Below are 1,050,420 nucleotides of genomic sequence, written 5' to 3'. Positions count from 1 at the left end.
TCGGGGGTTATACCCGATTACGATTTCAAGATTTCTTCTTGATCTTGTTTGGCATTTTAGTAGAAAGTAACCAAGCTCTACAACAACAAAAAAACCCATTCATACGGAAACCTCTGTCGTGTGGTTTTGAAAAGTGAAAGAAGGAAATCCCGAGTCCACCGAAGCACATCGTCCACCTCCCTTTCACTAGCGTTTGACGAACGGCTTTCACACTGGGAGAATGGTCCCTTGGTAACAGCGCCCAAGTTGCAACGCCCGATCGCAAAGCTGCAGCTGATTGATCGATTTGCAGCAGCCACATTGAGGTTATGTGAGCTAGATGATCGGATCGGTGCAACGGGCAGGCAGACGGAGAAGGGGGGAGTGGTGATCGAGCGGCTTTGTCGTGCCACGCCGAAATTGGCCACGTTCATCAAAGTTTTCGTGTTTTACAGCGGATTAACCATCCAACCAGAAATGCCACATGCGCATACACTCTCGCAACGGATGGCAAAACTGCTGGAGGCGCATGGAAAAAGGTCATTGGAACAAGATTCATGCATCTCACCACCACGACGAAGCCGCGAAATTGGCACCAACGGGCAAAGAAGGGCTGCAGAAATGATCGCAATGCGGGGTGTGTGTTATTGCATATGCGTTGATGTGTGCGTGTGATACATCGCGGACCCGGTACCGGAACAACGGCCGGCTGCTGCTCCTTCCAGAAGCTATTTTTATACCGGCCGGCATTTTCGCTTGGTTGGTGCGTCGACGTCGCCTTGAGCCAACGTTCTGCTTTTCCGGTTAATCGCCGTCGCCTTCTTTGATGGTGTGTGGTTTGGGTGGTGTACGCTGTGCGTTGCCAATATGCTGACGGAGTTTTGCACGTGTAGGTTTGTCGGCTACACGTTGACGGGGCGTAAGAGTGTGTTGGTGCGGACGACGGACGATGATGCTGGATAACGATGCAGCTGGATGGAAAAGTGTCTAGTAGAGCCGTGCAGGTTAATCAGAGATTATTTTAACTGGTGCAAATTCTGAAAATGATAGGTAAAGCCCACGAATAGTTTAATATGCCGTGTTAGAAATTGGATTATCTACTATCATTTCCCAAATGATTTTTTGTGTATGGATTACTATAGTTTTCAGTAAGCCAGAACTCCTGTTTTCATTAGCTGTACTAGACCTAAAACCAAAAATAGAATACCGGTCCCGGACGTCATCCACAACGCATCCAACGGTACAACATGCACCAAATGACCTCTAGCCGTGAGGAAGATGCCCTTTTCTTTCAAAAATAAAACCCCGAAAAAGAATCGATGATTCGAACCCGGTGTCGGGAGGGACCAAAAATAGAAGAAAGCCCCGTTGGAGTCATTCTCCAACTAAAGATCAAAAAATACAATTAATCGAGCCCCTTGCGTACTGTAAAGACTAACCACGCACCGACATGGTGCAAATTAAGTCTGGTAGAGAACATGGACAGCTAAACACCTAACCTAAAGCCAGTAAAAAGAAGGCCCATCCTCCATTGGCAGTGTTTAAGGATGGAACTGATAATACCAGTTCGCAATATGAACAAGCATACTGATAATTCCCCTACGACGACTGCGATGGGATCAACCGAACATCGTCTTCAGAAATGAGAGTCCTCCCTGCGATTCCAGTCGTTTCGCTTTTAACAATCCTATTACTGGCTCAACTGCCGCAATCCGCAAACACCACAGATGCGGTTTCGCACCGAGTTTTACAACGAAAATCTTTCTACTTTGGCAATATCTTTAATGTAAGTAGCAAGTAGGGGGAGCACGCTTGTAAAGATGTTAATTTCATCGCTTTCTCTTACTTCTGCAGCTTAACTGGCATAAGGCGGCCGCCTTCTGCAGATCCATAGGACAGTTCCTGGTGTCCATCAACAGCCCCAGGCACAGCTGGACGAAGTGATTGGCTACGTGAAGAGAAGTGGGTTTTTCCGCACGGAGAGGAACCTTCAGATATGGACTTCGGGCAACGATTTGGGAGAGCGGAACCACTACATCTGGACGTCTACGGGTGAACGGTTCTTGTTCCGATGGTTGGTCGGCGGGCGAGCCTAACCACAAGAAGGTGGATGACTGCAGGGTGGAGCGGTGTGTTGCCTTCCAACACTACGATATTCCCTATATGATCAGCTATTCGCTAGACGACAGGGACTGTGAGACAGAGTACTACTTCCTGTGTGAATCGTTGGATGGGTAGTGGTGCCAGCAGTACCTGAGATGATGAATCTTATAAATCTCGAAAAAAAACCGATTTTAGTGGAAGAAGTAATTTTAAATAGCTCCAAAAAAAAGGATAGCAGTCACCCGTGCACCACCGGCATATCAGCATAGTGAAGCATCTTCGATCGTAAACATCATCCGAAGTAAGCTAAGGTCAACTCAGATGCGTGTGTGCGTGATACAGGTTCCGTCTAGTGTTCATCAAGCGGATGAATGCTCTTCCGTGTCTGTCTGCGGAAAGATGATGGTCTTGCACGGTTAACAGTGTGCCCGGAACCATAACTAAGCGATGACGAAACTACAGAAGGTGTTCCTGCTTCTTGTGCTAACGGTATTCCAGCTGTCGGCCCAGAGCAGCAGCAGCAGTGACACCACGTTCGGGATCTTCCGCCAGAAGGAGTACTACTTCAGCAACTCGTTCAAGGTAAGCGGGGACGAGCGCACATCGCGCGGGCGATCGCAATTGCTCCTCATCAATATCCTTTTCCGTTCGACCCACAGCTAAATTGGTTCAAGGCGGTCGAATACTGTCGATCGCGTGGTATGTTCCTGCTTTCGGTCAGGAATGCCGAGGAACGGGAAGCGGTGATCGAGTATCTGGACAGTACGGGATACACCAAAACGCACAAATCCCTCTACGCTTGGATGTCCGCCAACGATCTTGGCGAGGAGGGTGAATTCCACTGGGCCTCGACCGGCGAGCGTGTGAACTATATGAACTGGAGCGACACGGAACCGAATGACTACCGGATCGATGATTGCACCGGGGAGGACTGCGCGATCTTGGAGTACTGGGCGGAGGGTGGTGCAAACTACAACTACACATTCAACGACCGATCGTGCGCGCGCGAATTTCTGTTTATCTGCGAAACACTGCCTGCCTGAGGACGGTTTTTGTTGTTGTGGTGTGGTGTGGTGGACCTCATTTAAGACCAAATATACATGGTTGTAACGTTGAAGATGTGCGCCCGATTTTGCTATCTCACTCCCGGGCGATGGTATGGTACCCGGAGGTCAAGGAACAAAAATCCGATAACCCTTCTCTATGTCTGAAGCCGTCAGAGCAACGGAAAGGCCAAGCAAGCAAACTGGTTTTGGGGATTGAAATCGAACAAACATCAACAAAACCTGAATACACTAAGACACGCAGAAGCGCGCACTGTCCGCGGTGCGGAAATTCCACTCGCACGGTGTAATGCATAGATGAGTAGAGAGCCTGACACTATGAGCGTGAGGACAGTGTTAATTGCACATCAGACGTTGACCGAGTAGCAGCGACAGCGAGATGGAGTCGAAACGTGTGGCAAACCTGGTCGCGATCCTGATCAGCTTCTTGGCCGTTGGATTTATTAGCACGCAGACGGACATCAATACGTTCGGGATCTTCCGGGAGAAGAGTTACTACTTTGGCAACACATTCAAGGTGAGCTCTTCGTGAGCAGTTAGCCCAGCACCTTAGTTCTAACGTTGTTTGGTCTTCTTCTCTCACACACGCTCACTCGCACAGCTCAACTGGTACAAGGCGGCCGAGTACTGCAGGACGCGCGGAATGTTCCTGGTGACGATCAACAACGACGAGCAGCTGAACGGGGTGGTGGACCACATCGAGCAGAGTGGCTTCACCAAAACGCACGGCATCCTGCACATGTGGACGTCCGGCAACGATCTCGGCGAGGAGGGCCAATTCTTCTTCGCATCGACGGGCGAACGGCTGACGTACGAGCGGTGGACCAAAAACGAACCGAACAACGCGATGCACGATAACTGCACGTTCGAGCATTGTGTGGTGCTGGAATACTTTAAGCCGTGGTCGATCAACTACACCTTCGACGATCGGCAGTGTGGGGCGGAAAACTTTTTCATGTGTGAAACATTGTACGATTAGAAGCAACTGACGGGGATTGAACTGGTTTTAGGTTTAGCAATCATTAGTGGGAAACAGTAACATAGGATAGGATTATTTTAATTCGAATAAGATATCTTCAGCCTGCCGTCAGCTTCCCGAGCTTCTGCTGCTGGATTTTTTTCCGCTGGTGGGGGTGGGGGGTGGGTTCTTCTACAAACTCGTTTTAATGGCTCGAACGGACGGACGAACATCAACCAAATCTACATACACACAAACGGTTTTATCGTGCTAAAACACATGGCTACGACCCGAACGTGTTAATTGTGTTCTGGCCATCGGACGAGCAGCATCATTCAAGATGGGAACGACCAAACGTTTGGCCCATTTGGTCGTGCTCTTGATTAGCTTCCTGGCGGTAGATTGCATACGCACCGAGGACAGTAAGGACGTTTCGTACGCGCTCTACCGGGAGAAGTCCTTGTATTTCGGAAACTCGTTTAAGGTGAGTGAACAACATTCTCGTTCTGAGTGTGATGATGGCATTGGACACAGTTCTTCGACTGAAATACCGCCTATACCGGATGTCGTCTATATCCGACTCTACTCAAGATAAGAACTTCATGCAAGATAACCAACCCTCTAACCCTGTGCTCGTTGTTCTACTCTCACCCTTCCACACCCAGCTTAACTGGTACAAGGCGTACGAGTACTGCCGGACGCGTGGCATGTTTCTGGTGAGGATCAACAACGACGAGCAGCTGAACGATGTGGTGGAGCTGGTCGAAAAGACTGGCTTCACCAAAGCGAACGACGAACTGCAGCTGTGGACGTCCGGCAACGATCTCGGCGAGGAGGGCCACTTCTACTACGCCTCGACCGGCGAACGGCTGACGTACACCCGCTGGCGGCACAACGAGCCGAACAACTACAAGCACGACTACTGCACGTACGAGAACTGCGTGATCGTGGAGTACCTGAAGTCGATGTCCCTCAACTACACGCTGGACGATAGGTCGTGCAAGACGGAATACTTTTTCGTGTGCGAAAGGCTGTTCGATTAAAACCGGGCATCCGCCCCGTGGTCAGGTGACTTTATTTTGCATTCTTTACGCCCCAGAGAGAAAGAGAGAGAGAGAGTGAGCCGGGTAGGGGCTTCGTCAACTAGCTCTAGTACACATGTATCAGTCTTGTTTAAGTTGTAACCTCGCGCAGTACGTACGCCGTGTTACTACTGCACGCGATACTTGCGGGACAGCTTCTTTACCTTGTTGACGGTAATGCTGTCCAGAATCCACACCGGTGCCACCACAATCTGACCCTCGATCGGTGCCGCATCATTGTCGTCCGGGTCCACCACCAGAAACTTGGCCCGTGCCGCATTGCCCGTCACCTTCCCACGGCAGAGGAGAACAAGCTCGCGCAGCTGCTGCACCGGTACCGGGCAGCGTGGCGATATCCAGAACGGTGCAAAGTCGGTGTACAGCTCATTTCGGTACTGGCTACCGAATGCTTGCCGCTCGCTGCGATTCAGCTGCACGGCACGGGAGAACTCGCTCAGCTCGAACCGTTCCTCCGGCAGCCAACGGCCGGCCTGGTACGACTCGACGATCCATTCGTAGCGTACGATCCACAGGCCGCGGATAAGCGCCCGGAGCAGATTGATCGTGCGGCGGGACTCGAGCGTTACCAGATGGGTGGTGTGGTCGGTGACGTTCGGCTCCACAACGAATCCATCGAGCCGTGCGATGGCCTGTTTAAGGACGGAGCAGTAGAAGAGCAGAAAGCGTGTTTAGTGTGAGGTTTCCGGTAGGAAATGCGTACACGGGTCTAGATTGAAGAACAGCTTTATTGCCGGGAACAGAACAAAAACAAGGGGTGGGGGGGCAAGAGTCTACTAAAACTCACGTGACTATGAACATCCTAAAATCTACCCTACCCTTCCGCGCTACAACTTTTCCTACTTAAAAACCGCCCAAAAAGCTCATCGGGGTTAGCATTAATTGTGCTACTATTGCAGCCGTACCTCCTTCACGAACGCGCTCTGCTCGGAGTGCAGGTTAGTGGTGGCCAGGTACTGCTTCGGCATTGGACCGGCCTGCTGTGCGGCAGAAGCGACGGCCGTATACTGCGAGGCCATCGTTGGAAGTCCGCGTCCCATGGGGAACAGTTGCTTCCGTTGCTGCTCTTCCTTCTCCTGGCGCTGGCAAGCGGCTGGCTCGATCGGCGAGGTGAACAGGGCCGTAGTTCGACGTTGCTTGTTCGATTCAGCTTTAGCTGCTGGTGCTGGTGCAAGGGAACGTCGTTTGGCAGCTGGTTTGATGGCAGCTACCGCCACCGGCACATCCTCTTCGGACGTTTGAACGTTAAACAGTTTCCTTTTCCGCGGCGGCGCTTCGGACGGTGTGGCGGCTACACTTTGCGCCTGCTTTTCACCCGATTTGGCCGCCTTCCGGTAGTACGCATCGAGGGATGTTTGAAGGGCCCTTTGCGAGGGAGGAGATTTCAGTGCAGCTTCCACACTGGCCGCCGCCGCCGCCGCCGCCACCACAACCGGGTTATCGTCCGGTTTGTTCGATGTGGCCGCCGCTTGTCGATTAATCTCGGACAGCCGGTGATCCATAATGTCCATCGTGATGTCGAACACGGTGCGGCGGCGTCGTTCCGGGGCACGCGTTGAGCTGAAGATGAGCGAATCCGTGTACTGCTCTAGCAGCGTCTTGCGCCCGTTTGCGGTCGTCGCCGAAACTGGCGTCGAGCTGGAGGTAGGATTGGGACGGTTTACGATACTGCTGCCATCGGCCGTTGTTACGTGCGATTGGGATGCGTCGGGTGGCGGCGTTTCCGTCACTTCCAGCGGTTCCATTGGGGTGGAGTTCCCGGGTGTGAAGAGCATCGTTTTACGCCTGTTCGTTGCTGTGGTGGAACCGACCGAGGATCGGACCGTTTCGTTCTGTGCCCGAGCCATCCCATCCATTGCTCCCTCGATGGAAGGGATAAAGAGTGTCCGACGGCGGTTTGGAACCAGCTGACGATTGGATCCTTCTTCCGACGAAATGCTGATGACCGTTCCATCGCTGTTCAGCTTTGGTTCTGTTTGGTTCTTTGGAACTATGCTGGACACGTCCATGTCTTTCGGGGAACAGATAGTGACGCGGGCCGGAATGTTGGGAGTGTTCGAAAGCGTCTTCGTGATGTCCATCGAAATCGCCGATAATGGTGGTGTGTTTTCCTCGTTTCCAAACGCAATCGTTTTCCGACGGGAGCGTTTTTTCGCCGCGGCAATGGCCACCGTAGGAGTGCGCACGGGATCCTTTCCGGCAGCTACGATCGTTGTGCGACGGTTCGAAGAAACGTTTGGTGCGTTTGTATCTTCCACCACCTGCTTCTTGAGATCATTATTCTCGCATAGACTAGATTGAATTTTCGTTGGAGGAGAAGCATTTTCTGTTATGGTGGCGTTCAGGATCATTGTGCTGCGTCGAGTACGACCGATTCGTGACGTTGCTGCGCTTTCTTCGTCCACAGCCACGACGGTTTTGCGTCGGTTCGAGTGCGATGATGGCCTTGCAGACACGGCTCCAGCTGTCTCCTCGTCATTCGCCTGTACGATCGTTTTGCGTCGACTTCGAGCCGAAGTTTGCTTGGGCGTATCATCGACAGCTTGTTCCTCTTCCTGGACGTTCATCATTTGTGGGGTAAACATGACCGTCTTGCGTCGGGACCGCGGTGTAATCGACTTTGATGCAGCAAACAATTCACGCCGTGATGGAATTTCGCTCGCCTTAGCGCTTGATTCTGCTGTTGTGGCGGTGGTTGGTGTCACACTGTCCGTTTGATCTTCCTCTTCCCGATCCATCGGTGTCGGGGTGGATCGGAAGCGTTCCAGCATACGCATCGGTGCCGCCTGCAACAGCTCGTCGTACTCGTCGACCGGTCCCTCGGCAGAGCTGTTGATTTGATTTTCGGCTTCAAAATCGCTCAGAATGCGCTCCAGCCGATCGTCTTTCCGGATCCGATGAAGGACAGGCAATTTCGAGGGTGGTGATATCACGGCCACAGTGGTCGTCGCCTTTGCCTTTGCAGTAACATTGGGACGTTTCTTTGCACCAACTGCTTCCTCCGCTCCGGGTTGCATCGACTTTTGACGCTGAAAGAATAAGAGATAAAATATGTTCAATTTGATGCCACAGCGTTTGTAGGTGGTGATCTTGTGTCTGAAACTCACTCGAATGCGCTTGAAGAGATCCGGATTTTCGTACCGTTCTAGGTTGGATATTTTGAAATCGTTTGGATTCATCAGGCAGGTGTGTCTTTTGCATGCTTCGATCCACAGAATGGAGACGATCGGGATGTCCATCTTTTTCGCTTTTTGATACGTTGAAAGCAACCCGTCCTTAAATATGACGTGTGTTGTGTCCCTAAAAATAGAGTGCGAAACGAGTTTTAAAAGATAGCCGAAAATCCTTGTGCAAGCCAACCACTTACCTTAATAATCGCTCGTTCACCTTCGCCCCGAGAGATGCAATGTGCTCCTTGATCCCTTCCGAGCGATTGTCCGTACCGGAGCGTACCTCCACGTACACACACACGTCTCTCATGACGTCCTGAATCGTGCGCTGTTCCTGGGCAAGCCGTTCCTCCGCTGTGATGATGTCCTGCTCGGCGTACGATATATCAAAGTTACCGTACGCGTTACGCTTCGAGACCGAGTTTAATGCACGCACCGCACGCAATCGTGCCGTCGCGGAAGGACTGTTGAAATCGCGCATCAGCAGCTGCATACGGCGATTGGGTTGAGCGGCGGGTGCCGAATCTACCGCCGCCGGTGGCGTAGTGTTGCATCGCATGGCATCCGGCGTTTGGTGCAGCAGATCGAGCTCGATCGGTGTGCTTCTGCCGGATAGGCAGCTGTCGAACGAATCGTCCGCCGTACGCTGTGATTCGGGTGCGTCGGTTGAGTGCTGCCGGAACAGTGGCTCATCGCTTGGCGTCGACAGCAGGCGCATCAGAAGCGTCTCGTGTAAAGTTTTTCTCTTGCCGGGAGTTGCATCGTCAGGCGCCACAGAAGTATCGCTGTGGGTCGATAATGATCGCTGTTGCGGGATGATGGCGGCTGGCGGTGTTGCCGTTTTGTGAATCTGTACCGATGCATTCACTCCGAAACCCACCGAAAGCCTTTTTCGCTTGGGCGATAAAGGATCGCTCGACTGGCCCGACATCACGCGTTGCATTTTGCACTGATAGCGTCGAAATGTGTGCTCATCGATCACAAATCTATTTATGCGTTTCTGGCATTATCACACACTTTACAAAAATCAAAAGTTAGAGATTCTTTGTCCCTCAACAATTCACGCAGCACTCAAGTGGTACAAGCGACGTAATTTAATGCAGCCACAGTACGTGACGCGCTGGGCCACTTTTGAGCCAAACGGTTGATTCTGTCAAACGCGAGCTGTCAAAGCTAAAGCTAAAGCCCGGTTGACACAAGAGGCTTTGTGTTGTGATTAGCAGCATGCGTGTTCGAAGATCGTTGATTTGAATCGAGTGTGCTTTGGCAAGGAGTAAAAGTAAAATGGCGTTTCCATCTCGCATAAGCTTGTTGTTGCCATAGTATTTCGTGTTATAATCTTTAGTTATGTTAGTTGCAGATGGATTGGATCAGAAGAAATATAATAGAAGTAAAGAACTACGTCCAACACACAAGGAAAATAACACAAAAGCAGTCGCTATCATCGTGATCCGTGATATGTAGTGCCTCTTCTCTCTTGAAATCTGTGCTGTCTATAATACAGTAGTGTCTAAGTGTGAATGTAAGTCATCGACCATCATCTTTTCGGTTCCTAATGCTGACGGTAAAAATTAAGCCATCCGGCGGATGTTGTGCCTAGACTAAACATTCATCTTCCTCTTCCTTTGCAGGTCTACCGGACCGTGTTCAAGATGTGTCTGCATGCTGGCAACCGATTTCGTACGAGATTATCTTACCTTCTTCTGTCCTGCATGCGTGCTGTGCCTGGAATCGACCTTGGCACCGAACATGCACCGGCCAAACCTCCTGGGAAGACCGACCGTTTAGAATCAATCAACCGGGTGAATATTTATGAAACAGCTTGCAGCAGCCCCGAAAAATCCATATCATTATCATCGTTCAACCAACCATCATGATCCGGACCGGATGGTAGGTACTCCCTGCTTCTGCCCGAGGGATCTACCGGGGTGTTCTCCCGGGTTGCTGCGAATGCCGCTTTCGCTTTGCGTGGCATTTTGGTGGCATAAAACGACAGCATAAGAAGCTGGCCTGCCTTTCTTCTGACACCTTCTCGGGGGGTATAATTATGTAAACGGTTTGCAGCTCGGCAGATTCGGATAATCGATTAAAAGAAGAACGGGGGAAAACGATCATCATCTATCGAGGTGAGGTGTTTGCTGGAAGGCAAGGAATTTGGTTCGTGCTATATTTTCAGCAGTCTTTGGTGTGTTTGGTCGCCAAGAGATTGATGTTGAAGATCCTGCGATCAAAGAACGCTGTGGAAGATGGGGCAAAGTAGCGTAGTACTGTCTGCCCATTGTAACGTCCCCAAGATTTTTAAGTAACGAGCTGGTGCAAATGAACTAACTTCGAGCTGATAGGGTGTTCCCAAAAGACACATTTTCGTTAGGTGCTTTGGAAGCTGGCTGATGATGTTGGACCCTTAAGCACGTCCCACTTGACTGACGAAAGGTTAAGTTAAACAGCTTCAGCTTTTTTTTGTTTCGTACCGAAAACAACACCAAATTGCTCTCAACTACCTGCTGCTACTGTCTTTTGACCTTTTTCCGTTAAAAATGAGTTTCTAAGCCCCGGTTTCTGGTGCGCCACAATGGGTATAATGACATCTTCAAGACTGAAACGAAAAGTCGAGTGGAGAAAGGGAAGATTTATTGTGATCGTCTCTTTGCGTCGCGAGGCGTTTTGAATATCTTTTGCTACCAGATTAGAATATGATGCAATCCGCGCACAATCTAGATTATCTGTATTTTCAAATCTCAAACGCACCCCCGAATATTCTGTCTCTCTACTCGAACTTAGATCCGGTTACGGTGGTTGCCAGCTCGGTGGTTCTTGCTCTGTTCAATTTTGCGACAGTTTCACATCTTCCTTTCACAATTCGCCACCGAGTGATTGAAGCCGCCCCATTCATCTTGTGGCGTGTTTCCATTCCAAATGATTCATTCAACCTGCGCCCAGCCAGCCAGGAGACCTTGCGTTATTATCCATTTGTCTCGCGTCGACGGTAACATGCACAAGGGAGCCCAAACCGGTGGCCAACCTTCGAACCTGAAAGATGCAACGATTTACGACTTTTTCGCTAAAACAAACCCGGGACAGGCCAATACAGGCAAGTGACGTCGCCGTCGGGGTGTCGCGACTAATTTTCTACTGCCTCACCCGCTGCCACAGCTGACCCAGTTCCGTGGGGTAACAAGCACCGGCACCGGTACGATGACTTCTCCCTGACGATTATAACTATTATTATTATTGCTGTGCCCCGGCCGGAGAGTGTTGTGTCATTTTTTATTGGGTGTGTATTAGGGAGGGATTTCGGCGGTTTTGTTCGGCGGTTATTGTTCGGTTTATGTTTTTATTTGCATAATTCGTAGATTCACAAGAAAGTAGTCAGCCCAGCGCCTGGTCTGGAAGGGGTTTAAGCTGGAAGTTAGGGTACGCATGCCAACGCAGATTTTGCAAACCGTTGCCATTGCCATGGTGACATAATGCGATCTGGCGGGGTCACACAGAAAGGTGCACGTGTTGGAATTGGATGCTGGATGGATGGATTGTGTTATCTTTGCTTTGAATGATGATTGATAAGACAGAGCTGTCTTAGAACGTGTCTACTTGCGTGCTGTAGAATTGTAGTATTACTTAAGAGTCGTCCGAATGACATCATTTCACAACATTGAATGCATAACGATGGATCTGAGTCTTAGGTGGCTCTTCTCGACTGATGAATTTGGAAGATCGAGAGGCACTTCTTGATGAGTGGCTACAGCCGATTAGGTTTTCAGGGGATCTCTAAATCTACAGAAAATCTAGAATTATCAGCTGCCAGCAACCCAATACTCTTTTAAGGCCATAAAATTCACCTTAAGTGAATGAGGAAAATCCAGTGGTCAGGCAACCTTATCAATCCCCAAAGGTGATACAGATACAGCACAGATGTTACGACATTAGTCCAAACTATGGAGAAGATCCTGGACACTATACTTTGTTGGAGGATATCGTCAGTCATTGTCGTGAGGTCTGTTTCAGATATATCTGACTGGCACTCCAGGAAGGGAAGGCACATTTTTTTAAGAACGATTCTTCGAGGAATAGTTAGTTGTCACAATTTTGACTAGGAATAAAAGCTCTTTCTCAATTTCCAATCGTACATTTGTTATTAGCTTCCTTCAAAGAGTCAGCAGTGAGTGTTTCAACGATGGTACAAGAAGCGTTTCCGTGCGTAGCTTCAAAGAACGGGACTGTTGTTGTTTTTTGCTTTTCTTCTGTATCTCTGCCCAGCTGGAGTTGGTGTAACCACCAACAGTTAGCAGACATGATCGAAATGCATGTTCGCGGTTTTAGAGAAAAGAAATTATTTACCAGACGATGACGGCGAGCTCTGTGAAGGTGTCGGCTCGAGTAGACGCAATGGCGCAGAGAAGGAGAAGGCGAATAACGCACCTCGTGATGGCCGAAGCATTCATTCCCCTCACTGACGCGTGCAGACCGAATCTCCCACTCTCTGTCTCGCGCCGTATACTACCGTGCCTGTAGTGAAGTAGTTCGGTAGTAGCGGGGGAAACAAACAGGCACCGTCAAGTCGACGAAAGCTACCCGAAATCGACGATCGGAGTGTGAAGTGATGGTGTGTGCGCGCGCGCACCCGCGTTCGATCGATCATCGGGAACCCCGTCCGTTCAAACAAGCCCATTCCGTTGCTGTGAACGCGTGAGGCGCGTTCGGCTGTGTTGTTGTGCGTACTTCCTTCGGTTGTCCTCTGCGAGAGTTCGAGTGTTCGAGTGTGATCCAAAGCGTACCCCCACAACAACGGGTCACATCAGCGGCAGGCAGGCGGAAAAATCTCCTGCACTCGTGCTTTCGGGTTAGTGTGGCTTCGATGTGTTTCCTATCTATCTGGGGCTGGGAAAATGGTGGTGACTTTCCGCTTTTCTTCACGTGTTCTTACTTGAGTTGCAAATTCTGAAGTCAGTGAAGGGTAACGAACAAAAAATTGGAAGTTGCCGTTAGGTGTTATCAACCTGTTGTGAAATACTTTTGTGCAGTCCGATGCAAAGTTGGTGGTGCTTATTCTGCAAAGTGGCGTGAAACAAGTGCAAATCTTTGTGAGATGAGCAAATGTCTATTAGCGGAGATCTCGTCAGCAGTAAGTGAGGAAGTACACGTCGAAGAATAACCGAAACCCTTGGCAAAGTTTGAGGATGTTCACTTTCGGTTTTGTCGCTTACCCGCACTTACCCGATCGGTGCTGATATCATCGTCCATTCTCTGCGTGATGAAGTGTTCCGTGGTGAAGTTAATGTTATACGAGCGAACCTAATCGAATTTCCGTTCCCTGGTGATTTTCGAAACGGGCGGGGAGCTTTGTTTTAATAAGCCACAAGCAGCACTTCCGTTGGGCGAAAAACGATCGCAGAAATAATAACAGTTCGAACGGAACCGACCAACGTCATGCTTCGAAGTGTTTGCGACCGGTTAGAAGGTAAGCATGGCCGTACTAATATGATTTAATTTGGCAAGTAATCGATCGTAAAAATGTACCAACTGGTCTACACGACCATCGCAAGCGATCGTAAGCGATGCATGCGATACAATATATGAAGACATTCATATTTTTGTTTCAGACTTGCGAAAAAAGGTTTTTCATTCGGTTGTGCTGGACAAACCGATCCGTTAGGCAAACACAATCAAAATAGAAGAGGAGCGCAATCGATCGATTCGGTTCGATGCAAAGAACGTAGCCGTTTGCCATTTTTTTTTCGAGCCCATTCGTCATGTTGCAACGGCCGCCAATTGGACTGATTTGCTTGAATGAGTTTTGCATGGACGATCGTCTTGGTGTCTGAATCGACAGCACCACCCGAACCACACCCGAGGAGAGTAGCAGCAACAAAAAAGGAGGCTTTCTTCACTATTTTCACACCCCGTGAGGGGGTGGCCGTTACTGATGCCAGGTATGCAGTTGCATTTGCGATTACATATTATGTGGGGCTTCGTTTTTTGTTTGTTGTTGCTGGATGATGATGATGGTTTGGTTGGTTCATATATGTGTGCGCTCGTTCTTCGATCAATCGATTGAGGAACATGGCCACCACCACAAGCCCACGCATGGTACAATTTAATTGATCGGTAGACACAAAATGGACACGGTTACCTACCCCAAACAAAGTAAAATCTACCGAGAAGCGAAGGAAACGGTGCTCTTCATTACACATCCCTCCCAGTGGGTGGCTTACTGCAATGCAACACCACCCTGTTAGCATGTCCACCACATGTGTCAATTTGTGTACTTTTTGGCAACCATCGAGCGCCTGTCTCGAAACTGGCCGAAACTTTGCGGCCTATGTGTGGTGTGCCTTCACTTTCCCCCGAAGCTTTCCGTCGGTCGGGTTTCGTCGATTGATTTTCACACCGCCTTGAAACGGAAAATTGAAAATTGACGCACGCACTAATGGGACGGCGGGCAGAACGAAGATGTGCGTGTTTTGCAAACCGAGACCCAATCGATCATCCTTCGACAGCCGTTCGTGTGCGACCCGCGCGCGCACACTCGTTCTGTGGGTGGCTACTTTGCCGTGGGTTCCGCTTGGATAACTCTCCGACTTCAACCTGCTTCATTGCATTAGAAAATGTGCGCCTTACCCTTCCTCCCGGCGGGAGGGAGTGTGTAAGAATGCTGGTCTGCTTGCGGGTTCTTCCGATCATTATTGTGTCGAAGTGTCTTTGAGCTACCAAACCCATCGTGCACCGTGCTGGGTGCAGCTGCCGCGTGTATGTGGTGCATTTAAGCTTGAAGCATTTAAAAAGCGTTTTTGCCCAACCTCTGCCCAAGCGTTGGCTGCGACCGTGTGAAACTGGAGGTGTTGCTGGGGTTTTGTTTGGAGAAGCACTGAGATTAGAACTTTAGGTGAAGCAAGGGGAGGGAAAGAGCAGCAGACTGGAGATTGGAATGCGATTGAAAGCGAACTGCATTTTTGCAATTTGTTGTCTTGAAATGATATCGCACGAGAAAGAAGAGAATAAATAGGATCGTTCGGTTGGGTTGGGGATGTCTCCAAGTCCAACTGCTTCGTATGATAATAACACGTTACAGCTAACACTAGGTGTGTTGAAGTCGTCAGGTCACTCTGATGCAGGGAAGTCTCTTCTTAGATATTTTTTTTGCACTAGTATAGTTATAATTCCAATCACCTGTATGAAGAACACGTTGAGCCAAAGGCAAAGGAGAACGACACTGGTGGCCAGAGTTCCGGTGTTAAAAAGCAAATAAATACTGTTGACGCTTTTTCCGTTAGTAGCTCCTCGCCGTCTCCACTGAGTTGCACTTGAGCGATACAAAGTTTGGCCCGCGAAATTACCACCCAAAGAGGAAAACTATTACTCTAGAAATGCGATTTTTGTTTTGTCCGTTCCGATACCTCATGGTTCACAAAGTATGGAGGGCACCAATTACACGCTACCAAATTACGACCGTACGTACCAGGTAGGGCGTATGTACCCGTACGGGGGATTTCTTTTTACCGTCAGCACCAGCAGCAGGAAGGAAATCCGCGCCTGACATAAGCCATAAATCAACAACGGTCATAAATGTAGCTACCGAAGTTGTCGCTTTGCTTGAATCACCAATAAAACACACACACACACGGGTGCGAAGAGGGCGGAGGGGAGAGGTGAATTGTGACGGTGTACTCCACCCTCCTAGCCACCCCAAACGCCGTTCCAATTCATCGACCATCGTGCGCGCTGATGGCATTTTCCGTGGCTTCCCCAGAAATTGAGGTTAGTTTTGCTGACCTCTGCGCGAGGTCATGCCGGGAGGTGTTTAAAGGTGTGTGCGAAAATAAATAAACATAAATTTATCTAGCCAAAAAAAACGGAAAAGCCTTCGCGGACAACACCCATTTGGCATTCCACGGAAGAAGTGTGTGGAATTGTTGGGGTGAGGCATTTCGGTGCCGATCTTTTCCTGTTGGCAGTTTTAAATAATTTTCTAATGGCGCGGTGGGGATTTGATTTGCTGCTGCTTAATTAATCATTAATTTGAGGACTCTACCGTGGGATCTTCACAATATAAGATTTGGACTTCTCTTATCATGCGAGACACATTCAGGCGGGCTGTAGAACGTCCAGCTCTTCCAGTGCCTCAGAATGCATCTACATAAATTCTAGATAACACAGGCGGAGGACCAACTTCGGAATTGATTTGGCGAACGCAGGATGTTGTGGCTGGCGGCACGCAAGACTAACGCCTCGCGCTGAAGGCCATGAAGGTATTCGATGTGCTTCGAAATGGACGAATTAAAACTAATTAACGGAACACCGAAACCAAGACAAAAGCCTTGTGTGCTTACCGACCCATTTGGAGTTAAAGTTTTTACGGCTATTTGATTCTTGTCGCTCTTGTTTTTACTTCTGCCAGCACGGTTCATTGGCGGCTCACGGCATTTGCGATGCCCGCGCGTTGCTAATGTCGTTTGGTGATGACGGTGTCGATTTAGCTGCCAACGTCCAGTTTTGGTTTGGAGAGTTTGTGCAACAGAATCGGATATCGCTAGTTGCCGGCAGGGCAGCTCGCGGTGTGAAGCCGTTTTTCCGAGCGGATGTACACCGCCACCAACCGCACCGCACGCGGCCAGCCGGTTGGAGATTATTGAGTCTGCACGCGGTGCTAACGCCTTCCGGCAGTGGTGGATGTGTTGGCAGCGATCGAGATGAAGCCTTTTCTCGGCTGCTCGGTTCATCTTCACCTTCGTGATCGTGTGATCTAAAATTTTGATTTTCGATTATCGTTGAGCTTACGTCTCCATACGAGGCCGTTGTGTGTGTGTGTGTGTGTGTGTTGGTCAGGGAAAATCAATGAAGCCGTGGAAATTGAATCGCCTCAGCACACATTAAAGACGACCGTCGATCGATCAGTACGAACCTGCGTTGAAGGGTTTATTAAGGGTTTATTAGGCACCAAATTAAAAGTCACTGAAATAAATCAAACAATCCGATTATCGCAGCTTCGTTCGTTCGATTGATAGTGTTATTTTGGCCACCGGTGATGTTTCTCCAAGCTTACGCAATGCTCGATGGGGATGCACGGGAAGTCACAGCAGCATATGTGGAATTCGTTCGCCCCGATCTCTCTACCTGCCCTGCTGAAGTTCAGTTGGTTGGGCCGCCGTATTCGGAACAATAATCTCATTAATTGGAAACCTTACAACACGGCACTCATCTGCTGCAAAATGTCATCAAAAAACCATCAACAAAAGACCCGACCATAATTCGGTTGGTGCGGTCGCTGATTGACCCGAAAATTGACACAAATAATCGAACGTATCGGGCGCAGTCATTGGGGATCGTCTCCACTGTTTTTTTGACGATCGACTCAACATCGAAAGTAAGGACGCACGGTAGTGTGTCGGAGCAAAAAACTAAAGACTCCGATAGTGCGTCCTTGGCAAAGTTGGTCCGGCGTTGGACAACATGCATACTCGTCTCCCGGAGGGTGATTATGTACGCGGATAAGCCTCGGACATCGGGCCACCAAAATCCCTTCGAGCTACCATTTGTTCCACATTCCCTTCCCTGGAGGCCTCTGAGCCACACATGGCTGAGGGAGAGGTTCCGTCGACGGGATAGTGGAGAGGGGCGTGCTGGCTCATGGACTCACGCAATCCGTACCGATTGGACCAGTTTGACCAGCGGGTTTTTCGATGGGACGCGCGGCAAGCGCGTGTGTTGTGTATGGGAATTTTACAGCCTCTAAGAGTGCTGTGTGTGTGTGTCCGTTGGGCAACATGACAGGTTGCAACATAGCAGTGCGACCAAGTGGATGTGCTGTTTTGCTGGAGCTCTTCTCGTTTGGAAGCATTTTGCTCCCGGCGCTTATCTTCGGTAGCCGAAGTTATCGTGCTGGGTGTGACAAAATCTTCACCGCGACAGGTGAGATCACAGCAGCGGCCGAGCTGCAGGAGGGCTACAGTACTGCATTCTAGCAGTGACTCAGAACGAAGGTTGAGCATTTGTTTCTATTTTTGGAGTGTGTTAGCTTCGCTTCTCAGGGCGTTCGGGTCGGTAGTTGAAGTTCAGGTCGTTTAATTGGTCCTTCTAATTTGACAGGTGTCAACTGTCATCAAGGAATGATAGATGATGTACTACTGAACGGATACTTAGCACTGCAAAACGCGTTCAATGGTTATATACGAGACGTTTGATCTATAAAATGTTCTTCCTAATGTTGTCTTTAGCTCCACAATTTGTTTTCTGTTAAGCTGTTGGCAATCTAATCGCTTCGCTCAATTGATGATACGAGTTCGGGCAGATACATGCAACAGATTTTAACTTGCACAGCGTAAGGATATTCTAACGCGCATTTAATCTTTACCCTAATGGTGACAGCATCGGTGTCTGCAGGGTACAAATCGTTCTCGGTACTACACCATCGGCATCGGTGTCACCTTCTATCTGGCTCATATGTGTCCGGTGCAGATGTGCCGTTTGAAGCTGTCCTCTGATGCGATTGTTACCGATCGGTGTACTTGATACGCCACCCATCGGACACATTCGCAAGGCTTTAGCTTCAAACGTACGGGGTGATAGTCTCTTGTCGCACGCAGTGTTTCTCTTTAACACGTTTACGTTCTCCGTATGCCATCACACGTTGGAGAAGTGTGGTTTTTTGTTACTTCTTAACTGCCGACCGCCATCGCCGCCCGCAGCACCTTCGTTTGGGACGATTTTCTCATTCGCTCGATTCGCACATCGATATCGATTTCGAGCGACGATATAAAACGATAGCCCATGGGGACGAAGGCGATGACAGCGTGTGTCCCATATGCGCGCGGGGAAGGGCGCAAAGGGCGAAGGCCGGTCGTGGAGGACAGCAGTGGTTGCTTGGGATGTTGGAGAAGGTCATGTCTTACAAGGCGCTTAATTGTTACTCTCGTTTCATCGTTGGATGGTCGGCCCGAACTGTGGCGGGCGATGACGATGGTGGCGATGATGTTGTAAGGTCATGAGAATCACTCGCAGTGGAATGGAAGGAACTTCCTCCTGCGGTTGGGTTGGGTCTCACAGACAGAGGGTCGCTTGGGATGGAGAAGCAAGCAAAAAACACATGACGACAGTACGATCGTTATAAATATGCATGATTCTGTTGCAGTTGCCTCCGATAGTTGTCTCTTGGGAGTATACCGTTGAGCTGAGATAGAACCAAAGTCGAGTAGAGATTTCTCAAACTTTAAACTTGGAATTTTGTAACTACTGATTAAAGAAATCATTATAATGACATCAGTGGTAGATCACTTAAACATTGAGGACTAATCCTTATTGGGAGTATGAATCATCCTTTGTAATGGGAGGGATTTCTTAAAGCCCTACTTCACAAAATCCCAAATTTTAAACACGTTTTTCCCCAACCAACCATTCTTCTCGACACCGAGTTTCACGCCCACTCGTGTATGTTTATTCTTAATGGCATTTCCTGTATCTCTGCCTGTACCTTTACCTCAGCATAGCAGTTCGCTTAATCTATGGTAAAAACCCGCATAAAAAATGTCCACTTGTGTTCGCTCGTTACAGGCTCAATCTGCAGGCTGAGGGGCTCGGACATTTGATCTTGCTCTGAAATCACAATCCCGTCCGGCAAGATGGTTACGAAAGTGGGCTTAGATTCGTACCTGACTACTGACGACGACTGCTACTACGCGCTTTGTTACGATAGCAAGTCTCATATTTTTTTGCTGCCATTTCGAAAGTAGTTTGGCTCGCGGGGTTCAACAAACTGTAGCCGACCGGACACCGTACCACCTGGTGGCCAACACTGGAACGCTGGTTGATGAATTGGTTCGCCACCTGTGAAATGGTTTCTTGCAGTAGCACCGTGCTTTGCACCAATCCTGTTTTGATTTGCCTGGCAAATTGAGAGTAAGCTAATTTCGCTGTAAAGTTCTTCAACAGTGTCGCAATGACTAACCATTCCTAGAATGTAATTACTGATTGCTGATGAAACGTTATGACAAATGAGACATAACAGCGTCCACAGCAGAACCTTTGCAAGACAATTCCGAAGTCAAAGTCCAACGACTGCCGCTGACAGGAAGGCTGCGATCGTTAATCACGCCGAGGGAGAAATGATGTTACAATACTAATCGATAGGTTTCATATTGTTTGATTTTTAATTTGCAAACTAACGGTGTCTGCCTCCCGTAAAGGACGCAGCACTGTGACGTAGGACAGTAGTTGCACATGGCACAATCATATCGTCGGCTAATTAATATTCCAGCAGTTCCGATCATGAAGACGAAGCACTGTTGTAAAGGGCCGAATGTATAATTTGCCGCGATCGCCGTTGTCTACTTCAATCACAAACACGCTTACCTACCTTCCCAAAGCGTTCCGAAGTGACAAAGCAAAAATGTTTGCATTCTTCCGTTACTCACCGTTTAACATTTTGAGCGGCTCGTCCTGGTAGCATCTCATCATCAGCTCATGTGGTTCTTCGCTTCTTGTCTACTTTCAGCCGTCGAGGATTGCGGATGCGGATCGGATATTTAGGCCTTTTTGCATTGTCAACCTCCAGCAAACCGGATCGAGATCCGATGGACAGAGCAAGAGCAGAAAAACGGACAAGTAAATCGAATCGAAAACAGGATCAGCGTCCGATCGCCCGCCGAAAGTGGTAAGAATAGTGCGGTGCGTGGAATGGGGAGTGCTTTGCGTAAAGGCCAAATACAGGTGCAGGCTGAGATTGGCCTGGGTTGGCAACAGGGAAAAGGAAGCAGCTGACCGTGGCAGAAATTATGATCTTGACTGACGACAGTTGTTGCTGAACCGCTTCGACCGACCGATCGGCATCGATATTCAGTGCGAAAGCGAGGTTCGTCGCTTGCGTACAGGCGTTGAAGTCTTTTGTCGTGGTATGCGATGTACTTTTGTGTGTTTCGTTTAAATTATTCTCGGTGTTTAATTTAATTATTTTAAAAGGTTTTTGAGTTGCTTTTGCAAGAGTTTTAAGTGAAAATAGTGTTTTTAATTCCCTTTTTCCAGTTTTAAATGTGTAAAATCTATTCTATTCTATCGAAAGTGAGTCAATATAAGATAGTGCATTCTCAAGTGCTTTTGGCGTGCTGTGTCCGACCAGGATAACGCGCAAAGGCCATGAGTGATAATTGAAAAGAAAGGAGAAGAGAGAAAAAAGCATAAAGTGCGTAGAGTAGTAGTACATCTTGAGATCTTTTTGTGCGTCAAAAAATCTCCAAAGTTTTCCTTATTTTTGGTTTGGAAGTGTCGATAGTGATAGTGTTGCAAAGTTTGTTCAGTAAGTGATAGTCGTTACAGTGGGGGCACTTGCCAAACCTAGCTAGCTATTGAAGCACCGTTTACCGAGAGCGTCCGTGCGTTCTGCTGTGTTAGGCGGGAAAAGTAACACTCCACGCGATCAAGATGGTGATGTCGCTGTACCGGACTATTAAGGGCCACACGGGCACGTACAAGCGGAGGAAGAACCGCGAACTGGAAAGAAGGTAAGTGACGCTGTTTGCGTTCTGTTTGCAATCTAAAGGCGCAATTGGATCGCTTAACCGGCCTTTTGGGTTGTTTGTCCCGACCTGCGATCAATTGATCATAGAGTCATGAAAGTGAAAGTTTTTCTTCCAAGTTGTGTTGCGGGCCGATGGAGGGTCAGGCATGATGTTTCCGGTCGCCATTCATCCGATTATTGCCGCATCAGTGTGGCGTAGGTTATGGATGTCTGGATGAGTGGCATTTTGATTTGAATGCAAATTGGAAGTACTTTACACGAGAGTGGTGGGTTAAATTAACCGGCAAAGATGAGTTTAAAAAATTATCAATTGACCATTAAGCGCTACTTGAAGGAACGGTTTATTGAAAACACGGGGAAACATAATCACGACTCCGTCCGTGCCCGAGAAGGTGTTAGAGGGCGTGACTTGTGCTGGGCCGTGTAGCCTGGTGTTGGGTAATCATGCGAAGGGAAAGCCGCGCAAGACGGAGGTATGTGAATTTTTTGGGCCTTCGACCTGACCGCAATGCTGCGTGCGTGTGTGTGTGGACGCGCGTGCGTGTTTTTTTAGCGGACGAATTATGATCGTTAGTGATGAGCAGGCCCACACGACGACGGCACACTGGTGCGGTTCCCAAGTGAACGTGTTTCCGGTGGTCGGTTCCGAAATCCAGCCAGCTAGCTTTTGGCGGTCTGTGGAATGGGACGCATCCGTGCGCGAAGTATGAACCACCGGCACAAAGTGCACAGGGAATGGCGGCTAATAATAATGAAGCTTGGTAGCAACGTTAAATAGTTACAAGGTACATTTATGAATGTTTCAAACGTTGTTTGAATCGTTGCTTTTCACTTTACGGCTTTAGTTCGTGGATCGAATGCGTTTGTGTGTGTGAGTGGAAGGGTGTTTGGTGTAGTAAAAGACGAACATCGCAGTTTGTTGGTTATGAGGGTTTGATTAAATCAAATTAGTTGTTTTAGTTAGCCACCAGCATCCGGCAAGTTGGTAAAATTAAACAACATCATGTTTTTGCGATAAAATCGCGATCGGTACCGTGTTGACATTAATGTACAGGTGATAAAAACAGGTGTTGAAATGTGCGTATAATCAATTCAGAAAGTGATGGATTTAAACAGTTTTCTTTGAAATGTCGTGGAAGATGGATAACAAGTCCGTTTTGCTTTTGAATTTTCATTCAGGATATTTATCTTTCATCTGCTAGAAAATGGGGAAAATATTGTTTTTCCTTGATTTATTTTCTTTCGTCCAACAAATTGAAACCTAAGCTACATACATCAAGCAAGAAACACGATTATGCAGACCACCCAGGCTCACATCGCGCTAAACAACATCACTGATTGGATGGCTGGAGTCGGGAAGAATATTTTCCCACTTGAAAATGTTGATGCTCCTAATACGCGAAATACTTCCGAGGAAAAACAAATTCACCTCCACACGATCGCCGCCCATCGGTATCGGTATCGGTTTGCCTAATGATCTACGGTCAACCGTAAATAGATCGTGTGTGGTTTTTCATGCCAACTTCAGCCTAATGTGCGTGTGGTCCCTGCGACCATCAGCTGCGGTACTTGAATCTGTTGCGATCTGTCAGATTGAGGATCTACGAGCGTAACGAATGATGTCTGATTTCTAGCGCCTGAGGTGTACATTTCATGGTAGAAGTTTCCTCTGTTATGCTTGCGGGTGAGCTTGCATTGCAGCCCACTCCACTCCGGTTCGGAAACTTCTCCAGATCCTGCGATCCGCTTGTTTATTTATTTATTCTACTGGTAGGTTGGTTAAAATTTCATTCGAATTTTTCAGCACACACAACAGCAGGCAACATTCCTTCACACCACTAAGAACATGCGGCAGCTATTGCGTCGATGATGTTCTTACCCAGGACAGTGTGAATGGTACAAATTCCATCGAATGCTTACAACGCTTTGTTTCTGCTGCATCGAGTGCGCTAGCGTAGTAACGTACCTGGACAAATTCTTACAAAACTCCCCCATTGCCACCTGAGCGCGACAACGATCTGGCGACAATGTTTTGATCGCACAGAATCACCGCAACAGCCTGCACAGCTGGAACATGCTTCCTCGTGGTCTATTCTTATTGAAATGTGTAGATCTAGATCTTTACTGGGATAGCGATGATAGGGGTAACGGAACGCGGGTCGAACGGTGAATGTGCTGCTCACGACTTCACATTGGTGGTCAACAAACCCATTTCCCTGGCAAACAACCCACAAGCAACGGCACTAGTAAGATGTGGGCCATTTCCACGATTAGAGCTTGTCATTGGGGGGGAGAATATTCCAAATTTTATCGCTTCCTAAATCGAACGACATCCACATCGCTTGGGACGTTAAGGAAGAATGTTGTTGCTTGCGAACAGGAAGGAATTTTCTTCCGAAGGACAAATTTACGACCCACGGGCTCAGCATAAATGAGCGTGTCAGTGCTGCTTCGGTCGTTCAAGTCGTCACAGGAGTATGGCAAGTATCTAAATCGCACATGTCGTGATTTGGGAGGATTATATGATGCAGTCATGCGCCCATGATCAACCAAATGATCGTGTTTATTCAAAAATATTACAGAGGATGATTTTTTTTCTCTTCCCAGCTTCAAGTGACTTCATGGATGGAGGTTCCCTTCCCGCGTAGTGGAAGGTTGATACTACTGACATGTTTATTTGTTCAATACGCTGCCGTAAATATCGCTTCATTGAGATCTAGCCCAACACCCACTCAAAAAACGCCGCACCGTATATTACTCATCCAAGGCCAACGAAAGATTTCAACGGTGTCGGAAGCGACGAACGTCATCTCGTGCGCGTGGTAAAGAGTGTTTTGGGCTGTGCAAAGCACCTACCAAGTAACACCGTTCAGGATGGGATGCTTTGTAATGAGACTGTCAGGTGACTGTGTGTGTGTGTGCACAATGCGTGCGGAGGCGGCACTTGACTCAGCAGCTGGTACTGCAAATGTCATAATCATCGGCGCGGTGCCGAATGATCGGTGATTGCACAAACAGAAAGAGCATCCACATTGCCGCAGTAGATATGTCTCTGTCGGCTGGTCTGATCGAGTGCATTGGACTCGCCTTGCTCTCCACCCACACGATGATTACATTTCCACCCCGGGTTGTAATGAGCCCGGTGGTCAATTTAACGCTCGATTGGGGCGAACTGTTCCGTTTTCGCTTAAAAATTGGCGACTCCCCTTTTATGAGCGCTTTTAAACGCTTAAAAACGATCGAGCGGTCTCGTCTGCAAACGTTTATTTGGTCGCTAATGGAGCGCTAATAGTTTCAAATAATTTTCTATGAGTCGGCAGCCACAGATAACACAAGATCACACAACCAAACAACGCCCCATTGCGGAAGCATTGCTTCAACCAACCATAAACAACTTCGGGTGCGATTGTTGGGTAGGGGGGTTTCTCCTCGGATGTCGGGGGCTCGATTTTCTCTGCCCGGCCTCAAGAAGGCCGATAAGACATAGTTGGAACTGGAGCTGAAAGCATTACATTTAGAAAACGATTTAAATATCTCAATACCAGCTTCCGTTGCAGTGTGAGCGGTTTGAGTGAGAGTTTCGCGCCTTTGGTCGTATGCTCGCGGCTTGGCCAAATAGGGTGGGATGGGTGGAAAAGCTCAGCCAACGGAAACGATGCCAAACTGGTGATTGGCGAGTGTGTTTTCCTTTATCTCGGTTTGTTTTATACATACACACACACACGCACACCGTCGAATGTTTTATGCTGGACGAATTCTTTCTCGCAGCGAAATGTCTAACCCACTGGGAGAGTGGGGAAATTTGTATCGAGAGTGTGTTGTGTGTGTGTGTGTGTGTGTGTTTGTGCTTAGTTTGCGGAACGTTTTCGGAAGCCGCGCAAAAACACTATCGGCCAACGAGTGGAGAGTATCTATTAACGACGGTCCAATTTCGTGCCGGAACAGCTATTATCGACAGCAGCGGCGTTTTCCGATCGCAAATTGCTATTGACGGGGCCTGAGCCTGATCCAAACGTGGGTTTATGCACACAGCGGGAAAGAATCTCACGTTTAAAGGGGTGCTTTTGTATGCATTTCTGCCCGGGCCCGGGTTTCGTTTAACTATTCCATCAATTTAACTTGGCTGCCTTGGATGGAAGGTTGTTCTCTGCGATAAGAGAGCCTTTCGAATGCGGCATCATAATTGAAAACAAAGTAAATTGTTTAAAGAGAATGCAGATCTAATATTGGTTTGCGTGTAAATAAAAATTGAAATGTGTTTGTGTGTTTCAGTGAAAATGAAGCAAAATGAATGAATGAAGCGTGAAGCAAAACAAAAGCAGAAACAGAGGGGGATCGTCGCTTATTCGTATTTGATTCAAAAGATGTTTTCTTTAAGTACGCAATAAGCAGTAATAATCACGTCAAAATAGCAGTAAAATAAATTAATATTAATGCCAATATGATAAGAACAATCGCAACAGGAACATTAAACAAGATACGCTATACATCTTGTTAGGAGCTATTTGATAAACGGCGACTCAACACGCGTCACAAGATATATCGTCCGAGCGTTCTTATTATGCAAGAATAGCACATAAACTTACTAATCCCGCTCGCCCGTGAGAAGGCTAGGATAGGTTTTCAATTGACAATTTGCAGCAAAGCATTCTGTCTGTCGTCGTAAACAATCCGCTCGTGGAAGTAAAACAAGCTCACGGGGGGCTCATGTTCAATTGCATATTGTTTATTGGCGAGAAGCGTTAATGCGGCTTGAGCTGATGGTGAAGAGTGATGGTGGAGTGGGCCAGCGCCAGATGACTTCCTTTCCCTTTAATGCGGCGGCTCACCTAGATTAGCGGCCGGTTGGTTAGCAGACATTTTAATACCAAATAGCCCAGCAGCCGCCAAGACCTGTTGTATAAGACTTTCAAATGGGTATTATCTCACATTTGCGGAGTGTATTATTGCAAATCCTGCGTAAAACTTGAATTGAACCGGTGTGCGTTCAGTAGGCAGTGTTGTATTTGCTTAGGTCAATCGGATTAGGGTAAGTTGTAGGCAGCGGAGCAAGCAGTCGATGTGTGTGCGCAAACGTACTTTACAAATTGCACTGTCTCATAAAGTGTTAAATGAAAGGAGAGAATGATACATTTATCTGACTAGTGAACTTGTTGGCTGTAAAGTTTCAAATATAGGATGATGAATTTCAATCAAATTTATAAGAAATGTTAAGATGTAATTGATGATAGTTATTTTTCTATTACATTTTCCTCATGCCACCCTTAACATTCGACTGCGATCTGCTCAATTAGCAGAATATTACTGTGTTTTGCCATAAAGAAAATAATCAGAGATGCATTTGGCACTCCTTGATTCATCCTGCTGGGCTCGGTATGACCTTCTGCCACTGTGACATTACTGTTCAACCTAAGCATCAAGAGCCTACAATAGAAATAGAAGGTTCGTCGCTTGCCTACCAGCGATGGTGTGTTATATTTTTGCAGCGGAACGTACCTCACATTACTCGATCTGGTCAGAAGGATAATAAATAAAGCTGACATGCGGCAGAGGAATCGATGGGACACTTGATCCGAACGTGTGTGTGAGTGTATGTCGTGATGAGGTGCATTGGGGTGGTTCGCCGAGGGATCATCCACACAGCGGATGAAAAACCATTAGACAAGTACCTACTCAATATGGCCATCGATCGATTGCCTCGCGCTACAATGTTGCCAGCCAGAGCGAGGTGCAACGGATCGTTTTTATTATTAGCATAACGTGTCGTCGTGCGCGAGATGTCTGGTCCGTACGAGTGTTCTAAACGACACCGTAACGGCCGCGGCGATCACCCGCGTAATTGCTTGTGATTCAAACCGTTCCGAAAGATAATTAAGTGCAGCGCAAGAAGGAGAGTGCGATCAAGGCCGATCGGCTGCGATCGAACGGTGAAGATGATGTGAGGAGTTTGTGCGAAAAGCGCCTTTTGCTGTAGGTATGTCTTTTGAAGAAGCAGTCTCGGGATGAATGGTAGCACTGATGAGGATTGACGCGGAGCTATGAAGATCGACGTAAGCTTTCATTAATAGTCTCGATGATGATCTGTATTGATAACACGAACAAAGTGCGGTTGACTGTAAATAGTTTATTCAATAATTCTGAAGGCTCCTTGAAGGGATTTTTCCAACGATAAATGATGCTTTCAAGAATAGGAAAGAGATGGTTTTACCAGCGATGAACAACATTGCTTACGTCGTTACCTTTTCTATCAAACACTACAGCCGAGGAGCTTTATTGGACATGAATATTTACCGTGAATAAATTTGAGCCGCTTAAATTGCGTAACGAAAGCACTTGTAAAGCGTGCTTGGGTTTCATTGTTGTGTCTAGTTTGCTACCGTAAGCAACCACAGTTTCAAATTGAATATTAATTCGAGCGTCCATTCGATCGTCCGCGACCGCTCATTATATTGGGCGCAAACTAGAAAATTGACCAAACCAACCCAGCTGCAAGGGACGGAGAGGACGCCGGGTACCGTGTGTGGTAGTTGCGTGTTTTACATACCCGAAGATTTGTAATGCTAATTACTCGCAATATTTCATGCCTCGTCATGTCCTGCTGCAGGTTGGAGTGGTACCCGGTGTAAGCCAGAGTGCCGGGTGCCAAACAAAAGTGAACGTGAGGAAGTGGATGTTGCGACGATAAAGAAGGGCTTTTTGGACGATTTGAGCCGACGATACGGTAAACGATGGAGGTTCGGTTCGGCCTTATTTATAGACCGTGCGATGTCGGTGTCGTCAGCGAACGAAGCAAAAGTGTTGGTCAGAATCGATTAAGGGCTTTCGAATTTCAAGGCCACCGTTTAAGTGGACACGCACATTGAAAAAGACGATTTCACCGACGACCACCAATACCGTGGTCAGTTGCGTTGCTCCAGTTCTGGGCGGTTCTTCTGTAATGAAGAGCAGCGAAGAGCTTCTTCAGAAGGCTTTAAAGCCGTGCAGAATAGCAGAAGCAAATTAGTGCCGCAGTTTACTGATTGTAATCTGTGAAAGGGTTGAAGCTACTGCAAGACTCTGGACGGAATCATCTCCCAGCGTGATAGCGAGATAGAAAGGCTAGTGCTTCTGTGTCAGCTTCGATTCGCATCCCCGTCTCTGTGGTGAATTATGATTGACAGTAGAATCGCGCACCCGGCAGATGGAACCACTGTGCGCAGCTGTCAAACTTCTGCGGAGGTATCAGTGTTGCCAATTAGTGGTAGGCCTTATGATTACTACGGCGCGATCGTGTTTTGTCATGTTTTGGAAGCTGCAGGCGTGGCTGTACCGCGCGCGAGTGGATTTAATCATTGAATGAGAAGAAGCTGACACCGACAGACAGCTGTGGATTGAAGAGCGCGCCGCTGATGGACAAGCGCAAGTCACGAGTCAGTAACGAACGTATATTTAAAAATATCCACCCAGGTCCGACGTTGGGTGACAAAATCAGGCGCCCGTTCGTTGAGAGCAGCGAGTAGGAGTTCTAGTATCTCGTGTCGGTTTCATCGGTCCCTTCCTTCGAGAGTTCTAATTGAACAGAGGGCGAATCGTCGTTGCCGCATGAAACCTACATCGGTGGATCCAGAATCGACAAACGGCTGACAGAACATGGAAGTTTTGCGAGACAAACGAAAACGAAAACATGGCACCGTCGCTCGCCGGCGGACGACGGACGGTGCGTGTGTGAGGTCACAGTGGGTGGTGTGGTACGACATTCGTACTTTACAACGTCGCGCGCACTGTCTTATCAGTGGCGTCGTATCTGGTAGAAATTTCACCCTTTGCAGACCCCTGCCTGCAGCGCAACATCGATTGTGCTGTTCGACGTCGGCTCGAACGACGAGACTTCAGTGTGGTTCGGGCGTGTGAGGCGTGCGTTTGGCGAGCAACTGTTGCAGATCTAGTCAGCACACTCTCACCGTGTCGGTGGGACCGCCTGCACCGGACGATCTAGAGACATCGTGGGTTGACTTATCAAAAAGTGGGGGTTCGTGCTGGGTTCTGTGTTTTGTTTGCCACGCTACACCCACTGCCGCAACGGGACAGTCCAGTGGTCCAGAAACTGATTTACAACCTTCCCCGTCCGGGCGCTGCATTTTGTCTGTTTTGATGAAAATTTAATTGGCTTTCGATTCGCTTTGAACTTCGGCTGCCAGAGCGGGGAGGCTAGAGAGCGCAGCCCGTTGGCTAGTTGCGAGCTTGGCAGGCAAATGGACCGAATGTCGTTGACCCTTCCAACCCGGGTAGGGTCCCAGGTTGGATAGATTAACAGCTTCCAGACCAGATCAGGGAGGGGGCGTACAAAGTATGGGAGGAAGCTCGCTGGTCAACAACTATGAATTGAAGAGTTAAGCGAGCAAGGCACTTGGCTGGTTAACGATAAGCATAGGAAAAACATGAAACACAAAGCACTCTCGGGATCGGATGTCGTCTGACCGCACCGGGGGGGTTGGGGGACAAGCGCAAAAACATGCAACCCCTGCCCGCGGTTGTTGGGGTCGATTCATCGGATAGAGATTTCGCACGGTTTGGGTCGGTTCGGTTCGCGCAACAATCGCCAAAAAGGCTGCTGATGCTACCGAGAATTGAAAGGGAACGGTGTTGTTTTAATTAACATTTACTTTTGCTTTTGCACACTGCAACTGTTTTGCGCCGAGGCTGAACGGAACGGGCCACACTTCGTTTACATCTGCTCAATTATTCGGGCTCGTGATTTAAATCACGCTGATAGGTAAGAGGGTATTGTAACGTGTTGGGTTGTGCGGATTGGGGGTGCATTATCTAAGCAAATTATTTTCTCATTATAATTGTTGTTATTTTAGTTGGTTTTGGAGGATAGTTTTTGGTATCGAAGATCTTTGGAAGTTCGTTTCAGTAGACTTCATTAATTAACAACGGAGCAACTTCACTGTGCTCCTTAAAAATGGAATAAAACTTAGCTGAAATGCTTCTCAAATCAGGGAATGGTTGCCGTGTGTATGTGTCACCGATTCATCGCAGGCCTTTTCCTATGTAATTTTCATGGAAATTTTGGTAGTAATCCGTTGATTGATTTTTCCTTAACGAACTAAAACTATCGAGCTGGTTAAAAAGCTAAGTGGATGCCACTGACGCAGTAAATGATGCAAGCGGTTTACGTCATATATCAGAGACATGAGAGACAATTCGCTAGAATGAGCTGGCTATTACAAAGACTATTTCATGCTTAGATCATAAATTTCCACCTGTTTGCCCCTGTTGATATATCACCCAACGATACACGTTTACCAAATCTACCCACCGGAGATCATAAAACACACAGCACACAGCATCGGTTTTATGATCACTTTCTGTCACCGTTCGTTAATTGCTCTGATCTCTGATTCTGAGGCTTTAACCCGAAACCTATAAACTATAATTTCCACCATATCTACTAATTTTAATCATTCACTTCGCCGCGCTATAAGATGTGTCTTGATACGCTCGCCTTTTATTACTTCATACAATCCATTTTCCATGGGAAGCGCGCCTGCCGGACCATGATTTACTACACTTCAACCAAAAAATTGTTGCACTGCTGCACATTTTTGCATCACCACACATGTCTCGTTATGCTGCTACAGTTTTGTTTGACTGAAAGCTTTTATCGTGCTTGTTAAAAGACGGCATTTCATCAGCTTCCAAAATCAACCACCCCAAAAGTGGCGGTGCGTTTTTCGGATACCCTAATAGGCTTCCGCAGGTTCGTTAAAAAGGGTGGTGGTGGTAGCATTCGGTTTTCCATAATCAATGTAGCGTTTTATAGCAATTTTGTTAAAGTGAACGAGCGTGTCGGTCGTCGATGGAGGAAGCTCAGAGTGATATCAGATCGCGATCGGGGTGAAAATATTGGTGCTCATTAACGCCAGCCCCCCAGTTGCTTTATCATTATCAAATCATAATCAACATCTGGTGGAACGGGATTGCGTCGTGTCATCTTTACACCAAGCTGCGTCCACACATGATGATATGGCGGTGGGCACACACGCACGCAGCTTTCCTTTCAATCATACATTTTTCCATTCGGAAGGGTGTTTACACAGCATCAGCTAGTCGCGAGTCGCGGAGTCGTTAGCGACAGGGCAGACCGAGAGTTTTCCTTGCGCAAGGTGTAACGATTGAAAGTGGTTTCCTTGTTTTGGTTGGTGTGGGGTGGAACCCACCACCAGGGTAAAGGAAGGCATTTTCCTCGACCAAACGATTAAAACCACATCAATCGTGGTGGCTGTTGTGCTCGGAGTCACGTCACGGAAACGATACGGTTTTTGTTGTTGCTTCTTTCGGTCGTTGTTTGCACCCTTCGGGAAAATGCCGCGGATCGATTGTTTTGGACCATCAATTTCAATTTTCAACCGCCGGGGCGCGATCGCCTTAATGTGTGTGTGCCTGGAGGATCGCGACGGTAGCGGTGGTGCATGCATAACCAAGTTACGCCCGATCGAATGCATCGTGTGGATTGGATGTGATTGGGGATGTGATCCGTAAGTGCAGCGAAACCAGATGACAGCAACACATTTCCCTGAACGTATGTCGCAGTTGGTTGGCTATTTTGGGGGGAGAGCTAAGCTTTTTACCCTTAAAATTACTTTCTCCGTTAATTATGGTTTTCGATCGCTTTTGTTCCCGTTTCGGTGCATCACAGTTCGTTGATTTCCATTTGGAACAGTTGTGAGTTAATTTTTCGGCAGAGAAAGAGAAAGAGAGAGTGAGAGAGAGAGAGAGAGAGAGAGAGAGAGAGAGAGAGAGAGAGAGAGAGGGAAAAGAAAACACTAAAAATAATCTCCTTGGACAGTTCACCTTAATTCTACATTTAAACGCATCGAGCGTTTTTTTTTCGCTCCTCCGGTTCGTCACGTGATGATTCAATTAGCTTACTACCTGACGGTTTTTTTTGCCTCAAATTACATAGCCTGCAAGCGTTACGCAAAAGCAACCCTATCTCTAACGCAGTGCCTTGGCGAACGGTCAGTGATTTAAATGAATGCCCAAGAAACGAACCTCCCCCCTCCCCACCCCCTTTCTTTTTCGCTTCATCGGTGTAATCAATCGACACGTGCTTTCGAGTTTAATAATTTCATTTAACGCACCTTTTTCGTACACATACCTGGATCGAGAGCCGACCTGAACTGTCCCTTATCGAACGGCGGCCAAAAAAAAAAAACGTGAAAAATTGGCGAACTGTTGTTGGTCAACGTTTAAGATAATTGAGGCCAATTTTCGATCTTCCCATCCTTCTCGTGCTCGATGGTAAATGGTTTGCTATGACGAGGGCCGGGTACGCGTTCCAGGAGCAACAACGCGCACTATCCGTTTGGCTACTGTTACATGACTGTTGTTCGCTTCTTCGTTGTAAATAGTACCCGTTGAGGTGAAGCTTTTACCCCACCGTGTAGCGAGAACGATCGAAGATGTAATGATGATGGTGTGGTAACAATGCTGCTTTCGTTCAAAGTGACACGGTTTTTTCGGGTGATTTTCTAAAGGATAGCAAATGGCGGGGAAACAGGCTTCCTAAATTAATTTCTAACATGTTTATGCAACACCTGACATGTGTACAAGTGTGGCTAATTAGAATTAAAAAAACTGCATACAGATGAAGCCGTGGGTTGCTCATGCCCCGGGCTCGTTAATGTCAATATTGGTAGCGTGCAAAGTGCAAACAAGTAAGGCATCATTGCGGACATAATTGAAGAAGGTCGCACAAGAGGGTGATTCATATGTCAAGAGATCACATCGACACGACCGATCGTATTGGATCCTCAGCTCCGTAATAAAAAAAGAATAAACTACCCAATGTGCATAATTTGTCCATTGTCCAGTTGTCTACCTACTCGGACTCTCACTACTCGGTTGTGTGGTGTGATAATGATTTAAACAATCAATTTTTTTGCTGCTGTTGGTGTTGATATTGCGACGATCGCTTGCTTCACCTGTACCGACTCAATCACTTCGAAGGGGTTCGTCGCTTGGTGCAAGTTTTTTGTTCTCTCGCGATTACGTCTCGCCGGCGTGAAAGTCTTCTCGCGAGAGACACGGTGAAGGTATTGATCATCATTTCGAGCCGAACGTGGAGTGGCAGGGACGGGGGGGGGAGGTATTGTTTGGTGGGCAAACCTTGCCAAACTGGCCAATGCAAATGCAACCGAAACAAGGCCGACAGGTCAGGTCGACCTGCGATCGGAAAATTGCGCCGTCAACGAACGAGCGTGGACCATTGCATGAAAGTTTAGTACGGCATTCGGGTAAGGTCAGCCACCCGGGTGCAGCAATGGCCACTGGGCATATGTGAGACCTGTCCGTGTTCGGGGGTCGGGAAACGAAACAACAAAGGCTGACGGTAGCCGGACACAACCGGCTGTGGGTCTTGTTGTAGAAAATTCGTGTAGATGAAATCATCACCTGAGAGGGTGTGTGTGTGTGCGTGTGGTTGTAATGGCGTTTGGGGATAGTTTCGGAGGTGAGCAGGATATTATCAACTGCTCGTGTGTGTGCCGTCCAGTTTGGTGAGCTTAGCGGACGAGAAAACGAGATTTGCATGTTTAAAAATCGTATCACCGTGGGTCAAGGTAAGCGATACGATGGGTGAGAGTAGAGTGGAGGAGTCACCCAAAGACAACAATCGTTTGCTGGACTATTAGATAATATGGAGTGACATTCATGGAAAACAATGTTAGAGCGATAAAAAATACAATTTTTATTAAGCCCGAAACCATTAAAAAATCAGAAAGAAATTACATAATTTACATATGCAGCCGAAATTTTCCCAAAATGAGGACAAACCGAGACGCCACCTGTGTGATGCAAGAGGCAATAAAAAACATCATCATCATCATCATAATGCTAAGCGCACAGCACCACATCCGCCGTCCGTGCTGACCCACTGTACGACACCACTCTGGGCTGAGGTTCTTTCGCTGAAGATGGGTGTTGAATTGATGGTAATGGGAACCAAATTATGGGACGAGCCAGCTATGTATGGCTGCGAGCAGAAAGCAGCAAAAAAGTCCAAGTAAGGGTTCGGTGTGCGTTTTTTTTTGTTTTCGCCTTCTTCAAACCATACTCGTAAAATTCAATCAATATTCCAGGGCTGGCGGTTTGCGAACGGGATCATCGATTTTTGTGATTTATTTGATTGGCGAAACGGTGAGGTGAAAGTTGGGCGAACATTTTTGCGGTTAGCAAGCAAAAAAAAGCCCCCCCCCCCCAACTCAAGGACACATTTATTCCCGCTGATGTGGTAACCATCTCGATCATATTTGTTCGTACTTATTTTTAGAGCCGATGAGCAGAGCGAAGATGATCGAACTGCCGTCGAGTACACACAAACGAACAGGCGAATAAATCAAAGAATTTTATTGCCGATCGAACAAAAAAAAAAAGGTCTCAAAGGAGAGAATCTCTTGCGCAAGAAAACTGAGAAGGTGGACGCGAAGAAGCGATTTTGCCAAGGTGACAAGTAGCGTGTAATTTATTGTCGCTACATTCTTTGCGCGCGCGTAGTGACTAAGCACACCACCGCGCGGTCGTCTGCGCACGCCTCGTGCAGCAATTAAGCTTACAAATGTAAGCAACTTAGCGAGTACAGATTGGAGCCGATCCGGCGATTGAGATCTTCGCATCTTCGGGAGATAAATAATTAGACGGAACGGACGGGAAAAAACAGATAGGCGGCGATTAAGAGTGCGGGAAAAATATTCTAGCCCTTTTTGAGCTTCCCTCTGGGAGTTGTGGTGAGTTGGGACGGGGCGATTGAAGGAAGGGTCGGGAGAAAAAGCGATGTTTCTGTGAATTTTGCCGTACAACAACATCGATCTTTACGCTGCAAAAAGCAACCTTGATGATGGTACGCGAAATTCAATCCGCAATGCAAAAAGCCACACTCCTTCCCGCCGAAGATGCATCGTGTGTGTGTGTGTGATGCATTGGTATCGTCAGTCGGCAAAACCCGAGATGAATCGGCATCGACACCAACACCCAGCCAGCTGCAGCAGTAATGTAAATTGTTTAATTGTACTTAATTAAATTGTTCGCTCCCCGGTGTGACTGGGACTCCGTCCAGTTCGATTCCTGCGACGGTGAATAGTACTCCTTCCGAGAATGATTGTGGCTATCTACGATCTAAGCTACCAAAAGGCCGATGGCCCCAAACGGTCCTAGATGTGCGATAAATTAGTGACCGTTTCGCGTTGTGCGAAAGCGATCCACTCACTGTTCGCGACACAATAAAAACATACCACATACATTCTGTGCTGCGAGCGGAGGAACCGAGGCGAGCGAGCGGGATATTGTATTTTTATCGCTGGTTTAAAAATATCCCTAGGATAGGATAGGAGCGCACAGCTTCACAAGAACCCAACACAGGAGTGGATGATTTTTCACCATTTATCAGCAATTTTTCCAACCCCCGGCTTGCTTTCCCTGGGCTAATCCTGGTGCGCGCGCGCGCTCACGAAAGGCATCAACAAAACCCTCATCATCTATAGCACGGTTGTTGATCGGGGCATTGTCGATTGATTCTTTTTAAAAGCGTGCTCTCCCGGCTCACTGCTGTGTTCCTGCCGATCGGTTGGCGGAACCGAACGATTCGATCGGTGGTGCTGGTGGTGATGGCTCCAGCAGTCTTTGAAGTGGGATTTACAATAGACATTAAAAATTTCTACACGAGAACAAAACACTCACCATGAATGCCTTCCCGGGAGGGATGGGTGGATTGGGTGTGCATTGGAGCCCGGAATCCGTCGTCGGGGTCCCTCGGGAAGACTTTCGTTATTGACGTTTTCAATCGCGGAGGTAGCCAACTTGTACGACCTTGCTGTTTTTTTTCTTTCGTTGTTGTATCGCAACCGCTCTTTGAGATGCACTCGAACGGATGCATTCTGGACTGAGTCTGATTGATCTGAATCCCTTGGGCAAGTCTGTGTCAATCCACCTTCAATGCCGGTATTTTTGTACCACAGAATGTCTGGAGTGTCGGTGAAGAACGCAAATAATGGAAGTTCATTAAGAGCAGTTTATTCTTGCGATCGTGATGGATGTCGTGAACGAGATCGGGTCTTTGTAAAGAATGCTACTAAATTGTGACAATAAGACCGCACCAACGTGGCGGGTTAGAATTCTTGGCACATGAGAATGAGCTGGGGAAACTTTACAAATTACTATCGACACCTGACATTTGTTGGGCGGCTTGAGCGAGGGCTTCGATTAATAGTGTCCAAATTGACACATAAACCTGTGGCTCGATCGGACGCCATCTTCCATGAAGTTCTGAAATTGATGATGGATCTACTGGACATTGCAGACCGATGACACTACTGCCGCTATACACAGACCAGTTTGTCAATTGGTGGTGCAGTAATTTCTTGCCATTAAAGCACGTCCTTTTGCTGCAACACTCCAATGAGGTGTAAAGTGGATGCAATTTTATTCCCTTACCCATTGCATTGAGGATTTACATTTTTATGGTCCCGCGAGATTTACAATCTTAACCTTTCCAGGAAGGAAAACTCCATCTTCAACCAGCTTCCGACCAGTGTACGCAAACACTGCAATTGGTATTAATGTCGAGAAATCGATCAATACAGACACAACGCATCAAGGTACGCGATCGAAGGTGCAATCAATCTCGATCGTGTGAGGCGAAGCGTTTCATTTGCACACGCTGATGGAGAGTCCTCTTAATGGTAAGGGGATTAAAGTTGGCACGACTTTTATTTTCAATCAGCACTGATCGATTCCTCGGTGCACTTTTTTTGTTCCTTTCCGAAGATGGTTCCTTTTTTGCGTCTTCTTTCGTACATGCACTTGTAGTTGTGGTTTTATTTTAGTGCAGTTTTACATGACGATTTAAATTCTTGATGTCTTTGCGAGTGCGTTGGGTTTGAAGAGTAATGATCGGACTACTTGATTGGATGCAATCTCACTTATGGGGGCACGACAGTGAGAATTTAATTATCGGCTATCACACTACCATTGGAATTATCCTACGGGAAGGTGTTTATGATACAGCGTTTAAGGGCTTAATAGTTAGCAAATTCAGCTCATCTTGCGTTTAATGCTCGTGAGTGCTATTTTAAATGCAGGATAGGATGCGGATCCTTGTGCGTGTGAGCTTATTTATTTCAAAATGACCACTTGGACCTCCTGCAAAGCTGCTAACCGCCTTAAGAAAGCCTCTGAGCTAATCTGAAGTAAAGTAACTATAAAGAACAGTTGAAAACGAACTGAAAGCATGGTTCCCTTGCAGTTGATATCGCAATCCCCATCACCGATTTCCCTTTTTGGTGTGGAATTTATTCTGGGCGCTTTCACTCGGCCCGGTCCGCGATATGATGCAATAATGGGTTCGTCGCTTGCTGCTCGTTGCATGGAGAAGCTGAGTGCGCTACTTGTTTTGGAAGGTAAAATTGTTTCCCGCTGTGAAATAAAGCGTGTGTTCTGTTTGTTTTGGCCAAGCTCGCCACAGGAACCCGGTTCACCGTTTGCATGCAATGCAATAGATTATAGCCCCTGACGTGAGCAAATAGTGCGAACAAAGGTTTTTCGTGTGCCGTTCTCTAGCCGAAGGAAGAAAATGCCTACAGGCGACGGTCCACGGGACGGGAAGTGGAAGGGCGCACTCTGTTATGGAAAAGGAACAGGATTAGCATAAAGCTTCAACTACACAAAATCGTTTCATTTTTTTGCGAAACATAAACCGACACTTTACTAGAATCGGGCATTTTCCCTACCGGGGGATTATGTCAATCCGACCGTGGTGGCAGTGGCAAACACTTTCGATCGTGGGGGGGGGGAATACAAAGGCTTCGAACTTCGGGGGTGTGGCGCACCAAATAAGCTTACGATAAATGACAGCCGCCCTTAAAAGCCTTGCCGCTCGTTTTTTCCGCGGTTCGGATTATATTTCGAGTGCACGCGGCGACGACGACAGTGGCGTCGGCTTCTTATGATCCGACACGCTCGATCTCTGGCACTCAATATAAAGTCTTGGGCACATGTAAATACACAAACACACACGGGGAGAGTTTTACGTCCACTTCTCGCAAATAAACTTCACCGGTGAGGCACGGCTTGAAATTCCTTCTGGATTGCTCGTTTTAATCGTCGTTTTGCCGTTGAGCGTCGTCGGTCGGCGAAAGTGATTAATCATGCAATCTGTAGCACACTTGCAGGCGCTGGCGCTGGGGCAGCTGGGTGCTTGTGGCGGAGCGATCGTGCACCAGAACACACATTCGCAGGCCCAAAAGGAGGAAGTTAATAAAAGCAAGCATGCAATAAAATAATAGTCGTCAGTCGTATATTACCGTGCAAATAGGGGGTTTCCCGCTCGTGTGGTGCGTTGAAGTCACTCGGCGAAACAATGGTGGTCCGTATGGGGATTTAATTAATTTCATTTTGATTGAAGTCAAAGGTGAGAGGCGCCAGTGTGCGCGAGTCTCACGGGACAAAGACGTTTGCCCGAAGGATATGTGTGGACACGAACCGTTTTTCTTGAAGGATTCGTGCTGTGGTTGAAAGCGGGAATGGTATTTCTAGCCGTACGTTCTTTGTCATCCGGATGCACGCGTCCATGCGTGCTGGCCGATTTATTGGAAGTATGCTGAAGTACTTAGCGGCGCACCGTGCAGTGGCCATTCGAGTAGCCCGCAATGGTGATCTTCTTGAGCACGATCATGAGAGCTCTTTTTGGGAGGGTAAAATGCAAGGCACACACGATACTACTCTGTGGGAATGTCGAAAGGCCACCCTTTTGGGCGCTACGGACGATAAAGTTCTTGGCCAATGTGCGTACACATATTGCGTACAGTGTACATAAATGTCTCGTTCTAGAATGTGCAAAAAAAGGAATCCCTTTTGTGACCATAAATTACCCAAGAAGAGCCATTCGATATCAACCCGCGGTGGTGGTGGTGGTGACCCTCCGTCATGTGCATAACCTGTGTGGGATTATTGGAGTAAAAATAGCCCTAGCCGGGGTTAGGTTAGGGACAGATGTTTTACGTTTCAGTTTTGCTGTAAGTAACTCTAAGGTTATCGGGCGCCCAGAATCGTTCGGAATGTTTCGTTCGAGGGACCTGTTGCATGAAGTTTCGTTCGCTAGCGACTCCTCCCCGTTGTCGGTTAAAAAGGGGCCCTAGAAATAATGACCATCATTCGAGTTCGGGTTCGCCTTTGACAAAACCTCCACGAGAGAAGCGAGGAAGCAAACGAATTCCAATGTGAGTCACAGTGTCTCCCTAGCAATGAAACATAAATTATCGACCCTAGCATAACTCACTACACTTCGATAGTTGAGTGGATAATTCAATATGTGTATGTACGGTCCGGCGTGGCTTCCTTCCTTCCCCCTTCTGCGTGTGTGCACATACCTCAGCCAGACAGCAAGCCATGCTCACGACCTTTGGAGAGGTCCGCAAACGTTGGGTCCGAACGGACGGTCAGTAGCGCGCGGGTCCCACTATCGATCGCCCTTATTCAACCTCGTCCCGGGTCCTTCCAATGGCAAAAAGCTGCCTACGACGGGGTGGCAATGGAAGAAAGCGCTATCTGTCCCCAACCCTGTGTCCCGTGGGTGTGTCCGGCGCCTTTTGCATGTTTATTGATCTTGTGTGGGGTAGTCGATTTTGTACTCCCTCTCTCCCGCCCTGTCAACCTCCCGCTCTTTGTTGAAGTTGGCACAAGTTTTATGTTTTTATTATTTTAAATAAATCGTTACAAGACGGCTGGGTCGCAAGGGTCGCGCACCGTGTTCGACCAGTGTTCTTTTGCTGGTGGGTTCTGGGTGTGCGCCAGCCCGACCTGACCACAATTGTTGAACATGTTCCGAACGTGCGAGGGGATTAGTATGTCTTTTTCTCTGCCAAGCGTTTCTCGATCGGTAAGATTTTTTTTCATCGTAAAATCGTAACAGCGAATTGCATCCAGAGCACGTGCTATTATCGATGTTTTGTTGGCTGGTTTAGAATTACGCTTTTTGAGGAGGAAATTTGGACGGGCACTTCAACAATTTAAAGTGATCTTTTGTGCTGTAAATATTTGAATTCACGATCTTGTAAGGTTTGGAAAAGAAAGACTGTAATACGTTATAGCATATCAATAACAGCAGATAGGAGTTTCAGCTCTCCAGCTCAAGCTAAGCCACCGCGGCATTGCATTGTTTCTCGCTTCGAAAGCCTGAGGGAAACATTGGCTTTTATGGATTTTATGATCTTTGCGTGGCGCAAAGCCTCCTTCTCTACCTTCTCAGTATCTTACCCGGTAGGATTAGAACAAACAGACATTATGCTGTGGCTCCCGCAAGACTTGAGCTTCCTTGAAATCCTTTACCAACCGACCGTACCCGGCGGGCATAGACACCGTAGCTCTTTGGCGGTCATGGTCCACCAGTCAATCACCAGCGGATCACGAGCTGATGGAGGCACTGGCCTGTCAGCCATGCGGTCCACGATCGACCAAAGTGACGAATGGCGCGTCGCTGGTTGGTAGGCTGTTTGATTTTGAGCCAACGCCTTTAACGAAACCGGCAGCCATCAAGATATCCTGACGGTCCCATCCTTGGCCCCGAGTTGTATCCTGCTGACGTACTTTTTTTTGCCTGCTGAGTCATGCCGGGCCGAGTAAGGTGTGTGTACGCAGCTATCACGGAAAATCAATCTACCCATCGTGCACACGACGAACGAACCCGAACGGTGGTCGCCTGTTCGTAGGTCGTACCGTGCAAATCGTGACGCACAAAGCTGTACGGGCTCGCGTCCTACGTCAGCGCGGACTTTATTCCCCAAGGGTGGACACATGGACGCGTAGAAGCCCTTGCAAGCAATTAGCTACGGTTTTTGATAAACGAGTACGATTTGGATCGAGGTTTTACTCTCTTGTTTGTGGCGTGTCAAGCGGCGTGGAGTTTCCGCACGCCCCCGAGCGCGATTTAGGCGATATAGGGAAAAATAGTCAGTTTAGGCGTTTGCTCTCCGTGCTACCACGTTCTGCGTGTGTGTGTGTCTGTGTGTTTATTGTCGACATCGGTAGAATCTTGGTGCTTCTCTCTGCCCGACATCTAGTGATCGTGCCAGCCGAAGAACATGTAGATCACCTCCAGAATGCGGTCCACGTCCACACCGTACGCACGCAACTGATTCGAAACGCGCAGTACGTCCGGATGTTCGGCTACCTCGTGGAACACGTCGTGCAGTTCCTCGACCATCTGGTGCAGCTCGGCAAACTCGCTGCCGGGCGTAGCGATGAACTGTTGGGCCAGCTGGTACGCTCCATCAATATCGCTCACCGAACGGATCTCGTCCATCATGGCGGACCAGGAACGGGCGTTCTTGCCTACCGTACGGCTGGCAGCGATCGGCGTAAGTCCCAGCATCGCCGCGATGCTGTTCAGATAGTCGCGGATGCTAACGCCGCGTACCTCCGTCCAGTCGGTGATGGTGCGGAGTTCCGGCTGGCTGATCAGTACTATCCAGGCCTGGTCAACTTCGTTCGTTTGCAGGAAGGCATAGATTTCGGCTACTTCTGGGTCCGTTTCGATGTAGCGGTTGTAGATGGCACGCACCTGTTCCATGTTGAGGTAGGACAGGAGCTGGTCGAACTCTTCACGCAGCGTGGCCGCACTGGCGAAACCCGCGCAGAGGAAGGCCAAGACGATTGGTAGGAGTTTCTGTTAGCAGGATCAAAGGAATTTTGGTTAACTTTGCGTATGTGCAAAACAAACAACTGAAAACTTACCATTTTGACAAGAAAATGTTTGTCCACACTGTCCGTTAGGCTCGCCGAATGTGTCCGACTTGTCTGAAATTGTCCCGTTGATGCTGAATTTATATGAAAAAAGGTTCCGTTAAAAACTGTGTTCTTTCTTTGCGTCGTTAACGACTTTGATAACGTTTCTGCGACGATAACGAACCCGGCTAGACATTGTTTCTCCAGTTGAGATTCATATCCGTTAACACCTCCAATTATGTCCAGAGCAAATGATAACGGATTGGTCGTTATTACGTGTAGCAATCGACAACAACAGTGATAACGGGCCGTTTTTGCAGTCCGATAACGTTAGTGTTGCCTGCTGTTGCTAGCCGTTAAACGTGTTGCTTGGGATTGTTCAAGTATTGGCAATAAACGGAAAACAGAAGCCATTTGTAAAGGTTGAGCATTGCACAATAAATCTTGTTTGATTGAAAAATTGATTTTTAATATCAATTCCGGTCGGTTTTCCCGTGAGTATTGCGCACTGCTTCTCGCTAGTTATGCTACGCAAAAGACAGCCCACGTGTTTTGTGGACTACGTTCGTCTGCAACGGAGCAATCTAATCGAATCGTATGTGAATTAAATTTATTACCTATTGCCCGCATACGTCCGGGGCACAGGAGCAGTGGACTACTAAATTTGTCCCGGTGCGATCTACGTGCGGGTCTTAAGTCTGTCAGCGCATACCGTCGGTATTATAGGCGACCGTTTGACATCTCGCGAGAGATTGAGTCCAGGAATCAATTATTGTACCTTATGCCAAACACAAAACAAAACAAAACAAAACAAAAAAAAATGGATCGACATGAAAGGCTGACCATGTGTTTGACCCTTGCTGTATGTGTTTCCGTAATTGAGAAACAGGCCTCGCTAGGGATTTCTGCTGTGCTTGGCGTTCTGTTGGCGGCGACCGAACCGAATTCTTGCTGACAATTTAAGACTGTCAGCAATGCTGGCACTGGTGACTTGTGACGCATGATTCATAAATTGTGGCTGGTCAATGCCGGGGAGAAGATATGGGGTCGCAGTGACCGACGCAACCGTACCGAACGCTGAAAGACGTTAGCGTAATGGACATTGGCAAGGGTGGTCCGTGGTGACGTGTGAGTCACGACTTGGCCACCTCTACGTCAAGATCGTTGGTACAAGCTCTGCAGAACTTTACTTCCGCCCCGTGACGTGACGTTCTTGCGACGCTCAGGGCAAATTATGCAAACCCAGCACATAGGCGAGGACAATGGTATGTAATGTGATATTTAAACTTAATAAATAAGCGGGATGAAGTAAATCAGCTAAAGGTTTTGTTGAGTTACTACCGTTAGAACGGGACCTATCCCTACAATCCACCATCATCCCGGTAGAATCCTTTATCCAGTAGAATAATCCGGCGCCCTTTGTTATCTACGATGCTAACGGACCCGAATGCAGTCTTGCCAGGTCCCGCATCCAGCATCGAGATTGACAGCATATGTGCGCACCATCTTCCCAAGCAGCTCCTACTGTTGCTAATGGTAAAATGATGGTCATAAAAATGGTTCTAATGATCGCCTAATTGCAATCGGTTGAATACACTCTGCACCGGGCCGGGTCCGCCGTATCGCCGGGGCTGATAACCGTTTAATGGTGGATCGATAGCAAACCGAACGAGCCGGTACGATTTGCAACATTGTGATACAGTAGCTGCTGGTGTACGGAACAAGCGATGAGCTAGTTTATTGATTTACGAGCGCAATTCACAGTTGCACTTTGGTTGTGAATGGGTGTGAAAGATGGCTGCTGTAGGAGAGCTGTCCGTAGGAAAGGTTTCATATTTTGTAGTACTTGTGGATATCGTTTTATCGACGTTGGGAGACTCGTTGCCGGACATTGCAATTTAACACTCCAAAGTGTAAATTGAACCTGTAAACAGCATTTCGCGTGGAAAGTTTACAACCCCTTGCGTGCGTGCTGCGTAGTGAAACATGCATTGCCTACATTTAGGCGCACAGCCAAATAAAGCACGCGTAGTCCAAAATTTGTTTCAAAACCTCGTAACCGTAACGTACTTTATGACCCAGATTGTGATTATTCGCTGTGCTGTGCTGGGTGGGTACCCTGTGTGCGCTTAATGATTTAAAATGCATGGAAGAAATTAATCACAACCGCTATAAAAATTAGCCACATTTGTCAAAAGGCGAAACGCTGCACCAAATTCATGCAAACTGTAGCCATCGATCTACGGCGATCCGAAACTGCAGCAGGATATGGGATCAAATGCTGGCCGAGTGTCATTTGTTTTGTCAACTCCTACGTAGGTAATCTCGTGCGATCGGTTTGCTGTCCGTTTTGGTAGCCAGCGTCCAAAGTCGACACACGTTGCCCCAAGGGTACCGCACCGTTTGGATGCAGGAAATAAATAATGGCAACGATTTTTTTGGACATTTTATCGCTTCCTGAACTCAAGCAGCCTAATTGATTCTCGTGTGCCCATGTGAGGGTTCTGGTGTTTGATTCAGGAGTCCTGAAATGGGTTTTAATCTGACCGTGCCTCCTAAAATTCCCTTTCACAATAGTATATTGTGTATGGCACACTCGAAATAAAAAGGAAACCCCGGTCGTTCGCGCGTATAAGCAAATTAAAATTCGATTTTTCAATCCCAGCACGCCCAACGGGGTCGCCCAGTATACGACGACGACGACGATGATCGTGTTCGGGCCAGGGTTTAGGCGTCGTTGGCGAGCAAATAAATCAGCAGCACACCAGTACCATTGAACTCGTACCGGTATCTGGAGGGTCTTTTTTTTGTGTGGTTTGTTTTGCACAAAACTAACGCGGGCGAATAAACTCCACCAGCACGTGTGCCGATCGAGCCTTCGTTCGGGGTGGTATCGTGTGGTGCAGCGAGCCCTTTTATGCTGCTCATCGATCGTCCAATAAATTGTGTGTGTGCAGTTTTCGACAGTTTTACGTGATTAAAATTGGTTCTGGAGCGGTGGAGGGGGGAGCCAAGGGGGAGTAGTTTTGCGTTCTGATGCCTTGGTCCTTGTGGTAGGATTAACCGGCACGAGAGGATTTGTCGCTCGTTTGTTTGTCGTTTGGCTCGTTAGCGAGTCGGAAAGCAAGGGGATATTTCAGGTTCGGTTCAGGTTCCTATGGGGTCAAAGAGATGCGTCTTTGCAAGTGGACGCTAACGTGCATTCCCGAAAGGGAAAGTACACAATACGCGCTCAGTTTTGGGTGGTGTCGTATATTACGTCAAATTAAGATGCTCTGGAAGGCACTGGACGGACGAACGAGCGAAGGAAGTAATCGATAAATAAAATTCTCCTTGCGCATTTGAGCGGGGATGGCATGTGATAAAGTAAGGTATTTACGTTTTATTAACTGCAGGCACGAAAGTAAGTCACAAATTATACTTTTCCGTGTGCTAAACAGTATGATTGGTGCTAAATTTGGCTTATTCAAAATATTTGCCATATTTTCGATCATTCTTAAGTAGAGCACAATGGAGTCGTCGGAATATTTTTTCGGGCCAAGGCTAATACACCTTGAACGAATATCACGTCTAGAGCGACACACACTAGAGGACGGTCCTGGTCATCCAAGACGCTCTGTTCGAACACCGAATCAAGCAATACAGCAAGCTTTGTGATAATGCTGATGTGGGTGATTTGGAGATGATAATGCTGATTTGGAGAGCTTCAGAAATTCTTCCGCCAGCAACGAGAATCAAGAACGTTGATGCTGCGAGTTGATACATTTCTTTTGCGTGTCCTTTTCCTGGTACTTTCAAATATTTGTGACTTTCCCACAAAAAAGCCGCAAGAGTTCTTATATACCGGTTTAGTTCCCATAGCCGCATTTGAGGAACAATCTTATCAGTTTAAATTCGATGATTTTCTTTTGATAATGCGCAGAATGACTTTACAACATGCTTTGGAAGGATTTTTCCTCTCAATTGCAACCTTTTCTTCTCTTGGGTTAACCCAGTATAAAATGGATTCTGTACAACATTTGGCAAAGCCCTTATCTTATCCTCACAATTGATAAAACAAAAACCTGTTGACCCCTAGGTGTGGTGTACAGGCAGGTACAAGTCATGACCGAAATTCGATTACAAAATCCCTGTTATCAAACCTTAGGTAACCATAACCGGACTGTACTGGAAATGGATTGCCTTATCGGAAGTGTGGTGTGGTAAAAAAAACGAAATTTTTACAACTGATCGATTGTCGCTTAGCTTCGCGTTTGTCGTCAAATAAATGTGTCAAAGAACTTTATTGCTTTACGATTCAGAAGCTAATCGGAGATGACTTGGGGATCGCGCAGTGGAAAAAAACCTTCCGCTTTCTTTTTGTTGTACTATTTTTAACATTGGCACCGTAGTTGAGATAAGAAGTCACCATTCGGAAGCTCGATCGATGCATGAATGGAATAACGTTTCAATTTATCGCAAAAGTTGTATTGAGTAGGGGTTTTTGGTGCCACGGCTCGAGTTCAAAGCCGATTGATCGATTGATGGACTTTCCAATAAAAGCTTTAATTTAATTGCCAGCTTGAGTTGGTACAGGTGTTTTTTTTTTTATTCATAAAGAACGGCCTGGCCGTATTGCTTTGGTATAGGTGTTATGTAATTAAAATTAATCTAGAAAAATCTTAAAATAATTAAAGTAAATTAAATTAGTAGAAATTCAATTGAAATTAAATTCTTAACCATTAAATTAATTTTAAACTAAAAAAAAAATCTTCTTCCTTGGTACTACAAACTCGAAAGATTTCGGCGCTAAAATTTTATTTCTCTGGCTTTCCATGATTTGATTTTACCCGTTGCAAAGTAGTCAGCACTGCATACGGGGAAACGATCTGGATGAGATTTGAATCTCGGCCCTGCCGTGTGAAGACCGGCGCCGTTATCGGTTACTGGACCCTCCATTACCAGTCAATATTTCTTCGGTTTATCGACCACATTGTTTTATTGTCATCTGTATTATAATTTTAATTATTTTGTCTGTTAAAATCTTTGTGATAACATGAAGTAATGTTAAACCAAAGTCTTCTTATCCAGATTTGTGATATATACATTTGTTTTCAATTATATATACCCAATAATGGAAGAAATTATCTTTTGGCATTGCAACACAAAATGGTCCACTTTATTTCGATTTATAGTACGATTTGAACATCAAAAATAAAGCATATGTGGGTGCGTTCCTGCTCGTCCACAGCACTGAATTCAACGGACATAGTTACCAAAGGATAAATGGGCATGACTATAATGGTGTGAGTGGTGATAACGACCTCATGGGGACGTATTGGGCAGGATGTTCCGAGCATTCTGTCGCAGGCATTAGCACGTTCGGGTGACAGTTCTATTGGACTAGTTATCCCGAGAGCATTCACGATTTGTTTGAATGTGAGGCTCTCAGCAGCATAAGCTGGAATGAAGAAAGTACATTACTTTATGGCAAGGAATAAATCCGTTACGAGGAATTATGTTGTGGAACACTTACGAGCCTCGTACACCATCGTTACAGTAACGTTCGTGTTTCGGGGCAGCAGGCAAGGCATTTGTGAACATCCACTAATTACCACGTAAGAAGGGTGAGGTCGTCCATTCGAACAAGAACGAGTCTGAAGCCGCTCTGCACACCCGCCACAGACAACGAGCGTTACGAAAAATAGCACAAGGTAGCGCATTTTTTTGGATGTAAAGTATTCTCTCTTGGATGATGTTTGGCCGACACTGGTCGATGCTGTACCGAGGTACTTTAATTAACTGGTACAAGACTATTTTGAGGATTGGAAAATCTTTCGGCTTTATACTCGCTGGTTGATCCCTCATCATATCTTATCGTAATAAACTGACCGGCTTTGATAGCTCGGAGGTCAAATTCCATTCTTATCCTACTTTCTTTTTTCTTTTTTAAGGGAGAGATTAATCCCTAATTGCTTTCGGAACCACTTTTCGGGTAGCTCCTTTTTATGACCGTTCATTGTAATCCAACAGTGATGAAGCAATTATTCCCCCCGCTGTGATGGTATTGCTTTATCAATGAGGAAAATAAGAAACAATAAATCAATATCAATAAGTCATATACGGTGCAGTTATCTTCAACAATAAAATTATAACAGATAAGTAACAGTATAAAATTTGAAGCTTGTACTTCAAAACAGGCTGAGTATTCATCGAAGCGTTCACCGAAGCGAGTTGTGTTGAAACAGTCATCTTCTAAGATGAATCGATTTAGTGAGAATAAACGATGCATTGCAAGCGGCGCTTTATTATTGCTGTTCTTTGCCTGCGCAATCGACATCGCATCAGGTATTGCATTTCGTCCCTGTGCTAACGGCCGTCCCCAACCGGCAATCGTTCATATCGAAGGATGTCCCCAGATGCCATGTGATATTGTGCGAGCAAGCAATTCGACGCTCACGATGGTTTATTTAGCACGTAAGTTGATGTTGGTGTTAAGCGTTGAAGAGAACGATTTGACACTAATTATAATGTTTAATTTTATAGCCTTTGAAGCTCAGAGGCTTAAGTACGTACGATACATTACAGCCCTTGGGATCACTGCTCCGAAACCGTTGGAACCTGAGCGTGAAAATGGATGCAATTGGCTGATTGGAAGCTCTTGTCCGATCCGCGGGGGAGACCTGGTTATAAGTACTCATACATCGCGCCCGCTTTCCATTTATCCGTTAGTATCGGCCACTGTTGAATTTAATATTTTGGACGAAAACGATCGCATTTTGGTTTGCTTTGAATACGATATTAGAATAGTAGAAGCGTCTGTGAAAAGTGGGTGAAGGAAGACAATGGTTGTGCATGCTTTGTTAAAGTCGGATAAATTTTAAATAGTACATTCATAATGATATAATAAAAATTGCATTGGAGAATCATGGTATTAAAATTGATACATTGATTGATACATGGGATTGGCTGATTTGTTTGATTGTTGATACTTTGAGTCATTAAACAAAGGGAGGCAAATGTCTTTCGCTTATTCTACTGCAATAGTATTCAAATAATACGATTACCGGGCTTCTAATGAAGCTGAATAAATGGGTCAACGGGTAGAGAGTTTGAAATTTTGGAAAGATTTGATACATCGTGGGCTCGCCCTGCACGACGGTACTCAACGGCACGAAATAGCATACATTTAGGCGTGGCTGCCATGGTGACTGAGCGTTCGCGTGCGTGCAGCAGCACCGGTACGAAAAGTGAACGTCGTGTTTTCACCCGTGAGTAGTGTGGTGAGTTAAACGGTGAATGGCTTCTCCGTGTACGCCTTTGAGCACGCTCGTTTCTTCACTGTACACGGTGGTGTGGTGAGTTGCTGCCCGCTTTGTCTGTCGCACTGTGACACTGTCAGGTAACGCTTCTACTACACGCTCCCGTCGGCAAGGTGCAGTGTTAGTGAATATAATCAGCATGCGTTACGCCACGGGATACCATCGCGCATGTCCTTGACGGTTGGTTGGCTCGCGATCAAAGCACGGCAGGAATGTGCGATCTCATCGTGTCAACGTACGCATCGCATATGGGTGACTGCTGCAGATGCGTGCAGCAAGCAGGCAGAACACCGCGCGGTCCTTCTTCGCCGCTGGACATCGATAGCGGGGTAGTCGTAATTTATTAATTTCTAATTAAAATGTTGTTTTGATTACTGTTGTGTGCGGCGGAAAAGGAAAACAAGAAACGAAGGGTTGAAGTGTGCCCGCTTACGCTGATTCCGGTGCAGACGATGATAAAAGGGTGCTGCTTCGCTTTATTTCGTGTCTGGATCACGCCTTTCCGATCGAGCCAGCTACCAATCATCAGGCGATCGGCCAAACCGCGATTCCGACAAATCGATCGAGAGGATCTGTCTGTCGCTCTAACGAAGTTGTAGGAAGGAAGAAGCAAACGAGAAAAGGTAAACCTTCTAGTTGCTTGAAATATGATACACGATGATGATAAAGAAAAGAAAAAAACGCCCAAGAGTTGTTTACCGATTACCCTTTCGATCGTTTTCCGATTGATACAAAATTTACGAACGTCTGAGAAGGACTTGCCAAGCGATCGGGGAGTGCTGGAGTGCGTATGGTACTAAGAAGTCGCGCTGCATTGGTTTATTGAAATGCAAAGCAAGTGTCTGTGCGAGGAATTTATTGATCGACGCTCGGTGTGTAGAAGAGGGGCTTGGGTGAGCTGGCAAACGATGCCAGACACATCCGTCGTGGCAATTATCCATCGCGTACAAAGTAGCAATTGTGCATTCGGCTGGATTTGATGTATTCACCCCAAGGGGTGGGTTAAGGGTGAAAGATTTGAAAACACTTTCAATTGAACGATTTATCATCTCGAGCGGTTCTGTACTGACAGCTGAATTTAAGGAATTTTCAAACAGTGACAGGACTGGCACTGCTTTTTCTTTCCTACATAAAGCTACAACTTCGTGGCCAATCTTCATCCGCAGGAGAATTAGCTTACTTTGACTTTCAACCGTGATGGGTCGGCTTCCATGGGGATGTTCACGCGGTCCTTCTACAGATATCGGCACGCTTCGACAGCGGCCAATTAGTACTATCAGGAGGGCTACGCCGGATTTGACTGCCAGATGGGTGGAGTAAACGGTCGTGCCCTGTGGTTGAACTTTTATCATGAAGAAATAAGCCCGCACTCGGGACGCAGGGAAATCTGTTGCAGCTATGAATAAAGATTAGCTTCTCCTTCCAGTTCGTTCTTAACCGCTTGGGATTGCTCCGGGACGAAAGTGTCCACCTGGAAAGCTGTGGCAAATAATTCTACCAGAAAGCAGAAGAAGACACGACACGAACAGAGCGAGCGACCAGCGAGCGAGTGCCAAAGCACCGGGTTCAGGATTTACAGCTTCATTGTACATAAAGCGTGCGCCAGAGGTAAAGGAGAAGATCGGACTCGCGCCAACTGCATTCGTAGGGACTGCCGACCCGTGTGTTTCAATCGTGTGTGTCGCGTCCGTGTCTTAATCGATGTATTCGAATTGTTGCGCTTTATGTGCGGCGCAAAAGAGTTATTAACATTCTTGCCTTATTCGTCCCTAAAAAAAAGACGCTACAGACACAGCAACTGCAATCGAAGCAACATGTCTACTAGATCGGTTGCTACTAAAAAAGGGGATGCGTTTTTCGATCGCAGTATGTTTGCATTTCGTGCGTACGATCGTTTCGCGTCGTCATGTAGCGATTTTTTTTGTGTATTTTTTTGTCTCGCCACGGTACGATCAGTCTATGATGTTTAGCTATTGTATTACAACATAAATAACATCCGATACGACTCCGGAGCCGGGGACTCAGCCTTTGCCCGATGGTTGTCCCATCCAGTGAACGATCAATATTTATGATACTAGCAAAGGGTATTGGAGTAATAGTGGAGCCAACAGTGCGCTCCACTGTGTATGTGTGTGTGTGTGTCGTGCAATCGTTTGTGGGCTTCTCATTCTTCCGATACAATGAGCATCGGGTAGGAAAATGAAATCGAAAGAAGCTGGCACTGGTAAGGGGGGGAGAGAAAAACAAGAAGAAAATTTTAACTTTGGCGACCGAACTGCTGCGGAACTGCGGAATGGGAAATTAAGTTTATGCAAAAGCAAGAATCAATTAAAGTACTTTATTTATTGGGGAGCGTTTATTTATTTGGTGCACGGTAAATTCGCATTTCGCATGCGCGCTCGAGGATTGTTAAATGCGTTGCGAATGGGGTGGAGTTAGCTACAAATCTACTAACCAGCGACTATTTAAAGCGAAACGAAAGTCTTCTATAAATTAGATTGTCGTGGCGCGTAATTGTTTCGCTGCTGTGAACCGTTCAGCTTAGCCAGGCTTTATGCAAGGTTAATATTTCTCAACGGAATGAAGAACTCCTAAATCCCCCGACCTTGAAGTATACTGGCCAAATCCCAAGCAGACAAAAACAAAAAGAAGCCCAATGGGTGCGTTTGCTGGAAAGTGTGGCTTTAAAGTTTTGCTTGCATGATGATGTGTACAAGAAACCGTCCGCAACTCAACGGGCGCAAGTCATTGTACCGTGGAGAGAGCGAGAGAGAGAGAGAGAGACTTGAACAAAAACACACGCAAAACTCAACCGACCGCATAGACGGCGAACCCCTTTCGGGTGGTGCATAGACGAGATGCTTCTGTTTGTGGCCAATTTTCAATGGTATCGCAGAATCGCGGCCTGCCTGATATCTGCCAGCCACCAACCAACCGTGTATCGAACGAACGGGCCCTGACATGCGAAGGTACGAAGAAGAAAGGAGCTTTGTTTGTGTTGCAGCGAGGCACGACCCCACATGAAAGCACTGTAATTTTACAAATAAGCCGAACAAGGGAAGAGGAGCTGCGAACTGACCTACAATAAAACCTTTTCGCTTGTCATAGCCTTGGTCTTCCAGTTGGGAATCGTAGGGTTTCCGGTAGATAAATCATTTTCTCCTTCTTCCTTGACGTCACTACGAGGAACTACTTTTAATTTATAAAATAATCGTTAATTGAGTATTTTAGACGCTCTATTGAAAGAGCAACTCAATTATCGCCTTTTGAATTATTGAACGAATAAGTTTAAAAAAATATATAGCACTCCGGAAGGAAATCAATTTACTTCGCTTCCTAATACGCTTTTAACCTCCACCCACTCCACCCATCGGTTATTGTACAATCACGTTAGCAGCTCAGTTCGCCAATAACGAAAAGAAGAAAATAAAAAATCCCTCCACCAAAAAACAAACAGACGGTTATGATTGAGTGAGTATCGAGCTTCGAAACGAAGCGAACCAGAAAACAAAACAGTCGGAACGACCTTTAGGACCGAATTCCAGCTGCACAATCATGCCGAAAACAATTCCATCACCGGGTTTCGTATCTGTTGGTGTGTGGCACGAATTAGTGGGCCGGCCACGTGAGGGTGTTACATCAACCGTCATTAGAGTGTTGGGTGGCTTATGTCTTTTGATTGAATTAGCCACGATCGAAGCTGGAACACGGGGGTTTATGTGGACGGTAATGTTATATCTTCTCGTACTTTTATCCCTTTTATTGTGGCTCAAACAAGCTCCAATATCCCTTTCGGCGTTTGAGTGTTTTACGTTTGATTTTACCCACATCGGGTCATCGGGCAGCAGCGCAAGCCCGGGTTAGGTTAAGTTGCACCAGTGCAATCGGTGCTTGAACAACATCACCTGCGGTTCGGCTGGCGTTACGAACAATTGCCTACATTGTACGATTGTTTGTTTGCTCCCTTTCCCTAGTGGATGATTTTATTTTGATTCGATCGACCTCTTTTCCATTGGCAAAACACTCACAACAACGCCACTACTACCTTTACAAAAAACAGTCGCTGCAGTCTTCGAGTTGCATTGCTGGCTGCCAACCATGTTGGAATTAGCCATGTTAATTTTTGGGTGGGGTGCTAATTGATCTACAGCCACCCTCCTCCTCCTTCTGTTGTAGCGAATCCTGCAGCACACTTTGCCAACGGCTAAACACGTAACGGTTGTTAAGCAAACGAAGAAAAAGAGAGACGAAACCGAGCAAATAAAGTTTTGCTCAGCGTTGTTGGTGTGGCGCATGCGCACGCTTATGTTGCGCCGAGGGTGTCGATATGTCTGTGTGTGTGCTTATGTTGCACACATTCGGACAAATATTATTGTTTTAAGTACGGTTTAAGCATGATGGTAGCAGTAGCGCAGCAACACGCCAGCCAGCCTGCCTGTACAAATCGAGGGTAAGGCCCGGGTAAGCCAACCTTAAATCCGCTCCGGGTGTTCTCCGGGACTTATTGATCTTGAGACGCTCCCAAAGCTTGCGATTTGTAAATGAAAGCTGGTTGGCACAATTCCACAATTTCCTGCTGCTTTTGGGGTGTCGTTTGGAAAGGGGTTTTCGGGCTTCGGATCGATCAAGCTGGCCAAAGCACGTGCCATTCGCCTTTGTGTGTGAGTGTTAGATCAGGAGAGCAAGGCGAGAGAGAGAGAGAGAGAGGTTGTATGGGAGGGAAAACGGGTGCGTGAAGGTCTCAAAATCAGGGCACAGGCGGTGGCGGCAATTTGACTTAGGACTGGAAGTATTACTGGGGCTGGGGTGTTTGAAAGTCTCCAAGGTTATGGGTTTTGGTTCGATAATCGGACGGGTTGATGTCATAGTAGTACGTGGCGTTGGTTTAGTCGCGATCGAGGGTGATCGCTTTTGTAAGCTGCCTGAAGTGGAGACTTGCGATATGGGGGTGGATTATTTAGTGGTTAAGGGATGTAATTATTGGCTAGCTAAAGCGTGGCCTAAACTATGTAAGGAATTTAAAGTATTTCGAAGGGATTTCCGGGTGTGTTCACTGATTCTCATATAGGAGACCCGAAACAGGAAGAATTGAACTAAAGTTGTAGGTCATAGAATCGCTTTAAAATCAGATCAGAGACAGATAGCTCACCCTTACGAGCAAACAAAAAGGGCTTTGTCCTGCGATGACATTAATGCAAAAGAACTCCACCACCGGACATTCATCGCGCGCGACAGACAATATCGCCTGCAGGTTAAGCATTCATATTAAAATACATCTCCAGGATTCTGATCGTGTATCTCCGCGCTCGTAAAACACTTTATTGTGGAGTGTCCTTTAAGGCGGAATAATATTTATCGATCCGTTTCGTTCGAGCATTCCTATGGCTCATAGCGCCCCACAAGATTGCGGTGATGACGATGGACTCATAAAGCGCGCTTTGCACCTGAAACTGTTATTGGCCTTATTCGTCGCGACCGTACCGTTTCCTCGATTGCAGACTTCCAGGTGGCTTCCTTCCTTTTATCTAAAAGCTTCACAACAATTCAACAGCCCATTCAGTGCGGATTATTAAAGGCTCCCCTCGAAATATGGCGGCGGTCAATAATTTATCCGTCCCCAAATCGTAAACCTTGCGGCGGCACCATCACATCACACCAACGGGTTGCGGTCGTCCAATTTCCCGCACCCGCAACGCGTTCCTTTGGCATTTTTTCGACCAGAGTGTCGCCTCTTTGGAGGTTAGTACCGAGCTGTGGTGCAGCTGTTGGTCTGTAAATACCCCTTCCGATGACCCTCAAGCGAGGGGTACACGTTTAGCACGTTTTTATACCCTCCAATCACTCCAATCTGGGGGCTTGCAAGGTGCATTTCGGTGTCGTCCGCAACGTCATCGTGCGTGCCACTGAAATGAAGCGACGTCGATTTACATTCCAGCGCGGTGCGGTGGTAGCATTTCGTAATTCGCTGAAAGATTTACTATCAAATCCATTTTCTGAGCCCTTCTTCTTTTTCGCTGGGTACCAAGTTCAGGTGCGTGCACTAGTTGCAATCGAAGGACATCACGTCGTCGTACGGTTGGTGTGCGCCTGAGCAAAGTGTGCGACGGCTGTCCTTGACATATGTGGGTGACGCACCAGGCCATCCTCATTTAGTGGTGAAATTGGTGGTACAGATTATAATTGCATCACCCACTAAAGCGCTCGTCTAATAGGGCCACGACTAGCAGCTGGACTGCTTATTTTTGGAATTCGCTAATGATGAGTTTGGGATGTAAAATTTAACATTTTCTTTTGTTTTTTCCGTCTCCTTTTACAGGTATGATTTTGGAGCGATTTTCTCGCACAGTCTGTCATTTGCTGCTGCTGCTCTGATGAACTAGGAGGGAAAAAGGGGGAGAAACGAAGCGGATACATTGCTGTGCCCTTGAATTTCGTCCAACGCTATTAATAACTGCTGGTCGCGAATGATTCAGATCGTGAGTAGTGATGATAATTCCAGCACCGAATGTTCTCCGACTTGCGATCGCGTGAGCCCCCCTCCCGTTGGGGGGAAGTTAATCGTGCTACATAGTTTTGGGAAATCCCTCCACTACTGGCCGCTGTGTCAATGTCAGCGGTGTCCACTAGCGCGGGGGTCAATGCATCTTGACTGTGGCCTACTTTGTCGCTGCGTCGACCAACAGCTGCTGCATTCGATTTGATGAGTAAGTTGCTTCTTATGCGTCGTTGTCGTCAATCGATGAAATAACCAAGAGAATGAGGGGGGGTACTGGAGGTTACTGGGCAAAAGAGGTGAGTAGTTCGTGATAGTGGGATGATTCGTCCGGGGAATATTTGCATCGCCAAGGACACCCGGCCACGGTCAGCCGTTTTTCTTCGGGCAATTAAAAGTGTCCTTCGGTCGCGGTTATTCATGGAGCAGAGCACGTTGGTCCAGGATGTGAGTTTGGGAAATTCATTCATCGGTAGCGTGAGAAGGATGAGAAAATTGTGTGTGAAATGCCTCGATCGAAATTGAAACGGTTTGTTCTTTTGGAACGCTGTAGGATGTTCTCAAATATTAGTTACCATTTCATTTAACAAGCAAACATTAGCATTCAATAGCGTCTTGGAAGATGAAAATAATTTTTAATTAAGCATAAGTAAAAGAAATACTATATTTACTTAAAAATCAGTCACCGAGCGAAGGTGAGAGCAATTTCTTAAACAAGTGAGCTACAGTAATGAGATAGCTTCTCACCATTTGAGCTTTTATTTTCTCACTACCCCAGCGATGGTTGTCGGAGAGCTTAAGCTCGCTCTCTTGTTCGCTCTCTCGCAGTTTTGCAGGGTTGCTCAGTGGATTGCATCAGAGAATGGAATTTGGGATTTTGTTATAAATTTCCATCTACACATTTTCTATAGAATGATCTGTTTATTGAAAGAAGGTACAAAACACATTTTGAATAATTTATCCTAAATCGAGAATAGCTCTCAGTTTTTGACTTATTAGAGCTGTTTTAAAACTTGATTCAAGAACCATCTCAAAATCTCCGTTCACTTAGCTTCTTAAGGAAGTTTTCGGCGGAAAGTGGTCCGGATATTCTCAACACTAAGAGTTCCATCGCTCATCTACCACCCCAGAGCCCAGAGAACCCTGCTGGGAGCGATCTGCAAAGCTTGTTGGCGTCTCGTTTTGACCCACCGCAGCACAGCGCGAAAGCTCACCTTCTTGGGCGTCTCACCGGGACGTGATCTCAGCAGCGGCGGACACGACGGAGGCAGCGGGAACACGAGCTGGTTTCTTAGGCGAGCCGAACCTCGCTTAAGGTTGCGCAGCGCGGGCCAACCGATTGCGCGACTAGTTCACTCGCGAAAGCTATCGAAGGCGCACGCTCAGCCGGTGCACACACGGTTTTCGAACGCATAGTTTCACTACCACCACCAGTTTTGGGTGTGTTTTTGAAGTTGGCTTCCTCGCTTGGGTTTCTCCTACGACGACGACGACGATAGCTGTGCTGTGGAGTGCTGCTGCGATTTTTTTCCGTTCTATCTCAAACAGAGGTCCTGTGCCAGGACATCGCGTCTCTCGAGGTGCGTGTGGCTCGCGTGGATATGAGTGCGTGTGAAGTTGTGTGATTCCTGCACGTTGATTCTCGCTGTCGCTCTCAGCCCGTCCAAGTCCCAGGAAGCGGTAGAACCGTGTGCGGTATTCCACAGCAGAAACGAATGTGAAAGTGTTGTTTGAAGCGGCAAAAGGCAAAAGGAGTGCAGCAGGTGCATGATAGGAAGTAGTGTGTGGCCGTGTCGCGGTGAATGCATCCGTAGCAGCCGGGTACGAGGAGCGCAAAAAAAAAGGTTTGCAAGAAAACGAGTGTGAAGCAGTGGAAAACCCGAATTGTAATCCGGAAAGGAAAATTGCTAAAGAGGCGAAAAAATTGTCACCGTGCGTGCGTGCGCTAAACTCGATGAAGCGAAGTGAAAAGGAAGGAATTTGAAGTTAGAAGCAACAACAAAAATTCAAAATCCGAAACACAACGTGAGAACAACTGACAGAGGAAAAGCAAAGTGTGTGCTTTTTTTTTTGGGGGGAGAAAAGGAAAACTCGAGGCAAATCGATTACGCTGATCGCTGCTCTACGCCACTAAGAGTGTAGATTGCGCTTTTTTAAGTCTTCAAATAATCAGGTGAGAGCATGGGATCGTATTTTGTGTTTTTTTTTATTTTTTATTTTGCGATACTTATCATCATACAAATGAAAAATTATGAAAGTGATGTACTAGAGCAACAATTTTTAACCCATCAAATGCAAACACAACATTGTACAATCAAACACATTCATCGAGGCAAAAAGGGGCAAACAAATCAAGCAGCTAGTGGTTAGACGGAACGATGTAGTTAGAAAGATAAAGAGTGAAAATGTAAGTGAAGTGAAACACGTTTCGCTAGCGGCCAGTCCAGCCCGTCTCTTGCAGCAAAGGTGGTTCGTCTGCAGACAAGTGGATGAGCAGCACCTAGTACACGCGGTGCAATTCCTACACTGACCATTACACACAAGCTCAATGGGGGAGCTCCATGGAAAGGACGGAAAAAAGCCTGAAGTTTCCATGTGTTTCCACCGAGGGAAATAATAGACCAACCGAACCCCGAAGCACCCGAAGACGCATGCGTGAGGCAAGCGAAATGCAATGCGGAATGATTACTTCGCAATGACGATCATGACGATCGTGTACTCTCGAAGAAAGCGAAAGAGTACGTGGTGTGTAAAAACTGGCATCCACTACCACCACGGAACGATGCCGTCATCTAATCCGGGTCGTCGGGCCAGGCTCAGTGAAAAGCAAGTGAGCAAGATGGAGAAAGCAAACACACACGCGCGTGTGTCTGTGTGTGTGTGTGATGAAGACGATAAGCAGCAGCGGGGGCCTAGAGAAATGGGTTTGCTCGATATGGTGTGGACGTGTTGTGGTGTGGTCGTTGCTTTTCCTGTCTCGCGTTTTTCCTGAAGATGCACAAAGCTCAAGGGGCTTCCGTTTGTCACGCGACGGAAAAACTATGAAGCTAAACCATTTTTAAACCGGCCACGCTTAAGTGGCCTTTGCGTGGTTGCTGCAATTGTGCGCTGTGCTGTGCTGGGCTTGGGCAGGAGGGAAAGAGAGAAAGATTTCAACGCTTCGTTGGAGAGCAACCTTATCACTTAGTTTTGAAAAATGTGTAGTGTTTGGTTTGGAACGATTGGAAGAGTGTGTCCGTGTTTTCCGTTTGACATTGGATTTTACTAAAACTCTTCGCTAATTGGTCAATGCCATTTCTCTCGGATGCGTATTTCGGGGTGAAGAAAAAAAGCTGCAAATAAGTTTGAAGCAACGAGAAAGCTGTGTTGAGGTTTTCTTCGCACTTCGGGAGGGTTTATTTTAGGCAGCTTAATTTTCCCCCAAATATGCCCGTGGTAGTGGTGTGCTTTCGTGTTATCATGTCTGATTTTTTGTTTAGATATGTCTAGGAGCGTGAGGGCGCAAAACTTTCTAAAAGCAGCACACGAACTCCTTTATGGAAGGAAAACTCAAATAATGAGCCCCAAACACACAACAGGTCCGATCGTTTGTCTTTCTCTCCCTTGGTTCGGGTGTATTCGAAATCAATTGATTTTTGGCCGACAGTTTCACCCACCCTGTCTGGGCTTGTTGGAGGTAGGGTGTTTCCTATTAATTTTGCGCAAAGTCCGTGTTTTTTTTTCGCCTCTTCATCTCTCTCGCGAGGGTGTTGCCTCATTTGTCTTCCTTTTTTTTGGATGAGCTTTAAGTCGGTGTCGGAAGCCGCACGTAACACACGATCTTCATTTCTTTCTCACGCCTGCTCCATCGATCGTTTCGGTGTGCGGGAGAAATTGGGCACTTCCCTTCCTCTTGGTGAGCCTCTCTTTTGCTGCTTTCCACACCGGAACCTCGACAAATGACCTTCGAAGTGTAGTGCATTTTTTTTTGCTTCGCACTTAGCACAGGTGCAAACGAATCGGCCCGTACCGGTTGGGGGCAGTCAGTGTTCAACCTCGATCACCTTCGCGTACAATGGAAGGTGGCTTCCGAGTGGTGGTGCCGCGCGAGTGTTCGAACAAGAAATCCATTTTCGGTCCGTAATTTCTCCAAATCGGTGATCGGGTGAAAAGCGTTCCGTGGCGTTTTTCTCATCTTCGCATCTGACGTAAGCCAGTGGGCCCCCATCGCTTTTGGGGAAAGATTACAAAATTTCAGCTTACTTAAAATTCATTAGCCAAAAGACAGCAGAAGCCAAGGAGGGGAAAAAGCTGAACTTAAGCTTAAGGTTAAAGGAAGCATCTCATCCCAGGATAGCATTTATGTTTCGGCCACACTCAAAATGCAAATCAATGCGCAGGGGAAGGTGCCAAAATAGTTCGCAAACGGTGACATAAAGCGGGATTGGCGGGTGTTGCAACAGCAGCCTCCACGGGTGAGAATGTGCGACCGGTTGACATAGATCTGTGACCGATAAATATGCTGTGAAAAGTGCATTTTTCGACCCTGTTTCCGATTTTGGTCGGCGTTGTATTTTTTTTTGCAACCTGCTCAAATGTGCGAATCCGAGCGAATTGTTGTTGCAGCATCTCGTCGCTCGCTCGATCACGCAACAACACCCGGCGTGAGAAGAACTGTCACGAGCTGCGACGACGATGAGTGATGGTGTGGCGAAGGAGGACGGTGTAGTGTTATCATTTTTTGAATTTTGAGCTGTGTTTTTTTAGTCTCGTTTTCTGGTCGGGCTTTTGTTGTCGTGCCGTGGCGGTACGACACCGAAAGAGACACGGTTATGTATGACAATATTTAACAGCTCGCCGTGTGTTTATGTGCTTTTCCCTTTGATGGGGGACGATTGTATGTACCTGTATTTGTGTTTTATTTTTCACTCTCAGTTTCACTTTTTTCCCCTCTTGATGGGGAGTTGGTCTGGTCGAGATGATTTAATCAAGCGTTGAAATTATGGATGGAAAAACAGCACCCCCCAAAAAACACATCTCGCAAGTGGCATAAACACAATGAGCTAAGGTGGGAATGCAAACATGAGAATGGGGAGGAAGGAAAAAAATCCACCCTTGTACCGCGTAGCCGTCGGCCCAGATTGTTCGGCCACCACAGGGCACTGAAATTGAAAATGAGACACACACACAAAAAAAAAAAAATCAGCAAAAACCTGCAGCAGCCGAAGAATGTTGGAAGTTTTAAGGCACGACTTGCGTGGCTTGTTTTTGCGGGCCCATCGCCACCAGCTCGGTTGTCAACTGTTAATGGTTTTATTTAAGTTTTCTCATCCATGCCAGCGTCTGCACGAATGAAAGTGTTATGAAATGAGCCGCCAAGACTTGCTACTGGGCCCTACGGAATGGCTTCTTGTGATGTGAGTGAGATGACAAACGACCGGTTCGCGATCATGCTGGGGCATGGATGCTGGATAAGAGTTTGATCTTTGATAACTTTTACCCAGGAAGTAAAGAGTGTCTTCCATTTCGTATGTGAAAATAGCATTTAGTCTGCTTGAAACGTTTAAAAATAGATGAGATTTTTTTTTCTCGAACCGCTTAAACGACAGATCTTTATGCTGCTTCTAATCGACTTACACGGCTGGTAGAGCTGTTTCATAACGAGAGATAGAGAAGATCCTCCAAACTAAGCCCCGGAATATTAACTATGCAAACAGCTAACCCATTCCAATACCGTTCGGCGGCTGTGTCCGGATGGTTCGGCGCTCGTAGCGATATAATCGCCAGCCTGCCCCGAGCCGAGCGAGCAGGTTTGACAAGTTTCGATTTTCGTATGTAATCTGCATAATAAAAGCACCCGCAGTATCACACAAGTTAACACGGTCCGAAGGGATGCGAAGTACGGAAAGGTGTCCCCCTTTTTATCAGGATGGGTCAAGTCCAAACAAAAGGCAAATCTATTCTGCATCTTATCGATCGTCAAAAACACATCCCTTCTAGATTTTGTTCTTCGTTGGTAAGACACACTGGAATGTGGATCCATTGGCTGGAGTTAAAGTGCTGGATTAATTTTCCCGCTGTGGTGTGTGAGTACTTATGAAAAGGGAGCATTGATCAACCGTGACCGAGAGTTTGGGCGAATTTCATGCGATCGGCCCCTGTGTTGGGTTGACGGGGGGATGATTTTTTTGTGCACACTCCTCCTCCAGCCAGGTACCAGTTTTCGGTGCCGGCGTTGATACACACACACACACACACACACATATCATCATCGACCAGTTTGGTTGCGTCAAGGATATCCAGATTTTGTTTTGAGGTCTCTCGCGCACAAGAAGGGTGTCCGGTGCGCGCGGTTGGCACGTAAAAGAGGAGGCATATATTAATCGAAACCGCCTCGGACGCGGACACACAGGTGACGATTAAACCGAACCGAGCTGTGGAAAGAGCTGGACGGGGCGACACGGTAGAAGCGAGATCAGCCTTGCTATCTTTTTACTTTTCGTCGGATCGAAAATCCTACCGCGAGCGAAGAAGGTGCACGAAGCTGACAGACTTGAGGCCCGGTCTTAAGAAACCGAGCTCGAAAACCACCGTCCAGATATATTGTTTCGGGTGATTGTTTATCATCGGACACACGGTTTGTGGTGTTTATCGACGCTAATGTGGCATTGAAGCTGCCCGATACGGTCTCAGGATCAGGATCGGGATGGGATACGTGCAACATTTTCCGAACAGTGCCAAATTTAACCTGCCTTTGCCTGCTTCCTTCGGTGTCCAGCTTGCCCCGATCGTCCACTTTCTTAATGGACGGGATGGGTTGGGTGTGCTTGCTCTGCACCGAAATGTCAGAAGATGACGGTAGACACATATCGGCAGAGAGCGAGCTGTTGTTCAACGATTCTTCTTGGCTGGCCGTGTGGTGTTGTTTGCTTCGTGAATCGGGATCAGTTGCCGAGTGCACTTTAGCAACGTTAGAATAAATAATGAGCTGCTCGCTGGAGCAAGAATTAAGTGAGATAAAAGCTCTGAAGCTTCGGGATGGTTGGTTGGCGAGCGAAACCACAAAAATTTCCGAATGTGTGGTCGACACCACGGACTGTTAGAATCGGCTTTTTTTCTGTGTACTGACGATACAAAATTTAAGAACAACGAACACTAGGGCGTGGAAGATGATTAGAAAACATTTGCGGATTACCGTAAAAGCACAAGGGAAACCTTTAAAGTGAGCGAAAACAGACGAAAGACTTCAATGCGCGATGAGTGTGTTGGGCTGGGCAACAAGCGACGAACCCGATTCCGTACGAACGATTTGCGTTTTATAAAACTTTTAAACAAAGGATGTCTTGTAGTACCTCTTAAGTTTTAAAAATATTATGACATTTTGGAAAACAAAACGTTAAACTAACAAGGCCATTGACGACGCGCTGGGAACTTTTATTAAGCAGTTGAGTTGAATGGCTCAAAGTGTTTGTTTGGAGTTTTGGCATTTAAAAGATTCTTTTTGAAAATTTCGATTTTGGCCCCGCGCTGTTAAATGTTTTTCGTTCGCGTTCTTCCTCGAAATGGCACACGGTGCATAACAAAAGCACACATTTAAATGGTACACGCATTTAGCAAAACATTTCTCATCCTTAATTGACGTACGATGTGCTTTGGTGCCACCGTTCCAGGGACACGGTCTCTTGCATCCTTGCTGTAGCGGGAAACTGGTCGTGCAGAAATCTTTGATATTCTGCATGGTTTAATCGGCTTTTGGTCCATGGGTGAATTGTTTCAAAAATTGGGTTGAAAAATACTTCAAATGTCTGTTTGAAATAATTTTAAAGATGCATTTCTTACACATTAACACTTGACGGACGTGACGAAAGGAAATGGATCAAATGCTTGTGTCACTTTGTGTGCTGCGAGCAGCTTAATCGAGCAGGAAATGTAGCAACAATTGATGGCTCAATAATGTAGCCCGCGTTTGTGTATGTATGGGTGTCTGTGCCCGGTTCTATTTAAATCCCCCCCTCCCTTACGGTTTGATGATCATCATTAGTAGATCGGTAATTGCAGTGACACCCTTTGTTTGTCACACTCTAGAGGGCGAGAAGCGGCAGAACGTGTGTGCGGTGACAATTGTCACGGCAATCAAATCGTTAATCCTCCCTCCGCAGCAAAACACGCACGGCCGTACACTTTCTCGAGCATTTTCTCCCATACAAAGGCAAGCTAGGGTTCCGCCATTACAATTTACCCGAGCGGGCAATGCAGAATCGAGGTCATCCGCAGCGCGAGACCGCAATCAGTCTCGCCGATGACGATGGATCTGTCAACTTTCGATTTCAATTGTCGGAACAATTTCAGGCGTTTCCATTTCATCCGAGCCTCGCGTCGTTTCGTTTTCGATTACGAGCGAGCGCAAAGCGAACGACACGAAAGACTCCACGGTCGGCCGGCCCGACGACGACGTCTTCTAGCGTGGCTCTGTGGGGACTGAGAAAGAGGAAAATGGCAATACGGTTCCCGTTTTTCTGCTCGGCGCCCGCAAGAGACGATCCCCGGGGAACAGAAGGTTAGAGCGATAGTACCTGCTGTTCTTGGCTGGCGTCACTATTGGGAAGACTTCATCGCTTATTCGTCTGGAGCGGATGCGATGTTGCCTGTAGCATTTTTTCCCCATTCACTAGGGCTCTTCTTGGGTGATCGTTTATAGACGGAGGAGGCAAGAAAAAAAAATGCTTCCTTATGGCGTCTATCACGGACGGGAGTGACGATCTAGCGAATGATCGGTGTCGGTCTCTAAACTCACTTTCGTTTCGAATTATCATCTCCGTGTTGTGAAATGCCATGCACCGTGAATGGGTAAAGGTAGATAAACCAAAAATTAGCACCTTTTTGTATGCTCGGCCCGATGCTGAAGAAGTTGATGATTATGATGATTACCCTAATGATGATGATGATGATGACGATAGCACAGCACTTGAAACCAATTCCCACCGAAGTAAAGTGGTTGGCATTGATAACTGCAGCCCACCACAACACACTGTCTCTCCCTCTCTCTCTCTCTCTATCTTTCGTCGTCTTTTCGCAGTTTGTAATGTAACAGAGTAATGCGTTTTGAAGTTTGTAAAAAAAAAAATTGCCGCGTAAATCCGCACCCCAAAAGCTGCACGGTTGTATCCTGTGGCCTCCAAAAACGCAACCGTGTGCCGATTGTCAAACTGCGGAGAAGGTGATAATCAACATGGAAATGGCAACGACCTTGACGCGCAACTGGCCAAGATTCGCACCGTGTAATGTGCCGGTGGTGCAAGAGATTTTGGCGAGTGCTCTCGAAGGCGAGTGCATGAAGCCATCAAAGTGGTGCGACGTTAAATTTATCAAAAAAGTGTGCATAAAAAACTAATTAAAAGTTAAAGATATATACGAGCGATGTGAATGGCGCACTGGTTGGTGCCTGTCATTGAACGGCAAGTGACAGAAGAATGCATTTGTGCGCGCCGGCTTTGGGGTGATTCGTCTTCGTGACGTGACGCTGTTTTGTGGGGGAAATAAAAAGAACCACCACCTTGGCCACCAGGGATGAGAAAAGATAATGCAAAATGGCTCTGTTCGCCTTGGACAAGGACGTAGGAAGGAAGCTGCGGCTGTTGCGGCTGCAGTACCCTTTGAATGGTTTGACCAGCACGAACCTAGGGAGCGCACGAACAGTTCAATACAATCGCTCAGTCACTTTCACTTGCATTGAACCGGCTGTTTCGCTATTGGAGTGGGGCAAAGCTTATCGATCCGATGTGGCAGCTATACCGGATCGAGCAGACCGCAGCCGAACGGAGCATGCTTTCGTTTTGGACAGTGAAGCCCTTTCTACGACACCAACTTTCTTCGCAAAATAATTCGACCTTTGTCTTTGGACACGCAATCTATATTCAAATGGTAAGGAAAAAAGAGCCATTTATTGTCCGAATGGAATTTAAAATCGTTTTAGATAGAGGCAAATTGCATTCCTCCGATAAAACGGTCCATTTTCTCTCGTCTGGCAATTTGTTGTGGCAAGGGTCAGCACTCCAACACAGTCACAAGGTGTGTGTGTGCGTGTGGATCTTAAAGATGCAAAGTGTGAAATGAAACACAGCAATAAAGATGTTTATCTCTGACGGTCAATTAAACAGTTCGGGAAAGAGGCAGCGGCCTTAATTTTATCAAACAAACGTGACGGAGCTACGGCGGAAGGAAGAGCCGTAGATGAAAAACGAATGCCGATACGATGCGGGCTGGAGATGCTGCTTGCGGTGAAGAAGATCAAATTATATTTACGATCTTCATTTGCAAGCCCTCGATTTCCTTCTTTTTTCTGTTGGTTGGTGTTTTTTTTTTCGCACGAGGAGCTTTGGCACGATCACACGATCCGTTAGGCTGATAAGACTGGATGGAGCGAAGGATTGATTCATTCGTGATAATTTCCTGTTTTCAGGCTGTGATTACATTACTTACAGCTAAATCCGCTTCTCTTTTTTTGCTCGTGTTTGTTTCCCGACTGTGTTTGGGTGGATGCCTCACTTAAGGGAGAGCTTTGGCTAATTTACCTACACATCCACAGGTGCAACGATGCGATCGCGCGAGCACAAATTACGAACCTCGTCAGCAGTCAGTCGTCGACGGCCTACAAACACAGAAACGCGAGGCCTGAGATCCTCGAGCCGCCCTTTTTTCGGTTGGTCCGTGTTGTGTGTGATGATTGCACCGAAAACCTCAAATTTGTATTCCCGGTTTGATTTATGAGGGCTCATTTTAGCACGACCAAGGGAGTGTGTGAATGAGTTGGGTGGCTGCTTTGCGCCCGGATCTTGCCGTGGTTTGCGATGGTTTGAGCTTAGCAGGTTGTGCTGCTTTTGGTGGGCTCCAATTTTTTGGGGGTCGTTTCGAAACTGCCATGCCCTCGGGTACGGGGGTTCATTCCGGCAGAATGATTTATTTCTGCAGTCGCATGGAGCCTTCTGCAGCAAACGCAAACCTAACCACAGCCGAGGAATGGGGATGCAAAATCCTGTGGCAACTGTTTTCACTGCCAATTGTGTTTGCTTGACGTTTATTGCTGGTGAAGGAAACTGCGGCAATGATGATGCCTGCTACTCCGGGAAGGAGGTCCTTCGCTCGGGTTCAAAGCACGGGAGGAGAGCTGACGAAAATATGACAAGCGGACGCCGTTCAACGCACGTTTGCTAAGGATAAACGGTGCCAAATGGTGTGTTTGCGTGTGTGTGTTGGAAGGAAAAATATGGCAAGAAACAACGGACGTGTTTTCACTTTTGGCCAATTTATTTAACGATCGTTAAAAATGTTCTCTTCTTTCGAATTGCTTTCAATGTTCTTGGGAGCAATTTAAGGATGCTTACAATTACTCTTAAGCAATGTGGAACCCCCAAAAGCAGATAGTTTGAGCGTAATTGAAAATACAAATTGCTCGTCGAACGAAAAACTTCATCCGGCAAGCGACGAACCCTATTTGGTTGGGTTCGTTTCTGGGTAGACGTTCTTCTTATCTTAATTCGTTTATCGACCGTAAAGAATGTCCTCTAGATTTATTGCTGTAGGCTAGAGCTTCCTTGGACATTTGCTTTAATTGGGCAAGGTTTAGTACGGGTTCACACCCAACTCTAGATCAACCGAACCTAAACGCTCGATAGACTTTTCTAAGGTCCATCGTTAAAATAATGTCAACCAAACGTATCGGTTGAATCAAGTGTCAATCTCAAGCGAAAAGGTGTTCGATGACAATCAAACAAAGCGTTTCAAGAAGCTAATGAGTGTGAAAAGCGTAGACCAGCGAGAAGCGTCCCATCGTTCATGGACCATAAATTAAATTAAGAACCAACCTATAAACACGCTTACGAGCATATTTCACCCCAGACGGGGACTGATCCGATTGCGAGACACGGGGGTGACCTTTTCGCAGAGTCTCCCAGTTTGATCTTTCGCCTGGTTCGGATCTGCATTATTGTGACAAAATGTATCCTCCCCTCTATACGAACGTGCAGAACGATCCCGAACCGGATGTCCAGAACATCCGAAACTGTTGATCTCGGACCTGAGCTTCATACTTCATCGCTGCTCGCGGCGGCACGGCACGGCACGTCTCCAGCCGTGTGTCGGGCGGAGTATCGTCGCATGCCGATCTCTTCCTGTGGGGCGCTGTGGGCTTTGTCTTACGGGTGATTTGGCATTGCTGTCGACAGGTTGTGGCGCGGTGTGCGTGTACACTTCACGGCACGGCATGCAGATATTACGAGCGAGTGGGTGTTTCGGTAGAATTTTAAGCTGTCCGTTGCTCCGGTGGGAAGGAAGATCGCGCAAAAGGATGCTGAAATGGATGGAAGATTGCATCGAAGAGCTTGCTGCGCGAAGATGTAGAATTTGTCATATTCCTGGTATGGAAGGCAAACATTGATTCAACGCTAGATTGCTTTGTATCATCCGAAACACAATTCGGAACATGATTTATAGCTTTGTTGATAGTTATTGTTGGCCCAATCCGGTGGGGTTCTCTCGTTCCCAGTGTTGAACGATTAAAAGAGCGGTTTGTAGCGTAACTATCATTAATCTCATCCCATTCAGAAGCCAATTGTGATTCGGAAAACCTTCACCCGATTAGTAGCCGAGATTCGGCATGAACCCCGAGATGTCCGACCTCGAAGGCAACCGATTTCTTTTGTGTCTCCACGTGGGAGGATCAGATGTAAATGACCTTGTCGAATGTACGCAGGCGAAGTACGCATTTTGCAAAGCTTCTCAAGTTCTTCCAGATGGACCACCGCAACGGAACGGATCTAGCCGACGGTGATCTCCAAAAATGGATCCACACAGTTCGTTCCTCCGGTGGCGGCTGGCTTGGTGACGTTGCGAAATGAGGTACAGCTGGGACGGACCCGTGGGAGTGTTTGTGTAGAAGGAGGTGGTTAGATTTGGTGGCTGTATGCGAACGTGTCGTTGGACATGAACCTAACGGTACCACGGGGGATGTGACACCAACGTCATCTGGACAAAGTTCTCCGAGGTTCCGAGGGTGAGAACTCAATGGGTGCCAGAAATGTCCAAACTGGGCAGGATCATCTCTAATTAGCTTTGTAGTGGGGAGCACTAGAACGAAAACATGAATCATACTTGAATCCCATCCGCATCAGCTTAGAATGATCCTCAACAGTTGGATAGCATCAGTAGGAGGATAGTTTTATAGCCTTTAGGGTTCTGGATCAGCATTGGGGCTGGATTGGAGAACAACGAAGATGTCTTCGGTACCAAATAAAGTCGAGCAGTAAATTGGAATGTCAGAAAGACAAATTGGCTCTTGGGCTAATGATCCTTGCCCGATCGATCCAGTGCTAGAACGACGCGCGTAATATTATCACCACAACACGCCATCTCTTGCACATTATGACTCGAATTTGAAGCATTATATCATCACCCCCGGGACTATTTCGTGCGTGGCGAGATGCAGCACACATAAAAAAAGCGGAGCGCAATTTTATTGCCATTTGCAAATTGCGCCTGCTTTCGTGTCCGGTTTCGTACGCTTCATAGGCATAGAGCTTAACGATCGAGGCAATTGGCGAAAATCGACTAGAAACTACTAGCACGGCCGCACGAACGAACGAACGCAGCTTAAGCAGCAGTGGTGGCTAGTAGTGGCGAGTGAAAACAAGTCCTGTTGTTGTTTCACTTGCATCTTTCCTCTCTTGCGTCGTGTTTTTGCACGTTCAATTTCGGCTTGGCATTGCCATTTTTTCTTTCCCCGTTTTGCTTCTGCTCGATATGATACAATTTCTTATGATTTCACTGCTTCGCTCGAGTGTGCTGTGCTGCCTGCCTCTCCGTCGGCTCCGTCGGCTCCGTCTAGCTCGGTCCGGTCCGGTTGGCTGGTCGGTTGGCGGTGAGCAGGTATGCAAATGTAAGGAGAGTCCACGAGTCGGCCGCCGCGTATGTTGTAGGCGGTCAACCCCATGCCCGATCTCCCGCTGATCGTTTCCTTTTGTTTTAGTTTTATCTGCTGTGTTTCGGGTTGGGTCTTTTCGTTGCTGTTGTTGTGCTTCGTTTCTGGTCTCGATTATTACCGAATTTCATTTGCATACGAGGTAGGAGGCAGAGGTGGTCTGGGTGGGGCGGAGGTGACATGGTTGCTTTGGTCAACAAAGTCACTCCTTGGAGCCGGCTGGGGTGGAAGTTGTTGGGAGCCGGGCACGATCACGATCATGTTGACCGAAGGAGAAAAGTGCTTCCCCGTGTGTGCCCAATGGTCAGCAGCATACGAATATACGATGGTGGCAGTGCGCCAGTGCCAGCAAGAGTAGCCAATTTGTATTCACATAACGCGACGTCGGTGTGCGCAATTCGTGGACTTTTTTTGCCCGTTTTCGGTTTCGGAGTTCGGTCTCCGGTGTTACATATACGAAGGAGGAGAAGGAGGAGGAGGTGGGTGTGAGGGTTTGGCGGATTTTTTTCGCGTGTGTATTTCGGATGCCGAGAAGAACCGTGAAAGCAGTAGTAGTAGTAGTAGTGGTAGTGGTAGTGGAGATGGAAGGCAGCGTGAGTGCAGCAACAGCCGGTGGCTTTTCACTTCTCGATCGGTGTCTGGGTCTCGTTGTCTTGGGGTGCCGGTGCCGCTGGAGGAATCTTACGTCGATGCTTTTGCCCTCGTTACTACTGCCCGTCTGGCTGCAAAGAAAGAAGAAACGTTGAGTAAACTGTGAATAAGAAACATACATCAATTGGCAATGGAGCACGCACGATCGCACTTGCTGCAGGGTTTTATGGGCTACTATCATAATTTAAATGGTCTAGCTATATACTAAACTTGTAAACGATAGATACACCAATGACCTCAACAGCTATCACGTCTCCAACAAGTTTAAACGCCCCTCTCCAGTTTCGACAATTTGCTCCAATTAATAGCGCTGTGTCGGAGTGGTGAAGAATTTCAACGGTCGAAATTCAAATTCCACGCCAAACTTAACATTGCGACCTCTTTCTCTTTCTGCAACGACGAACGACACAATTATGCAAGGGGGGTTGGTTTTGCAAATTTTGTACGATTTCCATCTTTGGAAATTCCGCGTGTCAAATTGTGTGATTGGCGGTTTGGTTGAATGGGTTCGAAAAGTTCGTTTCGGCGTTCGATGACAAAATGGATCATCTGATGGTTTGGAGTTTTGTGTGTGTGGATTATGTTGAAGATCAAGCAAGATTGGAGAGATATTTTATTCTATTCTATTCTTCAGGCACCGTGAAGAGAGAAATAAAGTTCAAAACAAGAATTCATTATGCAAATGTCAAATGTCATCAAAAGTCACTAATGAGTCCAGCTCTTTTGGTAGAGGTTCAAGGCGTCTGATGTTTCGAAGTCGAAGTCGGTATGCTAATATGAGAAGATTCTCGTTATTTTATGCTAAACGTTTTCTATCGTGTTATCGAAAAAGATCTTCTGAGAACGTTCAATCAAAGGTCAAACGGTAAGACCAAATGCCATGATAGTTTGAGAGCAATTTGAAGACATCCTCGAGCAAATGTCATCATTATTGGCCGTTATTTTTTAACTTTTGAACAACTTTATTAAACTGTTTTTTAAGATACGAAAAAGGTTATCTTAATAAAAAACAGATTTTCTTGATGAAATTCCTCGTGTTAAGCTCCAAGAAAACTGACCTCGGAATATACGAACTACCCTACCACCAACGAAAGTGAAATGCATTGCTGCGGCTGCTGCAACAACATAAACAATCTCGCTTTTCTGCAAACACTACTACACACACACTCTCTCGCTTACTCACACATTGATCCCATCCCGGGCGAAGCTGTTGCGTGTGCAAAAAGCGAACCGAAGAAAGCCTATCGCTCTTCTCCATCTGTGATCCATTCGCCCCAAAGAGCTGGTGTACGTCAGGTCCGGACGGACCAGTTTCCTTGGCTAGTTTTCCTACACCACGCAGGCCCGTCTCGGTGTGTCTCTGTGTGTATCATTTATTCAACGATTTATTGCAACAACAGGAAGACAACAACAACTGGCGGCGAACTAAAACGGGTTTCGGTGTCTGTCTACCCAAGAAGTGGTCCCAAGCCGACCGGCGATCCCACTTCCAACGACCCGGCCTCGTCGTCAAGATCATAAAGCTGCCAACATTGGGCAGTAGCAGAAATTTTCATCGACCATTTTCATCTCCCTCGCCTCGGTTTGGTCCAGTTGCACAGAGAAGGTCTCAAATGTAGAGGGGGGTGATGCTTTTAGCCGTCGACTACATCGAAACTGAACCGGTGGCAATCCGGAGAGTGGAGGGCAAAAATATGGCATTTTTTAAATGCCAAATACACTGGACATAAGATTCTTGCTTCCGCTCTTCACGTAACCGAGCAAAGTGTTCGCCTCACAAGCCATCGGCTTGTGTGGATTTTGGTTCCGTGACTGAGTTGACTGCATTCATGCTAGTTGGAACACTTCCTCGTTAGCGATAGTAGTCGTACCCTCGGTCGGGTCAGGTTGGACAGGTGTGAATGGCAACTAAATGACAACTATCATAAATGCTTCGTGCGACCAGTGTGGTTTTGTGCCGTAACAGTACCCGCGTACTGCGTATGGAATTGGAAACCCGAATGGCGGATTAGGCCAACTGCTGGAACTAGTTGAACATGTTGCTCCACTCGGAATCGGATCCAGGAAGAAGATTCCGACCGTTTTCCGGACAAAGCAATAACACATTTCGCTCGTGTAATTGACTTCCAGCTAGTGGTCCAAAGTCTAGGAGGTCATATAGATAATGTCAGACGCACATCTGGCCCAGTGCGGAGATAAGAACACGCAAGCCAGCAATTGCAGCGGAACGAGTTTGACATTCAAATTTCGAAACCGTGCTTCATCTCGAGGGTCTCTGTCCCCAGCGTGTGTCGATTGCCACACGCTCCAGCTACTACGGCGCTGGTGCTAATCAACGAAAATTACCAACAGTTGACACCGGTATGTGGCCACAATGCCCAAACCAGTTCCGTCGGGGCACGAGGGCCACTAATGAATAAAATTTTAATTTGTCCACTATTGTGTGGCACTGTGCGCGGATAATGAAGCCGCTTACCTTACGCGCAAAGTGCACCGAGTGCCGTCTGTGTCCGATCTGTCCGCGGACGAACAAGGACAACGACGCCGGCGGACGTCTTGGTAGGATTGATTAATTGGGCGGTTAGCAGAATTATTGCTAATGCGCGGCAATCGATCGAAGTCCTAGACGCGGGCGGCCGGTTCACGCAACGAGTTCAATGGATTCTAATGGCAACTGCAAGTGGCACCTATCAGTTGCATCAGTCCTGTCAGCGGCAGCTTATCGGTGGTAGACATTCCTCGAATATTGCACCCCGATCATCTACTACCGTTGAGTGTGCGCGCGTCAAATCGATCGGTGACAATGTATGTGCATAAATTGAACGTCCCAAGAATGTAGTCCATGTGGGGCAGGAATGCATTTCAGAACAATCTGGATTTGTGGATCTTGGTTCTTCTACATTGGGTCCACACCGATAGTGCACGCGCTACTACTAGTTCTCGTCCAGCCGGTACAAAGGCGTTCTGTCGTTCTGGTGGCCATGTACCATTGGACATGGTTCACGGTACAGCAAGGCAGGCGTGTGACGGCGGTGGTACACCTTCGATGACTTCGACAACTACTGAGGGCCCACGAGCCCTGAAGTCTACCGGAGTGGAGGTAGAACACCCAATTAAGTAGTTATTCTTGAGACTTGGAAAGGCCAAACCCGCTCCGGTATGAAAGGGTGCCGCTGGTCTCTCTGTGTGTGTGTGTATTTGAGGCAGGTTTTTCAGTCCCGATTGGTGCTCCCAATGAGTCGTTATTGTTTGTGGCTGATTTTTTCGCAGCGTTTTTGTGGCACGATTCATCACGAGCGCGAGGTCTTGAGCACGGCTTGTTCGATTGTTTGTTTGTATTGACAACACTTTGGGGTTTGACATTAACATGACGCGCGCGCGCGCACACGCTCTTGTGGACACGCTCTCACTCGCTCCCTCTGGCGGCCATTTCAGGGTTCCTTGAAGTTGCTCCCACCCGCCCCGGTAGATGTGGTGCATGTGGTTTCTGAGAGGGTTTAATTGTGTGTGCTCGGTACAAGGTACTCGGTGGTCGATCGGTCCACCGTCCGGCGCTGCGCCCCGCTTGGTTGCAAAAGGGCAGCAGGGCGAATGCGAAAACCCGTTCACTTACTTTCGAGAGCACGAAGTGCACGCGCTCGTCGGTCGGTCGGTGCTGGTGTTAGTAACAACAAGGAGCCTGATTCGAACGCGATCAAGTAGTCGTCGACTACGCACTGCCACTCACACACACACTCAACGTAGCAACGCATCGTTGCGGGGACGACGGCTGGCGAGATACGCGAGAAAACGAAACTGAACCGGAGCCCGTACCGTAACAGAAAAGTGAAAGGGAATGCGCACTCCACGGCCTGTCATTCGTGGCGGTTCGCCCTGCTGTCAAGGGAGCAGCGGCGGCGCTGTCAGGGTTCAGCATTCTGCACTCGGTGGTGTACATGTGTGTGTCAACTTCGCCATCTAGATCTGGCTCGGCTTGGATCATCTGATGAATGTGGAGTTATTTTTAATCGGTTGGGGTTTGCTCAAGAGCAAAAACGCACTCCCAATTTAGGCTGGGGATGAATAGATGGACGGCGGTAGCCAAACTGAAGCTGCATTGTTCCGCCGTCCAGAGGTTATGTCCAGTGTGATGTTATCGCAGACCGAGGCTTTGACAGAACTCGCCCAGGTCAAGCAGCTGTAGCGATTAGTGGGACCCATGCTCAACTCACGCATGTCTACGCCGATAGAGAACCTCGCAGCCAGTCCCCCGAGACTGGTGGGCTCTCGGAGGCACTTTGCACGGAGCGTAAAAATTGAGGTCAGCATCGTCAGCTGGCAATGTAGATGGCAGGTTAATTTTGGCTCCAGAGGTCACTCACAGTTTTGAGATGCCCGGTGGCAGTAATTAAAACTGCGCTCAAAGGTTCACCCAGTTTATGCTTCAAGGAGGAGCCATTTAAAGTGGCCATCTTGAAGTTCGGGGCATTGAGGGATTGTTGTTGTTGGTGTGGGCTGCTGCCGCCCATTGAAAGAGGCCATAGAAATTGAATGACAGAGCAAAGAAAGGAAGGAAATAACCGAGCCATGAAGAACATTAAACACAAAAAACGCCGTTTTTAATGTATGTGAACACAGAACACCTTACAGTAAAGGTCCTCGTTGGTTGGTAGTAGAGTGATAAGTGACCACTACTGTTGACCTTTTTCCGGCTCAAATGATGTCATTGGGCAAGGTTCCCCCTTTGACTGGTACAACGAAAAGAAAGGGAAAGTAAAGGCACCCAAGCAAGTCCAACCAGGAGCAAGAGAACTTCAAGAATAATAATAATCTGATAGTCAGTCGTCCAAGCGTCGTCAGCGTGTCTTGCGAACGCTCAGTTCGTTCAACATAGCTGCGCCAAAAGCGTGTAATTGTTTCTATTTTTGGTCATTGCGGCTGGCAAAGGGAAGCATTCTTCTGGCGTAATCCGTTGCGCGCGAATGCAACATCAATTCATTCCGAAACCACCGTCCGCAAGTTTCCCGTCTGTGGCAACCATCATCCAAGCGACGGTTAAGCGATGGCATAATGGTGGTGCAGGTGGGAAAAATTTATAATTTCCTTCCATTGAGCGATGTGGCCAACGTCGACGTCGGGGTGAGAAGATGGGGCCGCCGTGTCGGGCCGGGTATTATGAGAGCATTGTTTTGTGTTCTTCGCAAGATGTTGAGTTACCGTCGCATCATTGAGGCTGAACTTTGTGTCTTTCAGTATATTTTAAATAAATATCCTAAAACTAGACCACTAAAAATGTATTAAAACATGGAAAGTAAGCGATGTGAGCTCATTATTGCCTTGTAATGTCATCTTAGCTTGGTGTCGATTTTAGCATGCTGTTAACCAATCAGCCTTGCGCATTGGTAGGTCAGGGATCGAAACTCGTAAGCTGGAAGGATTTTGATTTTATAGTGTGCGTGTTGTTTTCTCAAATCCTCGATCAAGTAAACAAGCGATCAAAGTCAGGTTTGCCGCCGCCTACCGTTTAGTAGGTAGCGCACACGCGGACTCTACTGTCGTCCATTGCACCTCACCAAAATCTTGTGACCTTGCGGCCCCTCCCCGCACTGGTACATCCTACCCTTTTTGTGCCCCTGTTGCTTGTGGCTAAGCGATTGCACCAGCGGGTGGACGTGTGTGGTGTGTGTTTCTTGTAGTTGTGTGAAATGTTTGTGTTGTGTTTGATTGAAGACGTACAAAATGTAAAATCGCGGCAGCAAAATTGCCTCACTTCCGTGAAATCCAGCTTGTGGAAACCGCGCCCTTGCTCGGTCATTCAGCCGCCAGCCACCCGGCAAGTCCAAATGGTGTTTTTTTAAAGCTCCAACCCCACTTGTTTGTATTGTTTTGCGCAGACTGAAACAAAAAAACTATCGATTGTTTGGCTTTCGGTGGCCATTGGCTCGTGTTTTGTGATCATTATCCTTCGCGAGTGGTGAGTTGCTGTGGGTGTCAGTAGTAATGGTGGTTTGGAAAATTCGAGCCTCCTCCCTCACAAGCACCAACACAGCAGCAGTCGGACCGTATTCGTGTCCGCTTTAATGCAACTTTTACTGCACTAGTCGTAGAGGGTACGCACTTCGCCTCAACGCACCTGCCGTGTTCCGTCTGTCAAAATGCATCGAAATCTAGGAATGCGCGAGTGTGTGTGTGTGTGTGTGAGTTTTTAATTGCTACTCAACTCCTCGTGCTGTGCTGTTGCACGCATGGATGTCTTGAGACTGGTCGTATTTTGTACCTGCTCGACTTTTACAATCGACTACCGAGTTAATTATGCGTGCTCTGTGGTGCTGTGTGAAAAGCAATGCACGGTTGGGCGGGACAGCCCAGCCGGGAAAAAAGGGTGTTTTGGTTTTCCTTCTGCTTCCCTTTTATTTCTGTGAAATGGACGCAAAGATTGCGGGCGCGCGCGTCGGAAAGACAATGGTTCCGCGGGCCGATGACGATAGCGGAATTCGGAGCAATTCCACGGATGGCGGAAACGATTCGTGCTTCACGTCCACATCCGGTCGTGATTGTTCACGATGGTGGTGCCTTTCGTGCGGCTTTTGTTTTGTGGTTTGGTGGAACGGTTTAAGCGGAAGAGTAGCACGCAGCTCACGGTTGTTGGATTTTTTAGGGCCTGCTCCACAAGAAGGCTCCATTATGTTGAAGTGTTCAACCTTGATGTTTCCTACACAAACGGTGACGGTCGAGGAACAACAACATGAGCGCGGGACTGTGCTGCAGGTTTCATTAGGTGCTAAATGCAGCCGTTGCGGCACGAAGAGAAAGCCCTACCGGTGCGTCAGTTTCCAAAGGTTTACTAATGACTTTATCTCGACATTTGGGGGGTTTGGTTCCTCGCATAAACAAAATGGTTTATTAAGTCGCCGATCTGTTCCGGAGAAATGCAGTTTGTTTCACACATACGAAATGAAGAATGTGTAATAGTAACAGCGTATTACATTCATTTAGCTTATGTAAACTGGTGCAGCGAGTGCAGCTGGATGATGTCAGAGCATGTTCATGGAGCAGCAGAACGGAAGTGATTAATGACTGGCAAAAAACTGAGATTTATTTTTACGTGTAGGAAACGTCAACTACTGTCAAATAAATATGCTTTACGGTGAAATTATACTAAACTTTTTTTTTGGTTATTTTTTCTTTTCGTTCCAGGTAAGCAACCCCAGCCAAATTTGAATACCGGTAGACTCTGTCACATTCATCAACAAGGGTTTGTATGAGGCGCGCGGGTATGAGAACTGATTCTCACCCATCGGCAAAGGTCAGACAACAGGTTCCCGCTAATGCATTCTACTGTTGGAATATACACTCCCTAAAACCCCGTGCTCACTCCACGCTGCACTAGCTCCATTCTAATGAAGTCGTCGAGGTGCGAAAGAATGATATCGATCGTGTATCGATCGACGGTCGGAAAGCGATCGGATTGATTGGTCAAGAGTCGTCCCGAGTCACGATTCGCTGCAATCCCGCGACTCCCGCGGTGAGGCCAAAGCATCCTTCGGGCGATTGTTGTAGTTTCCTTGCGGTGACCTTTTCCACCGCGGGTATAAATCATCCACCAGACCACGTCTATAATGACGCAGGGTGCAGATAGGAAAAGCTACAAGCTGCATCTCAATTACCTACCCAGGCGCTGACAAGCTGACCGGTGTGATGTACGGCAGCATCGTCAGTTGAAAAGCTTGCCCAAGCTGCCGGAGGCTTACTGTGTGTGTGTGTGTGGCGCGGGGGGACGTCAGATCAAAACATCATTTGCGGTCACCCGATTATTAACTGGATCGTTCTGTGAGGCTCAACGGTGGCGTACTGTGGACTATCACAGTGTCGTACAGTTCACCTGAGGTTATCGCTAGACCGCAAAGTGGAAAATCCTCGCCGGGCGTCCGAGGTGTTGGATGCTGGAAGTTGGCCGTTGGCAAAGTGAAATCTAATTTCACCTGTCGGGGATCATGACCCGGACGGTGGACGGCGATGAAATTCCCCTCCCTTGTGGTCGATTGTGCAGTGACCTCAACGATGGTGTATCGATTTGGGATATAAGCATCGACTATCTTCAACACAGAAGAAACATCCCTTATAATGAACCGTTTTTGGTGCTTTAAAGATAAGGCTCATAGTGATAATCATGAGGAAAAGTATTCCAAAATTGCACTGCAAAACACGGGGCTACTTTCACGACACAGTAGCTCTACAAAATTTCGACATTTAATAATCTACAGATTCATCAGCTCGTCTGTCGATTTCAACACACTCCACATTCAATACATTCAGTCAGTCAGTCATCAGTAACTTCACCGCCACATTACACCGTAATTGTACAACGCTTAGCGCGTGATGCAAACTATTCAGCCACAAATCCTTGACTTGAAACTTCAGGAAACATTAAATTCACTTAAAATTTAACAATCCACCCCGATCCGATCGCCCACAACAGACAGACAGCAGAGTAGTGCCGGTGGTGAGGTTCATCTCCATCTCCCCCCAGCAGTGAGCAATACATTGTCGACCTCCACGATCGACGTGTTATTATAAAAAAGTACCATCGCCAAACTGTAGCCATCGTCCATCGTGAAGATCGCTGTGTGTACGCATTAATCTGTCTGCTAAAAACGAAGGGTTGTATGGAAAATTGAACAAAAGTGGACGAAAAAGCATGACTTCATGAGTTCGGAAGTCTCAGCCAGACCAACGGCTGTTCCGACCGGAAATGTTTAGTCTTAGGTAGCTTTTGTTTGGATGTTTGTGCACTGTGTTGTGACTGTGCCAGTGTCCTTGGAGGGGGCGCGTGTGAGAGCCCTCTCTTTTAAAAGCCGCCATTTCCGATGGTCAGTAGAATTTTAAATTTAGATCTAGCACGGATATTTACCAATAGCACTGTAGAAGGACTGGCGGAGTTCGAGCGTCGACGGGACTGGGTCTCTTTGCATAGGAAGGAACACAGCTTCACGAGATGCGTTACCGTCGTGATTTCGATCATGGCTCGGCTACTCAATCATCATCGGCGGCGGCGCATCTGTGGCCATCTTCCCCGACGGCGTATGCACGTGTGGTCACGTACCAGCAGCGTAAAGCAGACCGTTAATAGCCGCTCTAATCCAACCCATTCAACCCAGCGTCACTCAGCGTGACGAGTGACGGTGTGTTTCAATTTTGGTTTCAATTACCGCTAATCAATCACCAAATGGCGTTCGTATGCGGTTTTCTGCAGTGGCATAAAGGGAGAGAGCGTGTGTGTGTGTGTGTGTGTGTGAGTGAGCGAGAGAGTTAGAGTAAGAGCGATCGCGGATCTAGGCAGCGATTAGCGACCAGGGCCATTGCCATTTTTGTTGTGCCTTCTGTGCGTCTGGAGGCAACGAGCGAGCAGGAGTGTACACCGAGAGGAACTTATCATGGTAAGGGCAATTTGAATACAATGCAATGTTGGGCACCATTAAAAACATACACAAACACACACACACACACACCCACAGGTGAGGAGTCTGGACGTGAGGTCTCAGATTCGTTGTTATTTCTGTTGATCTGTTCGACCAACAATAACAAGCCCTAGCGATCGGGAGTTCGTACACTCACTCGGCTGGCTATAAGCGACGAACTGGCCGCCCTCGCAAAGGCGTCAATTTGGAGGTCTTCGGTTCCGGTAACGGATCGCATCGGATTGCGAAGTCTCCGAGAGGCAGAGAGAGATCGCGTAAAGATCGCGTCACCAACCCAATCACCACAGTCAAACAGGAAGGCCTCACCGTACACACACATACACGCACCGACCGACATCGACCGGGTTGGCACCACCTCGCCTGCAGCATCTCGGTCTTTGGGTGGCGTATAGATGCTCTCCCCAGATCGTCGATGACGAAACTCCTCCGTGCGCACATTGTTAAGCGTTGGCCATCATCTTCGGTCGATCGTCGTTACGCAATTGTGCAAACGCGAGGGGGGGTGGGGGTGGAGGGATTTTTGTAATCTTCGGTGGGTGCTTGGCGGATGCGTCGAGGCGGAGGTTGGATGTGAAATATCCGATAGAGGTTGCTAGAGTTCATCGTCTTCTAGTGGTGGGACGTGTTCGGGAAAAAACAACAATTTTTTTTTATCAAGTCCTAATGCACTTTTGGAAACATTGAAATGAGCACAAAACTGTAGCTTCAATTTTTCGTCATCGAAACACAAATGGATGGATCGTATCGCCGACGATCATCTGATGACTACTTGCTGATGAAGCTCCAATGTCGTCCTGCACATCTCAATAACCTTTTGTGACACTCTCGGTGTGCTTTCGTAACTCGCCAAAATGTCGTTGCTCGATGGGCAAACATCTTGCTGCTGAAGAGTGCTGAAGTTGAAGAATCCACCAGTGCCCTCAGGGCGGAGACACCGGTTGAGTCTACCCTTGCGAGAGGTGTTAATTAATCACACTTGTCGGAATTATAGATGGCGTTAGCTTCGCCCTTTCCTTGCTGGAATATCCAATTATAGTGCGATGATGTTTGTCATCATTACAACCTGTCTGCTAAGAAGAAGCGAAATTTCTATTTTGTTAACACACTCAGGGGTTTGTCTTGCGGGATAGTATAACAGAGTTATCTCCAAACATGGGAGCAACAGTTAAGTAAGGAAAGGTTTCTTCTGGACCAGTGAACTTTGGATGAACTCGTCCACCTACCCGAGCAATTTATTCTAGGCCTCGGACAATCCCTCGCAAAAAAAGATAACGCTCAGAACCAACGAGCGATGGTGGGTGGTGCAGATCGTCAATAAAATTATCCGCCCATACTGCTGAGCCCGCTAATTGTCGCCAGATGTGCGCGGGAAGGTCGAAGAAAGTCACGACCACGGGACGCAACGCTGACCGGAACTCCTGTCCTGTCCCCTAGCGCGTGTGAGGTCTTTGCTCCCAAAACTGCTTGCGATTTTTGAGCAGAAAGAACACAATAATAAACCTCCGGGCTGTACAAGAACCACTTTAACGAGATGTCGTTCGTAAGAGGGATGTGTTTACAGTTTGAGGTTAGGGTATAAAACGAACTCACCCTTAAGTCGATACGCAATGCAAGTGGGTGCTAATAGGCCTCGCTCTCCATGGCACATGGCACTATCGAGCGGTAATGGAATCATTAACATAAAGCGTGACGACGCCATTTAGGGGGTGATTTATTTTTCGACTTTTGGATGTTTTGTGGTGAGAATTTAGGGTATCGAATGTGACCCAGCAGGACAGGATCTTGTGGGCATTACATCATTTTTTACTGCTGTTGGTCGAAGCAATCTGAAGGAAGAACAAAGCAACGATCACGCTGTGATTAAGGCGAATTCGTCATGTCCGTTGTGGGAAGCTTCGCTTATTAGGTCAGAAGAATCATTACTCACGCGGAAAATTGCTTTCTTCGCGTGGACCATGGTACGAAAGCTACCTCAGTAGAACCGACGTCGCTCTGGATGGGCGAGAGAATGTTCCCGTGATTCATCCTGCACTGTCATGATGAAAGCAATGAAGCTCGCTTTGTGAGTGAGTCGTCGTTGTTTGCTAATGTGTCAACTACCGTTAGGACAGTATGCACTCGTACTGCACTTGACCGATGCCAGGTTGATTGATTTCCTAAGCCGCAAGTGTCCCGGACAGTAGGCACTGGCACTAATTGCAATGCACCAGCAGAAGCACCCGGATGTGAGGCTGGAAGCATTCGTTCGACAAGACCCAGATATCCAGCACCGGAGAAGGCGAACGTCAGGCACAAAGTGTTTCTTTCAAATAAGCCCCCAAAGGCGGAGGTTTTATTTTTAGTCGAGTTCTTGACCTGCATAAGGGACTGATGCCTGAAATAGATGCTACTAAGCTATCCCGACGGGGACTTTTGCCCTCTCCAGCACACTGTGGCATCGCTTCGTCGCGGTCTTGTTGTCAAACAAAATTTACACTTGTCGTTGAACTTGTGCAGTGTTGTAACAGCCCACAGCTATGTGCACAGAAAGAGGCGGCATAAAGAAAACCAACAGTTCCGATGCATGTTGTGGGGATTTCGCTTGCAGACTCCCCTTAAAAGATACAGAATCCGATCTGAGGGTCTCGCGTCTTAATGGCTTTGCCTGATCCAATCATACACCACCACCACCGCGTACAGAGGTTTAACCGCGAAAGGCGTAAATGGTGCGAGACCAGATTTAGCAGATCTCCAGCAGAAGAATCCCCGCGGGATGGGACAGTGAAGAAGAATAAACATACCGATTTGAAATAAATGGATCGGTATTTCCTGTGTGCGTCAGTGAAGTTGGCACACACTTTGTTTGCTATTCAATTTCTCGGCAAATAACGCATGTGCAAATACCATCCACCATATTGCCGCAGATGGATGGTGAGGTTGGGTTGGAATTGTTCTTAGTGGTGTGCGCTAGGGCGTAAGGCAAGAACTGAGTTGAGATACATTCTGGAACTTCATTGGGGCAGAGTATCGAGAAACTTCTTAGGACATACTTTCTATTAAATTAAACAGCTTCAAAAGACCGACTTATACAAATGAATTGATGGTTTAAGGAAGCTACCATGAATCTATGCAGTTTTTTGTACGATTGTTTGAGTTGACAATTTGCGACATCGCTGTCCTTCAAACCACGAAGATCCGGCTTTTGCGATATGGCTGTTTGCTTAGACCGAGCGAAGAAGCAGGAAGCATTTTATCAGTCGTTCGATTTGAGTAGACGTCACTACAAACTGTCAGAAGGTTGATTAACATCATTAGTTTCCCATCGAGAAGCGGCTGGAATGTGTTCACACCTTCAGGCTCGGGTGACGATTACTCTTCATCGATCCGGCAAGTGGCAACCTGCCCCGGAGGATTCTCCAGCTGCTAGGAAAAAAAAAACGTACTGGGAACGAACACCTTCGGGAATCGTGGAGGAGCGCGTTCCAGAATTATCTATCCGTGACTTGTGGCCCGAGGGTGGCAAGAATAGCACGATTTGTAATTAATTTAACCGCAGCCGTAGGCTGGCTGGTGGGCGTCCGGATGACACCATTAGGGCCCGCAAGCGGCAACAATTAGCAACCTTTTAGATGAGCACTTGAGGCAAATCCACCGCCAAACCATCGGTGGGGCAGTTTCGAATTAAGAGATCTTCCCCGGCAAACGTTTATCTAGCTGCGATCACTTTCTTGCACATCCCTGACAGCACAATAACGCGATGGCACGCGAACGGGCAAATTGCTCGCATTATTAATGAGTCCACTTGCAAGAAGCGTCCATTAGCTTCTCTAGGATCGCGACAGGCGCTTGCCTGGGTGTCATAATGGGGAGTTGTTCGGTATCGTAACGTCCTGCGACAGTGCCGACGATCGAAGATCGTAGACGTCTCGACGGCCAGATACGAATGGAGTGGGAGATTCGTTGTGAACGTTGACGCCTCCTCGGTATGCGATGATGCTATTTGGATGCTCACTGCTCAGGCAGCGCTGTCGACCGCAGATGGGAGACCGACGACAAAAAAAACTCTCGTAGGAGCTGAGCAGGAGTTGGAGATGCACTTAAAAGCATATCTTGGAGTGGTTCGTGGTTGGTGTATACGTTTTGGAGGAATAGTGTGCAGTACGCACGACCATAAATGAGAATCAGCCTTGGTTGGCTGCCGTTTGCTTAATCGTTGAGTAAGAACAAAATCTTCCTCCAACGAATGTGGGTGATCTTGATATTGCGGTCTAATGCATTAAGATAACCGTACGAAAATGCTGCAATGCTAACGGTTGGTATTTAACGAAAGGTCAGGGTTAAAAATTGGACTGGTAAAAAGGCCGCAAAGATTTAAAATCAGGCTGGCTGATGATGCCTCCAAATTTCACATAGAAGTGTCATTTGTTGAGCCAAGCTCGAGCCAAAACGATTCGAAAGAGATGTTACTTTTTGCACAGCCGTGACCTTTCCGCGTTGTGATTTATCGATAAACCAAATAAAAGCCCATTGACACAATAAACATTTGAAACATCGGGAGAGAAGCCAAGCAAAACAAAACAAAAAAAAGCGATCCTCAGCGAACTTAACAGCTGTCGAAACAAATCGACATCTATCGCCGTGAATGTCAATCGACCGAATTCACACACCCTTAAAACCTCGACGATCCTCAAAATCGGCTAGTGAGGGCTAGTGCGCCCGCGACTCGATCAAGATCAGAGTTTCAACCTCGAGCTGCTAGAGAGACTTCTAGCATCAGAGCGCCGTACCCAACCGACGACCTTTCTCGTTACGCTCGTGGTGGATCCGTTTCCCGGTTGTTTTTTTTTTCTTCTGAAGCGACAAAAGCGGCTGCCACGTTCTTGACATTCAGCATCGCCAGTGTGGCCGGGCCAACCTTTGGATGTTTACGAGTGAGAACTTTGAGTATTTTGAGGGTGCTGTGTAAAATAAGCTCTCGTGTGTCAAAATATGCGGGGCTAAGTTTTGTGATGCACCCAGAACCCTTCTGGCGCTGCTTGACACGATCGATCGGGGAGATCTAGTGGGAGTGTGCTAACGGATGGCCCCAAGAATGCATCTTGCGGCGGTACTTAAGCTGACCAAAGGCGACCCGAATGCATTGTTTGAACGGGAAGTTCTGAGTGGTTTCGAGAAGAGCCAAGGCTCGGGCTGCCGGACGACGAAACCTTCAATTGCCTCCGAGTCACATTCTCACAATTCTTCTCCGAGATCCGACTACCGAATGCGGTCGCATTGCTGTTGCGGCTCAAGTGGTGATGGCACGATGGCCTCATCACCAGGGGCGTCATCGTTTCGCTCGACGGTTGGGTCTGAGGTCCCAATTTCGTAATGCTTAACCCGACTGAAGATGCATCTCTACCGACGTGCCATGGCGTACACACACACACACACCCGCCGATCTTGTTGCTAATTATGCATTCAAACGGTGATCTAACGTACACGATACATATGCGCTCCGCCGAAGAACCTGTGTGAAGAACCGAGAAATCAGCTCCAACCGATGGCCAACTTCTGGCGGAATGTTTCGGTTGCTAGAACACGCACCATAACTTCTGCTGGCGATGGCAATCGGGGCATTAGGTGGTCTTTTCGTGCGTTTCTCTGTATGCTCGTGCAGATAGTGATCTTTCACCGAGTCGCACCCGACGTGATGTGGTTCCATTAGTAGGGTGCCCCGTCGGACAGAAGTACTGCACCAACCGCAGTCTCTCCTACAGAGACTATTTTCGTTCGCTGGAAGACTATGCAAATGAAGTTCGATTTCGATTGAGTACGGGTGGGTTTGATGTGGGGTGTTGTGTTATGCTACGCCCGGATAAGGTAGCGTAAAGAAGATTACGGTTGTTTAACGGAAGGCATGAATCACGACATTGATAGGCACACGTTGCCGGAACCAAAGCTTCCGGTCACTTGTGTGTGTGTGTGTGTGTGTTGGTGTTGGTGGAGAAAATACCGGAACAAGTCCCAACTCCTTAGGGCGGGAGTTATGATTTATGAAAAGCGTTTCCCGAATTGAGTTCCTCGAATGGTATGGATATGATTTATGACGCACTTTAAGGTCCAAATCGATCGATCGTCCAAACCCTCGTAATATACGCATACGCAATGCAAGGTACAAAAGCCTCACAATGCCTGCCTGTATTGCGCAACGATCCAACAACCCGACCGCTCGGCAGATGAACGCATATGCATTTCCATTATGCATATGAGACGGATTCTTCTACCACAGCATAGACCACGTAGACCCCGTAGAAACGGCGGATATGTACCGCGGCCATCCATCCAATCAGTCTCATCCTCGCGATCGCAACCACCCCGGCGAAAGGCTGTACCGAGCATAATTGAAACGAGTGCATAGAAACACCAGCCGTGCCTGGCCAGTTAGACAGACTGGCCGGCGAAGGGCAAAACAATAGAGAGAATCGATTCAATCCAGCCCGAACCTTGACTCGCAAATCTAGCACCAAATCGTGCCGGATGTGGTGGATGTTTCACGATGGAAGATCGATCGATCCCCGCCCGATGACACCGGAACCGAGAACCGATCACGCTTCACTGCTGCCGCCTCGATGCTTGCTAGCTGGTCTTGTCTTTCAATGGACAATCGATACCGGCGAGTGTTTGTTGTTTGGTGGCGCTAGTGAACCCTCGACAGATCTGCAAGACACCGATCGAGCTGGCCCTGAACGAGACAGGCCCGTCGCCTTGAGACGCCTTTGGCCATTGTGACATTCCGGCGGTGGATGGCCTCGGTGCGATTGTTCGGCTTCGGCTTGGGGTCGTGTCTTCGCGTTGTGTGTGTGTGTCCCGTGGTTCCCAAGCCCAGATTAGAATGACAAGGTTTTCACTCTCGATTTGCCAGCTGAAGGTAGTACCGATTTAGTCAGGTGCAATTAGATTGCCATTTTGTCGAACCTTGATGGGGAAGTTTATCTGAAAGAGACTTAGATTTCTTAGAATTGGCATTAGTATTGGAACTGGTTTTGTTTAAAGAATTATGATTTATGTTCCACCAGATTAATGCTGCTAATTAGCGTGTTAATGCAGGACACAGGTTTCCGTTCCGAAGAGTATTGAATTACGCCGTCTAAACGGCAAAACGTGTGGCTCATTGTTCCCCAGGCCACAGGAAACCCGCGCATAAATCATAACTGAATATTAATAATGCGAAAACCTAATTGGGCGCCCTAACTCTCCCGAAAAGCTCTCCCTATGGGCCTGGTAACCTCATATGCCCACAATGTAAGGCCACGAAGTTCGCTCGGAGATGTATGTACTACCAGCGGTAAACATGATACACCGAAACCGTTGTTGTTATCTGCATGTTTTACTGCATTTGCCGTAGCAATAAAATGTCTCCTGTCAGCACGCAAACGTGCCCAAACGAACGGGCGACTAAATTCTGGCCCGGCTGCTGCCGGCAACCGCTACACGCTCGGTGCACACTCTCGCACAGGGCACTGAGTAACTTATCTCGCCTGTTGACATTCCCGGTCGAACGGTGACGGTGGTTTATTTGGAGGAAGTTATCACCAACTGTTCGGGAGGATGTTCCCGTGGGGAGTGGAAATTAATTAGTCTCAAATATCCGGCACGTTCTTGGGAGCGCGGTCGGTACGTTTCTAACGGTGTTTGCACGGGAACGCACGTTATCCTTCTGGTGGGATTGAACATTCTTGAGCCATCCCATGACAAGTTCCAGGGAATAGTGTCACGTAAAGGCGAGGGTGAGAAAAAAGGGTTGTTTAAGCCTGTTGTACCGTTCCGTTGGTGCGTTCCTGCACATCGTCCACTGCGTTCCCAGAATGTAATCCTAGAAGTTGCATGTGTGTTGCGTTCTTCCGCGAGGCCAGCCCATCGCAAGGCGCAAGGGAAGGCAATAATGTACGCTAACAACTCTTTTAACTTTGCATACGCCAGGTATGCGCAAAAAGCAGCCCGGCAGTCGTCCCATCCATTCTGGGCAGGCGTGCTCCTTTTTTGTGGGCACCCTTAAATGGTGGACAAAACCGCCACGTTGGCTAATTGTTTCGTTGTCGTTTGTTTACGCTTCTACGCTTGTGTGTCTACGCCGGGCACGATAGCCAAATTGAAGTGGATCGGATCGGTAGATTGAGAGCGCACAGCAGTGGACACGGGTCGATGGGAACCGGCCAGCCAACGTGTATTGTGTTGTTCGTGGTTCTGGAATGATAGTTAGGTGGCTGCGTCTGGAACTGTTGCCCAATTAGGGCGCGATGTTACGGGAACCATCTTGGCTAGGCAACCAGCTCAATGCAAGGTCGCGCTGGTTAAGCTAAGCTTATGAAGTTATGTAACACACCTTCGTCTGGAGAGCGAGCGATTGGACAGCTTAGTTCTATCAGTCGCTATCTTCTGGTCCAGCTTTCAGGTTAGATAACACAATTCTCTAACCTCCCCGAGAGAAGGTGACAACTTTGGAGGTCCTGCCATGCAGACTGCTTTACTATAACAATGCTGCCAGATTGCTTGCCCAGCTAGAACACAAATTGAACCAAAGTAAGGGTTTGCGTACCCGATGGAGGCACATGCATCGATAATGTCCCTATATGGTCGGCAAGCGAAAACAAATGGGCAAAGTCTTGAGGTGCAGGTATGCAGATATCACTGCAGAGTGTTGGAAAGGGTAATAACAATCATTTCTAGACTCACCCACGGACGCGCTTGCAATGGTGGAGGTGCGTTGCTTTCCTACTCACATCGAGTATGGTAATCTGCAGAAGCAAGCAAGCCTTCCTGGACAATGTATCGCCGATGCAACCACTCATTTTTGCAATCTTAAATGAAAAGAATATGGAGAAGATATTAACGAATCGAGTTTACCTACAAGCTGCTGTCGTCTCTTCTCATTGCCATTATATTTGCGAACTATGTTCCGATGTCTCCTCCTCATTAAGTATGGTAAATCCCGTACCACGTGCCACCGTATCTGATGTAAACATGTCAAACGAACTTTTAAATACGGGCAACTGACAGCTCAAGACCTGCTTTGATAAACGATGAAATGAAGAGTCGGTGACGATGATGGGTGACTGTGCAAATATTGGTGCGGGTCCAGTGAGCTATGTTTTGATCGACATCTTTTCCATTTTCTTCGCAACAACAACCACCCCTCTGCAACCCCACCTCCCTCCTTCTCGCCTCCTTCTCGCCGTGTTTGGTTGGAAGGTGTTGGTCGGTGCAGTGGCGTTTCGGTTTTGCGAAATGGAGATTTCTCAACTAATTTTGCTTTCGCTCGCGCACCCGCAACACGGCTCTGCCACACGAATGGGCGTTGACGCGGTGGATGAAGCAACGCCGTTTGAAAACTTCATTTCCCACGTATTGCGCAGACCGATGGATCGACTGCCGCCGCTATTGCCCGACTGGCGCAAGAGATGGAACGCGCGAACAGGTGGTTTCTCAGCTGCTGCCATCGGTTGACCAAGCGAAACCGTTCGACACCACCATCATCGATGGAGGTGGTGGAATTTAGCGTGTTTTTTTTCTCCTGCTTCAGCTCGATGCACCTTCTGAGCTTCTTTCCCACATTGGAGCTCATTTATTAATCTCGCTGGGCCGGACGGTTGATCTAGTACCGGTTGATCGCGTTCCGATGGAAGGCGCATGGAAATCAGTTTTTTTTTTTTTTTTGGCGTATCTACCTGAAAACTCCATTAAGCACAGCACGTATGGTGGTAGAGGCGATTAGAGGAAGGATTCCTTTTATCAATCTAGCGGAAAATGTAGGCCGTAATCAATCCCACGACTCGAAAGTGAATGTAGGGTTTCTTTGTGAAATGTAGAAAATTTGAGGGGATATTTGAAGGGTCCCCAGAGATAGATTAAATATGTCGAAGATATGCTTATCAGCGGTTGGTTCATAGCATTGTTTGTTTGAAAATGCCCTCGTTGATGACCTGTAGACCTGACGGCGTTCGGGCTGACGCCAGCGAATAGTTTACGCAACTCCCTTAGCTGCCACAATCATGCACGAAACATCGAAAAGATCGACAAACACACACATACGCAGCGTTAGACGCATAGTGGGTGAGCTAGACACCGTCTTCAACGTCAGCAGTTTTCAGCTGCACCTGCACCTAACCGGCTTTGGGGTGGGTTTTTTTTCGTTGATCGTTCGCTTCGATTACGCCACCCAAAGACCCGATCCGTCCGTCCAACGGTTAGATATTCGTCGATTCAAAGTGCGTACCGAGAGTGGTCGAGTATAAAAATAAGCAAAGAATCCATCATCAGCCACCAGACGGCCGCACTCACACTCACTCATTCACAGCGTAGTTCGTAAAAACCTTCCGAAAATCTTGCGCAACGAAATGTGCAAACCGTGTCACATATTAATCGTGTTTAAAATTAAAATTATATCTATCCAATTATATCGGCAAGCAATGCTAAGTTGGCCCTCCTCCCTCTTCTTCGTCCGTCTTTCTGCAGCTTGGGATCCCTAGAGGCCACACTGCCGCGTGAAATGGTGTCACGACGCAAAATACTGTCCCGCTCGCGGGACGACCTCAACCTGGACCAGTCCTACATCACACAGGAGGAAGAGGAGGACGTCTGGTATCAGAAGGAGAAACTCTACAAGGTAAGTGGCAGCCGCACAACACCCGTCGTGCGACAGTGGGATAGTATTTACTTTTCGAAAATACAGTTACTTAGCTTTAGAAAATCAATTAACCGGGGGGTTATGTTTTATGCAATTTTTATGCACATTTTATGCGATGCAATGTGCGCAACAAGCGGTGATTTATGGGACTCATAAATAAGTAAACTATGAAGGCATGAAAAGTAGAATAAAGCCTGCTAAAGCTAATAATTAGAAAAATTTATTTCTTTTCACTCATATATAATTTGCATATAAATTCCTATCCACACCGCTGCAGTTGGTAATTAGTAATAAATTATGAAGGCAAAGGTACACTACCGGCAGCACGGCAAAGGAATTTGAATTATGATTGAATTATCAGGTGTTTATTACCTCGGACTCATTACTCCCCAGCTCGGCGTTGACAGCTCGGTAGTCACTGTGGTCCAAAGATCCGGCAGATGGCGCCAATCTGTTATCGATTGATTAGTTAACACGCCGGTGTGATGCGTAGTAACATCAATGGTGTCAGTGATGTTAGATAACGCCTTGGGCGTCTAAATCGGGATGTCGGTCCGCGGCTTTTCGGAGCGTTTCAAACAGTCGAGCGTCGTCAATGAAGTGAACACCACAACATTCCGAAACTGTCATTCCGGCGGCATGTTTGTTTACGTATTCAAAACATGCTTCCGAAACGCGCGCCATGCGCTTTCTCCGGCCTTTATTTCCTTGTACGGCGTCGAACGGGCGCACGCCATTTTAGCCACAGTTTGTTCGCTTCACTGGATGAACGCTTTATTTTCCCCGAGTCGAATCAATTCCTTCCCGAACACACTGACCGTATCTCGTAAAGTGTAGATTCCTTCGATCGGGAGGAGAAAAAAAAAAGCTAAAGCCACAGCCACACGATCGTGTTCGAAAATGGTGGTGAAGAAATAGCGGTGGCATGTAGCAAAAGTAAGCTTTTCACATGTCAGCCGCGCGCAAGTCCGAGTCCGGCTGGTCTACCGAAGTCAGTCTGGACGGGACATGACAGGTTGATCAGAAGGTTACCCAATCTGATCGGTTCCTCTCCGCAACGGTACGAGCGGACTATCTATCTCGGTGTGACGATTCGTCACACAAGGTGCCATGTTCACGTGAACGTTTTACTACTCCCAATCTTGGCTTCTCGCCACAATTACCTCATAGAAATTGGACGCTAAAAGGCATGCGCCCGAAGTAATCGATACAGCTCGATACCGTTGCGGTAAAGTGTGGTGCGTCCGTGTGCTACAGGTGTTTGGCGTCAATTTTCCGTCATCAATAAATGCTCCCAATAAATCTTGTAACTTCCACCCCTGCTCCCTCCTACACACACTAGTCCTTCTCTGATCGAGTGATCCTTCCCCTCCGAGAGAGCGAGAGACTTCAAAGAACTCGTGAGGAAATAGTTGCACGCGTGTACGGATTTATTGTTCATAAATATGTACGATGAACACCCTAATTACAAGAAGGGAATCGATCCGATTGGCCAGAGGTGCTATTCCGCGGCGACTCGTGCGCATATCCACGAACGTCCGCAAAAGGGGCAGATGTAAATGAGACTAGGTAGATCGTCATGGACTACTGCTTTGATTCACATTCTAACGCAATAAATCAATCGTTCGGATCGAAACGCGAAGTGCGAGCGTAAGAACAAGAATTAAATCTCCCCTCAGGGTGCTGCTGCTGTTGCTGCTGTACGGTAGGCGAGAGTCACGATCGGTACGCGTGGTACGCGAACACTGGTAGCGCCACCATTGCCGACCATATCAGAGAGCTGTCATTACGCAATTAATTCGTCGAAGGAGAAGAGTACGAAAATTAATAGTTCTGTACGGCCTGAGGTCCAGCACAATTGGATGTCTAATATAATCTAGAACGTCCGATCGGGTCAGAAATGGAGAGTCACTGGGTTAGTGGGGGAACCGGCCGGCTGAACATTCTGCCGCATACCAGTTCTCGAGATGGAGGACGAGTTTTCGCTTTCGTTTCAAGCTTGCTTGGCTAATATTAATAGCCCCGTGTGTGTTGGTGTGTGCATACGATTGCGTACCGTTGATTAGTTCCTCAGCGTTCTTCTTCCCATTGCTGACCACCACTCACAGCTACGGTAATCGATACGGCGATGGTGCTCAGTAGGGGGCCAGCCTTCCACCATTAAGCCTCGCGCACCATCGCGCATCACATCATCAGATTGAGTGTCAGCGTGAGGGGTTTCTGGCCGTTTTTTTTCTTCTGCATGCGCCTCCAAGATAATGATGTTCCTCGTCGCTCGGTTTGATCATTTACCTACTTCAAAACTCAACACCTTTACGACCTCCCTGGCCCATATTCGATAGGTCACCACCACCGCCGCATGGTTTCGGTAAAGGCTCGGCAAGGTGTTGCTGTGTGTCCGAGCGTGGCGAAGTTTGCGCAAAGCCCACCGCGTGTCCGTTTGGAGCTGCGGAAATAAATGATCGTGCAAGTAACGGCACCTCCTCGGTGGAACGCATCAATGGATTCGAAGAGTAGGAACGAGCAACAACCCAACAAAAAAGCACCTTTACGCACTTCATTCAACCGAGGATGACCCGTAAAGAATGAAGTAGTGACCACACGGGTTGATCGAGCCTCGCACCCTAATCTCTCAGACTCTACTTGGGGGACAGCATCGTTAGTTAATTTGGGTTGCAGTTTGGGGTATTTTTGGGAAAGGGTTTTGTGTAATGAATGACGCGACCTACACACGGGGTGTTTTTTTATTGGTTTGGTTCGCTTTTAATAACCGCCTAGCTGGGGCTTCTTGATATGTTGAGAAATTGCAAGAAAAAAAAGGTTTATAACTCAAACATCTCACCTTGGCGAACGCGAGAAGCGATGCTTTGACATTTCGCTTGAACGATCGTTCGAGGATGACTTCTGCATTACGCCACTTGCACAGATTCGAATCGGTGCCTCTGCCTCTGCAAGCAAACACATTCCCATCCTTAAAACAAAGCGTGGTGTCGCGAGTAGTCAGCGTATCGCGACTCGCACGACGGTAGACGGCTGTGACTTCGGATCGGTCTTTGGAGCGGGACAAGTACCGTTCGTCTCGGTGGCTATACATATTAGTATGCTAATGCATGGTACGCATACATGCGCACTCTTTGCACGATTGATTTTGTTTATTTATTTATTTATCCACGCGATTCAGGCGAAGGCAAGCAATGGGGGAAAAGGTAGGGTGATCGTGCGATCGGCCAGTTAATGGATGAAGTGTGAAAAATTGTTCGTTTTATGACAGTATTTTATGGCCAGAATCGTTAAACTTGGTGGAGATGTTTGTAGACGAAAGTAATGTTATGTTTTTATTGATGAAAACAAAACTGTCTTCTATTCTTGTCTGGAAAGTGTCAGTTACCGTAATGACACCAGCAAATTCAACTCGAACGATCAGCGCCATCTGTTGTCAAACAATCAAATTGAATGACCAATCGCTGCATGTGTATGTGATGGCACGCTAATTCCTGCTTGTCAAGTGGCTACTCTCACCTGTGAATGGTTTTGTATTTAAATAACTTTCCAATACCGTCACAATACCCATCATCGGTAATTTCCTCACGCGGTCCTTACAAATGCCTCACAATTCATCAAAATTCGAAGTTCCGATCGGAACAGTTCGTTCGCGCTTGTTATTTCAAAAGCAGCGAAAGTGAGTGAAATTATCCACCACTTTCATTCATTTTTATGCAACGAAGCGCGTCAACACTCAACTTCTTCGCGAAGATGGTGACAATTTTGCAGGCCCGGGCCAAGGTTCCATTGTGTTGCGCTCGGATTCCCTTTTGCACTTTCTCGATCACAAAAATTGCGCCATTTATGCCGTGGTGCTCCCGACCGAAAGGACCACTTTCCCTTTCGGTGTGATTCTCAAGTTCACGACGCAGCATCTGTTTCTGTGCGAGAGAGGAGTTTTTTTTCTTTCTCCGATTCCATTTATCGGCTCCATTACTTGTCTTTCTTTGGTGTTCTGCTTACGCAATTACGGGGAGCTTCAATTTTGCGTCCCAGCCATTGCGCAATCGTAGTGACAATTTTATCCCATCTGCCGTGTGCTGCTGCTCACTACTGGTGTGTGCGTGTGTGTGTGTGTGGTAGATCGATGCTTATAACTCAGGGCCTGTAATGGGCGAATAACAGACATGGCACGGCAGGAAGATACCGATCAATCATTCGGTTGGTATGAAAGCGATTGCGGTTGGAAGCAGACGCACATTCCAAGCTGCTCCGATCTTCGGCGACGCAACGCGCTCGTTCGATCGATCGCCAAATCGAATGATTGGGACGCTGAAACCTGAAACCTCGGTGAGGAGCAGCAGACAGACACACACACACTCAGCGAGCCACCGGAATCGAGCGAAAGTGTTTATGGAGGAGTCCACGTGCTCGATTTGGTGTGTGGTGTGTTGTGGTTATCGCCGGTGTTTACGGGGCATTTTTGGAGGATTCGTAGGCTCGTCGGCGTCTTGGCGACCGGATCTGCGTTCGGTTGGAAAACCAAAAAAAGGGAAAGTTATGATCGTACGCTCGGCATCAGAGTCCGGAAATACGAACTTACCGTGGTGGTGGTGGTGGTGTTGGATTAGCGTTGGGAGACAGTTTGGAATCCCGGAAGAAAGCCTCGGCTGAAACGGGCCAAGGTGGTGAACCGTCGTCGCGTACGCTCATAAATCATAGCAGCCACGCACAGGTAGGCAGGCCCCACACAACCACACCGGGACAACCTAATGAAGCAACTCCGTGGCGGCCGTGTGTGATAGAAAGTGCAGCGAAATCGGAAACTAGGGTGAAACATTTCAATCGTGAATTATCGCCATTTTGATCGAAACGGGGAAAACTGGGATGGAAGCGATTAGTGTGCGTGCGTTAGTCTTGCCGCGGCGCCTTTGGATGTGGACCCCGTAACAAATTCCCCTCGGCAAAGCGTTCAGAAGCGTTCCCAATTGTCCGGGTTAGTTCGGTTGACCCAATTTGGTGCACGCCTTGTTGTGATTGTATGGAATGTTTACGTTTGAGGGAGTTTGATAAATGAAACTTCCAAATGGCCCTGGCACGAGTTGAAAGACATTTTTCTACGGGGTTCTCTCCGATATGTGTTGCAACAAGTTCAATTAACTTTCCCTGTGCCTTCGAAGCCGCGCTACATTTCAATTGAAGCGGGTTTGAATCTGTCGTAACTGAAATGTTACACCAGTGAGGAGGAGTGACTGATCGAGAGTGTGATCGGATCTGAAGGTAAATGGCGGGATAGACGAAACACAACCCGCCATCGTTGAGACACGATCGCATTCGTAGCAATATATATATATATACATCTTTTGGATAGAAGTCAATTTTCAAACCCAGGTGTGATGTTGCGGATACATGTGCTCTGTTTCTATCGTTCGATCGTCGGTGACAGCATACGCTGGCTGGGAGGTGCATTACATCCTCCCATGGGTGTTCCAGCGCTTACTCCGATTGACAGTTTAAGGATCGTGAGCCGCAGCCCACGTGATTTGGAAGTTGGGCTCTTTTGAAGCGACTGCCAAAGCATGACGCCATCGCTGGAAGTGTTCCAGTGCTAGGTCGTTAGGAGTCTTAGACATAAGCCGTCGAAAGTATGCCTTCTTGGAGTGTTATGCAGGTGATTCAATTTTGCCTTTACTGTTCAGGTCTATCTGATGTATTTCATAATATTATTCATTCGAACGGATGATGATCTTTCAAATTCCTCGCAGTATCATATTAAAACTCTACGCAGAACGTATATCCAAACATCTAAATTTCTATTCCGTCCGCTATCGTGACGCTTTCGATTACACCAACAACCGTTAACTGAGGATCTCTAAACGCCTAACGGTTTCTACCGTGATCCACCACAGTCTCGCGTTTCTACATCCAATCGCCGTAGCCTGCGGATCCGAAATGAAAACGAAACCAGTAGAGATCGCTTAACGGTGGCGGCAAATCAGCTGGCCAGCTAGCGTGACGTGTGGTTTTCGTGCCTCAAGATAATAGGCTCTACCGCGTACATACAATTCATTTCGATCGTTATATGACACTGGCAGCATCTAGCGACGGTACTGATGCTAGTTGGCGGTAAAAAAGCTAATTTTGTAACGCAAGCCGCTTAGAAGACCTGCCAGACAAAAAGATGGGATGTTCTGCATGACATTTTACGAGCGCAATTCTGACAGATTCTTCATTTCACAAGACACTGCGTCCTTGAGCGTTGCTTGTTATCTTAATAGGATTTATTTGAAAGTAGTTCACATAGGGTTGTAGCTGAGGTGAGGGACAGAAGTTCTAGTTGGTAGGATGTTCCGAAAAGCTAGGTCACGCGAACCACTCACGATTGACAACGATTCTAGAAAAAACAGTTTGTTTGCACATCTTCCCCTTCCAGTGAGCGTCCGCAGAGTTAGAACATACATAAAGGTCTCCTGCCGATAGTCGTGCCATTTGGATTGCCCTGCCCTTTCCGTGTTCTCTGTAGCGCAAAGTGGCAAAGAACTGTTGCCAAATTCTCGAACTCGAGAACCCGCGGGGCCGAGAACCGCCGTCCGCCTTCCGTTCGTTAAATGTCAATATCGCGCCAGACGGCGATGCATCATACAAGCCAGCCGAAGGGAAATGATGACAATGATGATGCTTTAACGATCAATACTCCAAACATCACGAACCGATGGAGGCGTCGCTGGCTGCCAGTCTGGCGTCTGCTGTGTGTGTGGTGTCGTCGGGACGATATGTACCTGCAATTTTTCACAAATGTCAGTGGGGCAAATTGGAAACAGGTTTCACCTTCGTTTCATGTGCTCGGTGACTAGAGCGCTGCACACACGCCAGAACCCTGGGCCAAAGCTTAGTTGGCCGAAGATAGTGGCAGCAGAGGTGGCAAATTAGTAGCAGAAGTCCCGTTGGTGATGGGTAGGGAAAGGAAAACAAATCACTCAGTCTCCGCGCTAGTGGAGAATCCGTTCGATCGTGAACCATCGTGAGAATGTGGGTGCGAAGAGACTTTAGAATTCTTGTTCGTCTCTCAGGCTCAGAATGTCATTGGAGATTCCTCGGCTCATCATCATCACCGACCCCGATCAGAACACTACTGTCCTGTGGAATAAACTTACCGCGGTTACCGAATGTGGTTACCCTTGTCCGTTTAGACGGCAGATTCCAACGATCCAATTGACATTAGCATTCTCATTCCCGATCTCCACTCCCCAACCAACCAGCCAGCCTTGAAGCCTTGTGCCCGACAAGCAACTGCAACATTGTAGCTGCAAAGTACTTGTTGTTTTTTTTCTTCTTCTGATTGCTACAACCGCATCGGTCGCTCCCAGTGGGTTAGGGGTGGCACCTTTAATAGACATCTTACGCTTTTGGCGGCACAATATTTGTGTAACCGAAATGTCAAACCCCGAGCGCATTCAAACGGTTGAAGGGAATTGTTTTTTCGTGCACACCCCGTGATTTTTGTTGTTGTGGCGGTGGGCTGCATCCATCCGACAGAGTATTAGCTGGTGGTGGCCCATGGTGGTACGATTTTAGAGGCCACCGAACCAGCATAAAGGCCTTTAATGGGCTTTAAGAGGCTCATCACCAAACGTTACCATTTCTCAGCCTTCCCGGCGTTGTAAAGCTAATGAAACGCAGCACCGAAGCGCGATCACACTCGATCGCTTACCAGTGGAATGTTACAAGCGATCAAGAGCAATAGATGGCTCCCCAGCCAAGGGAGGGTTCGTGGGTTGGCTTCTTGGAAATGGTTCTTTCGTGTTTCAAGGACATGTAATTTTTATTGTTTGCGTAGAGCCCCATGCGGTCAAGTTCCTGCTGAGTGTGTGAGCAACGTGTTTGTAACGGTTGAGCTAATTTTAACATTATCATAATTTACCTTGATCGGTGGCACCTAACAGGTGGACGGAATTCTGTAGCGATTTGGTGGTGGCAGTACGTCTGGATCAGATGAAAAAAAAAATTATGAGCAGGCTGATGAAGATGTATAATCAGTTTAATCCTCAAATTAAGTATTCAAATGCTTATGGCACAAATTGCAGATGATGAAGCATATTGCATATTTTAGAATTAATTCGTACAAACATCGCTTCAAATAAAATGTAAATTCCATGTTTTGCTGAACCCAGCTTGAAATCCTTGAGCATAGAGTATAAACAGGATCCAATCTTAGTAGCTTTTCTAGCCGTTGCATTCCACAGGCACACACTTGTAGGATTCTCGTTAAAAGTGATGTTCGAAAATAGGTTAGTGACAGGTTCCCGTTGGACATAAACCTTGTTTTCGACATGGCTGTACACTTAACCTACAAAGTACGCAACTATTATGGTCAGCTTTCATTCCGAATGCAAATTGCTGCCACCCCAATAGTGTTCACCTGTACGAAGAGCGACAGGTTACAACACACTTGCGGCCCATTAGCACGTTGTCGTCGACATCGTCGATCGATACTAAAATTCTTCTTCACCGTTTGATTGCAAACTTACGCGTGTTGTGAAGTCGCACGTAACACACTCTCGCAGCAGCAGCACAAGAAGAAGGCCGTTAGCCTTTTGGTGTACGCGACCCAAACCCAAACCGAACCACCGTTAGGTTTGTGTCGATTGTCATTCAATTGTGTTTCGATGCATTGCACAGAAGCGATGTCCGCGCCCCGATTTGGGTCACCGAACGGAAGGTTACCTCCCACCGAAACCCGCGAAAATGCAAATCCACCAGGAGGGGAATCGGTGATGAAATACGTGTTTTGTCGGGGCACTGATTGCCTGGATGTCATTGTCTGTCAGTACCGCTGCAGAAGGGAACGATTGGATTATCGAAATAAATTCACATTAGCATAAATTCTATCGACGTAATGCTGTTCAGGCCACCTCAGACTCACGGAGACAGGCCAAAATCAAAATGACGCTATCGAACGGTTCCAGGTCCGTCGTGGCCGAGTTCCAAGCCCCGGCGCAAACAATAAAGCAATAACGAAACAGTGGAAAAAGTAAGGAGAAAAGTATTACCACCTCCTTGTTTGGTGTAATCTTTCGGCGTTTCGGTGCCCGTTGCATCACGCCATCATAAATCTGCATTTTATTCTTTATGCACCCAGAAAGCTGATGAGCACCACCGAGGTAGGCCTTTGGTGGGTCCTCCTGACAGCTTTCTAGGTCACTGGGAAGCTTTCGGGTGATCGTTGTTGCTTCATACTTGGGTGGGAACTTCAATGGATGTAATATTGTCAACAGATTATTTCACGCCAAATTTATTGCTGTGAGAAACGCAACGTGGAAATAACGCTGATTTGCATGAAGTTGTTGGAGTTATTTGCAATGATCTTACCAAAAGCATCAGATACTTCCCGTACTGTTCTGTTAGCGTCACAAAAATTTGGAGAGTCTACCCCACTCTCGAGTACTCGACCGTTAGGACCGTTGCCATTCGAATTCCGTCACCACCGCAGTAACGCGATTACATAAATAATCACCTCCAACAAATAATGGACTTTTATGTATCCGACTCCGAAGACAGTATCGGTCCCATATATTCCTGCTGCTGCTGCTGCTCCTTGCAACACCACCACCGCGGTTGTCACTGATCCCCAATCGCGATGCCAAGAATGAGGCAACCATTATTGCCGGCTCAACAAAAAAGGGAAGGAATGGCAAAAATTGGAAGTCTGCAATAGGAGGCCGTAAACCAACGAAATCCGGCCAACGAAACAGCGTGGACAGTCGCGCGACTTGAAACTGTCGTTTAGGACGGCCGCTAGCTGCACAGCGGGGGATGTCAGCGCAATATGCAAAGGCTTAGAAAAATGGAGCATAAACTGGGTAGGGTGGGTGAGTTGGGGTGAAGAACTGCATCCCAAGCGGCGGTACCGTTAATCGTGAGTATCACCCTCGTCGTGGTCTACAAAAAGCGTTTACCGTGAATTGCAGCGAGACACTTCATTTTGTGTGTCCCGCTTTTCATCCGGACCGACCTGTGAGTGGCCACGTCGGGTTTTTTGTTTGTCTCTGCCTCTGCCCCTCAGATCCTTCCACTGACCGATACGATTTCGTAAGAACTTATCCGTGCAATCGCTATTCTCGCGCTTCTCGCGTTCCTTTATTTGTTTATTTCACGGCTCTTAAGGTTGAGGGAGGATGTAAGATGGAAGGGAGGCAGGGTTTGACTTAGAAGAGGAAGGAGGAAGAAATCCTTTCAGCTTGCTATGTTTGTTTAAACACCCGCTCATCACCACCACCGAAGCGTCCGTACCGTGCCAAGCGAACGCATCTGGGTTTGAATTTAGAATTCGACGAGTGTCACCTCCCCGACGTCGATCGCCGGCCATCGACCTGAACCGTTGTCTTTGCGGGTTCAGCTACTTCAATAAAATGATATAGTACCACCCACCACCCCCTTCGCTCACGGTATGGAGGAGGATGGCAGTGCTTGCATAAAATTCTTCCCTACTTACCATTCTACTGCGCTCCACTGTCCCTGTGCGGCCGTGCGATGTAAAGGTGGGAATGATGCGATCGCACAGTCGATGATCGTTAGATGGCGCTGAGTGGCTGCCGAGCACGACGGAACAGTAACCATGTGTGTGGTATATGTGCTCTGAATTGATAATTTATTGGGATATTTGACACATTCCCCCTGCTGATGGTGGACCGCTTTACCGTTAATGTGTGTATTTGGAATGCTAACCGTGCCGCTGTTTTTCGTGAGAAGACGAACAAGCAAGAACAACTGCATTCCTGAGGTGAAGTACACTGTATACGTTAGGATAATTCTAATTCGCTTTTTCTTTCTTTTTGAGCGATTTCTAACAATTCCCAACCGAAACAAAGACAAAAAGACTTCAACGCTCGCGCAAGCGACGAACCCATTCGACCCGTTCTGCGAGCAATTCAAATGACCGATTCCGGGTCCGGGACGGTAGATCACCGCTCGTCGACCGACACCACGCTGATTGCAGGGCCGCGTTGAAGGGCTTTGCTACCACCACCGCAATTGCAGCACTTAATCTAATTTATATGTTTTACCACCAGCCACCGAGCGGTGAGACCCGCGGTGAGGGCATGCAGTGTGTGTATGGGAAAAACCAGAAATAGTGCTTGCGATGGCGCCAAACGGACCGGGGCAGGGCTGTTGCAATTGCAGACCGCTGCAGTGATAGAACGGTCGAGAGGGAGAAGGTTTTTCTTCATTCCGTGCTCCCTCTGCGCATGTCGCCCTTCGGATTTGTTTTGAAGCGGGCGATCGCATGACTCGCTCACCAGATCTAGGCCAAACTTTGCACTTACAAAGACAATATGGTTCCTGGCTCGGTGTTGCTAGTTGCTACTCCCAGTTACCTCTGGTTGCTGGTGTCTTGTGGAAGTTTGTGGTGAATCAATGAAGAACTATTCGTAACAATTCAGTACCCTACTTCCGTAAATGCAAAGCTTCCCCTACTGATACTAAAATCCTCTCGCAGTTGAAACCAAAAGCTGCTCGAAAACCTGCGAAACAACCCACGTCCGGCCGCCCGTTCAGCGCGGCTCCAACCCCGGGCACACAAGCCAAGAGGCACTTTTGTTGAGACCTTGCAAAACTCGTTCGACTCCGTGTCCGACCCGGCGATCAAGTGAATGGCGTTTGGGAGGTTGAATTTCTGTCCTTTTCCTCACCCTATTTCGCGTCCACTATCGAACGGCGACGCAACAACCGGACGGTGGCAGCTGCCGTTGTTGTTGTGGAGGCCCAGCGCAAATAGTAAAAGTGCAAGAAATGTCTGTAATTTAATATGCTCGCAAGGACGTTTCGGATGGGCGCTTCAGCACGGGGCGAGCGAGGATAAGGGAAACGAAGGGACTCGAACAGTTTGGTAATACGAGAACACAAAACCTGATCGACGCCGGTCGTGCCAGAGTGGTCCAATGGCAGAAGAAGGAATGGCAAGACTTGCCACTCACAGCGGAAGTTTTGGTAAGCGATTTGGGCAGAGAGTATGTGGCCAGTTTTCGTTTGTTTGTTTTCTGTTCACCATAGTTAGTATCCATCAAGTTTTAGTTCAAGTCTGCTGTCGGGCAACCGGTTCCGGCGACACAACGAACATGCTGGATCGGTCACTTTTAATGCTTCTTTCTAAGCTTCCTTTTTTTGGCAGACGTCTGTTTTGCTGATGTAAACCATTTTTTGTGAAAGGATTAGACCATAGGCAGGTGATTTTAATACCATTTAAGCAATTAAGCGCCTTGTTAAAACGGAATAAATTAAATATCGCTTAAAGATTGCTTCAGAGTTGAGAATTCTCTGTGTTACGTTCCGTTGTACAACAATAATTAGTACTTCTTACAGAAAGCTTCTTCGAGAATCGACATTACAGCACATGTTTCTCAATATGTACTACGTCCAACATGCCACCTGTCTGTCTATTTCAACAGCACAGGATCGTATCGCTTTATCGCCCGTACAGTGGGCGACCTTTTCACGGTCATAACTGGTCCGGACACCGGTCACCATTGGCTTATCGAAAATCATAAAAAGGCATCAATTTTTTTGTCTGTCGATTGTTATCGTACCGCCGGCCAGACTTTGAAAAAGCCGACATGATGATGAAAATAGCAGTGATGCTGATGAAAAGGCACGACATGAGCCCATCTTCTTCCACTGACCACCCGAATACACTTACTGTGCCACTGAGTGAAGATGGTGTTGTTGGGTTTTTTTTTTTCGGCTATTGTCAGTTCGCGGTTGACAAATCCACCAACCACCATGTTGACATTTACACCGCGCTTTCGAAAGGGTAAAGGTTGTGAGGGTAGAGTGAGATGATACTGTGCCGCGCGTGTGTTTTATTATGTCCCCACGCAAACATGGGCAACCCGGCCGCTGAGGTGGAAAATTCATTGCGGCTACTCCGGCACATACTCTCCTCGGGTTGATGAATTGGTCGATGCGTAACCACCGTCATTCGCGAACACAAGCGATCACAAGTGGTGAAGATAGAGATTGAAGAAGATTTAGCATTCTGCGCCTGATGATGCCACCTTGTCGGGGGGGATTGCTTTAGAAAGGTGCTTCTGGTGGCTGGGTACGGGCGACGAAACAAGCAATTCATCTTCAAATGAGCGTAAGTTCCAAATCACAAAACAACAAACTTAAGCATCAACCTTATAGCTGCTGTGCTGGGGTAGTATGCTTCCGACCCGGGGGAGAATGTGTCTGTCCCTGGCGGGTGGGCAAAAGGTTGCGTTGAACCTTTGCCAGCTAGCTTGATGAGCCTGACCTATCGAGAGGGAATCTTGTTGAGCGGTGGAATAATGTGACGGGTTGCAGTAATAGTTGAAGGATGCATTAGAGTTTAATTATGATCTCTCTCTCTCTCTCCGTCTTGATCGGTAATGGTCCCAGGGCAAGTGATGGCATTTGAAGTAAGCTCATTTATGTAAACGCATTAAATGTATGCATTGAGCGGGAAAAAAGCGCGTTGTGTCTTGTTAAAGACCGATTTACGTAGTATTAATATTCAATTCTAAGCTTTTTGGTCATTAGAGTGTCTTAAAATGCTGCAAAAAGGAACAGTTTTATATTTGCTGCAATTTATATAAAATTCTTATCTTCTCGCAACTACAAAATAAAGCAAAAGACTTCAACCGTCTTCCAAGCGACGAACTCGATTTCATCATCCTCTCTGCAACAAACTAAACATGCCTTTCTTCGCTGATAGGGTGCAATAAGCCATTAGGCGGAACATCATTTTTGTGGCCGCAATCTGCAGGAAGTGCAGATTTTAATGAACGGCACGACATACTTTCTCGGATGTAGATCGAAATTACCATCATTAGACCAGTGGGGAGGAGGAACAAGCAACGCTGTGGCAACGATGGTATGAATGCCACAAGAACCCAATCTCGTCTGATGCTACCGCAAACTGGCTCCTGGTTTTGTGATGTTAAACATTGGGATCAATTTGTCCGGCGAGCATCCTTTTTGTGTTTTGTTCCCTCTCTGTAACAGCTGTCGCTACTAAATGGTTTGGGTAATTTAGTTTGTTGGCGCTTTAGTGATTCAAATACATAATGCATTTTATTTTTTTCTTTCCTTACAGGTAAGATTCTTACTACAACTTCATTTGCGGCACACAACCCCCGTCTCAAAAGCAGTAAGTCTCTCCATTTTCCCTGTATAATAAAATTTCAAAAATCCTTCCCTTGGCTGACCGACGACTAAAACAAGAAGTCGCGAGCGGCATTATGAATCGATAATAGCACTAGAAAAAGACACATCCACCCGGCAATGTAACCAGGCGAAGAATGAACGAATCGGCCACGACAACCACCACTAACAACTTGCGCTGAAGTCGTCGGTTGTTGCCTCATCAATGTTGCATCGACCCGAACACAGTGCAGTGGTGCATTGGCTTTTCCACTCGCCCCTTATCCGCCCGCTCCACTTGGCGTCTGATGTTTTCCGGCTGCTTCAGTGCGGGAGGAGGAAACAAAAGCAGCAAAAAAGGAGGAAGCTCAACTTCTTCATGGTGGTGGCTATCAACTGTCCGTGGCGCAGGAAAACAATAACGCCCGACAGGCTCGACTAGCCGAAGCTTCCTTCCCGATGGATGCCCCGCAATTAGTGGTGAATTAATTGTCCGGGTCCGGTTTTCACCAGGCAACAATTTTTTGTTTCGGTTTTTGTTTTTCGAGTGTTAGTTTTTCCTGCTCCCACTCTCTTCAACGACCATTTTTCAATCGCTTTCGCTGTGCCGGGCGTGCCAAATCGATGATGGGCCGCGATTGAACCGAACAGCAGAGGGGGGTGGTGTAAAATAGACGATAACCGGCCAAAGGCTCCCGTGATTCACACAAGGAAGAATAGAATTAAAGCTTTCCGGCATCCGTTTGGCGCAAGAAATCACTTTTCCTGCGACCACTCCGAGTGGAGAAATGAAAAGGAAAAGAGTGTTGAATGGACACCACCGGTTGCTTGTGTAATGCAAACAAAAACAACACACCACTGCGCCTCCCAATCGGAGATCGAGCCGACACTTCCTACTGACTGTGACTGTGGTCCTCTTGTGCCAGAGATGCGCCAAATTGAAACGCTAATAAGAACGGGCAAATGGTGTCGAAGGGTGACGATTGACGGGCTAGCTTTCCGTTTCGAGTTGCATAATGCAGAGTTCTTCTGCGAAGAAGACCGTGCGCAAAGAAGAAGCATTCCGAGGCCAATTACTGGTAATTTGAAAATCGATTTCTATTTACTTTTATTCCGGCCGTTGCGCGCGCACATCTCTCTCCCTCGCTCGATCGTGAAGGTTCGTCACTTGGTTGGTGACGGTCGCCCGCCCAAGTCTTGCGTGGTTCGTCGTCGACGATTACGCTTTTTACGCTTCATTGGGGGGGGGGAGGGATTGCTGCTTGTGCCCTGCTTTATACGGCCAGGGAAATGCACAGTCCTCCCAGCAAAAGAACGGGCGCAAAACCGTGACCGAATCGGATTCGTTCCGTGGTGGACCGGGTGAAAGACTGCGCTGCCGATGGAAACGATCGATCGATCACGACGAAACAGGAAACGGGACTTTCTGTGAGTGTGTTCGGAGGGGCGAAGGAAGCTAAATTGTTTTCTCTCGCTGGTAAGTGATGAAGAGCGACCCACTGGCGGTGGCAGCAGCACAGTAGGCGGTGGCTTGGGCTTCCCTTTTTTTTCGCTCGATGCTGCCGCTCGGCTTCATAATTTGCTGTCAATTGGGAGTCATCATTTTGGGACTAATTTTTCATTGATTGCATGATTATTTATCGAAATTGTGTAATTATTTTCGATGATGAAGGCGAGCGATGGGAATTCGTACACTGAGTGTTTGTATTTCTTTCACAATTTTACCCTCAAGTAATCCGTTTTTGATACAACTGCCCTTAACAAGAAATTCTTAACGCATGAGCAGCTGATTACTCATGATCATGCTGCTGCCCGTTCTTGGCATACTTTTGCGCCCAAAAGCGATCAACAACGATAAATGCCCCAACAACTGTATCACTTCAACGAACTCATTAGGTCAATTTATTATTTGGAATTATCTACCGCACCGCACAACCACAACCAAACCACCATTACCCGGGCGTGAATGGCGTGCGGTGAACAGATTTTCGTTTCGTGATGCTGTAAATAAGGGTTTCGTGTTTTGCGAAATATGTATGTTCGCCGAGTCGCCATTCAAACTCATTTTCGCTAACTAATTGCACCGCTTCGGGGTCTGCTCGTTTGAAGCGTGCTGCTTCAAGCGTGCTGGGGCGGTGATGAGTCACGGCGCAAGCATCTGGCAGTAAAATAGTCCTTCCTTTTGCATCCTTGCTGAATAATTTTGGAACTTTTTAATCACCGATCGTCCGATCGTCTCCGTATGAAGGAAGCGTTTCACACGTACCAAGGAAACGTGCCCGCTCGAAAACGCGCGATCGAAGGCTAGACACATCTTTAGCCCAACTGTCCGCTGTGGCTCATGATTTTACCAGTAGATTTGCAAAACTAAGCAAACTAGCCACTCGCTGGTACGGTACGGAGCTTCCTTTGTTCTTGCGTCGGTCAACAAAAGATCAGCGCACGGTCCACGGCAAAACCCGCGACACAAAACGGTGACCTCGCGTCCGCCGTCCGGTGATGAGAGAGAGAGATAATTAACAAGCTAATTTACTACAAATAACCTCATTTGGTTGGGGCTTGTTTAGTTTCGTGCAGTACAATGTAGACGAAACAAAAGGAAGCTCACAACAGAGGGAAAGAGAGAAAAAAAAGTGTGAATAGATCAATTAACAAACAAGTACGACGCGCGCAACAATGATATTGTAATTAATTTGATCATGTTCAATTATTCTGAAAGAGAACCGGAAATATCACTTAATAAATGATTTTTTCAGGTTTTTATAGGCTTACGATGGTATACGAGGCCTTTCAGATAACATTTATGTTGGAATTGCATACTTTTAGGCGCTGATAAATAATAATTCTCCAGCTCCGATAGACTCGCCAAGTCAATGCGATCATGTGGCGTCAAGCGACCACAAAAATTATTATCTGATGATCCTCCAACACGTATTTTCGATTGCTGACCCACTGAATGTAGTTTGCATACTTTTTTTTCCAATTCCAACCATCATGTCACGTCCTCTTAACCTCTCGCCCTCTCAGTGGGTGCGTTTAAATTGAACAAAATTGAATTCACCTCCGTCGCCAATGTCACGCGTATCATAATCCCCAAAAACTTCGACATGATTCCATCGCGCATCCACGTTTCTCAACACGCAAACCTCACGCAACGAAGCGCCTCATAAAAACTGCGTGATACTGCGCTCCCTCGCTCGTCCGGATTTATTTCACTCGGGTTTGGGTCACATTCTTCCGTCTGCGATTCTGGCCGCCCCGGATGCTGCTGCTGCAGCAAGGCGAATCTACCGGTAGGGAAGATGATTTATTGCCGTTTTAATATTTACGGTTACGTTTGATTGGTTGTGCGTGTAGGTAGGTAGGTAGGCAAGGAAGGGAGGGAGGCCGAAAGACGGAGCGTACAAGAAGTCCTTGTGCGATTAATGTCTGACCCCAGGTGGGTTAGTGGGGTGTTGCGTGTTCGGTTCGATTTGCCCAGGTCCGGTCCGAACTCGCCACACAAACGCTTTATGAACCGTTAATTTGGGGCTCAAGGTGTTTAATAATATTTTCCTCCCAACCCTCGGCTGCCGTCTGTGCCCTTCGCACCGAGAATTCGTGTGTAATCATTTAAGGATTTATTTTTTTACGATGCCAACCGTGATACCGTTAGCAGCAAACCGGGACACAGGATCCTGAAAATGAAACTGAGCTCTCTGCGCCGAGTAAGAGAGAGAGATCATGTCGGAGGTAATTTTTCACACTCAGAACGCCTGCTTCCTGTTCGTGGCCAGAACCGGGTCACGGCGCATCATTAAAGTATGGCGTACAGTCAGTGCAATATAAATTTTGCACCATCAATAATTCACACCAGCACTGTGGGCAACCTGTTTTGGGCAATGGCTTCGGAAGAAGAAATAGAGAATTTGGGATATTGGGAACTAATGAACTGGTCGATTTATTTGTGCACATATCTTAGTTGTCATTTGGAGAAAATTCCCCATATTTTACACATTTTCTGTGCAAATTAGCTGAAGCATTGACGGCTGAAGCGAGAAAAATGTGTTTCCCTCTTTCAAGTTTATTCCCAACGAGCATTAATCCTTATCTTGCACTCGCGCTCCTTGGTGACATTTGCATTAGGTTCTTAAATTGAATTCTTGGAGCATGAGCAGATCAGTATCTCGGCTCGGTTCTGCTTTAGTAGTCTTAGCTAGCTCCAAGCGCCACATTTGGGTCGACGTATAGGCTTCTGCATCTTCATTCATTCATTCACTGCGGTCCTATTCCAGCTCATGTCTTGTTGCAGTAGCCTTATTTAGCAACTGCAGCAAGTGCAGGCCGGTACACAGAAGAAGAGAAAAACCCAAACTCCCCCTTGATGAACGCTGTTTGCCTAAACCCATTCATTAGACGTTCATGTTCGCTTGAGCTAGGCTTTGCGGCTAAAATCTGCCCAGACACATTCTCCCCGTGTGGTTGCACTTGTCGTTCGCTGGCAGGGAGAGTTACGCAAGTTTGGCTGTTTTCATTTTGCAAAGCGTTTTCTACACTCCTCGGCAACTAGATTGTGCCGTCGCGATCAGGAAAGGAAATTCGTATCTAGCCATCGGAAAGTCAGCGAATGATGGACGGGTAATAGAACGGGGGAGAGCGATCAGGGAAATGTGGGGCAACCAGACGCGTCTCATCCGCCCTCCCCCGAAGTAGTGTAACCGAATGCACCGGATCGATGAAAGCAAATGCAAAATTTACATAAAACTAATGAGCAATCAATTAAACAAGCGACGAACCCTTCCCCCGAAGATCAGAGCGATCGGTTTCGTTCCGTTTTTGGTAAGGCTGTGGGCTGGAAATGTACCTGTGCTGTGGAGTTCCCCTTTCGGCTAATCGCAGCCGCACCGGAGCCTAGAGTGATTGATGGGTTGCCGACTTCCAAACGAAATTTGCTCTCTCGAACCCCTCAGCGCAGCTCGAGATCATGTCCATTCCCGGCTCAGAATGTGTGGGGAAAAGTGAATTAATTGAAACATTTTACCAAACATCTAGACCGAAACGAGCGGGTTTATGCAAGACTGGATGTTGTCAGTACATTCCTGCAACGGAGGAACTCAACGTCAACCCGGAGTTCGCAATTAGGCTGACGGCGAGTTTTCCGCCAAACATCCGCCAAACCAGCAAAAGAAACATGCTCTCGAACGTTTATGTTGCAGCGACGGTGTTTGGGTCGGTTTGAACTAATTTTACCTTGAAAGCCTGGCTCGTATCCATCCAGCATCATTAATAATAATATCAGACCAAATTTATGCTAATATTTATCAACCGGGAACAACCGATGCAACATGCTGCCAAAAGGAATCGGGGAGATGGTTTTTTGTTTTCTCCTGTAACACCGCTGGGGCCTCTTTTATGGGCTGTGAAGTCTGTTAAAAAAGGCGTGATCGTTCTGGGGCGAGTACATGAATTCTTTACATACCGCTTGCCCTTCGCTCGCACCTTCCCCCTTTCCATCTTGGGGAATAAAACAAATTCTCAAACCCCCCCGCTTGTTGGGACTCTTCCCTGGATGTCCAGTATGGGAAGAATGTAAAACAAGAGCTCTGTTGGGTCCGTTTTTGTGAAGCAATGGCAATGGGCACCAGCACCATGTATTACGATTATTGACGGTTGACCAAGCGTTCTTTTTAAGGGCAGTGCGCGAGGTGTAAGAATAATTTATATCGATGGTAAATTGACCTGGACCCCCCGAAAAATACCCAAAACTTCTTGGCGCAAGCTCTCAACCAGACCGATCCAGGCAGTGTTTAAACGCACTGTGTTGTGTGCATTGTAATTGCACTTACAGTTTGGAGTGCAATCCGCGCTGCTGCCATACGAAGGAAATTGAGTACCGATTCTGATTGCAATCGAATGTGCCGAAGCTAATCAAAATCGAATAAAGAATCGATTTTTTTTCTTCTTCAGCCGTGAATCGATGCTGTTTGCTTTGGGGATGGTTTTAACAGCCAAAAGAATGAACGAATAAACAGTGTTTTGTGTTATTTCCGGAAATGCGCATTCTTGGCGGACGTTTGTTCACACTCGCAAGCAAAGAAAGCCTTCTCGAATGTGTATCGAATGAGAAATCATCGCTGTCAGGTAATCAAATTTTATTTTCGATTCCGCCCTCGGTTTTCTTTTTGGCGATTCCCAACCAAGCCGACGAATCGCGTCAAGGGAAGATATCGATGATAAATGATGCAATAGCGGGTTCGTTTGTGCGCACGGATTGCAATATCGTTTCTATGGGAACCGTGCAAAGCCCAAGCGATTTCATTCATGATGCTTAGCGAGGCGTGCAGATCGAGCTGGAGTTATTTTTATACTTCGAACCGCTTTAAGGATAAAAGCAACTTGCATTATATTGAACGTTTGCAGTGGTAGAGCAGGTCAATAAACTCTTCTGCTCGCTGGCATGATGAAAGTGCTTTCTTTTAGTTCGGAAAGTTAAATTAATTTCAACCAGTAATGAGGTTGCTTTATGCATGGTGCCACAGATGCGCACGGCACGTGATTTGATTCCGAAAACAGGTGATTTTTTTATTGGAAGAGGCACCCTCACGTCACCAGCGTCGAATTTGATCGAATGTAATTGATACGACAGTCAAAGTTATCGAATGAATGGATGAATGAAAGAACTTGATCATTCCCCTTTCACAAAGCATATCAATCAAATTCTTCTAAATTGAAAAGAACGATAGTAGCTCTTACTGTCCTGCGTGAAAGGAAGCTCAGATCATAAAACGATCGTAAAATTGATACTTCCTTTTATGATCGCTTTTAAAATCGATTCAATCACACACAAAGCCTGGTGAACCTCCTGTTCATTGATACGATATGGTGTTAAAAATATACCCTTCCAAACGAAAGACTTCAATGCTGGTTAAGCTAGGAACGTTGCATGCATACACAACATCGTGCTTCTATTCTATTGGAATTCGTGAGGATTGAAAAGCCCCCCAGAGTGAAAGCGACGAATTTGAATGGTTAATTTGAAAACAATTGAGAATAAATTAATATTTCCTTCAGGGTTTATATAGAGGCTGATATATATCGAACTTGTATAACGTTTTTGGTAACTTCTCAGGTAGCTTCCTCGCAATGAGGTCCAATTTCCAACCCTTTTCGAACCTATCTTTACACTAAAAATCAGTTGACGGCATCTTAAATATGAGCCTGTTTTTACACTCCTCGACCCTTCTCTACTAATATCCCCTCGAGAAATATTTTCCATCGACCATGCAGCTGATAAATAAACCCTCTAAAGATCCCACCACCGAAACAGGCTGCTAAACTAAATGCTAACCACCACCATCATTAGCCGTCCCAAAGCATTGCTATCTCGGCCATGCATCACCTGTGCTCATCTTCCACCGTTTGCACAGCGATCGATGGTATGTGTGGCACAGAGAAAAAAGGGAAGAACCACTGCTGTGTTAGCAAGTCTCACATGCAACATTCAAAAATAGCTACCAAGCGGATAATACTAAATATATACAACCCAGCAACCTAGGGCGGTCCGGTGGCCGAGGCGATAACGGTGCCGGTCTTCACACGGCAGGACCGGGGTTCAAATCCCATCCAGACCGCCTCCCCGTACGTAGGGCTGACTACTTTACTACGGGTAAAATTAAGTCACAGAAAGCCAGCAATGGCAGGCCGAGTCCTCTCGAGGTTGTAGTGCCAAGGAAGAAGAAGAAGAAGAAGAAGCAACAACAAAACTATCAATCAACCGATTCCAAGCTTACGCACACACGTTCGGATCTTTCAGCGAATCAATCCATCGCGCTTTGAAGTCGAAAAGATAATCCGAAAAAGGTGCTGTGCTATCGTTGCATAACGACGCCCGTGTCGTGTCGTACAAGGTGTCCACATACAACCGTGATTCGCCTGCCGTTGGGGAAGGTTACACCTTACTTTCCTTTTCCACGAGCCGTCCTTCATTTCTTCGCCCGCCGTTGAAATCTCTCATAAATCACGTGCCTGACGATACGGGAGGACGTCTGTCGATGATTGCTTGGGCCTTAGCAGTTTGATTTTTCCTCCATTTAGCTGAACCCTTTTAACGCCAGTCAACAGTGCGAGCATTGTCTCGAAAATCGAAATGAGCGTTTGAAAAAATAATAAGAAAAAGCCAGCTCGTGCATATATGTATGTGCTGAAGCAAGAACATACACGCCGCTCTCGATTAGTCGATCAATCCCTGGCTGAAATTGAGCCGGGAACAATAATCATTAGCACTTCATTTCGAAACACTTGTCAGCAGCTTCTCAGCACAACACTGGCAGCGTACCGTTCGCGCTATTGTGTGTTTGGGGCTCAGTAGGACTAGCCACCCTCACGCGTGAACAGAGCACAATCCCCTCTGAGACAGTTTCTGGTCCCCCTTTTGTTCGCGTTACCTAATCGCCCACAATTATGGGCGAGAATCGGTATCAAAACGGCCTGTGCCCTGTTTCTCACGTGTGCATGTGCTACGCCTTTTCGCACAGGTGTGTTTAGGTAAATATCGCCCCACACACACTCTCGTTTCTCGTTTTTGGGACCTGCTTAAAGAAAAGCTTTCCTATAAGTAGGCCAGCACGCCCGGCAACCTTTTATCATTGAAATTCGCCAAGTGGGTTCTGGGCGAAATCGAAAGTAGTCCGAACCAAAAGTCATTTTTCGTGCACTTCGTGTCTCCCGAGAGTCTCCCGAGCAACAAAGGCATCGGGTCTCCAAGTTCGAGCCCGTAGGACAGTGAAACAATCGCCAACCATATGGAAAGTGAGAAAAGTCGCACAATTGTGCTTTTGCTCTGTTTTTGTTTCTCTCCCTTTTTCTCGTTGCTCGGAACATGATTGCAGCCTTCCATTTTGTGGAGTGGCTCGTAATAAGTTTTCGGTAGCCTCCGGGTGGGCGTTGGGTGTACAGAATTCCGTCCGAATGCCAATGGTGCAACAGTCAGCTCAAGAGACTGATACCCCCCGTCCCAATCGCATACGCCTAAAGGGCGCACGTAATTGAACCTTTTTCATGTGACCCGCTTAAGAGATCTGACTTGCCCCGAGGATTTGCCACGCAGTGGAAGGCGACCTCCCCCCGGTTGAACAATTCGTAGAACAAAAACACTCGAAAATCATGCCGCTAAGCGGCGGTGTATGGCTGCTACCCCCATTTCAGCATAGCAAAACATACAAAAGGCATACATACACACACGCGGCCATGTTGTTCGGTCGTCGACACGCTCCACGATATAATGAGAGCCAGCCTCCCCGGTATGGAGATGAGGGACCTCACGTCTGTGTGTATGTGTGTTATGTCATCGGGTTTTGTTTTGACATAAGTGACAGATAATTGTTGACACTACTCTGTGGTGGCGAAAGAAATCCACCATCCATAAAGAGGACGTACAATAATGGCGCCTTGTGCAAATTGATCGTGTGCCCGGCGATGATTTCGTCGTGGATGGTTGTGTCCCGTTGCTGCTGCATGGAGGAATCGTGCCCCGTTTGGCGTAAAATTAATAGCCGGTCAGGCACGATCACATCACCAATAATCGGGAGGGAGCTGTGCCGAGAACTATCGAAATGTCAATCGCTTTGGAGGAAATAATAATTACATTCCAAATTTTCCTATCACCTTCGTGGATGAGATTTTTGGTTTCCTCCTCCTTCACAATATTCATTGTGTCACACTATAAAACTGACAGCTCGTAATAGACTTCCAGCTGAACTCGCGAGGCACGCATTTTGCCGCCTGATTTCCTTCCCCTATCGCGCTGGTGCCCGCGGTTTTGCAACATCGCCGAGATTGTGAAACGTATTATGCCGTACTGGGGGCGATAATTCGTTTAACGGTTTAACGATGAGAAAACGGTGCCCGAAGCGGTTAGGCAAGAACACTACCACGCCAAACAACCGCTTATTGCTACCGTTTTATGCTATTGTGTTCGCTCTTTTCGCTGGGCAATTCCGTACGGTTGTAAAGTAAGGCATGTTTAATCGTTTGTTCATGATTCGAAAAACGAGAAGAAGAAAAGAAGCAAACTGTAAAACCACGGTTTGGGCGAACGAAGGAGAACTTGGCTTGTGATGGTGTGTGCAACAACCACCTGTTACGATGAGAAGAAAAATGGTTCAAAATTTGATGCTTTAGGATTCTGGTGATATTTTTACAATATTATTTAACAAATATTGCATATGAATGCTAGCGGATTAAAAGAGAGATTAGAAGAGAAAAAATCGAAAGACTTCAATGCGCGGCATTAAGCGACGAACTCATGAAAGTTAAATCAACCCGAGCAACATGCACTGTAACATCTACTTATATGGAAGGAATCGGATTATTTATGCTCTTGAAGCTCTGTAACTCGCTCCCAATTAATCCCCTTCAAAAGCCGAGTGATACGAAACCCACACCCCGACCCGTCCCGTTCCGTCTTCTCTTAAAGCTATATTTTTAAAACGGGCTGCTGCCCATCAGAAGTACCATTCCAAGTCGATAACTTTGACAGTGTCGGAAAGCTACACAGAGATGCCCCCAACTTACCGCTCTGACCAGCGTTGCATAATGACAATCACGAGCAACCAATGCAACGGTTTCTGATTGGACTGCTGCTGCTGGCTGGCTGGGTCGGTCGGTACTGCTTTTCGGTTAAGGCGACTTAATTTGTCAGCCGTAGTTCGTCGCATGTGGGTTTTTGTTTGTTTGTTTATGCTTGATGATTGTGTGTACCATTGTTTACCCGGTACACTTGACACGGCGCTCGGTACTAATCGGGGATTGAGTAATAATGGCAAAACAAACCGAAATAGGAATATGCTGCACGAGACAATGTTTCGGTGCGGCGTTGGGAACAGTGTTGAAGCCGTGGGCACTCGACACTTGTGCGGGAGTCACGACTTTTTTTGATTGGAAGCCGTTGCAAGAATGAGAAATTTTGGACGATCAGTATCATAATTGAACTTTTATTTCAATTAAGGGTTTGCTGTGATATCCTATCAGTTAATCTTGTTTGCAGTTCAATTCTGATTAAGGCATCGTGTCAAGGAAAGAAAAAATAATAAGAATCAGCCATGACGTCTTCTACAGATCATCCACCGTCTCTCGGGAACCTCAAGGTGTTTCGAGTCCGATTAAATATATTAACAAGATCCATACCAAATTCGTCTCTCTCGCCCGTGCGCGCTCTGGATGATGATGACTATGATGAAACGATTTTTCGTGATCGATTACTGGCTAAATAATGATGCGCTTGCATGGGGTGTTTGCTTTCGGGCCTGCCTCGCTATAAGAACCAAGTCCGAACGAAAATCATAATGGTATGGTAACGGAATAAGCAGTATGATTCATTCGCACTCAATTGAAAAACGAAAAAGATCCGTTAGAATGAACGGACACAAAAAGATCTCGTGCATAATGCAGGTTTCGGGTTACGGTTTGATGCATTCTTCGGTGCTCAAACTTCAATCACGCCCAATGTTTGATGGGCATGATCGATGATCGATCCATATTTAACTGTGATCGTTTTCAATTAGGGTGAATGAAGGTGTAAAATTCCTTCTTTTTTTAAAGGTTGAATACGAATTCTCGTGAGGATGAATAACACATAATGATAAGTTTCGGCAGAGAAGAAGCGGTGGGTCGTGTGGGTCGGGATCTGGAACATATACAATTAACTCATACACATTTTTTTCTTCTTTCTCTCTGTTTCAGGTATTTAACGCCATCCAAGTCAAACCTGCGACTGAAGAAATAGTTGATTGCTTGATCTAGCCAACGGCCACGGTTTGAGCAGGAATATCTTAGAGCAGCCTTTTATCACGCATATCAAAATTGATTCCTAATAGATTTTGAGTCCATCAACGCTAGGGCATTTTCCACGAGCCCATAAGTACCTCCAGTTCCCCAGCCGTACATTGTATCGTCTGTACATTCTACTGCAAGCTTCAAGTAGAGCTTCAAATTGATTGCTACCATCGAGTTCGACATTGGTTTTAAATTCAAGTTTCCTGCTTAACCCGCCAGTAAGCATTTAACATCTACAAGCCATAATCTTACCATGATCGTCAGGCGATCTCTCCTCTGTCCCGAAGCTCAGACGAGCCCGACAAGTGGAACAGAATGATGCTCTCCCATCCCCTTCGAAGAAGGTTATTACTCGCACACTCATCGGCTTAAACGGCTGCCAATGTGAGCATAAATATCGCTCAACAACGGAGCATCGGCTGGTCGGTGGTTGGTAACGTTAAGTAGATGAAGAGTATGAATTATTGCAACGGCGATCATTCACTGCACTCGTGGCTCAGGTCAGAGGATGTTCTCCGCGGTACGGGGTATTGGTCTACTCCGTGTCATGTCATTCTTTTCGTTGATCGATGCAAACCCGGCTCGAGCGGTACAAAATGTTCTCTCGATCGTGTTGTCGTGTAGCTCTATTTTATGTGTGTTTTCCTTTCCATTCCACAACACAGCCACCGATCAGTGCAAGGTGCTCCTGAAGAAGAACACCTTCTGCCGCTGCATCACAAACCAATCCCATATTGTACCGACAATTTTGAAGAGCTTCTTCTGGAGCAAGTGATAGAGGATCGTCAGTGACCTCGCACCACTCACCACAAACGGAAACCCCTTTGGAAACACGACGGTACAAGCTGCGCGGAATGACTTGGAATGAGGTGTGCATGTCATGGCTTTGTCGGCCGTAATAAGATTTAATGAAGCTCATAACTCACGCACGCAGGCGCAGTTCACTTGCACTAGATCCTGTTCGGCAAACGATGCTTGAAAGTGGGTTGGATCATGTCGGAATGGTTTGGCGAAGATGATTCGTTCGCTAGGAATGCTACCAGAAGGTTATGGTTAGAATGTGCATTGGTCATTGCAGTTCTGAAGCTAATTTTGCAGTATTATTTTGAAGATATTTTTGAGACTGTATCGAGAACAGCAGCTTGCGGTTACGAATTTGGATCCTCTAAATCGGCTTATCCTGTCGATCAATTCTGGTGAACAATAAATACCCAAGTCATGCTGCAAGAAAGAGGCAGCAAAGCAATATAAAAGGACTTCTCGGTAAGCGAAGATTAAATCGACTTCCTTGGGAAGAGTATTCTTCGACAGGAATACAGCTCAAAGAAAACAAAAAGTCTCCAGTCGCACTTTACTAAGAACACTCCCAACGTATCACAGAACCATTATGGCCATTAAAATGGACATGATTTCTGTTCGCATTGTAGCATTATTTGTTCACTCAATTCGCAATTCTCGGCAGACGTTTTGCTTCCTTCGACGTGGTCGCGGGCCGGGCATGTCTTCCGTAATCATAACTCATCGTGCGCGAGAGAAAGATAAGAGTCGGGAGCGTCTTCCACCCGTTCCGCTGCTGACACATGTTGACAGTAACAAGGCCGATCGTTCGTAAGGATGCGAAAGGACACAGAAAAAAGTGGGAATAAAAGGAACGATCATGTATTTATGATTGTACGGACTGCAGCAAATTTGTTGCCACGTTGCCCTGCCTGTTACTCTGCTGCACGAAAGCGTGCTGGGAAACGAAAGCGAATTTTGCAGTGTCCTTGTATGCGATTTGTCCGATTAGAGCAGAAGTCAAAGCCGAGCGTATGTAGCGTCTGCGTTTGAGGTTTGCGCAGAAATTTATGAGGAATCTGTCAGGGAGACGATAAAGATAATGCGATCAGCCTTAGTTCCTGGGAATTTGTATCCAATCCAACGACTTACGGTAGGTGAGCTTCAATATCCCCGGCAAACAGCTTGACATTAAAGTTAATAAGACTAAACTTTCACCTCAACTAACCGTTCAGGTAGCTAAACTCCTCCAAACGATCCGAAGAACTGGCTATTCGGAAGCACTGTGTTCGGTCGGTGCATGTTTAGCGCGCGATTGGAAGATTGCAAATCAACCTCCCCAATACAATACAGGTGCACAGCAACAATTCGCTACAAACTGATCGCGTTCAACGTAACTCTGTGCTGTGTGCAGTCTGTGAGAACTCCGCAACAAACCGCAACAAATCTTGTTAGGGCCGAACTCTGCGAGCTCTGCGCCAACCGAACCCACAAATCGCTACCTAACACGAACAGGTGCCTCTCAGAGACTCCCTTGGTTTTGGTCTTGCAGGCAATAGGGCCGCCCGAAAGTACACTCTTAAATTACCGAACCCACCACCAGCAGCAGCCTCACCCGGCTGGCCCGCCAAACATCCGATACTTGCAATCGAGCTGATCTAGTCTCGTGAAGTTCATGCTCAACCACGGCGGAACCAATGGCTCGAAGGGTTTTTGATACCGCTTGGTGGATAAATGGCAAACGATTCCGCGGTTGCCACCACCGTGCATACACACCCGCTGCTGTACACGGCCAACCGCGATCAGATGGCCGATTTCGATCGTGGGGATCGGAGCTAAGATTGTGGTGCGCTCAGGTGTTGCAGGCTACCGAAGGCAGTGGCGATGCATACCACAGATGCATCTATGATCGTTTATTACCATGCTCCAGCAATGCTGCCGAGTAAAGGCGCAGACACAGCGTGCAGTGTAGTGTGGTGAGTGATAGTAAATTGACGATCGTAACGAACCAGCGGCCGCGATACTATCTCGAACACAGAATCAAACATGCATGCCGACAGGAAGCGCCGCCGAACACAAGCACTAAAACGAAACAATAGGAAATGTTTGTTCCGCCATTATGGAAATTAATGTAAACAGGCGAACGTTTACAAACTTCTACAAGGATCTTGTTTGAATTTTGGACCCAACCGAGGAGAAATCGAGATGGCGAACTTTGTAAAGAGCGGCGTTAATTTAAAATCAAAATATTTTTATGACGCATTTACACGTACCGAATGGCGTGTAGTGGGGACATTAAAATGTTGAAGCATTAAAACAAAAATGGCGGTCCGGTTTTTGAAGAACGCTGCCTAAAATCGGAATTTCGCAGCTTTTGTGGTTATGATTTACGTTAAATTTCTCTCGTGGCGCTGGTGATGGTTCACGTGTGCTTGCCCACGAGTACTTGTGTTGTAAATTCTGCCCACAGAACTACAGAAGAAGAGGAAGATTCTTGGGGGCAAGATTATTATTGTGCATGCGTGTACGCAAATAATCTCACCCCGATTGCAATTAAAATCATAATTTTTCATCCCCCGGCCGGCTCTCTCCGCACGGCCGCGAGATGGACATGTTGTCAGATTGTACTACACAACTGCTGTTACATGTCCTGCATATTTTGCGTTGCCTGCTTGCTAGTGCCTCTACCGAGAGTCTCTCCTTCCTTCTTCACTACTGTCACCATATTGTTCACGCCGAAGGGCAATTCAAACGTACATGCACGCACAACAAGTTGCGTTCCAAACTCCAACAGCTCCATGGGTTCGGAGTTGTGTTTTTTGTTGTTGTGTCCTACTCCGACCCGATCTCGCCGACAATTAAGAACGTTTATGCGCTCACCGCACGCAACATGTCCGACAGATTGGTGTCTTGCGTTGGGTTCAAGATGCAAACAGGAACGAGGAAAAAATAGCGAGAATGATGTACCACTGAACTGAGGCATACGATCGTTCCGTATTTCCGTATGGACGGCAGGAATAATTGCCATAGATGAACCGGACACCGGGCGATAAGATCAAGCTCGTGCGCGCACATACACACGATGCTCGTCAAGTCATCTGGAAGCTAGTGTAAACATAAAGTGAATCAGAGACTTAATCACGGCAAGCCTTTTATGTTCCCCAGAAGAACTACGATTGAATGTAATTCTCACCCTGTGATTGATTCACGCGCAATGCGGAGGAATAGTCGGAGCTCCTTGCAGCTTGTCTGGCTTCTTCGGTGCTGTTGTTTGCCCCACAGGTTCACGATCTTGTCCAAGCCAATTAATTTGCCAATCAATTATGGTGTGCATATCCTTGAGGAAGATGGTGTCATGCTTAAGGATGCCTGCACGGGTTGCAGATTTGTAATCGCTCGTCTATTTCTCTTCGCCCATTTTCGCTGAAGAGCATTGAAAGGGACCTCATAAGGAGGTGTTAAAAATCGAACCTCATCAAAGGAGATTCGTTTCGAGGCGGATCGAACCTGTGCCGGGGAGGAGTCTTGCCAAGTGGATAAGGCAAGGTGTTCCAGGTGGTGTTTGAGATTAAACCTGACATGACACCGTGCTTTAATAAACGCTACCTGATTGGCTTTGGTCCAGCCGGGCAAGCAATCATGTGTATCATTTTATCCCTTGAGGGGTGTGAAGCGCGATCCCGGACAACGCTTAGTGTGTGTTGCGGTCGGGGACATAATAGTGAAGTTTATTGTGTGAATTCTATCACACTTGTGCTACAGCGTTCGATTTCAATTTTTCCAGCGAAATGAGATTTTCCAGCATTGTTTGCCCAAGAGGGCCGTTGCATTAGAGACACGGCGTCACGTTGGGTTGTCTCTTCAACGTCATTTCCGTTGAAGCAAGAGTAACGCTCTACAAACCTGAACGACTTCGAACGACTACTCTTATCGCATGGACTTGCTTTCGCCCGGAGTGTAATTATTTTATGTAGATCTCCGGACGGGACTGTCTTTGCTGTGTGGATGGTGGGCACAATTCAAGGCAGCACAGCTTATTGTTCAGCTACTCGCTGAACCGTGTTGTTGCGTATGATTTCCAAGACCAGCACGCGCGCTATCACAGCGGGCTTTACACACAGACCAACAACGACGAGCATAATGCTTCATTCACTTCATTAGCATAATTTTTGGTGCGAGTTAATGTGAAATTGCAAACCAACAGCGTCGTGGTCGGGGTGCGCGAATTACCGCAACGCGGAGAAACGTGTTATCAATCACGTTGGGACTGTCCTACTTTTTGTTGTAATAATTGTGGATAGCTCAAGCACGAGCAATCTCTGTTAGCAGGTCTTTTGTAGGCTAACCTGTTTTGAAAGCAACTTGGAGGTTGCCAAATATTTCGTTCGGTGTCATGGTGGATAGAGAGAGAGAGAGAGAGAGAGTGAGCTTTTTAATTGATTTTTTCAAGTTAGCTCATTTTGACTAATTAAAAAATTATTCCAGTTCGAAGTTGGATGAAGAAACATCTAAATTAGAAGGCAAATAACAGTTTCTCCTTGGTGTCGTGTTAGTATGAAAGCAATCTCGTGCGGCAACAAGTGATCGTACGTGTGTTCAATATAGCTCACGTCAAGCCTTGCCCAAAATAGACCGACCGTACAGGCTTTCGTTGCGCATTCCACAGCTGACAGCTCGATTGGCCGGGCCGGCCACACTAAACCGGCGTCCAGTCAAGGACAGCAGTCCCTTCGCAGCATGCTCGAGTCGCTGACTCACTCGGATGGCTGCCAGTGGCGCTAGTGAAACATAATATTTATGAAGTTAAACCCAACTCCAACCTAAACTTCTACCCCAGAACGAACGATCGGTGTGGTTCGCTTGCAAAGCGCTGGCGTTCAGCCATGTCCCTGCAGACCTGTGGAAATAATGGCATCAAAATGCATTTGCAAAACGACTGGCGCTAGGTTTGAATTGCGCACGCGCTCCTAACAACACCCGCCTTAAAGCACACAAGGCCCGTGCTGTGGTGCACGTGTGCCGCCCCATAAAGGAGGCACTTACATCCCCCAATCCCAATCAAGCAGCTGACCCCCTGGAACGGAAGGAATTTATGACGGATCCGACCTCACATCACAAATTTGAAGTTATTTAATCTGATTTATAGACCACACCGACAAACCCAACGCGACCCGGTGCTGTGCCAAGGTCCTCGAAATGGAACCCACCATCGGTTTTAGGTACTTCAATCGATCACTGGGTGCCGTGGAGCGCAGTTTGCGTGTCAAACCAACCCCGTGTGCAATGCGCCGTTCGAGGCCTAATAATTACGCGTGCCAACGCATTTCCAGCTGTGTGTCTGGCATGCTCTAGAAGTGGCCAGCATAATGGCCAGCGCACAGTTTTCCAGCGGGTGCAGCTGATCGATGTGTTGCTCCTGCTGGGTCTGAAAAACTGATCGCTCGCCCAAAACCTTGAACGATCCTCGAACGAGGTGATGCTGTTGTTGTATGCGCCCCCGGGGAGGGTGGTTCTTTGCGCTTTGATAGCCATAACGCTCAAGCCACCCAATAATTGAGCTGATCTTGTCCACTGTGTGATGTATTATTCTTCCACCGGCTAACCGCTGGTACAGCAGCGCGATTGACGCCATTAGAGCGCAGTGATTCGTTTCCGTTTCGCGGATTTATTACAAGATCGATTTATTTCATGCAGAAGCCGGCGCAGTACACCTTGAGAAGATATGTCACCCTGAGCGCTTCGGAACGATATGGTCCGCTACTTGGTACAGGGAAAAAGGATTTAGACGGTTGTCTTCTGCTCCAGTTCAAAGTCACTCCAATTGAAACGCAACTAATCGCCAATGAAGGATCGCGCCAAGGACAGATCAATCGGTACTGCGAGACTAATCTACCAAAAAACACCTCGCCCTGTTTTGACGTTCCTCCGTTTGACTCTCGCAGTTGAAGGCTTCGTGTTTCTTTCAATCTGGAAACCGGTGGCTTACAGGCAAATCAGAACTACCTCGCCATAGGTGTGACCGGAATTGGAACATTCTCATTAAGGGAACGCCAACTAACGGTTGCGCCCCCCCGAGACGCTGTCTTCCCTTCGCATTGCCCCCACCGAGACCACCACCCTCGTACGGCAGAGGGTGTTCCGCTCAAGGTCATTTAGTGCTTGTGCCAGCCTTTCGAGGGGCTTTATTTATTTTGATTTAGATTTCAATTTGTGGCCGGTGCCACGCACAGGAGTCAAAAATTCGTCCTCTTTCTAACGAAGCGAGTGAATGGAAAATTGGAATTTGTTGTTTGTTCCAGGTGCCTTTCGAGAACAACTTCGGTGTAACGTATCGATACAGCTTAACGGCATACCTTTCAGACATAAAATGAAGGGCGTTCTGGGGGGTGTGAGCTGTTATAGAGACTGCCCCAAAAAAGGGGTTATTAAGATTGTACCGAAAATCAATAGCTTGGTGCTCCCCCCCCAGTGGTTGGTGTAATCCATTAATCAACATCACACATACACCACGTCAGTAGAAGGAATGGCTGGAGTACTTGCCTCATGAGTTGAACTTTGAAAGGTGGCCTTTTTTCAGAAGGTCTCCCATCGACAGGGCGTCTCCGTGTTAGCTCTTTATGTCCTGCGAAGAAGGTGATTGACATTTATGATACGTTGCGCAAGTTGCATTTAACTTTGAAGATGCACCAGCACTGCGCAACACCATAACATCGCAAACGAGCCATATCATCTTCCCGGGAAGTTTCGGAGTTTGGTGTGTAACAAATTTATTTGGCTTATTAACTCGCGCCCTTATCGCACGAACCTCGCGAGAGCGGCAGACAGGAACTCCTCATCGTTGGAAGAGTAAAAATAAAAATAAAAATTACAGCACCGACTCTCGTTTTGGGCTCTTCAGGCCCTTTTATTATAATGATTTTCGCCCCGTTTTTGTGTGTGTGTGGCTGTTGTTATTATTTTGATAACACTCGTCGTAATGGAAGACCCAGTGTGTGTTTGTCCCCCCCTTTTTTTTTGGGCGAGCTCATGTGAGTCCCATCATCCCCGGGTACGAAATAATGGTGATCGTAAAAGATACGCTCCTGCTGGATGGATGGGCGCATTTTGTCGTCCGGTGCGGAATGCAGTGTGCACGATGACAATCTGCCTGGCCGGTGGAACCGAATCACCCTAGAGATCTGTTATAAAATTGTTTAGATGAAGAAAAATGTCAAACAATACAAGGATCGATCATAAGGATTTTCCGTAATGATAATTTATAGTGCATCGTCCCTCTTTTTTGTGAATAATTTGTAAATAATGACTCACCAAGATCATCATCCATTATTTGCACATCCTTTTTCTTTGTCAGAGAAGTCCGTGAAGTTCTTGCGTTCATTGACTCACCAAACACACACACACTCCGCAACACGATCTCCGAAATGAAAGGACTTTGAAGAGAATTTTCACTTTCCACCTTTTTTGCCTACCTACCAACACTTAGCAGGAACAAAATTCAGAACAAATACTCGTTTTATTCATCCCTTTTAAAAAGTCAGACAAGGCAGCAGGTAAATAAAATTATATTGATACGCTTTTATGACAGCTCTTTGAGCGAACGCAACCTGCTTCTGGCATGTTGGTGTTTCGTCCTCAGAAGACCACATACCTCGAGCTCGAGTCGGCGAGCATGGGCCGGACCCGAACCGAACCCGATAATCACGATAATAAGTTCAAAATTGAATATAATATCAAATAAAGGAGAGGAGGTGCCTTATTTCGCCTCTTCTCGGTGGGACGCGCTTCTCTTTGCGAGCGGACGTACTCATCGCGAAGGGTTGTAAAGCGAAAGTAAAACTAACGATGCAGTAATAGCCCACTTTATTGGTACCGCTGGTGTGTAGCATACAGTTCCTTAACCCGAAAGAACCTTTGCTTGTGGTGGTGAACTGTGGTGAAGAGATACAACAAATTAAATACACGCGAAATATTTTTGCTCATATTATAGAAAAAGAGAGAAATCCTTTAGAAAGTGCCAATCATCCGCAAAACCATCTCAACTGTCATTTCAAATGCGTTGACAGCTGTCATTATACTATTTATTTATGAATCCTCATTAAAAACATGGATTAAACCATCCAAGTAGGCAGCCGTCTTAAAGTTCCTGATGATTCAATTCGTTCTGATCATTACAATAAATGATCATTAAAGACGATAAAACGCCATCATCAATAAAGCGGTAAGATACGGTTACATTAAGTCATCGTTACCGGTTAAGAAAAAAAAACAATATCATGCAGTATCGCTTCTAGCGTTTTTATCCAGCGAACCATTTAGCAAATGAGACCAATAAGAACCGGAATAACGTCTATTAAAATCCAAACCCGAACACCCATTATTTCAACACCTAGCGCAGAGTAATTCTAACGACCGTTTCGATCACTTCACCCTCCACGGCAGAATCGGTAAAGCATAAGGCGGATCATCAGATTACAAAATGCACTCGCATTATCACTTCACACTGGGGCCGCCGCCAGGGATCTTAAGTTACGTTCCGGTACTTTTCATCTTTTCCGTAATGGGCATTGGATTCCTTTGCGAGAGTCATCTACGATCACTGGTAGATGACTTAAATGGCTTATCTTTCAACCTACACACCCAACCCGGAGGCTTAGGTTATCTTGCTCGCCTGCTCTAGCACCGAATCCGATGTGTGAAGACATTTCGTTGCGAGGTGGTACGGTCGGTCGCGAGAGTTAGGGTTCGGTCTTGCAACAAAAGGCGCCAACGAACGGAGAGCGTGTTTCGCAAAAACCATCCCCACAACTGCGGGCCGTAACAATAAATTGTAACTGTGATCGTTGCCGCTTTCGGAGCTATATTTCTCAAGCGCATTCAAAACGATTGCAAATATGATTCTCTGCCCCGTGCGCGTTCTTCTTCCGCACGTTATCTTCGGCCTGCAGCCCTCACGCATATCAAGACTTCAGCTCCACCTGACGGGGACTCGGCGGAGGCCCCGGAGCTGGCGGCGTTCTAGCACACCAGACCAGACGCGCCGGTGTTAGATCGCGGCCAGAACTCCCGGAGGCTGTTGTACGCGAGCTGCGATAGTGTTGCGCACACACAGAGGCGAGGGTCACCGCAGAAGTGAACGTACGCCAGCTGATTCCAAGTGCTCCGCGACATACGTTCGGTGCGCGCGACATTAGCCAACAGCAGCACCAAGCGACCAGTGCTAGTTGAACTAGTTCCGAGCTAGCTGTAGCGATAGTGAAGGGAAGATAAAAATTAGATCGGCCTGCTACAATGCCGCACCAGAGTTCGCGCTACACGGGTGTAGCATGTCGGCGTGTCTTTTTTTTGCATGGCGCAACAACGCAAAAACCACGCCGTCGTACAATTGGCAGGCGATTAGATAGGCGCACACCGTTTGCGTTTTGCAGAATGTACGAAAAGTCGTGTAGCACCACGCTGCAATATGGGGTGCTGCGGTGTGGTGTAAATGTGCGAACCAGTCGTGGCTGGCAGTCGGCAGTGATGTTTCGAGATCGATTTGAAAGGTAGACAAAATGGTGTACACCATTAGCATAGATACTGTCTGCCATCGATAACGAGCTCTGAAGCTGAGAAATCGCGTTTTGAGCATAGTTCTTCTAAGCCGTCGTTAACAGTTCGAAGCGCGATCGTACAAGCACAGGCAAGGATTCAAAAATGAGTTAAAATGTCTAAGAAAACAAAGCGCCACCCTGGCAACGTTCGGTTTTATGTCATTAATTTATTTCACCGCTAACCTTCGCGCGTAATTGGACTCGTAAATTCCGTTCATCGTCCGGCCTCGGAAGATGCATCCCCTTTGCGACGCTCATGAGATGCGCCGATGATGAATGTTTCGATCCATACGACGTGAAACTTGGCACGTAAGTGCATGATGAATTTTCAAAACCTTTCCCGGTTCCAGATGACACGAGTCCTTCATTTTGACAGCCACTGTCAAATGGAACGCATCCGCCGATTCCCAATCAATCTAGAGCTCCACCGGGAAAGGGTCTTTGTACCTTTTACCTGCATTGAACCCGCCGCAAGACCTTCACGCACGATCGATGAAGAAATTAATCAATATCAATCGAAGTTTTGAGAGTTGTGTGTTTTAACCTGGATTCTCTGTTTTCCCTTTTTCTCACTCGCACAGGAACATATTCAGGAAGTGCTGGACAAATGGACACAGATCGACGACGAGATCTGGGCCAAAGTGATCGTCTTCGAGCGAAACCGGCGTGTGGCAAAAGCGTACGCCCGCGCACCGGTCCTGACGATTAACGGCTCAGATGATGGATTCGATGGAATGAGGTAAGTCTGTCGTGGGGATTGGGTAACAAGAATTAAACCGCATATATAGAAAGGCCAACATTAGACGAGAGAGAGGAGAGTCCTGTTAATAAATCGAGCCCGATTTTTGGGGTGATTTTTAACAAGATCAGTTAAAAGCGTTTTTTTTATACCCCAAAAATCCATCTCGATGCAATTGACCAATGGAGAGGCTTTTGATTATTGTAAAATTACGCAATGCGAGAGGTTCATCATACCCGCCGACGGTGTCACAGAACTGATTGTGAAGCGTTATATCATCTCGATCGAAATACTGTATCTGAAATGTCATCTCACTGAATCGCTTGTTAATCGCGGGAAATCATGATCTAGTTAAATTTTTGCCTTGTAATGATTCTTTTATTAACTCAAAGATCACCTTACTGGGGGATGATTTTTTTTTTGGAACCTTCTAATTGAGATAGGAAAAGAAAAGCATTACACATCTCGCGCTTATCGTAACGTTCCTCGCCTGTTCGGCTGTTGAACTCTTTTGCGTCCTTCGCGCGGTGAAAATTCATTCAATTTACGGCTACGAACGATCGATTTTTTTTTTTGCTGCTTCTTCTCTCCTTGTTATGTGCTGGTTTGTGGTCTAATCGAGCAAAAGTGCACCATTACCTCCAGCGCGCCAACCTCCCAACCATCCCCCCAACCAGCCAACCCCTGCCGGCGGAAAGTGAAAGTCGAAATTTTCGAACGAATCGAATGATGGGTTCGTCGTTGGACGGCTGTTGGGGGGTTCGGTTTAGAAAATGAAAACAGTTGCGCCTTCTCGCATCATCCACCCACCGAAACATGCTACGATCGCCGCGCATACATGCACCCCCCGCGATTCGAAACATACGCGACTAATGGACGATAAATGAACGCGGAGCGCACTAATAAAATGACGGCCGGAGGTTGTGCGGCGGATTATAAAAAAAAAAGAAGTAATAATACTGTACCCAACCAGCCCCCGAGCTCACTCAACTCAACAACCGCGTGTACCTCGTGCGCATTGCGCATATTACGCGATGTTGCGCTTTCACGGGACCCCGACCGCTGGTGGGTTTTTGGGAGGCTCGTTTTATGATTGTAGGTTTATTTTTCACTGGCGGGATTTTCGGCCGGTAATTGGATAAAGTTAAACGACTCAAAACGCATACCCAGCCTGCCGTCCCCCCCAACTTTTCATTTCACTCATGACGTGTGTTTGCTTTATTGTTTTTTTTTTGTGGTGCACATCACTGAGCGCTGGCTTGCACTACGCGTACCGGTATCGATCGCTTTCTGAACTGTTTTTGCGCTGAACGGTAAGCTTCTGCGCCTTCGCATTAGAGGAGCTTATGTAAGACAAAGGCGCTGTGTGTGTGTGCGCGCGATGGGCAGACGATGCTGAACGGGTTCGTTTACTTATATGGGCTCCCACGTGCATCCGATCGCATCCATCATCCGCGAGGAAAGCGTCGGAGTACACAAAAAACCGAGTCAAATTTTCGTTATGATCGCATTAGAAACCGGACGTTGGAGGCAATCTTTTGGAAGTTGGACGCAGTCGAATAATTAGTGGTCCAACTCATCAACTTCAACTCCTTAAATGATCGGCATTGCGGATCGTTCTAACGTCAGAAACACTCATGTCTCAAATCCTCGATTTTCCGAAGATTCAACCGTTATTTCGCAGCCTCTGCTGTCCGTTTCTCTACCAACGGCTTATAATTACAACAGCCCCATCCCCAGCGTAGCTATTATGAGTGACTTTGTTGACCTCACCTCATGTGCCAAAAGTGGCCATTGTGTTTTCGTCTAATTGACAACAAACCAACCCAAGACCCAAGACCCAATAGATGTCTAATGATGTCGCGTGAAACATATCGCTCCCTAACCATCGGCCATCGGCGGGCCGACGTCGGGCGACGGTCAGCATGCAACGCAAACTCATCAACCCGCGCAACCCCGAAAGCGGCGTGAGGACGCCCTCGCTGCTCACTGAGCCATAATCTCACCGTTCGCCGAGAGCGGCACGCTAGAATGCCGTTGCATAAACCTAGTCCTGAGCCAGTGCTTCTTCGGTCAAGAACTCGCACAGAATCCGGCCCGTGCGCTTCCGAATGCAATCAATCTTGTCTCGCGCGCGTGTGTGTGAGTGCATTTGTTCTTCCAAGGTTGGTATGTGCGCGCGCTGCTGGGACCATCTCTGCAGCGTTCCACCAAACTGGCCAAGCAGGTCGACCGGACGACAGCTGTTAATTTGCTATTGTTTTTTGCAGATCGCCATCGCCACCGTCTCGGCCCAAGTTGCCGTTGGCTTTTTTGTTTTCGTGGACGATCAGGGTTTGCTGGTTTTGTTGGCCCGATGCTGTGCGAAGCTAGCGGACCGATCTAGCGGACACGTCACCTGAACGTCAAGATTTCTATCGTGTTGCTTCGCACACACATCCGTGTGCCCTATTGGAACACGAACCTGGGTCGTGGCGTTTGATGCCCCTGGTGGAAGCCCAGACTGCCAAAGCACACCAAGCACTAACGAGAAAGGAAGCTTAGAATATGGGTCCCTGCCCCATGCTAAGTGCCACAACGTCACGCCATCTATTGTCAAATGTTTGAAGCTGTTTGACGTTTCGTTCGTTAGCCCGTTAGGAGTTCGTTAGGTCCTCCGTGGGTGATACGTGTTTCAAATGCCCCCCTTCGTGAACCTTTCATTGCATCTGCTTCCTGGTCTGTAATTTTGTGCCCGCACCATCAAATCGATCTGCACTCCGAGCTGTGCAGGCGCACCGACAAAAAATCAATTACCCAGCCCTTCGTACGAACAATTCGTCATCCTCAGGTTCGCCATTATCTTCACCAGCGTCATATTATCAGTTTTTGGCAATGTGAGGCGGGAAGATTTATTACCTTCGCCCTTGAGGCGGCCAAGATTGTTGGGTACGCATCTTCAAAAATCAATTTGCCTCTCTAAAGGATGCACAAATTGATAGGAACCAGCTCGCCCGTTGGATGCAAGCACGGTGCAGCTTTGCACTCATTGACGTCTTGCTGTTTTCCGATGGATGAGTAGCGTTCGTTTAGGGCTCGTTACGCGAGATCAGTTTCCTGCATGTTGACTTCTGGTCTTTCAGAAAAACCAAAACGGTCCAAAAACACTCTCACACACAAACACAAGCACACACACACGTATGGTATGTCATTGTAAGCTCACCAAGAATGCTAACTAACCTCAATCATGCTTCACGCAAATGCAAACTACGCAAAACCTCGACCAAACCGTTCGAAGCTCGCCAAACCACACCTTGGCCCCGTGAACAGATTTATGTGCAAAAGCATTTTTTAACAACATTCCACTCACACACACGCGCCGCTCGTACATACCCGGTAGCGTACGAGAAACCGGAGCGCTAGGAGTTGCTTTGAAGGGACCAAGAACGGCGTCTTGTGTTGAACGCGGCGGCGGCCCGAGAACCAGGAAGAACATTGCGCCAGTAGGTCTTTTGTTTGCGCTCATTTCTTTTTTCTTCATATTTCGGATCCTGCTACGGTCGGGCTCGATCCCAGTGTCGATTAAAGTGCCGTTAGTAGTAGGTCGCGTTGGTAGTGCACGATTTTGGGGTGCGATTGGGGGGGCCCGTTTGAAGCGCGTGCCTGCAGCAGTTCATCATCACTCGACACGCGGCCCCATTATGATAAACGGCTGATATGAGAAGGTTCGCTCTACCGAAACCTCAAGGTGCTGCGATGAATTTGCATGACCCGAGGGTGTGTGTGTGTGTGTGTAGACAGCAGCCAGAGTAAGGTTCCTTCCTTTTGCTGGAAATGATTGAAGCACGCTCAGTGTTGTTGAATAGAACTCATAAATCTAATGCATAAGAAGTGTCTCGTTTATGACGCGAGGTCAGAAAATGGTCTATTTTTGGTCTACAGGCTTTTGTTTGAGCCGTTTTGGTCTACAGGCTTCTATGCGGTTTGTAGAATTATTTTTTTAAATATTTTAAATCGGACAAAGCTCATCTCAGAATCAGTGATCTTCAAATCGGGAGCAACGAGGATGTTCATTAGAAGAATCTACATCATCTCAGATAATGTAAGCCTTTGTAGGATCCATCAATCACGCATTACAAGACATATCGTCAATTCCCACGATAGTCGAAAACAAACCACCGATCGTATGTCAGCCCCCGAATCGTCCGACAGTGACATACGAACAACGTCCCGGAACTGCTTAACCACCGCGACATGTCACCCATGTAGAAATATCACCGTTGACAGCGCGCGATCCTCGTGTCTTTTTGGACGATGATCTCACAAAACATTTGGCTGCGCACCACAAATCAAACTCGATCAAACCGCGCGTTAGCCAACGATGACGACGGGTCCCAGCTTCCCAGCCACAGACCTTGCCAAAAGCCGAAGGTCAACAGACACTGTTTGACTGTTTGACATTTTTGGGAGCACCCCCAGGCCGGAATGGTGAACCATTGGGGCGTTGGACAATGGACGGACCTGCGTGACTTCTGTGTCGCGCAGATCCTGTCCAGTTTTGGCACCTTCCAGATGATCATTGTACGCACACGCTGCCGGAAGCCGGCGTTTCTATTTGCCTAATTGCAATTGTATCGTCTCCGCGTGCGTCGTGGGAACGCTGATGGGTGGTGGACGACTTCAACAAAGGTGTCGAATGGACAACGAATCAAGGGCGTTACTCTTTTGTTGTAAAACGCGACGTTTAGGGCTGTTAAAAGTGCAAACAGATGGCTTCAGGGGCGGAAGAGTTCATTCCAATGTCCTAACGGGTAATTACGGCCAAAGCCTTTGCGTGTTTGAATCGCTTCCCGAAAAGCTCCGGAAGTCGCGTAAATCTTCAGCACTGTGCTTAGATAATTACAATGCTCAGAGAGATGGAATTTCAATATCTGCATAGCATAGCCGGGGTGCCGCGTCCCGTGCAGCTGCAATTCTAACAGCACTGACGCAAGCGGAAGTCAGTCCGCACGCTCATAGTTATGATCGCCGGTCATAATGTTTTGAGATTCGTTTCTGATTAAGCGGTCGACTGGGATGGGCGATGTTTTCGCGGCTTGGCTGTGATTCGTTTCGGGTTCAAAGTTTCCTTATTACGAGCTTTTGGACACTGGTGTCCACTATGATCGACGACGACGCGCGCGCCCAACTCCAGCTCCGGATGTGTGGCTTGCATGGCTTGCAGAGAGGGCGGATTGTTTCCTTTCGTCTGTCGCGCTCAACGCTGGCAGGGAGTGACTGTTTGCTGCCGTTTCTCGCTGCAAGGTCGTCCAGTTTTTATAGGACTTTAATATAGTTTTTTTCTTCTTCTCTCACTCTTCGTTCCACCAGCTCCTCCACCTTACCGCTTTGGCTCGGTTGTCGAGGAGAGGTAGTCATTATTATTCGCTTATGGCATGGCGTGGCGTGGCGTTGGTCTTCCAGTTTTAAAACATTCGCCCATTATAGACCGAATGTAAGACGGGAGGGGAGGGGTAGGAGCCTCTGTGTGTGTGTGTGTCGGTTGGGGTCTCAAACCTGAAACTGAGGACTACGGCAGCAGGGCCCTGGAAACAATCGAATCGAGACAAAACGGATGGCGATTGGGTTTGTCGACCACGGACACACGAGATCGAGGGATGCTGTGTGAAGGGGGGGGGGGGGCTCCCTGCTATAGGTGACCACGGTTCCCTCCCGTGGTTCTGCTCGAACAAAACTGCAAGTAATGGTGGTGCGTTTTTTAATCGACCGCATTAAACGAGAGCAAAATGGCAGTAAAAGTGCGAAAGAGATCGATCACGGATATCGCAGAGGACAACTGACTACTAGTGGCCGCGCTATCGTGCTCTTAAGCCGTGGTTTCTGATGGAGTCGAGCCGACAACGCCCCTGGTTCATTATTTATTCAGCGATTCTAAAACATTGTTATGGCTTGTATTTGCATGGAACTTGAAAATAGGGTTAGTTTCCACAAAATATGTCGCATTATTCATCAAGAAAGCCATAAAAGCTCCAATCAATACTGAACCGAACCCAATCATGAGACACAAGTCATTTTGTTCCAGTCGCTAATGTCAACGTGGTCAACCGATAATTTTAATGAGCTGTTTCACTCGCTATAGAATGTATCCTAAAGGCAGTAAAAAAGGCAAGGTCCATCCCACACGCGTCGTCGGTTAGGGGTTGACAGTGCTGATGCTAATGTTTTAATTAGACTATCGCTAGAACACACCCACCGTGTGACGCCTGTAATAAAACCGTAGCTAGTTGTTAAGACCGAGTCAGACAAAGGTCAGACGGTGATCACGATCGATTATCATTCCAGAGAAACAATCGATGAGAAAGTTGGGTCCGCCATACATTCTCGGCAGAACTTTACCAGTAGGAACAGTTGAAGACTTAGGACTGTTTGACTTCTACGCGGATGTCTATCAGTAATGCCGTTCGGTTGAGTTCAAATGTCACTAACCTCCGCGACGATAAAACCAACCGACTCCGTTAGCCAGCTGGAAACTAATCAAACTCGGAATTCTGGTAGTTAACTTTCACGATGCCACCATTAATTACTCTGGTCAGATGTTGCACCCCAAGAGTCCTGCCTGCAAAGCACGCGCGGTACACTCAGAACAAGGAACCACCAGGTTAGAAGATTTGAATATCTATCAATTCGCATCGGTTGTCTCTCTGCGCCTGCTTGTTTGTCTGTCCGGGAGAGAAGAGAAAAATTAGAAATGTAAATATTTGTTACAACATTCAGCTCCGGAAGCTACAGACGATCTGTTGATTACTTCAGAATGCTTCACCACACTGCCATTGCGCAGATCTATCTCCCGAGGGAGACCACCGTTACCTTTTTGTGTTCTAAGCTCGATTCTGCATAATTTCAAATGAGCGCGAGCGCCAGATTCAAACCACTGTGCGCTACACCGCTACGAACGCGACATCGCGACACGGTTTGTCCATTTCGTTCTGGTTCTCTGCACTTCCCGATCGCGACTTCCGATGAGCGGCTGACCGATGGTCACTCGGCCGGCAGACATTCAAATATTGAATACTCTCGGCACACAGCACCGAGGGGTTTTTCCGTTAGGTTCCGCTTGTTAACACATACCGCTTAGAAGCTTTGCAAACGCAACTGCAACCGTGGCCCCGTGGACACGGTCTTTGACTCATTAGCACACTTGTTACGATGATAAGCGGTGCGCGCCCGTAATGGGATGGCAGGGATGGCAATCGCCGCCATGCCAGCGGTGCATAAATTGGATAAATTGCAGAAGCCACTGGTGCCGTGTCTTATGCAACCCCTCCGCTAATGCATATCCTGTAACGGTTCATTCTGCGCGTTCAGCGCGCACCGCAAGAACTAACAAATTCTTTGTTTTATTGACTATTCTTCTCATCAATTACCTTCCTAGCGCTTCGCAAGCCGATCGTTGCTGCCCTAGGCTCACGGCATCATCGGCCCATCCCTTCCCTTCTAGCTTTGCGCAACGCACGCCGACACGGTCTGACATGCCAATTTGTTCCAAATGTCAGCGTCGCGAAATCCATGTTCCGAAAATCTGTCGGCCATAGATCTGTTATGCCCCGCGCGCGCATCCGCATCACCGCGCATCGCGCAGATGACTAAATGCATTCAATTTGCTAGTGTTTCGAAAAAATGGGACGAACGTTTTTGCTTTTCCTCCCTTCGCAATTACCGCGAGTCGTATGCAGCTGCGGGTACAGATCACCCTGTTTCGGAGCAGTCGGCAAGTCCTGCGCAGCTAGCTAGCTGCGGGCCACACTCCCAACATGCTATTTTGAGTGCTCAACGCCTACCAAAAGTGGCGTTCTTCTCGGTGCCATTAGGAAGTCGTCGGGCCTAGCCCAAAACACTCTCGAGGTTGTTGTGGTGGCTCGAACTCATTCCATCCGTCCAATGCTGTCGAAATGTAGTCTACCCATTATTTGCAGTGGCAATAGCTGCACTCGCTCACAAACGGGCCAAAAATAAGTAAGTCCCTTCGGTGGGGGGAGGGTGTTTTTTTTATTCGATCGACACGCCGCCATGCATGTGCGAAACACGACGGTAAAGAGGTCCTGCGTATCCACTCTTAAGCCCCCCCAGTCTGTGTGGTTTAAAGTCCAAGCGCCCAACCCATTCACAATTGCAATGCACGGCGCTGGAAGGAAAGCCTTCAATGCGCGTGAAACCGCGAACTGCAGCACATTCAGCTTGCCAAGCGGAGGCCTGGCGATGGGCGGAGGGGGATGAAAGTGAAATTGCAAACCTCCCCCGAAACAAGAACGCGCATAGTTGTTGTTTCCCTTTCGGTGCTGTGGCCGGCGTGGCCCCACATTCGCCGATGTCGTAACGGGTTTCGGGGTAGTGCGCCGCCGCCGTGTCCATTTCGGAATGATTCATGTTTGCCATTCTAGGAGCGAACGGCCATCGAGAGCCAACTCTAAATAAATACTAACGGTGCAGAAAGAAAAACTGGACCACAGGTAGACTTTTAGCTAATGGATCGAATGGCGAGGCGGAACGATACTCTAGCAATTGCAATTGCACAATCGGACCAACGTACCAGCAGCGGCCAGCCAGTGTTGAGGCACGAGCCATATAGGATTCAGAGTATGCTCCCCTTCGATGGTTTCACTTTTCTATGGACAAAGCAATGGTGTGGCTATTGTGTGTGTGTGTGTGAGGCATACGATCGCGAATTCCTGCTTGCAATCATTTCGTAGACATGAACAAACACTTTATGGCAAATCGTCACATCATGAACCGATTCGCTGTGGGACTAAAGCCTGCTAGAATAGCCAACTCTAAAAAATGTACTAACAACGGCCAATTCCACTTCTAATCGACACATTTGTTTTTTTTCTCTATTTTTTCCACCAGGATTGGCCTGTGCGGATTCGACAATCCGATGCGCGATCACAAAACCGAAGAAGTCAAGCGACATGTCGGACAGGTAAGGCTTCCAGCGCCAACAACAACGGCTGGCATAGTTTGAAAGTTATGTCCCCCCAAAAATACCAAGGCATCGATGGAGTAACTGCACGACTTTGCAGTCCTTCCCCCGGGCGAAAGGAACATCACCATTGCGCGTGTATCCTTCGAGGAGTAGCTCATCATCCGGCCGCCGATTTTTGATGCCTCCGAGTAATAACTACCTCTAAGCACCCCCCAAGCTACATCAAATAAGCCCTCGAGCTCCGACACCGAGCAACTTCCGATCATCTGCACCAGTAGACAGATGCGCAGATGCTAACCCATCCCATAAAGATCACCAAAGTACGATCACGTTCGCACGACTAAGGATGTCTCTAAGAGCAGATCATCTTCAACGCCTCGAGGTTGAACCAACCCACTCGGGCTGAAAAGTGAAAAGATCATTGGATGATCTTTTACGAAATATCAAGGCTGCCCTAACCTCTGCCGGATGCTCCGGATGCGCACCGGGGTATTTTGATAATGGCTGCTCGTACTAAGCGTGATCTCGAAGACTTTCTTCACCGCCCCGTCGACCCGACGCCGATGGACAGCAATCGAGAAGGTCAACTGTTGAGCCGGTCAGTTCCGGTATTCATCTTCCACGGGCCCGCTATCGGAGCCATAACTTCTGGTAGGGCACGGATGCGAAAGGGCAGCCTAGCAGCGATCGCTGATCGATTTATTGCCACCGGTGCTGCCGTTGTTGGGCCGTTTGTTGGTACAACCTTTTGCACCCTGGTGGTGGTGATTTTGAGCCGAAGAAAACCGATATTAAATCACGTCCAGTGAGAAACCGGAGCGAAAGAAGTAATTTCCTTGCGTGTATTTTGTTTCTTTGCTGCTTCCGGTAGTTTCTGACATGATAATGTTTATTTTCATTCAGGAACCGCTCAACATCGTTTTCAATTTACTATGTTGATTACGGGGTTCGGCCACGAGGGGATTCTAAATGTTGAACCTATTTTGACATGGAATGTAGTTTGGAGGGTTTGCGTAATCCATCAGGATCTTTTCGCTTTGTTGCCATTTCCAAGCATGCTGTCTTCTTTGTGTGGAGCAGCTCATAACGCTTAGGATAGCTTAAGAGAAGTCATATTTATGGTCAGTACCTTTTGCGTGAAAGATGCTCAAACGGCCAGTGATTCATCCGCCCGCCATTCAATTCTACACCACTCACTCAGATATGGCTGTTTTATGGGCAGTTGGCTCGTTTTGCATTAACGTTACACAAAATATGGTAAACACGCTGTTCGCGCTTGTTAAAGACCGCACGAGACAAGCGTACAACATTAAAAAGCTTACATGTACAATCTCTTCGCCAGCGACACATCATTGTTCCAAACAAATGAGCTTCACCAGATGTCTAGGAGGGGGGCCCACCGCGCTATGCGCGCCTAGGGACAATCTTGTAATCATCTGTGCTCAGTGAAGAGTTGGCGCTTCTTCACAGTAGAAGAAGCTCGGCGAAGAAGCCATAAAACAACGCCACACACCGGTCGGAAAAAGAGAATGGAGCTGTAGCAATTTATGCGGACCTCGGCTGAACGGTCATCGATCATTCCGGAAGCTCTCCGGTTCGTACGACCCGGTACGTCGAGTCGCAGCAAACCCTTTTTAACGAACCCATCAAACCATATGTTTGGGACGGTTGATTTCTTTACCCCCTTGAGCTTGAGCGAACCGTCCCAAGAACGCGTTCACTTTCCTTCGTAGGTCGGCAGTTCTTCAGCAGAACTGGTTCGAGCGAATCGTGATGAACTTGTTCGGCGACACTTCTTGCCACCTTAGCTGCGAGCGAGCGCAGGCTTCGCAGACAATATTTCTCTTGCATTACGCGGATGATCGCGTCCGAATGCCGCCGACTGTGGCCGCATGTGAAGAAGAACCGCGCCAAGGTCGTCAATTGATATTTAGCGTCCCCGCACCATCGTCCAGCTCTCCCCCCCAGCACGGTGGTGGTCAATCGATGATGATCGGTAGCGTATGCGTATGTGGACACACTCATGGAGCATTTTAGTGCGCTTGTCCAAGCGCATTATGCTGTACCGGAGCACCGGAGAGAAGGTTAGGAAGGCAAAATCAAAGTCTTGATGCATGCAGGAAGAGCAAGGTTGCAGATGTAATGCTTGTAGTTCATGTGGTTAAACAAATAGGACGCTGTAGACATGTGGACCCCGGCTGCTCGTATGCATAGAATGGAGGCGAATGTGATTGATGATTGATGGAAAATAGGCAAGATGTTGTGGCTGCTCCAGCTACTGGCGATACTCCCTGAATGGTTAGCTCATCGGTTTAAAGTGATCTTGCACCATTAATCAAGCGTGTATCTGCGGGAGTGATCACAAGCGTTCTAGCGGGCTACCATATGTGTTCTGATCAGAGACTGAGGTGTAGAATTTGTATAAATCGTCGCATACTTCAGGATGCAAGAGTTGTTGGAAGATCACTCCACATAATATTCGCAGCAAGTTCACGGGACGGAAACGCATAAAGATGATTGCAAACTTCCTGGTTCAAGTAATTTGACGCCTTATCCCGCTTTGCACGCACGCCGACCTGTATCCGTACAAGGAAACCTACCACAGTATGGCGGATAATTGGAGTAATGCATTCTTCCACCCCAAAGGCGCGACCGTACGCCATATGCTGATCAATGGCTGTGGGGATCACCGAGTGACACTGAGTCAGGTTTAATCATTACCGTCATCTCGAGCTGCATACACAGACTCGTGTCCGTTCCTCATTCGCACGAGGAATTATTTCAAGTGCAATTGCTTTCAACGATCAATTATGTCCCTTCGCAAGCGCGTGTGCGGCGAGGTGTTCGAGATCCGGGTTCTGACTGGTTTACGTTTCGTGTCCGTTTCTTACAGGGCGTCAAGATCAAGATGGACGATGCGGGCAACATTCTCATCAGACGCTACTCAAAGAGCAACGTGTACGTGAAGAGCACGGCCAGCCAGCCGAACGAGGAGACGGCCATCGGTGCGGACATCCTCAAGTTGCCCGGCCAGGCTATCGAGAGTGAAAAGATTGTAAAGGTAAGCCTAAGGGGAGCCGACTAGATCACAGAACACCTACTGACCTCTTTCGCTGCTTTCTTCCACACGCACACACACACACATACACAGCTGTTCGACATGAAGAAGTTCCAGTCGAACGTGAACCGCGAGCTGCGCCGTGCCTATCCGGATCGCAGACGTCTCGAGACGCAGTGTCTGTCGGCGATTGCGTTCGTCAAGTCGGAGAACGACATCCTCGATTGCCCGGTGTGGGTACTGATCATCAATGTGGTTGCAATGGATATGCTGAAGAGTAAACTACCTCCCGGTAAGTCACACACACACACACACCACCAGACACCACACAACTACACTCATCTACACACCTTCTCCTTCCTTTCAATCTGACGTTCTATACGACGATTGACGAAATTATGACTGTTTGATTTGACATTTGAAGATTCGCGCTTTGGTGCGCCAAGGTGTGCTAGGCGAAGCATGGGCCCGCGAGGATAAGAACCACCATTTCGACGGTGAATGGGAATAGCGTGAAGCCCTTCGGCGATAGGAAAGCTAAACACTTTCAACATCAATATAGCAGGCACCATTGTTCGAACGATCGAGCCCGGGTGTTCCTTCTTCGAGTGCCCTCGCCGAAGAACTTCCCGATGACCGATAAGCGCTCGCTCCCTAACCCAACAACAAATGTCAGCCAATTGCGTAAAGGCGCAGAATTTTCGCAAAGCAGAGAACGTTTCCGTCTTTTGCTCTGCATCCAAGCCACAATCGTGTGTTTTCCGCTGCTACAAGAATAGACGGCGTTTGTCAGGTGAATGGCAGCAACAAATGAATGTTGAACCGAGCAAAGTTACCGTATTTTCCTCCCAGCGCGATGCAGCAACCGCAGCAAACCACTTCTGGGAACTTCAAATCGTTGGCCTTTAGAGCTCTGTCCTTCCCCAAAGGCTGCTGGCTTCCCTTAGGGGCGCTGCAGGTTTTGCTTAATTTTTATGGAAATTAGCTCACTGTATTCCAACCGAACGCATTGGTAATATTCTGGCGTTAGTTATTTGTCCCATTGTGTGGTCCCAATTGATCGCTGGACACTGATATAGGCCCAACCCAACGGGTAAGCAATTGAAAGTGGTTGTTGCTTTTTTTTCCTACTTTTGGAGCTCGCTTGTCCATAAATAATATCCCCGGACGCGGAGTCCACCCTTCAGTGGTCAGATTTGTGCGTATAGCTCTGTGTCGCTCGTGCCGCCATTTTGATCGACGCAACAAAAGCTGGTGGAAGGTTTAAAAATAAGTCGAACCGCGTGTATTACGTTTATGTTTAATGCTAATGCGTTCGAGGAAAGTGTACGTTAACGGGGCGTAGTGAAATTTGTTCGGTTCCATTTATGACCAGTCCGGTGCAATTGTCTTGGAAGCCATTGGACATCCAGAGGACAGGCTATGAATGCATTTTATTTGCGGGAAAAAGATTGTCCCCAAGACTGAAAGTTGGATGGTGTAGCATTGAACTGAACATGATAGAGATTCTCACTGTCGTTGTAGAATTCTGCAGGCTATTCTGCAGGTATGAATTCTCGCTGCATATGAATTCTCTAATCAGATCTGGGTAAAGCGATATCTTATCGATATGAAATCAAAGTGTGTTTCAATAGACCAGTTCCTGCCTGATTAGCAAGTATTACCTCTACAAAGGATTTGTTCCCTAGAGTTCCTTCTAGACATAACTGTAAACGAAGTCAACTTTTTTTCCCAAAACACGTTCTCTCCTCGTTAACGATCGCGCTGTCATTTGTTGGAGAACGGAAACACCGGTTTTTTCGCACTCTCCGCACACTGTCTGACGTGCGGACAGACCTAAGGAACAGGCTAGCTGCGACTCAGAACAGTAGCCAGCACCAGCACTCGGTGGAGCCCGGAGACACAATTAATTTTCGACATGTTCTACGCGATCGATCGGACAATTGTTGTCATCGGGGAGGAGTTGGCTGCTTTAATGCCGTGATTCTTCCACTAGGTCACGTGCATGTGAGATCGATACACGGACCGAGCGTCGCAGGCATCGGGACATTAAAGAACCGAAAAGAATAGTACAGCGAGCGTTCGTTTCAATCGGTTCGCTCGATCTCGTACCTTTGATGCTGGAAGCCCTGCCAGCTTCGAAAGCTGATAACGGAAAAGAATGTTGGGTCATTGAAAACTAGGTTCACCATTAACCCCCGGTGTTTAGCTGGTTCGTTTGGAAAGCTAGCTCACAAGACCCGTTAGAACACACGTTCCGGACAAGCCACCAAAGCTTAATGGAGCAAGTCATATTTTGTCACTAGAACAATAGACACACGTTTCACCGGCCCACTTCCCGAACTCACCGTTTTGTGAATCGTGCCTGCCGCGGGCGAAGGATCGGAGCAGAGTCAGCTCCAGAACATAGCAAGAACATTAAACCACCAGCTTCACACACGGCGTCGCAGCGAGAATCGCATTATGAATTATCGTCACGTTTACCGCGGAGGAGTTGAACAAACACAAAACCCACCCAGGGCAGCAGGCCAACCACCCCGGTCCGGGTCTGCTCCCGTACCGGAAGGCTCGGCCGGCAGAGGCCAATCGATGTTTCACAAATGGAATGTCAAACGGTGAAGAATCCGTTTTCGGGGGCTCTTTCACTCCGTCTTGCCGCCGCGCGCTTGCTTCCCAGCGGCCCAAGCGAGTGTCTCGCTGTAGGACAAATAAATCACGCTTCCAATTGTTTGTCCGAAAGAAACAAAAACAAAGCTCCCATCCCGATGAACCGTTTGTGCTGAAACATTGAAAGAATTTGAAGGAAGTTTCGAGTGCACGTCCAACGGGGTTGGTACAGACGGGTCTTGGAGCATTCGTGCTGTTGTTATGCCCATTTTATGAACTCCAGACACTGCATTGAATAATGTTCTCGACCGACCGACTCGACTGCACTCGGAAGCAGCACTTTGAGCGATTGACAAACTCCACCGAGAGGTTTTGAGGCGTGCGTCAAAGCAGAGGAGAAATTAAAATTCTATCAACCATTATGGCAGAACGACCCCATCCATATGGGATGGAACCTCGCCGCCTTTTTGTTTCATCGGACACTTTTCGGTTCCCATCGTTGATGATCGATGGACGCTTTCTTTCCATTAGAGCTGTCTCGTATGTTTGCATTCCGACATGCCGAAGATACGGTACGGAAATTAAAATGCCTTCTCATGTGCGGTTGGTGGTGCGCATCGGTATTTGCCTTTGACAGTGGACGTTTGCTTGCGGAATGGGTTATACCGGGAGTTGAATAACTTGCGCCGTAGAATTTTTATTTGCCCAACTGATAATGCGAGTTGAAGCTTCGTGTTCGACCGTTTGTTCGCTTGCCAATGTCCGATTTCAGCAATGCCTTCAACAACTTTCTCCACAAGACACTTTACACTCCGACACCATCATATGGACACTCGATGGATGTGTCCGCTAGCGTACCGTATCGTTAATTTGTACCACCAATTAATCTTGTAGCCTTTTTCCTTCCTCCCGCCCGACTTCCCACCTCCATCTACGGTGCAGTCCAACGTCCGGTTGACATTAAGAACCGTCCAAGAATTCCGATACCGGACGAAGATCCGTACAGTGTGGCCGGCAACGGGGGCGGCAGCTCCGGTAGTTCCGGTTTCGGGGCCAGCGGGTCCGGCATGGTTGCGGCAAGCCGGGAACATTTGATGCAGCCGGCGCAACCGATGGGCGGCCAGCGGCGCAGCGAGAAACCGCCGAAACTACCTCCACGTGACAATCTGTACGCAACGCATGAAATTGGCAAGGTATGGTTGGCGGCACGATGGCATATCGATTGTGTGATTTTTACTAATCGAGCATTGCTTTACCTCCCCTCCCCCCAAACAGCCGGATTATGATGATATCGAGGATGAGAATCGCCTGAAGCTTCCGCGGGGTAAATCCGACAAGGGCAAAGATAACAAGAAGTACGGTAAGTAACGCTGTCGGGAGCAATCCCCGGTTCCCTTGCTGTTGTAGAACCATTAGCGAATCGCATATCGTGTGTTCGTTGTAGATGATCCGTACTACTGTGGACTGCGCGCTCGTGTGCCAAACTTTGTCAAGTCGTCCAAATCGTCGAAGGAGAACAACAACAACGGGCCCAATGCGGCCGTTGGCGGTAGCAAGGAAACGGTCGCTTCGAAGCGGCTCTCGATCGCGCACCTGCAGCATCCGGCATCGCTGCAGTCCCTGCACCAGCTGCACCAGATGCATCCGCATCACAATCTGATGGCCGCCCACCAGCATCACCAGCAGCTGATGTGGCACGCCCGAAGCTACGAGAGTGGAATCGGTGAGTAGAACAGAGGCCAATGCCTCTCTACGGCTAATACTGCTGCTTTCGCTTTAACATGCAACTACTATCATCACTAATGCAATGCACACATGTGTGTATAATCATGGCACCGCGTTTGATGCACTACCAAAACCTCCTTCTGTCATCTGTCACCTGTCACATTTGGGTTCCCATCAAAATTCATTTGGTCAAATCTTCACTCACAAGAAGATCGATTTCGGAACTCTCCACTGTCACCATTTGGCACCAAATTCATCTTCACTTCATGCACCTTGGCACAGTTACGGGTAGTGGAATTGGGCAATTAACCCGCAAAACTCCATCCTCGTTTGCTACGCCGCCATCACTGCTTATCGCTTCCCTAACCGTGCGGAAAAGCACAACCGGAAACTCACAACTGACTATACAAACAAAAAAACCCCCCCAATCTTCCAGATACGGACGTGGTCGAGTCACCCTATAGTCACATGTACGGCCGTGTACCGCTGCCAACACGCGGCTACATACCGGCACCGAGGGCCATGTACATCGGCGAATGGGACTAGAGCCGGGGCCAAGCAAAAGCAAGCCAAGGCATCCCAGACACCCAACTTCGCGCACTCTTTTTATCCATATACAGAAATAAGGCAATGGCCGGCCGGAACGCGGGTGTGTTGCATCGGCTCCAGGGCGGCGAATAGCGAACCGGAAGGACGTCGATCGAGCGGTGGCGTTAAAAGACAATCGAACAGAGCACTGAACAGCGTGCTGACTACCTGTCCTGGCTGATTGGTTGGCTGGCTGGCTGGCAGCCCGTGCCTGGTTTCACTTCTTTTAACTAATATTATAGATTATTGCTAATATTAATATTATTATCAATACTTAGTAATCCGTGGCGGAAATGGGAACGGAATGGTAGAGCGCGCGTTTTCCCACTTCCCGCATGTGTACGGTGTCTAGCAATTAGGCAATTTGTAAATAATATTCATCCAACCTCTTCCGATCTGATCAAAACCCCACTCTCCCAGCCCAGCGCCGAGCGAACGCTACGAAAGCAATACTGATGGAATACGCAAAGTCGGCGATGAGAAAGTAATCAAAACTATCGAAACGGGGGAGGGGGAAATCCACCCAAAACTACCTTCTACCCTCTTCCCGCGTCGCCTTAATCTTCTTGTACGGAACGCCATCATCCTGCCGGTCGGAGAAAACAAGGAGAAGAAGGAGCACTGAGGGCGAAACCTTCTGTGTGTGTGTGTGTAACGCGTACTCCTCTCTTGACGCTCAAACCCAACCCAACTACTGCCACAAGCTGCATCTGACAGCTGTCAACCTATCGCTTAAAATAGTATACCCTCAGACGACTGAACACGTGATCGATCGATCGTTACTCAAATTGACTGATCACCAGATAAAAAAAAACCCCTTCCCGGTTCTCACCAAACACTGCCAACTGTTAATCTCCCGATGCGAGACACTACTCTCAACACTCATTTATCTTAGTGACCACACCTAAGTAACGGGCCACCCTCCCTGGAAAGAAGAGGCACGGAATTCGAGGGCAAGCGAGCAAAGAAGGATCAGGCATGGCAGTAGGAGGTATAGTTTTCAGTCATAGCAGGTACTCAGCTTAGTAGTTATCGTATGTACTATCGTCCTCTATATCTTCTTGTAAATATGACCACTACACATTAAAACAAAGGGGAAAACTAAACGATTATTCATTTGCAAAAAGGGTAGAGCATTATTGTTGTTTCGGTACATTTAGGTCCTGTTTCTTTCTCTCTCTCTATCTCGTTGCTCCCGCTAGTGTGTAAAATGCTATTCGGTATAAGTTTTAACGTCCAATCGCGGAAGAAGAGCTAATAAGAGGTGGGCCACGCGTGTGGCGACGCTTCTTGGCATACTTTTGTATCTTTTTATGAATTTCCCTGGACTTTTTGTTGTGAAATTCCGAACTATATCTGTACTCATTCTTTGGGAGTGTAGGATTGTGCCACCCTAAGCACAAGTCAAAATTAAGAGCCAATAGTGTAGGATGATTCCAGGACGACTTCCGAAAGTTTGTAAGGAACGCATGAAAAGCGGTCATAAGAAAAAGTGGCCAATAATTGTTGTAAACTAACTCATGCACGCCAACAAATGATGATATAATACTCATTACTCGAACACGCTCGAATGTACGATTCTGACCAGACCGTTTGCCTGCCTGAGGCGGAACGGAGAAGATGGAGCAAGTTGTTTAACTGATCCCTAGTGATGCGTCATATTATAGCAGCAGCATGGCAGGATACTACTAGAGGGCCTTCGGACATAGATTGATGGCGTGGTAAACTTCTTTTAACGGCTAGCTGTAGTGAAGGCACATATACGAGCACTGCAATCTATAAACAACTGAACTCCAGCTCTACTTGTACATTGTCCACTAACAGAACGTACAGGGGCGAGCGACTAGGCTAGGAAACAATTCCTACCGACAATGAAATAAAGCTCGTATCGTTGAGCCAAGGGCCCCAGCAGCTTTCGGAAGAGTTGCCCTTCCGCTCCGAGCTCCTTAACCTTACTTATATGAAATGACTAGAATAACGTTAGTACTATCGACGGAATGGCACGATGTGAGGAAACGAAATGGGGCTTCATTATCAATCGGGGCCGCTACTTTCGGGAACACCGTCGCAACAACCACGCTGGAGCACCTTGGTCGGAGCATATGTACGGACTCCGATAGGATGCAATTCCTCGGACGGGAATGATCATAACTTAGCTGATAGGCGATTGATGCGCGCGTACCGCATAGCTCGTACGGAATTGGAACGAAAGTCTAATCTTTTAACTGATAAGCCAACACGCGTTAGAAATTTACAACACGTACACCTGGTGAGAGGGCTCGTTTAGCGCAAACTACTTCCAACCGAGGGTAGAAGAGATCCGGACAGCAGCAACTGTGCGTTGCTTGTGGGAGATGGAGGTTCTTCACTACCTAGCAGTAGTTACAATTGTATTCCAAAATATTTTAAAATCAACCATATTTGACACTGGACAGCAGCGGAAGAATGGGAGCAGACGAGATCAGGATGATCGGATGGTTAGTAACACGCACGCGCATGCGCAAGGCGTTTAGAGAAGGTCCATAGCATGAAGTAAGCGAATATAAGATTCTTCTTCCACGTCTTGTCTCTAAATATTCTGGATTTTTTGAAATAAAATACTATTCTTGTAATCGCTACTGGTTGTGTTCTTCGCCATGTGTATGACCGAAAGAAAATGTATGTCAATGCAATGGGTAGGTCTAGTAGACGCTTTATGGAGTATTGCTATCGTCGGTGTTAATCTTTTTTGAAGTCTTTCTGTGCTTTGGAATACATTGAGGATTTAGAATGAAATGATCCGACACCAAGCCAGGAGTTGCATACGTCGATATGTTCAATTATTTGAATAGCTTCCATGATTTCGCTGACATTAGCGAAATTTGGACTGTCCATTTCTTTAGCGAAGCCATTTACAAAGGCTAATGCTGGAAAATTCCTTCAAATTACAAGAAAACCGCTCTATTTCCTAACCGTTTCAATACAAAAAGTGCTATAAAATTCAAACAAATTCGACCTGCTGCAACGAACTCTTCGATGCGATGCTATAAACAGACATCCAGCATGGCACCACCTCTCCATGAACCAACCTTGCGCTTTGAAGTTTGCACAAATGCTTGTAAACAACCAAGCTTACCGGCCAGTGCTGGTGATTGCATATCCAGTTTTGTGCAAATCTCGTGCAAGAGCAAAACAATCGGATATGTAAGTTTTCCCGAAAAAAGCGCACCTATCACCATGGAGTACTGTTTGTTGGATATTGGCGTACGCAGAATCACGCCGTTGGACGAAAACATTCCATTCTTCGTATCTCCTTCAAGCAGCAGCAGCGGTGAACCTTCGACATCGACGAATCCACCATCGGTGCAGCGATTCAACCATGAGCACCAGATTTACACCCAGCTCGATCCGGAACTGAACCTAAAACAGATGCTCCGTGATGTTCGTCGCGTGCCAGAATTTGAACTGCGCGAAAGAACCGATGCTTACGATGCCACTGCAGTTGTTCTCGGCATTTTCCTACGGATACTTGATCCAAACGAACCCATCGACTATAGCTGCAGGAACCAAAGGCAACGATTGATTGCCCTGCTGTTCGAGGAAATTGAACGGCGCTCCTTTGTAGAGGAGGAACTGGAGCAAATGTCCTCACCAGCCTTGCCGGACAACGACGGTAAAGCTATCTCGGTACAACAGTTTTACGATCAATTACGATCGTGTCGTCAGGCACGATCGGTTGCCCATGACCCATCCACGGTGGCCGACTCTTCCGTGCAGCATCCTTACCTACGGCCACTGCTGAGAACGTACCAGCAGCAAGCCATCCGTTGGATGGTTCATCGCGAAACCGTTCAGGAAACACTGCCAGCCCAATACGTCCGGCTTCGGAATCGTTCCATACCGGAGGTGGACTTTTTTATGGATCTTTACAGCTGCACGCTCAGTGACCAGGAACCGAAGCCGACCCCACTGCCTGCCGGTGGCATTCTTGCCGATGAGATGGGCATGGGAAAAACGGTAGAAATACTTGGTTTGCTGCTCCTGAACAAGCGAAACGACTCTGCGATGGAAACGGAACGAGCGGAATCGCCGGAATATGACGATGAGGACGATGAGGACGATGACGATTGCGCCGAACTCAAATGTCTGTGCATAAAAACGCATCGGAAGAATACGATCGCCTGTACCAAGTGCGGCCGATTACAGCACCGTACGTGTGTTCTCAAACATTACGAGCCCGATCACAACAGAACCACACGCCGCCGGTACATCTGCCCGGAGTGTTGGCGCTCGGAACCGCTGCTCGAGTCCGGTGCCACTATAATCGTTTCGCCCGCCTCGATAAAGCACCAGTGGGAGAGTGAAATTCGCAAGCACGTGTCTGACCCCAGCTTCCGGGTGTTTGTGTACAACGGCGTAATGGACACGTTTGGCAAGTGGATCAGTCCGGCCGATCTCGCCTCGTACGATGTGGTGCTGACGGACTACAACGTGCTCAGGCCGGAGATTTTTCTCATCGCGGAAAACGCACGCACGTCCCGGCACGAGAAGCGGTTCCTAGTGCCGGCCACACCGCTCACGATGATCCGCTGGTGGCGCGTGTGTCTCGACGAAGCCCAAATGGTCGAGCGAGTGAACAATAATGCGACAAAGATGGTAAAAGCGCTCCCAGCGGTACATCGCTGGACGGTGACCGGTACACCGATCGAGAAGACGATCAACAACCTGCACGGCCTGGTGCACTATCTCGATTACGACCCGTACAGCTACTTCCCGGTGTGGTCACAGTACGCGTCACGGTTTCAGGCCGGTAATGCGGGCCCACTGCTGCGGATGATGGTACGCGTGATGTGGAGGACGTGCAAGCATGCCGTGCTCGACCAGCTGGGCATTCCACCGCAAACGGAGCGCATCCACTACATCCGGATGTCGGATCTGCAAAGCTACTTCTACCGAGGCGAACATTTCCAGTGCGCTCAGGCCTTTCGGGAAAAGGCACGCAAAATTGGGCTTTCCCTGCGGATGGCGCAAATGAACATACAGACGCTGAACCTGCTGCTCGAACCGCTCCGCAAGCTGCGATTGGACTGCACCATCCCGTCCGTTTTGCACGTCGGAGCAACGACACTGCACGCGAAGAAGCTGCTAACACCTGCCGAACTGCACGAGCATCTCGTCACGACGAACGTGAACGACTGTAAAGGACAGCTCCGTTCCGTTGTGTCCTCGCTGAACGGAATGGCAGCGGTGCACATCCTGCAGCAGAGTTACAGCCAAGCCGTCCGGCTCTATCAAGCAAGTTTGCGCTGGGCGGACGACTACCAAGGCACGATAAGCGTCGATACGCTGCTACAGATACACGCCATACACAACCTGCTCGATCTGTTGCGTTCGTACGAGGCGCAACTCGAACCAACCGTTAAACCGACGCCGGAACAGGTGCACGCCTACCAGGAACGCTGTGCCCGTCTCGAATGGCGCTACATCGAGCAGTACGCCAGCAAGGTCCGCTCGATCGAGAACGCTCTGCTGCCAGCGATTGCCAAGGTGAGCGAGCTGATTGCACCCGAAACGGGTCAACCTTTGATACGCCTCGATCGAGCCTGGTGGCACGGCCTGTTCACTTTCCTCGAAAGCAACAGCCAGCGTCACGTTACGTTCCAGTACCGTTTGTTCCGGGAGCAAAACTTGCTGGAGAATACGGGCGTAAGCTCGTGGCGCTCGATGGATCTTTGGTTGGTGAACTGGATGGACAAGATGGTGGAACGCCGACGGGCGCTTAAGCAAGGCTTCCAATCGTTGGCATTTTTTGTGAAAAATCTGCAACCAAATCACCTCTGGTCGGAGAGCACGCGCGCGAGCATCGAGCAGCTAGTGCGGACCGCCTTTGCCTGCCATCTCGATCCGGAACTGTTCCAAGAGGATGAGAACGGAATGCGAACGGAGGAGCGGTTGGTCGCGGAGGGACAAGCAGCTGCCCCGCTTTGCTTGCTCTGCGAGGTTAAGGCCACACTGAACCAGCTGGAAGCGGTACTGTTTCTGATCAAACAGACGCAAGTGGCAACGGGAGGATTGTGGCAGGTTTCGCCCCAGGAACAAGTGCTAAAGCGTGAGCTCAATTACGATATTGGCAGCTGTAACACAACAGACCACAGATTAACATTCTTTTGCTTTTTTTTGTGTTTGTAGAGCTGCATCAGTACGCCAAACGGCAGGAAACACTTGAACAGGCGATCGTCACGGAAGGTGATCATTTCCTATCGTTCTTGGAGCGGATTAAGGTGGAGTTTAAGGAGTACTCGCAGTATTGGGTAGAGATTAACTACACCGTGGCTGCGTACGATGAGTTGACCATGTGCAAGTCACGCCTACAGCTACTGACCAAAGCGGAGCACGATGAGATGCAGCGTGCGAAGAGGAAACCGACCCCGATGCAGCTGCTCGACTGTGAGCTTCCCGATCAGCTGGCGGAAATGCAGCTCACGAAGGCCACTGCCGAGCGTGAATTTATAAGACTAAAAGGAACACTCAAGTATCTGGAACATCTCGGCGCGAGGAAGGAGATCGATCCCTGTCCGATTTGCCAGATCGTCCCGGAAGGAAAGTATGCCGTGCTGCAGTGTGGCCATCATCTGTGTAGCGTTTGTTCGTTGAAGATGATCAAGTTTGCCCGAGCGAGCGGCAATACAACGTCCTGCGCGATCTGTCGACAGGAGCAGCACGTGAAAGAGTAAGTTCTATGTTCCCCGATGGGCAGTTGACAGTCGATTTCTGATGCGGTTTTTCTCATTCTCCCTTTAGCGTGCAGTACGTAACGCTGAATCAAAACACAAACGTGCAAACCGTACGGGGAAGCTACTCGAACAAGATCCTAAAAATCGTCGAAACAGTGCTCGAGCTGATGGCAGAGGAGCGGGACGTGAAGATCGTCATCTTTTCCCACTGGGAACCGATCCTTAACGAGCTTGGTGTGGCGCTGGATGAAAACGACATCAAGTATCGCCAAAAGTCGGCCAAATTCTACAAAAGTGTGGAGGAGTTTAAGGATTATGCGCAGGGGATTACGTGCCTCTTGCTTCCGCTGCGGTTCGGTTCGAAGGGGTTGAACCTAACGGAAGCTACGCACGTGTTTTTGGTCGAGCCGATTTTAAACCCGGGCGAGGAAATGCAAGCGATTGGGCGTGTGCATCGCATTGGCCAGACACGGCCAACGTTTGTGCATCGGTTCATCATGCTCGAGACGATCGAGGCAACGATTCACGAAACCATCCAGGGCGATCGTAGTGGAAGGTGGCTTTCGAAGGACGTGACGGTGGAGCAGCTGGAACAGTTGTTCTGGCTGGATGGCACCAACAGTGATATGATTGTATTGTAAAAAGCCGGCAGCATTTTTTTCTCCTTATATTTCGCTACACACCCTAACGTATGACCCGGTTAGCGATAATTAAAACCATAAATTGTAAACTTCTATTTGCCTCTGGGTATATTTAGACCATCAAACGAAGAGTATATTTAGTAGCATTGATCAGACATACATGAATAGAAAACCGCTTTGTCTTACATGAACATATCATCGTACCCTGGCGGAGGAAGATGATCCGGATTTGGGAACTGATTGATCCGATTGACTGGTCCCATCGGATCGATACGCGGTCGTGGCACAAAGAAACCAGAGTTGGGCCTGTAAAGAAGTTAGCAAGCATCGCAATAAGTATGTGAAACTAGCAAAAGCCTGAAGTAAAGCCATACATTCTGGGACGTAGCGGATCCATCAGCATACCACCACCAAGAACTCCCAACGGATCACGATCCGCGTGACCATACGGTGGAATGGGTATTCGGCCCTGATCAACCCGCCGCGTACTGCCACCATCAGCAATACCGCTTTGCGCTAGTGGTGCCGCAGTCTGTGTGCCGGAGCTTTTCGATGGTCCACTGTGAATTGGCTTCACCAGTTCGCTATCCAGTCGAGCAATTTGTTCATCGACTTTGACAATTAGATCCATAATTTTGCTGCCCCGGATCGATTGAACGGTCGCGTCCAAATTGAAGACAACGTTCGAAACCTGTAGACTCTTTGCATGCAGCAGATTGATAATCATCGTGCCGTTCGAAAGAGTTCCGTGCAGGTTGTACAGCTCATTGTTGATCGTGTAGCGCAGTGCGTACGACGCATTATTTGCGTTCCAGCCTTCCGGCAACAGTTCGCTCTGTTCAGCAATGTTATCGAGCGTTTTCTGTAGGATAGCGAGGAAAAGAAAAAGAGCAATGAATGAGTCATATATGCAAAATGAACGATCCAGAAACCTTCGGTACACACATCGTCACCAACACCAACGTTGCGAAATCCGTTCCTCATCAGGTACCAGTGCACGAACAGCACCATCAGATCGGATTTGGTGTTTACATTATTCTGCTCCAACTTCCACAGCATCTCCATGCCAAAGTAATCTGATGACTGCATCTTTTCAGTTGCTTTTTCTACCGTAAATTTTAAGTGATTGCGTGGTTGATTCGTTTCACCCAAAAGCCGGAGAATGGTATTTTCTTTCCAGCAAAATATGTGCTATCATCCAAACAAAAGCTACTTTGTTTTGATTGGCTGGAACTGTCAAACGAAGGGTTCGCAAGCTAATGCCTGTCTACACGTGACTTCAAGGTAAAAGATCCACACGTGTGTTCTTTTCTGAGGTACTGAACGGCTAGAACTAGGATTTTCAATTTTTAAAACATCTTTTACAAAGTTCCATTCCATTTTTCAGAGAAAAACTTTCATTTCACTCCCCCTTCGGAATGGATTAAATTCCCAACCTTTCAAAGAACGACTCTAAACACAAACCAAGCAGTGCATTGACGTTTCACGCCTGTTTACACTTCGGCTGTTTACTTTTTGCAGCTGTTATTAAAACGAATGTCGTTTCTTGGTTTGCGTCGATGTGATTAGGTTTTTGTTGCCCTTTACGTTTCTCCGATGCGTACTTTATGTTGATCGCGCAAAGTTGGAATCAGTGCATTTTACGTTCGCATTTAGTTTAGTTTTCGTGATATACAGAGAGCAGCACGATGGAGCTACCTCCGTTGTCGATCGAAGCCAAACGGTTGTTGGTGCTGAAAACGATCATACACGACCCGGCGGCAGCCGACGTACGGCTTTCGCTGTTCGTTTCGGCTGCCCGGTCCTTCCGGTACGACTCCTGTCTACAGCCATTTCCGCCCGATTTCCTCCGAAACAATGAGAAATGCATTGATCAGCTGGTAAGTGGTTGCGCGTGTGTACGTGTATGAGTATCCACAATACACGTAATCGAACGGGCTTATCTGATACAAAGTTCTTGTCTTTTCGGACCACCCCATTAACACCACGTCAGTGTCAAGTGCTTGACACTGTTCCATCGGTAGCGGATCTTCCAGCAGGGCTCAACACGCTCGACGAACCAACGGTTGGACTGTTGCACTGGATCCTCTGTCGGCAGGCCCGGCCTGCACTGCGAACCATACCGAAAGCTCAGCACGAAGAAGTGCTCAGCAAATGTCCTTGCTACGCGAAATATGCCATGCCCAACCATATCTTCGAGGTGCTGTACCGGGAAAACAATTCCAGCGAGCGAGCATTTCAGGACCATGCGAAAGAATTCCGAACGCGACACGCATTTCATGGCAGTAGACTGTTCAACTTCCACTCCATACTGCACTACGGCTTGCAGCAGCACCTCAACAAGGTGTCCCTGTTCGGCGAGGGCATCTATCTGTCCGCGGAATTGCAGGTGAGCCAAATGTTCTCTCCAAACGGGTCCGGTTGGAACAAATCCTCCCTGGGGACACATCTGGCCTGCATTGCACTGTGTGAATACGTCGACAATCCGAATTATGTTAAAAGCCAAGGTAATACCACATCCTAGCTCCTATGGAGTTCCATATTGATATGAATTTGTTCTCGCTTTTAGAAGAAACATCAACATCGCCTGACGATGGACGGATACCAGCGACAGGCGCTTCCGACGGTCCATCAATCATGACTGCCTCGCTGACCGGCAACGGAAGCATCCCGGAACGTTACATTCTAGTTAAAAACAACGAACTGGTGCAAGTACGCTATTTGCTACTGTACGGAACCACCAAAGATAACAACACCACTGCCGTACCGGGTGGACCACAGTCGACTGCCGACGCCTTGTATGCCCTACCGGCCAGACAGCCCTCGTACCAGATGCGCCATCCACCGAGTCGATTCATTCAGTGGATCGCCAACAACAAAGGTTTCGTGCTGATCGGAGGATACGTCGGGCTGCTGCTGACCGTCGGGTTTATCAACAGCCGGAATGCACATTTCGTGAAGGAGATGTTTCTGCAGAAGCTAAACCATGTCTACAATGCGGTGCTAGGCTATCGTGGCAAAGAGTAGCAGAAGCTCCCACGGCGGATGATGGCTGCTTTAGAGAACTGCCCAGTGTTTGCCTTCAACAAGGAGAGTCTCCACGATCGGATCCCAACTACGTTGTATTTACGCGAGTGAATGTGTGTTCTCTTCTTGTTGCCTATCTGTGTTAGTTTCTTTAGTTTTCGCATGTATGAATTGTATGTAATCGGGGGTGAAAAGGATTTGGAGTACAGGTGATACAAATTATTAGATTTCCATCTCTCCACAAAGAGCGGTCGAAAGGTTCCCGTGGTAGAAGGGAAGCTCATTTTTTAAATTGGTAATAAACGGTGCATGCCATTCAACTACGGGTAATTCTGTGCTGGATGGTTGGAAAATGAGGTACATATGTGTTGCGTAGTTCCCCAAAAATCCTTATCCAACGAGCGCTTAAAATGTTCGAAATCCCATGCAGCGTCCCAATCCCAATCCATCTGCGATGTTTTATTATCCATACGTGCGATGTTTTTTTTCTTCTTTAGGCCCATATTCATCCTTTCAATTTTAAAACGGGACGGTCATCATTTTTTTATTTACTGTTTTGTATTACTTAAAACATAAAAAAGTACAGCATATTGTTGTTAACAGCGTACGATCTATTGCACCACCGTTTACCACATCAAAGCTCTGCCGAAGCTTTTCCCGGAGCAACAATGTGTTCCATGGAAACGGTGCTTAAGTTTGTGACAGCTCCACAAGACCGAAAGCTGCCACCTGTTTCGCGAAAGAGCAGAAATACCGAGAGCTTCTTTTGTATGTTGCCTTTCTCCGTACGGAACGGTCGTGTTTGCGGGACTGGCGTTTTCTGTGCGTTGTGTGCTGTTCCCTACCTTGCACACCAAAGTAGGCTTTGATTGTTGACGGTAAGACAAGTGGTTTATATAGAAAGTGTCGATGATAAAGATTATTTGAGAAGAAGGACGCGAACATACGCGTGGCGTGATGAATCAATCAAGTTTCCAAGTGCTGTGAAGTGGCAGCGAACCCGTCCAAGGTGATTTCCTGCGAAGACGTAGTGCCAGCGTATGTTTTGCTTAAGATGGTTCTGTTAATCAAAGTGAATGCGCCTACGACAATCTGGCAAGATTAGTGAAAAAGTATCAACAGATCGTGGATATATTGTGTATTTGTTCAACAGTGCGTCCTAAAGCATAGCGAACAGTACATGCGAAGGCTGATTGTTTACTTCCTGCAAACTAGCATCGAATTAGTACGAACACTTAGCAGACAGTATGGGAAGCTGTAGTAGGAGATCTCGCACAGCAATACGCACACAAGCAAACGGAGCTTTTAACCGTACCATACGGTGGAAAAGCGCGCCCTCCCAACCAGATATTTTCCACGGTTTGGAGCAATTTTTCGATGGTGGCTTCTAAATTTCCATTCTTTTCCCCATGCGCCACGCAACAATGATGCTCCATGAAAACAAAAAACCCAACTAGAAAAGGACGGGCTCATTTTCTTTCCTGCTTTTTCCACCGGCCTGAAGCGAAAGTTCCATCGTACAACAAACGTACTCGTTTGGGTTATTTTAGGGTTTAACATTTACATCACAAATAGCTCTTTCAGAATAGCGTGTTAAAATTGCCCATTACGCGTCTGAACTGATAATGGATGCTTTTTTTAACGCCTCGCCTCTTCAAGGTTACTTCACAGTGACCTAGCTTTAGAGGTACAACAGTGTGTGGATTTCACCCCTTAGCAAAACAAAGTGACCAAACACGTGGAGTGTGTTGCATGTGCGTGTAATCACCCTTTTCTCACCCCAATCTGCATTCCCATTCCCCATCTTCCAGCAGATAGGTCAAACAGCAGCATCATCGTGTGGTCGTTTTTTAATGTGCAACAGCAGTGCTGCTAGTGGTGTGGTGTGTGTGTAGAAGTGTAAAAAAGCAGGTGAAACAATGCATTGTCCACAAGCGTTACGGTTCGGTCGGTTCCATATGGCAGCATCGGCAGCAGCATCCGACGGTAGCGAAACCATCCTCAACGCCAGCAGTAAAAGCAACAGCAGAAACAGCACCAAAAGCTGCACACGTCTACAGTATTCGTCAATGTGTTGGTGGTTGGTAGCGGTTTCGGCGCTTTTGGTGGCCCTTGCATTGCCGCCCTCGGTCTGTGGGCTGCCCGAGGGTGGTGGGAGCTATCCGGTCGGCAAGTTCCCGTTCCTGATGCCGAAGGTCGTCCCGTACAAGGTAAGAAACACAGAACGAAAGGAGCGAGACCCATCCTAGTAGGCTGCACTAATTTCTTTAGAAGACTGTTTTTAGACGGAAGAGTCCCAGGATCAAAGGACGCGTTGGAAAAGGAACAAATGGGAAAACAAAGTCCACAGTCGGAAGAGATTGTTTGGGGAATTGTTTCCCCCAAAGTGGGGAAGACTTTAACCGTTTAGCAGCTACAGGCAGCTAGAGAAAATTGTTCTGGAAGGTGACGCACTCTCGCCATATGGTAGCGAAAGGAAGCGACGATGATAAGATGCGGCGACCTACGCGCAATTTCACTTGAGGTTGCTGCTTGTTTCTCAGGGTCATGCACAACTGGGGAGAGAGTTTGATAATGCCGCTATTTTAAACAGTACCGTATGAAAGGTTACTTTCATAGCATTAATAGCCTTCTTTATGCAAATATTTGTCTAGATCGATTTCATTTTGATTTTATCTAATAACGATTAGGCAATATTAATATAAAGCTTCCTGTTTGTAATTCTACTTTGATAACGAAACCTAACTCATCATCGAGCTCCAGCACTCGAAACCTTCTTATCAGAATCGATTCGAAAGCGAATTATGTTTGCCTAAGGAACAGCTGTATAAACAAGCCACAAGCGCCGAAACAAATGCGCTGTAGTGTGCGGTCGTGGCTCGAAAGTAAGCGAAAAATCCCCTGTTTAGACTCACGTACACACGTGGCATGTACGGGCGATGTTGCGCTAATCTAGAACTTTGATCGATCGCCCTTCACTTCGGGCAACGAGACCACGGAGCAGGGTGTGGAGTTATTACAACATCGCTAGATCACCTTGGGTGAAGTAACGCACTTTTTTGGAGTTAAAACTGTAAACAGAAAAAGATCACTGATAATGACGCCTGCGACAATGCTGTTATCTCTCAAATCCCGAAACAGTGATTTATTATGAAGCTATCAATTTATAAAGATAATACTAGAGTCTTCTTTTCGTCGTATGGATGTAAAAAATAATTTTAAATTAGTCCCCAAGATCCGACATAAATTCTTAATCGCTCCCGACCGTTGAACACCCCTTTCTGGGCAAATTTCTGCAAACTTTCCAATGCACTTCGGACAAGACAGAACAGTGGTCAACTTTCCCGTACCGACCACAAACCCGTTTTCGTGCAAGTCTTGTCGGAGTTGCACCGATTACCTCAACAGAACCCGTTCCGTTCCGGTGGAATGGAAGCCACCGAGAATGCCGTTTGTTGTTTCTGTGTGTGTGAGTGTTTGTACCGAAGAAACATACAAAATCAGAACCTTCTTCATCCCGTGTCTCGAGCTCGAGTGACAACAACCGGTCAAGCCGACCCAGTGTTGTTTGCACAGATGATTATCATTTCCTCGTAGTGCTCAGGGGCTTTCAACGATGCTTTTCTTCCGCTGAAAAGGGCCGAAGCACGCATTAGGGAAGTACGTGACACTACATAACAAAAACCACCGTAAGATGGACTAGTTACATGTCTCGTTTGGTAGAGTTTAAGGGCCGGGCGATCGATCGACTCCTTCAGCAAGAGGAGCACGTTCGGAATTGATGTATCAGCTCTCTGCTCAAACATCCGGCTAGCCTTAAGACTGTGCAATTAGGAACGAGGTGTTAAATGTCCACCACCAGCGTATCTGGAGTAGTTCAATGTCAACTCCCTCGAATGTTTTACTTCTGGAGAACAAAGTTGGAAAATGGCACTCAATCGACATCTGAGAAAGAGCGTCCAACAAGCATTTCTTAAGGTGTTTCTGAGCGTGATTTAATTAAGCCGTATGAGCGAGTCGTCTGTACAGTCTCCATTTCGCTATCTGTTGGCTGCTGTCTATTCAGAACCAATCAATTAGGGGCCGCTTGCTAACCTCAATCAGTTAAAGTTTGCTTTTGCTTGTTTAATTGAATGTAATGGTTTTTCGATTTCCCTTGCCACACGCAGACAGGGCAACACGCGGAGGTACGCTGGTGGCCCCATTATCTTCGCCCATTCTTTCGAGCTCGATCAATAGAATAAACATTAACATTATTAGCCCGCCAGGTTACATCTTGATAAGGTCACAGAAATGTGTGACTAAAAAATGAATGGATGAGAGAGGAGCGAGATCGGGTGATGGAGAGTCTACCTCTTTTAAAATTTCCTTTATGGAAGAAAAACTTTGTTGGTATAATTTTATTAAGTCCGCTCTTTGCCCTCCCATACTCCCGTCTACTCCTGCTGCCCGTCGTATTTAAGCTTCCCGTTGCTCAAGAAAATGAGCTGAAGAATGTTTGTGTTCGCTAAAAAGTAAGGCAACAAGTTGGGCACGACTTTTACATCACAAACAGAGAGAGAGAGAGAGAGAGAGAGAGAGAGAGAGACAGAGTGCAGGATGCAGAGCAGAAGACCTCGTTGGTGGAAGTTCTGTTCTGTACGCTTTCCCGTGTTCTTGCTTGTCCATACTAAAAGCGAGAGCTTTTACGAACTCACTTACGATATAAAAAAAACCTGTCTGTCAAATGCATGCTTCCATTTGGGCGTTCCGTTCGTTCGTAAGCATAATTAGGCGGATACACGAGGAACGATCGATGGGCGGATTTGCCGTTGCTTCAATCAATCGCTAGCAGTCCTTTCTCCTTTGTCCTTTATCGCTAACTATTTTAGTTGAAACGGTGAACAAGCTTTTATAATTACAATCATGAGCAATTTGCGTTTTAATGCTTTTTTGCACCGCTGCAATTCCTTTTATCTAGTCTGCCAAAGGAAGGATGGTGCACTTAACACTGACCAAACAATGCAAAAATTCGGGGAACTATCGCTCGACTGTGGCTGGTTGTTGTCGGGAAAATCGGGGTGGATGAAATTTAAATTGTTGGACTCTATTTTTAGACGCTTCATCCACCCACCCACCCAGTTTGATGCAAACTTTTTCGCTCGGAATGGCAACAACCGTGGGTGCGCTTGCTTTTGACGCATGTTCGCGCTGTGCAGAGTGGGTGCAAATGTGGGAGTGCTGTGGGAAAGCTTTTCCATTACGTGTTTTTTTGTTTTGTTTTGCCCCTCAATTATGATGCTTCCCTTGTAGTTTGGACAAATGCGAAGTTGGATGGAAAATTTTTAGCTGGGTTTATGAAATGTCGAACCGGTGTGTGTGTGATTTTGATGGTCTAAAAAGCTTTAGAAAAAAAAGGTAAAAGCTCACGTACTTATTAGTAAAATAAGCACATTTCTTTTGCTAAGTATTTGTGTATCAATTCGATACCAAACACGCAAACGTTTAAGTGGTATGAATGAACCCATAAGCGGGCAAAAGTACACTCAAAACCACCCACCGGAAACACCGGAACTCATACACATTTTCGTCCTTTTATGCTTCGGTCGGCAAACAATGGAATCCACCACCCTCCCCCCCCCTCCCTCCCCGTCACCATCTTCTTCTCCTCAATTAGTAAAACGCACGTGAACGCGCACACCCGGGCGCTCAGGTTTTGGCTCCCAGCCAGAGCTTGGGTCGTTTTGATTGCTGCTTGGATTTTACGGCACCAGCTGCTGCTGCTACTGCTGCTGCTCCTTATGCTTCAGTGCCGAGTCCTTGGACTTTGGAGTTTTAGGACACAACGCCATCGTACATCATCCGGCGCGCTATGACGTCAGCAACAGAGTGAGAGCGAACGATGGTGCGTACGTACGAGAGTGGACTGTTTTTTTATTCGTTTTTAGAAACAAGCCGGCATACTCCTCGCTGAGGTCCTCCTGCCGGTTACGCACGTAAGCAAACCACAGCGCAATGGGTTCGGGGTGATTCATACCATTCATAGTGACGGGTGAGGTGGTGAACTGGAAGCAATTGGTGGTGAAAATGGTTCGAAAGAAGCAGCCCAGAGTAATGTGTCCATATTGCCCCGAATATTGGCTTGATTTTGGTCGGGAAAAAGCAGCTCCTTAAAGCAGCAACGGTGTTATTGATTATTGATCCCCACGGCGGAGGACTGCTAGAGTTCGAGAAGCGACGGGATCGAATCCTTGCAGTGGGATAATCAACAGGACAAACAAATACTTCATTGCTCATAAAGTGTGTGTGTGTGTGTTGGTTTGGTCTCGCTATGAACGGTCACGTATTTGTTTAGGTCTTATCAAAATCAATATTTTAATACCTTTTTCTTCGTCAGAACCCGTCCCAAGATGCGGCCCTTTTTCACAGCATCATAATTGCGTGGCACTAATTTAACCCTGTTGTTGCAGACACCCCAGGGCCAAGGGGATCGTCAAGCGATGGTTGGGGTTGGGAAGATTAAGTTTGTAGATGGAAAATTGGTTGCTTCTGGATTTTGTCGATCCGAATGACGTGTTTTTGCTGTTCCTGCCAGCACACAGCGCACCGACCGAAAAACACTTTGCTAATTATGATTTATATTTATTGGAAAAGTTTAGCAAATCTGCGGGTCTGGTGTTCCTGCCCTACCACGAAGAATGGGCTACAGATAAGCGCGACGGTTGGTGATGAATACTTTTACACAATCAAAAGTTATCCTCGCGTTGAGGGAAGCGTTCCCGAAAATCGTAAAGGAGGCTGTTAAATTATTCACAGCAATGGGAATTGTGTCTGTGTGTGGCTGTGATGATAATGAGAGAATTTCGGTATCGCGCTGTGCACTTTTTTTTGCCCCATTGGCGCAAAAGAAAGTAATGCCAGCAGGATGTGTAAAAGCATATTACGCTAACAAATTCTGGGAAATCCGTATCCGTGTCTATTTTTCAACAATTGCGTCTGATGTGAAGGTGGGCATCACGCTGGGAAAGCAGCCGGTGCGAATAAGATCAGACCACGGGGAGGGGTGCGATGGTGTTTGTGTGTTAACAAGATCGTGGAAAGGCAATTTTGACACGTGTGGTACATATAACATTAGCCGTTTTGTTAGACAGGTTCCACGTTTTGTACCCGCAATTTGTTAGCTCTTAAGGGGGGTAGAGCGCCCAAATGTATGCAACACAAAATTCTCCTTTTATCAAGCTGCAGGTCGGAAGATGAGTTGAGTACTAAGTACTAAGGACAATAAGGAAAAATACCGTCACTCGACCCTCCTAATGCTCCTTAATTTATGAACGTGCCACATTTGCCACAATCACACGCCTAATTGTATGCTTATGTGTGCTATCCGTCGAACGAAAAGAAATGATTCCCAAATCCCCCCCCCCCCCCCCCCAGACGCAACATAACATCGTCGTACCACACGCCAACATGAAGGAACAGGAGGGGGGGCCCCATCAATCCATCAATTTGACAACCGCCGTGCACAGCGGCGCCGGCCGGATGAGATGATGATGCTTCCGATCGGATCGGTACGAGACGGCAAGCCAAGCAAGACAGAAAGCGTTGACATTAAGACCAGCACTGCCCTGTCAAAATCTATCACTGGTTCCCCCAACCACGACCACGGGGTGAAAAAGTGTGCTTTTAATGCTGCTGTAAAAAGCCCTTCGAGTGTCTTGTACTTGAGCGATGTTTTTCACTTCTGCGTCGCATTACGGCTGTGTGAAATCCAGGCCCCGGGAGCAGGAAGTTTTGAAAGGAACACACTTTGGCCCACGCACTGTTTTCCATCTTTCGATGAATCAATGCGTGTAGGTGGTGGTGCTATTTTTGGATCGCTTCCCCTGGCGTGGAAGATCATCAGGGTGAAAGGATAAAGCATCCTGGGCGAGAGAGAGAGAGAGAGAGAGAGAGAGAGAGAGAGAGAGAGAGAGAGAGAGAGACCAGCGTCGCTTTCTGGTTTGTTTCAGCATAAGTTATCGGGTCGGTTCAGTGGGACCGGCGAGCAATCCTTACACCACCGTACCCGATCCGGAGGACTAATGGAGGTTTGGCTAATTTTAGACCGGTAAGGGAGAGTTGTGGATTGGTTGGTGTGGATGTTTGGCGTTTTTGTGGCTACACAAGACGACCGCTCAAGGACCGATATGATGGAGCGATTGAAAAACAAAGCCAGCCGCACTCTCTGGTGTACGTGATATGATGAAGCTTGTTGCACACGTGCCGGGGGCTACCTTTTCGGAGAAGAGCAACACAAGCAAACACCAAGCCAAGCGATACGGGAAAACACCTGACGATGGGCCGAGGTCTTCCAGGTCCAGGTCCGTCCAGGAATTCTATTTTTCCTGCCAACTTTGGTTGGGTTCGGTAGGGCTCAAATCCTGCAGCGGTGGCTCCCATCCCATGCTCGGGAAGGTTATTTAATCCGCTCGTCGCGTTTGGGCTGCCCGGGATGTGTCGGAGAAACTTCTTCTTCGAACAGGAAGAAGGTTCGCGCCCAAAAGTCATTGATTCGCCTGATCTTGAGGTTGAGATATTTCCAGTGGCGGAATTCAAGCTGCTCTTGGGAAAACGGTTTTTTCGCAAACGTTAATAGAATGTTGTGCCTGGTGAAATACAACACAATTTCGTGGTATTTCGATTGACGAGGGTTTATTCACTACCGGAGCACGCGGACCCCCCCCCCCCCCCCCCACTCCCCACAATGAACTGTACTGGGCGATGCTCATGTAGCATTTCGTATTCTGGCGCATTCCAAGATCTCCTTAAGGAATTCCACAATGAGATTAAATATTTCGAGAAATCATTCGCGAAGAAGATTCCTCATTTTAGGAATCTCCAAAATTGATGTGTCAGGAAAAGAAAACCTTATCGTAGTTGTAAAACATTGAGCTTGAGGGCAACTTTTTCTCCCATTACCGTTATCGCTCTTTTAAACTAGCTTTACCGGCGCTTGTCTGGGTTGTTTTTTCGCTTGCGCTTAATTTTCCGTGGGCAGATAACGCTAATTATGGAAATTAGTGAAACGACTCTTGCTTGCCTTGCTCGTTGCCGGCTTGGTATTTTCCCAATCACGGTCATAAAATGGAGCCACGCAGCGAGCGAGCGAGCGAGTGCGGTAGCTTGCCAAAGTTACACCGGGGAAAAAAGTAGACTGGAAAACCGTCCAACTGTGTTGTAGCTTGTTTGGACTGCCAGGCGCTTGTTTCGATTGCCCGCACGTCCTCGTGGGCGGAAGTCTGTATGAAGCTTCTTCTCGGTGCCGGGGGTTGAGTGCAATTCATTTATCCATCGTCCGTAATCACGTCGGGAAGGTGTTGAAATGAATAATTTAACTAGCGTACGGAAGCTTGTTTCTGCCCCCATATCTGATGGGGAAAATCTTTGTTTTTGCCATAGCCAATAGCTTGTACCGCTCGTTGTGGTCAGGCCGGGAGGAGGATGACCTTTTCTATCCAATTTTCCAACCCCCATCCCATCCTTAGCATGTACCGGGCGTAATGACATTTCGAATTTAAACCGCCTTAACACACTAATCAAACCAAATCCTTCGACCGTGCCACTGTTACGGCACAGCAGCAAAACGGACCTCGTCGATGCGTAGGACGTTATGTCGACGCACCGAACCAAAGCATTCTCCTTTCGGGGTTTGGAATGGGCTGGGAAATATGGTTTCCATTCACTTCGATCGGTGGTCCAATCACATATGGTACACAAATTGATGCCGTTCCAGGTCGTTATTTCCTCAGATGGACATGCTCTCTTTCTCTCTCTCTCACACACACAGACGCATTTTTGGTTCGCAAATTGGATGTCCTTTCGTGCTTTTTTCCGAAGAAAGGACTAGGGATCAACAAGTATCTCTCTCTCTCTGGACGAAAATAGGACGAGGACGAGACCCTGCATGAGTGGATGCAGTGGACAGGGCAGCACTATGCAAAATTATGGTATCCGGTTATCCCCATTAACCTACCCCCTCCCGAATGGTGGTGGTAATCACAGCTTGACCTCCAGTATGACCTCGAATAAACGCACGAAAGCCGGCAGAGATACAGATTACCACAGCGAAGCAGTGCGGCACTGGAATAATGTGAGATCGTTAGCTTCGAATGCATCCTCCGTTCTCTGGTGTGTCCTCCGCAGCCAGCACCAGGAAACCAAGTGGAGAGAGATTTATTTTCCTCGGTTCTGTCCATTCTGTCCCGAGGATAATGGAAACAGAAGCAAGCGCGCAACCAGAGTGCGGTAAGGGATCGGAGTCAACAAAACGGATCCTCGGATCGTGTAAAATTTCCACCGGGAACGTTCTCGAAGCTCTGGCGGGTCCGTCGTCGCTCCGCCTCCTGTGTTGTTACTTTCAATTTACGTCGACGAACGAACGTCAATCGTCTGCCATTTTCTCGTGCTCGCTTTCCCCAGTGAGTGGCAGTGAATGTGAATTCAATTTAGGTTTTCCCCCAGCGCACATTGCCACGGTGCCGGGTGCCGGGATGCGCTGGAAGATTATCTTTGTAGGAGCAACAGGAGCCAGGACGGCAGAGATCTGAGCGAACGAGCGAGAGAGTTCATTTGATTAAAAGCATCCATCGCCACGGAATGGATCCAGAAGCGAAGTAATAAGCTTTGGCAGCTGGAGATGACGAGATGGATGCTTTTTTATGATGTTTTAATCGTTTCGAGGTCGTTAGCTCGTGGAGGTTAGCCAAAAATGGAGAGTAAACAACATTTTTGAGGAACTACGGTTAAGGAATGCTTTCTCACAATGTTCTAATGGAGCTGCTTTAATAGGCGCTAAGCGCGCTCGGCAAAAGCTAATTGCTTGTGTGGTCGTGCATGTGTTGTGCATCAATTGAACCAATTGAGCGACTGTTAATTATCAGCGAAACCAGCCATTTTGCATTGATGCTATTGAAGAGGTATTGACATCGATTTTCAATTGACGCTTCAAACAACTGACAATTAGCCATATCGAGATGCTTGCGGGGTGCTGCTGGGCGTGTGTGTGTGACGTGTGCCTACGGTAAACCGCCAGATACTAAATTATTCACACCGTCAACATCCGGAGTACCCGGAACACTGTTGGTGGAAAAAAAGATTCGTGGCTGGTAATGAGGCACACGTTAACGAAAGTCCTCTGACCGTGGCAGAACGATTGCTGCTGCCTACGTAATTTGGAAACAACGACCAAGCCATCGCTTATTTTACTAATGATACACTCAACGAATCAATCCCAACTTTTCCGGCGAGCCCGTAAACAACTTCACCACAAGTTGCTGTGTATTTGACCGATGTACTAATGCCTCTCTCTCTTTCCTTTTGCCCTTTGGTTCTGTTTGCTTTTCCAGCCCGAACTCTACCTCTGCACACCGGTCAAGGTGGACTACACGAAGAGCTACTATATCGGTAAGTTTGCCTCCCGGTTTGTGGATGAATGCCGCTCGAAACTCGCTCCGATTATCTATATTAATGTTTCGTTCGTGGGTTTTTGTCGCCGGTTTTGTTCTTCGCTTGTGGACAGTGGGCTTCGAACCGAACGCCACGATGGCCACCGCCCACCATATGCTGCTGTATGGCTGCGGCCAGCCCGGTTCCGAATCGGCCGTATGGTAAGTTTTTTTTTTCCTGTGCCATCCGAAAATGATAGAGTGCCAGTTTTTAACACCGTTGTTCGTTGCTTTTCTCCCCCGCCACCAGGAACTGTGGAGAGATGGCGGGAGGCAGCGAGGAAAGTGGCAGTCCCTGTGGCAGTGGTGCCTCGTCGCAGATTATCTACGCGTGGGCCCGTGACGCACCGAAGCTGGAGCTGCCGGAAGGCGTTGGATTTAAGGTCGGCAAGGACTCGCCGATCCAGTACATCGTGCTGCAGGTCCACTACGCCCATATCGATAAGTTCAAAGGTAATAGCAGCGTTGCGTTGATGTGCGGTCGCGTATGTAAATCAGGCTCCGTAAAGAGAAGGGCGTTGAAGACATAATTTCGGCAAACACGTACGTTCGCAAGGGTTACACAGGTACAAGGGTTACACTAAACTTTTACGGTAACAAACCCGCAGACAACCTGCAGAACCCCATGCTAAGAAAACTTTGGCGGAAAGGTCGCGCGGATATTGTTCGGGGGTGATGTTGGAAAATTCATTTGCAAACCACCCACATATATTTGCCACCGGTCGGGATGCTATCCGCCGCCACGTCGCCTGTCTCGCGGTCTTGCGGTTAGGAATGAATCAAAATTTTATGACTCTCCGCTGGGATCCACTTTTCCACTTGTGTGTCCGTAGGAAAGGGAGATAGGGGAGGTGGGGGGGGGGGGAGTGGGTGGTGGACAAAGTTAATTGAGTTGGTGGGTTTAGCTCCACAGAGCAGCTAACTATATGTCCTTCTCTGCTTTTTTACGGCTGTTGTTTTGGGACTTGCTTGGAACGATCTTCTTCCTGCTGTGTTGCGGAGGACTGGTGAAGCGAGTCCTCGTTATCGTTGCGAGGAGTGCAGCATAATGCGCGTGTGTGTGTGTGTAGGTGGCAGGTAATTCCGAGATAAATGCCATCGCGCACAACCCACGCTGCTCGCTTCCCGAACTGTACCCTAAAACGTAGCAGACAGCTAACCAACCAACCAACAGAGTCCCGAAAGGTACCGGCACCGTAACACGTACCAGTGAGGACAAGCACGGACATAGCGCAATCCTCGAAAAATGAAAACAACCAATCTTCTCGAATGTTTTTGGAGCTTTTCCTGGAGGGTTGGGCAAAAAGCTTCCGGAGCCCCACAACAGACTGCATGCTGATGATGGTTACCGGTTACGAGCTCTGCGGTGAAGGAGGTTTATCATCCTGCCTTTTTATATGCTGTTTGGCGTTCGCTGGAAAGTTGTACGCATTTATGCCGCGGGTTACAAATTGGTAGGTTGGAAAGTTTTGTCATTCTGCAGGGTGGTCACCATAACTCTTTGCCTTTGCTGGCCCCCCCGGGGGACAAGTAGTACGCTGTCGGGGAAGAAATTAATCGTTTAGCCGTTTGCGACCATTCCGGGAATCGTGTTCAAAAATTCCAACCGGAAAAGAAGAAACAATTTCCCATCCGGTCGGAAGGAACTGGGTCGGGCTTTCGGTACTTTCAACGATTCATATTTTATTTCACGCGCACACACACACACACACAACACTCATCGTCCGTGAGATGGTTCGCTACTGAATTCTGCTCACGAACCTCCGGAAAGCAACGTGCTGGCTGTTCTGTTGCGTCGATTGTGTGTTAATCGCTGCGCCACCAAACCCCCGGCACGAATGCGACACCTGTTGACGCGTCCTGTGGAAAGCGAGAAAATTACTTTCCCGGTACTCCCCAGCACTAAAAATACGGCCGCGACACGTCACGCAACGAACGAAAAATGTGAATGCAAGCCTTCCCGACAAACCCGAGAAGCCTCTATTGTGTCGTCAAGAAGTATTGAGGATATTCGTGACGATTACTACTTCCCACATCTCCTTCGGCAGCAGAGATTCTAGAAGCGTTCTTTCAGGAGTAAACGAGCGACGTGATTTGGATATTATTGGAACGGAACGTTGTTAAACATTTCTTAAAATCTTCACCTCCGTCAAAGTGGTGCATCGTTACGGGAAGCTATCAACGAGTAACGAGTAATGGGTGAAACGCTAAGCTTTTAGTGACGGTGGCACTCTAGCAGCGGATGAAATGATGAAAAGGCCAACAGCAGCAGCATGATGCTGTCCCATGTTGTTGTCTTAAATAGTGCCACGAGCCATGCCCGGTTGCCGTTTGCTTAGTGTAACCAGAAACCAGCGGGCTGTGGGTTTTGTTGTGTCGTTTCCTCGAACCATTTGATAATCTGCCGCCGGTGGGTCTGCTCGTGTCGTTTGAAAAACAGGCTACCGGAGACGGATTAAGGACGGAAGAGTTGGTCCGCTATTGACACCTTTTTGTCGCAAAACGATTGCAAACGCCAAGCAGCCTCGAGCTTTCGTAATAGCTATGCGCAGCCTGCAGGAGAGGAATGTGCGTGTGTCTTCTTCTTCTTCTTCTTTCTTGGCCCAACGACCTCCCCTTTGGGCCATGCCTGCCATTACTGGCTTACTAGACGTATTGATATCGCATAGCTTGACAGTCAGTGCTCAACTATGGGGGAACGACCCAGAAAGGATTTGAGCCCCGGTCCTGCCGTGTGAAGACTGGTCGTCTCGGCCACTGGACCACCGCTACCACTCGCGTTTGTGTGTGTAGTCCATTTAATGTGGTCACTGGAAAACTGAAACACTAAACCCCCCGGTTAGGCTACAAAGTAAGCGAAATCCGAATGTAAATTTAAACCCCCGTCAAATCACAGCATCGAACTGGCAGCAGAAAGCCATTGCAAGGTGCCGGAGATGTTGACATAGACCTTGACTACACGCTGCTGCTCCTACGTTGCGAGACTACGTGCAAGGAATCCTTCCCAGGGATTCGCCGCCTTGCGACATCCGCGCCAGCTGCTCGGAATGTACCGCCTTTGGAAGTGGGAGAAACGATTCGATAAATCATTCATGAGGTGCGCTCCAACGAACACTTGGATGGACCGTTTCTTGGTACGACCTCGAAAGGAGGATGCGTAGATGGGAAGGAGATACCTTCCTTTGTGTTTCGCACAGTTATTGGAAGGCTAACAGAGACCGTAAAAGGCGGCGCTTTGGGGCGACATTCTCTACGTCTACGGCATGCTAAGCTACGGATCTTCCTGTGCCTATGTTCTTTAATTATGATGTATTGTACACTAAAGCTGCCACATTTCGTCTTCTTAAGACGAGCCAAACCCGTTGCAAGAGTCCTTGTTGTAGTGCAGGGTCGCTCTATCGGACCGGACGATGGTATGGTATTGACACCTTTTCCTATGTAGCTTCCTGACAGGCAGAATCATTCGATCGTGAATAATGCAATTGAATTTGTGGTGGCTGCTGTGCCGTTCGATAAAGCCGAACGAAAGCTGTCGTGCTGAATCTGTTGCTCAGTCAACCCCGGGAATGGTGGTCTAGTGGGGAACGAAAGCTGACCTTGTAATCTGTTGCACTCCGGCAAAGCGTCCAACTCTTTGGACTGCAAATTGGTGTGGCACTGAGTTATAAATCCCTCGTCCAATTAGTTTGTGAGCTCCATTAATTTACATCCATTTTAATCTACTCCCAGTCGGTGGTGGTTGATGTTGTTGTCCGGAGGCTGCCTCCCTCAGAATAAGCTTGAATAACGGTTATCTTCCCGCTCTCTCTCTCTCTCTCTCTCTAATCTCGTTACACGCTTACGCCAGACGGAACCACGTACGATGACTCCGGAATATTCATCCACTACACGACGAAACCGCTGTCGAAGCAGGCCGGCGTTATACTGCTTGGTACGGCCGGCATCATTCCACCAATGGCAACCGAACACATGGAAACGCTCTGCGACATCCCGGAGGACAAGGTTATCCATCCGTTCGCGTACCGCACGCACACGCACAGTTTGGGCCGGGTGGTTTCGGGCTATCGGATTCGGAAGAACGAAACCGGTGCTGACGAGTGGACGTTGCTCGGCAAGCGTGACCCGCTGACGCCACAGATGTTCTACCCGGTGGAGAACCGTGAACCGATTCGAAAGAATGACCGGCTGGCCGCGCGCTGTACCATGGAAAGCAATCGGACGCGCGTCACGAGAATAGGGTAATTACGCTAGCGCGGAACGGCTTGAAGCCACCGGCTTACTGACACACCCGTATATTTGCAGTGCTACCAACGAGGATGAAATGTGCAACTTCTATCTGATGTACTACGTGGAGAACGACGAGCCACTAAATATGAAGTACTGTTTCAGCAACGGTCCGCCACTGTTCCGCTGGAGTGAAACGGAATTAAATCACATTCCCGATTACGATGCCAGCCATCTGTAGAGCGCACATCGTCGTACCGGCTGGGTACAGGAGACCCGCATCGTAAAGGATAACAGTAATGACCGCACAAACACAAACTCAACATCGGTGTGTCGGTTGGGGACAACGCGTTGCGGAAAGCTGGGACAGTGCTTTTCCCCTTTCCTCGAATGGCCCATTGCAGGTGGTGAACCGCTGCTGTTGTTGCTGAAACTCAACATTCCTACTAAACTCCTTTTCCTACCCGCTTCCCCCCCACCGGTTGTCTCTTATCCCCCGCACCACGCACATATTTTACACAGTCGATAGGTGTGCGAACGAGCTATTTCCCGCTCTGAAGGACCGGCCACTTGAAAAGTACGAATTTTCATATCAGAACAATTTTAATCGACGAGCAAACGGTTTAAGCATTTGTGAAATGGCATGCATAATTAACCCATTATCCTATCAAAATTATCGAAACTCTCCACTCCAAAACCACCCCCCCCCCTCCCCCCTTGTTCCCTCACTTACTCTCTAATCAACCCCGCCGCTGCTATGAGACGGTAAAGACAGTCTTCAATTCCAATTATTTCATATGGATAGAGTAGGATTCCGGCTGGGAAGCTTTCGTTCTAGTCATATGGGAGTTTTTGTTTCGTTCGTCCACTTTTACTTTGTGTAGAATTATCGTTTCCGAGCAAGCAAACAAGATTGAGAGACTTTAATACGGAATCGATGGTACAAGAATGCAAAATCGGAAGGTTACTTAAGGACAGATGGTATATTTTTCAATCGTTCTATACAATAGAAGGATGCTAAATGTTACACGCATGGATGGACGGTTTGTGTGAATGGTGTGTCTGATGGAATGAATGATGGAGAGAGAGAGAGTTGAGCTGAGGCAGGTCGATGAATCGATCTGGACAATGCATAGCATATGTCCCGATTGTGTTCTGATGCGCGTTAGTACATTAAGACGATAGACAGATGGACTTGTGAACCGATTTCAGTTGCTAATTGTGTTGAGCTTTTGCAGAAGCAGTTTACAGATTCCTCTGGGGACGACACATTTACAGAAGATTTATATTTGCATTTAATCAGCTGTTTCAATTTGTCCTACTGCTTGTTGTTACAGTTGTTAACCCTTCAACCGGCTTTCATTCGTCGGGAATATATTTTAAACGAGCATTTAACGTTACGCATTTTACCGTACCGAAGAGAGAGAGAGAGAGAGAGAGAGAGAGAGAGAGACCGATTACGCGAAGCACCTTATTTTACGCTTTTTGTTTACCACCATGCGCATCACATGCAGAAAGAGAGGTATGATTATCGAATGTTGTTTGTTTTGTAGATAATTGTAACATTAGTGAACCATGTGTAAGGACTATAAAGTGTAGTTGTAGAGCTCACCGTGCGAAGAGCGGCATTACATAAAAAGCCGGCCTCAAACACACAAAAGAGAAGCAAACTGTCCTCAAAGTACGATCAACCATCTCGTGGTTGAGAGAAGCGTGGAGAGAAAACATGAAATCAAGTAACCATTGCAGAAGTCGTATGGCTGCCATATGTGTACCTCAGACACCATACGGGCAGGCAGGCAGGCAGGCAAATCGTGAAACGGAAAGACTTTCTTCAATGCACATTGTTGCGATCGGACACACAACATTACACACATGCACTCTCTATGATCGCGATCCGCGGCGACAAAATATGGGCACGGTCTAAGGTGTTTGATTTGAGCACTCTGCCTAGAGAAAGAGGCCGTACAGCGTGTGGATGAGTGTGGAATAGAACTTGATAGTGAGAAATGGACAACACACACAAACCCCTCCTCACACACACAAACCCCTCCTCACACACACACACATAATTGCGTAGACAGAAAGGACATATTATATATACACCCAAAACACTAAACAAGGTACCATATATATATATACATATACATACATAACTAATATATAATTATACATTCGTGTCAGAAGGAACTCCCCTATTTTATTACCTGTACGAAGCCGCTGTTGTGTAGAACAGACGTGCTCACAGAAGAATGGGAATTGGACCGCCGATGTCCGCCGGTCACATCTGCGCTAAAACCAAACACTTGTAAACTGTCCCGACCATTTTCCGCGAATCAAATGAACCCATATCCAGTGAAACACTATGGTAGCTGTGACTGATGTTCTTTTCCTCCATTACATTTTCAACCATTAGCCACATTGTATGTCCTCTTCCCGGCTGTTGCTAGGTTCCACTTCAATTTCAACTTCACGCTCAGTTGACTGAAATGACTTCTAGGCAGCAAAATGTAGAGCTGCAAACAAGTATAATCGTCTTGGCTCGACATGCGTGTGGAGTAATGGCAGGAAGATGGTTGCAGTAACTCCACCGTGGCAATTGTCGCTTGTGTACAGTGCAGTAATCTCTCTAACGTATGTGAATCTTTAACGCATTGCACAATAAACAGGAAGAGATACATAATATTCATATTCATAGAAATCATACCACGCGTCGTTCTGCTGGACGGTTGAGATTTTGGTGTATGGAAAATATTGAGAAAACAGCAGTACAACACTGTCACCAAACCTCTTCAGTTCGGCACTGACTTCGAAGACAAGGTAGGAAAATCAAAGGACTTGGACCAGCGTGAAATATCACTTCAGATTGATCTCTCACGCTCGCTCTTGCCTCAAGTCGGTCTGATCATTAAAGCCAGGCTACATGATGCGAGACGCCAAAAAGATTTCGCTAAAAAGGGAGGAATTTGCGAAATTTTTCCGTCAAAATCATCTCGGTTAGCCGCGTTGTTTAGAGCACTTCATGCTATCTCTCTCTTCAACCGAAAACTACCATGGCAACGCATCGAAAATGACAGAGAGGGCTAGAGAGAAGCGAAATCTTTCCGAGATTTCAGCTCGAGGAGGCGAAATCTTTTTGACGGATAGATTTCGCATAACTCTCCCCCCTTTTTAGCGAATTATTTTTGGCATCTCGCATCATGCAGCCTGGATTTTATGAAAAGCCGTAGGAGAACCTTCACCTCATTACAGTGCAAAGCGGCACAAGGACATCCCTCACGTTTATTATTTTAAACTGTCCGTTGTTGTACCACAACTTTGTGACCTCAGCTGGATTTATGTCACCGGACAACCCTGTAAGCAAAGACTTATTTACCTTCTATACGAAAGGAGGAGGCGTGGTAGACTTTCCGTTCACTTACTTCCTTTTCCGTCGCTATAACCGCTTCGCGGTCTGGGCCTGCGTCTGGCAGACGCATCAACGCCATCGCTCCATCTTAGTTTGGGCCTCCCGGTGTCAGTCCCATGACATGACCGGGCACATCGGAGCCTAGTGAGCCTTATGGGATATCTTACGTCATTGAAACCCTTCTGAGTATCTTGGAAAAAATCCTTCTGAGCATCTTCACCTCGAACGTGGGCCAAGAAGGTTTCGTCAGCTTTGAACAGAGTGACGGATGTGGCTTGTCTTGTGACCGGTGCGTAATTATGCTCCTGGCGGGATTACTTTGCGTAACCCTGTAACGGGGGTAAGCGAAAAAACAGCTAAACAATGATGAGCTCTGTGGCCTAAGCTTTGCCATACGCAACGATATCTCATCCCGACGCCATTGATAAGAACAATCACGCGTCCGGCGGCCCCAGAGTAAACAAATGAACTACCAACAATCCCGAGCTCGCTGACCCTTTCCGACATAAATAGAACCGCAGCGCTCAGATAACGCTTGCAAGTTCCCCTGTACCGATTTCCAACGCGACTTGCATCGTTGTGCCAGTTCCGTGCGTTTCTCTGTGTATTTGCTTGTGTGTGTGCCGTATCGTCGTGAGCAGTAAAGCGATGGGAAAAGATCGTTGCCTTAACATTACCACCGTGCAGGCGAAGGATATTCGGTGGCCGACGTCCCTGGGAGCCCACGGTTCCGATGCAATGGTAGGTGTTTTTGTCGGCAGCGGAACTAACCGAATGACAACAATAACAATTCGCTCCCTTTCTAGCATACGGATCCGGATTATTCCTGCGTGTACGTGACGATCGCTACCGCCGAAGGTCCTGCCGGGTACGGTATGACGTTTACGCTTGGCCGGGGAACGGACATCGTGCTGCTCGCTGTCCGGGCGATGAAACGGCTCGTCGAGGGTCGTACTACGGCCAGCATTTTCGAGCGTTTCGGAGCGTTCTGGCGTGAACTGACGAGCGATTCGCAGCTCCGTTGGGTAAGCGGTCGCGATCGTGTCTGCCGAACCGTTTCACAGTACATTCCCATAACCACAGATCGGACCGGAGAAAGGTGTAACGCATCTGGCGGTGGCCGCAATCGTCAACGCACTGTGGGATCTGTGGGGTCGCATACGGAACGTACCAGTGTGGCGACTACTGGCAGAGATGGAACCCGAGGTAAGTGATCGAATGACACACACGCATCGTACAAACTAGTACTGATTTATTTTCGTTTTCCTTGAAGAAGAGTGTGATGGGCGGGGTTCGTTCCGTGTGGGGAGGGGGTCCGCCGAACAAGTTTGTTGATACGTTCTGAACCTCCGGACCGGTTACCCCGTCCTACTAACAACCCTGCGACTAATGATGAGCATGAGTTTGTTGTGCGCTTTTCCTTCCGATTGACGGCGCCGGCGGGGTTTTCCTAAAGAATCTAAAAGAAAATTGCACAAAATCTTCTGAAATCCGATTCAGACTTCTGCTGGCTGCTGGCAGCCGCGCTCGTCTGTCTACCTTCCGTCAGAGGGGTCGCTTTCAATATCCTATCCTCGGCTTGCGGGTTTCGTTAGTCGTTAGTGTTCGTGGCCGCCCATTCTCTCGCTCTCTTAGACCTAATAGTATTACGTTTAAAACAACACCTAGCCCAGGGATTATTCAATTCAGCTTTGTTGCAAAACAAACAGAACATATTAATTTGTGTGTTTTTCTTCCTCTTTTTTGTATACTTGCTTCTGTGTGTGTGTGTATATAAATCTGTAATCATTAATCAACAAAACGCTCCCTTAAAACAGTCTCTCCCTTGCCTGCTGGTGCTGCTGCTTCGTTTAAAGTTAAGGACACGGCGTGTGTGTCCTTGGTACGACGCGCCGTGTTTAGGGTTAAGCGATTACTCTTATCGATATTACAGTATCCTTTGCCTCCCCTACACAATCCTCTCAACCTGTCCTGCCCTGCCAGCCTGTTTCCTAAGCTCAGTTAAGAAGAGAAAACGCAAAGTCTCTTCTTTAGCACTTCATGAAGCGATGACTCTATTGCTTCTAGGCTCCTTGTAAGGCTTGAGATTTTAGCAGGTGGATCCTCCTCCCCCCCCCCCGCCCCCCTTGAATGCAGCTAACAAAAACGAATCCATTCTCTCTCTCTCCTTAAGCTCCTAAGTTCCACTCGCTCAAAGGCTGCTCAAAGCTACAGAAGCATGCTCTTGTTATCTCTGTATGGTTGGACACTTTATTTTGTTATGTGTAAAAATAACAATCCAAACAATGTTAACGGTTCGTTTTGATAAAGGAAAGATGTAAGGAAAGCTCATGTAATGGGGTAAAAAAATGGCAATTTAACCGGGGCCGAAGGTAGTAAATGATATATTATAAATGGCAAAAAAGTTCCTTTTGGACGCTTGGCGTAGGAGCGACAAAACGCCGCCTTCTTTTCAGCGTTCGCAAATCCGCACGCGCATTCTGTGTATGTGTGTGTTAGTGATGGTTAATATCTTCCAAAGGAGGCCATGACGCACGTCTCTTCCCCTGCAACTACTACTCGTCCTCTTCCTCATCTTCTTCGCGGCGTCTAATGGCAGACCGACGTCCTGTGGCGGCTCGTGATGCCGATGCCGCCGTAGCCGTCGTCGCCGCTGCAACCAGCTCCTCGTCGTCCTCTTCCTCCTCGCCGTCCTCGTCTCCTTCGCCTTCGTCATACTCTTCCGGGTCTGTGTCGAGTTCGTCACGTTTGCCTGCGGCTCTGCTACCATTGCTCGAGTATTGCCCAGCCGGACCACCGTTGTTGCTGTTGAGCGCCAGCTGATGGCTCATGGAGGAGTTGTTCTTGTTCGACGGCTTCAGACAGGCCGGTCCGGCGAGTGACCGCGGGAACCGCTGCAGGTACCGCTCGAGCCGCAGGAACTTGATCGACACTAGCCGATTGTCGAACCACCAGCCATTAATCTCGTCGTGCACGATACCGGCATCCTTGGCCGAGGCGCACCGCACGTACACGCAGCAGCTGCTCCGGTCGAGCTGGATGTCGTAGATCTTGCACCGGCCACCCACCTTCTCCAGGATCGCGTCCTGGACGATCGTCTTCAGGTTCGGATCGTTCACCTCGTACTTGTCGAACATCTGGCGGATCTTGAGGCAGGGCGTCGGCGGATCGTGTATCTTGTTGCTCTTGTCGAACGCTGGCCCTTGCCACTTCTTAGCGGTCGAGCCGCCGGGACCGGAACCGCCGCCCAACCGGGAAGCCCCCGGCGAACTGCCGCCTCCACCACCGCTCGCCAACGGAACGCTATCGATCCATCGCATTATCTTAAAATCTTCGCCCCCGATCGTAGCCACCTCGAACGCGATTCGGCTTTCGTGCTGCTCGAGAAAGCCGAGCGCTTCGTTCCAGGCCCAGGTGAGCTTGCGGCGATTTGCCATCCCCAGCAGCCGGTCCCTCAGATGGTTGATCACCACGCCCGGCTGCTGTTCGCCCTTGTTGGCCGCCGACTCGGACGCATTCGCTGCCGCCTGACTGACCGCGTGTATGATCTCGCTAATCAAGCGATTTACCTGGTCGCGCCGCTTCTGCTTCACGTACAGCACAAACTTGACGAAGTAGTTGCCGGCGAACAAGACGATCGAAACCAGCGCCAATCCACCGACGATAACGAAGAACTTCTGGAACTTGTTGTACATCATGCACGTGAACGGAAGCTTCGGCTTGAGAATGGTGAAATGGTTCGAGCGTGTGGAGCGCCGTTCCAGCACACCGTCGTACCCGATCGGTTCTCCATCGGCGTCGCAGTGGTTAATGCGCCACTGCGGGTTCCGATCGATGAGGTACTCCATGGCGTGCAGGTGTCGCGTAAGCTGCGGTATCAACACGGACGGCGAATGTTCCTTCGCGTACTTCAGCACTTCCCCGGCGGACATCAGGCCCGATACGACCGGTCCGGCATCGTCCCGCCGGCAGTGGTGTGCTTCAACGCGTGCCTTCAGCTCGCTGCCGATCAGCTTCAGCAGCTCCAGGGCAGGTTCGACGTCCGCCGCGAACACGCAACCAGTGGCAGCCAGTCCGTGCACATCGCCCTCACACACTTCGTACCGTGTGTCGATCGAGCTAAGCGTGCTGGCCAGATCGGTGCTGATGGTCATGTACATGAATGCGACCGAGCAGAAGAACACCACCAGCAGGCAGAGCAAGGCGCACGGGATGAACGTTTGCTTGAAACCGTAGTGTTCGTCCAGCCGGGTGATGAAGTTGCCTACCGCTACGCGGAACGGGATTCGGGGCGGTTCCGGGGCGGGCTGTGCGTGTGTTACGATATCGTTTTCGTTGAATTCGTTTCCCCCGGAGAGTCGGCTGTATCGCTGCCGGATGTGATTGCCGGCGATGATCGAACCGGAACTGCCCAGTGGAGATGTGGACGAACCGCCGGACGCTGTTGTGCCTTTGCTGTTCAGCAGATGAGGGTGACCGGAGGAGCGCAGTGGATGATGAAGCAGTCCACCTCCGGCTGGTCCTGGCTGCTGATGGCTCGTTCGTATCGCATGCAAATGACTTGCGACGGCACTGTGTCGTGGCGAGGGCTGTAGACTGCTATTCCCCATCCGACGCCCCATTATGCCACCGATGGCGTTGTTGTAGTTCTCGTGGGAAACCGTTTCCCCGCGTAACTGCATCAATCGCTTGGTGTACTCGCTAACGTACGGAGAATCTCCCGTACCGGCTCCGTTCGATCCGTTCGAGTCGTTTAGCAGGCTGCTTCCGCCACCGCTGCTATTATTGTCCATGGCCCCACCGAGATTGCTGTACATGCTGCTGTTGGCTGACGGTGGTGTGATGTTGCCGGTGGCTAGAGCCGTCTTCCGGAACAGCGAACTATGCGAAGAGGGCGTCGATGATAAACTGCCTAAAATGGGGAAGGAACGTTTTAGTCGGCTGCTATCATTGCACTGGGAGTTGTTGGTTCGGACGGCTGTCACTTCCTTACCAAGGCTGCGCAACGAAGGAGTTAGTCCTGCTGCCCCACCTCCGCCACCACCTCCACCCCCACCACCACCACCACTTCCTATACCCGCACGGAGCGGAGGCGAGTAGTCCTCCTCTTCGCTGTCGTGCACGATGAGCGGCGAGATGTATACTGTGCTGCCAACGGTTGGAGATGAGTTCTTACTGCTACTACGATGATGGCTGGGGCTGGCACCGTTCGCTCCGGCAAAGCTATTGCTGTTGCTGTTAACACTATGCGACGTAGGCGCTGATGATGTTGATGATGATATGCTTATTGGGACGCGCGTCATACTGGACCGGACCACGTTCGTCGGAGCGGGCGGCGGCATCGACACGGAACTTCCCACACCCGCCGACGAACCACCCCCTACAGTGGCACGCTGACTTCGCGTCGTGCTACTGCTGCTGCTGCTGCTGCTGCTGGTGGTGTACATTTTACGCTGAGCGGCCGTCGCCGTCTTCCGACCATCGCTTCCATCCGATTCCTCGCCCGAGCTGTACCGTGCCGCTTTCGACGATTCCCGGCGCAGCTTCTGATTCTCGGTGTCGATATGGTGCCGTAGCTTTTTGATCAGTATTTTGCGCGTGGTCGACGTTACCGGAAGGTTCGGAAAGCCGTACTGCACCAACCGGAGCCGCAGCTCGTCATCCGCGAGCTGGTCCAGATTGTCCATGATGCGTCGCGCGCGCGGTGTGAGGCAGTAGAAGAAGCAGGATGCACTGGCCTCTCGTGCGTTGTGCGTTTCTTCGCTGCCGGGAGCGTATGGCCGGGTGGGTGGGTGTTGATTTTTCACTACGAAAACTCGCGGGACGCTGGCTGCTTCCGCGCGCGCACCGTGTGATGCGCTCTTCTGTCCGCTTTTCCGTCCCGGGCTTGCTGCGTCACGCGGTGCAAAGGTACGAAGAATACACCAATTAATGTGGGGCACAACAACACGGGAAAGGGACGAAAATTTTGGAAAAAACTTGTTGCTTACAGAAAAATCCTACTCGCGTATGTAAATGGACAAAAAATGTATTTGACAGATGGGCAAAAATTGACAACTGTCAGCGGGGCTTGCATATTATGACGGAAATGCACTCCCATAGTGCGTGTTGAAGCAGCGCGCTTCGGAATTGCTTTTCCCATAGTTGGGCATTTTGACCGATCGTATCGTATTGAAGCTCTGCAGCGAAAAAAGCGGTTAATTATTGTTGCACTGGCTCTAATCTTCCAAAAAGTGATACATTTCGAGAGCAATTATTTTACTCTTCCTCAGGAGCTGGTTTCGACGATAGATTTTCGTTACATCGAAGATGTCATCACACCGGAGGAGGCAATTGCGATGCTGCAGGAAACGAAATCATCTCGAGACGATCGCATCCGGCATCTGCTCGAAACGGGATATCCAGCGTACACCACACAGATAGGTGATAAGCTTGCAAGCTAAGTTTAGGTAATAATAAGACAATTAATTGCCACTCGCTACATTCCTCAGGATGGCTTGGGTACAGCGACGAAACGATCCGAGGCCTCTGCAGAAAGTATCTTGCAGCAGGCTTCAAGGCATTCAAGATGAAGGTAGGCCAAGATTTGCAGAACGACATAAAACGCTGTAAATTGGTGCGGGATGAAATCGGATGGGACAATCAGTTCGTGAGTAAATGCTACTATAGGAACACTTAACAGTTAGCTCTGTGCGGTGCTACATATTCCCCTGCTGCATTTGCAGATGATTGATGCAAATCAAAACTGGAGCGTCAATGCTGCGATCGAATGGGTCAAAAACTTGAAAGAATTTAAACCGCTATGGATTGAGGAACCAACTTCTCCGGATGATGTGCTGGGTCACGCAAGGATAGCAGCTGCGTTGAGGTATTTTGTTTGCAATCATTAAAAAAGGACTGACTGTTTACTGAAACTGTGCAATCTCCCCCAGGGAGTACAACATTGGAGTAGCGACCGGAGAAATGTGTTGCAATCGTGTCATGTTTAAACAGTTTATGCAGGCCAATGCTCTCGAGTTTTGTCAGATAGATTCAGCACGCATCGGAGGGGTGAATGAGATACTGGCCGTGTATTTGATGGCTAAGAAGCTTGGAGGTATGTTTTTTGTGAGCAGGACTAGCTCATCGAGCTTGTTGCTTTTCATAAAGGATATGTTCTATTTCAGTGAAAGTTTGCCCCCACGCCGGCGGTGTTGGACTGTGCGAGATGGTGCAGCACCTGCAAATGTGGGACTACTGTTCCGTTTCGTGCACGATGGAGGGACGCATGGTAGAGTTTGTCGATCAACAGCACGACCAATTTGTGTACCCGGCAAGGATCAATGAGACAGCATGCTACATCGCTCCGAGTGCACCGGGGTATTCTACCGAGCTGAAGGAAGAAGCCATTTTACAGTTTGAGTATCCTCACGGAACGGAATGGGGGCGTATGTTCCGTGAGAAAATATTCACACAGGAAAATTACTAAGCAGTCAACATGATGGATAACAACAAATGCGAAATACCTATTCGACATTTATTCATAGTTATAACAGTTACAACTCGAGTTTGCTTTGAATTTGAATGCTACAGTAAACATTTGTGGTGTTTCGCGGTCCAACGCAAACATTTGTTGAGCTCCGTGTTCGAGAAAGAAATGTCAAAACAAAAAACCGCCAAAAATCGTACCTGGTATTGGGCGCATAGAAAGCTTTGCTAACAGAATTCGGTCCGGTGTTTCGGATTGTTAATTGCAAAACTATCGTATTTCGTGCTGGGTGGGCATGCCTTTCAAACGATCCCCTATGCGCTATGCGCACATTATAGGCTACACTACCGTTATTTATCAGGAGGATGGAAAGTAAGTATGGTTCGTTGCAAGAGTGGTGCGAGCGAAGAGCTAAAAGGACACATCTTCTGTGTTTTGCATTGTAGCTGCATCATCAGTGTTGGTTATGACGGAGATTTCCGCATTTGGCACGGCATTGGAGATGATGATCCGCCGACGGTCTGCGTTGGGGAGCATGTCTGGACAGCGCTTCAGTACAGCGATCGAGTGCTTATTGCCACGGATTTGAACACAGTGCAGGCTTACAAATATCCCTCCCTGGACAAGGATGGAATCGAGTTTCGGTTTACCGCATACGTGACCTGTCTTACCAAGAACAAACGGGTAAGACAAAAAGGCGTATCACAGCTTCAGAGGTGATGTTATCTGAACATCTTCGCTTTACAGTACATGGCCGCTGGTTCGGAGGATGCAACAATTAAGGTGCTATCGCTGGACAATGGCGAACAGTTTGAGCTGGAAAATCTTGGTGGCCCGGTACTGAGTATCGACATGAGCAAACGCGACCTGCTGGCAGCCAGTGTCGGAGACGGCAAAATTCATGTCTGGGATATAAAAACCAGAGAGCTTCAGCACACAGTTCGGGGCTTGCCGGTGGTGAAGAGTTTCGAGGCCGTTTTGCATTTTGGTGTGTATTCATCGCTCGCTTTTTGTACCTCTAAAAGTATCTGTAAAGTATCGTTTGTTCGTTTGTTCGTTAGCTACGCCCTCCTTCGAACCCTCAAAGGGAAACCTGCTTGCCTATCCCAATGGGAAGGAAGTGATCGTGCTGAACACTCTCGGCTGGGAGGTGGTCAAGCGATACGTCCATCCAAACCCATCGACGAAGCTGACCGTGTGTGGGTTTTCGCCCTTGGGAGACTTTGTAGCGGCTGGCAGCGTTGCCGGCGACGTTTGCATTTGGGACTGCGAAACGGGCAAACCCGTCGAGGGTGTTAAGCAATACGAAGCCAATCCAATCACGAAGCTGGTGTGGAACCCGAAGAACAATGGCGAGCTTGCGATATCGGACGCAAATGGGCAGGTTGGCACGGTAACGGACATTTTCATCGAGAGCAGCGAGGAGGACCTGGACGGTGCAGATATTGTAGAGATGGCTGAGAAGGAGGAGGAGGAGAGTGAAGATGCGTACGATCACATTTTTGATAAACGTAAGGATGGGGACAACAAGGGTGATGGGGAATTTTGCATATTGATGTGTTTTTGGTCTCTTTTTAGATACTAAAAAGGATGAAAAGAAGGAGTCCGCTAAGGAAAAGGACCCCGCCAAAGAAAAGGATCCCGCCAAAGAAAAGGATCCCGCTAAAGAAAAGGATCCCGCTAAAGAAAAGGACTCCGCTAAAGTAAAGGACTCTGCTAAAGAAAAGAACAAGGACAACAAAGCGTTAGATGACGCAGCACAGGTGGATGAGGAAGAGCTCGATAATGATGAGATGAATGAAAACTGTATCGAGTTGGAAAAGCTCAAGTCTCAGATTATGGGTCCGGTACAGAAAACCGGCGGTCCATATTCGGATGGCGAGTCTGGCGAGGACGATGATGATGATCGTGGCACGGTGCGCAGTTACCGCGAACCGAGATCCTACCCCCAACAGGCTCCATTTCAGCCCGGTTCCACTCCGTACATGCTGGAGCATTGCTATCTCGTGTACAATCACGTTGGAATCGTGCGCCGACATGCGACCGCCCAGGAGAACTCGATTGAGGTGGAGTTTCACGATTCGCAGGCGCACCATGGCATTCATTTGAACAACTTCTTAAACCACACGATGGCCGGACTGAGTGAATCGGTGCTAGCGATGGCCTGCCCGAATGCGGACGGTAATCCGAGCAAGATCGTGTGCATTAATCAGGCCGCCTTTGGCAAGCGTGAGTGGACCTACACGATGCCGGGCTGTGAGGAAATCATCGCCGTGACTGCATCGGATAAAATCGTTGTCGTTGCGACGGACAGCCGTTTGCTGCGCGTATTTACGGCTCGTGGTACCCAGCGGGAAGTGATTTCGGTAGCGGGACCGATTGTTGCACTTGCTGCGTATGGCGACCACTTCCTAGTGGCGTACCACAGTGCGCCGGCCAACGAGGATCAGCACATTAGCTTGATGATTGTGACGTGCGTCAACTTTAAGCTGCGCTGCCGCGAAGTGCGCGTCCCACTGTCGGCCGGATCAGAGCTGCGGTGGTTAGGATATTCGGATCGCGGTTCGCCGGTGGTGTACGATACGGACGGCCGGCTAAACATTTACCATGCCACCTTGAACCTTTGGTTCCCGATTTATGACAGCGTAAATTTGGTACGTTGAAGCTGCAACGCAGTCGTCTGTTGCTGTTTAACTTTTTTATGATGTCTCTTATTTTCCCCACAGTCCGCGAAGGAAGCGTCGGACAGTCTGTTCATAATTAAGGTATCCGAGTCGACGCAGCACGTACAGCTGGTGGTGTGCCGTGGTTCCAGGTACCCGCTAACCACGCCCAAACCTGTCCCGGTGGAAGTGAAATTCAGCCTGCCGATGTGTGACCGGGACAGCGGAAAGGAAATGCTGGAGGATGAGCTGGTGCGTTCGCTTTATCTCAAAGCGAATGATGCCGATAAGCTGATGAAGGAAACGGCCGTTAAACTATTTGCGGTAAATATTCTTGACGCTGTTCTTGCGGTGCACGGTAGTACTGCCATGATGAACTCTCTTTTGGTTGCCCTTTTCAGCTGGCTTGCACGAACGAGTGCGAACAGCGTGCCAAAGAGCTGGTGGAAACGATTGCCTCGAGTCAGCTGATTCCGCTGGTGATAAAGTATGCGAGCAAGATTCGGCGTTACCATTTGGCGGACAGTTTGGCCCCACTGCTGCCCAGCTTCCAGGAACAGGTAGGCTTTGCAGAACGGTTCGTTCGAAACACATCTGCATGAAATCACGATTTCGTTGGCTTTTACGCAATTGCTTGTGAGCAAAAAAGTGATACAAGATTAGCTTGTACGCAATGAAGAGAGCGAGCGATGCGTAAGCGAGCGTGTGATTGTTGATGCGTTGAAAAAGGGCGTGTGTGCGAGAGAGTAGCAAGCCTTCGATAGCTCAGTTGGTAGAGCGGTGGACTGTAGAAGCGAGTCGAGAGCGATAGTAATCCATAGGTCACTGGTTCAAATCCGGTTCGAAGGAGCGCAGAGAAAACTTTTTTTTTGTCGTAGTTGTTTACGATATGGTTGTACTTTTTTTTGTCACGAAAGCAAATTTCGTACTTCGTGAGGACAAATAACTGAAAATGGTAGTTTCGTGTTTCGCTGACCTTGATCGTTAGTATCGTATTTAATGGTTTCTTTGTGTACGTGTGTGTGTGTGTGTGTGTCGTCGTTGTGCAGGAAATGCAGGAGGAAAAAATGGAGCAGGAAAGCGTCCGAGAGAATGCGGCCATCGCAAACGAACTGCAGCACATCAATCTTGAGGCGATCACGAAGAAAGATACTACGCCGAAAATAGTAAGTAGAGCTCAGCAGCTGCTGCTCCTTTCGTTAGGCGGCCCTTCCCGGGTGTCCGGATGGCAATGTGCCAGCTGGTGCTGGTGTGTTCGCCTGACTTTGGGAGTTATATTTCATGCTTATGCTTTGGCCACCCCACAAACACGCTCTTTCATTCGCCATTCTTTCACACCAGAAACCGCTTCCAGTTGGCACGAAAAAGCCGAACAATCCATTCCGCAAATCGACGGCGGCAGGCAGCAGCGACGGTGGCATATCGTCACCCGCATCGAGCACGGGCCAGAACGGTGCCAACGGCAGCAGTAACCCGTTGGAGCATTTGACCGGCAAGGCGATAGGATTTTCGGCCGCCCGTACCAGCAGCCCGAGCGTTGCTGCCGGCAGGCTGACGAGCAATGGTGGACAGGATGAAAATCGTCCACAGAACAGTGCTGCTGCTGGTACTACTACGCCCGCCAGTGGCATGAAGTTTCTGCCCTGGTTCGAGCTGAATCGGGAAGAGCTGCAGAGACAGCATCCGGAAGCGGCGGAGGCGGACCTCATCAAAATTGGTATGCGTGAGTTCAAGTCCCACCAGTCGAAAGGTCAGCCGAGCACATCGTCAACCGCGGAAAGTGGCACACCGAAGCGGAAGCTGGAGGAGAACGATCAACCAGAAACGGGTGTGTCGAAATTGGCAAAGTTTGGCTTCGTAAAGCATGGTTAGCAACATCATCGCCGCCACCAGGAGGGAGGGGGCCGGGGACAAACGACGGCGGTGATGATGGATGGACAAAAGGTTGCTAGTTGTTAGTAAGCGAAATGAACTCGTATGCACGTAACAATCGTAAGAAGTACTGATACATGATAAAATCATTTTTTTTAAACCATTACTTTGTAGTCTAATCGCACCGGTAGCACCAGTGAAAGAACGTCCGGGGACCGATTGTCGCATCGTTATCCTCAAGGACACTACTATCGACAGGAATCGATCGGCAAAGGGCGAATAGACAGAATGAAGCGCTCGGGCGCGATATAATCGCCGCCATTAGTTGGAAGGTGCATTGTGCTTTGTCCCGGAGCACTCAATCATCGACGGTGCGTGTCCCGGGCGCGTAAAGTGAACATATGGAAAAAGGGCGAAAGGATGGATTCCAGCACGTGACGGACGCTGTGTGCATTTGTGCATTTCGTAGGGTGCAAACACTTTACTGCGCATCGCCGGAAATGATTTTGGCGGCGGTTTTCCAATTCGTCACGCACAGGACGACATTTGTGGCAAGCGTGTCAAAATCGATCATGTCAATTATGAAGTGCCGGCTCATCCCTTCGGCGTTCCTCTCGCTTCTAATTGCCAATCGACAGCAGATCAATCGATTGTGGTGCTGATTGGTTGATGGGAAAACTCATTCATCACCGGTGGAAAGAGCAACCGAACGAACGTAACCCGTTTCCGGGATATGCACAATCGTCGTCGACCCCTGAAAGGGATTCGCTCTGACCCTTTCGGCAGATTCGTTCCAGCGGTACAAGGACATGCATGCGGCACGGTTGAGTGTCATGTTGATTGAAATGGAAAAGCGATTGAAAAACGGATTTCGTGCCGTGTAGTAGTAGCACAATTGTAACCGATACGCTTCATAACTGATGTTGCCCCTTACATTTGCATTCATTACCATTAACCTGCGGAAGCGATGATAGGGGGGGGCTTTCTGGCTATCGTTCCGTTGGCTGCAAAGTTTTTTTTGTCGGGGTTTACGTTTGTTTTTATCACAGCGAATAATTTCTGGAACGGAAGGAAGGCGAAGTGGTATGGTGCACGCACTTCAATTAATCTACCGGAGGACATCTGTGACCGGCGAAAGGAATAATTTACATGTGTTTCTCTTGTGAGAAACAGCCTTTCCGATTAATGATACACACAGATGGGCTGTTCTCAAAACGGTACGCTGGAAGTAATTAATGATTAATTATTAACCGAATGTGATGCGATGGCGGCTTGATTAATTGTTTCCTGGAAGGCGACGATTTAATTTCTGTAGAATGTTTGTTAACATTATTTATTGAAGTTATAGGTCACAATTGCACACCACGAAAGTACTATTTTAATGGTTCCTAATGGTGCCAAAGCAAATATTCTTTATCGCCGATGATTTGTCCACGAGCTCATGATAGACGATCCTCCTTGATGGCATTTGCGCTTGCAGATACAATAGCCTCTCGGCGGCTACTGTGATGCTCGACGCGAAGATGATGTTAGTTAATCTACCGTCATACACAATTACAAATATCAATCAAAGTAGGCCCTCCATATGGTGTGCTCGGTGACAGGCAGTTCAATATTCGCACACGCACACCGAACGCCGAACGCTTCCCATAGACTGGACCGCGTGTGACCAAGCTGCATGTCATATTCCCGTGCGAACAGCACGGAAAGTGGATCATCGGTCGAAATCGGAACTGCTGCAGCAGCAGCAGCCTTTGATTGCACAAGAAAGCAAGAACCCAACGCAAAAGTACGTATCGTCGCTTCCCATGAGTGAGTGTGTGCTTCCTTCTCCCTTGTGTGTAACGAAAAAAAAGAAGATAAGTCACGGCCAGTTTTCCCACCCGAATGCTGGGAATCGGGAAACATTCCTATGGGAACGGAGAAGAATTCTGTGTACTTGTACGCGTGTGGCTGGCAGCAGCAGCAAACCACAATCACGCACGCGGATGTGTACGGCCCTTTTAATGTGCGAAAGCGAAAATGGTGGCATTCTATTAGAACGGTCCGTTGATTGACACCGTTTCGGGTTGGTGAGTGTGCGTGCGTGTGAGCTGTGATGTGAGAGTGAGTAATAGTTCACTTCAGCGTTTATACCGGCGGGGCCCATCAGCGCTGTAGAAGCAAGTGAGAACGCGTGTGTAGACGCATCCATCTCACCCTTCTAAGTGCCGTGCGAGTGTGTAAGTGTTTGAAGCTTCGGGAAATGTAAACAAGTAACGATAATTCGAGTGTTTTTCCGTGTACGTAGTGGGGTAAACAGAAGAGCAACAAAAAACCGACCGAAAAGTTAAGCGCGCGCGTGTGTGTGATGGGGGGAAAATGATTACGACCCGTTGTGACGAAGCAAGGAACACCAACAACAAGTGAGAACGCGGCAATAGTTGGCGTGTAATCATCCCGATATGAGTGTTAATATCACTTTCATTCCTTCCTTCTCACGCTTCGCAGCACTGGCTGGTACACACGCAATCAACGCCTGCTGTGATTGTGGGTAAAGTGTAGGTAAGGCTCCCGCGATCGCAATGAGGATCGCCCAACGGCCTACCAACGCTAAAGTGCCGAAGAAGGGGTAAAACACAGCGAAGACTGCGGCCGTTGCCGGTTCACGTGGGATTCCGCTTTTCCGTTCGGGTAGGTAGCCGTGGGAGAGTTCGATTTGCTGGGAATGTTCTTGAAACCCCCTCTCCAATCCATCCATTCCCGGCACGTTTTGGTTGTTTTCTTTTTTTGGTTGCATCTAGATTTTAGTTTCCTTCTTCGTGTGAGAAATTTACACGAGCAGCCAATTCATCCTTATCAGATATATCGGGGCAAAGCACGTGGAAGAGCGTGTGCTTGCCTGTTCTGCCAAACAAGGGAAATACTTGTGGATTTTAAATGACTAAAGACGGGAAGTACCTGACTTTGGGCAGGGAACTGATTCGATAGTGGAAAATGTAAACGGACCGGACCGAGCGGACAAGAATGTGTTTCTTGTGAATGTCGGTTTTTGGGGTAACTAGATTCAGCCTAGGTCGCCTGCTCATCGATTCTCTAAGGGATGAAGGTCTGATTACGTTAATGTCATAATAGAATTACCATCCTCTTCCGTTCCTTTCCCAGGGTGATCGATCAGCTCGGTTTTCCCATGCAATGGAAATACGCAATAAAAATCCCTATTTGCCTGTCCGCCGCTCGGGCCGCAGGTTGATGAGACGATTAATTGCTTCCCACAAAGTATGATCTCCCTTGACGGGGGTTTTTTTTTTTGTTTGCTTCCCTCTACTCACACCAAAAACTGGTGCCACTGTGTTGTAATCGTTTGCAAATCATCATAAACGAAGAGGAGATGCATGAGAGAGAGAAAAAAGCGAAACGACAGTGAGTCCATTTAAATATTGTACAAAATACGGGAAAGGTAGGGAGAATTAAAGATAACAACACAACCCCCGGGCCCGAGCGCATGCATTTACCCCGAAGGGTGGTGATTGTGAAGCGAGATGCAATTGTTAAATGCACCCTAAAAAGGACCAAGGCTAAAAATTGGGGTGATATTTGTCGCCGTCCTAGATGCGTCCAGCGCTTCCCCATCCCCTTCCCTCTCCTGGGAACGTGTTGCATTGCTCGTCACCCCTTCCTGGGATAGTTACGGTTTCGGTTCTCCCAATCCCACGATTCCGATGAGCGTCCGTGATTTTCCCGTGTGCCCGACGACGACGACGACGACGACGTCCAATTTCCCGACCGTGAGGTGAATCGGTAGAAGGAATTTTCTCATCGGCAGAAAGTCATAAACCGAACCGACCAAAGTATGTGCAAAGCAGGGGGAAACACATTTATTGGCGATAGAGAGAGAGAGAGAGTGAGGGTCACACTCATCGAGGAAAGAATTAGAATGGGAAATGGGGGATGTGTGTCCGATCGGTTCTTACGTAGGCTCGCAGCTTATGCGAAAGTGTTTTTTCTCTGGCCACTGTGTGGTGCGCTAATTATGCCTTTACCTTCTCTCCCATACACGTCGGCGTTCCGTTTCCCCTGGTCACTTTCGTTCGTTCGTCCACCGGAAGGTAACGTGGCGTGTAACTGTGTGAGAATGGAAACTGACGAAACGGTCGCATTTTATGCATCGTTGGGTTTTTGGGAAAAACCTCCGCCACACAAAGGCGACTTGCTGACGGTTTGAGACATCTTGCATTTTCTTCCCCCTTTGGCCAGCGCTCCCTTGCTTCCCTTGCGTTCTGCTTCGCGATACGAATCGAATTCCAGCCTGTGACAGAGCGCAGTGGCTCTTCTGCCTTTCGTTCTTCGCTAGGGTAGATACAGTCGCCCCGGTTCCTCCGTGACCTCTGGCGCGTCACCTCCGTTCAGTCGTATCCGTATCCTAGCTTTCGCTTTCCACTCTCGATCGTGAAGTTCTTCCCGCGAGACAGTTTGTTTTTGTGTTTCCCATGGAGTCGTGGCGTGTGACTGGGAAACAATCTTTCGGAACGTTGGATCTGTCCGCAGCGTTCGTCTGTTCATAGCTTCACGTCTATGAGAGCGTGTGCAAAGAGACCACTGTTTGGAATCAATCGTTGCTGGGCGGTTCTCTTCTGTGATGTTAACACTCGAACTGGACCTTCAGTGGGAAATTGTTGTTTTGTGTGAGGGTTTCTGCCAAAGTCCTGAAGAGATTTCCAAGCATATTTTGTTAGTAGAATTTTACTGCGATCGGATCTGAGCATCTGATCCGCTTCCATAATTCTGTTATTTTGTCAGGTTGTCCGGTAACTTTCTCATGACATAATGAGTTCTCTGGAACCTTTTGCGTCAAAATCGCAGCACAGTAATAGGCTCTGGTACAAGGATGAAATGATTGGTAAGCTTGGGAAGATTTGCAAAATATCTCATCGTTTCGTATTGTGTTGCTTTGAGTATGTTGTTTTATGACCGCGTCCAATGAATAACAGGACTATGAGTTGACATATACAAAATTTAAAAGCTTTATTAAAAAAAAAAGTCACAACGCTCTAATCACTTTCATCCGTTACAATGCCTGACAGATTGAGTCTGACCCCAGGGGAATGTCGAATTACTTGCCGCATCTTAAAGTTAATTCCTCTCCCAGCAAACCAGCCAGGCTAACAGGCTTTGTCTCACAGAACAATTTCAGTCACCCAATCAACGGTTCGCTTCATCGAAATGTGGATTGTTATCCTTTTCTGTGACATCAGCGCTCTAACGAGGATCAGCACGGCACCCGGAACCCGGAACATTGTCCTGCGTCATTGAACGATCATTAGCCAAGCTCGCAATCCCTTTCCCGTGCCCGGCGCGTAACGAGCGATACCTTTTAAAGCCCACCTTCTTTTCCGCCTGTTTAAAAGGCTTTTTTTTGTTTAAAAGGTTATTGGTGGGTTTGCAACCAACCTGACACGTTCCCAATTAATGTCCCGCTGAGGGAAGAAGAGTCGGTCGGACGTTTCGTTTACCTTAAAATCACATTAGCTGTGTGTCGCGGCGACCCGTTGTTCCGGGGTTGATTTTGGTCGATTGTTTTCCTGACTGTCGGCGCCGCTTGACCATCTGCTGTGTGGCGTGTTGCGTGATGATGGCAGCAGCTTGCTTTGCTGCAAAGGATGAAGATGTTTCCCGGTCGAATTGATGGGCGGCTCGGTTAAGGTAGGTCCTGCAGCCCTAGGCCAAGCGCTGGGGGTGGATGAGCTGTCGCTATTGTTGCAAATGATTGGAGTGGTTTAACAGCAGCTGACCAAAAACTGTCCAAAGCTAGCCATCTAGCTTCCTGCTCTTGAAACAAAATAGCGAGCCCTTTTTCGCACGAGCGTAGCAAAACGAGCAGCGCTTATGATTGTTCGCACGTCCTCGGTATTTAAAATTCATTAATTGCAACCCTCTAAAGAAGCATGGGAAATCTCTCGAATTGCAGTTCCCAATTGAGGGAGAAAAAACATTTTTAAAGCCCCGTTTTCACTGCCATCCGGATTAGTCACGGTCTTTTTATGCTGTTATGTATGCGTTGATGACGTTGTCGAGAGATCGTACATGTTGACGTATTCGCTTCTCTGCTCGAGCACATGTTGTTGCCGATTCGTCACGGAAAACAACGTCCTTGTGTTGAAGTGTAGGCGCCAGCGTGAAAAAACATAAAAGTCAAGTAGTGCTGGCCAGTTCAGTTCACTGTCCATTATGAAATGTCATTTGTGTGGTGTTGTGTTTTGTTTCCTTCTTTTGGGATAGGAATAATTTTAAAATATTGCACGCTTATCACACGCACTCAGTGACGCAAAGTGAGCGATGTTTTGCAGTAAGAAGCCACTTTATCAATTTCACGGTCGCAACATGGTAGCTTAGAGCTGACCCCTCGGTGGGTGTGTTCGTTCACGGGTTTTAAATTGCGTGTCGAGCATTTTATGAAGACCATCAATTGGATCGGATGTAAAGTCATTTGATGCTTTTAATTGGCGTGTTTTTGACGCGTTTCGAATGGAAGGGTGCCATAAAGTCGCAAAATTACTTTCGGTAGTAATCAATTTCATTTTTTTTTTCACAGATATCGAAGGACCAATCGCAACCAATTTTGCAGCCAATTTAAACGTATAATTGATTTTTAATATTTTTAAATCAATTCTGCAATATTGAAATCGAGCTTTATCGAAGGAGAGTCACGAAATCATCGAAAGACTCAAAAGGACATTTTAAATTTATGGGACCCCTAATCGGCAACGCGCATTGGTAGCCATGAAAATCAACACATAATTATTTGACCATTGGTCAATCGAGTGGGTCAATGTCTGTGGTTCTTTTAATTGCTCGCAGGCGAAGCACATGCGCCCGAGTTCGGAAACGATCCGACCAAACTAATCAACATCCCATTCAAATGAGTTACGATGGCAAATATTTTGGATCGTAAATAATTTTAAGCTGCACTTATGCATCCCTCCTCCTGTTCTCTTTCTCTATCCGGCCTTCACCGATCGATCGCCAATCATGAGTCCTGGCAGAGAGCGTCCACAAACAGCCGTTTGCCTTCGTGCACGAGCAGAAAAAGGTCACTGAAAAACTGCCAACAATTTGCATTATCCTTCGGGGTCGGTCCAAACGACCCAATAATTTGGTATCTTTGGAATTCGAACACACCCCACACGATTGACCTTCGGCAGCGTTGACAGGCGATTAATCGAAACATTTTCCCTTTTCGACTTGATTAAATTAAATTCATTTCTGGGCGAGAGGAATTACTTTCGCTTTCGATCGCACACTGGTTCAGCGCACTTGCTGATGCAGACGATGGCGACGAAGGTAGTGGAGTTCCCGGTGGGAGGAAGGTTTCAGAAATAGACGGATTCTTCCGACTTTTCGAAGGCAACGGAGAAGAAGGGCGGAAGCCGTGAATTTAATTAACATTTGCTTGTCGATGTATTCCAATGCTGCACTTTTGGGAGGATTTTAATGCGCCCCGGAAAATGGGAACTGTTCTGTTGGGCAGGAGGGTTTTGTGCTGTAAGTTTAGAAACATTTGACAATCGACACTACACTTGCTCGGGGGTGTGCCTTTATGCGTCTGTGTGTTGTTTTCCCGCTCCATGCCTGGTTTCTGTTGCCATGCTTACATTCGGGCAGAAATTATTTTCCACGCACGTGACCGAACGTGTGTGGCTCGTTGTTGGGTGATTTTGAATGTTGCTTTTCAATTTTATTGCTTTTGCATGGGCTATAACACACACACACTTGCACGGCGATTATCGTTGTCCATCATGTTTTTTTGCATATGGAGCACGGATGTATTATTGTTGCTTTAATTGCGTCTGTTTGAGGAAGGAAAATTGAGGGGATGAGCATGATGAAATGATAATACCAACACCATGCTGATAAGCACGTTTAAAACCAAATCAACAACAAAAAAAGAATTGCATTTCTCCTTCGAACCGGATTTGAACCAGTGACCTATGGATTTCTACTCGATCGGAAAGCTTGATCAAGTGTGATCGAACCTCAGGAGGTACGGTACACACATTTAACTTTCCCAAATTTCTACAGTCCACCGCTCTACCAACTGAGCTATCGAAGGCTTCGAGGTTTGCTTTCCAAAGGCGGCCACAAAAGACCCCTGGAAACAGTCACTTTTCCACCTCCAGCCACGACTTACACGCTTACGAGAGATAGTAGCGCAGCAGTAAGCGGCTAGACCACCTCCCTTGGGGTGTGTTTAATCAAGGCGCACGTAGTAGGGAGGCTTTATCGCGACTGTTTGCAGCTTGGAGTTGCAGTGTGGCGCAAAATAAAACATCTCATTGCAGTTTCGGCAAAATATTGTGAACGATTGCGCTCCTTCGAACCGGATTTGAACCAGTGACCTATGGATTTCTACTGACTTGCAGGTGATCATCAGATGCATTTCTGCTCCAGTTGATCCTCGCCTGATTTCTACAGTCCACCGCTCTACCAACTGAGCTATCGAAGGTGTTGAAGGAACCGCTTCAAGGGGCCATTTTGGAATGCAAGATTGGTGATAATAAATCATCAACTATCTCAAGCATTCAGACCGGTCTGAACTTAGCAAGCCTTCGTAATAGTTGTGGAAAGTTCAAACGAACTGTGAGGAGTCGATTGTTTGGTATCATGCGCATTACTTGATCGGCCGAGCCTTTTCGTTCTTGGGGATCACAAATCTTTCACTCATCGTCTTCAATTTTCTCCAGAGGCTGGACTTTACTAGACTTTACAGTCCTCATGGAGCAACCAACAGGATTTTTTGGACTGGGTCTTCCGGTATCATTCTCATGACGTAACGAGCTCCGTATCCTCCAACGTTTATTACATAAAGTCGCTTAACACCATCCTGAAATGTTTGCTTAACCCTTCTAGCGTATGTTACATGGCTACAAAATATATAAGGACATGCGAAAAATGTCAACAAAAATAGTTGATAACACTTTCTCTTCCTTCGAACCGGATTTGAACCAGTGACCTATGGATTTCTATTGCTTGAATGCGAGACCACAACAATTGCAGTTTTGTAGGAGCTGAGGCCCCCCTCTTTTTTCTACAGTCCACCGCTCTACCAACTGAGCTATCGAAGGCGTTGAAATTGTGGTGGCTCTGCATGTTTCATAAAGCTTTTCGGTGGGAATTTTCACTGCAAAATACCTGCGTTTGTCTTTATACAAACACACGTAGTCGGGCCAGGCACGTGGCAGGGAGCGAAAGTAAGTCATTGCACCGTTATTGGGGCGCAGACTATACTTAGCTGAGTTGAGGCCCGCCAACGTTTGTTGTTTTGTTTGCTGCAAAAACGAACCAATCTGCTGTTTGTTCACTGGCCTCCCATTTGTTGCCAGTGTGACGTAACCCTGCTTTTCAAGCACATTCAAATTAGGAGAACGAGCAAACGCGCACTAGAAGCGTAAGGTAGGAGAGTGTAGACTGGCTTATCAGACAATGTAACATTAAATAGGTGTCATTTGAATGTTGCAGCAATCATTGCAGTTTTTCATAGTTTGGTATGCTTAATGTCTGGTCGTACCTGTAAAAGAGATATCCGCTGAAGGTAGAGGAGGTCCGGTAACCGGGGGTGATCCGGTGCCCGTGGCGATAACGGCGCCGATCTTCACACGGCCGGACCGGGTTTCAAATCCCATCCATACCGCGCCTCCCTGTACGGCGGCAGGGCTGACTACTTTTTGTTTTTTAAAGCCAAAAATGGCAGGCCGAGACCTCTCGAGGTTGGTAGTGCCAAGGAAACAGATAAAGAAGAAGAAGAATTGTCTTAATTCTTTTTTTTGATCAGTAGTTTTTCTTGCTACCTAAACAGCTGTTTTGGTCGATCTCAGCACACTTGAAAGTCGAGCAAGCCGCTCTACCGTTGCTAAGAATGCCTCTTTGGGCAGTAGTAGAACGTGAAACAACTGTTCTCTCCCTATAGAAAAAAAACCAACATCCTTCGAACCGGATTTGAACCAGTGACCTATGGATTACTTTAAGGGACAGGTCTCTCTCCAACCACAGCAGGCATAGGATTACTATGCATATGTAGAGTCAAAGTAAGTGTGAGTGGGTATTAAGAAGCGGCGATTCTTAATTAAGAAGAGAAAATGGGTTTTGATCACTACGGCTGTGGTGGTGGGGAAGGGGTGGTGTATCCAGGCCCCCGCCGCTTTTCATCCAACCAGAAGACCTGTCTCGCCTCTTACTACAGTCCACCGCTCTACCAACTGAGCTATCGAAGGATCGTCGCCAGAAGCGTTTGAGTTGATGATTTTGTTGCGATGCGCAAGTCGGTGCAGCAGCTCTCGTAGCGTACACTTCTTTTCTCATACCATTATGAATTTATTCCCAATCACGATGTAATGAATAATGGTGCGTTTTCTATGTTTTTCCCCCTTTTATCATTTCCGAAGCCGAAAAACTTCTCACTCCACTGGGTTGTAAAATTAACACAGTGCTGCTGGTCCCTACCAGACAAATGCTCACTGGTGCCGCTTTTCAACTGCTCGATCGCGTGCCGGTCACGTGCCACATTTTGCCGGGAGTTAAGTCGTTAGGTTGGCGATTCTTTTAGCGTGGCTGCATTTGAGCTATGGGTTTTTATTTTCCATCAAGCAAACCAAAAAAGGTGCTCCCGGAAAAAAGGAACCATCCTTAATTGCGTTTTTGGTGCTTCGACGGTCGGTTGTAAGGAACCCAAAGAGACATTTTTAGCAACAGTAGAACATTCGCTGGACTGTGTCGTTCTGATTTCTGTACCGTTCTCTTTTGCAATCATTCGATTGGTCGACGAGCATTCTCAGGAGAGCATACGCTCGCGCTTACGGCACCGCAGTAAGAATGCGAAACCGGCTAGGAGGTCGGCGATATTTATGGAAGATTTGACTTGGTTTTTCATCTGCCATTTGGAGCAAAGACTTTGCTGAGTTGGGGCGGTCCGGAGGTCGAGTTTAAATCCCATCCAGACCGCGCCTCCTCGTACGTAGGGCTAACCAATTTGGTACCTCGAACCTCGGAAGGTCTCGACCTGGCTTTTCTGGCTTTCTGTGACTTAATTTTACTGGATGGGATTTGAACCCCGGTCCTGCAGTGTGTGCTTCCTATTACCATGTCTGGTAATTTGGGAAATCTGGACATATCATCCTGTTATCAGTTGCAACAACTGTAAGAAGGAGAGAAAAGATTAAAAAAAATCTAAACCTTTAAAGACTTGTGTGTGGTTTTGGCTCCAAACATCGCCTCTGGTGGAAGGTTTTTCATCACCAAAACAAACGATTGATCGAAGACGAATTTCGTACCATTCACCTGATCTGACTTCCTGTATGTCCCCACCGTGTGATTATCATTAATTTCTTCATCCCTTCTCTCGTGCATCATGTGCAGAGCGGCGCGCCTGACTTTCGTTCGCTCATAGTCTGCGGAAAGCATATATTAATCATAAACCATGCCTCTTGCTACAACTGCAACTGTAGAACGCAGGAAATGGCGTTTTTAAATGGCGTAATGCGCGCACCGTTTTTACGATTGACTCCCGGTGTTGTTGTATGGCCTGCGCGCGCCCATTACGATGTTGCAAATTCGACCTCCGGTGGAACAGGTTTTGTTCTGCTGTTCTTTCCTTTTACTCTGTTGTTGCTCCTCGGAGAAAACCGATTTTGAGTTTTGTGAATGAAACTTGGGTCGGCCACAGGAGACGAGGACGCTGCTGTGGATGGATGGACTTTCATTCACTTATTTCTCATTTTTCAGGCAACCAACAACAACGAGACATGATCAGCATGTACCGACGAACGCGGGCAACAATTGATCGACGGGACGACCACTTGGCCCCCCGGTCAGTGTCAGGTGTTGTCGTAATCGAGAATACACTGAAAATGCGTGAGAAAACGCTCCTTTGATGCACCTGTGCGAGCCGGTTCGGACGGTGGAAGCTCAAGTCCCTTCGGTGACCTTGATAAACCACGGACACAACGTAATGTGTACCTTTGGTTCGGATCGGTGACGCATTTAAATTTAATCACCTTCATCGTGAAGCTCTCCAAAGTTTGGATGCTGACACTGAGCTGTGCGAGAGTGAGTTTTCCCACAACAGGACTTTGTGGTCTTGGGTTTTTTTTTTATGGGAAGAAAAACGAAAAACCGGTATCAGTGGAGATACTCGCGCTGGCTTTGGTCGGTGGAAAAAATAAATGGTTTAAAATTCGTGGTGCTTCCGTTGTGTGACCGTTGATTACACCGTCGCACAGAAGTTCTCGTTCGATTGGGCGTTGGTAAGGTTACGATAACGCTGAAGTTTGCGTTGAGCGATTTTTTGTTGGTTCTGCTGGCGAGAACAGGAAATGAACATAAAACACAGACACGAAGCAACGGTTTGATAATCGGGGGGGAAAAGGGTGGAACCGGCTTTATTAACTGGTTGTGTGTTGCAATTGACTGCATCTTGGAGCAGAGCTGGTGGTGGATGATAAGAACGATGGAGATGCGCGGGTTTGGATGCGAGTGTGACTCAGAGAAATTAAAGCAGGATTCTGTGAGGCACTCGAAATGATTGTAATTAATTTTATGTTCTTGAAGTGCATCATCACATGCACTCGGAGTCACTCGCAACGATTCGAACTGGCCGAAGAAAAACGAATTAACAAAACGACTGGAGTGGCCGATTGGAGCGAGTGCATTGTTCGTCTTTGGGAAATTAAATTACTCGTTGTGTGCGCTGAGGTTGCGGTTGCGCTCCTGCCCGGGGGACAGGCCCGGGGACACACAATACTGATTTTTACCATTCGATTCGACAATCCGTTGCTGTAGCTGCACTCGTACATCGCTGTACTGGTAAAAGAAGCGCGACGCACAGTATACTGCTTTCCAATTTTTCCACACATCGCTATTCGGTGCAAACGAAAGGCGCAAACAAAAAACGGGATGATGAAAATTGATTTTATTCGAACCAAATTGGGCGGAAACTTTACAACCGTCTGCAATTGGATAAGAGTGGAAATAACAGCAAAAAAAAAACACTCAAACGAGCTTGCATTTATTGTGCCGGTTCCCAGGGTTCGGGTAACGATTCTTGGGAGCCATTTTTGTTGCTTGGCTTTTGATGATAATTTTTGTTGATGGGTGCATAAAAATCGTACACCCTTCTTTGTTTGGTAGCAGCCAGCCGGACGGGGATGCAATCGGTCGGATAAAGAGGCAGAGCAGGAATTAATTTCGAAAATTATGCACTTTACTGATTGAGTAACAAATTGGCTAACGCAAGCATATTAATGCGTGCGTTGTTAATGTTGGTCGGTTCTGCTACTGTTCGGCTTCCGTGCTGGTTCCAGCCACATTAAAATCCCTGATCAGTGTTGTTGTTGTTCGTTCTAATTGTGTCGGTTTGTTTCCTTTGGTCGGTTCTCACACGAGCGCGTGAGATTATGCTACGTTTCAATGCCTGTCTGGAAGGAACCGACAATCGCTTGGTGGGTCAGTGCAGTGGATCGGCATCCTTCACCAGCACCTTCGATAGCTCAGTTGGTAGAGCGGTGGACTGTAGAAATTGGGGAAAGTAAAATGTCGATCACCCCTCCCCCCCCCCCCCCCCCCTCTGATCAAGCTTTCCGGTCGGGTAGAAATCCATAGGTCACTGGTTCAAATCCGGTTCGAAGGAGATGTGAAGAATATATTTTACAAATGGGGGAAGGGAACTGTTGCTTCTCGAATGGGTTAAAACTTGTGAGCATTTTGGTATTGGTTTTTTTAACTATTATTCATTGAAGTTAAAGGCCTTACAGTTGATAAACTCCTATTGATTTGCCTTGTGTTGATGTTGAGGAGTTTCTGTACGGTACTCCCTTATCTCTGTAATGTTTTTAGTAAATACACGCTGTTCAAAAACATGTTCATCTTTCAGGTCCACCATCACCTTCGATAGCTCAGTTGGTAGAGCGGTGGACTGTAGAAAAAGTGAAAGTGGCTTAGCTGTGAAAATGCATACTCAGCAAATAGTGCATTTGTGGCCACCGTTGAAGCCAATAGAAATCCATAGGTCACTGGTTCAAATCCGGTTCGAAGGAGAGAAGTTGTCAGAAATTTTTATAAAATCTTGCCCCTAATCTTTTACACGTTTTTCGAACTCAAATGTCACTAATCGGCTGTGATAGACGTTTCAAAATATTTGACATTTTTTGAAGCTGGTCAAGTCATGAGATGCCAGGTTGGTCAAAGTAATAGATTATTTTGATTCATTGAATCCAGCGTGAGACGAAAACTGGAAACGACTGTTGAGTCCCTTCGCATAAGAAAGGGCTGCCCAAGCCATGGAAGAAAGGATAGCAGCCCATCTAGTCTTCAAAGTTCCTACGACTTGTTGAGTTCAGACCGGGATGAATGCTTGAGATAGATGATGATTTATTATCACCAATCTTGCATTCCAAAATGGCCCCTTGAAGTGGTTCCTTCAACACCTTCGATAGCTCAGTTGGTAGAGCGGTGGACTGTAGAAATCTGGCGAGGATCAGGTCGAGCAGAAATGCATCTGATGATCACCTGCAGGTCAATAGAAATCCATAGGTCACTGGTTCAAATCCGGTTCGAAGGAGCACAATCGTTCACAATATTTTGCCGAAACTGCAATGAGATGTTTTATTTTGCGCCACACTGCAACTCCAAGCTAAAAACAATCGCGATAAAGCCTCCCTACTACGTGCGCCTTGATTAAACACACCCCAAGGGAGGTGGTCTAGCCGCTTACTGCTGCGCTACTATCTCTCGTAAGCATGTAAGTCGTGGCTGGAGGTGGAAAAGTGACTGTTTCCAGGGGTCTTTTGTGGCCGCCTTTGGAAAGCAAACCTCGAAGCCTTCGATAGCTCAGTTGGTAGAGCGGTGGACTGTAGAAATTTGGGAAAGTTAAATGTGTACCGTACCTCTTGAGGTTCGATCACTTGATCAAGCTTTCCGATCGAGTAGAAATCCATAGGTCACTGGTTCAAATCCGGTTCGAAGGAGACAATTATTTTTTTCTCTCATTCAAAATCAATTTCCTGTTAATTGCATTGTGGATGCAGAACATATGCCATTCTCGTTTGCATGCATGCTCAACCTTGACACCTGCAAACCACCACATGACGCTCTTCTTAGAGACGAAGGTTAAAGGTAATTTAATTTAATCGAACAAACTCACTCAATCGATGTGCATGTGTGTGTGTGTGTGTTAAACAGGATATCAATGGGACATTTCTATGAAGCAGAGATGCTGATTTCGCCTCCCACCCTATAGAGATAAACATAAAAGAGCCTTCCTCCTGCACCTACAATCGCAAATGGTGGCGGTTGAAGGACAGGCACGAACCATTCAAGCAAACAAGAACTTAGATTGATTAGTGAACATTGTTCCAATCGACAGTAGTCATGTGTCGATGTGATTCTCGGGCCTCAGAGTAATGGCAAGTGGAGGAAAAATGTGTGTCACCGACAAAACCGACATCGTCAGGACGATTGGGCGTTGGGGAGTTTATCGGTAGGGTTGGTGCGCGGGTTTGCCTGACAGGAGAGGAACAGTTGAAGAAAATCAATTTCAAAGCTTTTATCGCCTCATACACTTCCTGTTGAAGGATGTGTGTGTATGTTTGTGTGTGCGCAAATAACCATTTACTATCGATGCGAACTTTAAATTAAACTCTTTCCTAAGCTGCCTTGCGCTTTTCAGTTGAGGAGAAATAAAATAAAAGCATTTCCGACGGCAAGTTTGATGGTAGAAATTTGCCGCTGTTCATCGGCTACCCTCCCGGAACGGAATTTGTCCCGAATAATCCACAAAACATGGCCTATGACAAGCTGCTAACCCTTAAAGCATGTTCGCTCGTTTGTCAGAACGCACTGCTGCCGAGTCTCCTCCCACTGCGTAAAATCCTGCGTAAACACCAAACCTTGACGACCACCATCTTTTTCCCTGGTGCGTCCCTTTGATCCGTCGAGTCCTTTTTCGAAACCGACCCCTGCGGAGATAATTGGAAATTGTATTCCACAAGAACTTGGTACTGTACTTGGTGATGGTACAAGGAGGCCACAGCAGGAACGGTGAAGAGTCACGCTCCTTTCGTAGCACACCCCAAAAACTGCGAGCGATCCTTTATAAATGCCGTCTAAAAACGACAAAAGCGACCACCGTTCGGTCGTCCGCCGCCCGTCACTCATCAGTCATCTTTGCTGTGCGCGACCCTCTTCGGCGCCTGTAAGATCCGGCAAGACTCTTCGCCTGTCTATCCTGGCAAATCCAACGCAATTAGAGTCGCGCTCATATTCGTCCACTTCGGAATCGGTTTGGGCACGTGGCGCTACTCTCCCCCCCCCCCCCCCCGCGTCCACTTCTCCGTCGTCTCCTTCCGCTGGATGTTCTTCAAGCAGGAGAAGAGGGCACACAGGGCGCGTGTTGTTTTTTTGTTTGCTTCCGCCAATCGAGTCACCGGATTATGCACTTTGTTGTTTCGGTCCGATTCCGAGTTCGAGCCGATCCGGGGCCGTTCGTTCTATAGGTTAGGGATGTATTTTATTGCGTTCTTTCTTTTGCCCGCTGGGCTGCTACTCGAAGAAGCGGAAGGTCATACATAAATCACCCCAGGGATGGGCGCATTTGTGCCGCGTCCATTTTATTTTCCGTTCGTCCGCAAGATGAAAGGAGGAGGTCGGGAGAGGCAGGTGTGAGAAGGGCAGGATTCGATAATGCAATTATGGTTTGTTTATGGCGATTATGTTTCACGTTTGCCAGTACTGCGAACAAATGCGAACTTAGGATGCTACAGCGCTTCCTCGCAGGGAACAAATATCATTTATCTTATATTATGTCGCTGTAACGCCAGTTCAATTACAGCTACAGTGACACACTTGGCATCGAAAAAGGATACAAAAAGGACGAAAAACAGTTTCGTGGGAAACATTTCACCGAGGCAAAAGCAGCTTCGTTCATAACTCGCCCAGGATCAGTTCCTTCTCGCCTACTTTGTCGATAATGGGGGTTTCGGATTTAATTCTTCGAACCACCACCAGGTAATCTTGCTCTCTCGCTGTACGCAGTGGTAACGTCAAAAGCTCCCCAAAAGAAAGGCCGAAGCGGAAGAGAAAGCGAACCGGGTACTCCACCAGCAGCACTCATTTGTTGCAGTCTCCCGAACTCCATTTCCGTTCGTCCTTGCGTGCGTGTGAAATACAAAGAGAAGACAGACAATTAGCACCGTGAAGCTATGAAATTATCCTCGTCGTTTTGATTGTCGTTGCTGCTGCTGCTGCTGCTGCTGCTGCTGACGGTGTTGAATCAGGAATCCGTTTTCTTGAACTCTCCTTCTTTGTCTTCCTGTTCTTCTTTGCACGCCATCAACTTTAACTTTGGGCCATTCACAATTCGGTGGATTGTCAGTTTTCAGCTTTTGTGTGCATTTTTTTTTTTGTTTCCTTTTTAAGAAATTCGGCCGTCTCGAATCCTCGAAACATGAAGGATATGGTGTGTTGTCGGGGATTGGTGACAACCTCGCAAAAAGTTCGGCGCCATCGCTTGGGAACGAGTTATGGTGGGAATTGAGCGCCTATTTAGGCCACTGTGAACAACATTGATTGATCAATCGAACACTGATATTAATCCTATTCCAAGACCAACAAATAAGCTTAAATTCATGTTGCTTGTTCGATGGAAACTTTCACTCTATTTATAGCGCTCCCAACTCCACCACCGTCGTGCTTTCTGTGCTTGAATCCCCACTTCTATTGGTCTGCACGTTGCTATTGCTTCGTGGGCACGGTAACGCCTCGCTAGGCACAATTAGCCGTCTTGTACGTGCAGCAACAGACCTGCGTTCGTAGCCTTCGATAGCTCAGTTGGTAGAGCGGTGGACTGTAGAAGTTTTCTCGGCGCGTTGAGCTGCGTGTGTAGCTAAGTTGTGTGGTATGCTGTGTGTGAATCTCTGCGGAAAAAGTCCCCCCCCTTTGCGCTGTCGTTGCAAAAACAATGCGCACACACTTTCACCCCATTATCTCCAACAACAACAACTTGTCTCCCCCACCTCAGCCCTCTGTGTTCAGTAATCCATAGGTCACTGGTTCAAATCCGGTTCGAAGGAGCGTTGCACAACTTTTTTGGTTCTATGATACCGCTTTTTGTAATGTTGTTTGAGTTTGTTTGTGTTGCAATAGCTCAAAGTTATAGTTCCAGAGTGGCCTTAAAAGGTGACATCAATTTGTACATTTTGCAAAAACTTTTGTTTCAATTAATGTTCAGTTTACTCATCGGTCTTCAACACCTTCGATAGCTCAGTTGGTAGAGCGGTGGACTGTAGAAAAAAGAGGGGGGGCTCAGCTCCTACTACAAAACTGCATTTGTTGTGGTCTCGCTTTCAAGCAATAGAAATCCATAGGTCACTGGTTAAAATCCGGTTCGAAGGAAGAGAAAGTGTTATCAACTATTTTTGTTGACATTTTTCGCTTGTCCTTATATATTTTGTAGTCATGCAACATACGCTAGAAAGGTTAAGCAAACATTCCAGGATGATGTTAAGCGACTTTATGTAATAAACGTTGGAGGATAAGGAGCTCGTAACGGCATGAGAATGATACCGGAAGACCCAGTCCAAAAAATCCTGTTGGTTGCTCTATGAGGACTGCAAAGCCTAGTAAAGTCCAGCCTCTGGAGAAAATTGAATACGATGAGTGAAAGATTTGCGATCCCCAAGAACGAAAAGGCTCGGCCGATCAAGTAATGCGCATGATACCAAACGATCGACTCCTCACAGTTCGTTTGAACTGTCCACAACTATTACGAAAGCTTGCTAAGTACAGACTGGGATGAATGCTTGAGATAGTTGATAATTTATTATCACCAATCTTGCATTCCAAAATGGCCCCTTGAAGTGGTTCCTTCAACACCTTCGATAGCTCAGTTGGTAGAGCGGTGGACTGTAGAAATCTGGCGAGGATCAGTTCGAGCAGAAATGCATCTGATGATCACCTGCAAGTCAGTAGAAATCCATAGGTCACTGGTTCAAATCCGGTTCGAAGGAGCGCAATCGTTCACAATATTTTGCCGAAACTGCAATGAGATGTTTTATTTTGCGCCACACTGCAACTCCAAGCTAAAAACAGTCGCGATAAAGCCTCCCTACTACGTGCGTCTTGATTAAACAAACCCCAAGGGAGGTGGTCTAGGCAAGGTCTAGCCGCTTACTGCTGCGCTACTATCTCTCGTAAGCGTGTAAGTCGTGGCTGGAGGTGGAAAAGTGACTGTTTCCAGGGGTCTTTTGTGGCCGCTTTTGGAAAGCAAACCTCGAAGCCTTCGATAGCTCAGTTGGTAGAGCGGTGGACTGTAGAAATTTGGGAAAGTTAAATGTGTGTACCGTACCTCCTGAGGTTCGATCACTTGATCAAGCTTTTCCGATCGAGTAGAAATCCATAGGTCACTGGTTCAAATCCGGTTCGAAGGAGATTGTGAATTTTTTTTGTTTATGAAACATTTTAGCTACGAATGCGGAGTTGTGCAAAATTGCTTGCCTGCGGTGCGATGGAAGCAATTGTTCCAACGATCGCATTACCTCACCCGAAGAGTGTGTGAAAATGTTCGACTTCTTCTAAGTGAGGTGATAATTTTCTTTGATAGTGCTATTTGATCGGACTCATTTTCGACCCGGACCGGCCACGGTCATTTACTAGCTCCGGTTGCATTTTCCCTTTCCTTCAATTGAGCTGCGCTCCACCGTGTGTTGTGTGAGAAAAGAATTACCCCACATCGAAACATCGAAAAAGAAAAAGCTTCCTTGAAGATAGAAGAGCTGCAAGCAGTAGCAGTAGCAATCGAAGAATCGAAACAAAAAACGGGAAAACACACTCAGACGGAGGAACCAACAGCAACAAAAATAAAGAACAACAACGATACAAACACAGACACACTCACGCACAAGGTGTGTGCAACATACAGACACGCAGGTCGATAAGCATCGTGGGAAAGCGTGCGATGAAACACAAAACTCCCCATGGCAAGCGAGCTGAACCTGCAATACACTTGGAACCCTGTCCGGGTGTTGCTTTTCGTTTCTCTTACGCTGGGACACCTTCGATCGATTCGATATTGCTTCGCGCTTCCTTTTTTCCCGTCCATCCGCCCGGGACCCTGGTTGTCAGCTTTGCATTCGTAATGATAATAATAATAAGAACGATGCAACAGAGGGGTGGGAGGGGGAGGGGAGGGGATGATGGTAGGGGAGTTGGTGGGGGGGGGGGGGGGATCACCGTATCACGAATGACGTTGAAGTACAGCCGATGAAGGCAAGTAAAAGGTGGAAAGAATGACTGGCCCAATGCAGCAATTCGAGCCCCCGAAGTTGCTGAGGCTCCTCAATGTCCCGCGGGAGTCAGTCAGAGGGGTTGAAAAGCCACAGGGGAGGAGAGGACACGAGGGAGCGGAAGAGCGGAGCGATGGGTTCAACGTGTTACACACTGAGCTCATCGGAAGTGAGAAAAATTAAAAGAAAACTCGTACTCGAATGAATAAGTGGTGCCAGTGAAGCCACCCTTCTGTGCCGAGTGCGTTTGATAGGGAGGGTGATGAGGGCGGGAAGGGGATGAAGAGTGGTGAGAAGGGAGGAGAAGGAGGAGAGGGAACGAACGGAAGTCAGTCAGTAAGTGCACTTTCGTATGCGCCGTTTATACGCATTCGCTTGATAAGGCAATGCGAGATACGACGAGCCCATCAAATCAAAGTACAACTGAGAGAGAGAGAGAGAGAGAAAGAGAGAGAACGAAGGAACGAATGCGAGAAAGGGAGACGGGGCGTTTGTTTTGGTGTAACGCTTACGTCACTGTTGGGCGAAGCGTGGGAACACACACCGCAACCATGGTTACGAAGGGGCAGTAAACAAGCCAGCCCATCAGTTTTTCCCCGTCGTGTCCGTTTGCTGTTGCTTCACAGCCCATGACCGGCATCGAGTCCACGTTCACGGTTCTTGTTGGTGTTCATTCCACAGCTTCGGGTTGTATGAGGGGAAAAAATGTTTCCCTATTGCGTTCGGAGTTCATCCGACGCCGCCGACCCTTGCATGAAGGATGAAACGGATAGCGAACTGAAGAAAAAATCAGATCAAGTGCATGGAAATGGTAGGACTCCAGGGATCGGCAGGTTTGTCTTCAGGTGTTTTACTCCAACTTTAGTAGACCGTCCATTTGGTGAAGAATGGTTTAAAAACAATTCTCTGCTTGTGTCTTTCTTTGCAGATGTTTATCATTTTCCTTGTTTTAATTGAGACGATGGAAAAGTAATGGTAGAATCTGTATTTGTCAAAAGAAGAAATTCAGAAACTGGACTTTGGAATTTTCTTCTTAAGATCTGCAAGCCCCCTAAAGCCCGTAAACATTGTGGCATGCCAACGAAATCAGAAAGAATATTGTTCTGGATAAATATTCCCCTCAAAATGAACACCCGGTGTGAAGGTTTGAAGATGAACCGTTGATGAACTCATCTCCGTACGGGCAAAAGAGTCGAAAACATCTGTCCAAAAGCAGGGCGAAAAGGAGACAGAGCAGCGTGCGTTCGGCACCGGTCGGGCGCCCAAGTTCATTTGGGTTTCGCGATGCCGACGCACTCGACAGCGGGCCTGCGACGTACAGCATCGAATAAACTTGAAACCATCATCGAGCATGTAAGGTGTGCGTAGTGCCGTACCCAGCGCCCAGCAGCATTGTATCGAATCCGTCCGGTGAAGGATTGCGTGTTGCGGTGACGGTTGCATTCTTCCACTGGCGAGCGTTTCGAGCGCGTCGTGTGGAACTCTCTGTGTCGCCGTACGGGAAATCGGTTTTTGATCGATCATTAGTGAAACGTTCGATTTCGTTCGACAAAGCCGGGGCAACATCATCGAAACATTCTAGGCCCAGTGTTGTGAGAAGGGGCCGTGTGCGTATTATTGTGCTAGAAGTGCGTGAATTGGCGCTGGTAGCTAGACTCCGGCCAGCGGGAAATGGAAGTGAAATTAAATTTGCCTCATTAAGGGTTGATTGGATTTTTAAGCGAGGGTTGATGGGTGCGCCTCCGTTTGTAGAGTGTGCAAAAATTCCAACCGACAAAGTGTGTCCATCCACAACGACTCCGCTGGATGACGGTGTGCCATATGCTGTGTGTGGGTAAAGTGTCGTGTCGCGTTGCCATTTAATTTTGCGTCCTGTCCCCGAGAACCAGAACGTCCGCACTTTTTTCTTTACCCGAGTGATAAGTTGCAAGTAAAAGAGACTGCTCAGTGGTAGTAGTCTCTATTTCAGTCCAGAGTACAGAGTGAGCAGCAAGTGGATTTTGAAGTCAGTCGTTCTGTGACGAATCGAAATCGAATCAAGCACAAAAGCGAATCGAAAGTGAAGTTGAAAACACAACGGAGAAAGTGCAAGGAAGTGTGACTGTTCAGAATTACGTCCGGAGGATTACCAAGACGATGACCATGTCGCATCTACTGAAGCAAACTAAGAAATGCTGTGCGAAGGTAGGTACTGCTGCTGCCGGAGACGGAATCCCATATCCAGCGAGTTGTGCGTATTGTTCTCTCGTGTGCCCTTAATACAATTACTTCATCGTCTTCAAGGTTCGCCGAGCTCCTAGTGTCTTATGACCTTCCGGCGGTGGAGGGTTCCGAGATTAAATTAGGCCCCGTAGTCGATTCTGTCCAGCGTAACAGAAAGCGAAACGCACTGGCCTCAATTTGACGCCATTCTACAGCTGGTCTACTGTCGGTACTTCCTTCCCACCGGCAACTTGACAGCCGAAGACCGAAGACGAGAGGACGAAAATGTTCCAGCATCTCCAAGAGCAGCCAGCATCAAATTTTAAAAGACAGCTGCTGCTGCTCCGGCGGAAGAGAATCCCCGAAAATCCTTCGCCCAAGTTGAGGTGTCTCTTTCCCGCTCGTTCGCATCCCGTCCGCTTCTATTTCCACTTCCTCGGTCTCTCGCTCCTTCAGCGACAGCGAGGGTAGTGTAGGGACGAAGGTTCCTGGGCACGACTTTTTTCCAACTTTCCCACGCCAACGATCAACGGCGCGCGAGACATGGGATATGATGTGTGGAGTAGGCCAAAAGGAAGGAAAGCAACAGCAGCAACACACAAACTGAAAAAAAACAACACTCATACAAGGGACAAGGGGCACCTGCTTCCTTACCAAACAAAACGATGAAGAGGAAAAAAGAAAACGGAGCGTTTTGGTGTTCTCGTGCTTGGCTTGCTGCTGCTGCTGCGCTAGCTTAGAGCTTATTATTTAGGGATTCAATGTCCCGGGGTGAGCCAATCTGTTCGGCAACAACCCCTCTCCGGTTCGGATGCGAGATCCCTCCTCAACCCCAGAACCCCGAGGACTGGTAATGATCGACATCAACCACACGATGTCAACGATGAAGGGACACATTTTCACACACCATATCTGTCTCGAGTTTTTTTTTTTTCGCCCCGGCTTACTTCATTTCCCACACCGAGGCTTCTGGCGTGGCGCTGGGTGACTGGGTTCTGAGCAAACGGTAGCCCACGCCTTCCCCTGCGGCTTGTGGAATTGAATTTAAGCTTGATGTTTGTTTTCTTTTTCCCGTTTTTTTTTAGCTGGAGCCGCTCACCTTTTCCTTCGCTTTGCACCGTGCTCCACACAGCATGTCGGAATGTGACTCATTCCTCTGAATCTGGGGCGCTGCTGGCGAATCTTATCCAGCAGATCTCTTATTGAGGTTGGATGTCACTTTGGATGGCATTCGGGCGAAATGAGAAGGGATCGTTTAAGTTTGTGCAAAATTTGATAGAAATTCCACAGAACGCCATCACATACCACGAACCACCAAGGCATGATGATGGAGAAGCGCATCAAGAGTGATTAAGGACACACAGTTGGCATGGGGAAGGATTTTAAGTGTCTTGACATATTTCTATCGAAAAGCAAGATGGGAAGTCATCTAACGAAAATCGTATGATTATTACTGCATATTTAAAGTGTAAGCAGCAAAAGTCTTGAATAATACATACGCGCTTTACACTGTGACTTGGCATTTGAATGTCATCAATCAGATGTCTGTTATCAAAGCCCGCCCCCCCACTGAGAGTCGTGAGGATTCGAACCTTGGACTCGTGTTCTAACCCGTTGCATTTACCTTCCATTCTAAGAGCGCCCGTTGCGATGAGTACTATTGAAACGTATTCTAATTGCAGCATGGAAGCATCAGCTTTAGTTCTAGAACCAACTTACAGTTCCCCAAGTGAGACATGAACGTTAATAGGTGCGTTGTAGCGTAAATTGTACCCGGGCGCAATGGAGTTGCATTTTTCCTCCACATATTCAACGCTCTACCTTCTGCCCGCTAGAACTGCTTTCCATTCCTGCAACGGCAAAACTCACTGCCGGAAGTTTGAAACTTGATTGCATTAACTCATCCCGGCCATATGCAGCAACAGTGTTCGTCGTCAACTGACTGCATCCAACGCCACTGCCCCGGGGACGGATGGTTGAAATTTTCATCCCACTATGACACACATTCAATGCATTTTCACATTCACCCGATGGAAAAGCTGCTCGGTAGCGTACGATGCACACGAGTTCTCGGGCTCGGGCATCAAATATTTAAAACAAAAACTCATCCCTCGCTCTCTTTGCGCCCCACAACCGTCCGACCCTGGACCGGGAGCTTTCTGGATCTGGACGCGTCGCGCTCTGGTAATGTCCGCGGGACCGTCACAGTGGTTTACGCTAGCTAGCCGATCGATTGTGGTACAATGGTGGTCGACTATCAAATTGCAAATAGCCCGCTCGCTTTCCGGACACGTGTCTTCTGCTCTTTCTGCGCGTTGCGAACGAGTACGAGTTGGGCGGGGATGTTGTTTTTGACCAGGAAGATACCAGGTGGGAAAAGAAAAGAAAAATAATTGGCAACATGAAGCACCCGAACTGGTAATTAAGTTTGTGTAAATCAATCCGACGGCTTGCGGTGTCATTTGTTTCCGTTGAGGCTCGAATCGCGCCTGTATCGGAACCGCTTTTATTGCATGTTCCGGGAACGGATTTAGGGTTTAAGTTGGAAGCGGACCTTCACAAGAAATGGCTTTTATCGAGGATTCCTAGAAGGGAGGAAGCTTACAAAAGGACGAAACTTTCTTTAAAAGTGCCGTCAAATTTAGAGCAATGCTGAAGCACGCAAATGTGACTTGCTGCGCAAAAAAAAAAAAATGCTTGGTCTATTGGCAACAGCAAACACAAAAGTTATAGTTGCGTGTTTTCTATCGACGTGAGAAGATCTGTGGAAGAATCGTTTAGCCTCGCTGGCTCCGTCCATCCATCCATCCGTCCGTCGTTCCTGCTCGCTTCACGGCACTGCACTCTATTAGGCCCTTTTTGCTGTCCGTAAACTGAGACGAGACCACATTTGATGAAGGCCCTCGATCTAACCCTTTCCTCTCGAGACGTGGAGTGTGGGATATTCATTCACAGAATCGAACCCTTTTTTTTTCGTTAGAGGTTTCCTCGAGAGGGAGGATGTAAACCCAGCAAAAAACGAAAGGAAACATATTCAAAAACCGTTTTACGATTCCCAGCCCCCTATATTCCTGGTTCGGAAACCTTCATCAACGCGGGATAATTGCTGGGCTTTACCGTTGTTGATAGAGAGAGGCTGAAACAACGATCACCAACAAGCAGCTTTCAGATAAAAGTTGGCTTCTGACGAGGTTATGATTTGAGTTGGCAAAGCTAATATTTGGATCCGCTTAAAAAGTGTTTAGTATTTCCGCAACGGCTCCTACCAGGGCAGGGGGGGTGTGAAAAATCATCAAGATCACGGACAAGCACCACAGGTCCGCGTGTCTATCCGTCTGTGGCTGAAGACTCCAAAAAGGAGACGCCTCACCAGACGGACGACGACGGTGAGACTCACTCACCAAACTTCCCAAAAATCACTTTCGTGACTCACGAAGATGCTTATCCTGCTTTTTGCGCCCTAGTTTTCTCTCTCTCTCTCTCTCTCTCCCTCTGTCCCGTTTTGTGCTACCGGTGGGAAAGTTCCGCGTCCCGGGTGTTGTAGGGTGATGGAAAATGGATAAATATTATCTTTCCCACGCCATCCTGCTGTGGCGTTGGTTGGGAACGGGAGAGGGCCACTAAGCTTCTGGCGTGCATCACAGCACAGTCCCAGACAGGAGGGCACGCTGAAGCACGATGAAGCAAAAGTTAATTGGAGTTGAGTCGTTGAGTCGTTGAGTCGGGTTCGGCTGTCGGAACTCCTCTCGGGGCTCTGCTCCTCCCGGAGAGAACGCTGCGCTAGAACAATAACAATTATTGTTCGCGTTTCGAAAAGTTTTTAAGTCTGTGCAGCAGCAGCAGCAACAGCACCACACTTGCATAATGGTAAATAAATGTTGGCTTTTCCTTTATCTAGCCTTCCGTTCTCGTTTTCTTCTGGTCTGTCGGTTTGCGAGGTCCTTCAGAACCACAGTCAGTCAGTCAGTAAGTCAGCTGGCGTTCGGGACGCACACGACGGGAAGGAGATTGGAAGAGGAATATTGGACCCAACTTTTCTCATGGTGATGAGAGGTGCAACATCATCATCATCATACGTTGTTGTTGTGCATCATAAACATGATGACTGCACAATCCCTTCTGTTGCATTAGCATCAACATAAAACACGATCACACACACACACAATCGGACATTAAGAAAGGAAGAGCGAGAGAAGAACGGATGAGAGCACGAAGGCCCCTTTCTAGCGAGTTTCCCATGTGAAAGAACTTTTCTTCATTCTCCGGATCCGTAAAACCGGATTTCTTTGAGCTTTTCCTTTGCGCTACACGCCAATCCAACCGTGGGGCCGAGATTGACCAAGGCACGGATGCTAATGGATGGCTTTCTGGCGATGGGCCAGCCACCTGAAGCAGTGCAGGGAGCGCACCCAGAAAGAGACTGAAGAAGCGGGTTTGTTACTTGCATTCATTTCGCGTACCTTTTTTTTTTGCTTTGTTTTGTTTTGTTTCTGGACGAACTTTGGGCGAGGACCGAATTGCCGCTTCCAACAGAACACAAGTGCCCTCTTCAAGTTGCTTATCGCCGGTCGGTCAGTGTATCGGTGGATTGCTTCAACTTACTTTTCCTAGTCTTATAATTGCTCTTTTAACACTTTAGACTTTAAGTTAATACTGTTGCATTTGGAGAGTAACAATTTATAACCATTAATCTTCTAATTACCCCTGAAATTATGCAATTTTAAGGCAATTAATAGTTTTCACACAAGAAATACTTCAAAACTGACTGCAGTCGTTTCTAAACATGACGAAGAGCACTGGGAAGCAAAATTCGCTGGCAATTGCTCCTGAAAGTATGCAATTTTAGTACACCAGATAAGCATTAACGCCGTTTCCACAACAAATAGCTTTAAAAATTAATAAAACCCAATTCTTTATGGGTCACCACTCAGAGAAAGCTTTTAAAACAACCTATTGCTTTAATTGTACTTCACATTGAGCACATACATTTCTACCCTTGAATTGAATTCCCCCGTTCCAGCGAATCGCTTAATGATGGGCAGCCAGTCTGCATCAGAGGGAGAGAGAGAGATAGTGAGTGAATGAGCCTTTGATTGCAAACTGTTGCATAAATTCGCGACACGTCCGCTGGTCTGGCGACAATGGACCGCGAGCCGCCCGCCCGCCTCTGTCCATCGAGAGTAGCACACAGTGCAGTGCGCCTTTTAAAAACGACAACAATTACCCAAAACGACGATCCGACGACTTCCTTTCGGCCAGCAGCAGCAGCAGCAGATCCGTTGCTTTTTTTCTTGTGCAGATTGTTGTCGCCGGTCGTGGTTTTGCTCGTTGGTACGGGGGCCTGAGAGATGTTGAAGAATGATTATGCTTGCTTCCTTTTTTCTCCGCTGTTTCCCTTTTTTCGCGTGCAATAATAATATTACCCCAAAACTCATCGCCGCCCCAGCCCGCCCGGTGTCTCTCGTTGTCCCGAAGACGTTATGGCGTACGGTCGTGGTCGTGATTCAAGTTTTGTGTGTTTCGTCGTGCTTTGTTTGTTCCTGTTGCAAGGATTCTCGGGGTCGTGTTTGGCAAGCTTTGCCCGAGTGGCATACGAAACCAGTAAAAACACCTCAATCGCTCTCTGGCTGCTCTTTCTGTCCCTTGGGATCTTGTTTCAACTTCCCTTTTTTTTTTTGGGTGTTGCTTTGGAAGGCTCTGCTGGGGTTGGTATGGGGAAGTCATCGCACATCATAAATGAAGGAAACAAAGTAAGAATTTTGGGTCGCGCCTGCAAGAAGGATATAAGAAGGAACACAAATCTGACATTCCCGTTGGGACTCTCGAGGTAGTGGGGAGGATGTCTGGTAGGGGAAGAAGGAAACGGGCATCGAAACGACAACCGGATCCGGTGGGAATCGAGATCCTTGGGAACCGAAGTGTTGTTCCGCGATATGGTTGCGGCGCTGTTCCTTTTTTTTTTGTTGGTCTTGTCTGCTCTTCTTTGATCGCTGTTTTATATATGATTTCGCAAATTCGACAGCTGGACTGGAGCCGGCAGCCAAGGGAAAACAACAACAGGTTCCAACTCATCAAGCGTTTTTAAATACACACTGCCCGCAGTTGTTGTCCCCGAGGTGGGGGAAGCTGAGATTAAGCAACGGGGCGAAATAAGTGACTTCTCACGAAACGGGAGATGCCTTGCCTTTCAACCTTACCTTCCAAGTTGCTCATCAAGCATTAAATTTAAGTTGCGATTTAATCCTCATGTCCAGCAATTAATGTCCGCAGCACAACTTCTCTTCTAATAGACTCTCTTGCATTTTTTGCTCTCCTCTGCTTCCAGATCATTCGCAAGCTCTCCTTCAACCCAGTCTCCACCACGAACGGCAGCAGTGCGGCAGATCAGTCACCCACCAACAACGGCCACGGATTGAACAATCGCATTACGGCGAAGTACGTCCTCCACAAAAACTGCACACCGACCCGGTGTAAGGTTCAGCCGAGAGATGCGACCCTCGTGGACGATGTAGCCGTGGAAGGTTGGATGGAAACGCGTATTGCACAGGACAATGGGTTCTATCCGCTTGGCGACGGAGGATCTCCAAATCCATCTCCACCGCCCATTCCCGAGACGCAGAACAACTACAAGCTCAGCCGAAGCATGAAGAACCTTCCGAAGAAGCGCACCAACATCACGAGCAACAAGAACGTTAACCTGCGCAAGTGCTTCCGGCTCCGCTCGAAGACCTTCGATGGACCGCTAACGGATGGCGTCTCGATGGAACGAACTGCGGTGGAAACGCTCGGAAGTTCACCCTCCATCGTTGATGCAGCGGGTGTGGCGAATGAACGGCGGGAAGTGGTGACCGCTGACTCGATGACACTGGCGAGCAACAACAGCAGCAGCCGGTTGATCGGTGCAAAGCTGGACAAGATCAGCAAAAGTTTGATGCGTGCTGGCGATGGGGAAGGATCGCTGGACATCGCGAAACCACTGTTCCTGTCGGCGAGCAAACATCGGCGCAGCAACTACAATCACATCGAGGGTGATGATGAGGATACGGCGAGAGGTGGCGGAGCGGGTGATCTGCAACCGCGTTGGAGGCAGGACGAGGAGCTAATCCTAACATCGGCGGCCAGTACAACCACACTGGGCAGGAGGGAACACCGGCTAGAGCAAGAAACGACCCTGTCCACTATGGTGGAAGAGGACGCTGTCGGGCAGACTCCGTCGGTGATGGAAAGGCTTACGGTAGCCGAGACGGCCGCTGCGCTTCTCTTCGAGAAGGTGAAGTACGATCGCACCAAGCGTTACCTGATCGATCAGCTTACGGACGGTACGGGTGGAGGAGCAGGCGGAGGTACCCCGAGCTCCTCGTCCTGCTGCTCATCGCCCTTCCATCTGGCGAAAAGTGAAGACTTTGTCGACCCCTGGAAGAACTACAACATTCGCGGCGGTGCCAGCTGGGATAAGGTGTCGAAGAGTCCTTGGGATTCCTCAGCCAAACCGAGCCCTGTCCGTGGTGGTCCGGATGTGTGTAAGGCGCTCTCCGCCTCCATTCAACCAGCTTTAGATCTCCCGCAACAGCAGCACCAGCAAACCATCCCAGCCCAGTACCATCAACCGATGCGAACACACTGGAATCCGTTCGAGTATTCGCCGGCACATCTGGCACGGCTTGCATCGGCAGGGTCTCAGCAGACTCCACCGCCACATCAGCCACAGCAGTACCGGCCAGCGTTCCAGGTGCAAACGGACGTGTGGGAGAATCTCAACAGCAAACACTACGAGATCGATACGGATGTGGTGTGGCGATCGACCCGTTGCTCTTCCCGACGCACCAGCGCCAGCACAGTGGAGACGTGGATCGACGACGAAACGTTCGACAACTCGTTCAACGAGGAGCTGGAGCGTCGCTGTGCTACACTCAAGATCTGCGAGTAAGTTGCAGAGCAGTAGTAGTAGCAGCAACAGCAGCATTTGACATCATGATTCCGTCCACTAGAGCAGAGGACCACTAGAGCGGAAGCGACACTCCTTCTCTTCCATTGACAAACACTACTTGTTGGAAGACTGTTTGAAGTGAGTGCGTGCGTGTCCGCCTCGAGAGAGAGAGAGGGAGAGAGAGAGAGAGAGAGAGAGAGAGAGAGAGAGAGAGAGATATCATGCGGCCATCGAAGAAAGGGGAAGGATTTCGTACATGATAATTATTTTCTTGTGATACCTAGAGTACCGTGTAGTATGCGTTTTTATGTTTTATTTTTATTTTGCTGTTTACAGTAGTGCTTTAATTAACTTTTATTACCAGAATTACAATTAAATTTTTGTTTTTTTTTGTAAGCCACCTTTAGAGCTCTAAGACCGGGAGTGATTAGTAGTAGGCGATGAGGAACGCAAAAGAGGATGAATACTACCAGCTGTCACAATGTGTGTTTACATGGTCGAGTTGAAGAGTTCAAACGCAGTATTGCCCTAATGTAAATAATCGATCATATATTAATGGAGGTTATGTCACACCTTTTTACCAAGAACCTTGTCATGATGCAATCAGGAAGAGAGAAAGAGAGAAGTCAATCAGCAGGGAGCCATAGACATTTGGGAGGAAAAACGTCCAGCAAGCAAAGCAGACTCCCGAAGTCCGGCTCTTTAATTGAGAACGTGAAGCTTTAATTAGTGTTTGTATTCACGGTGTGTGTGTGTCGCCATGGTTAGTTAAACACGTTCAGTTTTCTTTTCTCACCTACCAATCCAAACAAACACGCACACAGAAAACACCTAAAAGAGATTAGGCAAAGGAACATCGAAACAGCGTCCATTAGGCAAACTCGGCTCGTGATTGAAAGGAAATCGTGGTACGGTGAATTAGGGAAGCAAACACACACACACAAACATGAAGAAGAAACGAAGCTAATAGAGGGGGATCAGATCAGAAGTCAGGCTCAGCAACCTCAGCAGCAACGATCAGGGATAATTATCTGTGGGAACGAACGAACGTACAAAAGCAAACCCTGTGGCGACTGTGAAAGGTGAGGTTAGAACCGATCTAAGTAGCCGCCGCGTTGCGATGGTGTGTGTGTGTGTGTGTGTGCGTGTATTGCTACAGAAGCAAGAAGAAGCAATGGATGCTTGATCTCATCATCAGGTTGATCTGTCTCGGCGTGGAGATGGACAAACCTGTTTACTTTACCGACCGGCCGACTCCGCGCGTCGGGAATTGGGGGGAGAACAGGAAGAGGAAGCAGAAAATGATTGTATTTTGGGAGTGAGAAGAAGAAGAAGGAGTGTGATTATATTCTTGATAACTGTATAAGAGAGAGAATTCCAGTACACTTACACCCACAGTCGTTAGGATTAGTTTGTACAGAAGCCGCGAAACCGCGGGAGCCGAAAAGCTTATAAATGATTATTAAATACAAAAACTACGAGAGAAAAAAATGAGATGAATTAATGCAACAAAAAAAAACAACAAAGCTGTGTTTGTTTCCTCTTCTTTCGTTCCGTTCTTGATTGCTTCCTCGGATATCACGATTCGCGCTTAACCTCACAAAGTGGCTGCGTCCCAACCCTTAAATGCATGAATCACGAATCCGATTTCGCGTCGTGCCAGTGCTGCTGCTGCAATCGATCCCAACAGAACCCACCCACGGAATGCATATCACCCACCACCACCTCCCTCTTCTTTCCCCCGCCCCGCGCCCACCGGTATGATCTTCACCGTATCTCCCGAAGCCGGCCGCCGGAGACTCTGACGTTGGTGGAATGTGACCAAACGAGATTCCTTCTACCAAAAGGTAAGCATCGGTTCTTGGTTGGGAAACGGCGATTTGATCGTTTCTCAGGCGCGCTCTTTTGTCCGTCCCGTCGGCGAAAGGTCATTCCCGTGTGGCTGCGCTCATGTGGCTGTGCTCCAACCGAAACATTGGAAAGAAAGAATGGAGACCAAGACACGGCCGCGAACACGTTGGCGCATCGGACTTTGTGTGGCCGAAAAGGTGGTTCGATTAGAAAGAAAACAAAAAGCTGACCGTCTGAAAGAAACAAAAATTTTTGGACCAAAAAGTAACAGGAGCGAAGGACACGTCAGGAGGTAGCAACTGGTAACTTTTTACGGTTGGCGTTGAGTATTATTCATTTTAAAATCGTTTAAAAAATTTCCACCAAAAACCCCGATCCTCGAATGTACCAGGAGCGAAGAACGTGCATGCAGGTAACATGTTGGTAATTTTTCGGTCCAATTTTGCGATAGTTGAAAATCTCACCAAAAGTAACAGGAGCGAAGAACACACCAGGAGGTAGCAACTGGTAGCTGGTTGGCAAATTTTTCGGGTTCAAAAAAGCAAAAATTTTCGCTCGTCGAAAATTTGACCAAAAGTAACAGGAGCGAAGAACGTGCGAAGAGGTAGCAATTGGAGATTTTTAAACTTTGTCATTTTGTCACATTTTTTCGATTTCAACGAAACCAACCAAAAGTAACAGAAATTTTTACATTTCTTTCAATCGATCAATCTCATCGCTCAATCAATTTTAGATAAATTTTATCGCTCGAGCAACACAAAATGACGCCGTTTCGGATGGAAATGAAATTTTTCGAAACAAATACACTTTTTAACCATACTTTTCATTACAGTCTCGGTTTTAAAATCAGTATTTTCTTTATTACAACTAATTAGATATTAAACGTGATGTTTTTTTTGTGGGGGGAATTGTGGAGGGAGGGGGGGGGGGCTATGTTTTTTTTTATAACAATTGTAAGCGAAGTTGTTTAAGCATACGATATAGGCTATATATTTATAAATATTATTAAAAATGGAGGTTGTGTTGAGTGTATCGAGTTGTTGTTATTGTTGTTACGGTTGTTGTTATTACTCATACGCGTAGGTTGTTTGTGTTTTGCATTATACTTGCTTTTTTTTACACCATCTTATTGCTCTTGTTTGCTTTGTATGTTTTGTTTTGTTTGTTTGCTTTTGTTGCTTTGTATGTTTTGTTTGTTGTACAATGTTTGCATCCCATAGTATGTAATTGCTTTTGCGATTTTGTATTCCCTCTCTCTCTCTCTTTCTTTCCCTTTCAATGATTCCACTTTTCTTTTCCGTTAAGCTTGTTATCGGTTGTCGGTTTGTTTGAGCGAACAATTATCGATCGGCATAGATCGGTAGCAAATGATGAACGGCGGACGCGCGCGACACCGAAACGCGTGTACAGCTGGCGGAATTCCGGGAAGTTCATCCAAAGGCAGCTAGCTGGCCGGCCTGATGATGATGATGATGATGATGGGCGGTATCGGTCTCTCCGGCCAATCCGAAGGAAAAACTTGAAACGCACGGTCGAAGAAAGTTTTTCCCGCCCTGTTTCCCTCCAAACTTTTGCCTTTGAAGAGCTCCATCGTTCGTTTTTTTTCTTCTTTTGGACTTTGTCTCTTTGCCGCCATGCCCTGTAAATGAGAAAAAAAGTGAGAAAAATGAGAAGAAAAGTATAAGTCGTAAATAATGTAATAAATTTTCCAAGAAAATCACAAATAAAAGAGAGAGATACAGATAGAGAGAGAGAGGAAAAGTGTTCGATTGCTGCTGCTAGCTGTTCACAACTAACATTTTCAAAGCCTACTAATTATCGCGCCATGCGGATTGCTTCAGGCCAGGCGTTTATAATTGCGCATTGCATACCATCAGGCGGTGTTAGCATATTTAACCCGTCTTTTCTTTTCTCTCTGCTTCGGCATATTAAATCTTTCGTGCATGATCTACCCCAACAAAACACACCTTCACAGTGGCTTTTCCGAGCGGAAAAACGGTGCACAGGAAAAATCACCAGCAATCCGCGTAAACAACGACGCGACGACCCGGTTGTTGTTGTCGCTCGTTCTGCTGCAGTGGGCTTTAAATTTATCGCTTTTCAGCAGCACCCAGTTAAATCCACCCCCCCCCACCCCCCCCCCCCCCCCCCCACTCCCCGCCGATCTTTTGGACAGGTTGTGTCCCAAAAACAGTGTGTAGGGGAACTTGTTTTTGACCTCCGCCACCTTCCCCTTTCGCACCCCGGGGTTTTCCTGTCCCATAGTCCTTCCTTCCATTTGCACAACACCAGCGTAATCGTGCTGCGTTGCGACAAATTCACATTATATGTTGTGTTGGCCAGTAGTCAGTCCCGTGGGGTTGCTTGTTGCCCCTTCCTTTGCTGCACTAAAAATACTTGCACGAAAATGCGACCAACCGACCCTCCTGCTTTTCTTGGGGTTTATTCGCCTCCTGGTGGCTGGTGGTGGTGGTGATTTATATTTTTAACGGTTGCCACTTTCGATCGGCTTGGCACGCTCTCTCTTTCTCTCTCTCTTTTCACGTGTGAAGGGAAAAAGCACTGCACTGGTTGCAATGAGTACGGCCAGCTCTCCATCTGTTTCCGTGGTGTAGTGGTTATCACATCCGCCTAACACGCGGAAGGCCCCCGGTTCGATCCCGGGCGGAAACAGGTCAATATTTTTACTCTTCTTTTCTCTATGTTGTTCGTTGTAGGAAGCCTTTTGTTTTGTTTTTAAGGGAACAACAGCTCAAACTTTGATAATCTCTCAAACGATTTAGAAGAACTGGCGCCCAACGGTAGGCAAAATGCTTCACAACAATATCCTATCGGTGTTTTTGTGACATTAGTTCGGCTTAGTGATACTGTTCTCAGTAAGGCAGGCAGATGTCTAGGGACACATCTAGTAGTTGAAGGCCTCAAAAGTGCATCTGCTCAGGTCCAAGGTTCAAAGTTCAGGACTAAAGACTCCTTCACAGTCTGTGTGAGAAGTCCCTACACCTATCGAACCTTTCAATTCCCAAGACAATTTTGAAGATGTTAAATTCATAACGACTATAACATAACGATATAGTTTAGCTTGATGTGGCAGAAGTTTAACTGTCCACATAGAAGAAGAGACCCTAACACGAGTGAAAGACCTTTGGTAAGTCCCAAACGTCCCAGCTCATCTGTCCTTACTACCAATATCTCTAGCTGGCAATATCTCTTGCGAATTGCATACCTTTAGGCACTTTGTTTACTTCTATGGTCCCTGAAAGTATGCAACATTCGCCATAAAATGGTTTGCTTGGACATAGGAAAACATCTTCCATCAATTTGCTTTGGATCGTTGAGGATCGTGTTATGAAGCTACGATCGATTATTTCGTGACATTTGCTGCGTGACAATCAAAACAGATTGCCTAACGATCGTGCCATTTCCCGAGCAGAGTAATTCAATTATAATGACCGATGTATGAGTTTTTAAGCTGCGGTGTTGTGTAGCGCCTTAACGACGCCTACCTTCAATCCGTGCCGGGACAGTGATGGAAGCGAATCGTGAAAGGACTATCTCTCTGCTAGTGACACTAGGTAAAGCGCCACCTAACCCTCTAGAAATCCTACGGCAAAGAGCCGTCGATCTCTATCCTCTGCTCTATCTCCCCCCTCAGTGAACCTGTGGCTTTGGACAAACAGATCAACGCTTGGCCAGCCGTGTACAATGGTGGGACCAAGCTGTGTCTTCGACAGCCTAAACCTCTCCTCCGATGGGCTCCAGCGCTTGCGTGCGTTCGGTCGGGGCGCTGCACCGTTGAATCAGATTAACGTGAAAAAGCTCATCACTCCCTACCCCGATGGGATAATGCTGCAGCTGGTGTCGGAGTTTGTTAATGAAGTCGTGTTCGAACGGTACTACGAGCGTGTGCTACGCATCCCTGCCAACGCCATGCTGGCCGATCTGACGTTGCGCCATGCTCCCGAAACGCAGCTAATCCTGGTGGGCGCTCCCAACGCTCAGTTAGTCTCGCTGGAGATTACCGGCTCCGGGATACGAAGCATAACGGACGAGTTCCGCAAACTGCACCAGCTACAGTTTCTCATCCTGGACGAAGGATCGCTGGAGACGCTGAGCCTGGATCCGTTCGCAAACAGCACCAGAATAACGAACCTGTTGTTTACCTACAACAGGATCCGGCAGCTGATACCGAGCCGGAACGCGAGCCTCGTTTTGCCGATCGTTGACCTGCTGCTGGGCTACAACCGGCTGGAAACGATCAACGGGGACTTCTTTCGGCCACTGCGCAACCTCTCGTTCGTCACCTTCGAGGGCAATCGCATTCAGCGCGTCGAGGGCCGCCCTTTGGTGCTGCCGCAGCTCACCATGATCAGCTTCGTCCAGAACCAACTGACGCAGCTGGACGTATCGCAGTGGCAGGTGCCAAAGCTGCGCGAGATCTTTCTCGATACGAACAATCTGACGCGCATCCCCGTCGGGATCGAGCGACTGCCCAGTCTGATCACGCTGGTTGTGGAGAACAATCTGCTGACCGCGGTCGATCTGCGTCGGTTCGACGGTTGGTCCAATCTTGGCAAGATCGATCTGACCGGCAATCGGATACGCAACGTGCTCGTTTCGGGCACGGGGCGCGTCCGACTGCCCAACCTGCAACAGCTGCACTTGGTCAACAATCAGCTCTCCACGATCGAGTTCGGTCGCTGGGACTTTCCGGAGCTGTCCACCCTCACGCTTGCCTACAACCGGCTGCGCCAACTGCCGGACCTGTTCCGGCTGTTCCCCAAGTTGTGGCGCGTGGTGGCGGTGCAGAATCCGTTGCTGTGTAGAAACGTGCGCCGCCTGCAGCAACACATTATGAACTTTAAGGTCAACGTCGATTCAAACTTTTTCGGTGTACCGTGCACCACCAACGCTACGTTTACCCTTCCGACCGGCCGCGAAATTTGCTGCGTCGAGTAGGCCGTGCAGCACGATCCTGAAGCAATAATAAAGCTCGCACAGTGTCCCACCCCGTACATGGTGTGGAGAAATGGACTCTTTATTCAACAGTGACGGTAGGGATCTCTCAAGCTTTACAGCACACCGCGTAGTCCTGGGCAATGTCGAAGGAACCGCTCGGACAGCTCGCTGCATCCTGCGGTGGGCCCATAATCAGTCGCCCGGAAAGGATCAGCTCCGATCGTGCCTTCAACGTCCCGCAAGGTATCGGATTGTTGTACAGGCTGAACGAGGTGATCGACGGGAATGCGAGCCCGAGCGGTGGAACCGTGCTGAAGTTGTTGTGTGCCAAACTGATGAAGCTAACGACTGGCAGCTCTATCCCGCTGGTGTTGAACCGACTCACCGAACAGAACTCCACGTACAGCGAGTCCAGCTCGGGCAACCGAATCGGGCGTGAGCTGCGTATGTACCGCGTCTTGGGATTGTTGGAAAAGTCGAGCGAATTCAGCGTGGGCAGTCCGTTGAGCGGTGCAAGATCGATGCCAGCGAACTTATTGTCCGCGAAGCCGACCAGCTGGAGCCGGGGGAACCGGCGCAACCGTGCCGGGATCTTGTCCAGCAGGTTGTTGCTCAGCAGCAGCCGCTTCAGGTTCGGTGCCGACAACCATTGCAGATCGAGCGTGCGCAGCTGGTTGTTGCTGACGTCGAATATCTCCATCATGGACCAGGTGATCGTACGTTCCGCGGCTACCTTCGCCAGATTGTTGTAGCGCAGATCGAGCATCACCAGCCTGGACAGGCCGTCGAACGCGGTCATGTCGAGGCTTTCCAGCCGATTCGAGGTCAGGTATAGGTTTTCGATCGCCAGCGCGATATCACTGTCCGCCACGGTTAGCGGCATGATCGTATCGATTTCGTTGAACGACAGATCGAGCGAGGTCAAACGCGTGTTCTTGGCGAACGCTTTGAGCGACACGTTGCGCAGCGCACACTGATACAAGGTCAGAGAGTCCAGCAGTGGCAGGTTGCCGATCGTAACCGGGATACGATCCAGCCCACAGTTGTACAAAGTCAGCTCCTGGATGCCGATATCCCCACCGTCGGCGATTTGAAGCTGCTTCAGCGCTTTGGCATCGTACACTTGAACCTTGCTCAGATTGGTTCGGGCCTGTATTGCAAACACCGGCTCGCGGAATGTCTCAAACTCCACGTTGTCGAAAAACTCGGACACAAAGGACAGGAATGGGCCGGACGGATTGTTGGCCACACGGAGCGTCTGCACCCGGACGCTGTAGTACCTGTTCGGTTCTAGCTGCCGCAGTGTTGCCGTACCGTCCTTGAGCATGTTGAGACTCTCGAACACGCAGGACATTCCCATGGTCGGTACACACACGCCGTACGCTAGCGGGAGACATCCGGCCGTGATCAGCAGCAGAGCTACGGTACACACCGCACACACACACACACACACCCGCACAACAGGAGAATCAGAGAGTGAGAGTCTCGCAGACACACAAGCAGCTCTACTCTACGCTACTTACCTACCACGCGACGTGCCATCTTTCTTGTCCAACTTTTTGGACGGAATGTACCCTCGGACTGCTAAACCTTTCCTTTTTCATTTGTTGCACATGTTTGTGGCAGCCGGCCTTATCAAATGTAAATTAACAACACCAGACGGCAATTGCTCGCCGGTCGTAAGCGTAACTGTCTGCCAGTCTGCAGGTCACAAATCGATTCGGGCGCGCGTTCGGGAACGGCCGATTGTGAGGGTTTAATTTTCAACTTCGAGCAGTCGAAATCGAGCTGTCATAATGAGGTGTTTAAAGCTCATTATCGCGAATAGTAGAATTGTTAGCTCGTTATCAAACTGTCATTTGGAGCTCACGTGTGCGGGCCATTTGCTCGAAAGAATGTACGATTGGCTAGAGTGTCTAGAAGAGTCTCACATTCGAAATGGAATAGAGTTTGATGGGTAACGGCTTCATGTATGATATGCCTTGATACTCTAAATAACGATCCTATGGGACCGGAACTCCCCAAGGCTCTTCCAAACAATGCTCAAAAGACAACAATCCAGCTCAGGAGATCTAACTCACTTCCTGTAAGATAAAACTCTCCACCCGAACGCGCAGCCTAAACCCTTTCACGCGTAGATCACGCGAAGGACTTCCGGATCGAGCGCAACTTCAAAACTATTTCCGGCAGCATCAGTTTTTGCTCGGTTCGAAGAACTGTACCCTGTATCTTCCCAATGACGGGCCATAATTACACAGGAGACCTACAAGGATGCGCAGACAGTGCGGTTGACTGTCGTGGAATTGCCAGGGGCATGGAAGGAAAAGGAGCGGACATTGTTCGAGACAGAAGAAGGACACCGTCCCGGGGAAAGGATTCCATCCCCCTTGAGCGGCGGAACAAAACAACCGGGTTATTATGTCAGTGACAAATTCCACGCTCTCGGGGCTCACAGGGACAGGAGGCAAAAAAACTGCAAACACGCCTCTTCTCTCGGTGGCTCCTGTAGCTGCGATCAGGGCGATACCGACCAGCAGACGGACGGACGGGTGGATTGACTAACCCGATCCCGTCTGCTTCGCTGATGAGATTGTGTTCTCGTCCTTGTGTGTGTGTGTGTGTGTGTGTGTGAATTCCTCTTATGCTAAACGACTTCCGCCCCGGCGCAACAATACAGCGTCGGAATGTAACTGAAAACCGTGAGAAAGCGAATGATGGACGGGACCGAGGGGGGGGATCCGGGATTGTTCCCCGTTTAAGTTCGTGTGCGTTGGAATGCAATTGAAAATAGTTCCTTCGGCCATAAATTTATTCCGATTTGCCGGTGGAAATCGGGGGGTGTGGGAACAATCAGGGAGCCGAAAACTGCCGCAAATTGTTTCGAGGGGGGAAACAATTATCCGCTGGAAATGGCGCAACCCATCAAATGCCGTTTCGGGAAGGATTAGCATGAGAGCTAAACGAAGGTTTTGATGCTCTTTGATGACTCTTACGGCGTAAAGGTATGCGAGACAATATTCGAATCGCTAAAGGAGATCACGAAGATCAGGGATCACAGCAAATTTGCATACATTTAGGCGCGGCAGAATACGAATAAATGGCATGCCCTATAAATGATCAATAACATAGGAGTCCCCAACTTACCCTCAACCACCCAAAAACACGTGGTGCTCTTCAACCGTTCAAATGTGTTACTTTTCCTTAAATCTCTTCTGCAAATCTCGACCGATCGATACACACTGCAGGCGGGGGGAAAAAAGGACGAACGGAAACGGAACTCCTCCACGGACGGTCTTTGCGGCAAGGAAGCTAATTATCACCCAGCAAAAGGGTTCAACAATCAGCGTAAGTGCTCACCGAGGACCAAGACTTTGGCTTTGGCCCACTCTGGCTCGTGACATAGCAACACAGGCAACCACCAGCAGCGGCCACCACTGTCCCACCCAGAATGGTGAATGTGATCGGGGCACGCGAGCTAGTGATTAAAATTTGCATAAAACCGCGCTCGCTGGCGAGGAAGAAATAGAGTGGCCTCTTGCTGAGACCGGAGGCCAGCTACCTTCACAACGCCGGTCTTTCAAAGCAGGCAGCAAACAAATAAAAATCGAACGAAACGACCGAGGTCAACGTGACGCACTCCCGCTGGAACCAGCCGGGAAAGCAGCTGGTTGAACGTCAGTCAACGGAACAGAGACTGACCGCTCACCACGGGCGGAAAGTGCAAACGGCGGGAACGGTGCAAAAATTAAATACCAAACCCGGTCCCCCGACAAGACTGCACAGCTGCAGTTATATGCAGTTGCAGCAGGGGGTGCAGCACAACACCAAAAGGAAGGACTCGCCACAATCGGCCGCCGGGCGGATACTGGGAGAACGTTAAGAATTTCCCACCATCGCGTTTTGCGCGTTTTCTTCTGCACCCGGTCGGTGGTGGTGAAAAACATTTTTGCATACACACCGAGCATTTCTGCCATTGCATTTTCCTTCGCGGAAAATTGTCCTCCCCAACCCCCCTCCCCTCAAGTTCCCCCAAGTCTCCATTGTGCAATGCTTCCCAGACCCTGGTTGCTGGCGTTGGAGCGCATTCTCCGAAGGTGCATAACGGGTGCCTCAATCGCCTTCAAAGTTCATAGTTCGCGTGTTGGGAAAATTACAATTTTCCTTCACCATTTACCGTGGGGCGCGAAGAAAAAGAAAGCAAATCACGGCACACGGGTGGCAACACTACTATTCCCGTCCTTGGCTGCTTTGTGTCTGGCCAGCAGTGCACGGGTATCTTATCTCTCGAGCACAGAACGAAGCAGCGGCTAATAAAGTGAGTCGGATCGCTCAAGAAAATTGGACACTGGGTGTGGGAGCTAGTTCTGGACGTACCAAATGGAGCTATTCTTCGCCGTCTAATTAAGCGCACTTGAAAGAAGTTGCATCGGGTTTAAATATAACAATGGCAGCTCTTTTGCTTCTCCCACCTCACCAACCGATGTGTCCTTTTTCTAATCTATTTGTAGCTCAATGGCTCAACAGAAATGGAAAGGAAAACACCGAGGTCCTAGGCGATTACCCTAGGTCCAGGAAATTGCCACGAATGCATAACTTCAGGTGCCGTTAATTGGCAAAACGCGTCCACCTAACGCGGGCGCATCATAAAAGGACGCAAACCACTACACGTATGCATGCAGCAACAACCTCCACAAAAGGATGCTCGTTAGCAGCAGAGCAAGAAAGGACATCTAACGGAAAGGAGTAAAACTGGTTTAGATTTTTTTTTAATGTTTATATGCCATGGTCCATTTCTTTTCCCGATTCCCATCAACATCACACACACGCACGTAAGCACACGCACTAATCCTTGTGTCCGGCCAGGCTAAGCCTTCCCGTTCCGTCATACGCATAATGATGCGTAAACACAATCCCCAACCCCAGCTCCGAGTGGAGTCCTGCAAAAAGGGAACGTGCGCGCGCGCCCGGAAATTATGTAAATCCCTTCACTGTCCACAGTGAGCAGCGGGCACATGGTGCACACTTCAAATAATGCTCAACGTGTAGCAATTAGCAGGAGTGTGAAAGGGGTCAAGAAAAACCTTTTTCCCTAGGAACGGTCGGTCACCGCCCAGTGGTCATCGGAATCGATAATTTGCTGACCACCGTAGATCGAACACGCTGACCAATAATACCGAGAGAGTCTGTGTTCCCGTGTCGGTCCACAACTCCTAATTAGAGTGTGTCGTCCTGCCGGGTGGTGTAGCGAGAACTCGACCTTACCGTGTTCTCTCTTATTAGTTACGGTTTGCTGCACCCGCCCGGTGTGGATCTATGCAAATCCAGATGCATTTCGTTCCACTTAAAATGCTTTCTGCAACAAATCCTCGCTTACGAAGAAGCGCCATGGCAACTGGTGTAGGTAGATGGGCGTACGAGAGAGAGAAGCTTGTGGGCAAGAACTTGGTGGCGATATCCGTGAAGCTACATATCGGCCGATAGCATGGCAACGGTTCCCCACCACAAATGTCCCTCTGGCGCAGCGGATAGCGCGTTGGACTTCTAATCCAAAGGTCGTGGGTTCGATCCCCACGAGGGATGGTGTTGGCGGCTGATGTGGGCTGATTTTTCGGTTCTTGTTTATATATTACGTTTGAAATTTATACATTTCTGTTTGCTACTTCTACTTTACTAATCTCTCCACATAAAGGAGATTTTGCTAGGAGAATTAGAGAGACATTTATTTGATTAAAGTCGTTTTGCTGTCGTCGCAACAATATTTTCACATTACACAACATTAGCAGAAATGTTATTTTGCCAATTAAATCAATTACACATAATAAGCTGATACAAGTTTTCCATCCCATTGAGGAAAAGTTATCCAAACAAGAAACAAAAAAGTTCTGCGCACACAGTTCCTCTGCATCATTATGTGGCATCGACGGAGCGAAGAAAAAAAACAAGAGTTAAGTAACTTTCTTCCAAACCCACAAAAAAAACCCGCTTAGTTCTATTAATACACACCGGCAACGATTACAGTCGCAAGAATGTGAAATTAACTAACGTGAAAGCAGCAAAAAGAACCCCACAGCAATGGATGAATGAATGAAGAACCAAACCTAAAGGACCGAGGGCCAACTCCTTCGAACACCGCGGAACACCAGCAGCGAGACATAAAAATAAAGTCGCATAAAGTTTCCCTCTTCATTAGCAACAACAACCTGTGCCCACCCCAATGCGGCATCACATTCTGGATGCGGCCGAAATTATAACCACGTGCTTCGCATGCGACTCCGTCGGCAAGCAGGACGGAAATACCACCAGCACGCCAGGTCGCGCGCGCCTTGGAGAAGTTTGAACGTTCCGCGTACCGGGCCAATCCCTTTTCCGTCCGTGCCACCGTGCACCACCAAACCGAAGACGCATCATGATTATCGAAAATAAAAACGAAAGCACTCCCGGGCAAAGCTGGTGCGGACTGTGGCGTAGATCCTTCACCGTTTGCTGGGCGCTGCCAGCACATTGATTTTGCTCGCCAAACACCGGTAATCGATATAATCCCGGTGCCAGCCTAGCCTAGAGAGTCGATGCGCCAAACGATATCCTTTCGCCGGATTGGACGGCGTGGCCTGTTGTCCTTGGAACACACCCGCCCCCCCAGGAAGTTCGGTTACGACTGTTTCCTGCGGTATTTATTACTGTGCTGCCTGACGACGACTACTGCTACTGCGGTGCGGCCCTGTCCTTCCCACGAAGGCAACACACCGGAAAGTTCAACCACACCGCACCCCATGGCTGGGAAATAAAGTTTCGCCACCACAGCACCAGCAGCAGCACTCTGGCCGAACTGACGACACGAACGACCGAACGGATCACTTCGAGTTACGTGACCGGAAGCAGTTCGGAAAGCGAATCTATCCGGGCGAAGGAAGCCCCAGGACGAAAGCTCCATTGGTATGGGAACTCAATATAATCCACTTCCGGGCGCTTCCTCGTCCAAATCCCCAGGTGTACGGGACAGCACAGGCCGTGTACCATGCAATCCGCAGAGTAGTCTCGCCAGACCAGCGGGCCACGACGTCGCGGCAGGTCGGGGTCGGGTACGGATTTGATGGTACGCGCTTAACGAGCCGTTTGCTGCGGCTTTTGTGATGTTTCGTAGTTTATCGCTAGCTTATGGGATCACAGGAAGTAGACACATCGGCCACCAGGCCATCAGGCCCACCATCAGGGTTTGGGAAGAGTGGCGCAGTTTCAGTGTGAGTAGGGGGCTTCGATGCGTTTGTAATTGACGCAATCATCCGTCCGTCCGCTCGAAGTTTGCCACCAACAAAGACCTCAGACAAAAAGATCAAAAAGTGCTTTAAAGCAATGCGCCGTACGTTCCACGTCGGCAAACGTTGGTGGCGATGGTGATGAAGACTTTCGGTGTATCGGAATGCGGGTGTGTTTGCTTACTAGGTACTCCACGTGTGTCCATGCTTTGCTGGACTTGGCTCCCTTGAATCACTAATCCGGTTGTCGCCCTCTTCTACAGCAGTCATCCTACTCCTTCAAAGCATCCGTGGCGACAGTTCAGCATGTCAGATAGAATATGTTGGTGCCTGTACGCTCGATACCGTTCGTGTCGCCAATGACAGCTGGATCGATCGGCTCACCACGATAGTGAGCGACATGCCAATGGTGATCATCAAACGATGCCGACTGTACAATCGCATCCCGATGCACAAGCTGCTCGTCGCCATAAGCCAGCTGTTTAGCGTGACCACTCTCCAGCAGTACCACGAAAAGGACTTCACCATAACGAACCGAGTGAAGAGCGAGTCGATCGAGCTACTCTCCGCACCGTTTCTAGTGCATCTAGCGATCCATCCGAACCCACACCTGCAGCAGCTATACATCGTCAACAGTGCTGTGCGCAGCATCCCCAAAACGATCGCCAATCTCGCAAACCTGCAATTCCTCGGCATAGACCAGGCGCACATACGCATGGTCGATCTCGGGCTGGTGTGCGCTCTTCCCGAGCTGCGAATGTTGCAGCTGGTCAAGAATCAGATCAGCACGCTGCTTCCCGCACCGGACCCATCCTGTTACAACACACTCCGGGAGCTGTTTCTCAACAACAATCAGCTCACAACGCTAGACTTGGCGCTGTTGGCACCGTTCGTCGCATTGGAACGCTTGTTCTTCGAGCGAAATCGTATGCACTCGATCGTCTGCACCAACGCCACGAGCTTTCCGTTTCTTCATCTGTTAGCGCTAGGGCCGGGAAACAACCTGACGTGGATTTCGTTGGACCAGCTACATCTGCCGACCTCGTTTACCATCGACCTGCAGGACAATCAGTTTGATCGATTGCCGTACCTGAACCACAACGGCATACGCGAGCTAAAAAGCATCTATCTCAACGACAATAAGCTAAGCACGGTGGATCTCGCCCACTTCGCGCCGCATCAACATTTGGACAGCATCCATCTGGCCCGAAACAAGCTACATTCCGTCAGCTGCGGGCAACGCGTCCATCTGCCTACACTGACGACGCTTTACGTGGCCCATAATTTGCTCGAATCGATTTCGCTGGCCAACTGCAGCTTTCCCAACCTGAAGTCCATTTCGCTCATGGACAATCGGTTACAGCGGGTGCCGGGGGAAATCTGCTTCAGTGCCGTGTCTCCTGCTGCATGTATGCTCAGATTGGAGATGAATCCGTTGCGTTGTAGCTCACTGCGCGAGTATGTACCACTGCTCGTGGCGAAGCACGTCGTTCAAAGGCTGACGGTTACATTGGCCACCAGGTGCGGCGAAATGAACTACACCGGACAGATATTGCTGAGATCAAAAAATGCTGCATGCTGTATGCGGTAAGGAAAGGGCGTTCCCCTTTTGCCAGCCTAGATCGGCAGCTCATTAAAATAATCAGCGGAGCGGCGCTTCACCGATCGTCTCGTTCTGGATAATCTATTCCGAATTGCGCTTTGTTATCAACCGACATATAGTACGGCATTTGAAGATCAGTAAAAAGGTGGTCAGTTGTTGGCTGAAAACCCAGTGGGCTAGTTCGCTTTGCTCGTAGTCCCCAACACAAGTCATCCAGTATGGAATGGATGCCATGCGCTGTCTCTGTGGTTGTTTTGTTGACCACCGCAGCACCCACAGTTGGTACGCTGTGTGATGCTGGTGCAGTCTGTCGAATATCCGAACTGGACATGACTGCCACACCGGAAGGATTGGCTGTTCTAGCGAAGGAACCGTCCAGCACCTACATTAGCATCACGATCGAACGACTCACTATTGGGGCGAGCACGATTGCTGCACTGCTAGTCAACGCATCGACCATCACAAACTCGGTGCAGTTCAAGAAGTTCCACGAGAAGAACATCTTTCTACCCAGCACACTAACCCTGGAGGAGCTAAGCCTGCAAGAGGCGCGCAATCTACGCACGATCGTTGTCCCAACTAACAGACATCTGAAGCAGCTCGAAATCGCCAAGTGTCCGATCACGATTGTTCCACCAGCGCTGCGCAACTTAGTAGCGTTGAGGGGGTTACGCTTGAAGATGAGTGCAGTCAAGACGTTTAATCTGGCGCTGCTCGCTAACCTGCAGCACTTGGAAACGGTACAGTTCACGGATAACAACATAACGAGCATTTATCCACCACAAACTGCGATCGTCGCGAACATCCGCATAGTCGATCTGTCGTACAATCAGCTTCGCCGGCTAGACATGTCGGTGTTGCGATCGCTGCAGCTGATGAAAACTCTAACGCTAGACCACAACCAGCTGTCCACCATCGGGTATCGGCCAGGTGAGACGGTGACACTACCCAGTCTCACCACGCTGCGATTGCTCAACAACAAACTAGAGCGCATCTCCTTTGCGCAGCTTAACGCAACCAGACTGGAGTTTTTGGTGCTTTCCTCTAACATGCTCAACACCGTGCCGCAGCATTTGGACTCCTTTCCCAATCTGAAGCTGCTGACGCTCAGCAATAATCAGTTGGCATCGTTCGATTTCACCAGCCTGCAAAGTCTAGCTCATCTTCAATCGCTTGACTTGTTCAACAATCGCTTGCGAAGTGTCGATCTTCCGGGCGAGATAGTTCTACCCAACCTGAACCACCTGGCACTGGCCAACAATGAGCTGGAAAGTATCGCTCTGCAGCAGCTGACCGCTCCACGCCTAAGCTCCATAGACCTCGGCAACAACCTTCTCGTGACGATCCCGAACGTGTTCGAGAAGGAAGGCATGCTACAGCTCCAGTCGTTGAACGTGGTGGATAACCCTCTAACCTGCGCCACCTATGACACGCACAGGAAGCACATTCAGCGGGGGGTGATCGTTGCTAGCTGGTTAGGGGACAATTTGGAACTTTGCTCCACCGGAAAATACTTCACACTTTCCGCCACGCAGCGCGCTTGTTGTAGGGCCTAAAAATCGAAACCAAATAAAGCAACTGTAATCATCATTACTCGCAACTTGCCATGACACGGGCGGTGGTAATTTGCCACAAAATCCCCAGCTTATTGTGATGCGAACTTCTGCGACAAGCGGGAGGACATTCCGGTATGGCTAACGCAAGATGGGTTTGGATTGTTGGCTACGCAATTGGTAAGAGTTGGCTGCCATAATTTCACCGAACACGACGGCTAAACCGGATGTCCATTTTCAGTGTGCTTGGCGGCGGGGGCCGTGTCGACGGTGTCCAAGTTGATTATCGCTAAACCAACGTTGCAACGATTCACAACACTACGCGGAACCGCAGAAAAGACGTCCAAGTATCTGCAAGACCAGCTGGTGGGGAACAGTTCGCTGCTGTTCGTAGAACGAGTGATACTTGTAGAAAGTTCGGTTGATAGCTTCATCGAGAGGCTGTCAGCGTTCACCTCTTGTCTGCTGTTTGAAAAGTTTTACGAGACGAGCTTAACGATACCGAACAATACTAAACTGCAACAGCTGTGGTTACGCCGAGCTAGGAAGTTGAAGCGCATTTCCACACAGCCCAACACAACGCTGGAAACGTTGACAATTGAGGACTGCAATCATCGCTCGATCTTGGCCACGATCGGAAACTTAACGCAGCTACAGCGCTTGACTGTGGAAAATTGCGGGATAACTCAGCTTAATCTGGAGCTTTTCGCCAACCACAGTTTACTGCAGATGGTTAATCTCAAGGCAAATCAAATTGTCACAATTTCGCATGTTGGCAGTTCGCACCTCTCCCTAAGGAAATTATATCTGGACGGAAATCTCCTACCGTATCTGGATCTACGCAGTCTGCGCCAGATGGGTCAGCTGCAGGAGCTATCTCTACACCGTTGTAACCTGCTACGGTTATACTCCTCAGCATCAGTGACGCTGCCAGCGCTGGAAACTCTTATGGCAGGACACAACCACCTCACTTTAGTGAATCTTCTGTTGCTGGACGCTCCAAATCTGCGTATGCTGCTACTGGCCAATAATCGCCTCCACAAGGTTCCCTCTGGCCTGAACAAGTTCACCCGTCTCGATTTACTCGACCTTAGTCGTAACCAGCTAGCCACGCTGGACTTGACTGTTCTAGCAGGACTTGAACACTTACAATCGCTGTATGTGTCGACCAACGTGCTAACCTCGTTTACAGCCAGTCGCAACGTACACCTGCCATCACTGACGAGGTTGGTGCTGAAGGATAATTTGCTACACGAACTCGACACCTTCCATCGCTGGGACCTGCCCAAACTAGCCCATCTCACGTTAGAAGGCAACCGGTTTACGATTGTGCCACCGGTGCACCAGCGATGGCCGAATGTAAGTTTGAAGATGGCCAACAACCCCTTACGAAACGATACCGACGCACGCTTCTCGTAGATTGCGTCGAGCGCGTGAACGAAAATCTATAGCAGGTCTAACGCTAAGCTTGACTAATTTGTGGCCAGCATTTCGAGGGCAGCAATAAAACGATTCGCCTCATCAAAATCAGCGTCTACTAGAGCACCTTGGCCAGTCATTTAGAGCTGCTATGGCAAACTTTCGGACAACGGACCACCATCGCACTAGAAATCCTCGGCCAAACTTCTTCTGCTTCAATGCAAGTAGAGACCCTTCCCTAACACTCAAGGGAATAGTGTAAGGATCAATAATGCCTGGACACACGAAAAACACGGTTCCAAAAAAAATGGATGGCCCCATCCACCATGGTCAACAGCACACTGCACAGGTCGGTCGCGTGTCGTGTTGCTAATGGAACTGCGCCAACCCAAAACCCATGGAAATTCGGCGCCAGAAGCAAAGGTCGCTGGTTTTAATTCTCGCCCCACGGAAACGAATGGTAAAGCCATCATTTAGTTTAATCAGGATATCAGGACACCCCGCACAAAATGGCGGGCTGTCGGCTCGCAGTCGTAATGGATATTTCTGGTCCGACAAGAACTTAATAATACGTTCTCACCTTCACCTTCGTTACTGGCCCCGCGCCAGGACAGGACCCGGTGTGCTGAGCTGTGTGGGCTATAAAAAAAGGATACCAAAAATCCCTCCCAACCAGGTGCGGTGGTGCAGGTGTCTGCAAAAGTCGGTGGTCAAATTCTGAGGTGTGTCGTGTCGGAAGCAAGCCTATCGGAATCAAATGGGAGTTGGTACATTCGAGGGCACGGACCGGTCTCTCGGCTACACAATACTACACGCCGGATATCGATTTTTGGGCGACGTTTCTTTGAGTTTCTTTTTTTGTGCCATGTCACACGTTTGACGGCAAGCTTTGTACTCGTTGCTCACTCACTATTTGGAGAACAGCGTGTCAGTAAGGGGACCATAAAGTGTTCTGGTTTATGGAAAAAGAAACACCCCGAAACGAAACTCGTTGCACGTTCACGGGCACGGACTGTTGTTTCGTAAGTATCAAAGCTACCGCTTGGAGTCGAAATTGGTAGTAAGGATAATCGATTGCTGAGGATTGCAGGGCAGGGCAACTCAGGGCATGACGCTCAAAACACTAACGCGTCCAATCATGATGACTTATAGGGACCGGTTAATTATTCAGTGCGGGTTTAGTGACACCAAGAATCATACCGGTTATTAAGAAGCGTTTAGCGCGGTTGTGATTTGATGGCTGTTAATGTTAAGCATTTTAACTCAGAACTTCTACGAATTAATGAGGATGAGATGTACCTAAGCTCAGAGAACTCCTCCACAGGGTCTCTGGCATAAAGGCTAACCCAAGAGTCTATTCTACGTGTGATTTCGTCTGACATGAGTTCTGCGTTCGATTATCCAATTTTTTATGCCGAGTATAACTCACTAATTGCTGCTACTACTTCTATCGCTACTACTACCTCAAACAGCAGGACAGCAATATTCCGATTCGCAGAAACAATGGCGCACTGGTTTGTTTGGTCGATGATAATGGGGATACACACCAACAAAATTGCCTGCCCTGGGGTAGTAATTCGTTTCCGCTTTAGGACCTACGGGAGTGTTCTTTTGGGACACGCGGTTCTACCGGGTGTGCTCGAAAGACGAAGGCATGGAGCGTTTTCGCGTAAGGGTTCGCTATTCCGTGTATGCACACCGAAGGACCGAACCGTTCATTAATGAAAAGGCAAAACAAGCACAAGGATTTCGCTTATGGGCAAACTGTTGTAGCAACGGCCTGGCAATGGCAATTTTTTGTCACAGAAAACCATTCGATTAGAGGGTAAAATAAATATGCACCGAGTTCTGGCAATAAAATGGCAATCATAGTTACTCGCACAAATACGGTAGAACAACCGACAGCCCATTCGGTTTTGTTTTGTCCAACGGGAAGGATAATGTTACAACCCGCGGTGCATTGCTGACAAATGGGAAAATAACCGCGCTATCTGTCGACCCTGTTTTCCTATTTGTAGCAAAAAAAAAGGCAAGGGAGAAACCCAACCGACCGTTGCGCGTCCGTACAACGTAAACCCGTCAAAAAAATTATCGAAAATCGACACATTTCGAACCCCGAAAAAGCTATTCCAGGGGTTACCAAACCAATATTTTAGTTGTTAAGATTTAGAAATTTAACGATCGAGTTTTGCGACCATTTTTGCATATGGTGGTGGTGTGGTAGGTTGATAATTTATGTTGCTTCCCATAAGGATGAACATGCCTGCACCCTCTTGCGATGTCGGCATTGCAAAAAGCGCAGCAGCGCTTATGGCCATTTGGTCGTGCAGATACACTCACGAACCAATTTTCCATCGATCGATTCAGTAGCTTATTTACTTATCTTGCTATTCCCCCAAACAGAACATTTAATGACGTTGACTAGCTTGACAATGGGAAGATGATGACAGGTTCGGTCATTAAATTAACCTTTCTCTCAACCAATATTTCGCACCGAACGCAGCACCGAGGGGCTCTATGAAAATAAAAACTGAGCAATAAAACCCCTCACTAGGCAATCTGTGACCTAGTCAACAACCTAAACCTAAATAGAACTACACCAAGGAATTAGACTACGAAACTATCCCAGCACGGCAAATAAGCCTCCTATTCGGGTTCAATACCAGCACGTGGTTAATTGTAATTATGGCCTCGAACCGCCACGAAAAAACACCACGTGACGCCATTATTCCGTCTTCGCACCACTGTGTATGTTTGTGTTTCGGCGTACTGTGCAAAGTCCCGGTGGTCCAATATTACACTGCAACGATTTACCCGTTAATTTCCCCCACACGTCAGGAATCGAGCCACAATATTTGTACCACATCCGCGAGCAAAAGGCAGACAAAACTTCGAGAGAAAAAAAGGTAGAGCCCACCCACTATAGGCCCAACTTGGGGCGACAAGCAAGTACACGGCACCGGAGCACAAAAGGACTGCTTGACGCCACCGCCACAGCGTAAGGACATTCGCGATAGGGCCGCGTCCGTCCGTGGGATGTGGGGATGATGATTATTTGCATTCGAGCGCATTCATGCCCGCAGCAGCCCACCACCGGACGTGGGGTGGCAATGCCGGTCGGTCCGGGCCAGCTGGAATTCAAATGTCGTTTACACCATTCGGTTAGTTAGGCTCCAATGGTCCAAGTCCAGCGAGCCCGGCTGGTTATGATGCCCAAGGACAGAGGGACGCTGCACACATTTGTACAAGGTTCACCAACAGACAATACGCGAGTTCGAGTGCGTATGGGACGTGTGTGTGTGTGTGTGTGTGAAGGAGATGGAAGGGGGTAAGATATATGTCACAAGTACTTCGTGGGATGCATAATGAACTTCCAGCAAACGCCCGGCAACACAAAGGACACACCGTCGACACACTGGCGAGCGATGTCTGCTTTCTGAGACATTGCAAAATAAATAGAGCCAAGAGCAGGACTCGCCAGCAGATACTTGACTTCTGTTGGAATGGCTGTTTTTGCACGGCTTAACCCGGTCACCGTTTGGTTCGAGAGTGCAAGAAGAAAAAGAAGAAGTACGCTAAACCTCAAACTGCTCTGCACTTCTTCATACTTTAGCTCGTCCCTCGTGCAGCTCGCGGGACTTGGAGGAACTTGGAACTCCAGTTGATGGGAGGAGTTGGAGGAGCCCTGTTTCGGCAGGCAAACGGTTTGCGGTGTAATCGATGATGATAAGAAGGCTTTTCTTTACGCCAACCTCCTTCCCTCCAACCCTTTGTGCACACAACAATAAAAGATGGTGGTCCAATGCTTCCATCCAGCAAACCATACCCGTGCTGTGTTCAAGCGGTTCGAGTGGTCTGCTGTGTGCAAGTCTTTGAAAAACCGTCAAGTGGATTTCACCCAAAACCCCAGCCAGCGCACTCGGGCAGGCCTTCGATTCTCGAGGCTCTTGGAATGTGTGGGGGCCCTCAAATGTGTGGGGGCCTGTGTGCGAACTTTCCAGCAAAACGGGGAAAACATAACCTGATAACAGATGCTGTTTGTGTGTGACCGCCGTGGGGAGCCCCCTCATTTCGCTATTTTGTCGAGTTTTTTTTTCCTCCATAATACCGTCCCTGCTGGTCGCAACAGGTGGCTTGCGGTTCAGCGGTCGTGGTAACATATTTTGCGCTAAAATTAGGCTACACAATGTTTGTGCAGGTGGAACGTGTCGCAGGAAATAAATGTCACCACCGACCGTGTGCTCATTGCGAACAAAACTAACATCATAATTGTGTGATTTCTACGAAACAAGCGAATCGAGCAAAGCAGGTCTCTTCAAGAATGAAATAAATCTTAGGCAAAATGCTTCCTACGCATAAGAAGCACGCACAGATGAATGAAATCGGTACAGATTCAAAACGAAAAGCATCACCTACCTACCTGTGGGCTGCAGTTTATGTTTGCTGTGTAGCACCTTCTTCCTCGCAACCTTCGATAGCTCAGTTGGTAGAGCGGTGGACTGTAGCGGTGAGCGCGCGCACATGGGCGCACACATAGTTATCCATAGGTCACTGGTTCAAATCCGGTTCGAAGGAGACGGGAGTTTTTTTGGCCGGCACGACGATCCCAACCTGTATTATTTTGTTTCACACACTTTTTCTTCTTAAAGTCACAATTTCAAGCTATAAGTTTAAACGAAAGAAAGAAACAAGAACGATTTTAAGGGTTATGAATGAAGCAAATACAGATAGCACTCTATGTTAGAATTTCACCATTAGTCATGCTACCATATAATGCTTTAAATTTGTTCACTTGCAAGCAACGCGGAATGAAGGAACAGATATTCTGGAACCGATAAGTACAAAGTAACAAAGAACAAAAGGTAAACGAAATGAGTGAGCCCGGGAGATTCTTGGGTGCGTTCGAGCACGCTCCTCTCATCGCCTTCGATAGCTCAGTTGGTAGAGCGGTGGACTGTAGCGGCTAGAGCGCGTTTCACTGCGCACCATATAGTAATCCATAGGTCACTGGTTCAAATCCGGTTCGAAGGATGCGTCAACACTTTTTTGCACCACTACTCACTTGCTCCTAGCTACTACGTCTACTTTTGTCACTTAATTCCCCCATGCACGCTACTCCTTTTACCCGTACAACACTATTTCTCATCTTCTTACTACATTCACACAAACACACACACACATATAACCCCATCCTACACCACTTGTTATTGCTTAGAGTTGTATATTTTACTGCATTTTTCATCAATTGAGTTCGTTCTATTAAGATTAAGAGCTAGCCGTCCGTAAATTTCTAAACCTTTTCTCAATCCGTGCAGCACGACGCTTGCCAACCGGATTTGCTGCTGCTGAACGTCGTCAACGTTACACGCACACACACACGCACACAATCACGCACGTTTGCGTATGGTTTAACAATCGCATAATTAATATTACTTTATTACCTTTTTTCAATCCAATATTACAACTTCACTAAAACCACTTAAATTGATCATCGTCTCGTTCTCGCGCACACTTGCTATTGAATGTGGATTTGCATGCGTGTGTCCTATAGGATGCAATATTAGCAGCAGCGCACACGTGTTTGCTTGTTAAACAAAGAATTCGACCGGTTGATTGAACTGACACATAAAAATCGTAGTATGAAACGTTCCTGATGCCTTGCCCAAACTTGTCCAGGCAAATGTCCAATAGCAAAATCTAACCGGTTATTATGTGAAACGAAAAAAAAAAAACCGATACCTGCCTCTCTCGTCTCGGGCTAGTATAACACTGGCCAGTGAGTAGTGTTTTGCCCCCGCTGTGTACTTGCTTCTCACGCAACTACTTTACTACTAACTGTCACACTGTGTGTATGTGTGTGCGTGTACGCATGGGACGCCGCTGGCAATATTCTTATCCGCGCACTATTAACAATTTGTTTTGCGTCTACTATTTCTCCGTGTTATTTCATTGCGCTTCTTGCTGGTTGCTTCACTCGCGGCCGCACACGCAGGAAGCATTTTAGCGATTACTATATTGAGGTTTTACACAGTTTCATTGTTGGATACATTTTACATAGAGTTTCTACACAAACAAAACGCGCTCGTTTACATGCGTCCATAGAAAAACAAACATAGCATTACAGAAATGATAAAGGACCGCCGTTGCCGTTGTTGTTGTTGTTTTTCTCAGTTAAAATAGGGATTAAAGGGGACCGACATTGAATGGTAGCAAAAAAAAAAGAAAACATGTAAAAGAAGAACATAAACCCAACTACAAGTAGAATATTAAAGGAGAAAAAATAAAAAGTTAAAGTTAAAACCCCTAAACTGCGACCGTTTCCCGTTCCGTACGTTAGAAACGAATTCGTCATTAATTGGAAGGAAACGTAAAAAGGAGTATAGATCCTATACACACACATACACACTTTTTAACCTCTCCTTTCCCACTGCTCGCCTCTCCGCCACCAACAACAGAGTTCCTTCCTTTGTTCGCTCAACACTCAACTCACACAAAAGGACATCCTTTGCAAAGAAAACGATTGCTTACTTTTTGCTCGCATCCGTCGTCATCGTCGTCGTCCTCGGCGTCAATGCGCCGGATCCTTCTGCGGTTTTGGTCAAAGTCGATGGATCAACACCGCTGCTGGCTGGTCCAATATCGATGATCGATACGACAGCGCGCAGCTTGTGCTCGAGCTCCAGCTCCGGGTGTCGCTGTAGGTGCGAACGGAGCTGTTTCACCTTGCCACAGGACGCATCCAGCTTGAGCAACACTTTCTGCGGTTTGCTACCGATTGCTCCGACGGCCGCACCAGCAGCACCCTGCAGCACACGTGCCAGCTCCCGCAGCAGGCTCATCCAGCGAGTCCAGACGAGCCGTGGAGCGGTGGATTCGTCGTTAGTGCCATCATCCGCCTGTCCGTTCAGGGCAGCCGCCTGCTCCAGGGACGAATCGCTCGTAGTCAACTGCTCCATCTGGGCGATCAAGGTGAGCATGGTGAGGAGCAGGAACTTGCACCGGGGCACCAGCGACAGCAGCTGATCCGTGTTGAGAAGCGTCTCGAACAGCGGCATCAGATCGGCCGGCTGCGCGTACTTCACGTGAAGCTCGAGCTCGGCAAACAGCGGACTCAGCTGATCGTCGGCATCCTCCCGATCGCGCTTCGGCAGCGCAACCAGCGTTGCCAGCACCGTGCACCAGATCGTCCACCGAGCCGAATGCTCGCCCAGCGCCTTCTGGATGCGTGTCAACAGCAGCTTGCCCTTGCGAACCGACAGCAATCGCAGGACACCTTCCGCGTTCACGGCCGGCAGAATACGGTCGAGCAGATTTTCCACCGTGTCTTGCTCCACCTCCGACACAGGCGTTGCCGGCACGGTTGCCACCTGCTGGGAACCACTGGTCTGCACGTTGTTCTGTTCGTCCGTACCGCTGGCAAGCTTTTCCTGTGCCAACAGCCGTTCCTTGGCGCGTTTTTCCTTCATCTGTTGTTTCGCCTCGATCGCCAGCTGATTCGACATGTCCTCGAGGCGGAGCACCAACCGGTACAGGTTCTCCACGTGCAGCAAGATCTGTCTCGAGCGGCGCTGATTGTGCACCGAGTCCGTGCTGCCGGGCGCACTGTTACCACCGCTTCCCGCACTGCCCGACCCACCGGGGCCTCCACCTTCCGCGACCGATCGATCCACCACCACATCTTGATCGATGATCTTGCGCGGCGCAATGACGCTTCCGCACTGCAGCTTGCCGAGGGAATTCTCAAACTGCACCAGCTTGTAGCGGCGCGGCTGTATCTCCTTGATGCCGTCCTTGGTCGATGTGGAATTTTCCGAATTACGACGCTCCCGCCCGAACCCGTTCCAGTGCTGCTGGTTCTGCTGCTGGCTGAACGGATGGTAGAACGTGTTGTCCTTGTGGGCCTTGCTTTCCCGCTCGCCGCCCCGTTCGCGCTCCTTCCGATCGCGGATCACGCAGAAATAATAGTCATTGTAGTAGGCTGTGTCCTTGTTCAGCTGGGACAGTTGGATGCCGAGCAGCCAGTGCTTCGCCCGCTCGGTCATCATGTTAGCGTACTCGTCGTACTCGTAGTTGCGGTTCTGTTTGCCGTTGTGCAATCGATGGCCACCTTGATGTTGATGGTGGTGCTGCTGCTGCTGCTGCTGCTGTTGCTGGTGATGATGATGATGGCCGCCCTGGCCATGACCTCCTTGCTGTTGTTGCTGCTGCTGCTGCGGAAAGTGATGATGACCGCCCGGAAAGCCCGGATGGTGATGCCCACCGTGCGGATGGTGCGGATGATGCGGCGGCGGCGGACCATTCCAGTTTGGTGGAAACCCGGGATGGTGATGACCCATGAACGGGTGCTTAAAGTTGCCACCGTGCGGTGGCATCGGCGGCATCTGGCCCGGACCACCTGGACCACCTGGCGGCGGTACTCCCATCGGAAGCGGAGGCTGCGCTAACGTACCGGGCGGTGGCGGCTGTCGGTAATGCGGCAACATGGGATGATTTTGCTGGATCTCCTCCACCAACCGCTGGCTGAAGCTTGCATTGTTGTTGTTGTTGATGTTACCGTTGCTGTTGTTATTGTTAATGTTGTTGTTGGGAGGCAGCGATCCGGGCGGGCCTTGAAAGATCACCGGAAATGGAAACGGAGGTGCACCGGTACCGGGCTGGCCACCAGCGTTCGGTGGTGGCATGTTGGTAGGCGGGAACAGTGCGCCCATCGGACCCGGTTGTCCTCCCGGGCCGCCGCCACCACCCATCAGTGCGGGTGAAGGAAACCCGATTGGAATCGGAAGCGGACGATGGATCATTGGCGGCGGAAGTTGCTGCATCGTTGGGGTCGCGTTGGAAGGTGGTGGAAAGCCGGGCGGAGGACGGGGCAGTGGAGTTAACCCGCGACGCATCTGTTCCTGCTGCTGCTTGATCATGTTTTGCTCGATTTCTTCCAGCGAGCAGATGCGCATTCCGGGATTCGGTAAGGCCGGGAACCGTCCTATTGGTGCACCGAAACGATCTGGAGAAGAAGTGAAGTTTTGCAAGAGGTTAGTTGCCGTTTGGCATCAGCCGCAGCTGGAAGTCTACTAGAAGCACTTACCCGGTGCTGGAATTGGGGTCGGTGCACTGCCAATCGCTGATGGCATCTGGGTCGAAACAGCCGGCACGCTGTGTCGCGGCGTTTCCGGTTTGCTGGGCATCGTCCACACGCTCGGGTCCAGCTGCAAACGGGCCTCCGGTTCCGTGTCATTGTCCAGCTCAAAGTTGTCGATCCCGACCGAGGAGAAGTTGATATCCAGATCGGAATCGGCCCCGGAGTCACCGTCTCCTCCTTCCCGCTGGTCCAATCGCACCAGATTCTCGTGCAAATCTTCCCAATCGTCCTCACGGGCCTGGCCGAACGTTTCATCGTTGAGCGCATCGTACTCCTCCTCCGAATCCGATCCACGACCTCCGCTCCCGCCGCCCAACACGCGCCCGCCGCCTGTTCGTCCTCCACCTCCGCCACCTCTACCCCTTCCTCCACCATCGTCGTCCTCACCAGGCAGTGACGCATCAAACCCAAAGAACGAATCGGACATTGCCGCCCCCTGCTATCCAACTTGCCGGCCGGTCCGAGCTGCCTTGGCTCAAGATTCGCACAACCTTCAGCTGTCACCTGTCGCCCCCAAGCGGTCGACGCGTGCAATCTGCCGCCGCTGACCCGAACACCACTTCCACCAGCGGATGCGGAACTGCCGAACAGACTACGCTACGACTTCGGTAACGCCGATGGCGGCCGGCAGTGCTAGCACCGAGTCCACCCGGGGGCACTTCAGCGACCGGCACACCGACGGAATGATCCACTTTGGCTGCCCACGGTACACCGGACGGTGACGGCGACAAACAGCGGACAGACGGACCAAAGAAAAAGCCCTCTGCTCTCCACTACACGAGCCTTCTCGCTGATGATGTGCACACAAAAGGAGCAGGAGCAGACACACCACCACCGGGAACGGTCGGGCAGCCTCCGACGCTACACGCACGGATTTGTCACGCGGATGGTGGCCGGAATGCGTTGTTGATTTGCTCCCGGGGATGCTGGAACTCGGTGTACGGATGGTGAAATTGCTAAATACGATAATAGGAGCACCGAAAAAAAGTAGCAAATCACACGACAGCAACCAATCCGACGTACACACACACACACATTCACGCGCGCACACACACACACACTCTTCAGCACACGCATTTCTTTCGGGCGGGCTTTGACGTTTTGTCAAACGGTGGGCCATCGTTTATGGCGCATAGTTGGATTCTTCCGCGTGCGGAACAGCTGCCCAAGCAGTGCTGGGGAAAATTAGCGGTTGCGCTTTATTGTACCGGAAATACGGTGGTAGTTTTATCGAATTTAATGCATTTAGCACGTGCACGATGTTTATGTCGTACTTTGCGATAAAAGTGGAAAATTATATTGGAATGATAAATATAGTGCACAATTCATCATGAATAATCCAACAGCATGCATCTTTTGTTTAAAACTTCAAACGGTTGTTTAATAATCTGTTTTTGGTTCGGTTGTATAGTTCCTCCAGCTTAAAATACGCGTATAAAAATATGTAAAATGCTCTTTGTGTTTTGCCGTGCATTGCGTGCAGCGTTTTGGTACTGCTGTTTGTTTTCGGTTGCGAAATGTGGCGTCCACAAATCACATCTTACGTTTCTTTGGGTGTCAATATGCATATCTCATTGGTACGCGAACGGAACGTTCATCTATCTCTCTATCTATGCCTAATGATAAGTGAAAAGATTGCTTATAAACTAATTGACTCGATTGGGTTCACTTACAGGCTAAACAAACGTTTCGTAACGAGTGTCGGGAGCTGTTTTTGGGACAAACGTCGTGCACCCTGCCCCGGGGGGTTCAACCCTGTGGGATGGGACGTCCCTCTGTTTAGTTTAATAAATAGTTCCTTTTTTATCTATTCTCGCTGTTTCCTTAATCGATAGGTACTAAACTCACTCGCTCACAGTCACACTTGTGTATATACAAAATAGAACGGTTCTTAAGGACACCTTTGTTTAAGTGCTACCTTGCAGTTAAAGCTTAGAAAAATATGATATTCCCCTATCCAGAGGAGAGTGTGGACACTGAACTGTGTTGTTCGATATGCTTTCGTTTTTGCATACACTTTCTACACCTGAGAATATAAGTCGTTGGATGTTGCTTGCTTTGGAAAAAAGAGATCCTGGCGTATGAAATCTCGCGCGTCTTCTAAAATGGCAGTTATCTTTGGCAGAATCACGTTGTTCACTACATTGCGAAGGCAACGTTCAGGGAGCGTGGAACAAATACGAATGAGAGTAGCCCTCTCACAAGTCTCCCATATGGTCTAGTGGCTAGGATATCTGGCTTTCACCCAGAAGGCCCGGGTTCGATTCCCGGTATGGGAAAGATTCTTTTTTCCTCTCGTCGACTGTGCTCCACGCATTTTGGTTGCTATGCCATAATAGCGCGAGAGGGAGAGGTACTCTTATCACCTTTTTGCCTCCACCTTCACCTCGCTCTTCAGCATGCCATCTCCGCACCCCATGGACGGTACGGCTTAGCTGCCGTGTTGTACGACGAGCTCGTGGACGCACTGTATCCGTGCGTCGAGGTGCTCACCGGGTACTGCGGATTGCCGTACGCGGACAAACCACGGTTCGGATTGATGTTGGACAGATCCGTGTATGTCGGAGCTCCATTGGAGGAGCCGGCAGCAGACTGCTGGTCCGATTGTTGCTGCTGCTGCTGCTGACCGGAGGTTGCTGAGTCGTGCTGACTGCTGTACAGCTCATGCAATTGCGCACTGGTGGAGTAAATGGCGGCCGTAGCTGCCGAGGAAGCACCGGTGGAGGTATGTCCGGTCAGCTGTTGCTGCTGATGATGCTGTTGCTGCTGCTGCTGCTGTTGTTGTTGCTGTTGTTGCTGCTGCTGGTGCAGATGCTCGTGCGGAGGGGGGATAGTGGCCACCTGTGGAATGTACGGTGCGGTTGCACTCTGTGGTGGTCCGTAGTTTTGATGCGGGTGAGGATAATAGCCACCAGTACCATGGTGTGTGCTCGGGTACGCGACGGCTGCTGCTGCTGCTGCGGCAGCCACAGGATAGGCCGTACTACTTCCGTGAGACCAAGCGGGACTGGTAGCTGCAGCAGCATTGGCTTTGGATGAGAGTTCCCGTTGGGTGGCGAAGCACTGGAGATGGGACATTAGTCGTAGCCGGAGCGGATCCTGCACGTCCATTCCCTCGATCGTGACGAGGTAACGAGCTACTTCGGCCACACACTCCCGAAACCCAATGATATGGTAGTCCATGGCAAACCGCTGCGGATCGTAGCTGGCATCGTCGAGTCCTGTCAAGGAGAAAGAAACAAAAACAGAATTAATTACCGATTCATATTTCCACCACCAATATGTTTTGCGATGCATAAGTTAGGGAGTCCTGCAGGTCCCCTGTCTGTTGGCATTAAAAAGTCAACACATCACACACTCATTGACCCTCCAACGACTTCCGAACGTGGCGTGTAAACTTGCGGCGCAGTGCGCTCTCACGCTCATTCGCTCTTATCCCCTCGTGCGATTAAAAAAGGCTCGCGCACTATAAGGATCCTTTCCCGAAAGCGAACGGGAAACAACGACCACCAACCATCGCACGGACGGTGTTCCGGACCGATGCGTTCGTACGCGGTGATGTGTGTGGGAACGCGCTGTTTCCTTCGCGATCGCCCACCTCACTCGCCCGTACACAGATGGAATCATCATCACCGGAGTCGTAATCATCCTGCGGCACTTAACACTCAACTTATTCCCCCTTCGCGTTCTACACTCGTTCTCCCTCACTCGCCGTTGTTGACTTCCTCTTTCGGGTGCTCTACTACCCGAGGGGGATTAAATCATCTCTCTGTGCGCGAGCCCGTAATAGCGGACCAGCACAAGAGACCCGGCTAGAGACCCTCTGCAGCAGCGAAAAAAAAAACCCTTTCGTTTTCGTTCCGTCCGGATCATATTTAGGAGCATAACAAGCGAACGCCAAAAAACAACAAACCAAAACAGCGGTGTGTGTTGCCGCCTTCTTCTACTTTTCCTTCTTTCCCACACACATACACACGCTCAATAGGTTGTATCGCTGTATGGGTGAATTGCGTGAGCGATGCGCCCCCTTCGATATGGCTCGGATACAGAACCTTCCTGCGGAGGGGTGCGTGGTCTTTTTTAATGCGCCGGGTAATGGCGTGGGAAAGTTCTGGCCGGGTGTTTTTTCGGTGGCTAACACTGTGTTTGTATGTGTATGTGTATGATAGGACTAAATTGTGAAGCCTGCATTGTCTCAGCAGCCACAGCTCGTCGCCACTATGGAGATGCAGTAATCTGGTTACTTGGTTCTAATACATGGGCGACACCAAACGTATGGCCGTCTCTCCATTTGAGAGATTGAGCATTACTGCATCGTGTGGTGTTGACCGATAAATTGATATTTATCGTGTGATTCTGATCTGTTAACATACGGAGAGACCCCTTTTTTGGGGGGAGAATAGTGGGGACATTTTTCTGTTTCCACTTCGTAACGTCAAGTGACACCCTGATCGGGGTGGGCTGATTAGAAAAGCGAGAAACAGAGATAGAAAGTGACGTTTCGGGGTTGGATGCTTTTATCTCGACCTAGAGATGTAGGTCACAGTGGCAACCAGCAGAAGATAGTCGAAGAACACACCAGGTAAGGTATAGTTCCAAAAGACATAGGAAAAAGTTACCATTTACTCTTCACCACCTTTACCTTTGCAGAAATTGCCCCAACTGATGAGAACCTGCTCCTCGCGACGGTTCGCTGCGTCTGGCGAACATGATCGGTGAGTTCCATTGTCCAGTTATGTTGTTTTCCCTGTCATTTTCCACCTCAGAGCACAGAGGTCGGTACGCTTCAGGTCCCAAAGTAGAAAACACACACACATATGCGCCAATCATCGAGTAACCGTGGGAAACGTAGGGAAGTACGGCTTTCGTTCCTAAGGACCTGGGCGACAATAGCACGGCCCCTTAGCGTGGTACCCTTTTCAAAGCTCCGTCGAAGAAACTGGGACAGAAGGAAGACCGAGCAAAAAGGTACACACACACATTACGGGAACAGGACACCGCCACCGTCGACGATGACGACAACCGGATGTCGTGCTCGGTCGGAAGGAAGGAACAGCAACGCACCCAAAGATCCTTCCCTGCTATTGAGCTCGGCAACCCAAGTGACTACGGTTAATTAGACGCCCAAATAGGCACGTCCCTTCAGCGAGGTTCTCACAAGGGTACGTGAGATGTTTCGACCCTAGCGATACCGGTTCGGAAACGGGACCCGAATAGAAAGGATCATCTCCGCACCAGATGACACACGAACACGGAGCAACGTAAAGATGCCCGAAAGACATGTTCTTCTGCTGCTTGCCCTTTCGGGACAGGAAGTCATCTTTAACACTATCGCATGATTGGAAGATCTCCAATTTTTGTCACACACACACACGGAAAAACAAACAGACCGGCGAGAGGACATAGGAGCTTACCTCGTGCATGTAGCGCTTTTAGGTGGTCCACTGTTAGTTGTAGAATTTCGGCCTTTTCCAACTTGGCCGATCCTTGCTTCTCGTACGCACTCGGAACGAGCCGTTTCAGCTCGGTGAGCGAGGAATTGATCCGGTCACGGCGCTTCTTCTCGATCACACCGCGCCTCCTTTTGCGGCTCAACAGTTGACAGCTATCGGATTCTCCCGGTGACGTACTGTGGGCGAGTTGGTGTGTGGGAAAGAAACGAGAGGAAAGTAATGAGTAACTGTACACTTTACTTGTTTTATGCATATTAGGGTGTCCGATAGTTTGTGTGTGTTTGTTTGTGTGCGCTGGGAATTGAAGGGGGTAATACATGTCCTTGCCAATGTTGTGTGGGAACGTTCCGAGCGCGCAAAGTTGTTCTCACGCGAGTTGCTGTCGGTGCTCGTTACTTTCGAGGGGACGTTAAACGGTGCGGTTATGGTGACTTTTTAAGCGAGATAAGTGACAGTGTTGCGAAGTGAATAAACGTTTAGGAATTTAGTTAGTAGCACTTGTACGGGACACATATTTTGACGACCGGAGTTGATAGGCAGACTAGCAAAAGCAGACAGATCTAACAGACTAAACCCACTCAGGAGTCAAGATATCACGATCACTTATGCCAAAACAGCACTCTTGATCTTCAACACAAACTCACACATCACACAGGCTGATCCAAATACTCACTGCTCTTTTGAAGATTCTTCCGAGTACAGATCCTCACAGTCACTCTCAGACAGCGCTCGCTTGATGCCTTTCGACGACGGCGGTGTCCACGTGTTGTGGCCGGCGTGCGTCGGCGTCGAAGTGGCACTCGGCGTCGTCGCAGTGGAGTAGCCCCAGTGCAGGGGTGTACTGTGATGATGGTGCGGGTGATGATGCGGGAGATGATGATCCATGATTGTTTTGTCGTTCAGTTTTTGGTTTTTCGCGTTCACTTTCACTTTGTTGCTCAAATTGTGTTGTTCTTGTTGGCAACGAAACAATCAGCCGTATGCTTGTCCGATATTCTAAACACTTGTTTGTGTAACGCTTTTACACCTTCACTTGTCCGCAAAGTCCACTAATGTTGGGTGGGCGGTGGCACTTGGCAAAAATTTGTAACAATAGCCGATAATCGCAAGTGTGTGCCAAAAACACACACACACTTGGCACACTATGTGCGTGTGTCTCTATGGGTCCGGTGTTTGAGGCCCAGTCGCGCGCGACACTGTCTCTTCCGGGGCGACGACGACTTACACGTGACTTGTCATGTGCGTAAGCGGCGTCCGACTGATTTAATGAGCGTACGCCGAGCGCATGCAATGCATGATGCCGCACCAGATCCCGCTCTCGTGACCCCGTCCACTTCGTGCCCTACCATGCCGTACAGATCGCCGACCGGGACGAACGACGTACGCACGAACGCCACGCGACCCTCCGTTCCGTGTTTCCATTTCCCGAAGGCGAAGGGATGGCCTGCGGTGCACTGGCAGGCTGGCGGGCAGGGGGCGAGCGGATCGGGGCTTTTATGTTGCATTTATGCTACGCTCCGAATCCATTCGAGCGTTCATCCCAAAGCTGATGGTGGGGGAACTCGGTTCCGTAGGGAAAGGTTCATTCCGGGTTCTCCCACCACAAACGCGCGGCAAATGGAACGGATGAACACGTTTGTCTATTTATGCTTCTATGCAGCATAAAACCAAACGAGACTGTGCGAGCATAATAGAAAGAGAGAGAGAGAGGGAGACCGAGAGAGAAAGAGAGACTTTGAGTGAAGCACGCTGAAGAGATGACACGCGAATGAAACGTGTGCGACAGCGGAGGATGGGCGATGGGCGAAACGACGACCCTGACGACGACTGGCCACGTGGACCGGCGTGTGGCCCCAAACGGTGTGTGCCACGCGTTTCCGCTTCAGGATGGCGACCGTGGCTCCCGGTTTTTGTTTATCGTCTTCTGCTGTGTTCCAGTTTCTGCAGGCTGCTGCACATCATGGTCACTTGTTGCCCGACAACGCTGGTGCCACTTGACCTTGGCGTCTGGAAGGAGCAAGTGTAGGTACACGCTTTGGAGATGGAAAGGGGAGGGATGCTCGGCGGAAGTGGGTTCCGGTATTGAAAGCAATCCATCAGCTGATTGACGGTGGTCAGGGTTGATTTATGGGAAGATGCAAGAAAATTCTGCCATTTAAGTCGCAAAGTTCTCTCAGATCACTGCTCTGGTTCTCTCGGCTGGGAACATTGGCATGGGTTGCTTTAAGAAAAGTAAAACTATTGGTGACTATTGGTAGCCTACTGAGACCGCTGCTCATTCTGATTCATTGTCATTTGGAAAACTTCATCTCAGTTGACCGTATGTCTTCAGGATAATCTATAGGAAGCCTCAGATGAAGGGTCTGTAATTTGGGCTTTTAGACATGAGACTTGATAAAAAATGGGATTTCAATTTCTTCCCCCAGCTATAAAATTCATAGTAACGAACAGGTGTTCAAAAGTTGAATATTTGAAAGTTGCCCCTGATTAGAAAACTGCTGCATAGTCAATTCTGTCATAACGAAGGCGTTAATCTGCTTCAGACTTTATAAGTAAACTCGTTATGCGGAAGGATCTTTTCGAGACCAGATCAAAAATTCTAATCAAACAATTTAGGTCCCACATATATCACTAACTATGGTGACACGCAAGCGTAGTTCTACAATTGGCAAGTTTCTAGGCTTTGGACTGCTTCAGATCACTTTGTCCTAGCTTAACATTTCATTTGTTAGTTGTGTTTCTTCTCCTACTCCTATTCCATTTCCTAATGCAGAAATTGTGCGGGAAGCGAACAATAAAATTAAGAAATGCTTATTTTTTATCGTCCTTTTCACGACAATGCATCTCCTCCTTTCCCTTGTCGTATTGTCCTTCGCCCGTGCGGCAGGTGCGATAAAAATCCGACGACCCAAGAATCGTGGGAACGCATCGCCAATCCGTCCCGGCCACTGCCGAACGTGGATTCGTCACTTGTAGCAGCAGAGCAACACAACGACGGCGAAGCAGCATTAAGTTTCGTTCTCTTTTTCCCATTTCCCATGTTCCCTTTTTTTTTGGGAAAATCCTTCCTCCAGCCATAGGTTCCACAGGCACACCCCTGTGTTGACGAACCTGGCACAGGACTCGGTGCAGTGCGGCAGAGGACGCATGCAATATGGTGCCGTTTCACTCTGGTCTTCTCGGTGGCCCAACCCCTCGGCAGCTCACACTTGCGCTGGGGTGCAGCAGTTTGGTACGCGTGCCGGTCTCGTGTGTGAACCGGGCCTCTATTTGATTTCCCACGATTTCCCGATGAGTCGTGTGCTTGTGCGTGTGTTTTTTTTTTTTTTGCTGTCAAGGGGTCGTCCTACTCGAGACAACTCCGCCTTTCTGTGGGGTGTTCGGTGTCGCGTGTACTGTGCTGTACCGTGTCTCATCGTGTCTTCGGGATGTCCTGTGGATGGTCTAAAAGGCAAAGACGCAAAAACAATTACTGTTTGTTGTGTCGCTCGCGAGTGGATTTTGCCGTCGGGTTCCGGGTGATCCGTCATACATTCATTTTCTACACAAAAGCGAAATGAAAAATTATTTCATTCGAAAGCGGGCGTCCAGTTGTGCAATCATCAAAATGACAATACAAACGAGCTTTTAAATGGTCGTTTCTGGCTGGCCATTTTCCGAAGGCTTCGCTGAACTCGGGAGGATCGTAAATAGCAAACGGGTGCCTGGCTAATATGCATCGGTAATTGATAGCGATTACCGAATAAAAGGAACCCGCGAGTCGCTGGCAGTGTTCTGAGTGTAGCCTATTTCCCAACGAGCAGCACGAGATGGACATTACCGTCCTCCAGTTCGTGTCCGCGTGTGCCATATTGCTCATAGTGCCCGGAAACGGTCTCTCGTTCGTGATGCGTGTTACGGACGATATGGATCAAAAGTTCTTTGCGGAGCAGGCGGCCAACAAGCGGGATCTACAAATCTGGCGCAGTGAAAGCAGAAAGCTGGTGGTGACCTCGGACAATCCACTACAGTCACTGACCTTCATGGAAGCGCCCAACCTGGAAGAGCTTGAGCTATTCCCAAACTCTCACCTGCAGCTGCTGATTCTACGCTTCTGCCCTCTGGACGGATTAGTAAAGTCGCTTAGCAACCTGCACGCGTTGAGCTTGTTAAAGGTTAAAAACTGCCGAATGAATGGCACGCTCAATCTGGTGGAGTTGCTACCGCTCAAGAATTTAACCTCGCTCAGTTTCGAAAGTAATCGGTTAACGGAGGTTATCTTTCAACCAGTGGAAGCTTCCAACGAAACGGAGACACGCTCCCCGCTGGAAGTGCTCAACTTGTGCAGTAACGCAATCGAATACTTCAGTCTGGACGTGCTGCGTACCTTTCCCAACTTGAAAGATCTACTTCTGCAACGAAACAGGATAGCTCGGATCACCGGTAGCGCCTCCCTGCCGGCACTGGGAACACTGCACGCAAAGCAGAACCATCTGACCGAGCTCAATCTTGCGGGCTGTAACTGTAGCGCGCTTATGTTTGTGTACGCCTCGCAAAACATGCTCAGCAACTTTCCCCAGCTGGGTGACAGTCTGACCGATTTGGAAGTGCTCGATTTAAACGGAAACCAGCTGACCACGTTTAATGCGACCGAGCTGAGGAAGCAGCACAATCTCAGAACGCTTCTAATGTCCAAGAATGCGCTCAAAAGCTTCAACGTTGAGGACGATGCCGAGCCCACGCTGGAGTTACCGCTGTTGCGGGTGTTGGAGCTGCATCACAACCAGATCGAGGTGCTCGATCTACGGGGCTGGCAGCTGCCGGCGCTGCAAACGCTGTTGGTGAGCGTGAACCCGCTGGTTGCGCTACCGGACGATTTGCTCGAGCGGTTTCCGAAGCTTCACAAGTTTAGCTGCTTTTGCGCCGATATCGACTGTGAATGGGTACAGCGCCACGTACAGCACGTTCGGAGCGGTAGGTTTGAGCTGAGCGTAGCGTGGCAAGGGCCGAAAGCATTGAGCGAGGGCTATCGCTGTGTTACCGTGCCTTACGTCGGCTGTGTGAGGTGTCCCTTCAAACGAAAGCTAAGCACAACGACTGAGCGGCTGGCGGATGGCTAACGTGGGGGTTTTCGTTTAACCTGAGCATTGCCAGCAACATATCGCATCTCGCCACAGTGTTCTCCGGTGCTACTTCCGAAGGAAGCGGGACTGCTGTATGCTATTGCCACGGCAAATGCGAACCATTTGCCTAGTGGGGAACCTTTCACTGGCACTACTGAAAGGTTCACACTCTCTTCTGTGGCGTCCGCAAACGCGCTAAACATAAGCTTCCTCTGCGGTGAGCGGGATTAAATTCAATAACATTTTATTTCACATTAAATTCAATAACGATTAGATAGAACGAAATGTGGCATGGAACAAATAAATCTACAAATGTACAGGGTGTACACACTAATGATATTCTCTCTACGCGGACCGACGGATCTTCTTACCCTAAACTAAGAGCTACTATTGCTTCCGGCACGACTGGCCGGTTTAAAAAGCTGTGCGCAATAGTAACGCTACCTATACAGCCTAGATTTCATGTACAAATCAATCAAAACTCAAATGCGCTCTACTCTAAGCACGGCTGGGATCACTTTTTGCCGTGCGGATGATAATGGTGTGGCAGTTGATGCTGCTGCTGGTGCTGATGCTGGTGATGATGCTGCTGCTGGTGATGAGCTTTAGTGGCAGTGTCAATGTACTTGGAGGTGTACGTTAGCAGCAGGTGGCGCTGCTTTATGTGTTTCGCCCGTATGTGTGCCGACGGGATCTCCTTCGTGTAGTTGCTCGGGAACCAACCGACGGCACCGTCCCGGATGCGTTCTCCCTCGTACCAACCTGAAACGGCAAAGGGCAGAGGTGAATGGCGATCAATGGACGTGTTTGCGAACGTGGCAAACGTCGGTGCAATCGTACCGTCCGCCATCTTCCGATGCACGTTCACCACATCCTTAATGTCGAGATCGAGCTCGTCCGGCTGCAGCGCTTGGTAGGGATGGACCGCTATCACCTGCGGGCAGTCCCACTGTTCGTAGATCTTCTCGTCCGGGTTCTCGGATGCCGGTGGTTCCGTCACCATCAGCCAACGCTCGCGTTCCGTCTCGGACGGGCAGCTTAGAATCTAGAACGATTGTCCAAACGAATGGGGGTAAAAGTGATGGGGCATCCGCTTTCGATGAGGGCGTTTGGGCGGGGGCTTACCATTTCTATCGTCTTGCCCTCGTGGTTCTCCAACAGCGTCATAATGATGAGGTTTTTACCAAGCGTTTGCATCTCCTTCGCCGGCAGCCCGGGCACGATGTCACCCGAGCTGACCGTTAACAATGCCCGTTGGCAGTAGTCTATCACCAAATAGCTTTCATCACTGTAAGGAGCAAAATGAAGGGATTAAGTAAGCGGCACACAAACGACTTCAGTCCGGAGGAAAGCTGCTCGGCTACCTTTTCCTTTTGGTCAGCACCAGCAAATCGGTAAACAGGAACGCGTACACGTTGCTCTTGGAGAACTTTTTGCCAAACGTGAGCTTCGCATCATCGCCACGCCACAGCATGTGCACCAGCTCGCCCCGTTTCTCCAGCTTCCGGTGCATGGTGCTCGGAGCGGCACCAGTCCCACACGGCACGATCGCCAACGGGCGCACGTTCGTCGGGAACTCGATCTGGCGCGACAGCAGCTCCATCTCGTACAGCTGCTCGCTCCGGTGGGCCGCATCGTTGCACTGGGTCAGAATGCGATTGATCAGCACGAACGTGCTCTCCCAGCTGCTGAACTCATCGTCATCCTCCGGATGGCAGCGCTGCAGCACCGCATCCAGCAGCAGCCGCATGCGCGTAATGCGCTGCATCGGCAGCATCAGGAAGGAGGACAGGCTGAGGCTGCAGCACACCGGGTCCGCCTCGAGCGCGGCGAGCGTGCGGGCAAACTCGGGCTTGTTCGCTCGCAGCGCCTTTAGCGTCCGATCGATCTTTGCCTGATGCTCGCAGTACGTCACGTACACGTGGAAATGCTTCTCGGCATGCTTGTAGATGCTGTGGCTGAGGCCGAGCAGCATAATGTTATCCTGCCAGCAGTTTTCCAGATCGCACAGCAACCGATCGGAACACTCCTGCACCGGAATGATGGAGGAGAAGAGCGTCTTCCGCTCCGAGGAGCTCAGTATGCGCGTGTCCCGGAATGCGGGATGGTTGACAAAGTGCGTCCGGAGCAGGTTGAGCGATTTCAGATACGACGCCTCGGACGTCAGTATCTCGAACTTGGCCTCCTGCAGTCGCTTCTCCGTCGGTGTTAAGGTTGCTGAGGATGAAAAGAACCGAAGGGGAAAAGAACATTGTAAATTGAACGATTTCCCGTTGGATTGCTGCCCCCCACCTACCTAGAATTTCCGAGTTCCGAACCTCCGGCACCTCACACCAAAGCGTGCGCAGCTTACCGATGTGCGGTTCGATCAGTTCCAGCGCGGTTGGACGGGAAGGTTTGCGCAGATGCAGGGAGGACTCGTCGTTACGATCGTCTCCCTCCGTGGACGAGCTGCCGGAGCTCGTCGATCCACCCTCGTCGCCATCCGCTTCGCCAGCCGTTCGCCGACGGTTGCGTTCCGCTATCTTCTCATACCCATCATCGTACAGCTCCGACTCCGTGCGGCCACTAATCTCCGCATCAATGTCGCGCGTGATCGATTCCAGCTTGGCAGCATTGTAAATCTGGTACAGTGGCTCATTGACGAACATGCTGTGCGAGTGATCGTCGCCGGGTCCGCCTTCTCCACCGGTCGAAACGCCGGAGCTTTCACTCGAGCTCGCCACCGACGCTCCGCTGGTTTGGTAGATGTCTGCGTACCACGAGGCCGATGTGTGCCCATTGTTCGTCAGCGTCCGATCGCCTGCAACATCACCACCGCCAACACCGTCCTTCGGTGGCAATGAGCTTCGAGGACTAATGCTGCTGCCCTTGCCGCCACTCAGCGACTGATCGCTACCCGTACCGAACGAGTGCGGCTGCTTAAAGACGCCACACTCGGCGTACCACGAGGTGGCCCCAAGCTTCTTGTTCGATGACTTGGTGCCCACCAGCAGTGGCGATAGCGAGGACGACACGGCCGCCCTCTTGCTTGCTTCGGCCGGCGGTGGCGGAGGAGGAATCTTTGGCCGATGATGACTCGTGGTGCCGGTGGCCGAAGCAATCGATTTCCTCCTGTTATCCTCCACCGGTTTCGACGATCCCAACAGCATCTCCGACTGGGACGTGCTGTTGCTGCCGGAAGCTGGTGGATTGAGGCAACCCTCGGACCCGTTAAATATGCCCGAATCGACATCCGCCGACGTCACGTAAAACGTGCTGCGCGACCCGTTGAACGAGCTGCCGATGTTGAGACTGGTCGAATCGGACACGAGGCTTTTGCGCAGCTTCGAGCGCAACGATTTGGTACTCTTGGACTTTTTGCGGGTCGCCGTATCGGCGGGCGCACCACCACCACCACCACCACCACCACCACCGCCCTCCTGGTTACGAGGTTTCGGCACGTTGCTGCTTACGTTGCTGGATTCGCTAGTGCTGCGCACGCCGGCGGACGACGAGCCGCCGAGCGATTGCTCCGGCACTAGAGGACTAGAGATGGGTGCGTACGGCGGGTTAGAAGCGGCCACTGAGGATAACGATTGCGAAGTAGCTAGCAGCAAGGACGAGCCAGACGGCACCGGATGCGCAGCACCACCACCCGCCAACGGGTACGGAGCATTCTCGTAGTCCTCGGGCGGTGGTTTCGGCACACCACCACCACCGCCGCCGCCGCCGCCACCGCTGACTAAAGGGATCGGTAGCTTGAACGATTTGGACGGGGAAGATTTGGCACCTTTGCCGGGGTGTTTCGGAGCCAGCGTCACGGTGCCAGCAGCGTTCTCGTACGTTGCGCCTTTGGTTGGTTTTTTCTTCGACAGTTTGTGGAAGCTTTTCGCGATCTCGGACAGTGTGCCGAGATTCTTGATCTTCTGCACCAGCACGTACACCTGGCTGCTGGAGGGCGGTGGGTCGGGCAGCTTCGCATTCCGTATGTCCACCCCGCTGTCCGTCCGGGCACGGTTGCGCTCCTCGTCCTCGTCCTCAAAGTCCTCCTCCGTGTCGTCACTGTCGAACGAGTCGAACTCATCGTCGTTGGGTAGGAGGATGGCCGCGGTTGGATCGCCGTTGGCTCGGTGTTGATGGAAATTGGAACCCGCACCGCCCGCCAGCACCGTCGATCCGTCGGCCTGGTGCGATGACGTGCGGTAGCTTGCATCCTGCTGCCGGGAACGATCTTCGTTCGAGCCGATCGAGTACAGCGATTCGTAGTGATGATCGGAATCGTCTGGAAGTGGAGAAGCGAAACAGAGCGAAACAGAACTGATTAGCATAAGGTGATAAGGTGATAAGGTGGATTGTTATCGGCCCCCACTGCATCCTCCAATGCTCATTCACATGTGGTGCTCGGTGAGCAACAAAGTAACTTGACAGCAGTTTGCATAACCCCGCAAACAAAGCGAAACAACGCAACGTAAACGTAAGCTAAATAGTAGGCCACCACTTTGAAAAACATTGGCCAGGGGTTGATAATCGCACGATCGCTGATAAAGACGTCGTCCATGCGTTGCCCATTTGGACGGTGCAACTGCGATCGATTCAGTGCCATTTCATCAACGCCAAATAATAGTGTTCTCCGGAGAAAGAACTTCAAAGATGACTTCCAACATGAAGCACAGCGGTCCGATGCTGCTGTAAGTATTGAGCCTCACCCCGGCAAGGCACTCCAACCATGCTGTAACTGTTACGATTGCCTATTCCAGCGTTGCACTATTCCTCGGCAGTGTTTGGGTAGCGGCGTCCGCCAGCAGCACCAGCGCGGTAGAATGTACTAAGCCGAGAGGAACTGTCTGCATCATCCAAGCGCTACCAGCTTTAAAAGGCAACGACAAAACTGCAGTGCAGTTTCCCGATTTATCCAGAAGAAAAGTATTAAAGGTGTTGGAGGGCACACTAAGCAATCTGTCGGAACCGATCGCACTGACGCTGACGGTGCGCATCCTTTGGATGGAAGAGCTCGGTATGGAGAATGCGTTTGTTGCTCCTGGCTTCGAGGAGCTACATCTTCGTGCTAATCGACTGACCACGCTGGAAACGAAAAGTGGCAGCAGTTTCGCCTTGAAGTTGCTTGACGTGCGCCAAAACCGGCTCAAGTCCGCTGCCCAGCTGGAACCGTTCGTTCAGCTGGAGGAACTCCACCTGGATGATAACCATTTGGAGCAGCTAGACATGAGCGTGTTCGCGAGAATGCCAAACCTGCGCGTGCTGTCAGCGGCAGGCAATGGTTTGACGCGCATTGTACCCCCGATCAGTATGCTTGTGCTGAACGAACTGGTAACACTGTCCCTGGGACACAACCGACTGTCCTCGATGGAGATGAAGCACTTGCAACTTCCTTCGCTGCGGACGTTGCGACTGAGCAACAACAGCCTGGAGGAGCTGGCCGGATTGGATGGGTTTGAGCAGTTTTTCGACCTCCAGCAGATGGAGCTGGCCGGAAATAGGTGGAGCTGTGGTTGGCTTCTGCATGCACTCGGCAACATTACCGTCCGGAGGCCGTCGAGCGATGCCACTGCCTCAGCCGGTGTTACGCTCGATGCGGACGCCAACTGCTCGATCGAGAAGGTGCACGGCATTTGCTGTAGTATTACGCCAATGGCCGGCCAACCGGAGGGCCACCTGTTCGTGCAAGAGATTGGTCAGGTACGGGTCGCGATTGAACAGATTGACCGACGCCACGAAGCGTTCTTGCGCGCTCGAACCGATACGCTGAACGAGCTGAAGAAAACGCTTCAAACCCAGCTGGACGACCTGCAGTCCTTTTTCGCCGACCAAGAGAACGAATCGGAACGTGCAGCGGTTCGGGCGACGCAGATAGTGCAGAAAGAACGTCAACTACGCGACAGATATGTGACGGTGAGCTCCGCCACGGGTGATGCCGAACGCATCGAGCAGGAACGCAAACGCCTGCTGCATTTCATGGTGGACATGAAGAACCGACTCCTCCGCCAGGCCATCGAGACGGACAGCCTCTGGGTGCAGGCCAATGCGGAAAAGGTTAACATTGAACGGCTGTTTGAGGAGCGGCCCCACCCCACTCCCAGGCCTAATGTGGAAAGCTTTCAGTGACGATTGCAATAAAACAGCTCGAGAGCTTCTTCTCGCTCTCGCTCTTGCTCTCTCTCCCCGAGTGAAGCAAGAACAGATTAAGAGTAAGAGTGCTTTATTAGTCTAGTTTCTCCACGCTACCATCCCGGACTTCGCGCAAAAAGTTGTAAATTAGATCCACGGTCTTTACCAGTTTGTCCATCTGCTGCTGCATCTGCTTCCCGTTCGAGCGTTCCTTGTCCAGCTCCTGCTGGACGGTGTCTATTCGTTCCCTCTGCGACTTGACCAAGGCCTCTTGCTCGAACGTTCTGCTCGCGTAGTCGTTGAACTGTTTGGTGGTCGTTACAAGCAGCTCGCGCAGTCGGCTGAGGTTTTTCTCGTTTTCGGAAGCGACCGCCGGCCAATTCGTTGGGCCCGTTGTCATTTGCGTGGCGTTCGATAGCTCACCAGCGTCCGCGATCGTATCGTTCCAGCGACCGTTCACCTCCAGGCTAAGCCGATCCACCTTCTCCTTCAGGTCGGACTGGAGATCGGTCAGCCTGTCCTTCAAACGATCGATGCCCCTTTCCAGCTCCCTAAGCTGCGCCGTCTGCTCCCGTTGCGTTTCGGAGATGTTTGCGATTTGCGTGGAGAGTGATGCGTTCTGGGTGTTGAGTACCCGGTTCACGGATGCCGACCCGTTCGCCACGGTGCTGTTGAGCGTGTCGAGCAGACGGGACAGACGCTTTAGCTCGTCCCACTTTTCGCCGAAGATGTCGACGAGCCCGCTTCCTTCGGCACCGGCCGGGTTGCAACAGTGGTGATGCGAAGTTATCATGTTCTCGTCCCGGCATCTGTCTGGTTCGTCCGAATCGAGCCTGAACCCTCCTGGTGCCGCCTCCGTTTCGGTGTACAGCATCATGAGCCACTCGCAGTACCACCGGTTACGTGCGAGTTCCAGCCGCCTCAGCACCGGCAGCTTGGTGAAGCTGCCTTCGATTCGCGTTAGGCTGTTGCCGGTTACGTTGAACACCTCCAGCGAGTCCAGCTCCCACGTGCGGATGTCCAGCATTGCGAGCTGATTGCCAGCGAACGAGAGCCGCCGGAGCTTGATCAGCTGCATCGGTGTGTCGGGCGGAGAGGTGACCGTCAGCAGAAGGTTGTGTGCCAGCGAGAGCGCTCGCAAATTCGACAACGGGCCGAAGCTGCCCATATCGATGGATGTAAGCAGATTGTGGTCCACGACCAGCGTCATCAAACGGACGAAGCGATCGAGCGGCGGTAACGATGTTAGCTTGTTGTGCGATAGGTGCAGCGTGAGCATGCTGAACACAGTCGCTTCGGAGTCCAGCACCACCGTGTCGATCGCATTTCCCACCGCCGAAAGATGCAGCAAACTCGATCGAACGAACAGCTGCTTAATGCCCACCCTGTCGATCGTTAGATCCGAAACGGCTGAAAGTTTTGAGAAGAGCTCGTCGGAAAACTGGGGAATAGTTCCCGACTCGATCACCAGCGGATCGCGGATGTTGCTGAAGGTTGCCGTATTGATCTCCTTCTCACTTTCCAGCACCACCTCTTTAAGACGGCACACTTCCGACCAGGAATAACATTTAAAATCTTGAAACAATCCCGCTCGGGTCGGTGAGCACAGGCACAACACGATAACACTGAAATATCTACACACAGAAGGGGGCAGGTTTCAGAGTGGAGTGGAATGGATCCATCTGCAACGATCTCTCGGAAGCTGCTACTTACACACCAGGATAGGCAGCCATTGCGTCGAGCGATACCACCGTCTCTAGAGTTCGAGAAGAAAACGAGCACTGAGCCTTGTTCCCTTGTTCGATCGCACACCGTACCTAGTTGCCAGCGATCGCTGATGAATGACCGATAAATCATCTCGCTGGCAAATGGGAGCTGATAAGACTCCCGACACTGCATGTTTTGTGAATGATAGATCCTTTCCTGATACTGCAGTTCGCGAGCCGGAACTCGCGAGCAGTTCCCTTTCATCGATCCACGAGGACGGACATACGCTATATACGCACCGGCCGGCCGCATCATGGTGATGTTTCGCTATTGCACCATTCTCGGGTAACAAACAGTCTAACTGCTGTTGTAACGTTGGCACTCAAAGATCGAACGATCGCTGTTCTACGTTCGTTTCAGTCTGTTCGCCTCCATTGCCGGGCTTGCGTACGGTTCTAGCGCAGGTAACAGTGAGGTCGTGTACAGGTGTGCCCCATCGCCATCTCTCACGTGCTTTATAAGCTCCGTCACGTTTGAAGACGCAACGGCGAGCTTAACGCTGAAGGATGTGGCCGACAAAAAAACGCTCAACATTAAGGGAGGCAAAGTTCGGGCCTTACGTGCGAAACACTGTGAGGGGTTGTCCATGTTCGAGAAGGTAATGATCGGCCGGGTAGGACTGGAGGAGCTGTGCTTTGCGACCAGCTTCGTGCAGGTGAGCGCGGAACACAACCGGCTCAAAACACTGCACGTGGCGCCGCCTTCCGCCGTGCACGCCGCATACCGTGTGGAAGAGTTGCGCCTGAACGACAATCTGCTCGAAAGTGTCGATGCAGTGTGCAGCTTTGTCGCGCTCAAGGAGCTACATCTGGAACGCAACTTGCTGAGCACGCTGAACATGGGTTGCTTTGCAGAAATGCGACAGCTTAAGAAGCTGCATCTGGCCTACAACCGGCTAAACATTATCACCGCCACTATCAGCGAGTTGCAGCTGCCGCAGCTCAGCTTCATAGGGCTCCAGAACAACACGCTCACGGAGCTCGATTTGCACAGCTGGTCGCTCCCCGCACTGGAGGTGCTCGAGCTTTCCTCCAACAACCTGACGAGCGTGCGGGGCCTGGCCGGGCTCGAAATGCTGTCGGACATTTCGCTCGCCGGCAACCGTTGGCACTGTGTCGAACTGGACCAAATGCTAGCGGCGCTCGATAGGAACGGTGTGTCCGTGAAGGATGGCGACCAGAATTGCGTCGGCATCCGCAATGGAACGATTTGCTGCGCCCACGAGCAGCTGTCCTCGGAGGGTGCGCTGTTAGACGAGCTGAAGAAGCTTGGCGACCTGAAGCAGCGGTACGATGAGGCGGAAGTCCGACTGCAGGAGGCAGTGAAGAGCGAGATCGAGGCGTTCGAAAGCAAAATAAACGAGCTGAAGGAAACACACGCCAAGCGAGATGGTGGTGCGTCTGGTACTGGAAGGACGGAGAGCGACGAGGAAAAGCCAGAAGATTCGAAGGAAGAAACACCGGATTCGAAGGAAGCTGAAGCACACCCTGAACCGGCCCCAAGTGCAGCAAGGGAATGTATCTGTTCAAAGGACAGTATGGATGCGTTAGAGCTTAGGTTAGTCGAGCTGGAGCAGAACATTAGCGCCAACAATGCAACACTGCAAGCGCTGCGAGACAATCAGGCTCAACTGTCGTACATGGCCCTGCTGGCCAAGCACGAGTTCCGCACGGCTGTGAAGCGTGGTGAGTACAAGCTGAAGGAGCTCAGCACAATGCTGTCCATGCTGCGTGAGCACGTGAAACAAAAGCGGCAGCAACATTGACATACACGTTAAGCACAGCTCAATAAAGCGCATAGTAGGCAGCATCGCGTCACTGCACACGGGCTGCTGCTGCTGATAAGCCTTGGGGGGGTTGTTGGTTTTCTTTCTTCTCGAACTGACTGATAAAGAAGTGCTGATCAGCGCCACTCGATCTGTACCCGATCTGATCGGTTGCACGGCGTTGATCTCGTCAGGCCGATAGACGTTAGTATAGCGACGATTGCTGGCGGGAACAGAGCAACATGGCAAAGAGCGCTCGGTAAGTAGTGCGCGAGATTTGTGCCGGATGGTGGCTCTATCACTAACTCCATCTCGAACAGTGTTTTAGCCCTGATCGCGGTGTGCGCACTGTACACCCAATCAGCGACAGCAACGTACAGGTGTGATCCGAACGCTCCGCTCATAGCTGCAACCTGTACGGTGGCCAACGTAACGCTACTCACACCAGCGGAGATAGCGAATGCCAGCTTCCCGGATGACGTGCGGTACGTCGCCCTGGCGATAGTGGACGGATTTATACCGACGTTCACGAGGGATCTGGCGCGCAAGTTCCCAAAAGTCCAGGATCTTACCGTGGATGCGCTAGGCATACAGAGGCTGTACGTCGGGAGCAATTGGGAGCAGCTGTCCGCCCGAAACAACTCCATTCGTGAGGTGGAGTTTGCGGCCGTCCAGCATCGGCTGCGATCGCTACGGCTGGACGACAACCGGCTCAGCAAGGTGCCGTCCTTCGGCCGATGGTTCAACGAGCTCAAGCTGCTCTCGCTGGACGGTAATCGGTTGGAGCAGATCGCGCTCGACGCGTTTGCCGAGCTGGAATATCTGCAAAGTCTCTCGCTCGCCCGCAACGGGCTGATTATCGTCGAACCGACTGTGCGTGTGCCGAACCGAGCGGTTCGCGGTGTTCAGCTGTTGAAGCTGAAGCATCTATCGTTGGCCTCCAATCGACTGATCACCGTGAACATCAGTGACTGGGAGATGCCGTCGCTGGTATCGCTGGATCTGTCCAGCAACGATCTGTACATGCTGCTCGACGAGCCGTCGCAACTCCGGCAGCTTGGTGCACTGCTGAACGTGTCCTACGCCGGCAACGATTGGAACTGTGGGTGGCTCAGCGAGGCACAGCTAGTGCTGCGCGAGCGGGGCATAGTGACGCTTACCCAGGACACGGCCGGTCGGTGCGAGGCGCGACAGATGAAATCACTGAACGGAGTCTGCTGCTACGATCGGGCTTTCGAGCAGGACCTCAAACAGGATCCGTTCGAAAGCAAGTGGGAACAGCTGAACGAGCTGCGGCGCCGGTACGAGCTGGTGCAGTTCGCTTACGATCAGGTGGAGGACAACGATCTGAACCTCATCACCAGGCAAGCTCACGCACTGCGCGGCCAGCTGGTGGGGCCCGTTGCCCACGAGCAGGACGCGATCACGAGTGAGTTGTTGCGGTTGCGGCACGCACTGGCCGACGAAAGCGCTCGTCTCGAACGGCTGCAGCACGGCATCGAGCGCACAGTGCACGATCTAGGACAGTCGATCGACGAGCTGCACGAACGCGCTGTGCGTCCCAAGCCGACGCTGGACGCCGTTCATCAGCAGACGGTCAGTGACAGCATTCGGCGCATTCAGACGCACATCGAGTTGTTGCGCCGTCGGGTACAAAGGTACGTATACGAGACCAGCGACCGCGAACGACGCCTGCGCCGGCAAAGCGAACAGATCAAGCAGCTGGAGGATAAACTGCGCGAGCTCAAGCAGCTCGAGCAGTCCCTAAGCGAACAGGTCAACTACCTGGAACCGCGCGTACACAATGCTCATCGGATGGTAGAGGACATGCTGCAATCGAACTCGGACGAAGAGTTTGACCGAATTCGAACGTACGATAGAAGGCATTATCGGGCCTCGTATCGGACGATCGGGTGAATCGGATGCTCGGTGTTTAGTAGTTGAGCGAGATGCATCCAACGTCACATTTCGCACTTGAAATAAAACAGCGTGAACGCAACAACAGTACCGATCGTACAGAGCCGTGTGTATGTTGGGTTTGGGTTTCCTTTTTAATGCATTAACTATCGCTCCAGTGATCCAGTGACGCATCAGCGAGCGTCTGTGGATCGTTGTGCACAGAGCCGTTCTATCGCGGCCAATCTGCCGGCCAGCTCACCGAACTGGTGTGTCTGCTTCCTTTGCGCCTCCTCGAGTGTTTCGATGCGTCGCCTGGCCCCACGCAGCTGCTGCTGCAGCTCATCAACGATGCCGGTACGGCTGACGAGCAGCAGCACCGGATCGGGCGTGGTAGCGTTCTCCTGACAGCAGAGCCGATCGTCCAGCCGGAGCCCCGGACAGGACGCTTCCTCGTCGAACCCAATCGAACCATCGTCGGCGTCCAGTTCGCGCGTCCCGACCCGCTCCAGCATCCCGAACAGCCACCCACAGTGCCAGGGATTGTGATGAAGTCCCAGCGTGCGCAGGGCTGGCAATTCCTCCAGGAAGGTCAGCAGATAGCCGAGCTGGTTGTGGCTCAGATCGAGCACGCGGAGACGCTCCATGCGCCACAGGCCGGTGTCGAGATGGGGCAACCGGTTGAACTGCAGGAAGAGCTGCTCGAGCCGAGGCAACACTAGCGGCCGGTTTGCGTTTCCTGCCACGATCGTACGCAACCGATTGCGCTGCAGTGTGAGTATTTTGAGCTCTCGCATCGGCACGAACGTGTCGAGGCGTAGCGATTCGAGCAGATTATCGTGCAGATACAGCTGCTCGATGCCGGTCAGCGCTCGCAGCGCACTGACGTCGGTCAGCTGGTTGTGGTACAGATGTAACTGGCGCAGTGGCAAACCCTCGACGGCACTCACCCGTTCGATAGCGTTGTACGAGGCAAACAGAACCTCCAGCGCGTCACAACCGTCCAGCTCGAGCTGCTCGATCGCCAGCCGGTGTATCATGAGGTGTGCGACGTGACCGAGCGGTGCAAAGAGCGTCCGATTGAACGCGGGAACCGTGCTGTTGCGAATCCAGATCGAGGTTTCGTTCTGGGGATAGGTGGCCTGCTCGAAGGGTTCGGACACGTTGCCCACTACACAGTACCCATCGGATGCTCGCTCGGAACACTGGTAACAGTGGGAGATGCTGCTAAATGCCAGGCCACACAGCACCACCAACAGCTTTTGCACGCTTAGCGCCATCGTACACCGACACGGCCTCTGTCCGGAGCACGGCACAAAACACTGAAACCAAGCTTGTCCAAGTTTAGCGGATGCTTCCCGCCGAGCAGCTGACATTTGCTCAGGACGAACTTCAATGTCAAATGCAGCGCGACGAGACGGTCCTACGCTTATCAGTTATTTGCACATAATAACCCGAGCTAGAACCCGGAACACACTCACCCAGAAAAGTGGACACGGATTGCAGCTCGAAGCGGCTACCACTGCCCTCGGCATCATTCTCGCACGGCTTGGAGCTGGTAGACTGTTCCGCCGCCGCTACACTGCTGACCGCCGCTCTAGCGGCATGCTTCCTTCTCGGTGGCACTTCCGGCGGTTTGGCAGGTGCGTCGGGCGTTGCGCAGGACGAAGACGCTACGGTCGCCCGTTCCGGGTGACGGACACGCACGACCGTAAGGGGCAGAACCGGTACCGCACACCGTGGTGCGGATCGATTCCGCTGTCTCGATTCGTCGGCAAAGTTCTCGTACACAGGAAACAGTCGTCCGTCGGGCTGCTGTGTGCCACCGGCCGATGTGACCTCCACAGCGGAAGGATGGCTTTCCTCTCCCGTTGGCTTTGCAAAAGGATCATTGGGATCGTACATGTACACGGACGAGGTGGAAGAAACGGACACTTCGCCAACCGCTCGTGGCCGACGTTTGCGAGGCACTGTACCGGCGGCGCTGGATGACGACGGTGCCGGATTTGTTGCGCACCCTAGCGCCATCCTTGCGCAGGGCTTCTGTTCGCATTGGCCCACTGGCATTGGTGGCATCGGTTATCGAGCATCGTTGAACTAAACACACACACACACCAGTTTGGCGATCGCACGGGATCGGCGATCACTCGTGGCGATCACTAGAACGTTTGAAATGAGCTTCAAGATGACAAGAAATTCCGAACGGAGATGGGTTTTTGCTTCATCACTTTCAACTTCCATCAAACCAGCGATCGTTTTCCTTGAGGAAATCGATTCGATGCTTTTCGATTTCCCGAACGCATCTCACTCTGTTCGTCCACCTTTCCACCACCGCCACGTTTCTTCCGCATCCGGCGAAAGTAACCAACCAACGTTCACATTTACACGGCGCTTGCTTTGTGCTAACTTTGGTCCAATTTTAAAGGAAACACACACACGCACACACACACTGAAACAGAAAAATCTGCAAGGTTAGAGGTGCTCTCAGTGCCAGCCAACAGGCATGTACGTCCCTGCAGACGAAAAACACTCGCGTCATTCAAAGACCTCAATAATAGTACCACGATAGTCAAGCGCTGAGGTGGTGGTGATAAGTACTTTGTTGTTCGTCGATTTTCTATCAGCCACAGTCGCAGCACGTGATCACACACATTAGGGGGTGAAAGCGATCGAAATGGAGACACGTCTCATTAGGGCCCTTACAATTTATTTATACGCACACCCCCACGGCGCAGTAGTGCCCTGTCTTTTTCGGGGGAAACAACAATGACCAGTGCCATAAAGACTTTCACCAAAGGGTGTCTGTGCGACGAGGGTTTGAAGCGGGTGTAATAATTTAACGATCACGTCTGATCATCCGTCATCAAAAACCGAGAGAGCTAGCAATTTTATTGGGACTAACAACCACCACCGAACGATCTCATTCGGAAATCGAAAGGATTGCTGGTTGTTGGAGTGATGACACAAACATAAGAGAACATTTAGCCCTCCTTCCTGCTCACACACGAAAATGACTCCTATCAATGATCCTCCTCTCCTCGGTCATTGAAAAAATTTTGTTGCTATAATATCCCGTTTTCCACAGATCTTATTTGGGGATTCGAACTCACGACACCCCAAACTCCTCCTGGGAACGACATGATCTCACCAATCACGTACGGCCATCGCAGTAGCCTATGACAACAGCCAGATATTAGCAACGATGGCCCAACGGAAACAACATTACAGTTCGACGTTGTGTGTCGTTTTGCTGCTGTTAGCTTTCTTCCTCTGGACGGCTGTTCGATTGTTGTTGTTTGCGTAACCGCAAATCGGAGCACTCTCGCTCGATTTTGTTATTTCCCAGCTTGCGGAAAAGGCCATTTTCGCTTGTTGCTAACCAACCGGAAACAAACCACTACAAAACAGACCCCGTGACTTCAATTTAAAGGCAATCATTCGATTATTACGCGCGCACGGTTGGTTCTCGGCCATCGTCGAAAGATTCGCATAATGGCCAGGGCTCGATCGGCGGCACCTGTGCGCGAGCGAGATCGACGGGTTGAATCAGTTTTTAACGGCGACCAAAAACAAATCTCCCGCCGTTCGGATGAATTGTGGCCTGCCGAACACCTTTTTATACTTCCGCCGCCGGTTAGTTAAAGCTACTGTTTGCTGTATGTTTTTTTGCTTTTGATTCCACCGCAAATACTAAAACTTTAAAATCGCGCTGAAAACGATTGCGTGACCGCCGCTCATGGTGGGGGCAGCTGTGTATTCCTGCTATTTGTTAAACTCGTTCACACCATTGAATAAATCAACCATCTCCTTTTTCTCTTCCTCAGCTCCCGGCAGGCAGCAGCTGGTGGAGTCGTGGTTTGCATTGAATTCATCAATTACGAAAACATTTTCTATTTTAACACCGCGCGAAGGTCAGTGCGAGCGGGTGAGTAAGCCCACCCCCCGAATGTGAAGAAGCCTCATCGCCTTCTCCCACACCGAACGACGGTGAACGCCGGTTAGGTCCATTTTCAAATGAACATGGCAGCCAGCAAGGAAAAACAAACGCGACTCTGCGCAAGCAGCTAAGCCACACACACACAAAAGAAAACCGGAGGATTTGAATTTTCGATTAACTGGCAACCGTCGTGCAATCAGCATTAAATGAGGTGTTGGTTTTTTGCTCGCGTTTGTTTGGAAAAGATTACGGATTACGGTGTTTTTTTTTCCTGCCAGGCGGGGTGAACCGATTTCCTACCGTGCACATTGCGCCGAGCGCCGTTGGCGCAGTTTAATTTCTTAATTAACTTTTTCTTATTGCTCTGTGGCGCAAAGAGCGAGCCTCTCGCCTTGCTGCAATGAAGCTCCAAAATTTGGTCAGCCTTTTTATGACCTGCTTCGGTGGAATTCACTCATGGAGCTTAGAAAAGATCAAGATGGTCTGGTCTGGATACATTCTGGAGCAACCTACAAACTGTGCCGCACACTTCCATTCCGGCAGCTTAACGACTATTTACCATTGAATGGTGTGTCGCACGACTTTAAAGTAGAATGGAGAAAACAGCGCGTCGCGTCATCCGGCGTTTGCTTTTTCGTAGAAAGTGAAATCAGAGATCTATTCGAAAAAGAATTCGCATTTAACGTGAAGCCCCAAAGCCCAAAAGGAGGACAAAGAGGCTCATAAAATTTGCTCAGCATTGTTTGGAGGACTCATTTTAAAATTCTAGCCCAATCCAAACGCAGCTCATGCGAACTAGAACGACGATCTGATAAGGTGTGGATCACCGTTCGCCCGTCACTCGGCGGATATTATCACGCTTCATCTACTAAATGCTTAACCTACCCAACAAAACAACTAAATGGCAGCCTTTTTTTGGCCGCACAAAGGCGTACACTAACTTTCGCAATCGGCCATGTTGGTGGACAGCAGCCGTGCGTTGACAGACAGTACGCGATGACAGTTCGTACGGGTGCTAAATACGCGCCCACCACAGCACAGTGTTAGTGTATCAGTCGGTCGAGCTTTATGAAAACAACGGAAGGTCAACCGTGAGCCGCCTGGCCGGTGGAAATTTGCATTTTCATACAAGGGGTTGGATTCGTCCAGGGAGGTGGTGATCTCACTGCACTCGACCCAGTGCATATGTGTTCGTTTGTTTAGTTTTATCTTTTGTTCTCAGCGAAATTTGAAGTACCGCCCGATAGTAACATAACACAACAACCTCTCTCTCTGTCTCTCTCTGCCTGTCTGTGAGTATTGTTACGTTGGCGTTTGATCGGTGTAATAGCCGCGCACGACCTACACACACGCGCATACCGAGTGCAGCAGCTGCTGGGTGCACCAGACCACGGAATGCACTTGCTGCACCACAAACAGAGCCCTCGTTATTTGCTAGCGCATTCGGACAGAAAAAGGTGGCACAGGCCTGTTTTGTTATGGAGGCTTTCAACTAAATCACCACACACACAAACAGACAAACGGCATAGGGCTTGCCTCTCTTCACCGGCCAAAGCTACCACACCACGCAAAACGCACATTCGCCAATCGGCCACCCCAATCTCCACCACACACCACAAAGTGCATCGTCTTCACCTGACTCTGTTGCATAACACGAGGGCCGCGTACGTAGGGCTTCGATAGATTAGCGAAGAAAGAGAGTACATCGCGGCTAATTTATGGCGTTTGTTTTGGGGGTACGTCACAAAAGGGGTAACTTTGTCCATTACATCTTCACAGCGCGTCGGGTATAACGGCGTGCGTCAACGGCGACCTAAACAAAAGGCAAAACATTCCAGCGGCCGCTTGTGAACCCCGGGGGGTAGTGTGCCGCAACTGGCAGTGGCGCAATTTTGCCAAACGGCTGCGATCGTTCCTGCTGTCTTCTTCCACCGGACCGAACCTACGCAAAGTGGTCAATTTTTAAACGCAGGTTACATGATGCATCTGTGTGTGAGAAAATATTTTCAAACGCTAGCAAAACCGTCCGGCGTCAAGACAAATGGGAGAAATGCATTCCACCGACCGAATGCATCTGGCAGAGTATAGCAATGGCCAAAGCCACAGAAGCGTAACCATCAACGGTAATTAGAACCCCAAAACGGGAACCTAATGAATCGTTTGGAAATGGGGGAATTTTGTGTGTCTTGCCTCAAGCCCAAATGGATGAACTCACGATCATGGTACGAGGGCGATTATTAGCCGCGCGAAAGCAGTTACCAGCAATTACATAAACCTCACTGTTTCAACTCCCTCCCACCGTTCCAATTTCTCTTCGCGCCAAATTGATGAGTTATTGGAAAATCGATTAAACACTTATTGAATTTATGGCGTGGAAATGGAAAATTAGAAAAATCGTTATCAGCGGCAAAAGGCCGAAGGATGAGCGGCGCACAAACGGAGCGAAACAAAACTGCGCAACACAATCATTTCTAATTTAAATGTTAATCGCCACTGGGGATGCGGCTGGCATCCCGTAGCGTGCTGATCGGATGATCGATTATGTTAATGTTTAAGACTAATTTGAACAGCCAGTGGGAGCGTGAGAAAACGCGCCAATTCCTTCGGAAAGAAGATCATTCATGATTGAGCATGACAGTACTACAGCACATAACCCAGAGCTTTCCTAGATCCTCCAACAACACGAGAGCAACCTTCAGCTCCACTTCCAATTATTCCACTTCCTTTCCCAGCTGTTGTGGCATTCGTTCGTTTGACATCTTATTTTCGTGGGTGAGAAGCTATGTCACCCTGTCGTCCAACGATCTTCAGTTTATCGTTTTATAATTCCAGTACGTCCGCCAGTAGACAATGACGAACCTTAGCTCCTCCGATAATTATCCCACCAGTGCTGCTAATCCGATGCTAGGCCGCCACTAGCTAGGTAGTATGGATTCAGGCGCCCGATGATGGGCCTCCATTGTGACAAATCGCAACCGGTAAGACGCACGCCGAGGTGGAAGTAGTGGTGGTCTATTAAAATAAAATCAACCACCAGCCGGGCGTTGGAATAGCGTGGCGTATTAACCTTGAACGGTGCTCTCGATGCTACTGACGAGATGCGGTGTGGTGGTATATCATTACCTCCAGCACCACGGCGCTTGGGGCTTCCTCACCAGATGGCGCTTCCGTTCCATATCATTTGCGTACCGTGCTCGATCGCGTGGATCTTGGTGGCGAACGGGCGAATTGCATAACGGTGGTGAGTTGCTATCCTAAAGGTCGACACTATTCGCCTTCTCGCTGGTGGTGGTATGCGCCGATGTCGGCGATGATGGCCGTGGAAGAGACACACGCGGGTCACCGTCTCCACAAAAACCTCAAGGCTTGCGTATGATATGGCCGTGTTGGTTGGATGTTCTTTTTCTCACCCTGAAGCTAAGTGTCCCTCTCTCAACGGTGCCTCAAGTTTTGTGACGCGCGTTGTATCAAGAAACCGGTTCCGAGGGCAAGAGAACTAGTTCGGGCGCAAAAACTTAAAACGCGCGCTGGCTAGACGCAAAGACGTGTTTGTCTTGGGGCAGCTCGCCAAAGCCGCATAAAAATTGGAGCTCCAGAGCGCGAGAGGGAACACTCACACACAAACACAGCCACACAGCCAGCATGGATGATCCGTTGATGGAAACCTGATCTATCTATTTCGATGACTCACGCGGGAAGGTTTTCGCTTTCATTCAGATGCTATTTCGTCCGGATCTTCGCACCATTTTGCAAAAAAACGGTGGACAAATAGTTTGTAACAAATTTACGATCTCCATCTCGAGCGTGAAGACGCTGGTGGCAGTTTTGTGGACTCTTTAAAACCTTCCACCTTCCAATAGCGTACCAAGCCCTGGGGCCAAGGGTCAACCCATCGAGGAGTGGTACATCATCACCAGTCAAGCGTGGCTCCTGTCTGTGACGCTCAAACGATCGGACCAACGATCCCTGACATTAGAGTATCGTGGTGCAGCGGCGAGTGCTTTACCCGACTCGACGTACTGCTTGGATGCACATTTGAATTCCCTCCTTTCGTACACTTTCTTCGCTATTAGAGCCCTCAAAAGTTGTGACGCTTGATTGAGTCGCCAGGCTGAAGACGCTGCTTACATCACGATGCATCACTGTCAGTTGAGCGTCATAAAGTACTGTGAGCGATGCAGAGTCGCAATGCCTAATGGAGTCTTCCAAAGACAACCCCGATTATGGCGATGGTTTGTTTGAGTACAAGAACAATTGCTGCTTCAGTTATAAATGAAGTTCTGTTCATTCAACGACGGACAATCGGTTCAAGATTAAGAATAATCCCAACCAAGACCAAGACTGCCTATCGCCTCTTGGACATTTGACCTTTCCATTAAGATGCCTTCCGCTGTTCTTCCACAGTTCCACGTGCGAAGATCGCTTGCCTTGCTTTGCCTTGCCAGTCCAAATCGATTCCGCTGTCGTTGTATAAGCCCACCCAATGATCGTCTAGCTGATCTCATGGGTAATGAGAAGAGGTACTGTGGATTTTTTTCCTCTTGCCACTCAACAAACTTGTACTGTACAGCGTTCGGTGCTGCAGAACAAGTTTTTCGTGTTTGCCTTGAATTTGCCTCTACAGAGAGCCGGCTGTATGCGACGCCGTGGATATAATGTTCATGTGAGACACAAGCACGTCAGCTTTGTCTGAGCCGGGAGCATACATGTGTATCGCTTCCTCTTTAAAACCTCTTTCAAAAACGGGGACCTTTGAAGATTAGGTGTATCTTGGTCGACTTTGTCATGGGGACTCGCATGGGGTCAATTTAATTAACGAAATGAGTAGGTGGATTTCTCCAAAACTCCAGCTCAACAACGAAGCTTTCGCGAGATCACATTCACCAGACAGCAAACAACACATCAAACCGTCCGGAGGCTCCCGACATACGTTCACACGTACACGTCGGTGAAGTAAAGCAGGAAGCAGTACGGAGAGCTCGGGGCGCATGGGCGAAGTAAGCGCAATTTGGAACAACATGACCCAACACATCCGGTTTCGGGAAAGAATGTGTGTTTGGGTTTTAAAATAGATTCCCAATGCCCAGCTAAGATTAGCCAGCTAATTAAAACTACCTACGACCCGGCTCCCGGGATAGCAGCATCCTACATCGCCTCACCTCACTGCACCGTAAGCCCGTTTGCTTAGCTCCTGACGTTAATTGCCGACAGCGGCAAATGGCTAATCTATGCGACCTTCAGAGAAGAAGAGGAAGCTAATTAGCACTTTGTTGGACAAAACCTCCCAATTGTCTCCAACCGTGCCCTGCAGTGAGTTTTCCAAATAGTTTTAGACCATTGACTTGAAGCTCAAGAATTTGGACACGGTTCTTCCAATAGCTGAGATGCCACATACATGATCGGAGCTACACATCCGGAGGTTCGGCAATGTTGAGCGAATTCCGAAATGCTCTCAAGCTCTGAGAAACGGAAAGCCTGAAAACACTATCATCAACGAAGTAGTGCCCGATACGGTGCAGTTAAAATAGATCGTTTAATAATAAGGCCACAACCGTAGGACCTCACTGGACCTTACATTCCATTCCGAAACCGTTTCCTTTTCCGACCAGCCGGAGCCTAACGGCCGGCCTTCCTTCGTGTCTCGTGTGCCACTTTTAAGTAAGCCACATCTCGAAACAGGAAACCTAATGGTCCATGTAAATTGTGGTACAAAATGCTGTTGCACGTTATATCACTGTCGTGGGTCCTACTCCAAAAGGCTAGCCTTTTTTTTTTGGTGTACCACCCTCCAGTAAGAACTGATGGACGACAATTATGCACAAGCAAACATCTCTTTCGGTTTTGAATGCTTCATACTTTTTTGTAGCAGCTGTTGGACGTCACACGCCACAAATTACTACATTTTACTTTCGTTTCGTACGTAAGACGAAAATTGGAGACCAGCGTGGAGACCGTGCCAAAAACTACTACTGGCAACTGTTGCACCGTTGGCACACACACGCCAATAAACGAAGGAATTCGATTGTCCGGAACCTTCCGATTTCACTCACGTGTTATGCAGTTTATTAAATTAATATTTCGTGGCGACTCATTTTTTACTGGCTCTTTCCCTCTCTCTCTCTTTCGCTTTTAAATTTAAATTGAAGGATCACTTTTTTGGTGTGTAAATGAAGGCCACCGTTTTGTATGTTTTTATCATGCTTATCGAACAGCGTTTAAATCGCTCGTTACACCTTTCATTTTTTGCTGTAAAGCCCATTGCTCACTTTGCTATTCCCGAAGATGCCTCATTATTATGTCAGGCCGCCGTTTTTTTCCAAACCCTGACGATCGACCGTTGCGATCGAACGACGACATTTGATGCAATCCGGTATTTCTGGTCGGATTTTATATTTTGTACCACTGCACACCATTAGCTCGTTTTTTTTTTCGGTTTGTTGCTTTGCACATCCCACTTGCACTTATTGCACTCGCTCGCTCGCTAGCTCGCTCTATCTCTGTGCTCCACCACACGCTATATGCACCGTCGTGCGTTGCATCGTTCCGCTTCGTTCCCAATTGGGGGAAGTTTCGAAACTCCAAAACCGATCATAATCGTCAACCATCCAACGGCATGCTTTCGTGCCTACGGGGCTACGCTGGACTGGGGGGTACACTATGCTGCACATTTAGCACGCATGTTAACCACACACACACCAACACTCAGAATCACCTACACCATCTCATGCACGATATGCTTTTTGCGCATGTTAAATCGCACAACGAAATTCATTTGCTCAGTCGCCGTTGAGCAGGAAGAGAACTGGATTTGTCACGCACATTTGTTAACGGGGATAAATTCAAACTCTCTTCCCTAAGAACACTCCATGACTCGATGACGTTATTGCCCGCATAAAAATGCACCCAACAAATTCGAACCAAATAAACAACCTACGCACGATGACCGAACCACCAACCACTTCGTTCAGCAGAACGCTACTCGGGTTCGGGCTGTTGGCTGTTGGCGGTCACGCTTTGTTTTTTTCGATCCATCTCGCTGGATTTGGCGGGGACAGACGGCGCAAAACGTACCACCTCACACCCACCTACAAAGCAACACACACACACACACACACACAAAAGCCTACCGCGAGTCACGGAAGGTCAAGCCGCGGCCCGGTGACGAGATCGAACCGTCGCGACACGGAGAACTACAGAGTCGAGCGAGCGTGCGCACGCCGTCATGCGCGAAAGTGTACTAAATCCCCACGAACGTTGGCGCGGTCTCCATTGCGCCAGTCGTGGGTCGTGTGATGGTGGCGCTACGCCATTGCTCCCACGGCTTGGCGATGGCTTTAAGCCAAGGGTGTCCAATGCGCTTTGTGGCTGACGACCGAGTGTTGGAATTGGTTTTTGAGGTGCTTCAAATAATTTAGCTTTGAATTAGCTTTACACTATTGCGAGCCGAATAAGGGATAAATTTTAAATTTTAGTTTGAGTTTTACTTTACGTATCAATTTTTTGAAGAAGAGAGAGTTTAGAGTTTGACATGCCTGGAATTAAGCCAAGCTGGTAGATTCGCGCTTAGTACAAACAGTCGCTCACTGGTTTTAGTACAGCGAAGGTTATTTCTCCCTCCTTCGTTTGGAGCGTGCGCAAATGAGCAATTCTCTCACCGGCCGTCGAATAAATCGAAGAGCAAAGAGAGCGAGAGCAGAGCTTACAGCATACAGGAATGCAGCTGAAAGTGTTGGTAAATTGGAATTTTGCATGCGAAAGCGTGTTTGTGATGCTGATGGGGAGAAGTTTGGTGATAGTAAGAGTAACAGAGTTCCAGTTTTGCCTAGCAGAAATTTGATGAGGCCGGGCTGGTCACGTTACTAGTATGACACCGGACAACCGAAGCTTCGCTGTGCTGTTTCCTGACAGCAATTTGTTGAAGTGGAAGGTAGAAGCTTCCGCCACCTTCTCAAAGTTGTTTTTGGCACCCAATCTCTTCACGATGTCTAGATAAGCATGACCTTGCAACAGTTGAAGCTAAATGCGAAGTAGATTAACGTAAAATTATCATACCCGATAAGCAATTGCTAATTAGATGATCCACATCAATTATTAAAACAGACTACAAACAAAGTGAATCAGGTTTTGCGAAATCGTCCTCATCCTTTGCTAAACGCGAAGATATCAACAGGTCCAAAATGATTGATTCCGAAATTCTATCATCGTTGACAGGCTTTTGACAAGCGTCAATCATTGACAAACCGACCAACCGACCAAGCACCACTCGCGTACGCTGCTGCCGTGCTGCCCGAAGCCGATAATTGCATAAATCGCGTTTTGAATCGTTTTGAAACGTAGCGCGCAAAACTTCACACCCACCACACCTCACGGTGCTGGTGGCCATCGATCGGCATCGGCTCCCGGGAGAAGACGACACACAGTGAGGTGAGGAGATTTTTTAATAAGCATCATCGAACCATCACTGCACGGTTGTCGGTCAGCCAATTTCCATCGCGTAGGAAGCGGTCCACCGAAAAGCATTGCCAATGCCATTAGCATGATGTAAAACCGAAGCATGAAGTAGAAAACGGCAGTGGACTTAAATTAGACTTCGAGCCCGAGTGTCTTGAAGGTACGCTGGCGCTGATCTCACCTTGCCCACTTTGATTGGCTTGACATTTCGACAGAACGAACGGTGAAGCAGATCGCCGAGCGCAAGTGCGTGATCATCTTCGAGCGATTGGCGCGGTTGGGAAGCAGCGCCTGCACAGCAGAGAACCATTTTACAGTGCCGCCAGCAAAGCTGCAATTGCTGCAGACAATAAAACTTGATTGAAGCGGCTGCAGATGGTACGAAGAGGTCTTCATTCCTTAGCATAGGAAGCCGCGGCGATCGAGATCGAGATGGTGGGAAGGCTCATGAGAGAGCGCACCCGGTGCATACTACCCGGTGGTAGAAAAAGATCAATCAGACGGGTCAATTAGTTGGCTCCAGTCACAATGAACGCATAACCACCACCGGGCTCGCACACTCGTCTTCTAAATCTATCTCGACAAATCCCTCCCCCAATGCTGTTTCTGTGTTCCTGTGGGGACGAACGATCTTCACTTGTGGTGCGTAATCGATTGCCAACCATTTTTCAATCGGGGAGTTCTCTGGCAGTATGGGAAATGTGGGGCGCGTACGTGTATCTCTTTCCCTGACAATAGCCAATAGAAACACACACACACACACATGTACATGGTGGTGAAAGAACAATAGGTCGCTTAAGATGGTGGCACTTTGCTGAAACAAACATCGTAATGACGATCGAAGAAGCGAACTTCTCGCTATCGGCACAATGAAGATGCGAAGGTGATGATGCCACATAACGCCTGTGCGGCTGCAACGCAAAGAGATTGTCAGAGATTGTCTGTAACTGTCGCCGGTGGCCACAAACATTAAATAAATCAGTTCACCCCTAGCTGCTGCACACCCCGAGCCAGATGGTTTCCCACCACCGAGGCGATATCTACGCCATCTGCCGCTTATGTAAAATGGTTCTCGCCATTCATTGATCGACTTTCATTGCTTCTGTCTCAGGCGCGTATGAGCATTTAAGCTGCGAAAGTAAGTTTGTATTACGAACCATTAGTGTGCAGATGTGGACCCCGTAACGGGGGCGGATGGGAAAACTTATATTCGAACATTCCACTTGCATGGGGACATGGGGAGACTTTTTCGAAGATCAAACGCACCACCGTAACAATGACACATTCGCGTTCGTCTGAGGGGAATTTGTAGTTTAGCAAAATCGACCCACACACGCAACCGTTCGTGTGCGGTTGCGTAAAAACAAACAAGACAGGCAAGTAGTAAAACAATCCATAACTACAACAAAGTACGAGGCACGAGTTTATAAAGGTTGGCTTAAATACACGCAATCAGCGTTGATCGTAATTTGAAGATAAAAGCTCAGAAATTATAAATTAAAGCATTAAGCAATTATTCAACAAAAAAAACTCAATAAAAAATAGAGAAACAGTAACAGAAATTAGAAACCATGAACAAAACGAACTCATGCCTTGCAGCATACGGTTGCTGCGAAGAAAAAAGCTCCCTCTCGAAGCTTTTCGTTGTGCTTTTATAAAAAGCTTCTAAAAGCTCAACGAAACATGAGCTTTTTCTGTTGGATGGTTCCATTGGCAAAACGTTTTTAATAAACATAATTTTTAAGACTACATTTTTTGATAGAAACTCCCTCAAAATCCCGGTGCTCTCTTAACGCCTAAAAGTATGCAATCAATATTTTTGTAATTCCTTCAAATTCCTTGGCAGGATTTTTGTGGTGAAATGTTATGCTTGTTCAGTAACTTAACCATATGCAATGGGCGACTACTAATTCCGCAATTAACACTGCAAACAATGTAGAAACCACCCGGGACAGTTAGAAACAGACTAAAGGCCACATTAATTATACTACGTGTACAATCACACAAGCAACACACAAGACTCCGTTGCGGATCTTGGGGCAAGGGAAAATCGATTTGCATAACCAGATGCGCGTACGCGTGCCACTTACCGTCTATCTTCGGGTGCGAGATGCGAGCCAGTTTCCGCGACCTTAACGGTGTATGATGAGTCCGCTTGCGCTCCCGCACACTGCACCCGTGGGGGTGACGCAGCCGTAAAGAGCAGGAGAAGAGAAACATACAATTACCATCGATGGTCTTGGGCAGCGGAACGGTGAAGTGTACGGTACTTACACGATAAAGTTCGGTCGCTTCGATCCCGAGGTCCCGGGCACCACCAGGTCAGCACGCTCCGTCTCATCCTCGTCGGAGATGTCGGTCCAGTCGGCACTGTTGTTGCTTGTGTCACTACCACGTTCACTTGGTGGTGTTAAGCTTGCCAGTCCGGCCGTGGTACCGTACAGGCTGTTGGTGATCTGATCGGACGCCAGCGTCGTCGTCGAACCACCGGCCATGTTGCGCCGCGTGAGCGTCAGATTGCGTTCGTACTCCAGCCGCGAACCGATCGACTCGTAGCAGTTGGACGATACGAGCGATACGGTGTCCGCCGGTGGAGAGGGCTGCTGTCTGGTCGCCCGTGACGGTGGTCTGCCGCCACGGTTCGGTGGGTTGCTGCTGGCGGCTTGGACGGGTTCCATCTCGGCGGAACTTCCACCACACGCAGGATCGTCGTAGTCGACACCGTCCGCACTGCGGATCGTGTCGTAGATGTTCTCCTCGTAGATGCTTTCCCGTCCGTGGGGTGATTTGGCCAGCAAATCTGCACCCGGGCTCGGTGCCGTCTCCGTCGAGGAAGAAGCACTTTCCAGCGATGCATTCGGCGTCGGGGTGGCAATGCTCGTGGTGGAGCTGTTACGCGGTGGCAGAGGGATCTCTTCCGGTTTCGGGGGTCTCGGCGGGATTTTGCTGTACTTGATCCGCTCGTAGTTCGACTGATAGGTCACCTGCAGGTGTTTGGGCAGTGTTTTCGGTGAGGTGGACAGATTGCGCTTTGGTTGGGGTAGGGTTAGATCGTTTCGATTGTCTTCCCGAGCGGGTGGCAATTCCGGCGGTGGACTACAGATCTCGTACGTGTCTTCCTCTCGCGATGCTTCCTCAGCGTTCTGTTTCCGCGTGCTCGACAAGATCTCGTGCTCGATCGATTCGTAGTTTTCGAACGATTCGTAACTGTTCACGCTGATGGCGTCTTCGGGAAGCAGACGATCCTTTCCCTCGGTAGAAGCTTTTGTTGGAATGCTCTGGTAAATGTTATCCGATTCTCGTTTCGATTTGTGAACGAACGACTCAATTTTACTGGTTAGCTCGGTCAGATCGATCGTAATCGAGGGAGTGGAGCAAAACGCAGGTACTGCCGCTTGCGGGAACTTGTCTTCCGGGCGCGTGACCAGCTCGTAACCATCGTCCACGCAGCGCTGCACGCGCGATCGTTCATTCAGACTCAGCCTGCCAGTCTCACCGCGCGCACACGGAAAATGATGATCGTCCATCGAAATAGACTTGTTGATAACAACCGTATTGACGGCTTCGACAATGTTCCGCTGGCTGGCGTGTCTGCTCTCCTTATCGCCGAATCCTGGCCCGCTTGCTCCCATGCCACGGAAAAGAAAGGACGCGTTCGGACGCATTTGCTGCACATCTTCTCCGGTGGCACTCGGTGGAGTATTGTCCTGGCCGAGCTCAGCGGTCACGTCGGTGCTGAGCGTTAAATCGTTGAAACTTTTCGACAGATCAACAATCCGCTGACTAACGGCACTGATCGCGTCCAGGATCTTCTGTTCCGAATTGTCCTTTTCGGTCGACGCTTCCGGTGGGGTTGGTTGACTTGGTGACGGAAGCGCTGGAGTTGGATCTGGCTGCATCGTTGGGATTTCGATCGATGACACAAAGGACCGGCGCAACCCGGCGCTAGCCTTTCGACTGCTGTCCTCTTCTCTGATGATTACAAGCTCGTCGGATTTCTCGACCGGCGGCACTATCTTTTTGGACGATCGAAACGTCAAGCGTTCGTATATTTTTGACACGGTGCTTTTGCTTTTCTTCTTCTCTTTGATTTCCTTTGGTGGAGTGTGCGACTCATCGACAGCTGTCTCGGCAGGGTTTCTGTTTCCCTTTTCTATCGAACTGTATGTTGCGTACTGCTGACCGACGCCACTACTGTCATCTTCCGATAAGAATGCACTCTCTTCCGGTTTCTCACCTACTGGAGAAGAGTTTTCCGCGGAAGATTGTTTAGACGATCGAACTGGAAGACGCTCGTGGCTCTTACTCTTGCCTATCTCGGGAGCTTCATTTCCGAGGACAACAGCAGTTACCTCCGTGACATTCGGAATGGCAGCAGCAGTTTCTTCAAACGCGATCCGATCGTAGGCAGGAACTGTAGAATAAAGTTCCCCAAAACTATTGTCCTCAGTCGAAGGAGCCTCCCGTTCTTCAGATTCGTCTACTGGAATGGATTGATCTGGAGAGCCGTTGCTGGAAGGTTGAAGCACGAACGAATCGTCCTGCGTTCTGGTTAGCTTTGGTGTGACAATCGTTTTCTGACTATTGTTTAATGTATTGCATTCTCCGGAGACAGATGGAGGCGCTTCTTCAGCGATTACTTCTTGGCTTCCGCCATCTACAACACTTTCCTCTCGCGTTCCAACATCCGCACCAGTCGTCGGGGCGGGATCGTTTCGCGTCTTTCTACCATTTCCTTCCCCAAGCTCACCGGCAACCTTCTTCGACCTAATGTCCCTCGTTTTCTGCAACACCTGTTCGCTTTTGTCCGGTACTTTCGGTTTACTGCTTCGTCCCGGCGGTGGTTTTCCCGTGTCACCACCGTTGTCCGTTCGCTTTCCACGGGCATGGTGGTGCAGGTTGGGCTCGAACATCTCCAACATTATGCGCACACCGAGCGAACCTCGTCCCGCCTCCCAATCCGGCCTTCGATAGATGTTCTTCCTCAGACTGGGCCGCTTCCGCAGTCCCGTTTTGCGGATCGATGAATTCTTGCTCGACACGGACGAAATTTCGTCCGAGCTTTCATCTGTCCGGTTGCCACCAGCGACAGCAGCAGTACCGGTCGAGGTCGCGGAAGCGTTCGAATTTTTCTTCCGTAAGCTGCTTCTCGCTCCGCTATTGCGGCCCGACGACGTGAACCCATAGCCTCCATCGGTCCCGGGGTCTTCGATTACTTTGTATGCGACGTTGCCGCATTTGTGAAGGTATCCGCCACGCTTCTGAACCTGCTCCAGCAGTCCGGCGTCTTGCTGGATCATTTGGTTGAATTTACTCGTCAGCGCGGCCACCTTAGTCCCATTGCAGGCCAGCAGCTTCCGGTTGTAGGGGGAAATGTTGTTCAAGAAGCTTATCTTACGCGTTGGAGTGTTACCCTTGCGTCCCAGGGAAGATGTATTGGGTGGTCGTGCTACGGGAGTGGCAGAGGGGGCTGCCGGATGGGAAATCGGTGGCAGCTTCTCAACCACATCCTTCCGAGGCTCTTGGGGCGTCGATTGTTGCACTTCCTTTGCCGACCTGTCCTGCTCGCCAACGCTCTGTATGTCCACATCGATGTAATTGTTCACATAGTTCTCAACGCGCAGTGGCATTTTGTTAGCGGTTTTCTTTTCCTGCTTGGACAGTGCACGAATCCCGAGTAGTTCCGTTCGCCGTGCCCAATGGATTTGGCTACCGGTTGGGGTAGATACAGCGAGTGGGAACGAGTCACGCACGGTTGCTCCAGCTGCCACAGGAGGAGATCCTACACACGGACGCTTTTCTACCAGCGCACGCTGGCCGCCTTCTCGGTCAGGGCTTAGCAGTGCCGCATGAGAGGTCCGCTTCGGTGCTTGTGCGCATCGAAGACTGGTGGAGTTCGGTGCGATACGAGCACTATCGGAGGAGCTGTCTAATGTTAACCGCCGCCTTCCCGAACGTGTGATCGAGCCGTTGCGCTGGAATCGAGTGCCAGCTTTCGGTGACGGTGACTTTCGCAAGCCAGTACGAGCGGCTGCTCCGGTTGGTGCTCCAATCGTGGCACTTTTCGCTTTTCTCACCAACGTATCGATGGAAGATCCCGTTACGGTTGGCTGATTGGATCCCGCCAATAGCCGATTGTTCCAAAACTGTCGCAGCCGCTGTACACTGTACGAAGGATACTGCACCGGGCTCGAATCTGCAGACGCATCGGACGATGCGGACTGCGTTCCTCCCGTACTCTCAGCGCTGGAAGATCTTGCTTCCGACTTTGGATCTCGCTTAGCGTCGACCGTGTGCTGCTGCTGCTGCTGCTCGGCACCCTTCGCCTTCTTAACCTTCGGCGCGTCGGGTTCTGGCTCCGGACCACCGAGCGGAGTGCTCGTGTTGTTGCCAAACAGATAAAACCGCTGAATGAAACTGGACACCTTGCGCGATTCTTGCTGGGCTGGTTCTTTCTTGTCCTGGGGCTTGGGCCGCTTCTCACCAGCCACCGGTGTGGTGGGACTGCTTTTGATATGCATCATTGCATTCCTTGCGCAGCTTGCTCGGCGGCAACAAATCGATCACCTTCAGCTGGTGCGACCTAAAAGTAGAAACACAAAACACAATTAGTACACCGCTCAAGCAGCACAAACAGGGCAAAAAACACAATTCCATCCTTCCTCCTTTGCAATAACCTTGCACGCGCAGGTGAAAGCTTTTCTTCATCCTTGGCGAGCGCCACAATGAAGCTCTGGCTTGTCACTACGGTACAGAGTCACGGCCACGGTTACGAGTAATTGATCCACGGATGGTACTCAAAACTCATCTCTCCTCGGTTCATCGTTTGCCATTTCCGATTCGTCAGTTTGTGCGACTCTCTGTGACGCCAAACAAAACGACAACAAACCAACCGGTTTTTCGGGTGCGCATTACCAAATTACTGGTGCCTTAATAATCGGATCGTCTTTCTACGGCTGCACCGTGATCACCAACCAATGTCCGTGGAATGCTTTTAGCGAAATGAAAAGCTCGCAGTTGTTGCAAATCTACCACAATTTCATCCAATATTCATATCCCTTCCAGCGGAGGGTGGCAAATATTCGCGGCGGCATTCTCTCTCTCCCTCTCTCTCCCAAACGCTTTACGTCGGTGGGCACCGTTACGCAATTACGCTGCTAATTTTGACTAATAAAGGAAGCAAAAGGAATTCCTGCCGTACCACGTATCAGAAGGCAACAAATATGCGACACGTTGCAAGCGATGTGTCGCACGGTCGAAGAAGAGTCGACAATAAATTGGAACCCGACCCGACCCGTCCGATCGACAAAGGAAGCCCCAGGAAAACGTGCCCGGCAGGTGCTTTTCCATTGCGTAATTGCAGCAGCAGCAACATATCGCCGAACGCAGTCACAACCAGGAAGATAAATCAACCGAGTTTGGACCGATCGTACCCGGGGCACACCAGCTGGCCTCGTTTATGAAGAGCACACTAAATAAGGAGCTCCAAGCCTAGCCCGGGAAACTAGCTGTAGGGCCTGGCTATCTGCTCCACCGTGATATGCGTGCACGTGCGTATGCTGCACAAGTGTCGCAAAATGCATCGGTGACGTGACGTGCAAGCCGATAAGCCGATCCAAAACGACGGCAACTCGAACAGAAAGGGCACACATGAAATCGAAAACAATGGCATTAATAATCTACGCGATGGCTCTTGCTGATGGACGGCACAGTGGAAGAAAGAGAAACTGCGCTGGTCGACACCGCCAGTACAGGTTCGACGACATTTCTCTCAAGACTTGCGTGAGGCCGGCAATAAATAAGCGCAAAATAGGCATGTTTTTGCATATGATGATACGGTGAAGGAAAGGCGGTCACTCCGACCCGGCGAGACACATCTTTCACCGCCACGTAATGGGTTTTGCATGTTAAGAGATGGTTCCGATTCCGAGCATGTTGCCTATTTTTCTGGGTAACCTTTTTAGTCGGTTACGCGTGCCAACCGCGTCGTCCTGACGCCATGTGACATCATTTCCTGTGATATAATTGGAAAACCGCGTTTGACAGCCAAAAGGATGGACTGCTTCGATCACTTAATTTGGGACTAAAATTTGACTGTTCAACCTACTTCAGAAGCCATCTTCTATCAAACGAACTCATTGGGTCCCCGATGGCTCATCATCACTTCCTGACTTCAACGACAAGAGTGTGGCGCCTGCATATGACCGGTTCCGCAAGAAAGTGTATGTGTCGCTTTCATTGACATTGATATCTGGAACTATCTGGGACACAACTACAGTGTGAGACATCATGTGGTTGCCGTTGCGATCAATGAGTTCAACAGGATGTTTTGGAATTCCTTCTAAAGACTCCATCCAACAACTAGCTGTATAATTCGCAATCGAAATCAGAATCGAGTATTGAGTATGAGATATTCTCACTCACCAATTCCAAACCCATTTCCACGCTCTTATAGGCTCATCCCAGCTGCCTCTCCGACCTCTCCGGCCACCCAGCAACTCCCCCCCGGATGGCCTCAATTAAGAGATGATCAGGCTGGAAAAGCTGGATCCACCGCGACTTGTTTGGACACGCTCGGCTCCGAAATGCCCATCATCCCGTTAGGTTGTATCGAACGACCGATTTCGGTGGCCGCCAGAAAGCAACCGTAAACCCATAAGCATACGATCGCCGCCGAACCGGAGTTAACGTAAAACATAAGCTTTCGCTGTTAAATGCCGCAGCGCGACTCGACCCCGCGCAGCCCGAAACCCGTCCTCCTACCAATCGCACACACATATGCCATTGAATTCCACCGGGATCGGGAATGGTCATTCGGGCAGAATGTGTGTACCGACCACCGCCGACTGCATGCTGACACGAAGATCCCGTACCGTGGGGTGGAGAATGTAGCCATCAGTGTTCCGGAAGGCAGTCGGTTGTTTGTTTGGTGGTGCTTTTGTTTCTGCACTCGCCGGTTTCTGCCGCTACGTTCGAGTGGAACTCTCTGAAGTTGGACACTCCATGCCGCGCAGCTTCAAAACCTGTTCAATCAAGCCGGTTGGTAGGCAGCGAAACTAGCGGCGATCTGATGCTGCTGATGATGATCGCACGTCTAGTGCTCCCACCACCCAATCCAGGGTGCTCCAAACACACAAGGAATACAACGCGGCCCGCTTCCTACGGGTCCGGTTGGCTGGCCTTAGCAAAACAGGAAAGCAGAACCCGATTCCAACAAAGGGGGGGATCCGTCGCAAAAAAAGGAGCGAACCCACCACTCTAAAAAGGACCACGAAGAATGTTGCCAGCAGTGATGAAGGAAAAAAGCGAAATCACAAACTCCACGGCCTCTCAAAACCGGGATGACCGGGTGCGTCGAAAGTTCCATTCCAGTCAGTGAGCGAGTGCCTACGGTGGTGTGTCGGGGCTTGTTTTTGTGTGTCACGCACAACACGTCGTTGGAGAAATTCCTTCAAGCTGAAGGCGAACCCCCCCACGGAACGCGGACAGGGAGGAAACCTTTGATCGAATCGCTGCTTGGGCGTGCTGTGTGCTTTTGCCTGCTTTAATGGACGCCTCCTCTGGATGAAGCGTTCTTCTGGGCGCTGGCGACGGTCTCTGAGCCGGCGATCATTGTTGCCAATCGGAGAAACTTACTCACTCACGTTCATTGATGCTGTGCCCGGCCGCACACTTTTTGTTTCATTTTATTAAGATCTCCGGATTGAGGTATCGGGAGCACTCGGCAGGTCCGGTTGCTTCCGGTCAAACCAGTTGCACGGATGCGCTTGGCCTGCCGAGGAGGGCAAGCGAGATCAGGTGTCGAGCATATGATCTAAAACCCTCCCAGGAAATGCGTGACCTGTTCGTCCAAGGGAACAGCTTAACAAGTAGCCGGCACACTCTCTCTCTCTCACTACCTACAGGCTCTTTTCGATTTCAGCCAATAAAACTAGCCCACAAGGTATAACGGAGAAATTGTGTCACACCCATTAGAAACTGGGTGAGAAGGATTGGCTTTCCGTATGGAAGCAGCTCGGGCTTTACTTGATACGCAAGCGGCTTACGAGCGGTTGAGTCAGTCAACCGAGGCCGTACTTATGAAGTGACTGATTTATTTGCATTGCGCTTTTTGATGCCGAGCTCGCGGTCTCATGTGTCCCCGAGGCGTTGGTCACTTTACGATCCATGTTTCGGCTACCGGGTGGACGCGAGACACTGGCAAGCAAGACGAGTTGCGACACGACACCCGTGAAAGATGATACCCTTACCGAAGGCAGCCAATGAACCGTGCTTTGAGCCGTCGTGTCTTGGCTCTTCCACGGTCCGGCTGGAAATACCCGGCCCGTTTGCGCGCAAGAATACGTCGGGCGTGCTCGAGGACGATCGGCAAACTCAATCAGTATGCACAATTCGAACTCCCACTATAAGGCCACTGCTGTGTGCTGGTGCTGTTGTAGCTCCATTCTGTTTTGGTGACAAACCAAGACCTTCTTCAAGTCGTGATGATGCTAATGATCACCAGCCGGACGAAATCAATTCCAATCAGGTACAGCTCTTAAAATTAAGAGAATTTCTAACATGGAGTTAATGTCCCGCGTGTGCGAAAATGCCGCTGCTGAAGATGATAATTGCAGCACTCCCAATGGTGGTGACCGCTGGCACTTTAGAGAGGCCGAAGTTTTGAACTTTGCAGTGATCGCACGTGGTTCGGGTTCATTTTGGTGCACCGAACGATTATTGCCGTTTACCGGCGGGACCCGGTTCTTGTTTGCCTCCAACGCACTCTTATAATAGGAGCTGTATATGAAAATTGGTCCATTATTTGATTTTGCTGTCTACACTTCCAAAAGCGCGGGAGTCGATCACTGTGGTCAATGGCCTGGGCGGAACATTTTCCGTGCTCGGGTGAAATGGAAAGTGGATGCATTTTCCACGCAGCCTTCATCCTCCATCCCGACTTTCGGTAGCTGTCACTGGACCTCTGCTCCTCGGCACTCCCGCCTCGTGGCGCGTTCATTAGAATTGATTGCTTTAATAATGGTATAGCCGAAAATGGTGCAGAATAAGCCGTTGCTCTCAACCGTTGCTTCGGCACTCCGATCCGATGGAGCGATGGAGGTATTAATGGGTGAGCTGGTGCCGTGAAAGTTTCATCCATCCACACTTTGACCACACGAGCAGTGGTCACTCGCACAAAATGCACGCGCCCGCGGAAAATCTGACGCTCGAAGACACGGTGGATTTCGAGGAGGTGGAGGTGAACTTTCTCCAGTTCCTGTGTGAGTTTTCCTTCATGACCTTCCACAAATAGCCCAAAATGCAGCAGATGTACCAGACGTGAGGCGAAGTCTTGCGACAAAACGAGTGAGTTGGACCAGCACCACCATCGTTTGACTTTTTTTCGCTAGCGGTATTTAACGAGCTTCACCTGGCTCAAGTGCTTATTGTCCCTGAGGCTCACTATCAGCATCAGCAAACCGGAGGAGATACGGCAAATTTCTCTCCCGGAACACTTACGACACCGGCCATCAGTTGGAACCGTTGGTGGAGAAAATGAGTGTAGAAGTTTTCTGTTCCGCTAGAGAAATTCGCCCATCGTTTGGAGTCTCCTCAAAGGGCACCGAAAACGACGAGAAAATTCACAGCCGGCGCGCGCCGTGGAATGTCATAAATAGTGATTATAATTGTCAAACGGTACACGGTATGGCTGGAAGACGCCTCCGCCACCTAGACTGGGAATGTGACACCTACAGACAGATCTCCAAATGCCACGCTCCGAGTTCGGCTGTTTGTTTAGCCTCATAATTGACCTGTAACAAAACATGCTGCCTTTCAATTAGCTGCTTTAGCTCATGGCTTTTTAATGGTACAGAATATAAAGCATGAACCTCATGAAACTCGCCCGTCAACGGAGGGAGTTCCAGTGGACACTCCAACGCTTCTTATGGGAGACTTATGAGGTGCTTTTAGCAGCCTGAGAAGCCCTCAATTAATTATAACCATTCCAACGATGATGGCAACAAGACGAAGTTATTCTGTGACGTAAACCGAATTCCTTGGTAGACAAGCTAAAAATGTATTAGACATTCTAGAGCGAGCTATTGGAGTGACCTCTACAACCGATGTGGAACATATCTGCCGGCTGTTTAGGCCTCAACTCGACCGTGCTCCAACAGCGTATCGGACGCAAAACAACAGTTCCCCTTTTCAATTTAGCAACGTTTTACACGCTTTCTTTCCTACGTAAAGTGACATCATTTTGTCCACTTGATCCACTTGAGACAGCTTGAGTCGCTCGTTATCATCATCGGAGTATTGCTTTCATCCACTCTCGCTACTACCTCGCGAAAAGCCCTGTGCCTTGCCGCTATCGTGGATGACTTTCTGTCCAATAGTCTAACGAAGGGCTCGGGGCCCTTGAATTTTGCTTTTTGGTCCACCGACGAAAAGGAAACTGGATGTCTCTCTGCGAAAATGGCTCCAGGAAGCCCATAACTACAATCGAAACTCATTCATGGGCCGTGGGCAGAGTCGTCGCAACACAAGTGCAGTTGCGCTCTTCGAACTAAAGCAAATCAACGAATCCTCTCATGCGTATGCACCATTCATCCACCATCAGCACAGCACAACAAATTAATTTTAATGCGATGGGCTCCCGACATGAAGACCCGAAAGGAGATGCAAAACGCGAACCCGGGAAAACCGGCGCGCAAGGCTGCAACACTCTGCGGGTGCCTGAAACAACAAAATGAACAAGATTGTTATTAGTTTCGACTCGGCCCAAGGAAGGCCTCGGGGCGTTGTTGTTTGGGATCGTAAGTCACGCACAAGCTGATGTGCGCGTTTCGTGCGCTTTTGGGTTGGCAAGAGCAGATATGTGTGCGGTAGATTGCACTTTGTAGATCGCACTGGAGAGTCGTTACGGGTCAAAACAAAACTCACTCTGGAACGGAAGGGCATGGAAAGTAGTCTGAGCGAGGTTCTTCACATCTTCCGGGCTTTAAAAGGCATCATTCTTAAACAAAATTCAAATAAGCATTCTACGACATGCTCGTATCATGATTCCTCTTCGCAAAGGGGAATCCCTCATCCCAGTCATCGTTGTGAAGAATTGTGAAGAGTTAAACTTATTGCCCAACATGTTTCCAAACAAACGATACAGCCATTGGGACATTCGTTAATCAATGTGCGATCGCCCCCCGGCTGCACGGGGGGCTATACGCTAAGCCACTTCCCCCCACTTGACGAACGGCTGTAAAGCTCATGCAAATGTTTGCACAGCACTGCGAGCTGGCACGATCAAGTGTGAACCATGCTGCATGACATTTTCCAACAAACGCACACACAACGGGTGTTGCAAAAGCGCATTCACTTTATTTATTGGCTGTGCGTAAATATTTATAATGCCCGCATGTGAAGCCAATCGGAAGGTGTTGGAGAAGGTCTCTTTCTCGCTCTCTTGTTCGAAAGCCCAAGCCCTGGACTTCAATGTCCTTTAACTTTAAGCAACAAGTCTTGGATTATCTAATCGAGACGTCGCAGTAGAAAGAAAACTAGCTCAGTCTAGACGAGGTTCTACCTGATTACATCTGCTCAATCAATGTACAGGTCTCCAGCACTGAAATTACCTCGTGATTGTGTGGCTTTTAATAGCGAACAATAGGGGCTGCGTGATCGGATGCCACAATCGCACCTTACAAGCCATAACTCATCCACGTGTCAACCCGCATCGCATCGCTACCGAAGACACCTGCTAAATCTCTCCGCTGTCGATGTAACCGGCATTGGCGTTCCACACACGCACGCATCGGTGCAGCATCTCTGCATTGTAACCTTGCTGGGACTCTTCCCGCGTGCGTGGAATGTGCATCGTGCGGTGGGGAGCACACGATGCTGTTGTTTATGACGTGAGAATGGGTAACACATAACTCTTTAAAAATCGGTCCCAACTCTGCGACCAAATTGGAAGAAACTAACGTTACACCGGGAAGACTCCCACGTCACCCGGGGCTGATTTTCCTCGACCTGTGAAAAGTTCACGTAACCTTCCAATAGCAATAATTATCGTTACTGTGCTGCAGCAACCCCCGATCATTAAGCAGCTGCGTTCGAGCAAGAGGGCGTTGACAGGAATGTTGTGCGTTGTTGGGTGATGTTGAGAAAATGCGATAGTCGAGGGCTACAAGAAGCGCTCAGAAAGTGTAATCTTACTTCATGGATAACACCTCGGCCAGATCGGTCGGCCAAGAAACCGGGGGAGGTGGGGGCCCAAGCAATAGATTAGACACAACCTGTGCTGGGGGACAGGGACAACCCGTAAGCGAAAGATCTGGTTTGATCACGCACGTTGTCGTCGTCGTCGTCGTCGGACATTTGGAGTGACTTCTACATCGCCTTGAAATAGTGGTGTGTGGTTTAAGCTGAGTGCGCCGTCCCCGGGTGAAAGGTAACGGTCCCTCAAGGACACGGGATTTCGGGGAGGGACGGGTTTATTTTGTTTATATGTTTAACATGCAGCCAAACACGTTTTTGGAGCACGTCCCAAGACAACTTTGCACCACGCGGTGCTGGTGGCAACGCGGCGGACGAGACCTGGTTCCAAACTAACCTATTTAGCCCCGATGGATGCGCTCTTCCCGCGGGACCAGATAGTTTCGTTTGCATAGCACGTGCCTTTAATTCTTAACATTTACCGTTGCATTCTTGCGCTCCGTGAGGGATGCTTTCCCCCGCCCGGTGTGGCGCGGCCGTGCGGTTTGCGCCAAATCGGAAGAGTCAGTTCACCCTTCTAAGCCGATTTCACACGTCGGTGTTAATTTACCGAACGGATGACTTTCTTTTTGACGCATCAACTCCTCTTCTCTTGCTTGCTCTTCTTTAGTGGGCAATGCAAGCCATGAATAGAGTACGGAGAATAAGCTACCAACCACCCCCCGTCAACCCAATGAATCATTGCCGTCAAATTAGAGCTCCAGCGTATGACCTTTGTGTCCTCGATCGGTCAGCGTATAACCCTTTGCCATGCACCGTTATCTGGGTCAACAAACAGTGTCGCGTAAAGGCCCCACAAAATCTCGCAGGGAATCGATTTAGCAGTCGGAGAAAGGCGAGTAGGCGCCATCCATCCCCGTCGATATGTCTAGGGTTAAAGTGTGCGCAAAAAAAAACACACACACACACGACGATAGGTAGTTATGTTGAACAACCTTGTAGTGATAAGCATCGGACCAGCTGGACGAAAACTTTGTCGTAGGGCATTAAGTGAGGTTCGGCGATTATTTGAAGGGATTTGTTGATAGTTTGGTTTGGCCACCGACCAAAAACGCTTGTCAAAGAGGTTATAGTCGAATCTATTGATTCATGGTTGGCCCTCGAAAAGAGCTGATAACAACACGTCGTTTTGAAATGATAACGAAACTCGAATCATAAACTCCATAATCACTATGCTAATTAACTTAGGTAAATATTCCAACCATCAACGAATTCCCGCCACAACGAGTTGAGACTTTCCAGGAAACCGTACAAATACAGTTCAACAAGATTATGTAGTCACATTTTTCCCTCGAAAAAAAAAACAACAAAATCGGTTAAACAAACCACTTTTCTATGCAAATTCATACGATCCTTTCCCAGTGGAAGGATTGTAAACGAAACCCCAAACTGCCCAATAAATCGTCCACACACGTGTAGGGTGGTGTTTGGACACAACCTCGACTTTCACGGTTCGGTTGGTCACGTGTGAAAAATCACGCCACCTGTGCCGCCTTATCGACCAGCTGTTACCAGTGGATATCCAGTGCCGTTTCGAGTGGAGAAAAGGGCAAAGGAATGTGTGAGCTTTGTTGGCAGGATCGTTTAGTGATGTCCAACAAAATGGCACTCGTCTCACAGTGGCCCGCGGTGTTGTGCGTGATGTATCGGAAAAGTGTGGAGATTTGAGTGCATTTGGGAGGCTCATTATGAGTTGTGTGGTGAGACTGCTTGCAGATGAAGTATCTACCAGGAGACGTGGATTGCGTAAGATGGCAATGGGGCATAGGGTGGGTGCTTTGCCTAATAATCCCAAAATACTCGCTGCAGCAATCACGATTATCGAAGTGTTGCAGGTAGAATTGAACGTCCATCCATACCGCTGCTGACTGATAACAGATGTGAGTTTGCTGCCGAACATTTAACAATATCAATATTGTACCACGTGCTATTTACATACTCGATTAGATAAAGTTTTGGTCTCCAAAAATATAAAAGCCAAGCCAGCTCAGCCAAGCGCACACACTCATGAAAGTCTCATTTCGTCGAAATATGAGCTGTTAGCTTCTGGATCCCGTACGACCCTGTTTTGATAAGATTATCAAATTGAAAAAGGTTTTTCGTTTTGTCCAAGCAGCCGCCCCTATTCTAAGATCTATTTTTGCTTATGCTAGTGAAGGATGCGTGGCGTTAGAGGCGTTCGAGTTAAGTTTCGCTTTCTGTCGCCTGTCCATCGATGTCACCTGTCCGTACCTGGCGTTCGCTTTTGATACGATGTGTCGGGGCTCAGGGCACCCTATTTGGACGACGTCGAGTCTACCGGAACTCGTGTTGAGGTGGGACGTCCCTTTCCCATCCACATCGTTTTGGCCCGAAGTACTTCCAAATCCGGTGTTCAATTTCGATCGATTACAGTATATGCTTGACGATGCAGCAATCCGCACGCGTGCTAATGGTGATCACGTCCGCCACACAGTGGACGTCCGTCGTGTATCGACAGACGCCAACGTCAGGAAAATGATGCAATTTTCCAAACAATTCACCGAAACTTAAATACGCATACACGCACGCAACACACTAACACGGGAGATAATTAGTTAATCACACCGTTGTGAATTGCGCCTTGTCAGGGTACGCACAGGATCACGCACCTTTTTTTTTTCTTCGTGCGTACACAATCGCATACAAAACGCACACACGCTTACACACTTTACACACTCAATGAAGTATGGGGTTTGCTGCCCGGGTTTTTTGCAGACCTGTAAGGGAGCCTTTTCTCCTTCTTCATATCGGCTTCCTGCGATGGAAATCAATGTCGATCTTCATCATCACAGCAACCGGATCGGCGCTCATCATAATGACACGGTGTTGAATCCATCACTCCACACTCACACACACTCGCACATTCGCGCGCAAAACAGGCTCCATCCGTGCGCCATCTTTGTGGAAGACGAATCCTCGTCACTACACACCGAACACAGCACCACCCCAAAGCAAAGATCAACGGCGACCAGCTACTGCACCGGTCCAATCACTCTTCAGAGGCGGGTGATTCTTTCTGCGATTTTCACCAGCATGGGGTAAAATATGATTCTTCCTCCGCCGACACAACACACCACTTTCCGCAACACCACACAAAAGCAGCAACAACAATAACGATGTGGCCGAATAGACGCGCCACACACACGCACACAAAACAGACGTCTCACAACCTCCTGACAACGCACCGATCGCTGCGGCACAATACGACGAACTAATGTTGCGTGCGACCGGCTCCAAACGAGCGCGCGTGCCGAGTTGCTGCTGAGATGGAGAGCGCGACAGGGAGAGTCGACAGGCTGCGTGAGATTTTCTCCACTTTTACAGTGCGTGACGCAAATACGCGACAATGCCTAAAAAATCCGATTGGCGGCGAAGCGTATCATTCACTGTTGTGATTCAGATCAGAAGCAGGATTAACTATTCAGCTACGAGTTAACTGAGCCAAGGAAGTCAGAAAGAGCAGACTTCTTGAGGCTTTGGACCCAAGGTAGAAGGTGTTAGTAGTGTTGTCGAGCGTTGCCTGAATTATATGCCTTATCATTCGAAAGCTACAAACAACCTTTTTGTTTTGTACCGCACTGTAAAATTTCTCGCTTTTCGTTGGGGAGCGTCTACGCCAAACCAGAGAGCAGAGAGAGAGAGAGCGCGTTGGAGCGCGTGCGGTTCGTGACGACGCCTGCTAAAAATATCCATCGGTTGCTAACGATCGCGGGCTAACGGGGATTTCGCTATCGAAAGAAAGAGAGAAAGATGCACGCACACATACCAAACGTAAGACCTACTTTGATCTTGCTCCCGACCAGATACTGTAAACAGACACGCAATTGTCAACGGAAGGATTATCCTTGTTGACTTGGATCGGCAAACACGTGTGTGTGTGTGTGTGTGTGTGTGTGTGTGTGTGTGTGTGTGTGTGTGTGTGTGTGTGGCAGCAACAAATGTTACGCCGTGAGTATGGATTTGTTGATTTGCGATTAGCTCGTCATAGAATTTGCTCCCATGTACGTGATCGTACTTAGAATTCCTGGGCAATTCGATCATTGAGCAATATGTTCCCGAAAGTCCTCCCCGTGCTAATGAGAAGAGGTGATCGATGACGACAGTGGCAGTGATGTCATGAGAACAACTCACCGTCTCTACCAAACATTGTGTTGTGTGTCATCATTTGCAGAAAAGTCATGCAAAATTTTGTTCTGTTTTACTTCTTCTAAGTAACAGTCGGGCCTGTCCCCAGCTGGGTTTCTGTGTTGGTTCGATACGTACGGTGAAACTTCCCCAAACAAACACATAGACATGGGCCTAGATGCCCTGCGCAACGGGGGGGCATGGTGTTGAGCGAATTCATTAGCCAGCCGGTGCCGAAAATCCAGTTTGATGGTTGTTGCGAGACGCTTAAAAGCTTCCTAAAGATGTTTTGGCACACACAGCGCGAGATAATTCCTTAACAGCTCCATCGGACACCGTGCGTCGGAGGATGGATACAAGAAACAGCAAGGAACCACCGCCCGTCTGTCAATAAAGTCAATGGATTTATGTTTTCTGAGCGCGTATCGATATTTACATCGCGATATGAACAAAGAGCGTTCGATTCAGCTGAGATGATCTGCCAACGGGTTGGGCGCAAAGATCAGGAAGCTGTTTGGTTGGGTGTTTTAGAGGTAAAGTATGTTATGTCAACTTTGGTCAATTTTTCGTCCCGTTCTCGTTTTTGGAAATATCAAACCATTTAACCTCGAAATTCTTTTCCACCGGCCCCAAAGCTCCCGAAGCCATAAGCGCCAATCTACGCAACCCATCCCACCGCACGGGGCAGTGAAAGGTCAGCATAAAGTTTAAGCTGCCGACTAGAAGAACTTGCCAAAACCAGTATCTCACCGAGGAATCAGATGGTAACGGAAAACAAACAAACCACCAACACATTCGCGGGCTAGCTGCTTCCGCGGAAGCAACATGAAGCAAAGATTTACTAAATAGGGCGCGAAGGTTGTTGTTTAGAGAAACGGGCTTTTAACCGAAAATAAATAGACCCAATAAAGAGAGTTGAGGTCCATCCAAAAGCCAACGCGATTTCGGGCAACGTTTTCGTGTGCACTCGTTAGCAGAGCGCGAACGGGCGATGAAAATGTGGAGCTGCGCTTTTCCCGCGCCTTTTACTGTAAATCGTTAGCGAGCACTGTACATTTCCGGCACAAGCAGAGTAACCGGTAGAGTTGGGTACCGGTGCGAATGCGCAGCCAGCTAATGAATTGAATTGTTCCAAAACACACGCGCGAGAGTAGGTTAAAAGATTTATGAGGACCGAACGTGAGCCGGCTCGTTGACAGTGACCATGGTCGATCGCGGATAGCACCACCGAGTGATTGTCAGCGTGCAGGCAACTATAAGCATCTAAGCGATGTACGGCTCGCTAAATTAATCATCGATTTTCCACATCACGATTCGTGCGTTTCACCTTTTCCGTGTATGTCATCGACGATAAATCACGCTCCCTGGGCTGGGTGATGCTGCCGATGCAATTTTCCTCAATTTGATTAAGCTTATGGCAAAAGAGCAGCGAAATAAATTATTCGCATTGGTTTTGGGAAAGCCGATGGATCAGGATTTCCCCCCGTGGTGGGAAATAAAAGCTCACAAACCATTGCCATTTTGGGGAGGCTTGCCCGATGAGAAGCGACAGACGACAGCTGTAAAGACACCGGAAGGAAAGGCATCGTGACGCTTCTACTGGCCGTTCGCATGCGATCGAGACGACATCGAAGAAATGTCCACACTTTGTTAATCAATCGATTCAATCTTCGATTGGACGGAAGAGAGAGGGAAAGAGAGCGAGAGAGACGGACAAGGAAAATAGAAAATTAATTGAATGACCCATTGGCCACTAATAAACGGTACTCGGAGAGATCGGTGGCGTTGTTTGCTGAATAAATTAACGGTTATAATAATCACTTGCTTTATCTTAGGCGTATGATTAGGAAGCTCACCATTTCTAATTATGAGCTTATGGAGAAGTCTAGCCAAATGACTCTCTTTTGGCGTTTTGATAATTTTCCAACCTTCCAAAACGAGGATTGCTGGAGACCCTTCACAACTACCCTTGGGCGTGTTGTAACGCTGCCTGAACCGCCACTCGTTACGATGAGTTATTTGAATTGAATTAAACATTACACGAGATGCAGGCCCATCCTCATAACAACACGAGACACTCGGACGATGCATTACCGTCTCGATAATAAGCCAACACTGTCTCCATTATCGATACTGGCTGATTGTTTTACTCACACATACAAGAAGCTTCACTTTTCATGACCATCCTTTACGGTCACAATCCATCTTGGCCGCCCGTTCCTTCCAGCAGCATTTATTTACCGATTGCATCATGTGCACCGCGATGTTCCCGAAAGGGGCTCATCATCAGCATCATCAACATCAGCTGCATCAACTCTAATCAACAAGCGCTTGGCACGGCGAAGATCGGACAGCCTCGCGCCGGCTCGAGCTCGATTACGATCAGCCGATGAATGGAATGGGATGGTGGATTTTTAAAGCCTTCCTTTTTCTTGTTTTGCTCTCACTCGCGATGCATAATCGCCGGCGCAGATCACACGACTGCGCTATGTGAGTGTGTGAGAGAGGGAGCGTGAGTATATGTATATTTGCATAATTTATGCTCGCCTGGCAGGGTAAATTTGAACCACCCCAAAAAAAAAGAGACGACGACGGTCAAACGAACATTCCACCACAGCGAAACCGTGGACAGGAAGGAAAAATGTCAACAAAATCGAAAGACTTCAATACACTGCAGGCGACGACGAACCCCCGTTTTTTTTTTTGAACCCACACATATTCCACTCCAAAATGCGCAAAACAACAAAACAGCGATCAGTGTAATATGATTCTAATACACCTCTAATACTATTTTCAAAACCACCACCATTCAACCTTTCACAGAGGAAGCACTAAAGAAAAGTCAGGCGACTTGTGTTACGAGTCGATGCCGTCCGTTAACACATCGGATTCGGTGGGAACTAAGCGAATGTATAATAATTTCTAATTCGATTAGAAAACTGATGTAAAACTGATTTTGATGACTTCCTTTCCCGCCCCTTTTCGGCGTTCGGGGAAGATGTTGCAGCAGCAGATGCAGCAACAGCGTGGGTATTCAATGGCTATGCAGATGCAGCACACGGTGCAACAGGCAAAAACTACCTACCGACGGTGTTTAATAGCTCAATTAGCTATAAATAATGCGGAAAGACGCGTATTTCGAAGACCTCCCTAGTCGAGCGACGCCATTGGGACAATGTTGGGAAGTATGGGAGACTTTACGAGCTGCTTGCATGACTTTTTAAGTAACCTTTAAAGGTGTTAGAAAAGCGATCCTCAAAAGGAAGCGCTCTGAGAGTATAAGATGTTCATTTTGTTACTTTTTTTCGGGGATGCCTAACGACCTATTAGGTCATGTCTAGCATATGAGGGTTAGGTCGACATATTTTAACAGAGAAGTGGTATTTCACCAAGGCTCGAAAGAAAATCTTGGAATACCGACTGGCATAGTGAAACCAATCGCTAGCACAATCAACGCAATCCCGGAGTCAAATAAGCTAGAAATGGCTGCAAACATCTCTCTAGATTGTAGAGCGAAAAGAAGGACATCATGATGATAAAAATCGCATATAGCTCCTTTAACAGATAAATTTTACTGCTAAATATCAGAGGAACTGTTTGTAATAATGGCACACATCGCTCAAAGCTTCTTGTACTAAAGCACAAACCCTGCATCGGTTTTTCCCTAACCGTCATTCGCTTTCAAAAAATGTCGACTTCCGACAGTTCGGTTCGTGGCTCGGCTAAATGTCGGCTATGTCGACATTCATGTTTCCAACGCACGACGGTCGAAAGCGATTGGTGAAAATGATTTCATTATGAATTTTTAGGAACAATCGGTGTAGGTCACAGATATATCAAATATTTATCTCATTTTCCTGTGGTTATTATCCTAAAAAGTGATTATTCAATATGTCGACTGAGAGGCCATAAACACCCAGCTCATAGAATGTCGATGAAGTCGGTGTAGTCGAACAAACAACAAACAACGGCAATCCCTCTTAACACGGTTGCTTCCTGTTTCAGCTAAACAGTGATTTCCCACCAATATGCTAACGGAACCACAACCCAACGGCCTTCGCCGTTTAAATCTTATGTACGCTCAATTTGTTTGCCTCGTTGTTTGGTCACCCAATAAAGCAAAAAAAAAACGGCGATCCATCCCAAATGGTCGGCGATCATGGTGACGGTGCGAAAAAAACACCCGGTGTCCATTTCCTTCCAATGACCAATCGGAAGCATTTTAAGCACCCTTTTCGCACTCGTTTGCCTGGTAGTTAAATGTGCGTCTTGGAGTTGTTTTAGATCGTCCGAATGGACCTAATTCACTGCTGCCTGTGCAAGCAAGTAAAAAAAAAAACGAGCCACAAAAGAAAGTGTAAACTCGATCCACAAACTCGATCAAACGTCCAATGATCCTCGAGTGTTGAGTCATTTATAGTTTTTGCATCTGACAAATCGTTTGTTGTCGGCAGAGAATGGAAGCGACGAACCGCCAAATTCGAAGCCGGTGAAAGGACGGTTTGGTGAAGAAACCAAAGCCAACGATCAGCTAATCAACGGAACATGTTGCGAAGCTACCGTGACGCACCCTTTAACTGCGGAAGCTTTCCCGGACAAACAGCGTTTCGAGCAGTCCATTTTTGATGGCCGATCTAAATGGTGTCCGGAAGTGGAAGACAGATCTCGAGCGTACGAGCTAAGTGATGACACGTTGCACAACAGCGCAGCGCGAAAACAAATAGACGTGATAAGTGTGTGGATAAATGGTCCGTTTTCCGCCCTTTCCTTATCACTGGGGATGCAAAGAAAGTTTGGAGCTCTTTTTTGGTGAGAAAACACTGTTCGTACAACCCTCAGCCAAAAAAAAAGGAAAAAGGAAATCTCACCTGTTTCGGTACAATCGTGCATGGCGCTCGTTCGTTTAAATAACTTGCTGGGTAACGACGATATTTGCATGCGGAGAGAAAAAAAGGGTAGAAAGGGAATAATGAAAGTAAAAAGGCGGGAAAACGAGACTTCACGGCAAGCACGGCGTGTGTGTGTGTGAGAAAATTTCACTTTTTTTGCAAAAATTTGTCTGGCGCATAAATAGATTGCGCGGTTGCTGCAGTCGGATCGGCGACTGCTCGTGATGCAGATAAATAATTAACCATTTACCAAACGCAAACGGTTAAAATTAATTCCAAACATATTTTATTCGCCAAACAACGCGCGTGCACAGAGACAGAGGAGACAAATTCGAGTTTGGCGAGCAGCCGCGTACACGCAAACGATCCGGTGCGGTATTGCGCGTACAGTTTGCGTGCATGGCCTACTTATGTGTATCGAAAAACGATTGCAATAAAAACCCCCAAAACCAAGCACAAAACGATCATTTTCAGCTGAGGCAAAGGAAGAAAAGACACAAATAAAGCTGGCCAGTTCGTGACCTTCGCGGCATTCGGTGTGGCGGCTCGTTGCCTTTAAAGATGTTGTTGAAAATTGTTTTCCTAAAGCTCACCTACCCGGGGTGGTATATAATTTGAGAAATTTGAGCAAGCATTTGCAGGAGCTGTGAGTACGGTGGGAGACTGAATGCAATCTCGGATGTCTTCATTAGTCGAGTCGAATGTACCCATAAGAGCGATCATTCGGAGTGTACTTAACATTCAAAAGGGAACACACATTACGCAGCATTTCGGCTTGAGTGGAAATAGATCTCAAGGCTCGTCGTTTGGAGAGCATTTGTAGGGCCAAGCCTCGGTAACTGAAGGTGACTCTTAAGGCTCCAAGGCTACAACACGACTTACTGAGAGATGAATTTGGAAGCAATAAATGCATAAATTGTTTGAGAAGCGTCGATGAGCGTCGTTGTGAAATCGATCCTGAAAGCTTAATATCCATAAGCAGACATATTATCACTCGATCGATTATTCGAGGCCTTACCACAGCGCTGTCCCAGCGAGGTTTGACTGTTAATTCGCTTTAACACCTCAAACGGTTCCCTAGTACGGCCGTTTCGTACTTTCACTTGTCGTGAAGGCATCCACCATAGCCGGGGGTTGATGCGTCACCGGGCTGGCGATGGCAGTTTATGGCAGAAATGCATGCATCAGCGTTCGTAGCCTTAACGCCTACGAATGCATTCCTGCAGCTGCACTGGCGGAGTAGCCGCGTGGAATGGACAATAGATACCTAAAGCCCTAGAGGACTTTATGTCAGTACGCCTCAGCAATCCGGTTTTTGCAGTTTGACCTCCGCAAACGGTACGGTAACGTGGAGACTGTTAACGTGGGGGTCGGTAAGGTAGAAGGTCATAGTCGACCCGCGACGCTAGCTGACATCGAAACCGGACATTTGCTCAAGCTAGTAGCAGCTCAAGATCGCAGCTCACCAAACCATTGGTCCGCATTGGGGATTGTCCCAGATTTGAAAGTCTATCGGTAGAACCGGTTCGATCGCTAAAATGCATGTTTGGGGAGAAGAAAAATTGGCTAGAAAACACGGAATCAGAAAATTGATCACCAGAATAGCAATCGAACTCATAGCTAACGGGATGTGTTTCAAGTTTTTGGTGATCACCACTGGAGAATGCTCCAGAACGTGCCTGGAATGGGTGAGAGAACGGGTCTTATTAGCATCAGCGTGGTGTACTGTTGTGGGTGTTCCCGGGGTCCAGGTCTGTGTGGGGGGATTTACCAAAAATTTCTCCCGCCAGTAGTTCTCAGACCGGGACGGGTTCATTAGCCGCAGTGGAAGGAACTGTTCCAAACAGACAACAACAACATCCCAATTGGCACACTTCCTCCCTTGGTGGGTGTGTGTGTTTGTGAGCAACGATTCGTCGCTGCTTTTTCGGGATGGTTATTAGCATAGAAAGCGATCCCGTGGGGCGTTGCTGTGTGTCTCTTATCTTAAAGTAGGTTACATTTCATATTCAAAGCAACGGTCTGCCTCCGGTTGTCACTAAGAAGCTGTGTAAGAAGATCATTTGCGGATCGTTGTTAGAGGTGAGTCGGAAAATACCCGCTCATTTAAATCGAAACTCCATCGTAATGGATTATTCTCACTAGATTATCCTTGAGCCCGGTGTCTCCGGTAGCAGAGCCATGATGAAGGACAGCAGAGCTTACCGAAAAGCCAACAAGACTGACTGACTGACAAATTTCTTTTCCATTACTACCACGGCGGACTCAGGGCCACTTCTGTGCGAGTGAACTCCTCCTCCTTCCAATAGCGCGAAGGTGTGCTCGATGATGATGGCCGATTGACGCTTGACTTGCCGAAGGTTAGCTGCTACCGACAGTTCGATTCTTGGCAGGTCGTGTGAACGCGTGTCGTGTACACCAACTTTCGATCATGGTGACGAGCGTGACCGCATTCTAGCCGAGAGCTCTACTATTCGAGATCTTAATGGACCTCCGTCCGCCTGTAAAGGTGATCTCGATTCACTCGTTATGGAGACGAAACTGACACTGATGGCGGATGGCTTGTTGTTTTTTGGGGCCACAGACAAATTGAACGATCGTATCTCCTATCAAACACGGCCTTCAGTATGACGACGCGTGATCATATCCTTTTATGAGCTTTGTAGGACGCACGGAGTGCCATGCTTAGGATGTTTCTAGATGTAAGAAAGCACACTTACCCCATTTTGAACTCAGCACGTTACGACGAGAAGTCTCAGCCAGAAAATGATGCAATTGTTGATGATTAGATTCACACGTTCGAACTCTCGATCTCACAACTCCTTCTCGAATCTACACCCACGGAAGCCTTCAATCTCACCACCACTCACTGTACCACTGTATGTACGGTTAATTCGATTCACGGCACAGACACCTCCACCCTGGAACTGTATCCACCAACACCACAGAGCTAGCAAGCTTATTCCTTCACTTTGTAAAAAAAAGACTTTGGTGCCAACGTCGGCACAGAAACACTTTTTTGGTACGACAAAGATGCTGCTCCAACGGCACAAAGAACACGGTTTACGGTATCATCCGAGCACACACACACACACACACACACACACACACAAACACACTGTTACAAAAAAACGGATCGGGATATCACCAACTTTTACACGCGTGACTTCAGAACACTTTGGCGAGCACTTCTTCCCATTCGCTCGGCAGTCGTCACCTCCAGTTCGGCTGCAAACTGACGACTGGCTCAGATTAACACGTCCACAAACAGGTTTTTTAAGTATTATGATTTCGGCGCTGCGAGGTTAGGGAAGTGCTCGCTGCTCACCACTCGACATTAAGATTTTGCCACTGATTATGACGGCGGAGGTTTATGATCTGCAAAAAAATAAGGTGGTTGACACACAGAGAACGGGAGAGAGCTATGAAGATCGTGCCGAGAATGAGAATAGGTCTTAAGATGTCTATCGGAAAATAAAAACGTTCCGTCGTGCTACATTAGACACAACAACTCGTGTTTTCAGTTCTTCCGAACGCTATTTGCTTCGCTAGTCGTCTAGAAGACTTGTGTGTGTGTCTAATTATGTTTCGGGCGTTCGAAGGATTCGTTTTGGGGTCTTCCAACGGCTGTCGGACATTTGGACACGTTAATGATCGGTTTGCAGACATTTGGTACAGTGCAGTACAGTTCATCAATCCAATTTGACACCTTCGAAATTACTTCCTTATTTTGTGATTCGAGTGTTCGCCTCACATCTCAGCTCGGAATTTCCATTGCAAGGGTGTAACAGAACACACGCACACGAAAAGATCACTCGCCGCTGGTTTGTCGCCGCCGCCAATTATCTACGAACCGAACCAAAAACTTCACAAAAGCATAATGTTCCAGCAACGGCCTTACTTTTCCCCTTTACATTGTTTCTGCACGATCGTCCACGGTCGTATGGTGTTCCCGCAATTGTTGTTGTTGACTTCGGTTTTACCGACAATGCAGCTGGGTACACCTTTTGTTGATTTTCCCACCGGAAAGAAAAACCTGTGCAGTAGTAGCTCAGCAGCCAGCAGGGTAAAAATTTTCCACTTTATTTTCACCATTAAGCAGCCCGATACGATCGTGCGCGATACAGATCTGACGCGGAGAAAAGCGCTCCACCCGGCTCCCCAGAGTCAATGGTTAAAACGGTCGATTTTCCACACTTGGATAATGCGATCAAAACGGGCCAAGACGGTTAGGTTTTTCCGTGCACTGGCACGCTTGTATCACATCTCCCCCTACCGGGGCGATCGCTTTCCGTCGACTTTGTCACGCGGTCAGTTGCTGTGCATCTCTCCCACTCTCCCTTTACAAACATGCTGATTATGCAATGGGCTTTTGCTAAACTGCTGCAGAGACAACCGGTAACCGGTAAGCTCCGGGTTGTGCGCATCGTTTTAGTGACGGATCGCAATGACTCACGGTGCATTCCGCCAAAGGGAGTTTACCGGTCCAGTCCGGCTTTGGGCAGGTGAAATTGTGTAACTATATGCTGCAGATCGGAATGGAGATTTGATGGAAGCCTTTTAGTCGGTGCTTGCGGAAAGTTTTGCACAGATGGATGTAGATAAACGGGGTTTCTTTAAGGTTTTGTTTTTCCTTGGTAAAATGGCTTTGTTAAGGATTTTTCGTGCTTTGCTGATGATGGGTTTCGCATTATTCGAAGTTGCAGTTGCCAAAGATGCTGATCTCAATAATAGGATACCTTCAGACCCGCTAGCGAAAAAGCAAAGAATTGCTCTCGCGATCTCCATCCACTTGTTGATTCTACCAGGAGTTATCCAAATTCAAAGAGTTTTGTGAACCATCCCGCTACTCGTATTGTCACCCGAATCAAGTATTTCGTAACTCGATTAAAAGAGCAAAATGTTTTTTCCCCCCCAAACCATCATCATTACCGCAATGGAAATGGGTACCAGTGTTGCAGCTTAGGACAGAGGCTGGAGGATGGAGGGCTCGCTAGCTCATTAAACGTGTACCATTCTGTCCGCTGGTCGAGACATGAAAAGAAAAACGATCATACCGGGTGACATAAGCTGTACTTGCTGTATTGCTTGCTTGCAAAAGCCTCATCACGGTGCGTTGATGCTGCACTTAAAACCGAAATTCCTTGCTTCTTGTACTTAGCTAAGACATGTTTGTTGCCGAGTAAGGACAGGCGACATTTCCGGTGCTTCAATGGTCCTAATTAATGCAACGATCCATGAACGTATGGCGAGTGCCTTTAAATCAAACGACCGAAATGGCAATGGAGATGGAGAGAAAAACAAAAAAAGAAGGCTTGAGCGAAACAATGTTTTGATTCTGAGGTAACAAACCAGTTTCATTATCTAATAAAACAAAAAGATAAATGTTGTTAATCCCAATAAGAACAGAACACATTTTCAAACGACCAACGCCATCTACACATAGAACACAGCCTCATCATGAATTTGCCTTCAACTGACAGCGAGCGGCTTCGACACAGCCTGTCACGACAAGGTTAGGTCACTGCACTGCACACATAGAAACGGTGCTTAAAAATAAAACTTCTCATTGAATAATATTTTCAAAACTTATTGATAAAACGGAATAAAAAATGTTTTCATAATGATTTTGTACTAAAACTATGAAAAAAGGGCGAATCAACGCTCATAACTGCGATCAATGCTTTGCTGATGGTACCCCACACAGAAACAAAATGGCTTCCGCAACGCAACAATGGTACAACCTAGCAACCGTCAAAAGTTTCGGTTTGTTTACGTCTTTAAATCGAGTATGTCAAATCGGCATTCTGAGGAAAGCAGATCGTTTATAACGTTTTTCCGTGCAATTTCCCAGGGACCGGTCTGCGTTCTAGTGTTCGCCATTAAGTTATTTCCACACTCACCAAACGCACAAAATGGCGCAAGTGAAATACGAACCGCTCGAGGACGACATAGACGACATCGACACAAGCATGCGGCACCTCATCGAGCAGGCCGATTGGTTTCTGGACAGCTTACGAAGCCGGCCATCGTACAACAACAGTAGCAGCAGTGCCAACGAAAGCAACGCTAGCAGCAGCCGGGAAAGTGCACAGACCAGCAGCAGCAGTACCGCACAGCCAGAGCAAGGCAGCACCACTACCACCATGGGTTCAGCAGTATCGTCGGTGAACCAAGATGAGCCAAGTAACGACAGTTCCGGTAGCGATACTACCATACTGTGCAGCCACGACGAGCTGATGCCCGACGCCTCGACACCCATCCCGCTGGTCGACGATTCTTTTGCGCAGGAAGTAATCGTAATAGGCACGCCAGCGATCGAACCCAGAACCAGCCAGCTGCGTGCCCGTCGCCGTGCACGACGCGCCCTTAACCGTGACACATCCGTGATCGATCTGTCGAACTATCAGGAACCGGAACCTGTTGTGATAATCTCATCGGACGAGGAAGACAATATCGCGCCGAGCACGGTGCAAACGTCCTTTCCAGTGCCAATCCCTCAACCACTTCCCTCTGGCAGCTGGAGTTCGTTTACGGTCGGCGGTTTGGCCGTCTCCGTCCATACGTCGCCTACCCAAAACATTTCGGTTGCGCTTTCCAGACATCTTGCCGACGACTCTAGTCGATCGACAGAACGCTCCCGAGAGCGCCAAGAAATTGTTGAGGTCAGCATGCTAGAATCAAGGCCGGCGCCCGTAACAGCAACGCAACCCGCCCGCCGCCCAGCGCCACCTTCTGCATCACCAGCACCGAATACGAATCTCAACGAAACGCGCACTTCCCGAGGTGTGGACATTATCTGCCCGATCTGTTACGAAACGCTCGCCAACCGGCAGGCCCTTTCAACGGCCTGCGGGCACGTGTTCTGTGCCGTGTGTCTCCGTCGATCGCTGAAGCTTGCCAAAAAGTGTCCAGTCTGCAAGAAAGGCTTGACGAAAGCGAACGGGATGCATCCGGTTTATTTTGCTACGGAATGAGGCTACACGGTTTCCAGATTTTTTTGTTACGTTTTATGCCCCATTTAAATTATCTTACGATGGCAGTTACGCTTTTCTGTGCACTCAAGTATTGACAAGAAGAACGCGAATAGAATAATGTAAATATGTAACGAGGCTGAGCCGCGAGCGATATGAATATTATGAGAGCAGGAATTGTTGAGGTGCCAAATAAAATGTTACTACAGACGATCAACCGTACGACGTACACTGGGAGTTTGTCTTTAAGTGCCCTTTAAAGGCTGCTTGTAGATACCGTCCTTTGGCTAATGTTACGTAGTGTAGTTGTTTGAGCAGTTTACTGGAAGCCTAGCGCACCCTGTTGAAGGTCAGCTATAGCTGTGCGGCTGCACAAAGAAGGAACGTGTGTGGCGGTGCGTGTTTCGTTCATAGAACACAACGATGCTGATCGCCATTTGTCTCTTTCCTAGTATCGCCGCGCATTAGTTAGCCCTCTGTGCGTAAACGGAGCAACTCCGATCCGGTCGGTATTGATCGCCACAGGCAAATGGCACGGCACGCACTCGGCGGTTCTTCGGTTCGTGGTGCTGGCAATATTGTTTACCTCCACGTACCACGGGCAAGAAGCATGGAATTCGATGCTATTTCGCAGCACTAAACGGCTGACTCATGCGACCAGTGAGCCAGTGAAGAAAAAGGAATCTTACCACCGATCATTCGCTTGGTGAGGAGAGAAACTGGTTTAATCTTCTTATCGCTTTGTGCTTTGCTGCAACGGTGATGCGTTCTTGACCACAAAGAGAGCACACGATCGTCCAACAGCACGCGGGCGCTCGCGGCTGTCTAAGGTGAGTCATCGTGCAGACTAGGGCCAGGTCAGGTGCTGCGCGTGACAACCCCCGAGATGAGGAAAACCCAAAGTCTTCCGGTAAGCGTTCTACTCGAGTTATGGAAATCATAGCAGGCGCAGCAAACCTTCCTTTGATCAGAAGATCGAAACAGTAGTCTTCGCCCATCTCTGACAACCTTGGATACCCATGATTGGAATGCTAGTCCTGTGCATGGGGCAAGGTCGGGATAGGATTTGACCCTTACCCAATGTTAGCCACCGCCTCTAATATCGTTAACCATACTGTGGAAAAAACAGTTCTTGGTTACGAGGAAACGGTCCAGATGGGATTTGATACCGGTCCGTTAACTTTAGCAACCGGCGTCAATAAAACTGGTTCTTCAATCACACTGAAGTAGAATGCTTCATCCATCATTCTTACCAAAAAAAACTTCTCAGGAATCCCCCGAAGCATCGAGCAAACACATAGCACATAGCCAACGCCGATAAGATATCGTATTTAACCCAATTGCAAATTGTTGTCGATACGAAGTATTTCTTTGGAGTTTCTGTCCACAAACTACTTTGAATGCCGGCCAACTCATAACTCCATCGCGGCCAACAAATCCATGGCTGATGGCTACAACTCCAATAACTCTTAGCAAGGGACCGTCGCTACACTTTTACCACACGCACAGACCTTTCTCCGTGGCCCGGGCCAGGGAGGACAGGGAAAAAAACGATAAGAAAACCGTCTTTATCAAACAATGCACTTGGGGCGGGAGATTTGAACAGTAGTTTCACACACTTCACGAACCTGATGCCCGACGCTTTGGCGGTCGTTTCTCTTTGCTTTTGCTAATGGCTGCTCTGTCGTGATGATATGCAAACACACAGACTCACACACCCGTTAAGGGTTGGGATTAATACGGAATGAAGCTCACTTTATGCACTACACGATCAGGAACTGTTAGGCGGAACCAACTTCTCAGAGACTCAAAAGTTTGGATGAGTTTTGAGTGATTCCATTTACGATAAAGCGCCACAAGCCGATCGAACATCACCGCAGGTGGTGGCTTGATCAGTTACATTTCCCGTCCTCTAATTTCCCAGCCACGACACATTCGAACCTCCCGGGATGGATCGAAGTTACACGCTGCTAATCTCGGTATGCTCCACGCACAAACGGATTCCGTTACTCCGAAAGCATTGTGATCGTACGATGAACTTTCCTGGTGGCACATGCTGAGATCAGGAGAAACTTCACTTTTGGGGTGGAATCTTTTAACATTCTGCTTGATGACCGCACACACACACACACCAGCTTCGTTGTGGTCGAATCGCGCCCACTTAGCACAATCCCGAAGAGCGTTTGACTCATTGGACAACTCCACGTCCGAGGGCGCCATTCCGTTTCACAGACATCCCGAAAACCACAGATGGAGGGAAAGACTTTCTCACGTCAATTTGGGTCACTTTGGCGCTGTACGGTGGGCAATTGATCGGAAGGGATTTAATTTTTTTGTCCAACTGACTAACTTTGGAGTAATTGGTAAAGGCGCACAAAATGCAACCACAATCCTCGATTTGAATTTCACGACACGTGGCCCATCACTCGCTCTCTCTCTCTCTTGCTCTCTGTGGTGAAGCAATAGAAAATTATCAAACAACGCACACGAGTTCACTTCCCAACAGAATGCGTTTTTAATAGCAGCACAAGATGATTTTTATTCACAGCTCACCTCTAATACAAAACCACACAGCACGTACAATCACGGTGATGATAACAACGAGTCCCCACAAACGACTCGAGTGTTTTTTATTTTAACCCCCCTTCTGTTCAAAGTAATGTCACGCTCACGGATATAACTGCGTGCCAAACGGTACGCGGACGCTCGTTGTCTTGTTGCTGCCCGCACGGTTTCGCGCACTCCAACAAAATGGCCAAGGTAAACTTGGGCTGCATTGCCCAGACCTAGCCCCGGCAGCACTCTCGCAGTGGCGCTCTTGATTGAGTCGATCGTTGTATACACTTCATTGGAGAGAGAGAGAGTGTGTGTGTGACTCGATGACTGGCCGGGGAGAGTTTACCATTTGCAGCACGAGCTTGGAGGCTGACTTGGTGGCTGCCCACCAAGAAACACTCCCTGAAGGGAGAAGGGCCCTCTTAGAATGGGCTGGCGGTGTCGAGGGAGAGACTGGGAAAATGGAAAGTGAGTATCGGTTGGTTAAGGGAACGCAACCAGAGTTAAGGGACCTTGTCGTAAGGTCTGCGATTGTCTGGGACACCTTGAGCGGCAAAGGAAGCCGGTTACTTCTAGCGCTGTTGGGAGCTACGGTAGAGGAGGAAATCGTTTGTCAGACACACGGGTTTTGTTTATGTGACGGCACCACGGCGCAATGCATTTGCATTCCATCGAGAAGGGCCGTTTCCTAGGCGATCTATCACCGATGGATTCTGGCCATGATCGAGGGTTTTAAGATCTTAAATCTAGGTCGCCAGCACCAGTTCTCAGCGGGGGGATTGCTCCAGCAATCCCAAAGCCCATCAAATGCAACTGTCAACGGTCATTTTGCAATGGATTATTTAATAAAAGCGTCCCCCTCGTGTTTCGATCGTCCAAACGCAACAAAATGGCTATTAATGCTGAAATAAAAGCGTTGAGACATAGCTGGACGATTTTTTGGTGGCGTACCCTCAATAAAGTCTCCAGAGGCAAGACGCTTGGCAAACCATCTCGAAACGGAACGGTTACTAACCTCTCGCATAACAGCTAATCTGTCTTCATCTCGCAACCGCAATCGCGCACAGCCTTCCGGTTCCGGCGATCTTCACTCGTATTCTTCAACGCGATCTTCCAGCCATAAATCTCATGCAGAGACAGAACGTGCTAAAACGAAAGAAATGGTTAAATAAACTTCGGTGTACAGCGATCGATACGATCCCTACCTCGCTCGTGATCACTTTCGGAGCTGGTGATGGTGGTTTACCACTGTTGAAGCGCTGTATGCATACAGCTCACAAGCAAGTAGCAATAGAAAACACACCTTCTTCTCAACGCTCGCCGAAACGTACGTGCGAATGCTAAAGTGGGACGCAATTTACCCTGTCGAATGCTGAGACCAAGCTGGGTAGAGAGCTGTCCACTTTGGGCTGGTTTGTGTGCGTGTGTGTGTGGGAGTGCGCGGTATTAATTTGAATAGAAATCTTGCCTTGCTGTGTGTTTGTTCTCGTTCGCTTATTTTCCATTCTCGAAGGACGTTGACATTCGCCAAGACGTCACTAATCCGGGCAAGACAATGACAAGAATATGATCTCAACGCCTACCCCACTGCTGGTGAGATGAGACGCTGAACCATTGGAAGCTCTACCAGCTGATGGGTTGAAAGCTTCTCGGAACCTCTGGTCTGAACAGGACAGACATCGATAACTCGCTATGAATGGACGGACTGACTAATCCTTCAACTGCTCTTTAGATACCGGCAGCAATAATGGATAGATAGATTACCTTCTTTCTAAAACCCATAGCGGATGATCACCTTTCCGGACTCCGGCTGAAAATCCGGTTCCACAACATTGAACCTGAGTTGGCGAACCTTTCCCGCTTACTTTCACTCTCTTCCGGAGCTGCAGAAAGCAAGGCCACCGATAATACGCTTCCCAGTGATGGACGGCCCACGACCGAAGGGATAGGCAATTAATGAGAGGGCGTGTGTCCCCAGTAGCTTTAATCACAAGGTCGCTACTTGAGCAGTCCAGTTACACCCCTTTTTGAGGTTAATTCCGGTACTTGACGGAGGTCTGCAATCTACCGCAAATACTCGATATCCTCCCGTCCGTGGTAAGCTTTCTGAGAACTACTCTGGTGATATCAGTATCAGGAGAGTGTTGGAGATAAATTGATCTATTCTTGCGATTGTTTGCCTTGCTCTGCAATACGCAATCCCTCGCTGAGCCACTAGAGAAATAAGAAAATTTATTCATCTTGTTATGACCTTCCTCACAGCCAACGTATTTGAACCTCATCGCCCCTAACGAACCTATCAACAGAGTAATCGATACTCGGGCGTGTGCTGTACGGTTCTCAGTCCTAGTACAATGGAAACTGCAAGGAAAAGTTTTCCTTCACCGATGGCACACGCTAACCGTAGACGTCGCTCGATCGAAAGTCGGTAAGTATACACAGCCGGAGAGCCATCCCATTAGAGGCAAATATATGTCATCACACGTACAACAACCTTGCCGCAATCTGTTCGCGATATGATAAACTAGCCATTTCCAGCCCGGTTCCGGCCGAGTAGGTACACGTTTTTTAATCATCCATACCAAACAGCTATACGGGCGTGTTGAATCGATGGCGCGGTAGGTCAGAAGCATCAGACAACATCAAGCAGGACATGGAGCCAGACCGAGCCGACGGGAAAAGTGTGACAAAATGTGCGCGACTTGCAAATCAACTGGGCAAACTTCACGGTGGTACCGGTCGGCCATTAAAATAAACCTTACCCTTCGACGACACGGACACGCTCGGTCCGCTCGGAGTGATTCGTGGAGTGGAGCTGTCGTTTACCTTTGGCTATGGGTAATATTTCATTCCACTGGTGGAGTTTTCCACACTGACACACTGAGGAGGGGGCTTTCACACTTTCCACGATTCTTGCAGGCAACACTGACTATGACCGACATTTTCCACCAGCGCGCGATCCACGACGGAAAACCTGTCCCAACCGAATCGAACCGTGGGTCGGTACACCCTGACATCGCGCGCGATTGCTTCGATGGAACGGCTGGAACTCCGTTCATTCATTGATTAATCGATCGAAAGGAGTACCGAGGGTACGTGCGGATACCTTCACTTTGGCCATAAATAATCTAGCACCTGCGCGGATCGGAGTAGCGGGCTGACCCGTGTAGCTAGTGGCTGCGAAGATCATCAATTTAATAATAGCACACCGGTGGAAAATGGCAGGCTGAAGTCTTCGCACCATGAGCCACTGAAGAAAGTTTTCTCCTTTTCTCAACCGAACGAGCGAGGACGCCTACAACGACGTTCTGCCTTAATGCCGATGCCGTGAACTATTGGGAATAGCGCAAAAGACGCAAGAGAACTCCTTCCCGCCGCGTCACGTGCGCTGATGAGCTGCCATATTGCCGTTGCTAGTGGCAACGGCGGTACGATCATGCGCCTGCGTGTTCGAAAAAATAACCCCCCCCCCCCTGTGCAACAGGTGGCTAATGTGGTATGGTGGGAACACCTATCGGCCTTGCCACGGTTGCTAGGGGCAACGGGATTGTTGAGGGCTAAGGGCAAAGCACAAACAAACGGGATCTGATCTGATTTGGACGTGTCAAAAACTTGCGTTTCGAATAGACCCTTTTCCCTTTTTTTTCATCGGGCGTCCGTTACTGTGCATTCCAGATCATTACACGGTGTGTGCTGGTGCCTTCGGTTGTTGTGGCATTATTTAGATCGGATCCGATTGGATCATCTTCGGTTTGTGCCGGCAATGTTTCTGTGGTAAGTCTGCACCGGGACCATGGCACCCCCCTAGGCACGTCAATAATTGCACCGTTCTGGCAGCATTACGGCGTTGCTGATGAAACGGAACGAACCGCAACATCTCGCCTGAACGGTCGTGGCCACCCTTTAATAAACACTTTCTATCCCATCCCCCCCGATCGTTGGGGTTCGATTCTAGCAAAACGAAACCCACTGACAAGTGGCTGGACGCGCAGTGTGACGGTACGGCGGCATTGCACACGCTGCCCTCATGCATGACGCTGTGCGATCTGAAGAACGACAACTACTACCAGCTGGTGACGGTCGATGTGCCACTCTTTGACTTTGACGTCAAGCCCAAGCTGAAGGTGTACAAGGGAACGAACCTGATCAGCGAGCAGCATCTGCCGGGGATTCCGAGCGCGGTCGAGAGTCTGTACATCAACGATCAGGAACCAAGGATACCCAGTAAGTAGTGTCGGGTGCTCTCAGGTGCTTCGTCCCGGTTTGGTTGAGCTGAAGTACCGTGCCACCTCTCAGTCATTGCAGTTGCCGTAGAATCGTCGGTGCTGTTCTATCGTAACATGAAGCCATACTACAAGTACACCGTGCCGAGCATGACGATAGAACCGCTCGAGATAGACGTGTGGAAGAAGCTGCCGGTAGAGCGAGGTGATGCGCTGGATGCACTGGTCGATAGTTTGCGCTCGATCGAACCTTCGCAGATGACACTCCAAACACAGGAGTTGCTTAGCTTGTCCGAAAGTGAGCGTGGCGGCTACATTCGGACGAATGCGGAGCGCAAGCTGGAACGTTTGTCTATCATCACGTCCATGGACACGATCAAGAAAGCTTCAAATGATGTCAAATCGGCGTCCTGCTTGATCCTTGCGACCGAGTGCGGTGAGCTTCTTGTGCTCGATACGCAAGCGTTCGTTGTCCTTGCACAGGCTAAGGTTGGTCCGTTCCGTGGGACTCCGAGCATGATTTCGGCAAGTGGTCAGTACGATATCGACTACCGCGTGGTAATTGCGACACGGGAAGGTGCCCTATATTTGCTCCGTAAGGGATGGCTTGCAGGGCAGCATATCGTGAAGCTGGAGAATCCTGCCGCTGGCCTCTCTTTGCTACCGATCGATCAGACCATCGTGGTCGTTTGTATGAACCAATCACTCGTCTGCTATTCCAAAAAGGGCAAGAAACTGTGGACGGTGAAGTTACCCCAGCCAGCCGTATGCATGACACCCGTATGTCTGCCCCATCTCGGTATCAACCTAGTTTGCGTGTGTCTGAAGGGTGGCTTAGTCCAGTTCTACAGCCAGAAAAAGTTGGTAGACCAATTCTACGCTCCCGAGTCGGTATCGGCCCTAACCTTTGGCAGACTCGGGCAGGAGGAGCACGTCCTCATTCTGGTCACCATCGATGGTTCACTGATCGTGAAGATCCTCAAGCGAACGGCCGAGTTTGTGACAACGGACAACATGTACGACATCAAAACTACCGAGGAACCTCCGGGTAATTTGCAGATTCCGAAAAAGACGAAAATCTTCGTCGAACAAACGCTCCGCGAGAAGGAACACGCGGCCACCATACACAACTCGTTCCAGTCGGAGCTTTGGCGCATGCGACTCACGACAGCGCGAGCCACAGTGGACGTCATTAACTCGGCCGACAGTAACATGTCCACCGTGGATGTGGGTCTTGCTCCGATTAAGCTGGCAGCGGAAGTACTCGGGCTGGGACCAACCTTTAAGCTGTTTCTGATGCTGGAAAACATCTCCACCCGCAAGGAAGCGACCGGTCTAAACGTGCTGATACAGGCTGACCATCGTCATTATCTTGTGGAGCGTCCGTTCTTGAAGCTGCCAATGCTGGTGCCAGGATTTCCGATCCGTCTAGACTTTCGCGTGACGGTTACCGTCGACCCAGCGGATGGATTACCGCCGGTGGACTTGACACCGGAAAATTCACACATTAAGGTGCTGGTGTTTAAAAGCGGACAGGTAAAAAAAAAAAACGAACGCCAAGGATCGTTGATCTACGCTAACCTTCTGTATCCTTTCGTTCTAGACTAAACCGTTGATCGCGTCGACCGTGGTAATGCCTCAGCCAGAGCCTCAAATTTTGAATTCTTTCTAACGACGTGGAACCCCTAACAGTCCACCTAAACCGGGCTTACAGATCGTTATTTTCAAATTGAGTGCAACTCTACCACGCAAGTAATGGTGTGCATGGTCAACGGTTTGCATGCAATCCCATGAAGCGTTTTGCATGAAGCGTTTCTTACAGACGCTTGGATTTCAAATATATTTACATGATGTTTATGTACCATTTTACAGATAATGACTTCTCCGAGTATCAATAGAGAAAATAAGAATTTCAACACAATGCCGTGGAGAATATTCGATTGAGAGGAGTCTTACATCACTCAAGCATGGTGGCCAAGGTTAATTCCGCAATAAAGCTAATGCAAAAAATCGGTTTAGGGAACGGTTGAGTATTATCACACTCGTCACAAGAACGGCTCTCACCGAGGTTAATCCTCGCCAGTCGGTCATAAATATCATTATCGGTCACTTGCAGCTTAAGCAGCGTAGGTTGGTGGACGACAGCTTGAAGCGCATGCCTGTTGTCTTTAATCGGCACCGCTGACCGTCCGTCCGTCCAGCAATACACGCCCCGCCGTCTAGACCATCGCCGATTGAACATCGTCCCCCCGTTCGCCGGCAAGCAACGCAGCACAATAATCAGCCGACGTCGTAACAGCATAACGAACCCGCGAACAGTCTTCGTCGGACCAGCGTTTGAGTAAAAGGTGCGTAAGATTGCTGCTCCATCAGGTCGGTTGGTTGGTTGGTGGGTTTTTTGCTGATTTGGGTGCGGAACGGATCCGCTTATCAGTAGACCTCCTCCACCGGCGTGTGAGTGAGGTTTTGTGAGAACGCGTGTGTGTGTGTGTGCGCTGGGTTTGGAAATTTAAAAGCCGGTTCCTCTGCTCGATTTTTGCTCGGAGCTGAAGGTCAATTGAAGGAAGACGTCCGGTTGTAGGTCATCCGATCGCAGCATAGCCATGAGAGTTCAGTGCTTCCAGGTCCTCCTCAGCAAGGCGGTTGCGTTCTTGATGGATATGCGTAACATCGTAGCACTGACACCGAAACGAGTGCATAATGTGCTTCACACGTACTGGCCGAGAGGTCCATACGTGGAGGTCTTGCCATCACCATAATGGCCGCCACGCGGGCCTGGGCAGCTACACCGCCGTTGCGTGACTATTAATTGCAATCAGCGATTCTGTGCGGTCGTCGATTTCTTGGCGCGCCCTCTACAGTGCCGTCACTTCAAAGACCATCCACGCTGCGGTACAAAGTTGGCCAGAATTGAAAGCGATCGTGGGTGATATTGAGTGTTGAGTGAGCATTCTTGCACACCGCGCTCGTGATAGTTACCGTGCGCAATCCGGATGCCAACATTGCAACACATCCTTCTAGCCCGGCGTTGTGTGATGCAATCACAGCTCAAGGCTTGTAGAACAAGCCAGTGTTCAAAGCTTTATGGCCGTTTCGTTCAAGTTAAATCTTTTACCGATCTATCATCGGAAGTCCTCTCCACGGCGGGAGGATGTGATCGATCGGTCAGACATAAGTAATATCCCATCGGTCAGGTTACTTTCGCGAACGAATCCTATCAATCTTGGTTGGGTCTGCATATAAAACAGGCCAGCGGTCCACCTTTACTCGGGTGCGATGCGTGAGAGCTAAAATTAGAGAAGACATTTGCATACAATCTTGGGCTGTTTTAGGAGCCACAAGGAATGTCTCCAGCTGAAGCAGCCATTTGTTGACCATGGGGGAACTGGTTTTCCGATGGTCTGATTATTCTTCCTTCGGTCATCTATATTTTAAGGCCTTAAGCTAATCACCCATTCGACGTAGAACATATGATTTGGTAAGTCGCGAATAATTTGCGCCCCAAAAACAAAACTTCCCCAACTTCGCCAGCAAGCAATTATGCCGACTTGAGCAACCTACTTAAGCGAGGTGCGTCCTGCACTTAACTGTATCTGCTGCGGCGGTGAATGGGACAGCAGTTCAGTTAATGTTCAGCTCCAAAACAAGGTGCGAAATATGAAACCGAAAAACAAAAGCACTTGAGTGACCTTTTTTCCGCTTTTTGTTTTCGGTTTGACTTAAAAAGGTATCGAACGGTGCAATTCGATGCATGGTTCGACTGCCAAAAAAAGTGGAAAGAAAAGTAAACCAGCTTTCCAACCATCGTCTCACCACCAAGCACAGCAATGGAATGGAATGGCAACTGCAAAGTGCACCGATGCATCTGGATAGCGGGGCGACGGTCCACAATGACGGCTTTCATAACGCATAAATTGAAAACGGCTACCTGTGCACTCTTTTATATGTTGCAATATTTAACGGTCAGATTTATTTCACCATTCAAATTGGATTACATTCTCGTGTGAGCCGTAGCGCGTCCTGCATCAGCAGCACCGCACGCAATGACGCTTAATTGAGGGTCAAAGTAGAAACTGCGGGGCCGCCATGTGCTTCGTCTAATTGCGATGCAGCAAACAGCAAACAAAACACTTCCACCGAACATCAAAATGTAAATTCAAAATGAAGATCGGCAGAAAAACCCCACCTTACACAGCGGGAGGGGGTCCAGCTAATATGGCGTCATTGGATGTAAATTTTAGCGACAAAAAATATGTCTTTTTTAATATAGCTGACTCTGTGGTGCTGACGTAAAGCGAGATGCTAAGCAGTGTTTGATAAACGGCACTAGTTCCTTCGTGCTGTTTTGTCCTTCCTCAAGATCGTCCAAATATCTAGGGAAGGCCCTGCAATAGGTCCCCCACCATTGAACAGTTGGATGTGGAACAGTTTTTTGCCTCTTTTCGAAACTCAGTCCTTTCGAGTTTAAGGCTAATGGAGAGAAGTGTGGCCGTGCTGGTGTAGTTGCGTTTTATGGAGGATGACTCGGCCACGCTCGGCCATCAATGTCAAGTACGCACGCGGCACATGTCGATCATACGAATTGGTGCAAAGCGTGTCGCGTCCTGTGTGTGGCTCGAAACGGTGGTTTAACACATCATTAACGTCTAACCCAGGTTTATGATGGGGATTGGACGAAGCCCGGGGGGGTTGGGGTTGGCCGCGTACAAAGGTCATTTTGCAGCGGTGGACTTTGAGGTGTGCGCAAACTCTTTTTTCCCCCAATTGACGATAACAATTCAAGCAAATGGCTTGCAGTTTTGCTTTGCGTGTGTGATAATAGAGTGTGTTGATTTAGCGCGCTTATTTTTCATTATGTTTCTTCGTTCTTTCCTCCCCTCCATGTTTACACCCCCGGCAGGCATCCAGGCAGCTCTACAGCCGGCAGTTACATCATCCGAGATCAACATGGAGCAGGTAAGAGGATTTGGTGTTTTGATGGGTGCGAACTGATAAGCGGTCCACCGATCGATCGCTTATCGCCCGGCACACTCGACCGAAAGGGTTTATGCCGGCGATGGATGACTTGGAGTGGCGAGCAGTTGGCCCCCACATTAACCTTATGTTTCTGAATGTGTTCGCGCAGAAATTCAACGAATCCGCCGAAAGGGTGAAATCGTTCACCAAGCGACCGAGCGACTCGGAGCTGCTGGAGCTGTACGCCCTCTTCAAGCAGGCCACCGTCGGTGACAATGACACGGAAAAGCCCGGCATGTTCGACCTGAAGGGTAAGGCCAAATGGCAGGCGTGGGCTGACCGGAAGGGCACCTCCAAGGATGCCGCCATGGAAGCGTACATCAAGCTGGTCGAGGAGCTTACGGCGAAGTACGCGTAAATGGGCCATCACATCACAACTAACGCAACGGGCTTGGGGAAAAATGGGGAAAATTTGTTCAGTACTTTTGTTCACTAATCAACTCCCTGCTACTACTACGCTTACGACTACTGGGCCATAGCAATGCTGCCCCGTTCCCGGCGTGGTCCTTGTTCCTTCGATTCAAATTTGCCTTTCTCGTTATCTATGTTCCTACTTTGGGAGCACCTTGGGGCACTGAGCCGTACTGCAGTTTTGGACCGTTGCTTATCGGTGAATCGTGTTTAGCGTGATCGAAAGAATTGTTGGTGTTTTTTTTTGTGTGGGAAGAAGGAAGAGGAACCGTGGGAAGGGGAGGAGTTTGCACAATACGTCAGCTAGGGAAGATAACAGCCAAAAAATTTGATACAGGGGTGGAATAAGTTTACCAAGTAAAATAAAGTTATACAAATTGTTATACCGATGGTGTCAAAATAGGAGAGCGTTCGGGGGATTTTTTTTTGTTTCTAGCGCACCTCAATATCACACGAAGAAAGTCCGACAAGAATGACTTGTGAAAATATGAACAAAGCTTTCTATTAAAGAAATTGTAATCCTCCTAACTCGGTGCCGAGTTTTTCACGAGAGACAGAAAGGGAGTTTTAAAGACCCAGAAAAGCCTTTGCATAATGGACTCAAAATTCTCGAACTCTGAATGATCTACGGCTTTAATGGCGTGCTATGTACGATGATCACCCAACAGACTCTGATGCGCGGCAAGTCATGTAATGAGAATGGCACCATACTATTCAATCGGTAAATCTTCTTGGGGCGTGCAGATGGACTCAAAATGAGATGAACTGATGACGTAGTCCTAATGGCGTGCCTGCCCCGTCAGTGATGTTCGACTGCAAGTGGTATCAAGAGACTTGTGCAGCAAATTTTGTTCTTTGCTTAACACACTGGCTGGCCTACAAAACATTTTCACACCACATATCAGATTCGTCATGAGGAACAAGAAGGTTGGGACAGGGTGTTGTCAAGAATATGTTAATGATATGCAGTGATCGTATATGTCACAGCATTTATATCAACCCGAATCTATTTATTTTCATGCGAGAAAATTTAATTAAAAATTATTAACAACACAAATGAGTGAACTCTATTCAAACTGTACGAACAAATTAAAGTTACACATTACAACGGAATTACAGAACACCGGTTTTGGCTAGAACACAGCCTAACCCACCCAGTAACGGTTTGACAGGTGCGCGTATGAACGCGAACGAAAATGTTACTTGGGGGGTAGTTTGAAAAAGGGGTTGAATACAGTAAGCTACACAGCAACACACCAGTGCTGTCAGTGAAAATCGATGTGCTTGCTATGTTTCTCTTGCTGTTTTGTGTTTCTTAAAGTAGCTTAAGCTTAGCGGCAAGTAAGTCCAATATTTTCATTAATTATAGTTTCCTTTGCGAGTACGCAAAGGCTCTGATTTGCTTCAAATTGCTCTAACACGGAGACAGGGGAGTGTAAATAAAGCTGCCATCATCGTGTAGGTCACTGTGCTGTCACCCCTTTTTTGCAACACACCAACCACACGCACACACTCTCGCACGGTCGCGAGTGGAGGAAACATATCTTCCTGAGATCACCTCACAACAAAACCGAGATCGGGTTCAATCCCGTGCCAGAATTAGGTGAAAAGCACGGCCACAGGTGTGATGGTGACAAAGCAGTGTGTGTAATCCTGTCCAGCTGAAGACAGCGCTCCCAGAGCAAACAGCAAACGGGGCTGGTCGCTGGTCGTCGTGCATTTCGTACAACCTGTACACCGTTGGGGTGTGCGGCGGTGGTTGTTGGGTTGGGTGGTGACCGACGCGTGAAAGAAGAAAGTCGTGAAGTGATATTCCGAGGGTGAGATATGTGAGAAAGAAGATCAAGATCGGTGTTGGTGGAGAAAAAACAAGCAAACGGTGCGTGCGTGCGTGCGTGCGTGAGTGAGTGAGAGGGTGCGTGTGTAAAGTGCTTATTTATATTCACGCCGCTAGGAAGAGGCGCAGCACTCGGGTTGTTTTCTTCCCTGTCCGCGCCTGTTGATGATGATGTGTCCATCGCGAGTGGACGGCTAAAGTGGTTCGGTTGGGGTGCGGGAGGCGGTTGCGGTGGGCGGAAGGGAGGGTGGGCTTTTTGTGCAGCATACCAGAGGTTAAAAAGAAGTGGTGCGCAAAGGTGAAAACGTTCGTCGTGTTTACAAATATTGTGCTTTTCACACACAAACACACACATTGTGCAGTGTTGTTCTGTTTGGAGCATTGTGACTGCCCGTTGTGCCTACTTCTTCATGCTTGCTGGTCACGCATCACAGAATAGCCGCTACACAAAAGGGTGAGTAATGATTGATTTTGCTATTCGATTTCGGTAAGGGGTTGAGTTCTTTGGAGCCTTCGAAGTATGGGCCAACTACCACTTGTAACACTATCGGCTGCAACTTGATCTGCAAAGTCGCTGCGTTGACCTGATCGAACTGGTTAGGGCGGCCACTTGTTGGAATGCGGTTGGGCTCTGCACATGCATACTAGCCACCGCGGGAGGTAGGAGGTTTGAAAACGATCGTGCGTATGTCGAAAAGCCACCACACCTTACGAGTGATCAACCATTAGGCTTAGGACAGTCTTCATTGGCATTAGAACGAATGTTAACGATTTGGCTTCTCTTGTACAGAAAAAAACGAGCACATTGAGTTAAAATCGATGTGTGTATTGCCCACTTTTGCCCTCTACATTCACAGTCACCAAAGTCTCCGAATGTGGGTCACAACAAACCTCCAAATCCCGCCAACACCGCTTCATCTCCGGTGCCATTTGCTCGGTTTCCTCTTGTGTGTGGAACTTGTTTTTCTTGCGTCCGTCGTTGCCTTTTTTGCCACGCGAATGAAAGAAAGCTAGACATTGAGGTGGGGGAAGATGGACCGGATTTTGTGTGGCTTCCGTTATGTAGTTGCCGTTGGTTCTGGACATCACTTCAAACGGGAAGCTTCAAAGAACGCGTATGTAGAACTATTCGGCAGGGAAGAGATTCCGTTTCCGATCGTTTTCATCGAAACTGAAGTCTTAAAGAAAACCCCGAAGCATCGTTTCCCCGGATGGAACAGAAGACGGTGTGGTTTCGCTCGTGGGAGGTTCTGTTCGGTGCGGTACATAAATATGCATTACGAAAACCGGATTTGAACGAGAAGAATATTGATCAGCACCGGTGGGCTGTGCCGGGAAAGAGTTTTCTAACGGACTGCAGAGTAATAGAAGAAATGAAGCGAAGTTGATAGCTATCCGTACTTGCTAGACATAAATTTGGTTCTTTGCGTGGATAGTATGACATACACAACCTCGGGAGGGTCTTTATCTAGCCTCGAACTTATAGGCATTACTTACTCCTCCCCCCCCGATGCTAGACAGTCGAAACGATATATTTCCAAATAATAACTAGCTATGAATATCTGAGCTCTCTGTCAGCGAGATAGTGCAGTCAAGATCGCTTCCAGTTACTCTTTTTAATCGACCGACTGATCGGTTGCTACCTCACCAACAGCAGATCCAAGCATTCTCCTGCACCATTAGTCTTCCCTCGGGACAACTCTGGTTCGTTGCCAAACAACCATAATTTCTGCGCACCAAATCATCCGGATGGACACGTTTTAACCAGGCGCAAGACCAATTGTTATAGCGCAGAATCATCATTTGGTCCATGGCGGGGAATCGCATGAAAGCATCGCCCAGCTCCGTCAGCTGATTGTGATCCACATCCAACTCCCACAAGTTTGGCATACCCCAGCGGGAAATGTCCAGCACGGTGAGCCGGTTGTGGGCTAGCTGCAGTCGCTCGAGTGGAACGCGCAAATGTCTCTGGGCGGTGGTTACACTCGCCAGTTCGTTAGCGGCCAGATTCAGATCCCGCAGCTGGGTGAGGTAGATATCGTCCATGCGGAAGCTGTGCAGCCGATTGAACGAGAGATCTAGCATGTCCATCCGCCACATCGTTTGCCATTCGATCGGAACCGACGTAAGGCGGTTGTTGTTGCAGAAGAGATACCTCATATAAGGCATCTGCCAGCTGGTGCAGTTAAGCGTTGCGAGCTTGTTGTGACGTATGGACAGCTCTTCCACCACGGGCAATGCTAGGTCCGGGGGGAACTCCTCTATCCGGTTGTTGTCCAGCACCAGACAGTGGAGCTCTTTTAGTGCGTGCAAAACATTCCGGTCCACGTGACGTATTTTGTTGTGAGTAAGATAAAGCCTATTAATAGGAAGTACCACACCGGCAGGAAGCTCCACTATCGACACTATCTGGTTGTGGTTTAGGTCGAGATCACGCAACGCCGGCAGCTGTACCAAATCGTTCAGATCTAGATGCTTTATGCGGCAGGACCTTATAATCAAACACAGCAGACGCGGCGCATTGCGGATCGTTCTAGGTACACTGACCAAGGCACATTTTTCGATGTGGATCAGATTCACCTTTACATTGTGCTCAATGAAGACGTACCGCAGCTGGGGAGCCTTGTGGAGCACATACATTTCGTACGAGCTGTTGTCGGGTATCGTGAAGCTGATCTGGTCGTAGCTAGGTGTCGTGTAACCGTTAGCAGTCGCCTGAATCACTAAGTTCGAGCCCGATCCACACACCTTGCTAGCTAGCGGCACTGCATGAACGTTTTTCCTGCATTGCAAGAAGCGTATAGACAGTGCGGTTGAGCTGAAAAAGATCACCAGCAAACTAGAAAGCGATCGGAAGCGGTCCTGATACTGCAACGGCTAGAGCCACGCGCAGGTTGGAACTTACTGGAGAGACTTCTGCACATCCATCGAGCGGCTGTAAACAGAATGAAGTGCGATGGGGATTGGCCCCAGCAACTCAAACCAAAGGAGGTATTTAAATTGAAACATGATAATTCGCCACGTCCCGCGATACATTTGATCCCACCAGGTACAAATCGTTCTCCAGAACATTGTCATCGTTGGTTTGTGCACATTATAATGTAATTTAACGTGTAACAGCATTTTAATGGAAGCGGTGAAAACATTCACTTAGTTAAACAGATCTACAAGCTATCTGCTTCTTCCATTAGCTTACGTGCGTGCTATAAAGCTTACGAATATCAGCATTGAAGCATGACTATCGCTCGCGGTAAGAACTACACCTCGTAACCGTTCTAAACGACAGCTTTGTTAACGGCAATGCTTTGTTAACAGCTTTCTGGATAGTACTCATTTGCTGCTACCAACTGGAGATGCACGGCTGCGAAGAGGATTGCATCAGTCGTTACTACCAGGCGTGTGAGACCGGCACCATCAACATGACCTCGGATGCGGGATGGAAGAAACTGCTGAGGATCGTCGAAAAGGACACAGGGGTCCATGTCCAGAAACTGATCGTACCCATCAGTCCTTCGGGACAGTTTCTGCAACGAATAACCCACCTCTTTGATAGGGTCATGTATGTAAGCTATCGCGAGCCCACCTTCCACATCCCGGAGGGTAACACGATCGAGGAAATTGTGATCATGAGCGCCGAAGGTCTTAACGCGATTGTCGCCGGACCGAACACACACCTGGATACGCTAAGCATTCAGCAATGTACGTTGAATCGTTTGCCGCAGACGTTGCCCAAAATGGTGGGCATCAAATTGCTTTCCATTACAATGTGCATGCTGGCCGGGCTTCGACTAGATGTGCTGGTAGAAAACCAAAATCTAATCTCCCTGGATTTGTCCTACAATCAAATACGGCAAATATTTCCAGTCAGTAAGCGCTCGGGCAAGACGATCAGCCTCAAAAAGCTGATCCTTACCGCCAATCAATTGGACCATCTAGATATGAGCATATTTGCATCGATGTCCCAGCTCGAAAGTCTCCAGCTTATGCACAACCGTTTGACTCATCTGGAGCTATCGACACCGCTCATTCTGCCGCAACTGAGATCCATCTATCTTTTGGATAATCTGCTCGTATCGATTGACCTGCGGAATGCAACGCTTCCGAATTTCTCCATGCTTTCGGTCACCGGCAATGCTATGTACCGGATGCCACTGTTACCGAAAGCATTGCCCCAATTTGATTACATTGCACTCAGTGAAAACAATCTGACCCGTGTGGACTTAAGCTATTTCCGACCGTACCGGCAGCTGAAAAACATTTACCTGTCGTCCAATCAAATCACCACGGTACTTACTTCATCTCCCGTCAAACTGCCGGCTCATCTGTTGCGACTAGAACGAAACAAGATCCAGTCGATCAACTTCACGGGGTGTGATATGCCAAACATAACGGTACTGAATCTGGCATACAATCGTCTTACGGCAGTGCCGCCTGTGTTTGACCGCTATCCAAAGGTGCAACTGACGATGGATGAGAATCCGCTCAGGTGTGACGCACTGCTGCCCTACAAGGATACGCTTCAGAGTGGACGGTTGCTAAAAGATTCGAAATCGATTTCATGGACATGCAATACGCCATCTTCGTTTCCTATTAGCGAAAAAATAAAGGTATGCTGCGTCGGTTGAACGCAAACCGGGATGAAGTCAACTTTGCATGGGTCATCGAGCTCCTGTCGCAGGCCAAGGATAAGATATTGATAGCCTAAAGTGAGTGAGTATGGGAAGTGATAATAAGCAGTTGTTCAAGGTAGGCTGTATCTGGCACGATGGTGATGTCGGACAACTCCGCCATATTCTACAATCAGGTTTCGAGAGTATTAAGACATTCAGATACCGTAACATGGAGTCAGAAGTTTGATAACTCGATGGTTATAAAATAGGCGAGCCAAAGCGTTTTTTAACAGCAATATATCCCCCTTTTCGATAGAAACAAAAAAAACTATCGATGGATACGATTCGAATGTATTTCGGTACTTCGGACAATTAAGTCCGGTTTGTGACGATTTATGGGTTATTACTTTACCCATTCAATTACTAGGTAATTTCATGCTGATGTTGGTCACATAAAGTTGCTTAAATAGATATCGTATATATCGCAGCAACTGTAGTAAGTGAGCGGGTGCCGGTACCTGCTGCTGTGTCCAGTTTCGAAATGATCATCGCTCGTGGAAGAAAACAGTTCCAGGGTGAGTTGCCGACGCAGTGCGCATTTGCGATGATACGAAAACTTCCACTCTTTTCGTTAGCATTCTGTTGGTGGATTCTGTCTATCTGGTGCCAAATGAAGCTGCACCTATGCAACGGACAATGCATCAGCCGTACCTTTTACGTCTGCGATGCCGGTGTGATCAACATGACCACGGACGGAAGGCTGAAGCTGACGCAGCTAGCTGAAACTGAAACGGTCGTCTACGTTCAGAAGCTGATGGTAGCCATCAGTCCATCGGGACCGTTCCTGGCGACGATTGGCAACTTGTTCGATTCCATCACGTATGCTTTCTACCGGGAACCTACTTTCCTCGTACCGGCGGAAACCATTATCCAAGACATCTATTTCATGCGTGCATCCAATCTGCGTGCGTTCATAGCCGGACCGAACACACGCCTAGCAAGCCTTCGAATTGAACAGTCCGCGTTGGATCGTTTGCCGCCGACTTTGCCCAAAATGACACGCTTGCAAACGCTCGTCATAAAGAGTGGTATGCTGTCCGCACTACGGCTCGATATGTTGATAGGAAACCAGAATCTAACCACCCTCGAGCTGTCGTACAATCGGATACAGCAAATATTCCCAATCACCGGCCGGCCGGGTACGACGCTGAGCATCGTAAACTTGGAGCTTATGGGCAACCAGCTGGAACACTTAGACATGAGCGTATTTGCATCGATGGCAAGCCTCGAGCTACTTTACATTTGGGAAAATCGCTTAACACACCTGCAAGCGTCGGTACCGGTCACCATCGGCAAGCTGTCCACACTCGACGTCACTCACAACAAGCTAGCATCACTCGATCTGAGAAATCTAACGCTTCCAAACCTCGCCACACTATCGCTTGGACGCAACGCGTTCAGGCAGCTGCCAGTGCTTCCCAAAACGCTGCCGGCACTTCAACATCTGTCACTCAATCACAACAATCTGACACAGATGGATTTGAGCAACTTCCGCTCGTACCGAACACTGACCCAGCTATACGCTGTATCCAACCAAATCATCACGGTGCGTACCTCAGCTCGCGTAACGCTACCTATCGTTTGGTTGAATTTCAGCGGCAACAGGATCACCTCATTCAACATCACCGGGTGTGACATGCCAAACATTACTTCAGTGAATCTGGCCAACAATCGTCTCACGATGATCCCTCCGGCCGTTAAACGATACCCAAAAATGCGGCTATCGATGGACGGGAACCCGCTCGGCTGCGACACTCTGCTGCCTTACAGGAACGAGCTGCAGAGTTCCCGTCTTAGGAAGGATCAGAGATCTCTCTCACTACCATGTGATACGACATCTTCGTTTTTATTGGATGAACAAATTAAGGTGTGCTGTGGTGGCTGAAGTCGTTTGTTTGTAAGTAATTTGGCGATCGATTGCATACATTCAAAATCGGAACTAGCAAACATAATTCATATTTGTTGAGAATCTCCCGAAAGCATGCGAGGAAATTTGACTTATGACATTGCACTTGGTTCAAACAACGGGGTTAAAGCACCCGAATGTACTAGACCGATAATTTCATATAAATTGCACTTCATTAGCAGACCAACGGAGCTTGTTTTGCAAAAGATAGAGAGAGAGAGAGAGAGAGAGAGAGAGAGAGAGAGAGAGAGAGAGAGAATGCTGCGCACGTTTGCAAATTGTATTATAAGCTCGTAGAGTGTCTTAATGACTTATCTGTACGGTCGGGAAATTTGCCGCTAGATAAAATTATAATGACATTTAGTATTGCATTGTAGCTCCATAGTCAGGTTAGGCGTAAATAGTTGGATTGGAGCACGTTTTCCAACAGTAGTGGCACGAGTGTTATAAACAGTGGTTGCCTTTGGAAGCATTCCAGTAATGGCTGTTTTGTATGGTAAGCATTCAAATACCCTAACTGTGGTGGTGATATCCCAGCTCCGGCGGCACTAGTAATTTGAGCCATCCTTATCATTTTCCATCCATCCATCCATCCAGCAGCACTGTTGGTCCTGGCGATTCTGACCCACATTGGACTGCGCCCCTGCCTGGCCCAATGTCTGGACCCGCAGTCGTTCACGTGCAGCGTCGGTGTAATCAACATGACCTCGGACGGCGCCGCCAAGCTACGTAGAACCATCGACAGCGATGTCGAGGCGTTCTGGATGGTATTAACCATCGACAAGCTGATTGTCAGTAGCAGTGGCTCGGGTCCGTTTCTACAGCGCATTGCCGGCTTCACTGATCAGATTACGTACCTAGTTTATCGCGAGCCTGTATTCCAGATTCCCGAAGGTAACACGCTCTCCGATATCGATATTTACAATGCGGGCAGCTTACGTTCGCTGGTCGCAGGGACGAATCGACACCTGAAACAACTATCCGTGGAGACCTGCATGCTAGATCGAGTGCCACCGACACTCGCGCAGATGATTGCACTAGAGAACCTGAACATCCAAAACTGCGCCCTGACAGCACTTCGCATGGATGTGTTTGCGAACAATCCGAACCTCTCCATAATATCCCTGTCGCGGCATCAAATACGGCAGATATTTCCTTTTACCTCGCCACCGAAACAGAGACTAATCGTGGCGCACCTCGATCTAGCCGCGAACCAGCTGGAACGTCTGGACATGGCCGCCTTTGTCCATATGCCAGACCTGGAAAGGTTGGACGTGCGGGGAAACCGTATCTTGCGCGTGGAAGCGACCTCACCGGCAACGTACGAGTCACTGCTACGACTATCCATTACGTTTAACAAAATTTCGTCGATCGACTTACGCAACCTTACCCTTCCGTCGCTGAGATCGTTCTACTTGGACGATAATGAGCTCACGCAAATTCCCACAGTTTTGGGACGGATGCCTCAACTGCGCTACTTCGGCATCGATCGAAACAATCTCACCCAGCTGGACATGAGTGTGTTTAGACGGTTTGAAAATCTGTCCGCCATCTTTGTGAATGAAAACAATATCGAGTCCATTCGCACCTCGTCCCCCGTCACGCTGCCCCTGCTCGATCTGCTGACGTTCGAGAACAATCAGATTGCGTCGGTAAACTTTACCGGCTGCAACTTCCCGTCGATGCACCTTGTTTCGTTCTTGAACAATAAGCTGACCGCAGTCCCACCGCTGTTTCAACGGTTCAACAGTACGCGCATGTCGGTCGAATGGAACCCGATTAGATGTGCCAACTTGGCGACGTTTAGGGCGCGGTTCGTGGGGGGTCGTCTGTACGCCAGTACCGGTAAGACGCAGTCCGACTGTTTAACGTCATCCATGATAGAGCTAACAGAAAACGTGAAAGGATGCTGCGTCGCTTGAGCCGGCACCGATCCGACATGCGGCCTACTATGTGTTGGAGGCATCCTGCAAGATGAAGCATAAATAAAATCGCACAAACTCAGGAATAAGTACTGCTTTACTATCCAATGGTTAGGAAAACCTCTCCGGGCGCTAGGTACTTCCTACAGCACTTGCGGCCGGTAAGCAAAGAACTCATCTGATTGTATAGGGATCCACCAGCTTCCCCAGCTGTTCCAGCGCCCTTCCTTCGTGGCATTCGATCAAACAAGAGATGCGCTACACACCACACTTCTTGCGCTATTCCAGGGCGTAGTTATTTATAATGATGATGCAATCGGTTACTCATCATCGGCAAACAATTATATCGGTTCCCGGGTTCCCGTACCAATGCCCGAAGCTTCACTGATGCCGGTGTTGAAAGTATTAAGATGCTTCTCGTCTGCGGGAGCCGCAAGCGAAACGAGAGTGATCTTATTAGCGTTTCCAGTGTACGGAGCCCCAAGCCTTCCAGAAAAATGGGTGTCGATGAACTCGTGACGGTGTTGCATAACTGTTGGTAGAGAGAGCTGGCTTCCGACCATAACCAAGAACTCTAAAAATTTTTGCTTTAATTTTACTGACATAATCGTCCGCTTTAATGTAATCACAATTATGATTAAGGTATTCTTACGAACCGATTAAACTATACGTAGTAGAATGAGTACAAAGAGGCATTCAGGCCGCCCTCGTTTTCTTCGTTCCTTTAACCTTTGTGCCTAGCCGACAATCATCGATTCTAATGTAGAGGAAAAAGTTATTTTAATACTTTAGCTCAAGTGTACATCCTATTAAGTATTGTTTTGTTTTCTTCATTTTCAGATCTCTTGGCAATAATAACCCTCTGATGAGCAGCAAGCATAATGGCAGCTTAAGAAAACTGCATACAAAATTGCATCGATCGAATGAAAGCAAAGCCATTTGAAGCGCATCCTTTCGCCCTTTTTTCTTTTGCCTTTCAACGGCTAATGAGTTTTCTTTGTGTGAAAACCCGTCAAGCTTTTGAGCGACGGAAGCACAAAACCACCGTTGCTTCCCCCTTCCTTATCTGCCTCGTTTTCATATTCTTACTTCCTTCCTAGCAGTGGTCAGTGCAAAATCTAAACCAAGGTGAGAGGTAACGTGTGATAGAAGAACATGTACAAACATCCGCAATAAAAGACGCCCCGTGTCGTGTGGCAACCGAATCGGGATGCCGTACCACCGGACTCCTTCCTTGTGAGAGAGAGTGCTGCAATTGAAACAAAACGCGGGGACCTTACCCTACCACATAAGGCGACGCAAAGGCAAAGGGAGCAAAACGGGAGCAAACAAACATGCACGACCTATTTACAACCGTCCTGTCCAAGCGGGATCTGTCCCGGGCCGGTGAACTGTTTTCCATCGCCGACTACGAGATTGTGAACGATCTGACCGACGTGGTAAGTGTTGAAAGCGCACCCGGATTCTTCTGATTCCGAAATAAAAACTGATTTCCCTCCCTGCTATCCGACAGCTGGAAGAGATCTCATCCATCATCTCTCACGAGGACTATCTGCACAACAGCAACGACCAGTCGGTAATCGAAATCTGCATCAACCGGGTAACGTCCTGCATCAAGAAGACGCACACGATCGAAAAGCACTGTGCCGGGCTGGTCAGCCTGCTGGAGACATGCCTTCGCTATAATCTGCAACCGACGGGGAAGGATGTGGATCCGCCACACGCGAAAATATCGTCCGACATCATTTCCAGCATCTTCCTGGTACGGCCTATTCTCCGCCTGGCAGTCGACACGATAACCCCCACCAAATGACACAACGCTCTATGGATCTCTTTTTCTCCCGGCAGAACTACAACAAGCAGGTCGTGATGGAGGTTACCTTACCGGTGGCGGTCAAGTTTCTCAACCAGGGAAACCTGGAGCTGTCCCGTAACCTCGCCAGCTACCTCTCATCGGCCGCCATCGAGTACTCGTACCTTCTGTCGCCACACGTGCACGTCATCCTGGAATCGCTGCTCGGTGGCAACTACGGCCTGTGCCACGTGCTGTCCCAAATCTACGAAGCAACACCCGACCCCATCAACGATGCTGGGCCAAAGTTTGTGGAAATCGTGCCACGGTGCGAGCTGCAGGAGCAACTGGTCATTCTGCAGCTGCTCGTCACGATCGCCAAACTGAAACCTTCCTGTCTGACTGAAAGCATTCCCTGTCTGCTAGAGCTGGCCACGACTCGTCCTCCGTTATCGGCAGCAGCACTACTGGTGCTGCTCAAGCTAGCCGAATCGAAACCGATTAAACTGGCCGAATATACGGAAGCGTTCAAGCTGATCGCTCACACCGTTCCGCAGACGGTGGGTTTCGCAGCACAAATCCTCTCCGCGATCGGACGGTGCGGGAAGGACCGCGCGCAGGTGGCGCTGGACTTTGTGCTGGAGCATTTGCCGCGTGCCGATCGGCCGCTGCAGACAATTCTGCTCAACGAGGCTACGAAGCTGTGCACGAAGTATCCGGTTCTGTTTACCGACAAGGTTACCTCGGTCGTACGGCAGCGGCAGCTAAGCAACAACAGTCAGATCAAGCAGACTGCGTCCGGGGGTGTGACGATCGTGAATCTAAACTCGTCCGCTACGCTTCCCACGCCTGCAGCTCTCGGGACAACGGCGAGTCCCGCGTACGCTAGCAGTGTTCACGGAAACGGAGGCTCCGCTAATGGGCCAACCGCTACGGGGGCTGCCACGCTGGGTAACAGCTCCGTTGGCTACAACCAGCAGCATACACTCGACCATGGACGGCCTATAGTGTCGAAAACACCGAACGTGGCCATTATAAGCAACGGACATACGCACGCAGCAGGCGGCACGATGATGTCGACCACCGTCATCAACACCTCGAACGGAACGACACTCAGCTCGACCATTCATCCGGCACTGCTTACCAACTTCATGAACGCGGCAAACGGTGTGCCCAGCAGTGGTGGTGGTACGTCCACGTCAACTAGCGCCACCACAGGGACAGTAGTCAATGGATCTTCTGTCGTCTCTCCAACGCCACATCACACGGGGTAAGCATACGGCATCCGGACGATCCTTTCCCTGGTCAAGTCAATGTCCTGATGTATGTTTTCCTTCCTCCCAGCTACACCCGCAATCGTCCGAAGCTCGGGGATTCGCGCAGTACCGGCCGGCTTCATTCTGGTGGTGGTGGTGGCAACAAGAGTACGACTCGTCTTAACAACGCCGGCGGGTCGATGGGCGGACTGCACAAATCGCGGCTCGGTTCGTCGCAACTCATCAATCAATTCAACGGTGACATCGGAACTGGCGTATCGATTGATCCGGAAAAACCGACAGCCGTTGGTGGTGGTGGCGCTAACGGCGGCCCGTCGACGGTGGACGGTGGTTCCACTGCGCACAACATTATCATGCACAGCAACAGCCACCATTCGAGTGGCAATGTCGCTATCAAGGGAATGATGGCCAGCAGTGGAAGTGGAGGCGGTTTGCTGGGGAACTCGATTCCTCCCCCGCTTAGCCAGCACGTGACGATCACGGGCGAGAACAAGTGGGGCATACCGCAGACGAAGATAACATCGTGTGGCGTCACCGTGACGACGTCTCCGACCCGTGCTCCCCGGCCATATTCGCACGGTCCGAGCAATACGCTCATGGGCTCAACCGGCGCACTCGGTGGGAAGAGTTCGCTCGGCGGGCTGAACCAATCCACCGGATCGATCGGCATCCAGGTGCACCATGCGTCCCCAGCGTCGCCGACCATGTTCAACAACCATTCGCAGCAAACGTCGCCGCAGCTGACCACCACGCTGTCGCTTCATTCGAGCGACGATCCAAGCAATCAGGTAGGCGCATCGGATTCGTTGCTCGATCGAACACGCTGAGCATCCTCTCCCGTTTGTTCTCCCGTTTTAGGTTATTGTATCTGGTCCCGCAACCGTAACAACCCGGCCCCGCAACAATGATAACCGCAGCGTAACGATCCTCAATGCTTCCTCCACCACGACACGCATGAGCGTGTTCGAGCCGTACCCGATGCGGGACACCATTCAACACTTCTGCGAGAAACATCTGGACAAGATCAAATCGTACACGGAGGCGGTAGCGCACCGTATTCCACCGCCGGCCAAATGCATCATCGAGGAGCGGCGGGCGAAAAAGATGGCCAAGCTGCACTTCGCCTGCCAGGTGCGCGGTCCCCACTGTCTCTACTCGCGCACCATGTTTACGATGCGTACGCGCAACCCGCGCACCTGGATCCATCTGATGTTTCTCGATCTGCAGGCACGGGCCGGCAAGAACGCGCTCAGCAGCTGGGATCCGAGCGTAAGCCGCCTCAAACACTGCTGGGACACGCTCAAGTGTGAAAATCGAACGTTCATCACGCTAGTGACCAGCGCGTTCCCGAACGGCAAGGAGCAGGAAGCGCTCGTGAACGAACTGCGCCACGCCGGTTTCTTTGACGTGTTCGAAATGGGCCCGGTGACACTCGGGCCGGGCAGTTCCCCGGCAGGCACAACCACCGGCGAAAGCCAGCCGGTTGGTGGTGCGTCCGGCACCACTTCCGGCGTAGGTTCTACGTCCGGCGGTGATGCGAGTGCCGCGTCCAACGGTGGCAGCTCGGAAGATCTGGAAGTGTTCCAGTGGGGTTGCTTCCTTTGTCACCATCCGGAGAAGGCGATCGGGTTTCTGCACGGCAACAACCAGCCGGTGATCGAAGGCCAGCTGAAGGAGAAGAAGGGCAAATGGCGACTGTTCCGGCGATGGCGTACGCGGTACTTTACTCTGTCCGGTGCGCACCTATCGTGCAAGGGATCGGTCAGTGAGGTACGTGTTCCCGTGCTCGTAGAAGCCCACGAAAACTGTACTGTACGGAAATCGCTTGCTTTTTTCTCATTTCCCCCAGGCCGGTGGTGAAAGCATCGACGTGAACCAGATCCGGTCGGTGAAGGTGTCCCGGGGCGCACGCAACATCCCGAAGGCGTTCGAAATCTTTACCGGCGATCAGACGCTCATCCTCAAGCCGAAGGACGGTAACAAGGCGGAAGAATGGGTGCAGTGCTTGAGCATCGTGCTGGCGCACTCACAGGTGGGATATGATACTAATGTTAGGTTATGTTTTGCTTAAGATTGTTGCAATAACTAAGGATTGGAGCGCATAAACACACAGTGCATGAATACTATACGGAACACTAAAAGGGCTCACAATCCGCTTACCTTACTTGCCGGAAGTTTATGTTGGTGGGTTTTGCTCGGTTCGTAACTTCACTTTTGTTGCGCACTCTCGAGTGTCGCTAATCGAGCTGGCATTGAAAATCACTGTGCTGTTTTTCACCCAACACTACGCTTACTTGGATGCTGTTTTGTTCTGCCAGCAACAGACCGTTGCTAATACGCTTGCTGTGCCGGCTTCGACTGAATTGAGGTTATGATGCTGAAATTTTATTTTCCTTGTCCAATCATGACGTTGAATTCAATCGCAAAAACTCACACCAATGTACTGTTGTGTTTACATACCGAGCAGCACACGCTTAATGCTGCCCGTTTGTTGTGATTTTTTTTATTGGAGAAATAATGGATTTTACAAGATTATTTATGGATATTTGCTTAAAAATAAACCCGCTGCTACTTCACCGGCACTTAGAAAACCTTCTTCAGCTCGACCTCAAACACGAGCGTACTGCAGGGCGGAATGACCGGCGGGCTACCCTTCGTACCGTAGGCCAGCTTGTGTGGGATGACCAGCCGTCGCTTGCCTCCCACCTTCATTCCGGCCACTCCCAGATCCCAGCCCTTGATTACCTCGCCACGTCCGAGGGCAAACTTCAGGCCCGGGCCCTTGCTGGTGCTGTCGAACACCTTGTTGTTCGACTTCAGCCGGCCTTCGTAGTACACCGCAATCTTTTTGCCTGGTTTGGCTTCCGGTCCGTTTCCGACCTTCAGATCCTCCACCATCAGCCCATCCTGGAGCGTGCGAACGGCACCCTTTTTCTGCTGCTCCTGCTTAGCTCCGGTAGCCGCTTCCTTGGCGGCCTGCTTGGCGTTTCCATTTTGCGCGGACTTGGCGTCGTTGGTCAGTTTGGCCTGCTTAGCTTTGGGCTGTTCGTCCTCTTCCTCTTCGTCATCCTCGTCGCCGTCTTCATCATCTTCATCCTCGTCGTCTTCGTCATCATCGTCGTCATCGTCGTCATCATCTTCTTCTCCATCCTCATCCTCATCATCGTCATCGTCGTCGTCGTCCTCTTCTCCGTTCATGATGCTTTCCTCCAGCATGGACTCGGTGAATGTGGCATCGTCCTCATCGCTATCGTCCGACACTTCGCCCGAAGCAATCTTTTTGGCCACCTTATCCTTCGCTACCTGCTTCGCGCTACGCGGCTTTCCATTCGTGGCCGGCACACCCTCTTCCTCATCCATCTCCTCCTCCTCTTCCTCCTCACCATCGTCCAGCTCGTCCTCCATACCGTCCGGGAGCACGTTGCCGGTAAGATGCACCACACCCTGGCCCTTGGTGGCGAAGCTGATCTTGTCCCCGATGGCAAACTCCTGGTCCAGCACGGCCTGCGGAATCGTTTTGTTAAGCGTGCACAGCAGATAGGTGATGTTTTCGGTCGTCAGCATAACCTGCACATCGCCGCTGCTGTCGGTGAGATCGAGCGCCGCATGGGTGAGATGGAAATCCTGTTCCAACTCTTTGTAGTATTTTTTGCCGGGTTTCAAAATCAGACCTGCGGGGAAAGGGATAGCGAAGGAGGGCAAGCAGGGAGAACGCATTGTAGTGTAAGGTCGCAAATGATTGTTCGCGCCCCACGTGCTTTCGGCGTGGGTCGAAAAGCGGGTTGCTTTTGCGGCGAACTGTTCTCGCTGCAACACAAAAGCTGCCTGCTTCACAGAAACACGCACACACACGCACGCACATGGCGGCCATCATTCAATGAAGTGCCGGCAGGGCAGGCAAGAGCGACAGCCTTTTCCGTGCAATTCGATTGGTTTCATGGAATATGCACGAAGCATCCATTAATTTCACTTACCCCAAAACATTTTGATGCGCAGTGCTTCAGTTATATGGCAGAAACAGAAAAATGTGGGACAGCTTTCGCTCGGTGCAAAACACACTTGGCCAAGGAAACACACAGCAGACACGGACAGAAGCTGGAACGGAACAACGTGCTCAATCGCGTTCTGTGAAGGTATTGAGCGTCTGACAGCTGGATTGAGGCGGGCTAGTATCGAACCCGTCTGTGCATAAACGCGCCCGTGGACTGAACCGAAACCAAGGTTCAAGCAGGCGAGGTGTGCTCGAAGCAAATATAAGATCTACATTTTTTAACCTTGATTTGGTTGAATTTGTGGAAAATGCATGAAACTGTGGTGGAGTACTTTTGCTTGAATTGCTTGAAAATGCTTTTTAGCAACCACCAGCTTTGGTCGGCGGTTTTTTTGTTGTTGTTGTTGGTTCAAACATGGTGTGAAGATGTTCGAACAAAGAGTTTCGAAATCAAATTCGCGCGCAAACCGCGTTTTGATCACATTTTCGAATGTCTCTTCCCGAGCAACTGAAAATGAGCATGTATTTTAATGATTTTTCCTTCCTCTCTGTTTCTTTCCAGGCACGAGACAGTCCAACGACACGCACCAACAGCCTTCCGGCGCGCAGTATTGGAAACAGTCGGACAGTTTTCTGAATGCCAACGCGACCCCAATTCCTGACCATTAAGCATTAAGCAAACGTGTGACGAACGAAAAGACAGAGAGGTTCTTAAGACGATCCAAATGGCCAATATCGGTGGGAGTAACGAAAATCGAATTTAAATCGGTAGGAGTAGGTTAGCAAAAGACTTGACCGCAAAAGGAACGAAGATACTTCCAAGTGCATTTTATCAGTGGATAATACATAAGTACGCTGCAACCAGAAGGATGCAGGCAAGATTTCATATCGCACTCCCCATACAAAAGCCAACGCATTAGCAACGCGGAGCAAACAATCAAACCCTATGGCTGTCATCTTTACGATACACATATATGATCCTATCTTAATATATATATCATGTGTCTTTTTTTTGCTTACTTTTGTACCAGGTGTAAAATGATGCGAGTGAGATAATTGTACTTAAGTAGGTACATAGAGTTGAGGCGAAAGTAGAAACCGATACGTCCGGAAGTGAAACGATTTAGTGAGAGAGAGCGAGAGAGAGTGAGAGACAGACATACAGAGAGCTTACATACATATGATATACATTATTTTGGTAAATAAGTTAACGGAAGCCACGTGTTCAGCTCAATTAAAGAGATTTTTCCTTGCTTTTACATTCTACGAACGTGTGACGTTGTCGTTTTGTGACTTGTTTCGTTTAGTCGTGGGCCAGTTGCCAGTGGGCAGAAGTGAATAAAAAACACACACACCACACCACCACCAGCTGGCCACATTTTTTATACTATTGAAAAGTACTTTGAAAACATAGTTTTTACAAATATACATACACACGCACACACGTGTTTCAAAACGTTAACTTCCTTCCTGTGTGTTTGAGATTGTGGTTTTCTTACTGACGCTTCGATGACCGGTGGCGGAACCAAACATGAGGTGGCCAGGGATACCGAGGGCACCCCTTAACTACAAGTTCACTCCAGGCCGATGACAATAGGATGTACAGCGTTTCTTTCACACAATAAACAACAGAAGCACAAACGCCAAAGGTTGGGTGTTAAATTTACTGTTCCGTTTCATGGTTCTTTATTCTCGCTTTCTTACTTTTTGTGCTGCTTTCCTTGTGATTAGCCCCCCCCCCAGAACGGGATGTGCCGAAAACGAAACGAAGAGCAAACGAAAAGTGTACGTAGCAAGAAAGCAATAAACCACCTACCTAAAAGCATGTAAAACCGCTTCTTCAATTGGAGACAATGCATTAGAAAACAAAAAAAACCGAACGTTTTCAAAATGATTTGAAATCGATACTTGTTGCGTGTACAGTTAAAATACAAACACTAAATACTAAAACGGGGTTTTGACTATTATTAAGAAGCACTTTTCCGTTTCCAATTTTTTGTTTGCTTTGCGTGTTAAGTAAAATTCTAATATAATAAAACAAAAACATTCTGGTTTTTAGTTAATCGATTAAAAAACACGGCAAATAATAGCAAATTATCAACAACAGAAAAAAAAAACTAAATATATGCTTACACTTCTCTTCGTTTTTGGTTGCTTTACAAGAGCAACGCGCAAAGAAAGCGAAACAAAAAGACTAAGATTTTCACTCATTGGCCTAATGGTGGGACGGTTAGTCCTCTCATGTGTTTAAACAACACGACGCGCATTTTCGCATTTGCCTAGTTTAGTATAACCATGTGTCCTTTTTTTGTTTGTTTTGTTTTGTGTGTTTTCGAGTGGAACCACTAAATTCCGCTCAACTAGTATGCGACTAAAAAACCTTAAGTGTACGGTTCAAGTGTTCAAGAAGTAATAGAAGTAGTAGAATTAGCGGTAATATAAGTAGTAGTAGTAGTAGTACAAGATACACAAAATGGCACTTCCGATCGATACAGCATTCAAATCCTTCGCACGCTGCGATTAAAAGGCGAGCGACAATCGTTGGCAATCGTTGGCATATACAGTCAATTAGTAGTAGTAGTAGTTGTAGTAGCAGCAGCAATCGTGGTCATAGTTACTACTCCGAACAAAATGGCCAGCTAAGACGCTACTATTTATACTGGCGGTAAGGAAAAAAGGCATCCGACTTGCAGTTTTGTTTTTCGCCGCCACTGTGCAGCAAGGCAACGGAAGGCAAACGGTAAGTATACTCGAGGCACATTAGTGAGTTTTCATGTGGAAACATTCTTCTCTTCCTTTTTTTTTTGTTGTTGTTGCTAACTTTCCTTCCTTCCTGCTAATCTTTCACCGTCCGTTAGTTAATCACACACACGCACGTACATATATGCTACACATACTAACATTTCGAATTAATATATTAAACTCTTGCTCTCTGTCTACTAAGTTTTAGGTTTTTGTTTACGGTTTTTAGTACTTTGCTGTTTTTTCTCCTGTTTTGCATTCGCTTTGCAAACAACAAACACGTGGCACTTGGGTGGCGGTTATTGCAAAAAACGTTTCTCCCAGAAGAAATTTTACAAAATCGTCTCGTCTCGTGTTCATAAATTACACACAAACGCACGCCCTTTCTACATGCTACCCTTACATGCTACAAACAGTTAAAAAAGTCAACAAACGAACCTTGCGGTTCGCACCGAGAGCCAAGGCCGCGAAGAAACAGAACGAAACAGTACATTAGGCTAGGCTTCATTAGTACCCTAAAGGGGAGCGGGGGGAGGGGATTGTTTTTGTTTGTTTTCGCTTTGTAACAGGGACGAACTACACACGCGGCATACGCACCGGGGCCGCTTACTTCCATTCCGGTCCGGGACCGCCAGTGCTGCCCGATTTCATCGTTGTCGACGACGACGAGGTGGAGGATGTCGTCATGTGGACCTTTTTGGTGTGGATGACTTGCTGTTGCTGTTGCTGCTGGTAGTGGTGCTCGCGGTGACCCTCCGTTATTACAGTGCCGCCCACATTGGTGGTCGCAATGGTTGCGCCACTGTCAAAGAGACTAACGTTACCATTTTTAATCGTCGGTACGGAAGGCACGGAGGTGTTGTTGTTGTTGGTGGAGGCGGCGGAGGAGGAGGAGGTGGTAGTGGTGCTGGTGGTGCGAAGGAAGTGTTGCTGTTGCTGCTGATGCTGCTGCTGCTGCTGTTGACGGAACTGTTGCAGCTGTTGTTGCGGTGAGCTAGCCATAGCGTTAGTGACATTTGCGGCGGGACTTGCGGCAAAGCTGCTAGTGCTAGTGCCGGATTGTGCCGGAGGGCTTGTGGCGGATTTGTTATAAAAACCATGGTTTGGTGACTGTGACTGCTGGTAGCGTTGCTGCTGCTGTTGCATGTCGTGGTTTTCTAGGTTAAGTTTAGCAAACTTCTGCTCCACAGTGGTTAGCGGGTTGGTTGGGCTTTGTGGATTAGTGTTATTGGCATTCTGAAAGACACGGGTTTCGTATCTGCGCGATGCACACGATGCGAGTGAAACAGAGACGGAGAGATAAAAAGAGAAAGAAAAAAACATTGGTTGTTTTAGTGGTTAGAGTTGGATGCTGGTGATTATGGTGATGCTGTAATACTACTTGATTTGTGACGCGTTACGCTCCCTGGCCGCCCAAGCTACTTTAATGCAGAGTGTTCGAGGATAAATCATTGGCATGATCATTTAGGGATCATGGCATACGTTTTGTATCGTAGCACCCGCCGTATAGATCGGCGTTGGAGACGCATTTCAAAGCACCGGGTGCTGTGATCGAAAGCTGCTAACCGCTTAAAGACTGGGAACGCTTGCTTTAGAGACCGGGAACGATTGTTCAGTAAAGTTCGCCTATCGAGCTCCTGATGAACTTGCCAATCGCGGATCCTCAATAATGTTGTTATTCCAAACTGTTATCAGGAGCAAATGTTAATCTTCTTTACTTCCCATTCACCGATGATGTTATTATGCACTTCTATATTTTCAAGAGAACAATTAGATAACGAAACGTTTTGTAGCAGGCAGTTCTACGCAACCAAGCTTAGATAGGTTCTGAGATGATTGATAATGATTCGATTAACATTCCCACACTACTACTCCATCACCTATCCCTACCCACGGTGGTTTTGGCCCAAAATGCTTTAGTCGCATGCTTTAGTCAGTTGTGGCACAAAATTAAAGGAATGTACAAAGAGACAGATGAGCAAAGCCCCACACAAGGGGCTCTGCAGGAAGAATTCATGCTCATTCGATGATGATGGTGGTGGTGGTGGTGGTACAACAACGGGTGATATTGGACACAAGGAGCAGAAGAGAGCATGAAAAGCTGGATGCCACTTTCCCAGCACCGAACGTTGGTTGTGGTTGCTTGTGTGTGTGTGTGTATTGATCCAAGAACCTCCTCCTATTCTTACCTGGTGGTGAATCCTTCGTACGTTTGGGGAGCTGGCGAGCTACCAGCCACACCTCCATTCGTGTGCGGATGTGTTGGGGATGACCGGAACGTGCTGAGCGGTTGCACCTTGTTCTGTAGATCCTGGACAGCGGCATCGAATTGAGTGCGGTTAAACTTGGAAGCGCTTAGGTTCGTATTCTCCACACGCGTCATGTCGTACGATCGATTCAGCATCGACGGCGACACCAAGGCTGATGGAGACTTTAGCGCATCCGACTGGTACGGCTTAGGGACGGCATTCGCAGTGAGCAGCTGATTGCCCGATCCGGGACGCTGGAAGCTGGGACTTGCCGGCGATGCAGACTGCTGTCCCAGGCGAGGCATAGTGCTTGCACCCTGACCCGGCGAAACGCCACCAAACGAGGAAGGTGAATAGGTTCCCGGTTTGGGTAGCGTTTGGGGTGGTTTCGGTGATGTCGACTGTCCATAGCCAGCGAATGGAGGTGGCGCAACACCACCTTCGTCGCTCTCGTCGGTCGTAAAACCACCGCCCAGCTTCTGCCGATACTTTGCGTGCCGGATGGCGATCAGCTTGTTCTTAGCCTCCTCGAGCTGCCGTTCGCGCATCAGAATCTCCGAGCGTGCATTAATTTCCTGAGCCATACCGTCCACCATGTTGCGATTCAGGCGCAGCGTGTGCTCCTCCTCACCCTCGATCGCTTGCTGAGCCGCCTGTACCAGTTTGTCGGTCGACTTGATGACTGCGTTACCGGCCGCCTGCAAACGTCGGCCCGTTTCGGAGTTCGGGTCTGACTTCACCTTGCACGCAATCAGCAGCTGAGCTGTGGAGCTGGCCACCTGTTTTGCGGAAGATATGAGCATCTCCTCAGTGCCGACGCCCTGCACGAGGTTTTGGGCCGCCTCGACGAGACTGTGTGTGGCGGCGGCTACGAGACGCGCGGCCGAAATCAATCCCTCTGACCATTGACCATCGTCCGAGGAGGTGAGCGGACGTTTCGCCACCTTGCCCTGGTCGATAAGCTCTCGCTGGGCGGCATTAGCAGCGCGAACGAGTGAGGAAGATGCCGCCATGATGGACTTGGCCGCTTCCAGAATCATTTCGTCAAAGTTTAGATTCTCGTCCGCTTCCTACAAGTAGAACGTGTGGCATCGTGACCGATTAATTTCATTCGCAAGAACATACATCTGAAGAAGGAAGCTATAAAATGAGTAAATATGTGTAGCTATGAATCACTTTTATTTATTTCCACAAAACGGAATAAAACCAATAAAATAAACAAATTTTCTACTCAAGCTACGAATCGAAAAACGGAACTAAAAACTGCAACAAAACGAAAAACGCAAACATAAGACGTGTTAGCTACACTCCCAATGGCATGTAGCAACAACAAAAAAAAAGAAACCCAACTCAAACAGATAGCAATAAAGGAATGAAATGAATCTACTTTAATAAAACAAATCAATCGCCACCAATCGTTTCACTTATTTCCACATTCGAGAAACATCATGTTTGCTCAGTAGTTTAGGTTTTGTTGCGTGCGTTTCCGATTTCCGATGACCAACGACAGTCACGGTAATAATATGTTTGATTCCTGGGTGATAATTGAAATCTTAACAACCAAGAATATCAAACATATCTCACCGAAACCATCCCACCAACACCAAACGCCCCGTTAGAGAAGTATGCAGAGAGATATGAAGAGGTTAGACGAGATTCTAGGAACTCGGTGACAGAGGGGATGGAAAGGGGGGGGAACAACTCGCTTACCTTCACTTCCTGCCGACGAGGGCGCAGGTTGGCCAGCTTCTTTGCGGCGGCCTCGATCGAAGCGGCCGCACCGAGCAGCTCGTTCTCCGCAATCACCGTCGGATCGTCCGGATCTACCCAATCGGATCCCTTCAGCAGCTGCGCCATACCGACCAGATCCGTCACACACATCGCTACGCGTCGCGACAGCTGCATCCGTTCGTCTGCCGTGCAGTGGTGCAGTATACCTTCCAACAGCTCACGGTAAGCGATGGCCACTGCCGAACCAGCGTCGAGCGTTCGTTGCCGAAGGTCCTGCGTTTCTGCACACGACCACGCAACGGACCTGCAAACGCTCAGCATGTCGGAGATGGTTTTCCGGCCCAGGTTGGCAGCAGCTGCAATGTCCGCCTGCAAGTTGGATGCACCAGCGGCTACCGCCTTTGCCGTGGCCGCCGTTACGTGCTTGGTAACGCTGATGAGATCCTCCGGTCGGGACAGTTGCTGCATGCTCGAGCGCATCATCTCCGGTGCGAACTGCATCGAGCGCAGCTCCTGCGAGATGGCATCCACCGTTGCCTCCATTGCGCGCGTACCGCGCGTGTGTTCGTCCTCGACGGCCTTGACCGTCTTAAGCAGCGAGGTGACATTCATCACCATAACCTATGTTTTGGATAAGGGGGCCGGGCGGGAAATAATAAAAACAAACGCAGGTTAATACGGTTTTTCCGAGAACGGGGTTTTGACGACAAACCGAAGGATCGTGGGATGTTAGAAGGGAAGCAAACACGAAAACGGTTATTAAACAAGCGCGAGAGCAGGATGAACCATTTTGATGAAGCTAGCTACTTATCAAAATGCTCCATCTGTCTCGTAAGCCATTATGGGATGGTGTATCGTTTCTTCTGCACCAGGACAGCAGCCATTGGGAGCATAATCAAGGAATGAATGTACGTTTTACCTACAGTTCTTGTTCCCTTTCATCGTTACCCTTTATGTTCGATCCAGAACCAGTGTACCAGAGACGGAGCTGTCAACGGCCGCGTGTAACCGTCACGACTGAATATTAGTAACCACACCACAAGAGATCACACGCAACCGGGAAAACAAGGTTGAGCGCCGATTGCTGATGCCGATCGTGACAGACAGAGGTCTTCTCGTTTTGAAGGACGCGCATAGTTTCAAGCGAGGACGAACGTGTGAGGACAACAACAGCTTCAAGCAATCGGGGAATCCCCAATTCGTTTGGATACAAACATATGCATTTATTGTTGAACGACAGGACAGATAAGTACGAATATATATACTGATTGCATCTTATCGCTAGGGAGTAACATAATTGCGGAGTTCTCAGGAGATCTAGCTAGGAGGCGATCCTTACGGCGTGCGACGACACGTATATGGTAAGTTAGTGCTATAGCGCAAAGTGTGCGCATCTTCAAAACACTCCATCAAACAGAGTCGGCACATTGGACAGAAGACGCAGCAGTTCCTCCTCTTGATCGGATAGCCACCAACAGGCGGCACTGTTACCAATGTCCGGATCGGTCATCTGCACCGGAATGAATTTTGGTTCCGCAAGAGGAAGGTTTAAGGAAGGTAGCAGCGAGGTGTGTGTGTGTATGTGCGTTTGATGGTTGAAAAGAAAGAAAAATACAGGACGAATGGTAGAATTCGGAGGTGATTCGGGCACGCGACTGGTGCTACTTCTGTTGCTACAAAATGCAGGCGATTACAACGAGATACAACTCTGGGACGCTTGCTCACAGCAACGACGCCGCAAACAACGACTAAATACGACACGGCACGGGAAGCTCGGGTGGTGTGTGGGTTAATATTAGGACGAACAGTAAGAGCTCGTAGCGTGGGCAGTGGTTGTGGTGGTGTGTGTTTGCTGTTGATGTGTGTAAATGTACCGCTGGCCATCACCGGCCGGACGATAGCCAGCCAGCACGCGATGTGCTCGTCTCGGCAAGGCACAGTTCCCGTATCATCTGCGAAAATGAAACGATGAAGGATAGGCATGGAGGACGGCAGGAGAAGAGGGGGCAATGGGAAAACAATAAAAGAATCAGCGAAATGCGTGTTGAATGTGTATTTTATCAAGGTACTTGCGTTGGAGACTGATTAGCCGGGACATTAGAAGGGACTGGTTGGGGATGCGTGTGTTTCACTTCCGGCTCATCGTTAGAACCCTACAATCCCGTTGAGTTACGTCCCTCAACCGTTTACATTCATTCAAACGAACCCGCTCACACACCAAGGGAGCTTCCTGTCCAAAGCACTACTACGCGATCACTTAGTACTCCTTCCCATCGCTAAGTTGTTACATACGAAGCTTATAACCACCACTACTACACCACGCTCGTTGCCCCTGTTTCGTTCGATTATTTGCTACGGAACCTTGAAGGATGCTGTTAGCAACGATTAAGACCTTGTTTAATTTGAATATGTTAGACGGCAACTTCGAACGGCTCCCCAACAGTGCTAAACGTAGTAAATACAGCGAGAAGATACATTGCATTCGCCATGTCTCATGCATAAGAAACATAAACACGTCGAGCTTGCCGCAGGCGAACTACATTCCCTCGTGTTGACCATATCACAGCAGACACCAACTGCCAGTGAGAACAGCCAGTCAGTCGTACGCAGTCAGTAGCATAGACGAGAACCATACCGATACACACACAGACACACACACACACACACATTCGCAGCATTCCATAGATTTTGGGGTTTCCAAAAAGCGAAAAGTCGATGGAGAGTGAAACAAGGAAGGAAAGCTTCAACCAACAACTGGCATGCCATCATCGAAGAGAGTGAAACGCAGTATTGGATATTGGCAGAGAACAACAAGACACCATCCTTCCCTTCGTGAGAATAGTAGCAAGTACTTTGGTGCAAGAATAGGATCGCGTTCGTAGTCGATACACGCAGCGCAGATTGAGACGTTGTGCTTAAAATCGGACACATTCGGGTAAAGGTGACATTCATCTTGATTATGCTAATTAACATGGCTGCTTGAGTGTCCCAATTGGAAAAGTGAGACCATTAATCCGGTTTTGTGCTGAAGGAGGGTGTTTGTTTTTGTGTATTGTTTAGAAGTAGTTTTCAAGTGCGGCAAGTTAGATAGCGAGACATGTTAAGCGGGGTTTAGCAACATTGAAGCAACACGCTGGCCTGGGCTGGATAAGAGGGTTTTAGTACAATAGTAGCATCTTTTACTGGCACGTTTTAATAGTTGTATATACAAAGTATGTTTAAGTATTTAGTCTGCCGTAGTTTCCGGCGAACATCTTTACTGGCTGTGTTAGAGGTTAATCACGACGAGCTTCAGCCGCGACAAGGTATAATGCAGATGCCAAGTGGGGCGGGGAAAGGGTGTGAACACACGAGAGTTCACATTTTGTGTTATGCCAGCACGAGACGCACGTGCACGCGCGTTGACATGATGTTATCACATTGAAGCAATCCACGCGTTCGAAAAAGCAAACCAGTGTGCAGATACCGGAAGGCATCATCCATTCGGAAAAACAGGGGTGATTGCGGAAAGAATGGTTGGATAATAGAGGGTGAGGGTGTGAGGAAAGAAGTGTGTGTGTCGCAGAACTGGAAGCGGGGACAGATTAAAACGAAACAACGAAACAAACAAACATACGGAACAAAAAGAACGAACACATACCTTAGCGCTATCTTTCAAATCATTCATAGCTGGATCGTTAATGGGCTTGCCGGAGGCGAGTTTAGTAGCGTTTATAAGCTCACCGAGTGCTGCGGCTACGTCTTTGACCGCGTTAATGACCATCACTTGCGAGTCGGGCTGACCGGAACCGAGCGACGCGGCGCCATGCTTGACCGCATCGGCCAATTGTACTGCAGAAGAGAAGGGGAAACGAAACATTAATTTCATCAAACTTCTCCTTCTTGTTCTTTCGTTTTCATTGCATCAACTTACAAATAGTCGTGACTGCGTTCTGGGCAGCAGCTGCTAGCTGATCTTGCGTGCCAGCCGCGCCCGCGACCAATATCTTCGTATCCTCAACCAGTGCTTTGGCCGTTTTGAGGATGTGTTCACGATGGTCGGAGAATTTGCCATCCTCATCGCTGGACTGCAATGTACCGGCCGTGGCGAACATGATCGTCGTGTCGAGATCGCTGATAATAGCCGACACCGTGCTGGAAGCGTTGATACACGCCTGCGTACCGCGCGAACCAGCCTGCAGGGCTGCCAGCACCTGAGCCACCTTTTCCGACACATCACGAGCGCCGCGCGAAATCTCCACCAAACCGCTACTGTCATCCTTGCGAATGCCGGTCGTCGATTGGATCAGCACGTTCACCGATCGTCCTAGATCCTGCACCGTGTTCCGAATGCGAATCGCAACGTCCGGTGAGGTAGTAAGGGCCGACGCACCGATTGCGTCCTGTGCCAGTTGCGTGTAGTGGTGCGTCATTTCCACGCACAGTTGGGCCAACTTGGACGGGTCGATCGCAGCCTTCGCGTTGATCTCGTTTGCATAGCGCGCAATCTCCTTCGCGCTCTGTACCATGCGCGTTTGGTAGTCGACGTACGTGTCGTTCAGCGAGGCTCCCAGGAACGATTGACGTTTGTCGGAGATGCGAGACATCGAGCGGGAGATTTGTTCCATCAGACCAGTCACAACACCATTCTCGGTGGACAGACGCTCCACGGTGGCGTTCAGCTCTTGGATCGCTTCACGCGTTGACTCGACCGCCTCATCCAGCTCGGGATGGAAATGGGCGGCCCGTGGGTTTCCACCGGCCTGCTTGGCCGTTTGCACGAGCTGAGCGCAACATTCCACCACCGACTTGACCTGATTGATCAGCACCGTTTGCTGGCCCGAGTGGACGAGCTGCGAGCAAGCTCCAATCACACCATTCGTCAGCGGTACAATGTGCTTCGCAATCTGGTTGACCGCATGACCCAGGCTTTCGGCATTCTTCTTCGCAGACGATTTGACCGGCTCGAGACGATCGATAAGCTCGGAAGCTGCGTTCAGCGACTGATTCGTGAAGCCCTGCAGGTTACTGTCCTTGCGCTGCGGCAACCCATCCACACCGACCGCCAAAGCAGCCGAGTTCAGTTCACGCGAGCAATCCTTCAGCACTTCCAGCACCTGATCGCACTGCATCTGTCCCGGTGCCTTCTCGCGAATGCTGGACGCCAACTGCTTGATGCTGTCCGATACGTTGCGGCTGTGGGTAGCCAACTGCTGCCATACGGGTGGATCCGTCGGGGTCAGTGCGAGAACCTTTGCCGTGCGCACCATATCGACGGCCCCATCGAGAATGCCCCGACCGGCAGTAAGGATCGGTTCCTGTGCTTTACGTCCTTCGGTTGAGATGCGAGCTGGAATCGAAATAAACTCAGGCGATGATGCAAAGTGACAGAGCGAAGAAACTGCTTCCAACAGTGGTTCCGTAGCAGCTGCACAGCGTTGCCGCGAGGCCGGACTGTAGTCCTGATCGAGCGCCTTAATCTCTCGCACGAGAGCAGCTGTTGAGTTGGCAACTTCCTTGGCAGCTTGGACGAAGTGGCGCTTGGCAACGGGGTTCGTCGTTGTGGAGCTCGCGTTACGGCACGCGTTACACAGCGCGGACGTGTGCTTGGCGATGACGGTTGCAGCCGATAACACCTGCGGTTGGGAAGATGCCTGTCCGCGCAGGATGTCGCAGCTCTGACGGATAGCTTGTGCCGCTCGGGCGTACTGTGCCTGATCGACAATTCCTGGCCGCCCTCCAACGCTGGTCGGATTGGACACACCGACGAGGTAGGCGGCCTGCGCGGCTGACTCGATCAGTCCACGAATCGAATCCGAAACCGAATTGACCGAATGTCCAAACTCGACGTGTTTCGAGTTCTTCGCGTTGTTCGCTATTCCCGTCATGCCTTCGCCGAGTGTGCGAGACTTTTCCAGCACAGTATCGAGACAATCGAAGTAACCCTGATCGGTCAACGATTCTTGGGGCGACTCCAGCAACGGGCGCAGGGACTCGATGCTACGAATAGCACCGTCACACTCCTTCTGACCTGGAGCTGCCTGCGTACACACGTCCACCAGTCGGTTGATGCTTTCCGTCACTAGACGAGCGGCGGACGACAGCTCGTTCTTCGCATTGGGACGATCTGGATCTCCGGCCACATAGCGAGCGGTTCCGAGTAGACTGATCGACTGGTTGGATACACCGCGCAGCGAGTTAACGATCTCTTCCCGTGCACGATCTTCGGCCGTCTGGCCGGCCATCTCGAGCGTTACCGTGAGCAGCTCCTTGTACGCGTGACAAAACTCTTGGCTTGTACCGGCCAGCTTGATGGAGCTGTCGTACGATTGCGCCACCTGTCCGCCGGCCACGTTCAGCTGATCTGCGGCCGATTTAAGCTCGTTCTGCAGCTGTCCGTATGGTCGATCGGACGGTGGGTACTCGCCGGTGTCAAGAATGCCACGCAAATCAGTAACCGTATCGAATGCCTCATTGATATCCTTCACACCCGGCAGACAGTCGATCGTACGACCAAGCGAATGCTTCGTGCGCTTGATCGCGATTAACAACGCTTCCTGGTTGTCGAGGTTCTGCAGCGTACGCTGTGCTTCCTCAATTACACGCAGCGAGTCGACAATCACTTCATCGGCACAGTCAACCACGGCAGGATTCTTCGTCGTTACCAACACTCCACGGACGCTCTTGGTGTAATCTCCCAGGGCGAGGGCTGTGTCACGGCCTGCCACACCCGCGTACGTCCGGTTACCCTGCTGAGCAGCGCTCATCAGCTGATGCATCGACACATCAACGGAGTTGCTAGCGGCAGCTAGCTGCTTGAAGCAACTGTCAGCCGTTTCGCCCGGCAGCGGCCGTAGACTACCTTCCTGCGCTGCGCGACGCGTGTCGCTGAGCACGTTGCGAAGGTTACGGACAGCTTCCAGCGCTGCATCCAGCTCATTGCCACCACAAGCTTCTCGAGCACGATGAGCCGCCTGACGGAGATCGTGGATCGCGTGTGTCAGGTTCACGGCACAACGACCCAATTGCTGCGACGCTGCCTGGTCCATTACCGTCGGCTGCAGTTCACGAGCGGATCCTGCCATCTGTGCACCCGGCTCCAGGAACATCTCTGCTGCATCGATCAATCCCAGCTGAGCGTTCGGATCGTCCGGACGAGACAGTGTGTTCTTTACACCCGCGACCAGCCGTGGTATCTGATCGGCGACCGCCTGACAATCCTGCAGCAGAATCTCCTTCGTCTGCACATCGTTGCTGTGGATGAGCGAATTCTGAGCCGCCGTTATACACTGCGTAGCGGACGAGGCCGCCTGCTTAGCGCACTGCTCCAGTCGCCCGATCAGCTGCCGCTTAATGGCGGGTGTGTTTGCCGTCGATGTCGTGATAACACGCAGCTCCTCGGCAGCTGCACGCAGCGTTTCCTGGTGCGCAGAATCGTGTGGATTGCCGGCACACAGTCGAGCCGCTTCCACCATGCGGGCGGTAGCGTCTGCCAGCTGCTTGGCCGCTTCCAACAGCTTTCGCTGCATGTTCGAATCGTGCTGGCTCTCAGCTTCACCCTTGATGCTCTCGATCAGCTGGGCAGTCGCTTTGCCAAGCTGCTGTGCCTGTCGGATCATCTCCTGCGGGTCGGACGACGACACGAGAATGTCCGTCGCCACGAGCACGTTATCGACGGGGTTTTCGTTCTCGACGCGGCGTGCCTTTTCGCGGGCACTCAGCTTGATGTGTTCCAGCAGGTCGGTGAGCGATTTGGAGACATCCTTCGCTGCTGCTGTTAGATCACCACGGAGCTGTTGATTGTCGGTGGCTTCGTTGCACACTTCCGCCAAGTGGGCGACGGCTTTAGCGACTTCTCGTGCAGCTGCTTCCAGCTGCTCCCGACAGGCAGGACTCTGGATGGTTGGTCCAACGACGCGAGCACACGCCACGAGCTGGCTGGTGGCTAGAGCGCACTGACTTGCCGCTCCAATAACTGTTTTTGGAAGAGAGGTTCGATAGGGAAATATGTTAGCATCCTTTCCGTGTAGACTCAATTTAAATGTAACTCCGGCCTACCTTTATTGCGCGTTGCCTCATCCTCCGTAACGGCAGCAATCGATTTTGCCTTCAGCACCAACGCGGCCGTTGTGTTGGCGACCGCCTTTGCCAAACCGAGCAACATGTCGTGCAGCTCACGGCTTTCGACGCTTTCCTCACCGATCGTGCTCAGCACCTGGCCGCTAGCTTCACCCACACGCGTCGCCGCATTCAGCAGATTCTGACGCGGTTCCTTGCTTTCCGGTTCGGCCGATCGCAACAGATCGCTGAACGCGTTGCAAAGCTTACGGGTCGCCTCGAGCAATTTATCCCCGGTACAATCGTCGTCCATGAGGGCAGCGATCAGACGCACCTCCTTCGTCACTTCCGGAATGCTCTGGGTGATTTGCGATACGGCCGCACCGACCGCTTCGTGATCGATCTCATCCGGCTGGGAAGCGGTCACAACCTGCGCCGTGGCTGCATTCATCGTGGCCAGATGCGTCGTGACGGTTTGCTTCGAGGTGTCGAGCGTTTCTTCGCGCCATTGCAACGACCCCGGATCGGTGCCGAGCGGTGGAAGCTGTACCTTCGTTTCCAGATCCTTCTCCGCTCGGTTGAGCGCTTCCTGACCGGCGGAAATGTATCCCAACAGTGCACGCTGTGGTTCCGATAGTACCGAACTGATGCGCGTTTGTTGTAACTGATCAAAAATGGCGGAAAGGATGGATAAAATAAAGGGATAAGTACATACATTCACTTCACCACCATTTCAGGCGTTTGTGAGTGTGAGTGAGTGTGTGTGTGTTAGTTGATGCTGAGTGATGAAGGTGAGTTGTGTGAGTGTTTGAGTAAGTAAGTAGGTTAATATTCAGGCCAAAATTGTAATTCACCTACGTCTGGAAGTTTGTTTTTTTGCGAGAGGTTTAGTACAAGTACAAGTGGTTACGCAGCATGAAACGAGATGAAAACGAAGGTGAAAGTTTCACATGAGCCGTGAACCGACCCTAACACGCATGGATACATGAAAACAAGATTTTGTCGAACAGACTATCAGTTAGTGTGTTTACGCGAAATTAAAGAAAGAAGCGCAGCTGGCTTGTCTGCTCTCACCATCGGTGGCTGGTGTGCCAGGTTGACCTGACCGACGATGGCACCGTACTGTATCGACTGCATCTCGCCAGTACCGTACGGCCGTTCGCCTTTGGGGCCCAGTGCCCAGCAACATGAGTCAATCACACACACCCAATCACGCGCGCACACGAATGTAGAACAGAAGATCGATGACAACGAAACAGAAGTATGTAGAAGAAACGAAAATCGAATCGAAAAATATAATATAAATATGCAACAAAGTTCGATACAATCAAATCGATACTTAAACAATAGAAACACTGTCTAAAGAAGCTACAAAAAGTGCTGCTTACCGTCTGTGCCACGCATAATGGCCGGTTTGGCGATGGAGTGTGTTTCCACCTTTCCGGATTTGTTCGTCTCTTCGTGTTGAAGGAAGGTGGCCCTAAAAGGATAATACGGATACATTTGTTTGAGCAAAATCGTCCAAGGATTGAAAGCATCTAGTTCATAGAAAATAACCATGCCTTTTCAGGATTTTTCCTGAAATGAAGCCTTCTTTATCCTTTATGAGCAACTTGACGATGGCTACAGGTGCTAAAGTTTTATCGAAGTTTAAGTGTACAAACGATAAAAAAACGATCGTTTCCCCGAATGGCTATCGTACTGGAACTCACTTTGTCCGGTCGGTTTACTTACTTGGACGGTGCAACACTTTCTTCCACCATGGTGGAGCCCTCATCGCCCTCGATACCGAAATGGTCCTTCGCCTGCTTCTTCTTCAGAATGATGTCAATGTAGCCGGCAATCAGCTGCACAATCTGTTCCGCTTCCGTCGTCTGTACCGAGTAGTAGGAATCGGCATAGTCACCAAAGTCCAGCGTAAACGTGTTCGGCGATGCACCCCACCGACGTACGGTCGTGAGGGGCCACGATTTCATAATTTCTTTCGTCGTCTCATCGAGCCGAAGCACGGAATCCTTCGTCACGCCTAGCAAACGTGGGACAAGCTTATTCTTGCCGGTCATTTTCTCCTTCACCAGGAAGAACGTTACGCCATACGTGGGAAGTTCGCGGGCCGTCTTTGTGTAGACGTACTTCGCGTCCAGCTCGGACAAACCGATGAGCTTCCGGTGTTCGGCGAATATCTTGCGCTCGATGTTCTTTGTCCGCACGTACGAGGCGGGAAGAAATTCGCGCAAACTGTGAAAATGGCAATCACACCGCATTAGTGCTGCAGCAAAGATGAATTTCCCAATTTTCCCAATTCCCGTAACGCGGCGTAATACTTACTCCAAGAATCCAGTTTTGTGCTTCGCCTCGTTGTGATCACCGAACTGGATCTGCACCTGTATCCCGGCGAACTCGCACGCCTTGTCCTGCGTGACGGGATGCGTACCGTCGAGGATAGCGTCACGTGCCTGCACGTACAGCAGATTCAGCTGTACCGGATCACGCGAGTCAATGTTCTGATCGGAGTAGAAGAACTTGCGCCGCAGCAGTACCGTTTCCTGTTCGTCGATACCCTGCTCGCGCAACGTTTTCCCCACATCCACCCAGTTTATCTCGTCGTCGGTGCGAAGCTTCTTCCGCAAGCTTTCCATCTTCGCATCCCGCTCCTTCTCCTGCGCCTTTCGGCGCAACGTGAGCGTGCCGGTGTTGGAGCGATTGTCGGGCTGGTTTTCGTTTTGCGCCTCCGGATCTTCGCGCACCAGCCCATACTCCTCGTGGTTGGTAATGCCAATCTTTGTGCAAATAACCACCATCAGCTGCGACACCGGCAGCGAATCGTCGACCAGGATCGTCTTGACGGCACCGTCCAGCATGCGGACACGCAGCGTCCGGTGCTTCTGTCTGTACTCGAGCACATCATGGTTGTGCAGCATGTAATAGCCCAGGTTGCGGGCCGGCTCCAGCCACACTCCTTGCCGGGTGTCATCGTCCGCTAGGAAGAGGCCGAACTCCTGCGCCTGTCCCTGTACCGCTTCCGCGAACTTGTCCTTGATGATGCGACACGCATCGAACACGGTCGTGCTCGGATCGAACTGGATCGTCTTTGTCACCCGGCCTCCCTCGAGGCTGATCCGTAGGGAAAGTGTGGACATCCTCGCGACTGAACACCTGCTATGGTGGCTGCTCTAGTGAAGCTACCGGGCAGAGAAGAGAAACAACGCAAACCAGTTTCGATTAGTTTTATTGTCCGAATGTACCACTTCAATGGAGTATCGATTCAAACGCATCTGTTTCGAACGCTCTTTCGTCAACGCACATCCCAGGTCCCAGCCCAGGTTTAGATCGCTAGATGACTTTGGCCGGGCGGTTTTAATGCTATTAATTCCTTATCATACCGCGTCACTCAATCGTTAGTAATCGTACCATTCATTGCAGAGTTGCCATCTTTCCCGAACAATAAAACAACCTCAAAATCATCCGAACAACGGGAACACATAAATTGACCGCCATGTTCCCTCCCGATTCCCAGCTTCTGCCAGGCACCTCTCGACACGACGGCACTTTGTGGTCCGCGGTTACCAAAGACCCCACACACTCAACCATACTCCACCGGACCATCTCGCTACGTCTCCCCCCCCCCAGTGCTAGCGCGTGTCGAAAGCATCATAAATCACAATTTATCGTATGTCCTGTGCGAAGCTGTCATCAACCAGACCAGAGAGTTTCGTCCCTGTGGCGGATCCTCAGGCTCCAAACCGCATCCAATCCAACGCGAAAGGACACAACATACACCGTGTGTCCGCAAAAGGACTGCAAAACGCGGACAAATAAAATCCGTCATCCGGACCGCCGAGCGGAACACCGAGGACACGTACAAAGCTGTGATAAAAAGCGTGACCGAGATGCAAAATCGATCGATGCGGAACAACAGCCGGCTTGGCTTGACTCGGTGCGAATGAATCGAATTTGGAACATATTACCGCTTAAAAACCGCTACAACAAGCAGCAAATGGCCGATAAAAAGCGCATCATGTTTCTTCCGTCACATCCGCCTGTCTGCTCGCCCTTGCTCCTCCGTCGGAATTCAATCACTCCGCCGTGAAGAGCTTACCCCACTGATGGATGGTGTCTGAATGTCCTCTCGATGCGATGCAACACACACACACTCGACACAATCGTGACGCGTAAGTCACGAAGCGCTATCGCAGTCACGTTTCCTTCGTTTGCCTTTTATTTCTACAAGTTTTTTTTTGTCATCCCCATCCCGAATGCGATAAGCAAAGTGTTGAGCACTCCTGGCACCACCGCACTAGGCTTCCGGAAAGGCGACGAAGCATCCACCTAAGGCCACTCGTTGCCAGAGGCTGTTCTGAGCTGCTGTTTGTCCCCCGGCAGCGTGCAAACCGACAATCTCGTTCGTATCGACGGTAATCTTGCTCCACGGTTCCGTTCGTGATTGTGACGAAGAACCTATGCCCAAGATGCTTAAGCCCGTTGCCGCAGTGGAGTGGAAAATTAGCCGTTACATTAAAATATGTTGGCAGCGAAAGTGGCGGGAGGCCATAAATCGTACTCCAAGCAGCGCGACACGACGACAAGAGCACTCCACGACTCCACCGGCAGGCAGCAGCCTCGACACCAAAACCATATTCGATAAATCGATAACAGCCAGAGAGAGCCAGCGAAAGGGGATCGCAGGGTTGTGGGGCCGCGGGAAAAACACAGAACCCATCGTTGATGGAAAATCGCTTGAGTCGCCGACGTGCGCGAGTGTGTCCTTGTGAGCTTCTCATTATCGGTTTATGGACTGTTGAAAAATGGTGCACCATTATTATTCTATTGGATTTAGCTTCCGGACGTTTTGGGGAGCTTTCTAGCCCAGCGTCCGTGTGTATTTGTTCAGCAGAGAAGCGGGAACCGACTGAAGCAATCCCGCCTAATGCCGGAGTAACCGATGATGGTAGGCGTGGAGTCAGCTAGGCGACTCCATGGCAACGACCGATGTTCATTAATTTTATTTTCCTAATCTGACACCGCAGAGGTGGGATTAATGTGATTATTCACTTTTCGGCAGGATGGCACAAAACGGCTTTCGGGTCGTCTATTTCCATGGCGGTGTGTATGTACACGGTACGGGTAAAAGCTTTTCCCCCCAGAAAACTCTTCAACAAGCGTCCTGCGACAGGGAACCCGGTGACGATGTCGCCCACGACGACATCTTGTCGCCTAGAACCTTCGGTATCTCTCCACATCCTTCCGGACGAGCCTTCAGATTGGCTGCTCACTCACTTGCGAAGAAGTGCCACACTTCCGGTCGTAGAAATTAATTGAAACATACTGCTGCCAGCCAAAAGGACTACAATCACTGCCCGCCTCAGGTGCCTTAGAACTCCAGTCCTGCCGGTAAGCAGAAGGCATCAAACATCACCGTACTACGGCAACTGTCAACGAAAGCTGTAGACACATCGAAACTAGCCTACTCGAATGGCCACCTTCTCTACACACCTTTCCCTGCTGGAGGAGTGGTGCTTAAGAAGTTGGCGGCGGTGGGCACAATTCATCCATCCATCCATCCGAGCGTCATTGTCGCCATAACAACGGAAGGGACGCCTGCGCACACACAAAGAAGCGGTCCCCTTCTTGCTGGATGGATGTTGTATACATGTCCCTCAACCCACAGGATCACCTATACACCGACGAAATCGAAAAAAAGCGTCGCCTTCTAAGGATGAGGTTTTTGCTTTCCATGCAAAAGGTGTCAAGAAGACGTTGTTCTCCTTCTGCTCCTCTTGCTTGTCATTCGCGTCGTCAAAGAAAAGAGGAGCAGAGAACAAAATCCTGTGTCCATTTTGAAGGGAATAAAGATGAATTCATTTTCAGCATTGAACAAGCTGAAGAAACTTCGATTGCATCACGAAAGAAAATGCCCACCTACACACACACACACATACACATAGCTCACATAAAGAAAGATGAATGGTTATTGCAAGAAAAGGCGAAGCTTTTGCGCCCGCTTTCTCAAGTGCTTTTCGGTCGTTGCCCTTTGAAGCTGATAAGAAAACAGCTTCCTAACGCCCCTTTTTCCCAGAAGCCGGTTTTTGTGTCCAGGGACTTCGCGGTTGTATAATTCTTTTTGAACTCAATTGTCCTCCTTTTGCTATACCCGACCCCTACCACCACCACGGACCCAGACCAGCTAGTTACTGTTTGTTGGATGCGATTTTCAGGTGAAAGATTAGCAACATTCAAACGCTTTTCTCGTCTCGGAAGGCGACAAGAAACAGACAAAAAAGCAGTTCTTTTGCGACCTCTCTATCTGGACCGTTTGGACCAGATGTCAAGTGTCAGACGGTCCCGACAGTAGCAGCGATGCATCCGCCACAACAGGAGAGGGATAATAATCCTGCAATTGTGCAAAAGGATAACTGCCGATATTTTGCTGCTTGCACGGGTAACCGGGGAGAAACGGAAGGAAATGCCTCTATTCTCTTGCTCTCTAGCTCTTTACTACCCACTTCCGGTTCTCGGTAAGGGATCAACTGTAGACCTGTACACTGCACAGGCAAGACATTAAAGTAACGGGCTGTGCTGAGACTAGTAGCGTGTGAATCTCTGCTTGTGAAAAACATTTAAATTGTTTCCACCCGATTATATACACGTCTTGCAAGCTTTCGTACAAGTTTCCCCGGTAATTACATATACGACCGGCACACGAACGAACTGCTGCCTAACGGCCCATTTTTCCCCCGGTAATATATATCTGCTTTCTTAATGCAAATACACATAGCATAACTAAGGCAAGAAAAACGGGTGAAAGCTTGCTGAGGATTAATTTCGAAACCATCGCAAACAGTCTTCTGTGCAGACGCCATTGGCTCCACCAAAACGTTCGGTTGCTTCTGCACATGAATGGCGTCGCTTTGATCCCGGTACCGGTACATGCCACCTGGTAAAGTCTTCGGGGGCATATTGAACCGTCGACGTCCTCGCTTTCGACACCTACAGCAAAGGTGTGTGTGTGTGTGTAATTTAATACACATTTTCCACACCGTGACGGGCACGGGCAACGGAAGTCATCGCTTCTTGCTTCCGACGTTCATCTTGCTCAATATTTGTTCGCACCTGCCAGAGTCGTCGAGATGTCACGATGGCACGTGCCGACAGGTGTATCGCGTTGCAGCAGCGAAGCGAAAACCCAGGACGACGTGTTTACGTTCGGACGATCGGGACTAAAAGAAATCAAATCACACCCGTTTGCTCTTGTTTAAGAGTGGTGGCGAGAAATCCTGATCGATCGATTCCCAGATTCCCCAAGCCACCAATGATAAAAATACAGAAGAAGTGTAGGGACCGCATTTTAGGACATTATCTGTGGAAGTCTGGATCCTTCCTGTCTAACCGGTGACACGATTCAATCAATGAACAACCTGTTGAGCGGGGTGTGTACACCTGAATATCTAGGACATACCTGACCATTATCCTTCCTCGGATTGGACACGTTCCGGTGTGCGTGTCTGCGTGTGCTAGTTTGCTTGATGTATTGATGCTGACCATAAATAATACCTCCAATGCAGTCGGACTTCAGCACAGCGGCAAAGCGTGTGATGTGGTTGGAGCATCACCCTCCCAGACTCTTGTCCACCTCACACGATTCTTCTTCCCTCCCCTAACACGATGCTTTGTTGCTCGACAGTTGCATCGACGACACTCTGTGCACACTGGCGCACAGCTTTATCGGCCTTTTCCACCGGTGTGGATAACGAACGATAAGGCATTCTTAATGCAAATTTATCGATCCCTTTGCTTATCCAGCAAAACATTGCACCTGCAGTACCTGTGATGGCAGTGGCTAGAAGGATGGTAGGATTAGTTCCAAAAAAGGGGTGAGCCGACGCTAACGACGGATGTTGCAGGACGAGATTGCTCCTGCCAGGATTTTGATCGTAGCGAACGGGAGTAAACTACGGATGTGAGTGTCGGAAATAAAAAGGGTACAACACCAACAACATGCACTCAGGCAGGTGGCGAGACAGGTTGGGAGCATCGTGTTGACGCTTATAGACGCTGAGATGGTTTTAATTGATTTAATTTTAGGCTGAGAAAATCAATCCTTTGTTCCGCTCGGTAAGGACAGGCAACGATGTTATGCGGCCGAGTTTTCAATACATCGGTTCTACATGCAGGGACGGATAGGCTCATAAAATCAATCCATTTGGGGTGCTCGTTGAATCGAATTTATTGCCTGTCGGACACCAAAAAACCCCCAATGGCGATTTGATGTATACGAAAATGGTTCCGGGAAAGATGCATAAAATTATCATAATTTCGGTGAGCCTTCCAAGACAGTGTCTGGAGAGCCACTCTTGAAAAGATGTAGCAATTGCTGATATCCCTTATGCTCCATGTTTTCACCAAGACTTGCTTGTTTGATCTTGCCAACTTGCACAAGTCTTTCCGAGCAACACAGGAAGCGGTGGTCGCTTTCCATAAAGGTATCGCGTCGCACCAATTTATATAACTATCTTCTTAGCATTCCGGGACTCGAGCCCTTCATTTGATAGACAATATCGGCAGCATTATCGGAAGATTCGATTTCTGAGATAATCGAAGCAAAAGGTGGGTTCTAGCGGATGCACCGTTTAGTCGTCAAGCCTCATTAACTTCCGGTACGTAGCACAACGGGGGTTCTTTTCCCTCTCACCCAGTCTCAGGCCTCAGTCAGGTATCTTGGGATATTCAGGGACTTTCCAGGGTGTAGTAGAGAACACACAAACGATACCTTTTTCGAGAGGAACTGATTCGATTTTGCACACTGGAATGGTTTATCCAGTGGTTCAGGTTGAACGAAAATCTGGTATCAACTGGGCCTAAAGGTACGTTGCCGAAGGGTTATCGAGCACCCAGTTACGATTAATTCAATTTAAATCCAAAGTACCGCATGTGGGCAATAGCTTTACATGGTAATGCAATTCGAACTCACCGTTTTCTGTTACCCATTTTCCAAACCACTTTTCTACGCTAAATGGTTCCAACGAATTCGTGTGGTTGTTCCAACTTCAATTCGCCACTATCAGCATAAATTTGGCCACCGTCACTTTCACTTAATTAAACGCCTAACATTAGTTACGCTGACAGCTGAGGTGAAATCAATCGCCTTTTTGTTTGTGGGAAAATGTTTTTCGTTTCGAGGTTTTCCTCCTAAATCGCTCGAACTTTACAACCGTTTTGGGGGAAAAACATGCGCTCGTTTACCGCTCGCCCACAACACCAACCCCGTCAGCCCGAGGAGAGTTAGTTGTCTGAGTTAGTGGTCGGTGTTGCGATGGTGTGATGATGGCTACCGGTGTAGTAGTGGTGGTGGTGGTGGTGGATCGACACACGACAACGCAACACAACGACGACGACACACCCGACACCGTACCAACACATCGACAAATGGCCGCAGGCATTGTACGGGCCGATATTTACGAAAGGGCGATTCACCTATAATCGTATTATCCTCTGTACTTAGCGCACGCACGCACACACTGATAGGTAACATTTTCCGATGCCTACTTGGTTGGTAGGGAAGCGATTACAAATTTCCTTAACCGCTAATCTTGCGTAAAAGAGAGGTTCGCTTTGCTGTTTGTTTTTAAAACTGTTATTACACGACTTAAATTGTGATTAAAATTGTTTCAAAACATTCACGAACACGGAACACAAGATAACGCTAACGAAACAAACCCCTCGGAACGATTTCCACGTAAACCGGAACGGATCCGCTTGTTACTTCTTCGGTGGTACAGCATCAACTGAACCACCACACACCACGAAACACGGTCCTTCGTGCGGCATTGCCGTACCAATACCATCGTCGCCTGGGTGTCGAAAAACGAACCGTGCGGAAGGAAAATTCAACCCCTGCAGCAGAGTCCGACATGCAAGGGGATGACGGTTTTAGTGGTGTGAGTGCGCGTGTGTGTATACGGGCGGTGACTTCTGCGCATTGCACACTTACACACTGAACCGTACCCGTACGTACACCAACACACGCCGAGGCTTTTTATCCCTTTTTGCGAGTGTAAACTAAACACCAACACCATCACAAGACGGTTTCTCATACACTGCACGGTTTTTCACTCCTTTTTTCAGCTCTCTACATCACGAGGACCACTATCGAGTACTATCGGGGTTTTGAGGTTTTTCCGAAACATTGCAGCAAACGTAAAAGTGCCCCTTCCGCTTCCTATCCAAAACCCCCTTGCCAAACCTTCCCGCGTGGCCCACCGCCACCCACTACCAGCAACGTAGTCAGTGGGTCGAAAAACAATCCATTCTTCCTTCCTTCCGTCCGTTGTTCCGCCCCGATGCTCGGCAGTCGAGTCACTTTCCGTTACATAAAAAGCCAACGAGACGTACAAACGCGCTGTCAGAAACAATAGTCACATTTCGTCACAAAACCATTCCAAAAGGGCTGAAGAAAGGAGCAAGCCTGGTGGAACTAGAACGCCCGGTTTGCCACACACGCGCTTTCTCTCCCTCTCTATCTCTCTCTCTCTTTGGGTGTGTGTGTCTAAGTTAGTGTGTAGTAGTTTGTTGTCAATGTTGATTTGAATCCTAGCTGACGCCGATGCGGTACTGTGCTGAGCGAACCGTATGTCCCCATCATGTTTTCCAGTGCCCGGAGCTTACCGAGCCGCTTTAAGAAGGATTAAAATTCCATTCTTCTGCACGAGACGGAGAGCATGGGGAGGTGGGCAGGTGCCGGTGGTTCCGCACATATCACTCTTCTTATCTTTTCGGTCAACCGGCGGCTTGTGACTGTGTGGGCACCGACCACACCGAAAAGGTTGACGTCGATGGTCGACGACTGACTACCCTGCTGCACAGCGAGAAGTCAGCTAAGTCCACCTCATACGCGCGCGGTTATGTACCGAGAAAACCTTTGACGTTATCAACAAACTTCTGACACACAATGAGAGCAGATCGACGAGTGGCGGAGTGAGGTGAGACACAAGGCAGGGATCGGAAGCACCAGCGGGACATATGTGTGCACACACGCTCCCTCTCAAATGCCACCAGAATCGAAAACTCAACCGTCAACTTTTTGGAATCATTTTTCATCTCCAAATGTGTCCTCCGATGGTCGTTTGTTAAAATAGCTCTAACGTTCCCCCCCGTCGAACAGACGACGATGCTTTATGGACATAAAGGCTCTACCGTACTGCATCCTCCAGTTGCTTCACTTGTGTGCTTTTAAGAATGAATTACGAACGCGCCCCATCTTCATTAGACTGCTCGCGCTGGCAAAGACGTCAGGCAAAGAACGATAATCGATCGCATATTTCTTCTTCCAAGCGAGCAAAGTTCCTTACTGCTTCGCCTTTCTTATCTAAAGAAGCAAGTCTGGGGAAGAACAGGCGGCACAAAAATAATGAAATCCATAAGACACGCGCGCGCGACTCCTCGTTCGGTCGATCGATAATGAAAGGTGGTCACACTTTTTTTTTATTTGGGGCGCTTTTAAAATGGCAAACTTCAGCACTGGTACGTGTTCCCTTAATTCATGCCATTCCACGGTACGCTGATGATTGATTGGTTTTGGGAATGGGGAGTTTTCTTCAAGCATCCCCCTCCTTAGTTGCTCCACCTAGTTCGCTTAAATCGTTTTACGGAACTTTTCAAGACAGTTTAAAATGCGTTGCGAGAAAGAAGCATCCCAGCATGCCACGGCCAGTTGGGAACGTTTAATTTATGAATGAATACATAAATTTCTTACCCCTCGCGCTCTAATGAACTGACCAACAAAAGCGGCCACTGCTTGACGATTCTTGGAATATCTTCTTGGTGTCTGGCCAGAGTCGGGAAGTAGCACATAACCCTTCGCGCCATGTATTTCCCGGAGGGCTGCTGTTGTTGGGTCTCCTGGGCAAAATGCAATAAGTTGGAAGAACTGGTCCTCGTCGGAAGAACCAATCCGTTTTCCGTACGTCCTCCACTTTACTTATTATTTATCTACGACTACGGGTTTGGACGCACCAGACTTTGGAGCATCAACCGGCTTTTCGGTTGATAGATACTCGGGCCCAGCTTCACTGCCAGCTGTCGCCTGATGTAAAACTAAATATATGAAGGAAAATAGAAATGGCCCAAAGCACCGAGCCACCATTGCAGACACCGGGGAAACACACACCCCCAGGGGGAACACAAATAGTTGGTAGGACACAGTTTTCCCTTGGCGAGATTTTACGCCATTTGCCAACAGTCTGGTCTGTGTGGTTCGTCGCATACTTTTTTCTTTCTACTTCTCACCGACACCGAATGTGTGTAAATGATTAATTTGATGGTGGTCTGTTGGATTCTTCGGATCGCTTTATGCGCTTTAAGCCATTTATCGGCCTCTAACTGGTCGGATTTTAAAAGACGGGGCGTCTCCATTCCGTGGCAAGGTGAGTCAGAAAAGGAAGACATAACCACGACCAATCCTCCCTCCCCTCCTCGGCTACTTGGTGGATTATTGGAGCTTATGACTTTGCTTTGCCCACTTCACGCCGTCCTATAATTACCGGTCTCATTGAAGTGGGCAACATAACGCAAAGAACCCGAAAGAAAGAAAAGAAAAGCCATTCAATAACGAATTAGAAAATTCGTAACGAGTTTTTCATCACACCCAAAAATCCTCAAAACTTGGGAGCTGACCAAAATTATTATTCTGTCCCGGTAAAAAAGAGACGATGTCTCCGAACTGAAAAAAGGGCTTCTCAAAGATCTAGAGCGCGTCCAACCTTTTCGAATGATAAGCCTCAACAGCTTCGAGCCTCCTCCGAGGACGGGGGGGAGCGGTTCGTCCGATAATTATTGACACATTTTCCAAGAGCGATACGGGCGTACTTTATTTTAAATCCGCCATGCCGTCCTCGTCCTCTGCCGGGTCCATTGATACTTCCACCAATTATGGCCCAATTTTTTCGCCCACCCCTCACGCTTTGCAACTGATCCTTCAATTTCAAAATGTCATCATGGCGTACTTTTTTATCCACCGACCGACATTCGATGACACACTGCGAAGGATCAAACAGAAAACTGGAACACACCCGGACGAAAAGGAGGGTAAAAAGAACTCGGAAAACGAAAACATCATCTACAAAGTAGAGGTTTGCCCTCCGGATGCCTTCAAAGCATCACCGTCAGTCAAACAGCGTGGCGAATTGGACACTCCGGATTCGGAGGGAGCTTGGCAGAAGATACAGACCAACAGCCAACAACCAACAAAAAAAAAAACAAACATCCCACCGGGTTTTCATTGATTAAAATGAATTCAATTTTGAGCTGAACCTAATGGAAAAATAATCCTTTTAAAATCAATTCCGGTGGTGGCGGTGGCGATGGTCACCGACTGCTGCCTTCTTCCTGGTTTCTCTGTTTGCTCTATCTGTCGGGGGCTGCTGCTTCTGGCAGAATAATTTGTTCTGCCGTTCTTTCTCGGACTTTCCCCCCCGGGGGAAAACTTTGCAAGCAAATTTTTGGCCGGTGCCGGTGCGGTGTTAAAGTGAAATCGAAGCGTACAAAAAAACACCGAGGAAAGAGGTTGGAAAAGTGCTAGGGGCCCCAAAACCCCCGGTGCCTCCAAAGGGTGTTAATGAGGATAAGAGCCATCGCCGCATGTGGCAACAAGGTGACGACAATCGGTGCGTGTGTCTAATCTATAACAAGATAATTTCTTTTCCCATGATCAAGGTACGAAACAAAGGCGAAGATTACCGCCAAGTCACCGTCCACCGGCTGGGGAGAAGACTTTTCAACCGCCTTGCCTTTCCTTCAAGCGACCCGATTCCACGCGATCCAACTTTGATTGAAACCGGCTTTGACTTGATGCGAAAATTAACTCCTTCCGCCCATCGGAATGCCACCCGCTGGGGCGCGAAAGAGAGAATCGAAGTAATTGAATAAGTCTGTCGTTTGTTTTTGTCTGCAGTTTCTGACCTCCTACCGTCACCCGATGCAGGCTCATTTCCGTAATTTATGTTTCATTTCCTTCTAATTTATCTCGACTGATGAGCGGACTGGCGAGACACACAGGCGAGCTACAAGCGCTTTAATTGAATTTGTTGCGCCATCGAAATCGGTCGGATGCCATTTTGCTCGTTCTTGGCAATAAAAACAAAGTCTCAAAGTCATCGCCGAACGAACGGAAGGGTTCTCAGGGCGGTGAACCTGTTGTGGTGTTTTGTATCTGGTTCAATAGGATGAAAAACGCCTAAAAGTAGGCAATTCGCATGTCAAAATAATTGTTTTATCTTAAAATTTTATGATTTCCTAATTTCTACGAATGACAATGTCTGGCCCGAACGCCATTTCTCGCCAGTATTAATTACAGGTGAAAAACGCCTCTTACTTAACCCACCCAGAATGAGACATTGTCTTGCCAGGTATGGTATAATCGATACGTCAACAATTTCATCTTTCTTCCACTGATCAGGCCCAGACACTAAGACAACCAGGCGTAGTACATTTAATTGATGCCAAACGGAACGAACGCTTCAACGATTGAACCGTTGTCGTTAGTGTGTCTCGTGTGACTTACTCTATTTCTCCACCCCGTTGCCGTTGTTTTGGAGCTTGAAGTAGTTGTCGTCTCACCATGGTGACACTTTTCCCGGTTCGCCTGATGGACGAACATGACAGGCGAGGGCAATTTTTATTCTTCCACAGCCCACGGATGCCTTCATGGAGCGAAATGACCCGCTTTTACGGTCGCCTTTTTGTGATGTCCATCAAACGACGGGACAGCTTGTCCCTGCATGTTGGAAAACCGATACGCTTCCCGTACGCCCTTTTGGGAACGTTCGAACCGGAGGAGCTGATCTGGTTCGGGGCGGTTGAATATGAACTCCCGCTCGAATGCAGCCACCAAAACCCCCTGCTCGTTCCATACGCTCGTTCAATCATCCTAATTAGAGTCAATGCGTCCTCCCGGCCCCCTCCCGATATTTGTTTGGGATGATCGGAATTGAATTCGGTCGGGCATAAAGATGTCGACGGGTTTTTCCCTTCCAGGGCTATGATAAAAATAAATCATACCCATTTCATTCGTGGTACGGGACAACAAGGCACAGCTATTTACACACAAACAAATGGATTGCGAGAAAAGCGAACGGATCACAGCAAAGTGTTAATATATATATCAGCTCGGCCGCCTACCTCGCTCCAGTCCGTGTCACATTACACACTCACTTCACGGCGGCCATCAAAAACAGGGGAAAAGGTCATCCACCCACGGACACCGAAACGGATGGCCAAAGAATGCTCTAATTGGGCACCGAAGCACGAGCTGCATTGATTCATTGATTGGCTCACACTCGCCATTGGATGCGGACGATAAGAAAAGGCATTCATTGAATTATGACAATGACGGCCGGCCGGATTACATCGTGATCAGTTTTAAGAGGAATCCTTTCCTTTCCGTTTTTGTTTCCACAGCCAGCGCAGCGAACGAACTGAAAGAAACAAAACAAGTTTTTACTCCCGAACGCAGCAACACATCCAGCGTTTCCATGGAAAAAGTTCATTTATATGTCATCGTCTAATGAGTTTCGGTGACAAACACAGTCCAAACAAGGTGTCAGAAAGTCGGAATACGCCCCCGTGTGATAGCCCTCCTCTGCCTGTAATGTGTCGATTCGGTACGAGGGCGTCATAGAAATGGTGGTAATCCATCATCCATTAGAATCCGTTCCAGCGTGAAACGGGATACCGATGGAGACGCCTGGTCAGTCGTTCGTTCATACGAAAAACTGGATAAACAGCACTAACAAAATGGCCAAACATTTAATGAAAATTGAGCTTCAGCTACGATGGATCGTGATCGTAAAGCGTCGTCCATTACTGTGGGACAAATCCAGAAAGGCACCTACAATATGGCGCCCGAACCGTCCCCGATCAACTCCTACGAAGTGTCGTCGAGAGCACAGTTAAAACACCAATAAGCTCCGTACGATGGTGGTCGGCACTAACCGATGACCAGTGCAAAAATTGGAAGAAAGAAGCATTAAATTCAGCTGCTGCAGCGCCAGCTCCTTCAAAGCGGACCAAGGCGACAAGTAAATACGATCTCAGCTCGAACCGCGTACACATCACCGTACGCTCTCGGACCGTCCGAAAGCGTCTATAAATTCGGAACAGACATGTCCACTTCTCCACACGCACCGCGGGAATGCTGTTTTCCACCGCTCGAAGGAAGTACATTTTTACCGAGAATTATGTCCGCTCGTCCAGTTCAGGGAAAGCCAGTTCAAGCTTTCCGATCGTTTGCCGAGAGGGTGTACGGTTTTATTGCCCCGATTGACACCAGTTAACGCCTTTTATTGTCTCCTATATGGCCTCCATCTTCATGTCCTTTTGCGCCCGGTTTCAAGACTACCCGACTAACCCGGGACATTTATTTTGTCACGACACACTCCAGAATTCTGTGATACCCCGTAGGCAGCACTGCCAATGAGCGAGCGAGAGGGAGAGAGAGCACTGACTGACTGACTGACCGAAGCAAATTAAATTGTGGTCAAAAAATTCCAATTAATTCTTTTCCTTCCGCCCTCATCGTTTCGATTTCGCTTCGCATGCTCTTCAAGGATTCGTCGTTCCGGATGTGTTGTGTTGGGTGGACAAACAAGTTGCTATTCTGATATCCTGAATTTCCCCACACACTCACACAAGCAGTTAGCAGCGAAATGGCACCGAGTTTCGAACTATTTTTACAGCGCTGCATGCACTGTCACCGGTTTGGTGCAATGCACTTGAATCGGATGTGCAAAGGACGAGGTCTGCCTGATGTCTGACCGTCGCCACCCATCGCCACACTCCAATACCCATAAGCAAATAAACAAACAAAACGAAACGAACCGTTCGTGTTATTGCCCATTACGCCCTTATGCTCACGCCGGGCACTGGTCAAGAGCCCGACATAATTAGTTGGCCCTTTTCGTTGCATCTGTCCAGCGTCCATCGCCCGCCCCCGGTTGTCCGCAGGGTGTCTCCGGGTATATGCGCTCTACCCAGCAACTCTGCCCAACTCGTTCCGTTTTGCTCTGGAATTAATGTTCGAACAACATGACCATCGGCCGGCACGCAGTAAAGTCGGAAAGATGTGAAAACAACGAAAGGACACACACACACACACACACACACCGAAACGATCATTTATCGTACATGGTGGTGAGATCTGTCACTAGCAGTAGGCGAGAAGGGGACTAGCGTTCTAGGTCCTTTCCGTAGCTTAAATCAAACCACGAAACACCAAAAACAGTTGGAAAAGCTCCTCGAAATTTAAGTCACATCAACCAAGTTAAGGGCATAGTTTGGCTGGCTGTCTCGCAAATTGGACCTTGTGAAGCTGTCTTTTCTTGGAGCATATTGGGGACGTTGAGTCAGCAGCAAAATTCATAAAAAAACATTGTTGAAGCCGTAGCATGCTTAATGAGGCACCTCTTTCGCCAACTATCCACTCCACCGTTTGCAGTTAAAGTCAAAGCGAGACAATAAAAAATCGATTTTAAAGTCGTCCTAACCTGCTCAAGCTTGCTGTGTTGTGTGTCGCAATGTCACTAGGGTGTGGAGCACTACTACTGCTACAAAAAAAAGCACAAACCCGGTTAGCACTGCTAACTGTCACAGCAAACTGGCGTGGAAATACCGCGGGCATTCCTTTGTAGCCGCTCCGTCCCTCCCTCTCTCTCTCTCTATTCGGGCTTACCATTGCGCCATTGTGACGCTACCGCATGGAAGTAGTAACGAGGCTTTTCATTTGCACGTGTTGTGCTGTTCGGTTCCTTTGGAAGGTTCCTTTGGAGAATTTCGAATGCTTTCGCTGAATTTTCCCCGTCTAACCTCAAACGTTGTAAAGCTGCTCGCCGGATGGTTCGAGTTCGGAATCGCTTTCGTTAAATTAGGTTGGAATGTTGTGCCTGGATAAGGTCCGGAAATTCCGCTAACCTACCAAAAAGCCCCCACGCACACACACATTCTGTTATCATCCATCAGCGCCAGCTTCACTCAAAAGCCACCAAGCCAAACCGTAAGGACTTGTCAATATTTTACCCGCCAACAAACCCAGACCCACACAGGGCAGGATCACCTGTAATGCTCGTGTTTCTTCTTCTAATTCTTCTTCTTCTTCTTCGTGTGTCTCGGTTGGGACACACAAAAATTAATACAAATGGTGGCTTAATGTGACCATCTTTGGTACCCTGCTCTTCTGTGGATCTCGCAACCGGTGCTTGGTGGTTAACCGGGTGCTGCTGCTTGTTGGAAATGATAAATTAAACCATCGATTGTGTCTTGCCCCGGGAGAAACCCCTGACGCGCCAGTTGTTTATGGACGTTGTTTGGGGCTGAACATTTTCACGACTTGTGCGTGCTTTTGTGCTGTTGGCGAGGCTCAGATAACTTCCCCGAAAGCAGACGGAGAACCTACGCTGGAATGGGGGAAGCTTTTTGTTGCAACTTACCAGTCCACGTCGTCGGTCGGCACCAGTTGCTCCATGGTGATCCCTTCACTTGGATGGGATGGTTTCTTACGCGCAAAATGTCTATTACTATATTATACACACGCACACACGCACACACATTTACACACACGGGAGTAGTACGGATGCAAGGAGTCCGGAGCAAAGCAGAACTTCGCCACCCCGTCCGAAGCGTCCCGTACGAAGAACTGAGAAGCGTTCGAAAAAGATCAAAGGCACAAACCGGGAACGTCTTGCCTGTCCGCGTCCTGTTTGCCGCGATGAGGGGAGTGAGGACCGGCTGCGATGTCCGCCACCGGTTAGCGCGCCGGTTGGACTCCGGGCCTGCCCCCAAAACCCACCCGTCACACGCTGTTAGGACCCGCGACCGAGAGATAGAGCGAGCGCGCAATCAACGAAAAAGGCACCTCGGCATCTAGGTAGGTTTATGTAGGCGAAACGAAAAATGGAGTCACCCAAAAAGCAGCTACAGCTACACACTTAAGCTAACCGCTCAATAACGAAAGGCACGTTGTGTGAGTGTGCGGGAGTGAGTGCTGAGAGCTCCAACAACAACAACAACAAAACAGGCTCCTATCGTGTCGTACTGTTCCACCTGCTCCACGCTTCGGGCTGTCTAACAGCCGTCCAGCAATCAGCGACACGGGAACCAACAAAGCGACGGTCAACCGTGGACCGCCGAGCTGTGTAGTATGGGAAGGCACTCTTCTCTGCTGCAGAGTCCGAATGGGTCGGAGTTTCGATGAGCGTATCGACGAGTATCGATGGGGGTACGACACCGCCACGGAAGCGTTTGTGTGGCTTCCTCTTCCCGGGTGTCCCGACTCGTGTGCGCTATACAGTGACGGCCATAGTTATAGGTGTAGCAGATCAGAAGAAAAAGAAAGGGGACAAAATAAACGGTGACAGAGAATGTGGGTTGTGTGCGGAACAAAAGCAAACCAAAAAATACGCTAGCTATCCTTAAGACTTCTTCGCCGTGCTGGTCCTCTGTGTGCCGTCCGTGTTCGTTCGACCACATATCGGGGCGGGGTAAACTGGGGTGGCAAAAATTCCATTGACCAATATTGCAACATGCTACACGCTCCTTTATTTGAGAATATGCCTTGTTAGCTTAATGTGAACCATTTGTTAGAATATTTTTCAGCCAGGTTCCTCGCTCCTGCCTTCATACAGTGCTGTACGCGTACAAGTACAATAAAAAGGCAAAGGCGAAAAAAAAACGGAGGCGTGCGAAAGTTTTATTAAATTTCGTAAATTAGTTGCCGAGGTCGAGTGAACAAAACAAAAAAAAACCCCAACTCAAACGGCAAACCCTTTTTACCTACCCCTTTTTATGCGCCCCCGATGGAGTTATTGAGTAGGAAAACGAAGCAGGGAAAACACACACGATACGATGCTCCCCGTGTTTTTTTGGGGAGCGAAGGGAGTTTTTTTTCTCTGCCTTCCTTTCTCCATCACCTTTCTCTGTATCCCTTCTTTTTGCACGTTCAATTTAAGCTTTTTCGTGTGCCCCACACACCAAACGTTCGCCACGTGATTCGATGTGGTTTTGGGCTTTCGGCAAAAGATGTGCAAAACTTTGCCCCCGAACAGTCGGACTCTTCTACCCGTTGGATCGTACCGGGATGGGGGAACAAAAAATTCGTCCAGCTTACTTTTTTTTTTTGTTCTAGCCCCCCGAAAAATTCAGCTCTCACACACATAAACGGATGAAAATTGGAATTTTCCGGTGTTGGAGAATTGGATTGGAGGAACTCGAAGCAGCATGTAAATGAACGGCAGGTTGTAGGCTGGTTTGTAGGCAGGAGAGAGGAGGAGCGATTTTTCAACACGGCCAAAGTTTCGGGCCAGTTTTGTGGTGAATTTTTGTAACTAGAACACCCACCCCCACGCCCATAAATCGGGAGCTATCGGAGCAAAAATCATTAAAATGCATTTACGCATTTTGGAGCAACTGCAAAAATGTGCAGAGGGAAAAAAAGCTTTTCAAACATAATTACAGTCACAGCGTTGGAGTGTGTGTGTGTGCGTGTGTTTTTCTTCTGCTTTACGCTCTCGAAGAAAATTCTTCTGATTGTGAGAGTTGAAGAAAATTTGAAGCTACCAATTTTTGGGCTCTTCACTTTCCCACCATTATAAACACATCGTAAATTCCTTTTTTCCTTTTCGCGAGAGTAAGTTGTGAAAACGGCCATTTCATAGACAGTGTTTGGCTGCCTGTTTTTTTTCCTCTGTGTCTGTGTGCTTGATAAAATGATGCAAGCATAAGAAGGAAAAACGGACACAGAAAAACTCAAACCCTTCGTCAAGCCCGCAATCACGAGAACAATCGACTTCCAGCCGGTTTAACTTGGGGACCGCTCGGAAAGTCAAACCCTCGGAAAGAAAACTTTACCACTTACAGACCCTCGCCCCTCCGAATCTAGTGGGCCAAGCTGACCGAACAACGCACACACCTCCACTCCAACCGAGCAGCAGCGATCAGATTACGCGATCGAATTAGGTCGGCGAGACCTACCATCGGGTAAATGGGGAAAAAATGAATCTCAAAAAAATGAAAAGGGATCGTACCCCGCGTGAAGATGATTTTTCCTTCATTCGGCCCAAAAGTTTTTCCTCCCTTTTCATGGGGATGGATTTATGCATTATTCGAACGGGTAAGGATGAACTTTTGACACCAACAGAGGCCGCCGCGTTGGTGACTCCAACAGCGGCAAATTTGATCAGCTTGGTCGGAAAAGTGGGCAAAACACAGGCAAGGCATCGGCGATTCTAGTTCGCTGCCACGTGACAGCAAGCGCCACCACCAAGGAGGATATCCTTTTCCCGAACAAGCTTTCCAGATTCTGATTGATGGATGATAATACATGGGAGTATGGAAATCGTATATTTGGGAAGGATTCTAAGGGTTCCTGCCCAATGCGTCTAGTTAATTACTGTGAGAATGGTGAACTTGATGACTCTCATTGAATATTGCCAGATAAGTTATAATGCTCGGATTGTATGAGAGCAACGAACCGATAAAAGCTGTTCCTATCCTTACCCGAGTAGCTCTAATTTCTCCTTCAAATGGCACAAACTATCAGCCGAAAATATCCTTTCCAGGGGAATTAAATAGAACAGTCTCGATCTCAAGCCAAGACAAACTTTTGCAGTTTCTACCAAGAATCAAATGCAATACACACCGCCCCAGATGGGTAGAAAACGAACGAACGAACGAACAGGCAGCCACTCCGCGCCAGACCTAGGTGTATGTCTTACGCGCTTGAACACATACGGCGAAGAAGATAAGGATTTCTTTTTTTCTGTGTACTTTCTGCCGGAGAAAAGTTTTTCCAAAACTCGATCCAGGCAGACCACCTTCTTGCAGACCAGCAAATAGCCAACCCACAAAAAAGGGATCCTGTCCACAACACCAGAGCTCGAAAAACTATCCTCCAACAGCAAATGAAACGAAACAAAACGAATGAAAACAGCGTAGACACTCACGTTTGAAGCAGCAGGACCTTCCAAAAACAAACCCACACAGCCAGACACAAACACACCGATCAACTACATCCAGACTTTGCCGGGCGAACAGCGTTAAACGCGATCGGTGCAAGTTTTTCCGAAAGTTCTTCTGGAACAGCACAAACTGTTGGCACTCGTCTTTTTTGGGCTGCAGGCCGAACTAACTTTCCGGAGGGAGGAAGTCTTAAGTACACTTGTGGCAGGCGAAAATACCGCAAAAACTGGGCCTCTATTGCCTTATCTCGCGCATTTCATCAATACGTACTAAACAAAAATTCAACTGGCCTCGAGGATCTTCTTCTTCGATCAACGCCTTAAATCTCAACTTTGAGGGAGGGAAAACTTAACGTAACATTGGCGAGTTCCAGGATGGAGAGCATCTGGGCTGACCCGATGTTCCGAGTTCCGAAGGCAAACGGGGCAACTGTAACACTATCAACTGCATACTCTGTTTCAGGAGGCACTTTGTGAGCAGTCAACCACCGGGGCGGGCGGGACAGTTAAAAACAATCGAAAACAGTAACGGACGGAAACGCTTCCAAACGGTTCTTGCTGTGCTGTGTGTTCATTGTTCCTGGACGTTCACTGTCGCACGCACTGGTCGTAGCACTTTTCCGCACTTGATTCCTGCTGGCCGGTAAATCACCAATTCCTGAGCACTGCTTCCATCTTTGGAATCCCGATGCCGACGACTTGCCCGCGGCACGGCTGGAGCACGACTACGAACTGCTGCCAGCGTCCATTGACCGGCTGGTCTCGAACGACTGCTACACACCGGAGCGTGTGTACCACACCTCCGACCCAAAGTCGGCAACTTCGCGCGAGTGAGCGAACAGGTTCACACACCCGGCGGCTTCCGTCCGATCGTGACCACGGCTAGGCCTAGAATGACGTTAACCCTCCACCAAAGTTTGCCGACGAAAGATTCTTCTCCGCCGGGTGAAACCAAACCAAAAGTCCGGAGATGGCACCACAACGGACCGAGCGGAAGCTGGAATCTTCCCGTGGCTCAAGCAGAGTCGCTGTTATTTACTTAGCCCACTATGCACGACGTGTGCACAGTAGGACAGATGGATCTGACGTACGCGAAAGAGAGATCCGAGCATGATGCTGAGAAGGCCATACAAATCCATTAAAGGTTTTCCACCGACACAGGGAGAGAAACAGAGCGCGAGCGCGAGAGCGAGAAAGCGAGAGAGAGAGAAAAGGGTTCTCGGTGCACTAACACAAGCGAACGCGCAAAGGATGAGGACGAACGCAAGCGCAACACAAGCACAACTTCGAACCCTCGCGTCGATGTCGTTGTGAGATGTGTGCAGTAGTATTGGCGGACCCATTACACCCATTCGTACACAGGCGCAATGAGGCTACTCGCACATCCCAAGCCCGCTCATATCCTTCCGCCCAACAACACTGAAAGCTGCTTTCTCGAGGGGAATACTCTCAAACGTGTGCGTGTGGCTTCTTCGTGCGCCTTCCTGCATACACCCCCATTCCAACACCTTACCACCACCACCCAATCCACGGGAAAGGGTCTGTCACATTGTTTTTCATCCACTGCACCCAACGACCAGCGCGCCGTACACGTGGCTATGTAATACGTTTCCATTACATAAGCTTCCTCTAATCACCACCACTACTCACGGCCTCACTGCACTTACTCACACATTAACGTCAATAGATTTTCACCGTTTTTTCCGAAACCGAAACCGTTGTGGGGGGGAACCGCTTTTTCCATCGTTTTCTTCGCAGAACGAAATTCAAAATCAAATGGATAATAAATCGTTACGACAACTCTCTCGGCGAATGGCCCCATGTGTGTGTGTGTGTGTATGCAACGTAAGCAGAAACTAACCTCAAATATCTACAAACTGCTGCTATTTCTAGTGCGGACGGAAGGATTTTCGCCCCACACTTGGAGCAAGCATTTTATTGTCTCTATATTTAACCTCATCGTCTACGAGTACGCTGGAGTGTGGAATTTGCATTCCTTCCTTAACTAACCAAGGCAGGCAGTACCGGGGAACCGTCAACTTCGACAACTGCATGCAGTTGGTGTCCAAGAGATAGCCACCGATGGCTGTTGGAACGGTAAAGGTCATCTTGAGGGGTCATCAAGGGAAATGTTTTGATGCCCATGTCTCTCCGTCCAAAGTCGTCTGCATACGTCGACAAGGCCGTTCTTTCGCAGCTGCAGTTGGCAAAGGACTCACGACACATTCGCTATCATCGATGACACGATAAGGAATTCGCGTTCGGAAATTGAAGGCGGCGGAATAATATTTGATGGGCAACGAACATCTGCCCTCTGGACATGCCTAATTCTACCACAATGTCTTCAAGGAACAGTGACATTCTTTACAGCATAAAGCGCATAAGGGTTTTAAGAAATAACTCCCCGTGAAGCCTCGCGTCAGCAGGAATAAATGGCAGCAAAACGCTGCTAGCCATTCGTTCGATTCCTTCTACTACCCATGTGCGGCGGAATGTCATCCCGACCAACGCTCGGGGAGGTTCCGGGAGCAGCCATCCTAGTGGCGCGACCAGTTGGCGCCAGATAAATTGTGCACTAGCAGCAGTAGCTACCACCCGGACCGAGCTCACTAGTTCCTCTCACTTAATTCCTCTTCCAACTGGCTTCTTTTTTTTGTTGTGCCAGTGGTACATAACAGTATGGGAGAGACCGATTTTTGCTTAAAATAAGAAAAAAAGCTATCCAGATAAGTCTATCCCTTCCTTTTGTCCTCACACTGTCGCACACGCAAACACACGTGACGGTAGTTGCAGGACGAACCGGAGGCAAAATAGCAATTTATTTCATCTCAATTGCGAAAATTCGTGTCGCGATAAGCGAACACACGCCTGGGCTGGTTGATGTTGTTGTGCGGGTTTGCCTATAAATTCTGATGTCTGATCTCCAAAAATCACTTACCGTTAGTAATGCGTAAGATCTTCCAAACCGTTAGCCGTTCGCTGCGGGGACAATCCTTCTCGCATATGTTGATTTATGATGATTGTGGGGCTGTTTGTTTCGGCGAACCGTTTCCCACTGCAGGTATGCAGGTTAGACTCGTTGTAGTCGGGGTTAGGAAGCACTTAAACACTTAAAACATCAAATACACACGTACACAGAAAATATACACTCGTTTCGTCGTTTTAGTCGTTTTTCGTTGTCCTCTTCCGAAGGCGCGCTGCGGTGATCTGTTGCTACTGACTAATTATTGCTTATCGGGCATTCGTTTCGACGCGTAATAAAACTTCTGGCTGATTAGAAATTGTTTGGCTTGGAATTTTGATGCTTGCTCATTCGATGTCTCGCGGCGTTCGCTTTGGGGTGCTTCAAAAATCTTGTTTAAACTGTTCCGTTCTGTAGGGTACTGGACGTTACTAGAAGAAAAGAGAAGAAAATAAGGAAAAAATTAATCAAAATGTTCATTTCGGCTGTATTGTTAGGCACACAGACATTTGCTATCGAAAGGGAATCGATCGACAGCTAAACGTCGGTCGTTGCGCGATCGACACCTTCTAAACCAACGCCATTACCTCATTAAATTACAATACAATTCCAAGAATAAGGTGTCACACTCAATCACGATGCTGTGGCATAAGCAATCACGCCCTGTGTTGTCTTCCTTACCAAGAAGATGAAAGAGAGTAGAAGCAACCAAGTGGCAAACTTTCTGACCCCCCCCCCCCCCCCACACATCCACTCCCGAATCCACCCCCTATCCCAGTCTCCGCACGGTGTTATGGAAGCTGTGAAAATCATTCTGCCGTGGAAAAGCTTCCTACCGTGCTGGCGAATGTAATGTAACCAACAGGATGGAGGGAAAAATACTACACACACACACACAAGAGCGCGCGTGGCAAAAGACTCGGCAAGGACGACTTCAAATGGATATACTTTACACCGACGGATTCTCCGAAAGCCTGCGCTGCCAGCCAGGCCAAGTTTTACCAAGAGAAGAAAGAATTGTGGAGCATAAGCGAGCGAGCAGCTTCAGCAGGTTTCGGGGTTAAAAGCAGCACATAATGCAGCAGGGAAACGCTGTACATACGCATCTCCATCGCAAACTCCCAGTACGGATTGCGAACAAAAATCGTACTGGCGTCCGACTGACGGGCGCCATGGATTCTCCCTGCCTCCCCGTCCTGGGTCCTCCAAACCTTCAGTCAGTTCCACCGTTTGATCCCATCCCGAGTAGAGATGCTAGCACAGCAGCAGCAGCAGCAGCAAAAAAGGGGAGCTTTCACAAGCAAAACGCTTGCGATGGATATCATCTGTTTTGCTCGTGCCTTTCGTCTGCCCACTACTGCTGGGAGATAGGAATTATCCTCGGCTTTGTAACCGCCGCTCGAGGATCTTGTTTTTCTCGTGCCGGACCGATTCCATTTCCGTGGAGGAGTGAAGAGAAGCCTCGCCGAACCCGAAAGGATGCGATGTGACCCAAGTGTAGGAAACGCTTCGCACAGGGCTATCGTCAACAACTTCCGTTACCTTCTGCTTCACCCAAAGGGATGGATGCTCGGTTTTCCGGTTTGCCTCCACGGAAAAATACTTCCTTCCGAGCTTCGTTTTGCGTGTGGGTAGACGGACAAGTAGCCTGACATGAGACATTCTTTCATCAAACCCGTCGATGGAGGAGCCCACGATTATGGCACGTTAAACATGGCCCACGAGTTGGTAAGTAGATGCAGATTAAGTACAGTGCACTCCGAGGAACGCACACCCTGTCCACTTTAACTTACACCTCCTCTTGTTGTGGTGTGTATCTAGTAGTGTCTACATGTTTTACTACTCTGTTTCACAGTGGAAGTCTCCGCACTGCGCCCAACACTATTTATTGCTTTATAGTAAAGTAAGTAAGCCGCACAAAGTAACGATGGGACGTCGACATGGTTGACCAAACGGGTCGCTAAATGTGTCTATCACAACGTGATAAATGAATTATGTTCTCCCGTTCGCTTCGGCCAGTCACTTTCTTCCCAGCAACAACACCGCACTACATCCACACGAAACAAAACATAATTTATGGCTCTTCCAACAGTATCCCACAAGGCACCAGGCGTCTCCAGCGGGGAAGAATAAATGGATTAGAAGACTGGCTCACCACTTTTCCATCTTTCGCGCACGGCAATCGATTGTTTATTCACGTGTGACACTAATTGCGTACTCACAACCTATTCGCGCACTTAAGAAATTCAAGGTACCTTCTCGTCACGTGATAAAATCATTCCCCTACACGCTGCTGCACGATGACAGAGTGTGATTTGTTGCAACACTAACACCGATCTGGCGGTAAACTTCAAACGGCTTCACTCACCATAATTGGCATCACGGTTTTACTTTTTGCAGAGCATCAGCATCTTCTTGCTAATCGATTGCAGCTGCGCTTATTGAGTAGAGTGTGCGTTAAGCCGCCATGTGTTAAAAAAAAGCTGGCCAACCCCTAGTACGCCCTTCGTCTTGTGTCAATTGTGCCGTATCTTGTTGTAAAGTTAGTTGAGAATTATTTACTCTTCCAGGCGCAATATTATTGAGCACATTGAGACATTTGAATCACGCCCTGTGCCAATAATATTTCCTGTCGGTTTATGTTGCAAATAGAAACAGCCGCGTGTTTTTCCGCGACTGTGTGTTCGATGAGCCATAAAAATACGCCCCTTGCTTGAAATGTGACTCAGTTTGCGAACAATCTTTAAATAACTGTTTGCTGTAAACCCATCGGGCAGGCGGCAGCGGGCACGATCGGCAGGGCACTGTGGAAAGCCATATTAACCTAAATAAAAACCCCCTTTGCGACATTGTAAGTGAAAATGAGTGAAACATGCGCCGACAAACGCCTACACACACAGCAGCAGCAGCAGCAGCAGCAGATTGAGAGCTTTGAAAAAGTTGCACTCACACTCAGCCTGGCAACCCCCAAACCAATAAACACATAATCTTCACAGCAAAATGCAACCGGAAAATGCAGTGTGGAAAATCTATATTCTCCGTTCGTCCGCTGCAGCAGCGAAAGTGCCCGTCGATTCGCGCCTCGTTTGTATTTATTGTTTTCCACTCTTCCATACCTAGTGCCAACGAATTAACTCCATTCAAAAGGGTGGAAAGATTGCGGAAAACAACAAAGAAGAAAATGGGTGGAAAAGCAGCGCGTAGCATGCCACACTGTTTGCTGGCGGCAAGAGAAGGACACAAAAACGTGCGTTTTTTTCTTTTTGCTAACCCCAGGATTGCATTCGCTGTTGCAGTTGCGTACGGGCCGGTGTTAAGTGGTCTTGCATACCACGGGCATGCCAGCGACTGCATTCCAGAAGAGTTTTTTTTTTTGCGAGAAAAAAGAGAGCATGAAGAAGGTTGTGTTGAAGGCTTTACACGGTTTTTTGAAGAACACTGATATATGCTTGGTTTTATTATTCATCGCAAGCATATTTTTCGTTTGTCTGTCTTTACTATTTAGATCCAAATTTATAAAAAAGGGCAATGGGTTCGACACTCTTGGCGTACGTCCGATTTGAAATTCATTAGAGTGAGTCGTTACGAGAATTTTTCGCTCGTCTCAGTCGGTTCAAATGTCGATCTTATCATCGCTTCACTTTGCCCGTACTGCACTTCTCGACGGCACTAACGCGTATGAATGAACTCTCTTTGAGAAAACAAGCAAGTGATGCTTCTAATGAAAACCATGCCAATATCTTCCAACAAACCGTTTTTTTAATTCAGTTTTGAATGGCTTGCAGTTGCCAAATGTGGTAAAAAAAACTTGAAAATCTACGAACTTAAAATAAAAAATTTACGATCTCAATGATCATTAAAAAAATCTTTTAGTTCGTACTTCGATTGTTGATCGATTACAACAATCAATATTGAAAACCGAATTCAACTTCAACATGTATCAAAGGTACTGCTTGAAGCCTCCCAGTATTATTCCCCCTGGCAGAATTAAAAACAAAGAACGCCTCCCACCCGGCTGTGTACGTGCGGGAATTCCACCACACTTATCACAATGGGCGAACAAGTTTACGATGTGGGCCAACCACAGCAACAAAAACAAAGCGATCAACACTCGAAATCGCCATTATCAACTTGCAACAAAACCATCTGTGTACGTGTTCGTTGCTCAGCTGGGTCGGATGGGCAAAGTGTCCCAAGATTACACACAACCACCACCACCACCACCACGCTTGCACAACGGCACTGATGATGACTAAGCCCACGCCTGAGCAGACGGGCGATGGCTGGCTCGAACGTGTGAAGGATAATTATAAGACGCGTCGCGTTGCCAGCCAGCCACACGAAACAGCTGGGTGTTGGTTGTGTGTGGTTTGCAAAGGGATTTCGGATTTCAGGATGGTAACGCATGCAAAGGTGAAGCGTCGAACAGGCAGACACACTTCCTCACCGAAACGATCGTCTCCTCGCTGTTATTGTCTGCCGAAGCGCAGTACTACGTCAATAGGAGGATCTCCTCAGCAGCAGGCAATTAGGGCCACACTAAATAAAACGAAAAGCAAAACAGCACCCGCTTCACTTTTTGGCACCATCTCTCGATCGATCGTGACACAGTGCGCGCTATTCATCGTGCAGCAGAGTGGCGTCTTCGAGACGGCCCGAAAGTGATTCATCTGTCAGCCGCACACATCATTAAGTGGGATGGACACGGACGCAGCCAGACCTGCGGGAAAGGAGCACAAAGGGCGGACGGGTATCGGTGCGGGTGCGTTCTGTGTGTCACACCCTTTAAACGCGATTGCCAAATCATTCATATTCATCCATCGCTGCCGTGAGCCGTTGAGGTGAAGTTTTATTTGTGGAAAGTGCAGCACACATCCATCCAAGTTTCCGATTCTGTTGGGCATGTAAATGAATTGTTTGCTCTGTGCGATTGAGGGCATGAAGGAGAGGAGTGGCGTTGAAGATCACCACAGGAATTGGATCGATTTTATAATGGGTGTGTAATTTATGTCACGTCCGGAGGCAAGATATTCAATATTCAACACACACACGCAAAAAGATCATTTTTCTTGCGATCTCGATCAACTCGATCGGTGTGTCATTTCTTATAGGCGCCCTATGCATATTGAAACGCCCGGAAAAAAACAACAACAAGACAGCTTTCGATCGTAAATTACGCCCCAATGTTTCGGAGATGTCGCGACTCCCGAAGCCAACTGCGAAGACGACACAATCATAAACGCCTACACCGTCTTGTTGCTTTTACTTTCTTTCCAATCTGCGTACGTTCCCCAACGTCCGGAGGCGTTGGAATATGTAAATAGGAACAACACAGCCAGCAACACCTTTCTAGAGCGATTGATCACCGATCCGATCGATACACATGCCACACGCCGCCATGCGATACGAAAGCGAGGAATAAATAGACACTGTCCATCGCCAACACACACGCCGCCGCGACCGATTACAGCATCACGAATGGGTTTTACTTGACTGCGACATGGAGCGTCATCCTTCATCCTCCTACCATAATAACGCAGCGCAGTCGAGTGTCTCCTGTTTCAAAGATGCTGTGCCGCTACTTACAATGTGACGTCTATCTTTGCTACGGGAAAGCGAGACGCATACTACATCTTCCGTCTCAAATGAAAACAGTTACATTGCAAAACGATCGTAATTCGTTAGCGCTAGCTCTCCGCGGCTCGTCGTGAGAAACGGCTGTGCGTAGGATTAGGATGCATCATGCTCACGGGTACGACGATTTGGTCATTTGGTCTGAGTTTTTGCCCCTCGCAGCAACAAAATCTACCACAAATTTGACATAATCCGAAAAATTATGATCTGTTTGGTTAAAAATGAGGAGATTTTGACTTGCAAGCCCGCTCGCTCCGCCCGTTGATAGATGGTTTGCTGGTCGCACATATGGTGCTCAGATTGTCTGCGCCAGCGTATTACTCGCTTTTTGTGGAGATATCTTAAAAGCGGGGCACATTTTGCTCTGTAAATCACACAGAGCATCATAAACGTCGGTTTCAGATTAAAAGCGAACTTCAATATTTGTAATTATTCCGCTGCTTCGACCAACAGTTGCTTATTAACAGACTGCTCATTCTTACTGTGACATAAAACGAACATGATTTATATGCTTCTCTTCATGCCAAGCGTCAACTTTGCGAAATAAATCACATCCACAAACTTCAGTAATATGCGCCATTGCCTCTTTCTCCTACGGGTTTTACTTCCGTTCCTCGTCATACGAGCATGAGCTCAGGCCTCCTGTGGCTGGAACTCTTCAAGCGGACAAGGTGAGATCAAGGGAGTTCGCTGGTGTGTTTTTTTTTTCATTCGTTTGCTTATCCCCATCTTCAGCTGTCGATTTTGCATACAAGCATGGCGACATACAGGAAAAGGAAGCAAGCAACAATCCGAAGAAGCAGAAACGTCCCCCCAAAACGACGCCACGACGTCATGAAACGTAGAGTTGCTAACGTGGTGCGAAATTTATATGCCACTCTACTTCATGTGTGTGTGTGAGTGTGTGGTACGGCCGATACTTGTGGTTGGGTGTGCGCACGATGCTTATTTTTAGTATGCACAGTCAGCCCAAATATTGCGCCATTCGCTTGGTCCTGGCGGATTAAATCGTAAAAGACGGCTGGCTGGCACGGAAAGGTGCTGTACACCAGGAAGAAATCGACCCGTCCAGGGTCGCATCCATCGTACAGGTAATGTTGAAGGTGCTTTGAAGTATCTGCCCGGTATAAATTGGTGGATCTAATTCTGCGCTTAGCGTGACACCAGACCTCCATCTACTTCGCCATGGCCAGCAACTCCGACGATGTCAGTGTCCTATAGGACAAGATTGATGGTAGACGACCCTACGCTCGAATGGCGTTAAACGATCCGAGGCGATCACACAACTTTAAAGCCGCACACAAATCAAGAGGATTGCGCTTCGTCGCGGAGCTTCATATGAACGACGAAATGAAGCCAGAACGACGAAATGAAGAACGAAAGTCTTATCTGCTAGTAGAGAGTCCCCCAAGAGTACTCCAGTCATAATAAAAATCAAACAGAAAACGTGTTGAAGACATTTTGCTTCCAGCGAAAGATAACACTCCCAACACGATACAGCTTAATCGCTAACTATCGCCCGGAGTAGTCACTACACCTTCAAGAGAGTTCGCAGGAATGTTCGCCTCCAAGGGGGGGAAAAAAGGCTAAACAAACTGCCGCCTCCCCTATGAACACATCTCCATCCATCCATCGTACGTACGTATCCAACCGAACCGGGCGATGAAGCAAACAGACGAGTGTATCAACAACACCTCCCTTACACCTCAACAAACTGATGACGATGACGCGCAGCAGTACGCTAACGACGCGACGGACAGCCAATGATGGCAACAACAAAAATGCGCCACTCACGCAGCAACTCGCCCGCTCATCAACCTCCGTGTGATGGGGAGTCGTCGTCGGAGCATTCTGTAAACAAACGGCACAAAAATGCATGCGTTGCACTGGGGGCCAACAACACACATAGCAGTTCCATTGGGTGCAGAAGCTAGACGAAGAATTCGAAACCTGAGCGCGTGCCCCGCTGACTCTGCAAAACACACGATGAGCGGGAAACGCGTTGAAAACACACACACACACACAGCCATCCGGGAAAATGTACAAAAATACACCCACCCAGAAGGAAGCTCTTCCGTTGCGAGCGGGAGAGTTTCTTGCGCAATCTCCTTAACATTTCCTGCGAGCTCTCCAACAGCGCCAGCCAAAGTCCATTCGGCACCAATCAACCCGTGCATGCAAACACGATCATAAATTAAGCATTCACGACCACTCGGCTATACTTCAGCAAATCAGTAGCATTGAGGCCACTCGTCGATGCACCACTCTATTGCACCAACGCGCCAATTGAGACGCGGCCCCATTAGATCAATCGATTTGTGCGCTGACGGCTCACCGGACGACGGGCCCACCGGTGGAAGTGTTTGATAGAGAGCTACCTCCGGCCCGAGAAACGCCGGACGATCGTTCGACGCGGTTGCCTTATATAGACAACATTAATGGTGCTTCCACCACGCTAGAATCGGGAGTTGGCGCCAACAGACTGATCGTAAAATATTCACTTGACATTTCTTAAGCCCAGGCCAACTGTGGAACTCCACACCGAAAGGTGAGAGAGTCCAGCACCGGTATCGGCAGTCTGAAGTTATCGACTGGATGACCCTGCTCCCTCGGCTATTTCGCTGATGCCCTACAGCAGCTGAACAGCTTCACCTCATAATTTAATTAACACACTCCAGTGTTTATTTCCAATGCGTACAAATAAACCCAAACCATACGCCACCCAAATCATCTCGTGCCACGGGTGCCATATTTGCAAACATCTTCCAAACCCGAAACTCGCTTCACGCTACACTGCTACTGCATGGAGCCGAAGGCAAAAAGACACACACACACACGCGGGCGTATGTTTACACCTTCCCGATTTGGTTGGGCACAGAACATACTAAGATTTGCTCAGCCGTGGAGAGAAAAATCAAAACACAATGGAGGTAAAGGTTCGGGAATCGGCATTCGATGCAAATGATGAAGCATTGCGCGGTTGCCTTTTTTATGTTGCTGCTGCTGCTGTTTTCCAATCAGCCTCTGTTTCTTGCCATTGTCCGTCCATTCGTTAAGCTGACGGTACGAGATAAATTTAGGTTATGTTTATTATTCTAACAGATCTTCGCCCTTCCCTTCAGCATCTTCCCCGTCCCCAACGAGACGCCATCCCCGAATGGAACATACCGTCAAAGCGCAGGCAAAGCCGTCTCACATCAAGACAACGATTTGGACCTCCTTTTTCGCGTCCCCATACAGCGTAGATTCTCAGGGGCAGCGTAAATGGTTTGAGAATATCTTAGCAATTCTCCGCGAGTTGGTGGAGCAGTACGACCCGCCACCGAGGAGGAAGGGACACCCATAAATGGTTTCAGTGCATAACCGAATAAGCGAATGATTGAATACCAATAAACGTAGCTTTGGCAACCCGAGTTCGAGCGGAAGTATGGCCGGAGAGTTACGGACACACACACACACGCCCATCCGCACGTCAAGATGGCCCATTTTTGGACAACATCGTTTGGCCACCATTGGCTGTGTGTGTGTGTGTATGTGTGTATTTCTACCACATTTCCTGCCTCACAGCCAACGAACAAAACAAAATAAAGCTAAACAAAAAAAACGACACCACCACTCAAACTCGCCCCGACAAGGACAACACCCTGTGTGCTGTGTACGGCTGGACGGCATGACGTCATGATTGGGGAGGCTCAAGTAGCAATGCAAGAGGCTGATGCCACCACGCGCAAAATTAACCTTTCCAATTAGCGGCAAAGTCTCGCTGTTCGCGAGATCTCGCGCGAGTGGTCTGCGGTTCGGTTCGGTTCGCATCCGAGAACGATGATGAGGTAATATATCCGATATATCCGTTGGAGTCAATTGTAGTCGAACGCGGACTTGGGATGCGCGAGCGCGATGCCGTGTTGGGTTCTGTGTAGATAGATATATACACTGCCCTTAGTCACCCGCGCACGATCGCGCTCGCCAATGACAATGAAAGCTAATTGCCATACCACAACGCCAATCGTTTGTGCTTGCTTGCTGGAGACCCAATCTGCTGAGTAAATGATACAGAGAGCTTCCCCAGCATCCACACACACACACTCGATTTCGATATTTGATGCCACCACAAAGGCAAAGTAACAGTTTCGTGCATGTTGGTGACTTCGCGAACTGGGCGTGTGCTTGGTGAGGGCTCCAGTCTTAGCGGTTCGTACTTCCAGATAAGAACAGGTGAGCAACCTGTTATGCTGATAAACCGGTCTCACCGTAGCAGAGGTTTCTAATCGAGTTTCAGTAGACTCGGCTCGCGATTAGAGGCGGCTACGAGGAGATAAACAAACATTGAAGTAAACATACAATTTTCACGTTCTTGGCGGTAACATAACACAATGTTCTGCGGCAGAGCTTAAGCTGTTTTCCCTATAATTTGTGCTGATGCCGACAGCACATTAATTCCTTCGGAAGAAGATGTACCTTTGCGATCCCCCACGTCACACGGCAAACATTCACAAGTTACTGAGAGCTGTTAAAAGACGCAGCTCTAAATATAACGCCGATGCCACTGTACCCTCGACACGTGTTTCTGTGACAAAGAAGCACATAAAACACGCCAGTTCGAGGCAATCACGCTCAACAACATGCACTATGCTGTTATATATGACAACAGAATCTTCTCCTCTGCTCAGGCTATCTCATCTGACTTCTGATCGATCGAGATGCAATCCTAGTATTAGCATCTCTTCTAGAAATCCAATATTTTTCCTCCGAAACTCCCAATCCCAATTTTCAGTTGCATATTTCCACCTTCTTAGTAGCACAAAAATCAAACTAAGACGACCCATCCAGATGTTACCCAAATGCTGTTAGGATCACAAGAAACCAGGACGCAAAACAAGAGGGCATACGAGTTAATACTACTGGCCTATGGCCACACTCGTCGGTTCGGTGGTTGTTCGAACACGATCGAAAGCTATTTATAGCTTAAGCCGGCGCGGAGAGTTGCACGCGGACGAAAAATTATCCAGTCTCGTCCCAAAACTGTGATTTCGTTTTGAATTTTCATCCCCCGAAACTTCGGCGCTTTGCTGATACGAGAGAATTTACCCGTGGACCGCGGACAGAATGTTGAAACTACCGTCAATGTCTGAAGAAAACAGGTTCACACCGATTCCGGTTGCCTAACCTGTGATGTGTGTTTTTTTGCTTTATATTTTGCATGAATTGCATATAAATTCTCATTTATTAAGCGATTGAGGTACGAAAAAAAGGATTAATAAAGAAAGTTGACAGCTGGGCTAGCGGCCAAGAGCCAAGCGCTCGAGTCTCGAATCGAAAGAACACGCTCTCGTGCGACAACTCATAATGAAACGGACGATAAAAGCAGCGAAAGATACAAATCTTCCTGACGTAATATGAATGCGAAGGACGCAGCAACGAGCCCGCATTATGCTCGGAAACGGACGCAAAACACATTGGACATGAGTGACATACAAAAAAACAACGACGAGGACCGTCTCGACAGGAGGACAACAAAACAAAACCATACACCTGCGATCGTCCCGAGCCCGAGGCAAGGAGAAGGTGCGCAAGGCTGGCTGGCTGGGAATACAAAACTGGTTAGCCGGATGCCAGGCGAGACGATGAAGGGCCTCTCTTTATGATCGCCACAAGATACCAGTCGGGCGGAGAGTCGTGTAGTCGTGGTAAGTTTCTTAACACGCGTGACGTGGCATCGCAATTGCAGACCAGCTCAAAAGGTGTGCGCGAAGACTTCACGCGAATTTCGCTCATGATTCACCGGGGTTTTCAGGGGAAATCGCATTTGCAGGCCCTTGCCTAACTTCCTGATGATCGTTAAGACGTCACTGGCTAAAGATAAATCGTTCACGTAACGTTGTGAAACCAATCGCCGTGCTACGTTTGGGAATCAATTTCTCGCTTCTGAGAGCTTCCTTGGGCTATTCGTGGCTACATTATCTGCTTCAATCGAGTCTTGCACAGTGAAATGGCCAATCATACCTCACCGGACAGTAGCAGGCAGCTGCATGGTAGTTGCAGTAGCTACAACACATACACATGTCGTGAGATGTTGCACTCACCATAACCTTCACCGTTACAGCCTCCACAGTATCCAATTAACCGCTTCACGGCAGGTCCACGTAGGAGAACCGTTCGTTTCGCCCCCCGTCCTGTGCTAAGGCGTCTCCATCGACACCCATGCAAACTGCACGGGTCTGTGATCGGGGATCGTGTCGAACGGCCTATTCCCTCACAGCTCATACTAGCTCCGGTCTTAAAAGTGGCAAAACTGCCAGAAAATGTGCGCGGAGGCGTCAAAAACGATCTGAAGCAAGGCAGCTACAGCTGCTGAAGGGTGGCAGATACGAAACGCGATGCCCTAGCCGTATGCCCTAACCTACGAGTAGTAGGAGAGGTCAAAAGCTACACACACTACTTACAAGGATGCTGCTTCTCGAGTGGGACGAGCCGTCGGCTTACCGGTGCGCGATCTTTCGAGGTTATTTCGATCAGTCGCTCTGCCCTGCTGCCCCTGCTGGTGGTCTACTGCTAGACAATTGATACAGAAAAAATCCGCCCCACTTCGATAAGTAGGAGTAACTGGCTGCTGCTGTTGTTGCTGCTGTCGCGGGTGAAGTTGTGGGCGCGAAATTATGTTTCAAAAACACTCACAGCTCACAGAGCGCTCACGGGGATTTTTATGTTATAAATACACTGTATCGGACGACGTTGCCACACACTTGAAGCCGTCTGATGTTTACCAATATACTAAGATTGGTCTGTGCTGAAGGAAAGAAAAAAAAATCTGTTGCTTGATTTGCTGCTACTCTACAACACACCGGATGTAATCCATCTTCCAGACACTCGTATCACAACTTATTCACTGCTTTTGAAACAAACCCAAAGAAACTCTGCGTGGATTAACTTCCTAACCGAACTGAACACTCGGAAGGCGGTTGGTAATTGAATTAGCCGGATCGTTTCCTAAACTAATTGTACATGACCGAAAGAAAAAGGGCGCCAAAACCGAAAAGATTCCCTTTTGCAGGAAGGGGGTTTTCGCCAGAAAAAAATAACTTATCACTGTGCTAGCAACTTCAAGGACGATGAGGTTTCAAATTACACGTCAAGGCATATTTTCTGTATTGATTTAATTATGTTTAATTTTCCCAACATATTGAACACTGCAAAGTACAAACACACTCATATTCATTCGCCAAACAACTCAACCACCAATCTTCAGTTTTCCCTTATTTTCTCTTCACTTGTGTGCCCACACCTTCAAGGATGCCACGAGTACGATCAGCGATCGTACATTGGACGTCTACCTTCCAAGCGCACTAAAACTTTACCATTAACTCCCGAAGGACGATTTGTTTCACTCCGCCTCACAAAAAAAGCGCTTCGTAATGACGTTTTTCCACACAGTGAAGCACAAAATTTAATCGTATGCACACCAATCCTACCTAAAAAAGCAAGATCAACAACACTAAGGGGAAAGAAACACAGGAGAAGGCTAGCGAATGAGCAAGTGTGTTGGGGCGCGCGCGCACACACACACAATTCTTTCCACCACCAACACCGTACACTGCCGTACACCACTCACCAAACCGCTTAAACTGTGGAGAACAAATCAACACGCAGCGCGCAACTAACCACGAGCAGGGTACCGGTTCCGGCAACGTGATCGTTCAAATTGAATCCGCAGCGCTGACCGAACCCGAACGGAACTCCCCATCCGAGCGGACGATCGGCCACCACCCGAGCCGGGTGACGATCGTGATCTTTCGTGACGAAAGCCGATTGCACCCGATCGTATGGGAAGGGGGTTGATGCGTGCCAAGATGCTCACCCCCAAACCCACAGCAAGTGTTGTTGATGGCAAAAACAGACAAAATGCTGATGACAGTTGATGACTGTTTGTATTCGCCCTTTTTTCGCTCTTCACGGATCGGTGGTGGATTTTAAGAAGATTTTCGGACACGTTTATACTGAAAATGATTTTTTCCAACTCTCTTGAATTGGTGGATAGGTGACAGAGAGCCGCTACTAGAACTGCATATTGCTCAAGCGATATGAAGTAGTGCCCTGAGCTGGAATGCAGCTAGAAGAGAGAGAACCCGTTTCTTCCCTGTGTGTTTGCACTTGCACATACTTCGCACCGTTACTTGCCAAAAAAGGGTGACCATGGGCGGACGGTTGTGGCCGTCCCCATCCATCGTGATGTCGATATCAAGCCGCCACACGCCAGATTGATGTTCGGACGTGCACTTGTGGGGCTGTGATTTGGTTTCCGCTTTCTCCCGGGGAAAGCCAACCCCTTCGCAATGCATTCCATCATCGATCTCACACAGTTTTCCCTTGAGTACCGGGAGCCGTCGAAGACATCCAGTGTCAGGGTGCGAGGTGGATTTTCTCGCCGAAAGAATGTCACCATCGAACGCATACGGCTTCCATCCATCATCCGTTTGGTGCGTGCTGCGATATTTGAGTCGGTTTTTTTTATTTGTTAGAGTTATCGAAGGTACAGTTAAATTCAATCTAACTCGGAAGAGGAGTCTATCATATTTGACTATAAGCTAAGATTCGCCCAAACACGGTGCTCAACATCGATCTGGGGCCTTGTCGACAGGTTTCATTCATAAAATTCATTACCAACCCGAACTGGATGAATAACTGGATCCAGTGTAAAGCCATTTCCGCACCAACAGCAAATCAACAGATCTAATATCCAGCGGAGGTGACATTTATACAGTCCCCAGCTACGATCGATTCATTCAGCCAGCATCTCGGATCTCGGAGCGGATTGCGCGTCGATGCGTAGGATTTGCTTCCTTTCCGTTTAAGCCGTAGCGTGCCGCAATTTGCCGGGCTACATCGGATCGAAAAAAGCCAATCGTCCGCCCCCGGGGGAATGGGTGCTATGGCCGATTGGGCGTCATGTATGCGAAGGCGTCGGAATAAAGCAAGGTGAAACACACTCGAGCAACAAACAGCCCGCATTGCTGTAGAAGGCAAATTTTGATGCAAACTGTTAAAACCCTCCAAAGACTTTGCTGGAGGCTGGAGCAGGAGACGAAGCTGGCTAGGCAAAAGTTCGCCACACGCTACACACACACACACACACGAACAGAGCATATGAATGACGAGAGTGTGGACGAGAGACTTGTAAAAATAGTTCAGCAATGATATCAGCACCAGTGGGGCCGACGCCATCATCGCTGCAAGTGGGTGTCTCGGGGCCATACCACCATGCGCTGCTTGGCCAATCGAACCCGCTCCCAATACTCCAAAGGCACTCCAAAAGCGCTCCACTTTAAATGGCGTGGTGTAATGTAGCGGGAACAAGTGCAAGTGCAAGTGCAAATGGCAAGATGTGTGCACGCTGTTTTCTTCTTTTTTTTTCTCTCGGCCCTTTCGGGATAGCAGCCGACGGTTGCGAGCCGTTGAACGAACGATGGGTGCAGTCTTCTGCTACCTCACAAAACGTGCCATTCATAACGTGCAACGCGCGAACCCGACAGATCCAAGATCCGAACGACCGAATGTAGTTCACCGTTCAATCTCGGCATCGTCCCGCGCGACGCCTCAAGGCAAACCGGTATATCGCACGGTAGCGATCTTCCCTTCCACCTCAAGCAGAAATGCACCAAGGACCACCAAGGCCCTGCTGCCCCGGCGATGATTTCTGATAACCGGTAATCGACCGAACGCTGCTGCACCGCTGCACTCACTCACTCGATCCCGGTTGCTGGTTAGGTGCAACCATATGGAACGCCTGGGATGCCGCGTGTCAGCATCGCGCTGTACGTTTTGTATTCCTATTCATCCATCAAACGATCTCTTAGCACCTGGCCTCACCATGCAGGGATTGCTCGCCCAGCAGGGTCAACGAAGCGGAATGGGTTAAAAGGCGCCAACCAATCATCCGACGACGTAATCTTTAAAATCAGTTAAATTATCATTAGAGTTAGTGAATGGTTTGATTATACCAACGCACAGACGGACATAAGCCAATCCCATTTACGAATCTCGGTTTGACGTCTAAAAGATTACTGATATGCCTGTTGGATTCGACTATCAACAGTAGCCGAAATCAGTTCCAAAATTCCATTCCAATTAGTCTAATCATTACGTCACACGGAACAGATTGGGTTGAAACCGCTTAAGATGGGCGCAAAGGTCTACTAGGATGATGTCAAGAAGTGTATCCTATGCTGAAGCATAGGATAGCATCACAAAGTTCCTATGGATTCCTGGTTGATTGACAGCATTCCACGATCTTGGACAACGATTCCCACGGGCGTTGTTAGTATTCGATGATCGCCAGATGAGCAACCCGATAGTGGCGTTGGTGAGTTCTTCGCTATAAACCCATCTTACCCTTCGACCTGTCCATCGCCGAGCGGTCAAGGTGGGCGCAGCGGGAAAGGGTAACTCAAACCAACCAGCATCCAACCAACCAACCAACCATTCGGTGCTGGTAGTTTACCGAGAACCAAAAATAACGCATGATGATTTCATATGCGGTTAATTTTAGAACACGAAAAATAAACCATACTATCCGCTCATTCAACCGACCCAAGTGAGAGAGCATGGTACACACGGTACGATGGTCCACGAATATTACCACGCACCGAGCACCGAGAAATTACGCCCGACTACTAATGGAATACGGCCGATGATTATGGCCACTGTGTATTTGGGTAACCAAGTGTTTCGTTTTTTGCTGCCTTACTAGCGGTCACTAGCAATCTAGGAATAGGAAGCTCGAGTCGAGCATGAAAAAAGGGGTAAGCGCATTCTGGACGGGTATGCTTTTTTATGCTACACCAGGAAATCAGTCTCTACTACACAGCTACGAGCCCGGTTCTCCAAGCGGACTGTTGATGCATTCACGTTATCAGTATCTCTGTGTACACTCGAGCACGGAGGCCTTGTGGTTCCAGTTACAACAGCGTGGCTGGCTCGCCGGTTATCGTTCAGGAATGAGTATTTGTTTTCTGTACCACCCGTCCTCGCACCACCCGTCCATCTTCCCGGAAACCCGGTCTCCGGTGTCGGTCACGCTGCTTCATGAATCACATCCAATACATCCGGGCCAGTTAGTTCATCCGATAAACATCCAGCGCTGGTAATGGGCCACCTCTTCCAGCGTGTACATTTTATAACGATGATTGATAAACCTGAGCGTAATGGAATTAAAATATCCTGTCGATTCGGCAAGGCTACCTTCGCCAAAGAGATTACAGAAATATTCACCACGGCCACGGTGATGCTCGCTCTCGCGTGCTTCAGGTCTATTATTTTTAACACATTTTTGTTTACTTAAAATCTTCTTCCCGCACCTTCGCCACTGTGAGTGTGTGTGTGTGTGTGTTCTTCCATCAGCACGCAATCGAATGCCAGCAAAATCCACAACACCTTCCCGCCCGATAATGCTACGGGCCACCCTTATCTTGGTAACCCCATTGGACAACCTTAACTTTTGCCAGGCTGGAGCGGACCATTTGGGCAATATTTTTTCATATCGCACCACATCTATGTAGGTGGGGAGGGCCGCCACAATTCCATCGAAAAACACCACACACCAGATGCAGACGCAGACCTTGATTTTGCACACTTTTCGACTACAATTCCTTTCGATAGCAACACCCACGCACTGCTGCAGGATTGAATGATTCGCACGTACCTGATTGGAAGGGTTGCAGACGGTTTATCGTACAGAATTTTACGGAAAATGGTTTGCGATACAAGAATCGCGTAAGGCACCACGGTCAGCACTCACAAAACACCACGAACAGACAGAGACTAATACGGCAGGTACCACGTTCCGGAGTTGTGCGGCACCAGAATTTCTTCCCAGGATTGCTACAACCAATTTAAAGTACACTGAACAGGGTTTAAAACACTTGGCACTAATCTAAATAAAGTTTAAATGGAAAAAATGCCTCCGCTTCCCACAACCAAAGCGTTATTTTCATTGAACGAAGCTAATGTCACAAACAATCGATATTTTTTGACGAAACTGTCCCAACCACCCCTATTTTGAACGAAAACGTCAATGGTAGAGGGGGGGGGGGGTGCAATCGCAAACTTCAAATTGTTCGTCGACAATTTGAACGAAGGTGTCACATTCAAAACTGAACGAATCTTACGGTTTCTCGTTGAACGGATCGGAGGAATATGTAAAAATGCTTTTTCTTACAGTTAAGTACTATTTCGTGCATAGTAAAGCAGAAAATAAAATTCTTGAGGCTTATATTTTTCGGGATAATGAGTATGTTTTAATGTTAGGCTTAAAATGTGCAATATTATGTCTGACTCTGGAGGCCCGGGTTCATATCTTAGGCGAATTATTTCAAAGTAGCATGATTTAATATCGAACTAAGAGGTATAACTGTATTAATGCAATATAAAACCGAAATTTCCTAGCAGGACATTACAAATTTAATTTAGGGAGTTAAATCAATTTTTGCAAAGAGTAAAAGTTTGATATTCAAATGGGATCAAAATTTATCTCGTCCGAGATTTAATCAGACCATAAACGATTTCGTTTATATTTTCGTTTTCGATAATTGTATTTTGTACTCGTAAATAGCAATCATTCCAGGCCATAAACATGCAATAGAAAAAGCAATAACCTTCAGTGAAACAATTCCCATAAAAACTGTCCTTCTTCAAACTGTTTCAAACAAATCAATCGAACAATCTAACTTTTCATCTCATTTCAAATCGTGTTATAAAAAGTTGAAATACTTTGAATGTTTGAGCAGCATGAAAATGGAAGCAAAATTGTGTCGTAAAAGGATGTTATAAAACACTGATTAAATAAAAGCAACTTTTGTACAAAATTTCAGCAAACATTTCTATACCTCCAGCAAGCGATTTGCTACACAGCCCCACCCAAATGCTCGCCGTCTAATGCAAAGTCCATTGGCCCGTGAAAGAAAAATCGCGCAGAAGATGCTGAAATCGGTTCCAGTGCGCAGTTTTTCTTCCTGGATCCACCCACCGGAATGGCGGCTACCGTTTCGAGCGCCCGGGAAGTGTGGTAGCTCGCCGAAGCTGTTTTGCTACTGGTTGTTTGATATTTTCCTTGCCATAAAATCCCCACACCACGAGGGCCCTAATGCGCGCACACAGCGAGCTAGAATCAAATAATGGTGGAGGTTCAATGGCATGGCCAACGAACTTGTCTTATGTGCTTCGGTACTGTTGGAAGGATGGGAAGGATCAGGTGCACAAATGAAGTACATAAGCGAAGGCTGTACGGAGCACCTTTTCTTTCAGCAACAAAATGGCGGCGCGATTTGGGACGACATGAGGATGTAGAAGTGCATGTGTTTCTTAAAAAGGGATATGATTAACTAAAACTAATGGCTAATGAATCCATTAATCTGATCTTAAACTAACCTTAATCAGGTTCAGTATATTCTAAGAATCAGCATTGCAATCAATACGGTTGCCGCAACGTTTAGCACATTATAACAATTGCAAGTGATGCGCATAGAGTACATAGAACTTTGCTCTTTGTACGGGTTCCGTTCCGCTTGGCGTCCGTGCATCCACCCGGGCTGCAACGAATTCTCCACCAACCGGTCGCATCTTATTTTCCAGCCTTTCCGGCGCCATTTTATATCATTGTGCTGCCCGGGAAATCCACCCCGTACCTTCGCTCCTCCAAGCCCGTGTGACGCATTCTGTATTGAAATGTTGTTTCTTTCTTTCTCTCTGCCGGCATTCCATCCAATTCTACGCAGAAAGAATAACAGAATGGGGAACATCGTGCTTGGGGCCACCAAGTCTCTGCGCAAACCGCCATTTTATTCTCGGACTGCCAACTAGTACATAGCACTGCAGCCCACGTTTCCATTGCTGGCTGGATGTAAAAACACAGACCTATCGTTTCGTAGTGTTTGTGAGCATTTGCCAGGTTATACTTGCCAAGCACCCAACCCGAGATCCTTGAAAATAGATTGACGCAGTGCAAAAAAGAAGTGAAAAAAATAAACAAAAATGCTACCAATCGACCGCCCAACTGGCGCCAGTATGGTGGAGAACATCTCCCCATTGCACACTGCTCCTTCACACTGCTGACATTGCCCAAGAACACAAAAAAGGTAGCAGATCTAAGAAGGCGAACGACCGGCACTGAAGCTCCGTAAAGGATCATGCAGGATTGGTAAAGGAAGAAATCTGTCATTCCCCAAGCTTGGGGCAAAAATAAGCAACGCCATTTTATTTCCGTTCCGCACGCTCTTTTGTTACGGGGCAAACTTCCGCAGTAATAAGCTTGTCAGCAGTTTCGGCCATCATTCTGGCGCTCTAACAGCTTTTTCGCATTTTATGCAAGCGTTGCGAAACGTGCCAATCTTTTGTTGGAAAAATCAAGCTAAAAAATCGTATGCGATGCATTTACATTGCGTTTGATGAGGATGTTGTGATTCCGAGCTAATAACTACTGACGCTAATTGATCAGATATTGCCATCCTCATCACGTGATCAAGACTGATGAACCAAATGTGATGCACAATTGCGAAATCCTTGTATCAATAACATTTTGTGGAAACTATTCCCAAACTACTACCAATACTAATTCGTTTCGAATAATATTCGAATACTATTATAATAAGGGGCGGTCCGGTGGTTGAGGCGACAACGGCGCCGGTCTTCATACGACAGGACCGGGGTTCAAATCCCATCCAGATCGATCCCCCGTAGTGAGAACTGACTATCCAACTACGTGGTATCATTAAGTCTAGTAAGACAAAAATGGCAGGCATGACCTAAGATGTCGTTAGGCCAAAAAGAAGAACTATTATAATATTCTTCAATTTTGCTCTCGAATCTCTTACGAGGCTATTTTTTTTAATTTACTGTCCAAAAATCTGAAAATTGCTGTGCACCTAAAGTGCAATAAGTGCTGTTGTAAAAGGACGCTTATCCTCTTGCCACTTTCTAGCAAGGTGTGAGCTAGCCATGTTGGGAACCAGAATGACCCAATGATATTTCATCTGTTCCAGAGGACTTTTTGCACTTTAAATGACCGAGTAGACGTGAACCGTTCAAAGAATCTAGCCGTCCAAGGGGCTTCGTTTACCAGAGAACTCTATCTTCGAGAGACCAACTTGGTCTAGTTATGTGATACTTGAAGCCCAATGGCTTGTATGAAGATGGCGCTAAAACAAGAAGCAGTTCAACCATAAAGGTGGCCACAATATGATGTCTACCTTCCTACCACTTAATTTTGTGGACACAATACACATCTTCCTGATACAGCTAAGACGAAGCACATGGTTGTTATATCTTTCTAGAATTTTACAATTCTCAATCTAGAAATTCCTATCTCAAACGTTAATATAGGTACTTCTACTAGGCTCACTCAAGCATTAGATATTTTTATGAAGATTTATGTTTGCACAGTGCTCCCGTAAAGTAATTAAAGCCCTAACTAATCGACAGTATCATTCGAGTCATTATCCGTTCGGGTGAAAGATTTCCTCCAAGCTATACAAACTCCCTCAAATCTCTACCGGACAACTCCTTACGTCCGGTCAACGCCCCGAAGTCTTTCGCCGAACGACCACTAAAACCAAAGCATTCATGAAGGTACGCTCACTTTACAAATCCATTCCTATCGCCGGCGCCCAACAATATCGCACGGCGTAGAAAGTGCACCTAACGCACGGTACGCAAGCAAATTGGTCCATAAATTTTCATTACCATCCACGATTAATTGAATTAAGTTGGTTCGCCCGGTGTACTTTTGTTGAGCTGTCTTCACTTCACTTAACCGACCGAAATCGAGCCGAGATTTATCGATGCGCCTTGCACCGCTAGCAGCGAACCCTTCACGGCATGGGGGAACACAAAAATTGCACATTTTGTGCCGAATTGCCCGTTTGTCATCGGAGCAGATGAACCATTCGATTATACGGACGAACAGGAGGGTCGTTTTTCGCAATGCCGGAGCTGTTTGCCGCAAAAATCCAGCAAACGGCGATTATGACAGCTGCCCTATCCGGAGTGTTCGGTGTCGGTTCTGGAGACGCGTGAGAGCAATGGTAATGTTTTCAATTAATTTGATTAAATTCCTGCCGATTTTTAAGCTCCCTTTGCGCTGCCTGTCCTCGACCTCGGACCGGGCACGGATTTGTCTGTTTGCCGGTGTTGCCGGGCAAACAACCCCCTTTTGCGGCATTTTATTGCACTTTCGTTGATTCGCATAAATAAGTCGTAAACGGGACCGGCATGGGACCTTAAGAAGTTTAGCCGGTTAGACCATCGAGGGATCGAGTGCTGGTTCCTCACAGCCTATCGTCATGTGTACGTACACACAGGTTATGGGCTCATAATTGTGTCCCATTTAATCGTTGCCAGTGCTCTATCTGCCTGTTCCCGTACCCTGTTTTGCAATTTATGATAGGTTATGGTGCTGTGAAGCACATTAGGAAATAGAATTCGCCGGCTAAGGATGTTCCGGCACATAAAATGCAAATGATTAGTGAAAGCCCATAAATTTGAGCTAAAGTATTATAGCTGGCAAAACTAAAAAGTTCGATCAATGTATTAAAATTGTTATTTGTATTTGGAGAAGAGTGTATCAGATTTGATTTCCCTTGTTATTTGCCACCGTAGGATTAATGGGAGAACACAATACGTCCTCCAGAAGGACAAGTTTTGCCCATGTTCTGCATGATTAATTAGCTTCACTTAAGAGCCCAGCGAACATTTTACACCCAAAACACCCAGAAATCCTCCCAAGATTGACCCGACGACACCAAATAAACGGTCACGTGCAGGTGATTTGCCACTCGATGACTCTGCAAGGATCTCCGACTAGCAAAACGTTAATCCACTCTTGGTTGCTATTGGTTACGCCGCCGAAAAGGGAAACGAATGGCTTTACAGGAAAATGTGACATTTGTCATACTATTACTGCAGCACGGGATTTGTCCCCTTGCCAATATTTTCCCAACCCAAAGAACCCCTGCTGCAGGACACGACCCTCCACAGTTACCGCACTGGCACTAGCACAAGAAGATAAATAAATATCACTTTCCACGCCATGCAAACAAATCCATACACACACGCTCACACATCCAGAACTGGGAAATATTGCAATGCATTACTGTAATAACATTATTTCAGCGAGCTCTTTAGCGACGTCCTGGAATAAGGAAATGTACGCAAAAGAATCAAACTTACAGCCTCAGCAACGGCGCTTGGCAGTGTTCCAACAGGCGGAACAGGAACAAAATACGCTCGAATGGGTTCCGGATGCGAGCATCTTCCTAAAATCGGTTTCAGTAACGTTTGCATTATGAACGGTTTCCGGTGCGCGCGGCCGAGAAATATTACCAAGATTCGATGACGGCAGGCTGTTGGAATCGCTGATTTATGGTTCGCCGTGGTTCGGTGAATCCGCCCAGACGAAGTTCTTCTTTACTTTTTTTCCTTCAGTTCTTTACCACACCGTTGAAGATCCAATCCGTTCCATTTTTACTTACTTTTCCTTGCTCAGTAACCGTCATCCAAGAAGGCATTGAGTACTAGTTTTTTGCTGTCAACTGTCACTTTTGGCTTTTGTTATTGTTTACATTGCACATTCTTTTAATTGCCACCACTTCAGCGCGCGCGTTATTTATTTTTAATCCCTTTTTCCGTCCACCGAACTAGCGGCTTCAGCATCTCCTGGACCCAGATAGGGTTTTGTGGTGCCACAAAGCACCCTGATTAGTTCTCTTCGCGTTGCCTTGGGAGACGGAACGGCTGGATTTTCATTTGTATGATGGGTTTATCTTTTTATATTTATGACGATTATACAGCATCTCCGCCTCATCATCACCATCGAGAGCCATACTGCTGTCACACCACCACTTCCGTGTTCGGTTCCGGTGTCCATCAAGAGGCGCTCCAGCAAACAGTACAGGCTGAGCGATCCTTGGTTGGCTGCCTTGTGCCACTTCGGTGGTGGTTTGGTGGTGACAATTAATTTTTCCCCCTTTTTTATCATTCACTTGCGGAAGGGCCGCGCGTCAAGGGTGAAACAATCGTTAAACTATCTGATGCGGAATGGAAATCATAAAAAATCATTAAATTACGAGTTAATGATGCCTGGAAAATCGGTTCGTTTTCATTTTCGCAACGCTTCTTGGATGAGCATTCTGGGGGGCAGGGAATTGTTGTACGATTTGGATCGTCCATTTTTTTTTTAGAGATACCATGAGATTAACTGTGAGTCATGGAAAAGGAAGCGCTCCGTCTTACTATGTGCTGTGCATATCCGTAAGGAAGGTTAGAAGTCGCGCACCGTTGCCGAGTCATCCGCGCTGTCATCAGCGAATCCGTTTGATGATCCGGAATAAAAACGATGGCGTGAAATTTTACCATTTGTCATCGACATCAACCGATGAAGTGTGAGGCACTGTTTCGAAGCAAATAACATAAATATGCATGAGCGCAACGGATCGAATTATATGGGAGTTCTTACTGCCGGCAGAGATAGTCTGTTTATTGCTTAGAAAAGATTACTTCATTGTTTGCAGTGCTTTGAAATATTTGCGCCTAAAAGTATGCAATCAATAATTTCTAGTATTTTGCTTGAGTATATTGTAAGCAGCACATTGCATATCTTCAGGCGCTTGCAAGTGATCACCGTACAGAGCGCTAATAAAGCTCTATTTGCTCGATGACTCATCCATGTCACAGTCCTTTTTCTTTTGCTTGTTACGCATCAATTGCACCGTCAAGTGTTCATTTTTATAACGCACGAGGGTCTAAAATTGCTCCGGATGGTACGGTAGTAGGAAAATCCGCTCTACCCCTTTTGTAGCTGGGTTTAGTTGGAAAAAAGGACAAAGGCGCGATGGAAAGGAAAACATCACTGTCACTTCCGCTTGCGAGATGGAAACCAGACAAGTGTGCACAATGCGTTCAGTTCTCGTTAAACTATTACCACCCAAATCAGTCCTCAGCAAAGCATTTTACCAATTCTAACATGCAGTCCAGATTTCAGGAAAATTTTATCTAAACAAAACGAAAGCGACCTATAACGGGTCAACAGAATCTCGACATCTTGGAGTGATAATCTTAATGGCATTTCCGGATACCATCTTCCGCGGCTGTATGACACATTTGTATAAATTATGTTGTCACTCGTGTTGTGTTTCGGTTGATTTAGTTTGCCGGCTCGCAAAACCCCCCTATTTGCGTGGAACATACTCGATTTCGGTACTACATTGGGATGTTGCGAGAATCTCTAAACACCCATGCATCCCACGCATGACATCCCTCGAAGCCATGTGGTTATGGTGGCAAACGACGGCTGTGTGTGTGACGCTGGTATCCAGCAGGATACAATTGATTTGTTTTTATTTATGGCATTATTTTGATTCGATTCGCCTGCACGCTTCCGGCCGGCCCTGTACACAAGTAACAATCGAATCAAGATAGAGTCACCACACAAGGAACTCACCCAAAGACGGAGAAGGAAATGGACTTTGACTTCAAGAAATGGGAGTGGGGGAGAGATTAAAAAAAAAAACCTTTGCCATCCACCCGGAAGTGTCCGGAAAATCCGGCTCGAACCGTAACCGAGCGCCAGGGTCGATTGTCATCGATGAAAACAAATCCTGCACATTACGGGTTCACACACTGGTCCACTGCTGTACCGGTGAGAGGTTGTGTTGTGATGTTACGGTAATAAAAATTGATGGGTGATGGGTGCCGCTGCCTGGCATCGGTTCCGGTTGCCGGTTGCGAACGGTCACACTTCTTCCGGTGTGTGACGAATCGATATACACCGCCAATGTCGTGGGTATGATGTGAAAATCGAAAGAAAAATGATCGGAGGCTGTGCATGTGCTTATCGGACAATGTGTACATCAACCCGTCGAAGGCCACGTGAATGGCACGATGGACAAACATCTATTGGGGAACATTTTTATTGAACAGGGATGCTGGGGGAACTGTTTGCTACATATTCATATCGATTGTAGTGATTGTGTGTAGTCTATTAGGTTGGCCATTTGTTATGCTTCGCTAATGGCTGTTTGGAACCATAGCTAATTGCTGCAAGGAGTTGCGAGTTCCTATCAGCGCCGTTACTGAGCTTTCAACGGAACTTATTTTACAGATCGTATCAATAGAATCACATTCCGGTTTCTTATCAATAAATTGCAAACATTTGCCCATAAAAACACCCACACGTAAAACTACTGCAATAAATCACCGAATCTGAATACACATCTGAGTGGCGTTCGCCAGTGCGCCATTACAGCTTACTTTATGCATTCCTTTAGTCATGCATGGCTTCACAACGATCAAAAGTTATCATCGTCCATAAAAGATGCTCAGCTCTGGTCCTGCGGAGCACAATTTTAAGAAAATCATTCCATTGCCCTAGCTCTGGGAATGGGGGGAATTCCCTTGCCGTCAGTGGCCGTGCTTTGGCCCAACAATCAAACGCTAGACTGCTACAAATCCCATGCCGAATGCCGAACAAAAGCCGGAAAAGTTACACAAGATGGCGCAAACCCCCGCCAGAGCCCTCGCCCCCGTCGGTGCCTTCTGGCTGCGGCCACGGAAGTCGGTAGGACGGGAGGCCAAGAATAAAACTATCCGCGTACATAAAGCTGGCGCCTAGATGGCGGCAAAGTTTTCCTTCGCGATAGAGACGATACGGGCGCTAAGGAAAGAATTGGAAGAATTCTTCGCTCTTCGTAGTTTTGCGTTTGCATTTGCTTCTTGTGCGGCAAGAAAAACAACGAGCATTATAGTTGAGCGACTTGTGGGGGGGTGGGGGGGATGGTGGGATTCAGCTCGGTTCAATGAACGGAGCAAAGTGACTCGAAATAAGTTGAGATTTTGTTTTATTTCCAAACACACGCACGCTCACAATCGGAACGATCGTTCGTTGTAAATAGGAATTTTCGGTAAAATAACAAAATGGCCGTTACGCCGGAGCAAAGTGGCTAAATTACAGGACACAGCTTCGAAAGTGCTTTTGTCTGTCTTTCGTCTTAGAGTAGACGGTGATGATAAGATAAGAGACGTGGTGCTCATTGAGCAAAAAACCCCCACACGAATTGGCATTCATCTACCAAATGGACATGGTGGCTTTCTTTTATGGGGAGGGGGTGCACAATCGCTTAGTGGCAAAGTCAAAGTCCTTTGCCTGTTTGTTCTGAGGGATTCTGTACTGTACTCGCCTCCCTAGCTGATTGTAGACTGATATTCCGAGCTAATTATGGTAAACGGTTTGTCCAGCATGGGATGAGTCCTGCTTAGTCCTGAACTGGTCATCCCATCTTAACTACAATCTTAAGAGGTAGTTGGCCTACCATTTCTGGCTTTCTTGACTTGATTTTACTCGTAGCAAAGTAGTCAGTCCTGTGTGCGGTTAACTTCCCAACTCCATCATTTGGAGTGTTTTCAATTGATTCCTGACGCTTTCAACCGCGTTCGAGATCCTGCATGAGTGGAGGGACACGCTAGGGGAGCCGTTACAATGATGAGCTCTTTCGAGTCACCAGGCTACGGTAGGCTGGACATGTCGTGAGAATGGCACCGGACGACCGAAACCTGTAAAGAATTTTTAGACTGTCCACAAGGACGGACCTGAACGACCGGGATAATGGATTGGCAGACGAGGAAGGGAGCAAGGAGTCCTTTCATAGTTCCGTCTGCAAAAGGACGAACATTTTTGCCAAAGAACAGGCTGAAGGTTTAAAACTGATGCTCCACTCTACCGATACATCCATTACTCCATCCCAGATCTGAAGCACAACACATCATCCCATGTAAATCAGCATCGTGGAACCCTCGAAACGTTGCCGCCGTCACATTCTACGACCCACGGTGATCATTAATCTTCTCACGAAACTCGAAACGCCGCAGGTTCCTTGAGAAGCCCACCGATATGTCTTACTTGTGCGCTCCACTCTTCCGAGCAGGCAAACAGTTTGCCTTTTTTTTCTCCAAAATAAAAGATCAAAATCAATCGACCGGGGCACTGGCATCGGGCGGAGTGCGAGGTTCGAGTTTCCGAGTCGAAATCAATTCACGCGTGGGGGAAAAGACGGAACGGCACACGCCACGTGGGCACAATCGCTGGGAGGACGTTCCTCGCCTCGTTCCGGGGGCTACCGAGCGGATGTCAACGAGCGTAAACAGAACAATCGCACAAACACACTTCAGGCCTCGTGTCCCTGTGCACTTCCGACCCGCTTCGCCTTCCCTGTTCATCATCACGTTTTTTTCCTATTTTGTTGGCTTTCGTACCTTTTCTTGTCGAATGTTGCTAAAATGTTTACTCATCGGTTTCACTTACCCGTGGCCCTGTGGACCGAGGGGGAATCGGCTTTTCGCCCAGCGTGCTGCGGACGGGCGTTGTTTCTCAGATTTGTTTTTCTTCCTGTGGCCGTTTATCATCTCGAGGAGGGAGTTCTTGTCTGGATGTGTGTGTGTGTTTTTTTTTATTTTTTCGTTTTTTCCCCCTTCGAACACGGAACATCCTTCACGCCACAGCATCAATCCAATCGAACGAAACGAACAGGGGCCACAGCAACAACGTGCGTGCGATAGTGATCTGCGCTAGCCCGGTAAATGTTGTTTAGGCGGACGCCGTGCGGCGCTTAGTTCGTATCAGCACGAATCCTTAAAATTGACGTCCAAAAAGTGTACCCACGATTCAAACACGGAAATGTGTCGTAAAAACATAGCCCTGATACAGTGGAGATTTTATCACCTTTATCACGGTGGAACGGTTTTCAAACGGTCGGAACATTACAAACCACCAATAAATTAAGCCAGATGTAAATGGACTTTCCTGACCGTTCGCAGGCAGATACGAGCGAGAGATCGAGAGGGTTCAGTTTGGAAACTAAAATCGCCTAAATGTGTCCGCCGAGAGCTGTTTGCCAGGCGCCGAGTCGACATGTTTTAATCGCTTCAGCGTGCTGCCATAAAACGATTTTAAAAATTGTTTAATAATTCAACATCGAATGGAGTGGCGCAAAAAAAAGTTTTTTTTAATAATAATTATTGATGAAGACTGCAAAAGATTCTTATGAAATAAGGCCTCATGGGGGAATATACTCTGGTGACTGTTGCGTCAGTAAGTTAGGAAGTCTCTTAAAGAGGGGTTTAATTTGTGCGTAACTGAAGATTCAAATCAAAAAGGCACTCACATCTCTGGTATTCCTGGGTTCCTATTGCTCGGATTAGATCTTCCAATCCAATAAGTGATAAAACAAACTTTTCCTATTAAACAACTTTCCCCATTCGCCGGGGCTAAGAGTCCAGAGTTCCATAAATCTCCAATCTGATACCACTCTCGCCCGAATGCCCACGATTGCCCGATTAACCGGACCCAATAGATCAAACCGTCCCTATCAAGTAAGTGATCGTTTGAGAAGCCACAGACAACCTCTCAAATTATCACTCGGTTGCTCTCGTTCCCTACGGGCCAATCCGGTCCCAGGCGCTCAGGATCCTGGCAATGCTTCTCCTCTCCGATTAACAATTAATTTGGAACGACTTAAAACCAAATTACATTGGCGACAATTGTAGAAGGGGAGGGTTCCAAACAGGCTGCTTCGAGCGTTTTTGTTCGGTGTTGATTTTTGAACCCTCCGCTGTCGAACACCACCTAGGGAGCAATTACCGTGGGTTGAAATAATTATACACTTCTGCTGCTGCTGCTGCTGCTGCTGCTCGACTGCAGGTTCTGCGCGTTGTTATGTGACTCCGATGTGTGTCCCACTCTGTGGAGAGGGGTGCCATCCCCGTAATAGACTAAATAAATTGACTTTATTGCCAGCGATAGCGAGCAGGAGCGAGCAAGATGTCCTCGACGACGGGATTAAATTGTTTGTCGGTAAGGATGCGCTTATCTGGCCCACTCGATCGGCGAGTCCGGAAGCCCTAATGAAGTCGAATTGTGCTGTCTCGAAATGGGGAAGGCGCACACGGAATTCTCGTCTTGAAGAAGGACTCGCCATCAAACGTTCCTCATTGGGTGGGATCGCCACTGATTATACCACACCGAGCGAGCAGCAATAAAGCAATTAAGGACCTTTCGCGCACTGGAGATTCTCGATTCTGATTTGTTGTATCCCGCTGGCAAAAGAAACATTTGTTTAAAAGTAACAACGACAGACAAAAAAAGATGAATAGTTTCATTGATTCCTTTGCTAGGAAGGAAGAATTTCCTATTTTCATAATGCTTTCTCTCGCGCTCGTCTATCATCTATTTTGCGATTCACGTGTGATGGGCTGCAACCCCTACGTTGCGCGAGTTTGCATAAAGCATTATCCGATGGCGAAAATCTCGCAACGTAACGCTTCAATGCCACCGAACAACATCAGCCCTGATTGAACGACACGACCGCCCAAGCAAAGATGTTATCCGGGGACACATTAGACACTACAATTACAAAGGCATTTTGCACATGTGTGTACAATTTCTCTGAACGGGAGATGAGCCGCTTTTGTGGCAAAGGATGATGCTTAGAGTTCATTGCTGCTATCTAGGACTTAAATTATCCTAGCGTGGGAGCGTGTAGGATATATTGAATCATGCAATGACGAATGTAAATACCCAACGATGCGGTGATGAGGTCTATGGTGGCGCCATCTAACTGTGAACGTTGCAAGCAAAACACTCTCAACGGCATTATTTTATATTAAAACAACAATTAATCACATTTAAACTCTCTGAAAATGTTTTGAATGCTTTTATCATTTATTTTTTTCTCAAAGTTTCACTTATAATCTACTAACTCGACTAATACATCGTATATGCAAACGCACGATTCAAATTGTTGACCGACCACCGAACCATTGTGCTGGAGTGTTTATTTACAAACAAACCTGCACGCACAGTTTAATGACACGATTTGCTAGAAAATAAAGTGCAATTGTTTTATGAAATATTTAGCGTGAATGTGTAATTAGCAGTACAGATATTGTATAATCAACAACACCCGACTGTTGTGAAATAATTTTCCACTAGCAGAAACCAAAAGTTGAAGAATAAAAGGTAGCTTTTTTTTGCAAATCATTCCACTATCACAGCACTGACAGCTCCCGGTTCTTATCACCCGACGTACCTTTTTATTTTCTATGCTTATCACCCACCGGTCAGGTTCAAAGTGCATCCCCTTTACCGAGTGCCCAATTTGGAGAAAATGCTACGAACAATTGCTGGAAGCGGAACACTCACACAGGCCATCAGACTGACGATGGACCGTAACCTTTGCAGCAGCAGTTCGGCCGGCGTTGCAGCTAAACGGCTCACCGGGAAGGTGGCCGTCGTAACGGCCTCTACGGAAGGGTAAATAGGAAGGGAGAAAACATCGGTCAAGTCCTTTTCCTTATCATTGCTTTCACATTTCCTGTTCAGAATTGGATATGCCATTGCCGAACGTTTGGGTCAGGAAGGGGCGAAGGTGGTGGTTAGTAGCCGCAAGCAGCAGAACGTCGATCGCGCCGTGAACGATCTGCGATCCGCCGGACTGGAGGTATCGGGGATTAAGTGTCACGTCGCGAATGCTACCGATCGGAAGGCGCTGTTTGATCATGCTGCCCAAAAGTTCGGTGGCATCGACATTCTCGTATCGAACGCAGCGGTCAATCCGGAGGTTGGTGGTGTGCTGGAGTGTAGCGAATCGGCCTGGGACAAGATTTTCGACGTGAATGTGAAATGTTCCTACCTGCTGGCGAAGGAAGCGGTACCGTTCCTGCGAGAGCGCAAGGGTGGCAGCATCGTATTCATTTCGTCCATCGCCGGGTTTCAACCGTTCCAACTGTTGGGTGCCTATTCCGTCAGCAAAACGGCACTGTTCGGGTTGACGAAGGCTGCCAGCCAGGAGCTGGCCACCGAGAACATTCGCGTGAACTGCATTGCGCCCGGGGTGGTGCAAACTAAGTTTGCCGGAGCGGTAAGACCCCTTTTGCTTCAAGGATTCTTCAGAAAGCAGAATCTAATGGAACTTTACCCGGTTTTCCTCACAGTTGCAAGAGTCCGATGCCGCCAAAGAAGAAACTCTTTCCCGGATTCCTATGGGCCGGATCGCTCAACCGAAGGAAATTTCCGGTGTCTGCGCATTCCTCGTGTCGGACGATGCAAGTTACGTTACCGGCGAAACGATTGTAGCATCCGGAGGCATGCCATCCAGGCTGTAAGAATGTAAATATCGTACTTCCAACGTCTTCCTTGGGTGGGGCTTCTTTAAATGGGTGCACAAGCTGTGTACAAGGTGCGAGCTTCTCGAACCATTTTACTTTATTTCGTTACATCATACTGGTTAATAAAACATTTCCATGGACGGTGAGCATACACCTTAACCCACCATCGTTCGCTTACGGCCACGTGCACGGACCTCTTCATACTTTGCGATCGTTTCCTTGCAATTGTTCGTATTATGAACCCGATAAGCTTCCAGTATCATCCCGAACAGGTCGGGCAATTGGCTGTGAGCGCTAAGAATTGCCCGTTCAAGCACATACAGATCAACACCCTTGTTCTCGTTGTTATCACTGAAATGCGATAGACCAAAATCGATCGTTACCAACCGATACGGGAACACGGGATCTTCCGCATCGCTCTCCTGCACCGGGTCCAGCAACATGTTCGAGGTGGTCAGATCACCGTGCACCAGATTGTTTCGATGCAGTACACCAACCACATGGCCAATCTTTTCGGCCAGCTTCTTGAGCTGTGGTGAATCCGTTGCATTCGTCGTCGGTGCCGCCGTTAGCTCATCGATGAAATCCTTTGCCGTTCTGCTCTTATCGAGATACTCCATGTAGATTTTGCGTCCCTCTAGATCGACACCGTAAAGTGCCGGTGTTTGCAGACCGGCTGTGGCACACCGCTGGAACGCCTTCTGTTCTGCCTTGATGCGTTGCCGGGTCAATTGACGATCGAGCGCCGGATGTCGGTACTTCTTTTCGAACCGTTCCTTTATCAAACATCGTTTATCTTTGTAGGTGCCGACGTACAGTTTACCTTCAGCTCCTTGCTTCAACAGCTCGATTTCGTCCTTTCGCTCACTGATTTCGGCCATTTGGGGGAAGATTGTTTACGCCCTGCGCTTATGTTTTGATGACCGGTCCCTGCATCACACAGCTGATCATCCAAGTTGGCTGTCACTTTTACTATGGAGACAGATTTGACAGCTCTCCGCTAAACAGGGTTTCAAATCGATTTAAATCCGCTTTTATTGTATTTTTGATAGGAAATTGTTTATAATCTAGGAATGCTCGTAAGAAGCTTCACACATGCGTGCCAGCAAACCGGACATCTGCAGCAGCGAGTTCAACCCGTCTACTATCTTCATGTGCGTTTCGCCAATCTCCCGAATGAAGTACAGCTTTAGCTTCTCGTTCATGTCCATCCGCCGGCAAACGCGAAACACGTTCCCAATAATGTCCTCCGCTGCGTACCCGAGTCGCCACAACTTGTTCATGATCTTGTACGCCTTGTGGATGTCTCCCTTGATGCAGTGCTGCAGCATATCCTGCACGAGCAGCGGATGCGGTTCGTCGCACACCTTGAACACGTTCGCACCACTTATATGCCCGAACCCGTTGGCCGTTGACTGGAGATTGTTCAGCGCCTGCCGCATATCACCTTGCGCGGTAAAAACGATCGCCTCCAGCCCGTCCTCATCGTAGCTGAGAATCTCGCGCTGGCAGACCTCTACCACCTTCGCCAGGACCTGGGCATCCGATAGCTTCGAGAATCGCAGCATGGCGCAGCGGGATTGTATCGGTTCGATAATCTTTTCGCTCGTATTGCAAGCCAACGCAAAGCGTGTTGTGTTGCTGTAGATTTCCATCGTGCGCCGCAGTGCCTGCTGTGCACCCTCCGTCATGCTGTCCGCTTCATCCAGAATCACGATCTTATGACGCCCACGGGGCAGTGTCACCTTCTGTTGGGCGAACATTTTGATCTTGCTGCGAACCACATCAATACCACGCTCGTTGGACGCGTTCAGCTCTAGGACGGCTTCGCGGAAGTTAGCACCGAGAAGGATTCGGGCCAAACATAGAATGGTCGTCGTCTTACCCACTCCCGGAGGACCCTAACCAAATGGGAGAAAGGCACATTATATTTCAACCAACGCAAACGTTTTATATTGCGTTACGAACCGCAATTATGATGTTTGGAGCATTGCCCTGAGAGGCGAATATTCCCAACCGAGCGACTGTTTCCTCATTGCCGACGATTTCCTCAAAACGCTGCGGCCGGTATTTCTCAATCCTGCGGGCAAAAGCACCATATCAAATAGCCGTGCATGCAGAGATGGGATTGCGAGCACTGTTTTACATACCATGGAAGGTTTTTCTTTTTACCCTCAGCTTCCTTCGAAGCACCGGTCGTGGAGGATGTGGACGATACCTCTTCCGGCATTTTATTACAACTTGGTCAACGAAATTTAGTAAAATTAGCACGAAGAAATCTCAAGTTCTGTTTTGCAAATAAATTGTTGTTTTTGGCGCACTTTTTGTTGTGACCAAGGTGTGCACATGCTTCCGACAAGTTGAAGCAGATGTGTGCGGAAGACAGGTTGAACTTTGTAGTACAAGAAGTAAATAGCCTTTTTATTGTGTTCATACTATTTGTACACTTAACTCTTGCCTCATACAACGCCTTTATAAATACTGGAACAGAAAACTATATTTATATTATTATGCTTCAGTTGAAATATTTCAAGCAATTGTTTCTATTAATCTTGGCTTTGGCGGAAAAGAAATGTCAAACAAGTCGAATAATTCGCTAAACCGGGTCAGACAAACAGTTCATTTCTGTTTGACATAACAATTCCATAAGATTCACCTTTGTTTCGCTGTTTTAGGACCTCATCGACATCAAAATGAATACATTTCTTCCAAAATTGAATATTGAAGCATTGAAGCTCTATTTACAAATACAAATCCTACCCAAATTGAGCCATAAAACGCGTAAAGGGCCATCCGACACAGTTCCGACAATAACAAAAGCCTCCAAACATGGCGACGACGGACGCACACTGCTCGAGCACCTGGTGGCCTTGACGCTGCTCGGGCAGCCAGGATTGGCCAGACTTTGACAGATCGGTCTCGCTCAAATGTTTAGATAATTTTCACTCGCTTTTTTCCTCCGGAAAATCCACCTCAAAGCAAAACTGTTTTCTTTACTGTTTGCCAACGATTCTCATCATGCTCCTCCGTGTGAATAAGCTGTGAAACAAATGTAAGTGTTCCTAGATCAGTGCGTGGTGCCGTGAAAAGAGCAGCCGAGCGTGTGTATGCGCGCGTGTATGTGTGTGTGTGTGTGTATGTGTGTGTTAAGAAACGAAGGAAACCTTCCCAGCTGCCCCGAAAAGCACAACACACCAAAGGCTTTGGATGCTGTAGTGAAAAATAGCAATTATTGCTAAATGTGCATAGGAATGTAGCTGTGTGTAGTGTGCAAAGTGTGAAATCTCCCGTGAAAAGTCAGTGAAACGTGTGGTAGTTGTACGTGCAAGTCTGAATGTCCAACACGCAGCGGTACGAACCATAAGGAAATCAGCAGCTGCAGCATCCTTCTCTGGCTCTGCCAACAGGACACTCTTTCATCGCTTGCATCGACACCGAAGAAAAGCTGTTGCGGTGCTACAAGGTAGAAGAATTTGTCGGGAAGGAAAAGCGTTTTTAAAACTCGCCAAATAATTTAGGCCGCACCGAATGGTATAATTTAATTTTCCATTCCAATTCCATTCCAAAGACTTTTCTCGAACTATTGCGAGATCGCTCTTCCAATTAAAAAGCTTTGTTTTAAACGCAAAGCCCACTTAGATCGCTAATCCCATCCACAACGAGAAGCTGGAAGGTTCGTCTGGAATGTGTGGCAGGCATTTGATTCGTTCGTAGCCACAAAACAGGGAGGAAAAGAAAGCACCTCGACGACGGGTATCAGGTCGTGTCGGGTCGAGTCGGGTCGATGCAGCTATAGCGGACGACAGATGTGTCTCTGTCCTGTCCGCGCCTTGCAATGGCACACGCACGCACGCAACCAAAGACGCATCAACTTCCCCTTCGTATCGATCGTTAATTTCATTCATGCTCGGTACGGTCCGACTCCGTTGCGTTGCTTGCTGTCTGCTGCTCCGTAGGAAATCGCAGCTTGTTGCATGTTGTGTACACCGTCGTCCGTCCTTCTTGGCCACGGCGCACGTACCAAGGACGAAAAAGTGCGCTGTTCTTACGAACAGCTGATTCTTCACCTTGCTGCTTCCGATGGTTCTCGCCATATGAGAAATCGTGTAGTGTTGAAGAAACAAATTTTCTCTGAATCATAGCCAGCTGTTGCTTTATTCTGCACGCACTTTATTTCTAACAGCGTTTCTCTACTTTTCAGAAGCATCGAACGGAACCTTCTTCGACCATTGAGTCCCCGAATAAAGCACGGGATCCAGTGTCGCGTAATCGGGGAGGTGCGTGTGTCGTATTTACAGTCACGTGCATACATCAGCAGCGTTTATACTGTCAGCAAACGAGTTGTTCGAACCCGGTTTCGTCAAACGCTTGCCCGTTTGAGAGTGTTGTAATTGCACATTAACCACCAACCATCGCTCCAAAGCGCACCAGCACCATGCACGGACATATGCCTCCACAGCAGCATCCGGGGATGCATCCTGCACATCAACCACCGCCACACCTAACGCATTTGCCCAGCCTGCCGCCCCCCAACATACAGCGCGACCATCCCGCTAACAGGTGAGTCATTTTCAAACCTTGCTTGTTAAAAGAAATGTTTGCACAAAGTGGTTGTGTTGCCGGCCATCGGATCTTAATTGAATTATACATCATTTAATTACCTGTGCGCGAAATTGGCAGCATGTAGTAACTGTACATATTGCAGTTGTGTATGGTTACTACATAGAGTGTGCTGATCACACACGCACACATCCGATTCATTTATTTATCAATTTCAACCCTGCGTTGCCGGCCCTCATTATAAACTCTTTGTGTAAATGCGTCGAATGAAATCAATTCGAAAAGGTGGAAAAAAAGATTGATAGAAGAAAAAGTGAAACATTAAAGCGGTATCTTTCTCCGTCCACAGTCCGACATACGGTGTGGTCCAATAAACCGGAAGCGTAGGAGAAAATCCCGCCGTTGCTATAGAAACGGATCAATGAATTATAGAAGTGAACTGGTTGAAGCTTCTTTTTCACTCTCCCCTATTTATCCCACCGCGGCACACGGCCCACAGGTCTGCCTGATGGGACGTTTTATTTGACCCGATGTGAAATGCATCCCGCTAGATGATGGGTATGGTACGACTGTTAAAATGCGATATGCATTTTTATGTGGTTCACCATTACCCCAGCTGCTGCAACTAGATGGGCTGCGCTACACGCATGCATCGGAATTCGGTACTGCCGTTTCGTTGCTGACAGACATGCGAAACAGCGGCTGCCGTGTTTTTTTTTTGTTACCGAGAAAAAGCTGCGTGAATTAATACACATTCGCAGAAATTATATGCTAGTGCCCGTTATTGCATTACATTCCCGACCCGGGGAAACGCACACAAGCGCCGGGTTGGATGTGCATTACGGTGCTGCACATTGTATCCTATTCTTGTTGGTGCTCTTGTTGCTGGTGAGCATGATGTTTTAATGTTTCAATTGCCTTTGTCTTTCCCCGTCCAAACCAAAGCGTATAACGCGCCGGATCCGCGATTTCAGCTGCATTTCGGGTGGAGTGAGCCGAAACCGGGGCGGAAAAGTGACACGCATTTTGACGGGGTTGTTGTGCATTCGAGCGTAGCGCACCAACATTTTGCAGGAAATATTGCAGTGGACAGAGGGTAAATTAAATGTGTCCACCACAATATGGTCAGCAACGGTGGAATCCAACCGGGCTTTCCTCTTCCGTTTCTTTTTTTTACCCGTAAAATGGAAATCAAAACGGTGTAAAATCGATAATTTGCCATCGGAAAAATGGCATCACGTTTGGCGTTGTTGTCGATGTTGGATTGTATTATTGACGAATTTGATTTATTTCGAAACTTCTGATTTGGAGCAAAGAGAAGCATCATTCAAGTTAAAAATTCCTCGTTGAGTAGTCAGATTTATTTGATTCCTTTGGGAAAGTAAAAACAATTACCCAAGCACATCCCATTTGGAACGCTTAATATTCTGCCACTGTGTTCAAATCTTGCTTGCGACTACTTCATTCATAAACATGAGAAAAATAAAGGGTACGAAAGGACGCAAGAATGTGTCGCAAGAATGTACGAACGCGATAGATCGTGCTCGAGAGTTGCGCGAGAGCTTTATCCTTCTCGGTGGCAGGAAATCAGGATGTTGATGTACGAATAAAATAAATTACACACACAAACACACACACAATTCCATACACTGTAGACTGCAGTAGACACCCAAATATGCATAAAAAGCATATAATGTTGCAGCGAGCCGTTTGTTTTGGACGTACGTCGGTAAGGAGCAGGATCAAACCACGCCGTGCTGCCACTGTGCACCCCTTGTGTAGCCGTCTCTTGCCAGCCCCTGATTCCCCTGGGCCAATGAAAATTGCAATGAAATGCATATTTTGTATCAAGGTGTGTAACACAGAAGCTGTGAAGGTACAGATGTAGACAAAAAAAGATCAATCATCACGTCTCATGTAGTAATGGTAAAAGAGAGCAGCCGCGAAAAAAAAAAGAACAAGAAAAGCATAAGCAAATGCAGGCCAATAATATCCTTGCCGCAGCAAACAAAAGAAACCAAACTATGAACCACGTGGGGGGCACCGTGTGCAGGGAATTGTGTGGGGTGGAAATGTGCACTGTTTGATGATGGTGCGTTTGCTTGTGCATTCTTCCCCAGCAGCCGTCCGTTTAAACGGTGTTTGCCAAACCAATTGCCGGAATCGGGAATAAATGTTAGAATTTTAGGTTCATCTACATCAAAAAGCATTCATCGACGAATTTCCTCCCTTGTTGAACTATTTTTAAGATAATATAAATATTATCAGACTATTTAGTTAGGTATAGATTGGCCTGAAATACATTGTACCCGGTGGCAAGGTGATAGCGCTCTCTGCCTAGCCACCGTTGACGGCCAAACGGCACCGAAATAGTGAGTCGGTCGGGTTCTCTCTTTCTTTCTCTCTCTCTCTCTCTCTGGCAGGGTAAATGTGCAACCATGGATGCAATTATTTGCATAAACAAGGGTAAAGTTAAGAGAGGATTAAATTGCATCGCCCGGAATGGTGCTTCTCTCCCTATCGCTCCTTTCGCTCGCGCTTGGCAGTGGGCACCGATGGTAAGTTTTTGAAAGGATTTTCGCCTGCCAGAAGTGCAACTGCAGCAGCGTTGCATTGTCCCAGCGATCATAATACTTCATAGCGAACCAACACTAAAAGAGGGGAAGAAAAAAATAAAAGAATAGCCTCTGCGATCCTTTTGGCGCCTAAACAGGATCTCGTTTACAATTATTATTGCACGTGAAGAAAATGACGGTCGTCGGTTTTTTTTCGTGTCCAGGAAAGGGAACGCAATGCACCAGCGGTGGTGCAGATTATGGCAATTAAACCCAAACCTCCGACTGGACTGAACCGAACTGAAACCGTTTTTTATTGCGAAATGCAGAAATTACATGGCAAATCAGTTTCGTCACAGTCGGGTTGCATTATTGTGCTTCTATGTTGTGTCTGCTCCTGTCTGAGCTGTATGACGCAGGAATAGTAATTGCAAAGCGCGGAAGAATGGACACTGGGGATTGCGTTAAATATGAAGGATCAAGAAAAGTTGAAAGTAAACACGCCTCTCTCGTTCCAATTTTCCAATTTACTTGCTGTTGTAAAATGGCATCGCAACAAAAGGAGTTCTAAAATATTAAATTGTACTCACCATGCTCCGAGTTATGAATTTAGCTAAGCAAACGTTCACAAGTTTATATCAACGTACGGCTCGAGATATTCAACAACAGGTCCTAGATTGTTGCTTTAACCCTGTGGATTTTTGTTTTGTTAACCTGGAAAACCCTGCAGCGAACAATGCGCACAGTTGTGGCGTGGCAACTCAGCTTGACATTTAAATAGGTATCCTGTTTAATTTTTTTCTTTCTCTGTTCTATTTTCCAACCAACAGTAGCTGGATATTTTATTCAAAAGCCTTGTTTTTCTACGCATTATTTTTTTCTCCCTCTCGTCGGCATACAAAAACAAGGGAAAACATTTAAATGTCCGCGGCACTTACCTCATAAGACGATGAAAATATTATTGCCTCAACGGGAGGGGGAAAGGCCAAAGGGTGTCGTCGAAAACGTCAACCTCCCCAGTCTGAAAAAAAAATGCTAATCAACCTCGGAGACCTCGGTAGTCAGTTGGAGAGCTTTAATTATTAGCCAGAAACCCCCTGCAGAAACGGAACTCTTGAGCTCTGCTGTTGCTGGTCGAACTAAAATGTGCGGTCGAAGCACTGGAGATGCGCTTCTTAAAATAAAAAGCCTCCCTTTTTTCGGTTCCGCTATGGTAGCAAGAATCCCCGAATTCCCCGGCATAATGTCCGCCGTTCATATATATCGGTAGCCGTGGAAAAGCAGCAGGATCTCTTTCAAACTGTCCTATTATTTATTTGTTTTATTCGGTAAATGGTCGTAAATCCTTTTCTCACCTTTTTGCTGGCCTGACGACAATACTGGTCAGTCCAGTTCTCCGGTTGGACATCCTTTTTGGACGACCTTCCTGGAGGAACCCTTTCGCTCATACATCCGGGGGGTAGGAAAGGAAGTTGTCATTCGCAACTGAAAAGAGAGCGAAGATGCCGCTGCCTTGGAAGCAGGGAGAAGAAGACAGGTCTCAAACCGAATGTCTGTCCGTAAGGTAGGTTCTCGAGCGAGAAACGTTCCTTGGTAGACATGTTTACGGCAGGAGGATGTGTGAGCGTTGCCCCCCCCCGGAATGAGTTATGTTTCCATTTGGAACCGTTTGAAACGGTGCTAGAGGATGGCAAGGCAATGTGCAATGAATGTGCAAGACGTAAGATGATACGACATAGGGCGTCCAACAGTGGATGAAGTGGGATGGGATAGACCAGAATCCTTTTTTTAAGGTGTTGGAGAAGTCCGGACTTCTTGCACTTCTTCTACTGGAGAAAGAGAGAGAGAGAGAGAGAGAGAGAGAGAGAGAGAGCGATGGCAAATTCGCTGCACGAGTGAGGTATGGAGTTGACAGTGCTGTTCATATTAATAATATATGACACAGTGTGTAAATAGGGTAAATCAGATTGCGGTTACCAGATCCTACTGTCACCACGAGGAAGCTGACATGTATGGCGTTGTGTCTCGGTGGGGAAAAGGACCAAGAGTGAGATAGGACGAGTGGGCAAGAGTTGAAGCTTGATTTTGAAGAGAAAGATGTTGACTGGCTGAGTGAGTAGCATTAGCCAGGAGCGCAAGTCTTGATCAGTCCATTGCTGACGCCGATCGTGCAAAGTTCCGCTGTGCAAATGTGCTCCGTACTGCTGGGAAAGGACGATACGAACGATCGGGACCGTCCCCATCACCACCGCCAACTTCATCATGCTGCTGGACGGCAGACGCCACAATTGGAAAGCCACGGCAGGCACAGCGCCGTACCAGCGTCAGCATTTGTCCGTGGAGTCGATACGATCGTTGCAGCGTCTAATACACTACTATAAACGATTTTCGCGAACATCGTCGAAGGACAGCCGTGGTCCATTTGTTGCCACTGACGGGTTCTTTTCTTGCTTTTATCCGTTCACTTTCAGACTGAACAACGTACGCCATCATCACCCGCGTGGTGTGGACCATCAGGCAGCCGCTGGCATGGCCCCGCACCTTCCAATCCAAGTTCCACCTCCGCCGCACCCGCAGAACCCACAGAACGCTCGAAAGCCGCCGGGTCCGTCGTACTACAGCATGCACGGCGGCGTGCCCAAGTCGATGCCATTGAACGCGCCCCATCTGCATCCTTCGCCGTCAGGACTCGGGGTGGGACCGCCACCACCACCACATCAGCAGCACATGGGTTCGATGTCGCTCACCGGACCCGGTGGTAAGCTTCCGTACGGCATGGGTAGTGGTGGTGGTGGTGGTGGTGGTGGTAGTGGCGGAGGTGCTGGTGGAAGTGGTTCTGGAGCAATGGGAAAGCATCAGCCGCCGATTTCGGTGCATCATTCCGTGACGATGCAGGCACCACCACCGATACCAGTTGTCTCAGCCGAGACTCCGGTTGGTACGAAAACGCGTCACATCCCCTCGAACGCGGACCGTAAGTCCATCCATCAGAGTGCAAATGACGAATGACATATTTACCGTATTTCTGTCTGTATTTTTAGATAAACTCCATCACAGCCACGGCCACAGCGTGCTGCAATCGAACGGTACTTGTGGTCCCGGTGCGAAGGGAATAGCGAACACAAATCATCACTCTAATCAGTCGGGATCGACGATGGATAAGACAAAGGGGTCCGGTCAAACAGCGGCATCCGGTAGCAGTGGAGGCAATAGACAGCATCACAACCACCATCATAATCAGCATCAGCAGCAGCAGCAGCATCAACCACACGTCTCGAAGCCAAAAGATGGTCCACTTCCAAAGGATTCGTCTGCGCTAATAGCAGTCAAAGCGAGTAGTGCTTCCAGTGCGACCGCGTCCGCAATACCGACGATGGTGAAGCAGACAGGGTCGAGCACTGGCACCACTACCACTACTGTCACAGCGAACGGCGGCGGACCACTGCTGGTGACAACGACGGGCTTGGAACAGAACGGAGCAGCTAACCAATCGACGGCAGAAGGACAACACTCACCAACCGACTCGATAGAAGCCTTGGCAAACATTAAAGAGAAAACGACCATGTGTTTAGTTAATGAGCTGGCGCGGTACAACAAAATCCAGCACCAGTACCGACTGACCGGCGAATCCGGACCGGCCCACAAGAAACACTTCACCGTCACGCTGAAACTGGGCGACGAAGAGTACACGGCCGAGGGGGCGAGCATCAAGAAGGCGCAGCACAAGGCGGCCGGTGATGCGATCGCCGCGACGAAGTATAAGCACCCGCCAGCCCGGATAAACCGTCGCACCAAAACCGGCACCAAGGGCAACGTGAGCAGCTTTACGCCAACCGTCGAGCTGAACGCGCTGGCCATGAAGCGTGGTGAACCGACCGTGTACACGGTCAAGGCGGTTCCCGTGCCGGTCTCAACCGGTGGGCGACGCCCGGTGGAAGACAAGTCCGCACCGGGCGTTGGCCACTCGCCCTCCGGTATGGGACACGGAACGGGGGCGGGACGGTACGCGGGTGAGGGCGGTACTGGTGGCAGCGGTTACTGGGGCCGTGCGAATGGACCGGCCGGCGGTAATACGGCGGCTGGTGTTGGCGGACGTGGAGGCATAGGTGGATTTCATCCGGGACACCAGCAGCAGCAGCAGCAGCAACAGCAACATCACGGTCATCATCCGCGTGACGATCATCAGAATCGCCATAACTATCACCATCACCAGGACGCCTATGGACACCATCACGGTTCATCGGCACCAACCGCCGCCGTGCAGGAGTTCTACAAGGCCACGCTTCGGGTCGGCGAACGAACGTTCCTCGGCGAAGGCCACACACCGCAGGCCGCACGGCACGATGCAGCGGCCCGAGCGCTGGAGGTGCTGAAGCCACTCTCAACGGACAGTGCCGACGGGAAGGGGGGCAAGTCCGGCGAAAATGCTGCCAACGGTGATACCACATCAAGCGACGGTGCGTCCACGGACGGGTACGATCCGAACGCGGAAGTCAAGTCACCGATATCGCTTGTACACGAGATCGCCGTCCAGCGTAGCCTATCCGTCGTGTTTGAAGTCATCAGTGAGAAGGGCCCACCGCACATGACCGTGTTCGTGACGCAGTGCAAGGTGGGCACGATCGTAACGGAGGGCGAAGGGACCGGCAAGAAGCTGTCGAAGAAGCGGGCTGCGGAAAAAATGCTCGAAGAACTACGCAAGCTGCAGAGCGCGGAACAGCAGCAAACGCAGCCGGCGGCATGGGGTGAAGGTGGAAGCCGCGCAGCAGGAGCTCCGGGTGGCGAGAAGCGTAAATCGAACGCGAAAGCGACGGCCGCCACCGACGGTGCCACGGCGAAGAAGAAAGCACGCAATCTTATCAAGGAAAAATCGCTGGTGGACGTGGCCGAGAAGGAAAATCCCATCTCGCGCTTGATGCAGATCCAGCAGGCACGCAAAGAGAAGCAACCGGTGTACACGCTGCTGGAAAACGATCGGCCAAATGTTGGACGACGCCGGCAGTTTACGATTGAGGTTTGTGCCGGTGGCACTAAAAAAACCGGTGTCGGTATGACGAAAAAGGCCGCCAAATGGAATGCAGCCGAAGCACTGCTCGTCGAGCTGGGCTATGTGACGGAAGCGAAGGAAGCGCCGAGTGGCGGTGATGTCGCGGCCAACAAGGAAAACCAATCCGGCGTGGCCAACGATTCGTCCCCGACGGGTGGCAAGCGTTCGCGGAAAGTACGGTTCCAGGACGAGCCACGCAACGGTGTGCCATCGGCGACTCAAATCCTACCGATTCCCTCCCCGAACAGTGCAGCTCAAGGTAAGGGGGCGTTTCAAACAGCGTTTGGAGCAATTTTATAAACGTTTGCTGTGGTTTTGTAATCCACAGGGAAAGGTGAAGCGCCAAATGATTCGATGAACGACAGTATCGCCTCCAACGACAGCATGGGAACGAACAGTTCCGGCGTGTCAAGCGCGTCCTCGACGGCACCGAAGGGCGACATTGGTGCAAAGAAGGAGCAGCTACTGTATCTGGCCCAGCTGCTGAAATTCGAGGTAATTTTGCTCGCTTGGCCTGGCAAGCAACTTGGCGCGCAGTTGCAGTTGAGCGATTTGATCCAACATTTCCGATCTCTTTTGCCAGGTACAATTTTCCGACTTTCCGAAGGGCAATCACGGTGAATATCTGACGCTGGTGATACTCTCCACCGAACCGCCACAGCTTTGCCATGGTAGCGGTGCAAGCCTCCAGGAAAGTCACGACGCTGCGGCCCTTGGAGCGCTCGAAATGCTGTCCAAAATCGGGCTGGACAACGTAAAGCCCAAAGCATCAGCCACCGGCACCGGGAGCAGTGGACCGGACGATGCAACAACTTCTGCATCGGCCGCAGTAGTGTCTGCAGCCGGTAATAGTAAATAATTCATTAGCCCGGTGAAACTATTTACTCACGCAACTTCACGAAACCGGAAGGGGTGTGGATGGTAACGGAAGGATTAGTGATATGCGTGTGCGTGTGTGTGATCGATAGCGACGTTAACTAAATGCAACCGGTTTGCAGCGAACGGCAAGTGGAATGTAACAGAAAGCTTACACAAAACACCCCTCGCAAAGAGCACTGAAACCGTGCGAAGAAAGGGACGGGATTGCTGGAAACCGCCGGCAGCTATAGGTAGAGCAGGTTTTCCACATTTTTTTGTATCTTTTTTGTTTACTTTTGTTACGCGTTTTGTTAGACTGTTTTGAGCAAACCAATATTGCAATTTATTTATTGTTTGTAATTGTTTTTTGTGCCTCCTTACTGCAAGGAGAGCATCGTCGAATCGCACAGAGTGCTGCAAGCTTTTTTTCAGCTACTATTCCACAGGACGCAATACAACTCTCGCTACAAATTTGGCCTACGTAGAATGAGTGTTTTTGATAAATCAAAAAAAGGAAACCAGTCAAACGTTATGTTCCTGCCGGGCATAATAAATCATAAAGCTGCAGTACTGTGTGCGAAGAATTGTGGAAGAAAACCGTTGGGTGCGGTCGTCCATGCCTTTTTTCTCTTTCTCATCGTTTTGTCGTGCAAGGGCGTACTGCTAGGAGGAGGGAGAATCGATTATCTTTTATCTGAGTGAAGAGTTTCGGGAGGCGAGACACACACACCCACACATGTGGCTGGAAGGCTGCACTAGAGGAGAATAGTGGATGGACTAATATAGTGAAGCAAAATACGAAAAGTTAAGGTGTGTATGAAGGTTCTTGAATTAACAGTAACTAAGACAGTCGGATAGAGAATGTATGTGTGTGTGTGAGAGAGAGAGAGAGAGAGAGAGAGAGAGAGAGAGAGAGAGAGAGGGAAGAAAGTATGAAACAGTGACTTTCAAGGAAGGGAATCGATATAGTGACGTATCTTTTGCATTGGTGGAAGCAACGTTAGGGTAAAATCATACTACTTCGTACAGCTGACTGGCTCGCTGATCGCTGACTGGTAATCGGTCGCCGCAAAACGGGTGGAAATGTTTGCCCCTCCCAGTCGGCGGATCAACGATCGTTACTTACGAAAATTCCTAATCCCCTATAATTGATGAACGTCACAACGTAGTGCTAGTGTGTATGCGTAGTTTGTGTATTTCATTTGATAACCTTCATCATTCTGCTTTTCATAATGTGCACCCAGCGGTGTGGATCAGCCCGGCCGGACCGACACCGGTACGGCGTTGCTACTGCTGCCAGCTGTTGCCCCGGGTCGACCGTGCTGGGCTGGATGGCCACAACACGTAGAGGAATGCAGTAAAATCCCGAACACAATGAGTTTACTACAGCCGCCCGGTTGTGTGTGTGTGTGGATGGGCGATCGAGATTTTACTATATTCTGACGCGTGAACCGCGTGTATAGCGTTCGCGTTCAATATTCAACTCGGTCGCAACTCGGTCAGCAGTTGGACATGCATTGGTATTGAGTGCTTGAACGTGCTTTAACAAGGTGTACAACGGGTGTGCGTGAGAAATGCGAGCTGAGACGACGGGTCGAAGGATATGAAGAGCAAACGATCATGTCTCAGGGGCGCTGGCACATGGCGCCTGCACTGTGTACACCTTTTAAACTTAAGTGTGTTTCTGCTAGTGTTCGTATGCAACGTATCTAACTGTAAGAAATAATGTATTTTTTCGCTATTCAATCAAGCATTATCGTACCAACCCCCAGCAACAACAGCAACAACAACATACATTTAACCAATAGTAACAACCTTCACACCCGAGGAAATGATTCATAGAAGCAAAACAAAAAGGGTAAATAAGAAACATTTTCGACCAACCTTTGCACACATCACTAAACCCACAATAGAGAGGACAACTGGCAACACACAGAGAAGAAGAAAAAAATACATTTTTTCCAGTATATGAAGAAACGCGAATGAAGATCACGCAAAACAACAAAAAAAGGCACACACACGCGCAAATCGGATCGATCTGTACGGAAACACATTTTGATTTAAGCATTTTGGCATGTGAAATGTAAGTCAGAAAGGAGGAGCCATCCGTTTTGACTTCACTTCACAGATAAGGTTGGCCAAAAGTACACCAAACGCCGATTAGACATAAAGGGTAATTAATGTTGGTACGAGAAAAGATAGCAAGAGGCCAAGAAGAATCAGCCACAGGAGATTGTAAGCGTTAAAAATAGGTTTATGGATCGCTCTTGTACGTAAAACACCTCACCAGTTGGGTACGGAGAGCATGAAAAAAGGCGGCACAGTAACTCGTTTCATGTTCTACTATTTATTGTGTGTGCGTGTGTGTGTGGTGGCACAGTAAGAGACACCGGGGCGGCTCATATTTATTGCATTTCCCTTCTCATCCATTAGCTTTGGTGCAAGCGTCCCAAAGAGCGATGCGTACATTAGTCAAGAGCGATCGATAAGCCCTTCTGGAACCTCCGAATCCAGCATCCCTTTTGCGTAAATCCGGACCGACATTTCTTGGCACTTTTCGTGGGTCGCGCTGGTTTTTATCCAAATACTGTTTGCGTGTAGACGTGACGTGTAGGGTACCTGTAGCAGCGAAAGTAATGTGGCAATTGCAAAACCCCCTCACGCAAACACTATATGGCAAAAACGGAAGTAATGGAAGAAGCAAACAAAACAAAATAGGCGGCGAAGACACATTCTCGTTAACGTTTAGCAAACCCCAAAACAAAACCCAAAACCCCAAAAACAAAACAGATTATTTGCACTTGTTTAAAATACTTACGTGGTGGTGTGTACTCCTAAACAAAACGAAAACGAAAGGAAAAATCAGATGAGGTAAATATAGGAAAAACACACACACTCACACGCGTTCAAGGGCAGGAAGTTAAACTATTTTAGAATATCAAAAAAAATCGTTGACAAGTTTTTGAAAATTTTAATAGACCAAAACGAAGAAAGTCCGTAAAGCTGGCTGAGGATAAAACTATTAAAAAAAAAAGGTAGGAGCCACACACCGCTCACAAAAACCACAAAGAGGACGCTGTCAATGTTTCCACAGCCTTTTTATTGATCCCGTATCCCTTGTCCGGAACGCTAAAGTATCCCTCAGGTCAAAGTTAGTTAAAGTGAAAATTGAACGCCACGAAAAGAATGTGTAAATTGGAATTGGACAAGCGCCAAGTGAATGGAGCGAGTAATTGGAACAAAAAAAAAAAAAGAGTGGACGAGAAGGGCATTATGAGAAAGAAAGGTGAAAGTAAAAAGTGGGAAAAAAGGAGCGGCGCCAGCGTGAGACCCGCCAGTGCCGGGGGGAAGAAACTGTGTATTCTTTAGTGAACAAAACTATGAAGACAAACAAAAAATCCACCATCAATCATCATCCTATTTGTACGAGAAAAATAAAGAAATATATGGAATGAATAAAGAAACTACGCAAGAAAATCGACTCTGCTCCGAAGGCAATACACCGGAAGAAATGATCACAACGAAAAAGGGGTTTTAATTTATTGAAGAGGTTAATAATCACAACACAGTTCTCTCTTTCTCTCTCTCTCTCTCTCTCTCTCTCTCTCTCTCTCTCTCTGGTTCCAGATCACGACGCATCATTGGAGAAAAAAATCATCCAACTTTTGAAGCATCTTTTGGATCAGCGGGAACTTGTTGAACGAGAAAAAGTGCACCAGCTTTATCGCATCAGCCGACGACGTTCGATTCGGTTCCAGCAGTTCGCGCAACACTCCAGCGAAATGGTCCAGAACGAATGCTTCAAACTGTTCCGGAGGATCGTCCGCGTGTGCGGCGAATGCGGCATCTACTTCCGGCGTAAGCGTGATGCGTGTCAGCCTCAGCATGACCTGAAGATGTCGGTAGGAGTGAGGAAGATAAATACCCGGGATGATGGGGATGGTGATCCCGGCCTGTCTGCACCGATCCCGGCAGCGAAAGAAGGATCCGGCATCGTATAACGTTTGCGTCAGCAGGAAGTCTACACCGTGGTCTATCTTTTCCCTTAGATACGCCAACTCTTGCGCCTGGGAAGATGATTGATGGTGACCGTACGGATAGCCACCGACTCCGATCGTGAGCCTAGGAGGGAGGGTGCTCTCCTGCTGTCGCTTCCGCAGATAGTGCACCAAACTGGCGGAGTGTTGAAATTTCTGTTCCTCCTGTACGGTATCGCCACGAACGACGAACAGATTCTGCACACCGGACGCCAGCAGCCCGTCCACCTGGTGCTCCGTTATGTTGTAGCAGGACACATGATTCACGACGGTGTAGTGTGCCGAGCGCAGCTGTGCGGATAGCTGCATGGTCGGTGCGCGCAGGAAGTCATCGGAGTAGCGAAGATTATCGTCCGAAATCCAGGGAAGGGAACAGAAGACAGGCTGAGGTACTAAGCGTTCCAGCAATCCAACATCGAAGTCATCCTTGGCAGCTATTTCCAGTGAGTAAGCAACTCCCGGTGCTGAAGGAGTGCTAAAGATGCGGTCCAGCTTCGTGTGAAGACCTTCCTCGTGTACTACGTTTTCCGTGATGGAATTTGTTGTGGCCATCATAGTTGATTCCGCGGCGGTGGTGGTGGTGGTATTGGTAGTAGCAGCAGTATTAGCAGTACTCATCGGGCTGCTACTAGCGATCAAAGCGCAATTTATCGTTCTTTTAACACCCGGAGAAGCGGTGCCGGTTTTTTTTTGCGGTAAAAACGCTCGTGGAGTGTGACAATGGCTAGTACCGATTTAATTATTTGCGGTCTTACGCGAGACAGTCGTTGTCTGATAAGATAAGCCTGCAGGGGAGAGGGCAGAGAACGAAACGAACCGAGGCGGTTATCTTGTATTGCGGCACGTTCGGTGGATAGATACATTGGAGGAGATGTTCCCAGCAGAGCGAACAAGCTGCATGATTGGTTGATAAAATCAAGAACAACAATATGCAAATAGGGGATGGCTTCAATGGGCAAATTTATGGTTCGTGACATAATAGGCCACCGAATCGATTCTGGTTCCAAAACCGGCGGATTTGAAGTGTGTTCCTAAAATAAGGAGTTTTGAGCGAGCTGTAATCCGTACAAGGCGCTTACTTTGTTCACAATCTAAACGTACCGCACTCCATCAGATGCACTACGAGGAAAAGCTGCGCACGCGTCCATTTTCCTTTGCTGCTTGTTGCTTCCTTTTTTTTCCTAGAACCATTTACCATTCAGCCAAACGATCGTGTTGATGACAGTTCTAATGTTGTTGCAGGGATGCGAACGTCGGGGGTAGAAGTATTAGGGGATGAAACAAGCGAGCACCCAGCTCCGGCGTTGATAAGACCCGACTACGCAGTGCAAGGCCGGTGCGCACGGTGAGGTGTGTGTCTTCTTCAGCTTTTTTCGTGTACGCGTGTGCCTTTCATCATAATCAATTTCGTCCAATTAATATAAACCTGGGAGCCTGTGGTGCATGCCCAATTCTAGTCAGTTGCGCGTCGATTAAGTTAGTCGTTGGTTGGTTCCGTCCGTTGGTGAAGCCACGAAGAGCACGGTCGTAGAATGTTCGGTCTGTATGTGGCCCTCATCGTGCTGGCCGTGTGTCTGTACTTCAAATGGAGCTGCAGCTACTGGACCCGGCGTGGGAACGTGGCCGGACCGAAGCCGTTGCCGATTTTCGGCAATCTGCTGGAGCAGCTAACCGGCCAGAAGCATTTCGGAGAGATCTTCGAGGAGATGTACCGAGCGTTTCCGGAAGCTAGTTGGGTCGGATACTACAAGATATCGAACCAGCCGGGCATTGTGGTGCGTGATCTGGAGCTGGTGCGGGAAGTACTGACCAGCAGCTTTTCCTCGTTCAATCAGAACGATTTCCACATCGACGAGACGCTCGATCCGCTGGTTGCGTACAATCCGTTCGTGCAGTCCGGTGAACGATGGAAGGAACGGCGCAACCAGATGACGTCCGTGTTTACGATGAACCGGATTCGGGCCACGTTCCCGCTGGTGCAACAGGTGGCACAGGACTTTGTGGACTTTATAGCAAGAACGCGCAAGACAGATTGTCATTTCGAGGCAAAGGACGTAAGTATTTGCTTTCTTGCCATGGCCCCCCTTCTATGCAACGGAAGTTCCGGAGTGACGGGTTTTCCTTTCAGATCTGCGCCAAGTACACCATCAACGTTGTCGCCAGTGTAGCGTTTGGAATCGATGCAGAATCGTTTACCAATCCGAACGCCGAATTCCCTCGCATGGGTAACGCACTGTTTGCGCCTACTTGGATGACGGCGATCCGATCGCAGTTGGCCCTGTTCGCTCCTGGACTGGCTAAGCTTCTGCGCGTACCGTGAGTAGCTGCTAATCATGGGAGCACTTCCGGACCGGAGTTTTATTACCCTTTTTTTTCTTTTATCTTGCTTTAGCTTCGTTCCCGGGTACGTTGACCGATGGTTTAGGCACATGGTCCGAGAAACCGTACGTAAGCGCAAGACCGCCAAACGCAACGACCTGTTCCAGGCCATGTATGACAGCTTATCCGAAAACGGAACGGTGGAGGCAAACGAGAACCATATCGTGGGTCATTCGGTGACGTTCCTGTCGGAAGGTTTCGAAACCTCCAGCACGATGATGAGTTATCTGCTGTATGAGGTGAGTGGGCTGCTCTATCCGCATGCTCCTATTCGCTTTCATCACACGCTTCGGTTTCTCTATAGCTTGCGGCCAATCCATCGATCCAAGACAAAGTGGTAAAGGAGCTGCGCACCGTTATGGACGAATCCGATGGGCAGCTAACGGAAGCGGGCCTCCATAAGTTGGTGTACATGGAAGCGGCAATGATGGAAACGCTTCGCATGCACACACCGACATTCACCTTGCCACGCATTTGCACGAAAGAGTTCGAACTTCCGCCACAGTTCCCGACCGATACGAAGCGCGTAACGTTGCGCCCTGGAACGTCGGTCGTTATTCCGGTGTATGCCATCCATTACGATCCGGAAATCTACCCATCGCCGTACGTGTTCGATCCGGACCGTTTCTTGGAGGAGAATCGCAAATCTCGCCCACGTCACGCCTTCCTCGGGTTTGGCGAAGGTCCTCGGTTATGCTTGGGTACATTGTTTGGCCGTCAACGGGGGGTTTCTTGCCAGCTGTAAGTTAATAGCGATTTTTTTATGTTTTTTTTAGGAATGAAATTCGCTTTACACCAAAGCAAAATTGGCATTGCGATGCTGCTGAACAAATATCGGGTAAAGTTGTCGCCGAAGCAGGAACTGCCGCTGGACTTTGCCAGAAATTCTTTCCTGCTGTCTCCCAAGTCGGGCATCTGGCTAAACTTTGAGGACAGAGCGTAGACCGGGCTTGTATTGTGTAGCAGCCAAGAGAAAGAATATAAACATCACTTTATAGTGTTTTAAAGATAAAACATGGTTTTGCAGCGAATTGAGAACGTTAAAGGTTATATTTCATATTTGGCCGTTATCGCGTTTTGAAGAAGCTGAATAAAGGTTCTAGGTGCCTGCTTAATCAGCACCTCATCGCCACAACTACACAGTCGGCCGGTTTCCCTAAAACCACTTCACAGTGTAGTATCATTGCGCTGTCATTGCAGGCCAAACGCGCGCTGCGAGATTTGTTTTGTTTGTGGATAAGCTGTCAAATGGGTTGTTTTGTTGTTTTGCTCAAACGTCAACAAGGAAAGCGTTGTTTCGCGCTCGTTTTAATTTTGGGCTTATTTATAACATAAACTGTAGGATAACTCCACCCGTAAACCATGGACAACGATCGGTTAACACAACTGCCCATGTCCCGCATTCGAACCGTGATGAAGACGTCCCCCGACATGGGAAACATCAACCCGGAAGCGCTGTTTCTAATGTGCCGTGCAGCCGTACGTACCAACCACACCGGAGAGCGGTATCGGCTGCAGTAGCCTCCTTCCCATGCGTACTAACTTCTAACGATTCCTTCGTCTTTTGGCCCAGGAAATGTTTATCGAACACATGGCAAAGGGAGCTCACCGTCCGGGGAAGAAATCGCTCGAGTATAAAGATCTTGCACAGTACGTGGAAAACGATGACAAGCTGGAGTTCCTGCAACAGATCCTGCCGAAGAAAATTACCGTCAAAGAGTACAAAGCGATGATGGCGAAAAAGCCGGGCACGGATGAGGATACCGACAGTGAGGAGGAAGCGGAAGAGGAATCCGGAAACGAGGAGGCGGAACAGGATGCGGACGATGATGATGTGGTGGAGGTGGTGACCGAGGGCAAACAGAAGACCAAACAGCAGCAGCAGCAGCAGCAACAGCAAGACAGTGAGGATTCGGCGTCCGATAGTGGGGAAAGCAATAGCGTGATATCCATCGAGTCTAGCTCCGATGAGAAGGAAAATTCCAAAAACGTTAGCAATAAGAAATCACCGTTGAAGCACAAAACAGGCGACTCACCGTAAGGGGGGCTCCTTTTTATCAATCATTGCTAGCACCGGCCTCAAACTTCCCGCGATTATACCGTGTGCCAGCAGAAACCGGCAGTGGGGTTTTCTGCACTTCTGCTAGGATGGATCACCATTGCAGTATATTTATTTAAATAATAGCAGTAAACTGTCGTTAGTTTGATGGGTAAACCCTGCTGTTTGCAATGCAAGATTCCAACATTTTTTAAACATTTCTCAAACTCAAATAAAACAAGATTGAATAAAAAAACACACAGACTAGTACTGGCTCGAACCAAATAGGAATCGAATTCGGAAACGGAAAATGTGCAGGCGAGTACTGTAGGGTTGCTCGGTGCATTGATTGGGCATCATTCGAGCCAACCCTGCCTTCTTGAACCAACCAAACTGTCAAACGTCAAAGTGGCGATTTGTCAACAATCGGTTTGGTGATGTGTTTAAAATTTCGTTCTGTGTTGTAAATTACTGTAAATAGTACACCTTCTTGTTAGCGTGTAAGTGTTGCTGCGTTAAAAAGTTATCAACCAATGGCCGGAACCAAAAGCACAGTGGACGAACGTCTGATCGCTCGGTTTAATCAGGAGCTGGGAGCGGATCTTAAAAACTTCCACAAATGTGGCGATTTAGCCAAGTATTATCGGTCCGAGCTGGAGGATTTACGGGACAAGGTAAGGGCTGCTGACCTCTCCGTAGAGGGTATTAACTTATGTCTTCTTCCTCAGATCACATTGACCGATGCCGCATGCATTCCAAGCGTAAAGAACCTAATCGAAGCGGGTCGACACAAGCTAGAGGAGCTAGACGAGAAAGAGACCAGTTTGGATGATTTTGCGGAAAAGGTAAGCGACCGGATCGAGCTGTACCAGCGGCTGATGAAGGAGGTCGGTGACAAGATGCGAGAGATACGGGTGCTGCAGACCGTGCGCGATTATATGGCGCTGATAAAGGACATTGAGAACGTCAGCCAGGAGCTGGAAGCGTCCGTCAATGGAAAGGATGATAGTAAACCGATCGCCCTGTACGTGGCGCTAACCGGGCCGAACAGCATACTCGATCGTATCGGTGGCATAGAGGCGCCGCAGCTGAAAATGTACGCCCGCAACACGGCATTTCACTGGCACGAGGTGCTGACGGCGAAATATTCGGCCGAATTTGAGGCGCTGCTCAAGGTTATCAAATGGCCGAACCTGAACCAAGCGCTGGATCCGTTTAATCCGTCGAAGGATCACATCAACAAGCTGGTGCTGCTGGCGGAACATCTGTTCCTGGTGAAGTTGCCCGGTGACCAGGACCTGCTGAACGTTAGGCTAACGCCGTGCATCATCTGTCCGCACTACACGACACCGGTGGAGCTGTTTGTGAAGCCGTTCCGGTTGCGGTTCCAGTTTCACTTTACCGGCAACAAGCAAACGAACCGGTTGGACCGGCCCGAGTGGTACCTGACGCAGGTGCTGACCTGGGCGAAGGAAAATCACATCTTCGTGGGGCAGCACTTTCAATCGCCGGCACTGAGGGCAGGCATTGCGAACAGCAGCGTGCGGGTAAGTTGGATGTTGTGTGCGCTGTGAAGGGAACGCTGCTCGATGTGTGGTTTGCAACTTTGCAGCTGGAGTTCGTACGCGGATTGGTACAGCTAGCAATCGAGAAGCTGATCGTAGACATTGAGCAGATCGTGCAGGACGAGGCGCTGTTTGCGCATCTCATCGACGAGGTGCTGCCGTTCGAGCAGGATCTGAAAACATCGCTCGGCTACCCGAACAGCTACCCGAGCGTGGTGTCGGTGCTGGTGCAGCCGCTCTATTTCCTCAAGTGGATGGCAATCGAGAAGAAGTGTGCGTATTTACCTATCTCTCTCTCTCTCTCTCCCACGGGGATGGCTTTTAAGGACCCCCCTTTTTTTTGGTTCTGTTTCTCCCCTCACTCCAGTCACGACGGATAAGATGGATGCGATGCTCAACACGGAGGATCCCTTCGAGCTGCTCGATCCGGCCAACTTGGATGAGCTAAAAATTCCCAAATGTGCCGACCAGTTTGTACGCCTGCTGGACGCAATTAAGGAGCGATACTGTTGCCTTCCGCAGCCGAGCCAGCAGCTGCAGTTCCTGGAGCTACAGCTCGAGCTGATCGACAACTTCCGGTGTCGCCTGCTGCAGCTGTACAACGACGGTGTGAATCCGACCAAAATTCTCAACGCGCTCAACTATCTCACCTCGGTGTTGCGCGAATGGGGCGAGAACGTGCACTACCTCCATCTGCATGCGGCTCTTTATGGGCCCGACGCGGACGAAATCAGTTCCGTGTTTGACCGTACAATCGAGGAGCTCAGCTACTGCCACCAGAAGCTGGTGGAGGAGCTGGTGACGTGGATCGTGCACGAAATCACGTCCCGTTCGCGCCCGTACCGGTACGATCTGTGGCCCTCGATGAATCCGCACGATGCGAAAGAAACGCTGATGGTGTCGCCGTCCGCGAGCGAAATGTTTCAAACGACCATCAACCACCTGCACGACATGGAGCAGGAACTGTCGCCGAACGTGTTCATGGTCGTGGTGCGCATGATCGCCACCGAGCTGGACCAGTGGATGATCTCGACCATGGTGATGAACGCCAAGTTTTCGAGCGGTGGCGCACAACAGTTTCACTTCGATATGACGCGCAACCTGTTCGGGCTGTTTAGTCAGTATGCGAAGAAGACGAATTTGCTGTTTAAACGGTAAGAAACAGGCGAAGCAGTCCAAGCCACCAGCAGCTCCCGTACTGACCGACGACCTTTCTTTCACCCTTCCCCGGGTACAGGATTAATGATACCTGCACGCTGCTTACGTTGCCCCTTGGATCGGCCATCCTGCTTCGAGAGACGCTACTTTCGGAGGCGAACGATGATGGGGCCGGTTTGGCGCGCGCCCTGCAAGAGGTGGGTTTAACCATTTTCGATAAAAACACTACGCTCGCGGTGCTCGACCGACGAAACGATATGCCACGGATTGGCTGAGATCATAAGAGCAGAATAAACTGAAACCAAATGCGCTTGTTCCTTCCGGGTTAAAAAAAAGGTAAATGTACGTAACATATTATTGTAGACAATGTTTTCTCGCTCAGTAAATAAGCGCAGTAGAAGCTATAGGTTTAAGGCCCCGGTTACGCTGCATGTGTGGCTGGGTCTTGCTTGGCGGACGAGCGACAGCAACAGTTGAGACTCCGGCTCGTGGAGGTGTGCATCTCGATCAGTATCTGATCGAGCGGTTTGCCCTTCGTTTCGGGCACGAGTGCAAACACAAACACTACGAACGCGGCCGAGCAGGCCGCAAAAATCCAGAACGACACGTACGTGCCCGCCTCGTCGGAGATGAGCTGATACAGCTTGGACACACCGAATCCAACCGAACCGGCGAACATGGTGTAAATGGCGGCTGCCACTGCCTTCACGTTGGTGGGGAATATTTCGCCCAGGATAGCGAACGGTACCGTCGCCAAACCGACGGTGTAGAATATGATGTAGATCATGATGACGGCAAGCGGAATCCAGCCGATCCCGTCCACATCGACCTCCTGGTCGACTAGGAAGAAGTACAGTCCCACGATGAACGTGCCGACCGCACAGCCGACGGTGGAAATGAGCAGCAACGGACGGCGTCCGACGCGATCGACGATCGAAGAGGAGAGGGCCGCCGTAACGAGCTGAATGACGGCCATTATGATGGAGGATTCGTGTGCCTTGAGGCCACTGTTTACCTGGTCGAAGATCTGCTGCGAGTAAGCGATGACCGCCTGGCTGCCGCACAGCTGCTGAAGCGCACCGAGCCCGAGAATGATGATCAAACTGCGCCTGTTGCCTCGGCTGAACAGATCCCGGAAGGTGCCACGATTCTGCTGCGATCGTTCCACGGCAGTCTGCATCATTTTCAGCTCGTCCTGGACATCGCCCGTCTTGCGTAGCCAGCGCAGGTTCTTCTCCGCCTGTTCGGTGCGCTGCTTTGCCAGCAGATAGTACGGCGACTCCGGCAGCCAGAGAAACAGCACGAAGAACGTCGCCGGGAAGGAGAGCGATATCCAGGCCAGGGTGCGATACTCCACATACGGTCCAATAATGTACTCGAGCAGAATGCCCGTCTTAGCCATTACCGTGAGCAACGTGCCGATGGAACCGCGTATCCGGTCCGAAGCAATTTCGCCGAGGTACAGTGGCATGGAGGAGTACGCCATACCGTACGAAATGCCACTAAGCGCTCGGGATATGAACACGACCGTGACGGAATCACCGACACCGATCAGAATCCAGCCCACGATGCTGGGCAGCACGGCCAGCAGAAGCGTCACCTTGCGTCCAAAGCCATCGATAAGCCAGGCCGATGCAACGGGCCCGGCAATAGACGTGAGCACGAGGATGGACACGATCCAGGAGCTTTCGTCCGGTGTGATGGGCAGCGGTGAATCATCGCCAAGCAGAAGAGGAAGCGTTGGCGAAGTCCAACCGTACGATGCAGCCACCGAAAGCATCAGCAGTGTGCCTGAGAGGTGGAAAATGAAAACAATTTGCAATTGATTAACCAGATGAGGCACAATCGACGAGCTGTATAGCGGGCGAGTGGTCGTTCGATAAGATAACGATGCCCAGCCCGCCCACGGGCCGGAATTCTCTCGGAAGATAATTATGCAAGAATGGAATGCTGGCGTCTGCAACGCCGTCCTTCAGAATCTCAGGACTCGTCCATCCTGCTGCACGCCTTACCGGTGAAAGCAGCCAGATATTGGTTGGAATATTTCCGAAAATCCTTAACACTGTCCCATATTCCCATTTTTGCACCACTTCGATTGGCCGCTCACAAAAACAATGGCCGAAACACGGGAGGAGACCACGCGCGACAGTCCCGTCCGGCAGTAGACAGGGATGACTGCAAACTGACCATCCGAATGCTTGGTATCGATTTATTGCACTAGACTGGCGGGGCCAATAATAATGCGGGCTGATATTTCACTCGATTATGCCACCGAATAGTGATCGATCACCGTGCGCCTCTGTGTTTGGTCATAGATATCCCCCACCAAGGGTTTATACGCGGGTGTGTGTGTGTGTGGCCCGGTCCGTCGCGGGCGTCCAAATTTCTCATATCATCCGGATAAGCAGGTACTTCGAGACATCATCGAGGGTGTGAAGAGAATCCGATAAGCTTACGACGAGGAGTTGTTTTGGAAGACACGCGCCTCCATTTATCATGGTGACGTCGTACCATCGAAGGACCAGCTGGGCTCAGCTCAACACTCTCTACTACTGGTCGCGAGACTGAAGATTGGAGAGAACTCTCCAAAGTCTCCAACCCTACCGCTGGTTCAATGTTTTTATCTGTACCGTCTTTCTGGGATTCATGTTGAGAAAGGGGGCAATTGTGATAAGCAACGCCGAAATGAGTTGCGCCTGAAGATTAGACAAAGCTTTAACCGATAGGCAATGAATGCAATTGGGAAAGGTCAACAGAATGAAGGACCCAGTATTGCAGATGAGCGTGATTCAAATGGGCGTTATCTTGTAACAGATTTGATATCATGTACAATAGGAGGAGGGAATTTTGAGGAGTGCGTCCTGACATGTCTACCTTAGAAAGTTCCCATGAGAAGCTGGCGATCGTTCAACGCGTTATGATGCTAACGGTTGCCCAGTCCAATCAAGACTCAATTCTATTGCTAGAAGCTAATCTAAAGTCTTAAGAATACCATAATAGAAGGTTGAACGAACGAAAAATACCACCACAACGCGGACGCCAGCCTTGGTGCAATTACACATTGTACAGCAATTGCCGGCAATAAGCCTCTAAGGCCCGTGGTGCACTTACTATCTGCACGGCATATAAAACGTGCTATCAGAGTTCAGGATATGTCCCCCAGCTATCTCCGACGGCATGGGAGAAGAACCATTGGCATGTAGATAGCGGGAAGACTGGATGGGATGGCCAGCCACATGAAAGCCTCCTCGTCACCCCCCTCCATCGCATATACTTGCGCGAAGGCTTCTGCATCAATGTGCCACTGCATCCATAAAGGCATATTAACTTGCTACGCTAATACGGTAGCTCCCGTTATGTCTGCCATGTTTCAAAATGCAAGAAGGGATTTTCAAAACTCCTGCACCTGCCCTACTTCGCCACACCTGATGCGCCTTATCAAATCCCCGAAAAAGTGTCCGAAAGCACGAGCCATAACCTCGCCGAGCGCACATGATAATCGGGCTACTCCCAGCCATGGCCTACTGTCTCCACTTGCTTTCGGACCAGTTTAAAATGGCGCTTTTATGATGGATGGCATAAATGCCCCGTGCAGGTCCACACCCCGGAGCCTCGATCATAAAAGCGCTTATTCGAGTAATGACCCTCTGTGATTATGTCGCCGCATTCGATACACCGCCACACATCACCGGATCCGGGGAACCAACGAACCATTCCCGCACTGGTCGCGGTCAGTTACGGTCGTCCTGTGAAGAGCATGTCGGTTGTCGTTGGGCAGGGTCGTGGTGGTCGTGGACAGTGTCGCAATGAGTACGTCGCCGCATTGGCTGGTAGGTGGTCATCGTCAGTTGATAGTAATGGGCCTGCCTGCGGAGCCGTTCTATCCTTTCCCGTTTGTTTTCCAACTCACACACAGCTACTTCATCGCTGGTGGCATCAGTCGCATGTGCGGGATGGTCCTCGCCGGCGCTCCCTGTTCTGCGTGGACCAAACTCACCGATTCCGGTCACACCGGACGAAGGCTCGTGGATCGTTTCGTTGCTCTCGATAGGATCCATTTTTGGACCAGTAATCTGTGGCTTGTTCGTGGATCGTTATGGCAGACGGCCGGTGCTGTTGGTCAGTGCGATCCCGTTGGTCGCCGGTTGGTTGTTCATTGCGTTCGCCGAGTCCGTCGGCATGCTGTACACCGCTCGGCTGCTGCACGGCATCGGATATGGATTGGCGTACTCGGTCACACCGATCTATCTGGGTGAAATATCGTCCGACGCGATTCGCGGATCGACTGGTGTGCTTGTGACGGTGATGGCTAAGCTGGCGTTCCTGTTCGAATACTCCGTCGGTCCGTACGTTGGATTCCGTGCCCTAGCCTGGATATCGCTGGCACTTCCAGTTGGGTTCTGTGTGCTGTTCTTCTGGATGCCAGAGACACCGTACTTTCTGCTCGCGCGTGGCAATAAGAAAGCTGCTGCCGACAGTTTGCGCTGGCTGCGCCGCAGCACTGCGATCGACGAGGAGCTGAATCGCATGGAGAAGCTTGTGCAGGACAGCAAGCAGAAGGGTAATCCTCTGAGGCAACTGCTGCTGACGTCCACCAACAAGAAGAGTCTCGTCATTATCCTGCTGCTATCGCTCGGCATGCAGCTGACCGGCATCAACGCCATCCTGGGCTATTCGCAGACGATCTTTTCCCGGCTGGCTCTCCCGCTGACCGCTGCCGAGCTGTCGATCGTGCTCGCCCTCGTACAGTTGGGCTCCGTGATGCTGCCGACGTTCCTTGTCGATCGTGCAGGACGACGACCGCTGCTTCTCGCGTCCACCGCCGGCTCTTTACTCGGGCTGGCCACGTGTGCCGTGTACTTTACGCTGGATGAAACCACGACCGATGTTCTCTCCCCCGAACCAGGCGCACCACATGGATGGATCCCGTTCGGTGGTGTGCTGCTCTTCATTATTTCGTTCGCGATCGGTTTGGCCACCGTACCGTTCGCCATACTGGGTGAGGTGTTCCCGAAGCACATAAAGGCGGCAGCAAACTCCGTATTTGCGGTGATTACGTCCGCCGTTATGTTTTCCGTGGTGAAGCTCTTCCAGGTCATTTCGGACGGGGCGGGAACGTACGTTTCCTTCTGGATCTTTACCGGATGTACGGCCGTGACGGGGGTTCTGATTTTCCTGGTGATCCCCGAAACGAAGGGCCAATCGTTTGAGCGTATTCAGGAGATGATGATGCGGCGTCGTCGCGGTAAGGCGGACGCATCTGTTCGGGAAGGCGAAGAGAGTGCTAAGGGACGGCCCCTGTTATGTTGAAGCATGTTGAGAAATGGGCGTAAAACTGACTGAAATTAGAACAGATGCTAGAAAAATATAAGAAAAAATATTTTATATAGAACGCAACGGGTGTTGAGTTGTTTAAGGATAATCGCTTCAGTTTTGTCATCCACGCGGCTATGCGAGATTTTTAAATTGGCCTGCTTCTCACCTCACTCAACTCACCGATGGCGAGATGGTGAGTTCGACACTCCTGCATCATACTCTCTCACAACTGTCAAACGCGAATCGTTACGGCATGTAAACAAACAACACAAACCCCGCGTTCAGCTGTTGTGCTATCAATCTAGTTTGTTTCGCGATTTCCCGCCGAGAAAGCTAGGGAAAAACGATTCTAACCGAACGTTAGTACACTTAAGATCGATAGGGTTCCCAAACATGCAAAACCTAGTCCGGACACCGCATCTAATAGCGCCCACGATTGCGGTGCTGATGCTTTTGTTGCTGATACCCACGTCGTCGGAGGTGGAAATTGATTGCAACAGTCTACGGATGGGACAGTACATCTGTCCCGACCCGACCCTTCGCCAAATCGATCCCAAAACACAGCAGCTGCGAGGATGCACGCAGGAAAACAAGGCACGCGTTTGGTGTGTCGCTGTCGATGGGATTGTGTGCAGTGAGACGAAGAACACTAGCTTCACGCGCGAGATGCCATGCAAGTGGACGTAAGTAATGGTTATCCCCCACCCCTTTGTACTGTGCCTTACTCACATGCTTGTCGATGTTTCCAGCAATGGATATCACTTCGATACAGCGCTCTTGCTCTCCGTGTTCCTCGGCATGTTCGGTGCGGATCGATTCTACCTGGGCTATCCGGCACTCGGTCTGCTCAAGTTCTGCACCCTTGGCTTCATGTTTCTGGGCCAGCTGGTGGACGTGATATTGATAGCAACACAGGTCGTCGGCCCGGCGGATGGGTCGGCGTACATCATACCGTACTACGGGCCCGTCATTACGGTGGTGCGGAGCGATAACTGGACGTACCGACTGCCGCAGGACAACTGGTGATTGCTGGCCAACATCTTCCGGCTACCCCGATGGCCCCGAACAGAAACCTAAAGCTGCGACAGACGCTTGCCTTATCGAAATGGGAATGATGAGTTGAATGATCTCTCCCTCACGGCCCCCCAAAAATACCGCTCCCGAAGGAGCGGACGTCCCCCAGTTGTGGCTCCAGAAGCAAAACGGTGCAAAATGTGATACGATAGCGGTAGTGATGAAAGTCCCTTTTTTTTCTAACCCAGAATAGAGATGCGAATAAAATGTAGTTAATTAAAGAAATGTGCCTTGGGTAGGAAACCGGTAGAACGGAACGGGAAAATCCAATTTGCTTTTGCGACCATGAGCCGGGCAAGATCGGGCCCCAAACGAAAGCCAATGTGTGCCAATGCACAAAGTGCCCGCTCATCCTTGAGCTTCAATTGTGGGACGTGCTGGGACAAAAGCACGTCGGTACGGAACACACGACACGCGGCAACAATTTGATCGATACTACACAACTTCACCAGCCATTGTATCGGATTGTGTTTGCCATTTGTTTTGCTTTGCTTTGTTTTCTTACGCTTTTCGGTACATTGTTCGATTCGCGTTAGGTTGCGGATTGTAGGGCATTTTTTACGATTTGCCGTGTGCACAACGAGTCGCGGCGAACAAAAACTGAGCGGTTCAATATGCGGTTTTTTGTGTGGCCGTTGTTTCTCGCGCAGGAAAATTGACGACTGCGTGTATCGATGCCGTTGTGGTTAGGATTCGTTCGCAAACTAAATTTATTACACTACCCGCACTTTGTGCTTTCAATGGAAAAGAGGGGGGGGGGGGGGGGGGGAATGGGAATGAAGGCGCGAGGACAGTCCGTTTGATCCATATCTGTTTAGCATCCCTCCCCCAGGGTTGGATGGATTATCCATCGCCCGCTAGCTGACATGTCCTTTTCTGTGATCGGGATTGATGGATGTACATCGCGGTGTGCCAAATCGCTTTCACTACCAGGGCCAACGGTGTGGTCGGCCGATCGTAACCCGGGGGGAAGGTAGGCCCAAAAGCAGGTGACGTTGATATGAAGACCTCAACCTACAATAATCCTTCCTTTACAACAATGTAACCCTTGTTCGGTAAGAGCAGCTTTACGACTGAACCGTGAACCTGAAGGCCACGGGAAAGACGATCGTGACAGCATTTTATGACGAATACATTTTAATCAACCGGCCATGCATTACAATGGGGCCTTTCCTCCGTGGTTGGAAGCGTGTCGAATGCAACGTGATGGAACTTGGCAGCTGCCAACGATAGCTTTTTGTTAGTTTGTGATTCGATATGATTGAGCACGAATCAGATATCAATTTGTAATCTATCAAGCGTCCAAGGAATTTCCTCGCTGAAAGGACCTTCCTTGTCCTGGGTGTCCTGGACTAGTCCTGATCCCAGCGATGAAAGGCTTCCCAAAACACCCCACCCTGCACAAGGGCCTCTTAAAGCTGCAGGGAAAAGCTTGGTGTTTTAAAGCCATCACTAATGTTGCTTCTGCCTGTTTCCTGTCCAGCCTTAACCCTCCCGAATCCTAACCTCCGCCAAAACGATTTCGCTAGGCCCAGTCCGCCCAGACCGGCGGTGAACTGCCAAAGAGCCAATGTTGTGAAATTCGAAACCAAAAACCCGATTCGCCCCGTAAAATGTCTTCCAGATGTAGCATAAACTACCTCGAAACTCGAAAGAGAAAAGAACACCACGAGTGGGAATTTATGTATGTCAAGAACTCGCCAAAAACTTTGGCTTTCGAACCACGTTTTGTGGAACGGCACTAGCGAGTGCCATAGCTTCCGATCAGTTCTTCCAACCGCTGCGCCGAAGCCATCGCCTTCGGTGCCTTCGAATTATGGGAATCGAAATTATGTATCTATGCTGCCAGAAGCTAGAAGCAGTGTCCCTGGCGGAGTAGGGCAGGGGGGGGGGGGGGGTTTCCCAAATAAAACTGTTTCACTTTTCGCGTGTCATTTTGGGCAAAATTTCCCCCCCAAGGGCTCCTTCCTACTGCTGTCTTGGATTTTTGTAGTCCACGGTCAGACAGGGAGTAGGAACGACAGGGAGGGTTGGAGAAGCCTGTCTTTGAATTGCAAAAATCGCCCGAACGACATTGAAATCACTGTTCGAATGGGTTCGAATGAGAAATGAATGATTTGCGAATGTACAATCAAGGCTCCTCCCGCACATCCCTCGTGGTGCTCCAGAACTGCCCCAAAAACCCTTAAGCGGGGTCCCAGGCAGAAAAGGATCAATAAGTGTCAAAAAGCACGTACAGCCTGCCACGCTTGTAAATTAGTGCGCAAACCGAGCAACGAACGTGCGTGCGTGTGAGTGTGTGGGAAAAACGTACCCGGAAAAACATACGCTCCTGGGTAAGAAAGCTCGTTTTTCCCATGATGTGTAGACACACCAACGACCAGCGTTCAGCAATCCGCAGTGAGTAACAGCGGTCCCCAGTCTCCCCTGCCGCCCTTCCCGCTTCCCTCCGTACTTACCTGCTCCACGCGGAGCAACAACACTCGTCGAAGGAACCGTGAATGAAAGCTTGTGGATCGAAGTTGGCGTTGCCTGTGGCTGTGGTTTCCGGCGAGAGTAAGAAGGCGGGAGCGAGCGAGCGAGAGACAGAGTGCGCGCTGGAGCGAGAGAAAAGCGTAACGATAAACACGTCTCGCTCGCTCGCACCACCACCACCAACAGGGATCGTGGATTTGGCAAGTTCGTTAGTGCCGTCGTGCGGTCGTGAAAGAGGGCATTGGCATTGGCTACGGGGGTCTGACACGGCAAGCAGGCCAAAGCTGCTAGGCAAGGCAAGCCCAGGTTCGTCCCGAGCTCGAGCCACGGACACGGACCACACGCGCGCCAACAGTAAGTCAGTGCGGGACACTCGCCGGGACCGGAAGCCAGCGCGCGTCCTCTTGCGGCACACAGACGTCCGCCAGTGCCAGTGTCTCGCAAATGTCAATTCCATCGGTACGTGCGTGCGGATCCCTCGTCCTGTCAATCCGTTTTCGATAAAATAACGATCATAAAACCGCATAACTTAACGACAGTACGGTGGGAGGAGGTCGGGACCTTTCTCTGGTACACGGGCGCACGAACACACACACACACACACACGCGCGAGAGAAGGTTGATGGTGATCCTTTCCCGTCACGGGTGTTCGTTCCGGTTTTACTTTCGCTTATTGCGGTCGTAGTGTGCGATGTTCGCTGTTTGGTTGTTTGGTGGTGCGCCGGAATTTGTGTTCGATTCGTTCGTGTTGAAGCGGCCCAGTGATTTGTGGTGCTGTTGAGTGAAGCCACTGGGACAGCCGAAGGACGGAGTGGAAGGAAAAACAAAAAGGGTCAAAAGCCGTCAGTTTGAGGTTCGGGTCCGTCGGGCTTTCGGCACACCGTCGATGATCCCGTGCTTTCCAATCGACGTTTCCATTCGGCTTTAGACGTCCCTGTTGTTGTTCGGCCAAACATTTTGGTTGTTGTTGTTATTGCTCCCGACTTCCATTTCGTTTCGATTGTTTCGTGTTTCGTGCAACGGTTTTACATACCACCCACCAACCCCGCCCCGCTTGCCCACCCTCATCCTCATCCCTCGGGGCCGTTCGTTTCGGGATTGCGGTTTTTCGCTTAAAACAGCATCATGTCGAGCGCTCGGTGCTTAAACTGGTCCCGACCGCCGCCGGGACGGCATCCAGCAGCGCTCCGGAAGCAGCTGTCCTGCGTCGAACCATCCGCACCCTCGCCCCTGCCCGGCGGTGGACGCTCCCAATCGGTAACTACTAGCACTAGCACGTCGCCCGCCGGGGACACCGACTTTCGGCACTTTCTCGTGACCGGTGCGATCATTCACTCGAACCTTTTGCAAACCTATCACACCTACAATCAGGCCCACCGCGGTGCGAGTGCCTCCCTGCTACGGTCACGCCCTGCGTCGCACACCGTCGGCGAGGACGGCCACGAGCAGCGGCGCCGTCCGTCCAGTGCCAGCGCCGGCGGGCTGCTGTCGACTGCGGACGATCGTACCGGTGTGCGAGCTGGCCGGCGAGCGATCCTGTGCAAGCAGCTGTCACTCGATCGGAGCATCCTGGTAGCGTCGTCCATTGCGTCCGGGATGGCGACCGTTGCGGCGGGCGGAACCATCCCGTTGGGGGTGAGTGCCGATCGGGACGAGATGGGTGACGGATGGGCCTTCAGTCGGAAGCAGCAGCAGCAGCAGCAGCAGCAACGGGCTGGAGCAGGAACCAGAAATGAGTGCGTATTTGGGTGATTACATTACGGTTTACTAAAGCTTTCACAGGAACACTTAACCAAGCAACGGATTAAAACGCATCGTGAGACATGTGGTGAAGTGTGGTCGCGGGGTTTTTGGGAACCATAAATGTTGGACCTAGTCTACAACAGTCTAGTCTAAACATTCAACAGCAATAGTGTAGAGTGCATCCCTTCAATTAGGCTTAGTGGCGAAGAAGATTTCATCCAGTAGAACCACTCTTAGTGCTTTAGCTCATGTACAATTCTTTGTATTATTATCCATCCATCAGTAGTAGCCTCGTAAATCCTCTGAAGATCAGTGATGCTCAATTTCTCACAATTAATGTGGCACTTTGTTCCCTCCCAGTGCGGACGTCAACGCTAAAAAGGGTCTCAAATCGAGCAAAGAGTCGCGCATCAACATCAAAATCTTCCTGGGCCAAACCGTCCAGCAAGACTCCTCCGACACCGGTATAAGCGACACCGAGGGTCCGACCACAACGTCAGCAGCGGCGTTACAGCAGGGAACCAACACTAGCCGGCCAATCGCTTCCCACTCGAAGCAGGACCCATCATCCAGCACGAACATGGTAAGTGCTAAATTGCGATTCCCACGCCCGGGGTTAGTGAACCTCCCGAGTGAACAGCTCAGAGTAAAAAAGAGAGAGAGAGAGAGAGTGCGAGAGAACAAAAGTCCCGATTATCCCTCGCGGCACGGATGAGTCCTAGCGGAAATTGCGTTGTTAGGGTGGGTCCGTGTTGGAGCTAGGACCGTCGCAAACTAGACCGCAAATCCTTCGGCACAAAGCAACGGCAAAATGGAAGGCCAACAAAGCAATACCGGTGCCGGTGACGGTGCGGTAGCACACAAAGCGACACGAATCAGGTCGTCGTCACCCGGCCGGAAAGTAGGCCACCAGGCGGCTCCATTACGTCCGAACTTGATAATGATATCCAGCCGCGCGCCCTCCCGCGTCAATGTTACAAAAGAATCAATGCAGTCACAATAGTTCGAGACGAGTTCGTTGCGTTGGAAAAGTTTGTTCCAGTGCATGGGGGGGGGGGGGGGGGATGCGGGAGGGTGGTGGCAAGAATTTTAAACAAGTCGAAGGTCAGTGTGCTGTGTCTCGATGGCACAAATGGTTTCGCCGAATTGTTAAGGAAGTAGCGGCACACCTGTTTAGCGAGGAGTCGTCTTTAGATTACCTCCGAAAATGGTTCAAATGTTGAATGTGTACGCCTAAAGGTATGCAATCCACAGGGAGTCTCAAATAGTAATATCGCACTATTGCATACTTTTAGGCTGAGAAAACTCGCTCGACGTGATTAGAACGTCGTTGCATATTGTGGCTTTCCGATGAAGACTCTTTTCGAAGAGTGCCTCACAAAGCAATAGAGCGCTCACAGTGAGCTTTAATCCTGTGTCTTCTTTTATAGAACCCCGGCAACCCCATTATGGCGGGTGTTAAAGACCCATCATTTCACAATCGAGGTAGGTACCGCGGAAAGGTGCATATCTCTCGAGCTGTCAGGCTACTGCTTGGCTCGACTGACGACAGCGTCAGTCAGTCAGTGGAGCAAACCGACCCTCCGAGCTTCCCCCCCCTTCGATAGGATTGGATACAACTAGGTCAGCTCGGTCGGTTCGATTAAAAATGCAACTCCAAACGGGCCGAGAGTTCGTGACTGCTTCCGATTCGGTTGTGCTCCGTGCTGGAGCATTTTCCGTCCATTAAACGGAATGGAATGGGGAGGCGCTTCTATCGCTATTTTTGCGATATCGAACACAATCCTTAGCTACAAATCGGGAAATCAGAACACCATAAATCCGACACCCACGACGAGCAGTGTTTGTTGTTTCACGAGCCTGTACTCCGTTGTGTTGCCGAGGAACAAAGTGCAGCTCATTGCATAGCGCTGGAACAAGGGTTGATAGGATAGGGAGCTGTTTCCCCCCCCCCTCCCTATTCCGATTCGGTTGGTGTCCCGGAGTCGGTGTATGTTCATGGTGAGGTAAGTTTGTGCCGTGTGCCAGTTGCTGCCGAACGGTGTGGCTAGGCACAACCGACAAAAGGGCCGAGCAGCGGTTTGCTCGATAACGCGGGAACTCTGCATCTCGGGTGAACAGTGTAGGGTCCTCTTCCAAAGCAGCCAAAGACAGCTGTGTCCCGGACGGGGCTTAAGATAAGATTAGTTGGACCTGTGTGTATACTTCAAGCATTCTCGTGCATCCTTAATCCGTATCCGAAGTGCCTTACTAACGAAACAGCATACAACCGAACAGTGAAGTCTCGAGCAACTTCAAGTCTTTGTGAATTTGATTTTAATTAACTCGTGTGTCATTGTGCAATTTGCTCACCCTGCAAAAACCCTCCATATCGTGCCACCGTTGTCTGTAACTATCTTCCTGGTGTATCGTACAGTAGCAGCGAAAACCGTTTACAAAGTGCAGGAAACGCTCGACAACCGCCATAAGGAAGTAATTAAACAACCATCCTCAGGTCCTCCTTGAATGGGGGGAGGCACGAGTAGCGAATGTGGATTGCATGTGCAGCAGCAAACAATAAAGGCCGGGGCAAGTACCAGCTTACCTAACCTTCTAGGTAAGGACCCGTGCAGTGTAAATATTCTAATTAATGTTCTCCCCGTGCAATGTGCCGAAAAGAGCACGGAAGCGAGTCCTCGCAGGGATAACTCTTGAGGTTTAGGGATCTAAATTTCGAAACACAAGGACGTCGAGCGGCGTACTTCAAGGAAATGAGCGTACAATGAGGACCTCCGCGAAGTCCTTGATTTGTTTGCATCTAGAAACAACGGAAAAAAGGGTTCTGGAAGCAATTTAAGCTCAAGATTTTTTGGAAGCAAAAAGAAAAACACGCCTCACGATTATTGGTATTATCACGTCTCATTTGAATTGGCCGATGAAGCTAGGGCTCTGGCTCTTCGCTTGTTCCTCCCAACACTCGCATGCGTTCTTCTTTATTGATGAGTAACTATGACAAAAACACTGATAATACGATAAGAGGATGACGGTACTGTAAAGCTGTGAGAGACGACTGTGATTGTTCCGAAAGGCCTTCGGGCGAAACCAATCGCCACCGGCATCGTGACCAGCCGGCCGGGCCCGGAGATGATTGATGGTGGCTCGTGGATGCTAGGTGGATGCACATCAGTAGTTACAGAGCGAACCGACGCAGAACTCACAGTTGGCGTAGCCCTGATTGCCGGTCACACTTTTGCAGGTCGCGTCGAACGAGCCCAGCTGCAGGGCACAGCCCCTATCAAGTGTGTAACGGTTCTCGGACGAAACTGAAAGTGAGGAATGCGTGTGTAAGGGCGTGAGCTATGGCGCACATGTTGGCCTACGTTCGGTGGCCTATCTGCTTAATACGCACGGTAACGCTGGATGCGATAACACACATAACCGGTCGATCGTCCCCACGGTGTGACGGTGGACGACAGCGGCGGATACCACGTTACCTGTGGCGATACGGTCGTCGTCGACGGTGCGGTGGGTTTCGGAGAGGTCGGCAAGGTGGGTCCCACCCCACTGCCACCGCCAGTCGAAGGACTTCCGCATATGACAGCTCCCAAGCTGTTTGATTCGCAACCGTTACACGAATAGCAAACCAGCTGCGAATCGGCTATGGATGGAATGGGGGGAAGTTCGCTATTAACAGGACCCTTACTGGGGAGCTGGGGAGCGTGGGACTTACCTCCCATTACAAGGAGCAATGACAGGACTACAATACCCGCGGCACGATCCATTTTATTCCGCAACAAACACCACCTTCGAACACTGGCGCCCGAATCGAAACGATCCGCGGAACGACTTCCTGGTAACTGGTCCGCTATAACGCGTCCGGCCATCTCATGAAGCTGCTGGCGGCGGTCCCGTATCACGAGATAAAGAGATCGAGATAAGCTCACATCTCATCGGACGGCGCCGTGAGTGGTATTGCGTACAGTAGTTCATCAAATACTTTGCGCTGCAAGCAAATTTTACTTGCCTTATCTTCAGGAGTTTGCACAACGCCTGAATCTATGCAATTATCCATTTTGGGGTAATTTTTAAACGATCGACAAACGATCGGAAGGGGGAACAAAACGGGATGAATAATTTACACCGTTTACTCATACTCAACTTAGGTGTATACAGCTAATTGTTTGCGGAACTGTCGAATGTAAATGTTATCGCTATCTGTGGGCGATAGTAAGGAGCTGATGAAATGTGTAAAAAGCGAACATCGAAATGATGGATGGCCCCGAGAGCCGACCGCTCTTGTTAAGCAATCAAAACGTAGTATTTTGCATTTATTTTTGATCAACTTCCCTTGCGAGCCGTTGTCTGATCTCACCGGCGAGGAATGCAATCGTTTGGCATGTGCCAACAACGCTGAATGGCACATGGTGAAATTGTTTAGTCATTAGCAATCGTACCGAGATGTGTTTCGAATTGTTACAATATTGCATCTCGGCGGATCAAAAGTTGGCCAAAATCGACATTTCAACGTGACGTGTTTCAGGAAAGTGTCGATCGCTGGCTCCCCTTGATTGGCAGCAGCATTAGCATGCTCGAGCTGCTGCTAAACAGCTAAAAGTACCCGCGGCTAGTTACTCGTCCCCTGCCGCCTGCGGTCCCGTCGCACTACGAAAGTGTTAAATTACATGTCAATTACACGTGACAGTGACGCCATTGCTCGCTTCACACACACACCAAGGGACAATGGAGCGTTCCCGGCCGGGGCAGAAGTGTTTGCAAAGTTTCGCCTCTGCACCGGAACTGCGTCACTGTGCCCACCACGTGCAAAAGCTGTTGTTACTGCTTTGGCGGATTTTCATCGCCTCCCACGGGGGGCATGAGGAAAAAGTTTTGCCGACTCGTGTCGTGTCGTGACTTGGTACGAAAAAATAAAACAAACACTAAAAGTGCACCCAATGCACGTGCGGAGCGAGTGCGCTGAACTGAGACAGCTTTCCGTGTGATGTGTGACTTTCGCCCTCGCCACGCCGCAATAACGAATTTTGTATGCTGCTTTCTTTCCATTTCTGTTTCTCCCCTCACTCCAGTCCTCCGACGCAGCAACTGCCGGTGGTAAGGGCAAACCCACCAACGGAACTACCAGCAACAACGGTGCGCCGAATAGCTCGCCCGCGGTGGCCGGGACCTCGCATCCAGCAGCAAACACTGGCAACGGTCCGGGCGCTAGTGGACGAACCTCTTCACTGGCACAGCGGAGGGCCCAGTTCCAAGCGAACCGGCAAAACTCGGAAGCACACGATCGACGCCATCCGCCGCTGGTGCGGGCTATGTCCGCACCTATCCGGCCAGCCGATACTGATGCGTGCAAGCTATTGCAAGGCAAGAAGAAACCACGCCGTAGGAAAGTGTTGAGGTAGGTGCAGGAAGCCATTTGTTCCACCTCGGCCATGTGCTGGTTCTAACGATCTTCATCGTTCCATACAGGGAGAAGGACGAGTATAATATCTGCGAAGAGGACGAGTTTAGCGACGATGGATGCGGCAAGCTGGCCGGCCCGGGAGCGGGCGGAACACAAACGATGGGATCGAATGGCCGGCAGGTGCCTGCCTGCATACTGCCGATGCGATCCCGCTCCGTACTAGGCGGACCGTGCGATATAGAAACGCTCGTCTCGCTGCTCAGTTCCGGTGGCAGCGATTCGGAGAAGGAGCAAGACTCTACGCAAGCATCCTCCGCCAGTACCGGGCAGCAGTCGCCGACGGGTGCGTTAGCGCCGCAGCCTAACGCTTTTCACCGAGGACAGCCCTTTTCGTCCGCCCATCTCGCCAAGGGACGGGCTCCGATGCTCAAGAAGGCCGGCAAATCGGTGTCGTTTCAGGAGAGCGACCTTAAGCCGGTCGCTACGGCCGGCCTCAATCGGGACTATCGGAAGCCATCGTTCCAGCCGACGGTGGCCAGTAGGATTCGTCGCACGCAGCAGCTCGTCAGCACGCTAAACGCTTTCCAGCTGGGCAAGGACAAGGACCGAAGGTGGTGGCACACAATCGGTGGCCTGCCGGTGGGCAAACTTCTTCTAACGGTACCTTATTTCCGTCTCCGGGGGGTGGGTTTTCATTTCAGTGAGGATAAAGATAAGGAGAGTGGCGATCATACTGCAAGTGTCGAACAGCTCACCGAACACAACTCATGCACCACGAACGAAACTCCAACCATCTCGTCCACCACCGTCGCCGGCACTAAGGCTGAAGCTAACAAAACACCCGCCGGTGCAGTTGGCGTGTCCACCAGCGGCGATCTCCAAACGCCCAAGGAGCAGGAATGCTATCGACTTTTTCTCAAGATGTCCAAGAAGGGTTTGGCCGTCTCGTACGATACGATTCTGCGTGGTATGCTCACGCCTACCGAGCTGCGCGTGCTGCAGAAGAAGAAAAGCCGACAGCGCAATGAAAGCGAATCGACGGAAAATGGAACCGGAGGCGACAGTTCTCCGGAAAACGGTTTGTTTGACAATGGGGCCACATTTGAGGAGTTTCGGTTTCATCCCAGTAACGAGGATGTTCCACTCACCATACCGGAGGAACCGCCGACAGTGGCGAACGAGGACAGTAATGGTTGCGAGCCGGAACGTCCGGAAATTGCGACCGAAAGCGCCTACCTAAACGAAGGACCTTAGTGCAACACCGCTTCTTGTGTTTAGCGCGTGATTTTGTTTTCGCGGGGTGATGTGCAGCTGCTTGCAGAACTGTGATAGGAAGTGTGCCGTGGAGCCTGAGGACCCGGGTCACTTGCACGCTGTTTGTGTGTTTGCGCGGATGTGATGTGAAGCCTGTGTCTTCGTTAGTAGCAAACTGCTGTTTTGTTCCGTTTTTCCCGTTAATACTGTTGTTACCAGAGTTTAACTGTGTTACTGTTTTTCTTCCCGCTTTTTTTGTTGTTGTAGCCAAACAGGAATGTGTGACCGATTAGCAAAGATGAGGCGTAGTGGTCCTAGAAACAAAACCAACAAAAACAAAAACGCACCCAAATAAATAGTGGAGTCAATAAGTTGAAGCAGTGGCTCAAGTCCTTCCACCGTAGCGCCGCCATCTTTCTTTCATAGCGCGTCGATGAGAAGAGTGTTAAGAACAGCAGATGTCTGCACTGGCTACGATTAGCTTACACTTTAGCTGACCTGCGGAAGCCATACTTATTATTTTGCATAAAAAAACAATCTCAATCTCTTCGTCTATCCCTTACAACCGGTCTCGGAACTCACTCGAAACAGGAGACTCCTCACACGCTGCTGTGGGTCCGTTCTGGTGTGATGCCGAAGTGCACACACGGACTCCCAATCGATAAATACAAGAGATGGCGTCACATCCGTCAACGAAGGCGACATTTAACTGGGAAGCATACTTCCAGGCGCTAAATGCCCTGTTCCCGTGCACGACTTCCCTTACCTTACACTTACTTTAACTCTAAACGTAAAATGTTTAACCTGCGTTACGGACCTTCTGTTGTGGTCTCCTTCCCTTTCTTCTCGCTCGTACTACACTCGTGGTTGTGGGTTAAAAATGTTCCACCTACCTGTACCTACTCGGGTTTTGTTAGGCTTTTACTTACATATAAACACATTAGAAATGAATAACATATATCACACGCACTTTTAGCAATTTCGTGAGGCACAAAAAGCCGCGAACTGGTGGAAAAAGGGAACGGTTCTACCGAGGGAGCCAATACACCACACTCTTCTATAAACGCTGCCTGCCTGCCTGCCCGTCTTGCCAGTCAGTGGATGAGCAACAGAGCACGCGCACCTGGCCGGACGGTAACCTCGGATCGTTCCCGGTGGTACTTCCGGTTCACTTTCTGGATGGTACGTCCTATGCGTCCCATCGATTGCTAATACTGATCTTCGCCTAACTCGGTCCACCGCAGAGCGCCACGTCCAACAGAAAACAAGGAAAGCTCGCTTCTCTATCACTGGAGACTGGATATTGGAGAGGCCTTCATCAACCACCGGGATGCAATACTGAGTGGAGTGAGGCCGGCATTACTACTATAAGCAAAATACGAACCCATTCCATTGGCACGGAGAGAGAGAGAGAGAGTGTGTGAGAGCGAGTGATAGCGCACAGTAGGCCTTTGCCCTGCGCGGCATCACCTACGATTCGATGTGTTTAGGATTTAAGTCTCGCTTTTCTGGATGCCGCGTTTGCTCCTCCGCCACTAGTCACTCTTCAGCACAAACTCGAGCGGATTCCTTCCCTTAAACTTCGTGCTGGTTGCCGACGGAGAGCTACTGATACTGCTGATGCCACTGCTGCTGCCACTGCTGGTAGACTTCAGCTCAGCCTGCACCAACGGAGCACTCATGGCTGCCACGTCCACCGAGCTGTTGCGCTTACCATCCAAGCAGCTCATCCATTCGGACAGCGTTATCTTTCGGTCGCTGTTCACATCGCAGTAGCGGGGCATTTTCTTGCCACACTTTCGCAGTTGTCTGCAACGAAGAAACATCGGTGAGCAAAATGGACCTCAAGGTGTGTGAGATTTAATAATGGGGTACCTTGTGGCGGTGACTAGCTCACGGAAAGCTTTCCACTCCTTTCGCTCCAGCTGTTTGTTTTGATTCTTGTCCAAAAGCACAAAGCTCAGTATGGCTATCTTTTCCTCCTCCGTATTCCACACCGGTATGATTTTACTGGAATGTGGAAGGAATTGATAGAATGTCGAAAGCTTCTTCCGAAAGCTCAGCACAACTTACCCGGCAAACGATGTCGACACCTGTTTGCTCAGGAACGACTTCAAGTCCTTCAGAAACTCGACCTTCTTTTCCTCGGGACATCCTTTCATTGGTCGCGTGGACGATGCGTACTGATCGCACACCGGTTTCTCGTCCTTGGTAGAGGTGCCCGGAATGTTCTTGCCCGTATCCTCGTTCACACACCAGCAGTATCCCGTCGAGCGGTAGCACTGTACTCGCTGGTATCGTCCGTCAGGAGTACATTCCGGAACGTACAATGCGTTGGTGCCGTACTGTTGAAACGGAGAGGAAGAGAGATACGGATTGATTGTCACGAAGCACTGCCAAAGGGCGTTACCATAGTTACCTTCTGCTCGTCCAACGCGTACTTGCGATCACTCAAACAGTCCGAGTCCGCCTCACTATCCTTAAAGATAGCGTCATCCTCTCCCTTGGGATCGACCATGGTCTTGCCCTGCAGCACTGGTAGAAAGAATTGTGATTATTTCGAACTGATCTTTAGCTCTCTTTTTTAAATTGGGAATATTGGGAAGATGAACAGAGAGAGAGAGAGAGACAGAGAGGATAATAGTTATGGTTGAATGTGTTCGAATTGGGTTTAAAGTTTAAATTTTGTACGCCACCAGAAGCGTAAGTTTAGCCGAAACATTAGTAATGAATTTTGTTGGTATGATTGATCAAAACCAAGGCAAGTTCTCCTTGTTTTTAGGGGTGATGCTTTGGGACCAAACACCCACAAATCACAGTTGTTTTGTTTGTTATGAAAAGCCAAAACCACAGTAGTGTCGGGAGGAATTGATTTAGTCTCCAACTATGCTACACGATCGCAGATCATTGCTGCTGTGCTGTGCAGATACCAGGAAGTGTGTGTGTGCGAGTGGTTTCGAGTGCCGGGTTAAGGTTAAGACCCCGCAAGATATTCTACTGTGCAATCTAGCCTAGAATGTGTGGAGGTTCTGTGGAGGTGCTTTTGACGCGTGTTCTATACACAAACTACGGAGATCTTCCCGTAACGCCGGAGCACCAAATCTGGCCCACGGCACTATTCGGAGCAGCAACTTCAGCGAACCTCAAACACGGAACATTTCGGGGGAGGGAGAAAGAAAGACGCCTAAACGGTCACATTGGTCGGGTGACCGGGAACGGGAAGTTTCGGGAAGAAGGGTTGGTGATTCGGCGAGAAGAATGAGAAGAAGATGGTAAGTAGATACATACACAGGTATGGCTGCAATCCGTTAACGGGCAACTGCAATCCGTTCAGTAGTGCATTATCACTGTCGGGCAGTTCGTCCGAATCGTACTCATTCTCTGAGTGATCGTCATCGTCATCGTCAGTGAAATCATTTGAGATATTCTGTGAGTCGTCGTCGTCGTCGTCGGCACGCAGAAAGTGACCACCACCACCACCGCCAGTGCCGCCGTTGACGCCGCCGCCGCCGCCGCCGCCGCCGCCAATAGACCCACCACCACCACCCACCATGCCACCGTTGCCGCGGGACAGCCCACCGAGAGTGCTATGATGATGTTGATGATGATGCAGATGGGGGACAGTGTAGTGTCCAGAACCACCGGAAGAGGAACTAGATATTGATGATGATGATGATGGTGATTGTGACGACGGGTTGTGAGCTAGAGATATGGTGTACAGTGTGATACACGACAGCGGAGTTTGTGTTGGTAGAAGGAACCGATAAAGGACGTGTGTGTGAGAGAGGGAGGGAGAGTGTGTGTGTGTGCCAAGGATGTGAGAAAGGAGTAAACAAGTGCGTGAGACATGTGATGTTTCGGAATTAGTGAGTTCGATCGTACGGCGGTTAGGAAAGATCGAAGAAAGAAAGTAAAACCGTATTAAACACAGCGATTGGTTATTTACGCCTGCAGGAGGGGTGATGAATGTCCTTTAACTACCACTACTCTAAAGGACATTCAGACAACCAGCTTCAACATGGAGTCTAATATTCACAGAACCTGAGTTTTTGTAGTTAGTTTTTGCTACCCAAAGGTTAAACGATCGAATAAAATTTTGCTGAAATTCGTTACCGGTGTGATTAGAGCAAAGAATCCCTTGGCCGCCCACTTTGACAACGATTCTACTGAGAAAGCTGAGCTGATGCTACATAGCAACGTGTAAGGCGGTTAAGAACTACTCACGTGTGACGTCATCTTTTGCCAAACAGTTGTACCATTCGTTACGCGATAGTCGTTCGTCCTGGTCTGCGTCACAGTTCTTGCCGAACGATCTGCCACAGCGCTTCGGCTTCACGACCTGTCTCGAACGGAGTGGAGAACCTCGTTAGCCATTGCGCTAGCCTCACCGCTCTAACCCGACCCGCCTTACCTTCTTGATCAGTCGCTTCATCGTGCGATACTCCGTCTTGTCCAGGAGATTGTTCCCATTAAGATCCATCACGGCAAACTTCCAGTCCAGCACCGCCTTCTCGTTGATCGGACCGGTCAGATTGTGCTGGTGTACCCGGACATGCTCGTTTTGGAACAGTTTCAGCAGGTTAGTGTTGAACACGGCCCGATCTAGCCCACTGCAACCTGCGTCGAGCAGGCGGAAGCAAAACCAAACGAAGCAAATTTAGGTTAGTCAAGGAGTTGTGCTTATTTTTTGTGGGTCCCAGTGGACAAGAGAAAGGTCCAGTGGTATTTGCATACCCTTAACACCCGGACTGGAATGTGACCTCATCGTAAGGTTCATGGGAGAGTGTCTCACTCACGCTACTTACCGCGCTTGTTGCGAACCGGGTTGCGGGGTGACGATCGACGCTGGTTCGATTTGCCCTTCTTCACGCAGATGGGCTTCCCGTGCTGTACCATGGTGTTGGGCAGCTGTTTGCCCTGCCCATTCACACACCAACAGCCACCACCGTCGATGCACTGGACCGGTGCGTAGGTTCCATCCTCCCGGCATCGCGGTACGTACTTGACCGTGTACGGAGAGTTGGCTCTTTGCTGCAGAGCATAAGTCCTCGAGGCAATGCACACGTCTACCAAACATTCAAGATCGTATAAGGTACATTCGTATCAGCGTTTGAAGCTGTCAGATCACCTACCTTTACATGATCCTCGATGCTTGAAAGCGACCTGATGTCCGCTGCATTGCGCACGGATCAGATGGCACCGTGTAGGATAGGTCTTGTTGTCGCTTCCACACACCGGACGTCCTTTGCTTTCGTCACATTCGCCACCCTTGGCAGCACATTCCGATATCTGAGCAAAGGAAAGAGAAAAGCGCTACTACTTAGATACTTTGTCCAAAGTTGATACACTTGATCAAGATCATAAGAAGGTAACTGCTTAGCAGCGTATCACATAGTTTGCAAGAACATCATTCTATCACGATTTACCTCCACACCACAATACTTTATGTCCCAAATAGTAATCGAATGAATAGCCCAACTCATTTAACGTCACACCTGATCGGTGCTCTAGAATCTGGAATGATTAACGGGAATAAAGCCTCGAGTTTTTACGGCATTCTGATGTCACTTCCAACAAAACATGTTCGGTTGGGTCGCACGAGCAACGCACCGAGCAAGAACTGCCGATGGCGTACGCAAACCGGCCGGCGCCAGCGTTATCGTTTCGCGTGAGTTCAAGAGGGCTACTCTGGCCGGACCGCTCACCACATTAAGACGTCCCGCAATAAATAAATACGACAAGGAAAACTGCTCCCTTGCACCGGGTGCGTCTTCACCGACCGTTTTGTCGAGGCTCGTTAGTGATTATTAATTTTTGTGATTCTTTTGCTCCCCCTAGCGCTCCCCAAGGAACGAGCGTGCCGTTTCGCTTCAGGTTGGGCCATATTTATTTACCACCGATCTCAATAATCTCGCAGGCCACCGGTCACCAGCACTAACGATTCCATATCAGCTGTTCGCTTTGCCACCTCCTGCCACTCGGAGTGATCTTGTGTGATCGACCGGCAATAATCGTGGGGAGGAGGAGGAGGAAGAAAAAAACTCCATTGCAACCCCTTTTTCCCCTAATGGCTTGTAATAACCGATTGCTCTCCCTCGGGGCGGGGAAGGAACCACGGCACCGACTGTTTGTTTTCGTTTGCATTACGCACTGTTTGGACGAGTGGCTGCAAACACGCTACACCCGATCGAGGTTCGAGGTGCAGTACCTCCACTCTTGCTGTCTAGCCCTCCCTCGACCCAAGCTTCATCAGTTCCGTAAACTGTCCACAAACGGTTTTACGATCTTGTCCTATTAATTGAGCGGCGATATTATTGATACAGACGGCGGTTGAGTCCTCGGGTAGGTAATTTGAATGAGATAAAAGCAATTTCTGTCGGTAACATTGTTGCTCGTTAGCCCGCACTAAATAAGGTCCGAGCGCGTCATAATGCGTCGGACAAATTGAGTTGCCGTGACGAGACACCGAGCGCACAAAACCGAGTAACGACTAGACATGGCAAAATCCTCGCTTTATTGCTCTTAATATTAAATAAACATCACTTCCAGACGATTCGTAGCCTAGGCGAAGCTGAGCGGTCGCACCGACTTCAGCAGCTGGGTCACATTCTCCCGCAGTATCGGGCTCATCTTCTCCTGCTTGATCCTCGACGACGGTTGCGACTGATCGCGGCCCAGGTGATACAGATCGGCGTAGTGCTGCTGCTGGCGAGAGAAAAAACAAAGCAAGCGTGTCAAGAATCCATCCACCACCGACGATGACATTGACATGTATTACATTCATTCCTTCGACCGGGTTCGGGTTGAACACTGGGGACACTTCCACCGTATCGATCACGCTAGCCTTCAGCGGTGTGACGAGCAGCGTGGAGTGGTTCGGCAATCGCCGATGTTCGACTATTTCACGCATCAGCAAGACGCACATCCGACAGCCGGACAGGAGGTTCCAGCGAGACCACGAGAAGTTGTGGGTGAGTGCCAGCAGCCCGATGCAATCGTACAGGTGCGACTCCATGATTGGGTTCTTCTCGCACGTTCCCTCGGTGTAGTTGAATGCGTCATCCTCCGGGAACAAATCCACGGCGGCCAGTCGTAGCGTTTTGATGAGCTTGCGTAGTGACATCGTGACACCGAGAATTTCCTGCAATGCTTGCGTGGGTCCTCCCTGCAGCGAGTTCACCCGAAATCCTGCCTCGGTGATGGACATTTCGGTGCTCACGACCGATGCGGTCAGCGAGAAGGTGACCGTGCCAGGGCTAGAATTGTGGAAAGGTGTGTCTTAGGGAGTGATGAATGCGAACAAAAGATGAGAGCTACGAGAAATAGTGTCGCAACGTACTTCTTGATGTCCGGCTTCAGCTCCCAGGATTGATACGGCACGTTGCTGTAGCGATTTGCAGCAAACGCGAATGACCCTAGACGACCCACGCGGAACTGGATCGTAAGCTTGTCCTCGTTGAACTTCACGTCGTGGACATCTCTTGTGGACCACTTGCCGATGTACCGTTTGTCGTTTTCCACCATGCTGTAGTTGCCCACCTCCAGAATATTGCCATAGTCAACCTCCTCATCGTCCGAATCGAACTTGCTCTTGGCTGGCTTCTTCCCCTTCTCGCCTTTCTCGCCTCGTGTCGGTCGCGTGTCCTCCGAACGGGCCACCTGCAACGATTGCTTCCCCGGTCCACCCGACTGACCGGTGGCCAGCTCCTGCTCGATTTTGGCCTGCAGTTTGGGCGATTTCGATTCCAGCAGCTCGTCCAAATCCTTCATAAAGCTCGAAAACATGTACACCTTGCGCTTGGGATTGCGGTTCTGCACCACATCGTTGTCCGACTCGTCGTAATCGTCCAAATCGTCACTATCGGACGTGGCCGTGTATGGATAGCACTGGCGATTGCGTCTGTCCAGCACCTTCAGCACGCGCAGCGGCATCCGCGTCGCAAACAGAAAGTCCGGTATCTTCGTCTCATACACGATGCTGCTCAGCGACACGCTCGAGGGCATCTTGTGCAGACGCCGCTTCTGTTTCGACGATCGTTTGCCAACTGCGGACGGCGTAGCTCGACGTTTGTCTTCTGCCACCGATATCTTGATGCTGCAACTGTCCGGCAGCTTCGGTATGACGAAATCCGTCACAATCGCACGCAGTGGGATGTGCTGGGGGACGTCCAGAATGTTAAAGTCTTCCACGTACTTGGTTCTACGATCGAGATTCGAACGGTCGTTGCGCTCCTTAGCCGCCTGCTGAGCTTTTTCGAGCCGATCCAGATACTTGGCGAAGGCTGGATCGGACTCGAGCGTTTCCTCCTTCAGCTCCCAGCGACACACGATCGGCGGCTCGAACCAGAACACGTTCTCGGGCAGCTGCACCGACACCAGTGCGAGTTTGTCGAGGTTTTCCTCCATCTGCTTGATTTCCGCCTCGATCTCTTCCGGCAGACGGCGGACGCCTGGTTGCGGTGTGGGCGGTGGTCGATACGGTTGGTAGAACTTTTTACGCTTCAGCTTGCCCGGCTGAGGAACTACGGTGACAGAGTGTGCATCGTGTACATGATTTGCCCGGAAAGCCGCAACATCTATAAAGTACCTGTTCGCAGAAGGGTCTTTTTGGCTATTTTAACATCCTGCATCGGCTGCTCCAGATAGTCGATGGCGTACACGCCGGCCACAATCCGGTGACTACGCATGTTCACATCGTACTCGCCCAAATTAAGCGTCTTGGCACCTTTCTTGGTGCGCTCCTTCTTCATCAGCTCGTCCGCATGCTCCGTGTAGATCTTGTCCACATCGATGTCCTGCGGGGTCTGATCGTCTTCATCGGAGTCGGTCTTCTTTTCCTTGGGCTCCTCGTACACTGCCTTTAGGATTTCCTTCCGCTTCTTCCACTCGATGCGACTTATGATACGCAAATCTACCCGAAATAAACCATAAGTCCCGGTCTAGAGCAAACTTAACCTAGAAAAAGCTATTACCAGCTAGAATCTCCGGACGATAAGGCATATCATAGCTAGGACAATAGTCACTGCAGTGATCGTAGCTTATCCAGAGTCCTCGGATCGCGGCTTTGTGACACTTCACCGCCGCTGGCAGGGTCAAATGAAACCCAAGACTAGGAAAATCGATGCTCGTATGTTTGCTATCCTCTTTGGCGCGTTCCTTAGGGTTTCTGATAATAGGTGATAACATACGATAAAGACCATCAGAACATGTCGCTGGCTTTCTACTCTACTCCAAACGTAATAGTTACAATTGTGGTGTTGGCATGTCGCGCAATCCGAACAGGTGGGCCTTGAACACTTCCGACTCGAATTTGTGCGACACTTCCAGCAGCCCGTGCAACTCCATGTCTCGGTTGATGTTGCTCAGTATTTTGTACGCAAACTCATCGATGTACTCAGCCAGAACGTTCCGAAATTCCACCTTCAGCTACAAAGACAAATGTGTAGACAGCCTTTCGCTTGCTTCAAAAGACATCACCCGCTAACCTCGTTCAGATCCTGCGCCATCGATGGTCGTACGTCGGAATCATGCAGAGCCTCATCGATCTCCTCCAGAATTCCCAACACCTCCATCGCTTTAGACGCGTAGGTGTTGCCAATCTGGGGTTGCTGCAGTTTGAGGCTTTCGACGGACAAGTTCGCGACGTTCACGTTTTGCGTCAAAATGCTCTGCTCGTTCGTCTGCAGTAACCAGTTGCGTTCGGCTTCGTTGGCGTCCCGTATGTTTTCACACCAAATGTGCAAATACTTCCGCAGATCGGATGGATCGAACGCGTTCGGTAGTCCGTTGCAACGCATGTACTGTTCCCACTGGAAGACAACGCTGTTAGCTACAATCGGCCTCCAATTCGAAGCTTCCACATACTCTCACCTCACGCTCCTTCTTGGCTTCGGCCAACATTTTGCGCACCTCATCCCGAATGCTGGCGAAATAGGCGTAGCTTTCCTCCAGCTGCACCTTGCGCAGCTTGTTCGCCACTATCTCCTGCACCTGCTTGCGCTCCGCTTCCTCCTTCTCACGCACCTTACGCATCTTTTCCTCCTCCACCTTGCGCTGGCGCTCCTTTTCCAGCTCCATCCGGTGATGTTCGGCCTGTTCGGCTTCCAGCCGGGCACGTTCTTTCTTCGACATTTTCTTCTTGGGAGTCTGGAGCCAACCGGGCAAAGAGAAACAAGCGCACGCCCAACCGGGACGTCCATGTCAAGAGGTGTGAAAAGTGAAGGAATCAGGTTCGCTAAATAGGTGCAAGGCCAATTCTCAACCAACCGACGACAGAAGGAGCACACGGAAAGACGCCAACTGTCAGCCAACTGGCTTTAAAGGGTTAACACTTTTCAAGGGTTCGAAGGGAAAATGGAACACTACAGTTGAGGAGTTGAGAGGACACACACACACACGAAAAAAATGAAACTTTGCTATGCTACCATCTCGGCGATGTGCTTGGAGTGAACTAAATCGCGATTGCATTCGATGTCCTATCGAGGTCCAGGTTAAGTCTCCACCGTGCCTGCTTCGGAGGGCGGGGGAGATACAGCCGTGCTACACCCGTCCAACGCTTTTCCTCTGTTCTAGGACGGCACTGGAAATCTAGGGGCAGATAGTTACATATCAGAATCAGACAAAAGATAGCAAACCTACATAATGGAAATTATCCTTACGTTATATACTGGTTCGTCTGTTCCGCTTTCTCTGCTGTCCCTCTGACAGGCGACCACCATCGGCGACCGAGACAAAAGCACCACGCTAATCATGCAAGCTCACTGACACTGACACTCGCGGGGTGAAACTACCCCCGTTCGCCTTCTTCCATACACACGTGTCCATACACGTCACCCGGGCCACCCACATGCAGGCCGGATTAATGAGGCACGCTGGACGCTTTCCACTGGCACCGGTGAAAAATGGAAAGCCTTACACAACAACGCCACACAGAATAAACAACCGAAACCGCGCCTTCCGTTGGCCGGTGTGTTTTTCCGTTGCCATGACGCTCTGCGGTTATTAATCGAAGACACCACACATCACACTGGGTAAAGCGAATCAATCTCGCCATGGTAACGGACCAGTAAATAGTATGCGCATTTCCATCCATTACTTGTTGGTACGAGACAGGCAAACCGTGCAGCCATTCTGATTCGCTAATAAAGTGGTCGTGTTCTGGTCGGTTAGGGAAAAGTTAGTGGAAAGTCAATAACCCGGAACATGTGCTTCATTTTCCCACCGGGGAACGTCGCGTGTGGGGGAAGGAGAAGGGCGAGAGTTTTTTTTCGCTGTTGTAAATAGTTGTTGTAAAACTGGAAGAGAGCATCGTACAGGTTTCCCCAATCGGATACAGGTGAGTGGGAGGAATCAAAGAAAACAAATCAAATTATCATTTAATTGTCCGGAAGTTGGAATGGGGATGTTCCGGAAACTAGCGAAGACACATAATGTACAATGGTTACAACTTTACGACAGCAAGCTCAGCAAGTAAATGCCCGAATAAATCAACCTTAGAACCAATGCCGGCAAGGCAAGACCTCAGTTCTTTGCCAGGTTCCTTAGTGGAAGGTCTAACAATTTGGCGTTCGACCTGAAGAAGAGCTCAGGAAAGTTTTTGGACAGTTACGTGCTAATTGCCAACGTCGTTTCTTCGTTTCGATCTCAATTAAAAGTTGTTACCTCTGTCAGAAAAGTGTTTGCGTATTGCTTTTCAAGAAAATGAGATTCAATTGAGCCTAACTAATGCATCAGCTTATAAGAATCGTTTGGTGCCATGACCAGGATCCTACTGTTAATATCTTTTACAGCTAATAATTACTTTCACAAATGCATTTATAAACATGCACATGAATATGGTAATTAATAGACTCGGTTTTGTGTGCCTGCCCCGCATCATTTGGCGCCTTCTAAACTAACAAAGAACGCCTTCGAACACGCCCTTTCTGTGTAGGCACCTCATTCATTATAAATGGCAGTAGACGAGGGAAAAAAAGCGCAAAAGGAACGCTCAACGCCCAACCAACAGTTAAGTACGTCGACACGCTGGAAATCTCTCAGTCAGTCAGACCTTTCACCGTGTTCGGCCGTTAAGCGCGCTTGTAGCCCACGACATTCGCGAAACGAAGGCCCAAGACATTACGCAGGATTAGCACCACCGAACCATCTCCTGCTCCTGGCACCGTACGAAACGACACCACAGATTGTTTGTTTTACAAGCTCTGGATAATGTTTTTAATTGCCGGCGGGCCAATAATAATAAGAATCAATTCGCTTGTTGCGAGTTGCATTCATTCCGCTTGTTCGATCGCACAGGAAGGGAATGCGTTTCGCTGAGGGGAAAGAGAGAGAACAAGAGAGGGAGGCTTTGTACTGCTCCTCAGATCTCCCTTCCCGTTCAAGATCGATGTCGAACTGTCGAGACGGGCGGAAGGAGCACTTGCCAATAACCTCACTTTTTGCAACGCCAGAACGAGCTACATTGAGCAGAACGCACATGAACGCAGCGGGCTGTATTACATTTGTTCACTCACTTCCACGGCCCGGTCCGACATGATTTGCACACATTCGGAAATCCCGGAACATGCCCCGCCCCCGACCCGGATTCCCCGGAGATGTCGGTCTCGATGTTTTCTTTTTGCAAAACTCACCAAACAGTCCCATCGATTGTTTACGTTTATCCACTCAGGGGTGCAAGGTTTCTCTCTTCGTTGGATGTGGTTTTAATGCTGGTTTTTGCGAGAAGGCGCCAGCTATTGCCCCTCAGGCAAATCGGTCAGATCACTCCGCAGAGTCCCGGACATATCAATGCCTTTCTTTAGCACCACCACCACCACCACACCATCGCCATCGCCACTCGGCCGGAGATGACAACGCTTCCTAATGGAGCCGTTGTCCAAACATGCAGTTAATTCCCACCTGATCTGTTGCTCCGACAGCCAAACACACACACACACATCAGCCATAACATCAACTTTGTATATTTTTTTCTCTTACATTCATTTAACGGCAATCTGCTGCTGGTTGATTTACGAGCAAATTTGCATACGTATGTTCCGCTGGCGCTAGCCGAGACGCCGTTAATGCCACCATTCCTTCTGCCGCCCCTTTCCGTCCCATCGCTGGTCTGTGGCTCTCGGATGGACGAGTTGGTTGATATTGGTGGAATTTTTACAATCTCCAGATATGCAGCCAAAAAATAAGACAAAAGATGTTTTTGGCATCCAGTTCCGGTTCATTCCGTACCTTCGTTGCAGCAACGCTACGGATCGAGGAATTCCCCGAAAATCGTATGTATGGCGGCTAATGGGTTTAATTAACGACAAATAATAGCAAATAAACCGTTTACCAGAAATCTGCCTCGCTCCCATTAACTTTTAACCCGCAATAACCACCTCGGAACGTTAAATCGATAGACACGATACGGTCGCAAGATGGCGATGAGCGCACCCTGGATGGCACCCCTCGACAAGCGAGATGTCCCAACGCTCCAGCAGAAGATTGTCGCATGCAAATGATTATCGACCACGACCCGTTTGCTTTTGTAGCCCATTAGCAGCATTGACACTCGCTGTGTCTTTCTCGATCGATCGTTAGCGTGTCAGATCACATTTATTATTATGAATGTTCTTCCAAACGTTTGGTCTTTTTTTGCGTTTGAAAGAGACTTTGTTGTTATTTTCGTGCCACATGTCCCTCAGGCAAGGCAACGACCAAATAGGTAGTACCGGTTTGGCACCGTACCCGTCGAGATTTATAGGCAGCCGGTGTAAGAATTACCAACCTGCCACAGAACGCTAGCCCGTAATGCCTTGATCCGGTTGGGATCGGATGGATGGACGGATGACGACATGGTAATAGAGACGCAACCTGACGATCGTCGCCGAGCTACCGTTTGACGCCACCATTGACAGCGAGATGGATGGCAGGCTTCGGGGCGTACCGAGCGCCCAAACAGGTTACCTAGAACCAGGACCAGGACGCTCAAACCGGCATCTTCGAGGTTGACGATCGTCGAAACAAGATATCACCAGCCGTAGTCGGTGGGGTGAGACAGGCTTTACTTTAGTGGGCAGATATGTAAATTTCCAATTTTTGGCACAGTATCATCAGCCCGAACAAGGAGTGGTGTTGACATGTGGACACTGGAGGAATTTAATTAGTCAAAAGCAGGCTGTTGTTGTTCTTGACAGTTTGCTGTTTGCTCGGCTGGAGAACAATATTGATCTTTCTATCGCACGGTTCGTCGGGATTGTTGGTGGTTTATGTATAACAAATTTCGAACAACCGATGCTATTTACGTTACCGTCTGTTTCGCTTGACAAACAGAATCTAGTAACAAAGATGTCGGACACGAAGACATCACCCAACGTGTGCGCGAGCGTTTGGCGCGTGTGATCTCATCTTTCTACCGGCGTAGAAATCCTAGCATTTGGAATCGCTTGCTCTGTGTGTGCCTTTGATCTAGTCAATAGTCCAGCCATAAATTGGGTGTTGCTTTGGTGCGCAAATTTACCTTGCACAAACATCACCACCACCAACTACTATTCTGGGAAACTGAATATCGTGAAGCATGTTTTCAGAGCGCAATCAAGCGTAAGCCTGTCCAGGTATCCGGGATCAGTGTCTGGATCGATCGCGTTAGAAGGGTTCAGCAGCTTTTAGGAACCGATTACCCAACATGATGGATCACGCACCATCACCGGATGATCCGGTTCGGCGATAAATCAATTATTTTAATTGATAGCTCCAACCGATCGACCATAAACCCTCGCTTACGAGTTACGAGATATTCCGGGGCCTTAGGATAACTCTCTCCCCCTCTCTCCCCCCTCGTCTGACAGTTGAGCCAACTGCTCCGAATCTGATTTGCCTTCATCAGTCACAAAAGCGTCCTGGAATTAATATTCCGATATGATACACGATTGGCTTTCGCGCCCGGCCCGACCGGCCATAACTCTCGTGCATCAATTAGCGGGCTCAAATCGTTTGCCCTGCATTTGAGCATCTAGTTGCGGGTACGGACACCCGCTCACTTGCGATCACCACCGCGGCCAAACGGTAGTCAAACCTGGAACGAGCGCATTGAGCCCGCCTGGAAGTTTTCCGCGTGCCCGCGATCATTGAGCCGCGGACAGGGTCGATGATAAATAGATCTCCCTGGCGTTGTCCACCGTCTGCTGGGTACCATGGCGCGTCCACACTTAAGTGACAAACTGCCAACAAGCGATTAGCCGACACGCTGATTACTCCCGCTCGAATCTCGATGATTTAAATCGTGCTAGATTATTGTGATTTATGTGCGTGGCCCTACGGAGCCGGGATCGGTCGCCATATGTCGCCACCAGGACGCAGAGGGTGCATTTATGGCGAGAACGTTCTCGAGCAGCAGGTCCAGATCCGCCTGCTTTGATGCTAAAATCTTCCCAACCTCCTATCGGTAACATGCTTTGTCTCTTAAATTGCATGAGTTACAGCTTTATTATGTTAACACGGTTGTACCAAAACCAGATCTTACCAGAATCTCACCTTGAGACTGGCTCCCTTTCGAACCTGAAACACGCCAACCACCACCGCTAATAATCCTCGTTTCCAACGAAATCACCATTTTAGACCAAATTGATCGTTAGGAGCGATCATGGCGTGCCGTGTGGAAGATCAGCCAAAGATCACTCTGTTCACACTCCATAGCCCCGTTCGACAAGCCACATCCTTCTTATCGTTGGTTTGTGATCTTTATGATTCATTTGCAAGCCATTTGGAGGGTTCATAATGCGATTCAAATTTATGCAGCGCCAAAAACATCGAAACCGAAGCTCGTGGCGCTCCAGACGGGGCAGACAGAGGAGTGGTAGTTTTCGTTAGTGAATTCCAACATTCCAAACTGAAGGTAGGCGCTGTGTGTTAGCACAAACGCGGATGCACACCTCAAACGGATGTTCCCCAAGATGGTGCCGATGATGTGTCTAATGTGGCGCAACGGCTGGGCAATGCCGATGTCGTCAACTTTCAGCATTAAAAGCTGCTTGATATTTTTCTGGATTTAAGTTTAGTTTTGATAACACTTCAAGAGTTACTTAAAAATACCTGCGAACCTGTGACTTCGTCGTCACTTCAGCAATATTATCGATCGTGAGACTCACCTGTAAATAAATAAATGGAAAAGATAATTAGGAATGATTCTTCATACTGACTGCAAATCAAGAAAGACTAGATAATGTAATATGTTCTTAAAGCACTTAAGATTAGACCGACCGATCGCGGTGTCATGATGCAAGCAATGATTTTTATGGATCGCCACATGTTTCGCATTAGCCAGCATCATTCCAACGCTTTACGACATTCCATAAAATTCATCCGGTCCAGTTTAACGGCCTGCTGACCCATCGCTCAGCTATCTAAGCCAACTACTACTGCACGGAAAGCTTTTGCTAATCCAATTTCTCTCCGCAACTGGAGAGCCCCATCAAGGGACACAGGTTATACAACCCTTGCTGCCACAGATTTCAACCCCTCGCGCGCCCCCTTAAGCGAGTGAACATATTTCTTGTGTGTCATACACACCAGCCATAACGGGGTTCATCTTCGAAATGGGGTGCTTCAGCATCGTAAACTTCAATTCGCCTCAATCAAATTCAATTTCGCGGGGAAACGTCAGTCTTCCATCCTGCTGCGGATGATTGTTTCGGTGTTGGCTTTAACCACACACACGCGCGGAGGGGGATAAGACACGAATCTGCCATGCTGCGCAATAATTGTAACGCGTGAACGCATGCAGGGCGCGTGTGTGTAACGTAAATTCAATTCTGGCGCCTGGTTTGCCGTTTTGCCGTGCTCCAAGTGAAGGGGGATCAACAACAGCCATGAGCCGTGAGTTGAACGATCTCTCCGCTACGTCCAAATCGTTTACCAACACCAGTCAGCCCTTCCATTTATCAACCGGATAATCTTGCCCCAAAATCTTGCCCCATTCAGTCAGCCTGCCAGCCAGTTCGGGTTTGGGTCCAGACAATCCAGACAACCCACGCTCGGTCTCCCTCCATGGACACAGCCTGCTCGCCACCGGCACGAAGGAAGAACTTGTCACCAGTCGCCACACTTCATTACCGACCCCTTATTGCTCTTTATTAATATTTTATGACAAAAGGAAATGTTTCGTTTAGTAACGTTTAATCTTGCTCGTCCTGACGTAGGTTGACCGGTTGAGGCCGGACACGCTGTCGCGCCAGACACGCGATGGAACAGACCAAAGGCTGCATCTTGACATTATCCAACGTTTATCACTCGAATTGCACACAATTTCGACAGCAAATGTGACCTTATGTGAGACGTGTAGAATTTGTGAGGTTCGCTTTAGTTATGCATGAGCTATTATAACTTGATCCTCGAATTTTTAAACGGTCGGAGCAAGAAATAGCTCAGAGGACACCTTTGTTTGTTTGTAAACAGCAAGATACCCAAGTCTCACGTAGTGCGATTTCAAACCTGTAAGACCTGCGGAGTTTTCATTCACCTCCGAGCAGGAGCATCGCTTGCCACTACCACATCAAGTACTGCACCATGACTCCCGCAGTTTTGTACAGAAAAAAAAAACAGAAACCAGCTGCTCAGATAGATACAGACTGACTGTTGACACACGACCACAGCTGGAGACAGGAGCAGACAGTATGTCTAGCCTTACCAGCGTCAACGCACCTGGACCGTTCCCTGGATAGTTGCCGTATCTGAGGTCTCTGCTTTATTGAAGGAACACTCCTCGATTCTAATGATTGACCTTCGATTTCCATTGCATTTGACTCCTGTTGGACGCTTTACGGGACACCAAACACGTGTTTATGGTATCCGGATGCCTTCCGACGGTAAGCAGACTCACGCCAGTCTAATTATCTGCAAGACGTTCGCTCGCCGGTGCCATACTGTCTGCAATGGGCATCATCAATTTCTCCGGTCGAAAGATTGTTGGAGAACGCTTGAAGCCTTCGCCCATATCTTTCACCTGACGCACAATGGCTGCCAGACGGGAGTCAGGGGATACCCAGGCGAAAGCCTGCCCCCCGTTTGTTTGTCTTTTGGGATGTTTATTTGTTTGTTTGTTTATGGAAGCTGAAATACAAATATTTTGTAAACATGCACCACAAGCGACTTCCATGCGATACGTAGGGAATCTGGGCTCATCGTGATAGGACCCTAACCCTGCCGAGATTCACTGCACCACGTCCAACTGTCTGGATCTATCTTAGGCAGCTCTGAAGGCCTAACCCTGCAGTACTCCTTCGCCCAACTTCACACACGCACAGTACACCACTACGAATGGAGCAATTATTTCCAACCAATTTCTACGATCGCGATCGTTTTTTCTCGATCGAGTGTGGAGCATCGAGAAGTGAAAGATACCCTCCCGGTGTAACGAGGCTCCCCGGAACCGTAGCATTACGAACGATCGAATGAATCGAACAAATTATTGTCCAAATAAATCAAACCATCCCCGAAAGGCAACTGCCCACTGACAGAGAGAAAGAGCAAGAGAGAGAGAGAGAGAGAAAGAGAGACAGAGCGTTAGCATATCCAAGGGCCAGCGGACCCATCATTGGCTTCGACGGTGGGTACAGATATTCTACCACCAATATGTTTCGCCTGAAAAGCGATTTACGTACACACGGGCACACAACAAGTAACAAAAAAACACATCGCCCAAAGAACACAAAACGACCAACCTTTGTAAAAGTTTCACGATCAAATTCCAAACACCTCGACTTTTCCCTCTCGACCTCAATAAAGCCCGGCCCCCGGGGCAGGGATGCACGGCCGAAGGGAAGAAAATTGGTGTTAAACTATTCATCTTCGCTCCTTAGCTCCTTTGCGTTTGCTGCTCCTCCTGACCGCACGAAACCACGAGGAGCAGAAGGAGGTGGACAACAACAGAAGAAGCAAAAAACAACGACAACAACAACAAACGCTGGAAGGGCGCAAACTTCAAAGCTTCCAATTCGCCGAGGTTCCTTCACTGCCAGCCGAGCATTTCAAGCCATCCATTCCATCGTTTTTGCTGGCTCGCTCGCCGGCCGTGCCCATAACATAAAAAGCGATCGAAAACGATCGACTGATCGAGAGGTTATTCCTATTACTCTTTCCGCCCTTGTTATTGTGTTCCCTTTCGTTTGCTCGTTTTGTCTTGCCGCTGCAAACCGGGCAAACCGTTTCGGCATCCCTTGCGCCTCGAGAGGTCTCCCGGGAGAGACCGTCCGCCAAGACCGTGCGAGGGCTCGCACAGACCGTGCCAGACAAACCGTCGCCACTCCCTGCTGGGCTGTGTTTGATCTGCCTACCTCCTCCAGCTACCTCCGATCCCCTCCCCCTCCAACGCACCGAGCCTCGCCGGTTGAGCTTCTCAACACAGGCAGCCGTTTTACACAATCGTCCCTTCGGTCTCGTTACACCGTTCCCTTTTTCGAGTGGATCTTTGGGCTGCCTCGAGCGGACGAGACTGAAACAGAACAGAACAGAACAACACAAACACCCCGAAGATCTTCAACGTGAAGGAAACCTGAAGTGGATCTTCTTCTTCTGTTGTTTGCTGTTAGACAGACAGCCGAGCAGAGATAATGGATTCGAGAAAGATGTCCGGATGACCCTGGAGGTGTATCGCCGCACTCCGTGTAATGATGATGATGATGATGCTGCTGCCTTGTTGGAAGCAAGGTAGAGACTCAACCATGCCCCGCTAGTAGGCAACTAGAACCAGCAAGATAGCATGGAACAAGCGTGACAGAATGCTCACCAGAATCTGCTCTAGCTGCTCGAGTAGTTCAAATTTCGGACTGTAACGAATTGTTCAACCCCAAGCTTCTTCTTCCACAATATTTGTGGTGCAAAGCTGCAGGAAACTCGCCTGACGAACCCCCTCAAAAAGGTCACCGTGAATAAGCATACCAAACACGGATGATAAATGGCACGAGTGCAAGATCTCCCTTCACAAACGGCAATCGATAACGACGAAGATCAGCTGTAGGAAGAAAGAAAAGAACGGGCTCTACCAAGAACCGCTCCCGATCGTTCTACGGCAGACAGGAAGGCACCAGCAACAGACAACCGGGGCACCACGAACATTCGAACCATTCCACAGGCACAATGAAAAATGGCTATTTCCAGGCGGTGGCGGCCACACGATTCCGTACCGCTGCTTCTCACGTGAATCATTTGCCGGTGACTTGACCATGAGCAGGATGAAGCGTGACCACTGACCGACACCCGAAGAAGAGAAGGGCGTTCGGAACGAACTCGGAACGAAAAAGTCGTTCCAAAACAATTAAAGCACTACACCACTCCAGGAAAGCGCTCTCAGGATTCGCTTGGTCGTCGAATGAAATGGACATGGATGATGCTTTCGGGTGTTGATGGTGATGATGATGGTGCTTGAGTAATGTATTCGATTGGGTTTCCTCGTGTGTCCCAAAGCCACCGTTCGCTGAAAGGTAATACAGCAAAGAGGAAACTCCAAAAAACCCGCCAGAGAAGATCCTCCGGCGATCGTCCAGGTCGATCGGTTGTTCTTGTACTTCGTCTTCTTCTGCGCATCCACTTCAGCCCATACGTTGAGCGTTCTCCAGACAGATTGACGCGTCGATTTTAGCACCGTCCGGCGGACGGTATGAAAAACCGGCCAACCCGGCAACATGCGGGCACACCGGGTCTTTACAGGTCTAAAACACCGGTTAAACGTAAGGAACTGAGCTAATGGTATGAGCATTCAGCACAGGCATTCAACAGCTAACGACCGGGATGGACGGATAAAATGGACCGACGCTACAAATTACAACAATTTGCAACGCAATACTGAAAAACTGCCCGCGGCGCATTAACGAGAGCCCTTTGGATCTTGGTCGGCGTACGAAATGGATCGGTGGGATTCTGCTCTGACCCTTTTTTCGCAAGAGATCCCTTTTTTTTCGGGGGTAACAACATATCGCAACGATCGGTCGATCGATCGATCGCGATTTATCGCCCACTTCCCATCAGTCCCAGTCCCAGAGTTTCGTGATGAGGGTAGAATTATGAAAATGTCTTCCACTTGATGACCATAAATGACTTCATTTTCTCTCGAGATTTTTTAAAGATTTTAAGTAAGATCCATTACTGCTTGTCATGTACTCCGAAGGTCAATTTATCCTTACGCACTTCCGTGCGATCGACATCTACTGGAACCAGGCCAGACCGCTGGAACCAGGACGTCGTTCATTGCCCTCGAACCTAGACGAATTAGCCACTAAACGTTCCCCGAAATTCACTTACCGTGGGTTCCGATTTCGGTGGAATGGCCGCGGCCGTTTGCAGACATCCTACCAGCAGCACCGCCACACAGCAAACCGGTGCCAACCACATCGTCCAAGCTGTCTTCCGCTGACTGTACGATCAGAGACACACACACACGCACACACACAACCCGGCCACACTCAGTTCTGCGAAGTCTGCTGTTGATGATTTAAAATCGCATTACACACACCGGCCGGGCGCCAGGCACAGGTGCAGCAGCAAACACCGGGGCACAGTGTCTGAGGAAGTAAACACCGTCGTCCGTTTTGGGGTAGCGTGCGCGTGCTCGCGAATAGACCACTCCGTCCCGTCCCGGTGGGAATCGTATTTCCCCCGTTTGGTTTGTTTACACCGGTACGGCAGCGATTCCACGGAACACGAACAAGTCGGTTTGCGGTTTCGTTGGCGCCACTCGAGTCAGCTCAATGCAAAATGGATCACTCCACCCCGGGACTCGATCGAAGAAAGTGGTCGTTCGGCGGGAACCTGAAACCTCCCGTACGCGCGCGCGTTTTTCTTCACAACACGATTTACATGCACAACAATTAGTTGGGGAACACCTTGCTAGAAAACACTGCCGGAGGACGGAGGTTAACGCGCCCGCTTCACTCGGAAACACACGGTAACACTGATCGCTACACCACTATCATCGATTACCACTTCCACACTGTACTACTGCACATCACGAAACGAACCGAACGGCGTTGAAAGTTATTGCTTTCTGATATAAATTGACCTGATTTGATAATGATGATGATGCTCTACGGTCCAACACTGTTCTTCCTTACAATGGCGGCGAAAATGGCGGACGATCGTACGTCCGTACGATGTGTGCATGAGAAGAATCGCGGTTTGAGGATTCACACCCGAACATTACCTCTCTGAAACGAATGATGATTGTGTAAAAATATTAGCACGGCTAGGCTTGTTATACGACTGCAGAAAAACACAAGGATGCGGTCGCATTGGACATGCGAGCTGTATCTGACGATGTCCTCTCGAGTCAGCCTCTCTACACATCTGGTTCACATCTTAATGGGCTCTCGTTTTAACTGAGCCGATTTCGAACAGCGCCGCGTACACTTTACGGCTTTATTTGTACTCTTGCCACCGCAGCTAATTGTGGTTGACCTCAAGCCGTCCCGTTGGTCAGATTTGCATCAACCCTTGTGCAACCATCAAAACGATCGCCATTTGCTGTATCGTTTGCCGTGGAAGGGCGCACCAAATCAAACTGCACATTCCAGCGGCGGCGTTCGTGTGTTGGGCGTGTGCCCTCCCATTGCATCGCAATATCAGCAAGAAACACACACCGGGCCGGATAGAATCCGGTATCTGATAATTCCGTTCATCCCACCACAAGTGAGTTGGTGTGGACGAGCACACGCGGCCGATGATGAGTGCGGTCCGTGTTTCAATTGCTTCAATTATCACCACCGCAGGAAGAGTGTGACGATCGCTCCTTTCCAGTGCAATCGTGTTTAACGGAGACAGATGAACAAATAAATACAAATTAAAGCAAACCTCTCAATCCCCGATACCCGGTGCCGGCTTCTGCAGCTGGCGACTGTCTCAGAGCATAGCAAGAGCGCTCTACCCGTGCCCAAAACCCGAAAACGAAACCTCACCGCCGTAAACCAATTAGGTGCAACAATTTATCTCCACGTACGATCCACAGCAAACCGGTGATGTCATCGATCGCGATCGGTCACTCCACAAGTTGACCCCCGGGGGAGGGCACATACATCATACATGCCCAAAGTGAACTGCACCGACTGCAGCAACAAAACGTCGCCGGTCGATTGTGAAATGGAATTGCATGGAATTGGCAGATGTACAATCTCGAGCGGCTTAGAATCCAACGCTTCATACCATCGCCATGTGCGAGAGGGATATCACGCAAACGCGGTCAAGCCTGGTCCGCCTAGGTCCGTTGCTGAACCACTTCATCTCGGTGGCACACGTCATCATGACTAAAGTGTGTCGTACTCAAACATGTCGGCTGTCGAGACGAAAGAGCTCATTATGCAAAAATAAGAAAGAAAAAAGGGATATTGTGGAACCAGTTTGGAGCTGTTTTTCGTCCGCACAAAGTTCATGTAAAGTTCACGCCTGTCACCTTCGAGCAAGTTGGCCCAGCAGAGTTGCCATACTCTTTTTTTTTGTTTTTGGGACACTTTCGCCATCCGTTCGACCTCTCGAAGTCTATGTTGCATCTTCAGTGTTTGATGATGCACTCCAGCATTTTTCGAGGCCGTGAAGCACTGCTCGATCTTTAACGCTGTTTAGAGGAGGCCGCGTTAAAGGATGAAGCTATTATAAGGAAGCGACGAATTAAGACACTTACTGCACATCATGGCCAAGCATCTCTTTGTCAGATCTTTGTCTCGAGCGGGAGATGAACTCATTCTGATGCGAGTTGATATGATCACCAGCGCTATCGCTCGAGATTATCTGAATAAAGCACACAAAATCATAGCCCCATCTTCCTAGAAGGACTCGGACTCGTGTTGAATATTTATTAGCTCTTCAGAGCCCGCTGGTGGGTGTTTGGGCAGCGTCGACTCTTAACACTCTGCAGAACGCGATCGCCATCTTAATCCTCGCGATTCGGGATCTTATCTTGGAAGTCCAATAAGTGAACCATAACATCGGATAGTTTATAGCCATAAAGCACAGTTAGAGCAAGTGAGTGCGAAACCTGTGCAATAATTTCTATCACCCCGATGATGATGGCAACCTCATCCGGACGAGCCACAAAATCGCATCCACGATCGAGCGCGGTCCCACGCGATAATGGAACCTAATTTATGATGACTTAATTTTCAGCTTGTTAACGACCAATTAGCGCTGAAAATGTGCTTCTTTACTGTGATCCACCCCTCCCCCATTCCCCCCCCCCACCGCGGATCGAGCGATCTTGGTATGCTCAAAATTAAATAAAAGAAATACTACAAATCTCCCCCCGGGGAAAAAGCTCCCCAGACCAGCCTTCGACCTCGAAACTTGCATTCTTGGACGCTGGGACGCAACCTCCTCACCAACCGATTTGCAGGACGTTTAAGGCCATATTTTTTGAGGCGTGAAATGCTAGTGGCCTCGAATGGTGAGGTGTGAAGACAAGGGCTTAGGAACAGGAAACGCTGTCGGATTTCCGCAGGCGATTTAGGAATAAGAAGGGCCGGAATCTTCATCTTCCCCCCCTTGTACCGGGAGCTGGCCCAAGGCAAAAACTGAGGCTCGCCAGGCTGTGGAAAAAATTTAAGAGGAAAGAAACACACAAAAACCACCTCACCACGGTGAACGGAATGAAGAAAGAAAAAAAACGACACCCTGCATCTTACGGCGCACACACACTCTGTCTCGGACCTCGTTGGAAGAAGTTCCTGCGCGCGATCGGGTGGATGCTGGTGGAGCACAAGTAGAAAAAGCCCACAAAAAAGATTTTTAATTTTTGCGACCGCAAAACCCTTGCCCGGCAGCGGCCAGCGGTGACGACTCCTGGGGAAAGTGCACGAGCGTGCGCGGCGAACATTCCGAAATCTTGTTCTGGCGAACTTTTCCTCGCCCAGTTCGCTTCGCACGCTTGACGCTTGATGGTGATAAATAATCCGCAGAGAGACAGTGAGAGAGAGAGAGAGAGAGAGAGAGAAGGAGCTACAGAGGGCGGGCTGAGGGAACAAAAAGTCGCAAGAACACACGCCAGAGTGTGTTTGCTGCCTACTCCCGGTGAAGGCGAAGTGGCATCACAAAAACCGCAACGCCAAAATGTGGCAAAAATGTTAATGCGCCCGCACACGTTCCGTTCACGTTTCGCACTCACTTTTCTTTGCTTTTCCTTTTTGGCCGGCTTCGGCCCTACACCGTTCCGAGGATAACGAGAAAGTCCTGCCAGAAATTAAGTTTCAAATTTTATGGCCTTCTCAGTGGGATAAAAATAATCCAATTAAAACATCCCACAACCGCCACGGCCACGCTTTTATTTCGCCGAGAGCCTAGACGACTAGGCCTCCAGACCGCTCTAGCCCTGGACGATGATCAATCGATCAATTGCATGGAAGTGGGCAGAGACTAAAGTGATGTTTGATTTCCATAACGTGCCTTCTTCATGTATCTTCAAGAGCCTTTTAGGAAGCTTTAAGGAATCTGACCGTTTATAGAATCCTGTAGCACTTCATTCCGCTTTAATTGCTTGCAACACCGTGTGACTTACCACCACTTCACAAGTTAATATAATGCCCAATTGAGTCCTTTCCTATTTCGCACCGTGACGGTATCTATCACGCTCGCTTAACGATCACGCCGAATATGGATGTAATCTTCCGTACGAACAGAATGTCCACTAAACATCACACACTTGTCACGCACTGCACACACCAAATGCACTGCTGGTATAACTGACTGACCGTTAATTGGAGTTGCAAGTGTCTCTGCATTTGTTATGCAACGGTGCGGGTAGGTGACGATGTACCTTCGAATACAATTCTTGCCCAAAGTCGCTACTTCCACCTCTGCCGAGACACTAACCAATTTTTAGCCAACGATCATGGCAAGATCACGATCGCTTATGCGCCAACAGCGGCACTAGCCAGCAGGCAAACGGAGATCGAAAGCCCGGCAACGGAGCAACGCAAAACCACGTTCGTACGGTTCGGCGGTTGAGATTGGGTTTGTCTCGGCTATGCTGCGTCCGGCCAGCATATGCTCGAGCATCCCATGCGTGAATATGCGTTCTCTGAGAGCGGGCAGGGGTTTTCGGGTAGCTTTCAAACGATCGTTCATGGACGTATAATTTCCCATTTACGATACAAAACTCAGCCAAGAAATTGGGGTGAGAGAAAAGTTAAAATCAAACAATTCATTTGATTATGAAGAGCAATGACAGCATTTTGAAATTATTGTTATCAGTGTTTGATAGAGTCATTGAGTTCTTTTCATTTTAATGTGCCTCTCTTAAACACAGTTTCATTTCCATTTTCTGTACGAACACCATGTCCTGGCTTACATGGGGGAAAATATGTAAAGTCGTTAATCTCAGCCCAAATCACGTGCCAGATTAAAACCCCTGCCAACACGGAGAGAGATGGAAATTGAGAGAGAATTGTGAGAGCTAAAGGTAGGTCTACACGTCGACCACCTTCTGTTTTCTTTTTTCTGTACTGCCAACTTCCATGGAATATAGTTTCGTTCTTCAATACACCAGGTAATTATCAAGTGTATTGTAATGTTTTAAATTTGGTATTTGGAAGCTTTTTGAACAGCAGTCACAACCGAATATTGAGTGTACTTAACGGAACAATAATTTATTTATTCACAATACGAATACTGATCATAGAATTCTACTAAAATAACAGTAGTACATCTATCCATCAGTATGCGTTCTACTAATTGTATGCATAACAGTTGCTGATGATTAATGGCAGTTAAAGAAAATTGTGTACAATGACAGTTTTTTCAAGCAAATTTGAAAATTTAAATTTGGAATCTTTGAAAAGAGCACGAATTTCGGGATGATTGTTCACATAATTCATGTTCGTAAAACACTAGAACCGTCTTTACAGTGCTTAAAAATCATAGAAACGATTGATTTCTGCAAAAAATACCAGAAGTTCCGAAATCCGCCCCTACGGCAGCTCCCGAATATGAATCACAACAAAAGCGCCAAATGTCAAAATACGAAAATACACGAATCACAACAAATGCGCTTAGGCGGCGGTCTCGTACCATTCTCGGAGGCAGGTGCTCGCAGCACAAAGTGTACGGCACCAGCTTTTCTGCGAATGTTAGCACAAGTGCACCGGTAGACACCACGGCCTAAGCAGCCGAACAAAAACATACACGTCGTACATACATATGTACGTAATTTGGTGCCGTGTTTTCAATGGTCTGCGCTGCTCCATTCAAGCGCAGTGACTGTCCGCAACTAGTCCAGCTCGACGATCCGTCGAATGCGATGGCACAGTGCCAGTGAAGTGAAGGTGGTCCAGTACTTGCGGTAACATTCCTTCCGGTTCCCGTTCCCACTTCCGTAGTTGTGCTCTGATATGGTGGTGCGTATTTTCACATCCGCCTCGTTCCATCTGCCACCCGCCAGATCGTCAGCCACTGCTGCGTGGCTCTTAGTGGTGCTGGCGGTGGCCACCGTCGACCTCGGCACCGGCCCATGGCTGGGTCGGGTGGACGGCGGTGCGGTCGGATTGCGGGAAAAGCTGAGCGTTTACGAGCAGCGGCGGTACCAGCGTCAGATCGAGGAAAGTGAAAACAGTGGCCTGTACGATGCGACCGATTCCGTAATTTCGCTAACCGCGGCCAACCTGAAGCAGCGCGTATTTAACCAACCGCATGCCTCGCTGGTGGAGTTTTACAACTCGTACTGTGGGTTCTGCCGCCGGTTCGCACCGATCTGGAAGCAGCTGGCAACGGACATTCTTGGCTGGCAGAAGCTGGTGCGCGTGACCGCGCTGGACTGCTCGCGCGACGAAAACAATGCCGTGTGCCGGGAGTTCGAGGTGATGGCCTATCCGACGATCCGGTTCTTTTCGCCGTACTACGCCGATGGCGAACAGAAGATAGGTGAGCATCAGTCTAGGGTCTGGAAAAGTTCCATTAGCGGGCCGCTGAAATGAACAGCTAGCCCTAGGTATGGCACTATCTGCATGTTATGTCGACCTCTTGGAAGCAGGTTGAGCTTGTTCTTCTTACTTCTGCCCAGCAGCGATAAACAACTATCAGTGCGGCACGGTACGGCTCGCTTTCCATTTGCTTGTTTTTAATCAGAGATTTACAACCAATTCAATTGCAATGCTGTGGCCCCTTGATTTGGTTCACCCGTTTTCACCTGCTGCCCGGTTCCGGTTAGTACGCGCCACAGTGTTTTCCTTTGTATCGATATGCTGCTCAACCGAGGGCAGGCATACTGGCGCATATTGTTGACTCAGCCTGAAATGTGTACACATCGACAGTTTTCTTTACCGGGGTGGATTTTTTGTTTCTGTTTTTTGGCTGAGAAAATGTACCTTCATTCAACGTTCCCAAAAGCCACACGGCAGGGCCATTCGTTTGATTAATGGTTTACAAACATGAGCTAAGGCAAATGTTCTAGATAAAGGCACGAAAAAAAGGGGCGCAAGTTCAAAGGCAACGTGCACAAATATGCTATCAGGAGGTCCAGGAGGTACCGATGTCGTAATGTGCCCAACACACAACACCAACGCTACCGCATGACACCACACCGAAAGGCTTGTCCATTAGCAGCAGCGGGCTGGTTCGTTATCAAAAACCATTACATACCTTTTCTTCCCTTTTCGATTTGGCAAGGGAAAACAAACGTGCCATCGGCCGCCGGTACAGCTCGTGCACATTTCGCGCTTAGTTCCGTTTGGCCGCTGCAAATCGCCATCGCCACAGTTCTGGCTGGGAATGTGCAAGCTGCAACAAAAGTGCAGCGTACAGAATGACGCGAATTGTTTATTTGTGCATTCTTGAGCGTTGGTAAGGATCAGCTTTCCGCTCTGATAAACTCAATTACGGCTCAGTGCGGGATTCTTAGTAACCGGGCGCCTTTTGCGACGTTTCTGCTTTCGTCCCTAGCCGGATGTGGATATTTTTATTCGCCTCTCTAGCTGGGAGTAGTTGGTGATCTTGAATTAGGCCCGTTTAGAATCGTCACACTCTCAATTATGCGTAATTTGCCAAATGATGATAAATTGAAGTGTTTGTGGCCGCGATCCCAACAGTTCTTGACAATACTTCCTTTTTATTTGCACCTCACCGAACAGGAGAACCAGTGAAAGAGCACGATGAACAACGCATCATCGATCGGCTGATCGAGTACATGCAGCACGTCGAGAACAAACCGACCAACTGGCCAAATCTAACCGCCATCAATCGTACGGACGATAAGGCGTCCCTGTTCGATGGAACCTCGTCGGTCGGTGCCCCACGGCCCAAGTACGTGTATCTGATAAACGAAAAGGACACGAACGCGACGATCGGGTCGCAGGTTATCCTCGATTTTCACGACACACCAGACGTCGTCGTGTACCGGATGCACGATCCAACCCTAACCACCAACGGTCTGTCGGTCGTGGATGGTTCGTCGCTGAGCGCAATAAACCTTCCGATCGATGAGTTTTCGCGGGAGAAGGTACGCGACGCGATACGATCGCATCTGCGCCAGCATCACATCGTCGTGACGGACGTGTCGACCAAATCGACCAAGAAAGCGGGCGACGGTGGCGCAGTGGCGGCGGGCACGACCGAACAGAACATATCGGCCCTGATGGAGCAGAAGCAGGAGGCTGCGATACGTGCGAAGGTGAAGGAGCTCGGTGCGGCAGTCGTGTACCAGGCGGATTTGGAGGAAGCGATACGATTCGCGCTGTTCCATGAGATTGGCCGGTACAAGACGATCGAGAGCGATCGGTTGGTAGCGTTGCGGAACTTCCTGAACGTGCTGGTACGCTACTTCCCGTTCAACGACAATGGACGCCGGTTTCTTACGGAACTGCGGCAGTACGTACTGAACGCTGGCGAGGAACGGCTCGACGGTGAAGCGTTTGTTGCGCGCGTCAAGTCGCTCGAAACGGAACGGAAGCCAGTGTTCTCGTCCAACCACTGGATCGGGTGTTCCGGCTCGAGGGAAGGATTGCGCCGATATCCGTGCGGGTTGTGGACACTGTTTCACTATCTAACGGTGCAGGCCGCCGAGAGTGATCTGTCCAACAACCCACTGGAGGTGCTGGAAGCGATGCACGGATACATAAAGAATTTCTTCGGGTGTTCCGAGTGCTCGCAGCACTTCCAGCAGATGGCCGATAAAAACCGCATCTGGCAGGTGGCTACGAAGGACGATGCGGTGCTGTGGCTTTGGTCTAGTCATAACGAGGTGAACAAGCGTCTGTCCGGGGACGCGACTGAAGATCCGGAACATCCGAAGGTGCAGTTTCCGACGGCGAACGATTGCGCACAGTGCAGACGCAAGATCCTTACCAACCACCACAACCACCAGCAGTACACGATGGAGGACGGCAATGAGTGGAATTTGTCCGAGGTGTTGCGCTACCTGAAGCACATGTACGCTTACGATCGGCGCCATCTGTTCGGTCTGCACGACAGCAGTCTCGCGCCGCAAGGTTCCGAGGGACGATCGGAATGGGGCGGTGGAGTAGCGTCCGGAGCCCAGACGAGCTACCATTCGTACGGCAATGTGCTCAGCGACATCGACATTCGGTTCAGTGCGCTGCTGTATGTAACCTGCATTGTGATGATTGTGATTGCGATCAAAATGGTCGTGAAGCGAGGCTATCGGAAGAAGATGTACCCACACGATATCCTGGGTAAGGTGTAAGCATTAACTGGCCTGCAAACTGAAACCAAAACAAGACCGATCAGCGTGTTCTGCACAACATTCCGAGAGTCCAAACACTCTCTCCCACTCATAATGCTCTGGATGGGAAGAGAGAGAGAGAGTGCCACGATTAACCTCCAATTACACGCGTCCTCGAGGATGAGGACTAGTACTGACGATTTCACGAATTCTATTGTATCCTTGCCAAACGCCCAAACAGAGCAGCGATGTGTTACGACGGACACCGCTGAACCGCCTAAAAGCCACCTGGTTCAAAAGGAGCTAAAACCAATTCTCCCCTTTTGCGCTCTTCTTCTTAGTACGGGAGGAGTGATACAGTTGTACAATATAATAAATCCTCATGAAATGCAAACTCTCCTTCTCTCTCTCTCTCTCGGTCGAGTTAATCCTGGAAGGAAATGAAACATGTTAAACAACGTTCAATAGAGCGAAATACCTACAGGACTGAAACACCGATTGGCCGATTTTGTTCCACATTTCGGATGACCGCAGACCCTTTCACACACGTCCGAAGTTTCACTTAACAATACAGTTCATTTTTTATTGTAAATCCCTCGCTTCGCATCATCGTACTTCACTCACTTGTCCGCGTCGTCGTGCCGTTGTTTTGTTCCGTCCACCCGGTTCTCGACGTGCCTATTCCTTGGATGCCATCATCTGTATCAGATTGCCGGAGAACTTTTCGATTCGTCTCAGCTCCGACAGGACCTCTGTTTTGTACTGTACGCATTTGGCATTATCGGTCAGCTTTAGCAACACAGCTCCCCGGTTGTGCGTGTACTTCATCGTAAACCGACACTGGCACGGATTGGCCATGTACATATTCTCGGCCGCAATCTCGAAATCTTCCCAAGACTTTACGAACACCATGGTTCTGTGTGGATGTGGAGTGTTTCCCTATTTCCTAGCGCTACAGCACGCGATCACGAATATTGCGGATACTACGGCACAGGTTCCGGCAGGACACGTTTTATCTCGCGTTTCTGTTTTCCTGGCTAATTGTTCGTAGATTTCGTATTTCCAGTGTATGTGTATGTTGTGGCGTGTACTGTCAAATTTGAAGCCACACAAAACGTCATCAATCGTGGCGGTCCGCTATTCAGCGCAGCTGTCAACACTCGCTGAACTTGTGTGCACACCTTGGGCGAGTTTAGAAAATAAAATGTGTGCGTTGTGAAAAGGCACGCAGCTGTTTGCAATCTGCTCTAGCACTTGAATAAATTCAATTTTATGCTAAAAGAGCTTTATCGGCCCTCATGGCGATTGAAACCGATAATTTCCTTTTCGAATTTCCCGCTACCCTGTTTTGTATTCTCTCTTCACCTTGGTCAGGCTGGCGTAAACAAACAATTTCAAGATCATCTTCACGCAACGGGACAGGGAAGAGAGCAAAAAAAAGGTGCTAACGACTCATGTGGCGTGTCCTACTTCTTCGCGATCAATCGCTTGCTACGGCGGTGATGGCAGCTAGGTAATACAAGGCAGCAATCGGTTCCATTACTCGAAAACGGCTGTGACTGCAGTTCACGCGCTTCAATCAATCGAAGGAAGGAAGGCTCTAGCCAACGAACACTGCACCATGTTCCCGTGGTTCGATATTCGGTCGATCAATCTGATCAACTTTCTATTCGTCAACCTGATCGTAACAGTGGTGGTGCTCGGTGGACTGTTGGCAACCATCGAGAAGCATCTGCCAACAGCGATCCGGCAGACGTTCCGCTACGGCAAGCACGCCCTGAAAGGCACACCGGATCGTTTGGTCTCGTTGCTGGAGGTCCCGAAGGCATGGTTCAAACACTTTTACATCTTTGCTGCTCTATGGGCGCTGGCCGGACTTGGCGTGATGATGGAAACCTACATGACGGGTAAACCAGCTCCCGACTACGTGATAGCGTTCCTCGACACGATGGCCACCAATAGGCGTATGGTGCGCACGACCCCGACCGAAACGCTGATTGCCATGACGTTGATCACGATGCAATGCTTACGACGGTTCTACGAAACCTGGTTCGTGCAGGTGTTTTCCAGCAAGCTGAAGATCAACCTGTCCGCGTACCTCGTCGGATACATACACTACTTCGGCACGATCGTGGCGATCCTTTCGCAGGCAGAAGGATTCACCCGCACCGGGCCCGTCTCACTCCCGACCAATGGGTATCGGTTTGAGGTCACCGTACCGCTCGGCCTGGCGATCGGTGTGTTTTACTACGCCTGGTACCACCAGTATCGATCGAACGTAATCCTCGCGAACCTGCGCAAGGATAAAGCTGGCAAGGTGGTGAGCCAGAAGCATAGTCTACCGACCGGTGACTATTTTGAGGTCGTTTCCTCGCCCCACATGTTCTTCGAGATCGTGATGTACGTGGTGCTGTTCGGGGTGTTGCGTCGGAATAGCTCGATGGCGTACGTGTTGCTGTGGGTCGTGTCGAATCAGCTGATGAACTCGTGGCTTACGCACCAGTGGTACGTGGAAAACTTCCCCAACTATCCGAAGCAAAGGAAAGCACTGGTTCCTTACATTTTGTGAGTTGGAAAATGGGTGTAATACCCATTCGCTAACGCATTCCGGGTGCTGGGGTAATTCGGGAGAAAACGGGTACGATCTAACGCGGCTCAAATGGTGCTACACATTACTAATTACGCTTTATTTATTGCATTCAACAATTGCCCAGTCGAATAAAATGTGGTTTTTCTATTGCCAAAATGTGCATTGTATCCTTTTTTGTATTAAAAACAGTACCACCAATCTTCAAAATTTACCTGTGGGAAATAACAAATAATTGTGAAACAAATGTTGACCAAATCTGTTGTATTCAGCGGGCCCAGTGTGCATTGCTTTCATTAAACGCCAGCACGCGGCGCCACCGTACACACACCGTGAAAGAATTTCGGTCTGCATCAATTGATTAGATGTGTGTTGTGCTTCTTGACGCGCTCGGCGAAACGATCCAAATTGATTGCGGTTTTGCAAACGAATTTCGTGATTAAAATCCTCACCCGACACGATTCTCGGCAGTGTTTAACGAATCGGGCGTGCAGAAGGCTTGTTTGTTTGATTCAAACGCAAAGTTGCTCGTGAAACTTGTTGTGATAAGACAGTGAAAACAGCAGCAGCAGCAGCGCACAGGCAGGCAATAATGGTTTGGGGGTTTGTTACTTGCGGCCCGAACGAGGCCTTGGTGGTATCAGGTACGGACGAAATCAACGCTTTACTTGCTCTCCCTATTTGTCCTTAACCCCCCAAAAAACTCCATCGAATCACATGTGGTGGCGTCAAAAAGACGGCCAACCCCATCCCGTTGATGGAATCCCCCCTTCCCCGGTGGATGGGCGGACGAAGGAAGGAAAAGATGTGGCCGGGCGGTGGTGTTTTGTTGGTGCATGCGTCTAAGCGGAGAAGCGTACCAAAGCAAAGCGGAGTGACATCATTCTAATGTTGACCGGTCCCCGTTCTGTATGGGGTGGTGAAATCCCATCACCCTCGACGCATTTTGGTGGTGTTTTTTTTACGACCGAGCATCTCGTACTGCGAATATGATTTGAATAGAAAGACAATGTTCTTGCGTACGGTGCGATGCCCGAAATAACCGGTGGTTAAGAAATATCTAAAAGACCGTGCACCTATCATTAACACTTTTCAACACTTGTATGGCCTCGGAGCGACTTTTTGAAAAGCGTCCACCAGCAACGGCGGGAAGTTTAATCTGCACTTTTGACCGTGGGCTACCCACCACAGCAAAACGGGAAACTTGCGCTTGCATACAGTAGTGGAAAATCGATACGAAAGAAAAAGGAACAGTAGGCCGCTGTATTTGTTCCTGGTGCCCGCCTGCTTAGTTTCTTTTTTCATTTTTTCCATTAAGGCATAAAATAAACATCGCAGCAAAACACACTTCACATAATACAGACACACACACATAGAGAGAGAGAGGGAGAGAGAGAGATGAAATATAAAAATACATTTCTCCCGACATTGGTCGCGCGCGCACTTCGGTGGGTGAAAAAGGCTTGCCACGGTCGGTGGAATGGGAAATGTTGGAAAGCGGTGTGTGTGTGGCTGTGTGTCTGTCCTATGTTTAGTGGTGTCTATTATCTATCGGTGTCCTAAAAGTGTCACGAGGATGTATCGATTTTTGCCTCATCCTTTCCCATTCTCCAGTACAGCGTGGTTTGTGTGGCCCATCGCTCTCCCTTCCTTTTTTGTTGTTTTCCGCTTCCGGCCGGCCCAATCCTACCCCTTTGCCTTAGAAAATAAATTACGCCAGTCCTAGCGTCGTCGGGTGCACCGGTGGCCAAAGAGATGCGCTTGCGGTTGGTCGGAACCTATGCCAACACAGTTTGCTTGCTGTTTGAAAGTAGCATGTTTACCAACGGTTAACGTAAAACTTCAACCTTCAAATGATGAAGCAAACCCGATATTGGCGCAGTAATAACCAAAGGCTTTAATGGGCTAGAAGGAAAAAGGAAAACAACCATAAACTCCAGCTCCAAAGCATTTTATTGGGAAAACGCTTGAAAGTTGTGTCTATATTAAGAGTAACGATGTAGCTAAGGTATACAAAAAATAATGCTTCCATTATGTATGTATGCTGGTCAGATTCCATCCATCAGCCTCCATTTTTTCACTCGTCTCCTTGCCAACGAACGATAAGTTGCTTTCGCAACTCTACTTCCGCCAATGGTTACTAGGTTAATTGATATGGATTTTTCCCCCGCTTCACAGGATGCTGCCACATGAAGCCACTGCTGGTTCCCGGTGGACGGGCATTCGTTTGGCCATCGATTCAACAAGTGCAAAGGTAATGCAAACATCCATACTTCCCCGACAAGCTCCTCAAAATAAAAGGCTTATGCTTTATGTATACTTTATACGTAGATAAGAGCGCTTATAATAGCTTATCGGGTAGTATCGGTATTTTTGCTTTGTATGCTGCTGTATAACAACACAACACGTGATTTATGTTTGCAGAATCTCACTCAACACCATGACACTGCAGGTGGAAAGCCCGACCGTGTACACCAGCCAGGGTGTACCGATTTCCGTCACCGGGATCGCGCAAGTAAAAATCCAGGGCCAGAACGAAGATATGCTGCTGACGGCGTGCGAACAGTTTCTCGGCAAATCGGAAACCGAAATTCAGCACATTGCGCTGGTAACGCTCGAAGGCCATCAGCGCGCAATTATGGGCTCGATGACGGTCGAGGAGATCTACAAGGATCGTAAAAAGTTCTCGAAACAGGTGTTCGAGGTCGCGTCATCCGATCTGGTAAACATGGGTATTACTGTCGTGTCCTACACGCTCAAGGACATTCGCGACGAAGAGGTAAGAGAAGAAGCCAAATGGCGCGTACATCCTCATACTGATACTGATCGGCTTAAGCGAACCACCCCAAACAAACCGCCCAACCCCCCGCCCCCTACCCCCAGACCCACCCTCGCTCCCCCCGTTTCCCATTGGCCAACCGAAGCCAAAGGATTCTTCTCTATCATTCTACCACCGACACACCAACGTTCGTCCAAAATTCGAGAGTTGTGGCAATAGTTCCCACGGCCATGAAACGACTCATACAAGTTCTGTTACGCATAGTGTTACGAGGAGGAGAACTACTTTCTATTTTTCATCGTTTCTTTCGCCTCCACTTATCGTCAACACGATAACAAGAGTTGAAACCCCCCTCCCTATCTCTTACTACTTTCACTTTCACGCTATCCACGTTCTCACACTTTTTCACATCTACTTTACTAAGTTTTCTATCTTCTTTCTATCCTATCTTTCTACCTATATGTATATCGACTCCTTCTGTAACTCTTGGTTCTTACTCATCACTCTCAGTAGTTTGTAGAAGCGTACGAATTTTGAAAGCTCTATTATAGTATTTAATTCGGCCGAAGCTCCTGAGGATACTACAATGGGTCTGAGTGTTTCATGCCGGGTGCGCCTATTGTTCTTTGCTCGCATTGACGGATGAAGCGATTTGTAACGTCAACACGATTTTCCGGATCAGGATCATTGATGTACTATGTGATAAAAAATTGATTTAATGTTTGTTCCTTTGTTTCATTTCATTCTTATGTTCCAAGACTGACGGGTCTGGTAGGGTAAGAATTTTGTTTACTTTTCAAAATTGTTCAAAAATACTCCTGAATGCTCGATAACGCTCGCGAAGGGAAATTAGTGGTTAAGATTCACTTCACCTGCTGTAGTTGAAGCGGCTCTCGTTAATATTGGTTCTTTTGCTTCATTTCATTTTTATATTTTCCAAGTATAACGGGTCTAACAGGGTAAGAAGTTCCGTACCATACTTATCGTGTTGTCGAGATGTCGATAACACTCGATGTTACATTTAGAAGCTAACCCTGTGCTGGCGAATGATGAATATTTTCAACCTTCTATTAACAAAGAAACGGTTTAGATCAGTATGCGCATTGCGGTTGCAGAACTAACAGACCACGGAAATCCCGCGCGCGCCACATTAGGCTTTTCTCCTTACTCCCACCACTTTTGTTCAACAGTCGCCAAATAGATTGCGCATATGTTAAGCTAAAACGTTGATAAGTTTATGCTTTACGCTTACACATATAATGATTTTAATTGGTTTTTAGTTCGTTTACCATTTACCACTACTACTACTACTACTACTTCTACTAATCTATCAGTAACCGACACCACATTTCCCTTGATCCTCATGGTACATAGGTCAGCCACAATATCAGTCCAACCAGACGAACACTTTGTCCTCCTATCATAGAACGAATCCTTTCTGGGTGCGCGCTCTCTCGCTATCTCTCCATCTCTCTGTCTGCTGTGCGCTAGCGCTACCATGGCCCAACCACCCCAATTCTTAGCCGCCGTGCTGTGCTGTGTGGTCTCTAGCCGTATCCTCCGTTTTCATTGGTTCTCTCTGTTTCTTTTCTTCTTTTGTCTTTTTATCGTGTACCTCTCTTTAACCCGCTAACGAATAAAATAACAATGTGTTTTGATAATGTAAAGGGTGCTAAGGTATGTTAACTCTCAACTCTCGACCTGCATTTGTTTGTCTTTCTTGAGTTTGTTCCTTCTGGACAAGAACCATGCGTTCGATTTATTGTTTCTTCCCACCAGTTTCAGACATTCACCATGTACTGTTTTGTTTTGTGTTTATCGCCCACATACTTATAATGATAATACTGATCACACACAACACTCTCTAGCTGCCTTGCCTAGTGTATAACACACAGCAGCCGAGCTACACACTCTCTCACTCGATTAAAAACACCCCTCATACAACGGTTTTACACCGAGAGGACATTAGAACAACTCGCCTCCGTATTGCTGTGTGAAAGCCTGCACCTCTCTAGCTTCAGTAAACCACCATTTTGATCCGTTTTACTCAGCTCTTGTACCAACAAAACACACACTCGTTGAATATTTACAACACTTAAAATACACACATGAGCTACTACTTCATCTCTTAAACGCTCTGTCGGTTTTCAATCAAGCAAATCCACCCGTTCCCCACCCGCCCAGTAGAGTATGTTGGACAATAATTGTGCTGTACATTCCTTTCTTTTCGGTTTAAGGATTTTATTTTTAAACACTTTTAAAGGATTAAAATGCTCTTTCGTTCTTTCTCCTTTCTATATGTTTGTATTGTATTGTGTACATATTGACAAGCCGTAACACACGTGTGGTTGGTTCACGAGAACCGGCAGGGAAATTGGCTAGAAGCGTTGTGAATGCCACAATATGCCGATCAAACGAACAGACAGGCTCACGCAAAAGTGGGATAACATCTTTTTAAATAGATTTCCCTTTTATTTCGGCATGGCTGCTGCCGCTTTTCCTATAATGCGCAGAGATTCGAGTAACTAATCCTTACTGATAGATGCTTTTTGCTTTGTGCTTTCGGCCAACCGTTTCCATGTGAGTTTCGTTTCGAATTTGCTTATGCGCCTTGCAAGTATGCAATCAGTAGAACGCTTGCTTAAAGAGTTGTTCGGTGGGATACTCTATGTTAAAGTAGGCCATGTGCGGTAATCAAACAAGATCGGCGCATTGCATAGCGACCAGGTGTTGGTAGTTGGCAGTGGAATAAGCTCTAACTCTCACTCAATTAACCAAAGTTTGGCGCTCTGTGGTATCCGCAACAATCACTCGGCCAATTCCATTCGAATCGTTAACATCCAATTGCTTTAATATTTTTTCCCGTGTTCCCCCAAGCTTACACTGTCACGTAGCTCTTTACTCGAATCGCTTTCGCATTCCATTTCCCTCGGATCGTTCGGATAGAAACGCGGGTGAATTTCTATCATAAGCGAGCGCGGGCTCCCCTTAACAGCGTGATACTAACGTCTGTGTGCGTGTGTGTGTGTATGTGTGTGCGTGTGCGTAAATACATTTGGTTTAATCACTGTTTGTTATATGATTTACGATCGTCTTCCGTTTAGAGAGAGGAACATTATATAGTGCGCAATATGTTTGATTTTTAGCATTTTTCCCCCTCACAAGTGGCGCCATTCATGCCGTGGCGTCTCCACCCTCGGATGCTTTGAACGAGCCGACTAAAGCTAATCGTGTTTTGTGGACCCTTGTCCCTTCTTTCCATTCTTTTCCGGCAAAACACACACACACACACACACAGGGCTATCTGAAAAGTCTCGGTATGGCCCGTACGGCGGAAGTGAAGCGTGATGCGCGAATCGGCGAGGCGGAAGCTCGCTGCGACGCGACCATCAAGGAAGCGATCGCGGAGGAACAGCGGATGGCGGCCCGGTTCCTGAACGATACCGAGATCGCGAAGGCCCAGCGCGATTTCGAGCTGAAGAAGGCCGTGTACGACGTGGAGGTGCAGACGAAGAAGGCCGAAGCGGAGATGGCGTACGAGCTGCAGGCGGCCAAGACCAAGCAGCGCATCAAGGAGGAACAGATGCAGATTAAGGTGGTCGAACGTACGCAGGAGATCGCGGTGCAGGAGCAGGAAATGCAGCGTCGCGAGCGCGAACTCGAAGCGACCATCCGCCGGCCGGCCGAGGCGGAGAAGTACAAGCTGGAAAAGTTGGCCGAAGCTAACAAGCAGCGTGTCATACTGGAGGCCGAAGCAGAGGCAGAAGCGGTTAGTATTGGAAAAGTGGCTTGCAACGGGCCCGGGTTTTTGTTTTTCTTACGACGCTCGGTTCCATTACAGATAAAGGTACGTGGTGAGGCGGAAGCGTTTGCCATTGCGGCTAAATCGAAGGCCGAAGCGGAACAGATGGCCAAGAAGGCCGAAGCCTGGAGAGAGTACCGTGAGGCGGCGATGGTGGACATGCTGCTCGATACATTGCCCAAGGTACGATGGAGGCGTTACGGACACTCGAGGTGTATGACCCTCGTATTCACGTATTACATTGTCCCGTTTTCCGTTGCAGGTTGCGGCTGAAGTTGCGGCACCATTGTCGCAGGCGAAGAAGATCACGATGGTGTCTAGCGGCAACGGTGAGGTCGGTGCTGTGAAGCTGACCGGTGAAGTGTTACAGATCGTGAACAAGATTCCGGATCTGGTCAAATCGATCACCGGCGTTGATATTTCGCGGGTAAATCAAAACCATAAGTACATCTAAACATCCCCCTCACACCACCCGAGGCCAAACCAAAGCTCAATCACACACACACACAAACCCACAAACATACCTCTTCAGCAGCGTACACATTACACATTCACATCGAGTACATCGCAAAACAATTCACGGCACCACATCATATCATCATTCTCAGCATCGCACACAAGCTTTATGGACAAACAATTGGAATCGCTTTCCAAACTCCAAACGCTCTTACATTGGCCAATTAGTTAGGTAGAAACTTGTGTTAACAGAAAAACAAGTCACGAAAGACCATTAGACCAACTAGTCGCTAGAATAGAACAAAGATTGGTAGAATCGCGCAGGCACCAAAAAAGGTCCTAACAAATTAATCTGGGTTTTTGATTTTGCTGGTAGTGTTGTCCCTCATCGTTCATTCGCCTTCCATTCGTGTATTCCTTGTTTGCCCCCTGCCTTCCCCATTAGTCTTATCTATTATTTCCGTTTGTTGCAGGCAGTATTTGATCTCCCATCTACCGAAGTGATGATGGAATTACACCCCGAAGTGATAGTATAAGCTTTAGTTGATGTTACCATAGATAGATAGATTTATGTTATGTTACCTTCTTTTACATTAGTTGTTGTTTAATTGTATTGGGTTTGTAGGTTTTTATTTTTTGATTATCCTTTTGGTCACATTAGTGATCGATGCGAATTACGCAAAGTATTCTCTTCTCTACCAACAACACTCTTCCACCGACTATTGACCACTTCTACAGTATAGTAATCGTAAGAATCGAAACAAACGCGCAACACAACGCTTGAGTCAACCTCTCTATCTAAGTCTATCGTTTACTGCCTATCGGAAGTCGGAAGATCATTCAATCGTGTGAGTTCCTCTCAGACAGCAGTAACTATGTTTCGTTAGAGTAGCGTGCGTTAGTTAGATCTTTTAGTTGAAAATTATTTTCTATTTTCTAATTCTATTTACGCTAGAGGCTCGTTATATCTTTGTGTTGCCGAATTAGTTCAGCCTCATTGTTGCTTAAGTGTGACACAAATTTTGACAGAGTATATGATTTGCTCTGCTCCAACTGTCGGAGGCTAATTAAATTTTATCAATCGGAAAACATCCATCCTTCCTACACCTGTACACTCCTACACACAGGAACTCACTAATCAATGAACCGCACACACACACATACAACCCCCACACACGATCATCGAAATTCGCTCCGTGCTGCTGCGCTGTCCCATTGATCTTAAAACGCTTTTTATACAAACAGAAAAAAAAACTCTTTTTGTTATCATCACACCGTTTTGTTGTGTTAATTGTTAAGCTTCCCTAATGATAAAACCAAACCCGCTCTTATTTTTCTAGTCCGTACACGCTGGTTAAGTGAGATCGAACGAGCAAGATTACGATTATACAAAGGACAGTGCTTCCGCTGTTCCCCTTTCACACTGTTTTGCATAACGTGGAGAAGAAGGACTCAGACTCACACACATACACACACAAAATACATCGTCCCGCGCGGTGAGCGGAACCTCTGCGACGAACCCAAGAACCATGTAGCAGACCAAAGCCATAGCAAAAGGGCCAGAACGGTGCGAGGCCCCCGCGGATGTTAATGTTTGTATTCTGTGTGTTTAATCGTTTTCTGATATTTAACATGAAACTCGATGTTCTTCTGCCGGTCCGGACGTGCGGTGTGTTACATTTAGTTTTTCCCCATTTAGTTTTTCCCTCAACACGCTTCAAAAGTGCGTACGGTTTCCGTTGACCGTGCATCCGTGCAAAGAGATGTTGCATATGCTGTACAAGTTTAAGTTGGTTATGTTACTATGTTCTTTCAAAGGTAAAGGGTACTCGTAAAGGGTTATTATTGTTGCATTTTGTTTTGTTTTTTTAAGGGACTCATTCGGAAATGCTCCACACTATCCTCCAACAAATGCCAACCCAGTGGTTAGGTTTTATAATGGTCAGATTTCGCGGGCAACCCCATCTGCAGGAGGTTAGTTAGACGTACAGGACACTCACACACCGGGTGTGGGTAACATTGTTTTTCATCACTTCTCAGTATCACTTTATCTAGTCACTGCCACAACAACTGTTTTGCACAACACTTACCACAAATCGACCGTGTGGTGTTGCACATGCCATATACTCCAATAATTTCATGTAGATCAATCATTTGTTGGATGGAAGATCGATCGATGGGTTAGGTGACTTGCTCCATTTATTCTGTTGATGATCGCAATCACAAAGGCCAGCTACCAGCTAGCGAAGTTTAAATTGTCCTAAAGTAGCCAGAAAAAAAACCTTTAAAAACGAAACAAAAAAACCAATGCTCTGAACCATTGTCCATCCATTGACTTGGCCTAGATGTGTGAAATCTGGTAAAATCTATATTCTAGCTAAAGAGATAGGCTTATTGCGAGCAATGCATTTTGTACGTATGAACAGCAGTCAAATAGTACGCAAAATCGTAACAAAAACACACTCTTCTCGCTATCGAAAAACGTTTTTTATTTTTATTTGAAACAATATACAAACATATATATACACGTATTATAGTAAAGAGATCGCTAAACAACGCGTATAGTTTGTCTCCGATGTTCAGCAACGTACCTTAAGCATTTTCTTCCCCGAAAGAAAACGTAAACTTCATTCACCTTGGCGCGATTATTAAACAACAATTACCAGATGAAATTGTGTGAGCACAGGTGTCTTCGGCAGGCCAAACGGCGGGTGCGATGTGCATTAAGCGTAGCAATTGTAGCGAAAATTGAAAACTTACCGCGAAATGTGAAGCAAAAAAACTAAACAGGTGGGAATACAATTTTTCGGTCCGCATGGCGCGATGGCGCGCGGTGGTGACTCCAAGATGCGAAAACACATAATAATATAAAGATATACATATATTTTGTAACGTAATTTGCTTTTTGCGTGTCACGAACGTTCGAATGTGTATAACAACAAATTGCAAGCAAACCCGAACACGGTGGAGAAATAAAATCGTAATACTGTGAAAATAAAACCGAAACCCCCGTTTTAAGCACGACATTCGAAACACGGTCGGTGTTGAACAAATATCGAATTGGGACTCAACCGCCTGCTTATGCATTTTGAAATTTGAAAACAAACAGCTGTCACTTCACCGATGACAGTTCGCGATGAGCGTTGTTTTGGCGGAAAATAGACGGTAAACAATCGGCCGTTCGTGTTTGCCGGTGTTGCAGCATTAAAATCAAACACGGTGCATCGAACATGGCTCAATACAGGTAAGAAATACCAGAGAACTTTCTGTGATGTGAGCATCCGTTCGTTAATACCCTTCCAACAATACGCACACTTTACGAAGGAACAATGAAAGGAAAAAGGTGTACTCGGATGAGTTGAACAGATCGATTGTGCGCTTGCTGGTGGAGAATATCGACACGTTCTGCAACGAGATGGAGCGGTGGGAAAAAGTGGCCGAAGATTTGCTGGTATAGAGCTACAAGCGACAGCACACTTATTGCTCGGTCAGTAATGATTGCCGGTTTTATTTCCCTCGCCACAGTTGGAGACCAATGAGAACATTCCGTGGAGTCAGCTGCGAAACCATTACCGGCAGCAGATAGTGTGCCACCTGAGGGAGTACCTGACGGACCAGCACACCATTAACCTGCTGCAGTACCCGTTCCTAGAGACGGTGTACAAATTCCGCGTCTTGTTCGAGTACACAGCGCTGGTGCAAAAAGATCCGGCGATCGTGGCACGCAACAAGCTGCTAGTAAAGTACGCGCTAGATCCACGGTACGACGAGCAGGTGGTCAAAGTGTTCAAGCGCTACAGCATGCCGGGAATGCCGAATCGAGTGTGGATCAATGTGAACGATCCAGCGTACGAGTTGGCGGTTCGATGGCAAACGTTTCTGCTCAAACTGCCGAACGTTCGAAATCGTATCACGGTCCGAATGTGCATCGGTTCGTGGATCGCTATGCTGCCAGATTACTGCCAACAGTCGAAGGAGCAGCAACCAGCATCACCAGAAGCCGGTGACGATTCATTAACGGAGGACCCATCAGCGTCATCGTCGGCCATACTGCTGGATGACGTTCGCGTGCGAATAGAGGTAAGGGCGGTGTGGTCAGCACTGACGGTGGCATGGCCCGTATGGCGGCATCATACTTTTTGTGTTTCTTTCTTCTCATAAACAGGACTGTACCGCTCCGATGCAAGCCACCTTCTCGGCGTCACATCTGTTAAGCATGGAATCGACGCAGTTTAATGCAGTGCTAGAGGAGATGGAACGAATTCACCACGAGGTAACGCTCGGATGGAAAATGAATCTGACTGAAACCACACGATAAATAAGACCGCTGCTGAATGAATTGTTTTCTACGATTTCCAGGCCGATCCAATCGTCCAAGAGTTACGGGACGATGAAATCGTAATGGATGGTAACGCCGAACCGCCAGCGGTAGTATCGACATCGGAGCAGAATAGTCGACAGAACAAGTTTAAAACCCTATTCGCTTTTTGTTTCAGGCCCTTGAGCACCAACAAGCCCCGCCGTCGAATGTGCGATGCTACGTGCCCGATGTGAGTACAATGAAGCATTCTAAAGACTGAAGACCAGATCATTTACTTTGCAACTTAATTTTGTATTATTACTGGTAATTCCTTCAGAGCGTGTTTGAGTCGGACTCGGAAGACGATGGAGCAGATGAAGCAGAAGATCCACACGAAATGGTGAGTGGGATTTTGAGCATTGGTCTTTTTAAGCAAACGTCAGGATAACTTAAAACGGGGTCCTATACCCCTCTGAATACTGCACTATTAAGTGACTTTTGGCGAATGTATCGGCTCTCCGAAGATGCCCCAAAAGCTCCTGAGCTCGATTACTAACGAAAACCAAATGTGAATTACTGCTTGGAGGCAATGGATGAGCTCGATCGACTTATTTAATCTTTTTGAATTCAAAATTTTAACTTAGGCTGTTCAGCAGCAGCACCAGGAGGTTCCTTCATCGAGCGTAGCTCCACGGACCCGATGCTACGTGCCCGACGTGAGTACAATGAAGCATTCCGAAGACTGTAAAACATACAATTGATTTACACCAATTCCTTTTGTTTTGCTACCGGCAATACTTTCAGAACGTGTTTGAGTCGGACTCGGAAGAAGAGGTAGCAGATGAGGCCGAAGAGCGGCAAGAAGTGGTGAGTAGGACGTGCATATTGAACAATTCAGAGGTAACCGACGTTTGTACGATTTTTATGAGCAAAAGCCACAGAATAACAGTGCCCCAAAAGTATATTATTCCTTTAAACTGTGGTGGAGTAATGTTCCTGAGCTCGATTACTAACGAAAACCAAATCTGGATTGCATCTTGGAGGTGCATTTAATCTGTTTCAATTCAAAATTTTATTTTAGCCTATTCAGCAGCAGCAGCAGCAGGAGGTACCTCCATCGAACGTAGCTCCACGGACCCGATGCTATGTGCCCGATGTGAGTACAATGAAGCATTAAAAAGACTGAAGACCAGATCCTAGCTTTACACCTTACTTCTGTTTTGTTATTGGTAATTCCTTCAGAGCGTGTTTGAGTCGGACTCGGAAGAAGATGTAGCAGATGAGGACGAAGAGCGGCATGAAATGGTGAGTGGGACGTGCATATTTCGTCCAGAGGTAACCGTCTTTTTTATTAAATAATTTGAGCGTGGTTATTTTTTTAGTAAAAGTTTAGTTAAATTAAAATGGGGTTATTTACCCCTCTGATAAATTGCACTATAAAGTGACTGATCGTCATAGTAACGGCTCTAGGATTAACCAAAATGCAAATCTCAATAACATCTTGAAGGTACATTTTATGTGTTTGAATTTCAAATTTAATTTTAGTCTGTTCAGCCACAGCAACAGCAGCAGCAACAGCAGCCGTCGCAAGCACCTCCATCGAACGAGTTTCGCCACCACATACCGGATGTAAGTCCGATCTAACCCGAATATTAAGAAAAACAGCCACAACGCTAATTCAACGCTTTTGATTAACTTTCAGAGCGTGGATTCCGAACAAGAGCCACATGAAGAGCAGAATGAAATCGTGAGTGTTTTGGGTTGGTTTCTAAACCGATGGAAGGGGGATTTACTCTGTGCAGTTCACTAACCGATGAAAGACAATTTGAAGCTTGAACGAATAACATAATACATGTAATTTACTTCTTCCTACAAAAATCTAAACGTATCAGCAGAGGTCTAGCACGTCCAGCGACACGGATTCCGTTACAACTGTGATATTCAACTACGGGTCCACGATTTGGATTGTAAGCGAGCAAGTCCCATGGGGTGTAGATCGGTAAAGGTGAATTTGTCGTTTCCTATTATCTTTTTAGTCAGACAACTCAGGTGATCAGCTGCAGCAGGCAGCTGAACTAGGACTAGCAGCAGACTTGCGGGACGTGGACGATGGAATGCTACCAGCCACAGCCACAGTCTTATTCGAACCCGCGGAAGGAGACCTGCCGGCCAATGTTCAAACCGTACCATCTGTTGAGAAACCCCAACTCGACCCAGCCCGAGACACGCCGGAACCGTCCATTCCACCTGTTGTACGGCAGCCAAATCATCTAGACAGGGAACACCTCTCTCACCTTGATTTGGTGTTCGGTCCTCATCTCCGAAGGAAACGTCACGTTTACGATGCTCTGCGGGTTTGGGTGCCATGTTTGTTTGCCAAATCGATGCCCTGCGAGGAAGCGCAAGTGTCGTTCGATACCAAACTGTCGCTGCTACGGTTGCTTGCGACGGATATCAATGTAATTCTTAGCCCGACGGCTTCAATCGCTACCGTGGCGCCAATTATGTGCCGCATCTTGTATGGTGTTTACGATGGTTTGTAGAGCCTTTGTACTATGCAAATATTAAAATAAAGGAATTCTCCTCTAACGTTATTTGTAAAAAGGTGTGTTCTTCACGCTTGTTCTTTTTATTGAATACGATATTACATTCTACGGCGCGACATTATCGAGAATCGTTATAAGCCCACAGGCGATCCGCGCGCCGACCGTATCCTCCTCGCCCTGGAACGAGATCGGATTGTTGATGGACAGGTCCGGAAACCGGTAGATCTCGGACGGTTTCTCGTGTACCACGATCGAGCGGCCCACGATGCCAGCGAACCCGAACAGATTGATGTACGGGCTGTGGAAATCGATCATCGCGTTACCGTCCTCCTTTACCTCGATGTTGCCAATCTGTGTGGAAGGTCATCGGCTGTTTAGTAATCACACTCACTTCCATACCGCCCAGTAGCCTCTGGGGTTCGAACCGTTTCCATGACTACCGCTACTTACGATGCTGCTGCGAAAGTGTGGCCCGGTCGATTTGCATCCCTCGCGCATATCGCCGAACGCGTGTACGTGGACCGCGTGCTTCCCCACCGGCAGGCCGGTAACGTTGATGGCCGTCTGGACGTGGCCCGGAGCGAACTGGCGGAAGGAAATCGTTCCCATGATCTGCTGCTCCGGATTGTCCGCAACCAGTGTTGCGCCCGCCTTCCACGATGGTTCCGGCTAAGCGAAGGTAAGCAAACAATGGAGCAAATGAAGTGAGGAATGTTTTATGGCCATCATCACCGAGCATCAAGAATTGATTAGCAAGCCACAGCAAACACACTAAAAGTCACATTTACATTCGATGGTGGCCGCCATCTTCGTACGATCGTTCCCACGCAACGCATGTGCGTAGATGGCCACTCGTACACGCACACGCACGCACGTGCCTTGATTTGCACACGATGATTATGGCGTGTTTGTAGGTTGTTTACCGGATTAATTACTTTAGCCGAGAGTGAAGCAGTGAGCAGTGAAGTGAGATTTGCCCGCCATTTTAATTTACACGATGTTAGGGCTCTTTGGACAGCCCAAGCCCAGGCCAAGCAACTTCCGAGCAATTGTCCATATGATACGGTCGGATGTCCTTTTGCCTGGTCAGGATGTGCACCAACGGAATGCTCCCGTGTTCGTGCTTAACCCTACAAAATGATTCTGTGAATTCTGTCTCTCTAGCCACAGCCGTTGGGTGGGAGTGCCTCACGAACCCCATTTTCTTTGCTCAATTTTTGGTTTGGCTGATCGTCATACAAGATCACTCATTTTTTTTATAAGACATCTTGTACTGCGGCTTCGGCACGAACGATCAAATTTACTTTCACTTCACACTTTTTCAATAGCAAGGATAGCAACTTACTCTGGGAAGGATTTCAAACCCACGGAATCCTCGCGGCCCTAGTGGAATCCCGCTGGCAGTACCGCCCGGCCCCAGCCCAACCGTTGGATCGATAAACTCCACATCGTCCGTAAGCTGGCCCGGGACCAACTGCAGTCCACAGAAGGCTACGACTCCAAACACGATTGTCGCCGACGGCACCATGGTTGGACAGTACAAAACGGGGATTTCGGAACCTCGGCTCGGAACTACTCCGCGAAAGATACACTCACATCCACTACCTGTTCGCAACTAATCAGCCCCGAGCCGCGGGTGGCAAGATTTATTGTGATTAGAACGCATCGTGCGTGAGTTTGATGGGAGAAACGCATCCAATGCCTTCGCCTCCAACAGCCGGAATTGGAAAGGTCGTTCCGCGCCGGGGGTAAATGGAAATGCTCGCTGGTAATTAGCGGGGATTATAGACAGATTGACGAGAACAATGCTGCTGCAACAACCCCCCGGGGGGCGTAAGTTGTTGCGTACGCCGAAGTTGTTGCGAAATGGCGGCTCACATTGGTCGGGTTGATGCATGTCGCCAGTCTGACTCGTTCGATCGGGACGAAATTGATGAAAATATCAGAAGAATGGTCCCAACTAGGAGCATCAGGAGAATCTCAATTCGAGCTGGGTGTTTTTGTAAGTAGGTGCAAGAGATAACGCTGCCACGGTACCGTATGATTAGCGCAGTGAAACCTCGCGCCATGATTGCATGTTTGCGCAATGAGTCAAGTCAGCGAGAAAACCTCTAATGAAGGAGTTTTTCCGTCTCACGGCATACGGCTGTCTCTTTAGGTCATCGGTTACGGATGATGGATGATAGCTCATGCACGTTGCGTAGAATGGCGGTACACAGCAGAAGGGTTGCCCTTTGTTTCCTCTCCACCCTAACAGCGCACTTGACCCACAGAACGGGAGTGTTGGACCGGTAAATGGAGGTGGGTCAGTTGATTTTGCTCGCCGTGTTACAGATATTACCTGGATTCCTGTTATTCCATAACTGATGAGAGGTCGTGCCCAGTTTTGGTGGATGCCTATTAGCTCGGGTGAAAAAATTCTGAAGCATACATAAACAAACAAACCGCATCAGCTGGTTCTGGTTCACACAGCCCCTCAAGCTCAGCGAACAAGCTCCGGGACATCCTTGGTAATGCTTGGTTAGAGGATGATTCCCAGCCAGCAATTATCAAAATTATATCCCGCAGGACCGAACAGACGTAAATAGAGACTACCCGATCGCGCATAAAAGTCGGTTCCTTACCGGGCAGGCATCTTCAATAGTTCGCAAGTCCTCGCGAGAGAGACTCAAGTCACCACCATGAGTCGGATTCTTCAACCACAACCTTCAGCGTGGTTAGTTTTCCTGATCATAGTGCACACTGGAAGTGGAGTGTCAGCAAACATTCCTCCATCGCCTACTGTGCTCGATCAGCGTTTAGCTGCGGTTCGGGATCTTCTAGTACATCTGGACCGCTCGCGGCAGCTGCTAGTGCTGACCTGCTGGTCACCTGCCGTTCGTTATGCCCTGTGGCAAACTGTTCGCGAAGCTACCGGTGCCGCCCGTTTTGTTCGATTTGCCGCAGTGGACGAACATCAGCTTCCCTGGCACGATCGAGACCAGCATCAAATCGTGACTGTGGTTGATCTATCCTGTCCCGGGACTGATTCGCTGCTCGAATCGGCAACTCAACTGCTGTACTACCGTGTGCGTTGGATTGTCCTGCAAAGCGCGCTTGAAGCGGGAACCGCCAAAGGTTGGAAGAACTGTACCGAATACCCGTTGCTCGAACGACTTCCGCTGCTGATAAGCAATGAGCTGTTTTACTACTGCACTGACCCCAGTACGGGACGCCACCTGGTGCGGCAACTGTATCGACTGTCCGCGGGAACCTCCTCTCCTCCGGGACCGGTGTACGAGGAGTTTGGTGTTTGGGAGTCGCAGTCGGGAATTCGCGTGGCGCCCCCCACCGTACGGCCGCCGGTAACATCGGTTAGGAGGCAAAACTTTCAACAGTTCCAGCTCCGTGCCTCGCTCGTTGTTCTGCACAACGAAACGCTCAACCATCTGGACGATCTTCAGTGAGTACGAGTGGGACGGATCGGGAGACAATAATGTAACGATTCGTATTTTGTTCTTCCCAGCGATAAGCACATCGATACGATCTCCCGTGTGAATTATCAGCTCACGAAATCGGTCGCACACGCGCTGAATGCAACGGTCCGATTTAGCATCGTGGACAGCTGGGGCTATCGGGACCCGCACACCGATCGCTTCAACGGTATGGTCGGCGAGCTGCAGAGCGATCTTGCCGATCTGGGCGGAACGTCCATGTTTTTCACCCAGGATCGCATCAAGACGGTCGATTTCCTGTCGATGACCACATCGACGCGCGCCAGCTTCGTGTTTCGCGCACCCAAGCTGTCCTTTACCGATAACGTGTTTGTGCTGCCGTTCGACCAGTACGTCTGGTACTGTACGGTCAGCTTCATTCTGCTGTCCGGGCTGCTCTTGCTGGTGGTGTTGCGTACCGAGCGTCGGTACAAGGTGAGCGCCGGTGGAGACAACAGCACCAGCACCGCAACCGGACTGTCCGATACGCTGCTGAACGTGTTCGGTACGACCTGCCAGCAGGGATCGTTTATTGAACCGAAGACGGCACCGTCGCGATGCCTCATACTGCTCTGCCTGGTGGTGCTGATGTTCCTGTACGCCAGCTATTCGGCCAACATTGTCGCGCTGATTCAGTCGCCCTCGACGAAGATACAAACGCTGGAGGACTTGCTGGCGTCTAGGTTGAAAACGGGCGCGGAAGATACGGTTTACAATCGGTATTACTTTCGGGTACGTTCCTAGCTCCTGGTAGGGACCTAGCAAGCCACATAAACTGTTCCCCTTCAACCCCCACACGCAGCACGAAACGGAACCGATCCGGAAGGCGCTGTACGAGCGGAAGATGCGGAACAAGGATGGGACGGAAAATTTTCTTCCCCTAGCACAGGGCGTCGAGCTCGTGCGGCAGGGCCACTACGCGTTCCACGTCGAGAAAGGTGTCGGCTACAAGCTGATCAGCGAAACGTTTCAGGAGGAGGAAAAGTGTGGCCTACAGGAGGTGGAATATCTGAAGGTCATCGAACCGTACTATGCGGTGCAGAAGAACAGCTCGTTCCGCGAGCCGGTACGTATCAATCTGTTTAAGCTGCGCGAGTTTGGTGTACAGGGCCGGGAAAATACGCTCCTGTACACGAAGAAGCCACGCTGCGTCGGTGGCAGTAGCTTCATTCCCGTGTCGATCGTTGATGTGTGGCCCGCTCTGGTAACGCTTGGCTGGGGCTACTTTCTCACCATAACGATGCTGCTCGGTGAACAGCTTTGGGTGCGTGTGCGCGTTCGGATACTGCCGGCCGAAGGGTACTTTCAGCAGTAGAAGCAATAGGGCGCTCATTTTAATCCTACTTAATGTATATTATTGTATGTGATTCCATGTAAATAACAGCCTGCCTGATCTCGCCTTCTCGCCTTTGTGGCGACGTTCTGCCGGGCCTGTTCAGTTCAATTGCGCTAAAGGCACTCAGACCGCCCACCCAATATCGTTCGTTCGTTATACGTACACTACATCGGTCGTAAAAGTAAAAGTACAACATTCAGGCGCTTCTTCATCATCCGAATAAAACAAGCACATAGCATCACAAATTCACATTTTGGCATGTTACACCGCTTACGCAATAGAGAGAGAGAGAGAGGGAGAGTATCTAATGATGCTTCAGGAAATCTTTGCGCGTAATTATGCCCCGCACACGATTCTCCGACGACACCACGACGAGATGGCGCAAACCCAGAGCCCGGAACAGCTGGAAGATGCGAGGCACCGATGTGCCTTCCTCGACGCTGTACGGTGACGGGTTCATAAACATTTCCATATTGACCGAGAATTTGCCGCTCCGTTTATGTGCGTTCACGTGTAGATCCTGGGGGGGAAAATAAAACGTACAGCATGAGAAATTCGGTTCGGTTCGGTAAGGCGAGAGTGGTAGAGAGCGCTCTACCTCAACGGCGGGATAGCGAGGATACGCGTCACGAAACGCTTCGATGCTGACGGTTGACTCCCAGAAGCTGCTCGATTCTTGGTAGTAGCTGTGCTTCAGTATCACCACCAGCTGCGAGCGAAGGATCAATCCGATGAGACGACCGTTAACGCGCGATCCCTGCAAAGTTCCAGCAATATGCCGCGTTAGACACAACCAATTTTGAGACAACGTAGGTCGGGAAAGGAAAAACGGGGCGCTCACATCGTCACCATCCTCCACCACGGGGAATCCATTGTGGGACGTGTTTTTCAGTATGTCCATCAGATATTGAACCTTCTCCTCGAGCCGTACGCACACGACCGGTCGGGCCATAATGTGGTGGGCCGAGAGATTCTGATACTCCGGCTCGACGTGCCACGGCAGCATGGGGACGCGCGATGCCTGTATCTGGATGTCGTAGATGCCCTCGTTGAAGTAATCGCCGCTCCATTTGGCCGTCATCAGTGTTAGTATGATGGGCAGGATGAAGCCAATGTTGCCCGTCGTTTCCAGCAGGATCACGCTCAAGCTAAGCGTCATTCGAACAACGCCGCCTAGCTGGGCGGCTGCTCCAATCAGCGCGTACTTCCCGGGCGACACAAAGGCCTGCAGTGGAAGGGCACTACTTATCCATCGCTATCGTACGAAAGCCGCAGCCAATACTTACGCTCGAGGCGGGAAACGCGAGAACCGTAAAGGAGGCAAGCAAGCGTCCCCAGGCAGCTCCGATCAGTAGGGTGGGAATGAAAATGCCCAGCGATACGCTCAGCCCGTACGTCACGCACGACAGCGGATAGTAGATCAGCACAAACGCCGCCAGCGTGAGGATTTTGTGCGAACCAGGTGGATCGTGGAACAGTGCCTTAACCGTTGCTTCGGGCGTTTGGAACCACAGGGCCGCAGCCGCATTATACTCATTATCCTGGCAGAACAGCTGCACCGGATGCTCCGTCGGATCGCGTCCCAACGGCCGGCAGTCATTGATCGTGTAGGCCATCAAACAGGCAAAGGTCGCGCCCAGCACGGCCACAAATGCCGCCTCCAGCACCTTTGCCCAGCGCGGCTTGATGGCATGCGCCCGGAACATGTTGATCCGACTGTTGACCGCATTCCACAGCGCACCAGAACAGCCGCCCAGCACACCCATCAGCATAAAGATCGGCAGCTCGAAGTACTCGAACGGGAGCGGTGCAAACTCTCCCAAATTGAACAAACCACGGTAGTGGAAGCTGCTCAGCCCGTGGTACGCCGACAGGATGAGGTTGAGCGTAAAGGAGCTGATGATCGACGCGAAAAACGTGCGCCAAATGAGACTCTGGTTCCAGAAGCTGGCTGCCTCTTCGAGCGAGAACAGAATGCCACCGATCGGTGCGCCGAAAGCGGCCGCCACACCCGCTGCCGCCCCGCCCACCACAAAGTCTCGCTTTTCGTGATCGTCCCGGAAGTGCTGCAGGATCCTCAAATCACGCCGGAAGGTGGTGCTTTTGCCTTGCGAAATGCCGGCCGCAATAACGGCACCGCTGTGTATCATCGGCCCTTCCTTTCCACCGGCTAGGCCACCGATTACGGATGTGGCCACACCGACCGCCTTCACCGCGAGCGTTTTGATGCGCACGATGCGTGGCACCTTTACACCGTTCAGGTAGCACTTCACCTGCGGAATGCCACTGCCGGCAGCAACCGGTTCCACGTACGCAACCAGCGTGGCTCCGATGACGACCGGGACGAGATTTAGCAGGGACCAGTACAGGTAGGGAATGCTAAGATCACCGCGCAGCACATTCTCGTCGACCTGGCGCTTCAGGAATCCGTACTTGAGGCGCGAAACCTCCTCGATCACGATGTTGATGCAGCAGGCAACGAGCGCCGTACAGACACCGATCTGTAGCGAAATGACCCACCGGGAGAAATCCTTCCGCACGGTGAACTTTGGTTTAATCTTCGTTTGTTCTCGGCGCCACAGCACATTTTCGCACACATCGTAATCCAAACTCTGGTGGGAAAGGAAAGAAAGAGAATGACACTATCGATTAGACATCGATCGTTAGATGAAAGGGGGGTCACGCCCCAAAGCACCTCGGTCACATCGCTGTAAGTTTGCTGCTTCATTGTGCCACCCTTAACGGCATCTCTTCAGTTCTAAGTGAAAACTTTCTTGCAAAAGTCCAGCAGCAACAGAACCGGTACGTGGTGGTACGTTATCTCGCTACAGGCTTGTGCACGCGTCAATGTCTATCGCTCGGGTGCGTACCGACGTTTCCCAATAGGGCCGCTCCTCATTTTCGCTTAACCCACTCCCGATAGGGGTTCCCGGCGATGGAAGATTATATATGCGCAGTGTAGTTCTCGTCTTGGCGAGGCTACTTAATTCTAGCTAACAATGATAACACACTGTGTATTGCGGGTGTCTTACGACTAATTGCAGTACAGATATCGCACGCGCGATGTATGCAAAGTGCAGCCGCGTCTTGCGTCATCCATAGTTCTAGCGCATACCTCATACTGGGAAGCTTCCTTCGAACGTCTGTTTAGGTTGAACGCAGGATCCGCGTCCGCTTCATTCGTGACGGGTATATTGAAGTCCGTCGGTTCCTGGAATGAATCAAAGAAAACGCCATTATTTCCATTGTCTCCTGCGCCGATAAACGGTCCACAAAGTTGCATTATCCTACATTTCGCCGATTTCGCCGGTGAGTGGGTACTTCTTCGCGGATGTTTTCTTCGTCACTTTCGCAATCGATTAGTCGCCTTTGGGACGACATTTTGTTTCGTGATTAAAATGTGGTCACAGTTTGGTAAAACTTTATGATAACCCGCATCGGATTTCAACTCAGCTGATGATGACTAATTCCACTGGCCCTACACTGTGAATGATGTGCTCTACAGGTCAAACAAACATTCCCACACTATCAGCACGGAAGCCGGAAAGAGAAAGAAACACAACAAAGAGATGCAGTAGTGTGTACGACATTTAGCACTGCACGGTAATGACTCGGCTCGCAACCGTATTTCAAGCTCCAGCGTTTCACTAAACACAGTACACGGATTGATTTAGGCGAGATTTCTGATTCAGCTGTTTCAGGAAACTGCAAGGCAAGCACTTTCGAAGTTTAAACATTCAAGGAGATGAGAAGAACTGCCGTGCTGCGTATTTTCGTTCGATTGCCTGTGTTGTGTTCGTTTACGGTGGAAACGTCAAATGGGATTGAGCCAATTGGTTGGACAGTGGTTACGCTTTGCATCGTTTTTGGACCATTTGCGATTTGTTTGTTATTTACACAAAATTTTGAACAAACTTTTGTACGCAACAGATTGTTTAGCCCATCTTAAAACGATTTTACACCAAATGTTTGGCGGATTTATGTTTAGGCGCAAAAGTTCGTCCCTTTTCCCTCATGCTCACCACCTTTTGAGTAAACATCGGTTCATGCTTTGCTTGAAAATTATTTCCTTGCCGAAAATTGCTTGAGGTGAACCTGTAGCAAGGGCAACCACCAAACACACCAAACCACCCGCGATCACCTTAGCAACCAGCCACATTCATAAACACAAACACTTCTTCTTCCTGCATCTCACTTTCTCTCGAGGCGCACACTCGTTCCCTCTCGTTTGCGCTTCTCTCTCGCCCGGTCGTTCGCTCACTTGCGCACACCACGATGTGCCGTTAGTTCGAATGGGGAATTCAAAAATGGATCTCCCAAGCACGACGCTTCATTCAATGCGTGCTCGCTGTCCCGTTCGGTTGTGTGTGCGCGGTGCCCGTTAGTACAGTGGTGTTGGTGCGTACAGTCGGAAGAGAGCTTTCGCAGCTTCGATCAGTGTTAAACCGTCGCCGTTTCAAACGCGTTCCAGAGAGCGTTCAATGCGCGCGTACAGCGAAAGACCTGTGCCTGGCTGTGTGTGAGAAGAAACAGAGAGTTGCATGCATACCTGTGTTCGCCGTTACTGTGTAAGCACGTCCGTCTCGTAGTGTCCCGTCGTCGTCGTTGTCTTCGGTTTGGGGTGTGGTGCGCGTTTGGCGTTTAACTTTAAAACACAGCGTTCTGGTGGCGTTTGGCCCAAACAAAGCTTTCACGCTACCTACGCATTATACCTGTGCAAGTGTCGACGGTGAATTGTGCAATTGTGATAGAAAAGAGTGATTTTCTCCAGAGAGAAAGAACATCTAGTTCGGTGGGTGACGTGTTCAACATTCGGTTGTATCCGCGTTCCCTTCTTTCCTCGATCGTTCGTGTCCGCGCACCGCCGCTCGCGCGATCATCCACTCCGTCCATCTTGCCCTCATTTCACGTGGTAGCGCGTGTGCTTTCGGGGTGTGTTAGCAGGCAATCCATCATTACTTAACGCACACACACGCTCTCACACGCACACACAAACAGCAGTATGCGAAAGCCAAGAAGCAACTCGATGATGCTCACCAGCAGCATCAACCTGTCGACGATGCTTGGGATGGGCGTGCTGCTGCTCGCGATCGGTGGCCTGATCGGTCCCGCCAGCGGACAGCGCACACCAACCATCTCCTACATCACGCAGGAGCAGATCAAGGACATTGGCGGTACGGTCGAGATGGAATGTGCAGTTCTGTACGCCAGCGACTACTCCGTGCACTGGGTCAAGTCGAGCAACGACCGCTCGGACGTGGTGTTTCTGTCCACGGGCAGTTCGCTTGTGCTGAAAGATTCGCGCTTCTCGCTTCGGTACGATCTGTCCTCCACGACCTACACGCTCCAGATCAAGGACATCCAGGAGACGGACGCCGGCATCTACCAGTGTCAGGTGGTGCTGTCGGTGACGAACAAAATCTCGGCCGAGGTCGCACTGAACGTTCGCCGACCGCCGATCATCTCCGACAACTCCACCCAATCGCTGGTGGTGTCCGAGGGCCAGCCGGCCCAGATGGAATGTTACGCTTCCGGTTACCCGGTGCCACAGATTACCTGGCGCCGTGAGAACAACGCCATTCTGCCGACAGGTAAGCGAAATACACCGTACCTCCCATTACTACAGGGTGGTGAATCATGGCGCCGTGACTCCGTATCGATCACACGGTGCAACGTGATCGTTTAGTAGCTTGTCGCGCGAGTGAGTAAGTGTGTGTGGTTATGTTGTAGTTGTAGGAAGATGCTCGAGATGACTTACACCAGCTCACGCTATCTCGCTGTCAGTAAGCCATCAAAGTAGCGCACGAAATTAAATCTAGAATGCATCATGACAACCATTCGATACGCAGCCGGTTGTGTCCAGATTGATGAGTAAGCGTGTTTTGGAGTCATGCAAATGCTCTGCTGTGCACTTAATTTGTGTAGCTGGTAACAGGCCAAGCGCGAATAATTTACGCCACTTAGAAGTCTACTTCTAACGAATGAGATGACTCATGCTCATCGCTCATCAGAGAAATTAACGTTCAATGCATGGTAATGAAACAAAATGAACATTCTCACGAGCTGTTGCTTCGCTTACCGGTAGCTACGTGCTCGAAAGCGAATCACACCAAAGGTTGTTAGAAATACATTTTAGCTGCCCAAAATAGCCACAAAATCACCCCTCTTAACTCCAAAGCACTTTCCCATGACTGACGGAGGCGACTTGTTTGAAAGCGAAGGTGACTCTTCTGTTCGGCCACTGCAGCGGAAGTTCAATTTGCAACCCGGAGGAAACCCAGCGTTCCTGCTGCTGCTGCTGCTGTTGCTTATCTTCCCGATCTTGCGTCACCTACCACCGGACCCGGACCCGGTGCACACAGGTGGTTTTGTTGTTTTCCACCGACGGGCTGCCGCAGCATAAAAATGGCTGTGAGACGTTAGATCGATTTCGGGGCTGGTTCTCACCGAAATCAACTCATGCATGGCCAAACTAGCTCCGGGTCTACTTGCGTGCGTTGGGATGTATGTGTGTTCATTTCTTTTCTCTACCACATTTTGTTGTTTCTCCGTTGTGGGCCTTTTCGTCTTTCCACTTGCCAGCCAGCCAGCCGGCACCGGCTAATATACACAACTGTTGGAGGATTGTTGGTCGCTCTGTCCCACTCAATCGACCGGTGGTTGGTACTCACCTGGCTTTGGGCTAATGAATCCGTTGTGCGAAAACAACAAGCGCACGCATGGAAGTTGTTTTGGACGAAACTCCGACTGCCCGTGCGTGTTCTGGTCTTGCCTTTAACGCGTTCTTCAGTTTGTGAACCTGGCAAGATGGGCGAGCAAAACCATTACGAGAGAGAGCCAAGAAGCCGCGGATAAGGGTAGAATCGCTGTACGGGAGAGCAACCGAAATTATTGATCCCACGGACCGCCATCACCTCCACCACGGCCAATTGTGTGACCTTTCTTTAGGTCCCTATAGGCTTCTCAAGTCGAACAAAGAAATCTTTGATTGCCACGGACGACACCTGCATTTCCTGTGCCCGAGAAACAGCAGTCCGAATGCACCAAGCGAGCAAGTGGTGTTTGGTAGAACCTTGGACAAGTAGCCCCAAGCGGACGGCCCTTTTCCCCACCAGGAAACATTTATTGCGAGTGGGCGAGAATGTGTTTTTTCTGCAGTCATTGAAAGCCAGCGAATGGTGTGGGGCGACGGGGCCAACCACGATGTCAAACAGGCCTATTTACAAGCTTTGCTAATGCTGACCATGTTTAGTGTTTCGCGGATTGTTTTACAGCCCAGGTTGGCACCAAACACACTCGTTCAGCACGTTCTTGAACCACTGCGCGAATGCTGGGTGTTCTGCAAAGCATAATAAACATGGGCCAGTATAATGTCGTCGGATGTTGAAAAGGTCGCCTAGAAAAAATGGTCGCCACTTTCGCCACGCTAATGTGCGCGTGTCTTTTTGCAACATTCCTGCCTATTCATTCAGCCCACGATCAACCGTCTGTTTAGGTCATCTGTGAGATCTGCGCGAGGGCGAAAGAGTTGGGGCGAGAGGACACGGCCGCATCACAATCGCATCTTGATGAATTGAATCATATTGGATTGATGGTGGTGATACCACGCGCTGTCCGCCGACAATGCACCACACGAAGCATGACGAACGATGACACAAACAACCCAACGCCTGCCTGCCTGCCTGCCTGGCTGCCTGGCTGGCTAGAAGTTTATTGGATTCTTAGCGAATGTCTTGTGGCGTGCGGGCGGCAACGCTAAAGATCCAAACGGAGGCGAGAAAAAACAACATTTCTAGTCCGACATTCCGCGTGTCTCGCTCGGTAGGAATTCTAATTGAATTCGTTCCAGTTGATGTCACGCATTGGCCGGTCGGTAACAACCTTCCAAAAGGGTGCTCCAGTCCAGCTGCACCAGTTTTGCAGCTTACAATAGATCTCCCCATCAATCTGCTGTAACACAGAATCGGTCTGTAAGTCGACGTAAGACCACTTTCGAACTTCGAGCATCTGCAAAACCCTTTTTCCAAGTCGCCAGCAATGCTGGTGGTCGCGTGGAGAGCGAGAGCGTGTGGTTGAGTTTTGAATACATTCGTTCCGCTGGATCGATGTTTTCGTTGCAATTATGCAGAAGCGTTGCTTTTTGCATTTACTCTACTCAACGCCAAAAAGGAAGGTAGCGAAGCAGCAGCATAACGCCGTTGTGCTACGGAGAGCGGACAAAAGGCGAAAGTAAATATGTTTCTAATTTCCGCAACGAACGAAAACGATAAGGGAAACGACAGACATTCATGCCGGGCGGTGATAGAGACCTGTGACTGTTGGTAGGGTACGGCGTACGGTTGGCAAAAATGGTGCACCATGGTTCTCATCTATGGTGCTATGAATTATGCAAAATAGCCTGGGGGGAAAATGTGGAAATTTTTGGTGAAAATTGAATCACGAAACAATTGAGGAATAATACCCTCTTTCTGAACATTCTGAGAGCAACCTCCTTTGCGATACTTTATCTTAATTAAACTTTTATACTTTTGAAACATTCGAGTGGTGTCAAATAGAAGTTAGAGGAACCTACGCCCAATGTTTCGGATTCCTCTTCTTATCCACTACACGGGGGCTGTCGTGACTCAATTGGATTGATATTTATGGTCGATTCCGTTCGGTCTAATCAATTTACACATCCCCCAGGTGTGCTGATGTCCTCGGGAAAAAATGGCTGTCGATCGACGACCAGCAGCATGAGTTCTTCGAGTGTGGAGACAAAATTAACACTTCCCTCTGGACTCTGGGGCACTACGAACTGCTGCGCTACATAATTCTACCTCGTTCCTGGGGTTTTTGAGCCCTTATTATGACACTTCGAAGATCTAGCGGATCTTTCCCAAAATAAAACGAACTAATCCGTGTCGTAAAGCCTATACCTTGGAGATTGCGTTCCAGCTTCCATGCTTCGGTTGTTGGGGGCGGGGGGGTGATATTATTTATTACTGCCGACCAAACCCGGTAGACAAATGTGTAGCAAAACACACCCTACACTGCAGGGTCTCTAAACTAGACAGATACAGGGTCAAACACGGCACGCCTGCATCAGTATGCTACCACCTCTGCCGCTCAGGGCTTGTATGGAAATGAGGCTCTGGACGTGGAGTCCCGCTAGCGGTTCTTCTGGATGGGTGGATGGGGGTGGGTAGGTTTATAGTGTGTATATAAATATTTTAACTTTCACCTTTTATTCCGCCCAAAACGCACGGTAGAAGACTTCCCCGAGGGGTCTTTAGCGAAGAAACTGGTTGCTGGCTGTTTTCCTGCACCGCGTCGGTCTAGTTGTCCTCGTTCTACCTTCGGCGGTGTAACAAATCAAAGTACCCCATTCTATGCTGCTGGAACGAACATGGGGAGGTGTTTGATGTGTTTGATTTTTCTCGATTTCTTCATCTCCCCCTGTCCACTGCCCTCTTGGTCGGGTCTCTGTGGCCTGGGTTTTCTCCACACGACGTCGGAGCCTGTGTTGGTGATCGCGCGTTTTGCGATCGTTGTGTTCGTTCGTTAGGCGGCTCGCGTACTCCCTTGCGCTTGACCCTCACCCGCAGAAGAAGTTGCACAATGCAGAACCGGTTTGCTTCATTCAGGTTTCAGGAAAAACGCGGGCTCGCGCACCTATGCGCCCGATGCTGACAATGGTTCTGGAGTGCTTGAAAGCTCAGACACGGGAGAAACACCCAACACACAAGACAGACTACTATACGAAACGCAACAGTTCGCGCCATTTCACTCCAAGCTAAGTGAACAGAGGTACTCGTTTCCATCTTTGGACAAATGATCAGGCAGCCGAGAACTGTGTTGTCCTGATACGGCCCCCTATATGCTGATCGAAAGTCAGTAATGTTGATGTAAAGCTTGGTAAACGTTGAAGCTTCTCCCGATTGTTCTAACACCCATTTCCTTCCAACTTCATGTGGCAGGATGACATGTGTGTGGGAGGCACATGAATAAGGCGTCCCTTTTTCCGCGTTGGGGTTTCACCATCTCCCCCCCGCTTCCGTTTGGTGATTAATGATTTCATCCGCCTTCAATCTTCCCATCTCTCCATTGTACTACTTCCCACTGCGTAAGCACAGCACACGGGCCCGCGCGAGAATATTCAAAGCCTCTTCACTGTAAGTAAAAGAACCTTCTTTCCCGAACCGGGGACGTTAGATAAATAGACGTTAATTTGAAAGCCCACCCTTCGCTAGCCCGGGATAAAAAGTTCCCTCGCTCGGAAACGGAATACGAACTCCGCTGGTAATGGTGGGGTCATCAAGGTTTTCGGGAGGAGCGGCTCATTAAATGATGATTACGACGAAAAATGGTTGTCTCGTTGGTTGGCCTTTTACCTTGATTAGGTGACCGGTTTTCGGTCACCACTCTCGGTCCTTCCGGCAGACAGGTTCAGAAAACGCACCAGCACAACCACCCGTGCGGTGTCTTTAGCTATCGGGGCTTGTCTAATGTACATGGTGTGGATTCTGAGTTGAAGTAGTTGTCCAACAATAGTTTGCGATAGCTGCTCAACACGTGTAGTTGGTGGCGCACAAAGGCACTAAAACAAAGCATTTCGTTTGCGCTCCAAGATTGCTCTAATGGCGTCAGCGTCCTATCTTGGCGTGACGCGAAAAGCGCTCGAAACGGTTGCTCCCAGCTAACGGTTGAAGGGTTGCCCTTTTCCCCCATCGCTACATCATCATCATCATTTTCCTGCAATTATTACGCTGCACAAGATGCAAATTAGAATCGTCGAAGAAATGCTATAGTGATAACTTGGAACACACCGGCACGCAGAGTCCCTTAAAGGCCCTTCGCGCCATCGCGATCATCAACCATCCAGCAACAGCAGCAGCACAAACCTCCTTTGTCCATGAAGCGTAGCAGAGGAGCCGATTCGTTCCAGCGTCATCACCCCATCGCTTCACCCGGATCGAAGTGTGGATTACAGTTCAATCGATTAGCTTCCCGCTGGGGATTTTTTTTTGCGGTTCCACGGTTCTGAGTACAACAACGGTATTTGTGGCTCCCTTTTCTACTACTGCGCTGCCGTCTACGATCGGAAAAGATTGCGTTGATATCCAGTTTATCCCAATCATCAGCAGCAGCAGTCTGCTGTTGCGGTTCATCGTAGATTACGTCGACACGTTGCGCTGGTGGACCGCTGGTTGGTGGCTTGGATCGGATGCAATCAAATCACCGTTGAGCGCGGGATCGTACCACCCCCCCCCCCCCCCTCCCATCGTTGGCTGCAACGTTCTCTGTGGGGTCTGGGACACACCGTGTCAGGTCGATGACTTCTAACCGATTGGGTCGTCGTTACGGGTACGGCTTCGATTTCTAGCTCCTCCACGCCACCAACACCTTCCACACGCGATGAGAGGCTGCTGCATGATCGTGGTGTTGCTGGATGGTTGCTGAAACCACCCCCTCCCCACCCCCTCGAGTTTTCTCATTGTTTTGGTGAAGAACTGGAGGAGAGAAAGAGCGCGCGAGATACATGGCGCAAAAACCATGTTGGAAAGGGCTCATTGTGTGCTCCGTACATAGGCGAATTCTATCCAACCAAGCCCAGTTTTTCTTCGTCTGACATCTCACATTCGCTTCTGCCCTTCGCCTGGTGCCAATTATTGCACGAGAAATGATGGGTCCCATAAATTCTACAGCACCAAGAACCATCCACGGCGTGTACCTATCACCTCCCAAGCGGGAGATCGATTCGTCAATCAACCATTCGTCCTCCAATTTCGGAGCACAGAGGTTAGCTTAAACTTTATCACCGGGCCACAGTTGACGGTGCGTCTTCGGTCCTATTCTGGCACTGGAAAAAATGGTTTTAAATTTAACTTTATTGCCCCATAATGTGCTCGTGATGTGTTCTGTCACGCCCGGAAACCGGGTGACACTAGCGCGCTTTTCCCTAACGAGCCTGCCTACTCGTCGAAGTGGTGTCATGAACGTCATCTCATGTAATTGTTTGTAGTAAATTGCCGTTTTCTGTGCCCTGCAGGAAAAAAGGGGGTGGAGAGAACTCTACAACCTCTGCAGGTTGTTACCGAAATAGAGTGCTGTAGAATTGTAACAGCCCGAGCAAGCAAGCGCAAACAATGGTTTGTGTTCGTGATCACCGATCGATTCGTAGCCAGAATAAGAATGAGTAACGGGATGATGACTCGCTTCCAAGACTGGCCAGCTTTAAACACACAAAACGATACCATTTCTAGCATTACGATGCGTAACGATAACCTTCCAAGCAAGGTTTCCCGAGTGCTGCCAACCGCCCTTTCGAAGGGCCAAGAACAAAACCGAACATATGAGAACGAAACAGAGCAACGACGGGTTTACGAATCGTGAGCTCTGGCGTGGCGTGGCGTTGGCTTTCTCAGCATAATTGCACCAATTAAGTGGTCGTCTTCTTGCTCGCCTTTCTGTGCGCCGCCGCGCCTTTGTGGAGCAGCGACGGCGATCAACACTATCTCGGTGGAGATTCTGTCCAACAGCACAAGTTAGGTTAGGTCGCATTCAGCGCGCGCGTGTGTGTGTGTGTGTTTGGTTAGGCCACAAAGTAAAAGATGCGTACCCACTGTACGCCGTTACGCCCAATGGTGAAGGTCCGGCTGATGGAAAGATGATATCGTAGCTACACGTCCCAACTGTGGCTGGGGAGACTGGACTCTGGTGGACCAGTGGTGTACAGGTCGCCTCAGAGGCCAAGCATTATTATTTAGTCAACCATTATGGCCGCAGATGATGTCCACTCACGAAACGCAACAAACCCCCCGAAACAGACACAGGGCTCGAGGCTGATGACATTAATCGGGGTGACATTAATAGATCGAGAAAAATAAATACCCGCCTTGGTTGGTGAATGATCGCCACTGATGATGACGGCAGTGTAATGGCCCAAGATCAACAATCAATTTGCAATGGATGCGTCCCAGTCTCTTTCGGAAGTGATCAGTTTACAGCAACAACAGGCAGGCAGTAGGCCCATCGGTACACCATTAACTGTGTCACTATTTTCGATGGCTTTTGTTTTTGAAGCCTTCCTTCTGCTTTTCGGGGTGAACCGCTTGCGCTGCTCGCATCTTGAGTAAACGAACTCAATTCGACGAAGTAATTAGCGCAAACCAGCACAGCACCAGACCCCTTTCCTCTCCGATGATGAATTGAAAATGCGACATAATGCCGACGGTTCGGGGTCAGCTTGGTTTGCTCTCGAAATTAAATAGAACGGCCGGCATTGATGCTGCTACTGCTGATGACGACGATGCTCGTAATCGGAGCAGATTAGTTGCCTTTTGAGAAACGCAATTCACGCGGACGGCGACTCAGTTCCCGGCACCGGTCGGGGAAATTGGACTACGGGAAATGCACGATAGCGCGCCAAAGCTTGGGCGGAAGATTTTCTTTTGATTTTTCATTTCGTTTGGCAGAAACGAACGGCGGAGGTGGATGTAAAGCTTGTTCATTTTTTTCTCCCTAAACTGACTACTAATGTATTCTCTACTTTCTAGACTTCTGGGTGATGTGTGCTCTACTGCATCAGATTTCGCAAAAAAGAGAAACCTCAGAGTGCATGAAAGACGAAAACGGGGCGGGAGTGCGGCTTTTTTGTGCCACTTATGCTAATCGGACCGGGGATCCGTTGTCGGCCGTAGTAGTCCACTAACTAAGAGTGCATCATTTCCATAGAAAGGTGCGTTGGGAACACAATCGTGCTATGTGCCGGATCGGATCAAGAATAATTTGCGCTGATTTATTTTATTATGTGCTAAACAACTTATACTGTTTTAACTCTTTAATTACTGTCTCTCACACACTCTCTCTCTTTTATACTAAAGCTGTCATGATCTCAAGTTCAACCATTTTATGATCCGGATCTGGATACGCCTTTACAAAGCAGACAGGGGATATGCAAATTCCCTGTACCTGCAAGGTCCTGGAAATGGTCGACAATTTGTCACCATTCGCCCGGATTTCGGTGGCCGCCATTTGCCGGCTTCAAACTCCGTCCCCTTTTCAATCTTTTCCCGTGATCGTGCCCCTCACCTCCTCACCTCACGCATGCATTTATGCACTGACACACACACACACATATTTAATCGTCGTCGAGTGCATTCCCTGCCGTGATCCGTTACGTATGATTGACATTGAATGCGAAGATAATTGCGTCCAAACGGTCACGAGGGTTTCCTAACCTCAAACAGTCAAGCGGCGTTCTCGCGCTCGCTCAGTTACTTGATCCAACCGAATAAAACATAGCCGAGTGAGCGGAAAGCGGATCACTCCATGCAAAGCAAGAGGCAAGAGGAGGGTCCTCGTTTCCCTAACGCCGGCCGGTGGTACCTTATGTACCGTGTGAGTGTGAACGTTAAATCCCTCCGGTGCTGGATTCAATGCCAATTATCGTGTAACTAATATACTGCCCTGCTTTTTACGGGTGCGAGGATCAAGTACCCCTCGTGGCAAGGATCCTCCCTATTCTTCTCCCGGGCTGCATCAGGCCAGGCTAAGTGTGAACTGGATCAGATTGCCGGTCCTGCCAGAGGGAAGTCTTAGAAGACATTGAAACTCGGAGGGAACTTGCGCTTCTCATGTCCCTGCTTTTAATCCCTTCGACAAGGAGAGAGAGCGAGAGAGGGAGACTTAGATACGGCAGCTTGGGTACCGGAAGTGGATTGGATGGACGCATCGACACACAGTCCAGGGGTGGTGGTAGTTAACGACGGTGGTCACAATAAAATTTTTATTAGGTTATCAAAATTGCTTTACTGCCCCATGCCTTGTGGGTTGTCTTGGACAATGCTCGTAAAAAAATGAGAGGGTCGAACTGGATTTTTACTGCACTCCAGCTCAACATCTGGAGTTCCCTCGGTTAATTCTACAATAGCCAAAAAAAAACCCGGAGGAATTTCCTTTTCTCTTTATTCGGCTCAAAGAGAACGGTGCACACCATGCCGCTTGTCGCATCCAATCCGTTACACGGAGAGACTTCCGGCCGAGCGGAAAATTAGCTATTCATAACAATTAATAACAAGTTAGAGTCTGGTGAGTCTGGCCGGGACGACTCTCTAAATTCAGCTTCTACAAAAAAAAAAAAACTGAACCCCTACCCCTACCGAATAGAAGAATTGAGAAATGATTTGTTAAAGCTACTGATGGGCTAAATGATCCTCTCGAGTTGAAACGGACGGGGAACTTGATTGTTCGTGCAATAGAGCACCGATTGTGTGCATCGGGCAAAAGGGGTTGCAATCTGCCCCTTTCACCAAGGGAGTTCCCTTGTGTAGGTATTGCTTCCTTTGTGATTGAAATATGCCGCACACACTCGCTCGACTATCCACTTTTCCGTACTGCAAAAAGGATTCCAGTTCCACGCTGTGCATGTGCGTGTGCGTGTGTGTTTTGCATAGTTGGCTAATAAATTATGGCCCATAATGATGCAAATATGGCGACTTCAACACGCATGTTGCGAAACGGACCAAAGTAGTACTTTGTTGCGTTGATCACTATCACGAGAACAGATGGGAAATTGGAGAAAGGACTTCAGCTCAGAGGATCTGACACGCCCTGGGTGTGTATCTCGTGATTGCCATCAAAGCTCGCTTTTGCCGATCCTGTCAGAGAGCCACACAGACAGAGCTAAGGATCGATCGGATCTCTCTTCCCGGCTTTTTTGGTTTGGGAATTGTACAAATATTATTTTAGGATCGATACCCCACGACCACGTCCAAATGGCTTCGTGCGAAGAAGGTTCAAAGGTTGATTGCGAGGATCGATTTTTTAAGGAAAAAAGGAACTCACCCAAAAAACCTGGTGTGTGCATTTCCAGGAGAATTCCATAGAGAGGGGTTTTTTTCGAATGTTATTTTTATTTGCCCGTGTTCGGTGCGTGTTGCGGTGTTTTCTTTCAATGTCCTTTATCTATGTGCGTCCTTTCGTTCCGGGTGAAGCTATCGTTTTGTATTTGCGGAATGTTTATTTTTCCGGCGTCGGTTCGGGGCTTTTCCGCCTGCATTTTTTTTTTTTGCTGTTGACGTTATGACCCTTAAAAAATGTGAAACATACAAACGGTGCAGCGTTGGCAGAGGATGACAGGATCATTACGTTCAGAAAGCCTAAAGACAGATTCGGAACTCTCATCGACAAACCGCCACGCACAATAGATAGTTAATTGGAAGTTGCACTTCGGAGGGCTCTGGTGTCTTGCCTTGCAGCGTAGGGATAAATTAACCATTTTTCATCCTACTTTAACGGCCTTTCCTTGCACACACACACACCACACGCCACCCGTTCCAGGTGAATAAAGCGATGCAAAACCGCACTCGTCGTCCTGGCCCTGGCGTCACACACTGTCAATTGCTGTCATAAACATCGTCAAGGCCCTTGGGTCCGAATTGTGCTTGAGGGTCGTCAGACACAGCGCGAACCCCCCCGGGTGCAGAGAACCATATTTCGCTCAAAACTCGTGCATTTTGCCTCGTTTTTATGTTTGTGTATGTGGCTGTGACTGCATAAAATGTTGCAAACGGCGTTAGACGGAAAGTTTTTTTTCTGTTTTCGAGGGGGTTTTTAAACATTCACCCTCACCGATAGTAGAAGAAACATACAAAAACCAATCAAATACACCCATTTAAATGCTGCTGCTTTATGTTGTGTGTAATCGTTTTATGGTCCTCGGGGACAGGATAGGACAGGGCACCGGCGAGAAGGAATAAAAACAAAACAAAAGGGAAGCTCCAAAAACCCTGTCGTAATAACAATCCTGGTGACCGTGACCGTTGATGTGTCGGGTACGGATTGTTTTTGGCCAACCGGGAAGGATGTGTGCATAAATTTGGGTGTCCCTCGGATGGATGGATGGAGTAGATCAACATATTCCGCAACCGATCGTTCGGTCCGTTCGCTACGGCACGTTTATTATCCTTTTTTGTTGGATTGTTATTCCTGTCTGTCGGTTTTATGACGAGAAAAGGGGCTTGAGTTTGAGTGCCGTGCTGCCAGACATCCAGGCAAATAGTTCACATTTACATAGAGTGTTTGGACGTTTTAGCAGGAACGCGTGGGTCGTTACAGAGAAATAAGGATAAGCTAACAAAAAAGGTTTGATTGAAGGACCGAACTCCTTTCGGTGATCGGTGATGGCCAAGGATCCGGACACCGACACCAGCGTGTATACCTGCCCTTGTTCCTCGAAGAAAGAACTAATGATGGCAAATGACTGACGACGGTGAGTGTAGCCAATGGCAGTAGTAGTGGTAGTAGTAGCAGGACCGGTAAAGAAATGGCGACATCCGGACTAGACACGCTTTCAGCCTCGACGATTTACACGCAGCCGCGTAACTAAGTGCGGTTAGTAATTTCTGTTTGTCTGGTTAGCTTGTGAGTTGCTAACCCTCGCCACAAATTGGCATATGGACACTCGCAGGTAGGCTGGGAAACGGAGGTCCCCCCCCCATGGCCATGACGGATAGTCTTTGGGAGTGAAGTTGACGCGTGGTGAAGAAAACATTTCATGCTCAAGTGAACCCTAGACACGCAACCACAGTGCGTTTGCGGCCATGGAAATGATAATATCCATCGACAAATTTGAAGCGTACCGTGGCCACGAAAAATACCGAACACACCCTACTTTTTTCACGCATCCATCCCGGTGCTGGTGGCGGAAATGCACGTTTGGTGTCAAAACCCTACTTCCTGGCTGCATCGAGAACAATTTAGATACTTTCTAATTAGCGGCGGGCGAACGAAGCGTGTCAAGTTGTTGGGCTTTATAGTTCCCCTTCTAGGAGGCACGGGCAGCAAGGATCACAGGCAAAGTGTTGGTAGGAATTGACGAACAGATAGGAGGATTGATAGTGTCCCATACCTGCCAGGTGGATAATTTGGAATGAAAACTCTGGCGCGATGAAACAGACTTACCTACACTTCACGGGATCGATCAGATGGATTTAGAAGAAAGAGAAGACAAACATACTTTGTTTAATTAGTTGTTGCTCGAGATGTTTTGAAGCAGGAGATTGAAAGTAAAAGAGCTATAAATTAAAGAAATATGTATATAAATTTCACTCTCACTTGAAGAGACCATTCGCCCCCTAAACAAAGGACAAAACGCAATGCGATAAATCAATTAACAGAAGACACAGAGACACATTGTCTGCTTCTCTCTCTCTCTCTCTCTCTCTCTCTCTCTCTCTCTCTGTCCCAAATGTCCCTGAGGCCAACGGGCAACAACACATGACCATGGAAACAGATTTATTCTCCCACCTTTTCCCTCGAGGGAAATGAAGAAAATTTCCGGCCACCCGTCGGTCTCGGAGCTCCGAGATTAACTCCGGTTGGCTAATCGCTCGTAAACGAACGATAAGTGAATTAGTGAACATCGCTTTGATTCATTTTCCTAATGCAGTGAACACGTGCAACTTTTGGCAGGGTGTGCTGTGTAGGGAGTTAGAGAAATATGTTTTCCAAGCCAAACTCCGCTGGGATTAATAAAACATTGTACACAGCGAAAACAAGCGGCATAACATCAGTTATGACTAAAATCGAATTATTAGAGGAAAAATTGTATTGTAACATTTAAAGAAAAAGGTCATAAAAATGATGAGCCATGAGTCGTCCGTGTCTTCGGGGTGTAATAAACGGGGTGTCTGCCTCTACGCCGGGCGGACGTTCGTGTCCAGCGCCATCGATTAAATCTTTTCCTGGAAATGTCGCAAAAAAAGTGTGCAAGAACGGGGCAAAAAGGTATGAATCATTTGCTTGCTCCCTTCCGAGGACAGCGGGTAAAAAGGACATTTGTGACTCCCGCGCAGAAAATGAATAAATCATTCGCCCTTAGCCGTGGCTTGGCTTGTGTGGGAAGGGAGGGTAGTACCAAGCTAGTTATTACTGTTCAAACTTGGATACAACGCTGGTGAATATTTTATACACACTGTTGGGGAAGGAAAAGGCGTTGGTTTAATGTTTTTTTTTTCTTCTACTTTCTGCACTATCATCGTAATTAACGTGTACCGATATCGAGCGTCTGCAATCTTCTGGAGGGACCGATCCGGAATGTCTCAATTCCTGCCGCCCTCCCTTTGCCGTGAGGCCAAATTATGTTCAGAAGAGAGCTCAGTCATTGTGACGTCATCTTCGTCTCCCAACAAGCACAAGAAAACAAAAAACGAAAAATCAATATTTACCAGGGGCTTTGGAGAAGGCAAGCGTGGCGATCCTGCGTGCTTAGACAATCGGTCGCGCGCGCGCTCGGTCTTTCTTTAATTGAATTCCGGCCAGAACGATAAAGTGCAGAATTGCTGTCGCTGCTGCTGCTCCACAATGATAATTGTAATTAATTAAAATTTCATTGGACCGCTTCAAAAGACCACCAGTAGGGGAGGATGGTTGGTCACAGCGCTGGGTGAGAGTGTCAGAGGGTCAGTTGAAAATTGCACTTGCACAACGGTTGCTCCCTTCCGTGGGGCGGACAGAACGAAACAACTCCCACTCTCGAGCGACCATAATCCTTCCCCGGGTAGGCCGGCGCCAGCTGGTGAACGAACGAAATATGTTTACCTGGTGGATGGGGACGGCTCGCTTGACAACACGCGGGGAGAACATGACAAAAACTGCACCTGCTGCTACTCTTACTGCAAATAAAAGCCGCCCGGAGCCACGGTGTCCTGTTTTCTCCTCCTCCCCGATTTGTCGGAGAGTAATTCACCCGAATGCGTGTGTGTGTCCTTGTTGTTTCGCTTTCCATTGTCTTTTATCCCTTTTTTTATTTGGACGAGCTATCTGTTGTTCTTGATTTTATTTCCGGTGCATGATTTCGTCCTGCAGCCCCGATCAGCAACTACGTGCAATATATCTCTATATGCAGGCGACCAAATTTATTTTCCCCGAAATATAAAATAGGGAAACCGAATTCAAACAGTAAAATATTCGAACGATTGGCCATAATTTTTATTTTTATATTTTTGTGCTCGTCGCGTACGTTTGGGGTTTGGGAGTGTCCTTTATTCTATTTTGTGTGGTTTGTTTATTTAATTAAATTTGCTTTTTACGGCATTCATAAAATCATACAATAAGCGGGGCCAGATGCTTAAAACAAAGCATAGTTTAAGATAAAACAACAGTAAGTCGTAAATTTGCTTAGATTATGTTAACTTCAAATCGCGCGTTGAAAGCATGTGGACACGCTTGTTAGTTGTATATACTTCCAAAGATTTTCAAATGATTTTACAAGCATTAGCTAAGAATGTTTGATAAATGTATCAGTAATCCCCTGCCAATGTCTCAAATCAAACAAAACACATTTGAATGGAAAATTGATCGCATGATTATGTCTGTTTGCATCGTGTCCGTTGTCTGGGTTGTATGCAAACATCGAACTGCGCTTCGTCATTTGTTTCCAATTTTTGATATTCATCAAAGCGGTTCTAACTGTCCCACCGCGTGAGACCCGTATTCGAAGCTGGCTTAGGCAGCTGCAAAAAACCGTCCGTCCGAAGTGGTAATGTTGACACTCTACCATCTACCTTTTTTTTTGGGTAGTTTGGCCGTTTAATGTTACCACCAGAACATAGCTCCTCTGCAGACCAGGAACTCACTCGGTAACCTTTGTGCAACATATGCTGGTGGCGGTTGGTTCGCATCGCCAGAAGAGAGGGCGCGAAAAACACCCGCCTGAGCGAGGTTGGTTGTGTTGCGGGATCGGATCGATCGGCTGGCAAACGGAAGGCAGTCGGATGAATGAGTCCCATCATTGGGTAAGAGAAATGCGTTCGTACTAACCGCTCGCTAGCCCCGACCTGTCAGGAAAGCTAATTTATGAGCATAAACGTGCGGCTTGAGGCCGATCTCAAGCGGAGAGTTCCCCGAGGATATTCCCCAAACCAAACCCAACAGCAGCGGCACCGGGAAATGAGATTTCAATGACTCGCAGCAGGCACTTTCCCTTTCTGCGCTTATTGTCTAACCCAAACCCCATCCTTTTAATCGAAAGTCGTTAAAATTGTCAAACCACGCTACCAAGGTTTTGTCAACGTGTCCTTGTCCTTGTATACGCTGATGTTTGTGTGTGGCGATGAAGGTGAGAGGTTATGTTTCGTGGCGTGTGGGACATGGATCGAACCTTTTTTTTGCGACCCGAGGGGGGGGAGAAAGGACAGTGAAAGAACCGTCGACGATCCTTCGCATATCCGGCACAAATGTTTTCGTTGCTGCGGAGAGTAGTCAATCCGAGGGGGCCCGAAAGACCTACACGTGTGTGTGTGTGTGTGCATGTGTCCTTTCTCTCCGCCCTTCCGATGAGGATGGAAGGGTGTGGCTTCCGGCGATGCCATGTTGCCATTAGCCTTATCAATCAGGAAAGTGTGAGTCGCTGTCGATTTTTAAAGGCTTGTGCCCGAACCTGGCTGGCCGTATCCTTTTCACTTCCGGCGGGAGTGTGTGTGTGTGTGTGCTTTGAGGCGACATTTTTACTGTGACGTGTCATTTGTGATTTGGTTTCTACGTGTGGCCCTGTTTAAGGGAACCCGATCGTGAAAGCAATGCACACACCACACGGCGGACTGCAAACTGGTTCACCTTTTGTATGCAAATGTCAGTTAACAATTCTGCATTCTTTTTTTTTTGCGAAACATTTCATACATTACGACGGTTTCCCGTATGAACTAAAAATCGTACACAACACTTGATGGATGGTATTGCAGACAGAACAGATAGCCAGTCCCCGTATCTAGGTTTCCACTTCCTGACTGCATGTTCCGCTGCATCAGAGTGCATCCATGCGCATCCGAAATGCACTTCGCTTCGCCGTTGAATGGAAACAGTTGGTGACAAAATAATCTTTAAATAATTAGCTGACGTTTTTTTCCTGGCGTCACTGGGTCCCACCGTGCCATCGGCTCGGGTACAAGCACAATGAGCTGCTAATGAGAAATGCATTTGGCAGGCTGTCGCAACTCGAGCCGCAGAGAGAGAGAGAGAGAGAGAGAGACCCTGGCGACCACAGCTGAGACAGTTTAGTTTGGGCAGACAATAAAGCGACAAATTGAGTTTCCCATTCTTTGGAAGCTAACTAATTTAGGTTAAACGAGATTGGTGTCAGCTTTGGCGGTTTTCGAATTGATCCTCTTTAACCGTCCAATGTAAGGTACAAAACAGCTCTGCAAACAGTATGGCGACGCACCCACCCACCCCTCCCCTCCCAGTGGCGTGTCAATGGCCATCGGCCATCAATTAACTGTTATTTTCTAAACGAAAACGAAACATGCAACTAACGCCTGCACAGCTGCTACCACCGCCGTGCTGCCAATTCTCTAATCGAGTTCGTCTAATGCCAACATCGAAACCTATCATTACATCCATCCTCCATGTCTGCTGGTACTGTATTATGACGGGCGTACATTAAATTACCCCGAGAGGATCGAAAGGGGAGGAATTCTAGGACTCCTCCCTAATAAGAGTTGCGCCACAACAAAAAAACTGTTACCATTCTCAGAGGACCCAGAGAGTCAGAGGTCGACTGGCTCTAGTACTGCTGCTCAAGTATTGCAGAGTGTATAATCTAGCATGAATAGGACCCGAATATCCTTTCTTTTCGGATCCTACAAAAAGGACCAGAAAGAAAGCATGAAACGGAATTGGATTGTGACCGTCGTGATTCTGATGTCAGTCTGAACGGAACGATAGCACTATAAATGGATTAGATCCTAGAGAATGTAACCCGCTGCTGGCAACTGTGAACGTTAGCGCCTCAGCAAAAGCGAAAAAGGATCTCCTCCGGTTGCCCTATTCCCTGTAGCTATCTCTCGTTTTGCAGCAACGCTCTAGCGTTTCGATGCTCATCCGTCACGAACCGTACTCGGTACAATCCGCTTATGCGTCCAACATCATTCTCGTCCGTTCGTGCGGATTGTTGGCAAAACAATGGGGCGCAATAGCAACCCATCGCCGAGTTCCAGCTGTCACGCTGCTTCCGCATCGGAAATCAAACACAATAGTCGTTGCGCTTTGGCGGCAAGGCATGCAAGAGCATCGGTTCTAAATTTCTAATTCCCAACACCGGCTGCTGTGATCACGCATTTTAGGAGATAGTAATGAGGCACGGTAGTCTGCATTCCTACTGGGTAGCACGTTGCTAGTCTTCGGAATACGGTCTCAAAGCCACAGAACTGTGAACTCCACGCGAAAGTTTTGCTTACTAGTTTGGTTGGCCCTAAAAATCTCCTTTCAAGGCAAAACGCGACAGAAAAGAGAACTTAGCGCCGCAACCTTTTTGTCTTCAAACCATAGATAGTTCCCCGTGTTACCGTCCATAAGTTTGAGACCATTGCTGCTCCCGAGCAGGTTAGCAAAAACAGTGAGGCTAACATTTATTTTTTTTCGTTGAGTTTGCAGCCACCCTCTAGGAAGTGGTAAATTCGAGATGAAACACCCGGATTGCTAGTCCTTGAGATAAGTGGATTATATCACCCCGGACGACGATATCCGTGCTCAGCGGCATCCCTGATCCCGGCGATTCTCTCACTGTATCGCTTTTTTCCCTCTGGAAAAGCGGCACACCACTTCCTGCATCAGTAAAAGGGGCCATAATCCGATGCCCGACTATAGGATACAATTGTATCGGCAAACGATGGGAAGCTCTTCAATGTCTCGGAACGGTCATTGAAGGACCATAATCACACGGTGCAGCAGTAAAACAAAAAAAAAACTGTCCGAACTGTACTACCGGTCACTGCACGCAGTTGCAGATGAGTGTGAAGGGTACGCAGTTGCATTGATTTTGATTGAAGCAGGATAATAAAATTTACCTCCCTTTTATACGCACAGGACGCGGGCGATCGTCCCTTCACCCCGGTGCCCGGTGGTTCGGTTTTATGGGTGACAACTTGAGCACACCTAATTGTAACAGTCGGCAAACACTCGAAAAGGAACCGAGCAGAGAGGTGCCAAGAACAAAGGCGCAACGGTGCAGCACTTCAAACGCGAGGATTAATTTCTCCTGCGTAATATTGTATCGACGGTGTCAGGAACGCGAGCGCTTTTCTCCGGGTCCTGTTTCTGACGCCTAATCCGACGCAGAACAGTACCAGGCATCTCATTGAAATGCAGGCACAGTCGTGTTTGTGAAGTGTTCTCGAATACACAGGCCCACAGGGGTTTTTGTGTCTCGAGCACTCGCACTATCTCGTGCTCAATGCGCATACTTGATGTGATGGCCAGAGAGCCATCATTTAACTATAACGGTTGACTGAGTTCCCCGGTGGACGACCAGCAAACGCCGCCGCCACGCCTGTCAGCTGTTCAGTTTGGTGACAAAACATTAGAGGAACGGTTTATGGCGCACGTCAAATATCGATAGCCCGAGACTGGAGGGACTGAGGCAAACGAGCGAGAAATGCTAATTTTTTGTTGGTTTTATGTTGGACCCTTGATCTTTATTTAGAAGGAGCACGAGTAACTAGACTAGACTTATTGCCTAGTTGGGTTCAATGCGTGAGCAAACATTTACCTAGCAATCAATGACACTTCTCCACTCCCAACGGCGAATCATGAAGATCTTGGGCGATTGTGCAATGTTATTGGACAGCGATCAAACTGTTTGCTTCGCCGGAAGACTTACTAAAATAGTGCCATGGCTGTGTTACGACAGTTCACTCTAGCACCTTAGCCGTTCTTTTATTGCTCTTTCGGGCACAAAGTGATCAGTTGATCCTCCGTCACAGTACCGATAGAGCTCTTCATCGGTTGAAATCTTTAAATGTAGATCCTGAAATGTGTTTACCCTAGCTGCTTCCAATCATCTGATCTGGCACAAGACCGTCGCATATAAAATCGACAAAATTCGTCTATACTTGAACCCATACTCAAGAGTGGAGCTTGCTCGTTTGCAGGGTGAATCGAGAGTAGTGTGTTCTGGTTAACATCTCACGTTCTAATGTACATGCAGCGAGAGCTCCCTTCCAGAGTTCAAGTGCGTCGTCATTCCACTTGACACTTTGTACCTAATTAATTATGAATATGCTTAGTTTTTTTTATATCGTGTGGAAAACGTTCCCGTTAGCGGGGCAGCGATCACTAATTACAACCCTGCTTAGCATAGTTTCAGTTTCCAGATGAGGCAGCATAATTCACTCTCGAGAGTGAATTCACCGCTTGTTGCAACCAGCATTAGGAAAGTTTAAACTCAAAACGGGATTTGGGTGGTGCATTCAAGTACCGTGACCGTTGTTTGGTGCCTATACACGTGATGCCAAAACTCATATCATAATAACGAGCATTTTATGTATATGAATGTAAGGTATTGTTTGCCTTCTTTTGTAGGCAGTCATGTAAAATATTTTTCCCGCTACGGCAAGGACACAACCGAATGCATTCGTTTCGGCCTGTTACGTTCGGTGACATCTTCACTGACGCGTAAACGATCGACAAGAAAAAGGAACAGGAAAGGAAGTTCTAGCATGAGGACTAACTCTCTCGGATACTATCCCAGAGACACCTCTGTCGAAGGTAAAGGGAAGGTGACAGTGACAAATAATGTTCATTTTTTGTGGGTGTGTGCGGATTCGGAACCGTTAATGCGTTAAGAGTGAGAAGGAATCACAAGAATGCCACCAGCGGACCACGAAATTCGACCCTTTGGGTGTAATATGGTCAGGTCAGCGGGTTTGGGATATCATTTCCTTGCACTAATTTTCTATTCATATGAGCGCCTCGCGGCCGGACATGATGTGGGGACAGCAGCAAATTATCGAACCGGTGGCGTGCGGGTGGCGTGCGTGTTCACTGACTCGCGACAAAACCCATCTCGACGCTCTCGAATAGTGTCGGTCTGCATGCAGGGTTGTTGCGTACAGGTTACACGTGGTTTTGGGCAGCAGCTCGGTGGGGTGATCAGTAAAGCGCGAAGGGATAAACGGACGACAGATTGCAAGGGCGTCCGTTTGGGGGGTTAACAATACATACTGAGAGGTATGGTGGGACCACTCGCATCTTCCTGCAACAACAACCGGAAGCCATTTTTCTTCGGGAATCTTATGTGAGAGGGCCCCATAAGGTCTATTACTGTGCCTGTGCCGGGTATTAAACGGTTGCAGTAAATTAATTAAACTTTTAATGTTTTATTTGTCTCCCCGCGAAAAACAAACCCTCCGCGCGCAATGTATTATAAATTGTGTCTTTTCTCTTGCTCTGTCCCTTCCAACACAGGTGGTGCAACGTATTCCGGCAACGTGCTAAACATGCACTCGGTGCACAAGGGAGATCGGGGCACGTACTACTGTGTGGCGGACAACGGTGTTAGTCGGGGCGACCGGCGTAACGTCAATCTGGAGGTAGAGTTTGCCCCGGTAGTGACCGTACCGAGACCGCGCGTCGAGCAAGCCCTGCAGTACGATATGGATCTGGAGTGTCACATCGAAGCGTACCCACCGCCGGCCATCCGCTGGCTGAAGGATAGTGTGCAGCTGTCCAGCAACCAGCACTACCAGCTGTCACAGTTTGCCACCGCGGACGAGTTTACCGATTCGACGCTGCGTGTCATTACGGCGGAAAAGCGCCAGTATGGGGAGTACATCTGCCAGGCGTCGAACAAGCTGGGCGAGGCGGAGGGCCGCGTCGAGTTTACCGAGTCCGTTATTCCCGTGTGTCCGCCGGCATGCGGGCAGGCGCGTTACGGTGGCGGTGCCAGTGCAATTTCCGTCTCGAGCGTACTGATGGCGGTGGCCACCGTGCTGACGATGGTGGCAATTGCACAGTACGTGAAGCGTGCGTAAGGTCAAACACACACGCACACCCACAAACACATGGACACATTCCAGACCGTTTCTACCGGAACCAGCACACCGGAGTCGAACCAAACAGAAGAGCAAAGAAGCGAAGCATCACTCACACACACACAATCAGCAGGAACTTTGTCTTCGAGCAGTCAAATGCAATCAATATTTGATGGATTCAGCACTCAGGACGATCGTTTTTTTTTTCTCATCAGACTGATCGGTAGGAACACCATATCCAGGCAAACCATGAAAACAGTATACAATCATTTATACAACAGACAAACACGCACCATTGCGCGAGAAACAGATAAGGAACAAAGTGTAAAAGAGTAACATTAGATAGCGGAGCTTGGATAAAGGTGAATTTTAGGATTTTACAATTGACACCAATTACTACCTAAAATAGTGCCTAAATTTAATCTCTTTCGAACAATCTTCGTCAAACATACCTGGGACACTTTCTTATACAGAAGCGTTGAGAACCAGCAGGAACCACGTTCAAACATATCGACTGAAGACAAAACAAAACAAGCACAGATAAAAGAGAAGAAGAATTAGCTTTTTTTTGCCTCCCGTGTCCCGATTTTCTTTTGTGGAAAATGGGATAAAATCCTGCTGACAAGCTGCACACGATAATGATAAGCTTTAGAAGATGGTTTTTTGAACGGAAGGAAACGCTAGTGGTTTTATGGTGCTTTCGAGCATGTCCAAAATCGGTAGTTGAAGCAGAAACGTATTACATGCATAATTGATTCCCTCCAAGGTATCTGTGAGAATGATAGCTCTTGTAGGTGTAGGCCAAGGGATGATTGATCCAGCTAGCTTTTCCCTCTTCTGAGACATGCCTTTATGCGATCGAAGAGGAAGGCAAAGAAAACGAATGCGTTTCGTTTGGAATTTAGTGCTAAGAACTTTTTTTAATTCGAATCGAAAAATGCGTGTTAAATGGAAAACAAAGGAAGGACGCCTCGTCTCCGCTGGTAGGCTTTTAAATTCGTGTACATCTTGAAAATTTTCCATCAAATACAACACACATATAAAGGAAACACAACATTCGTGCACTGCGCCTGGGCCCCCCCTTCCGGCTCATATTAGCTGAAAAAGAAAACTAAGCGATAGTGTGCTATACAATACAATTTTCTAGCGTATTTTAATTTGCCTTTTCGGTTTCGTGTAAGTGTATGCAGCAAACGAAAGCAAACAAAACGGCCTGACAAGTTGCGCGTAACGAAGTGCGCAAAGCGCTAAAAGACAAACGCTTAAGCAATTTTGGTTTAGTTGCCGCTTTTGCCGCGTGTGTTCTAATGGGAAGTATTTTGCAGTAGCATTTTTTTAGTATGATTTTTCTTTTGTAGTAGTATCGACGGTAAGAAAGGACGAAAAGCGCGCTAGGGAACCTCTTAGGGTATGTGGGGGTAGAGCTAATAGAGAAAGCGCGTGGGCGAGACCGATGTAATAATGAGTGTAATGCGCGTCAAGCAAAACGATAAACGAAGAGAGCAAATAAAAGCGTTTTAAGTTAGATTTTAATTATAAAATGTGATGGTAAAATGCTTCATTAAAACGTGAAGAAAGAATGCAACCAATGGGTGTGGCAGTTGAGTGCGAAAAAAGTTTAAATTCGTTTAGCAAAGACACAAACCGTTCGAGCGGTTTTCGAGCATGTTGTAAGTATCGGTGCACGATCGCTAGATGTCGCTTTCGGCACAGTGAGCTATTGTAGGAAATGGGTAGTTCTCGCCAAAAGGTTATTTCGCCCCGAATAGCGTTTCTGTTGCCGTAAATTTCTCACTATTAATAATTTCAACAATTTTCTTTAACGTTTAACTAAACGTCATTTTTCATGAAAAGAGTGGAAGTTCAGTTTACAGGGCGTAGACACGATGGTATAATTTTTTTCTAGCAAATATTGCATACACGCAGGCTGATTAAGCGATAGGGCACAAAGCGCCGGAAAACGAACGTTGGATGCCACTACCACCGAAAATCCCGTTCAAAACAACAACAACCGGTATGCCAGCCGAGCACGAGAAGCATTCGTTGTTGCCTCTTGGTTCAAAAATAAATGTTACCGAGAGAATGCACAGCATCCCGGTGCACGGAGCAGAAATCGAAGAGAGCGAGAGTTTGGCTACCGAAATTCGGCCAAATCAAATCGCAGCACACCGGGGTAGCCACCGAGCGCTGCAAAGTCAGAGCTCCCAGACGAAAAGCATCAGCCCGCGTGGCCGCATCAAGCAGTCAAACCGACGACGACGACAAAAGACCGAAAGACCGAGCGCCGTGGCGAGACGGAAAATAGCGCCGTTTTTTTGTTCGAATCGGATGTGTACGGGGCGTGCGTGTGTGTAAGTGTGCGTGTTTTTGTGCTTGTGTGGGTGCGCGTGCGTACGATCGATAAACGTGTGTAGATTGAAAAACGCAACGATGAAGCAATAGGGAAATTAAAGCAAATCACAAAAATAAAATTACTTTTGGCATCGGTATTTTGACAAATCGAATGAAAGCGAAACGCGCCCTCGACACCACATCAACAGGTGCCGCGGAAACGGTGTGTAGCGAGAAAGCACTCCGAAACCCGATCCAAGTAGCCCGACGGAGCAGTAGAAGCGAGATTTGAAATTTGTACTATCTGTCAGTTTGATTTGACAGTTACGGTCGTTTCGGGAGTCCGAACTGACCGGGTTCGTGTGTACCGTCGGTCAATGACAGTTGTGTTCTTCGTCCTCGGGCAGCGGAGTCCTTTCTCGACACCTCATCCTTATCCGCACGCACATCCACGCCCCCCCTCCCTCTCACACAGCCTCTAACCTCCTGAGTGAGGTTAGCGCGGAACCACAAAGTTGAACGCGTGCGCACCCGTGCTCCCTCGCATTGTCTCGCTCTGACCTGGTAGAATTTTTCAACCCTCGTAAATAAGGGCCATCAACATCTATAGCGGCCAGCCAGCCAGCCAGCCAACCTGCCAGCCAAGCCAGCATCATCGGCCATCGCGCTTTTTCTCGTCGTCGGTTATTGATTAGTGTGCCCGTGTGCAGGCTTCTCGTGTGTGGCGTTCGCGTGAGGGCGTTTAAGAATCCTCGTCGGCTCGTATTCTCGGTTGGGGTGGTCCAAAAATTTGTGTATGTGTTCCGCGGAGTCGTGCATGAATCAAACGGTGTTTGAAAGTTAAAACCAGGTAAAAGTTTACATCTCACCTGCAGCATCCTTTTTCTCCGAACCGAAGAAGCTCCTACGGTGTGAGTGCGCGCGTGTGTGTGTGTGGTGTTTTAATGAAAGCATTTCTTATTTCTATCTGCAAAAGCAATCCGTGTGGAGGCAGTGAAAATCGCCAGCCGTAAGTGTATCTGCACGAGAAAGAAAGCGAAGAAAAAGCATTGCATGAGTGAAGAGGTGCTGCACACGAAAAGGTGAAGAAGTTGTGAGAAGATACCATTGAGTCGGAAGCCGAAACCGCGTGACCAGCCGCCGTAGCCTGTGTGTCTGCTTGGTAGAGGAGCAGCTTCTCGTGATACACCCGTGCCCCCGCAAAAGCCGTCAAAATTACGCAGAACACGCAGAAAATGTCCTCGCTGGTGCTGAGGAGCCTCTCGATACTGCTCGGGCTGTTCTTCATATTCATCGGCATCATGAAGATATCGCCACACCTCAGCAAGGACCTGCATCGAGATTTGGTAGGTGTTGCTCGTGTAGTAGTAGTGGACCGTTCTGTCTGTGTTTGTGAGGGAAGGGCCAAAGCGTGGTCTCCAGAATTAATAATGCATCCATCTGCGCTGGAATGGAAGATGAAAGTTCCAAACAGGGGAGTTACTTGCCGAAGTTGATTCCACACATGAAGTTCTCAACAGCCTCTGAAGCCTCTAATCGCCTACCACCATCATCTGTACCTGTCCGAGCGAGCTCGCATCACGGTTCCGTAGCGCCTATCCCTTGTCACTTTCTTTTCCCGACACGGCACGACATCGGCGACGAGTTGAGTTCACTTTTATAATACACCGACACGCTTCGAAAGTGTATTGTTGCCCTCGAAATTAATGAATATGCATTTGCACGGCCTGCTAGCATCCCCGAACATTCGACGAGAGCGTGTGTGCGATTGCATACTGGGATGCTGTTGACACTGTTGTCCTGTACACACAGTACGTCTCAGTGTGAGCGGCCTACTTGATTGTTGTTGTTTTTTTCACCGGGAATTTTCACACTTTTCTAGCAATTGCAAGTATTTACCAAGAATCTGCTTTTGATATTAAAAATTAACCAAACATTATAAATCTCTTTTTGAGTAAGGGACTATGAATTATCTCATTATCTGATTGCGTTAGATGCTCACAAAAACAAACTAAAAACGCACATCGCCCTCTCCGCGTCACTCACTGTACTCGCTGCCGTACCCTGTCCCATGCCTTGAGGATGGGGTGGAACACTTATTAAAATAGCAATCGGGGCAAATTTTGCTACATTTTGTTCTGCTGCTGCTGCTGCGTCCTCGTCCCATGAGATGGGCATAGATCCGGCAGATTCTTCTCAATGGTAAACACAGGCCAAGCTGAGTATGCGAAACGTTCGGAACCCATTACCGAAAAGTAGAACATCTACTACTAAACTAGGCGAAGAAGGAACGCATGGGGACACCCGGCACGACTCTTCCTCCTATCCTACCTTCCGAGAGTTGTTCAATTGAGCATGCTTGTGTGTGTGTGTGTTTTTGATTTTATTTTGAACGACAAACGAATTTTGTTTCAATTTTATGTTGTTTTGTTTTGGTTTTACCTTCCCTTCGTGTCGTGATCGTGTCAGTGATCTTCTCTATTCAAACATAAACATTTTTTGGTTTGGGGAATTTCAGGAATAAAATGTCTTCCTTTCGTGAGTGGCCGTAGCTAAACAAGTTATTCAAAAAGAAATAGGAAACGTTACACAGCAATACTACTTGTTTCGTAACACAGCGCGGTTTGTTGGCACCGTTGCACTATGAACTTGTCGTTCAGTTTTTGTTTTGCCAATGTGACTATTTCCACATCTTTGCATCCCTTTTTGTTTGTGCCTCATTTTAGTACAAGAGTTGATGGACGTGAAGAACATGCGAGGTTGAGTGCTTTCAGCTTCACTGCAGTGCTAACCTTGAGTGTAGCAAATGCGGCACACAGCTCAGGAAGAATTTGCTGCTTATAATCTAGCATTTTTAAGCATAATTCTAGGACTGCTATTGATTTCAAACTAGAAATCTTCCCCAAAAAACGCTATGCTTTTGTATCTAAATATCATCTGTACTAAGTATTCCACTCGATTGCCTTTGCTTTAGACCATTTGTACTAAAACTCTACGATTACACTCCGCCCCGCGCAATTAAAATGTCATTTGGCCAGCGCAATCGATCGCTCGTCAAATAGAAAACACATTAAGGACACGTGTAGAAGACCCCCGCCCGCGCTGTTGGTCTGTAACACACTGTGCTTCCTACCGGCCGGCTGTGCTTCTCTTGCATCATTCGATTATTCATTAAAGCACTGTCCGTGCTGCACATTAAGCGGGTTCGTTTCACATTTCCCCAGCTGTTGGGCAAGCACGGCAACAACGGGCACTTTCCGCTGCCAAAATCGATCCAATAACCGATAAATTTGGTGTATAAATATTGCCACCTTAATCGAGGTGGTATATCCGTGTCGGAAAGGAAATGGAAAGGAAACATGAACCACGGCCAAAACACACGATGATGCCCATTTTAGCTGGTCGTGATCATGTTCCAACAAAAATCCTTCGTATCGCGAATGGAGGGATGATTAATTGCGCTTTCTTTCAATTTTTTTTTTTGGGCGATCTCCATTGTTTTTGTTGGTTTCGTTTCGCCATTTTTTTTCTGAGAAATCAATACTGAGAAGAGCAATGACGTTGGTTACTGTGAAACGTGATCTTCGCACGCTTGGATCGGAGTCATTTCCCATCGATTTGCAACTTGATTGACTTCATGAACGTTTATTTCGATCGATCGTGTACTTGATCGAGTACTGTCATCAGCACACCTTCCAACATCTCTACCCGCTTGGGACGGATATTTGAGCGGGATTATTATGCAACAGACGTTACAAACCCCCCTCACAGCTAACGACAGCGACCGTCAACAAATCTCAATCCATCTCCCGAAGCAGAAAGCCGATGTGTGTAGGACAATGGTCGCCATCATTGGAAATAGAGCTGTTTTTGGCGGAACGGCCATAGATCTTCTTCCACCGGATCGGATCCGAGAAGTGGTCCGATATTTATAAACAACGATTCATTGCCGCATCGATCCGGTACCACTATCATAAATCGAATGGTGGGTTGATGATTCGACGGATAAACAATTTTCAAGAGGCAGAGTCAATGAGGACCTCGATGGGTTTGCAACTATCGTACACACGATCCACGTAGCAAGCGCCGTTCCGGTGAGTTATCGGACGGGATATATCCATCGATCAATCAAAGTAAACAGTGGCCGATGATTGCATGAGCGAGAGATAGAGAGAGAGAGAGAGTCCCGAGCGAGCGGTCTGACAGCTCAAAGACGGCGACGCGCGCGGCCATTGCCAAACCGTAATGGCGTGTGGCCATGGGAGAGAACCGCTTGAACTTGAAGAAACCGCCGTCACACCGTCGGGTCGATCCTGGGTCGAAGTATAAATAGGAATAGGGTAGAGTGTGTACGGTTGGTTGTTGATTCTGCTTTTGTACGATCCTTTTTTTTCTGCGGTTTCTCACTTTTCGCATTCGTTGTTGGTGTTACATGCATGCCGCTCTTGTCTATATGATGCTGCACCGTCAATTTTTCCCAATTGATACTGATACCGGCCAATCCGGGGGGTGTTGCGAAATCAATCCACCATTTTGAATGCTGCCAAAACGTTAGTTGTACTAAAAAGCAATATTGATAGTGTTTGACAGTTGACAGCTGACATCTCTCTTTAGTAATTCTTAATCGTGCTTAGAATTTTTGCATACAAAAGACAAACCTTCCCCAAACATTGACCCTGATCAGTATGCATTCCTCGGCTCTGCATGCTCAAATTCCTCAGCGGGTGACACGATCGCTTTAACACACACGGATGCGTACGATATCCGCCAGTGTAAGTGCAATCCTACCCGAACAACCACATCAAATGCAGACACTTCGATCCTACACCGACCAAAAGCGAGAATGTGTGTGTGTGTGTGTGTGCGAGTGAGGTGTAAGTCAACCTATGACCGGCAAAGCGAAACGTGGCAATGGCGCGCGCGACGGTTCCACCGAGGCCGACGGAAAGGCGGAACCGGCCGGTGGCAGGCGACAGACTTCTATTAAAAATAAACGCGACAGTTTCCCTGGATTTTTCGTGCAGCTTCGTGTCGGTGGTCGGTGCTGTGTTAGTTAGGTCAATGGTTGTCATCCGTTCGGCGACGATCAACCGGGGTGGACACGAATGTACTGCGGGAAACAATAAACACGTATCAAACGGACCTAATGAAGCGCCCACCGATTAGGGCTCATGACTAGCATGATTTGCTGCTTGTCACGCAACGGCGCAATTATGTTGCACTGTGTCCCATTATACGTTTAATGATATTTATGGCATACAGAAGCGTTTAGAGTTTGTCATTATTCCACAGGTGCGATTAAAACTGATTTTGATTTACTAAATTTAATCCCATTCAGATGGATTATGTCGCTTTCAGGTGACGTATTATTTTCGCGAAGCTCTTCTTTTGCAAGAATTCATCTACGTCAACGAACAGCCATCAACAGCACACTCTAAAGTTTATGCAAAAAGCCAATCCCGTTGCTTCGCTTTCAACGGCCGAACCCATTTTGACGCGTCTGATGTCTTAAGTATTAGCCAAAGACTTGCGTCAATTGTTCCGCGGTGGAGCTGGTTTGAACACCCCGTCCATGGTTAGCAACCGTTATGAGATAGAACAGATCACTCCACAACCGTTGCCGCCCGTCTCCTTGACAACCGCCGGCGGCCGATAATGCGTGGCGGGAAAACTCATCAAACACCAGGCGTCTCCATTACGGTGCGCACGTGCGCCCTGCATGTAAGATGATGTGCCGATATTTATTTACACACACCCGTCAAACGTGGCAGCTTTAGTGCGGGCCTTAAATCATTTCGATATTATTTACTCGCGCTCGCGTGTAGCGTATCGTTTCTCATGCGCGGCATGCGGCTTTCATTTCACTTCCCTAAGGAAAGTGAACGCACAGAGTGATATGCTGCTGATGATTTGCCGTACTCGATTTGAGGGCACGGTGCTCTTTCCGTTCGATACCGTTCTTCTTCAGCTTATCATTAAATTGCGGATTAAAGCGTCGCGGTACGTGAGATTTGCTTTTATGCTGCCATTAAAATATTCTCTGTGTGAGTGGCCGACCGACCGACCACTAATTATACACACGAACGCGACCTTCCGAGGTCCGCGTTGCTCGCAAGGGTCGAAAGGGAACGACCTTAAGATGGATCATTGCGGCCCCCTCCCGCTTTCTAAATGGAAGGATGTCTTTTTATAAACCCATCATCATCATCCTCATCATCGTCATCGTCACAGGCGCGAGTTGCACTTCCTACTAAGCGTGTCGACATTACCTCATCGAGTCGCGCGCTTGGTGCAGTTTCTCCATGTCTGAGGCAGGATGCGCAAGGTCGGCTAACACGATCGACCGTAAACATTTACTGCAAGAACATTTACGATCGTTTGAGGAAAAATGAAAGAAGGGGAGAGCGATAGCAGAGAGTGGAGTAAGACCAGAGAGGGAGAGAACGTGGGATTGGTGGTTGTTAGTGTACCAATTAACGACCACGACCACGTGTTTATGGACGACTGTGGTCGGGGGTTTAGTATGGTGAATAAACTTCGTCTAATTGACCGCTCATTGTTAGGGCTCATTGTAAACTGTTTTGTGATGGATGATGTACGAAGAAGAGTTCTGATTGCTCTACGGTAATAAAGTGAAGTCAATTGTGAATTTTAACGTTTTTTTACTTGAAACTTTCAAACCAAACTGTCTAACTTGTCAGAAAAGAATATTCCAAACTTTCTAAAACAAAGATCAAATGCTAATGCTTGCTATTTACTTTAGTGGCAGCAAACTATTCCCATCGAATTTGCTCATAGTTTATTTACATTAAAATAGTTTAATCTCTTCCATCTGCTTTTCGCTCAATGGACGCACGGAAGCTGCCTAAAATAGCTTCCCAATTGTCTGTGAATCTCCCCCCCCCCCCCCCCACCACCATCGATTCCGAACAGGACTTCAGCACTGACCAATATTTATGATTTTCGTTACAGCGCAAGAACTACGTCAAGTATGCGAAAGTGTTCCCGCTCTCGACACTGCTGGAGTTCAAAATACCCTCGAAATGGTACCGACGATCGGTCGGCGGGCTGGAGGTGCTGTGCGGGTTGGCGATGGTGCTCATTCCCAGCCGTAAGTAACTTCCCGGAAGGGTGGAAAATTCATGGACTCGACTCCGAGTGGAAAAGACACAGCTTGAGTGGCCATATGGCGATGGCGATGTTGTTATTGAATCATCGAGAATCACTCGAAAGAGGCAAAGGTCTTTTCCATTAAGGTCCAGAACTAAAACTATGTTTAAATGGCACTAATTTTCTGTTATCTCCCTGTTTTGCGCACAAGATAAAATAAAAAATGCGGCCAACATAACGCTTCTGCTGTTGATGTTCCTGGCCGTCTACTCGCACTACATGGTAAGCGATCCGTTCGAACGGTCCGGCCCGGCGCTCGTCTTCACCTTCATGCTGATCGGACGGCTAGTGATATGGTATCAGGTATGTGGGACGGGGGACCACACCCCACGCGGAATAAGTTCCTCCACCAGACTAACGTTCTTGCATCACCCAACGCAGGCAAGCAGACGGGAAGCAGCCCTAGCAGCTGCTGCACAGCCCACTGCCAACGGACTGAAGCAGGAATAAGGTGGCATCATGCCCATGGTATCCTGTCCGCGGCTACTGATCTCAGTTCCCTAGACCGTATGATGGAGAGCACGAAACAGAGAAAGAGAGAGAGAGAGATCGAGAGAGAGAAAATGGACAAATTCTTCATGCAACCAATGCAATACAACTCTGTAAAGCGATTGATCCGAACCACACACACAGCCACTGGAGCGAGCGCTGGATGTATCGTTTTGTAAGGAGCTTTTGTAACACAACCACACACACACACACACGTAATGAACGACTACAAGTGGAAAGCGACATGAAAAACGTGCAAAACGGTTTCATTCGGTGTTACGAAACGGAAAACAGACAGATTGACGGGCTTCTGCATCCCGAACGAACTACTGCAGGACAGAGAGAACAGAGAGAGAGAGAGAGAGAGAGAGAAGAGCAGCGAGAAGATTTACCAACAACGAAACAACATATTTAACCGCGATTAACTATCGGCATCTCGCCGGAAAGAAGTGTAGACTATTTTCTTTTGGTTTCGGACGGCAAACTAAATTGTACGACAAAAGGATATTACAAACATTACTATGGTTTAGACGTGTTATACGTTTCCGGGGTCGGTTCTTGAAAAAGGATACTCTTCTGTCCTGCCGCTTACAGGAGAAAACAAGACGAACAAAAAAAAAACGAAATGCGGTAGCGGTATGTGTCCGTAGCGGTCGGTCTCTGCTGTTTTCTTTTTAAAATGTGATCACAATAAAAACAAAATACAAGGGAAAACACTATTCTCTAGTCAGTTTGCGAATAGTTTTACCTTACATTTTACGAATTTTGTTGTTTTTTTATTATTTTATTTTGTAATAGGGTTTTTGTTTTTGTTGAGTGTATCGAGCGCAATAGAAGGAGAGAACTTTTCTAAAACCAACAACTCCACCCCTATTTGCACAAAGCTAGACATTAAGTGGAAGCAGCACCACATACACACTCACACACGCGCACAGGAGGAAAGGGCACAGGGCACACACACGCACACGCATCAATTAATCATACTATAAACGGGCGACCTCCTAGCTGGCGGCCAGTAAGGCGGACCGATCACCGCATCCTTTTGCCACTCTTTCTCTGGGCAATGTACACAAACCCCAACACGGGCGAGAGCAATATCGAACATCACACCATCACCACCACTTCCGCAGAGTGTCAAACGATCGAATGTCCTCAGTAGCACACGCGAGTAAGACAAGGATGGTGAAATGCAATACCCACACGGCAAAGGTGTGTCGAAAGCAAATGATAAACAGCAAATAAAGGGAGAAATAATACTTAACACGAAAAAACAAAAACAAACAGTTTACGAACATTCGTTATGGTTCTGTGTTAGTGCAAAAGAAACCGTTTGTTAACATATTTTATTTGAAACCTCTCACAAGCACTGCCGGACAGTGATGTATTAGGATACGTTGCGATTCCGACGGTGAGGCTTATTAAAATTGATCTGTTGTATTTGTTAAAACATTTGCGATTTTCGGTGCGAAACTAACGCGCTACCATCATCATCGTCGTCATCATCATCATCATTTTACAGGATAAAATTGATTCTCAAATTATATTACATACGCGATGCTCGACTCGTGTGTGTGAGTGTGTGTAACTTAACGATCGCTGTAAAATTGCGTTACTTTGACTGTATATAATTGGGTGCTTTTATACTGGTACTCGGTAGTGAGAAGAACTGCTTCGTAAGCAGTAGCTCACGCTGGTCAAGAGCCATGGGCATTAAACAAGGACGAAAGACTTGTAAAGTCTTTTGCTGCGCGCAAAAGAACGCGCTTGGCAGAGGACGTTCCCACTACGGCGTAATGATGATCGGCCCGGTTTGACCACTTTGGGGGCTTATTTTAATGCCCTTTTCCGCACACACACGATCCACGTCTCCACCATTGACGAGCTCCTCTTTGTTCTCCTTGTTTTCTTCCACACTTTCTTCCAGCATTTGCACGGAATTAATCTACACAAAAAAAAAGCCGGAAAAGGGAAAACAAATCAAGATAAGTCCACTTTACTCGCCGCCTTACCATCTTCACTGGTTTGGTTTGTACCTTCGAACCGATGTTGGAAATCTGTAGCTCTTTGAAATGTTGCCGCTCCTCGTCCAGATTCATCGTGTGCGAGCGCTGCATCAATGGTGTCGAGTTCCGTATTTCGGGCATCTTCACCGTACCACTTCTCTCGAGCGGATTGATCTCTTCCATGTCCTGTTGGGGTGGAGGAATAGTCGAATCATTTAAAGCACCCATCTCCTGTTACCGCACACACACACGCACGCTGCTTACCTCACAAATTGTGGTAGAAAGATCTACCTCGGCCATACCCCGTTCGCGCCAGAAGCGTCGAAGTATACGCTCATCGGGCGAAGTCATGGCAATGTCCCGCGGGTACTGAACCTTCTTGCGGATCGGCGTTTTGCCTGTCGGTTGGTAGAACGTTAGATCGGTCTCGTGGAACCGCTCGAATGCGCTCTGCAGCTCGTGCAGCTGTTCGTCCTTCGTGCGCCGTTCGTACGATCCGATCGTTTGGCCGATGCACTGCGTATGGCCACAGGTCGCGCTGCCAAACTGTTGTCTTGAGCTTTGCTGTGCCTGTAAGCTACCCACCACGCGGCCCATACTTTCCTCCTGTGCTTGTCCGTGCTGCCCATTCTGCGCTTCGAAGCTTTGGGTGAATTCATGCAGCTTTGCACGACTTTCTGCCTGCGCGGTAGATAATCGCACGCGCTGTTCCTCGATCGCGTTGGCAATTGCCTGACTGTTCGTTCCAACGAGCGAGAGGTCCACACTGGCAAGCTCTTTCAGTACCGCCGACTGGTGCTGCTGTACCAATGCGCCACACTCTTCCACATGCCGGTCCCTTTCCGCGGTGGATTCCTGTACCGTTTTCGTCTTCTCTTCGATCGATGCGCGAATGGCCTGCAGCTGTTGGGCGGCTTTCCTTTCTTGGTTGGCCAACTCGTCGGAAACGCCAATCACAATCTGTGAAAGCTGCGACTGCTGACGCTTCGAGGCGGCCATTCGCTGCATGAAACCGGTCACCTGCTGCTCGAGGTAGGTCTTTAAATTCTGCTCAAACTCCTTCGCCGCTTCCAAGTCCTTTTGCTGCTCGTGGTGCGATTGTTTCACGTACTCCTGCAAACGGCTGTGATGGCTTTCGAAGGTGGACGTTATCGCTTCGAGATCAACCAGCTGTGCGGTAAAGGTTTGACAAAATTCGGCACATTTCGCATCGTGCGTTTGGCCGTGCACGATCATACGGTCGAACTGTTTGCGCGTCTGCTGGAACTGCGTGTCCAGGGTGCTTTGGATACCGAGCTTTAGCTTTTCCATCGTACCGGTAAAGGATTGCATCAGTGCGCCACGGGACTGTTCGATTTGGGCGAGAAAGCGGAGTATTTCATCCCGGCGAACATCCATGTTCTCTTCCATCGCCGCCTTGAACGCTTCCACGAGTGTTGCGTTCTGTTGCAGTAGGCTGTGGTTCACGGTTTCTAGCGCCGAAAGGTGTGCCTTGGTTGCGTTGTGCATTTGCTCTTGCTGCTGGTTGTAGCTTTCTGTGGAATATGGGAACAATAAATAAGCCCCTTTGCACTTTGCGATTGAGCGATAACTCCTTACCCCATCCAACGTTCATATCCACCGTCAACCGATTACATTCTTCTGCCATTTTGCCTACATCATCCCGTATCGATCGAATGCGGTCACGCACGCGATCGACAAACTGCTCCGAAGCGCTCTTGTTTCTATTGTCCAGTTCTCTACGACGATCTACCGTATCCTGCAACCGTCGAATGCATTAGCTCCTGTTTCCTCATTCCCCAGCAACACACACACACACACACACACACACACAAGCATACTTACGTGCAAACCATTCGTGTCTTCCGTCACCGTTTCTACCACGCTGATCAGCTCCTTCGCTTGCCCGGTGAGCATTTCTTCCGTGCGCAGATGATGCTCCAGTATCACCTTCTTCTCCACGTACCTTCGTTTGGTTTTCGAAAGGCTTCGCTTCGTGTTCGACAGCTCCGTGCGCGTTTGTCCCAAATCGTTCGCTGTACGGCGCAGTTCCTCCTCGCGTTCGGCCAAACTACAAGCGACCTCCTTAAAGATTGATTCCTTCTTCGCCAGATCCTCCTTGAGTGCCTTTATCAGAGCCGACTTATCGTTCAGCTCTTTCGTGGCCGCTTCCGACTTGTAAACCATCTCGTTGTACGTATCCTCCGCCAGGTAGATACCGTTCTTATCGCGTGCTGCCATTAGATCGCGCTTCAACCGATCGATCTCCTCCGTGTACTCCTTGATGACCGTCTTTTTCGACAGTTTCTGGTTCGCTTCCGGTTTGTTCTGGATGTTTTTCGCGCGGTGCGCGTACTCCAGTGTGCTGAGCGTTTCTTCGAAATCCTTGTTGCCGGGCGATACGGTCGCTATGATTGACGTTTTCGTACGCCCTCCAAGCGATTCCTGCAGCAAGCGCGTAAGCTTCGACTCTCGGTACGGTATGTGAGGTGTTTTCTCTACCAGTGCCGTTATCACGCGACCGAGCGTAAGCAGCGACTGGTTAATGTTTACCGATTCGCGCGTCCGGATGCCTTTCTCATTGCCCGCCTTCGAGATGTTTTCACTTCCGGCCAGATCGACAAGATTCAGCTTGCCAATTTTCAGCATTTCCTCCCCGTCTATTCCATTCTCCTTGATGTGAACGATGATCGAGAAGATTGTGTGCGATCGGGACGACTGGGCGTTCATCAGTGTTGAGGCGGTCTTACGACGTTCCTGACCTTTCGCTAGCAGCTTGTAAACGTCATCTTTGCTGTGTACCGGAATCTCCTCCAGCCCCTGCACGATCACCGACCCCTTCTTCTGCACATCATCAAAGATCCGAATCTTGACCGTATCGTCCGTCGAAAGAAGATCGCAAAGCTCCTCGTTGTACAGCTCGAGGTAAGATATGCGCATCGAGAACTCTAGCTCCGTCATCCGCAGCTCGTCGAACAGATGATTCACCGCGCGCGGAATGATGCCAGTCTGCGTATCATCTTCCCAGGCCGCACTTAGTTCCGGCTCCTCCTCGCCAACCATTGTGAAGGTTTTGCCCGTTCCCGTTTGACCGTAAGCGAAAACCGTGCAGTTAAACCCCGACAGGACTTCCTCGATGTACGGGGCCACCACCGCCTGGTACACTTCATGTTGCTTCGAGTTCGGTGCAAAGGTACGATCGAAGGTGAACTTTTTCGACGTTCGCGAGTCGGTGTAGCTCGACTTTAGGTGAAGCTCTCGCGTTGAAACCACCTCTACAATCTCCATCGAGCGTATCAGCCGCTCCCGGTTGTTCGTTGGCCTAAAATGGGCAGATAAAAAAGTTAAGCATCGCACTGTTGGGAAGGAAAACTGGAAATGCAAGGCTCACTCACCGAACACGAACATAAACCTGCACATTTTGGTTACATTTCACTGGCTTGTTGGCATTGTTTGATTGGTTCCGTTCGCTATGCCCGTTGCTGGCGTCCATCGCGCTAACTTTGTACCGTAACAGCAAAACCGCACAGATACGCACAACAACGCTCTATGCACTTTACTTTTCGAACCGCGTCTTTTCAGTCTGATGAAATTGCTGGTGGCAATTTCCCGAAACAGTTTGCGTGGTGATTGGCAAGAAAAAGCAACTGCCCCAGCTCGCGAGTGAGTCCAATGGCGACCGTTTATCCACAATACGCAATGGCAGTTTGGTTCGGCGTTTGAAAATTGTGACAGTTGCTCTCGCACAGTTGGCAGCGTCGCACAGCGGGATCGTTCGCTAGTCAAAATTTGTTGCTTCACCAACATCATATCGGATTTTTAGCTTTTTACGGAAAAAAAGTTGTTTTTGAAAGCATGAAAAAAATGGAAATAATTTTACATAACCCAGAATCTTCCCAAATCAATAAACTAATTGCATCTTTACTGCACCAAAACAACAGCAAAAGGCACCAATCACTCAACGAAGCACGTGTCAAAGTGGAGCTTTTTCAACGAAGCTACTGTCAGCGTGAACCGTCCATCTTTGCAAGGCACAAATTTCTGGGAAAAGTTGATCCTGTTTTGATGCTACGCAACAGAGACGAGCGAGGTGTTGTGGTCAAACCCCGTCGTAACCCTTTTACGCGCGTACCCGAGCGCATACCATTCAGCATGGTAAGCGCACTGAAAGAGAAAGTGTAGATTCCCGGTCGCAGGTGGGTGTTACGAGTGGCAACATAAAGAAACGAGTTCCGCAAAACCGCACCAACGCGTCCGAACGCATTACCAGCCGGAGCCAAGGGAGGCACGCCAACCGTTCCCGATCATCTTGATTGCTGTGCTGTCCCCGTTAAAGGAAGCGACAGCCAACGGAGCGGTGCAGGAACCGTAATATGCACTCCTACCCAGGTTATCAGTGAATGCGTAAAAGTGGCGATTGTCAGCGATAATTTGAGTTTTGAGCGCTATTTCCTCCAAAAGATGCAGGTAAGCCGAGCCCCGCCAATGGGTGGAATGTAGGGCGAAAGCGGAGTGGACAAGTGTGTGCATATCCGTGCGATAACGTGTTTTCGTTTGTATCTCCACTCGGATTTCTCGCCTCGCCAGCAAGTAGACGATCCCCCTTATTTGACTGTAGGAACGGAGGTTAGCGCCAAATACAAGGGGGCGTTTTGCGAGGCCAAGGTACGCAAGGTCGTGCGAAACATCAAATGCAAGGTCGCGTACAAACAGCAGGGCCTCGGGTCCGGTGTCGTCTCGGACGATCAGATCAAGGGGGCACTCCGGGTGGGCGCGACGGTCGAGGTAAAGCACCCGGAGCGGAAGGAGTACGTCGAGGCGACGCTTACCAAAATCCAGGACTGCTCCCAGTACACGGTGGTGTTCGATGACGGTGACATCACGACGCTTCGACGCAGCGCGCTCTGCCTCAAGAGTGGCCGACACTTTAACGAGAGCGAAACTTTAGATCAGCTTCCGCTCACACATCCGGAACACTTCGGGAATCCGGTCATCGGTGGACGAAGGGGTCGTAGGTAAGTGTTGATGTGTTTTGTTGTTGTGTTTGCAAATGGTAACGCACGTCGGTAAGAGGAACCCGACCGGATGCGTCTGGTAGCTACAGGAATCTTTTATCTCGTAAATGAGACCAACATCCGCAAAAGGAATTGCTTGGGCTTAGTTCTTTCGAGCATGGTTGTGAGAGGAAGCGTACCTCAGTTTTTAGTAGGCTTTGATCGAAGCAAGACGCCTGTGAAGTAAACACCGTGTTTGTTCTCTAGTTTTGTTTATATTTGTTTGCTTTGTTCCATACAATATGGTTTGGGCTTTGAGGTTTGTTTCTCAATAGTGCGCTTTTTAAGAAACTCTCTAGTAATGCTTTTTCCTTTCTGCACGTTTGCCCTTCAGATCGCGGCATCTTCTCCCCGATGAAAGTTCCGATGAGGAAGACGAACCGACGCATCACTCCCGTTCGAACGCCAGCGATAAGGAGGAAAACATCGGCAAGGTGGTGTGCGTGGAAACGAGCGACAACAAGAAGAAAAACCCGAAAGAAAATTGGTTCCCCGGGCTGGTGGTTGCACCGACCGCCCAGGACACGGTGCGGATACGCGTGAAGGACGAGTACTTGGTGCGGTCGTTTAAAGATGGCCGGTACTACACCGTCCCCAAGAAGGAAGCGACCGAGTTTACGCGGGACAGTGTGAACAAGTCGGAGGCGGCCGCCGTATCGGCAGCGATCGAGTACATGGACAACGATGTGCTTCCTGCGCACTGGGACCGGGAAGCACTGTTCGGCACGTCCGGCAGCTGTAGCGATTCAGACCAGGAGCTCGAAACGGACAGCTCGGACGATGAGCCGACCGAGGAGAAGGATCACTTTGTAGCGCAGCTGTACAAGTTTATGGACGATCGGGGTACACCACTGAACAAAGCGCCATCGATCACGAATCGTGACGTAGATCTGTATCGGTTGTTTCGAGCAGTGCAAAAGCTGCACGGTTACAATCGCGTTACGACCCTGAACCAGTGGAAACAGATCGCGCTGCGGCTGGGTTTCTCACCTGCCACCGCCAGCATTACGAACCTGGTGAAGCAAGCGTACAAAAAGTTTCTGTTCTCGTTCGAAGAGTTTAATCGCAAGCTGGGCTGCACGATGGTACCACACCCCAAGACGAGTCGCACCAAGGGCCGCAGTTTGGTGCGTGCCAGCTCCGTTCAGTCACCGAAGCTGGCGGAAAAGGAAAAGCTGCTAACGGCAAAGGAGAAGGCAGCTTCGGCCGCAGCAGCAGATGCTTCTGCAAAGGCTAGCAGTTCGACTGCCGCTGCCGCTGCCGCTGCTGCTGCTGCTGCCGCCGCCGAGGCGTCCAACTCTGCGGTAGAAGAATCGGACAATACGAGTGAGTCGAGTGCAGCGGAAAGTGCCGTATTGCGGCCGAGCAGTACCAAGCGAAAGGCGGGCGGTGGCGGCAAGGTTAAAGCGCTGGTGGACAAGTTCGAGGAGAAGGAGAAAGAACGCGAGAAGGAGAAAGCATCATCGGGCAAGGGGGGCGGTGAGAGCAGTGGATCATCTGGCGGTGGTGGTAGCGGCAAAAAGGAGGACGCCAGCACATCTTCCTCATCATCGGCAGCAGCAGCAGCAGCAGTGAAGAAGGAAAAGCCAACGACGGGAAAAGCGAAATCCGTTGAGCCGGTGATCGAGAAACGGGGCCGTAAGCGAAAGGACGCCGACTCGGTAGATTCGAAGAAGGATGAGCGGGAAGCGGCAGCCGGAAGCAGTGGTGTGGGTGGTGCGGGAAGCACCAGTAGCTCGATTAAGCCGGAGAAACAATCCACCAGCAGTAGAAAGGAGGAAAGCGGTGGTCCGCCGGGCAGGGAAGGCATCGGTGGTGGTGGAAACGGAACTGGACCAGGGACGGCAGGTGGGCATAGCGTTCGAAACGTTAGCCCTGCAGTTGGGGTAGGTTCCGGATCCGCCGTGCCCGATTTCCCGATCGAAGTAGGTGATAAGCTCAAGGTGTACTACGATGAGCAGAAGGTGACGTACGAAGCGAAGGTGATCGAGATCGCCAAACAGGAAGGGAATCTCATCTATCTCGTACACTACACCGGATGGAACACGAGGTAGTATTGAAATAAAGCAACTAAGTACCTATCTTAAGAACGCAGTAATACAACTATTCTTTACTCACCACACAGGTACGATGAATGGGTGCGCAAGGAACGTATTGCGGAAAACTTAACCAATAGCAAAACCAAGAAAGGAAAGTCGTCCGCCAATACACCAACCAGCAGTAGTAGTGGGGGCAAAGGACCGTCTCATGGCGGAACACCGGGTGGAACGTCGATGCCGGCCGGGGACAAAACGCCAAAAGTGGCCAAACGAAGCCGGGGCAACTCGAAAGGCGAACAGAGCAGTGGCGGCCCTGGTGGAAATTCCACGCCGCGTTCCACAACTCCGAACGTCGGACGGAACAAGTCACCGGCCACCCCGTCCAACCGCAGACCGCTCACTCGGGGTGGATCGTCCGCAGCTACTACGGGATCTTCTCTGTCCACCTCGGCTGCTGCAGCAGGCCGACGTACGTCGAACAATACAGACATTTCGTCATCGCTGTCCGTACCGACCGATCCGGACAATACAAGCGACACGGATTCGGACGAACCGATGCTGAAAAAGTGCACCACCAACAGCACCTCGTCGACCACCTCGTCCAACTCGTCGATTTCAATCTCGTCGACGAGCACGAAAGTAAGTACAACAGCCGAGGCCGGCTCGTCGTCCGATGCCGCGGCCATATCGGACGAGTTTTCCAACGGAGCATCCAAGGGTCGTGGTGGTGGTGGTGTTGGCGGTGTTGGTGGTGGTGGTCGTGACTATGATCTCAATCAAGTAATTTCCTACCATACTGCGCTGCATTTAACCGCTCGATCCAGATCTTTACTAACTGGGGGCAAACCTCTCTCTCTCTCTCTTTCTCTCTTTCTCTTTCTATATTCCCGCTTCCCCCCATTCTCTCTGTCTCTGTTTTGTACGGTTCCTGCGGCGGGGTTTGCGCTTCGTTCGCATCACATCTCATCACATCACCTGTTTGGGTACTGCTTTCGTTTTCTATTTCGTTTTGTTGTGTTGATTCGATTCCTTTTCTAATTACACACTCCCGTCACACATCCACCCGCTGTGTCGATCTTTCGATTTTAGATACGTTCCGAACTGAAGGGCTTCAAGGAGCTGAAATCGCCCGGATCGCCGGCGTCGGACACAGCAACGGCGACTGCGGCAACGGCCGCCGGTGGTGCAGCGGAAGGCCATCAGCCACCCTCGGCCACCAGCGTGATGGACGTGCCGAAACATCTTATTCCGAAGCATGAGCCAACGAGTATGCTCACCAGAAGCAGCTCCATCGAGGCGAAAGATTCGCTTACGAGCAACGCACCGCTAGCAGCATCGATCAAGAAAGAGCCAACCGGCTCCGGGGTGATAGTAAAGGAGGAAGAGTCAACCGTCACTGAGGAGGACGATGAGCCGGGAAAATCGTCCGAGTCGGAAACGCTGAGCGAAGAGGATTCCTCACAATCGTCCAACAAAGCATTCTCCAGCTCACCGATAACGACCATGGTCGATTCCGACACCGCCGAAACACCGCTAGCAGCTGGGCTAGTGCTGAGTCCGAAGATTCTGGCATCACCTCCACCCAGCCTCGAATGTGAAGATTCGTCCTCCACCGAGCCCTTAATCAGCGTGGCAAACAAAGCCGCCGACGCCAAGGCACTGCTCGAGAAAGAGGCAACGTTGAGCGGCATCAAGAAAGAATCGATTGAAGGGCTGGGTGGCGATAAGCCGACCAACGCGTCATCATCATCATCATCATCGTCGTCGACGGGGATTGGAAAACCTCCAATTAAGACGTACGGCACGGCGGCCACGATCATTGCCAACTCGGAAAAGATGGCTTTCTGCACGGTGCGTGACGCAAGCACGGAAAATGAGCTAAAACCGCAGCTTTCCGCAACAGCAGCGGCGAAGGATTCTGTGCTGGAATCGCCACAGAAAGCTTCCACCGGATCTCAGTCAGCCGGAGCAGCATCCCCTTCGCTTTCGGTACGATCGAAAACGGGGCCAACGGAGGACAAGACATCGCCATCCGCAGCCAGCAGTCGCGCTGTCGCGAGCTCTTTGATGACCCCCGTAAAAGCTGCCTTTGGGACGTCCCCATCAACGGTTTACGGAGGTAACAACAAAGACGATCCTACCGTGCCATCGCAACAGGGTGTAATTATCGCTGCCGGTTCCGGTGCGCGACCGATAAAATCTCCAAAATCATCGCCCTCCACAACAACCGCGTCGGAAGACACTAAACCCAGTACTGCAACTGTCTCGCCCATCGGAACCACGGCCAACATTCTGTCACAAACCACAACAAGCACAACTGCTTCCGCTTTTAGTTCGTTGCGGGCGGAAAAGAAGCAAACGGGCCCGGGAACGACCGGAACCGGCACGGAGCGAAAGTTTACGCTGGGAAGAGAGGGAACATCCGCCTTTTCCTCTCCAGTAAGCTCTCAATCCACGCTTTCGGCCGCTTCGCCGGCACCATCCCTCAAGCACGGCAGCTCCGGTTTGCTGGGGGAGAAGAAACACTTTTCCTCCTCGACGCTAACGCCGGCCCAGAACAAGCTGCTGAGCAAAGAGGCCCTCTCGATAAAGTCGCTGTTCGAATCGACCGCCAACCGGATGGACGAAAAGATTTCCGACGTGTACGAGTTTGAGGATGAGTACGACGATCAGGACACAGCGAGCTCTGCCCCTATGGGAGTGGTAGGTGGTAGTGCGGGCGGTGCAGCTGCTGCTGCCGGGGCCACCGGTCCACGAAAGCTTGTCTCGGATGTTCCACCGGCGGAGGTGGTCAGCTCGCTCACACCTTCCCTGGGAGGACAGCAGGCAGATGAGAAAAGGAAGAAACCGCTACAACGGAAAACGATCGCTTCTGCGGCTGCGGTCGATCCTCTGGACACGTCCAATTTCGTTTCGGGAGGCTACAGTGGATCGCTGAAGCGCGCAAAGAAACCTTCGCCAGTCAAATCGGAACCGATGGGCGGTGTGGTGGTGGACAGCAAGTCGCCGAAAGGGCCGGGCGCATTACGCCGTGAGATTAAGGAAAAGGAGGAGAAAGATAAGGAGCAAAAGCATCCATCGGAACTTGAACTGTTGGGGTCAGCTGCTTCTGTAGACCCGCTCAAAGAGAAGACCTCTCCAAAGACGACGGCTCCCGTTACTACCTCTTCCCAAGCTGCTGGACTAACGACCGCTTTTGTACAAACGCCGGCGAAGAGCGACTCAACGTTCGATGTGTTGCGGAAATCTCCCAGCTTCAATCTCGTTACCCCCGGACCGTTGGGAGCTAAGGAGGAGGGAACATTCAAATCGCAAGAAGAGCTCGAACCGAAGCCAACTCCACCGCCGCCGCTGCCAGCAACGACTACGCCCGGTATTTTCACGCCAGTCATTTCCGCCTCTTCGGTCGGAAGCGGTGGCGTATCGATCGATCGATCGATTTCTTCCGTGCTCTATCCACACGGGAAAGGTCCATCTACTTCCGTGCTGCTGGCGAAGGCAGGCGATGAGAGCCAAAAGGAGGAACCGACGTTGGAAAACTGTAAAAAGTACTTTAACGATATGAACTTTGAGTTCGACGCGCCGAACGTGAAGAAACCACCCTCGATTGCGGACAAAGTTCTGAAGGCATTAAGTCAACAGAATCAGCAGCAGCAGCAGCAGCAGCAGCAGCAGCAAACGATAAAATCGGAAAAACCAGACTTCCCGAAGTACATGCCCAGCTCGATGCATCACCATTCGCTTGCTAGCACACCGAAATCGCTTATGGGCAGCGGTTTGTTGTCATCGCCCGCGCTAGAAAGCGGCACTCCGATGTCTTTCGCGTCGTCGTTGCACCCAACGATCAAATCGGAATCAATTGGCAGCAGCGGTGGTGGTGGTGGTGGTGGTAATAGTTCTGCCACCGTGTCCTACTCATCGCCGATAATGGCTGTAAATCATTCGGCGAAACCCGCGTCCATGGGTGGAAACGATTCAGGAAAGACGAGCGAAGGAATGAAGACGGAACCGGATGATTCGCACCTTTCCACACCGAAATCTTCTCAAACGTTTAGCGATGCGAAAGCGACCAATCAACAACCACCGCAGACGACGACCTCATCTTCCACTCACAAACTACAATCGCTCGAACAGATTCCCACATCCAGAAGTAACGATCTCACGGAATCGCTGCGCAAGCTCGATCCGGATCCACCCTTCATCCACGACGACGAGTCTACGGACAGTAACGATTCGGAGCATCGGCTCATCATCGAGGATGCAGAATCGCAGGGTAGCGGTGAACCCACCGCGGGAAGCGCGCCGGTGCTACATACTCATCCTGCGCTGACAAACCCGTCCACCACCACCACCGTGCCCAGCAGCAGCACAACAGCGGTGATCGTTCATTACGAAAGCAAGCAGCCGGTCTCCTGCGTGGTATCGGCCAAGAAGGAGCTGTTTGAGGACAAGCCACGATCTGCACCAGCTGCTTCCATCACGCTCGAGATGGCATCAGCGGCGTCGGCAGCGGCTGTTGCAGCGGTGGCAGATAAGGAGAAGCTCGTCCTAAAGCAAGACCGTCCTGGAACGGCGGACAACAGCAGCAGCTTGTCCCTGTCGCATGGGAAGGAAGATCACGCCAAGCCATTCGCCGGGGCAGCTGCAACGTCGGCGGACAAAAAGAGTTCCGGCGGTGCAAAGCAGAGCCTGCTCGAGACAATCATACAGATGAACACGGCCAGCCGTGGCATGAGCTCTGAGGAGTACTTGATGGAAGTGCTGAAGGTGCACGAGCAACAGCCCCAATCGACACATCGCATCAGCACCGAGGCTGACACGCGTAAAGACGGTTCCGGTACGGCAGCAGCAGTGCACAAGCAGCAGGACAATGGTGGTCGTGGCGCTGTGACGGCATCCGTCATAACCACAGCCGCCGGGTCGAACGAATCGATGGCGTCCTCAGCGCAAACACCCAACCAAGCCCAAGACCAAGATCCCCAATCGCAGCCGCAGCACTATGGTCAATCGCAACCGCCAGCACAAGCGCCCAACAGCGAATCGCTCTCGTTGCTGCTGTGCGAGGAAACGATTCCAGGCTCCCCGGCACCGAAAGATCACGACCGACTGCCACCGTCAACGGTCGGACGGAAGGTGTACGCGGAGACACCGCTCGTGCCAACATCGGCATCTGCATCCTTCTTACCACCGCAAAACATTCAAACGGCGACCGATCTGAAGTCCGTGCCGATGGATCTAGAACCGCCGGTAGTAACGATAACGATCGGTGGCAACACGACGATCAGCAGCACCAGTCAAGGTGGTGGGCAGGCTGGCGGAGGAACCGGAGCATCGTTCGGTTCCAATCTTCAACAGCGAACGGAGCAGCAGCAGCAGCAACAGAGCTTAAGGAGCAAAATTAGTTCGGGCGGAGGCGAATCGACTGCTGACACGCCAAACAGCTCACCAAGGGATTCGGTCAGTCAGGATGAAAGTAAGTGGATGTGGCTCACATATGGCTCACCCATCACCACCATTGAAAGCTTGTTTTATTTTAGCACACGATCAAGAATCACTGTCCCCGATGAAGAAACGCCGTCAGCGAAAACCGAGCGAAGAACCAACGCTCAAACGTAGACGGACGGGGGGCAACACCAGCCTGGGCAGCTATGGGTTTGGCAACAATGGCTCAAACACCGGCTGCTATGGTGGGCGTAGTCAAAGAGGTCTTAACACAAGCAATGGTATGTCGCCGGAGAGGCCTTTTCCCGAAACGAGCGGCCTTTTGATGATATTTGCTTCTCCCATTCCACAGCAACGGACAGTGAGGACAACTCGGACAATCTAGCGGCATTCCACCGATCGTCCTCGTTGGTCTTTATCGGCAGCAAAACGGGACGTCCCTGTCAGTACAATTTCTTGGTCAATTTCGGTAAGCATTGCACAATACCCCGTCGAGGAAGCATTCGTACTTTGAACACAATTTCAATTCCATCCCTCAGATCCTTCCCTGAGCAACAATCAGCGAATAGGGATCATAAGGAAAAAGATTCAGGACCTGCGCAAAACGTACAACGCGATCAAGGCCGAGCTGGCGAGTATCGATCGGCGGCGCAAGAAGCTCCGTCGCCGGGAGCGGGAAAACAAGAAGCAAGCCAAACTGAACAGTGCCAGCGCCGGCGCCAATAACTGAACCAGTGCCGGCGCCGCCCTGCGGAGGATGGTTTCGTTATAGGTTTGTTTATTATTTAAGCTTGTTTTTTGCTTTGGTTGGTCTGGTTTTCCTTTCGTTTAGCCAGGGTCGAAAATGGGGCAGCCAAGAGGAAGGAGGACTTGGGTGGCGTGCGTGCGCGTGGACGCTCCAGCTGCACGCAAAACGGGTGGAGCCTTTGGACGAGGTGTGGCGTTTTGCTGCACCTTTAGATGCAATTTATTTTTGAGCTCTTCTTTATTTTTGATTCGTTGCATTAGTGGGTTTTAATCTTTTTGAATGTATTGTGCACTGTATTGCTACTTTTATATACGTATATACCGGATCGTTTGCTGGCTGCTTCTTTAGCGCAGCGCCAAGCCAATACTTTTGTAAGTCTCCGAGAGTGTGAATCTAGACGTGTGGGCAATTGTGCGGTAGTAGTGACGAGTGAATGTCGGGTACAGTAAGGTCAGAAAATGTGTAAAATGAAAAAAAAACGCTCCGTTTTTCCGCCCTCTTTTAGTGTGAATCTTCCATTTAGGGGCTCATTTTACTAGCTATTAGTGCAGAGACAAGTTCCTTTCCGCGTCGATTGGCAGTTTACCGTAGCGAACTGCTAGAGGGTGGTAACGGAACTGCGAAACGGGCAGAATGACGGGCATCGCTATTCTACCACTCAAAAAGGTATTTTTGCTTGTAATGGAAACTATATTAGTCCTAAGTGGATATGTACATAGCGTATCGTGAGAAAACACAACCAGACGTGTGCTCCCCGGCAAGTGGACAACAGCGCATCGTTAAATACAAAACATGTATAGACGAAAGGACCGTTTGCTTTTTTTCCGTCAAACTAGCAACTTTATTTGCAATTTGCACGCTTGAAGCGCAAAATACTACTCCGGTAACTTAAGTGTTGTGATCACATTCGGTCTTCTATACCCGTGCTGCTTCATTAAACTAGTATTTCGAGCCAACTGTGTTTGTTACGGTGCAGCAGAAGAAGACTGCATCCGGGCGTGTTAGGAAAGAAAATGAGACTAAGGTGTGAGGGTAGGGTGCAGAGAGAAGGCATCTATCTAATCCGTTCCGCGTCTACGTCATATTGTCCTTTGGGCGAGATTCTAGTCTATGGGTAAGGTAGGCAGCACAGCAGCGCTCGACTAGCGTTGAGTTATGCTTCGTTGCAGGTTCGCTGGTTGGCGGTCAGCTGCAGGAACACCTGCTCGAGAGATGTTTGTCCGAGCGCGTAATCTTCGATGCGCAGCTTGTCCCGGGCTCGCTCGAGCAACCCGAACATGTCCGACCACCGATGGCCGGTGTCGCGGATGTGGTAAGTGAGGTAATTATTATACTCTTCCTTGAGGATCGCACCGCCAGCCGCGCCAGAGCTGACGGAGAACGTTTCCTGCATAAACGTCTTGATCGCGCGCTTGTTCCGTTCGGCTTCGGTGGGCGAACCGTCGCCGGTGCGCTTTAGCTTCACGGTGAGAAAGTAGCCGTGGGAGAATTTGTTCTTCAGATGCTGCGCCGATCCGAGACATCGAAACTCGCCGTTCACCATGATGGCCAGCCGTGTGCAGAGCGCTTCACATTCCTCCATACTGTGCGAGGTGAGCACGAGGGCGGTCCTACCTTCCGCGCGTACCCGGCACATCACGTTCCAGAAGTGACGCTTCGAGCCCGGATCCATGCCGGTCGTCGGTTCGTCCAGATACACTACCACCGGGTCACCGAGCAGGGCGAGCGCGGTGCTTAGCTTGCGCCGCGTTCCACCACTGTACGCCTGGACGAGCTTATCCAGATGGAGCGCAAAGTTTAGCTCCACTGCCAGCCGCTCTGTGATCGGTGCAATCGAGCCACTCGGAATGCCACGCAAGCGGGCAAAGATGCGCAACGTTTCGCGGCCGGTTAGATCTTCCAGCAGTGCGTCAAACTGGGGACAGTACCCGATTCGACGGTAAACGGCAGGCAGTTGCGTTCGCAGACTGCATCCAACGACCCACGCGTCCCCACCGGTAATGCGCCGATCGCCGGTAAGCATCCGGAAGGTGGACGTTTTTCCCGCCCCATTCACTCCCAGCAGTCCGAAACATTCTCGCTCGCCGACGGCAAACGTAAGCCGATCGACGGCCGGTGGTTTCACGAAGCCTCCGTAACGTTTCGTAAGATCTCGCAGCATCAGCATAGCCTGTCCGGTCGGTGACTGGTGTGCGCGCTCCTCGTACAATCGATCCACTCGCGTACGCTCCTCGCTAACATCCGAATCCTCGCCGATCGCAATGGATTGCGCTTCTTCCGGTAGTGTGTCAGTTGTGGTGGGTCGACGATGTCGGTTCGAACACCACCGCCACCACCATTCCGTGACGCGTGTGCTGAGGCTAAGCTCGTCAAACACGTGCAACTCTTTAAGCAGCAGCACGGCAAACGAGAGCACCGAGACGCACAACATGTAGGTGAGATTGCGATTGATGCCCTGTGGACTGAAGGAAAATATTTCCACATCTGCAAGGAGAGAGCAAACGAGAAGCCGGAATGAATAAACGTGGTAAAGAGCGATCTCTGTCGCCTCGGTCGCGTTGTGGTCGCGTAGCAGCACTTACCGCAGCACCGCTTGTTGAATTTACAGGCCAGCTTTGGCGTACAGAAGGGCGTCGCATCGCAGTACGCATCACAGATCTGTCGCGTGGTTTCCATCAGGTTGATGTTGTTGATGCTGTGGCTGAGCGCAAACAGGGGAAACGCCATGTAAAACCACTCCATCGTTTCGGCCACGTGCACCAGATCAAAGTCCTTGATCTTGAGCAAAAACACCGCCGTAAACATGACCGTGCCGGTGAAGATGTTGAAGATCAGCATCTTGATGAAGCCGGTCGACGGTACGTCGAAACAGTACGCACCGAGATACGTGAACGGAATGATCGCCAGGCCGAAGCAAACGCACACAATCACCACCCGGCCGAGTTCCTCCGGTGTGGACCAACCTTCCTCCCCGAACGCGGCCAGCGCACCGATGTAGATGGCCATCGCGACGCAGTACACTGCAAAGTCCCACACGAAGGAGACGCACCAAAAGGTGATCGCGTTTACTCCGCTCACGAACTGCAGCAGCTTCGATCCGGACGCACGCTCGCGCACGTAGTACATGACGTAGAGAGCGCCCACGAACGCCATCGCGAACCCGGTGTTGAAGGCCAGCTGGAAGCCCAAGTTGCTGCCCGCTTCGGTGCGCAGGAATCGGACATGGCTGCTGTACGGGAGTGGTTTGTTCGTGACGGTGAGACTGCAGTTGGGGCAGACTGTCCGCGTTAGCGCGTTGTACAGCACGCTCAGGGACAGGGGTGCCGTGTGGTACGCCTTATTGTTGAACCAGGCGGTGAAGTTGCGGCCGGCCACATCGAAGGACGCCCCGATCATGTACGTGTTATCCACCGCTCGGATATTTTCCGTCGACTGTGTGAGAAGCAAGTGTGTGTGTATGTCAAGCGATAAATTGGATACATTGGAAGGAGCCCTCGCTTACCTTTTCCAGCATATAATCGGTAAAGTTGCGCTCTGTAACAGTGATGGAGTGTTGTCCTCTTCCGGGTGAATTTTTGATCGTGTGCTCATACGCAGGTACAACGGGCGCGTTTCGATCGGTGGTAGACAGCACGGTCCTGGTACGTTCGTAGCTCGCGAGCGAGATTTCCAACGGCGGTAGCACGACATTGCTGGGGAAGTATTGTACAATCCCGATAACCAGCAGAACAAACATCATTGGCAGCAGTATCTGCAGTATGGATATCTTCCACGAGCGGACGAAGCTAAGATACTTCTTGCTCAGCATGGCGTTGATCTGGCTGCAGAGAAGCCTTGCGCCCGTTTGAAGCTCGTACGTTTCCGTAATAGTTATTGAGGGAGGCGCCGCCGCCGTGTGTGTGCCGTTTGTCAGATGCTTCTTGTCGCTCGCATTAACTCCATTGGTGGCGTGCCGCAACTGTTCAGAGGTACCTGCTTCATCACTTCCTAGCCTGTTGGTCAGGAAGATATCGCTGTTGAATGTTGGGTCCGTTTGCTTGGAGCGAGAACCCGTGCCGAAAACTTACCTCATAAACACCTCTTCCAGGGTAGACAATGCAATTCCGTACCCCGAGATGCCACACTGGTCGATCTTTTGCTCCAGCTCTTCCAACGCGGGCTGGAACATTGCACGGTGCTGTTCGCGAAGCCGTAAGCTCAATTCCGTGCCAATGTCGGACTCGATCGCCACGTCCGGCACGTATCGGCGCAACAACTTCACGACCGTCTCCGGCTGACAATCGGGACGCTTGACGCAAACCAACCGATATCCAGCGCCGAATCGTTTCTTCAGGAAGAACGGTGTACCGACCGCTCGCAGCTCTCCATCGCACATCACAGCGATACGATCGCCCAACACATCCGCCTCGTCCATAAAGTGCGTCGACAGAACGATCGTACGATCGCGCTTCTCCTGCTGCAGTAAATCCCACACCGTGCGCCTTGCTCCGGGATCCATGCCGGACGTTGGTTCGTCACAGAAAACCACCCGCGAACCACCGCACAGTGCGATGGCTAGCGAAAGCTTCCTTTTCATGCCACCCGAGAGCGTGTGGGACTGCTCATTACGCTTCGGTTCGAGTTGCAGGGCGCGGACGTATTTATCGATTTCGGTCTCGATGTACTCTTCCTGCCGGATGCCCTTTAATCGCGCGAAGAACCTGATGTGCTCGGCGACGGTAAGCTCGTCAAAGAGGACGTTATGCTGCGGACAGAATCCGAGCGTGTTGCGGAACTTCTTCACAGCCGTTCCACCGATCCGATGTCCTTCGATCGTTGCATAGCCCGCTGTCGGCGGGTACATCCCGGTCAGCATACCCATGGTGGTCGTTTTGCCTGCTCCGTTGTGCCCGAGCAGGACAGTGATCTGGTCGCGGTAGAAGTTTACCGTAAGTTCCTTGACAGCTGCCCGGGATGATGATTTCCCGCCGTGGTAAATCTTCGTTAATCCCACCATACTGATGCCGACCTGTGCGTCGGCTGGTTCTTCATCCCTGTTCGCCTGATACCTTCCGGTTGATTGTAATCTTTCGGTTTCCGAAGCACTTCCCGGCGGGGCGTTCACCTCAGATTCGGCAGCAGCCGCGTTTCGGCGGAATACCTCCTGCTTCCAGAAGCTACCAGTGAAAATGAAGTTCCACTTGCGCGGTACACCGAACTGGCCCGGAGCGATCTGTTCTATGTACAGTGCTAAGGCGAGGTAGAGGACGGCATCGGCAAACAGCATGAAGAATATGTGCCCCATCGTAAGCTGATCGTCGACGGTAACGGGCGACAGGAAGTTGTCCCACTGTAAACCGATCGAGGTGCCTTCGTGCTTCATGAAAAGCGTCACACCGTATCCCATGGCCGTGTTGCTCCAGAGACTGGAGACAAGCTTCGCTGCAAGCGGCATCCGATAGTAGTTGCCGATCGTTAGCTGAAACGGGGTTAGTGAGTAGAACCACACAATTCCCGCAATCCCTGAGGCAATGTTCGCTGTGGAAAGATGGGGAAGAAGAAAATGAAGGCTTCATTCCACGCACACTCCACGTAGGTGAGACCACAAACCTTTGGAAAAGAAGGTGCTGACCAAGAAGCACAGCATTATCGTGGTGATGCTGTACACGAACAGAAATAGCCAGATCAGGAAGCGATCGGAAAATTCGAACACGGCCACCTTTGTGTTGGTGGTAAGGTTACAGCTTAGCAAAACCGTGACGAGCGTAATGGACACGGTTAGTAGCGTTAGCGTGCGCACGAACCAAGCCATCCAGTGTATCCATCCATCCAGGCCCATCACTTTCATCGATTCCTTCAGTTGCTTCTCTTTTTCCAGCGTAATGAACTTGACCGTGTTGATGCAGGAATAGAAGAAGGCCACCATGATGATGGAAGGGAACAGGTTCTCGAGACCCCGCAGCAAGGGATCGTCGTAGAAGGGCGGATACGGGAAACGCTAAGGCGGGAAAACAGAACGAAGGTTTATGGACGAGTCTGACAGGAAGACTAGGTGAGCAGCAAGTACCCTCAGCTCCACGTGCGGTAGTACATCGCTGCGGCCGGCCCTTGCTTCCAGCACGGCACGACTGATCGCGTTCTGGACGGAGGCAAATCCTTCCGTGAAGTAATTCGCCGGATAGCCACCATCGCTGCCGTTGATGTTACGCGCTCCGTACACTTGGTACTGTGGAAAGATCAGGAAGGTGCACCAATTCGCCCAAAACTGTGCCCCTGGGAGGGTTGCCGTGCGCATCTCACTCGGAAACCGAACGGCCAACCTAACCTGCTCGGGAAGACTAGTGATGTTCTGCAAGAAAAAGGAGGAAACGCGGTGGATAGAGACAGTTGGCGCACCACCAGCAAGCAGGTTAGTTACCGCCAACTCATCACCAAACTCCAGCCCGGCTAGGTAGTTGTGCGTGACGAGCACATTGTACATGCTCTCGCTATCGTTGAAGCCCTGATGAAGGACGTCGGTACCGAGCATACGGGCGGCCCGCCCCACGATCCGTTCGAGCACATCATTACGCGGTGCGTAAGCAATGGTCAAACTGATCGGGTGGTTCGTTACCATCTCCCGTATCGAGGCCAAACTTCGCACATTCAAACTAGTGAAGGTTGTCGGTTCCGTGTAGATGGTTGGCGTTACGAGACCCCGCACGAGTATGAGCAGCGAACAGGCCAACACCGGGATGGTCACCTCGAACGCGGTCTGCACATAATGGCGCTTCTGGATGATCCAATTCTTCCACAGCAGAAGCACGAATTTGTCCCAGTTTGAGGTAGTCATGGCCTACTACTAGATTTTCCTATTTACACTGCAGCAGATGAAAAAAGGGTATAGGAACCCCGAGCGACCCCACACAGGCTGCTTTGATTTAAGGCACAACTAATGACGGGAAGATTGCCGCAATGATGTGTTGTTCTGTGGGAACTTCGGCTCGTTTGCGTTACTTCGCTGGCATTCTGCTTTTTGTGCCGTCCCGTTCTTCACTCTTTCACGGCGTTACAGCAGCTAATTATGGGCCTCGCAAGTACACAATTGTCTCTCAGGAAGTACAAACCGGTCCACCGCAGTGAAAGAAACGGCACAGTCACACGCTACCTCCGCGCTGCTCCATGATGATTGCGTCAATCGGCGGAACAGTGAGCAGCAGCAGCACTCTGGGGTTTGGGGTGGAACTATCGAACTGGATAGATGGATCTAACACATCGCCGTATTACATAGGCCGGGTGAATCATTTCATCAGGTTACGAAGTGGTTCGGTGGTCGGTGCTGTCAAATTCTTTGCCGCCGCCCCATCTTCATCATTCACAACCCCGCTCGCTCTAGTGTCGCGTGGGGCGCGCGCATGTTTTTTGTTTGGGGTTGAGTTTAACAGATCCAAGTATCATCCCCTCGCTGTTCACACACACACACACACTGATACAAAGCTAAGGATGGGGTGTTAGAATCAAACACACACACACGCACACACACACAGGCACGCGATTATGTTTGGTCGTTAGTTGGATGGGGGGTGGGGGTGGTTTGTTATTCACATACAACGAGACGTGCATTATCTCCACGTGGTGTGCGTGTGTAGTAGTGAGTCGTATTTTGCACCGCGATTTGTTTACAATCGCAGCGGGAGGCGTTCTTGGTGCCGGCTATTTTCGCTTTCTTCTGCAGTTTGATTTTCTTCAAGAATGTGTGTAGCACATACAGGCACACACACACACACACACACACACATCAAGTACGCTTGTAGACAGTGTGTTGATAAGGATTTTTTTATGGACAAAAATGCTATTTATTTTTAAATTTCCAGAAACAGACGATGTTTACTACTGTGTAAGCTGTTGCAGGGTGTATTCGGGGAGGTCGTATGGCATACAAATTGCTGTGTGTGTGGTTTACGAAATGATGATTTAACCGATTTTTTTCGGACCAAATTTCCTGTTTCCAGCGCTATGTCATCACTTTTCTTTCTTTCCTCGATCATTGACACAACGCATACATCGATAGTTATTCCAAGCTTCAACAGCTAGCAGCCGCCAATTATCATCATCATCGTTTCTCTTATTCCCGTCGGTCCGTCTAGTCCGTCGGCGCTACCGCCGCTGATAGTCAGTCTAGTTAGCACTGATCAGTGTTCTTTGTAGCATCAGAGGCGAAGCAACTGCAGCTTGCTGCTGCTTCCTAATTTATTCAATTGTGTTGCCCAGTGTTCATAGCGGCCAGCGCCATGTTGTTTGTCGTTTCGTGTGCCCTGCTCCTGCTGGGCGTATGGGACGCTACCACCACGGTCGAAGCGAAACGATCGTTCATCAACCCGTACCCACGGTTTAGGGCCATGCCCCACGCACCCAGCGAAGACGTTGGGGAACCACTCTTTCTGACACCGTTCATTGCCAACAATTCGATTGCAGCAGGCCGGGACGCTGCTCGCGTCAACCATTCCGCCATTCCGGCCGACGTCGAAAGCTACTCGGGCTATCTGACGGTGGACGAAGCGACCAACTCGAACCTCTTCTTCTGGTACTTTGCGGCCAAATTGGACCCGCAGGCACCGGTGGTCTTGTGGCTGCAGGGTGGCCCTGGTGCATCGTCGCTGTACGGGCTGTTTACGGAAAATGGGCCCTTCTCGGTGCAGAGCAACATGAAGCTAAAGCCCCGCAAATACAGCTGGCACCTGAACCACCATCTCATCTACATCGATAACCCTGTCGGAACGGGGTTCAGCTTTACCGATAAGGAGGAGGGCTACTCGACGAACGAGACGCACGTCGGTGCGAATCTGCACAAGGCGCTGCAGCAGTTTTTCACCCTCTTCCCCAATCTGCAGCAGCTGCCCTTCTTTGTGACGGGTGAGTCATACGCGGGCAAGTACGTACCGGCCGTCGCACACACGATCCACCGGAACAATGCCGACGCGAAGGTGAAGCTTAACTTGAAGGGTATCGCCATCGGGAATGGGCTGTGCGATCCGTTCCATCAGCTCGTGTACGGCGACTATCTGTACCAGTTGGGACTGATCGATGGCAACACTCGGGACCAGTTCCATCAGTACGAGGCGAAGGGCCGTGACTGCATCAGCAAGAAAGACTTCCAGTGCGCTTTCGACGTGTTTGATGAACTGATCAACGGTGATCAATACCCGAGCGGATCGTTGTTCAAGAATGCTTCCGGCTTCACGACGTACTTCAACTACCTGGAAACGGTTCCGGATCCTGCGGATGAGTATATGGGCAAGTTTCTGCAGCATCCGGAGACACGCCGTGCGATACACGTGGGCAACAACTCGTTCCACGATCTCGAGGGTGAGAACAAGGTCGAGGATCATCTGAAGCTGGACGTGATGCAGTCGGTTATGCCCTATCTGAACGAGCTGCTGCGCGCGTACCGGGTGCTCATTTACAATGGACAGCTGGACATTATCGTTGCATACCCGCTCACCATGAACTACGTGACGAAGCTCAACTTCCCCGGGATGGACGAGTACAAGAAGGCACCGCGGCACATCTGGCGTGTGGATGGTGAGATTGCCGGGTATGCAAAGGAGGCCGGCAATCTGGTGGAGGTTTTGGTCCGGAACGCGGGTCACATGGTGCCGAAGGATCGTCCGAAATGGGCGCTCGATTTAATCATGCGTTTGACGCACGGCAAGAAGTTTGGAAAGCTGCGTTTTTGAAGCACGAATTTTATGATGAAAAAAGTTTAATAAAAACAACACGAACCATTAATATGTGCATGTCCAGCTAGCTCAGAATTGCTCAGGTTTATGCACGGTGTGTATATATTAACAGAAAATTCACACAGAACTCACACGAACGCCCTACAAAGCGTTACAGTATGATCCACACCACAAGTCACTTTCTGTACGCGTGCATTGAGAGCTACCTTTAGCGGGAAGAACTGATCGTTTTTGTGACCCAACCCCAGACAGGCGTACCGATTGTGGCCCCACATGTACATATCGTGCTGATCATTGATAGCCGCACAATGGGTAATTCCACAGGCGATCGAAATCACCTTCGCGTGCGGGTTGAATTCGTTCCGGCCAAAGAGTGCGGGCGGAATGCGAGTTGGAGCGGGACGATGCTGCACTTCCGGACCGAAGCCAAGGATACCGTACCCCCAGGAAAATACATCACCGTGTTCTTGAAGCGAAAGGCGAAGCGTTAAAATGATTATTCAATCCAAAATGGGAAACTTGTACGATGGAATTACCATTTAAAATCAGACAATACGAGCCGCCGGCTGCAATGTCAACAATTTTGCCACATTCCTTGGTGAAGGACAGGTGACGTGGCGTGTTGATTTGCGGATTATCCTGAGCTACATCCCCGAGCTGTCCGTACTCCGAATTACCCCATCCGAACAGCTCTCCTTTCGCTGTAGGATAAGAAGCAATGCACCGTTAATAAATTCTGCCCCATAGACCGGATCCAGGTACGCTTACCATTTACGGCCAATATAGTGTCACAGCTGCTGGAAACCTTTACAATCTGTTCACCTTTCAGATCTCCTCCCGCGGGGCCAGGTGTATCAATCAACCCGTATCTGCCCTGTCCAGCCTGGCCATCATCGCTCCAACCGCACGAAAAAACGCGCCCCGATTCCGTGAGCATTAAACTGTGATCCTGTCCACATTCGATTGCCCGTACCGGTTCCTCGAGCTGGACACTGTTAACTACCGGATTGCGAAAATAATCTTCGTCCGGGACAATCTTGCGACCGCACTGGCCGTATGCGTTGTTGCCCATCGCGAGAACTGCACCATCCTCCGTAAGCGCAAGGACATGTGCTCGTCCTGCGGCTACACGCACTAAACGCTGGCGTGGTTGCATCTTCGCCGCACTCAGATCAATCGGTGCCGGATAGATGAGCAGCTCGAGCGGTTTTTTGTGCGTTCCGGGCGCCTTTTGGATGCCCAGCTGTCCATCGGTGTTGATGCCGGTGCCCCATAATTGCGTTTCGTTCTCTCTGTTGACCACATACACCGTGAATCCATAACCTGCCGCAACATCCGACACAGCGTGCCCTTCGCCGAAGCTTAGCCTACTTGGATGTTGTACGAAGTCGGTAAATACTTGTGCCTGTTTCTTCACGGATGTTTGCATTCCGAGCGCACCGGTGGCAGCCATGCCCCACACATACACACGTGTGTCAGAGGCTTTCGCTATCGGGAACTGATGCACCGGCAAGCGGGACACATCCTGCCGGAGCACACTGCGTCTGCTAGCGGAAGCAAAGGAACGGGTGTGTACGAACTGCGAAAAGCATGAATGGCACCGATGGATGGTGGAACGCATGGTAATTCTTTATTCACACTACACTCCACTATTCCAGACTGCCGTTTTGCATGTTCTTGTTTCGTTTGTATTTGTTTTGGTTCGCCCCAATTACATAACCTCACACATGGAGCAGCAATCGTTTGACAGTTCGGTTCGCAGAGAAACAACAAACACACACGGGAAAACAGTGGACTGCTGCTGTTCAAGAGCAAAATACGCCCTTCACCCTAATTTATTACAAGTATATTATCGAAGACACTTCCCATGGCTACCCTACTGGTAAGAGCATTGTAATTCAATAACAAGTGATATTATTTTCAACTCAATTGCTTGATCGTTTTTTAGAGCACGCGGCTCTTCTTTACCACCCGAGCATTGGCAGCATCCAGCATCGGACGGTCGTTAGGTCAATCAGCAGCATCGTTCAACCGCATGTATGAGCCGGATTACCTCGAGGTGATTATGGTTAACGTTTTTCTCGAAACAAACAGGCCAGTCTGAAATCGCGCAGGGTCAACGTTACCTTGTTGCGGTGCTTACAGCACAGATCGGCATCGGAAAACAGTTCCACCATGTACAGTTCGCAGGATTCGTGCAATGCGCTGAGTGCTTCTACAGTTATCCTGTACTGGTAGTTAAACAGTTCCCTTACCAGCCTTGCGAAGCATGCTTTTGGTATGAGCAGATGCCATGTCTGCTGCAGCTCAATCATTTCCCTTATCCACGGTGCAATGCGCTGACTGCCTGCCGATGTTGTTGGCACAGTTTTGGGAGCTACACGGGGCGCATCAACCGAAAGCGATCTACGCGCGTTTCTTCCACGATCATTTTCCTCCGTGGGCGACGTGAAATATGATGAGCTTCGGCTGCGACGGCTTCTTGGCGAAACGGGCGGCGTTTCAGGATCTGGTTGTACCGTTCTGGATCGGCTACGCGTAGCCCTGTCGCTGCTTTTACTTGCAGCAGTGCTCGCTAGTGATCGAGGTATGCTTTTTCGCCGGGTCATGGTGGTGGTTTTTACTATTTGCGACAGCAACTAACGCGCCCTAGCTGGTGGAAGCAAGGCGTTTTCCGGAATCGCTTTCGACAGTTACTTCGGGCTTTTGTTTGAAAATAAAACGACGCCTGCTTCGTTGACAACAGCCTGGAACGTCAAAAAGGGAGCATGTTCTAAAACGGTGCCGGTTTAGTACAACGTCCCGAGCAACTAATTTTTTTTCTGCGCCACATTTCTTTGCAGTTGCTGAAACCGAAATATCCGCTGTACGAAACGCTGAATCTTACCATCAAGGGGTACGATTACCCGCTGCTGGAAAGCTACCAAAAGTTCATCCACAATGTGGCCGATTCGATGGATTTGGAGATAGCCGATGCTTACGCACAGCCGCCGCAAAAGTTGAACGTGCAAAAATTCAAACCCAACTCCAGCGTCATCGACAGCGAGTATAAGCTGACCGTGTACCAACGGACGGTGCAGGTGGAAAAGGTACAGGCTCCGCTATATCCACTGCTGCTGCGCACGTTGCAGGCGGCCCTTCCCGAGGGTGTCACGTTGAAGGTGACGGAGCATAGCTGGGACCAGGAGGAAGCACGTTACGTACCCGATCGGGACCTGAAGGAGCTGAAGCAGCAGCTGGACGAAATGGGCGGTGCATCGAGGAAAAAATAGTAAAACGATTTGGACTGTTGGCAGTTTTTCGTAGATTCACATTAATGATTAAAGATAGTTTGTGTGTGCGTGTTTACTCATGATCAAATGATGATATCCCTCCATTGATAGAACTTTAATAACGCCAGCCTATGTTGAGCTTCCTGGTTAGCTCATAAATTGATCCCACTTGGTGAAAACGGAAAATATCGCATTTGTACTAAACATGATTGCATTGGTACTAAACATTATTGCATTGGTACTAAACATGATTGCATTGGTACTAAAAATCGGTCTCCAGCTGATCTCACCCATACAACCGCAAGGGTAAGTGAATCATCGCACATCAAAACAAATCCATTTTCCGACGGAGCCTGCCACAACACCACACAACTTTCACCATATGGAGCTGGAACAGCAATTTCTGCAGCTTTCGACCAAGTTCCTCTTCCTGAACTGTGGCACCCAGATTGCGGACTATCGGAACGAAATCAACACACTGCTGAATGAGCTGAATGGGTTAAATTACCGCGCTGCAAGGATCAGTGACGTGCGGTCTCCGGTTCGGCTGATCGAATCGTTCCTCAACATTCCGGTGCACGAGGATACGCTCGTAGTGAAAGCATGCTTTCTCGTCAAATCGCTTGTGGGCCGGCAGAAGATTGTGCTCCCGGAAGCGGTCACGCTGAGCTTGATTGTGTGGCTCCGAAAGTGTCTTGAGCGACGGTTCTATCAGGTAGCGTGTGATGTGCTGGGCACGCTGCAGCTGCTGTTCCGCCGGTGCAGTGATATTACGCAGGTAAGCAGCTCCTTCACGGAACGATGATGCAATATCGCACTAAATTCGTTCTTCAATTTTAGCTACTCGATTTTTTCATATCAAACAACGGAATTCTAGTGAATGTGCTGGCGGATCCGGATTACCGCCGGGTGGAACCGAGAACCGTCTCCTCGACGCTTCTCGACCAATGCAGTCCCAGTGAGCTGTACCTGGCTGCCGTACTGTGCCTAGAATCGATCCTGATCTGCTGCGAACCGCTGGGTGTTGAAGTTCTCGAACCCTACCTAATCACAGTAGGCAATGCGGTGCTGGATTTGCTATACAAAGCCCGCCCCGAGTCGTTTACCGAGCTCGCTTACTACAGCATCGCAACATCCGCTGTGAATTGTCTAAGAATTATTGTTTCGCTGGAGGAACCGAACGAGTGGACAAGTGCCCAGCTGGGTCGACTGATTGGTGCGGCCAAAGCGTTCATAATGTACGGCATTCCGGAGGTATCCAGCCTGGTACCTCAGCGTGTGCCTGTCTCACAACAGGGTATACCAGAACCGCAGCACATACCCATCAGCAAGGGTGGAAAGACGGCCAAGACTCGCAAAACACGAACCCATCCGAAGAACAAAAGAGGAGGAGCGGCAACAAGAAATAGTGGCGCTGGCGGAAGCAGGGAGAAAAAACCGATGGCCGAAGGAGACATCAGCCGGCAACCATACTCAGAGGCAAGCATCGTGCTGGAGTGTGAGTGTAACGACGTTTCCGCTGGGTGGACCAGCTTGATTGAATTTCCAACATTTCCATCCGCAGGGTCATCCAAGTGCCAGCCACCGATGGCCGGTTGCTATCAAACGAGCGATTCGGATTATTCCGAAAACGAAGCCACCTCTTCCCGGGCACAGGTAGAACGGCATCGGTCTGCAAAGCTAAGACAGGCGGCGTTGGTACTGATAGGAACGCTAGCGCAGCACGTCGAAAAGCGCATCATGTTTGGCTACTGGCACGCTCTCTTTCCCGACGAAACACGCACACCGGCCACGGTATCGCTGCTGAACTGTGTGCTACGCGATCCGTCCCCAAAGTGTCGTATAGCGGCCATACAAGCCACATCGTTCCTGCTCTACAAATCGAAACCGTTCCTGATACAGGCGGAAAGTAGCAAGAAACCGCTCGTTTCGTTCACCCCGTTCTCGGTCACACTCGGCAACATGGTCATCGAAATGTATGCCATGCTCACGCAAGCGCTGACCCTCGAGAGTGATCTTAGCGTGTTGACGCAACTGCTTAAGGGGCTTACAGTATTCATCCAGGCGACTCCATTCCATCGGCTGCGGCCAGGCATCGCGACACGGTTCGTAAGGATCGTGCGTCCTTTAGTACGACACCGGGACGCTACTATAAAGGTGGCCGCTTTGATGGTGATGGGCTTTCTGATCTCCGTACCGGACCTGACGGAAGAAATCGCAGGTTTGGTAGGCATAAAACGGTTGGCCCAGACACCGACCGGCAATGTGGCACGCAGCAAACCAGTGTCAAAGGCGTAAGAATGTTTTTTTCGCTGAGTAAATACATAATTTCGTAACTAATTCCTGTCCCCTCTTCCAGCTTTGATCTGGAGCTAAACCAGGAGGAAAATGAGGAAGAGGAAGCGATGGAATCCGATCCGGAAATGGATGGTGGCTGTGCCGTGAATGCAAAACTCGAACCGGCTAATGAGAGCGACAGTACAGAGGAAAACAGTATGTCCTGGTTGCTTCAAGTAACGTTGGAAAATTTGGGTGTAAACGGTGTCGCTAGCTCCGTTATGCCTGTCCGGATGGAATGTTTGCAGGTGTTGTGTGCAATGGCCAGTCACTACTCGCTGCTAGCCGATCATCTGTCCGTGGTAGCGCAGGCGTTGGTGAATGCGTTCAGCGATCCACTGCCGGAGATAAAGCTGTATGCCGGGCGTCTTTTGGATCTGCTCGGGCATGCCATACACACGGAACTGCTTTTACAGGGTGAGAGAGAGAGAGAGAGAGAGAGAAAGACGTTGGATTTAAAGCCAACATACGCTGATGTGAGTTTTTCTGTGCATAGATAAAATCGATCCAGAGCAGCTTAATGTGGCCCTCCAGTTTTGGACCAGCATCATCCCGACCGTAACGGAGCAGATACAAGACGTGCAGCTGGTTGCTACGTTACGCTCCGTGTGCTGCGATGCTCTTGGAAATGTTGGTGTGCACGTGTACGAGAAGTTCCCGGTATGTTTAAGCCTATTTCACTTCGAATCTCTCTTGTCTACGAATTGTTTTCCAATGCTTTTCCCATAGAGAGGTCGGCAGCTGGCACTAATATCCTTGCTAACCGGCTGTACGTTTGATGATGATAGCGCTGTGTCTTCGGCGGCCGCTCGAGCCCTCTCCGTGTACATTCTGTTTCCATCGTTACGGGACGATGTGTGCTACGTGGAAAACACGATCGAATCGATACTGAGGATCATGCGTGATCCGAATCTTACGGCACGCATTAAAACTAGCTGGTCACTGGGAAATGCGACCGATGCGCTCATCCTGAATCAGCAACATCATCTGCAGCTTACTCATCACGAATCATCACACGATCAGCAGGGATATTTAAAGATCAGCGATGAACTGTTGCGACGCACTCTGGAGGTAGCGCTTGATTCGGCTAAGGACAACGACAAGGTGCGCAGCAATGCTGTACGCACGATAGGCAATGTGCTGCACCTGTTACGGCCAGCCCAGCTGGAACAGCCCACCTGGAGCCCTCTATGCCAGGACGCCATTGAGCGATTAATACAGAACGTAACCGTCTCGAGCACCGTCAACGTAAAGGTGAAATGGAACGCTTGTTACGCGCTTGGGAATATGATGAAAAACGAAACCTTTTTCCTGCCTAGCACCTCTTGCGGTGCCGCCGGTACCTGGGAACGGCGCGTGTTCCCAGCACTGTGCGAGACGGTCGTCGCTTCACCCAACTTTAAGGTTCGCATCAATGCCGCCCAAGCGTTGACGGTTATTGGCAAACGGGAGCAGTACGGTGCCTTTTTCCAACCGACTTGGCTCGCTCTTTTACAAGCACTCGAGCAGTCGGACAACTTGGTGGACTACAACGAATACAAACGAAGAGATTCGCTGCAGGAGCAGCTGTGCCTTGCGCTGGCCCATTTGTTACGCTTAGTGACGAAGGAGGATGTAGTGCCGATGGCAGGCGTGCTCCTGCCACTGTACGATGCAGTGCGAGGGAACTGGGTGCGTGTGATAAGTCGCATACTGCCGGAAAAGAGTGCAGCGCTGCTCGAGTCTTACCGTGCGCTGTTGGAAAAGCGAAAGTCCAGCAAAGGAGATGGTGAGTCGATACCTGCCTCATCCTGGGACCTGTTACTCAAATGCTTCACCGATTCGGACGTTTGCTGAACAGCGTTCATCTGGCGAATAAACCGGTATCCCCGTCGATGAATGCAAAGGACGACTCGATGTGTGAAAAAGAAGAAGGTGGTTTTATTTGTATTTAAAGTTAGGTTTAAAACTGCTCTGCTGCATGGTTAGTTGCCAGCATGGGAACGTCAGCTTCTTCTTCGGTAGGCTCTCTCACCGCGCTCATGAGCTTCGCACAAGTCTGGTACAGCAACGGCTCACCGTCCATCGTCTCTCGCAATTCGCGGCACATCTGCTCAAAGGTGGATTCCTTTAGCTGCCCCATCCTAATCGCCGCCCGGATTATTTGTTCATCGATCGGTCCTACGAGGAAGAAGATTGCTTCTCGTACCTCGGCACATGCCGTCTCCACGTCAAACGCTCCACCATCATCTTCTGCTTCTGCGTCTTCACCTTCCTCCATGGGGGCCGTACCATTCTCGGTTGATCGGCTGGAGACAGGCGCATGCTCCCGTGGTGGGTTTTTGAGTGCATCTGCCAGCTGATCATAAATCTTTACCATACAGACGAACGATTCCGCCCGGAAGTGGTACATAATGCCGCTGTAAATGTTGCTGATCGATACAAAAATGCAGATATGGTTTTTCGTCACTGGAAACAGTACGCACTCGTTCACAAACGATGAAAGCACGCGGTGAACGCATTGATCCACCTCGCTAACGTACGCTTCGTACAGCTCGTTCGAGCTCAGGATAAAGTGTTCGTGAATCTCGAGAAAACGACGCATCGTTTTAATGTCCTTCAGTGTTAGCGTTTCTTCGTCGAACCCATCGCCAGCCGCTTCTCGTCGAGCGGGGAACGGGAACAGCTGCTTGAACGCTTCGAACAGTCCTTCGAGTAGGCAGCTCTTACCGAACAGGCGATAGAACTCGTTTAGCTGTGCATAATCCACCTCTGCCTCGGTAAACCGATTGATCATTGCGCCCACTGTCTCGGCCGTATGCTCTAGCAGCGCCCTGTTGGTGCTGGTAGCGAGGATGAGTGAAAGCTTTTCCGTCAGATTGTCCACCTTCTTCATCACACCAAACCAATGGTATCGTTCGTCGTCCGACCGGTCGAAGAGCGTCGTAAGCGTTCGCATCAGCTGCACCAACACCGGAGCATCGGTAATGGAGAGAAAGTCGCAGAAGCTTACCAGCAAATTGCTCTGCCGATAGAACAAATCGTGCATCTCCTCCACGCAACACATATTGCCGATGATGCCGAACAGAATCTCGATTAAGCGAAAATCCTCCGATGCGGCGGCCAAAGCAAGAAACAGTTCGATGACATCCTGCTCGAGAAGAAAGCGTACCACGTCCGGCTCAATCGTCATGTCCCACAGGTTGCAAAGGTCATGCTCGAACTCTTCGTCATCCTCCAGCAAACGGTTGCCTTGCTTCGATAGCTTCAGGATGGTGGACAGGACGAAGCGCTCCGAGTACATCGTTTCCCCGATTCGATCGCCCTTCAGTGTTTGGAGTTTTTCTTTCAGCATTGTTTCATCTTCCTCGTCGGGTTCTTTACTGCAGGATGGTTCGCTTTCCCTTGAGCCTTCTCCCACCGGAGGAGAGCATCCTTTGTTGGGTTCAATTTGTTCCGAATCCTTCCCTTGTGAGTTGTTTTCTTCCGACACTTTTGGGTTCTCTTCCTTTTCAGTACTTCCGATTGTTTTGTTGGCCGCATCGCTAATGTTATCCATTGTTCTGAGGTGTGCTGAATATCTTCTGATAGAATTTTCGTAAAGAAAAACCCCGGCACAAGCTCTTTCGGAACAATTGTTTACAATCTCAAGGACGTTGTTGACAATCTTTCCAAGCAAACAAATCGTCCCAAATGTCAAACGAACGTCATCCGCCTTTTTAGTACAAAACGGACAGCTGTCATCGGATGAAGGAACGTAAACAACAGCACCAAAACCTCGTGTTTCGTTCAAAAACGGCAGCCGGTCGACCGAATTTACCCACACGTTGCAAAACGAGGCTGGAAAACGATTTAGAACGCACAAAATGAGTGTAATGGCACTGGACGAGGTGCCAGGCTTTACGCTCTACAAGGCCGAAGTCGACTACGACGATGATCCGGACAAAGGCAAGGGAAAGGGCAAGAAAAAGTCGGGCGGATTCCAGGCGATGGGACTGAGCGCACCCGTGCTGAAGGGAATCCTGAAGATGGGCTACAAAATCCCGACCCCGATTCAGCGCAAAACGATTCCCCTCATCATGGACGGGCGCGATGTGGTGGCGATGGCAAAGACCGGTTCCGGTAAGACGGGTTGCTTTCTGATCCCGATGTTCGAGAAGCTGAAGCAGCGCGAGGCGAAGGCGGGCGGTGGAGCACGGGCCCTGATTCTTTCGCCAACCCGCGAACTTGCCATACAGACGTACAAGTTTCTTAAGCATTTGGGACGGTTTATGGATTTGAAGTCGATTCTGGTGCTGGGCGGAGATTCAATGGATTCCCAGTTTGCCGCGGTACACACGCTGCCGGACGTGATCGTAGCTACGCCAGGCCGGTTTCTGCATCTTTGTGTGGAGATGGATCTGAAGCTGAGCTCGGTACAGTACTGTGTGCTGGATGAAGCGGACCGACTGTTCGAGATGGGGTTCGGCGAGCAGCTGACCGAAACGATCAAGCGACTGCCGGAATCGCGCCAAATGGTTCTCTTCAGTGCGACGTTGCCTAAGCAGATGGTGGACTTTGCAACGGCAGGCCTATGCCAGCCGGTACTGATACGACTGGACGTGGAATCGAAGATACCGGACACGCTCGATCTGAAATACATTTACTGTCGGCCGGCGGAACGGTACGCCACACTATTGGTGTTGTTACGCGATGTGATCCCGAGCACGGCGCAGACGGTCATTTTTGCCGGTACGCAGCATCACGTGGAATTGATTTCGTTGGTAAGTATCAGCTGCTTGTGCATTGCCTTCCAGTTCCCATAGTTGATTTTGGTTCTTCTCAGATGCTGACCAAAGCAGGAGTTCCCAACAGTCACGTCTACTCCGGACTGGATGCATCCGCGCGCAAAATCAACACGGCCAAGTTTACGCACCGCAAGGTGAACGTGCTCGTCGTAACGGACGTTGCCGCACGCGGTCTCGACATACCAACGCTAGACTACGTCATCAATCTGCACTTCCCGGGCAAACCGAAGCTGTTCATCCATCGCGTCGGCCGATGCGCTCGTGCCGGTCGCAGTGGAACGGCCTATTCCATCTTCTCGAACGACGATATCGCTCATCTGATCGACCTGCACATGTTTCTGAATCGACCGCTCAATCTAGCCGACCGGAAAACGATCGGGATCGTGCCACCGGACACGCAGGAAACGGAACACTTGCTCGTGCAGGAGTACGTAACGCACGTGGACCTCGCGACCGCATACCGGGTGAGCAACAATGCGTACAAGCAGTACTTCGTAACGCGACCGGCAGCATCAGCGGCATCCAACAAGCGGGCGAAAAACTTTAAAATCGATGAACTGGGTGTGCTGGAAGACTTTCTGCAGGGAAACACCGACCCACTGGACGGTGGAGCGAAGGGCAAGAAAACGAAAAAGGGGAAGCTGATTTCCATAACGAAAGCGAAAGCGAAAGAGGACGCTCCAAAGCAGGAGGTAAAAAAGGTGCCCACGGCTTCGTCCACCGTTGATGCGGATGCGTTCCGGAACGATTTCCTGGCGCGCATGAAAAGCTACCGTCCACAAGCGACCATCTTCGAGCTGAACCCGAAGGCACACGCCCGAGAGCTCGTGGCGATGACGCAAAAGCGTGAAGCGGATGAGGCCAAGATCGAGAAGCACAAGCGCAAGCTGGCCGAACTCGATGCGGAAGAGCAGGAGAAGCTGAACAGCAAAGCGAACGAAAACGAGGGCGAGCAGGGACCAAAGCGGCGCAAGGGAGCAACCGCTCGCGATGAGGAGCACTTTATCGCCTACCAAGCGAAGGACGCCGCCGAGGAAGATGGGTACGCGATCGACAATTTTGCTCGCCAAGCAAATTCGGCCGAACTGAGTGTGGTCGGGGACACGGCCGAAGGGCAGCGGATGCACCGGCAGCTGCAGAAATGGGACCGCAAGAAGAAGAAGATGGTAAACGTGGAAAACCCACGGGCGGGCAAGATCCGCACCGAGCACGGTGTGTGGATTGCCGCATCCTACAAGACGGGCCGGTACGACAAGTGGAAGGAGCGTACGAAGGTGGACGAAAAGCTGATGGCGGAACAGGCGCAAGCGTCGGACGATGAGGGCGGAGAGGCAGGTGCGAGTGCCGTACCGATCGTACAGCGCCAGTACCCGCACACCCACTGGGGACGGCACAATGCGAAGGCCGATCTGCGGAAGTTGCGCGATCTGGATCTGAAGACGCCCGAACAGATCGTGAAGAAGCGACTCGAGAAGGAGACGAAGCAGGAGCGCGAGAAGGCGGCCCGGTTGAAAAACATCCAGCGCAAAAAGCGTGCCCTGGCCAAGCGGAAGGGTAAGGGCAAGGGTAAGTAAGCGGATGGCTGGTTCGGTAAGGTTCAGTCAGTAACAAAACACGCGTAAGAATATAAGCAATTGAATATATATACATTGCCACAGATATCTTAAGACAAAGATTGCTTCCTTGATGTTGATGACTTTAGGAAAGTGGACCTTTTCCAATAGTTAATCCAGATTCTGGCTGACTTAGAAATCATTAGTCTATTTAAAGCTATCTTCAATCCTCAATCCTTCCAAAGTCCCAAAGTCCAAAGTCTAGTCTAGCCGATCTTGTCGTCTGAGAAACCTCGTCTACCAGAGTTCTTTTAGTCTAATGGACCTCGCAATCGATGTTAATTCGTTGGCATCATACCAGATCATCGTCTAAGGGCCTAACCCTTTCAAGAGATCTCCTTGTCGAAGCGTCCTGCTCGTCAGAGCCTCCTCTACCTCTTGTAGTTTGCAGGACCTCGTTGAGCTTTCTTTTCCAAAGTCATCCAGAGTAACCAGCGAGGAGCCAGCCTCACATGGCGCAGTAGCGTCGGTGCATTTGATATGCCATGGCCTACTGTGCTAAGTCAGTGAATGAAAAAATGTGACTCTTTGCAGTTACACACTCAATTCAATTATCATATAACTACATTCACAGTACGGGGGGCTTGTTCCTGGGTCAAGAATGTTGAAAGAGAAAACCTGTAGAAAGAGCATACCTAGCTTAATGCCGCAACCGGATCGAACGCAGCAGGAATGAAGCATTAGCCTGAATGAATTCTAAACATAACGGAAGTAGAAAAAGCGGAAAAGCAAGCAAGGAAGGGCCACGTCTGGTTAAGCTAGACGAAAGGAAGGTTCTAAAGGAGGAGATAGGACAAAAAAAAGGGCGGGACAAGAATTCGGAAGGAAGGAAGCGTTCACGGCCATACGGCCAACGTTATCGTGCGGGTTCGGCTTTTTTATTACTTTCCTTTTTTTCCCCCGGTCTTAATTCCGGTATCCGACATCTCAAATTTGATGTCACTGTCTGTGAGGAATGAAGTGCATATTTCGATATTTTTCTAGCAAAGCTTAAGCGGAAGCGCACCTAATTTTGCAATTCGTTTCCGGCCCAATCTTCGTGCCTCGATAAGTGGACAAGGATGAGCCATCATGTGCCCTTTTTGTTACCGGGAATGATACTTTAATTGCTGTCACTATATGACCACGGTTAAGGTTGGCCCAGATTAGACTGGTAGCTTCGGGGAACGGAAGCATTCGTACAAGGATCAAGGGCAAACGTTCACCGACCAGTAGTCCTGGTAGTCCTTGCAACGTAACTGTATTGCGTGTTAGCCTTGAATCAGACCGCCAAATCGCATCATAATCATCATCGTTCGCGGCGTTCAAGAACTCGCCGTCGGACGTCTGGACTGGATGGAGTCGCCAGTGTTCCTTTCCGATTCTTTTTTTTTTTGCTTGTGTGTTTCACCATTATGTGGCGTCAAATGATGTATGGGTCGAGGCACCTTTTTCGTGCGGCCCTTCTTTTCGTCCTGCCCATAAGCGTACAACGCCATTTGTCTAGAAATTCGAATGTCGGCCACGATATTCCGAGGTGAAATAAAACCCGCCACGCGCCCAGCATGATGACGCGTCGTTGTCGGTTGTACGGTTAGGGAACAACAAAAATGGGGTGCCAATAAGAAATTGCATCCATTAGCGGACGGGGCAGATACGAATGCTCAGCGAGGGGATCAGCTTTCGGCGGAATTCTAGCCACGGAAGTGTGCAACTAACATACGGGTGTTTCCCAATGTTCGGCAGGGGAACGCGTTCTGCACTAGGGGCTTGCCGATGGAAGTGACTAATTCAATCATTACCAATCGAAAATGTTGGTACCCTTATGGTTACAATCATGGCTGAGCCTTGTTACAATAACATCGGTCCACACGATCAAATTGATCAAATTGATTCGATTTTAAAAGAAAATGCCGGCATTCGGTAGCAGCTGTTTTCCTGTGGGCATTTGTCACTGTAAGCCACCGGGTAAGAGGCATACAGAAACGTTGAAGCAAAAGCTGGTTCAATTTGTTTAAATTAGTCCACAAACAGATAACTGTTGGGCAATATCAGTTCTCAGTAAGAGGGCGGCTGCCAGGGCTGTCTGTTAATTGGGCTCTGATTTATAGCGACAGCCGACAACGGTAGGGCAAAGACACACAGAACAAATGTGTAATGGATATTTAAACAAATTAGAGACGATTTTCATTGCTTTTTAAGTGATTTGCTTTCGAACAAGTGGTGGAAATGGAATGCTTTTTGTTTAGGAATGATACAAAACGAACTGTAATGAAAATTGAATAATACAGAGAGCAAACAGAAGTTAAACAGGTCTACGAAACGAAACTCTTCAAACTCATATGGGCCATTGAATATGGTAGTTTCCGGAATTCTTTTCAAAAGTAGATATTTTAAAAATTTTAACTTTTTGCTTGAAATAAAATCTGGTGTACCAATTTTTGTCCACATACGTTCCTCCACTATCTGGCTTTCTCGCTCGTTGTACAGTTGATCTTTCCTGCTCGCACGCTCTGTAAAAGCGAGTGACAAAAGGAAGGAAAAGGAGCGAATGCTGTCCGCACAGCGGAATTTGTAAGCACGACACACAGGACAAATTTTATACTTTCGAGCAGATTCTGTTTCCTGAACAGTTCTCTCTATAATAAAAAAGTCACCCGTTCTCCTGGCCAGTTTTTATTCTCAAAAATATCATAATCAACGAATCGCAACGGAAACAAAATATATAATTTAAATTAAAATGTATATTACTGCAGCCACACCATTCTTGTTAATTGGGCAGTGATGGACAAAACTCATGCACGCACTATGGGCACACGGCTTCGGCTGTGTTCGGCAATGTGCGGTAAAGCGAAGCCGTCGGTCATCTCTTTCTTGCGACCCCATTTCCCTCTCGCTCTACTCGAAAGTCCAGATTTGGTGTCAGTGTTTGTTGTGTCAGCCATTTTTTTTCTCACTCTAAAAGTCAAAGCGTACGGATGTGCGTCTGTCGCGTCCGCGTTCCGAGTGTTTTGTGTTAAAAAGTTTGTACATTACGCAAAACTGTGTGCATCGAACTTAACCCGATGCAATGCAATACGAAACAGAAACAGTGCAAGTGTAGCAGCAAATCGAATGTAAGTTTGATGTGGTCGCAGTGGACCCAGCAGTGGGTGCATTTAAATCCCGTTCAGCAGCCAGCGTTCACTACCACTCCCGCACGGGGCGCTTTTGTGTGTATCTATTTGATGCTGGCGAGTGTGAACCATCTAGAAACGAACCGTTTTCTGGGCAATGAAAATGATGCGCTTGTCTGAACGAATTGTTCGCGTGTAAGCCATTCCCGGTCGCAGTTGTGATGCTGCTTGTGTCTGCCAGGCAGCAATCATCGATACACACCAACCGGAGCAGCGTTGGGCAATGCGTCAGAAGCATGCGACGAGCGTGTGTAAACAAGTATGTGTGCGCGATTGCAGCAGCTTCTTCGACCATCGTCGTATCGAGGCTACCGATATGCTGGGGTTTCTAAAATAATTAGCTGCGAATGGTGAAAAAAGGCAGTAAAAAGCTTCCATAACACCGAAAACAGTGGTGATTGTTAATATAATAATCCAACAATCAGAAAAAAAAATCGAATATAAAAACAGCCAAAGCTAAACAGTTCGGTGCGAAAACGAAGCGTACACGAGCAGGATACAGTGCGAGTGTCAGTGTGTGAAAAGTGAACCACACGGAATGGTATAAGTAAAGATGTAGGTGTCTGTTGTTGCTCTTGTTGTTCGCTTGTGTTCCTGTGCCAACATTGTGCCAACATTCGGAAGTGAATGCCTCAAAAATTCGTCATCCTGCGAGGTCAAATCGAAGAAATCATCAACTCTTTTGTGGTGTATATTTGCGTGCATGTGCGCTCTCGCTCACTCACTCACTCTCGATCTCAACGTCTCGCTCTCTCGCTTCTTCGCTCTGTTTGCGTGGCACCATTGCATCCGTGTCAGCTAGCGGATTGGATTTATGCCCATATAAACCTGTGAAGTGTGCTGTAAAAAAACGAAGAGCGACAAAAAGAACGGTGAATATGCAAAGTAATGTCAAAAATAATAGTTAAGTAAAGTGCATAAAACCGAAGCAAAAATGTAGCATTTAAAAAGCCAAACCAAAACAACGCCCTAAACACATTCTCTCTTCTTATACGCGCCGTGTTTGTGTGCGTGCCTGCGCGCATGCTTGCTTTTGTTTGTGTGTGTGTGCTCGGTTCGGTGCGTTCTTTCGTGGTATAGGCGTGCGATGGATGATGGTCGGAGTGATAAACAAATGCCTGCTTGCTTCACTCGGTTTGCTGCTTTCTGTTTTCATCCAGCATTTTCTTGTGCTTTTCCAGTTCCCAGTTTGTTGCCGCCGGAAATTCGCTGAGTTTGATTGATAGTGCGTGAATCGTGTAGTTGAGTGTTTTTTTTTACCATTTACATAGTTTCTTGTGTACACAAAGTGAAAGAAAAAGGAAACCAAACGTAGTGAGGTTTGTGAAGTTTTGTTGCGGAGCTGTGGCTGTGTGCAGATCAGGTGCAGCTGTTAGACAAAAAGAAGGTTCGGAACATCCGGAATTGTGGTGCCAGTGGTCAGGCTTTAGGTTTTGGATTTTTATAAAAAGGAGTATGAAGCTGTCCAGGAGAAATTTTGCCAAAGCTTGAGTTAGAAAAAAGGTGAGTTGAAAATCAGGTTCACATCTCTCAAGCGTATTCGGCCAACCCAATTAGAGAAATACATAAACAAAAACAAGTCTGTAATAAATCCCACACCCCCGTACATAATTCCGTTTGTATATCGCACTCGACACGCGGACGGAAAACTCTTTCCAGGCCAATTATTCCGCCCAAAAATAACTCACACGACACGGTATGGCACCATATGGGAACCGGGAAGTAAAGATTCCGGCGCGGTCTCCGTCGTACCATTCTTGGTGGTATTTTATTGCAGATTGCAACACCCCCCGATCGCACACAGGGATTTGTACTGCTCCCAATGGAAAGGGCGTAACATAACATCCCGACCACAACCGTCTTGCGTTACGCAAAATCCCTAAACGCCAAACCTTTTTCCTGCTCTCTGGGAGGAAAATGAACGGTTGGAAAGAAATATCATATTTTCCAATTTCCGACAATTGGTTTCTGCCTCTTTTTTTGTCGCCTCGCCGCGCTCGCCTTTGACACACCCTTCCCCAATTTTCCGTTCAAAAGTTTCTTGCCCATCCAGCCCACAATAGAATAGACAGACGGAAAGAGAGGTGGTGGTGGAAAGCGATTTCCCAAGCGCATTTTCCTGCTTGTAATACGTACCGTTTTGTGTGTGGGTTTTCCTTCACATAAGATTCACGTTCGGTTTTCGCTGGTCGTAAATCAATTTTCATTCCAACATCGTTTTCCCTGCACTTGTTGGGCGGGGGGTCGGTTCGATTTGTATTTCCTCTTGCAAAACAATTACTGGTTCGGTTTTGGATTCTCTCAAAAAAAAAAAAAAAGGGAAAAAAGCAGTAAACTACTCAGAAGAGAAGGAAATTCCTCTATTTTCCTAACGTGTTAATTGCACTCCGGTATCGGAAAACCCTAGACAACGTCTTTAAGCTCAACAGTTTCCATTGTGTACACGTGTGAAAGAGCTGCAGATGAAAAAGCAGCATGGACTTTTCACACACAACACAGCCTACTAGGTATGGTATGGTAGCAGTCTACAACCACACACAACAGTAGTGTGACAGGGAAATTGTGCCAGACGTGTACCGCAGCTTCGGCAAATTAAGGGCCTGAATGCAGACTACTACTACAGGGCTTTCGATGCCGTGCGTGGTTGTAGTGGTTATACCAAATTTTCCTACGCCCGAATCGCGTGGGTGTTGTTCCATATCCTTGCTGGAATGTACGAGAGTAATGTGAGAAAGAGAGAGAGAGAGAGAGCGAAAGAAAGCTTCAACTTCAATGACGCTGATGATATCCTTTTCGCCTTGAACGCAGGACGAGCTTTTCGTTCGGAGTCGTTCGGAGGTTTTCGTCCCATTACGACCTTCGTATGTGTGTGCATTTGGTGGGGGGGGGGGGGGGAGGGTGAGAAGGGGTGGGTTGGAAGGGACGTCTCCTACATTCATACACACTCACACACAAACAAAGTATCGAAACCGCATCGGAATAAACACCTCAGACTGGGCGACTCCACATTTAGCAGCACGGAAAGGACTCATCGTCGTCCTTCGCCCGCCAGAGCCGCTTATTGACGCCGATTAAATGTGTATTTGTCCGTACGACGCACGGCAGACCCTGGCTTGGTTTGATAATGTTAGCGTTTGTAGGCCACCGGGCAAAACTCCCTCCTCGGCAGAAGGGCGCGACCAGACGGAACCAACCGGAGTAGCAAAAAAAAATCTTTTCCTTTTACACCATTCGATGAAGGACTTGTTGGGATGTGAGAGCTACTGTAGAATGAATTAATTATCAACCCTTTTGCTGTGTTTAACATTTCTTAACCTCGAACACATCCACTGCGGACTGTATTGCGGGTTCTATAGCCAATGAAAAATTGTGCACGCCTCGTTATCACCAACACAAATATACGAGCAGACTATCCTTCTTACAAACCGAGCGGCCACCGTTCGTCCTAGCTCAATGAATGAACCGCGAGACCCGGTCTGTCGTCGCTGCAAAGCAGCTTGCAGTGGTGGAAGGTGGTCCGTGGTACGATTTCCTGGTTCGTCTGTCGCTCGATTGCTTTTCTTTTGCCTGCTTGTCAACTGCAAGGACAGCCGCGGGTAGTATGCTGGTGGGAAACACGTCACCTTCGTCATCGTCGACGCGGGAACGAAAAATGACGGCAGCTCTGACTAACCTAACCCATTCGTACGGCAGCCTACGACAATCGATTTCTGCACAGACTGCCTATCCGGCTCTATGTTTCCGTGTTTCAACTTGCGGAAAAACAGGAATAATGTGGACTAAGCGAAAGTATCCTATTTTTCACCCAAAAGAAGAAAAAAACCTTTCTATTTCTTATTTCCTTTCAATTGAACAAGGATTGATAGGCTGCTCCCTGAACGCAGACAGTAATACCAATCATTTACCACTCGCACACGTGTCTGTCCGATTCGGTTCGTTTTACAACTTTTGGAAGAAACTTTCCGCGGAGAAGCCTCAGTTGTTGGAAGTTATTTTTGGCGTTGTTTTGAACAAGTTTACTATCACCCTGCGAACGACACTGGCATTCGTTTGATCCAGTTTGCTCGGGAGAGGCACAGGAACTGATCGAGATTTCCGTTCACGTGTTGCATAAACGTGTCTGAGTTGAACACGGCTTCTTACATGCTGTGAAGCTCCTAAAACCCAAAAGTTCCTGAAAGTCTGTAACTTTTGGGTTAGGCACGTCTCTAAATAAAAAGCTGTGATCGATTTGAACCCGAAGCACGGAAAGGTTAATCAATCACTTTCGATGCTTCAGAAAAAAAGTAATCTGTTTCCTTGTAAATGTGTACATTATACTTCTCTATATTTAACAAAACAGCCTGTTAAAGAAAATATGCCCCCACCGCCCGTTAAGCTTAAGCTACCAAAACACGACTATCATCATCATCATTATAATCGTAATCATCATGCTAACGATCGTCTCGAGATGATAGCCTGGAAAAGGCTTCCAACCGGTATGCTAGGAAAAACAGGGGAAAGACATCTCCGTACTTATCTTTCCCCCTACCCCGTTCTTGTCCCAAGGTCCATCCAAGTATTTTCCATTGCTTTGCACCCCATCCATTGCTTATCGCTTTCCGTGCTTCCTTTAAAGCGCACTTTTTGTGAAGGAATTATCTGTTAAGAGGGTAGTTTTGGGGTTTGCAACATGACGAACGATTTGTGGGCCAGTTTTAAGATTACATAGTCTGGCGCGGAAGAAAATTCGTATGTTTTTCCCCGCAGATAACACATCTCCCGTGAGAGTTACCTGAAGACGTTTCCAACATTTTCCCATCCGACAGAAAAATTGAAAAAAGAGCCGGGAATCGAGCTAAATAATAGCTTACCGTTTACCGCTTACAGCCGATCGTGTCCCTCATCCATCTCCGTTAAAATCCCGGCACGCCGAGTAAACTTTGCTCGAAAATGGTGTTGAATTATTGAGTATGTTTGCGAACGGAAGGGAAAAAGTTTTCTTAGCCTCAGCCTGGGTCAGGTTGTTACAGTGGTAACCTTCAATAAATTAACTGAAAAAGGAATTGCAAACCGAAGGAGACCAGTCCCTTTCCTTTGGCGACCCTTGTTTGTCGGTGGGAGGCTTTGCGAAACTCATTGTTCGCCCAAAACTCTGGGCCAACCATTATTTGCTTGCTGCTGCTTAACGACAAAACTTACAGGCACGTTAATTCGCGAATGAATTAGATGATGGTTCTTGTCACACCAGAGTCATTGGCATTTGCAGCTTGGAAGGAGCCTCAATCGTTTCCGTGCGGAGAGCGAAGCACCGGCTTCTTTCATCCCTTTGGAAGGAGTAGAGGTACGGTTGGAGCCGAAGAGTCACTTTATTTACCCACTGATAACGTCCCAAGGGCTGGCCCAGTTTGTGACGCTCTCGTTTGCGCACTTGTCACGGTTCCAACAATACCGAGCCATGCACTGGTTTTTCTTTTTTATGGCAGACCGAGGGTGCAGCTCTCCAAAATGGGTCACTGTGAAGCGTGCGCCCGAAGCGTGGTGGTGTCCTGGTGCGTCGTTGGGGTAATTTATTTGTTTACCCACTTTTCCGAAGCGCCTACAAATGCATCCAGCAATCCGGTGTTCGGTCATTGATCTGTACGCTGGAGCTGGTTCGAATTCCGTTCTTGGCCTCTCGGACCGCTGATAAGACGCTTGGGTGATTGAGGCGCTAGACATTAGCGAGGTTCGGGCCAACAGTCAAGGTTTAGTATTGATGCGGTGTTTTGGAATGCAACGGTTTTCCGGTGGTGGTTTCTGTAATAGTTCCCGGAAAGCTAGTGAAGTCCAATGTCCAAAAGCAATTCTTAAGCGCAGGTCAAAGTGCGTAGACGCCAATGACGCCCTTGGCTGGTGACAATTTGTCTTATCAGAGGCAGAGCATTCCAGAGCAATCTGACAGTGAGAAGCGGACGGAAGCCTACATTTCACGGTTGAGCAGAATTTGTTGACATATTCTTGATAAGCCATTTCCAGTTACGCGATCATTTTGATTACGAATTTTTATGTACGATTTGTTCTGGAGGCTTCGGCTTGTCCATTTGAGTCAATCGTCAAGCAGAGGATGCTTGCATCACATCCACGGAACTTGGCCGTTGTACCGCCAGTAAGCATTTCATAACAGTCCATTATCACCCAACAGTCTGCGTCGCTTTGGGTTCTATTGCTACTGACGTGCAGCTGCAAGTTGGTGTCACGCTCCTCCACAAAAAACAAGTCAAACTGTTTTGCAATATCCCTCCGAAAGCCCCCCCCCCCCAATGCGTTGGATAAACGCCACCGGAATGTGGCTTTGAAGCTTGATCCCTAATCTGGTTTGAAACCATGCTCGAACTACGAAAGGCTTAAGTGTGGGATTAAACGGGCGGAGGGTTTCCCGCGAGAGTGTTGGGATTAGCGTACCGTTGGGGCTGCCCACCCTATCTATCTCACGGTGTGGTGTAGCTTACGGAGGGCGCTCCGACTTATTGTCTAATATTGGAAGTTGCTTTAGCGCCCAAGTGGTTGGCGATTGGCTTAAAACGGAAAGGAGCTCCAGTTCGAAATCAGCTTCGTTAGTCTTTTAGCAGGAGTTGGTGTAAAAAATCGCGACTAGCCATCTGGATATTAGGCAGCGAATGCAGTCAAATCGTTTGCGGTAGGTCACAAACGGACCGTCGTGAGCTCGCCCTAATGAAGCGGCGGAGTGCTCGGCCCGACGATTGCAATTACTGCCGAGTTACTCTCGCTGCTGCCAGCCGGTCCACCGGATTGTGGCCGAGCTTTGGGCAAGGTTGCATCGGAGTAGAGGGCTTTGGGCAGTTTGGTAAGCACCTTACCACATCGTGGCGGCGTTTGGTGGGGGGGGGGGGGGGGGTACAACTCAACTTCCAACTCGTGAAGGCCTTGCACGCGGTCTCGGTGGGGAAGCAGCCCATTACTACCGTTGGTTGCGGTCGAGACGGCGACATTTATTGATTTTTAACCTGACGGCGGGTTTGCCGTGGACACTTGATTCTTTGTGTTCGTGTTGTTTGGGGGCCATTTCACTGCAGGCTTTTTTTTTGCATAAATTGAGGCGAATGTAACATTGCTTGGAAGGTTCAACTTCGCTGGAAGTGCTGAGACTTTGAAGAGAAGCTGACGGAATTCTACTAAGCCTCAGGGCGTCTTAGTAGCTTCCAATTCCGAAGTAAAAGCTCTCAATAGCTGCAGACGTCAATCGCGCGAAACCTTACTGCGGATCGACCGTGACCTTGTTTATCGAACTATTTTAGTGTTGAAGTAGTTGCTTCATCCAGAAGTTGGTCAAAACATCATCGGCAACCCCTCTCGACGACACGTGGAATCTCTTAAAGGGGGACTGGAAGAGTTTTGCTACTGTGTACATCCTTTCGGAAGACTTACAACTGGCTAGCCAGTGCACGGTGGATGATGTCTTGTGTGTGGTAGGCGATTAGCACCACCAGTTGACCTTGCGCGCCGGTAGCGGGTACGCGTGTTGCGGATCCAACTGTCTATTAGTATCTAGACTTGACGCGGTGGACGTTGGAATCCAAAGTCCAAACAGAGCCACAACCTCAAATGGGACTGCCGTCTTCGTCGAGCGCGCATGAGGTTGATGAGGTTTCCCCGTGGACGATTACTACGTGAGCGTATTCTAGCACACATTGGCACATTGGCAACTTCCATTCGATTCTTCGCTTCGGTTTGCCTCAATCGTACACTACTGGCCGTTGTTGCCCTGCGGATGACCCTGAATAATTGTGCATGTTTTGTAGCACAAAGTCGTAAGACAGTGAGCCAAAGTGTGGTTTTTACCCGCCCCATTTTGTTCAACCCTGTTTATAGAAGTGAGGTTTTGTGCCTGTTGCTAAATGAAATTCTCCAAATCTTTAGCTTGGCTACCATTGTATTAGAAGCTGGATTGGAATGTAGGACACAGCCCCATCACGCCCGTATTGTTTTATGGGTGGTAAGTTTGTGTTTCTTGGGGTTCTGAATTTTGTTGATAGTTACAGTACGTTGTTGGAGCACGTCGGCTGCTGCTTTTCAGATCAATGCTCCAAACGCGTACGCATTCTCGTAATCCTCCCCCATAAAGCTGCCAACCGTGGCCTGGGGTTGGGTAGAAAAAAAAAACGATTGAAGTGACCTCATAACCCTTCTCGAGTCTCTCGCTTTGATGCTTAGACTGGTACTGGCTACCGAACGCACCGGAATGAGGGGTTATTCCGTTCGCTTCGGTTTTAGCTTCCCATTCCGATGGAATTTTGATTGAACACAATTGAAAGTGAGTGACCCCCATTCCCTCGGGGTGCCTACTCGGGGGTGGGTTGTAATGCGGCGGGGAAAGGGGCCTAGAGATGTCATTCCCCGATAGCCAAAATCGGTTTCGGTGACGACTCCATCGGCCATGTTCGGTTCGTACTGGTGCGTACCTCCAATCAGTGTCGCTTATTATGCGTCGTTGGAGGGGTTAATTTATGGTAAGGGTTGCCAACTGTCAACCCTGTTTCGGATATTCACATCCGATGGACGGCGCGTCACGCCGGAGGCCACGTTGTTTGTAAACATTCGGACATGCTCGCTGCCGTTCGTGAATGGTGCTGGGTTTAGGCTGGGTTGGGCGAGGGACACGGACGACGGGGTTCGATGGAATGCGAAGAATGCGCGAGATCGAAATGTTTGGGCACGTTTGTCGCAGCTAGCGTCGAATTTCGAATTTTGATGTGCCCAACTGTCTGTCTGTCCACCAAACCTGCCGTGGTGTAACGTGTTCCAAGAAGTCGCATAGGTGTCTCCGCGACGAGTCTCTTTTGGGGGACAGGTTTTCGCGCTAATTGGCCATCTTGTAGGGAGCTATTTTTGTCAACTTCCGCACGGCTTACTTTTATACCGGAGTCGCGATAGTTTTTACAGACATTCGTTGTATAATTCGTTGCCATTGTGCCTGCCTTTTGGAGCTAGCAATCGCAAATTTCTAACCTTGACAGGCACCGAGATGTTCGAATTGTGAATGGAGTTTAGGAAAGAGATCTCTGCCCCCCCTCTCCCCCCCTAGGTTGGTCAGTTGCTTTAATGGACGACACACCAACGATGATGATGTGTTTCATTTCGTGGGTAACGAAGCTGAAAGCGAAACTGTGTTGCCACCGCGTTTCGAATTGCCGTCAAATGGAAAGGATATTGCGGTCACACATACGCGCGCGCGCCTTACGCTCGGACCTTACGCACATAAAACACGTGTCACTGCTTGAAGCAGTCAAGTCTCCACCGAGTCTACAGAGCTCCCCAAACGTTTACAATCACGAATCGCTGTTTTGGAGTTTGGAATTGCGTTACTCGAAAACAAAAACCGTAACTGCTCTTGGTGTGTTTTGGTGTTGGTGGACGATATTTTTAAGTTGTTTTCCACCCCTTTTGTGTTGGGGTGGGAGATCAAAATAGTTAGTAACAAATTGACAAACTAAAGTCACTAATGGGCATCCAAAATCTGTCCGGCTCCGGATAGCTGCCTCATTCAAGGTTACCCTCGGCGTGACCCGTTTGACGTGTGTGATGTTGACACAAATTGCCGGATATTAGAAATCGGGTTTGCTTGCTGCCTCTATCCGTTACAATTAAGATTTGCTTGCTGTGTTTAATTAGACATTGTTGCATCTTATCACAAACGATTGTTTATTTAAGGCTTTTTTGTGCATAAGAAGAGAGAGAGAGCGAGAGGAAGTCTCGTGAGCAATTTCTAATTTAAAATAATCACCTCAAATCTGCCTGTAATCAACGCTTTTCATCGGGGGTTTCGAAAAACAAAACGCAGAAAGCGGCTTCCATGAACGTACGTTAATTATGCCAGAAGTGGATTAATTGATTCGGTGTCTATTGTGCAGCAAGTTCACAGATTGCTAGTGTTGAGCTGTGTTGAAAGGGAACAGGAACAGGGAAGTATAACAATTTTCGAACATAAATCCCGTCATCTTGAACACGAAACGCGAGATGGGAATGGCCGGCAGCGGTAATCAATAATAGCTAACAATTGATCCAGTTGGGTGAAACAACGGAATTGGTAGTAAATAGGGAGCGCAGCAACAGTAACAGTGAAGCGAGCGAGGTTCGGAAACACCTGACCGAAAGGCAGCGGGACTTGCCGTGAATAGTAATTTAAATCGAACGGCAAGAAGGCAAGAAGAAAAAAAAAATCACGCCGAACTGAACCGATCGGTGTGGGATTTTGATTAACTTTGGCGCAATCGGTCGAGGTTTTTGTTTTTTGTTTTGGATGACGTAAATTAATTACAGTGAGGAGCTGCCTCACCATTTAAGCAAAATCAGGCAAACGCTCCTAAAATATGGTTTAGAAGACCCACTAAAGGCCGGTACCGCTTTCCGACGATCGATCGGATGAATCGGGGCTGCTGGACTCCGGTGTTTTTTTTTCGAGTTATGCACTTTTCGAGAGGGGATTAGGCTTAGGCTTTTCGCAATCAAAGCACACGATAGCCATCACAAGGCACGAGCCTTAAGCTTGTTGCTGATGGGCATTTGCTGATAGCATTGTTTGACACACACACACACACCGTGGTCAATGAACGCGGTTGTCCACGACGCACGAAGCATGAAATCGCAAGTTTCAATCATTTGTATGTTTTACATTTCCTTTGGAGCCAGCCAGCAGGACCGCTCGGTCGAACACCGATCGGTAATTGAAACCGAAATTATGCAGTTAAACCCTTCAGCAAACAGGAAAATCGGCCAAAGACCTGTTTTAGAGTAGTGTAGCAGTGGAGGAACCACCGTCACCACCGCACCACGGCGACCAAGTTTCGCGAAAGCTCAACAAACTTTCTCCCCTGCGATGGATGGATCGACTGTGGCCACACGGCTACGTGCCTCTGCGATCCCTCCACGTCGATTACGCGCATTACGCGTGTATTTAACACGCGCCTTTTTGTTGTATCCAGGTTCCTCTATCTTGTTTTCTGCCTCCTGCCGCCTCGTCGGAAGTCGAAGGGGCGTAATGTGAGATAGACGAGGCTTTGCGGAAACGATATGGATGTGGTCTCTCTCCTCCCCGGAACATATGGATCGCTGCCGTTTGGACCATTTTCCCTACCTTTTTGCTTGGTGGAAATTAAATTTCCGTCGGAGGTTCGAGATCTGGTGCATCGGCGGACGGGCAGGCAAGTGACGGTCTCGCTGTGACGGAAGCGGAAAATGCGATTTGTCAAAGCGTAAAATGACACCCGAAGATGATCCTCGCTGGGGTGAAGCGAACAAGAGGGAGAGATCTTGGAGATCTTGGAAGGCATAACAGTGGAGGTGGATGATTTGGGTTTAAAGATTTGCAAGAAATAGTTCACCGAGTCCTCTGAAATTGCAGCCCTGCCGAATGGTGGAAAGAGAAAGTACTCAATCAAACTTAATCTGTCAACAATTGTAACAATTCCATCTTTTGACTCCCATTCTGCTCCAGCACATACGCAACCTGCACTGTGATGTCGCTCAGTGAAAGTCCCACAGTCTCTTCTCGCTCGGAAACGGCTTCGCTGTGGGTTATGTTATGGTGCTCTTCATTGGCTTAGGAATGTTGATTGTTGCTCAAGTGCGCCCGCAACAACTGTTGATCTACTGCCGAGCAGAGCCGGCGTCACTTGACGACGTTTCGGGATCCACCACCAACCGGTCCAGAGCAGTGGCGGACTCGATGGATGGGGCCGAATGGTTGCAAAACAATTTTTCAATTTAAGACCTTTTGTCGTGTTCGGTGTTCCGTTTTGATGGGTTCCCGTTGCTGGTGCCTTTTTAAACCTCTCCCAAGTCGGCGGGATTGCTGGAGCTCCAAATGAGAGCACTAGCGGCGAGGTCCCCATTGTGCACTAATTGTGTACTGTGGAGTAGCGGTGCAATTGAATGTGTACCATATTATGGTGGTGGCTTCATTTCGGCCATGGGTTGTAGCAACAAGCCTGGAACCCACCAAACCATCACCATGGGAACGCTAGACAATGCTGTTAGACTGGCTGGAGCTCTTGCCAAACTGCTCCCGTTCGAATGAAGTTGGAAGATGCGTGTGTGTGTGTGTGTGTGTTCCCGCTTTCTTCCGCATTGTGTATGTAGTGAAAGATTTTCATTAAGTTTAGCACATAATTAACACTTGCTTCCAAAGCTTCCGGTTAGTCCCCTATCCTTCCCTCAAAAGGGCATTAGAGTGTAAGCGCGTCAGGAAAGACAGGTCTCTAACGAGATCTCAATTTGCGCCGAATTGGAGAACGGTCCGATTGTGGTTCACGTGCAAATTACGTCGAAACTGTCTCCAGCGAGTGTCGTTTCGGATCCTTTTTCCCGATCCACAGGGGATTTCCTGAGGGTTCGTCCAAGTTGTTTATCTAGCCCAAAGAAGCGCTCCTTTCAAACGATGAAAAGCAAGCTTTATGCTTCATCCCGACGATGTCCTTTTGTGCCTTCAATGTATTCCCAACGAACGAAGTAGAAGGTAGATGCCGGTAAAGTTAAGTCGGTTAAAACGAACATCTCCTCCCATTCCAGGTACAGAAAAGGTACCTCCGGAAAGGTTAACGCTCATATCTTATCGATGTTTTGAACTGTTGTTCCCTGCGATGAAAGTACCGAAACCGGGGTCGCAATAAAAATGACTGAGAAAATAGTTTACAATAAACTCGGTCTGACACGCACCTGAATGTCCCAAAAATTCGAAGGACAAAACTAGAGACACACACACACACACACACGAAACATTCCAAACTCGGGACCCATGGCTTGGCGAAAAGGTTCTTAAAGACAAACACTTCAATGTACGCCAGCCCACTTTCTCCCGAGAAGATTGTCCCAGGAATGCGGGCTCTCGGGCAACGGGACCAGGTTTCTTGTGCTGTTTTGTGCCGTTGCGTTTGACCATTGAACCTTCTTTTCTCTTGCTTTGTGGAATCTTTTGAACTTGCGTACCAGGAAAAAGGACACCGAGGAAAGCTATTCCAGGGAAAACGGGAATCCTCAAAAGCTTGAGTACAAGTGTTTTTTTTATTGGCAAATGGCGGCTACCACATGGTGGATGATTATCTCGGCCGCTACCTGCTGGACCAAGAGACAGGATCACGCCGCAGGGGCTTTGCTTCAGGATAAGCGGACCCCGGACCATAGCTTCAAGATGTGTCGTCGTTGCCAAGTGTGCAACGTTAAATGTTTGTGGTCCCTTTTATCTGTGTATAATTATTATCATGATGATGGTACTTTACACCGAGACGAAAACAATGTGGTCAAAACAGCTTGGAAAGTTGGCAAACAGATTAATCAAGCGTGGACATTATTTTAAGGACGCTTTCGGCCACTAGCTTCAAGCATTTCTTCTATCGTCCTGCAAAGAACCCGCCCTGTATGTCTCCTTTTTAGTGCGCCATTTTCTTTTCATCCGTTGCAGAGCAAGCAAGAAGCCCTTAGCCCCCTTTGTTTTCGGGTTTGTTTGGTTAGTGTGTTGGTTTGCTTACTCGGCGAGCAGTTTGTGTTTGCTCCGCTTTGGAAAACTGCTAAAGCTGCTTCCTGCATTTGTATGAAAGTAATGCGTTTGTGTTTGTTCTAGCTTTAACAAGATAAACGATGGGCACAATTAGCTGATTACTTTGTCCGCTGTGAACCTTGTGTCCGCGGTTCGGGACCGTTAACGACCTCCCCCTTCGGTTGGTGGGTTCGGTTAGCTGTGGTCGGAAAGCATGTTTGTCCAAATGGGTGGAGGCATGGGCAGAATATGTAGGACAGTGCATTCTTCAGGGATGGCATCATGGCGACAACTTGTTGAACGGAGCTGCAGCGAAGGGATCAAGTATCAATTGCTTGACGGGGGAAAAGCGTGATATAAGAGCTGGCAAGTTATCGTGGAACTCAGTCTCCAATCTAAGTCCGACAAATCTGTACCCTCTGGTCGTCTATTTCGTAATGCAAAGCAAACAGAAGGAACTCTCTTATTAAACTATTGGCTCTCGATATTGGGGCAAAAGTTTGGTCCACAGGTTCTCTGTCTATCCTGGGATGTCCTCGTCCAGGAGAGACATGTCCAAGAGTACCAACAAACTCCGCGAAGCATCGGCAGTTTGCGCAGCTCTCTATTGCATTGTTTATGGAACATTTCACATGATGTACTTCAATTGAACGCTAAACGCTCCAGGGACTCCAGAGACACACAGCGGGGGAGGGTGGACATCATCGGGAAAGCTATTGAACTAGGGCCCCTCGTCAGCAACTTGTGTCCCTGTGTTGTCTACATTTCGGGACGCGGGAACGATACCAGCTCGCTCCACGTCCTGCACGACATTATTCATCGGTCGTTGACGTTGTCAGGGCTTTGATCTAGTGAATACCCCCCAGTCACTCTACCGGTACGAAGGTACACGTTTGTGCAGCTCGCTAATGAGGCACTTCCGGGTGTTTTCCTGTCCTGTGGAGCACAGCGACAACGCAACGCCGGAATCGATTCCATCGAATCGATTTGATTCTAAGGCGACAGCCACACACACGACGACGACGTTTCCCGGCTCCCGCTGCGTTCGCGTGTGTGTTAGAACATAATTCTACATGTGTGTGTGTGAGTGAGTGTGAAGGCAGTGCTTGAGCTTTAATGTCCTTTTAACTACACCTCGGCGTAATGCGGAGGAAGCAGTCACCATCACACGGCACCATCGGATATTAGGCGGGCGGAAGTAATCATTGGAATCAGTGGCACGGAAATCTAAACAGGATTAGGTTATAACAGGTTCGAACGGTAATTAGATTGGAACCGGTAGGAGTTACGAGTCATCCAGAGTACCGACAAGGTTCATCAATCAAGACATCGCCGAATGACGATGGCTTTTGGAGCAAGAACCTGGGGTTCTACATCCGTTCGTCCGCTGCCATAGTTCTGATGCGTCGTTTAGCTATGAGATTAGAAAGAAAATTAGGTAAAAGAATGGAATTTATTTATTTGCCTAAGGATATCTGGTTTTCCGGAGCATCTATTTGGACAACCATCGCTCAGCAAACATTTTCTCTGTAAAGATCAGTACGCCAAAAAGGGTTTTGCGTTGTAGGCGCTGTAGCCCTTCTAGGGTGTGAAGGCGATGGGCGATGGGCTGTAAAAACATTGAATCGATAGGCTGATGACAAGAACAGTACCGCAGTAGCAGCTCCATCAGGGGTTCTCTAGTGCGTCCACTCCGCCATTAATTATCGAGCAAAACGTTCGCTGCGGACGACATCGAGACGATGATAGGCGGCGTTATAATCCTCCACGTTGTCAGTTGTTTGTTCAGCTTTTGTGTGTGTGTGTGTTGTTACGAGAAACAAATTTGCCACAAATGCCATCACGCAGCTCCGCAACTCCTTCATCTGCTGACGACGGGGAAACCTGCCTGCCGCCTGCCTGCTGATGCTTCCGGTAGGTGGCGCACAGAGATAGGGCACGTTTTGGGGGGAGTTTGCCGGGAGTTTTTAGAGTGATGAACGAGTAGTGGGGATTTTTTGTTGTTCTATTTCCAGCTTCTAGGTTGTTTTGCTACATACTTGTACAATGGAATATTAAAATTAATGTGGGTTTTTTCTTTGTTTTTGTTGTTGCAGGTAATTTACCAGCGTGTCTTGGAGTCATGAGCTCAGCGAAGAACCTGTGAGATGTAAGAAAACAGACGTCCTGGATATCAGAGGTCCTGGTAGTTCTTGGTTTGTGTGTAGCAGTCGTGAGCGGCTGCTTGATTTAATTCTTGTTGGAGATGCCTTCTCATTCAGCAGCAGGCAATCTGGAACTGATAATCTTAAGAAATGGTAGACTCTTTCACGGTATTCGCCGAGTAGGGCGAATAGATATCTTTAACCGTAACCCGTTCCGATCTATTTGTTGTTGTATCCAAATCACCGGCATGAGATCATCTCAGTGTCTGAGAGAAAAGGTTACGGGGCCTTTACATACACTGCCCAAAACTCTTCGGCGAAGGTGCAAATTTGGATCAAACCCGGTACCGTTGCAACGGTTGTCTCTTGCGGTTTTTGTTCCATCTGCCCATTCTGCTGCTGCTCCAACTTCATCTCGGAACCCCTTCTTCGGGCACAAAGAGAGTGAGTGTGTGTCCCATCGTCATCGTCAATATGTATGTATTAAGAAATGACGCCACTTGGGCGTCGAGTGGCAAAAACCAGATTTTTGCAAAAACGGCTGCTCTTGTTGTGTGCTCTTTTCATCTTTGCGGTATTCATCTATCTCGTGACAACTGGTAAATTAGTGCTTTAGGATGAGATCACCGGTTAAAATTCGCCATAACCACCATAACCTCATCCGGATCCCTTCTCCCCGGGGCTGGGGATTGCAAAATGGAGGTTTCTTCCTGGAGAGCTTTTGCCGTCTAGCGGACGGAGAATTGGGCAGACGGATGCAGCGGATTCGAATTCAACTTCAAGGTTATTATCGGGGTGTAAAAGTTAAACAATATGCTATACCCAACCTGTCAGTATCATACGAAATCTTTTCCAATTAGTGACTTTTTTTGTGTCCTCCTCCGAGAATTGATTTCGGCTAGTCGGACACGGTTCACCTTTTGAATGAGCAGATCCAATTGCAATCTGTCCCGATTTTGAACGGTTCGTATTGAAAGTGCCGTTCTCGAACTCGAAGCTGCTGCTGTGATCGCAGGACGCCTCACATGACCTCCAACTGAATCGGAATAGCGGTGCTGTAGGCGACCGGTATCGATTGGTTTCGGCCACTTGAAGCTGGGAATGGGAGTGCAAACCTCCAAACCACGAACTCCGATTTTTTTTTTTGCTCGGTTCGGTGTGGGTCAAAGCGTTTCGAAGAGGACCTCGCCGTAGACCCGAATCGATCGATTGGAAAACAAGGGTGAAGGCGTCTAGTAGAGTAGCTTCACACTCACAAATCAATCTCCACCAGTGTAGTATTTGCGTGTGCAGATGTGATGGGGGGGGGGGATGGGATCTGTATCCCGGGAGAACTTTGGGTTTAGGTGGCGGGGTGGGGGGGGGGGGAGGGGGTTAAATCTGGCTCATGGTCAAAAAACGGTCTCCATTACAGCACACACCGGGCCGTGCGTGCATGTGGTGCAGTGGGATAGTACACAAACTATGGCGTGTTGCTAATTTGCAGAGATTTGCTTCGTGTTTGCCTCCTCATACGGCCCTCATGGTACGGTATCCCTGGTGGATTTTGCTCTTGGCACCGCGCAGAATAATAAATACACTTTTACTGTATTGTGCGCGAAGTTGCGAAGCTTGTGATCTGTTTCGGATAGTGGGGCCGGGGAATAGTGATTGTCCAAGGGGTGGTCGTCGACCTAGACACAGGCTGTCGAGCGCTAGTAGCCGAGACATGGTGCGGTCCTGTTGAAGGTGTTGATTAATCGGTCACAGGACCATTGCCTGCTCGGTCTGTGCCTGTGACCTGTCCGAAAAGGTTGCGTGCTCAAGTACGCCGGAACAGCGCCGGGCAGGTGCTTTTTAGGTGATTACTTTAACCATGAACTACATTCCTGTGAAGTCATTCCCTAACTTAGCATTAGCGACGCCACAGCGGTTTTTGGTTGTTCGAGATGAGTTGGCAAAAAATGGGGCCACATGACTTGCCGAGTGCGTTGTCGAAAAGTTGTTGAGAGTGTCCACAACTCTTTTCCTTCGGGCATTAATTTATGGATTGCATACTTAATGAAAATATATGCCGTCGTTTCGTTTTCCGCTAATCATTTTATTTATATTTCATAGCAAAACTGAAAAGGCCGGCATTAGTTGTGGAAGTTGCGCACACATAAATCAACAACTCGCTGTTCGGTGAGGTAGAAAAGTGCATTTTTAAACACAATTCATCATTCACCGACCGAATGAGTGTGTTATTTTTTGCACCGTTTCAATTTCGATTGTTCGCCGCGGACCACTCGAGAAGTGTGTTGATTTTTGGGGTGCCCGGGAGCTGCCCCGAAACGAAAGCGGGACGTTTCTCTTTCAACAACCGTATTGTGTACGCTCTCTCGAAACATAACAAACCCCCTAAGCAGCACTCTCTACGCCACACATGCAGTACTAGTCGGTCGTTTGCTGGTAACATCCAAATCCACTCCATTTTTCCCCCCCAAACTGCATTTCACCTGTGGCTAAAAACGGAACAAAACAAACGAAACGAGGTAAATATTCGCCGCGCTTCGCTTATTCGCCGCGGTATGGAAGGTACTTTTTTTATTAGCCACATCGCAGCAAGCTGTGGACGTTGCGAGTGAAGAATAGAAATAGGGGAGGAGGGGATTGCAAAATTGCAACACACTCACACACCAGGAGCGCATAAAAGCAATTCGCAAATTTGCGTTTGTTGAGGGGCTATTTAAAAAATTACCATCTTTTTCTCTCTCTCTCTCTCTCTCTCTTTCGGTGTTGGTCGGGGTGTATGTGAAGAGTAGAGATTTGTTGTTGTTGTTGCATGGTACAAAGAAACCGGCACGGAAGAAAATGAAGCAAGCGAAAAGGAAAGGGGTGAATTTGCGCAAAATGCACGCAATGTTGGCCCCAATGTAAAGCGTTCAGCGAGCAAAGCAGGCGCGAGGAAGTTCATGGCAACAAAACAAGCGAGTGTGCGAAAAAAAAGATCACCAACACACACCCATGTGTACAGAGCGAGTCAGCGCCATCTGACGGGTGTGTATGTGTGTGTGTTCACTCTGGGGGGATGATGTGGATGTTGTCTGTAAAGGGGGGGGGGGGTGGCTTTTCGCAGTGATTGTTGTTCAAAGGTCCGGTTTTTTCGGAGACACAATACAGGAACTTCGATACTTATACGCTGGCACACGTGCACCCTCGTATAGGTGGGCCGCCACGCAGTGTTTATATCCATTTTGTTTTGGACTCTTTGGACGACCTTCTGGGTGTCACCCCTTTGCGGGGTGGACAGCATTTGGATGATAAATGAGGAGATTGACTAGTGGAGGACTAGCCGTCGGATGGCTAGATTAAGTGCTTTCGGTCTCGTCTCAATGAAAATTCGCACACGATACGGTATCGGAAGTCTCAATCGGCTTGATGGTTTTAAAACCATTCCCGGTAGTTGTAGTAATTGTTACGAGGATGTATTTATCATAAATGTAATTTTTCGGAGGAAACTATTGTCAAAATTTAGACGAGTTTCCAATTTGCTAGACCAACTTTTGCTTCGATTTTATTCGTATTAGCAGTTCCGTTCACTCATGTGCTACCTTACTTCATTTGCAAAATTCGATAAGGTAAAACAAGACGAACACCAGCACGGAGCTAAAAATGAAGGCTATTATTTGAAAGTTTAATATAGTGCGCGCTCTCGCGCTGGGCGTGCATGCAGAGCGAGGCCTTTTCGTTATTCGATTTCGGAATAAACAACATTATCCCGCTGTTGTGGCTGTTGCTGCCGCCGTTGCCGCCGCCAATGATGGTGGCTTTCCCGAATCTCGCAAATCGATTAGAAGCGATTCCTTAATGCATCATTTAGCAGCTTGCGAGCATGATGGGTTTTCGGGGCAGGAAAGGCTCAACCATGGAAACGACGTCTTCCTCGCTGTCGGTTTCTTTTTCCCCATGGCAAAACATTTCTAATCTCGCGTGCTTTTCTTCTTAACGCCTCCTATTTCTCTTCTGCCATACAAAAGAGCTGAGTGTGAGTGTGTGTGTGAAAGCTTCCAAAGATCAAACAGAAAACGATGGTTTGTGGATGGTGATGCTGCTACCTCTACTGCCAAGTGAGACGAAACCATCTCATCAGGTTGACATCATCATCTCCCACACCGTCCCCAAGCAAGCGCCACTCTTGGTGAGCACTTTACTGTTCACACGTCACACCTCGGTGCACCTTTGCGTAGTTACCTGCGTTACTTTTGTGCGCGTGTGTGTGTGTCGTTGGAGGGGGGAGTTTTCCACTTATTTGACAGTTTCGTCGCCACGAAGACGGTCGCGCGACATCGTTTTTTGACAGCTCGTCGGCAGGATAGACCTACCGAGATATGTGTGTGATGCTGCTGCTGTGGGAGTGGGTGGTGGCCAAATTACCTCGTTCAAGGTTAACACTTCACCTCTTATTCTCCAACGATGAGACGCAGTCCCCGCTGAAGGAAGTCGGGAAGATAGCGAAGAAGAAGCAGCAGCAGCAGCAGAAACGATTGCGTGCTTGCGGGACATTCAACGCCGAGGCCTTGTGTAGGTTAGATTTCTTGCATTTGCTGTTTTAACGGTGGTCACTAAACGGTTTTTGTTTTTGTTTTAGCTCTCCACCCCGAAAGAAACACACCGCCAGGGCACGTCTGCTTTTTTTGAAGGTGCTGTTTATTTACCCTTGTTGTTTGTTGCCCCGAGACGCCACTAGACGCCGTCCAGTTAGTTCGTTCGCTTTGCCAGAGGCTTTTGTGGACACGTTACGGAAGCTTTCATCTGCGATAAACGAGTGATTGAAAGTGAGCAGCCAGCATCAAGTGCTAGATAATTGGAAAGTAACTTGAACAACAAAGTGATATCTTCTATCGCTTCTCTCGCCTACCCGGCTGTGCCGACATTTACTTTACTTTCGTAGATGGCATCGCTTCCAAATCGTAAGGCATCAGCTCGTTTTCAGTCTCTAAAGCTTGTGGCGCACGTGTAACACACAAAAATTTAACACTTATCACTCGCGTTACATTCCACCAAGGGTAGGACAGAAGAACCCTTAACCAAGAAGGGAGGGATCACTGCGATGAAGCTTCTGGAATGATTATTTACAAAAATATTGCTCCACAAGGGTGCGCGACCCTCCCTGGTAAAGATGCACCTGTACGTCTCGTCACCTCGATAAACGCTACACTTGCGTTGATGTAACCTTTATCGATGTGATAATGGAAACGAGTTTGACTCGAACCTACGGGAGGGAGATATCAAGCAACATCCATCCGAAGTCTGTCGTGAGGGTTAGGATAAATGCTATGTCTTCGCGATGATTGCCGTACACAACCTCGAGCCTCGAGAAGACGGAAGGCACCGCTTACCGGCTAAACCATCCCCTAGGGGGAAAACGGAGGAAAATTCTTGCTCAAGATTTTTTCCCCCTATCGAACGAACCCTCCGAGGTTCGAGGTGATATTTGACGACGGTGGCAATTTTGAAAACCGATTCGTGTACAGCTCACGGCATCTACACTCGGAGCTGCGATGGATACCCTTGAGGGCGGTTACTGCCTGTGTGCAGTGTAACGGGATGGGATGATGGTGTGAGTAGAATACACATCTGCACCGCACCACCACCACTCTGGTGCGCTGAAGGCATTCTGAGCGTAATCTGAGCACGCTGTGGAGAATTGCTGCAACTATCACTTCCGGAGGCATTCATTCGTCGAGGCTGGGCACAATTTTTCAGCCTTCTCTTTCCGGCGGGAGTCAGAGCTCCGATAATTCGACTCAGTCGCTGCCGCAAACTGAGGTCCAAACACGCGACAATGCGATATAAAAGACGTCTAAGGGTAGTTGGGCATTATCTGAAGTTCTTGTACGATGTGTTTTGTCGCCCGACGCCATTTGGGATATCGGGATTGTCGAGCAAGGTTTCAAGTGCACACGGAACTGCATCGGTTATGGTGATGATTGGTATGAAGGATGATAAGATATTGTAAAAACTCACTGTCAAGGACGGGTGTGCGAGTGTGCGTGCGTTCCCGGGTTTGTCTGATATTGATGAACCCTCACCCCAGACAAACCGTTAAAAAGGGTTAAAATAGGATCGGAAACAGACGGCCGTGTCGGCACCCTTTTGCCAGTCGTCGCGCACAACCATAATCATTAAATTATCATTAAAATTATACCGAAAATAGCTCGCACTTGAGCAGTGAAACATAATTTGCCGACTTACTTACGTACGGCATTCTTTCGGTGTGCGTTATTACTAACGTATGACACAAGGGATATCTTGTATCTTACTCTCAATCTCCTCCCGCTGCTCGACCGAAGCTTCTAACCAACAGAAGCAGTTAATGGACATTTATTTCGGCGTGCGCGTGTGTGTTTACCATGGAGACAGAACAGATTATGTGACAAAAACAGGGCGTCGTCGAGACGAACCATCCGTCGCACTTCTTGAGTATCTCGAGAGGGCGACTCATCGAAGATCACACGGCCCCGGGGTTCGTGGTAAAAGGGGCAAAGATATCCGTATGTCTGTCGCTGTGCCCTACTACACACGCGCCTTTATCCTCGCGCAAAGGATATTGGATGTTTATCTTGCCTTTTTGCGTATTGCGTGACATTCGTGACAATGAAGATGAGGGTTTTGGAGCACATGGAACCCTTGAAGTTTGAGAAGAGGGTTTTTTCTTCTTATTTATAGGCCTTTTTTCAAGCGGTCTAATTGATCGCGGGAGATTGTCTGACAATATGGAAATGGTGTGGTGTGCAGTACGCTGTCTAATAACTCGAGTAAGTCTTCCGAAAAAAAACGGGGAGTCAAATTTGGTTGGAAATTGTGAGAACGGATCGACTGATATCATTGTGATGCCGTTCCAACTGGGCAAAGAGCATTGAAGAACATTGAAAATACGAACTCCTAGACACTCGGAACGGAGGGAAGATAAAAATCAATAGACAACATCCAATTTGTCGAATATTTTTATATTCGCCCGTACTGTCGTTGTTCGGCTTTGACAGAGGACAGGAACGTGTTTATGGTACCGATGCCGGAGGCCGTAAGACTTAATGTATTTTTTATGTTTTTACTGTCCATCGGGGTGAGATGATAAAGATACTGATAAAGCAGAAGGATTGGGAATATATATATCTCTACTAGCATAGTCTGTTACCACTGACGACAGGCGGTAAGGAAAGAGATCCCAAATTTCTCAAGCTAAGTCCTGGGTATACATCGCACTGCTGGGACACGAGTTTTTTCTGCAGTTTATTTCCCCAAAATGAATTGTTTCCCTTATGCTTTCCGTAACAGCGCGGAGGAGGTGGACAAAAATAGAGGCGACCGATTTCTTCGAGGTGGGGATCTATTAATCTTGCCCTTGCGGCGGATGTTTGTTCGAGGGGTTCAGAATCCGGAGTGTTCCGAGGGCGTTCCGAGTGCTGAGATGGAAACAGATGAAGCCAGAGAACTTTACGAGTGGAAATGCAATGACGTTTGACGAGATTTTCGAACGATTTTCCAAAAGTGGATTTAGGACGCCGTTGACACGGTCCTCACCCACCAACCGTGAGTAATATGATTGATATACGAAATCTTTTCCGTTTTCCCTGTATGTGTATCTGCAACTCGTTCTTTGATCAGAGAAAGTGGACGGGATTGTATGATGTGGGCCGCCGCTCGACTCGAGCTGCTTACCGGAAAAATGATGAATTATTTTCGGAAACTTATACAATGGATTACTTTTAACATGTATGCATGTGGGTAGAATAGGGTATTTTTGGAAGTAGAAATTCTATTCGACGAAGGAACGATTGTGAAACATCATTTTACATTTAGCTAAGCCTGTGCCAGTAAATCCCAACCGAATCGAACCCGGTTCGGTGTTGCGAAATGTCTAATGAAGACCCTTTTGCAGAACACGACTAAGAGCGACTTTAGTTTGACACCATCATTCACCACCAAAACAAAAAACAAACAAAGCTGTCTATCTTCCCCGGAGGCAAGCGATTGAGGGGGCTCGTAGAAGAAGCAAGGAAGTTTTGTTTACATTCGCTTGTTTGGGAGTTATTGATTTTGTACTGTTATGGTCGGTGGCCGAAGCTTTAGAATCTGTGGATTGGAAGGAATCAGGACAAGCAAATAGCACCCTCACACAGTGCCTTAATTAATTCCATGGAGTAAATTAGCTTTGGTGGAGGCTTGGCCAAGCAAGTAACACAAAGTCTGTGTTGGACCCTGGACCCTTGACCTATTGATTTTTGGTTAAGTTTGAGGGCAAAAGTTTGAACGTGGATTGCGCTTTTTCTGGAAGCCCTGTCGGTGGCCTTCAACCAACAAGTCAAGTCCGTTGGAAACAACGGAATCTTGTTTTTCCTGAAGAGGAACAACACCCTTTCGGAACCCTTTCGGACGACAATGTGCAACGTTTAATTACGATGACGGGTGGTCCTCGAGTTAGTCAAGCCAGCCAAGCCCGTTCCATTTGTCTGGCAAGAAGCAGAAGGTGGTACGGTGACCATTAAGCCGGATAGATTGATGGTCTGTGCAGGAGACCAGAAGACCTCACAGTGTTTACTAACACAGCGATAATGTCGATTAAAGTTCGACGACACTTTCCGTCTCGAGTTGTGTCCGGCTGAAAAGTCCCTCAAAATCTGTCGCCAAGTGGTTCGAGCTTTTGGTTTGGTTTGGTCATCGTGGACAACTTCTTCTGTATAACTGTTCTCTGTGCCTTTTATCGTGCGGTAATCGTGATTCTTTCAGCACGCTTTTAGTCACCGCCGTTCCAGGGAACAGTAAATCCATCAGCCAAAACGCCTACAAAGCCAAGAACTCGAAACTCGAGCTGCGGCCGAAACGATCAATTTGGTGCCGAGTCATTCGAACGCTTACGTACGAACCACCGTTCCAATACCGCTAGCCGAGAGAAGAGGAAATGGCACGCAGACTAGTCGGCCTTACCTCCACATAGGGCCGGCATGGCGTGGGAGTTTTATTTTGTTTTGGGTTCCGTCCAAAATCTCACCCCAATCGGGTTCGAGTAGAAGACGGGAAATTACTCACATGATGGGCTGTGGGTTTCTGGCCACCCTAACGCAATGTCTCCCAAGTTTGGAGCTTCGAACATTCAAGTTTTCAGCCTCCCCAATACTGACAGAAAGAGGGTGAGATGTCTACGGGACATAATATCTGACGGGCATCTTGAATCCATCGCACACAGGTGTATGCCCTGCATCGCTGTAGAGAGATATAACGGAACTGGGTGTCGCCCTCATGTCCCGGAGGAAAAACTTCCAAACCCTTGGAAGCAGCAGCAGAGGTGTAAAAAGTCTGCATTTGTGTACTGAGGGATCTTATGAAATCGATTTTCATCGAATGCTGAGTACTGTTTCCCAAAATATAACGACGGAAAAGTGTGTAGTGGTTGGTCCGTCCTCCCTGCCCAAGGTGCTTCGATGAGTCAGAGACGATGATGATGACTCATGTACGAAATTGGCCCCTTTTTTTCGTTGGTAGGTCGAAAATATTGGAAAACCTCTCTAACCAAACGGAACGGAATCATCAAACGGATATTAATATGCTTGTACACTACGTTCCAGGGAAATTCAGCTGTTTTGCACGTGGAACATTAGCTTCTCTCGTTCTGACTCCCCCGGGGGTTCGGATCAACTTCTAATGCTCCAGCGCTGGAGAGTTGCTTCTTGCTCTGGGAAAGGTAGAAACTTTTTGCCTTTTAATATCCTCCGTTAAGTGCCTATAAAATGGACACAAGACAACATTTGAAGTTCTTTTCACGGCCATTTCCCTCCAGGGGAGATGAATGTGTGTGTGTGTGCTTTTGATAGCAATTCAAAGTGAAAACGAAAACAAAAAATAAACCCAGCCATGCTGATGTTGTGCACCTGTGGTGGATCTTTCGAATAAGCCGGCCCTGAAGCAGGGAGGTGTCCTGGAGTGAGGGAAAAATCGATAGAAGACTGCAATGAAGCATACGCACGTACCGAATTGGAAAATCCCGTATGCAGGCAAAGCGAAAGCGAAATGCCTTCAATTTTGACAATCAGTTGCAACACATCCTGAGGCCCTCCAAGCCCCGAAGATTGGGGGAATTGATTTTCGGCTCAGAGTGCCGCGGTGTGTGTGGGTCTCGTATTTTTTTTGTTTTGTTGGAAGATGGTCGACTCCCCAGCGTCGAGGATCTAAAACTTCGGCCTATGGCGTGTTTTTCGGTTGACATGGCGCGAAGGAAATTGGATTTGTCTGACTGTCTGTCTGTCTGTCTGTCTGGGTTGGGTAGCGGGCTGGTTGGTTTGGCTGACTGGCTTCGGGTGTCAGTTCTGCTTGGACGGATGACTTGCCCCGCCACGGCCATCGCTCAGAGGTCGGTGCTGTGATATGTGAGCTTCGGTGTCTTGTTTGCTGTTTCGGGAAGTACTCGGTGGAGGAGTAGCTTCATACTCATACACGCCACCGGATCGATGTCAGTAGTCGATGCATTATCTAGCTCCTGTGCTCAGACTCAGACACCAGTGACTTATTGATTCTTGGAGGCGTTTGTTACGGCTGGTCTGATTTAGCGTCGATGTTTGCGGTAATAAATATACGGCCGGCGTAATGCCTCGAGTGATTGTGTTATTCGATCGGAAAGATGAATAGCGTTTGTTGCTTTTTTTCTTGCTTGCTGCTACTACTGAGCTGTTGATGCTGTTCTGGATGCCCCACAGTACGCATTAGTTGTGAAGTGGCTGCATTCTTGAAATTCCTTCGTGTGTGTGTGTGCTCCATCAGAGCGGCGTACCCGCCGCGTGCATAGTAGACATTCCGGACATCGATTCTGGTTGCTTCTCTTTCGCACACGCTGCTGCGTGAGATTAATAATTCATTGCGCGAGATCCAACACAATTCGATCCCAGTTCGCCGCACGTCTCCATGCTCAAGATCAGCCTGAAATTCGCCCTTGGTTTAATGGCTGCCGGCGGGCAGGCCTGACCCTTCCTGCCTGCCTGGTTTGCACCGGAATTGTGCGCTTCTTCGCTTCGAGTTCTCAGACACTTCAGCACGGGGCGGAGAGTGCCTCACGTGCTTGGAGTGTGATTCTGGCAGTGATTAGCATGTGTTTCGAAATGGGTTTAATCGCGCGCCCTGGATCCGGAGAGGTCGGCTCGGCTTATCACCATTTGTCCTGGAATGTCTGGCTGTAGCTTACACTGCTGTGGGAGCACCTTGAAGCATGATTAAGGGATGCTGTTGATGATGATCCATTCGCTTTCGCGGCCGAGTTGCGTTAGACTTTGCATCGTTGAGCGTAGATAAGTTGCTATTTTTGTACCAACTTTCGTTGTAGATTACACCAACCGCTTGCCATGTGGAAGGTGTTTAGCTTTTTGCTTTAAAATTGGTCAAAACTGCATCGCGACAAACAAGGCGATTACTCATCGGGACAGATGTTTGCCGTGAGGCTATTTACTTTGCAATAATAAAAAAACCGACCCAAGGCAACGAAAACAATGATTACTCATCGATTGAGCGTCGGTGTTGGTCGATCGACGAGCGCTTACTAAGCAGGCAGCTTCGCGTACTTATTCAGGGCGCAGTGTAAACTGACACCGATTAGTCAGCCGTTAGTAACCGGTGAGGGATTATTGCCGCCATATGAACCTGAATGCCTCGGATTTTGATTGTTTCGGTCACCAAAGATCACCAACACGCTCAACGAACACTTAAAGATCGTAGGGGATGATATGTGATGGCCGCAGGTATCTATACAACCTTCACGATCATCGCAGTCGCCACAAAGCCGTCTAGCCGTGCGCTTGTTTCGCGAAACGGATCGCGAGCAGATCGCATTAGCGATAGGAGATTTAATCAAACGAATGCGCCACAAATCTGTGCCTTCTGCAGCAGTGCAACAAACGCAATTTTGAGACAAAAGCAACTTGAGAGGACGTCGGCCAAGGGGAGAAAGCAAAGTAGGTTGATAAGCCCGCCGACCTGAGACTGTGCGCGAGTTGGCGAGAAGCGAAAAGATGAAATCATTTCTTATTTTAAGAATTGCAATCGTTTGCTGTGCGCCGAGTACCGACAAGAAGCGGGGGTAGCCTAGCCATACTTTGCATAATTCTTCCCCGTAGTTCGTGGCGTAAATTATCAACCGTCCATTGAACAGCGCGCGCAATACGGAAAAATCGCCCAGTAGGAGAAGGTCGTCAACGTTCTTCCCTGTCCCTTGGAAATTCAAACCTTTTCCGTGTTGGGAGCGGGATGGCAAAACCCGCCGCCGGTTGGGGTGGCCCCGGGCCAGAAAATATCAATTAACATTCCCTCACGTTCAGGTGGGAATTCCTATGTCCGTTTCGTCCTTTTCCGGCGGCAGTCGGACCGAGGACTACGGAGGAGAGTTGGTGATGTCGTTCGTGCGCAACAGAAAAGGTGACCCGAAATGGGTTAATTCGAAAAGTTCCAATTCTTTATTGTTCGCCTTCCGTCTGTTTGTGTCTGTGTGCTTGTGTGGGGTTCCTCCTCTGTTCAGGCCACCGTTTCGCCATCCCCTAAAGAGCAGTACGTGATTTAAGCTCCGGATGGAAATTGTTCCGGACATGCCGCACTTTCTTACTCCGACGCTCGTTCACGTCGACGGCAAACGAAGTTTGACAGAATCTCGAAAGATTCTGTGCCCAGGTTGCCCCGCTGGCAGGTAGGCAGACGGGTATGGGGGACGGGTGATGAGAAGATGGAAAGCTTCAAGTAATAAGACGCGAGTCTTAAAGCTAACTGAGCCTGGCACATGGTGGATAGAAGTATATCCACAAACTTTGGTACGAATAATGTCCCACGAAGGGCGAACCGGAACCGTTGGAAGCTGCCGTAAAGCAAAAAAAAAAGCGTGCTGATGGGTAATGGGCTTTCTTTCTGTGCGTTAATCTCAATTCCTTTGTGAAGGACTTCCGCTCCGTTCGCCCTGTGGGGGCCTTACGATACAACGCAACGGACTACAGTAACGTTTCCTACGTTTTCGGGGCAAATTTACGAAATACAACGTAGGGGACAACGCGGGGATTAGGAAGTTTGTGTAATTATTTTTGTGTGTCCCGTGACTTTTGTCGTCCCCTTCTCTTGCGGAAGTCACGCATACTGCCCGTGAACGACCGGAAACCCTGCCGAAACTGGGAATGTCCCGCCGAGGGAAGTGTTGGAGGGGATTTAATGTTTTCATTATTATTGAGCGTGAGGATGTATTCCCGAGTGAGTGTGGCGAGCCGTGCCCAAGGTGGAAAATAGGTGACATTCGATACGTGTGCGTGCACCCGACGGCTACTACATTTCTGGGACGACTTTATTAAAAAGCCCGAACCGCGTAGAGCGGCCCTACTCTCCAAGCACACGGCAGAGGACTTAGTGGAAATTGGAGATACCTTCCTGCGGCGGGTGGAGCAGAAGAACTTTGTCTTTATTTCATTTAAATGAAATCCAATTATTGCTAACCGTTCCAGCCGAATGGAAAGATTAACTTTGCCCCAGGACTTTGGAACGCTCCACCGTTCATTATTCTGCTGGTTTTTATTCAAGCACAACAAACTTCTCTAATGGATGGAACCTGCGAGCTGCAGGGAGATGGCAGCATTTTTGATGTAAAACTTCTTCCCCTACACTGGACTCTCCAAAATGCGGAGGTCAGTCCTAGCACTGACCAACGTTAAAGTTGGTTGTAGTTCTGTTCGCACGGCTCGGGTGAAGGGTAAAGTTTGAATTGTTTTCTGACAGATAAGGGCCTCCAACGGGACGTGGAGCTTGCCGTTCTGAGCTGTCAAAACTCGGTTTGGTAAGTGACAGCCGGTGTATGAATGATGCTGCTGGTTACGTGTCTTGTTTCTTTCACTTTCACTTTTCGCAAATCTGGATATGCACATTCAGCAGGAGGCAGGTTCTTGTCGGCTGCGGTGGGGAATATTGATGCAATTGATGAATACAAGACACCTCAACCTCAACTTCACTGCGTTTGGCAGCTGTCAGAAAACGCACCACAGCTTCCATTAGTTCCCTCAAGAGAAACCTCAGCTTCACCTTCAGGGTGGCAAAATTATTAAACTGCTGCGCCCCCGGGCTGTACATATTAAGTTGCCCAAAATGATCGATCAATGTCTGAAGAAGCGTTTGCGCCCATTAGACCGTTGACCATGATGGAACACAATAATGACGGGGTTTGTTTGGAACCCGGCACGAACCCGCTTAGCGCTCTTTACCAAACTTTCATTCACAAATTGCGCAACCGAGGGCGCGAGTCTCGGTGTGTCTCGCTTTATCTTTGCGCGTCCGGACGTGACTACAATTGTTTGCCACTTCTTTTTTCTAGGCGTAGGCGTAACGGGCGAGCACAAGGACACACCGCAGACCAGCCGAAGGATGCTCCAGCATTTCAGGAATGGAATGTGTGCATTGTAGATGTTGCAGCCTTGTTAAGTCAATTATTTGTTCGACTTCATGCTGTTGGATAGACGAGGGCAGAGCCCGAGGTACGCCGTGGTGTGCTGGCCGATCATTATTGTGGTCGATGCGTTTGTTGGTCCGGTTTGTTTTGCTTCCACAAAAGATGCAGTCATCGTGGTCGTGATCATCTCCGCCTTGTTGCGAGAAACAATTTGCTAAACGGAATGGAATGCACTCGAGAAGAAGAAAGCCTCACTGGCAGGGTCGTCCGGTTGCGTGTCTGTGCGTGTGCCTTAGAACTCCCAGAGTATTATGTCATGCACATACGGAGATGAGGGCCCGAGAATCGAACACGTTATTCCCCGATACGTGCTCGGTGCTGGGGGTTGATAAAATTGCCGTATAAAAATTTGCATTCGTCGTTTCTCAGGAAGCAAATTAGTTTGATCAGTTGCGTCCCAGAACAAGCTACAATGTGTCTCGCACTGGAATGTGTCTAATTGAATTGCAACGGCACCGTGCTGGAGGCGTATTCTGAATTGGACATTTGGAAAACGACTCCCCAAAGAAACGCTTTTCTTCTGATGTTTCTTGATCCTTGTGTGAGTCGTTCCTTGATGGCTCCTCCGAATGCAGCTCCAGGAGATGATAGAAGAGCACTCGTGCTATGATGCTTCTGATGGTGGTGATTCTCTCCAGGAGGAAAAAAAAACACACACACACACACACACTTCGCAGCCATTCCAGCCGGTCCGGTGGATAGTAATTGGCAGTTATAAAAATTCCAACCATTCCGACGCGCGGTGGCGCTAATTGGATGGGTTTTAAATTGGATATTCGGCATCTCGCGGTATCGGTAATCTTGCCACTCACACACACACAGCTGAAAAATAGAAGAAAAACGCCGCCAGCGATGGATGAAAACATGCGAAGTAATGTTTGTGCATTGGCCCCCTTGCGGCACTTCGTTTAAAGGACCGTTTTTTGTATCAAGTGGATCACAAGCACAAAATCGAAAGTGGTAAGAAGGAACTGTGGTGTGTGTGTGTGTGAACCGACAAATTCATGCTTGCAAAGTTGTTATGCTTTTGTTCCGAACTTGGTCAAACAACAAATGGTGGGGGGGGGTTGAGGAAGTTTGGCCGAAAGGAATAAAAACAAAGCGGGAATACTTAATGCACGTTCGCCCTCATTGCTCGCTGAAACATGAAATCGTGACGCCGGGTTCTGGAGAAGGTTGTGCACCATCGATGCTGCTCTACATCCGACTTTGGCAAATTGGCAAACGTCCAAACAAAAGTGTGTATTTGCTTTATGTTGCTGCTGCAAGTTTGTTCTTTTTTCGTTTCGCTGCGTTTTTCACTGTTGTTGGGAAGGAATTTATACGCTGGAGGGAAAATTGTTCGTAGCGATCTTACTGTTTGCAACAACAAAAAAGAACCGGGGATTAGAGAAGGATCGTTTGTTGTTTTGTTTATTTGTTGTACAAAGCAAGTGGTTTTTGGTTTTTATTGATGATTATCAAAAGATTTATTGTACATAAAAATTAATTGACAGACGTAACTGGAAGACATAGAAAAAAGATTGTTGAATTATGCCCGGAGTTCCCGACGTTACACAATGTGCAACCTATTTTCCCGTTTTACAATTAACACCTCATTCATTACCGAATTGGGATATTCCGCAAACAATTTTCATTATTGCTGCTGATTACTTTTCCCGCTTAACTCATTCCATGCCATGTGAAATATGATTTTTTTGCAAAGAAAAAAAAAACACCTCGAAGAAATATAGCCACCCCATTCCTCATCACTGGCTTAAAGAGTCCATGTGCGTGAGAAACTTCCCCTGAAGACAAAAATGTGCTGCGTGTTTTATGATTTTACGAGTGTTTGCAAGTTTAATTTAAAATTATTGCGGCCCGCACACACAGCGAGAGAGAGAGAGAGGAACCCGCACGAATAATTTGGCAACCAGATGTCGATACCGTTTGCTGTCCGTTTTGAGGCCGATAACTGAAAAAAAACTCCACCAAGAGCGTATCGGGAAGCATGTGTGTTTATTCTTCAATTTAAATTTTGAGATTCGTCTAGTTTCTAATGACGTGGAACATATTTCGTGGAAGGGCTCACTTTCGGCTCACACGTCGTCGTCGACGTCTGGTTTTGATGTGTGTTGGAAGCGAGCGACCTGCTTACGTGAGTCATCAGTTCGATGAACGGCGGCCGGATGGAAATAGATGGAATGAAAAATAGTTAAACATCGGCAAAAGCGGCAGTATTTGACGACAAACATTAGCAAAACGATGCGAACGTGTGCTGCTTGTAACTGGGATTATTCGAAAACAAAAATTCGTCGACAACGACAAAAACACATAAACCCATCGTTCACCCGGGGTGCCGCTGTTGGGATGGTTGGGGACATCCACCCACCCAACTAGAACGGAAGCTAGAGGAAACATTAAGCGCTTAAAGTTTCACCAAACAACTACAGAGAGGCCCTTCAATAAGAGTCGACGGGAATAAATCCAATGGCCATATTATTTTCGGCACATTGGCGGATGCTGTAGCATAGCAGGGTAGTGATGACCGTCCTCCCCCGGCGGGGGTGTTGTATGTTTAGAAGAAAAATGCTCATTTCAAGTAGAGCCATGTTTTCCGGCATTTGGACAAGCTAGAGTTGTTCCCCCAGCTGTGTGTCTGTTGGAGAGTAAATTAAGAGGGAAAATGCTTTCGTTGTAGCAGCATTCAGCAGAACCTCCAGTTAGGCGTGTGACAAGATGGCTTCGCTTGCCACCTCCTAGCATCTTGTAGCTATTCCTCCTCAAAAAGGTAAATACTGTTGTCATCTGTTAGGAATATTTGCGTGTCAAAGTGTTGCAGGAAGCGCTAAAAACACGTGCGGGGAATGGGTGTGAACGCTCTGCGCCAAGATATGACAAGTGGTCCAGATATGTGAGTGTGGTCTGCTTAGTATAAAGTTCATAACCTTCGGCTGATTTTATCCACCACCCGGGGAAGCCAAGTAACGAGAGCCACTGTTGCTGCTGACGTCAACGAACGAACCTAAAGAGACACATCTTCACCCAAGTCAGCTGGCATAGATCGGATGGGAGAGCGCGAGGAAGATTGTTCTGCTGCTGTCAAGGCAAGCCAGAGCTAACCGTCCATAGTTAGTTTGCCGGTACGGATCATCTCCCCTATCAAGGTCTCTATCGAGAGTGAGAGCACCCAGACAGACCGGGCGAGTCCCCTGACGACCACACGCGAACAGCAGCATGAGTAGCATCCGCTGAAAATAAATTACCTCTGACAGGCCACCAAGTCATCGGTTGATTAGGAGCGAATTAATATGCCAACATAGCCACGAAGAAGAAGAAGAAGCTGAAGCGCTAGAACTTCACGCACGTTCATGTTTGGGTGTGCGCGTGCGTTTTTGGTCGACGAAACCGTGCAGGCACTCATCATTCGCTCGTTAATTTCGATTAATTTTCCACTCTATCATCATGCCGGCATCTCGCTTCTGTTTGCGGTTTCTTTTCCCGAGTAGCTCTCTCTCTCTATCTCCCTCTTTTTATCAAATGAAAACAACCTCAAATCCCACCCCCCGGGCACATCTCGTTTCTTGAGCGCGTGTGTTGTTTTCGCACCGCACACCAGATGACGCCACTGAGCAACACTCTGGTCACGTTTTCGCCGTGCAAAAGTGTATAACATTTTCACCAACGAAGGTGATGATGGTGATGATAATGGACTGGGATGGGCCTATAGTTCGGTAATAACGCTGGATAACGATCTGCAATTACAACTGATTATGGTCGCGCTTTTGGGTCAATAATCGGTGGGGGAAGCGAGGTGTGGCTGTGATAAGACGTGCTGAAGGAAGGGAGACGTCCATGTAAATTGACCTCAATCTCTGGTCTGGTGGTCGATTATGTTGGCGTAACGGGCGATTTGAAATTGATAACAATTGTGCACGAGTTAGCGGATGTATTCTTATGCTTTTTCAGGAAAAAAACGCACAACCAAAACCACTTTTCAGATTGAGTTCTATTAGTAAAAGTAGTGCTCGTGATGGAATTTCTGTGCCAGGTGACGGGCCGATCCCACCTGCGTGAATAATTAATACGACTACACCTCGTCCTCAATGAGGCTCTAAATGAGTGTACAAATGCTCGTATCCTTGGCCCGGCCAGGGTTCCACGACCTAACTAAGGAGCGGCATCGCACACACATACGGACCAAAGGACACAAATTTTAGGTTACGCAAATTTGCCGTTCCATTTGCGCGCCTCTTCTTTTCACACACATACGGAACAGGAAGAGAGGACATAATATGACACCGAGACCCAGTTTCTGATTGACCGAGTTTCCGGGTTGGACTTTTTTGTTCGATGACGTTGTACGTGTAGCACCGGCAGCTCATAAACAATTCATTCCAACTCCAACAGCTACAAGGTTACTGTGAATGATGGGGCACGGGTGGTGACTCAGGTTGACGGAGCTTACGTTTTCGAAGTTGCCCAACTGTGGCAACTACAGCTTCCCGTAGTTCCTGTGAATGAAAATTGGGGAAAATTACACACCCATTGTGCTGGATGCAGCGCAAGACATCAGGTCTGGAACGATGGTGGGCCAAAGTGGCCCAAGTAGTTCCAAAACATTAACACACACCCGCTCAGTTCTTCTTGGTGACACGTTCAAATGGTGTCTAAGTGGTGCACTATTAGCCTAATCTTCGTTCGGCTACTGTGTGCCCTCTGTGTGTGGCGTACGGTTGGATGGTGATGCTATTGTTTGATGCTGCCCCCCCTTCTGGCCATCAAACGATCTGCGAAGCCGTTAAAACACCTGACAAGGTCGGTGGGTGTTGCTTAATATGGGCATCGAACTGAACGGTCGAGCGAAGATTTGAATGCCGTGCACATATCCGTTGAAACATTCAAACTAGCCAGAGACTCGTCGGTTAGAGTGACCAAGAAGGCGAACCAATCTTGATCTTGATTGCCGATCAACAGGAAGTGGTCAAGGATGTTTGGTGCTTTGTGGCCAGTTAGAACTGGCCAGTTAGAACGGTGAGGGCAACGTTCTATGACGAATATCCTTGTTCGCAGTCAGCGGTGCGTGTGCTGCGCAAAGATAACGCGCGTTCTCTACCCCTTTGCTCTTCAGGGACGCCAGTGGATGCTACGCATCATTTTACGGCTGCAATCGGCCCGTGGCAATCGGTACACGAAACAGCGAAGTGCATTATAATAATCTGCCGGTCACGGAAGAGACGCTTTGTGGGTGGGGGAATTTGAGCAACGGCGGAGCATCAATCCGCTACCATTAATGAGTTTTCTTTACGGGTTTGGCGTCCGAGTGGGTTTTGAGACACTGTTAGGAAATAGACACCTCATTAATTCGTTTCGAATGCATTGCCCTCCTCAATCGCTTGGAGGCTCAAAGATTTATGAGTACTGTTACGTCCACTTCCCGTTGTCCCTATTGGCGATTGGAGGAAGTGCAATTCTAACATCGATTTGCAGCTGCATGCAATCATTCTGGATCTGGCATAAAAACAAACTGAATGAGATCGTTTTTTTATTTTATTGCTGGATGATGACGATGTCTGACTAGGCTTTATAGTGCGGATTATTGCTTGTGACATTGAAGACAGCCCTTTAAAATAGAGCGCAATGTCGCAACAGCAATCATCTGTCCTGGTTTGGCCAATAAACTGACACCGATCGAAGCATCACCAGTAGCAGCAGCGCCTACAGGAACGACTCCGGTCAGGATAGGACGGCACAGTAGTCTTCTTTAACGAGTCAATCCAGTCGTCTGTTCGATAGGATAAATCCCTTTTCCGCGACTTCTGCCGCGCGGTTCGTAAATCGTAAATTGTCCCTCCATAAATCGCATTGAAGAGGGACATGGAACTAGAGCTTCTGTTGAGCAATAAAATGTGGCCCATTAACAGTTCAACGACTTTGGAGCGAGCAAAGATGAAATAGCGAAGCTGGGAGGGTTTTTCTGTGACAATTGTAACGCCGATGCAAGAAAGTCCGCGTTCCAGCAACTCTCGGTTTCGTAACCAGGCCATGATTGATACCCACCGCTCTTCAGAATCTTTACAGACCATTGTCCAGAGTGGAAGAATGTTGAATGTGGGCAGTGTAAATGGCTCTGAAGAACATTTCGACTTCGCTCTCTTCTAGTGGTCATCTCGGGTTCGCAACGATTGCGCACTCCATCCAACGCACGAGACCCAGTACAGGGTAAAGCCGTTGTGACTGTATGCTAATGCGATGCAATACTGCGTGATGTTTCAACACTTCATTCCATGGCGTGTGCACCCAGCTAACGGGTGGTGGGCAATTTATAAAACCTTCTTCATCGGTCACGTCGTTAGCAGCAGCAAGCGTAGGACATCGTGCAGCATGATTCTCGTTATGCTTCATTCGTTCGTAATGGGTCCTCGGGGTATTCGTGCTGCGGGATGTGTCTCGCTGTTATGTTTATTCAATTTCTCAAAGTCTCGTGCACCTCTCGCACTGTACGCGTAGTGCGTAGCATTCAATCCGACGTGCAGTGCTTGCACACGCATCGACGCTGCGTAGGACAGAGAGGGAGCAAGAGGAGGAGAAGTGTTTGGGGGTCGTGTGGCCACACATTTGCTCGCCATTCCTCGCCGTTGCTAAGAATGTGTGTGATGACCTCCTTTTACCCGCGGCAAGTAACAAGCAGCAGCAGCAGCATCAGCATCATAATCAGGCAGACGTGAACCACGACCACTAGGCATCAAGACACAACCCTTGCCACTGTAGAATTTGAGTTTCAGATTCGTTTGGTAGGGCGCTGTGGAATTCTTGATCTCCTTTCCGACGCGAGCTTGCGTGAATTAAACCGCTCATAATCCGTGTCCTTCATCGTTGCGGTCTTCGAAGAATTCACATTTGCACCATCATAATGAAGATGTATGGCGTTTTGTTTACAATGGATGTGTAACTAATTTTAAACTTTTCTTTCTTTTTTTCATTCTAGGTAAAAATCGGACTCATCATGACGAATGTTTACGCCGACGAATGTGTACCAGTTCGACAACTTGAGCGTTTCTCGAAGGGCAACTGAGCAGAAAAAAAAGCCGGCCAATGGCACGATAAACAAACCGTGGAACAGTTACTCAACTGTTAAAACAAACCGTCGTAACGACAATGTGAAGAAACGTTTGGCATGCCTTGGACAAGAATTGCAAGCTGGCCCGAGCACGATGCCCGGTGGAGTATCTTGAGGAGCAATGTTAGAAGAAAAACCACTAAACAGTCCATGAAGATTACGGCTGCCCGTTCGTGGAGTGCACCGAAGCGATAAAGTCGATTGCAGTTCTTCAAAATATCGTCCACAAACAGACAGCGGTTGAAGTTGCGGGAATATGTATAGCAGCAGCTTCAGAATAATCTGCATCATTGAGGATGAGCGTGCAATCTTCTGCTGACCACCAAACCAAACAGAAAATCCATTATTAGTTGGCAAGAGGAAAATCGTGCCTGCCTTGCCTGTTCAGGGACCTGCTCAATTCTCTCTTGTGCGACGGTGAAGCATCTGCGAATCAGTGTACACGGTCAATGATTTATTGTGACTTTATTTTGTCCAGAGCATCTAGAGCGTACGATGAGTTTGCACAAGTCACAGAACGTTGCTTACTGCATGTCACATTCGAGATGCCCAGCCATCTGGTTCGAGGCTGGTCCGCTGCGGTTTGAAGGGATTAGACGAGACACGGGTATGCTTCGAACGGAAGGTATAGGATCTTTGCGGTTTGGTTGTGGTTTTTCGGGATGCTTCTGGGAGCGTTGGGACATGTGCCTTGGGGGAATCGAATCAATGCGCGGTGTTGATGAGTTGACGGTTGTCGGTACCGAACCGTGTGTAGGACGAGGCTGTTGATTGTTGTTATTTGTGTACTTTAATTCTAAACAACATACTACTTCCACCCGGACACGACTGCTTCCACTCACAATCAGCGGGGTTTGTCCCCGGTGCACAGATTATGACCCAGTTGGCACAATTTGTTTCCAAATTCCAGAGCGCGCTTCGTTAGCCGTAATGGTGTTATGATTGGGAATTCATTTCTCTTACTGCCGGTTCGCCGGGTTGTTGTTCTTAAATGTTGCCATAACTGAGATTTCCACTCCACCGCTGCGGGGGAGATACGCTGTCGAGTCGAGTGCTAGCGTTTCCGATATTGACTTCGACTTCCTGGAACGAGGGAATCGATTTTCCTGCCACTGTCCCGGTTAGGATTTCTTTCACTGCTTTGTAATCGGTTTTACTGTTGTACAACTTCGTCACTAGAGCAAGGAACGGGATGGCGAGGCGGATGTAGCAGTGCAAAATTCCGATCGATGTTTGGAAAGATGTAGAGGAGGACCCTTTCATGGGTGAGCACATAATTCTTTCTGTCAAGCTGCTGCTGCTACTGCTGCTGCTCGGACCAAGCTGTTGTATTTGTGTTTGCGTTCTTCTCAAACGAGGGCACTTGGGCAGATGCTGTGAAGCACAATATGGCCTGGAACGCACGTCCCATTACCAAGGGGGGAGCTGTGAACGGACATCGGATGAGTCATCGGATTGCTAGTTTGCGTTTTTCACCGATATTGGTCAATTACGTGGTGTTCTCTCTCTCTCTGCATTGAGTTGAAAATCCAATCTAAACATCCTTGTGTTCGGTGTGCGGTAGAAGCGTATCAAATGCCGATAGCATAAGACGGACCAGACCAACCCCGGAAAAAGGGTGGATAAATTGAAATCGAGGACACATTCATCCGCACGAGCATCCATGAGCAAGATTAGGGCGGAAGATAATTTCCTGGATTAAGCGCAAAGGATGATGATGATGATGGCGAGCAAAATGAAAACTAAACATCAAACGGCGCAAGGGTTGGGCACATTATGGCCGGTCGCGAAGTCTTCGTCCAAGATACCAGAAATTGCAATAACTCGTCCGCTCTTGCCGGTCCACCTCCTTCCATCCAGCGTTGATGTGCCGTTCGCAGCGAGATTGCTAGGTCGACGAACGTTTCATTGAACGGTGTATGGTTGCACTTTAACTGCACAACGAAGCGATAGAAAAGCCATTTGCCCTCTTGAACTTCGTACTCGCGAGAGGCAGACAGGAAGCGGAGAAGCGAGGCGCGCAGTTCCGTACAAACTTTCCAATTGAAGGACCACTCCTTCGAGGTGGTATAGTGTAGCGATCGGTTCCCGCGGCTCTCGCGAACTTCTGTGCAGAGTGCAGATTTCTTAACCATCCGCTAGCGGCAAGCTCAACCATCGTCACCTGTTTCGCGTGTGAGTGTCGTTGCCGCTGCAAGCTCCTGCTGCAAGTCGATGGTGATGGATTAACCTTTCCAAACCCACTCAGATATCGGTGGTGGTGGTGATGGTGGGTTGTTGAACATGGGGTTACAAAACAAGAAAAAGGCAAAATGCACACATCAAGTGCCGGAAAGTTGTTTCCGACGCTGGTAGCTGTCTTTCCATCCGGTGACTTACGAGATGCGGAGGTTTCTCTGGGAAAAAGCGCTTCTATTTTTTATTGCACTTGACGACAGCTTGGTTGCATCGTGCCATTTTTACATCTTGAACGCGCTAATGGTTGGATACACCTGAACGCCAACCAGAATCTTGATGCTGCCTGGGTTATGCGACGTTTAGTGGATGAAGCTCACGATTAATGGACAACAAGCGATGTTCTTGGTGGTGCTTTAGTGTTAAAAGACGTTTCATTAAATTGTTTCTTTATAACAGACATCGGTTACAATAAGTAAGTCCACGCCAAAAGCATCTGAACCAATTTTATTGTTTCCCATTACGTCACACCATTTTTAATTCCAAACACGTTTTTTGACATCGCGCTTCATGTAGATTCGAATTATTTCTTCTTCTCCTTGGGACGTTCCCGCTAAAAAGAAAAACTTTGGTTGAAAATGCCACAAACATACGCCAAAACATGAAGGCAATCAATCACGCAACTTCATAATCCACTTCCGGGTGGCGCTATCGTGAACGACGACACCGTGTCGGCGCCAGGGTCTTCGCGTTAACGAGGATATGAATATTTAAGGAACGCGGTTTCCGCGAACCGCCGGGAAAAGCATCCCGGGAAAGCATGGAGAATATTGTTGGACGGCAGTGCAAAGCTTCTTTTATTTTGCAACACACGTTTTGCATCATCCGGCTCGGTTTGTTGGGCTTTTCCCTGCCTCTTGCTTTGATTTGTTGGCATTTTTTTTTATCTCGCTTACAAAGCATTTTTCCATAAGGAGGAATTTAGACCGTGCGATACATGATACATGATGCAGGGCGATGACTAACAACTTCCTATCGTCCTTGGGTCGATTTGTTGCATTTTATTAGAGCTGAAGGAAAATCTATCGTGTGTGGTGTTGCTCACTCGCTCGGAACTGCGATTAAGCTGAGCTGCTCCGCCGACCTGAGCAGTGGTGGCGATGGTGTAGGAAAATTATCCCTTAATAGCATTGGCACAGATTGATTGCCCGCAATCAGCAAGACCCTTCCATCCCGTTCCAGATGGTGACGAGTTGATAATGAGCCGTGGAATTGCGACTCGCCAGTTAGTTAGGTGACTCAGATTGTCTTACGAATCAATCGATCCCACTGTTAGCAGGTTGATGGTTTGATGAGTGGAGACGCCCTTTGTGGACAGATTGAAGTCACGGTGAGTAATTGAATTCCTAGCGCGCTTGGTGGAGGTGGTACGCTCCCCGAAGCTCGTTGAGGATGAAAACAACAACAAATTCCTCTTCAACAATAACAACTTCTCCACTGCCTTGAAGCACTTGCTCCCATCCCGATACCATCCTAACCGTGGATGTATCCCGTTAGCATGGTGGGAATGTTTTATTGCGGGGCAACCATTCGGGCACCCTACGCCTTACTTATCTCCGCCCTGCTTGAAGCCCTTTGAGCATTTTGCGTGAGTTGTGGTTTTTATAACGTTGTTACGAGCGCACACTTACTTTTTCCAAGGCACAAGAGTCTTCTCGGAAAAGGTCCTGTGTCCTGCACAAAACTTTTAATCGACCCCGGAAGAAAACCATGCCCTCATCTCATCCTTGCCGAGCAGAAAAGAGTTGCAGAGAAGAAGCAGAACTTCATCTGCTCGTTTTTTAATGTGCTCCTTTATTTTTGGACGTCCTTTGCCTGTGTGTGTGTGTGTTTCCGCTTCGGGAAATTCGAAGGCTTCCACCGTTCAATAGAGCCATAAATTTTGCAACATCTTCTGCTCATCATCTGCGTCATCTGCTGCTGGTTGGTGTTGAGCCTTGCCTGTGTGTTCGCTCTCGAGGTTATAAATCTTGTAGCCTTTTCCGGTCGAATTTTCTTCCTCCCTTTTTTTTTTTTTTTTGGTAACGATGACCCAAAGGGAAATAAGCCAAGAAGAAACTCACACCCGACGACGACGCGCTGTCTGTATCGCGCGGACTAAGAACCTTCTGCCAGTGTGGCAACCCTCGTGGCAGTAGTAGGCTCCACAACCGTACGACCAATCCCCAAAAGCAAGCAAAACTGGGTCACGCGCGTAATCTCGGCGTGTCTGCGGTGTCATGTTCTAATTCCCTTTCTCCCTTGCTTGCTCTGACAACGGCAACTGTGTTACTCCTGTCCCGGGCAGCAGCCGGGCACCGGATCGTTGTACACCACGCACTTTTCGGAGGTGTCTTCTCCTATGCCGTCGCGCCCGTTACTTCTACGCGCATGCCCATGCCCCTCGGTGCCTCGTCGGTAACGTTGTCTCGGTTCGTTCTCGGGCTCCGTCGGTTCCGGGTGGAGTCTGCTTTCGAACTCTCCGATGGAAGCTACCGAAAAGCGAAACGGTTGTGTAATCGTACCCGCTATTAGTCAGCGGTTTTTGTCTATACACGCCAGGGCCCCCGGTCTGGGCCTTTTCCTGAGGGTTCTGAGAGAAAAAGGTTGGGGGGAAAATTGGGTTTCCGTGTGTAGGCGAAAGCTATCATTTTCAGCATGCTCTGGTAGAATGGCATCATCAACAACGTCCTGGTGGAACGTTAGGACCAAAAAACATGTCCCGGGATATTTTTTCCCCTTGCCGGTGTTGGTAAATTTTAGGAAACCAATGTCCTACTCCCCAGTGTGCGGTTACCACGCGTGTTAGATGAATGTGGGTTAAATGTTGTTGGTTTTCCTGTTCCGGAGAGATATTTAATGTCTGAGGGGCTATTGCTGGAACGGATGGCTAATGTGATGTCTCCACCAAAGAATTGATACGATCGTGGTGAAGCACAAGTACATTAATGGTCCAAGATTGGATCATGTCGTGGTTATTTATCTCACCACCAAGATCTGTTGTTTGTCGGATTGACTCAATTCCCCTGCTCCAAATGAGGTTTGAAAATGAGAAGGCTGATGGAAAACACTTGTAAAGTGTCGGAATTTGATTTTCCATTCTGCTTTTTCCACAAAGAGAGCGTCTAATTTTGGAGTTGGAGTGTGTGGTTCTGTAGCTCTAAAAAAGGTTCCTAGCTATTCCTCGGCCACCAGCTTCTTCGGCGAAGACAAATATTAATCATGAGCAATCAATTCCCACGAAGGAGAATGGCACAACAACACAGCGAAAGCCAATTTTCCCCGACTGGTGTTGTCATTATGTTTTTGGTTGTTGCTGTCTGATGTTTTTTCCCCGACCGATGCCGACCACACTTGGAAAGCTTGCTTATTTTTAGATTCTGGATGAATGGGGGACAAAAAGTAGAAAAGAAAATGGAATGGAAGATTCTCGACCAGATTTTTCACCTTTTTCCACCGAAGAAACGAAACGAAATCATTCAGTGGAAAATCATGGCAGATGTTGCTGGAGAGAGCCACAACATTGGCGTACACCTACCTGATCGATAGTCGCTGTCGCTGCCCATTACTCAAGGACATCGTCTGTCGGATTTCAATAAAAATCCCATTTCATTAATATCGAGGGAAAGTGAGCTGCCCCTGATAAATGATGCTCGAACTCTCGTGCCGGGTCCAGTTTCGCGGGGATAAGCAAAAACAGCATGTCCTGCCAGCGTCATCTGTGCGTCATTAGGCTTCGGGAGCAGAAAGATGGATAGCTAGATGGAGAGAAGCTATTGGAAAGACACTTTTCTTTTCACGCCACGGTGCTTACGATAACGAAGTGATAAATAATGCGAGCGCGCTTTGTTTGCTTTTGCAATGGAGCGAGGGAGCCTTGCGTTCTTCGACCGATTGCGCGGTCACATTCGCATGTTCGGACGTTGGTTAATTTTCCGCATTTTTTTACCCTCGCGCGATCTATTATCGACGAACAAAATGGCCTTTTTCTGGCTGTTGCTCGGTCCCTTTTCCGGCCAGCAGGCCAGTGAAAGAACAACAGAAAGGCGAGAAAAACTACCATTTTTTTTTTGTCCAGTTACCAAAAACGCTTTTCTCTCTTCGCGCCTGGATAGAGGAAAACCGAACACACCAGCACCACACCAGCTAGAAATGTGGTCGTGACATGGGCTTCCTGTGTGGAAATTCTATTCCGAATGGTGTTATTGTTTTCACACCAAACAGGGATCGAATTTCACCACCAATCGGCATCATCTTCTCCCGAAGGCTCTGGCGTTGAGGGCGTCGGAATTTTTGGAACGGAGAATTGAACGCCTGTGTGCGTCTAATGCGTTTGGAAAAGATTTCCATTCCACTGCCAGGGAATGCGTTGCAATGCGCGTTTAAGATGTGGTTCGAGTGCATCGAAAAGCGAAGGAAAACAAACACCAGCAGCCGCCGAGCTTTCTGATGCATTGCAGCTGTTTTCACTTTCTTGTGACGAACGGCGGTGTGTGCGTGTGGTGATGGTTTTCGTCAGCAGTTTTCCAAAGTGAGACATTTCACGTCTTCGTTTCATCCCTTAACATGACGCTCATTTCCCTGGTAGGTTTTTATGCATCGACCAACTGTTGTTTTGCTTGGAGACGAAGCGAAGCGAGCGTCCTTAATGCGTACGGAATAGGGCGTTTGGTGTTTAGTGCTTGAAAGAGGAGGGTTTCCCCGTCCCCAAGGCTCACCACAGCAAACGATCCTTATTTCGTATTCAGTTTGTGGTTTTTTCGGTTCGCACCCCACTGGAAATGGTTATTGTGCCGTGAAAAGTCACCCCCTCTGGTCTGGTTCTGGCGAAGACTAAATGAAAACCGGACATTGCAATGGTTTCCGTCCAGTGCTTTGCTTGTTGATTTTTCCTGGTAGGGGTTTTTGCTTTTTGTGTCTTTGGCCAGTCCTCCAAAAACAACGCTCGTAATGGAAATGTTGTGCTCGGTTTTGTTTAGCTTACGGAGACGTTCGTGGGCGTTGGCTTTATTTTACAGAGTACCCGAAATTTGGTCATTTACGATTGCCAGAAGCCTAGCCAGAATCCTGAATGTGTCAGTTGAAGCTGGTTAATTTAAAAACCACTTCTCGCTCGCCTAATAAGCTGGAGACATTTTGTTTTCTTCCTGTCTGGTAATCTTAATTCTCATACAGAGACAAGAAAATCGACTCCTCAAACGAGTCAGAAAAACTTAAGAATTGTGTCCATTTAGGTGGTCTAGCTGCTAATTGTACAAGACCTAAGAAAGGCTAGAAAGAGAGTCCAGGGACAAGCGAGTACTTCAACTTAGGAGCACTGTTGCTGGTTGAAAGTACTTGATACCTTGGACGTCGGCAACGCCTTCGAGTCCATCTCTCCATCGATTTCTTCCCGAACTTATATCAAGCAGAAAAACGCATCTTCAACTCAGCCCGAAACTCTTGTAAAGCTACCAAACAAACTTCAACGTACTCGTGAAAGGCTTTCCCCGCCGACAGTTGACTCAACGAGAGGCCCCAACACAACGTAGCGGCGCATCGCTCACCGGTGATGATAAATTGTACAATCATTTTTCAACTGCAACCTCGAATGCAGCTCGACAGTTCATTGCAGAGGTCACCAAGTTACGCTCCAACAACATCTGGCAATAGGGTGGCGTTTCTCCGAAAGTATCCAATTACCTTCGTAATGTCAGAGACGATCGTTCCTGCGTTACAGGGACGCAACGAGAACGAGGAAGACTGTTTTGGCTTGATGCACCACCCCGTCAAACGTCCCATGCCTTAAGACACCGGAGATCCGAAGAACTTTGATTGTTCCTTCGGTAGATGATTGACACCTTCCAGCTCTCGGGTGTTCCGTCTTTCCAGCACATGGAAATGGACAATTTTTCATCCATAATTGATGGTTTCGTTTCTGGTTCTGTCTCGCACAGAAGGACGCACCAAGCACAATGGGAAAAGTACCCCAAAAATAATGACAACCATTCATCTTTTCTCACCAGACTGGCATGTGTGTGTGTGTGTGCGTGTGTGTGTCATAATGGGCCACTTCCGCTGTTGTTGGTTAAGTGGTACATCGCCGGTAAATGAATGCATCCTAAACATTGTTTTGTTCGGTTTTCGATTCCAACCTCAGCAAGCGTTTTGGGCGATCACTTTTTGTACGATCGAACAACTCCCCGAACGTCAATCATGCGTTGTTTGTAACTGCTTTATTTGAATTCAGTGTTGTTACAAATTGCGTTGAAATTGAACTGCCGGAAATGGGTGCCGGAAGGTGTTGCGCAACTTAAATTCCGTCGTCCGGAGACGACTTGTTTGGAATGCAGTTTTCGTCGATTTTTTTTTCTTTTCATTAAAACCTCACATTTGAATACACCCAACCCAACAAAGTACTTATCGAGGGTATTAAAAGAAATACCAAAGCCACCCTGGGACACATTACTTAATCCGATCCATCTTGACACAGGTTTGACTGTGCGTAGCTTGCGTAACCCTCCGCGTCGAGTACGCGTGAAAGTGATCAAATTAATTGGCCACAGAGAGGCGGGAGAAAATGTGGACAAAAAAAAAGGCACGGTTAAAGTGAAAGAGAAACGTCCGCTGTTGCCACTGCAAGCCACAAGTGTCATCGATCAAGGTGTGATGTTTGAGCTGTTTTCTTTTACTGCTGACCGATTAGTTGGCCACACTTTTTCACACGGCCAAGATGAAGTTGTTGTCCAAAATTTGAAGACGGCAGGAGAGAAAAAAGACCTGGCGATACCTAACTTAAACTCTTATTTATTTCTTCCTTCTCTTTTCTTTTCTTGGAGGAGGTTACTTACTGATAAAGTGCTCTCCATCAAAAATAAAACTCCAGCGCTTGGTTTTCTTTTCAAATCAGTTCCACAGCTGCAACAGTTGCAGTCGTTGCATGGTTTCACTTTTTTCCTTTCCAGCGGAAAATAATAAATACTTACTTTCTTTCTCCCCATTTTTGCTGTGGCCAAACGTGGAACGCCGATCGGGACTGGCAAAACGGCTATTAAACGGGCTGCATTTTTCGGTGGTGTTTTCCTGCCGAGGCAAAACATAAATTATAAAACACGAAATCAGGTTGATAAATATGCCTCCTCTCAGTTTAAGCGAAGGAAAAAGGTGTATAATATCCGGTGAAAATGAAGGAAAAACCTCCCCCTAAATCGTTTCCCATATCAATGCGAGGTAGATAAGTGTACGTGTTGTGTCCGAAATTGGTGTGATAATTTAAGTTTTTCCTACCTCGAAAAGGCCATCATTTTTCTGTGTCTTGATTGAGAGTTTTTGGGAGGGTCTGACCATCATTGCTTGCTTCCGCACTTTTTTCCTTTGTTGATGTCTCAATTACGCGACTTTGGAAAGCAAAAGCACGCCCCAACTGCAATGTCAGCAAATGATAGGAAAATCACTGCATTAACGTGTTTAGGACGCGTCAGACATTGTGTGGATGGAAATCGCCACTCAATACCGAAGACCTGTGTCCAGCGTCTGGTCAATGACTTTCTATCACTTTATCGGATTCATCACTTGAAAGGGCCGTGCTCAAAGACTCCCCAAAAGTCACGCCCCACCTTGCAACTTCCAACATCCCCGCCCCCCACCGGAGCGGAGATCCATTACACAATGTTTACGAAATCGCAGCACTCTTTGATCGTGGCGGACATTTTTTATTTCCACTCTCGGTCTATCTCTCTCTCTCTCCCGAAACCCGGAGATCAATATGGCTGCGCGGGTCGGCGATGTGTAGCGAATTTCCGACGGCCATTAGCTGCCATTAATTGGCTTATCGCTTGTCAACCCTTAATCCGTTCGACAGACGGCGGATTTATGTAATCTTGTGTGGTGCCCTTTTGCTGAACATTTTTTCCCTCCCTCTTTTGTTCAATTGATTTTGTACTTTCGCTTTCACGACCACCCGCGTCACTCGCTTATCACCTGTTGTTGGTTGGCGTTATGCGGGCTCCTTAGGGCATTTTGATATCACAGTTTCGGTGGATATAATTCTGCGCCGCTAGAGATGGATTAATTTTTGAAGCAGCTGCTGGTCGGACGTTTTTTTCTATGCGCCGATAAGGTCAACCCTTTTAGTTGAGAAGTTTTTCCATCAATTGGGCTTGAACCGGGGGGAAAAAAACGCCACTGGTTTTGATCGCTTTTCTTTTTCCACTCGCCAAGGAAAAAATAACAAACTCCTCATCAACGTCATTTGTTTATGTTCCTGCGTGTGTCAGTATTGTAGGGGAAGCAAAACTTTTTGATGAACAATTTTCAATCGAAAATTTCGCCCAGAAAAGATTACGTGGCCGGAGCAGCACACGGACCGGAAGGAAGGTTGGTTGTTTTGGGGAGGGTTTTTTTTTTATTGGAGCGTGTCGTCCATTCACCGACCAAGCCCCCTCCCAAACCATAGTGGGGTAGCAATTTGAAGTTAGATTCGCGAGATCAAAATCTGCACACTGGTGAGAAGGAAAGCTGAGGGAAGAGGTCGACTCTCACACACACACCAGCCATCCATCCATCCATCGTGGGGATTATCTTTTCAATCAAAACTTTTGGCCTCGCAAACGATCCACCTCGAGTGCGCTGTGCCGCTGGCTGGTTGTTTGGACGAAAGCATGCCGAATAGGGCACGGAAAGCCAATGGAAATCCGAAACCCGTTTTTCATGAGGTTGTTTTCCCTGAGATGTCGCTGTTGGCCGCTGTTAATGAGCGAAAGTATGATGTTAACGAACGGTTTCGTCTTGTCGTTGGATGCTACTACCGGTCTGCCGGTAGAATAATTAAAAGTAATGAAGAATCGTTACAACACAGGCTGGCGATTTGTGTTAATGATCGGAACAATATGATCACCTCATCGTTAAATAAGTTATCGCTTGAAAAGCTTTTCTTATTAATATTATGCAATTGGTAGCCTCTGAAGAGTACGATCGACCTGTCGGTAGATTGACACCGGACAATCAAGACAGTTATTCAATTGGAATTTAAATAAATCATCGTTCGTGTTTCTAATGCTAACCCCAACTGTCCGGCCAACAATTGCTATTCCATGCCACACTGAATGCCACCGGTCAATGGCCCTACCCCCCACCCCATTTTTGCCATTTCAAATAACCAAGAAGAAATGCATTCATGCATTCATCGATACCCAAACCAATAAAGTACCGCAGCCGGTTCAACGATCTTTGGCGGGCCTATAAATCGGGCCTCGCTGCAAAATGCAAAATGCGACTTGTGGGAAGTGGCAAGAGAAGTAAAAGAAACCACAAAAGGCATTTCTTTTTCTTACTTTTTTGCTCTTGGATAGGCAGTAGTTCCATCTAAGTTTTCCTCGCAAGAAAAAAAGAAAATAAATGCGTTGGTTTCCCTTTTTCCTATTTTCGATACGAAGGGCAGTAGCTTCATGTAGCTGTAGAGGTTGAGGTTGGTTAGATTTTAGTAGCTTAACAGTTAGGGCTCCGTAAGCCACCATATGGAAGCAGTCTTCCGCCGCATTTAAACGATTTTTCCCCCACGATGCCGACAGCCGATTAATTTCCTTCATTTTTGTAATGCAACGCGCGTCGGCAGCACACACCCGTTTCCTTCTTGCCGTGCTGTTATGAGCAACCGAGCCGCCGCACGCCGATCGATTAAATACAGCTGCAGGGACCGTTTTCTTGGGGCTGTCTTTTCCGTTGGCGATGCAGTTTTGCATGCATTCTCGCCCGTAGCGTATGGGTAAATCTTTATTTATTAGAGTAGCAGCAACTCATGTACCGAGTAAATTTCATCCCGTTCATCCCGGTTGGAAAATGGGTGATACAAAAAATGAAGATGAACAAGATGTGTCCGGTGAAAAAAGTGCCAGACAAGGATGTACGTCCATGGAGGAAGATCCGTAAATAACGTCACTCGGCAACTACATTTTCCTCTGCTGCTTTAGTTTGTTTTTCAGCTCCCTGGGAAGTTTATGGTTGTTTGGCGTCTCGCGTCCCAAAGTGTGCCTAAAGATGCACGCCAACCAAGACAACCGATTGATGATGACAGGCCGAGCCGAGACGGGCAAAAACAGGGAACGATGCACTATTGTTTGCATGAGGATACAATTTACGCGCGGCTCCATCCTCCATCAACGTTTGAAGCTGCTTTCCTTCAGCCACACACACACACACACAAGCACACTAATTTGATAGTAGCCGAGAAGCAGAACCTTGTCGCAAAATTTGTCTCCAGCCTGAAGTGAGCAAAAACTTGTCCATATGTGTGGGCGCGTGGTGTTGCAACTGCACCGGAAGCATTAAATAGCCAAGCTGCATAATTTGTTCTCGGTGCGCCGTTCTCTCCAATGCGACGGTGCACTGGTGTGTGTGTGTGTGTGTGTGTGTGTATGGCAATGTACATTTAGCCTCACAGAAATGAAACAAAAGCCCCACCAACGCTCTCTTCACCACTGACGCTGCCGGTGTATCGTTTGACAGTATTATGGTGGAAAATTAGTTGCATTAGAATGGAAACATAATGAATTGAATAATGCATCAACCGGGTACGATGGTTGGCTAGAAAACTCCTCCCCCTATCCCAGACACTCCTGAACACCCCACTTCCTGTTCTGATGATGGTTTTATTTTGCACGACGACAGAGTTGGAACAGTTTTTTTTTGCTCTCCCAATGCTGTGGCGAGGCTAGTTTGTGTGTGAATATTAAATTACCTTCATTTGTGATGCATGATCAAATGTGAACCTGACCCCCGATAGATGCAATCTGGTAAAACTACAATTGGCCAAACTTTTTAATTGCATTGCAGCGAGAAATGGCAAACGGAAAAACCTGCCATTGTAAAGCAGTGCGGGGTTTTCCGGGTCAATCATCATGGGTGTAAACTAATTCCTAGTAAAATTTACTGCACCGTTAGTCCTTCTCTTTTTTATTCTGATTTCCAATTTTTGGTTAAGCTGTCCGTTTTCAAAAGAAAAACTCATCTGCTTTTCCCGAACCCCCCATCCCCATGATCTTCTCACTTTTCACGACAGTGATTGTGATCAATGATTTATGAGCAGTTTTGGTGTTACCTTCGCACACACGGCTGCTGAGGGCAATTACTTTCCGTTTTTTTCCCTCCTCAGACCCCACTAACGAGCCTGCTAATTGCTTCCTGACCTGAAGTGCGAAAGGAAAAGAAAATCATGCCAAAGATGTTTATGAAAAGCCGAGCCGAAACAAAAAAACGGCATTAAAATATATCAACCTTTTGTGGTGGCGTTTGAAGTAAAGGCAAAGGAACATTGAATGCTTAAAGATCGAGTATGGAAAGTCTATCCAGTGTGCGATACATACACGAAACAGGTAACTCCTCTATTGGGGTATGTGAAATTGTGTTCCGCCAAGGCAACCGGGCGAGGCGAATGGGAGGAAAAAGAAAAGAATAGTTTTCCTTTTATCGCGCCCAATTGTTGGCTTCCGCGTGCAGACACAGGCACGGTACCTCCTCCAAGTACACGTTAATGAGCAAAAATTTGTTAGCGGCGTAATTATGCTGCCGCCGTACATGCATTGAAGTCGTCGCACCCCCCGGGCATTGGTGTGAGAATGCATTAGAGCTGTGTTGTGTTTGCGGAAAAGGATGCCAAAGTCACCTACTATGATGATGATGATGATGATGACGTGTGGTTGCGTTGGAAACTCGCAGCTGGCCGGCAGGAGAAATCTCTCTTGACGATTTTTCCACCAGCAAATGCATATAATCATTAATAATATTTCCACCCCATTCCGGGTGCAATGCCAAGTGCCGGGAACTACTCTTCCTTCCTTGGGGGGAGGTTCGCCACCAGGCCCGATGACGGAGATCCGGTTGTCGCGACGGGAACCGCCACAGCTATTAATAGCAACAGTCTGTGAACTCTGTCCCGTCGCGGTCTATCGCTCGGCCACGGAGAGACAATGTAATCCGCTTGCGATTCGTTTACTTTCCGATACTTTGTCGGGTGGCGGTGGCTTTGTTGAAGGTCGGAGATGCATTTTGTGCATATGCCCCCATGTTGGACGGGATGCGGGATGATTAAGGGTATAGTTGATGTATGCTTCTTTGTTGGTTTCCCGCTCTCAGACGCTTAAGCAGGGTTGTGGGGTAGATTTTGTTCTTTACTGCTTGTTTCTTATAAGGAAATAAATTTAATTCCTATAGGAAAGCAAGGGGAAAATCATAGGTAAAAAGGCTTTCATAAATGGCAGCTGCTACAGATTACAATACGTTATCTAATATTGCTCCCACCACTTATACTACTTATAGTGTTTATAAATCCTCATTGCCAATACTCAAAAATACGTCCATTCCTGTTTGACTGCTTGCCTGGCTCATAGTAGAAAACATGATCTTGGTCCCACCACTAAACTAAATAAATTTCAAAACAAAATTATTGGGTGGATTTTCAATAAATTTTTTTATTCATTTTACAAATTAAAATAAATAAATGCTGATTGGCAGTATGCGGAAAATATTATTCATATGTAACATGTTGGCCACTCACAGTAAATCATCTAATGCTGGTCCCACCAACAAAATTTAAATAATCAATTTGGAGTGAAACGAAGATAGCTGTTTAAAGTTACTATCTTCAAAAATAAAGGATGCATTTTTCCTATATTTCTTTACTCCTTTTAAGCTTCAAAAAGTTTTCCCCGGAAAAATTCCCAATAACTCACGCTGGTATGCATGCAGATGGTAATTTTCTCACGAGGATAGTTTTCCTTTTCTCCTTCTGCCGCTGTTGTTGCTGTTGCGGTAAATTTAAAATTCCTTCAATCCTTGGTTTCCCCCTTTACTTTTCGGTCCAACGTGCGAGGACGAATGCGGAAGATCACAGCCACAGTTTCGGTTGCTCCGTTACACACAGAAATGCATAAGTGGCGGCGTCACATGCAGCATGCAAAGCGGGCGTGTGTATGTATGTGCATACACTGCGCTGACTCCTTCACTCGGGATTGCTGCAGCAACGGAGCTGATGCATCGATCCATCTCATGCATTTTAGTGCGACAGAGAACGAAAGAGAGAGAAAGCAGTCACTGAAGGGATCGTTAACCCTCTTTCCGGAGAGTTTGGCGGATGGAGGACGCGCTTTTGTGTATGCTAAAAACAAACTGGTTCCAGTAGCAGTGGCGCAGCACCGCCAGGCACGGTAGCACCTATTAGCTTCCTTTTCGGACGTTTCCTTTCGCTGTGCTGTGCTTTCGATTCGAGCATCGATGCATTTCTTCTCTCCGCTATTGTACTTCTGGCTCCATTCATTTGCCAATCCGTTCAATTTCTTCTCCAACTTTAAAGCCTTTCTCTCGTCAGCTAGGAAGTGTCTGCTCTGTGCCGCTTGCATATCGAATGCAATTAATAATTCATTAGTCCATAACGAAAGGGGCAGCTATAGCACCCGCTCGTTTCCCTAACAATGCTTCCATGTGTGGAAAGGATCACTCTTACTCGATCCGTTATTAGTTTTGACCATAATTTCGGTTTTGTCGTTTGCATAACGCTTGCCACCCTGGCGTTCTTATTTAAATTTAAATAGCTTCTCCCGCGCTTGTCCCCAGCGAAGGGGTAGATAAGTGCGGGCCAATAAAATGCTGGACATTTGCTTTCTTTAGCGTTTCGTAAGATGTGTACGTTGGTGTGTTTATTATGTTCGGCCGTCCCCCATTCAATGGCCATCATAATTGTGCCGTTTCCGCCATCCACCAAAAATCCATGCTCATCCACACACACACAGCTCGGTAACTGACAAGATGACAGGAAAAGCCAACGGAAAGAGAAATAATCATCTCCAGTATGCTGTGCTGTGCTGTGCTGTGTTTTGTTTAATAATCTTGCTGCGCGCGTACGCGGTGTGCTGTGCGCCTTTCGGAAGCTTTCTGCGCCAGTGAATGGTTTCAGTGTGTGCATTTTTATGTATTGCTATCACCTGCAGTTTCCTGTAAATCATGTGTTCACAAATGAAAAAAAGGAAAGGCAAAAGCGAAGGCTTGGCCTGGCTCTTAATGAAGCCTGGCACAGGCCCAAGGCGAATAAATCAGCTGCAGCCAAACAGTGAGTGTGGCCGGTGTTAATAATACTAACAAACGCAACCGAAAACCTCCACACCAATGCTCAGTAGAACGAGGTGAAAAAGGGAGAACAAAACAGTTCGTTTGTTGTAATATGTAAGTTAAGATGTATGGGTTTATATTTTCTGTTACATTCTAGCATAATATTTCAAAATTCTTTCTTCCCTATCCATCGCCATAAACGTCAAATCGATGGATCGTTCCACAATTTATTCGTCGTAAAATATGTTTCCCCCCTTGCCTGAAGACTGCTTTGATTTTTTTTAGGACGCTTTAAAACATTTGACAGCTTAGCGACTGCTGTGTTTGTGTCTGCACGGCCGGAATGTGGGACTGATCGTCGAATGTTCGATTTCCGTTCAAAAAGTAGTCACTTTCCAGGCATTTTTCCTGCACCATTAAACGACCGGTACATGATGGCTATGATGGCGAATGTTTGAAGGGAAAACATTTTAAGGGACCTCGCGTAAACACACACACACACAAGGCGTGTGACAGAGCGAGTTATGGCTTCATAAAAAGAATGTCTAAAACCATCAAATCAAACCATTTCGGGGTGCATTAGACACACGGCCCTTTTCGGGAAGATAAATTCCATTTTTTTCACCAAAAGATAAAAACTCTCGACGTCGTCTTCTTTTTTTCTCTTTTCGGTGGATCAAGTCATCTTGCTAAGCTTCTGTTCTGTTCTGTCTCCGCCAAACCATTCTTAGCTCATTAAGCCCGAATGTTTTTCCGCGCTGTCGTGTAACTGTTTCGGAGTTCCAATGTACACGCCATAAAGCGAGATCATAAACGTAATTTAGAACTGATGAACACTTTTCCCTCCCCGATGCTCTGTCGCGTACGCTCCTTTCGGGGTGAGGCTTGTGCGATAAATAATTAGAAGAAATTAAACGCAATTTCGTTCCGACGTGTGGGTCGTGGCTCGGAGAAAACTTTGTTTCGCCGGTTTCCGAATTTTTGTTCCCTTGCTTGATTCCCGGGCATAAGAAAGCTAGTCCAACAAGTTTGGTAGTCAAATTTTATTACAGTTCCGATGACTCCCCTGACGTGTATGTTACGTGCAGGCAAAGAGACGAAGCGCGCGCACTGGAGCTAATTTAAAATTAAAATTTTATGATACCGCTTTTACGCGTGGCAACCAGTTGACGCGCAGTCTAATGGTGCGTCCAGAGTGCGTGGCCCTTCCCGAGACTTAGGGGGCGCCCTGTCTGCATCTCCGGGAAAACTTGCGAGAAGTATCTTTCCAGGCGAAGTAGAATGGCCTGTTGTCTCGGATCTCGGTCGGTCCACCAGTTAGCACTCGTATACGCGAGAGGGTTCGCTGCGGATGACTTCATCAGTGGGGAACATCGTCAGTGCAAGTGAAGGGGTGCCTCACACTCGTCAGCACCAGAACAATGGGCTGTCGTTGTTACGGTGGTTTGACTTTGGTTTCTGAGGTCATGACCCTGATGGGAATTCGTCCCCTCATCGAAGATAGCCCTCTTTGGTCGAGAGCCCGAAAGAATTAGAACGTCAGCCATCAACACGTGCAATGAACTGGGTTCCGCAGTCAGGGAAACCTTGAAAAATGAAGCTTTGTTAAATTTAGACTTCAGGCTGACATTTACAGTCACACACAGCCCGATCATCTGGAGTGCGAGACGGTGATCTCATTCGACACGACGCAAACTGGTCCAGTAAAATCCCGTACCTCCTCCAGAGATTATACTTTTAAGGTGTTTCAACGGGTTTCTCTTTGTCCCGCCCGCAAATAAACGGGTAAGCGTGAAGATCTTAACGTTTGCTGTGTGTGTGTGTGGAATTGATTTACCAAACACCGAAGTTGAATTTTATGGGCACAGTTAAGGCCTCTCTCAAGGCTAATCGAAGGATGGCATTGGACAGCTGCAATAAACCATCAAAAACTGCACCTGCATCAATATCCGATTGCGGGTAATTTGTTCGCCTGGTTTTGGAGCACTGCTACAGGACATCCTTAATATTCGCCAATTACGTCCAATTCATCCCGACACAATGTAGAGTCGTGCTGCAAACAGTGAGCTTCAGGGTACAAGAATCCCACCAGTCAGCCGCGTGTAGGTAATACCGCTCCAGAAGCGCTAATGCTGTGGGCGCACACGCCTCTATCTCACGGTGCAGAAACCTTGATCATCTGCGTGTCTTCTTGGTCGGTTGAATCTGTGTGTGTGCGTAGCATAGAGCCGTTGCACCTGGTGATCGCCGCCGCCATCATCGTGTTCACGTTCACCTGCTCGTTCGCCAATTGCGGTTGCTGCTGCGGCTGTGTTACCCCGATGAGGTAACGGCTGCCCGGTTCCAATGCCCGCTTATTAAGATTTGGCAATAAAAATTGAAAGTTCGCTGCAGTTTCCTCCGCCAACACGACGACACCACGGGTACGCAGCAACGGATGACGCTGGTTTTTTTTTTTCGGGAGTTTAAGCCTGGACGTTTGTTAGCCGGTAGGTCGGTTGGTCTGTTGGGGGAAGGGAAAAAACGAAAGGAAAAACATTGGACTTGTACGCTGCAAAATGCGGCAAATGAACAGATGCAGCCGTTTGAAGTTGCCATTTCATCCCCTTCGTACGCTCGCCAATGAAAGCCGTGTTTGGATCTTTGTTTTCATCTTCTCTTTCTGTGCTCTCTCTCTCTTTTTGCAGATTTCCTCGCTTTGTTTTGGAGCTTTCCCTTTGGATTATAATCGAAACACGCGCGTGAACGCAGGAGCTCCTCACTCTGTCGCACACGTGGCGCGAATCCAAGACGCCAGAGCGCAAGAACCGAACGCCTCACGTGTCGCTACACACACTACCCCTGGGCATGCACCGTGCAGTGCTACTGCAATGGTTACCGGCTGCCGCAAGGTGAACAACAGCAGTTTCCGAATGCAGCCGTCGGTTGCCACCACAAACACAACGACGACGACCGTGTCACGGTCAGCATCCGCGACAACGACGCCGGCACCACGCGGCAGTTAATCACGCGCGACATCGGACGACGGTTGTGGGCGACGAAGCAGCGGTCCCACGGCGGTACCCAAAATACAACGTGGCTGAGAAAGATGCCGCTGCTGCTATGACGAATCCGGACGCAACCCGTTCCTCCGGATGACTTCATCAACACGACAAGCCGACGACAGAGCAGTGGGAAGCAGAGCAAGGGTACAAAGTGCGCGACCATCGGTTTGTGTCATCCTAGTGGGAGCGATCGAGAGAGCGAACGATCGACGAAAACAACACTCCCGTTGACAGTTGCGTTCGAGACGTGCGTCGTCACTGATCGCAGCAACCCAAGGCGCGATTCGGTTCCGAGCAAACCGCAACTTTATTGTTTACCAACCCTTTTTTTCTGTGTGTCTACGTGTTTGCTGTCGATAATCAAAATACACAGCGTCGTGTGCTTGTGCGTGTGCTTTTGTGGTGTCCCTTTAAAGTTCCAAAGTGGCTCTATTTCGCAAACCTTTCCCTTGCGAGTGTGGCAGCGGAGAAAGTGTGCAGCAACAACAAAGGGTGTGGAAATACGCGGGGTTGTGAAGGTGATGTGGGGTTGCAGGGGAAAATTTTATCAAGTAAGGTTGGTCAACGTTCCCACATGAAGGTGAATTTAAAATCAACATCCTTCGAGTGTTGATATTGGAGCATTCCACAGCCATTAAAGAAGCATCGTGTGTTTGTGTGTTGTGCGATAAGTGGTGTGCGAGCCAAGTGTTTTACGGGCCAAAAAGCAAAATAAGATCGAGTTGTGATCGATCCGCGCCTGTGTTTGGTGAAAAGAAAAATAAAAGCCAGAGAAAGTGTACGCGCACCGATCAGGTCGAATGTTTATCTGTGACAACGTCGTGTTCAAAATCCTTTCAGTGTGTGTGTGTATTTGTGTACGTGCTCTCAAAAGTGGTACCAATTTTGGTGTAGTGATACGGTTTAGTGAATTCGTGCTTTCCAACAGTAGGCAGCGCTTTTTAAGCTCAACTGTCAAAAAGGCCTGAGCGCGCTAGTGTCACTCGGTGTAGTAAAACAACAACAACAAAATAGAAAAACAACCTGTGTAGTTTGTAGCGCGTTACGACACCCGGCGGTTCGATAATTTCCGATACTCACCGTGTGTTACGGAGCAGGAAAAAAATCAGGAAATCTCAACGTGTTTTCGTCGCTACACAACTTTCCCTCGCGTTCCTTCCGTCCTGCAAAGCGTCCGCGACCGTCCGCGAGCATCCGATCGCTCGCTGGATAAAAAGGGAAAGATGGCGAAACTGGTGGCGTCTTGCATTTTATGAGTGAAAGGAAAGTGCTTCACGTCCCCTCCTCAACACAGCCGAAGGCTTGAAGAAGCGGAGGGAAAAGAGGCAGCGGTGGCAAGCGACGACAGTGCGTCCACTACTGCTTCCGTTTCTCGGCCCTCCAACAACCTCCGCCCGCCCCCGGCCCGTGACCATCAACGATGAATTCCGTATTTTCTGCATTTAAAGCTTCCTCGTCAACGGTGTCACCGGCGTCCACGGCGACAGCCAATTCCAGCAACGGTGCCGGTATCGGTCCGACGTCCACAGGACACGACCACCCAGGCAACGGTGGCGGGATGGTTCTCGCGAACGGTGGGACCCTGATGGGTCCGAAAGCGTCCTCCACGTCCTCATCGGCCTCCTCCACCTCCTCGAAGCTGCTGCTCAACATTAAAACGCATCGGCCAGCGGTGGCCGACCATCCGCCCAACAGCAGCTACGAGAAGCTACGCCACATACGCGAGATCAGCTGCACCAACCGCAACAACAGTCTCGTCGTGGGGCTGGATGGGGAACTGGATGTGGTGTTGCCGGTAGCGGCCACCACACCGGAAGACACCTCAGTTGCAACCACTCCCGTCCAAAGTCCTACGACGCTCGACGAGAAGTGTCTCGGGGAGACGGACACCCGCGACACAGCAGCAGACTCCACCGCCCAGTGTCTACTGCTGAATGGGATCAGTGGACCTCGGATTGTGGGCGTCGATCAGGTGGACAACCACCACCACCATCATCTTCATCACCATCCTCACCTGAACAGCAGTAGTGCCGGGCTGGTGAATGGTACCGGCGCACTGCACCAAGCAAAGGCTGACACAACGACCAAGAGTGATAGCAGTAGTAGTAACGGTAGTAGCGGCGTTAGAGCCACTAGTGGCACCAGCAGCAGTGATAATGGGTTTCTGCCGAAGAAAAAGAGCACCTCCACCTCGTGCACGGACCTCGGAACGGCTCCGGCACCGCTGGCAATCAAACCACCATCGGGTGCTTCCCTGACAACGGCATCCGCCGGAGCAGCAGTTTCCTCGGTGGATGCGATTGCGGCTATGCCACCCCGGTTCCACAAACCGAGGTTAAGCCTGAGCAACAGCTGTGGTGGTGGTGTGAGCAGCGGTCTCGCCACCAGCAGTATGCCCTCGGTCCATGGACGCACCGGACCAAACGCGAACGGTGGATCGTCCTCGTCCGGCATGCCACCACCAAAGACGAGACTTTCAACGCACCAAAGAAATCTTAGCTTAGACTTTAGGTAAGTACAATTCTGAGCCCATAAAACACCCATAGCATGCCTCAAAAAAAGGGGAAGTTATTCTCCATCACCTCAATCGACCGTTGAAATCGCTTTAAAGAGCCCACAGAACAATGCGGTACAGATTTGGAACACCTGTTACACTCCTACCATGCCACGCGTCGATCAGTTCGTTTTTGCGGTAATCCCTCGGTTGACAACCCCTCAAAAGGGTTTCTCCTGCGAATCGTTACTTCGAACATGGCGTACTAGGATAGGGTTGCCAGGCTCTTGCACTTGCGTCAAGGGGAGAATTATTTTACAATCCCACACATCCTTCGCCACGACATTGTGGGATATCCCGGTGTCCCTTTTGTGCGTGTGTGACATGGAAGTAATAAACTTCCCACGTGTAGCTCGAGTTCATTGGAATAATCGGGGACAAATTTGGGATGGTAATCAATTAGACATTAATTGTTCCTAGTGTCTCTTTGTGCACAAGGCTCTAGAATTATCGTTTTTGTATTACAAAATATGAGAGTTGCAACAGACGGTAATGGTTTATCCATTTACAGAGGACACGGAATTGTTTTGTACCGTCGTGCACCCTGAAATATTTAGAATGTGTATCGTTCTGACGCGTTATTATTGGTACAAAACTCGGTCAACTCGGTTCTGGACGACCACCCGTACGGATTGTGGACCAATAAATTTGGACCGCAGTTGAAAGTGCACACTTAAGAGCTGGTTGGCCAGCCAGACCAGTTCTGTTGTCGGCTTCCTTTTTTGTGCATTACGAACCTGCACGGTTCGATTTACGCAAATTTATTGACCATTTATAGAGAGACCAGTGCGCGCGGTGTTTTTGTGGCAAGTTCGTTGGCGTAGCGTTGCTCGCTTTTGGTCGTCCACTGCAAGTACGTGTGGGTTTGTTGTTTCGTAAGCTGTTTTTGAAGCAACAAACATCAACAACAAATTCTTTGATCGCTTTTTGTTTTGGGTCGTGCTTTGTGAGCTGTACTTGTCGAGGTTTTGTGAATTTGTGTTTAAAATGAATACATGTTCATTTCAGAAAAGCATTTGGAAGCGAAGCGTTGTTTCAGAACACGAGACACTATAAAATCTCGGCCATGCAGTTGATTAGCTCTTTTACGAGCAAATCAATCATGAATCATGTCTGACTGGGTCGTGCTCTTCAATGGACGCTAATAAACGTAACTAATTGCCGGTACATTGTATTAAGATCTCACAGAGGCAACACTGTCAGTAATCCTAGGCACGTTCCAGCCCCGCAGAGCGTACGTATGACATCACTTCGGCTGTCTCCAACTTCGGCGGAGTGTTGGGAAGATGGTTCCTCCTTTGCGATGCGTTGTGGCAGTCTTCCTACACCAAGGCGTGATGCGGAAGTAATACTTTTCACAGCTCACACACGTATGCCTTTCCGCCGTAGAATGTCTCGTAGAATTAGAAGGGGAAGTTGGAGCTCCATGAAAAGAACCAAAATGGGTAGATTGGATTCAGTCGTACCTCCGTTTCCGATCCATTCTCTTATTATTACGCTTTGGCAACTTTCATGAGACTACAGCCACGAATGGCAAATAGGTGTTTGTGGTGTCGGCTATCTTCCACCAGAGATCGGCAAAGTCTTGTCTGAATTTTTGTTATGGTTCAAATTTCCTTTCAAGCCAGATTCATCAATTTTGTAGGCCGGTGGAACAATGTCTACTCTTGAATAAGACTCCCTTATTTTAGCGTTTGACGATCCCTGGTCTAGTCTACACCCCGCGAACGATTCGTCGTGCGTGAGCGGAATGCTTAAACAGCCGGAATGCTTATCAAGGGACAAGAGCACCAATGACCCCCGATGAGTTACGATTTAGCCCCATCGACAGCTATCCGGAAATCCGGACACACTGAGCCCGGCTCGGAGAACAATGGGGGTTGGGAGTTTGCGCTGGTTGCGTGTGAAGAACCACGCGGAAAAGGATTAACTAGAAAGGAACTCAAGGGAAGCAGAAAAGCATTTTAATTTTGCCTTTCCAAGCGACAACGACTTTCGCTTGAGAGCCTTTGCTGTTACCATGCGGCGCTCAGCCACACCCAGCACTTACTTAGGGTCCTCATCAACACGCCCAATAAATAGCCGAATGCCCTTATCGCTATCATCCAACTGCACCGATAAAGGTCACGGTGCTGCGGGGTCATAAAGAAGGCACGAGTTTGTTTGGTGTTGCTTTGCTTTGTCCTACCTCGAACTTCGAAGACTCGTGGACACGGGAGTTAATTTAATTAAAACAAATCGATAATAAATCCAACGTGTTTACGTGTGCGTAGCCGCTGGTTCCGTGCCGGTGCGAACACATAACGTGAAACGTCAGGTACACGCGCGGACAGACCGAGGGCTAGATTCGACCTGAGCATCGTTTCGCGTGTGTCAAGAGCGTGAGGTGTCGCATGTGCCGTGAAGTTAGGTCTGGTCGTTTACATCACATGTCCGAGAGTCCAAATTTCGCTCGCTGTCCAAAAGTCTTGCAAGTTGCTTCAAAAAGACTTCGGGGTGTTGGGGTACCGTACCTGTCAGGTGCTAATTGATTGGAGCACGTTTTAGCGCTGGTCCAAGTGTCGTTGTTAAAAATTGCCAAACGTGTCTCTGGCCAAAGCCAATCGTTCCTTGCGCAGTTCTTTCCTCAACACTTCAGGCGCACTGTTGCAACTTACCGACCAGGCAGTGTTGTGTACGAGATACACGAGCAGTTGACCAATAGGTGCTATTAAAATGCAGCACAATCGTGCCTGGTGGCTCAGTAGGAGATCTAGCCCGGGCTGAATGTCGCAATTCGGCTCAGTTGTTACCCTGTGCAGTGCAACTGATTAATTGTTAGCACCGGAATCACTAGCCCTTCAGGGCCCTCGATTCTCTCGATATCTGTACAGGAGTCCCAATGGAGAATGGAATGATATTTGTTTATTCGTGCCTGTAAGGGGTCTATCGTTGCAATCTTCGGACCAAAACTACTGGTAGGAGCCATGCCCCATATCTCGATATTCAATTCCAGCGCTTCAAGCTTATTAACTACCTACAGCGTTCTCCGGATGCATTTTGACGGCACGTTTATGCCATTAATTCCAGAACCTGTACAAAACCGAGAAGCAGTAACCGTTTTGTGATAATGTCCAACATGCGTACACCGAGAAGCGGTGTTGGCGGTGGGAGAACGCCTATCTGCTCCTGCTGTTACACTTTGGTACAGTTTACTTTAACGTTTTCTGGCCGCCTGCAATCCGTGTGCAATAAGAGTATAATTTATGACGGTCTTGGGGAGTCTGTAAAGCTCTGGACCAGCACGAGAGATAATCATAGCACCCGCAACGATCCGCGTGCTGGTGGTGGTCTACGATTTGGTAATCCGATTTGCTGTCCACAGTTTCTGATTGGTAATCTGATCAAGTTCGATCGTTTTCGACCGGTGGATAATAATCAGAGATTTTTCGGCATGCTGGTGGCATCCTACACTGCACCGGTTGATTTAATTAGCACCAGGGAGAAAAATCGACGAAACGAAGCTCGATGCATTCGATACGGCGCTGTACACGATGCTGCTGCTAACGAAAACAACAAACCAGAACTCAATTTATGACGGTCTAATGGACCAACAGGGTCGGATAGGCTAGCTGTGGAACTGACAGACTGGCAACTTGTCCAATCCCAGGCAAGAACGCATTAGTTTCCTTTTTCGTAGTTAGTCTCAGGATTTGCCCAGTAACGGTACCGCTACGAGGCGCTGGAGAGATTTTAATGCCGTTTATTAAAATTTATGAAACCCCGCGTGGATCGCGGATAAGAGTGCCCTAGAAACAGTGGACCACCGTCCCAATCCTTGTGTCATAAATAGAAAGGAAAACACTATTCTCCGCGGCGTCGACGACAGCGGTGATGCTTGCCCGTGGTAAGGTGAAAACAGATAAGAAGGTGAAATATGATAAAAATGCTTCTGATGCCGCCTGCCTAGATAGAGTGCATCTAGAGAGACCGCGCTAGAAATGAAGATTCATCCTTCTACTTGGACAGAAGGGCTGCTGTTTACGTACGTCTAACATTCTGTTTGTCGGCTAGTGTGAAAAGCGAATAGGAATTTATTTGCCGTGCGGCCGACCGGTCCTAAAGGGTTGTTTAGAGTGTTTATGGTAGTAAATATACTGAGCACCATGTTTGTGGAGAGGTTGGAGATACAGATAAATCAAAACGACTCGGTTAGCCGACGTTTGGGGACGCTGGAAATTGGAAATAATATCCCCCACGTTTAGGGTGGAGAAATCAATTTTGTCTCGTCGCAAGAGAAGACCTTTAATCAATATTCTAACGAGTCACGGACTCTACCCGCGGTCTAGTTTCACCTTCCATCATGGGTTGAATTATTAATCATTTTTCAGCTCCACTTTCTGTGAGGGTTGGTAGGTTTCTGAATTTCTGAAGGGGCATAATTTAATCAACGGAGCGAACGATCCGTTTATTAGTGGAGCGTTATCAACCACGACAATGGACGAACTTAGCAAGTAATTAGCAGCGAGGAGAAAGCTAATTGTGACTTCCTCATTATGATGCACTAACGCTTGCAGCATATGTGAGGCCACGCAGTTAGACGACCAACAAACATGAGTGGAAGTTGTTGCTCCGAAGGCACCACGTCACCCACAAATGTCATTCAATGGTGGTAATTTGATAGAATTAGAGTAAGCGTCGGATGGACGGACGCTCTCTCCAAGCTCGCAGACACGCCGGCTTAAACGTGTAATCGATCCTCTAAACTTTAGCGTTGCCTTGAACACTCGACACCGGCAAGAGGCGAGTACTTTGCTGCGAAACGTCAAACTTACCACGTGCAATCTGTGCTTAATTGACATTTGCATAAGACGCTGTCATCTCGCTGTTGTTTCGTCCCCGGGTCTCTCTGTCGTCCCTGATCTGAGGCTGGAAAAGTTGAACCAGAGCTGTAAGTTGTTGGTTTGCGGTTTTTCCTGGATGCTGTTGACGTTACGCCTTGCTTGGTAATATCAGGTCGGAGGTCAATAAAAGTTATAGTCACAGCTTTTGGATTACCAGTAGGATGTGACAGGGTAGCGAAGGACAGGACTGAGGGAGAGAGATATCCGCATAACTTTTACCCAATCTGAAGTCTTCGTTGACAGGCGTGTGAAAGCAGTGACCCAACCCAACGGCGTGTGACTTCAGTATCTACCGGCGGGGAGTTTGCACACTGGACATCCCGCGCTGGATGAAATATGGCGACAAGTGATACCGCCTCGCGTGTGTTGTTGTGAGCTGATTTCCTTTTTCGGTTGCTACCAACAAAACTTTCAATAAACTCTCGTCCAAACCTTGCTTGCGATTATTTGGTGCACGTTTTCGCGTGGAGTCTGTGTACACTCTTTCTCTGCCTTATCAGTGGAGGCAAATTTCTGCCGTTCGAGCACAGGGCGGTAGAAAGCACGAGTGAGTGTGTCCGTGTGGCTGTGTTTGTTCCGACCAAACCTTCAACGTCTTGATGGGCAATTCTTCAAGTACACACGAAACGGTGGTAGATGAAGGCATCTTATTGTTTTCCTTCCCGATAGTGTTTGCGGAAAGTTTTAATTACTCGCCTTCACTTCACGCTGTGCATTGGGCCCCGGGACCTTCCATACCCATACTCTCCAAAGCCCTCTGAAGGGTTGTTTAACAAGCTAACTTTACCTTAGTGAACCCCAAGTACAGCTAAAGAACACTTGCTGTTGTTCGGTTGTGGAGTATGGCGCTACCGGAAAGATCTGGCCGCATTTCGGAGGGACAGCCATAGTCGGTAGAGTGATGGCAAAATGTGTTACCAACTTTCCCACCCAAGGACGCAACGGTGATGTGCAAGTACCGTATGTGTTCTGCTTAGCATCTTGGAACAAAGAGCTTTATTGGCAAACTTCTTCAGCCCACAGTTTGTGCGATGATTGAATATTATAGAGCAATAAATCGCTCCGTTGTTTGTTTCCGTCCGACGCTGGTCTTGCTTGACGCCGTCATCCTTTCCCGTCGGTTGTGGGTTGCCCCAAAGCAACCATTATCTTCATTATCTGGATCACGCTCGAGTAGCGCGTCCTACTAAATCGTTAGCTTCGAGCAGTAATGATTCCAATGGCCACCATCAAATCCCCATCGGTCCCTCGATGAGAAACTGCTGATCCAATGTGCAAAACAGTAGAAAGACGGTTGGACGGTGCTGAAGCTGGCCGATCGGTCGGTGATAACTATTTGCTGACTTGATTCGAGACGACTCATCCAATCGGAACAATTTTTAGCTCGAAGAGATGGTCTGGTCCCGCTGTGTCTGTGTGGCTTCATCTCAAGCGTGGCACGATCATTGATTTCTTGGTAAATGGGCACCACCTCCGATACGTAACTCTGCTGCAAGCAAGTGCATCGACCATTGCGAACCTTGAGCTGCATAAGAGAAACAAAGAAACAGACTCGGTTCCTCACTCGTGCACACTGTTATCATATCGCCTTAGGGTACACCGCGTGTCGATTGAATACCCGCGTGTCGGTTCATTCGGAACAGCCATAAATTTAATGTACCTTGCATCATCGCCAGCACCAGTATTATCGGTTGCTTTTAGTAGATGCCTCATCAGAGGAAGGAAAAAAAAGCCCTCATTTGTGTGATAAACAGCGAGATGATTACTGTTCAATGACACAAATTCTATCGAGCTCTGTTTCACACACCAGAATGTCATCGCTTATCAGCTAACCTGGGGGATTGGGACACTAGGCGTTAGCTAGAACCACATTAAAACCAACCTCGAGCTGTAGGGAGTATTTTGAGCAGCTTGATGCATTGCACCAAAATTTACTTTCCAGCTCATTTTCCCAGCCCAGCCCCCGCGAGTTCCACCACCGTGGCAGGCAGGCAGGCCCACTATTTTGGGAAAGTTTCGTTTCGCTTTCGTGGTCCGCAATCGAACCGTGTGGTTACCACCATCTTGCCTTTGGATGGGAACCGTGGCCAGGGTGGCCCGAAGGAGATTGGAAAAGAAAGGGAATCTTTTCTATTTCAACTGGATCGCATTGCTGTGTCTCCACGATCGCCATCATCATCTCTTCGCAAACAGTCCGTAATTGCGGAGCTAGCTTGGAAAAGTCACCAAGATGGAATGAGTGAGGCGTACTAATCAAAGCAAATAAATCCATCTTGATTGTGGGCTGCTATCCGTGAACCAAGGAAGGGGTAGCTCGTACTCAATTTAATTAGACTTTTGGGCGGCAATAGCACTTTCATAACCGAACGAGAGATGAAGAGTTTGGGTGTTGTTTTGCGTCCTCTTTCTCACGCTGTGTATCTTACCACTATGGTGGCTGGTGGTAGACGTTGGCGTGTTGGTGCATTTGGGGCCGCAATTAGCTTCGGTTTTTTGCGCTCAATATGTTCCCCAAAACGGTGTTGGTGAAGGTGTTGTTGATGTTGTTGTCCGTTATCTGTGGGGCTCAAGAAGAGGGGATGCGTCAGCAATCTTTCTTCGATGTTTGCATTACATCGTCCATCGTGAGTGATTGCGATGCCTTCCCGTATGTATCTTGCGGGTTGCAGCCACTGATTACGACGCTCGCAGAGTTCTGCAACGCTGTGTCTTTAACACCACGGAACCTCAGCGAACAGTGGCGTCTGCCAAGATCTTGCCGTTTTGAGAGTGGTGTCCAATGAGGCGTAGCAAGTTCTTGCCGCTTCTACTACATCTCCATATCTAGTACATCCGTGTGCCATAACGCACGATCGGTTGGTTCGTTACGGTTGATTGGAATTCTCGCTTTGCTTTCGCACAATTTTTGGAATGAAAAGAATGTCTGGCAGCGAAACCTTACAAATTCACACCGACCCGATACACACCGCGGCCGGTCCACCAGCACTCTAATTGCACTGCGCAATGATGGTGTGTATGTGTGTTGGTGCCGTGTTTTGGTGGCCACCAACAAAGCAATCGGTCGGGAAGCTTCTCCACTTATCGCGCTCGATGTGTTTTCAACCCCCCCTGCAACTAAGGGGGAGTTTTCCGCACTGTGGCAGCACACCCACATCGAGAGAAACGCGGACCAGTTGATGGCCGTCGTCGGGTGGAATCGGTTCACTTCACCGTGTGCGTTGTCAAGTGCAGTATTCGGTTTTAACGTCACCGGCTCGACGATTCCCCATGTGATAAGAGGTGACGTTCTAGCCGTGAGCTGTCATTACTCATCCAACAGGCAGAACGGCAGTTAGAGGAAGGTTCGTTGTACGTTAGAATTTGGTCAAAGGTGAAGCTGCAGAGTTTGGATCCTATGTGGCCATTGGTGTGGCTGTGTGTCTAAGTGTTTGTGATAAGGGAGCAGCCGCCAGACGTTATCTAGCACTGCGTAACGTCCGAATGGTGATTTCTGTGTCTGATAACACCGCCGATAGTGATCGTAACGTGCCCGAGAAAGCGTACGAGCAAGCGTTACGGTCTGGCGTTTAGTGTACCGTAGACAGAGAATATTGTGATCCGAACCGTGTGCGCGTGTGTGGAAATTGTCCTTCAATTCGCCTCATTCGCCGCGCCATCGTGGCCTTGTGAGTGTACATGCCTCTAATGCACTAGCGCACTAAATCGCCACACTACTACCAACGAACAACACCTGTTGTTTAGCTCATTTCCTCCTCCCCAGCTGGTGTTGCGTGAAGTGAAACTCTTCTCACCCACCCTTACGAAATTGCCGATCCGATTTGATGTGGTGTGTTTGGGTGTGTGAGTGAGGTAGTGGCCTGGGTCGCGCGCCGTCTTCAAAGCTTTCAAAATTCCGCTGCCGAGTTTTTCCGTTCCAACTCCATTCGCCGTGCGCTGTGTTTTCCTTGGCTTCGAGCGTGTGTAAAAAGTGTGTTGAAAATTCAACCTCCTTTCCATCTGTGATCCGCTGCCGGTGTTGGGGTTGGCTTCTTGCATGAGCCCCCCCCTGTATGGTTGGAGAAAAGTGAAACAGCAAGCGCCAACATTGTACCGCGAGCAGTCGTACTTCTTCTCTATGGTTCGTGGTGTGCAATTTGCGCAAAAAACAACAAAGAGCGTGTCCCGATAAGTGGGCCTGTGTGGCCGTGTGTGTTTGTTTCCGTTATCGTTCCCGTTTGCTGCGTCCATCCGTGTGGTTTGTTTGGTTTTTTTTTTGTTGGTGTGTGCCGCCGATCGGCCTGATTCATCCTGGGTGCCGTCGAAAAACTCCCTTTCGGTTCAACGAGACCGTAAAGAAAGTGTTATTAGCAGAAACCAGCACCTGCCTAAGCAAGTAGGAGCTTCCCTTGGCCTACAGAACTAGATTGTGTGAAGCGTATAACGTGCCGTCACGCTCGTAACGCAGCAGCGTAACGGATTCCCATTCTAAGTGTTATGAGCTGTCAAACACGCTTACTACACGATGGAGCTCGGTGGCATTAGAACAGTTCCAGTTCATCACAGGTACTAGCGAGGAAAGAACAGGTAAAGTCCTTTCTTTCCATAGTAATTAGCAACAAGCACGACATATTATCTGTACTTAAACCGCGTTGCTCCCTGTGGCGTTTCCGAATTCACTCTTGAAGAATGCAATCGATGTGCATCTTGCTGCCATCATTCAGCGCATGATAATTAAGCGGTCAACATTCGATAAGCAGGGATTATAACCGCAATAACGAGCGTAATCAGTGACGTTACAACGCTGATGACGAACGATAAGATTAGGGCTCTTCCCTTTGAGAAAAACAAAACACCTTTCAAAGGAATTCCCGGGATTTTCCCACTCTGATCGACGCGATGCCGGGTTTTATTTTACAGCCGTTTACCAAAGTGCCAAAGATTCTACTAATCCGAGTGTCATACAAGTCTCGATCTTTTTGTTCGTACGTCTCTTGTATGTCTTAATGACGTTTCATGTTTTTTCTCGATCGTGTGTTCAAGTGTCTTGTGTGTTGTCTGAATAAACTCCCTTTGTACGACTCTTCAATTAGCTTCTTTCTTTTATTGAATGAATGCTAAATGGAAACAATTTATCGATGATGAAGATGATCTGGTCTCTATTTTCTTGTATGCTTCAAAACAGAGACAGCTCTTCTCTCTTTCGTCAGTCGAACTTCAGGAGCACAATTAATGGAGATCGAGGGGACTTCTTTATAAATTAATGATGGGTCATTTATTGATATCTCCTTTTTCCAAGTTTTGTCAGAACAGTTTTAATGATCTTATAGTCCAATGAACTCCACCACAGAATGAGTTTTTTTTACATTTCTGATGACCAGTTTTGCGTGAGAACGATAATTCCACCATGCCATGGAAGCTTCCCAACAACCAGCCCTGCTCAGTAGCTCAAGAGCTTAAGGCGTGACCCCAAAACACTCATGAATCATCCGTAATGATGCCTGCCCACGAAACAAACGGTTCCAACGGTCAAGCTCAGTCGTCGTTGGTGACACGCGTTTGTCCGTTTCAACAAAATGGTGGCATTAATCCTTACTTAATCCATTTCGTAAGCCACTGTCTGAAACAGGTGACGAATGCTCATTTACGAGCGTTATCAGCACGATAAGTATCTGGCACCTTAGGACAGTTTTGTAAGAGCATAATATCCAAAAACGGGGGGTTTGCCTAGAGTTTGCTCCACGAACTTTTACTAGCAACACGTGCCAACTTTATCAGTAAACTCCCCTTCATGAGAGAGAGTCATGTCCGTAAATTTGACTACCAACTTCATCATTAAAATCCATCAAAACAAATCTTTCCATCACTGTAAAACAAGTTTGCGTTGGTGCAAATGATGAGGATTCGCAGTATTGCCATGAAAAGGCACATTTGATTATACGACCGCAACGCGGCACAGTGCGACTCTCTAGTCCGGACCATTCTAGTGGTGGCCACATTGGAACGTGTCCGTTTGCGGAACAAATTAGATAGATATGCATATAAATATCTCGCTGTGCTTCTCTCGGGTGTGCCTCGCCTAGGCCACATGACGACACGAGCATTGCGAAGTCCCACTGGAAGAATGTCCAAACGGTGTTTGTGTGTGTGTGAGAGAGTTTGGTGTGAAAGGTTGAGGCACGTTTTTGCACTGTCCATTTTCACGTGCACGCGGAACTGGGAACGCTCGCCGTTCGCCGGATAGCAGCGGAGTTCTGCCCGGCAATGTTTGCATTGTAGGAGCATTCATCCGCGTGTCTCACGTTTGCTCGGAACCCCTGCTCAGAGGTGCTGTGTATAAATGTGCCTGGTTTAATTATATATTCTAAAATGGCTGGAGATCTTGAGCTGGACTCTGTTTTAACGCAACGAATAATTTAGATAACCGCAACAGTTTTTTTCTAAAGAGCAAGCTTCTAGCAGGACGCCTAGACGCACGCTACAGATTATTATTAGCCAAAAAGCACCGACAGAGACAGAAACAAATTTATCACAAAATCGTATCGAAATGGCTGATGAGTCTGCCTGACCGTCGTCCGGCAGAGTAGCGTCACCCCGTCGCAGAAATGTAAATTCGCATCACGAACAATTCTTGTCGCTCTGTTCACTTGTCCACTAAACAGCATCCCTACAACACTCACCAAGTGTTCATCCCCAAAAAGCTTTGATGGTGTTACTGCTGCTGCTGCTGGATTTCGATTTTTCGAACGATACAGCTGAACATTCTTATCTTTTGCGACCATGGCGAGCTGTGTTGCTTCTTCGTCTGCTTTTATTTTTATGAAGGCAAATGATGCTCTCTTTCCCGAAAACGACGACACAACAAGCTGCGAGCTTCTTCCCAAAGGTACCTACTAGCTACAGCCGAAAATCCATGCTCATGTTTTATTCAATCCAGGGATTTTCGGTTCCTCGGCTAGTCGATATTGGTGAACCGCTTGGGAGGTGGGCGGGCGAAAAAAATAGACCAAAAATCACCACTTATGCTAACAAAAACGCTCTCTTCGTTGCTGCATCGGATAAAATGTTTACCGAAACAAAATGCTTTTGGAAACACGTGCGAAGGTAATTTTTCCAGCCCTGATTCATGCGCGCCACACGCTGTGAAGAAGTGACGAAGTGGTAGTTGAGCTGTCGAAAATTAAATTGGAGCATAGATTAAATGAACTAAAGGATGGGTAAAATGTGTTTGCAATATTTCAGACAGTCCCCGTAAAAGCTGGAGCTTTTATGCAATTGAATAAGGCGTCAGGACCGCTTAATCGCGTTCGCGTGGTACCCATCAGTGGGGCGACCTCTTTCAAACTGAAAACCCAACATTTTCTAGCAACTTGGAGACTTGCGCTTCGAATACTAGGTATTGGGGATGAATTATAAATTATCGCCCAAATAAATGGAAGCGAAGCGCAAACATCAAGGGTCCGCCGAGTCTTCGGAGTGATGGGAAATTTTGCGTCACGCTACTTCAGTCAGTGATGCGTCGTCGGATGCGAATCCTTGCAAGTGCGGTATTTCGTGGGAAAATTAAAGTTTCCTCTGTGTGCCAAGAAACCCCTAAAATGGAGAAAATAATCTTGTATTAGTCGTCGAGATATCATACCCAGAAAGAGATTGCAACAAACGATCGATCGCGGGATATCACACATGGGACACGCGTGAAACATTATCCGTCCTAATTGCACTAGCAACACTAATGAGTAACCACGCCAAGAATAGCACGCAGCACAATTATTGCTTCCCGTCAATTAATGCAAACTATATCGTAACCCAGTCCATCCCTTCGTCGCACGTGTTGTCGCTTCGAGAAGCGGATCGCTTATTTTGGCAAACCGTTTGATGCATTTTATTGCGTACACACTTCACTCCAAACTGTTTATTTGTTCCACTTACCCCAGATGTCTGATCTGATCATGATGTAGCAGCATGTGGTGCGTGATCATGGTCGCAGGTTTTCCGCATTCTACTCTGGCCACGACCATCGTACGAGATGTATGTCCCATGTTTCGCCAGCAGCACATTACATCAGCGGTCTGGCGGCAGAGGTGGTCGTTCTAGAGTGAGGCGGGAGCATAGATCTGTTAATGTGTGACGTGCGCGGCAGACCGTAGCGATATAGTTTATGAGAGGATTATTAAGTTCGTTCCCATCGTCCACACTCGAAACCAATAAGCGTTGGAACAGCGTGCAAATGGTCACGGCATGGGAAACAAATGACCGAACGAAGCTGCCCAAACCATTCACCATTCGCTAGAGTAGCGGAGGTGGTCTAGAGCCTGAGGTCTTCTTTAGATCTTGCTCGCTTGTCCCACAAGTACATACTTTGCAGCAGCGACATAAATTTATGCTTTTGATGCGTGCAAATTGTGACAAGATTTATGCAAATAGTGACACGCCGACTTTGGTTCCCACCCTGGAAGGAATGGACCACTTGACGGAGGTTTAGCGTGTGGTGCAATTTGATGATGAATTGGACAACTGTGTGCATTCTGTTCTTCCCTATTTGCATCTGACGTGACGATTTCCAAGATGGCGTGTCGTCGGAGGGTGATCTCAGAAAATGGTTTGCTTGCATAACCACCGAGGTACACCCAGAAGTTGTGTGCAACTTTGAATGCCAAGCAAGCCTCAGAACCGGTTCTGTCTGGGCTTGAGTTGCGGGACTCGACCGGAAAGAATCGGATAGGCTTTGTGTGCTTAACCAAGCGTCGGGTTTACCTGTCCCCGGGCACGATAAGCGAATCTCCATCGATCGATGATGATCGTCTTAATTCATGCGATACGATCAAAGAAGTTGGGCCGGGTGGGGGGAGATATATTTGCACGATCGATTACACCAAGTATCAGTTTACTGGGCACACACACACACTCTGGCTGCAGCGCACCTAACTGCGCCGTGCCCTAACATAGGTCGTCCCCAGCCAAGCGAGGGGATGCTCTAGTGGTGGAGATATACCTGTGCGGTTGCTACTACTCGCCTGCAGTTGCTTGCTTAACTTGGTGATGTAACACAAATTCCACGAGCTTAAGCCCCGCTCCGAACAGAAGCATCTAGTCCGGGCGTCCGGTATGCTGTCCTTCAGACATCCAGCACGCGCACACACATAACCTAGTAGCTGCATCTGGAAAGTGAAACTGGTGGCAGCTAGAACTAGAACTAGCAACTGTTTGTTCTAGAATTTCTTGGGAAAACATTAAACATTTAAATGCTTGCGCGAGCGCAATAAATCAGCAGCTATTCCCGAACGTTTGTCACACATTCCGCGTATGCAGTAAGAAATAAACAAATCGTTCGAAAGGTTCTAAACTCACTTGAACTGCTGCGCTGAGTAACTGCTGAGAGGGTAACGAACCGCGCCAGTTCATCATCATCCCCTTGGGGACGTGCCCAGCAGACGGACACGAATGCTGGCATTTTTTCCCTCTTTCAGCCTCAGTTATCATCGTCAAGAAGCCATGCTGATGAGGTTCTATTTTCGGAACACATCATGAATTATGTGTGTATGTGTCCTCCAAAGAAAGGAATTTGCTAAGAGTGGGAGGAACTGGCTGGCATTGAAGAGTTTAAACCGAGCAACCCCTTTCCTTCCGGGGGCGCTGCACGATGGAACGCGGACTGCGCGTAGGCTTTCAGTTGCAACTGCAGTAAATCAAATTTGGCCACAAAACGCCAGTCGTCGGTTGGGCGGATGGCAGCAGTTTCTGAGAAGACATCCTTAAGGGCTCCGGCTTGAAGTTTGAAGATTGTGAAGTTAGACTATAATTTGGAAGAATCCCAGGTCCACTACGCTTTCGCAAGGGAGTTGCCTCGTGACAAATATTTATATTAGAATTTCTATTCTATTTCTTAACTCAATATGATCATGCTCTAACGGACAATTCCCTTCCCGTAGACTGGGTGCGGAAGTCAAAGTTGTATTCCCCAACGACCTTCGGGAACTATTAGCTTAGACATCCGGGCCCGCCAAAACGTGTACCCATCACTACCATTGTGTCGTAAGATAATTGATACCGTCGCGGCAAAAGTGCGTGTTGGTTTCAATTGCTGAAATCCCTCGTTTGTTTGTTCGCAGCCCCGTTTCTCACAACATGCAAACTACCTTTGTTCATTTGCAAATGTACATCATCTTTAAGCTCGTTACCGTTTTGTTGTACATTAGCGAGCAGTGAATTTTAAGCACTCTTCCGACAGCGCGAACAGTAGTAATGGATGCACTCAGAGCATCAGTTTACGATACGGTTGAAGGTACGTCGGCACAGGTCGTTCGTTTTCCGGTTCCTGCGTACTGCGTAAAGTAATCTTTTTAGCGTAATTCGCTCTTTTCGGCTGTGTGCGGTTGCATAAATCCATCCCATCGTCCGTCCGTGCGCTGGCTGTGTGGAATAGGTTGGTAAGGTGTTTTACAACCTTCATAAATCCGACTCCCGGGTCGTATAGGGTTCATCCTTAAACCCCTTTCTCGCAGTCCCAATGAAGCTGAAAAAGGTTCGCCAAAGGGACGCACAGCTCGGTGTTTTTTTTTTCTTCTTCTAACCACACAAAAGAAAACCGCCTGCATGTGTGAATAAGATGGGCATTGAGGCGAAAAACGACACGTGTTTCGTGCAATATGGATGCTTATGTATGCGACACCGGAACGGGTTAGATCGCTTCCTCTTAACGGTTTGAACTTAACCTTCCACACTGTGCGATGTACTGAACTGTATTCAAAGCGGGTCAAGCATGTCGAGGATTTCTTCCCACCCCTGTTGCTTAGTCTGTATGGCTCGTCACATTTCCCATTTCTACCATCGTTTTGCTTTTCTCTTGCAGATCAATGGGAATTCTCTTACCTCCAGTGTCGCAGGTGACCAACAATCGCATCAACATGACCCAACATCACCGAAATCGAAGTTTAGATAGTGCGCTGCAACGGATACCAGAGGTAGGACGATTGCGTTAGTCGTGTGTCACGGCAGCTCTGTACTATAACAAGGAACTCTTGCTTCTCGCAGGTGGAAGTGTCCTCACCGAGCGCGGAATCGGAAAACACGCTGCACTGCACGAACGGCATACTGAGCGGTACGATGTGCAGCAAAATCATTCAATCCTCGTCCACCAATCCGACCAATACACCGAGCAATAGTGGCCGAGGCATTACCTCCATGTCCATTGCCGGCACTACGAGAAGCGACTCAGCTGCGGGAACGGAGACGGTTGTAATTGCATCCTCTGCCTCAGCAACGAACAGTACGACGCATCATCACCAGCCAGGTCGGCAACAGATAGGCCGAAAGGCGGGGGACCTTCTAGAGCAAGGTACGTATCTGCTGTATGCTTGTGTTTGAGTGCTTAGAAATGTTTAACCTGTTGTTGCTTCTGCTATTTTCCTATAGGTACTGTACTGCGGGCACTGAAAAGTAGTCATTCCACTGATGCTGAAACGATCGTAAACTCGATCGTGAAGGACAGTGACAGCAAAAAGCGTGAAGATCTAACGAGCCTCGGATCGGATGATTCGGGTAAGTGCGAGCAACTCGGTTGACAACTCATGTTTCAGCTTCCCAAGATTTCTAACCACTGTTTTCTTTCACTCTGCTAATGCTAATGCAGGCATCATTTGTGGCTCGGAACCTGATCACACCTCGCTGACGAGAATCCGCCGATCTAGGGAAAGTCTGGACTCGGGTGAGATTGATCCATCGGAGGAGGAGTGCATCGAGATATTGGAAACGACCTCCATGGAGGAAGAGTACCGGATGCTACAATCCGACCTGTGCTTCTATCCTACCACAAGCATGGACCGGACGGCGAAAGAAGACGGAAGCGACTCAGATTCGAGGCCGCTCGACAATTGCATTGAACTACAGCAGCAGCAGCAGGAGCAGCATTCACAGAAGCAGATCGAGGCGGGCGTCAACGGGCCGGTTAGTGATAAAGTTCGCTACCGGCAGCAAAACATGACCCGGGCTGCCATCATGCTGGAGAAACTGTTCGTTCCGATTCACTTCGAAGATGGCGAGGGTGGCGTAGCACCGGTAGTGGGTGCAAATCTCGGCAACGAGGAGGACGAGTTGCTTACCCACCCAGACGCAGCGACACCGATCGTTGGCGAAGGAAAAAGCTTGACGACACCCACGAACGCCATGACGATGACAACGGTACCCTTTGCACAGCAACCTGCTGCTTCCACTAACGTGCCAAGTACGGCGGTCAGTCCGAGTGAGACAAAGCCCGCCCTCAGCGATCCACCCAAGACGGATCAGAAGAATGAGGTTATGTTTCGGAATTTTTTCGGTGCAACCAAGAATGCAATCTTCCGGACGGCGCAAAGCATCATCGATAATCACGAAAAGAAGCACGCGAAACAGAAGCAAGAAAAGCAAGCGGCGACGCATACAGCGCCGGAAGAGGCAGGTACGGCCACGACGGGAAGCGGTGGAGCTGGTGTTGGAGCAACGGCCAGTGGTGCTTCTTCGAGCACTACGGTAAAATCCCCAACGGAGTTGCTACGGAAGCGAGAGTTTGGTAGCATGTTTGCGAGGAGTAGCAGCAGCAGCAAACATCATCACCAAGCCCCACAACAAACTAGCAATAGCAGTAATACTACCAGCAATAGTAGTAGTAGTAGTAGTAGTAGTAGTAGTAATAGTGCGACCACACCGACCACAACCACGACAACAACCTCAGCATCGATGGAATTCGAAACAACGGCCACTTGCACGGACAGCGGCAACAGTCAGCTAAACATTCCCAAGACGTCTCTGTCGAAATCGTCTTCGACCGCTTCGTTGAAAGTGGTTCCAGGAGTGGCCGTAGCAGCAACGCCCTCCTGCTCTTCTTCCTCCTCCTCCAATACAACCTCCACCGCCACAATGCACTGTACCGGCAGTGGACCGCGCGATGAGTCGCAGATTCGCACCGAACGAACGGGGCAGAGTGGACTGTTGCGCTTCTTCGAATCGCCCGTCTTCAACATACACTTTGCCGTGCACTATCTGTTCTACTCGAAGGAACCGGGCGTGCTTAGCTTCATCGGGAATAAGATCTTCAGTTTCCCGAACGGCGAGGTGGATCTGTACATACCGCAGCTGATCGTGATGTACATGCAGATCGAAGAACTGTCCGAGGTGCTCGATCCGTACCTGGTGTACCGGTGTCGGCAATCGGTGGACTTCTCGCTCAAGTGCGTCTGGCTGCTGGAGGCGTACAACTTCAACACGGAGATGCTGAGCGGCGCGGGCAATAGTGTCCGCAAGCATCTGAGCCTGTTGCGCGAGCTTTACCCCAAGCGGGAACGAGTGAAGCTGGCAGCTGCGCAGCTGACGTCCAGTGCTGCTCCGAACCCCGCCAGCACGGGCGGTGAGGCGTTGGGAACGACCAGCGACCCTCTAACACTGCAAGCCCATCCAGCGTTGTCTGCCGTACGCAAAACGCATCATCGCTCGCAGTCTGATGCCACGGGTATGATGGGTCTGCTGGCGCAACATCACCACGCTCATCACGCTCCACTGCCGGGCGTTCCTGGTCCGAGCAATCGAACGCCGGTATGTCTCGGTGATCTGAGTACGGGGCGTGCCTTCGACAATGGTTGCGTGTGTTTCGAATCCGTCCGTGGCACAGTGAACGACCTGCTCGGCCAGCAGACGGTATGTTCCTGCGGTGCTCCGAAGCTAGCACCGGAAAAGGAGTTCATGAAGGCGCTGATCGACATCGGCAAGATGCTGACCTGTCTGCAGACGAAGATCGAAAAGACGTCACGCTTGCGCATCCTGCTTAACCTGATTAACAAAAATCTACCGGCACGTGTGTGGCTTCCACTGCACACCGAAACGCCTCACCACGTGGTGCGCATTACGGAGGAGAAGACGGCCGTACTCAACTCGAAGGACAAGACTCCGTACATCATCTACGTGGAGGTGGTCGAAGTGCAAGACATCTACACGTCACCCGTTATCCCGAAGCTGATGCCGACGCTACGGCACACCAAGAGCGAAGAGCGGCTTGACAGTAGCATCAGTGCCAGCGCCCTCAACTCCACGGACGAAAGCAACCCCAGTAAGACTGAACAGACCACCGCCGGGTCCTCCTGTCAGCCGGCGAGCGAAGAAACGGCGACCGGCTCGTCAAGTGCTGCTCCGCAAAACGTTCCACTACCGGCTGCAGTGGCAGCATCGTTGGCCACTTCACGAAGTCGGCACAGCAAGCTGTCGGAGTGTTCGGCTGACATCGGTGCTGGAGGTGGCAGCATGATGGAGCTCGGCCTGACGGAGGACGATGTGTGGTCGCAGGAGGACGACGAAATTACGGCCCAGTATCTGAGCCTCACGAAAATGTCGAGCGATCGGGATGCGATATCGCAGTTCTCGGTCGATTCGTACGACTCGCGCGATCATCGTAAGTATCGTCGGGTGGCAAGGGCAGTCGGCAGGCTGAACATGATCTAACCTTCCGTTTTTTTCCCCTCTAGACACTCCCGCCCTATTCAACATCGGCGAGGTGAAGAAGCGTCACTGTGCCAACCTGAACTCGGAGAATGCGAAACCCTTCAGCAATGACCCTTCCGATCCTTCCGCTGCGGCATTGAAAGTACGTAGATGACTGTCCGTGGTGGTGTTCGGATGTTCCGATAGTTTTAAAATGTTTGATCGACTCATTGCAGGAACCGTGGCACGAGAAGGAGAAACAGATCCGTGACTCCTCACCCTACGGACATCTTCAGTCCTGGAGGCTTCTGTCGGCGATCGTTAAGTGCGGTGATGATCTACGGCAGGAACTAATGGCCACGCAGCTGCTGCAGGTACGTGCTTATTTGCAGAGTCCTGGATGAGTATGATCTCTAACCTCACCACTGTGTTTGTACAGATGTTCAAGTTGATCTGGGAAGAGGAAAAGGTTGGACTTTGGGTGCGCCCGTACCGGATCGTCTGTCTGTCGAACGATTCTGGATTGATCGAGACGATCGTCAATACAGTGTCGTTGCACCAGATCAAGAAGAATTCCAACAAAAGCCTGAAGGACTACTTCATCGACGAGTTTGGCGATGTGGAGACGGTTGCGTTCCGTGTGGCGCAGCGTAACTTTATGCATTCCTGCGCTGCCTACTGTCTGATCTCGTACCTGCTGCAGGTGAAAGATCGGTAAGCATTGGAGACCGGCTTAGCGTCCTTCAAATAAGGGCATGGAGTCAAATGTTTCGCTAATATATCGTTTTTACAGACACAACGGTAACATCCTGCTGCATTCCGATGGACATCTGATCCACATCGACTTTGGCTTCATCTTGAGCATATCGCCAAAAAATCTAGGTAATTATCATCTCGACGTCTGAGTTGAGTGTTCGCTCGGGTCGATGGAGAACTGTAACATGAATGGCTTTATGGATTGTGTGTGGATTTCAGGCTTCGAACAGTCACCGTTCAAACTGACTCCCGAGTTTGTGGACGTGATGGGTGGCCCAGAGTCGGAGCTGTACTGTGAGTTTAAGTATCTGCTGCTGGACGGTCTAAAAGCGGCCCGCAAGCACATGGACCGCATCATCAACATTGTGGAAATCATGCGAAGCAGTAAGTAGTAGTTATGGAGCAAAAAAGCCCCTTGGGAAAACAAAGACACGTTGCTAATATCGCCCTTCTGGTTCTCAGGTTCACAGCTGCCCTGCTTCAAAAATGGCTGCTCCGGCACGGTGCGCAATCTGCGCAACCGCTTCCACATGAATCTGACCGAGCAGGAGCTGGAGCGCAAGGTGGAACAGCTAATCCAGGACTCGCTCAACTCCCTCTCGACCAAGCTGTACGATGGCTACCAGTACATCACGAACGGTATCTTGTGAGAGCGGTTCGATATGCACATCTAAACCGGCCAATGTGGGAAGATGAGCGGGAAGCGAACGAAAGTACAAACCGAGCTGAGACAAACACAAAAACCGATCGACCGATTTGCCGATTTGCTGATGCATGCTGCTCCCCCGGTGGCGGGGAGGTGGAAAAGAAACAGTGACAGGGGAAGGAAAATGAGATCCAAATTGAGAACACAGTTTGTAAGATTTTTCGACTCTTTATATCTGTCTTGTTTTGTCCGTTATTGCTATTGATTTTCTTTTTCCTGGTGGGGGTGACACAAGCTAATTGCATTTTCACTGACTCTTGTTCTCGAAGAAAGCTTTTGTTTTCTGTTTTGGGCAAAACCATTGGCGGCAAGACCATTGTTCTGTTGAGGGGGCGAAGGACGAAGGAGAGCTGTTTATTGCGATAGATAATATATATATTTTATTATTGTAATATTTTACGTTCAACCTGTACATATACGTATCGAACTCCAGCTAAGGAAAGTAAATCAAAATGCCACTCTTAGTACAGAAGGAAAAAGGAAAATAGATTAATTAGTTGATAAAGCATTACAGAAAAGAAGAAAACTCGGAGAAAGAGCGCGCGAGAGAGAAAGAGAGCCGTAGCTAGCTTTTGTACTAAGGAGGAAACAACACGAGGAGAATCGGTTGAGAGCTTTTTTAGCTAGGCTCCACCAATCCACCATACAAAGCAAGAGTGTGTACATTGTAATTGTAATGACGGTACTAACGAGTCGCAAATGCAGGAATAAGAAAGCCCTCCAACCACTACTTACTTCTCTCTCTCTCTCCTAAGCTCGCGTACAGACGAGCTCACACCAGCAGCATCCTTTCCCGCTTCAACAGTTCCGTTTTGCAGGCTGTCGGTGTGTTCGATCCCTCATCGTAGTAAGCTAGCTTTTAGTGTAGAAGAAAATCAAATCAAATGCAAGTGGCGCGTGGCGAGAGAGACACAGGGATGTTGCTTTAGCACGAACAGCCAACAGACACGTTGGATGGGTATGTTACATTACGTTACGTTTGTTACGTCGTCGGACGCACTGGGGTTGGGATGTAGGCCTAAGCAACCCCCCCCCCCCCACCCCATACATTGTATACCCCTTGTTTCCGGTTTTTGCAGTAGGTAGATGGTAATAATGGTGGTTGGCAAGTTTAGGAAACTTGCAGCCACACTGTTGTACATAGTTAGGAAGCAAATAAGGAACTGATACGAAGGGGGGTGCGGGGGGAGAGATGTGAGAGTGGATTTTTAGTAGCTTCTTGCTTAGAGCTACCCCCACAGTTTTACACCGTTTCTCTCGTTCTCTCGTTCTTATGCAATGCCCTGGTACTGATGGAGGAGGGGCCCCCTCGTTCCCCACCTTGCCCAGTTAAGTTATAGAGCAACTAGATTCTAAGCTACTAAGTCGAATGTGAGGAAGGGGGGAAATAGTGCTGAATGGGGATGGGAAGAAGGGATCAGAGGAAGCGAATCTGCGACCAAACAAAAAAAAAACACAAAAAAACTCTCTCTCCCTCTCTTCCCACCTCTCTATTCTACGCTTTTCATTATATCTCTTGCATACAATATTGCTCTAACTCTCTCTCACTCTCTAATAATAGCGAAAACGGAAATATCCAACCGGAAGCACCGGATGTAAGAGATAGGCAAAAAGGTCCTACCCCCCCCCCCCCCCTTCCCCCCACGAAACGATAAGAATACTCAAGTGGTAATCAACACTCTAATGGAAACGCAAAGCACGTTTGAACTAGGGAAAAGGGCGGGCAAAGTTCGAAAAACTCACTCGCGTGAAGGTCTTTTGTATTTCTTGCTTTTTTTGCTGTATGTTTTTGTTTCTTTCTTCCTTTCCTTGGTTTTTTTTCTATTATTAACTACGTCAATTCGGTTCGGATAAAAGTGTGCAGGGTTACTCTACACAGCGCTATTGCCACTTGATAGCAACGCGCTTGCTGAGATTTGTGCGAGCGCCGTAGAGAATGTTTTCCCCAGCCGACCCATTTGGTGCTGAGCGGAACAAACCCTGTGCCCAATATTATCTAAAAAGGCTTGAACAAACAGAATGCTGAAGATGGAGCTGTTTTTCTTCCTGGAAAAAAAGCAATTATTATTTATACGTACAACCCGTTACAAGTTACACAATGTGCTATATATGTATGTATGTATGTATGTATATGTATTCATATCACTCTTGCGCTACGTTCCGGGTTTAATATTATTCTATCGGGATATTCCGTTTATACATGCTCTTATATACACACACACTTATTTCTAGAAATTCGGTTTAGACGTGGTTCAAGTGGAAAGGTGGAAAATTGCGACGATAGTAAAGGAAGAGACTTTTTCGCGCTTTGTACAGAAAACTAAGGTAAATGGGGTAAGGAAACTTTCAGGAAAAAAAGAAGCACTCGTCCTCTACGGTGGACAAACCACCCTGAACTACTACAAAGCATGTAGTAAGGACGGTGGCGAGTGTGTTATGCTCTTTCAACGTGCCAAGCCTTCGTCGAACGGGCGGCAGACGGCAGATGCCTCACAAACCAAGAGTAGTGGAAAAGCGAATGAAGTGAAGCGAAAAACGAAGCTTAGCCTAGGCAACATTAATATAATTAACGTTTAAAAAAGGGGCAAAGGACGGTGGATGAAGTCAAGGATGCAAAATGGAAAACCGCAACAACAACAAAAAAAAATGCAAACATTTACTCACCTTTTGTGGAAATAAGCGAAGGAAGCTGGCGATAAAGGTGAACACAGGTGCAAGGGAGGAAAAATGTGAGAGAGATGAAAAACAAAACATTTTGTCGTCGAAATTTGAATATAAGTTGAAAAAAATGATAACAAATGACAGCTTGACTGTGTTGCTGCTCGTTGTACAATCAGAAAAACATTCGAAAAACGTGTTGTTTTATTCATTAGTTGATTGTTTAGATGGATCTTCGATTTTTTTTTTTTTTGTACATTTTGCTGTCTTTTCCAGAAGCGGTACGTCGAGTTTTAGTTCCGTAGGTCACTGGTAGAACTATTTTCTTAGATAAATATTTTACGTAAAACAGAAAGAAAACGAATAGAAAAACTGTCGGAATGGAACCTTTTTTCCAAGGGGGAGTGTGTTCCTGGGAATTTAAGGTGCGATATGTTCATTTTTACCTCTGACATATAAACCCCTGTAATCGATTAATTCTACAGCTTGTTCTGCTTTCGTAGATCTTCATCTCCGATTCGATAACCTTATAGCTTTCCTGTGCTATGAAGGTTACTTTTACAAACCAGCGACTCATTCTTAGGTCACTTAAAGGGAATCAAATCCCATCAGGACCATTTTCCTGTGTGTATGAATGGAAGAGAATCACCATCATCGAGCTACGACTAATTTATGTCAGAGAGAAGCCAGCATTTGCAGGCCAATCGGTAGCGGTTCCATGCGATTCCTGATGGTTGCAGGCGCGTGTGTGGCTGATCGTTAGCGATCGTCGATTGGATGCCAACTAAAAAAAATGATGTGAGATGGTAGATTATGAAGACAATACAACTACTTTAGTTTAGTCACTACCTTCCGAGGGTGTTACACTGAAACACAAGAAGAATGTATCCTTCTTGGTTGAGATCCTTTTAAGCTTATCTCGCCTAATCAAACAACGTCCGATCGATTGGTACAAGACTTGGCACAGGAGCATTCACATGCGAAGCTGTAACCAAGAAAAAGGAATGGCACATTAGTTGCTCAGTGCTTAAAACTTAGACATGAAGAAAAGCTACTAACACAAACATCGAACATCTTCACGCTGCTCCCCGGGCTACTGATGTGGATCTGGTGGGGGCGGCATGTAAAATGTCCTCCAAACTCTTTTTTCTTAATTCACTTTTGCACTACATCGAAGAAGTTAACCCCGTTTTTGCACCTCTTTTCCGACTCTTTCCGCAGCAACCGTTGGCTGGTGTCGGTGTGGCATGTCACCATGGCAACCATGGCCATTTGAAGGTAAGTGCGATTTTAAAATACGAATAAGTTAAAACATAATTTACACTCTGCCCTCACACGCATATCACAAATTTTGCACCACCGCCACAACCGGCCTTCAATTCGGCGTGCAGGACGCCATGTGATCTTTAAGCTTGTTCTTGTGCCGGAACTGCTTGCCACAGATCGCACACGGATGCAGCTGGATCGGTTTCATGCACACGTTCGTCAGGTGTATCTTTAGGTTGCGATAGTTCTTGAACGTCTTGCCGCACGTCTCACAATCGACCGCCTGCTGCTCGTTGTGCATGTGCTTGATGTGCTGCCGGAGGATGTACTTGTCGCCCATCACCTGGCCACACGTCGGACACGGCACGGACGTGGAGATGCGCAAGCTCTTATCGTGCTCCTGCATGTGCTTGTGCAAGCGGAACCGAATTTTGAACGTTTTCGGACAGTGCTCGCACACAAAGCGGGCCATGTGCACCGAACGTCGATGGTCTTCGATCGTGTAACGCGTGAAGCTGCAAGACAAAAGCATGTACGGATTAGCAGCTACCTCCAGCCGAGGGACGATGCCCGATGATACACTTACGATTTCTGACACTGGTCGCACGTGACGTTCTTTTCCGCGTGCATCTTCTTCATGTGCACCACGAGCCGCTTCTTGAACGGGAACTTGCTTCCGCACAGATCGCAGCTAAACTGGCGCTCCTCGTGCTTGTTCTGCATGTGTTCCTTCATGTTCTGGAACACCTCGCCGCACACCTCGCACCGGTACTTCTCCGGGTTCTGGTGCATATCCATGTGCTGCACCAGCGTCACCTTGGTGCGCAGCTTCATCTCACACACCGGACACTGCACGAAGATCTTGTAGTGGCCATGCGTTTCCTTCGTGTGCCGCAACAGCTCGCCCCAGGTCGCGTACTCGATCAGCGGTTCGCCCACCATCATCCGCTTGTTGTCGCACACCTCGCAAACGATACGCCGGTAGAACTGAAGTATGTTCCTGTCCTCTTCCGGGTCGGCAGGGAAGCGGCCACCTGCCTTCCGCTTCGCCAACCGTTCACCCGTCGGCTGCTTGCTTGCTTTGGTCTCACGTGACCCACGGGGGGTGGATTTTCTTCTTTTCGTCCCTCCTTCGTACGGTGGCAGTGACGAGTCACTGTCCTCCTCATCCTCCTCCTCGTACTCGTCCGACTCTTCACTCTTTATATCGCCACCGGACAGCATTTTATCGCTGACCCTGCTGTCCGCTACACTTAAGGCATCGTCATTGGCCCCCTCTAGATCGTAGGGTTCGCCTTTTATCTCCAGAAACTCTGTATTGTACGTAGGACTGGTGGAACTGGTGGGCGAGGATACTGAAGGCTCTTTCGCGGCGACATTGGCATCGTCAAGAAGCGTTTGGTGTTTGTGCGTCTGCTCGATGTTGGTGTAGAATTCGTGAAACTCTTCCAGCTTTGACCAACAGCTCTGGCATATCCACTGACTTTCATCGGTGGCAATTACCTTGAGATGGAGTAAAGCACATCGTCAGTACAGGAACTATCCCACAAACTTCCTTTACACTTTACCTCAAACCAAAGATGTGTGGCGATAATTGTGTCAATGTTCTTCGTCCGATTCTCCTCCGCAAAAATGCTCAAATATTCCGATTCGCCAACGGACAGACACGTCCGGCACTTGCGGGTGGCGGCTTCCATTGCACAATTGCTTCCCGTGCCGTGTTGACCAATAGTTTGTTCTATCTTTGCACTTGATGCTATAGTTTCTAAACAATGCACAGAATGTTTGGGACAAGAATATTTTAGGCCCAGGTTATCGCATAGCTTGTTTTTGTTGGCTTTGTAATTTTGACAGTTTGGTCCAAAAGCTGTTTGTAAACAAAGCAGGTGTTGATTTGGTTCGAACATCTAACTTTTAGCCCCTTTTTCTTCACATTGTACCTCGTAGCACATTGTTTACTAAGCCGGTGCACACTCTTTTCATTTAAAACTGTTGAAACTTCCTCCTACAAACGTTGCGTTCACGAAAAACGATCAAAATCAGAACATGATGATGTAAACAAAACATGACAGTTTGATCTAAATGCTTTTTTTCCCACGGCCAAATGTCAAAATACATTGGATGCATCAACCTCCTCTCTGACACTCTCGCACAATGGCTCCATTATGGTAGATCCATACGCGCGTCTTATGCCGACTGAAGACGTAAGACGTTTGAATGCAAAGATCGACCGAACCGTTGTATTATTTGCATAATATTTATTCGAATCTTTCCACAAGCACACGAGTACAAAAGTGTGGTGTGGATTGCACTGGCACAATGCCCAGCCAGGGGAATTCACTCACATTTCCGTACAAATTGAATTCGCTCGATCCTTCTTGGTTTCCTTGAGCTACAGACCAGCTGCCGGAGTGTCCAAAAGCAGCTCAAATGCCGATTCGCCGCTGCGCGCCGGAATGACTTTAAATGCATTCCCGTTAATGTATAATAGTTGAAGCAATTACGTTAGTTCAGTCAATTTGAATCGCACGCCCTCCTTGCGCTGCTGCTGCATCTCCAGCCACTGCTCGTAGTGTGCATTCTTCCGGTGATAGTACAGGTGCGTATCCTGGCGGAACGTTTCCGGACAGAACGAACACTTGTACACGGGCTTCCCCGTGTGCGTCGACATATGTTCTTTGAGCTTATTCTTCCGCCGAAACTCCTTCCCGCAGATCGTGCAGGGAAACAGTCGGGTCGGTTCCATGCACACGTTCGTCATGTGCACCGAAAGATTGCGCTTGCACTTGAACGTTTTCCCGCACGTCGTGCAGCTTACCGCAGGTTGCACCGTGTGCATAAGCTTAATGTGCCGGGTAAGAATGTACTTGTCGCGCATCACCTGTCCGCATATCGTGCACGGCACGGAGGTGGAATTCCGCAAACTCTCGTCGTGCTCTTCCATGTGCTGCAGCAAGCGGAAGCGACTGTTGAATGTTTTTGGACAGTGTTCGCAAACAAAGCGCGCCGAATGAACGGATCGTTTGTGGTCTTCGATCGTGTACTTTGTGAAGCTGAAAGGAACGAGAGCAAAAATACGATTTACATGGATCGCTCGAAGACAAAACCCCCCGCCAGCGAAACGAATGGCTACGTACGGTTTCTGACACTGATCACAGATGATGTCCTTTTCCACGTGCATCTTCTTCATGTGCACTGTAAGCCGCTTTTTGAAGGGGAACTTTTTCCCACACACGTCACAGCAAAACTGCCGCTCCTGGTGTTTGTTCTGCAAATGCTCCTTCATGTTCTGATGGATCTCCGCGCACAGCATGCAGCGGTACTTTTCCGGATTCTCGTGGCAATCCTTGTGCTGCAGCAGCGTTTGCTTCGTGCGCAGCTTCAACTCGCACAGCGGACACTTTACGTACACTTTGTCGTGCCGGTGAACCTCCTTCGTGTGTCGCAGCAATGCCCGCCAGGTGCCGAAATCGATCTGAGGTTCGCCCACCATCATCCGCTGATTATCACATTCTTCGCACACGATCCGTTTGTAGAAGCTGTGCAAGCTTTCGTCCTCCTGCTTCTGCGCGATCGCCTTACTTTGCTTGGCCTCTTCGTCGACATGGTGCAGCTTTTTCGGTCTCTTTTCTAGCCGATGCTTTCCACCGCTATCGCCGGACGAACAGTCGGACCGATTACCGTGCAGCGCTTCATCGTCCGACGTCGGTGCGGTAGGATCTATTCCGAGCGGTTCTTCACATTTCACAAACTCACAGGGCAATGCTTTCTCGTCGGAACAGTTTGCGTCTTCCTGTTCGGCGGTGGCCAGCAGCTCAAACGGCTCCACCTTCACCTCGAAAAATTCGGTCCTGTATTTCGGTTCCAAGCTACCGGAAACGTCTTCCTCCTCATCATTGTCGTCCTCCTCCTTCTCGATTGGTGGTACGGGCGATTCGCGCTGTGTTCGGGCCGCCTCGATTTCGCAGTAAAAGGCGTGAAATCCCTCCAAAGCACTCCAGCACCTGCCGCACAGCCAGCTGCTTTCGGCCGTCTCAGCTAGCTGCAAAGAGGCCAAAACGAAAAGGATCGTTCAAGCAGCTATCATCATCACACGGTGCCACAGCTCACCCACCTCAAACCACAGATGTTTCGCTATAAGCCCTACAATATGTTTGTTTTCATCAGTAAAAATTTCCTTATACTCGCATCCTGCCGCGGACAGGCACACTTCGCATTTGGTTCCCATGGCCATCGCATGCCTAATGTGTGAAAACTTGCACTATTTTCTGATAGCGGCAGCTTTCCTTCATGCACTTGCCTCAGAACCACCGCCAGCCAGACCGACACCGCCAAGAGTGGATTGCAATGGCTGAAGCGAGAATTCACCAGAGTTTGCTCCTCACGCACAACAAACCCAGAACCCGGCCTTATCGTAAGGCCATTTCTATTGGTTTCGTTTGGACAGAAAACGAAACTCAAACTACTATTGTTTATGTTATTGTATTGAATACATTGTGTACGGACGGCGCAAGCATTCGCAATTTGACATTTGCCTGAATTGACTCAAGGTGTATGTATATGTAGTCACCTTGGCTGTGACTACAATATGGATGGAACGAGCAGCTTCATCTGATCGGAACGCAAAAACGCACCAAATAACCAGAATCCGATCCGAATTTCAAAAATGTTTCCTGTTTAACATGTACGCTTATTGCAGTCAGAAGATAACGCAACCTCCCGACAATGCAATTAAGTATTTTTTAGAACAAGTCAACCATTTTGACAGCTCTGCTATCTATTTGAAATGACCGTTCGAAGTTGGGAATGATAGATGGTTGTCGTGATGGTAGCTGCTAGGATACGATCAATCCTTCTTTGGAAACAGACGTGTGGCTGACTTCAATCCGCTAACGTCCGGCTAAGTTATTCTACGAACCATGCAAAACCATGATGTGTCCTGACCTGCATGAGCAATATGAGTATGCTTAGCGCAGGCTTCTTCTTTGGAGAAGTGTTCGCCGCAACTGCACTGGAACCGCCTTTCGACACGTGTCCAACCTCGAAGCATAGGCGTGTCTCGATTCCGGTAACACAATCGGTACGTGCAAAGCTGACACGTTAAGCTGGACTTGCCACAGATGAGATGCACCCTGTGCTCGTTCCAGGCTACGCAGCAGTAGCTTTCATACCAATGCAGATATTTTTCGTCTGGATCATACATTACGCACATCGGATCCATTTTCTTCTTACTTGATGTGACTTTCGTTCCTTCACGGCCGGCTTGCTTAGTTTTCTCCAGCAGCATGCCAGAATCCTTGGACGGATCCTTCTTGCTGCTGCTTTCACCTTCGATTCCCATCGCAACGTATTCTTCCCAACTGATCACCGGATAGGGTTGATGGAACTCTTTTACGTATGAAGTGAAGCTCTCGTAGCATAGCCATCGTCTCCAGCAGCCCAAACATATCAACGGTTGCTCGATATCATATACTTCCATGGGTTGTAAGTTGGGGAACAACAAGGTTACTTTTTTGCTCGGTTGCACTTTTCAAACGAACCCAGAAACTTACATCGAACTGAAAATGCTTTATCAATAATTGCAGTATGTTCCTCTCGTACTCGTATATGGGCAGATACTCTTCGGCCTGGTGATCGCCACACTCTTCGCAGACCTTTTCCATTTCGATTGGCTTCTTTTGTGGGCAATTCGCCAACCAAAGTCGTCTAGCAATCACGCACTCGGGACGACGGCGTGCACAGTTCGCTAACAAAACCCGCGTACTGCTCCGTTTTCTGTTGAATCTCGTCGGCGCGCGCGCGCTCGTTTACAGTACGCGTGGTTCAGTTCTTCACGTTCAACTACTGCACGTTGGAGGTTTTGCTTGCCACTTCCTATTTGCGTTACAAATCAAAGGGCAATTCAAAAAACACACAACATAGTTCGTAAAATGCACAGAACAGCCGCTACGTTATATTTTATTTAACGATTAATCTTCGATCGATCGTCTGCTCAGATGGCGGGCATGTCCGAGACCCAATTAACCTTAAATCGCACGCCCTCCTTGCGCTTCTGCTGCATCTCCAGCCACTGCTCGTAGTGAGCCTGCTTCCGGTGCTTGTACAGCTGCGTCTCGAAGCTGAACGTTTTCGTACAGTACGGGCACTGGTACAGCGCACTCTTCGTGTGTGTAGTCATGTGTTCCTTCAGCTTAATCTTCTTCTTAAACTGCTTCTCACAGATCGGACACGGGAACGTGCGCTCCGTGCAGACGTTCGCCAGGTGCGAGTTAAGGTGCTGCTTCGATTTGAACACCTTCCCGCACGATACGCAGCTCACGGGCGCATGTTCCGTGTGCATCCGCTTGATGTGCGATTGGAGCGTGTACTTGTCCCGCAGCACCACGCCACACTTGTCACAGGTAGCGGCCGTCGATTTGCGCAGCCCACCGGCGTGTTCCTCCATGTGCTGCTCGAGTGAAAAGCGCGACTTGAACGTGCGCGGACAGTGTTCGCAGATAAACTTTGACTCGTGCACCGCCCGCCTGTGATCCTCTATGGTGTATTTGCTGAAACTGTGACCGTCGATGGAACGGTCGAACGAAAGCGAACTAATCAATGGTACACTCCAGCTACCGGAAATGCTTTCCTTACCTTTTCTGACACTGGTCGCACACGACATCCTTCGTGGTGTGCATCTTCTTCACGTGTGCCGTAAGCCGCGCCTTGAACGGGAACCGCTTACCACACTCTTCACAGCAGTACGTTCGCTCCTGGTGCTTGTTTTTCATGTGCTCCGCCATGTTCTGGTGTATCTCGTGACACTCCACACACCGGAACCGATCCGGATGCAAATGCATGTCTCGATGCTCGAGCATCTTCCCCCGGTACCGCAGCTTCTTGTCACACAGCGGACATTTGATTAGGGTGGCCACCACCTGATCGTGCGCCCTCCGCATGTGCTTGTTTAGCTCCCGCAAATTACCGTACTCGATCGACGGTTCGCCGGCCAACATGCGTTCCGCATCGCACACCGCACACACGAGCCGTTTGTAGAAGTCCAGTATCTCGGTGTCCACTTTCGGCTCCCTTCTGTCGACTGTCGACGGCTGCTTAGCGGTGCGTTTGGTGCTGGCCGGTTGCGCTCTGTACGACTCGTCACTGTCGTCCGATAAGACGGAATCCGTGTCATCGTGCATGGGATTCGCCTCCTCATCATTGTCCCCCACCATGGATTCAGGCTTGGGCGATAGCTTGCCACAGTCATCGTCCGGAAGTGGTTCCTTTTCCTCTTTCACCAGCGCTAACTCTCGATCATCCTCCACGAATGGGACGTACTTTATTTCTACAAATTCCATCCCAAACACACCACTCGGTTCCGGATCTACGGGATCTTTCGCATGGTCGGGAGCATCCGTGTTGTCCTCACGTTTACTGCTAGGGTTGAACCGGTGCTGCTCGTTTACCATGCGGTAGAACTCATCGAACTCTTTCAGCCTGCTCCAACAACGCTCACAAATGTACGTCAGGCTGATTTTTACATCTAGATGCTGCGTAACAATGGCCAATACATTCTTTCCGTCGAATATCGAGTCCGATGTGGCGAAGCAAGTTTTTTCTTCCCGAAGGCATACATCGCATTGGGCTCCAAAGGTCGAACCTATATCCGCGACATTCGGAATGTTTTCCTTTCTCTCTAACGCCATCATGGCTGGCGGATGAGGAACAGCTCACAGTACTCTGGGCAAAATGGTTTCAATATTCACAACAATTACTTAGTTGTAAACTAAACTATGCTATTGATTACATCTCATCTGATTGTTGTTTTTTTATGGCCAACAAAAAAAAGGTTTGTTTTGGTGGCGAAATGGTATCTGTCAGTTTGACAGTTGGCGTTGATGAAATGGGGCGAAATTCACGATATGAAATTTATCTCATGCGAAATTCAATTTTCCGTTGTAAGTTATGAATTAAAAGGTTAAATAGGTCTAGAATACTTCAAAATAGTTCTAGAAACTCAGTCCTTCAAAAGATATTGCACATTTTTTCATTTTGCATCCATTTTGGGTAGAAACTGCTACAACTACTGCAAATCTTACTGCAACGCACTACCTACGCTGGAATGGACTGCTGTGTTTCTTAAATTAAATTTCATTCAACAACCAGCACCGGAAAATGCTCCTCGTACTACCTACGCGGAAATTCGACAAGAAGTGGAAAACATTTCCCCTTTCTTCACTGCGCCACCTATTCTCTCTCACATCAATTCTCTCTCTCTTTCTCCTTCGCGCCGGTTGACGCAACACGTGGGTGTGTGGGCAAGGAAAAAGTGCAATTTCAAATTCATTGCACAGGTCTGCCGTGCATGCCGAAAATAGAATCTGGATGATACTTGCTTCTTTCCAGCACAGTGTTTTCCGTGGCGGTGGGCTTGCATCGTCACATATCGTCTAGAAATATTTTAGTGACTGCCCGCTGAACATTAAACTGTCTCTCTCTCTCTCACTCGATTCTCTCGGTAGATTGCGTTTGACCATCGTTAGTGTAATGGCAGTTATTTATTACATTTTTAGATGGGGCGTTTTGCTTATGCTTATAAACCAACCACTTACAAATACAAATGACCCGGGGAAACAACATACCAGATCGTAGCGCACATTTTTAAACACAAACCTTAAGGGAAAGGCCCCCTTAAACAACGGACATTCACACACGGACCGCTTTTCCGCGTGCAAAATCTTGCTTATATTCTACTACTTTTGTTGCGCACATCTTGACACCACACCGGTTCACGACCGGTGTATGCATTATGTGTTCGGATTCTGTAATCTCCGAAAAAAGCGCACCCAAACTTGCTGTGGTCCAGATGCCGAGCATTTCGCATTCATTTCCCAGGTTTCTGTGATGAGCCACTCTGCGTGCCGTGCGTGTGCTTGGTGAACGAACGTTGGCGGATTGTTTGCATGTTTATTTTCATCACATTGTCATAATTCGAGTCAAGAATGGGTGTGTATGTATGTATGCTTGAATGTGTGGTGATTGCACACCTTTCTTGTGGGACGAAAATGTTCTCGTCCAATATTGGCGTCTCTAAAATTGTTACCGGTCGATCAATGCCTGCTCGTTTTCTGGCCAACGTATCATTCTACTCGTTTAGTCAGCGTGCCAAATTCCGTGAGCACCGGGATCAGTCCGCACTTTGGTCGATCGTTTCACAACGCAACAAATGAAATTAAAGGAATCTTCATTTCGTCCCATCTTGCAGGGTTTTGTCATATGCCATGGTAAAATAGTTAGCAGCCAGTCGAACTGGCCAATCGTAATGAATGAGAAATTGGTGCGCCTTTCACAATTGCACGGCCTACTTAGGATTATTGTTTGTTTTCCTTGTTCTGTTGATCTTGCTGCTCTTCCTTTTGCTCCTTTGCTGCTGCGTTCTGTTTCTTGTTTGATCAGATGTCCTCCTGGAGGACAGGGATCCCTCCCAGGACAAGTGGGTGGGGGTGGGGGTGTTAGTAGTAACGGGCTCATGTTGATCCTTCGTTTTTGAGTCTATTTTTCCCTCAACCGGCTGACCACGAACACAGCAAACGAGCCTACAAAAGGATACCAACGGGCGCTAGATTGCTGGCGCACCTATTCGTAATCACTGACGCACAGATCGTCGTCGGACATGCTGTCACCGTCGTTCACAGCCCGGCCGATAGGGCGCAGCTGGCGCAGTCGGCGCTTCTTACCGTTTTGCCTAATACTATTGATTTTGTGTATTGCTTTGGTGTTGTTACGAGTACTGACGTCTTCATCGTCACCGAACGTCTCCATATCATCGTCGTCCGGCTGCTGCACCTCTTCCTCCTCATCTGCATCCTCTACGGGCATTGCAGCCATCGGATCGTCGGACGTGCCATTCCAGTACGTGAGACCTTCCGCTTCCGCCAGCGCACCTTCACGGTCCTCCTCGATCAGATGGTCGACGTCGTGAGGATCAAAGTCCGGTGGCGGCTGTTTCACCATTGCCAGCTTCTCCACCGGGGTTCGCTTCTTACGAAATTCGTACACGAGCGGAAATATTTGTTCGATTGCCGCTTGCACAAAGGCCACACTTGCCGCTGCAGAAAGAGAAAAAGCGAGAGCAGCACATCAAGTGTCGGTACCGTATTTTACCCCAAAACCCGGAATTTGCCCCACAAACACTAGTGCCACTTACCGGTGACGGTAATGCTTCCCGTTGAGAATATTTTCAGGGTCGCTTTCGGTGTTTGCAGCTTGTAGGTAACGCCCGGATGGAGTTCCGGCTCGTAGCTGGCATCCTTTTTGTACTTCTCCGAGAAGTTGACAATCATGATGCCGAACGGCATGCTGCAGGTGCCGAGTACGTTCACGATACGAAAGTTCCTAAATCTAACATTAAATCCTAACTTCTGAAGGCAACGGGAGTAGCGTCGTGCTGCTATTTTTGCCTGCCAGAAAAGAAAGCAAATCAATGAGTGAAATCGGGTGCAGTGAGAAGGGGCGAAAAGGGGAAACCACACCCACCTGATGCTCGGACGTAGCACCGGTGCAAGTAATCTTTCCGGACGACCATATCGAAGCGGTCGTATACGGCCGGCGTAGCTTCATCGTTACCATCCCGTTCTCTCTCCGAAACTCCACATTGTTCCCCTGGCGGGCGATATCGTGCAGATTCAGATGACAGCGCACGCTGAACGAACAGACCACGTTGTTGATCACGATGTCGATTTCCGGTTGCTCCTCCTGCGGTTCATTGTCCGGGTTTGGCTCTTTGGTTTCCAGCGCGGGCTCGGTACCGTCCGTCGGATCCGCATCGGTGGGAGTGTTCGTAGTGTTGCTGGCAGTGACGGTGGCGGCGGTGGAGATGATGGTGGAGCTGCTGGCGCCGGTGGTGCTTGTTAGGCTAGGATGACTGTCACTGATCTTGGGTGTGCTGTGGGCCGCCAGCTTCTTTTCGACTATTCCGCTTCCGCCTCCTGCTGGCGATGTGTTTGTCGATATGACCGACAGCTGCTGTTGATGGTTGGTGGTTGTGGTCGTCGTCGCAAACATCAAAGAACTGTGATTGATCATTCCGCCTGGAACAGTGACCTGATGATGGCCGTTAACCACACCGAAAGTGTTCGGTTGCTGTTGCTGCTGCTGATTATGAGGATGCTGCTGGTGTTTTAGATAAACTCCCTTCGCAACGTTCACCACATTGTTGCCGGGCGTCGCATTTACATCGAGTAGGCGCTTACTCCCAACGGTTACTGCTTTTCGAACGATGATACTGGAACCGGTGATGTTGCTGTTGTTGTCACTGCTGCTTCCACTATTACCATTGGGCGCACTGGAAGTGGTGCTAATGGCGTTGCTGATGAGCGAACTGTTACCCACCATTCGTGTTGCGGGGCTGAAGTCGAAAATCTCTCTCCACTGCACGTTCACATTTAAGGCACACGCTGAATTCCGAGGCTCGCCACTCGCTACCACTCATAAAAGCTCATTCTGCGCGAACACTTGCGATCAGTGTGTGGGGTGGTCCAATGAATTGCACTCTATTTTTATCAAGTTCACATATGAGTCGGGCACACGGGTCGGCGAAAAGTGCTCCTGTTCCGCGTATATCACACGCTCCCAGCACGTCTACTGTGCGCCCACGATGGTACGGGTGTCGCCGCAGATTCTACGCCACTTTTTGGCTACTAAATCACGCTGCAAATACCGTTTTTCACGATTCTTTTCGCGAACGAGGCGTCGAACTTTGTTGTCGATTTGTTGTTTATGATCGCACAGACAATAGTTTTTCCCTTCCTTTTCTGTCTTTCGCCATTTGGACAGGAGCAGGCGACTGGCAGCTTTGACACATGCTTTGCGCACAGTGGTTGATCCTGTCGGTCAAATTCGTGGTAAGCGCGAGCATTTATCTATGGAATTGTACCTTTCTTAATACAGATTTGCTTATCAAACGAGATATTTCTAAGAACAGCCTGATCAGCAGAGATTCCATTGTATCATTTAAAAACGCGTAATATTTCCAGCCCAAAATAAATAATATTGAATATTACGCTGAATACGCATCCGGAAACCTCTCTAAACAATACAAATTTGATGAAATTATGATGCAAACAGTTCATTCAAACGTAAAAAGATCTGCTTATTGCCGGTCGCATACATTTTGATCAAAGTTGTTGTGGAAAATTAAACCACTGTGCTCTGTCGACAAAAAGCTTCTTTCGTCGATTTTCGTTTGTTCCGACAAATCTGTCGGAAGGATCGTTGATCGATACTTCATCGAGTCCTTTGTATTTCTTTCTTTTCAATATTTTCGTCTATTGTTCTGTGGAAAATTTCCGATGAGATTTCTCCTAGAACGCAATTCGCATGCATGCCATGTGTCCAGTACATTCAATTGCTTAAAATCGTCCAAAAATGCAAATAATTTGCATATAAGCTTCAGTCAGTCAAGTCCTACCACTTTTCCGGCGAACAATTCAATCCTTTGTTCATGGAATTTTATGAATAAATAATTCTAAGAGTAGCTCAAACAATTTCGCCTTTGGTAAAAACTGCTTTTTAAAAAATGATGAAAGCAGGAACAACACCGCTATTGAGTTCGTTTGTGCCACAAATATAACCCAGCACCAATTCCAGTCCTAGAATGAGGACATTATATGGGCGCATATCAGGACACGCACTTCAAAAATCGTAAAGCTCATCCCCGAATAACAACTCTCTTAACATAACACCCAAAAGCTAAGCCGCTAAAACAAAAAATATTTTATTTTATGTTCCATTTTCCCCCTCTTCAGGAGTCCATCAGCATAGTCAACTTGTCCACTCTTGCCCTGGTATCGACACACGAGCAAGGTGCCGAACGTGATGGCCGCGTTACTTTTGGCCGGCGTGCTTCACAAACACGCCTACAGTACTACCGGCGGTCTTTCCGTCGCTCTCGTTCTCGAGAACGATTTGGTGGTCAAATAGGCCCTCGTTCCTTTCACGATACCGTCCACTCGTAATATGGTTGTAGTTCAATCCCCTAAACGTACATACTATATACTACATAATAATATTATTACGTTAATTCTCGTCGTTAGCCCCCATCTATCGCGCCCCGAAACGGCGTTTAGTCGGCGCCGCGCGCATGAATCGTCATGTGTTGTTTCAGCTTTGTCCGCTTCTTGAACTGCTTGCCACAGTGCGTGCAGCCAAACTGTCGCGTGGTGCACACGTTCGCGGTGTGCGTATTGAGACTGTGCTTCGATTTGAACGTTTTGCCGCACGTACTGCAAGTGGCCGGCGTTTGTTCGACGTGCACGCGCTTCATGTGTGCCTTCAGGTTGTACATGCCCTTCAGCACCGAGTTGCAAATCGCGCAGATTACGGTAGCGGCCGAACCCACCGGCTGCTGCTCACCTCCGTTATTGTGGCCCTCCATGTGTCGCTCGAGCGAAACGCGCGTCTTGAACGTTTTGGGGCAGTTTTTGCACAGGAACATCTCGCCGCCACCACCGTGGACCGTTTTTTTGTGTTTCTCGATGCTAAACTTGGTAAATCTGCAAGAGGGAAAATTCGTCCAGATTACTACACCAACCACTCCGATAAGGGTCCGTCGGTCCGTCATACTTACGGTTTGTTACATTCCTCACAGATAATGTCCTTCTTCATGTGAACCTTCGCCATGTGGGCGGTCAGCCGGTTCTTGAAGGGAAACCGCTTGCCACACTCTTCGCACGCAAACTCCCACTCCTGGTGCTTGTTCTGAATGTGTTCCTCTAGGTTTTGGTGCACCTCCTGACACACGCCGCACCGGAACCGTTCCGGATTCTGGTGCATCTCCTTATGCTCGATCAACTTGACGCGCGATCGAAACTTTTTCGCACACAGCTGACACTTGATCGTGCCCGATTCGAGTCCATGCACCGTCCGCATGTGCTGGTTCAGTTGCTTGAGCGATCGGTACTCTTCCTCGGTCGTGGCCGCCGTCGCCACCGCCGCCGTCGCCGCCGCCGCCATCGCCACTACCATTCCCGGCTCGCCCTGGCCACCGGCAGCGGGACCCGTTTCCCCTTGGCCGGTTGCCGCTCGCTCCGGTTCACAAATCTCGCATATAATTGGTTTGTAGAAATCGAATATTTCTCTATCTAGCGTCTGCTTCTGTTCTTCCGTCAGCTCGGGACCGGGTTCACCGCCGGCATTGCCCGATTTGCCGGAATCCTCCTCCAGCAGCACGTTTGGCGTTTGGTGCGAGCGCTTGTGTTCGAGCAGTTTCGGCCGCGTGCGGATTTTCTTCTCACACAGCGGACACTTCACCGTACCGGCCTGCTGTCCGTGCACCAGCCGCATGTGATGGTTCAGCTCCTTGACGGTCGCGTACAGCGTGCTGCTGGCAGACTGTTGACCAGCACCAGCACCGGTTGCGCTGGAATCGCACAGTTCGCAGCTGATGCGCTTGTAAAATTCCAAAATCTCTTTGTCCATCTGCTCGGACTGCAGTTTCTCCGCGTCGTCCTCCGATGTCGTGTCCTGGCGCAGGTGTACATTCTTGTGCTCGAGCAGCTTCACCCGCGTCCGGAACATTTTGCCACACTGCGGACAGCTCACCCGGCCCGACTCCTCGCCGTGCATCTGCTTCATGTGCTGGTTCAGCTCCTTCATCGTGCCGTACTCTACGCGCTCCTCGCACACGTCACACACGAGCTTGTAGAAGTCGATAATCTCCTCGTCCATCTCTTGGTTCTTGCGCTTCCGGCTCGGTGTGCCGACCGGGGGCCGAATTCGACTACTTTCCGGCTCCGTGTCGTTCAGCGCCACGTACGAAGCCATCCCTTGCATCGGTTCCACCGCACCGTCGACCGCCCCATTGCCCCGTCCCGGCATTCCGTTCGTTTCGGGCTTCACACCGCACTCCGGAACGTCCTGTACCGGCAGCCCACTACCACCGCCGGTCCCATCTACCTGCAGTGGTGGTGGTGCTGCATCCAGCTTCATCTCGCCATGATGCCCATTCTGCTGATGACTGATGCTCTGGACCGCTTCCTCCGCCACTGTCGGCTCGCTCTGTTCTGGCTTGACCTGTTGTAACGCCGCCGCCTGCCGCTCCTGGTGTACGTTCTGCACCATCAGGTAGAACCGATTGAACTCGTACACCGCATTCCCGCAGTCCCGACAGACGTAGTGCTTTCCCGTCTCCTGTGGGAACTGGAGCCCGACATGCTTCCACACCAGATACGGTATCTCCTTCAGGTCGTCCTCCCGGGGCATGAACATGTCGAAGCAGATCTGCTCCGTCCGGAACGTGAGACATATTCCGCATTCCTTTTGATTGATGACATCGTAAACATCGTTCGGTGGTGCTGGTGGTGGTAGTGGTGCTGCTGGCGGCGGCGGCGGTGGTGCTACGGCTGCATCCATCTCCGGACGATTGTTGGCGGATCGTCCTCCGGGATGTTGCGGGGGGTGGCGGGCGGAAAAAAGGGGGGGGATGGGGGCGGGCAACACGGGGTGGGCGTAAAAGCTTTTCCCCACACACTCGCGCACGCACACAACCACACACACACACACACACTTGCGCACGTACGCACACGCACTCACTCACGCACGCACACAGTTTTTCATCGTGCACTCTGATCTCTCGCCCGCTGACGTTTACATTCTTTGCACCTCAATATCGCCTTTTCTGCGATACCACAAACTGAGCGAGCGGTCAAATATTATCACTTTCGGCAGTCTCTTCGCCTTTCGATACAATTCTTGGACACTTTTGGGCTCAATTCTTGTTGCTCAAACAGGCAAAAGCAAAGGTGCTGGTTGGTGGTAGTAGTGAAAGATAGAGCGTCTTGACGTTTTGCCCTTTGACGTACGGAGTTGCAGTCCACGGAAGCGCCTTTGTTTACATTTTTCCGAAAACTGCCAAAGCTCCTTGAGCGATTGCAATCGACGTTAGAAAGACGTCTCTAGCAACCTTGGCTAATATACGTCTGGCTGCGGAATGCAGCACCGGCGACGGCGACATCGAACTGATTTCGAATTTTGCTAAAACACGCTCCCCCAGCCCAGAATGGTCTAGCGAATGAGTAGATTCAACATTATTTCGTGACCGTGAATGCGAACGATCATTTTTGAAATGAATGTGCAGGATTATTTACTGCATGTTGGAATGCAGCCTGGAGTAGAGCTGAACATGTTAGGCCAGAATCCGAATAACCGTACAAAAAAAATATAGTTTTACCCAAGCCAAGGTTAGTAATGTGCCACAGAGTGGACTGACTCGCAAGTTACGGATAAATTCAGCCAGAACTGGAAAGTAGAGTTCTCTCGAAGCTAATGTTATCCCAGACCAAGATGTTCCTGCAGGATGACTGGCTCCGTTCGTTTTTCTAGCCTTATCGTGTTGCAAGTCCAAACATTGTGTTCGACTGTTTTATTTTCACATTTCTATGCTACATTCCAACGTATTGTTCAATAGCCCAAACCAACTCAACTCTCGCCGTGCATTCGCCTAATGCCCTGGGCAAGGCGAATCTTTTCCGACGCCATTTCCCGATACGCCTGTACAGCGAGGCTCAGCTGCACCTTCTTCGTCGCATGCTCGTTCACAAACTGTTCAATGATGGACAGGAATTGTTCGTCTTGCTTGAGCTCTTCGATCGATTTTTCAGGCGCATCGAACAGGTTGGGCATTTGGGGCTCGAGTGCGACCTGTTTCACGCTCCCGTCCAGCGCGGTTCCGTGCAACGTCGAGTAGAGCACGATCAGTTCGATCCCGTTCCGCAAGTAGTCCTGCTTGATCATATCCAGCAGCAAATCGTCGATCAGCTTGTGCCAGGCCAGGAAGAACGCGAACGGACCGAAGTGACGCGTTGAGCGTAATGCATCGAACGAACGGCTTTCATTAACGTGCTGGTACACTTTGGCCGTGATTTGGTGGTAATCTTTCTCGTACGGCTCAAACTGTACGCAGGCCCGATCAAGCACGAACTCGTACTTGCCCTCCTCGAGTAGACGGAGCAGGTGCGCGTGTTCGAACATTGGTGGTTCGTGAATGGAACGACCGGTAAGCGGGAAGTAGATCTGATTCAACCGTTTCCGCATCTCGTACGGAGCTTCCTGCAGGGTGCCGTCGGGATGGCGCACCACAATCGACCGCTGGCTGTTCTTCAAGCCGTACGTAATGTCGGTAAAGACAAATTTGGACGTCGAGAGCGCTTTCAGTGCCCCATCCTTCGATATAACGCGACAGTTGTCCTTCTGTTCTTGTACGACCGGTGGCATTTGGAGCATTTTCTGTGCCTTTCCAATCGATTGCAGCAGCTCTTGGCGGAGCTGTTCGTCGGTCATGAACCGATACTCGACCGTGTTGTCTTTGACCGACCGCTTCCGGAACACCTTCTCCAGCTCCAGGCGTGTGATGGATTTTAGCAACTGCTGAACATCGTCCCGCATGAACGCTGGTGCCGGATCCTTATCTGGTGGCGAGAGAGTTGTAGAACAATCATGTGGCTATGTGAAACGCACAACCGGACCCGAACCCGAAACCTACCATAAATGAGGAAAGATTCGCCGTCGGTTTGGGCGGTGGTGGTGCTGGAACTAAACAAACGGCACATGGCTAAAGGTGTGTTGTGGAGTGCAGTTCCCCGACGCCTTGCCAAGCCGCCAATCAGGCGTAGTTCGTGCAACATTTTCCACATACCTCAACTGGAATCGTAGTGGAAAGTATTGTATAAGTTGTAGCACGTTTGTTTGGAATCGGCAAAGTTACACAGAAGGGAGTGATAAAAAAAAAAACATTCCCCAACGAAACGTCAAACAGAATCGTACAGGGTGACCGATACACAGCTGTGTTGAGTTTGTTTTGATTTGTCACATGCACATCCACATTTAGGCTGAAAGTTGAATAGTTTCAGCTACAAAGCGTGAAGCTCTTAATTATTACTAAAACCTAAATTGATAGAGTTCACGCATCACAGAGCAATCACCGACGTACCTGGCACATCAGTATTTACATCATTCCTCGCGATGTCCCACATTGTGTTTGAGCAGCTGTGAACTGTCACCGATCGACCGAAAACAGCTTTTTGACAGAGGATGAGCGCGGAGAAAATTTCATCTCATTCGCCAATCGCACCCCACTGCAAAAGCGCATAAATTGCGTACCTTTGTACGGGCTAATCCGCGCTTCGAGTAAGCAGGACAGTGTTCAAGTGGTGCACATTTTTGCGTCAATTACTTCGCCCGCGGAAGGTCAACGCTACACGCGACACAGTCACGGTCTCTTCAGCCAGCATGATAGGGCGAGTTTGACTACCACAGTACTTTAGCCAGAAAGTGATTGCTGCGACTGTGATTGTACTACCAGTGTGCCCACTACTCCCGACTACCATACCAAAGCCACCACAGTCAACAATGTCCCAGTCGAAGCTGAAGCAGGTGTTTAGCTACCAATCCTGGGTACACGCGGTGTCCGGATCGGCGGTAAGTGGAGGGCACGAGTGGCACGACTCGGCCGCTGCAATTTTCGCAGTGTGCAATGAACAAGTTTTTCCTCCTTCCAGGGTAGCGTGATTGCGATGTCGGCCTTCTATCCGCTGGACACCGTACGCAGCCGTTTACAGTGTAAGTAAACAGAGCCGACCGAAGCAACCCAGCGCATTTCCGCTGGGCAGCATTACGTAAATTTGTTTTCTCGCTGGAAGCATACAGTGCGCGAACGGCAAAGGTCATCGTATTGGCCAGTTGCCTTTATCGACTGTTATCGCACCCGGTACATCGGATTAAGGGGGAGAAATTGATAAGCCATCTCAAAATCCTACCCCAAAGTGGGTAGCCTGAATTCATGAGCTTAATTATCACGTTTTTGTGTTCCATTTTGCAGTGGAAGAACCGGAACGGCGCAAAGCACTCAGCACGTGGCGCATCCTGCGCAATCTGATCGATGAGGAAGGGTTTGAAACGCTCTACCGTGGTCTCGTACCAGTGCTGGAAAGTCTGTGCATCTCCAACTTTGTCTACTTCTACACCTTCCACAGTCTGAAAGCGTTACGGGGCGGAGGCAGCCAATCGGCCCTCGGTGATCTCCTGCTCGGTTCGCTGGCCGGCGTGGTGAACGTGCTGACCACCACTCCCTGCTGGGTTGTGAACACACGGCTCAAGATGAAAGGGCTCGGTCAGCACGCGAAACGCAGCGGGAGCCACACTGGCAGCGATGTGCAGTACAACGGGCTTATCGATGGCCTTCAGTACATCGCACGCACGGAAGGTGTTCGGGGGTTGTGGGCCGGTGCGATACCGTCCCTCATGCTCGTCATCAATCCTGCCATCCAGTTTATGGTTTACGAAGCGCTCAAACGTCGCCTCACGGCGGCCGGCACCGGTAAAACACCGTCCGCAATAACGTTCTTCAGCATCGGAGCGGTCGCAAAGATGATCGCCACCGTGCTAACCTACCCGTTGCAGCTTGTGCAGACTAAGCTACGGCACGGGAACAGTGATCGGAGTCTGAACCTGCCGCCCGACGTGGACACGGTGCAGATGCTGCTGATCATCTTGAAGCGACAGGGCGTGGCTGGGCTGTTCCGTGGCCTGGAGGCAAAGCTGCTGCAAACGGTTCTAACCGCAGCGCTCATGTTTATGGCGTACGAAAAAATTGCACGCTTCGTCACGTCGCTGCTGCTCTCGTCCAAAGGAGGCGCGGCTGCCGTACGGCATTGATCCGCATTACCATCGTCACCGTAACCGGTATTCCAAAGGGCTTTATCCACCTTTCTCTGTCTCTCTCTCTCCCACTCTCCGCCATACCCTCCCTTTTCGGGTAATTATTTGCTTGCTTAGGGATACACATGGATTAAGGTGTATTTGGGCGCGCGCTCTACCCATCGTAGTCTAGTCTATGACGAACAAAGTTTCATATTTTATATTTGTTCATTACATTCGGCATTCACTGTCCTTTCAAACTGTGATGATAGTAATCGTCCCTTTACTGACCACATTCCTGCATGACCACTTTATTTAATTCCTTTTTAATGATACTTTACTTTCGTTCGTTTTTTTAATTGTGTGGCATTTATGTGTATTTTTTTGGTTGAGGAGCTTTACGATGGGTGTTCCAGCGTAAAGATTGACTACGCGTATAAGTTTACGCCTGCGTAGCGTATAAGTAGATTACGGCCAAAGCAAAACAAAAAACGCAGTGGGCATGGGATAACATGGTTGATGGAATGGAAATAAAACAAACAAATGACATTAAAGATTCTTTGGTAGATGACTCTCCGACTACTAGATCACTTGGGTGGATAGATGAGGTTCGCACGAGAGAACCCCCTTTGAGAACGAGGACCATCCGTAGTAGAGAGACCCTTTCAACGAGGTGGGGCGGTAGTACAAGCGGTCCAAAAAACTGCTGTAGACCAGAACAGTCTAACAAGACACCATTGAAAGGGCCAACAACTGCTTTTAATCGTTTAAGGCTGTATGTTTTTATTAACTTACTTTTCATCGGAATTTAATGGTCTAGGAGCTTAGCGCTGCTAGAGCGGTGCTTTTTGTTTATTACATGTTTACGAGTAGGAAACAGCACCACGCGGACACGGATTCGCAATTTGTTTAGTTTGTATTTGTAACTATATTTGTTTGACTCCGACTCTTGCGCCCTCATGCTGGTCGTTGTCGTGGTGTGTTGCGGTGCAGCAGACGCGTTTTTGTAATTTATTCACCACTACGTTCACGCAACCCCCCCCCCCCCCCCCTTTCTGCCTACTAATTTTGCTCTATAGTGCGAAAGAGTATCTAACGCCTATCGATATCCCTATTTACACCTTACATACTATCACCGACCGTTGCGCTTTCACACACAAACAAACGAACGCAAAAGAGACACCGCAAGGTGAGCTACCAGATCCTTGAGCCTACAGCAAGCTTCACCACCTAGCTTCCTCTAGTGATCAAATTGCGAGTTTAAATTAAAATTACGAAAAATCTGAATACAAATGCGCGCACATGTGTGTGTGTGTGTCCAGTTGTGGATGATTCTGATAAGTGTCCATTATTGCTATTGTATGCAGCAGCAACGATCGAGTCAAGTGACTCGAGCGTGTATTTTCTCTCCCTATTTTTGCTGCGGAACTTTGAACCTTCTATTTGTTTTCCTAGAGAACCACATTCTTTTGAATAATTCTGGTTTTTTTTTGTTTGCTTCACCTAATTCCTATTTCATCAATTGCCCCAACGGAAAAGGATATATTTTTATAATTTGAAACTCTATCTACTATTTAATAAACAAAAAAGAGTAATAGAAAAAAAGGAATCTCGCACAGAGAAACAAAAAACACGCATGTAAGGATGCGACGATCCTTGCGAATAATGATCGTATCGGTGTGTTTTCTAAATGCCGGCACAAAGGGAATTTTACATATAACCTCTAACCCACACATACACGTTCGCCACGGTGCTTAACTGTAAAACTATACATGTTTCCGGATTCCGGTTCCGCAATCGTCCTCCCCCCCCCCCCCTCCCTTCTCCCCGGCAGGTCTCTGGATTTGTGTTGGAGCGTATCTATGTAAAGTAAGGTTGTTTTCGCCATTCGCCTAATCAATGTAATCCCTCAAGCCCTCAATGCGCGCTGGTCTTGGTTTTGTTCCTACTACACCTAAAATGGAGGTATAATTGAAATTGAACAGCTTCTTTCCTTCCCGGGAACGCGGGAAAGTTCACTTCACTCGCCGATGTACCGCTACGGATGTAAAGCGATCCATTTGTACAGCATTTTGTTTTTATTTAGATTCTTCTTACAAGTTTCTAGTCCTTGCTCCTGTGTCTTCTTCTTCTTACGGGTTTGCATATACCAGTGTGTGTGTGCGGTTGGGTATTTGATTAAAAATAGGCATAATCTATGTACAAACTACAAACTAGCGATACCTTCCCTCGATCTTGCACAATAGTAGTAGTGCGTTGTTCCATTGTTTTTTTTTCTTTTGTCTATCATATGCACTGTTCACTGTTGTTTCGTTTCGTTTTTCTACCTCTTTTGGACAATTCCTGTACACACAATTTGCCATACAAATGCAGTAAGTAGTAGTGGTAGTAGTAGAAGTAGTTTCCCCTTTTTTTTTTCTCTCTCTCTCTCTCTACAGACGCTAGGCATTCGCTGACCCATTTGTCATAGCTTTTCTTCGAACGGTTGCTTCCTTTATTGCGGGTGTTGAACAGTATTAAATTAAGCAGGAAGGATGGATCTGCTATTTTTAAAATAAACAACAACAAAACAAAACAAAAACTCCCGGTTGGTATCAACGGGAATGCAAAGGGGAAACGGTGCGATGCGAGGGAGGATGATGATCAGCATTAAAATGCGTACACGCGCGCACACACACACACACTAACTAAACTCTTTTGCAAACATTTTCGTTTACTCATTTGTGGTGTGGTTGCTTTTCCCTCGTGCGTTGCTGTTTCACCTCGCCGCCGGTTGCCATGACAATCCAGCTCGGCCAGTCAATCTCTGGTTCATTCTCTCTCTCTCCTAGTTTCGCCCGCGGGTTTCATTGCTTCTATCGATGATAAAACCCGTTGCTACCGCTACCACCACCAGCCATGCCGCTACCCGGTTCACCGCGCTGATGGTGATGATGAGCCTTCGCGTGGAATCCGCCACCGTTCCGACCGCCTCCACCACCCCCGAAACGTCTTCCACCGGTGCGAAACCCACCACTAGCGCCATGGTGCCGGTTACCGTTTCCGTTCTGATAATAGCCTCCACCACCACCACCACGATAGTTGTTCTGATGGTGGTTGTTGAAGTGATTCCGGTTACCACCGCCATTTCCCATCCACTTACCACCACCACCTCCACCGCCCTGACTCTGGTACTGCTGGAACGGGTTGCTTCCGCCGGCATTTCCACCACCACCGCTAGCGCCACCTGCTCCTCCCTTCGTTTTCTTCACCCTTCCTCGATCCATTTCCGTTTCACGGTCCTCCTCGATCTGTCGCTTGCGTTCCTCGCGCCGTTCGTTTGCTAGCTCCCGTTCCATTGCCGTTTGCTGACCGTTCCAGCTCTTGACCGGTGCACCGTAACCACGGTGGGAGTACTTCATCAGCATTTGAACGGCCGACGATGAACCGTTCCCCTTTCCTTCCCCACTGGGCGACGAAGAACGACTTCCCGCTGTACCGTTGCTCGGGTGATATCCGTTCGAGGCGGATTTGCTCCCTTTCCCATTGCTGCTCACACCGTTGTGCTGTGTCGCTGGGCGATGATGGCCATTGCTCAGTGAGGATGACGCCGGTTCACCATTCTTTAGGGGGAGCTTCAAGCATGGTTTCTGGCCGGGTGAGTTAGTGGGCGAGGAAACGCCGGAAGTTGCTGGGGAGGACGATTTGGATGAGGAGGCCGAACCACTGTCCGGATAGCTGAGCTGATCGGCCGTGCTGCTGTTCGAGACCCGCCAAAGACCTGCCTTGGTTTTGATCATCTGCGGCGAACGGGATGCTGCCGAACCGGCACGATCTTCCTCTTCATCCCCGTCGTCGTCATCGTCATCCTCATCTTCCGGCTCAGGTTTAATGTTCTTCAACACCGCGGCGCTGCGTTTGCCGTTCGATGCAAAAGGAAGCAGTTGCTTGGCACGCTTTGCTGCCGTACTGCCACCGTTGGTGCCATTCGTAAGAATGATCGATTTACTACTGTGCGGTTGTTCATCCTCGTCCTCGCTGGTACTGCTGCTCGTATCATCGCTGTCGTACGGTACCAAGCTAATCACGGAAGCCGCGGCCGCTGACGAGGAGGAGGCACACCCCCCGTTAGCGTTACTGTCCGACGCTTTGTTGGGAGAGTTCAGCTTCGGCATCGAAGCAAGTAGCGGGGTGGACAAAGACTTGCCCTTTTGCATCTTTTCGCCCTTTTCAGTACCGTTCAGGGCGCGCGCGTTTATGTCGGGAAGCTTGGGAATCTTGCTGGCCAATGACTCCTGCTGTTTTGTGGGCGAACTAAGCGGGGACGCATTTGACAGGGTTGAGGCAGTCGAGGAAGGAGAGGAAAATATTGCCATCTCTCTGCCGGAAGCACTCGCCGATGAGGTTAAGCTGGTTGTCGTTGTTTGGCCGCTACCGCCGCTGCTAGCGCTCCCGGTCGCCTTCCCGGTGGTGGTGCTGACGACTGTTGCTCCGATTGCTGCGGATGGGCTGGCCGTTGAGGTCGGTTGAGCGGATGGTAGCACTGGCCCAATAAGGCCAGGCTTCTGTTCCAGCTTGCTCGGGAAGAGGCCACTAGCAGATCCATTGCCGCCGCCAGTACCGAGTACCCGGAGTGGCGATGAGTTAATGGCTTTTCCGGGCGTGCCACCACTCCCCCCTCCACCACTACCGTTACTACTCCCGCTGGCTCCACTGCCTAGCCCGCCGCCCGTCGTCGGTGTGGTTCCATTGCTCAGGTGTCCCATCGACGTGAGCGTAGCCGTACTGCTCGGTTGTCCCACGCTTACGGTCGCCTTCGGTCGACAGGTCCCGTTCGGTAGTCCGATCGCTCCCGCCGCCACACTCTCCAGTTCGTAGAACAGAATGTACGCGTTCGTGGTCATCACGTTCTGGATGCCAATCGGTCGCACGGAACTGTCATCAAACACATGGTACCCGGCCGCATCCGTGTGACCGATCGCAGTGTAATGGCCACAGTGCTGCGTGCTCCCCAGATGCGTTACCATCGACGTCAACCGGTACGTAAGCTTCCCACCATTCGTACGCATGGCGGGCGATGAGTACGGCGTCAGGTCCAGCTTGGAACGCAACTCAACGTGCTTGTTGATCTTGCCACTAAGCATCGAGAATCGCTTCAGCTGTATGCACAGCACAAACGGAGCACGTTCTAGGGAAAATTGCTTCGTGGCCGCCACACGCCGCTTGCACGCCTCACACTTGTACCCCATCTCCTCGAGCCGTTCGCGCGCAAAGTACAGCTCCAGCGCTTCATCGATCGAATTCGCTTTCCGTATGTCCAGCAGCAGATCCTCAAAGTGCTGGAACGTGGTCGACACATGCTGACAGGACAAGCACTTCACCTCGGACCGTAAATATCCGCCCAGAATTTGATTCAGCGGAGTGGTCTCTTTGCTGTACTGATCCAACTCCTTGCTGTTCTTGCTTCGATTGAGGTAAGACTTTTCCATCGCTTCCACCAGATAGCGCAGGAACTCGTGGGCATCCTCTTGCCGGCCCGGCACTAGATGCTTGCAGACGAGCCGTAGCTTCGAATACACCAGGTAGGGCCGGAAGGCGGTATGGTTCGTCTGTGATTCGAGTAGCGTTTTGGCCATCGCGCAGATAATGCAGCTACCGCCGGAACCTGGCAAGACGGAGGAGCACGATCGACAATTAGTATCAGTTCGATGAACACCAATAAGCGGCCACCTCTACTTACCTCCATCATCACACTTCATTCGGTGTGGTTCGTCCGACAGCAACCAGTTGGCGATGGCAGGCACGTGAAACAGAGCTTGCAGCGTCGAGTTCAGGTAGCAGGTGTTGCCCATATTCATCATACCCGCTCCGACCAACCATTTCCGGCCCGTCGTTTTCCACCCGATCTGTACGCTCTCACGGGGGAACAGTGTCCGCTTCGGTGTGGGCAGTGTTGTGTTGGTGGCGGTGTCCATCCTTCCGGCGGCAGTACTGCAGCTAGTGGCGGAGGCAGGGACGCCATCTGCGGGGGGAGGAGCAAAAGCACAGGAAAACGTTAGTTGGTGGGGGCTATTCTTGTCGTCCGAGCGGGGCCAAACGCCGGCATCACTTTCATCATTGCTTTGCTGTTGCTGTTGTTGCTGTTGTTGTTGTTGCTGAAGCTCCAGCCGACGGAAGGACGTTTCCAGACGTTCCATCCTGAGCGCATCGGACAAACGATAAACGCGTAAGCGTTAGGCGCACAACGATAAATTTTAATTCACACAGCGCTGCGCACTACCACATGAGGAACCGGACCGGTCGGTGGTATCAGGAGTGTGTGTTTTGCGAAAAATCTGCCACCAGTGCCTGCTACGATGAGCGTTCAACTCTCGACGACCTGCCCTGTCGCGTGTGTCCCCCGTGTCTGTATCACAATCAATCAACCTACCTTCGACGATCTGCGACAAAGGTATACTGTTTGTCCGCTGCCAACGTCGGATGGTTTTCCGGCGCGCGGTCGTACGCAAACTACTCCACAGCGGAACCAGAAAGCGCAAAACCAGCTGACAAAAGTAGCGAAACTGTAGCTTAACTAATCGCATAAAATGCATCCCGTACGGTAGCCACAATCCTGCCGCGGCACATCGTTAGTTTTGCGGTGGGGTTTGGTGCTTGAATCTGGCTAATGCACGCGTAGCGGAGTAGTCGCCTCCCGGGGAGCAGTAGCTGGGATTTATTTCCGTCACTCAGGCGCCCGGTTACGATGCGGCTGGGCCAGGGTGTCCTATTTGGGTCATTGAAATCGTATCGAGCGTTCCCAACAGTAGAAGGAGCCTTGTTTGCCAGAGGAGGAAAAAAAACGTCACCACGCAACACGGTCCTTTGCAAGGTGTTTTAGCAGCACGTGTGCTCTCGTGTCAGATAATCAGCAGCACGTTCTTCTCGGGGTTGCACCATTATCACTACGCATAGAGCTTCGGTCGGGGAGACACGATTATCAACCCCCCCGCGTAAAGCTTCCGATATGGAAGGGCACTTTAATTTCTCGAGGACGAACAACCGCACACAACACACACAAATGAGAGCCCGTTGTGTGCGTAGCTCAACTGCACGGGTTAAAGGGTCAGAGACGAACAATATTATGAAGTTCGAACACACATACACACACACACACACACACAGGCACACAGGGGAAAATGCGCGTTCACTTTCTCGCTCGCATGTTTTTCCGATGACGGACGGACGGTGGCAAAGTGAAATTGTACTCCCGCCTTCCCCCTAGGGTGTCCCTTTTTGATCGGAGCGAAAAACTAGTCAGGATCGATACGGGTACATCGTTTTCTACGATCCCACACGATACTTCCTCAAACACGAGCGCAAGCATGTGTCAAATTTCTTTACGCACATGATGATGTGATTTTCTTTCCCGTGCGTACAACAGTGCTAGTGAGATTTTTCTCCTCACTCGTTTTTGTGCGAATCGCGCGCTCGGTGTTATCGATCTTTTTTTCCCTACTACCATCTGCCCCCCACTACTTTTCATAACCACTACCTCCACCTCCACTCGCAACCCTTTCCTATTTTCCCTACATTCGATGCAATCGAGCTTCAATGACAGTTCAACCTGTTGTTTGTTTAGTACCGCGAGTCGAAAGCTCTACTCGCTGCGATGACGTTTGTCTGCGCGGAGAAGCTTTCCCATGGAACAGAGCATGCCATTGCTGAGTTCCGTTTTCAACATAACGTAAACATACCCACCAGCAGTGACAGCTCGGAGAGGAAACTCGTGCGTGAGTCATAATTGCACGGGGTGGGGGACAATTTATGCACTTTCTCAACGAGCGTTTGCCCGTATTTATGTTGGTAATGATGCACTTTCTCACCAACATATCATCAATACTTACTATGTTGTTGTTGAGGTATATTGCCGGACGATTTGGCCGCACTGGGCAATTGTGAGGAGGCTGAGAACTTCAAAGAACCGCCACCGTTCATGGTTAGCGGTGTTGCGTTCGGTGCTCCACCACCTGTGCTTGCTTTGGACAGCCCAGCACCGAACAGCGACGACGACGGCGAAGATGTGTTGGAATTGCTTAGCGTTCCAGCACCATAGGCAGTGGAATCGGTGGTCGGGGTTGCCGCTTTCAGGACGATATATTTGGACTTTAGTTTGTCCAGGCTAGTGGTGTAGCTTGGGCCTTCCTCATACGTTATCGGCTTCACCTGCTGGCCCTGGCGCAGTGATTGGCTGATGGATTCCACCAAATCGTTCGGTCCACCGTCCTCCGGTTCGTCATACTGGTCGTATTCGGTGTCGATTGGGGCCGCTATCGTCCGCCGGAACGGGAGCTGCTGTTTGCTGGTACCAGTCGGATGTGCGCTGGACGATCCACTGCCGTTCACTGTGACACCGTTGCTGTTGGAGGAACTCGTCGTGCCGTAACCGTGTCCCGTAACAGTGCGACCATTCGCCGTGTTGCCGCCCGTTGAGTGCAACGCATCCCGTATTGCCGCACTCACTAGCGATGGTGTCGAATCGCAGACCATTTGGATGCGCATTGCCCCGTCGTTTCGTGGGGCGAAGCGAAATTACTTTACACCGAACGATGACCACAGGAAGATACGCAAAAGGACTTCCTATCCTGTGTTTGCTTTCTGGGAAAGTTTCACCTGTTTTTCGAGTCGGCCTTTTCGCGCGGCTACTTTTCCAACACCACCCCGTTACCAATACCAACTCACAAGCACACACACACTCGCGCACGTACACACGCAGGCACAACTGCTGCCCTTGTGCTTACTTGAACCGTATTTCGCGCGACTTCTCGTACGGGAAGTTTTTGTTTCCAGTCGTTTCTTCTAGCTACCGACTTCTTGTGGCGACGTCAGCGAATATCTACCACAACAGCACACTTCATTTACAAGGACTAGCGCCCTCCCCGCCCCAGTGCTCTTACGCGTGCTTATTTCACTTTTACGTCGTCGGCAGTACAAGTGTCATACGCGTACAGCCGGAATGATGCGGGAACGTGTTTTCCCGCACATCGAGTTTACATTACCGGTTCGGAACACAGCAAGCGGGACTGGGCATCCGTTCGCACACCGTCACGCAACATTCGTTCACTGAAATTCGTGAAAAACACGCGATTTTCACTATTAAAGCACGAGACGACGACCAAGAGCATGCGGCTCACGTACGTTCTTCTCCATCCTACTACACACAGCAGGCCAGCAGCACATACACACGTTGGTACGCACACTGCACACACTCACACAACTACAGCCACCGCGATGTGTGCACACACCACGATTGGCCAATTCGGGTTCAGTGCAACCGAACGAGAGGGCACAACTTTAGTATGGCCCTTGTATGAAACGCACGCGTTGAGCGAAACAGACAAATCGACAAGGGTGGAACAGGGGTTTGAAGAGGGAGTACGCAGAAGAATATACCGGGAGCACAGAAGCAGGACGGAATGTACACGCATACACACACTCACACAACCAAACGCGCGCGGGCACACACACACACACACACACTCTACACCACTTGGTTTGTTCGCAAACGAAGACGGCCGTGTTGGAAACACTTTTTCGTGGTTCAAATTCACTGCTGCTCACAATACTTGATATGTACCGGCAAGCAGGGAGCGTCTGCCACACTTTTCACATCTTTCTGGCGAAAGGTGAAAATTCACGCACAGCAAAATTGGCCGTTTAATTCGTGCTCGTTTACACTGCGGCGAAAACCGTCTGTGCCTCTTGGATCATAATCCGTCCCAGTTTTCGAGTGGGGGAATCATTTCGCTCCATGCGGAAACGAACCATATGGATTGCGGATGCTTCGATTCGATTTCTGTGCAGTTTCGCTGGGGGTTTAGTTCTGCCAAAAGAATTAAGCGATATTTTTTACAATATTCATGTGATCGCGTGCCAGCAATTTATTTAGAAAAGCATCTGTGAGGGAATTTCAATCGATGCGATCGCATAGACCACAGCCTAATACTGAAAAGGCTCTTATCGAGAAAAAAGACTGTTCGGCTGTCATCTGTCAGCTGAAGCTGTGGCGAAAAACAATCATCTCTTCCGAAACGTCAACAATGATGCAGAAATAGGGGAACAGTTTCGTAGAAAAAGGAACGAAAAATACACCAACATTGCATACAACGCGATCGTGGACTATCGCTGCTATCGAAAACTTTTTTCACAACCAAATTCCGCAGCATCCGGAGCCAGCTCGTCCGGGCTCTCGTAGACACAGGCCGTCATGATCAAAGCGATACTGGTGTTCAACAACCATGGCAAACCGCGACTGTCCAAGTTCTATCAGTATTTTGTAAGTACGGATTCTTCGTAAGGGGTGCAATCGATACCGAATCGTACAACACATATGGTTCCCCGTTCTAGAACGAAGACATGCAGCAGCAGATTATAAAGGAAACATTCCAGCTGGTATCGAAGCGGGACGACAATGTGTGCAATTTCCTCGAAGGTGGAAGGTTAGCGTTAGCAGCTCGTCAGAAGGCATCTTACACGCGCAATTAATCACTATTCCGACCATTGCAGCCTGATCGGTGGTTCGGACTACAAACTCATCTACCGACACTATGCGACACTCTACTTTGTGTTTTGCGTCGATTCGTCGGAAAGCGAGCTGGGCATACTCGATCTGATACAGGTGTTTGTGGAAACGTTGGACAAATGTTTCGAAAATGTGTGCGAGCTTGATCTGATCTTCCACGCCGATGCCGTGCATCACATTCTCTCCGAGCTGGTCATGGGTGGCATGGTGCTGCAGACGAACATGTCGGACATACTGGCCCGCATCGAGGAACAGAACAAGCTGCAGAAACAGGAGGCTGGAATATCGGCCGCCCCGGCACGGGCCGTCAGTGCGGTGAAGAGCATGAACCTGCCGCAGCAAATTAAAGACATTAAGCTGCCCGATTTGCCGCAAGCGATCAAAGATCTGAAGTTCTGACCAAACCACAATTTTGACGCATCGTTACTCACGAAAATTTCCGCCGATTCCTCGTACATTCCCATTAACAGCAGCCTGGAGGGCTTTAGTTTCGAGTGCTACCAGTCCGAGTATGTGGGTGCGACATCAACCAAGAAGAAGAAGGATCCGGACGATGGGGAATCTTCACCGAGAAGCAGTTTACAGCGCTCGAGCAAACCAAAGTCGTCCAAGAAATCGATTGCCTCCAGTGTCACGCTGCTGTCGGCAAGTGCAGAACGCGACGAGGGCTTCTAATGACCGGTGGCATAAAGGCGTGCGAATTTTTCGTTTTTTGGTGCTCTTTAACCCATCATTACCATCGTGCTCCTTCGCTTATTTAGTTTCTCGCAGGGACCACCTGTTAAACCACCTCGAAATCGGACATTCAATAATCAGCTGAAATGGAAGGCTTTAGTTGAAGAATTCAGGTCATTTATAGCTTGAGTTATATACAAGAAAGAGATTTATCGTATTGCAACGTTATCTAAGCAAATAATGGAACGTAAGCCAACATAATTTCATAAAATGATTGTACATCGTCTGCAAACTCTGCTCAATATTTTGATGACCGACATATTGAGCGTGCCCGGGCAGGACACGGTCCAACACATCCGATCTGGAATTAAATATTGACTCGAAAATCGGACCGAACTTATGGACAATGAACTTTCTCTGTTACTATCTTCTATGAAAGAGAAAACAATATTAAATCAAATAAGTGAGTTCGTAGATGAAAACAGGTAATTTATTTTAAAATATTTTTTTTTTGTTTGTTGGCCCAGCAAGCGTTGTACAATCTGTGGCGTTTGACGTTTCTGTGCCACCGGATTTGACATTTCGCCCGTGCCACTCATCTCACATAGACCACCACATTATGTGCTTGATGCATTTCGTCGGTTTCGCGGTCTGTCGTGCCTCTACACCGTAAAACAGCAACATCCGCGGATTAATCTCCACAGCAGCATCCTTTCATTTCCGGAAATACCGATAAGCCGGTGTTAGGGGGTGTTTTCATTTGGCAAGGCTGAATCTGAACCTGGCTGCAAGGAGCAGTTACACCGCGTAGCGAACGCGCTATCACAGTGAGTGTGCTGGAGCAGAAGTAGTGGCGGAGGGATTTGGGCTCGCAACGGGCATCGGAATCGGAGGAGCGAGGAACACCGCGGTGCCTTGATGAGTAATAATGGTGGCGGCTGATGGCGTTTCGGGGTGGCTTGTGCTTGTCTAGAATTGTTGGTTGTTTACCAGTTTAAATTTATACCGTTTTTCTCGAATGAATGACGGGGTTAAGTGACACAGTGTAATGGTCTGGTCTTTTTAACCGAGTCCTGGTCTGGAACACCGCCTTTCAAGTGATCGAGCGTGAGGTGTGTTGTGCGAGGCCAGGTGGGACGGCATCGTAACATTTTGAGTGTAGCCGGTTGTCGCAAAGGTTCAAAAATCGCTTTTCCACAAGTTGCCGATCGTTGTGTGCGAAAGCCGGGCGCGACAAAACGCGAAAAATCCGTTGAAGAATGCCAAACTTTTTTTTCTCTTTGCGTCCGCGATGGCAGAAAGTTCCATTGTGCGGCGGCGGTGTACGAGTGTGCGTGTTTGTGTGTGTGTGCATGTACATATCTGTCGGCTCTTGGAATGGGACTTGCTGTTGCTACTGCTGTTGCTTGAACTTTCAATGAACTGCTGGCTCGAGTGCGTACATGTGTGCGTGTGTTTTGTCGTGGCCTGCTGGAAGAAGCGAAGAAGCGAGCGAAAGAATCAGCAAGAAGAAACGAAGACGACGCCGCAGTTTGAAGCGCCAAGGGACGAGTATCGGCATTCGTAGCAGGCCGTGGAAGTGTTTTGTGTGCAACAGACTTGAAACTGTGGTCCTTTGTAATGATTTTATCCACCAAACCGTCCTACAATAGATTGAAGTGTTTGTATCGCGACTAGCGAGGATGTGAATTCGAGACAATACACATTGAAATGTAGCAAAGTGTGTGAAACAACGGAAAGAACACCTTTTGAAGAGCTGTTGCCTGCTATTGAAATCAGACAAACCCGCATTGCATATCTTCAGGCGTTAGCTTCCGTGGTCGTCCCTCGTTTACATCTATTGTATCCTTTCGGAGTTCGACAAGCCGTGTGTGCGTGTGTGTATTTGCAGGGTGTGTTGAACAAAAAAAAACCGGAAAAAGTCCGTCTTTGGGTGTGGTGTATGTAGAAGGCGGCGAAGGAACACCGCGAGACGAAAGAGATGAAAATGGAAAGAAATAGCTATCCGCGGCAGACGGCAGAACAACGACAGAAGCAGATATGAAAGGCTTTTGGGAACAGTCGCGTGTACGAAAAGAGCTAACAAACACCTCAAAAATCGTTCGCAACTGTGCATGTGTGCGAGTGCTCGTTTGCAGAACAGAGAAAAATGTCAAGTGCGAGAGCGAGAGGCAGTGAGAGAGTGAACAAGAATGAGAATGAGAAGCGATGAGATGACTGCTTTTGATATGCGTGAAGCATCGCAATGTGTGAAGAAGGCAGGTGGAACGTATGTGTGTGTTTGTATTATGGAACACTCGGAAACGGAAAGGCAACTGAAATTCTCCCACCTTCTGTCCGCACTGTCTGTCTGCCCAGGAAGAAGGAAGAATATGGGTTGTTGCGGGTGACAGGGATAAAGGCGACTGGTGGGGGTTAGGATAATCGCGCGACAACATAAGTTACAACATTTAGTAAAAAGACGAAGGATATATTGGACTTCTGAAGTGAAAAAAGGCAGGAATACATCAACCCGAATCGTTACTGGATTTGTGCCAAGAACGCCGTCGCAGGAGAAGAAGCAAAATGAAACCGAAATGATGAATACGCGGCTATTGGTGGCATTCGGAAGGCCTTTAATCCACCACACACACACACACACACACATACGTACGAGTGTGCCTTTTGCAAGCTTTCAATGATTTTTTGGGCTGTGCTGGGTTCGTGTTGTGTGTGCAGCTGTTCGAAAAACACTGCCTAAATATTAGAATATTTTACATCCGTGTCTAATTTCACCATCGCTTTGACAGATACCGGCGAAAATTCGTTGAATTAGTTCATCATTCCGTTCGGTTCTAGCTCGTTGCGTTCTGTCAAATATCAGCTGTTGATTACGCTGGATTAGAAGCTGGAGCTCCTCTGCCAAGTGTCTTTTTTATGTTGTGATTTATTTTTTGGAATTTTTACAAATTTTACAAAAGAAGGTTACAACAAACCTTGCAGATTGTCCAGTCTACCGTAGGGTGAACATTGCATTTTTGAAGCAAATTCATCTGAAAAGGATTTGTATTGCAAATAAGCGATGAGAGAAAGGTGCGTCAATATGCGCCGCGACTGTCACCTGCTTTCTTTCGTCCTTTTCTATTCAACAGATGCACAAAGCATCTACAATGCTGTGTTCCATTCTCTCCCTCACTTAGAGAGTTTCTCGCTCTCTCTGTCACACACGCACACCATCCTGGCACAGTGAAAGGGTTACGTGTGAAGAGAGGGTCGTGAGATGCGTTTCATCTCACCGGTTGGGTGGGGATTTCGTGGGGACTAAACCCCTACAACAGCAACATGCCTGCAGCGGCAGCAGTGACAGCAGCAGTATGCTGAAAGCGAATGAGCAGACAGAGAGAGACATATACGGTCCATCCGTTCGCCCCACCATCAACCATTCGGCGTGGAGCAGCCGTTGGGCAAAAGCAACGCGTACGGGAAATTGTTCACTCACTCGACTAAGTGCAAAGTGACCGAGCAGTCGTGTCGCGACACCGTCTCACATCGTCACCCGGACAACAAGTAGTGAGTGTGTGTGTGTGTGTTTGTGTGATTCTGAAGTGGTTGAATCGGTACCCGTATGCCTCTGTGTGTATGCATACAAGGCAGAATCACAGAACAATAATTCTGCTGTGGGGCCAAGACGACTGATTTGGTCTGGAGAAACGCGCGAAGACACCGTGGCGTGCTGTGGGCTTTGTTGTTTCCGTGCTTTAGTGCGTGTTGCAGAGTGTGTTTGTGTGCGAAGAGCGAAGATAGAGCGAGATAGCGAGAAACCGCAAAGAAGCTACACGGAAATGAGATAAAACTCCAGCGGGTGACGACACACCACCCCTCATCTTGCGGGAAGTCTCCGGGAGGTGTCTCGTCCGGGTTCTTTCTGGTGATCTAGCGTGGCTTTCGTTGTTTGGCTCCAGGGTTGTTGTTGGCTGGATCTTTAAGCGACTTCTGGAAAGCGTATGACCCCGGTCCGAGGAGGCTCATTATGCATTCTTTCGCTTTTGTTGCTTTGAATACTTCGCAAGTCGATCGATCGAACACGAGGTTTTGAAACATTTTTTAATTATCAATAACTATAATAAAAAAACTGCTTCTCACAAAGCACGGAATATTCTGGACGCGTGCTAAACGTTTCTGCCTTGTTCAGACAACAATTCCTCGCTCCGCAAAAGCGCAAGAAAATCACGTCCTCGTGACACACCATGGTGTTCTGTGCTTGCAGAGTTTGGATGCGGTTTTCTTGTTGCCTTTGTATGCACAAAGTGTGTTATTCTTTTTAAATCCAAGTTGGCGAAAAAGTCAACAAACCTGCCAGGGAACCGAGAATCGGTTGACGAGAAGGGAAAAAAGAACCAGAAGAAGCAAATTGTTTTTGTTGTAAGCTTGCTCTGCGTCTTGCTTGAGGAAGCCGAGAAGAACTTGCTTTTAAAACGTTGCGGGAGAAAGTTAAGACAAAGGGATTTTTCCGAAAAGCTCTCAAGATGTCCATCATAAAGCATAAAAAAATCTAGTTCACTAACTTTGGAAGCAGTCTAGCAAGTTTACTTGGATGCATTTTGAACGTTTTTTAATTTGTTTTCTATGTTTTTTAAAAATTACAGTGAGATCCTTGTGTGTGGCGTTGAATTGAGAGAAATAGTAGTGTGAAGGGATAAGTAAGCAAGTTTTAACCATTAAAGAGCTGAAAGCAACAACGTCGTCAGTTCAACGTGTGTGCATGAGTGTGTGTGTTTGTGTGCGCTTATTTTGTGAAAAAGCTGCATGCAATTTTGTGAATGAGTGAGTGTGAAAACGTAGTCGAAAAGGCAAAATCAGTAACCGTTTCTTCAAACGCAAAAAGGATCGTAAAATTGATAAAATCTCCTAATTGAATAAACCTCATTATCGCGGCAAAAAAGAAAAACCCAATAAGTACATCAAACGCGCGCGACAGTGTGTGTGAGTGTGTTTTAGTGCAACAGTGAGAACAGTGAAATCCCATCAACCATCCTTTGCCCCGGACGAAAAGGATTAAGTGAGCAAAAATAATCTCCTAACTGACAACAGCAACAACACCTACAACGATGGCGGAAGATCTGCGAGACCGCAATGATCCGGAGCTGAAATATCTATCCGTGGAGCGGAATTCGTTCAACGATCCGGCTACGCAGGCCGAGTGGACACAAAAGCGGTTAGTTTGGGTGCCGCATGAATCACAGGTGAGCTCCCTGCAATGTCTGACCGTAGAAATCACTCGAGTAAGATAATCATCGGAGGGAACTTTTCTTAACATGGCCATAAGTCACTGGAGGAGTTTGGCTGGTCTTGTAAGCTGAAACAGTAGTGAAGCCATTGTCAAACTATGGGGCGAAAATTGTTTTTGAGTTTGAGTCCGATTTCGATAGAATTCATGTCCTGCTCTATCATTCTCGGAGCTGGATCGCCAGCCTCCTGCGTGCGTGGAATGTTCATTCCTTGTATGATTTAAGACTCCTGTCGGTTGATTTCCCAATTGTTACCATGGGCTTCAAATAACGACTGTGATTTCTTGAGATGCTTCTCATCATCTTGTATAGTTCCCGATGGAAACTGGAATACTGCTTCGTACAAATGAGTCACATTTGCCACCCCAAAAAGAACGGAATTTTACCTGACGGTGATCATCCACCAGACCGAACCGGATCAGGCGTCAGGCGTATCCACACAAATCAGGAGAAGTGCTTGAGAAAGCGATCGATACATAACACACAGCCCGGTCTCTCCTCCGGCCAACGAGTCAGGTTTTTTTACGGCATGACTCATAACCCCATACACCAGGCAGGCAACAGTGAGACGTGCTTTTGCTGCCGTTAACTTGAATTATCTCACAACAATCTGCCTGACCGTCTGGCAATGTATGTTAAAATAGATACCATTTCCTGTCTCTGGACGTTATTCGGATAGGGAGAATATCAAGAATTTAATGCTTCCGTAATTCCACACGCGATTCGGATAATTGTGCGACTTGTAACGAACTTATCACCAAACCGTCGCACAAGTTTGAGTTTTTGTGTTTACCTTCAGTTTGCTTTTTTTTATCTTTTCCCATTTGCTTGGGTGGGGAACAACAGTGCCGTGTTGCGCGTTGCTGGCATAAAGATAAGATAAGGATGAGATAAAACCGAAACCTACCGAGGCGTGTCCCACGTCCGGTGCTTGTCATTTATTTGTGGTTTGTTTGTGAAATATCGGCAAAAAGATATGACACCGCGGATGGGTTCTTAGTTTTTTTTTTGATTGATTTTTGATCGACAAATATGGCTGAAGTCCATTTTGCTGGTTGCCCCATTGGAAGGGACAGGATACCACACACACAGACGGTTCAAGTTGATGTCAACGGAAGAAATTATCTTCCAACTAACAACGAAGCAACGAGCACACACCTCTTTAGCGTAGTAGGGTTCGGTTTGGGGTATCTCGAAAAGCGTTAAATTAGATATAAATGTTTGATGGATCTACCAATCCGCCTACCGCCGTCCTTCCAAGCCTTTTACATGCCTTAGAACACGTTTGGGGGTGGTTTTCGGACGGTAAAAGCGGGCATGGTATGCTCACGCGACGACCGGTAGAGGACCGTATCCGGATCCACGTTTTGCCGGCTGGCGGCCGGCATTTTATTATACCTGCTTGTGGCGCGTTCGCATGGGTTGGTGAATATTTTATTACATTTTTTTGTGTGCTGTTGTTGCTGCTGCTCTCCCTAACCACAGTTTGTCTGGCATGCAGTTTATGCTGTCTCAGAGCGTATTTGTGTGGGTTTTGTTGATGGTGTGCAGTATCGAAGAGCAGTTTTGCAAACTTTACTGCAATCTTTTCTTTCGGTCGCCATGGTGTCCATCGCGATACACCACGCAGTGATTCTCTCTCACTCTCTCTCTCTCTCTTTCTTTATCTCACTGTGAAGTTCTCTGGATGCAATCTCGCGTCACTGCATGCTGCGATATTTCATCCGCGTGAGACGGTGTCGTTCACTCGCTCTCGCCGTTATTGGTGGTCGTCGTGGTGTGTTGTAGTTGGTTGCACATGTGCAGACTCAAAATTGGTTTGGCTTTCCCGGTGGAGGGACACGACCGAAGAGAGCCAGAACACCAAGCGCCGGTTCAATGCCGCAAACGAAAACATACACCAGCTCATGCTGCACTCTAATGCATCGGCACAGGAGAAGAGCGCCAAAGACATTGACCTCCACGCCGGGAGACGCGTCGAGACTGGTGCTCTCGATGTTTGCGTTGTCGGCGATTTGCGAATGCGATTCCATCCGGCCGACAAGATCCCACCCGACAACTCGGGGGAACCCGAGATTTTTCCACGGAAAATGCTTACCTCAGCCAGACACATCTTGTGTTTATCATTGCAATACTCGGATCCACTTGTTTAAATTACCATCCGCGGATCTGTTTTTTTTTGGACTCCCCCAACCAGAATGGTTTTTCCTGTCGACGATGATTTTCTGCTCGAAAAACTCGAATCAAGTGCTATACCAGCCAACGAGCGTGACGTCATCGGTTCATGCTTTTTCCCTAGGTTGAATCGCTGTATGCGCGTGTGTATCCCAGCAGCAACCACTAGAAAGTGAAGAAATATTTAATCCAGCCTGATCTAAGCAATAGGCATTCGAACAACAATTGCTTTTTTAGGTAGATGTTATATTCATCCCCCGCACTAAGTTATTCGCGACAAGAACCAGAATTTAAGCCAGGGCCAGCCTGGATGCTGCTCCGGTCACTTTACAGCGATAGATTCGTCTGTCCCATTTTCGCTACGATCTTTATGCGTGTGCCTTGTTGCGATGATCGCTCTTGGTCTCGCTCTGGTTCAATTGGAAGTTTTTTGGGCGAGCATGAGGGCATCGGCAAATGGGGAAGGAAACCTGTAAATGTAAATAGCCAAAGTAAAGTAAACATGTGGCAAAAAAAAAAACAACACAACGATGAGTAAAGATAACGCCCATACGCACGTACAGCCCATTTGAACGCCGCGTGGAGTGGTTCGGGTTTTGCGCTAGTGTGTCCGACATGACGATAGGTTTAAAGTAAAGGAATGGTTTTCATGTCACCCAGATGAGGCCAGATTTTGACTGGGGATCTGGCAAGTTTTTGGCGGGAAGCACGATGACTAAATCGCATCTTCAGTCCGTCATCGAGTGGAGGTTTGCTCTTTGGGATGATCCTATCCTAACCTTTCCCTTGCTTGAGTATCGCTGTTCCATTCGCTGGATGTTTGATTTTCGATGGGCATCGGGCACAGAGAGAGAGAGAGAGAGTGGGAGGGAGAGGTGTATTTGCCAAGAAGATCGTACACGCACACGGCTAATGAGATGATGATCCACGGCGTATGAGTCATGGAGGGCAGAAATAGCTCACATGAAGATCATCAACGCAGAGCATGTTTGCAATGTACCGATGTGCGTCGAACGTTTCGCTTTATACCCGGTGGCGGTGATGTAGCAGCGCACACAGCAGATTAGCAGCGATCTGCGGTTCAATAGTTGGATGGCGTCCACAGCGGCGTGATTAACAATATTCAATAAATCTTCTCCCTTAAGCACCTTTAGATAACACCGTAGAAAAGGACGTTTTAAAAAAGGAATTTATTACGGCATCAAAGGCAAAGGTAGTCTATTGGTGGGTTTTTACGCACTCGAAATGGTACTCTTTTATGCATACTCGCGCCAACATAATAGTTGCCTTTTTATGTCCCCTCTTGAAGGTCGTTACCTACTACGGACCTATACACGTCCTTGCCAATCACGGACGCTATCTCGCATAAGCTCCACGGAGAAGCTCAAGCGGCGCCAATACACTCGATAATGTTACGCAGCTGTAAAATGCAAAGAGAGAAGCAAAAAAAAACACTGAAAACGCCATCGGGGTAGCGTAAAATTACAGCGCATTCAGCGGCCGTCACAAGGGACCAGTTGCCGCGCGCGCACCTATGATGGCATATCTCGCCATAAGAATCGCCGCGGATGCTGCGGAATGAAACAAAGGAGGAGGACGCGAGGGAGGGACAGAGAAAGGTGCAAGATCCGTGCGGCGAACAACAAGCCGTCGACTAAACACTACCATATACGGTCAACTCCAGTCTCCCCCAGAAGACCTTGTCCCATACACGCTGACGCCGTGAAGGTGTTTCGCATCGGGGAAGGTTCTTGGAGGTTGTTTGTACACAGAGGGAGGGCTTAAACCTGTTACAATGATCGCGGGGGCAAAGGGGATATTAACGATCCTTTTCGTGTCTTCGCTTCTTGCGCAGTTACTTATGTGTGTCCTTTCGTGGCTCTCTCGCTGGCGGGCTCCCGATCGTCGGGGATGCATATTGAAGATATAGGTCAGTAGTGCGTTGTAACCTGTTTCCCGGACTCGCTTCTGGTTCCGTGCTATCGACGAGCCGCTTCCCCAGTCTCTTCCTGACCAACTTCTTACGTTTCTGTTTCTTTTTTCCGATTCCAGGGCTTCGTCGCTGCCAGCATCAAAGGCGAACGGGGCGATGAGGTGGAGGTCGAGCTGGCCGAAACCGGCAAGCGCGTGCTGGTACTTAAGGATGACATCCAGAAAATGAACCCGCCCAAATTCGACAAAGTCGAAGATATGGCCGAGCTGACGTGCCTCAACGAAGCCTCGGTTCTGCATAACATCAAGGACCGATACTACTCCGGTTTGATATATGTAAGTATACCTACAGCCCCGCTACAGGGCAGCTCCAAAGAATTGGCGGCAGCCCAGCCGGCCACTGTTATGTATGGCGTTCCTTATTTGGCGTGCTGCTCTCCAACTTGCCTTATTCGTCGCCGAACGGTTGGTGATCGCGGTGTGCAGCCTTTCATAATGTGGTGTAACCTTTGGGTTTTTAAGGTGTACGATGATCATTGGGCCCAGTGTATAGAGTGTGATTGGAGGGAAAAGGTCACGAACACAACTGGCGGTTGCGGTTGAGTTGTCTGAGGCTAAATTTCTCGAAAACCATCAAGTTCCTACGATTCTGTTCGATTTTTCTTTTGTATTTTCCCAACAAAACAAAACAAATGACCATACAAAACTCCATATGCTACTCAAAACACCAAGAACATTATCATCGTGAAGTAGGGACGAATCCGTAAATGTTTTCTTGTTGTAAATCTTGTTCCACTACCAACAAGGACCCGACCTAGTAAGAAAAGACAATTACAGACACAATACGCTACGGCGGGACACTCTGAGATTGTTGGGCAATTTTATGTAATCAAGAAGTCGGCGGCAACGCATCGACGCACAATTGTGTCGCTCGGCGGCAATATGTATCAATCAATTAAGACGCGTCGAATAAATCAGAAAGAGCTCCGGAGACCCGAAGGAATAACGATCGCAAAACGACACTCAAACACTAGGGTGGATGCGAGCGGACGGGATGTTTATGTATCGTTGGTTCAGGAGTGTGTAACGGCGTGGCGTGCAAAGGATGTCAGAAGCAGAGAGAAGCTGAGTAATGCTAATTGCAACAGTGAGGACTTTTTTTGCCGCTGAAACACATTGACGACCGCGACGACTCTCTTCGATGAAACGATCGATCGAGTTGTTGAAGGTTGACTGCTTTCGAACCGACCAACCCTTCTCGACTGGGAGTCGCGATGCATATTATTACCGTGCAATAAAAAAAAAGGTTCCCTTGGCTGAGGTATCATTTTTACATGATGCTCAATGCGTACAAAAGCACTTTTGAGGATCATTCATAGAGTACCTGGGAAATGCATGAGGATGGGCCACTTACTTTGTTGCATGGAGCATCACAGGGAGGATCCACTGTGAAGAGAGTGAGCGTAATAGGAGAAGATATACTAGCAGGCAACAGGATAGTAGTACCAGCAATGAAAGGTGATCACTTACAGCGAGAATGGAATGGAAGATCGTTAAGAAGACGACGACGTTTCGTAACGCACGGACGCGATACGCGCGTACTGAGATTTATGAATTTATGGGAATCGGAAAACAAGCGAACGAGAAAGACACAGCCAGTCTCCGTGGCAGCAGACCGCGAACCACAAAGCGGCCGTCTCCTCTCATCACCCTTCATCGCTCACCATGCCCGAGGAACCGGTCTTCCTCGATCGGGGGTTTGCATTGAAGTTATTGTTACACAGCCGCGCCATATGCCGCGACCGTTCGCCACAAACGCCGCGCGCGCACCATCATGAGCCGTTTGATGATTCGGTTTGCCGCGAACGCTGGTGGGGGATGTGGATCAATTTCCTTCTTCTCGCTCTGTTGTGGCCGTGCGGAGGCGGCGGCACAACAGGAAGTTGGTGGGCCAAAGTTTAGACACACGCCCAACGCAGGGGGCTGAAGGCATTGGTGAGCAGAAGACAGACGAGAGGCGGGTTTCACTGCAACACACATAAACAGTTTAATCTAAAACCCATTTTTCCGTTTCGGTTCAATGGCGGTTTGTCAATGCAGTTGCGCGATGACGACTCAGTGGATGCGCCCCGAGTAGCATTGTGCGTTGGTAGTGGTGGCCCCCATGATCAACATGATCACTTTTCTAGCTCGTGAAGATTTTCATTCAGAAGAGAGGTCATGTATTCGTACACGTGTTGCGGCCCCTGTAGGGCCACGATGCTAATACGATTTGCGGTTCCTCGTTACGGCCCTGCTGGAATGTAAGCGTTAAAACCGATCGCTTAAGGTGGAGTGTATGAATCGGCGGAATCGGCGATCGCTTTACAATCCCAAGTCGATCCACGAGTCGTGCATTATCTGCCATCTGATGATCTACAAAGCGACGCCACAACAATGGCTGCGTATGTAGTACGCACATCTTCCTCCACGTTAGCTGGAGTAAATCAATTTGCGCACAATGCAATTCAATGTGGATCCAACGGGCGCAATGTGGGAGATCCACATCTCCTCCTACTCGCATGTCGCATGGCTTTGCTACCTTACCTTCTCCAGCACTAGCGTCAGTTTCCGCATTCACTACCTTTGTTATTCCGCGATTCGACAAGAAAGGAACCGCCGACCTGTCCTACGCGCGCCCTCCAACGCAACGGCGAGTTGCGTGAGACTTTGCAAAGACAAGAAAAAGAAAACCGACACCTGACACCTTCTTCTTGCCGCGTCCTCGATCTCGGTCCCTTGAAGAATGCTAGCACAGGAGTCACACGAGAGTGCCGCGCCTCTGGAGGGAAGGGATCGCCCTATCTCTCTATTCCACCCGCCACTCGTCAACCTGTCGTGACAAACCGTCGAGGGCAATTTGAATAATGGTTCCGTAATTTATTCGCTTGTTGTCACATTAATTATTTAATCGCTGGATTCTTCGTTCGTTTGTGCGTGCTCTCCAGTGGAGTCGTGGTAGTGTCTTGAAGGAGAAGAATTTCCCCTTAAGACCCTCCGGCTGTGGGCTAGAAACGGGGTGCGTTGGTAGCTACTGTATTTAAATACTGTCGTCTATTCGAATGGTTTTCTTCTTGATCACAATCCTCCGCTCCAAGATCGACCATGCGCCATGTCAGGATGATGCTCGACATTAAATATGATTGGCTCTTGACAGAGCAAAAGCGTGAGCCACACCCCAGTTCGTCGGTGGCAGTTCCGTTTCGGTTGCAGTAAGTTGCAGGCAACAAAGAAAACGTGAGGTCATAAACGATTGGCAACAACGAGTAGCCCGACGACTACTGAGCGATAAGTCCACTTCACTGCACCCGAACCCCGGTCCACGCTCTCCAATGACTCTTTCCAATGTGTCCCCCGAGTCTACTCATTGTACCTATTCGTCGTTTTCCTTTATGTTTCGTACATCGAAGAACGCTGCTATAACATTCCAAGGGTCTCTCTCGTACCAACGTCGTTATTCATATCGCCTTTCGTCGTCGGAGTGAATGACATTGCCCGGAGCGAACGGGCGGGTAGAAAGCGATTAAAGAACCAACGTAAAGCGGTTCAGTTTAGTTTCAATTTTTTAAATGGTTGGTTCAAACCATTCCAGCACGACCAAGGCTTGTCTGTTGTACTGCTGTTATCTGGCAGTAGCAAATTGAAAAGAGGGTCAGCATTCTCGTTATGCACAATCAGGCTGGCGGTGCACACGTTATGCTTCCTGTTTGGTGTGTGTCATCAACTACCAACAGAAGAGATCGCGTAAGGCTCAGCGTGGTAGAGTTCCGAAATGTGCGGGTTGTTCAGAATTTGCTAGAACCTCCTTACACCATAACGTATATTGATGCTGGTACTGTGGTGGGATAAATTGACGTGTCTCATGTCCCAGAGAGTCGGCGATTATGGATTATGACACGAGAGTTGTGGCAGATGGGCGATCACACACCTGTAAAAGCCTACAAAGTCGCAAAGATTTTCACGATTGGAAGCATCGCGCTAACGTTCGTCAGAAGTCAACTTCCCCGTTGATCAGTATTCAAGTCGCCAAGTCTAACGATCATCGTCCATTAGCCCAACTCTTCAACCATTGTCCGAAATTCCTCGACGTGTCCGAGTGACCGACCGTGGCTCGCGATACAGATCATACCATTTTGACGTGTTCGTGGCTGTTGATCGTGGGCTTTCCTCCGCATTTCGATCGAGTTTTTGTGTGTTACCACATTTTCGCATCGGTGTCTCCGCGGCGGTGTACGTGTGCGGAAAGCTTAAGCGATGGTTCGCTTTGCTGTCCCGAAGCTGGCTTGCGTGGTACATGCCGATGTTTTGTTTTTTTTTTTTTGATCCGAAAGGGCTACAAATCAACGTCAGCAGAAACAAGAGGGACAAGCTTTTCAAGGCTCCAGTACGGGACGGAAATGTGATATATATGCACACACACACACAGAAACACAAACACAAAACTGTGGTGACTAGTTTGTTGACAAACTTTGAGCCTCGTTCTTGGTGAGGTACGAAACAATAACGCCAGTCAGTTGTTCGTCGTTTGGTACGATGTCCACAGAGGTCCAGTCTCAGCATATTTCCAGCCAAACGGCGCGAAATAGTGAAAGTTTTTTTTTATTTCTATACAAAACACAAGCATATAAAGTCAGGTCGTGCGTAAATACAAAATGCCCCCAAAGGTTGAAGAAGTTCTGAGGAATGTTGCATTTCCTTCTGAAGCCTCGTGTTTTTTTTTGTTGTACAGCTCGGGCTCGAGTGATAACGTTTTGGATGGGGAGTTGTTTTAAGGACAAAAACTGGAATTAAGTAGGTTGTGGAATGATAATAATGTCCATTAAGCGTTGGCTTTTCTATTTTTGCAAACGAATGCACATGTTTGCAACTTCTCTCCCTCTGTACGCGAAGGTGGAAGTAGTCATTTGCGACATTTACATATCACACCATCGAGTCAATGGAAAGCTGGTGTGGCGGCGCGTGTGTAGGTCGAGGTAAAACGTTGCCACCGTAATAATTAACCAAATGAGCGACGTTTGTTTTTGATGGAATGGAGTAGTACACGCAACAACGTCAAAATTCCTTGGACGGCAAGTTGCCATACAAGTGGGATCTAATCCGTTACAGATGTTCACGACAGTTAGCTGCTGCCTACCTACCTGCCGAAGTAGTAGAGGCTGATGTTGGTGACGTCTTTTAGATTGGAACTGACGGCAATACGGGATGGAAAGAAGCTCTCTTAAGGTAACCTGCTAAATTGAGGCTCGTTAGCTTCATGCAGTCGATGGGTAGGGAAATTCCTGGTGTGCAGCAAAATGTCACCGATACGATGCTCGAATCTTTACGCTCTGAGGTCGAAACGGATAAGGAGTGCCTCGTTGCAACAGGTTAATTACATGCTTACCGAGTGTGACCTGATGGGTGCGTGCGTCCGGTGCTCATCTGTCTCGATTGATTAGGTTTCTTTCCACGCCAACTCTCTGGCCACTATTGTAACGGTCGACAAGCGTTGAAAAGCGGTGTATAACGACGGAGCGATCCTCTCGTTATGGAGCTTTTCGAAATCGATCATCTGGTTCAAGATGGAGCAAAACATGCTCACCTTAAGCTTTAACCCGATTGAAACTCAATCTTGCTTGCGGTAGTGGGGGGCCAGTGGATAGTGCTCAGCGAAATGCCGAGTGGAACGCTGTTAGTCGTCGAGAAAAAACAAAACATATGATGAGCGGTGGTGGGGAGGGGAGATGGGATGGGGCCCGAGGTGGAAAAGCGTAACAAAAACATTTGCATGCTATGTTTGGAGCTGCGGCAAAGTGATTCGTTTGCCAAATTCGGAACCCGTTCACGACGGTCACTCTATAATCGGCGTTGCTCCGAATAAACCATCGCAAATGAGTCATCTAAAAGAAGCCCCAGAGACTCGTTCACTCGCTGGTGCCATACTAAAAAGGGAGGACCTTCGTCTCGTGTGCGTCGCTCGAAAGCGAAACGGTACGCGACATGTTGTGCTTTTATCTCAGGATGGGCCTGCTACTGGTCGGCAGATACTCTAGCTCGCCTTCCTTCTGGTCTAATACGCTGCTACTGGTTTTGCAAATCTTTGCTTATCTCTCCGTCCGTGATTGAATGCGAGCCTGGGTCAGGCTTTGGTTTCACCGTTGAAGATGAGCGTATGAAATATGAGAATCAGAACCTTTGGAGGACACGCGGTCGATTCGATGGGCTCGAACTCCCCCATCCCTTCTTTTCACTGGGTTAATGTATGCATGACGAGCAAACAACGTATGAAACGTGATCGCTCCCCGTCCATAGAGGCAGTGAGCTGGAATGCAGCCGTCGATGCGCTTTTCTATGAACTTCAGCAGTTGGAACATCTGTTACAGTTTCTAGGACCGATGGGTGACGGTGCCTAGCTTGTTCTGCCCGTCTGTTCTGACGCTTTTAATTAAGGATCTGGAATCTCAGTGGCAACGAAGGTCGAGCTCTTAACGTCTCCGAGACACCTCATTAAAGGAGTCCTTCAAAGGCATCTCCAGAAGTGTATCTTTAGCCTGCAACTATGTGGCAACAGTTCTCTTATTACGCGACTCCATCGGGTAAGCTGCTGTGTGTACCCACTTGACAGCTATATCGGCGAGCCCCACGGTATCGCCTTATGAGGCATCGGTTGCAATAATGATGTACGTACAGCAAGAGCCCGCGTTGATCGCGGTGCTCCAACCGACAGAGAGTCTCTCCAACGCCAATTGCCCCTTTTTCGTTTTAAACCATAATTTGCTTTTGTCCAAACATGGTAATAATATTTCGTCGAGGGGGTAGACCTCGGAGGGCTTTCCTCGCCTCTGCACCAGCAGGTATGACTAATAGAGCCCGTCGCCGATCATCTGAGCGACTGCACTTTGTTTGTGACAGCCAGTTGGTATAGCGTCCCGTGTGTGTGTGTGTGTGTGTGATCGTGTGATACGGTTTTCGCATCACAGAGAGCGATGATCCGATTTGCCCGTTTGTTGGCGTTATGGCTGAATGTCCAATTATCACCTTGTGCATCGTTGTGGCGCCCCGAGAACAGTGATCGTTTAACCGCCATCAATAGCGTCTCCCTGCTTCGGAGCACCATCTGGCTGCTGGCGCCGGGCAGACCGTCCGTGTCGTTGCTCATGGATCTATTGAAGGAATGGCTGCGGCACGGCCGAGAAGGTCACAGCCCAGTAGTAGCAGCAATGGACACCGCTTTTCCTACCCGGCGTGACATCGTCAGTAGGTCACCAGCGGCGAGGGATCCAGTCGAGACGTCAAGTTTATCATATCTGGTACGGTGCTCCGTGGTTTGTGTCGTGTTACTTCCAAAAATGGCAAGTCCTCTCCACAAGGTCTGCCCGCTTCAAATGGATCTTATTCGAGTGGATAGCGATCGCCATCCTCCATGTCTTTGGGGAAAGAGAGCGGATCATTCGGCGAATTATGAGTTTGTGGCTGTAAATATCGGCGTCAGCTTCGTGGCGGAATGCTGTTAACAACAAGGTTGATATATTTTACCTTTAACGCACCAAAGGATCGACTTTTTGGGGTTGATTGGAGAATCGATCGAACGAACACGGGCTTAGCATTTTATGATAGAGCGTAACATCTGTCTGAGCTACTAGGCTACCTCGTGGCATGGTAAGGTGGTTGTGTTAAAAATGATGATAAATTTGCGTACACTTCTCGAGCTGTTAAAGGCATTTCCTTATCTGTTTGCTGTGTCCAAATTCTGCGAATGGTGGTGTTGGAGGGCCGTGATTCATTAACCCACTTCCGATGCAAACGCATTGTGAAAGCATTCACCTCACACAAAGGAAACGTTGTGGTTTCTCACACACACACACACTGGCCGATAACGGGCTACGTCATGCTTTGGTTAGTCATCTTCGAGCTTTAAATCCTGCTATCTGTCTCTGACACACCTGCGAGTCGCGCTTTGCGTGAGGTTGGGTCTTGTTGCATCTTTACAAAAAGGGTTAAAACAACCGCCAAGTGGGGTTTGTGCAAAATGCTTCGTAAAGGTATTTAACTCGTTTGAGGGTTTGAAAGCATGCTCACAATTGTTCGAGTTGCAATTTATGAATACACTGCTTGTAGCTTACAGTCCACTAAGGGAATTTAAGGGATTAACGGCTAAGGATATGGGGTGAATGGAAAGGAGGCGGATCTTCGTCGAGTGTTATAAGCCGATCATTGTAAACTGCAGTTGAGAGAAGCTAGTCAAAGTAATAATAGCATAAGCGGATTGGCAAGCACCGACCATCCTGGCCGGTGTGTCTCCTGACGAAGCCCATGCAAAGAATGTACAAATGGCGAATTGTTTTCAAACGCCTATTGCCAACCACCAATTGGCGATATTGCCACGGAGAAAGAGCACGAGCGTTGGAGGAGCTTGCGTTGACCTTAGCTGTGTCGAACATCACCTAAGTGCAGCGTAAAAGGACCAGGGCGGACCTCCTCTCCAAAGGAAGTGAGGCAAGACTGCTGCAACACACACACACACACTGCAAAAGGGAAAAACCATTAAGTTCGCTTGCGTCATTCAGTTTGGCGCCGTATGCTTGATTTCACGCGGCGGAACTAATGGACTGAGAGGAGGGCGCCTCCACACGTCCAGTCTCGGCGTGCCGTTTCCTCGCTCTGTTGTGTTGCACCTTGTCTCCCGCGGGGAAAAGGAGGTCAAATGCATGTGTTCCTTCAGTCAGTCCCCGTTTGGCAATTGCACTTTGTACGGCGGCTTGTATTGCGTTTTCTCTGTTTGTTCACCAGACGGATCGACGAATAAACGAAGAGAAGAGCTGTACGAACTCGTCGTGGTCGATGTAGATTGATAAGATCCAACACTAAGGCAAGATCGAGACATCTTGATGTGTTGTCCTTTGCGTTGTTACTTAACGTGAAGTACTTGCTGGAGAGTGCGTACCATCGACGCGTGACGGTGCGGACGTGTGTATGTCGCGGTGTAATATCTTTATTTGTAACTGTCGCTGCTCCACGTTGTTAGCAGCGCGTGTCTAATTTGATGCGTGGAGCTGTGTGTACCTATGATTCATTGAATTTCAATCACTTTTTCCCGATGGGCGCGTAGACAAGTCGATGACCTGTTCCAGCAGCATAAGCAGAAGGCAGACGACAGTATTGAGGCAATAGCCGGGATATTCACATGATGACTGTTGGAAGACGTGTCCCAGATTAGATCTGATCCCAAGGCATTTGGTTTTGTCTGTACCAAACGCCGAGTATCCTCCAAGATCACGGTGGATCGAACAAAATGTTAGAAACTCAAGCACCTCTCACCGGCAAATGAAGCAATATCTTCTAGAGGTTAAACGTTTCGTTCGTTTTTTGGCGACAAACCCAACTCAACACGTCCATCCGAGTAGTAATGCGATTGTTAAAACAAAATCTGCTGCTGCAATGGGCTTGCTGCGCTAACCTTCGGCCATGACGTTGGATTACGTCAGACCCATCCGGTTTGCTCGGGAGTCCATCACGGCGGTGGCGGCGGTACCGCACAACACCAATCGGGCACGATACACCACACCTTCCATCCATCCATCCCTCTTGGACTGAGACGCCTTTGTTTGAGACACCGACATCCCGTTTGACCGGACTGGTTCTCTCTACGGGGATACGCGATACAGAAGAGGGCACAGATAATGGGCTGTGTGTGCTGTATTGTGTGTGGCTTGCAATTGACCATGGCGCGGACGGGGCGCGAGTTTTATAATTATTCGCATTGTATACATTACCACGCGTGTGCCATACACACCGATGCCCCGATGCTCTGTCCCCGATGGTCGGTTTTGCTCACTTTGTTTGAATTGGGTTTTGTGGTGAAGATGAAACTGTGTTAAAATCAGGCGCGCGTTGATACTTGACGCGTTTGTCCACGCTGGTTCTTCTCTTTCTTTTTACCGGAGTGACTGACTACCGATGAATCATCAGAGCACGCTTTCAAATGTCTCGTTGTCATATGGCGCTCCTCTTCTACGGTATAAGGAACTCTGATGGGATAATAAAGTGTCTATATTCCCGCCACTCTAGTGATGCCTGTCTTTCTTTCTCCTTCTCGCGTTGTTCTAATCGATAAACCGATGCGAAAGTTAGCGCCCATGATGACTTACGATCGACAATTAGCATTCCACGCAAGGAAAGCAACATTCCTTGAGGGCCATATTTGCAAACTCGATCATCAATCAAGCTCCGAGTTCTCTTTCTATTACTAGACTTTCATGCTGGAGGATGTCCCCCCCCCCGCCCTATAGTGGATGCTTATCACGAACTTGAACTTACATCCTGTTTGTCTTCAACCGATCGACTATTACGGCATGGAAACCATATTGGGTTTCCACACAACACCCCCATCGGTATGGCCCCCAGGCAGGAACTGCCATGACGTATCGTCGCCTAACGATCGAAACATGATCGGAGGCAAGAATCATCACTCACTAACGGGGCCCATATTCCAAGCGAATCCACGGACGCGCTTCTCCCGCAGTTGCGGACCGGACAAACAGTGACCTTGAATACGTGCCTTGTACCCTTGGCAGTGGGGCAGTAACGAATTCCTGCGCCAAGACGGAACCCCGAACCGCGAATGCAAGAGAATCCAAGGGTGGAACGACTGCCGTGCCGTTGCCGAGCCACACTCTTCTAATGTGCTGCGTAATAATTTCCCATCGTGGAGGAAGCGACTCTCTCACTGGCGATCTCTCGTTCCATCGTGGTTTTATGTTTTATTTTTCGGGGGGGTTGTAATGGCGGTTTGTCTTTGGATTTACACGCACATTATCTTGAGTCTTGTGGAGAGAAAGAAAGAAAGAAAGAGCGAGAGAGCGCGAGACCTGAAGCTCAAGAAGTTTTTCTTGAGCGAGTACCACCAACAAGCAGAGGGACCACGGAATGGTCCGATCTTCATCAATGGTGTCAACTTGCTCGGCCGGTTTATTTCTTCCCATGTCCCGACGTTTCTCTAGGTATGAGTGTGGTGGGCACACTCTTGGCAAGAAAGTTGAACAACCGACACCCACACACCGGCATGCGGAAGCTTTGCTGGTGGTGTGGTTGGTGTGCTCGGAAAGCCTACTCGCGAGCGATCTGCCAATAAGATGCGAAAACTCCGCTTTGCCCAAAACCAAGCAGGGCGGGGGGGCCCGTGGGCTTCATATTTTTGGACGCGAGCTTATAATTCAGGTCCGTCCGTAGTTGGACGAGCGACCGACGACCCCCTGCCCAGGAAGGCGATCGTTAGGAATGCGTTGAACTTTTTCGGCTGGCGTGAAACAGGTTCGAGCTCTACTTTCGGCGAGCTGTCATTGAGGTTGTATGGAGGTAGAGTGTCGAAAAATGTCCAACAAATACAGCAACACAGGCCACAAATTCACTGTGGACAGTACACTATTCTGCCCAAGGTCGTAAATACAGAAGAACATCCAGAGAGCGAGAGGGCGCTGGGGTAGTGGAGTTGTTAGGATTTATAGCAGGATTTTTGGCCATCTTTCAATTGAGCTAGGGAAAGATCATCATCCAAATCGTTCAACATTTGGGTGTGTGTGTGTGTGAGTACCACCAGTACCACACCTAGCAGACCCACTAGTGAGAGGTGTTTCACTGGCGCTCTTCTTCACCGCTGGCTTGCGATCTGGATCGCGGGGTGCGACGACTTTCTTCTGTTTTATGGCTCTGTTGCTTTGAGACCACACCACGACGCTAACAAGAATGCGACCACGCGATTGATATCTTCCTGCAGGGGAAGTTTTTATTGATCAATTTAACTGCACTAATAAGATGTAATGGGCGAACCGAGAGACCTCGAGATCTTCCGTGCTGTGGATCGACAAGGCATTGGGACGGTGTTCCCATTCTCGTTCTCGTCAGAAACTGCTTCTTGTTCAGCTAAAACAGCTTGCATTGAGGGACCGTTTCGCCGACACCTTCAGCACCAGCACACGTGTGATGTTCTCCAATGTTTCTTCACGCTCGGAATGCCCAACAACTCCAACATCATCCACAACAGTGCGCAAACAGCGCTGCGTAGGCTGCAAATAAGCGGTAGCAATCGGTTTTTGATGATGATGATGATGCTGGTGTGTTTACACACTGACTTTGTTTGCAAAACAAACTCGACCGCCAAAGGGACACACACACTGAAGCTGCTGTACCTTTTCGTTGTACCAAGTTTTTGCTTATGCACGGGTTAATTTGCATAATTGTGTACCCAATGCCGTTAGGTTAGTGTTGTTTTATTTTTGCTTTTATTTGTCGAAACCCTCTGTGTTTCTTTTGTGTGAGTGTGTGGGTGTGTGTGTGTGTACTAGAGATAGACTTGAGGTTGATGAGAGCGTCAAATGAGGCTTTGATCAAGTGCGACCCAACTCTTCGCCGATGGCAAATGTAGAGCCAATCATTCGGTCGACTGTTTCCAATCAACGATTCATCGGCTCGCTATTGCCACTAATTAGACAAACAGGCGCTGATAAGATTGGCCATGACGATAAGAAACAGGTCTTAAAGGACGGATGGGACGCGAGAGATGGCTTGTCACGGCGGTAGGTGGAAACAATCAACCGATCGAGTTTCATGATTCATTGCAAGACGTATCAGTGAAGGAAGGAAACGGTTACATATTTCATGTTTTGAACCAGTTAAAAATAAACCTGACGTATCCAACGTAATGGGCAAATTAGTCAAATTGGTTGATGCGTGGTTGAGGTACTGGCAAACTTTTTGGCCATTTGAACAAATGGGTACCAAGGAGGAAAGGTTAATTAAAGTTATTTGCACACTTATTTCAAGATTCGCCTATTTGTTGTGTATCCCTCCGACCCAGCCCGATCTTCGCGTCGTGCCTGCGGTATGTGTACATCGTGCAGCGTCGTGCGTTAAATTGGAACTGCATGAACTGCACGGCGTTGGCGCTATAATTATCCATCATAAACAAAACCAAGCTAACGATGTGCGGATGGTACGAACGGATGGCAAGACGAACACCGTCGCCACCTCCAGTGGTGTTCGAAGTATTAGTATTGGAAGTGCAGATTTGCTAAATTTGGAACAAGTGCGATCATCATGGCTGTAACTTTGCTGTAACCAATGATATCTCTATTTCCTGTTCAAGGTGAACCTTTGAACCTGGGAGAAGCGAGTCTAATCGTATCTCTGAATAATGTCCTCAATTAATGATGGTTTTTTGTGGTGATAAATCTGAAGACACTCTTGCGGCTAGGTGGGTGGCAAGAAAAAGATCCACGTAAAGAATCTCACAACATTGTTTTGGCATGTGGAATGTTCGCACTGCGGAATGGCATCAAGTCACAGGCGATGAAATATAATGTGTGGCTGTAAGGGGTCGGTTGGGTGTCTAGCAGGATGTTAATATTTTACGACACTCTGTGGAGAATGTGTGTTTTTTTATCTATTCGGGTTGGCAGGGAAGCAGACGTGATCGTCTTCTTCAGAACCATTAAGAAAGCTTACATATTTATAGAGCGATAAAGGTAGCGTTTCGATAGATGAATGAGAAAGGTGGTGTAGCAGTGGCGCCGCCATAGTTTTCTTTTCTGCAGCATTCTGCAACACTCCGAATGTATATTAATAACTTCCTATTTTCTATCTCGTTTTTAGACATACTCGGGCTTGTTCTGCGTAGTGGTGAACCCGTACAAGAAGCTGCCTATCTACACCGAGAAGATCATGGAGAAATACAAAGGCATCAAACGGCACGAAGTGCCACCACACGTATTCGCGATCACAGACACCGCCTATAGATCGATGCTCCAAGGTACGTGAGATTGCTTGCCTGCAATGATCCTCTGTTCCGTCAGAGCATGATCGTGGCACCGATTAGTGGTAATTGTTGATAACTAAGGTCAGGATATTGTTAGCATAGGCTGCACGAAGTAATTTCGCGCTCATTAAATCGTTTTAGCTATGAGGAATAATTGGAATAGAGGAGAAATTATGGTGTGATTATCGAAAAAGGAGGAATTGCTGTTGCTAGAGCATATTGAAACTATCCGGCCTAGTCCTTATCTTATCTGGATTCAATCTGTTTTATAAAGTGCTAGTGTGTGGTGAACATGTGATTGGGGAATGCTGAGCAAATTAATTGGTAAAAGAGCTTGCAAGAGGACATCGGCGTAGTGATTGGTGTTGCCTCACCATGACACAACACAGTCCGCGGATTATCGTTCATCACCCCGGAGACTGGAGGAGAAGGAGGAATTGTCAGTAATAAAAGAGGACACTGTAATTAAATTGTGTCCATTCGCGCATCGTGTTCACGATCAGTGTGTGCAGTCAGTGTACGTGAAGAAGACGATCGTACGCTGTTGATACCATCGTCTCAAGCGTTCGACGGCGAATTGCAACCGTCACAGCAGCAGTATGTGCTTTGGCAGTTCTCATTTTCGGAGGAATGCATGCCTCTAAATGAGATATTTTGCAAAAACCGGGGTAGAATTCCAAAGTTAGCTCCACTGGGAAGATTTTTTTTTACTGACAAATATATTCGTTGATTATCCTTGACATGAAGGTGCCCATCGAATGTGTGTCATGGCGTAAATTTTGTTTTTGTGTTGAGTCTTAAAATTTAACTGTCCTTACCTTACGGTTGAGGATGTTGCAAAGGGATTTTTGAACATCCGGCAGTTTCGCAATGGCCGGAGATGCTGCTTCCATATTGAGTAAAAAGTGAGTTGAATTTTCGGACACGGTTGCCAACACGGACCGCCAATAAATATGCGTCTTTTGCCGCATAACCATATAAAGCTCTCTTAAATATGCGCAACTCATGTTGCAGGGTTGCAGGGTTGGTGACGGTTAAAGTCAGCGGCATCAAGAGGCATTTGCGGGACAAACACTTTTATTGTACATTTTATTGAATTTCATGCATGCATAGTCGAGGTAGTTATTCGAATAATTTAATGTTTGTTAATGGCTTGCGTCTGATAATAATACATCGAGCAAAGACGTCTGACAGGCATGTATTAAGTGCATGAGCGGTTACATGTTGTACCCGTACGTTTAACTGCCTGTGATTCATCGTACAACTATTTTCTATCTCACACGTCTAACAGTGTGATGACTGTATCGCAGCAGATGCACTCGTCTTCGTATCGGACGGACGTATTTCCCGCTGAGTCGCCGAGTGTACTTCCGCTACATCTCCGTTACTTTCTTCTGCTCTACTACTGAATGGGGGAGGGTAACAGTAACTGGCGTGTTAGATTCGTGTGAGCATACACGTACACCTCTAATAAGGCTCCACTCGTGTTCTATTGTATCTAAACTGCTTAAAGTCCACGAAGTTGCGAGGTGATCAGCACTATAGATGGGAAAGGTTAAGCATGTTACAACGCCGTATTTGATCGTGTGCCAACTTTTTAAAAGAAAGATCTTTCTTCCGAGTGTGTTTTATCCAGCTATGGAGCATTAAGGTAGCATTAAAACGAACGATAGACACAGTTTTCGATGACGACGATATCTTTGTGTCGCGAAATTGAAGTTAGCAACCAAGTGTTATTTCGTTGAAAGCATCCAAATGTTAAGGCTGAGAAATTCCACTCTTCTCATTGGGTGGAACAGGCTCAGAGGAATGTTGCAACTGCACCGTGTAGCGGTTGAAATGACCAATCACGATCTGTGTGCGCTTCGATGCAGTTGACTGAAAATTACCAAATAAGTCACTGCTTTTAGACTGCTCGACATTTTCGCTCAAGCAATCGTTGGCAAAGATTTTTCATAGATGATAGCTTGCAATCGATCGTGTAGTAAGCTATTGAAACGTTTAAATTAACTTCAGCTCACCCAACCACCAGCGCAGAGATGCGAGATAAACCTACCATCAATTGACACAGGGCACCGAATTAGGGAGACAGTGAGTTCACACAGTGCGCTTTGATCGCGGTCCCGCTGTTCGGTTGTGTGACCTTTTTGTCGTGCAATTAATCAATCTTCGGCACACATTGCAATTAGTAGACATATGAATACTTTGGCCAACACTTACGGAACCGGGTACGAAGGGTGGACGAAGGGTGGTGGTGGACGTACCATTTTAGGAAGCTGTCGATTTGCATAGCTATATTAGCGAGATGTAGTCCGGTAAAGCTCTTTCAAAAAAATCGTTTTTTCACCATTAATGAATGCGAATGCGAGTTGAGTCCGGCTAGCGTTGCTTGAGGGGAGGGGCAAGGTTCGATGACAGTATTTTTTGTGCGGTTCACTAACCAAATGACTTAATGAGGTCGCGTGAAGTTGTTTAAAAAAAAAGGAGCGAACCAAAGATGCCCATCTATGGTAGCGTCAAACATCGGTGAGAAATCCTGCCAACGGGCCTCTGCCACGGATCTATGTGTGTTGTCTCCTCAATCAAGCATTGAGATGTCGTGTTTACGAAACATATGTTTCGCTGTGGACATTTGCGTGTGTGTTTTTTTGCTATCGTAGCCGCGTTGATCGAATGGCAACGTCAACAAGTCTATTAGATGCTGTTTGAAATTGAAAAGTGGTCGTCCGGGACATTCTAAAGAGGGAAGTTGGTCCCAAATGTTTAGTAGTCATTGCTACAGTTCCGTTGGTTGAAATGAAGTGCTCTTGAAAGGGTTTTGCATAATCTGCACAAAGAAGAACACAAGCTGTGTGCGATAGTTTCCACACGGCCGAGAACAAACATAAGCGTAAGAGGCGGCGGCCTTGCGCATCATCATCTTGCCGAGACGATAAGCCGATCGTGTGCCAGTAAGGAATGTCATTTACAAACATGTCAAGCTGATAAACGACGCGTAAGTCTTGTGAGCACTGCAAAAACACAAACACCGCGCCGTTCCCTCCACGACGAGAATTGTGTGCGAGCAACCAACTTCCCGAGATCGTCGTCGTCGAGTCCGCGCAGTGCAAGCATTGCAACTCCCACCTCCCAACCTAATAGAATGCACCATTTTCATTCCACTCATTGTGTCTCCTTCTTCTTCTTCTTCTTTTTTGCAGATCGAGAGGATCAGTCGATTCTTTGCACTGGCGAGTCGGGCGCGGGTAAAACCGAGAACACAAAGAAAGTTATCCAGTATTTAGCGTACGTCGCCGCATCGAAACCGAAGGGATCCGTCGCGGTAGGTATCTTCCGCCTGGTGGGATATGCCAGCACGCATCCCTTTCTGGAGGAAATGCTTCCAAATAATTGACCATATGGTGTACCGTCGTCGTTGTGCGTGCGTGTCTGTGGGAAAATATGTAGGTCAAAGCGTGCACCCGTCTGACTGCTCTGCTCCGGGATATGCATAAAATGGAATGCCCATAAACCACCACCGGGGAGTATCTCGGGGGGGGGGGGGGTGGGGGTGCAAGATCGATGAAGGGATCGTCAGAAATGAATGCGACATTTTGGCTGACTGCACCTTCCCAAAGTCTGTCGCGCGCTGCCTGCAATGCCATCAAATCGATGTCCATTTATGGAACACAAACTTCATATAGAGTCACACACACGGCGCTTGCGGTGTCCGGTTATTGGCAGCATAATGTACGGTCGCAGCAGCAAACTTTGACGTCCCCAAAAAAGGGCTGGCCAATTCTTCTTGGCAAACTTGAAGCGAAAGTTTTGTTTGCAAATGGCGATGAAGCAATTGCTGGCTTTTGATTCGTTTTCTGCTCTACGTGTGTGTGTGTGACACTAAGCTCTCGTCGGATTGTCGCAGAGAGATTATACGCCTTCATTTGTCTCCGATTCCACACGTGTTTTGTACGATGTAAATGCGTAAATCATCGTCAAGTGGCAAACGCTGTGGAGGAAGAAATTAATTAATTATTAATTATCGCACTCTAATGGAAATGAACGAGCTCAGGCGATTCGTATGTGCATGTGTGTGTGTCTGTGATTAGCTGAAAAATTACCATTAAATACGCCACAAGTACGACGGTAAACGAACATAAGAAAGGGGAGAACGCAGATCCATCACGGCGCGACACGCGATCGCGTAGATTTACTACCGAAAGAAGAAACCGTTGACACACGGGTGGCAAAGCGATCGATCAATTTCATGAGCTCGTTTCTGTTTCCTCCGCATGTTCGCGTCGAAGTAGCTCTGGCCAACCGTCGATCTACCGCGACGTTGTGTGGTTAAGGCGCCTCACGTAAGCCTAACGCTGCAATGCAAATGCAGCAGCAGCAGCGGCAGCATTATGAAGAGACGGGATCAGCACCGTGTAACTCCGGTGGTCTAGTGTTAATTAAGCGCGAACGATCGCCTTTTGAATGGTGTGGCGTTCGTACTAGCGAATTTGCCAGCTGCCAGATGCAGTACATGAAGTGCAGAATATGAAGTCGGTCGCTGTAAAGTTGTGTCCCCGTTTCTTCTGTTAACCTCTTGGCCATCGCGCACCATTCGAGTGTCTGCTCACACTCAGGTTAATAAAATGTACGATCTCTTAACGACACCACCAGCACCAAAAAAGGGATAGCCAATACACGAACGAGGATTGGGGCTTTATTTACCATTTTCGGTAACCCATCTGTGCTACCACCCTCTCTCCCCCTAAGACATCGAAATCGAACTGTTTGTGCCTTAAAATGACTAAAATTTTCTTTACGACACACGGAGCCCGGGAGTGAGCGTAAGAAAAAAATGAAAATTACCTTGTTTGGACGAAAAACACAGATTGAAACATAAATTTACACTGCCTAGATGGAGATGGAGGAGAGGAGGTCCACTTTTCGATGGTGGATCCTTGTTTTCGCCTTCTTCGGCGGTACTACGCTTATCGTACGGATCTTTTAGTATGAATTCGTAAGTGAAAAAATGAAATGTGTGCCCTGCTGCTGCTGCTGCGTTGGTCGGTGTATGGGTTGGACTGCAGGCTTAAAAAGCCCATATTTGGAGCCCGAATAGCCGCACAACACTAAGTCAGCGATCGCGGCGGTTCCATAAGGCTCCAGGGACGGGGAGATTGAGGACACGCGGCCGCAATATGAAAATATAATTGACCATCGTCGACGAATGTACGACAGATTGGGAAATCGCGAAATAAACATGTTCATTGTGGCGGGGCGCTCTGCTTTTCGCGAGACGTTGAAAGGAGAAGTGTACAGCGAAGAAGTTCTTACGTTAAACAAGTTATTGATGTTGAAGTATCAGCAGCTGTTCGCGCGCGGATGAGATATCTTGAGGTTGTAAGATCGCGAAAACCTCTGTGATCTAACATCTTGATGAGGCCAAGGCTCTCCATAGCATTTGTCGGACTTGCTGGCTTCGTGCTACACTCGCACCGATTGTAGTACGCCAACGAAGGATTAGCTTATTGAACGAATGCTTTAAACTCTGCTACAAAAAAAAAAAGACAAGAACACGTTCCTACGGCTCTTTCGCTGATTGACACTGTTCATAGATGCTGTCAGCAGCAGCGATCGCTAATCGGTAATCGAATGTGATGAATGACGACAGCAACAGCAGTAAAATAGCGAATGCACAAAAACCGAGCCATTTCTCGGTGAAACTATGCTCAACTTGTAGTGATGCAGGGAAGAAAAAACCGAAACACGTTGCTCGTTGTCGTAAGAGAAAAAGCCAAACTCCGGCCAAACCTCAATGCTCAGCGTGAGGTGGAGGAGCAGAGGGCAAAGCTGTAAGGGGTGGAGATAAAACCGCAAAAAATTCCCCTCCCTCGCCTCCCAGCCTTCTCCCTCTTCGTACAGCAGCGGTGTGGACAGGATTCTATAAAAGGCGTGTGCTCCGTTCTGTGCCCTTAGTGTGTCGTAAAAGAAGAAAGACACCCGAGGAGGAGGAGGAGGAGGAGGAGGAGTAGGACAACACAGGGCTCTCTTCAAAACGGGGTGTGCGGGTGCTGTTGTAATCCATTCTATCACGCCCAATATGGTTGCGAATTATATAAACAAAAACCGGTCACACGAACCGACCCACCACCCCACAAGCTCCCAAGATTCCGCGAGGAGCAAGAAGCGAAAGGAGAGAGCCCCCGAGTTCCCGATTTACTGTAGGTGATAAAATATCGAAAGTGGCAATGTTTCTTACCAGCCCTCCAAAGCGTGTGTGCGCGGTCGATTTTCGGTACACATGTCCTCCCAACCCGTACCACCGATCAGACCGATCAGCGGAGATCCGAGTTCCGAGAGTGAGAAACACACCTCCCTCGACCGATGCTGCTATGCTGGCGCGCGTTGCATCGAGGACGACGGTTATGCCAAAAATGGGTAGCTGTTGAATTTTATTAAATATTATTAATTACACTGACAACAGTGAACGACCTTTTTGCGGTTTTTGGCGTCTGTGTTGCAAGACCGGAGTCGATCGAGCTGCTTGCTACTACTGTGGTTGCTCTGAGCGGCTGAGACGGTGACCCTTCGTTCTGTGGCAACTAGTGATTATTGTTTTCTCGTTTGCTGAGTAGCTCCCCTATTTGGTCTGTTGGAGGAAAACCAGAGACAGGCACCTCCTCCTCCTGTCAGTAAAATCCGGGTCATGTGTGAGTGCGTGTTTCGTCGGTCGGAGGGAATCCTCGAGATGAGACTACCACCACACCATACCCACCGTATGGCTACACAATCTTAGGTGTATATCGTAAAGCTTTGCCATATATTAGCACTCTTTTCTGAGAGGACAGAGTCCACCGTCTCGGAGGTGTATGTGAGCGTTAGGACTCTTCCTTCCTTCCTTGGCATTACCAACCTCGAAGGTTTCGGCCAGCCATTTCTAGCTTTATTTGACTTTACCCTTAAAGCCAAATTAAGCTAGAAATTTACAAGAACAAGTTTAAGTATGGGATGGGATTAGGAACACCGATCCTGCCCTGTGAAGGTATATTTCACTCACTATTTAGTTAGGGTTAATTCAAGTCAAACGTCTCGTGATTAGAGCGCCAATGAAGAGGCACATTCAAACGCATAAACTAATTTCCAATTTCCAATTTTCCAGTGTGTTTCATCTACCTTCATACCGATTATGTTCGTTTCATGGTTTTAGCTAATTTTTTCTCTTTCTTGTTTTTTTTTCTCTTCATTTTTTACCATTTCATGTACCCGAAACATTTCGTCCCGTGTTCCGCACAATCCGATATCCCCGACCCCTTTACCGAACATACGCATCAATGTTGCTACATATTATGCTCGATTATCGCTGCCGCCGCTATCGTTTGCCTAATGCGTGACCCTTTGCGATATCTCTTTCGGCGCGTTTCGAAACATCACCGACAGACACCAACGCCAGCACTTATCATCGTAAGTATTTTGGTTTTGATTATTTATCATTTCCATCGACCGGCCAGTTTTTATGGGTTTTTAATTTTTAAATCCTTTTTACTGTTTATCATTTATGTTTTTTACTACTGTGTTTCTTTTTTTTTGTTTGTTTCACTTCTTCACTCCCTCCAACTCACTGTTACCCACAATATTGGTTGCTTTCCTTCCTCCTTTTTACTGCTTTCGTTTTTGATTTATCTCTTACGCTCCTCCTCGTTCAAAATTGTTCCAAAATACATTGTGATTTTTCTCTTTTTTCTCTCTTTTCCAAACAAACTCACATGTCCCACATCCACATTTGCTATCAACGTCACCCAATTGTGCAAATTTCGCTAAACTGTACCGATCCTTAATAATCCGTAAATCAATATTATGGCGCCTCTGGTCGTCGCCGCCTTCATCATTGCGACAATTGCGATTCATCACACGTGTGTCCGCGTCCGTTTGCCGATTATCATGCCTAATGCTGCTTCCCTTGCGATCGTTTCGCCGTAAAATGTTAAACGCGCTTATGCTTCGACCTAATTTGGCTAACTGGCGCGCGTTTGCCTTATGCTATTACTCACACGGTGTGCTCTAATATTCGGTGTCTCGAACATAAAATCGTCCCCAAAAACTGTCAAACTGATCAAAAATCGCAATCATCATCTGCTTCGTTCGCACATTCGTCTCATCCAACAAAATTGGCCCTGTGTTCTCGTGTGTTTTGTGTGTCGTCTTACATCGGTGGGCTTAAATCAAAACACACACACCACTACTAAACAACACACAGGGTGGTCACCACACGAGTTTATCGGTAAAGTATATACTAGTAAATGTTTTCGTTAGTGTTGCTATGGTTGTTGTTTAATGTTGTTTCGCTCGTAACGACTTGCTGCTACACCAATTGCACCCACTATTATTTCGCACTGTTTTTCACCTGTGTGCACCTTCTTCTTCTTTTGGTTGCTCATTTAGCTTTAGTGGTTGTTTTATCGAAAACTTTTCATTGTTTTGCTACACATACATGCACTTTGATTCATTGCTAATTTTCGTTTTCGATTGTAGCGTTTTTTTCCTTTCGATTGTATATTTCGTAATGTCTCCTTTCGATTCCGAAGGCACGATGGATAAAAACGTTAACCTCTGTTGTCGCCGAGAACTAATAACTCCATTACGTTTTCATCGATTGATTCATAAAGCCTAGAAGAGCATTTCATTTGCAATTTATAATTTTTCTCTAAGCGTTTTGTCGCCTACTTACTGCTTCTCCTCCTTGTTGGTGTCGGAATGTCGCAATTATCTCCTTAGCGTTGCCGCTCGTCGTTCAGCAAATCATCAATTAACGTATCTGGTTTGATTAGGGCAGGAATGCGTTAGGAATGGTGGACAGACAGAAGGGTCGGATGTGGAGATGGGTTTGGTGGTTTAGCTAGCCAATAGATGATGACGCATGGTGTGGTGAGTCGGTAGGTTTTTTAAAAGGTGTAGATCGTTAGATTGCAAGTAGTTTTGGTATGGATTAAGATAGCAGCAGAGACACTGTGCATACAGTATTCTTCAACGATCGGCCGTCGTACCAGCTGAGAAGTGTCCATCGATGGTGTTTTAGTTACAAACCTTTCTCCTTATCTTTTTCGAGTTCGAGTTGTATGTAAGATTTGTTCCACCCATTCATATTGCGACCCTAATACACCTTCTTCCATACAATATCTTACATCTTAATCAATATTTGGTGTTGTTGCCTAAGGAATGATAATGTATGTTGAATGGGGAACTGAATGCATTGATATGTATACACAATCGTTGTTTAAATGTAAATAGAGGTAATACTTAGTTGGACCGCGTGCTAATAAATGTTCACTTATCTTCCCTTTTTTCTTCCGGTACTGAATTTGAATAAATAGGGTGAATTGGAGCAGCAACTGCTTCAGGCAAATCCCATTCTGGAAGCGTTCGGTAATGCAAAGACGGTGAAAAACGACAATTCGTCTCGTTTCGTAAGTATTTTCTTTTCTGACTGACGACGCCTCGATTCAATCAGTAACGGCCGGTTTTTGTTGCCTTTCCTTCTGCAGGGCAAATTCATTCGGATAAACTTTGACGCTTCCGGTTACATCTCGGGCGCGAACATTGAGACGTATCTGCTGGAGAAGTCACGTGCCATTCGCCAGGCGAAGGATGAGCGTACATTCCACATCTTCTACCAGCTGCTGGCCGGCGCATCGCCCGAACAGCGCGAACGCTTTATCCTCGATGACGTCAAGACGTATCCGTTCCTGTCCAACGGTGGGCTGCCGGTACCGGGCGTCGACGATTACGCCGAATTCCAGGCCACGGTCAAGAGCATGAACATCATGGGCATGACGTCGGAGGACTTTAACTCGATCTTCCGCATCGTGAGCGCGGTGCTTCTGTTTGGGTCGATGACGTTCAAGCAGGAGCGTAACTCGGACCAGGCCACGCTGCCGGACAATACGGTGGCGCAGAAAATTGCCCACCTGCTCGGGCTGAGCGTGACGGACATGACGAAGGCATTCCTGACGCCCCGCATCAAGGTGGGACGCGATTTTGTGACCAAGGCGCAAACGCGGGAGCAGGTGGAGTTTGCGGTGGAGGCAATCGCGAAGGCATGCTACGAGAAGATGTTCAAGTGGCTGGTGAACCGGATAAACCGATCGCTCGATCGTACCAAGCGCCAGGGTGCCTCGTTCATCGGCATTCTCGACATGGCCGGGTTTGAAATATTCGAGCTGAACTCGTTCGAGCAGCTGTGCATCAACTACACGAACGAGAAGCTGCAGCAGCTGTTCAACCACACCATGTTCATCCTCGAGCAGGAGGAGTATCAGCGCGAAGGCATCGAGTGGAAGTTTATCGATTTCGGGTTGGATCTGCAGCCGACGATTGATCTGATCGACAAGCCGGGCGGTATTATGGCGCTGCTAGACGAGGAGTGCTGGTTCCCGAAAGCCACGGACAAATCGTTTGTGGAGAAGCTGGCTGCCGCCCATTCCATGCATCCGAAGTTCATGAAGACGGACTTCCGTGGTGTGGCGGACTTTGCGGTGGTCCATTACGCCGGCAAGGTGGACTATTCGGCAACGAAATGGTTGATGAAGAACATGGACCCGCTGAACGAGAACGTGGTTTCGTTGCTGCAAGCGTCGCAGGATCCGTTCGTGGTGCAGATTTGGAAGGACGCCGAAATTGTCGGCATGGCACAGCAGGCCCTCACCGACACGCAGTTCGGCGCCCGAACTCGCAAGGGTATGTTCCGTACCGTGTCGCATCTGTACAAGGAACAGCTGGCAAAGCTGATGGACACGCTGCGCAACACGAACCCGAACTTTGTGCGCTGCATTATTCCCAACCACGAGAAGCGGGCGGGCAAGATCGACGCTCCGCTTGTGTTGGACCAGCTGCGCTGCAACGGTGTGCTCGAGGGTATCCGTATCTGCCGGCAGGGCTTCCCCAATCGTATCCCGTTCCAAGAGTTCCGCCAGCGGTACGAGCTGCTCACACCGAACGTCATTCCGAAGGGCTTCATGGATGGCAAGCGTGCTTGCGAGCAGATGATCAAATCGCTCGAACTCGACAGCAACCTGTATCGTATCGGCCAGTCGAAGATCTTCTTCCGTGCGGGTGTGTTGGCCCACCTGGAAGAGGAGCGTGACTACAAGATTACGGACCTGATCGTCAACTTCCAGGCGTTCTGCCGTGGTTTCCTGGCCCGCCGCAACTACCAGAAGCGACTGCAGCAGCTGAACGCAATTCGCATCATTCAGCGCAACTGTGCCGCTTACCTGAAGCTGCGCAACTGGCAGTGGTGGCGTCTGTACACGAAGGTGAAACCGCTGCTGGAGGTTACCAAGCAGGAGGAGAAGCTTGTGCAGAAGGAAGACGAGCTGCGTCAGATCCGCGACAAACTGGAGAACCTGTCCAAGAACTCGCAGGAGTACGAGAAGAAGTACCAACAGGCGGTGGAGGAGAAGACGCATCTGGCCGAACAGCTGCAGGCGGAGATTGAGCTTTGTGCCGAAGCGGAAGAAGGACGGGCCCGGCTGGTCGCGCGCAAGCAGGAGCTCGAGGAGCTGATGCAGGACCTCGAGTCGCGCATCGAAGAGGAGGAAGAACGCGTGAACGCGCTGACGAGCGAGAAAAAGAAGCTGCAAATCAACATCCAGGACCTGGAGGAGCAGCTGGAAGAGGAAGAAGCCGCCCGCCAGAAGCTCCAGCTCGAGAAGGTGCAGCTCGACGCAAAGCTGAAGAAGATGGAGGAAGACGTAGCGCTGATCGAAGACCAGAACCACAAGCTGGTGAAGGAAAAGAAGCTGCTCGAGGAACGTGCCAACGACCTGTCGCAAACGCTCGCCGAGGAGGAGGAGAAGGCGAAGCATCTTGCCAAGCTGAAGGTAAAGCATGAGTCGACGATCGCGGAGCTCGAGGAGCGCCTGCTGAAGGATCACCAGCAGCGCCAGGAAGCGGACCGCTCGAAGCGAAAGATCGAAACGGAGGTGGCCGACCTCAAGGAGCAGATCAACGAGCGACGCATGCAGATCGAGGAGATGCAGCAGCAGCTGGTCAAGCGCGAGGAAGAACTGGCCCAAACTCTTGTGCGCATCGACGAAGAGTCGGCGGCGAAGGCTGCGGCGCAGAAAACGCAGCGCGAGCTCGAATCACAGCTGGCCGAAATTCAGGAGGATCTGGAAGCGGAGAAGCTGGCCCGTTCCAAGGCGGAAAAGCAAAAGCGCGATCTGAACGAAGAGCTCGAGGCGCTCAAGAACGAACTGTTGGATTCTCTGGACACTACAGCAGGTAAGAGTCGGTCGGCACGCGCGCAGCCAGGTTTCATTGAGAGTTTGAACATTGAATGGGATGCATTTTTTCCACCTTACAGCACAACAGGAGCTGCGCTCGAAACGGGAGCAGGAGGTGGCCACCTTGAAGAAGACGCTCGAGGATGAGTCTGCCAACCACGAATCGACCCTGATGGACATGCGTCACAAACACGCGCAGGAGATTTCCTCCATCAACGAGCAGCTGGAGAACCTGAAGAAGATGAAGGGTGGTTTGGAGAAGAGCAAACAACAGCTCGAAGCGGAAAATGCGGACCTTGCCACCGAGCTGCGCAACGTAAATCAATCGCGCCAGGAGAACGATCGTCGGCGCAAGCAGGCGGAAACGCAGATCGCCGAGCTGCAGGTAAGGGAAACGTTCGAACGCAAAACGGTCCACTGGTGTACTTATGGATCAGTTTGTCAGTTTGATTTGCAGCTGTCGTTTATCTTCTTTTTTCTCTCGTGCATGCCTCTTCCGTTCACCTTTTTAATTGTGTAAAACTTACTAGGATTACGTTGAGTATTTCGAAGTAAGAGCTGAGTAGTTGTGTTTTTTTGTTTTGCTAAACTGGAGTCACTTCTTGTTGTTGCTAACTTATTGTAACTTAGATGAACAAAGCCTAATTTTGCCTTATTATGCTCCACCTTGCTTCACAATCAGGTCAAGCTGGCCGAAGTCGATCGTGTTCGCGTTGAGCTGCAGGATAAGGTGACGAAGCTACAGCAGGAAACGGAAAACATCACGCAGCAGCTCGACGAAGCAGAGCTGAAAGCATCGGCTGCGATCAAGAGCGCCGGCAATCTGGAGAGCCAGCTTACCGAAGCTCAGCAGCTGCTCGAGGAGGAAACGCGCCAGAAGCTTGCCCTGAGCTCCAAGCTGCGCCAGATCGAGTCCGAGAAGGAGGCGCTCCAGGAGCAGCTGGAAGAGGACGAGGAAGCAAAGACCAACTACGAAAAGAAGCTGGCCGAGCTGAACTTTACCATTCAGGAGCTGAAGAAACGCTCGGAGGAGGATTCGGACATTGCCAAGGAGCTGGAAGAGTCGAAGAAAAAGATGAACAAGGACATCGAAACGCTGCAGCGCCAGATCCAGGAGCTGCAGGCGGCTAACGATCGTTTGGACAAGAGCAAGAAGAAGATCCAGTCCGAGCTGGAGGACGCGACGATCGAGCTGGAAACGCAGCGCACCAAGGTGCTGGAGCTGGAGAAGAAGCAGAAGAACTTCGACAAAGTGTTGGCCGAGGAGAAGGCAATCGGGGAGCAGGTGGCGCAGGAGCGCGACGCGGCCGAGCGCGAGGCGCGCGAGAAGGAAACAAAGGTACTTTCGCTGTCCCGCGAGCTGGATGAAGCGTTCGAGAAGATTGACGAGCTGGAGACGAAGCGCAAGGGTCTGCAGAATGAGCTGGACGAGCTGGCCAATACACAGGTAAGGCACACAGTTTTCGGCGTGAAGTTTGGTGCGTTGAGTCTAATATTTCCTTTCTTGGATGGTCACAGGGCACAGCCGACAAAAACGTGCACGAGCTGGAGAAGGCGAAGCGGGCACTGGAGAGCCAGCTGGCGGAGCTAAAAGCACAAAACGAGGAGCTCGAGGACGATCTTCAGCTGACCGAGGATGCCAAGCTGCGGCTGGAGGTGAACATGCAGGCTCTGCGCGCACAGTTCGAGCGTGACATTCAGGCGAAGGAGGAACAGTCGGAGGAGAAGCGTCGCGGGCTGGTGAAGGCGTTGCGCGATCTCGAGGCCGAGCTGGACGAGGAGCGCAAACAGCGTGCGGCAGCGGTGGCCGCGAAGAAGAAGCTCGAGGGCGACATCAAGGACATGGAGGCGACGCTCGAGATGAACAACAAGGTGAAGGAGGACGCACTGAAGCAGGCGAAGAAGCTGCAGGCACAAATCAAAGACGCGATCCGTGACGCCGAGGAAGCTAAGGCGGCTAAGGAGGAGTTAGCCGCCATTAGCAAGGAGTCCGAGCGCAAGGTGAAAACGCTCGAAGCGGACGTGATGCAGCTGTCCGAGGACCTTTCCAGCTCGGAACGGGCGCGCCGTGCCGCCGAGGGCGAGCGGGACGAGCTGCTCGAGGAGATCAACTCCAACTCCAGCAAGGGTTCGCTCATGATTGACGAAAAGCGACGCCTGGAGGCGCGCATCGCCGCCCTCGAGGAAGAGCTGGAGGAGGAGCAGTCGAACCTCGAGCTTATGGTGGACCGAAACCGCAAGGCGCAGCTAACGATCGAGCAGCTGACGACCGAGCTGGCGACGGAGAAATCGAACGCCCAGAACAACGAGACGCTCAAGTGTGGTCTCGAGCGGTTGAACAAGGAGCTGAAGGCGAAACTGTCCGAGCAGGAGACGGCGCTACGCACCAAGCTGAAGGCCGCAACGGCCGCGTCCGAGGCGAAGAACATGAACCTGGAGAAACAGCTCGAAAACGAAACGAAGGAACGGCTGGCGGTGCAGAAGGCGAACCGCAAGCTGGAGAAGCGCATCAAGGAGCTGACGATGAACATCGAAGACGAGCGACGACATGCCGATCAGTTTAAGGAGCAGATCGAAAAGGTGAAGCGACCTTGCCTTGTCATTAGGGGGAGGGGTCAACCCAAGGATGCGATTGGAATGTGTTTTGACTGAATCTCTCGCGTTTGTTTGTAGGCCAACAATCGCATGAAGACGCTGAAGCGCAACCTGGACGAGGCGGAAGAAGAAATCCAGAAGGAGAAGACGCTGAAACGGAAGGCCCAGCGCGAGTGCGAGGATATGCTCGAAAGTCACGAAGCACTCTCGCGGGAGGTGAACGCGCTCAAGTCAAAGTTGAGGTAAGTTGCGTTCGAACTTCGAATGAAGGCTCAATCGGAACTGTTCCTGTCGAAGATCCTGATACATGATCTCTCTTTCGCGTGTTTTCTTATCGTCTCAATCGGCACACATCGGCTCCGATAGCATACACAAAGACTCGAAAAAGTAAAAACGAACACAATCAGGCCGGAGTCGGATTTGACTCCGACAAAAGCGGAGAAGCGCCTTCTCTAGCGTCGTTGATGTTGGTATTTGCACAGGATAGAGAGGCTAACAGGTGTAGGCTTCGAATAGGCTGGTAGTTGAATTTTTGTTCCATGTTATTACGCGTACGCGCGTTACTACGTCATATTATTGAAGAAGAAGGCTGATTTAGATCGAAAGGATGTCTGGGCGCTAGGGGATTCGCGCGATTACCGGATGTGATAAGAGTAAACCTCAACTATATCGCTTAAGTAACTAGTGCGTTAAAGGTAATGTTGACGACGGGCACGGTATCCTTCCCTGTGCTGCGGTCTTTTTGTTGTTGTTTGTTGTTGCGCGTGGCCATGTGGTTTGGTGTGTTGTTTGTTAGCAGTACAGTGTTTTACAGGCCACCATTACAAGCTCAAGATACACTTGAACTCTTGCTAAAAATATTTTTGTTATCGTAAGGGATTATCGCCGGCCAATGTTTCCAGTGTAGAAATAGTCCTTTGCGGAAACAAAAATAGAAGCAATTTCGCAAGCAAGTGTGACCTCTTTCTCTCTCTCTCTGGATGGAAGATTGGATCTTGAGTTTGTAAAAGCAATTACGCTTCCCTATAAAACTAGATAAAGTACTAAAATCTCCCTAATCGAAACTTATTTTCTGAGTGGCATCTGCAGCATGCGATATAGGGTTTCTCACTGGCCGGTTCGACATTGTAACGCTATATTTCAACAGCATAAAACACTAATCCGGCATCGTATATGCACTTTCTTCTTAAGCACTTTCTCAAAGACCTTCTCAAGACCGGAAAACAATCATTTAATTCCGTAAAATCATCCCATCTCGCCATTGGAAAATAGCTAGTTGACGAAGCTGTCAAGCAGCATGTTTATACTGCTTGGTTCGATGGGATAGTGTTTAATATATAAATTTGGTAAAAGACTCGAGAAGGCCCCCAGGGGTCTAGGGGGCATTTATCAAGCACCCCTAGAATCTTTTGTGTGCAGTACTGTGGCCTGTCATTTTTATTGCACAGTGGGATTTTTGTATGGTCATAACTCGTTTCATATAAACATTGTGCATTGTTCCTTAATACTGTTACTGGACAGCGAGTAGAGCATGCTAATATACATTGTAAGTGATTTTAAATGTTGATATTTTTATTTTTCCTCCTTTTCTGAATATTTATGCCCGTTAACAAGTATCCATCGAACCAATGTTCCGTTACAGTCCGGAAACACCGTGTATGTTGTAAGCCTGATTGGTCACTCCTAGCGTGACCAAAAATTACTACGTAGCTCCTACAAGCCAATATAAATGGTCATGATAGAGGGAGAGGGATTTAATCGAATAATAAGCAATATTTCATTCGACTTTATTCAACCATTTTTGACCACACAGAAAGCACACTGTGAAGCTCTCGCAACGCGTACTGCGGATTGCATACATTCAGGCGTAAATCCTACAGTACCTAACATATTTTGTCAGGGGGGCCTTCTCGAGTCTTTTACCCAATTTTAAACACTTTTGCTTAAGTTTCAGCGAAAAATGAGTGCCCGTGAGTTGGGGGGGGGGGTCATCTATTCAGACTTTAGCCATGTATGATTCGTGTTTTGCTGCTGTTGACATTATAGTGTTACACTGATGAACTGGTCTGAAAAACCCTGTAATATACGATTTGTTGATCCCTTCTCACCACACCACACCCACCGTCGTCGTCCTTCTGCCGGATGATGGATTAGAGTTTTCGTTTTGCATTCAACTTCAACACCCTTGCTCGTCCTACTCTTTTCAGCCTCGATCGAATAGAATAGAGTGAATTAAATCTGTTGCATGTATCCCCCCCTTTGCTGTGAAGCCTCCCTTGGCGTGTATTGTTAATCCCTGAAATGCTTTGTTTTCTCAACCGTGTTGTTGTTGTTGTTGTCGTTGCGCACTAATCCCACTACTCGACTGCGGAAAACCTGTGTAAAAAAAGAGTTAGGTCTTTTTTATTGTAGCAATTTGAACTGATTTGATTTTTTTGATTCCCTCTTCAGACGGGGTGGCGCAATGGGCAGTCTCAGCTCGTCCCGATTGACACCGAAACGCGAGAACGACTCGATCTCGGTGCAGGATGAATCGCTCGATGGCGAAGATAACAGCAACTGACGAAAGACGTCTTCCAATGGCAAGCAGCAGCAGCAGCAGCAGCAGCAACAGTATCAATCGCAACACCAACAACTCTACCACCATTCCGGCGGCAACCTTTACTGAAGTGGAGGTTAACACGAATTCGATCGCAATACGGCATACATTAGAAGGTGTTTACCAGCAATAAAGCGACGACATGCGGGGGACAGGATGGAACCTACAGAAACACACACAAACACACACGAACACGAACACCCACAAGCACGTAAGAACGGATCGATGCATTTATCAAGCACCACCCGTAAGGATTATCGTAGTGGAGAAATGGGCGTAAAATGGTCGAATAAGGAAAGGCATTTGGCATCATTTCCTTCCCCTCTTTAGTTGCGTTTGTTCATCTACTTTATCTGGCCCACTATGCTTCTTGTATAAAAAAAAGTTGATTTATGTATCTGCCAGTGCAACGCTTTCGATTGCTTTTTCTTTGCCGTTGCACTTTTTGTTCACATTCCTGTTACTTTATAAGAAACGCAAAATGACGGGCACACTCGGGGGGCTCGGATTATCCCGGACGGTTGATGGACATTTTTTTTGTTGACGGACCAGCAGCAAATTCTGAGACTGATCGCGCAGGAAAAATACAAGCATGATGGATGTGAGTGTGTGTACCCTTAGCAAAGTGCCATGTTTAAAAACAATCAAATCTAGCTAGAACGATCGAACAAGAGACAGTCAGAGAGAGCGAGAGAGAGAGTGAGAGAGAAAAGATGAAACTGAAAATGTGGGAAAAGGGTAGGCTTTTTTTGTATTCCTTTGCCAAACCCAGCATAAGGAAAGACCCTATCAATTCTCAATGCGCTAGGTGGTAGATCATTCACCTGCCAGTCCACAGCTTCCCGCAACCCACGAGGATCCGTTGCCTTTGGCGATCATGATCATCCATCCTGTGTTCCGTTGTTTTTTGATGTTGTGACTTTTTTAATTTCCTTCCTTTTGGTTTATGGTTTCTGTTCTCGTTCCGTCCTTACTCTGCGTTGTGTTAAGTTGTTGTACACCTGAGCAGGAGTCATGCAGGAGATGAAGCTTAAAGTCCCTCCTGGCGTCTGTGTTGAGTTGTGTTCCCTCGTCGTTGCCGAAATTCAACCCCCAAATCGGGATTAGGGGTTAAGCGCTCGTCGTAATGTGTTTATTGTAAAGAGAAAAGCGCGGAAACAGTAGGAGGAGGAAAAAAAAGCGAAGCGACAGCAAGAAGAAAATGAGAAGCAGTGAAAGAGAGAGAGAGAAAGCAGCAGAAGCATTTTCTTGGGATTTTTCTTTTTTGTTCATCTTTTTGTCGTATCTTTTCTGAATTTTGATTATTATTTAATGATTTTTATTTCATTCTACTTTTTCGTCCTTTATTTAACTGTGTATTATTACTTTTATTATTATGATTATTATTATGATTACTATTACACTTTAAAATCGAATCGCAGTTGAAGCAAGCCTTGAAAACGAATCCGAGAGAGAGAGAGAGAGAGAGCGAGAAAGTGAGCGAGTGACAGAAGGATGAAGGAAAATAACCTAGAGTGTGGAGGGGGGGGGGCGGGGTGGCAGGTGATGATCAGCATCAGACTCCCCGCCCCCCCCCCCTCCCCACCAACCCAGTAGGAAACACACATTTTTATGCTATTTCTCACCGAACTAGAACAGAACAGCAGAAACGGACACATTTTTGGAAGTATTGCAATGAAATGTAAAACAAAATAACTCACACACACCTCCTCACGCTCGCCTTCACGATCCCTACCCTCTCCAGCCTCCCACATCCTCCCCCTCCAATCCCCTGTTACATACATTTAATAAGCCCCATGTACTTTTTTATAGGAGATGAAGATAAATCGGAAACCAGCTGTGTGTGGGTGTGTTAGAACGCGCACACACGCACACCGCAGCAAATGATTAAAATTGATAATAAAATATCGTTTAAATATTGAAACAAAAAGCGTTGACTGTGTTAGTCCTGTGTTGGTAACGACGGAAGAAAGGGTATGAAAGAAAAGGAATGAGGTTTGTTGTTTTATTTACTAAATACTGTTTCAGCTCCTGTTTTTCATGATCTCCTGTTTTTTTCGTAAGCTGATCGAGGAGAGATTTTTCTACCGTGACGACAACGATCGAAGAAGGCCGCCGATTCCTGAAAACGACCAAATTCGCTTGCTATCTAGTTCCCAATAACAGGATCACATGCAAAAAGGAGGATGAACCAAACCCGTTTAAAGCAGGACGCCATAATTCGTTTTCTCTCTTTCTGGCTTCTCCACGAACTTACCCGATCGTCGCTGCCGGTTGCTGTAAAAATAACCCAAACGAGGCTGGTGCCCATTCGCTGATAACAGGAGAGCATCCAAATAGGAGGCAGCAATTATCCACCGTCCGTGAAGAAGACGGAATATTCGTTCTCTCCTTTTCTCGCTTCGTCGCTACTGTGTCGTCGATGCTGTTCGATCCTACCAAATCCGCCCGGTAGCTAGTGTCTGATAACAGGAGATCATGCAAGCAGGAGGATACATCTGTCTCGTGTCTCTGCACTATGCCGTCCTTCTCATACTCGCACACTAAACACGGGATACTTAAGCAGGGAGAATATTGAGAGGCATATAATCGGATGAATCTGAGCACGGAGAGACAGATGGAATGGTGTTGCTCTCCTTTACTCGCGTCGTTGCTATGGAAACGATCATCGTTGGGTTGATCGAAAAATCCGGTTGGTATCCGCAGTGATAACAGGAGAAGATGCAAATAAGAGGTAGGTACCGGGGCTTGAAACTGCCGCCTGATGTAGCGGCTGCTCGCGATCAGTGAAACAGTGCCCACCGTGCGTTTAATGTTTCAATCTGGTTCAATAATTTATAATTTTATCTTTATTCAATGTTTACCTTCATACACGTTTTCGATCACACACACAGAGACAGAGAACGAAACTAACGACATAAAAGTGGAGACCTAGCGGGTCCAAGCGGGCTGGCTTACGTTTACATACACAAACACACACACACACACTCATCCATATAAATCTATTAGAGCAAACAACACCGGGCGATTGCAGCGGTGTGGCGTCTAATTTTGTGCTGTACGACAATGCTCAGGATTAAGTTGCCCTCGCTTAGCGCCCTTCGCTCAGCCCGTTCCCAATTCCTTGCGGATTTTACCTTATCCTTTGTACTGCATCCAGTGTTCAGTGGGGACAATAGCTGCAAGAAAGGGCTTTTCCACGGTGGAACGAGAGAGAGAGAGAGAGCGCGGGAGCGAGGGCCGGCCGCATAAAAATCGCGAAACGGAATTCGGAAGCCAAGTCAGGGACTTTAAATGCGCGAAAGCTGTTGTAGCAGATTGCACGGCCAGATCGCCTCGATGCGTTCCTTCACGAAGTGAAACGGCAGCGAGAACCAGCCGAGCGTCGTGCTGGCAAAGATACCCATCGACTCCGGGTACTGGTGGGTGAGCAGTGCCAGCAGGGCCGTAATCGAGCAGAGGCCAGCCGTGAAGAGGATGAAGAACGGAAGCTCCTTCTTCGGATACACGGACACCTCGTGGAAGGCTGGCAGCAGTTCACGGTCGGCACACTCGGTGCAGGTCGGGTACGGGTAGAACAGATGGCCACGTTCGAGCGGGTACGGCAACATCCGGAATGTGCCCTCCCAGGTGCAGTGTAGCAGATTGAGCGCACCCTCCACGTTCTTCCAATGGCTCAGATGGAAGAACGCGTACGCCAGCGCCTCCGAGTCGCCGCGCTTCAGGATGTGCTCGGGCGGCAGAATGAGCTGCTTCATCTCGAGCAAATACTTCGGCACGTGCGGATTAAACTCGACCGCCCGATGAATGGCCTCGACCGCACTCATTTCCGCCGGACTGAGGCCGCGCTTGGAGGCCACGTCGGGCGAGAACTTTTCGGCCACTACGCGCGCCTTTAGCAGCGCGGCCGTGTAGCAGATGGTGGCCGACTTTGGTAGCGAGATGTCGTCGTACTTGGCCAGCACCGCCTGACAGTCGGCGTACGCCTGCATCTCCAGCAGCGCTTCGAGCAGATTCTCGTGGATGTTCAGCACGTTCATGATGGGCGAGATCTCCTTGGTGAGGTCGCGGAACATCTTGACCGCCTCCTTCAGCTTGCCCAGCTTGCGGGCACACATGGCCAGCCGGCGCTTGATGTAGATCAGCACGTTCGTGTCCCGCCGATGGATGCCCTCCGCAATCGTGCCCTGGTGCTGGAAGGTTTGCGACCGCTTGTAGTTGCTTTCGGCCACCTTCAGTGCGGTCCGCAGAATCTTCTCGGCCTCCACGATCGTGGTCGCCTCTTCCTCCGCCAGCAGTATGTAGGCCGGGGCACAGTCCGGGTTGAGCTCGAGCGCACTTTTAGCCGCCTTAATCCGCACGACCGGGTTCCGTTCGCGCCACGCCGTTTGCATGATTTCGTACTCCGCCTTGCCGGCGTCACCCTCACAGGTGAAGAACGTCTGATGGTCTTGTGCGGACAGGTTCATGTCGTAAAACGTGAGCGGTTCCTTCTGAGTGGCCCAATAAAACCGCTGATACTCGGCGCCACGGAACAGGTTGAGTGGATTGCGCCACACTTTACATTCGGGCATGCTTTGCGTAGTTCCGCTGCTGCCACTGCTTCCACCGTTGCCGCCCGTACTGGTTGGGGCCGGTGAGTCGGTGCCATTATCGTTTCCACTGATCCACGGACTGATGTGATTGATAGAGACTTGTTCTACAAAAGAAAAACCCCACACACACACACACACACAGAGCAAGACATGAGATTTGAGCGTTCGTGCCTCAAGCCAGAACCAGCAGCACACACTCTCAGCCCAACTCACCAATGAAAGACGTTCCGTACTTGCGGAAGTACCACCATTCGAATATGAGTATCAGCCCGGAAATGAGACTAGATGTGCCGGTAAGGGCTACGTAGAATTTGGGAGTCACTGTGGAAAACAAGTATTAGCCAAAACAAACGCATCACAGCATCAGGGTGGCGGCATCAGACGGAGCCGCAAGAAGCAACACCAACTTACGTGTGCTAAGAAACACCGATGAATCCCACATCCTTCCACGTCGGAAGACACAAACTTCCGGGACAACACGCGAACACGGTTTAAAGCTGGTGCAGAAGCAAATGCAAAGACAATTGTACTGTATTTCTCTCGGAAACAGCACAGAAAACAGGACGAACAACACGACACAGCACCAGACAAGAGAGCAATCCTTTTTTACGTTGGTTTTTTTTCGTTTTCTCGGAGTTGTCAACCGCTTTGTTTACGTTTCGGGTGCAAGCTTTGTTTATCATTTGTTCTGCGGTTGGTTCGAGTCGAATGGCATTTTCAAATGGAGCGGTGATTCAAATGTAAACTTACATCGTTTTTTAATCGCAAAGCTGGTGTTTTTCAATTATTTCGAATTTTATTGTAGGAGATTAAACATATTTAGGATAAAACATCGTTGATGGTAACCTTTAATTGTTGGAACTGAAATAACATGACAAGTTCGAGCGGGGTTGGAGTACCGAATCCGGTAAAGTAGCCTACGAAGCTTTCGAGAAACGTCAATGCGCATAGGTGATGGTCTAAGCGCGCACAATCGGAATCCTAAAACGTAAACAATTCGATAGCTGGTATTCTTAGATAACGTTGCATGTGTTTATTTTATTGCAAATACGTTTTGTAATAATTTACAAACGTCGGTGTTGTTACGTTTTCATTTAAAAATATGAAATTCACACAAGAAACACCGAACATTAAGCACTTGCGGCACAGTGTAAACGTGGCTTAATATGTGTGAAGCTTGACGTTTCATCTCGGGCCGATCTCGGTTGCCGTTGCTGTACGCCGTGCTTGCACAGACACGAATGCCACAAGTTTTTTTCATTCAAAATTTGAACTCACTAGCGGACGGACCGTGCGTGTCGCTGCTCTTCGCACGTCATTGTCATCGTAAAGTTGATTAAGATCGAAGTCGCACTCGTTCTCGTTCGCAGTAAAACAAACAGTGAACGAATGTAAGCAAATTTTCGTTGAAACAAGTTTAAAGCCGTAGAACAAATACGACGCAAAACGTGTTCGTTTCGGTTTGTTTCGTGACAAATTGTGTGAAATAGGTTCGATCGAGCTGCAACAACGCATCGTACCGTGTTGAAAACGTCGTTCTCAGTAGCCCGTAAAAATTGTGTTTGTTCTGTGCATTGTAGTTTTTCGTTTTTTGTTTCTTTATTTGGGTTCCCATCAAAGCAAACAGTGTAAACACGGAACCGGAACGAAACCGGCCGTCCCAACATCTCAAGTCCCATCGTGCCGCGGCGTTTCGGGAAGCGAGATAAGGAGAAAAGCTCCGGTGCATCACGTTGCACTTCTCGGTGGCAAATTGTTTAGTGCAATTTCTTCCCCAAAGGTACACAAAATTTTCGTCCCACCATCGGAATCGCAACTAGCGGACCTGTGTAAGTGTGTGTGTGGATGTGTGCGTTGTTTTCGGTTTATTCTACCTGCACAAGGCCACGGTTCTCTATGTTGTGTTCTTTCGATCCGGTTACAGTAATCCGGCACGCTGCTGTGTGTGTGCGTTGGTGTGAGTGAGAAAACATCAAAGCAAAGCATATTCCTCCCCCGAAATACATAACCAGAGAGGACCCAGAGCACAAGGGCAACTCGCTCGTGCACACGAATCGCAGCAAACCTTGACCTTTGGTGTGTCGTAAAAAAGCGCTCTGGTGCATTTCGGTCGAAGCTTTTCTGCTCAGAAGAATCGGTGAGCTTTTTCTGATCGTTGGACAACATGCTGGAGGTACTGGATCCAGACATTGTCGGCGAAGTGCATCTCACCCGTCCGGCCACGGCAGCCACTACCCGGTCCGCGCTGGAAGCGATCAAGAAAAAGTTTGAACTTGCAGCTGCCGCCGCCAGTGCCGACCTAAGCGAGAAGCATCTGCTGGAGAAGGGAAAGGAAACGAAGTCGAAGGTAGTTGGGTCGGGCGGAGATCCATCGACCCCGGACGGAACCGGCCCTTCGCCGGCCAAACCTCCCCCGGCCAGTGGGTTGATTGATTCCCGTGGGTGCGCCAAACCAGCCAAGAAGGTAAGTTCCGCTTTTTAGGCCTTTAAATCCTCAACTTTATCGCATGCATTTTGCCTTGCCAGCCGTGACATATGGCTTATCAAATCTTATCGCTGGTTGAGATTCAAATGGACAGGAGCGAAGGCAACCACACAGCCCGACACAGACGAAGCAGTTCTAATGGCGGGAAACTTCAGCTTCGTTTCCTCGTTTTTCGAGGGCTTCAGTGTGCCGCACAGGAAGTCTCATGCCACAGGAAGAAAAGGGTTGGTTTTGTGGGAATTTTCGCATCACGAATAGTGTACACCGAGTTCGTTTACAGGAACCGGTTTTGGAAAGTCTGCAAAAATTGGGAAACAACAAGAGATGGACGAATTTTCCAAAAAAGGAAAGATGATATTCTTTTCGTGTGGCTCGTCGGAGAACGAGAGAACGGAGAAGGAAGGAACTGTTTTTTTTTTTTTGTTCGGTTGGTTTGTTACATCCTGTAGAAGGGGATTTATCAGCGTTGTTCATTCCTTGCCTTTTTGTTGGGGGAAGGATGGACGTAGAATTCTACGTAGCTTAATGAAGTGTCAGTTTGGTAAGATAAAATCGGTTAACGAGGATAACGCCTATCTAGCCCTGCTAGTAAACTAAGTTCCAGATTCAACCAGAAATGGCAAACCCCATGACCTTCCGTGATTTGGTGTCTTTCGCTGATTCACTGAAAACTGATTCATCTTCCTCATCTGGCATACGTAGACGAGTTGTAAATTTGACGTTTAACCTCTCTTCGCTGCACCGTTAGCTTCCGCTGAGTTTCGCCAATTTTGATCGAAGCATCCAATGATCGACGGCAATGGCGATGTGATGTACATGCTACACATTTCGGAAAGCGAAATGCTGCAGGCTTCTTTGGTTCGCATCTTTCGCGAGCGGATGTTACCTTTCCCGGCCGATTGCAATTACCACCCACCTGGCCCTTCCGGTTTCCATTTCGCCTTCATCGCCTACTGGTTGAAGATGGTTGGCTCAATTGATGCTGCCGTGAAAGTGCGTTGGAGCTGCGGCCACAAACTTCCGAGACTTCAATTCGGAAAAATGAAAACGAATCGGAGTGGATGGATACAGCAAGTGGTTGGCAATTTCTTTCCACGAGTGTGGTGCGTGCGGAAAATCAGTGTTTCCCACCGTGGCGTTTCCGAACGCTTGCTCTGGCTGGTTGGAAGAAACTTCTGGTATGCCGGGTGGCCGAGAGAATCTCGTGTATCGTGTATGGTGGTGCATCGCAAAACCGAGCAGTGCAAGCGCGAATCCACTCGATCGGAAAGCCGTTAATGGATATGGGAAAATGGCGTGCCGAGAAGGCGAGGTGAGAAAATTCGCTCCCTCACTCTCGCTGCCACAAAATGTGGGTGAAATTGGTGTTGACGGGCGCGTCTGACGAGAAGAAAGTAAATCCGCACAAAAAAGCGAACATGCATATTCTCATTATTTAATCAAAAGCGGGGTTTTGATGGGCTCCATTCGTATTGCTTTGACGCATTAATGTGATAAGCAGTACGTTCAATTATCTGCATATTTTAAGATCAATTTCACAAATTTCCACCTAGCTGTATGGAAGTAATCTCGCTCCACGTGCGGTGGCGCCAGTTCTGCAATCAAGCTCTCCGCGACTTCACGAGCACCAGACATGATCGGAAATCGCAGGACGGCATGGTAATTGCAGTGAGAAGAACGCGGAAAGCGTTTAACCGCTGATAACAGTGCAGCTGACCCGTGCAGAATGCAGAAGGTCTCAGCAAGTCGATTATGTTCCGCAGAGTATCCGGTAGCGCCCTCTTATCCAATGCCAATGTGAAGGACTGTGAGGGACGATCATCATCTTCGGCTGACGTCGACGTAAGAGGTGCTCGTCAAGGGAAGCGAGCTGTAGGCGCATACAACTTGTTCCAATAGAAGCTTTACTCTTTCTTACTCTGAAGTCTCTGGATGCAGGCGGGATGTTGGATTCGGCCGACTGACCACGTCGGAGCGGGACAGCGGGACAGTGAGGGGTGTGTGAAGTACTCTCGGCAGTTCGAGTAGACCGAACCGGAGATCCGGGCGGTGGATGCTACAGAAACGGCGGGTTGGTGGTTTATTATAATCATTTCCGAGCGGGCACGACTCGCTCTGTAGCACCACGACTATTATTGCGCATTGGAGATGAATGGGTTGCCTGTAGAGTGTCTTGCTTCCGCCCCGGGTATCTTCCCACAAGCGAAGAGTGCTGCCCTCGGTATGGCGCATATCTGACGAATCACATCATCAAATCGGGAACGTGTCCGGACGTGATCGGCTCGGAAAGCAGGGACGATGTCTACTGGACGTGTGATGCTTTGCTGACCGTTTGCCGATGGGCAATGTTTTAGAATTTCAATCTCCGATTTCCCCAACCCCCATTAGAGGATGCCGGCGGCTTACTTCCCGCCGTATAAAGAAACTGGAGTGTGTCTTTCGACCACTTCTGGCTTTGGCCAATTTTAAATGGCATGGCATGATTTTCTGGGTGGGCGTGACGATGTAGATCTCCTACGCCAATGGTTGGTCATAGTACGGCACTTGACACCTTCGTCGCCATCGATCATAGCCTACCTGTCAAATGGATTCTGAAAGTCTTCAAAATCTTCGATTGTCACTAGCGAAGAGGAAGAATGCGCTACATTTCTGCCACCTCAGGATGGATGTCTTTCTTCCAGTGGGTTTTGGATCCGGTTTCATGTATAGAGCAGTAGGGTTTCAGGTGACGTGATCAGGTAAGCCGAGCAGTGGGATCTAAGCAAGGGTGGTGAAGATAAGAGGCGTTGCCTTTAATTGCTATGACCGGTACTCGGACGAGGGCTCGGTAAAGTGCAAGTGCCATAAAATAACGTCATAGATACAGCTCGGTGCCTCGCATGTCGAATGTTGCTGTACGTACGGTAAAGCGAATTATTTGAGGCTTTTTCGGTTTATGACATCAATGTGCATGCTCAGTCTACTTGGCTTTATATAGGTTAGAGTATTATGACGTCACGTTCAGCTGTTTGTTACGGAAATGGCGAGAACGCCTCATAAAAAGCATCTTGATGTAGTTAGAGAACCACACACACCCTTTGGTGGTGAAAGTCGATACCGGATCGTACTTTAAGCATTAAACTATTTGCGGTACGATTAGCTGCCCCGAGCCGAGTGACGTTCGGTCAACAGCTTCGGTCTTTGTTGAAAATTGGTCGCGAACACGGACCAGAGTTCATTCCCACTTTCTTCCTGGTACTCACTCACCGCCCATTGAACATCCGTTAGTACTTTTGCGAGGAAGTGCCACAACTCCTGTCTATGTATGCAACAGTGCGTGATACAAGTGCATCCGAGCTTGGAGCAGCAGCATCATCATATGGCGCCAGCCGTCAATTTCCCTCCTATTCCTGCACTTACAACGGAGCAAACATTGACACACCATGGACGCTTGGCGGAGTCGGGCGTGCAATTGCTAGTTGCACATGAACCACACCCGTCCACCCGTAGGAACATACAGGTTCGTTTCATGCTAGCGTGAGGAAAGGATGAGGGCCACCACCAGTATCGGTACAGCGCTAGGCTCACTAAGTACCACCTTACTTCAATGCGGGCGACACTCGGTCTACCCCTTGATGTGTCTGCGTGTATACTGTGTACGTGTGTGTGTGTAAGTGTGCGTAATGAATAAGAGATGGGACCTTTTGCCTGGTCGAAGCATCTAGAGAACGGCGGGACGATTGTTTAGCACGAAAAGAACACTATCGTTGACGAGGACTAGCTACCAGCCTAATGATGGGCCTTGGTCCACGAGGTCGAAATGAAAGAGAGCCACACAACAGCTACTATGTATGCCCGGAGAGTATGGGGTTAAAATCTGTTTTTCAATTTTGCAGATATAAATCTTGCATACACGGTAGGCATAGCGCGGTGAATGGCCTTTCTAGAGCTGTACGACCACAGAAAAGAAGCAGGCATGCAATTCTGGAGCTGGTGCTCAATGTTTCCCTCACTGTAAGTTCGCTGGAAACTGACGTTTCTGATTAATATGTAGAGAGTGTTTCAACACAGTCAAATAAAAATTAGTATTCATTCTCCCAAAAATTAGGCATTCGAAACCATTCCTCCAAGTACATGATGTGTAATGCATTCCCCCGTTTGGGCACTAATTCTTGAAGGTGAATTATGCAAATGACTCATACCGCGGAGTACACCAGTCGGGTGTTCTGTTGGGTTAATTAGTAAGCACTATCGTTGCATCAACATAACTCTGCTGGCAATGCGTCGCTATTAATGTAAATGAATGAATGTCCCAACAGTGACCCAATTAAATGGGCATTTCTGGCATGACTCTCGCCGAGATGCGAGATCCATAAGTCTTCCCAATATAGTCACAGGCGGTAAAAATTGGAAATGTCAATTGTCGTGTATTGCTGTGTGTCCAAGCCCTTGCCAGGCTGTACCTATCTTATCTCTAACATACACACACACACCGTCGCCATTAGGCAGGGAATCGATGCTTTATCGTACGGCGAGTTCGTCAATATTTTTGGAGTGGCGTACAGGCATGTAAGTGTGGCAATCAATTTCTAAGTGCTTGATTTGAGGTATCTCTGCTTCACCTGTCCTTCTGTGTGTTCCGCCTGCTTCGATGGTGGAACCTTTGATTCCCTGTACCTGTGAACTTCGGGTTCGCCACCCGTACTTGTAATAGCGTGACAGTACCCTGGACAATGTTCTGCCCTTGTAAACGAGCGTATATTTATTGCCCGTGCTGCGCAGTGCAATCGTGTCCCATCGCCGCTCGGTTCTTCCGTTCATCAAGCTACTACAATCACTCGCGTTCGTGCTTTAAATGCTGTGTATCGTTGTGTAGCAAAAAGTCACCTGAGTTGTTTTGGATGTTTCTTTGTTCATTAATTATGCCGTTTCGCTAAAGCAATGGGGCGGGCAGCGCATCATCGGCATGTCGGTTCGATTGTACTGACGCGGTATTAATATTTTATGTTGGGAACCTTTTTAAAATCGATAACAATTAACCTTCGACGTTAGGGGAGTGTGGTGTGACAAAAGGAGTTTTTCTCCTTTAAATATTTAAAAAACTCAACAAAACCAAATTGCCGAAGAAATATAACGTGTTTGAAGCACAGCAAAAAAACGGGACAGAAAACAAATGCAGGGTTTTACATTTTGTAAGCAATTTTTTTCGCATGACAAATTGTTTTCAAATCCTCCAGTTGTTGGTTTTTGTTCGAAAAAAAATCATGATAGGGTTTTCCTGTGAAAGTACATTTTGGAGCATTGATGGACAGAATCACAACCGACTGGAATAAACCCCTGTTAAAGCTCATCATTTTTTCTTTGCTTCTTGTGCCCTTTTCAACCCTTTTTCCTCAGACTGTTTCCGCTTCAGCCAAAATGTCAAAACAATTTTCGTTCGGTTTATACTTTCCTCGTTCGCTTTTCCGTCTGGGCTCGGCCAAATCATTCCTGTGGTTATCATCGTTTTCCGGGTGTCTAGATGCGAAATGCCATTACCGTAATAGAGACCGACGATTGGAAAAAGTATACCAAGCGAATAAAATTGGAATACATCCTACCGAAAAAAAACAATCCTTTTGGAGGTTATTTCTGTACACGTTTTCCGTGCCATCCTACGCTTCGCTTCACTATCAACCTCCTTTGTTGATGTTTAATGGTCGGTGGTGCTCTGCTTTTGGATTTAGAGACAACTTTAAGAAGCAAAACACGGCGCAACATTCGAAGCAACACTCCAAATTCGTTCCGTGTTTCTTCAAGTAACCCGGTTCCCGGACAGACAGACCATTTTGCGTATCGATTCAACATCGGACGGCAACACTTTTACGGCAGACACATTGTAGCAAGTTTGTCTGTCGCGGAGATTGTTTCCCTTAGCGCGGAGAAGTTTCAAGTTACTTGGCCGGTCGTACCGAGCTTGTGCGGCGTGCGGCGAGATTACTTTATTTAATAAATAATCGAATCTAGTACGGTAAACGGCAGAACACTGTCGACACCGTCGGCAAATTCAATCATTCTTGAACGTTCGAAAGGCGATACAGAAGTCTTCCTGTAGTAGTATGCGAAAAAAAACCCCTCAAAGATATATTGATGTCGTTCGCGCGCGCGATACGTTCTTCCGTGTGGGCCATTGACAGTGGGGAAACTGTGTCAAGGAGTCCCTATTTTGTCCCTGTCCAACCACCACCAACACCACTCGACCCATCCCTTAAAATAGCAGATCCAACTGACAGACGGAAACGTCAATGAGCGATCCCCAGAAGGCCAGGATCCCGGCCGCACAAAGTGGCAGCGGCACGGCCTGGTTTTTGGAAGGTCTCTCGCTGGTGGTGCTGGTCGGGCGCAAGATTGATGGCGGCGATAATGATGATCTCGTCGGGTCGCGGTGAGCTTTCGATGGCAGCAGTGTCTGATGAGCCGCGATTATAACGGTGGGCGGTGGGTGGAACTGGGATACATAGGAATTACCTTTCCGTCATTGCGTGGAAGCATGGAGGTGAGCCATGACTTTGAAAGTTCGACGAACTTGTCTTCCACGGGACTTCTCATCAATCAGCAACCTTTTGGGGCCGCGCCGATCCCCGGGTCTCGCTCTCTGTGCCTCGATCGGTAAAGTGAATGGTCACGAACGTTGCAAAAGGGTCACAGAGAATGTTTCGATGTAATAAAAAATAATAACACCACCACCGAACAATTACACTCTCGACCGGTTCGACGTGGTTCGAGGTTAAGAAGAATATACCTCTCGAATGGCTGCAGACACGGCTGCTCAATCTCACGGGTTCTCGGGCTGGAAGCGATCTTGCCGAGAGAAGGGATCCACAATGATGCCTATCTCCAGGTAGTTTTTGGCAAGTCCAGGATAGGTAGAGAATCATAAGCAGGTCGGAAAAGCACACTCTCGGACCCATCTCCGGCTCATCTCGTGGTTCTGAAGTTTTTTCGTAAGATTAGGACATCATCGGCTATCGGTTGGGATCTTCGCAGGTAAGGTAATTTGAAAGCTGCTTTTACCCGGTCGAAGATGACCCTGTACAATTGGAGGACCATCATTTTTGCCAACGATTCCGACGGCGTGTGTGATACTGGCCTGCAACAAACCTTGGTCTTTTACTGCCGACTACCTCCAAATAAGGCAGCAACAATACACCCGGGTGTAGCGATCCGGGATCCCCGGGATGGATGGATAATAAGCGGCGAATTATGGCCATTGTCATGCAGGCAGATTGTACATCCATCTTGTCTGCTGATCCTTGAGCTGCAGAGAAACCAATTCTTTGTCTTATGTCTCAGTCAACAGTATAGTTGAGGATGGCAGGCTACACAAGTCCAGCTGTTGATTGCCCACTGACAAGGCCTGCCGAAGTTATCACCTTTCCTGATTACATACGGCACAATAAACGTACAATGCGGACGCTTCTTCTTTTCTTACGCTAATCAAATTTCCCTTCGCTACCGAGTGGCCTCAATCGGTCGGTATGTTTCGTGGGATCTCCCCAAACTTTCAAAGTTTCGGTGGTTTGGTTATGGTGCTCCAATTGATCCAAAAGAGCACTTGCTAGTTAGGAGCCCCCACAATGAGCAAAGGACGTAAACAATGTTTACCGGGGGGGCCGCACGAGGGTTAACGGTGCCATCACGAGCAACGGAGCTTTGTTTATCGCCGTAACAACATAAACAACAGTACCTTGTTGCTTTGCCAGCGCGTCGAAACAATGATGCGTTTTGATGCGTGTGTCTGAATGTGGTCTGTGAAGCACAGCATTGGACGAATGCTTCCAAAATCCCTTTCCCACCGATGCTTCGCTCATTTGCATCTGAACCACCGGAGAGTGACAGAGTTCTTGCGGTGGATTGATTTCGGTAATCTGAGGGCTGGTTGGTGGAATACTCACACAACTTGGACGCACTGAAAGAAAGCATCCCATATGCCCTAGTTTGCATGGAGATCGAGGCTTTTTTGAGGAGCAGATATTCGGTAGTTTTCCTCCGACTGATGTTTTGTCTCGTTAGAGCATAACAATGTGTGTAAATTTGCATATCAATTCACACTGTAAACAACATGGCGATACATTTGAATGATGAATGGTGTCCAACGGTGGTCAAGCGTTGGCCCTTTTGGGTGTCACGCCAAGTGTCGTGCTGCTGATTCTCATTTATATTTAAATTTGGTTTGTTTAAACACGTGTCACTCCCAAGTCCACGATGCACACTCCCAATGCGAGGAGTTTGTGTTCATTCTCGCCTATTTTTTCTGTTTGTTTTTTTGACTCTCATCCGTGTTTGTGTGTGTGTGTGGCTGCCACCTTCATGGTGTGATGTCGAATGCACTTTTTTGTGGTTGCTGGTAGAGTATCACCTTTCAGTGAATGGAGTGTGACTTAAAAATCAAAGCCCAATTGCAGCTATTGGCACCATTTTAGTTTGTTTGCTCTTTTTTCTGCAAACGTGTCCTCGAAAAGCAGCGATTCAGCCATTTTGAGGCACAAAACCGCTGTGCACTTCATTCAAATGTTGCATAATTTGATGAGTTTTGAGCTGAATGAAGGGTGGCTTCAACAAGACAATGATTCTGACCTTACACTGATGGTGATGCTTTTAAGAGAGGTTGGAAAACGGGTGCATTGGTGTACTGACCGACACACACACACGGCGATGGAAACACAGAAAGAGAAGTCCGATGGTAATCCGCAGGGCAATGGCTTTTGCTTAATTAGACGTAATTAAATCCACTTTTCGTTATCGTTGTGTCTCAACTCCGTTCTGGACGCTTTCGCACTCTTGCCCGTGGTTATGCATGCGTTTTGATGGAGAACATGGCAAACGGGTGAAGAATTCCACCCGGCAGCCCGGAGGCAGTTTAACCGGGCACAATTCTTCTTCCCCTTTGTTTCGGTGATCTCGAGCACGAGGAAACGCGGACCAAAGCAAAGCGAGAGAATGCTGAACCACATCATCATCATCTGTTATGCTCTCTGCAACTGCTTCGATCGTCATCGTCTGCGCCGCCATGAACGTTTCGGAAATGTACGGTCCGCGACGGATTGGTAAAGACATTCACAGTGCCACATGATAATAATGCCACTTGCCAATGGATGGTTCTTGCAGCTTGGCACACTGCAAAACATAAATCCTCTCCAGCCGAGCTGGTGTGCTGTGTTTAGTGCTAAAAGATGGCTGTTCTGCTTCGACATCCCTCAGTTCGCGGTTGTTTACTTCCTTATTTCAAACGAACGGTATTCGCCACATGTGTTCGCTTCAGCTGTTTCTAAGGGTTTTTTTTTGTTAATCCATAGCTGTACAGCGATGAGGAGTGGATACATTTATGCCTGAAAACATGTAATGCTGCCTCGACTGTACTGGATTTGCTTGTTGTATGAACGTGATAATATCATCTAGAGTTGATTTGTCACGCAAAAACGGTTGTATATGTAGTTTAGTCAAGAAGTAAGGCGATGATTTAACCAAAAAAACAGTGTGGAAGAGAAAAAAAAGGTATGTAAAGTTCCCATACCGGGAATCGAACCCGGGCCTTCTGGGTGAAAGCCAGATATCCTAGCCACTAGACCATATGGGAGATGAGGAGAGAGCGACTAAATGCGGTATTTGTAGGCAACACGACAAGCGCGCACCAATTTCCGTGGACTGAGTTCCTGAAATCCATGGGCAAGCATATGCTGAGAGTCTGATGAGTGCTGCCAGATTTGAGTTATCTTTGGTCGAGCTTTGGGCGTTCGGAATTGGAGCTAAAGTAAGATGGCAAAAGAATTTAGCCGTAAGCCTGATTTAATTATGTTTATCAGTATGTTTCGTTGGTAGTTGGCCTATTTGAAAAGGAATATTTGAGAAGACGTAGCTCTTAAGTTATTGCATAAAGAACTGGTTGAGCTACACATGAGGAAACGTGTACAATGCTCTCGTAAAAGCGGTACTGCGTTTTCGTGGTAGTGTATATCAGTCCCATATTGTCTAGTGGTTAGGATATCCGGCTCTCACCCGGAAGGCCCGGGTTCGATTCCCGGTATGGGAAAATCTTCTTTTTGTTTATATTCCTGATGCCTTCCAGCGCATACGCACATGAATTGTGCAAAAAGAAAAAGATGCAAATAGATAATCTAATCAAACAATTAAACTTTTTCCAATTTTGGCTATTGTAAGTATAAGTCACATTATTTAGCTTAAGTTCGGTTCTACTAATCTACTACTAGTGTGTTTGCTGGAAAAATATTAGAGACTTCTCCTAAAACCAAACATAAATGAAAAGAAAACAAATTTATGTAATTAAACAATTGCTGCGCAAAAAGTAAAAGGAGATTTTTCCCATACCGGGAATCGAACCCGGGCCTTCCGGGTGAGAGCCGGATATCCTAACCACTAGACAATATGGGACTGTTGAGAAAGGTGGTTCAGTAAACATTCCGGGTGTGCTGATTATGCTACTGTATACTACAACTGCTCTGTTGCAGACAGCATAAGTGCCGAATGAAATCCGATGACTCAAAATCTCTACCAACTAACCCTGTGTCAAAGCAGACAAGTAGTGGAGAAGTAACAGATAGAAAAAGGTCTTTAAGCTTCAGTTGACTTATCAAATTCTACATTTTTATAAGTCTCGTTCTTCAATAGTGTTTCGATTATCGTGTCGCTTGAAGCAACAGCGTCTGCTATGGCTATGGAACCATATTTTCGAAGCAATAAATAATGACAGAGACACTGTTTATTGCGTACTGTCGCACCGCCAGACCGGTATTGATTGTCAAATCCATTTTTAATTCCCTTTCAGTGGACTTCAAATCATTCATTGTCTGCGCGATACACGTCCGGTGGAGGGAAAGGATTACGTTTTCGTTTGTTATTAAATATTTAATTGCACCCGGCATCATCGGCCGCTGTTTTTATGATGCCGATCTCAGTTTTGGGCGATATCTTAACAGCTGCGCATGGGAAACTGTGCAACAAATTGTTATTGTTGTGTCTTGACGCGCAGAAAATTCATCGCCGTCTGTGAGAGAGCGGCGTTCGAGTGCAATTCGATGCATTGTGCATTTTCTAAGTTGAAAAGAGTCGTCGCAACTTTATCGGGTGCCTTCATCGACCTTCTAATGGATTGGATTAGGATGAATTATTTACCCTTATTCCAGTCTGACTCACGTTTCCATTCACTCGTGAGGCTTGCGTTGGTGTAATTTTTGTAGGTGTCCACCAGTTTTCCTACTCTCCTGTCGTATCCACGTTCGGTGTCAACAAGCGTATCATGCGCATCATTACATGCGAGGAACCAGGAGGCAACTATTACACAAACGGGGTGACAGCAGAAGGCGGTGGTCAAGGAAGGAAATCCGTGTGACAACCTCCGCACCCGTCCGTCTACAGCCTCCCCTTGCACGACAGAGCAGGGTCGGGGTTTTTACATATATGTACATGTTGCATCGATCGATCAGACATGGATGCTGACAAGGACGACGAGGAAACGCCAGTCAGCGGAAGCGAAAGGATCAAATCCTGCCTTTGTCGTTGGACAAATAGGATCACAGTGTAAGAAGGAAATACTCACCGGCGAGACCACCGGCGAGAGTTGTTGGTGGAAAATGACATCCCCCAAAGGAAAACTTCGTTCCGGCTTTTCACAGTGTTTTTCTTCTATCGTATCAGTCGATGAGAGCCGTTGTTGAAAGCCGAAGGATACTCGGGCCCTCCTTCCACGGTTCGTTTATTCCATTTGTTATTATTTGTTTTGGTAGCCACCACCCACCCAGAACGCTCATTCCATTCCACACCCGCATCGAGGTCCTTGAGCTTTCGCTCCCCGTACCATCACAGGTCGGCCTCCATCTGCGGAAGTAGCGTTGTCTGGTGAAGTTTGGAGTCTGCGCAGTGATCCTGCCAGTGATGATGACTCATCGCCGGCCCCATCCCAATGGCGGTAGGCACATGTACATTATTTACTTCCAAACTTCCTGAGGCATTGATGGCGGACAGGAGGGGTTTGCAGATAGGGGACCGAAAGGAGAGGGTTCTTAGACGGTACTGATGGGTTTCTTCTCTCACTTCCGGTCGCGTCTCTTACAGTCCTCGGCTCACTGGGCTGGCGGCCGTGTCTGGAATTGATTAATCGTTGCAAAGGATAAATCTGTCTCAGGGTGTTCTGGTTGGATGGAAGGGAGCAGTTCTTATGCAACGACATGAGCCTAGCTTTCTGGGCCTCACCAGTCTGGAGTGAGAAGTCGATGGGCAATGATAGTACAAAATGTTGATATGCTATTGATCCGTTCTTAATTTCATTACAAAGACGTGCTTGTCCTTTTTCCGGAATGGATGATTGAAAAATAATTAATTGCGTGTTCTGCTCTCCATTTCTTTTTAGGTAATTATGACTGAAGATGATGTAAAAGATGTATTCCAGTGATAGGTTTAACGCCTTCTGGTAAGTAATCATCGATAGTATTGGGTGAGCCAATCGTCATGCCTTCCGCCAGACACATTTCCCTATCGGGGACGTCTGATGGTGTGACATTGAGCGATTGCAGTTATTGCAGCAGTCCACTGACCTATTCCAGGTCTTACTATCCTCATATCGCCATCGAAAGCGAAACAAATCAAGTCAACAATAACCCCTCTCGCAAGACACAGCCTGCGTTGGCGTACTCGTTTCTTTGCCTTAAAGAAAAGAATGGTATTGGAAGCGTGCTAAGCTGCAACGTCTTTACTTTGCCTTTCGGGTCCGGAGACACTCCCGGGTTGTTGTGTCAAGGTGTAAAGAATGGCAAGAAATGGGTTAGCGGGCCAAAAGTAGCAAACGTATGGGGTGGAGACTACTAGTCGACGGAACGGACCACCACCATGGCCCATGTGCTAATGACATAATTGAGGCGTGAAACGTCGCCAATCGGTGGACGGTTGCTTGTTAGCAGGCCCTGTACGCTAGTGCCAACCGAGTGATGGCATTAGTCATGGACCACAAGGAGGCACTTCCGCGTGTTAGGTCGGGAGTGGGCATGATTGGTCATGATTTTCCATGGCGCCATAAAGCGGAAGAAAAACAAACTCCACTCGCCCTGGCTCTGGGAACTGGTGGATCGATCAATTTGACACACTTGTTCCCGGACGGGCAGTAACACCCATTGTCAGTTGGTTTGCTATACCTATCTGTTGACAAAAAGGTGAAGTTCCCGCCTCCAACTGTGCGAAGGGCGATGAAGATTTCGTTCCAGGTCAGGGTTTCGCAAACATTCACTTGAAACCCGCTTGAGACACCGTATCAGACAGGGTTGTGTGACAAATATTGAACTCATTAAGGTTTCGAGGGTAAATATGTCCCACTATGTGTGTTTGTGTGTGTGTATTGGAACTTTTTATAGGGACGTTATAACTAGGTGGGTCAAATTTGGACAGCTATGATAGAGAGCCCCTAACAGCGAACCTAGACGTTTACAAGCTGGCGGAACCTTGCATGTCGGTCTTTAAAACGTTTGTCACCTGTCGTGTGCTGCTGTGGCGTGTTCCGTTTTTTTTTTTTGTGGACTCTGTCAGCACACGCGATTATTGGCAACAATGACGGTGCTAGTTTTTCTCACAGCGGTAACATTATCAATGACAATCATCAGACGATTGGACGAGATTGTCAAATCAAGCTTAATATCAGAACCATTGCTGTTGCACCTCTAAATGTCCCAAACGGTTGTTCACTCGTCCGATGGGAGATTCTGTTACCTTTCGCTAGTATCTCAGGGGCACTATAATTTACCTTTAACCTGCGCCAAATCGTTGAACGCATGTTCCGCTCGTAGTTTGATATTTCAGTTAGTTAATTTGAATCGATAGCCCCTTGGTGGGAAGTCATTCTCCAAAGCGGCGCAGAGGAGCATTCGTTCTAGTTCCGGCTATCACACCCAAGGGATGGAATTTTTCTGCGCCGTAGTAAACCTATAAAATACTCAAGTGAACGATACCACCACGATCAGCTGCATCTTGCGGTCAGTGCTCTTGCTGCTGAATCGAAATCACTTATCATTGGTATTTCCTTCTTTTGCCTTTTGCTTCGTCTTCATGCTTTGTTCCTCCCTCGAGATTTCCGCTTATGTTTGCATCTTAGCCCAACAACGCTCTACTTGCTTGGTCGTGGAGTGTTTCGGTTGCTTTTTTATGTTGCTGCTGTGGTGTGATCTGGTTGCTGGCTGGGATTGTTCATCATCATTTCTTGCTTATTTGATTTTGATCCGCACGTACTTCCACCACCCGATCCGGTTCGAAGTTTTGGAGTGTCGGAACTTTACGTTTGATTATTTGTTTCTCGTTTTCCGGTGCGAGTAAAGCGTATCCAATGGCCGGAGGAAAACAGCTGTTGTGGTGGTGTGCCTTGCTCTCTGCAGTGCGTTATCTTAGCCCACCGATCGTCCATCGTCCAGCGCATTAAGTCTTGTAGGGCTTCACGCCAGTAATGGACTGATCCGAATATAATTTAAATCATTATCGGACTGGTAGAGAAGGTATCGATGTTGGGGGAAAGCCTTTTTTGGAAGAAATTTTGAATCATCAGTTCGAGTCTTGATGGCATAATTAATTTGAGGCTCATTGATTGATTCGCATCAACCATCATGCTTCGATCAGTTGCTCATCCCATTAGTAGCACAAATACGGACGTCCGGAAAATGGGCAAATGGACACTTGTGCCGCCACAAGAAACAAAGTGTTCAAACCAGCTTCAACCTGTCGTTATCAACGGAATTGGGCTTCGTCGTTACTTATCACACCGCAGCATCACATAGTGGAAAGTATATACGACCCGATGCAAACGTGTTTGTGTGCGTTTTAAGGAGGGAGAGTGAATTGTTATCATTTTATTGCGTGCGAGAAAAGAAAAGTCCAAGGAGATAAATCATTTCACTCTCGTTTGGCGATTGTGCGTGCGATTGTGAGTGAGAGCATTTTTCACGACTTTCTCACCCTGGAGAGTCTCTCGTGAAAATGATCAAAGCGCGAGAAAGAGTGTGCTGGTATATAAGCAGGGCAGGGTTCGGCAAACCGGGCTTGATGTTCATTTTAATCACGAATGTGTGGTGAAAATTCCAAGCGATGGAATGTTTCAATTTTGCGTCTTATAAAAATCGAAAGTCCCGTTCTTAAAAGGTGAATCTCTCAAAGCTGTATATACTTGTTACTCACCAAACTAACCCCAACTAAGTTTCGCATATTTGCTCGATACTTTCGCAGTAATCATCAGTAATCATGATTAAGATGAATTTATAGCATTAAGCTCAAGAGTTCTTCAATTACTAGGCAGTCCTTATTATTGGTCTAAATTCTAGAATTTCTCTAGGCTAGAAGAATTTCTTGTAGGCTTAGTTTTGTGAAAATTTGCCTTGCGTCAAGCAATAAACCATACTCGAAGTTAGCAGTCTTAACGTCAATATAAATCACGAACTCATAAATCAAGTTGGAAAAACCGACACCTGTCCGATGGGATGGATTGATGCAAACGAACGCCATGAATCAGATAGTATCACAAGGCCCTTATGGAGCGGGAGTTTGCCTACCCCTGACTCGGAGCGCTAGAAACAAATGCGTTCGTTCGCAACGCTCCACCATTACTTGCTGTGCGGCGTTAGACGCGTTCGGATCGTTTCTAGTAGCGTGCCCGTGGACCAGGTCCTCACGCAGAGGAGAGTTGTGTAGTTGTAGTGTGTGAGTTTTCACAAATCAGTGCTGTGCGAATAGTGTGCAACGATTTTCCACCACGAAACTGGTTTTTCAAACTTCACTAAAACAGTTGATAAACGTTAAAGACACACTACGTTCGGTGCTATGTCGCCTAAGCTTAAGAAGAGTGAAAGTTAAAACAGCACATCTTTTGCTCAATGCGAATCGGTGTGTTGTGTCTTGAGATCTGGGAGAGATTTTCTTAATATAAAAATATCTCAAAGTACGAAATAAACAGTGAATGTGTGTCTGAAGTGAATCATCTTCATTCACAGTCGTCCTTTTAACGCGTATCCACACGCCTCTTTCTTTCCTGTTCTGTATGTGTGTGTGTGCGAGTGTCGGTATGAGTGCATCAACACACACCCACCATCAAACTCCCCCGTTCATAGATGAAGAACCGTTCGTAGTAAAAAAAAAACAGGATACGCTACTTGTGGGTGGATGTTAGTTGCAATAGTACCAGTAGTGGTAGTAGTGGTGGTGATGCATCGGAATTTACGCGACCGATGATGTTGTGTCGTGTGTCCTTGTGCAGTGACTCATCCTTTCGTAGCCACATCGAACCGGCGTACGAACGCTCGTGAGGGAAAAATAGGGGTGGAAAATTTGTGTGGAAGTGGAAGGAAAATTGCGTGTGGAAAAATCGACCCAACTTGACAAATAAGTGCTAGCGGTAGCTTTTTATGAGGCTCTGCTGGTTGAATATTTGATCAATCTTGTAACAGATTCGGGGCAATGTTGAGCACATTGCTTGAATTCCAATAATCGCTAGCCAATTTTTCATTGTGTCTGTGTATCCTTTTTTCTACATTCTAGCTGCGCGCGTGTGTGTGTGATTTTCTGTGTTTGTGTACAGCTTTTTTTATGTCCGTAATGCAGTAGTGTGAACAAGTTTAGAAAAGCGTTTATTAGTGTGCTAAAGCTAAGAGAAGAAAAGAAACAAGTGCCGCAAACCGCATACAGTCATCCATCCATTCACACCTGTGTCTTCCGCAGCACGTGCGCACGTGCCAACGCAAATCGCCAGCGTTCCGAGAGTGAAGCAGGAAGACGCATTAGCACGCATTAGTGTCCTTCCGGAGCTTCTGGGTCCTTTTCCCTTCTAACATACAAAGCACAAAGAATCAACCGCCACAAACGCACGATGAGTAGTGTTTGTACGCGTTCGTCGACGTTCAATGTAAATTTCCATTTCAAACAGTTTTTCCACCACTTTTCCCTCCCCAGTTCCATCCCTGCCATATATCTGCATTCTACATTCGCAACGTAGCTACATTGTAAAGGTTGTTTTCACACCACTGCTGCTGACAAATTGCTATCCAAACCGCCCTCTTAACGCACTATACAGCTTGCTAAATGCTGTGATTTGAACGTATTTACGGAACAGCATAAACCGAGCATAAAATCTGTCTGTTGCCGTAAGATTTATTGAATTTACTATTACTTTCAGCCTACTGTTTGTGGTGATACATCATCCGCAATTTGTTGCGGTACCCTTTTTCTTACTTTTCCAACGCGTGCCGGTTGCCTAACACAGGTGGATGTGTGTTTGTTTTCCACAGTTTCACTCGCGGAAGCACACCGCACAAGGGGAGAGTGCGAATATGGCTCCCTCGATTATTTATTTGGCCCCAGTATTATATTAAGCTGGTTATACAACTCAGCAAAAAGCGCCCAAGATGCATCTCCGTTCGATTGCTGCTGTTATGTCTCAATTTATCTTCCAAAGCTGCCTATATCGGCGCAACGAGGTTGATTTCTATCATCAAACCACGTGGTATGATGTATGTCATTCGTTTATCATTGGCTGCTGAGCAACCTCTTAGAGGAAGTGGCTTCCTGCTTTAACACTCCATTAGACTACCAAATGTGCGTATCTTCAAAGGATTTAATGTAATAATCAAGCGAAAGCGACCAGAGCGAGCATGCTAAAAGCGCAAATGGTGTGAAAATGCTACCTTTAAATTTGAGCGAAAAAAAGGGTGTTGCGTGCGAAAACCTTTTACCCGTAAAACACCACCACATCCTTCATAATATCCTTTCCTACTTTGCTTCACAATAGCCTTACACCGACTCCATTTTGTCCCAAATGTTTGCTACAACTCCGCCCAAAACCAGCATCCCCATCCCACTCCGCTTTTCCACTTTGACGTCAGCAACACTTCAAGGCCATCCAGAGCAAATGGGACTCGCTTCCGGGAAAGCAGGGAGCACAGTAAAGTCCAACGGATCCCATCTCGGTTCATGTGCGGTTGTGTGTCTTGCTTTCCTGGCGACGTGGAATGACATGTCCTAGTTGGAACGTTTGCCAAGAAAAATAGACCCACTTCGAACGAGCACGAGGAAGAGGGCTCCTGCAAACCGGAAGTCAGGAGAAAAAGATACTACCAGCCCTTCGTAAGTGTCATGGGGAGTTTAGCGTGTAAAGAATTTGCGGAACGGGAAAAGGGACCTGCAAATCTGCATTGAAGCTGTGCAAAGTTGAACGAATATCATGTCAAGGACGTTATTTTTGCGGTACCTAGGGGCGAAAGTTTGTTTGTCGGGTTTTTTGGTGGGTGGGAAAGCGCTTTCCCACACTGCAGTAGGTCATAATTTATCGCACATTGTGTACAATGCGGATGTAGCGTTAGACGAGAGCCTAAAGGATGGCAAGGTTAAATAGTTCTACTGGTTATTGGTAAGGGGGACGCTCTCTATCATCATGGCACGGATTGTTGTGCATATTGCAGTGATTCTGCAAAGCACGCCATTAAATCGATAATCGATCGAGTTCGTTGCGGTCATCGAGACTAAGCAACCGAACGTGGTGGAGACCGCGCTTTAGTTGTTGCTCCCATGTTTGGACCTAAAACTTGTCCCACACATTTACACACTCGGAACGCGCCAAACAAACACAACAAAATAAGCAACAAAACATTCACCTGCCTCCATTGCCTTTTCCGGCGCTGCATCGGGTGCGATAAGGTGTCTCCGCTATCGATTTTCGACCCCAAACCGGGCCTTCGCGGGCTCTCTGTGGAAGTCTGGGTGTGATTTTTCCTCTGACGCCGTGAACGACTTTCACCCTAATCGCTGTTGCGTTGAGTTGCGCGTTTGGTTGGACTTGTCGTACACCACCATCTCGGGGTTGAGAGATAAGTAAACGGGAGCTCGCCCCCCATCCCCCTACGGTGTCGCGGTGTCAAGTCCACCTCAGGGAAACCACAGGACAGACCTCGGGAAGAACCGGCTGCCTTTGGGTTCGCTTCCGCCGGAACCAATCATTTCCGAGGCGACGATTCGAGGCGTGGAGCGTTGATCGGCCAGACAAAATGGAGATACCTGTCTCTTGCACAAGCCCCCCCCCCCCCCCCTCACCCCTGCCGCAAGTGGTGAAGTTTCCCAATTTCGGAAGTTGGACGAAGGGTGCCTGCTTCCCGGGTTTCGATTAACCCTCCCTCCCGTACCCTTCGCCTTTTGCGTCATTAGTGTGCGAATCGAGGCGTAAAATTTCACATTTTCCATGATCTGCTCGCGCGCCACCATCGGCAACAGGGTCTGGTGGTCTAGATTTTGTTGCTGTCAAACGGTTGTGTCGTCAATGTGCCATTTAACCGGGCCGTGCCACAGCCGCCCTAACTAACGGTGCGATGTGTCTCATTGAAACGAGTTCCAGTTGTGGTGGTCCACGCAACTCTCGCCCGGTGGGACACCTGTTTTTTTTGTAGATTGTGTTTTACTCGCTGGTGTCATTGGCATTTACAAATCCGAGAGTTCCTGGGTTATGACAGGGTTTCGCTGTTGAGATTATGATACATTGATTGCACGTGTAAACAGTTCGCATGGGCGACATTACCATCAGGCTCTATGGCAATCGCTATCGAGGGGATCTTCTCGTCTGATGGCTTGGCTTTATCTATGACTTGGAGTTACTCAGTACATGATTGCTAACAGAATAAGCTTGGGATCCCCCAGAAGGAGGATTAAAACTCCAACAGGGCATTACTGATTGAACTATCTATCCGGCCTCCCGGCTTGTCTTGAGAGTGGTACCGAGGGTGTTACTAGGCGATCAAACTCCTGTACAATCCTTGCTTGATTAAAGAAAGGATAGTTAAACAAAAATATAAAAATTTGGTTAATGAGTAACTTAAAATCTGTTACTAAAAACTATATAAAATTTGAAAAGTCTCTTTAAACAACCAAAAGTTTTTTTTAAGTTGTTCACCTAGACTGATACTGTGTCGTGACAGACCTATGGTGCAATTGAAGGAGCCATAAAATCTCCCTCACCCGATTCGCTTCGGCTTATCGGAAAATCGACACGATGAAACATTGCGCTTGCTTTTGTTTTCGTTGCTTTTCCTATGCATTTTTCATACACTATCGATTTAGTAATGTGTCCAAAGCGCATCCCTTACGTCAGCAGCCCCCCGGGTGTGTGTGTGTGTGCAACGTTGGAATTGTCCGCAAGCGATCACAACGATCCAGCTGATGTAATTGATAGTTCCTACCTGTTTGCTCTTGAGCCCACTTGAAGCAGCTCGCTGGGAAGGTTTGTTTTTTTATGTTCATCCATTTGCTATCCATCCTTCCCTGTTCCGTTCCGAAAAAAGAGGAATATTTTTTTTTTATTAATTGATTAATGTTTCCTTGTTCGTTGGTGTAAGACATCTGATCTGCTTTTTTCTTCCTTTGCTTCCTTTTGCGCCGCGATCTCCACTCCATCGCAAGCCAGTTATCATCACGGTCCAGCGCTAAAAACATCATCCGGGGTTTCGCATGTGCATCGCACAACCGATCGGCTTGATAAAGAAGGCCGGCGGACAATCCTGGGCCAGCCGTTGGAAGTTGCATGAACGCGAATGGCACTCTGGCGATGTTCACTTTCAACTGTTGCGGTAGTGATAATCCTGGCGTTGTGTAAACAAACCCGATCGGCGATCTCGTTCGATGGACTTTATCGATCGCGCGATGCTGGGTTGCTATCCGATCCGGGACCTGCTGAAGATAAAGCGATATCCCCGGAGCAAACAAACGCAAATTTGAAGCTAAAGTTTAACACGTCCAGGTCCGCGCGTGTGTGGAAAGTTCGATTAGCAAAACTATGAAAGAGCTCATATTTAATCAAACAAAAGGCTTTCAGAAACCTCTGCACATCCGTATCGGTGGAAGCTGGAGAGCAGAAATAGGGAATTACCCGGGGGGGAACTTAATGTTTCACTCCACTTTTTGGAGCATGTTCCTTTTGTTGTTGTTTTCTACTAGCTTCCCCCCAAACAGGGGGAAAAAATGTGGAAATCAAATAAACCAGTTGATAGGCCCGCTGATTTAAACGTGCCGCTTGTGTCGAACAGCTGAAACATTTTGCGGCGGCCTGCCACTTTCCATGATCGCCCTGGACATTCATATGGTTATTTGGTGAACTGTGAGCCGCTGCTGCTGCTGCTGCTGCTGTGGCGCGCTTCCGATCATAATGATGGTGGTGCTTTCTAAAACCACCACCTGATCGGCATATCCCTTCCCGCTGGTCTTTTGTATGTTGCGGACAAACAGACAACACACCGAGAAAAAGGCCCGCCAACATCAGGGGCCACTAACATTTAAAGTAGACTACGATGCAACCTCGCATGAGAATCCGTCCGCGGGGAAAGGCGGAAGATAGCGGGCGGGGGGAGGAGGGGAGGGCGCTTACTTTATTTGGGGTGAGTATGATGTCGCTCAGCACCAGCCCCCTGTGAGGAGAAGAAAGGAAGGGGGAAGCAACCCTTGGCACAGGAAGATTAACATCAAGAGCAGCAGCATCGCGATGTCGGGGGCATTAGACATAGCTGAACCTACTTTTAATCATGAAGCTTTTTTTTTTTGATGAGCTCTAAAGATCGAGGGAAAGAGTGAGAGAGAAAGAGATAAAGGCTTTTTTTTGCATACACACGCAACACATATGACTGATCATCCTTAGACACATTTACCTGCGGTTACTTTCATCCCTTTCGGGACTCCACCAATAGTTAAAGGCGATCCACCAACAAATTGACGATCTGGTTATGTGTTCGAGCACGTGGAGCAACTTCTTTGCTTCTCTCTGTAGCTCTCTCTCTTTCTCTCATTCTCTCATTCTTCAACCCTAGGTCGTGCGCAATTTTCGATTTGATTTTTTAATTTTTACTCTTCTTTATTTTGTTTGACTCGCCTTGAAAGTTCATTTTCTTCCACCATTTCATACGTGTATGTTTGTTGTTTTCATTATTTATTTTGTTTTTGTTTTCTTTTTTTTTTCTTTTTCTCTCTCTATCTTCCGCAGATTGGATTAATTTCTCCGCGCTTCCCATCGTTTGGATTTTGTTTGGAACTTTGGAGATGTTGTTTTGTTGTTACTGTAAACTTTTGTTTCCATTCCCTTCTTCGAGTTGCTATTTTTCTTGTTGCTATTTTGGCAATGCTTTTCGATGTTTCGGGAGGCAAAGCGCCGGCACACACGCCCGCAAGCACGCATTAGGTCTGGAGGGTCTTTGCAATACCGGGCGCCTCCCTTAATCACCTCTCCCCATGAGCACGTGAGAAGGTGAAGAGGTACAAGGCAAGACAAGTGGCAAAAAAAAACAAAGCGCCAAATGACTGAGAAACGGCGAACCTTTCCCCATTTCATGCCCGTTCATCTTTGAGGGGGAAAAAACACTCTCTATAACCTCTATCCCTTCTCTAGAGCGGTCTTTTCTTAGCCCGAAGCAAGGCCTCAGGAGAGAAGAGTCGGCTCATTTCCTTCCCAGGTATCTTTGCCCTTCCTCCCCCCTCACCGGGTCAGTCAGTCCATGTACCGTCTGGAGGATCGTTTGGCTAGTTTGGTCGTTAATCAGTAGCGCACGTAGTTTCTCATCATCACGCGGAAACCGACGTGTCGAATTAGAGGAACGAACTGCCCAAAAGCTGCGCCATCTCCAACCCCTCTATAGAGGTGAAGGGGGGTGGGAGGAAGAGGGGGAGGGCGAAGATTAACGGGAATGTCTCACAGAGAGCACGTCCGATGCTGTTGTGTTGCTCCACGCCGCTACTAAGCAGCTCATCATCATCACCATCACCATCATCTTCATCAACGCCATCAATCGAGTTAGCTGGTGTGTCCGGGCTCGGAAGTAAAACACCATCGAGCTCTGATTTCACGATTAAGGTAGACGCCAAGGCTGGAGTTTCGGCGCTTCGTTTGGTCAATCAAAGTCTCACAAGCATGGCGGATTGTTATTAATAGCTAAATGTGTTTAATCGGAAGCTTCAAGCGCCACTAATCGTGTAAAGGCCGGTTTGTGGAGGTCTTGGTTTTGTTGACGTGTTAGATTTTCCCGGCGTCCCGGCTTCTGGATGGCTTCGTCCAACAAATTTCCCTCAATATCCTTACGAATGGCCCGATCCCTGTTCCTCAAACATCCGATATCATCCGTCCAGCTCTTAGCCTTTTTATTCTTTTCTCTTCCCATAATACTTGGTTCTGTTCTCATGATGGAATATAAATCGTTTAATCCCTTGAATAATGACATCAGTTCGGCGGAACTCGCAGCGAGTTCGTCGGGAAACTACGTGCCCTTTGTGAAGCGGGCGGTGTAACGGGCCTCGCCGGTAACGGAGGAGCAGGAGGCGGCGGAGGTTGTGGTGGGGCAGGTGGAGGAGGTGGCGTTGAAGAAAAGCGCATCAGCAAAAGCACCGACGACATTGCAGATAGTGACGAGCGCGACATGACCAACACACAGGTAATCCCAACCATCTTCATCTAACGGCCTAATCCAGCATCTACTAACAGACGCCCCATAAGGGCGAGCGAGCGAAACGTCATTGTCGGCAAACCATTAACCCTGCGGTGTACAAGTCAACTTAATTGACCTATCAGTACAGCTTACTGGAAATCAAACACGCACAACTTCATCGGTCGATCGAGATAACCTAATCGCCCATGCTTTGGTTCTCGTTCTCCATTCCAGCTCTGGTTCCGCGGTGTCCGGCCATCCAAGTTCCGGCACGTGTACGGTCTGCCAACTCGAAAGGAGTGTTGCTACACCGACATCAGTGTGGTGCGCAGCGGCAACGATGGGAACTTCTGTGCCGTCAATCCAACGTTCCTGGCAATAGTGGCCGACACGACGTTCGTTGTCATTCCGATCGCCACGACCGGCCGAATCGATTTCCAGTGCTGCAAGGTGATTGGGCACGCGGGTCAGATTCTCGATCTGAAGTGGAATCCCTTCGACGATCACACGATTGCGTCTGCATCCGATGATTGTACGGTAAGTTGCAAAGAGTCCACTGCTCTTCACCAGCAAACCTATGCTCAAGCGGCTAATGTCCGGGTTGTTGTTTTGTAGATTAAAATCTGGAACATCCCGGAAGGAGGATTGGCCAGCAACCTTACCAACTACGTGACGGAGTTGGTAGGCCACAAGCGCAAGGTGCTGCATATTGAATGGCACCCAACGGCATCGAATGTGTTGCTGAGCGCCGGTTTCGATCACACCGTGTGCGTGTGGGACATTGGCAATTCCGAACGTCCGCTGCTGAACGTCATCGATTGCCACGTCGACATGATCTACAGTCTCGCCATCAACCGGGATGGGTCGATGATTGCCACTACGTCGAAGGATAAGAAGCTGCGCGTGATCGAACCACGAAGTGGAATCGTCGTCTCGGTAAGTGGCGGTCTGGTGGCTGCCACTCGTCCAAAGCAGACTCTTTACATCGCTTCTCTTCTTTCTCCAGGAGGGCATCTGTCATATGGGCACCAAGTGTTCGAAAGCTGTATTTCTGGACAATGGACGCATCCTGACGACGGGCTTTTCGCGTCATTCGGACCGCCAGTACGCCGTCTGGGATCAGCACGATCTGAGGAAACCGCTCACGCAGGAGGTGATCGATAGCTCGAGCGGTATCGTCACACCGTACTACGACTACGACACACGCATGGTGTACCTAGCTGGCAAGGGGGATGGTAACATCCGGTACTACGAGGTGGTAGACGAACCGCCGTACGTGCACTATCTGAACCAATTCCTGTCCGGCCAGCCGCAGAAAGCTCTCGGCTTTATGCCGAAGCGTGGCATGAACGTACACCAGTGTGAGGTTTTCCGCTTCTACAAGCTGCATGCGGCCGGTAACATCTGCGAACCCATCTCGATGATCGTACCACGCAAGTCCACATTGTTCCAGAGCGACCTCTACCCGGACACACTAGCAAACGTGCCAGCGATCGGCGCGAAGGAGTGGTTCCAGGGTCGCAACGTTTCGCCAATCCTGATGTCGATGAAGACAGGTAATATAGGAGGCCGGTGGTCGAGAGGTCGTGTGTGCTTCTAAGGATGCTCAAACCTTTCCCTTTCTTTGTAGGAGAATCGATTATGGAGGTGTCGAATGGCAAATCGAACCGAAGCAGCACGGAGTCAAAGATTCAGCGAACACATTCCATCCATCTAGCGAACGGAAACCAAACGAACGGAGGCACCAACACGAATGGCCACACTGGACTATCGATTTCGAATGGAACCGATCGAAGCCACCAGCAGCAGCAGCAGCAAACCCACCAGCAGCAGCAGCACCACCACCACCAGAATGGTACTTACGGATCGAACCTTACCAATGGCAACAACAACCATCCCTTGAGCGTGAAACAACAGCAGCAACACTCGATCAACAAAGAGAACGAGCTGCTGGACAACCGCAAGATGGATAACAATACGAAGAAGTTTGCCTTCCTTTCGCAACCGACCATTCCTGACTATCGACCGCAAACGGTACACCATCGACAGCGTTGTCTTTGCATGTCCCGTGTTCTCCCAACCGTCTAACACCGTTTTCTCCCGTCTCTAACCAGATTATCGAGAAAAGCCAGAAAACGTCCACCAACCAGAGTACAAAGTTTCACCAACTGCAGGCAATCTTTGGACAGCAGACGACAAACCACAAGGACATTGCCAACCTGCAAAACAATCTGCTCAGCAACTCGCGCAACAGCTCCCGGAACAGTTCGCTCGAAAACATTAATCTGCTAAACTCGGAAAATGAGGTCAGTGCGAACGGCTTAATCTAACGCACTCTCTCTCTCCCTCTCTCTCCGAAAGCCGAAGCGTGCTTTTCTGTACTAAAATTTTGTATCCTTTCCGTTTCAGCTCCGGAAGGCATTCAACAAGCAAACGGACGAAATCAAGAGTCTACGCAAAACGCTTAACCTGTCCGAGAAGCGTGTGCGCGAGCTGGAAGCGGAAGTGAAGCGGCTACAGCAGCAACTGAAGCAACACCAATAATTCCGTCGCACAAGAAGAGAGGAGGATGCGGATGAGATGCGGGCGAGAGATATATATTACACATTGTGATTGGCATTTGTGATCGTTTCGGAAAAGCGGCAGTTTTGCGGTAGTATTTTTTCTTGTGTTTTTATCTCGCTCTCTCTCATTATTAAATGAATGTTTGTGTGTGTGTGTTTTTTGTGCGGAACGTCGATAAGCGTTCGTTACGGCGATGTTTGCCGTATTTGTGGCCGTACGCTTCTTGGCGTGATCGAGTAGAGAGGATAGCTTAAGCAAGTAAGAAGCAAGTGTGATGGACGGGAGAGGAGGTACACGATGGAAGTTACCAATGCCACCGCACAGTATCATCATTGCTGGATTTAAAGCACAATACAGCAGGAGAACATTATGTTGGATAGAGAAGGAGAACGTACGCGCGGCCAAACGCTTCCTACTATCTACCGAACGCTGCTGCCACACACTGATATACTTACACTGTATGTGCGTAACAATAATTGCTTTTAACGATTCGACTTACGAAACGAAACGAAACGATGAGCTCTCGGGAAGGAGGCAACGTACAATTAAATGCCTGCACAATTATGGCAATAGTAGCTTTGAATGCTTATACAGCCGAAGGATACGGGCGTACGCCCGTATGTACCCGTATTGCGTGTGTATTAGTTTTGTGTGCAATTTATATTCCCACTGTCCCCTGCCTTCGCTGGTACTGTCCCGTAAGGAGTCTTTTACCTTGACTAAGCGCATTAGTGAAGTCTACACTAATACATTGTTAATACAATATTTCCGCTACGCTCGCTTACAAACAACACACATGCAGACCCAGACCCGGAGATCCCTTGTGCACAGGGATCTCTTTATATTCTCTCTTTTTGTGGAGAAGCATTTATCTCTTTCGCTCCGATGGAAATAGTAGTATCAGCGGTACACGTAAACAAAGACGTGCGTTAAAAAGAGATAGGGAGCGCCACTTGCGGCAAAAAGACAAGCATTTTGGTTTTTTCCATTCCTCAAACGTAAAAAACGATAATATATTTTTAAAGTTCTTAGTATACCGATCAAGTGGAGCAAAAAGAGAATTCCTTTTTTTTTGTTGTGCTGTTTGCAATAGATTGTGTGCATGATAGGGTAGGGTGAGTGTGCTTTTGTGTAAGAAAAGAAGAAATGTGTGAGCGTCATGAAGTGAGATTGAGTGCGTAATTTAACGAAATGCTACAATTGAGGATCAAGCAAATCCCTTGCTAAAGAATGTGAAACGCTACAGCCAACCAACTTTGGGCCCGCCTGCATTAGATGGAGCAATTGCATGGAGCAAAATAATTATGGAAACGAACAAAACCAAAATAGCGCTACTAAAACCAGTGTTTTCTTCGTATCGAAAGAACCGACCGTAATCATCCTCTCTAGCGCTTCCAGGTTCGAGGAAAAATAGTTGCAAGACGCTTTTATTTTGTGTAGAGCTTTTTTTATTACAAAAAAATATCTCACTAACCTCTATCATTAGTCCTAGACCTATTATTTGAACATATTGTGGTGTTGTTTTTTTATATAAAACCCGCTCAGATAGCGAAGATGCTGTGGTCTAATGTGCGGGATAAACGGAATGGACGGAATGGAAAATGGAATGGAAAACTTCTCTAGCAACGACTATCTGGACGGAGGGATGAAAATCATATTCAAAAAACAATCTACAATTCGCTAGAGCCAAAGGATATGGAAATACATTTACACCGACGAGACCTCTCTACTGTGCTGCGACCACCACCATCATCATCAGCGTCGTCACGATGGCTAGAAGCGAACCGGAAACGAACTGGGACCGTGGAGCAGCATTACATCCGTCCGTGTCGCAGGTGAAGATGCACGATCGGTACTCGATCTGATCGCCCGGATTCCGCACATAGTTGCAGTAGTTGCCCAGATCGCGCGACGAACAGTAACGCTTGGCTCCGATGCCATCTGTGTGTGGCAGGTGCGCGTCCGTGTGTGGATGAAGCAAAAGGAAACCGATTAATCATCTATCACTGTAGCACTAGAAAAAAGCAAGGCACAACATGCTTCAAAAGCAGGTGAGAAGAGAATAGAATAATGTGCTACACGCAGAGAGCAAACCAAAAAACAAATCAAAGCATGCAGTGAAACTGTGAGTTAGCAACGGAAGAAGGTGACAAACGAAACACACGCAGACACACAGGAAAGCGAAAATCGGAACCGAACCATGCATTGCCGTCGACTTGATGCAGTACTCTGCCTCGAACACGTGATCGCACGGTTCCGGTTTGAAGGGGGACGCCTCGTCCGCGACCAGCATGTCCGAACAGTACATGGAGTGGGCGGACGAGCACTGGTAGCAGAGGATACCGTACGCTGAAAGGCAAGAAACCACCACCGTGTGTGTGTGTGTGGGTGGGTGGGTGTGTTGTGTTAGAGGTTAAAATTCCGATCGTTACATGCAACCCGACACCCTTCACAAGACAGACGAAATGAGACCTCCGCCAGGATCGACAGGATAACGAACAGAAAAGCGCCCAAATGTATGCAATCCTACCGACAGATTGCTGTGCATTTGCGTGTGTTAGAGAGGATTGGATATTAGTATACAAGGTAACGATGGTTAAGATCAGCCTCATGTCGCTTATTACATGATTAGTTGAAGGGATTCGCTTTCTACCAGCAGCGCGGAGAGTGGATTAGCGGTTTTTACAAAGGGCAGCCACATGCAGCCGTGAGTTATTTTAGTGTTTTGTTGGGTTTTTTTTTTGTTCGTGGCTGATGGATATACCTTCGAAGCGGCCAATGTGCTTGATGCAGTACTTCGCCCCATACACGTTGGAGCAATCGACCGGCTTGAGGTCGGGCCGATCGAAGCGTTCAAACCATTCGCTGCACTGGAACGGTGCCGTCGAGTCGGTCGTATTGCACACGTAGCAGCTGATGGCCGCGGCTAGGACGGTAATGGTTTGATTTACATTCCGAAGAAGAGAGAAAGACAAAGTTAGCAACGTATTATCTCCCGCTCCTTTTACTCCACAGCACCGAGCAGCAGGCATGCTGGCAATTTATCATCCTTTTTTCACGCCTCATTGTTACGGTTACTTCCGCACTGTTCTGTGCTCCGAAATGCATTTCCTCTTCAGCAACTGGTTGCAACCACTGGAGTAGTGATGATTATTTTAATGGGCCAATGCTTGTACCCATTCCGCTAGATTACGCGCGCAACGGTGAAGCGATAAAACGGAAGCAGCTTACCAATTTGTGCGCCCAGCACAGAACAAGGGAATAAAGTTCCTTCCCCCATTTAATTCTTCCCATTTGGAAGTAAAATGCAGATTTAATCAGCTTAATGCACTCGCACGCAAGAGCCTCTACACGTCGCTAGTGCGGGCGTTATCGACGAAAATCATACTTTTGGGCACAACACACACAGAGGAGAAGAAGCCGTTGTGGCCCTTGAAGTGCTTTTTCCTTTGAATTCCCCTCCTTCCCTTGCATGTCCCGCGACCCGCGATTGTGTTTGTTTCCAGTGAATTGTTTTCCGCTGACGTTGCTGCTTTCCGTTGGCTTCTCGCGTTTGGTGGGCGAAATGAGTAAACACGAGAAAACTGCTCCAAAACTTGGCTTGGCATAAAGTAAGTAACAAAGTCAAATATAAAACCGGCTGCCTCTCGGCCACCCGCTGGCTACGGTTTGCTCCAGTCATGGCAAGAAAAACGAGCTCTGAGGCGTATTTGCATTCCCACTTTTGTCCGTCCCGCCGATCAATATTTGGACCATATTTCGATTGTCCATTGAGGTAGAAGGACGATGATAAGAGTTCGCCGTACGGAGGCAGCTGCACCAAAACGGGGGATAAAAAGGAACACAGGCAGGACACCAAATCCCGGCAAGCGGATATTGTTGCTAAATGAATCAGCCCAGCATACGATGGCTCTGTGTGTGGGTGTGTGTTTGTGTGCCTTCCAATCGGAATCATTCTCATGACGGGAGAATGAATCCTTATCTTTGGACAGGAAGAGAGCGTCATGCAACAGTTTTTGATTACTTTTTTACTCTAAATAAAGGGCCCTCAAACTCGTACGGAATGTATTAGGCAGTAGCCAAAGCAGCGGTGCACTAGTGAGCAATCCCTGTCTTAACTCACAGCATGCCGATCCTCATCTCACTACCGATCTCACTCACTCACTCACTCACTCACTTCTCACAGGGCGAGTCTCGCGCTCGGCTCACCCTAAACAACAACAAATCCCCAGACCAGATGACTCATTTCCCCGTCGTCCTTTGCATGCTTTCGACCACTTTTACCACACAGCTTACCACTTTTAGCGGCGACCAGCAGGAAAACCACTCCCAGCATAAATTGCCTCATGGCGTTTTCCACGTTTAATAGGAGACAGCGAGAGAAACACGACTGTAGACGGATGGGTGGGTGTGTGAATGTGTTTTGTTGCTATCGAGTTGCTTGCTGGTTCGTGGTTAGCAACCGTTGTCAAGGGCTAAAACACCTGCAATTAGGGGAAAAGGACAACGTGAAGCTTTATATTTCAACACACAAACGCTCCCATGCGATAATTACGTGCTTAATTAACGCTTTTCCTTCCGCTGTTACGGCTGTTCTGCTGCTGAACAACGCACACGATCACGATCACTGATCGACCGATCTGTCAGGCGTATTTTGACAGGTGAGCTTTGGAACGGTGATCATGAACGCAAGGGCTTGGCGGGCAATTTTCCAACCGACAGCGATTTTAAACCGTTTTCACCGACGCAGCACGTGCGACAGATCGTTAGCTTCAGCTGCACGGAAAACGGAAGCAGAATGAACCGTTCGCCTCGGAAGGACAAAAGGGACTGATTTACCATCCATTAAAGCAGGCTTCATCTGTTGGCTATACATGTTAACATGTTATTTTCCAAAGCGCATGCGCAGTTGGTAGTTCATTCGTTTGGGGCGCGTTAGGCTTTTAAAAAAAAACGGCCTGTTATGAGTACGCATTAATTTCACCCTATAATTACGAATTTGACTCATCTGCACTTATCACCACACCTTTCTATAGGTTTTGTGTGGTGTGGACCATGAAGACGATAATTAGCGCACTTTATCTAGTCTGGAAGAAGCAGACATATTTCGTTACCCCTAATAAGATAATGCTTAAAGAAGGAAATAATGCTCTTCCACTGGCGATTGTTGTGTACAACAAGCCATGCAAGTTTTTCCGCAAGGAAAACTCTTTCGGTTGGAATCGTACCTGAAACAGGAATTGCAATCGCATCGCAGATGTCTGTCGGATGCTTATTTCGTTGTTTTACTCAATTAGAATGTAATTACAATCTGCCAAAATAGTACTTTTTTGTGTGTGGCACTAGCTTATGCCGAGTATTACCCATTACCAAGGATCTCGGAATTTGAATCGACGACAAACTTTCGAATGAGGCCAGTAGAATGTTTGGTTTCGTTATCCTCCTTTCCAGTGTTGTCGAACACCGAAACGTCCTACAACAACGGACATTCAACGCAACAACATTAAGCTCAAACACGCATTTTATTCCAGCATTCTGCTCTTTATTTCATCCTGTTTACACTCTCCCCGGGGCAAATGTCCCATCTTTATTCCGCTTATCACGATGTTGCCGTACTTGCATACACAAGTCTTGCTCTTGGTGTGCATTACACACGCTACACACTGTACATCTTTCCGTAGTGGTGCACGCAGATGATGTCCGCCGGGTACATGGTAACAAAGGTTCAAAATACTACCGATTAATAAAACAAACAAACAAACAAAAATGCTTCGTGGCTGTTGTTGGCGAGGCGCGGCCACCTATCCATTCCGAATGATGCGTGCGAAAAAGCGTCTTTCCTTTGACCAACCACCATCATCCACCCCTCAGGCACGTACGTCGTCGTTTCCTTTCTCCCTTTCCGTTTCAGCTCGTTTTCTTTTTTGTTAAATAATACAACGGGTATAATGTATAAATGATGCAGTGTGCGATGTGACGATTAAATGATGATATAAACACGCGCGAAATCTTACAAAGCAAAATCATATCACTCCCGAGCGGCGGGCCTACGTGAACACACGGTTACGGTCATATTGTTCTTGTCTGGAAATAATCATTTCAGTAGGTAGTAGTCAGTGCAGTGGTGGTGGTAGTCATAGTGATCCGTGTCAGTAGCCCGAACAGTGGTTAGAAAACGGTCAAATCTGTCTACACCTCACACTGCTGATTTAACAGACGAAAAGACTTAGATTAAGCAACGAAAAAATTATAGAAAAATAGTGATTAAAGAAACCTCTCTCTTTCTCTCACTTTCCCTCTCTCGAAACTCTTTTGAGTAACACATAATACGGATAGCAATATCACACTTGAGCTACAGAAAATCTGAATAAAGTCTGAATACGTACGTAACTAAGCATAAAGCAAAACCAAAAGCAGCATAATGCAATGTTCCCACTTTCAGTGGCAAGTCAAATATTGATCGAACGGTCGCCTGGAACCAGGGCCGGCGGCACGCACGTTCCTAGGAAGCGAAGGAAAATATACTGATTCGTTCGGTTTTTGTTTTTTTCTTTTTTGTGTAAATAAATACGCCTCAAAAGCACCCCCACTTCGATTGCACTACTTCCTCCGCCTAGGTTAGCGCCGGCTTAACGCGTGTCTTCTTCCGCTTCAGGCTCGTTGAGTCGGTCTTGAGGGAACGCTTCTTCTTCAGCAGCTTCTTGCCGGTGGTATCGTTGCCTGATTTCGTCGATTTGGCCAGCTTCGCCTGCTTCGATGGTTTGAGCGTGCTCTTCCCAAACTTTCCACTCTTACCTTCCCCGCTGCTACTGCCGCTACTTGCGCTTGCGATGCTACCGCCAGCGACACCAACACTCCCGCCCGTACTCTCGATGGACGCTACGGGACCGACGGGGGACGCAACAACGTCCCCACTACACCCGAGACTGATCAGCTCTTCCGTGCCTGTGTGTAGATCGGTGGTACTGGCCTGCGTGTACGTCGAGATTAGCTTCGTGATTCCCGCCGCCGTGGTTACGATCGTGCCCGATGCCAGCGGAACGGCGGTGTACGAGCAGCACGGTGCCGCATCGAAACTGTCGTCACACTGCATAATGTCGTTCACGTCCAGCAGCTTGCTTTCCGATTTGACCTTCTTCCCGGGAACGAGCGCGCCGGGCAGGTCGGACAGTGTGCCCGGCACCACGGTGAGAAAGTTGGGCAACGAACCCGATCCAAGACCACCCTTAAAGCAGAGCTCCTGCATCGCGTTGCACTGCTGCTGCGGGGACACTTTGATCTTCTTGCGAGGCACTTGTTCCTTGGTGCTGCGGAGCATCAACTCCTGCATTTTCTTCCCACTGCCGGTCCCACCTACTCCCGCCATCGCACCACCAACCACCCCTCCTCCTGCTCCTCCTCCTCCTCCTCCGACATCGCACAGCACCTTCGATTTCTTGGGCTTACCGAACGCGCCCACCTTGCGACAGATCTTACCACCACCGGTACTGGAGGACGTTTTCAGCGTGACGACGGTAGTGCCCGCCGTTTTCAGCACCTGCCGACTGCTGGATCCGGTTCCGCCACCGGTTCCGCCAGCATTTCCATTCCCATTGCCACCGGCGGTACCGAGCGTGGGCGAGTTTTCCGTGTCGCTTACAATTTTGCACAAGCTCGTACCACCTTGCACCACCGACGCTGGGACGACGACGGTGGGTCCGACCGATTGGCCACCGGTACCGGCTCCAACCGGCGAGCCGACGAGCGTGTGGTGGTGATGATGATGGTGGGGATCCCACTGGATCGCATTTTCCTTCGCAACGTCTATCGTACAGGACACCTGATTGGCGAGCCGCTTCGTGTGGGACTTCTGGGTCTGCCAGGCACATGTTCGGGGTATGGATGTGATGGAGTGAGCACCGACCGCAGAAAAGAGAAACAAAAAATGAATGTGTAAATGAAAAGTGCGTATCTAGTAGGTATGTGTGTGCGTGTGTCTGCCTGTGTGAAGATGAATGTGACGCGAGAAAAAATCTTCATACGCGTCGTCGCCTACTACAATCGCTCTCGCGCACATTACCGGCTTATTAGTGCGGACTGTATTTACAATTTAAAAATCAAAAACACACACACAAAGCACAACATTTCATAGTAACCCACCATGGCACCCTTACACCTTAAAGAGTTAGCCGAACACTAAAGCCGCGCAGAAAGGTATAGAAAAAAGCATTCTCAAAGATTATCACCGTAGGAAAACAAAACCCAAAACAAATTACCTACAAATTAGATAGGAAGGAAGTAAAAGGTTCTTAAAAAAGGCACCAGAGTACATGTTAATCCAACCAACCGACCAACCAACAGAAGGAGCCGAAAAGAAAGCAGAACAGAAAACACAATCGAACAGTACAACTTTATTATGTCGCTATATCACTAGTATGTATATAAATATTAACACATGTTCGCCCGTTAACCGCGGGGAAAGAGAGAAAAATCTGCAACAAATTATTAAACCTTTCTTTTAACTAACACCTTTAAATAACATCGAACGCGACGGGATATTAAATAGGGGAAAGAACACATCAATACATGGCAGCAGCAGCTCTCATCGTTCAGCACTTATTGCAGTGACATAGCGTGCGTGGCATTCTTCATCACAACTACATTGTTGCACACTTTGAGATCATGTATATGAATTGCACTGCACGGCCGTTGCTGGTGTTAGTAGTAGCAGTAGTAGCCAAAGGCTCAAACAAACGTTCCTGTGTTGCTGCTGACCGGCGAGCGGAGGGACAATACCGTTTCAAAGCCAATCATAACCTATAATATCGCCATACTACGGGAAGGGAAACGAAAAACAGCGATAAAAGGAAGAAGAACCCATAAACGACGGGATGGACAGAAACAATGCAGCGGATTATAAATGAATTTCCACCAGAGTAGCAGCTCCAACAGAGGGTTACATACATGATAAGTACAGAATAAGCTGACGACAACAGAAACCAGGCCGATAGAAAGGAAAATGTACGCAAATGAAGGGAAAAGGGATAAGAGAGAAGGTCAAGAAAAGATCGACAAAATATCTAGGCGACCTGATGCTGTGGTTGCGGCTGATGATGCTGTTGGAATGCGTCGGCAAAGAGAAGCGCTGCACGCGGACAGCATATTACCTTATTAGTGACGCGTGCCTTCGACGAGCCGCGTTCGATCTCGATCCGCAGCGCATTCCTTAGTCCCTGCAGTGTCCGGAACTCGCAGTTCGGCAACCGGGACAGTGGGTTCGAATTGGTCAGATCCAATATCGACGGTCCAAGGGCTTTGCCAACCTAAAACACAAAAGAGTATGCATACATGAAAAGGGTTGCGCTGCCGGTTAGCGTCCTTCGAAACGAACCTCCTCGAATACGGCCGGTGTGTACTTGGGCGGTACGAGCGTGTGCGTCGTTTTAGCGACAATTTCCTTGCCTCGGGGCGGCAATATGTTGACACATTTGCCCGTATTATAGTTGCATTCCAGCGTGTAGCTCTTGATCAGCCCGGTCGTTTTGTAGACGGCTACCCGGCCCGATCCTTCCTTCGACAGGCCGTCCCGTTTGCCTCTGGAGAAAAAGAGGCCAAACAAACATACATTTAATGGTGGTGCGTGCTCTCCGGGATGGGGCGCGGCTGGCTTCACTCTACCCACTTGTAGTACATATTGCGCTCGCTGAAATTGCACGCATCGAAGTGAAAATGTTGCGAGTTGAGACTCATCAACCGGGGCAGTAGCATACACTCCACGGCTTCCACCGTGTTGGGCAGATGGTTGCCGTACATGAAGACGCCCTTCTTCGAGGCGTGTCCGTGCAGATCGATGTACATGAAGAGATTGCTGCGATCCTCGTACACTGCCCGATCATGTCGCTCGTCGAGCTGGGCCAGAAAGTCCACGCTGATGTTCAAACTGCGCGGCCCGCCAACACTCCCCACACCACCACCACCACCACCTGGTCCGCCTGGTCCCGTCATCGGATTCAGGTACTCGTTGCGGTGCGATCGATAGTGGCTGTACTGTGCGGCACTGTTTGTTTGCGGCGTTTGGGGACGGGTTTTGCCTCCCGAGGCCGTGGTTCCGACCTCGCCAAGGACACTTCCACCACCGGCAACGGTTCGCCCTGCCGTGCCACTCACACCAATCAAGGAAGATGTCGAGGAAGACGATGCGTGCTGTTTCCCACTGCCAGCACCTTTCTTAAACGGCCCCAGTGCCATTTTTCCACCGTGCAGTGTAGCGACGACCTGGCCTTGCACGACCCCTCCGCCACCACCACCACCACCGGATGGTGCCGCTGCAGCTGCTCCGCCGCTCAAATGATGATGATGGTGATGGTGATGATGATGATGGTGATGGTGGTGGTGTGGGTGAACCAGAAACTCTTTGAACTTGAGCGTGCCCGGCGGAGCGCCAAGAAACTGGTGCGATTTGTTCAGCGCGTGCCCACCCTTATGATGTGGGCCCTTGCTCCCAGTCGAACCCTTCCCCGTATCGACCCTGGCCGCGACCGTATGCACGGATTTCTTAAGGCTCAAACTCGAGCCGCTACGACCACCTGGACGGACGACGGAAGCAGGGCCAACGTTGATGGCACTGCCTTCGCTAACGATCGGATTTAGCTCCGGAATGAGTTTCTCGGTGAAGACTTGTGCTGCGGCTGTCGTAGCGGCCGCTACGAGGGTCGGCGGTTGCACCACTGCAGGAACTGAACTGACTTCCGGGAGAGTGTCTTCGGCCGGAGGGCAGCCGCTAGAGTCGGCAGACGATTGGGTGGGCAATGACGACACAGAAACAGCCTTCGAAGTGGTGGTGAGTGAAGAGGACGTGGAGCTCGCTTCGCTAAACCCGGAATCGGACGCTGCCGGAGTATCTTGCTCCACTGAATCCGATTCTGAAAGGAGCAAGAGTGAGAGCGAGAGAAAGAGAGAGAGAGGGAGAACAAACAGGAAATGGTGGTCGCATTAGAACGGTGGGATATGAAGCGTTTTTAAAGCGCGCCGTGTGCCATGCAGGTTAATAATTCATTTTGCTAAACGAAAATCGAGCGAACATGCTAAATGACGGTGACCGTATTGCGAATTTGAGCGGGAAGAAAAACATCATTTGGAACATCATCCATTAAAGCGTTTTCGGCATCCTTTAAATGCCGGCGAGACTCGATCTTGCTCTGCCAATAGTGGATGGAGTAGTGAATGAATCTTCCAAAATGTTGTTCCACATGTGGACGAAACATGCGTGAAACATGCGTGGCACGACTGTGATGAATAGCTTCTTCCATGGAATGGCTCCCGGTTTGTGTGTTTTTTTCTGCACATACCATCGGTGAGTGGCGACGATGCATTGGAAGCGGTTGTCGTGCGATTGTTAGCGGTAGGAGTTGCCGGGCTGACCGGGCTGGCCGCAGCTGCTTCTTCCTCAACCGCAGGCAACAGAAGCGTCGGCTTTGGGAGAGCCTGTGCTATTGGGGACAGTTTTCCACCGCCGGCAGCAGTCGCACCATCGACTGATGACGCCGTAGCAGCCTTTGCCCGACGGCGCCGCAGAATTTTGGCGAAAATTTTATCCGACCACGTCGTGGCCAGCGGGGCGGTTGCTTTGGGACGATTCGACAAACTGGCCGCGGATTCGGCGGTGGGTGTTACGAAAGCGATTACGGATCTTCGCTCACTCGGAATGGTCGGAACGGACGGGGTGCTGGATAGGGGCGGTGTGCGACGCTTTCTTGTCGATCCTTCCAGCGACATGGTGGAGGACAATCGCTTCACTGGATGGGTCGTGGCAGAGAGAGCAAGCACGGCACTTGAGTTGGATGCTTTCGCCGAGTCGACCGAAGGGGCTGTTAGTTTGGGTAGTTTCATTTTCTGACTGTGTGTTGTGTTAGTAGTAGTGGTGGTGGTTGTGGTAGTAGTAGTGGTGATAGGGGTAGCTGTTGTTGAACTTGTAGCACCGACACCGTTAACCTGCGAGACCTGTGCGTTGTGGGTGCTGTTTCGTCTCGCTATCGCTAAGGGATTAGTCGATGATGATGTACCTTTCTTGAGAGCCACATTCCCACTGCCACTCGCTACATCCAGTGTGGGTGCGGATCCTTCCACCGGTGCCGCTACTCCTGCCTGGTCACCCTCAACCGATACATTCAACGATGGTGCTGGCGCTTCCTTTTCCAACTCATACGGTTCCACTTCATCCACGCCGAGATGGTAGTATCTGGGGGGAAAACAAGCAACAACAAAAAAAAAAAACAATCCTTTACCCGTTTTGCGCCAGTTCCTCTCAGCTCAAAGCAGACCAACTCACCGAATCAATTTCCTGGCCGCATAGATGGCCGGTTGCGTCTCGTGACACGGACTTATGTACACACGGTTCAGATTGTGGCCGCGCGTATCCGAGCGATACAACCCATTGTAAACGCCGTCCGGGTTTAGGAAGGGAATAATTTTAAACACGTACATCCGCCGCAACGTCTGCGCCACGACACTCTTCCGATCCAGCAGCATGGTGAGAAATCCGTTCAACACAAAGCTGGCCGGCGTTTCACCCGGATGCACGCGGGACGAGATGAACACGATTTTCTTATCCTTAAACGTATGGCAGCGTTGAGCGTCCTCGTCCGGGAACAGATTGCGCAGGCGTACCTCGCGCGCCGGTTGGATCTTGTGAAACGAGCTGATCGTGAGCAGTTCGATCCGGCGCCGTTCGATCGAGTGCGTTAGCAGCTCGCGGCAGTAGTAGATTTCATCGCGTGGGTCCGTTTTCGAATCGTCCTCGGGCTGTGCAGGATTCGCTGTGGACGATGATGATGCCACGCTGAGCTGATGATGAAACGACGGTAACTTCAGTTTCGTTGAGCACGCCGATGAGGACGACGATTGTGCGGTTGTGGGTTTCGCTTCAGCACCGGCCAGCGCACCAGCGCCAGATGAAGTCGGTAACTCTATTTTCACCTTATTTACAAGATTCGTAATTTGCTGCATTGATTCAGAGGTATTTTCGTCAACAATCATGCCACCACCGGCTCCCAGCGCTGGGGCGGCAGTCTGAAGTTTGTTCGCTTCCGGCCCGGTCTCTTTGCTCGGTAAGGGAACTCCCTGCTGACCAACACCGTCGCGTGCCGTCTCATCGAACGATTCGGGGCTGGTACGGTCGACACGCTCCATCTTCGCAAGCTTGCCTTTTCGACGGTGTGGCGCCAGGTTGGATATGTTTTTCGTCTCTTCCATACCGGCCGCCGGGAGTTTGTCGTACTTTTGCGAAATTTCGTACGCCATCTTGTTCAGCTCGAACGGATGCCGGCCATACTTTCGGTCGAAGGTGCCCAACTGCTCCAGAAGCTCGGTGTACGTGAAGGGAAAGGTGAATGCGTAATAGATTCGGGTCTGGTCGCCACCCACCTCCGGCACCTTGTGCAGGAAAGAGATGAAAAACACATCGTTCGAGATCTGAAAAGAATGACACGAAGTGAGAATAGATAAAACGGTTTAACTAACGGCCGGAGTCTTCGCGATAGCTTACCGAATAGGATGGTTTATCTTTGATTCGCTCCCACCGCCCATTGGGGCCAACCTTCGTGACCGGGTGCATACCCTGGCTGAACAGTTTGGCTTGCTTGTTCAGATTCATCACATTGAACTTTACGATCTGATTCGGTCGGCCGCCCGTCACCGCGAAATGGAACCAGGTGCGATTCTGATTCTCGTACGGCGTGCCAGCGCAGTCGGGCCGTGTCCACAAATTGAATTCTACCTCTACCAGCGGGTTTTCTGTAGCGTGCGGTGTTGGTGAGGGTATGGGCATGCCAAGGGAGCTCACGCCAGTAGTGGCGGTTGAACCACTTCCGGTGGCCGATGAAAGCAGTCCATGGTGTTGCTGCTGCTGTTGCAAACCTATACCAAGTGTTGCTGCTACAATGGCGGAAGCGCTGGTAATGCCCGTGCCCGGCACGGTTTGATTGCTTGCCGAACCGACAACGGGAGCACTGCTAGATACCGCCCCAACAACGTTCGACACCGTGTTGCCAACGATGCCTAGCCCTAGAAATCGAACAAGGAAAAGCGAGGAATTAAAATCGAACCCAAAACAGATAGCGAAGAATTAGGTTATATATTTGAAACATTGCCCGCACCACCGCACGGGATCACTATTTCCCTCGTCTTTCACCATGTCACGGAGCAGGCTTTGTTGATTTTTGGGCTACTTTGATTTGATCGATTTAACTGTCATGCAGTGGGAGCTTTTCCTTTCGTGTAGTGACTTGTTTTGTTTTGTTTTTTGCTTTGCTCCACACGCCTGAACGTGAAGTTGCTTTATCTTGGGGCAATATTAACAACGGTTTATTGATGTCAAGCTACAATAATCAAAGGATTTAGAGCGTTGGGGTCCTATCGATCGATTCTCGTACACACAACAAATCCGTTTCGCCAAAGTTGCAAAATGCTAAGAGGCAAAAAGGGGATCAAGAAGTAGCTTAAACAAATCAAACACATGGCGTCTACATCGCGTCCTGTAAGGAGACAATACATCAGTGAGTCCTAAAATAAAGATTACATCCTCGCCTACCCCCCGGGTCGCCTAGCCGGCTCTGATGATGGTAGACGATGTTATTTTTCATGAAACACTGCACCACACGAGCCAATGTGTGGCTGTGTGTATGTGTGGTGCGGCTGTTTATGTAACAAGCGCCAACCAGGCCAACATTCGGACACCCAGGAAAAAATACCGAACAGGGGGCGACCTCGACCGCCACAAACTGTTTTGCTTTCGGCGGGGTCAAACCATTCAGTTCTAAATTCTAATTGCACACCGTGGTGATTGCAAAGTGAAATCGAAGTTGACAACGCCAAAAACAGATGTAGAAAGTTGTTTTCCCTCTAGCAATGGCACCACCAGCAGCTCGCTGCGTGATGTGATCGATTTTGCACTTGGTGACCCGTTGTAAGGGAATGGAATGTTTCGTTTGGAATTTCATGAATCTTTCAAATATGATTGGGAACATTTTCAATTACCTTCACAGCATCGTACTAGCTCAACCTTGCCCAGGTTGCCGGAATCGAACTTTGAGTAGAACGTGTATCCAGCACACTCAAAGTTATCCACCATCATCATCGTCGTCATCGCGTTTGATCTGCTGCTGCTGTTGCTTGCGTTTGCCAACACACACGAAATTTCACTCGCTGTTCATCCTTCACCTCCTGGCACTAATGTGTATGGTGGATGCACTCCCGTACCAAATTTTATGCAATTGCAGTGCGCCCGGCTGTCCCTTTTTAAGGGTGGACAACAACCGTCGATATGCTACCGAACACAATACACTGCATCGGGAACGACACACGACCTGCTGCTGCTGCTGCTGCTGCTGGCGGCCCGTGCTACTGCGGTCGGGATTTTCTTCTACTTTTTATCGCTGTTTTCACTCGTTGCTCACAGCTGAGACTGTTCGAAGAAAACTATCAGCCTGTGTGTGTGTTTGTGTGTGTGTGTGAAAATGAGAAAGAGGGAGGTAAGAAAAAAAGCACCATTCAGCAAAGAAACTGAAAGCAATTCGCGCACGAACAGAAGAATAGAATAGAAGAGACAGACACTTTTCGTCGTGGGCAAGAACTGAACCACCTCTTTCGCTCTATATCTCTCTTTCTCGCACGGCAATATCGTGGCAACCGTTTCGTTCTCGTTAGTTCGTTTAATTGGCTCGAGGGTAGGCGAGGGTGGGAGATCGGTGATGTGCTTGGCAATGTGCTTCGCGTTAATCATACGGGAGACGAAACGTAAACAAAACATTGCCCACAAGCACACCCAATCATCTGTAAGCTGCTTTACTCCACGAGGCTCAGCCACCTCATCAACACACTGACAACACACAGTGCTGCTTTGCGTAGCTCGAGAAGCTTGAGCTTTGTGTGTATGCGTGCATGTGTGTTTTTCGAAGCCACTGTGCTCCTACAGAGAGGAAAAGAACACTTTATACGCTTTTCGTACGTTCGACTCACACACATCCACGCCTAAACAACGAAATCACTAGGAACTGCGTCGTTTGCCACAAATGGCTCAAACCTTCACGCAATAGACTTTCTGCAACTCCAACAAAACGGGACACCCCTCTCGTTCCCACAATGAAGAAAGGCACGGCATATTTACATGTGGTCTGCAAAACGAACTGAAGATTTCGAACGGATGCAATCCGAACTGTCTTATCACACTCACGCACTACGACGGAATACAAGCCGATTTTCCGTGCTTTCTCAAGAAAATTCGATCGCGAAAGGACGGACCACAGCCTTTGTTTCCGTAGTCGCCTACTCCGTTCACTTCATTTTCGTCATTCTTTTCACTGACATTTTCCAGGAAAATAACCCCTGCTGTCAAACAGCTGTCAAAAATATCCCCTTTCGGTGAACAACAACAACAACAAAATAGCCCATTGTTTTTGAAAATAAATTCTTTTTGTTTTATTCATCAAGGATCGATAAATTCATTAAATTGCGAAATTAAATTTTATTGCGTAAGCGTAAAAATATGGAAATCTTCTAATTTCATTACAATTTATTTTGCCCCAGAAAACTGTCCAGCCTGGCTTGATCTTCGCTCATGCCGATTTGACGTTCCACTGTTCCACAGCTGGGCTGCATGATAAGAATTCGTCAACAAGTTGTTTACTACTACGTTTGCTCGCACACGCTCTCACTCACTAGCGTGCATTCGCTGCAATTAATTCCTTTCCCTTCATTCATTCCGCCGTTAATCGCCTGCAAACATCGAGCAAAATCGTAAGTAATGCAACTGCTATTCCCTGCGAAAAAGATCGATATGCAACTGTTGCTCACCGCAAGAACGATCCTCGCACGATCGTTCGGTTCCTAGCAACAGGTGCATCGCGCTGCGTACGGTTACATAATTTCGCACCGTTTTCAATCGGTTTCCACAGATGAACGTTCTCCAGAAAGCGGCCGCGTGCTGTGTAAAAACCATCCCACGCAACGTATTGCTGCGCCATTCGTCTCACTTTGTGTATCAGCCCGATGCGAAGCCACCGGTCGAGGGGCCCACGCAGAAGATGAACATGTTCCAGGCCATCAACCAAGCGATGGACATTGCGCTGGAGCAGAACGAATCGGCGCTGGTGTTCGGTGAGGACGTGGCGTTCGGTGGCGTGTTTCGTTGCTCGATGGGCTTGCAGAAAAAGTACGGCAAGAGCCGGGTATTCAACACGCCACTCTGCGAACAGGGCATTGCCGGGTTTGCGATCGGAGTGGCCAATACGGGTGCGAAGGCGATCGCTGAGATGCAGTTTGCGGACTACATCTTCCCGGCATTCGATCAAATTGTGAACGAAGCGGCCAAGTATCGGTACCGTAGCGGCAACCTGTACGACTGCGGTTCGCTCACCTTCCGTGCGCCGTGCGGTGCCGTAGGGCATGGTGCCTGCTATCACTCCCAAAGCCCCGAAGCCTACTTCGCTCACACGCCTGGGCTGAAGGTGGTAGTACCGAGGGGCCCGAACAAGGCGAAGGGACTACTGTTGGCCTGCGTGAAGGACAACGATCCGTGCATCGTATTCGAACCGAAAACACTGTACCGTGCTGCGGTGGAAGAGGTTCCTGTCGCTGCGTTCGAATCGCCGATCGGTAAAGCGGATGTGCTGCGCACCGGCACCGATATCACACTGATCGGTTGGGGTACGCAGATTCACGTGCTGCAGGAAGTTGCCGGCATGGCAAAGCAGCAGTTCGATGTTAGCTGCGAGGTGATCGATCTCGTTTCGATCCTCCCATGGGACAAGGAAACGATTTGCAATGTAAGTACAGCATCGCACTGTTATGCTGCCGTTTACCATTGCTGTTCAACCATTTTGCATCCTTTTGTTTTGTGCAGTCGGTGAAGAAAACTGGGCGCGCACTGATCGCCCACGAAGCCCCCTTGACGAACGGATTCGGAGCGGAGTTGGCCGCTACCATCCAGGAAGAATGTTTCCTGCACCTGGAATCGCCGGTGCTGAGGGTGACCGGTTGGGACACACCGTTCCCGCACGTGTTCGAACCGTTCTACATTCCCGACAAGCACCGGTGCCTGGCGGGCATTCGAAAGCTGATCGATTACTGAAAACCTGTGCTGACAACAAACGGTAGTGAAGGAAGCCGCGCGTGCCGTTTGGCGCCAATCCTTTTTTCACTTTAAAAAGTTCTACAAGCCGTGTCCACACAACCAACACAAGCTCCACATTCCAGATCGTCGTCGTCGTCGTCGTCGTCGTCGTTGGTTCAAAATCAATACGGATACGCGCGCAAGCAACGGATGCATTTATATTTGACAAGTCCCCCGGAAGGCGTGCTGGCGGCGTCCTAGCGGGCTCGATTCATGTGTATACCAGCCAGCTCTGTCACAACGTTAAACCACTTCCTTGTGCCTTATAAAAGCTTTTTTCTACCTGCAATGTTATCTTCCCCTCTCTTTCATTTTTGCAGAACATTCCGAACCCATTTCTTTCCGCATAGACGCACACAGCACATAATGCGCGATTGCTAGTAATGGTTTAAAATATATTTTCTCACTATAGATCGAAGAGAAAACAAAAACAATTGGTAGAAAAAGAGAACATAGAATGCAATTGCGTGTGGTGTGTTGCGTCAGTATTACAACAATAAATAGGCACTTGTTAATAGTTACAACAATTCTATCCTTCCTTTCGTGTGCTGGTTTGAGTTAGGAAATTACTTCTTTGTTTCTTCTTTGCTGCAACGGTTGCAACGAACATATTCCGATTCTGCCGCTGCTGCTGCTGCTGCTGCTGCTGCTGCTGCCATCGCTGAGAGGAACCATCATGTTGCTTACTAGCTTGCCTTGGTGTTGGTTTGTTGCTTCCCGTTGCACCATGTACTATTATCACGGATGTCCCACTAACTAGACAATCCCCACTATTACGTCCGTTGAATTCATCTACAAAAATAGGCGATTTGATTGTTAGGGAGGGAGCGCGCTCGGTTTTAACGCACACTGTGTTCTACACATTCTATCATATATTCGTTTTGTGATTGGGGTCTGTAGACGAAGATTGTACGTTAGTGGTTTTATGGAGGGGGCAAACGCGAAATTGGAACGCACTTAGAAAACAGTATTAGAGAAAAGTCACTCGCTTGGTTCAAAAAATCGATCTAGCGATTAATCACTACGACAAAGAGTCTTACACACTAATTAAAAACAAACCGCCAACGATCGCGCACTTGAGTGAGTGTTTTAAAGGTTGTGGGGGCTGGTGGTCTGTTCGTTTTCAATTTGTTTTAGCCGACACACGTCACCTTATTGCACTACCTACAGGACGAGCTTCGCACCGATTCGATTGGTTCAACACATTCCAAAGAAAACTCACCTCGATCCAGTTCAACAATCCGTATCCTGGCTTAACACACCTCGTCGCGTTTGATCGCTTGCCCTACGTTAAGTTCATTAGTCACTGTAGTACACAACACATTCAGGTTAACGCTACTGCCACACGAAGTAGTAAGAAGTAGTAACAGCAGTTAAAGGAGGTAATTCTTTTCAACACTCATTCGATCTTTCATTACCTTTCCAGCACAGCCCAGCACCCTTCTCGAAGGGTTTCGGTCCTCAAGTGGTGTGCTGTTCCGTCCCTGTTATTCTCTCTCTTTCTCTCTCTCTCTCTCTCTCTCTCTCTCTCTCTCTCTTTCCTTTTGTGTGTAAATATCTTGGCCGTTTTGTTTCGTTGTCCTTCAGGTTTCACATTGCTGCTTTTTCTTCTACGCGCGCCAACTATCCAACAAACCACCCACAATTAACAAACGTTTATCCGTGTGTGTGTGTGTGTGTGTGTGTGTTGTTTTCTTCTCCATTTAAAGCTTGTTTACGGTAATTGCTTCTCCGTCTGTTCTTTTTAACTCTACTATAAAAAGGTATGTCAATAACGTGCGTTTTAAAATCCCTATGCAGCGCAACATATTTGGCACATTTCTCTTCACATTTTTATTTAGCACATTTCTCTTCACTCCCGGTTCTGGTGGTGTATTGCATGTGTCTCCGCGATTTGCCCGCTTCCTACCTTATCGATTGCTTCTTGTGCGGGTCCCCGGTCCTTGGCCTTACCTTGGTAGCTTTCTTCTCCGTTCTGTTAGCACTATTTGTTACGGAACAATTCAGACGACAGAAACATGGACCAACATAACGACGTTATGGAAGACTGGTGTGGTATAGCTAGCTGCCAGCGGGAACGGACGGTAGAACAGTGGAAAGTGAGGGGCCAACCGATGAACGAACAGAGTGTGGACCACGGAGAGGTGGTGGACTAGAGCTAGGAGAAGTGTGCGGGGGGCACGGCCCGGCGCGTTTAGTACTGATACCAGGGCTGTCGACGTACCCAGCGTAGCCGTTGGTTGGTTTGATCCGACCGGATCTTGATGCTGGCACCTTCCGCCGCACGGACCGTTTCCTTTACCTGCAATGGGAAGGACACAAAACCGCGAAACAAGCCGTTAAGATTGCGCACCTCGCAGCGCCACCTTCATCAACTTACGCTCTGCATGAGATTCTGCGCATTTCCGACAAGCATCTCCGTCGCTTCGCGGTCCTCCTCCGAACCTTGCGCGCCCAGCATGGTGGCCTTCACGGTGGACAGAATCTTCAGCTGCGTGCCGATCGTCGGGATGCGTTCGCACACCTGCAGCAGGTTGGTGCGGATGCGCTTGTCCGTGCACTGGCGGGCCAGCTGTTTCGCCAGGCGCGTCACGTCTTCCGACGCTTCGGCGATCTGCTTGGCCGTCGCGATCAGCTCCCGCTTGCTGCCCTTCGAGTCCGCTCGCACCAGCTCGGACAGTCGGGCCATCAGCACGGCCATGCGCTTGGCGGCGGCAATGATTTCGTTGTCCTTCGACGACCACTGGCGCACCTCCTGGTGCAGCCCATGGGCCGCCATCAGGATCGGTTGGTTCGCGTGCGGCATGCTGCCCGCCTGGAACACATCGTCCTCGTCGTCCGTTTCGGCAACCGGCGGCGGCGGACGCATCGGTGGCACATTCTCGCGTGGCAGCGGTGGCCGCGGTGGCGGAACAGCTTCGTTCAACTGCAGCTGCGAAAGATCCGGCATCTCCGGTACGGCCGGTGCGTGCGTTACCGCACCGCGGACGTTCCGCACGCTTTGCAGCAACGCCCGGTTAGCTTCACGCCAGTTCGAAGCGGCCACCGGATCGTTTATGTTGGACGAAACGTTCTTCGCTTCCTGCACCATCGGCGAGATGGAGGCTTGCAGCTGATCTGACGCCCCATTCAGCCGACCGATGTACTCCGGATCCTCCGAATTGTCCGCTTCCTGCTTCGCCACGAGCAGCACGCGGTTGGCGAGCCGTGCCACGCTCGACGTGTTGTCCACCATCTTCTGCGGCTGCCGGGTGCGGATCGCATCGTCGCACAGGATCGAATGTTTCTGCATCTGCTTCTCGGACGCCTCGATAAAGTCGGCCGGATCCGTCGCCTGGTCGCACAGCGTGCGCATACGCAGGATCGTATCGGCGTACTGCTGCTTCAGATTGTTCAAATGCTCCTCGGCCGCTTTGCTCGTCGGATAGTTCATCCGGATCCGGCCGGCCGATACGAGCTGAGGCGTCAGACTGTCGATCTGGTTCGCGGAGGCGAGCAGCCCCTCCGCTAGCTTCTTGTTGCCGCCCGACCCGCCCGCCGCCACCATTCGGCTCGTCTTCGAGGCACGGTTGCTGAACGCCTGCAGTCGGTTCGACTTCTGGTTGAAGTTCTGCTCACGGCCCGGCGTTCCTTCCGGTTGTGCCACCGCTTCCATGAACTGCTTCAGTGGAGTGGAAATATCGATAAAGTCCTCCACGACACGGTTCACAACCGCATCCTGGATCTGTTTCTTCAACCCGTGCAGCTTCTCATTCAATCGGCGGGCCAGCTCCTGTGCCTGCGGCGTGTGTCCCAAGCCGTTGGCACACAGCTGCGAAAAGTCGTGCGCTAGCTGCTCGACCTCGTCGCACAGCTGGCCCATCTCCGCCTTCTGGTGGCCACCCAGTCCGTCCGCCACACGTCGACCCTCGTCCACGATCAGCGCGATCGCTCGCACACCCAAACCGCGATCGTCACGGGCCGGGTTCTGCAACCAACGGCAGGCCTGCTCCAACCGACCCTGCACCGTATGCGCCGTCTGCTGAAGCCCCGCCTTGTCCACGCCCATGATCGCGTTCAGCACGGACTGCTCCAGGCTGCCGAGCTTGTCGCGGATGTCCCGCGCGATGTTGTCCGCATGCGGTGTGGTGCCTTTGCCATCCTGGCGCAGATCACACAGCGTGTTTGTCATCGCCGTGATGTCTCCGGCCAGCTTGCGCAGAATGTGCGAGTCCTGCGGCAAGCAGCGGTCGGCCACCTTCAGCCCGTTCTCCACGATCTGGCGCAACGCTTTCTCGCCAACGCCGCCCCGCAGCGCGTACGGATTGCGCAACCATTCGTTGGCCGCCTCCAGCTTGTTGTTGATTGCGTTGTGGATCTTCTTCAGCACGGTCAGATTGTCCAGCTCGCTCTGATCCTCGTCGTACGTGGTGAGCTGCAGCACGCGAATAATTTCCTGCAGCTCCTCGCTCATCCGCGACGCAAGGTAGTTCCTGTTCTCGGCCGCCTCTTCCGAACCCTTGCCGCTCTGTTCCGCGATCAGAATGTACACCTTCATGCTGCAGATCAGAATGGGCGCCAGGATCTTCAGCTGCTCCAGACAGCGCACCAGAATCTCGCTGTGCACCTGATGCGTGAGTTCCTTCTCGCGGGCGCCCACCTGATGCGTCACCTTGCTCAGGCACGGGGACAGATCCTTCAGGAACTGCACCAAATCTTCCATCGAATCGATCACCTCCGAGACGGCCAGATAGTCGAGCACGCGCTTACACTCGCGCACGATCTTGCGCACCTCGGACTCGTCGAAGCAGAGCAGCAGTGAGGACGTGCCCTGGAGGATGCCGCGCGAACCCTCGATCAGCTTCTTCCGAGCCGGTCCGGAGAATGGATCGGATCGTAGCATGAGCGATGCTTCCTCCAGCAGCTGTGCGGCCGTTTCGACTCGGGTCAGCGATGCGGGCATGTCCTGCTTCAGTATATCGTCGTCCGAGTTCTGTATGGTCTCTCGCCCGACGCGCACCAGGTTCGTCACCGCCAGCGATACGGCCTGCACTGGTTTGCCGAGATCGGGCATCGCGTTGCCATCTTCAGCTTCTTCGTGAAGTATGACCAACCGAGACACCTGCCGGACGAAGCGAAAAACAAGAGATTCGTGTTATCTTCGCTTATGCTATATCACTTGTAAGCAAACCCCTGCGATGTCCTTTCGTTTGTCTAGTGTAGTCAAGTGTCTTGTTTTTTTTTCTGAAAGTCTACCTCAATGTTTTATTTTCCCACGGTGCGATGTTGCTGCAGTGCATCTGGGCGTCGAATGGTCGGCTTTTGCGGCACGTTTCATATTAACTGCTCATACAAACATACGCAGATTACACAGCTCTGTGGATCCCTTCGGAACCGCAACTGAACATCAACCCTTCGGTAATCTAAACTGATACAAAATTTCGCCAAAAATCCAAACTGCGTGTGCACATGAGTTTGACATGACTGTTGAAAAATTGCCCAAACAAACGTCCTCCTACGGCACCACCTTGCTTTATTAAACGAGAAGGACCAAAGGAAACGGCAGTCCGGCAGCTGGACAACGGCCAACCGCGCCAGGCGACGATTAGTCGCCGTCTTTCGTCAACAGCGTAAACCAAACCGAACAACAACGAAAAAAGCAGGATAACCCATACAAACCCATGCCACGCCTTCGCATCATCGTCATCGTACATTGGCCAAGGATTTTCGGGTTCTTTTTTTTTTCCTATACCATTGACACAATGCCAAATTATCCTTCGCTACACAAGCCCCAAAACATCCGATCAATATTCGCCCTCATTCTGATTAAATTTTTCAAGCCCTTTTTCTCGTGAGTTCATGGCGACACACGCCTCGCTTGATTCTATCTGTTGTTGGGGGCCTAAAAGAAGTGTGGCGGCACTCTCAGGGAAAGACACCATTTAGTAGCAGCTCGATTGTCGATTCAATTTAACGACCATTAATCAAACGATGTCCGGATGGAGGCCTCTTCCATTTGAACAGCAGTGCATTTCAATGAGCGTGTGCAATTCTAAAGACATTTCGATACTTTACCGAATGAACAATAAATAAAATGTATATCCGTCTCACACGATTGATTGTTTTAGTCCTCCCAGGGCGTAAAGCTTTATAAGGGAAATACCCCCTACCTGCCCATCCAGGTCAGGTGGCATGAGCCCTTGAACGGGAGCAAACATTACACGGCATACGTGCAACACTGACTTTGTCAGTCGTTTTAATGGACCATAAAAAGAAACGCCGTAAACCCGCAGAAAACCGCATCCAATGAGCTCTGACACGCATAATGGCAATCTGTCGCTCGTCTCCTGCCGCTTCGAATTCCAACCCCCAACATACGGGTGGGCGAGGGGGGGGGGGGGTTCATTTTGCCTTCCCGAGCGTAGCTCACATTCGCCCTAGCGTACACATATTCGAGCGTATTCCCGAGTGGTCGCTTCACTTTCGAGTGATTCATAGTTTATTTTTGGCAAAAAACGAGGAGGATCAACAACAACCAACCGTCCAAACACGATGCTGTAGCGCTGTGGGTTCGTCTAACGCTACAGAAATTAGACACTGTGTGCTTTCGTCCCGTCGTCCCGCGAAATGTTGGCCGTCCTCCCATTATGGCGTGCAGCAGCAGAAGGTAACGGGGAAAAAAACACTACTTGCAGATGAACTACTGATTCACGTGTACTGGCGTTTGGCGTCAACGTGGCGTTGACTGCAATTTCTTCAACGCCACATTCAAAACATCGGTGCGGCACACAGTCAGTGCTAAAATTAAATTCCTTCACATAATGCTTCCTTCGCCGCGCAACATAATGCGCTCTTGCCATGGGAGATCTGTATCTATGTGTGTGTGTGTGTGTGTGTGTGTGTGTGTGTGTATGTCTGTCTATGTTCTGGCGTCCCCGACAGCCCCGCCACTTCAGACTCGGGGCGATTCAATGACATCGGCTTCCGGCTCGTTTTAGTCCGGTGTGGAAAAGTTTGTTGGTAAATAGAAATAACGTCTAAAAGCACCACCACCAACCAAGCGCACACCTACTGCGTGCCCGCTCCGTCTACGTACCTGTTGGGCCACTGGCTCCAAGATGCTCTCGATGGTTTTTGTGTGAAAGACAGGCATTTTGCTGCTGTGGCTGCTGTTCTGCGATCTGCGGTTAGGGTATGGGGAGATGATGCAATTGCAGGTTACTGCGCCGGTGTGCCTGTGTGTGTGTATCGATCGCTCGAACTCGTCGTCGCCTCGTTGGGGGGGGGGGGAGTCCGCGTCGTCCGCGTGTGTGTGTGCGTATGTGTTTCAGTTTCCAGCCCCGGGAATCATTCAACCGGAAGATTCACAAGGAGGTTACAAGTCTGAAAAGATGGGCAAGAAAGAATATTGAGTTAGCGATAATCGAATGAAGCATGTGCGGCGCCATTCGGTCGACAGCCGACCGTAATTGCAACGGAAGATTCCCCTGAAGGCCACACACACATCGTCGTCAAGACGATCGCTTCTCGCCATCTGCACCAACCATCGACAGCAGCATCGGGTGATATACTTTCGATTGATCTTTTCGACACGCTCTGATTCTCTTTTCGCGCCCCCCGTTTTCCCGTCAACGTGTGGCGTCTTCCCACACACATACACACACGCACGTTGTGGCAAGCAGGAAATCGTTTCGACATGTCCGAAAATGGACAGACACGCAACGGGCACTAACTAGAAGCCGGCTACAGCCGCCCCCGCCCACACCCAACCCAGCAAAAGACAGGAAACGCGGCAGCATTCGGTTGAGCCGCTGACGATGGATGATGACGAAACAATTTATTAAACTGGGACCATATGTTTTTAAAAGGAACAACATCGGCAACACGACCCGTGGCGTCGGAACAGACAACCGGTGGTACTACTGCCAGCAGATTTGATCAAGTTCTGTAGGGGATACCTTCGGCAAACTTTGTTCTGGAATAAATTAACGCCCTCTCCTTCAAACCAAGGGCAGAGTAGTGGCCCTGATGAAACACTGCCGTCCCTCCAGTCGGTCGATATGCTGCGACCCTTGAGACGACATCCTTGCGCCCAGCCCACTCACTCCCTCGTAACGAGAGAAATTAAGGGCCCTCAATGCAACGAAACAGGGTGTCACCGGACGTGGGGTGAAGTCACACAACAACGTCACGAAAAACGCGAAACGAGTGAAAACAAAAGCAAACTGATGCCCCCCGCATCGAGTGGCCTTCCCTACGCGAGCGCGCCCATACAATGCCACAACATCAAACAACGGCACTCGTGGAAAGGCATCATGCACTTGACATTGAAGATACCGGGAAGTCGACGTCAGCAGTTCCTTTTGTGGCTGTGGTTTGTGTTCCGTTTTGGAACAGTGCTAAAACAGGACATTCTTAATCTATGCGTCACCTTCCTACCGAGCCAAGAGTGACGACAAAGTCTAACCGAACGGCCCAAAGCGGGCGCGACAATTGAAATGACGACGCATGAACAGCCACCAGGGCAGTACGTCACCAAAAGGTAATGTAAAATTAGTCGCTAGTTCAAGGAACCCGGAGTAGACTTGTCTGACGGCGCCAACAGCAACCTGACGTAATTGTCCGTGGACCACATGGTGTCTCGATCGCTTCAACTCCGTTGAGGATCGCGATCATTCTCTCAAGGGATATTGTGAGACTGTGCCAACGCATCAACCAATATCGTTGACATTTGCAGCCGAAAAAAAACCAACAGAAAAAACGTTAAACTGTCCTACTTTATTTATTATTATTTTGCGTTCCTTTTTGGACTATTCTCTTCGCCCACACACAAAACACCAACGATCCTCCTTCGAGCGATCGGGTCAAGTGTGTGTCCGTTGATAAACTTCTCGCACCTCGCGCACCAACTGTCTGCCTCAGGAACACTTGGCCATTTTGTCCTCGCTTCCGTAGCACGCACATGGATGGAAGATCATGTGATCGCCCACCGCCGTTTCAGCCTTCGCGGAGGAGTAAACTCATTGTCAAACGGGAAGGAGATGAAGTAGTAGTGGTCTCCGTAAGGTCCGCAGGGTTTGTTGACGGTCGAGACAACACAGGTGACCGACCACCCTCCGAGGGCCACATCCTCGAACGAAGGGGGAAAAGCAGCCTTCGTTCGTGTTTATTAATAGAGAAAGAAGTAAAAGCAAGACCACACACACACACACACCGGAGCAAGGGTATGATCGCGATGCCAGGCCAGTCAAGGAAAACTCGCAAGTAGGCAGCACACAGGCGCGGTTAGGCCCAATGATCTACTGGAGGTGAACAACGGCCCTAGAAGAACCACACATCGGTAGTGTGGTGGTGGTGGTGGTGGTGGTGGTCATCAAGCATAAATACTGCAAAAATATTGTTTATGTGACGCGTTCCATACCGCACGTACCGTCGTCGTGTGTGTGCTGAGAAGAAGTCTATTTATTCACCTCCGTTTTGTTTCTCGCTTGTATTTTTGAAGGTTGCTTATTTTTGAAACCATTTTTTTTTTTGTTTTTGCACTCCCCGTCCAAGGAGCGAGAAGATCGTGAATCAATTGTGATTTAAAAAAAGAAGCGAATAAGCTTCAAACAATTTCCCTTTTCTCATTCGATAAGCGGGAAGGGCGCGCTGTTCTAATGTTTCTCCCCATCTGCTGCTATTTGCTACATTTGGTAGGAGGAATGGGGTACAATATTACGACCGTTTACGTTTGGGTGTGTGTGAAAAAAAATCAATATTCTCAACTTCTATTGCCTCCCTTCAAATCCATATCCGAAACGCTCGCAAAAAGGAAACTCGCTCTTTCTAATTAGATCCAGTATTAGTGCTGGGCGTTGGTTATTATTAGAAGAGGCACAAACCCTAACCCCCGCACACGCTGTTATCTCGTGAGATTTACAGGGGGGGGGGGGGGGAGGTAGGCGGATGTACAAGAGTAGAGGAATAAATTTCTAACAATCAGCACAAACACTTGGTTTGGCGGTGTTAAGAACATGAATCATTGTGCTCAGGATGGGGGCTGTTCGGATCGCCCAACACCGTTGATCGCCATCAAGTTCTACTGGCCGGAATAGAAAAGGTATGGCGATCGGTCCACTAGACATCAAATCAATTTCGATTGACTCCCGAAAATCTTTTTCTGATCTTCTGCTAAGTGCGAGTAAAATATTTGTCACTAGGAAGTTTTCCAATGTGGGATTACAAATTATTGAGAGAAAGGGATGGATGATATTGATAGGCAAACAGTTTCTCACAGATACCAGCGAAATTATTGATAATGAAGCCTTTGCAGGAATGTTGGACGCAACTTTTCATTCTTATACGAGTGATTCAACGGTTTTATCAATTTTAAACCTATCTTTCCTGCCTTCCTTGCTCACGAACATCTCTCCGATGGCCAACTTCTTTATCAACATTTCGTAACAAAATCAACAACCATGCCAAAGGTGTGTGTGTGTTGGGCATGCTTATCGCGAGAAACGCGATAACTTCAACTCAGGGGGGGGGGGGGGGGGTTCTGGTTCAGCACGGAAACGGATTGTCACATTTTCGCTGTTCCCACTGAGATACATTCTGAGGTCATGTCCTGTTTTAACCAACACCGGCCACCGACGGAAAATCCACCGAGATAAACAATTGTTCTTCACACCACATTCGGTCATCGATAATTATACTCCGCGCTATCCACTGTGAATGCACCTAACCTAATCATGACATTCTTTCTTCAAGTGTCCTCTTCTTTTTTCTCTCACACACACACACACTCGCGATACACGAATACACCAGGATTTTGTGTTCTTCTTCTGGGCAAGCGATCCAACGCGAAAAGGTGGATGGTGCAGTCATTGCACTTTTGGAAGATCACCAGCCGAACGGCTACGCTATCTCACGGTGAGAAGCATCATCCATCGCTCACGTTAAATAGCTTCTTGCACAAACACACAACACGCTATGCGATAACCGCTTCATATACTTGGTAATGTTGACCCGGGTTATGTTTTTACGATCCGATCACCACCCTAAACCAAGAACGAACTTTTGAAGCAATTCAACGCACCGGGAGACACCGCTCAGTCACTACCACTCGCCTGCACGGTGGAATCTATCGAAGTGAGCCAGGGACGCGAAGGTGGCTTTTGCTCGGTTCGCGCGATTATGATGAGATGAGATCATTCCTTTTCGCGAGAGAATAGCGCAGATGTTTGTATGTGTGTGTGTGGATGTTTCTTTCTTTGTTGTTAAGATTCTCGTTTTCTTACTCACTACTGGACCGCGCGATCACCGCGTGCATTCCGAGATTTTGTGAAGTGTTCTTTCACAAAATGCGCGTTCTCACTCTCCTATCTCGCTTTCTCGCTCTCCTTTCCCGAAATCTGTTCCAGCCATCAGCCCCGTTTTCTTTTTCATATCACAGTTAAAGAAAACTATTCTACTGCAGACACGGCAATCTATCGCAAACTTCGATAAAACAGAACACAGATTCCGTGTAGAAAGAATCTCTTTTTTCGCACGCCACTACAGATCGGCTTAGTTGGAGGAGCCGCAAACATCCTCCAAAGCACCCAGCCTCCTTTGCAATCTCGCACAAAACTTCTATTTTCTACACCACGCACACGGGAGGGCGCTGAGCGCAAAGAATACCAGCGGGAGACAGCGCACGAACGAACGAACGAAGCCGAGAGGAATAATTTCCTTTTAAGGGCGAGCAGCTTGCCAAGAACGATTTTCTTCGGCGTAATTTTGTGGATGCGTAATGTGAAGAACACAAACGAATGGAAGCAAGAGAAAGGTGGGTAATGTAAGTCACGGTGGGTTTGGAAGCTACCTGTGTGCGTGGGAGGCACTTGGTACACTTTCTTGTAGGGTTTGCTCGGAGCCCTTTCAGCAACAACCACCACCACCGCACGCACAAACGTTCTGTGGAGCTGTCGATGTTTTTTTTCCTTCAATTGTTTAGCTCGACTCGAGACGGTCCGTCGAGAAGGAAGTGGTCTCGTATAGACCGTTTGACAACTCGATTCTAAAAAAAAATAATTAACTAAAGGCAGACTGAGCAGCTTGCATAATTACATTTCACTTAATTTCATTGAGGAAGAAAAATTGGTAACGAAAGTTCATTATATCTTACCAATTTCTCCAAGTTTCAATCGAGCAAAATTAATGAAAACTGTATTGCGAGGAAAACAGAATTTATTGAGCCGCCGAACGGTAACGTACGCATCCGCATGAAACGTTCTTTGCCGCCAGTCAAAATGTAAACAAACACACGAAACGTCAAACGTTTGTGTTCAAACTGTTCAACAACAAACGGATCGTTCCGTTCGTACTGACGCACCGCACTGTTGCTATTGCTGTGCTATATTTAATGGTGATTTCTACCGCCAAAAGTGAAAATTATGTTTTCCCAATCGCTGCTGTTGGGTGACACTACGTTTGATGCGTTGGAAAGGCAACATACGAAAGCAAGCACACCTCCGACCACCCAACGAGCTCCAGTAAGAAGATCCCAACGGAGCATGGCGATCAAACAGCAGCAGCAGCAGCAGCAAAGCAGCACCGAATCGGAAGTAATCGAAGAATCGCCCACTAACGCTAAATGTCCTGCAGAGTCGTCCCGCCACCGGAGCGTACGGGAACGATTGCAGATTATATCGACGCAGGCCAGAGGACGCAAATCGAAAAATCGTACAGTGCGAAGTGTCAATGAGGCTGGAGGACAACGATCGAGCGCTAGCCAACAGTCATCCACTCTTAAAAAGGACAATTTGTCCGATTTGTTCAGTAGTGATATTCAGTTCGATTTTGACCCAGCTACACAACGAAATGCTTTGAAACGAACGCGAGGTTCACAGCAGATCGGTTCGAACGACGAGGGGCCATCACCGGAAAAGCAATCATCGTCGGCAGCAAACGAGCAATATGATGAACTCTTTCAAAATAGCGCCTTTTCGATGGATACCGTCCGTAGTCAATCGATCGCAATGGTGGCTGCTGAGAAGCAGAACGCGCACGAAGATGGTAGCTTCGACACGCTTTTCGAGCAGAGCGATTTTACCCTCGATAAAGCGGACGGCATACCAGCACCAGTCGAAACCACAGCAGGCATGACCGAGAGTGAGCTGGAGATCTTTAGCGAAACATTGTTCGATCGCGCCATTTCGAGCGAACCTACCTTGAACGAGCTCACGCTCGACGATAGCGAGCGGATCGAATCGCTGCGGGTTGATACGGCGGACGAGGATGTAGCAATCGATATCGAAAACGTTACCTTTTCTCAACCACTGGCCCCGGCAAGCATTGCACTCGGACAGCAGGAGCCATCCGACGGTAGCTTTCGGCCCGTAGAACCACTAGAGCGGGACACGGAGATGTATAATTTTATAGAATCAGAAATGGAAGAATCGCTTCGCCTTTCCAAAGGAACATCATCCCTGGTTTCAGACACTCTTCCAAGCGAGCATCATGATGCGTTTGGCACAAGAAGCGACCTGAGGAATGGTACAAAAGAGCGCAGCAAAGGTGGGCCGGAAAAGCGTATGAGCCTGGCCGGCAGTATGAGCCTCGATCGGACGAAAGATTTACGGTTGCTTATCAACTGGGGTCTGCCGAGTTCGGTTACGAATGAGTACGCAAGGAAGGGTATCGTCGAACTTTTCCCCTGGCAGGTGGAATGTTTATCACGTAAGGAGGTATTGGAGTTTTCCCGCCCACAGTTTGCTTCAACGATGGACGCACTTTTTCTCATCTACTTTTCGCAACCCGTTTTTGCAGGTGATGCTGGAAGGGAAAAACCTTATTTACAGTGCACCAACCTCCGCTGGCAAAACGCTGGTGAGTGAGTTTCTGCTCGTCAAAACCATTGCCGAAAGGAAGCTGAAAGCGATGCTAATCCTTCCGTTCGTTGCCGTTGCCCGGGAGAAAATGCTTTACCTCAAGGATCTGCTCGAACCGGGTGGGATGCGCGTGGAAGGGTTTTACGGTGGGTACCATCCTCCGGGAGGGTTCGAATCGGTTGATCTTGCGGTTTGCACGATCGAGAAAGCTAACTCGATCGTGAACCGTCTGCTGGAGCAAGGTGCCCTTCCTACCTTGGGCGTAGTGGTGGTCGACGAGGCGCACCTCATCTCCGATCCGTCGCGAGGCTACATTTTGGAGCTGCTGCTTACAAAGATTCGTTTCGTTGCGGCTCGCGCTGCCCATCCGATACAGATCGTGTGCATGTCTGCCACGCTGCCCAACATGGATCTGCTTGCCCGGTGGTTAGAAGCGGACCTGTACCGTACCGACTTTCGGCCCATCGCCCTGATCGAGATGATAAAGACTGGCAGCACGATTTACAGCGCCACGGGTGAATCGGTTCGATCGCTGGACGGTGTCACCCTGCTCGGCTACAGCCCGCCGAAAGATGCGGACCATGTGGCGTTGCTGTGTCTCGAAACAATCCTCGAGGGTTGTGCGGTGATCGTGTTCTGTCCGTCGAAGGACTGGTGCGAGCAGTTAGCACTCTCGCTTGCCAGTACGCTACACACGCTGCGCAAGCAGGACCATACGCACGAAGAGCTGCGGAATCGAGTGTGCGCCCAGGTGAACGGTGCAAGGCAGGAGGAAGTGCTGCTGCAGCTTCGCAACTCCCCAGCCGGGTTGGACAGTGTGCTGGAGAAAACCGTGCCGTACGGTGTCGCTTTCCATCACGCTGGCCTGACGACTGACGAGCGGGACATCGTGGAGAGTTCGTTTCGGGACGGTGCGCTACGGATCATTGTGGCCACGAGCACGCTGAGCAGCGGGGTGAATTTGCCGGCCCGTCGCGTTATTATCCGTACGCCCAAGTTCGGCGGCCGGCCGATGAGCGCGCTCACGTACAAACAGATGATTGGCCGGGCGGGTCGTACCGGGCGCGATACGGTCGGCGAGTCGATACTGATCTGTAGTGCGACCGAGGAACGGATCGGTCGGGAATTGATTGGCACCGAGTTGCCTCCTGTGCGATCCTGTCTAGACAGTGAGAACTATGTTAGTATGACCTGTACCAACTTAGCGAGAGAAATGGGCTTCAATTTTTCGTTTTTTTTCTTCTTTGCTTTCTGCCTTGCAGGCTCACCTGACGCGCGCAGTGCTAGAAATCATTGCATCTGGCAGTGCCACTACCTCGGGCGACCTGGAATCATTCGTCAACGCAACACTGTACAGCTGTGAACGGGGCCTTCAGTTCACCGTCGACGATCAGCTTTTACGGACGAAGGCACCCACACCAAAGCAATTATCGGCCGGGGATGACGGCGCGGACAAAGGTAGCGGCGGGCGTCTGGATCCGATCGCTGCGTGCATATCGTTTCTGGTGGAGTATGAATTCATTCGCCTTTCGCAGCAGGAGAATTCCGATGGTGCCGGGGAGCGAACCGTGCTGACCGCGACCCGACTCGGGCAAGCGTGTTTAGCGGCATCGCTTCCGCCCAAGGATGGGTTCCTGCTGTTCAGCGAACTGCAACGAGCCCGCCAGTGTTTTGTGCTCGAGTCGGAACTGCACGCCATCTATCTTGTGACGCCCTACTCCGTTGCCTACCAGTGGCAGCAGATCGATTGGATGGATTTTCTCGATCTGTGGGAAAAACTGCCCGCCGCGTCCAAGCGCGTCGGCGAACTGGTCGGCGTGAAGGAATCGTTCATGGTGCGTGCGATGCGCGGCGGCTCCGCCCATCTCGACTATCGCAGCCTGCAGATACACAAACGCTTCTACACCGCCCTGGCGCTGCTCGAGCTGGTGCGCGAGGTACCGCTGGGCGCGGTGGCGCGCCAGTTCAAATGTTGCCGCGGGCTGCTGCAAAGCCTGCAGCAAGTGGCGGCCACGTTCGCTGGCATTGTTACGTCGTTCTGTGCGGCGCTCAACTGGACGCTGCTGCAGCTGCTGCTGGCACAGTTCCGGGAGCGTTTGTTTTTCGGCGTCGCGCACGAACTGCTCGATCTGATGCGTATCGCCTCGCTGAACGGACAGCGTGCCCGGTTGCTGTACGATGGAGGGATCGTTGGGCTGGTGCAGCTGGCCAATGCCGATCGGCTTACGGTCGAAACGATTCTGCACAATCGCACCAGCTTCGAGATGGAACGGGTGCGCGACAACGAACACATCCTCGAGGCAGAGCGCCGGAAGCGTTTGCGCAATCTGTACCTCACCGGACGGTCGGGTGTAACGGTGGAGGAAGCAGCCCGTCTGCTCATACAGGAAGCGCGTGCGTTTGTGCAGCTGGAGCACGGTCTTGCCAATCCAAGCTGGTCGCAGCTCACGGTGGGACACGACGCTAAAGAACAAAGCCAAGCAGAGAAGCGCGTGGAACCAACGCCGCGGTCCGTCAGTACGGTGCCCCTGTCGGAAGAACAAGCGTCCAGCCTTTTGCTGCTCTCGCATGGAGGCGAATCGTCCGACACGGCCGAGAGACACTTTCACAACTCCCTGTTGATGCGAAATGATCGATCGGCGACGAACACCGATGCTGGTGTCGCCAAGACCGATCTAACGATCATCGATGTCTGCAACGATCGCACCGTGTACGACCGGTTTCGGCAGACTGTGGCCGGGCAAAGCTCGCTAACGGTCGCGTTCGGTGTGGAGCAGGAGCAGGCCCACTGCCCTGCTGGAAGACTGCCGCTGCACAGCAGCATAGGAGCACATCTTGGCAATCTCAAACAAATGCTGCCACAAGCCCGCGCACGATCGTACACGTTCGACGGCAATCTTTATCTCGCCGGGATGGGTGTGACAATGCAGGACGCGTTGGCCACCGTGTACTACGTCGATTTGCAACGCGATACAATCGTGGACGGCGCCGAGAAAGCAGCCTTGGTTCGAGCTCTGTTCGGCAAGGAGCAGCTAACGGTGACGCTCCTGGATGCCAAAGACCAGCTGAAGATCGCGTACCGGTCAGGATTGCTGCCGGTCGCCGACGGTGATCAGCTAATGGCCGCTACGCTACAGGACCCCAGGGTGGCCTGCTGGCTGATGCAAACGGACGCCGAAACGCTCACACTGGACGCGATGATCGAACGGCACTGTCCCACGCTAAAGAAACGGTACGAAGGCAGCGGGCAGCGTTGGCTTACGCCCAAATGGACCGGGCATGCACTGAACCATCATAGCCCAATCGATGCCAGGCAGCGGTAAGCAGCAATGAGGACCTGCTCTCATTCAACCGTTCGTTCGTTCATTTATTAATGATTCCAATTCCACCCCGCAGATGTGCCGTTGAGTGTTTGCTCGTGCGCGATTTGATGTGCTGCGTAGGGGAGCGACTTGCGGCCAGCGGAGACTCGCTGCCGGTCTGCTTTGCGTCACGCGAGATGCCCGTTCAGGTGGCGTTGGCACGTGCCGAAGTGATCGGATTCCCGGTGGACAGAGCGCGTTTGGGAGCGCTGATAGCACGTATGAAAGCATGTCGCGATCGTATCGCAGACGAAGCCCGCAAGCTCAACGGCAACCGACGGCTCGACTTTGGCTCGTCGCGTGCCGTTGCCAAGGCGCTGCAGCTAGCGGGCGGTGCCGGCCAGAAGCGGTGTCGCACGACCCGCCAGGTGCTGGAGCGGCTGGACAGTCCACTCGCTGCGCTCGTGATCGCTCATCGCAAAATCGAAAGCAACCTGTCCCGCACCATCGAACCATTGCACCGGATCATTCGGGCCGATTCTGACCGCGTGCATGGGCGCAGCTTCTGCTTCACCTCGACCGGGCGTATCACGATGCACGAGCCCAACCTGCAGACGGTGGTGAAGGATTTTACCGTCCCTCCCGGCCTTGGGCACGAGTTCGAGGGCGAGCGCCGACTGTTCAGCTGTCGCAGCACGTTCGTATGTGCGGACCCCGACCGGACGGTCCTACTGTCGGCCGACTTTTGCCAGCTGGAACTTTGCATACTGACGCACCTTTCGCAGGACCGGCAGCTGCTGGCGGCACTGGGTGATGACGGTGGGCAGCAGGGCGGTCCCACCGCCCGTAAGGACGTGTTCCGAGCGTTGGCCGCCCGCTGGAACCAGCTCGAACGCGAATCGGACGTGAGTGAGGACCTGCGCAACCGCACCAAAGCAATCGTGTACGGTGTAATCTACGGTATGGGCGTACGCGCAATGGCCACCGAACTGCAGCTGGACGAGGAAGCGGCCCGGACGCTGATGGAGCAGTTTCACGCCATCTATCCGGATATTCGGCACTACACCGAGCGGGTCGTACGGTTGACGCGCCAGCTCGGTTACATCGAAACGCTCACCGGACGGCGGCGCTATTTGCCGGCCATTTCCAGCCCGGACGCTCGCGAACGGGCCGAAGCAGAGCGCCAGGCCGTGTGCACCACGATCCAGGGTTCGGCGGCCGACATCCTGAAGAATGCGATCGTGCGCATGGGCCGCAACTTGGGCAAGTATCGCAACGTGCTAGAGCTGAGCGAGATCCGGCTGGTGTTGCACATGCACGACGAACTGGTCTACGAGGTGCCACGCACCCAGCTCGTCAAGGTAGCGAAACTGCTGAAATCAAGCATGGAAAACTGTGCCAAGTTGAGCGTGCCGCTGCGCGTGAAATTGAAAGCCGGCCCGAGCTGGGGCACGCTGCAGGAACTGACGACGCTGGAAAGGTAGGCAGCTGGCACGTGTCCTCTTCAACGACGCACTGCAAAGTTGACTCACCCACCCTCCTGCTGGACCATAGCAACAACTCGCATGGATATAGACGGTTCTATCATTTAAACGTTGCGCACTTGCCCTCGGTGATTGCATAATATTCTCTCACAGTGCAAAGCGTCTCACACATGTGCACTATCAGCGATATGGACTTCCTACACCAAGGGCCATCGTTTCCATTTGTTTGTAAGCACCGTGAGTGGGTGAATGGGACGAGTGTTTGGATCCGTTTGCTATAAAAGCCCCGGATGCATGCTTTCTGCCGACATTACCCAACTCTCCGGCAGCAAGCGCGATCAGAACACAGGTGTGACACTCACAACTACTCTGCAGTTACTCGGAAAACAGCGAAAGCGTATCCCAAGTTCGAAAATGGACAAGCAGCAAGAGAAAGCAGCCGCCATTAAGCAGAACATCCACAACCTTCCGACGGGCGCCACTCCGGAACAGAGGGCCGCAGCCGTCAAGCAAGCCGTTGCCGGGGTCAAGAAGTGAAATGGCCGCAAAAGATTAATAAAACAATTCCCTTTGTGGAAATGTTATACTAAACAGAATCCCGCTCGAGTTGGAAACATTCTTCAGGTTTTACCAGGCAATCGTGAAAGAAATGTGAATGTGTCGATTTTTGATTAAGCGAAGATGTTGGAGCATCTCAACATTTGATTTCACCCAACTGCAAAGGCTCAGCTGATTGGCTCAACAACGCTGGATAAAATGGATAAAATTTTGATCTAATCGATTCGCCAGCCAGGTGTCGTCCGATACCTTGTAGAACAACAAGGACTCTCACAGGACCATGGCGATCAGTTAGAATAGATAATGTTGCCCTAACCTTTCCTAATCCTTTTGGCCCTTTTCAACTTTTGTTTGCTCCAGCGATCATTGTTCCACTGTCATTAGGCCGACCTTGGGGTAATGGCCAAAAGCTTCGTCTTCCTCTTCTTTGGCCTTCCTTGGTTTCTGGCTTTCTGTGACTTGATTTTACCCGTAGTCAGGTAGAGTCAGGGGAGTCGGTCTCTGGATGGGATTGGAAACCTGGTGGTCCTGGCGTGCGAAGACCGGTACCCCGTTATCGCCTCGGCCACCGGACCGTCGCAATGCTGTTGAAGCGCTTCACCCAGTCTGAACCTAGCGTGAAGGACATTGTGCAAAGGGCGATGAGTCAGGCATTAGTGGGCCTTCACAATATTTATGTTTCGAACCACAAAGAAAAAACTAAACCGAATTTACGTGAGAGCAGCAGCGTCAGGCCAGCAAAATAATGTTATGATTCTAATTAAACACAACTGTTATGTCCTTGCAAACGCGAGCCATAAACGGTATTACATATCATTTATTTGTACAACCCGCAACCTTACGCACGCTCCGTATTGGCTCTTTTTCATATTGTCCTAAGCTTAACGCAATCCTCCACTGACTGTCCTGCGCTGACCCGAAGCGACGGTCAGCGCCCTCGGTCACTCACGCAAACATCATACTATCACCACTGACTATCACAGCTGAGTGACTGTAAGGCGGGTTGAACCTTTTTTGTTTTTTAAAGGAAAAAATATAGATATATATAAATATTTGCTTACAAATACTAATTTTACATATCAGTTTACTTAAGTAGACCTAACTTGTTTTCCTTCCCGTAGAGGGGTTTAATCAAGTTTTAAGCGTTTCTAACGTTATGGTAATTATTACAAGAGTTGATATTTCAACTAGTATTATTGGAGTTATGTACTCATTTTGGTGGAAGTGGAAGCTTCTGTAGGAGGATGTCCTAAACCAACTTATATACTATTTAAAAGAAGCTTAATCTATCTTAGAGCTATTCAAGGTCAGTAGCACAAACATACAAACAAATACACAATGACACAACACTAAAGACATAGCGTTACAGGAACACAAAAAACCAAAAAAACAGACACGCACAATACACTGGACATACGAAAAAAACTGGTTAAGCACTCACACGAACAAGTTTGGTAAGATTGAGCGGCTGGATGTTAGGCACTTTTCCCTTAATTTGTGTGGTAGTCAGCCTAACCTTTTCATCCATCATAGGGATACCTGTGATATCATGAATTCTCCCCGTTGCTGTACGCATGGGTACGTCCAGCATCAACTTAAGGAACCTATTTTGAATGCTTTGTACTGCCAGCATATCATCGACGGAGCAACGTCCCCATACATTACAGCCGTACACCAATGCCGGAGACACAACCATCCTATACACGATCAGTTTATTGCCTAGCAACAGACTAGATTTTCTGTTTAGTAGAAGAGGATACAAATTGGACAAGTATCCGAATACTTTAGTCCGAAGATGATATATGCGGGTTTTGAATGATAGCTTGCGATCGATTTGAATCCCCAGGTATTTTACATGATCGGACCAAGGGATGAGGGTGTCATGCATCCTTACATTATCGACCCTGCGTTCGATTGTGGTCGAGCGTACACCACACCTGCAGGGAAACACAATCGCTTGTGTTTTGGAGTTGTTAACCAAAATTTTCCATTCGGAGAGATATTTTGTGTAAGTGTTCAATCCCTTTTGAAGTCCTCTTCCTAGGTAGGCCATGAAGCGATTTGTGTACAGGATAGCTGCGTGTTGCAAGGCAGAGAAGGGACGTCTGCGTAGCTGGCATAGTCGGTCCTGTGTGGGATGGTGTTGAGACCGGTGCTGCTATCGCCACGGCTTCCTAACTCCCCCGAATTGAAGTTATGGCGCAGTTATTGTACTGTGTCAGGCCATTCGCCAGCCGGCGAATCATGAGAAACACGTCCACTGTTTATCAGGCTTATGATTCGTTTCTAAGCAACATATTGTTATCTTAAAATGCTGTGTATTTTTGCAATTGAAGCATTCGGTCGCTCACTATCGCACAATACAGTTTGCTACAAAGAATCTTTCTCGGCGAAAGAAGCATGTTACTTCAACAGGCAATTATGAGTTCCTTGCGCCGATACAATGTTTTGCCGGTCGAATGGAGATGAATAATGCCAAGTGGACAACTTTGGCTCGTTTGTTTAGTCAAACCAGAAAAGCCATCCCTTATCCGGCTAACATCCGGCTTATTTTGTATACAAATACCTCCGATTGTTTGTAAACTATACGTTCGGCATTGCATTAACATGTATGCGAGGCATAAGTCGCTGTGTCCGCTTGCTATAAAAGCCCCGGATGCATGCTTTCTGCCGACATTACCCAACTCTCCGGCAGCAAGCGCGATCAGAACACTGGTGTGACACTCGCAACTACTCTGCAGTTACTCGGAAAACAGCGAAAGCGTATCCCAAGTTCGAAAATGGACAAGCAGCAAGAGAAAGCAGCCGCCATTAAGCAGAACATCCACAACCTTCCGACGGACGCCACTCCGGAACAGAGGGCCGCAGCCGTCAAGCAAGCCGAGGACGGGGTCAAGAAGTGAAATGGCCGCGAGAGATCAATAAAACAATTCCCCTGGTGGAAATGTATCTGTACTAAACAGAATCACGTTGTTGGCCGCAGTTCGAAATAATCGCGAAAGAAATGTGTGAATGGTAATTTCCAACGAGGTAGCGTTATTGGTCCTTCTAAAGCCTTCCGAACAATTACATCACTGGACCGAGGACCACAAGACAGTGTAAGAAGTCAGAGCATTACTTTCAAAATTCGATTTCTCAAACGGAAAGGGTAAAGAAAAAATATTTCTTAAGGGCATCCTACGACCTTCTCGGTTGTGCTTCTTTCCGGACAAATTTACCCGCTTTCAAAGCCGCTAGCGTCTGAGGCAAACTCTACGGTAGTATCGTTTCTAGTTCATGTTGGCCATTTATTAAACAGTCAGCCAAGGAAGGTCTGGGGAATGTTTAGTCCATCAGCTGCTTTGACATGGCCACCTCTTAGGGAGTCACGGCGACGACAGCCTTCACTTGCCCTGCTTGGCGGCCCACTCCGTCCAGGATCCCTTATAGTTGCGGGCACTGTAATTGAAAAAGGGAAACAAATGAGATCCAATGGTACGATGTGCCACTTGCGCGGTGCTTAAAACGATTCAGGCTAAATCAAGCGCGCGATATTGAAAGCGATGATCGTGCTAAAGCATGATGGATGCGATCGATCGTGTCATTGGTCGTAGGACTACTACGTACTTGGTGAATCCGAGACTGGCCGCAAGATCCGTTGCCTTCTGTGCGCGTCCGCCCATCTTGCAGTGGAATATCACTTCCGTGCTGGTGCCGGGCTTATCGCGCCCAAACTTGGCCTTAAACTCCTCATCCGTGAGCTTTAATCCATCCTCCAGCTGTGGCACTGAAAGCACAACATATGGGAACAAGCAACAAGAGGGACATGATGGCGGTTTCATGATAGAGCGAGGGGGGAGGGCTTGTGGAGCAAATTCGCTTAAATTCACATTCGATCGCATCGTTTGCTGACTAAATGAGGATTTTCCCACGATTCCTCCCTTACGGCTATGGTATGATCATTATCTAGCGGATTAGTTGCCTTGATATGCCTTCCTAAGGTATGTTAGTATGGTGCCCAAGTCAGATCCGAAGTAGGGTAAAAGCAGAACCCTGCGGCTTACTTTCGATAACCAAGCTCTGCAATCGCTTCGATTGCCATCTGGCTTCGGCGACCCGTGCGACACGAGAGGATAAGATAGTGATCCAAACCCGGCTTGGCCACGCCATACTGTTGCACGAACGCTTCCTCACTCGTTTCGGGCCCAAACGCCTGCTTTACCTTATCCACTTGGCATTGGTAGAACGTTATGCATTTAGATTTGGTTAGGTTGCGGTCGCGCTCATTCGAAGCGGAATACACTTACGCGGAATGTTAATGCTGGTAGGAATTTTGCCCGTCTCGGCCAGCTCATCCGGATTGCGAACATCGACCAGCAGCTTCTCCGGATGGTTGGGCAAATCGAGCACCTCTTCGTACGTAGCGATCGACATCGTGTTGGAGCAGCAGAGCAGCAAGCGACTAAAGGTTACGCCCGTGTTGAAGAACGACCGTTCGGCACTGAAACTGGAAGCATACAACAAAAATCGACCCAGACGTGGGTAGCGTGAGTTTAGTGTTTTCGGCTAGCGGGTAGCAAGGTAGCAGATAAAGTGTTATCGGTACTGACAGATAAGGCATAATTTTAATTCGTCTTTTACTGCTAGGAGATACCACCAGCTGACACTCGATATGATATTATGGACTACTCAAAATTAGTTACACGCTCTCGCTTCTTATCTTATGCAAAAGAACTGATCAAAACTGTGCTTTATTACATTATTTGAAGATGTGCTTCATTATCGACTAACTAACGCTGCGTACAGTTGTCAAGTGCTACGACGACAAACTCTGGCTTCGTTCCGTGTTCGGCTGTGTGGGCCGATGATGCTCGTTAAACTGGCAACTCATGCTTCGCTGCGTATTCTAGCCATGATCCGACGTAATTCTTCACACTGGTGGGAAAATCAAACAAATGCAAATCGGTCTTATATTACCTCAATAACGTTAGGGGCCACATCCTATCTTACTTTTTGAAGCCTAGTTGATCCGCTTCGAGGGCCGCCTGTCCCGCGCGAACTCCTGAACGGCAACTAAAGATGATCGGATCGCTAGCGGCCGGTTTTTTGCGTCCATACTTTTGCTCGAACGCTTCCGGCGTGAGGCTTAGCTCAGTACGAACTGTTTTGACTGCGAAGCACAACAAACGGTTCATTCATTAAAACATCGTGTGCCTCTTGTGGCACAGCGAACCGAATATTCTAAACCTTACGGGGAATGTTGATGCTCGTTGGTATTTGACCCGTGGCGGCCAACTCCGACGGTTCGCGCACATCGATCAGAAGCTTCTCGGGATGGTTTGGCAGATCGTCGATGTCTGCAGTGGTGGCCACAAGTTGCGGTTCGATGCAGGCCGGAGCAAACCGATTTCCACCGCAATCGTTTGGGCTTGCTGCTACCGCAACGGCACACAATGAAAGCAACCAAACAATATCGTACCCCATCATCAGCAAATGCGTTCACGGGCAAGTTTGCAATCGAAATGAAATGGCACGGTGGTTTGCTGGCAACAGTCGCACAGATTCCCAAATGACGTGCTACAACCCAAGGCGAGAACATAGGCAGTGACGCAGAGCCGTCCAAACCGGTTTCACCGATTGTACAACGCAATGGGATGCTGCCGCCACACACGAAGCTGGTGCGCGCAGCAAAGTCATCGCGCCATGACATGCATCATGTCAGTCACTCGTACCAAAATGGTGATCTCATACGACAGTGTATGATCAACATTTAATTTAAATGTGTTTGACATACAATCGGACTGATAATCGACATACACCCGGTTATCACGTCCGTTCGGTTATCTCCCGCCCAACCCAGCACAACAATCTTACCGGTAGTGGCGAACGATCGTACGGTAGCATGCATCGAACGGAGAAATATGTCTCGCTGTGCCACATTCTTGGCTGCAAACGGGATTTCGATATTGCGTCCCGTGCGTGCTACCGAAACCCAGGAGCAACAACCTCTGCCTGCATAGCGCCGGACTTGGAAACTAGCGCACCGCATCGCAGCTGTTCCGCATAGCATGATCGCGCTTTTCTTTTTAAATATATACCACACGTTGACTGATTACTTATCTACTATAAACATGTACTGGTGAATGTGTGGATGTGTGCTCTCAAACAAGCGGTACTTACGTAACTTAACCGCTTATCAATTTAAGGCAATTAGCGCTGTATGTTTGCTTCACTTGTTGCTCGTTGTTTGGTTTGTTTTGCTTGTTTGTACCAAGGTATGTAGATATAGAAGGTAGAGTTGTTTAGAGCAAATTGACATTTCTCGACCTGACATAACAGTTCCGTGGTGATCAAGGGGAAGGGTATTGAGAAGAGTGACGGCAGCGTCGGAGGAGGCGCCGGTGGTGGTATCGCTTGCGATTTTTTGACGAAAAATGCAACCAAATATCGTCAATCGTCTGTGGGACAACACTTAATATGCGAAGATGACCCATAAATTAGCGAAATTGCTCAAAGGACTGAGAATCGAGGCTGTTTGTTCATGTTGGTAGCCCCATACCATATGATTTTGTAAACAAACTCTGACATAACTCGACTAAAATGTCGCCCTGTCAAATCGATAAAAATCCACCTTCTAAATACATACACCTTGGTTTGTACCCGTCGCACCGTCCATAGCAAACGTCAACACTGCCGTCAAATGTCATTGGCGCGCCCGGTGAAAATACTCGCCCAATGAGAGGTTTGCAGTCGTTGTTTTGCTTTCTCGATTCTTCTTTGTTTCCTTTCGTCGAACACAGCGAACAGTGGGAGAAAATGCACAAACCACGCTTAAAATTGTTTATGTTCGCATTGTTGTTTCCTTTTCATTGCATACGTTCTTCTTCACGAACGTTTCGGTTTGCGTTTTGACGCCATCACCGTTTACGGTGAACACACTCTTTTTGAAACAGCTTTCGCGCAATAGTGTTTCATTATTTTGATGCGAAAAAAAAAACAAATTTCGAACGAAATATGTTTCGCGCTCAACATGCACGATCGCAGCGCCACCGACGGGGAATGCGCGAACCATCCATTCTTTTTAGATCGGCGGAGCAGAGTTTGTCGTTTGTCGATGCCGGAGTGAAAATCGGACCCTTCTTTCGTGTTCTACGCAACGCAAACGTAAGTGTGCAAATTGGATGCAAAGATCATCAAAATGTGTGATTCATTTTCGGCGCGTGTTCGTGTAGGTGCTCTGAAAAGTGTCCATTTTTCCAGCTTGCTTGCGCGAAAAGAAGAACGGCGCTTCGTCGCGCGCTCGATCATTCAGCGCGATTGTGCGTAATAATCCGCCAGAAGCGTGCGCAGCATCATCCGAATAATTCAAGCAAATGTGCGAGCAAATGTGACGATCGTTTCTGTGCAATCGTGCAAAGTAGCACCGTACGTGCAGTGGAAAAAGGGTTGTTAGGAAAATAGTGTTGTGCAAAAACAGTGACTACCCCATTCGTTTCGTGCGAGGTTTACCTACTTCGGTGGGAGACGTTCGTCGGGAGCAGATGGGTGGTAGTGATGGTGGTGGATGAGAAGAGGTTGAAAAGGGGTGTCGGAGAAGGAAGTGGTGAAACGCGGTGTGCGACGAGGGCACATTCCATTCATAGCAGCGCTCTTCTTCTTACTCGCTGCGTGGATCGTTCCGTCTCGTTCCGGCACTCTGCGTCTAGTGTTTAAAGTTCATTCCAACACGCACACAGCCACGCACGCAGCAGACAGCTAGCAGCACCCGTACGTTTGCCGTAAGAAGCTGGTGAAGTAGCGAGAAACCCTTCGCGGATAAACTAATCACCTGCGCAAAACATGTAAACATCAAGTTGAATTAGTCTGAACCAAGAGTAGTTCCGATGGGTCCATCTCAGCTTAATCACAGCGATCGGTTTAGTTTCGTAAGTGCAACTTCGGGTGCAGCGAACGATTCTGTATATTTGTGTGTGTGTGTGTGTGTGTGTGTGTGTGCTCCACTTGATGAGGAAAAAAATTCCTTCACCCCACATTCCATCAGTGTAATTCACCTCGTTCCTGTGGAATAGCTGCAAACCAATCAAAAGAAAAAGAAAAGGAAAAACAAACGACATCGTACGCACACATACGCCAACACCAACATACCACTGTCGTTTGCAGAAGAGCATATTTGCACACGATTTTGCAAGGAATCTCTCTCGTGGCCAACTGCGATATTACTTTGCACCACCACTTGTGCCGAGCTATATCGGTGTGTTTCGAGTGTGCTGTACAAGTAAAACCGCGCGCGCGGACCCACATGCCATGATGATGACTGCATTCCATTCTGTATGTGTCATCATTATTACCTTTCCTGCTGATTCTGCTGCTACTTCCTGTTCTTCGCTTAAGTGGCCGGGAGACATGCAACATTCAACACTCTGTCCCCGTGGTGTCCATCGTCCCATGTGCTGTTGTGCCTTTGTGTTCCAGTAGCATTGCGGAGGCACGGAGTTGAGCGGATTTTGACGGGATTAACGACACGACCCGAGCTCCTTTTTCTTGCTCCGGTACACTTTGCTCAATGTTCCAGTGGAATCCCTACCCGGAATTGTGAAGGTCTTGTAAAGCGAACGTTGCGTGTGCGTGTGTGTGTGTGTGGTTGAATAACATCGAACGGTTTAAGGAAGATTTACCCCGGCCGTTTTGCCGCGATCGTCAAATATGCGCAATCAGTGGATGATTACTGTTTGCGGAAAAAGCAGTCAATATTTGCTGCAAGTGCTAAGTGATAATTCTCCCGCTAATGAATTCATTCATACTTCGCTTCGAGTGATATTGGGTTAATTCTCGGTTATTGTTTCTTTCTTACTCACATACAATTTGTTACCTTTTCTCTCCCCCTCAGGATGGAGCCACATGCATAACGCGTGTAACGTCTTAATAAAACGTTTTTGAAACAATTGAACGTGCATTTAGCGAAACAGATTGTGCTGTGACCAACGAGACCCTGCAAGAGTGTGTATATGTGCGTGCGGGTGTGTCGAATGTGACCAGTGAAATGAATCTCTTCATCATTCTGCATTAGCGATTAAAAATATTGTTAAACGAAACAACACGAAACTAAGCAAAAAAAAATCAATCCCGCCCGAGTCTGAACGATCAACGGAGGTGCGTGAATGCACGTAGAGAGCACAAAGCCCGAAATCCGACGGCAAAGCATATACCAAAGCGCGGCCCAAAGCAAGCCCAAGACCTGTGATTGTTTCTTCGTAGAGAACCGCGTTTCTGGTGAAAAATGTCCCATGGAGGAGCAACACGGTACTCGCAGTACGCTTCCGGTTCGGCAGGTCCAAAGCAATCACAATCGACCGGCAGTGGGAAATCTTCCAGCCAAACATCATCTTCCTCACTGACGACGCAACAGCAGCAGCAGCCACCGGTGCCGTCGCTGCCCTTCATGCGACCACCATTGTTGGTCACGTCATCCGGTGCCTCTATGCTACCGCCACCGCCGTGCCCTCAAACACCTCCTGGCACAGCGGGCGGTGGTGGGCTTCCGAAGTATCCTGGCTCACCGATCGGCAGCTTGTCCGGTTCCGATACGGACGTTTCGACCTCGAACGAGAACCTATCGCGGGAGGAACGGTACGTGCTGAGCCATGCCCGGGTAGAGCCGCAGGGTGAAGAAAATCTGCAGGGAAATGTCACACCGGTGAATGAGATCCAAGGTAGGTGGTTTTGACCGTACCGCAACAGTGATTTAGCGCAACTCGCCGATATGACGATTTTTCTTCCCATTTGCAGGACGCTTCATTGGCGATAAGTTTTCCTCAAACACGTCGTCGGATTCAACGCGTTATGCCACACCGACCGGTGGTAGCAGCAGCCGGAGTATGTCGGAAACGCGAGGTGCAGGTGGTGGCGGTGGCATGTACGCGAACATCGGGAACGGTCCCGATGGCCCCTCGAACCGTAGCTCGTTGGCCAGCTCGAACCGGAACTCGCTGAAGGAACCCAACTCGAACCGGTCGTCGATGGATGTGTCGCAATCGTCGTACAACACGCTCATCATTCACGACGATATCTACAGCTCGGTTGCCTCGTCCGGGCGCGAGTATGCAGGCAGTCCGCCGCCCTACATGAAGAAGGAGCGGCCTCGCTCGTACGGCGAGGCGGCACCGGTGGTCCCCCCCATGCAGGACATATCAGAAATCAACGAAGAGTACATTAGCCAAAGCCACGTGCTGAAGCATCTGGCCAAGGAGGTGAAACTGTCCCGCGCGAACGCACGCAACAGTCGCCAGCAGTCGAGCGGCGGCTCGTCGACCGCATCCGCAGTGGACGGCGAGAAGAAACTCCCGACCGGTAAGGGTGACGGGGGCAGCAGACAGGGCCGGCGGGGCAGTGAAACGACGTCGGGCGGTGGTAAAAGCAGTGCGAAGCTGAAAAGCAAAAGCCAGCCGGATCTGACCCGCCTGTACGACATCGAGCCGGAGGAGGTGGAGGCGTTGGTGAAAGAGAATCAGCTGCTCAAGCAGCAGTTGAACAATTGCTATCTGAAGGTTGCCAAAAGTCAAAAGGTACGTGGACTGACCGGTAATGGCGGTGTGCGTGTGCGGTAGCGATGTAACGTTCGATCTTTTTGTGTCCCTTTTTGGGGGTGCGCCAGTTGGAACAGGAAATAGCAAACATCCACCGAGTGCACGAGGAATTGGTGCAGTCCTGCGATCGGCGCGAGCGTTTGGAACGGGCGGCTCGCACCCGGTTGCAGCAGGACTGCCGAAGGCTGCAGGAACTCAACCGAGCGTTCCGGGACCAGGTCGAGGTGTACCAGAGCCAGCTGCACGCGTCGTCCGATCATCAGCTCGGCCGAACGCAACAGGACGTACTCATCTCACAGCTAGTGAATCAAAGTATGTGCACACGGTGATCGTTGGCGGTGCTGTGAAGCGCTTTTCTCACCAAATGTGTTCTTTCGTTCCGCCAGACAAGTCGCTTATCGACGCAAATCGACGACAGTGCATCGAGCTGCAGGCACAAAACGCGACGCTGGAAGAGCAGCGTATCCACATCAACGTGCTCGACACCGCACTGAAACGTCTCGAGGAAGAGGTGAGCAGAGCGGCGGCGATTCAGGCGACCGATCCGCAGCAACGGTCTAATCGCACTTCTGTTTCTTCTCCCCAGTGCCGACAGAAGCAGGTGTACGTGGAGCGTTGCGCACAGCTGCAACACGCACTGCAATCACTGCAGAACGCCAGCGAACGGCGCGAACAGGCCGAGCGCAAGCTGCGCATCGACTACGACAACGATCTGCCGAACCGCAGCGGCAGCAGCACCAACAGCGAAACGGACAATCTTAAATGGCAGTTGCGGGAAAAGGACGCGCAAATATTGCGGTAAGTGTTGTTGGGGTCGTTGCTGGCGGTCGTAATGCGCCCGCGTGACCTGGGGGTTGAGTTCAGCTAAGGGGATGGACACAGTTTGCGTGCGTAATTGAGTGTGTCTCACCGCGCTTTACAGATTGGAAGCCAAATGCGCTCAGCTGGAGCAGCGCAATCTGGAGGAATCGAATGTGCGCAACGTAGCGAAATTGGCCATGGAGCGAAACTCGCAGGAAACGGAGCACATTCTTGCAGAAGCGAAGCAGGAGAAGATTCGGTACCTCGACGAAGCGCACGCTGCCAATCGGAAGGTGACGGAACTGCAAACACGGCTAAAGCTGGTGGAGAACCGGCTGGCCGAGAAGGATGCCATGATACGGGCCTACCAGGGGCAGAAAAGTGAGTACCAGCCGTTCGGTGACAAACGGGCAAGATCTTTCAATGCACGACTTTCCTTCCTTGCGGCGCAGTTTACGGCGGCTCAACCAACTCCTACGGATCGTACAACCTATCGTCGGATAGCTTCGCACTGAATCCACTGGGAGCGTACAACTCGCAGGCGTCGTACGTGGACGTGTCGAGCGGCGCCTTTGACGTAACCACCGGTACCGGCGGTTCGCTGCTCGACCCATCGTCCGTTGTCGTGGGCCCGTACGGTCCCGCGGGTACGGCAGCGGTGGTGTCCAGCTACGCGTCCTCGTACGGCCCATCCGCTTCCAACCCTTCCTCCTTTGCCCAGAGCTCGCTGAATCTGCCGACCGGTGCCGGCGGTGCTGGTAGCGGTGGCGGGGGGACCGGTGGAGGCGGTGGGCCCGGCGTCGTGGGCGCCTACTCGTCGCCGGGTAGCAGCAGCACCACCTCGAACTACAGCAGCTCGGCCAACTTCGGTGCCGGCAGCGAGCACACGATCTACGACAGCAAGAGCTACGATGCGCAGCGCAAATCGATCGACGATCAACTGAAGCAGCTCGACGAGCAGCTGCTCAGCAAGGTGAGTGAACTGTCGCTGGTGGAGAAGCAGCGGCAGCTGAACCAGCAGGCACGGGCACTGGCGGCCAAGCTGAAGGCGGTCGCCGCCAACGGAGGCGTTGGACGAGCCGGTTCGTCTGGGCTTGGGACGGCCAGCGAAACCTCCTCGGCGGGCTCGAGCACGGACGCGGGCGGCAACGGTAATCTGCTGCATGTGGCCTCTACTAACCCATCCAAGCCTGCCGGCACGCGCCACGCTTCCTCCTCTACCTCCTCCTCGTCCTGCGTGGCCCTCCCGGCTGGCAAATCGCCGCAACTGCGGCAGCTGGCCAAAACGACCAAAGCAACGAGCATGGCCAAAACCACCTCCACGCCCGCGATAGCAAGTAAGAAATCGCCCGGCGTCACTACCGCCTCCGTGGGCACCAACACCACGACCGGTTCGGGCAGCAGCAACCATGGCAAGAAGCTGGCCGCATCCTGCAAGAACGTTTCCACGTCTGCAACCGATTCGTCGTCGTCGGCGTCGTCGTCCGGTTCCTGCTCGTCGGAACCGGAAACGTTCTACTAACCTGCCGCCTGTACAGCTGGCTTCCAGCTATGCTTTCGTCATACCTAGCCTTCTTGTCTTCCTTCCTCACCCCTCACACACACACACAAACACACGCGCGCGCGCGCGTATATCATTCCGCATGCATGCCGCCAACACCAAAGATGAAGAAAGCACGAAACAGAGAAAACGCCGGTCTGTTTTGTAGCAGTTGCAGTTATGTTTCCAAAAAGACGGCGGTCGCGCATTTTGCACTCCCGCGGGATCCAGTAGCAGTGTAGCTGCTACTACAACTACTACTACTACTACCACCACCACTACTTTAGCTTATATTTATTTTGGAGAAGCGTGAAGTGTTAGCTAGCCCACCTGTGTTTTCGGTGTGCGGTAGAATCGAGACAGAAACACACGCGGAACTACACGCCGACGGATGCTGAACAGACCGGAAAAGCCGTATGATGGATTGCCGTCTGCCGTAGCACCTATACGGGGGATGAGGATGATGATCGGCGGTTGGCACCACGTGCCTTACCTCTTTTTTTTTTTGTTTTGTTTTGTATGTCCTTTTAGCATGTAACGGTGTAACTAATTTATTTGTTCAAATGCGCTCGCCCCCCTCCCCCTCCCCCTCCGGCCCGTTCAGTGGTCGAGGAAGGAAGTGTGGAAATCCACACACGGCGGCACGGGTGTGTAAGGTTGCCGTAAGTATCGCGCAAGCGCCCTTTCGGCGTTTTGGCCTGGGCGGTTTAGCTTGTTGCTGGTGCCGGTTGCTCTACCGCCACCGGATCGCGCATGACTGCATGACAGTAGGGTATAGTGCATAGGGAAGGAAATACAAATAGCGGCCAGACCAAACGGTGAACCACATCCTAATGTAAGGAATGTTAGCCATGAATGCTAACGACAGGGCGGTAGTAGTCCTGCAGTAACTGTAGCGATAGGGCTGTAGATGAATTAGGTAAAGGTGGCTCGTCGCTTAAGGCTTCCGCTAGATTGCAGCAGTGTAGATAGGCGAGGTTTGTTTTAACGCTGCCACCACCATCCGGGACAAAAATTGGGAAAGCAAAGTGTTTGGATTGTTAGGAGAGCATAGGCAAGGCATAGCAACTAACCGAAATGATACGACAGAGCTGCTAAACGGAGGAAATAAAGTCAAGTACAGAGATGCATTTAAAAACGAAACAAAGCACCCATTGGCGGCAATGGGTTGTGGTTTTTTGTTGTGTGTTGTTTGGCGTGTGGTTTTGTTTTGGAATGCTGTTTCTGTGTGAATTTGTGTGCGTTTGTTTTGTTTTTTGGTTTTGCCACTTGCCACTGCCACCTCACCGTTAAATACGACATGTTTGATGGCTTTGGATCCGACTTCCGTTCGTTCCCCCCCCCCCCCCCCCTTGATCACCGTATTTACCTTCGGCCCTAAGAGATGGGCTAATTGAGCATGCTAGCGTGGCAAGCAATAACTCGCTGCAAGAAGTCCTCGATCCTCGTCTGCCCTTGTGTACTACTGAACACTTTACAGAGTGAGTCGTCTGTTTGAGTCATACACATACTCTACAACTCAATACATACATATGCTGTACAGTCCCAGCTTCGCCCATCACGAAAGGTATTTGAGGTGAAGCAGCTGCCTCAAATCAACGGCGCGGGCTCGTCGACTACGACAGCCCTACGAGAAAATAAAGCCCTTGAAGAATGCGCGGTGACGATGGCTAGACTAGGCATCTTTGAAGGATCTGTTGACCAGTGTTGTTGAACCTTGACACATCCAGGACCGGACTGAGTCTATTTCTCCAACCAAGGTTTTGTGCCGTTTTCTTCTTGCCCGTTTGGCAAGTCTCAACGCGATCAGGTCGGTGTCATCAGCGTGCGCCAGTGAATTTGCATCTGACTCAGAAGATGAAGTTTTAGCCCTCGAGTGGCGAACGGTCCTCCCTAGCGCCAGGTTGTGCGTTCTTCCTGCAGAACAACTCTGCTTCTGTCGGAACTGTTTGCTCCAACTTTTCTGGTTTCCTTGAAGTGTGTGTCTTTCTGTACGCGAATCCAAACCCTCATATCACGCCCTACCCAATCTGCACGGCTAATGCGCCCAATGCGTGCTGTTTGTTACTCGTTTGGTGTGCATTTTTTTTACCAACCTGCGTACACGGCTGCCCCCGGCAAGATCAGGTAAGTTGCAACCATTTTAATGAGGCGACCCACCGAGCATTTAAAGCACCGTGATAAGCAATCCGTTTGCAGTCATTTTTTTTTTCTTGGAAGCGTGGGTAACCGGGCGCAATGTCGATCAACTTTTGCTCCTGTCCGTTACAGCGAGGACTCTGCTGCTTCCCCAGCCTGACGACAAAGAAGCCGATCCAATCGTTACTGGCCGATGAAGTGTCTGTGCTCTCGACGAATAACAGCGAAACGTTTCTGCAGGTATGAATCGGGTGCGGGTCGGGTCGGGTGGGTTGTGCAGCCCGGAATGCTTAACGCAACGCTCTGTGTTCCGACAGAATCTGGCACACATCGGAGCGGACCGACGTTCGGAACAACCGCCGGAGCGTGATCAGCTCGGTAGCGGCAACGGCCAGAAGGTGGACGATATGGTGCTGCTCGAGAAACAGGGCCGATGCTCGCAGAAGCTTCGAGGCGGCAGCAGCTCTTCCAGCGGCACCTTAGGCAACCTGGCGCACGTGTCACAAGCGGTGGGACAAAACATGACCGACATCAGCAACATTGGTGGGGGATCCGGAGGCGTGGGCGATGTTTCCAGCGGAGGCTCGGGACTGTCGAGCACCGGCAATAAGGTGAGTTTCCTTGATCGAGAAATCATGTCCACCCACCCCAGTGGTCTAATCGGTCCATGTTGGTCCGTCCGGCCGGGCGCAGGTTTCGAAGATGTTGTCCGGCGTTTCGCAGCAGGTCACACAGCGTGGATCTTCCCTGCCACCGAGCGCCCTGCCAAGACCGCCCCGGAGCTTGAAACCACCGCGCAAGATCGAGTACGGTCGGCTCAGTGACGGAGGGAGCGACAGTGGGAAGAAAACGCGCGCCACAACACCGCCATCGCCGGCGTCTTCCTCGGGCGCTAGCCAGCATGGGGGCAGTCTCAAGCGGTCCGGTCGAGAGTTTTCGCCGGCCAAAGGGAGCTACGTGGAGATGAAGGACACGCTGCAGCTAACCAAGGACTTCCAGACTGGTGCCTCGCTGAAGCACAAATCGTACGGCTCGATGACAGCCGTCGGTTCCGGTGGTGGTGTTGGTGGCGGCGCCCAGCAGACTGCGGCTAAGTTTGGCTTCGGATCGTCCAAAGCTGGCACGGGAACATCCGGACCGTCCGGGGACTATCCTTCGACGAAAAACTACCAACGACTGGAGGACCAATCGCCGACAGGTTCCACAGCGGCAGCGACCGCATCATTGGCATCGCATCGCCATCACAACAACAGCTCCTCACAGTCGTCCCAGTCACGCAAAAGCTCCGGAGATTCGGGCACCCTAAAGCGGTCGCTCCTACCCAATACTGGCCGCAAGCCGACCGTCTCGGCCGGCGGTATGCCCAAGGGCGGTGGGTCGCGCGATTCGCTCAATTCCGCCTCGTCCGGTTCGAACCACTCGAACGTCGGACCGGCGCGCTCCAGCCCACAGCCACAGCCATCACATCCCGTCGGTCCGGGATATCATGCGCAGCAGCTGGCCTCCCGGACACCACCGCGCTTTCTGCCACAGCAGCACCACCATCACCATCAACCGTCCACCTCGGTGGAGTCGAACAAATCGCATTCGACCTATCACAGCATGCCGGCCGCGGCCCAAAGTGTCCAGCAGTTTCACCACGGATTCTTTGCAAAGTTTCCCTCCCCGCACGCAGGATCGCCGGTAAGAACCGTGCATCAGCCGACCCAGCAGCATCATCCGAAAACGTCTTCCTCGCTACCGAGCTCCAGTATTCTGCATGCGGCCGCCAACTCATCGGCAACGTCGGCGATCGGCCAGGCGTCGACCGCTTCCCTGCCACCGAAACCGTCCATGCTCGACAAGATGGTTGGAGGATCGTCCGCAGCGGGTGGCGTTAGTCAGCAGCAGCAGCAGCAGCCGCTCCAGCGACGAGGCAATAGTTTGGCGCGTGTAGAGAATAAGTACCGCATTCAATTTTGAACCCATCTGTGTATGTTTGCTGTTTAGAGCAAGGACAGTTGCATGCATAGTTCTGAAGTAGGAAGGGCACGATCCTCACGTCTCATAGCTATTACATGCAAGAGCGCGCCTCTTAGCGCAGAATGTGAAAAGCGCAGGGTTGGTCTAGGTCCATGTTCTAAGTTCCTCACCATTAAATTTTCAACACGACCGCCGCCGGAACCGTGTTCCAACGTCTTTCGAATGTGCATACATCACCCTCACACTACTCCCGATCTTCACAATAATCCACCGGTATTAAGGTCCGGGCGGTTGCCCAATATTAGATGTTGAACAGTTTCGCATTGTTTTTACTCTCGCACGATCCTAAAAGCACCCGGAATGCGTTCGAGACATTGTGGCATGGTCCCACAATAAGTGTGTAAGTAGTGTAGCTACAAATATTGATTAGTTGAGAAAAGGTTGTTAAGTCGATCTATACCCAAAAACGAAGCCCTTCCCAGGCTTTGGTAGTCTTTATGTACATAGCGACCGAATTCGATACGTCTTTCGGGAGGAAAAAAAAAGGAAGCAAATGGAGGGTGCTTTAGAAACTGAATAAAGCAGGCTCACTACCTGGTTTCCAAGATGGAGTTTGAAGGATCGAAGCTCATGATCGCATCCGGTCGTCGGGATCGTTGGAGTGTCCTACATCCCGTACACCACTTACGGGAAGTTGGTAAGGATATTCGTATAACTCGACTCTAATTACTCTAGGCTCTGCTCACTTTCAGACACACCCGCGCACACCCATCGCCTATTACCGAACGCGTCGCTGACCTCCTGAAGCGTCTCAGAAGTAGTCCACGCTTCTTCGCTAACGGTAACTTTCGCGATCTTCAACGGTGGAATCGTGCTGCGGGCAAAGACAATATGTATCGGTGGTGCTCTCGCTGGTGCTGGTGGCCCGCGGAGCAAAGCGAAACGTCCTCCCCGCCCCGATGTAAACCCCAGGCGGTCCGGGCGAGATGAGAAGTGGTTAAACAACTTTCCCGTTTCTTGTTCCGGTTTGCTAGCTTGTTGTTGCTGTTTTTTTTCTCTTCTGTCCTCCGTTCCCCGATCTTTGCTTCGTTTACTTTTCCGCCGTGTTCGCTTAGTTTTCCTATCTCCCTCTCCCTCTCTCTCTCTCTTTCTCTCTTTCATACACTTCGCTTCCTTTTGGGGCGCTCCATCGTCGCAGATTTGTTGGACGCGAAGTTACGAAACTCGCACCGCGAAAGCCGCCAACAAAAAGGGTGACGCAAAACTTTTCTTTTCTCGTACAACACCGTGGTTGGCGTTTGGGGCCGATTTGTGGTTTGCTGGAAGACTGAAGCAAGGAACGACCAACGACAACCGGACACGGCCGGAAAACCTTCACACTTCTTCTTCCTCTTCTTTGTAGCAATTCGTACCTGAGCTTAGGCTGCCCAGTGTAGATTCCTCACCGTAGCTCGATCACCGGCGAGCACCGTCCTTGCAGCGGTTTCCTTGTGGGCTGGAACAGGAACAAGCGTCCACATGTTTAGCACACTGCACTGCGTTCGAGATAACAGCAATGCGTGCTACTCCAGCATCTATGATCGAATCGTGTGCTTTCTCATCTCATCTCATCAGGCTTGCTCACCTCACCAGACCGTCTCACGGCAAGAACGGAATAAAGAAGGTAAATGGACGGTGCTTTCGTTTGGCCCAAATTACTGCGTGGCCCAATTCCGGATGCCTACCACCCCCAACGGGAGGGAGGCATGGGAAGTCCGTAGGGTGAAAGGGGGGTGTTGTTGGGTCCGAATGTCCTCGATAGAAAGGTAGTTAAAAAATCAGTCACCATTCCATCTGGTGGTATGTGAGTGAGTGTGGGAAAATGGAATAAGTAAATAATGTCGGGCCTCCTCCTTCTCTTTCTCTCTCTCTCTCTCTCTCTCTCTCTCACACACACACACACACACAAATACTCTCTCTATTGTTTGGGATTTGTTTAGGCGCGTGTCGCCGTTGCACCATCGTGATGGAGCGATCGAGGAAGCATTCTAAAAATGTGACTAATGTGCGGTACCGATCACTACCGCAATAAACATTGGCTTTTGCTGCACATTCTCGCATATTACGTCAAAGAAAGAAAAAAAAATACCATCTCTGGGCTAGAATCGCGTTGCGAGGGCGAAACGAGGGCTAGGGAAAGAAGCAACAAGCAAACATTGACATACCCGATGACGTTGATGATGGTGATGATGACGCGGTCCTAACCTTCACGCGCGTTTCGTCGAATGTTTTCCTTCTCTCTCGCTTTTGCGCTCACGCCGCGCGAGATTACGCTTTTCGTTTTCAAATCACGCTGATCCTTTCTTGGCTGTTGTACGTAATTGACCTAGAAATGAATTTCGATCCCTTCTCTCTCTCGCTGTGTGAGTGTGTGTGTTTTTCTTTTGTTCCATCACACACCGGCGGCGGCTTTCTCTTCGTCCGCAACCCCCCCCCCCCCCTACTCTGCTTCCTTCATCTATTTCTTACGCGCAGTCCGTTCACGCGTTAGTCGTCGTCGTCGTCGTCGTCGTCAAGGTTTCACCTTGCACAACACACAAAGGGGGAAACCGAACGCAGCAGCACACCCTAGCAACCGATATCCCATTCCAGACCAGGAAAAACAGAACTCGTTTTCCTTTGTCAAATTCCTTTGAATGCGAGCAGTAGTCACGCATCTCGAAATTGAGATTGTGTGTGTGGGTTTTTCTTAAACTTCTTTTCATCTGTATCTATCTCGCACATAAACCCATTTACACGATCTGAAACATGTTCTTTGGTGGTTCTTTTAATTGGAACCTGTTGGCGGCACAGCATTACCATATCGGAGGTAGTTTGGAAGTCATAGGAATCTCTCGAGAATTCCCTTAAGCAATTATGAACACCAGCTGGTTCGCTTGGTAGGTACGGGTGGAATAAGGAGCAGCGTAACTTGTTCCATTTGAGGTCAGTTCCGAAAACGATAAATGGGTCCAACATTCTCAAGATGACATATTAATCCCTCGTTTCGTCCGCCTTGACCTTGGCGTCTTGTACAAATAAGACACGGGAGAGACTGGCTATTTCTGGGAGTGTCGTTAAGTGTGTATTTGACCCGCAGTACATTCCTTGGAGCAACAGCATCTCGGAGATTTGACTTATCGTCTCGCATCCGTCATGTGGATTGATTAGAAGAGTGAGATTCGACGAATCGACGCATCGGAGTCACCGTAAGGTGGCCATCCGTCTGTGCCACTCTGCAAATCGCTGCCAGCCTGCGTTCATTATTCTCATTATGGCTTTCCCCGACCCCAAAACCTCGGCCCGATTCTTTTGGCTCTTGTGGTTGCGGCGCTATTACACCGGTTTGGCGATTCTGGTGCCGCTCCTCCCCCCCATCCCCCCACTTCTAGCCCCTTTGCCAAGGGATCGGAATTGAGGTCAGTTAAGAAACGGTTGAACGTGAACTACTACAGCGCCGCAACGGTGTGTGCGAGATGCGAGTGTACGACATGAGCTGGTCTGAGCGTGTGTGAGAACGTCACAACTGCGGTGCGAAACAATGCTGAACAAGATGCAAGTTTGTTGATCGAACACATAAAAAATCCCCCCCCCCAACCCCCTACACACACACACACACGCACGCACACAGCTCCATCAGCCCCATAAAAGCCGGTTCCGGCGTTTCGCGATCCAAAGGCCACGGCGAGAGCGAGAGAGAGAGATAGCGTGTGTGTGTGTATGTGTCTGTTTACGATGAGTTTTTTCTTTACCCAAACACTACGAGAGCGCGTCATGGCCTACTTCTCACCGGTTTTGTTTCACGCGCAGTCTCCATCTCGCTCGCACCTTACCATCACTCGCGCTCTCAGTCACTCCTTTTGTTGGACGCATAGCCGGAGCTGCTGCTCATGATGAACTGCTACTAGATTCTGAAGATGCAAAAACGCACTAAGTAGCGCAATACATGAAGAATGAAGAAGTACTTTACATTTTCCCAATTTCTTCCAACTAATTAGGATAAACACTGCCTCGGGTAGTGCTAGCGAAGATACTAGAAATAGTACAACTAAATTGCTTCTTAGTCCATACTGAGATCAAGTGAAGTAGAGCGACATTTGCTGTAACTTTGCGCTTCGATCGATTTGCTTTTTTGCTTCGAAATTTAAAGGCAAATCTTTTTCGGGCACCAACCTAACATCTCCGAATTGTTCCTTATCATTTTCTTCGCGGAGGATAGGTTTTCTCGTGCTGGATGGTTGGAACTTTTTGGTCAGCACTTTACGGACATGCCCGAATGTTGTTCGTTCCGTTCCGAGAAGTGAAAGTTGGCTGCAAAGTCGAATTTAATCCCACCTGGCACGGGAGATTGGTCATTGTGGGCAGGGGGATGTCGCTGGGAATTGGATGGTGCTCCTGTAGTTTATGGCACATTATGGAAGTTTCTTTAGATTTGCTTAATTTGCAGCATTACATTTCGACTAGCTCCATTATCACCATAACACACGGCCGTGGAATTAGCAACCGATTTTCTTCGAGGTAAAGGAAAACCACCCCCCCTGTGGAGTCGTTTGACATTCAGCCCATCAGCTGTTAGGCGCGTGTTGATTTGATATCGATTGCACCGGTTCCACCCTTCCGGCATCCTTCTTCCCTTCTTTACGCACCCTTTTGCATTTCATGCGAATTGTGCGATTGTTCAAATGAGACGGGTTTGTTTTGGTGTTGCCGCCGTCATGCGTTCTTTGTGGGGTGTGCTGTTTTCACGTGAATTCTTCCCACCAACGCGCACAGTCGAAATTAGGAGACAGAAAAGTGTTGTACGTATATGTATTGTGGAGGTCTGTAGGGTGTTGGACGATAACATAACAATTTTTGGCACTCCTTGTGCATTGAGCGAGTTAATAAATATGTACTGCCGAACCCTTTTTGACTCGATTGAAAAGAAGAAAACACGCAACGATATGCTTCAAACAGGCATACAAATTTCGGTTCCGATTGTGAAAAAGAGCTATTGGAGATGCATCGAAATCAGGTGGAAGTAAGAAGCAGCGAACACACTTACAAAAAAAAACTGTCCACACAAAAGCCCATAATCCATGCGCTGCTTTGTGAACAGCGATGGAAAACTTGAAGTACTTAACGTACCCGTATCGACGGATGCTGTTGGGAGGAGTGGTTCGTGTGTTCCGCGAAGCAGCGGGGGTGCGATGGTGTGCGTGCGAGAATATGTGGTAATGTTGGTGTTCGGCATTATTAGGCCGAATAGCGACTGCACATTTGACTGGGTGGCGGGTAAGCAAATAACAAAAAAGAAGGACTTTTTGTCACTCTGGTGGGATTTTGCAAACTGGTTAGAAGCAGAAGAAAATGCAGAATTTTATTCAAACTTTTCCCGACAAAGAAAACCTCCGGATGTTTGATAAAAGCCCCCAAAGCAGAGCTAATTCTCCCACATAAATTCCCATCGTTTGGGCCAGTGTCTAACCAGCCAGCTCCGTTCGCGTTCGGTTCGGGTTTGGTTCGGGTCTCTGCCATGGCCAGCGTGATCGTGTCGCCGCGTGTTCGTGCTTGTTACGCACTTCGTGTAAAACCGCGGTCGCGAGAGGTTGGTCGACGCTGCTCTGGGCTGCACTTTTCTCGCACTTCAACCCAGCCAAAAGGTCCAATGGAATTTGCGGCCGTGAACAGGAAGAAGGTGGCGCCGAAGAAGAACAAGCTAACGAGTCGAGTTGAAACATCGTCGGCGTAAATTTGGCATAGCCTGCTGGTGTTTGTGTCGAGTGTGCGTGTGTATTGTGTACAGTGCGCGTCGTGTGGCAAGTGCGCGACGGAGGCTCGTACCACAGGTGAAAGAAACAGTTGCAACAAACAACACGAACAACAGGGCAAAGAAAAGCGCACTCACCCGCTCCAACAAGAAGACGGCGCATCGAAGTTGAACATAAAGTACAGTTAAAAGACGATTCCACACATTACACAGTCACCGCATACCGTGTGTCCGAGAGAAAGAGAGAGAAAGAGAAAGAGAGTACGTGAGGGTGTGTGAGGGGAAGGGTGAGAAGGAGTGAGAGGGTGGCAAACAATGAAGGCAGTGCGGGTGTGTTGGTGCTTGGAGTTGGGAATTTGCTTTGTTTTCCAAGTGCAAGAACAGCGAATGCACAGTCAATAAGTTCGCGACACGAGAGTGACGGAAAACTAGAAGAACACTAAGCGTGCTGGTGTGTGAGTGTGTGTGTGCCTTGGTTTTTTATTCTAGAACACGGGCGATACGTACAGCTACGGGAAGATTTTCATCCCTGCGTCCGCCTGCATGCACAGAACGGGCGATGCAAATGTGATGATCATAGCAATCCGCGGCCGACCCCGTGAGTAAATCGGGCCGAGTGCACGGGACACTATGACTTGACGGATGCGGTGTAAGGGTGTGTGTGCATGTACGTGTGCGTGCTTTTGGGAGCTAATTAATTGTCAATTGCCAAATCGTCTCCATTCATTAGCAATCCCTGTCTCGGCACCTTGTGCGTGTGCCCGTCTGTGTGGGTAAAGGGATGTGCAAGCGGAATCAGTCGCTTGTGTTAGTGAGTAGCGCGAAGCAATAGAACCTGATTGAGCAATGCGCACACTGTGCCCGTGTGTGCGCGCGCGCGACTGGTGTAAAATGTGTTTGCGTGAGCGTGATACCAGTGTGTGTGTGTGTGAAGTGAGAAGGTGATCGCTCACGCTGCTTTCATTCACGAAATCGGTGAAATCGTCGTCGTCCGTCGTCTTTGCGGGACCAACAAAAGCAGCGAAAAAGAGAAATATAAGAAAAGCGAAAGAAAAAAACAAACACAGCTCCGATGAATAGGCTCGTTCTGTTCGCTGTGTAAGCGAGTGTGCTTACGTTTTTGTTTGTGTGTGTGTGCGAGAGAGAGAGAGAGAGAGAGAGAGTGATGGTAGAGGAGCGCTGTGATAATTGCTACCCTCTTTAGCCGTCACCCACCCCACCTGTCTACGCAATTCCTGGAACGAAAGTAGATCGCTTGCGCTTGTGTGGTGATCATCGATCATCGCGTACAACGACGGTGTCTATTCGTGCGTGCACTTTTGAGTGTTCACTGTATCTAGCTGTGCGTGAGTGTGTGTGATCGTGATTTTCCCGTGCGCATCAGAAGCACTGAGCACAGTGGGGAAAACCGGGCAGTCCGTCCGTGTGCTGCGGAGCCTTGCATTATCAGTATCGCATCATTGCTCTGTGCGCGAGATCGTTTTGTGCAATGCAAGTGCTGTGTTAGTGTGTGTGTGTGTGCTAACAACAGAGCAAAAAGAAAAAGCGAGTGTGATCGCAGAGTGGTGGTAGTAAGAAAAAAAGAAATCCAAGCATACCTCTACTGAAAAGAAGCTCTTATTAGTGAAGCTGTGCGTGAAGAGTGTCGTCCGTATGAGCTTAGTGAGCAGGAAAAAAGGGCTCAGTGCATCTCATCGTTAGCCTGCGCGTTGTTTTTCTTTTGTTGTTTCTGGGTGCAAACAGTGCAATATTTCCGTCTACGTTCGACCTCAGTCGTATTTTTCCCGCGAGCCCACACGCTGGTGGTGATTCTCTTAGTGCCGCGCGAGTGACATCACAGTACGAGTGTGAAAATAGAAATATAATTGAATTCCGCGCAATTCAGGCTCGATTTGTGCACGTGTGGCTGTCTGTCTCTGCTCTGCTGTGTGTTCACACGTATGTTTTTGCGTGCGAGCGTGCGTGTGTGTTTGTGTGCGTAAGTCACCCGTTGAGTGATGATGGAATTGCAACCACTGTTCGTAGTAGTAGCAGCGACCACGATAAGTCGTACCCTTTATCTACTGCAACAAACGCCTGGTGGCACCACGTGGGGCAATCATAGTGCAATGGCAACGGCAACCACCACGAGCGAAGGGCACAATAACAACACATCACCAGCCTACTATAACTACCTGTCTGCGCAGCATCGCCGGATGACGTGACGGTGTACAGTCGGTATCAACGGAAAGGCAGCACACGGTTTGGAATAAATCCACGCCGGTTTTTTTTTTCAACTAAGAGACGCACACCAAAAAGTACATGTGTGTGTGTGTTAAGCAGAGGTAAGAGGTTGATTTTTATTAAAAAATATTTTCACTTAATTTCAATCGCATACCTCTGACAACAAGCTGTCGGGGGAGACTATGCTATGAATGTGGTGAGAAAGCCACCAAACAGTATATTATACCTAACCCGAGGATTATAGTGTAGATTGTTTGATCCTTTCTGCTACCTAGGAGAGTCTCAAACTAATGACGTCTCTGTCATCAACTAGATTGCCTAATTGATTCTCGGATGAGCTCTCATCAGCTCAGTAAATTGAAGATAAGGCATGAAAACCCAACTCCCAGACAGGTAGAAAAAGTCCCACCAAAATTCGTCGCCATCCTAAAAAACTTGATAAACTTGCCCAGAATACCTAGAGAGGGCATTGAGTTGTAGAGTTCCATCCTAAAATCCTTCAAGACATGGCAGGAAGAATCTGGTGAAGATCCAGTCAGTGAAAGACCAACCATTATGTCCCTCACCTCAAGTAACAATTTTGATGAATTAATTACCCTACTGATGCGCCTCCATGTTTATCAGCTCAGCTATTATTTCATAGGCGCGTTGTGTCATCGTGATGTAGTGATTATTTTAATCGCTCATAATAGATTATATGCTAATGTCCACTCCAACTCATCACTGCCCATTGCTGGCGTTTATCCAAATTGTTGTTCCATTTTGTTTAGAGCACAATCAATTTGAGGCCCACTACAACGATAACAATTAGTGGCGATAATGGTAATGTTTGCGAAACTATTCGCACGTTAATGCCACCGATTTAGTGCAATCGGCATTCGCATCGGTGACTATCGGAGTTTGACGAATGCACGAACGAGAAGCTCAATGAAATAAATTTTTAAGGGGCATTTTTCTAAGAAACCTTCCGATTTGATGTTTTTCATCCATTATGCAAAAGCGCTGGAAACTTCTCCCTGGTTTTCCCAGTTTCCTATCGGTTTTCCAGCAATTCTGGAAAGTTTCTCCCTTCTCCTTGCTCCACCGGGCTTGCGAAAACGGTTCCTCTATCACGAGAATTTGATGCAGTTTATTTGCATCATTAGAACCATCCCACCATGACGGGTGGGCGACAGCTCTCAGGGCTGTGGGGCGTGCAACTTTGCTCGTTGTTATTTATTTGTCGTTCTGCTGATCGTTATTTTATGTTTTCTGCTTAGCACTCGTCTCGATTTGATATGGCAAACGTAGCTCTCCGAATGGTATTGAAGGTTAGTTTTCCAGTTAGAGAAAATTAATTAGATGCACATCGAACACAGAGATATGAGATCAGGATGCGGCTCTGACTGTATGCTTTGCTTGTTATGTCTATGTTTTCTCATTTTTATTTGCTCAATATTGTCCTTACACGGGAATTGGTTTTTTTCCTCTGTTTTATTGGATTGGAAGTCGATCACCGTCTGTGGAGGCACGCTTGCATGGCAATTCAATTAGTAGCCGTGTTGCCGTTGGCCGACCGTTGCGTAGGAAGTAGTTAGGCAGCGCGCAACTCAAAACACCAGTCCAGCTTCCAATGTTCTGTTCCGATTACAGTTTTTGTTCCCATGGCACTGAAACTCGATGCAATTTGTTTAGTTCTTAGCCAGCGATCGGAGGTGGATAATTGCATAGCCTCCGGATTGGTCTGAAGTGTATCGTCGTATCCAAAACATATTCCTGTTTTTTGCAGGACTAAGGACAATTGTTTCATCGTTGTTGTACTTTTCTCGTCACAACGAATTGTGTTGCATGCTCGTTAAATGATTAATCGGAACTGTACAATCGAAAGGTGAATAAACAAGCGCTCGGCGAAATGATGTTGTCTTTTATTCATCATGCTTGTGACGAGTTTGTTTTACTGAATGGTTTGTTTATGAAATCCTATCGTTAGTTTTAATTTGTTTTGCCGATCTTGCCAGCTAGGCTTTGCTCTGCCAATCAATCCCTGAGTTCATCGAAGGGAACATAAGGCCCTCTTTTTTCGGCGTTTGCTAATTCACTGTTCAACTTACTTTCTTACTTTCCTTTGTTTTCCAATGTTCCGGCCCATACCGAGGCATATGTTGGCCGTGGCTCACTCGTGTGGCCTATAAATCCACGACAAGCAACACCTTCTCGCTCACTTCACCCTTTATCCCGGGCCGGGGAGATTCCTTCGACTAATGGCATATTATTTCAGCTCGCATAAATTCGCGTCATTTTACCGGCGGAGGTGGTGGCCTTTCCTGCTTCCTTGTCCGCCTCGGGAGCTGATCGTTACATAACATTGAATCTGTTTCTGCTTTCAACCCTCCCTTCTGCTCCCGCCACTCGCCCCCCCCCCCCCCCCTTCTCCAATGTTTCCCCATTGTTGGTCGTTACTCGCTTTTCGAGTTTGCCATTCTCATGATGTATGTCACACCGGGTTTTTGCTGACACAGATGTGTTCGGTACACAGCGAAACCTCAAGTTTCACGAACCGTGTGCTCGCTGTGCTTTGTTTAAGGCAGGGTTTCTGTTGTTGTTGTTGCAGTTGCCGCCGTCGTCGTATGCTTCCAAGAAAGAACCCCCAAAGTCCTTGCCCATTTCCCCCAGAAGAGGCTTTTTGTTGGGGTAGGTTTAGAAAATATTACGTATCAAGTGTGTGTGTGGGTCGGTGAGCGGAAGGAGACACCCGAAGAAGGTCAGCTACAGGGAACAAAGTTATTATGCACCATCCAACAACAACAGCAGGAGCAGCAGCAACAGCAGGCTTAATGTTTCTGCTCCAACCCCCGGTCAATAAATGTTTTCCTCCAGCGAGGTAGAATGAGGATTTTGATAGGCAAATGGATTGGAAAGTAAGCGTCGAAAGGAAAGTTTTGATTTTGATTTTGTTGCTGTTGAAAGTTCCAGCTTATGCCGTTTGCAGGAATCGTTCCACATCACACTTTTTGGTGATATTCGAATGGATGACCTCGTCCCTGATGGGAATTGTTGTACCGTCTCTGGTGACTACTGCTTTGTCCCGACACACACGCTGTACATTACCATCCTCTTCATCGATCAACAAATTTAATGTTGCAGAAGGTTGTGTGCTCCTCAATGCCGACGTAACTGTCTCTGTGGCCGTCTGAGAGTCCTCCGGTCGCTCGGGAATGGCATTGAAGGAATGGATAGAGTTGCTTTCGCTGTGTCAACGTCAAAAGTCGTCGTCGTCGCCGTCGTCGTCCATTCACAAACAATGTGGACGTGTCTGTGGACTGAAGTGCACGAAAAGAAGGAAGGTTTTTTGGAGTCAGGGGTACGCTTGGGATAGATGGCATGTGGTCGTTTGTTTTATGCTGACCTAGGCATATGGCACACCTCTCCCGCTAACTGCCATCGTGGCTGGTTGTTTGTTTGTGCTCTGGCTAGCTTTTGCAAACTTTTCCACCATTGCCCGAGAGTTTTGTGTTGTGCCGGTTGGTCTAGCTGTGGTCTATTTAAAGCAGAAGCATGTTTTTATATGCAAAGCGTGATCAATATTGGGATATACTGGCTTTATTCTAATGAAAGTCTAATTACTTCCTGTGCCGTACCGTGATGCCTAGAAGGATGCTGGAATGTGCTGTGACTGGCGGGATTTTTTGTTGCTGTGGTTTTTTTCCAAGCTTGGGAAGGGAGCGTTTTGTCGAGTGAATCATCGACATTCCTATGGGCTCGTATTGGTCATCACCGTGTTGGTGTGTGCAGGATGGCTCACGCTGGGAGGATGTTTGGGAGGTTATTTTGTGCTCAACCGTGTGACTACGTTTGTTAAGTCCGCCGATGGTGGATCGTTTCCAGACATTACTAGCGACCTTGAGTTTGTGATAAACTTTGCACGGGCTTTGTGTGGATTGTTAACGCTGAACAATGAGCTGGACGGATGAAGGTCACCGTTTGATTCCTTCTTAGTGCGATGTTGCTGATGTTGCTGTGTTCTTGTAATGTAAACCTAGTTTAACTGAAAATTCGTAGTGAACTCGAATAAAATTTACTACAAAGCTTCTCGAGCCCTACGCGTGCTGTGGGAGAATGTCTTTAGATAAACGATGTTCACGATGCGTTGAACGGAATCAACGGCTCCCCATATGCATGTCAACTTGCCGCCGTGTGTGCATACGTTCAAGGGCTAAGGGCACGTCACGCGACAGAACGACGGGTTTGTGAAGAGTTTGTATTTCGACGCTCACCTTCGGCTTCGTTTTGGGGGCCGACGCGCGGAGGTTCAGTATGTTTGTACGTGTTTGTGATTCATCCATTGGCATCGCACCAAAAACCGACACGCTGGGGGCCTCTTCGCTGCTGGTGTGCGAGAGGCACTGAGCGCGTTTACACACATCACGTGTTTCGATGGGACGATGGGTGAGAAGCGCGTAGAAGGAATCAGTTAAAACACTTTTGCTCGTAAGAGGGTTTATATAGCTTGGCTAGACATTGCTAGACTTCGTTAAACTGTTCATCCAAAAGAAGTTTCTAACTGCTTTAGCTACATCGCTTCGCCGGTCAATTGGTGGATAGCTTTATTGACGCGAGTCTCTACAAAGATATGAGTGGAAAAACTTCTATTTCTTAGCTTCATCATCTCAACTATCATTTTATCGCATTTAATGTGTGTATTTTCTTTTGTTGCAGATTTTAACGATAAACACAAGTATCGTGCTCAACCTTCTTCTACCATTAGTTTAAGGTAAGTAAGTGGAAAGCAGGCGTAGAAAATTGATTTCTGTTAATGTTAACCCTTAAGCAAATCATTTTAAGCAGTAAATCGATAGTTCAGCTTAAACCAGTTAAAGCCTCGTCAGCTGAAGCAGGCACCAAACATCATATCAGGAACGCATTTTCCGCGAAAAGTATACATACAAAAAAGAGGGGAAAAAAGAAATTAATTAATAGAATGTACACGGGTCCGTTTCCGTCGCTCTCCAATCGATACGTTGCGATTGAATTACTGGCAGCTGATATAAAAATGTGTGACAGCTTTGTGGAGGTGCTGTTTCGCTTCATTTTCCACTATAAAACAATCTGTAAACAAATTTTCCAACCGGTTGCTTTCCCGCACTTTCCCAGATAATGTCCCACCATTGCTAGGACATCTCGCTGAAGGGACGGATAGGGCCAGGCCGAGTTGTCAAACCGTCCATCAACAGGCATTCTCCATTGCAGTCGTGATATTCGTTGTGTGCGTGTTTGCAACTTTTTTTTTGCCATTCTGCTACTCTCAGTCGACGCTGGGAAATTAGTTTTTCAGTTTGTTTGTTTCCAAAAGGGGGGCCCTGTTTGGACTTTTTGTTGTTGTTGTTGTTCCTTGGGCTGCATGTATAAGCTTTCGTTGCCCCGGGAAACGGAACCTGCGTGATGGGAAGCAACCGATATTCACATGCCAGGGAGGTAGATAAAAATAAAAATCATACTTGACGGTGGGAAAAGGTGCTGTGCTGTAGAACGCTTGCTACGCTCTCGCTCCTCGCAGCTATCGCGCGCTATCGTACCGGTTGCTGTGGCAACTATCCTGTGCGTGGTTGGCTCCTTTCGGCATACCAGGAACCTATGCAGCAGGACAAGATTCGTGGTAGGTTTCGTGTCGAATGTGTCGAATGGATGTGGGCGCTTTTATGCGAACTATCCTAAAGTCGGAGTGTTTGGCTGCGACTGCAACAGACGAAGAAAGGTTTTCCCTGCCCAAAAAAAAACTCTGGCGCTTTGAATGTTGATAATTTCTAGCGTAGAGTGTAGCAGTGAAGTGCTGCGGTTTTTCGTCAATGTTGACGAGGTTGACGAGTGACCCACTTGTAGCGTGCGTGTGACGCAAAAACCGTTGCCCAGGGCAACCAGAATAATTGGCTTTGCGGTCGCGTATAGGCATGTGTCTGTGTTTGTGTGTGGTTTTGATTGATTTTGTGCCTGATTTATTTTTTTATCTCAATCTTGCTGCCCGAGTGATGTGGTTATACACACACACACACCACCAATCCTGCTCTTTTAGCACTAGCTTGGTTCTAGTTTGGTTGTTCGGTATCATCCTCATGGCATATCTCTGTCCCTGCTGTTAAAGTATGTGACTCTCCGTTGAACGTTTGCAGTAATAGGGTGAAAATCAGCCAACCTACCGTGAGAGAATCGATTTAATCTTGATCCCTCCAAACGCCTAACGAGGAAGACAAACTGTATGCGAATTCGTTGGTCTTAATGTGAATGCGCGCGATTTACAAAACAGATCACGTTCGATGGGGTTTTTTTGCTCTTTGTTTAGAGCGTTGCGGGTTTTTTTTTCGTGGCTGTTGCTTTACAGCAACTTGAATATAGAGTTGTGAGCGTGAATCGTTGTGTATACCGGTGGACCATCTGGAAGCATGAATTAACACACCTTTTAGGTTGGTTGGCGGCCACACGATTGCGTGCCCTATCCACCATTCCTTTTCGATTGTCTCGCCGGTCGGCAATGGCTCTTGCCGAAAAAGCTATCATGCCGCGAAGACGCAGTCGGGGTTTTCTTGCATCTTTGCTATCTCTTAATCGATGTCTTCCCTCGAAGCGATTCATTTCCTGTGTGTTAATGTTGGGAAGGAAAGCAGAAGAAGAAGATACAATTTTTAATATGTTCTGAGCATGATTACATTCTCCTTCATCTTTTGTTGAATCAAGACGGCACAAAACGGCTCACTTTAACGGAAGGATAAATTAAACTGTGCGCCAAATATTTACCCCCAAAATGATTCGATTGGGGGTTGTTTTTTGTAGGTCTCGCTCGCATATGTAGGTTACATTACCCCACTCGCGCCATGCGTATGCTTCTTGTGCTTGAAATTCTGCTTTCATGCTCACCATCACCTTCTGTTGCGTTTTCCGCTTTGCTGTCCCGATGGCCCCGGTGTGTGTTTGTCATTTTCTGTCGACTTTTTGCCATTTCATCAATTTCGGACTCTCGGCCCGGTTGGTCCCGTTCTCGCTTGCCGCTCGCAGCTTGATCTTCACCCAACACGACATTGTTGTTGCGTATTGCGTGTGCCGCTTTGATGCTTGTCCTTCTGCCTTCGCACTCCTTGCTGCCGGTGGCCACCGACCGATAGCCCACTTGCTAGTGACCCAAATTCCACTGGCTCTTTTCGATGCGTACCACCGTGGTCCGTGGTTTAGTGGTGTTTGTTTTATTGTATTCATTTGTGTGTGTGTATGTGTGTGTGTCTGCGTAGGCTACTACCACTCACGCATTGATCTGAGTTTTGGTGCGTGGAGAGGGACATTTTGCCGTTGCTTTCCGGCAAAATACATGAAGGTGGATTTTTTTATGTCCATTACTTAAAGATTTCCGTCGCAAAGAAAGGAAAACGCGCCCTAGTGAGCGTCATAAGCCTGAAAAAGGAAGGCATATTTCCTCGAAGGCAAAGATACAGGACGTTTCTACCCACAGACTTACGCTAAGCACCAACAAAAAAAGCTCTCCAAAACGATGTTTCCTCTCATGGTTGGAATGATCTGGAAAGTGAGTTGTCCATGTGTCACGGGTTAACGAAAAGCAGCAAAAAAGCAACTGTCGATTCGTGACGTGAGAAGCGAACAATCAAATCAAGCCAATGTTGGAACGTGAGAAGGATGTACGTGAGCTATGCAAGCTGGCTGTGCGAAAGAAGCAGAAGCGACAGTAGCAGAAGAGACAGTTTTCGTACATATAAACGAGTAAACGAGTCTTGGACCCCGTGGCCCCGTGGTGCTGTGGCTTTTGCTGTCCCTTAGCTGGGTGGTACCTTAAGTAGGTCACATAATGAGTTGGGTACTGTATATTTGATTACATGCTGCATCATACCGGGACAGGTGGTGAGAACCGTTGGTTAATGAGGTGGTTCAGGGCCTTTTTCTTTTTATTAGGCGTTTAATTGTTCATTTTATTGTGCAAATTTGCCGCTGGAAAAAATGAGGAAGAAACTGAGATAAATGTAACCTCAAATCACACATCCGAGTCCAGATTTTATTTGGTGGGACCTGCGATACGTTATGTATTGTGAACCCTCCTTGCGAAGTTGTTGATAGTGAGTGAATAACTGAGGATCTATCAGTTTGTTTGGGCTAACGCTTTTTAAAGATATGAAGTAAGAAAACACATAAAACTGAAGGATAAAGGTTATTATCAAAACTCTGGTATACAGCCACACAACAGCTACGATAGGGCGCCTCTCGTAACCTGCGTTACGCACGGCGTTATACGACCACTGATAATGCCACCATGTGCTATGCAGCAATTGTTTCGTCTCGAGTGCTGTTGATGGTGGAGGTGGCCCAGTACAAACTGCACCGTAATGACGAAATCGAACAACGAGACGGCCGAGTACACATGCCCTCGCCCTCACGTCGATTATGGCGCCCGGGGTAGTAGCACCTGTCTACGATTAAGTGAACGATAGGATGAGGGCAGCCGGTACACATACACACACACACACACACACATAAAAACCCAACCTACACAACCGATGTTCCACGCCAGTCCTTGTGTGTAGATCTGGTAGAAAATGTTTGCAAAACCATCGACTCCTTCCACATCCGAGTGCATTTTATTCGTTCTTCACATCGCATGGCTGTGTATTTGTGTACATGTTTTATTTTTTGTTGGGTAGAAGGTTGTATGTGTACGCTGACTGGGTACACACAGCCGAATCAGATACCCCGCATCATCCGCCGGTGGTAAAATGGTTTCCTCCAGTCCTCCAGTGAAGCGCTCGGTCTGCGACGGTGGCTTTTTTTTTGGGAGTATTTTCAATGCCAAAGTAATTGACCCAATTGTTTGTCGATGCAATACGCCACGGGCTCTGCTGCTACTGTGTACGTGTGTATGTGTGTGTGCTTGTATGTTGTGATAAGTCGTCTGGTATTGGCATTAGCATGATAAGGGAAGCGACACACGGTGGCTTGAATGCATCTCAAGAGTGCAGCACACATGAAGAAAAGTTGATAATACCTTCTCGGTGGGTAATTCCTGTACAACAAAAGGATTGGCCTTTCTGGAGACATTTGATGAACTGCAGTGTCCGTGATGCTCTGTTCCATTTACTTGAATGTCTGACTGTGCAGTTCCGAGTCCTTGCAAATCCTTTGATTGTGTGACATGCGTATATTAACTGCGCAATGGAAACACAATGCTGCAGCTTCAGAAGCAAATCGAAGGAAAGAAAATGCATCATCGACCGTTTGCAACAGTCCGGTAGAATCGTCTCGGTAGGGTTTATGACTGTCACTGTATGGTTTTGTCTACCAACAAACAAACAAACAAAAAAAACCCCAAAGCCGGAAGTAGAATTTCCATCATCAATCAAACGACGGCGACGACGGAAAAGCGAGGGCGAAACTCCAAGGACAGCCACAAAGATCGAAGGTTTTTCTGCGGCACAATTTGATGTGCTTTGTGCGCTCCTGGCAAGCTTCTCTCGTGCTTCCTTTACGGCGACGATAGCGAGATTTCAGCATAGTTTCTTGTGTGCTTTCCTGTTGGTTCGACCACGATGGTAACGCAGGACATCTCTGGTCCGGATCCAAGGCCCTCGTTTCCAAGGATTGTTCGCGTAGAAAGAGGTTTACTTCGGGTTGGTGTGTCTTGCCGAAGTAGTAGGCATCCGGCGGTGGAGACGAGGAAAAAGTTTGTTTTTTATGTCCTAGCGCGGGATACATTCCCTGTACACCTACGTCCCGTGGGAAAAGGGACAAAGTGTATGAACTCTTCGGGGGGTAACCATGATGGGGAGGGTGCTTCGTTTCGGTAGATTAAACTTTTTTACACTTTCATTACTTCCGACAGTTTGGTTTGTATGATGTTATCGTCTTTTTCTTCTTTTTTGCGTGAGATTTGCCGCTATCAAAACTATGCGTTTATGAGGTTTGTGTTAAGAAAGTCCTTAGTACGGTAGCGCCATTAAATTTGGTATGACGTTTAAGCATCTGATAACTGACACGACACGACGGGATATCACTAGAATCGCAAATCAGCGAAGAAATTGAATTAGCCAGCAGCTATGCAAAACTCAATCTGATTATCGGATAAATTGAACTGCGAGCGTTTTTGTTTGAGCGTACAGAGAGATATCAGATTTCTCTTCAGTTCGTACCACGATGATGTCATCATTAAGATGCTTTAAGATCTTGGCACGTAATGCTAGGAACACCTAACGTTCCAACTGGCGAAATCTTCATTGTTGGTAGGACTATATCTCCAGCTAAAATCTAGAAATATCTGCTCGAAGTTACACATTTGCTAGATGCGACTAGACATCAGCAGAAACTTAACAAGATAACAGATACCGTACCGTGCCTTTTTCCCTTACGACGGCACATCTCCGTGTGAGGCACGCTCATCGCTTTGTGTCTGTGTGCGTGTGGATTAACTTTTCCACGTAATTTCCCTCGCTTGAATGGCTTCAATTGTTGTGGCCGTCGATGTTTCAATTGTGCAAGAGTGAAAGCGTGCGCCGAACGACGATACCATCCAAAGTCGTCGTCCTTCCACACCCGGCGTTAATGGGAAAAGAGAGAAAGCGGAATGCGTATCCTTCTGCGTACCGGGGTAAAAAAAGAAAGATGGTACAGAATGCTTTCACTGTCAAGTTCACAGTGCACAAGTGTAAGGACTAGCGCGCAGCCATCGTACCTCGGAGGGATATATGTTGCTGCTAATGAATTTGAATTTCCCCGGATGGTGTGACCAGAGCGGTTCCTGGAACGCTTTTCATTCTTAAAAATAACTCAATTAACAAAAATCTAGGTGCAAACCCTAGGATGTTGGATGTTTTTGTTGACGATGTTGCGAGTGTGTCTTAATGTAGGATATTTGCATAAAACGTGCCCATAAAAATAGACATTGGAACATGGGTTTTTGGCGAACGCTTTCTGTCTCACTGCGCTGTCCGCCCGATATGGTGGCGACTTGGCGGAGTTGAAGAAGCCTATGGTCACGTCGTCGTAATTTCGCATGTTCACTTTATCGCGTTTCGTAAGGTTTCACTTTCGCCGTTTACCACTCCGGTCGCGCCCCATCCGCTTTCCTGGGCTTCGTTTTTGTCTTTTCATTGCCCGTATAATATGGGTGTAAATGATCAAACGATTCTTTCGGAAGACGACCACGGTATTGGGAGAGGAGGGGGAGGGTCTTCAGCGAAGGAAACGTAAAAAGTGATCATAAATATGAGATCGCTTAAGATATAATGATGATGCTGCTGCTGCTGCTGGCTTGCGATCATTTACCCCCGTGTTCAACTACCTGCGCTGGGGATGAAAAATGTGTGTGTGTGTGTGTGTGTTTCCCTACCCCTTGGGGGTTTTAACAGATTTTCTTCAGCTCATGTCCGACGTGGTGGAAAAAAGAAGGAAAGAAAATGCATCGTACAGCGCACCAGGCACCACTACTATCCACGAGAGCGATACGAGCTACTCTCGAGTTTGCGCGTTTATGAGTGTGCGTGAGAATTAACCGCTTGATTGCACTTTCTTTCCCCCCTCCTCCTTGCTTCAACGCACCCCATTCTACAATCACCCTTCCCTGCCACGGTTTTAATCAAGAGTGCGCAATGGTGGTGTGGTGCATTTTCTTTCCGCTGCTGCTGCTGCTGCTACGCGCCAACTCAAGTGGAGCGACGCTGATGATGTGAGAGCTTCAAGCCAACGATGCGTTCGCTAGTGCTCGTGTGTGCGATCCCCATGACCGTAGAGATCGTGGTGCGCTTGTTGTATGTGTGTGAGATCGAGTGGCAAAGGTGTGTGCGCGCGCGTGGTGAAAGTTTTTCCACCCGTTTTGTGTCGCATCGTATCGGGTGCAGTGGGAAGGAGCAACCATAAGAAAGCTGGTAGACTTGGCTAGAGGATCTTATGGAGAGTAGTTTGGTGATATCACGTTGAAGCTAAGGGTTTGAAGGAGGATTCACTTGAAAGGGAAATACTTTTGAGAGGAATCAAAGAACTTCTCGCACTCTCCTTGAGATCCAACGATGTTACTGCACATTGTTATTGCGTATTGGATGCAGTTTTCCTTACACTCACCCATGTCACACGCAGCGCTGATGCATCGCGCTTTGCTACCAAACCACACCAAACAAAATAATCCCACGCCCAACCATCGTCATCATTGGGTGATCTATTTTCGTGTGGTGAAATTTACCAACGCGCATATTATTGCACCGAGAGTGTGATGCGGCGCGTGTGAAGTGTGAATGACAGCGAGTTAAAGCCCGATGCGAAGACTTCATGCCTCTCGCAAGATCCGGTGGTCCAGTGCGAGGATTAACATCGATAAAATTGGCATCTGGTGCTGTGGCTAGGTAAACCCAAGACCGAACGAAGTCCGTTCCGCTTTGAACTCTAGAGTAAAGACCGGAAAATGTGTATTTTCCGGGAAAGCAGCAGGAAGAGAGTGCTCGATCCCCCCTCACCGTTTTCCATTCGAGATCACTTGAACATAAATGTTTTCTTCCTGTCTGCAGCGTGTCTGACTCGGGTGTCGTTGCATATGTTACGGCCGCGCAACCATACACCGCGACATCAAGCAAAGTTCGAAGAGGTCTTGTTCATTTGTGTTGCAAAAGGTGAGTGACACTTGTGGGTTAATGACGCACGCCACCATACTGCGGTTATTTTTTGTACACCGACAGTCGGACGGACTATTATTTGGTGCACGAACACGATCAGTGAAGGATCGTGAAGAGGAGAAGAAAACGTCAAAGGATTCCATCTTGTGTAGCGCGACTCCTATTGGTGTGTGAGTCATCAAAAATTGGGACGTGTTTGGGCGGGCGGAACGAGAGTTCAAGAACGGTGAAGGCGTAAAGATTTTTCGTTCATTTTGTTCTTTCGAGGCGACGGCACCAGATAACATCGGTGTCCCTCACCTGAGTCGCGGAGCTGGCTGTAGGTTGAAAGTGACGTATAAGAAGCTATTAATCAAATATTCCAACGCACACATACACACGCGGACAAATCCATCGCATGCATGAAGACGACGGGACACGGGTCTTTTAAAAAAAGCCGATCTCTTCATTGCGCGTTTGCATTGCTGCTGTTCGCGCAGGCTGCAATAAAAGCTGGAGTGCGTGTACATATTCATTCAAGGCCATCATCCTCAGGTTCAATGACGAAGTGAATGTGCTCCTCCTCTTCTACACACACACACAAGCGCGCGCGGACAGTGTTGCTGCTCTTCCGGTGGGGTGGCGGCGGCCAGAGGTAGTGGCATTTGTTTGCCTACTTGTTGACGAACGCGGAACGGACCGGCACAATAACGACAACGCAAAGAAAGGGTAAAGGGTGGTGCTGGTGATGATGGCGCTGTGTTGCTAATAATTTTACACATATTTCTATGCACATTAAATTAAACATTACTCGATTCCCGTTGACAAATGTACACGTGTGTATGTGTGTTTGGCAGAAGTTTTGCTAGATTGATGGATTGCGTGAGATGGACACGTGACGTGAGATGAAGGAAAAGCTCTGTTGTACTTGACTTACTAAAGTTTATATTCAAAATGTATCCGCATATAGGGCTGGCCACACCAGGCGGCCAGCAGGCGGCCATTTGAGATTCGAACCCATACACAAACGGGCGTGTGAGATTGAACGCCAACTTCGATGCTATTTGATCTCTCGTAGAAGGAGATGCTAGCATCGAATGTAAAGAGAGCTGATCGATCATTACGAATATCCCGGTTGTGGTGGCAATTTAACGGCAAGTTTGAGAGATCTGTCACAAATCTGTCAGAACTGATGGAAAGATCCTTTACTCGGGTGTTTTTACCTCCATCCTACGCGTAACATCTGTCCATCCAAGGTTGTTGCTCGTGATACTAGCAGGCCTCTTTCTTGTACGAAAATGTCAAGGACATTAGCACAGGTAAGAAGCAACATTTCCTTTGCGCGCGGATGTCTGGCTGTCATTTTATGTGCTTTGAAATTTCCTTCCCGATAGGTCGCGAGAGCTTTTGCGCCGACAAATGTGTGTACGTGCGTGCGCTGGTTTTATCTGAGAAGCTTTGCAACAGTTTTGCCTATTTTTTATTGTTTAATTTTTTAATTGTTTTATTGTCCGATCCATATGGGTGCCGTGCCGCTCACACCAAGGCAATCGAACCCAGGTTTCGTCCGTGTTCATTCGCGGTCAATGATTCGTGCGAACGAGTTGCTAGTTTTGCCTTCCTTTTCATACCTCCGTCCGTCCATCCTGTCAGTTCGGTTGGTTCCACTGCTGTACTTCGAACGTTATGAATATTTATATCAAAAATTCAGTACAATGCTTCCGCAACACGCGGTTGCAACGGTTTGCGTACAGTGATAAACCTAACATTAGGGGTTATCAGTTTTATTTGATTTATTAGATGAACAAGCAGGCTTGCGTGTGTGTGTGTTCGTTTTGCCTGCTTCTTTGCTGTCCCAAGTGTCCGTGAAGTGGATTGCCTTTATTGTGAATTTGTTTTAGAGTGATTAAAGATCGTAATGGTACATCAATCAATCGGAAGGAGTTATGTAACTAAGCGTAACAGTCCAACTAGCTGTTCTTGGTTTGTGCTGCTGTATGCATCATCTGCCACCAACAATTACTGATTACTGATCGCCGCTTATCTACGAGCGTCGCAAATGATTCGTCACGGCTGTGTGTACTTTATCAGCAAGCAAACGTGTGCAACTTTGTACTGAAGCCGGGGAAATGCCAAACGCCAGGCACATACTTTACCCTGTCATTGTTTGGCTTTGTACAGACTTTGAGAGAGCATTTGGTTTCGTCATGTAAAATCTACATAGCAATAAACGACGTCTTTGGGCGGTACATTTCGGCAGTAAACAGTTACCAGTAAGCATGGAACTGGAAAGAATGCCTGGGAGGTTATTGAGGTTATAAACATTGCTTTCTATGCGCTTTCCTTTTGGGTAAATGTGAGGGAAAACTAGCTATAAATATATTCAAAACATTCCTTGGTTGAGTTGAAGCAAAGTTTCATACCTGAAGACCGAGAGTGACTGTCTGCCCAACAATTTGATTAACTCTTGCTGCCTAGGAGATCTTCAATATCTCTACGTAATGGCTATGGCTCTTCAAGATTAGGGTTTTATGATATTCTACTGGAGAGTCTATCTAGCAACATGTTCTTCGCATAAACATGAGCTCGTTTATCGGTTCGTTGCGGAAATTAAGGCAACAATTCTATTGACGCTTCCAGCCTAGAACCTGTTCCGTTGGTTAACATCATTAGAGAGTGGCACCGCGCGATCGAAGGGAAAGAGACACATTAAGAAGCCTTGAGGACTGGTCGAGACTTGAAAATGCTGTACACATCTCTGCGCCGGTGGCCCTGAATAAGTGGGACAACGCATTTTTTCCCCTCGCCCAACGGATGTTCTCTCCAATAGGCAAATTTTCGTAAAAACCGCCGAGCATAAGCCCCATGTGAATTTTTCCGTTTGTGGGAAAAGTCCCCGCGAATATGAAAATGATGATGAAGAAGAAGCCAATGTACTCTGGTTGGTAACTTCGAAATTCAACACATTCCGGCTAGAGTACAATGGCATCCGTGTCCAACGGAGAGCGCGGATTATCCCGGCCGTTACGAAGGTTTTGTAAAGTATAATAGAATAAAAAAAAACGAACGCGTTCCAAAAACAAAACGCCAAACCGGAAGGCGAGAGAAGGAAGGCACGAACTGTTCGCGATCGGTGCTGTTTAGTACGCGGACACGCGCGATCTTGACGACGGTGGCGATGTCGATTGGAGTTCATGAACGAGCAACTGTGAACGGATGAACTGGTTCCAGCAGAGGGCGTAAGGGTGCCTCGTCGGGTGAGAAGAGGGTGTTAGGCCGGGGCGAGTGCGAGGGCATGATTGTGCGAGATCGAGTGATCGAAGACGCGTTGTGGGCCCCAACCATAGCCACACACACAAAAACCGGTTTGTCCTTCGCAAAGATGTTGGAGGTTTTTTTTTTATCATCTGCTGGATTTAAGTTAAACTTCGTTCGTTAACTTGCTTACATGCGCGTGTGTTTTTTTTTCTTGTTGCTGCTGCCTTCAACCTTTAGGTTCAACGGAGTTTTCGTGAGTGTTTGTAGTTCGTTTCAAAGAGAGGGAACAAAAAATCTACAACCGGCGCACGGTAGGAATGTTCCGAATTTCTTGTCGGTATTGTTTTAGGGCTTGGAAGACCTCAGTAGACCTCAGATTGTAGTTAAATTTGTCATGATTTTCGAGAGGTGTCAATTCTCACTTTTCCATTAAATATGCGATAAATCCGATAGGATCAATGCTTAGAGTATCGAAATATTCCTTCACAGATTTGCGATCTATAGAGTATGCAGAACAAATGATCTGTTAACTTGTTTTCTTAGAACTCTTGCTTCTCCTGTTGTGCGATGAGTCCCCAATCTGTTTTTGTTGTTGAAACGAGGAAAGAAAAGGATCACAAGAAAAGCGCATCCTCCGTAGGTATCCTCCGATTCCGATTACGTCAACGCAACAGTGCGCCACTGCTCTGTGCAGCATAGCTGGATACGGTCACTCTGCATCAACCCGACGCAATTGCACGTATACTCGCAAATATCAACCCCTCCTCCTGCCGTCAGCTTTTGCCTCAAAGGTCCACTTTATCTACTGGCTATTATAGCATTCAACGGCAGCACGGTCAAAGCCGTTTGGCACCGTCCAAGTATCGCGTTGTCCACGTGCCGTAGAGGAGCGGCACGGACAGGGCAGCAGGGAATGGCAGTCCGGTTGGTGTGAGATTGCGTACAACAAGCAATCCCACGGGCAAAGCGGGAAGCTGCCAGCGTCGTGTGGGTGCTTGTCAAGCGGAACGAACGAAACACATTCCGCTTGTGCCGAGTTAAAGCCGAAAAACCCAGCCTCGCTGTCGACCGGGGTACGTTGGTGGACGGTTTACTCACTCACTCACTCGCTCGCTCGCTCGCTTGGGTACCAACGCGAGTGATGACCAACCCAACCCCGACCGATGCGTCCCACTGCAATGGACGGTCAGCGGTGGAAACGGCGGTCACTAGGAATTGAAGCTGGTGGAAAACACGTGCCCTTGCTGTCTAAAATTAGTTCGCCCATCGTCTGTGGTTCTTCGCCAGCGCGTCAGCGGATTTTCCTCGATCGCTGCGACTGTTGTGAGTGTGTGTCGGTGTCGTCTGTACGTGTGTGTGTGCACCCGTCCGACCGATGCAGAGCACAGCGGGGACACGGTTTTACCTATCGAGAAAATGGGGGAAACAAATCGTTTAGTAGAGATGCGTTTGACTTTCGGTGGAGTGCTTTTGTCAGCGTTCTGATGGATATTGGTCGATACGTTGGGAAAATTGCTGCTCGATAAGTAGTGTCTCCAGTAGTCTTGGGCACCTTGGAGATTCTCAGAATTGGGATTTAAAAATATTACAATCAAACTTGTGAGCAATTTGGCAAACCAGGGTTTCTTTTCTGCACACACGTGTCTTCGTTTTAATTTGATTGACTAGGCATTGTTGGTCCTCGAATGATTGATTAGCAAGGTACCTGTGATTGAATGGCTGCTAGGAGGTCACATAGTTGCTGCGGCGTAGGGTAGACCAAGATCTCTCGAGATTGTAGTGCCTAACAGATATAATTCAACTCAGATTTGCAGGGATTTTGTTCTTTACCGACTTTCTCTCAAATCCTACTTGTACCAATTTTAAGAGAAGTCATCAATTAAACTTCCATCTCATGTCCCTTCCAAACAAGTGCAACAAGTGGGCTGGCAGCAAATGTGAAAGTGCCTCTCCACTGTGGCACATTTTCACCGTCACCAGCACGAAAAACATGACCAATATAGTTTCTCATCAACTCATCTCATCTCACTCGTCTCATTGCGCGCGTCGGTGAGATTTGCCCTTAACGCTTGTTGCATCGTTTTCCCCCGTAGTTCGAGCGTTCGACTCTGCTGCTGCACTGCGATCGCGAGCCTTGCCTGGTACGGACGGCGTCACACCTACTTGACGTTGGTTGCGTGTTGATCTCCCGGCTCCCATTCCTGCCGTTGTTGTATGCTGCACCGTTTAGCAAGCGAATGAACGATAAGCGAATGGCGATGGTGCGGAGCTTATCGTTCTGTCGGTTTAACCCGTCGGCGAACGCTCGCGCCATCCGTTGGTCGTTTGTTTTTGTTGCATTTTTGCAGCCTCTCTACCACCTCAACACACGGTTGTCGACTTGAACCGGAACGTCCCGGACATCACGACATGTGAACTCTCTGGGAGTGTGCATCCTGCAATGAGCGAGAAAGAGAGACTCTCTCTCTGTGTGTTGTATGTCAGTGATCTTTCGAGCTCATCAGTCACACGCTAGCCCCAAAGGCTAAGTGGAGAGCGGAATGATAATGTTCGCTGTTTATGTGTTTTTATGCTTCTGTGCATGTGTGGTGCCGCCGCACCAGAATGGAATGGTCAACGTTCGCACGGAGCCCGTTCTATTCTGGGCGACGAGCTTGCTGCTGGTCGGGGAGAGGACTCATCAGGCCGGCGAAGCGGGGTGCGGTGATGCGGAAGCGCGCCAAACCAGTTAGTCAGCTGCTTCATCTGTCAAAAACCTTTTTCATGGCCGTCGTCAGGTTCGGAGCAGGAACGATTTTTCGGAAATGGTTCGAGAACAGACATTTCTTGTCTGTTCTAGTTTCGTAAGTGCCGATGTGTGACGATGCGGAACGTGCAGTCAGCCGCTTTTGTAAAAGAACCAAATCAGATTCATGCCCTTTGTCGTTGTGGGTGCGTGTGGGTGTGTGTGTGTGTGGATGATCTTTCCGAGATGTCCTTGGAGTTGGTAAGATAGCCAGAGACATGCCGTGGCGGAGTGTCGCCGACACGTCAGAGAAATGATTGTTTTAATTTCCTAGTCAATCAATCCATGGGTAAGTGTCAGCTGTCACTTGGACAGATTTCTTCAACGGTATTGCTAGATATTGCTGTGTTGTGATGGATGCAAATGTTGGACCTCAGCTCAAGCAATCAAAGCATCTTTTTATGCTATGTCCGTTGTTATAGAATTAAGGATGCTAGCCACCTATCGTGTATTGGTGAACCCGATCGAAAGGTTACTGACTCAATGAGATAGCTTAAATTAAACTTCGGAACGGAACAACTTGAGTGTGTTTTATGCTCTCTGCCCGTTCTCTGGACTCGGTGGAGTTTCCTTGCGCCTAGCCTGAGCTGCGAGCCGAAGCAGCAGGCACACGAGCGGGTTTTGGTATTATTTTCCATTTCCCCATCACCATCATTACGCCAACATCATCATCCGTTTGCCATCTAACGGTAACTGTAGCTAGAATATATATCTCCCCTGATCCCTCAACTCGCTTGCTCGGGTGGGTAGTGTTCTCCTTCACCAACCGTCCGATTTCCGCTTCGTGCGAGTTGCCATTTTCTCGCATTACCCCGGTCCTGCTTCTCCAATTTTCACCCGCCCGTTGTTATGCGCTCTAGTGGCTCCGTAGCCATTTTGTGGTTGGTTGGTTACGATGGTGTGCCTTAGCTTCCTGGTTTTAAATGGCCCCCACCGACTGAAGTCTCCGGTGGAGTTGGTCGCTGTCCAGCGCGCGGTGATGTGGTGGTGGTGGTGGTCCATGATTCCAAGTTGAGACATTCCAAACATTCGGGTTCATCTCCTTAACAACTGTTGGAGGCGCACATCTCGCAAGGAAAGAAAGTGCAAACCCTCTCCACCGACCGATGAAAGAGAGATGAACAAGAAAAGAAAAACTGAAAGGTGATGGTGAGGTGATTATTATCGGAAGATGGAAGACCCTCAGAGCGAGTCGAACGAGTTGGTCCGACACCGACACCGACTGGACTAACCCGTCTCCCGGCAAACTGGATCTCGAAGGAGGTTAATGGCAATGCAACACACAACCTCCCCATTGTTTTCGCGGTCGGAGAGGGTGAGTGGAGGTGGTGGGAAATCTAAGTCGCCACCAGCACACGCCGCCCCCACTCTTCACGCTCGTCTATTACAAGATCTGTGGGTTTTGTGCATTGAAACCGGTTTATCTAACGCAATCGGCATAAGCAATGATCCGGTGGTGGTTTGGTGGCCTCGGTCAAAGTGGCTTCTGGGACTTGACGGTGGTTCGTGTTGTTGCTCTTGCACCGTTTTGGTGTGATTTTTTACGCACATGCCGTAGCTCTTCCGGAAGTGACAAGTCACGACGGTTGGAAGACGAGACGAAGCGGGAGCTAATTGGTGGAGATGGAGTAAGCGAGAAATGCATCCGGACACGGGTCTGATGTATGAAGCCGAGATGTAGCTTCCGTACATGTTGCTGATAGTTTCTTGGGGTGCCTTGTTTCTGGGTTGGAATGGGTGGGGGTTCACTTGTCAAGAAAGGGGAATTTTTCTTTCCAGGGAAGATTACGCAAAGCACTGAGTGATTTGGGTTTTGGGTAAGCTAAGGACAATTATGTTGGAATAGTTTTCTTACATCGGCGACTGGAATTCCTTTATTATGTTGGTTTTAAAATGAGCTCACCAAACTTCAAACTTGTCTTTCCCTAACAAAACTGCATGATAAATCTATAATAAAGCTAGCACCATTTTTCCGATCAAAAACTCGTACCAAGTGGGCATTAGCAGGAGTAGCGCGCTAAGTTAAAGTGGAGAACTGTAAGTTTAAAAATAAATTTTAACTCCCTGCACGTGTTACCAGCCTGTGTTGAAAGGCGAAACTACAACCAGAACTGGCCACCCATCCGTCCGTCCGTCCGTCCACCCACATCTAACTTCGCACCTCCTCCATCGAAAGATATTGGGGAACAGCGCGTCCACACAAAAGAAGAAGGTACTCGTCGGGGGTTTAAGAATCGCCAACATCTGGTTCTATTTTCCGGCCTGGCACAAACATATATATATAAACGCATTGCAATGCTCTTTGTCCCAGTCAGGTTCTGCAGCCGCGTCGGGTTCGATTTTTTTTGCATCCTTTTCCTGCCGGAAACTTGTCGGTGTCGAAGGTTTATTTTCATTAACGCGTAAAAGCATATCGTGTGCAGATGTTGCAAAGGGGTCGTGCAAAGGGGATGGGCGTCTAATGGGCGAGAATAGTCTGCGCTGGCATTAGAGAGTTTTCACACTTGCGTTGATGGATATTGCAATGTTTTACACGCGAGCAATTAATCAATTGCAGCTAGTGCACTTGGTGCATATCTTTGCTACATCTTCTATAAAGTCAGTTCTAAGGACCTCATCACCTCAAAAGTCATAGTTATAGAATATTGCGCAATCATGTAAGCAATATTGATTCCACTTACGAAAGGCGTCGCCCAAGAGTAGGAAACTAGTTTAGCAAAACGAGATCGATGTAATGTGCGTGTCGGTAAATGCTCTTTTTTTCTGTCGCCCTGACGTGTGACGCGCTGCGAATGAAAGATTGTGACATGCTCTTGTTTTGGGAAGTTGGCGAGTTGTCGTGTTTTGAGGCTATTTTTAGAAGTGTAAACAGTGGGCATCGGGGTTGCATCAAGCATAGTTAAGAATCATTTAAAGGTACACACACACACTCGTATATAGACACACACAAACACTGCCGCGGCTTGACTCTGTTAGGTGTCTGCGAGGACGAAGGAGACGAATGTTGTTTATTGTGAGCAGGATGGTGTGGTAGGGTGGGATTGATGTTGCGGAACTGTTTGAAGGGTTTTAAGCTGCCAGAGCCAAGATTAAGCTTGATTAATTTGATTGCCACTCGTTTGCCTCGGATATTCTTATCTACTGTGTTCTAGTAGCTCATAGTATACAATATCCTGGATGTCCCATCAAATTCTTGCTCTAGTCCGATATGATTACTAATAGATGTTTCTTTTTTGTATCTGTCTGTTACGTTTTAGGTTTGTATTGAAACTTCCTAGATGGTACAAAGCATCCACATCGGTATCATCATCAGCTCTCCTAACGTAAAGTATCGATGTTTACAAAAACACTTCGCTCGTTCGCTTTGCATTCGCGACCCTGTGCATCGCTAAGTGGTGGCGGTGGCAACCTCAGTAGTTCTGCAGCGCGCTGGATGCATTTGCAGTGAAACACAGGGCAGAACTAACGGCGCCGGTGTTCTTTGGAAAGCGGACAAACACTATTTATAGGCGGGCCTGCATCCCGGATGAAAATGGAAAAGAATGGAAGGGGCTTGTTCCATCATGATAAAAATAGTGCATTCGCTCCATCGACGATCGACTTGAGCCTGCTGATGTGCGGGTTGGCGAGAGGCTTTTGGGAGCATTCAAATGCTGCTGGAATGCGTTTTGTGTTTGATAGTCTATTTCCACTGCTGGGTACATGATCGACCTGCTTTTGCCAGTGCGATACTGGCGGAATGATGGAACACGATTGATTTAATATTAGCTCGAGGCTATAATAGGAAAGCGACGAGGAGTCGAGAAGCCCAGCAAAACTCGCCAGAAGAAGCCATTCTCTGTGTTGACCGAAGCAAGAAGTATTGGCTTGCCCTTGCACCCCACAACGCGGGACCAGTTGCGTCTCATTTCCATTGGTACGGTGAAATCAATCATCATAATTTCCCGGCTTTTCCCTCTTTTCGTTGGCTTGCAGAAGGAAAAAAGTTGGTTTGTTTTAATTTCCCAAAGCTCACGACTAGTTTGCCAAACATTATTGTATTATTGTTGGATCGCGAACCAACGATTATCGAGCTCAAGTTAGTGTTGGAGATGTTATTTTATTTTCGACGAGCTTCTCACTTTGAATTGTGAATGCAATACCAAAAAAAAGCGCACTTGGAGCAGTGCACAGGCACATTTGCTGTGTTGCAGTTTAATGGTATTAACCCGAAGGCTGCCAAAGGGAACCAATGGAGCGTGAGCAATAAGAAGTGAAATTGTAGGGAAAAACTGTTGGAAAACCCGCGGAAAAAAGGGAAAGGTCAGTGTGCTCGGATTTGTGCTGGGAAATATGTGTGTGTGTGTGTGTGTGGCCCATATGACCATTCATCGTACACGACGCTTCAAGGGGAACGATGGAGGTGGAAAAGGAAAACAACACGGCCCCACCGCGTTGGTGTTATTCACCTTGCGCCTTGTGGAACGAAAAACCTCGAGGCGCACCAGCGTTTGCCCGTTGCATTCCCGTCTCACCGCCTACCGAGGCAGGTGTGTGTTCGAGCGTTAGTCATGCAAATCGTGTTGATACGTTCGGTTTTGTGTTCGCTTTTCTCCCTTCCCTTCCATTCGCCTCCTTACCCCCGTTCGTGGGGCGTTTTTCTCTCCGGTTCTTCCGGGTTCTTGTTTGGAGTGAAACAAACTTGTGCACGAAAGTCACAAAAGCGATCGAAGGTGTATAATAGGCGAACGATATTCATAACTCGGAACCGGAACCACGCAGAGGGCATAAGGTTAAAGGAATATGCGAAAAAAGTAACATTGTTTATGTTGTGTTTAACAAGCTCCTCCATGATTTCTGCTGTCTGCTGTGAACGCGACTCCCTTTAAACTTTTGTATGCGGTCCAGAAAATGGGTCGAAGAGAAGTTCTCCAAAACGACTTTCGACGTATCATCTCATTATCTAACTTTAAGACTTTTGCCTACACTCCAAACTCCACACTGCCTCCTAGAATGGAGACATAAAGCAAAAGCAGATTAGTGCAATAATCGTCTGCACACGCGAGCCACATTCGCGCCAACCTCAGGTCTGTAGCAGGCCGCAGTCCTTTGCACACGCCCGTTATGTTTTGGGAAAGAAGAAAGGAAAACCGACCGTGGTGGCAGCTCGTTGTTTTTCGTTTCTTTTCTTTCCATTTTCTTTTGGAGGTGGGGTGGGGGTTGGCTACGACCGATAGGCACAAGGTTGTCTAGTCACGTTCGCGTTCCGGGTGATGTTGTCTGTTGTTGTGCCTTTCGCTCCAACGCAAAAGGGCATGGCGCGACCCCGTAGCATTGTAGTCCGCTCAGTAACAGGAATGTGCCGGGTAAACATCTGAACATGTGGAGCTTCGATTCCCGTAGGTCAAGTGCAAAATTTGGAACGAGTATCGATTTTGTTTGCTAGAGTGTGGTTTTTTGAAGCTCTTCAGAGAAGGGTAGCCAGATTTTGGTGAGTCATTCAACTCTCTCTCTCTCTCTCTCTCTCTCTCTCTCTCTCTTTATCTGTCTCTTGGTGACAACATGACTCCCGCGTGTTACATCATCATATTTGACTTTGGATCTAAGGTAGTCATGCTCTCCCAATGGGCTGGCGTCCAATGATTGATCGATATTAGTCGTTTGGTGAAATTGAGAGGAGCTAACCAGTCATAATACAGGAGGTCATTGTTGTATCTAGAATCACATTACTTGCATTCCATTGCAGCAGAATCGAGTCCAACTACTTCAATCTCCTTAGTGTTACAAACGAATGACTCTAAAGCTAAAGAGCCTCATAAATAGCCCTCAGAAATCTGTACTAGTTCAGGAAGTTTGCTATCAATTTCGCGAATAAATGTTCGCCCTCCATTTATGTAGGGTTTCGCTATTTCAACAGATTTCCACTGGACAGGGACCTTTAAACGGTAACCAAAACTGGAGCAACTGGATATCCGTGGGCCATTATATTATTATGGGCCACCCATAATTCCATCATATGGAAAGGCCGTCAGGCGTTGTGATGCACTGCCTCGACGAAGCCTTGAATCTTGCTGCAACATGTGAGACAGGAATCATAAAACGATCGCGATTTCGAAAAGGAAAGTAACGGGCTCTGAGATCTCCTGGTTTCTCTCTCTCTCTCTTCCTTCATCCTTCCTTCCTTCCCCATGCTCCTGTCAAACATGCTCGTTAAGCGAAGACAGCTTGGAATTGGTTTGCCATTATACGGTGGTTATAAAGTTTCCCGCAGGGCGTCGGGGTTGTTTTTTTGCTTGTTTGTTTCGATTATTGTTGCCACAGCGTGGTGTTGAAGCTAAAGGGTTGTAGAATCGAGGCCCAGTGCGAGAGAAAGAGAGAGAGAGAGAGAGAGAGAGAGAGAGAGAGAGAGAGAGAGAGCGAGGGTAGAACTATTCCGTGGTGAAAAGGTTTCAAGTGTGGGAAAAAAACGGTTGACCGGTGTGAATTCTGCACTCTGGGTGTGTGTGTGCGCTGAGTTTTGGGTAGCGCAAATGAAGATTAATGGTTCTTTTCATAGCATAATGTTGATCCACGACGCAAAATTAGTGTGGCAAACGCGCCGAGGATGGCGGACGCTGTTTCGCAGCAAAGGACCGTCTTTCTTTGCAACCATCGGAAGGGTGGAATTTATTTACAAAATCTTTTGTGTAACTTTAGGTATGCCATTTACGTTCAATTTCTCACCATTACCTGAAAACGTCGTAGGGTTTAATTTGGAAGGAAAGGGAAAATGCATGCTGGATATTAATGAGATATTGATTAGCATTACAATTGTCCGTCGTTTTGGTGCTTTTCTTGAGGATAAGAGTAAAGCATCTGTTGTTTTTATTGATAGCGATGAGTTAAATCTTCTCCTATTTTTCTAAGTGAACATCTCCGTTTGGAACTCAGCTGTCAACTGGGTACTTATCTGAGAGATGTCCGTAGTCTGATAGTATGGCACTACTACTACCACTACTTCTACCAAGCTGTTGCACTGTTGTGTAACATTACATCACTTTCCCTAGCAATTGCTCCCTATGCACAACCGTTTGTCTGTCGTTTTACCTTGCACTTAAAACGAAGCACGGTAAAAACTCACTTACTAAGCAAAAACACAAAATTACGTGTCACAAATAAGGGTGAAAATCAACAACAAACAAACCGCGCAACACAATTTGAGCAAAAACAAGCGTAAAGTCATCATCTCCCGGTCGGCCTCAACGGATCTTCACTTCCGCGTGAATGTGTGTGAGATGAATGGGGGGGTAGTTGTCGGGATGGGGCACGGGAAAAAATGGACGATGATGATAATAAAAGCCGTGCGCGTCTCTTACATTTTGCACTTCGTCGTCGTCGTTGTAATTCTGCGGAGGAAGCAACCCGGTGGCTGAAGAATTTACAAGTGTGACGAAGACGATGTGTCTCTTTCAGGTGTTGAAGAGCTAGGAGCGGAAGAGAGGGTTAGATGAGGGGAGGGGGGGCGTGCTCGCAAGCACGACACACAGTCGCGTTCTTCACGTTCTCGCGCACATATGATAAGATTAGGCCGGCTGTGAGAAATCTCTTCTATCGAGTGTGTTTTGGCCGTAAGTGGTGTGGAGGCATTTGTTTACATTTCTCGTCCTCTCTCGCCTGGTTCGAGGGATTTTTTCGTGTTATCACGTAAAGTGCGCATTCATGTGTATGTGTATTTATTGAAGAAACTAAACGTGTAGAGGCTTCACACACCATGTTTAGTGATAAGCGGCAACAGATTCGGTTTGCTCAAAATTGTACTTTTTATAGTCTAAGGGCCCGAATAACCCACGTCCGAGAAGTTGCCTGCAACTACTCCCCACCAGATCAAAGTTTTAGTCAGTTTCACAACTGCATTATGAACCGTTAAGCTCGCAAGCACGTGATTCCAATTATTTATAGCAGTTGGGCTTATTCATAGGTTAAACACTCAATCACCATCTATCATAACCACTTATGGTTGATCTCGGTAGCTGTACAAATATATAAGTTACTTTTGGTTTTTAAGGGTAGCTTTTGTCAGTCAGCATCACGAAAGAATTCATTTAGCAGAGACATCAAGGAACTCCCGGCTCGCTATCATTTTATTGTTAATACTACACGCTAGTGACGTCATTGGTTGGAACCAAAACAATGCACTTGTAGTAATTACGCCTCATTTATCAGCTACAGCAATTGATAATCGGGGGCTCTTCCACGCCGTAGTGATGCTACATTACAACTCACAAATGCACTCGCATCGTTCCATCGACTAAATAGCGAGCTGGTGACAACCTATCAGTGGCACCTTCTCGTATACCATCGCACGCCAAACTGAAGTTCGACAGCTATTTGCTTCCGATTTGTGCGTACGATTTGTTTACGTTCGCCCGTACAAGAATTGCGCCTTCCGGACATTTGTTTCCGCCTTCGATCGGTAAAGTTTTGTTTGCGCATTTGGTATGAAATTGCGCTTGGAACGGCTCGCTCTATTTCATTGATGTGAATAAATTACATACACGCACACACAGCCACACACACACACATACCTCTCGCTCATCTCGTTGGAAAAGATGGCAACTTGCTTCAACACTTCTTGCAGTAGCAGGCGGACGGGCATGTTGTATAATGCCGTGTGTGGATGGATGCTGCGAGTGAGTGAGTGCGTGAGTGTGGCTGTGCAAACAAAATGACGCCATGACGGCTTGACGGTAAAGTGTACTCAAAAATAGCTCCAAATACTGTGGCTACTGCTGCACGGCAGGGACGGCAAATGGTGGCAAGATTAGAGTTAGTGGCGGAGAGGGTGCAAGATGCGGATGATGCGGCGGTTGGTTGAACTTCAAGAAATTAAGTAATCAAAAGGACACACGAGCGAGAAGCGCACGGGATGTGAGATCGATCCGCACCGAGCCAGCCAGACGGACGGACGGATGGACGGACTTTTCGTTGGTGCTTGGGTCTTGGTCTTTTTCAGTCGCATTCCTCACGCGGGGCGAATGCGCTTGCGAGCGGGCTATGTTTATCAAGGTTTACCGAGCGAGGGGAGCGCAACAGTAACATTTGCAACATTTGTGCACCCGTTCGGCCGCCATCACCGTCGCGAGTTGTGTTGCATCAAATCGTCTCAAGAATTGGCATGAAAACAAAACAAATCGAAAATCGTTGCATACCACCAGGGGGGTTGCAATTTTTGCTGCTAGTCGTTCGGATGACAGATCGAGAATCCCTCATCGGTGTAGCAGAAAATCTCGTAGTCTCGCGGGCGCGAGAAACTCACAGATGGGTGCTTTATTTATTTATTTGTGTTTTGTCCCCACTCTAGAATTTGTTTTACAAATCGGTTTGTGTTTGTGTTTCGAGCCCTACTTAAGTTGGTGGAAGTTGTTGAACTCATCCGCGTCTCACCAATTTGGGATCACAAATTCCTACCCACCCGAAAGTTGGCAGCGCGCGCTGTGTTGTGTCCGGGGCTGGCAAACCCCCTCAAGATGCAAAAGGGGTTGATTTACGCCCTCTTTGGGGGACATTGTGGACGGTCGACGACCTCCTGCTGCGATTGTGGCAGAATTTTTCGGCTGCAACGCCACCACCAACACTACTAGCACCGATTGTGAGGAAATTCGCACCCGATTAAGGGGGGGCTTCAGGGAGGGTGGTTCACTTCGCACTTGGTACCATCGCAACAAGATCGAACCCGAAACGATAAGAAGAAGGTGGGAAGCCGCCATTCGGGGGATTGTGTGCGGTTCCGCGAAGATAAGGTTTTTGGGCGGAGACTAAAATTAAAGTGCGCGTGATAAGGAGATGTTGAAGAGCTGATCAAGGAAAGATGGAAAATAATGGTTCGAGGTCTGGTGCCAGAGCCGCGCCACTTTATTCGAGAGGTGGAGGAGCCATAAATCATGTTAGGATTCTGCTCTTATTTCTTGCCATAAACCAGCAAAGCGTGACGAGGCTAAGGACGGATAGGGAACAAAGCCTAGGATGTCCTTGCGTTGGGTTACTTTGATTGGAAAAGGAATGTTGCTTTCTGCATTGTAAGGTTTCGTTTAATCGGCCTTTCAAGCGTATGAGACCATGTGCAAATCTTTTTAAATCTCGCCCAGTACTACTACAAGGAACTCATCATCCGGTAAAGTGTCCCATAAGTGTCTTTAAAACTGCAAAACATGACATCAAACACCAAGCTCCAATTAGCGATATAAATCCCCATTTCGCATTGCAGACGTCATCCTAGCCTTGGCTTTCTTTGTTTCCAGCCCGAGAGAGTTCGCTGACGGGGTTTATCGACGAAGAGTTGACGGTCGAAAGGGAAACGAGCTCTTCCCGTGGAAGGCTTTATTCATTTATCCTTGCGCTTATGGTGGCGCTGCTGCTGCTGCATGGTGATGTTGTTTACGTTTGTCTGGTCTGTCTCTCCCCGTGTCTGACGGGTTGTGTTGGCGCAACGTTGGCAGGAGCGCTCGCAAAATAAAGTGTCAGACCAAAATGTTGGATGAACAACGAAGGAAACGGCACAACGACGAACTCTAGCAAATGGGCACAACAAAAAAAAAAAGGTTATCAGACGGAAAGAGACGAGTCCTATGCGAGGCGAGAGCGATTGGTGTGGTGGGTTCTGGTTGGTGGGTAGGGTCAAGGTCGTCGAAAAGTTGATTTCATACTACACGCGCTCTGGCGAAGAGGATGAACTGTTGACTGGGCGAAATCGAAACCCAGCATTCTCCTGCTCCGCTCATAACCTCCCGCATCCTCCTTCAAACCGCTTGCCAGTTTCTTTCCGTTCATCCATTCCATCATTGGATGTCGCTTTAGGCAATCTTTCGTTTTCGCGTTTTCGTCGTCTGGTGCGCTAGTCGTAGTGTCTAGCCGGGTTAGTTGTTGAGCGCGATGGTAAAGCTTTTTAAGCTTGGCTGCACCGCACCACCCCAAGACCTAGCGCTCTTTCGTTGTGAAGGGGGGATTTTATGTGCTGTGCTTCAGTGGCCACCTCCTGCTGACAACTTCGGCAGCTTTGGCAGCCCAACCCAGAATCCCAACCATCGGAAGCGAGTGACGCCTCGTGTCTCGTGGAAAACACGGCTGTCGGGAACAAAGAAATCCTGACGACACGATGATGATGTGGTGTGGTGCGCCGTGATGAGTTCGAAGTCAACGAGACTAATAGGTAGACAAATAAGTTTGCAATTTTATCTAAAACAACGATCTGAACGAACTCAAACATACTGACGGCCGATAGACGTATGAAGTTGAACAAAATCTGGCCATATTTCGTTAGCCCAAGGATGCTTTTACTACCCTTTGCTGGTTAGATTTTTATCCTCGGGTCACAACGCCAGAAAGTATGCAATGCGATTGCTTGCGTTTATCTTCTTTTTCAAAAATTAGCAAAACGCTTCTAGCTTTTGCACTCCGCAACAAAAGTAAAGCAACAAACGGCTGACGGATTTCTTTATCTTCACCCAAGAAGTTTTGTAACCACGTTAGCGCGTCACTTGATGCTGCTGCCCGCTTATCATCGCGTGCCGGCAATTCGTTATTCAAATCGCGTTATTTCGCTTGGGCACCATTTCTGTTTGGGCAACCAGTTCTGCCGTTGATATTTTACGATGGCATTGACAAACTTTAACTTTCCGTTTCGAATCGCGCCAGATTCGCGAATCGGAATCGGACCAAGCCGCGCAGTACCGGCGTAAAGAACAATCCGACCTGATTTTTGTGTTGGTGTGTTTGGCCCGTCCGATACACGGGGGGTGGTGTGGTGGTGGTGAGCGGTGTAAATGTTATCAGCTGACGCTCTTGGCGGCTGATTGACCTACTTTCCTGTCGGTATTGCATCGATTTTTGGAAGTGTCGTTGGCCAAACCGAGTTGCTCTTCTACTGGAGCGAAAGAATCTTTGGTCGTCGATTTTCGATTCTGAACGATGGCGACCGACGTATTAGAGCAATTAGGAATGGAGTAGAAGCGAGCATTGCATCATCACCAACATCAACACAGAATTATTATTTCCCCCATCAATATCGGGAGATATTGAACCCGATATTTAACAACCAACATTACTTAGCTCTTCTAATGATACCTTCCCCAAAAACCTTTGATCGTGTTTTGCCGTTCGATTGCGCAACAAGTCTCCCAGCGCGCCACACCGGGGGCCATGAGGAGGAAGCCACCGAGCGGTCGAAAGAAAGGAGTCGAATATTTTGCGATTGGAAATTGTAGCTCGCGTACGTATCGCCGACGTCGTAATTTCGTGGGATGAAAGTAGAAACCCTCGAACGACCGGCGAGACGAAATAATAAGAAACTTTACTCGTTCGGCAGCAACTTTGATGGCTGCGTGGGTGACTATGTGGCTTTTTTTTTATTAACCGACCCAAGATGCCGATGGGGCTGAACCTTCGAGGGGTGGTGAGGCTATGATCTGTTTATTCAGTCGAAACTCCTGGCCTAAATCATCGAGAAGGTGTTTGGCGTGTTGAAAGCGTTGGAGGAAAGGTCTCTGAAGGATCATCTCCGGCTTTAAGCGAAAGATGACTGATGTGTTTCGTGGGTTTCGTTCTACTGCGATTTATTATGTTTTGCTCTTTGGGTGTACAAACATTTTCTCTTGGAGTTGGAACATTACGAAACGAGGTCAGAGAAGAAAAGATTAGACGAGCGAACTCTGGGGCGAACTTTGCAAAGAAGAAGTTGCTTTTCGCTCTCAAAACTGATCGTTTGCGTGAAGAAAATTCTTGTTAAGAGGCCTACGCTTCGATGTCGATGATGGACGTGTGCTCTAGTGAAGATCATTATGTAGCGTCTACATTAGCATACAATCAGTTACGCTTACACGTAATAGGTTAGTTGGAAGGAGCCGGTCTGTAGTATTCTCGGTGTACGAACAGTCGTGCAGTAAAAGCCGGGCAGAAGATGTGGGGTTTTTCATTTTTTTCCGGAGCGTGTAATTGTGTACCAAATGCGAAACCGGGCTGCTGGATTCGATGGAACATCTGTTCACATGCTTGTTTTTTTATTCTCTTCTGTCTGTGCTACTCAGTTCCTGCCTGCTCCTCCTCCTCCTGATGGGGGACCGAACCACCCTTACGCACAGAGAGGCATCATCATCTGGGGGGGGGGTCGGAATAATGAACCAGCTGTATTTTTATACCACCACCACAGTTGGCTCTCTGTGTTACCACGTGTTGGCATGATCTGTGTTTGTCTCTCGGAGACAATCCATTACACAAACGGCACACGATGATTCGGTCGGCGATTCATGAGAGTTCTTAGATTCCATTTGTCGCTCCTTGTTTCTTTCCGTCTGGAAATCGATTAATATTAAAGCTTCTAATAATTCTCAACTGGAATGAGCACGTGCAGGCTCATTACTTCCCGATAAGGCCGTGCAAAGAGCGAAAGATGAAGGAATGGTGTGATCACGACGGTGGTACAGTTAGTTTCCACCAGATGGCAGCACATGCTTGCAGTAGTGCTAAGGGCGGTTCTGATGCTGGAGGTTATGGTGGGGAAAGAGACTTTAAGAGGATTGTTGTAATCGTTCCCGAAATCACGAGTGCACGACACTGCGCGGTTAACGTTGAAGGCGATTTAAATGGAAAGATCCTTCAGGAAAAACAGTTTGCTAGAAGTTGTTCTTTCATTCTTGCTCTAAGCCACCCTAAGCTTGCAGTGCCATATCAGTCAGCTGGTGGCATGGTGGGAAGCAGCTTGATTTGATGCACGTATATGTGTGTGTATATTGTAAGACAGTGAACGAAATAAATCAAGCTAGGAAACATCGACTTGGCAACTTTATCAAGGGTGTCGAACATTTTGATTGAATTTGAAGAATTTAATTTGTTTATAGTTACTCTTATTACATACACTGAAAAACATATTACAAACATTGAAATCTAACATCAGAACAATAAAAAAATTATCGCCCTACTACTGAAAGACTCGCTCTCTCTCTTGGAAGGTTCGACACCTTTGCCTCAAAAGCAATGGGAATCGGGCGGCGTACTTCTCGCTACAAACTCAAACTCCCAACCGTCTTAAGAAAGTGGAAGAAACGGTGTTTTTTGTCTTGTTCCTCCCTCCCGTTCGTCGTCCACCTTCGTCTTTTTGCTTTGTCGTTTTTTCGCCGGTTACCACACTGGAGAAACTGTAACGCTTGACTACAAGAAGAAGAAAAAAAAAATGTACCGTTCGTTTTTTGTGGTCCGCCTTTGGGTATTTCTCCTTGCCAAGCGTGTGTGTGTGTGTCTGTCTGCTTCGATTCCACAACTTACAGCAGTCCGAGAGCATGGGAATTAGCTGTGGCAGTGGGTAGGAAAGAAATGAAATAAATATAATGAAACGGAACCCAACCGCAATGCAAGAGGTACTTTTTTTTCTAAAGTTATAATGAGATGATTCGCGGGACGGACGGAAGAGAGTTTTCCGTGCGCAGACAGGCCGCAGAAGGAAGGATGCTTTCGGTTGCAACAGGTGAATTGTGGGCTCTAATATGTTGAGTATGCTGTGTGGGGAGGAAAGTTTTTTTTAAACGCGGTGAAAACCCGCAGCCAAGATGCTGAGCTCGGCGGCTCCAGGAAAACTCTCACAGTGCGAACGTATGGCAGGCGGTGGCTGATGGAGATTTAGTGTGATGTTGTGCTTTGCCGTGAAAGGTTCCAAACACACATGTGTTTTCATTTCTTCAGCTACTACGGAAGAGTTCTTGAGAAACATTAAAATTTAAAAACAAATAACTAAACAAAAAGTTTATTATCTTTCTTGCAGTGTGAGACTATTATTATGAACTCATTCAAGAACTAGTTTCAAAATCAATTTTTCTCTTTTGTGTGTTTCCAAATATTAAACACGCTAAACGAATGTGTTGTGCACCCTTGACCAGTACGGTAGAGACTGCCCCACTATTTGCATAAACGCTTCTACATACTGTGCACGTGAATTGCTCCGGGTGTTTCGTTTTCGGCATTCCATTAAAAGGCAATTCAACACGGACTACATCAGAAGTAACAGTTTTGGAGGTTTCTGGTTAGATTGTAGTTTTGGTTTTGGCACAAAATAAACATTTGAACGGCTGTTGTCCGTGTCTTCCGATTGCATCTTGAGGAGCGCATCTTTAGGAGATCCGGCAACAATAGCCGGCCAGGGCACGGGGAAACAGTGATGAGCGATTGATTGATGGCAAAGAGTGTCAAGTGTCATTAAATTCATCGCAACGAACAAAACCAGCCCCCATCCGCCTCCCCTCCTCCCGCAGGGCTCCCCACCGATTCGCACAACATTGGCCTCTGTAGTTATTTTTTTTAGAGAAGCGGACTTGAATGAAGTAAGGGTTTATTATCTTCCCTCATTGCCACCTATTCCTTTTTGAAGTAAACGTCTTGCTGATGAACAGTCACGTATACTCACGTAGCGCAAACGAATCCACAATCGATCGCGTCTGCTCGGTTAAAATGCACTCTTGCCTCCGTCCTCCCTGTGTGCAGCGCCCGCCTCCTGCGTCCAACTCTGCGCCCCGGCCCTAGGGTTTGCCGGCAGAGAACAGGGGCCCGATATCAGTTCCGTCATTTGCAATGCAAATTGCACACCACCCGACGGGATGACGGGAAGAAGAGGGGGCCGAGAGTGGTGGGGGGGGGGGAGCCCCAGAGTCGAGCCGCACCGAACAACCGAAACCGCACAACCACACACACCTGGTTTGCTCTGCAGCTTCGTTGCTCTGTTGCTCTCGGCCGTGTTCCTCCTCCTCCTCCTCCCCTGGTTAGCCTCCCGTTCCCTTCTTCTTTGTGCGTGGTTGCGCGCGTTCATGCCCTCGTAACTCGCGGGCGGCGATGGTAGTCATAAAAATAATCATACCTTCCCTTTGGGGCTTGCAGCGCGCTTTACCCGCGCACGGTGCTTGTTACTGCGTTGCAGTTCGTGTCTCGATTCAGTGGACGAGAGGATGAGGAAGAGGAGGAGGCAGGCTAGAGTACTGCTTGCACTATTTGTTGTGTGATTATCAAGGTAGAGCCGAGAGGGAGCAGGATGCAACGGTGGGGGAGGGGCTTGCGGTAGTGGTGGTGGTGTGAAGGTGGTAATTTTTTATGGTCCGATTGGCGTGCGCCGGCTGTTTGGCCTTCGCCATTTGGCATCGCTACCAGATGCAGTCGTGGTCCTTCCCTCCCCAGCATCGAATCGTCAGCGGATGCAACCTTTACCTTTCGGTCGTTCGGCCGGGTCCAAGGATGTTGGCTGGTGGCTAGTAGGCATGAATTGGTTGAGTGCGAGTCTATTAATCGTAATCAATTGAAGGTAAATTTAAATCCTTTTCAGGGACATTAAAGTTCCTGCGTGCCGAGATGGTTGGATATTTTTTTTTTTTTAGCTCTTTCAACCCTCAAACTTTCGCCTCCGATTTAAAGGAACTTCAAGACGCGTTCTGTGCCAAATGTTCCGCAAACAAACAAAGCAGCGCACACGCCATTTTTAATTATACAGCCGAGTTCTTCTTTTTACTATAAATTATTAATATTCTTACCCAAAAACCACCCAGGGCCCCGGTTTTATGGGCAGACAAAATAAAGTACCACATCGAACTGTCAAGGTCGTTGACCTAAATATGCTGTCCTGCGATGGCGGCGGTGGTGGCGGCGACGGCTGGGACCGTTGGCCGTCAGTTGGGGTTCGGTGTGCTCGCGCTCTGGCGTGTTGCTGCGCGCCTTGCTCGTTATTTTCATTCCGTTGTTTATACACACGCCAATTTGTTGATGCGCTCAATTTGCGCAAGCCAAAGAATCCGTCTCTCTATATCTTCTTCTCGCTCGTGCCACCACTCCTTGGCGGGTGGCCATCACACACATCATAACGCATAACGCAGGGTCTGAATGGATGGACGAACGGACGGACGGTGAGGTTTTTATACATTGTAGTCGTCTGCATACATATGTCCTGCTCTGTTCTGAGATGCACTCGCCTCTTCCGTCGTGCGTCTTCCATATTCTCGTCAGCCAATTTTTTGTCGCAATGTTGAGCCGTATTTTATTGCCTACTGCAACTTTCTTCTTCTCCTGGCTTTGCTCTGTCACGGAGGATGAGTATGATGCACATTCATGAGAACCGGTTTTGACCCCCGGGGACCGGTGTGTGGGTACAAGAACATAAAGTCTGGGCCGTGAATGGGTTTAGATGAGTGCAATCTGTGCCGATGCTGATACGAGCATAAACAATTGAACTGTTTTCGAGTCCAACATACCACCGGGAGCAGTGAGAAGAAAGTTGTGTGAGAAAGCGACAAGGAATAGTAGACAACGGGCCAGTAGAGGGTGAAAGACGCTCGTCGCTTCTCACAAGAGGCGAGAAACGATCACACGGTAGCATAAAATTTGCATTCCATCACCCTTCACTTTGCCGCACAACACACCTTCACCTTCGTCCATTCATAATCGCGCTCCGTTGTTTAACGGAGGCCGCCTCCACGCGGTCACTAACAACAGACCGCGTTTGGGTTTGGAACTCTCCGTCGTCGTCTCTTTGGGCGCTTTCTCTACCTTCACATCACGGCCATAAACGATTGTTGCTACATGGCCGGGATGGCATTTACGCGATGAGTCTATTAATGGACGTTCCGAAAACGGGCGCCATGGGATGGAAAATTGAATGATTCGAGGCGGGTATATTGTTGGAAAGGCTGATGATGATGTCCCGGAATTCAATATTTGAGAAGGAAGACCTGATGGGAAGCTTGGGAAAAAGGAAGCAGCAGGAATGGAATCAGGTAGAGAAGGTGATTTGATTTGGTATTGGGTAAAAGCTAATGACACCTTCACAAACAGCGGTACATCCCGTGGTTGATGTGACAATTTGCATTTACTTGCCATGACCTGCCTTTCATTTTTATTATTGAGCAAATTTACTAAATAGGTCATATGAGCTATTAAAAAAGTCGAAGTGAGCACCACTTCGCTTGGCTTTGGGTGTGTTTTTGCTCCAAACCAACCCAACTGCCGCCCCTGTCACCTGGGAACCAGCGCCGATAATAGCGTCCCGATAATACTGATAATCACATAACCTATATTTTGCCGGTCCTGCTATCAAGGTAGAAGTTCGGGTGTTGGGTGATATGCAAGCAAAACCTCAAAATTTCATTAACGCAAAACGTGTATCGCGTTGCAGCGAGAGTAATTTCATTGCGAAACCTCCGATATCATACGCCCCTATGATTGGCCTGTTATGGAAAACGCATGGCGTTGGAGGATCATGTACAAGCGAATGCACATCGTTCATGCGCTTAATTGCTGTGTGTTTAAATGGTAAAATAAGGCTTGGTCAACTGGAATGGTCGATGGAGTGGTGTTGGCTGATAGAGTCTAGTTTAAAATTAGTACTTAGAAGCATCTTCTGCTAGCAAAAACTTACATACACGATGACTAATGGTTTCTTTTCTGCTTTTTTCTTGTTTCGTTTTTAGAAACCTCAACAAACCAATGAACGATGGAGTCATCAAAAGCAGCAACAACTGCAACGGTAGCTGATGCGTCAGAAGCGGTAACTCCGGCACCGGCAGCAGTTAGCTCACCAGAAGCAGCATCTTCCGTGTCCACTGGTCCGGAGCATGATAAGGAAATACCCATAGCGGTAGCAACCGATACTACCGCGACGGCCGATGACTCAGAGCCAAAAATCGAACAAGTAACTCCAGCCGACATGGAACCACAAACTCCACCAACGCCGGCCGGCATGCAGGAAACGATAGATCCGCTTGCAGTGGCAGAAGAATCGCCAGAAATAAGTACAACTTCCATCGAACCAGAGATGAAATCATCGGAAGACATAGAAAGCACGATAAAAGATACTGAACAAACGGTGGAACAAGATCCGCTGGCGCGTGCTTTGAGTGAGGAGGCAAGGACGTCTGAAGAAGAAGTACTGAACCCATCCACATCCGCTCAGCCTACAGCTGTGAAGGAGGACACCATGTCCATGGAAAAGTGTGCCGAAGTGTCCGAATCTATTCCAACGTCAACATCTTCTCCTGATGAGAATCCTGAAACGAGCCGCACCAACACCGCTGAGGATGAAAAGTGTTCGGGTAGAATTCCTACCATGGGAACACCACCACCGTTAGTGGAATCTTCCACAGCCTCACCGGAAAAGGCAGCTCCTGTCGTGGATGACTCATCTGCAGCAGCCCCCGGAGATGGATCAGTATACACAACGACATCCACGGTGGATAGTAGCAGCGGTAGTGGTGATAAAACTGGTGACAGCAACGTTGAAACCGTCACAGGGCCTAGCAGTAACAGTAGTGATATTGTAAATAGTATTAGCAATGACTGTAGCAGTAGTAGTAGTAGTAGTAGTATCGGGAACGGCAAAGAGGCAGAATCTCAATCGACTGCCACAGAAAATGGCTCCACGAGTCTCGAAGCGAATACGACCACAATGGATGCGGATGATCGTGCACGGCCACTATCTTCCACGATCGTTCCACCGTCCACGGTGGAGGAAGCTGCGCATGCTGTGATAGAAAAGGATGCTTTGGCTGACAGCGTAGAGACAGCCGCAGCAGACGAGAAGCAGCCCCAGGAATCGTTGGCACGCTTGGACGAGTCCCGGCAAGGATGTGACGGAAACAATTCAGAGAGAGATGGAGTAAATGGGCAGGAAGACGCTAGGGAGATAGGCAGCAATCCTTCCGACGATCAAATGCGAGACGAAACGAAATCTGTTCCCAGCAGCGCATTTGATGCGAATGGACAAGAAAAGCGAGAGAAAACCTGCCTCGAGCATCGTGAATCTTCGGCGATGCCACCGGATCCCGATACTGGTCCACCGGTATCGGAGAAAAAGGTTCCTTTGGCAGATTTCCGAAGTACCGAAAACTGTAACAATAAGAATGAAAATATTGCAGCCAATAGTAACGCCTCACCTGGGGAGGAACATTACAATCCGCTTCCAACTTCTCAAACCATGGAAGTTGAATCTTCGCAAAATGATAACATGAACGGCAGTGGCGATAATCGAATGCTCAACACACTCAGCACAGGAGCTACCACTGGTCGGAGCGATCACTATCTCCAGCAGCAACAAACTCCTCCGGTATCGGCCCGAAATCCGCTCCAGTTCACGGAGGTAGCGAACGACGAGGTTGAGCTTAAGGTGGACGGTGGTCATTTGCTTGATCGTGTCATTAAACTGTCACTTCTCAAAGGGCTGCAAGACAGTGGGAAGCGTCTGGCAAAGAGTAGTCTGATCATTTCCGGCGCCGGAGCCAGCATAGGTGAGGGAGCGAATGGAGAGGCAACACTGGCAACAACTTCCTCGCTGAGCAAAGCAAAGAGCGCCGCCGCAGGTTTGCGGTTGATGGAGGAACACAAAACCACTCCTCCCGCACTCGTAGCCAATGGAGCAGCTGTAAACGGAATTGAAGCAGCTCCAGTCGCTGTGACGGAAATAGCAAGCAGTACGAAGGAGCCAGCAGACTCTCAAAACCATCCAACTGCGCAGAGTGGGGGAAGAATACGTCATTCAAGTGATACTACCGTAAGCAGCAGTCCCTCCGGGGAATTGGATGGAGGGGTACGCAGCAGTAGCAACAGTTCGTTAGATTTCCGAGAGGAAGAAAGATCACCGACGGCACAGGCTCAAGAAGCTACATCACCAGCATCCAGCCTGGAGCCATCTTCGAATCGGAGCTCTGCCACACGGGAACCAGCGTCAGTGCAACCCACCCAAAATAACAATAACGAGCATCTGCCTGTGAAAGCACGGAAACCACAGTACTACGCCAGTATTCCGGATTTTTCAAAGCAACAGTTTTCCTCGGCCGCCTCCATGTCCACCGTGTCGACATCGACGACAACAGGCGCGAAAAGCCTCGCTCAGCTACACATGAAGACGCCCGACTTTAGCCGCCTTGTTCCCGGTACGGTGCCGTCCAGTCAAACATCTCCGTCTTCCACGACGACAAACGCTGCAATCTCCACCGTCGCTTCGTCGAGCATGCGGACAACGAGTGAGTTGAAAATCTCGAATCCTGACTTTACGAAAGGATTTGGTGCGCAGCACCATTCGCAGTACAGTTCTTCGGCGCACGCTGTTAGCTATCCGTCTGCTCAAGAACAACCTAGTAGTGGCGGCAACAGCAGTTCGCCGTATGTTACGCCGGATACGTTTAGTAAACTTATCAAGGAGCGAAACTACATTGCGGACTTGCAGTTGAAGAATCCACCACCTTCCCAGCAAAGCTCAGCCGAAAGTCAACAAGTTGGGAAAAGTGCTGGATCACAGAACGATTACCCGCCGTCCAGGATAGTTGTGGTGGACACTACATCAGTTGCAGTTGGCAGTACTGCACCTTATGGACACGCTACTTCCAGTCCTGTTGGTCAATATCGTCGCCCTTCGCCAATTGAGAACGGAATGGAGCAGGAACCGAAGGCCCATGTGATACACAAAACTTCAGGCGGTTCGTCAGCACCACCGCAACCACCACCACCACCACCACCACCTGCACAATCTGCCGGTGGTCACCATGCGCCGAAAACGTGGAATCCTCCAGAGTTTAGCAGTAAACACTTTACCCATGGACCTCCGAGCCATAGCCGGCCGGCGGCGGGTTCAAATGGAGCGGGACCATCGTCTACATCACCTTCATCCCGCGATCCGTCGCCTGCGCCTTCGTCTTCATCTCCACATCAACCGTCGTACGGACAACATCCTGGCGGGTTGGTGAACTACGCAGGCAAATCCTCTCACACTGGAACCACCTCGGTCGCCGGGTCGGAAAGAATCATCGTAAACAATGTGCGAACATATTATCCAGAGGCTTCTGTTCCACCTGCATCGGCGTCGGTGCCACCTTCCGGTACGTCCTCCTCGTCGTATCCGTCGTTGCCGAAGGTGAAAGATCCCGAGTTTCGATTGGATCAAAATAAAGAGCAACTGCTACTGCAGGAGGGAACAATCGTCACGGTGAAACAACCGTACTCGAATCACACGACAGGACGAGGCCAGCTACCGCCCCCGACTACAGTCCGATCACCATCGGCTGAGAGGCGCGAAGCTCAGATGATGCAACATTCGCAAGATATACTGTATCGAGATTATAAACACCACAAAAAGCCTACCAGTTCTGTAAGCCCGGGAGGTAGTAATACCCGACCAGTAGGCTCCTCACAGAGCTCGGTGGATCGTCGATCACCATACGACCCAGCTGCGTATTACTCTCAGTCGATGCATCATCATAGACCTCCAATAATTCCTCCTCAAGGCAGTAGTGGATTGATGCATCCACCGCCACCTAACTGGCCGGGATCGGGGCAACATCTTCCTCCGCATCACATTGCAAGGGCAGCTGTTGGGCCGGGTGCACGCAGCAGTCCACAAGACAATGGAGCAAGTCCAGTGTCTTCGCCAGCACCACTGCCAGCGGGTCAGCATCACTACCATCCCCATCCACATCAAGCTCCATACTACGGGCAATACAAAAATGCTCCGAGTCCCGTATCGGGTTCGACATATGGATCCAATTCATCCCCAGCTCAACCGCAAGGATCAGGCAGTAAATATCCTTCCCAACAACAGCACTATCCCGGTGGAACTGGAACTGGCGCTTCCGATCGAAGACTGGAAGTACTAGACCGGACCGGGGTGGGTTCAGGAAACTACAAAGGATTGGACTATAACATGGAGCAGAAGTTTGCGGAAGTTTACCAAGCACATCAAGCCAAGGAGAAGCAGGCAGCGGCAGAAGCAGCCGCTTCTAGCTCGGCAAGACAAGGATCCCGTCCAGGGCCTGGTGCTACGAGCGGGAGTCCTGGAATATCGTCGACCCCTGGATCGTCCTCGAAGGGACCGGCTGCTTATAGCTACGAGCAGTATCATCCATACTATCAACACTCGCAGGCGACACCTTCTCCAACATCCACGCCATCACCAGTGCCTTCCCCCCTCCATAGAAAGTACAGCGGTCCACCGTCCAGGGATCCTTCACCACAGGGACAGCAGCCACAGCAGCCGCACCAACATCATCGGTACGGAGGATCAAATGAAGCAATGTATCACGTGCCTGCCGGAGGACCTCCGGCCATGTACGTGCATTCGGGAGCTCCAAAACCTGGTGAGCAAGGCGCCGCACAACAATCCATGCCCCCTGCGTCGCACTATCAAAGTCAGCCATCCTCTTCGTCGTCGTCCTATTCCAGTGTGACCACTACGTACTCGAATCGTCCTCACCATGCAGGTGCCGTTGTGAGCCCGAATCATCCCAACTCTGTACAACAGTCTGTGATAAGCGGTAACCCGTATGATCGGTACGTCCATGCCTACGCTACTGGTGGACAATCTCATCCCGCATCTGGAGGGCAGCAGCAACAGCAGCAACAACAGACGCATCACTCCAAACCATCACTTCCATATCCTCCAGCGGGACGACTGCAAGGACCTCCACCGTTGCAACCTGCCCCTCCATCAGCGACTGGACAGTCTCAGCCCGTCATACAACCTCCTCTAACGGGAAGTAAAAACATTCCCGTGCGTGTTATTGCCACAGCACCACCTGCGACTGCTTCTGCGTCTGCCGTCGCAACACTACCTAACGCCGTACCTACCATACAACCGCAAGGAACAGCTCGATCCTCGGGTCAGGCCTCAACAGCAGCTGCCCTATCGCAACCGGCGTTAGTATCAGCAGGGGAGAGCCAACGTGATCTAAACCGCGTCGCTACAACCACGCCGGTAATCGTCGCTCCTGTCAAACGCGAATCTCCGCTGGATCTTTCAGTAAAAACCGTCAAAACGAAGGCCGATTCGACAGGGTGTGATGATTATGCAATGAGTGCCAGCAACAGTAGTATCAGTAGCAGCAGCAGTAGCAGTAGTAGTGGTGGAACTGGTCGACCTCGTGAAGTGGTGCCTAAAGTGGACTTTAGTCCAAACTTTCAAAAACACATTCCTGCAAGAAATCCTGGCCCCAATGGTGCTCCCGGCGTTGGGTTACCGGCGGTGGATGTTAGACAACCTCACGAACCTCCCCAGCATCCGACGCCTTCGCCAACGCGCCACGTTTCTGTCATCAGTCCTGCAATACCGCCCGGGTATGATAAGAAAACGGATGCTTACATGTCAGCGAACTATCGTGCTGTCGGTGGACCGTTGGCGACTCCGGCATATCAATACTCTGCCGGTCCGACTCGATTAGGCCCGGGGCCACCGGGTGGATATGATGGCTCTCCAGCGGCTTCCTCGTCTTCAATGGCTTCTGCTAGTAGTAAAAGTGTGTACTATCCTCCAACGGGACAAGAGTATGGTCGTCCAGCGGGAAAATCAGGTTCCGGAAGCATCGTAACCGGGCAAGCTGCTCCCGGTGGACCAACGAATTCACGTTCCAACCCATCCTCTCAAGGTCCACCAGCAATTGCATCAGCTGCCTCGCAGGCGCATGTAAACGATCGCATGGAGGATCGCAAATTCGTGGAGAGCATGTTGAAGAAGAAAACATCACCCTCTTCTGATGTGATGGCGGACCTACAGGCAGGCAAGTTTCCGACTCGCATTCCACAAACTTTGGCACCGAAAAAGAGAGTTGCAGCGGCTGCAGCAGCAGCTGCCGCTGCTGAAGCAGCTCTGGCGAAGGCCCCCGTAATTCAAACTGGAGCAGGTTCGCCGGCAGTTCCTTCGCCGGCCAAGGTAGCGAAATACGAAGACTCGACAGTACCTCGTGCCCAGGTAGGACCAACGCATGTATCAGCTCCGCCGCAACAGGGTCCTGCTCAAGCATCTGCTCAAGGAGCGCCGACATATGATGGACGCTATCCAAACCATGCTCAAGGAACTTCTCGGGAAGGATCCTATCCTAGCTACGGCCCAGCTGCTCATCTTTATGCAAGCTCCGGCAAGCGTCCAACAGTACCGGAGATGTCTAATGGTCCTGCTGTACATCCGTCCGTGATAACCACCAACTATCATCATCATCCACAGTCCGTGCTGCAGCAACATCAGCAACCGCAGCAGTACACTCCAGATGCTCGCTATTATCCACACCACTCGCCTCTTCCGGTGAAACCGCGTGAGGAGCATATAATGCCAGTCTACCATCCACCGCACTTGAGAGGCGGAAGTGCAGCATCGTACTCGTCACCACATGCGTATGGCTATTCGAAGGACGAGCCTAATGCTCATCCACCCTATCCTCAGCACCATTCCGATCCGATGGCGTATCATAAGGGGTCACCGACTGTGGCACCGCCGTTTCGTTACGGAGATTCGTTGAAGGCACCACCGCCACCACCACCACCAGAACATACCGCTGTACATCATATGCAGTCTCACATCCACTACACGGGTGCAAGTGCCGGAGCTATCCCGAAGGTTGGCCACGGGGCTGCTCATCAATATCAGCAGCCAGCACAGCCACAGTCTCAGCAGCAGCAGCAACATCATTCTTCACAACCTGCTGCCGAACCAATAGCCGTTCCGCAGTATCCGCCAAACGTTCATCCTAGCTATGGAGCACCGCAGCATCATCGTGGAGCCGATCAGTCGGTAATTTCAAAACTTCGCACCAGTCTCGAGCTGAAGGAATACGAGAAGCAACGTATCAATCAGCTGCGTAAGCAGCCAGGCATGGAACTGGGCGATGAAGATCGTCCCCAGAAAGCAGCTCTGCCATCTCCGGGACCAGCACCGACCGGTGTCATTCCTTCGATGCACGATTCTCCATCGCCCTCGTCGCGCTTTCGTACGAAGGGCGAACTTAAAGGATACACCCCGTTGCCAACGCCAAGTGTAGTTACCAAACCACCCCGATCCATCGCTGAATCTCCTCCGATGTCTTTGAAAAGAGAAGAACTTGGTGGTGAGGAGGCGCAGGAAGATGGGGAAGAGGGGAAAAAATCGATTGTCCCACCGGTAGATATGGATGGTGCGTCGGCACTGGATATACTGGACTGGGGCAGTGCCTGTAATGAATTCGTCGAACAATTGCAAACGGGTAAAAAGCGTGGTCGACGGAAACGAACAGGAGGGACGGTCTCTGCTGGATCGGCTGGCGGACGTAATTGGCCTGCGATTGATTCGATCGAAACGGCCGCGGCGTCGGTTCCCGAGGGCTCTACAACGGACTTGTCGGCGATCCCGAAGGAAGTGCTCAACTCCGCGCGTTCACCGCTGCGTCTTCAGGCTGCTGGAAACGGAAGCGAGAGCTCAAGCGACGAAGACAAACCTCTGCTTCTACTTCGCCAGCAGTCCCAACAGCAGCAGAAAGATCAAGAGGAACAGCGCCAGGTGGATGGCAAAGCGCACGCAGCTTTTGTGCAAACGGAAAAGGCGGCACGCAATCTGCGCGAAAAGCAGCGATTCGAGCTGCAGCAGAAACACGAAGCTAAGCTAGGCCGTTCCAGCAGTACCGATAGCGAAACGGCACGGCTTGCGTTTGTTACTGCCCAGCGTGCAAAAGCCCGCGTTCGGAAGCTACGCCACCGGTCGAGCGTTGCTGCCACCCTTTCGCTCAAGTCGTCGGACGGGGACGGTGACGTGACGGCGGACGGTGCTGAGGATGATCGTGGTAAACCGGGCCAGAAGCGTGTGCCACATTCGCTGGAGAACAGTGCAAAGCGGAAGCGTATCCGTGGTCCAGGTTCACGATCGTCCTCCTCTTCGTCATCCTCTTCCTCGTCGGAGAGTAGTGCACCGGCGGTGGTAAAGAAGCCGGAGAGTGCGGTGCCCAGAAAGCGCGGACGCCCAAAGGGAACGGGAGCCGGTGGTAAGCGTACTCAACCATCGACCAGCAGCCGGTGTCAGACGAGCACGATCAAGCAGGAAACGAATGAGAAAAGTGATCTCAGCTCCGACGAAGAATCTCGTGCCGTGCGTACACCGCACAAGAATGGATCCACCGCAGCAAATTCCGAGGCTGCAAAGAGACGTGAAGGAGGAGCGGCTGCTGGTAATGGTAGTGCGGGTGGCTCTTCCGGAAGTGGTAATGGCGCGGGCGGTAAAGCACAGCAGGGCAGTAAGGTGAGCGAAGGCTCGGCGTGTATCGACGGTGGACAGAAGGAAAAGCATCCCCCGGCCGGAGCAAAGAAGAAACCGGCAAAACCACGCACAAATTCCAGGTCGAAGGCAGAATCGTCGTCGGATTCGTCATCGGATAGTTCGGCTTCCTCGTTGTCCGATGAGGAGGCGGAAGAGACAATGACGCGCTCGCGTAGCAAACGGGAAGCTGAACGTCGCCGATCAAATAGCAAAGTTCTGCGCAACGATAAGATCGTCGAAAACTGCCCGAATCAGCGTTTTGCTCGAACCCGCGCTGACAGTGAACGCACCCCAACAAAGAAGGGTAAGGCTCGCAAACTATCAGTCGGAGAACCAACGCCGAAGCGTTCAAAGTCGCGTGTAGTTGAGTCGGATTCGGATGGTCCCAAGGCGGGTGTTGGTGGTAACGCTGTTCCGCGCAAACGTACTCGTCAGGCTTCAAAAAACGCGCCAAATTCGTCGGCTGGTTCAGGCGAGTCGGCGACCAGCTCGAGTGAGGACGAAGGTCAGATGGATCTGTCGGAGCGTTTGCGTTCTCGGAAGGTTGCAAAGAAACCGGCCGAGGAACCTGCCCGAAAGCAGCCAACTGCTACTGCAACGAAAAGTGGTTCGCGTCGGGAAAGTACCACCTCAGCTAGGGGCAGTGAATCATCCACCAAGAAGAAGGGTAGCGGATCCGGTCCTCCCTCAAGCTCTGCATTGGCCGGAGTGAAGAAATCGTTGAAAGAGCTCACCCAAACTCCGGCACCGGTTGAACCTCCGGATCATTTCTACCCCGGTTGGGAGAAGGAACTGTACGAATACAAGCGATCGATCAAGGTACCCCCGGAGCTGATCACAATTGATGGATACATGCATCGAATTTCGTCTTCGCTGCCCGATCTGGACTCCCCGCACCACAGCGACGGGTCGGAAACGTTCTCGGAGATTGTGAAGAAGCTGAACCAGCGAGATGTTGGATCAGCACCACCGAAACGCTTCAAAACGAAGGCTGCGGCCAAGCAACAGCAGCAGCAACCTGTTCCTGGAACGTCCTCAGCTCCATCTGTTGCTGCCAGAGCGAAGGAGGATGAACACAGCACCCAGGAGCGCAAGAAAATCGACGACGATAAAAAGTTCAGGTCGATCATAGAGATATTGCATCGTCGCTGTATTGCGGCGCAAGGAACAAAACCGACGCCATCAACTTCCGGTCGCGGAAAGGGAGCAAAAAACGCAGGAAAGGGCCAAAGCAATGCCACGTCCAGTACCGAGAATACCAAGCCCAGGCAAGAGTTTGAACTGCTGCCGACGCCGGGCGCCGAATCGGAATCACTGTTCAGCAAGAATAGCAAGAAGAAAAAGTCGCTTTTCGATACGGCCATCTTGAAGTCGCGCACACGCACCGAGCAAAAAGCGATGCAGAGCAAAGAGATGATCCGGGAAGTGTTCGGGGGCGATGAAGAAAGACCTCAGTCGGCACCACCGCTCAGCTGCCGTCCGGAACCACCCCCACTGTTCGAGGAGGGTCTGCAAAACGTAACGTTCGACGAGCGATACAACGAACTGATGCGCAACATCGATCGGATTGTGGGTGAGCTCGATGGCGGTGGGTCTGTGGCGACAACCACCATCAAACAGGAACCTGCCGAAGAGGAAGAGGACGACGAAGAGGAAGAACCGGAAGACGAGGAGGAGGATGATGATACGCAAGATGGTGGTAGTGCACGGATGAAAGACTCCGAGCGCGACACACCATCCATCGCTTCCGAGCGAGGTGATCGGGATCATCAGCTGCCCGGTACGCCTCTCTCCTTCAACGGTGGGTCGGCGATCCTCGGCGCGAATGTGTCCGCTCCGGGCAGTGGTGTACTGGTAGTGCCGGCAGCACCCAAAAAACGTGGCCGCGGCCATCGCACTTCACGTCGCAAGGGTAGTTCGGGGTTTGATTACATTCGCAAGAAAAAGAAACCCTCGCAACAGCATCACCATGGCAACCATCAGCAGCAGCATGGAGCGGCCGGTGCGAATGGCCTCAATGGTTCGATCGGTGGCCGGAAGGTGACGATATTCGGGAACATCGAGGGAAAGGATGAGACGCACATCAGCAAGGAGATCCGTAGCTGGGTGCTGAACAAAGGGGCCGGTGAGAGCGTTATGCATAAGGCGGCTCGCTTGGGCTACACGGTAAGATAAGGTGATATGCGAAACGGAGCACAGAGTTGCATTATAACGACGGTTTATCTTTGTAGGACGTGATCGTGTACTGCCTGGAGCGTCTGGACATGGATCCGGACTTGAAGGATAATGCCGGTTACACGCCACTGCATGAAGCGTGCGCCAAAGGACACCTGGACATTGCCAACTACCTGCTGCAGTATGGTGCCAGTCATTCGGAGCCGGCCCAGTCAGGAATGCGGCCACTGCACGAGGCGGTGGAAAACTCGTTCGTGGAGATCGTGCGACTGTTGCTGGCGTTCGGTGCTGATCCTATGCTGGCAACGTATCGCGGCATGACACCGATGGAGCTGGCGGAAAGCGATGACATGACGCTTTTTCTCGAGCACCACCTAAACGATGTGCAGAGTATGGCACCGAACAAGATTGGGTGGAAGTTTGACGGACCTTGGAAGATTCATGGTAGGTGTGCAGCGCTCGTTCACTGTTCCATTCGCTTTCGTTTGCTAATGCTCTTAACCTTCTACACCTGCAGATCCAGAAGAAAGTGGTTGCAATATATTCTCGGACATTCCGGGATTCGACGGAACCGGCGGTCTAACATCACTCAACACCAGCGGTACGAGCAGTAGCAGCAACAGTGGTGCGATCTCGTCCGCCTCCAGCAAACGGTGCGATTCCAACTCCAACATCATGCACTACGAAGTGGGTGAAAGTGTTACCAGCGCCGCCGGAGTTGGCGATTCGACACGCAAACGGAACGGCATCACCAACGAAAACCTTCCAGCTGGGTTGAGAAATGGAAAAATCAAGCGCGGCCTTCCGAAACAGCAGGAAGTGCGCCTTCCGAACGGTGCAACTGTCCCACGAGCGACTACGAAACTGAGCAACGGTGAGGATCGGGCTAATGCGGAGCAACAGGATCTCGAGATGCATGACGCCGGGAGTGATGGTGAGGACGGGGAGATCATATTCGAGTACGAGGAAGCGGATCGACCCTTGCCACCGCTGTACATCCTGAAGGACGAGTACAACGAGCGGTGGATGCTAATGAGCGATCTGTGCAGCTTTCTCAAGTTCAAATCGAAGGAGGCCGTGCTAAGACAGGTAGATCCCATGATGAGACATCAAACAGGCAAAACATCACACTAACGCTCTTCCCACCCTGTTTTAGATATGTCCCAACAATTCGACCAACAGCCAGCGTGAGCTGATACGTGAGATGAAGATCGAAGAGTTCCTGACACGGGCCAACTGCCTGCAGCTGTTGTGCGCTGGCGAGAAGCTCAACATTCACGCCTCCAAGGTGGTGCTGGTGAAGTACAACGACAGTGTGAAGAACCTGCTGCAAGTACAGAGCTTCATTGCACGTATCTAGTAGTCCATCTAGTAGGCCGTCTCGTGCGGTGTTCGAGGCGAGTCCCGTGTGCAGAAGACTGAATTCAGATGAACGAACAAAACAACACACAAACAAATCATCACGACCTATCGATGTATGCGGTGAGCAGTAGTGCTCCAGAGGAGGGCTCAAGTCCCGCGGTTCGAATGCTTTCGAACTCTAGTGTTAAGTTTTTTTAGCTATTTTAATGTGTAATTATGTTATCTGCTCGCCTTTTTAGCTTATTATTTCGGTTTTGTAGCATCTCTTTTCGTATGTGTGTGTGTGCGTAGCTTTTTGTGTGATTGTGAACATATAGAAACTTACCTCTAGCAAAATGGGAAATGTTGGAGCTCTCCAGGAGATATTTAGCAAACAGCGACCCCGCTGCTAGTTAATAAGCATGTTGCCTAATTATTGTGACTTCCCTGGACGCTGAGGATGCAGTATGTGCAACGTATAGTAACAATTTCAGTTATTACCAGAACACACGAGCTCTTGAGGTAGCTAGCACGATTTATGTATATTTATTCTTTAACCTGCCGTGTGAACAAACCGAACAAGCGTGTCCCGTGTGTACCCTTTTTGTTTTGTTTTTTTTGTCACGATGAGTTCTTTTTGTTAAGTGTGTACTTTTTAATGTTTTAGTGTACTTTTAGTTAGGTGTGGTTAGATTTTGTTCCGTTTTTTTTTCGTTTATATTATCATGTTTCTCTAGCATAATTGTCCGTTAGCCCTTTTGCAAGGGGAGTTTATCAGTTCTAGGAATCGTTTCATTGTGCGCGTGTGTGCTTGTGGAGTATGTTTTCTTTTTTAAACTTTAATTTCGTTGCGTTGTGTAGGTAGTTTATGGTGTAGAAGCCGTTCAGCGGAGCGGTTCTGGTTGTTTTGAGAGTAAGCGAAAGTTTTATTAAGTGTTTTTGATGATGCTCATGGATGCAACCGACGGGGTGGCGGGTAGATCATCCTTCCAGACTCAAACAAAAAATCCAAGGAAAAGCACGTTAGAATGTAGTAGACAATGAGATACTCGAATATATTGCGTAGTGCGTGAACGTGGCAAGAGGCAAAACGAAGGCAAGGCAGTGGAGGAAACTCATTGACTGATGATTGTGTTTACTATTTCACTTTGTAACAAAAATAGTAGAATCGCCTAAACGAAGAGCATAAACGAGGATTGTGAGAAGTTAGGTGTTGGCAAAGGAAGGTGCCTAGGCAAACTATTAGTCGTTCTTAAACGAATGTTCTAAAGGCTAATGATGAGAGAAAACGACAATTTGAAGGTTTCACGTGTGCTTGTGTGTGTGTGTGTGTGCGTCAGGCGCGAGAAGACAGGATTCGGATTCGCGGACCCGGGGCGTAAGGTCCCGGTGGTTTGTTGAGTTATTTGAATCGTTCCAAGTGCAATCATAGATTTGCAAATTTTAACGCAAAACGAACGCTGGCGCTGTGCGTGTGTGTAGCTAGCAGAAAGAAGGGCGGTTATAGAAACCTGGGGAAATAAGAGTGAAGCTGAAGCCAGAGTGGTATGTTTTATATAAAGGAAGGGAATGTTTCGTAAACGTATATACAATACAGAAGAACAGCTGGTAGGGTTATTAGAATGGCAAAAGCAAACAGCAACACATGTGATGATTTTCGAAACGATAAAGAAAAGTAAAACAAAACGATGGAACAGTTTATAAATAAGAAATTAGATGATGGAGAAAGTATAGTTGAAAAGGCGAACGATACAGAGCGAGAGGGAATGAAAGATGGTAATGGATAGAAGAGAACAGAATAACATTATACAATTATTATTATATGTAATATGGTACTATTAACAAAAAGCAAAATGCGACAAATTCTCGTTTGTTTCCGAGGAACACTGGCGTGCGTCGTCGTTGCCGAAGAAGAAGGCAGACAATGTTCGTGGTTGCGATCACATGATGTGGGTGCAATCACGATCATTCGTGTTAGTTCAAGAGGAAGAAACAAAATGTATTCGAAACAAATTGCGTCGTAAATTTGAGGTGTTTGTGAGTGTGTTTTTGTTGAAAGTTGGAACTGATGACTTACTTATCAAGATGCTACCACCGCATTGCGATCTTGGCCTGCTGCCGCCAATCCAATATCCCGGACTTACTAGTGATTCTCATGTGGTTGGCCTAAACAGACTTAATGAGCTAGGTCGTTCGGTGGCATTCTCATTATATGACCAGCCCACTGGAGCCTGGTTTTCTTTTTCTTTTATACTTCTGGCTGGGTGACTGAATCTCAAGTCTGTTGGTTCTCGTTTCGGCATATAGTTTAGTTTCGTCCTCGACGTTCAACTTATTTCCTCCATGTTCCACCATCTGCCCAAGAGATTGGGACTTGCAGGAACTTAACGAGCAAGTTACCATTCCGATTTAGTGTGAGCTTCGGAACTTATCCCGTTGGCAGGGCATAAAATTGATGACATTTGTTATGAGATAGTAATAAATTTGAGTGGTATTTTTGTATTTTATTGCCAACATTTCGATGTTAACTGTATTATTTTACTTACAAAAATGGTACATGCATAGAAACTTATCGAACAACTGCGCCGCAAAGCATCTCAAGTGGGGAATCTTGCGTTGTAAACCAAAATGTGCGTTGCAGAACTGTCAAAATGAGCATGAACTTAGGCCGTGGTCTATGCAATTACAATCTGTGAACAAATTATGGTGAAACAGAGTGCACACTCTATTCAAATATATTTTTCCTATATAGAATCATTAAATAAATATACATTTAGTCTAAAATAAACAAAGATCCCTTTTTAGCAGTATGAAAACAGAGCAATTCCATTTTTCCTCGGCTGAGTGTAGTTCCGTCAACTGTCAACCGACTGGTGCGCTGTCAGCCTGCACCACTCTGGTCGAGCCTCGCGCACGTGAACAACACTTCTGATACCGTTACCTTTTCGCTCGCTCGGTTCGCGCATTGTTGTGATTGTTTCCGCGGAGCAGCAGTTCGCGACGCGCGATTAAACTTTAGCTCGGTGTCCGTGGTACACCCGCCGGCAGCATTGCAGTGCGTTTGCATTGGTCCCAGGCGACGAACGGTCGACGAAGTGTGCTGTGTGCAGCAGTGAGCGGTGCAAGCGCACCTATTTACACAGCTTTTGCCGTACGAATCGGTCGGAAGTGAGTAGAGTGTGTGCATATGCGCGCGTGCAGGGCAAACCGTGTCGCTGTGTGTGCGGAGGAGTCAGATGATCTTTATTTGTTGCCTGTCGTCGACCATCTAGCGAGTCGACGTTGCCATTCGTGGATGCATAGGATACTGCAGAATTGCAACCATTTTCGCTGTGCTGGTGATTGTTGTTTTGTAGTGCAGTTTTAGTTGAATCTAGTAGGCAATCAATAGAGAGGCATAGCCAGTTCGATTTCGGTTACTTCCCATCGGTGCAAATGTCTTCATCGTCCCATCGCCGATGAAGCTGACGTAAAAGCCAGAAGTGTGTGTGGTAGTATATTCGCGCTAGCATAATAATGTCTTCTATTAGGTTCTATTTCTGTTCGAGGACGAATCGCCTTTTCACTGTCCTTTTTTGACCGTTCGCATTTTTTCTCGCTCCATCTGCAGGAGGCAGGTGGCTGTATGTGTGCGCGCGCGGGTGTGTACGTGTGATTCCGATATCGATTGTGTGTGTTTGTTTAAAAAAAAAATCCCGCGGTGTGTAAAAGAATGGGCTATCAAGCAGAAGAAGCAGAAGAAAGGCATGAATGAATTGAATGGGTCAATTGTGTGTGGGTGTGTGTGTGTGTGGGTGGTTGGTGTGCAACAAAATCTCTTTCAATGCAAAAGAGATCGATGTCGATAAAAGTGTCACTCGAAAGGGGGTAGAATAGGCCGGGTGGAGGTTTTAGCTGGGTAGCCGGGGGGAGGGAGGAAGGTGTTGGTGTCAGGGAGAGAGGATACGGGAAGAAAGTGTTTTCTTTTTTGTTTCTTAATCGATTCTTCGTTCACTTCTCAATATCATTTTCGATTGCAGTCTCACATCTACGCGAAAACCTGTACGCTAGTGTGTGCGTGTGTCTGTTTGTTTGGGTGCATTAGTGTTGGTTGGTCCTCGTCGACTTACACGACGGGCCAGATGAAAATGGGTGCATCATTGTGTCATCAACAACGCGAACAACAACTGCTCCGGTGCGCAGTGCAGTGAAAGTTGCCCCGAGAATCCTCCGCAATTGAGTGTAAGACGAGAAGGTGTTCACAAAAAGTGTGTCCCGCAAAACACAAACGGGTTGAATGGAAATCCATCATCAAAGTGTGCCGGGTTTTCATCATAAAATAGGAAACGGATCGAAGCAGCAGCAGGTGCAGAGCTAACTGTCTAAACGGGAAAATTGCGTATTTTTGCTGTTGTTGTTTGGTGTTTTTATACCTCGCATTACGGCATCAAAGTAGGCGCCGGTGAGAAAGTGTGGTAAATTGTGAGTGTGTGTGTGTTTGACACAAAAGTAGGTTATTCCGTCGTCAAAGCGGATACAACGGAAGCCGGAACACCGGGAATCGTTCGGTTTTGCAGCTGTCCCGTCTCATCAAGCAACGGACGAGTGGGTTGCTGGTACAAGGTAGGTAGGCACCAGCTGGTTGCGATGAAGCGAGCAACTTCTTATCGGTCATCGGTGTTGAGTGGGCCTCGTAGTTGAATAAGGTCAAGATGATGGATAATAATAGGTGGTTGTAAAGGGCTTTTAAATTTACTTTGGTCTTGCCTTATATTGTTGCAGATGTACGCGGTAGTACTGTGACATTGATCAGTCGGATTAGGGTTGACAACTCTTTGAGAGTCCAATGAGTCCTGTCCTGTGAGGTCCAATCTGGGGGTCTGTTCTGTGGAGTAAACAATTGAGTAAAGTCTCCAGTTGACCTATGAGCAAAATATTCTAGAAAATGCCTTTCAAGACTTGTTTTTATTGTCAGCTCCCCAGGCGAAGGAGTTGCAAATCGTGGAGCCCTTTTGTTCAAGCTCAAGGGAATGGTAAAGGATTAATTGTCTGGTAGCTAAGAATGGTATTGACTAGCTGCCCGGTACTGAATATTCTTTCACTCAGGATTTGATTGATGATTGGGTACATCATCAGTTAGAAGCATCGTTTAATGAGCTAAGATGCAGGCACTCAGAGACTGTTTTTTGAGCAATCCTCCATCAGTGGATCTAGTCCAATTATTCTGGAACCCATTCCGATAAGCCGCTGATCTTTCTAACAGTCTAGGGCCTGGTGAAGATTTTCCATCATTCACATATGGTGACTGAACCTGTTTACGAATCTTCCAGGCTTTTAAGATCAAATTACTTTCTTTGGCAAATATTGTTTTTAAAATGGAAATATATGAAGAATCTTTTGTCCAGGATTACCCAAAGGACTACTGCCGATTGTAGATCTCCGCCATTGGCTAATTTCATTGGGCAACAAGTTGTTTGTATCAAATATTAGCATGAAAACACCACACCAGACTGTTTACTTTAGATAACAAAAGCCCCATAATTTGGGTTTCCAATTGTTTGCTCTCGTACACGGAAGTATGTCACAAATATTTGTGGACGTAGTGTCCACTTACACCGACACTGACCGGGTGACTGTTTCACATTTTAGCACGTTCGTCACTTATCGTTTCCCCACGGCTCCACTGCAATTCCTTTCACTATCAGCAGGTGGAAAAACGTTTCCGTGTGAAGCTCCCTAGCCTTGTGTCACCTTGGCAGAAGCCCATCGGCGTAGGGTGAATACACACACACAGACACACACACACACACACACACACACACACAACTCAGCACATTTCTTATCGCGCCCTGGTCCCTTAAGAAACGCTGGCCGCTGAAAATCTTGCCCACGACCGCTTTGTTTATGCGCAACAAACGATCGGCGGTCTTATCAGGCCTGTTTGATTGTGGTGTGTGTGGGGGTTGGATGATAAGAAGCGTTGTTTACAAGCTGTGTGGGGTTACTCTGTACACTGTAGCGGTGAAGATGAAGAGCACGAAGAGCAGTTTCTAATTGACCTGGTTGAATTTATCTTATCTCCGTGGTGGATAGGTCGTATTTAAGGGCCATGATGCGGATGTCCTCGCGTCTTGCAGGCGATTGAGCGACCTCTCGATTGCTTTGTTCTACGGAATAAAGTTTCGTTTGGTGGAAAAATGGCGGCAAGACAACGCTCCTGTTCAACGCTCAAACCGGTTGTCGTGTACCGCCGGTTCTGTTGGATTACGAAGGGCCACGCAATTATCTGCCCTTTTCTGTCTTCGCTGGTTCCCGGAAGAAAGTCACAAGGGCCCTGGGAGTTACGTGATCATCCCACGAGGCGCCTTGATCACGTTGCTTTCCTCCTTCTGTCTATCGCAGTTGGAAGGCTTGCAATTGCTGAAGTATATCTCATTTTCCGTAATTTTGCCATAAAGTAAATTGCGCATACAAATGGGCATTGCAACACTTTATTCATTCACCACATTGTGTGTCACGTTTGCGCATCCGAGCTTCACCAAATGGTCTCTATTGCACCTCAGACGATTGTTTTATGTGCATCCAGTGAACCGAAGAAAGAAAAACTGGTGTGTCCTATGCTATGGACTTGAATTGTTTGGACTTATTTCTTCTTCAGCGAGCATGCGTAAAATGGCGAACTTTAACAAAACACAACACGGATTACGAATTGCGATGCCTGTGACCGGTGCAGTCAGCAATTATGTCACCGTCTTTTTGTGTGTGTAGAGCCTGCCTTAGTGCCAATGTGTGCCACAACCGATTCGATGTTTTGGGGCCACTGAACCTGACCTTCAAATTAATTTAGTAAACGAATCGGAGGAGGGGAAGCATTAGATTGCGGGATTGTTGGGAAAAAGAGCTATTAGCAATTATGGAAATTTATGATCATATGGAGGAGAAGTGGTTTGCCAACTGAAAGATCCTGATGTGAAGAACTTGGGTGCTATATGGGAAAGAAAATTTTAATTTTTTAGTTTCCCATAGCTGACATCAATTTCAGCCTCCAGGCTGTGGTTTGTAAGGGAGTGTATCAGAATTAGATCAGAAATTCTTATCCCGTACGCAGAACTGCCTGAACTGCCTAAGCCAGTAATGGTAGGTCAAGGCCTGTTGCGAGCTTAGAGTCAAAAAAGAAGACAATCTTCATCCTTCATTCATGATACTTTACTTTGGAATATATATATCGTTTTAAATTAAATATTCACCTTGAAACATTGTTGTTTTGTTGTTGCGCATCGGGCCAACGTACGAAAGCGATTCTACCGTCCACAGGTGTCTTCCGATCTAGGCTGCTGCCATGCCGGTCCTTTGTTTGCTTTCTCCCCAGTGGTCGCCGGGTAAGCGGAAAATTATGCGCAATTTTGCGCGCGTACCATCACTGAGCAGCAGCAACGGCAGCTCAGGACAGATGTGCTAAATTTAGTTAGCGCGCAGCTAGAAACGCGGCCGAAACGGTTGTTTTCGGTCAAATTTCATTCACCTCTGCACGATCGCACGATCTCGCTGGGAGGAAAAAAGGGGAAAGCCACAGTTCTTAGATTGGGTTAGATGATGGGAGACAGACACACACACACACAATCTGTTGCCTTCCTGTTGTAAAAGTGGTTTTAAATTGTTTTATTTATCTGTACAGTTGAGTTTCATCCACAATTTTCTCCGCGTGTCACATTTTTGTGCAACGTGGGTCACGAGTGCAGTGCAATGGCGACGTAATTATCACATCATGGAATTGATTTAAACGATCAATTGCGGAAGGCTGTTGGCAAGCCCGGCGGATTTGTTTATAGAATCAATACCGACACGACTGCCCGAGCTAATGGGCCTCCGAACGGGTAAACTTAAACCATCACCTTGTGGTCGATTTTGCCGCGGCAGCTAGCTGCCTCCCACTACTCGCCACTCGTGCGATGGATGATTCTGTAAACAGGAACCACATACATATCTGCTGCGAATGGTCCAACAACATAGATCGTCATCGCCCCCGCGTGCGTGCGTGCGTGCGTGTGTTGTTAGAAAATATTTACTTTGTAATCGATGGAACCACCGAATCGCGAGGGGAATCTGCCCGCCGGTTGGGGTTTTGTGTTTTGTTTTTGTCTAGAATTACGTATCAAATGCTTCTAATCTTCCGGTATTTACGCTAGGATTGTGCGCGTATTTGATTACCAATGTGCGCATATGTTCGTATTGCCTTGTGGTCTTATCTCCTCTAATGATACCGTGTGCATGGGCTGTTGGTGATGTCGAAATGTGGTACTCTATGAGCGTATTAATTAGGCAAGACATTAAAAAAAATCATAATCTTTTCATGAGATAGAGTTTAAAAATAGATTCTCTAAAGCACCCAGTTTAGTGTCGCATTAGCGCCCGAGACAAACCGGGCCAAATTTGACAGGCTGTGGCTTTTAACTCTGCCCAAAGTAACCAAATCGGACAAATGGCTCGGACTGCTTAAAAAAGGAATAAACTAATCAAAATACAAATAGAGTGTCAGTAGAAAACAGATCATTGAACGGGTGGAAACGATAAGATCCCGTCAGACAGTCCATCAATCAGCTCCACTTTCCAACTCCATACTTTAGTGCGGGCTGGATGAGAAGGTCGAGGTTAGATATTGTCCTCAATATTGGATGAATAGTGTGTGGCTTTGTCAGGCAGCTCAATGGTCTGATGATTGTGGCGGCGGTTTTTCACACGGTAGCAACGGAGTTCAAATCTCATTAAGATCGGTTCTCCCAGCAACACAGGGGACTTATGGCACTCCAGCTACAGGAATACACTTGGCTGGTCTCAAGAACCCTGATGGGGGAGAGGGTTGTTTGTCAATGCTCTTAAGCTCAAGGCCAAGAAAAAGAAGGTTGAGGTTATAAATTTTGTCCCTAAGTATATTACTTCAATCTCAATCTGCTACTTTCACAGTTCGTTCGTACGCTGTGACCTTCAACCGGATCGGATTAATTTTATTGTCCCCAAAAATCGCGCTTCACGAAATCAGGACGACAGTTTGACTGAACCCACTCATGATATTATGCCGTGAGAAAGTTCGCTTCTCTTAAAATCAATTTTCATAAATCACACCACTGTCAGTTTTTGACACACAAGCAATAGAGACAAAAATGGGACAAAAATTCTTGTCCTAATGACTGTTGGTGCGTCCGGAAAAAGTGTGGCATGGCATTTTGATAAATTATTAGAAACATTATTGAAAAGCACACCAAAGCGTATCGTTTTTGTGGTGCTGCAAATTCCAAACCGGTTGATGGTGTCGAAATGCCATCCGAAAGTCTTGTGCGTCCTTGTGGCACCGGACGCGACCTTGTTCTCGGATGAGACGATTTATCAATGCGATTGTCAATCGCATCCAAACGCTTCATCCTGCGGCCCGGTATCGGAGCAGTTGATACTGTCTGGGTGCTGTCTGTCCAATAAATCAATGTCCACTCCTATCCCACGGGCACCACGGGCTGCCTGTCAAACTCATCAATTCGAGTGTCTACTCCTTCTGCTGATTGCTTTCCCCTTTTGCAAATGAAATAGTTTTACTAATGACTCTTCTTTCTCTCTTCTTTTTTTTCCAGCACTCAAACACATGACCTAGATCACCGATAGACCTTGGCAGGTGAAGCAGATCGTGCTTAAATGGACTGAAGAAAGCAGGGCTTAGGAATAGCCATTTTATGCAAGCGAAGAGCGGAAGAAGTAGACCCTAAAGGACACTAGAATCGTTATCTCAGATCTCAGAACAAAATCCACCCTATCAAAATGCCAGTTGCATTGAACGGATCCGTGCCGTTACCCTCGGTGCGCGTCTACACCAGCGTCACAGTGCTGCTGATGTCGGCCTGCCTCTACTATGCACTGATCATGACCAGCGATCCTAACTGGAGGCAGCACACGAACATGACGAGCACGACCCCGACGGGGACGCCCACCACGGCAACGGCCACGACCACAACCACCAACACACCCACCCCGGCCACTGCCGGAGGCCCGGCCGGTGTGATAGACAGTGCGGTGGAGGGTGCCGGTGGTAAGCTGGAGGTTGGTGGCGGGGGTGCCGGTGCATCCTTGCTGTCGGTGAAGGAAATCGACACGCTGGAGGAGAAAATATTGGCCGCCGCCGATCTGTCCGATCTGCGGCAAATGTTGCGCGGTGGTGGATCCGACGGAACGGAGGAAGGTGACACACACGTGGACGGGGACGACGAGCGGTGGTTGGTGGCGGGTGGCAACGATACGCGAACGCTCGGTGCCTACCTGAAGGATACGGTGTCGTTTATGGCGACGGAACCATTCTGCATTTGGGTGAGTAAAAACGAGGCTCGGTTGCTTATTTGTAGAGTGATCCGTTGACACAGCAGCAAGACTGCAAGAATGACTTGGTTCTGTGATGACACACCGGTCCTCGGCGTTGTTTAACTTTGACATACAAGAAGAAGATCGGGACAGAGAGAGAGAGGGAGAGAGAGAGAGAGAGAGCGAGTGAGCGAGAGGGACTCAGAACCGCCCGAACGGAATCCGATTTCCGCAATCCATGGACAAACGAGTTTGTTTTTTGGCCTATCGCTGTGTGTATGTGTTTGTTTGCTTGCGAAGGGGACTTTAACAGCAGCGCTAGCAAAAAGTGAAGTAGTTTTGGTGACCTTGATGCTCGCGGGCTCTCCGGTACACACCGGGCCGTACATTTTCGAAGCCTGAATATAGATTTTTGTTCCCCGTTGTGTGAGTAAACCGAGCTGAAGGAGTTTTGCCGGACGGTTGGTCGGTGGTGATGAGGTTCAGTTCATTGTACAGCTCGTCGAACGGGTAGCTCTCTCGCTAGTACAAAGTACTAGGAAAAGGAGCCGACTGGCCGGAGTTCGTTGTCAGTGAAGGGGCCTCAATTGGCAACACTTAGCTTAACCGTGGCCATGTGCCGGCGGACGGACGGACGACGAGTACTTAGGCATCGTCTAATTGGATCATCGACAGAACTTCCTGTCACGCTACACAAGCCACAAGGTACACGAGGTCGGGAAGTATGCCTCGCGCAACGAGCGCTCGTTATCCGTGTGTGCTCTACCCGGCCGAGAGGGTAAATTATCATTTCACTGTCAAGTTCAACGTGTACATCATCTTCTTGGTGGGCGTCTCCAAACAAACAGCTGCAGCCGTGCAGATGATCTCAAGGTCTCACACAGTAATCTCAACCTGTTAGCCGCTAAGAAAGAGAGAGAAAGAGAGAGAAAGACTTTGTGTGACATTTTAGATATTTGGAGGAGACGCGAATTTTGCTGCGGCCACGTTTTATGCATGGTATCTGTTGCTTTTTTTAACCCGATTTGGCCACCAAACACACCCAGAATCATGTTCGGCACGAAGCATTAACACAGTGAGACAGTAGCAGCTGTCAGTTCATGTTGTGCTGGACTTCTTCTTCTACCTTGGTACTACAACCTCAAGAGGTCTCGGCCTGTCATTTCTGGCTAATTTTACCCGTAGTAAAGTAGTCAGCTCTACTTACGGGGAGGCGGTCTGGATGGCATTTGAACCCCGGCCCTGCCGCGTGGAGACCCTGCGTGAGGTGGCCGCTGTCGCCTCTGCCACCGGGAGTGCTTAATGGGAGCTTCATTTGTTTTCCAATTAATTGAAATGGTCTTGTTGGGGTTCTGTAGCTCGAGGGCATAATTAGGATCAACTTAGACGAGAATAAGGAATAGAATAATCCATATGCTGTAAGAATCTTTTCCGGGACATTCGTTTTTTTGACGATCACATCTAAGCAGAGTTGAGCTCTGCCTGATGTATCATTGCCGTCCAGATTAATGGTCCGATAAGGCTGACCGGTACAACCTACCCGTTTGAGTATTGTTTTATGATTGTTTCCCAAACCGCAGCTATACCTTCGCGTGCCGGACGACGAACAAACGGCACTCTCCAACATCACCAATCCGCTGTTCTAATGTTGTGGTCAGATTTCATCGCCTCAACTCAACACACCAACAGCCTCAGGCCTTGACACAGAGATCTGCGCTACCCACTGGAAACGATCGTGGCAAAAGTGTGTTAGGGAGAACCACAGGAATTTGGAGCTGCGAGCGTGTCTGAATGTGAGTTATTGTTTAGGAGGCAACAGTGAAGGCGGCTCGCGGCACGATGCTCTGCCATTCCTGTCATTAGGTGAGGTGTGCATTAGAGCGTATCGAGTTTTGGGTTCGTTCGTTGTTCGCATTGTTGCGTGGCGTCTAGTACCATTGGCCTTGTTTGCGATTTAGCACAGCCAAAGTGGTGTCGGTTCTGGAAGCTTAACGCACGCTCTGGATAGCGTTGTAAAGAGCTCTTATTATTTGGATAGTAAGAGATAGTCATTATCTTCCATGTTTGTTTTCATGGGTGTGCAAAGAAGCGAAATGAATGAATTATTCATTGCAATGAAGAAGTATTAAAGGTGCTTCACGCCTGATGGACGCAATTATTTGAGCCTTCATAGAATGTCTGTATAGCTTTCGTTGCAAAAGAGTCGCTATGCTCCAGTACATCGTCTCGCATAAATGTTTCTATTTCCGCTTCAAAGAATCCGTTAGAGATCTATTTCTATGGTTTCTTCACGACAGCCTGCAGAGCTATCGGGGTAGATCCGTAAAGCCCTGGTAGTAAGGTGATTCCTCACATGCGCTATCTTGTGCACGTGATCTAAAGTTCATCGCCCGGTCGATCGATAGCCGCATCCGATGCGACTTACGCAACGGACAAAATTATGCATCCAATATACATACGTTCAAGCCACGTCAGGACTGGATTCGATTCCTCCCGAGGGTGTTACGTGATGATCCGCTTTCGGTAAGGCACTCTCAAGTCGCGGAACCAATCCCCCCCCTGTTTATTCTACCTGCCTGCCTCCTCGGAACTGGTCTGGCGATATGATGATGGAACGGGTCGACCGGGGAATGGCTTCTTCTATACGATCATCCCCCTAGTGGGTCGCTTCCTGGTGAAAGGCGGGAGAAAAATTGTGGAAAGCGGATCAACCAAAAAGGCGTCAGCAAATTAGCAAACCTATATAAGCGCTTCACCCATTTTTTTGCTTTCGGGGCAAGGAACTAAATTTGAAACTTTCGCAACGGCTTTCACTTTCCTGTTTCACATCGTCGACCGACCGGTGACTGGAGGCTGTAAACGGTGACTTTGACTTTGTCCCCAACGTAGTAAGCTCTTACCGGTCCAAGGGTGGTTCTGCTGTGTCAACGGTTTCTGTCTAGCTTACACTATCGCGCTGATCACATTTTTCTTGATAGATAATTGTTCTAATATTCTCTCTCTCTTTCTTGCCGGGTTTCTTTTTCACGCTTCATCGATGGAACGGTGGGTTCGGAACCGGATCGGATCTCTGCAGACGTTAATCAATACCGCGTACTGCTGCCTGATACTGCTCGGCAAATCGATACAGAAATTCGTCTTCGGCGAGCTGCGGATATCCGAACAGCAGGTAAGAAAGACACAGGTTGGGGCTGGGTGGCAGCAGTGGCAGGATGCTAGCCTACACACGACGCGACCTTCGAACGGTTCGGTAACGGAGGAGCATAATTATGCGAATTATGATTAGGAGTGCAGAGACCGCGCTAAGGCTTCGGACCAACTCCGGAGTTCGATCGCCACACACACATGTCAGGGGTAGGTTCTGGTGCTATCAACGGTGTGGGCAGTTGTCCCTGCCCGATGTTCGGTGAGCGGATACGGTGCACAAGACCTACCATTAGCCTATATTAACCGTTGTTTTTTCTGCAAGCACGACAGAGAGCGAGAGAGAACCTACCGACCACCGCCTGATCGAAGGATAATGTGATCGGTTTCGCGCGGTTCAGTTTACAATTATCGGACGCATGGCTCTAACAGCCCTTTTTTCTCTTCTCAAATTCTTAGACGCAAAGGTGAACATTCTTTGGAGATGACCTTGCTGATGATGGAGTCGGCCACAGCAAGCTCTGTTCTGTAACTTGGAAAGTGATCGCTTTCGCTTAACGATGTCGAGGGCTTTGTTGGTTTGGAGTCGTGAGGAAGTGTCCCCACATCATAGTCCAACTGCTGTAAAAGATTTAAATTCAAGCTTCAATATGCTCATCAGATTAGAGGTGGGATCGGGCGGAAATTAGGATTTCCAGCTGTTAATCAGATCAAAATTGTAATGGCTAAACCGGTTGCTTTAGCGCGATGATATGGACGATCTTCAGAGCTTTGAGAGTATGGCAACGATTGCGCCACCCGTGCCGTTTGTGGTGCAAGAGTAAGATTTGAGAATGTGAAGAAGAAAATATTTCCAAAGGTTACAAGCTGTGTTTTGCTCTTTTTCGTGGAAGTTAACTACACATTGGCTCGGCATCTTAATGTGCAAAAACTTTGTTTGAATATCGAACGGTACTGGCGCTCTGTGGATGATGGGGCTCGTTCGTTTTCTTTCATGTCTCGTTCGTCCGATCGAGGAAGAGTTTGCGGATCGGTTCTTTTTTTTTTGCCTGTCGGAAGGAGCGGGAAAGTTTGTTTTTGTCTTTAACAGCCTCGTTTTCATTGACAAAGCCGGCGTTGGGGTAACGGTCGCACAGTCTCTAGAAAATTCTCACCGTGTGTGGATTCATTATCTTCTTTTCTGATTAATATTTGTGTTTGTTTTCCGTCTGTTTGCCTCATTGCAGCACATGAAGGACAAGTTTTGGAACTTTATCTTCTACAAGTTCATCTTCGTCTTTGGCGTTGTTAATGTGCAGTATTTGTACGAGGTAAGTACCGTGATCACAGCGACCCTTAAGTCCCTGACATATGAACTCCCAAGTGGCCCTTCGCTGTCGTAATGCTATGCGCTCGCTAATGTAGACTCTCTTTTCTATTCTACCTCCAGGTCATACTGTGGGTGTCGTGGTTCTCGGCACTCGGATTCCTACACCTGCTGTCACAGCTCAGTAAAGATCGGTTTGAGTATGTAAGTACCCGCTCACTCAGCAGCATTCCGGGCGAGGTTAATGCGGGACAACAATATCGAATGACGCGTCGCGTTTGTGCCAATGGCCATTAATCACCGCGCGACAAGACCGCTCAAAGTTGCCCACCCAACGGTTGTTGTGATGGGTGGACGGTCGATAAGAATCACTTCCTAAATATTTACTTATAAGGGATAAGAATGTCGCACTCGGCTTGGTAACAAAAATAGGGTCGCGTCAAGCCTGTGGATGAAAAATTGGCTATTTGTTTACGACGATAAACGTCCATGGCAGGGTTATTTATTTTCTGTACGATGAGATCGAACCATCTCACTTCCTGAACCGTCTGGATGATGATGATGATGATTAGGATTAGGTTTGCTTGTTTGGAGCAAAAAACTCCGTTAATTGACTGTTTGGGCGAAAGTTTCTTGAGTAGAGACTGTTTTTGCTTAGAAATGACTAATTTTTAGAGATTCGTTGCGAGAAGGCTAACGATTAGAAAGTCCCACCGGCTGGGTCCCGTAATAAGGTAAAACCTTCGGAGGTACTTCAATTGCGCACGTTAAATAACAACTCACTGCACCGATCAAGCAGAGTGCCGTACGCAGCAGGACCACCACCACACTACGCATCGTCCGAAGAAAGTGCGCAAAGTTGATCGAGTACTCGAACTTGTCCGCTCGCCGTGCTTGTCGTGTCTGCATTTCTGGAAGGATCGCAGCGCACTTTCGCGCTACGGGGGGAAGAGAGCGTATTATTAGTGTTAAGTAATCTGTTTTCTCGCCAACATCGCGCGGTCACGTTGATTGGGGACAGCCGTGGAGACGATGATGGTGTTTTTTTTTTTGGCTCCTGAAGGAAATAAGTGCTTGCGTGTCGTAAAGTCCGTTCAGAGGTCTTGTTTTTATGTATAATTCACACTGATAATGATCGTTTTTTTTACATCCTTACCACCATCTGAAGGCGGAAGGATACTTTCACTTTCATCTCGCACTCCACAGTAAAGTGAGGCAACAATAATGATGATGTCCTTTCTGGGTCGATGAGGTTACGGGTCGTAAAGTGAGTGGCTTTCTTTTTGCAATAGAAAAACATGACAAGAGACGGAAACATATTGCATCAACCTCAGCGGAGTTGACAAATGCCAACAGCAGCATTCGAGCAACAATGCGCGATATATGGTCATTAGAACTTGAACCACACATGCCATACACTCCCCATCGACATTTGCGGCTGATGACGTCCGAATCGTGAGAAACTGGGTGGGTTGGTGTCTTGCACCATTAGCATACAATCAGTGCACGAATCTTGCATGCCTGCACTTGACACAATGCTGACACAATGCCCTCAGTGCATTCGACGCACTTTGGTCCATGAAGGTGCGTGCCCTGCGATGGCTGAGAAATGAGATGGAAATGCCGAACAAACATGTAAAGCTAATCGTTGCAGTTTGTCCGGAATTACAGGCAGTTAGCTAATTAGCCGGGTGTTGATTACGCACCTGGGAGGAACTTTGGTACAAAAATACCCCGTGACAAATGGCTTAACGTCCCCGGGGACTAGCAGAACCGAGTGACGCACGTACAAGTTATTCTGATGCAAGAATGGCCACAACCACACTGTCCCCTTTGGCGGCGTGTGGGAAATGGAGTTATTTTTGTCTAATTGAATTTGATGAACCTATCTCATTTATTTGATTGACGGGGTGTTGTTTGCTGCCCTGTGTGTGTGCGCTGTAGTGATACCTTTTTCGGTCAGTTCCAGAACCTTCACGAGGTGCGTGGTGCAGCAGTTTTCCTGTAGGCCTTTTTTGGCGGAACTGGTATCGATTACGGTATGGTCTAGGTTGATGGCCGTAGCGGGAACTTCCATCATCCCCAGCAGACACCAGCATTCTAAATATAAATTCACTCACAGACGACGTGTACCGAAGGACAACGAACCTTGGAACGAATGAGCCAAAGCGATGTTGTGATACCAGCAACAAGGTAGAACCTCTCGTTATTGTCCGCCATATCTTGTCATCAGCGTTAGATGACTTGCTCACCAAGAACTTCGAATGGAAAGCCCAAAGAACCTTCGGCTACGGAATCGATCAATGTTGATAGGAAAGGTTCTCCGCTCTGTGTGTGACATAACAAGCTCAATATCGAATTGGACATTGTTGACGCTGGTGGTAGAGTGGTGGCGATGGGTAGGTGGGGTCATGACAGTGGCGGCTTTCCAACGCTCATACCCTGTACTACATACATTGACTGTAAGGGGAGGCCTTACAGACCGTTGCATGAGTGGCTTATCGATTAGTATACTAATACCTGTCCGGTACGGTCGCACGCTGATGTGTATCTTCATCGTTTAGTCCCTTCTCCGCCATGCGCCTCCTCCGTCGCCATCATTAGCCTTGGTGCAAGGTTAGGCGCGTTCTAAAGCGCACCCTAACGACGTCAAGTAGTTGCACCGCACCGGTGGGCTCGATTAATAATGAGCCGGCCGTTTATGATGCAGCTAATTTTGCATCGCGCGCAGGAGAGCGTTCCGATCAATTGATCACTGTCACCGATGTCTAGCGTTGGAAGATGTTTAGAGATTGCTGGTAGTGTGCGTGGCGTACACTTCGCGGAAGGCACTTAAGGAGAAAATGAAAGGGAACTGTTAACATCTGAAGCGCATCAGATATGCGAAGGTTCAGGTGGACGCTTGGGGAAGGTTAAAATAGGCTGATGATATTTAATTCTCAATCACTAACCGGAGCATTCATTACAGTTTTACTTATCGAACCGCGTCTTGGACGAGGCGCGCATGACGTCGCTGTAGCCACTCTGTACCGGTTTCGCAATGCAATAAACTAGCTCTGGCTTTCAAGCTCCTATTACACAGCTATCGGATGGGAAATCGCTGCTGCTAGCCTTTTTTGTGCAATGCTGTTCTCGCTCAAGAAGGTATGGTTGGGTACTTGCTAGCAGTAGTGGCATTCGTTCTAGACACTGGCGATGGAGTCGCTGAGTAGCAACTGTTGTCCAGTCACCCAGAACGCGTGTGCGTGAGGAAAACCACGTATTCTACCAGCTAAAGATCGTTCCATTCGGTTGGTTGGCCTTTCGTTTCCGCCGTGGCTAGAATTTCTTGGCTACGCTGCGCAACCAGTTTTGAGCTTCTTGAAGTTCGCCTGGAATATCTGGTGCTGTTAGCCTTGTACGTTGCACTTGAACATGAAGGCGACCATTGAACCTTTTCCCGTGTTTTCGTACCAGTACCAGTGCGCTGCGCACGGTGGACGAACTAGCTGGCACAATCCTCGGTGCTGGAAGATCGTTGCCCTTTAATGGTCAGAATGTTCATGATATTAATTAGCTCTCTTTTCTTATCTTTCCTAGCTATCCTTTTCGCCAACTACCCCAGGATGGTCCCACTTCCGGCTGATCTCGCTGCTCGTCGCTATCCTCACCCTGTCCGGACTGATGGTGATGATCTCGATCGGTGTCGGCGTATTCTTTGGCGGCTTCAACACGTTCGCGTTCATGGCGGCTGAGGTGAGTTGAGATGTAATTACAGTACCCAGAACCTTGAACCAGAAGGTAAACCCTTTCGCACTCGAGACGTGCGTCTCTCTCTCTCTCTCTCTCTCTCTCTCTCTCTCTCTCGCCCTCCCGGCGATTGTTACAAGATGAAGATGCTGAAGGCTGGTCGGTCTGGGGGTCAAGCCGGACAGTACAGATGGGTTACTGGGTTACTGGAGCTTTGCTCAGCGAACAATGGACCACTCTAGGGAGCGCTACTTGTCACGGATGATTTGTGTGTTTGCATGCGGAAGTTTTATGGCACAGAACGGAGAAGAAAAGGCGAACCTTCAGACGAGACAAGATGCCTGCCCGAGACAGACGAGATACGAAGCCCCAGCCAGACACACGCACGCACGCTCGCAGGGGTTAAATAGGATGTAGATATTATGCATTCACACCTTGTCACCACAAAGCTCCACGGTCGGCGTTTGTCATGACCCCATTGCAAGGCGAGCGTCTCGTGTCGGTAGCTTTCGATCGCGATCAACCCTTGCCGATGCGTTGAAGCGACGAGCTTCAAGCGCCAAGTCGGTTTCGTAGATTAGTGATTAGATTAGAATTGGATGGGAATGTGTCGCAAGTTGGAGGTCTCACTTTGGGAGATTTATTCATAATCTTTCGCGTAACGTCCTCCATCTCTATTTTTATGCACTTGAAGCAGTGCCTATTGTAAGGATGAGCTGAGGATGCTCCCTATACCTCTTCTCACCATTAATAAGAGCTGATTCACTGCGGGCATCATGGACAATGCAATATTCGCGCAAAATTTGTGCAAAAATTATGCATGAAACGTTTGCTTTTCGTTTCATTTTGCTGGCTCTAACGAAACTTTGAAGAGCTAGCCCTACTAAGTTTGGGGCTTAAGTACTGAAGTGCGCCGTGAAAAGCGATGGCAGGAAAGGAGACGGACATACATACCAATAAGCTGGAACGTGTGGCCTTGAACACGAATGGTGTGTGCTGGTGTCACCATGGTGCATGGTGCGCTAATTGAAGGTCTTTTACAATGTGACACTGTCTATCGAACGAAAAGCAATTGGTGGTGAGGCAAGCCCAGCAACTCCTCAAGCACCATGAGCCAAAGTAATAGTTCCTCGACCCGCGACCATCATCAGTGCTGGATGGAGGGTCAAAGCAGAATGGAGAGTGAAAATGAATTCGTTAGGCATAATATTTTACAACGCGGACACCTCATTGTCCAACACCGGGACATTGATGGGCCGGGGGCCAAAGGGTACGACGGTTCCAAGACGGCGCATTACATTCGATTATCCACACGAATCGAATCGTTCAATTTATTCCGATTGCGCGTGGTCACTTTGTTTATCGGTTTGCACCGGCGGATGTCGCATGAATCACGGTTTCCTAAACGACTCGTCTAAAACAAGGGGCACCACCGCTTGCCATTGGAGTGCGCGATCGTCTAAAAATAGCTCAAGTTCTCCGGCTGTCTGCCTTCGCAACGTCAGCCCGGTGCGTGTTAGAGTGTCGGTGTATGATGGATATCATGCCATCGCCATTGCACCGGTGGTTTGCTCCAGTATGCAATTAGAACATGGCCTAAAGGTTAGAGAAGAATGAGAATGGTATATAGTTCTCGGTCTCGCCATGACTGACTGCGGTGGCGACGTGCGCCCGCGTTTATTACCTTGCGGCGTACGCGTGCTGTAAGCCGTTTTCCTTTGCAAAACGAAAACGAAATCACCCACTGAGGGTGGGTTGTGCGTTGCGTGCTTAAAGAGGGAAGGCTGTACTTACAGCCGAATGCATATGGATTAGGTTGAAAGCGTGTGTGGATGAGTCAATCGGTTTAAGGACGTCGGAGATGGCACGATTGATCGTATTTCTGTGGGTCCTCTTGAGTCCTCTCTCTGCTAATTCTTGCCTTAAATTTATTATATCTGCAATTTTTATGTCAACATCTCAACTGCAACAGTCAAACATTTAGTGTACTTTCTAAAACTGCCACGTCGATCGGTTCCGGTCGGTTGAGTTTTATTTTACGATCAGTTCTAAAGCACCATTTTCGGCGCAAACGATCGGTGAAGCTATTAACCGGGCATGGAATTAGCTGGTAATGTGTTTTGTTTTGTTTTTTCACCCTGCCCTGTTGTACCGTGAATTACTCACGCGGTGGTTATTGCAATGTGAGTTACCTCCCACCGGGGGAGGGTGCCTTTTTACTTGTAGCACTGCCCTTCCGACGATCGGATCGATCGGCTGGTTCCACGCTTTTTTGCACTCACGTGTCGTTCCGTCATCGGATGCGCACCCCTTTTACCGGCGAATGAGCCGTCCGTGGTTGGGCGGCAGCAAACGAAAATTCCTCTCACGCGACATCGGACAGAATCGGTGGGGCCTGGGTCTTGTCCGGTCAGCGCACGTTTTGGGGTGCGTGTTTTTTTGTTGTTGAAAAAGTTTTCAAAATATTTAACAATATCCCAACAACCCACGTCCTAAGCGTTTCTCATAGGCAGGGGGCCTAAAGGGCAAGAAAAACAATGAGCTTGCATGAGCTGCACGCCACTCCATCCCTGAGTAGACAGAAGAGGGATGAAAGGGGGAGAGTGACGTGAAAAGGGAGCGGAGCAGTTACAGTACATCGATGGATCGGGTGACAATAAACGTACGGCCCCGGTGTGTAGCACAATTGCGTATCGGACTTTTGGACACCTCATGACGAATTCGCGTGGTGGGTGTCACGCGTAGACTGCGCCACACAATCGCCTAAATGTGCCATAAAAGTACGCGAATGTGGGCAACGATGGTGATTAGTTTGTTTACGCTTCGATAGGGGTTGTGTTTCAATGTCAAAAGGTCCATTTTGCTTTGCTTTTACGTTTGCTAGGGTGGCACATGCGCGCGATAAAGTCGTTGGAGGGGGACAAGAATTTTAACTTATTAGGGTCTGGCAGGTAAACCCAAAGAAATGGCTTTGAAATCTATACAGAGCAGATAGATGAGCAGGTTGCTAATGGTGGTGTGGTCTGATCACCAATTTGTCTTCCGGAAGTACCTTTTCTACGTGGCATACTCTCACGGTCTCCCGAAGATAGTCCTTATCAACCGCCGCTATACAATGGCAAATAACGTCTTTTACCTTGCATGGTCCAAGAGCCGAATGCATTTAGGACTTATGGAGGTCTCAGTGATCATACACTGACTACATTATATATGATTCCTCAGAGCAATGCGACTCCATTATCGACTGCTTAAGTTGTTGAGGTCCAAAGTAACTCCTTTCTTTTCACCCGTCGAGGCTGTCTCTATCAATTGATAATCTCTACTTTCCTACAGGAAGGAGAATCTCCGACAAGCAGGGACTGTGCCTTCGTTTTATAGATTCTCAATCCAGTTTTTAGCCTACCATCTATAGTATTGGTAGGCTGTCTTGAAGTTGATGAACAGTATATGCATGGAGAATTGAAGTTCGCAGCATTTCTGGGAGACTGCTGCAGAGAAAATATTTCGGAACAGGATCTTGTTGTCAGGATTTAAGATTTAAAAGGCTTGTAAATGCAGTCCTCTATATCATTTATAGAGATCCTCCAAAGGCGTTTTGTATATTAAATGGACATCTTTAAGCATTTTTTCTGAACCTGTTCCCTTTAAATCCGGGGCGGTCCGGTGGCCGAGGCGATAACGGCGCCGGTCTTCACAAGGCAGGACTACGTAGGGCTGACTACTTTACTACGGGTAAAATTAAGTCACAGAAAGCCAAAAATGGTAGGCCAAGACCTCAGGAGGTTATAGTGCTAAGGAAGTTCCTTTTAAACATACATTATCCTAGTTTACCTATTTCTCTATTTATTTTTTTGCAGTGCATCTTGCTGGGTATACGCACACTACACGTACTGATTCGGTACGGAATGTTCTTGCACGATATGCGTCAGGGTGGAATCGCGAATGAATGTAAGATCTTTACGCTGCGCACTTTAACCCCTTTTTAAGCTCACGTGTAACTTACTGGCTCCCCTTTCCTTCCTTTCCAGCCATCTCCTGGGATAAACGCGGTCCAGTAGCCTACTACATTGAGCTGTCGTTCGAGGTGGCTGCCCTGCTGGTGGAGCTGGTCCATTATTTCCACATGATGCTATGGAGCAATATCTTCCTCTCGATGGCAAGTTTGGTGATACTGATGCAGGTGCGCTACCTGCTAAATGAGATCCAGCGCAAGATCAAGAAGCATCGCAACTATCTGTGGGTGCTGAACCACATGGAGAAGAGCTACCCGCTGGCAACGGGAGATGATTTGAAGCAAAATTCGGACAACTGTGCCATCTGTTGGGAGAAGATGGAGACGGCCCGGAAGCTACCGTGCGCGCATCTATTCCACAAGTATTATATTCAATGCCCTCCATTTAAGGGACGATCGGAATGATTAACGTTCTCCTTTTCTTAGCTCCTGTCTACAATCCTGGCTGGAACAGGATACGTCTTGTCCAACCTGCCGGCTGGGGCTAAGCGTGCATCAAAACGGAGGTCCCCGGGGCAGTCCGCTTATTCCGGATGACATTCACATCGACGATCAGGACGGAGCGGTTGGTGGAGGTGGTGGCCGTACGGCCAATAACCATTTCTTCCACTTCAATGGGTCGCGGTACGTGTCCTGGCTGCCAAACTTCTCCGTCGAGGTGACCCACATCAACAATATGCTCCGTCCGTCGGAAACGCTCCCAATCGCGGCGGCCGCCGTTGGGAATCATACCTCGCAGGTGCGCAACATGGCACGGCACGTGCAGGAAATGTTTCCACGCTATCCGCTGTCCGTGCTGATCGGAGATCTACAAATTTCTCGCTCGATCGAAGTAACGATCGATAACATCCTCGAGGGACGGCTGCAGGTCCCGGCAAACACTCCCGAGGATGAGGATGAGGACACGGTGGGGGTGGGCAGTGGTAGCGCCGGGTCCTTGACGATGAGCAGCGCGCTGGATGAGGATAATGGTGATGATGAGCTGTCCCTGCCCAACTCATCTTCCGGATCCTCCTTATCCTCACTGTCCACGCCACCTGGCTATGAGGTGGAACGGGGCACCAACATTTTCGGCAGCTACGATACGCTCCTGCGCGATGACACTATCGAGGAGTCTACCTCGCCAACGGCCGTCCCGCTCGGCGATCGTTTCTCCAAGAGTCCCGAGGAGCGGGAAAAGATCTTGCAGCGTCGTAAAGAGCAGCTATTGGCTGTTGCTCGAAGAAGGTTAGGCCTTTTCGTGCATTTACTTTTATTATTTGCAGTAACAAATGGATCTAAATGATGTTTTTTTTTTTTTTTTGTTGGCGTAGATACTTGGAGAAGAATAAATCCGAGCTCAACCATCAGGCGTCCTCGTCCACCAGCGGATGTTCGTCTTCCTCTAGCAGTGTTAGGCATCGAAACAAAAGCTGTATGGAAACGGCCGGGCCCAGCGTCATCGATAGCCCTAGTGGCAGCGGAGTAAGCAATCTGCCAACGCTAAGCACCCCGTCCCTATCATCTAGCTACCTGCAGCAGCGGCTTTCTACGGAACAGCAACCGGATCAGCAGATGCAGCAGCAGGAGCAACATTCGGATAGCAGTTTTTAAACCCGAAACCCCCATAAGCTTAAATCCATCCAGCCAACATGATCTTTCGGAAGAAATGATACAGGAAGAGAAAGAGAGAGAGAGAGAAAACAAAATGTAAAATTGTGACCAAAACACAAGTATCTCGTGAAGGGTGCACTGTGCGCGAGTAGGTGGGTGAGCGATTGTGTAGCTTGTGTGTCACCCCCGGGGTGAGGCCACTCTGCGCATTCTCCTCCCATGAAGCCTTACACCCGTAAGAAAAGAAGAATGAGAAGAACTGTTCCTTGTGGCGGCGCCGGTGCTGTGAAGTGTTAAGTATGTATCAATTATTAATTTTATACCGTAATTAGACGATTTTCTCGCGCATCATATCTTTTAGCTTAAATCTATCATGAGTAATTTAGTTCGTTAGCTCGCGATGACGTCAGTCGTCACTGGATCTGTTTTTCGTCACACGCGACAAAATTCGTGGTGGAAAGAGAACTTGATCGACAATGCAGATCACACGTGTCATTTTGAGTTAATGTAGTAATTCAATTTCATTTCGATTATTGACAAAAAAACCGGAGCGAGGAGGCAAGGAGTTGATATTTAGCCAAACTACTAAAACAGCGAGCAGCAAGAAGCTCATCAAGGTTGAGCTTAGTTGCAATTCGCCAAAAAAGCAGAAATTAGTGCGAAGGTTGATTTGATGCAGCTGATAAAGAAAAAAAGAAGAAGGTGTAACGAAAACACACACGCCATGGACTTTTACCTCCGGCAGAATTTGCTCCGCGGCTGCTCGAACAGAAGGGTAGGAATCGTGTGAACCTAAAAAACACAGTTGTGATGATATTTATTTTCTAGGAACAAACAAAACAAACAAATCAATCAATCGATTTAGAAAACAAGTGACAAACAAATCATACTAGTGGGGGGTGGAAGCGACAGACGACAGCCGGCGGCTTTCCCCTTTTGCTCAACGCAAACTCAGCTGGACAAGGATTTTTGTGACAGAGATTGTGCGGCTCGATTGACTGTGCGTGGGTGCGCTGTGTTGCTGTCGTAGTGTGTGAAACAGATCGAAAGAGGGAGGATGAAAAAGAATTTCGCTACGCTGTCCAGTGCGATCATTTCGGATTGTTTGGGCCGCAATGCAGTAGTCAATATTTGCAAGTAAAGTCAACACTTAGCGACAAGAAACATGATGAAAAACCAAACAAAAAATGCAAAATAATAAGCAAAAGCAAACAATAAAGTAACGTTCGTTGTTATTTCGTTTTAAGGATGTGTGGTGCATGTTGTGCCCGCGCGCGCACCCCACCGTTTGATGACAATTGTTGGGCTTTAGTTGGAAATATGTTTCTTTTCGTGCTAAATGATCTTATCCTGCTTAGAAAGCGGCAGTTCGTATGAAAATAACCGCTTTTGAAATTTAAAACGGAAACGAAATTCAAACTGCAGTAAAATACAGCGGGTAAGCTTTCAACTCGCCGCTATAAACCTGCTTCTGCGCTACAGGGTGGCTGATATGTCGTAGCTGCTTGTTGCTTTGAATTTCTATGTGACATTCAACATTATTCTTATCATTATCATTTAAAACTAAAGCTAAGCGTTTAAACTCGTTTAAATGGCACTAAATGATTGAAATATCCTCTAAAACAATCCTTTTTGCAACAGACGGCGGTGTATCGTGATCCGGCCATTTCGGTTGACAAACCCTGCACCAATCAAAGCCGCACCGAGAGCGGAGAACCTCAGCAACATATGCGTTTGTTTTGATTGCACAAAGCTGGAGGCAGGTCGCACGCGTGTTCTTCCTCCATCCGGTTCGTTTCGCGTTTGTGCCGTGTAGTTCGCGTATAAAAATGTTGTGTCTGTGATCAAATGCCATCCAATCGGTTATTAATTCGGTGCCGAGAAGTTCGGCAAAGTTTGTGTCGTTTCTAGCCGGTAAAAGTCTGTCTAAAACCGCGGTGTGCCGTCGTGAGGACTGAAGAAAATGGTACCTGTTCGCTAGTGGGAATGACTGCAAATGCGCGTGAGTGTGTGGGAGAGCGAGACAGCGCGATAAGCAGAAACAGGTAGGTAAATAAACAAAAGCGATGTGTTGCCTTCTTTTTTCGTGCTTCGCAAGCATGTGGTTTTAGAAAACAAGGTGTGTGATTGCGTGTGATTAGGTTAGGTGTGTTCTCGAAGGTGGACATCGTCGGATACTGTTAAGTGGAAGTTTTTCTTATTTTAAAACCCATGCTAATGTTGGAGGAAAAGGTGGGACATATCATTATCATTTACCGGTGTTGTTGCGACTTCGACTTCCTGTCACTGTTTGAATTGAAACGAATCGCCGGAAAATGTTTTCACCGATCCGACCCTACCAATTATCCGACAAGGTTTATTTTTTGACCCCTTTTGCTGTATCTAGACGAACATTCCACCATTCGTTGTCGTAGGAAACGAAACAAAATGGATCGATTTAGTTTTGAATGTGAACGGGATCATCATAGACACCGATGATCGTTACCATGGGCACGTGGATGGAATGAATAATCCCCGTCACTAGTCCAATACGTCCAACCGCGTTAGTTACCGTAGCAACCGCGGCAGCAGATATCGACGACGACACACGATCGTGACTTTGGCATATTCTGTTTCCTCTCCGCTTTCAAGCGGTTCTTCTGAAGCGTAGAGTGTTTTGGAGGCTCCTTCAAGAGTTCGTCAAATGCCAGACACAGCCACTCGGGACAGTGTTTCTGGCCTCAAGTCTCTCGTACTCCTCAAGAACTTCTCGTACTTGATGGCGAAAGTTTTCGAACCGTGGAAGAGTTCTTACAAGGTAAGGAATAAAAACACAGAACGATCGAAGTAGACGAGGCTAAGTGATGGATTTCTGTCGAGCGATGTCTTTGCATATGCGCGAGTCAAGACAACAAGACATCTTGATGGAAATGAGTCTCCCGCTGTGCGTTATGCCGGTGTTTCTGGGTGGGCCTCCACTTGGCGCTAGAGTTGTCCGCCCGTCTGTCCATTCGTCGTCATCATACAGTTTCGGTCGATGGCTCTTGGAGCCGGTTCAACGAGTTTCGGAATATTGGCTGGTAGTGTGGTTGCGCCGGTCTTAAGAGAGTCTCTCGATCAAGTGGAAGGTGCCACCGACGTCGTGATCGTTTGAAAGTTTGGAGAAGATTCAGAAAAAAACACGGCTCAGAAGCTCTGTTACTTCTTGCATCAAGATCGTGGACGACTGTTCATTCAAATATTGATTAGCGTCAACGGCTCCCCGTGGAATAATCAGCCTGGTCTCTCATTAATCCACCCGGCATCATCGGTGTCATTTCGCGGATTTCAGGAACCTTGGAAAAGCCGAAGAAACGCTATAGTCGGCGACCAACCAAAAATAGGGATACCAGAGCGAGAGGGTCGGTTTAAGAGGCCGTAAATAATAAATTTACTACCCTTGGCGCTTTGCTGATAACCATGTGTCGATGACTTCGCACTCCAGCAACTCTTCGCAGCAGCAAAAAAGGAGCATTCGCGCGTTATCCCCGCGACATTGTCAAGAGTATTGTCATCTTCCCAATTTTGGCCCCGGTGCTCAGGTGGAACACAAAATTCGACGGGTTCCGCGATTATCCCTTCTCTGCACGTCACACGACGTTAGGGAAGGGAACGGGGCGTGTTCGGGAAATCTTTCGCTATCCTCTTAGAACTCTTTGGGCGAAATGGAGAAAGGAATATAACATCGGAAAAAAAGGAATGAAGATCCCTTTCTATTCGCCGGCTGAATAGTTAACGCGGCCCGAAATTGGAAATTAAATAATTCAACAGCTTATGACACGGTTTTCTCAAACCCGGCTCGTTGGTGTCAACGTCGTCGTGACATTCATGCAACATTCCCGGAGACACTTCGTTTTTTGGGCCGGAGTTTTTCCTTGTTTTTCGGTCGGGAACGGAACAACAGCCACATCCAATTTCACCGGAGCAAAGGATTTTAGTGAAATTAACACACCACCGTCAAGCGTTTGGTGTGGTGTGATATCCTTCAAAGACACACGTCAGATTGATACAGACTTTCCCAAGAATTTGTCTCAGGAGGGAGGTTCCGCTTGTTCCGTTAGTTCAGGTTGTGTTAAAATATCCAACTCAAGCCAGGAAAAAGGGCGACGAAAAAAAGGATCAGTTGTCATTAGAAATTCCACATCATTGGTCTCTCGCTCGGCTTGATAAATCTTAATTAAACGAATAGCACGATTGTGCTCCCGCGGCAATAGCCTTCAGCAGCTAATTCTAGCGTTTTTTTGTGTGAAAGTCCTGCTGCTGCTCCCACGTGGAAAGTGGAAATGCGACCTTTAGGTAGAGAATGCATAATAGACAAGGAAGCAGCAGCCGGCGCACAGCAATGTCGGAATGCGGATGGGTTGTTAAAAAGCATCCGCCGAGAGATATGACAAGGTCGACAGTGTAGTGAGCTGTTAAGAATGCAATGGTTTCAGGGTTTTTTTTCTTAATAATTTGTTAAACTAGAAAAAAAACTCCCGAAAGCATGCAATTTGCATGACAAATTTATCCTTTTTCTACTCCATTTTGTACTCAATTTTAGCTACTTTTCTAAAAGTACTTCTGACACCTGAGTGATTTTTTCCAGTATCAGCTTTCTGCAGCAAATTCCGTTGCGTCGGTTCCTTGCAGTTTTGGAATTTTCCTTTGAACTGTGCTCCCCATGTGCACGTGTATGCGTTGACGCAAGATTAATAGGACTAGGGCGAAAGGAAGTGACAAGGGAGTGTAGGAGGGGGTTAAGGGAGGGTGGATCAGAAGATGCAGCGGATCGTTCCGCTTAATGGGAAATCCATAAACAAACCGTCCGTTTTGCTCTCGCAACGCGCGCAACCACCACCATGCCGCACACATTGCCATTTCGCTTTGCTCCGAAACGCCGCGCGGCTCCGTATTTTTCGCGCTCTCCCAATTTCTCCCACATTTATTATCTTCTTCGCCACCGTACGGTACGATTAATGCTGCTCGTAGCTCTTTACAGCGTTTGTGTGGTTGTGTGTGACGCAACCTCCCCCGAAGAGAGTGAGAAGGACAGAGATTGAGCGGGAACGAGAGAGAGCGAGTGAGAAGAAGATTTGTGTATTTCTCACGAGGCGAGATTTGATTTCTTTCTCACTCGCTCTCCCTCTCTCTCTCTCTCTCGTTTGGTCTCGCAGAGATTTCCCAACCCGGCACGCATACACATAAATAAGGGGCGAAAGGAAAAAAAACATCCCCCACACACATATATCACACACACAGGGCGAATGCGCGGGCTTCAGAGCGTAAGAAAATGTGCTCATATTTTCCGTGCGCTCGGTTTGCGTGCCGTCTCGCTCACACACACATACACACACATGCACACGGTGTTGAACGTGCGGCGTTGCCTAGGAAAAGCGTCGAGGATACGGCGTCTCCATCGTGTGTCAACATGTCGTTCGTTATCTCCGCTGGTGTGGTGCGTGGTTGTGTGCATGGGAGGGGGGAGGGAGTCGGTTTTTTGTGCCTTTTTTCACGAGAGAGCGACGTCCGCTCTCGTGCCAGATGGGCCGTGCTAGTGCGAGAGTGTTGTGTTTGGTCCGTCCGACGAATACCACGCTATCAGCCGTGTCTCAACAACACAACATCACCAGCAGCAGCAGCAGCAAGAACAGCAGCACAAATTCATCTCGCACACCGGGGGCGACTTACTTCTGTGAGGCAGGTGTCGAAGTTGAAGCACAAAGTGATGTTGGAGCACTGTGTCTTCCTTGCGGGTTTTCGTTGACACACCGTAAAGTATACTACAAATCTACAAATCGAAGCAACCCGAAAGCATTACTTGCCAAAAACTTGCTAAACCACGTATACGAGAGAGACGGACTGGAGCAGCAGGATGCAGTAAATCCGCTTGTTGAGAAGTTAGTATTGGGTCTCGATGGTGATAGTGTCCCATCTTCATCTTTGCCAGCGCTGCGCTTCATCTCTTCCCGTCATTTTGAGGTGAGTTGGTGTGCTCGGCCCCAGTTCGAGGTGAAGCTGAGATTGTGTGCTTGTGTGTGAAAATTGCATCCGTCACTTCCTTTCTATCGGCGTAACGAATTCCTTTAAATTCGTCAAGAAATTCCTACACACCGGGGTTGGTATTCTGCGCGTGTGAACGCTCATTGGACGACGGCTCCATTGACGGAATTTTCGGTTTGTTTACCTTTCACGGTCCTTCCTGTCACTTTGCACCAGTGCACGCGATTCAAAGTATCCTTCAATTTATGACCGATTGCTTCTTGCTCTTTCTCCCTTCTCTCGCAGGACGAGCACCAGGACGACGGCACGCAAACCGACCGGGGAGTGGCTAGTGGAGAAAGCAATTACGACCGTGACGTGGTCGGAACACGACGACTAGTTCTGCTACACCTTCTATTACTTCCGGTCGAGATTGATCACCGCTGATAACCGGTGCGCTACCGTAAAAATCACCTTTAACCGTGTGCGAGTGAGCGACAAGGCCACACACAGAGCGTTGTGTATTAAAGCTGACCGGGAAACAGGCACAGCAACACTCCCATTGCGTGGCCGAAAGCGAGAGTGTGAGTGTCTGTGTGTGTGTGCTGGCCAGTTGTGCGTTTTCGGCTACTAATCAGACGGCATTCGAGAGCAGCTAAAAAGGGGCGCAGAAGGAGTGGTGTTTTTAGTATTTTCCGGATACAGTTTTTAGCCACCTTGTTTTGTTTGAAAAGCTGCTGCCAACGCTAATTTTGACAGTTCGCCTTCCCCCGAGAGCGACACAAACACAACAGACCTACTACGATGGATAATACGGATGTGGCGTATTGTGTACACGCGTAGTAAACAGTGTAGCTGTCACTATTAACCGTTTGCGGGATGGTTCGCTTTGATTTGTAACGAAATTGCATACATTGAGGCGGTGTCCGTCGATGGTGTGTGGCGTGAAAATTTAGGTGTTTTGTGTGTATCCAATTTGGCGTGCGTGGAAGTGTAGTAATTGTGCTCCGAAGTTCGAATGTGCCGCGGGTGATCAAAGGCCAAGCTGGTGATCATGTGTTGAGTTGTGATTGTGGCAACAAAAGGAAGAATACCGTGACGAGATAAGGAGAGAAGAAAGAGGAATTTCTGTCAAACGTCCGACACGGCAAATTCAAGTGAGTAGTGAATGCAATTTTGATTTCCTCGTTCCATATTTGTTGAATTTTTCGTTATCAATTAAGAGAAACGACTGCTCATGAGTTGCGAAAAAAGCGGGCGTTTTTTCGGTTTCAATCGATTATTGCTTTCTATTTCAGTTTGAACAATCGTAGATGTAGAAAAACATCAAAAATACCAATTTGGGTGATAATTTTTGCTGTAAAGGCTGCTGTCATATGTGGCCTTTTCTTTCTCTTCCATGTATTCCCTGCGCTGTTCAGCTCAGCCAACAGCATATGAGCAGTCAGCGCCACATGTTTCGCATTATCGCATCGTGCGCCAGTATTTCCATCATCGAACGCACGCTCCGTGTTGGTTGTTTTGGTCATTTCTCACCCCCGGGGCCGAAGTACACCACCGGCTCCAAGGTTTTGGGGATTTGGCGGCCGGCAGAAGGCGTAGCAGTTCAGTGTGGGATTATTTATAACAAACCCCAGTACGCTTTAAATGAAAGCCGATCTTCAAGAGAATGCGGCGATGGAGTGGCGTTTTCTTATTTTCTCGACGAGTCCACAGTTCCGCACTGGGAATCGAAAAAAAGGGGTTAATTCTAAAATTGTGTTGATGCCCCGATGGCGAAAAGTCCCGTCGTCGTCGCCATCACCGTCAACGTTCGTTAGCAAAGCCAATCATCATTTTCGTCCAGCGATTTGCTGACGTGACGCTTCCGGGGGCCCTCGTCGAATTTCCACCGGTAGGGCATTGCACGGAAGGGCAAAAGTTTTACCACACCGAACGGACCATGTTTCGCAGTATTTTCCTGAACAGCGTGGAATGGAAAACCGAACGAAACGAGCGGGAGATAGGGACGGCGAAGGCCACAGGTCGAGGAAAATGGTTGCTGCAGTGCGAGTATCCTCAAGGGACGCACAGTTTGATGACAGTTTGTCGGAATCGTTTGTCTCAATGGCCACCTCGACGCCTCGAAGTTCGGTTCGGTAAATGATTTTTTTTCGCTTCTGCTTCCTTCGATGTGTTGGATGATGGTGGTGGCGGTGTCCCTCGGTAAATTTCGATAGCGAAGTTAATGCGACTTTAGAACCGGGAGCGGAAAAGTTTTGCCCAAAACGTGACGTTTAATGTGGTCTAAAGCAGCGGGGCAATGTTGGGAGGAATGTCAGCTTACACACTCGAGTAATGGGGCAAGCGTCGAATATCTGTAAAGTTTTGTTTTGCATAGAGATACAAACTTTATGCCCATTTTCGGGGATCTTCAGTGTCTTCAGAATTCTTGTATGTACCAGAGTTCCTCGGCGAACTTCAGGTTGCCTCATGAATGCTTTATTACGAGCATCACTACTACTCCGTCGTAGCGTAGCGTAAAACAGAATTCCAAGAAATACGCACCGAGGCAAGTCTTTAAGATGTTCAAGCAAAACCATTTCCCTACGCGTTGTACCATGCGGACGGGTGTTTGATTTAATGAAAAAGGGACTCCCCCCGTTCGCACGTCATCAACGTTCGCCCTCCCCCTTGATGAAGGCTGTCGGCTGTGTTGCAGACGCATTTTCGGTGGAAAGGTTCTACTGCTGGAGGTACTTGTTGCCTTTCCGCACCGGCCATCAAACAGCCAGACATTACGTCGTGGCGGCCGGTCAGACGAAGGTCGAATGCTCCCGCAAGATAATAAATCTTCTTGGGAAAACCTCGGTTTTCCGCTTCTCCCCAACATCGTGACGGTACTACCTTTTGCTTCGCATGGAGTACATGGGGTTTTCCTGAGCTCGCGGAGACAGTAAGGAAAACGTTGTGGTAGGCCTTGTCGTCACGCTGGGGAGAAGGTGTATAAACAGCAACTGGAACAACAAAGAAAATTCGAAGGATCTCTCGGGACACTTCTTGCGGGGGATGGAGCGGGATTGGGTTAAAAACAACGAGACTACTGAGAGAGAGATGTACATCGTCATCATCATCTCCGTCATCTGGCGCATCGAGTTCCCGAGAAGATGGCGGCAGATTCGTTTGATGCTGCACTGCACCGTACTGTGCAGCGGAGTGTCTTGGTTTTGGGAGGTCCACCGACCACGGTTTCCCGCGAAACTATTACCCTTTTGCCCCCGTGCGCGGTAGTACATCATTAAGATTAAGCTGACTTTATCTGTGACAATGTGCCCGTAAACGTCAACCGTAGTGTGATCATGGCGATGAGCGCGATGCACTTTCGTTACGGTCCATATTCAACGAAATCAATCAAAATGTTTCAGTTCGCTGGCACACGCTAACACTGTCTGGGACTGACTGCGACTGCGACCAGTTCAAAAAAGCCGTCGAGGTTTTAATCTGCCCGTTTGGCCGAGTGCCGGGTTTAACGAAGGAAGAAGGCGCGCAGATTCGGCACATCGTTTGCTCGCTCCTGTTAAGTCGTCAGCTTTATGCTTCTTCTTCGGTTTCTCTCCCCCCACTCAGGGGTGGTAATTATGCGCCTCTTTCCCCCGAGGATCGCCTCCTTGCATTGGCTTCCAACAAAAGTTCTAATGTCCCACACATCCATCAGTAAATATACGTTTGTCCGCGTGGTGCATGTTTGAAATCACTGCGCCTGAAAGGTAGGCAGTGCGCATTACAGCCATCGGTGGAAATGGACACGCCGAATGGGTTGAGCCATAAATTACTTGACCGTTCGGCGAATTTCCGTTGTTTTATGTGCACGTGGACTCGCGACGGCTAGTGTTTTGCATTGTACGTTAGGAAAGGTTCAGTTTGAAGTTCTGTACTGACCAGCGAACCGCGGATGGGCTAGAAATTGAAGGTCCTGTTGTCGTTCGCTTGCAGTAGATGTAAATTAGGTCTACTTTATTCCTGTCCGATATACGCTGGACACACCGCTTGTTTTTTTTTTTTTGTTTTGTTTTCGGATGCCACATTCAGCCCGAATGTATGCTTTCGGACGTTCGTCTACGGTACGTTCCCAATCGCTCCATTTTCGACGATTGTTGCAAGTTGTAAATTACGGGGCTTGGGGTTCGTCCGGTCCTAAGATAAGGGACAACGTTCGTGCTGAAGCTCCAGCGAGTTTTGGTCTACCAGAACACACGGCACTACCGCAAGGGTGACGATAGCGAATGACACATCCTGCGGCGTCGTCATGGCACGTGGGTTTCGATTTCAGACATAGAGGTGACACCGTGAATTTTGATTCTTCTCGTCGTAGTCGAACTGTGCTGATAAGCGACCGTGCAATTTTTGCGTTTATCTCGGCGAGGTTTTTGTTTGCTGATGGGACACGTTGACTGGCTGTCGGGGATGGAATGGTTGAAATTTGGGTTATTTAGCGTTGGAGTACAGTTAAGTTAAGATTAGGACATAGGACATAAGCATTTATTTCGGATAGAATTAGAACTATTTAATTTATTTAAGTACAATTCTATTCTTCTACTTCAATTCCTCTGCTATAAAAGGGAGAGCTCAAACACACCAAACCGAACAGCAAAGAAGCGAAAAGTCATACAGTTGATTGTCCGTCTTCTACAAAACTTTTGACAAACTCAACTATGACCCCTTGTACCATGTACCTCAAGTCCTATAACTCACACAGTGAACCGCCTCGAATGAAAGGGAACCGATCGGAAAGAATGTCTGATTGCATCGGTTTTGTGAATTGGTTTTGTGTTGAGAAGAAAGTAAAAAAGAGACATGGCCGAACGAGACATCCTCCACTGAATGCAGGCCGGATGTCGATTCTGGAGATTTTTAATTTTTCCAACCTTCCACTGCTTTTCTGTATCTTCGGAGTCTCCACCAAATAGAGGATATTCCGAAGGATTGGCACAAAAGCAAGGATGTCTGTTTTCCTCACGTTTTCTGTGCCCCTGTGTGTCGTGCATGTGTGTCTGCTGCAGTGTGGATCGATTGCGACCCGGGACTCTGTCCGTTTCGATTCGAAGCCTGATCAGTAGTCTGTCCGTTCGGTTCCGCTTCTGATTGACAATCATCGGTAAACAATGATCGCCATGTTTCATCACTCTTCGTGCCTTCGACAAGTGGAACATCTCCGAGGACAACCCTCGGAGAAAAGGGCTAACGTCAGCGCGACCGTTTGAGCTCAGTGGATGGGATAAAGATGAAAGATCTGCGAACAGATTTCCGTGCAATTTTGCTTTCTTGAGCTCATGTTTGCCGGCTCGTTGCACACACACTCACACGGACAGAAACGGGCATGGACAAGGATGGCCGGCCACAGTGCACACATTTTTCAGACTCAGCATTCATCTTCTTTTCTAGCCTAGGTTCGCTTTTCGCCGTTCGTGTTCCTTCAGTTTGTGTGTGTAATAAATGGTCTTGCTTGCAGATTGTATTTTCCCCCTTTTTTTGGAAAGGATGTATTGATTCATCCATGTCTCCCCAACAGATACACTCCTTTTTCGAATTCGATGCGAAACCTTTGACCCGTTCGGACGTTCGGATTCATCATGTCCGTCAAGCAAACATCAGGCAAGTGATTTGTGATTTAGTTGCATTTTTGCGAACGTCCTTATGGCTCGGGATATACGGTGGGAATTTTCTCGGGACAGCGGTGTTAAACTAACAGATGAGAGTTTCCTCCTTCGTTTGGGAGCGTCCTTCACTTCCTAGGAAATGCTAATATAGGAACGCTTATTCGGCAAAATCTGCTCAATATTATATTATTTATTCCTAGTTTCTCCGTTGGGGTTTGCGTTGTGGTTCTATATTTTTAGGACTTTCTTTTGTGTATAAAAGTATCTTATATATTTTTGATATCTAACCAATCTGATCACAATTTATTATTTGAATGTATTTGTTTTCTTACAGATGTTCTTCAACCTAAATTGCTGCTCCAAAAGATAAGGTAAGCTGCATGCTCTCTCCACAAAACCTTCATTTGTTCGATAGTTTGCATAAATTTAGGCGTATCGCATTCTTTTCGGGTGATTTGTTTACGAGGCTTGAACTGGCGGGGAAAACTAGTTCAATCTAGCCCATGAACTACTGATTCCTATACACAAAGAATATCCTACTGCTTGCAATCATCAAATATCACCAATCAGGATGCTTTTGCTAATCCGATCCTTACGCATCAAAACTCCCCTTTTCGGCTCCTCTAAGTGGATGGATAATGATGTCATTCCTATGCATAAGATTAGATTCATTGCTTGCCCGTCTTTCGGCATCAGAACGCAGTTGAAGTTGCAGAAGAAGCTTTAGTGAGGCTTTAGTAGGGCATTGTGACGAATGTTTTTTGCGTGTTGATCCATCGTCAAGAATGTTCCTCAATGTTGGCATCATCTGCACTGGCAAGTATGACTGAGCCCCGGAACTGGGACGAAGTAGCGTAACAATGCTGTAATCAAATTAGTATCGAAGCTGGTAACTTCTTCGGCTTTGTACGAGATCGAGAATATCACTTCACGCAACGAGAGGCAGCGAGAACGATTTTTCGGTTGAATGTTCCAACATTCCAAGTAAAGAGGAAGTAACGAAGAGCTCGCTGTACAAAAGATATCGTTTGCTCCACTGCTTCCGGTAAAGCAAAAGATACATTTCTCCTCCTTCGAAGCGTGTATTGGAGGAGGTAAATTTAATCGACATGGTTGCTCATCTCTACCCACATACCTTTCCTCTTCTTCCTTACCCTTGGTAGAGGATGTTGTTGTCCTCAAAGACTCCATCCATTCGCTGCACAAACAGAGCGCTGTAAGGGAACAACATTTTAATTTAATATGTGAACACGCCGCATCATGCCCCGGTGGAGGGATTTTTGGCAACAGCAATTCCTCCTCCACCAGCCAGAGAGGGAAAATGGGTCGCAGTTTTGTGGGGGGAACGATTGCAAGCAACACCAACACCTTAAAAAACCGGCATAGTTACCGACTAGAAGGAGCGTTTTGTGCTGGCGCGCTGTGAGATGGGAAGTCGAGATAAAAATCTGATTAAATTTAAACATTTGCTTGGTCGCAGCTGGCTTCGTTGTGAAGTTTTGTGTGGGAAACTAGCACCGGCCGAAAACGGGCGGGAAATATAAGGTGGGCTTAGTACAGGAGAGCCTCGTGGTTCGTAGATATTGTTTGTGGATGATTATATGTTGGTTGTACGCTGTTGTCAACGCACGGTTCGTGTCTCCAAGGCTTTGTAGTTGAAAATTGTAAATGAAAATATGAGCAGCTTCACGACGCGCTGCTTGAGAATATATTGCAGGTAATGATGGTAGTTCCTGTCATTAAGGAAGATATCGGTGGCTGAGCAGAAGATGTCAGTTCTAAATTTAAAGTTTCGATAGCTTATGACTAAAAGAAGTTATTGAACCTTTCGAGGGTGGTTATTTATATTAAGTTCTATATCAACTATAACAAGAGTTAGACCCTCGGCTTTCGATATCGACAACAGTTGCAGAGTTAAATAGACCGTTGGCGGTTGAAAATTTTCAATGAATTTCTGTGTATCATGCGTGCACCACGATTTAAGACTCAATTTACTCCAGAGCAGTAAGTATAGATAGATAGAATCGGCTTAGGGCTAAAATTGTTCTCTCACCCTTCCAGGCGTAAAATGATGCGCGTAAATACATTCGACACACGCAAATGGAGGCGCGCAACAAACACAACACGTGTGGCTGCAGTTTGTGTGTGGCATTTTACGCGACAAGCGACACAATCCCGTACATCTCTCTCTCTCTCTCTGTCTCGCTGCCTCTTATGCTTTGTGTCAATCGAGAGTGTAAGGACGACGCCGACGACGACAGCCAGGAAACAATCGCGAAGGATACTGTGTTTTCCCTGTGTGACGATGCTTGATGAACGAGATCTGGATGGGAGGAACGAAAGGATGCCGTTGCGAATGGTTCGATGGCTCTAGAACACCTTTCTTGGGAAGTGTATCGAACGCAAGAACGCACCGAGCAGCAGGAGTGTATAGTTACTGGAAGATGGCTGCGAGTGACTGTCATCGGTCCAGGCTGCGACTTGTGCCATGTTGGTTCGCCTAATGTGCCCTCTGCTTGGGCGGGTTGCCTCGGGGGAAATTAATCATCATCATCATCAACATCATCGGGACCGGGATGTCTTGGGCTGATGTCTTCGATGGTGGAAGTCCGTTTCTCGACATGCCAAGATGCCAACGGTTACCTCGTCGTTATCCTGTTGGCTTTGAACCGGTGGCTGCCTGCCTTGGTGGTTCTCTCCAATTGCAGCATCAACGAGACCGGAGAGACCTCTGGTTTTGCGTGCTCTTCTGGGCCCGCGCTGATCCGGACCCGGGCAAGCAGGCATGATGTCAATGATCGGTTTATGGCGTACGCGAATTGCGCCATAACAATCCCCCAGATACGTGAAGCGAGAACAGTACTGCCGCGATGAGATGGGAAGACATGAGTTTGTCCGGAAACTGGGAAGTTGCTGCGATGTACCGTCGCACCATTCTTTACCAGATTAGCAGCTGGAAAAAGAAATTAGTGGGGGATTTTCCTGGAAACTCACCACCTTAAAATATGCATCCGCATGAGCTGTTTTCTACCGTGTCCTTGTGCTTAAGAACGGCTATTATCCTGCTTTATTACAAACTGCGCCATATTTAAACGTCCAAATCATCCCTCTTCCTGGAAGCATCATTTTTGGGAAAAAGGCCAAGGGTTTTTACACGCAAGAACGCGCTACATTCTCTCACATAAAACCGAGACACCCAAGATTATTCTGTTTGAATGTGTGTGTCAGCATATGTGAGTGTCTCAGCTACGTCAGAACCCTCTGTCTTGTGAAGAGGATTAGAACGCGTTAGGAGTAATTTAAAAATGAATTTATGAATGTCTCCAAGAGATGATGATGTCTTGCGCCACACGTGTGAAAAGAATTTGTTAATCTCCTGCCTTTCAAGACAGGTCCGGAAAGAAGGCTGGGGTGAACTTCATTTCCTGTGCCGCAAGAACCGCATCCTGCCCAGCGGAACTTCAACTCCAAGTCTGTACGCGTTGCGGATGGAAATCAAGAGGACCTCTAGTTTCTTCTCCCCGAACGATGAAAATAATCCTTCCGTGTGCGTGTGCGTGTGTGTTAAATGATGTCAATTTCTCCCTTGCTCTCGAGTGCATTCTAATCGAATCAACCCCTTTTGCTGTGTGTGTGTGTGAAGAGCTCAGGAAGTTTGAATTATCCTTGTAGGGGTCGGCCATCACAAACGCCCGGTTTCGGCCACGTGTGCTGCTGCACAGTTTGAGGTTATCAAGCGGGATGAAGAAGATTTTCATTTCGCTTATTATCTGGCGTAATCGAGACAAGCAGCAGCAGCAACTTGACGACAGATAGATAGAGTATACCTATCTCGTATCTGCTCCTATTTCTTATTCCTCTTAGAGCACCAGATATTCCTAGGTCCTCTTGGCGTAGAGGCTTTTTTGGAAGGGTGACTCTCTTTTGGCAGAAAATTGACTTTTCGTCGCCTTCGAAATTTTCTTTTCTTCCCGTTTTCACAAACCCCTTCTCTCTGAATTGGCATCTTTCGAATCGAGTGGGTTAAATGTGTACTTTCTGATGAGGGAAAAGTCAAGGGAACTTCAGCCCTTTTTTCATTGAGAACATGGCCGGGGAAAACCACATACACGAACAATCGCTCGCACTTGGTTCGACTTTTTGATTTGGAATGCGTTTATACGCTTTGGGAGCTCGCTTTCCCCGACCTTAGGGTATTTGTTTATGATGTTTGGTGTAGTGTACTGGCTTGACTTTCGTTCTCGATGGTGATTTTCCCCCTATCGCTCTAAAGACGATTACAGCGAGGGCGCAAAATTGGGATCAATTCTTGCGCCATTGAATGCATCCTTCTCGCCTAGACGAGTGAGGGTCATGGAGAGGGCCTGGGGAAGAGAACGTTATCAGGTGCTTGCCATTTTTGCCCTTCATCGATAAAGCTGCTCTGCTCGGGAAGAACTGGAACAGGACGCGTTTGAAAGGCACAGCAACTACACCATTCCAATGGTTTGATTTTTGTGTCAAGTGTGGCGCAAGGTTCTACGAATGTCCTGAAGGGAATTCTTGGTCGCAGTGCGAAGGAGAAACAGAGTGAGATAGAGAGAGAGAGAGCAGAATGCTGTACTTACATACTTTCATCTCCCCACCAATGCAAACTTCTTCTGGCGCGTGATAAGAAGATTCCTGCGTTGTAGCAAAAACGTGCTCCCGGAGCCCGAAGAAGCGGCCGGAAGTTGATGAGATAATATCGGGTATCGAACCGGCGTGCAATGAGGGACCGATTTCGGCTCACTCCCATCATCATTAGGCGTTAAAGAGGTGGCCACGTGTATGCGTGTGTGTGTGTACCATAAGGAAATGCCTATGCAAACACCCGACACTTGATGAGGGTGGTTAACCTTGCGAAAGGAAATTGCGAAAAGGATGTCTCAAAAACATATTTTTTTTCTTCCTCAGTTCAGGGTTAGCTCCTTTTTTCCTAGGCCGAAGATTGAGATCGTGTAGATGAGATCATCCCCTCCCCAAAAAGGGACGTCTATATCTTTGGTGGAAACGGGTTGTAGGAGGTGGCTATTTACAGATCAAGCGTGTGACATTTATTATCCTTCTTATCGGGCTTGAGAACTCTCTGCAAGCACAGGACCTCGTAGCTTCTTTCTTCATCTTTCATCTAGCAGAGGAGCCACTAGGTCGACTGTGTCAACTGCACCGAACGACAATGGTAGGGAAGTGCTGCACTAAATTATTCAGTTATTGTTTGTTGATTGAATTTTAACGTCACCCATCGTCGTTAGCTGACCAGGCGCAGGCGGCCCTGCCGTTGCAGGACGACGTGTCACTAAACACATAAAGCAGTGCGAGGGACCATTGTGTCCTCATCCGGGTTCTCCGGGGTAGTTTACATTTCAATTTCAAATTTAGAATAGCCATACTAACAAATTAATAACCAGAACGGGAGGAACTCGGGCAGTGAAGGATTTCCTGGTTGGTTGGATGGAATGCTGTTGTGGAAAGGATGAAAAAACGGTTTTTATCACCCACTCGGGTTCCCTTTTTGGAGATTGGAATTAATCAACGTTCAACTGTGCCGTGTATAGGACCAAAGTTCAATTTCCGTAGGCTGTTAAGCTAATGGGTGGCCTACATTTAGGCGTTTAGTTTGAGTAATGTGTCAAACGTTTAGTGGATGGGGAGCGCAGATGTGCCTCACTCGGTGGAGTGGATGACAAATTGCAAGTGGCTGAAAATCAATTGGTTGTTGTTAGTCTAAAAACAATGTTAAATACTGCCGAATTTCCAGGTGAGAAGTGAGCGGAACCAAACAAAAACGGTCGCTCGGTGCTATAAATCGAAGCTTCTTTGATTATTTGTGTAGGTCATGAAGGCATGCACCGCGCCTGCCGAACGTCGTCGAACCACCACCGGCCTCGCTAAATGGTAGGTCATAAATTTGATCCGCACCTAGCTCGAACAGCAGCAGCACTGTGTGCAGTACGTTGCAGGTTACGGTCTTGACCGGCGACCGGTAACTAACGGCGACGGTGACTGCAGCCGGCTTGGTTGTGCATGGACATTTGCAAAACGTGTTGAAAACAACACCATAACATCAATCAATCGGTGGCACGGTGAAGGTGTCCAGGCCACCAGGTTTAGGTATCAGTTTAACCACGGGCAGTGATTGCAAACATGGCCCGCACAGGTCAAAGGTTGTATTTGCTCAGCTGAAATCGTGCTCATGTCACTCACGAGGTCCGGTTCGAGTATCGTTTTTAATCGGGTGTTCAACGTCCTCGTCTAAGGGCGAAAAAGGACTATCGGAGTGTGGACGTCCGTGCGTGTGTCCGTGCTATACAGACGGTGTGGGTATATATTTGATGGGTGTTTTCGACGAGCTCTGACGTTCGAGGCGTTGAAGATGAAGAGTTGTTCGCATTGGAACCGGGAATCAGGAAACCTGAACCCATTGCTGTGTCAGCTCAAATACCACGCCACATCAGGGGCTTCCAGCAGGAGGGAGATTTATCTACCTTTAGTTTTGATCCATCCATCAACAAACTTCGGAAGCGGATGCAGCACCGTTTTGTCATCAGACTCCGAGTGGTTGTGCAGACAGGCCTCGGACACATCACAAGCACCGGACATACGATCGGTTTATCGTCTATGACATCTCAACGCAACGATAAGGGGGTCAAGCCATCCATCAATGCAAAGTCACGGGACGGGTGTCGGTAAATTAAACTCAGTTTGGGAAGCTCAGTACCGTCCGTGGTGAGTAACGCGTTGGAGTTCGGTGCGCCATTCTCCTAAAGTCCTGTACCCAATTTACTGTCCTCAATTGTATGTCCACCGTGTAAATGATAGTCGTACTTGCAGTAAAATCTTTTATTCTCTTTATCCATTCAACTACAACTATTTTTCCTTTCTGCTGCAGCTTTACACAGTATCAAGCAACATCTCATCAAAAGCAAGAAATCCTCTTGATTCTCTTTGATGGTTTCATCTGCTGGAATATGGCGCACCTCGGTAAGCTCCGAACCGAGAGAAAAGAATGTCGGCGAACGGCTGGCAAACAAGGAAACACGAGATCTTTTCAAAGCGCCACTAGTGTGTGCTAGGAAAATGGCATCCAATCGCTCCGGTCGGCACCGGCCATGTCTGGCGAGCCTGCGGCAGGAAGACCCGCGGGAACGGAAATGGACATTGGATCAGCGACACGTTAGCCGGCGTGTTTCCGGTGTGTGCGTTCGGAAGCTGGGAGACGTATTGGACGTGTACTGTCTTTGACATCCGCGCGTCTGTGTGTGTCTATGTGTGCTCCGCCTTTGAACAGTGTCATTAACATCGAATAGCAGATAAGATACGTGTTAGTTTCGCTTCGTGACGACCATGTACACGACGGCACACACAAGGTCGAGCGTCGATAGGAGTTCCCTGTGTGTTCGAGGAAATGGTACCGTGTCCTGATGAAATTCACAAGGATCATCCTCCGTTGCAGGATGGATAGCTTTCCATACATTTTTGGAAAACTTTTCGAGTAACACAGACACACACACATGATTCCCAATTTAATCGCTAATCCTACCCTCTTATGTGGGACGTTTCTGTTTCTTCGCTTTTTATTCGCAATGAACCAGACCAGAAGCACACACACACACGTCTGTCATTACATTAGACGTCATCCAATCAGTGTGGTTCGAAGCGACGCTGGGTTTTGGAAAATTGTGTCTTAAAGGCGTGAATTGAAACCATGATTATCTCTCCGGATCTGCCCATGCCGGTTTCCACACGGCCCATATCGCGTCGTACGACAGACGCTCGCTGTTTCCTAGCTTCGACAGGCGAAATGTCGAACGATGATGTCCGTAAGTTGAACCGAATTGGTTCGTTCTGTTCGCCTTTTCCTTCTGTGTAACTTTATCAGCTTTCGTTTCTTTCCAAATCCGTGTGCGGAAATGCTTTACCCTGCTGTGGGCCCCGGAAAGCTGAGATCGTTGGTCGTGAAGGATACTTGATAGCTGGACGGCGCTTTTGTGACGCCCGACGCCTGGACGTGCCGGAAGTTGGCGGAAGGAAGCAAGTCTGGCGAAAGGTCGAAATTACAGAGTTTAAAGTTGATGAAATATTTTGATGAAACGTTGAGGTTTGATCAAGAAGACTTCTGGATAGAGATATAGTGAATCACTATTTTCTCTAATGACTCGAATCGGTACTTTGACGTAGAGAGCCCGTCTTTTGCATCTCTCTTAAAAAGATATGCCCCATATATTTCGTCATAGCATTTAATTGGATCAACAAACGAGAACAATGCGACATCAGTTCTTCTGGCTTTCTAATTTAAATTAATAGATTACCTTGCTGGATAGAAATGGGATTAATTAGTGAACCTAATCAGGTAACGCAATGTTCCCGAGAAGCATCCACAAATTTCGAACCCAAAATCCAAACTCCGGATTCCAGTAATTGATTCTTTTCCGCCCTGTGGACTCACCCTCCTGCCCAGATCTTGGCACATCCTGCAGCTCGTGGCACATTGGCTAAGAATCGATTAGTTGCTCGACACGTAGCCGTCCAAAAACTTCGAGTACGTCGAGGCGTTTCAGCATCAGCAACAGTCTCCATTCCACACAAAGCCTCAACAGAACAGAAGGCGTTCAGGGCGTTCTAAATTAAACAAAAATTTAAATTAGCTCGCAAAAGTGTCCCGACACTGCTGAAGAATTTTTCCACCGGTTCTATGTTTTGTTTTCCACCCTGCAGCAGCTCTCCCCCTCTTCCTCTACCTCGCAGTCTTTCTGTGGAAATGGCGTGGCGCACTGTTATAAAACGGATGACGGGGTAACGTGGAAAGGTCCTGGATGTTCGTCTTTAGCTGGAGCCGGTGTTTTGCCGTCTAGCAAACTGTTGTGGAGTGGAACTCCTCATTCAGTTTGCCCCCCCTTTGGTGGAGGATTTCATTTCGACACTTGAAACAGTGACACCCGGCGTCCCTGCCCCCGTTTGCCTTGCCCGGTCGACCATATTTTTTCGCAGGATTCTTCCACACTGTATCCTTTTCGGGCACGATGGCTGCTTCTGGGTGAATGGGAACATCTTTCTGTGCGCTCATTTCCATCACGATGAAGGTGCAGGGCACGGCAGGGGGGGGGGGGGGGGTGGAGGTGAAGCGAGGGATACAAGACGAGACGACGTCGTGCTGGTCGGTTTTTGGTGGATGCTGGGTAGCAAGCAGCAGTAGTAGTGGTAGTGGTAAAAACAAACAAATTTGCATAAATATGTTATAAAAGAAGCTTAAAACAGCAACGGGAGTAGAGCAGATAACAGAAATAAAATTCTCCCTGTGCTTCGCCACCAGAACGGGCACAAGGACAGCGACGGTGCTATGGTGGTGCCTACTGATGATGAGTGAATCGAAAAGCGGATTGTGGGAGGGTTGGAGTCGTCCTTTCATCTCGACCGAACGCTCGTCCACCACCGTTACCGCCTTTTTGTTGTTTTGTGGAAGATTGGCTGACGTGGACGGAGAATGACGGCTATCTGGAGGGCAGAATAAATAAGAGGACATCCTGCGGGGAGACACAAGTGGAAAGACGAGAGATCCTTGGAGATCGCCAGCCCCTGCTGTTAGCCCGGCCGATGGTTTTTCGAGTGGCTACGGCTCTGGACACACGTTTGTTGTGAGTGTGTCCGATTGGACTGTTGTCCGTGTGGAATGTCTCGCATTGTGGACGTTGTTTATTTACATTCATAAACATTCGAATCGCAATGGGTAATGATGGAAGTCGCGCACCCCGATGTGCTCAATAGGTTGCAGTGAGTGCTGCTTATTGGGAAAGGACCTGTGATCAATAGGATTCTGCAAGGACTGTGGGAGGTGTCCTTTTTCGACCGAGAGCGTCCGGGCATGTCGAATTGGGAGGGACGCGCAACTCGATAATGAAAGAGGATACTCTTGCACCCAACGTTGAGTACTTCCGATACTCCGGCACAGAGTCCAGAGTGACTACTCGTGATGATATGCGTTTCTAGGGTGCTCTGGTCGATATTCTGACCTCTTCAAGGTGCTAAACGTCATCTCGTAGGCGTGAAGTTGTGCAAATGCGATGGACTGGACAAGAGTTTCAGTATTTTCTCCATTATTGTGTTTGTGTCTGCAATACTAGCAAAAAAAGATGAAAAAGTAGCCTCTTCTCTTCAAGAAGCGCCTGTTCGTCGTCCTTCAGCATGATCGCATCCTTCTACTGCCAGCAAAAAACTTTCCCCAAGGCGACGTCTACCTTCGACTGGGTACAAAGAATACGTACGGTTCGCCCTCGCAGCTCTGTCCGTCCGGGGAATTGTTTTGAATAACATAGAATTTTAATTTTTAATCCATTTTTATGTTGCTTCCCTTCCCTGCTACCACACTCGCCGGGCATTGCTATCCTTTTCTTTCGACGATCGGCCGGGAGAAGGTTCGTGATGACTTCTGAGGAGAATTTACCGTGTCTTCGTCTTCGCCCACGCCATCCGGTTCGATGTGAAATGAAGCACAGGAAAAGTCATTGTGCGAGAGAGCAATATTGTCGTGCGGTGTAGAGCGTGGTGTTAAAAGGGCAAGAGTTGTGGAAGGATTATTGGATTTAAAAGTTTAGCCCATTTTAGCAGAAAGTTTGTATGAGTACGTTGTATAAACAAGCTGCGCCTTTGGTGTGGTGTTTGTGTGGGTTCTTTTAGTAATCTTGTTATACATTGTTTTAAAATACTTTAAACGGAAAGCAAGCAGGCTGGGAAGCTCCCTGGGGAGGTGTTCAATGTCAGAATTTGTCCCAGAGATATATGAGTTCTTCTAGCAGGAGATATCTTCTTAAGACAATATCAAGGCTTCATAAAGCCTGTCTGAAGCAAAAATACTTAAATTTTAAGTTCTCTTAAATAACACGTAGACTCCACTCACATCCAAGCATTTACCTCGGGTTATAATTACAACTTCTGTCACTTTTCCGTGGCAGTGATATATCCAATTTGGTGAGTTGGCCACGACCATATTTTGAGCTATCTTATGCGTGGATCACATCCAACAACGATATCCTTTCATCGATAATATTTGATTTACTTGGATTTCCCTCCATCATTCGACTGCCTATTACGAGCCATCACACTCTCGGCTTACCGAAGAGGAACATAAATTTGTAGCATTTAGTTTGCGTCCCAGCTGGAAGAATACTTGGTTTGGTTTTTTCGTACGTGGCTCGCATGCTTGGACGCTGGTTGATAAACAAATTTTGTCCCCTTGCTCTCCTATTCCATCCACTCGGCATCGGCCACCGAACCTTGAGGATGTGTTAGGGCGAGAGTTTTCCCACAACTAAATTAACTTATCCCCCTTGTACAACGAGCAAAGAGCATTCCCCAGCGAGACGTTACATTCCCTCGGTGTAATCTCGGGTCGCGGGTGTATGGAAACGCAACGGGCGAGGCGGAGGGTTTGAAAATCATCCCACTCGATAATCGAGCCAACCGAAGGCAAAAAGAAGGCCCCGACGAAACGCCTTCCAAAACGTCGGGTTTTGGTTGAAGTTCGCCCGGTCCCCCGTTCTTTGGCGTTTGGAAAAATCATTTTCTCGCATCTCTCGGAACCGGCAGGCCCAGCTCAGTCCGCCCAGCTCATTTCGTCCGGTGCCCCTCTTTGCCGCGTCCACCCGGGAACGCTAGAAGCGTCGACATCGACGAACAGCAAAATCCACTCCACAAAACGATAGCGAAGGGGCCGGAAAAGGCAGCATCAGCGCGTATCATCGGCCGGCCCTTCCTCGGTACGGGTAGATTAAAGACCATTTCCATGCTCCCTTTCTAGGGAGGAGGGAGGAAAACAGGACGAGTAGGTTAGTTTATCGTGGCTGATATGCGTTGTTGTTATGCAAATGTATGGCAACGTGGAAAAGCTGCTTCGGTCGGAGCTTGGTGGACGAACCGAGCACGAGATCCGTGCCGACAACTTCCGACATTCAGCTTCTTCAGCTCTTGTGGAGTGGTGAGATTGAACCTTAAAATATTCCAAATTGATACGATACTCTTCGTGTGCATTTTGTTTTTCTCTCTACTTTCTATGCATAGATGAATCTATAAGGTATGGGGGAAGAGGAACAGTTTGATAATAGTGATAAGTAAATTTTGGTCGAAAAGCTTTGGCCCTCTAGTCCGACAATCTCTACTGTCTATACTGTAGCGTGTGCGTCTTAATTCCCGGCATAGAGTCTAAACAGACACACGCTATTCGAAGGCTTGATGTTTATTTATTAACTACTTTTAAGCTCGTCTTTGACATTTGAGACCGATGAGGCAGGATAATTAGTGGAATCAAAAATATACTTAGAAAAAGGAAGTTTTAGCACAACATAGACAAGTCGTCACGAGAATGAGACTTGTAATTGAAAATAAGCGGCTATATAGCTATGATACGGTATGATGGGATCGTGCCAAGCGTTTGACCTATCATACCATGGGTCGTAGGCTCAAAACTTATTTCGAACGATCTCTTTGTTCTTTTATAGGTAAACTATGCAAAGTAGAAGAATAATGTGACATTTACCGAGCTGACATTTAAGCTCAAATACCTCATCAATTCGAAGGTATCCACTTAATTACAGATTCTATTCAATTATACAGGCTTATTTGATGATTCTTCGTTTGTTTAGAGAATGATATTCAAGAACCCTTGAAATGAATTTACAACTTCAGTGGTTCGGTTCGCTCTGACACATCGTCAGACTAAGGGCCCAAATTGATACTTTGTCCTCCTTCTTTTACCCTTCCAGAACCCAATTTCTATTGCGAAGTCTCTCAAACAGGCACACAAACTCATTTATTCTCTATGCCAACAATTTCCATTTCGTCGATACAATTTCCATCGCAACACAGGCAAACGATTTCTAGACGCGCTTGGGCGCTACTCGTTAAACCCAGTCATACCCGACGTTCCTTCGACGACAAATTAAAACCCACCGTTGTTCGTTTGCCATTCTTTATCAATTTTCTCGAGCTGCTGCTGTCTCGAAGGCGCGCACTACACAGGCAGGGCGTCGATGGTCTCGCCGGGTAACGCGTGAGTTTCTCTCGTGTCGGTACAGAAATTAATTCCAATTTTATTTCACCCGCTCTGGGGAAAATGCAAAATCGGCTCGTTTTTTTGGAGCAGCCAAGTTCTTGGGGCGGTAGGGGAAAGCCAAAGGAAAGCGTTCGTTGAGGTGAGCATTATTTTCCAGGCTCTGGCGAACGAAACGCGGGTCGGCGGCGGTGTAGTATGCTGTGGAATCAAAAACGTGTTGTTTTAATTATATTTTTCCTTGGTGCTTCGTTTGGCGTAATTTTGCCTCGTAACGGCTGCTTGGGACGGCGTATACAATATGGAAACGAATCGGCAGAGCAGCTAGAAAATCAATCCACCAGCGAAAAGTACGCGTACACACTTACGCTGTCCCCATTTGCTAAGCATCTTAAGAATTCCTAATTGTTTTTAACCGATGAAAATGAGCCTAAACCTACATCGGCACTATTCTAAGCGGGAATGTTGTCTTGGGTTGTCCAAAATGAAAGCAATCGTAATGATTTTCTGGTGAATTTATTAGTTAGAACGACGGCTAATATAACGGATGATAGTATAAGGTTAATTTTCTCCTACCTACAGCCAACACTTGATATGTTTTAGGATAGAAATTAAGGCTGAATTTTATGAAAAATTTCCCTAACAACCCAACCTCTTCATCAACAAAACCAACACTCCAGCTCAGTGTTCCCCTACTCGCCAACGGCGCTAATGTCCAACGATCGCATCCCCTCGTCAATTCTTACCGTCACCTGGCCTTGCTTAATGATGTTCTTTTAAACTACTGAGACATTGCACCGGTCCCTATCGGCTCGCTCGGAGCATGCTACCGGAAGTCGTTCCTTCAGCTTTTCCTTTTCCCCATTTTCCTGCGGTAAAAGAAAACGGACTGCTTTTTCGGTTAATCATCGTGCAACGGGGGTCTGCGGTGGTGGCAATGAAGGATGTCATTAGGTTGCTGAGCTGGGCAGATTTAGCGGCCGATGGCTTTTGCGTCGATAATATTTTAAACGGTTTTACCCGGTGGGTGGGGGGCGTTTTCGGTCGGCAACCACATCCTGATGCGATGACGTGCAAAACCCTGATAATTTAATGGGATTTATTAGCCGCGCTCTGTACTCGCGTTGATTGAGTGAAGCTCTCGATGGAAGAAGTGTACTTAGACGTCATCTTCCAATATTTTATAATATTGCAATACAACATTTTGTCTTTTCTTTCGCCCAACATCATCAGCGACCCAGAAATGGAAGGCGGCACGCAAGTAGTAGTTCCATTACATTTTTCCGCTCGACCGCGTTCAGATAACGCAGTGAAACACCGAAGACTGCAAGAACGCCAACTGTGTGTGCGTTTTTCCTTGCTTTCGTCACAAATTCTTTTAACATTTTCATATTGCCTCTGGTTGGCCATTTATTGTAGACGCATTTCTAGCTGTGTGGCCGTGTTTATTTATTCCTGGTAGAGAGCAGTATCTTGCTGTTTGTTGCTGTGTCGCAATATGGAGCCTCCGGAATGGCGTCCGGAAGTCGTTAAAATTCGGGTTGTCTTTTTGTTAGTTTGCGTTTTCTTGGCCAGTAATTTCTTCCAACCAAGGCTCAGGCTACAAACGACAAACGCACAGCACCGTGAACCATCGTAGTTTGCTTCCACTCCTCCCAGTGCTACCGATGGCAGCGCAAACATTATGGGTTCTGTGTCCAAGTGCGTCTGTGTGGCTTCTCGGGGGTCGAACTGTGTGACATTGTTTGGCTCCCGGCAAGATACTGGCTACGCGCCGCAAGGACGAACCCGCTCGATGGGCACGGAAGGCAAAATAGATCCCTTGGGAATTGAATTCTCAATGCGAGTGTTTGGGGGCTCACTGGCGCTTCCTTCACCAAATTCCAAAAGAATTTGCAAATAAACAAACATTGCGCCCGGATCCTGCCGGTCGTCGTCGTCGTCGAAGTCGGAAGTGTCTGGAATGTTTCGAGTTTTGAAGTGTTGAATAGGGGTAGTTGAGCTTCTTTCCGCGTGGTGAAATTTTAAACTTGTCTCCTGGTCACGGCACCAATAAATGATGAAATGTTTCAAAACAGTTGGCTCAATCGCTGGTTTGTGAGACTGAGAATGCGGAACAGTAAAACTTCACAGTTGAGTGCGTAATAATTGAAACAGAAGAGAACGAACAATAAGACATTTAAAGTTTTGCTAAAGTTCTGCTACTCCTGGCACATAGTGTTGTGTCAAAGCGTGGCGATGAAACATTTCACCCAAAGCGTTACACAGACGGAGCGCTCTCCAAAGGTTCACGGGCCCAGAACAAATGGGTTCTCGAACGCAAAACGAGAACCGCAATCGTTCAACCGTTCGCTACTAACGGTGATATCTGCATTCTACCGAAGAACAGACACTGCCAAAATCATCATCTGCGACCCACGGCAGGCATAGCGAAGGCAGAGGACTTGGAAACAGCCTTCGGCAATAGTGCCTGCAACGCCTTCACAATTTTTACCGGCAAAAGACAAAACACAAAAAAAAACCCTTGCTACTTCCCTCTTCGGTCTGACCGGTGTCGTCGTTTCCGTGTGTCTGTTTTTGTTTATCCTACTTTTGTGTCTCACTTGGGAAAATTCGTTTCCCCAAAGCTTCGGCCTCGCCCGCTTCGATGTTTGCTTTGGACGGGAATGAATTCGAACCAAAAGAGAGAAAAAAAAATTAGAGCCTCAACACACGGAATGATCTCGTGTGCCAGTTGAGCAAACATTCCCCCTTGGTGGGAAAAGTAGCCACCACCAAACCAGTCAGCCAGCCGAGGAAATGCCTTACAGAGTTTTCTTAAAGGGGAGCAAAAACGATGAGATTGTCCGCTTTTCCGTCTTCTGCCCTTTTCTGGCGGTGCCCAAAAACTGTTCTTATTTAATTATTTACGAACGATTTGAATTTGAATTTCTTTCTGCAACGGAACCGAAAGTTGGAACAACAACGTCAATGTCCTGCTGCTTCGCCATCCTTCCTTCCCTGGTTCCTAGCTTGTGTGGAGCAGTGTCACACTCGGCAACTTCCATTGGTGACGGAAGAACGGATGATTTCGTTTTCTTTCGCCCTTCGCACTGTGGTGTGTTCTTCAGCGTTTCGGAGCCAACACGAAGCTCTTGGGTTTTATCATAGAACCTGCTACTGGCCCATCTCCACACCACACCCCGTCTTATCTCTCCGATTGGCCATTATGAGTTTCTTTGCCACCATCGCGATTGCCCCAAACCGAACTCGTGTTTGTATTTCAGTTTTTCCCATTTTCCTAATTTTCACAACTCGCACTCCTGAGCACAGGGGTGTGGTAGTGGGGTAGCATTTTCCCTTTTGCTTGTGGCTTGCGCGTATTTTATTCAGGAAAAATGGTGTCCTCCTCTATCCTCTATCGAAAGCGAAACCCGGCTCGGATACTGTTCGGAGACGATTTTCTTCTACACGCCCAATAAATACGGCGAAAAAGGATAAAAAAACCGCCGGTTGGAAAAATCTGCAGAGAAAACTCTTTTCGCACGGCAGTGAGGTTATGTGTTTTTGGTTTTTTGTGGGGTTTGGGATTCGGGAAAAATTTATGAATTGTGAAAATGAACGCATCCAAATGTGGCTGTCGACAACCGGCGGAAACAAGCCGACGTCTGGTGGAAAATGGACGAGAACGCATTCCGAAAGCAAAATTCACAGCTCGGAAAAATGCAAACACATGTGAACCGCGTCCGAAATGCACGCCGACGGACCCTAAATGTGGGACAATTTTCTCTTCACGGGTGGTGGAAAATGGGCAGAGGAAAAAAAAAATAGAAAATCGTGCCTAAATTTAAGCGAAAACACAGACGACAATGTAGGCCCTGCGAATATTATCCTGGTCACGGCACCAACATTCTTCCAACACGCTGTATTTGTTGAAATTATTTAAAAGAAACAAACTATCGTGCCGTCGTATCCGCATGCCGCCCGAAAGCTTGCTGGCTGGTCCTTGGTAGATAAGATGTTTATCCGACATCGGCATCTTGATGACTTTCGGAACCTCCAACCCACTCGTGGCCATGGTATTCGACATCAAGCGAAGAAATAAGAGGCGGGAGGGAAATAGAAAAGATGATGAGCGAAATCTCAACACTTTCCACCATTTTTTGCTTGGGTTTGTCCTTTCCGTTGAGTGGTTTTGTTCGAGATTTTCGTTTTTATTTTGCTCGTCCCATCGTCTTCTTATTGTAATTTAAATTGGCTAAGCTAGACACTATCATCGACAAGTTTGCCGGTGTGTTTTTCGTTTCTTTTCTTACACTTTTTGTATTTGTTCCATTTCTTTTCTTTTGCATCTAGATTACGTGACCTTAACGAAGCTGATGTTTTTGTTTCGTTTAGTGTTATCGATGCAGTACAGTTTTTGGAGTAAGGAAAGGTTTGTTTTTGTTGTGTACTTCGACTTACAAAAACTTTTCTTTCCCCTTTTTATGTGACTTTGTTGTTATAATGAGTAAGCTTTTTTTTATATTTATTTGCGCCAGTTTTGTTGTTTTCGGATTTTCTTTTTCTTGAAGTCGCGAAGCATTTATATGAGATCGAGTCGGTACTCGTTCAACGCAACCCAAAATTGGCAGTCCCGAAAAAAAACCCAGTAGCGAGTAACGAGTTAGACCCGTCAGTGTTGCTCGATAAGTACTACGGTCAACACAAGCTTCCGAAACCTCTGCTGTCCGAGGGAGTAGACGCGCGTGAAATGGACTGCGAGAAGTTTCTCTAAAAATATCAACTCCATCCATCGGTTTGCAGTGCCCGAAAATAGGCAAAGCCGGGTACTAATTGGGATGTTTTCCGTTTCTGTCGATTGGATAAAAAACGTCTTACTCAAATTTATCATACGCGTCCGAACTTCGTGGATCCGTCACTTTTGAGAAAGCTTCAAGAGCCACGACGAATCTCGTTGGTGACACAGCTGCTTAGCGCCTTGTTTAATGTGTTGTTAAACAGTGTCGAATTTGCCATGGGAAGCTGCTACCGGGCATTTCGGTACGAGGACGCATCGCATGGTAATTGGTTGTGTCAATGCCTTGAGCAGGTATTTTTGGGATGTCTAACGCACACGAGGAAGGCTTTTCTGGAGGGATAATGATTTGTTTAAACTGGCAGCAAATTGTTTGACGTCCAGTAATAGGCAAACGATCATCACATCTCCAGAGTTACCCAACAGTGCTAAGTGTTGACAGGTTTTGTGGGAACTGAAGAGGAGGCTTTTTTACTCAAGTTGCGATACATCAAGACAAACTTCGGATTTCCCGTGAGGCGCTATTTTGTGTTAAACTTAACTCAATCGAGGTAAGGAAGTCTCGACAAAATGTCAAACCAAAGCTCGTGTGAGCGCTTTGTTCTTGAGTTTGTTACGCCAGTTCAGTATCGCACACCCTGTTGCTGGGACGAGTTAAACTAATTATTTCGCTCCAATGACTGGTAGGTCTTGCGTGATTCGCTTTCAGACACGTCCATATCTTCAACGTCATTGCCAGCTCGGAGCTGGATCGCTTCGTTTAGATATGCAAACGAGCGAACGGCCAGTGTCTCATTTCGTCAAATTATCATCCTCGTTCCTCGCTTCTGCTCGACCTCCGCCAGGCGCTCTGCTGCCCTAGAGATGGGCGGAGCTGGAAATTATGTCGCCAGTATGACTAACGTACCGTACGCATCATCCGAGAAGCGAGCTGAAGCTGGATGGCATCTCTCGCTGCGTTCGTAATTTAGTTCGTACATCCGAGCCACGCGGAAATCTTTTGATGGGTCCGGGAAGCATAGCGCTTAGGCAGATCCAACCGTCGGATATGTGTTCTTCGGCGAGCCGGCAGCCAGCCTATCGAAATGGATCTCCGGACGGGGAAAGGATGAGTTGTGCTAGGTGCGGAGAGTGTAGCGGCCAATATACCAAAATACCCCGTATTACGAACGCTCGGCAGCAACCAGCGGCGTTCGGGCCCGGGAGAGATTTGTAAGGCTTGCCCGTGCCTTCAATGCCCCCGCGAGATGGATGACAGCAAAAGAGCAGGAACGCCGCGCGAGGAGCGAACGAAATCCATGTAAAACGTGTCCGGAATGTTTACTACCGTTAATAGTTTTTCGAAAACCGTTTTAGCGCCATCACCGCACGACGACTTCTTCTTCGGCGTCGGTTTCGCGTTCGCCGTCCGCAGCCACAGTGAAACAATCCACCAAAGCCCCCTCGAGCCACAACTTGAGCCCGGCTTCTGCCAATCTGCCCGATGTCGCGTCCGATGATTATGACGATTCTTGAAGGGTACGCGTTGCAATCCACAGAAACCTCCACGTGTAAAACCCTCTCGAAGTTCGGGGAAGGAACCGTTCGACAATAACCCCCCGGCCTGGCTTCTATGTAGAATGTCCATATTTTGGAGGACTTTCGGCAGGTCTGGTGAGGGATCGGTGGGATGTTGTGTGTTCTTTTACAAGAGCCGCAGCACTAGCAACACGCGCAATGCACCACCATTCGACACTTAACCCTTGAGTGGGCAAGAGCTACTTTATTTTGACACTTGTTTTGAAGTATTTTCTTCGTCGTGCGTCTACAAGGGTACAACTGCATTATTCATTCACGGACGACCACAGAGCACGGCTAACAATAACAAGCCATCACTGGAAACAATGGAGGATTGTGCTTCCAAAAGAAGGGAAAGAATTTCTTCATTCCAAGCAGTGTAACACACTTGGAACACTTCAGTTTCGGTGCTTTAATAAACGTTTCAACTTTTCAAACCCTCTCATATGCCGTTCCCTCATACACACACACGCCGCCACCATGTTGCCACGGTGTCGATTAAAAATGCACGTCATGGCATCACGAATTTCCTTTGCGCGCGCTCTCGGGGCTAATGCGATTCTAGGTTGGATTTGTACCGTGGCAAGAGGACCGCACTGTACCGGGTGAAGACAACAGAGAGAGAGATAGGGTAAGATTTAACAAGCTTTCGTTTGGTGAAAACTTAATAATTCTTAAACTCACCAACCAAACACGCGTGGATCGTTCTGAGTCGGAGCCAATTTTTCTCTGGACGCTTCCATTTTCCGGTTCCATTCCGTGCGAGCAAACGATGACGGGTGGATGTTTTGTATTGGTTTTATTTATTTGCTTTAAATAGAGCGGCCACAGAAGATAACGATGGAAGTACAAAAACATCGTTTTGACAGTTCATCTTGTTGGGAGGCGATATTAAAAGAAACTGGCAACTGAATGAGGAAACAAACACAAAAATGGCCGATGTCTAGCGTCATTTTGTGTTGCATTTCTTTTCTTATCTTAATGGCGCGCGCGTCTGGTTCTGCTTTGTGGGCCGAGAGTGTGGCGAGTCCTGTTGTTGGGCTGTTGTGGCTATTGGTTTATGATTATTACTCTGCTGCTCAAAACGCGCGGCATACTTTTGCGTGCTTTTTGTTCGCGTTTTGGTTATGAAAAATGCAAAGTGAAAGATCATTACTCATGTGTCAAGTGCTTTTTCTGCTGGATGCTAGAAGAAGTTCTTAGTTCTTTTGACACTGTGACATCACTATAAAGTAGTGACAAATCGTTTTTTCTCGGATCTCTCCGGCAGAATGTAGTGAGAACTCGGCAGACACACGATTGATTATTCCTAAAAAGTTCCACAACAGTCTCTTCAAACGTCAGCTTCGAGTGTCTCTCCCGAGAACTCTGTCGAGAACTGTCATAATAACTCTTAGTTCTTAGCAATTCTAATGGGCCGTGATTTAATGAACACTTCTTACGATGCTTCAATCGCGTCGCCCTAACCTCTTACAATAAAGACACATTCCCGATCTTTTCATTTTAGGAAGTTTCCCGAACATCATCACCACCATCCAACCGCCACCAACTGTTGAGTCCTACACACCTTGCCGATGGATGGGAAATTTGTCAAATTTAATTGAGTGGTAAGTCTCAAGCACCAGGACCCTTCGGCTTTTCAGGCGACCGATTAAGGGTGGCGATAGATGGGACGTTTAAACTGGCGGTTCCTTTTCTTGTTTTCCGTGGAGTATTTACGTCCATGTGTTCACCTCAACGAAGGAGTAAGCAATTCTTCCACATCAGGGCATGTGAACTCAAGTTTTGCTCCTCAGCATTTTACCTCAGGATATTCAGTGGTGAAACCATACACTTACGGCATGGTTTACTTTTTGCTGTGATTTCCTTTTTTTGAAGCGATTTTTTGTGTGCCTTCTGCTCCGCATAGTTTGCATGTTGTGTCTGCAGGTTGGGTTCGGGTGCGCTTGCTTTGGCTACTCCGTAATTAAGTTAATTATTTTTCGGACAGAGAAAGAGAGAAGCACACACATTCCGGACGTGATAGAATTCTGCCACTTCGTAATGCAGCAGTGCCTGATGTTAGATTAACTCACTTTACTAGCCATTCTTCGCTGCTGCTTTTATTCTTCAACAAAATCACCCGGCCACCAGCGAGCCAACCAGACAGCCACGCTTAGCGATTAAGGATCATTCTTTGGAAGGGTTTTGCTTTTTTATTCGTATTCGTGTTACCCTTTCGTTCACTTACAGTAAACCTCCCAGTTGGTTGGGGGCCCGACATTTTGCTACATTAATTAAAGCATTTTTAAAGCAAAGCATGAGAAAATGTCTCACGAAGAACCGCCCCGGGGTAATGGAGCGTCGCCAAACGTGGCGGATCGCGCGTTGATTCTATTTCCACAACGAGTTTCCATTGGATTATTGTCATTTCCCAACACTCAGGTTCGCTGCTGTGCTGGTGGTGCGCTTCGGGAGATATAATGGGGCTCGTGGGGGTTTATCTTTGAAGTCGATTGACCAGACAAATCCCATTTTGTCCTTGCCGTACGGGCGGGCAGATCGGGAGATGGTTCGCGAAGACGTGTCCATTTTTGGAATCTGTTCGCTCGCTGATGAAGTCAAAGCCCTCGGAATGTGGGGAAGCTTTAGAGCCAGGAGTTTGTTATGACTTAATTTTAATTAATTAGGATTTTCCATTCGGTACTGTGTTGTTCTTGGTTTTCACAGATAAGCTTTTGGTATTTGGTACAATGAATAGAAATTGTGATGTTTAGTTGATAAGCAAATGCTAATGAAAAAAATGCTAAGAGAATGAGCGTAAACAAAACTTTCTAAGAGAAGCGAATTAGAGCCGACTTACTAGTCAGAAACTCGGGGTGGACAATTTGGTTCTAGGTCTAGGAGGTCTAATAGCGTAAAGCCCAACAAATAATATAGCTATGGCAATATCGTCATTAACTATTGCGAGACCCTAATACTCAACAGACTTGGGAGAAACCCGATTCCTTCTCTCCTTTGACGATTTCGCCTCAAGAGAGTTCTTGGCATGTCATTTAACCAGATTTAACCAGTAGCTATAGACTCCAAAATCGCCATTCTATCCAATGATCTGACACCTCCGGACAAGCCATTTGAAAGGCACTGTCTGATCAAGTTCGCTTAAAGGATTCTTGTAGAATCGTCAAGACGATCGTCCAAAGGGTGCTCTGCAAGTGTTGAACGTGTCGATTTTAAATGATATTTGTTTGTTTTCTATAACATTTTACAAAAACCCAAAAAGGTCCCGTAAATATGTCGCAATCTCAGCGCCTTTATCTTCGAATGGACAAAAGTTTGTCAAAGTGCCATTTCAGTATCCCGTGAGCTCATGGCTCCTTCATTCCCACAGACCAACCGGGCTGGGAGCATTTTCCATGCGATACAAAACTTTTTCCCTCAAGCATCAAACGGCACACGTACACCCGTAAATAATGGTAACATAAGTTTGGTTAACATTTCGGTTTCCGTTCACTGCTTTTTGGACAGGCAGGATTTTTGCTGTTGGACGCTGACCAAAGTTACCGAGGATGACATCAAACAGGGTGATAGCGCGCCCGACACACGTTTGCATACTATTGTTCTCCGTTTTCCAGCTGGAGTTTTGTTTAGATCCCTGGCCCCGTGTTTGGCTTGATGCTGACGTGTAATCTGTCCAGTAAGGGGTTTTAACTGGAAAGATATACTCTCTATCTCACCACCACACATTGAAGCATATATTTATGCGCTTTTTCTGTGTGCCACAAGAGTCCGGGCAATCGTATCAAGCGCCGCTCGTCGAGGATCAGAGCAAAAGTTTGGTTTGGCAACATTTAAATGACGATTTTTCCCGGCGACACATTTACCGGTGGGGTTTCGTTTTGTTTTACGAAGGGAGAGAATAAAATGCGGTTTTCCCGTCTCTCACTGGACCTCACCCGCGTGAGGAAAGCCAAGGTTTATCAAGCGGAAATGTGAACATATATACTCGTTTCGCTTTCATTCTTTTTACCCCTTGCGAGCATGTGGAGATCCTTGGGAGAAGTTTTTCCCCTTTTTCCCCGAGCAGAAGACACCAGACCAGGGGGGCCGGTGAGGTTGGGTAGTTGGGTGAGAGTGCAAAAGCAATAAAACCGACGGCATCACACTAATATATGAACGATGTTGTGATGGCGGATGATGATGGCGCGCGCGCTGCGGCAATCGAGTCCCAGAAGAAGCGGCAAGCAGCAGCAGCAGCAGCAGTAGCAGCAGTATGAGTAGCATGTGGTTTTAATGTGATTTTTACACAAAAATATGATTTACTGGCACTTGTACAACTTTCTTTACGTCCGTCGTCCTTACCAGCGGACACCATCCTCCACCATCGTCGAATCGTCCTTTGAGCTGTGCCTTGCAGTACTTTCTTCATTTGGCACGACTTCTGGCAGCGAAGAAGTGTCGAATTCTTTGTGGCTTGTCTGAACTTCTCCCAAGACGCGGAACGTACCCTTTTTGCCCGGTGGAACAATTCGCATTCTCCGCTTTAGTTGCTTTACGGAGCATGATCTTCCATTTTTCCCGAACTTGAACTGGGACTAAAACTAATGGTCAACCTTGAAGAACATGACGTTTTTGGGGGTTGTTTTTGGTCGATGATACCCATCATCCCCCGTTTCGTCCGACGCTCATAATTTACACATGGAACCACATCCGACCCCATCTGGACAGCGGAGCAGCAGTAGAGGACAGGAAGACGGAAGGAAGCTTGTTCTTCTGGTCCCTTTTTTGACCCGCTTTCTCTGTTTTGCTGCTGCGAGAACATTTAAGGCTTAATTGTGCTGGACATGGAAAAATATTTCCTCTTCCGTCATTTGCACGGCTTGTGGACGGCGTCGATCCAAACCGAGACACGATGGTTTGATGTATTTAATGACCTTTCTTCTGGGCGAAAGGATATGCGGCCGCCTCGCTCACCCAACGGAACAGTGGGCGACTTTTGGAAGGGTAGCAGGGTCGTTGGCATTCGACAGGACGACACCAACAGGGTGATTTCGATGTCAATTGGTGGGTTATTGGTACATAAATCATATCCAACGTCACCCTTCCTTTGGTGTGTGGTTTGGCTTTTTGGGGGTTTGGAAGGATACGTCGTCATATTAAGTACTGTGCGAGATGGATGTACGTGGTGTGGATTAGGTTGAGATGGATTTTTTCCATGGTAAAATAATTTTGAATTTTTAAATTCAAATTTCTCAATGACAGCATTGCATATAAAGTTCCAAATTTGACACTTGACATTGAGTTTTTTTATATGAACATAATGTTTATTAATGAAATTGGAAAAACTATGCGTAAAGCATTGAGATGTCCAAATCGCTCTTATTACTATAACATTTTCTTGCATTAAAAATGCTTACTCTGGACGAATCCATTCAGCCAACATCACGACAGCCACGTGGCCTTGTAAGTTTGGTGTAATTTTAATGTAAAACATGCGTCAGGACAAGAACCATCTGCCCACCCGTGCGGTCTCACAGCAATCGTGCTGTCGGTGGGCCGTTGTGTCATTCCGTTGTAACCAAACACAGAAATTCACTTTGCTCTCCGGTTTTACTACTGTTGGTGTTTAATTTTTTCATATCTCGCCCCACGTTAATTAGTTTATATCGAGGTCCGGGAACACTTTTAGGGAGTTGAGTGAGGTTTTAATAACCTGATGACTTCCGGCATAATCCAGAACCCTTTAGTAGTAAAGCGCAAAGTAGGAGGACTGCTAGCTTGCCTTCTGGTTCGTTTCCAGAGCTTCGAGATGCCTTCATTATCCTGCAAATAAGTGCCGGCTGAGAAGTACAGCAAAGGGTTGCTTTTTCCCCATAAACTGTTTGATTTTCGAACTAATAAAAGCTCACAGTAGAGCTGTAAAAGCAGGGCAGTTTTAACGTTAGTTTGGTGCGTTGATTAAAATCAACCGAAAAGCGAAAGGGATACAACACTGTTTGTTGTTGATGTTTTTCTACATTAATTTCACACAAAAGTTCCCACTCGCACTCCTCTCTCTCTGTCTATATCTCACAGGAACGTGGCCCAAAAAACTTGCCCGTCATTTATATGCAAAGTAGTCCACTTTGAACAATCTCTCGCTCTTGGGCGCTGGGCAAAACTTTCCATAATCAATTGGTCTCGCTTTTCTCCGTTCCCCGGATCGCCACCGCCGAGATAAAAACATCTAACCAGCAGCATCAGGGGAGTCGATGCCAACGTTGCCCCCTTCAGTAAAGCGTTTCTCTCCAAAAAGCTACCACATTGTTGTGTCATCAACGTAGTTTGATTCTTTTTTCTTCCACTCTGTAAAACCCACTCTGATCCTTGGCAAACCTGATAGTATTATCGGATGGCAAGTGGACCAGGACGAGGACGGAGACGAGGAGCCACAAAAGGGTAAAAACCTTGTAATGGGCATTAGGTTTTTTAGTGGGGAGGAGGCGATGGACAGACATAGGGACATTCTCATTCTTCGTGCTGTTGCTGTTCGATAAAATTCGATCCTCTCCTATTTAGTTATGAACGAGCATCGTCAGGTTCGCCGCCGCCTCAGGGGATGGAGTTGGGTCAAGGATTATCAGGACTTTCAATATCTTCTTGTTCACCCAAAGCTGTGTAGGCCTCCTCTTCCTCCCGAATGCCTGGATGTCCGCTCGAGAATCAAGATCACCTCGTGCACGATACGGTTGCAATGAGTCCTTGGTCCACACAAAACCCACCTCGTCCTTTCGTATTTTCGGGACACTGGGGCGTTCGTGGAAATTGCGTTGGGCATTAACAGCAAAAAGTCCGGTGCTCCGAGGAGAGTATCTCCCGAGTATTGGTCCCTCGGTCCAGGTCCGGGGGAGTAAATGTGACGTGCTTTCAGGGATTTGGGCTTCATTTCATTTGTAGTCATTCAATTTACTCGTACACTGTACCGGGCTTGGGTAGCTTGCTATTACCGGTGTCAGTTACTTGCACTCCCTGGGAATTCGCTGGCAGCAGGCAAGCGAGTTAAGACGGCTGGTAATCTCTACCGACAGTCTTCCGTTGGCTAAGAAGCTCATCAACAATCACCTTACTCCGACCCCTTTTGCCGGGTTTGCCAAACAAATTCCGAAAAAATGTCCCTTACTGAGGGTTGGTTCAACCGATCGTACAGCTTCGAGGTGCTGTGCTAGGGATATGCCAGCTAAATGCAAAAGAGTTTTAGTTGGATTTTAATCCCCCCATGCCCAACTGAACATACCAGGCGAGGCTTGTGTTTCCATCGTCTTACCATCCCTCTCCCAAAACAACTTGATCTGGTGGTCAAAACTGTTTCAGATTGGTCTATTTTCTGACCGGTTGAGTTTTCATTTGGTTAGGCTTCGGTTAATTTGCCCCGGTACCTTGGGGAGGTACCATAAATTTCTTCTTCGGTACTGGTAGGGGAGAGAGCACGCAGGGATGGGGAAAAAAGTTAAAATGACACGCACGCAAATCTCCCTTCCAGGATTCGGCCAGGACTGATTGTTGTAGGTACGCAGTAGAAGGTATTGGGTGTATCAATAAGTAGTTCAGATTTGTATTAGACATTGAGGAATATCACACACCGGTATCAACAATGATTGTTGGTTGTAAGAGTCCAAATAAAGCCTTCAGCTAGTGTTTTATCCAGAAGGGCGCCATCAGAATTCACCAAGGCTCTCCTATATCAGTTATTAGCAGACTTATAGAGCCGGCGTAAGCTTCTCGTCCGTGCGAGAACCAGCTCCGGATCCCTTAATTGGATAATCTGAATCTTTATAAATAATTGAATATTCCGATTTCTCTTGTTGTTGCTTTTTGTGTGACGGTCGTGTCCGGGTGCTGGTGGGGTACGATAATTTGGTCACTCCGTCCCTTATTTTGCGGAGTGCCAAGGCCCAGAAAAACCAGAGGGAGGAAGAAATCGTCTACCAGAAATCGCCTGGTTTGTGTGTGTGTGCCCGAATGGGTAAGGATAATGAGATTGTATTTTTGCGTGAGCAGAGAAAATAGTTTTTCCGTTTCCAGCAGGCCCAGCTGAAGGCAACTGGCGTTGGTTAGCTTTTCGCTTACGTTTTGGAGCCAATTTTCGGTTCGTTGCTACTAAGTTCCGATTGCGTGACGAAGCTCTACGGTAGGTTGTTACACATTTGGGAAAACACACTGACAGGTTTTGGTATGTTTTTTTTTTCCCCTGGGGTGGCCAATGTGACCGTTTGGTTAGAAGCTTGGAACTTGTTTAGGGGTTGGATTGTTTTTGTTGTGTATAATTCCGTCCCAATAGCTAGCACAACTGCCCCTTTGCCTTTAACGTTTGCATAAAGAGATTGCAGCTCATTAGGCCGATTGGGATATGGGAAAAAGAGTGAGTGAGTTTTTGCTGATCATGGCTGGTTCCGATTGCTGCGAAGGTTAATTTGACTAGCTGCGTGCTCCGTGCCTAGAGGCAACACAACTCTGTGCCAAAGTATGATTGAGTGTTTGCCAATTTATGTCGAATAATGTCGACCAGGTCTCCCCATTTCTCTAATATTATTCAATGGGATTGAAGCGTACACCGTGGATCACTCAGATGGACGAACATATATCGTTTAAAGAACCCGTAAGTTAGGAAATCACTCACCACAGTCCTCCTTCTTCTTCGCCCGTAGATTGTTTCGTCCCTCACGCTTACACGCGCCCGCCAATTCCGTTTTCCATTTCCCGTGTGTCGTCGGCGATGGTGGCGGGAATATTTTCTATATTAAAGGTAACATTTGCGTTTTATTGCAGTTTTTCTTCGGTTTTTGCCTGCAACAGCGTTTTCGGTTGTCTCCTTTCCTTCAATCGGAGCGCGCCCTTCATTGTACCGCGCGACTACTTTCCGTCATCGAGGGTAAAAATGCTGCTTTTCATTCTGGACACAGTGGCCAAATCTTCTCACTGTTTCCTTCGCGTTGGTGGTTTCGAATTCTGTCCCGTTCTTGCACCCGGTCTCGGTAAAAATAGGAGCAAAGGTACTGCGTCTCTTTTTTTTTTGGTTTTTCCTTCCGTCATCTTTGCTCAGCTGCAAAGAGATCTGCTGGCACTGGAAGTTCTTTCATCAAAACCGTTTGCCGGCATGGCGCTTTTCCTCGAGATGTTGGGCAATGGATAGCACACGGGCGCATCATCACGTTTTCCGGACGGCGAGTTGGGGGAGAAAGGTTGCGCTTGCATTATGATTCCGCACCTCACACAATGTTATCTTTCGCTTTCGGAGCATTGTTATTTGTGGTTTTTGGCTGGTGATCTGGCGATTTTTGTGTTTGTTTGTGTACGGCGCGCGCCGCTGGAGGAGGAGTATTGTGCGGCGGGGGTTTAATGATAAGCTTGCCTTTTTCTTCCCGACACGGAGCGGGAAAATGCATGACTTGAATGTAGGTGAAAACTCGGGGAAAGTAGCATGATTACGAGGCGAAACGTAAAGGAAATGAACGAACTGCATCTCGTTTTAATGGCAAGCGAGTGAGTCAATGAATAAATATTCTTCCCAAAACTTGACGTAAATTATAAAAGTCTTATAAAGAGAAAAAGGGTGCAGAATGCAAAATTTTCTTCGGGATCGGTGGAAAATCAGGGAAGGGAAAGCAGCGCCAAATGTCGATGCTTTGACGCGGCGGTTTTTGCGCTGGAAATCTCCCTCCTTTCTAGCGCCGAATGTATTATGTATGAGCGCCGCATACTCACACATTACCGCTGTTCCACACACACACACACTGTTGTGCTTCGGGAGAAAAATCGGGGCTTCATTCACGTTCCCCGAACAAGGAGTAGAAAATTCAAATGGAAATTTAGGATGTGGCAGAGAAGCGGTTGTTGCCCATTTCTATGCAGCCATGGGAGTCGTTTCAGCTGCTTCTTCCGTCGTCGGCGGCTGATGCTGCTTATTGGAGAAAGAAACACACAGACTAAGAGAGCACAACACATGTGGAGTCTCATCACAACGTGCGAAGACTCATCTTCTTACTCGATCAGGATCGGGGAAAAAGCATCATCTCTTACCAGTCGGATTTTCGTCGGAGAGTTTTTCAAGGGAATTCGCATTAAATCGAAGAACTGCTGCTAGAATACTACTTACTAACTGGTGTATCATTTTTAAACTTCATTGTTTCTCAAATCTATCTATTTAGGTACAGGTAGATTAATATACTCTGTTCTTAACAAGATAAACGTTATTTATTTTTGGGAATTTTTGTTGTTGAGATTTGAACTCATTCCCTCTCTCGTCCCAGTCAAGCATTCTGCCATTATTCCATGAACCAGTCTGTCGAGTGATTCCCTTTATCTTGTTCAAAAGCTCTCAATTATTCTCAACCCAATTTGAACAATAAATTGAACCACTTTCAAACAGGACTCTCCCAGAATTGTCCTATTTATTCTTCCTTTTACGAATGTTTGGATCTTTGGTAAACATTCTTCCCCAACGGTGGTTCTCCACGCCACAGTATCTTTGGTGCAATAAGCACCATTTGAAAGCGCTATAATCGCTCATATAAAAGGAATGACGGACGCTTTATTGGTAGGTTCGTTACAAGCGTCTACCACATTCGCCATCATCATTTTACGATCGAGTTAGTACAAAGTGCAAAGAAATAGTAAACATGAGCTGTTATCTTTACTGTTGCAACGTGTTTTATCCGGATTTGCCCGAACAATGTTGACGTTCCAGTGCGATTCCGTTAAGGTTTATTGGTGTGCTACTGTTTATTGGACAGCTTGTATGCTGGGCTGTTCTTTCGTCATTTGAGCCAGCTCTACGATACTTTAAATGATAGAGTTCCGAAGAATGGAAGAATTTTTTGCCCATTTATCTTATGGTGCTTCAAACAGTTATTGAAGATTACGTGTACGAAAACTACACTACTCTCATAGTGTGTTTTTGTAAACATAACCTCTTCCGCAGGGGGGGGCGATTTATTGCAGCCAAAAGACAGATGGACGGTGGCACATTGAGCAGTGTGGCCTTTATGACACCATTATGGTGACCATATCTTCTCAGCCCGTTCCCAAGATGCGTTACACTTATCGCGATAAAATATTCAAATACAGCACGCCAACACACGAGTTTGGCGAGTTTAATTGAGCCTAATTGTGGCGGTGTATCTCAAACGGGAAGTTCTGCCCCGGTGACCGGGTGAGATTGTTGACGGAGGGATTATGTGTGGCAACTTCTGGCAGTAGTGAGTACGGGTGACTGTATCTGCGGCTCGGCTCAAAGTGACCGTTTATTTAGGAAGAGATTACTCGACGCGCTTCATGACGCTTGTTGGTGGGTCTCTCCCGGCCAGGAAGGTGGAAAACCCACCCCGTTGCAGTTTAAACTGTAGCAAACCGAACCACTGGGTTCGGTGTGTTACTCACTCTCTGTTTCTCTTCTGGCCGGACCATTGAGTGCCGAAGATAACCGAAACCGAGACCAAACTTCAAAGCATGCCGCCACAAGCAAATGGGGTTCTCGCGAAGGCAGAGAAAAAGCAGGCGCGGGCAAGTTTTATTGTATTTAGATCGCGTTGTGCGACACAATCTCGCGTGCCCTCGCGAAAGGTTACGCGGTGTTGGTTTAATGCGGCCTCCCCCAGCTCGCTTGATGGTGGCAATAGCAATGCTGTTCTTATCAATAAACTGCAAACCGCGACCGCGAGACAATGGTTCGTGAGCGTACATCGTTGGGCCCGGTTTCAATGGCATCTTCTCGTGACATTGATGGGCCATCGAATGTCCTTTTAATTGGTGTTATATTTCTGATTTGCCTGCCATTAAAAAAGGAGTTCAACGGGGGTTAAAGAATTGCGGTTCTTTGAGATGGTTTTAAATGCGCCTTGGGATGATATGGTGCTGAATTGTTCCGGTGACACCATTGGACGTAGCCGACTTTTTGTTTTCACTCATATAAGGCGCTCCAGAGCGTCAAACTCTATTTACAAAATGCACCTAGTTGAATGTATTCCTCCGAAACAATCCAAACAAACCAAGTATTATGAGCCCTTGATCCATCTAAGACTAATCGTTCGAGCTCCCTCCAAAATTCATTTAAGCAACACATGCCTTGTTAAATGCTTTCACTTCCAATAAATACCACATGTGCCGGTCTGCTTCATAAGACCCCGCTTTTTCCTTTCTCATTCCCCTGCAAAAAGGCCACGGATCTTTTTTAAACACACACGCACACATATGTCGTCCTTTGCGGCTTTGCGGTGCCGATAAATTTAGCACCATGACAGAACGGAACGATGCAAGTTTGCCCAATTCCAGACATCCTTGCTCGTCCGTCCGTCGCACCGTTCCTCAGCAGCAGTGTTGGTGGAAAAGTTTTCGGGCGCTAAAATTTTAGAATAAATTACACGCTTTTGCAGCTTATTTGCTAGACGGTACGCCGAGCGGCTTGCTCTTTGGCGTTCTTTAACGTAGGAATTATGCTGGAAGTTGTGCATTATGGGAACGTTTGTTTACGGACACTGAACCCGATTGAAGTTTCGCAAAAGCGCTTAGGAAAGTGGAGGATTTGATCTCGTTCAAGACAAAAACACTTGCAAGGTGAGAAAAAATTACATGAAAGTGTTCAACTCATGCTGACGAAAGAGTGGCTTAAGAAACAATATTACGGTCTTAAGTACATACTACCTCAAATGCGCAAGATGCAGGTGTGGAGAACAATCTTTCTTGTCAGATACATTCGGAGTATATTTCCTATCTGCATCTGCAAGACAATCACACCAAGGTGTGCCGCAACGAGCTGTATCTGTGGTGTAATTCTTGTCGTCTTTCCGTGGACAACATCTTACGAATGTGATCATGCTCCTTCATGAACACTTTGCAACACATTTATTCTTAATTGAAAAACATATTCACTTATGAATGTACCCGACGTGTTGCAGATGTCAGCAAAAAAGTAAAAACCAGCACATGATGCTCGATCCGGCTGGCCGCTCCTGTCAACAAGTGCGACAACATTAAATTTGGCTTTGCTTTAATCATGCTCCCGTACCAGATGGTGCTAAATTATGTTGGGTTCTTGGGACAGGCTCTTTTGGCTGAGCAGATTATGCAAGCTTGTGTTTATTTTGCATGCTTGAAATTAATCTCTCTCTCGGCATCACCTAACTGATTTTCGACAGACAAATGTTTTTCGCACCAACAGCAAAACATGTTGCGGTGACGTAGGGGACATGGGCTACAGTAACTGTTGCTGATAGTAAACCCTCGTTACATACAGTCAAATTGATTGTCTATGTTATTGCAGTGGTAGTATCATTAGAATTTCATTCCCGTTTGATAAGCTCTTGCAGAGGCTCGAATCAGTTTCCTCCAAACCTGCGAGTGATTTCCAAGAAATGGAACGGTCAGGGACACCGACAACATCACACGTAGAATTTGCTGGATGATAAGAAACATTCGTTTTTGCTTGACCGCCGGGCGCAACGTCGGTTAAGTAGGCCGTGAAATAAATGTCAAATAAATCATGGCAGAGCTGACCGACCACACGGGAAGATGCAAAGTCCCAATTGGAAACACAAAGTCCAATCTTCTTGAAGGAGAGCCTCGCATGATGGCTTCTTGACCTGGCGAAAGCGCAACCAGTGGCAGTCAACCAACCGGTTAGACTAGTTAGACTAGTTAGAGGCATCAGCAAGCGAGAGTGTGTGCGAGAGAGAACGCCAGAGAGACGTTTACTTAGACGTCAAGCACGCGAACACGGTAGTAAATTGTATGTCATTAATTTAACTATGCACCATTTGCACTATCAACAGGCCACATACCCGAAATACTTCGTTTTCGCTTTACTTCAAAAATCCAACTACAAAAACGAAGAACTCCTGACAGGGGGAAAAAAAAAAGAAAAACTCCGACAGAGCTCACTATCGGAGATCCATTAGGCAAGAACTTTTCGCTCCCGAAGGACCGGTTGGTTGCCTGACCGTACCTAACCTTACTTTACGACGCGTTTTGATTGCCCATAAATAAAACCTCACAACACGGAGTGAGATAATTTGTACAGCTGAGCATTGATTTAATAGATACAATTATCGGCTCCATTTCAGTGGCGGGAAGGAGGTGGTGCTCGGGGGATCATCGTAGGGGTGGTCCAAGTCAGGTCTAAGTGGCATCCATTAATGCTACGTTGGTGGCGATTTGATGTATTTATTTATTTTTTCGCTTCAGCGTACGCTTGATGATAGAGGTGCTTTTATTGTTTGGTTTTGTGTTTTGTTTTCGATTTGGTGCTTCAGTCACGTAAGTAAGTCGGTTACGAGTGGACGATTTTTAAACCGTCACTGGTGTGTGTTTTTTCGTAAGCTCATGAAGGAGGTGGAGGCGATTTGTAGATGGAATGGGAATTAATGTGCAACAGTAAATGGTGATACAACCGATTGTGAATGTACCTCTGTAGATTAATTCTTGATCGTTATTGGAGTTCTTGGAATTGGTAATTGGAGCAGCATGAAAGCATCTCCCAAAATCGCTGGCCATTACTGAGCAGAAATGGCATTCTGATAACGACTTATCCGGGATCCATGCGATCAAAAAACGAAAACACAAAATCCGTATCGCGCCAGCAACTCCAATGGCTCACCGATACGTGATTTACGATAAGCAATAAATGATAATTAAGCCAAAATGTGCTCCATCAGCTGCAGTTGTAAAGGCACACGACAACGATGATGTTCGGCCCTCCATTATCCTCGCATTTGTGAAGCGCGTTCGCGAAAATATTATCTGATGAAATTCGGAGTCGTACTCCCCCGTATCGCGTCGTACACATAACCGGTGCGGTTCGATGATGAATGATCCCGACCCGGCCCGGCACCGGGGACTCATAATTTAGCCGAAATTATTCAAATCACAATCAACCTCTTCAAATTGTTGCGCGCTTGTGGTCGCCAGTTGCGTGTTGTGTGCGGCACACGCTTGTTTGGATTGTTTGGGTCGAATAGGGGAGAGGAATGGAGGCAGGATGGAGTGTACTATGCCACCCACTAAACATCACGATATGTTGCCGCCTGCGGTTTGGGCGAATGTGTCGGTTGGATGTGTTTTTTGAGCCACCATTTTCGGTTGGTCGTGCCAAATTACGACGGGTTCTGGTGCTTGGTTAGTTAACCCTTACGAGTAGGACTCCAACTGTGCAGTCACCAATACCTCAACAATAAGCTTATGACGAAATGATCTACGAGGGATGAGAATTCTGATGTCGTCAAACTATCTGAAGTTTCAAACCACTGAAATGAATAACTATACTTATGAAGGTTTCTTGAACAAGACCTCCTGCGACCTTCAGACTTTTCTAGCCACTCTACAATACAATTTGTCTCGGGATATCTTCAAAATGGAGAATATTCGACCTGAACAACTTCGTCTCTCGAGGGTTATTCCACCAATTGTTCGAAAGGCTTAGTGGGTAATACCACCCAACGGTCGCGCGACGACTACGACAATTTATATCGAACCAGCACTGAATCAAATCGCGCAGGATCTACCAAAAAAAAACCTCTGGTCATTACTAACCCTTTTACTATCTTTCGGTTTCCCGTCCGTCCGCTCACTGTTGCATTTGTCATAATAACAACGATTATTGTTTATTGCTGCACTGCATTTGACCACGCCAAACGGACGGGTAGGATGATAAAGCACAAACGGATTTGCCGAATCCCTCCACCCCAATCACCACAATCTGTGGGGTAATTGTGTTTTTTGGAGGCAGCAGGAAACATTGGACATTGGAGAACAGGGTAGGAACATCAGAGAGAGACGCCAGACAGAGCAAGCGAATAAACAATTGCCAAACTTCATTCTGATGGCATTAAAAGCTCCGATGCCGCCCCACATACAGGCCCAGTCCATCCTATTTCTCTGCCAAACCCGTCTTTCACTGGGCCGTAAATCGTGCTTTTAAGTTCCGTAAATGTTTACCCAGCCCGCCCACAATCGAAATTGGCAGTAACTCGCTGCTCATCGAATAAAATTTCTAAATCGACCATTGCCGATTGCCTCCTGCGCCTCAAATGAAGGGCGCAAATGTTGTTCGCATAAAAGGTGGAGGAAAAACTCCACAAAACAATAACCCTGCCCAAGTTCTTGCTGGAGGAACTAAACGAGATAGCAAAAAAAAAGAAATTGATCGCGACTGTGTATTTTCTTTTTGCCCTTGGTTCCTTGAAAACTTCAGGCTCAGTGAGGATTTATTTCCAAATTTCATTTGCTTTTTGTCAAGTTTGAATTGGCCAATTGCAATTGGACGGACGAATAGAGGAAAATCTTAGTTGCCGTACCACGAGTCAAAAAATCTATTTGCGATGGCGGTGGAAACCTGTCCTTTGGAGTTGCAGTCACACAAAGGGAAGAAATAAAACTCCAAATAGAAAAACATGGAAAGCTTTCCATACGGAATCCTGGAGGATCGCCCTCCCCCGAACGTCACAGACGGAAAGTCATGGTTCGGATATTGATTTGAATTTGATAGCTTGTACAGTGTTTATTTATGAGACTTCAACCCTTCCCGCCAACTTCCCGCCGTACTTCCTGTGTCATCGACTCCCGCTGTCCCCTTTCCCCTCGAATGATGGGGATGAATTTCAGAATGATTTACTGGCGCTCGTGCGTGCCTAGGATTTTTACTTTCAGCGTTTGTTGTTGATTGGTTGCGCGAACCGCGGACTCACTCGAATTTGTTCGCGAATCGTTTATCGTTTGCTGGCGCGCGGTGCATTGGGAAGCGGACGGGAACCCACTCTGTACTGCTTTTTTTACGGGTTGCTGATTTTAGGATTAGATTTATCGACGGTAGTCGAGCACGGAATTGAGTTTTTGGGAGGTTGTTTTTTTGGAGTTGGAAAAACCACATGCTTCGGTGGTGCATCGATAACAATTTATTTCGGTTGATTTGATGCCCCAAATGGAAAGGGGAGATAGTTGGGGAAGTCTTTTTTTTTTTTGTGGAGTGTGTCATGTCATACTTTCGGGGTATGTATAGATTTGCGGTCTCCAACGCGGGTAGTAAATAATTTGTTTCAATCGCACGCTGCAGGAGCGATAAATGTGCTCCCCAAAGTGAACGGTCCCCAGCAGCGATGAGCCGATCGTAAAAAGGGACATTAAATAGGCATGCCGTGCTAGTGCTAGAGATCAATTGATTAGAAATAAACAATAAAACGAACGAGATGCGCATTGCGATACGGAGTTTGTGTTTGAAAATGGGTCAATTTGAATGAATAATCAAATGGAGATTAGATGCCGATTCGATTTTGTGTTTGATAGCAACTTTATGGCAGGGTTTAACTGGTTAATCTATTTTCCCTTTTTCAACAGCGAGATGCCATTTTTATGTATGTGATGCTGTACTGTGCACTGGAGTGAAGTCAATGTCTAAACAATCGCTGGACGATTAGCAAGTTTTAATGTAGAGCGCATACAACACAACTCACCGGGCTGAAGTTAATAGGAAGTGAGCGAAAAATGGATCCATCGTCGTTAAGATGAGCGTGTGAAGGCATCCAAATCAAGCTGAGCTGCACGAGTCCCAAATCATCCCTTCCAACAAAAATAGACACGCAAACACGGCAGAAAAGTAAAATATTGTGATAAACGTATTTAAAAAAGACAGGACATCCAAAATCCTGCTTCGTACGGACGTGGTGTGCAATAGTTCCTTCCTCGTCAAGCTTCGATAGCTAGCTACACCACCAGAAACACACACACACAAACAAACAACGATGCAAGAAAATAGCGTAACGGCGGTTCCGGTGTCGGCGGTGACGGCATCCGGATTGGGCACAATCGGCACCAGTGCCGGAAGCACCGGCACTGGTGTGGTCGGAAACACAGTCAACAACACCGGCAACAGCAACAGCAATGGCAGCAGTACCGGCAGCACCAGCAACAACGGTCCTGGCAGTGGGCCAATCACGGGGGCTTCGGCAGGCTCCGGCAGCTCGACGACCATCTCACCACACGGCCTCAGCGACATCGATCAGGCACAGTTCGAGGCGGACAAGCGGGCAGTCTACAAGTGAGTACCGAATCGGAATCAGATACCGAATGTTCTTTTCCACGGACTTGAATAGAGTTGGAAGTCTCGACAGTAAGTGGGGATGACGTCACTCTTAGTGGGATCTCATCCTCGTCCAAGAATTTCTTGGTGACGGGTGATGAAAAAAATGCCATAAATCAAGCAATTCTTTAAATCAAACTTTTAAAGCAAAGTTTGATGTAACGTCTGGTACATCTTCTAAACATCAAAGCCTCGACAACAAAAACATAGGTCGGCACAACATCAAAGTCTCGTTCGACTAGACGAGATTTATCGTACAAGACATGCTTTTGGTTAAACATTTGCGATTGCGGTTTGGCTGCCTAGTTCTTTTCCGATAACAGCCTACAACCTCTTGAGCAAATGCTTCAAGCAGCAAATTATAGATGCTCTCGTAAATGGCGAATGGCACAATGCCGAGGGGAGTTTGGAAACGGAGGAACTAACACATAAGGCAAAAGTTCCAGCGACTACCACCGTGCCCACCGTAACATTCGTCATCAAAATACTAAAAATAATCAAATGCAGCTAACGCGAAACAAATGCCTGGAACAATCCCGTTCAGGCACAGGGTGGGAAAAAGTCGTACACAGATGGAAATGCTAATAGAGCAAGACAATCGGGGTCGTTTCCACCGAACCGGCGACGACCTCTACCTTCGTCTCACTTCGTCTGCCACTACCAACTTTGGCCGAGCTGTTACACACATATGGTTTTGTGAAAATGCATCTCGAAGACGTGATCGACCACCGGTCGGTACGTGAGCGATCCGATGACCGGCACTTGAGAGTCAAATCCGGAGGAAAAGAACAGACACACACACACACACCCCAACACATTTTACCATAACCTCCTCACCATCATCTCGGCTCCTTGGATCCATATTCCCTGATATATATTCCCGTACCATTCGATCCGGGAGCGAACTGACATTTGAATGCATCCCTTTTTCGAAGTGGCACGATTTGCATACGTATACGATTGACTGGGAAAGAGGAAGGAGAGGAGCGACCGCCTTCGCTCGTACAATGTATTATGCACATTGTAAAACTGTCCCGGTCGGTCGCTGCTCGTTTTGCATCACTTCATCGAACGGAAAATGGCCACAAATGACACGCTGACAGAGTTTCTCGGTCGCTCGGTCCCGTAAAGGATGGAGGCGAAGAAACGGAACATGCAAGAAAGAGGACTTTACGGCATATATAATAAGCAAAAGTGCATCGACGCATCGTAGGAAAGGGGGGTGGGGGGGAGGGGGGGTAGATTTTCCGGGGCAGCGCAATCGAAACGATAAAGAAATTTCCATTGCAAAATAAAACACAAAAAAGAACACAGCGGAGGAGCAGCAGTAGACTGCGAACGATTGCGAATGGCTTGTTGTCAGTTAGAAATGGATCTTTGACGTCCGAACACAAGGACAAGCGAAAGGATAATCGCCTGCGCTTTCCGGGTCCGCTTGAACCACCCTCTAGCCCGTGTCCGTCATTGTCACGAACTTGGGAGAAAATTGTAAAGTATATGACATCTACGGAGGAGCGTTATGAGTACAGTAATGGCTTTATTACATGAAGGCGAAGGATGTCCCTTCAATATCTCCGGGGTGCGATAAGGCACGTTGTTTGAAATTCTTGTAATAATTACGAGCTTAGTACAACCCAACGGACAGGCTAAATGATTCCTCAATAGATGTAAACTCTTTTCGTTTACTCTGGGCTCATTTAATGATTGCTTAAATGCTCTCCTTTCAGACATCCTCTGTTTTCCCTGCTAGCGTTGCTGCTCGAAAAATGTGAACAAGCCACCCAAGGCTACATTCCTTCCTCGTCTTCCGCGTCTAGTCCAAACGGGTCATCCAACAATGGCACCAGTGATGGAGATAGTTTCTCCCGAGATATTCAGGTATCTGGTAACGCTTTCGCGCGCACTTTTGCTGCAAACTGTTAACACACCTGCTGCTCCGAATTCTAGGCCTTCGTACAACTGCTGGAGAAAGAAAAGCGTCCACTGCTAACGAACAACAGTGAGCTGGATGGACTAATGATCAAAGCATTGCAAGTGTTACGAATACATCTGCTCGAGCTGGAGAAGGTCCAGGAGTTGTGTCGGGATTTCTGCACACGCTACATTGCCTGCCTGCGCAGTAAGATGCAGTCGGAGAATTTGCTCCGATCGGACTACGCACTCGAGCACAACAACAATCTGTCCAACTCCAACAGTCCCATCAACAGTCCAGAACAGGTTGGTCGTCTCGTACAAGCACTGTGCGATGAGCTTTTAGCAGACTAAGGCTTCTATTGAAATGCGTTTTACAGGATCTTTCCGGCAGTGCTCAGGGTTATTACCAGAATGCGGATTACCTGCAGGGAAGCGATACGAGCGAATACAGCAATATGCAAGGTAAGTTATGCGCGGGATGCAAGATGTTGGAATTAGTTCTATCGCGTTTATAATCTTCCAAGCAAAGGGAAGCTTACTGAGCTGCAGTAGTCCCTGCGGTCCGGGTGTTCAGACATCAGCTCCACAGCATTCGCTTCCCCATCCAGCGTTGCAGCACCAGCTTCACCATCACCAGCAAGTGCCGTTAGCAGCAGCAATACAATCACCACACAGTGCCACCATCTTGGAAAACTCGTCAACTCTCGAAGACTTGGCGGGACACTCTCTGCCACCTTCGGGAGGTGTTGTTGGAATGCCCGGACTTGCCGGATTGCCTTCATTGCAGGACTGTGCGACGGGAGCGCTACTTCCAACCGATCTCACCACAGCTACAGCAGCTGCCGTCGCGATGGCATTCCAACAGCAGCAACAGTATCACCTTCCAATCCATCCCAACGCTGGCACAATGCCTCTCAACTCGGTCCGATGTCCACCGTCGGCGATTGCGCTTACCTCACCGCACGATATCTACGCCGGTCAGCTGTCACCGTGCGGGAGCTCCGATGAGCTAGACTCCGAACTCGACTCACCCGGGGACGGTGATTCGGGTTCGGGCAAACGGCTCAAGCGGGGCATCCTGCCCAAGCATGCCACCAGCGTAATGCGCGCTTGGTTGTTTCAGCATCTAGTCGTTAGTATGAATCCAACGTGCCGTTGCAATGTTTTCAACTAATTTTGATCTTTTCTTCTTTGTTTCTCCTCTTTTCTCCCGTATCTACGCGGGACACGACCGCAGCATCCCTATCCTACTGAGGACGAGAAGCGTGCGATAGCAGCACAAACCAATCTCACCTTGCTTCAGGTAGGTGTTTGCTTGTCCGGAAGAACAAAAGGCCTGCTTGAAACTTTTCACGGACACTTGCCGTTTTGTTTCTTACAGGTAAACAATTGGTTCATTAACGCTCGTCGACGTATCTTGCTGCCAATGCTGGAGAATGCCTCCGACAACTCTGGGGAGTAAGAGTCCTAATCCTTGCCCCCTGTCATCTTGCAAACTCAAACCTAGTCCACCAAAGACCCCACTATCAGTGAAACGATCGACGCTAGTTTCTACATCAAGTGTCAACCTCACCTCAGGCAGGCAACCTAAAAGATGTTCACCAAAACAAGCGGATGCGTCTTCGAAAGTGCGATTCGTAACATGCCATCTCTTCGTTGACAAGTCAGATCTAGACCGAACGATTGCTTGGTTAGGTGCCAATCGGAACACAAACCAAATGTTTTGCCAAACAAGTACTGTCCATTGTCCGGTAATCGCCAAACGGGGGCTCCTTATCAAAGTTTTCTAGAGCCGTTAACTGTAACAATCCTCGGTTTACCCATGAGGTTATGTGTTTACAAACCGGTGTCACCGTAATCGATGTATTACGATTCATTAAGGGGCGTTAGAGAATGCGCACTACAACAACAACCGGGTTGAACTGCATCAATTCAATTCCTATCTTTAGCCGGATGAAACGTTAATTGGAAACAATTGCGTGTTGCTTCCCAATTTCTAAATCAAATTCTGCCACCCAGGTAGCCAGACTCAGGCTGCCCAGAGCAGCAACTTGTCAACTTCCCTGTCAAGGAAACAAATGTCCGGTTTCTCACCTCACTACTGAAATCAAACCAAAAAATCCACCCTGTTCAAGAAGCAGAAAACGTGAACCAGTGGCCGAATAATTGCTCCAATCAATGTGGGTAAACAATGTGCTGCTCGTGCCCGTGGTAGTACAACCGTGCCGTCCGATTTGAATAGAAATGCAATTTACAAACAAATTCATCCCAATCGGGGTGTTGTGAGAGCGAGCGGACCCGAATTTCGGTCACAGCACAGATTCCGGTGAATGGGCAACGCCTGACCGCGGGTAGCTGCTTCCCTAACCATCGGTGAAGTGGGTTATTAATTAACCCGTGTGCTTGCAAGCTGCTTCGCTATCCTTTCATCGGTTAATGCTATTAATGATGAAGGCGAACGTGTGAGAAACGAAAAAAAAAGCAAAGCACGAGCAATAACTCGACAGGACCTGCGGGAATATTATTCGTGCGTGCCGGTGTGCTATGATGATGAAGCCTGAATTGATTAATATTTATTACCTTCGTAATGAGCCACCTTCCCGTCCCGTTCCCGGGAACACAGTGGTAAGGACGAACGGTTCTGGGAAAGCCGCGTGTTTTATTTTTTTACCCCGTTTTCACCACCCTGTACAGCGGGGGAAGTCTTCGAACAGTCCGCGGAAAAGGTAACTCAATTATAGAATGGGGAAGCAGTGCGCGTGTGTGTACGGTTGAGAAACCGGAATTGAAATGGATTTGTGCGTTTCGGCAGGCGGGCGATTATACTTACTGGGGCTGTGGGCCTCGCGTGTTGCCCCACCACCTACGGAGTGGTGGATGTAATCGGATGATGATTACATAAATAAATACCATTTACATACATTTCGGCCCAGTGTGCAGTCCACACGCGTAAGGAAGAAGAAATTCAACAATGACCCCGGGGCAAGCGGACGGTTCTATTAAAATCCCTCGACGACGACGATGATGATAGCCGCATGATTACGAATGATGCACTTAACGAACGAACGAAGCAAAAGGACGCTGGCACACGTGGTGCATAATGAAGAAAAAAAGCGTAAAAACGAACGCACCAATCGCAAATCCTAGAGCAAACCAGAAACTGAGAAACAATACTTCCAAAAGAGATGTGGAAAATACTCAAACTCAAGCTAGAGCAAACAAAACTCATACGAAACAAACAAAACAAGCCAAGTATACGTAAATTACTACAACAAAACACTCAATCCTGCTGAAGAGAGAAGTGAAAGAGAAGAGAACAACCAAAATAATGGAATACGATTACTGTAAGTGGTATAAAAATGCAAACAATCGTTACACCCTCAAACACACGGACGTAGTAAGCGCAACACAAAGTTACTTTTAAGTGTCATATTCAGTTCCGTTCTCTAAGTTTAAGGCATTGATCGTAACATGCAACTACTGTGAAAGAATGAAACAAAGCAACAGATATACGTACACTAGTATACTAAGAGCAGTGGTGGGTAATGAAATGAAAAACAAAAACTAAGCAAGTTAAGTAATAAGGTAGTAAGAAAAGGTGGGCACGTTTCGTAATAGTCGTAAATGGTAAGAAGCAGCCACAAACAGCAACAAAAAGCAAACAAAAAGCCCCAAACCGGAAAATAAACTTTCTCACCGGTTCTTTCTCAAGCTCCAGCAGGGGCTAACATGCTGAAGGGATAATACGCTGAAGAGACGTAGCCAGGAGTGGAAGGACGAGAGTGAAGTCTGTGATAATAGATTTATTTGATTTCCATATCGCCATGAAATGATGAAACGAAAGCGCGAGAGAAACGGCGTACGGATGTTGAATCAGCCACAATGCAGAGCGTCGTAAAAAAGGAGTTTGTGTGAATCGTTTTCGAAGTTTAAACCCAATTTTTCGTTTCAATTTTCTCCTCAAAACAACCATACATCCGCTAACATTGCTTCCGTTTTTCCCAATTCGGGACAGTCTACTGGCGTTGGGTAAACAAAAAGTGTTGTATGTAATGGTGAAAAGTGAGCTGAACCCCCCCTCCTATACGATAATGATACGAACGAATCTTTCAAGCTCGCGTGAAGTACCGGCACGGAAAACAAAACCCAGTCATCGAAGTAACTGAAGTATACCATATAGTTGAGATAAGTGAGCCAGCCATGTGCGCGACCAGTATACAGAAGCAGAAAACGAACAGCAGCAATGAACTACAAAAGAAGGCAAGCTAACCGCGCAACCAATGCCGCAAGTGTGTTGTAGAGCTTTTGTGTTAGTGAAAGCCAGAACGTTGTTGTTACTACTAGCAGAGAGAGAAAAGCGACTCAAGCGACAACAACAACGGATAGAACTGCTGTAGGAAGGAGATACGACAAAAGTGAAACTACAAAATACCATCGTCACTGCTGCGAACCTTGTATACGTAAATAGGAAAACAAAGAACAAAGAATTCATATTGTGAGTGAGGCAAACGAAATAATAGAGCATAACAAATTTACGTTATTATTTTTCAAAAATTAACATATATATCTATATACACACACACGTACATGAGTATATTCCTAGTAGCGTAAGGTTTTTATTACCAATTCCTAATACCGTTAAGAGAGCAATTTGGGAAAGGGACGATAGAAGAAGTCACAAATTTTCCTTTTTTTTCTTAAATGATGCCCCACTCAGAACTAACAAATGTGTATACTACTAGCTGCAACCACTTTTAGCCAAATAGTAATGGTAAAACTCATTCAACCGCGCACCGTCCAAAGCTGAAAGTAACGGTGAAAAGTTTGTGGAAGAAAACGCGCGTTCACACCTATAACCCAACTTTCTTCCAGTTTTCTTCTTTTTCCATACCCACTCACACACACACACACGAATCCTCATGGAATCCGGCGCTGGATTCTTCCGATCGAACAACAAAGATGTTACCATGTTACGTTAGGCTGTAGGTAAGGTTCGAACCACGCGCGTGTGTGTGTGTGTTGATGATGGTGGTGGTTGGGTTGCGTTGGGTCAGAAGGATACTCATTTTCCCAAGAGTTCTTTCACTGACTGTGTGCTACTTTCGATTTCGCTATCCTAGTCTCCTTTAAAAGGGAAAATAGGAATCTCGCGTGACATGAGCCCGCCGCCACCAGCGCTGGGAGTGATTATGGGGTCCTTGAAATGATGTTTTTTCTTCCCTTTCTTTTTAAAAGCTAAGTTAGAGTTTCTTTTCTTACCTTATGCGCGTTCATTACTCTTGTCTTGTTCGTACTAAATTTGACCGCCACACTCTTCGCACAAACAAACCTTTTATTCAATATCCTAAGGTTTTGTTACTTGTTTGATGATCAAACCTATTTTTAATTGACTTTGTTGATTTTCACTCTTAACTGCCAATAGCTTTTTTTAAATAACTACTACTCTTCTCGGGGGAGATTTTGAAATTCTTGAAGCTCTGGTGGTGCGTTTAAGTCAAACCAATTAACCGTTAAACATCCCAAACATTAACGCATTCAATCGTGTACCATACATTTCTTATAATTTTTATTTTATAGATGAATACTTTTTTTTTTTGAAAGCCATGCAAACACACAACTTAACGTCCGTGCCATTAAGAGAAAACGTGAAGGGAGATAAGATAAATAAGAACAACAAATTGAAGTGTAGTGTAGAGCTAGTGTGAGAGAGGCAGAAGAATGCTTGAGAGCAACACAGAACTACCTTCAGTTAAAAGTACGTAAAAGCATAACTTTAGAACTTAGAAACAACAACAAAAGTATACCGCATAGAATTACCTAACATGGGAACGAGAAGAATAGAAAATCGCCACTTCCTTTTTGCGGGAAGAGCGCGCTGCTAAGGCTTGTTCACTATTTTGCGCTTTTGTGAAACCGTAACGTGCATGTGTGAATCGAGGAAAAAAGTCGACAAAATTACCAGCACTACTCTCTGCGACAATTTTATTTGCAAAAAATAAGAGAAAAGAAAAATTTAACACAAAATTAGAACATACCACGTTTAGAGAATCGGAACAACCACCCAACCCCTGTTTAGCTTAACAATCTATTTCGGCAAAAATACTAAAACAAAGCAGAAAGGCAATAAGAGGATGGAAGAGAAGTTGAACATCAATCTAAAAAAAATGAAGTGGGTTAAAAATTGGATAGCTGGTGCAGGCTCTACTAATGCCCCGAAGGAAACGGTTACCCTACAAAACAGCAAACGATAAGAAACGAAACGAAACGAAAAGAAAATGTATACTATTATATTATTAATTGATCAATTGATTGAAGAAATCAGGCAAAGAGAGGCAGGGCAAATCGGAGAAGGAAAACACAGAAACTCCTTCGTGCCGAAAACCGGAACCGCGAAACACAGAAGCTGCCTCATTTTAAGCGAAATGACAGCTGAGAATAAAACTATTTGAGAAATCTAGCCTTTAAGAGGGTACGGTTTTAAGAGAAAGAAATGTGTTTATTCTATTCTGTCTGTTACTGCTGTTAGCGAATAACTAACTTATCTATTTTATGACTCGCCAACCAAATCCGCCCGGCATCTATCCGAGCTGGTTGTACTGTGTGGGCAGGGCGTGAATGACGGACTTCAGATCGCGGTTGTTGGTCTTCCGCAGCTCGATGGCTGCATGGGTCAGCTGCATGGAGCAGTCCGGTGACGCGTTCAGTGGTAGCGTACTGATTTCGCGCTCGAAAATGTGTGCCAATCCTTCGAGCAGTTCGACGAAGCCGAGCGAAAGGGCCGCCCGCCGGATGCGGTTCAGCTCCTTGTAGAAGTGTTGCGTCTTTTCGGGCAGCTTCTTCGCGTGCCTAAGCACCTTCTGTATGTCGGACTGGAGGCTGGCGTGCCGGATCCAGACGACGATCGTTTGCGAGTAGCTGCGCTTGTCTGCCTTGATCGGGAACGAGGGGTTTTCGCCCTGGAAAGCGTCCTCCATTGTGCCGAGATAGCGTAGGTCACCTAGCCACGGTACCACGTCGCTTCCGGGCGGGAGAACGTTCAGCATCAGGTTCCACTTTTTCTTCCCGTCCGCGTATGAGTAGATGAACCCGTACCAATTGTCGCCCACCAGCACCAGGGCGGCCATGTTCTCTACCTTAAGCGAACCGTGCAGAAGCACACACACTGACTCCTTGTTCACGTCCGCACCACCGTCCGGTGTGTGATCGTCGTGTTGGTGATGCTCGCCGCCGGAGTCCGATTTGGCGTAGAACGCTTTAATGTCGGCCTCGAGCCGTTCCTCGGCGGAAGGGTGGCCATGTCCGTTTTTCAGCTCAGCCTTCCCACCATCGTTTTCCCGTTCGGCTGCGCCGGCGGCGGTACTGCGAGGCAGTATCAGGTGTCTACTAACAGACATCGGCGAACCAATGTCCGACATGCGAATAAAGCCACACACTTCCAGCCGGCGGGACATGAGCTTGGTCGTCTCGGCACCCAACACATCACGCGCGGTATATGGAAGCGGCGCTGGCCAAACGGTGACGGGTTCTTCTAGCCGGAAATAGCCGCCGCAGCGCAGTGTTGCCTCAAACTGCCGATAGTTGACATCGCACATCGTGGCAAAGCATTCCAGCGCGGACGATCGCGTCAACTGCCTCATACCGTCCTCGCTGTCATCTCCGGCGGTGCTTGGGGATGTTTCATCTCCGGCCGATTCTTCGTGTTTTATCTTCAAGCGCGGTATAAACAATTGTCCCTTTTGTCCGCTCACTTCCAGCAGCTGCCGGTAGAGCTTTGTGCCACACCGGAAGGCGGAATCTGTTGACAAGCTACCGAGGCACATGAAGGACAGCTTGCTTGGGTAGGAAAATCCGACCCACTGGTTTTCGGATGGTGCCGGAATGGACGCACTGTTACCGGCAGCGAGCGCGGCGGCCGTTTTGGAGCCATCGGACGAAGCGGCAGCTGCTGCGGCGGCTGCCGCACATGCCGCTTTGTACGTCTGTATGTTGATGATCGTATTCTTCAGCGAGGTTGGCCCCATTCCAACGCCACAGTCTGTGACGAAGATGATTTGGCAGTAGTTCTGGCTGCCCCAGTGCGTCTTAAACGCATTGTTCACTGCCACCAACACATTCTCCAGGCAGGTCTTGTCGTAATGCTCGATCTTGGGCAGCGCCTGCCGAATTGATTCGTAATCACGCGTGAAATCCACTACAACTTCGTACAGCGACGAATAGATGATCTGACGGGAGAAGGTACAAGATACAAGGAGGCATATAGAAAACAGGGATGAAAACTGTCCCACCCCAAACGGCACACCACGACGACGGAGAGAGAGAGAGAGAGAGAAAGGGAGGAGGAAGTAAACAAGGGAGGAGTGACTTTCGTTCTTTTAAACAACTGTCTGCAAATCTTCTCACGACACCGTTTTCTTCTGTTGGTCGCAATTTTTAATAAGAATAGATGTATTTCCGTTTGTCCTGTCTGTCCTCTGTGCTCTGGTATGAAGGTGTGTGTGTGTGTCGTATATGGTTAGTGTGGCTATGGTAGAACCAGATATTATTAGCAGTATGTACACAGTCTGTCCGACACGGCGTTGCTGTTGGAAGCGGGAAGATGTTATACAAGCTCCTCCACCTGCTCGCCACCCACCCACTCCACCTCTACTTGACGCTTTGCTGCGCCTCGCGCTTCGCGTTAACCAGATCTACTAGCTCCTTGACGCGCCGCATGCAATCCTTTTTCGTCCTGTTCGGTATACACTCCGCTATCCTGTCCCAGCGGTCCGCACCGAACGACACCGGGTACGTCTTGATGGCCTGCTCGAGTAGCGCCTGTTCCTCCTTGCTCCAGACCCGATTGGCTTCCTTCTCCTTTTTGGCCGCCGTTGGTTTCGCTTTGCCATCGGTCGCAGTCGGCGCGGCAGTGGTAGCGTTAAGCTTGTTATTGCTATCGTCCGTCGTCGTCGTTCCGTTCACCACCGGCGCTTTGTCCTCCTTCACAGCCTGTTGTTTCGGTTGCTTGTTGCTGCGGTTCTCCTTGCCGTCGGCAGCGCCATTTTCTGCCTCGTGTCCTTTTGTGCCACCGTTGGCCATCGGGGCGGGGGTCGCTTTCTTCTCAGCCTGCTTGGACTTGCCGCCGTTCTGTTGTGCCTTTTCTTTGGCCGCGGCCGCATCCGACGCTTCCTTCATGCTGATCTCGGAGTTGTCGATGATCTTGAGATCCTTTTTGCTGCGCTCGAACGATTCATACGCCTGCTGGTTAACTACCGTCTTAAGGTCACTCTTGGAGAAATCGCCCGCCTGCAGCTCTTTCGCCTTATTCAGGGCGTCCTTCGCGTAGAACCGCATATCGCCCAGCTCCGTACCGTGCTGGTTCAGGTAGTTCGCTATCACCTCCCAGCGAGAAATGGTACCGGCCGGGAACAGATTCACCGCCTTGATCAGCAGCTGCACATTATCGTGTGTCCACATGGCCTTCCGGTTGACCACCTTCAGCCCGGCATTGTTCGGTATTTTGGCCGCCTGCTGGGCGGCCATCCGTTCCTGCTCCAGCTTAGCCTCTAGCTCACTGATCGCTTTGATGAACGCGTCCCGACCGCCCGCTGCCAGCTCCTTGTTGAAATCTTGCAGCTCGAGCAGCTTGAACGATTCGATCAGCTTCTCCAACCCTTCCATATGCTTCAGTCGCTCCTTATCGTTCGCCGCATAGTAATCCTTTCCCTTGGCCGTGTCACGCAGCAGCTTGCGTTCCTTTTTCAGTATACGCTTCGTCCGTTCGCGCTCGATCTGTATCTGCTCGATACGCTTCTGTTCTGCTTCTTCCGCGCGCTGTTTTGCTTCGGCCGCTTCCTTCGCTACACGCTCTTCTTCCGCCCTCTGCACCTGGTAAGCGTTCTGTTTCGCGCGCTTGGCTGCTAGCTTACGTTCCTTTTCCTCGCGCTTAAACCGAACCACACGCGGATCGTTATTGTACGCCAAATCCACCAACGAACGGATACGAGCCGATTCCTCCTTCTTGCGCTTCAACCGGATTGCTTTGTTCTGTTTCTCGATCCAGCGCCGTTCCTCCCGATCCTGGCCCTTTTCCTTATCCTCTTCGTCGAGGTAGCTAAATTCGCGCCAGCTCTGAAAGTTGTACCAAAAATCGTAAAAGTGTTCTACCGCTTCGCGGGACGTATTGTCGTCCCCCAGCTGGGGAGCCGATTTGCGTGATTCGTTCCAACGGGCGTTGCGCCTAAACACGTCGCGCAGTGAGCCGTAGAAGTCTTTCTCGACCTCGGACTGGGACGGAAGCGCGTCGTCAAATTCGGGATCGATCGAGTCGAAGGCGCGACGGTTCTTCAGCGTGCCCAGCGTTTCGTACGCCATCGTAATGCAGTGGAAGTAATCGTCGTCCTGCTTTACATTCTCCCCCAGCGCTTTCCGTTTGTCTGGATGGTGCTTCAACACTATCTTGCGGTATGCACGCTTGATGTCCTCATCGGTTGCCTCAAACCTGTACCAGGGAAATGAGAACAAACAAAAACGGTACGAATTAGAGGACAAAATAACTCATCAGCAAGGATGGGGAATGTGGTGTGCATGCTTACCGCATCTTCTTTAGTCCGAGCACGGCGTAGTGATCCTGATTTTTCCAATCCTTCGGATCCAAACTCTTCAGATAGTCGATGTCCACCTCAAACATCTCATCAAACAGTGCTTCCGGATCGACGGCGCCGGTTGCCGTCTGTTGTGCTCCATCAGCCGGCAACAAACCAGACGCGATCAGTTCATCCTTTGTTGGGGGACATTTCGGCGTGATTGGTTGCGTTTCGTGCAGATACTGTAGGTACTCTAGGCCCTCGTTCCATTTGGCGCCCGACAAGGAACGACGCAGATCGTACTTTGTCCGCAAGGCAACGGTAAGGACGGCCGCAGAAGGACGTTTGCTTTTGTCACTTGTGGTGGCTGCCATGGTGCTGGCTGGCGATGAACACTGCGCCCTTCCTCTATCTCCGTGTGTAATATCTCGCCTTTCTTTTTCTTTTCTCCCACTTCCTTTATGTAACACACACGAGCCGGATAGGAGCAGAGTCGTCTGGCAATGCTTTACAGCGAAGTAGCGATTCTTTTTTTCCTTTTTGCTGTCTTGAGCAATGACGACCACCTTAGAAGACAGTGACGAACGTTCGTCTCACTTTTTCACAGCCGCAAACCCACAATCGGGCAGCGCCAATACCTAACCTCAAACACGTGGGGGGCAATCGCCTCGATGTAAACGACACCACCAGAGACAGCTGCAACTACGGCGACGGATGGGGTTGTTTGCTGCACATTTCCTCACGCTCTATGCTGTGCGCTGCTCGGTGCAACGTTCCTGGCCGCCTTTCTGCGACACGTTTCGGCGATGGGAATCCACGAATCCCTGGGCTTTTTCCGTACCAGAGCGAAGGAATTTTTCACAGACTGAATTTACTTGACATAGCGCGGAAAACTTCACACAGGTAGCGCGGCACGATTGGTACAAGATCGGCACACATGCGTTCGTTTACGCGCACGAGTTGAAGTTTTCAAACGATACCGTTTCGAACATGCAAGTTCGAACACGGGATACCTTTTCTGAGACATGTTCGAAATCAATCTCTCTCCCTTTTTCCTTCCGTGTGGTGGTGTGCTTTCTTGCTCGCTCGCACGCAAACAAACCGATGTAAACAAAGCTGGATACTTTGCCCAAAACCCTTCGATTGTTTTACTTACCAGGGATACATACTCCAGACGGGCATGCTTGGTGAGATAATCGAGCACATAATTTATTCCCTGAGCTGCTAGATGATGGTAGGTCAACACATTCTCCGATTCCGTACTTCCACCGGACCCACCGGTGCCCGATGGTTGGTTCGGTATGGGGCGCGACATCGAAAGCGACACGTCCAGCGCGATGATTGTAGGCATGGCGTTAATTGGCGGATTCGGCTACAAGCTAAATAATTACACCCACCATTCGAAAACACCTTTTACACCATAAAAAAGTACTTTATCTTCGGTGCGATTCGATGTTTACACTCCACTTTGCTTTTCGTGGCGCTGTCAAAGTGGAACTGTCAAAAGCGTTGAATCAATTTCAATCATCCTGTCGCCGCCATTTTTCACGCGTTGTGTGTGTTGTTTTTCACTGTGTTTATTTTCTCGGAACTGTGCCGCAGCGGCGTAGGCATTTGAAATTGAAATATTTCAGCATATTTGTAATTCTCCCAACGTAGCAGACGCGATGTCGAAACAAAGTATTCCCCGAGAGCAAATCGTCAGCAACAGCAAGCGGGACGTTAAGGTAAAGCAAAAGCGTAAAAATGCGCACCAGGTGCGTAAGTACTTTCTGCCCGCTGGTGAAACAAAGCAAAAGTGCACCTTTTGCGGGTGGGAAACGCGTGAAAATGCTACACGAATGGTGCAGCACATCGTGCAACGGTGTAATGAAGCGTCCGCGGAAGCACGGGAGGAAATATCGGCCTCGGTGGTGGACGCAGAAGAGCGGGAGCTGCAATCGTACTACACATCACACAACAAAAAGGCGGTGCATGACTTTTTCAAATCGGTCGACAATGATCGGAAGCGTCAGTGTGTGTTCTGCCGATGGACCACCATCCTGAACCTGACGCGGATGCGCTACCACATCCTGCAGATGTGTAACTACGTGCCGCCGGAGGTCCGTCAAAGCTTTATGAAGCAGGAATACACGGATTCGGACTCGCAGTGCGACACGTACTGCATCGTGAACGTGGACGATGGCGATCGGAAGGGGCTGAAACTGGTATCGAGCAGCATGCTGGATCACTCCGACACTGCATTGGTTGAGGAGGTGGTGCTCGAGACGGAAGACTTCGTTAATCAAGAAGAGGTGGACGCGTACTATGGGGAAAACGACGGAGAAAAAATTGTGCCCGACCAGCTGGAGGAGGAAGATAATCTGCAAATATTGAACCAATTGAACAACGAGACGGAGCTGGAAATGGTAGATTGCGAAAATGCAAGCGAAGAGGAAACGCTCTCGAGCGCTCTTAAAAATGAAGACACTCGGTTGATCAATGTTTCGGACCGATACTATACAGTCAGCAAACGCAACGTCAGAGAACGATCGCCTCACGTCGCGGAAGATCACGGTGGCTCGAAAAAAATAAGAACGGAAATGCCTGTACCTCGAAATGATAAAAACCTGAGAAGAACTGCTACTGTAAAGGTATTGCGCGCCGTGACTCCGCAAACATCGCGGGACCAACAAGTGCGGAAGTTCAGAACGGGGTTGACTTCCAGCACTCCGAACATTAAACAAGCTATCGCTGTGCAGAAGGAAAAGCATGCAAAGCAATCATCTCCTCGCGATAGGGATCATCAGCCAGTGCAAAGAAACGAAAAGCGGGATGAAACTCCAACACCACCACGGCAAAAGGCGGCTGCCATCGTGCCAAGCTCTCCGCAGCCAAAGAATTCCGTATCAGCAACCTCGACATCGCTCCAGAATATCTCTCGGCAGGTACGTGTCATTTCCTTTATTAAGCAAATTGTTGATTATTTCTCTGAGTACATGGTACAGATACAAGCGGATACTAGGATAAGCAATTAAACAACAAACAAAGATCTGGCCTTCTCACCGAGCCTAACCGTCCTGTCCGGTCTGTAGCAGACGGAGCGCCTTCTGGAGATTATCGATCGACGTCTTCAAATCCTCGTAGTTGAGTGCACTTTCTGCCCATCGGCAGTATTTCTGGGCTTTGGTGAGTTGCTCCGGTCGCAGCTGCACGCCAGTGGGTGAGACCAGTCGATTCGTTTCCACGGGAGTGCCGGCCACACCCGCTACCGGTCCGCCCATGTACGGTTGGAATCCGCCCGGCGGTTTTTCCGGTTCGCTCGGTGGTGTCGGAGCTTTCACGTTGCTGAACGGATCTGTGGTGATGAAGTTGGTCGGTCCAGCCGGTGGTGGTTGCGGTGATACTGGCGGTGGTTGCTGCGGGGCAGGAGTATTGCTAGGTCCCGGTTGCGGATCCGCGTTCGGTAGAAAGGCATCTTGGTCAAATTCTTTGTCGTCCTCGGTAGGCATAGGGCCCGCTACGGGTGTTTCTCCATTTTTCAGACAGTTGTGAATATAGGATGCCTTCCACTTGGCGTACTTTCGGTTCTGTGTTACTTCCTCCGTTAGGTCGCCAAATATCTGACACAAGTCGTAGATCATGCCGGCCGTGTAGAACGCTTTCACAACGTTCTTACCGAAGTTGCTCGCTCGGTCCTGCTTGTCTGCGTACAGGAACAGCTTGAGGGCGTAATTTTCCAGGTAGGCCTGGGCAGCCACTTCGTTCGTAATGGACTCGTTGTCCGCCATCTGTCCCTTGGTCGTTTCCAACCAGTCCATTATTGCCAGCAGCAGTTTTCGTTCTTCTATCCCTTGATTGGAAACCTTGAGACCAAGCTGCAAACCGTACAGGCGGCACCAGTAGGCGACGACCGGATCGCGGGAATCATGTTCCTGGGCCGTCTTCAGATAATGCTGGATGGACTTCAACGCGGGAGGTACGGGCGGGAAGTTTGTGGCCATCGTTAGTTCCGTTTGGCCTGCTGGTTAATACGCAAAACGGACACAAACAGCGCACACAATAGCAAAGTAACAATAATTGGCTTCTACGGCGATGAGTAATGTTGCCTCGACTTGACGTTTGTGAAAATATGCGTTGACAGTTCGGATGGTTTGCTTTGTTTACAATCGGTAGTTGTATGTCCCTTCTCGTTTCTGCTCGCGGGCCGTTCTTTATCATAGATTAGCGTTTGAAGAAGTGGGACAGCGAGTACAATGTTGCTGTTTCACGCGCTGCGATAAGCGATAGTACACCGGCTGCAAGAAGAAATAGAATCGGAAAGCGGCATCTAAAGTGTTGACGCCTTCTGCTGCTGCGATTGAAGCGGTTGATAGGGAAACTTGTACGCGTGGCTAAATAATCGTTTTGACACCTGGTGAAGGTTTTACCCAGTGACCTGTGGAGTGCACTTTCGCTTCAAATTGAAACGCCTTGAAATGAAGAAACTTTCCGCGGCCATCATTACACCCGGCATTGCCGCCTGTTGCTTACTGGTTTCGTTCGCCATCATTACGCAGGAAAGCGATGCCGCCGTGCCGGAAGAGCAAGGATCCTGCCATTCGTTCGGTGGGGGCCATGTGTACCCGCAGGAAGCACCCCGATTCGTTGACCACAAGCTCCAGTACACGAAGGCAGTCATCTCACGTCCAGCACCAGAGTTCGAAGCTACGGCCGTAGTCGAGGGAGCATTCAAGAAGATCAAGCTGTCGGACTACCGTGGGAAATATTTGGTGTTTTTCTTCTACCCGCTCGACTTCACGTTTGTGTGTCCGACAGAAATTCTCGCCTTCTCCGATCGGGTGAATGAGTTCAAGAAGCTAAACACGGAGGTAATTGCGGCCAGCATTGATTCCCACTTCACCCACCTCGCGTGGATCAACACGCCACGGAAGGAGGGTGGACTTGGCAAGATCAACATTCCACTGGTGAGCGACATAACGCACAGCATCTCGAAGGATTACGGCGTCTTTTTGGATGATTTGGGCCACACCCTGCGGTAAGCATTTTTCTCGGATGTCTGGTCTGGTAGTTTGCAGCTAACATTTGTATTTGATTTCCAGTGGTTTGTTTATCATTGACGATCGCGGTGTGTTGCGACAAATTACGATGAATGATCTTCCGGTTGGGCGATCCGTGGATGAAACGTTGCGATTAGTACAAGCATTCCAGTACACGGACAAGCATGGAGAGGTTTGTCCTGCCGGATGGAAACCAGGCCAAGATACGGTAAGCACTCGGAGAAAGAGAAACGAAGCCATTCTCTTCCTACAAATTCTTAACTGACCGCATGTTTTCTTTTCCAGATTGTCCCGAACCCGGAAGCAAAAATTAAATATTTTGAGAAAAACCATTGACAGTGGGAGGATGCATTTAGTACACGATTGGTTTTTACTTTACAAAGTGCTGTAAGTGAGAAGCTCGTATGTTGCCAACGAAAACAATCAGCCAGGTGGATTGATTACAGAGCGATCTCCACGAATATTGAAACACAAAAGAGAGAATAAAATTTTACTTAATCTCCGAATTTGGTATCTATGATTTATACTCGTAATTAAATCATTGTTGTTATGCACGTTATTACAAGCGACCGGACTACATTGTAATTACATTGAAATCAGGGCGAACGTTGTAAAGGCGAAATATCGATGAAACTAATCGATTATCGGTTGTGTTTTGATTCGTTGCACCCGGCGATTGTAAAACAAACGAACCAAGGTGAGTAGAGACTATCTAGATAGAACAAAAGCTTATAATATGCATAAACTAAATTTATGTTCGCGTTAAATAGGAGCAAACAAATTTTTAAAATATTATTGGCGATCTGTTGACAGTAAAGCGGTGATATTTTGACAAAACGTTCTACTTTGAAAACTCTTTGAAGGGAAATCAATTCCCTGTAGTAACCTTGGCGTCACATTGTTTGTTGACAAACGCCTGTCACCCTTTCGGAGTCTGTCAGTTGGAAAGTTTGCGCGCTCAATTTGTTGTTTTCGTCGTCGGTTGGAAAGGTGATCAAACAATCTTTATTTTAACCATCTAACACTCGAAACTCGATCGTATTAAAGTGTACAGCAACAATGAAGTGCCAAATTCCGGAAATATCATGGCATAACCGTGATCCGGTGTTGAGCGTTGACATCCAACCGAAAGGAGCGAACGATCGTGATCATCAATATCGGCTGGCATCCGGTGGGACTGATTCGCATGTGCTGGTGAGTATGGGATGCCTAGGACATTTGGATTGACTGAATGGCAAATAATTGTTGAAATTTTGGTCGCTAGATCTGGTACATGATACAAAATCCAGAGTGTGGGACGATCAACTTGGAACTGGCGGCTGATCTTACGCGACATCAACGTGCGGTCAATGCGGTACGATGGTCACCTTCGGGGGAGCTGCTAGCATCTGGCGACGACGAAAGTGTAATATTCATTTGGAAGCAGAAAGGAGAGTCGGAAACGCTAAACATTCTTGGTGAGTAACGAAACAAGCTTCTACCAATGCAATGTTACAGGACTAATTGTCCATTGGTTGCAGACACCACCAACGATCAGGACAAGGAAACGTGGCTAACACTGAAGGTGCTTCGAGGACACATGGAGGACGTGTACGATCTATCCTGGTCGGCCAACTCGCAGTTTCTTATTAGTGGCTCGGTAGACAATACAGCGATCGTGTGGGACGTGCAGCGTGGCAAAAACCAGGCGATTCTTCAAGACCACAAGGGATTCGTTCAAGGTGTTGCCTGGGATCCGCAAAATAAGTACCTGGCCACGCTAAGCACGGATCGAGTGTTTCGCGTATACGACGTCAAAACAAAGCGTGTCGTGTCGAGGTGCAATAAATGTGTTCTGCCCGTGCCGCAGTCGCATCCACTGAGGGACAAAACCGTTCGGCTGTTTCACGACGATACGCTGCAGACATTCTTCCGGCGTTTGTGCTTCAGTCCTGATGGGAATCTGATCGTTGCGCCATCTGGAGTTGCCGAGATCGAAGGTGTTTCAAAGCCTCTGCACACGACCTACATTTTTACGCGAAACTCTCTCCGACAGTAAGTTTTGCCATTGGGCCAATTGCAGGAAAAAAAACGGTGTATAACTCATTTGGATTTTTCCAGGCCCTGCTTCACACTTCCTTCGCCTGATCAGTACTCGGTGGCTGTGCGCTTCTGCCCAGTGTACTTCCAGCATCGTTCACATGCAGAAAATAAACCACCGCTTGTGCCACTCCCGTACAGAATGGTGTTCGCGGTGGCTACGAAAAGTTCCGTCTATCTGTACGATACGCAACAGGCCGCCCCGTTTGCTCTGATATCCAACATCCATTATACTCGGCTTACGGACATGGCGTGGTCATCCGATGGAAAGATACTTATAGTGTCAAGCACGGATGGCTTTTGTTCGCTGATATTTTTCACTGATGGTGAGCTGGGAAAGGTATATGAAGCTCCAGCGATAGAAGCACCCGCTGCAGACAATACCAGTACACCTCCAAAACCATCCGATTCCACCAAGGATGCAATTACTAAAACACCATCTCCACCGAAGCAATCGCAGGTTGAAAAAGACGATGTGAAGAAAGACGTAAAACCGGCACAACCGATCGCGTTTAGAAGGAAGCCAAAACCGGAAGAAAATCAAGCGAAGGACAGCGATCTTCCCAAGACGCCACCATCCGGTGAAAAGCCTGTGCAGCCGGTGGAGTTTGTCATAGAAAAGGATAAAATAATCAGCAGCCAAGAAAAGTTCGATAGCCCTGCGAAAAAGGATCGCCCAGTTACGCCAATTGCTGTGCGGAGGCACCCAAGAACACTGTCGGACAAAAAGGACGATTCACCACAAAATCCTGCGCTGGCCTCGTCAGCTTCATCGGTGGGAAAGAATTCTCCCAAACCCATCGCAATCCGTCGACATCCACGAACACTGGAAACTGGTGCGGCGAAACCTACCGCTGAACCGACCGCAGAGGAAGATGCCAACGATACATGGCCAATCGATCAACCGAAGCCGGCTGCTGCCAATGGTGTAACGAAACAGCAGCTGCTTCCACAGCCTTGCCCGATGGAAACTGACCAAACGGAAGACATAGTGCTGTTGGTAGAATCCGACGGGGAAGATGAAGCGGTTCTCGCTCCTCCTAAGAACGAGCCAACGAAGGAGCCGGATTCCGACGCACCGAAAACACCGCGACGGGTTGAGTTCCGAACGATATCGACGCCGAAATCAAAAAAGAAACTTTTATGAGCGACGCTGTGTAAGGCAGGCAAAAGAGGGCGTTTTCTCGTGGGAAGAAGGTAGCCCGGATTTGTGTTTATTTAAGCATATGTGCTATCATGATTTATTATTATAACCTATTACAATTTACAATTCAGTAGTAACCAATAAGCGGTGAGCGGACGGATTTGGGTTCTTTATCCGATAAATAGCGGGAGTAGGATCCGAAACCTGAAACATAATCGCTGCCGTAGTCTGCGAAGTGTGGCCAAATCCCGATCAAGTCCCTACAAACGAGCTCCTAAAAATCGTCTAAATGGATTTTAGAAACATTTCACTTGTAACGATGAAATGTTTCGCCGCCATTTGACGTACGGTACAAATTCTCGAACGATTGCACATAATAACCTCCGAAACAGCGTGACGCATCGTGGGTAGGCTTCATAGAAATAATACGGAAAAAGTAATTGTGAATAATTCGGTAAAAACTTGTTTCATAAAAGATTCTTATAAGAAGAAAGAAGAAATCCGTATTTTTTAAAAATTACTTAATTTTTTATAAAAATGAAACATTCTGTCAAACAAAAACTTCACTTCAACGGCCCAAATCAAGGTGCGTCCAGCGAGCGCAATAACAACTTCGTTATTCCTTGCTCACCCTTCGAGGCGTACGGACGTGCGCTCATCGTGCTCTCGCGTGTGTAGCGTTGTGCTGCAGTTGTGTGTGGCGTTTGGTCAAAGTAGCAGTGGCAGCTCTAGCAGCAAGTGTTGGCGCTTTTCCGGTGCACAACAAAAGAAACGGTGCAAGAATAGAAATAAACTACATTCTATTAAACTTCTTTTGTCTAAGCAAGGAAAAGTGCGTGTGTCTCTGTGTGCGTGTTTCACGGCATTGTGCAACATTGCCAACCGTTGTTTTCTCCAAAACCCGTTCCACGCAAGTGTGTGCGTGCGCGTGAGCTTAGAGGGTTGCTTTAACTTTGCATTGTGCACCGTTGTGGCCGGTTTTTCAGTGAAATATTGTTTTTCCCCGAGAAAAGCGTAAGCGAAACTAGTTTTCCCGTGCAACACGCGGGTACCCTAGCCCGTTGTGTGCGACGGTGTGTGTGTGAGTGTGAATGTGGCAGTGGGAAGTGTAGAAGGCACAAAATCACACCCTTCAAGCGCTAGTGAGCAAGAAATCCAAGCGCTAAGAGCAGCAGTTGATTGTTTGCCGTTGTAGTGTGTGGCATTTAACACATTCCTAATGTCTCGGTGTGGAACAGCGGTCCAGTAAGAAAGAACGACAACCTCCGAACGAGCTAAAAATGACAAAATCATTAAGCGGCTTGCCGCTTGGCCTAATCGTCTGGTCACTTTTCATCACTGTCAGCATAACCTCCGCAGGTAAGGTTCCAAAACTGATGAAGATGCCGACTCTAACTTGTTTTTACTAACCCACGAACCGTTTTTGGGAGTTGGTCTGATGAGGCACCGACGTTTGCAGTGGTGTTGGTGGAGGCACTTTCCCCACACACCGACACCTGGCTAACACCGCGTCCATTCGTTACGCACCCATACTCCACCACACGCTCGCTACTCTGTTGCGCCTTGAAGAGAGGCGTCTTCGCTGGCCGAGTTGCATGTGTGTGCGTGTGGTGAACGCGGACAAAATAACGGTCGTCTCGCGACCACACCAACACCTGCTTCCAATGCACACTATTTACAACCTGCCAACTAGATCATTTTGATCTGCTGACGGGAACATCTCCCCTTTTGACAGTGCGTACTGTTTGTAAATAAAGCAGCATGGCACCACCGTTCGTGTTGTGGAGTTGGGTGGGTGATTCCCACCTGCCGCTTATCACTTATCGCGATGCATCGCCACCAACCTGGAAGCATAAGATGTGTGTGTGCATTGTTTAAGTTGCGCGCGCGAGAATCCAAACATCCAGCCAATGGATGACTCACGACTGTCAACGGAATGCGTCGACGGTGGTGTGTTGTTATGTGTGTATATCACGCTCGACGATCGTAGTAGTCGTTGTGTGTCTTTTATGGGCGTGTATCGCCCGTGCTATGTGAGAGGCTGCTAGAGGTGGCCATCAACACTGACAACAGGTTAATTAAATTGTGGGATCATCCCCATTGGCGCTATTTTGGCGGAACAATGCTGGTAAATTGTGAATGACCTAAAAGTACAAACAAGTGTTCTTTTCTAATTTAGATACATAACTTGGGTAGAGCGGAAGAAAGGAATGGACAGGAAAGGAGGGGAGGGGAGAGGATAATCACAGTAAAAATACACAACAGCAGCAAGAACAACTTTTTGAGATGGAAAAGCTTAAAATAGCAAATGAAATGTTGTCCCACGTTTTCTTCTCGATTTCGGGACAGCTCCGTCTGAACCAACTTGCCAAATTTGTCGCATATAGTCGCTTTCCCATAATGATGATGCGTTCGAAGGCAGTCGCGACGGAGACAATCACTCACACAAAGGTACGCTCTTAATTGTTTTTAAATGGCAAAGACGCTTGTCAATCTACCGTTGGATGGGCCCATCGTTCGCTACCTACTTTCGTGCTACAATGTTCCGTTCTGACTCATCCAATTGAGTGCGGTTAGATCACACACCGATCCCCCGAGCAGACGCATGGTCTATCGTAAGCGGCAGTAAAGCACGTGTTGGAACCGACTCGTACGCTTTTTCCCACTGCGCCCTGTATCTAGCACCACAGCTCCGTATCCCGGAAGAGGCGTCTGGTAGCTGTCAAAACTTGGACACGGATGCTGCGCACTGATGGCTGCTGCTGCTGTTTGGTGTTTCTTCATTCATTTATGTTGCCGCACCGTGTTCTATTCTGAAGGCGCATGTTCAAACCATCAACAAAAGGAAAGGAGACTACATTCTACGTGCCGGGAGGGAACACTTGCGAGCAAGTAGCACAGATATACCGGCGTCCGAATCCGGCCGGCACCCGGCCGTCATCCGGCGAAAAGAGCAAAGGGTGGAAAATCCCTGCCACCCTTGTTGGAGTGGTTTGGTAGTAGTAGTAGAGCTGAGTTTTCCCTGTTTTGCCGGTACGTGGAAAATCAATAATATCTTTCATCGTGAGCATCATCCGCACAAACGGCACGATTTTCCGTGAACAAAAAAACACCACAGCTCGAAGGGAACGAATGCAGTGGCGCACGGTCGCACGTGAATTAATCTGTCGCACGTGTCCCTGATGATGTTTGGGGGTTTTTTATTATCTCATCTGATTCTAAAGTCACTCGGAATCCGGAAAGAGACTGCATGGCGGTCGTTGATAGTCACGCTGGTTACAAAAAAAACCTAGACTGATTGCAGCATGTGTATTTGTCTTGTAGAACATAATTTCCTCCATTTGCCACGATTTGCCATTCTGTGTTTGTCACGCGTCTGCAGTGGTCAAGAAACGCACACTAAAAATATACTAATTCTGCGAAATCCGCATTGACGGAAAACATGATGCTTTGTATTTGTTCTTCCAAATGAGACGCGTATTAATCACCACTGGCTGTAGAAGAGGCCATGATTGGGAAGGATGGCATCATTCGTTAGATCCGGGGTGTGGTGGCTGAGAATGGAAACAGCTGTTAGCTGTCCGATGGGGCTTAATCAGCAAGTAACCATTTGCCAAACTGTCAATAAATATCGATTTGGCACGTCGATGGCTTGACAGGTCAGCTTAGTTAAGAAAATAAAAACAAACATCACTGGTGGGAAAAACAAACATCTGTACTGAGGAAGATATCCTCATTTTCGCGTTGAAAAAGCCAAATGCAATAGTTGAATTAGGATGAGTACATCGTAATGAGAGATAAGGGACACTCTGTTTAATCAATGAGTTGTCATTACCTCGCTGAGAGAAAAAAAAAGAATTTAATTAAATACCCATCAGAACGCTTAGAAAAATCGATGGATTGTTCTTAAATACAGCTTCGGTAGAAAAATAACCTCAGAGGGTTCCCGTAACGGTAAGCTCACATTTGTTGGCAATCCTGTCAGCAAACATGTTTTAAATTTAAGATTCCAATCAATTTGTCACCTCACAAGCTGCCGATCACATAAGCCGTTAGGCTAAATCGATTGCCAATACGCATTGGTTTGTGTTGCCGCTTCAATTTCCCAACGAGCAGAACGGATAGGGATATCCCCTTTGCAGTTTGCTAGAAGCACCATCTCAGACAGGGCATATTCGCCTATCGGGCCTTGTCTAGCTGGTGGTTCCGGTCCCTTGTTTTCCTAAAGCAAACATTGGGCTTACAACGGGGGCTCTGAACTCTCTTTCTCTCAACCCTTACAAAACCAGGCCATTGCAGGGTTGAAATAACAAGGGACAAATGGTGCTGAAAGTGCCGGCAAGTTGTTGTCCGGTAGAACGTAAAAGAAGGTTTCCTGTCCTACTTTGGTCTGTTTGATTTGTTGCAAATGCTGTTAAAACCACAAGTTGGCTTTGGTCATGGTTTTCGGGAAAGGAATTTAATATTCATTGCAATAACATCTCAAAAAACCCTTTTCCTGCGATGCAGTGGAATGAAATTTGTGTCAACGATCGAAACACAATGTGAAGGTACCTTATGGATAACTATTGGATCAGTTTCAAGATGCATTGGCACTCTTAAAAGCAACCTAAAGAAAACGATCGCTTTTATGACAATAAAACCACTTCAAGCGGGCCATTTCTCTCTCTCATTACACAGTCTTTCCTAATGCAGGTCTTGGTACTGAGGGGTATTTTTTAGCGTTTTCCCTTACAAGTACGGCGACCCTTGTTTTTCCAGGCCCAAAGAAGGTAACGGTCGCTTTCGTTGCTGTTTGCGCTTCTGTGGCCACTAAAACTAGCCCTCGGGTATTACGTGCATACGCTCACTTCCCCAATCCAGCAGACGGAGTCGAATTGCTAGCCGAGGAACCATGCTACGTCCCATGGTTGCATCGACACTTATGTGACGGTTCTCGCAGCCAGTAATAGCCGGCGACCAACAGGAACCGAGGGAACACCACCATCCAACCCGTGACAGAAGCAGCAGCAACAGCAGCATTGTGATTTATTTGCGATATTTCCCGCAGAGCGAGCCGACAGCAGAAGGGTCAGAATGCAGAACACGCCGCCGAGGGTCTTTAGCAGCTATCACTCACTGGGGGATGGTGTTTTAGCTGACGCACATAGGCCCAATTCGCACATTGTCGACAAAGACAACTGCGAACTGTGGCTCTGCTAAAGAAAAGCACTCGCCCGAAGCACTTAACCGATAGGGAATGTCCACAAGGCCCCGGGTGATGCTTTATTTTCTCCCCATTAGGCTACGAAATGGGTTACATTTTGTTTTTATAGGGCTTCCAATCGATCGACCGAAAAGGAATTGATTTTCTTTTTTCCGAGGCATAAACACAACACAGATAACACCCCGAAGCGTGGCGTGTCTTCCCTACTGTCCTGAGCAGTCCTTTCCCCCCATTCTCAACGGAAAGATATAATGCTAGTTTTCGGAATAAACCATCAAAAACCCACTTAGAAAAAAGGGAGAAAAGCAATAGTCGTACAATTTATTAACCTCCATTTTCCCCTAATACACGACCGGTCCGGACTCTTCCCAAGGATGTGCTTGGTTTCGAAATTTAATAAACTCACTTTACGATTACGATCGAATCGGACGGGATGATAGAATTTCATTCACGTCCCTCCACCGATCGATCGGGTGGAAAATTACAATCTGTTTTTAATTACAGCGAAACGAGCAACAAGAGATGAGTTGGTCCCATCACATTTTCCGCCCGATAGTTGATCAGTGACAGTGATTAAAAGGATGTCGGAAATCGCGTTATGGAACAGGAAGCTGAGCATTAGGAGCGACATGGTGGCTTTTAGCCGCTGGTGTGCGTATGTTTGTCCATTAGCTTGACCGAAGGTTAATGCATTTGCTTAGGCTAGTGAGCAACAATGCGGGCTTTTGCTAGATTAAGCAAAAATCGAAGCAGCAAGTCGTATTACTTATGGACTATTCCATTTCCAAGGGAAGTAAAATCAACAGGATCAGGGATAATGGATATTTTTTCAGCAAGGATTACCTTCTTCCCATGGATTCGATTGCCGAATATAGGCAATATTGCTATATTTGTTTTGGCCTTTAAGAGAGGAAAAGAATAAGTATAGAATAAGACGATAAAAAATAGATTGAACATTTTTCTAGTATTTGTTCATCCTTACCTGAAGATATTTTGAAAATACCAGCATGATGTTAAATTCTGTCTCATCTGTCGTTGTTGCAAGTTGTGGCGCCATCAAATTATCATATATTTCATTTTATGACACCAGCATTGGTTGTTGGCCAATTTCTAAGCCGAAGAGGGCCATAAAACCTGGTCCAAAAACTGGACGGAGGCCAACTCACCACTAACCTTCCCGATTATCTCGGCTTCTACGACTTCAAGAGGTCTTGGAGTACATTTCTTAACGTTCTTGGCTTAATATGCTCGTAGCATGATAGTCATTACTACTGCTGCGTACGAAGGAACGATTTGGATGAGATTCGAACATCGTTTTTGATCACTGTACTGAATCTAATTCTAATGTCACATTGTTCACCGCCTTTCTCCTTTCAGAATATTATCAAAAAGAGTCCTATTCCGAGTACGACTGCAATGAGCCACTACTGGAGCATGCCGTCCTTTCGGCCACATCCCAGCTGCGTGAACGAGGCCCGGAAAATGCCCGACTAAACGGTAAGTACTCGAGAACGATGACGGATGATCCTCCAATGTTGGAATCGCTAAAACTGATCGATGATCGACGAAAGCGGCTTATTTGGTTCGCTGGTCTCTGGTTGTTGTCCATCCGTCGTTGAGGTTTCCTTCGTCACTCTTACGCGGGGGAAAGATTTTCCTTTGAATCATACACTTGTTCCAGATCAATTCGTTAGTTCTTCATACCATCTTCACCTATAGCGTCGTTTTTTATTTATTCTTATTGCACGTATTTGGGAATGGAAGCAATAACCTTGGCAATTTCCTGTACGTGAATTTTCCACATTCAAACCCGTGAAATTGGGAAACCCGGAATCGGGAATACTATAAATTCCCTGTTCCAACCAGTGCATTGCATATCTGTATGATTTATGTGCTGTTTGCCTTTTCCTCCCAACACTCCTTCCCATTTTGCTGTGTTAGCTCGTCGGGGGTTCCAAGTTTTTCCTCAAATACCGTGTACATGTGTGCGTGTTTTGTTTTCATTTGCATTTATCCATCCTGCCATCTCGGTATGTTTCTTGTAAAATTGCCAGTGTTTTATTTAACTCCGTTTCTGTTGCTCTTCTTACTTTTGCTATCCTCTTTCCTTCCGGTGTGCGTGTGTGCGTGTGTTTTGTTTTGTTTGGAAATATTTACGTGGCTTGCAGTCCGTACTAAACACGTCAAAAAATAATATAAAAAAGGAAAAAAGAAACACACGCACATGCATTACAGTTGGGGTCGTCCTTCGCAGATAGTGAGGTTTAAATCTTATCGAATTTTATTTTTATAACCCGCGCTCTTCTCGGGGTAAGGAAATGAATTAAATGCTCTCGGCCGCGGCCGGCTTACTCGCGTAAAGTTCGCGACCTCCTCTTTCCGGTAAATTACTTTTTATTGCCATTTCATTGCCCGTCTTTGCTCGTTAAAGCGATTGAACATCGTTCATTTTCGCGGCCCATATGGCCTCTCCTTTTGGAGTGTGAATTTGTGGGAAAACAAACTAAACTTTATTGGGATTTAAGCGAATAATTTCAACCATTTCACCAAGCACGTCATCTTCACATCCTGTGATAGAAATATGTTTTTTTTACCATGAACTATCGCTTCCCGCTGCCATATGGTTGCCCTTTAAATGCATTTTTCTCCGTATCGTTTGGATGATTGAAAACTGTAACTACACGGTCGGTCGGCACAGCTGGACACACACACACTCGGTTGCAATTTGAGACTGTGCGATAGGGGTGTAGTTGCAACTGCAATTGCACAATCCACCAGGCGTCTCATTATCGCCCACATCATGCAGCTGCAGAGAGAGAGAAAAAAAAAGCCAGGAGCAGTCTGTTGTTGATCCGCTTTTTAGTTCCGCAGGAGTGACCACCTAGCGTCGTCTTGTTGGGTTATAATTATTGGACACAATGGTACGACACCGGCGATGGGAGGGCGATACGAATGCGTCACCACCATCACCGTCAATGATTGGATGTGTCACCGTAGTTCATCAGCGCGTCACTGCTTTGCAACATAAACTGGCTGGATAGGTTGCCGTGCTCATTGCTCCTGTCTAAAGGGGAAGCTACAGCTGCAGGAAAATGCAAGGAAAACAGACTTACGGCTGAATGTAAATGTCGGCTGCGATGAGAAGAGATGTGTTTGCCAAAGATGTGACGGATACGCGAATACGTTCACGTTCCAAATATCGCGTCCATATGTTAATGAGATCTCCGGGGGAAGTTTATGCCTAGACGATGAGGCAAGCTGTGTTGGGAACGGTTCATTCGACAAATCTTGATTAGATCATCTAATTGCCCCAGCGTGGCGTTTGGATAGGAAGGAAGGAAAGTGTATCTACTTTGTTGGGGTGCGATTGAGAGATATATGATAGATATGAAAATGTTGCCTTAAGTGGGTTCAATCTGCATTTGGTAGATTATCCGGGCTGGTGGAAGGATTTATAGAGATTTTGGTGTGGCCATCTGAGAATTAATATACAGCTGCATAAATCAATTCATCGTTGGAGGAGAAAAAAGGATAAAATTCTTCTAGAAGAGTCAACATTTTCCCCCGAACAAAGGCAAATAACTATTTAGCGACAAACATTTCAAACTTACCGCAGAAATATGAGCTCCTCAGGGATGTTCGTGTGACACCGGACACCAAAAATAGAACCACCATCGTGTACCGAAAATGCACCCATTCCTCTGCTCTCGGCGATCGGGCGGGGATGTAACATTAGTCGCGCATTTTCTTCCACTAAGCGTCTCGGTTCTTCGGCTCGTTTACCGCACTGTTTACCGAAAGGAAACCTTAGGAAACTGAGCCGAATTTTACTACGAAAAAAGTGGGTTAGAGTGGAGCGAGCGGAACGCTGTTTGTTTCGATTGATAAAACATTGCCACTGGCGTATCGTGCGTGCGGTTTTGCCCTTAAATTAGCACAATTTTCCACCGAACGAACAACCTGTGCTGCTCGCGCGGTGGTGCGAAGGAAAGGAAGAAAGTTTACCGTCTGAAAGACAGACATACACACAGGTTATTATGTAAATTTGTCATAAATGTGGTACAAACAGTGAGTCATGGTGGAAAAGTTGCTTTTCTTTCCTTCTCTCGCATATGGCAACACTGCCTTCCGCGAATGACAATGTGTACTTATAGGCAGTCGAGAGGATGGTTTCGACGGGCATGTTTGTGTCCTGCGTGTAAACATGTCCTCCCATCCTAATGGCCATTTTTACGGCTGAATGCTCGAGGTGTTTGGGATCGGATGAAAATGATACACCATGCTACGGTGGGCGGCGGTGGAAGTCACAGCGGGTCCCCCCATTAGACGTTATGCTCGTGCCGCTATTATGCCATGATTGCGGCCTAGTCAAGTGTATCTATTTCTACGACAACTCCACCCTCCTCCACACTGAGAGGTGGAGCAGCTCAGCTGGTGTAGGTGAATTAATTAACAAAAGACATCCCCACATAATAATGTGCGCGACCAAAGGAAGAAAACAAAACCGCGATCGTGTCGCCGTGTCCCTATCCTTTAAATCTTCTCATGAGATTAAGGTCAGGTCAGGCTTGGGGCCCGAGGGCTTTAAGAAGTTGCTTTAACTTAACCTTAAACATTCGGAAAACGCACTTCACAAAACTAAAACGCAAATAGGGGTCAAGGGGTGATAGTGTATTTTCCTTTTCTTCCTTCGCTCATACTGTTGCTGCCCCTATATGATGGTGTTGCTACGCGAGAATGCATTTGTACGGCTTGACCACGCGTTTGAAATGTGCTTCAATTATTATGAACGCGAAGGGTGTGAGAAATCCACACGAAAAACGGTTAAATATGCCGAATCACGTGTGTGGTAATTGGGCTTTGAAAATGCTGGTTGTGATGATTTATTTGTCTAGTCGTTGAGTTTGAGACGCACTGTACGGCAGCGCTGTATCAACAAGCATATATAATATGGGTGTGAATATTATACTGCTACAACATGAAAATCCTCTTTTAAAAGTGTTTCAATATTTTTAAAATGGATATTTAACAGTTAATAGCAAACGTTAATATGATTTCATCGTAAATGTTTCATAAATTTGCAATATTTACCGCGCACCAACGCGACGAGCGAAATCGGGCGAAACCGGGCGAAATCGGCTGTCACGACGAATTTGAACGAAACCAAACGTCAAACACGCCCGCCACTGAACGAAACCAGAGTGTAGAAAAATAAACAAAAACAACACGTTCGAGGTTGCGTTTTGTTGTTAGAAAATATGCATTAAGCAGAGAAAAAAGAGCTGACCGCAAGATGCAAACGATGCTGACCGTTGGAGGCTGTGTGTAAGAATCTGAATACTTGTGCGTCCGCGAATCTCTGGCTGGCTGTGTGTGTGTGTGCGTCGTGTGCTCTTCCGCGTGTGTTTGTGAAGCCTACTTGGTGCGTCATCCATCCATTCATCCACTGCAAACATGTCGCTACGGAATGGGGGTCACGTTCGCTGGGCATTTGACCTCGCTGGCTGGCGACCCAGTTTGGCGGATCTGCTGCTAGCGACGTCCTGCATTCAACCGGAGGAAAAGAACACGCTGCAGCGGTTCGTGTTTCGGGACGATTTCAATGCATCGCTCATCGGGCGGCTCATGATGCGCCGGTTCGTCCAGCTGGCCACGGATCTGGCGTACGATGAGATAAAGTTCGAGCGTGATTCGAAAGGCAAACCGTTCCTGAAGAACGAGGGCGTGGCGGTTGATTTCAACGTGTCGCACCAAGGGCGGTATGCGGTGCTGGCCGGCATGGCCACCAGCAGTGCTTCGTCGAACAGTACGAAACCCTCTCCCAAGATAGGGGTCGATGTGATGAAGATCGAGTACAGTGGCGGCAAACCGTTGGATGAGTTTTTCCGCCTAATGACGCGCAACTTTTCGGACGACGAGTGGCGCTACATACGCGGCCGTAGCGACGAAAATGCCCAGCTGGAAGCGTTCATGCGTAACTGGTGTCTGAAGGAAAGCTACGTGAAGAATGTCGGTGTGGGCATTACGGTCGACCTAAGGAAAATTAGCTTTCGCATACAGACGGAGGTGCTTGCGCGGGATCGCGTCGTGAGCGATACGACACTACGCGTCAATTCGGAACCGATGGCCAACTGGCGGTTCGAAGAATCTCTGATCGATCGTGACCATTGCGTGGCGGTGTCGTTGGAAAATGTCCCTGCGGAAGACGATCTGAGTGGAAACTGTTTCGAGCTGATCGATTTTAAGGCGCTAGTCGAGGGTCATAGACCGCTGCTAGCGATCGATGAGAACTATTGCGAGGGTATTATCAGTAAGGAGTACAAGAAAACGAAGTGAAGTAGAGAGTTTATTCACATACTACTGGTGATGGGTAGAAGAAACGGAGGGATGTACGAAAGGTATTTTGTCGATATATGTGTATGGAGCGAAATTAAAACTGCTTGTGGCCATTTACTACTGCTAGCATTAAGATAGGGAAAGTTTATTTTTTGATGGTATAGAAAATACACGTTTTTTGGCTTGTAAGAAGGTAAATGAACTGTTCCGTCCTGGCAACCTAGCATGACCCAGAAAGAAACGTGCGCTTCGTGGATAAAAGCTGCAGTAAAAAAGGAAATGTTGTTTGAAGCAACTCGGGCAATAAATTTCAGCCCAGTCTGACAGTCACATCACGCGAGGATGGATACGAAAGCCTCTTACGGCCAGCGTCGCATTGGATCGCAACTTCAAGATACCAGCACCACCACCACCGAGGACATTGTTTGGTGGTGCTTTATCTTCCTGTCTTAGTAAGGAATTTGGTCCTTTTTTCGCCGTTGTTTCGCAACTACTTTTGTTGGATCCATAATGGAATCGCGTACCTGGTTCTTTTTAGTCTGACAACCGAACTCAATCATGTGGCGATGCCGGTGGTGGTGACTTTATGACATGGGCCATCGCCACTGTCTGTTTCGTGGTTACGCTTCAACTCCTCCAACAACAGCAAGTTAAAGGGAACCGTTTAAATGTTTGCTAAACTCACACTCTCCACCGCAGACAAATGTTAATTCGGTACGTCACGCAAATAGTTACTACCTTTGTACGAAATCGCACCGGTCGAATCCCTGGTGGGAAGAAGCGCACATTACTCTTCTTTTTGTTACGCCAGGTGGCAGGTAGATCACTATCTAGCTCCACACCACACAAACATGACCAAGCCTGGGAAATGAGCCGGTGATGTGCATTTAAATACTGCAGCACGCAGAATGCTTCGGTTCTTATCAGGTGAGAACGATCGCAGAATGGCGCGTGCTGCTGCTGGCATGTAGCGTCTTACATGGCTTTGTTCAAGCAATAGGAACTTTATACCAATGGGCCAGGTGCTGTATTTAGTTTAATTGTTTACTAATGTGAAAGAACTCACATGTTAAATTTTTCCCAATCATTAGATAAACCTGTACGACAGTGCCGCATTCATATTGATCCAGGTTTAGGCCACCGAGATGATGATATGAATAATAAAGGAGGCAAACTCCATCAGTGCCATCTGGCAGTGCGCCATCACCCAACGTTGGTGTTGGGAGGTCATCCGAAGCGACATCTTCTTCAGTCTGGTGGCGCCTATTGATTATTTTCATGCAGCTGTTTTTTCATCATGATCGTCCGTTTTTGATGTAATACCACCCGGTGTTGGAGAGTGTCCTTTAGAGTGGTTCTCTTAAAGCTGCCGCCATTCGATTAGGGGTGTAACAAGGATCGGCCACAATTGGCTATTTCCAATTTAGTGTTGAAACCCCTGGGTTTGAATTAGAAAATACAACGGACGTTCGAGGCGCGAGAAAAAAAGGGTAATTTTGGAATCGTTTATCGAGCAACATAAATTAAAGCTCGTTCCGGGTGATCCTTTCATCACGACCGTACGTCACACTGCACTGAACCCGTGTGGATTATTATTCATGTTTTCCCTTTTCATTGCAAGCGTTTACCCTCCAAAAACCGAGCGGAAAATCCAAATTGGAAACTGTTTTCGGTTGTTGACGCCACAAACGCCACAAATTATGTTTGCTTCCGAGTTGTGCACGATTAGTTTGCTGCATCGGTTGAGTGCTCTTGAGTATGTTTCAATTCACACCACCATCATCATGTGCCCTTTGCTCCTCAACCCTTCTTCCACCCTATTCGATAGCCCCGATATCGATACCTGACCGAGAAAAAGGGGCCCGTCCTGGAATATCGTTTTTTTTAATGAACTGAATTTTATTACACACTTCTGTTTTGGGAAACGGGGAAAATTGTCGAACGGGGGTCCCACTTTCAGACAATGGTGCCTGCGTAAAGCTGTCGCATGATGTCGAGACCCCTAGGGCCGGCTCTTTCAAAGGGGTTGGACCAGCGCTAGAGGTAGAAGGATCCTGTTTGCCCTTGCCGCAGACACGACGCACCAAGACTGCCTCGCTTTATTACGAATGGTTTATTGTTTATTGAATCATAAAGGAAGAAAGCTCCACCCTTAAAGGTATTGCGGCGAACAGCAATTTGTAGGGAGTTCTTCTCTTGCAGGAATAAATCAATGGTAAAAAAGGATGATGAAATTCAATACCGTTGACGACCGCAAGTCTGCCGAGTCGTTGAGTCTTCCTACCTGCTTGTGGTGTCTTTAAGGACACGCCAATAAAAAGAGAGAGAGAGTGCGCGAGTTCAGCGTGAGAATTTGTCAACAAAGTTGATGTTTGTGTCTGTAACAGCTAATCCAATTTAAATTCGCTTCCTAAATCCGTGACTTTTCGCTTTTTCGTGTCCTCCATGTCGTTGTTCACCGCATGTCCTTCGCCTCGTTCATCCTTCGTCCTTTAAATATGTATTGTTTCTCGTACTAAAAACCAACTCCCCGTCAAACGCATCACTTCCAAAAGGTGGCTACTCCTGGACCGCCCAGCAGTCCGACTTTGACCAGCAGTTCATAATCGATCTCGGTGACGTGCGCAACATTACCCGCATCGAGACGCAGGGCCGTCCGCACAGCAACGAGTATCTGACCGAGTACAGCATCAGCTACGGTTTCAACGGGCTCGACTACATCGACTACCGGGAGCCAGGTGGCAACACCAAGGTAAAACCAGCAGTCGAATCAGTCCACAGCGTGGTGCGAAGAACATGCGTGCGGTGCGATCCCCACATTGCTTCCGAGGGGACCAAGGGCGAGAGGAAGTGTGTGATCTGGAGTGTGATCCTGTCCGTCTCGTGGAACCCATCTAATCCCATCTAATGCTTAGTTCACACCGATCGGCACACCGACACACCGCCATAGCTTCGGGAACAGTGGAATGGGTTGTACTTCTGTCGGCTGAGATCGTTGCGTAGAATGCTAACTCAATCTAGCTTTTAAAAAAAAGCCACTTTCTGCTACTCATGTCCGGCCTTCTTATTTCGGCTGGGGCTTACACTTCTTCTCACAACGCTTCTATGTTCTATTCTGCTTTTCCTTCTTCTACTTTTCCTCTGGTGTTGGGTTCAAAACGATAATAACCTCTCTTGCGTTTGGTGATTGTTTGTTGGTTCGGTGTAATGGATGATTTGAGCGTTTGAAATTTAACTTGCATTATTGAGATTACTTTCAGGGTTTTACCAACTACACGATTAAACACGATGAAGCCACTAAAACTAATTGGATAACACGTTTCTCTTCCATTTCTTAAACACTGCTGCGTTATTTTGCGAACGTGGGAATGTGACAATCATGATGATGATGATGATGGGTTTTTTGGTGCATCGGTCATATAACACACTGGAATGCCTGGACCCTGCGGGACATCGACACTCCACCCGACACATGCAACATGCTTGGATTGCTCTCTTGCGCCAACAACAACTAACCAATCTCAACCTTCTCCATCCCCCATTTTGTACTGGGCCGGCATGATCTGGGTGTGTGTGTGTGTGTGTGCGTCCACCTTCACAATGTTGTCTCTTTCTTGCTGCGCGGTGATTACTAATACGCGGCACAGGCCGGTCAGCATGGACTCCGATCGAGAACACGTACTTCCACTTCCTCACCATCGACATGGGTGAGCGGAAGATGGTGCGCAAGGTAGCGACGGCTGGTCGTGCGACAACGAGCGAGTGCGTCACGGAGTACATCGTCCAGTACTCGGACGATGGTGAGCTGTGGAAATCCGTCACCGACAGTAATGGAGAGGAACAGGTAAAGTACAGCGGCCGCACCCCCAGGAAGCCCTGTGTACGTAGGCAAGAGAGCACCGGATGTGCGCGCTGCTGGTGGTTAGTGCGGCCCGCCATCGAGCAACTCAATTATGTCCCTCTCCTTCTTCACAACCAGAATTGTATGTGCTACCAATCCATTCCTTACCGTGGACTAAAATAAGTTGACCGGACACCGGAAATGGCTGTAGAATGTTGACCTCCCGTCTAGCGCTAGCAGAACTGTCTCTTGACCATTTAGTGCCTGTAACTAACAGTGGAATTTAGCATCCTAACCAACCTAGCATAGCATAGCATGGCCGGAATGTAGTATTGCTGCCAGTAACTTTAAGTGAATGTATTAACATTAACAATTTAAAGAAGGCCGCCATAAGACCGCTTCTTTTACGACAACTATCCCATTTTCGAAGGACACCACATCCTCTCGATCGCAAAGAAAAACAAGCCGCCGCTCAATGTTCTTCGTTCTTGCCAATGTGTTCCAAAGCAGCACTCTTTCCTAGGGCGTTATTGATATGGTTCTTTTCTTCGATTCGATTCAGCTGTTCAAGGGTAATCGGGACGGTGATGCCGTTCGCATGAACTCTTTCGAGGTGCCCATCATCGCACAGTGGGTGCGAATCAATCCTACTCGCTGGCAGAACCGAATTTCCCTGCGTGCGGAACTGTACGGATGCCGATATGGTAAGTCCCAGGAGCACTTCCTTCCTGGGCTTCGTAAGATAAGCGTCTAACGCTTCTCTCTTGCTGTTGTAGAATCGGAAAGCATCTACTTCAACGGCACAGGGCTGGTGCGGTACGATCTGCTGCGCGATCCGATCGCAGCGACTCGCGAATCGATCCGGTTCCGCTTCAAAACCGCCCACCCGAACGGGGTGCTGCTCTATTCCCGTGGGACGCAGGGCGATTACTTTGCGCTCCAGATCAAGGACAATCGGATGGTGCTGAACGTGGATCTGGGTGCGAAGATCATGACCTCGCTGTCGGTGGGCAGTCTGCTGGACGATAACATCTGGCACGATGTGGTCATATCGCGCAACCGGCGGGACATCATCTTCAGCGTCGATCGTGTGATCGTGCAGCGACGCATCAAGGGCGAGTTTGATAAGCTGAATCTGAATCGCGAGGTAAGGCTGGCGGCAATGATTTTCCCTGAGCGTTTCCAACAGCTCCGTTTGCTCCGTTTTGCGTTTCAGTTTTACATCGGCGGCGTGCCGAATCTGCAGGAAGGACTCGTCATCCAGCACAACTTTACCGGGTGTATCGAGAATCTGCACTTCAACGCCACCAACTTCATTCGCGAGATGAAGGACGCGTTCTACGACGGCGAACACCTGCGCTACAGGATGACGCACGTGACGTACAACTGCCCCGAACCGCCGATCAATCCGGTCACCTTCCTGACGCGCTCGTCGCACGCCAAGCTGAAGGGATACTACAGCTCGAAGCAGTTTAACGTTAGCTTTGCGTTCCGGACGTACGAGGAGAAGGGTTTGATGCTGCACCACGACTTCCTGCAAGGTTCGGTGCAGGTGTTCCTGGAAGACGGTAAGGTGAAGGTGCGCCTAAAGGAGGACAACCTCGAGCACAACCCGGGCACGATCCTGGACAACTACGAGGAGCAGTTTAACGATGGCAACTGGCACCACATGATGCTGACGATCAAGAAGAACAGTCTGGTGCTGAGCATCGACGATCGGCCGATGGAGACGACCAAGTGAGTGTGTTTTTGGGATACTAGACACGGCGGTGGTGGTGGGTTCGCGTAGATTAGCTCAGTGCACAGGGAAGCCATCTTGTTTGTCTGATTGGATTGGTCATCTGGTCAATAAGCGAAAAACGAACAACTGTTACTATTACTACCCTAGGTTGCCGAGGGGCGAAAATGAGTCAAATAGCACGGACAGTTTCAGGTAACATTGCTCGATTCGTGTGTGTGTGTGTGTGTGTGCGTGTGAAGTTTTGCTGTTGCTTACCGTGTGAGCCACAGAAGGGCGAGGATCCTGGCGAACATACGAAGTTGAAGGCTGCAAATTCCTTCTTTTTCCTATTCTCATCCCGTGTGTTTAATCTTCCCGCCCCAATCAAACCAGGCTGATCGACATCACAACCGGAACGCTGTACTACATCGGCGGTGGCAAAACGAAGGACGGATTCGTGGGCTGCATGCGATCGTTTGCGATCGACGGCAACTACCGCATCCCGACCGATTGGAAGGAGGAGGAGTACTGCTGCAAAGGGGAGATTCTGTTCGACGCCTGCCACATGGTGGACCGCTGCAATCCCAACCCTTGCAAGCACAATGGCATCTGCAAGCAAAACTCGATGGAATTCACGTGCGATTGTGCGGGGACTGGGTACGCCGGGGCCGTTTGCCACACGCCGATGAACGCGCTGTCCTGCCAGGCGTTTAAGAACGTGCACGACGTGAAGCAGAAGCAGCGGATCGAGATCGATGTGGATGGCAGCGGGCCGCTGGCCCCGTTCCCGGTGACGTGCGAGTTTTATTCGGACGGCCAGGTGGTGACGGTGTTGAGCCACAGCTCGGAGCACACGACGCGGGTGGATGGCTTTGCGGAGCCCGGTTCGTTCGAGCAGAACATTATCTACGAGGCGGATCTGCCGCAGATCGAAGCGCTGCTGAATCGTTCGACCGAGTGCTGGCAAACGCTCACGTACGCGTGCCGCTCTTCGCGCCTGTTCAACTCACCGTCCGAGGCGGAGAATTTCCGACCGTACGCGTGGTGGGTATCGCGCCACAACCAGCCGATGGACTACTGGGCCGGCGCCTTGCCCGGTTCGCGCAAGTGTCAGTGTGGCGTGGTGGGCAACTGTATTGACCCCACGAAATGGTGCAACTGCGACTCGAACAGCCTCGACTGGCAGGAGGATGGGGGCGATATTCGCGAGAAGGAGTATTTGCCGGTGCGTGGCCTTCGCTTCGGCGACACGGGCACGCCGGTGGACGAGAAGCTCGGCAGGTACACGCTCGGCCCGTTGCGGTGCAGCGGGGACAGCTTGTTCAACAACGAGGTAACGTTCCGCATTGCGGACGCCACGATCGATCTGCCGCCGTTCGATATGGGCCATTCGGGCGACATCTACTTCGAGTTTAAGACGACGATCGAGAACGCGGTCCTGCTGCACGCTCGCGGCCCGACCGACTTCATCCGGCTGGACATTGTGGGCGGAACGAAGCTGCTGTTCGAGTACCAGGCCGGCACGGGCACGCAGAAGGTGTACGTGGAGATGAGCAACAAGCTGAACGACGACCGGTGGCATTCGGTGAGCGTGGAGCGGAACCGGAAGGAGGCCCGCCTCGTGGTGGACGGTTCGACGAAGGCGGAAGTGCGTGAACCGCCCGGTCCGGTGCGTGCGCTGCACCTGAACTCGACGCTCACGGTCGGGGCACGGTTGGACTATCGCGATGGGTATGTGGGATGCATCCGAGCGTTGCTGCTGAACGGTGAGGCCGTCGATCTGCGATCGTACGCCGAACGGGGACTGTACGGCGTGTCGCCGGGATGCGTCGGCCGCTGCGAGTCGAACCCGTGCCTCAACAACGGTACCTGTACGGAGCGGTACGATGGGTTCTCGTGCGATTGCCGCTGGAGCTCGTTCAAGGGACCGATCTGTGCTGATGGTAAGTTTCTACTGGCTGGCTGGCTGGCGGGCTGGCTAGACAAAATACGATATCTAATGTCCTTTTCTGTTCTTCAGAAATTGGTGTAAATATGCGTTCGTCGTCGATGATCAAGTACGACTTCCAAGGTGCCTTCCGTTCGACGCTGTCCGAGCACATCCGCGTCGGCTTCACCACCACCAATCCGAAGGGCTTCCTGCTCGGCCTGTTCTCCAACATTACGCAAGAGTATCTCACGCTGATGGTGTCCAACTCGGGCCATCTGAAGGTGGTGTTCGATTTCGGGTTCGAGCGGCAGGAGCTGATCTACCCGGTGAAACATTTCGGCCTGGGCCAGTACCACGACGTGCGCTTTTCGCGCAAAAACTCCGGTTCGACCGTGGTGCTGACGGTGGACAACTACGAGCCGCAGGAGTACCATTTCGACATTAAAGATTCGGCCGACGCACAGTTCAACAACGTCGAGTACATGTACATCGGCAAGAACGAGTCGATGAAGGACGGGTTCGTGGGGTGCATCTCGCGCGTCGAGTTTGACGACATCTATCCGCTCAAGTTCCTGTTCCAGGAAAGTCCGCCACCGAACGTCCGATCGCTCGGCACACCGCTGACGGAGGACTTTTGCGGCGTGGAACCGGTGACGCATCCACCGATCGAGATCGAAACCCGTCCACCGCCGCTGATCGACGAGGACAGGCTGCGCGATGCTTACGGGCCCGATACGGCCATTCTTGGAAGTAAGTGTGCGCTGACCGCGCGAAGATAGGAGTCTAAATTGACGCTTTTATTTGCTTTGAAAAGGTGTGTTGGCGATCATCCTGCTGCTGCTGATACTGATGGCGATACTGATCGGTCGGTACATGAACCGGCACAAGGGCGAGTACCTTACGCAGGAGGACAAGGGTGCCGAGGCGGCGCTCGATCCGGACGAGGCGGTCGTCCAGTCGACCACGGGCCACCAGGTGACGAAGCGAAAGGAGTTCTTCATCTAGACGGCCAAGCTGCCCGTCGCTGCCCCGCTGTAAATACTGTTAAAATCGCGTTTCCCGGGGAGAAAAAAAGGCAGGAGGAGAAGAAACCCGGAGCGAAACAAACCAGAAATGAATGGCCATTCCGTGTTCTCGAACGCTGCTGTTTGCTGTTGTTGTACGCGGTGTTACATTTTTTAAGGTTAGCAGATAATTTGTCTTACTTTACTATGATTTGACTCAAAACAATCTCAACACACACCCGACCCGTCCATTACAGAAGGTATTTCGAAACGAAGCAGGAATGGGAAAATGAATTAAAAAACGATCCATCCGATCTGTTTTCATTCGTTTCTACCTTAGTTAAGGCTTTAGTTTGTAGCATATGTCTTTCTTTTTGTGTGACAAGGAACGAACGAAATAGGAAGGCGTTTGATCGGACTACGGGGGGGGGGGGGGGGGGGGATTGCGTAGGAATCTCAAATATCAAGAATAAGAGCTCCGATCCGATCAAGATCGAACGCCAGCTATTTTGTTTGCTTACAAATTTCCTTTTCATTTAATCCGTCCCATTATTGTACTTTTAGTTTTGTATTTCTTCCTTTTTTTTTAAGCCGTACGCGTAAAGTAACGAACGAACTATTCGAAAAACACACACACACACAGCTACGCGCAAGCTCGCTGAGAACGAACCAATAGCATGAGAGAAAAATGATAGAGAAAAAGGTTAGCCACGAAACGACAGAGAAATCACGAATAAAACGAGGAGGAAAATGCGTTTGGAAAAGCGAAGCGAATTGAGTGTGTCGGATTTTGTGTAAAAATTATTTTAAAATGAAAGAAAAACCGCCCGAGTAACCCTGCATTATTGGCAAAGGGGGGAAAAGGTTGCTTGCGCACGCATAACGGGCTTTACTTTTATTTGGGTAAGTATCAAATGTTAAACGAGAAAGAAATAAGAAGAAACCGCAATTTTATACTAATAAAATTGTTTAATAAAAAATCTGCATTTAAAAAATGTTTTTATTTTATTTTATTTATTTATACAAAAAAATCAAATTAAAATCCAACCAAAACCGCGAAATCCGTCCGAGAAACCCTGCACTAGCGATCAGGCACCACTCTCGGAGCTACCTGCCAAGTACCATGCGATCCTGTTACCGTGGTAACACAAAATCTACCAATAAGCAAAGCCGTCCGTCGTCGGCCGCGTACCAGTTGGCGCTACCTGCTCATTTCCATGCGACCCTGGTAGCGAAACTGAAGCAAGTCGAAAAGACCGAACCGATTCGGTTTCGTGCCGTGTCGGACCGGTGGTTCGTGCTACCTGCTGTTTTTCATGCGACCCTGGTAGCGTGGTTGGAAAAAAGTTTACGAATAAGCAACGCAACCGGCGGCGATGTTTGTTTGTGAGCCCCGGGCATCGTACCAGCTGGACGCTACCTCCCTCGGAGCATGTTCGCCTGGTACGCGGATGCGTCATTTGTCATTCTCGGCTTGCTTGATTCGGGCCGGACGTGTTCCGTTTTGCTTGAAACTAGATTCGAAAATGGTCGCAAGCGTTTCGGACGGCACAGGATTCAAATTCAAACACACGGATGAGAGTTGTTATTTTTTCCGCCAACTGTTTCGGGCTTCCGTGGTTTATTCGAGATGGTACAAAAAATGAAACTGGGAGTGTGCTTTCACTACCACAACTAAAATAAATACTTTTACAACTCGTTTTTCTTTGACTGTTCTCGCGTAAAGTAACAACAATTTGGGAGGGTGAATTTTTCCGGTCCGGGATAACACACCAACCGACTTTCCCTGGGTAACAAAAGGAAAAACGCATTCGCCAGTTTTTGTTTTATTATTGCCTACGAACTATTCAAACGATTCCTCCTCCTACATTGCACCCATTTTCCCCCCATCGGTTTTCCTACAATTTCTTTTAAATTTTCACATTCGGTTTTTGTTTAATAATAAGTTGGTTGCATTATGTATATGTACGTGAGTCCTACTAATACACCTTTATCACACGAACAGAACATAGTAGAAGTAAAAACAACGTAAGCAAGGAAGTACGTTAACGATTACGATCGGGTTTCTCGCTTTTTTTTTCTTCTCTCTCTCCCTCTCTCTCTCTTTCTCTCTCACACACACAGGAACACATAGAAGAGATGCATAAGATGCCAAAAATACCAACATGAATTTACATTCTTACGCGCGTTGCATAACTTTAGGCGCCTGTAAATAAAAAAAACATAAACCCGCCTAAATGTATGCAATCGTTTACAGCACTTTCAATTTCATGGCTACTTTGATAGCTTATTCATCTCTTCTAGCATGTTTGGTGGTCATCTTATTGTTTCCTACCGGTTTCAGATTGATTACTCCGCGCTTCTACTTTTAAAGTGAATAGCCGCTACTCAACGATACTCTGCCGACCTTTTGCTTTTTAGAATTCCTTTCTCCCTTGCATACTTTAGAGCCTCATTTAACTTGTCCTGGAAGTGGTGTATAAATAATAATAATAAATATATATATATACGTTTTTATACATCTTTTTTCCTCTGGTTTTTGCCTTCTTTTCTAACGGGCTAATCTCGTGGGCTAATCTAAACGTGGGTTCTGTTTCCTTTCTTCTGTTATTCTCTCCTCACTACACTACTCCTACTCCGGCTGCTCCCTAAAGTTCCCTTTAATTCCCTTATATCTGCGATTAACTGTAGGCGGTAGTTGGTTTGGTTGTTTTTCCTAACGGGGTTGTCCTAACTTATTACTTACTTTTATAAATCTTCTTGTATTTTCTTTTATTTATTGTCTACATTCTAGTACGATTTAGCGTCGCCCTTTGGTTTCAGCACGAGCTGCTTCCCCCTTCCCGTAGCTGTCCCTCGCTATTATTGGATGAGTTGCACTACTTCCACTATCGTTTATACTAAAACTGGCCGCCGTTCGGCTTGATCGTACGCTTCTCCCTCTCTCGCTCGCTCTCCCTCTCTATCGCTTCCAACACGCAACAGTCTTGTTAAGTAAAACAAGCCATAACTGTCCTAGCTGCAAACTGCTCTTTGCATCGCAGCTCCCCTAAATGCATGCAATACGCACGGCCAAACTACGCACAGCTCGCAACGGGCTAGCTGAGATGCAGCGGCCACCGAAAACGAATAAAAACGCCCAACAAACACACGCTCTGATATGGCATAACTGGAGCAACAAGTGGCGTCGGCGGCGGCACATTAAAAGCTCACACGCGGGACACTAGGCCCGCGCATTGACGCACTAAAATTCAGCCTTGTTTTTCCATCGCTTCCACGCAAAAACAAGCGCACTCTAATCTGCTGCTTGCTGCATTCCAATGTGCCCTACTGATAAGAGTTTCCACATGATGATGATGTGTGCTTGTTTGATTACCGCTTTTCCTACTACTACCGCTACTGCTTCTACTGCGCGCTGTCCTTTTTTCTTTTTGTCTTCTTTTGCTGGATATGTGTTCCCTTGACCCGCGATGCCTATGCCTTGGAAGCCTGTTTGCTGTGTGCAGGAGCAGCGTTTGCGCCGCACGAATTGAGCTTAATGATGGTGGCGGCGGGCGATCGCAAAATCGAAAAAGCCATTAAAACAACAATTCGCCTCTGCCCGGCTGTCTGTGTTCGGTTCGATCGATCTTCCTCTGTCCCTTCGTCAGCAGCGGGGTTCGGTTACGGGGGTTGATTACGATTTTGATTTTGATTTGGCTTAAAGTTTCCTTATCTCGAGGACGGTGGTTCGTTGATAAGTGACGTGTGACTGTGCAATGACTAGTGGGTGATAAAATAGCGCGCGCGCGCGCGCTTGGTATGGTGGGAAGAACATTCGCTACTTAGTCCGACAACCGCCTACGCCTCCTGGGCTCCACTTTTCTCCTCCTTCTAGAGAAACGAACAGATCGTGAATAATACTGTAACGACGAAGAACATCAGCACCACGTCCCGGCGCAAGTTACGGTCACGGTAGAACGGTCGCGTGCTGAAGCTCTCCAGGCGTGTTTGGCGTAGCAGCCACAGTGGAAGCAGCAGATGCATCACGTCCGGTATCATGAAGCCAAGATCCCGCACGACCTGCACGGAAGAAGGCGGGCATTATTAGCAGCTGGAACGCTGGCGGATTCGACCAAGCCTCGCTTACCTGATGGGGATATCCTTCCCCACGAAACACGTTTGATATGAACTGGTCGACACCGCTGGCCAGGATGTGTAGTAGCGCTATGCCGACGATGCTAAGCGTTTTACGGGCCGTCACCTGGCTTTCTACGTTTGCTAAATGCAGCACGACACTGGTTGATATGAGCTCGGTAATCTGAAAAGAAGGTAGAAAATCAATCAACATTATGGAACATCTATGCTTCAGTTTAAACGCCTGAATGTATGCAGTGCACATGCGAGGAAGCGTAATAGAATGATTCGAGGACTACATTACATTACACACTTCCACATTTTTACAACGAAACTTAGTTCCACAAAGTACTCGATACTCACGGTAAAGAACAACTGATGGTTCCACTGGTGGTAGTACTCGTCGTTGTAGTAGTTGAGATACGCCCACCACGCGTAATAGTGCGAAAAGATGGACAGCAGAAACAGCACAATCATCGTGTAGCGCACCTTGCACTGTAGCAGCAGCTGGACCAAATGCTTCGTGCACTCGTACAGTGCGATCACACCGACCACGATCAGCAGCCACATCTTCATCGTGTTTTGGGTCGCATTGAAGTACATGTGCTTGTAGGAAGCGATGCCCGATTCGTACGTTCCTGCGGGGATGGGATCATGAATACAAAGTCCACACACACACAAGCGAGCGGCGTCGCTGGATGAAACGGAAATCTTACCCTTGAAAACAGTATCCCAGCAGGAGCAGGAACAGAAGCGCTTGTCGACGAACCGGGAGTAGTTCTGCCAGAAGTACCACAGCACGGCAATGTGGGCCGGTGGAATAAGGGCCGGCCCAAGGCTTCCGCAGGCACCGGGCAACCATCGAAACACATCCATCCTCATTTTGATGCCGTCTTCTGATGTTTCCGACGACTTTCTTACCGTGGCTGGCTGTTGCAAACCTGCAACGAGAGGGTGCGCGATAATGATTAAGACGAGGAAGCAATACAGCAGACGTTGGATGGTTTTTTAATTGTAGACTCAGTTGGAAAAGGGAACACAATTACTTCAAGGTACCTTTAGGTGCTCTACGGATGTGAAGATTAGTCACATCAAAATTACTTCCCACGGCTTCCCCAGAAGGTCGGAAGCCATCAAATTAAACCCGAAGCGAGACACGGCACCAGACACTACGTGACTTGAGAGTTACATTCTCCGCTTCTGTGCCAAGAGTCTTGTGTCTTGCCCCTTTTGTGGCCATAAAATGGTGTTCCTATCAGCGCCTTAAAGTATGCAGCTCTCAGAACAAAATGATCATAGTACGAGCGGAAGGATGGCGTACAAAAACAATCAAAATATATCCGAAAGCGAAGCGACTGTGCATTGAATCGAAAAGTGTGCAAAAAGCCATGATCAATTTAACAAATGTCTGCCACTGCTGCAAGGCTGCTGCTTACTGCCAAATCCCGCCGATTCACCATTTCCCTTTTGCGAAGAGGATACTATTTCTGGCTCCGTGGCCTCACTGTACAGTGCCAGACGCACGCACGGGCTAGGGGCACGACTATTTCCACATTATTCAATGGAACGTAAACCGATTCGCTGATGATGCAGCTTCAGCATGTGCGCTCGGAATGCATAAACGGGGAGACAGGAGAAAAAACGGAGCCAGAAAACAAAGGGAAAGAAACACAATTTATACGACAAAGCGGTTCGTACGTGCAATTGCAACTGGTGGCGCTACACTGCACACAGTAGCGGACGCGATTATGGTGTGCTGTTTAAAATGTGTAAGAGTAAATTAAATGTAACACACGCCGCTTTAGCTCTCCGGAACGTCCATAAACCTAGCACAAACTGTAATCAGTGCATAATTTCGCGACAGAAAACCCTCCAGGACTCCATATCTACGCACCTGCAAAACTGCACACATCCGAAAATTACAGCAAACTCCGACGCTCAATGGAATGCAACGTCGGGCTATAAATAGCGCCGTTGGGCCCATCGTCCCACCGTTTTTGCAAAGTTCCATCCCATGCACGCCTGATGGAGCGCAGGCAAGCCACAACAAATTTAGTGACGTATGCCTTTTCGGTGGTAAAACATTTCGGTACGACGCGGTGTGCTGGCCAAAAATAATAATCCTGCTTGCACTCCCACCAGCGACACCAGCACAGGGTGGTTGCAACACCGGTTGCAGCAGAATTGCAACCGAAAGTTCATTAATCGTGTTAGTGCGTGTGGTGGTGGCGGTGGTGCTGCTGCTGTGCATTAATTCATTCAGGGAGGAAATTAAATTTTCTTCTAAATGGATTTACCACCCAGCGCGGATCGCGGATAAATATTAATAATTCATTGATTAATTAAATTTCATTGCAATTCCTTCGCACGGGAACAAAGGAGGTTAAAATAGGGAAGGTTTAATACTCGAACGGGATAGTCATAAGGTGGCTCTTAAGGATTGTCAATCGAAATGCATACTTTGAGGCGAATTCATCATCCACAGGTGCTTCATTTAATCCATGCATCATTTGCTGGATAATCCCACATAAGAGCTCTCGTAAGAAAGATTTCACCAGCAGAATGCTCTTCTTCCCAACGATTACTCCACCCCCTAAGAACTGACGCTTAAAGCCCCACATTGACGACGGGAATCTGTCAATGTTCGAACGACAGTGATCGATGGGGCCCTCTGTCGGAAAACGTCAGCACCAAGCGCGCTACTCCCTCTACGTCTACGCCTGCCAGGTTCCTTCCACCAGATGATTGGATTATTGCTTCCGATTGGCATTTCTTGCTATCGCAACCTTTAAAAGAAAGCCATCTGCGGCACCGGGCCATCTTCTTTCGCCAATGGGTGTGTGAGTGTGCAATTCCTTGGCAAGCCCAGTGCTCGCATCGGCACGCAAATGGTGCGCAAATAATTCGCCATACCGAGCGAGCGTCTCGTAGCGTCCGCAAGCGTTTTTGTCCTACGCGCGACACTTAATTACGACAAATGGTTTAAAGTGGGTTTTATTTTCGAAACATTTTCCCTCGCTCCCCCTCCCCTGTAACTCGTCCCACTGCTTCTTCGCCGCTCGCTCGCATGGACTTTGTTGTGCCGCGTCGGACCGCGCGAGACAGCCGTGCGTGAAGACTAATGTAGAGTAAAAGTACGTCACCGCAGCATCAAGGCCCGAGACCGATGAATGGGATAGGTCATGGTATTTTGGCAGCGGCTAATTATAGCGAACCATCACTCGCGGCATCGCTTGCTGCACTGTCGTAGTACGTATGCATGTGACATACGCCGACAATGATGACGAGGTCGCCTCTACCCTACCATCCATCCATCGGTGGATCGGCTCTGCAGGTGCATCTGGTGGGGCCACTGCACCTGGGTGTGTGACGTGCGTTTGTGTGTGTGTGAAGGTGTTGTTTTGTCTTATTTTTGCACATCGAAGGGGTGTAAGGGACGTCCGGAATCGAAAGGCGCCCTCGTTCGGTTCGACGACTATCGATTAAACAACAAAGTCGTAGCCACAACAATGTTGCTGCCGGGAGTGAAAGGTGTAGCAATCGAACTGAGTACAGTTAATTCGAGGCTGAAGTGAATCACATCAGAAATTGGAATGAAAATTCCAAGACTCCACTAAGATTCCACTTCTCTACGTTATTGCATAAAGAAAGGATTTCTTTACGACGTCAAACAAGTCGAAAGACTCTTAAATTACACAACACCACAATTGCGCCTGAGCATGGGGTCTCTGTCCAGGGAATGATCTAAAAAGACGTACAGTTTGGATTGCTCACATCATTGAGTTGGTAGGATCAGCCCATTTTTAACAAGAGCTCTTCATTAGTTTTTCCCACCTCGGGACCCACAGAATCTTAAATAAATTTTTCTGAGCATCATCAATATCGTCATGTCTTACAGATGTCTGTGAATCATGAAACTGTAAATGTTCTACACATTAATCGCTATTAGCGTACTGTACCTTTGCCCTTGTGGATGGCATACAACCAAATGATAAAACATTCAGAGACGTTTGGGTCATTCTCAAGACTTGACCCCAACTCCGGTCAACTTGGTAGCATTTCCCAGTTCTAAAGCCTTCCCAGACTACCTTTATCCAGCTGTAGGTTAATCAAGTAACGAAAACGAGAAATGGCAAACTCTAGACGGCCAGGGCGGTAATGCAGAAAGAATAAGACCATCGTAAAGATTGATCAGCGAAAGACACTTACGAGCGAAAGCGATGACAACGCATCCACATAGCAATTCCCAACCAACTGCCTCTAAAGAAAGTCTTCATGAGCACATGTGGGATATAACATAATTGATTTTAATTAAAAACGAATTCCCTTCTGAAAAGAAATGGTACCTCCTCTATCTCATTCCCAGCTCACACCAACAGGCCGCCGCCCGGTGATACATGGGCGTGATAAATTATGACGAACTGCTGCTACTGCCTACTCAACTCAAAGCTACCGCCGCACACGATCGGCGACCGCGATCATCATCAACAACAACGTGTGGCGTGTGTGTTGTGTTCCAGTTTTTCAGTATCAAAATTAAAAACTCCCAGCAGCTCGCTCATAAGCAGGGTCATAAAACTGATGGCAGATGGGTGAAAAATGTGTCGGGTGCGGCCCCGAAAAGCAGTGAGTCAGTCCCGTAAAGCCGGCTGACGGTGGATTAAAATGACCGGCGGCCTGGCCCGCGAATGACCATCGCACAAAAGGAGGAAAATTGGCGTTGAGATGGAACGGAGCGGACCGGATTTTGTTCCTCGTTCGTTCGTTCGCTCGTACGCTTTGGAGTTTATTTTTATCAGACCGAAAGATTTATCTAGCACCTTGCTTTGGGGTGTTTGTGGTTTGCTGTGAGCTTAGGATAGGATAGGAAAGCGGAGATTCGGAAGAAAAGTAGAGTAGCGTTCGGGGCGGTTTTACAGACGGTTCCTAGCGTATGTATATCCTAACCTTCGTCATGTGGAGTAAGGCGGAAGGTAGCAGCAGTGGACGATTGCTTAATTTTCTGTATCAGACTGGGCCCGGGACATGTGGAAAGGTCCAGCACGGAGAGCTCCAAACTGTTTATTGCGCCTGTTTTGTAAATATTCGCTCGGTTTGTTTGCCGGCTAGGCCAGTGTTGAGGATAAGCAGCACGTTTGATCTAACGCTTGTCGGGAAATTTGACCAAACTTCTTCGGGGTGAAACCAAATAATGAAATTTAAATAGTTTGCTATACCAATATTTTATCTTAAAACCCTCAAGCAAAAATCGAATCACCTCCATCAAAATTCAAAGTCGTACAACGTTGAGAATCTTGTTCCGGTGGGGAAAAAGGAAATACAAACAAACACAATCAATCGAGGGAAAGGAAATTGGTCATAACTAATCATATCATCGGCCCCAAAACGCTACTTCCTCTTTCAAGGACGCATTTCGAGTGCAGGAGGATGTGAATGAGACTTCATGTGCTGTTTTAAATTAAATTTTAAATATGCATGAACGCATCAACCTTCTACATTCCGATTGCAGTTAGCAATAAATCCGGAACGATCTTGTTCCACTTGTTCCAACAGAGCTCAATCCGCCCAATCGATTACAACAACATGTTGTTTCTGTTTGCAAGCTCTAATTTCATTTCCTTTGGCACAGCACGCTTCTCGTGTGGGAAGATGGAGGTATTGTCTAATGGCAAGATACATACAGCGAGAAGAAAAACACAGTAACAGTGTGTGAGTCTTGTAGAGCAGACTTTACAGTCATATCGCACGCCATCCGACCTAGGCATCCACTGTGTGCCTTTGCTTTTCAAAGCATTAAAAAAACTAAACGAGGAAAAAAGTCGCCGGAAAGTCTTTTGGAAGTCCGAACAGTTTGTTGTTCAGTGTGGGACAACCGATTTTTGGCCGATTTTTTCGGCACTGGCCTTCCGGAGGCGTCAACAAAAGGAATCTAATTGAAATGCAAACAGGTCACCGGAATCGCCTTCGTCGTCGTCGTGAATGTTGTCTGCCGGCGTTCAGAGCGCTTAGGTCTATTTGGCATCGGGATTTTGGCCGTTTACGCCTCTTTTCGTTCATCGGAAAACTTTAAGCTTTACAGTCGGTTCGAATGGGCTCAAGGACTTGTGGTTGGGAGGGTGGAGAGGACAACTGTCACCGGACAATTTATTGTCAAAACGACCCGAGCACCCGACCGGGATCCAAGTAGGCGTAATGCTTTGTGTGTAAAAAGTGATCTAGTAGGCGGTATCTATACTACTAACCCGAAGTTGCTGTTGTGAAGATGTTTGCTCCCGTCGGATACACACTATGGCCCAGTGTTGGTCGTCTCAGCCGTACGAGTAGTGAACATTCCAGCAGTGTCCTCTGTACATCCGTTTGACGACAGACTTTAGCAGGAGCGTGTTTGTTGATCGGTGGATAGAGAGCTCCTCTGCAAAGATTCGTTACACCGCAAAGACACACACGCACACTACACGTTCACGAATGGCCGGCGGTTGTCCTCACAGCCTTGGTGGTAGCAACGCCAGTTGGAAGCCGAACAGCGGTCAAGCTGTTCATAAAGGCGTCGCGTTACTATGATTCCTGCACACAGCATCATTCCATATGCTCCCTTCGGAAGACGTGTTTGCTTTGACGATGTGATTGCATTTTCTCCACACACACACAAACACGTGCGCTTCTATGCGACTCAATCTCACGCTCTCACATCTCACGGCTACTGCGTTCGAGGCTCACCGTTGCTCACACACACACACAAACACACACCCACACACAAGCCCGTCCACATACAGCGAGGATGGGAAAAAATTTGCACTTTACAAAAACACACCCCCTTTTCTTCGAAGGGAACGGTGTGCGCGTGATATAAAGGGAAGCACACTAACGGCGATTGACAGCCACACTTACACACTGTGCCTCTTTCTACCTACGCATTGTGTACCGAAGGGCCGTGTTTTGGCACTCGAAAAGATGTTAGATTTACGCACGAACCAATAACGGACATGGGCGACACGGGCGCGATAACGATGACGGAAGTGACGTAGCCGAGACAGGGAACGATTTTTGGGGGGCTTCTTCTCGCATCTGTCAAGCCATTATTCGCATTTCGTAACACACACACACAGGCACTCACAAACCGCTGGGACCAGGCCACTACCGCAGGCTACTGATACTCTGAGGACGACTTGTTTCAAGTGCCACCGCTTCACTCAACAAAAGCAGCACGGTGATGTTTGCTAACGCTGGCCACAAAATGGAAGCACTTCAAGCACACATTCTGAGACGCAGGTGTGTGCGATAACACCTCGTAATATCTTGGTTGCTGGTGGCATGGACCGCCCCGGGGATAAGGTTGCTTTCACTCTTCTAGCGCTGTCCTGGCTGGCTGCGAGTTGGCGTCCTCTTCGGTTGCGCGACGTTCGTAGAATGTGAGACTGGCTGTACGCCTACTAAGAGAACGCACGCACTCTTCTTAGTACAGCGGTTGCCAAGAGAGCAAGGCGCATGCGAGTGTGAGAGCGCGCGTGAAGGAATGAGAGCGAATGGCGTTTGTTTACGTTTTAGCTGGAAAGTAACGCGCCCGTTGTTCATGTTTTCCGAACTGTCAAAATACTTTCTAGCTAGCGCGTGATTTCCGTGTATGTGTGTGCGAGTATGTTGAGAGCGATTTTCCGCTCCCGTTACTCGCTCGTATCATTTCACGGTGATAATGGCCCGAAGAGCGCACACTGTCTCTTTGTGCAGGAATGAAAAACAGATGGTGTGACGAGCACGACGACTGTGCCTACGTGTCAAAATCGACGGCGTACCCACTCGTCATACAAGTGCTCGAATCCGCATGCAACGTCCTAATTTTGTGTCACAAGCCCGCCGGCCATACAAAATTGAGGACGTTTTTACATGGGCTGAGGACATTCTGAGGACGTTCGGATTCGGGCTTATGGGGTGGTGTGTGTGAGCGTTTGCGCTCCAGGGGTATACATGTGTGTGTGATCACGCTGTTTGTATGTATTGTGATATGTGTTTTCTTTCGCCTTGCCACTATTTGCTTCACAAACAAAACAGCTCTTTTTTAAATCATTTATTAAAAGAGGCTTTGGCCCTCAGAGACCTCATCCGCCTCTTTAAACACTCCGATAGTATCCGATGCCGGCTCCGAAACACACCCGGAAGCTTCTTACGCCGCCTCCGAAAGAGAGCCAAAGGCTTTCATTGCACTAGGTTTTTCCCGCAAATTTTTAACACAATTGATTAATGCGACGGTCCCTCCGATACAGGAGCGATCTCGACGTGACGCGGATGTTTTGGCTGGCAAAGTTGCTTTGCCTAAACACAATTCTAATCGATAACAGCAACTGCGGCCAATGGTTTGTTTACGTGCCGGCACCGTACCTGTCAAGTCTACACCGACGCGACAATACATACCAATACCGCGCGTTTACACGGTCGAGCAGTGGCATACACAGGCATACACATCGACTCAGGCAGTGGAAGAATTGACAGAGCAGCACAGACGATCATTGCCATACTGGCAAAGAGGGATAGCAATATGGAATGTTGCACACGAGCACAAAATTGGGTACAAAGCTGAGGACCTTGTTCGGAAACTGCTCGACAGGACCAGTGGGTATACAGAGTGGAGCGCCACAAACACACCTGGCTGTTGTATACAGCGGTCGCACACTAGTACGATTTGAATTTTAACGCTGCCCGGTCTGTGACCTGCGTCACTACGTCACCACTTGGCCATTTCCGCCTATCTCCCCAACACCCGGTGCGTCCCTTCTCCACTCTCCTCGTATGCTAATAATTTCGTGCCTGCCGGTTCGGGGTTCGGGGTCGGTTTTATTTCTTCATTGTTTGTGTTGCGGGCCGTGTCGTCGTTGAACGCTATTTGCGCTTCGGTTGCCGCGGGCTTGGAAGGATTTAAGCTCCCTGTTAGCTGTTGCATGTCGTGACTGACGTGACGGCACTCCTTTATCAAGCAAGGACCATTTGGTTTTGCGGGATCTTCCGGCAAGCGGTTGCCGCCGCCTACGGGGCAGGTGTGAAGTTGTATAATTTTCTTTACAAGTTGCACCTGACCACGAGAGTGCGCGCGGTTTCTCGTGTGCTGCCGGTTGTGGCGTGCCATTCGCTAATTGGGTGGAATGTTTTGACGTTGATTTTCGCATTCCTTGACAGATATACTATTATCAGCGTTGTGGTGCAGGAAATGCCACGCTAAGTGGGTAATAAAGCGTGACGATACAAATGGAGGCGCCTGGTCGCTGGTACGAACCGTCAACAAGTTGAGATTATCATCGAAAGAAGAGCAACAACACGCCTGCGACGTAGAGTAAGCAATTTAGAGAAATGGTTCAGTAACACAAAATCAAACTAATAAAAAATTTCGGCTTAACAATAAAATAAGTCGAGACGAGCACAAAACCATCTTTGCTTAGTGCTGTGTGACTGACCACTTTTAACTGTTTTTCAAAATATATCATTGACTTTCTCAGCTAACTGCACTAAATGCTAACAATACATTCATGTTTTTTGTTTAACAAAGTCAGCAAAACACGTGCGTTTGCTTCCATTAACCGGCGTGTTGACGGCTGCCAACACCGTTACACAGTTTGTTGATAGATTTCTGAATTTGGTTGTCGGCAACTTCTATGTCAGTATCAGTGTGTAAGTATGTATGTATGTATTGTATTTATGGAAGAATTGTGTTCCTTGTTTTGTAACATAAAAATAGTTTCTATTTGTTTGATTACCGTTTTATACTTTTTTTCTCTGCTGATATAGTGGATTCAAGATAGAACATGTGGTTGGTTAAACAGTTTCTTTGACACTTCACCATGCCATTCGCACTCACGCACACGAGCCATCGCTTTGTACTTTCTTTTGCCTCAATTTTATACTTTCGATTCCATCACTTGCATCACTAAGCTCGTTGCTGTATCTTCTCTTTTCTCTTTTGCCTCCGTTTTCCGTCAGAGCGTCTTAAAGAAATGTACCTATGTTGTGTATGAGAATGTAATATTGCAGCAAAGAACAAAAGATTGGTATCGGCACGGCATCGAAGGTTGTCGATGCAGTTACTGTAGTTCTGCTGTAGTTCGAATACTACTTCATCCGTCGTTTGTCTAGCCTAGCGTTGTTAAAAAGGTTCAGCCAATTGGGTAAAATTAAGGCACAATTTTTTCAGTAACGTGTTCTTTTTTCCTTCGCTCCTTCCTTCAAAACTACCCCACCAGATTCTCGCCGAAGGGGTTTGTAAAGTTTTCATTTCCATCGCTTCACACACGTAGAAGCGAAAACATTTCAACAAAAAAACAACCGGAAAACTTTCACCAAAACCAAAGCCTTCCACTGAAAGCTTGCGCCATTTGCAATTTTCCGCCTGTGGCTGTGTGTGAGTGAGAGCGCGAAAGCTTTCAGCGAAAAGCTTTTGCCTACGCTAAAAGCTAGCTCATTAAAAGCTACAGATTAAAGCTTACATCGATTGTTGCCTGTGCAACGACGACGATCCCAGGTTCACGGCCCTGTCCCGTGGCGTGTGTTTTAGTTTCGTGAGATTCTACTAACAGATACACATCTGTGGTTGAGTAACGCTATGCTGAACATGGGTATGGACATTTAAAACCTTGCCTTAATCGTTCTATAATTGATCTTGCGTGGGGAAAGTGTAACACCTATGATGGCGGTTAACACCATCTTGCTTGCGCTAACAAACAATCTATGTTGCCGTGTGTTTTCTAGTGTTGTTTTGTTCTAGTGGTTCTGTGTGATCGCTCTAGAATTTTAACAAATATCGCAATGTGAAAAATAACAACTGACACCGAACAAACACACACACACACACAAACGCGCGTGACGCACGACAACGAGAGAGAGGCTCACATGGTGTGTGTGTGTCCTTCAATCGATAGACGAACTCCAGGGAATGAATATTCATCCCCCAACAGTTTGGCCCTCAGATCACGGCGGGTCGACCGATTCCGGGAACCAATCGCTCGTAGAAATAGTGTGATGGCATCAAAATTTACGACCACCGTCAGTAGCTGTTCGGCGGCGTTCCGGGGTGGTTGTTGTTCCGTGTATGGCCGGGGCAGAAGGAGTAGGGATATGGTTTTCTCCGCTAGCAACAGACGCAAACCCATTTCGACATTATTGCAATGGTTTAATCGACGGACGTGGGAAGAAATTACTGTTGCGCGGGAGGGAATGACAAAAAAAAAAGCGGGGCAAGATTTCTAGCTGAACTTGCTGCCTTAACAATTAACCCGCGGTTAAAGGGGACTTAAGGTCCGAGCCGAGGTTCAGAGGTTCGGAGTGGGCCGGGGTGGTTGTCACTTAGCATGATAACTTCCGACTGAACTTTGCACGCCAGCAAAAACAACCACTTAATCATGTTTTGTACCCGTGTCGCCCCTCCTTTCTGGTTGGTTTTCCACACTCGAGGCCGCCTGTACTCTTTAAGGGGCGGCGGTTTTCTTGTACACACTGTCTCTCTATCTCACTTTCTCTTTCCGCAACGGCGAGATGGCACCATCCGTTTTTTCCGTTTTACCTCACTCAAGATTGGCCATGTATCTTACCCGCTCTTATCTTCCAACTGTCGATAAATAACACCAAGCAAAAGACAGGAGGAACGACCACGCGTAATAGATTCACAGCAATACTATTGTGTGTCTTTTTTACGTTCTTAGGCTCCTGCCGCCGCTCCTACTCTCCTTGGTCCCCCGAAACCAGAGCCTATCACAAGAAGCAGCACCGCCGCGCCACATAGCATGGAATAAGAGCCACTAACAATCAATCTGTGATGGTAAGCTGGAAAAGTTTGGAAAAGCGGACGAAAAAAAACGCTTCTCCCGCGACCGCGTCCGATGGTGCCAAAAACAATGTGTTATTTTACGACCAATTCTTCGGGGCCCAACCAATTCCGAACACGTAGGGCGAGCAGCTTTGGGTTTAGTGATTTCTCAATAAAGGATCCATCACGCCGGATGCGCGGCAGCCTATGGGAAGAAAGGTTCGAGTGTTCCCAACTCTTACCTAGCGTGCTTCTCCCCCCGTAAGAGACATTAGTGTTTCGGTTCGCACGGTTTCGCTGAAAAACAAGTTGCATTTCGCAACTACATATAGTTCCCTCTTTTTTCCTGCTGCTGTCTACACATTTCTATAAATCATTTCGCCATTCAGACTTGAGTTCTCGCTTGGTTTTTTTTCTTCTGCTATCTCTCACACGTGTCGCTGCAAGTTTCTTCTGCTATTTGCCGACGCCAAGCCAGAGCTTTGTTTACTCGTGCTCGTACGACACCGGTTATGAAAAAAAAAAAAAAACCGTACGCGGTTTTCCTAAGCGGAAAATGATGCCTTTCATTTATCCCTCTTTTTTATCTCTCTTTCGTATTGCTCCGTTGGCTTCTACACCTCCGCAAACTGGAGGTCGGCCAAAGACTCCTGCATTTCTTCGCTCCCTAATGAGCGATTCGTTCCTTCGGTTTCCGGTAATTTTCTGTGATTACGACGCTTTACAGCATCTCTTCCCTTACCGATTTTCGTCCAACGTTCCACCATTACCACCCGCCGTCGTAGTTCTTTCTTCCCTTCCGTCGTAGTTCTTTCTTCCCTTCCGTCGCTACCGCTACTCTACACGAAGGCACTGTTTTCGTAGTCGTCCGTCACGCGAAGGAGCTGAACTCCTCGCCGGCAGCACTGTTACATCTCGAGCGATACCTCGAGCGACGTTTCGTCGCCGTTCGAGAGCTGCTTCTTGAGCGCCTTGACGCCGCCACCACCCGCATTGCCACTGCCGGCATTGATTCCTGCCATGCCCTTGGCCGTGATCAATCGTCCGCCTCTTCCGGTGCTACCAGCACGCATCGAAGCGGCATTACCGCCACCGCCCGGAACACGTCCAACGCCACCACCCGACTCTTCGCCACCGCCCCCGTCCGAATCGCCGGCCCGCGAAGCACCCCGCGTGTAGTGTGACGTTTGGTACTGCGAGTTGCCCTGGTCGGCACCACGATTGCAGAACATGCGCTCCAGCATCTGCCGGTAGCGGGGATGGTTCATCGCGTAAAAGTACGGATCGATAGTGGCCGCTATTTTAGCAAACACTGCCGGTATCATCGAGTTCATCGGTGTTAGATACTGCTCGTACCCGAACACACCCATCATCGCGACCACGGCGTACGGTGTCCACGCGGCAAACCACAGCCCGATTATGCCCACGACAACGCCCGCCAGCTTCACTTCAGTCTTGTTCTTGCTCTTGCTCGACTGGATGGCGTTCGCGTTGATGACGGCGATCAGGATTCGGGCGTAACAGTAGCTGATGATCAGGAACGGCAGCAGCCAGGCGAACACAAAGTACACGAACATGAACACGCGCGCCTTGTACGTGCGGTCAAGATAGTCGAAGCTGCAGGCCGTCAGGTATCCCTCGGCCGAGTAGCGACTCAGCCCAATCTCTAGGGCTGGGAAGCTGGAAAATAGCAGCCCGTACGCCCAGGTGAACGCGATCAGGATGTAGCACTTCAGCTTGGTCGTTGAACGGTTCGGGTTGAGTGGGTACACGACCACATTGTAGCGATCAATCGAGATGACGGTTAGTGTGGCGATCGCCACAGTTCCGCCCAGAGCGCCCATCAACGCGTACACCGTGCATCCTGCAGAATGGTAGAGTGGAAAAGGTGAATGAATCGCGTCGAAAGGACTTCTTCCGCTACGATACCTACCGATCGACCCAAGGGCTGGACCCTGGTGGATGCTGTTGTAGATGAACATGGGCGCCTCCATCATGATGATGAAATCCGCCACAGCCAGATTGATAACGAGATAGTTTGCCGGTGTACGCAGCGAGCGGTATCTGAGGAAGAGGTAGGAGATTCAGCAAGAAGATGAGTAGTAAAACAGCCAAACTACTGTGAACGTAAGAATACTCGTCGAAATATTTCAATTCAACATCCACTATGCTACTCTCCGGCAGATGTCGCTGCTGGGTGAAGAATCTTCAAGTCCAAGCGAGTTGCGCTGTTTGATCGGAATTCTTAACTCGATGCCCAACAATTGGACCAAGCTACACGAGCAATACATCAAGATTCTTGCCCTTTTCTTCACAGCAATATTTTTCCTTCATATATATTGAGAGGGACCTACGAATACCGACTGAATAACCTTCTTGTAAGCACGAAGTGAAAAAAGCCAGCCAATTAATACTTATTCCATGTCATCATGCCCTGCCCTTTCCCAACACACAAGCGCCGATTTCCCTTTTTTTTTGGTGAACAATTTTATTTGCTCTTTTCTAAGTGTCCGCTCCAAGGACGTACCGCAGGAACGGTAATGTTTTGTGGACATCGAGGTGTAAGACGCGGCTCCGATTCCAACGCACACTCCATGGGGTACGCTCCATCCATTTTTGGAGTTTAGTTTTCACCTCGAAGGAACGCACTGAAGTCGTCCATATTCGTACCCCCGAAGTTCGCCTTCAGCAGGATTTTGAGAGACACGGTGTGATGGCGGTAGACTCGACCCTCTCCAGACGGACATCCGCGGCCAACAGGGTAGTGGAGTCCAGCGGTGTCAACATCGAGCCGGGGAATCTACGGCACACACGGCATCCGCAGCAAGGCGTTGTGTCGATAGATGGAGCAGCGCCGGGTGCACAAATGGCCAGCAACCGAAGCCGGCGAAACCCGACAAGTTCGCTTCACAGTCGTCACGTGGCGGGCGGCAGAACATCCAAAGGGGTTGTTTGTTTGGGGCTCTGCATCTTCCGGAGGATGATGGTTTTCCTTCGACGGGACGCAGCAACTCGACTTCCAACTCCACACGGTTGACCTCGATGGTTTCACTGCACACACACGCACACGGAGGAGAATTGAATCTGCGGTATGGTCTGAAGGATGGTGTGCTCAGCCAACACTTTCGCCGTCATCAGTCGCTCCAGATGTGTCGTCATCCTCGTCCTCGCCTTCGTCTTTTGGTTCATACGTTCCCGGAGGAGCGATGACCGCTGGGGGGTTGGTGCTAACCTTTCGGTTAGCGAGAGTGACGAACTCCGCACAGTGGCGGAATTCAGCTTTCGGGGAAATTTTGTAACGCGTGCCCCCGTGCACGCATGCTTCCAGTTTACGCGAGCAAACTGCAAAAGCGTTGATTGCTGGCAGTTCCCGAAAGAACTGTCGGCGGTTCCCGTGTTCGCTAGTGTGCGCGCAAGCACGCACACCACGCAAACTAATATGAAACGCCTCATCTGACACTAGATCCGGAACTAAGGCACCTCTAACCGGCAGGATGAGCGGGGCGAGTGTAGAAGGAGGGCCTACGGCGGGGGCATTCGGCGCAGCAGCATTATCCATGTGACGTTTTCAGGCACGTTCCAAGTGGTTACAGCCCCACACACTAGAGGGCGTTGGCGGTAGTGAAGAATTCGCGACACAGCAGCAATGATGACGCAAAATCTCCAACACACACACACACACTCGTGCACACTGTTGCAGGCTGACAAGATGGAAGCTGGATACCATCTTCCCTTTCCGCGGAACCGGAGGTTGGCTGGTCACTCGTTGTAAGGGTCGGCCGTGTAGAAACGTACGACCATCTTGCGTTCCACGGAGTGCGGCTCCTGAGTCACGACGACGATGCACTCTGGGCTGGGGGGGGGGGCTCTGCGCGCTTGCTTCATCCCGCGGACCTTCTTAAACTTCTTCCTCGCACGGCACACGCTCAATCACGGGGCAAACGGTTTGGCGTCTTCTTCTCAGCACGGCTCACCACGCGCGCAACACACCGGGAGTACTGGCAACTCCTCCACCGGCATCTTGCAAAGGGTTGGTGGCGTGGGGCACAGGCGAGCGTTACCGGCAGTCAACGGTCACACGCGATCACTTGGCGATGATGATGCGCCGAATCACGTGCTCCATAATGGGGCGGGAAGATAACGGTTCCACCCGGAAGTTCCACTATTCGCACAACTGGTGTATTACACGACGCTGTCCTCGTCACCCGGGTACACCGCGGGGCCCAGGGCAAAATGGCGCAGCCCAAGCGCGGTAGCCCCGGGCCCGGTCCCGCCAGGGATGAGATATGCAATCCGCCACACGCTTGGTGGAATGTTTCAGTCGAACTAGCTTCTACGGCGACACTCTCGCTTCTTTTATACATTGCAATTTCAGTTGTGTGTGGTATCGTCACCGGGTACACCAACACTACTACATCGATCGGTTTGCGTGTGTGTGCAAGTGGCGTGTTGACTAGTGTTGGTGTAGCCCACTGCTGTGGTTGCTGCTCGATGCGGGGTAGTAAGCAAAGTTGCACAGCAAAACATGAACGAACACGTTTTCTTCCGACGTCGCGCACTGAAGGCAACCGTTTTTCATTTGTCCGATTCGTAGAATGACTGCCTTTTTCACCTTTTCAACAAAATATTGATCTCGTAAATGTGTGACACATAAACGAAAGCAAACACTTCTCTTTAAAGTCCCGGTTTTGCATTTAATGGTTGTTTTTGCTATAATAATTGGTTAAGCGCAAACGTTCTCTTTTCAAAATCCTCATTTCACAGATTTCGGAAGGATTATGTCTTGCGGTTCCTGATACTCAATCAGCCCCAACGCAATGGCCAAACTAGCAATCAGCTGTATTGGAATGTTGAGTCCGCTGGCCTGCATCATTCGCCACAGTCTGATAACGATTGTCGGATAAGCCATTTTCATCTGTCACGTACTAATTCTGGAGCTGTGGATTTAATTAACACTTTCCTTAATTCCACAACTAAGCAACTAATCACTCGCTGCGTAACAACTGGAATTCAGGCCTGTCGATGGTCCGCACGATCTTGCGCTTGAGGTGTGTTGAAACCAACTAAAGCTAGTGAGAGTATAGCCCACATCTTAATCCCCCTCCAGAAGGAATTATTTCCGCTGGACACGAAGCAAAACAAAAAAAGCAACATATGATAACACACGTCTTACCCCTTTCTTTCCAAGACAAATTGGAAGGGGAACCCCAACTGCGTGGGTCATGCCAAGTGGGCCAATAGAATAATCGGCTGATCAGGTGTTTATGTTTCTAAAAAGAAAGGCACACGAGTCTTCTCCCTAGAGAAATGGGAGTATTTAATGTACATTAATGTCAAAGATATTATGCGCACCTGAAATCGCTGAATGATTAATATGCCTATGCAGCCCATGAATGATTCTTGATATTTCAATCATGAACAAATAATTTACAGCTTGTTTGTGTATTACCGAGGCTAGTACAACTTTAAATAATTGCCAAAACACTTGTCAATCACAATGTAAAAACTTCAGACAACTTGACACCCAAATGTATTGTAACATCGTCTGTTATCACATTTAGTTTCTGCGTCAGTGATGACAAGAATGCATTAAAATGACATCACGCGACATGAATCATCCTAGTACGCCTCTATCGTCTATTTTCCCTCCGAAAAGTATTTCACACAGAGGCGCATCTGTGTGAGTGTGTGAGTCGGCAAAATAGCGATTGCCGGCTTTTTGGTGTGTTTCACTGTGGTAGTTCAATCTTCGTACCTCAGTCCGTGCTTTGTATCAATACATTTTGCATCACCACACACACACACGCACACACTCGTAACGTTAGCTCGCCTCCGCCGGGTATAAAGATATACCGGGAAATAACGTCGCACGTTTGTTCCGATTCACTCTCGGTCGAACCGCGAACGCACAGTCCACAACGGTGCACACTGCCTGACACACCGAGCGCCGCAGTTTTTCGGTAGTCGAAGCATTCATCATGGCGGGACAGATGATCGGTACGATTCCGGAGTTTATCGCCGATTATGACGACTGGAACGTGTATTACGAGCGGTTGGAGCAGTTCTTCGAGGTGAACGACATCCCGCCGGAGAAGCGCAGTGCCTTCCTGATCAGTTGTATCGGCAGCCACACGTACAAGAACCTGCGCGATCTGTGTCACCCGATACTGCCCAAGAACCGGCCATTCGAGGAGCTGTGTGAGCTGCTCCGTAAGCAGTTCAGCCCTCAGGTGGCAATTTTCCGCGAGCGGACACACTTCTACAACGCCACCCAGAACGCCGACGAGAACGTAACCCAGTGGTACGGCCGGCTGAAGAAGCTGTCCGTCGACTGCAAATTCGGTCCCAACCTGGAGGCGATTCTGCTGGACAAATTCATCACCGGACTGCGCCCAGGACAGGTATTAGATCGGTTGTGTGAGGAAAATGAGACGATCCAACTGGAGCAGGCACTGGACATTGCGATCAACAAGGAGTGTGCCGTGCGGGAATCGGCCTACCTCAATCCGGCACCCGCTGCTATCCCACCCACGGGCAGTGGTGGACACTTTTGCAAGTGTGCCTGTGGCGGTGGCAACTACGCACCGAGTGAGGATGGTTCGCAGAAGAAGGGACGCACGAGGAACCGCAGACGGGGAAAGAATGCCGCAAAACGTAATGCGGAAGAGAATGACGATGAGGGTGGGGACTAGAGTGGGATTGGAAGGGGTTGGGGATTATGTTAAGAAAACAGCTGTTTGAATAGATATATAAGAAGAAACCAAGTATTTAATAAATGCTTATGAGAATTATTTTTAAACACACATTGCAAGAAGCATCTCATTTGAAAACAGAACGAAAGAAAGAAATTGAAGCACGAACTCCACCACACACAAAGTAGGTTTGATGCGAAGAAATTCACGCACACGTTTGCTGGTTGGCATCAAGAACGATCGTTTAGGGTGGTGTAGGTGCAGCCATGTTATCTTCACTGCAGCAGCAGCACCTTCAACCGGCTTTAGTACCGGTTTGGCGAAAATGCGCAATCATTAGCGAAGGTCATAAAAATCGCAACTTGTCTTTAGAAAGTCACCTGTTCTTGCTGGCCGGGGGACGCCTTCGGTGGTGAATTCTGAGAAAAACGGGTTGTTGTTGATGTTCGATTTTTCGAAAGCAGTCTGAAAATTAACTCTGAATTGTTCATGTAATTACTATGGCAACAGTCGGCGATGTTAACCAAACTATAACCAGAATAATAATGTAGTGTGTCATTTTTCCATAGGATACTTGACATTATTCCATTGGCTTATGACGTTATTTGCCGGAACTGAAATGTTTGTACGCAGGACTGGCCATCCAGCTGCGGGTAAAATTTAGTCAACGAAGCCAGAACAGGCAGACTTTTCAAACTATTATGTGGAACAACGAGTAATGGTCACCATAATCATTTTTACTATTAATTATTCACAAGTAAGCACATTCAACGTGCCAAGACCTCCCTTTCAGTTAACGCATGGTAATCAGTTGCGGGGAAATACTGTATCCTAGTATTCCAAACTATCACCAATACAATTGTTGGGAGAGTACCTTTTATTTAGAGGTATTAAGACTATTTGTGCAATTTGCAGATTGAGTCATTAGATGCCCAGCTCGGGTTGATCTCATCACCCGCATATCATCAGAGTCTATTATTAGTTGCAGTCACATCTGTTAAATGCAACGATTATTTAACAGCCATTTAGAATGGAAAAAGTTTCGTTCCATTTAGTGAAAAATTGCGGACATTACCTTGCATGAAATTTTGTGTGTTTACAGATAACAGTACTCTCCACCGGTTTGATAAGATAAGATAAAGTTTGCAGTAAAACTCTGCACGGTAGCAAACAAACATTTTCTTGGCGGTGAGTCAATTGAGTCATTTCGGTTTTCAAGAATTCCCCGTATGCCGGCCGGAATCGGATTGGTATGTGTGCGTGAGTCGCGACAAAGCATCGATTTTGGTTCAAGTTCAAACTGGCGCGTATTAGTTGACGATGATGTCATTTTCGCTGTGTTCTACATACAGGACCGTACGCACTCACACTGGCCAGCCCGTGAGCGTGTGTTGGCATGCCAATCGCGATGCCGGTTGGCACGGGTGCCACAAACACCACGCCACGCGAACTGACCGTGGTGGGGATCCGCACACAAGTCGGGTTATAAACGTATTTCACACTCGCCCGGGACTGTGTAGTACGGTGCTGCACGCTTGAAAGTACGCGTCCGCACGGTGTGTCGCTCTCTCTCTTTAGACTCAAAAGAAATCGAAATATCAAGGCTTGAAGATGCAGGCAATGGTCGGTTCGATTCCGGAGTTCCACGGACGTTACGACGATTGGAACGTGTACCAGGAACGGCTGGAACAGTTTTTCGAGGTGAACGAAATTCCGGAAACGAAGCGCACGGCGCTGCTCATCTCGGTGGTCGGCGGTGACTCGTACAAAACGCTCCGGGACCTATGCCATCCGGTGCTGCCGAAGAACAAAACGTTCGACGAGTTGTGTGCGTTGCTAAGGAAACAGTATACACCGCAGGTGGCCGTGTTCCGTGAGCGTACCATCTTCTACAACTCGCGCCAGGAACCGCTCGAATCGGTGACCTCGTGGTATGGGCGGCTGAAGAAGCTGTCGGTGGATTGCCGGTTCGGCGAGAATCTGGAGGCAGTGCTGCTGGACAAGTTCGTGACCGGGTTGCGTAGTGGCATGATCATGGATCGGCTGTGTGAAGAGAATGAGGGCCTGACGCTCGAGCTGGCGTTGGAGCTGGCCGTGAATAAGGAGTGTGCACTGAAGGTTGAATCGACCGGTGACGTCTGAGCTAAGCTTTAGTTATGTTGTAGCCTTTAAGCATGGGAGGGATTAAATGGGAAGAGCCCACTTGGGAGGCCACTGTGAGATGATTCTGTGAATGCATGCGTGAAGTGGTTGGTGGTGCCAAGTGTTTGGAGCAGCAAGTCAATGTAAACAAAATACAACAAAAAAAATACCCTTAATGTATTCATTTATAGTTACTTAAACACGTAGTCTAAGCAAAGTACGTTAATAAAAGCGCCCACGATCGTGCCGGATCGGGGCCGCAAGTGTGTGACACGATAAAAGCAATTTGTGTTCAATTATTGGCGATGGTTTGGGCGGGAGAGTTGGTGCCGCCGGATATGGTCCACATAAGGTGGATGGGTGCAAGATGGCGAAAGAAAATGTGTCTGAGAGTGGTGTATGTGTCCGTTAACCTCCTTTTCCCCAAATGAACTTAAACTAAGCAGAACGAATCCAATGAATAAACCGCTCCGGAGGAAATGACTTCTCCGCAAGGAGTTTTATGACAATTACTGGCGACGACTTAATCTCTCCACCTCAAATATGCACCCGTGAAATGTGAATCTTGCGACAGCTATCAAATGATCAAATGGCGTGACACGTGAGAAGAGTATGCGTGAGAAGAATTTCTGATGCCTCACTGACTGACTGACTGATGAAAACATGTGTGTGTGTGTGTATGTGTGTGAGATACATCCTCCCTCGAATATGACTCTCCGTTTCATGGACGACTTTGATGGTGATGAGTGTGTGCTAATGTTATCTACCCGAAGCTGTAGAATGTTGTCAAAAACCGTTCAAAATTTCTACACTTTAATATGGACGAAAAGACGACACGAAAAGGGGGAGCTGGTGTAATGATGGATGATGATGATCCGTTTGTTGGTTGCTTTAAATGCCGCAATTTAACTCTGCACAATTTGGTGCTTCATGCAACCTCCTGTATCATTGTGTTTACGCTTGAAGAAGATTTGTTTGTAGTTTTTTTTCCCGCGGCGCATTATTTCCAATCGCGATGATGAGTCATGCGTAAAGTATTTTATTATTGTCGATGTTTGCTTAATATAAAAAAAAAATCATAAAAAATACAGTACAAACAAACAAAACCAAGATAATTGACAACTCATACGATAGGATGCGCTCCAATGGGGTGTGCATATGACGTCAAGCTTGCGATAAGCAAGGCACCCTTTGCCGGCATGAGTGCTAGATTAAGTCGCGACAAGTTGGAACATGTTAGGACAGGTTTAATGCTGCACAAAACGTGATACGCCGCCCTGTCAGAAAACGTGAACGATCGCGATTTGCCAACCCCCTACGATCACTCTATATGACCTCCACACACACGCATGCGGTGGACCCCCACCCTTGACCACCTCATTATGACACCAGAAGCCGGTTATTATCTAAGCCCCCACCACCCCACGGCCACGGTTTTCCGAGTTGAGATTGATGGTTGACTCCAGGAAATGAGATTACGCACCAACACACTCTCGTGACCGACGCAATCGCTGTGTGTGGGTGTGAGTGTGTGGTGAAATTGGACACGATGACTCATCAACTATCTCTGCCAACCCTCTTGGGGGAGTTGGGTGGGTTTGGTGGTGGGTGGCAGGCCATGCAGGCGATCATGTGATTGTATTTGTTTTGCCGGCAGAACGGAGAAACAAAAACAAAAACAAATAGATAGGCGAACGCGGCAAGTGCCACCACCGCCCGTGGAGTATATAAGCCGACTGGAAGGGCAACCTTTGCATCAGAGAAGCGTTAACATTCGATTGTTGCAACAAACAACGTCGCAAATACAAACGTGAAGCAAGTCAACCGAGCCCCGCGCAACACACGAGTTCAACAGCTGAAACCTGTCCAGTCAACTTCTACAGCTACTATCGAAGCAAACAGCAAGCGCAGAGCAGTGAACCAGAATCATGGCGAAAAAGACGCCTACAATCCTGCCGGAGTTTCACGGCGAGACGGACGATTGGAACGTGTACCAAGAGATACTGGACGAGTTTTTCCGGGCCAACGGGATCACTGGGAAGGATCGAGTGCCGGTGCTGATCAGTGTGATCGGTAAGGCAACGTACGGCACGCTGCGAAGTCTCTGCCATCCGAAGGCAGCCAAAGACATGAGCTACGAGGAGCTGTGCAGCGCACTGGCCCGACAGTTCATACCGGAGATTGCAATCTTTCGGCACCGTGCGCAGTTTTATCGGGCCGAGCAGCAGCGTGGTGAAAGTGTAAAGGAGTGGTACGCCCGGCTAAAGTCTCTGTCAATGGAGTGCAAGTTCAACTCGAGCCTGCTGGAACCGCTCATGATCGATCGGTTTGTGATTGGGTTGCTGCCTGGACCGGTGAAGAATCGTTTGCATGAGGAGCCAGCGGAAAATCTAACCGACATTGACGACGTAGTCACTATGGCAGCGTCGAAGGAAGCGGACCTGAGGGTGGAGAACGAAGGCGATGATATAGCGCAAGGCTTCGCTGGATTGGTCATTGGTGATGGGAGACATTGTGGTAGACGATATCTACGGTACAAAAAGCTGCTTAGTCCGGAGCAGGGATGGAAGGATGGACAAGGTCGACATGGTCGTCACGGTCGTCACCGCCATCATCGACATGGACGCCATCGCCATCATCAGTCGGATTCGGATTCTGGCCCAGAACATCATCATGGACATCATGGACGTCACGGACACCATGGACATCATGAACACCATGGACACATGAAGCACCCGGGTCGTCATTTCGGACCACCGGCTTTCGGACCGGCACCGTGGAGTGGACCGGCACGACACTATGGGCCAATGGCCGGTCCATGGATGGGTGGACGCATTGGAAAACCCCATCCATTTGGCGCATCTGGTTGGCCCGGCATGATGGAAGGCTTGGGTCGTCAAGGACGTCCGTGTGGAAAGTGGCGCAAGCGCCATTATCATCGCAGAAGCTCGTCCTCGAGCAGCGGCAGCAGCAGCGATTCTAGCACGAGCTCGTCGGGCTCATCGTCGTCCAACTCAGATTCGGATGCTCCTACAGATGAGGAGATGGAGAAGCAGGTGCGAAAGTATCTGCGCCGCAAGTTGAACCCCCACTTTCTCAAGCGACATGGTGGCCGTGGACGACATCATCGCCATCACCACCATCACCACCATCACCGCGATGAGGAGAATCCACCGCAGGATGGACATGGAAAGCGAGGATGCCGCAGAAATCGCAAGCAGCAGGACGAACCAAGTGCGCCGGCACTGGTGGAGGAAGTGTCGCCCAACGAACCCACGACGGATCCGGAGCTGATCGAGTGAAAACCAGCGAGCTGATTCACCAATTCTATTGAACACACAGTTATCTCATCCTTACGACGCACCCGGTGTTATTGGGACCAATAATGGATTACTGATAAGTTACTAATCGAACCGTCAACCAAAAAAATCAGACAAACCTGTAAAGTGTGCATGTATATAGGCCACAGCAAAAAAAAAAAAAAAAAACAATAAAAAATAAAAAAGACGGAAAAAAGAAAAAAAAGATCAAAAAAGTATGTGGAACTGAACTGAAATCAAAAAACTTTTAATTCCGGACGATAAACTGAAGAAAGAAATTGAATTTAAATTGTAATCGAAAGACATAAGTCGGCATATTGTACTGTTAAAAAGCAAGCCGTTGACCATTTTCAGAATCTAAATATCGATTTGATTGATTGTACTATGAAAAACAAGGCGCAAGGAAAGCGCGGGCGTGTGTGTGTGTGTGGGAAAAAGGATTACTTTCTGGCCGTTCTTCTCTGAGCCCGGTGTGCAGGGAACAAACATGAAATTTGTTTGTTTGTTCGGGAACTCTTTGCAGAGAAGTTTTACGCGTTCGCTTGTTCGCTCGCTCGAGAAGTTCGCATTCACTTCGTTATCGGGAGCGTCCACCCAAGCCCATTGCTCGGGTTGCGGTGGTGGCTGGCTTATGCAAAAGTTTACAAATTGAGGATCTATAAAAAGCACGGACAAAGGAATGAAACATTTTCCACACTTCATTGAGCAGTTCATTCATTTGCCTGGTGCTGCTGCCGCCGCCGCCTCTGTCTGCAGCCTCCAACGGCGTCGGAAGCCGAGACGTGTTTTTCGTGTTGTTCCGTGTTTTCGTGCAGATTTATTTTTCAGCGTAAAATTTATTTTTCCAAAGTAACTTTTTCCGGTCGAGTATTTGGTGAATTTTTCCTTTTCTCTCCGGTTTAAACCCTGGTACTGGGGCCGCTTGCCGGCATGTTGTTGCCCATAAAAAGAAACTTAATCCAAAGGGACTATTATGATCAACAGATTATTAGAGAGACGTGCGGCAGACAGAGAAGAAGTAGATAACAAATTACCATCGGGAGGAAATTTGCCGGCAAGCGAGAGGGAAAATTCAGTTCTGTTTGTTTGCTTTTGCACTTGATTTTACGCGCTGTATGATTTTTTTAGCCAGAGAGAGGGCGAGAGAGAGAGAGAGAAAGAAAGATCGGACTCTCTCTGGTTGAAATTGAATTTCCCGTTGAAATATTTCACTGCACGTTGTGCGTTTGCCTACTTTTAGGCGTTTAAGAAAATAACTTTTTCAAGAGAGTGCTTCATTTTGCCATCGCTATAAAGCGTTTCCGGGCATTGGAAACGTATCAATAGCAGGCAGAACCCTTTTTATAAATAGTTCCGGGAAAGTAAACAGGGTGTGTAATGCATACTATTGATTCAGAAGCATCCATATTTCGTGGAAAATTTACATCAGGGCACAGGTTCCTGCCCTAGCAGTATGATCGTTGAATCCTGTTTGTCCGGAGGTTCGGCGTTCGGTCTAACTGAATATTGTGAGTTTGGTGGATTGCAATCTAAAATTGGTGTGCATAATGTTCTTCAAAAATTCATACTATTGCTAGCGCACAATCACGAGACCACTTAAAATAAACAGACAACCCGCAAATAAACAGAAAACCGGGTCCGCCCCTCAACTCAAACGCAAATTGTAATGAAAACATGGAAAACACTGCGCACTAAAACGGACGCATTGTTTACCCAGTGGCGACCAGCCCTGCGACCATTACATAAATATTCATCACAACATCTGTATCCGTTACGGCGGACGTTTTCCCGCGTAGCGACGGCAATCATCAAATCGGCCACCACAATCGACGACACAGCAGTGAATTTGTCTTCATTGCAATAAAACGGACCGGGTCGCCAGAGGGACCGGGCGCGCATTGACAAAGATAAAACACGATAGATGCACGCTATGAGATGGAGGATGGAGGAATTTGGCCACTTACCTGTAGAACATGAAGACCACCAGCGCGTTTCCGATCACACCGAACAGCATCATCAGGAAGTAGAACACGGCCAGCCCGTAATGTTCACCAGCGGACGGTGGTTCGAACTGTAGCCAGAAGGGATTGATTTTGGCCACAAACAGAGGATCCACCGGGAGCGCGTATCCGGACCGGGCGATGTATTTGCTGTGCGCGCGGGACGGACGGAAGAAAAGAGCAGAGCGTTGGATGAAAAATATGGCGCGGGCGTTCCACCAAATTGTACCGCACATCCGGACGAAATCCGGACGGCGAACAGGGAAGGATTCGGTTTAGGAATAAATTTTGATTACAACAGGCGAACGACAATCATGACAGGTCCCGGTGCCGGCAGTGGAGTTACTTCTGCCACCATCGGCTCATCCATCGACGTGTTTGCGGCGTTGATTTGGTAACGCTGGTGCGGTGATTGAGTTTCACAAGAATTCATCCTTGCCCCATCCTTTCGCGAGATGTTTCTTGAAATCGTTACTGTGTCGATCGGACCCCGTCCTTTACGGTGTCAACGGCACAAGACATACAGAAGGGAAAAAATGATGACGGACAAAAGACCAGGAGCAGGAGATTATAGTGGCAAATTATAGACATTGCAAAACGAATCGCAACATCCAATTCGTGTACGGATGGTTGTGTCTCGTGGCAAGGATCAAGCGTCGGAGGGACATTTCGAGAGATTAATGGAATGGAAACGTAACAACAGCCAGTCCAGGCAAGCGATAGTGCTGGCTAAAAATAAATACCCCGAATACTCGGCCCCTTCGTTGGACGACCCGCCACTAATGGCATACACACACACACACCGCGTCGGACGGCAGCACGGCAAGTGCACGGTTGGTGCCGAAAAACTACCATAAAATATTAAATGTGCAACAAGACAGCCGCTCCACGCAAAAGCTGGTGTTTCACATCGTTATTGCGGTATAACGGTTGGTTTTTAGGAGGACTTTTCTTTACCCTAATGGGAAATCCCTTGCTTGCGGTGCAACAAAACCTTTAATGGTCCCTGGGACCTTTGCTTTGGGTTTGCAAAACCAAAAGAAACGGTTACCCGTACCGTGGCTCCGGTATCTGTGCCGGTTGATAATTTGTTTGGCAAAAAAATCTTGTGTGCGGATCTGTGCGCAATCAATGTGCAATAGCTCTTTGCGGGATTTTTTTTCCTCGAATGTACTAACCGAAGCTACATCAAATGTAACGCCACACCTGTAACGACGGGGCGCGAGCGTGTTTGGTTTGTGCGAAGGTAACGGAAAACGAGATCTTGCGAAAAAGTTTTCCTTTTTCCCACTATTGCTTGCGATGGTTACATTGTTTCTGAACTTCCCCCAAGCATCGGTTGCAAATTAAACCAATAAACGCACAATTTCTTGTTGCGGTTTCGCGGAAAGAAATCGCGCAACAAGATAACTTTGAACGGTATGGTGCGGGTTGCATACTTTACGGCTTCCGTGTCTCCGTGCTAGCGGAGCGACTTGATAGCGATTGTTGCCCAGAGGATAGCTTCAATTTCGATAAGAGCAAGTTTGTAAACTCGTCCGAAGCCGTCGGTTGCGAGGCGTGGACATCACAAACCGACATCACCGAAGCGCAAAAACTCCAGCTCGGTATCTCAAGCAATTAGTGAAGGGGCAGGCTAAATTCCCTGTTTGCCCGATCGCAAGCTAAATTCTGTATCGCTCCGCCTGTTTCACAACCGTATTTATGGTGTTATGGTTCAGCTCACCTCCAGAGGATGCTGTTGTCAGTGGCGTTGCTGCTGGTTTCATTGTACACGGATGGTGCTGTTGACGTAAGGTCAGCCGTGGTAGCTTCACGTGTGACGCTTACAGATGGTACGGCGACAATATTTCGCAACAGTTCCGTGGGTTTCGGTGGCGTCGCGTCTGTAAAAGAAGGAAGGAACGTTTCGTAGTGTGTTTGTAGCGCAAGCCGATGAATGCAGGCGTTCCCTGCAGCGTTCTTACCGACGAGCTCGTTGAGCGTACCGCCACCAGCCGCACCGTCGCCGCCGACGCTCGCCCCGAGACTTATGCCAGCGTTGCTGAGGACACGCTGAGGATCTACCATGTTGTAGCTGGCACTGCTGCTGGCAAACGCAATTCCAATAACCAGCAGCACTACGGCGACGGTCCATGCGTTGGTTGACATTCTGCACAGTTGACTGTTCATTATCCGGTGCGCGTACGATGGAGACTCGGGCCTTGTTGTGCCGGTGTAGAATTGTGTAGCTAATGCCTCCGCTAATATTTTCCCTCAAGTGTGCGCCCGTTCGTGTTCGTGCGGTAATCTTTCACGTAGCTACTCTTTTAATTACACCAACATTACCACCACCACGCGTCAAAGTCCTTCGCTGAAGAGCGTACGGTGAAGGTGTCAATTGAAGATGCGCTCCATACAGCGTGCAGATCCGAAAGGATCCCGGCATTTACGGCTTCACGATGGAAGGATTAACGAAGCTGAGCTTCCATTCTTTCCTAGCCCGGTTTCGAGCTTGGTCTAAAGCTCCTAAAATTGAGAAAGAAAAAAATGGGAAAAAGTAAAAGTTAGCAATTGTGCTTCAGGCATGCAACGCGCAACAGGATGTAATCGGTCACACTCATACCGCCCATTAGCATATTTGTAACATTTACACATAATCCTCGATGGTTTCCTGCACACAAGAGGATACCATCCATGCGGTGTTTTGCTTTTTGCTGACGGTTCTTAAAGCGATTCAATGCCAATGATGAAAGTGGCATAAGAACAAAGGCACACAGGCTGTTCAGGATTTGTTCGTCCGCTTTTTGCTGGGCACCACACCAAACACAATGCTTTTCCATTTTCCACATATGAGCCACACGAGAATGGTTGAATTAGATGTGCTTTGAATGTGGATGGATTTAGGGACGTATCACAATTCATCGGATCAGTGAGTCAGAATTAGCAATCGTATTGTTTTATGATTTACGATGTTGAAACGTTGAAGCAATCCTTCGTAGGAAACAGATATTAAGGAAGGCGAACGCATGACAAGGAAACTTAATTTTAATTTTTTTTTTGAATAAACAGACTAAGAATTCTGAGCCCCGGAATAAGCTCTCGGCAGTTCGTTGTAAGGGGAATTAAATTAAGTTCTTCGAATAAATGAAGAGATTTACCAGCTTTCCCTCCATTTGTTGCATTTCCCCGACTCCAAGCTGCTTCCCGGATGAGGACTTTGTTGATAAAGAATGAATTAAGTTTCCCATTACTTTATGCGCCACGTTGTCAGTCAATTACAACCGGTCGTGTACATTCCTTTTTATTGTGCATCAGTTTCTGATGGAAATAGTTTACCCAGCGAGGGAGGACGAGGGAAAAACTAAACGTGGGAAAAGCAAGAACACGGTACCATGACGGCCCAAAGCGCCCAGACCCTCTCAGTGAACGAGATAATAGCGCCGCCATGCTTACAAGGGCAGAACCACCCCGATAACGCTCGTGACAGGCGTGTGGGGTCGTTTAAAGGGACATCAAGAGAAGATTTCAATCACACAGCCATCCATTCAAAATGGAATCCTCCCGTGAGAGTGATAAGAGCCGAAGCAGCTTTTGTTTGAAAAGCTTGGATGATCAGTGGAAAAGCTCTCCCGTTTACTTATTCCCTTCTGTGTTTATTAATTCCTTTCTGTATGCTTTGTTCCGGTTTTGACGTCCAATTTGCAGTGGGTTGATTTAACTTCCGTTACATCCGGGCTCGGTATTCTTTCGGCGCTACCATTTTCTCCCGCAGAGTTTGCAGTTTGATCACCGGTTTGGTAGAGTTCAAAAGGTTATGCTGTGCCGTCAGCAGCATCATTATGTTGCATTTTTTGCATCGGTTACTCGTCAGCCGGAAGTAGTTATTTTGGGTGGCCACACAATTTCAGTTGACGTAAGTCGGCACACTACTTTCCCCAGTCGTAGGAACTTCGATGCTCCGATATTAAAATGCGTGCGGTATGATTTCCGGGCAAACTTTCCTCGACGGCAACCTACCAAGTCGGTGGGTATAATGAACCGGTGGGCCACCACAAAGTGATGGTTTAGCAAAACGGAAGGAGCTCTCTGGTACAGACGAATCTTCACCACGTGCAGTTCGCTGCCAGCCAAAAGGCGCATATCTGGTGGGACAATGTAGGGCCAGAGTTTAAAGATAGCAGCAAGGAGAACTGCTCCTTGTTACCGGAGTACAGAAAAACAAGTGCTTTGATATCGTAAAGCAAATAAAATCTTCACACGATATAAGCAAGTGCTCTTGCTGCACAGGCATTCGGAAGGTGGAAGTTTGTGGTCCGTCTAGCCTACCGAACGGTTGATTTAACACGCCGTGTTCTAGTTGTAGCCGGTGGCCTTCCGCTTGAGGGCAACGATTTATCATTGCTTCACGGTGGTTAAATTCTTTCGTGACCCGTGCGTCTCGGATAGTTTGAGTCCTATTAACCCCTTGTCAAACGGACGTTAGTTTACTGACTTCTTCACCACCAGAACCATGACCCCCTCGCTCCCTTCCCCGTCCGACCTGTCATAACGCTGGCACTGCTGGCAAAAGGTGAAAAGATAATAACCCCGACGACAGCGTGCTCTACGAGAGCAGTAGAGCACCCCCGAAAACTGGACGCACTGTAGGTGTAACGAACGAACTTTGCCGGGTGATTGATGAGTTTTGATATCGTTTTGTCTCACTTTCGAGGTAGGGTGGTTCGAGGATTTTCGGGCTAGATCAAAATCGACACTTAGTTTAAAGGTTGAAAAATGAACGGCGAACTCGCTCGGAAGCTCGCAAATTGCGCCGAGATCTTTCCCTAAAGCGACCGCTTAGCAAGAGCAGGTTATGATTTTTCGGTAAGAGCAGCGTGGAAGAATGGTTTCCCAATTCTTGTCTAGCCCCAACGGGGTAGATTGCGGTACACAGATTATTGCCCGCAAGCAGCGTGTTGCGATTGCTAACGCTGACAAGAACGCTGATTGACAGTTGCGCACCGTCATCGACATCTGTGCCGGGCTTTGACACAAAGATTACTTGCCTGACCAACGCCGTGGGTAGTTAGCATTTTCCACCGGCAAACTGCCCGGATAATTGGTCAGAAAATCGACTACAAAACTACGAAAAACGAAGCTAGAGTTGAAAGAATAATTAAGCAACCGGCCAGCGGTTAACTTCCAGAGGGCTATCTCTGAGGCTTTTCTTAGGCAACCGAGCAGTTGTTTTTCGGCTCGGACTAAACAAACATGTCCCCTGCCGTTAAGTGTAGGGCGTGCTTTAATTTCAATGTCCAATGTGGGGCTTCCCGCTCACACAGAATCTTACCATTATGGCACCTACTGTAGCAAATTGGTCCAACGAAAGCGAGATCCCAACGCCGATACATTCGGCCGGCGGGTTGCATGCTTAGTAGATCTACGTCTGCAGATCGAGCGATGGCGTCATAGGTCGACACCGGGCAGGGAGTGAAGGTGCGAGCAGGGCATATCTGCAACAGCACACGCACAGCGACGGAGTCTACTCGTTTCGGTCAAACGAGCTTAAAACCGAAGCCCAATTCGTCTGGCGGCATCATTTGGAGGTGCGTTGTGAACGCGATCGGACACACGATCCGCAGACAGATTTTGTGCGTGTGTATTGCACGTGGTTAAGTGTGAGTGTGTGTGGGACCGTAGAGAAGTAGTTCAACTAGTAGGCAAGCGGATAGATAGACCAGTTCAGCGCAAGAACATATCTGCGTAAGTTGCGAGCTTAAAGCGTGATCGTTTCCTTGTGTATTGGTGTAAGGAACTAGTGCAGGTGTTTTGTAAAAATATCCCGTGGACTCCATTTTGTGTGCAGGGAGCCATACCAAAGTGTAGAATTATCTTCTTCTACCAATCTCCATCAGCCTGCACAAGAAAGATATATATTCTTTGCAAAGTAATCTCCTAAACTTGTTCTTCAAGGGGATGCTATCAACCAACGAAACATAGCAGGAAGTATCGGAAAGAATCTTCCGGAACTGTTGTTCGATGAATGTGTGTGTGTGTGAGTGTGGGAGAGGACCAAAGCGGAACTAAAGTCTGCCAGGCACGCGATGCAGCAACTAAGTGCATCAGACATTATGCATGCAGAAACCAGTTTGGTCGGTTGACTGTCATGTTTGCTGTTTCGCTTGAGGATTTGACGCGTTAGGAGGGCGCAAGGGTTTATTATTCACCCACACCTTGCGGAATGAACTTCATGCGGTAGTTTCCAATTGCTAAGTCAACACACCACTCGCAGAAGAGCGTCATCCCCTTGGCGTTGCCGGTGACATAATGTTTTGGCTACGTAGAGACGTATCTCCCCCCGTTGGTCTGGTGGCAAACGGAAGAGAGTTGTTTATGTCCGGTGCACAACAGTCCGGTAGAAGCAGGTGCAAAAGCTAGATTTTAAATGCATTTACTACAAACAGCTTTGAGCGAAAGAGAGAGAGAGAGAGAGAGAGAGAGCAAAATAAACTTGTTGATTTTTTGTAGAGGTCTCGCTGAGTGACAGAAACATTATCCCACCGTGTTTGGTTTCGGGCAGCACCTCCAAGGATAACGGATGAACACCCTGTGTCATACGGGAACGTCATCATCACAGGTTTAGTGTGTTAGGATTAAGAACAAAAACTGACGCTAGATTTTCCATCCTTGCACACACAGCTGGCTGAAGAAGAATTGCGACCACGCGTGCATTAACCCGTGACATTATAAACAATGCCTAGTGTTTCGGGTGGCGCTCACTATTGTCAACCCGAAACTGCTCAACCACGCTCAGGATTAATTGGACCGAGACATGCTCATTGTGAAGGAGCCTCATTGTGGGGTGCGGCCAGTGTATCATTTTGACACTCGGCCCACACTTATGTCACACAGCCGCCCCGAAAAATGCACGGTTAAAGTGAACGGGTTCACAGAAATGTGCAATGGATGGACGTGCCGACTCGGTTGGAGTTAGATTCCGAACGCAAGTTTTTGATTTTATTGCACGCCTTGAAACGTGCCACGCCACCTTAAAGCCGCGAAATGGCAATCGGTCCGATCGACTAATTGCGTACTCTCGAGGTGGCCGTGCACAGTTGACGGAGAACCGTTTTCATGGTGCTGCTTTAAAAGCTCGGGATTTAATCTACCGCAAAAAACTGAAACTACATTAGATGCTGGAAGATTAAGTAGACGACAGGTTGGTCGGTCGTTGCCATGCCCGAATATTAGAGTCACGACCTTACTCAAGCCATTTTGGAGTGCCTGACGGACTGTCATGTTTCTGAGTCGGAACATACCCTGTGACCGACCTGTTTTGCTATCGAACGGCACGGCCCCACCGGTTCGCTTGTTTTCGGTTCGGCTTCATCGAACAGCTTTCAGCGCGCGGGAACGTGGAGCTTGAAACTGCTGCCGTTGGTCCGAAAACGGCCGCCAATATCTGGGCGCAAGGCCACCGAGTTCGACTACTCCGAACATAGAACGCGTTCGTGCGTGGTACACGAGGGTTAAAGAGTTTTCGTTTCTTTTTCTTCTTCTTTTAGGCCCCTTTTTTCGGCGGGTACAACTTTGAACAGGTTAAGCTCGTTCTTCCACGTGGCAAGGCCACAACGTAGACTTTAAAATGAGCATTAAACTAGCGAGAAAACGGTTTGCATATACCGTTCGTACTTGGTCAAGCCAAGCAAAAATTTACGCCAAACTTGCACACACACAGCTGTTATGTGGCGCCGCTGGAGGGCATTTTGTATGCAGTTTGGTGCATTAAAATATGCACTGCTCCCAACACCTTACAGCATTGGCTCGCTGTATCTATCCGGCGAGCGAAAGATTTTACTTTCAAATGAAACTTTTCTTAACCTCGCGCATCTTGGCCGCTGGAGAAGACAGGCCCTAATGGACGCCGCCATTAGAATCGGGCCGTTGTGGCCGGCCAGATAAATGGCTATCGGGAGTTATGAAGCGCAACGGCCGGTGGTGGACACCGCGTCCTATTCTCTTTGTGCAGCTCGCTAGCAACAAGCGCCCTCTAATGAACGCAAATTTAACGACACCAAATTGTAAGTAAAGATTACAGCTCCTGGTCGGGGCTAGCGAGTCGGGTTAGGAAAAAAGCAGCCCTTCAACAGAAGGCCGTGTAATTATGGGAAAGTAATGGTGCACAGCATAATGCTTAATTTCAACGCCGGAAGGTTTTCCATTTCCGACCGAGCAGCCTGCTCTCTTTCGCTCTCGGACGCCAATCAGTATTCGTCTACCGGGATGGTTGTTGTCAGAATTTCTGGCTTCACTATCTTCCACCACGATGCACTCCTTCCCTCGGTGTGGCCCGCCAAACGGTGGGATGGCAGATGATCACATCCAGCACACATCCGGGCCACTCCACTCCACTCCAGTCCGCTGAATAAATACGCTATCAGGTCAGGTTTTTGGTGAGCTGGCGTCGTACGTATCTGCCGCAGTGTTTACCGCTGGCTCATCGGTCTGGGAGTATCGGTCTGGTTTCCAAAAATGTTCCAGTATGCTGAACATCTCACGGCCGAATCAACATTAAGCGGCAGCAGCGATTCGCTTGTGTCTTGATTTCTTGCCACCCGTCTGTGGATGCTCAAGAACTCTCTTCCCTCTCTTCGTTTAAGCTTAAAAATCTTACATTTGTTCAAACAAATGGCTCAACAACACAAATTTTTTTTTACATTTGTTCAAACAAATGGCTCAACAACACAAAAAAATCTTACATCTTCTTCCACCCAAAACGGACGCCCTTGTTGTGAGGGAAGAACTCGACGGGGATTTGACGGAACTGCATGTAAATCCAGCAGTGGAGCAGCAAAACCCACGACTTGCATTTTGAATATCAAAAAGGCAAAGCCCGGCCCGCATTTCCTCGGTGTGTGTGTGTGTGTGTGTATTTTCATGGAATTTTGCGTAGTTACCGACCGTGTAATTCAACTTCCAGCAAGCCTGCTTGGTCCTTTGTAGCGGGCGAGTTCTGCCGGAGAGACTGTTTATGTCGTTGACATGTTTCTCCATAACAGCACACTCCCGTTCATTTTTCTGGAAAACGGGACTCCGGGGGCAGTGTGTCCTTCCTTCCTTCCTTCCCGTGTAGCCTTCTGCTGGAGAACGGAGCGGTTTGGAGATTCCAATATTTAATGAGACCGAACAAGTTCAACAACAGTTGCGCGAGCAGCTGCTACTGGTAGATGTGGCCCAAAATAAACAAACAAACAAACAAACAAATAAACATTCCAACACCGTCGTCATACATGAGTGTTCCGCTCCGAGCAAGCATCAAGTAGCTGTGCAAATTGTTTCTATTTCGAAACAAATTTTTAATCAAAATTGAATCTTTATTAGTGCCACTTTCCCGGGCGAGCCAACGGAAGCCTGTTCGGTTCCAGAATTCCTCGGAATTCGCGGGGCAGTCACCATGACGCCTTCGTTTATTACCCAAAAGCCCGCGCCATCATTGTTTTTGCTCTCCCGCTCGTAATGGTGTTGATTTATTTAATTTTAAACCACAAGTCAAAGCGATCAGCAGGATCATGACCAGAGCCAAACACGTCCCTGAGAGTGTTCCCCATCAGGAGCTTCATTATGCTTGCTTCAAACTCGATGTCAAAGTGTCGGACGTCTGACGGGAAGGACCATTGTCGTGCTCCGAACGACATGCTGCGCCAGGCCGGTATGAATTAGTCAAGAGGCAACCGGCCGAATGTCCCGCTAGTTGTTGGTAGACGATAAAAAAGCCATCCCCGCATATTTTTGGAAGGTAATTAGCTTTTATACTCTCTGTCGGTTCTGGCTACCACCATCAACCCGGAAGGTAGTAAAAGCTCCAACGAGTGATAGGGTGATTTTTTCTTCTCCCCAGCGAAAGTCGTAAACCGTCGGGAGGTTCTGCAGGAAATTAAATCCTTGCAGTGAGCAATGGCGCGCGTCTACCCCATCATCGTGCATTTCAAGTTTCGGGGCTGTTTAGAGGTGTGCGTGACGGTGCGTGTGGCTAACATATGATGTGTGCTCACCCAACGGTAGCAATAGACCGTTCAAGGACTCCTCAAAAACCCCATACAGTGGATCCGACCCTTTTTTAACCTTATTTTAGGTCACGTTAGGGAAGGGGTAAGGACGACCAAAAAAAAAGGGTTCATCACCCTGCAAGCTGATGGAAGTTTAAAATTTGCCAATTTAATAAATCTTTAACAACGCCCCAACGCTTCTAAGTGGAATCAATCACCTGCCGCCGAAGCTCCACACCCCTCGTCGCGTACGTCATAAAATTTGACACTTTGTTTTCCCGTACCCGTCATGGCGTTGGAAAGTTGGGCAGGTACCACAGCAGCACCAGCGCATAGGTATTTTTAGTTCAAATTGAATGTCACAGATGTTGTGCGGCGAAGGGATGAATGGTCGTCCACATGTGTCCCTTTTATCCCGAATAGCGATGACAAATATTGGAAGCACGTGCGAAATTGTTTGTCATTTATCTTAAACCACCACCAGATATTGCTCGCCATCACACACACACACACACACACACACACACACACACACATACGCACCAGGTGGTCTCTGTCTCTCGTCACGTTCGCACAGTACCGTCACTTCCAGCTAATGAGCATCGTGGACAAGGGGTTAAAGTTTTTCTCACATCGTCGTTTGAAATCTTGCGAAACAAATTACTTTTCGTCCGGTTGCACTTGCAGGGAACAAAGTTTCACGATCCTGGCTCCCGTCTAGCTCACCTTCTTCCTTTCTCCGCCCTCAGCTTTGCTCTGTTGGAAGGAAGGACAAGGAGATGTCGTCCGGGAGACGCTTGTGGTTGGCGCTGGCAGGGGTACTGCTAGTTCTGGCTGTGATTACCGGTCCGGTTGGTAGCTATTCGCCGTTCAAGAAGGGACCACAGCATGGTTCGTTTACCCGCACATCACCAGCCGTTAATGGGGAGCGTGGGACGGTGCGGGAGCGCGAACGTGAGCGTGAACGCGAGCAGGAACGATTGGCAACACCGTACGTAGGGCCGCTGGTGGGACTGGAAGGCGGCGGTAAGCGGGCAGCTAACGATTTCCTCGAGGATGTCGGTAAGAACGTTTTTGACACCGTCTACCACTGGAAGGTGATCGACTTCATGTATCCTTCGCTGCAGTTGCGCAATAACGCCATCCGCACACGGTAAGCAAAGATCTTTGGGCGATTTTCGTGACACTAGACTGAAAGTTGGCCTCTTCCCGCAGAGAATTCATTCCGGAGAACAATCTACCGCTCGGAGTGGACCGATTCCGCGACCGGTTGTTCATCACGACACCGCGCTGGAACCCGGGTGTACCGGCCACTCTGTCCTATCTGCCACTGCCGGCCCAGGATCGTAGCCAACCGTTGATGCCGTACCCGGACTGGAGCTACCACACGTCGCCGCGCAACCCTGACTGCTCCAAAATGATGTCCGTCTACCGCATCCAGGTGGATGAGTGCGATCGTCTCTGGGTGCTGGATGCGGGTGTCACCGACACACTCACCAACCTGCAGCAGGTCTGCCCACCGAAGATTATGGCGTTCGATCTGCAGAACGATGAGCTGCTGTTCACGTACGTCCTGCCGGAGGAGCAGGTGAAGGAGGACTCGCTTCACACGAACATCGTGGTGGACGTTCGCGATGGCCAGTGTGACGACGCGTTCGCATACGTCGCCGATGTGTGGCGCAACGGCATCACCGTGTTCGATATGCGCAAGTTCAAGAGCTGGCGTACGACGAACCATCTTTACAACCCGAACCCGCTCGCCAGTGACTACAACTACCAGGAGCTCAACTTCCAGTGGTCGGACGGTGTGTTCGGTATGTCCCTCGCGCCGGTTCATCGTTCGGGAGATCGCATGCTACTGTTCCACCCCATGTCCAGCTTCATGGAGTTCCAAGTTCCTGCCTCCATCCTGCGCAACGAAACCGTCTGGGAAGGATTCGGCCTGGCAGCGAAGGCGTTCCAGCCGGTCGGTACCCGCGGTCGCATGGGCCAGTCGTCCACGGCGGGTGTCGGAAAGAACAATGTGCAGTTCTTCACGCTCGTCCAGCAGTCGGGGGTCGGATGTTGGGATCTTGGCAAACCCTACAACCGCAACAATCTCGGCGTGGTGGAGAAGAACGCACAGAAGCTGACCTTCCCGAACGATCTGAAGGTTGACCGCGAGCCCCAACAGTCGCTGTGGGTGATGAGCAACAAGCTGCCCGTCTTCCTGTACGACAAACTCGACTACACGCAGACTAACTTCCGCGTGCTGATGGCAGACGCCCGGAAGGCTATCGAGAACACCGTGTGTGATCCGCGCGTCCCACCAAGTTTGGCGTTCGATGCCGCCCAGCTCGAGTGTGAGTTGGAGCTGTAGGACAGGTGCAGCAACGCTGACTCCCCGTTTTAATTTGTCAACACCCTGTCCACCGCGAGTTCGAGCAAACGCTTGCCAGACACGGACGGATGTGAAGCCAAACCAATCATTACTTCGACACGAGGGCCAATTCCCGAACTGATCCTTATTTATCTACCTTCGGGGTTTCCAAAACTTTATCACCCCCCCCACACCGTATCGAACGAACTAGCGGAGCGCAATGGATGGTCGTGGTTAGCCATTTCTGGTGAAATACATTCCACTACTTAAGGATTAAATGGAACGCTTCGCTCGTACCTTGCCAACGAAATATCCGAAACATTCTTCAACGCTTTAACGAGCGGGACAAAATGGACGGCAAAGTTTCTCGCCAGGGACCGCGGATAAATATTCCCCGTAGTGTGGGAATGCGAGATAACGCGTCCAGGCGGGGCGGGGATTTAATCATGGCTTGTGAATGCAGCGAACACAATGTATGCTTCTTATTGCTTGCCTCGTGCCGTAGAGCAAGCAGTTCATCGGACCGAAAGTTTGGGTGGTGGATGAGATTCGCATCGTTAATCATCTCCAGGCGGAGTTGCATTCATTTCAAATAGAGAAATTTGGCCGACAGAAGTATAGGGCACGTGAATCGAAACGAAGAATGTATCATTTTCCCAACCGATGCGAAGGTTCATGGACGTGCACCATCAGGAAGACATTATTGCGTGCTGCAAACGGCAGCGTGAACTGTCGGGGAATGGACAAAGATGATTCACCTGCACACACACACACCTGGAGGCGGATTGGTAGCAAATCAGCAATAAGAAAACAGGGCAGATTCTCTGTTCCGGAGCCGGGCTGAGGAGTGTGATTGCACATGCTGTGTGTTTGCTCAACAAATCATGCATTTCGCCGAGCGCCTTTTCTCGATTCGCCGATCGAACTGTGGAAGGAAAGAAATGGAGTTGGATGAAGGATCCAACTATATGCGCTCCTCACGGGTGGATTGTTATCGTTTGCCGTTTGGATCAATGTGCGATCCCGCTTCGCATACTTCAACCAAATAGTGAAATTCATCCATTTCAGCTAAGCAGCTTTGTGGGCGGTTGATTCAGTTAGCACAGAACCTACCCTCCGACGGTCCACGAGAAAAATCCAATTTTCAACTCAACAAAAATCTCGCCACTCGCTGCTATTGAATTGTACCGCACAGTACCTTCCCAGGTCCCCGGGCACAGGAGTATGTTGTTGAGCGTCTGTCGACCTTGTTGCGGAAATGAAGGTTGCTTACTATGCAGATATGCAGTTTATGCGCATTATTGCGGGTCTTTACCTTTGGGGAGTTTTTTTTTGTTCAAGTGCATCACTCAATGGACCACGCCATGCGACAGTACTGTCTGTGGTTACCCAGCTTTCACAGTACTCTGGAGTGTTTTTTGTTAATTTAAATTTTTGATTCTATCGAGCGAGCGAGCGAGCGACCGCGCGGTACTTGAGGCAGACGAGGACTCGCGATGAGACAACAGGATGGAGCCGCCGTACAATTTGCAAATCATCGCACGGTTAAAACCGTTTGCTAATACGATAAAGGTAGCGGCGCAAGTTGCAGTTTAGAGTGCAAAGCAATTAGCGGATGCACGCTGATATGAATAACATGCAATCAAACTTTTCGGGCAAGTTTAATAGCTCCAGCATGGGGGGCGACTTTCGAAACATTTGCGTCGAGCTCGCACACTCTCGGTGATGAGTTTTTAAGGACACTTGCTTTGAAGATGAGCGGTGCGATGAGTCTGCTGCACAGACTACAGGACAAAACCCACAACCAGCACACTATTTGATCGACCCCAATTTACATTACGCCATTACTTAAATTACTTTGGTACGATTGGTACCAATTGCCCCGCAGGCATTTCCGTGGTCACACTGTAAAATAAATGCTCCGATCGGTTGTGCTTGTGCGTGCGAAAAGTGTCTGCTCCTAGCTGGAGCAATGAAACAATCGGGAAACCAATGAAGGTCCTTCACACACACGCTGGCACACACTTTTGATTGATCACCACTCCGGTACGGTTTGGTTCGGCCATAACGTTGAGCGGTTACCGCAGTAATGGATGGTTGTAGGAAAGTTTTTAAAATTCTGTCCCATTTATCATTATTTGCTGCCTTTTGAACCCATTGTCCCGGAATGCAATTTTCTATCGAAACAGAAACTCATTAATTGAGCAATATTTGCGGTGAGCGGTCCCAATACGGACACCGTATCGGAGAACTTCAAAACCTCAAACAAGTTGAGTTTAAATGACGAAAAGAAAAAAACGCCCGGGCATACATTTAACATCTCCTTTCATGTTTCATTAATCTTTTGGCTTTGAAAGATAATATGTATCATCTTCCGGCATCGGTATCATTCCGGGTTTCGGGGCGTCCAAAAAAGGCTTTTCTGTACATGAGCTCCTCCGGTGTCGGAGATCTGTCAGTCGTGATTTTTTTTTATAGTCTCGAGCAGTGTAATGAATCCTGGCTGTTTCCTTAAGACTTATTTCCGGAAATGCTGGTCGGTGCTTCGAAGTGGAAGATCAATTTTGTAAGTATTTAGAAACTCCCACTCAGTTTTGTAGGGTTAGCTTGCGGTGTGCTTTCGGTTCCGGGAAGTGGATTGAATTTTCATCAATACTAACGACTCACAGTCGTTAGGGAAAAAGGGGGAGTGTACAGTGTTGGGATGCGGAATGCAGAGATAATGGGAATGATTTGGTATTTTGATATTGTAAATGAATAATGTATTCATACGAAATGTATTAACCTTGGTTGGTGGCTTGCTTTCGAGGACAACCGTCTAGTGACAAGGATGTCCTGCAGCGCGCTAAATATGATATGAGGACCGGAGCGAAGTAACCCAGCTTCCAAGAACTCAGGTAAGACAGAAGGAGAACAGTGGTTTAGGAACGTGCTACGAAGCAAAACCCCCCGTCTAAACCGCAGCACACCTTCGCTGCAAAGAGCAAACCGACTTAAATCTATCTTCAAAGTGGCAACACGTCGTACTGGAGCTCGTATCGGTGCGTGCGTAAAAGGAAGTGCATATGAAAATTAATCCTACTGCGAGCATACCAGAGCCGTAAACGCTTACAAAGAAACCACGTACTTACGGGAAAAAGAGTGTAACAAGAAATGGGACGAAACGCCCGTACGTTCCTTTCTTATTTTGGGGATGCTTTTCCGACATCAAGAAAAGTTCGTGTGCATAAGAAATGGTGGCTGAGAAAAAGGAGCGTTGTGGCGGCTGCCTCTACACTGCGCTTTCCCCACCGTGCTGCAAAGTTGTGGGTTTTCTCGTAGGTTACCGCGCGTCTATTTCGGTTGGAGAGATGGTAGCTGGGGTTAGGGTTTTCATAGAATTTTGCCCGCCTCGTCGGTATGATTTATGCCATGACTTTCGATCGAAGAAAAAGGAAAAAAAGGATGTCTCTCGCTCGTTGGAGCGTTGCTGGAGGCTAGTTTTGTTTTGTTGGTGTGGTTGAACTTTAGCCGTGAGTGCTAAAAGCAGTTGGGGAATCCTCGGAAAGCTGCTGGAAATTAGCCCCTTCCTCGGATGGAGAGGACCACTGTGGAGGAAGCGTACGGCAACGGCTGTGCAACTTACGCCACACTACACATCAGCTTAGGCTTGTAAGGACTAGCCTGATGGACTTGAAGTCTGATTTTGTCCGTCCGGAGTCGGACTTAACCGGAGGGGGAAATCCCGATAAAAAGAAAACATTATGAGCGAATAACGTGCCCCTCTCGTGTGCGAGACGTGAAACATAATCGTGCCCCCAATTTTATCCACACACCACAGGGCCACACGGTCATTGTCTCGGAGTGCATGTAAGGGAGGCAGGCGATGGAAAAAAAATGAGGACAATCACCAATGATTAAATCTACCATGAGAAATGATAAGGCGATTGGTTTCGGTTCGGACTTTTGCTTTTGTGATAGAAGAATGTTCAACAAAAAACCGATTCAAAACACCAACCAGCGATTCTGATGATGTGCAGCAATCAATTGTACTGAAAAAAGGACGATAATGAAAAAACGGATGGCGAAAAGAAAGAAAGTCCCAACCATAAATGAAGCTGTAAGCCGCCCCCCCTCCCCCTTGGTAGAGAAGTACAAAATGCAATAGAACAGAAGTAAAAAACTTACACAGAAGAGAACTTAATAAGACAAGAGCATCAAGAATGACAACGAACGCGATTTCTCGTTCGGCAGCACTGGAGCGAAAAGATTAATTCCATAAACCCTTTCGAGGATGGCGGGCGTAATGAACAGGAACACAAGAAAGAAAAAAAAGAAGCAAGGCTCAGGACATTCGGGTAAAGCGGACCTGGCCACAGAAAACACACCGTTTCGCTCCTTACAGTCTTAAAAATAGATTCGATCACGCAAAAACATTAAGCCGAGCAATGCAAAAAAAAGGACATTCAGAACAACAGTCTTAGAAGGCGTCGTGCCCCGCTATTGTTGGTTTGCGGAAAACGGGACGGCCGAACAAACTTTTCCTCCTTTAAATTTCCAACACACACACACACACCATTAAGGGACGACATGAAATATTTCATTTTAAAATATCACTTCCCAGAAAGTGCGTCCAATTAAATCTTCCGGCGAGACCGAGCGGGACCCACTGTGAAGGCGAGTGGGTGTGAATTTGCAGGGTAGAGGATTAGCGAGATGTTAGAAATGCTTCTTATAGAATATGAGAAATATCACTACAAAGCTGTGAAATGATTCCAAGTAGCAGCAGCGAGGGAACGAACCAAAAAACGCACAAAAACGTTCGTGATAAGGGAACGGCGTCCGCTGCTAGATAGAAATGCAATTCCACAGTTCCTCACAGAACGCCGCAGGACAGCCGTGAGTGGGATTACTACTGAGGGTTGCTTTTTTCGAGGCAACTGCTTAGAATCGTTTTCCAATTTAAAGAAAAAAATGAGAAATGGAGCAACAAAACTGCTGTTGCCACTACCCTAGTAGGGGTGGGTTGCGATAGCTGGAAGGCACACACAACCACCACCACCACGTTACGTTCTCGCGTTCGAAACTTTTAATGTTTCGCTGTTTTGACATTTTTCTTTTATTATTATCGATGCAATCAAACGCGATATGATTGCGGAATGCCGTTTCATATCGCGCCGCTTGTTGGCCGTGTAGTTCCGCTTTATGTATGGTGGCCCGTGTTTTTTTTATTTGCGAACCATGCCGCCGTGTGAGGGAAAAATGCCGTACGAGGGAAATGGCAAGGGTACATTATTTGTTATTGAGAGCGATTCAAACGATCGTGTATCTTCGTCTTCCTGCCAGAGCTAATAGTTTGCGACGGGCGCACAAACATCAAATATCTTCTCTCCAGCCTCCCGCATTCAACTGTTAACGAATGTGTGTGTGTGTGGGCTTGCTCCTGTTCGAAATACCATCATGTTTGACAAATTCTTGATTTAAAATTGTTTTTTTTTTTGCTTTTTCACTACCTTCCTTTTTTGGGCACCCAATTTCACAACCCGCCAGTGGAACGGTCGCTTTGATGTGTTCGATCCACTTGACAATCGGCCTGAGAATACCATTGCTGGCGTCAAAATACTTAACAAGGGTAAGCCTTAAAGGGTTGACGGCAAAGCGAATTCACGTGCTTCGAAACAGGCCCTCCCTTACAGCTTAACGATGGCCACCTACAATGTCTACTGTTTATCACTTTTCCTGCGTCAAACACCGACCAACACACGCTCTTTCAAACTTATTGAACGCCGGCCAAGGTACGATGATGAGCGATGGAGAGGAGTCATCCCTGCCACACAGGGGTCCACAACTCACGGGCGACATCGCGTCCGTTCGTCGTACCGAAAGAGATTTAATTTACAGCAACGCAGACGCGGCAAGCGAGCTTCAAACGGCCAACACCAACACCGTACCGTGCAAGTACGCCTAACGAGCGCCTTCGGTGAAAGTTTAACGAGCGACCGAAACTCCACCTCACCAGTGAGGGCGAATGGGCGTATAAGAAAAACGCGTCGACGTCGATAAAAATGTAAAAATAATTAAACTGATCATCACCGACAGCAGCAGCAATACGGTTTATTCTCCCAAGAGCTTCACAACCTGTTGATTACTGTACGGAACGGCGTTCTACTGTGGACAAGAATATTTAGCCTAACGCAGTACGTTACGCCATTGCGGATTAAGCGCTTACGAGCGTACGATTTAAACGCGTTTATTGTGTTTAAGTTTCTGTGACGTGTTTAGATAACGTGCTGCCGCTGATTGATTCCAGGATTTTTGTTGATTTATTTATTTATTCGCATTATATTTAGCGAACATATGGATTTATGATCGGGCAAAGAGCGCTGTGGAGTGTTATTGATGCTACTCCCGCCCGGAATGCCTACTTCCGGGAAGGTTGTTCCGGGCAACAGGAAGTGTCTGGTGGTGATGATGATGATGATGATGGGGGGTGGCAAATAATATTGCAATGCCGTATCACAGCTGATCTCGTCGTCCCGCTACAGGTTGGAGGCTTCAATCGTGAAAAAAGTATGAGCATTCAAAGACCAGTATCGATAGGGATTTTCATAAATCATGGAGCATTAGCTCCGGGCGGCTACGAACTAGAATTCACCCCAGATGGCGGGCCTGATGCCTGATGTCCATCATGCGGGGTCGCAAAAAACTTGATCACTACCATACTACGCCCCCTTCCACGGGTTGAAAAGGGGGAAAAGGGAACAGGGGTATCCCGAGAAAGTATGAAACATTTTCCTGTTTCAATTTTCCATGAAAAATGCCCCTCGAGGGTGGGGAAGCATGTCGAGAACAGTTACAGAACTTCCGCGTTTTGTGTGCGATAGAAGCAATATGGCGAATGGGGGAGTGGGCGGACGGAAACTTCTGTCCGACCTCCCGGTACAGGCTACGGGACGGACTATTTGTCAGTAAACAGTGGAAGAATCTCATAACCGGCAATTGGAGGTTCTGCTCTGGAAACTTTCCCTGACAAATTGAACGTGAAAGGTTCCGGGATGTGACTGCGTCTGGTGATTCGTTGGCTCGGCCATTATGGGCGTAGCGTATGAGCGAATGTCCGTCCAATAACTGTCAATAATGTCACATTCTGTAAGTGAAGCCGTGTAGCGTAAACACAACGGCACGATCGTTATCAAATGTATCCATTTCCACGAAAGTCACATAGCAATCCACGAGAACTTCATCATCCATGCTACAAAGAACAAACGGATCTGGTTCAATGCCACTTGAAGGGCTCCGAGAGCCTTAGCCGAAAAGGCAAACGAACTTCACATTGCCTTGCGTTGACACACACACCCACACTTGAGGAGAGCGGTTCGAACCGTGTTTGAAGAAAACGGAGCTCAGCTTCTTTTTGCACCACACAGCAAAATTAAACTCCTGCCAAGGAATTACGCTAGTCAGCAGTGGAGGAGGCTGACTAGAATTCCCGTTCGGCCCTAGGAAAGTCGTTCCTCTCACCTTGTTCCGGACGGAGCGCCTTAGTCGTGTCAGCCTCTTCACCCCACTTTAACGGGGTACGGGGTGTTAACTTGAAGAACTTCTACTTGGCTCCCGCTGACGAGCCGGATACGCTGAGAACGATCGTTTGACACTTCACCGACACCACGTACGCAAGCCTACTACTATCTACGTGCGCTTCTATTTACGAAAGCTTAACCGAACGACACCAAAAGCGTTTAAATCCCGGTGTGAAGTGGCGGCATGTGAAAGCACTCAATTTTTAGCAGCTCACGTCTTTGCGGTTGGCCACTTTTTGCCGCTTCCAATTTCACCCCTTCCCGGAACACACCCACACACACACGCGCAACACACCTTTCCTCACTCACGACGCTCCAACACCATTATGACATTTTTGAATATTAATTTCCGTTACGCCACGCATCCTTTGAACGGGTTAGGAATCCATGGTGTGCAGTTGCTGCCTTTTGTCACCACGTTACAGATCAAAAAGGGACTTCACCGTGGCCCGCAAAGGCCCGTAGCTCATGTGCTTAATTTTTAACGCGACCGTTAAAACAGCGGCGATCCTTTTGGTGACAAACGCGCCACAGGCCAGTGTGATCCTTGCGCGCGAAAGCGTGATTGCGAACTGACTGAACGTTGTCCAACGTCAGCGAATATCTAGCACCACCGACAGAAGCAGCTGCGATAGTCAAGCATTTGCAGACTCTTGCTGGTCGGTCCCCGTCCATCCGACGCAGCGTGCTTTTCCACGCTTTTCCGACCGGCCGAGATCCACTGTCGAGTGGGTGCAAGCGAGACCGAACGAGAGAGTAAATTACTCCACCGAATATCCTTTGCTTCGTAGCGCCATACCGTGGGGCGAATGAGCGAAGAGTGGATGCTGCTCCATCTCGTTCGCTCGGCAAAAAGGATCTCTTCGGCTTCGTCCCTGTTTTTTTTTGCTGCGATACGCATTCCCTACTATTGTGCTTGGGCTCTCCCGGTCTGTCGAGTTTCCCTCTCTCGCAGTATCGTGATAACACGCTATCAATCGCGCTCGAGTGTCCTTGTTCTAGACAAACTCGTGCAAAGAAAAGGGGGTGCGCAGCTTCGACGTGAAGTTCTCCGGAACACTTACCCGGCGTGAAGGTAGCTGGTCGACAGCCGGAAGTAGCTGGTCACTAGCTACGGAAACCACAGCGCACCCCGTCCACCATTGGCATTGGAAGGGATGCTGAAGGATTCTTTGCTTAGATTGCTTCAAGAGCTTCCAGACTCACTCGAGAGTCCGGTGCTGTCCTTCCGCCCACCGAAGACACCCTCGATAGGAAGCAACAAGCAGCGGCCGGTTAAAGCAGCCCGTAGAGTTCCCGGCACTGGCATTCTTCACTTCCGAACCGAAATGCTTCAAAAACCTTGCGGACCGAAGACCTGTCATGTTGCGTTGTTGCGGACGAGCGCATTTTTGTATTATCCACCGTGTCGGGACACTCTTCTGGGACGTCAATTTGAATAAGCGGCACCAGGGTGAATGGATGATCTTCTCCCGATATCTTCACCGAACTAGATTGGTACGGTAACGGAAAACGGTCCCGTGGGTTCCGAACGGCTAAAGAATTCGCCTGTCATTCTGACTGTCGACAAAACCTTCACTAGACAAACACCAGCCAAAAGGGAAGTAAAGATCAATCGTTTAGTGGGCTCCGTATCAATGATGGGAACGCCTTTTTGACATTGACATTGGCACAAATTTCATTACCTTTTTCATCCCATCTTCACTCCGGGTTTCGTCCCGGGTTTTCGCATCTTGCGATACGCTGTAGGTCATCGTCCAGGACAACCGTGTCAGGAAAGGTGAGAAAAGACATGTGCCACTTATGGGACGTTGTGTAAGATTCTTCGACACAATCCCATGCCGAAGGAGTTGGCGAATTGTTTGCCTATCCGAACCTTCTCAGCTGTTTTCTTCGCCTCCCTCGGCCCACAACAAGCGTCACACAACCTGTTGTTTTAAGGCTTTCTCAGGAGTACAGAATCGATCGAAAAGGTTATCCTTATTTCGATTGTGAGTTCCGGCCCTGTCGCCTTCAAGCCGGTGAAACTTCTTGCCAAACATTTTCTTCGTCGCCTTTTTTTCGTCTTCAAGATAAACCAAACGAACCATAACGCCGGTGGATGACTGGGTAAGATATGCGAGGAGGATCGACGGTAAGAGAAGCTAACATCTTTCGTGATTAGCATACTCCAAGGTAAACACTGGGTGGGAATCAAAGCAAATCTTGCAACATTTGCCCAGCAATAGAAAGTTCATGTGGGGGGGGAGGAGAAAGCCACGCTGCCGCTACGGGCGCAACATCCTCAGCAGATCATCGGAGAAACACTGGCACAGAACAACTTCGGAAGGCCGAGGCGAGTGGGTGTTTTAATCGAACGCAAGACAATCGGAGCACGTTGGAATGGAAAGGAAAATATTCAAGAAATCACCTTTTGTGATGGATGAAGACGGAAATGAGCACCGCAACCACAATCAGTGATGTGAAAGGAAAACGTATTCATTCTAGGCTCGAGCGGAATTGGGTTCGGTTCGGGACGAAGAAAAAAATAAACAAGGACGACCAAATTCCTAAGAGATTGGATTAGGTTAAACCACACAAAAGGGTAGTGAAAGATGGGGAAAGGATGCATATTAATTCATTAAAACATTATTTCCAGAAATGCAAAAGTCAATGTACGAATGAGGCCAGAACGAGCAAAAAAATAAGGCAAAGTGAGTAGAAAAACCGAACGAATTACAAGGATCAACCAAATGGCAAACCTCCAAAAAACAAAATGAACAAAAAAGGCCCGAAGGTCAGGGAGAAAAGAAAATGAAATCACGTATCATGGCGCTAAGCTAGCAATACAAATGATGATAACGAGCGAAAGTGTGAATGGGGATAAGTAAGTAGCGCTGCTGGTTCGGCTCGTTCGGACCCCAACACCGGATTGCCAAAAAGGGATTAAAAAGTAGCCGAAGAGCGAACTGTAATGTTTTTTTATTGGGAAGAACGTAAATCTACAAATGAATCGCAAACGACCAAGATTCTTCGCAGTGGCAAAGTTACTCCGCCCAAGCTACTAAACTCGCGTCGTAATTCTTGTGTCCCAGACTCCTCCGGCTCTTAGAGTAAGGGGTAACACCGGAAAAAAGAAACGAAAAGTGGGAAAGTTAGTTTCCCGAGCGAGTAAAGTTAACGCTTTCCAATCGATCACATATTAGAAAACAACCCGCTCCAACGGATCTGGCTTGGCGTGGTTGTCTTGGAAACGCTCGGGAAGCTTTCTACCAGCGAAGAAGCAACCGACCAACGGATGTAAACAGATCGATGCTTTGCCTCTCACAGAGCCCGGCGTACGTTCACACTCAGTACACTCCGATTGGATTAAAGAGCATTTGGCTACGTCCACCTACGGCGCTGGATGGCGCAATATCGGCAAAAGAATATGGTCGGTGCTGGGAATGTTTGATAATTTAATTTTGGCACATGCTCACCAACGCTCGCGCGAGAAGAGGAGGCGTCTGTGTGGGGTACGGCGATCGTGGGTACCAATGGTTCATTAAAAATTAAACACGTTTGTGTGTGCGTTAGCAAAGCAAACACGGTAAAGTGGTGAGGACTTGTGAAACTATCCCGCATTTCCAACTGTGAGCTGCTGCCATTTTGCAATCATTTTTCACAGAACATGTTGTATAACCGGCAAGTTCAATCGGCAAGCTCGAACAGGACTCTGGCTAATAGTTCCATGGAACTGTTGTAGACTTGATTGAAGAATTTTCCAGCACTCCGCATCAACTTACGGCACTGGACTTAATCATATTACGTTTGATCACTTTTTAAATGATTTATGGTCCAGTAAATCAAACGAATGCATCCCCCAGCGCTACATCTCCCGGTCCTGCAGTTTCTGCAGTCTCCGGAGAGATATTCACTAAATAACTTCCTCCTAGCATGGTTGCGTGGCGTTTGGACAATCTGGACAAGCGAAGGAACGTTACATAACCTACCCGAAAGCTTAGTCCATTACCCAGCCAAACACAAACATAAACAGTAAACCACCACACACCGGAAAACCGAGGGGAAATGGACGATTTCCTGACCCACAACGAGACGACAGGCGAGATGGGGGCGAGGCACAGGGTGGCTAGCTGTTGCGCATCATTTCCATTCCGATTCCCATGGCAATACACGGTGGTGATTGTGAACGTTAGCTTCTTCCCATTGCCGGTTTGACGATATTGAAGACCGAGCGTTCCCCGATGTGTCGTCGTCTTCGTCGTCCAAGTTTGAATGACACACGCATCGGAATAACTTTTTCGCCCAAGACACGGACAAGACGTCCGCCCGGGAACGTCATCCCCTTGACGCAACAAATCGAACATCAAGTTATTGTAGCTTGATGATTGGATCTGCAGAGCGCAAAAGATGATAAGGGTGCTGCTACACGAGCGGCGCGAGGCCTAGGGAAGTGGGTCCAGGGCTAATGATATGGCAAGCAAATTGGAAAAACCAAAACTTTCCTCACGCTGCTCTCTTACTGGTGACTTGCCTCATTTGCTTCGACCGATTTTGTACAGTGACTAAAGACAAATACTATTGATAATTAATTTGCGTCAAGCCGAATTCTAGCAGACAATCATCCAACGTGGCGAAGTACACCGGTCCGTGGAACAAAGATGCCCGAAGACGGAAAGGACGTTTCCGTTGGGAGTTGCTGCTTCAGCGTGAGGATTTGTATTGCACTTAAAGGTACCGGGAAGAAGATGGACCACGAAATTCTACTTTTAAATGATTATTCTGAACGATTTTAATGAGCAAAGCCACTTTCGGACTGGATTGGTAGTGTTGTGCTTGCTGGACGATTCTCCGAAGCAGCGAGATAACAAACAAATCTTTATCCGTACAGAGCGTTTTTCCAGTTCCTGCAAGCCAGAGGATTGGAACTTCAAGGAAATCAATTTGCAACGCAACTTTTCCACAGACCAAAACATCAACCAAACGCGGCTTATTATACGGTGGAGTACTGCGCTTTCCGTTTTTCCCCCAAAACTCTTTTCGGTGTCGCTCAAGGTGCAATACGGGGACTAGTTTAAACTGTTTAAGTATTGCTTATATGGATGGACCGTAAGCAGATCCTGCGCTATCCGTGTCAGGTTTCATGCTCAGGCTATATTTGATGTTCGTACCAGCTTCTTTCGAGAGGAATTTTACACGAATTTAGACAACAAAAAACAAGGAATCCTTTCAGTGCTTGAGTTCCCTTTGGTAGTTGAAAATTCGTGGAAAAATTGGTCGAGAAAATTCTCATCGCGCAACCAGCATGCTACACGCTAAACGGATGTAGCTACGTTTTCGTTGGAACACAGAGAAAAAAAAACTTCCACAGAATTTAGAAAAATCATGTTCACAATAATGGGAACAGCAGTGCAATCCATCAAAGCGCAGGTGAGTTGTGAAGAATTCTATATTTGATGAATTTAATCATCAGCGTGGTATTGGAAGAAAAAGTATAAAAATCGATGCAGAAACCAGGATTCACTGCATGGGTTTCTTTCCATGTACAGCTGTTTGAAATTCTCTTGCATCGAACCAATTTTCTTGCGTACAAGCTTTGCATGCAATCTGTCATGCAACACGCG

General features: G+C 48.5%; 102 protein-coding genes, 4 long non-coding RNA genes and 21 other non-coding genes across 242 annotated transcripts in view; 78 read left to right on the top strand and 49 right to left on the bottom strand.

Moving 5' to 3' along the window:
- LOC118512950 overlaps positions 1-1,624 on the top strand; it is a 2,126-nt gene extending 502 nt beyond the window's left edge. Inside the window, exons 2-3 of the long non-coding RNA XR_004906376.1 lie at positions 435-1,029; positions 1,122-1,624. This is a non-coding gene — a long non-coding RNA (uncharacterized LOC118512950). The remainder of the gene's footprint in view (positions 1-434; positions 1,030-1,121) is intronic.
- A 321-nt stretch (positions 1,625-1,945) lies between these two features.
- On the top strand, positions 1,946-3,199 carry LOC118512948 (C-type lectin 37Db-like). Its single transcript, XM_036058167.1, has 2 exons — positions 1,946-2,664; positions 2,742-3,199. Exons 1-2 carry the CDS (start codon positions 2,530-2,532, stop codon positions 3,123-3,125), a joined length of 519 nt encoding a protein of 172 aa, XP_035914060.1. The 5' UTR covers positions 1,946-2,529; the 3' UTR covers positions 3,126-3,199.
- Positions 3,200-3,350: 151 nt separating this feature from the next.
- LOC118512949 (C-type lectin 37Da-like) lies at positions 3,351-4,245 on the top strand. The gene is made up of 2 exons (XM_036058168.1): positions 3,351-3,663; positions 3,748-4,245. Exons 1-2 carry the CDS (start codon positions 3,526-3,528, stop codon positions 4,123-4,125), a joined length of 516 nt encoding a protein of 171 aa, XP_035914061.1. The 5' UTR covers positions 3,351-3,525; the 3' UTR covers positions 4,126-4,245.
- A 47-nt stretch (positions 4,246-4,292) lies between these two features.
- LOC118512947 (C-type lectin 37Da-like) lies at positions 4,293-5,176 on the top strand. Its single transcript, XM_036058166.1, has 2 exons — positions 4,293-4,588; positions 4,770-5,176. The coding sequence occupies exons 1-2, from the start codon at positions 4,445-4,447 to the stop codon at positions 5,145-5,147; spliced, it is 522 nt and encodes a 173-aa protein (XP_035914059.1). The 5' UTR covers positions 4,293-4,444; the 3' UTR covers positions 5,148-5,176.
- LOC118512943 (mediator of DNA damage checkpoint protein 1) lies at positions 5,139-9,524 on the bottom strand. Its single transcript, XM_036058150.1, has 4 exons — positions 8,572-9,524; positions 8,312-8,504; positions 6,110-8,233; positions 5,139-5,836 (listed from the first exon to the last, which is right to left on the bottom strand). The coding sequence occupies exons 1-4, from the start codon at positions 9,315-9,317 to the stop codon at positions 5,315-5,317; spliced, it is 3,585 nt and encodes a 1,194-aa protein (XP_035914043.1). The 5' UTR covers positions 9,318-9,524; the 3' UTR covers positions 5,139-5,314.
- A 120-nt stretch (positions 9,525-9,644) lies between these two features.
- LOC118512944 lies at positions 9,645-147,748 on the top strand. 11 transcript variants are annotated; one of them, XM_036058152.1, is made up of 13 exons: positions 9,645-9,896; positions 10,006-10,264; positions 20,859-21,017; positions 21,386-21,861; positions 90,963-91,113; positions 128,036-128,193; positions 137,077-137,149; positions 140,046-140,213; positions 140,304-140,502; positions 143,712-144,010; positions 144,093-144,177; positions 144,262-144,540; positions 144,979-147,748. In XM_036058152.1, exons 4-13 carry the CDS (start codon positions 21,782-21,784, stop codon positions 145,086-145,088), a joined length of 1,602 nt encoding a protein of 533 aa, XP_035914045.1. In that variant the 5' UTR covers positions 9,645-9,896; positions 10,006-10,264; positions 20,859-21,017; positions 21,386-21,781; the 3' UTR covers positions 145,089-147,748. The 11 variants fall into 11 exon arrangements, with proteins under 11 accessions (XP_035914045.1, XP_035914047.1, XP_035914044.1 ...); XM_036058154.1 differs by having other exon boundaries at positions 9,645-9,938; positions 10,006-10,176; XM_036058151.1 differs by having other exon boundaries at positions 9,645-9,938.
- On the bottom strand, positions 41,860-42,800 carry LOC118512946 (protein G12-like). The gene is made up of 2 exons (XM_036058165.1): positions 42,645-42,800; positions 41,860-42,576 (listed from the first exon to the last, which is right to left on the bottom strand). Exons 1-2 carry the CDS (start codon positions 42,645-42,647, stop codon positions 41,968-41,970), a joined length of 612 nt encoding a protein of 203 aa, XP_035914058.1. The 5' UTR covers positions 42,648-42,800; the 3' UTR covers positions 41,860-41,967.
- A 482-nt stretch (positions 147,749-148,230) lies between the features above and the next one.
- LOC118512438 (E3 ubiquitin-protein ligase SHPRH) lies at positions 148,231-152,675 on the top strand. The gene is made up of 3 exons (XM_036056899.1): positions 148,231-151,218; positions 151,299-151,839; positions 151,911-152,675. The coding sequence occupies exons 1-3, from the start codon at positions 148,347-148,349 to the stop codon at positions 152,482-152,484; spliced, it is 3,987 nt and encodes a 1,328-aa protein (XP_035912792.1). The 5' UTR covers positions 148,231-148,346; the 3' UTR covers positions 152,485-152,675.
- LOC118512440 (proteasome inhibitor PI31 subunit) lies at positions 152,570-153,728 on the bottom strand. Its single transcript, XM_036056901.1, has 3 exons — positions 153,430-153,728; positions 152,859-153,346; positions 152,570-152,790 (listed from the first exon to the last, which is right to left on the bottom strand). Exons 1-3 carry the CDS (start codon positions 153,571-153,573, stop codon positions 152,667-152,669), a joined length of 756 nt encoding a protein of 251 aa, XP_035912794.1. The 5' UTR covers positions 153,574-153,728; the 3' UTR covers positions 152,570-152,666.
- A 256-nt stretch (positions 153,729-153,984) lies between these two features.
- LOC118512439 (protein mono-ADP-ribosyltransferase PARP16-like) lies at positions 153,985-155,865 on the top strand. Its single transcript, XM_036056900.1, has 3 exons — positions 153,985-154,364; positions 154,478-154,991; positions 155,054-155,865. The coding sequence occupies exons 1-3, from the start codon at positions 154,173-154,175 to the stop codon at positions 155,509-155,511; spliced, it is 1,164 nt and encodes a 387-aa protein (XP_035912793.1). The 5' UTR covers positions 153,985-154,172; the 3' UTR covers positions 155,512-155,865.
- A 371-nt stretch (positions 155,866-156,236) lies between these two features.
- On the top strand, positions 156,237-173,898 carry LOC118513001 (peptidylglycine alpha-hydroxylating monooxygenase). Of its 2 annotated transcripts, none has more exons than XM_036058259.1 (7): positions 156,237-156,389; positions 157,323-157,721; positions 166,875-166,932; positions 167,048-167,135; positions 167,224-167,426; positions 170,821-171,211; positions 171,276-173,898. In XM_036058259.1, exons 2-7 carry the CDS (start codon positions 157,431-157,433, stop codon positions 171,436-171,438), a joined length of 1,194 nt encoding a protein of 397 aa, XP_035914152.1. In that variant the 5' UTR covers positions 156,237-156,389; positions 157,323-157,430; the 3' UTR covers positions 171,439-173,898. The 2 variants fall into 2 exon arrangements, with proteins under 2 accessions (XP_035914152.1, XP_035914151.1); XM_036058258.1 differs by having other exon boundaries at positions 156,239-156,389; positions 157,326-157,721.
- An 878-nt stretch (positions 173,899-174,776) lies between these two features.
- LOC118512998 (mitochondrial enolase superfamily member 1-like) lies at positions 174,777-182,206 on the top strand. Its single transcript, XM_036058255.1, has 8 exons — positions 174,777-175,347; positions 175,413-175,631; positions 175,690-175,812; positions 180,879-181,029; positions 181,098-181,255; positions 181,332-181,474; positions 181,539-181,702; positions 181,773-182,206. Exons 1-8 carry the CDS (start codon positions 175,255-175,257, stop codon positions 182,072-182,074), a joined length of 1,353 nt encoding a protein of 450 aa, XP_035914148.1. The 5' UTR covers positions 174,777-175,254; the 3' UTR covers positions 182,075-182,206.
- Positions 175,842-180,687, bottom strand: LOC118512996 (inner nuclear membrane protein Man1). 2 transcript variants are annotated; one of them, XM_036058253.1, is made up of 3 exons: positions 180,597-180,687; positions 179,600-180,496; positions 175,842-179,518 (listed from the first exon to the last, which is right to left on the bottom strand). In XM_036058253.1, exons 2-3 carry the CDS (start codon positions 180,291-180,293, stop codon positions 177,162-177,164), a joined length of 3,051 nt encoding a protein of 1,016 aa, XP_035914146.1. In that variant the 5' UTR covers positions 180,294-180,496; positions 180,597-180,687; the 3' UTR covers positions 175,842-177,161. The 2 variants fall into 2 exon arrangements, 1 of the variants encoding a protein (XP_035914146.1); XR_004906383.1 differs by having other exon boundaries at positions 176,362-176,377; positions 177,089-179,518; positions 179,600-180,638.
- A 44-nt stretch (positions 182,207-182,250) lies between the features above and the next one.
- LOC118512995 (WD repeat and HMG-box DNA-binding protein 1) lies at positions 182,251-186,775 on the top strand. The gene is made up of 9 exons (XM_036058251.1): positions 182,251-182,446; positions 182,521-182,758; positions 182,822-183,062; positions 183,136-183,585; positions 183,653-184,728; positions 184,801-185,061; positions 185,139-185,297; positions 185,787-185,903; positions 186,079-186,775. The coding sequence occupies exons 1-9, from the start codon at positions 182,370-182,372 to the stop codon at positions 186,607-186,609; spliced, it is 3,150 nt and encodes a 1,049-aa protein (XP_035914144.1). The 5' UTR covers positions 182,251-182,369; the 3' UTR covers positions 186,610-186,775.
- On the top strand, positions 185,492-185,586 carry Trnay-gua. The gene is made up of 2 exons: positions 185,492-185,528; positions 185,551-185,586. It is a non-coding gene; the product is annotated as a tRNA-Tyr (tRNA).
- Positions 186,776-186,927: 152 nt separating the features above from the next.
- LOC118512997 lies at positions 186,928-218,563 on the top strand. The gene is made up of 4 exons (XM_036058254.1): positions 186,928-189,014; positions 189,100-189,282; positions 207,844-209,099; positions 215,443-218,563. The coding sequence occupies exons 3-4, from the start codon at positions 209,052-209,054 to the stop codon at positions 217,042-217,044; spliced, it is 1,650 nt and encodes a 549-aa protein (XP_035914147.1). The 5' UTR covers positions 186,928-189,014; positions 189,100-189,282; positions 207,844-209,051; the 3' UTR covers positions 217,045-218,563.
- Positions 194,547-194,698, bottom strand: Trnay-gua. The gene is made up of 2 exons: positions 194,662-194,698; positions 194,547-194,582 (listed from the first exon to the last, which is right to left on the bottom strand). It is a non-coding gene; the product is annotated as a tRNA-Tyr (tRNA).
- On the bottom strand, positions 194,957-195,091 carry Trnay-gua. Its single transcript has 2 exons — positions 195,055-195,091; positions 194,957-194,992 (listed from the first exon to the last, which is right to left on the bottom strand). It is a non-coding gene; the product is annotated as a tRNA-Tyr (tRNA).
- Positions 195,571-195,710, bottom strand: Trnay-gua. Its single transcript has 2 exons — positions 195,674-195,710; positions 195,571-195,606 (listed from the first exon to the last, which is right to left on the bottom strand). It is a non-coding gene; the product is annotated as a tRNA-Tyr (tRNA).
- Trnay-gua lies at positions 196,567-196,856 on the bottom strand. Its single transcript has 2 exons — positions 196,820-196,856; positions 196,567-196,602 (listed from the first exon to the last, which is right to left on the bottom strand). It is a non-coding gene; the product is annotated as a tRNA-Tyr (tRNA).
- Trnay-gua lies at positions 200,116-200,266 on the top strand. Its single transcript has 2 exons — positions 200,116-200,152; positions 200,231-200,266. It is a non-coding gene; the product is annotated as a tRNA-Tyr (tRNA).
- Trnay-gua lies at positions 200,521-200,672 on the top strand. The gene is made up of 2 exons: positions 200,521-200,557; positions 200,637-200,672. It is a non-coding gene; the product is annotated as a tRNA-Tyr (tRNA).
- Trnay-gua lies at positions 201,062-201,196 on the top strand. The gene is made up of 2 exons: positions 201,062-201,098; positions 201,161-201,196. It is a non-coding gene; the product is annotated as a tRNA-Tyr (tRNA).
- On the top strand, positions 201,455-201,602 carry Trnay-gua. The gene is made up of 2 exons: positions 201,455-201,491; positions 201,567-201,602. It is a non-coding gene; the product is annotated as a tRNA-Tyr (tRNA).
- Trnay-gua lies at positions 204,448-204,704 on the top strand. Its single transcript has 2 exons — positions 204,448-204,484; positions 204,669-204,704. It is a non-coding gene; the product is annotated as a tRNA-Tyr (tRNA).
- Trnay-gua lies at positions 204,884-205,026 on the top strand. Its single transcript has 2 exons — positions 204,884-204,920; positions 204,991-205,026. It is a non-coding gene; the product is annotated as a tRNA-Tyr (tRNA).
- Trnay-gua lies at positions 205,506-205,640 on the top strand. The gene is made up of 2 exons: positions 205,506-205,542; positions 205,605-205,640. It is a non-coding gene; the product is annotated as a tRNA-Tyr (tRNA).
- On the top strand, positions 205,910-206,060 carry Trnay-gua. The gene is made up of 2 exons: positions 205,910-205,946; positions 206,025-206,060. It is a non-coding gene; the product is annotated as a tRNA-Tyr (tRNA).
- Positions 218,564-219,826: 1,263 nt separating the features above from the next.
- Positions 219,827-220,995, bottom strand: LOC118513002. Its single transcript, XR_004906385.1, has 2 exons — positions 220,863-220,995; positions 219,827-220,534 (listed from the first exon to the last, which is right to left on the bottom strand). It is a non-coding gene; the product is annotated as an uncharacterized LOC118513002 (long non-coding RNA).
- A 500-nt stretch (positions 220,996-221,495) lies between these two features.
- Positions 221,496-221,568, top strand: Trnav-aac. The gene has a single exon. It is a non-coding gene; the product is annotated as a tRNA-Val (tRNA).
- A 1,032-nt stretch (positions 221,569-222,600) lies between these two features.
- On the top strand, positions 222,601-223,886 carry LOC118514274 (leucine-rich repeat protein SHOC-2-like). Its single transcript, XM_036061015.1, has one exon. The coding sequence runs from the start codon at positions 222,601-222,603 to the stop codon at positions 223,852-223,854; it is 1,254 nt and encodes a 417-aa protein (XP_035916908.1). The 3' UTR covers positions 223,855-223,886.
- Positions 223,887-223,891: 5 nt separating this feature from the next.
- Positions 223,892-226,358, bottom strand: LOC118512999 (leucine-rich repeat neuronal protein 1-like). Its single transcript, XM_036058256.1, has 2 exons — positions 225,378-226,358; positions 223,892-225,273 (listed from the first exon to the last, which is right to left on the bottom strand). The coding sequence occupies exons 1-2, from the start codon at positions 225,394-225,396 to the stop codon at positions 223,961-223,963; spliced, it is 1,332 nt and encodes a 443-aa protein (XP_035914149.1). The 5' UTR covers positions 225,397-226,358; the 3' UTR covers positions 223,892-223,960.
- Positions 226,359-229,361: 3,003 nt separating this feature from the next.
- Trnar-ucu lies at positions 229,362-229,434 on the top strand. The gene has a single exon. It is a non-coding gene; the product is annotated as a tRNA-Arg (tRNA).
- Positions 229,435-232,675: 3,241 nt separating this feature from the next.
- On the top strand, positions 232,676-234,266 carry LOC118514273 (leucine-rich repeat and death domain-containing protein 1-like). Its single transcript, XM_036061014.1, has one exon. The coding sequence runs from the start codon at positions 232,929-232,931 to the stop codon at positions 234,264-234,266; it is 1,338 nt and encodes a 445-aa protein (XP_035916907.1). The 5' UTR covers positions 232,676-232,928.
- Positions 234,113-235,728, top strand: LOC118513000 (leucine-rich repeat protein SHOC-2-like). Its single transcript, XM_036058257.1, has 2 exons — positions 234,113-234,443; positions 234,505-235,728. The coding sequence occupies exons 1-2, from the start codon at positions 234,401-234,403 to the stop codon at positions 235,680-235,682; spliced, it is 1,221 nt and encodes a 406-aa protein (XP_035914150.1). The 5' UTR covers positions 234,113-234,400; the 3' UTR covers positions 235,683-235,728.
- Positions 235,729-240,150: 4,422 nt separating this feature from the next.
- On the top strand, positions 240,151-240,257 carry Trnay-gua. Its single transcript has 2 exons — positions 240,151-240,187; positions 240,222-240,257. It is a non-coding gene; the product is annotated as a tRNA-Tyr (tRNA).
- A 348-nt stretch (positions 240,258-240,605) lies between these two features.
- Positions 240,606-240,713, top strand: Trnay-gua. Its single transcript has 2 exons — positions 240,606-240,642; positions 240,678-240,713. It is a non-coding gene; the product is annotated as a tRNA-Tyr (tRNA).
- Positions 240,714-240,886: 173 nt separating this feature from the next.
- On the bottom strand, positions 240,887-245,874 carry LOC118512994 (protein PAT1 homolog 1-like). Its single transcript, XM_036058250.1, has 2 exons — positions 244,765-245,874; positions 240,887-244,683 (listed from the first exon to the last, which is right to left on the bottom strand). The coding sequence occupies exons 1-2, from the start codon at positions 245,243-245,245 to the stop codon at positions 242,207-242,209; spliced, it is 2,958 nt and encodes a 985-aa protein (XP_035914143.1). The 5' UTR covers positions 245,246-245,874; the 3' UTR covers positions 240,887-242,206.
- Positions 245,875-246,172: 298 nt separating this feature from the next.
- On the bottom strand, positions 246,173-254,212 carry LOC118512988 (hairy/enhancer-of-split related with YRPW motif protein). The gene is made up of 3 exons (XM_036058243.1): positions 250,945-254,212; positions 250,233-250,447; positions 246,173-248,039 (listed from the first exon to the last, which is right to left on the bottom strand). Exons 1-3 carry the CDS (start codon positions 251,154-251,156, stop codon positions 247,213-247,215), a joined length of 1,254 nt encoding a protein of 417 aa, XP_035914136.1. The 5' UTR covers positions 251,157-254,212; the 3' UTR covers positions 246,173-247,212.
- Positions 247,026-247,097, top strand: Trnae-uuc. Its single transcript has one exon. It is a non-coding gene; the product is annotated as a tRNA-Glu (tRNA).
- Positions 254,213-255,600: 1,388 nt separating the features above from the next.
- On the bottom strand, positions 255,601-312,318 carry LOC118512978 (serine-rich adhesin for platelets). 2 transcript variants are annotated; one of them, XM_036058223.1, is made up of 9 exons: positions 312,113-312,318; positions 305,306-305,963; positions 281,572-285,880; positions 281,388-281,467; positions 257,670-259,637; positions 256,738-257,590; positions 256,499-256,661; positions 256,214-256,418; positions 255,601-256,135 (listed from the first exon to the last, which is right to left on the bottom strand). In XM_036058223.1, exons 3-9 carry the CDS (start codon positions 285,819-285,821, stop codon positions 255,888-255,890), a joined length of 7,767 nt encoding a protein of 2,588 aa, XP_035914116.1. In that variant the 5' UTR covers positions 285,822-285,880; positions 305,306-305,963; positions 312,113-312,318; the 3' UTR covers positions 255,601-255,887. The 2 variants fall into 2 exon arrangements, with proteins under 2 accessions (XP_035914116.1, XP_035914115.1); XM_036058222.1 differs by lacking the exons at positions 305,306-305,963; positions 312,113-312,318 and adding an exon at positions 295,783-296,793.
- On the top strand, positions 259,904-261,570 carry LOC118512985. Its single transcript, XM_036058239.1, has 2 exons — positions 259,904-260,043; positions 260,113-261,570. The coding sequence occupies exons 1-2, from the start codon at positions 260,006-260,008 to the stop codon at positions 261,476-261,478; spliced, it is 1,404 nt and encodes a 467-aa protein (XP_035914132.1). The 5' UTR covers positions 259,904-260,005; the 3' UTR covers positions 261,479-261,570.
- LOC118512983 lies at positions 261,508-263,319 on the bottom strand. The gene is made up of 2 exons (XM_036058236.1): positions 263,195-263,319; positions 261,508-263,115 (listed from the first exon to the last, which is right to left on the bottom strand). The coding sequence occupies exons 1-2, from the start codon at positions 263,212-263,214 to the stop codon at positions 261,576-261,578; spliced, it is 1,560 nt and encodes a 519-aa protein (XP_035914129.1). The 5' UTR covers positions 263,215-263,319; the 3' UTR covers positions 261,508-261,575.
- On the top strand, positions 263,382-265,092 carry LOC118512984. The gene is made up of 2 exons (XM_036058238.1): positions 263,382-263,533; positions 263,609-265,092. Exons 1-2 carry the CDS (start codon positions 263,502-263,504, stop codon positions 265,011-265,013), a joined length of 1,437 nt encoding a protein of 478 aa, XP_035914131.1. The 5' UTR covers positions 263,382-263,501; the 3' UTR covers positions 265,014-265,092.
- On the top strand, positions 265,043-267,041 carry LOC118512982. Its single transcript, XM_036058235.1, has 2 exons — positions 265,043-265,272; positions 265,334-267,041. The coding sequence occupies exons 1-2, from the start codon at positions 265,256-265,258 to the stop codon at positions 266,928-266,930; spliced, it is 1,614 nt and encodes a 537-aa protein (XP_035914128.1). The 5' UTR covers positions 265,043-265,255; the 3' UTR covers positions 266,931-267,041.
- LOC118512990 lies at positions 308,367-309,788 on the top strand. The gene is made up of 2 exons (XM_036058246.1): positions 308,367-309,207; positions 309,244-309,788. The coding sequence occupies exons 1-2, from the start codon at positions 308,501-308,503 to the stop codon at positions 309,560-309,562; spliced, it is 1,026 nt and encodes a 341-aa protein (XP_035914139.1). The 5' UTR covers positions 308,367-308,500; the 3' UTR covers positions 309,563-309,788.
- A 3,390-nt stretch (positions 312,319-315,708) lies between the features above and the next one.
- On the top strand, positions 315,709-318,318 carry LOC118512981 (Bardet-Biedl syndrome 1 protein homolog). Of its 2 annotated transcripts, XR_004906381.1 has the most exons (5): positions 315,753-315,889; positions 316,071-316,339; positions 316,412-317,874; positions 317,942-318,096; positions 318,211-318,318. XR_004906381.1 is itself a non-coding variant. In XM_036058234.1 (4 exons), exons 1-4 carry the CDS (start codon positions 315,879-315,881, stop codon positions 318,008-318,010), a joined length of 1,812 nt encoding a protein of 603 aa, XP_035914127.1. In that variant the 5' UTR covers positions 315,709-315,878; the 3' UTR covers positions 318,011-318,318. The 2 variants fall into 2 exon arrangements, 1 of the variants encoding a protein (XP_035914127.1); XM_036058234.1 differs by having other exon boundaries at positions 315,709-315,889; positions 317,942-318,318.
- A 72-nt stretch (positions 318,319-318,390) lies between these two features.
- LOC118512992 (acyl-CoA-binding protein homolog) lies at positions 318,391-322,165 on the top strand. 2 transcript variants are annotated; one of them, XM_036058248.1, is made up of 3 exons: positions 318,391-318,686; positions 321,239-321,294; positions 321,464-322,165. In XM_036058248.1, the coding sequence occupies exons 2-3, from the start codon at positions 321,286-321,288 to the stop codon at positions 321,710-321,712; spliced, it is 258 nt and encodes an 85-aa protein (XP_035914141.1). In that variant the 5' UTR covers positions 318,391-318,686; positions 321,239-321,285; the 3' UTR covers positions 321,713-322,165. The 2 variants fall into 2 exon arrangements, with proteins under 2 accessions (XP_035914141.1, XP_035914142.1); XM_036058249.1 differs by having other exon boundaries at positions 318,656-318,711.
- A 1,101-nt stretch (positions 322,166-323,266) lies between these two features.
- On the top strand, positions 323,267-340,996 carry LOC118512979 (protein melted). Of its 10 annotated transcripts, none has more exons than XM_036058224.1 (8): positions 323,267-323,585; positions 333,204-333,539; positions 333,614-333,862; positions 333,949-335,162; positions 335,237-335,957; positions 336,028-336,939; positions 337,019-337,201; positions 339,723-340,996. In XM_036058224.1, exons 2-8 carry the CDS (start codon positions 333,435-333,437, stop codon positions 339,795-339,797), a joined length of 3,459 nt encoding a protein of 1,152 aa, XP_035914117.1. In that variant the 5' UTR covers positions 323,267-323,585; positions 333,204-333,434; the 3' UTR covers positions 339,798-340,996. The 10 variants fall into 10 exon arrangements, with proteins under 10 accessions (XP_035914117.1, XP_035914118.1, XP_035914121.1 ...); XM_036058225.1 differs by having other exon boundaries at positions 333,201-333,539; XM_036058228.1 differs by having other exon boundaries at positions 323,267-323,594.
- Positions 325,234-326,266, bottom strand: LOC118512991 (malignant fibrous histiocytoma-amplified sequence 1 homolog). The gene has a single exon (XM_036058247.1). The coding sequence runs from the start codon at positions 326,240-326,242 to the stop codon at positions 325,247-325,249; it is 996 nt and encodes a 331-aa protein (XP_035914140.1). The 5' UTR covers positions 326,243-326,266; the 3' UTR covers positions 325,234-325,246.
- On the top strand, positions 328,723-330,203 carry LOC118512986 (toll-like receptor 6). Its single transcript, XM_036058240.1, has 2 exons — positions 328,723-328,787; positions 328,848-330,203. The coding sequence occupies exons 1-2, from the start codon at positions 328,754-328,756 to the stop codon at positions 330,155-330,157; spliced, it is 1,344 nt and encodes a 447-aa protein (XP_035914133.1). The 5' UTR covers positions 328,723-328,753; the 3' UTR covers positions 330,158-330,203.
- LOC118512987 (leucine-rich repeat-containing protein let-4-like) lies at positions 330,417-332,189 on the top strand. 2 transcript variants are annotated; one of them, XM_036058242.1, is made up of 2 exons: positions 330,417-330,674; positions 330,779-332,189. In XM_036058242.1, the coding sequence occupies exons 1-2, from the start codon at positions 330,659-330,661 to the stop codon at positions 332,098-332,100; spliced, it is 1,338 nt and encodes a 445-aa protein (XP_035914135.1). In that variant the 5' UTR covers positions 330,417-330,658; the 3' UTR covers positions 332,101-332,189. The 2 variants fall into 2 exon arrangements, with proteins under 2 accessions (XP_035914135.1, XP_035914134.1); XM_036058241.1 differs by having other exon boundaries at positions 330,418-330,674; positions 330,776-332,189.
- Positions 337,611-339,330, bottom strand: LOC118512989 (46 kDa FK506-binding nuclear protein). The gene is made up of 2 exons (XM_036058244.1): positions 339,144-339,330; positions 337,611-338,840 (listed from the first exon to the last, which is right to left on the bottom strand). The coding sequence occupies exons 1-2, from the start codon at positions 339,151-339,153 to the stop codon at positions 337,753-337,755; spliced, it is 1,098 nt and encodes a 365-aa protein (XP_035914137.1). The 5' UTR covers positions 339,154-339,330; the 3' UTR covers positions 337,611-337,752.
- Positions 340,997-341,145: 149 nt separating the features above from the next.
- On the bottom strand, positions 341,146-396,508 carry LOC118512977 (talin-2). Of its 13 annotated transcripts, none has more exons than XM_036058212.1 (13): positions 396,209-396,508; positions 390,957-391,300; positions 378,856-379,310; positions 356,248-357,101; positions 355,654-356,157; positions 355,308-355,399; positions 354,994-355,082; positions 353,920-354,583; positions 349,796-353,836; positions 349,523-349,713; positions 345,862-346,503; positions 344,092-345,221; positions 341,146-343,160 (listed from the first exon to the last, which is right to left on the bottom strand). In XM_036058212.1, the coding sequence occupies exons 4-13, from the start codon at positions 357,057-357,059 to the stop codon at positions 342,509-342,511; spliced, it is 8,817 nt and encodes a 2,938-aa protein (XP_035914105.1). In that variant the 5' UTR covers positions 357,060-357,101; positions 378,856-379,310; positions 390,957-391,300; positions 396,209-396,508; the 3' UTR covers positions 341,146-342,508. The 13 variants fall into 13 exon arrangements, 12 of the variants coding, with proteins under 12 accessions (XP_035914105.1, XP_035914103.1, XP_035914111.1 ...); XM_036058210.1 differs by lacking the exon at positions 396,209-396,508 and adding an exon at positions 392,123-392,254; XM_036058218.1 differs by lacking the exon at positions 396,209-396,508 and adding an exon at positions 392,123-392,254 and having other exon boundaries at positions 341,146-342,716.
- LOC118512993 lies at positions 385,477-385,954 on the top strand. Its single transcript, XR_004906382.1, has 2 exons — positions 385,477-385,604; positions 385,670-385,954. It is a non-coding gene; the product is annotated as an uncharacterized LOC118512993 (long non-coding RNA).
- A 12,864-nt stretch (positions 396,509-409,372) lies between the features above and the next one.
- Positions 409,373-410,871, top strand: LOC118513240 (dehydrogenase/reductase SDR family member 4). The gene is made up of 4 exons (XM_036058795.1): positions 409,373-409,564; positions 409,670-409,858; positions 409,928-410,465; positions 410,539-410,871. Exons 2-4 carry the CDS (start codon positions 409,713-409,715, stop codon positions 410,707-410,709), a joined length of 855 nt encoding a protein of 284 aa, XP_035914688.1. The 5' UTR covers positions 409,373-409,564; positions 409,670-409,712; the 3' UTR covers positions 410,710-410,871.
- Positions 410,776-411,693, bottom strand: LOC118513241 (EKC/KEOPS complex subunit TP53RK). Its single transcript, XM_036058797.1, has one exon. The coding sequence runs from the start codon at positions 411,591-411,593 to the stop codon at positions 410,868-410,870; it is 726 nt and encodes a 241-aa protein (XP_035914690.1). The 5' UTR covers positions 411,594-411,693; the 3' UTR covers positions 410,776-410,867.
- A 24-nt stretch (positions 411,694-411,717) lies between these two features.
- On the bottom strand, positions 411,718-413,054 carry LOC118513239 (replication factor C subunit 2). Its single transcript, XM_036058794.1, has 3 exons — positions 412,863-413,054; positions 412,681-412,792; positions 411,718-412,613 (listed from the first exon to the last, which is right to left on the bottom strand). The coding sequence occupies exons 1-3, from the start codon at positions 412,940-412,942 to the stop codon at positions 411,780-411,782; spliced, it is 1,026 nt and encodes a 341-aa protein (XP_035914687.1). The 5' UTR covers positions 412,943-413,054; the 3' UTR covers positions 411,718-411,779.
- A 537-nt stretch (positions 413,055-413,591) lies between these two features.
- LOC118512198 (double-stranded RNA-binding protein Staufen homolog) lies at positions 413,592-424,299 on the top strand. The gene is made up of 6 exons (XM_036056302.1): positions 413,592-414,175; positions 414,914-415,272; positions 420,299-420,801; positions 420,869-423,133; positions 423,203-423,369; positions 423,458-424,299. Exons 2-6 carry the CDS (start codon positions 415,148-415,150, stop codon positions 423,731-423,733), a joined length of 3,336 nt encoding a protein of 1,111 aa, XP_035912195.1. The 5' UTR covers positions 413,592-414,175; positions 414,914-415,147; the 3' UTR covers positions 423,734-424,299.
- Positions 424,300-425,140: 841 nt separating this feature from the next.
- Positions 425,141-429,007, bottom strand: LOC118512205 (methylenetetrahydrofolate reductase). 3 transcript variants are annotated; one of them, XM_036056318.1, is made up of 3 exons: positions 428,871-429,007; positions 427,338-428,800; positions 425,141-427,301 (listed from the first exon to the last, which is right to left on the bottom strand). In XM_036056318.1, the coding sequence occupies exon 2, from the start codon at positions 428,385-428,387 to the stop codon at positions 427,371-427,373; it is 1,017 nt and encodes a 338-aa protein (XP_035912211.1). In that variant the 5' UTR covers positions 428,388-428,800; positions 428,871-429,007; the 3' UTR covers positions 425,141-427,301; positions 427,338-427,370. The 3 variants fall into 3 exon arrangements, with proteins under 3 accessions (XP_035912211.1, XP_035912208.1, XP_035912209.1); XM_036056315.1 differs by having other exon boundaries at positions 425,141-428,800; XM_036056316.1 differs by having other exon boundaries at positions 425,141-428,800; positions 428,849-428,977.
- Positions 428,960-431,162, top strand: LOC118512203 (probable cytochrome P450 308a1). Its single transcript, XM_036056313.1, has 5 exons — positions 428,960-429,823; positions 429,898-430,085; positions 430,162-430,387; positions 430,453-430,849; positions 430,925-431,162. Exons 1-5 carry the CDS (start codon positions 429,302-429,304, stop codon positions 431,089-431,091), a joined length of 1,500 nt encoding a protein of 499 aa, XP_035912206.1. The 5' UTR covers positions 428,960-429,301; the 3' UTR covers positions 431,092-431,162.
- A 238-nt stretch (positions 431,163-431,400) lies between these two features.
- On the top strand, positions 431,401-432,385 carry LOC118512206 (chromatin accessibility complex protein 1). Its single transcript, XM_036056319.1, has 2 exons — positions 431,401-431,627; positions 431,722-432,385. Exons 1-2 carry the CDS (start codon positions 431,511-431,513, stop codon positions 432,187-432,189), a joined length of 585 nt encoding a protein of 194 aa, XP_035912212.1. The 5' UTR covers positions 431,401-431,510; the 3' UTR covers positions 432,190-432,385.
- A 198-nt stretch (positions 432,386-432,583) lies between these two features.
- Positions 432,584-435,250, top strand: LOC118512201 (RINT1-like protein). The gene is made up of 5 exons (XM_036056307.1): positions 432,584-432,860; positions 432,915-433,733; positions 433,799-434,024; positions 434,119-434,905; positions 434,989-435,250. The coding sequence occupies exons 1-5, from the start codon at positions 432,720-432,722 to the stop codon at positions 435,182-435,184; spliced, it is 2,169 nt and encodes a 722-aa protein (XP_035912200.1). The 5' UTR covers positions 432,584-432,719; the 3' UTR covers positions 435,185-435,250.
- LOC118512204 (facilitated trehalose transporter Tret1-like) lies at positions 435,228-437,801 on the bottom strand. Its single transcript, XM_036056314.1, has 2 exons — positions 436,922-437,801; positions 435,228-436,700 (listed from the first exon to the last, which is right to left on the bottom strand). Exons 1-2 carry the CDS (start codon positions 436,986-436,988, stop codon positions 435,331-435,333), a joined length of 1,437 nt encoding a protein of 478 aa, XP_035912207.1. The 5' UTR covers positions 436,989-437,801; the 3' UTR covers positions 435,228-435,330.
- A 41-nt stretch (positions 437,802-437,842) lies between these two features.
- LOC118512208 (facilitated trehalose transporter Tret1) lies at positions 437,843-441,524 on the top strand. Its single transcript, XM_036056321.1, has 4 exons — positions 437,843-438,739; positions 438,826-440,145; positions 440,653-440,908; positions 440,975-441,524. The coding sequence occupies exons 1-4, from the start codon at positions 438,565-438,567 to the stop codon at positions 441,249-441,251; spliced, it is 2,028 nt and encodes a 675-aa protein (XP_035912214.1). The 5' UTR covers positions 437,843-438,564; the 3' UTR covers positions 441,252-441,524.
- A 1,668-nt stretch (positions 441,525-443,192) lies between these two features.
- LOC118512200 lies at positions 443,193-452,558 on the top strand. 2 transcript variants are annotated; one of them, XM_036056306.1, is made up of 6 exons: positions 443,198-445,031; positions 445,146-445,510; positions 445,878-446,100; positions 450,581-450,906; positions 450,978-451,523; positions 451,614-452,558. In XM_036056306.1, exons 1-6 carry the CDS (start codon positions 444,900-444,902, stop codon positions 452,164-452,166), a joined length of 2,145 nt encoding a protein of 714 aa, XP_035912199.1. In that variant the 5' UTR covers positions 443,198-444,899; the 3' UTR covers positions 452,167-452,558. The 2 variants fall into 2 exon arrangements, with proteins under 2 accessions (XP_035912198.1, XP_035912199.1); XM_036056305.1 differs by having other exon boundaries at positions 443,193-445,510.
- LOC118512207 lies at positions 448,397-449,367 on the bottom strand. Its single transcript, XM_036056320.1, has 3 exons — positions 449,227-449,367; positions 448,906-449,154; positions 448,397-448,819 (listed from the first exon to the last, which is right to left on the bottom strand). The coding sequence occupies exons 1-3, from the start codon at positions 449,276-449,278 to the stop codon at positions 448,680-448,682; spliced, it is 441 nt and encodes a 146-aa protein (XP_035912213.1). The 5' UTR covers positions 449,279-449,367; the 3' UTR covers positions 448,397-448,679.
- A 71-nt stretch (positions 452,559-452,629) lies between the features above and the next one.
- Positions 452,630-478,142, bottom strand: LOC118512202 (SPARC-related modular calcium-binding protein 2). Of its 8 annotated transcripts, none has more exons than XR_004906253.1 (12): positions 477,982-478,141; positions 473,434-474,335; positions 457,299-457,455; positions 456,972-457,232; positions 456,578-456,783; positions 456,391-456,505; positions 455,455-455,868; positions 454,586-454,701; positions 454,240-454,511; positions 454,042-454,176; positions 453,637-453,975; positions 452,639-453,531 (listed from the first exon to the last, which is right to left on the bottom strand). XR_004906253.1 is itself a non-coding variant. In XM_036056309.1 (11 exons), exons 2-11 carry the CDS (start codon positions 473,521-473,523, stop codon positions 453,702-453,704), a joined length of 2,040 nt encoding a protein of 679 aa, XP_035912202.1. In that variant the 5' UTR covers positions 473,524-474,335; positions 477,668-478,142; the 3' UTR covers positions 452,630-453,701. The 8 variants fall into 8 exon arrangements, 4 of the variants coding, with proteins under 4 accessions (XP_035912202.1, XP_035912204.1, XP_035912201.1 ...); XR_004906254.1 differs by having other exon boundaries at positions 452,639-453,528; XR_004906251.1 differs by having other exon boundaries at positions 453,641-453,975.
- On the bottom strand, positions 458,658-466,901 carry LOC118512199 (protein CASC1-like). Of its 2 annotated transcripts, none has more exons than XM_036056303.1 (10): positions 462,825-466,901; positions 462,591-462,753; positions 462,037-462,312; positions 461,652-461,975; positions 461,414-461,592; positions 461,139-461,332; positions 460,754-461,077; positions 459,506-460,688; positions 458,945-459,422; positions 458,658-458,871 (listed from the first exon to the last, which is right to left on the bottom strand). In XM_036056303.1, the coding sequence occupies exons 2-10, from the start codon at positions 462,591-462,593 to the stop codon at positions 458,728-458,730; spliced, it is 3,105 nt and encodes a 1,034-aa protein (XP_035912196.1). In that variant the 5' UTR covers positions 462,594-462,753; positions 462,825-466,901; the 3' UTR covers positions 458,658-458,727. The 2 variants fall into 2 exon arrangements, with proteins under 2 accessions (XP_035912196.1, XP_035912197.1); XM_036056304.1 differs by having other exon boundaries at positions 458,658-458,868.
- Positions 478,143-479,249: 1,107 nt separating the features above from the next.
- LOC118512190 (sulfhydryl oxidase 1) lies at positions 479,250-483,181 on the top strand. Its single transcript, XM_036056283.1, has 2 exons — positions 479,250-480,027; positions 481,233-483,181. Exons 1-2 carry the CDS (start codon positions 479,499-479,501, stop codon positions 482,801-482,803), a joined length of 2,100 nt encoding a protein of 699 aa, XP_035912176.1. The 5' UTR covers positions 479,250-479,498; the 3' UTR covers positions 482,804-483,181.
- A 157-nt stretch (positions 483,182-483,338) lies between these two features.
- Positions 483,339-483,880, bottom strand: LOC118512197 (signal recognition particle 9 kDa protein). The gene has a single exon (XM_036056300.1). The coding sequence runs from the start codon at positions 483,692-483,694 to the stop codon at positions 483,461-483,463; it is 234 nt and encodes a 77-aa protein (XP_035912193.1). The 5' UTR covers positions 483,695-483,880; the 3' UTR covers positions 483,339-483,460.
- A 267-nt stretch (positions 483,881-484,147) lies between these two features.
- LOC118512194 (polyprenol reductase) lies at positions 484,148-485,528 on the top strand. Its single transcript, XM_036056296.1, has one exon. It carries the CDS (start codon positions 484,404-484,406, stop codon positions 485,349-485,351), a length of 948 nt encoding a protein of 315 aa, XP_035912189.1. The 5' UTR covers positions 484,148-484,403; the 3' UTR covers positions 485,352-485,528.
- Positions 485,529-485,672: 144 nt separating this feature from the next.
- LOC118512192 (flotillin-1) lies at positions 485,673-495,406 on the top strand. 7 transcript variants are annotated; one of them, XM_036056287.1, is made up of 8 exons: positions 485,687-486,013; positions 487,548-487,623; positions 487,794-488,148; positions 489,090-489,107; positions 491,447-491,917; positions 491,990-492,133; positions 492,213-492,377; positions 492,880-493,734. In XM_036056287.1, the coding sequence occupies exons 1-8, from the start codon at positions 485,962-485,964 to the stop codon at positions 492,940-492,942; spliced, it is 1,344 nt and encodes a 447-aa protein (XP_035912180.1). In that variant the 5' UTR covers positions 485,687-485,961; the 3' UTR covers positions 492,943-493,734. The 7 variants fall into 7 exon arrangements, with proteins under 7 accessions (XP_035912187.1, XP_035912182.1, XP_035912180.1 ...); XM_036056288.1 differs by lacking the exon at positions 489,090-489,107 and adding an exon at positions 489,817-489,825 and having other exon boundaries at positions 485,688-486,013; XM_036056286.1 differs by lacking the exon at positions 489,090-489,107 and adding an exon at positions 488,907-488,924 and having other exon boundaries at positions 485,688-486,013; positions 492,880-493,733.
- Positions 495,407-495,519: 113 nt separating this feature from the next.
- LOC118512191 lies at positions 495,520-499,310 on the top strand. 2 transcript variants are annotated; one of them, XM_036056284.1, is made up of 15 exons: positions 495,520-495,650; positions 495,731-495,857; positions 495,932-496,486; positions 496,572-496,679; positions 496,766-496,834; positions 496,903-496,956; positions 497,044-497,106; positions 497,351-497,422; positions 497,511-497,573; positions 497,788-497,862; positions 497,949-498,011; positions 498,252-498,335; positions 498,409-498,453; positions 498,599-498,673; positions 498,743-499,310. In XM_036056284.1, the coding sequence occupies exons 1-15, from the start codon at positions 495,637-495,639 to the stop codon at positions 499,247-499,249; spliced, it is 1,974 nt and encodes a 657-aa protein (XP_035912177.1). In that variant the 5' UTR covers positions 495,520-495,636; the 3' UTR covers positions 499,250-499,310. The 2 variants fall into 2 exon arrangements, with proteins under 2 accessions (XP_035912177.1, XP_035912178.1); XM_036056285.1 differs by having other exon boundaries at positions 498,602-498,673; positions 498,743-499,300.
- Positions 499,311-499,332: 22 nt separating this feature from the next.
- LOC118512195 (superoxide dismutase [Cu-Zn]) lies at positions 499,333-502,120 on the bottom strand. The gene is made up of 3 exons (XM_036056297.1): positions 500,598-502,120; positions 499,703-499,921; positions 499,333-499,603 (listed from the first exon to the last, which is right to left on the bottom strand). The coding sequence occupies exons 1-3, from the start codon at positions 500,778-500,780 to the stop codon at positions 499,358-499,360; spliced, it is 648 nt and encodes a 215-aa protein (XP_035912190.1). The 5' UTR covers positions 500,781-502,120; the 3' UTR covers positions 499,333-499,357.
- Positions 501,934-504,242, top strand: LOC118514272 (glutamate receptor 1-like). The gene is made up of 3 exons (XM_036061013.1): positions 501,934-502,694; positions 502,758-503,457; positions 503,528-504,242. The coding sequence occupies exons 1-3, from the start codon at positions 501,934-501,936 to the stop codon at positions 504,038-504,040; spliced, it is 1,974 nt and encodes a 657-aa protein (XP_035916906.1). The 3' UTR covers positions 504,041-504,242.
- Positions 504,058-507,894, bottom strand: LOC118512189 (H(+)/Cl(-) exchange transporter 7). Of its 2 annotated transcripts, XM_036056280.1 has the most exons (6): positions 507,353-507,894; positions 507,177-507,272; positions 505,348-506,673; positions 504,903-505,286; positions 504,660-504,818; positions 504,058-504,581 (listed from the first exon to the last, which is right to left on the bottom strand). In XM_036056280.1, the coding sequence occupies exons 1-6, from the start codon at positions 507,440-507,442 to the stop codon at positions 504,366-504,368; spliced, it is 2,271 nt and encodes a 756-aa protein (XP_035912173.1). In that variant the 5' UTR covers positions 507,443-507,894; the 3' UTR covers positions 504,058-504,365. The 2 variants fall into 2 exon arrangements, with proteins under 2 accessions (XP_035912173.1, XP_035912174.1); XM_036056281.1 differs by lacking the exons at positions 507,177-507,272; positions 507,353-507,894 and adding an exon at positions 506,757-507,114.
- Positions 507,895-508,384: 490 nt separating this feature from the next.
- Positions 508,385-532,394, top strand: LOC118512193 (lachesin). The gene is made up of 2 exons (XM_036056295.1): positions 508,385-509,652; positions 530,288-532,394. Exons 1-2 carry the CDS (start codon positions 509,064-509,066, stop codon positions 530,851-530,853), a joined length of 1,155 nt encoding a protein of 384 aa, XP_035912188.1. The 5' UTR covers positions 508,385-509,063; the 3' UTR covers positions 530,854-532,394.
- Positions 532,395-532,679: 285 nt separating this feature from the next.
- LOC118512196 (transmembrane protein 35A) lies at positions 532,680-541,606 on the top strand. Of its 2 annotated transcripts, XM_036056299.1 has the most exons (6): positions 532,680-533,204; positions 533,777-534,034; positions 534,161-534,530; positions 540,157-540,295; positions 540,506-540,657; positions 540,736-541,606. In XM_036056299.1, exons 3-6 carry the CDS (start codon positions 534,420-534,422, stop codon positions 540,802-540,804), a joined length of 471 nt encoding a protein of 156 aa, XP_035912192.1. In that variant the 5' UTR covers positions 532,680-533,204; positions 533,777-534,034; positions 534,161-534,419; the 3' UTR covers positions 540,805-541,606. The 2 variants fall into 2 exon arrangements, with proteins under 2 accessions (XP_035912192.1, XP_035912191.1); XM_036056298.1 differs by having other exon boundaries at positions 532,680-534,034.
- A 521-nt stretch (positions 541,607-542,127) lies between these two features.
- On the bottom strand, positions 542,128-546,564 carry LOC118512188 (kinesin-like protein Klp61F). The gene is made up of 6 exons (XM_036056279.1): positions 546,242-546,564; positions 544,692-546,168; positions 544,446-544,605; positions 543,111-544,381; positions 542,877-543,032; positions 542,128-542,785 (listed from the first exon to the last, which is right to left on the bottom strand). Exons 1-6 carry the CDS (start codon positions 546,337-546,339, stop codon positions 542,627-542,629), a joined length of 3,321 nt encoding a protein of 1,106 aa, XP_035912172.1. The 5' UTR covers positions 546,340-546,564; the 3' UTR covers positions 542,128-542,626.
- A 295-nt stretch (positions 546,565-546,859) lies between these two features.
- On the top strand, positions 546,860-556,935 carry LOC118512180 (pneumococcal serine-rich repeat protein). Of its 4 annotated transcripts, none has more exons than XM_036056270.1 (8): positions 546,860-547,313; positions 547,434-547,861; positions 548,235-549,950; positions 550,026-550,578; positions 551,047-555,412; positions 555,477-555,662; positions 555,734-555,850; positions 555,921-556,935. In XM_036056270.1, the coding sequence occupies exons 1-8, from the start codon at positions 547,308-547,310 to the stop codon at positions 556,109-556,111; spliced, it is 7,563 nt and encodes a 2,520-aa protein (XP_035912163.1). In that variant the 5' UTR covers positions 546,860-547,307; the 3' UTR covers positions 556,112-556,935. The 4 variants fall into 4 exon arrangements, with proteins under 4 accessions (XP_035912163.1, XP_035912162.1, XP_035912161.1 ...); XM_036056269.1 differs by having other exon boundaries at positions 551,029-555,412; XM_036056268.1 differs by having other exon boundaries at positions 550,026-550,719.
- A 19-nt stretch (positions 556,936-556,954) lies between these two features.
- On the bottom strand, positions 556,955-563,549 carry LOC118512181 (ATP-binding cassette sub-family A member 3-like). The gene is made up of 7 exons (XM_036056271.1): positions 562,527-563,549; positions 562,176-562,457; positions 561,719-562,106; positions 560,197-561,646; positions 559,632-560,121; positions 558,712-559,561; positions 556,955-558,613 (listed from the first exon to the last, which is right to left on the bottom strand). The coding sequence occupies exons 1-7, from the start codon at positions 562,938-562,940 to the stop codon at positions 557,283-557,285; spliced, it is 5,205 nt and encodes a 1,734-aa protein (XP_035912164.1). The 5' UTR covers positions 562,941-563,549; the 3' UTR covers positions 556,955-557,282.
- A 548-nt stretch (positions 563,550-564,097) lies between these two features.
- On the top strand, positions 564,098-565,876 carry LOC118512185 (venom serine carboxypeptidase). The gene has a single exon (XM_036056276.1). The coding sequence runs from the start codon at positions 564,379-564,381 to the stop codon at positions 565,822-565,824; it is 1,446 nt and encodes a 481-aa protein (XP_035912169.1). The 5' UTR covers positions 564,098-564,378; the 3' UTR covers positions 565,825-565,876.
- LOC118512186 (RCC1-like G exchanging factor-like protein) lies at positions 565,873-567,572 on the bottom strand. The gene is made up of 3 exons (XM_036056277.1): positions 566,596-567,572; positions 566,364-566,528; positions 565,873-566,293 (listed from the first exon to the last, which is right to left on the bottom strand). The coding sequence occupies exons 1-3, from the start codon at positions 567,446-567,448 to the stop codon at positions 565,956-565,958; spliced, it is 1,356 nt and encodes a 451-aa protein (XP_035912170.1). The 5' UTR covers positions 567,449-567,572; the 3' UTR covers positions 565,873-565,955.
- LOC118512187 lies at positions 567,309-569,189 on the top strand. Its single transcript, XM_036056278.1, has 4 exons — positions 567,309-567,449; positions 567,564-567,709; positions 567,776-567,886; positions 568,671-569,189. The coding sequence occupies exons 2-4, from the start codon at positions 567,695-567,697 to the stop codon at positions 569,097-569,099; spliced, it is 555 nt and encodes a 184-aa protein (XP_035912171.1). The 5' UTR covers positions 567,309-567,449; positions 567,564-567,694; the 3' UTR covers positions 569,100-569,189.
- Positions 569,190-569,318: 129 nt separating this feature from the next.
- Positions 569,319-573,346, top strand: LOC118512182 (HEAT repeat-containing protein 6). The gene is made up of 6 exons (XM_036056272.1): positions 569,319-569,877; positions 569,940-570,597; positions 570,664-571,393; positions 571,459-571,853; positions 571,933-572,096; positions 572,166-573,346. The coding sequence occupies exons 1-6, from the start codon at positions 569,482-569,484 to the stop codon at positions 573,270-573,272; spliced, it is 3,450 nt and encodes a 1,149-aa protein (XP_035912165.1). The 5' UTR covers positions 569,319-569,481; the 3' UTR covers positions 573,273-573,346.
- Positions 573,335-575,096, bottom strand: LOC118512184. Its single transcript, XM_036056275.1, has one exon. It carries the CDS (start codon positions 574,972-574,974, stop codon positions 573,379-573,381), a length of 1,596 nt encoding a protein of 531 aa, XP_035912168.1. The 5' UTR covers positions 574,975-575,096; the 3' UTR covers positions 573,335-573,378.
- Positions 575,097-575,144: 48 nt separating this feature from the next.
- LOC118512183 (ATP-dependent RNA helicase DDX54) lies at positions 575,145-577,869 on the top strand. Its single transcript, XM_036056273.1, has 2 exons — positions 575,145-576,178; positions 576,241-577,869. Exons 1-2 carry the CDS (start codon positions 575,282-575,284, stop codon positions 577,774-577,776), a joined length of 2,433 nt encoding a protein of 810 aa, XP_035912166.1. The 5' UTR covers positions 575,145-575,281; the 3' UTR covers positions 577,777-577,869.
- Positions 577,870-580,736: 2,867 nt separating this feature from the next.
- LOC118512170 (phosphatidylinositol 4-kinase beta) lies at positions 580,737-663,649 on the top strand. Of its 3 annotated transcripts, XM_036056254.1 has the most exons (13): positions 580,737-580,910; positions 582,152-582,473; positions 637,174-640,041; positions 655,793-655,904; positions 655,975-656,278; positions 656,356-656,481; positions 656,573-659,356; positions 659,430-659,548; positions 659,622-659,759; positions 659,825-660,099; positions 660,179-660,267; positions 660,361-660,525; positions 660,604-663,649. In XM_036056254.1, the coding sequence occupies exons 3-13, from the start codon at positions 638,951-638,953 to the stop codon at positions 660,789-660,791; spliced, it is 5,391 nt and encodes a 1,796-aa protein (XP_035912147.1). In that variant the 5' UTR covers positions 580,737-580,910; positions 582,152-582,473; positions 637,174-638,950; the 3' UTR covers positions 660,792-663,649. The 3 variants fall into 3 exon arrangements, with proteins under 3 accessions (XP_035912147.1, XP_035912148.1, XP_035912149.1); XM_036056255.1 differs by lacking the exons at positions 580,737-580,910; positions 582,152-582,473; positions 637,174-640,041 and adding an exon at positions 648,140-649,509; XM_036056256.1 differs by lacking the exons at positions 580,737-580,910; positions 582,152-582,473; positions 637,174-640,041 and adding an exon at positions 648,140-649,530.
- On the bottom strand, positions 662,354-669,303 carry LOC118514271 (zinc finger protein 91-like). The gene is made up of 6 exons (XM_036061012.1): positions 668,886-669,303; positions 667,909-668,813; positions 667,275-667,824; positions 666,340-666,678; positions 665,358-666,274; positions 662,354-665,286 (listed from the first exon to the last, which is right to left on the bottom strand). Exons 1-6 carry the CDS (start codon positions 669,003-669,005, stop codon positions 664,881-664,883), a joined length of 3,237 nt encoding a protein of 1,078 aa, XP_035916905.1. The 5' UTR covers positions 669,006-669,303; the 3' UTR covers positions 662,354-664,880.
- Positions 669,304-670,692: 1,389 nt separating this feature from the next.
- LOC118512173 (zinc finger protein 567-like) lies at positions 670,693-672,610 on the bottom strand. Its single transcript, XM_036056260.1, has 2 exons — positions 671,405-672,610; positions 670,693-671,325 (listed from the first exon to the last, which is right to left on the bottom strand). Exons 1-2 carry the CDS (start codon positions 672,457-672,459, stop codon positions 670,764-670,766), a joined length of 1,617 nt encoding a protein of 538 aa, XP_035912153.1. The 5' UTR covers positions 672,460-672,610; the 3' UTR covers positions 670,693-670,763.
- A 996-nt stretch (positions 672,611-673,606) lies between these two features.
- On the bottom strand, positions 673,607-676,604 carry LOC118512174 (TATA-box-binding protein-like). The gene is made up of 3 exons (XM_036056261.1): positions 675,287-676,604; positions 674,958-675,210; positions 673,607-674,859 (listed from the first exon to the last, which is right to left on the bottom strand). Exons 1-3 carry the CDS (start codon positions 676,142-676,144, stop codon positions 674,387-674,389), a joined length of 1,584 nt encoding a protein of 527 aa, XP_035912154.1. The 5' UTR covers positions 676,145-676,604; the 3' UTR covers positions 673,607-674,386.
- An 897-nt stretch (positions 676,605-677,501) lies between these two features.
- Positions 677,502-680,635, bottom strand: LOC118512172 (zinc finger protein 43-like). The gene is made up of 2 exons (XM_036056259.1): positions 678,378-680,635; positions 677,502-678,303 (listed from the first exon to the last, which is right to left on the bottom strand). Exons 1-2 carry the CDS (start codon positions 680,159-680,161, stop codon positions 677,874-677,876), a joined length of 2,214 nt encoding a protein of 737 aa, XP_035912152.1. The 5' UTR covers positions 680,162-680,635; the 3' UTR covers positions 677,502-677,873.
- A 505-nt stretch (positions 680,636-681,140) lies between these two features.
- On the bottom strand, positions 681,141-682,563 carry LOC118512177 (28S ribosomal protein S22, mitochondrial). The gene is made up of 2 exons (XM_036056263.1): positions 682,290-682,563; positions 681,141-682,215 (listed from the first exon to the last, which is right to left on the bottom strand). Exons 1-2 carry the CDS (start codon positions 682,438-682,440, stop codon positions 681,227-681,229), a joined length of 1,140 nt encoding a protein of 379 aa, XP_035912156.1. The 5' UTR covers positions 682,441-682,563; the 3' UTR covers positions 681,141-681,226.
- Positions 682,564-682,799: 236 nt separating this feature from the next.
- LOC118512178 (peroxisomal membrane protein PMP34) lies at positions 682,800-685,013 on the top strand. The gene is made up of 3 exons (XM_036056264.1): positions 682,800-683,224; positions 683,305-683,365; positions 683,625-685,013. Exons 1-3 carry the CDS (start codon positions 683,156-683,158, stop codon positions 684,458-684,460), a joined length of 966 nt encoding a protein of 321 aa, XP_035912157.1. The 5' UTR covers positions 682,800-683,155; the 3' UTR covers positions 684,461-685,013.
- A 1,464-nt stretch (positions 685,014-686,477) lies between these two features.
- LOC118512171 (ubiquitin carboxyl-terminal hydrolase 36) lies at positions 686,478-693,895 on the bottom strand. 2 transcript variants are annotated; one of them, XM_036056257.1, is made up of 3 exons: positions 692,308-693,895; positions 690,162-690,443; positions 686,478-690,086 (listed from the first exon to the last, which is right to left on the bottom strand). In XM_036056257.1, the coding sequence occupies exons 1-3, from the start codon at positions 692,960-692,962 to the stop codon at positions 687,298-687,300; spliced, it is 3,726 nt and encodes a 1,241-aa protein (XP_035912150.1). In that variant the 5' UTR covers positions 692,963-693,895; the 3' UTR covers positions 686,478-687,297. The 2 variants fall into 2 exon arrangements, with proteins under 2 accessions (XP_035912150.1, XP_035912151.1); XM_036056258.1 differs by lacking the exon at positions 692,308-693,895 and adding an exon at positions 690,852-691,968.
- A 2-nt stretch (positions 693,896-693,897) lies between these two features.
- LOC118512179 (AP-3 complex subunit sigma-2) lies at positions 693,898-696,048 on the top strand. Its single transcript, XM_036056266.1, has 3 exons — positions 693,898-694,736; positions 694,808-694,899; positions 694,967-696,048. Exons 1-3 carry the CDS (start codon positions 694,668-694,670, stop codon positions 695,379-695,381), a joined length of 576 nt encoding a protein of 191 aa, XP_035912159.1. The 5' UTR covers positions 693,898-694,667; the 3' UTR covers positions 695,382-696,048.
- A 194-nt stretch (positions 696,049-696,242) lies between these two features.
- Positions 696,243-738,234, top strand: LOC118512169 (myosin heavy chain, non-muscle). Of its 4 annotated transcripts, none has more exons than XM_036056249.1 (14): positions 696,243-696,484; positions 700,283-700,879; positions 705,152-705,367; positions 718,697-718,853; positions 722,060-722,181; positions 726,273-726,296; positions 727,090-727,113; positions 728,204-728,296; positions 728,375-731,114; positions 731,197-731,501; positions 731,799-732,563; positions 732,635-733,696; positions 733,790-733,953; positions 736,163-738,234. In XM_036056249.1, the coding sequence occupies exons 2-14, from the start codon at positions 700,745-700,747 to the stop codon at positions 736,272-736,274; spliced, it is 5,919 nt and encodes a 1,972-aa protein (XP_035912142.1). In that variant the 5' UTR covers positions 696,243-696,484; positions 700,283-700,744; the 3' UTR covers positions 736,275-738,234. The 4 variants fall into 4 exon arrangements, with proteins under 4 accessions (XP_035912142.1, XP_035912145.1, XP_035912144.1 ...); XM_036056251.1 differs by lacking the exon at positions 696,243-696,484 and adding an exon at positions 696,519-696,634; XM_036056250.1 differs by lacking the exon at positions 696,243-696,484 and adding an exon at positions 697,171-697,274.
- Positions 738,235-739,118: 884 nt separating this feature from the next.
- LOC118512176 (protein ST7 homolog) lies at positions 739,119-741,582 on the bottom strand. Its single transcript, XM_036056262.1, has 3 exons — positions 741,317-741,582; positions 741,119-741,226; positions 739,119-741,009 (listed from the first exon to the last, which is right to left on the bottom strand). The coding sequence occupies exons 1-3, from the start codon at positions 741,345-741,347 to the stop codon at positions 739,601-739,603; spliced, it is 1,548 nt and encodes a 515-aa protein (XP_035912155.1). The 5' UTR covers positions 741,348-741,582; the 3' UTR covers positions 739,119-739,600.
- Positions 741,583-742,140: 558 nt separating this feature from the next.
- Positions 742,141-770,716, top strand: LOC118512162 (coronin-1C-like). 13 transcript variants are annotated; one of them, XM_036056233.1, is made up of 12 exons: positions 742,141-742,296; positions 742,526-742,734; positions 742,830-743,369; positions 755,773-755,832; positions 765,394-766,257; positions 766,625-766,831; positions 767,060-767,362; positions 767,441-767,761; positions 767,832-768,381; positions 768,456-768,859; positions 768,940-769,131; positions 769,235-770,716. In XM_036056233.1, exons 5-12 carry the CDS (start codon positions 766,114-766,116, stop codon positions 769,367-769,369), a joined length of 2,256 nt encoding a protein of 751 aa, XP_035912126.1. In that variant the 5' UTR covers positions 742,141-742,296; positions 742,526-742,734; positions 742,830-743,369; positions 755,773-755,832; positions 765,394-766,113; the 3' UTR covers positions 769,370-770,716. The 13 variants fall into 13 exon arrangements, with proteins under 13 accessions (XP_035912126.1, XP_035912122.1, XP_035912128.1 ...); XM_036056229.1 differs by lacking the exons at positions 755,773-755,832; positions 765,394-766,257; XM_036056231.1 differs by lacking the exons at positions 755,773-755,832; positions 765,394-766,257 and having other exon boundaries at positions 742,159-742,296; positions 742,686-742,734.
- On the bottom strand, positions 752,914-752,985 carry Trnae-uuc. The gene has a single exon. It is a non-coding gene; the product is annotated as a tRNA-Glu (tRNA).
- Positions 753,367-753,438, top strand: Trnae-cuc. The gene has a single exon. It is a non-coding gene; the product is annotated as a tRNA-Glu (tRNA).
- Trnae-cuc lies at positions 753,726-753,797 on the bottom strand. Its single transcript has one exon. It is a non-coding gene; the product is annotated as a tRNA-Glu (tRNA).
- A 99-nt stretch (positions 770,717-770,815) lies between the features above and the next one.
- On the bottom strand, positions 770,816-774,188 carry LOC118512166 (U-scoloptoxin(05)-Sm1a). Its single transcript, XM_036056248.1, has 5 exons — positions 773,946-774,188; positions 773,687-773,874; positions 772,155-772,316; positions 771,590-771,739; positions 770,816-771,331 (listed from the first exon to the last, which is right to left on the bottom strand). Exons 2-5 carry the CDS (start codon positions 773,736-773,738, stop codon positions 771,117-771,119), a joined length of 579 nt encoding a protein of 192 aa, XP_035912141.1. The 5' UTR covers positions 773,739-773,874; positions 773,946-774,188; the 3' UTR covers positions 770,816-771,116.
- LOC118512167 lies at positions 771,711-772,674 on the top strand. The gene is made up of 2 exons (XR_004906250.1): positions 771,711-771,976; positions 772,029-772,674. It is a non-coding gene; the product is annotated as an uncharacterized LOC118512167 (long non-coding RNA).
- Positions 774,189-774,893: 705 nt separating the features above from the next.
- On the bottom strand, positions 774,894-785,721 carry LOC118512160. 7 transcript variants are annotated; one of them, XM_036056210.1, is made up of 10 exons: positions 785,598-785,714; positions 784,403-784,851; positions 782,913-783,430; positions 781,698-782,839; positions 781,432-781,607; positions 780,718-781,164; positions 779,052-780,291; positions 778,761-778,965; positions 778,537-778,692; positions 774,894-777,245 (listed from the first exon to the last, which is right to left on the bottom strand). In XM_036056210.1, exons 2-10 carry the CDS (start codon positions 784,509-784,511, stop codon positions 776,004-776,006), a joined length of 5,235 nt encoding a protein of 1,744 aa, XP_035912103.1. In that variant the 5' UTR covers positions 784,512-784,851; positions 785,598-785,714; the 3' UTR covers positions 774,894-776,003. The 7 variants fall into 7 exon arrangements, with proteins under 7 accessions (XP_035912103.1, XP_035912101.1, XP_035912102.1 ...); XM_036056208.1 differs by having other exon boundaries at positions 785,532-785,700; XM_036056209.1 differs by having other exon boundaries at positions 785,448-785,697.
- Positions 785,722-785,741: 20 nt separating this feature from the next.
- On the top strand, positions 785,742-788,100 carry LOC118512164 (2-oxoisovalerate dehydrogenase subunit beta, mitochondrial). Its single transcript, XM_036056243.1, has 3 exons — positions 785,742-786,160; positions 786,319-787,188; positions 787,266-788,100. Exons 2-3 carry the CDS (start codon positions 786,319-786,321, stop codon positions 787,491-787,493), a joined length of 1,098 nt encoding a protein of 365 aa, XP_035912136.1. The 5' UTR covers positions 785,742-786,160; the 3' UTR covers positions 787,494-788,100.
- On the bottom strand, positions 787,914-799,519 carry LOC118512161 (vinculin). 12 transcript variants are annotated; one of them, XM_036056216.1, is made up of 5 exons: positions 799,363-799,519; positions 794,611-794,897; positions 789,916-792,636; positions 789,760-789,837; positions 787,914-788,327 (listed from the first exon to the last, which is right to left on the bottom strand). In XM_036056216.1, exons 2-5 carry the CDS (start codon positions 794,665-794,667, stop codon positions 788,292-788,294), a joined length of 2,892 nt encoding a protein of 963 aa, XP_035912109.1. In that variant the 5' UTR covers positions 794,668-794,897; positions 799,363-799,519; the 3' UTR covers positions 787,914-788,291. The 12 variants fall into 12 exon arrangements, with proteins under 12 accessions (XP_035912109.1, XP_035912120.1, XP_035912115.1 ...); XM_036056227.1 differs by lacking the exon at positions 799,363-799,519 and adding an exon at positions 799,179-799,342; XM_036056222.1 differs by lacking the exon at positions 799,363-799,519 and adding an exon at positions 798,797-799,149.
- Positions 799,520-799,773: 254 nt separating this feature from the next.
- On the top strand, positions 799,774-806,752 carry LOC118512159 (DNA polymerase theta). The gene is made up of 4 exons (XM_036056207.1): positions 799,774-801,226; positions 801,309-802,550; positions 802,633-804,689; positions 804,767-806,752. The coding sequence occupies exons 1-4, from the start codon at positions 799,934-799,936 to the stop codon at positions 806,154-806,156; spliced, it is 5,982 nt and encodes a 1,993-aa protein (XP_035912100.1). The 5' UTR covers positions 799,774-799,933; the 3' UTR covers positions 806,157-806,752.
- A 3,223-nt stretch (positions 806,753-809,975) lies between these two features.
- LOC118512165 (thiosulfate sulfurtransferase-like) lies at positions 809,976-813,009 on the bottom strand. Of its 4 annotated transcripts, none has more exons than XM_036056244.1 (7): positions 812,874-813,009; positions 812,568-812,775; positions 811,946-812,125; positions 811,704-811,863; positions 811,001-811,200; positions 810,758-810,923; positions 809,976-810,152 (listed from the first exon to the last, which is right to left on the bottom strand). In XM_036056244.1, exons 2-7 carry the CDS (start codon positions 812,761-812,763, stop codon positions 810,098-810,100), a joined length of 957 nt encoding a protein of 318 aa, XP_035912137.1. In that variant the 5' UTR covers positions 812,764-812,775; positions 812,874-813,009; the 3' UTR covers positions 809,976-810,097. The 4 variants fall into 4 exon arrangements, with proteins under 4 accessions (XP_035912137.1, XP_035912139.1, XP_035912138.1 ...); XM_036056246.1 differs by lacking the exon at positions 810,758-810,923 and adding an exon at positions 810,321-810,480 and having other exon boundaries at positions 812,874-812,998; XM_036056245.1 differs by having other exon boundaries at positions 812,568-812,770; positions 812,874-812,954.
- Positions 813,010-813,519: 510 nt separating this feature from the next.
- On the top strand, positions 813,520-824,329 carry LOC118512158 (la-related protein Larp4B-like). 5 transcript variants are annotated; one of them, XM_036056201.1, is made up of 11 exons: positions 813,520-813,857; positions 815,581-816,403; positions 816,480-817,255; positions 817,345-817,588; positions 817,663-817,787; positions 817,863-818,074; positions 818,199-818,458; positions 818,530-819,050; positions 821,889-821,996; positions 822,074-822,367; positions 822,450-824,329. In XM_036056201.1, exons 2-11 carry the CDS (start codon positions 815,971-815,973, stop codon positions 823,716-823,718), a joined length of 4,242 nt encoding a protein of 1,413 aa, XP_035912094.1. In that variant the 5' UTR covers positions 813,520-813,857; positions 815,581-815,970; the 3' UTR covers positions 823,719-824,329. The 5 variants fall into 5 exon arrangements, with proteins under 5 accessions (XP_035912094.1, XP_035912097.1, XP_035912096.1 ...); XM_036056204.1 differs by having other exon boundaries at positions 813,520-813,921; XM_036056203.1 differs by lacking the exon at positions 813,520-813,857 and adding an exon at positions 814,168-814,618.
- Positions 824,330-829,283: 4,954 nt separating this feature from the next.
- LOC118512155 (mucin-12-like) lies at positions 829,284-882,906 on the top strand. The gene is made up of 6 exons (XM_036056195.1): positions 829,284-831,809; positions 836,404-836,458; positions 868,794-879,526; positions 879,592-879,979; positions 880,053-880,624; positions 880,692-882,906. Exons 3-6 carry the CDS (start codon positions 868,817-868,819, stop codon positions 880,893-880,895), a joined length of 11,874 nt encoding a protein of 3,957 aa, XP_035912088.1. The 5' UTR covers positions 829,284-831,809; positions 836,404-836,458; positions 868,794-868,816; the 3' UTR covers positions 880,896-882,906.
- Positions 882,907-883,779: 873 nt separating this feature from the next.
- On the top strand, positions 883,780-906,212 carry LOC118512156 (E3 ubiquitin-protein ligase AMFR-like). 4 transcript variants are annotated; one of them, XM_036056196.1, is made up of 11 exons: positions 883,780-884,044; positions 884,896-885,478; positions 890,476-891,202; positions 894,270-894,362; positions 895,564-895,647; positions 895,767-895,847; positions 899,223-899,378; positions 903,230-903,320; positions 903,401-903,746; positions 903,811-904,611; positions 904,698-906,212. In XM_036056196.1, exons 3-11 carry the CDS (start codon positions 890,660-890,662, stop codon positions 904,975-904,977), a joined length of 2,475 nt encoding a protein of 824 aa, XP_035912089.1. In that variant the 5' UTR covers positions 883,780-884,044; positions 884,896-885,478; positions 890,476-890,659; the 3' UTR covers positions 904,978-906,212. The 4 variants fall into 4 exon arrangements, with proteins under 4 accessions (XP_035912089.1, XP_035912093.1, XP_035912090.1 ...); XM_036056200.1 differs by lacking the exon at positions 883,780-884,044 and adding an exon at positions 884,075-884,214; XM_036056197.1 differs by lacking the exon at positions 883,780-884,044 and adding an exon at positions 884,080-884,358.
- A 484-nt stretch (positions 906,213-906,696) lies between these two features.
- On the top strand, positions 906,697-962,436 carry LOC118512151 (homeobox protein homothorax-like). Of its 4 annotated transcripts, XM_036056188.1 has the most exons (11): positions 906,698-907,022; positions 911,263-912,113; positions 916,927-916,963; positions 937,494-937,593; positions 953,324-954,023; positions 955,793-955,943; positions 956,013-956,282; positions 956,357-956,441; positions 956,504-957,111; positions 957,217-957,282; positions 957,361-962,436. In XM_036056188.1, exons 5-11 carry the CDS (start codon positions 953,728-953,730, stop codon positions 957,439-957,441), a joined length of 1,557 nt encoding a protein of 518 aa, XP_035912081.1. In that variant the 5' UTR covers positions 906,698-907,022; positions 911,263-912,113; positions 916,927-916,963; positions 937,494-937,593; positions 953,324-953,727; the 3' UTR covers positions 957,442-962,436. The 4 variants fall into 4 exon arrangements, with proteins under 4 accessions (XP_035912083.1, XP_035912081.1, XP_035912080.1 ...); XM_036056190.1 differs by lacking the exon at positions 937,494-937,593 and having other exon boundaries at positions 906,697-907,026; XM_036056187.1 differs by lacking the exon at positions 937,494-937,593 and having other exon boundaries at positions 906,699-907,022.
- Positions 961,747-968,047, bottom strand: LOC118512150 (integrator complex subunit 14). Its single transcript, XM_036056186.1, has 2 exons — positions 967,698-968,047; positions 961,747-964,201 (listed from the first exon to the last, which is right to left on the bottom strand). The coding sequence occupies exons 1-2, from the start codon at positions 967,890-967,892 to the stop codon at positions 962,558-962,560; spliced, it is 1,839 nt and encodes a 612-aa protein (XP_035912079.1). The 5' UTR covers positions 967,893-968,047; the 3' UTR covers positions 961,747-962,557.
- Positions 964,387-967,473, bottom strand: LOC118512147 (dnaJ homolog subfamily C member 2). The gene is made up of 2 exons (XM_036056183.1): positions 966,551-967,473; positions 964,387-966,456 (listed from the first exon to the last, which is right to left on the bottom strand). Exons 1-2 carry the CDS (start codon positions 966,913-966,915, stop codon positions 964,623-964,625), a joined length of 2,199 nt encoding a protein of 732 aa, XP_035912076.1. The 5' UTR covers positions 966,916-967,473; the 3' UTR covers positions 964,387-964,622.
- Positions 968,048-968,068: 21 nt separating the features above from the next.
- On the top strand, positions 968,069-972,093 carry LOC118512149. The gene is made up of 4 exons (XM_036056185.1): positions 968,069-969,468; positions 971,080-971,558; positions 971,623-971,788; positions 971,866-972,093. Exons 1-4 carry the CDS (start codon positions 968,209-968,211, stop codon positions 971,914-971,916), a joined length of 1,956 nt encoding a protein of 651 aa, XP_035912078.1. The 5' UTR covers positions 968,069-968,208; the 3' UTR covers positions 971,917-972,093.
- On the bottom strand, positions 969,470-970,697 carry LOC118512152 (vacuolar protein sorting-associated protein VTA1 homolog). Its single transcript, XM_036056192.1, has one exon. The coding sequence runs from the start codon at positions 970,522-970,524 to the stop codon at positions 969,592-969,594; it is 933 nt and encodes a 310-aa protein (XP_035912085.1). The 5' UTR covers positions 970,525-970,697; the 3' UTR covers positions 969,470-969,591.
- A 387-nt stretch (positions 972,094-972,480) lies between the features above and the next one.
- Positions 972,481-974,959, top strand: LOC118512148 (chromatin assembly factor 1 subunit B). The gene is made up of 4 exons (XM_036056184.1): positions 972,481-972,774; positions 972,845-973,037; positions 973,101-973,614; positions 973,681-974,959. Exons 1-4 carry the CDS (start codon positions 972,640-972,642, stop codon positions 974,804-974,806), a joined length of 1,968 nt encoding a protein of 655 aa, XP_035912077.1. The 5' UTR covers positions 972,481-972,639; the 3' UTR covers positions 974,807-974,959.
- A 467-nt stretch (positions 974,960-975,426) lies between these two features.
- LOC118512145 (neurexin-4) lies at positions 975,427-995,614 on the top strand. 5 transcript variants are annotated; one of them, XM_036056178.1, is made up of 10 exons: positions 975,427-976,162; positions 981,387-981,506; positions 989,993-990,189; positions 990,749-990,890; positions 990,963-991,333; positions 991,403-991,923; positions 992,075-992,119; positions 992,300-993,849; positions 993,927-994,586; positions 994,651-995,614. In XM_036056178.1, exons 1-10 carry the CDS (start codon positions 976,084-976,086, stop codon positions 994,839-994,841), a joined length of 3,876 nt encoding a protein of 1,291 aa, XP_035912071.1. In that variant the 5' UTR covers positions 975,427-976,083; the 3' UTR covers positions 994,842-995,614. The 5 variants fall into 5 exon arrangements, with proteins under 5 accessions (XP_035912071.1, XP_035912070.1, XP_035912073.1 ...); XM_036056177.1 differs by lacking the exon at positions 989,993-990,189 and adding an exon at positions 988,901-989,097 and having other exon boundaries at positions 975,428-976,162; XM_036056180.1 differs by lacking the exon at positions 992,075-992,119 and having other exon boundaries at positions 975,428-976,162.
- LOC118512153 (L-aminoadipate-semialdehyde dehydrogenase-phosphopantetheinyl transferase) lies at positions 981,531-986,543 on the top strand. Its single transcript, XM_036056193.1, has one exon. The coding sequence runs from the start codon at positions 985,464-985,466 to the stop codon at positions 986,343-986,345; it is 882 nt and encodes a 293-aa protein (XP_035912086.1). The 5' UTR covers positions 981,531-985,463; the 3' UTR covers positions 986,346-986,543.
- Positions 995,615-996,425: 811 nt separating the features above from the next.
- Positions 996,426-1,006,447, bottom strand: LOC118512154. Its single transcript, XM_036056194.1, has 5 exons — positions 1,005,199-1,006,447; positions 999,673-999,897; positions 999,320-999,594; positions 998,970-999,140; positions 996,426-998,902 (listed from the first exon to the last, which is right to left on the bottom strand). Exons 2-5 carry the CDS (start codon positions 999,836-999,838, stop codon positions 998,714-998,716), a joined length of 801 nt encoding a protein of 266 aa, XP_035912087.1. The 5' UTR covers positions 999,839-999,897; positions 1,005,199-1,006,447; the 3' UTR covers positions 996,426-998,713.
- A 1,925-nt stretch (positions 1,006,448-1,008,372) lies between these two features.
- Positions 1,008,373-1,045,379, bottom strand: LOC118512138 (opsin-2). Of its 2 annotated transcripts, none has more exons than XM_036056155.1 (6): positions 1,044,759-1,045,379; positions 1,026,860-1,027,400; positions 1,026,619-1,026,778; positions 1,024,857-1,025,042; positions 1,012,672-1,012,802; positions 1,008,373-1,012,602 (listed from the first exon to the last, which is right to left on the bottom strand). In XM_036056155.1, the coding sequence occupies exons 2-6, from the start codon at positions 1,027,062-1,027,064 to the stop codon at positions 1,011,647-1,011,649; spliced, it is 1,638 nt and encodes a 545-aa protein (XP_035912048.1). In that variant the 5' UTR covers positions 1,027,065-1,027,400; positions 1,044,759-1,045,379; the 3' UTR covers positions 1,008,373-1,011,646. The 2 variants fall into 2 exon arrangements, with proteins under 2 accessions (XP_035912048.1, XP_035912049.1); XM_036056156.1 differs by lacking the exon at positions 1,044,759-1,045,379 and adding an exon at positions 1,033,815-1,033,833.
- Positions 1,016,524-1,017,532, top strand: LOC118512143. The gene has a single exon (XM_036056175.1). The coding sequence runs from the start codon at positions 1,016,717-1,016,719 to the stop codon at positions 1,017,428-1,017,430; it is 714 nt and encodes a 237-aa protein (XP_035912068.1). The 5' UTR covers positions 1,016,524-1,016,716; the 3' UTR covers positions 1,017,431-1,017,532.
- LOC118512144 lies at positions 1,018,921-1,019,853 on the top strand. The gene has a single exon (XM_036056176.1). The coding sequence runs from the start codon at positions 1,019,042-1,019,044 to the stop codon at positions 1,019,570-1,019,572; it is 531 nt and encodes a 176-aa protein (XP_035912069.1). The 5' UTR covers positions 1,018,921-1,019,041; the 3' UTR covers positions 1,019,573-1,019,853.
- LOC118512140 (sarcoplasmic reticulum histidine-rich calcium-binding protein-like) lies at positions 1,021,051-1,023,128 on the top strand. Its single transcript, XM_036056161.1, has one exon. The coding sequence runs from the start codon at positions 1,021,501-1,021,503 to the stop codon at positions 1,022,872-1,022,874; it is 1,374 nt and encodes a 457-aa protein (XP_035912054.1). The 5' UTR covers positions 1,021,051-1,021,500; the 3' UTR covers positions 1,022,875-1,023,128.
- On the top strand, positions 1,030,315-1,037,541 carry LOC118512139 (protein yellow-like). Of its 3 annotated transcripts, none has more exons than XM_036056160.1 (3): positions 1,030,315-1,030,459; positions 1,035,649-1,036,052; positions 1,036,115-1,037,541. In XM_036056160.1, exons 2-3 carry the CDS (start codon positions 1,035,679-1,035,681, stop codon positions 1,037,256-1,037,258), a joined length of 1,518 nt encoding a protein of 505 aa, XP_035912053.1. In that variant the 5' UTR covers positions 1,030,315-1,030,459; positions 1,035,649-1,035,678; the 3' UTR covers positions 1,037,259-1,037,541. The 3 variants fall into 3 exon arrangements, with proteins under 3 accessions (XP_035912053.1, XP_035912050.1, XP_035912052.1); XM_036056157.1 differs by having other exon boundaries at positions 1,030,449-1,030,616; XM_036056159.1 differs by having other exon boundaries at positions 1,030,449-1,030,616; positions 1,035,587-1,036,052.
- Positions 1,045,380-1,050,420: the final 5,041 nt, after the last annotated feature.

The sequence above is a fragment of the Anopheles stephensi genome, chromosome 3 (genome assembly GCF_013141755.1).
Source record: "Anopheles stephensi strain Indian chromosome 3, UCI_ANSTEP_V1.0, whole genome shotgun sequence".
Lineage (NCBI taxonomy): Eukaryota > Metazoa > Arthropoda > Insecta > Diptera > Culicidae > Anopheles > Anopheles stephensi.
The sequence above is the reverse complement of the archived record's forward strand: the minus strand, read 5'-3'. Positions and strand labels throughout refer to the sequence as shown.

Excerpts from the sequence above, each read along its gene's own strand:
- LOC118512190 (XM_036056283.1), top strand. The coding sequence starts at position 479,499 with ATGGTGGTGCGTATTTTCACATCCGCCTCGTTCCATCTGCCACCCGCC. Across the intron at positions 480,028-481,232 it reads CGATGGCGAACAGAAGATAG|GAGAACCAGTGAAAGAGCAC; the intron begins GTGAGCATCAGT and ends CTCACCGAACAG.
- LOC118512152 (XM_036056192.1), bottom strand. The coding sequence starts at position 970,524 with ATGGCCACAAACTTCCCGCCCGTACCTCCCGCGTTGAAGTCCATCCAG.
- LOC118512206 (XM_036056319.1), top strand. The coding sequence starts at position 431,511 with ATGGACAACGATCGGTTAACACAACTGCCCATGTCCCGCATTCGAACC. Across the intron at positions 431,628-431,721 it reads TTCTAATGTGCCGTGCAGCC|GAAATGTTTATCGAACACAT; the intron begins GTACGTACCAAC and ends CTTTTGGCCCAG.
- LOC118512181 (XM_036056271.1), bottom strand. The coding sequence starts at position 562,940 with ATGACTACCTCAAACTGGGACAAATTCGTGCTTCTGCTGTGGAAGAAT. Across the intron at positions 562,107-562,175 it reads TACCGCACGTGGAGCTGAGG|CGTTTCCCGTATCCGCCCTT; the intron begins GTACTTGCTGCT and ends TTCCCGCCTTAG. Across the intron at positions 560,122-560,196 it reads CTGGAAGAGGTGTTTATGAG|GCTAGGAAGTGATGAAGCAG; the intron begins GTAAGTTTTCGG and ends CCTGACCAACAG.
- LOC118512171 (XM_036056257.1), bottom strand. The coding sequence starts at position 692,962 with ATGCGCATCCAAATGGTCTGCGATTCGACACCATCGCTAGTGAGTGCG. Across the intron at positions 690,444-692,307 it reads TATACCTCAACAACAACATA|ATGGCGTCCCTGCCTCCGCC; the intron begins GTAAGTATTGAT and ends CTCCCCCCGCAG. Across the intron at positions 690,087-690,161 it reads AATGAAGTGTGATGATGGAG|GTTCCGGCGGTAGCTGCATT; the intron begins GTAAGTAGAGGT and ends CCGTCTTGCCAG.
- LOC118512208 (XM_036056321.1), top strand. The coding sequence starts at position 438,565 with ATGTCGCCGCATTCGATACACCGCCACACATCACCGGATCCGGGGAAC. Across the intron at positions 438,740-438,825 it reads GTACGTCGCCGCATTGGCTG|CTACTTCATCGCTGGTGGCA; the intron begins GTAGGTGGTCAT and ends ACTCACACACAG. Across the intron at positions 440,909-440,974 it reads GAGATGCCATGCAAGTGGAC|CAATGGATATCACTTCGATA; the intron begins GTAAGTAATGGT and ends CGATGTTTCCAG.
- LOC118512990 (XM_036058246.1), top strand. The coding sequence starts at position 308,501 with ATGGCGCAAGTGAAATACGAACCGCTCGAGGACGACATAGACGACATC. Across the intron at positions 309,208-309,243 it reads CATCTTGCCGACGACTCTAG|TGTTGAGGTCAGCATGCTAG; the intron begins TCGATCGACAGA and ends GCGCCAAGAAAT.
- LOC118514273 (XM_036061014.1), top strand. The coding sequence starts at position 232,929 with ATGGAATGGATGCCATGCGCTGTCTCTGTGGTTGTTTTGTTGACCACC.
- LOC118512158 (XM_036056201.1), top strand. The coding sequence starts at position 815,971 with ATGTCCCATGGAGGAGCAACACGGTACTCGCAGTACGCTTCCGGTTCG. Across the intron at positions 817,788-817,862 it reads TGAAACGTCTCGAGGAAGAG|TGCCGACAGAAGCAGGTGTA; the intron begins GTGAGCAGAGCG and ends TCTTCTCCCCAG. Across the intron at positions 819,051-821,888 it reads ACGAGCAGCTGCTCAGCAAG|CGAGGACTCTGCTGCTTCCC; the intron begins GTGAGTGAACTG and ends TGTCCGTTACAG.
- LOC118512948 (XM_036058167.1), top strand. The coding sequence starts at position 2,530 with ATGACGAAACTACAGAAGGTGTTCCTGCTTCTTGTGCTAACGGTATTC. Across the intron at positions 2,665-2,741 it reads ACTTCAGCAACTCGTTCAAG|CTAAATTGGTTCAAGGCGGT; the intron begins GTAAGCGGGGAC and ends TTCGACCCACAG.
- LOC118512176 (XM_036056262.1), bottom strand. The coding sequence starts at position 741,347 with ATGTGGGATTCATCGGTGTTTCTTAGCACAC. Across the intron at positions 741,227-741,316 it reads ATCGGTGTTTCTTAGCACAC|TGACTCCCAAATTCTACGTA; the intron begins GTAAGTTGGTGT and ends TGTTTTCCACAG. Across the intron at positions 741,010-741,118 it reads GTACGGAACGTCTTTCATTG|AACAAGTCTCTATCAATCAC; the intron begins GTGAGTTGGGCT and ends TTTCTTTTGTAG.
- LOC118512180 (XM_036056267.1), top strand. Across the intron at positions 550,720-551,028 it reads GTGACTATGATCTCAATCAA|ATACGTTCCGAACTGAAGGG; the intron begins GTAATTTCCTAC and ends TTTCGATTTTAG. Across the intron at positions 555,413-555,476 it reads TTCGGTCAGTCAGGATGAAA|CACACGATCAAGAATCACTG; the intron begins GTAAGTGGATGT and ends GTTTTATTTTAG.
- LOC118512193 (XM_036056295.1), top strand. The coding sequence starts at position 509,064 with ATGCGAAAGCCAAGAAGCAACTCGATGATGCTCACCAGCAGCATCAAC. Across the intron at positions 509,653-530,287 it reads CAACGCCATTCTGCCGACAG|GTGGTGCAACGTATTCCGGC; the intron begins GTAAGCGAAATA and ends CTTCCAACACAG.
- LOC118512203 (XM_036056313.1), top strand. The coding sequence starts at position 429,302 with ATGTTCGGTCTGTATGTGGCCCTCATCGTGCTGGCCGTGTGTCTGTAC. Across the intron at positions 429,824-429,897 it reads GTCATTTCGAGGCAAAGGAC|ATCTGCGCCAAGTACACCAT; the intron begins GTAAGTATTTGC and ends TTTTCCTTTCAG. Across the intron at positions 430,850-430,924 it reads AGGTCCTCGGTTATGCTTGG|GAATGAAATTCGCTTTACAC; the intron begins GTACATTGTTTG and ends TGTTTTTTTTAG.
- LOC118514271 (XM_036061012.1), bottom strand. The coding sequence starts at position 669,005 with ATGGCCATGGGAACCAAATGCGAAGTGTGCCTGTCCGCGGCAGGATGC. Across the intron at positions 666,275-666,339 it reads CCACACATCTTTGGTTTGAG|GTAATTGCCACCGATGAAAG; the intron begins GTAAAGTGTAAA and ends CTCCATCTCAAG. Across the intron at positions 665,287-665,357 it reads TGCGACCAGTGTCAGAAATC|CTTCACGCGTTACACGATCG; the intron begins GTAAGTGTATCA and ends TTTGTCTTGCAG.
- LOC118512195 (XM_036056297.1), bottom strand. The coding sequence starts at position 500,780 with ATGGTGCCGTCGGCGACAATCGTGTTTGGAGTCGTAGCCTTCTGTGGA. Across the intron at positions 499,922-500,597 it reads GGTTTGAAATCCTTCCCAGA|CCGGAACCATCGTGGAAGGC; the intron begins GTAAGTTGCTAT and ends ACCTTCGCTTAG. Across the intron at positions 499,604-499,702 it reads CACACTTTCGCAGCAGCATC|ATTGGCAACATCGAGGTAAA; the intron begins GTAAGTAGCGGT and ends CCTTCCACACAG.
- LOC118512149 (XM_036056185.1), top strand. The coding sequence starts at position 968,209 with ATGTCGAAACAAAGTATTCCCCGAGAGCAAATCGTCAGCAACAGCAAG. Across the intron at positions 969,469-971,079 it reads TCCAGAATATCTCTCGGCAG|GAAAGCGATGCCGCCGTGCC; the intron begins GTACGTGTCATT and ends ATCATTACGCAG. Across the intron at positions 971,789-971,865 it reads GGAAACCAGGCCAAGATACG|ATTGTCCCGAACCCGGAAGC; the intron begins GTAAGCACTCGG and ends TTTCTTTTCCAG.
- LOC118512191 (XM_036056284.1), top strand. Across the intron at positions 496,957-497,043 it reads TGCGATGCTACGTGCCCGAT|AGCGTGTTTGAGTCGGACTC; the intron begins GTGAGTACAATG and ends TAATTCCTTCAG. Across the intron at positions 498,336-498,408 it reads TTCGCCACCACATACCGGAT|AGCGTGGATTCCGAACAAGA; the intron begins GTAAGTCCGATC and ends ATTAACTTTCAG.
- LOC118512995 (XM_036058251.1), top strand. The coding sequence starts at position 182,370 with ATGCCTTTCAAACGATCCCCTATGCGCTATGCGCACATTATAGGCTAC. Across the intron at positions 182,447-182,520 it reads ATTTATCAGGAGGATGGAAA|CTGCATCATCAGTGTTGGTT; the intron begins GTAAGTATGGTT and ends TTTGCATTGTAG. Across the intron at positions 183,063-183,135 it reads CGAGGCCGTTTTGCATTTTG|CTACGCCCTCCTTCGAACCC; the intron begins GTGTGTATTCAT and ends TTTGTTCGTTAG.
- LOC118512986 (XM_036058240.1), top strand. The coding sequence starts at position 328,754 with ATGATCATCGCTCGTGGAAGAAAACAGTTCCAGG. Across the intron at positions 328,788-328,847 it reads TGGAAGAAAACAGTTCCAGG|CATTCTGTTGGTGGATTCTG; the intron begins GTGAGTTGCCGA and ends TCTTTTCGTTAG.
- LOC118512139 (XM_036056160.1), top strand. The coding sequence starts at position 1,035,679 with ATGTCGTCCGGGAGACGCTTGTGGTTGGCGCTGGCAGGGGTACTGCTA. Across the intron at positions 1,036,053-1,036,114 it reads AATAACGCCATCCGCACACG|AGAATTCATTCCGGAGAACA; the intron begins GTAAGCAAAGAT and ends CTCTTCCCGCAG.
- LOC118512984 (XM_036058238.1), top strand. The coding sequence starts at position 263,502 with ATGGTGATGTTTCGCTATTGCACCATTCTCGG. Across the intron at positions 263,534-263,608 it reads CGCTATTGCACCATTCTCGG|TCTGTTCGCCTCCATTGCCG; the intron begins GTAACAAACAGT and ends CGTTCGTTTCAG.
- LOC118512998 (XM_036058255.1), top strand. The coding sequence starts at position 175,255 with ATGGGAAAAGATCGTTGCCTTAACATTACCACCGTGCAGGCGAAGGAT. Across the intron at positions 181,256-181,331 it reads TCGGATGGGACAATCAGTTC|ATGATTGATGCAAATCAAAA; the intron begins GTGAGTAAATGC and ends CTGCATTTGCAG. Across the intron at positions 181,703-181,772 it reads GATGGCTAAGAAGCTTGGAG|TGAAAGTTTGCCCCCACGCC; the intron begins GTATGTTTTTTG and ends GTTCTATTTCAG.
- LOC118512148 (XM_036056184.1), top strand. The coding sequence starts at position 972,640 with ATGAAGTGCCAAATTCCGGAAATATCATGGCATAACCGTGATCCGGTG. Across the intron at positions 972,775-972,844 it reads GGACTGATTCGCATGTGCTG|ATCTGGTACATGATACAAAA; the intron begins GTGAGTATGGGA and ends TTTGGTCGCTAG. Across the intron at positions 973,038-973,100 it reads GGAAACGCTAAACATTCTTG|ACACCACCAACGATCAGGAC; the intron begins GTGAGTAACGAA and ends CATTGGTTGCAG.
- LOC118512173 (XM_036056260.1), bottom strand. The coding sequence starts at position 672,459 with ATGATGGCGTTAGAGAGAAAGGAAAACATTCCGAATGTCGCGGATATA. Across the intron at positions 671,326-671,404 it reads TGCGACCAGTGTCAGAAAAG|TTTCAGCAAATACACCATAG; the intron begins GTAAGGAAAGCA and ends CGACGGTCACAG.
- LOC118513240 (XM_036058795.1), top strand. The coding sequence starts at position 409,713 with ATGCTACGAACAATTGCTGGAAGCGGAACACTCACACAGGCCATCAGA. Across the intron at positions 409,859-409,927 it reads GTAACGGCCTCTACGGAAGG|AATTGGATATGCCATTGCCG; the intron begins GTAAATAGGAAG and ends TTTCCTGTTCAG. Across the intron at positions 410,466-410,538 it reads AAACTAAGTTTGCCGGAGCG|TTGCAAGAGTCCGATGCCGC; the intron begins GTAAGACCCCTT and ends TTTTCCTCACAG.
- LOC118512200 (XM_036056305.1), top strand. The coding sequence starts at position 444,900 with ATGTCGAGCGCTCGGTGCTTAAACTGGTCCCGACCGCCGCCGGGACGG. Across the intron at positions 450,907-450,977 it reads CGCCGTAGGAAAGTGTTGAG|GGAGAAGGACGAGTATAATA; the intron begins GTAGGTGCAGGA and ends CGTTCCATACAG. Across the intron at positions 451,524-451,613 it reads GGCAAGGACAAGGACCGAAG|TGAGGATAAAGATAAGGAGA; the intron begins GTGGTGGCACAC and ends TTTTCATTTCAG.
- LOC118512159 (XM_036056207.1), top strand. The coding sequence starts at position 799,934 with ATGTTTTCCCAATCGCTGCTGTTGGGTGACACTACGTTTGATGCGTTG. Across the intron at positions 802,551-802,632 it reads GTCTAGACAGTGAGAACTAT|GCTCACCTGACGCGCGCAGT; the intron begins GTTAGTATGACC and ends TCTGCCTTGCAG. Across the intron at positions 804,690-804,766 it reads CCAATCGATGCCAGGCAGCG|ATGTGCCGTTGAGTGTTTGC; the intron begins GTAAGCAGCAAT and ends TCCACCCCGCAG.
- LOC118512949 (XM_036058168.1), top strand. The coding sequence starts at position 3,526 with ATGGAGTCGAAACGTGTGGCAAACCTGGTCGCGATCCTGATCAGCTTC. Across the intron at positions 3,664-3,747 it reads ACTTTGGCAACACATTCAAG|CTCAACTGGTACAAGGCGGC; the intron begins GTGAGCTCTTCG and ends TCACTCGCACAG.
- LOC118512996 (XM_036058253.1), bottom strand. The coding sequence starts at position 180,293 with ATGGACAATCTGGACCAGCTCGCGGATGACGAGCTGCGGCTCCGGTTG. Across the intron at positions 179,519-179,599 it reads TCCTTCGTTGCGCAGCCTTG|GCAGTTTATCATCGACGCCC; the intron begins GTAAGGAAGTGA and ends TCCCCATTTTAG.
- LOC118512185 (XM_036056276.1), top strand. The coding sequence starts at position 564,379 with ATGTTGTTTGTCGTTTCGTGTGCCCTGCTCCTGCTGGGCGTATGGGAC.
- LOC118512201 (XM_036056307.1), top strand. The coding sequence starts at position 432,720 with ATGGCCGGAACCAAAAGCACAGTGGACGAACGTCTGATCGCTCGGTTT. Across the intron at positions 433,734-433,798 it reads TTGCGAACAGCAGCGTGCGG|CTGGAGTTCGTACGCGGATT; the intron begins GTAAGTTGGATG and ends GCAACTTTGCAG. Across the intron at positions 434,025-434,118 it reads GATGGCAATCGAGAAGAAGT|TCACGACGGATAAGATGGAT; the intron begins GTGCGTATTTAC and ends CCCTCACTCCAG.
- LOC118512205 (XM_036056315.1), bottom strand. The coding sequence starts at position 428,387 with ATGAGTACTGCTAATACTGCTGCTACTACCAATACCACCACCACCACC.
- LOC118512983 (XM_036058236.1), bottom strand. The coding sequence starts at position 263,214 with ATGGCTGCCTATCCTGGTGT. Across the intron at positions 263,116-263,194 it reads ATGGCTGCCTATCCTGGTGT|ATATTTCAGTGTTATCGTGT; the intron begins GTAAGTAGCAGC and ends TTCTGTGTGTAG.
- LOC118512440 (XM_036056901.1), bottom strand. The coding sequence starts at position 153,573 with ATGCAGTCATCAGATTACTTTGGCATGGAGATGCTGTGGAAGTTGGAG. Across the intron at positions 153,347-153,429 it reads ACGTTGGTGTTGGTGACGAT|AAAACGCTCGATAACATTGC; the intron begins GTGTGTACCGAA and ends GCTATCCTACAG. Across the intron at positions 152,791-152,858 it reads GATCCGCTACGTCCCAGAAT|GCCCAACTCTGGTTTCTTTG; the intron begins GTATGGCTTTAC and ends ACTTCTTTACAG.
- LOC118512991 (XM_036058247.1), bottom strand. The coding sequence starts at position 326,242 with ATGTATGTGCTCCACAAGGCTCCCCAGCTGCGGTACGTCTTCATTGAG.
- LOC118514272 (XM_036061013.1), top strand. The coding sequence starts at position 501,934 with ATGAGTCGGATTCTTCAACCACAACCTTCAGCGTGGTTAGTTTTCCTG. Across the intron at positions 502,695-502,757 it reads AACCATCTGGACGATCTTCA|CGATAAGCACATCGATACGA; the intron begins GTGAGTACGAGT and ends TGTTCTTCCCAG. Across the intron at positions 503,458-503,527 it reads ACAATCGGTATTACTTTCGG|CACGAAACGGAACCGATCCG; the intron begins GTACGTTCCTAG and ends CCCCACACGCAG.
- LOC118512198 (XM_036056302.1), top strand. The coding sequence starts at position 415,148 with ATGCACGGACATATGCCTCCACAGCAGCATCCGGGGATGCATCCTGCA. Across the intron at positions 420,802-420,868 it reads CATCCCCTCGAACGCGGACC|ATAAACTCCATCACAGCCAC; the intron begins GTAAGTCCATCC and ends CTGTATTTTTAG. Across the intron at positions 423,370-423,457 it reads CCCAGCTGCTGAAATTCGAG|GTACAATTTTCCGACTTTCC; the intron begins GTAATTTTGCTC and ends CTCTTTTGCCAG.
- LOC118513239 (XM_036058794.1), bottom strand. The coding sequence starts at position 412,942 with ATGCCGGAAGAGGTATCGTCCACATCCTCCACGACCGGTGCTTCGAAG. Across the intron at positions 412,793-412,862 it reads AAAAAGAAAAACCTTCCATG|GATTGAGAAATACCGGCCGC; the intron begins GTATGTAAAACA and ends TTTTGCCCGCAG. Across the intron at positions 412,614-412,680 it reads CTCCAAACATCATAATTGCG|GGTCCTCCGGGAGTGGGTAA; the intron begins GTTCGTAACGCA and ends CCATTTGGTTAG.
- LOC118512177 (XM_036056263.1), bottom strand. The coding sequence starts at position 682,440 with ATGTGGAAAATGTTGCACGAACTACGCCTGATTGGCGGCTTGGCAAGG. Across the intron at positions 682,216-682,289 it reads CGAATCTTTCCTCATTTATG|ATAAGGATCCGGCACCAGCG; the intron begins GTAGGTTTCGGG and ends TCTCGCCACCAG.
- LOC118512164 (XM_036056243.1), top strand. The coding sequence starts at position 786,319 with ATGAACGTTCTCCAGAAAGCGGCCGCGTGCTGTGTAAAAACCATCCCA. Across the intron at positions 787,189-787,265 it reads ACAAGGAAACGATTTGCAAT|TCGGTGAAGAAAACTGGGCG; the intron begins GTAAGTACAGCA and ends TGTTTTGTGCAG.
- LOC118512153 (XM_036056193.1), top strand. The coding sequence starts at position 985,464 with ATGTCGCTACGGAATGGGGGTCACGTTCGCTGGGCATTTGACCTCGCT.
- LOC118512147 (XM_036056183.1), bottom strand. The coding sequence starts at position 966,915 with ATGGCAGCCACCACAAGTGACAAAAGCAAACGTCCTTCTGCGGCCGTC. Across the intron at positions 966,457-966,550 it reads CTCGGACTAAAGAAGATGCG|GTTTGAGGCAACCGATGAGG; the intron begins GTAAGCATGCAC and ends TCCCTGGTACAG.
- LOC118512151 (XM_036056190.1), top strand. The coding sequence starts at position 953,728 with ATGCAAGAAAATAGCGTAACGGCGGTTCCGGTGTCGGCGGTGACGGCA. Across the intron at positions 957,112-957,216 it reads GGTTGTTTCAGCATCTAGTC|CATCCCTATCCTACTGAGGA; the intron begins GTTAGTATGAAT and ends ACACGACCGCAG. Across the intron at positions 957,283-957,360 it reads CCAATCTCACCTTGCTTCAG|GTAAACAATTGGTTCATTAA; the intron begins GTAGGTGTTTGC and ends TGTTTCTTACAG.
- LOC118512196 (XM_036056299.1), top strand. The coding sequence starts at position 534,420 with ATGTCCTCGCTGGTGCTGAGGAGCCTCTCGATACTGCTCGGGCTGTTC. Across the intron at positions 534,531-540,156 it reads AGGACCTGCATCGAGATTTG|CGCAAGAACTACGTCAAGTA; the intron begins GTAGGTGTTGCT and ends TTTTCGTTACAG. Across the intron at positions 540,658-540,735 it reads GGCTAGTGATATGGTATCAG|GCAAGCAGACGGGAAGCAGC; the intron begins GTATGTGGGACG and ends CACCCAACGCAG.
- LOC118512161 (XM_036056216.1), bottom strand. The coding sequence starts at position 794,667 with ATGCCTGTCTTTCACACAAAAACCATCGAGAGCATCTTGGAGCCAGTG. Across the intron at positions 789,838-789,915 it reads CGCAGAATCTCATGCAGAGC|GTAAAGGAAACGGTCCGTGC; the intron begins GTAAGTTGATGA and ends TTCCCATTGCAG. Across the intron at positions 788,328-789,759 it reads CCAACCAACGGCTACGCTGG|ATGAATTCAACGGACGTAAT; the intron begins GTACGTCGACAG and ends CTATTTTTGTAG.
- LOC118512189 (XM_036056280.1), bottom strand. The coding sequence starts at position 507,442 with ATGTCGTCCCAAAGGCGACTAATCGATTGCGAAAGTGACGAAGAAAAC. Across the intron at positions 507,273-507,352 it reads ACCGGCGAAATCGGCGAAAT|GAACCGACGGACTTCAATAT; the intron begins GTAGGATAATGC and ends GATTCATTCCAG. Across the intron at positions 505,287-505,347 it reads TCGCGTTTCCCGCCTCGAGC|GCCTTTGTGTCGCCCGGGAA; the intron begins GTAAGTATTGGC and ends CTTCCACTGCAG.
- LOC118512140 (XM_036056161.1), top strand. The coding sequence starts at position 1,021,501 with ATGGCGAAAAAGACGCCTACAATCCTGCCGGAGTTTCACGGCGAGACG.
- LOC118512199 (XM_036056303.1), bottom strand. Across the intron at positions 461,976-462,036 it reads AAGCCAAGAAGGAGCGTGAG|TGGGAACAGTACATGCGTTG; the intron begins GTGAGAGTATGT and ends GTTGTCTTCCAG. Across the intron at positions 458,872-458,944 it reads ACCCGGTCGAAGGAATGAAT|CAGCAGCACTACGCCGATCT; the intron begins GTAATACATGTC and ends TTCTCTCGCCAG.
- LOC118512997 (XM_036058254.1), top strand. The coding sequence starts at position 209,052 with ATGACCATGTCGCATCTACTGAAGCAAACTAAGAAATGCTGTGCGAAG. Across the intron at positions 209,100-215,442 it reads CTAAGAAATGCTGTGCGAAG|ATCATTCGCAAGCTCTCCTT; the intron begins GTAGGTACTGCT and ends CTCTGCTTCCAG.
- LOC118512988 (XM_036058243.1), bottom strand. The coding sequence starts at position 251,156 with ATGGATCATCATCTCCCGCATCATCACCCGCACCATCATCACAGTACA. Across the intron at positions 250,448-250,944 it reads GAAGAATCTTCAAAAGAGCA|TACGTCACCGGGAGAATCCG; the intron begins GTGAGTATTTGG and ends ACTCGCCCACAG. Across the intron at positions 248,040-250,232 it reads AAAAGCGCTACATGCACGAG|GACTCGACGATGCCAGCTAC; the intron begins GTAAGCTCCTAT and ends TCTCCTTGACAG.
- LOC118512187 (XM_036056278.1), top strand. Across the intron at positions 567,887-568,670 it reads ATGAGCCGGATTACCTCGAG|TTGCTGAAACCGAAATATCC; the intron begins GTGATTATGGTT and ends ATTTCTTTGCAG.
- LOC118512188 (XM_036056279.1), bottom strand. The coding sequence starts at position 546,339 with ATGGACGCCAGCAACGGGCATAGCGAACGGAACCAATCAAACAATGCC. Across the intron at positions 544,606-544,691 it reads AAGACACGAATGGTTTGCAC|GATACGGTAGATCGTCGTAG; the intron begins GTAAGTATGCTT and ends CGACGGTTGCAG. Across the intron at positions 544,382-544,445 it reads GGATATGAACGTTGGATGGG|AAAGCTACAACCAGCAGCAA; the intron begins GTAAGGAGTTAT and ends CATATTCCACAG.
- LOC118512162 (XM_036056229.1), top strand. The coding sequence starts at position 743,070 with ATGCTGGAGGTACTGGATCCAGACATTGTCGGCGAAGTGCATCTCACC. Across the intron at positions 766,832-767,059 it reads GCGACATGACCAACACACAG|CTCTGGTTCCGCGGTGTCCG; the intron begins GTAATCCCAACC and ends TCTCCATTCCAG. Across the intron at positions 767,363-767,440 it reads CTGCATCCGATGATTGTACG|ATTAAAATCTGGAACATCCC; the intron begins GTAAGTTGCAAA and ends GTTGTTTTGTAG.
- LOC118512194 (XM_036056296.1), top strand. The coding sequence starts at position 484,404 with ATGTTCCCGTGGTTCGATATTCGGTCGATCAATCTGATCAACTTTCTA.
- LOC118512160 (XM_036056210.1), bottom strand. The coding sequence starts at position 784,511 with ATGACGACGATGATGATGGTGGATAACTTTGAGTGTGCTGGATACACG. Across the intron at positions 778,966-779,051 it reads GAGCGCAATATGTACTACAA|AGGCAAACGGGACGGCCTGT; the intron begins GTGGGTAGAGTG and ends CTTTTTCTCCAG. Across the intron at positions 777,246-778,536 it reads AGGCACGCGTCACTAATAAG|ACCCAGAAGTCCCACACGAA; the intron begins GTAATATGCTGT and ends TGTGCCTGGCAG.
- LOC118512947 (XM_036058166.1), top strand. The coding sequence starts at position 4,445 with ATGGGAACGACCAAACGTTTGGCCCATTTGGTCGTGCTCTTGATTAGC. Across the intron at positions 4,589-4,769 it reads ATTTCGGAAACTCGTTTAAG|CTTAACTGGTACAAGGCGTA; the intron begins GTGAGTGAACAA and ends TTCCACACCCAG.
- LOC118512994 (XM_036058250.1), bottom strand. The coding sequence starts at position 245,245 with ATGTCCGATTCGTTCTTTGGGTTTGATGCGTCACTGCCTGGTGAGGAC. Across the intron at positions 244,684-244,764 it reads GACCCCAATTCCAGCACCGG|ATCGTTTCGGTGCACCAATA; the intron begins GTAAGTGCTTCT and ends CTTCTTCTCCAG.
- LOC118512207 (XM_036056320.1), bottom strand. The coding sequence starts at position 449,278 with ATGGATCGTGCCGCGGGTATTGTAGTCCTGTCATTGCTCCTTGTAATG. Across the intron at positions 449,155-449,226 it reads ATTGCTCCTTGTAATGGGAG|CCGATTCGCAGCTGGTTTGC; the intron begins GTAAGTCCCACG and ends TTCCATCCATAG. Across the intron at positions 448,820-448,905 it reads TTATCGCATCCAGCGTTACC|TTTCGTCCGAGAACCGTTAC; the intron begins GTGCGTATTAAG and ends CCTCACTTTCAG.
- LOC118512204 (XM_036056314.1), bottom strand. The coding sequence starts at position 436,988 with ATGGGAATATGGGACAGTGTTAAGGATTTTCGGAAATATTCCAACCAA. Across the intron at positions 436,701-436,921 it reads ATATCTGGCTGCTTTCACCG|GCACACTGCTGATGCTTTCG; the intron begins GTAAGGCGTGCA and ends TCCACCTCTCAG.
- LOC118512943 (XM_036058150.1), bottom strand. The coding sequence starts at position 9,317 with ATGCAACGCGTGATGTCGGGCCAGTCGAGCGATCCTTTATCGCCCAAG. Across the intron at positions 8,234-8,311 it reads ATCTCTTCAAGCGCATTCGA|CGTCAAAAGTCGATGCAACC; the intron begins GTGAGTTTCAGA and ends TTATTCTTTCAG. Across the intron at positions 5,837-6,109 it reads AGAGCGCGTTCGTGAAGGAG|GCCATCGCACGGCTCGATGG; the intron begins GTACGGCTGCAA and ends GTCCTTAAACAG.
- LOC118512143 (XM_036056175.1), top strand. The coding sequence starts at position 1,016,717 with ATGGCGGGACAGATGATCGGTACGATTCCGGAGTTTATCGCCGATTAT.
- LOC118512154 (XM_036056194.1), bottom strand. The coding sequence starts at position 999,838 with ATGAGGATGGATGTGTTTCGATGGTTGCCCGGTGCCTGCGGAAGCCTT. Across the intron at positions 999,141-999,319 it reads ACCATCAGTTGTTCTTTACC|ATTACCGAGCTCATATCAAC; the intron begins GTGAGTATCGAG and ends CCTTCTTTTCAG. Across the intron at positions 998,903-998,969 it reads GGGAAGGATATCCCCATCAG|GTCGTGCGGGATCTTGGCTT; the intron begins GTAAGCGAGGCT and ends TCTTCCGTGCAG.
- LOC118512202 (XM_036056309.1), bottom strand. The coding sequence starts at position 473,523 with ATGTGGTTGGCACCGGTTTGCTGTGTGGCGGTGCTGCTGGTAGGATGT. Across the intron at positions 454,512-454,585 it reads ACGCGTTGGACGAGCAGAAG|TACGGCACCAACGCATTGTA; the intron begins GTAACTATGGTA and ends CCGTTTCAACAG. Across the intron at positions 453,976-454,041 it reads GAGCTAGTCACCGCCACAAG|ACAACTGCGAAAGTGTGGCA; the intron begins GTACCCCATTAT and ends TCTTCGTTGCAG.
- LOC118512944 (XM_036058152.1), top strand. The coding sequence starts at position 21,782 with ATGGTGATGTCGCTGTACCGGACTATTAAGGGCCACACGGGCACGTAC. Across the intron at positions 140,214-140,303 it reads AGAGTGAAAAGATTGTAAAG|CTGTTCGACATGAAGAAGTT; the intron begins GTAAGCCTAAGG and ends ACACATACACAG. Across the intron at positions 144,541-144,978 it reads AAGCTACGAGAGTGGAATCG|ATACGGACGTGGTCGAGTCA; the intron begins GTGAGTAGAACA and ends CCAATCTTCCAG.
- LOC118513241 (XM_036058797.1), bottom strand. The coding sequence starts at position 411,593 with ATGGCCGAAATCAGTGAGCGAAAGGACGAAATCGAGCTGTTGAAGCAA.
- LOC118512145 (XM_036056178.1), top strand. The coding sequence starts at position 976,084 with ATGACAAAATCATTAAGCGGCTTGCCGCTTGGCCTAATCGTCTGGTCA. Across the intron at positions 990,891-990,962 it reads ACTGTACGGATGCCGATATG|AATCGGAAAGCATCTACTTC; the intron begins GTAAGTCCCAGG and ends TTGCTGTTGTAG. Across the intron at positions 991,334-991,402 it reads AGCTGAATCTGAATCGCGAG|TTTTACATCGGCGGCGTGCC; the intron begins GTAAGGCTGGCG and ends TTTGCGTTTCAG.
- LOC118512138 (XM_036056155.1), bottom strand. The coding sequence starts at position 1,027,064 with ATGAACAGTCAACTGTGCAGAATGTCAACCAACGCATGGACCGTCGCC. Across the intron at positions 1,025,043-1,026,618 it reads GACAACAGCATCCTCTGGAG|CAAATACATCGCCCGGTCCG; the intron begins GTGAGCTGAACC and ends CCGCGCGCACAG. Across the intron at positions 1,012,603-1,012,671 it reads TCCAGCCCTTGGGTCGATCG|GATGCACGGTGTACGCGTTG; the intron begins GTAGGTATCGTA and ends ACCATTCTGCAG.
- LOC118512155 (XM_036056195.1), top strand. The coding sequence starts at position 868,817 with ATGGAGTCATCAAAAGCAGCAACAACTGCAACGGTAGCTGATGCGTCA. Across the intron at positions 879,980-880,052 it reads CGGACCTTGGAAGATTCATG|ATCCAGAAGAAAGTGGTTGC; the intron begins GTAGGTGTGCAG and ends CTACACCTGCAG. Across the intron at positions 880,625-880,691 it reads AGGAGGCCGTGCTAAGACAG|ATATGTCCCAACAATTCGAC; the intron begins GTAGATCCCATG and ends ACCCTGTTTTAG.
- LOC118512178 (XM_036056264.1), top strand. The coding sequence starts at position 683,156 with ATGTCCCAGTCGAAGCTGAAGCAGGTGTTTAGCTACCAATCCTGGGTA. Across the intron at positions 683,225-683,304 it reads ACGCGGTGTCCGGATCGGCG|GGTAGCGTGATTGCGATGTC; the intron begins GTAAGTGGAGGG and ends TCCTCCTTCCAG. Across the intron at positions 683,366-683,624 it reads CGTACGCAGCCGTTTACAGT|TGGAAGAACCGGAACGGCGC; the intron begins GTAAGTAAACAG and ends TCCATTTTGCAG.
- LOC118513001 (XM_036058259.1), top strand. The coding sequence starts at position 157,431 with ATGCATTGTCCACAAGCGTTACGGTTCGGTCGGTTCCATATGGCAGCA. Across the intron at positions 157,722-166,874 it reads CGAAGGTCGTCCCGTACAAG|CCCGAACTCTACCTCTGCAC; the intron begins GTAAGAAACACA and ends TTGCTTTTCCAG. Across the intron at positions 171,212-171,275 it reads ACGCGCGTCACGAGAATAGG|TGCTACCAACGAGGATGAAA; the intron begins GTAATTACGCTA and ends GTATATTTGCAG.
- LOC118514274 (XM_036061015.1), top strand. The coding sequence starts at position 222,601 with ATGGTGGGACCAAGCTGTGTCTTCGACAGCCTAAACCTCTCCTCCGAT.
- LOC118512165 (XM_036056244.1), bottom strand. The coding sequence starts at position 812,763 with ATGCTATGCGGAACAGCTGCGATGCGGTGCGCTAGTTTCCAAGTCCGG. Across the intron at positions 811,864-811,945 it reads AACGAGCATCAACATTCCCC|TCAAAACAGTTCGTACTGAG; the intron begins GTAAGGTTTAGA and ends TGTGCTTCGCAG. Across the intron at positions 810,153-810,757 it reads GCAGAGCTTGGTTATCGAAA|TGCCCGCAACTATAAGGGAT; the intron begins GTAAGCCGCAGG and ends TTTCAATTACAG.
- LOC118512150 (XM_036056186.1), bottom strand. The coding sequence starts at position 967,892 with ATGCCTACAATCATCGCGCTGGACGTGTCGCTTTCGATGTCGCGCCCC. Across the intron at positions 964,202-967,697 it reads GTCTGGAGTATGTATCCCTG|ATCATCTATTCGTCGCTGTA; the intron begins GTAAGTAAAACA and ends TTCTCCCGTCAG.
- LOC118512981 (XM_036058234.1), top strand. Across the intron at positions 316,340-316,411 it reads TCAGGAACCAAGGATACCCA|TCATTGCAGTTGCCGTAGAA; the intron begins GTAAGTAGTGTC and ends GCCACCTCTCAG. Across the intron at positions 317,875-317,941 it reads TGGTGTTTAAAAGCGGACAG|ACTAAACCGTTGATCGCGTC; the intron begins GTAAAAAAAAAA and ends CTTTCGTTCTAG.
- LOC118512144 (XM_036056176.1), top strand. The coding sequence starts at position 1,019,042 with ATGCAGGCAATGGTCGGTTCGATTCCGGAGTTCCACGGACGTTACGAC.
- LOC118512169 (XM_036056249.1), top strand. The coding sequence starts at position 700,745 with ATGGCGGAAGATCTGCGAGACCGCAATGATCCGGAGCTGAAATATCTA. Across the intron at positions 732,564-732,634 it reads ACGAGCTGGCCAATACACAG|GGCACAGCCGACAAAAACGT; the intron begins GTAAGGCACACA and ends GGATGGTCACAG. Across the intron at positions 733,697-733,789 it reads TTAAGGAGCAGATCGAAAAG|GCCAACAATCGCATGAAGAC; the intron begins GTGAAGCGACCT and ends GTTTGTTTGTAG.
- LOC118512179 (XM_036056266.1), top strand. The coding sequence starts at position 694,668 with ATGATCAAAGCGATACTGGTGTTCAACAACCATGGCAAACCGCGACTG. Across the intron at positions 694,737-694,807 it reads CCAAGTTCTATCAGTATTTT|AACGAAGACATGCAGCAGCA; the intron begins GTAAGTACGGAT and ends TCCCCGTTCTAG. Across the intron at positions 694,900-694,966 it reads AATTTCCTCGAAGGTGGAAG|CCTGATCGGTGGTTCGGACT; the intron begins GTTAGCGTTAGC and ends CGACCATTGCAG.
- LOC118512186 (XM_036056277.1), bottom strand. The coding sequence starts at position 567,448 with ATGCGTTCCACCATCCATCGGTGCCATTCATGCTTTTCGCAGTTCGTA. Across the intron at positions 566,529-566,595 it reads CACTATATTGGCCGTAAATG|CGAAAGGAGAGCTGTTCGGA; the intron begins GTAAGCGTACCT and ends CTTATCCTACAG. Across the intron at positions 566,294-566,363 it reads GTATTGTCTGATTTTAAATG|AACACGGTGATGTATTTTCC; the intron begins GTAATTCCATCG and ends TTTCGCTTCAAG.
- LOC118513000 (XM_036058257.1), top strand. The coding sequence starts at position 234,401 with ATGGCTAACGCAAGATGGGTTTGGATTGTTGGCTACGCAATTG. Across the intron at positions 234,444-234,504 it reads GATTGTTGGCTACGCAATTG|TGTGCTTGGCGGCGGGGGCC; the intron begins GTAAGAGTTGGC and ends GTCCATTTTCAG.
- LOC118512174 (XM_036056261.1), bottom strand. The coding sequence starts at position 676,144 with ATGGTGGGTAACAGTTCGCTCATCAGCAACGCCATTAGCACCACTTCC. Across the intron at positions 675,211-675,286 it reads GTGCTACGTCCGAGCATCAG|GCAAAAATAGCAGCACGACG; the intron begins GTGGGTGTGGTT and ends CTTTTCTGGCAG. Across the intron at positions 674,860-674,957 it reads GGGAAGCATTACCGTCACCG|CGGCAAGTGTGGCCTTTGTG; the intron begins GTAAGTGGCACT and ends CTCTTTCTGCAG.
- LOC118512192 (XM_036056287.1), top strand. The coding sequence starts at position 485,962 with ATGGTTTGGGGGTTTGTTACTTGCGGCCCGAACGAGGCCTTGGTGGTA. Across the intron at positions 486,014-487,547 it reads CGAGGCCTTGGTGGTATCAG|GATGCTGCCACATGAAGCCA; the intron begins GTACGGACGAAA and ends CCCGCTTCACAG. Across the intron at positions 487,624-487,793 it reads TCGATTCAACAAGTGCAAAG|AATCTCACTCAACACCATGA; the intron begins GTAATGCAAACA and ends TTATGTTTGCAG.
- LOC118512184 (XM_036056275.1), bottom strand. The coding sequence starts at position 574,974 with ATGGATAACATTAGCGATGCGGCCAACAAAACAATCGGAAGTACTGAA.
- LOC118512172 (XM_036056259.1), bottom strand. The coding sequence starts at position 680,161 with ATGGATGCAGCCGTAGCACCACCGCCGCCGCCGCCAGCAGCACCACTA. Across the intron at positions 678,304-678,377 it reads TGTGAGGAATGTAACAAACC|ATTTACCAAGTTTAGCATCG; the intron begins GTAAGTATGACG and ends TCCCTCTTGCAG.
- LOC118512183 (XM_036056273.1), top strand. The coding sequence starts at position 575,282 with ATGAGTGTAATGGCACTGGACGAGGTGCCAGGCTTTACGCTCTACAAG. Across the intron at positions 576,179-576,240 it reads ACGTGGAATTGATTTCGTTG|ATGCTGACCAAAGCAGGAGT; the intron begins GTAAGTATCAGC and ends GGTTCTTCTCAG.
- LOC118512438 (XM_036056899.1), top strand. The coding sequence starts at position 148,347 with ATGGAGTACTGTTTGTTGGATATTGGCGTACGCAGAATCACGCCGTTG. Across the intron at positions 151,219-151,298 it reads CCAGGAACAAGTGCTAAAGC|AGCTGCATCAGTACGCCAAA; the intron begins GTGAGCTCAATT and ends TTGTGTTTGTAG. Across the intron at positions 151,840-151,910 it reads CAGGAGCAGCACGTGAAAGA|CGTGCAGTACGTAACGCTGA; the intron begins GTAAGTTCTATG and ends TTCTCCCTTTAG.
- LOC118512985 (XM_036058239.1), top strand. The coding sequence starts at position 260,006 with ATGACTTCCAACATGAAGCACAGCGGTCCGATGCTGCT. Across the intron at positions 260,044-260,112 it reads CACAGCGGTCCGATGCTGCT|CGTTGCACTATTCCTCGGCA; the intron begins GTAAGTATTGAG and ends TGCCTATTCCAG.
- LOC118512978 (XM_036058223.1), bottom strand. The coding sequence starts at position 285,821 with ATGATGCATATCAAAAGCAGTCCCACCACACCGGTGGCTGGTGAGAAG. Across the intron at positions 281,468-281,571 it reads AAGCGACCGAACTTTATCGT|TGTGCGGGAGCGCAAGCGGA; the intron begins GTAAGTACCGTA and ends CCACGGGTGCAG. Across the intron at positions 256,662-256,737 it reads GTGCTGACCAAAAGGAAAAG|TGATGAAAGCTATTTGGTGA; the intron begins GTAGCCGAGCAG and ends TGCTCCTTACAG.
- LOC118512170 (XM_036056254.1), top strand. The coding sequence starts at position 638,951 with ATGAATTCCGTATTTTCTGCATTTAAAGCTTCCTCGTCAACGGTGTCA. Across the intron at positions 655,905-655,974 it reads CGCTGCAACGGATACCAGAG|GTGGAAGTGTCCTCACCGAG; the intron begins GTAGGACGATTG and ends TGCTTCTCGCAG. Across the intron at positions 659,357-659,429 it reads GTACGACTCGCGCGATCATC|ACACTCCCGCCCTATTCAAC; the intron begins GTAAGTATCGTC and ends TTTCCCCTCTAG.
- LOC118512197 (XM_036056300.1), bottom strand. The coding sequence starts at position 483,694 with ATGGTGTTCGTAAAGTCTTGGGAAGATTTCGAGATTGCGGCCGAGAAT.
- LOC118512977 (XM_036058212.1), bottom strand. The coding sequence starts at position 357,059 with ATGTCCACACTTTCCCTACGGATCAGCCTCGAGGGAGGCCGGGTGACA. Across the intron at positions 355,400-355,653 it reads GAAAGTGTTGCACCGTCCAA|GGCCACCTTCCTTCAACACG; the intron begins GTAAGTAAACCG and ends TTATCCTTTTAG. Across the intron at positions 345,222-345,861 it reads CTCGTCGGCAGGAAGTGAAG|GAAGCGGACGAGAATCTAAA; the intron begins GTAAGCGAGTTG and ends TTCTACTTGTAG.
- LOC118512182 (XM_036056272.1), top strand. The coding sequence starts at position 569,482 with ATGGAGCTGGAACAGCAATTTCTGCAGCTTTCGACCAAGTTCCTCTTC. Across the intron at positions 571,854-571,932 it reads CACGGAACTGCTTTTACAGG|ATAAAATCGATCCAGAGCAG; the intron begins GTGAGAGAGAGA and ends TTCTGTGCATAG. Across the intron at positions 572,097-572,165 it reads ACGTGTACGAGAAGTTCCCG|AGAGGTCGGCAGCTGGCACT; the intron begins GTATGTTTAAGC and ends CTTTTCCCATAG.
- LOC118512156 (XM_036056196.1), top strand. The coding sequence starts at position 890,660 with ATGCCAGTTGCATTGAACGGATCCGTGCCGTTACCCTCGGTGCGCGTC. Across the intron at positions 903,321-903,400 it reads GGGTGGAATCGCGAATGAAT|CCATCTCCTGGGATAAACGC; the intron begins GTAAGATCTTTA and ends CTTCCTTTCCAG. Across the intron at positions 903,747-903,810 it reads TGCGCGCATCTATTCCACAA|CTCCTGTCTACAATCCTGGC; the intron begins GTATTATATTCA and ends TCCTTTTCTTAG.
- LOC118512979 (XM_036058224.1), top strand. The coding sequence starts at position 333,435 with ATGCACGACCTATTTACAACCGTCCTGTCCAAGCGGGATCTGTCCCGG. Across the intron at positions 333,863-333,948 it reads TCATTTCCAGCATCTTCCTG|AACTACAACAAGCAGGTCGT; the intron begins GTACGGCCTATT and ends TTCTCCCGGCAG. Across the intron at positions 335,958-336,027 it reads GCGACGATCCAAGCAATCAG|GTTATTGTATCTGGTCCCGC; the intron begins GTAGGCGCATCG and ends CTCCCGTTTTAG.
- LOC118512439 (XM_036056900.1), top strand. The coding sequence starts at position 154,173 with ATGGAGCTACCTCCGTTGTCGATCGAAGCCAAACGGTTGTTGGTGCTG. Across the intron at positions 154,365-154,477 it reads AGAAATGCATTGATCAGCTG|TGTCAAGTGCTTGACACTGT; the intron begins GTAAGTGGTTGC and ends ACACCACGTCAG. Across the intron at positions 154,992-155,053 it reads GAATTATGTTAAAAGCCAAG|AAGAAACATCAACATCGCCT; the intron begins GTAATACCACAT and ends TCTCGCTTTTAG.
- LOC118512166 (XM_036056248.1), bottom strand. The coding sequence starts at position 773,738 with ATGAGGCAATTTATGCTGGGAGTGGTTTTCCTGCTGGTCGCCGCTAAA. Across the intron at positions 771,740-772,154 it reads GCACATTGGCCGCTTCGAAG|CGTACGGTATCCTCTGCTAC; the intron begins GTATATCCATCA and ends CTTGCCTTTCAG. Across the intron at positions 771,332-771,589 it reads CAAGTCGACGGCAATGCATG|ATGGCATCGGAGCCAAGCGT; the intron begins GTTCGGTTCCGA and ends TGCCACACACAG.